This window comes from Fringilla coelebs (genome assembly GCF_963513975.1).
Source record: "Fringilla coelebs genome assembly, chromosome: 2".
Taxonomy (NCBI): Eukaryota; Metazoa; Chordata; class Aves; order Passeriformes; family Fringillidae; genus Fringilla; species Fringilla coelebs.
The window spans coordinates 32,562,557-33,700,718 of NC_140029.1; the positions used below are offsets into that span (position 1 = coordinate 32,562,557).

At 38.8% G+C, this 1,138,162-nt stretch overlaps 10 protein-coding genes across 19 annotated transcripts; 5 read left to right on the forward strand and 5 right to left on the reverse strand.

Annotated features, from left to right (window-relative positions):
• Window positions 1-8,302: 8,302 nt before the first annotated feature.
• On the reverse strand, window positions 8,303-200,839 carry GABRB3 (gamma-aminobutyric acid type A receptor subunit beta3; the record flags this gene model as incomplete). 2 transcript variants are annotated; one of them, XM_084226416.1, is made up of 10 exons in its annotated part: window positions 8,303-8,653; window positions 20,243-20,487; window positions 26,122-26,274; window positions 34,145-34,282; window positions 35,341-35,423; window positions 41,321-41,541; window positions 119,646-119,713; window positions 119,869-119,960; window positions 127,092-127,139; window positions 200,766-200,839. In XM_084226416.1, 10 exons carry the CDS (start codon window positions 200,825-200,827, stop codon window positions 8,303-8,305), a joined length of 1,461 nt encoding a protein of 486 aa, XP_084082542.1. The 2 variants fall into 2 exon arrangements, with proteins under 2 accessions (XP_084082542.1, XP_084082541.1); XM_084226415.1 differs by lacking the exons at window positions 127,092-127,139; window positions 200,766-200,839 and adding an exon at window positions 120,132-120,211.
• On the forward strand, window positions 155,160-207,958 carry GABRA5 (gamma-aminobutyric acid type A receptor subunit alpha5; the record flags this gene model as incomplete). The annotated part of the gene is made up of 9 exons (XM_084226417.1): window positions 155,160-155,245; window positions 163,174-163,295; window positions 165,086-165,153; window positions 165,265-165,485; window positions 180,660-180,742; window positions 199,211-199,354; window positions 205,077-205,229; window positions 206,495-206,706; window positions 207,656-207,958. 9 exons carry the CDS (start codon window positions 155,160-155,162, stop codon window positions 207,956-207,958), a joined length of 1,392 nt encoding a protein of 463 aa, XP_084082543.1.
• Window positions 207,959-215,882: 7,924 nt separating this feature from the next.
• GABRG3 (gamma-aminobutyric acid type A receptor subunit gamma3) lies at window positions 215,883-504,422 on the forward strand (the record flags this gene model as incomplete). Its single annotated transcript, XM_084201189.1, has 10 exons — window positions 215,883-215,935; window positions 219,062-219,210; window positions 232,373-232,440; window positions 364,610-364,830; window positions 367,150-367,232; window positions 455,911-456,048; window positions 492,365-492,517; window positions 498,264-498,460; window positions 499,945-499,974; window positions 504,144-504,422. 10 exons carry the CDS (start codon window positions 215,883-215,885, stop codon window positions 504,420-504,422), a joined length of 1,371 nt encoding a protein of 456 aa, XP_084057315.1.
• A 143,176-nt stretch (window positions 504,423-647,598) lies between these two features.
• OCA2 (OCA2 melanosomal transmembrane protein) lies at window positions 647,599-806,644 on the reverse strand (the record flags this gene model as incomplete). The annotated part of the gene is given in 24 exon segments (XM_084225463.1): window positions 647,599-647,707; window positions 683,937-684,030; window positions 696,899-696,992; window positions 707,032-707,136; window positions 707,693-707,752; window positions 712,407-712,534; window positions 724,585-724,693; window positions 726,100-726,157; window positions 727,598-727,745; window positions 738,726-738,858; window positions 748,318-748,456; window positions 751,998-752,122; window positions 753,445-753,501; window positions 754,588-754,653; window positions 755,480-755,551; window positions 770,628-770,781; window positions 771,122-771,204; window positions 771,698-771,855; window positions 780,010-780,082; window positions 780,955-781,012; window positions 784,456-784,644; window positions 785,252-785,350; window positions 806,380-806,629; window positions 806,632-806,644. Coding segments are annotated over 24 exon segments (2,553 nt in total). The 3' UTR covers window positions 647,599-647,619.
• A 35,670-nt stretch (window positions 806,645-842,314) lies between these two features.
• HERC2 (HECT and RLD domain containing E3 ubiquitin protein ligase 2) lies at window positions 842,315-944,659 on the reverse strand. Of its 3 annotated transcripts, none has more exons than XM_084201085.1 (93): window positions 944,316-944,659; window positions 943,504-943,620; window positions 933,045-933,159; window positions 925,499-925,636; window positions 917,250-917,469; window positions 915,441-915,541; window positions 914,541-914,697; window positions 913,639-913,749; window positions 913,105-913,276; window positions 912,362-912,535; window positions 911,550-911,738; window positions 910,794-910,945; window positions 909,848-910,005; window positions 909,291-909,404; window positions 907,699-907,950; window positions 906,632-906,825; window positions 905,902-906,102; window positions 905,067-905,295; window positions 904,868-904,992; window positions 904,260-904,438; window positions 903,156-903,340; window positions 902,636-902,791; window positions 902,192-902,377; window positions 901,186-901,356; window positions 900,984-901,087; window positions 900,723-900,873; window positions 899,950-900,164; window positions 898,951-899,083; window positions 898,727-898,854; window positions 898,410-898,605; window positions 897,678-897,814; window positions 896,996-897,169; window positions 896,767-896,903; window positions 896,534-896,685; window positions 895,942-896,133; window positions 894,920-895,107; window positions 893,174-893,366; window positions 892,433-892,615; window positions 891,688-891,872; window positions 889,902-890,049; window positions 889,613-889,809; window positions 889,150-889,380; window positions 888,334-888,469; window positions 887,651-887,794; window positions 886,821-886,963; window positions 886,351-886,618; window positions 886,052-886,191; window positions 884,599-884,697; window positions 884,335-884,503; window positions 884,096-884,221; window positions 883,383-883,491; window positions 883,108-883,247; window positions 881,455-881,645; window positions 880,202-880,307; window positions 879,954-880,045; window positions 879,231-879,406; window positions 878,665-878,776; window positions 877,769-877,850; window positions 877,526-877,669; window positions 876,859-876,949; window positions 875,298-875,475; window positions 874,786-874,867; window positions 874,532-874,703; window positions 872,483-872,627; window positions 871,606-871,831; window positions 870,717-870,888; window positions 869,994-870,180; window positions 869,115-869,255; window positions 868,767-868,958; window positions 867,332-867,485; window positions 866,092-866,199; window positions 864,867-864,998; window positions 864,200-864,358; window positions 863,989-864,107; window positions 863,481-863,606; window positions 862,437-862,592; window positions 862,190-862,305; window positions 861,873-862,071; window positions 860,489-860,703; window positions 860,061-860,238; window positions 859,069-859,230; window positions 857,901-857,992; window positions 856,909-857,048; window positions 855,705-855,892; window positions 854,847-855,044; window positions 853,091-853,174; window positions 848,774-848,915; window positions 847,801-847,995; window positions 847,598-847,710; window positions 846,514-846,704; window positions 844,673-844,778; window positions 843,937-844,149; window positions 842,315-843,301 (listed from the first exon to the last, which is right to left on the reverse strand). In XM_084201085.1, the coding sequence occupies exons 2-93, from the start codon at window positions 943,573-943,575 to the stop codon at window positions 843,029-843,031; spliced, it is 14,517 nt and encodes a 4,838-aa protein (XP_084057211.1). In that variant the 5' UTR covers window positions 943,576-943,620; window positions 944,316-944,659; the 3' UTR covers window positions 842,315-843,028. The 3 variants fall into 3 exon arrangements, with proteins under 3 accessions (XP_084057211.1, XP_084057212.1, XP_084057210.1); XM_084201086.1 differs by having other exon boundaries at window positions 914,556-914,697; window positions 943,504-943,623; XM_084201084.1 differs by having other exon boundaries at window positions 943,504-943,623.
• Window positions 944,660-978,315: 33,656 nt separating this feature from the next.
• On the forward strand, window positions 978,316-993,781 carry NIPA1 (NIPA magnesium transporter 1). The gene is made up of 5 exons (XM_084224179.1): window positions 978,316-978,521; window positions 981,716-981,763; window positions 985,693-985,783; window positions 987,042-987,202; window positions 988,485-993,781. The coding sequence occupies exons 1-5, from the start codon at window positions 978,362-978,364 to the stop codon at window positions 988,994-988,996; spliced, it is 972 nt and encodes a 323-aa protein (XP_084080305.1). The 5' UTR covers window positions 978,316-978,361; the 3' UTR covers window positions 988,997-993,781.
• A 3,615-nt stretch (window positions 993,782-997,396) lies between these two features.
• Window positions 997,397-1,010,197, forward strand: NIPA2 (NIPA magnesium transporter 2). 3 transcript variants are annotated; one of them, XM_084226252.1, is made up of 9 exons: window positions 997,397-997,598; window positions 999,451-999,515; window positions 1,000,641-1,000,697; window positions 1,004,483-1,004,546; window positions 1,004,910-1,005,125; window positions 1,006,635-1,006,691; window positions 1,007,477-1,007,567; window positions 1,008,107-1,008,267; window positions 1,009,227-1,010,197. In XM_084226252.1, exons 5-9 carry the CDS (start codon window positions 1,004,987-1,004,989, stop codon window positions 1,009,862-1,009,864), a joined length of 1,086 nt encoding a protein of 361 aa, XP_084082378.1. In that variant the 5' UTR covers window positions 997,397-997,598; window positions 999,451-999,515; window positions 1,000,641-1,000,697; window positions 1,004,483-1,004,546; window positions 1,004,910-1,004,986; the 3' UTR covers window positions 1,009,865-1,010,197. The 3 variants fall into 3 exon arrangements, with proteins under 3 accessions (XP_084082378.1, XP_084082379.1, XP_084082377.1); XM_084226253.1 differs by having other exon boundaries at window positions 999,451-999,500; XM_084226251.1 differs by lacking the exon at window positions 999,451-999,515.
• A 1,364-nt stretch (window positions 1,010,198-1,011,561) lies between these two features.
• On the reverse strand, window positions 1,011,562-1,088,126 carry CYFIP1 (cytoplasmic FMR1 interacting protein 1). Of its 3 annotated transcripts, none has more exons than XM_084201126.1 (31): window positions 1,087,981-1,088,126; window positions 1,070,321-1,070,444; window positions 1,069,674-1,069,763; window positions 1,068,787-1,068,864; window positions 1,067,673-1,067,774; window positions 1,065,987-1,066,168; window positions 1,064,832-1,064,928; window positions 1,064,559-1,064,687; window positions 1,062,988-1,063,092; window positions 1,062,735-1,062,826; window positions 1,061,377-1,061,494; window positions 1,060,563-1,060,685; window positions 1,057,956-1,058,081; window positions 1,057,484-1,057,650; window positions 1,055,564-1,055,711; window positions 1,053,557-1,053,710; window positions 1,052,176-1,052,332; window positions 1,051,525-1,051,621; window positions 1,051,062-1,051,138; window positions 1,050,857-1,050,965; window positions 1,050,162-1,050,281; window positions 1,048,005-1,048,204; window positions 1,040,650-1,040,737; window positions 1,029,774-1,029,917; window positions 1,028,075-1,028,165; window positions 1,019,692-1,019,822; window positions 1,017,358-1,017,430; window positions 1,016,174-1,016,268; window positions 1,014,826-1,015,064; window positions 1,013,804-1,013,951; window positions 1,011,562-1,013,348 (listed from the first exon to the last, which is right to left on the reverse strand). In XM_084201126.1, the coding sequence occupies exons 2-31, from the start codon at window positions 1,070,435-1,070,437 to the stop codon at window positions 1,013,184-1,013,186; spliced, it is 3,762 nt and encodes a 1,253-aa protein (XP_084057252.1). In that variant the 5' UTR covers window positions 1,070,438-1,070,444; window positions 1,087,981-1,088,126; the 3' UTR covers window positions 1,011,562-1,013,183. The 3 variants fall into 3 exon arrangements, with proteins under 3 accessions (XP_084057252.1, XP_084057251.1, XP_084057253.1); XM_084201125.1 differs by having other exon boundaries at window positions 1,087,869-1,087,982; XM_084201127.1 differs by lacking the exons at window positions 1,055,564-1,055,711; window positions 1,057,484-1,057,650; window positions 1,057,956-1,058,081; ... (10 more) ...; window positions 1,070,321-1,070,444; window positions 1,087,981-1,088,126 and adding an exon at window positions 1,054,015-1,054,154.
• LOC311166247 (fibronectin type III domain-containing protein 9-like) lies at window positions 1,034,796-1,035,467 on the forward strand (the record flags this gene model as incomplete). Its single annotated transcript, XM_084226112.1, has 1 exon — window positions 1,034,796-1,035,467. One exon carries the CDS (start codon window positions 1,034,796-1,034,798, stop codon window positions 1,035,465-1,035,467), a length of 672 nt encoding a protein of 223 aa, XP_084082238.1.
• A 6,360-nt stretch (window positions 1,088,127-1,094,486) lies between the features above and the next one.
• Window positions 1,094,487-1,118,170, reverse strand: TUBGCP5 (tubulin gamma complex component 5). 3 transcript variants are annotated; one of them, XM_084226357.1, is made up of 24 exons: window positions 1,117,961-1,118,170; window positions 1,115,399-1,115,452; window positions 1,115,207-1,115,315; window positions 1,113,124-1,113,220; window positions 1,112,425-1,112,535; window positions 1,111,789-1,111,868; window positions 1,111,169-1,111,304; window positions 1,109,522-1,109,639; window positions 1,108,020-1,108,109; window positions 1,107,228-1,107,321; window positions 1,106,676-1,106,922; window positions 1,106,358-1,106,560; window positions 1,105,570-1,105,685; window positions 1,103,938-1,104,206; window positions 1,102,855-1,103,053; window positions 1,101,496-1,101,684; window positions 1,100,759-1,100,845; window positions 1,100,412-1,100,496; window positions 1,100,192-1,100,312; window positions 1,099,346-1,099,524; window positions 1,098,465-1,098,590; window positions 1,097,775-1,097,863; window positions 1,096,539-1,096,639; window positions 1,094,487-1,095,452 (listed from the first exon to the last, which is right to left on the reverse strand). In XM_084226357.1, the coding sequence occupies exons 1-24, from the start codon at window positions 1,118,119-1,118,121 to the stop codon at window positions 1,095,406-1,095,408; spliced, it is 3,108 nt and encodes a 1,035-aa protein (XP_084082483.1). In that variant the 5' UTR covers window positions 1,118,122-1,118,170; the 3' UTR covers window positions 1,094,487-1,095,405. The 3 variants fall into 3 exon arrangements, with proteins under 3 accessions (XP_084082483.1, XP_084082482.1, XP_084082484.1); XM_084226356.1 differs by having other exon boundaries at window positions 1,100,759-1,100,941; XM_084226358.1 differs by lacking the exon at window positions 1,112,425-1,112,535 and having other exon boundaries at window positions 1,100,759-1,100,941.
• Between the last annotated feature and the right edge of the window lie 19,992 nt (window positions 1,118,171-1,138,162).

The following is a 1,138,162-nucleotide window of genomic DNA, read 5'->3' on the forward strand; positions in this document are numbered from 1 at the left end:
ATAAACCAGAATCCATGAGGAGCTGTGTACTAAATAATGGTGTTATTTTACAACCCTCAAATTGCTTTAGAAAATAGATTTATAAATCATGCACATAAAGGCAATGGATATTGACAAATTCTCTGCTATTAAAGAGGTGGCTTGCTGTGCTTTATGTAAGCCTCTCAACAATAAAGTGTTACCTGTCATGGGGCACTGGGAAAAACTATCAGGTCTTTATATATATTGGTGTCTCCTTTCTGTTCTCTTTTATTTGAGGTGGTTTACATGTCTTTGGTATTTCAGCTCAAATTTTCTCTTTTTTAGGACCAAATCCTTGTTTAAATGTTGTTAAACAATTGTTCCTTTGTGCAGGAAGAAAGTTATGCAAAGGAATTACTTGTTGTTATTCTCTAAGTCATCTTTCAATCCAAGCAACCTTTCCAAAACTGAAAGATACTGACTATCAGGATTTGTTCTACTCGACCTTTCTTGATATTTAGGCATCTGGCTTTCCAGCTCAAGTAATCAAGATGATAATTAAACCTACATCTTTGTGAATGTCAAAACTGTCATCTGCATTCAGGATGTTACAGGTCTGCAAGAAATCATGATCAAGAGAAATTTAACATCAGTGAGGTCATTAGCAAATTGTTCCAGCATTGGCTTCACCAAAAACTACCTCGTTGAAGCAAATGAGATACATGGAAGCGTGCTATATTAACTTCCCCTATAGAATACCCAGTCATTGTTGTTATAAAATAAGCATATTTGTCAAATCAAACTGTCAGCAGTATTTCAAATAATGCCCAAGCAGCAGTTGCAGGTAATGGGTATCCTTTAGAATGCTTCACTTCTAATGTCTTGCACTATGTGCAGTTGTATATGCATTTATAACACCAATTAATTAATTTTCTGTTGCAAATGGGCATTGTATTTTTAGAGAAAGCAACAAAAACCCTCTGTGCTCCACATTAAAAATGAAAAATGAAATAGTAATTCAAAAATGAATCAATGATGCAGTAGCCTCCAGCTTAGAAAAAGACAAAAGTCAGGACTGTTAAGTTCATAGGAAAACATGCATTGAAATTGTTCCCATTTGCAAATGAAGTCATGTCACAGTTTTCTTATCCCTCAACAATCTGAAGTAATTTTCCAATAGCCAACGTGGTTCTGAGTTTTCAGCCAAAGCTGTGAACCCACACTCAGCTCTCACTGATACCAAAAGGAGGTGACCACTGCTGGGCATGATAGGGGGTCATTCACAGCACAGGATATCTTCTGTCATCTGCACTGAAACCGTTTCTTCCAAACCATTATAAATATAGGCAAGTGAAGAATCATTTCCATTTCCCTGGTATTATTTCTCTCTCATGCTCTCATCACACGTAAAATTCAAGCACAGCAAATCCAGCTGCAGAGGGGCATGCAACAGCAGATCTTTGCACAAGCTTCCTCTGCTCAAATCTTTCTCTGGAGATGGTTTTGCAGCTAGCCAAAGAAATGAAGCTAAAAATGTTGGCTTGGAACTCCAAATGCGTGCTTTAAATAGCCAGGATGATAGTATGTATTTTCATACTATCAAAGTTTTCATTTTAAAAATAGGGTCTACAAAGATGGAAGGACACTAACTGGATACCTCAGATAAATGTGCCGTGTGAGATAGAGTGAATTCAGTCCATGTGTCCTCTCCTGTGGCAGGAGAATCGTACAGCTCTGCAGGGCAAAGCAGCACGTCCAGTGTGCAACTGTCCAAGAGCAGTGGCAAGAAACAGAGTGTAGGGAGAATCCATGCCTTGAAGGCACTCAGAGACATGCCTGGCACCCAAAGCCTTTTCATGACAGGAGACTCCCCTCTAAGTAAGATGCAGTTAGATGCAGTGCTTTTGTCAGCTCTTCACATCAGAGGCAGATGCCTAAAGCACTTGCCCAAAGAGTGCTCTGGGTCATGTTCCAGGATCATTCTCAGCTGAGCTGGAATTTCCATCAAAACTCTCCAGCTGCTCAGCCACGAAGAAGGACCTTTGAAAGCAAGAGGAGCACACGTGCCTGACTCCAGCCTAGCTCTTGGCCAGGTTGCACAGGGAGATTTACTGTGCTGGTTCCTGCTCCTGCAGTTGTTTGTGCCTTTCACATTAAATATCTCCAATGGAAAAAAAGATACACAAATTGTTGCTAGAAATTTAAAATACTTCAGAATTTACCTACATTACTTGTGTTTTGGACTGAAAACTCTTAAGAGTAGCCCTGGGCAGGAAATTTTGTACCAAATTACTTCTGTCCCTGTAGATTAAATGTATAACTTGAAGCAAAATGTGAGTCTGGGTGAATGGAGAGAGGTTCTTAATTGTCTGACAGCCTGTAAATTCCTCTTTTTCTAGTATTTTTCAAAGGATGGGAAAACAGGGTCCCTAGTGGCAGTGCTGGCATTTTAGGAGAAGGTGTGAAGCAGCAGCTCGTTGTTAGACTAATTATAGCATCTGTGAGAGCCTTTCTAACAAGCAGAGGATTTAATGGTACAGCTGAGCAAGTCAGCACTTGGCAGCACATGCCTGCAGGTCTGGGCTCTCAGTAGGGGGGTGGTTAACCTAGTGCAGGGGCAATGCAAACTCTCACCTGTGATGTGGATGAGGGATGGAAGAAATGCCCAGGAGAGTACTGCTGGGCAGATTTAAAGTGTTTAGAAAAACTGCCCATGCTCTGTCCCAGGTACATTCATATAAAAAGCACCAGCATCTGGAGACAAGTGTGCTAACCCTTGAAGGCTAGAACGTAACTGAAATACATTTAAATACAATATCAGAATGAAAAATCTAAAGATTACCATGATGTATCTTAGCCCTGAGTTCACATGCTGTTTCCCAGTGTACCTTCTGACAGCTGGGGTAACAGCTACTTTATCTCCAGGTTTTTGCAGCAGGAGCAATAACAGCTGAAACAACCCAACTGCTGGTGGTAAACTGGGGGATAATTCAGAGTTAGCCTAAGGCTCCCTCTGGAGTTAAAGGAATGATCAGTGCCTCCAAGGAGGGATTCAGAGATGGGATCAGACTCTTTCTGGAGAAGTCAGTGTAGGGAAAACCCAGAGAGGTCCCCTCTCTTTGCCTTTGCCTTGCTGGAGCTATGCCAGTGCAGGGCCACTTTCTGAGTTTCCTCTTGTTACTGGGGAGAAGAAAACTTGCTAACCTAAATTAGGCTGCAGTGCTGGGACAAAGATATACCACCATGAATGTTACAAAGCTAAGGGATGCTGTCCAAATAAATATTGTGCTTGCTTAAGCGTTACTTTAAGTTCAGTTAATTAGTGATTTAAACTTTGGCTGATTTTAGGGGCAGTTGTATTTATTTTTGTAGTATTACATATTCTATCCACAGAGCTTTAGTTTTCAAGTACAAGTGGTGCTGTATGTTGGGAAAACTGTCAAAAGGTTTGATTTTCTGAATGTGTATGTCAGAGTCCACAAGTCAGCTCTCACACACTATAAGGACCACATAAATTAAACACGCACTATGTGAAATAGTTTTTGAAACGCTCTGACCCTGTATTTGGAGGAGTTTGAAGGCATTTATGAGAGATTTCTTTGTTCAAAACCAATTCAGAGAAGCCTTGAGATTCCCACTGCTTTTAGTTCAGTTTTCAGCTACTGCTCTACCTCTCTTAGCCAGTGGCACTTGCTGTTGTGACAGTTGTGACTATAAAACCAACATCTGTGGAAATAGTCTTGATACTAACAGGACCATAACAATTTGGAGAAAAGAACCCATCATTTCTACTAGAACCTGAACTCCTTTGATATAATGAGTAGTACTTAAGCAATTAAATAGTATTTATCCATTCATCATCTCCAAAATACACAAAGAAATACATCTCTTAGCAAATATTCCCAATCACAAAACTAAGCTTGCCACAAGGTTAATCTCTCCTATCTACGATGCAGGCTGGACTAGAAAAAACAGATCATAGATGTTACTTACAATCTGGGAAGCATTGCTAAAAACGAGCAGAAATGCGCTGAAATAGGAGAGAGCCTTTCTGTTGATTTAAAAGGCCATTACAACTATGATGCTGAATATTTTTATCTGTGTTTAAAATTGTGACATGTAGCATTAGCTACTATGAGATTTAAGCAAGCATATGACAGCTTGTTCCTGCTTTCCAAATTTTCAAGGTATTTTTTGGTTTTGGGGGAAGGGTTGTAGCACTAATATCAAGATGTCTTTAAAATCCCCTTTCACAAAATTCTCTGTGTCCTGACACCTCTAAAATAACTTATTTAGCAATAAAAAAGTTTAATGAACAGTTTAATAATTACTGAAACATGGTCTTGTTTTGATATTAAAAACCTCTTTTGTGTTCTGGGTAGAAGCAGGCTTTTTCATACAAAGCACAGAACAAACTTTTTGCTCTTAACTGGCAATGCGACAGCTTGAAGACAGACTGGTTTGCTATTAAGAATCTTGCTAAGTCAGTGGATGTAGTTTTTCCTTCTTCCACTATCTGCTAGATAAAGCACTAGGAAATATAGCTGTTCAATGCTCCAGAATCTCTTCTTCTATTTGTGTGTTTAGAAAAATGCTTCCATATTTGGTCTTCTTCTGTAAAATGTGTAAGACTAATCATTACATGCTATTTAAGATTAAATTTGGCTAAACAGTCATTATGCTCCCTCCATTCCCAGAAAAAAAAAACCAATCAAATAATTTTTAAATCCTTTTTAATAAATTACTATTCATTCATCAATATTTTCATAAAGCATCTCTTCATCATTCCATTTTTCTGTTCTTTTTTTTCACTGCAGAAGAATACCAAAAATACATAGCTGTGCCTTAAGCAAAAAGGACTGGGTTTTAGTTTCTCTTTACAATGGGATGAAATCAACTTGGAGTTAAACCACCATAGTATTTCTACTGTTTATTGACCCTTTCGGCTATAACAGAAGATCCAGTTTTCCTTTTTTTTAATGCCTTTTACAAACAAATTATGTGTAAATGTTATTTATAGTAGTGTTGAGTTACAAAGGAGTTAATTAGCTATGAAATACAATACTTCGGTGTGATTCAATTGAAATTACCATTTTTAGTCTTAAAGCAATCTATGGTTAAAATAATATACTGCAGCTAGTGCACAGGGTCAAGAGCCAGAAAATGGGAGGTCAAGGCAAACACTGTTCTTAACATGTGGTTGTACGTGTGTGTTTTTGTGTGCAAGAAGTCGTGCTGGGACTGTAGGAACAGAATTGGCAAAAAAAGGCACAAAAAATGTGTGTGTAAGATGATGAAGCGCTAACCTTAAGCGAACCTGAACTGCGAAATTTTCCTGGCTTTTTTCAAGTCAAACCAAGACTTGGATCTGTTCAAGGTTAAAGCTGTTTGTGACTAAACCAATGAATGTGAAATCTTTCAAAAAAGCTGAAATGTGTAACTGCCTACTTTTTGCAAGGACAGGCAAGATGGGGAGCACAGTTCCCTGAAGGGGGCTGCAGTAATGTGCTGCCCTCCAGTAGTGCAAAGGGTAAGAGGGGAAAGAGTCCTCAGAGACTCGGCCCTCTTGCACACGCAGGGCCCCAAAAATCCACACTGCCTCTTTGCTCTGTACAGAGAGTAATTTTCTGCCTTCTTGGAAATTCTGGTTGAAGCCTCTGAAGAACTGATTTCAGTGGGATTTGGAATATACATTTCTATCATAACTAAAAAGTCACTTCTTACTGAAGGTTTCTGCCTGGCCATGTGATTTCTCGGAGGTGGGGCTTGAAGAAAAGGGAGTGATGAGGTTAAATCATGAGGGCAGGACCATTCTCAAATCCGACTTCTTAGGGTAGTTCTTTTAGGGCACTTACAGGAAGACTTGCTTGAAGATAATTTCAGTAGGGAAATTTTCCTAAAGCAAAGCCTACCATTTATAATTTTTATTAAAATCAGATAGTTTTATTTAAACATATTTTGCTATTAAGATAATAACTTAGGAGAGGTTTTCAACAATCCTTTCTAATATGTATTTTGGGAGGGTGTTATTTGTTAGTCACTTCGATTATAAAGGTGACAATGTGCTCTATAATCCCTTCACAGTCTGGAGAGATATTAGAGAGCTCACAATACATTGCGCTTTACCAACGGGACTTAATATTGAGGAGCTTTTAAACCCCAAGTTTTTCTGCTCCAGCTATACGGGCTCCTTTGAGGCTCTTCATGCTGTGTGGTTGTCTGCAGATACAGTGCTTAAAAACTGCAGCTTCAGCCACTTTGCACCATTGCCAAGGCTGCAGTGGGACTGCGGCGCTGATCCTGCCCACGGCAGCAGCCGGGGCTCCGGTGAACGTTCCCGGCCGGGGATCGCACTGCAGCGGTGCCGCAAGGCAGCTGCGCCCAGCCCAGCCATGCTCAAGGAGCGATGGAACTGAAACACCTTTGCACACCAGGCTCACCTACGCTGGAATTTTGGTCCAGAGCAGTTTCACAGTTTAGCTGCAAATAAGGGTGGGAACAGTAATGGGCCGTGCACAGCAGCAACCCAAGTGTCGGTGTTCTACTCACAGGTAAATCAAGTCCTAGCAAGAACAGGGGCGGTCATTACAGAGCCAGGGCAGCCTTTCCACTTTCCTTCCTATTTGGTGGTTTTGCTAGATGCATACCCACACATACTTTTGCCCATAGAAGTCTCCAGCTAGCATTCAAAGCACTCTGTCAAAAAATCCCATTGATGTCCACAGGAATTTTGCATGCAGAGAACTGTCAGGGCTAAGCCTGAATTCTATTTTCTTTTAGATCTATTTATGCTACTGTATTTGTTGTTATTTGAGAATGTACATGATAGAAACACTGTTTACAAAAAATATATCTTCTTTTCTTTAGAAAGATTTAGTTCTGCTAAATAACAAATTAGGTTTACAGATCTGAAATTGGCATACCTCGATGACTACAGTTTACTAGACTGAAAAAAGTTGGAATCCCAGTGAGGGAATGAACTGGGATCAAAACTAAAATAGTCACATTTGCATGAAGGGTATGTTAAAACACAGTTAATGCTGAAACAAAACATACTCTCGTGATCCGTGATGGCAGCACACTAACTTGGTAAGTGTAGGTGTATACTTTCAGTATATAAATAAAATATGAAAATGCTCCATTACTGAATCAAAGTATCAGAAGTGCTCTATTTGCTCAACTCTAGAGAATAAAAAGTTATAACATCACAGAAACAAAAATATGACATAACATGCGGTCACGATAGCAAGCACAGGAAAGAAAAATATTGAGAAAATATACTTATATGCATATTATGCAAATATATTTTACATTAACATACAATGTTATAAGAATGTTAAATAATATGAATGCATGTTTAAAAAAGGCTACAGCTAGGTGATTTCATGTTGAAGTAACAAATAACCTGAGACATCTTCTATGCTTTCACTGCAATAACAATCTTTAAATCTACAGCAGATGTAGAGCACATTGACAGTAGTTGAATTCTCAGCTAAATTATACTAGAAATGTGCTGTTCTTTTTCAAAATGACATGGCAGCTGGAATCAGTCCAAGGGAAGGAAAATGTGCTGTACATTTACAGTACTTACAAAAGATTCATGTCACTGTTGATGGACACTTAAAATGCTTGTTTGAAATATTATAAACCTGTATATGTCTCCAAAGACCTACAACACTCCCATGATCAGCTCGCTTACTGCAGAAGAGAAAGCAAGAGATCATTAAAAACTATGTCCATCCTGGACTGGGAAAATATGTATTATGACATATATAAACCCAAAAAATTTTAGCAAAGAAAAATAAATTTGGCTTGATGAAATGTAGCTGGTGGATCTGCAATATAAATAACTTATTTTTAACTTACCATTGTAACTTTACTGCTTTATGATTCGTGTGTATGGCAGCATTTACAAAGGATGTTTCTAAATACTGACTTTATACATGATTACAGCTGTTCAAAAATTTCTATGACAATCAAAGTTTTGTAGTGATAATATACAACACTTACTTTCTCAAGGCTTGCTTCTTTGATGACACCTGCCTTTCAATTTAAAAAGTTCCTGTGAAGTGCATTCTATGTTAAAGTGTCCATAACCTCAGAATGAATGTGCTCATGTGTGTGTGCATACATATATTTTTGCTTTGCAGTATGTGCTTTAAAGTACACACAGTTCTTTGCTACATGTATTCACACATACATGAGTATGGTCTACATAGTAAAAGTTCATATATATATTTTTTTAATATATAAATATATATATATAAATATATATATAAACTCTGCAGGCAAGTAGTACTTCACTTGTTATAGTTGAAGTCCTTTAAAAAAACTAAGTCACTCAGTTAACATAATATAGCCAGTAAATTAAATTGAAAAGAGAAAATGTGAATGGAAACACCATTCTTGACCATCTGTCGATGGCATTCACATCTGTTAGATCGGGGATTTTTATTTTCAGTTGTGAAGACCTTCTTCGTAAATGGCCCCTCTTGCTATGGGAGCCTGTTCTTTCTGATGAGCGCCTTCCAAGGCTTTCACGATGTGAGCTTTGTTTTCTGTACTGGATTCCTGAGTTGTCAAAGGATATGGTTGAATTTCGGGCTTCTGTAACGCTGGTGGTGACCTCGTTGCTTGCCACCTCGTTGTGAATTTCAAGCGATGTTAGCAGAATGTTTCCATGGGTGTCCACCTAGGGGGAAAGAAAAGAAACATAAATTCTTTCAAAAGACTTGACATCGATGAGCAGAATGTGGGTGTATGTAAATCTCCAAACCCATACATATCTAGAAAAATAATGTAATTATTTTTAAGCATGTGATAATCTTAAAAAAGAAAAGGCACTATTCAGCTGCCTAAAATTAGGCAAGTACTTTTACAAACAGGGTTATCATCATACTGCCAAACATCCAGTACAAAACCGTACTTTGCAAACTCCATCATTTTCTTCTCCCTCTGAACCAGCCACATTTTAAAGGATGGTGTAGTTCTGCATTGCTGGCAATGAAGCAAGAGAGTAAGGGATGGATCCTCTCTCTGCTACAGTAGGAAATTTAATTAAACTGGCTAGATTTTTTTTTTCCTAGCTGTGATCTAAAATAAGATTTTAAAAAGTACCTGGGAAGTTTGCTAAAACCACAAGAACAGTTCTGATGTGCTGAACTCTGTATTTTACAATCACAGAGCTTATTTACAACTTATCTCCTGAAGATTTCCTTCCAAAGTAATTTGCATAGTTTTCCAAACATGGAAATTTTTAACTGCAGGAATTTTCTGTCTAAGTGATTGATCTTAAAAACCAATGAACTTAAGGCATAGGAAAAGGTGGGTGAATTGAGGAAAGAGGAGGGACTCTTCCCTTTCACCACCCTATTCCAGAGGCAGTGACCAGTGTTTAGCACCAAGTATATTTATCATGCTATCAAAGTCTTGTTCAGAGAAACTTGACAGCAATTTCTCTATAGATATGCTTAATTTAATAACAACTACAACTACAGCAAGGTCAATGTTTGTGTTAGCAGCTACCCATACCAAGTCAAGGACCAGGCATCACCCTGATAGACAAAAAAACAGATCCATGGTCAGCCATATCACAGAGAGCTCCATACAAAAATCATAAAAACCCATATAAATTTCCAAGTACAGAGCAGTGTGATGCCATTTTCAGTAATAAAAAAAAAGGTCCTAATAATTTAGAGTCTTAAAATCTGAGCCAGACTCTCCAGTCCTCCCAAATGACAAAAGAGGAGCAGCACAGAGTTGCATATGGCTCTGTCAATCCAGAAACCTTTAGAGTACCCATGAGTGGCACTGAGAAGTTCCAAGGAATGGTGTCTGAATCTGTATCTGATTGTTTCACTGGTGGGGTATCACAGCCCCCATGCCCCAGGCCCTACATGCTGAAGGATGCGCAGTCAATACAGGTAATGCAGAGATCAGCTCCATATCTTCTGCCAGTTTTGGGGCAAGGAAAACAATGGCTGAAGGTAAAAAAATGCCATGTGCTGGGTGTTTTCAGACAGTTAACACACGTGTGACTCTGTTCAAGAGAATTTAGTTCTCCGTGTCAGAAATAGATAGTGAATCATGGAATACAGGATAATTTCCAGTTTTACATATGCAATTTATTCATCCATAATTCATCGCACAATTAATACATTTTTCTAACCTGCCACATGATCTAGCTGTTTGAACTGTGTAGCAGTTGAACATCTCATTCTAGAAACATCAGTTTAAAAGTGATTGTAAAAACAGACTATTGTCACAGCCTTCTGAAGTTTGCACAGTCATCTGATACCACGTCCTTTGCAAGCTGTGTGATGGATTAAAAGTATGCGCAGCTATGTGTCTGTCCATATGCATTTAACTTTTTTCATTCTTATTGAAATTTTGTGAAATGGATATTTCTTTCATCAATTATTGATGCTTCAGCTTATCTCTTCTCAGGGAAGACAATTATGATAGCATATCAGTAATGCTTTGCCAAGGTGTTTGCAAATGGAAAAAAAAAGAATGTAAAATGTTATGAATGATATACAGGCAAGTAGGAAAAAAATTCTAAGGTATCTAACAAATCCTGCTGCTGTAGGCAATGGCACATTATGCTGATGAGTGCCTATAAATAAAACTAAAAAACATGAACAAAAATAATGGCATGGAGAAGCCTCAGTGGTGATTAAGAAGAATTTATTTTCTCCATCGCAGAAACCCTTTGGGTACAAAAGTAAGAGCTCAAGGTTTGTAGAAAGAAGTTCATGCTGTTGAGCAGTCTCTGTAACCAGGGAATAAACACAAGTGTAAAATATAGTCAAGGATATCATCACTGCTTATGGTGGTCTCTGAAAAAACGGATTCAGTTTCTTCTGTTCTTTTTTTTCCCCACTAAGAGTACAAATTATGATCAGAATATTTTTTGCGCAATTTATAAAATATCTCAACAGCCTGTTTTTTCCTTGTGAAGCTTAAAACTAAATCTCTCATCCAGACCCCCATGGCATCAAATGTCGTCTTTCCCAACTCCTCCCAGGCTTTGAGAAACATCCTTCAGCTTACTAAAAATGTCATGGCAGAGACGATTTTGGTGGGCTTCACCCCTAGAGCCCTGCCATCCCCTTGCAGGTCTCTATTCCTTTTCCTTCCACCACCACAAATGTCAACTCCTCTTTCCCTCAGGACTTCCTGATCTCTCCTGATTTTGTCTGCCACCTACATAGACACAGACATCAGCCCATCCTGGGTACTTTGTTCTTCTGCACTGAACCTTGACTGTTGTGAGCTGTCAGTTGAAAGCCTGTATTGTGAAGGGTACACCTATGCATTCAGGCTTCTCCTGATCAAGGAATTCATTTTATTCCTATTATTTCCTTCTAGGAAAAAAAGCCTGAATGCACCTTCTTCACCTTCTTCCATAGCCTTCTTCACATTATCTGCCAACTTCACATGCCTCCTTAACACGGCTTCTGCCTTTGATGTGCCAACTTTTCACTGTTTGTCACTGCATCTAGATGCATCTGCATCAAACCAGAAAGGCGGTCAAGAAAGTTGCAACTTTTGTGTAAATTCTTTTTCTGAAGATACCAGTATGTCCTATGAAGCTACATAATAGTATACATTTTTCTCAAAATGTCAAAGGAAACATATTTGGAAACATACTTTAGAAATTCATCTCTTTGCTAATGGAGCAACAGGCTTGCATGTCAAATATGAGGAAGGAGCAGATGGAGAGAAGAAGGGGTCTGCAGAAGCTAAATCAGCCTCTTGTCCACAGATACTCTTGAGATTTATTCTCTCAAATTGATTCCTTCAGAGGTTTTGAATAAACCACCTAAGCTGTTGACAACATTAGAGCACTATATGCTAATACTTTGTGACAATCTTAAGATGATGTCTTAAAGTATGAATACTTAATGCATGCAGCATGTTAAAAAGTATTTGCACATAAACATGACTTTGGAATCATTTCAACATTGATTGAAATTACTTTGACAAAGGTACACAAGCTCTCTCAATGAATAAAGAAGCAAACCAACAATGGCAGGGTAACCTGTGCAAGTCGCCTCATGCTTGCCTGAATATACAGGGAAGGCAAAATCCTCCATGAGTGAACACGTGTGTTGCTCAGTAGGTCCAGGGAAAATGTTACCCCAGGTATAGATTAAGAAAAGTAGCTGACTAGATTACAGGCAGACATGGCTGTGTATGACAAACAAGGCCAATGTCTTTGATAAAATTTAGTTTTACTCTGTATGAGCCTTAGAATACAGTTTTATCACCTGGCTCAAAAATATCACTCTGTGCACTGGAAATTCTCCCCAAAATACTAATAGCAGGCTTTACCCTCAAATGCTGTTATAAGTCAGAGAGGACACTGTGGATTTGGCCAATTTCCCCTCAATTTTTACCATCCTTCTTTAACGAAAGTATTTCCCTTTTTTCACTTCTCTGCCAGCCCTGTGCTTCCATTCTTTTTGCAGCCTTCTTTTTCCCCACTTTGGCTCCACCGAAGCCATTCCTTCCCACTTCTCCACTATGGTCTCCATGTTTGGTTCTCACATCTCCTCCCCAACACAAGCAAGGGTTGGTTGTTTCCTTGGAGTATTTCCCAGTAAGTTCATCAAAACAGATGAAAACAGCTGAGTACCAAATCATTAATTAATTCTCTGCTGAATCAGCATGGATACAAAATATGCAAAACCAGTGCTCTTATTTCAGAATAAATTTTTATCAAACTCCATCCCTCCCACCTCTGATTAACTACAGCTCCTGCACCAGGGTGAAGTGACTGAATCTCACATAAGTGCATTTTGAGAAGCAGATTCACCTTTGAAGGTTCACCATTTCTGCACTATACATATTACAGTACAAGTGAAAAATTCAAATACTCCAGCAGCCTAATGTCTTTACCCAAAAATGACTCTGACTCACCTAACTGAAGCCAGAAGGAGGAGAATTAAGACAATGTTCACAAAGAACCTACTCCTTGCTCTTGAAGGAACACCATGTCACCAGTGGACTCAACTTGGATTATAGGTTTCAGGTCCAAAACTTCAGTGCCCTGTTATATCTGGGAAGTCCTAAATGTACTTCTTAATTCTGCATAGGATCCAGGCTCATTTAGATGTTAGCTATTCTAGTTTAAAAAACAAAATATAATAGTTGCTATTAAATAGCTTTCTCCAATATTTTTTTTTAAACTTCAACTGCAAAGTCAGTTTGAAAGCAGTTTACTAGGGCCAGAAAACTACCATAAGCCTTGATTTATAATTAGGTAGAGTCTGAATTGTTTCAAGTTCATTTAGTTCTCTGTTTAATATTCCATAAATTTTAAAGAGTATGTTACAATGAAATCTCTTTTTCCTCATAAGTCTTTCAGAGGAAGCATTTTGCTCAAAAATAGAAAGCATTTTGTTTAAACCCCATAGGTATGTTTACTTTGTTCATCAATCCCATATTTTCAAATACCATGTAAACACTTCCCATCATGTGGAGCAATATAAATGCAAATAGGGGGTTTAAACAACATAATGAAAAGCTCTGTCTCTGTAGTTAGTCTTGCATTATTTTACATCAAAATTAGTATTTAAGTACATACAGAATCACAGAATATTCTGATTTGGAAGGGACCCACAAGGATCATCTGGTCTGATTCCTGACCCTGCGCAGCACCATACCCAAGAGTCACACCGTGTGCCTGAGTGTTGTCCAAACATTCCTTGAACTCTGTCAGGCTGGTGCTGTGACCACTGCCCTGGGGAGCTGTTCCAGTGCCCAACCACCCTCTGGGAGCAGAACTTTTTTCTAATCTCCAACCTGAACCTCCTCTGGCACAACTTCAGGCCATTCCCTTGTGTCCTGTCACTGGTCACTAGAGAGATCAGTGTCTGCCTTTTCACCTTCTTTACTTATGCATAAATGGCTTTCCAAGATGTAGAGAAATATGCAATCAGGCCTTAAGTTTTATCTGTGCTTAAAGGTAAGTACATTGACCACATTATGCCTTGGAAATTTAAAAAATAATTTAAAACTGCAGGCAAAACAAAAATTATAGTGTTGACTGTTCTCCCTGAGTCTAAAAGTTGATACTTCTCTCACTACCATTTAAATACGTTTCTATTAATTAATAAGCATCAAAAAATGGAAGAGGTAATTAGTAGATGAGCCCAGGATAACCAGCAGAACTGGGAAGATGGAAAGACCTTGCAAAAAAAGGGAAAGTATGAAGAACCAAACTAATTAGGAACTTCCATATTATTTTCACTGTCTGTCAAGTAATAATGAAGTTTTACAATTAGCCTTGATATATTTCAATGGAGGAAGAAAAGGAAACAAATGCATAGTACTCCTTTGCCCTGTATTTCACATTGTCTGGATTATTACAGTCTCTGAGATGTCCTATGCACATACAATCAATACAATCCTTCTTACTGTCTCAGGATTTGCACGATGCATACTTGTGCAAAATGGTTGCAAAACAAAACTAGTACATGTATGAGTCTCAGTGCACAGAGAATGTCCCCACCATGAGCTACAGGATGAGTGTTCTTCCCACAAGAACTGTGCTTATCACCCTTGACAGATATATTTCAAAATTTGGTACCTACTCATCACAGTGGTGATATAAAAATCTCCCACTGTTAAAAAAAGCACTGAAAAAATTATCCAGGAAAGATGAAGCTACACAGGAGAATACTGCCAATTTTGCTATTCTCGTACTTTCCAATTTAAACTGAGTGATAATTCTTCCACAGAAGTCAAGATATTAATCTTCACAATAAAACCCCACTTATGAGAAGGGCTGCTACAATTAACAAAACTGCTAAGTAGATGTAAGTGGCCTGAGCCTCTATTCTCAGCAATGCCTGGTGGGAAGCTGCTGCCTTGGCCAACAGCGGGGGTTGGAGCCAGGAATCTCCAGAGCTAAAAATATATGTAGACACTGCCTGATGAGAAGGGCCTTCTTATAAAGGGTTATTGCATTATTCTTGTCAGAGGAAGCTCTTCCCACGTGTCTGACAGCCATTGAGGGTTTGAAGCTTGAATGAGCTTGTGTGATAGTTACCCTCCTGATTGATACTCTGGGGCTGAACTTTTAGTCCCACCAAACTGAAAACATAAATTACCACAGTTTGAACCAAAAAGCAATGTTTTCAGCAGGGAACTTTAACACATATCACATAAGCTCAGAAGACCCAGAAGGACTGGCCCAGAAGGATTGGCCCAGAAGGAGCAATCCCAAAACACATGCTCACCATCTGATTATAAAAGTAGCCTCTACCACAAGAGTGAACAACAAATGACAACAGGATTGCCTGAAAGCTCTCTCACGCTGATTTAGCCATAAATTAGGCTTTATCTGAGCCCTATTTAAAATTAACAACTTATGTAGCAAAACAGAAAGCTTTCAGAGCTGCAAATGAAGCCTCAATCTGCCAACACAAACAGGATAAATGGAATTGATTCGCAACAATGGCAATCAATTTTCAAAGGAAACATTTTTAGAGACCACCTATTCTTTTCTGACAGTTTTTCTACAATCAGAGGAGTTTAATTTAAGCATCAATACCATATCAGAAGAAATATTTTATGAAAAATAAAAATTAATTTCTTCCTTGATCCTAGAGCTTGCCCTTATATATGAAGCAGAGCATCAAGGCTTTTAAAAGAGTTTTCAATCCCAAACGAGTATGTGTATGGAAATTGGTTGTACACACAAAAAAAAAGCAGCATTCCTCTGTTTGTCTCAGTAACTAAGGTTTACTGTGATAGGCTGGAATAATTCAGTGTGGAATACTATTTACAGTGCATTATCTGAAATAAAATGTGATGCAAAAGCAGTCAAAAGAAGAGACAGCTAAGTGTGAAATTTCCTCTGTAGTCAGCTGCTGATCCACAGATGAGTCATTCAGAAAGGATCACTCAGGTTTCATCTCATCACCAGCTCTGAATCTTCTGAAACCTTTTCCAGAGATTCAATTTAGTCAGACGTGCTTCAGCCATCATGCCACCTTCAGCAGTGCTGCACAGGAGAATACAGCACAGAGCTTTCCTCTCCCCTCTGCTTTTCTTTGTCACCTCTGCATTGTGAGGACACTGGCTGTGCCAATTCCATGCTGCAGGAGCTCTTCTTTCCCTTACACCTGGAGCTATTTGGCTCACTGGTTTCAACACAAGGACAGAGCTGGACAGCAAGCCATGATGGGAGCATTGAAGCCAAGAGACAGCTCAGCAGCAGCAGCTGGTGGAGCTCTCCTCAACACAGCAAGCCTTCGTGGTAGCATATCAGGAATAACTCAGAGAGAAGTACCCAAAGGCCTGGCACTGGAGGGGCACATCCAGAGCAGCAGCACCAAAATGGGGGTGGCTGTGCCAGTTTTGGCTTTTCAAAGCCATAACCTCTGACAATGCAAATGCTTTCATTATGAAGAAGATTTACTGAGCATGAAGTTATTAAATACAACACCAACATACCCACAGCTGTGCATTTTGTAGTCCAGAACATTTTTTTACTAAAAACCTCCATCACTCTACAGTCCAATAGGAAAAGCAAGAAAAGCCCTTTTTTTACTATAAGAGGAGCATTTTTAACCAAGCTTGCTAGCTTGCACTCCAGATTTCAGTTCTCTGATGTGTAAAAAATAGACTACAATAGTAGTAACCATGTTGGTTCTACTGCTTTTCATGGGCTAATACACTTCTGAGCGGAAATAACAGGCCATTTTCTCACTGCCTTCTCTTGTTTGCTTTGCCTGAGAGAAAGACACTGTCTCAGCAGCTGTGCCAGTCTTGGGAACCATAAAAGAAAAGCTTGAACTCAGGGCCTGAGCACCAGGCAATGTGTTGAGCTGCCCCTTCTCTGCTAGTGCTGCCTCCCAACACAAGGGATTTCCAGCACTCCACCAGTCCCTCCTGACTCTGGCTGGACTTGATACAGCACCAAGTCATTCTGCCACCTACAATTTACAGCATCTGATGTGGACAATAAATTGAATAATGTTTATTTTTTTATTTGGCTCAGTTTGGTTTTTTGATTTGTTTTGTTTTGTTCTTCCTAGCGCCCTGAGCTAGTATTCTTAATCAATGGCAGGGAGCTCATGCACATGGTTCATAAACAAGCAAATTCAATTACTAAAACAAAACAGCAACAGAGCAGCCCAAAATAGTAGTCAGAAATAAACTAATAATAACGCCTTCTTCCAGTTTTATATTTGAACATTTTTCAATCTCCTTTCCAGCACAGCTTACATTTGACAGTCATGAAATAGTGGTGGTAACTGCAAAGTGGGCTGCCTGCTTTTGGCATTCTCCCTTTCTTTAAAAATGTCGCTCAGCCCCAAAACACATGAGATTGGAAATATCTTCCAGGATTAGAAACCTTCTCTTTCTGAATGGAATTACACTCCATGGAAGACTGAAGCTTCAGCAAAACCACAAAACCATTAAGTTCATTGAACTTGCACAAAGTAGTCTTCATGTGTGTCTCTGAGCCTCCCTATCTGTGCAGTATTGGGGTACACTGCGCGAGCCTGTCCCACAACATCCAGCACCGGAGTCCCAGCTCTAAAGCAAGAAGCAAGCAACTGTTATTTCCATCAGATTCAATGATTTTCAAGAGCCACCAAAGGAGAGATTGGAAGTTAATCACTCTTTACTATCCCTGAAGTGGTCAGAACCAAGGTTGCAGAGCTTTCAGGTACTGTCTTCCATAGAAAGTACGCTAAAAACTCTTGCACGACTCCAGTCCTGCTGCATCCATGGATATCTGTATAGCATGGTAAATGGTGGACATGATCCAGAAGATAAGACATTTTCCTCCTTCAAGGCTGTGGTATCTCAAAGCCATGGAAAACTTTGTCCAAAGTAGATCTGTTAAATGTATTTTCTCTGAGATGTACTTCTTGAAATCCATGGCATCTCTTGCCTGTTCTGATCAGTTTCCTATGCTTCACATTTGCCAGTGTTTCTCAAATGAGAAATTTGACATCCTACATCCAATAAATCTTCTATCCATGTTTTGTTTGAAAGGAAGATATCTGATTAGCTCTACCTAATGTTTCTGTGTTTCTGTTGCATGTTTGCACTACTACTCTGAAGGCACTGAATCCAGAAACTGGAACAAAGCTCTGCAGAATTCCCCAGCTGAGGCCTGGGGACAAAATGTTTTCTACACAGAAAGGGGCCATCCCATATTATTTATCCTCTGTTATTTGAACAGCAAATATTCACAGTAAATATGATCTACAATGCATACAGATTTCCCTTTCACACCTGGGACTCCAAGGGACAAAGTAACACACTCTTCTTTAAACTCTAGTATGCTGAAGTTGTATTCTTATTTGACAAAATCATAGAATCTCTTAGGTTAAGAAGTCCCCTAAGGTCACTGAGTTAATCTGTTAACCCAGAACCATGTTCAGCAATGAAGCTTGTTCCCACATGCCACATCCACATGACTTTTGAACTCTTCCAGTGATGGTGATTCCAATGTCTGACTTCCTTTTCTGTGAATAAATGTTTCCTAATATAGAATCTAACCCTCCCCTAATGCAACTTGAGGCCACTTCCTCTCATTCTGTCCCTTGCTACATGGGAGAAGAGACCAACCCCCACTGTGCTACAACCATGTCTCCAAGTGCCACATCTGAACATCCTTTAAATATCTCCAGGGATAGTGATTCAACCACTTCCCTGGGCAGCCTGTTCCAATGTTTGACAACCCTTGCTGTGAAGAAATTTTTCATTCATGCACGGTTGATATTAAACCAGCAGAAAAAGCAGAATAGTTCATTATATTTGCTTGGGATGCTTCATAAACAAAAGAAAAGGTTGTAAGTCAAAAGCCAGGGGGAAAAAAAAATTCCTAAATGGTATGAGCAGATTCAGGATATAAAAATGGCATGAACTGGGTACAAAAATATACATTTTCATTAGTTAAGGTACTTATGAATATTTTGAAAATGTAGATAAATTGATCTCAAGATAGAAGAACTGTCAGGCATGGGGTAGTATTGGACCCATTAACAAGTCTTGTACTGAATTATATAAGTCATTTAAATGGATGAGATACACCAGCTGGTTACCAGCAGGAGAATTAAAACTTAGTGCATACATCTGCATTACCTGCTTGCACTTAAAATCTTCTCCATGGCCTTCAATTCGGATACTGTTTTATTTCCCCATCTGTATTTTTTTATTATTATGACTACTTATTTTTCCAGTAAAGGGAATTCCTTTGCCCTGGTATCTTAGTTCTAAGCAGACCTGCCAACTGTGATGAGAATCTTGTTTTATAATACAGTGGAAAAAAATATGTTTACTGGTTCAGAATTGTTTCACATATAGGAGTGCTGATAATTAGGTGTAGTTCTGCATTACATTTACTATAGCAGACAAAATCATTAGGATAAACAAATATAGCTTGAAATTACTTTTATGATACTGGTTTTGATAAACAGGTAGTAGTTTTGTCACTGTGAATTCTTCTCATTTATAGCTGATGGAAAAAAAACACCAGTCTTACTCAACAGAACTGAATGAAAAAGCCTCATTGGGAGCATTTTGGTTAAAAAAAAGAAAGATGTTCTATTCAGACTGACATGGCTTGTTAATGTTAGATGTGCTGAATACCTTGAACTTTTCTCCCAAAGATTAAAAAAGGAATTATTCACTGGATAAAGTAATACTCCAGGCAAGCAATCGGCCAGAGGATAATCAGCATAGACCTTGCCAATACCATGCTTCAGAAATCAATCTGAAAGTTTCTCTAGGACTTACACTTTCCTGCTGATTTTTAACAGCAGCAGATGACAATGCCACACACAGCATTGAACTATGCTGGCCACTTAATTAACATGGCACAACTAATCCTTCTTTATCTGTTCTCTCCCATGGTAAATGCATCTCTTTTAAGTGAAGTGAGGAGAGGTGTGCTCAGATCTTGGATTCTCTTATACAGAAAATGTACATAGGTACTTAAAATCACAGTTAGATTATATTTGATTTAGACAAATAAACACCTTTGTAGATCTTTGCAGCCTTTATTTTCAAGCTAGCTTCCCTCCCACTGTCTTCTTCTTACACTTACTTGTCATACAGATCATACTCCCTTCCACATCTGTATGCCTACATACAGTCTTCTACGTCAGTTCCTGAAAATGAAAATGGCCAAGTTTGTCCACAAAAAGATGTAGCTAGTTGTCACCAAATGGTTTCTTTTTGGTTTCTTTCAAAGACTGATAGTCTCTGCAATGTAAAAATAGAATATATATAAATTCAAGAAACCTACCCGATTGCCTTCAAACCTTGAGCGATCGTTGTTTGCCTTTGTTGTTTTTTCTGCAAGTTTCTTCTGCCTTTGAGGGCCTTTTCCAAAGAAAATGTAGTTGACAAAGGCGTATTCGAGTAAGGCCAAGAAGACAAACACAAAGCAGCCCATGAGATACATGTCAATGGCTTTAACATATGGAATTTTAGGCAAAGTCTCTCGCAGGTGAGTGTTGATTGTTGTCATAGTCAGCACAGTAGTAATTCCTACACAAAGAAAAAAGATCACACATCAAGCTTTCAATTTTATTTTCCTTCTTGGCAAATATGCCTTGTCAGTGTTAAGAAGCTTAAAAATTTGTAAAAGATGTCTTGCAGGTGACATCACTGCAAAAATAAAAGCAAAATTAAAACTTGATGCATTATTATCCTGTTACAATTATTTCCTTCCTATGAGTGGGGGAACAGCTAACAAGGCGGTCTGGCACCACTGCCATGAGTTAATGTAGCTTCATGGAATCCAGGTGTAGCTGTATTGAAAATCTCTTCCATGGAGACCAAACTGATGTGCAACAAGAACAGTGTTCACACAGATGGAGAAAGCCTTCTCCTGCAGTTTTAAATTTCTAAGAGTTAGGCAGTTGGTTGATGTCAGTCCTGTAGGGTCTCCCTGTGGTAGATGGGGAGAGACAAGTGACTTTCTAGAGTTGTTCATCCCATCTAAATTAGATACCTATTTCAGGAAAGGACAATGTATAAGTGGAATTTGAGATGACTAATTTGGAGCAGTAGGCTAGTTACATAGAAACAAATGAGGTGAGCAATGAGAGATAGACAGGTATGTGAATTTTTAGAAGGAAGAAGGAGGGAGAGCAGTGTTTTTATAGCAACAAACTGGACACTAATAAAATATCTACAAAATATCTATATCAACCTTATGTCAAGGTATTTATCTAAGGATGAGCATAGCACCTGAAAATATATTACAGAGCACTGTTATGAAAATCTGGAAAGAAAAGCATATTTATTGTCAGTCTGCCTGAATTCACAATAAACTGCAGGATCTGTATCTCTGCAGGAAATTTTATGGGAATTGCAAATCACAGGTTGCTGAAAACACTGATTTGTGGAATAAGTCTCATTTCAAGGCAAATCATTCTATTAGTTCTCCTCCATTACTATTTTCTTTGATTCCATAATTATACCATCAGTTTACGTGTAGTCACTAAAATACAGACAGAACAAAAATAAAGGACTAAGTAAAATTGCTGCCATATAATAAAGCACAGCTTCTTTTACCTGAAGAGACAGAAAAAAAGACAATATAACTAAAAACCAAGACATCAGTGTAAGTAGTGCCAGTCCAGGGAACTGTAGTAATACCCTATGAGATTGTGTAACAGATATTTTGGATATTTAGTGAGTTAGTGTCGTGCAGTTTTCAGCGGTTTTCCTGTAAACTGTGAAACAAGTGGGCATTGATGCCAGATGTCTGGTGATCTGGAAGATTAGGCACACTGAATAGAAAGGTAGCTATCACTAACCAAAGGGAAATACATTCCCTGGGAGATCCTGAAATCCTGTGGCCAAATGTCCTTCTGAAGCTCAATAATTTATTTTAAAGCACAGCTGGAGGAGAAGAAGGTGACACTCCCTTAAGACAAAAAATAAGATAGTCCTGTGATTATAGTCCTTCCCACAAGGGAGGACTCCAAAGATTATTCTTCTCCTCACTCAAAGCACTGCATTTAGGAATTTCTACGGCTAACTAGCAAAAAGTTGAGTGCAGAATTGATAGGTTTGAATATTTCTCTTGAGATCAGGCCTATATCACCGTCTGTCTGCAGTGCACATGGTCTCTGAATGAGCTGGCCTTTGCTCTGCACCTTGGCATCACTCCGGAGGCAACTATTTGGTTCAGTGCAGCAAGGGATCAGGCACAGGGGCAAAACATGGAAGTGAATGAATAGAATCAGGCTCTTGCAAAGAATACCAGCTTCTTGCAGGGGCTGAGTAAAAGTTTGTGCCTCAAGAATTGCACACGGAATGCTTCCTTGAACAAATACTTAGGAAATCAGGAACACGTTCTCTGTACTGTGCTTTTCAGAGCCAATCATACAGGTCCAAAGGTACTATATTGCCTTTAAGCTTTTATACCAGTTCACATAAGGATGCCATGTAAGTTCACAGACACTACATAACAGGGAGCAGCCGTTGCCTCCCCTGGAGGCAGGAAGGCCCTGCAGAGAGACCTTGACAATTTAGAGGACTGGGCAGGCAATCACCAACCATGTGAAATTCAATGGGGCAAACCTCAATGTACAGACAGACTGGGGACCAAAAGGCTTGGGAGCAGCACTGCAGAAAGTGCTGGGGGTCCAGATGGATGGCAGCATCAGACACAGCATCACCAACTGGCAAAGGAGGGATTGTCCTGCTCTGCTCTGCTCTGCTCTGCTCTGCACTGGGGCAGCCTCACCCTGAATATTGTGTGCGGTTTTGGGCACCACACTATAAAAAAGATATTGAACTATTAGAAAGTGTCCAATGGAGGGCAATGAGGCTGGTGAAAGGTCATGAGGGGAAGCCCTATAAGGAGCAAGTCACTCGGTCTGTTCAGCCTGGAGACCTCATTGCAGTCTATAGGGGAAGAGCAGGGACAGGGAATGATTTCTTCTCTGTGGTGATCAATGACAGGACCCAGAGGAATGGCCTGAAGTTGTGTCAGGGGAGTTGTAGGTTGGATATTAGAAAAAGGCTGTTCACCCAAAGGGTGGTTGGACTCTGGAACAGCTCCCTGGGGCAGTGGTCACAGCACCAAGCCTGACAGAGTTCAAGAAGCATTTGGACAATCCTCTTGAGCCCATGGTGTGACTCTTGGACATGGTCCTGTGCAGGGACAGGAGCTGGACTCCTGTGGGTCCCTTGTGGGACCTTCCAACTCACCTTTTTCTGTGATTCTGTGATACCAGCTTAAGACTAATAAGAGGGGCTATACAGAGGAACATAGGATTAGACCCATGATACTGAACTTTATTATACAAACACTGCTGACATAATCACCAAGGCACTAATTGTTTTCTGAGAAGAAACTATTAGATGGATTTTTGTCCTCTCAAAAGGACTTTCTACCAATTGGAAATAGAACATCTGGTCTCCTGAGCTTGCCTTGTACTCTCTGAATTTTGTTCTAATATTTGTTTTGCAGCACTTGATGAACTTGTGCTACACAGAAATGGGTCACATGAGACAGTCTTGCTCCTTAAACAGGGAAAAGTCTCATGAACCTGTAACGGAAGGGCATGGAATGTCACTGGGTATGGTAACTTTTGTCTAACCATCTGTTTTCTGCAGTCCTGGCCAGTATGTATCTAGATGGTGATGGTTGTGTTTGAAGTGCTGCATCACTTGGTCTACCTGGGTGGATCTCTGCTATCCAGTAGTTCATTTATGAACACATCAGAGATATTTGGGCTCTATGCCCCACTTCCTATTAAGCTACTACTTAGCTTCAAGCTGCTAAACAGGCCCTGGCTGCTGAGTGGTAATGCCAGATTGTGTCATGCCAATACGTACTAGCTTACCCAAAGTATAAGGAGAATTACTGCACAGTAACTGCAGTTTATCTATAGTATCTCTAGATACTCAAATTCAGAAGGTGGCTACTCTGCCTGCTTTGGTATGTGGGACCTTGGGAGACATGGGGTAAGGAAAAAGGGAATCACAGGGACATGGTTTGGAGTCTGGGTTTGCTGTGGTACATTGCAGAAAGATAAGGAAACTAAGGAGTACGTTCCTGTTTTAAGAAAATAAGATAATACAGCAGGTAGACAGCACAGGCTTAGGGACAAGTTTTAGGTAATGGGGAAGTGACAAGGTGCATGTAATTGAGAAGCACAGGGTTGAAGATAGAATTTGGGACAAGATGAGAGGCAGAAATATTTATAAGGATTTATAGATCCATTTAATCTTCCTTAGGTATAGCTATCCCTGAGTATGCTTCTGTAAAGGATGAAATATTTGCTATTGTCATAGAATAGCATTCTACTGTCATAGAATCTGTCCTGGTTCTGGCCAGGACAGGGTTAATTTTTGCAGTAGCCAGGAGGGGGCATGGCTAGGACCTGAAGGGTATTCTATATCACCTCACAGCATTGCCAGAAGTTGCAGGAAGGGAGTCTTTTTCTGGAAGGAAGGTTTCTCTTCAGACTGGGGCAAGGGTGGCCACCATTGAGTCAAGAGTTGCACAATGAGCATTTTTGCTTGGGAATCACTCTCTCTTTTGTACAGTTTTGTTATTAGCATGCTGCTGATCCTGTTCTTTTTTGTGTCTCATTGCTGTTTCCAGTAAATTGTTCTTACCTCAGCCTAGGATCTTTGCCTTTTGTGCCACCAATTCTCTCCAGCACCCGCAGGGGGAAGGGGGGCAGTGGGAAGCAAGCGGCAGTGTGGTTTTAATAGGACCACTAAAGTGGAGAATATCCTAACCCTAATCCTAACCCTGAACTATGACAGAATCACAGAATGGTTTGGCTTGGAAGGAACCTTAAACACCATCTAAGTTCCCTGCCATGTGCAGTTCAAGTTGCTTGAAGACACATCTAACTTGGCCTTCAACAAGGGGCGGCCTGTTCCAGGGCCACACCATCTTTACAATCAAGAATCTCTTCTTAATCTAAATCTATTCTCTGTCATTTTGAAGCCATTCCTCCTTGTACTGTCACTACATGTCCTTGTATGAAGTCCCTTTCCAGCGCTCCTGTAGGCCCCCTTTGGGTACTGGAAGGTGCTGTAAGGTTACCCTAGAGCCTTCTCTTCTTTAGGCTGAACAAAATCAAGCCCCTTGGCCTGCCTTGAGAGGAGAGGTGCTCCAGTCCCTGATCACCTTCGTGGCCCATCTTTGGACTCACTCCAACAAGTCCGTGACCTTCTTATGTTGGGGACCCCAGCATTGGATCCTGTATTCCAGCTGGAGTGTCATGAGAGCAGTCAAGGAAAACAATCACCTCCCTCACCCTGCTGGCCACACTGGTTTTGGTGCAGCCCAGACACAGTTGGCTTTCTAGACTGCAAGTGCACCTTGCTGGGTCATGTTGAGCTCCTTGGCATCCAACACCCCAAGTCCTTCTCCTCAGAGCTGTTTCTCAATCCATTCTCTACCCAGCCTGCCCTTGTGCTTGGGATTGCCCGACTCACATGCAAGATCTTGCACTTGGCCTTGTTGAACTTCATGGGGTTTGTGCGGGTTCACCTCTCAAGCTTGTCAAGGTTTTTCTGGATGGCATCCCTTCCCTCCAATGTGTCAACTGCACAATTTTCTAATGAACTTCCCTTATTTATAAGATACCTTGATCTGCAAAGGTCTTGGGCAGGAATCACATACCTGTGCCAAATACATGTTTTTCTGTCATGAAGTAAATGATGCTTTAAGCTGTCATAAACATGCACTTAACATGCCATGTACTCTGAGGGTTAGGTGGCATGGTATGGTCCATAGCTGATGTGCCCCTGCATGCTGAACTGTTTCTGCCAGTGTCAGTTAAGGCACCCAGGACCTCAGGAGGAGCCTTGGAGCCACATTTGTCCTCCCACACTAGGGTGGACTAAGGCCCACGCTCAAGTGTGACTGTGGAGCTGGTCTCCTAGATGGAATTACAACAGCATTAACTTGATGAGAGCAAGTCTGAGACGGGTATGAGCAGCTCATGTCAGAGCTTTAGTGGAAGCTACACTCTTGCATGACGGGGGAAACATCGCTTTTGAGGCAATGCTGGGTGACATGATTTTGACGCAAATTATTTTGGAATTTCAAAACACTGACATCATGTCGTAGTTTTTAACAACCTCTGAAGGCTACATTAAATCTGACATTTTAATGTCCCACTCATTTTTAGCACATACCAAGGGCAACTCTTGCTGCTGATGCATCATAATTGATCCAGAATGACACCCATGATAAAATGGTAATCAGTATGGAGGGCATATAGGTTTGAAGAATAAAGTAGCCAATATTTCTCTTCAACCTGAAGCTCAGTGAAAGTCTTGGATAGGCACCTGAGAAAAGAGAGAGGAAAACAGTGTTATTTATACTGAATGAAAGACACTTGTAGATAGCTGCCTTCAGTTTCTACACATTTTGTGGGGTAGTATGACATCTTCAGAACAGTAGGGATGACACCTTCACTGTATTACTCATCTGTATTAAAAGAAACCTTGCAGTGAATACAGTGATAGCCAAGTAATTTGTATTTGAGAAGAAAAAGAGAGTGAATTACTTTAGACTACTGAGCAGATAGGTGAGCACCAGTTAGTTTTTAAAAACAATTGCTTAGGTGTCCAAGTAAAATGCTTATCCAAGTACACAGTTTTCTGTATAGAATTTATATTGAGAGAATAAGTAATGTGCATAGTTTTTTCCTTTACAATTAGGAATTGTTCAAGAGATGAAACTTAATAACATCTGAAGTATAAGAAACATGCGGCCTGTGGTGTCAAAGATAAATTTTTATAAATTTCATTAAAGGAAAAGCCTTTTGACTAGATCCTCTAACGTCAATTATAGCCAGCCCAAATTTTTCTTCCAAACTTATTTTAAAGAAAAAATAAATTGAATTTTGTGTATATATATATATATATAATTCATGAACAGTTACAAACAGAAAAAATTAACAATGGAAAGAATTAATAACCTCAATACCAACCTAATTTCCAATTGCTGTATGTCTTACTGAATTGGTGTTAATCTTACTGAATACGTTTTACACATATAAATATATATATATATTCAGAAAAATATATTTAGAAATCTCAAATTGTTAAAAATAATTGTGACTTTTTTCACCAACTGCAAAGATGATTAAATCTGAGTACAGCTGTATAAGAAAAAGGTAGTCATTCACACATTATCTCCATAATTTCAGTGTTCACACTACCAGTCCTAGATATACTTCTAACAGCTCATCTAAAAGATTTAGTAAGTCAGCATCCTAAAAAAAAATTCAGCACATACCAAGAACCCAACCAGATATTAGAACACTTCCCACCCATTCTAGTACAAATATGTAAAAACTATAAAAGTATATATCTAGAGAAAAAATGAAAAATTAAAACCTTCCCTTTAATATATATTCATCTGTTTGCAAATGAGCTTAAGAAACTACATTTGCCCATATAAACATGAATGATGGATTTCCTAAAAAAGAAAGGGAAAGAAGGAATGGAAAACTGCAGATTTCTCTCCATCACATTCCTGATAGTTTGTTACACTTTGAGTCATACAACAGAAAAATGTCACACCATTTCCAGGCAGCAGGAACATCAAGGTAATATTAAACTTGTGCAAATATCCTTAGCTGTTGTATCAAACAATCTCAGAACAACTATCACTGGGAAAAGAAATATCTGGTGAGTGTATCTGGCTGCTGTGATTACTGCAATCAGTAGCATTTTTTCCAGAATGAAATGCCTTTCAGTTTCACCAATAGAAGTATATTGGTGGAATCAGAAGGATGTATTTCATCCTGATTAGACCAAGGTTTTCTGCTGTCTGGAGGCAGTAGACACCATTTTCAGCAAGCAAACATCTATACTGCAGCTTGCTTAACATCTTAATTTTCAGATAAACAATGTTTCATTCCAAAAGACAAGTTTTCTCATTGAAACCAGCCCTGCTTTTTTTTTTTTTTTTTTTTTTTTTTTTGCAAAGCTTAACTTTTTACTTAGATTCTTATGAAAATGTTTCTGTGGCCTTGTGTCTGCAGACTATATAAATAAAACAGGAGACCATAATGAAATATATAAACTCTGTTATCATTAAATACATTAAAAATGCAGCAGACCTGATCACCTTTCTGCAATAAGAGTAGAGCATCAGACAGAAATCTTTATAAAGCTGTGTTGAGAAAAATGATTTCATATAGTACACTACCCAGTCAAAGGGATTCTCTATAAATGTGTATAAAAATTTTCAAAAGTCCTGTCCAGGTCTGGATATCTGTGGAATATCATTGATAGAGGTGAAAACTGAAATACTGATTCTTTGATTAAATAATATGAAGGATTAATTCAAGAAAGTTCAGTAGAAGTGAATCACTGAATCAAAGTCAATTCTTGGTTTGGTCCAGAGCCAGGGACTCTGAATGCACTAGGGAAATTGAGAGAAAGAAGAGAGAACTTCACCATTGATAAAGCACGGAAAATTGTGTGGATGAAAGAGGTGTGGATCAAAAGGGGAGGGAATAATGTGTCACATATGTTAGTAATGTTCAGTAATGAAATCCCAAACTGAGAAGCATATAACAGAGTGAGCTTTAGACATTTATCTTGAATGCTTCGCCTGTGACCATGAACCATTACCTCAGCACCATTTCTGTCTAATTAGTAAAGGTAATTACTGAAACTAGTGAGATTTGGCCTTAAAGGGGGACTCCCCAGAGAGCTGACCTCAAGGCCAGAGACACCAGCCTAAATATGCTTGAAGCACCAGGTTTTTGTTCTGAAATTAGAACCCCAAGAACCATGTCTAGGGCCAGGGCTGTTAGTGCCTTCTGTCTTCCTGCTCTGGAGTTGGAGTTGACTGTAACAGAGATTCAGTTGCTAATCTGATGGTGCCCTGATCCTTTTGAGATGTCCTGTGGCATCTCTCAGACACCAGCACGCAGCTGATGGACATTATTTACCCCCTACTTCTTTCTGATCAGCATGTGGATACCATGAAGGCTGCCTTGTGCCCTCTCAAATAGCAGTTGATTGAACAACTCATTTGAACTGCTTACACATGAGCTTGATGTCTAAGCTCCAGTTCATCCAGTCAATCTAGCAAATGAAACCTAGAGACTTATCCACCATCTCCTAAAATGGACTCCTATAGGTTACTGAATTTGTCTCCAAATCTAGTCTCTCCATGGACTAGATTCTGACCAACTCAGACACCTAGTTCAAATGTAGACACTGAAAATATATTCACCATAAATCAGAACAAGATGAATCCAGACCCTGCAAGTCTCAGGGTAGATTTTGATGGTGTGAGGCTCCTGGGCAATATAAACAAAAGTCTTGCTGGCATTACAGCTGCTTGCTGCAGTTTACACGTTTGGTAGAGTATAGACTTTGTTAAGGGCTGTTTGAAATTGAAACATGAACTGGTAGCCTCATTTTTTATCATACTACATAGCCAGGGTTTTCCTTCAGGTACCTCTCCCTGAGACTGTGAGAGTTTATATTACTTTCAACTGAATTGCTTTTATGTCTTCAAAAATTATCTATTGACCCTGCATTCAGCCTGCCATCTCTGCTGCAGTATCTCACCTCCAGCCAGCAGGCCACAGGAGTCTGTAGAAAACAAAACAATTAAAAGAAGGACCCCTCTTTATTTCCTGTAGTTAATTCCCCCTCTTTGTCTGAATGGCTAAAGCTCAGTGAAAAGGGTGGGTCTTAACCTTTATGGAGCAAGGACTGTAAGTCCAGATCTTTATTTATCTAGAAAGATCCATGCTGCAGATTACTTATTTAATATAAGTTGACTTCTGGGTAAGCTCAACAATTAAACTGTTACTTGTCTGATTATGATTGCATAATGATTTGTCAATTAAGGCTCAGTACATTTAGAGATTAATTGCCAGGAAATTCTAGTTGTTAAGTTTCCATAAAAAAGTCTGGTTTTTTTCCTTTTAACCTTGTTTTGTCTTGTTATCCTTCCTCCCATCTCATATAATGGGAGGAAGGATATATGCATAGGTTGATGCATAGGACTGATTTAAATACTACAGGAATAACAGACTTTTGCCAGAAGTATTTAAATCTAACAGTATTGGGAATGAAAGTATGAAAATAAATACTTAATCAATACTTGAGCCCCAAATGTTCCTTTTGCACAATTTTGGGCACTTGATAAAAAGAGATTACTTGTTTCTGTTCCAATTTCATTAAAAGCTAGCAAGCTGAAATATCTGGCTTCAAGGCTAAATTAGTCTCTTGCTGTTTTATCCAAGTATGAAGCAAGATAACAGAGTTGGTCAGTTACAGAATTTTTATTTTAATATGTTCTTCTGGGAAGGTTCTTTGGCTAATTGGAAATGTACTTTACATACTGATCTTTCAGAATACAGCAAATATTTCATTTTCAAATCTTTTAAGATTACCCTCCTATTACCAACAGGTTGCTAATATGGCGTTGACTGCTATGTGACTTGAAGATTTTAGGTGGTGTTTTACATAACCCCATTCCTGTTCACTATCCAAGCATTTTTGGATAACAAACACTTAGGAGGCAGATTCAGGTAAGAGACTTAGCACTACATTTCTGGTGTTTGAATGCAGGTATTTGCTCATGCATGGAGCATGAGCTGTTAGCATGAGATCTAGACTTAGAGCTGATTCTAAGGGTGTGATTTAACTCTCTATACTGAGGTGTCTAAAGCCATTTGAGATGTGATAGGCTAAAGAAGAGCAGAACAGAACACTACTTAAGTAATCAATACTGAAGCAGTAGATGGTGAACATAGAACACAAGGCTGTAAGATGCCAGAACAGCAGCCTAACTGCTAACCAGGATCTTCTACAGCAGCTCAAGAAGCAGCTGATTGTTATATTTAGGCAACTGAAGAATGTCTTAAAATATTCATTTGAGAAAACAGAGGTGTTCAAGAGCTGAATAGCTCTTTAGGCTTCACTGACAGCACTGACTGAATAGCATTTGACTGTGGGCTTAATTCAGTTACTGACACATGGGCATCCAGTGCCATTTAAATATCTTCTCGTATCCTGTATGGCCTTCAGTTGCTGTGAGAAGGATAGTCAAACCAGGTATTTCTTTTTCATAGCAATTCAAAAATCATGAATAAAGGGAACAGACTATTCTACATGGCTTTGCAGGTTCTTTCTAGACACCTGTAGGTTTTGCTCAATTCCCAATCAAGTGTTCTCTTTTTTTTTAACTACATGACCATACTTGATTCTCCATAAATCTCAGGTATGTCATTTTCTAGATTTTCACTCACACTTATTTATTTTGTCTTCAACAGTAATGGAGCAATAGAAAAGGGTTTATGGAAATAAACTCAAGAATCCAAAAGTGCTACCCTTGACCAAAAATACAAGGCTTAAGCACCATCAATGTAAATCAGACTTCTTTTATGATGAGATTTGTGGTTTTGTTTGTTTCTTTTCTTTTTCTCCCCAAAAGATCCTATTGGCTCATGTTCAGTTTGAGATCAACAACAACCCCCATATTTCTACACGCAGAACCCTGGCATAACCTGGCATTCTCTATCCGTAATACAGATGCTGTATTATGAACTTGTCCATACTGAATTTTATACTTTTTTCTGACACATTTTTGCTACATTGGCAAGATAAATTTCAACTTCCATTCTATACTTCAGTGGGCATGCAGTTCCTCCAGCGTTCTTGCAGCTTCACCCAGATTTCTGTCATTGTGGATGGGGGTTTTTCCATGCTTATCATTGCTTCTCAGTAGTAACTATGGGAACAGATTTTTCCCTTTGCCTAAGTTACACAAGATTATACAGCAGAGTTTCTCTTGAAGGATAGGAGAAAAAACTAATCCAAAAGCTGTTTATGGCATGACTCTGAAGTCTTCTTTTAGTTTTATTCAATCAAAGCACACTAGTACTGAAATCTCTGAAATGTTCCCCGAGATATTGAGCTCAAAGAACTAATATCTCCCCCTGAGACTTCAATAACCTCAAAGCCAAAAACATGCCTAACTTATTTTCCAAAAAATTGCAGAAACTGGCCCTAATTACTAGGACTGTAAAAAACTCTTGAGAAGAAACTTGAAAAGTGTCTGCTGACTTTATGTATCCGATCTGCTGGCATGCTTTAGATTTAGATTTAATGTGGTTTTGAGAAACAAATGTGATGTTTCCCTGCATGGAAATACTTGCCATAAAATGTCATAATTAATCAAGCATTTTTATAATGTCCTGTATCAAAGCAATATAAATTCAGTATTTGTCTTCATCAGTGAAAAAAATTAAATGTTTCAGAAAACAGCACAAGAAACATGCTGTTCTCTGTGACTTCCTAATGCCAAGCTGTCTTAAACCCTGAAGCATGAGACTTTTTTAATCCTTTCGCTAGTTTTTTTAAGAAAGAACCATTAATATTCTGAACATTTGGTCAGTCACAGAAATATGTAGTCCTAGTTTTTTAGTCTCTCTTGTATTTGTCACATATCTCTTTGGATTTCTTGTTTTCCTGATTTTTGCAAATCTCTCATCTCTACATTACTAAGTCATGCATCTAGGGAAATATTTCATACTGAACTAAAAGGTGGCCTTGGACTGTCATAAAAAGCACTCCGCTAATAAGTTCTCTGTATTCTCGTTGTTGTCTAAAATAGCCTTCCTACAAAAGCATATCCAGTCCTTTGGAGGGGCAGGGAAGCCCTGGCTGCCAAAGGTGACACTAGCTGCAGGACAAAAGGATATAGGATTAGAGCAACTGAATCTCCAGATTAAAAAATCTTCCATTCACAATGGCAACTGAGAACAGCAGCAGCTGGCAAACCCCCTCATACTCATTTCAATCCCAGCAATATTTACATTTTGTTCTGAAATACAACTTGTGTTTCTGTGTACTTTGAAACAGATGCTGTGTCCAAAGAGTGGGTGAAGTGATGCTTACAAACATGATTCAGCTGTGCTTCATTTGTTCTGGTGTGCTGAGACAGATGGAACAGCACACTCCTGTGGTCTGAACAGCACTGAAAATCTGAAGGCCCCAGTAATGAACCAAGTAATGGCCCCACATGTGCTGATGGCTTTCTGTGTTACTTTGGTTTTGTCACACATATTCCTATTTTGGTGTCCAACACCAAATATGTAAATCAACCTTGCACTTTGTAATCTAAAGACATCCAGTGCTGTGAGTTAATACTAACTTTTATTCCATCTTCAAGAAAACAAGCAGGGATTTAATTTTAATGCTTTAACAAAGACTACAAATGCACTGGATGGCTATGTATAAATTACTGTATATCTATCAGTGCAAATCAAGAGACAAAAGACATTACATTCACTATATAACAAAACAAACATACACTGAAACTGCAGGGAGGTGTTTATAAAATTGGTGGCTTTTTGACCTAGCATACCAAAACAAATTTATGTATGATCAGTTACCCTGTAGGTTACATTTAAACTCATGATTCAGAGGTGAATAACTTAACACTTATTTAGATCATAGATGTTTAGGTGTCTAGTTAAGTATTACACACATACACAAAAAATAAAAATAAACAAGGAGCCAAAGAATCTCAAAATGGTTTGGATTGGAAGGAGTCTTAAAGACTACATAGTTACAACCCCACTACCATAGGCAAGGACACTTTCAACTAGACCAGGCTACTCATAGCCCCATCCAACCTGGCCTTCAACACTTCCAGGGATGGAGCATCTACAATTTCTCTAGGCAACCTACTGCCTCAGCACTGTTACAGTAAAGAATTTCTTCCTATATCTAATCAAAATATAGCCTCTTGCAGTATGAAGCCATTTGCCCTTGTGCTATCACTACACATTTTTGTAAAAAGTCCCTCCCTACCTCTCTTGTCGGCCCTATTAAATGCTGCTAGAAGGTTCTCTTCTCTTATCCACAACTCTCTCAGCCTCTTTTCATTGGAGACGTGCTCCAGCCCCCTGATCATCTTTGTGGCAATCCTTGGGACTTGTTCTGACAGGTCCATGTCCTTCTCATGTTGGAGGCCCCAGAGCTGAAGCAAGTACTGAGTGCCAGTTTGGAATTTCCATGAGCTCCTACCTCCAGGCTTTGTCAAGTAATTTCTTTATCCAAACACAAGCTATTTATTGTGACTAGTAATAATAGTTAATTATTATTAACAAAACAGTAATTTTCATGCACAAGAAAATTAAACACTAAATGTGCAAATGGCAATACTTGCCTGTGGCAAAGACAACGTTCTTTGACACCAGTCTGTATTCCACGATAGAGAACTGAGGAAGTTCAATCCTCTCCACACCAGTGACTGCATTATCTCCACCTCTCCAGTAGAACTCTATGTCATCAGTTGTGTAGCCATCTGCAGGCAAAGCAAGAGAATCTGAAATAACAGCAGACTCAAACATAGCTTCAAACATGCAGCTTGTCATTTGTGACAACAAAAAGAATTGGTACAGCTGGAGAGCTGGATGGTATTTTGCCTGTGGGAAGGTCTCCCAAATTGCTACACCACTATAGTCTGCCTGGGAATTTTAGGCAAAATACTCAGCTTTCTTTTTATTTTACCTTTTTTTAATCACTCATGTATTATTCACTAATGGTCATAGTGAGAAGAAAACACTACCCAAGATTTAGGATATCAAATGCATTTAGTGCTGAAACCAAATTTATATTTACACTGACAATCACCAGAAGAAGGTTGATTGTTCAATGAACACAGAGAAACAACACTGGGGCAGACCTTTTCCACTCACAGTAAACTGTGAGTTGCATCATTTCCACAAGCTTCCACTAGTAGAGGACTACAGCTGATTATGGAATATATAGTCGTATTTCTTGTATATGGCGCCCCTATTTTCCAGCCAGTAGCAGAAATTAACCAGGTACTTCTGAAGAGCAAATATACATCTGAATATTGCAATCCTAGGACATGACTAGGTGAAATAGAGAATACTGTTCTTTTTGTAACACAATTTCAAATCATAAATGGGGCCAGTCTGAAATCCCATGGGAGGTCCTGCACCAAAATGATCCATACACAATAAAGTATATTGAAAGGAAAGTGTATCACAGTGTTGGCTCTCTTAAAAATAAATCTGATAAAAATACAAATATTCATCTCTTGTGTTGAAGATAAGCATCCAGTCACTACCTCTGCCAAGTCAGGCAGGAATACTAAATGACTTCATTCTGTCCTCACCTCATTTTTCTAGGATGTACTCATTATCTAGAAACGGATGACTCCTTATACCTTTTAATAACTCAAATAAACAGACAAACAAAACATGGTGATAACTACATGATTCAAATAGTGTTTATAGACACATGTGTTAATATAATACAGTTCTATCAAACAAAAAAAAAAACCCCATAACTAGATCCAAACTAGATTTCACATGCATTTTCTTAAGTACGTACAACTTTCTATTTCCAGAGTACAGTTTTGTTCATCTAATGGGTATCTTCTCAAGTCCATCATACATGCTGCAGTGGTTGTAATTCTGAAATACAAGCATCAAACAGTTTTACCATACAGCAGTAATCTGGGTTTTGGGTGATAGGGTTGTTTATCTTCCAAAGTGAAGACCCTCTGAAGAATAGCTTACAATAACTGAGAAGCTGGTCCATACTTTTACATTGAGCAGCAGCCTAATAGAGCAGCAATTACACTGACTTTCAGAGGAACAACTGGCTGTGAATTACCCTTATGCAACCAGCCCCTTTGGGGTTCAATGGACCTATCCTCATATGCAAATATTACATGAACATTTGCTGAGATTAAAAGGTACAACTTTATAACAGAAACCATGAAGTGAAAATAGTCTGCTACAAATGTCAAAATGATTGCAGCCGCATGAATAACTGATTTCTTGGTTTTGTGGCAGGTCTAGAAAAAAACCCTTGAAATGTTGAAAAAAAGTTTTAAGTCCAGCAAAATGCTTTGTTTTAAATCTTACTTCCCTGGTTTTTAAATTGAAAGAGGATTTTGTTGTGAAGCTCCATATTGAATTTAAGTTTTCTCCTCAAATAACAAAACACTTTCATTTCTCTGTCTATTTCACCATTTAGCACCCTAAGGACTGTTTTACAAAACATTTCACTATTGATGAATCAGCATTATTCATCAACCTCTTCTAGAACAGGAGAGTCAAAAACAAACATGTACAACCAGAACAACTGTCTTAACTGCTTGACACAGCACTGCCACTTCATTTTGTAATTAATGGATTTATATATTTGTTCTAACTTTAGACAGATATAACCATACGCTCATAATTAATCTGCAGCATATTTTGATGTTTTTCTGAATCACAGCCTTCACCAAGGGTATGTACATTATTATGCATCATTGTTTTTATAATGGCTTCGTATAAATTATCTTTTGAATCTGACTAGCTCCATCCCTTACTGGTCCTTTTTTGATATAAACAAGACATGGAAGTTGCACAGTTTGTTCCTAAACAAATAATATTCTAGTGATAATTTATGCTAATAAATACAAGATGGGAAAATGCCTTAAATGTACCTTTAAAAGCTAGAACCCTCAATGTTAATGTTTTTTTCATGTGTTTTCTCTGAAGTTCTTTCTTCTACCCATTAACCTTCTCAAATTACAGTCTTCTAATCTGGTAAACTACTTTAATATTCCAGGGCAATGTTTCAAGAGAAAAACGTATTTAGGTGCCTTTCTTCACATCTTTCACAGTAAAAAAACCCTACCTTGTTATTACAAATGTTCTATCCAATCTCAATCAATCCAAAGAAAAGGAAGAAAAAATGCTTATCCTTAGTATATAGGATGATTTTAGATGAATAACTACATAACATCTGAAGAAATGATTGAAGACCATTATTGCTATCTCGTAGGACAACAGAGGCCACCCTTCACTGACTGAGAAGGCTCTTTTGCAAAGAAATATTGTCATTTCTTTGCCCAGGGAGAGACAATTGTATGAGCATAAAGGCAATGAAAGAGGAAGGAGAGGAAAAAGCTCAAGGATCTGTTTCTCAGCATATCTTTGAACTTGTGTTCCTACCAGTAGCCAGTGAGAAAGGCACACACCTGATCTTTGTGCTTTCCAACCTTACCTACAACATGATCATGTCTTTGTCACCACTGGCTCTTCTGACTGTCCTCTGAATAGTCTTATGTTAGCCTCACAGGATTTCAGGTCTTAAGTATTGTATCACAAGAGGATACTTAGGCCAGCCTTCCTCCAAGCTGCATCTGGGAATTGCTCTGGTTCCTCTGTTAACACAAATTCCAGTGGGCTGGAGCTGTGTACAAACAGCAGTTCCTCAGTTGCACTGCAGTTTAGGGAAATGTCTTCTCTGCAACAAACACCTGCAAAAGCCCTTCTGGAGCACAGCTATTAACTATGGAGATGATTAATTATCTAGGTTGTTTAGCCTGGAGAAGAGAAAGTTCCAGGGGGATCTTATAGCAGCTTTCCAGTACCAAAGGATAAGCTAAGAGAGAGCTGGAGTAGGAGTTTTTAAAAGGATGTGTAGTGGTAGGACAAGGAGTTATGGCTTTACACTGAAAGGTGGTAGATTTAGATCAGATTTTAGGATGAAATTTTGACTTTGAGGGTGGTGAGGCACTGGAACAAGTTGCCCAGAGAAGTTCTGGATTCTCCATCTCTGTGAGTGTTGAAGCCTGCACAGGGCTTCCAGCAACCTGATCTAAGCAAAGATGTCCCTGCCCATGGCAGGATGATTCTAAGGTCCTTCCCAACCCAAAGCTTTCTATGATTCTTTGAACGTCTCCTCAATATGATTACTAAGAGCAGCTCTAGCTAAGCACATAAAACAAGGATTAACATACAGTCTTAGAGGAGAAAATTTATTCTTAAATTTGTGATTATTGATAAGCAAGCAATGATGCCCTTAACAAAGCCATACTGATTGTGCTATGAAAGGATCTTGCTCCTGAGTCAAATAATAACTGTGTTCAAAGTAAAACAAGTAGGCATGCTTGGGAATTGTTGATATGAAGGTTCTCTCCCGTGCTTTAGAAGATTCGCCTACACTAACCTAGGTCTCATGTGGGATCCTGCAGCAGAATCCACATGAGCTAAGTTGATACAAAGGGGAATGTGCTAGCAGACTCTTAACTATTATGTTGCATAACTAGCTATAAATGCCAGCCTTACAGAACACAAATTATTAATTTTACAATATTGTAAAAAATTATAAAGCTGGCAAATTTATATTCAACTTAATAATTGTGTTATTACTTTTAAGGAATGTATTTTTATTTTGGTCTGTTCACATACTCTAGTGGGTTTGCATCACAAGTTCCAGTACCAGAAACTGCACATTCTTGCTCAAGAATTTTTTTTACACTACAGAAAAATGAACTAGAAAAAAATACAGCCAGAAATAGACAGAAACAAATGTACCTCATTTTTTCAAAGTTAATACTCAGAGGTCCCTCCTGAATGAACACTCAAGCAATCAAATTTAACTTACACAAATGCACACCAAAAGCAAAAATGAATGGCTCAGGCTCGTGCATGCTCCCAGGAAGAGCAGGTTTACTTTTTATGGGATAAGATGGTGCCTGACACAAGACAGCAAGGTTTCTAGAACTCATCATCATGGCAGACAGAGGAATGATTACAAGCCACACAAAGATGAAGCGGGACACAGACACAGACACACATACAATTTGGGTCAAACCAACACACAAAGGAAATGTTTTTAATTTTTTATAATTTCATACTCTGGTTTTCTTTCCTCTGGATATTGATTCTTTTATCCTTGTCTGGTACTATATTCCTGGGCTCATTGCCTTTGCTTATACTGCTATATTGTCTAGGAACCTCATCTGTGATGGGCTGTGAGGTGCTGCATACATAACCAAGAGAAGGACATTTTATGTCCCCAAAACTTTTACAGTATGAATCAGTCTAGGCAATATAGATACCTCATATGTGACTAGGTCACAGTCCTAACTGTTTACTTTCTTGATACAGAAATACATTAATCCAAAAAGAATAGAAGTAAGCGTGGTTGCCTTGTCTGACTGATCACAACTAATCTTTTCACCCTGCAAATATCTATCATGTTTCAAATATGGGAAATAATTATGTCAGTCCTTTCAGATAAAATACATATATTTCTCAGCTCCAGTTACTTTTAATATTTAACATTGTACTGCCTAAAAACAAGAGGTTTATGCATGAAAAACATACAAGCAGACTCTATTTTTGATCCCCAGACTATAAAATAGGTATTTCCTCCATAGTCTCTCATGAAAAAATAGCTGTTTTATCATCATTTCTCTTGTAGATTGTTCTGAAGAAGGTAGAACAAATTCAGTGTGTCAGCCAAAGAAAAAATGCCCCAGAAGTGGGCTGAACTTCAAAAAGCTACATTCCTCCACTATCACAGACTTCTGCTGCAGTAGCTAAGTGCTTTCTCTAAAGCAGAGAGAAACCTTGGACGACTGAAGGTCAAGTCCTTCAAAACTGTGATAAATCCTACATTGTTCAGAAGAGAACATACATCCAGTGTGGCCTTGGGATCACTTTCCATTGTATATGTGCTGAGGAACTGCTTTGTTCTGTGGATGTCCTGTAATTGGTTGCAACCCTCCAAAATTTCACCTATTATTTTGAGTGACCCTGTGCTTTGTGGAACATAAAACTCCAAGTTCTGGCCTCAACCCACACTGCCCCTGGACTGCAGCTTGAGCTCAATGCCACTGGGATGCTCTGAAGCCATAAAACAGGAAATAGGGTAGTGATGGAACAACACAAAGCACAGGTCTTTAAATCAGCAAAGATAAGGCTCAGATGTTTTCTTACTTTTGATCACAACATCTATATTTTTCTATGACTTAATTAAAGACAGTCATTCTTCACTATGTAACTTAGCTGTTTCATATCATGGATATCTCACCCTGGATATTACATGCTTTCAGAGAAAAGGAAAGGGAAGAAGTGTGCTACACATGAGCCACTGGTGAAAATCCTGCTGAGCAAATCCTATTATGTGGAATGCATCTGCTGTGGACACTTGTCTTTTGCAGAAGAGGAAGCCAAGTGATTCAAATACAGTACTCTATGACAGATAATCCTCACCTGAATGGGTCCAAATGTTTTTAGAGTGTGACAGAAAGACTTCCACATATTACTAGGATCACAAGAATTCTAATCTCCTTTACTTTTTTTATTATATTGCTGTGGGGATATTCCTTGACATGAAAAAAACCCAAATATATCTCAGAAAATTTTTTCTTACATGTAAGCACTTGAGAAAAGCATCCTAAACCTTTAATGTTCCATACTTGGTAAATACCTTGCAAAACAAAAGCCTCCTTTCAATAAAACTGGTTAATTACAGAGAAAACATTCCCAACTTCTTTGAAGTCTCATATTAGGCTGAATCTATCTCTATTTTGTCTAGAAAGATTCCTTCAATTCTTCATAATGTAATAGGAGTTAAAAAGGTGAGGGCCATGACCCAAGTCAAGTAAAAAGATCCACTGTTGATAAAAAAGAGAAGCAGGTAAAATACTGATACTGGATATATAAGCCATCTGCACCACTTTTCTGATCCCATTCATTTTTATATTAGGGACTTTTTATCCTTCACTATCTATGTGCACCAATCTTGAGTATTATCTCTGCTTAAATATACAAGAAAATTCCAGCTATGGAGAAGTAGCTTTCACTGTCAAAGACTTGTTTTGCTGGTTTAAACCACTGGAGCAAATGAAATAGCCTGTTCAAAGAAAGCAATATTTTGATACTACTGGATTTTCCATAAGGATTTTTGCTGGTGTAGTTAAGTTTATTAAGGGAAGGATACTTCAGCATTTCTAACCATAAAAGTTACGGCAGAAAAGAAAGAAAACACAAGTCAAACCTAAAATAGGTAGAAAGTAAGAGACTGTAAGGTCACTTTGTACCTCTGGTTTGAAATGTAGCAATTACAGTGCTGATTCCTGCTTGAAGAAATCACTGAAAGTACTGGGTCGTGATCTTAGCTGTGGCTGACTCTCCCCAACCAGGGCTACTTCTGGCTTTTTTTTTAATAGAGTATGGACAAATCAAGAGACGACATAAGCACCCACATTCAATCTTCCTGCCTGTATTTTGGATAGGATTTTCAGGTTTACAATTAATATATGTGCCTTTCTGCTTCCTATAGCCAGCGGGCTTTCCAGATATGGTGACTGTACAGAAACAGATAAAACCTGACTGAAGGCGCTTCTGGCAAAATTAAGAAACATCGAGTGTGTAATTTGTTTTCTACTGGCATCTCTTAGAGTTATAGGGAAGGTTACATAATAAGCTAACCAATGCTTGTAATAACCTTGTACCAGGAAGCAAACATCAACAGCACATAACAGCAGTGATGAAATCTTCACCGTGGGAGCACAGACCTGAGGCCGTAGAGCACTGTTCCGTCCGGGTGAAGGCGAATCATCCGATTCTTCACAGTAACGCCGTGCACAAAGGATTTCTTGTCGTTTAAGAAGTAAGTGTCAGGCACCCACAGCTGATCTGCCACTCGGTTATCAAGCGTCAGGTTGAGAGGTATGCCAGCATAAGCCAGCCTCTTATCTCTCCAGTACTGTTGAAAATACATAGTCAAAGTGTAATCCTGGTGAGGGAAAAAAAAAAGAGAAGTACAAGAGTCAACCACACTCTGTGTAGGAGAATAACTTCCCTCTTGATAGCTTATTCTGCTGTTGATTAAATTTAAATGTAATATTTTAAAATGTTTAATAAAAATTAAATAGTTGTATCACTTAACAAATAGTTTATATCATTCATATCTATTGCTCTAGACTAAGGGGGCATTTCAACTCCTATGAAATTCAGCAGGTATCAGTATCATTTGTCCTGCTCCTGCTTTTCTTTCATGCAGTTCCACTGACAACTGCCCAAAATAATCATATTTGTGGAATGATAAATGACACAATGGGTAAATACTGCCATCTTCCCCATTTTTAAAAATGGTAGATAAATGGAAATACATTTAAAGTATGTTGAAGCAGTATGCAAATTTCTGCCTGAAAAATAAGCTGAAGCTATGTTGATTATACATGTACCTTTGTGTGAGACTGCATTTTGCAGTGACACAACTATTACCTCATCAACAGACTACACTGATACTTTGAATAATAGTAAATTCTATTCAAGTCCCACTAATATCAGTGTTTGGTTTTCATAACTGTCAGTTTTAAGGTTTATGGTATCTTCTACAAGCTGTGATCACAAATGTAAAAGCCTAAACATGGATACAGAAGCTTAAAACCTACATTTAAAAATTCTTTATTTAATTTCAGAATTTGCTAACCTGACTTCTTCATATCGTAATAATGCTATATTGAAATGCTTTGAAAGGCTTAGATGGTAGGCCTCGTTCATTAGCTTCATGATATTATAAAACACTAAAAAGAAATGCCTGTGAACATTTTAAAGTTATGTACCAGCAAAACATGAAAAAATAAATCACATGAAATAAATGAGACCGTAAGTGCAGGCCATTAAAACTCTGATTTTCAAATTACAGAAGTGCTCTAAACAATAAAACTCTTCATGAGATTCTTCCCAAAATACTGAGAAATTTATGTGATCTCCAAACACATTTAAATATTTAGCAGCAGGTGTGCAAGCCACAGGATACCTGCATTTGCATCTGGTTCTACAAGCTGGTGATGCAAAACCCCTCAGGCTTGCTGCTTGTTTGGGAAAAGGATGCTCAAGTTTTCCAAGCACGGCTGTTGGGAATGGTCCATTCTTATAACGGGTTTCATGTGGACACAATCCAATTCCAGGCACTGCTCCTGCTCTGTTTCCCTCAAGCCCTATGGTCTTTCCTTGAAATCATATAAAACTTGAGCCTGCCTCTCACACTCAGAGACTTTTGCATTTTTGATTCAGTGATTCATTCTCTTTAATGAGGGAGCTGCTATGGTTTAAAGAAATCAAATTTAATTGCTTAGAAAAAGAAATCATTATAGATATCAAGGAAAAGCTGTTTCCATTTAAAGAAACTAATAGGAGACCTTTGAAAACAAAAGGGCCCTGTGATGGGAGAAAGGAGCCCACGTGGAGCTGCCTGGAAGGAATCTCATTCCTCAAACCTCAAATCTGACATGACTGCTCAGGAGAATGAGCTCTAACCTTTTTGTCAGCAGCTTTCTTCAGTGGGACTGATGGTCCCTGCTCAGCAGTGAATGAGGTGCATGAGACACTGGGGGCACCTGCCTCACTCCCATTACCGTGTCACAAAGGCCACCTCTCTCCTCACATTCTCTGCAATCAGTTTTCTAACACTGATGCATTAGAACAAATATCCCCTACCAGCTCTGTTTTGCCCTGTTTAATTAAAGCTGGTTTCGATTAACATTCAAAACTTCCTGGCTTCTATAATGGTTTGCACAGCAATTTCGAGAAATTTGGGATTATAAAAGTTTTGGACAAAAGAACAGCACAGCAAAAGCTCACTACGTGTAATTGCACAGCATATGCACAAAATAATACTAAGAAATGAAATAAAGAAAAGGAGTGGCACTGCATAGCATTGAAAGAAGTGAACTGGACAGCACCAAAATATAAGAAAAGCAGTACATCTTTAAAAAAAAAAAAATTAGGCTACCTTTCTTTTTCCTTTGGTTTAAGATAAAATATATGCTAACATCTAATGAATGGAGCAATTAATTACTAAATAAAACATATAAAACAATGCAAGCACTAATAATCTGGCATTTTATTTTAAAATAACATTTACTATGTCAGGGAGCAACTTTAAAAATTATGCACAGAGACAAAACGATCAAACATCCAAAACTTACTGTCTTGAAGGAAAAAAGGACTTCCAAAACACATTCTCTCAGGTACAAATTTCACTAGTGCTTTCTCTAGTAACTGTTTATTTATTATATCATTTTAATTTTAAATTTTAAAAAACCCTCAAAACTCTATGGATATTAATGCATATGATTATATTTGCATATTGTACATTTGGGCTCTTCCAGCCTCACGTGCTCTGAAGATGATGACAGAAAGAATTAATGTGAACCATGCTTGGCTACCATCACACTTTTTTCAATTCCCTCAAAATAAAGGGAGCAACAAGCTTATATGGGAACTGCACTGAAACTACTTGGCTGTACAAGGAGTGATAAATAAGCAGGAAAGGTCAGTTCCTTAGGGTGGCTCCACCAAATCTCTCACTACCTGCAGAAAATATACTTCTTAAAACCTATATGGATCAGTTCTCATTCTTTGATTAACTAATTTTCAAGACTTTGTATGTATAAAGAAAGTTTTTCCCTAGTCTAGACCCCAGAGGAAAACACAAAAAGGGTTTGAGTGTAGATTGGAAAATATGAATTAGATATTTCAGGTAAATGAGAAATGAACTTTTAACACTCAGTAAGTAGATCACAAAGTTTATTAAGGGCCACCTCCATCCAGGGAGCTTCTGATGACTAGTTCTGATATGGAGGTCAAGAGGGTAGATGTCTAAAGCCAGAAGAGATTCATACCACTACAGCTACTGCATTAGGGTGCCATTGTATGTCAAAGACAACACAGAGCTGCCAGCTTTAGGAAATTCTAGCTACTGCAGAGAGCAGTGGACAATTTTCTCAGCAGCAAAGACCTCCATAAAACATATTTTATTCCACCAAACAATACAGTGCAACATTTAACATTTACCTCTCCAGATCCTCACAGTAATAACACGCTTCAGGTCAGGCATGGTAACAAAATCACTCAAAGCTCTGACAACCAACAAACACAGTAATTCTCAAGTACAGGTGAAATGTCCTCACAATGGGAAAAGCTCGACTGCACAGGCAACACAATCTTTCTTTTGTGAATTTAAAGACCCTGAAACATCCTACAGGGAAAAAAGACAATTCTGGGCATCCTTGAATTTCTAGCACTGCAACAATGCCACTAATGTAAGGAAAGGCCTGCAAAAAGTTGTGATGGCTGTTCTTTCAATACAATTTTACCTGGTCAAGGGGCTTGGAAAACAGAATTTAAAAACCTCAAATAGTAGATAATACTTTGGATATTATCAAAATAAGACATTCAGATACAAAAATAAAGAGGCTGATATCACAACTTAAATAGTGTATAATATCTATGGTCTTTGTATGTACTGCTTATGATTTTAATGTATCTAAAACAAGAACTATAGACTAATAAATATTACATATGCTAACCATGTACAAAGACATTTTAAGCATTTTCTACATTATATTTGTCCCTCTTGGACTGAGCATACCATGCAGGAAACACAACTAACCCACTCCTAAAAAGCCACTTCAGACAGATAATGTACAGTACTTAATGCACTAACTATAATACCAATTAATGAAAAATACTAATATGCTGTAATAGCAAAGGAAACAATTACCTGTTTTCTATTACAGGGCTTGCTATCTCTAGTTTTGCTCTCCTTCACTCAATAACAGTGAAAGAAAAATTCGAAAATATAGTTTGGTCATCAAAATAAAATTAACATAATTATAGCAGCAATAATGCTCTAAATTTGACTATCACTGTTTGCTGTCTTACTATATCATGAATTGATGATGTTACAAGTTTTCTATTAGCTGTAAAAATGCTCCTTCAAAATGATTGCTAGATAAGCACTGCAATTAATAATTAAGATGGAATACTGTTAATATGGCAAATAAGCAAAAGAAATTCTTAATGCAAAATGAAAGAATATCTTGAGAATTATTGGAAACATTGGAAAAAAATTTTGCATAAAGAACTATTTCACTGCTTGGGAAGATAGCCTTGTGTCTACCTGAAATGCAGTTTCCTGATTTAAATTTGCATTCGGATGTAAATTCACATCCTTGTTTTCTTGACCAAAAGACAAATTATTACCATCAGTTTCTGGATTATTTAATTTTGATGAGTTAATAAAGTAAGTACTTATTCATTGGATAAAAAGATTTATTGAAAATACATGCCCCCTCACCTTCTACATGATTTCAAAAATTAGATATGGCTCCTGTAGTATAAAGAGCTACAACACTGATGATTGAATTCTATTCTTCCCAATAAGCCCAAAGTTGAGTAGCAAAGCCAAACTCATAAAAAACTAATGCCTTAACAATATACGTGTAAATCTGTTACCCTACCATATGCAGAAGAGACCTGACAAATAGGTTAATGCACACTTTAATTCACATAGCTAAAAATGAGTTTAATAAAGACTTTTTCAGAAAGGCTAACCATAAGAAATCATAATTTACCAGCAATGCTAGTCAGTTGTGTGAGATGACCACATGAACATTTTCCTCAGAATTCAAAATTTTCTAATGGCTTCAGCAACATTCATGTTAAAGAAAAAATTTATTAAAGAAAGAAGTTCGAATCATAGAATCATTAATGCTGGAAAAGACCTCTGAGATCATTAAGTCCAACTACTAACCACCATATTGAGCACCAAACCTTATCCCCACATTCCATACTTACAGGCCTTTTGAACACTTCCAGGAACAGTGGTTCCACCACTTGCCTGGGCAGCCTGTTCTAATGCCTGAAACCTGTATTTTTGCATTATATATAACTCGTTGACATTTTGGGTTGTCCAATGTCTAAACAATACATTTTCTTACTTAATCACCAGAAAATGGAGAAAGCCACCAACGTCTGCTTTTCTGTGAAGTCTCTTACAAGAGAAGTGCCTGATGAGAATGCCTCTGGCAATAGATGGAGTTCCTGGGCAGCCTGAGTGAAGGAAACCTGAGCATGCACACAAACACACACACTCATCCTCTCTAGTCCGCCAAAGCTTCTTCTTCTAATGTTTCTTGGCCTACCTGCTGTTACAGGAAAGGTTCACCTCACCTGTAAGATCCTGTCTCAGGCCTTTCTTTGACTTTATGCAAAACCTCTATAATACTGACATGTTGAAAACATAGCACGTATTTTCCCAAGCATGTGGCTACAATGCTCTTCCATTAGGAAAATGCTAAAGCAGCTCAATCATGCTGATTTTAGTGTGACCCTCCATACATCAATGTTGTCTTGGTATATTTTGAACAAAATTACCATTACTGTTTTCCTCTTCTACTGAAACGCAAAAGGATGGTGTTATAATCAAGAATTATTTAGCCTCCAAGAACCTACTTGATTCTACAAAACACTTTTCAAAATAAATGCGTGATTGCATGGGTCTTTCCTGCCCCTCACACCCTTTGGCACAAGAGCTTCCACCTCCCCTGATACCCCAGTGCTCCTCCAAAGAGCCTGTTCCCCATTGAGCATCCTTGGGTGCTCCGAGGATGGTTGCCATACCAACCGGTGCTTGGCTTTCTGCAGGCAAAGAGTGCACAGTTGACATAGCAACCAGCCAGAGCAGCTCCTCTGCTGCTTCTCGGGCACAGGTGGTGGTCACTGCAGTGGAATTGAAGCTTCTGAGCAGGAATGAAGGGAGCAACCAGGTACCCTGAGGGGTACATGGCACCTTCCTGCCATGGCCAGTGGAGCTCACTCTTCAAAATCTGGGTATTGGCTCTTTTCTCTCTGTTCCTCTACCCACCCCAAACTGATGGGGATGATTTCCTGCTCTTGGGGTGTTCTCCCATCCCAACATCAGAGGACACCAGCTGATAAGAAAGCAATTGCTTGGGGTGAGCTTTGCAAGGTGAATATAGTGAAAAAACAAGTTCCTGCAAATATTTGAGGGACATAAGACAACAGGAAGACAGCCTGGGCTATTTAATCCCTGACAGCTGAGAGTGGGGGGAGAATACTTCAATATACCCTTTCTGATTCAGAGTGTCACAGTTATTACAATACCCCGGCTTCTCAGTGATCAAGAATTTCTATTCCCAAAGGACTGATCAATGGAAAACTAACACACACCTTTACACCTCATGGGTAAAATACTCTCTGACCCAGAGCAAAAAGCTAGCAAAAAAAAAAAGTATGGTCTTACACTACATCCCTGAAGAGCTGTCCAAAGAATTTGTGATAAATTACAATCAAAATCCACTTACTGATGGACAGATAGAACAAAAATTTCAGTATCGGATAGGTCACTCCTGAGAAAAACGAATAGAAATGCCAGATGTATAGATGCTGTTCTTGAAAACTCTCAAAGAGATCAAGTCACAAAAAATACCATCAAATACTCTTAAAAAAAAGGAGACCTACAAAAGAAAAATAATGCTAAGCTAAGTGATTCACTGAACTTGTTTCAAGAAGCACATTTTAATGCCAACAAGACCTCATAAAAACAAGTACATTTAATTGCACTAATTGAAATCCTGCTAACAACATACAGGGAAGAAAAAATCAACTTCTATCAGCTGTCAGCTGGTTCCCACGATTAAGGCAGCTGACCTTAGAGAGATGGGAACTGACAACTAATGGATTGTGCCTCCTACACAGTAACAGGATGTGCCACCAGTGAGTTGGAGAAATGAGCTACTGCCGTATCATCTTAAAGCTGTAAGTTTACTTTGGTTTTAGTTTGGAGGTATGAAAAGAGGTTAAAAATTTGGGATATACCAGGTACCCATTTTAGAGAATGAAGGACTTCTCACACTTCTACTTTATTCTTTCCATAAATACATAATCTTATATATTTCCTTTGCATTTTTTGAACTATCAATATAAATCTGGGAGGAAAAAAAACCTCTCTGACAAAGCTTATTATGTGTCATATTTATTCAGGTCTTCCAACTTCTTAGACAATTGAATGCATGCACTCTTTTAGTATCTGCAAGGTGTTTCAGCACAGACCCTAAAGTTGGGCATACACAGATGTGTTTTAAATACTGTGACCATAAATACATGGCTCCATGCCCCTCTTATTTGCTGTGATTAAACATGAAAAACATTTTAAAAAATTTCAGTAAACAGTATTTCACGCTGAAAAGTCTACAGTTTTTTTTTGTCACCACAAAATTGTAAAAAGACCATCATAAAGGCACTTGCAGATTTTTTTTAATCACTCTAGAGTCCACAAAAAAATCAAAACTATATTTAGGAATGGAGAGCTGATGGATACATGCACTTGAATGAAAATACATATCTGTTTACATGCACACATTTTGGTTAAAAAAAAAAAAGAAAAAAAAAGGAGTATTTACTCCACTGAGGGTAGAATTTTTTCTCATCTTTCAGCCTATCCATTTGTTGACTCTGGGAGCAAGCCAATCTCACTGGCACTGGAGCACCAAGGCTGACACCCAAAGTTCAGCTTGCTGTCTGTAATTATGTGAAACAGCAGATATTCTTACAGGAAAACCCATCCAAGACAGACACAGTGAACAAAACACCCTTGGAGAAAGAGAGCAAGAACGCATTAGCCATCAAATCTATGCTACACTGGAAACATAATCTGTGTATTTTCAGTACCAGGCCTGGAGGGCATCCCCAACACCCTGGCACAGCCAAGGGCCCGGGACTCCAGGTCAGCCCCCTGGGTCCATCAGCTCCTGCCCCAGCAGTGCCACAGCAGGGCTGGTCTCCAGTTTCCACAGCTGCCCAAGGGCCAGCCAAGCCCAGCCCACCCGTGGGTCCATGATCCAGTCCCCAACCCCAGGGAGGTGCCCACCCCAGGGCTGGGGCTGTCCTGCTGCCCCCAGCTGCCTCTCTGCCTTTCCTGAGGATCCCCTGCCACTCCAGACACCTCGGCCACTGTAGCTCTCTGTATGTAAGAGGGGGGTTCATCTGTAGCAGGCAATGAAATCTGTGCATTTCAGAGCAAGGGAACAAACTGCAAGAGATTTATCCGTGGTGGCTGAGGCTTGCAAAGCTGATGCCTGAACTATCCTCTGCTGCCTCCTCCCTTCCCTCCAGATGTGTCACTCACACTGTCAGCTTCTCTCACATCTTCCTTTCACTCCATCAGTAATGCTAACTGTAACTCTACATCTTACAGTAAGAAAATCGGGATGCAAGGAAAACATGCATTTACTCACAACTCATTAGAGCAGGCAGGACAAGCACCCTGTGACGCGGCAATGCTCATGAAACTCAGCAAAACACAAAATAAACAAATGGACAAACCCCCACAAATGCTGCACCCAAGAGGATATATTGTAAGCATACATGATATTTAACATCTACACAGACTTCTTGCTGTACAGAGACCTGTGGAAGAAGTGGAAGAGAGCATGTCCTTCTGACAGTGTCCTTTAAAGATCAGGCTATCAGTGATTTTATAGAGAAATAACCTGCTGAAGGAGGGTCTCCCCTCTTGCATGGGATCTGAACATCCTGCAAAGATCTGCTAAAAACCTTTGGAAGGGAATCAAAATGTGAAATTGTAAAAAGAAAAAGGAGGAGAGTTTCAAACTACAATGCTGCCTAGCTCCTTAAGCCACAAACAGTATGTCTCTAAAGGCAGATATGTTTAGGGATCTGTGTCTACTTAGGATATTCAGAGCAAAACTGGCCCTGTAGGAGATAATGACTTTGCCCTTTGTGTGAATCTCATGCAGTTCAATAAGGCCAAGTGCAAAGTCCTGTACCTGCATCAGGGCAAACCCAAGCACAAATACAGGCTGGATGGAGAAGGGATTGAGAGCAGCCCTGAGAGGGCTGGGGGATGTTCGTGGCTGGGAAGTGGGACACGATCCAGCAATCTGCACTCACAGAAAAGTTCCTCATATACATCTGTGCTAGGTGAACTCACTGATTTCAAAGACACATCTCAAATTCAGAAGCACAGGCAGGGACAAGTTATTTACAGAAACTGAGTTGTCTTTCCCACAGGTACAACCTATGACCACTGCTCAATTACTTACTCAATTCATCTACTGCTGTCAAATATTTCAGAAGCAGGAAGTGCATTTAAGAGGCAAGAAATTATTTTCCCCACAAGGCCTTTGGGTGGAAAAAAAGGTGTCTGTGTAAATCAGCATGAGCAAGGTACATTATATACCATTGCTTTCAGACAGAGATTAGTATTCTGCAGAGTTGCTCAGCTAGGATGACCAGGTGACCTCCCAGATATGAAAATTATATCCTTGGCCATCTATCTACCTCTGCTCTTGCTCCAGCAATGTCTTTCGTGCTGGCTTCAGACAATGGTGTAGGAATGGAGGGTTTAGACTCATCAGGAACTGGACAAACTTTGCACAAAGTCTTTACAGCAAAAATGGGATTCAGATAAAGCTGCTGTAAGTAAAGACCAAAAAGGTCACCCAAGAAGGAGACTGAATTAAAGAAGAGAGGAAACTTAAACAGGTGCAGAAGAAAATCTGGCTTGGGGATATATCATAGAGGGGTGAAATGATAAAAAGCTTTATATCCTTGAGAAGAAACATAGGACAGAAGTTCATAAATCTCAGATAGGACACAAGCTCATTCTGTGCCCAAAAATGCCATTTAAAGATAGCATAGAAAAAATAGCAACCAAATCAAATACATACGTCCTACTATTGAAATGCTACAAGTTTAAAATTAGACACAGGAATGAGGACACTTAGTTTAAGAGACAATATTGACCTAACAGAAGCATGAAAGACTTGATGGAAGGAAAGGCAGTCAATGGGAACTACAAACCACACAGGCAAGAAAAAAAGGATGCAGTGTGTGTTAAAGAATGTTTTGCATCACATAATTGTTCTGAATGTTGCACATTATGGATTAAGACACCAGGTCTACAGAAATATTAGAAAAAGCTGTCACTTCCTAATCAGTGGTGTGAGTGAGGTACCAAGAGAGATTTAAAAGACAATAAGAAAACAAATTAGTAATCAGAAACTTCAATCACCCCCACACAGACTAGGTAAATGCTAGGTTGGGGTGTGATGGAGAGGCTAAATGACACCACAAATGACTGTTTCATGGAGAAGCTTTTGCTAAAAGCTGAAACAAGCCAAGATACCCCTGACTGGGTTCTAAGAAATGCTCAAGTCATGGGGCAAAATGTTGTGACAGAAACACTGCTCATTAACCTGATGGAATTGGGGAATTCTCTTTTAAAACTGAGAAAATACTAACTTAATATAAAAATAGTTTTTGACTTCAAGAAAAAAAAAAAAACCTGCTTCAAAGTTGGAGAAGATTGTTTATAGTGATCATAATATGATTTTTTTAAATATCGAAAGCAACTGTTGAATAACAAACACACAAACCCCAGAATGTTTACTTTCTTACAACTAAAAATATGTACTTCAAAAATAAGAAGTCACATCCAAAGGAGAAGAAAATACCTAAGAAGATAGACAAGAAAAGCAAAATAAAAAAGCAAGACAAAATTGCCTAAGCATTAATGTTTTAAAGGCATAAACACATACTATAAATCACCAAATTATATCAAAAGAAAGCCTTGTAAAGCAAGAATCCATTACATTTACATTGTTAATGGCCAGATATAAGACAAGAAACAGAGACCAGCAGTTTTTGCAACAGTGGGAGGTCACCTGCAGACCTGAATGAGGATGTTTGCGGGCCTCCATCATCCTGCTAAACATGACAGAGAGGAGATGCACACTGAGGTACCTACATTTGCTACAGCATTTCTTTGAATAGTAAAAATGAGAGCTGTGAGTGTGAGGAGGTGCAGAAGGACAGCAGCATTCTGTATGCCTGAGTGATAAAACAAATGCTGATGCAAAGTAATGTGCATAGGGAAAAAACAAAAAACAGTCCTATGGACTACTTTGTAGGTTCTGAGCTAACTATGGCCACTAAATTAAAAAAAAAAAAGTGGTATTAAGCAGCATTTTCGTGAATAAATCAGTTCAGTATTCTGTAAAATCAAAGTAAGCAAACATTACGACTATTTGAAAAAGAGATAAAAAGGCCAGTTCGAATCGAGCTCTGATCAAACTGATCTAGTGAGCAGCATCCCTGCACACGGTGGCAGGATTGGAAACAGATAATCTTCATGGTATAACCCAAACCATTCCATGGTTTCTGAAAGTGTTGAAGAAAAAAGGAAAATTCACTGCACCACATTTCAGTCTGCTTACACATTGAATACTGTGTACAGTTCAGGCCCCTGTTCCCACCAGGGCAGGGCATAACAAGGTACAAGGAACTGCAGCAAGCGGAATGAAGGGCATAAAACTCCATACAAAACCAGATTAAACATGCAAGGACTTTTCTGCCTACAAAAGAAGCAACTAAGTGATAAATTAAAGATATCAGTAATAACGTTGTGGAGGAGGCCAACAGCTATTTACTCCTCCTCACTTGTAAGAAACAGAGACCAGCAAACGAAATTACCAGATGTTGGGCTCTGAACAACTGAAAGGATACTCTATTTTCATATATATACGTATACATATATGTCTACATGTATGTATATGTATATGTATATGTACATGTACATGTACATGTATATGTATATGTATATGTATATGTATATGTATATGTTTAAACTAGGTGGTTCTTACCCACTGCTTGACACCAAAAATAAGCAGATGTCCCAGGAAGCCCGCCCCTGAGCAGTTTCATAGTTTGATGCTGGAAGAATATCAGAAAACTAACATAACTTAATCTAAACCTACTTCTATACTATGCTTGCTAGAGCATTCATCATTGCCCACAGCAGGAAACTGAATACCAAGAAAGGCAGATTTCAGGTTTAACTTCATTTCTCGTGTCTTTATCTTCTTGGAGCATGCTATGAAGTCATTTAGGACTCTGCAGTGCTGTTCAGGAGCTGATGTGACTGTCCTGTGGTGTTAATAAGCATTGCTGTCAGAGCTGACATCTTTTCCAGGGGAAAGGAAGTAGAAGTTGTAACCTGAAACATTTATACAATTCATTTTTGATCCAACTGCATATGATGATTTTGAACATGAGATTTTTACAAACAGCACAAATATGTCAATGTAGAATATTTTACTGCCTGTCAAAGTTCAGAAATTATTTTAGAGTCACTTCTTTAATGATTTTGAGTGATACTCATGTTCCCTTTAATTTGTCTAGCATCTGCTCCTGGCAAATGTAAGCAGATGTGTCTAATTATTACCTTTTGATACTTGTATATGCATAGCATGAGTAAGATCATGAAGAAAACAGACTTTTGCAAAGAGGAGGCAAAATACCTTTGAAGCCAATGACATGGCAATGAGTCAGATAGCTAACATATCTATTTTATAGTTGCGAAGTTGGCAAATAGTCACAAGCCATACATTATTCCAAGAGAAAACATAGTTTGAAGATGATAGATACATATGTAAATTTAATTTAGGTTGGAGCTCGACATCAGAACCATGTTCTTTCCAATTTAAGCTCATGAAATCATAGAATCAGATCCTGAGTCAGAAAGGACCTAGAAACATTGAAATTCAACTTCTGAGGAGTTGATCAACAGGGGTAGTGTACTTGATCTTATTTTTCGACTGTAACACCATTCACATTTTATTTGAGTGGGTTTTGTCTATTGAAAGATTTTAAATTGGTTAAAACACCACTTAAAAGGGTGCTTTTTAACACAACACAACAATTCCAGGCAGAAGTTTAACCATAACCCCCCTGCAGAACCTCTAACCTCACAAGTGTTTGTGCAGCTTCTCCACCTCCCTCAGGTACATCTCTAGTCTTGGATTTTGGGCCACTTGTCGACAGCTCAGCTCCAGGACTTGCTGCTGTGTCCAGGGACAAATTGCTAGAGAATCTCTGGAATCTTTGGTGTTATAAAAAGTATGTCAGAAAGGGAGTGTGGTGGGTTTCTAGGGTGATACGATCAGGAAAAGCTGAAATTTGACAACTGCTCTGAGAGCAATGCAGTCTCAAATCAAGAGGTCGTGCTGTTCGCACCAAATGCAAAGTTGGTTACATTATCTCATGCACACAGATCATGCCAGTAAAGGAGGAAATATTTTATTTTAAAGTATCTATTAAAACCACAGAAAAATTCTTTTAGCAGTTTAAATTTTAAGAATGTTTATTTCACTATTATGTCACCTGGTTTTGTCCACAGTATGCAGACAAAATGATTCTGCTTACAACCAAGTATCAAAATTTGTACATGGTACAAAACTTGTAAATAGTTCAAATTCTGCTAGATGAGAAAGATGTACCTAAAACCATATTGCATGCCAATATAGATTATTAGAGAAGCTAAACATAATTGTTCCTCCACGTTACTGTACTATATTCAAATTTGATTCTATTTATGCAAACAAATACTTTTTCTTCACTATTGGCTACTTTTTGTGACAGCTACTATAGTGTTTATCTTTTTCAAATTAGATTTGCAGTTTTCAGCTACAAGCAGAAACAGAATTACCAAATTATTGATTGTATAAAACAAGAACATAAAGTAGCTTGTGTATCTAACTCAGAAACTAAATGTGAATCTATGTGTGATATTACCTAGTATTACATTATCTCTTTCATGTTTGTCCAGGTTTATCTCACAAATAATTCATTCCTATATGACCAGCTGCTCTACATGGTCCCAAATCCAGCAGCTCACCTTCAGAGTAGAAGCTGCTGGATGCTGAACACACTAAAACATCTGATGCTGTAGTGGGAAAAGAGATCTCAGAAATTTGGCTGTAATGACAGAAATGGATGCATTTGAAAAACATGGTTGATTGATTATCTTTTACAACTAACTGTAACAAATGTGTTTACACTAAAAAAGAACTGACTTTCTTTGAACTCAGACTCTGTTCCCCAGCTAAGTGATTTATTCTATGCTTAGAAAAAGGCCTTTGCTTGAATTATTGATCTATGCATTATTACTACAATAGCATGACATGGTAGACATATTGCAAATGGATTCATAAAGTGGGTCCCTGATTATATAATGACTAAATACAAATATAAAGAATTTATCTTTCCTACCAGGAGCACAGATTATACATGCATTTGTACGTGCAGACATGCAGTCTCTAAATCCTTGTTCCATGCTACTGTATATAAGAGAGACACACAGTGCCTTTCAATCACACTAACTCATCTTTTCAGTAACATGGCTTGCCTAGCTAGGCTTTAAAAAGGTTCTGGGTTATAGTCAACATTTCAAAAAAACTAATTTGTGATCATTCACAAGCCACCTGAAATACATGAAGGATTGAAGCTATTGTTTCAAAACCTTTACCTGCAGCTATGAATTCTAGAAGGCTAATTTAATTAGAAGTGATTTTTTAAATATCACTAGTGATCATCTAATGATTTTTAAAATATCACAAGGCAATATTGCTTTTTTGGAGAAGAAGTATTTATTTCACATACTTCAAATTTTCAAAATCGATTGACATTTTTTTGCAGGAATAGTCTTCAAAAGTCTACAAAATGCAATGCCATTTGGATGTTTCCATTAAAGACAATGACAAATTACATTGAAAACTGTGCAAAATTAGATCCTGCCTTTCGTAAGACTAGGCTTTTTTTTGACTGTCATAGTTTGGGGTACACTTCAGTTACTCTACTAAGTTAAGCTCTCCTTTCAGTCAAAAGGAATGAAATTATTTGAAATTGGGGAGCACAGAAGAGGAAAGTTGCATGCCCAGGGACCAAAACCAACAATGACTGATCAGTCAGTAGAAATCATAGCTGATGAAGCTGGGTATTTTGGACAGTTACAAGAGAACCAGGCATATGTGCCTAGTGATATTGATATTTCATATCAATGAAATGCATATGTGAAAGCTGCTACTATAATCCTAGCATGCAGCAGGTGATGGAAGTCAAAGTGCCACTGCACAAGATACCGGTTCAAATTTCCTCTAAAATACGCTGAAAAGTTCTGGTCACCTTTCTTCAAAAACTTCAGCTGGGGAAAGTGCAGGGGAAGGGATGATGCAAGCCCAAGGGAAGAGAGTACTTGTCTTCTGAATCAAACACTGGCTTGTTTAGCTCAGTGACATGAAAAATTGAGTGTATGCTGACTCCACCCATGCACTGCATGCGCTGGTTCCTTTCAGACTGAGTAACCAGAGATGCACAGATCATGTGCATCCACATCTTAGCAAAACACACTGTCAGCATGTATCTGCTTTATTTACCTTGATCCTAAGGAAGGAAATACTCCATGCTCAGATGTAATCAAAGACAGTGTACCACTGATTGCCTCAAGAACCGCCCACACACATCTTTCTTCATCATTTAGCATTAACCTTTCACAGAAAGTCCAAAAACTTTAATAAAAAAATAACCAACAGATCCTTTTTATGAAAAAAAAGTTGTTTAGGTGCAGTTAGGATGTAGGCTCCTAAGCTACCTATGATCTTGAACTCCTTACTGAATCTCTATGAAACAAATTGTTCAAATTTTAATGGGTATTCATTAGAATAATGTAAATCAGATCTTTTTTCTTATTTATTAGGAAAAAAACATTAATTATATTTAGAGGCATCAGTTGCCTAATTAATGTTGATCTGATTAATTGGTTATTGTCATTGATTGCTATTATTGAAAGATTCAAGTAGTGCTAAAACACAAAATCTGAACTAAACCAGAAGTTGTGGGACTTGTCCAAGCACTCTTAGGGCTAAAGCCACAAAACTACTTTTGTATAGCAATCCTGTTCAAGTGTGTACTTCACACTGCACACATGTGCATTTGGAAACCAAAGCACAGACCTCAAGAGCACTGTAACCATGAGCACAAAGTCTGCTGATATTGGAGGGCTGATAGCAGCAAGCTGCACCTATGCAGCCCGTGGAGACACCACGGGGCTGATGGGCTGCCTGACCAAAAAAAAATGACATAAAGCCTCAGGAGTATGAGAAAGGGAGACAAGACCCTGCTTTGAGGGTGCAGTTTGAGCAGCCTGATGAGTCAGGTGACAGAAGCTGCAGCCCTTTGTGCTCTTGGGATGTGAACTGCAGAGTTTCCTAGGAGTGTCTAATGTCGCATACCAGGTCCAAGTGTGACTGATTTACAGGGAAGAGCTCATGAGAGGCTGATGAAGAAAGAAGACACAAAGCAGGGCTAACACTCTTCTTTGGCATCCCAACACCTTGCAAAACCAGGGTGTAAGTTACAAGGCAGGTATAAGCAGACTGTTTCTACTTCGTCATGTCAGGATGATGTCTTATTTTAAGTTTGCTTATTCTGGCATTCAAGGGTTATGCTCACTTTTGACTGAAAGGAAGCAGCACATGGAAAAAGTATTGACAAAAACCTGGAACAACAGTGATACTGTGCAGCTTAAACTCAAATACTGTTTATCTTGCACTTGGATAGGATGAAAGCACATTCACAGCTTTAATGGAGAGCTCTGGCATGTCCATATCCAGATAAGCATTCTCTAGAACACAGCCACAGCAGAAGAGCTGCCCATTTTAAACTATTTCTGTCATGTGATTCAGATTCTGGACTGAGCTCAAACAGACAATTTACAGATAATGGGCCACATCCAACTAATGTGATGCTATTAGAACTCTACAGGTTCTGCTGGGGTTGTACCATCATCTCCTGTGCAAAGGAGATGTTAATTTTTCCCAGTAAACAATAAAATACTGATTCATGCAGAATGCTATGATGCAAGACTAAATACAGCCCAAAATTAAACATGTATTTTTCCCTTCTTTCAGGGAAAGGACTTCATTGGCTGTTTCTGTTGTGTTCTGCCTGCTAGACATTTCTTCCTCCTTCCATAAACTGCATTTCTGCTCAGGCAAATTCTTCATTTATTGATTCTTTTCTTTTTACTATTCAACCTACAATCACCCATTATATGGTCTATGCCACTGGAGCTTTATCCTATTTGCCATATTTTTGTTTCTGAGTATATCTAATTTGATCTCTGCTTTTAAATGCATTTCTACTTCCATGGAAATTATATTTCTTCATCTAAATGTATTTCCCCATACTTGTTTCTGCTACTATGTGCTTTTTAGATTACTTTTGTTACAGTATTATCAAACCAGAGCAATAGATTCCTCCTTATTTCCCCACTGAGGATTTAGTCTGGATTCACACGGATATAATGGTGCAGAAACTGAAATTGGACATTTTAAGGTGTTGGGATAAATCTTTTTCCAGAAGCCAGTACTTGTATTTAACTGAATGTGTTTTAATAAATATTTCTCTTCCTTCTGAAAGTGCTGTGAATAACAAGCAGTAATGGAATTCTGCAGGGGTGGTCTCAGAAATTTTGCTGTTTGCCGTTTGCTAGCTTTTACCATTTTTCTGTCCATCAACTGTATTCATTCACTGTTAGATGTAACCAGTTTAAATCTCACTAATCTAAACCTCTCTAAAACACATAGGTAGTAAATATAACTCCCTACCTTGGGAAAAAAAAATCTTTGAAGCCACCTAAAAACTAACCATTTTATCAATATGCTCAAGTTTTTATACATTATCTGAGCTACCTGGACTCATGTTTATCAGGACCATAAATTCAACAGACAGAAGGAAGAGGAAAGACTAAAAGACTTCTGAAGTTCAACCAGAAGCATTCTGCATTTTGTACTAAGATTTACATGCAGGTAAAAAAGGTAAATGGCTACTGATCCCTCTCTTTCTAGGAGCTTCTGAGGGCTAATACTGCTGTGTGTTTTAATGTTGAACTACAGGAGGAGAAGTATTCACTGGTTCATTCAGGTCTCACCACCTGGGTATTTATGCATACAGTATTAAGAAAATGGCACTTAGTAGTTTGGTGACTTTCCTTTGAATTATATAGATTCCAAACCAGTCTCTCCAAAAGAACTCAGGATAACGGTTGAGAATAATTTAAACATTCATTATCAAGGAATGAATCACAATAAATTGCAACCAAACTAATCTGATACAGGGACTGCATTTCCTTATTTGTTGCCTTCATAAACAACATATATCATAACTTTCCCAGGATGCTGAAACTTCCTCCAGATGGATTAGCCAAACTATTTCTAAGCGATTTTTAAAAATCCATTCTAAAAAGAAGTCATTCTATTCCAAATATAGCACCCTTACTGAACATTTTGTTCTTTTAGTCTTCACATGTTGCATCTTTACTGATCAATTCATTCTTTACTGAACATTTTATTCTTTTCACATGCAAGGGAAAAGTTGACACCTTTTACTCAAAACATACTAAAATATTCTGGAGTGTACACACTTTCTCTTCACTGATCACTTTAACTGTGAAATTGTTACCAGAAAATTTTAATCAGAAATTCTTCAGCAATCTTGGTCCAGCAAGTTCTAAACTACAAAGTGACTTCCAACATTTTTTGCTGTTTTCTGTCTCAGAAGAAAACTGGAACAATCACAAAACCATAAAAATTCAGCCCTGACTTGTTAAACCTGCAGTGCAGTTTTCACAAGGGCCTCCAACCATAATGATGAAATCCCATTCATTTTGTGCAGCTGTCACTCCACAAGAAGAAAGAGCTTTGCAGAAAACACCACAACTGATTTGTACCCCTTTGCACGTGTACAATTTAGTTACAGTCTAGAAATAATCCAAGCAGCAGAGATGGAAACTGTTTGGAAATACAAATGTTCTGTTGCAATGAAGTCTGCCTGGCTTGAGGGGCTGTGTTCTTTCTCGTTTGGCAATGCAAGACACAAATATTTTGATTATCTATTGCTGTTACATGATACACTATCACTAGCTGATAGATTTTAAACCAGTACAAAAAGGAGCACAGAATGACACCCATATGCAATAAATATTGACCCCAAAATATTTTTGTCATATATTTTCACTGAAGCTGGAGGGAAAAAACCCAAGCTCTAGCACACTTTCCTTAAGAGGCCTTGCAAGTATTTCAGTCAAATGGAGATACAGCATTTTTTCAGTAATGCTTTTCACCAGAGAACCCACACCTATAATGAAAGAAAAGAAATAGCTGAAACACTAGGAGGGCAGCACCTTTCACATGATCAGTAAGGCAAGAAAAATTATGTATCATACCAGTTCCTGAAACAATTTGAAAATGCAGATGTTGGAGATTTAGTATCTTCATAAATATACATATGAAAAGCAGAAAAGAACAAAGTAAAAATTATAGAATTACTGAATGGTTTGGGTTGGAAGGAACCTTAAAGACCATCTAAGTCCAACCCCCCCACCATGGGACACCTGGCACTACATCAGGCTGCTCAAAGCCCTATCCACCCTAGCCTTTCAATACTTCCAGGGATGTGGCATCCACAACTTCTCTGGGCAACCTGTCCCAGTGCCTCACCACCTTGAGTGCAAAGAATTTCCTTCTTCTATCTGATGTAAATCTACCCTCTTCCAGTCTGAAGTCACTTTCCCTGGTCCTATCACTTCACATCCTTGTATGCAGTCCCTCTTCAGCACTCTGGTGGGGCCCCTTTACACACTGGAAGGTGCCATAAGGTCTCCCTGAAACCTTCTCCAAGCTAAATCGTCCCAGCTCTCTCAGCTTTACTCCGTAGGAGAGGTGCTCCATCCCTCTGACCATTCTGGTGACCTTCTTCTGGACTCTTTCCAACAGAGTCCCTTGTCTTTCTTGCAGTGGTGACCTCAGAGCTGGCTGGAGCATCCAGCTGGGGTCTCACAAGGGCAGAGTGGAGGTGGAAAATCACATCCCTTGACCTGCTGGCCACGCTGCTTTTGATGGAGCCCAAGATGATGTGCAGGTCCCAATACTGACCCCTGAGGAATGTCACTGGCACTCAGAGCAGTTGAGTGAGGCCATCCAGACAGTTCTTCCTCCACTGAGTGGTCCACCTACCAAATCCATGTCTTGGCAGGTTAGAGAAGAGGAGCTCGTGTGGGACAAAGTCAAATACTCTTCTAGGCTTGCACTATCACCTGAACCTCTGCATGTGTAGTCCTGCAAGAAAGCCAAGACCCACAGAGGGAGTTTTGGGTGGAGTGCTTATGACCCAGTTATTTCTGAACACAGGAGAGATTTCTCTTGTATCCACTCAATGGGACCAGGAAAACAAGACTTTTCAGATACTTTTGCAGGTTTCCCTTGCAAATAAACACGCTTGCTAGACCAAACACCACCAAACACATTCATTTCCCTTTCTCAACAAAAAGATAACAAGATCCAGTATGCTATCACTCTGCATGAATCTCAACACAGTAATATCAAAACGTGCTGCTACAGTTGTAATGATTAATTAACTAATATTCACAACCCAAATTTCACTATTTAGCATTTTCAAAATTGATTCTGTCTGGAATACACAATCTGAAACATCTGATGAATGGAGAAGATGAGAGGAAACACGCTCACAGGCTGTTCATACATTAATGTACTTTAATATGCTTGAAATAATTTTTCAGAAAAATTTTACTTTTCACTGCAAATGTTGATACATACACCACTGTTGAAGCAGAGATAATTGACACCCTGTGGATGCAGAATAGAGACAGACAATTTTGCTTTATACACAAAATAAAAAAAAAAGGTAAACAAAGGAATTCCTCATTACCTGTATGTTGAACTCAAGGGCTGGCTGAATCAGCTCATTCCTAGAGCTATGCTACTATTTCAGTGCTTCCCATTCAGTAAAATATCAGTCTTCAACAACTGGAGTATGTGGTTAAAATACAAGATTTTTTAATTTCCTGCTCATAGAAAATTTATTATCTTATTAAATGAAACTAATTTAAAAACAAATGGCCTGCTTAAGAAATAGCAAACATCTTCAGCTTTATGCCTTTGCTGAGGGTAGCAGGTGAAAACACCTCTTTTTTTTTCAGAATCAGTGACTGCCATTTCAGGCTGCAAAAAATAGAAAGCAGTAAAATGTCAGCTGACACAATGATTATCTGTATAAAAGCAATGATACAACTTGGCTAAAGCTAGGGAGATGTATGTGATAGCTGAGGGCAGTAGAGCTGTCAGACTGCTATGAAGCTTTTATTGTATTTCTTATTAAAAAAAAGAAACATCATTTATACTGTGGACTACAGATACAATATTTTTGCATTTGTTAGTGCTTACTTTTCTATCAGGACTTTTACTTTGTCACTGACATAAATTTGAAGTATTTTTAGCCACAGAATAAAGATATTCAACAGGATGTAGACTTCATTAACTGGCATCTGCTTGTACACTTGTTCAATTAAATCAGGTCAATACAAGTGTTAAAGCAAACTTGATCAAAAAGTAATCTTATTTACTTAGATAAACAAAATAATTGCATTAATCAAACCACAGCATCTGCCAAATTTCCATTATGTCAGTTTTAGTAAAGAAGCAATCCCAAACTCCATGGGCAGCCACTCCAATGCTTCTGAGGATATTTGACCTACACAAGTGCACATCATTTGCATCCCCATAAACATGAGAAAAACACATTTCTTTCTTACATCTGTCCTTTTTTGGTAGCTTTGGACTATTATGTGACCTCTCCTACCAATATAATCTGTCTGGCACTAATTCAAAGAGTTTGTTCCTGCCAAATAGTTTTCTCTATGACAAAAAAGCTTCCTACTTCTCCTTCTGTACTCCCACACATATTTACATCCATCTTTGATAGCCTGTGGACTGCCAGGCCTTAGCAAACACTCAAAAAAGTTTGCAGAAAATAAACTGTTCTAGCTGAAGAAAAACTAATTAAAAATGTTTTTATTGTCTGAGAAAATGTGTTAATATTCATACTGTCCACTGCAGTTGGTTTGATGCTGTTGCTCTCAATGGCAGTACATAAAGAGCATGAGCTCATAAAAACAGGACAAGGATTAAAAGAGTATCTAAATGTTGAAATAACTTGGGTAAACTGGGGTCATCAGTAAACACCGTGGTGAAGCCAAAATGTGTTTTCCTGGTACACAATGCTGATGTGACAACACATAAAAACAGTGAGAGTTGTAGCAAATGATGTAAACCACTTCCTACTGATACCAATACAAGCCCTTACATTTTTTTTTACAAAAAAAATGACATCATATAAAAACAGGATGGAAAATCAGTGGCAAGGACTGGTAGGAGATTTTATTCCCTTTTTTACTCTTTATGAAGCAACAGCACAAAAATTATAAATGAAAATAAGGAGAAAATTCTATCCAACAGACACCGTTAACTTACACTGTAAGTATTTAACATAAACTCAGCTAGATCTATAATCCTTCCAGTTTTGCTTCAATGTGTGTGTGTACACATTGCTTGAAAGGATATATACATTAAAAACACAACATTTTCTTCCTGAAATCTGTAAAGAGGTCATGGAAGCACATTTGTTCTGAAAAACAACCATTACGAATATGAGAAAGCCTATTCAAATCTAGGACTGCAAACACTCAATATGAGATAAATTAACTTAGAAAAGTTTGGGCTTTTTTCCCACACAGTACTTATTTTAGGTTCTCATAGGACTTTTTTCAGTGACTCTACAAAATGATTCCAGTCCACAACATACTGTCTTTAAGTATATTACTTATAGCTCATTTAGTGCTCAAGGTTGTGCTTTTTCAGAGTGCTCAGAATCTGGCATACAAACACCAGTTTGTGACCTTGTAATTCAAAACCCATCTCACATCTCTTACAAAAAAGAACAGATTCACTCTACTGGATACTTGACATAAGAACACTGAATGTTTGGCAACTTCAGGCAACCACAAGAACATACCATTTTCTGAACTATCTAGTAGCTTGCTCACTACTTCATAAAACAGCTCAAATTTTCCTCTTCCAAGCCATGACTTCTTTTTCCTTTATTCTTGTCTTTTTTATCTCCCCTCCCCTTCCCTAACATCTGCTTCTCTTACTCCAGCTCTTCCCTTCTCTTTTTAAAATTTTTTTTTCTTATAAAAAATAGCAACATCCATCATTAGAAGCACTATTCAGCAAAGGCAGTGAAAAGAAACTCAAGTGAATGTTGTGTGACAACAGGAATGGTACTCCTTGAGCTCACCCAGGATACTCTTGCTGTATTTTAGTGCTAGTCTATCACATTCTTAATTCTTCAGCCCTGGCTTCCTCCTGAGCAGAGATGCACACAACTATTTCTCAGCAGGAAGATGTGATTACATATTTCAGTTACAGCTTCCATATTCTGAACACTTGTGATCACTGAAAAGCTCCTTCACTGCCAGTAATACCACATATTGCTGGACACTAAAGAGGCAAAAGCTTCTAAGGAAAGAAATACACACTATAATAAACATCTGAAATGAGGCCACTCTTGTATTTTGTTTTATGAACAGTAATTCTAGATACAGGCTACATGGCAACCACATTTTCTTTTTCATGAATGACAGAAGCAAGAAAAAGGAAAACCACTATAAATTCTTCAGAGAGCATCAAGTCCTTGGGCCCAGGGTCACGCTGCTGTATTTTAAGCACCTACATGAATGAGATAAGTAATTGCCCCAGGCCAGTGGAGAAGAATATTTAGATCTTAGATGAGCTGAAGCCTCTGAGGGGCACTTCTCTTTCCATTGGCTGTATATGCAACCTAGGACAAATACACTCATAATTTAGATGTCTCATATGAACCCCAATACAGATTTCATAGGCAAGTTACTCAACCTGGACTAATTAGGGTTGAAACAAAGCCATCTCTGAACTAAATACTGCAGAATCCGAATCAAATGTCTACTGCAAATGCAGTTTTAGATTTGCTGTTCCAATTTGCACCACATAATTGCAAGCAACTATTGCCCATTTCAGCTCCTACTTACATTTCTAGAGCTCAAGAGTTGATATTTGTTTGTAATGGGCTTAGAAAAAAGCTTTACATTTCACTTTCCTGATGCCTCTAAATATTCTGTTACAGGAAGGATTGTCTACTTACCCCTCAAGAAAGTAAACAGATAACTAACCTCTTCAAGTACAGCATATGTCTCTATAAATATTTCACCACACATTTTGTTGTAGAAATAAAGTAAGAAATAACACACCCACTTCCACTAGAATTGATTCTGGCACTTACCCTTGCCAGACAGACTCAACAACTACTGGACGATCATTGGTGTGTGGCTGTCATCTTACAAATACACTTTAAATTCTAATCCCAAAGTTACAAATAAATAATTTGTATTTAAAAGCCCTACCTTAATTTGGTTAGACTATCTAAAGCTGTAATTCAATATTTATTAGAAAAGCTTTTTTGTTTGGTTGTCTTTTTTCATTTACTGAAAGAAAAAAGGGGGTAAGTGAACAAAGAAGGATCACAGAATCATTTAGGGTGGTAAAGACATCCAACACCATCGAGTTCAATCTTTGACCAAACACCACCTTGTCAACTAGACCATGGCATTGTCCCACATTGTTTCTTGAAAACCTCCAGGGACAGTGACTGACCTCTTCCCTGGGCAGCCCATTCCAATGCCTGACCACTCTTTCCATAAAGAAATTTTTCCTCATGTCCTACCTAAATGTCCCCTGGTGCAGCTTGAGGTTATACCATCTCATCCTGTCACTGGCTGCCGGGAAGAAGAGCCTGACCCCCAGCTGGCTGCAACCTCCTTTCATGGAGTTGTAGAAATGATAAGGTCCCCCCAAGTTTCCTTTTGTCTAGGCTAAACAATCCCAGCTACCTCAGCCACTCCTCATGGGACTTACCCTCTAGACCCCTCACCAACTCCATTGCCCTTCTCTGGACACACTTCCAGCACCTCAGTGTCCTGCTTTACTTGAGGGCTGCAGAGCTGAATATGGGATTCAAGGCGTGGGCTCACCAGTGCTGAGAACAGGAGGACAGTCACCACTCTGATTCTGCTGGCCACACTATTGCTGATACAGGCCAGGATGTCATTGCTCTTCTTGGCCACATGGACACTTTGGCTCATGTTCAGTGGCTGTGGACCAGCATCCTCAAGACTTTTTCCACAGAATGATTTTCCAGTCATAAAATAATTAACATTACAAAACAAATTTTGACTCATAATCAGACCCTAAGTCCAACCTAGCCTTATTCCTATTTCCACACAGAAATAAAATCTTGGTCTAGAGAAATTATTAATCACAAAGCCAAGTCAGTATTTCTACATTAGAAGCATAACATGGGGAAAAACCCTGTCTGCCAAGCAATTTATTACAATAGGTGTAATTGTAGAGAGGTGACTGGATCTCTGACACTGAAATTCATTCTCCTGGAGCCTACTGCATTTCTGCCCTGTGCTCTGGCAGATCTTGGTGTTTTCTGGTTCTGTGCTTCACAACATCCTGGAGTAATGCCTTTGGTGGGCCTGGAAGCTGATTCACAGCTGTGAGCAGGGTTTGGTTACCAAGATGTACAAACCTATTCCTCTTGGATAGCTAAAATTTCTGCACAAGGCTGCAGATTGGACATATAACTATCAGATGAGCCTGGAACTCTATTCCTGGAACTGTACCTGGATGTCAGATGGAATAATTGCAACACCCAAAGGGACATTGACAAAAGGTACTGGCTACCTATGATTGAGCCAAGGAGTATAAAACTCTCAATTATAAAGTTAAAAAAGATTTTAAGAATGAAAAAAAAAAAAAGGAATTAAGAAAATAGAAAATAGATGGCCAGAAGTTGCAAAGGTATTGGACTGAAATAGCTAACCACATCAGAAGTAGCAGGCAAAAATATGGATCACAAATTCTGATGCTAAACAAATTTCATGTCTCCTGTGTAAATTCTCCAACTTTCTGTTCTATTTTGCTAATTTAGTCATAGAAGAAGCCCCACTGTTTCATCTTTTCTTTATAAATGAGTAAAAAAAAAAAAAAAAAAGGTATGAATGATTACAAGAAATACTTAACTGATTCAACTCCTTTTCAGCCCCTGCGTGTGATGCTCATTTACAACTTTTCCACCCAGACACCATCAGAGTACATTACCTGAATGGGAATGGTGCAAAAGCTGCAAAAATCTCCAGACAAACAATGTTTTACAATATATGCCCTGGCAGTGTAAACACTCACTTTCCTGAATAGCTCCTAGCCAAAATCTTGAAAGACAGCAGGATTTTTACCTTGACTAAGTAATCAGTTCAGGCTAGGAATCAGTAATGAGTAATATGTACAGGAAATAACCATATAGAAGCAGTATTTTCAAGGAATTAATCTTGCTGGTATAGAATTCGTCCTTTAGAATTACATGCCTGGTACCTGTGCTTCTGGTTCAAGCAATCCAGTTCTTTCCACGTAGAAAGGAGAATAAAAACATAACTTAATTACACCAATATTACAGTTCCTACCTATTTTTTGACCTAAAATAATAAAAGGTATATGTTTGAGTATTCAAGTATATGTATATCTGAAAACTAGAAGAGTGTCTACACTTTATTCACCTCCTGTGTTCAAAAGTAATCTTTGAAAATTCACAAAACAGAGTCAACAAGAAAAGCAGGGAAAGATTCAGTTGTTCTAATTAATTCTACATCAAATTAATTGAGCAACTTAATAGCAGAAGAGTCAGACACCACTCATTTTACAGTCATTAAAACTCAAGGTAAGAAATATCGGATGGAGAGTAGAAGAGCTGTAAGATACAAGACTTTAAACAGAAGGGTAAAATCATATTCCATGCAAACTGTTGTTCAGCTAAGGCAATTTTACAAATTTTCATTTTTTTTACAATAATTATTTAAAAGCTGTTGAACAAACTTTTGGGATTTCAAAAAGGCAATATGATTTAGTTCTGGGACAAAGTAAGATCTAGATCATTGTGTGCATTTTCTTGAAGAAATCTAGTAAGGCAAAATAAAAATAAGCCCATCCCATGAGGGTGTCCATTAGAAGCTGGGAGAAGACATTCATGCCATTCCTGAGTATATTTTCTGGGGAAATTTGATCAGGATAAATGTACTGGAAGGATACCTCTGTGTAGAGGTAGATAAACAGGCAATGGCTCCAGGCAAAGCTACAGTACAGACCTTCCAAGAGAGTGCTTGAAACAGGCTCAGCAATGAGTTCACTTCTGGTGATGGCTGACACAAGATTGAGAGACAGAAAGAGGGGAAGGAGCAAAGGAAGGCAGGAGCTTACAGTATGATTCAAGCCACTGTAGCCAAAGAAATCAGAAATTCCAGTGGGAAATCTTAAAAGGCTGCAGGTATTTCAAGTGGATGTTGGCTGATTTGAGTGAGAAGGTGAAAATAATGCTGCCCAGTTTGGTGCAGCCACAGTGGAGCTGCTGCTGCACAACACTACCCATGTTTGGCACAGATAAGGGGAGCTTTTACTGGCTGTCTGGAGAGACCAAGGACTTTGAGCAAGTTGTTCCATCTGAAAAGGAACTATGAATGATTAAGCATTGGATGCATGTGTCAGAGTACAGGGCAGTCCTAAAAGAGCCCTCAAAGGTAAGCCATACATCCGCCTGACTGCTCCCAGGCTTCTGCCCCCTTGCACAGGGTTCCCAGGCTGTCTGCAGAGCACAGAACAGGCTGGCAGACAAACACAAACCTGGGACATTGCTCTAAAGCACACAAGTGCATGGGTTGCTTCAGAGAATCTTTGGATAGCGACAGAAACCACTGAGACCAAATCTAAATTATACCTTTGTTTTCAAACACACAAGGAAAACCAGGACCAGCCTAAATACCAGCAGATAACATTAGGAGCAAGAATGCAATTTTACCTCCCTGGGAAAAGAGGTTAACATCAGTAGGCTTGCAGTACTGATGCCAGATGGACTTTTTCAAGCATCTGCAGATCAAACTGAAGTCTTCAGGCAAATCAGAGACAAATACATGTCAGTGTCTATGACCCACTCATAAACAGTATCAGGGAAAACTAAACCAACCAAATAAGCAAATGCAAACAAACCTGGAGGCAGAACTTTCTATGTTTTAGGCATTAACTGAGAAGTGTAATGCTGTAATTCCTCTGTGGTCAGCTACTCCAGCAGAGATGTAAGGCAAAATTACTCCAGCTAAGCAGGACTTAGAATAATTTTGATAGAAGTGTGCAAAGCATACGATCAGAAACCATATGCTTTGAAAGTAAAAAAAAATGTTTACACAGAAATGCATTATAGACATGATCAGAATATTGCAAAATTCTAAATGAACATTTTTCTGCTTGGATTAGCCATGCTGAATGGGCAACAGTTTTGCCCTTTCTTTCTATTTCCTTTTTCTTCACAACTCAGTGCTTAACACAGTGCCTCTTAGTTCGGATTAAAGTGAGAAGATGTAGGTCACTTTTGGGGAAAAAAAAAAGACAACAGCAAAATTAACCACTTTTACTAATAATTTAGCAACAGAACCAAGAAATACCAACATTTTGGAAATGGCAAGATGGTATTTTAGAGCCACGCTTTGCTTTTCTCCATGGTATATGAATAAAGCAATTGTCTCTATCTCAGGAATCATCCCTGCATGTCACCTCCAAGTGTCGAGAATGGTGAATCTCAGCTGCAAGGGACCTGCTTCTTGCCTGTAGACAGCTGCTTCTTGCTGTGCACTGTGAGCAGGATGCCTGGGAGGGCTGGAACTGAACTTCCATCCACAACCTCTCCCCCACTCATACTTGTGTGGGAGAGCAAGAGCCACACAGGTCTTGCTGTCTCCTTCTCTGTTCCCATACCCAAATATATGAGAGACAGCCTATGGTGGCATATGTACCAACAAGTTACACCTTTTCAATTTCCAACTGGGATTAATCAAATCAGCTGATTTTATTAAACTGACCATTAAAAAGGAGGCTAATGAGACAATACTTAGTATCACAGTCAATGTCAATCACTTCAAATACAATCACAGTAACAAAAGCAGAAAGACAGACTTTGAACTACTGAGTACAAGAAAGAAGGAAAGCAAAAAGGGACTGCTGCATCATTTTCTGTAATTCTGAAAAGCTAAGTCCCCTTCATCTCCAAGCGACTGCAGTAAAATATAGTACTTATGAAATCTGAAATAGATTTTCCAAGGAAAAAGAGGTGCCACTTTCATGCCAGCCATAGAAATGCAACTTTATTTGTTGTTTTCCAATGACAGTCATAGTAAATCTTAAGCATGAATCTTGCATAATCCTGCAGCTCATTCTCTCTTGTTTGTGGATTTAATTAGAGATGGATAAGGTATGTCCCAGATAACTTTAAATATAGGAGAAAAATACTTAAAACAAGTTACACAATAAAGTAATTATATTTACCAGTGCAAATGTATGCTGTTTATTTAATTTGTTGAAAAAAAATATGCCAAACACCTTCCTCTAATAACCATCAACTAGCAAAGCAGAAAAGATGTGAAGGATGTACAGTTATGCTGAATATTCTCTGGTGGAAACTTTAATTTGTGTGGAGGTCCCTGTGAGTGCATATTATGTGAAATAAGTGTTGAAAGAATAAACAGGGCATAGGGAAAAGGGATGGACTGAGGCTTTATGGTCTGAGTTAGTTGTTTGTGTTTGGTACTTTGATGATGCTACAGAGTTGTTATAGCAACAGGCCAGAACCCTCTTGGGGAGAAAAAAAGAAGGAAAAAAAACCCCAGCAAAGCGAAACAGTTTATGTGACATGCATGTCACTGTGCATGTTTTTATTGACCAGACATGGGGAATGGACACTGTGTCATTCTGATAACCTCCATAAAAGCTTGAATTTATCCATTTGTTTCAGTTGGGACTTTGTGATCCATTAGACTCCACAATCAAATGTGCACATCCCTCCTTCAATCGAAATAAAATCTTAGCCAGTCTGGCCAAGTAGAGGAAAACATATGAGGATATTCCAAAAAACAGAGAACTTTTTCCTGACTGTATTGGGTCTGGCTGAGCTGGAGTTCATTTTCCTTTGGCAGCCCTCACAGTGCTGTGCTTTGCATTGGTAGCTGCGAAGGTGCTGATAACACCCCAGCTTTTTGGCTACTGCTGAGAAATGCTGGCACAGCATCAGTGCTGGCTCAACATTCTGCACCCCACCAGCAGGATGGAGTTGGGCAAAATCCTGGGAGGGGACACAAGCAGGTCAGCTCACCCAAATTAACCTATTGCCCCTATAGAGGGGCAACCTATACCAAAGGTGATGTAAGCTCAGCTATAAAAGGTAAAGGAGAGAAGAGAAATGGGGGGCATTTGTTATTTCACAATCTTTGTCTTCCAGAGCAGCCCCTACACGTGCTGAAGCCGCGCTTCTCAGGAAGTGCCCGAACATCGCTCGCTGACGGGAAATAGACATTAATTCTTTTTTCCCCCCTCTGCTTAAGTATGTGCCAACTTTTGCTTTTTTTTTTTTTATTCCTTTAGTAAACTGCCTTATCTCAACCTACAAGTTGTTTTCTATCTTTTCTCTCTCCTCCCCGTCCCACTGGGAAGGGGAGTGATAGAGCTGCTTGGTAGGCACCTGGCACCCAGCTATGATGACCCCAGTCACTGCTTCATGAAAGCTCTGAAAATCCCTAACTTTTCCTCTCCTGCCACTCATGCCTTCACCTCACCTCCTGCTTTTGTGATCAACAACAGCAGCAACTTCTAATGTAGGTGTTGTGAAAGGATTAGTATGGTAAGGGAGTTGAACTTGGAAGCATGGAAACTCCTGAACTGCAAAGAATGTCAGGCTCTTCATCATTTACTTTCATGCTTGTCTGCCTCCTTCTCGTTTACCTTTGCTGGATTTTGAAATACTCACCAAAACCTGACCATTCCTAACAACCTTCTCAAGAATAATAGTTAGTGCCTGGAAATTCCAACAAAACATTTTCCATTTTATTAATCAAAAATACCAATAAGGGATAATTCGTAATTGTAGGCCAATTTTAAATATTAAAACTATCCAGATGTGTTATTCTCACTATTTTTTTTTTGGCAGGAAAATTGTGAAAAAAATTTATTTAACAATGCATCACAAGAAAAAAGCACTGAAAAATCTGAATTTTAGTAACTTCATCATCTTGAAAACAATAGAATTAAAAGGGCATTTCAGAAATGTATTAATTCTAAACATTCATATCAGCATTGGTGTGGGGGAAGTCACACACCACCTTGATGTAGTAATGAAGACTGACTATAAAGAACCTATGCAACCTGGACAAATGTTTCACATCTGGGTGCATGGCATGTAGCATATTGTAGTTTTTGGTTTAAATTGTCAAATGTAGATACAGGAAGGGTAACATCAAATTATGACAACTACATTATTTGGATACAGCAAATCTAAGTTTCTAAAGCCTTCAGGGCTCTACAGTATGTCAAACATTGTTACATTCTCATGTTTAGTGGCCCTTAAATGTGTATCCTAATTATGTAAATACCTACATTTTACATAAAATTCCTCAAGGACTACTGGCAGACAAGGGGACATACCTTCTGTATACAAAAACACATACCAGAAAGTGGCATCCCCAATGTTTCAGCTCCTTTTAACCTAGCTGGAGGAGGAGGTGAAGTGCTTGAACAGGCATGAGCAGAGAATGCCTTTTCACTGCTGCCTTTCACCCACTTACCAAATTCATGTGAGACATAAATGTGACTCCTTGCACTATGCAGGGAACAAAGATATTTTCGACAACACATCCATTTCAGCCCAGAAAGGAATTAGGCCCTGCCTATTCAGCTCCATGGGTATGTGCTGAGGATGGCTGGCTGGCTGAGGATTACTCATGGCTGTGAAACCTGCTCTCAGCACTCACAGCCGAGCAGCACACAGTGCACGGCCTTTTGCCTGGCTATATTTGTACTGCTCTGCTTAGAGGGTTCTGCATTTGCTTAGCATCGGTCAGGTCATTACATCAGGCATCAGCGCTTCCCCGTGGAGCAGAGCGACTGCCTGGAGCAGTTTTAATCAGTTTGTAACTGGAAATGTTCCATACAGGTCAATGGCTATCAGTTGTTGGAGTGTGCATAATGTAATTAGAATGGGCTACAATTGCTATTTTGGACTTAAATAAGGACCTTTTTGCTAAAATCCACAGCTCTATATGAATAGATACTGAACTCTCTATCTTGGAGTAGTGTCACAGTCCATGGAGGCTTTACTCTCCAAATCAAGAACATTTGGACTGTTCGAAGAGAAACATTATGAATAAATACTTCTGGAGGGTCAGAAGGTTGAAGGGCCTGTTTGGCTTTCTACAAGTCAATATTCTGCTGCCCTTGCTCTGCTGAATTTAGAAGCTGTCTTTCTCTTATTAGTCAAAATAGAACATGTATTGATTAATACATGTTGGGGTGCATGAAAAATGTTACTGCTGTTACCACATACCTTGTAAAGCCCTCCACACACTGTTCCCTGTTATGTCACACAATATTCACCAGATAGCAATTTTGTCTTCTAAGTCTTTTGAACTCAGCTGTTTTATTTCAACAGAACCTTGGAACAATAGCTCTCTGCTCCTAGATGTCCACACCCCTAAAAGCATTTGTGAACTTAAAGGTAAACACCTTTCCATCAAGCTCCCTCTAAGCTTCAGAATTTCCTGCAGGCCCTCCTCAGCTAAACCAGTGGACAGCTTCTGAAGAACAACCCTGTGTTTCTAAGTTATTTGGTAATTAAACAGACCTGTCTTTGAGAGGAAGCTCATGCAATTATTCTGAGGAAAACAAGATAACTTTTCCAGGCTCCTGATAGTATCTGCTGCCCTCTCATTGCATTTTACATATTTAAAGCCTAACTTTCATCACAAGGTAAAATTAGCACTGAAGCAGATAATTTTTAAAGCATCAATTCATAATGTTAAACAGAGCAAGGGACTTTCCCTTTGAATTCACGTGTTAGCATCTGTACCTTCAGTCTGTGTGCTTGTTTTAAATGGCAACAGGAAAAAAACAAAACAAAACAAAAACAGGGAGGCAGAACAACTGCAATGAGTAATTATGAACTAAAATTGTATTTAGTGGTAGAAAAAGTTTCCTTTTATTATTAGACAGCACTGTTCACACAGCACTTGAATGTATTGGTTTAGATTGGGCTATATTTGGTAGCTACTGCAGAGAATGGACATGAACACCATCTTCATTCTGTTTATGTTCTCAAAGACACTGAGATAGAAAAGGATGTTTGGGCAGAAATACAACCAATTCTACTGATATACTGACTGCTTTGCATACTAAAATAATAATAATCTGGTTTTCATATTCCATCATCCTCTCAATGTACTGGAAAGCACCAAAATTTAGAGCTTCGTCACTGGTATTCCAGCAGAAACGGGACACGAGCAGCCTGAAACCTTACCTGTGATGGAGAACTGCATTAAAAAAGTGTGGGGAAGATGAGGATAGCTCCCTTTGTAGAGGTGTATAGAGCAATTCGATAAAACACAAAAATGAACCAGACAGAAAAGATACAGTGGCTTCCAGAAGATGAAAAGCACAAAGTGAATGTGATGGAAGAAGATGAGGCAGTGCAGGGATTCCCAGTGTGAGAGTTCTGAATCCAAAATTACTGGAAAAAAAAAACAAACCTACAATTGCTTTGAGTACCTACGCTTAAAAAAAGAAGGAAAAAGGAGAAATATGTGAGAATAAACAGAAAAAGAAAAGGCAGTGTCACTAAAGGACATGGAAGTAAGCTTGGATCACACCAAGACATATTTTAGAAAATGACAGTAGATATGCATTGGCAATTACAAGCAGAAAGAGAAAAAATAAAATTAGTTGTAACCTTAAACAAACATAGAATACGAATGGAAAAGCAAGCCTGTGGCTCCTTATTTATCTATGTATTGTTGAATCTTGATCAAGGAAACAAAAACCTTTGGATCTAAATGGCAACAATGATCAAATAAAAAATATATTGACAATGGTTCACATTCAGACATAGGCTAGAGAATTCACAAAAGGGTTTAACTGTCATATATGTACTAAGGAAATACTTTGGTAACAATTAGAAAAAAGAAAGAAATTCAAGCATGGTAGCTTGTCTTAAAACAGCCAATGCTGAAGAAATCTTTCTAATCACATTCTGCACATTTAGAACTTTGTTTTTGTTTGTGGTTTTATTTTTTTAACTGTTGTGTCTGTAACATACTTATTAATTATTCAATACATGGTCCTGTGGAGAGAAATGCCAGTCTGTTTCAGATGACCAGCTGCTGGAATTACAGCTGACTTAATTGTTTGCTCATCCTTCTTCTTTACAGCTTCAGTCTAGTCCCTCTCTATGATCTGTGCAGACTTATTTTGTTGCTCCCCTTGCCCCATTCTTGACAGAGAGGTGGACATTTTGAAGACCAAGCGTGAGAGGAAGGCAAGAGGAGACTACTTTGAAGTCCTTCTTTCTCCCTGTGCTCAGAAGACTTCTCTACTTGCAACCTGGGGTGTGCTCCCCTGTTTCTGAAAGGCAGAAGAGAGGGAGGGGGCAACTTGGCCTGGCAACTTGTGCCCAATCTCCTCACCTGTCTGTAGAAATGTTTGAAATATTTGCTGTTCACTGCCATTTATAGCTGAGAGAAGGAAAAAGGGGACGTGAAGAGCATTTCTACCCAAATATGTTTTGGCTTAAATCTGATTGCAAACTTTAAAAAAATCCAAACAAACAAAACTTCACTTACTCTTCACAGCAGGGAGGCTTCACGGGAGTAATGAGTGCACTCCCAGATATCCTAGTTTATCCTTGTTTAATCAAGACCAAAATGCTAAGCTTCATAGGCAAGGTCTATTATGCAAATTAACTTGAAGAGTTCAGAATGGCTTAATTTGTATTGAAAAGATCCCATTAGTGTGTGCATTCTTCAAACAAAAGGAAATCTGTATACTGGTGTAGGGTGTTTTTATCTGTATAATTAGTGTAATTGTGATAGCTGCACAATGAAAATCTGTAGGCACATCCTAGAAAACATGAAGTAACCAGTAATAATTACCATTCCTATCGATATAATATGCTAACTGGCTGAAGAGCCCCCTCGTAGAGACTTTTAAATGTGTTTAGTTTAGGAAGAACATGAAAAATCCCAATGTCACAAGATCACAGAATGGATAAGATTGAAAGGGAACAATGGTGGGGTCATCTGGTCTAGCCTTCCTGCTCAGCCAGGGTCATCCTAGAGGACATGGCACAGGACTGTGTCCAGACAGTTCTTGGGCATCTCTAGCAAGGCTAAATCCAGCACAGGTTAAAAAACTAGACATTCAGTTCCATACCAAGTGTGGTTTTCAGCTTATGTGAATACTTCCCTCCCCCTTAATGAAGTCATAAAAAGCACATAACAAACATAGTTAAGGCACAAATGCTGAGAGATGATTAAGAAGCTGTTGGGTTTGGGGTTTTTTAAGCTTGACTAAATAAATTCAGATTGTCCACAGCATTCCTAACTTTATGCCTGGGCAGAGGGAGGGGGTACAACACACATGCTCCAGGCTGAGGACACACCAAAGTGAGCTGCTAAGTAAGACCTAAATTACACCTTTGTGAGGAAGCTTAGCTGGGAGGCCAAAGCCATAGAGGACAAATTACCACTTTGCCCTCAGATATTTCTTCCTTCAGACACAAACAGAATTCCATTCTCCCCAGGGGGTTGGGGAGTTTTCTGCCTTGAGGATAGATAGATATGATTTTCTATCCAGACTAGGGAGAGCCATAATACAGCAACCTCCTCCTATACCCCTGCTAGCACTCCAGGGGACCTGGCCTTCTGAAGTGAGCTCCTGAGCAGATCTCAGCCTGGCTCTCCACTTCTTGTGCAATAATCACACTGCTTTTCTGGATGCTAGCAACATGGTCTCAAATTAAAACCTGAAAATCCACAGATGAAATTCCGAAAGTGAATTTTATTCCACATTTGAAGGGTTGTTCACTGGCATTCGAGTAATGTAGGAAGATAAAATATCCTGCTCTCAGAAGAGCAGGATAACCTCTGTTAATAAGACCTCTGGAAAGCACGCACTATTAAGCTGAGTACATAAGAGCTAAGGATATAATTCTCAAGCAGCAGTGACTGAATTGTGTCTTGAGACTGGAGTGTCACTCTACTGAATACGGTTTCCAATCTAGCTGTTGGTTATGGTGTCCTTACTCAAATACATATCAATATATCCAAAGGAAAAAATACTTTTTATCATATTGATGAGTAGACCATAAGTTAGCCTGCATCTTTGATATCTAAAATGAAAATATTAATATTTCTATTATCTTGGAGAACCAGGCTACAGAGCTCCCCAGGGAGTTTTCACATTATTTTCTGCACTCTATACTCCTGGATTTATATTCTAGTAGAAAACAAAAGTAATTCATTTCCTAGCATACTCCAGTTTGCAAGAGGAGATCAAGCACATTATGTGAACAAGATGTCAGAGGGAAAAAAAAAAGTCTAGCTGTTTGAAATGATAATTAATTTACCATAACAAATAGAAAGAAAAACATTTGGCAGGTGGTGATTGACTTAGCATTGCTGCTAGCAAATTTCAGTTTACTTTCAGTAACAGCATGTTCACTGCATAGTAACCCTGAGTTCACTTTGCCAAAATCAGTGGAGAAGCAGCCTGTCAACTGCAATAGATGTAGCTGGCTCTAGGGAGCCGGTCTGGAGTACAAAGTTGTGAGTAGACAAGGCCTGTCTTCCATTTGGGGGCACATGTTCACAGAATCACAGAATCAATTAGGTTGGAAAAGACCCCTGGGATCACTGAGTCCAACCTATAATCCAACAGCACCCTGTCAATTAGACCATGGCACTGAGTGCCATGTGCAGTCTTTCCTTAAACACCTCCAGGGTCAGTGACCCATCACTTCCCAGGGCAGCCCATTCCAATATTTAATTGCCCTTTCTGTGAAGAATTTTTCCTCATGTCCTGCCTAAACCTCTCCTGGTGCAGCTTAAGACTGTGTTCTCTAGTGCTGTCACTGGTTGCCTTGGAGCCAACCCTCACCTGGCCACAGCCTCTTTTCAGAAGGTTGTAGAGAGTGATAAGGTCACCCCTGAGCCTCCCTTTCTCCAGCCTGAGCACCCCCCAGCTCCATCAGCCACTCCTCACAGGACCTGCTCCAGACCCTTCACCAGGGCCATCTCCCTTCTCTGGAAGGGCACGCTCCAGCCCTCCAGTGCTTTTCCTGAGCTGAGGGCCCCAGACCTGGACACGGGATTTGAGGTGCAGCCTCACCAGTGCCCAGTGCAGGGGACAATCCCTGCCTGGTCCTGCTGTCACACTATGGCTGATCCAGGCCAGGTCACCATTGGCCTTCTTGGCCACCTGGGCACTGCTGGCTCATGTTCAGCTGCTGTGGACCAGCACCCCCAGGGCCTTTTGGGCAGCTTTCCCCAGCCTGTGGTGCTGCACTGTGGCCAAGGTGTACTTTGTTAGTCTTGTTGAACTTCATGCAGGGGTCTCAGCTCATTTACCCAGCCTGTTGAGATCCCTCTGCAGAGTCCTCCTAGAGCCTAGCACCCAGCCTGGAGTCACCTGCAAACCTGTAATGGTGGATTCGATCCCCTCATCCAGATCATCAGTGGACTTATCAAACAGAACAACACAGATCCCTGGGGGACACCCTGGAGCCAGGACATCAAGAGGACACAGAAGCATTCCCCAGGACTCTCTGGGCCCGGCCATGCAACCAGTTCTCATCGGCAAAGGGAGCACCTGTCCAAGCTTTTTCAGGAGTCTGCTATGGGAGATGGTGCCAAAGGCTTTGCTGAAGTCCATGTAGATAATATCCAGGGCCTCACCACATCCACCAGGCAGGTCACCTGGCCATGAAAGGAGATCAGATTGATCAGGAAGGGCCAGTCCTTCCTAAAATCATGCTGGCTGTTCATAGTTATCTTTGCCTCTACTCTATGGGTTGTTCTTTATATTTACAGAAGGCATATAAAGTACTGAACAGTAATCTTCTCATTTTGTCTGACCATTTATGTTCAATGAGGCTCATATTGATCCATCCTGTACAGCAAAATGTGTAATTTGAGAAAAAAAAAATCTAAAATGGAAACAGGAAACAAAGGCTGAAGAGAAGAAGGACTGCAGATTAAATATTAAAGAACACAAATATGGCTTGACCATCTAAAACAATTCCTCAGCTGAGAAATGTTAGCTCTCTACAAACAGAGTTGCTCCCTTGTAAGTATTTTATAAATCGCTATTCTGCTAGTGAATAGTATGCAACCCGTTAAGCCCCTAGAGATGTTATATCTACATCAGAAAAGAATGGCTCTATTTTTAGCCACAAACATGTTCTGGGTAAAGAAAAGCAAAGTAAAGCCATGGCAATTAAACCTAATAGCTGTGCACAGCAGTCCTGTCAGGCTGCCTCTCCATAGGTGAATGGAAAATGCAGTGGGACTAAAAGCTCTGTAGCTAACGGAAATTGCACAATTAAGATGCTTTTCTGATTTGGTATTTTTAATCTGTTTTTTAGGGGAGAGAAGCCATGCGTTTGAGATTTTCTTCTAATTACACAGAAAACATTTCAGTGACATTTGGTCCCTTGATCCTTTACCATATTCCTTCCAAGAATTAGAAATAAAGTGATTTTCAATTTCTTAGCTCCTGCTCTTTTATAGATCGAAAAAAATGAAAAAATGAGAGGAAGATCTAGTCATGCTCTATTTGCACCATTTGGCTTTCTGCTTTCCTTCCAGGATTCTCAACTCTACCTCTAGAATTTAGACCCTTGGAAAAAGCCCCACACTAACAACCAAGCAAATATTAAAAAAAAAAAAAAATCAAAGGGACAAAAAAACCCAGAACTAATGAAACAAACAAAACAACAAAAACAAACAAATAAACCCCAAAACCCCCCACAGCCCTGAAACACAAACCCAAAAGAAACTCCTAACACAAAAAAAATGCTCATTTATTTTTCAGATATTGCAGATATTTCTCATTATCCATTGGCCCAAATCTGACAGTGCTTGGGTACAGCCCTTGTAAGATACAATAGTCAGGATAAATAGGTGCTAATTATGTTTTGAAGAGTCTCTTAGCACTTTTTGACATGTTGCATCTCCAAAAATTGTCTGTTCTGAAAATTTCAAATAAAGCTCTTCTGAAGTGAGATGTAGCTGAAAAGAGCCATTAGAAGAGGCATGAAGGCATTCTGGGACATTTGTTGGCAATCATAAAAATAAGAAGAATCCTAGGAGCTTTGAAGGTTTTTAAAGAATGCAAAATTACTAAATACTATTTGGAGTCCTAATCAGTATGCTTAACTATGGGAAAACACAGTTTTGGACTAAACAAAGGAGTAACAAGATTGCTAAAATGGTGGAACTGAGCTGTCTACCACGTTGTTGAGTGAAGTCCACCTTTCACAGCAACAAGCAAGGAAGTTTTACATCCAGCAGCACTTTTAAGTTTTCAGCATGACATTAGTACCTGATTTAGAGAAGCTGCATTTAGGAAATAGAATTTGGAAAAACATCATACCACTAGTCTGGAAGATTTACCATGCCGAGGCTTACACATTAGGGCCCCCAGTATCACACATCTGGACCTTTGCATCTTATATCCAAAGAAAAGGACCCAAGAGCTCTGCCACATGATGCTGTGAAGAGCAGAAAATAATCACAGTGTTTACCAGCCAGACCCCTGAACAGGGCACTAATGTCCAGCATTTAAGAAATATCTTGGAGTCTTCTCTCTCAGGATGAATTCTTGCAGTGCTTCGCTCGCAGGCTGTGATAAGGGTCAGCTGCAGATGGAAAAAAGTGGCTGATAGCTGGCACATCTAATTGAGCTTCCAGCACCTGTGAGGGTTTTTCCTTCTTGGGAGAACATAATCAGTAGCTGACAGCTATCTAATGTATGTTTATAGGGATGCTGGAACCAGACATTTACAGAGTGGAAAAAAGGATATCAAATCACAGCCAACAAAAATATACAATCTTGAAATTTGCACATTAGAATTCCCTCTTAAAATAAAGGGTTAGAACCCATTTATGATTTCTGAACAAACCTAGGCTCTTTGACAGTCTCTATGCAGTTATTTCTTTATACAACTGCCTTCTTTTTACCCTCCATCCCAGAGCTTCTTAGTTAGAAGCACCATTACATGGGACTCTCTGTCTTAGTAAAATGGTTTGCTTCCAAATGGCTATCACAAAGATTTCATTTTTCCTTTCTTAAGAGGGCATATGCTCCTACCAACTCAAACCCTGAATCTGAAGTATCTCCTCATCTATAACAAAGGCATATCACAGCAGTTACAGATGCAGAGGCTGTGTCAGTGAACACCCAGGACCACAGCCCTATTTGTTACAGCTTTGTGTCTCTGAAGGTCTGCAAGGAGGGGAAGCAGGAATCAATATGTGCAGACAGCAGGAATACTGAGTAACTGCCAAGGAGGACAGACACAGCTCTCCAAAGCCTGGAGGAGAGGCAAGGGAAATGGAGAATCAGAAAGTAGAATGTAGAACCCATAGACCCATGAAAACTCCTCTCCAAATATTTTGTCCCCATGTCTTGCAGAGAAAATGTACAGAAAATATATTTCTAGAGGAAAAAGTCTGTATTAAGCTATAATTAGCTCAGAACATACCTTAGTAACTAATGGCAATACAAAAGTATTTCACCTGTAGTGAAATAAACACTAAAAGAAGAGGAAATTGAGTGTTAAATACAACTAAAACTGAAAGATTCAAAAGTACTGAAAAATGTGTTATCCAAGTACCCTTGGGTCTGTCCAAAAGCTATTCAATGCAAAAGCCAACAACAACAACAAAAAAAACCAGTTCAGTAACTCTGAGATATCCTTTTTTCACCAGAAAAAAAGGGCTTAATTTTCATCAGCAATACAGAAAAACAATTATTTAAATTCAATTTTTAAATTTTTATACTAATACCATCCTCTGGGATCAACAGAGAGCTCAAGACAGAAACCGTAACTCAGCGCTGTAACTCCCATCAGCTTGACTAAGGGCAAAAGACCTTGTGCATCTTCCACAAGGTTTTCCTGTGAACCCTTACACTATGGCACAGGAGTTCACTGTGTCACAAAAAGACACAGAGGATATGTGAAATAAGACTTGCACATATATGTATATATAGCAGCAGAGGGAGAAAGAATCTGACCTTAAACTGTTAATTTAACAAAAATACAATTGCACTTTTCAGCCTGGAGCCAGTGTTACATAAGAACAGTAATAGAGAAAAATGGTTTCCATGCAACACAGCCTGATAATCTATCTGAATAAGAAGCTATTTTTAGTTTTCAAGAAAAATGACATCTTCAGATGAAAGCATCACTTTCACTATACTCAAAAATTACTTCTTGTCAGTCATAAGTATAATGTGTACCATCTATTTACATATTTTGCACAGATTTGATACTTTACCTGATACATCTCCTGCATGTTAAATTCTATCAAAATACATATAATTTAGTAGAATATTTTATTCCAGTAAATTGTGTTTATTGAAATGAATAAATACAAGATTTTTCTTGAAGCCAACTGCATTATGTTCTGTAAACAGAAGTCAATGATGTTTCTGTAGTTGTAATTTTTAAAGACACTGATGTAATTTCCTTGAAACCAATTTCTAATAACAGCATGTACAATAGGATAGAAAAGCTTTTTTTCCCCCAGCTTACCCTTTGCCCATTTAAAAATTCTTTCTCCTGGATGCATGGTACTTATACATAATGCTCATCACAAGCAGAATTCAGAAGATGCTGTTAATTCTGTCACTGTTTTGTATTGAGACTGCACTACGGGATTAATTTAAAACAGGATTCTACACCAGAAGTCTCTGAGCTAGTATCTAAAACAAACTACTCTCTAAAAAGAGCAAAGTTAAAAAATAAAAAAGTAGAAAGGAGAGCATGACAGCAAAAGAAGTCGTGTTATTGTCAGAGAGAGAGAGAGCACCATGATTTCCACTTATAAATATAGGCAGCATCACAAAAGGATTGGGAAGGCAAAAATGTCAGCAGAGAGGGAGCTCAACAGAAGAGGGAATGGTAGAAAAAGAATTTGCGTATTAAAAGTTTGGCAGAGAGTTAGTGGATGGACAGATGACCACAGAAACAATCACAGGTGACTAGAAGCCTGTGATTCCAGCTGTAACTCCGCAACTCGAGAGTGACTACGCTCAGCCCAACCCCTTGGTGAAGTAAAACCACCTGGAACCCGGGCAAGTGACTTTAACCAGCGCAGTACACTTCATGAACAGGGATGCAGGATTGGGAGTATGGTCACTTGGTGCTGGGGCACCATCCAGCTTCTCATTTAGTGAGAGCAGCTCCGTGTCCTCAGCAAGAGCAGCTCTTGTCTGAGCTGAGGGCACAATCCCCACAGCCTTGTTCATGCACACTTTGGTTTACCTGTGCTAAGAGACAGTGATGGCCAGCATGAATGTTCAGATTTATGGTTTTCCATGATGATCAGTTCTGCATGTGTACGTTAGGAAAATTGTGGATTTAGTTCATAATGCAATTCAGCACTACCAATTTCATCTCCTGGGAAAAGGAACAGTTATTTAGCATAAACATTTTGTTTACAGCCCAAACTCAAAAACATGCTGGCTAGCCAGCTGACATATGCCCAAAGCATGTTTATCTAACAAAGGAAAACTCCCTCAAACAAGGACAACACAGTAATGAACAAACAAATTATATCTATTGCCCTCATACACTGTAATTAGGATGGGATTTAAAGATGGCAATACCTTTAAGGGAAAATCTGGGGGAAAACATAAACCAAAGCAGTTACTGTTTCTAGAAGGAAAGCTGAAAACATGTCAAAAATTATAACTGAAGTTGTACATCTACAAAAGCTTTTTCAAATTCCTGCATCATTGCATGCTGTTTTGCAATTGTGCCAATGCCTCAGTTACAGAGCTCTTTTGTGAAGCACATGAGCTGAAAAAATCATTGACACAGGTGGACTGAGCATTGCAGTGCTGTGACCATCAACCTGGCACAGCGGTGGCAAAGGCCAGAGAAGCACTTGGGCCACAGGAAGGAGAAAGCAGCAAAGCCACCTTTGTCAGCAGAGAAAATATGGCACCTTCAGTTCCCTTAGCAGTGAGTCCCCTTTCCCCTGAAACAAGATACCAATACTCCCTCCTTAATTTTATATCTTTTATGAATTCTGGTATTCTTCACTTAGATTAAATTTGGAAGGGCGGTCTACGTAAAGCTATCAGGCTTTGGCTTCTATTGAATGAATTACTAAGATCATATTATTTCAATGTTGTTGATATCAAACACACAATGGAAGGGGTTTTTTTATCATTTCATTGTCTCATGTGTGTTACATTATAAGAACTCTTATCAAAGAAAACATTGATGCACCAAAGTATCACAATGCAATATAACAAAATATCTAAGATATTTAGGACTTTGAAGAGAAAGTAAGAATCAATGAATGAACAAAAACGTAAATCTATTTATGAATGATTAAACAAGAATAAATCCTAAGGTATTCGGAGTTGCTTTTGGTGGACTTTTTTTTTTTCCATTTTACAAAATACTGCTAAGAATATATAAGATATAGATTAAATATGTACAACACATACATTTGAAGCTTATTGCTGCCAGAGCCTTATTTTGAGGCTTTGATCTGGGATGAAGATGAGCTTCACAAGGGCTATGTAGCTCTGGAACACAGAAGAGTTTGACTGTCACCTGAGACAGCAAGAGCCAGAAAACTCTGAATAACCATTTTGTGCACGTATGGGAAAATCAGTTTTTATGAGCGAGGGGGCTCTCACACAAACCCCTTTAATGCCTGAATGTGTAGAAGGGGAACTTGTAGATGGATAATGTGCTGGTCACCAGGGAACCTGGGAAGAGTAAGATGCATTTTTGTGGATCTTTTCCAGCAAGTCTTTTGCAGAATTCAGAGCAAGACACTCCATCAAGAAGCGTGTGTCCTTGTGGCATATACAAACAAAACTTCAGTTAGTAGCTGTAAATTCTTTCTTTCTTGCTAATATTATGCCCCAGGTCTCTATTTAAGGGGTTTCTGTTTCTACTAATATTGGTTTGGTTTTTCTTAAATTCAAACAGTATTATAGCTGTATTTCAGTTGGGGTCAGCCTGAACATCGTAACAGCAATTGCTAGCACAATTTTTGACCAAATGTGTTTGGACTGAGACAACTTGGTTATTTAATTCAATTAAGTTCTCTACTCTTCTCTTTTCCATCACATATAATATAAGCCATGTGTAGAATCTTAGATTAGTGCAGCAGTGAGAAAGCAAATCTATCTACTACCAATTCTCCAAGCAAATCTTACACTTGGTGGTAATAAAACAGGCCAGAGACTGAATGAGAACAACGTATGTTTAATCATTTTTAAAACATTGTACTTTTAAGGAATAATAAAAATTCTCAATGCTAGTATGTCAGTGGTGCTCTTTTATACTATATACTCTTTAACTGGCACAGACCCAAGTACATTGCTGATAAAGCACCATGGCTGAAATCATTATGCCACTTACACATTTAGGATGTTGGACTAAGCAAGCTGATTGCTATTATCAGCATTTGCCTTTTGATGCAAAATAATAACTCAGAATATAATTCAGTGGTAAAGGAGGAAAAAAAACAAACCACAAACCAATTTCACCTGTGGCGCAATTCCAGTGAATATACACGAGGAAGACTTTGGAGCAATTCATCAACTAAATCTCTTGTATTACATATGTTCACTTAAGGTACCATGGTTTTATTCTGAAAAATGCTGAAGCAGCACAAAATAAGCAATGAATCTGTATACAGCAGAAATTTCAATTATCTGAAATGTTTCTTCAAGCTCCAAGTCAATCTTTAGCTGCCATAGAGAGATCATAATACAAGATTTTCTAATATTTTTTTCTAAATAAACTATACCCTCCTGGGTCCCTTCCAACTCAGGATATTCTATAATTCTATAAAGGCAGGCTGTGGGGCTTTGTGCTTGTTTTTCTCCCTGGATTTGAAAACTTGTATGTTCTTAAGCATTGCTAATCCTTTGTGATGTAAAAACTTTGTCAGTTGCTGTTTTCTCTGTTTTGGATTCCCTATTTCAGCCTTAAAGCAAATTAGTCTCCATCTAACTACCTGGCTGGACTGCATATTTTTGCTTAATGCTGAAAAAATCAGAGCACATACACACTCCCACATCACAGTAATCATGACAGCAGTCATTTTTGCTGTCAAATCTTCTAGAGTCAGTATTGCCTCCTTGTCTCCCATTTTTAAGGGTGGTGATGCTGAGTTCTCACAACTCACTTCATTCCATTGTTCACGCATGTACCCAATCCCCAATATACCCTAAAAAAAAACCCCAAACAACCCAAAATAAGAAAATGATTAGTCAAATACACACACATGCTTCATTTTGGTGGTAAAACAAGAGGAATGGCCTTGTGTTGCTCCAGGGGAGGAAAAAATTCTTCACTGAAAGGGCTGTCAAGCATTGGAATGGGTGGCTCAGGGAAGTCCTTGAGTCACTATCCCTAGAGGGACTTGAAAAACATTTAGAAGTGGCACTTGGAGATAAAGTTAACTGTTGGACTCAATGAACTTGGAGGTCTTTTACAACATAGATGGTTCTACAGCTCTATGAATGTTACAACAAGTAGAAGAAAAACAAATGAGTTTTGCAGAATGTTTCTTAAGGTATATAATATATACTATTTCATGTATTAAGCAACTGAAAGGATATTTAAAAAGAAAAGGAAAATTAGACACTGTGCATTTACAGCATTAAAGAGCATCATATACAATTATGACATTTGAAAGTGGGGAAGAGCCAAAAACCAAAAAATCTGATCATCCATGTTCTGACAGGCTCAAAAAATTCCCCAGCATCATAGGAAACTGATGCTTTCAGCCCAGAGTTAGAAAAACTTTTGTCTACCAGAGTAAAAAGAATTAAACTTATTACTGTGTCAGAAGTTTTGTACTTTTCATGCTATTTATTAACTGCTGGCAAAAATTAGTTTACATGTCTTGCATTTTTAATAGAGATCTATGTCTACTGCCCTCTGGACAGTCTGGATCTCTTAAATTACTTCTACTTACTAAGAATTTTAATAACTGTTTCAGTGATTGGTACTTTCTGGATCATTAAGAGCTGAATACAAAGAAAGCAGCACTTCAGTGATAATTATCAAACTGTAGTTTTAGGTAAATACCCAGAACAAAAGGAAGTCTTCTTCAGCAGGAATTAAAGTATCTTGGGAAAAAAATTATCTTGCTTTATATATAAAATGGAGTTTCCAAAGGGAATTTGGAAAAACTCTTCATAGAGAATGACATTTGGGGCACCCTTTATATATCCTGAACAGGAAAAACAAGGAATGGGGGGGGGGGGGAATCTTTCAATGCCAAATTGTGTCACATAAGCATCACATTATTTTGCACAAACTTGCTAATATTACCTAAGAAAACTGCAGGGAAGGCTGGACTCTAGTCTTCATTCTGCTGCAGTAATCCCTTTCAGAAGCCACTTGAACCTCAAATGTAAAAGAACTGATCATTAAGGTTAGGACTATCAGAATCAGAGCTGCTCTCTCTTTTCAAAGTGAAATCTGATGGTTTTACTAAAACACAGATTTGATTTGGAAACAAAAAAATTAAACAAAATAGAAGGAAAATTTGGTGTTTTGAAAAATACATCCCCAAGCTATTTGCAATTATTTTGGTGTTACCTAGCAATTCTCTTTGGGATTTTGTTTTTTTTTTTTTTGTTTGTTTGTTTTGGGTTTGTTTTGGGGGGTTTTTTTTGTGTGTGTGTGTTTGTTGTTGTTGTTGTTTGGGTCTTTTTGGTTTGTTTGATTTTGGTTATTGAGGGTTTTTTGGCGTGTTTTGCTTTGCTTTGGGTTTTTTGGGTGGGTTTTTTTGTTTGTTTGGGTTTTTTGGGGGGAGAGGGGGGCTTGGCAAAACGTCCTATTAGGTAACAGAGAGAGGAGCCCAGGAGGAACCCCTGTACTATAATTTACTCACTACCAGTCTAATTCCTTGCTCACTAACAAGTGCAGGTGTGAAGAGAGCTACAGTAGACAGTGGATATTAAAACACAGATTAGACCATTTTAATAATGATAAGCAGAATCAGGGAAAGGGAGAAAGGAAAAGACAGAGAAGTTGTAAGAGGTACTCCAGCCAGTGCAGAGCAAAGGTGATGGCAAGGGCATCACACTCCTGATTGCTTTAAACATGCACCAGATGACATAAGAGAACTGGGATTTCCACAGCATGATAAAGCTTGAAAGAAGCAAAATCTCTGAGACAACAGTTTTGCTGCCTGATGAATACACCAGAAGGAACTCTAGAACTGGAGCCACCATAAATACCACAACTACAAACTGATAATGCTGAGGTTACACAAACAACAAAAAGATGGGTTAGAGCAATCCCTCAACATCACAAATACTAATCAGCAAAATACCTGACACAAATTGCAGCATCCTCAAAGAAAGGCAATCTTGTCAAAAGTTGTGTTTCTAAACTGAAAAATCCATCTTCATTTGTATAACTGCTGAGCTGGCATTAACCTCACCATTCCAGCTGGAATGGATGGGATGCCTGAATCACAGAAGAGTATGATTTATAGATTTTACCTATTTCCTGAGTACCCAGAGAAATTTCCCAGCTAAAAGCATGTTTTTGAGCAGGAAAGGTATGCAAGGTAAAGGACGTTGCAGCTCATGTGCTACAAAACGTTCTGCAAAAACTGTCTATGACACAGAGGCCTGTACAGTTGTCTGTATCTCATCAGCTTGACTCATTTGCTGCCACATGGGCCCTCTTATTGTAACCCAGTAATTGTTACAAACACCATTGCTTACAGTTCACCCAGTGTTCTCCATCCGCGGAGCGGCCAAGAACAACGCGTGAGATTTGTTTTCCAAGCTGTACTGATCAGCCTGATAAGCCAAACAAGCTTGGAAGTGTTTCTGGAAAGGAAAAGGATGATTTGTAGAAGAGAAGAGCCTTAAAAAGCCTGGGGTTTCCCTATGTGGCACAACCTAATGTCTGAGGATACATAATATACAGATATTCTCTAAAGAAAGCCTACACTGGTTATTGTAAGATCACTTCAAGGCTACATCTGCAGTGACTGTCTGTCTGCAGTCACTGGACTGTCTGCCCAGGCTGATTTAGCCTGCTGACATTTTTATGAAGATATTTTCGACATTTTGAAGTTCTGAGTCTAAACGGTGAAAGGAACAGCTTTCAATCAAGCAAGATTTGCAAATATTCAAATAACTTCAGCCTGCACACTGGTCTAGCCCAGAATGCTAAAATTATTTAACTCCTCACTGACCACCTCTTCCTAACTTTAATCATGTTGCACACAGGGCATGGTAGAGTCCTTGACTCTGGAAATACTGCCTGCATTTAAATAAATCCACCACAGATTTCTAAGAGAACAGGAAGTGCCATAAAAATTACTGAATGCCATCCCTTGCAATGGTAGGATTTGATGGAGTCAGGATTCCACCCCCTGTTAGAAGCAGAAGTTACTAAACAGTAGCCTTAGAAGGGCAGAGGCAGACTCTTTAATTAAGGCTGATGACATGAAGACTGGTGGACATTGTTTTTCCTATTACTAATCATTATGTAAAAGGTGAGACTTCCAGTTTGCAAGCTTAATGTTCCTGTGCCCAGAACATTTTTATGGGCAAAACTTAAATTGCTTCAGTGCCTGAAGAAGTCACACACAGCAGTTTAAATAGAAGCTATGCCTGCTCAGGTAAACAGTGCAGCACAATAGTGTCTTCTCCAAAATCTCAGGAACCTCACTTCTGATTTTTTTTTACCATGGGGTGGAATGACCAGCCTTTGAGAATGCCAATGGACAGAACTCCACTGTCATTTCAGAATCAGAGTTCTTGGACACAATGCAAACTCTCCTGGCATATTTTGAGTAGGCATTTCCTGATCAGCTTCAGGACTAAAATGACGCCAGGTTCATCTCCTGATTGCCTGCCAGGGCTGTTTCTTTAGCATCCAGGTGGTCAAACAGCAAAAGCTGACAGATAAAATCTGACAAATCAGTATCTGCTTGACTAGATATTTCAGTGTTTATATGCAAAGTACTGCCTTCCTATGTATTGAAATTACCAGCAATGCTGGAGGAGGTCTGCTTCCCAAAGTAATCTGATGCACTGCAAGACAGAAATTGTTTAGACATGACAGGTTTTTCTGTGTGGCAGGTGACACAGAGGAGGACTGAGTAACACCACAATACACTGTACAAATGGAAAGGGAGAGGTGGAAGGTCCTGCTTGTGCTCTCATTCCCATGGCACAGCAGTAGGATGGATGGCACCATGGCTCAGCACTTCTAGCCAGGTCCTCCAAACACATGACCTGTAAGAGGAGCACAACACCACTTCTCCAACAGGCACAGCCTCTGTGTGTTTTGACATGCCCTTGGAAGAACCAGTCCCACCAAGACACAGCCTTGAAGAGGGATGTAGCCTGCTCCAGCCACTTTTGGTTTGGATGGCTCCATGGACTTCCCCATACTGAAGTGGATGACTGCAAATGTAGTACAAGCTGCTTGCCTTTTGTTTCTGGATGTGGGGCATTTCCAGAAAAGGGACATTAATGCTGCCCTGTCATGATCTTGGTTCAGAATGGTTTTCAGAAGTCTGAAAACTTGGAGTAGAAAAACATTCTGGTATTTTACCAATAGAGAGGGAACTGAAGAAACAAGCAGAAAAAAAAAAGGCAGAAAATTTTCACTCCAGTAATGTCAGAGCAATATTCCAGTGAAAAAATGTGGATGATGTAAGGCAGAGATGGCAAAGAAGATGAAGACAAAGATGAAGAAAATGGGCAAGAGGCCCTAGGATCATTTTTTAAATGCAGATTTTGTTCATTGCAGCAGAAATAGAGGTGATTTATTTTGAAACTTATCTTCCATATCTATACTACTACTGCACTGTTCATTTGGGGTGTCCTCTAAGGCAAAAGCTATTGCAAGACCAAAACAAGAAACAACACTCTGTGGAGCTAGGTAGCCATATTTCAGCTAAGGAGGAAATTACTGAACCTTTTTATAAATAAAGTTTAAAATTGAGATTTCTAGTTCTGGAGGATGGTGGTTTGCATGAAGCACGGACAGCAAAGAACTTCCAAGTTTTATCACAGTATTTACTCCATTTCAGCAAGTGTATCACTTCAGCTAACATCTTCCCAAACTGAATAGAGCTAGGCACTTAAATGTATTTTTAAGCACACAGATAGGTGGTTTGATGCCTCTCAGCTGCAGTTTGCAGCAAAGTAAATAAGGCCCGTTAAATAAACATTAAAACATTACTAAACATTTCATGAAGAAAATATTGTGGGATGTGATGCATCAGGAGATCTGAGTATGCTCCACTTCATGGTCTATTGTCAGACTGCTCAAAAAAAAAGCAGCTCAGGCTGAACATTTTTGAAGGCAAACATTCAATACCTAATTACATTTTACAAGGACACAAATGGTGGCACCATATCCCAGCATTACTAAAAGGAGTACAAATATTATCGAATCATATGTACAGCTAAAAGCACCCCATCTTTATTTTACATAATCTATTACAAAGGTGAAGTAGGCAAAGAAGTTATTTTCATGTTAACTAATCAAAATCCCAGCCTGGAATAAGCAGTGGGAGTCAAAGTGTGATTGCTGTGCAGCCACTCAATGAGAGCCCAGTGAACATCTCAGTAGGAAAGTGGAGGGCAAAAGAAGCAGTTTTGTACTGAAGATCCAGGTGTAATATCTGCCACATTTAGTTAATCTACAAGTCTTAGAAGCAATAATTTGTGACAGGCATTACCATTAGAGGATTCATAGCAAAAAAAAAAAAGAGTATTTTTTTTGTATTATATTTTTTGTATTGTATTGTATTATATTGTATTTTGTATTGTATTGTATTTATTGTATTGTATTTATGGATTGTATTATATTTTCTGTATTATATTTTTTGTATTATATTTGTATTATATTTTTTGTATTGTATTTTGTATTATATTTCTTGAACTCTGTACCCATTGATATTATTTTTCTTTCTTTACCTAAAATATTCACTATCACCCAACTAAACAATATGCTTTGTGTTTCCAGTTTATTTCTGGATTAAATGTTGACTTACATGTGTTTGTTTACCAGCAGCTTCTCCTCTAGATGCTGGTGTTACAGAACATCAGTGATCCACAGTGGTAAACACAAATAATCCAGGCTGATGTTTGCTAAAGTCAGTTTTTTCATCTTGGCATGTGAATATCTGAAGTGGGATTTGTGAGCCAGCCCTTGCAAGCATGCAGTAGCACATCTGATCTCAGAAGTGGAGCACCTGTAGTTGAGGTCTATGTTCAAATTCCCTCCCCTAAAATGCAAAAGCAGCCTTAGTCCTGTACTCCAGTCATCAAGAGAAATTTTGGCAGTTTGATCAGCTTAATGTGTAAAACCTCACAAAGTTTAAGATAAGTTTTTCAATATCCACCAAATCAAACAATTTGTCCCAAACACAACCAACTAATTTAATTAAGTACACTAGGATGTATCAGACTGTGAGAAGTGATTTGGCAGTAGCTTTCCATATAGACTGAAACCTCTGCAAACACAAAGCACAATCTTTTCCAAATTTCCAGCAGCTTTTTGCATTCCCTCCCTTATTTTTCAAAGAAATGGGGATGGACATCAAATAAATGGTTTGAAATAGTCCTGGTAAAATTATATGCAAGCTCAAAGCTGTAAACAACACAGGCTAAATTAGTTCTTCCTCCTCTTAACATTTTCATTAGAGAGTAAAATTTTTCCTTTACATGCCTTGAAAACCTGATTCAATTTAATTATGGCTTAGCTTTCATCCAAATAACATAATCTGAGTGATTTTGGTGGTAAACAAATATAGTAGGACTACAACCCACTTACACTGCATACTGTATCTTTTCAAATCTGCTCAATAAATACATATTTAGTTAATTAAATCACTAGCAATTCACTCAGTGGACAAACACTGAAGCTAAAGACTGACTCTTAAATATGCATAACATAGGCAGTTATCAATTCTTAATCTGGTTTCATTGTCTGGAAAAAACAAAGGAGACTATTGCACATACCCTAATGAAATTTTTAATTATTAACAAAACCAAATATGCTATGTTGTAGACAGATTTCAAGTAATAATAATAAATTAGGCTATCTGTGCTCTTGATCCATGTAAACATTACAACTCCTGATAAAAAAACAGTGGAAGAATTATTTATTGTGTTTTCTTAATAATTTATGGGTCAAGAGATTTCAATGAAACCTGTCTTTTTGATGTTATCTGTGAAGTGCCTGAAAATTCGAATAAAATGGCTGAGGTTCAGAGCTGTCAAGCCAGAGAAATCTCACTTGGAGGAGGAATAATGAATCATGGTGCCTTTCAGATAATTTGGACTCTTTCCTTCTCCAGCATTTTCAGGTACACTTATTATAGGTATACAGCTAGAAATACATCTGGGCACATAGCTGGCAAGTAAAACAGCTATAAAACTGAAGACTATCCACTTCTACATTCAAATCTTTCCACCCCTGACAGAAGTGAAAAAAGAACTTTCCATTACACACAGAACCTAATGGGAGACTGAAGAAACTTAGCTACTACTTATTCTACATTAATCTCTAATGGAAAATGCTTCTTTCAATCACTTATTATTTACTCACAGTACTCCAACTTCACATCAAGAAATATTTTCTAGGGCCTTGCACAAAGACTTTTTGAAGGACCAGCCTCATGAGAGAAGAATCAAAAATTACATCTGCTTCACTAAAACTTCAAGGAAGAACAAATCCTGCCAAATTCCTGCGCTTTTCTCTTTCATCCTGACTACCTCCCTCTGAGTTTCTTTCTTCTGGAGGTTTTGTTCTGAGGTACACCCCATTACCAAGGAGCTCTGCATAAAAAAATAAAGGTACAGGAAACGAGCTCTGGTTTTGGAGACAGATAACTCCATGGGTTTTAGAGGCTCCTAGCCCTTATAGTTGCATTAAAAAAAAACTTTAAAAAGTGAGTTCTCATGGATCAAAACCCAGAACAAATTGGTTTCATATCTGAGAAGCACTAATAGAACTTCATAATCAGTTTCAAGATGTGACAGACACATCTGACACCTGGCCATAAAACAGAGCACTGTCACCTTTCTGCTCAGCCCTGTGACTTTCTTCTGGCAGATGATCCCAGCCCATCCCTCCGCTCCAGCACTGTTTCTCTCTCCTATCAGGGAATATAGATTTCACACTGCTCCAGTTCTACACTCTTTCCTGGAGGTTAAGATCATGTCATGAATATGACTCAGACCTCAATTCAAAAATTAACTGAAGATAAAAAGTGTTCAATGAGTTCTTCAAAGGCAAATATTAGAGGCTTAATACTTCTTCATTCTCAATCATTTATCTTTGCTAAGGATCACAATGGTATTGAAGAAATATGTTTCACAAATGAGGTATGTACACCCAAAACTATATTATTCAAATTTTCTGAGTGAGTCATCTTGTCAGTTAATGATTTGAAATTGCTTCTTCCTAAGTATGTAGGTATGCAGTTTATAAATGGATATTTCCACTAGTTAACTGTAAATCTCCTTCACAGCTCAACAAATCCCACTGACCACCTCTTCCTCAGTTGTTCTAAACAACCACCACACAGATTATTCATGGGTATGCATATGTTATGTTTCCTCTAATGACTCTGGATTGCTCTTAATCTTTTCAATATCTGTGCACTATAAGCAGAGATTATCTCAGGATTAGGGTGTTAATTCAGGGTGTATCATGTGGTTAGAGAAACTATTCTTGTGTTTGATGTGATGCCACTTAACCCTTAAGCCAATTTGCCATTCCTTCATTGAGATGTAAACAATTTCGAGCTAATTGTTAACAATTATTTGGACTTTTATTCCTGATCTTCCTACAGAATGTGCATTCTGGTTTTAAAATTTAAAATGTAAAGAAGATTATGTGGCATAGAGCAAAGGGCCAGTTAATACTGCACATGACGTTGTACTTGAACTAGCCAAGCATGTGAACAATGTCAGGGAAAAATAAGGCTTTACTCATAAAATATTTTACTCTTGAAGTATGAGGTCATTTATCAAATTGTGTTTTTAAATGGACCATAAACCTTGAAACTGTATTTTCTAAAATTTTCCACAAAAAGAACCATTTTAAAAGCATTTTTTCTCCAGTTACAACACCAAGTCAGGAAAGCACCTTTATCCACTTTTATTTAGCAAAACCTTTCACATCATGACTGCTTGTAACTCACACTCTGAGCAGAGCATGTCTCACAGTCATGCTGAAGCCGGGATTTCAAACATCACTGCCAGTTTGAACAACCCTGGCAAGGCTTCCCCCTTGTTCTCCATCCATCACTGAGCCACAATGCCACCATGACCCAAGTCAAAAGGACAGTGGAAAAGCCTGACTGGAATGCCCAGAACTTTGGCAGTCCCAAGGGGGTTTTGAATGGATGAGCTGAAAGGAAACCCTGCAGCCAGATTACAAACTGGGGGCCTTGGGGCTGCGCTCCTGCAGAGGCTGAGCAAGTTTCAGCAGAGCACAGAGCACTGACAAAGCTGAGCCAGAGCATACACCATGTTTATTCTTTCCTTCCCTTTGCAGCTGGCAATCTCTCTTGGAAGCAGGTACAGAGGTTTGTGCTGTCAGCAAGAGGGAAGAAGAATTAAAACCCCACTGCAATATTCCATCACCTGGGGTGAGCAGCACGGGTCTGGAAATGGCGATTCCTGGGGAAGGCTCCCAGAAGGGAGCAGCCACTCACTGCCTCACCCCACCCGTGTCACTCACACCACTGGAGCAACCTGCTCCTTCTGGGACTTCCTAAATGCATGGGAGTTAAATATTCTCCATTTGACTAAATCTAGTGGCTCTGAGGAGACAGTAAGTATTTCAAGTTCTATCTGATTTCTGGCGTGGGAAGAATAATTTATTTTTGATCCCTGACTCTTCATTTCTCTGTTTCTTTGTGATATAGAAAATAATAAAAAAGGCAAGACATGTTTATCTTTTAAAACCACTTCTATTCCCAAAAGGTGAAGCTGCATTTGCTCATATTTCCACTCAAGAACATGATAAAAACATTTAAGCCAAAATGAATAATTCTTGTCAGAAATCATCCATGCTTCTAAGAGATGACAAAAAAGGGATTAGAAATTTATGACTATAATCAAGGCAGGTTCTCTACAGTAAAGAAATTGGTTTTAATTAACATAGCAGAAAACCTACCCAGAGCCTCCAGAGACTCTCTGGGATGCTCTGGGAGTTTGGAAGTCACTAACAGCTTATTCAGAGGGCTTTTCCTCCAGTGGCCTCTCTGCTGCATTATGAAACACACTGTGTGTCACTGCAGTACTAGAACTTGTAACAAACTTCATTGGCAGGAGCATTAGAAATTTATGATGAACTCTCCAAGTATAAAAGACCATTTAAAACAACTGCCAGAAGGGAGAATGTTAGAGTTGCTACTGCTTTTATCAGTCCCTGCAGTAAAACCAACGAAAAAGTGTACTTCAGAGTTTTAACAGTAACATGTTAATAAGTATGGGTCAACCCTTGGTTTTGAAAACTCTAAATATAACAATGCAATTGCAGAAAGAAAACAAGCCTTTTTTGGTACTGTTTCTCTACATTTTGCTTGCAGTCATCCAATTTATTATTAAGAAATACTCAGCCACTCCAGCAAAAGAAAATAAATTTAAAAATAAACAATTTTTTTTCAATTTTTTTAATCCCCTAATTTTATCCAAGTACTAGGAAAAAAAATGCTCAAGGTGGTAATGGAAACAGGAGTTATTTTTGTTAGCATTATAGGTCTGAAAGAACAATACTCTTTAAAGCACTGTTTTTTAATGCACAGGAGCAAAAAAACGAGGTTAGTGAAACAATACAACATTTAGTGTTGGTTCATCCGACTTCCTTCTCTCCGAATACAGAATTATTCATGATTTTACCTTTCTAAAACATTAACTGGAAGACTTGCAGAAGACTGAGTGCAACACAGGACTCTACCTTGGAGGCAAATGCCTACCTTATGAGGAGAAGCAGTTCAGATACTACAAAAATGCATATGAATTGTTCAAGCAGAAACATGATCTGTACAAAAAAAAAAGTTTTTCTGAAAAATAAATGACAATCGGCCAGGACATATTTACGTAAAATGTCCAAAGTTTGCCTGTGTTAATTTCTAATATGATGAGATCTCTTAAAGGAAAATAAAATGACAATCCAGATGAGTAATGTCCTATTAAGCAATCAAGTTATAAATAATGACATGCTTGTCTATGCACTATTAAATGAATATTTTTTACATTTATTAGTACCCTCAGATGCACATACTACTAGGAGTCTAATGCATCAGTAAGATATACCCAAAATTATAAGAAATAATTTTTTATGTTCATATGTTCTTAGGACCCAGTACAGAGATATTCTGAAGCTGGGATTTTTGCCTGCCTATTTTACTGTATTCCTCTGTGAAATGTTTCCAAAATCAGCATGCTTCTGAAATATTGATCCTAAGACTTTTTTTGCAATCGTCATTCCAATTAATTTAAATAGATTGTTTTATGCATAGCTATAACTAATAAAGTTTAAAGTTAAACAATACCACCCTCACACTAAATTATTCTGCAGGCAAAGGAAGAAGATGCAATATTTTCCCGAAAAAAATAACCTGAGCAAAACCTGGGCAGTTTATGGAGGGCAATCAATTGCATCCATAACTTTATTCTAGTGCACCACATCTAAACTAAACTATTGACATGCAGCATATTTGAATACCATCCTATTTTCATACAAGAGATGACATAAAGCATCTTTAAATAAAATTCCCAATTGATACAAAATAGTCACAGTTTTCTGCAGTAACTTCAGAAGTGAGATATTGCAGGTACTGGCACACGTCTTGAGTCATGGGATGATCTCATCAAAGAAACAGTTTGTCATCTGTATTGGGTGCATGACAGTGCTCACAGGCCACCATCTGAGATGCATGTCATGTGTCAGCACCAAGAACAAGAAAAAAACTTTCTGCAGTAATTCAGAAGGTTCTGGCAAGAAGGCAGCTTGTTGCTTGCTACCAGCAGCCTCCCTGGAAGACACCACTGAAAATACTGCAGCTTCAAAAAAACCTTTTCCATTTCATCTGGAGTATTTCCTTTCCTCTTCACTATAATTCAATAATATATATGTAGCTGCACAAGTTCTCGAGGATATAAAAGATGTACTTTCTGTGGTGGTTAAAGTGTAAAAAACATATTAAATAATTCTAATGTGAAAATAAATGGGCAAATTATGCATCAAGCATAAAAATCACAGAGATTCAGCCTCTATTTTAAAGCAATTTGTAAAGCAGTCTTGCTCCTCCAGTAGCAATCACTCTAATTCAATGGCTTTTAAAATGCCACATCACTGCACATACCTGGACCTGCTTTCCTGAGCTTGGACTGTAAGCAGAACAGCAGGATCTTAAGGAGCACGTAATTATCCCAGCATGGCCCCAGCTCTAAGTCTGTGCTGAGAGCTGAGGGCTTTCTGTGGTTTTTGTGACACCTGTGGTCTTACCTAGGAATTAAAAATCTAATCAATGCATGCATCAGTTAATGACTTCTACAGTCCTGGTACAGAACAACTCTCTTAGTCTGGCTCTGCTTCAGTTCAACCTGCTTACAGAGTTTGCAGGTTGAACTTTAAGGATTTGCTGCTGTATCTGTGCACACCCAGCCCTAGTGCCACAGCTTTCATCATAGGCTTCATCAGATAAAATGGCTCAACAGCCCTCCACATCTGCCCTGTCCACTGTCACAGCCATTGCACCTCAGGCAGTCATTCAGCAAACTTCATAGAGAAACAACACCCTAAGAGCAGCAGACCTTTTTTGAGTGGATGTAATCTTACAATGGCTCATAAAGATCTGCCTAATAGGCTGTATGCACGTGCTATCTTTTGGGACTAGTCAGTCAGAACTGATTGCAACTATAAACCCTCAGAGAAATATTTAATAGGTGTGTGATGCTTACTTTTCTGAAAGTATCTGATGCATCTGGATCTCACTAGGAAGGACTAAGTTTTTTTAGGCATGCTTTTTTGGAAAAAAAAAAAATAAAATAAATGGCCAATCATATCTATGCAATGAACCGATTTCAAACAGAGACTTCCAAGAACATGGCATGGAATAAATTACAAAACACAGGAGTGGTCATCATATGCTGAAATACTGGTTTTACCTGCAGTGACAAAAGAACTTTAAAGCTCAGGCTTTAATCCACTTCTGCATTCCTGGAGTTAGGTGTGCCATTGCTTCTACATAGTACTAAGTAAACAAAAGCCATTTAAAATCTTTTTTTCCCACTTGTGCCAAAGAGATTCAGCAGGCACAGAGACGGTGGCATTGTTACACACACAAATTTTTACTTTGCTAAGAGTTCTTAGCACCATAATGAGTAGATTCCAACAGCATTGTAGTTAATTCCACAATGATAAAAAGTAGCATCAAAATTTGTCTGCCAAAATATATTGATTTTGAGAAAATGTAATTTAGAAAAAAAAAGTCATTGAAGAAAATCAATGTTTTGTTGCAACACCTCTGTAAATGTTTCAGTATTATATTATTCAGTTTCATATTCAATTAGAAGTACATAGGAAAAAAAATCAGCATTATGACAATAATACTAAGTCTACCACTTGGTGTGCTCCTGCCCTAAACTCTAGAATTCTTTCAGAAGGCTTCTACAGAGACTTTTCTTCACACCCTGCCAAACTAAGAGTTCTAATTCCTCAAAAGGCACCTTGAGCCTGTCTCCCATCTGATCATAGCAGGAATCCACTCAGGAACAGAGCTGTCCTTAAGGAAGGGTGAAGAATGTCTAGGCACCATCTGATCATTTGGCAAAAAAAGTCTTTGAACTGAAAAAAAACCCATTGAAATAAACCACTGGAGGGATTTTTGAGCACTCTGCAGTAAGGATTAGCTTCTCCCTTTGTCTGCCCACTTTCTGTTCACCTCCTGCTGCTCAGCACGCCTGAGACTACAGCAACTGACTTACCTGGAAAACTCTACACTGGTTCCAGGGTAGGTAACAGCAAAGAAGATGCTGAGGTGAAGAACCTGAGAAAGCACATACTGAAAAATTAAGATGCATCAGTGAAAGGTTTGTGTGTGTAGTAGGAAGCATGAATTATGTCTAATCTGAGACACTGGGGGACTCATCACCAACTCCTGATTAAGGGTGTTTGTCTTCAGGTGCCATACCTCAGGTAGGACCTTCCCTACAGTAAAATAATCTGGTTTTCCATTCTTTTAAATGAAGCAAATACAAATTATTGTCTACTCCCTGAGATGCAATACTTAAACCTGAGCTCTATTGGATTTCCTGTCCCAGATTTCACAATTGCTTAGTTCTGAAGCTTTATCTTTTTAGAAAGGAGGAGTCATGAGTTCCAGAAAGAATATCTCATCTGCTCTCAATTCCTATTCTGCATTTAAAAAATACAGATTTTAAATTCTTTCAAAATGTATTACAGTTTCTTTTTTTAAAGTTCATTGAAGTCATCAAAAACTCTCATCTCAGGGATTACACACTACCTTATACCGTGGAACTTGGTATTGTAAGCAAAAGGAGCTTGAGGAATAGTCTCTACTAATCCATGACTGAATATTCAAAGGCATTTGGATTTTCTCTTCCTGAGTTCCCAGTAGCATAATTCAAATATTACTTCAGAAAGATTCTGAGGACTAGTGCAAATTAATGCAAGAGATCTGCTGCTTGCAAAATTCTGGACTAGAAAATTCAGAAATTTAAAGGAGAGTTTACAGCTTTTCCTTGTTACAGCCACAGACAGACACACATTGCTTTATACTGCTTGCACCTGGAAGTTTTCTGACATTCAGAGGAAACAGCTGGTGAAAGTAAGCAACTTCCAAAATCTGCACATGTGCACAGAGGCAGATTTCATGGCAGTGTCAGTAGTTAACACTGGGCAGCTCTGGGGATTTAATGAATGCAGGGAACAATGGTGATGACAAGCACTACAACAGTATGTTGTAGAAAAGTATGATGTACAAGAAAAAACATGGCCAAAACTTATATCTAGATATTCCCTTTATGTAGGTGCACATAGGCTAAATAAGCAGAATCATTTATTTTAATATCCTGTAGATTAAGCATTAAGAAACCAATTGCAACCCCATATATTCTTGAAGCAAAGTCATGGAGGCTGGGAGATTTTTCCAGGGAAACACAGGGTTTTTTGTTACTCATTAAGCATTTGACACTAGCCTCAGTGAGAGATATGATAGTGGGCTAAGACACTTTTGGTATGAACTAACACAGCAATTCTTACACCTGTTTACCACTGCCACTCACAAACAGTTGAAAAATGAGAGTAAAGAGGAAGGTATCACTTCAAAGTAGTTGCTAATTAAATCATGAATAAGTAACACATCAGATGGAGGTGTGCTTCAGTGTCCCAAAATGGAACAACAATTAATTCTAAAAACAGGAGTCAGAATGTCTTTGAGTTATCTATATTAGCATTGTGGTTCTAATTGGGAATATGCTTTTGAAGTGCATCTGTCAAATGGTCTCCCTTTCTACACCTTGGAGCATGCTGCAAACCTGCTCTGGAGCATCTCACAGAATCACAGAAAAATAGGGTGTTCTGGGTGGGAAGATGTCATCTTAGATAGCATGAGTGCTAACATCATTATAGGGCAAGGATTTCACATCACCAGGGCTTCATACCTCCTCAAAGTTTCTGGCAATGCAGCTCCTCAATGCACTGTCTGCCCCTGCTCCTTACAACAGCCATCTAAGTCCTCTTACTCCACATCCCACCAATCCACTCTTATACCACATGTTCTTATTGGTTACAGGTGTGGCCTGTTAAGATCAGGCCTGCTTCTAATCTTTAGTAATTGGTCCAGCTGCAACTCATTGGGGGATAAGATTACCTTCCATACCACCTTCCTTTACCCATACTGTATCCCCTTACAGGAAGAGACATTAAAGATCACCTAGTTCAAACCCCACTGACATGGGCAGAGATACCTTCCACTATCCCAGGTTGCTCAAAGCCCCATCCAACATGACCTTCAATGGGGGGATCTACAACTTTTCTGTACAACTTGGAGGGGCCCAAGCCAGAGGTGCTCTCCATAAGCACATCTGGAGTACCAACTATGAATTATGCCCACTGAACCAAACCAGAACTACTTCTGCAAAGCAAACTCTCAGCATTTAATATGGACATTAGCCATCCAGCTGCATTCCACAGATCTTCACCTACTTTGCTGAATAGTACCAGCTTTTGTCACCAAAAACTGGACCAGACCTCAGGAAGACAGTTTTCACTGGTCAGCTGAAGGATCTAGGACATGCTTCCTCTCTTGTCTATTGTCCCCCAGCACAAGAATTTGAAGCCCCTTTAGATGGAACTTTGAGACCTATTAATGAAAAGCGATTTCCAGTTATTTCAAACTCGGGTAACCCATCCCCTCACAGATTGTGTTGTCCTTTGGATTTGTAAACTACTTATTCCTCACCCACATCTCACTTTTCAGACTCTTCACTAGAGCCAAGACACGTTTGGGCAGAAACGGACTCTCCGGACCCTGTGAGGTCCTCCTGCAGAGCACACAGGTAGCTCAGTGCCAAAAAGGCATTTTTTAATGGAAATCTTACAGATTGCCACTAGGAATGGCAATGTCTCTTGGCTTCCTTTTCCACTGACTTGATTCCAAAATAGAAAATTTCCCACTTTTGTTAACATAAAGCCTCACAGTAATTCTATACGGTATTAAAAAAATCACCTAATTTGATCAGTATACATCAAACAAATTTTTATCCATGTTAACTTTATTGACATTTTTTCCCTCATCTCTTATACATACTGAATATGAAATATTTCTTTGGAGTGCTATAAAGGAAAGTGGAAACTAAATTTACATCACAAAAGCACTCTAATGGTGCCAAGGATGAAAAGAACAAGGTGATGGCATTACACAACTGGCCATGGCATCCAACAAAGGCAAGTTGCCACTGCAGTATCAGCTGTAGGTCTGAGGCCTGAGTAGGGAGCCATGCACTTTGTCCAGAAAAAAATTATTTGGGAAAAGCTAAACTGCAAACATCACTGGGGCCTTTTGTCACAGAAAACCGTGGGGAATTTTTACCAACTCTGAATTCCTGCTGAGAATTCACCTCCATTTAAAAGTTCAACCCGTATGGCTTAGTGAGGATGCTTAATAAGGTTAAATGCAGTACAGACAGTACTTCTGGTAGCAAAAAAAAGATGAATTTATTAGGCCTGCAGATCAGTAGATAAATTTCTCAAAGAGACTCTATAGCTATCTCTCTACTTGTGGATTAAACATGACTAGAATATTAAACATATACTCTGGCATGAGCATCTCAAGTCCTTACTATTAGACTATCTCACCCTTTAAAATGGGGTGGGTGTCAGGAGCAACTCTGGCACTTGCAGACTCCTGGGCAGTGTCTGGAAAGCCTGGAAAGAGAGTAACAGCTGGCAGGGGCCAAATGGAGTACATGTGAGTGCTCCAAGAATTCACTGGTAGGGCTGGTTGGAGTTAAGAGTACTCAGGAATGTTTTCCAACATCTGCTGTGAAGTAACCTAATGGCAGCAATGTCTGTACATGTCCCCCCATTACGTTTTTTTCTGGAAGTCCAGAGTCATGGTGGGGCAGCAGAAGAAACACAGACACACGGACATTAAAGCAGCTCAGGAAAATTCAGTTCTTGGGGATATTTCTTTATGGTCCAGCAGTAACTGTTGAACAGTACAGTCTTTAAAAATTTCTTCAGGATGTATACTAATTCTAAATGACACCAAGGCTCTGAAGATTATTGAATAATTTAAAAAAAAATTGCCTCCCCTTTTATCATGTTTAATACTCTGGTTTGTTTATTCCTGTGAAGGGAAAACAAAGGGGAAAATGGTGTTGGACCTATTGGTTTATATAAAAAAAAATTATTTAGTTTTCATATTTTTCACTGGGAGTTTAGCTTGAAAAGAATTAAGAAAATATTTTGATCTCTATCAGATAGAATAGAACAGCTGAAGGGAAAAATGGGAGAAGTTGTCTCAAAACACCTTCTTTTTCCTCTGATCCCAAGCTAGCCAGGCTGAGCAAGCCCTCAGCATGAACTGCAGCACAGTAAGGACTACAGAAATAAGAAAGACAAGTCCTCTAAGTGTCAAACCAAGCCGCTGCACACAAATTCTGTTTTCTGCTCAGCCTGACAAGCTCCTTTCTGTATCTCACCCAGACAGAAAGAGAGTATTAGCTCCAGGGAGGTATTTCAAGCAGCATGCCCAAAGAGAATCCTCAGTTTCTTATTTATTCTCTTGTACTGAAACAACATCCAACACCTAGACCCCAGAAAAGGATCTGGCTATTTCCTGGACCTCTAGGTTAAAAAATCCCCTTTTCATACATAAAACTTACATAACAACACTAGAAAGGTATCAGCAGGAATCCCAGCTGGCATTATTGTTACTGGCCACTAAAGAGAACCCTCCATTAACAACAACAAGGATAAGCTGGAGAGTAATTAATGCAAAAGGGCAGGTTTTAGAAACACATCGTTATTTGAGAGCTCCAGCCAATATTCTTACAAACCTGAGGAGTGACACTGTTCACATCTGTATGAAGATGTTGAACTGTACACAGCCCCAGTTCTGTTACATATTTTGCTACTTTTTTTTTTTTTTTTTTAAAAGAGTGGGCAGGATGAGACATAAAATTTTTACATATCAAGGGACAACCAACACAGATAAAGTCTGAAAAAAAATACAAAGAAATGAAGTTTTTGAGGGGTTTTGGAATTTAGTTTTGCAATTACATACAATTCTGCTGCTGCTTTTAGCCCACACTCCAATACTCACAATGCTGGAGTCCCAGTTTTCAGGGATTATACACAGAATTGAAAACATGGCCATTACTTGCCCTTCAAAGCACCTAAAAATTCAGGTGATGATACCTAACTACTTAAAAATTCCAGTCTTGGTGTGAAGATTTGCAAGTCTGTAGCTTCAGTGCCATCCTACGATGACACAATGGGATAACTGATGGCATAACTGATGGCTGGGATATCAGCAGTAGCACTGGATGGATTTTGCTTCAGCCATTCTCTATGACAGACAGCACAAGATGGGCCAAAACCTCTTCTCTTTGACCACTGGAATTGCACCACTGCATGTAACAGCCAAATCTGACACAGTGTTTGCCCTGGAAAGGAAAAGACTCAGAAGTCTCATATGACATGCTAAACTAGTCTCCTCTGGAGGTTTCAGCCAATCAATAAAATAACTGTCTTGGAGGATTATTGAATACATGATTTTGATGACATGGAGACTACAGCTGCTTCTGAGTGCCTGCCTATTTACTGATGGGTTTTGTGAAAAACAATCAACATAGCCTCTCCCTGCTGAGCCATGATAACCAAATAAAATTCAACTTTCACTCCACTGTGATCATAGAGTAATCTAAACACTGATCAATTCTCTCCCACCTTCCTTCCTTGCATTCTCTAATGCCATTAGAAACAGTCACAGTTATGGTATGGCTCAATGCAGCAAAAGCACAGGTAGGAGTACACTGGAGGATTTTTTGTTGCAAAGGTCTGGTACAGCAACCTTTTTAAAAATATAACTCCTCTTATATTTCTTTATACAGCACAAATATCTGCTATTCAAGTCAAAAGTCAAAATAAATAAACAAGTAAGATGTGGTGTAATGGTATCATTAAAAATAAGCACTTTTTGTTTTCAAAGAAATTAGCATGCCATCATAAATAAATAAATAAATAAATAAATAAATAAATAAATAAATAAATAGAATTACTGACAGCTCTGCCACACCAGCAGAAAAGGCAACATGGCAAAGGACTTGAGGCTGAGTACTGAGCACCGAGGCTGGGGTACTGGCTGTAGGCAAGGGCATCTTGAAGAATATGAAACAGCCTAACTGGCAGGGGGTTGGTTATGCTGCACAAACTGTTGAAAAAATATCACCCTACTGACAACAAAAGATGACCAGAGAATAACAGACATGAAGGCTTGGCAAGGGACAACAGGGAGAAGAAGATGGAAATATACTAGTGGCCACAGTAAGAGCTAGGACAAAATCTAGTTGCAGTGATAGATGACCACAATTCAATGACAGATTGAAAAGTAACCCTGACACTTTCATCCTTTGATTGCCTTCATCAACATTACATCTAGTCAATTCTTCATAGCCATCATTTTCATGTATCTGAAGATTTATCACTCATTTTTGAAAGGTAGTGTTTAATTTTGTGTCCTCTAGAAGCAATTAACTAAATCCATCTTCTGAATCTTCAGCACTGTTACTGCATTATTGCCGTGTTTTAATCGAATCCCTCCGAAGTGATCTGCCATTAAGTATGGATTCAGCATAACATTTTATTTCAGGTTTGCTCTTTTTATGATCATGAAGGGCACCACAATAACATGAATGTATAAAGAGACATAGGATTCAACAATGCCACACAAATTAGGGTACAGATGGCATTCAATGTCATGTAAATGTTAACAAATGGCATCTAGAGGTGCAAAGAATTTTAGAACTCATGTATTACCATATTTTGCAGTTTCAAGCCCAGGAGAGCTAGCTAATTGTGTGCCAAAAAGTAGCAAGCTATGTTTGCATTTCACTTCATTCAGTAGTGTTTTCAGAGAGAGGGATGGATCTGGTTTTCCTTACAACAGGCTTTTTGTTTGTTTGTTTTTGGTTTTTTGTTTGTTTGTTTTTCCGAGACTCCATATCCTAGGAAAAGGACTATAAAAATAATGATGAGAAAGACCCAGCCTCCTGCTTTCCAGCACAAAAGATGTGAATAATCAAGAGTCAAGAGGGATGAGAAAGAAAAATTGCAGAAGATTCATACAGGAGTCTCATGAGATTTGGTCACTTGCTCAAGCTATTAACAAAAATCATTCAGGGACTTGCAGGGAAAAGTAGCAGTAAATGACTGTGACTTCTGTCTTAAAGACAGCTGCTCAGTGAGCACTAGCAGTCAAATTAATGGATATACTTACATCTCAGTAGAGTAATTCTTTTTTCATTTAGACCACCTTGCTCATATAGAAACCTTTGTGCCAGCAGGTTGCTAAATGATGTGTCCATACATGTGTGTCTCTAAGTAACTTACAGAAATATAATGCAAGATTGTAAATGAGATCCTTATAGATGTGACTAATGAAAGAAAAGCATACCACCACAAGTGTTAGGGCTAGATGACTCCTTGAGGAAGGCTATGCAAAAGGGATTTTCTTTGGAGGTTAAAGCTTTTCTTTTTCATGTAAAGATCATGAAATCATAGAACACCAGCTCAGAAGGAATCCCATCTTCCAGATCACTCATGATGGTAATACACAGATATTTATAAAACCAATAAAGAATATTATACTAATGGATAACAAGATTACATTATGCAAACTTCCGGCTTCCCTTTCCAAATGACAGCACCAGCATCCAATTCAAAGGCACCCAATGCCACATAAATGGGTATGCTGGGAAAGACATACAGTATTAGCCTTGATGCAGTCAGGTTAATAATACATGAGCATGTGACTAAAGTGGGTCTACTGGAAAGATAAGCTGATCAACTACCTTAAATGCATTTGCTAATTCACTGCCCATCTTTTTATTCCTTTTTTTTTTCCTGTCCATTTAAGGGGGATGGTTTATAAAAAGAATTGCAGGCAGATAATAAGCATTTTTAAAATAGCTAAGTTATTCCCCAGCTAGCTCAACCATTTTTCTGCAGAAAAAAAAAAAAGGATGAAATGCCAAAGGAGGCACCATTTTTGATTAAAAGGCAATGAGATATTTCCTCCTTAAAATTGATTTCCCTTAATCACTTCTCGTTCATCACACAAACACACACAGCTACTGTTAACTACTTCTCAACACATTCCATAAGCCCTTACTGCCCAAGGACAACTTGCTTTCTCTGTCACACAAGGTCAAAGTGAAATCCAGTCTATCTCATCTGTGCAATTAATTTGCACCTACGTTCTAGGTACCTAACAAAGGCTGCTTATGGGACTTAGTTTGTTTTCACAAAGTAAGTATGCTGGAAGTCCTTCACCTATAGACCCTTATCTATCTAAACTGAAGTGAACAACATATCCTCTGAATTTAAGTGTGTGTAAACTGCCCAGTGTAGCTGTCCTGTGTTCCACCTCAAGCTCCTTCTTCTCTTCTTCAGTGGCTGTCTCTCACCCACCACATCTTTCTGCTCAGTCAGGCAGGTCACCATGCAGCATTTGAACTGCATGGAGTTTCTGTCAAGGGGCATGAAGCCAAGCAAGACCAAGAGACATAAACAAGTCTGCAACAGCAGCTTCCCAACATGCAGGGAATATCTGTCCACCTGTTTTCTCAAGGAGGAAAAAAAAAAAGAGCTGACAGCTGTGACACCAATGCAGGTGGCATTCACGTCACATACTGCCAGAGGGTCACAGATGAGCATTTGGCTTAAGCCACATTCACTGCGCAGAGAATGGAAAGAAACAAGGCACAATGAATTATCCACAAGCTCGTTGAGCTCTACAATGAGCTGTGTTCTTATACAGATCTGCCAATCAGATCAGCTGCATGGGCCTCTGGAGAGTCACAGCTCTCCCTCAAGAAATGACGGCTCAGTAACCTCACATGGATGCAATGAATTGCACTTTCTGCATAGATCTAACCTAACAAATGAAGTGAGCCAAGGAGTTTTCTTGTCTGAAGGACAAGTGTTGTTGCACAGCACAATTTGTTTCTATCTAGATTAACTTATTTCACAGCACAACTAGCTGCATCCAAGCTGCCAACCAGCAGTGGAGCTGGCATGTGCTGACCTCCAGGGAGTATCAAACCTGGGAAACTGCTGAGACAAATCCACGCTAGTGACTGACATACAGGTGCATGACTGAGCACAGGTGCTGTGCTCCAGCACGTAAGTACTGACATTCTACAGGTTATAAGGAGCACCACAACTCTGAAATTTAGCAGTGCCATAGTTTGCGGCTCAAAACCAAAACTAAGGGTTATATATACTGTTCTGCAAATCCTGAAGATCTCTTCCTTTGTAAAGGTCTAGTTGGTTTGGGAGATATTTTTGTTATCCAAATAGAAACCTATTGTACATGATTGGAAAATGCTTAGAAAGTCCAAATGAATAACATCTAAATAGCCTAGGAGATCAGAAGCTAAAGCAAATCACTTCTGATGCAGAGAAAAAAAGACCTGTCAACGTGTCATACTATGAAAAAAAGCTTAAATAAATTCTTTGTATCTTTAACAACAAGACTTACTGCATTACCCACTAATATGGAGAATTTAAATGCAATTTTGTGTCATCTAGCATTTTTAACTTCTAACTTTCAGTGCATTCTAAAAGGCATAAGAAAGCACCAGGAAAAATGGTCATCAGAAAACACCAAGAAAAATGGTCATATGTGTACAAAATAACATCTGATAAAGTAGGAAAATTAGTTTGCACTTTAGGCTTCAAAATCCGGAAGATTCGATTTCTTACTCTTCCTGAATTATTTCCCCACTGAAAAATGTGACAGGGGCTCTGATTCCCTGCACAGTCAAGTGCAACTCCTGGAAGGCAAAGCCCTCAGCTTTTTGATTGTGCTTCAGCCCAGTCCAAAAGCAGGAAGGACCCTGCCCAGCAGAGCTCAGGGGCACCTGCACTGGATTACAGCTCAACCTTTGACACTGCAGCTAAGCAAGGAGCTCACATGCTAAAGCCCTGATGGGTAAGTAACAACCAGAATGGGAAACTGTAAAATATCCCTCATGTGAACAAGACATAGTTTTGGGAATGAAGCTCTTCCTTTCAAGTGACTTTAGGGTTAACAGGCCAGCAGAGTAAGACAGTGGGGCTATCTTGTATCTCAATTCAAAGAACAAGGGATGACCTATTTTTAATCACATGGATTTGAGCTTACTTTCAAAGCATGTCTGTCCTACATGTATTTTGATTCAGAATTCGCACAAAATCTATATGAAAAACTCTCTGCAGTTTGCACTGTGCACAGAATTCACATGCAGGGCATTGACCTACTGGCTAATACTACTTAGTCAACTAAAGCTCAGCTTTGTACCAGTTCAGGGCTGTCTTCTAATTTTCTTCAAAAAGGCAGGTTAAGAAGGAGCAACAGGTGGAATTCATTCCAACATTAACTGGAAAAAAGCATCTATCCTAAGTCAGTCAACTCCTCTCATTGTCTTCTCTGTCCCATTACCCTACTATACCTCCAGATAGGTACCTCAGGAGGGCCAGCCATCCTTGTCTTAAATACCTGTTTTAGAACAAAAAATACTCCCTTATGGAAGTGCTCCTCTCTGTTAAAGGGCACTCTGATGATCAATCAGCTCTGGCTGGAGGCTGATCATACACCAGATAACCTATTTAAAGCTTGTGAGACAAGTCTTATTCTGAGACCTAACTCCCCCTGGTACAACCACTCTGTACAGAGCTCCATGTTGACATAACCTCACAGCATCCAGAAATTCTACTAGCTGCACCAGAGGTACCTCTGGCATCTCTGCAGAGTGCTGTATTGTGCCATGGAGACATACCCATGAACTAATGAAAATTCAACATTCATATTAGTATTAAGAAAAAGTCATTAACTGCTATTGAACTGCCAATTATCCAGTGTAACTGCAGACCTCCCAGCACAGCTGTTTTATCTTCCCTCTCTGCTGCGTGCAATATTACATTCATATTGCAGATTACATTATCACAGCGACCTGTAACCAGCTCCTAACTGCTGAGAGAACAAATTATTTTGCCAAAGTTATCGGTTCAAATCTGTAATAGTGAATAATGAATTAGACATGCCCAGACTTGGGGATTTTTTTCCTTGCAATATCTGTAGTTATGAGGAACTGTGACATTCAATTACAAATATTAAATAAACCATCACTTTGAAATTATTCTTCTTCCAGCTATTTTTTATGACTCCATGTCACAGGAGAGAAAAAAAGAAATTTTGTCCTGGATAAGCTAAAACCCCTAATGGTAGCTTAATATTATTCAGCCTCTTCCACTGAAAGTTTTTTATTATCCTTCAGTATTGATGGATTGCACTTGATACTACCCAAGTTTAAATTCTTTATAGAATCATATCTTTATTAAAAGAAAAAGTGGGGAAAAGTGGATTTTTACTAAATCATCCCAGTGCTCTGGTGCCACCTAAACAAAAGGTACTCTCTTCAAGTTACAAATCACTGGACATGGTAAAAGTAACCTAGAGAAGTAGTAACTTGTCTATCGGTCTCCTCCCCAAGTATCCACCACCAGCAAGTGGCAGAGTCAGGACATTTGGCACTGAGGACTATTGTGGCAGTTGTGTCATGGAAGATTCTACGTTTGCCTCTTGTCTTCTGCCAAGCATGACATAGCCTGCCGTGCCTTTATCAAATTGCTAAGCTTTCTGTATCACTAAAGACATTAAACTATCTAAATAAAAATTCAGTTCACTTAAAAAGATCTTCATATAAATATCCCTCTTTCCTTTATCTCTTTTCTTTCTGTCTTCAAGGGATGAAAAAAATTGCTAGGTATAGAGTAGGTAAAAATTCATAAAGTTTCTGTCAATTTTCCATTCCTGTTCACTTAAATTAGTGCACTTCTTCATTACCTGGGCATGATAAAAGTCTTTCAGCAGAAGTAAAAATATATAATGATTACATGCACAGAAGTCCTGACCTTGCAGCTTCATAACATTTTTCAATGGCTACTATGTATATTTGAAAGAACATACATGTGACACCTGGTGCAGTGGATGCAAAGGTATTAAGAACACAATAAAGATTTATATATGATGTTGGTGACCAATGACATCTCAGCTGGCAAGGCATATACTTATGGCACTGGCATTTATTTACAAATGTCCTATGGGAAACTTCTCATCTTCTGAGGCATCAGCATGATACCAGCAGGAGCAGCTGAAACCACACCAAGACACACTTGTGAGCACTGACAGAAATAATAATGAAATCAGAGCAGAGATTCACAGAAATAGAGTGCTGGAAAACAGCTCAAAGCATCAGCTAGCCCAGCCTCCCCAAAGGCAAGAGCAACACCACTGGAAGAGGTATTAATGAAATCCCTTCTTGAAAACTTAAAAAAAAAGGAGATGCTACAAAAAATGCAGTTACATAAAAACCAATTTGAAATCAATTCCCTAATTTCTTCAGGTTTTACCTCAATTGGTTCAAAAGATCAACTGATGATCATTCTCTCAGTGCCAGCATCCTACTTATTGAGAACTTTTATTTCTTCTCCCCATCCTATCTTTCAGTGTTATACAAACCCATTTACTACAACATCACTGCATATGCCCTTTTTGTAATTATTTTAATGAGAAACCTTTTTTTTCTGTTCCTTACACCTCCTGCTTCTTTCCATTTCCCTGAAAGCCAATGAGGAAAACACCGGACACAGCATTCTTGCTCAGGCTTAACTAATGACAAAGCAAACTCTGTGTCTTGTGAATGACACTTCTATTTATGTACCCCAAGGTAAGATGTGTCTTTCTTCAATTATACTGCACCTGTGACTTTTTCACTTGCTTTAGATTTTGGTCCAATAAGACTTTTTTTTTAGTGTCCTACTGTTTAGCCAAATCTTTATCATTTTAAATAATGGATTCATCATTCCTTATATAATACAGCACTTCATGCTTGCTCCCTCTTTATTTGGGCTATTTCTCTAGTTTGTAAACATTATTTTGAATCCTTTTTTGTCCATGGAATACTTGCAATTATTCCAGATTGATGTCATCACAGATCACATCTATTTCATCATCCAAGTCTGGCTGATTCAACGCTGGCAGCTGGAGCTGATTTTTAAATAGTCTATTGGCACCTGCCAGCAACATTCACTACCTCCCTGTCTCTGGATGAGGAGGTATTCCTTCCCCTTCAGGGTAGCTGCTTTCCACTGCAGATAAGCAGAAGCCTGTCATCAATTCCCCTGGACAAACAGGATTCATTTCCCTATCCATTTGTTACAAGCACTTCTTTCTCTCTCTGTCAATAAGAACTATGAAACATGACAGAGATGGAGAGAGAGAGAAAGTGAGGCAGGCTGGGGGAGTTCATAGGTACTGGTCTGAGGAAGAAAAACAGAGGGAGACAAGGCAGAGGATGGGTGATCTTGTGGCCAGCTGGTAACTAGAGAGCAGGTGACCTGTAAGATGGACTATCCTCCAGGATCAGTGCCTGCTGCTGCACCCCTCTGGTAGTGGATGGATGCTGGCTCATCACCAGCACACTGACAGCACTCTTTGTAGGGCTGGCCTCAGGAGATCCTGCCCTGCTTGGGCACTACTTCTTTCTGCTTCCTTTCCCCCCCCCCCCATATTATCTATCAAATACATGTATGTATGTATATATATATCAAACATATACACACATATATGCAAAATTATCTATGTGGTCTTTCAACCACAGTACGATCTACTATTCTCCCTAAATACATTAAATTATAAAAAAGCAAAATCAGATGATAAAGTTACATATTCTGTTTTATACTCCTGTGATTTGTGAACTAGTATTAGGCACTGCACACATGGATCTTTTTCTAGCTAGAAAACATGTGTTTGCAATATGATTATGTAACCATTGTATCAGAACAACTCCTTTAATTTCTCCATCTGAATATTCAAAGCAAAGTTTGTCAAAACTTGGTCATGATTTCCTGCAGGAGGTAATATCCAGATTCTGCCTGCAAAATATTTAGGAAATATCTGTTTATGGCAGGAAATATAAGGTACATTTCCGGTTGGAACCACAGGTTACATTTCACTGTGTGTACTGAAAAATGAACCAAGTTGCCTTGGCTCTCTCCATAGCCATTCAGGAAACAAGGACACCTTCCAGAAATATTAACCCTTCAATTTTAAAAATAACAACCACACAGACATCTAAGATATCTGTTGTAAATTAGTGACTGTCTCCTTTTTCTGATTCCAGAGGGAGCCTGGAGGATAGGCTTTGGCTGTACATCTAAGGAACAATTCAGCTACCTCAGCAAAGGTGTCTGGTGCCATTTTGGATGCCTGGATTATGCAGGACCCCTGTCTAGGGCTGGCAGGTACTGCAAAGGATCTATGCAGGTTCACTTAAGTTCTAGAGAGGCAGCTGGAGTCCAAACAAAACACCTTGAGACGCCTAAAATATCTAAGAAGCACTATTACATTGCCTTTTTTATTTTAAGCTCTCTTGCTTGCTTCACCTGTATTGACAAGAACAAGACTCAGTTGTTTAAATTTCAGGAGCTGGTGCTGTGTCTAAAACCTGGGCACAGAGACATGGCAGAGGATTTGCAGGAGATCTGCACCAACCTGGACAGGAAACAGGAGGACAAGTATGAGACTGTGAAACCAAAATGACAGTAAGCACCTTTGCCCAAGCATCCACATCCTGTTCTAGATCTCCATTAACTGCACTTGCAGAGTTTAGTGATCCAGCTCTCACTTAGACATCTAATGCTAAAAATCTCAATTTACATAACTGGAATCCACCAATTTTTTCATCATAAAAAGTAAGATGTGACAGATTTCATTAAGAGAAGCATGACGTTCTGAGCCCTCAGAACTTCAGGTGAAGTATGAATTAATTAACCTTAAAAAAATTATTTGTGTATCCCTGTCAAGGAAAATAGACACTATTTAGTCTCAATGAGTAGTAACTTCAGTCAACCTTAGGGCAGCAACTAAAACAGCTTGTCAGAAAGATGTCAAAATTGCTTTAAAAATCAGCAGGCACCCAATGATGTCCATATGCATACTTGCAGTTTTGTAAAGGCACGTGCATAAAAATAAAAATTACAGTGTTAGCATAGAAGAGATTACATCTTTTTTAGAGTGACAGCATAGAATAGATGACATCTTTTTCAGAAACAACAACTCATCTGTTTTAAGGTCTGACTTTATGTCAAACTAATTTTCTGACTACAGTATTCTCAAAACAGCAGGGTGACTATATAGCAAATGATGCTTCCTGGGTTTTGCTGGTTTAATTTTATACAAATTAGAGCCTTTGAGAAACCCTAGATGGACAACTCTGAAGTCCTCTCTATAAACAAAGACAATGCAGGCAGCACTTCTGAGAGCAGTAGCCCATTTCCTATTCTCTGCAAAACATTATCTCTAAGAAGAAAGGTTCCTTTTTGCACTAATACCCTTGTTTTCTCCATCCACTTTATAGCATTATTTCCCATAAACTATGAAACACCTTCTAAAATTATAGTAAAATGAGAGTACAGTACTTTACTCTTCCAGCTGTAATGATGACTTTAAAGAGGGGGTTATTTGGAGATTCAAAGCATTGATTATTTAACTTCCTAAGATACAGAAGCATTTAGATGCTTGAAAATTGAATGCCTGGAACTAACACATTTGATTCACAGACCAAACATTCAAGAAGGATCAGACTGTTAAAAAAATTGCAAATTGAGGTCACTTGTCGGAATGGAAATAGGCTGACATACTAGTAAAAGCACAAGAACTATTTATTTTTCAATTCATGTCATGTGAGCAAAACACCTAAAAACACAGCAAAACCAAAATACAATCAACCTGAATAATGAAAAATGATAAAATTTATGGCTAAATACTTGAAACCTGGCAACAGTAATCTTCCATACTCTTAAGCTGTAAGATGACTTACAGTATATTTTTTATTGATGGGTATTTTGTTTGGAGATTTATATTTCTGTACAATTTATAGTGGTTTTAAATGCAATTATTGGTGGTAGGCACAAAAATAGGTAGGTGCTTAAGCATCCAGTTACACATATCATTTGTGAAATAGGAAAATAATTATGGGGAAGAATGTACAGGTTAAGCAGGGGAGTAAAGCACACTGACATATAGATATAGACACATGTGCAGGTAATTTACAGACTGCAGCCCTTCCCTGAGCAATGCACTTCTTATATGCAACTTCATTAATTCCCCCTTGCTACCATATATATGTAACTTAAAGTATAAATATCTAATCATGTGATTTTTATAACATACAGGTTTGCAATTTCACTAATGCTACTCAGTATTTTCAAGATGTTGTGAAATCAAACAGAAACTGCTTATTTACAACTTTTCAGTAAAACAAGTTGATGGTCTGCAATCCTGATACTTGCATCTGTCCTCCTGATCCAGCCTAGCATTTCAGCATCAAAAATAAAGGGAAATGTTAATTGTTTCATCTATAACCCAAGGAAGATGTACATGGCTATCAGTAAGTCTATTCTAAAAAATATCTACAGGTACCCTGGATGTATAGGCAAAGGACTCCTAGTGATTTTCAACAGAAAGACTAAAACTGCACAAATAAATTTTTAAAATGCTGGAAAGCTTAATAAACAGCTAGTAAATAAAGATTCATAGAGGAATATATTATATATAAACCTACAGTTTTATTATGAATAGAAAAGAGCATGATACAAGCTGTAATTCCTGTTACAAAGAACTGTCATCATGTCACTGAAAGGAATATTACAGGCTGCCTAGAAAGTAGCATAATAAAACTTGCTGTAATAACATTTTATTTATGTCCATAAAATTGAAGAATGGTAAATCTCTGGTTATTTTATTTTTAATACAGAGATGAATTTTAACAAGCTAATTTATAAAAGGTTACACCAGTGTCTAGATTTAAATCAAAGGAATTAATGTCCACACTACCACAGTTCACACAGAGAAATTCTTGTAACACATTTCAATAGTTGATGAGGCTAAAGGTCAACACTCACAATATCTGTTTAGAATTAAATGAAAGAATATGCCAAAGTTGAAAAGTTTAGTTGGCAATCAGAATGAAGTTCAACAGCTATGCCTCAGTTCTTCAAACTAACTAGGCCTTTTTCTCCTGTCCAAATTACTACTTAGAATAAATACTTGAGTAATCTTGAAAAGCTCCTTCTCTTCATCCTTATTCGCTGTTCACTGATAGATACTCAAGAATTCTTGCAGACCAGTAAGAAGTTACTTAAAACAAGTGAAGTAACCAACTCAGGTAGTACATGAACATAGCTGTGCCTAGTCAGAGATGACTTCTTTTCCTGGCATGTGAGACAAGCTTAGCTGAAATTCTGGTTGTAGTAGGGTGTTCATTAATCAGAAGCCCTTCCTGCTCATTCTTCCTGAAGTAAACTACTACAGTTTTTATAGTAAAGGTACTCTAGTAACTTGCTTCAGAAACACATCATTTCTTTCTGTTGCAAGATCTGTATTGATGTTTTTCAGATTTTGCGTTGCTCCATGAGAGGGCAAAGAAAAAAAGCTGACACTTCTCTACAGCTGCTCTGGCAACTAATGGGCAAGAGTGGGCACTGACTCCTGGGGCAGCTGGTAACTTAAGCACTTGGTACACTGACACACAGTTTGGGGACAAACTGACCATCTTCTTGAGGAGCTCCTGTATCACTGAGCATCTGATTACCCAGCCTACCATAAGAAGCAGTGTAATTACTTACTTTTCTTTAGACCCTTGCTACAGTGGGTTGGACAAGTTGTTATTTAAACCTAAAAGGCTTTCCTGCAGCTAGGAAAAAAGAAAGAAAAACACAAAAAGCAGCATACATTCCTCATTTTCTTTCCAATCTCAGTATGCCTTTCTCTGATATTTATTGCCTCTCTGGCACTTCACATACACAGTATTATATATACTAATTTAATGAGTCATGTAATGCTTCCCTAAGACTGGAACATATCCAGAGGTGGGGAAGGTGGCAGTGGGGATAGTGAAGTCAGATTTTTCAATTACACTTCAGAGAGAAGCTTTCATTCAGCTCCCATTTTCTTTCACTTGAGAAGAAATCCTACAGGTACAGAAAAGCCTGTCAAATACATGAGGTGACACTGCAGTTGCCTGAATCTGCATGAAGCTTAAGACAAACTCTTGTAAGAACTATCTCATTTTTTTCCCTCCTGAATGAGTAGAAAGGCTGCCATTGGTGACACTTTTAACTGCAGACAGGCAACTGTATCTCTGTCAAAAAGGTTTTTTAGAAGATGAGAAGTAGAGCAAAAGTTTCTCTCTCAGAATTTCAAGTAGAGGGAGTGAAAGCAGTGGCAGGATTATTGAAAATACAGGGAACATGTATCAAGACAAGATACACCAGCATATAACACTGCAACAGTGCATTGAAGGAGAGGTAGTGCAGGGTTAGTGTCGTATGTACTACGAGAGAGCTCAGCTTCCGAACGTATACATATTATTTTTAATGCCATAAATGTAACTCCAGCATTGAAGAGTGACTGGTCTTTCTACACGAGGTTTGCAAAAGGAAGAATACAAGGAAAAAAAAACTGAGACACAGAGAGAAGGAGTAACGTGCTGAGGAACAGTAAAAATCCACTTCCGATTTAGGATTAGGACAAGAAACAGAAATTGTAGCTTCTAACATTGAATCATCAAGGTATACAGACGAGAGGCTCAAAACGCAGAAAAGCACTAAACACCTCCCTGTCCATCGGTGAACACGACATCCCCACACAGCATCACTTTCCGAGACTAGACTACTATTCCTCCCAAGTCCATTCACAACCGCGCCGGCTCTGGGTGCTCAACAAGCCTTAAAGCACTCGCACATGTCAGAGTTTACCCACAGACAAGCTGGGCTGCTCGGTTTTTTCACCCTGAACCGCGCAAGAAGCAGGGAGATGCCGATAGCCGCGGCCCTCCATCCATCACCGGCCCCATCTAGTCCGCCGGCCGCCGCCAGCCCGCCCCGCATCCCGCCCCGCATCCCGCCGGCGGCGAGGCCGCGGCAGGTGCCGGCGGAGCCCAGCGAGCTCCGGCCGCCCGGGGATACGGCAGCAGGAGAAGGCGGGCTGGTGCAAACCGGCGGCCCGGCACACTCGCGGAGACGGCCGCCGGCAGTGAGAGTGGAAAAGGGGGGAAGGAGGAAAGCGCGTCTCCAGGGAAATAAAGTTTTCAAGCGAAGAGGGCAGCGCTCGGAGCGCCGCGCAGCCCCGCCGCCGCCCGCCGAGACAGCAGCGACTTCGTGAGAAACGAGGGACGGGAAACGGGCGGCCGTGACCCGGGCGACAGCCCCGGCTCGCCCGCTACTCACCATGTTGACTTCGGAAACCATGTCGATGCTGGCGATGTCGATGTTCATCCCCACGCACACGGGCGGACCTGCAAGCAGAGCAGACCTTTAGCCGGCGGCGAGAAGTGCCGCGGCAGCGCGGGCGGGGTGGCCGGACCCGCCGTGCGGGAGCGGCGGCAGCACCCGAGACAGCTGCGGGGGAGGGGGAGATCGCCGGGCGGCGAGCCCTGGCAGGGCGACTCACCTCCGAAATCCGGCCGGAGGCGGATGTCGTAGCCCTTCAACAATTTATCCACGGTTTCTTTCACGAAGGACATGTTGCCGGGATCGTTCACACTGTGGGGAGAAAGAGACGCGGGTGTCGGGCGGGAGAGGCAGAAGCCGGGGTGCGGGGGGCCAGGGGCGACGGCGGGAGCGGGGCGGGAGGGGGAGGGCGGGGGGAGCGCATCAGCTTGTTCCCCTGGAGAAACGCATCCCGCGCCGCCGCCGGGGCACGCTGGCTCCTACCTCTGGGCGCAGCAGACCACGGCCACCAGGACGGGAGCAGAGAAGATCCCGAAGATCCTGCCTCCCCCAAAGCCCCACATCCCTCCGCTCCAGGCTCCCTTCGCGCAGCAGCAGCAGCAGCAGCCGCCGCCGCGATCCGGCTGCCCCGGCTGCTGCTGAGGAAGAGGCGGAGGCGACAGTCCCCGTTCTCCCCCCACCTCGCCCTCACCCCCCCAAAAACAAAAAATCCCCCACCCCCTGCCCCGGCACCACCACCCGGCCCGCGGGAGCCGCCCGCGCACCCGGCTGCGCTCGCCCCGCGGCCGGACGCCGCCGAGCCCCGGAGGAAGCTGCCCTCCGCCGGAGCCCGGCCAGCCGCCTCCCCTCCGCCCGCCGCCGCCCGCCCTGCCGCCTTCCCGCCAGCCGGGAGGGGAGGGGACGGAGGGAGGGCGCCGCCGTCCCTCCGGGCGGAGAGCCCGAGGTGGGGTGGCGGGGGAGCGGGGCTGGCGGGGCCGGGACCGGCAGCGAGGGGCGGTGGCTCCCGGGCACCGCCTCGGGGCACGCCCGACCTCGGCACGGCACCGGCCCCGCGGTACCCGCCCGGAGTCGGCGATGGTCACCGGCAGCCCCCGCGGGGTCTCCCCGCAGCCGGCTCCTTCTCCCCGGGGTAGGAGCGAGACAGCGGGGCTGGGGCAGCCCGCAGGGGCCACCCTGGAGCCGGGGGAGCAGGGGCTGCCCGACGCCGTGCTTCTGCCCGCCTCTGCCCCTCGGCCTGCCGCTCTGTTTTGGGGGACTGTGCCCACCTGGCCAGTGGCGACTCCTGGGAGCGATGCCCGGGGTGAGCCGCTGGGGCGGGAGAAGGAGCTGGCCCGGGAGCCCTGCCTTGACTTGCAAGGGCCTGAAGCTGACTCTGCCGCGGCCAGGGACGTGGTGTGCATGTACGGGTGCCGGGCCTGAGGCTCCCTTTAGCCGTGCCTGCGGGACTGCCAACTGCACGGACCGAGATGGACTTGCTTTGCCAGGCAGAAACTCTGCTGGGTTCAAAACGTGTAGCCAGGCTTGTCAAACGGGACAGTAGTGAAGGGACATGGCACTGGTACCAGAGGTGTAGGGTAAGAGTTGTCTCCTGTGAGCTTCTGGATGCTCTCAACTTTGTATAAAATATTGGTTGGGGGAAGACAGCACAGTTGTTATTATTTTTAATCTTCTTCCATGCTAATTAGTACTTTCAGCGGGACTTATTGGCATGGAAACAGAAGAATGTTGACTTAGGGATATTGGCTTTGGTTGCAGAGGCAGCTCCTCACCACCTCACCAGCTCCTCACCATGCTCTATGAAAGTACAGACATGCCCTTGTTCAGCTTCTGATTCTGGTTACATTGCAATCAATGGCCACTGGCCCATGACAAAGCACAACATTTCAGTAGCCAAGAAAGAAAAGCTTTTTCTTTCTTTTGTACTTTTTCTCTTAACACCTTTTTTCCCTTCCACACATTCTCTTCCTTTATAGAAACTGCTGTGAAAAGGATGGACATTGAGTAATGCCATGCTGTTAGGTACAGGTGAGAAAACATGGACGGCTTTTCCTCTCTCCTCAGCAAATTATTGAAAAGAAAGACAAGTGCAATCCGTTGTCCTGACCTTGTTGCTGTTACAGTTAATAATAGAGATCCAAATAAAAGATGGAGCGGTCTCAGTTTTAAAAACAATATCAAGCTCTATAGGCAATGCAGGAAAATGTAAGAGTAAGAGAAACTGAATGTTGCCAAATCTTGTGATTTCATGTTAATATTTAGATTTTTAATAGTGCCATAGTTACTATGATTATAAAGTAAGTGAAAATCTTAGCATTTATTTAAAAACCTTCTTAGGGTTATGATGAAAGCTTGAGAATTGTGGCATGAAGCATACATGACTCAAGGGCTCAAAAATGAAAAGCCAAATAATAAGTAACTATGTAAGTAATTTAAAGGCCCTGGGTCCTGATGGTTTTTTTTTAATGCTATAGATGGCCAGTATGGAAGACCAGTTCTTTCAAAGTCTTCGGAGGGAGTGAATGTAGGAAAGGGTACTAAGTCAATTCTGTCCCCCTAAATTCTGAAAGAAAGTATTAACACCAAAGAAAATATTTCCTATGAAGAGTTTAACGTGGTTTAAAAGCACATTTAATCACTAATAACTTTTCATAAATAGATTGTCAGTTTTATAACAGAAATAAAAAAAGTTAGAGAGCACTATTTCTGATTAATATGCTATCCTGGTTCTTTGGAAACATACTTGAGGTAGGAATGAATCAACGGTGCTGTAGAGTCTGTCATATTTTATCACACTTCATTTAAGTATTTGTCTTCTTGATCTTACAGAGCAACCATTTACTTGGGAACAGCATAAAGATAATCTAGGCTGGAGCTGATGGAACATGGAAGTATTTGGAGGGTTATGGAGCTTTTGTTCCTTGGGACTCTGGGTTCAATTAGGCTTAGCAGTAACTGAAAGAGGTTAAAAGCTATAAACAATCAATGAATTTCATGAAAGGTAAAAATCATCTTGACTTCTCTGTGACATGGCACTTGCAGTTAAAGTAACACTGTGGGTTTTCTCTGCAGGAAAGTCTCACAAATAAGCCTCTGTGGTAATGGACTGGAGGTGAGACCCAGCAATGACCTGCACCAGGCACAGTATTAAAAGAAATAGTGGAAGCCCAGGCTTTTGGGAAGCTATTTTATATGGCCAAGAAGGAAAAAATGGGTATAGGAATAGATTCCTTGTCCTGCCCCAGGATTCAACATCCTGACTTTGCTTCCGGATTTTGGCTCCCAAACATCTCCTTTCAAAAGGCAAGCAGGTTATTTCAAGGCATGCCTGGAAGGAATCTGGGCACTTTTATTCACTAAAGCAAAACAAAGCATCCAGTCACAACCTGTAGATTGTCCATCCAAGAAAATCCCAAGGATGTGTCTCCTGAGATAAGCCCAGACTCCAGGATCTCAGGGTAAACTTTAGTTTTTTGAAATGTCCAGGATCTCAGGGTAAACTTGTTTTTTGAAATGTTCCACTTTTCAGCAAATAGTTAAGTAGGGGAGAGGGAAGGAGTTAACATTACTCTGTGGCCTAGTGGTTTGGCTGTTGTCTGGGAAGTACTCTTATTTCATAAATAATCCAGAGATTCATGAATTAATTACTGGGTAAAATAAATGTTCAGTGGTATAAGGAACAAAACCCAATTCTCTCCTCCCTTTAGGTGCCTTCATCATTGCTCATTCTCTCTCCTTGCTCTTTTTTCAACGTACTGTCTTACTGTCCCAGTAAAACTATCCCTGTAAAATATGAGACTTTGAACATTGTAGCTCAGGGACTAAAATTCATCACATTTTCTACAACTTTGGTGAGTGTTCCAGCCTCTGAGCCACTGGACAGTTAAGATCTATGCTCCTGATCAAATTTTTTTCGATTAGGTAAGCAAGCGTGTGTTCTTTACTTCGTCAGCATTGCTAGTATTGTAAAGGCTACTTCAACAATGGTTAAGTCTAAACTGCAAAGGTGAGCATTATGTGTGAAGGAGCAAAAGGACTGTCCTTGCTCCAGTGCAAATAAGTGTGGAAGAATACAACCAGCAAGCCTACACATGAAAGAAGTCCTTGGGGGAAGTTGGATTATAGTGGATTCATCAACTAAGTCCGGGTTAGCAGAGGGTACAGACAAAACTCATTGCTGAGGATCTGATATCCATGCCATACACATTTGTTGTTTTGAGTTTGATTTTTTTTTTAGTCACTAGACTAAATGCTCATTAGGAGTTAAGCAATGTGCTGCTGGGGTGCATTTTTCTGCTTACAAAAGCAGTTTGAAAGGAGTCATGTTCATGTACTCTGAGACTGCTCTGAGATGTGAAACAAAGCACGGTAAGTGGGAATGATCAAGTGATTCGCTTTGCAAGCACAGTCCTGGTCTGCAGTAAAATGCTATGTAGTTGCATCCATCATCTCATTTCAGAAGGAGCTGGAACAGAGCACACTCACCCCTTGTCAAAGGACAGAAATGGTTGAAGGCAGTGGGATTGGAATGAGAAGCGACTCAAAATTTTGGAACAAGTTCCAGTTTCCTTCATCATTGTCAGTACTAATGGAGATACAGCAGAGGAGGCAATGACAGGAAGGCTAGAGAAGAGGCCAGGTCTGCTCACAACTGATGCATTTGCAGTACTACCACTATCAGTCACCAGATGAAGGAGAAAGCCTGGCTTGGGAATCAGGGAAGAAGTATTTGATCACAGCATGCAATACATCACTGAACTCCTGCAATGGAAAGTGGTGCTAGGGGTTTACCTGACAAAATGGACTTAACTCCACTTAGAGACTGAGGTCAGAATCACTTATCAAATATTTTCTTTTTAATTTTTCTTTCTGGCTTGTCTGTCATTTAACTGATTTTGACAAAGATCCACTCTTATCCTGATGCAAACTGCAATCACAAGGGGTTCAGAGATACAAAAGAGAGAGAGAGAGACTGAAACTAAAAGTAAGTGGGAAGAATTGCTGTTATGGCTGAAATGTTGTCTTCTGAGGAACAAAGGACATTAATCTTACTAGGCTGAGACCCATGCTGCTGCTTACCTACACTGCCTTGCAGCAATTTTAATAGCCTGCTGGTTTAACCTGCTGAGAAGGTGTAATTAATAAAACTGGCTGGGAAAAAGTACACAAGAAAAATTTCAACTCTTTTTTTTTTTTTTTTTTTTTTTTTGCAAAACCTGACTTCTTTTTCACTTTATGAAATCAAAAGTTGAGGATAATTTTTGTCAAAATACTATACAACAGAAAATTAGTATTTCCTTCAGAAAGCTCAACTTTCTTATTTTCTTCCCTACAGTATCTCAGCAGCAGAGCTTTAGAGTGACAGGCAGATGCTGGGAAGCATTAGGGCTTAGAGAATACTCTGCACTTTGGCAGTTTTTACACTATGTTTTGCCCATTCAGATAATGAGCAGTGATTGTTGGACATCCTATATGAGGAGAACAAGATAATGTTTATTTACTATATCTATTTATCAAAAATTGTGTGCAATATTTGCTGTTGGGTAATGCTCAACAGTTCATTTAACTGACAGTGAGTTTATACTCATTGTCCCCATTTCTGTCAGACAGATTGAAAGCAGCATTGCATGAATGCATTTGCTTTGGTTGCATAATTTGCTGGTTTACATTTAATTATACAGAAATATTAATGGTGTTATGTCAACAGTTCTGATGTAGTGGAGATCTGTGGGCCACATAAAGAATAAGTTATTAATTCATAGGAGTAATGGGGAAAATTTGCCTTTAATAAGAGGTTTGACCCAAATTGTCTTGAACAGCTGTTTAAATTTCAGATGGGTATTTTTTCTTCATATTCAAGAACATAGAACAATAATTTGAATTGTCTGAATGAATTTAAAAGAGTATTCCTGCAACATTCCATTCCTTATGCGGCAAAACCTCTGGATTATGCACATAGTGAGTCAGACATGTCAAAATAAAAATCCATTGACACTTTGGCAGAGGAAGAAATAATCATGGCTCTTTATAGCTCACCTTTTTTCATCATAAAGATTAATGATTATGCACTGAGATAACACAAATACATTAGAGAAGCCTATGGTGCGTTAGAAATGCTATTCTTTTATGTCTTTGTCTGGATAAAAACAGAGTCTTTTGAGAAAAACAGATAAGTAATTGAGTTATAACATTTTAAATATTTTTTACTGTTACTGCAGCACTGAGGAAGTGCTATTTTATATAGGACTTCTGTGTTAAGTTTCAACACGAGTGGATTCATCTAAATCCCTTTGTCAGGAGCATATTATTCTTAACAAAACAGTATGCAGCAGTTACCTTTTTTCTATAAGGCTATATCAGAGGGATATACTCTATATATCTATGTTTTCCTATTTATTAATGCCTTTATGAACCTTATTTGTGTTAATTATTGGTTATGCAATTTTTTACTAACAGCAGCCAGAATTCCAAGTTAAGATCCCAGCTGCCTTTTGCAGGAGATTATACAGAGCGAAGAAGACAAGCATGAGTTGTTTGAATTGCTTATATTTAATATTATGTATATTTAAAGGAAGATCAAGCCAGGGTCCTAACTGATGCATCTGTATCAGGACTAGCTAAAACACCAAGGTGTTGGTTCCTGGCATTTTCATCCAAATGTCCCTTTGAATTTTAACAGAGGAAAAGAGGAAAGACAAGTTCAAAAAAGACCAAGGGGAGGGAAGTGCAAATGCTTCCACATAAAACAGGTTAAGCAATGAGAAGGAAGTGAAGTGAAATTTTTTCATTTTCAAGACACAATTGAGGAAGTGAAAATCCAGGGTAACAAAGAAAAAGTGTGGATAGAATAAAGTGAAAATCTGATGTATGTCTTGCTCTTATCCTTTGAGAAGGACACAAATGCTTTTTTCCTTACTCTGAGGGTGCACTTAACAGGAACCAGTCCATGAAGGATGATGGGAAAGGAAAGGCTTCAGAATGAGGAGGTGTGCTTATGCAGAGGCTGCATCCCCAGCCTTCCACTGCCAGGGCTCTGCTGGCCTCTCTAAATGCATCCTCTTTTCCCCAGGCTGTGCCAGCTAGCCCTCCACTCTCATTCCCCAAACCCTGCCATCAGAAGCAGACACAGTTAAGCTCATAATACACAGATCAGGATCGTGGGCCATATTCCATCTGGGAAATAACATGTAAATTAAGCTGGTTGTGTAATGGTATTTCTTTGTCATATGCCGTGTACACAGAGGGGGAAGTCACTATATTTTAGGGGAAGTCATTATTAGGTATATATAGAATTGTGTGTGGTGGGTTAAAATATTTTTCATTTTGCCTTAAAGATTACTTTGTGGCTCTGGAAAAAAATGTTAATAATATTTTCTTAACATTTTGAAGGATTTACATTCTATTACAGATAATGTTCACATGCTTAAAATAATTTTAGTAACTCACCTTGTGTCATAAATTGCATATAATTTTTTGTTTTCTTCAACTGCATTCCTAAAAAGAGAGAAAAAGAGCATATTAGTTGCATGCCTTGTGTCCATGGCCAACAAAACCCCTTGTTTATGGCTCTAAGTGTTTTCAGACCATCATTGTAGAATCTAGAAATGGGAAAAAAAATAACCTATAAATTGACTTGTTCAACCCCTCACATGACAAGATTGTAATAATCCTTTGGAAATTGCCTAAGTGGGTTTTTAATTATAGATCCATGACTCGGTTGCCAAGAAATGAAAAAAGAAAAAAATAGTAACTGCTTTTGTGAAAAACACAATGAAAACATATGTTTTTGATGGAGCTACGTGAATAATTTTCAGCAATGCTTTCCAATTGATCCAGATGAACATTATCCAATTCAGTTATTTCATTATTTTTTTAATAAACAAAACAAAACAAATACTATGAAATTTAATGCGCTGTACTCAATGTGAGTAAATAATTTAACTCTGATATTTTGAATACTTTTAGGTATGATTAAACATTGAGATTCAAATAAAAAAGCATATTGAAAATTTGAAGCTGGAGTCTATATTTTTGATCTTTTTTCAGTTGAAATCCACATGACTTTGCAAAACACATTTTGCATTCTTTAACTATAAAAAAGAGGGGTTTTTTTCCCTGAACTTTTTTTGTTGAACTTTTTCTGAACATGTGGGAAAGAATGTACTCTTCTGAAATAGTGCTAGTGATTTGAGGGAGAGCAAGAAATGTTGTCTGAAATGTGTTGGCTTTGCTGGAATCAGCAATAAAATATAAGTTTTAGCTAAGTAGTTTCTGAGAAGGCGTGATGAATCTAAGAGGCACTCCATAATAAGTATTGATTTGTATCTTACAATCTGATTTATGTCTCTGTGTATTACTTTACCTGTCTGCTTAGAGAAGTTAAAGAGAAGCAACTGAAAGCATGGGGCAAATGATCCTGAGTTTGGATGCATTAAGCTCCACTTGCATGGGAAAGTTAGATGCTGGGTTTGGTCCCTGTTCCTGGAGTGGTTATGCCTTTTCCATTAAATATGCACTGGCTAAAGGACGTTAACAGCTGAGTTTTGTGCATGCTCAACTCTCTTGTGCATTGGGTAAGGAGATGTGGGGCCTCTCTCATTTCTTGGATCTCCCTGAAATAGCCAGCTGTGTAAAACACAGTGGGTGCTGCTGGGATGGCCTCAAATTGGCTGCCAACATCTGGTCCATTTAAGGTGCCCTGAGGTACCTGAGACACTGCAGAGAGTTGCCAGTTTACGCCGCAGGACCTACATGACACCCACACTCTACTGGAGAGTTAATTGGAGTTCCAGGGGCACACCTTGGAGAATTCCAATGGCTCAGAATGCTTGTGTGTGGGAGGAACTGGGCTGAAACTCTCAGGTCATATTCCACCCAAGAGAAGGATGCCCAGCTTTCTATGCAAAGGCTACATTAACTGAGTTGACTAGATTTCTGTTGACATAATGGGAACACCCAGGTCTTGTGTAGACACCTACGCCTAATCTTCAGATTAATCCTACTCCAAATTGCAAAATATCTTATGTTGTTTTGATTGTTCTAGCATCAAGATTCACAAACCACATTGCTCTGGATTTAAAGATCATAGTGCTGGATGCCTGCAACCACACCTGGGCATGCTCTGTTGGGCTTTGATGGATATTCTCAAGTACAGTTTCATTTATTCTCCACACTTCTTAGCTCTCTCTTGCTCCGTGACCCCCACTGGGTAATTTCTTGAGCTCAGCAAAGGAGAGAGAAGGGGAGGAACAGCAGAGAAGCAGCATCTGAATCCTGAACTCTGACCCAAATATATCTCCTGATTATAGTTAGGGATCTCATGTTGGTAGAGTCATGTGGTCAATGCTGAGACAAGGAGATGGCTGGGCTCTTTCCTGAAGCGCACATTGCAACTCGCGGCAAGGTACTGGAGCATCCACTGCATTTGCAGAGGCTGGGTCCAGAGAGTCAGGGAGCAAACTTAGCCTTCATCATCCCTTAGGACTAGGCTCCCAAACACAGCCAGTGACACCTGGGAGACAGACACAGCTCAACTTGTAACCATGACAACTGGCATGGGACTTGACAGCAAATTAGCTATGGGTGGAAGAGGGCACCGCTTCTAAATGAAAACCTACAGCATAGAGGGAATAAGTGGCTGGTTTCCATGTCATTGCCTAAACAGATCCATACCCATGAGATAAAAAGAAATTTGAATACCATAGAGTTTTCTTTCATTAATAGATTTGTGAAAATTTTCAGAACTGGGCCAAACATCATGTGTGGCCACTCTGTGTTTATAACTTTTGACATCCATCATCAAAAATGCCAATGGCAGAATGGAATTAGCTTCCTTATTGGTAGAGAGATGACAATGGCAAAAGGAGATCAGGAAAGCAAACCATCAGGCAAATGAAACAGGAAAGAATCAAATTTAATCTTTTAAGTGTTGAAGTTTCACAATCAGCTTTTATTCAGACTGATAATGCATTCCATTTTTTTCTTCTCTTGCAAAAAAATGTAGACACATCTTAATGTTGAAATTCTCTTATTCAGCAGAGTGGTAAAATCATGTGGCCCCTGCATTGAAAAATGCCTTCTTGTGAATGAGGACTAAATGGAGGTCAGGAGTCTCCTGGTGTGTCTCTGTCTGCCTGGCACCAACAGAAGACATACTTCTGAAAGTATTACAAAAGTAATTCCCTTGTCACAAAAGCGGCACATTAAAAGTACTTATATTAAAAGCACTTTGTTGTATATGAATATCATTATATAATTGATTATTCCCATTAAAATGCTTTGCCTCCTTATCACAACTTTAATAAAAGAACAAAACTGCTTTGAATATTATGCATGCACTTGCCTAGAGCCACTATTAAGCAGAGAGGCTCTGTGTGCAGCCAGGCAGTTGTTGATGGTAAATCAAATGGAGAGCATATGGTTTCAGTATGGCTGCTGGTGGAGTTTTTGTTGCTAGAAAGAGCTAATGTTTTGCATTTAGGATTATTAAAGCAACAGAAATAGTAGTTTATCTTTTCCCCTTTTTTTCCTTTCCAACTCTCTTGAAGGCCCGCTCAATATAATACAGAAAAGCATGCTAAGAACAACCCATGCTGGAATGTTAGGGCTTCCCTGAACTTCCAGCTTAGAACGTTGTGTGTTTTTTTAAAGACCTCAGAATTTCTGGATGATACCATGAGTCAGAATGCCTCTGGTTGGGATTCCTCCCTGCTGATGTAAGCATCGGAGATTAAATGTGTAAGTCTGAGCCAGTTACCATGGGCTAGTTTAATAATCAGTGAGGACAGCAAATGCAAGTCCAAAGACTGAAAGAAACTCCAGAGGCTGAAATAGACTAAAATAGTGCAAATGAATCACCCTCCAGAAGTACCTAATAACTAGGAACATATAGCCCATAGCTAGCAAGACATCTAACTTTTGGGTAGGTAGCATTGCCTAAGATATATCCCATTCATATGATTTAATGGGAATGAAGGGAAGATCTGTTTCAGTACATTGAGCATATTGTCCTACAAAAGACCAAGATGTCTTTAGGTTGGAGTTCCATGAAGAATATCTCTGCTAATGTCAAGTGGGCAGCAAAGAAGCAGAAAAGCTGCAAAGTTAATACTTTATTTCTGGACTTTTTGGAGTCTTTTATCCAAATGGAAGTAGAATTTTAAACAAGGATCATCCTTTCTGTATTAAGGGCGCAATACAAAGCAGTGCTGGTGGATGAGAGGCTGGACGTGACCCAGCAATGTGCACTTGGAGCCCAGAAAGCCAATTGTATCCTGGGCTGCATCAAAAGCAGGATGGCCAGCAGGGTGAGGTGAGACCCCAGGTGGAGTGCTGCATCCACTTCTGGGATCCCCAGAACAGGAAGGAGATGGACCTGTTGGAGCAAGTCCAGAGGAGGGGCACCAAGATGATTGCAGGGGGGGAGGACTTCTCCTATCAGGAAAGGCTGAGACAACTGGGGTTTGTTCACTCTGGAGAAGAGAAGGCTTTGGGATGACCTAATCACAACCTTCCAGTACCTAAAGAGAATATAAAAGAAAGATGGAGAGGTACTTCTTGCAAGAAGATGTAGAGAAATGACAAAGAGAAATGGATTCTGACTAAAAGGGAGTTCATCTAGATTAAATATTAGAAAAAAAATTCAAACCATGACAGTGGTGAGATACTAGAACAGGTTGGTGAGCGTGCTCCATCCCTGGAAGTGTTCAAGGCCAGGCTGGATGGTGCTCTGAGAAACCTGGTCTAGTGGAAGGTATCCCTGCCCATGGCAAGTGGATTGGAACTAAATGATCTTTAAGGTGCCTTCCAACCCAAACCATTCTATGATTTTGTACCTCAGTGCTAGTGAGTCACAGGATGCTTAACAAGGACTCTTGACATTATGTATCTAACAAAATGATTCAGTGTGAAAATATAGATACAAAGGCTAATTTTATATCTTGTTAGACAATGATAACAGTAAGGAAGTGAGATATTTTAGCTTCAGATTTGAAAGCATCTGAACATGGAAGGCCACCACTGAGAGAAAAATACTTGCTTTTTCTTCTTTGGGAAGAATTCTCAGAATACATCTCACACAAGTTATTTTCAAACAGGAAGAAAAAAAACTGTGACGCTAAACTCCCTCTCCACTGTCTCAGGGAATGTACACCTCATTATGTTTGAGCCTTATTCACTTTGAAATGAAGAAAATAGAGTGGCTGGTTGAGCCAGCATACACAATAGAGGCCGAGTGAAGCCCATTCTGCATGGCTTTGGTGCAATAACTATTGGTTACAAAGGCAGAGCCCAACTGTAAATTTTCCTCCCTAGAACAGCTGATTTTAGTCTTCTACCTCAGGACTGTTCAACCCACTTTGCAAACGCTCCCTCCAGAAACTTCAGAAGCAGCGAGGCACTTGCATCAATGAGTCAATAAAATTCACTTTTCCTAGGAGGTTCAACCCTTGCTAACCATGCTAGGTATTCAAGGGCATCACTGTCACATAGCGTGATAGGCACTAACTAATTATTTTTAGTACCTAGAAGCCTATCAAGAAAAGTAAGAAAGTACAGACTAAAATGTCAAATGCAAAAATGGGAAACTGTGTTTAAAACTCCCAGGATATTGTAGACACAGTTATTGAATTACCATTGTAGATCTGCTGAAACCTCAGTAAGCAGCAGACGATGGAAGTTTTTGCTATAAATATGAGATTCACATAGCTATCTCTTATTTTTTAAAATATAAATTAAGTGGATGCAAGCCAAGTTTTCATAAATAATGCCAAAAATGTTTATGTATGAGCAGCTTAAACTATGTAGCTCTAGCTGAAATAAATGTTTCAGTGAACATGATTTTAAACATGATTTATTCAAATGTTATGTTAAGTAAGCATTCAATATGCTTTTATGTAATACTGATGCCCAAGTTACATGTAATTATGATGACATTATAGCATCCTTGATCTTTCATAACCTCTCTAGAAAATCATTTTTCCCAGCATCAAGCTCCACAAATAGTATGGAAGTGACAATGTCACATAGTATAAACAGTTACCAGAACAATACTCTTCAGTTCCACTTCTATGAGGACAAGCCAGTCTTGACTCCTTTTGACATCAGCCAGAGATGGGAAGTTTAGTACTGCTCAGAAACATGCCAATGAATTAGCAAGTCTACAAACCTGTTTGTTGGCATTTCAGAGCAAGATAAGAAGGATGAAGTGAGGCTGTGTCAAGTTGCAGACTCCTGTTTGCTCACATTTAATCACTGATATTTTTGAGTGTACCTAGTTCTAGTTTAAATTCTCTAGTTTCTATAGCATTATTTTAGTCCACAGATTTTATTTCCTTTTTACTTTTTAATGCATTCTATTTCCAAATATAAAAAAAATAGGCATAGAGAAAGCCATGAAAACACACACAAGACCAGTGCATAAATTTTCCATTGTCCTGACATTGAAGTCAAAGTCACTGCAAATAGTGTAGTGAAGGTTCCAGCTCCATGCTTAGCAGAGGTCAAAAAGGTAAACAAGTGCTAAGAACAATGAGGGAATTAATAAAACAAAATAGGATCAGTACAGTATTGTAGGAATGTGTGTTCTACCCACACCCTTGAAGCTTCATGCTCTTCTCTTCCATCTCAAAGAGCTTGAGAGTTCAGTAAACGTACAGGAAAGAGCTACAGGGATGATTAGGACTATGGAATGGAATTGGTAGGAAGAACAAGATTTTGGCTGAGACACTTAAGTTCTGGAAGGCAGCTGGAGGGAGGAGGGAGATGATGGATGTATATGAAGTCATAGGCTGCCTAAATGATTATTTGCTATCATGTGTATTAGAAAAAGCAGAGAAGCACTCAGATGATCAGGTGGTCAATTCAAAGCAAACAGTATGAAGTCCTTTATCACACAATGCATAATTAAATTGTATGGCTCATTGCCAGAGGAAGCTGTGGAGGTCAAAGATATAAATGGGCTCAAGAATCCATTAGACAAATGCATGAGAAGAAGCTCCATCAATAGATATTAAGATCAATGATGTGGATGCACCCTCTGCCTGAGGAAGTCCATAAACCTCAGACTGCTTGAAAATGAAAGTTTATACCTGGGAAAGAATTGGGTTTTATGTGTGATGTTTTATATGTCTTTCCCAAAGTACTACTACTGCCCATTGTCAGGTGACAGCAAACTGACACAACGCTGGCTTGATTGACTCTGGGAATGGTTATCTTCAGTGCAATCACAAATACATGTTTCTGGTTTACCAAGAGCCAGCAGTTAACTAACTTTCACGCCTTAAAATTTTTGTTGTTTTTATTACTACACTCTCCACTGGTCCAAAGAAACCACTGGTTTTACTTCTCTTACATCAGAAACTCATTCAGTTGCATATTTTTGATTTTTATACTTTGATCCTCTGAAGCACTTGCATACATCCCAGGGTGATAAAACCTTTGCTAGCGTCCTTCTAACTCTCCTGAAGTATTAGAGAGCTGTTGTAAAACATGCATTTACTCAGAAAGAAAAAATTTCAGATGCGGCTAGTGCTCATAAAAACCTTTACAAGTAAACCTCTTCACATTTCACAGACCGGAATATATGTTCAATAAACATATCCATATTATAAAAGATGTGATGTACATTGAATTTTAGGGTGTATTTGGGTTCATGTCAATTTTGGTGGCAGAAGCACTAAAAAAGCCTACTCTCTCAAATTCTTAAATTCCTTATAAGTGTTTTGTTTTGGTTTTGGGGTTTTTTTTGTTTGTTTGTTTGTTTGGGGTTTTTTAGTTTTCAGAATGAAAGTTGATAGCCTGGGAAAAATAAAAATTAATTCATTAAAGAATAGCTGATGCCACCCTTGAAAGCCTCATGACTGTGAAGGGCAGTTCCCCACAGAGGGATTGAGTTATCCATGCAAAGTACACGGAGGCAGAAGAGAGCCCTGAGTTTTTAATCAGGCATCCTCATGGACATTGTGCATGTTTTTCAACGACCCATATTACAAAATGAAGAGGTCACCTTGGCCCAACATCATGACAATTTTGACTGAAAGCAGGTGTTGCTAACATGCTCTGTGCTGAACTCAGAGCTGTTGTGCAATAGCCATGCCAATGAGCACATCAGTTTGACAGGGCCCATTAGATACTCCTCAGGTACTTCCACGGCAAAAAAAATTAAGGTGCCCTTGGTCTCCAAAGAAATTTCTGTGGCTCATCCTTTGGATTTTTTAGGCACCCACAGAAAACCAAAAACACTTTCTTTTGTCAGTTCTTCTTTTTGTTGTTTTGATTTTTTTTTTAAATAATACTATGGAAAAACCCCTGAACTAAGAGTTCTTCTGTTAAAGACTCAACGATTTCAGTCATTTGAAAAAATATCATCAGGGAGAAAAATTTCTTAATCCATTCTAAAACATGTTAAGTGTATGCAGTTGTACACAAATACTTAAAATGGATTATGAATCCCCCGACACACACTTTTACAGATAAAACTAGTCTACAGTTCTGCATGAAAGAGCAATCTTAAGATGATGAAACCACATACCATCAGATGAAATAATTGCCTGGATATGTACATGGTAATACTTTCTCAAAGATTGCTACTGCTTTGCAAGTACAGATCAAAATAATTATTCTAAGTGATCTTAAGCTCTTTTGGTTGTTTAGATAGGAGGTCTTTATAAATTCAAAGGCTGTCAGCCCACAGTGTGTCAGGAAACTTGAATTTAAGAGCCCAGCCCTAACATTTACATTCCTCTGTTATGTTTCAGGGTAGGTTGTAGATGTTAAGAATATTGCCTTTGGGACCTCTAAGTGCATTATATCATAGCCTCAAGCTGTACTTTCTTTTATCTGCTCTTCTTTAATCATCAGAAGTTTTGATTTAAAAGAGAAACAAGCTGGTAAAAGAGCCTATGCATCTTTGCATTTTCCCTACTGCACATCAAGTGTGAGGGTGAGAGAACTGTAAAGTGTAGTTAAACAGTCATGCCAGTCTATGAAAGATTGGAAATGTTCTATGAATTGGAAAACATGGAAATGTTCTTTGCTTTAAAAATGCATCAGAAGAACTAACACTGTTTTTATTGTACAGGATTTTAAGATGTGAATCTGAACACTGAAACTGTCCTGAATATATTGGGACATCCCCCTATCTTTTGCAGTGGTGCTAAAACTTTTATTTTCTTTAAATGCAAAATAAATATCCAGTGACATAAGGATGCTCTCGACCTTGGTAAATATAAAAAAAAAAAAAGCAACAAAAAGCTTTTTGAGGATGAAATTTTCAAATATCCTTTTATTAAAATGATGTTTCAAAATTCCCTCCATCTTTATTGGAAGACACTGTGAAGTAATTAAGTCTGAAAAAACACTTATGAAATCCAGAGCACATGTTTCAACACTTCAGTTTATCAAGAGTTTTATAAACAATTTTGGATATGCCTGAAGTACTTTTCTATTGCCTGTAAGGAACAATAAAAAAATTCATATTCATACCCCTTTATTCATATTCATTCAGTGTTTAGTCATCCACTAGAATCTCTAAATTGCCTGGCTTTGTTATCATCAGCTTTATAAATTGAACCATGCATGCAAGCTGGCTAAAAGGCCCTAACATAATTTTCAACTATATTTGGTATTTTTCTTTCAAAGTTCTCAAATGCTGTGTGTACATATATATTAGACATTGTAAAACTGGGACATCTGAAACCTCAGAGAGGAGAGCAGTTATTAATCTCCATTTAAAAATCCCACTTGAGGAATATGGGGCAAACACTACAGTATTAAATCATTTATCAATGTCAGGCTGTGAGTCCTGGTTATAAGGTTTTCCTGGCAGATAGGGAAGAGAATATTAGCCTCCTAATGCCTAATACTTTGTTGTAACTTCTAGGAAACATAAATTATATTTTCCCATATAAAAAGCAATTCTACATTTAACAGTGCTTTAGACAAAATAAATCAATTAGACGTCTATTTTACAGTATTTCAGACATCCTAATACCCTTAAGTTGGCATGCAGAACTCTTAAATATAGAAAGATGTATTATATATTAATAAATATCAATTAACATTTAACTCTAAGCTGCAGATTGCTAGAACCTGGGAGTTATGGAAGAGCTGACTTTCCCTGGAATGCTGGGTACCACAGAATGCAATTTTGGCCCTTCAGCCAATGGGATATTAATTCCTTGATCACCAGAAAGTTTCAAAGTTTCTCATTGCTTCCAAACTACAGCCCTGGATTTTTTTTTTTAATTTTTATTTTTTAAGCTTTCTGTACTTCTTGAACTTTTGGCATGTGGCCCTCAGGCAGCGTGGGGACTCTGACTGACACCCAGAGCAGAGTGGAACCATAGCAGGAAGGAATGAGAGGCTGGACCCTCTCACAGCCTTCCCAGACCTTCTTTTTTTACTCAGCACAAGGGGACTGCTCCCTTCTTCAGTGGTTGTGTAAGTACTTGTCCTCTTCTTACTAATTTTCTGTAAATTTAGGGGGAATCACTGAATAGGGTGTTTTGGTCTGTTCCAATGCTCCTATTCTTATGTGCTTATAACTGTACAGAGATTTGCTATTTCACTGCATGCACTCAGCAGCAGTTTTAAATCTTAACAGAATCTCTCAGCAGAAGTATCTATAATGAAAATATACTATAGTTCACTGAACTTCAAACCAAATTTCCTTTTTGCTATAGAAATCAATGTCAAATTATGCTTTAAAAGTTTTGGTGCTTTTTCTTCAATGCATATAATCTAATAACTTGCAGAAAGTTTAAGACCTCATTCTTTAAGACAGTACCAAATTTTGTCAGCCTTTGTATTTTGTCAGCCTTTATTCCCACCTTAATATGATCCTTTCGGTGTTAAGTGAAATTGCTACAAGTCCACTGTAATTAATACTAGACTGAAAAAGAAAATGATAGAGCTGACAGCTTCCACATTTCAGTGTGGTACATTCTAGCATATTTTCCAGTTCCCCTTCTGGAAAGATGAATCTAGCTCTTGCAACAGAAATTAATTTTTTCTTCTTTTAGTAATTTCTTTCCGATCTGTTTTCTTTGACACTTATGCGCCCAATCCACTTTGAAAAATAAGTGAAAAGCAATAATACTTAGAAAAAAAAAAAGTTTTTCTAAGTAACAACTCCCTGTTTTTCTGCTATGATAGGCCAGATTGTGCCTCATACAGACGTGCATACTCTGGAGGTTATGGCAAGCTGACCAGCCCACTGGGAGCTCTGGAGCTCCATCGGACATGGCAGATATGCCAGATGCTGCACCTCTCTCAGGCATGAACCATGTCCTTTTCTAGGGGTTTGGCCGGTGTGAAAGGTGGCTAGGTTTTATTTTCCCATCCTGGAGGATGGTTGATAGGCCAGGAATGGGAGTGCAATGCTGACACAGTCCTCAGTAACATGCACGACCACCTTTGAAGAGTGTGGGAGCAGACACACAGGTGTGCCTGTGCCCCCACACACACACACCTCACATTGTCCCAAGGGCTGGCTAGCATTAGGCCAAACTTTCCCTTAGAAAATATCTCTTGTGGATACTTATGAGTTAATAAAAATGCTTGAGATTCCCATGAGAAGGAAGAGAATTGCTTGAGCACTCTGGCCATTTCTGCATAGGAAGCCCAAATGAGCAAACACAGGGAGCCGGTGATATCCCAAGTTAAAGAAAATTTGGTGCAAATCTCTGTTTCATACATGCAGCTCAGAGAGATAGAAAGAGCTAAAATATTTGCTTAAGTCCAAACTTAAGGAAAGACAACCTGGAGCAGACTGCATGATGGCATAGCATGAGTTCAGGAGTAATTTTGCTAAAAAACTTAATGGATTGACAAATTTACTTTGTTTCTTCTTTAGAAAGACCCCCACCGTACTGTGGTACTGGATAGCAGCCTCTAGCAGCCACCATAAAAAATTTGGTTAGCCTGAACTCTGGGGAACTCCAATAATCTTTGAAGATCTTGATGTACCATCTGATACAGGAGTAATTTTCCTTATAATATTCTGATAATTTTGGGTAATTTTCCTTAGAATTAGATAAGAGGAAAGCATTATAACATGGGCAGCATGGGATATTTTAGGGGGGTTGTTTCATATATTCATTAGCAGAAGTCAGAATATTTTGCTAAAAGAAAGCGTTAATCTAACATCTAAGACAGACAACCTTACAAGAACAGACGGACTAATGCCCAGTGCACCCTCAGCAATGTGGTCACATCTTTCTCAGTGACACTCCTAAAGGCCACAATGAGTTCTCCCTTGAGCTCTCTCTTCTTCAGGCTGAACAGCCCCAACTCTTCCAGCCTGTCTTCACAGCAGAGGGGATCCAGCCTTCTGACTATCTTTGTAGTCTCCTCTCCATCTGCTCCAGCAGGTCCATGCCTTCCCTGTGCTGGGACCCCAGAGCTGATGCAGCACTGCAGGTGGGGTCACACCAGAGCAGAGTAGAGGGGCAGAGTCCCCTCCCTTGCCCTGCTGGCCAGCTGATTTTGATGCAGCCCAGGGTGTCATTGGCTTTCTGGGCTGTAAGTGCACATTGCTGGGTCATGTCCAGCCTCTCCTCCACCAGCATCCACAAGTCCTTTTTGGCAGGCCTGGACTATCAAGGCTGCTCTTGATCCTCTCATCCCACAGCCCTTATTGTTACCAGGGGTTACCCTGACCCAGGTGTATCACCTTACACTTGGCCTTGTTGAAGCTCATTATGATCCCGTGGACCTGCTCCTCAAACTGTCCAGGTCCCTATGGATGGTAGTCTATCCTTTAGGAGTATCCCTGAAAAAGATGTGAGCACATTGCTGAGGTTGCACTGAGCATTAACCCATCTGTTCTTGTAAAGGTTCTTATCTATTTCCGTGTGTAGATGTGCACAGTTCTACATCCAAGTCTTATTTTTGTCCTCTTCTCCTATTCTGCTCTGCTAGGTAGCTATGTCCTGTTACTATTAAGAAACATATGTACTGCTGCTATTAAAGAGCATTTAGTTCATAGCAAGTGACATTTTTACTAGAAGAGTCTTAAATAGGGAGTATATAATTCAATTTCCAGCTAAGAAAAAGAATAATAAATAAATAATGCTGAAGACGTCTTTTTGTTCCACCCTAATGGAAGGGTAATCATTAATCTTTTAGCCACCGGGGAAATACATTTAAGGAAAAATTGAGAGGATGATAACAATTAAAAATCAGATTGAAATGAAATTAACCACATTAGTAAAGTTACTAATACCATGAAGCGCCTACATGCACTAGAGAGAATGACAGAGAAAGCTGTCATTATTTATGTAGGTATCTGAAGGCCTAGCAGCAATGTCTGCTTTCTTGTCAGTTTGTTTTTTTAAAGATAGGAAATCTTCTGAATGATTCAGTCTATCTATATAATATGGTATACAATATAACCCAACCACTGGTCAGGTTTTTATGCTGTCACTCAGGTCTGGCCTTCCAAATACACTCAATTCTCTCCATGCATCCCAATGGAAACAGTTACCCAGCAAAACTTACAGCATCAATCTCCTTTCCACACTTAATCCCTGTCTTTAAAATGTACACCTGTATGCAGTCATAACTGGGTTAAACAAGCCACAATTGTGTAGTTGCTGCTGGCCACCACAGATTCTCTTAAGTTAAGGCATCTTATTCTAACCTTGTTTGTGGTGCTGCTCGCAGCTCTACGTTACAGCTGGTGCTGAGGTACTGGTAGATGGTACCTTCTTTCTTCATTCAGGTTTTTCCCTGGTGTCACTCTGACCTTTTCAAAGTACATTCTGTGATATGAAAGATGACAGTGATCTCTCCTTGCCCTTAATCTCTTTCCCTGACACCAAGAAACAGGCATCAGTGTTTCAATTTGGTTTTGATTACAAGCATCAGGTTGCTATTCCAAGAAGATGAGAGTTTTATGTTTAACTCCAAGTACAGCCAGGTTACAATCATTTTCTAGCACTGAGTTCTGTGTATTTAGCACAGTCTCTGCTGAAGTTCTGCTTATTGCAATTGTGTTAATCTCATACTTTTCAATAGTAGCATTATTTCAGTGGCCACAGTTTTCATGAGAGTCCATGGTAGGATACTTTTTCTAATGAGCTCATCAGCAGCTAAAGAAAAAGGTCATTTCTGACTTCTCTTTCGTGAGGCATCCCACATGAAAATTCACATTCTAATAATCCCCATTCCATTTACATCACCATTTTCTCTTATCTAGGTGCCTCTGAAGGTGTAGACATACCCAACAGCAAACACTAAGCAAAAGATACTAAATGAAATTTAGGCCATCAGATTCTATCAGACAACAGTGCAAAGGGTGATGTACTTTTGGCAAAGTTTTCCTGAGCAGCAAAGCTGCCATGGTCACAACCCACTGAAGATTTCTTCACTGAAATCTGTTTTACAGTCATCCTTTTTATATGCAAACTATTTTAAAATGTTTTCAATGTGAGACATTAGATGTTTAATTCATAAGTGACTAGAGGTAAAAGCCATCCCCAACAATAATTCTGTGCCTATTGTTTGTATCCTGCTCATAGCTGGTAGCACCCTTTGTTAAGTGAAAAGTAAAAACCTAAAGTGTTGCAAATATGTTTCTACTGAGTTAATCACTGCTGAGACTTTGCATGTGGGCTCAGTTGCCAAAAATTCACATGCCCAGAGTGAATGATGTGTGTAGATCATAAGGGCCTATAAAGAAACATCTATGGAAATAATTTACTCCAAAATACTTGCTTGTGAAGGTTTTCAGTATTAGTTGCAAGAAAAAACTTTTTTTATGATCTAAATATAAATATCCTTTGAGGACATAAAGTACATTGTTTTATGCAGTTTATTCTTTGTATTTCCAATAGATCTTAAATATCACAAATTATAACAACGAGTAAATGTCTAGAAATGCAGGGCTAGATTACAATAAAACATGCTTTATTAGATACACTGAGGGGCTGTAAGTATTATGCAGTGGATGATTTCCTGTTATATCGTGCAAATACCACGATTCTAATTTGATATGTCCTAATTTTAAATATAGCACAACCAAATGGGGTGCAGATCAGACTAACAAATCTATGCATACCCTGCCTTGGCAGAACATAGATTTTTCTTCTGTATAGAAAAGTAAGTGTGACTCAAAACTATACTCAAAAAGACCCATTGGGGGACTGCTGCACTAACACCTCATATACAGAAGTACAAAATCAAGAATTCCAGAATTCAAAATGGTTGTGGTTGGAAAATATCTCTGGAAATTGTCTGCTCCAAGCCCTCTGCTAAAGCAGGTCCACCTAATGCATGTTGCACAATACAGGCAGGTTTTGAATATCTGCACAGAAGGAGACTCTACAACCTGGGCAATCTGTTTGAGTGCTCTGTCACCCTCAAAGTAGACTTCTTTCTCATACTGAGAGTGAGAGTGTCTGGAACCATCCTCTTGGCACCCAGCCTTAAGATATTTGTATGCATCAACAAGATAGCCTCTCATTTTTCTGCAGGCTAAACAGTCCCAGATCCCTCAGCCTTTCCTCCCAAGAGAGATGATCTATTCCCTAATCATCTTCACAGCCCTCCACTGGACTGTTTCAAGTAGTTCCTTATATTTCTTGAATGGGGAAGTCCAGAACTGGACAGAGTAGTCCCAATCCTTCTTCACTAGGTCTGAACGGAGGGGAGGATCACCTCCCTCGACCTGCAGGCCTCGCTATTCCTAACGCACCCTAGGACAACACTGACCTTCTTGTCCCCAGGGACACACTGCTGGCTCATGGACAGCTTGTTGTCCACCTGGATCTCCAGGTTCTTCTCTGCAGACCTGCTTTCCAGCAGGTCAGCCCCCAAGCCTTGCTGCAGATCAGGGCTGTTCTTCCTGAAGTACAGGACCCTGCATTTGCCTTTCTTTGAGTTCTTTAGGTTCCTCTCTGCCCAACTCTCCAGCCTGTCCAAGTCTCACTGACTGGCAGCAGAGCCTTCTGGTGTGCCAGCCTCTCCTCCCCGTCTTACACCATCAGCAAACTTGCTGAGGCCATGCTCCATCCCTTCATCCAGGTCACTGATGGATAAGCTGAACGAGAATGCTCCCAGTGCTGACCCCTGGGGAACACTGCTTGCTGCAGGTCCACAAACAGACTCTGTGCCCCTGGTCACAACCCTGTGAGCTCTGTCCCTCTCCATCTGTGTGCTCCTCTCACTGCGTGTTCACTCTCCCTGGGCGCTGGTCTAACCCACACTGCCTGAGCTTACCCGTGAGGGTCTCACGGGAGACGACTCCAAAAGCCTTGCTGAAGATAAGGGAGACAACAGGCACCTCTTTCCCCTCTTCTACCCAGCCAGAATGGTAATACAGATCTCTGAACAATGTCATTGTAAAGGGACATTTGGCAGCTTGTTTTGAGGATTGCACATGCTTTTAACAGATATGATAGCAATGGTCTAATAAGCAGTTAAACTGCAAGATAAACATGCCCAGACTACTCTAACAAAGTTTCAAGTGTTAGCATTCCACTGTGTACAGTGGCCTTCCTTCATTGTTTTCCTTGCTACTTGAAACAGCAGAAGTTTATTTGTTAAGAGAGGAGCCCTTTAGGGGAATTTTATTTGTGTACAAAGAGAAAGACGCTGTATTGTGCAGGTCACCTACCTTGAAACTAATCTTGAGAACTCAGAAAAATGCAATATAGGAATGGGAATATAATGGTGTGATCAAAACAGCCATTAAAAAAAATAACACATTAGACTAGTTTTTCTTGGTTTTCAGACAGAAATAATTGCACATGGAGAATGATACACCTGCACAGTCACAATGTTATTTTTTGAGTAAAGCATCCCTTTGGTCTTATGGCAGGGGGCAGGTTACTACACCTAAACATGTGCCTGTACAGGAAACAATTGCCTCAGAAGAACATTATGATGTCTGCCAAAATCAAGAGCTTTGAAGTGGAAGAACACTAGAACCTAAATGGATGATGAAATCCTAACTGTACTTTCCTGTAAATCAGTATTAAGATTTTCTTGAAATCTGTCTTTACCTCCCTTTTTTCCCCCAAGGAACCCTTTATCATTCATTACACAGGATAAGTAGGTACTGATTACACAGTACCTACTGAATAAACAGCTACTTAGAAAAGTAATCTTCACCAGCCAGTTAGCAGTGCCTTATTTACTGCACACCCAAAGCCTGCTGTAAATACAGAATTATTCATTTTATCATGGTATTTTCTGGGCCACTCATCACTGTAGTATTTGCATGCCTCAAGAACACAGATGAATTTATCGCTGCCGAAAGATAGGAAACCATTATTATTATTCCCATTTTACAGCTGAAGAGATAGGGACTCGCCTGGAGCTACACAGTGAATTAGTGGCAGAGCAAGGATTAAAATTCATGGCTTGCAACCCTGTGCACTTTACTGGAGATTGCACTGCCTTGCAGTCTGAAACACTGAGAAACCATGGCTCTCACCAACTTTGTCTACCATTTCAAGTGTTCCATAAGCCTTGGGCAGCCCAAGCTGGTCATCCATAAAATGGGACGTACAGTTAAAGGTCAGCTGCCAAAATTTTGGAGTTGTCTTCACATTGAGATTAATACTTCAGTCCAGTGCTTACAAAAGTGCTCACCCATGCCTAGGTGAATGCCTTAGCTACCAGGCTGCTGGTGGTTCCAGAGTGGGTAACTTTCTTTTCCGTGATATAGATGCTGGAACTCAAAAAGGTGTGACAAAAGCACCCTAATCTGATTTCAAAAAATGGCATTTAATCATGAAACACAGTAAAGAGTGGAAAACTACCTGGGCAGGGTCTCCTGATTTCAGCAAAAGTAGAATTAATTTCTTCTCAGTAGCTGCTTCTCAAGTGCTGTGTTTTGTGCTTGGGATGAGAATGATATTGATCAGCACACTGATGTTATGTTTTTTTGTTAAGTTGTTTACATCCTGAGTCAGGAGCATTTTCCTTGTCTCATGCCCTGCCAGTGAGGAAGTACACAAAAGAAACTGGAAGGGAGCATAGCTGGGACAGATGGCCCAAACTGAGCAAAGGGATATTCTGTACCACAGAATGTCATGCCTGGCATAAAAATGGGGGGAGTTACCCTGAATGGGGGCTGACCTGGGTTTGGGAAGGGGACTCAAATCATGACAGGCCTTTTTGACGCCCAGTGTGAAGCACAAAGGGCTGAGATAAAGACAGATCTGACCAGAGTGTGCTAAAAGAAACATGACACAGCTCTAATTTCCCTTTGCTTGGATTCTTCACCTGAAACTCATTCCTTCCTGCTGTCTTGGACATAACCAGGATGCTGCCCCAGCACTCTCCACACAAAAAGCATCTGATTAACATTTCATGGCTCTTGTTTTGTTCTTTTTAGTAAACTGGGAAAACACCAGTAGATCAAACTGCAACCACTCTAGTGGTCATGATTTATTTAAGTCACTATTTTCTCTTTGAAGATACTTGTTTGATCCTCTTCTGTGCAACTGAGATGCTGGGCTCATTGACCATTCCCACTTTTTGGCTGCTAAAATTACCATGGGTGTTAGATCCTTGCATCCACAAGTGATCTGCAGGTAAAGTTTCTTGCAGACAATTGATCAGCATTTTGTGATCCATTCAAAGTATATAGCCCCAAATTAATCCATTAGTTTTCAGTTGCTGAAGGTGGAAGGCATAATGATTAATCCAGTTTGTCTTACTTTAGCAAGCAGTCTTCTTTCTCAAAAAATATGCAGCCAGTAAAGTTGCTGTGGACTTTAAAGAAGGACCAGACACAATAGATACGAAGCCCTGTCCCTGCCCCTCCAGTTCATATGCCTGGTTCCTTCCTTCAAAAACTACGGCACAAGCTGGCAAGAAAAACACTCTGCACCTAGGAATGAGACTGAATCTGCTACATCCTAAATATGTTGAACACTCAATCACCTCTGTGAAACTGGAGCAGTCTAAGAGGAGAGAACAAGGAAAATCCATTAAAAATTCCCAATGCCCCAAAAGAAAATGTCTGCCCACAGCAAAGAATTAGACTTTCTCATAGCACAAGTGAATGTCTAAAGCATCGGTTATATGATGGCTCCTCCCAGCTGTTCCTAAGTTTCTCTGCAATTATAGCCTCTTCTTCCATCCCACTGATGTCTTCAGAAATATTAAAACCAAATGCTTATTAACTCTGCTGTTTTAATCTACTTTTTTTCCATTGACTAACAAATTGGCAAATTTGAGGCTGCACTGCAGTTGTTTTGTGAGCAAGCCACCTGCATTTTTCATTGAATAACTTTGCGATAAAATGAAAAAAAAAGCCCCTCTTTAATATTTGTGCCAAATCTCATTCTTCAGATTCAAACAAACTCTCATTGACTGAGTCATAATTACTGGGTCACACTCCAGGCATAACCTCAGCTGATGTATGGGTGTAGTTCTGCTGCCCTTTACTTAGCCAATTTATACTGCATGAAAACCTGGCTTATTGACTGATATATGCTACTATTTTTATCTTTCTGAATTCTACTGCACTGGGACTGATAAAATAATTTCCTACAAAGCTGCAGACTGGCATCACCTGCATTGGTGTGATTTTTTTAATGGTTGCTATAGTTCAATCATTAATATTTAACATCCTGTAAATATTTTGAAATAATCAATATCTTTTTCAAAACAAGGCACTTTCAGGTCATTTCCTTTTTTTTTTTCTTTTTTTTAACCAGCTCTGTTCAATTTCAGTAAAAGCTAATTCTAGATAAAACAATTTAAAAACTCATTTTTCTTGAAATTTTATTAATTATAGTACTTGAATCTACACAACAGAAGTCACATTTAATGGGATTCGGAACTGCTGAGAACATTTATTCCCACCTAACCTTTGCCAATAAATTAAGCCTGAAAATCAGTATATTGCAAATCCTAAAATAAATGTAAGTAGTGTCTACAGCTTTCCAAATGGTATGCATTAATGTATTTTCCTGTAGCAGCAGCTAATTATTGTAATGAATCATGAACAGGGTGACTTGAAAGCTTATGTGAAATTTTACAAAAGTGGATACTAATATTTGTTGGCATCTTTGACAGTTACCTTTATTGATCAGAAACAGAAATAATGAGTTCTGTCAGTATGCCCAGCACACATATAAACAACACAGGGAAATGCAGTAAATATGGAAACTACAGCAGCCAAAAAAAGACCTGGGTCCATCACAACAACTTAAAACAGGCTAATCCAGTCTTATCTTAGTATTTACACAGGCAAAACCCAGCTGACAGTTGATATGTACATACATGTATCAATAGACATAAATATGTAGATCTTATAACCTAAATATGAGAGAGAGAGAGATACATGAATATGTATGTATAATAGAACTCAGAGATTTACTCTGAATGTCAAATAGATTTTGATTCCTCTTGGCTGTATTTAACCAATTTCTAAACTTCAAATACTCTGTTCTTAACATCAGTAAGTACATTATTTTACTATAGTCTTACATTGTCCATTAATTCACTCACTTTCCATCCATTATGAATATTTGAATATATGCTTAATAAAGAATTTATCAACATTGATCTGTTCCTCTTAGTTCAATGAATTTCTGTGTTGCTCCTTCTAAGATTTGTTCTCTCCTTCCTCTTATGAAGGAATTACATGTACAGTAGCATATGCATAAAGCCTTGAATATTGATGCAGAGCTCGCATGCTCCAGTTTAAGCCTGATTAAGATTTCTTTAGGAATCATATGTATGAAGCTGAATTGTGTGGTTATTCTCCACAAAGTGCTTTCCCAATTAGATGGATTTTTGCTCCACTGTATCATTAAAGGCATGCTCTATCCTCACAAGGAGTGCACCATGCACTCCTTACAGTAAATTTGCACCCAAATCCCGAAGCTGAGGCCTTAAAGATTATGTACAATGCTACCCTAATGACCCATTATTTTTCAGATATAGATATAACTGCTGAAATACTAACCCGTAAATTTAACCATTTTGAAAAAATTAACTAAAGGTATTTTACATATGATAGGGTGATAAAGTTCTGGTTCACAGGTTTTCTGAGTTGATGCTCACTTGTGTGGAAAAATCTTGTGTCCACAAACTTATCTCTGCTAAAAGCACAGTGCCCACAAGAGAAGAAACCAGGGGAAGATTCAAGGTGAGATAACAGCAGGCCCTTGTTTATGGGATATAACAGTCATGGAAGAGGTGACTTGCTGCAGTTTAAGGATACCCAGAAAAAAGAGCCTGTATTCTTACAACACAAGAGGAAAGCAAAACAGAAAGTCACAGTTTATAGTACTGTGGAAATTTGTTGTCTGTGTGATGCAGGAGGGATTTTTGTTTGGTAGCTCCTATGTCTCCCAAATCTAAGACCATGAACCAGGATGTGTTGTAAATCCCTTTTGGCTTTCATTATTTGTGTTTCAAGGGCAGACTTTGGTAGGCTGCTGGAACAGGGAGCAGATTTCACATTTGAACCTAGCAAGGATATAAATAAAAGCACAATTCTTCCACAGGAAAAATATTTGTAGGAGGTTTGACCCTTCACTCTGAGTTTTCATTGCTATCCACTGGTGTGGAGGAAATTCTCTTTGCCAAGGCAGAGGCAAAAAGGGCTATCTCAATGGCAAGCTGAAGTGATATAAACAGATGGTCAAAACCTGCCTGTGAGCAACACTTCCCTGCAAATTCACTGCAAGGGCAGTGTCAGGGCTGATGAAACCCACCATCAGCCACACAGCTGGGTTAAGCTGTAGGGAGGAGAGAATGGGTGAGGGACAAGGGAGCTGTAAGGAGTCAAACACCTACATGGGTTTGGAGAAAATGGTGGAAGTTTTATATGGCTAATGAAAGACAGGAATGTCAGTTTAAGTAAGAATCTTTGCTTTAATGCACTAATCCAAGGGTTAGAGCATTAAAACCTTAAAATGGGCTGGAAAGTGTTGGAAATCTTCTCCATTCCTTTGGGTGTGGGAGGTATATCTAGGAAACATTTTGCTTGTCTAATGGGGCAAAGTCTCTAATACAAATAGTCTCTAATACAAAGTCATTACATTTCTTGACAGACATTTTTGAGAAATAAGGCTGCCAGTACCTGGGATTCTAGTCTTAGAGTAAGGACCTCTGAAATGTGCCTGGGTGGTTTTTGGAAAGAGTGAATCTTAGGACATTGCATAAATCCACAACAACAGCATTCAGGCACACCCTGAAAATTTGCTCAGCTGTTACTTTAATATGTGGAAAGAGTCTGAAGGTTGCCCATAGCAGACAGGATGAAGTGCCAAAGAGAAAATGCAGCTTTTTATTCATTTCTAAAGCGAATCCATGCAGAAAGCACCCTGCTCAGGATTAGATTCAGATAAACCTTTGAACCTGCAGATTTGAGAATCACAACAAATAGCACACAGAAGTATCAGTGTAGCTTGTTAAAGGTGTTACTTCACACAACCAGCTGGAATTTTGCTGGAACACTGCAGGTGGGCATCTGCCTCTCTCTCCCAATGGCACCACTGATGTCTTCTGTGCTACAACTCTATCTCTGAGCAATCCTTCCCTGTGTTACCCTGCCTCCAGCCACATTTCACAAAGCTTGGGTAAGTAGTTCCCTATTGCCACTGGGATGCACAGAGCAAACCACCACAACGCCAGGTCCTAAAAGCAGCTCTCTCTGCGGCATGGCCCAGCAGACGAGTGAAATGCAGCAAATTGGTCATGTTTTATGGTGTCCATGGAAATACAGGAGTGAAAAAAAGGCTATCAATATCCCTCCATTTCATTCAGAAATACAGCAAATGCTTCTATCAAACTCTAATACCTCACATCAGCAAGGTTGTTTTCATCATTTCATTATGAGACACAGCTGTGAAATGGTTTGGAGAAAGTAGGAGAGACTTTTGCAGGACAGCAGTTTTCATACTTCACAGGATCACAGGATGGCTGAGGCTGGAGGGTGCCTCTGGTGATTACTGAGGCCCAGCCCCTGCTCAAACAGGGTCAGTTACAGTGGGTTTCACAGGATCATTTACCTTCAAATTTTGTCACCACAGACAAAAACTTCACAACTGCTTTAGGCAACATGTTCCTATGTTTGACCACCGTTAAAGTAAATAAATGGGTTTTCTTGTATCCAGATGGAATGTCATATCTTTTAATTTGTGACTGTTGTACCTTTACTTGTCACAGAATCATTTAGGCTGGAAAAGACATCCAAGATCATCAAGTCCAACCTTTGACTGATCACCACCTTGTCAATAAGACCATGGCCCTAAATGCCACATCCAGTCATTTCCTGAGCACCTCCAGGGATAGTGACTCCACCACTTCCCTGAGCAACTCATTCCAATACTTAATAACTCTTTCTGTGAAGAAGTTCTTCCTGATGTCCAGCCTGAACTTTTCCTGGTGCAGCTTGAAGCCATTTCCTCTCATCATTTTGTTGGCTGCTTGGGAGAAGAGGCCGACCCCCGCTTAGCTACAGCCTCCTTTCAGGTGGTTGTAGAGAGCAAGGAGGTCTCTCTTGAGCCTCCTTTTCTCCAGGCTAAAGAACCCCAGCTCCCTCCTCACAAGACTTACTGTCAGTCAGCGGCACTAAGCAAAATCTGTCTCCCTCTTCCTCAGCCCCCTGCCCTCAGGTATTTGTACCCATGGATAAGTATGCCCCTTTGCCTTTTCTTCTCCTGTCTGGATAATCCCAGCTGTCTCTGCCTCACCTTCATAGGAGAGACACTTGAGACCTTTAAAAATCTTCTTGGTCCTTTGCTTGACTTTCTCCACCATGTGCATGTCTCTTTCATACTGGGGAACTCTGGGTGTGTCTCACCTGGGCTCATTAGAGTCTTGACTCCAGTTTTTAGAGATACCAGTAAAGAAGGGAATGAAAACCAGACTTTCACCCTTTGCTCAGATCCAGTCTCTGCACTGAGAGTCGCTGAGTCTGTATTAGCTGATGATTAGGGGATCCTTCAATGACTGATGAATTCAGACTGCTCTCTATTGGAAAAGGATTTGTATCACAAAAGTCACTGTTCCAAGTGCTGTCTTTTATGGAATCTTAGCTAAGAGGCCAAAGGTAAAAGATTTCAAGAGAATAGGCAGTCCTCCCTACCCAGATGATGGAATTGAATTGTTTTGGTAGAGGGAATGCCTCTGAAGAGCCTACTCACACCAATTCCCACAGCATGTCACTACTCCACACAACTTCATGAGCTCTCTGTAACTCTCCTGAAAGAAGGCATGACTTGATCAATTACAGAGGTGCCTTTGCCTACTGGCAAAACAGGCCATTTTCTAACACAGTGAGAGGTTGATGTGTGTTTCCCAGTGAGCTCCCAAGCATGCGCCATGGTAAAAAACACAGCCCAGTTTGCCTGCACTATTGTATCAGTCCCATGTAGAGGGTGATTGACCTCAAATGTATTCATCACTGCAAATAAGTGACATTACTTAGTGAAACAGGAAGGAGAACTGTCAGAGAGGGACCACGCAAACTTCTCCCAAATTTGAAAGAAAATCACAGTATGGAATGGCCATGTTTGTATTTTGCTACACACCAGCACAGAGAACAATCAACCAAACAAAACATTTCCCTGACCCTAATAGAATGCATTTGATTCACATACTAAATTCACCGTACGCATTAAAACGTGACAAGGAGGCTGAGGATCCAAACAGGGTGTGAATCACAAGGGAGCGCCTGAAGAAACGCACAGCGGAGGACACGCAATACCGTTGCCTCCATAGCAGCGACCTCCCTATTGCTGGCAATAACTGCGACCACAGGCCAAAGCGCTGTCCTGCCGGGATCCAGCCCGCCAAACTGCGCGCTCGGCGTCTGCCCGGCCCGGTTCGTGCCCCACCGAGCGAGCGGTGCCCGGCCCCCGCCGCTCCCCGGCCCCGCTGCCGCCGCTTGCGTGGAGCTGTGCTGCCCTCCGGCGGCGCGCAGCCGGGAGCGGCGGCAGCCGCAGCCGCTGGCCGAGGTGCCCGCCCGGGCACAGGGGCAGGCGGGAGGAGCGGCGGGCTCGGCGCGGCTCGGGGGGCGCGGGCATCGCTCAGCTCGCTGTTTCGCCGAGAAAGGCGCTTTCGCCGCGTCCTTGCCCGTGGCAGCGGGTGGAACTGGGTGATGGCTAAAATCTCTTTCTAACCCAAACCGTTCTGTGCCGCTCATCTTTTCTTTTTCTTAAACATTTCCTTAAACGTTCTCTTGCTGTTCTGCTCCCCCAGTTCCGAAACGCTCTCTCCCTTTGGTGTTGAAAAGCGGATCTGCAGCATATGGCTTCGCGGAGAAGATGTAGGGAGTCAGAGGAACCGAGACACAGTTCTGCTCGCCAGGGAGCTGGAGCGAGAGGCCGAAGCACACATCTCTCCCCTGCTTGCACTCGTCTGGGCCAATATATCTCTTTTGTAAAATTATTTAAAGATCGCATATTTTTACAACATCACCTATATAGAGATATAAATAGCTTGTACTATAAATCAAAGCACTGTAAAAAATATGATTTAAACACTCCTAGGCATGAACATTATAATGAGAAACTACTGGCACTTTATACTACTTAACTCAGATATTTTTAAGCACTGGGAAAGCTGTTCTGATAGCAACATTCATTCACAACTTCATATTTATTGAAGTCACTAAGGAACAACGAGGAACAACGTATGTCATTGGCTCTGCAGTCAAGATCATAAATCATTGCTGTAAAACGAACACAGCTAAGCACCAGATATAGAGCCATTGAACCATAGACTGGTTTGGGTTGAAAGGGACATTTAAAAATCATCTAATTCAATCCCTGATGAGTCCCAAGGGATTGTTGAAGAGAGGAATTACAAAGAACTGTCCGAGAAAAATCCTACTGGATTGATACTAGAAAAATGATTCAATGTTTACATAGAAAATTCTCCCTGGTGCAACATTTCTGTTTTCTTTAGGTAGGAAGAAAGTAAACTGAAATTTTTAAGGACCGTTTTTCAACTCAGACAGTGCAGTCTGTGAACTAGGCAGACATAGAGCAGCACCCTCTATGGCAATGAACTACAGAACCAATATGGATTTCAGTGGAGGGATTAATTCCACAGAGCTTTTATACAGATATAGGAAAGAAACAAGTGCTTCATTGATCCATAACGTTGCCTGAAAGACATGCGCTACCTCATTAGATCTGATAATTTAATAACTGAGTTTGGAGTGTTACTTTGAAATACAGTCACAGCAGTATATACTGAAATCATATATTATCACGTGTAAGATGTGCATTCCGCAAAACGTTGCATTCATCTCAAGGAATCCCCAGGATCTGGGACTATACAGCTCATTTCATCTTTCATGTAGTTCAAAATGAACCTGGAAGCAGTGCATTATATATGTGACTCGAACACATAGTGAGTGTGATGCTCCTCTCATTGAAGCTGTGAAACAATGTATCCATTTTTCAGGAATAGCACCACACACAATCACAAGGAAACCTCGAAGTTATTGCAGGTCTCGTGGAATATACAATACTGATATAGAAACTATGGATGTCTAACAGTGAGGATGTAAAAATAGACTTTATGTTGTGGATATAAACCTAGCACTTCAGCATTTAAGAGCTATGATGGCTTAGGTCAGTTCCACTGGAAGAGGAGCATAGGTAAGATCTGGGTATGTAGGGGTGTGTTTATATATATATATATACGCTAATACACGTGTGGTGCAACGAGCCCATACACCGGCAAGCCTCGGCCGTCCTGGGTGTCCCTGCCCCACGGGCACACGACACCTGCACGCCCGGGCTGTGGCAGGGGCTCCCTCTCCCCGAGGACAGTCGGTGCCGGCCGGGTTCGCCCGGGACCCTGCCCCGGGGGCGCTCGGTGGGGGCTGCTCGAGGGAGACCAGTGCGGGGAGCTCGGGGAGCCGCCGAAGCCTCCCGGGGCTGCGACGGGTCCGGGAGCGGCCCCTCGCCGGGAGGTGCCCGGGTGCCCGAGGGTCGGGCGCGCCCCGCACACCGCCCCGCGCTCCCGGCCGCGGGCTCCGCGCGGGGGCGGCGCGGGCGCGGCGCTGCGGCGGGGCCGCGCCTGCCAGCGGCCGGGAGGCAGCGCCGCCGCTCCCGCTCCGCTCCTGCTGCCGCTCCGCAACTTTCGGGCAAACACTGCCCCCTCGTCCTCGTCCCCCCGCCGGCGGCTGGTAAGCGCCGGGCTCCCGCGCCCGGCCGGGCGGGCGGAGGGCGGCGGGGAACCCCGGCTGCAGCCCCCCGGGCGGGCACCGCCGCGCCCCGCACCGCGCACATGGCCGCGGGAAACTTCGGCCGGCGGACGGGGCGGGGGCAGTCCCGGGGTGCCGTGGGGACCGGGGAGGGGAGACGGGAAGGAGCGGCGGAGCGGGCACGGGCGGGCAGGTGCCACCCTCCGCGGAGCGGAGCGCGTCGCCCCGGGCGCAGTGCGCGGGCGGCGGCGGAGAGTGAGCAGCGGTCTCCGGACAGGTGCGGGCGGGCCGGGGCTGCGGGAAGGGAGCGGCGACCCCGCAGTGCCCGGTGCGGAGCGAGCGGGACCCGCTGCGGGGCAGCGCGGGCCGGGGGGGGGAGCCCCGGGGGGCGGCTTTTGGTTCGGGCGTTTTGCCTTGCGGCTCCGGCGGGGTGGGAGAACAAGTTGCTGAGCGATGTAGCACGGGGGCACAGGGTCCAGGTGGAAAATCCAGGCAATTCCCCTCTGGGTGTGTTTCTTGAGGGCTGTTTGGGGGTTTTTGTTGGGTTCGGGGTGGTTTGTTTGTTTTTTGTTTCGTTGGCTTTTGGGGGGTTTTGTTGTGGTTTTGGTTTTTTGTTTGTTTTTAATAGGGCACAGAGGAAAACGTTAGTGCACAATGCTGAAATTGGTGATCTGGTCGCTGAGGCAGGTATCCAAAAAGCAGCAGTCGCTGGAGCAGCTACATTACTGTCGTTCTTCGTGCTAGCGTGAGGTTTATGTGCCTTTGCGAGGAAGGTCACTTTTTACCCTCTTCCTCCCCCCGCCCCCCCCCCCCCCCAACAGCCCACCCTCCTTTTGCTAAGCCGTGCATCAGCAGCATGAATTCCAAGAAGCAGTAGGTGTTTCTTGGCATTTCAACTGGGATTTTGGAAAGGGAAGCCGGGTATTTAATGGGAAAAAATTGCGATGGAAGGAAAGGATGCGGAGGCTGCACACAGCCCTGGGTTTGCAGGCATGTGGAAGTTGTTGAAATAGGTAAAGGGTTGAAATTGGCATTTGGAAAATGGTGGCTATTTTTTTAGTTACTTGTACCACAGATGAATATTGGGAAAAGCTGGGCCACAAAGAATTTTTCCTGTTTTGCAGTTTGCTGACAGCAGAAGGTAAAACATGTCCTTGAAGATACACAATTTTACATAAACAGCTGATGTTTACATAAGCCTAGATAAGTTTGTGAAAAACGCAGATAGCAAAAGATGCGGTGTTAGCTGAACTCCGCTATCCTGCTCTCTGTCCATGCAATAATTTGTCAATTTTTTGTATTGTTGCAGTGTAAGAACAAAGTGAACAGCTGCACCTTCACCAAAGCAACCACCTGCGTTCCTCTTCTCCTCTGGAATGGACAATGGGATGGTCTCTGACTTTATCATGATCAAAAACTTCTTCCTCTTCTGCGTTTCCATGAGTTTAGCCAGCCACTTCGGGTGAGTTGCCAGTTGCATTTCAATTTATGCTGTGGCTTTTTTAAGGAGCTGAGAAACCTTGGCTCTGTGTGGTACAGAGCAGCTAAGCAAAACAAGCGGGCTTTGGGTTTCATCTTAAGGTGCTGGTGTCAGGGGGAAGGGAGTGGTTTGCTCTCCTGTTCAAATTTGCTCTCTTGTATCAGTTCTTTATGCCTGCTGTGGTGGCACAGGGCAAGGCTTGTGGGGCACAAGGGGCTCAGACCAGGCCTACAGCTGCTGAGTGCTCTGACCTGGGTTTAGAACAGCCGGGGGCTGTGGTGCCCTCAGCCCCTGTGTCTCTGATGTCGGGATCTTGCACCTTCCCTCTCACCTGATGGGTGCTGGTTATAGGCAGCAGTGCAAAAAAACAACCCCAAAACTGCGATAGGGAGACTTGATGCATGTTATTAGCTGGTACAGGCTTTCCTCCTGAGTGACCTAAGATAGTGACTGCTTAGAAGGATGTCTGAATTGGAAACTTGTTAGAATAATTAGAAATTGTGTTTCCCTGAAGCATATAGCAAGAACTCCTGTTTCCTTATTTTGCTTTGGTTGCTTTCCTGACAGTGATATTCTGAAAACTGTATCAAAGAGATGCTCCAACTGTAGGTCTCAGAAAATGAAAAATAAAGTCAGAAACCCTCTATTTATATGTTTTCCCTATACCCAGAGGTCTTAAGAACTTTCTGAATATAAGCTATACAATAGAATCTGGAAAAAGCATTTTCCAAGTGCTTGGGAAACGTAGGTTGATTCTTCTTTGTGGAGGAGAACAATTATTTATGATTTCACCAGAAAAAAATGAATCCTCCCAGTATGCTGATTCACAAGCACACCCATCAATTCCTTGCTATAAGAAGATACAAAATGGAGATGCAAATCAGTTTCTGATTTCAAGCAAACGGATTTGTTCCAGATTGGAACTAGGAGAAAGACCAAACTTTGAGTGGTGACTGTCTATGCTGTAAGCAAAGCTTAGCCTGGTATCCAGCACGTGTCCCGTGCAGGTAGGTGGAAGCCCGTGACCTCAGAGGTTTATATGAGCAGTTGTAGGACTGCGCTCTACAAAGGATGCAAAGAGCTGCACACTCATCTATTCACCTTGGAAAAACTTCCTCCTTCTTTCACCATGGTCTAAGGCACAAGTGTCCCAGGATTTTGTGACAGAATTTAAAAGGGAAGAATGGGACTTGCTTGAAACTTGTCTTTATATTATTGTAGTTTGACAAAGTATTTCCACATTGAGAAAATCTTAGTGACTATAACCTTAAGCCCTTCTTGGTTGTTTGTCATCCCTGTAGAAGGCAGCACATTGCAATAGCTGAGTGTGACCTGCTTGGTGTGTGGGTCTTTTAAGTGTTTATCTCCTCTAACACAAGAATAGATAGATGAGGATGCAAAAAACCCCAAAAGCAAACAACCCAAAACCCAGACAGTTTAACTCCCTTTCTACTCCAAAGCAAATACTGAATCAAAGTCCCAGGTAGAAATCAGTGTGACCTGTAACCTGGCAGATAACCAGAATAGGACAGTTGGAGGAAACTAGGACACTTGTTTTCTGCAAGTTAGTAAAAAAGCTTCTGTGCACTAAAATGAGATCATCACATAAATTCCCCCCACCCCACCCCCCTCGCCCCCCATTTCTGATCCAGTAATTTTAGTCCAGGCCTGCAGAGATAAGCAGCTCCAATTCACTGCACCATTCACACACTGCCTTAGGGCTGAATTTTGACCCTGCTCGAAAGACAGAGGATTCTCCAGCTCTTCTGCTTCAGAGGCAGAAGCAGTTTCAGAGTGTAATTTGCTAAGTGCTTTGGGACTGACTCTTCAGGACGGAGGAGTACAATTAACATGTAGGCTGCTGTATTAACTGCAGGAATCTAATACTGATAACACTTGCTGTTGCTACCAGATTCTTCTTTATTAGCTTCATCCATGTTTCCACTGCCCTGCTATATTGCAGTGAGTTTTGCAATGTGCTAGATAAAAGTGATTGGTCAAAGGAGCACAAATTAAAAATCAAAATACTGTAGGACATTACAGATGAAGGCAGATATTTTTATCCAGTTCTCTATAGTCATTCCATATTTATATTAAATCATAAATACGGTTTTTGCTTACATAGCCAAAGCCACCTTGGGGGATTTTGATGCACAATGCCTGGTAACATAAACAGAAATTATGTATCTCAATCTACTAGGCTACTTGAGAAATCTCAGCAAAAGACTGTGATTAATGTTAAACATAAATGTGTAATGACTATCGAGAATTATCCACATTAGTAGGCAGTAGAGGAGGACTGTAGACATAATTGGTAGCAGCTATCTAAGGAAAAATCACTGAATTAAAATGCAAAGATATAGATGAACTGAGAAGAGGTTTTGAAGTTCCCCCACTCCTTTGGTTTTTGGTGTAATAGTTTTATGAATCTACTTCTACAGAAACGGTCCAGCACGGGTCAAAGCTTTTTCAAGCCTGCTTGAATTCAGCCTTGAGTTGTATAAAGCTCTAACAAGTTAAGGTGTTTTACTTAAGCATTTCAAGGTAGCTCACAATTGTCTCAAAAGTAAACAAAAAAATAAAGCTAGAGAATGATTACAAGTAAAATAAAACCATGGAGGGTATTTTTAGGTGAGATAAAACACTGCTTGTGGGCCCTCAGGGCGCCCAGGTAGTGGCAGCCCTGTGAGGGTTGCTGCCACGGGTGGCTGCTGACACACAGATCTCCCTGAGACCAGGTAGCCCATGGCTGGCTCCAAGCTGGCCAGCTCTTACTTTGCAAGTCTCACACTGGTGATGCACAGTCCTGGTGTGTTTGTGTTTTGGATGTGGAATTTCAGAAATCTGTCTAAGAGCCAGAACCAACAGGGATGGACGTTGTTCATGTACCCACAGTATAGTTGCCATCTGCTAATAATATTTATAATAGCAGAAACACGGAGAACAGAAGATCCCAATTATGTGTAGCCAACGCAGCATTTCTCTGTGCACTCTGAAGAATTCAGTCCATGGTGTGTCTGTATTTTCACATACTTCTTCTCCAGCTCACAGCCGTTATTACTAAGACCATAATCCTGCTATTTAGGCAAAACATACCTCTCCTTCGGGCTGTTATTTCAAGTTAGTCTCTGCAGCCCTAAGCAGTTAGTTCTGCTGGGATACCTCATTTCAAATACTTGTGATGCTAGGGAGTTCTTCCTCATATTTTTAAAGACTAATTTTGTAAGAATTATTGTATCCTTATGCAGTCATGCTTGTCTGTTTGTTTTTTTATTCTGCCTTCCTTTCATTCTTCATATCTCCAGATAGCTTTTGGAACCCATTAGACAATTTTAATAACTGGAAAACTAAATTGCTATCTAGAGCTGCGTGCAGGAGGCAGTCAGGTATCAGTCAGTCCCACGGCCAAACAGCTGAACAGCTTCAGCATCTCTGGCCTGTCAGCTGGCCAGAGAGCAAGAGTCCCTCAGGCCATGCAGCTCTGCTTGGTGCAGGAGGAGCCCTGGCCTGCAGTGCCTCCCAGTGAAGCTGCAGGTCAGTGACCTGGGGTGCTGAGGGTGCTGGAGGTGTTCAATGTCCCTGGAAGCAGTTCAGGACATCAAAAGGGGCATTAGGATGTCGGGGGATGGGGAGGACTGTAAGATGTCACCCTGTGAGAAACAGGCTTTCACTGCACTGCTCGCAAATTGCTCCTTCCCAGAAGGCAGTAAAACACTGCTCTTGCTAAACAAAAGAATTATTTTTTAAGAATCTGAAAATAGTTTTAAAATTTCATCATTTTAGTCAGTTCTCTGTTCTAAAAAGAACAGAAAGAATTGAGTCTTCAGTGCACAAATTCACAAAATCAACATTTTTAGATCTCAAGAATCCATACAGAATGGGGTGGCAAGAAGCTAACTTAGAAAAGTAAATCAATTTCCTTTGATGTCTGGCCAGCTGGCTTTATTCAAAAGTTTGTGTTCTCCACTATCTTCCACAAACTATTAATTTGTCTGAAGTTCAGATATAATTGCAATCCTATTAAAGCAAGTTATTGGAAATACTGCTGTTAAAAGAGAGAGAGTAAAATATATCTTTCAGTCGTAAAATACTCTTCAGTTATTTTTTCAGAAATTCTTACCTTTTCTTTTTAAAGAAGTTGTGGGAAAATCATTAAATATGTACCATACTTTTTCTTCTTATTACAACTAAACTGTGAGTAGTACCTACCATGATTCTGACTAGATGGCAAAAAAGACAATGTTGTTTAAAGTGGTAAAATATGAAGTTATCAGAAGAGGTAGCTGAGCATCTTTAGAGAGTTATTACATTTTACACTGATGGGCCCCTTCTCTGGCTTCTGATTTTTTCAGTTACCCTAAAATTGCAATATTAAATAAATGTGATGAGAAGTATTCCTGGTTGGTTTAGTTTATGTTCAATAATGAGCTTTAAATGCAATTATCTCTGAATTTTCCTAGCATTTCCCTAAGATTCTTTTCTAGGTTTATTTTTATCCCTAACCAAAAATGTCTGCTATAAAAACAATAATGTGCTTACCTACTAATATGTTGATAAAACCTAATCCTTAGCTGTGTGCAAATAATTAGTTTAGGGTATGTAGCACCTATTTCTCTCTATTCATTGAGCTATGTAGTATCTAATATATGTAACTTGCATGTAACTTTGCAAGTAGAGTTTACATGTCTTTTTACATGTCACTAGAATCTCAGCCCTAACTCCAAAACATGCATTTCACCAGCAATCTCAATAATAGAAATTACATGCTAACTTTCTGTTAAGACAGAAAAAGTCACACTTACATAAGAGCAAACAGCAATCCGTCTACAAATGCAACTTCACATAATACTGGCATTTCACTGAAATTTGGAATCAGATCCCTTCTTTTCTGGGGGAAGTGATCTGCCAAATCTAGATTGGATTGCAGTTTTGCAGAAGTGCAGACTTTTTACTGGTCTTCACCATAGTTGTTTCTCCATCTTTTTCCTTTATTAATTAGATTTTGTTTTGAAGAAATAAAAGTATTTCAGTATATGGGGTGTGTGTACTGTTCCTGTGAAAGACGTACATAGCTGAGATAGAAGGAAGCAGCATTAATTACTCTTGTTAGATTGAGAGGAGCAGTTCTGAGAATTAAGTTTATTTTGTCCCATCCCCACAGAAATAGTTCAATGGAAATCCTCCCTCAGAGTTCAATTGGCTTTGAATTCAGCCATAAGCACTAAAAATAACAAGCTTTTTCAAGAGCAGAGAAACTAGGGAAGCTTTGTGTCCTGTGCCCCCAGCACTGCATCTTTGCAATAATCCCAGCACTGCATTTGATATCCCTTGTTCCCATCTCCCATTGCAACACCTACATTTTACTTGCACTGTCCTTTTCCCCAAAATCTTTCACAATGACCCTGTAAATCTCCTCCATATCTCTTAATTGTCAGAGAGGAGGGGCGCTGGTCTTGCTGAGGCTGTTTCGGAGCTACGTGCATACTGAGTGGCCCAGTCAGGGAGCCAGAGGGAATAGATGACTGCTAACCTCACATTTTTACTTAATGAGGCACTAATTTAGATTGCTCTCCCCTTGTCTAGTCACAGCTTCTCATGAAACTTGTAGGAATGAAATGAAGTTTGATCTCTCTGCTTCTTTGTCAGATGCACTGGAAAATGAAAATGGGTTCCTACGTTGATGCGGTGTAGCAGGCAGACAGCATGATGCATATCTCTTTCTTATGAAAAAGAAAAGATAAAATAGATGAGAAAAGTCAAAAATAGTATTCTAGGTGTACTGGATTTTCATGCTTTATACTAGGATTTTATCAAAGCATTCGTTGCGGTTGCTGCATTTGAAGAAAGTCTCTAAGTTCTGTCTCCTCTTTGCATTTGTTAGGCTGCTCCTTGTGAATATTCACTTTTAAATGGTGAATGCCTTCAATTGCAATTGACAAAAAAGTGTACAGTGTTTTTTCTGGAATGGTCCAGCCTGAAAACATGTCTAATGCTTCTGTAATCAGTTTGCATCTGCTGGATTAACTTTCTTGTCTGCCTCAGTTACTCACAAGAGGTTGTGGTCACAGCAAAGGAAACAGAATTAATTTGGTCTTTTGACCATGGAGATGAAAGATAGGCAAGATTTGTGGCTGCGCCTCCACCTGCAGCAAGGAGAGATCCTTGGTGGCCTTGGGCTCTGCAGCGTGGAGCTTGCTGAGGGTTGCAGCAGTGCCAGCTGCACTCAGGTCATAAGAAACCTCCTCAAGGAGGTGTTTTCATGGGCTTCAATGTTTCAGGGAATCACATCTGTGCTCCCTCGACCTGACCTTACTCCTGTGTCCTGAGAGGCTTTGCAATTCCTTCCTCTTCCAGCAGAAGCATACAAACTGTAAAGGGAACGAGCTGGGTCTGTGAGGGTGTACATGGCTGAGGGCAGCTTGTTCTGAGCTAGGTCTGGTGTTATTAAAACTTCCAGATGCACCACAGGGGCGTCAGTGAAGTCTCATTAGTGGAAACCTGACTCAGGTAAAACCAGGTTGAGGTCCCTTTGTCTTTCTTTGTACAAATCCTGTTCTGTTAGGTAAGGCAACCACGTATGTTACAAGTATTCTGCAAGGAAAGCTGTTCAGAGAGATGCTCAGAGCTTCTCTATTTATTTACAGATTTATATTCCTGGGGACTGGTAGTAAATAAACATGGATTCTATTTATTTATTTAATTTTTTTTTATCTCTGGATGACTGGATGAGTTCAGGTTGCTGAGTGTAAGCTATTCCTGCCTGCTGGCAGGGTGCATGAGGCAGGGAACAGTTCCTGGTGGGGCGGTGTGCCCTGTCACAGCTGGAGGATTTGCTGGTGATCTCAGCAGAGGCTGAATCATGAATAAGTGCCTAGTGTGAGCTGTCTTAAGAGATGCTCATTGCTTGCTGCAGGTGAAGCACGCTTGTGGATAATCTCCCTTGTCTATTCTTTAGGTAAGCAAAGGCATTAATAAGCAGGGGATTCTCCTAAGCATCTTTAAATGAAAATCAAACAGATATAAAAATGTGAGTTGTTAGTTGTGCTGTGAGCAGCTTCCTAGGTCTGAACCATGGATAAAATGATGAAATAAAAAAGAGTTCGGAATAAAAACAAATCTGGCCCAAAAGATATGGAATGAGGCCCACTACACATTGCTGTTATTTGCATACTACAAGGAAGAACTAATTTATGCAAAAGAGAGAGGAGGAGTGAAGAACTGTGTTTTCTGTACAGCAGTATGTTTTTCAGATACCCCAGTGATACCCCAGTGGGATTTTTCAGTGTAGTGGGAGTTTGTTATCCTCAAATAAGGTCACAGTTCATCCTTTGTTCTGGCAATAAATTATAGAAACTTTGAAAATTAGAAGCTATTTGGCATTTAAAGATTGAACAGCACCTTCAGGCATACTTGAAGGTGCATCTCCAGGCAAACCTGTGCTTCTCATGTAGCTCTGCAGCCAACTGATGTAGTTCCCAAGGAATGGAGAGCTAACCTTAGGAAAACCAGTAACAGTTCTTGCCAGTAGTGTGACCTGACCTTGTTCCCTGCCGTGGATGGAGCCATGCCAGCTCTGGGGAGGTGGTGGGGCTGATGTGGGAAGGGATAGTGCAGGGGGCAGGAATCTGCCTGTGCATTACAGGCAAAGATCAAAGGACTCCGGTGTCCCCTGATCCCACATCCCATGGTTTTCCCTCCACGGCCTGGGTCATTCTTTGGGCCCTCCTCCAAGGAGAGCTATTTACACGTTTATACTAATGAGGAAATAAAAATGGCTGCAGCTCCCTGTGCTGTTCAGGAGCAGCAGGAGAGGAGAGAGCCTTGGAGGCTCCATCACAAAGTACGCTGGAGACTGAAGCCCCTTGAAACCAGCATGGCTTTTGATGTTTCCTTTTTTTTGTTTAAAACAGCTTTTCACAAACGCCAACACCATCAGTAAAAGAGGAGGCCAATGATAACATCACTATATTCACCAGGATCTTGGACGGTCTGCTGGACGGCTACGACAACAGACTGCGCCCAGGACTGGGAGGTAGGATAACCTGCTGTCCCCTGCTGGGCAGGAGCATTGTCCTCTCAAGGTGTCCTCTCAAGTGGCTACCTGCTCTTGGCTGTGACAAGGGACTTGTGTTTGATTGACTAAACTAAGTCCAGAAAGCAGATTTGTCTCCTAGCAAATGGGGCACGAGAAAAAGGTTACTGGAAGTCATGTTCTTCAGTCACTCAGGTCATCTGAGGTTGGCTTAGGAGAGCATCTGTGATACATTTTTTTCTGTAATTGAATATGGTTTGGGTTTTTCTTTCTGGTATTTCCTAAGGTGAGCAAGACATTATGCTAGCAGGTTGCTGCAAGATTGCGTCACTGGTCAGCCTGTATAAAATTATGTTGGTAATGCATATCTCTTTTAAAAACAGATCCCCAAACCATCCATATTTAGACAAGTACAGCAAATGTGTATTGATATGTCTTTTTGATAACCTCTACAGCAGCTATTTTAAAACAGTAGCATGTGAATAGTGGTTGCCATCCTAACCTTGTTGAGCCCTCCCTCAGCTCTCTTTCCCCCAGATTTCTCTCATTTTCTACCCATGTGTAAACCATCTGTTATGTTTCTTCCTGGCCCTTTTTTAATCTGGCTACCCCCACCCCTTCCTCTTGTGAGACCAACACATTGCTTTCATCCCTTTCTCTCCTTCTCCTCTCACTTTACACAGAGATACTTGAAAATAGGGCTCGATGCTTTTTATCTTATATAACTTCTGAAATTTCTACCCTTAAATTAAATTAGACCTGGATTTGAAAAGATGCCAGAAGGACTTAAAGACTTGAGGGTAGAAATAATTTGACCTAACTTTGGACATCTCTGATAGATGTCTGGAATCAGGCAGGTCACCCAAGCCAGCAGGGGGGAGTAGTTCCTTCCAAGATAAACTTCATCTGGTCCTGAGGTAGGTATTGCATAAGTGCTGGCAGTGCTAACTGACAGCCCAGAAAGCCAATCCCATCCTGGGATGCATCAAAAGAAGAGTGGCCAGCAAGTTGAGGGAGGAGGTGCTTCCCCTCTGTTTTTTTAAGTACTGTGTCCAGCTCTGGAATCTTAGCATAAGAAGGACACGAACCTGTTGGAGTGAGTCCAGAGGAGGCTACTAAGATGATGAGAGGGCTGGAGTACCTCTCCTGTGAAGACATGATGAGAGAGTTGGGGTTCTTCACCCTGAAGAAGAGAAGGCTCCGAGGGGACCTTGTATAAACCTTCCATTGCCTAAAGGTGCTTAGAGGAACGATGGGGAAGGACCCTTTATCAGGGAATGACAGGATGAGGGGCACTGGTTTTAAAGTGGAAGAGGGTAGATTTAGATTAGGTAATAGGAAGAAATTCTTCACCTTGAGTGTGTATGAGGCAGTGGAAGAGGTTTCTCAGAGAACCTATGGATATGGATCTGTAGAAGTGGTCGAGGCCAGGTTGGATGGGGCTCTGAGAAACCTGATCTAGTCAAGGGTATCCCTGCCCATGGCAGGGGTTGAAACTAGATGATCTTTAAAGTCCCTTCCAACCCAAACCATTCCGTGTCTCTATGATCAAAACCTGTCTGTCAGAGGAAATGCACCCTTGAAAGGCTGGTTTCTTTCTGTTTGTAGGAACAAAGCCTGGACTCCCAGAGGTCAACAACTGCATTTGAACTGGGATGAAATGCCTACTCAAGCATGCTCTTAATTTCAGTCTTTTGGGGATTTTTGACTGATTCAGAAATTAATAGAAATAAGCATTGCCAGTAGGTATTTTAAAGCAATTACTGATGCAGAGCCTATGTTTATTACAGAGAGAATAACTCAGGTGAAAACAGACATCTATGTTACCAGTTTTGGTCCTGTGTCAGACACAGAAATGGTAAGTTAGCATGTGGCTGCCAGCTTGGTTGTATTTATTTTGCTCAAGTCATTTTTGGAAGCATCAATTCTGTTCAGATCCTGCAATACCTTGAGTGTTTCTTTGTGCCAGGAATACACCATTGATGTTTTTTTCCGACAAAGCTGGAAAGATGAAAGGCTGCGATTCAAAGGACCTATGCAACGCCTCCCTCTTAACAACTTGCTCGCCAGCAAGATCTGGACCCCAGACACTTTTTTCCACAATGGCAAGAAGTCTATTGCTCACAACATGACAACCCCAAACAAACTTCTGCGCCTGGAGGATGATGGCACTCTGCTGTACACCATGAGGTAATAGCCAGGGTTGATGTGTTCTGATGCTGATTTCCAGATAACTACATTTACTTGTGGGGACCATCACTTTCTACACTCCTAGTAGAGCCAGGGAGCCAATCTTTCACACATATTTGTATGAATATCAAGAAAAATGAAAAATATAATTGTAGCCTTCAAGTACAGATTAATTAGTAGCTTCTGAATAGTGCTAGTGCTTAACTATTTCTTTTGATTAAATGGAAAGCATATTCTCAACAGATTTGATGATTCAGTTCAGCTTTTTTAAGATGATCTGTTCTCTCTTACTGTTTGTGTTTGCAGCTGTAGTGCAGACTGCAGGAAAACAGTATCCAAGACCAGAAACTGAGACTTTGTTCTGGGGCAGTACATCTTGAACTCTTGGAGCTTTTGTTATATATTTTTTAAAGTAATTTGACTGATAGTACTAAAAGGCAAATGATCATAGGGATAAATGACATAAGATAGCAGCACTCTGAAGCTGCTTTAGCAAGTACAATCCTGCAAACAAAGCTGGGACATTATATTAATGAGGAGCAAATAAGTGTTGCAGATCTTCAGAGGTGTACTCCTCTTCTGATTTGAGTATACTGCCAAGAATCATCATTGCATAATGCAGATAGAAGATATAACATCAATGATTTTAGATGTCTGAAATCTTTTCAGGGCAAATCCCACATCAGTGTATGGAAATTTGCTCATTAAAGGTAATTAGCCTCTAATAATTAAGACTGCTGTCTATCTTCAACAGGGTTTTCTCCAAGACCATAGTCAAATGGACAACTTGAAAAAGAGATAAAAGAAAAAACCTACTGAGCAACAGAGGGTTGTTCTGAACTTTCCCTAGACGAGCCCAGAGTGGTGCCTGAGACCCAGCAAAGTGCTCAGGAGCCTGAATTTGGGCATTGAGATGACTGGGTTTTCAGCAGGCAGCCCCCAGCCTTGTGTGGGAAGCTGAGCTCCAGTGCTGTGTCCTGCTGTGGGGCCACACAGTCCTGCACGTGACAGGGCAAGTCCCAGCCTCTCTCATGGTTAAGACTTGTTGAGGCTCAAGAGGGTTGTTCTTCTGTACACAGGGGCCTGGAGCTTCCCAGGTTTCATTTCAGGTATTTCAGACATGTTTGAGTTTTTTGAGTCTTAAATCCCTTATTCTGGAAGGAAAAGGAGACACAGGGTATCCTTACATGCATCCTTACAGCTTTAGACCATCCCAGTTGTAACTACATTAGCACTAAAGGGACTTAGACATGATGGAAGTCAGGTTTAAAAGAAGGAAAAACCATCCTAAGTTTCTCTTCTACTATGTGTGTTGCTGTACTTACTAGCCCCAAATTAGTGATCACCGCAATAATAAACCAAAAAATGTGAGGATGCATGGACACACTTGAAAGTCCAAATAGCTATCAGAGAAACTTTACAAGAAAAGGTAGTAATGCCAGCCTTAAAACCAGTCTCACTGCTGCATGGACTACGTAATTCCCACTCCAGAGATTGCAGAAGGGGCAATTCCCAATTATCTTTGTAAATTAGTTGTGTAAGTGAAGTCCAGATCAGACTCACGTTCAGCCAGGAGAAGAACCTTACGTTGTGGGGCAGATTGCACAATTTCAGCACAAGCACTGGTTTTTGCAGTGTTAAGCACATGCAGTGAAGCCCAGATTTATGAGGTGAGGAGCTAAGCCACCACAGCTAGCAGAGTGAGACCTGGCTGAACTAGACCTAGGCGAGCTCATCACTGAATCTGAGTTACTCTGTCAAAGTGTCTCTCTGGTGAAAATGGCACAATATTTTCAGGGTACCCACAGGTACCCTACTGAGGAAAAGCTCAACATATGCAGCTGGAGAAAAATATGGATGTGACACAGACTTTTTCATCATCCCACTCCTTTTCTCCTGATTTTTTGGGATTGATGATTTTGTAGACTACAGAAAGAACAGAATGTTTTTGCAATCTGAAAAACCATGCAACATAACTTTTCTTGTTAGAATATTGTCGGTGGAAATGAAATTTCTACTAACCACAAGATATGTGATAAGAAATAGAGTGTAAAGCTTTTAAATCAGCTTGCTTTCCACCATCACAGGGAAAAACTTTCAAGTGTCTATCCCTTCTGCTTAAACATGAGTCAGGAGCCTGCTTTTGTAACATGCATGGAGCTGTGCTCCTTTAGAAGCAGAGCCATTCTGTGCCACAGGGTGGCTTGAGGGTCCCATCCCAACCAGTTCAGAGGTGACTGTGACAAGTAGCCAGCCCTTTCAGCTTCCTTGAGTGTCCTTAAAAAGCTAACAGCTAGCAGAGTTACCTAGGATGGCATTCCTTGGGAAGACAGACAGCACTGGCCTTTTTTGGGGGGGAGCTGCTTGTCTCAGTGGTAGTGCACTGTGAAGTACTGAGCTTCAGCTGAGGCTTGAGCCCCAGTTCCTGTAGCTCCCATCAGGCTTACTCAGTTCTCAAGATCTGGGGATGTGTAGACAGCCCTCTGTTAGCTCTGCATTCTCCTCGTTTCCAAGGAGGAATTGCGAGCTTCCCAGACTGTACGTAGGAGTATTCCGTGTGGGGAGGATTGGACCCTCTGTCATTGACAGAGATGCCTGAATTGCTTTTGCAACCTTGCATCTGGCTGCCTGAATGAAGGGGAGGAAAGCAGCCGAGCCAATGCTGACCTTCCATCCTATTTCACTTCCAAATATACCAAGTATGAGCAGCTGAGCAAACTCCCAGCTTTAGTTCTTGTCAGGACATACGTTTCCATGCACACGTGTTTACTTATAAAGAGAAATGCGCACCTCGCACATTGCATTTGAGGATGCGTTGTCTTGGTCGGGAGTTGATGGGATGTGTGTTGCTAGGGAAATCTGATAAATGGGCTTCTGTATATCTGTGGCATTAAAGCCCTTCTGTGTGAATAAAGGAACACAACATGTCCTCTAGACAGATTTCACAGACAGCAGTGTTCTCTGTGGGGAATGATTTAATAATTCTGCTTGTCTTTCACTTGGGAGGACCTATTAGTTTTATTTCACTAATGGGATTTACAAATGAAGCGCTCCTGAATGGAGCACTGCAAATTCTGTTTCGGCCCCTAGAGGGGAGTATTGTCTGTAGCTCTACTTTCAAATTTTTTTTACTTTTTTTTTTTTTCAGTAAAAGCAGTGTTATAAAAAGCCCTACAAAACATACTTCATATTTCACTATATAAATAGCTTTGTGAATGAAGCTAAAGATTAGGTTCTTTAATTTTAAAAAATTAAAATGTATTTAGTTTATCTTATCTGAGAAATAAATATTGTAAAAAGTAGAAATTTTGTTTATTTTGAAAAATTGCAACAGTGACTTAACATTTTCAGGCTAAGAAGAGAACCATCGTGTTTCAGTGAGCTGCTTTTTTTTTTTTTTTCTCAGTGGGAATTGGCTGTAAAGACAGAAGCTTTGATAAACTTTGCTGTAGAGTGCCAGAAAAAAATGCTGTGAAGAAAAGAAGCCTAAAATTATATGAAGTAGAGCATGCTCACTAGAGCTAAACTTTTGGACCCTAAATTAACTTTTGGCCAGCAGCTTTTACACATTTTTTAAATGGTTTTCTATCAGCTTGTAGATAGTGAAAAATCTTTCTTGTGCCTTCACAAAAGCACTCCTTAGAACTCCATTCTTACTGTCATTTTGAAAAGATCCCAAATCCCTTTTTTTACCACCAGGGCTTCTAAGCGTCTGATATAATCTGAGAATTTAAGTAGGACATAGTCATGTATCTGAGGAGTGCACAAACAGATTTTTCCCATGTTATTATGGTGACTGAAGGTTGTCAGAGAACCTGGGAGAGTTTACAGTAAAATCTGTCCCAATAATTTGCATATGAATATTTTAACAGCTGGAGAATGCAGACATTCCTCAGCATGGTGTTAAAAAAACTCCAAAATTTTTAGTACAGCCCTGAAATTCTTTTATCTTTCCTGCTCCAGACAGATATTTGCAATTCAGCAATGTGTGTCCACTTGATGGCAGCATAACCCTGCTGCTTGCTCTGCTGTAGTGGACACGCAGGCTTACCTAGGCTGAAAATATTGATTCTTGCATTAGCACTTAGTGTTAAAATTGTATGTGAAAGTGAACACATGTCCTGGGTGCATGTTAGCACTAATTCTGCTCTGCCATGAAGGACTTGGATTAGCAACCTGACCATTTTATGCTCTAGAGTTATTGAGCATAAAACCAGCTGACCAGAAGAAATGGGAAAGCCAGGGTTTGTTTGTTTGTTTGTTTGTTTGTTTGTTTGTTTGCTTGCTTGCTTTAACAGGAAAATTATTCTATGAGAAATGTGTCCGTTCTCAAGCTCTGACTTTGCCAGACATAAGTTTGCTAGGGTGTCCACAAGCGACAAGTGACCAGCAAATCTATGATTTAAAACTAATTCTCAGTTTTCCATCAACCAGATGTTTAGATGAGAACATTTCTGTTCAATCTGAATGTGATTTTTCTTATTTCTTATTTATATCTACAGAAAAGGATCTGTCAGTGCTTTTTAGGTATTGTATAAATATTGCAAAACTAATTACAAGCTATGAAGACATACAAATACACATTTCCTTTCCCTGTGTTAGACTTGCTGCATTTTCTTTTGTATTCAAGCTTCAACCTGCCTGAAGCTCGAAAAAAAAAAAAGTGATTTCTTTACATTGGGCTGAATCTTGCAGAGTGATGAAAAATTGCCATGGTGGCAAGGAATCTCAGCTGCTTTTCGTCAATTCAGATTTTGACAGAGCGAGAGAAAATAGGGATATGTGAAGTGAAGGGCCCTTCCCTGAGGATAGCAGCAGGATTCTTGTTTAAACACCAAGTCTCTCGGTTCCCCTCACTCTGTTTTGGTTGCACATTGCCCCATTTCTCAAAAGTTGTCCTTCAAGGAACCACAATTTGTTGTTTTCAAAAATCCAGGGCTGGAGTTACTCACAGGGAGAGGAAGGCATCAGAGCAGACTGTGGTGTAATTAATTCAAAATGGGCAATTATGGCCAAATATAATCCTAATGTAGATTGTGTGACAATGGCCTATTTTGCTGGTAATGAAAGTGTGCAGAGCCCCACAGAGATCTCCATCACAGAGATGGGAACTCACACAGCAAGGGCAGAATTGATTAAAAGACAAAACCCAAACCAGAACTGGCATGTCCATGGAGAAGGGGGATGCTTGCTTGGACTTTGAGGAGCTACAAAATCTACAACTTTATAAAGTTCCAGGTCTGTGCTGAGCTCAGAGGCAGACTCACCTTCCCTTTGGGGTTAGCTAGTACAGTTTCTGCCAAATTCCTTTGTGTTACACCTGCTTTATAGGCATGAGCCAGCAGGGCTGGCATGCATGTACGGGGTGACTGAACAGAACCTGGAAGGAAGCAGTGCCCTGACAGGTGCCTCCAAGCACCCAGGGAAAGCACAGGTGCTTTGGTGACTCTGTACCAGCCCAATCTGCTTCTGAATCTGGGGGCTTTCAAAGTACCTGATAGATGCTGAAGAATTGTTATGGCTCTGCTGTCTTTTTTTATTGTTAGGGGAGGATAACATTACAGTGGACTCCCTGGTCATTTCACTTAGACTGAAATTAGTATCTTCGTCTGCCTAATCAGAAATACCATGCTCTGAAGTACATTATATTTGTGCTGAAACATCCAGTGAGTAATCTAAAATACACCAGGCAGGGTGGGTGGGATTCACCTAATTCTGTTCATCTAACCAAGTAGTGTTGGTGACTGCAGCCAAGCGTCTTGGCTAAGATTTGCTCCCAGTGCAGGAGAGAGAATTACTTATGGAGTTAGAAGCCTACATTATTTCAGATGTCTACTTCAGTAATGAAATTAAAAGAGGCTTATTTCTCTCCACTCACAATTTCAGTGGCAGACAAAGGAGTACAGTGTAACTAATACTTTTGTTTAGTCACATGAGTCTCATCTTAGTTATTTCCTTTGGTGTTTCCCACCTCCACTTCCAGTTCCGTAGCCTGGAAGTGGGTATTGTGCCAGCCACCTAAAGCTATGGGATGTTCTGGCCAGCAGCTGGTCCTGTAGCTTCTTTGTGGAGGACTCATACACTTTCCTCTCCATGCAACCTAAACCCAAGGTTGTGCAAGCGTAGAGCATCTGAACACATAAACTGGGTTCAGTCCTCCGCTTTTGTCCAGGTGGGTGTAGGAGAGAATATGGTGCACCTTGAGAGGAGCTCTAGAAACAAATGTCACTGGGAGATTTGGTCCTTCCTTCTCTGAGGTTGAACTGTAGCAAACAGGTGATTAAGCTGTAGCAGATGCTAGCACTGGTGGTGGTATAAATAGCAAACAGATGGTAAATTGAGGCCTGTTTAATGGCTATTTATTATGTTAAACAGCTGAGGAGTCATAGGGTTCTTTTCCTGGAGCAGTGGAAACCCACAGTCTGACCCTTTACCTGGCCCTTCATGGCTGTATTGATCAGGAGCATGTAGCATTTCAGAAGCAAGGCAAAAACTCCCCAGATGGTGACATCCTGCTTGGATGGCTAAACAACTTTCTTCATGTACAGTAAGGTACATACACATAGGGATGTGCAGGTTTTCCCTCTAATCCAAATCACTGCTTCCCTCTCTTGCAGAGGTGTGGGGTGCATGAATGTTACACAAAAGGCAGGAGATTATGATGAGGTGTGACCTTGGAGGTAAACCTGAGATGGATAAGAGGAAGCTGCAGTTAAGTGCAAGTGGATGAAAGGAAGCTGTGATGGTTTTGAGCTCTAGGTCTGAACCGTGGATAATGACCAAAGATTTTAGTTCTGTATCTTGGGTTGCCAGGTCATAATCCTTCCTACCTACCCTTCCATGTCTGTGCGTCCCAATCTAAATGTGAGAGAGCCCAAATGGGCTGGTACTGCCCATCTGGTGTCTGCTCCTCATCCCTCCCCCTACTCTTATTTCTAAATCCAGATAATTTTTCTCAGTAGAAAATACTTCATGTAGTTTATGCCTGTCCATAGAAATGTAAAGGGTCTGCAAACTGGGAGGAAGCAAGAAGATGTCAGTGCAGTGAGGTAGGCTTCATCCATGGAGGAACACATGCCATACTGACAGGCAGAAATGGAAAAACCAAACCCCTTTTGGACAGTCAGAAAACCTGCACTGATCAAATTGCCTAGCAGGTGATATCAAAATTGAGGGACTGTCCATCACAGTCCTTAGCCTTCATAATTTAGTGTGATTTCTATGCTCTCCTCTTTCTCCTGTACTTGGGTTGTCTTCCACTGAAAGCAAAGATCAGATGTGCAGTTGACTGGCATCAGGTATTGCTGGCTGGTTCTGCCAGTAACTGGGACTGGCCCCTCTTGAGAGCCAAAAAGAAGCTCACAGTTCAGTGTTACTCAGCACTTCAAGAACAACTGTGTTTACTGCAGTTAGCTCCTTCTTGAACCTGCTGTCAAAAAGCCATGCAGACAAGGAGATTATAGTCAAAACGTGTAGCATGGCCAGACCTGGGGAATGTGTGGCCTGGCAAAACGAGGTGTGGGCTGGCTGAGATGTTGTTTCCCATTTCACCTCCATCAACAACTGCATCAGCTTCACAGCATTGCTAGACCTAGTTAGATTTTTGGGTTTTAATTCAAGAATTCACTAAAAACAGAAGCTGCTGCAGCGGAGAGGTTTGGAAGCCTTCTCATAGGGTGCCAAAAGAGAATTCATCATGGATAAGGGACCATAAAGAAGAGAAGGCTTGGAGAGGTTTTTAAGTTGAACTATCCAATAGATGGGTGTGATACTGTGCAGAGCATTCAGAGCTGCATAGCCATTTTGATCTAAAGTTTCTTTAGGAAAGTAAAGTTTTTAGGAAGAGAACCTGAAGAAGGAATTGTCTGTCTGTTAAAAAGGTTGGGGTTTTTACTGCACTAGTTAGTCTGATAAAAAACCAGAGCTTTTTCCAGCGAGTTCTACCTTGCTTAAGACTTCATTAGATAACTTGCATGGCAAGGTTGGATAAGCGTAAACTCACTGCTTCATCCATTGGTTTTATGCACTTAAAAGAAATACTGGAGAATTAAAGGTATTACCTTTACTATGAATGTCTGCTTTGCGAGTCTTTCTGTAACCTCTCAAATCCATATAATGTAATTTGTGTGTCCTATTGGCTACTTCATTGCCTTTTTCTGTTTTTCCTGTGTCTAGAGGTTGAATGTATCCCCTGCTCCTGTCTAAGAGTGTGCTCTGGGTATGTCAAGGTATTCCACATGCAGGGAGGTCATTCTTATAGTGGCACAGCTTTTGAGATCAATTCTGCCACCTCAGATCACATCACAATAACTTAGTCTTCAGCACAGTTAATCTAGGCAAATAAAGTCTTGTTTTACACTTCAGCAGGAGCTGTACTGAGGATTTTGTTTGCTTAAAGTGAGAGTTTTTCTGTCAAGTACATCATACATCTGAATTATGTATTCACAGCTCCCAAAAGCATCTATGACTGGAGCTCTCAGTCTGGAGCCCTAGTCCCTTCCCTGTAGCATTTTAAAGGGCATTTCATTGTCACATAATGATAGCACATCTCAGCATCATAGCAAAGTTGGGATATGGCAGTATTCTTGGCAGAGTGGTTATGAAGGTAAAATGGGCTAAGACAGAAATTTCTCCAGAGCACCTCACTGTAGTTCTTAGCTTTGCTTTCTGTTCTCTGTTCACTTTATTTGGTGTATTGCAAAGAAATCAGTGTTTATAAGTAGGAAACAGTGGTGAACTGCCTCCACATCCCACACGGATATGCAGATCAAAGCTCTGAATCTGTATTTTGGCCTTTTTTCCAACAAAGTGATGGAAATCCATAAGGAAAGCAGTGTTTGAGTTGCTTAGAATAATCACTTCTTTCCCCATGAGCCAGCTGCAGACAGTCACCCAAGCAGGGGCAGTTTCAGGGTGACTCTTACAGCCACTGTGTTTCCAGGGGTCAGCATCTGTCCACATTGTAAAACTTCTGTGTGGTGTTCTGTAACCCACTACCACCAACAGGGTTGTTAGGACTGTATGGCAAGTGCTTCAGAACCAAGAAAGGTCCTTCTATATATTTATGTGGGTGAGGGTAGTGCACAGAAATAAATAACTAAATAACTAAAACCAGAAATAAATAGCTAAGAAGATGGAGCTGGTTTGGGGATGAGTCCACATAGGCAGAAAAACTCCATATCTCTCTGGCCATAGTACCTTAGTGCCAACAAAAGTATTTCTGTGCCCCCTTCATCTGTAACTCTTATTATTCAACATTTATCTTAAGTTCTCCCAAAAGCCACTGGTGACTGCCTTTCTGCTCCCCTCTCATTCTAGAGCTCTCTGTTTTAAATTTTTTTTCACATTAAATTTAGTAGCAAATAACTTTTGATAAGCAATAGCAAGTTTTGCAGCTGTCTGTGGCTCCCCGGGCAGGTGACTGCCCTCAACTCCTGCCTGGCAGCTGCAGATAATATGTTGGAAAATGTTTCCTGCACTCACAGGGTAGGAGAAGGATGCTCAGTCCCCCCTCTCTTGACTTGCAAGTAGGAACAGATGCTCCTTGCATTGAGGAGATCATGGAAACAGGGGTCCCTGCAGTAACCTAAAACAGGGTCTTGCAGGACAGGGTGCCTCCTCTCTCAGGGGCTGCTACTGAGGGTTTCTCACCTCAGCTTGTAGCACACTAACTCTAAATGTCTGCCTCCCTAATAGCTGAATTTATTTCCTTGCCGCATCCTTGATTTTAACACCTCCTTCTTTTCCCTCTTGGTAAAAAGGAGAAATCTCTTGAAAGCATTGTCATGCTTAATTTCCCAGTGGAAATGGTTGAAGGTGACTTTTCTGAAGTGAACAAGTCTTGCTGCTTGAATTGTGCTTTTCTTAGATATTTGTTTATGTGTCTTGAAACAGAATGTCACTAATCACTTTATGTTCTTGAAGGCTATATGTTACGAAGCTTTGATAAAGCTTTCATGTACATTTATAGGTGATAGATTAAATAATTTGTAGACCTAACTTTATTTTTTTTCAGACAGTGAAGGTACACAATAGCATTTTGTTGGTTGATTAACACTTGGTCAGCAGTGTGAGTATTTGGAGCATTATGAAAACAAAAACTTGTCATTAATAAATCGGCAGCTGTAATGTAAATTGTTACATTTTTTGGATGAATAGTGGTCCCATTCTAGTCAGAGAGAATTTTACCATCATCTTCAATAAAATCAGAGTTTTATTCTCCTATTGCAAAGGAACTTTAACAGCTGCTTATAATCTTGTCATAGACCCTGTTTGAGTGGAACTAATCCCATAGGGGTTTTATTAAGACAGAATGATGGTGGAGGAGGGAAGCTTTTAAGTGCTTCTGTTGGAAAGAACCGCCTTTTGAGCAATGTCTGGTGCTGTGACAGAAAAATCCTGGTTTGGTGATGGTCTCTAGCTCACATCACTGTGCTACACTGGGCACAGCAATCATCATCATTCTGGAGAATCACAAATCATTCTGGAGTCACCATATTAAAAGGATTAGGCAAAGACTGATTCATGTATGCATGCCCAGGCCTCCTTTCTCTTAAGTAAATGAGAGTAATTTTTCTCTTAAGTAAACTGAGAGTAATTTTGTTGTAATCACAGAATATGCTGTGTTGAAATCGACCCACAAGGAGCATCAAGCGCAATTCCCCCTGCATGGGACCATTCCTCAGAATCACAAATTCTGTCCAAATGCTTCTTGAACTCTGTCAGGCTGGTGCTGTGACCACTTCCCTGGGCAGCCTGTTCCAGTGCCCAACCGCCCTCTGTGTGAAGAACCTTTTTCTAATATCCAACCTGAACCTCCTCTGACACCATTTCAGGCCATTCCCTTGGGTCCTGTGCCACTGGTTCTCACAGAGAAGAGATCAACTCTTCTTCCCCTCACACTGAAGTTATAGGCTCCCCTCAGCCACTTCTCAGACAGTTTCCCCTCAAGGTCCTTCACCATCTCCATAGCACTCCTTTGGATGCTCTCTAATAATTTCTTATAGTGCAGTACCCAAAACCACACACAATATTCAAGGTGAGGCAGCCCCAGTGCAGAGCAGAGCAGGACAATCCCCTCCCTTGCCCAGCTGGTGATGCTGTGCCTGATGCCCCCAGGGCATGGCTGGTCCTTTGGGCTACCAGGGCACAGCCATGACTCATGTTCAACTTGCCACTGACCAGGACCCCTAAGTCCCTTTCCATGGTGCTGCTTTCCAGCATCTCATTCCCCAGTCTGTCCATACCTTCTGTCCTATCCCAGGTGCAGAATCCAGAACTTTCCTTTGTTGAACTTCATACTGTTGGTGATTGCCCAGCCCCCTGATTTGTTGAAAGTCTCTCTTCAGGGCCACCCAGCCTTTAAGGGAGGCAACAGCTCCTTCCAGTTTTATATCATCTGTGAACTAGCTTAGTATCCCTTCCAGTCCTGTATCCAAGCCATTCACAAAGATGTTGAAGAGCACAGGGCCTAAGATGGAGCCCTGCAGAGCCCCACTAGTGACAGGTCACCAGTCTCATGTCATCCATTCACTGCAACCCTTTGTGTCCAGCCCCTCAGCCAGTTGCTCACCCACCACATGATTTATTTAATCCATCTGTGTGCTGGATATTTTGTCCAGGAGGATACTGTGAGAGACAGTAGCATAGGCTGTATGGAAATCCAAAAAGATGACATCAGCTTCCCTGATGACTTCCCTTGATCAACTAGATGGGTTATGTTGTCATTAAAGAAAATCAGGTTTGAAAAGCATGATGCCATGTGGCTGTGACCGAGGACTCTGTAATAATCAGCTATTTAAACTAGAATATACAAAGGGTCCCTAAGCTTTATCACAATGTTAAAAGCCAAAGTGTGTAAATATCACTGCAGGTGATATTTGAAGGAGTAGCCCCAGATATCAATTTTTTGAGCCTCCTGGGGCTATGATCTGAATATATAGTTTGTACTTTGCATCTCAGAGCAAATCTGTATGCAACAACCCCTGCTTCCAGCCCCCAGAGTGTAGATGTCTGCTGTGCTGCTTCTATTTCTGTATGCAGTAGAAAATCCAGCCTCTTTGAACCAGGAGTCAGTTGAGTGACTTTGTTTTTCAGGTCCTCACACAGTTATGAAAACCAGTTCGTGTGGGGCACAGAGCAACTACAGAAATTCAGGGTGGTGACATTTGTGCTGTGAATCAGAACCCTCAGTCAAGTTTTCTTACAAGTTTCCTGCCAAAATTTTTGTCACATTGGCCATTACAAGACACTTCAAAAGCTCTGGGTAATGCACACTTTTGTAAGAGGTTTCTAGGAAGGTGTTCACTGAGCACTTAAAAATGACCTACATAGTTCTTAATAGCATGTAACAAATAGGTAGAGCTAGTTAATTTTGTTCAAGACTGCCAGACTACGAGTGGTCCTAGGATAAGGGCAGGGAAAAGGAAAGAAGCATGCAGATATCATTGATAGAGAGCAAAATGAACATTTTTAACAAAAGAATTCATGTTAATTAAAGGAAAGGCTGTCCCCAAGCACATTAACAGCTCCTAAACTTGGTTCTACCTTTCCCCAGGCTAGACCCAGAAGACTGCAGCAGGCAGCACCCTTTTAAAAGATATTCTGCTTTTTGCTGGATGAGAAATTCAGAGGGGACAGAGGAGTAGCCCTGGCACCTCAAGAGTCTTTGCAGCTTCTGGTAGTGGCAGCCAGATGCCCTCCAGCCTTATCTGCTACCCTTTTATTTAAGACAGGCAAAAATAATTTCTGGAGGGACTTAATTAAATTCCACTAGGTCACAGTCTCTGTGCAACTCATCTTCACTTCTCTTCCACATTTATAGCTGATGAATGTCTACAATCTTCCTCATTACACACAAGGGTTATTTCCAGAGATGCAGGCAGCAGGATTCATAGGACAGCAAGATGAAGCAGAAGGTCTTATGCATAATTCTGCACTGAATATTCCTTTACTTCCTCATTCTACACCTGTTGTCTTTGTAAGATGGATATAGGCATTCCCTCCTTCGATGTTTGCAATGACAAGTGTGTATATTAAAATGTTGTCAAGCTGCAGCTCTGAAATGACATGCCTAAACTGTTGGTAGCCAAAGAGACAGGAGATGGACTGCAGCAAAGTACACCTGCTTTCTCTTGGGCTCTTGCAGCAAGGTTTCTGAATTTATCAGGAAGGTTAAATTTGCAGTGCTTAACACAGAAAATAAAATGATGCGTTGGAGGAATGGCAGCCTTGCTTTCAAGCGCCCATTAGAGTGATTTTTGTGAAAAGGATGTGAGTTCTGGGCAGGATAGAACCAGCTTATTAAATTCATCTACACACCACTCTTGGTAACTCTGGCTTTGCTGGCTTTGGTGCCCAAAGGCAGTCTCCATTGCAGACAACTACCTATCTGAGTGATCTTAAAATCTTTTACAAAAATAAAGCTCAAGAACAATTTTGCTTATGTGCAGGTATCTCAGGCCTCAGTAATTTCTTTTCTATATTGTACCCTCCTGTCTGTTCTTACCAAATGGTAAATTATCTCTGTTCTGAACTGGATTTCTTTTTCTTTGGCCTTCTATGGCATATTATCTTTACATTTTCTATTTCTGTGTGCATTTTGTCTTTTTCTCTCCCTGTTTCCCAGCTCATCCTCAGAATATGATCTCTAGCCAATGATAACTGTTGCATTTTCTGTGCTTATTTTGCCATTTCCAGCCATTGGTACAGCTCCAGAATTTCTGTGTGTTAGCTCCAGCAGAGTGGAGCTGTTTCCCCCAGCTGATGGTCTGTAGTGCCCTGAAAAGGCATCACTGCATTGTACTGAACTGGACTGGCTGAGCACTGTGCCATCTGTACACAGATTATTACCCTTTACAGCCCCTTTTGACAGCAGCTCTTATGGCACCATGGGAAGTGGTGACTATTTATATAGCCAGTATGTATGGCTCCATGTTGCTGTAGTGATAGGGGAATGTACTTTTGCATGCTGGTAGGAGGGTGTTGTGGATTTCTTTGGAGGTCTTCACTCCCCAAGCAATAGTTTGGTTAGGAACCAGGCTGTCCTCCTGTAGAACCCTGTGTCAGCCCAGCACCAGGCAGTCTGTAGAGCCTTGGATGTCTCTGGGCTGTTGCCTCTCAGGTGGAATAACAGCATAAAATAAGAAAGCCATAAAGATATTCATAAAGTAAAATGAGATTTTCATCTTTACATCCTGAGCAAACTGTCTGTATTATGCAAATATCAAAATTGCATAAACAAAACAGATTCTCCTTGTGCTAGAAGCATGTTTGGGCTCTCTTGAGATACTTGATATATTTGATGCATTTGATATCAATATAACTGATATTGCACTGCCCAGAAATAAACCTCAGACTATTCTTAGTCTTCAGCTTGATCTGTCAATTATGCAGAACATCCATGGGAAACATCTGTATTTGCCTAAGGGTGTTTTCTTCCCTACCCTTATGTCCAGTCTAGATGAAATATTTCCACATAGTGGCTGGGGAATCTCGGATAGAATTGCTTCCCTAGGCAGTATGCCGGGGAATATGACCCTCTTGTTTTTGCCTGACAAGATGCTCAGGTAATTCACAGCGTGTTGAACTGAAATGGACTCCAATACCATGTGATTTCCACAGAAGTTAACCATAGTGCTGGATAAAGTGATGCATATATGTCCTTGATTATATATAACATTATATATAGCTATATTAGTTATATTATATATTTCTATATATAAATATCTATTTAATGCATTTAAATAGTTACATCTACATATAAAGTCAATGATTCTTTATATCTGTAACAGTGCTGTTTGGCCCAGAAGTGAAATTTTTAGTCCAGTTGTAGTACGTACAGAGAGCAGATATGTATAAAGTACATGGCAGAAACTCCATCACAGGAGTTTCTTCACGTACTAATAAGAAAGTGATCTTATTGGGACAGCTTACAAAAATAAAATCATTCCAAACGTCTCAGGGTTACTAGGTAATGCCTAGGGCATGCACACAGAGTGGTCCACCTGGCTTATCTCACATTCAGTTTAATAGGGGGTTATCTGTGATTTCAGCAGGAGCAAGGAGCCTTCAGGAAAAGTGTGCTTGTGTCAGCACTCAAGTAGGGCAGTGAGGGGCCTAAAAGAAGAGTGCAGGGGAAAAAAAATGATGTGTTTTCTTCTTACTCCCCCACAGATTGACCATCTCTGCCGAATGTCCCATGCAGCTTGAAGATTTCCCCATGGATGCACATGCTTGCCCATTAAAATTTGGAAGCTGTAAGTTCTCCTCTGGAATAAGAACTCCAAAAGTACCATTTTCTGGCTTCTCATGTTCAGATATGTCTTGTACAGATCTTTCACCCTCCCCTCCCCCAGCCCTCCACTTTTAACATGGTTCTTTAGCATCCCCATTCTGCTCCCCTTGCTGCTACCCTGCTGCTTCTTTGCCATGACTATGCTTTATCTGGGCCTGCTGCTTTTCAACTCATTCCTGCATGCTCCATGATAAATGGTGAGTTGATGGGTGATATGTCTTAACAATCCACATTAAGTGTAACAGCCACTGTTAGATGGAGCTCTAAATGCAGACAGCTAAATTGATAACTTGGTTTTATATCTGGAGTAAAACAGAGCTTTCACTGGACTGATCAGATTGATGTGCAATTGTTATGGTATTTACATGAACCAGACTGCAGTACAATATCTGCATTGCATATATTAAAAGAGATCTAGAATATTAAAAGAGGAAATATCTTTCCATTTGGCTTTAATAAATCCAGTCCTGTATCCTGTTACATGATGTTTAATACACGTGTATTTGTATATATGCACATATTATTCTAAACTGTATGCTGAACGATGATTTTTCCTCAATTCCAAGCCTCTAATCCACCACACTGCTGCCTTGCCAGAAGCTTACTTTAAAAATAACCCCAGGGAATCAAATGGTTATATTTAAAAACAAAGCTCTTAATTAAACTACAAATGAGGCTACTGCAGTAGACTATTTTTTTTTATTTTGGTAATCAAATCTGTGCTTCCAGGTGCAATCATTGTCTCTGAAGAATTTTGATAATTACCATGCAAGGCATTTGCTAGCCCCTGAAGCCACCTAACTTCAGCATTTTGCAATGTTTTTCAGCCGTATCAATTTAGAGTCACTAATCCTAGCAAGATTAAGCTTTGCCTTTATCGTCTGTATCTGCCCTGATTTAATACTGACGATACATTGTATTCTAGTGATCATACTAAGAAGTAAAAACGCTGTTTACAGTAACTATACCACATTACCAAACTTAAGATGAACTGATTTCCTTTTCCTCTTCCAATCCAGATAGATTCTGTCTCATCCAAATAGTTACCAGTATTTTACAAAGTCACTGCAGGTTCAAGTGTGTTTATTGACTTCAGCAGCATTAATTTACAGCAAAGCCAATATAAATCTGAAGGTCCAGATACCTTTATATTCCACTTTTAAAAAAGTCTATGCAAATCCCCCATTTAATTCCGAACTTGAAAATGGAAAAACATCTCACAGGAGACTGTAATTGTTTATATACAGGCTTAAACAAAAGCCACTGGAAAAATTAATAAGAGAAAGAAAAAGAAGTTATCCTTCCTGGTATTACATATTCTTTATCAACAGATGAAGTTACATTAGTTGATTTTAGTCTGGACTACAGAACTGATATGTTGGATAGTTTTATGAAATTTTGCAAAATATGCAATACTGAAACATACATTTTTAAATCAAGAGCGTGATGCAGCAGAGACTTGAAGCTCAACCTTGAAGTTAAATGGATGTTTCCATATATTAGTAGATTAGGTGCAGTAAGGTACAGGTTCTAACTCTTCACATAGTAAGACTGAAAAAAATGCATCCCAATCAAACATGTAAGTGCATGAGATAACATTACAAGATAAGCTACAAACGCTTAGAAGGAGTGCCCAGTAATCTGTCTGAATGTAATTATATGTCCTGCTAGTGCCAATTGTGTTACATGTTAATCACCTCTTAGCACACAGGTAATTTTAGTCTGTGTCAAAACCAGCATTAAGGATTTATATTTTAGGCCTGTGAGGGGTTCACAGAGTCTTATTTTATGCCCCTTGCCATGCTCAGAATAAAATCCTAGAATACATTTATAAGGTATTACAAGTAACCTTTAAGTTTTTTCACAATGTGTAGACATGGAACCATTTGGTCTGTGTTAGCCACACCACTGGCCTCTGCAAAAAGTAAATATACAGGGACAAGCTGTAGACAGTCTTTCAGCCTTGAGAATATCTGTATAACTGATCTGACAGCTCCCTTGTAATTTATTGGGATTTAATATGTTTGTACAAATAGCAGCCAGTAAGTCTGAGTTTATTGAACTAGTCCAGGTATATTTTAGGAGAGGGCAGTATTTATTCCCTATTTACAGCACTATGGGTTTGCATTGAGTCACCTGCAGGCTTGCAGCAAGACAAAGCCTACAGGGGAATATGATAGATAAGCACATACCCTTTCTGCTTTAGCTTTCCTCACTGTCTTTCCCTACAGGCTTTCTTTTTTAATGGTCTTCTTTCCAGAAAGGTTTTTGAAAAGCCTCAAGGAATAGCATCAAAGTAAATGTTAAACACATTATCAATGGAGCTGGGAGGGTGGAGAAGAAAGTGGTGCTAACCAGTCTGAGGATGAAGAGAGCAGGGCAGTGGAACGAAAGAGCTGGTGTACGGCGGATCAGCAGCAGAAAGGATGCTGAGAAGTGATCAGTGTTGCAGCAGAGGCAGGAGCAGGTTATTAATTTCCTGGCTGCATGAGCCTTCACTATGTTTGCTATAATTCAGCAGGCAAAAGTCAAAAAGTGCTTGATGTTTTCTTCATTATGAAAGAGAAGGAAAATTAAGCTTTCTCACATAAATAAAGGTAAATGTTGAATTCTTATGTCCTATTTGACTGATTTCTTGCTAAATTAGAATTGTGGGAGATTTGATGGGCCAAGGAAACATGATACATAGCCACAGAATATTTTGTAGAAATAATTAAAAGCCTGATCAAATACAGAAAATATGATATGAAGTTACCTGTGCATGCCACCAGCCTAGGTACCTGCTGGGCAGTTCAAATGCCCACTACAGAAGTGGCATTTTTAGCACTCTATGGCATGTCATGAAAAAGACAGAAGTTCAGGGACAGCTCCTAATGAAATGAACAGAGCAGGTTTTAGTTGTCCTTTAGTGGTCCTTCTCTTAAGTACAGCTCCCCACTGCTCCAAGATGGCAAGATCAGGTGGCTCTGCTGCAGGAGTACATGTATACAGGTACTTTTCCTGTGGGATTGCATCCCTGCTAGGGGTCAGAACACCTGTAGGAATTATCCTGCACAAGTCTCATTTAGAGGGAACTGGGGATGATGCATGAGCACAGGCTCAGAGATCTCTGCAGCAGGCTCTGCTCTCTTTGAATCCAGGTGGCTTGATGGGGATTGCTGTGACAGTCTGTTCCTTATCTCATGGTAGCATGGGAAGGGTGCTGGTTTCTTCCATGGCCAAATTTAAAAGAACTTTCCGTTGCAATTCTTGTGCTGACCTGTACTCTAAATAACTTTGCTGGTCAAACAGGATGTAATGAAAATTCCTGATGCCAGAAGCAGTTTCACTAGGAGCACCTTAACCCAAGAAATTTGATCTCAACCCCAGGCTATTTCTGGTGTGAGGAGGAAGAATTAGATAAAATAGCAAGGACATTAAAGCTTCCTAGCTTTAATGTTTCACCTCTTCCACTGACAGTCCCTAAGAATACATTAAGAGTATAATTTAGTACAGTTTCCAAACGCCCATGTGTCACCAGGTAGGTAAGCATCATTATCCCTAGTGCAGCTGAAACAGAGAAGTTAATTGACTTTCCGTAAGGTCATGCAGCAAATCAATGTCAGAAAAAGGATTAGACTCAACGTCTTTGGTTGGAGAGGCAGATGTCTAATCCACTAGACCATGAAGGCCTCTGCCCAGGCAACTGACTTAACTCCTAAATCTCATTTTACTCCTGTGTTAATTATATCAGTGTTACCTAGCTCACAGGGTTGCCCTGAAGATGAATTAGTTAATTGCTGTTAATTGGTGCTTTGACAATATTGAATACTGTAAGGAGGAGTCTATTTATGACAACTGTATCATGAAGACACAGTGCCTGAGTACGTGATGTTACCAGATCTTGTACTGTGGAATGGACAAATACATTAAGCAGCTACTAGTCACTCAGCAGCCACTAGTCACGCAGCAGCAAACCCCCCCACTGTGCTATTTTTAGAGTAAATAGAGAATTTAATGAATATTCTGAAAATAATGAGATCCCCAAGCTCATGAGCATAGGATAAAGAGGACCTGTGTTGATTCCTGATGAATTTTAAGTCAGCCATGAAGATGGACAAGGTTGATCGCTGTTGATCAACGAGCAAGCTTTCCATCTGCTGGTAAGGGAACAATTTGTAGTGTCTGGAGATAGCAGCTAACATAGTTTATGTACATCTTCCTTTTCAACACCTCAAACTAAGTCATGGTTTGACTTTTGAAAAAGGAAAGTGCACAGGCTGGTTCTGTAGCAGGAGATCAGCTCAAATTATTTTCCTCTAATAAGCGTGGTGAAGTCAGAGTAATGAGGAGACACTAACTTCACCAGTATCCCAGATTTTATTGCAACACTGAACATTAAGGCACTGACTGTTCACAAACTATCAATTTCTTGTAGCCACTTAGAATTTTTTTTTAAAGCTATTTTAAGAAAATTTCCCTGATATTTTCTTAAAATGCAGAGAAGGCATGGAGGTGAAGGCACCTACAGGGTTTTTTCCTGATTTTGTACTTTTCCCAATTAGCATCTGCAAGAGCTGCAGGAAAACTGCAAGTATGGAGAGAGAACTTGAAAACAGTGTCTCTCTAAACAGGCTTTAATTCTTGTTTAGTAAAATATGATAAATAATGTATTTGGACTCTCAAAACCTGTGTATAAAAGTCTTGTATAAGAATATAATTAAATGAATAATAAATAAAGACAAATGTTAATTTTAAGAGACTTTGAAAAGTGGAAATGGCTCTTAGGAAGCTTTTCATATGTTGCTGTCAGGGACAGCTATCAAATACACAGGAACTGCAGTCTCATATGTAGAGGCAGAGCTTTTCTGCTACTTTTCCCTTCATCTGGACAGAAGAGGCTACTTGAATTTATTCCTGAGAGCAGAGACAGTCAGCACAGCTTGTTGACTCTGTTGGGAAGTATTAGTGCCTTCCTTGTGAAAGGACACGTGGAGAAGCCAGGGCAGACCTCTGTGAAATGCTGAGCAGCCAAGTTCAAGACTTAAGTTGTGATTTTGCAATTTGAGGCAGAAGTCAGCTAATAGGGAATGGATAGGTTTGGTGGCGTTCTGCTCACTAAGGTAATATCTTCTGTTACATTTTCCTAAGGTTTATCACTGCTTCCATCTCCATTGCGATGGATATTGAATTACTAAAATAAGGTGAAGTTAGGCAAATACTAAAACTAAATATTTATAAGACATTTGATGTATTTTTCTTCTCTCTCCTTCAAGCCTTCATTACCCTCAGCTACCAACCACCTCTTTAGTTAGCATACTTTTCCCCTTATTTTTAGCTGTTTAGAAGCTAGAACTCCAGGCACAATGTAAGACTTGCTTGTGGCAGCGTCAAACAGGCAGTCTAGACAACTGTCTTGGACCATTGTTGTTGTTATCCTTAAGTATAGCTAGCTAGTAAAGCACAGGCGTCTAGCCTGAACTAATTTCCTGTGGAAGCTTTAGAATGAATGGAGGGAGTGGACACCACCTAATGGTATTGCTGTTATTTGCCTTTATTTTCCTTGGAACTATGGACAGATGACTTGTCATGGGGCTGTGTTGTTTAAAAAAATTAAATCTTTTAATGTAGAATGAGCACAGGGATTTGGCCCATATCAGAAGCTATGTATTGAGAGCAAAACTCTAGGGAATGGATGGGATGGATCTGTGACAATTTCAGATAGAAAAATATGCTCCAGTTAGTTATCTAGAGTCCCTCTATGGCCTTTGAAAGGAAATAAGTACTTCTGCGGTGAGGTTCATTAGAATTACTTTTGATATATGCCTAAGGATGAGATGAATCATATTTTAGAAGTTCTTATTTTTCTGCAGTGCTAGCTCATGTAGGTACGTGTATTATACCCCAGTCAGAGCAACTTAGAAGTCCATTTTTCTCTGCATTGCTAGCTCAGAAATACAAAACCATACTTTGTTCAGAAGAAACAGTCATTGCTGTAGATTAGTTAGGTGTTACATTATATTGGTGGTGAGCTTTTGTATCTCTCCTAATGACTATTTCAGCTATTTGTGCTGGAAGTCCCATTTTTCCAATGCTCTCAATGAAACAGTCAGTAGGGCTTTTCAGTATAGAGAAAACTTAACTTCTTCAGGCATCTTGTATGAGCTGTGCTGTTTCTTCTGCACTGAGTGCAGTGGGTTAGAACAGCAGATATTTAAGCCTTCTCACAGGTTTTGCATCATAGCCTATAGTCATATACCTGTATGTATAGCAATATAGCTTCTTTAATCCAGCATTTTGGGCATTAGGTCCCACAGTCAAGATGGAGCAATATAGCCCAGAACATCCAAAGGGCAGGAAATCCATCAAGAATGGTGTGTAAAAGAAAATACTGTAATATTCAAGTATTCTGGAGATGTAAGAAGATTTCTCTTAACAGGAATCTACTTAGAAATTAAAACACAGGGTTCTTGGCCTGGACCATGTGGCTTCTGCAGCAGCTGTGGTTGTAGGACCCCAGTCTGCATAACTTGCAAATGAGTATGACCATAACTTATCACTTGTCTGGTAGTTTTGCCATAAAAGTATACCTTTTAGTTTGAGGTCTCCCTAAAGTGATCAGATCAGTCACTTTTACTTCACCCATTATAAGGACAACATCCAGGACTTCCTTGAAAAGGCTGAAGAAACTGTAGTATATCCTTCAAGTTCTTGCAGTCACTGTCACTATTTAATTTTTCTAAGGTTTTGTCATATAGACAGGGTTCCTGTAGGTCTGCACTGAGATAATTCTTAAAATACATTAAAACGGCAGCCCAGCCCCCTGGCTGTGTGATGGCTTTCCTGCGGAGCAGTGCCCAGCTCTGGGTCAGTCAGCTCCTACTTCTGGTCACCTGCTGCATAGAAGCCAGTGAGTTTTTCCCTCTTAGCTTCATAACAAAGTGAGAAAGGGAGGCCAGAAAGAACAAAAGCTATTGCCTTCCCCATGTCTTGCAGCCAGCGCTGAGCCCAGGCTGGAAACTCTTCTGCCTGCAGTGGCCGAGGGCTTGGCTCCCTACCAGCTGAGAGCAGTGTCCATGCAGGCAGGATCACACTTAACAAAGCCCCTTTGTTTGGATCGGCTTCCTGGGGGGGGGGGGTACCTGCAGCAGCTTTTGTAGCGGCTGCAAAGAGCCCCTTGTGCAGGCAGCACTGAAAAACTGCGCTCCGCCTGCCCTGGGAGCAGCCTCCTCATCATGAGGTGGCTCACATACTCAGGGGAAGAAAAGCTCAACTGGTGGCGGTTTTGAGCTCAAGGAAACAAAAGTTCAGGCAGGAGTAGGGGTTGGTGTGGAAGTACTCAGCAGTGGGGTTTTTGTCTCACGTGGAAGAGGTCTAGACAGGATTGTGGTGGAGCCGCGTGGAGATCCGGGGTGCTTTGCTAATGGTACAAACATCAGCACGCGTTTCCCACTTTGGAGATTACAGCCTAAACTTAAAGGCTGCACAACTGCCTGATTACAGGGAATAAATATAAGTTGTCAGCAATAGAAAACAACATGCAAAACCTGGGCTTAATATGCTTAAGATTTCAAATGGCCTTTGGGTGCAAACTTGCAAAGACATTGCTGGTCTCATAATGCCCTAGAAGGCAGTGCCAGGCTTGCAGTTGACAGCCATGGATCATGGGTCTATACCACTGGCAAATGGGATATTATTTGTAAATGTGACAAATGGGTAGATACTGCTCCACTGCTTTACAAGCCAGGTTTTTAATGTCTCTTATTTTCTAAGGTGGCTGTTTCCATGGCTTGTAAGCATTTCATAAACATTTCTGGAATCATTCTCATGATCCCCGTGTGAGGTTGGTAGGTCTCTGCTGCCTGCATTTTGCAGGTGGGTATAAAGGAAGCAAAGAGCAATTACAGTCTCTTCTGTGCAAAGATAGAGTGGTTCATTACTTGCTTTTATTGCCTCTGTCGTTATGGGTCCCTAGGTTCAATTAGAGCCTCCCAGTGCTACTGCAGTACATTAATGACAAAATTACTTGCCTAGAGTTTTTGGGGAAGGAAAAAGGCTGTAAGACACTGTTCAAACTTGGATTTCAGTTTCTAGTCTGGCAGCTCCTTTATGACATTTCAGTCTCTGGTGGGCCAGGAAGTCCTCCACCTAAATTTCTGGAACCTCATTAGCCTCCTCTCTTGCAGAGAGAGCCAAGCCAGCCCAAGCTGTCTTCCAGTGCTGCTGCGGTCCCAGTCCAGCAAACTTCTTCAAAGGAAACACTTGTTTCATGTTGTCCCCCATGAATAAATGAGAAGGAAAGAGAACTGCGAAGAAGGAAAGCCTGATAAGCCTTCTGGTTTTTTCCCCCTTCACCATCATTGCCACTGAAAGTCTCCTCGCAGCCAGCCTGTGCTAAGAGCCAGCCATTTTGCTAAAAACATCCCAGAGCTAAATACGCCAGCAAAGCTGGGATTCCTCTCTCCTAAATTTATATTTTTGTAGGGTAAATATATACAGCTGAGCTGATTGTTCTCACCATCTTAGGGGAGAGAAGTAGATATTTTTAGGCTCAGGTTAATCTCCTCCTAAAATAGGTCAGCTGATGGCTGTAAATAAGATGTTTTATTTATGCAGAGAAAATGAGGTCGTGAGCCCCTTTGGATCTGGGTCTCCAGAGGGACTGGGAGGGGACAGTTCCCAAAGAGAGGATGTGTGCCTGAGTACTCCAGCAGAGAGCAGGTGGAATGGCAGTGCCCCTGGTCAGCAACAGCTCACTTCAGAGAGGCTCCTTGTATCCATCACTGAGGCTGGGCACTTTGAACTGACAGCCTCAGGAGATTTTATCCCCTTCTCTGAAATACAGGGCTGTGCTGTGCCCCAGAGCAGAGGTCTATAATCCATCTTCGGAGGTTTAGATGACTGCACCTTTGGTGTAGGGAATAAGTTCTTGTGATTGCAATTTCAAGGCAGTATTAAAGTGTTTGAATAATAATATTTCAGCCTGCTCTCTCTGCATACCTATTGATTACACATTCGCACAGTGTTATTAATGTAGCAGTCCTTCTGAGATTTGTAAATGTCTTCATTAAGGGATAGGATTCAAAAACAGAGGTATATATTTAGCTGTGCAAGTGGTTCCAATCACCCTCAGCTGGTTTCAGGCCATACAGATTTATAAGTAAGGGTGTTTTGAACGGTAAGCTCATCAGATACACTATGATGGTTGAGTCCCTTAAGTGGGTGAGAAGAATATCTGTAGATTACAGTGAGGTTACAGTTTCATTCTATGATGTTAGGTGTGACCAAAAATACCATGTTTGTGAAGGCACCCTCCACAACAAGATCAATTGGAGTATTTTCTAAAATCTACTCTGCATTTCTCAAAAGAAACTCCAGTGACACTCCTGCAGAGTAGGTCACGTCAGCTTTGCTGATATTAAGTGGCACCTTGCAAAAGGAGGGGACCACTGCAATTAAGATTAAGCAAAGGTGCTTAATCTTTTTAAAGGTACTATGCAAAGTGTAATGGTATCTGCTACACTTGGGAGGATACTTTTGTTTGCCATGCAAAAAGTAAATTAAATGTCTTAACACCATCCTTACAACCATGCTGCTTTTCCTAATGAAGCAGCTAATATAAGTGCCTAATATCGTAAATTCAAAGTTCATTAAGTGTTAGTACAGCATTCAAATTGGCTGTCTGGTGTGGAATTACCACTAAGGTCAGAAATGTTCCTAGGACATATAGCATTTAAAATATCATCCTAGCACATCCTACTGTTCTGTTTCTCTAGTTGTCTTACAGTGGATATTTATGCCAGCCATAAAAGGAAAAAAGAAAAGGATCAGAGGCTGGCACACCAGATTTTGACAAGTTCCATATGAAAAGCAGTTGAGTAGCCACCATTAAATGTGATGTAAAATCAGTTCTCGGGTTAGCTCTAGATTGAGACAGCTGCCACTAAACCTGAAAAGAAAGAAAGATGTTGTGTTAAAACTACTGACTGCAGTGAGAGGAGGAAGCAGGAAGAGGCAAAAGAAGGAAGGCATGACGCTCCCTAACATCAGCTCTCAGATGGAAGTAGGAATGCTGGGGGGATGACCTGGTGCTGCTGGTGCCTTGGAGCACTGGATGTGTAACATCCCCACAGCACACCCTGTTTAGACACCTCTGTCAGTCAATATGTGGCAGGTGCCCCGCACCACGAGTGGCAGAGGTCAGTTGTCTACACCTACACATTTGCTTGCTGTTTGGCATGCTCCAGGCTGCATCATGGAAAAATATTTTCTTTTTTTTTTCTTCCTCCTTTTCTGAGTAGAGCCTTGAGAACCTGCAATCCCGAGAGACACAGCTCAGTTCAGTGCACCATGTCTGGTTTTTGCTTCCTGTGTGTCAGATTTCACAGCAAGTCGTCACTCCCAGTTGCAATCCCAGTGCTTGGGAAATAGATGCATCCCTCTTTTTGCTCCCCCATGGTAGGGGTGAGCATGATGGGGCAAGAAAGAGCTGCTGTCTCTGGTAATCGTAATCATTCTTGGGAGACATTCTGCATTACTCTGCACAGCTCTGGGCTCTTAAAGGCTACCATAGCATCCTGTGAAGATGCTATGCCTGACTGAATACTTAGGACAACACTATTCATTAGTATTTGTGTTACATACATCATCAGTATGACTGTGATTTAGTTTACCAACTTGAAAACAGTCAATTTATTGTATTAAAGAAGTCAGCAGATTTGCCTATGCTAATCGTGAATCCAACTTTCAAAATCACCATTGCTTTCAGTTTGGGTTTTTTCCTTTGCTTTATATTTTTGACCTCAAAATCCGGTCATGTTTAGACTTTTTTCCCATTAACTGGAACTTCTAAAATTACACAGGACCTTCCACCTGAATTCTCTCTTTGAAAAGAGAAAGAAAAGGGCTTTTGCAAAACTATGTGTTTCAAAATGAATTTGACAGACATCTTCAGTTCTGTATGTTTCACCACCTTTTTGGGTATAGTCTGTACTTCCATTTTTTTTCCAAGCCAAATTTCTATTCCCACTTTTTTCTGAGGTGACTTGTAAATCATATTCTGAAAGAGAATAATTTTGATCTAACTTAGGGCTTTATTTTTTTAGCAATGATCAGTAGACTATATTAGTGTTGCTTAGTAATGAAGTCTCTTGAGACCTGTCTGGCACATTTTTCAGAACATCCTATACTATTCCCTGCAGAATGTGACAACAAGATCAAATAAAACTGTATCAGAAAAACATATAGAATACTACTTATATTACCAAATTTTATTTTTGTTTTAATTTCAGGAAGGACAGAAATGAACATTTCAGTATGACTGGACTTCCTACTGCCTGCTTTACAACCAGTGGTGCCCTATAATTTTTCATGAATATGCTTATGAGTTTCATCAGTTTTCATGTATAATTTCCTCCTTAGTTGTCCTCTATTGTCACAGACAATGATACTATGTAATTCTAAAAATGTTTCCTTCTGGGCATTTAATTTTTACTCACACCTGGAACCATTCTGAGTGCATGGCCAATCTGAGTTTCCCAGTGCAAGAAGAATAGAGACTTTGGGCAGAGAATCTTGTGCAGTGCAACAATAATCATTGAAGGGCTGGGGCATCTTTGCTGGGAGGGGAGATCTTGGACTGTTCAGTATGGAGAAGGGAAGTCTCAGAGGGTCCTAATACATCTGTATAAATTGCAGGGATTGGGGAATGAGTGGTGAAGAAGATGGAACTGGGGACTGCTCAGTAGTGCCCACTGGCAGAATAAGGAGCAGTGGTCATTAAAAAACATTACATTCCATCTAAACAGAAGAAAACATGCTTTTACTGTGGGAGGGGCTGAACACCAGAACAGGTTGTCCAGAGGGATTGACTGTTGGCCACAGAGATTTGAATATTGTGGAGATATTAAAAACCTGACTGGACATGGTGCTGGAACAAATGCTTTGTGTGTCTATGCTTGAGCAGGGTGTGGGACCATATGATCACCAGAGGTATCCACCAGTCCCTGCCGTCCTGTGACTCCATGTTACATGAATTTGTAGTCCTGTGTATTTGTACACATTAAACTACTTGTCTGTGATGTATTCAAAATCATGCATGGTGTTTATCTGTATGCTGTAAACTCATGCCAGTTTAGATGATCAGTCAATTTTAATGATTTCAGGTCCCTAAAGTAATTGCCATAACCCTGAAATTCTCCCAAGAACATCATAATTCATCACACTATGGCAAAGTCTTTATTTTATGCTCTTAATCATTTAATATGTGAATACATTTCTCTTAGTATTTCTCTTAGTATTCTTATTTTACATTAAAAACTTATTTTTATAGAAAGCTATTTCCCCCAAGACCTAGCCCATGCATATTAGTATCATGTCTTGTTATTGTTATTTTTAAAAGTACGTTTTTACTAGATTTGTTTTCCATTTGTTCTTCCTATAGAATGATCTCATCTGTACATCGAGTCATTCTTATAAAGTCATTTTAATGGGAAATTCCAATTACGGAGCTCAAATCTGGCCTGAGTCACATAGGCACAACTGTTGACAGATGCTTGGTAATGGGCTACAAAGTATTTGTGCACAAACCCCAAGAAATCCAGCCTGACTCTTGGAATTCAAGCTGGTACATGATGGCTTAGTAGCAGCGCTGTTTTGTAGCCTGCAGGAGTCTGAGAGCTGTAAATCTGGATCACTAGTGAGTTATATAACTGCTTCTAAGTGAGTCAAATACATTAATGGTTAGATAAGATAGATATTTGTATGTATATTCAGATTGTAATTAGAGTTTCTAAAAAAGCTGAAAATTTATGCACATCTTCCCCAATCAACAGGCTTTGGTAGGGATTAGCAATACTCCCAAGATTAGGCAGTCTTACAATCCTTGTGGCATGTACTGAAAGTCATGATAATAAAGGCTTAGAATGTAACTGCACAATTGGAATAAATAAAATAGAAAACAAACCAGAAGTCATCTTTCTGCAACAGCTCTTTAAGTTAATTCAGTGTCCAGCTAGCACAATTCTGAAAGCTCCAGCCATGGCTTGTTGGATAAATGGTCTGTTTAACTGTGGAACATACCTCAAGCATGCTGGGTGGGCATCCAAACATGCTGGACAGGCTGCCTTAACTTAACTATGCAGGCACTGCTTTATGCTTCCTGTGAGGTCTGTCAAAGGGTTTAGGGTGTGTTTTGGAGTGGGATTCTTTGTTTCTCAATTATTTTATGCCCTCTAATGCAGGAATGAAAACTTATTGGCAGATCTTAGTGGTGATTTTTTTTTCTCAGGGATTGCAGCTTAAAAAAATCAGCCCTGGAAATATGTCTGAGTTCCATAGACTTGAAGTTTGGGTTCATCCATCCGCATTTAAGTTTATTTGACTGAAGGTGCCAAGAAATACTCTTCCCCACCGCCACTTCCCCTCCCCCCCCCCCCCGCCCCCCCGCCCGGAGTTTCTTTCAAATGTGGAGGAGAGAGAAAAGCAAGAAGGAGAGTGTCTGTCAGAAGCCATCACTGCCCTGTGGTGGGGGCAGTGGCAGGAGAAAACTCCCTGTTTGTGAGCTGCTTTTTGAATGGAAGGGAGGATTCTGCACTGCTCACACTGTGTCATTTGCAAATGAAAACAGGGCTGTCCTCAGTGCCAAGGCAAATGTCTGGGATCCTCCAGGTCTTACCCACTTACTGTTGTGCTTTGCTAGACTTTTTCTTAATGTAATTACTCACTGGTTGTGGTCTCTCCCCTGCCCACTGTTCACTGGCATAAGAAAGACCATGTCTGGCTTTCCTTGCCAGCCATACAGGAGCAGGGAGTGTGGGAGAAGAGCAAGGGACACCTTTACTGTTTTTATATTGTGTGGTGTATGCTGGCTGCTAGAATGTAGAAAAACAGATCGGCTTGTCAATAAATATATAAGAGAAGATATTATTTCTTTCATCATTCTGGTAGGTGATAAGCCTGCAGCCATTTATCAACTGTCCAGTAGAAATAAATGTCTGTTGTCATTTTCTCACATTTAATAACATTATACTTCTTTGTAATTTTAGCTGTTCATCTGAACTGCTATCTGGTTTTTTCCTTTTTCAAAGAAGTGAGCATAGAAGAGAAAGGATACTTTAATGAGACTTCCTCCTTTCTTTGACAAGACAACAAAATGATTGTAAAGAACACAAGATTAATTATTTGGATTCAGAAATCCAGAAGACATGCACTTGCCTAAAGTGGAATAAACACCAAGCAGACTCACTTGCATTTGCAGTGGCTTTGAAGCTGAGTTTGCTTTTGCAAAACTACCAACATAATTTTCTCAGCTAACTATTCCAGAACTGCAACTACATTTTCCTGTCACCCTCCTGGAGACATCCCCAGCCTGTGTGTAACATAAAGGAGATGATATATTTCCATATTTCCTTTTGTTGGTACACCTTTCTCATATCTCTAAACAGCAAGACCTGAAGTTTGTCAGTGCTCCAGCAAGCAAGGCTAGTAGGCAACCTCTTGGAAGCTTGGCTTAAGTGGAAGAGTGTTTTTACAAAATTTGTTATGACAGTGAATAATACTGTTTCTCCATTAATACTGCTACCCTGATAGCAAAATAACATCATTCTTTACTGTACCCATAGTTTCAGCTTTCAGTATGACCATGCCTGATTATACTGCAGGGCTTATCAGACACAGAGCTGGAGCTGCTGGTGTGGGATAACTGGAGTTTGAGACTTCTGTGAAGATATGGCATAAGGCTTGTAGTAGGAAGACAGCTACCTGCTGAAAGTACACAGGCTTATCCCTCTGGAGGTTTATCTAGATGACCAGAAAAGAGATGGTCAGCTGCCACACCAAGGAGCATGGGGTGTCTTTTTCCTGTCAAACTTGATATGTAGTAAGGAAAGGAAGCACAAAGTCAGAAATTTTGTATTAGAGCTTCTTATAACACAAACCATGTTTTATTATATTTGCATGGAAGATAGATGAGGATCATATAATATATGTGATCCATCACAGTAGAATACATCTAGATTGGGGTATATTCATGCTATTCCTAATGCGACAGACTTCTCCTGAGGAGGTAAAATCACTGCAGGTTGCATTGATTTGGGTTGTGTTCCACAGGCACACATTTGTTATCTTCTTGTGTCTTAAAGGCCTGGCTATAACCATCCTGCCCTTGCACAAGAGGGTGATTCTAGATGAGCTATTCTCCCTTCTCCCATGGATACTTTCTCTATTCCTGGCCTAGGTCTCTGTCTTGTAGCCTCACAATAGATCCTGTGAGGAAGGACATACAGAATCCTTCCTCCCAGGCAGGGACTGGCCTCATGCTGTGCTCTTGCCTGCTGGAATGCTCTCTCTTCTCACCAACTGGCCTGGGACTGGCACCCCTCTTCCCTGTTATGGTTTCAAAAGAAAACAGCCTCATGAAGTAATGTTTAGGCATACCTGTGGGATCTTGAGTTTTGGCACCTTGTGGCCTCTCTCTGAGTTGCAGGTATTTTACAAGAGGAGCTGCTGGACCCCTGCAGCTAAGGAGACCCCAACTCCATTCCACTGCATGTGTTTTAGCAGCCAGTAAAGGCTGCAATTCACAGCAGAGGTGTTGAATTATTTTTGGACTCCCCTGCCCTGCAGGCCAGGCAGAGGAGAGAACCAAAGCATCTGAATTCTTGTTAAACCTTACAGGCCTAAATTCCTGTGTGATTGCAATTTCAGTGAATTTGGTTACAGTACTTGCATTGGGAAGCATCTAGTCAGGATGAATTCATTTATATCATCATCAGAAAACAAGGGAAAAACCAATTATCCTGGTTGTTGGGATCATTGCAGAGACAGGGAAGTGCTGAGTTGGGATACATCTAGATCATCCCAGAAAAAAAAAAAAAGTCCAGTGCTGTTGTTAGGAACTTTTTTTGCATAGGAAGTAACATTGGTAAAAACTGAATTTTCTGACAATCCCAAATCTATATCCCACATTCCCTGGGGGTAATCAGCCCATGAACAACATATACCATATACCATTTTACAAAAGGAGGGCTTTCTGCATTACTTTTTTAAAATGGACCCATATCCTCCCACTTGTCTTCTCCAGATTCAGCTTTGACATTATTTACAGTTCATTGTGAACTTGTATCATCTCAGAGATAGTAAAGTATCTCAGCTCTAAAGGGAAGGTGAAATTCCATGACTTTTTGTGATGCAAATATTTTGAAATAGGGAAGACATTCCTTCTTAGCCTTTCAAAGCAGATCATGACATATAATTACAGTAATTTTACTGCAGAGCTACAAATACAAGCATAAGGAAGGCATGTGGGCAGTCCTACATGGCTAACAAAGGATGAAAAATTTGTAGATTCTCAACTTCCAAACCCAGGATCAGCTCGAGCCCTGGATACAGCAGTAACTGTCAGAGAAGTGACAAAAAATATTTCAAATTATCACTGTCTTCCTAGTGACAGTAGTTCTTAATTTTTTTTTTCTCAGAAGGTTATCCACTGTATAATTACCCATCTCCCACCCAGTTAGGAAATTCTGCCCTGCTCTTCATCTGAATCTGCCTGGAACCATCTTTCAGGCACCTTTTGTGAGTAGTCCAAGAGATTCACCCTGGTTTCAGATTTCTGTATGCAAATATCTATACTCAGAACTTGAGCTACATCTCAGCTTTTTGTCAGTGAGCTGAATAAGCTGAGCTGCTTAAGTTTCAAACCATGACTTATTTTCCAGTCCCTGGAGGTACTTGTAACCTTCTTTTGACCTCTTCCCCCCCCTCTGGATTCATTATTTCTATGACGTTTCTGAGGTGTGGATGAAAAGCCATAAACAGTAAGAGTAAAGGTGTATTGGGCCCCCCCATCCACCACAGTAACATTAATAACAGTGCAAAGAAGGTGCTGCTTTCTTCCCTGCTACCTGGTCGAGCATTCAAGTGAAGTTCATTGTGCTACACACTTGCTCGTAGCCTGAACTGTGATTGCTTCCCATTTTCTGCTGAACATTCCTGGTTTTATGGATCCAGGGATCACCTTACCATATTTCTTGCCCTTGCAGTGCCTCAGAAGCTCATGTGGACCCCCTGCCTATGACCCAATGCCCATGAATTTTTTGTAAGTCCTCCATGGAGCTGCACCTTTCCAATACAGCTCACTTGCAAACAAAACACACAGTCTGATGGAGTGAGTACACATCCTTCAACCTAGCCTGTTGTCCTTGACTCTCAAGTCCTGATCTGGAAAGCCACCATAGATTTCAGGTTTTTTTTTTTTCCAGAAAGAAACATTCTGCATTCCCATCTTCCAACTTCAAAAGTGCAGAAGATGAGATATTAATATTTGACTTTGGACCACTTCCAAGCCTACCTGCTTTTCACCTTCCATTTGGAGAATAAGTCTTGTCTGATTTCCAGAGATTAAAGTACAGTGTACTCTAGCCTACTGCAACATGCTTGCACAAATGTGACCTGAAAACTTTCGAGGCTGGAGGAGTTCTAAAAAGTGTGAGGGCTACATATATTAAATGAAATATAATTAAATATAGAGTTGTCTCCTGGGGTTTTTGAGACTATCTGCAGAGAAGGCTTAAAATCTAAACCTAGCATTGACAGTCTGTAAAAGAAAACTGAGATTCCCTTATAATACTATGATCACTCTGGGTGTTGCAGCATTAAAAATTACAGCAGCATTATAGAGGAAGGGATGAGCTGGCAGTACTGTGACCACATTTAATTCCTAAGACTTCTAAATGAACATGAGAGAAATCACATACACACCTGCAGCTGTTTTCACAGCACCACCCATTCTGCTATGCACAAACACCTACCCTCTCCTCGCAGCTCCCTGCCCCATTCCTGCTCTCCGTGCATTCTCACCCCTGCATTCTGTGTTTGCTCTCCAGCATTGCAGGCACAGGCAGGCACATTCCTGCTTCCTTTACCCACGTGCAAGACCTATGCCCTCACCCACACGTACGTATTCCAGTCAGGGCATACACACCAGACCCTGCACTCATACAGGGCATCACTTAGAATTCTATCCTGGAGACAGGACAAGACACAGAGGGTCCCTGTTGTCCTGGCATTCAAGGTGTCTGAGTCCTTTTGAGGGGGAACTTCAGCAAAATACCTTTTGCAGCTTGCTGGGGTTTAGGAGTCTCTAGTGAGGTGAGTATGGGTCTGAGCTGCTCTTTCCCAAATTGAGTGGTTGTGATGGATTATATTTATACCTCTACTGTTCCAGCCTTTCACAAACCATCCCACACATCTCTTATATTAGAAGGCTCCAACCTAATATTTTTTGAGCTGGGCATATGGGACCATGATTATATCATCTTTATTTGTTTTTCTCCATTCACTCTCACCCCTCCATTCTTCTCTCCTCCTGTCATTATCATTTAAGGATCCACTGAAATATTACACACTGGTTTTTACTCCTTACTGTCTTTTTTCCCCCCCTTGTTGGCAGATGCTTACCCCAATTCTGAAGTGATCTATGTGTGGACTAACAGCACCACAACGTCGGTGGTGGTGGCCGAAGATGGCTCACGACTTAACCAGTACCACCTGATGGGGCAAACCGTGGGCACGGAAAACATCAGTACCAGTACAGGTAGGGGGAATATTTCCATCCCACGGTTGCTGATGGCTGGAGCAGGAGGGGAGATTCACAGGCGCTGGTTACTCTGCAATCAGGCTGGGGAAGGACCTGCGGGATGTGGAGGGCTAGCGAGATCCTGTGCAGGTTCATGGCCACTTAGCAGAGGCGTTTAAACACTGAGAGGGTTAAATATTGGCTCTTAGGTACATTGCTGAAGATACATCCAGGCTCCTGGTATTTACAGGAGTGCCTGAGAAGCCTCACGCAGTTTCTTGGCGATCGCCCTTGCTGTGGCTGCCAGCGCTGTTGCTGGCTTGTTTCCCCGTGGGAGGAACCACCCTGGGAGGCAAACACCACCCACGCATTTGATCCGTTTCAATCGTCGCTTTAAAACGATTGCTTGATGGAACCGCGTGGGAGGGGAAGGGAATTCGGGGGGGGGGGGGGGGGGGGGGGAACACGACTGTGCCATGGCACGGCTCGGCTCTGCGGCGTGTCCGGGGGACCACGTGGCAGGAGAGGAGGTGCAAACCCCGAGGATCCCCATTCCCTCTCCGGCTGGAAGCGGAGGCGCCAGATGTGGCAGCATTAGGGAGGCAAAGAAGCTTTAATCCCCGGCCGGGCATCCACGTGAGCCGTGCCCCCCTGCTTCTTAAGGCTCCCACGCAAGGGCAGCCCTGGGTGTGCATTGGTGGGGGGGACTCCGGGGGGGTCGAGGCCGGGACAGGGGATCACGTGCCCTCGGTGGGACCGGGGCTTCACCAGCTTACACAATGCGCTCGGCTGGAGAGCATTAGTGGCATCCAGCGAAGGGAGGGGGAAGAGGTGGAAATTAAATAGCCTGCCATGAAGAACAGGGGGATTTCTGCTGCTAGTGGTTGCAGGGGGCTTGGGTTGGGGAAAGGGGCAGCCTGTGGCAGCGTGCCTGGGAGCAATTCCTGCAGGCAAAGCCCAACACATGCACCGTGTCCCCGGTGAAAAATGATGGCCAGAGTGGTAGAGGACAAAGTATAGATTAAATTAGGAACCTTTTACTACCTGTAGGAAATTTAGGTGACATGAAAACAGGTACATACACGTACTCTTCCACACAAAGTTAGTTGGACCAAAACATAAAGATGCATAAAACTTTGTGCTCCAACTAGCAAATAAAGAGGAGACATCTGAGCTTGCTGCTTGTGCTCCAGAAAGGATACAAAGTGAGGGAAGGCTTGCCTTGGGCAGCCACTAAATTTGATTGCCCAAATCCATCCTGTAGAAATTCATCCCCTCCCTTGCCCATTTCAGGAGACACAAAGCTGATGCTAAAGCGAAGATTGATAAAGTCAAGAGAAACATATAAACATATAAAGAGTGGTCACTTTTGCAGGAAAAGAATGAGTACACTATCTCCCATTAAAGAGTAAAGACGTTTTTTTCTTACCAGTTCACCATCATAGCCGCGTTGTTTTCTGCAATGAATGGCAGCTCCCCTCTCGCCTTCATTGTTGCCAAGAAAAAGATCCAAAGGATGTACTGGAGCATCTCCTACAACCTCGTCCTGCTCCTCAGAGCAAGAAAACCATCCAGCCCAGGCAGTGAGTGCTCCAGCGTGTCAGCTCCAGGCCACTTCCAGTTTGCCGCTTTGCCTGTGAAAGCTCCTTGTACTCCTCAGCCCAAGGAAACACTCCAGACAAATCCCAAAGTTTCCGCACAGTAAACACCTCCCTCACGTATTTAAGATTTATAATAAATGCTGTGTTTCCAACGTCAAGATTTTATATTAATGTCCTGGGTTACATCTGGGCTGGCTGGATTCTGATTGCAGGGTGGATCACAAAGAGCAGGACACAGATTGTAACCGGGGATTAGCAAAATACAAAAATCCGATTTTGCACAGGGAAAGCATCAGTCAACGATGGATTTTCTGGAGTTCATCAAGCTCGTAGGAGGCCAGTAATCAGCATTACTTACGAATGGCCATCAAAGGCATTTCTTCCTTCTATTGAATTGTTGAACGTGAAAAAGAAAAACCAAATAGCTATTGCATAATCCAAGTGCTTGGATTTTTGTGGCTTTTATGACACACAAGTAGGACTACACAGCCCTTGCAGTTGCACAGACAAAATGTTTGTGTATGTCATAGGTCATTTATGCCCATCTTTCCAGCAGACTTTTTTTTTAAATGGAAGTTCCAGACCTGTACTAGTTCCTTGGGATTCTGCTGATTTGTAGGCAAGCTGCCGTTTAGCTGGCTTCTCAAAAAAAAATACCCTGGCATTCCTAACTCTCCAACCAATCTTGAAACTTGGAACATTTTAGCCATGGCACAGAAAACAGCTCTGTCATGTGCCACCTGTTTGTTTTTGGGGTTTTTTGGCTGTTTGTTTTTTTTTGTTTGTTTTTGAGGGTTTTTTTGTGCTAACATCCCCAAATGTTATTCACCTGAAAGAAAGACATTTTCCTACTCACTCTGCTTCTAAAAGAACCAAATCTGTTATGTTCTGGTGGTAAAAGTGCTGAAAGCAATCAGATATGAGATTTGAGTCCAAGTGGATCTTGTTGCTTTCCACAAATGGTTGCCCAGCTATGTTCCCCATACCCAGAATCCCTCATAGCTAACTTAGGATCTGCAGTGGCACAAAACAAAACATAAGCCCACTCTTTTGTATATTGCCAGCTGGAGCCTGAGCTCTGTAATATCCAAAGCTGAAATAATAGAAGAATCATTCAGCTCTTCCTTTTGAACCAAATAATTCTGATTTTTTTTCTTGAGATGAATATTTCTCTAGTATCACTATAAAAGGGAACATGCATTTTTTGTGGGCTGAAATATTCTGTATGTCAGCATAGTCAGGGAAGTTTCTAATGTACTGTCAGGATCTTGCCAGAACAGCCATTGATAGGACTGAGTCCAGGTATATCCAGTAAACAAACAAGCCTGGGGGCTGGTCTAGCCTCCTTAAAGTACTCAGTTGAATCTCAGCATGATGGCAATGGAATAATGTGTGTAAGATCCTGGAAAATCTTTAGGCGTGATCTCCAGAACTCCATCAACTGTATACCAAAAAAAAAAAAAAAAATACTGTAGCAGCTTTTAAAGCATAAAAAACCCCTTAAGAGCAGCAGCACAGTTGCACAGCTCCATGAAGTGCAGCCATTTCTGCTCTAGGGCTTTTCATTAGTACTAGATTTGTTTTTGTTTACTAACAATAATTTGTTTTCTGCAGTGATGAGTGGACCCCATCAGGAACAGGATTCTCTTTTAAGTGCTACATAAACCTATAACAAAAATTAGCTCTTGCTCAAGAAAGCTTATGGTCTAAGGATAAACAGTGTCCTTACAGAAGTAAAAGGGAGCTTTGCTGCTCCAACAGAGCCAGTATCTTGTGCTATAAACAAAAGGCCAACTCAGGCAGCTTTTAGCTTTACTTTAAGCAGTGGTCCCAGGGCATTAAAAACCAAGCTGTGGGGTTTTCTTAAGCCCTAAGTCTACTGGAGGAAGTGTGCCTGGTATAGACATCTCTGAAAGGCACAGCATGGGAAATCAAAGAATATATCAGCTGGGAGAAAAGCAAGTACAAAATCAAGGTGCTGTGATTATTTCAGTGGAGACAAGAGTTTTGATAGGTTAAAGAAAATGGTAAGGTAAAAATCAGCTGTGGAGGGCCATCAGAATGTAGGCACTCATTTCCTGTGTTTTAAAAATGAAAAAAAGACGGTCCTGTTCCTCTTCCGAAGCTGTATAGATTCTTTTTTTATGCCAGCTCTGAGAGCATACTGTCAAAATCAATAATGCACATTGTCACTCTGTAGCGAGCAAGTGGGGAAACTGTGACTCAAACATCCCAGCACAGTAGCAACTGAGAAACAGTCTCTCTGCCTGAGATTACCGAGGCAGGAAGACCCTGCTGCAAATACTCCTTAATAAAGAGCAAGTGGGCTTCCTCCTGAGACCATTGCATGTTCAGCCTCCCTGGTTCAAAATTACACTAAATGAAAGGGAATTAGGCTTTTCTTTGCAGGGGTTTCCTCCCCAGTTTCACAGCATTCCATGTCCATTTCCACATCACTCTTCAGGGAACTGTTTCACCAGAAAATCAGACTCCAGAGAAAGACGTAAAGATTGAGGCAGGATGTCAGGTATTTCTGTGTAATTTCACTTTCTGTCTAAAATCCTCATTGTGAACAAGTCTGTAAACTTGATGCAGAATAGCAGAGCTCCTGTAGCATAGTATGAGTGCACCTATACCTGCAAAAACCCCTTTCACTGTAAACCTGTTCTCTGCTAATTAGCCATATTGTGAGTTAGAAGTAATCTGCCAAATCTAATAGCTTAGTAATGCTGGCAACAGCTCAACTCAGGCTATTCACTCAAGGCAGAATCAGTCTGTTGGATATTTTCCTTTTGTGGATGTTCTGTAGAGACTAGCAGTCAAATCTTGCAACACAGATTACAGCTATAGTTGTTCTTGAAGGACAATATATATTTTAAAACAGGCATTTTTCTGATTCATCAGTACCCAGCTGAATAATGCATGCTTTTAAATTTCTTTTATATCAGTGAAGAACTGATAGGGCTTGAAGGGATGAATTGTTTTTTATTCTTACATTTTGTTTTTACTGTTATTATCCCTAGGTAAATAGAAGCATGCTTTTAGCTAGCAAGATTTTGGATTTGGGGAGCAGTTACCATCATGAATAACCTTCAGTAACAACTACATGGTTTTCCAGAAATACTCTGAAAGAACAAGGGAGCAGTTACCACCAGGAATAGCCCTCAGTAACAACTGTATGTTTTTCCAGGAACAATCACAAAGAACTGGTTTAGGTTTGAATTTTTCTGAAACATTAGGGAAGGTGACAGCTGGTCTGTTGATTTTTGAGTGCATTTATTTAGGCTTTTATTGAAATTCAGAGGAGCCGATAAATGGCATATTAAGGCAATGCTGGGAATTTGGCATATGAAAAAGAAATGGAATTTAGCACTGCTGTGGGAGCTTTTAGGGAACTCTATGCAGGCAGTACAATATTCATTGCACAGATGAATAAGACAGGACACAATATCTATCCAGAAACAGACAATCTTTTGTAGGGCTAAAGTGTACCAAATTCTAGGAACACTGCATGCATTTGAGGGACTTTTTATTTCTGGACCAGCAATCTGAAGGGTACTCAGATTAATAAGACATCCCAGGATCCATGTGCAAAGTGGCAGTTCTCACAGAAGACGCTGGGACTGGCAATCCCTAAAATGTGGTGCAGAAGGAGTGTCTCCACCCATTTTCATATTTGGAAACTGATGGCTTGGCCATAACACTTTTGCTAATGAGATTGCTGAACCTGCTGCTAAATCAGGTTTCGGAGAGTCGAGGGCCTTAATTGTTACTATGTTACAAGAGTCTGTAGGACTGAGTCAAAACCAGACAGTGTTGAGGCAGTGCCACAAAACCTGATTTTTAAGCCTGTGAACATCACAACATTCCAGGTGCATAGGAGGACTGCAGCTTTTCAGTGTAGTAGGAACAGCAGTCATTGTCTTCTGCTTTGGAGACTGAATGTGAAGACTGTGAGGATCTAGCAGCACCTCTGTCTCAAGTCTTGGTTTTCCACAGTGCAGAGATCCAGACATTTTTCATAAAATTAAGAATGGTTGAGTGATGTCCTTAAATGGAGGGTTGGAACTGGCCTCGTTCAGTCCCTAAATCAGCAAGGCTTCCTTATTTTACTCAAATCCACACTTTTCTTCTTCTAGGTGAATATACTATTATGACAGCCCATTTTCATCTGAAAAGAAAAATTGGTTATTTTGTCATCCAAACGTACCTTCCTTGCATAATGACTGTGATCTTATCGCAAGTGTCATTTTGGCTAAACAGAGAATCTGTCCCTGCTAGAACTGTCTTTGGTGAGTATCCCACTTTCTCCTAGGACACAGTTAGGATCTTTGTGGCTTGTGAAACTGATTTGCTGTAATAAAACCACAGTTCACTACTGTTTATTTCTTCTTGAGATGTTCTAAATGTTTTCTCATTCTTTTCCAGTTTAAATTCAAAATCAATTTAAAAGCCTTGTCTGGGCTGTTTTTGTAAAGTTATGACAGAAATTGGTCAATCAGTTATGGGAAAATTAAGAACAGAAGATAGAAAAATCAGATTAGTGTGATTTGTGTTGGGTTATTTCCATTTCAGTGGATGCTGGATAGTTTAGAAAAAAAGACATACGGATTATCATACTTAATGTATACCCTAGCTAAGCATTTGAAGCAGATATCACTTCCAGACATTTTGTTTATCTTTGTTGTAGGATGTTTATCTGGGAAAACCATGTAGAGGTTAATTAGAGACAATTGTCTCTATTACCATCAAACAAATTAATATGACTTTGCATTTAGAAAATGTATATTTAATGAAGAAATTGTTATGGAAAAAACCTTTGGGGTGTCATTAAATTACTTGGTTTATCCCTAGAAGGCTACCGAAAATAAGCGCTTTCTCAAGTGAAGGTTGATGAAATACAAGATTTTTGCTAGATGAAAAACAAGGGGAGTGGGAACAGTTTTTTAAGTAAAACTTTGTTCAGATATTTGAAAGGAGTCACTCTTCTGTACCAGCCTCCTGAAGTCAGTTGGCATCTTTGTTCAAAAATCAGCTCAGCAAGTTGTGTGGAGAGAATACAGGTAGTAGCATCACTTTGCTGACTTACTCTAGGTTTACAAAGCTGTAACTGAGAGCTGATTTTTTTGATCTTGGGGAAATCTTCCCACAGATGAAAGCATTGGCCGTTTGTCATTTACTATCATATGGGAAAGGAGGAGTTACAGTCAAGAAAACCAGTAACAGTCAACAATTTTAGACATGCAATCTCTGTATAAAAAAACAAAATAAGTAATCCCGCTTCATTCAGACAGTTATAAACCCTGGGCTTGTGTTACCCTAAAAATCCTTATTTAAACACACTACAGCTAGAACTAACCAGAACTCCATAGAATAAAATATCTGAGGGTGAAGGCTTTCATTTTTTCTTACTCCTTCAAACAATATTATGCAAACACTGATTGACTTCATGTGGCCTTCTTAGATATCCTGCTGAACTGGGACCTGCTCATAACTCATTTGGGATCCCATAAGGGTTAGCAAACTGATCTCTGACTCCTATTTTTTTTCTTTGCAGGAGTAACAACAGTCCTCACCATGACCACCTTAAGTATCAGTGCCCGTAACTCTTTGCCAAAAGTGGCCTACGCTACTGCAATGGACTGGTTTATAGCCGTTTGCTATGCCTTTGTATTTTCGGCATTGATTGAATTTGCAACAGTCAACTATTTCACCAAGAGGAGTTGGGCATGGGATGGCAAAAAAGCCCAGGAAGCTGCAAAAATCAAGGTGCTTAACTTACATTTTTTAAATACCTAAAATAAAAAGCAGGTATTCAGTATAGTTTAAATAACTGAACGGTCAGTTTTCAGCTTCTTTGTGAAAAAGGTATTTAATTACCTCATGACATACTTTCACCTTCCTGTAGAGGAAAATTTGCAAGGAACTACTGTGCCTTCCCTTCACAGAGACAGACTACCAGTCTCTATCATCTGTATGAAGAGGACTGCTTACAGAAGCACATTGGGCATTGAGTACACAGGACATGGGATTTCAGTGATCAGACTTCTGATAATAGCGGACACACACCATAAAACATGTCTCTGCAGAGCAGTCCCTGTATGCTCTCCTAAATAAATAACAACATTCACATTGAACTCCATGAGTCAGTGTCCCACCACAGTAAAAAAAGGAACCAAAGACTGGTTCTGTGAAACCAGATTGGTCTTGTGAAAACACAAACTTTTGAGTTTCATGCTGAAATGAAACTTTTGGGATAGGACTGACTCTTAGTAAATCATCTCTTAGAGAGCTCATACTCAGAGGCATCCCAAAAGAGCCTACAAAGAGGCCAAGCTGGCAGGGGCAATGAGCCCTTCCCCACACCCTTTGCAGCAGCTGGGGAAATGAGGTTCACATCTTGTCAGCTGTCCATGGGGCAGCACCCTCTTCAGATGCCAGACTACATCTCGCTGATGAAAGAAGCTGCTAATTCACATGCCAGGTGGGATGTGTGTGCAGCAAGGGAGTCTCAGCATTCTCCCATCAGGGAAAGTCACACTTGAGTAAGGGCTACAAAATCAAGGCAAAAACATCTGTTTGGTAGTTGAAGTCAGAATAGCCAACAGGCATTAATGCGCATGCTTGCTCATGGTGCTCAGCTTTTTGGGTCAGTCCCTCGAAAACATGTTTCCACTTTCTGTTCTTGTGGTATAACATTTTGTTCTTTATGCTGCAGAAAAAAGAGCGCAACTTGCTGGGAAATAAACCAACTAATACCTACAGCACCGGGAAGATGACTCCTGCACCAAACATGCCAAAGGACTCAGCCCCAGCTGTCATCTCAAACACTACATCTGCTCCAGTGAAGCCTGCAGAAGAAAAGCCTGCTGAAAGCAAAAAGACTTACAACAGCATCAGTAAGATTGACAAAATGTCCCGGATAATTTTTCCAGTGCTGTTTGGAACTTTTAACTTAGTTTACTGGGCCACATATTTGAATAGGGAGCCTGTTATTAAAGGTGCCAATTCTCCAAAATAAACTGAAGTACTCTGGAGCCACTTGTGAGCCATACTTACAAAGCAGATGCTACCAAGGAAAATTTGAGATCCAGATGACTTTCTACGTTTGGGCAATATTCTTCAGGAAGTTTTTTGCATGTTTAATAATATGTACAAATAATATTGCCTTGATTGTTTCTACATGTAACCTCAGATGTTTTGGAGACAATTATATTACTTACAGCAACGGATCTTTATAAAAGATCAGAAGACATTGAACATGGCTTCTTTGCTGCTGAGTATCTTGCATTGATAGTTTACAAATAAAATAAGTTATATTTTTTAACTGTTCAAGTGTACTACATATCGTGGTTTTTATACTTCAGATGTACAGTCATACAAATATGGGCTTAACCTATATTTTACAGAAGAGCTCCACTATTGTCATCTGATAAGTTACTGAGTAACGCCAGTTGTAAATGTGCCAAATTATTAAGTGTAGGGCTATGTTTGAGCACTTTTACTAGTTACAGGTAGTGCATTACTCCATAGACAAAACTGCTCAGCCCAATTTTCACTGGAAGTTTAATACAATGCAGTAAATCCTAATGGGACTATGAGGATTTTCACTGCTTGAGATTCTAGTTTGCAGTGAAATAACACAGGGAGCAGGATGCTACTTATGTAAATAAAGATGATGGAATCTTGCCCTTAAATGAAAATACAAAGTTTGTTTGGATTTTGCATTCCAAAGAATTCTCTCTAATGATTTTCAGTATTTATTCCAAAATTAAGAATTATATTGCATGAAATTAACATAGATTAGGAACATATTTGTGCAAATAAAACTTCTAACAACAGCAGCAGACATTTTTATCAGGGTAAAGTAAATTATGTTTGGACACTTTTCCAAGAAGAAGACTGTGTTATATTAGCAGAGATTAACAGAAAAGAATTACAGTATTTCTGCAATAATTATTACTTGTTTCCCACTGCAAAAATCAATCAGCCAACACTAGAAAGTGTAATCAGAAAAAAAAGATGTGCTTCATGACGGCAAGGTGTTTCAGTGACAATATTGACAGAAAGGTCTTTGTACTGTCCATCTGAAACTTTTCTATAAAACGCCTTGCTGCTGACAATGTGTTTTGCTTTCACAATGAATGAGAAAATGCAGTCTGAGTTTTCAGCTCTTTCCTCCTTGGCATCCTTTAATTGTTCCAGAAGCTTTTGTAATTAAATCTTAATGTTTAAATAAAAAATGCATTCAACATTTGATTGCAAAATGTCGTTCTTATACTGGTTGTCCTTTTAGAAAGACCAAAGAGCACACCAGAGAAGCTGAAGAATTAACTGGAAAGCACACATGCACACACTTGATCTCGTGTGCACACATGATATATCCTCCCTGTTGCCCACAAAGGGACATGCCTTGAGTAAACACAGTGAATTGAGTTGTTGCAGAATATAGGTGCTATCCTGCTATGGAGCAAAAATCCCATGATCTTTTGGGGACAGAGTGGAGAGCTCATGCTTTGAGGTGAGGATCTGGTGTGGGACTGGGGAGTTGTTTGGCTTCTTTTGTGTCTTCTCTTCAACCCTTTCATTCCTAAAAATTGCCAAGAAAAAATCTCATGCGTCTATTGTTTTTTGAAGCTTTTAGTTTGATGCTGTGGAATGAAAAATTCATAAATTCTTGAGGGCAACAGAGAAGCTATGGGACTGAGCAAGTGACTGGATGCTGATAAACAGGAGCAAGGGAGGGGGTACACCCATCTATTCAGTGCTAGCCTGAGCTGAGGTGAGGATGTGGTTCATGTAGCCTGCCTCTGTGTCTTTGAGTGGCTATGCACCTCCTTGTTCACTGTCCCCTTGGGGGATCCCTTTGGCTTTTGTGCTTATTGGAAGGCAAAACTTTATACTAAATTCCCTTGGCTATTTCTTCAGGTGAGAAACTCAAAGAATTACATGACTGAGTCTTCTTCTCTGAGAATGAGAAACTCAGAGCCATCTTTAAGTAGCATTTTCCAGACTAGTTCTGGAGACTGACCAGAGAGTTCCTGTACTTTGTTTTATCTGCTTACACCCAAGTCTGACTTATTTTGTATTACAGCATTATTTCCTGGTCTCCATTGCAGGACTCAGTGAAAGGATCTCTAAATCTGATCTATTTTACTTACATGGAAAGTAGTCTTCAACAAATATGGGTGTACCTGCAGCATGAGCTTGTGCATGAACAGTAGGTGTCCCATAGTTTGGAAAATGCTTCAATAAGCCAATACACTCCAGGCTGGAACACTTAAATGCTATTGCCTTGCATTATATCCTACCTCACAATTCAGATCTCTCCACAGTCAGTAGAACTGTTTGTGTGGGAGATCACTACTCACTGAGATGGTACCTGAACTGTGGGAGACAGGAGCATTTTTCCAGGTCCTGGCTCAACCAAAACACCTTGGCCTGGTCCTGCCCCAGGCTAGGGTGGGATCTGGATGTGCACCAACTTCCCCTGGTATCCCATGGAAGTAGCTTGGGCTTTTGGGAATGGAGTGAGCTGTGTCAATGTCCCCAGCATGGGTGAACCAGGACCCCGCGGGACATAGCTACTTCACAGCTTAGTCATGGCCAAAGGGAGTAATAAATAGGAATTGCTTCTCATTGATTTTTTAATGTATGCTTTAATGAAAAAAGAGTTGAAAAGTGAATTACAACAATTCAGCACTGTAGGGGAAGTGTGTGCAGGCTGCTGCCAAATTTCCTTCCTTGCACCCAGTAAGAATGAAAGAACAAGTCAAATACAATGGAAGAGATTTTTAATTTCTGATATTTGAGCTATGCCAGCTTACTTCAAGGATGAATTTAAGCAACAATCTATTTTCTAAAGCTGAACCCTCTTCTGTTATCTTGAGTTGTGTTCTGCTTTTTTCTAAATGGAATGTGCCCTCTGTGGAATAACTGAACATATTTATACAGAACTGAGGATGTAATGATTTTATGAAATAATCACATCTTTCAAAAATTATTGCTCAACATCTAAGTTAAACTTTGAAGAAAAATGAATTAAACTGTTTTGCTCTTCATTTTATGCAGAGAAGATGAATGTATCACTTGCAGATTTTTTAAATCTGGAGAAAAAGTTCTTTGTAATAAGGATGTATTTCCCCTAATACCTTTGCTCCTCAAATTGGAATTGACACTGAAATTATACAATTACTTGAATCCTTTCTAATCTTTTATGTGTTTTTACGTCACTACAAACATTAAAGTATGGTCATTGCATAGTGACTCCTTACTTTACCAATTTTGCATTTTCCACTACGTTGTTATAGACATTTGTTCAATTTTGAGAAGATAGAAAGATTGGAAATTAGATTTTATGAAGCCCGAAGGACTTCTGAAGGATCTTCCAAGGATTACCCCTAATTTAGACTGAAGTGTAAGTGTCCCATTCTGTAATGCATTATTTCCTTTTCAGTGCCATCCTCAAAAGCAATTATCGCTTCTCACAGTCATAATGTCTTAAAAGTTGCTGCTTAAATTAATCCCTGGCTAAAAGCAAAGTAAAAGGTAAGAATATCGATTGAAGAGACCAACTAATTTCAGTTAGATGAATTTGGAGAGTTTTTGAGAAATCCTGATAGATTGCAATGGACTGGACCAACAATGATAGGCTGGATTTGTAGGCAGGAAAATTACTACACAGAGGGCAACCCCACACTATAACTTAACACATATATGATAATAAATGTTGGAGCCAGCCACCCAAGGCAGTTTTGGCCTCAGTGGATCTGGGCTCAGTTCTTCATTCACTGGGGGCTAGTGTTTTTGATGTCCTCAGGACAACTGCTCAAGGATGGCCTGGCCCCAGAGGAGCATCCCTGCCTGCCCTGGATACCCATGCTTCTGCCAGAAGCCTACACAAAGCTACTGAAAAGCTGCAGCATGGCAGCATCAGGAGGGATTCTCCCTATCCTGCCCATGAGCCAGAGAGCAGAGAGCCCTGTGCTGAAGGACAGAACGGAGAGCACACAGAAATTGCTGGGACCTCTGGGGTTCAACTTCCTACCTAAAGGCTCCAGCAAGAGCAAGAGAGACCTTCAGTCAGAATAAACTGGCTCAAGCCTCTTAGAAATCTCTAATAGGCCTGAAGCTGGAGGACTCCAGGAGCTGTAGGATATGGATTTTAGGTTGTTCCTTCTTTGTCTCAGAGTAGCCCCAGTTCCCTTCTGGGCTTCTCATGGTGTATAGGTACCACTGGGGTGCAGGAAAACCACTAGTAGGGCTGTCCTTCAACACTGAATCTCAGAAAATTCAGGTGCCCAAACTGTTCAGCACTTAAGATGGACTCTCAGTTCTAGCAAGTGAGGAATTTGATCCATGGGTCCCATTTCCTTCTTTGGCATTTCCCCCCTAATTTATGCTAGCTAGCTCCCTGAACAGCTACTTCCAGAGACTCATACTTCCCCACTGCACAGGACATACCACAGAGGTATCCCTCAGGTTGAAAAGATACTCACCTTCTGTGAAAGTGCAATGAAAGGTAAGTTAAATGTGGATGCATTTTGTTGTGCTGGAGAATATTACTGAGAACTTAAACATTTTACTATCATTACATGGCATGATAAAATGTTCTTTTGTTAAAACCTGTGCTGGATAATCAAGACCCTTACCTGAACATACAATTTGAAAGGCTCAGCAAAAGCAGACAGTGTGCTTAAAAGTAAAATAAAAGGATGTGAGTATGAAGAGGAGGAGCAGAAATGAACGAGGCATGAGGTGTAATGAAGAGTGGTGCTAAAGTATCCCTTTGGCATTAACGCACCGAGGACAACAGAAAGAAAACCTTAAACATCACTATTTTTCTTACAGCTTGAGGAGTCAATAATCAATGAATCATATTGCTCCGATCGAGCCTTGGGGATTCTTGACACTCTGCAAGGAAAGAGGGGACACTGTGAGGGTCCTTCTCGAGGTCTGAGTGACTCGATGGTCACATAAAGTTGCGCTCACGGCGCAAGGGTAACCGAGCGCTCTGCCGCCGGCTGGAGGCAGCGCGGGGCGAGGACCCGGCGCAGTCCCTCGCGCTTCCCGCCGCCGCCGCCAGAGGATCCCGCCACCGCGCCAGGATGCGCTTCGGGCGGGATGGGGCTGGCGGGCGAGGAAGAGGGGGAGCGGCGCCCGACGGAGCCGCCGCGGCGGGGAAACCACCCCCGGCTCCCTCCCATCCCGCCCGGGGGTCCCGCGGAGCAGGGCCGCCGAGAGCGGGGATGCGGAGCTGGACCTGCCCTCGCCATTTCTCATCGTAAATCGCCGCTGGCGTGTTTCTCCTCCGGGTCTCTCCGCCACCTGCTATCTGGCTCACTCGTGCCGCCCACCCGGGAAGTGGCAGAGGCACGGCGGCCCCCAGTCGCCCTTCCCGCTGGCGGCGAAGCGAGCTCCCCCGGCCCGGCCGCCGCAGCCTTCTCCGATGCTGCAGTTCCGCCCCGGCTGTTCGCGCTGCTGGGCTCCCCGGTACGGTTGCCGAGGCCGGGCTAAGTTTTTTTTATTCAAATTTAGTGTCCGTGTGAATACACACATTTTTCTATATGGCCAGCGCTGGGGAAACCCCTCTTTGCATGTCGGGCGCTTCCCGTCCTTGCTTTCCAAACGCGCGGGCGCTGCGAGCCGGGACGTGGGCACCGCGACCTGGGAGCCCTAAATGATGTTTGCATAAGCAGCAGCTTTCAGGAAACCTTCAAGTGCCTGCGGCCCGTCGCCGTGCGGCGGTGCCAAACCCCGTGCCGTCGAGACCTTCTCGGGTCGCTGGGAGGCGGCGGCTCCCCTGTTCGCCCCGTCCCGCCTCCCGCCCGCCCCGCAGCGCCGGTGCTCCCGCAAACTTCACAGCAGCCGATCGGCGTGCTGCTTGACCGTCAGCATAGCTGTTCCTGGTGAAATCCAGGCAACCCCCGAGCATTCGCCGTCCTTTCCCTTCCTCATTTTCTCAGGGCAGCAGGCGGCCTGGCTTCCACCCGCATTTCTCTGCTGGTGACCGAAAAGAGCACAAGCTTTGTAAGAAATTATTATTAGCAATTCACGGTAACTGCAATTAGACAAAGTAAACACGAAAGAACTGCTGTACAATCTAGTAAAGAGGCGTTTAGGTTGGAAATAATAAAAAAAAAACCAACAAAACCCGAAAGGTTGAAAGAAAACCCCTAAAATGAATTACTGAGAGTTAATTGCCTGACTCACGACAGATTTTCCTTAAGCTGTGTCGTTCCTTCAAAAATTAACTTCGGGAACAGAACTCCCTATAGCCAGCTCTTCTAGGCATCATGTAGGAGTTATTCTAAAAGCAAGATTGCGTCTTCCAGTAGATTTTTTTTTTTAATTAAACAATTAAAAATGACTCCCCCAGGACATGGAAGTTATGTCTAAGGGAGAAGGAAACATTTACACTCCTGAGATTTCTGATCACAGGAAAGCGGTGACTCGCTGTACCTCTGGCAGTTTTTTGTTTCCAAATTAGCATTACGTAAGTGAAATTTTGTGACTTCCCATTCTGAACACAAAGGGGAATATTCCAATTACCCCGATGCCTGGTGCAAAGCTCCATACACCTGAAGAGAAGTCGCAAAAAATCACTGTGCTGTTCGTACTGGAGTAGAAAGGCAAAAGTTGTCCAAACCCAAACTATTTTTGCCCTGAATACACTTGACTGTTGTCTCATTTCCGAGTTCTCACAGCAGAAAAACCGAATTTACTTCAAAGTTCACAATGTACACATAAGTCTGGTCTTACACATAAGTAACCTGGTCTACAGGATCGTGTAGACCTCTTCTTTTCTCCGTGTATACATTTTTCTGGCATATCTTGTGCATATACATGTGCATCCATGCGTTCGTACAGTGCATGCCAACTTCTGCATGCATCCACCTAGATACAGAGGCATACCGAAACACACTGCCTTGCGTTTGTCTATCTGTCCGTGCAAGCAGCCGCACGGATTACATGGATCTGCGCCTGTGTGTACATCGGGATGCCCGCCGCTCCGATCACCCCGACACCAGCGCTCGACCCCTCTTCCCTTCTTGTGAAGAGAGCACCTCCAGCCCGGGCGGTGGGGGGGCTTTCGGCAAGTAGTTGTGGGGTTTGGGCATGAGGACATCCCGCAAAACATCACGGGGATCCTTCCGCGGGTCACCCCGTCTGGGGCATCGGGCTGCTGATGTCGGGGAGAACTCCCGGCTGCCGACTGACTGCGGCTGCCGGGTTTGCTGCTCCCCCTCTCTTGTGTGCGTGTGTGTGCGCCCGCTGGGGCGGGGGCAGGGTTCACTTCCCGGCTCCTCCAGTTGCCGGCGAGGCGGGAACCTGTTGGGCAGGGAGCGGGGACGAGGTGCTCTCCGATGCGGGGCGGTCCCCGGCAGCGCTCCGGTGCCGCGCTGCGGGTGCGGGCAGGCGCTCCGCGGGGGGGGCAAGGTGCGCCCCTTCCCCCCGCCCCTGCCCGCCCCCCTCCCGGGCCAGCCCGGCCCGGCCTGCCCCGCGGCTCCCGCGGCCCGGCGGGGCCCGGGCTGCTCGGCGCTGTGCACCGCCCGGGGGGCACGGCCAGCGCCAGCCCGGGCAGCGGGAGAGGCCGCGCCGCTGCACCCGGCGACTGGCTGCTGGCAGAGGGGACGCGCCGCAGCTCCGTGCCTGCTGAACACCTGTCAGCCCGCGGAGCCTGATTTATACCTGGCCTCTCCGCTGGGGATTTCCCCCTCGTTCCACTTCTGCCTTTTTTTTTTTTTTTTTACCCCTCTCGCCTCCTCCCTCCCTTCTCGGAGCGTTGTGGAAGAGAGTGTTTTCTTCAGGATATTAAGCTGAGAATACAGAGGAAGAGAGGCTCAGACCTTTACCTCACTGCCTCATTTTCCCTTCCATGTGAACATTCTGCAACGTTTCCTTCATCCTGCCGCACCTCTCACCTGGCCAGCGCTGTCCGGACCATGTCCGCTAAGCTCCTGCCGGTTTTCTTCCTCCTCTCAGTGTTCCACGCTTGGTAAGTCTGCGCTCCCCTCGCCTCCCCTCCAGCCCCTCTCCTCTCTGCACTGGGGCTGGAGGGTTGAAGTCCCATTTGCCGGAGTTTGCACAATATTCGGCACCCAGGAAGAACAGTGGGCTCTCCCCACCTTCTTCCGCGCCGTGCCGGGGCTCTGTTCCCAAACACGGTTTACCCCGCTCCCAATCCCGGGACCCGCCCGGCTCCGCGGCGCTTCCCGGCCGCACGTGAAGGCGGAGGTCGCCCGCCAGGGCCCTGTCCTGAGCCGGCCCGGCAGAAAGTTTTCCCCTCGGGCGGCTGCCGGCACCCGGTGGGACGGCGGCTGGAGCTGTCCGGGCTCCCCTTGCAGCCCCGGCTTCCCTCCACGCCACCCCCGGGGGATCCGCGGGCGGGGTCGGCGTGAGGGACGAGCCGCGGTCTGCGTGATCCCCTGGTCCCCGCCTCAGGGCCGGGAAGGGTCTGCCCGGCGGGGGTCCGGTATCCACTCTTAGATGCCAGAGGGGCACAGCCGGCAGCGCCAGCCCTGACCTTTTACACTTCGATCTTTTTGGTTGTTCCGGGCTGTCGTACACCCTCACAGAATAACCCAGGCAGAGAGGTCAGCTCAGCTTCCCCTGTAGGAGCCACCACGAGCCAGGCTACAAGCGTGCTCAGAGGCCTTCCCCTGTCCTCCTTGGCAGCCTGCCCCACACCTGAGTGGTGTCTATCTCCTAAATCCCCGCAGGAACTAGAGGATGCTTCATGCCAGCCTCCACAGCAAGTGTGGGACACACCTATTGCAGGAAATAAATCCTTTCCCGACAATGTCTTGGAGTTTTCTAGACTTCCTCCCCTGCAGTTTATGCCAAGTCTCTTCTCTGTCACTTTACAGAATCAAAACTGACGAAGAGTTGGGGAAAGGCATGTAGCCTTTCTTCCTTCCTAGTTTGAGACTGGCTTGTCATCACCCTGTAGTTATTTCTCTGCATCACACGAATATGAGAGGAATTGGCAGTCACCTGTAGGGCTACAAAAGAAAAATGCAACCTCAAGTGCCTTGAAGGAGCACTATTGCCTTAACTATGTAGAGACAAGCAATGGAAGGGAAATAATAACTTCTTAAGGAAGAAAGCAAAAAAGCCTGAAAAATTTGTGTCTAGTGTTTTAGTCTGATCCACTGTGAAACCTCTTCCACCTTCAATCTTAATCTAGAAGATAGGTAGGGATTTAAATGGTTTGGAGGTACTTTCTAGGAAAGAAGCTGCTGAAGTGAGGGGATCTAAAAGATCTGACAGTGCTTTGATAGACTCTTGTTAGTCTTGTTTTAAAGCAGCATCTCCCTGAAATAGGAATCATGATACTACTTGAACTCAGTTCTCATTTCCAGGTGCAGTCTGAATGCCTGTGGTAAAGTTGTGGTGGCTGCAGCAGAAAAAGACATATGATTTCTCCTCTTTGCTATCAGCAGTTCAGCACCACTGCAGAGCTTCAGCTCGGAAATATCAACCATATATGTTGGGAGATGATGACTCCTTTGAGAATGGTTCTGTAACAGCAGTATTAAAACACCGGGCTTATCATGAATCTGATGGGAAAAAAAAACTCTCCCAAAATCCTCTTGATTTTTTCAATGCTCATTGGGTGAATTAGAAAAAGAAAAAAAAAGTCAAGTTTTAAAAAAATACAGCCCTATAACAGAAGAGTAGTGGTTGTCTATTCAAAATTTTGTCCTAAGTTTTCTCTACTTTTACAGCTCAGTTATATGAGCTCTCTTCAGAAAATCCCCAGGGTCTAGGTTTAAAAATTATTTTTATATAGAAATTGTGCCAACAGCAATTGCAAATTGTGAGGTCATGTTAAGTGATCTGTGGTTAATCTTTAGGGGCATATTGGCTGTAAAGCAGTTTCAGTTTAAAGTTTCATTATGTTCTCAAATAGTGGTCTTCTAGCAATGTGAGGGTTGATGATGCTCTGTGATTAAATTTTTATATTTGTATCAGGTTTTTTTATGTTCACATAGAGTATTTATCAAGTCTTCTGGACATCTGAGGTATTTTAAAATACACTTGGTGTCATTATGGAGAAAAGGAGAGAGAGAGAAGGAAAGTTGCACAGATGTGTGTAGCACATCCTATGAACAAACAAGGCTTGTTCCTCTCATTCTCCACTGCTTTGCACCTTACATAATTATTGACATTTATGGAAAAAAGTTGCAAAATTGGGCAATTGCAGGTTGAAATAACACACGATTCTTTCCATAGGTTTCATCACTGAGGTTATCTTTTCTCCTAATAGCTTCATCTCAGTCTGTCATAGATTTTCTCCAGTGAGAGGTATCAAACAGATTTGGTTTCTAAGATACCAAAAGAAACATCTGATGAAGATATCATCTTCAAATCAACATTTTAAAGTCCGTGTACAAAAAGCTGCACAAATGAAATTAGTCTTGTGTGAAAATAGCTCTTGTTGTGATTTCTGGCCAAACTGTAGTTTCATCACATCTGCATTAATATACCCATAAAATAAACACACTCCACCTATAAAGAAGTAAAGTTGCAACTCTTGGTGTAGTACTGTTTTTAAATAAACTTAGTAAAGCTGCAGGGAAATTAAGATTAATTTATTCAATGTGTTTGTGTGCTTGTGATAATCCATCTCAAATTCAAGGAATGAGCTCTTAATTCTAAGCCTCGTAATACATTAAACTCTGAAATTCATGCACTGAGAATGTAATAATTTATTAATAGGATAAAATGATCAGGAAGCATTAACAGATCTGAATTTTTAATACTCTTATTAGGCTTTGTGCAAGAGATGAATCAGTTGTCTTGATGTATTAATAAAGTAATACTGCAGATGTTCGCTCTTTGTAACTTGTAAAAGTATATTGTAAACTAGTCAGAATAGGTTCATTAAAATACAGGATATAAAATACTACAGTGATAGCTGTATTATCTTCTAGAGTATAACTTTTTGAAGACACTTCCAGAAGACAATTTCTGAACAATTGTCAATCATGACCCATCCGCAGATACTCAGCAATTGTTAATGGGAAAATCCTGTTGCACCTGTTGCATCCTGCTGCATCCTGTTGCATCCTATTTTAGTAATGTAAAATAATATCTGTTTGTTTCATTTGTTTTGCAGTTCTAGAAAGGTTGAAGATGATGAATATGAAGATGGAACAACTAACCAAAAATGGGTTTTAGCTCCAAAAACACAAGATACAGATGTGACTCTCATACTAAACAAGCTGTTGAGAGAGTATGACAAAAAGCTGCGGCCAGATATTGGAAGTAAGTACATCTTTCTGCACAAGTGAGGATAAGCTTCTCTGGGTGCAGAGTAGATATGCTACTATATTCTGGAAGTGTGCACTGGAAGTGTGCACAAATATCTGGAGAAGTGTAGATTAAGTTTTTTTGGCTGAAGTTGATTTCCAAGTAAGTATTTTAAAAATGATAATTCTCACAAGGAAGTCTGGTGGTAGCTTGGGGTCCTAAAATTTTGTTGGTTTGTACAGAGTTTGTGTAAGGATATCGAAGGGCTAGTCCTTAAGTATTCAGCAGGTCTTTGGCAGAGGAACACACCTCTTTTGTCATCCAGTCCATGCTGAAAAATCTCACACTCTGAGAAGCAAACAAAACCTCAGCATATTAAAACAAAAAGTAGGACACAGCAAGAGAAGAATGTGCACATATTCTCTTCAAAATACGATCCTGAAAGTTATGTTCCTTAATGCAGAGAATAAGGCACTGGGATTTGCCTGTGTATAGGGCAGCTCCAGAGATCATCTTTCACAAACCAGCAGACATCTCCAAAAGAAATCTTATAGAATCAAAGTGTCTCATGGTCAGCACTACTACATATAAGTATACAATTTAAATAAGAGCCTGTAGGTACCTGCATATAACCATCTTGGGCTATTATATTGTTTTAACTTGTATAATGAGTTTTCAAACCAGTTGTGTTTTTTTTAATTTGGGTTTTTGGTGTGGGTTTTTTTGTTGTTGTTTTTGGTTGGTTTTTGTTTTGTTTTGTTTTGTTTTTAGAGCTCCACCTATTGCAGTTATTCCTTTTTCCCTGGTTTGCAGCCCTAGAGCATAATGGCTGTAGCACAACTGCTGCTCAGTTTGTTCATAGCAAGTTTGTATGACAGAAATCAGAGAGAATTTGTCATTTACATTTACTGTGCCTTGCATGTGCTTTAGGACAAACTGAGAATGGGGAATACTCAAAACAATCACCTAATATAATTTCCTTTCCCTAAATATTTACAGGGATTAGAGGAGAATTCCTATCACTGATTATAAGTTAAATTATTGTTTGCTAATGGCACATGTATTGATATGCTTTCTAGGTGATCTCTTTGGATTGGTTTAGAGGGAGGTAAGAGCCATCTATATGTATTCATCATTACAAATTATGAGTGTCTCATAGCTACACAGTAATGCAACAGTTGCAGAAAAACAAAGACTATCCTGTGGTATTAAAAAGAGGGTCTGTTTAGTTATTTTTATAGCTATTACTTTGATGTTCTATAGTATTTACAAAGATCATATTTGATAGGTGTCTGTTTTTATCACAAAGTGACATTTAGATCTCTCTGCTTAGTTTGTCATGCTGGATTTAGCTATCTTTAATATCTGATGGAGAGATGCTTTAACACACTTTCCCACCCATATCAACATCTGGAAGACAGTCTCAGACAAATTTTTTTATTTATTTTGTACACTGTGTCCTCAGATCACTGACTTAAGGCAGAGTGAATTACATTATGCTTATGTGGGGCAAAGTAATCACTCAAAGTCCCCATATCAGTTGCCATAAAATCAGTAGAGGTCAGACATATCTTGCAGCACTGGGAAGTTATTGTTACCAAAATAATTCCTTTTGTGTCTCCACAACATTTTATAAATCCTGTTTTAGAGAAAGGAGTCAAATTACACAGCTCTTCATATATCAAACAGATTTTATAGTTCTCAACTACATCTATTTCTATCAAGCATCTTGGTCCTAGGCCATTTTTTGTCTTTGATAGCAATCTGGCTATTTCAGAACCTGTGCTGAGTGTTGTTCAAATGCTAGAGAAGTGAGTTCATCTCTGCTTCCTCCCCTGGTTCCTCTTTGCACCTCTCCTACCTTTGATGCAGATAAATAACATTGCCCTTTTGAAGTTGTGGAGCTGTCGCATTTGGCAAGGAGAACACAAGGGGAATGCTAGAGAATCAGGCATTACAGATAGCTTCCCTGAATTGCTGGCTGGTGCCTCACACACAAGCAAATCTTCCTTTCCATCTGGGAGCTGGTTATCCTCCTAACAAGGTGGTTGACATGACCTGGCAACAGAACTGTCTTGCTGCCCTGAAGGTCTCAGTATTAATACAAATGCTTTAAAGCATTATACATACCAGCTAGAGCACCAGGAAGAAAAGGTAGTGTGCCAGGTAACATAGACCATAAAATACAAAAGTGCATGTTTTGGAAATTAGAGGAAGCATGGAGTGAACCAGTAGAAGAAGCGAGCAGTGATTCTCAGATTCAAGCACAAGTTCAGCCAATACTGAGGGTTAAATCCAGGACTCATATACAGTCACCTACTCATTAGGGCCTTTACATTGTTTATATACATTTTAATATACACATATTAAATATACACATACATATATATACTTAAATATATACATATTTAATATACACATTACCTGTACAGCATGGTACTGCTGGGAAGTAAGTTGTGTGACCCACAGGACTTACCATTTCATGTCACACTGCTCTTCACTCAGTTTTTCAATCCTTTTTGGCAAATCCACTATTTCTAACAGTGTGTAGCTTTACCTGTTGTCCTGAGGAAATGATCTTTGTTCTGAATGCAGTCAGAAAGGCCTAGGAAATACTTTGCACTTTCTAAGGTTAGGATTGCCAGTTTCAGATCACTTGGGAAGGCGCTTCTGCAGCCAGAAACCATGGAGAGAAGGAGAAGATTGTGGCGAATAAAATATATCAAAGTGCATACTAGCACAGGCAGTGACTTCTTTGTGGTTTTCATTCTTCTCAGGGCAACTGATATTTTGGCTAGCTCAAAATAGAGTCCTGCCTGGTAAAGGCATATTCTGTGTGCCCTTTTGCCATACTGTGGGCACTGACATTGTCAGCAATCTCATCTCCTCCACGCCAGCAGTACAGCCATAAGTGAGGATTCCCTTAGCTACCCCCTTTCCTCCTGTCACCCAAGCACATCTGAACCACTGTAGAGTGTGTAGGTCACTGCTTGCCTGCAAGGCTAGGACTTTTTTTCCCCCCTCATCCTGGCCTATACTTGGCCTTAGCTTCTGTGTAAGTGACTGTTGCTCAGATCATAGGCACAATCTAGACTCAGCACTTCAGGCATCACCTGCAAGGTTCCAGGCCAGGATTTTTAAAGAGTGGATTGAACAAACTAAATATTAGGCAAAACAGCTAACCTGTGAAAGCTATTAGCAAAGTGATACCTTAACAGGACCTGTCTCACTAAAAGGGGATTTCCTTTGATCTTTAGAAACAAAGCAGTGTTCTGCCATCAGGGGAATGCCTGACTTCGTCCCCTGTGGCCACACACTTGGCAGATTTCTTGTCTCCATGAATATCATGGCTTTTTATTTTATTGGTGGTATCTGGAAAGTTTCTATTATACCACAAAAATACATGCCTTTTTGAATTGGGAAAAAAAAAGAAAGAAAGCACTTTATACTGAAGCGCTAATAACAGTGTACTGATTAGATCAAAAAGAAAAGTGTTTTATGATGTAAAGCATCTTTTCACCTATTTTTTTACCAGCTACAATTATAGATCTGAGATACTCAGGTCTTTTGCGTAGTATCAAAGGCACCAATCCTAGAAAAAGACTAAACCAATTCACAGCTATGAAGGTCTTAGCATCTCTTCCATAGGCAGATATTCTGTGTTTTGTTTCAAAGTGCTTTGAAGCGAAGACCTGTTTAATGGATATGCGTCATTTTCTACCTGCAGGTGCAGTAAGACTTGCTACCCTGCAAGTGTGCTTTTTTGCTCCCATGTCACATTGATACAAATCCTCATATTTAGTAGGCCCAGGTCCTGGCCCTGAAATTTTACTTCCTCTTTATTAATAAAATGAAACAGAAATATTAGGCAAACCAACATGGCACAGAACAGAATGATGATAATTACAGCTAAAAATATCTCAGTTTCATTTAAATTCTAGTAATAAACCAGATTTTTGTAATTGATTTTTTTTTCTTTGATTGACAGGTCTAAAATTTAAGTTACAATCAAAACCCACACAAACAAACAAGCAAAAACAAAAAAAAGAAGACCCAACAATGAAGCGAAACACAGTTTCCTTCAAAGTCAGTTTACTTTAATGAAATCTTCCCTCTCACCTTCCTTAGTGGACCCCAACAAAAGAAAAGCTACCTTTAGAACCCTACATAGTTTCAAGCCTAACTTCATAAGGAATGTAATTTGCCTTAAACAGAAAATTTTTAAGTAAGTGGAAAGTTTTCCAGTCACATTTCCGGAGTGAGCTTATGTGTGGAAACTAATATGTAATAATTTTCTTTAATTGTGAAATTTACCCACCAGAAATTTAGTATGTGAGAGGTTTCTGAAATGTGCCATTAGTAGTGGGAGGGAAAAAGTCTCATCCTAGATTAAGCTTTGAATGGAGGAGTAGTAAGGCAATTTGTATTTCATATTTACATTTTCTGTTTCTCAGATGTATCCTTACATTAAGGAAGTCTCTGAATTGCATACGTTGGAAAAAGCTTCACCAGTCTGTGCTCTGAGACATTTTCAACAAACACCAATTTTGCTTTTAATCCTTCCTTCCTTCCTTCCTTCCTTCCTTCCTTCCTTCCTTCCTTCCTTCCTTCCTTCCTTCCTTCCTTCCTTCCTTCCTTCCTTCCTTCCTTCCTTCCTTCCTTCCTTCCTTCCTTCCTTCCTTCCTTCCTTCCTTCCTTCCTTCCTTCCTTCCTTCCTTCCTTCCTTCCTTCCTTCCTTCCTTCCTTCCTTCCTTCCTTCCTTCCTTCCTTCCTTCCTTCCTTCCTTCCTTCCTTCCTTCCTTCCTTCCTTCCTTCCTTCCTTCCTTCCTTCCTTCCTTCCTTCCTTCCTTCCTTCCTTCCTTCCTTCCTTCCTCCCTCCCTCCCTCCCTCCCTCCCTCCCTCCCTCCCTCTAAAATTATTTGGTCCTTGCAGCCTCTGGCAGTCATCTGTATTTATTTTTTATTTATAAGCCCAAATAAATTCACTTTGGAATATGAAGTGAACATGACTCCGCCAGTTCTAGCTGTCTTGAGAGTCATGCTGGTTTTCTTTACTCCTCCAATATCTTTATAACCATTAGCCATATTTCTGAAGATGAGAGCAGTCTCAGATACTGCTGTGCAGCTCTTGCTACCCCAAGTAGGTTTGTACAAGCAGAGCTGGTACAAATAGATGGGCTCATTTGAATCAGCAAACACAGAGGACTAAGCTCTGTCTGATGTGCTTTACTGTGCTGTTTGGGAGCATTAACAGCAGTCCTCTTTTAAAGCAGTTAAAAGTTTTCTTTGCAACTAATTGAACCAGTTTCTCAGTGCGTGCAAGGAGCAGATCTGTTGGTTGAGAGGAAACAACTCTGTTGGTTTTTAGAGAATATGTCCTTTTCCAGGCACAATCCTGTTGAAAATCTTGAGTTCTGAAGCAGTATCACAATCTTACTCCTGTCTGACCTGCTTTCCTACCATGTTGCACAGAAATGAGCCCTGAAGTGCACCACAGGCAATTACCACAGAGGCTGTCAGGTTATTTTTGCTAGCTGCTGCTTGCCACACCTGATGCTCTTTAAATTAGCTCCAGCTAAGTTTCCCCATATGTGGTGACAGAGGGCTGCATATTGCCTGACAGATCAAAATATTTTTCCAGATCATAGTGCAGAGAAAGCTGTGAAGTGTCATGCAAGGTCAAATTACTACTTTCTGCTGTAAGTCCTTTTTGGTGCTGGCCTACAAGACAGTGTCAGGCATCTTATAACATGAGAGAGATATTCACTGCTTCAGGATTGATCATGGAGAGTTGTACCTGGAAAGCCAACTTGTGTGTAAAGGTGGGAAGGAAGAACATGGGAAGGAGAGATGGGGTAAATTCTGTTTGTATTATGGCAGCACTCAGGAGGGGAAAGCCATAGTCCTTGATCCAACTTCTGTAGTACTGGGCACTGCAGAAGATCGTAGAGTTTAGTCTAATTTAGATTTATATGGAAGAATAAACTTGAATAACCTGTTGTTGAGGACACAGAGTGCTGTGGCTAAGACCTAGGAGGAAACAGGGCTGAATATAGTGAGAGGTCAATGAAAAAGACCATAACAAAAAAAAAATCAGAAATGCGTTAGTTGTTCTCACTGATACTTCCCCTTTTGTTCTTTTTTGGGGGGTATAAGTGGATTGTCTTCCTTTCAGAGATTTTTGTTCTGATTTACCTATCTAACTAGAAATCCTCAAGAAGAGGAATGTTCCTGAGGAAAGAATTGCTGTTCAATGAAGATGAGAATGATCTCTGTTCTAGATGGGATCACAGAAGGGATTTCTTCTGATTCTGCAGGAGTTCTAATTCTCTACCATTTTCAGGAATTGATGCTTTCTTTTGCAGTGTTGGCCATGAAGATTTCTAGAATATTAATAGCAAGGTTAGCAAATTAGGGGTAAACTACTCTATAAACACTCCCATTTCAGTTTTTGTGATACATGATGTTTGAGTTTTGAAAGATTATGTAAACAAATAGTCTTGGTTTGATGCTGGTCCAGTGCATTAAACATAGGCTCTTTCAAAATCCTGCATGGGAGCAACTCGGATTAGAACTGGATCTTGACAGTGAGCTTTCTTCATGCGTGAATTCTTCTTTTCTAATTGCTTTACCGTGGACTGAGTACAGGGAAATTTTTACCTTGGCTTTCTGACCTGCTTTGGTTCGCAGCTTTTCAACCCTCAGGGGAAACATCCTACTTTTTATTCATCATTTTCTCAGGTAAAATTTTAATGTGCCATACTGAAAGTATAAGTAGAGAAATTTTAGTTCAATGCACTGAGCCTGAAGCCCTACAACTCATTGTTTCTGCTTAAAACTCTCCAAAGAACCCCAGTTTAAATATATATTTTTTTAGATCACCTGATTTAAATTAAATGCTGGAAAGCAACACTTTAATTTGAAGCTTACTGTACTTCAATATATAGAAATATTTTAGTATTCAAACACTGTTTTTCTGAATTTACCCCATAATTTATCCCTGGTAATGCAGTTCTTTGCCTATATAAAATGCTCCTTTCTCTCATTTCTAAGAAAACACTTGTATCTTTGCATTACTTATGTCTTATGTGTAGTCTTTGAGGTTGAAAAAAAGAACTGCTTTTGTGTTTTACCCAATTTCTAAACAGCAATCTCCCTTAAAATACAACCTTATCTTTCTGACTGTAAATAATTAATTTACACAGATAACTTTTATTTTGTGTTTTATTTACTAACAGTGACTATTTGCTGAACTGACTTGATGCATTCACAGATAGAATATTTTTCTTGAATGGCATAGTAGGTAGGAAAGTTTGGTTGACAGTTAATGTTTGCCTAACTCTTAGTCTTAACTGTCAAACACAAAATTAAATATAGAAGGTGCTATTATAAACTATATTATAAACTAAATATAAAAGATGTTATTATTCTCTCTTCTTTTCTACAGCTTCACTATAATGTTTTTAAATCTGAGGGGATCATGGGAGCATATCATACAAACTTTCTGTTTGCCATGAGTTGAAAGTTAGGTAAGAGTCAGGGAAAGTTTTTACATGAGAAAATTCTTTTCTTCTTATCCCTTCCCTCTCTGATTGCCCAGACTATGCTGTCGCTAAAGAGGTTTCTTAGAAAGTATTTGTAAACTGCAAGGATGTTCTGTATTAGTTGCCATTTTGAGGTCATGGCACAAACTAATTGTTGTGTCATCTTTAAATAGGGAGATATTATGTTCTTTACATATTATTTTAAATACTGTTGCTCATTTTTACATCTGTATAGTTTTCTTATGGCTGTTATTGTTAATCCAGACCCTGGTTGCTGGCTGGCTAGACTTTGCAGGAACAAATTCTGTTATTGTTCAGTCTTATGATATCCCACAGGAATTCTCCTCTCTGATGAATATAAGTAAAACAAAAATTAAAACTGTAGGGATTGATTGAAAAACAAGCCCCTAACCATTAAGATCTACAGGTTTTCATTCCACAACATAATACTTGAAAAATTACAGCTTGTGCATTAGGGAATGGTAAATGAAGGATGAAAGTGCTGAAGGTTGATTGATAGTTAAGGTGGGAAATGAAGAATAAAAGTGATTTGTAGTTAATTGAGGGAGTCCGTTTATGTGCACACTGTCATTCACACTTCTGGACAAAATGACAACCAAACCTAGCATGTAAAAAAGATACTGTTTTCAGAGGACTGTGTTCTCATCCTGGTATTGGTTTAATCCAAACTTTCTTTCTTCTTTTGATTTTCATTTGCAGTTCTGCTTTGGTAGTTTGGTAGTTTGAACCTATAACATATGGATTTCATTTCTGTCAGTTTCTGTGTCTGTAGCAAGTGGAGGATTCTGTTTTCAAGCCCATTCTCTTCCATGCAGGAAGAATGAGGGTTTTTAATTTTCCTCCCTGATAGATTCGTAGCATTGTAGAAAAGAATCATTGAATAATTTAGGTTGCAAAAGATTTTTGAGTCCAACCCTTTACTTAACACTGTTAAATCCAACACTAGACCATGTCCTTAAGTGCCACATCCACTCATCTTTTAGATACCTCCAGTGAGGGTGGCTTAACACTTCCAGTTACCAGTTTTTCTTCAAATGTGGTGATTTGTTGTAAAATGGAGATGTGTTAGCTGACAGTATTCAGTCTTGAGAAGTCACTTGTTAGCATAGCAGTTTGTTTTATAGGAACAGCTAGGCAAATAGATGTTGCCTATAACGTAATGTAGGAAAATTGGAATAGTCATCATCACTAATGCAAAGTAAAAATTAACACTATAATCACTACTATTACAGTTACCAATAACTGTGTAATGATTTATTACAGCTTTGTCCTAATTTTAAAATAGCAATTTATGTGGTAATGAGAGAATGTAAAATATCATTATAGAGCAATATAAAAAAATATCTCATTACTGCAGAGCCGATCTTGTTAGTCATTTGCGTTTAGAAGTCTTGTGAAATTTGGGCAGAACTCAAGTGGCCCTGTAGTTCTTGAACAAAGATCATACTGTGATTTTGATGTAGTTACATGCCTTCTAAAAATCTTGTTCTAGTTGCTTTGCTTCTATAAATGTGTATTGGTCTACAACATTTTTTATCACTGATATCTTGGGTAAAACCAGAATAAACCTGGATGTTGGTTGAACAATGCAAGAAAGGTTAACTCTCAACAAAAAATAATTTTATTTTAAAATTTATGACAACTCAGTAAGACATACTCTGTTTAATTGAACTTGTAAAAATATTTCTCAATATTAAAATTTTAAAAATGTTTCTAAATATTTATGATTTATGCAGGAACATTAGTGGTATTTGGACAGACTTCAAATGTGGAGGAAGCTTTCTGTAGGAAGAAAAGTAATTTCATTCATAAAATAAGCATCAGTTCTGAATAGTGGAGATCTATCAAAAATTAAGAGATATTTTAAAAGGACAGGATAATTCAGAGTAGTAAATAAGCATAATAAAATGACAGGAACTTTTTGTAGCTTTTTTCCCCGACATGACATGAAATTGTATAACATTCCCTCTTTTGATTTACTCGGAGTCTTTTAAAATTCTCCTGATTTATCTGTTGAGTTTTTTTAAACACATGATCAACTCATATATGTCCAACAGTAATGTCTTCATGGATTTTAATGAGATTCAAGCTCAGGTACTGGTTTTTATCACCAGTGTAAATCCACAGTGCAGAACCAGAAGAATCCTATGGTTGTCCTAGATGTGTTCTGAACTGTCAGGTATTTTTTAAGTTTGTAGACATTACTTCTTGGTAGTGTCTTTGAAATGTGATAGTTACAAAGCTGACTAGAATATAAACACTGTCTCAAAGCCAGGGCATTTGGATGAGATGGCTTAGTTTTGTTTAAAAACATTTTGATTGGTTTTACAAATACCCACCTCAATTAAAACCAGCATGTTTGAAGATTAAATGGCTGTGATAAGCAGCTAGGTTACCTTAGGTAGCACTGAATAGCAGTGTAACACTGCAATTACTCAGATGTGCTTACACTGTCTTTTAGGGAAAGTTACTGCCATATATTATATAGTATTTCAAGGAACTTAGAGAATGGTGGTACATTTGTTGGCAACCTTTAATTGCTCTCTTGCATGTTGTATTCACATGGTTCTGCGAGTATTTTTTCTAAGTTTCTGACAGCTCTTTAGAACTATGTTGGGTTTAGGCCAATAACAAAACAGTAGTGTAGCTGAGTATCCGTATTTAATCTTATTGTCAGCTTTTAGTGAGGTATTAGCACTTTAATTGTTCTGTCAACAACACTGTGAGCACTCCTCTAGTGCAAGAAAAAAAGCTCCATCTGCAGTTCAACACCTCCATGTGTGGCTTGAATTCCTTCATGAACTGAGCAATCACAAATGAGTGCAATACACAGAAAAATTTAGCAGGCATTGAAATTACAGAATCACAGAGTGGTTGGAAGGGAACACAGTGGATCATCTGGTCCAACCTTCCTGATAGTGTAGCTATTTTGTATTTCCATGAAACTCAGTTTATTTTTAAGAGCAGTGTAGGGTGAGTTCTTTCTAATAAGACATGATAACATTAAGACTCAGTTATTTCCTTTTTCATAATACATTTTGTAAGAAAAAAATCTTAAAACCTTGCTACATTTTGGTTGGTATTTGAATTAAAAACTTATGATAATGAATCTAAAATTTATACCTGATAATCCTTAGTTTGTGTGTATGTGTTTATATCCATGAAAGACCACATGCAGCAAGAACTATGCTCTTTTGTCTTTTCTTTTAAAACCTGAACACACAGTTATCATACAATCAAATTACAATTGTATTTTTTACCTCTGCCTAGGAAAATAAAATAATTAAAAGAAAATTTCAGTTTTCAAAAAAAAAAATTGAACAAGTATAATAGCTTACCTGTATTTTTTTATTATTTATTTTCATTTTGAATTTCACTGGAAATGTCTGATTGAAGAAGTGACTGTTGTTTAGTGTTCTGTTTCAAGGTTAGACCTTTACTGTGAGTAAGATCAAATTCTCTTTAGCATTAATACGCAGTGCTTAATTTATTTTTTTGCACCATAAGAGAATTTGATCCAGCGTATTCAGGAAAAATTATCACCTCATATTCTATTTATATTCTTAACTGCAATGATTAAACAGATTAAAAAAACAGATTTCAAGCACTGTGTTCTGATCCTGAATTTTGTTCCTGATCCTGCCAAGATTCAGTTGCATGCCAATTTCTATCCTTAAGTCTAGTGCCATTAGTGTTCACCAGAACTCCTTAATCTTGAACTTCCAGGTAGACATGTGCATAAACCCTATAAAGCTTAGAGCTCTATATTCCATGAATGCTGTTCTGGTGGAAGAGCTAGCTGTAGTTTCTTGCTATTACCAATTCCTGTGTAATGACATTTATTACTGCATTTTGAGGCAACTCATTACCAGAAGCTGCTAGACTCCTATTTAGTTATTAGCTGGGTACAATTAGAATTGCTTTAATCAGCTGAGCTTGTTCAGCTGAATTCACAGTTTCTTTTGCTGAAGGGGAGATCTGAGTTCATCAGCCAGTACTTGAGGCAGTTTGAAACCATGACCTTAAATAATCCTGGATGTTCTGACCATACACAGTCAAGAAGTATGTGTTACTTAATGAATTAGAGAGTATGGTTATCATCTTTAACCACTATTTGTACCCAGTTTGATGTCTCTTTTTTTGCAACAGGGGATATAGCCTTCCTAATGATATGTACGTACCTAAGTCTTACAGGACAAGCCAGCATGTAAATTCTTTTTTTCATAACCATCTAAATTTTCAAGTACTTTAAAACTACTTAACACCTCTTTGATAGTCTGAAATTTGAGGCAAAAAGTATTCAGGCAAAAAATATTCGTCTTTACATGTGAAGATTCCTGTCTATCTATCAGATGGCTTTAGACCAATTGACTGATTGTTAACAGAGATAAGCTTCCATCAGAACCTTGGTATTTAGCTGTTCCTCACTTCTCTGCTCAGTAGCTTCCCAGAGGAAAGCTTTCTGAGTTTTGCGTGGCTGATGCGCCTGCACTTCTTCATTGTAGGAGGCTTGGGGCTAGTGAATAAAGTCCAAGTCCAACACAGTTCCCAAACTTCAGTGGTTTGAATGCTCTCTGGAGATTTTTGAAAACAATGTAGCGGAGAAGGTGTTTCTATGGGAAAGAAAGATGTCCAACTGAAAGTGTTGGCTTACTAGGGGCAAGTTTGAATCAATTCTCACCATGCAGGTTAAAACAGCATTTATTCTTTAGACTTAGTTTTGAGTCAGCTAACTCTGGAGAAAGTAAACCACTACTTTAGATTTCAATTTTAGAGCTTAATGTATTCTTACAGCCTGTGGGGCTGGAAGAATGGCAGTATAAGTAAAAAAATTAATGTGTATTTCAGTGTAAGAGTGGCATTATTTTAGAGTTAGTTTATGTCACCAGTAAGAGCTCAGTAATGTCCAGCAGCTCACTGACACCAAAGATGCTGGAAGAAAGAGAAATCCTAGTGGCCTCAGCAAAATAAAGGAATACAGAGCTTGTCTTGGCTTATAAAGTCCTTGAAGTCTGAAAACATGGAAGATCTGATGGGAAATGTGCATTGGCTGAATCAAATCAAATTCAAAAGCCTCTGAATGAAAGAGTGCAAAGGCGATGTGGTCTGAAGGGAATGAGTCTGAATTGAAGGAGAAGTTGCTTAGGTTTAGCAAATCAGATTTCACAGAGATTTTATTCTTAAGTTAGGATGATTTCAGGGCTGATGAGATGCAGTAATCTGGAAAGATTTTTTTAATCTGGAACGAACAGGCTAAAGGACCTGAATGTTGAGGCAAAGGGAAAAAGTAATACGCTGCATTATTTCTACTTTCATGTCAGACATCTTAGGTTTGAGCTTTACTTTGAGCTACCATGCCTAGCACTGAAAGTTTCTTTAACAAATTGCTGCTGACAAATTGGGATCATGATGATGAAGTGGTACAAGTTTTAATTTATGGCAATTGTTTTTGTTGGGTAGGAGGAATAGAACCATGTTTTCCTAAAAATACATTATCCATATTTCTCAGTAGTTGTACCTGAAAAAAAGAACTTGTGGTTATTAGGGGGAAAAGTATTTAAAGTTATTATTTACATTGTCTGCAAAATAATATTAATTTTTTTTTCTCCACAGTAAAACCGACAGTTATTGATGTTGACATTTATGTTAACAGCATTGGTCCTGTTTCATCAATAAATATGGTAAGTGACTTACTTAAAAAGATTTTTATCTAGATTGCTGATCTTGGCATCAATACTAACTTGAAAAAGACACTAAATACGACAGTGATAAGTTGTTTTGATTCTGATTTACTCCTGTTTTCAGCTATAATTCTGGTTTTTATGTCTCATCAAGAGAACAAATGTATAAGCAATATTATATTCTATGTTGTCTATTGAAAAATGCTGGTAGATCTTCAGTGGTAAAATAGCCATCTTAGGGAAAAAAAGTATGAAGTGAAGTCATTTTCAATAAAACTCTTGAGATGGTGTTTCAGGATGGAATCAAATATACAGAGCTTAATAATGTGGAGTTCATGAAAGTCATCATATAATTACAACATATTTATTTGGAACTCATAGTCTCTTCAGTGGTTGCTTTTCTTTCACTGAGATACCAACAATCTTGAATGTAAAACTATAATTTTGAAGAAGTTATACCTAGATGTACTGCATGTGTAAAGGAAGGAGAAACTGGAGAAACTAAAAGAGTGTGATTGTGTGGCAATAATAAACCTATGGTTGGTCCCTTATTACATTCTGAACTCTAGGTCTTTCCTCAGTGCTGCAGCAACATATTCAGATTTAGAAAGCAAGCTGAATGTTTATGTAGCTATGGGGTTAGGGGTAGCTGTGGCTGCTTGTGCAACTTTTGAGTTTGGATTCATCATATTATCCTCTTTTTCTTATCCCCTTCTTAAATTACGTTGATTTTTTTTTAATACAACTTGGAAATGGAGAACCTGTTAATATCTTACTGTACTTAAAGATTTTAAAATAACCTCTTCAAAGCAATGTCTTTTTCCCACAATGGCATTTAAAGGCTGCCGTGTACAATGTTCCTGTAAGAATCTAATGAATGCATTGCATGTACCTTTTGTATTTTTGGAAGAAAAGCTCCTGAATTTAAAAGGTGTCTGTTCAGGCTTATTCTTTGGTTTTCCCTATAAATATGAAAGTAGGCAAATCATTTTAACATATCAAATACAAGGTGGTCAGAGACTCCTATGCACCCTGGCAGTTGAAAATCTGACAAGTAAACACAGAAACAAATTATGTGCTGTGGACAACTTGGTGTCATATTCACCAACTGTGAAATGTGTTGATTGATATTTCATGTGAAGTGCTGAATGCCAAGCAGTGGGAGTAGCTGCTCCATTCTTGAATTAATAAATAGTTAATTATCTTGCCCTTCCCTGATGGCCTACTCTGGATGCCAGTCTGGTCAGTGAGAGAGAAACGGCAATAGTTTCTCACAGTGGCTTCTGAGAATTTTAGGGAGTTGTAGGAATGTGAGAACTTGTTAGTATAAACAATCTGCAGGTGGTGTTTTTCCACTTTCTTTTCCTGTTCTTGTCAAGGATGGTGCGTGAGAAAGATGTTTTTTATTAACTAGCCAATCAAGTGGAATGTATCATATCAGTCTATATAAACCAAAGAATCCTTTGTAATAAAGCTTCTTTTTCTGCCCTTGCAATTGGGTCTCTCATCTGTTCTTGTGTCATTCTTGGCTCAAGGGTGACAGCATACCATAATGACTTCTCTGGAGAACAATTTATTGGAAGGTCCTCTGGCTTGCATTTACTCTAGGAATGGGCACTCTTGTTCAAAAGCTATGGGGACAATGTGTTTTTGCTCTTGCGTCTCTGAATTAGTTTGTAAGTAGAATTTTGGGGTGCTGGAAATGTATGTGGAATAATAAGAAAGCATTTCATCAAAACTACTTCAGGTAGAAGGAAAAAATTAGTAATAGAAGAAATCAGTGGGGTTTGGAAGATTATTGTAACACAGTCTTATGGATAAACCTTGAGTTCAAGATACCCAAAATAGAAAAATGCACCAAAGTATCAGTTTTAAAAATGCATATTGCATCTCTTTTATAGTAAATGGTCTCATTAGAATAGTTAATGAGTGTATGACATTGAGATATTTCTTGCTTGGAGCTGAAGAAAAAATTTGTGTAATGTATAAGGGCAGAAGGATAAGTTAAAATAATGAAATACAAAATTTAGGTATGTGAGGTTTAAGGACACAAGACTGCATAAAGTTATATTTACACTTTTGAATAGAAATGGACATAATTTCCGATGTGCTTGTGGACAGTACATCCCACCAAAACTGAGTGTGAACTACCTTAGTATTTTTGAACTTCATTTTGGTTCTCAAACCTAATTACCAATATAGGAAATTAACATTAGGCACTCAAATGTAGCAAACTTTTGTCCAAAAACTCAATTTCTGCTCTGTTATTTGGAGTTTGTCCAAACATAAATAAGAGAGCAGTAATGCTCTTGCAGTCTCAAATTAACAGTGAAGATGGCAAGTGCTCACAAAATTGCAAGCCACTGTTCTGTATGATGGCTTGTCTCTGCAGTGGTAGAACTGATTGAGAAGCTTCTTTTCCCCCAGTTCGTGTTATTTCAGCTGTTTGGCTACAGTATTCAGTAGCCATTATTTGGTCTACTGGAGGAAAAAAATCTAACACTTTTTGGAATTAAAAATTATAATTTATTTACTTTTAAGTAAGCAGCTTTTCATGTACACTGTGAACCACTGAAGCATAGGTACACAAAGAGCTGAACAGAAATAGAAGCTAGAAATTACCTATGTCAGAGGAAGAGGAAGAAAGGAGCCATCTTCAGTCTGATATCTGTCATATAACTGAAATTTCAAAAGGAGAACAATGTGCATGAAAATCCTACTTAGGGAGAAGAAAAAAAAGGGATTCTTGGTAGAACCCACCTATGCTCTTTTTCTCACCAGGAAAAGAACTTTTAACTTTTCTCCCCTAAATTATTATTAAAAGTTGAGCTGTTCTGTCCAGGCGACTCAGTAAAGTGGTGGTTGATTTAGCAAAAAGAGCGATGATTACTTTGATTTCCATCTCTTCTATTTCAAGGGTGAGATCATCAACATGTACAAGGCGGACTTTCCTGCTGTGGACTTCCAAACTTAGACCTTAGCTCAATTACTTTTTTCTTAGTCTGCAGCACTTCTGAGGGAAAATCAAGTGGAGCTTCTCTAGAAATCAAACTCTGCATATATATTTTCTGATCAGTTTTCATCAGTGATTTTCATCTAGTGGGTAAAACCTAGGAAATAATTTTCTTTAAGATATTTTTTCAATGGGTGTTCAGCTGAATGTTCAAGCCGATTTTGTAGAGCAAAGCTTTTCAGATGTCACTAACTGTTGCAATTATGCTTATACTTGAGTATGAATATTAATATCTGTTTCTTTAACAGTCAGGAAAAAGTTTCTATCAGACACCTACTTGTAGCAAAGTTAATCTTAGATTAACTGCATGTGAATACAAGGAAGAATGAATCTTTTTAGACTGAGGCTGTAATTGTGAAGGGGAAGAAATGGTAGGCACCCCATCAAAAAGGCTTCAAGTCAAAGGAGAGGTCATGTTCTGTGGCAAAGACACCGTAATCCCCAGGAATATATGGCTGACCCTGCATTCCAGATTTTCTGTGGAGAGTTTCTGCCACTTCCCCTGAAACACTTCTTATCAGTGTCTCATTTTCTAGGTACTTTAAATATGTCTATTTTAAACCTCAAGAAAGAATAAAACAGTAATGTGGTTGGTCTTCTATTAGAGACTTGTCATTATAATATCTTTATGAAGATGATAGAAACTTGTTTTCTTAATAGACAGGGGTGACTCTTCCTTTGTCTGTGACATGGAAGATTTCTTTGGGTCATGGTTTAAAAAACCTGATATGAAAAAATAGGTATTGTGTAATAACAGACAAGGAAAAACAGACTGAATAAGGAAGTGAGTGATACTAGGAAGTGGTTGTGAGTGGCAGTAGAAGTAATTACTTTAAAGAAGTAATTAATTACTTTAAAGAAGTAATATCAGCATTTTGAGTTATGATATGATGTTATGAAATGGTAGATGCTATTGATATGATGAATATTTGGAATTTAAAATTCCAAGATACATGAATGCCCATTCAAAAATTTTAGGCTGTCTCTTTAATAAATGAAAGCCATCTCATATATAAATATCTTGATGCCTGTCCTTTATCAAGAACATAATAGGATGTGAGCTTAGACTCATTTAAAGGATACAAAACCTGGTTTATTCAAAAGTAAATGACAAATGCATTCTATGAGCCAAATTATATGTTCTTGTGTGCACATTGTATCTCTGTGTCTTGGTTTTCATAATCTAATAAATAAGTTAAAGAAATCTGTGATTTGCCATTTCAAGGTGCAATGTCATTAGAGACGTTAGGTTGTAGGATGCAAGATTTTAATTCAGTCTTTTCTTATTGAAAATATTTGTTATATCTGTAATTATAATGAACACTCTACCATATTATAAAATCTTAAGGATCTTCTAAATGAGTTCTTTTAATTAATTTTTTAATTTTAGAATTAATTTCCAATTTTTCCCCCATGCTTTATATTGTAAACCAGATGCATGAATTCCATATCACTCAGTTTTTATATATCTGCCTTTTTCAATTTTTTTCTTTAGTATTTTTCATTGAAAATGGTGTCCAGGAGGCATATGATTTTGCATTAAAACCCATAATCCATTTTTCGTCAACCCTCTGGTTCTTGCCAATAGCTGAAAAAGTTTATAGATTGCCTTGTAAACCATAGTCTTAATATGGCTTACTGTAGCCTGGTTTTCTACAGATAAGCAATACTGGCTTGTCTCTAAAAGAACAGAAAAGGGAAAGAGACCAGTAATCAAATTGAGAACTAGACATAAATAGTGGGGGTAAAAAATCCCCTAGAAGTAGTTTTGTGATACAGAAAGGTAAACACGCTGAAATCAAATAGACTATTAAACTTCAGTGGCATCAGAGCCTGTGTATTTATGCATTCACACATACAGGGTTAACTGAGAAGCTACGAGAATCTGAGATTGCAGCACAAGTTGCTACTGAAGGAAGAATTTTATGCCTGTTTGGTTTTTGCAGCTGGAGTCCCATTTTGACCCAGCTGTACAGAAGGAATGTTGAAGAGAGTGTGAGAAACGACTTTATAAACTGTACTTACCTGTCCATAAAAATAGTAATTGGTTAGCTGCTGGTCATCTCTTTATTCTCAAGTATCCTTAAATGGCAATTCATTGTGTTTCTTTTATGTACTTCATCACTTCATTCTATTGTGTCCACTCTCTAGGCTATGCCATATATCTTTATGGGTCCTATATTTCCCATTTGTTCAGTGAAGTGTTCTAAAATAAAAGCAATTTTTACTCTCTTTTACCTTTTAATGTATTGCTAGACTTCTTTGAACTTCAGTTTCAAAGTCCCCACATATTCGTTTCGCTTCTCCACTGGACACTATAGGTATCGTAAAGAATAATCTTGATCTGGAGACTTGTCTAAAGTAGTACTCAAACCTTATAATTAAGCCTTAATTTCTTGAATGCTTTCAGTCTTTATGTCTATTTGTTTGATATATCTATTTGTCTTTATGTCTGTTTGGTAAAATGATTGTTAGAACAGCTGCAATTATAGAAACATAGCCTGCTGAATCTTTCCATCATATGGCAGTTACTTTATCGCCAGATTTTATCCCATTTTCAGCCCCCTGTGAAATACCCCCAAGTATTTCCTTTACAGACATCTTCTCAAAGATAGTGCAAGTCAGTGTTTGAGCTCAAGGCTGATGCCCTGTTCATTGTTAACTTGAAGTGTGTTTTTCTGACTCTATCTCACTGTCTCACCTAATCTATTTATAAAGCAATTGTGTAGGGAGATGATTTCAGTTATTTTTGAGGAGCGAGTTTTCCAGTTGCTGAGTTCAGAGAATCACTATAATAATGGAATGCCTTGGGCTATTTGTATTTTCCCCTGAAAATCTTGCCAGCTCCTTTGTTGCTCTGTGACCTAAGAGAAAACTCATGTACTGGACTAAATTTTAGTCTGAGTGGGTCTGTTTGTTTACGAGGACTAATATACTAATCATACACTTAAACAAAGTGTATGATTTTTCTAGATTATGATCAGATTGCACTTGTTTCTAGAGCATATACTGTCATTAAGTTTGGATCTCTCATAATAAAAAATGCATGCATTATAGAAAACTTTTAAGATGAATGGACTTTTTTCTGATAAAACCAAATCATCTCTCGTACAGGCTCGTTCTTGTTGCCTTAAGCTCTGGTAGTCAATGCCTCACTATTAAAATATTTCTGGGAGGTAGTAGTAATAAAATGAAATTTGAATCTGTCTGTGGCTTCTGTTCCACCACTGACCTTGTGAGAGGCTTGTATAATCTCAAAAGTGAAACTGGCTGGAAAAGAGGAAGCTGGGGCTGGGAAGTGAACATAGATTGATTTTTTTCACATGTTACCTTGGCAGCCTCTACATTTGGTCTTCTTTAGACCTCTACTTTGTGTAACTAAAACAGGACCTGGGAGATAGAAACTTGGATAAAGAAGGGCCTTAGGCTGCTCTTGTTTGAGGTGCAATGGGACGAACCAGAATAATGTTAGTTTTTCTGCAGTGTAGCTTGTGTGCTGTGATATGCAGCAGTAAAATGCATAGTGCCATAATTTATTGCATTGGCAGGAAATCCAGTTTACTTCTTGGAGGAATAAGAGATTCTGTCACAAGTCTTCAGTAATGGACTGATCTTAGGTCTGCTGCTCTGTCTTATCAGAATTCAAGCAGATTGTCAAATATGGCTGAACTTAGCCTTAGAGTTATCTGAAAAGGTGTATGACAAATGAGCAATTTAATTTCAGTAAGATAGTAAAATTAAATGCCTCATCTGCTCAGTAGTGAAAAAAGATTTGAAGAGCAGCTAGAACAGCTGCAATTATAGAAACATATATGAATGTTTTTTCCATAGATAAACAGGGTGACAATATGTAACAGGTACCTCCTCTTTGAGGTAATGTATTGGCCTTCACACAAAAAGTGGTAAGAAACTCCTTTCCAGCTTTTAAAGCTGGAAAGTTTTTGAAACTTTAAAACTTTGGTCCCAGTTTTTAAAACTTCATTTCTCCCACTTCAATAACCTGTTTCTTGGGCTTGCAGGCTTTAGGCTTTAGAAGTAGTTAAAGTTCCTTTAGAAAGCAGTACCTGCCCTTGTCTGTTCAGCTTCAAATTCTTTATTGCCAACACTTGGGAAAGTTAGTTTAGAAAAACTATGGCTAAATTGCTGTAAAGGGTATTGAATTACTTTGGGTAAATTGGCAATCTCTTGGCATAAATCAATTTCAGTTTTGAGTGGTCAAGTGTTTATCAACTTTAGTTTAGATTTTGATTTTTTCATGATTGTTCCATGAAAGAGTAATTACTTTTGTGTTGACCTGTTTATTGGATACCTGAAGGATATTGATGTTATATAAACTATGGTTTTGAGAGTTTGGTCTTCCTTAGTGCTTTCAGTTATGGATTTATTCAGGAAGCAAATGGATGTTGCTGATTTGTTCTCTAAGTACTAGAGATGTACTAATGAAAAGTTGTCATAAGACTTCATGGGATAACTTTCTGGAAATGTAGTTCTAGATGTCACAGCATCCATAGAGCAGTTCTAGCAGCATTAAAAATGTGCTTGGTAGTTAGGAAGAAATAACTGAATACAGGGTGACCCCCTATAAACCATTATTAGGCCACAGAATCATCTTCAGTTTTGGGTAAGGTTTTTTGGTTGGTAAAGAATGAATACTATTCATCAGCATCATTTGAATATCAGAACAATGATCAGCATTTTCCACACCATTGTTGCAATGAGCAAAACCCAGAAGAACCTCCCTACCTTACTTTTTTTTTCGCAAGAGAGCTTGTCATCAGTCTAATTGGTTGTAACTTTTTTGTCAGATTTTTGAAAAATAAGGTTTAGAGAATTGTATTACATTTCCTTTCAAGATTTTTTAGTGAACATGGTGTCCCTTGACTCTTAAGAACTCTCAGGTATGCTTTTTCTGGTATGGACAAGGCATTTCTGCTGAATGACTACACAGAACTGAAGAATAATTCAAATGCTTGGTTTCTGAAGTTAAAAAGTTCTACAGCCTGCAGGGTTGTATTGAACCCCGGCACTTCCGTGCTTAAGCTAACACTATGTATTTTCCTCCTTTTAAATCAGAGTCGTCCTAATTTATTGCTTTCATGGTCTGGAAAAGGGGCTTTTATGTGGTCAAAAATAGTAATATTCTAGGTTCTTTATATGTTCTCATAGCTTTATTCCTCAAAGGTCTTCCTACCACAGTCTTCTTTTGTATCTCCTTTTCATTAGACTTTTAAGATACAGAGGGTTCTGTTACATTCTGTGTTGCATTGGGCAAGTTGCTCTCTACAATTAAAACTTCTGTCTTCTCATGAAACTTTGTGGCTCTTTTCCTGTTTCTGCAAATTCTATTTGCAGTCCTTGAAAGCTGAAGAAATGTTGTGAGAGGATGGTGTTATTATAACTATTATTAACTTTTTCTACACTACAGATAGTTTTGACCACAGAGTTTTGGATATGTTTTAGTTAAACATCTGAGTAGTCACTGCTTTGAAACTTACAACCAGCATTTTAATGGTGATATAATATTTTTATTAACTGTTGAGGGTTTCTTTAAGTTATAAATGATAAAGATATGGAAACTATTCAGGGGTGAAGGAAAGTAAATTCTCAAGGTTGTTGTGAGATTCTTAAGTGAAAGAAATAGCTGTTGTCCTTTCTGACTGTTTCCTGTGCTTACCCCATAATTTATCTAGCAAATTGCATTTCTTGGGCAACTTGGGAGCAGGGATAACTGATTCTTGTTTTCTTGTAATTGCTTTCATCTATTTTTCAAGGAGAACAGAATTTTAAAAAGTATTTAAGGAACTTAGTAATGAGAGGTATTAAATATCTAGCCTTCATACCTTTGTGAACCTGGCCCTCTATGTATGAAAATTGCAGGTCAGATTTATGAGAATTGCAATAGGTTCATAAAACTGAGGGTGTCAAGCTCTTTCTTACAGTGTCTAGCTTAACATAAATGCCAATGGTTACATCTGCTCCACTGATATTTTCCTTGCATATTTAGTGAATATTTGAATAAGGTGAGATTAGAAATTTAGATGAAATCTTTATGATTCTTGGCATACCAGAAGAAATTTGGTATGATTTTTGTAAGTGTTCTTCCTTAGAAATTCTGGTCTAAACAAAAAATATGTCATAATAATACGATCGTTGTACCTGTTTTGATTAGAGATTTCAAATAGCAATATTTGAAGGATGGAATTTAGGCCAGCTGTTGGAAAGAAAAATGGAAAAAACATTTGGTCTTGCAGACTCTTCATCTTGTTGACATAGACACAGTGATGATTGCGCTATCATATAATTTGCTTCTGTATTCTTCTATGAAGCCAAAAGTTCCTGTGGAGACTATGCAAGAAACCAAACAAATGTAATACAGCATAGGGAATTGCAAGAGAGGAAGAAGGCCAAATGGTTGGATGCTATTTTGAGAACATTCCGTAAGACAGCCATGCTATTTCAGATCTCCTGGTCCTTCTCCTTAAAAGACATTACTAAATCCTTCAAAAGAAAAATCCTGGAAATGAAATTTCATAATCCTGTTGAATATGGAAAAGCCCCAGCTCAAAAGTGACATGGGTATTGTGGTTCTGTACTTGTGCTCCTGGTGATCTCTGCAAGCGGTAACTGCTCGTCACCTTTCCTGTGTGCTGCATCTTCTTCTGCTTCAGTTGTACATACTAATGTTTCTCTCTGTTGTCTGTTGATTAATGAATCTTGTTTTTATCCAGAATATGTTATCTAAATAGGTTAGAAGTTTGTAATGGTTCCCTCAGATAAGTAAAAGGACATATGTGCCCAAGATTTTATGAATTTTTTCCACATGTATTGTCTAACCAGTAAGTTACCTGTTTTCAGACCTTGCCTTTAAAAATCCTTCTTGGAAACAGTAGCTAGTCAACTCCAGGGATAGTGAGCTTTGGCTCATAGTTCATGTTTGGTGAAGTGTGTTGGCTAACTGAGACAAAGAAATAACTGTCATCTGCTTATACACACTCTATATATCAAACTATGACAGCTCTATGCTTTCAAATTGCTTTCCAGGTAGGTATTTCCCTGAGGTATATTTGCTGCAGTGTGCACAGCATGTGTTTCTCATTACCTGTAGATTGAGGTCACATTACAAAGCAGTCAAAGTTGTGAATTATAGAAAGGTACAATCCTATTATTTCAATTTATAAAGATTATTATACTGGATTTAAAAAAGAATTTTTTTTGTTTGTCTAAGAGTGTCAGTTTCTGAATTTTACTGCTCCTAGTAACTGAAGAATTAGGATCCCCAAAATGCTTGCTGGTCTTTCCCACTGCAAATGGAAATAAGTAATACAGGAAGAAATGTTTTTATCTGTCTGTCTTGGTCTTCATTACTCTGGGTGAGATTGTCCCGTAAGTACATGCTCACTAAACATCTGGCCATCTTTAAAGCAAAGCAGTTTCAATTTCCCTGAGCTGGATTCATGCATTATGCAAATGTTACTTCATTAGACACTGAGATGAGCTATCAAGCTATATTGTTTGGTCAGAATAATGTAGGCTCAATGCTGATTTGAAATCAGACTATCAATTTTGGATAAATTCAGTTCATCCAATCATTTTTGCTTGTGATTCAGTTAGGGCATACATAGTGATTGAGGTAAATGCAGTCAATGATTTTGTCTCTGTTTCTGACTTATTCTGATACCTATATGCAGTGTGTGAAACAGCATAAACAATAAAAGAGCTAAAATAATCTCTCAGAAAGTGAATAGAACTATGCCAGGCATAATTTTGAGCCATGTTCTCCTAAAATACTCCACAGTGAGAGTCTAATTATAGGACCTAAAATTACCCAAAGTTGATTTTGGCGCTAGAACATATTGGATTCTCACTGCCTTCTGTCTTTTCTTTGAATTTGCACTGTGTGGAGAGTGCAAAGTGAAACACCTGTAAATTGAGGGATTTCTTCTGTGCTGGATAGGTCCAAATAAATAGCAGATGTATACAGTATGAAGGGATCTGCCTGATGCCTGATATTGCAGTCTGAATTCCACAGGGGACCCAGTTTCTCACCTGACATAACTAGTTGAATTCATCAACGTAAATGGAAATGTGATCAGTGCTAGCCTGCTGCTTTCATATTTCCTTTTACCTACGGTACCTTTTATTGTTTCCAGATTAAAAGGTTAGATACTAGGAGTTTTTATTTTGAATAATACTATAATTTAGTTTATAATTCTTTTGCAAAGTATATTAGGAAAAAAAAAAAAGAAAAAAAACCCTGCAAGATTGTTTGATTGCACTCTTCTGAAATCTCTTTATCTTCATTGTTTTCCCTGCAATGTGTTCTCTAACTCTCTGGTGTCTGAAACTGTATTTATGTAAATAGGTCTGAGCATTACTTTGCCATCTGGATAGTACTGTAAAAATGGCATAAAGGAAAGTGAAAACAAATATAGGAAGCCTGGGAGAATATCTTAAAAAGAGAAAATGGGACCTGTATTTTGAGAGGTGCCTAGCTGGACCAGCTAACAGAGTTTTTGATGGATTGTGGCACAGCTAGGTTAGCTAACTGGAAAGAGGCAGATTGAAATAGTTACTTGAGAGTTTCTTCTGGATTTTTAAAAAGTCTGGCTAAACTGGCATTGTGTGATTGTTCTAGATAATGGTAGCTGCTGCGTTGAATGGTCAAGCTTTGTAAATACTTTGGTTTAGCTCGGATTTTTACATTAAGTCTTTGTTGACACACTAGTGTTTAGGAATGTGGCTTCTTTCTAGATATCACACCATTCCTTATGTGTGGAATTGTTTTTTTGTGTCCGGTTACTAATATATTTCAGCCTGTAAAAGTACCGGCAGTGATAACATATACAATCTCTCAAATTTCAAACTCTTTATAGGTCTGGAGTTGAGAGGATCTTTGCAAAATGCTTTGAGTAAAATGACAAACAAACTAGCAGTCAAAATCATAATTAAATTAAATTGAGAAACATGCCAAAAATCTGTCAGCTTCTAAATAAATGATCTCATTTATGCCAAGTATCACATGGAAGCTGAAGTCAGAAACTAGATTTGAAAATGCTTTTTGAATATTTTTTTTTTCTAATGGAGTCTTACAAGGTTCAGTTTCTATTTTCATTCAGAATTTGAAGCTTGTCTATGGACTAAATCTTCATTTGTTTGAACTGAGCATTTTCCAGAATGAGATGGAGGACAAGGTCAGTTTTACACAGAAGAATCTGCAGGTAATTTTAGCTTTATCTAGCAGTTTGTTCCTGTGGCACTATCTTGGACTATAAAACTAAAACAAATATGGTGAAATGAGAGTTGTAGCTGGGGTTGATGCTATAATCTAATTAAATATCTATGTAATATTTTTCTTTATAAAGAGTGGATTTCAGATTAATATTGTAAAGAGCAGCAGATATATATTATAAAACTTTGCCAAAGGCTGTTCAGACAGGGGTTTGGCTCTGAAGCAAATATAGGAACATGCATTTTTTTTACTTTCAAAAGCAAGTGACCTTCCACCTTTCACCAAGCGTTTCTACCTCATGCTAGTTAAAAATGTCATTAAATTTTAAGGCTCTGGAGGGGGGAAAAATGGTGCATTTCCTGTATGTCAGAAATGCCTTCTGTTGTCTCTGAGAAAATCTGCCTACAAATCTGTTTGCACATGCTCTGCAGAAAAAATGGTTTTAGCAGCTTAAGTCTTTGATTCCACCTGTGTTGTACATGTTTTAGGGTGAGTGTGGACCAGATTTTCTAGAGAGCTTACATTTGAGCTACTGAAGCTGGTGTAAAAGAGCAGTGTTCTGTGCTCCTAGTGATCTTGCTGTAATGCAGCAGCAAGGAGGAGGGAGATGAAAAGTCAAAGTTATGGTTGATTTTTTCTCTCACTTGTACTCCAGCATGATAAAACAGTCCTGCATTTCTTGATAGTCTACCATGGTTTTGCAAAAGTAGTTCCTCCTTCAAAATACACATAATTTCTCTGATCTGAGGCTCTGTACAGGAGTTTCTCCTTCTTGCTGTTGTAGTGCAAGCAGCTGCTTGGAGGGCCTTGAGGTTGGGGCTGCAGAATGCAGTGGAACATAATTCTGAATTCTGTCAGGGTTGGTGCTGTCACCACTGCCCTGGGGACCCTGCTGTAGTGCCCAACCACACTGTGGGTGAAGAAACTTTTCCTAATACCCAACCTAAACATCCTCTGGCACACTTTCTTGCCATTCCTTTGGGTTCTGTCACTGGTCACCAGAGAGAAGAGATGAGTGCCTGCCCCTCCACTCCCCCTCATGAAGAAGCTGTGGACAGCAGTGAGGTCTCCCCCCAGTCTCCTCCAGGCTGAACAGACCAGGTGACCTCAGATGCTCCTCACATGGCTTCCACTCAAGGCCATTCAACATCATCACGGATACTCTCTAACAGTTTAATATTTTCCTTATATTGTGATGCTCCAAATTGCACACAATATTCAAGGTGAGGGTGCCCCAGTGCAGAGCAGAGTGGGACAATCCCTCAGCTTGCTGGTGATGCTGTGCCTGTTGGACCCCAGGACAAGATGAGACAGGTAAGTGACTGGTAGCACATTCAACATATTTTTAAGCACCTACTAAAGCTAAATGGAAAGACCTTCCATGCTATCTGGACTGTCCTTATAGTTCTCTCTTTACTGTACCCTTAAGTGCCTGTTTTCTTATTGTAAATTTGCATCAGCTACAAATATTATGGGCTCTCCTAGAAGAGCTGGAAGATAGGGGCTTCCAGGTGGTGTTGCTTCTGTACACAACCGAACACCACTATGACTTGCTGCCATTTAATGATGATCTTCTGCCTGCAGCAAAAAGGTGTAAGTTCTTCTGCAATGAGGCATGATTTAGGTAGGGTTTAAGATCCTGTTGGTGTTTAAAGGAAGTATTTTGATTTCTTAATCAGCTTGTCCTAAATTTCTGGGATTGCCAGTGAAAGTAGCTTTGAGACTTAAAAGGCATCTTGCACTGGTATTGTGTCAAGCCAGGTGTAGTTCTGTCTTTGGTGAAATACTTGTATTAATCTTAGTTTTACTACATAATTTTTGGATGTCTCTATAGATGAAGTATTGAAATGGCTAGGAATCTCAGTTTCTGGTAGAAATTCAGAGGGTTTTAACACAGGATTCATATGTATACTACCAGACAAATAGTTTTTGAAGGGTGGATTGCCTGCATCTTTTTCAGGACTAGTTTGAAAGAAACAAATAAACTGGACAAAAGAAAGTTATATGAAACTCGCTCAGAGTCAGCAGGAGATGAGCCTGCAGAAAGTGTGGCAGCCTCTTGAGCAGGAGGGCTGCTGGGTGGTGGAGCTGTTTGAGGAAAATGGACAATCCACTTTTGTGTTTTCTTTCCTTTGGATAAGCTGTAAAGTGATGTCTCATTTGAAACCTGTGAGTTTCTAATAGCCTTATAAAGAGCAGTTTTCTTCTCATGAGCCAGGAGAATTTCTTGAATTTGAAACAGAGATAAAGGAGTGATTAAATAATTAGATGCCTTTCTCGTGGAATGTAGCAGAATGTACATCACGATTTTTGCCTGGCCTAGAAAAGAGCCAGGACTTGAGCTCGGGAGTTCACTACTGAATTCTACCCAAACTAGGTATTTAGTTGTTGTAGCTAGGTTGATTTTGGTTTTTTCTCACTTTGCAGTCATTTCCATAAATATTTTGCATCCCTCTTCAGTGATTGTTGCAGATACTCAGAATACAAAAGGAACATAACCTATACTTTTCTAAATGTAGGATGAGTAATTTATATTAGAGTGATTAGAAAACTGGATGAGGAAAGAAACCCAGCTCATATTTTGAAGGGAGTCACTATGATACACTCCAAATAATGCCCCATATTCTATTTCCACATAATTTATGAAATGTTTTTACGGGAGGGGAATGCAAAGGTTAGGAAAAATCTTTATTTTCCCCTAACTATTCTGATATAGTTAAGCAAGAAGCACTCCTTGAGTAAAGAAGATACAGGCTTAAGTTGGAGGTTCAGCATGATTTGCTTGAAGGCATATGACATATGGTAAATTCTACATCATGTTAGGAGAATTCAGTTGTTGGAAGTAAGGCTCTACAGCTTTTTGGCATGTAAATCAAATTCCTGCTCACTCGGTGATTTAAAATTAGTGCATTACAAAATCAGCCTGCAATTTTTAATGTCATTCATGTGACTGGTCAAAATCTGTTAGTCTACAAACGCACTCCTCTATTTTCTACAGTATACATTTTGCAGAAATTAATTTTAATCAATGAATTATTGATTATAATACTTGCCAATAATGCTGTGTAGAATGGGTCTATTCAAGATACCATTGTTTGGTTCTGTATTTTCTGTCAGATAACCAAAATTGATACATCTATCCAATCCATAGCTTAAAGGTAAAGCCTGAAAGTAGGGAATACAGTATGAAATACTGCTTCTTTTCTCCTTATTCTTCCAACATATTCTCTGGAGATCAGTTTTATTTTTCTTATCACCTCTAGTTTCCTCAACTCATTTTCTCCTCTCAAAAATTGTGTATACTTTTAGAAAGCCTTTTAGAAGAAAGTATGATGATGTTGTTCTGGGGTTTTTGTTTTCTCTAGAGGACAATGTATGGCAAAGTTGCCGTCCCCTTGGCTTGTTGTTCACTTGCCTTGCCTTGCTTTTTCTCACCAGTTGGTGCTCACACCAACTCACTTTGTCTCTTCTCCCCTCCCTTTCCTTCTGTTGTTTTAAGCTCTGGCATAAAGTTACTATCATGCAACTGCTCTCTAACTCCCTCTGACCCTGTTAGGTGAGATGGGGATGAGCATCAGAAACTTGTGGGCTAAGATAAGAACCGTTTAATAATTGAAAATATGATAGTAAGACTAATAATCATAAATAACATTAATATTAATGAAAAGGAAAGAGAGAGAGTTTTGCTCTCTATATGGAGAATTGAAATATTTTTGAGTTCTCAGATGGCTTTGAATCTTGAATGTGTGTTTTCTGATATAATTCAACTATGCAAGCCCATGGCTCAGTTTCAATTTTTAATGGATCAGGTGCATGGCAACATGATCTTTTCTACCCCTATTATTCTATAATTCTGTTAACAGATTCCAAGAGCCCTGCTAAGAGGATTTGTCGATTTTCCTGTGGATGTTGGAAGGAAAAGACAGAAGCACTTTGTACCTGCATCTCTCATCTTTTGTGTTATTGTAAAAAATTTGGTGCTGCCCATTATTCCCTCTAAAGACTGTGCCCATAAAATTTTGCTAGACCTTTTCCTTAGCAAGGAAAAACTAGTGGGAGTATTGGGGCTGTTCTTATGTTGGGTATGCAGGACACAGTATAATCTTTTTGTGCCAATCATGTATGGAGGTGTCCCTGCTGACTGAGAGAAGCCATGAATGGAACAATTGTTAGCTGTTGTCCTAGACACATAATACAGGTAATGCTTCATGATGGAGGGAATAAAAGGTGTGCTATAAAGAAAAGAAAGTGTTGCCATTATTGTGGGATTTCTAGATGTGTCTACAAGCTAAAGGATATTTGGGCTCTTAAGTTCTCAGTTGGCTTTGTGACCAGAAGGACCTTTCTAAATCATGCTTTTAAAAAGGTTATAAAGGTGCAGCTACTTTGTGGATCCCAGTAGCTGTTCTGACCTGCTTTACAGAGCACAGAGTCCTTTGTTTGTTAGTAACAGCTGTATATTGATTGGCTGGGTCTTTGCTAATGGTGAACACTGACTTGAAAATGCCTGTGCTTTTCACAGTGCTTTCCTACACTAGGAGTGCATGCCCTGTCTGAGATTTCTTTTTCTGAAGATAATTTTGTGCCTGAGAGGGAGTATTAAGTATATAATGGCAGTAAACAAAGCTAAATTAGTTAAAGGAGGAGAAATATTTCAGCAATTAGTAACTGAAATCTTTATAGGAAGGATGGACTGTAGACCAGACTTATGTACAGGTTTGGATATCATACTTGAAGACACTGTTTCTTTATGCAGGGCAAGAAAAGCAGAAGTTATCCTCTAATTCACAGAGCTGATTCCACGGTGCTGTAGGAAACCATGTGAACTAGTCCTTTTCATATATTCTTCTTTAGTCTTACACATAAAATATAGTTTTCTACTTCTGAGGATTGAATGATCAGAATTTTCAGTTTTGGTCATTCAGATGAAAGCGGAGATTAGCACCTCCTTCTTTTCCTGTGCTGGCGAAGAAGCACATCATAGGGCAGAAATGGAATTGTTTTCCTTTATGTTTCTTTCTTACGTGAGAGTGTTGAAATCCAGACTTCCAGATGCAATGGTACTGGATAAGGTAAATGAACAGAGGAAGAGATGATCTTTGTATGCTGAAAAAAGGGAAACGGGAATCTGAAGGGAGAGTTATTTACTTTCTAGGGTTTAATACATATAGTCCGCCATTGGTAGAGTGTGGAAATAAAACCCAGGCACTCTCTCTGTCTCCCTTGTCTTCTAATAAGAGTTTCTGCTTCAAGCTGCTGACATTACATGGCTAAATGGAAATTATTTAAGAACAGCATATAATCAGAATACCATGTGGAAAGAGTAAAGGAAGATACTGAGATTCATTACTGATACATATTACAAAGTAAGGGGCCTGCTCTGTGTTCCTCTGATTTCTTTCCCCATCTCCATAAAATAATTCATCTTTACTTCAGTTCTTTCTATATTCTTACTCTCATTTCCCTTGTGAAGTTTTATTTCTGCCTTTACTTTCCTTTAGCTGTAGCTTATCGTAACTTATACCATTACCTTTCTCTATAACATTTATTTCTCCCTGCCAGTAGAACTGTTGCACAGTTGGCTACTCCTCCATAAATCTTTCTCTGTGTAGTTTTGTGCCTTCTTTTTGCTGTCGTTCTGTCATGCTTTCCAGTTCTTTAGCAAATGGGACATTTATAGCAGTGTGTACAACAGAACTGTATTGAATTTTACCCTTCATATAATTTCTTCCTAATAATATGATTAATATTAAAGACCTACTACTACCCTAGTATACAAACTGTACTGAAATCAAGAATTTGAGGGCTCCTTGTATAAATGTCAACTCTTACAGTTGTAACATTTTAACACTGCAAATGTCAATGTATTCTAAGTAATGGTGTTTTCCTCTGTGTGAAGTACATTATAATCACTGATGGATGAATCTTAAAATTTTCCAAAGTTCACAACAGGAGTTAATCAGTCTAAAGTTTGTAGCTCTCAAAAACTTCAAAAACTATGGGTTTTTTTGGTTTGTTTGTTTGTTTGCTTGGGGTTTTTGTTTGTTTTTATTTGGGTTTTGTTTTGTTTTGTTTCTGTGTGTGAGTGAAATTCAAGGTGGCTCAGAATTAAAATCCGTATTCCAAGTAATTCAGATGGTAAAGCATTGCTTAAGGTGTATGATAGATTCTCATGAGTTTAGACATAGTTATATGGTCATGGAAAAAATATTAGCAGCAGAAGCCTCTAATTCATTATACATGCAATTGCCAAAAATCACATGTGAAGGAGAACATAGTGGGGATGATTTTGGCTCATCAGTAAGCTGGTTGAGAAAGACTGATGAAATTCAGGTTTGCCATAGTTTTCTGCTCAGTTTCTTTTTTCTTAAATGAAAGTCTTTAAAGTGTGATTGCAAGAGCAGGAGCAGTCTTTTCCACAGGCAGTCTTTCTCAGTGTTCAATATTGAGTTTTTCAAGTGGTAGACTAACTATGGGCAATCTTTAAAATTCATGCATAGAGCAGAGTGTATATCTAGTAATTCCTTTGGATTTGAACAGTTTCTTCATAGTCACAAGAAGACTGACTTGAGTCAGAAGAGGTGGACACTTATGTGGTATTCCAGTCTAGCATAAAGGTTGTTTCAGTTGCAGAGTCAGAATCATAATCTTGTTTGCTATCATTTGCCCCTCTGTCCATTTTGTTGAACATCTGATTCAATCAATGCATTAATGTGGTTTTATGTACATCCTTAATATGAATGAAATTCGTATTTTCAATCCTTAATTGACAAGGAATGTGTGAATCAGCTAAACATAGGCTTGTCTTGGATTTGAAAGAGTGGTAATTAAGTCCAAATATTTGTTATTAAAAAAAGTTGGTATTGTTGGTATTGTTTTGCTTTTTAATTTACGTAAAAAAAAAAAAGTAGCTACTGATAGAAAAAAAGTAGGTAAAAATAATTCTGATTCATGCTTAAAATCATGCAGTAATTTAGGTTGCAAGGGACTTCTGGAAATCCAGTCATCTGATCATCTGGAAATCCAGTCATCTAGTCCAGACCTCTGCTCAAAGCAGCTTCAGTTAGATCAGACTGCTCAGGGCCTCAGCCAGAGCAGTTCTGAGCATCTGCAAGAATGGAGATTCCAGAGCCTCTCTGGGCAGCATGTTCCAGTTTGTTTGGCCACTGCCATGGTTTAAGAAAATCTAATCTATATCTGACTGGAAATTCCTGTGTTCCATCTTGTATCCATCGCCTCTTGTCCTGCCTCTGAGGAGAGTGGGGCTCCATATACTTTATATACCCTCCCATTAAGGTAGCTGAGGAGCTCCTCTAAGGCTTCACTTTAGGCTAAATAAATCAAGTTTTCTGAATTTTTAAAATATATTTCATGTTTTTCAATCTCCTGATGGTCTTGATGATCCCCTGATAGACTTGCTCCAGTATGTCAGTGTCTTGTACTGAAAATCCCCAAACTGGCACAACACTCTAGAGGAGGCCTCTCAAGGTCTAAACAGAGGGGAACAATCATGTCCTTCAACCCCCTGGAAGTGCTTTAGTTAATGCATGTCATTGTGTGGTTGTCCCTTGCCCCCACAGCAGCATACTGCTGGTTCATGGTCAACTTGCCCATTAGTTCTCCAGTCCTTTCCTGCAAAGCCATTGTGTGAATTTATTTCCTTCCAGCTGCAGAACTTTACATTTGTTTATGCTGAGTTTTGTGAGTTTTCTGTCAGATCACTTCTCCACCTTTTCAAGGTGTTTCTGAATAGCAACCCAGGCCTTCAGCATGTTGATAATTCCCAGCAGTATTATGCATGCTTTCCCAGAATGCCACCTCAAGCACTGAGGTCATTAATGAAGATGTGAAAGAATACCAGATTGAGTGATGGATCCCTGAGGAATGGTAATAGTGACTGGCTTCCAGCTGTACTTTGTACCACTGATGATACCCATGTGAGCCCAGTCAATTTTCCATACACTTTATAGTCTGTTTATTGAGTCTCCACTCCATCAATTGCCTGTAGGCATAATATGGGAAAACAATTCATGTATTGTTTTTATCTATTGGTAACTCTTAGAATTCCATTTTCCCCCTCTTCATTTATTCACAATTGTGAATGAGGTTATAACTCTTCTTTTAATCTAAGCAATACTGACATACTTTAGGAAGTTCATAATAGATCGTAGACCAGTAGATCATATGTAATATGGACATTGACTATGCTCAGGTGTTGGAGGTCAGACAACTGTGTGATTAATTCTATGGCAAAATTTTAGCCTGCCTATGTGGGATTATTTATTACAGGGTGAAACTGACCAAAACATGATAAACAGGGGGCTCGTGACTGGTTTATTTTTTTGACTCTATACAGAGGGAAAAAAAATGGATACATAACTTTTCCTTTTTTTATATCCACAATAGTAGCTAATTACTGTCATAGAAGGATACATATTTTAACTGATAATTCTTAAAAGTTAATTTGATGTTTGGGAAGAAGAGTGGGAAAGATCTGCATGAAAAACTGTTAAAATCTCTCTAGAGATTATTCAAAATTTTCTCTTCAGTGGCCTCCTCATGCATTAACTGATCTTGATAAGCTGATGAAACAAAAATGAAATGTTAGCTGTGGAATACCTTTATTGGCTGAACTAATCTAAAGATGAAAGAATATTTTGCCATTAGAAAAATACTGGTGCAGCTATCTGTGATTGCAATATTCTCTCAACCCCAATTGATTTAATTTAGCAATCAGATGAAACAGCAAGAAAGCTTCTTCCCAGCCTTTCTTAGCTATGATTTATCTTCATTTGTCTGGCCCAAGGAATGCTGACTGTCTAATCCACATGTAGAAACTGCTCTATTTTTAAGTCTGTCTCTTTGTGTCCAAGGCAACCGTTTGAAGCCACGGAAATCCTAATATCTGCAGAATTTATTTAATGTATGTATGAGTCCAGCTACAGCAGGCTCTCAGGGTCTGTCAGATTATCAACAGAAATATATAGAAATGCAGAAATCATGAATTTGTCTCCATGGGATTAAAGTTAGCAACAGCTGTTGGGCCTTCAATAACGCTGCAGATGTTTGAACATAGAAATCTGCTCCGTCCTTTAGCAGTCATTTTTCACTTCCTTACAAAATAAGTTGTTTTTTATTTCTTGGAGTTTAGGTTTTATTAATAGATTGGCCATATTAATTACAGAGCTATTCCACCTTTCACAAAACATTATTACAGTTGAGCAAGGTGCAAATGTTACATGCATGCATTTGGTCTAATTAAGCAATTCAGTGCTTCGTTCCTGATGTTAACCAGGGCTTTGTGACTGTCAAAATAATATCAACAAAGTCTCCTAAAAGCATATTGAGGAACAGCAGTCCACAAACTCGTTGACAAACTCACTATTGTGAAATACTTGCTTTAGCAACCTACAAGTGATTGACAGGCAGGGCAGTGTGGCTATGTACTTCTCATTTTTTTTCCACCCTTCATTAAAAAAGGGAAAGTGCAGGTTTAAGCATATATTAATTAAGGTTCATAGCAATCCTCCAAAAGATTATAATCCTATTCCTCATGTTTTAGAGGTATGTAAATTAGAGTTCTGAAAAAGAATTTCATGATAGTGGGCTGTTTCATGGTAGTAGTTTGATGACAGTAGATCTCTTTTGAGGAAACGGAGTTGTCCTAGGAAATGAATTCAGTAAACAACTAGAGGAAGGCAAGAGAGAGAAGGGTGAGATCATTACTCAGCCTGTTCTGAATTCTTGTTGTTTGGCTGGCAATTTATTGGAATTTATTCTTATTTTACTTTTTCTTTTGGGTAATGTTTTATTTGAACAAAATGAAAGCATTCTGATTTGGAAGTGACTCCTGCATTCATTTAGATTTTACTTTTTTTCATCATTATGAATAGTATAGTCAAGAGAGTAGGAAATAACTCAAGAGATTGTAATTAATAGGATTTAAAGTCAAAGGGAAAACAGCAGTGTGTGATATTACTATCCCTATACTTCCTCTAGTTTCTTGAAGCAGTTTATCCACAGGTACTTTTGGTTTAGTTTTATAAGTAAATACTAAAAAGAATGTTTAATAAATTGCTGACTTATGCTCTTTCTTACCAACTCTTAGCATTTTTGTTTTTATATATTTGTCAGAGTTAGTTGGCTTTTGTCTGAAATTTTGCCACTACATTCTGTTAAACTATGAAGGTCATAATTTGTTGAAAATAATCAGAAGTGGGACCCAATATAAGCTTGAAACTGCATTTTGCTTCTTAGAAGCTTTTCATGATCCTTATTCTTTCTGGTTCTGTTTGGTGAGTCTTCAGCTGAATATACCTATTTTTGTAATGGTTCCTCAGACTCAGAAAAGTTGTGGCAAGAGGGAGACAATAGAGGAAGTCCTTGGAGTTGTAACCTGCCAAATATTAATAACTTTATAAAGATTCTAGGATCAAGCTAGAAAACTAATATATTTTATAACATCAGTTGAGACATTCAAGCTAGCACCGGGCCAGACTAATAAGATTTTTTTTTTAGTAAGGGATGTTGTGTAGAGTGTTTTTCAAGTAAAAATGGTTTAATTTGGCACATTTTTCTCTTACACATGACCATCCTAATTTACACTTGATAATTCTTGGAGATATGACTCTTGTTACCATGCAATGACAGAAGAAATTTTAAATGACAGGATAATAATTTAAAGGTAGGACATAATGATGGGGGTTTGAGTGTAAAAGAGTAGCATGAAAGGCTGATAAAGTATTTCAGACTGTATCTAAAATTCTTGAAACAAGGTGAAAAAGAAGGTTTTAAAACTCACTGTAAATCTGCTGGTATTATTTTAAATGTGTGTTCAGCTAACTTATGTAGATTTTTATCAGCTGTATTTCATTTTCGTAGATTCCATTTCTTGAGTCTGTTCTTGCTTAAAATTACTTTTCTTAAAGCAAATAATTTTATGTTTTCTTTATCCATCTTTATGTGGGAAAATTGAATTTGCTTCTTGCATAGTTTTAGAAAAATCTGCAATTCTAATGAATATTGCTATGAACTGTACAAGAGCAATTTCATTAAATTACCAGGATAGAAACAAGTTGGGTAGATAAAAGGCTGCAAGATACTGAAAGCTGAAATACATTTTTTATTTTTAAAAATATATTTCTGAGACTTCTAAATAGATTCTAAAATTTTCAGGTTAACTTGCAAGTATAGCTATAATGTTTTAGCAATTTAATTAGGCATCCTTTAACATAGTAATATTGACTCATGTTCATCAGATTTTTGAAAACCAAGAGCTATTTAATAAACATGAAACTGTCATGAAATAGCTAACAAAATTTGCTAAATTGGCTAAAGCTGTGGTATTTTTACTTTGATTGATGACACATTTAATTTATGAAAACTTTCTACTATAATCTTGACCTGATGTTCCATTTAGTTTGTAATTTATCACACCAGATATGTTGTGATGTGGAGTTGGGGAGAAGGCATTGGGAAGGGACTTGGATCATTTTGATTGTATTTCGGACTCATCACTGAATTTTGATCAATGCATTTCTCTTCTCTCCCCTTTTTCTTACCTCTCCTTACAGATGAGTACAGGCAACAGAATGCTGTTGTGACAAAGTATTTGGTGGGTGCCTGGATCAGTTAGGGTCAACCTACTATACCTGTAAATTTACAAAAATGTCCAAACTAGCACATCCCTAAGAAGTTAAAGAATCCTAAAACACTAGGGACTGGTACTGTGCAGGCAACAGGGCTGTCCCAAGGACCTTATAATCTACAGGTTAATTGCTTTTCCCCATGTTTCTGTCTAGAAAATCCAGAGCTAGTGCTACAGAAATTATTTTCCGTAGAAAAGTAGAATACTTATGTGTATTGTCTGCCAAACCTTTATTCTACCTAAATTAGTATGAGCAATATTAGCAGTATGACTTCTAAGTACCTAATCCTGAAAAATATGAACTTAGTGGGATCCTGTATATCCTGATCTGGAATAAAAAGAGTATTTACATACTCAGCATGCCGACAGGAATTTGTGTAAGATTCCTTGGAATATTGTGGTGCTAAGTTACCTTTGTAAGCAGGAAAAAAAATCAGCTTAAACTGAGATGACAAAATGGGGGAAGGCAGCAGATGAAGGAATGTGTTTTGGATGCTTTGTTTGAAGAAGTTTGTCTTAAAGTTTTGGATACCAAAACTGTGGGACATACTTGTTCTTATATCTGATGAAAGCTTTTTGGTTTTGAACAAGTTTTCCATACCCCCACCCTAAAAAGAGAGGATGAAGGCCTAAAATGCAACTGGAATGCTGCTGGTGGTTTAAAGATGAAAATGAGGTTTTGACTACCTCTCAAATATTTGTATCTGTCTATGGTAGAGGAGATCATAAGATACAAATTTTTGGACTGGGAGTATAGTATGTAGAAATACATGGCCATGATGACAAAGTTGAAGACAAAACTGAGAATAGAGGAACAGACAGATGTACTGGAAACAGAGGAGGAGGAGCTGTCAAAACAGAAACTGGGGGAAGCAATAAAGGCAAAAGAAAATATGTCGTGATTTTCCCATCTGCAACAGCAGTTAGCACTGCCACAGACCTGGGACAGTTTACTGAGAAAAACATTTTTTGGAATGGAGACCTGGGTGATTTATGGAACCTTCTGGTCCCAACACTGTGAATAGGCTGCATGATTCAAAGATGCTCATTCCACTAGTTATGCCAGTATTTTTATGATGAAATCTCCCCACCTTTTAGTGGGAGTCATACTTGACTGGTATCATCAGTGTCTTCCAAACAGCATCTGACAGTTCCAGAGTTTGTGAAAACAAGACATTTTTTAGGAGTAAGAGATAATAATTGTCCAGAACACAAGTACTGATTGTTTTGTTTTATTAAGGGAAAAGAGATCATGTTGTAATGTCATTGTTGGATGAAACAGTTCCATTAAAAAAATCATCTTATAAGTGGAACAGACTTGGTTTGAACTCCCTTGGGTTTTTGCATAGAGTTGGATTTTAAGGTTCTGATTTTTTTTTTCTTTTCTTTTAAAGAAAATCCATATATAGGATGTACAGGACACCCTATATATTCCAAGGACTAGTTTTTGTTATGAATAGAGGCTTTTGGAAAGATGCTGTGAGAAATTTTTCTGCTAATGGTGTCCATGTATGAAGTTAGGGTTTCTCATAACTAGAATAAAAACATTTTTGAAAACTATAGTATTCAGAACAAAATAAAATAGATGATTGATTGAAGAAACAGCTTAAGTAATGGATTATTGCTTAATATTGTTTTATGTACAGAGAAGGTGGTACAGTCATATGATTGCTTTCTTGAAACTCAGTTGCCAATTGATATAAATTAGGTAAGGTTTCTTCCTGTAGAAGTAATTCTACTATCAGTATACTTTGAGATAATCATTACTTTTAGTTTTAAAGATTTACTTTCTTTTTTAGACTCTTAGTTTCATTTTGTCTTTATCAAACAATCTTTTGCAGTACCTTCTTATAAGTGTAGTATGTCATAGCTGATATGATTCGTTACTCTTGATGTCTCTCTACTGCATAATTAAGTTGATAGCTTAAAAGAATTTTACTTTTTTGCTGAAAAAGTCTGGTCACTTTGGGCTTGCAATTTTCTCAGCTAATGTGTGAAGGTCAGCATAAAGTTCAGTTATTACTGGATGTGATAGCAGTCTGACTTTTTTACTAAGTAATTACTGTGCCAAAAAACTGTAATGCTGGCTTTTGTAAGTACTGAAAAAATAACTGAAAAAAAATCCAAGGCTGTTAAATTAAGAGGTTGCACATTGGTTCAACTTAGCCTTCACTTCAGTTGATTTATTTAAAAAAGCAAACTTTTAGAAATTTAAGAGAATTATTTAATGAGGTCATGTTGATTGAACATCTTAAGAAATTTGATGTTTAAGAGGCATGCACTTACTTCAAAGTTCTAAAACTGACTTTCATCCCAAGCAGAAGAAGGAGTGGGATGGAGGTGCAAGGGATAATGAAGAAGAGGGCTGCAGATATAGGGAAAATGGAATTAAGAGCTGGCCAAGACCTTGTTAAGAACAGAAAGTGGATTACTTACTGAAAACTCAGCCCATTTATCCAAGTCTGAGAATAAAGTAATTCAGAAGGTAAAACACTTCCCAAAGAACATTAAAATTTGCAGTACTTAATCTGCCAAGTACGAAGAGAATATGTACAACTGAGGCCGTTGTTCACTGGCCATGTGGTCTGATCTCAGTACTTAATGAATACCTGCTCAATTGAATTAGAAGGTTGTGCTGTAGAAAAATAGCTAAGAAAAATGGAAAAAAGCCCCAAAGACAACGACTGTGAAGCACAAACATACTGATAGATCAAGGGACTAGACACTCTTTACCTGATGCATAAAATTACAAATTTACTGCCAGCAGGGAGGGCTAGTGATCCTGTACAAGGTGGGATGAGAATTCAGCTGAAATTCCTATTGAAAGGGGACTTGAAGATGGATGGAAGAGATGTAAAGAAGAGCTAGCAAAAAATACAAGGAGGATGGAGATTTTACTTTCTAGGGGGAAAAACCCAATCCAGAAGCTGTTGTTATACAAGCCATTTTGGCTGCAGTTGAGATGGATTCAGATCAGTGCATATGATGCTTATGTATAATCTAACCCACTTTTGTCAAAAACCCTCCAGCAGGAGAAGGTTTTAATATAATTTTGACAGAACCAGGAGAGGAAATAAACTGATATATGGTTATGCCAGCTCATTTGAAGAGGCAGGAATGGTGATTTGTAGATTTATATTCTGAAGGTGCAACTTCACCAGAACAATACAGGTGAACAATTTAAACAAGTTTGACTTGTTCAGTAACAAGATTTTTGTTTGCTGATTATTATCCTCCTTTGAGGATAATAGGAATGAAGAAGTTCAAAGGACAAGGTTAATACAAACCTCACGCACAATTATAGATACACGTTGTTTCATTGCTGGCTAGAAATATTATTTCTAACTCTCAGAACAGTGAAAACAAAATGGTCTTCTCCAAGGAAAGGCAAATGTGTTTCAAGAGGGAGCTTGTTAAAGGATTATACATTGTTGGCACAAGCCAAACATAGTGTTAAATTTGATTACCCAATTCCATCATTCCAGATGACAAAACCAACCACAGAATCACCAAATTACTTACAATAATGCATTCAATCAGTTTTCTGTTCCACACTCTTTGCTTGTACAGCCCCATTATTTATTTGTAGATTTACAATGTAATAATGTTCAGTATGATGTAAAAAGTGTCTTTTAAGTTCAGGTTGTATCTAGTTGAAAAATACTGCATTAGTTTTTAATCCCTCAGCCTATCTGTTTATTAAAGTAGATCTACAGTCATCTGCTCATAGGAGTACTTTGAACAGAATCTTAAATCTTCTTCCAAGAAAGCCTGCATTTTATTAGAGAATTGACAAATTCTTAGGAATGTTCATACGTCTGCAGTAAGATTATAGATAATGTGATTTTCTTTAGTACTTTTTTAGGAACTCTCTCTCTCTCTAAATCACAATATAATAGATAATGAATGAAGTTTTCTATTTAATGCTGATTTGTAAGGATTTTTAATATTAAAAGTTTCAATGCAGTGTAAAAATGCCAGTTTTTTTCCTCATATCTGAGGTCATTAGTTGTCCTTTTACACAAATAAATAAGGCTTTAAAAACCTATAAATTATGTCTTACTATTAAGTGTGATTAATGGGGTTTAATTGTGAGATTATAGGCAGAACTTTGAATTTTCTGGTGCTGTTTTAGGTTAAAATAGTGGAGAATTTACACCTAAGTGTAAGGTTTTTTTTGATGTGTGGAGGTAGATACTAATGAAACAGAGCAGCCTGAAATTTTGCTGCAAATAGGAGCTGTTGGGGTCACACTTCATGCTTCTGGTGTCCTGTACCTGGATAACAGGACAGAAATTCTAATTTCTGCTTCTCTTACCCTTCTTATCTAAACTAACTGTAACAGCCAAAGTACTGTATAGGCCCCTGAATATAGGAATAGTGTATATGGATTGGCATAGTGAATATATGGAAATGCTGCCACATTTATGCAAATCCACATTGATCCAATGTTCAAGTATAAATCAAAATATGTACCTTTTTCTTCATGCATTTATTGCAGAGAGAGTAGAGGACAGTGTTTTTTAGAAAGACAAACTGATTTATTGGGTTCTTAATATAGAGTAATGCTCTCAAGGGTAGTCAAATCTATTGAGCAATTGGTCACTGGCCAGATAGTGATAGGAGGCTGCACTGCAGGTCCTTGAGGTAGCAGCTTCACCTGGATGTGATGGGACTCCTGAACCACTGCTCTGCTCAGCTCTGGCTTTGGCCCTTGCTGACACCAAGCACGGGTATAATTTGGGGCTATTGATTATCTTAACTGCGTACAAACCCACTTTCTAATTAACTATTTACAAATGTCTCGCCAATTCACAATGTAATCCATCTTGCAGCGCAAACTATTTAGAGGAACCTTTGGAGAAAAAGGCCAAATTCTCCACCTAGGATGTTAATCAACAAATCCAAATTGCTGAAGCTAGGCACAGCAGGAGCTGGTTGAGGGAAATCTGTATGAAGGTCCCACCTGGAGAGGACCTGCAATGATCTGTCAAATCATCCCTTTAAGCATCAGCCTGGGTCATCTGCATGGCCAAGGTGGTTCGACTGGTCTGAGGTAACAGATAAACTTGAAGTTACAAAATTGCCTGAAATTTCAGTGGTGATAGGGCTGCACCAGGCCAGGTCAGGATGCCCAGATCTTGTGCTGCAGTTAGTGATGGTATTTGTTATACTTGTGATTTATGGTCCCATTTCATTTACTGCTGCCTTTGTCATCGATCTATTTTTCACCTGCTTGCAATGAAGGTAATAATATAGTGTATAAAAGTTTAGTTCAGGATTTCAGACTGACAAGAATAGCTTCTTTTGTTTGTTACATGCTACTCAGTTGTGCTGTACTTAAGCCCTCACCATTTTTTAGCAGAACTGGTAATTGTTGCTCTGATTATGCAACTGTCTTCGTGCTGCCTTGTGGGTTTCATAATGTCCTATTAGTGCTCTGGTTAGCTAGCAGATCTGTCTTGCCACCAGCTGTAGGAAAATACTTTCAGAAAAGTGCACTCCCAGTGGAAATGATTCAGATTTTAATGAGCAGGATGTTTTATGATCTTTGCTAATATAAATGAAACTGGAAGAGAACACTTTCTTGCCAGAATATGTTCTCTGTAATGCCAGAAGTTGCAGTCTATGTATTGTCAAGCATGTTCTATTAGAATATGGCTATGTATTATTCAGTTAAGTGTTACAGTATGACCATATAAACAGTAATAACGCTGTGTGTTGAGATGGGAAATCCTATCGTGTATAATGATACCACCAACAGAGCAGAATACTAATGTGTCCTCTCAGACACGCGGTGAAAAGTAGTTAGTGACATCCCTGCTCAGGAACTGTCTTCTGGCAAAAGACCTAAGCTATTTCAGGTTCTCTACTTTTCCTCCTGAGCCCCTGAATTCCCAGGGGAATAGGATAAATTAAGAACTAGCTGCCTACAACTTGTGGGCTTACAAAATACCACTTAGTGGTTTTTTTTTCTTCATGACAAAAGCTATTTGAAAGCCCTCTTTCACGTAGAAATAACCCGAACAGTTAATGTTTCTTTTAAAATGTACTCCTGAATTGACAACCTACAAATGCTAATGCAAAAATTAGCCTGACTGTTAAATACTGCATCCAGCTATTAACTTAGAAAAGCAACATTCAAGACAATATTTCCTTTCTGCTGTGCCTTTCCCAACCCTGAAGAAAATACATTTAAAGCAATTCTAATGTATGTGCTGGGGTCATACTCCCAGATTCTTTCTGAACAGACTTTAATTGATCTTGCTGTAGGAGCTGAGCCATGATTCTGTCTTGCTATTTTGTCACTGTGTCTTGGAAAACAGCAAATTGGGATATGCAAGAATAGAGGTCTCTAATAAGCTCTGCAGTTAGCCTAGTAAATGCCTCGCTATTTCCTTAAAACTTTATTTACTCTCATTCTCTAAAACATGGCATGTTATCTCTCATGGACAGAAGATTGGGGCTGCCATCGGTATTTCTCAGTAATGTCTATTTATCTTGGATCGAGGATGACCTGTTATTATCTGGAAGAATTTTTGGGGGTTTTACCGTGCCAAGATTTTCAGCATAAAATATCTTACATATTGTATATGATTACATATTATACATCTTGTATAGTATATGTTCAGGTTAAAACAGTTATCTGTTTTAGATCTCTACATTTTTGTCTAGTAGGTACCTCATGTTTTCTAATAAGTGAGAAGGTGTTGGATACAGAGGATATAGGATGCGTACAATTATGGTAAGGCTATTCAGACCAAATCAGATTATGGTGGAGGTCTTTATAATCTGGGACTAGTGGAGGAATGAGAGCAACAGTATTTGTAGGTAATGAGGTATAAATGTTTTCACAGAGAAACTCTGTGTGTTCCATATACATATGTAACCTATTGTTAGCTTAATACTTATTTTTCCTTTTTTCCCCCTCCATCTGTTAGCTCAACAGCAATAAAGAGAAACAGTTTATATATAACCCGTAACATTTGTCCGTAAGTAATTGATCAGTGTTTAAAGTACAAAAATACACAAAGATTGGGTAAGTAGCTGAAGGAATGGAGTGGCAACACTTGTGTTTGTTGTCTGGATGTATTTTTTAGAGTTTGATTTGGATTGATTCTTCAGCGTTTCCTTTTCTTAGTGATAGATTTTATTTTGATAATTTATATAGTTTGTTGTAGTACACTAACCTGTATTGTGTTTTCTCTTTATTTATGAAGGCTGACTGTTTTTATGTCATAGTATGACCTAGGAGGAGCTGCATGTTGTTCAGCAGTACATAGTGCCTTCCTCCTGAGGACACCAGTGGTGTGGACTAAAAGGCTAAATGTATTTCTTTATTATTATGCTTGAACATGGGAGTGAGACGTAAAGGATTCTAGCTATTTAGAGAACCATCATGATGTTTGGGTTTATCTCCAACAGCAAAGCTAGCCTAAAACTAGAATTTATTTCTTATTTCTGGTTTTACAGTAGATGCTCAGCTGCAGAAATCCCCAGGGGTTTTTTTTTGTTGTTGTTGTTGTTTTTGTTTTTGTGGGTTTTTTTGGGGGGGGGATTTTTTTCTAAACTTGCACATGTATATTATGTTGTTTCAGAATTATGTAAAAAAACCTCTTATTCCTACCACAATTTGCTTCCAAGAGACCAGACCTAAGAAAATAGGTTGGAGAATCTAGTGCTGGAATAAGATGACATGCACTGTCAAACATTTGTAAGAATCACATCTAATTTAATATACTTCAGCATGGTGGCTCTGGGAACTTCATTTCTTTCAGATGATTTATTACATCTTTGTTGTAGCATTCAGTGTTGAATAAAACTTGGAACCAAAATTCGAGGTTTGCCTCACATTACTTTTTGCTAGGAATTCCTCTGAGCTAAAAAGGTTGAGACAGAACTATGACATGGGTGATTTATTCTTTCAGGTCCTGCTTTGATCCTGTGCAGCAGGACACTGCTCTGTGGGGGGAAGTTTAGTCAGGAACTTGCTTCTTTTGTTTAAAAGTCTTCTTCAGGTGATATAAAGTGAATTCCAATTGATCACAAGTCTGTTATTGTCTGTGCTTTTGAAATGGTATTGATCAAATTCTCCCTTTCCAGGGAACACATTAATCCAGCTTTTTCACTCAAAATGTCCGGTGAGTAGGAATGTGTATGTTTGAAGACCACTTTCTTTTACTATCATGATCGTGTATGTGAACAGTTCTAAAGAGAAGGTGGTCAGATAGATGTTTTTAGAATTGAATCCTTTAATGGGAGTCTTTATGTTGATCATCTGTTAGGGTTTTTGGGGAAAAAATGTGCAAGATATTCCACAGTGGTCCCTGGATACCACGGGTGTCACATCTGTGTGATGTACTTGATGGCATCTGCCAGGACTCATCTGCCTGCCTTACTGAACAACTAAAGGTAGAGATGTATTGATCACTTGCTTGAAACTGAAATTCTGTTCCTAATGGAAGCCTTTTAACAGATGGAGCTCCTGGTCACATGAAAACAGAGTAGACATGGGAAGGAGTACTGATGTTTTTCTTCTCTACATAATTTTGAAGCTGACAATAATGGAATATCCCAGAAACTGAAAAGGGAAGACGGTGTTCTAGATAAAAAAGTTGAGAAATTATGAAGGAACTGCTGCTCATGGGATTAGTACAGGAGAGTGGAGCATGTTATGCAGAAGAAAAATCCAATTTATCAGACTGACTGAGGAGAAGGAAATTAACTAAACAAGAAATGGCCTCATTTATAGAAATAACAGCTAGATGCTTCTCTGGAGAGGAAAAAATATGAACAACAGATGTCTTGGAGGATCTCTGAAGACCCAATGCTCAGGAATTTTTTTGGAAATTGTGTGTGGTTTTCACTTTGCCTGGAGTTCCCTTTTAGCTATGGAAATAAAACAAAGGAGCAAATTGTATGGAAAATTTCAGTTGTATCTGAAGTTCTGACAGTTACCTCTGAATTAGTAATGATAGTAAACAGTAGAGAAATAAGTATTTGTGGGGTTAGACATCCTCTGATCAGACATAGATAATTTATGGTAAGACCAGGTGCACCCTTCAAGGACATATTTTTCTCTGCTAAAAGGGAGCCTTTTAGTTCTGTGAGTCCATCTCCTGCTAGCAATTGTACATCCCCAAATAGTCAATTTTAAGCCTACAGTGAGGATGGAGGGGAAAACTGAACTACTGACCAATATGGAAGAAGATACAGTACTGAGGAGGGTGGGGAACTAGATGTTGTCCTGGGGGTCTAAAGATATTATGTGTGAACAGCCCCATTCCCATCAAGGGAAAACAGAAAGTATTTGTGTCCTGAAAATGTAAGAGGAAAATCCCGTGAAAGTGGGTGTGCTTTGTCTGAGCTGGGTCTCACTGGAGGAGATGTAAGACTAGTTGCATTTCTGTTTTCAGGTTCATGTTTGAAGGCTGTGTATGTGTGTAAATGTGAATTCATGTGCTTCTAGTAAACCGGGAATTTGCCAAGCGTGTGATTGTTTAGAGGGGTTTATTTTGCATCCTTTGAAGACCTAGTGCCATATCATTTTGTGGCTTCTCTCCAGAACTTGGCCCATTGCTGAAGAAGCCAAAACTTAGGGGCTGAGAATTGGTTTGCACTTGAGACCTGGCTAAATACAGTGTCAGAAGAAAAGAACCTGTATGTGTACCTGTACAGGAACCTGCTTTAGGGAACCAGTGACAGCTTAACTATAGCAACTTGAATGATTAACTGGGTTGACTAGGAATGCCATAAGAGACATGAGCTTAAGGCAAAGTCTAAATATTCTTTATTGATTTTTATTTTCAGACCTGGGTACCAAATCCATTGTAAGATTTTAGCAAAACTGTACACTTACTGAAATTTAAGAAAGATAAAAAAGTTGATCAAGTGTTTTTTTTCTTTTACCACTCTCAACTCCTTAACACTCCTTTAAAATATTGCAGGTTTTGCATACACAGTATGGTGTAAATGTTTTCCCTAAGGAATTACAATATATTCTTCATCCTGCCCAGGCAGGCGGATATTGCACAGAAACTGCACCAAGGTCAGGGCCATTACTTAACAAGTCCTACTGAGCAAGATGAGAGTCTCATCAAGGCAAAAACTGAATCAGGGATTCAGGATCTAGCTCAGTAGGAGAAGGTCTGAGTCTTAAACTGAAGAAAGGAACATAAATGCATCAAAAGGATGTTGAAGTGAAACAACTTCAGTTCTTGCAATTTAAACACTTATCATTAGTCTAGGGTTCTGCAAGTGTTTCCGGACCATAAACAGGCTATATAAATTCTCCAGAGGCTTAAAATTAGCTTTAAGAAACTTTTACAAATAAGTGACAGAGATTGTTCTCTGGCATATCAGGTTTATCCTCAGTGCATCAATCTTTTTTTATGATCCTGGTCAAATAATTTTTGCTCATATAAATTAAGCAATGGTGTGTGTGCTTTTTCTTTGTAGAACGCTTGTTAGGTTTTGGGGGGTCTCTAAGTTATCAGAGGACATTTTGAGGAGTGCAAGTTATGACAATTTATTGACCTTTTAGGCTCTTCATGGAGAGAAAAAAGTGAGCAGCAAAATCCAATATTGCAGCTACAGTTAACAGCTCACAAAAAAATGGGAGCCTTAGATGGCAGAGGAAAGATATTGTCTGAACAAGTTCCTAATCAGCAATAATTGCTTATGGGTAAATGGTGAAACCTGCATTTTTTTTCAATACAGATGAAGTTGTTCAACTGTTTCTCTGGTAAAAATAAGAGAGGAAAAGACACAATTGTATCCTTCCCCAAAAGCTTCAATTCCTTATCTTTCCCCCATCACAATGTTCTGAATATTTTTTTCTCCACTTTGTTCCCTCTTCTGCTTTTTTCTCTTGCCTCTTTGCCACATTTACATTTCAGCGTGTTCTTGTCAGCTCTTAAATAATCTGAAGCCCACTTTGCGAGATCCTGAAGTTAGAGTCTGTTATCAGTTACAGTTAATGTTGGTGCCTTTTCTCTGAAGGTTCCTGAAGCAGGGTTTATTTGGCTGTGTGTACACCTCCATCTACAGATCTCTTGCCCTCATTGTCATCAGAATCCTCTCACAGATACTGGTGGAATTCTTCTGGACACCAACTTCATAATGCTTTTTGACTAGGAGGTGTTATAATAGGGAATCAGAAGGAGTCAGAAAACCTCACACAGTGTTGGAAGCTCTTGTTGCCTGTAGAAGATGGTCCATGTACCAATGGTGCTGGATTTTCATCCCACAGTAGGAAGCCTGTATTTTCGTAGAAGGCATAACAGATCAAATAGAAATTGGATAGACCTTAAACCCGTGACTGGGCTTCCATCATATATGGTTACATTAATTTAAAGAAACTGTGTGCAGGCACTGCTCTTCTGCTGTTTGTTCTACCGGGCATCTTAGGTAGTGAACTTTCACTGCCTGGGACAAAAGATCAGTGGCTTTACAAGGTGATAGCATTGACTTTGTTCAACTAGTAAGTATAGGACTGTTCATGAGCTGGTCAGGTATGGGTACAGCCAGTAAGATCTCAGTATTCTAATGAGGTAAAACCCCAATGTGCAGTGCTCCCACAAGACTCCTTTCCTTTCTCTTTCATCTCATTGGAAAGATAATAATGGAGTAGTAGTCTGCTCTGGTAAGGTGTGAGGTCTGGATGAAAAATTACCCACATCACAGAGAGTTTTTCTTTAGATGCTGCCTGGTCTAGCAGGGAAACCCTATAATGGTCAACTAGTTTCCAGAGGGAAGGGTGGGAAAGCATTTAGCATTCTTTACAACACACTCTGTACTTAGCTAATTCTTATTGTATCCCAGGAGAGGACATGGTAGCTTTATTTAGAAATAGAAGGAGACATTTTGTACGCTGCTGTGTTTAATTCCTCAAGTTCTGAACTACACATGAACAAAAAAATTTATTTCTTTCTAATAACCTTATGTTCTTAGTTTTATAGATTGCAAGGTACTTTTCAGACTAAGGAAATTAAAATCTGGGGAGAGTGGTTGGGGCTGATTCCCTTCCTCCCCTGTCTATTCCCACTCAGGGAGTTGTGGATTGTATTAATCCTGCCAAAGAAATAGAGCTTCCTCACTGGAGACAAAGAAACTAGGAAAAGTAGGTATATGTGTGTAATTCTAGCCTTTTCATTAGAAAAGCCTTGGGAAAAGAGCTAATCTGTTTTCTACATGTTCACAGTATTTGTGGTTTATCACTTGAGTTGGTGCTTAAAATAAAGATGACAAAAAGGTTTCTCTAGAGGTTATCTAAGGTTTTGAGTTCAGTGCAGTTAGAAAAATTATCAATATTAAGCTCCTTTAAATCACTTTGACTCCTTAAGTTGAGAGTCCTGGTAGAATAAATCTTTCAATGCAAAATTGAGTAGCTTTCAGTGCAGGTGTGTACATAAATATTTAAGGGTATAATCAGTCAAATAAATAACAGAGTTCCTAGAATCAGAGTCATGATGAAAATAAACAGATGTGACATTGCTCTACTGACTGGCATTTTAACCTAAGGACACAAAAAGACTAAAGGGGCCATGGGAGAACAAGTATTCCAGCACTACAAATCTGGGGTGAATATGTGAGTTTGCAAATCCTGTTTAGTCAGTTTATCAGAAATTCAAAATTTGGTTCATGGTTCACATGGGAGTACAGTGTCCAACATCCAAAGGGCATTGGTCAACTAACTGCCCATAATTATCCTGTAGGTCCTGGATATTTCTTGTTATATGTTGAGAGCCTCTGGATAGCTCTTAGTGGTGTGAATCTACCTTATCATCTCTCCATGATTTAATTACCTTGCAGACACATGGGGATTACTGTTCTCGTAAAAGAGGAAGCCCTTGGGTGCCAGGCCTGTCACGAGATCCAAGCCATTTATAAACCCTCTAAATGTTTGATCTATGCTAATAATCTAGATTCTTTGTAGAGCTAATTGAGAGAAAAAAATAATTTTTCTCAAGGTATCCCTTATAGACACCGGTTTTAAATATTTACAAGGAAATGTTTATGCAAACCTATCTCTTTTTTGAATTGACTAAGAGGCATATAGGTGGTAAGATTCTCAAGCAGCTGAAAGAAAATAATTCTTGGCTACTACAGTTGTGCAAAATGCCATGGAAATCAGGGATAATTATTTTTATAAGCAGAATTTGCAACTACAAGCAGTCACTCAGTATCCTTAGTAATCTCTTTGAAAAGAGATTAGTTAATTTAAAAAATATGGCCTAAATGTTCTAGGGCATAAAACATGTATGTATTTGTATACTTTTCAATTTTAAAAGGTACTTCAGATGGACATGATACTAAAAGTGTTGCTACCTCTCAGTCATGGCTAATAAGCATTTTAACTCATGCCGACTTGTTCATGTATGCCAGAAGAAATGATGCTGTGGTTTAAGGTGAACAATAATAGCTTCATGTTTGAATTAATGTTTACTTGTAAGATAATTGACTGGAATTAGTTCAACCTTAAACATTTAGGTACTATAAGAGACCAAGAATGAAAGCATCAGTAAATAATGAATTTATCTAATCGAAAACAAGAGCACACTTAGTGGCCATATAGATAATGGAGAAACTGTAAGTCTGGAAGAGCTAGATTGAAAACATGATGAGAAATTCAAGCCAAATTCCTGAAACTCCAAGGGAGACCATGTAAATTTTTAGTAGTGTTTCCTCCTTAAAATAGATGGTTTTATAAATAGAAGCCTGAAGAGATGCATCCACACTGAAATGCTTTGGCTTGACATCAAATGTAGTTTGCTCTCTGACGTTTGGAAATACCTCTCAAAATTATGGTAATGTTTAGACTTAGAATGCATTAGAAATTCTTTTCACTGGGATACTTCTGATGTTTTTGCACTTGTTACCAAGGAATTCTGAGAAGATAGTGTTGTGAATAATAAGTAAGGTTTTAAACTAGTGTATGCATTGTTTTCTTCCTACAAAGGATAAAAAAAAATGTATCATGAGACAGCAGACTTCCACAGAACACATTTAATTAATTAATTTGTAAAATTACCTACTCCTTTATATCCAGATAAATACAAGTATGCATCTGAAAGGGTAAACACAGCTGTGTCTGGCTCTACCTAAGAATTTTGCAGTGCAAATGATGGATTGTTTCCTCCCCAAACAGAAGTATGTTTTTCACTTTTTTATTTTTCATTGATCCCTCCTAGAGGCCTTTAAAATATTAGTTTCAGCTCTGACTCTCTGTTTCTGCTATAGTGCTTCCATATACAGGAGCATTTTATCACATGGCTTTGAACTCCTGAGCTTTGAGTGACATACACTGCTTCTGCATTACTTCCCTTTGCTCTCTGTAATCAGGGTATTTGTGCAGCTGTTATGTTTTTCTTTTTTCTTCTTCAACAGAGAGAAATACCCACTTTTTTAAAAGGATGTTGCAAACAAGTGTTCCAGCTGCGCGTTTTTCACCTTAATAATTTTTGACACATGAACCAAAGCTTTTGCATTCACCAGATTATACTGCTGCTGTCTCTTGAAGGCATGGGTTGGTGATGTGAGTTTCAGGATGTTATGCCATGACTGTAAATGGTGCATTTAGATTTATTTATTTAGATAATGCAACTTTTTCACCATGAGGGACATGATTAAATGGAATAAATAGTTATGTGGGGTTTTTTCCATGGCCTTAACAATCAGCCAGGAGATGAAATATGCAGAACACTCCACCAAGTACTGTGTTGAGAATGAAGATTAAATGAAGAATATAAATTCTGTGGCTTGTTTAATCTTTCTGCTTATTATGGCAGTCATCATCTGGGACTACCAAATAACAGAGATAGAATTCTGCTTCACCTTCTCTCTTGTGCATATGATACTACCATGAAGGGAGAATTTTCAGACTGACAGTACTCACTGTATGTTTTTATTGAATTCTCAATAAAATTAATTCAAAGTGCCTGTTAGCAGGCACTGCTCTTAGTAACATGAAAAGTAACATGCTAGAGAAGACTGCTCTTGTTGAAGTTTGATACAAATTCAGAGCGATTTTAGGACACGCTGAGAACTCCAGGCTATGCCATTCTTTGGTCCTGCCAGGAAAATAACATGAATGCAAGTCTGAGTTAGGTGACAGGTTCTTTGCCATGATGCCCATCATCTCCTGTGTTGTCACATTTTTGTCTGTAAGGCTAGATACACTCCCTTCACTTTCTTTATTTGCTTCATCTTGGAACATAGAGCAGTGGAAAATTAGAATGCTGAAAGGAAATGTTCTCAAATGAGGGCCTTGCAAAGACTTATTGCTACAGCTTGGGGGATATCAGGAGTCACTCAGATGCCTGCTTCTTTCAGGAGTACTGTTGTTCTGTGTTTCCAGGGAACATTCCTTCTTAGGTGATAGGTGCTTCTCTGCATGTGTACTAGACAATCCAGATCACTCTAACTTGATGCTATATGAAATAAAAGATTTACTGCTAACATAAAGAAAAGACAAAAACCCATTAATACCAACTTCTAAACATTCTGCTGCAAAATTAGTACTAAGTAATTAAGAGCAAAGAAAAGGTAATCCAGGATCGTGCTTCACACTTCCTCATTTGTGCCTTGTCCAGAAATCTTCACCAATCCTTGCCTTGTCAAAAAACTCTTAAGAGGAAAAATTAAGATTAAAGTTAGGCTATTTTCCTTTGGCATCAGTAGACTTTGAATGTGACTATATTTAATGCTGTGTATTTGCACACACAGTTTGTACAATACACTTATATAGTCTGTAAAAGGCAGTGCTGTGTGCCATTCTCCAAGCACTGTAATGGGTGATACATATTAGTTAGGTTCAGTTTATATTTGATTGAGCTTTTATTTTCTGTGTTAGTAAGAGTCTGTTTTTCTGATGAGTGTTTTGATTTTATTTTTTTTTCCAGAGAATATCAATCTTGTTAAACCTGGGACTATTATAATATATATTGACTCCCTGTATTTTCTCTGCTTCCTGGCTGATGTGCCAACTGTGAAAAAGGCTGTCCAGAAATACAGCCTCGAGACTTTTCTATTGATTGCAAGGCTAAAACTGGATTATCTCACTCTTGTTTTGTCAGCTCCATTTTTTTACTTTTGTCTTTCATCTTTAATCTTCACATTCTGTTTTCTCTGTTTGGAATTTCCTCAATTTCATTGAGGAAATAATCTCATTATGAGACTAATAAGGCGTCCTCTCATGCTTATTTCTATCTATTAATTATTCATTTGGAGTTAAATGGCAAAGTATAGATCCCTTGAAAAATGCCCGTACATGCAGTCAGTTGTCAGTCACTTATCATCCCATGTAACTCTCCTCATAGACCCCTGTGGTAATCACAAAACCTTAAGAGAAACTGACAGTAGGAAAGTGATTGACAAATCTCATTTTGGTAAGCTCCTTATGCTGAAAAACAAGACCTGTTTGCTGTTTTCAGGATTTATATTCACTTTATTTGTAGGCTTGCTAGCAAACATCCTCAGTGTTCAGGAAAGTCAAAGTGTTTCTGAGAGATTCAATTCCTGAGAAGAATGGAGAAAGACATATTCATTTTTTTGTAATTGTGTTTCCTTTCGTGTTGCTATTAGAAGAAGATAAATATAAATTATATCTGTTAAAAATAGAAGTCTATGCCATAGGTTAGTAGTCTACCAGCAGATTAATTACTCATATTTGATTTTGAGGGTTGAGTGCTGGTAATTACTGAACTGTAATAGCCATAGTGTTCTTTTGCAGAAATGACCAATAGCCATAATTTACCTCTGAAATGTCTAGCTTATGCCTGTGACATCAAAATGTCTGAAAACTTCATTGATTAAAACCAATGGTGCACTAAAAAACTTAGACAAATAGCTCTGGTGTATTTCCATTTAAAAAATGCAAGCACATGAGATTTTAATTAAACATTGATGTACAATTTAATTTTCTATCTTGTTTGAATTTTAAGTCATCATTGAAAAAGTTTGCACCTCCAAAACAAAACTCTATGTACTAGAACCTGAAAGTATGTCAGAAATGTAAGTATATAATATGAAAAATTGAGCTGTTTTCAGAGTATTGTCTTCCTAGACACTGCACTTATCTCATAACATTTCTTGGAAATCCATTTATTAGATTAGGATTGGACTCATATTTTATATTTTTAATTCCTAGAGGATGATCCTTTTATTGTTGGTGTTGCAAATGTAACGTGAAGGAACAGTTCTTAAATTGGGCTACAATACACATGTGAAAGTGAGAATTTGAGTCTGGTCATATACTCTTCCTAGTCTGGAAGGACTGAAGGCCCTTATTTTTCTGATACTATTAAGCCCCCACAGGACTTAAGAGCAAATTACTGACATAATATTAATGGCGAGTCAATAACTTCCCAGAGGCAAAAGAGAGAAAGGATAAGGAAGAATAATACACACCAGTAAAACTACCATACGATTATATTTCTTGGTGGTGCATGAATCAGTCAATCAATTTCAGAATTTAAACTGTCTCAGACAGCTTAAATCTCAGCTAGCATTCTACATCTACATGAAACAATGTTCTTAGGGACAATTCCTAGGAAGAACTCACAATTTTATCAAACACTTGTGATTTTCTTCTTTTTTATTTCAAATGGAAATAAAATTTGATAGGAGCATCTAAAAAATTTTGGCACTAGCAAAGATTGCTTGAGCATTTCAAAGAAAGGAAAGCATCAGACTTATATATATGTTATGTTTTTGCCTTCACTGAATGAAAATCAGTTTTTATACTTGACAGAGTCATACTGCAGTTTCAAATTAACTCTTCAAAAACAAATCCTTAGTCACTGTGTCTTAGGCATCTACTGAACAAGTTCCTGCTTTAACCACACATTTCAGAATAGTGCTTTTTTAAAAAAATTCTCTTTCAATAATCAGGAATAAGAAGTATGACTGGTTCCCAGCCAAGCATTTGAGCAAGTATTTAGCCACATATGTCAATATTTTTTGTGTAATGAGTAGTGTAGTGCTTTTTTCTCCCCATATTTGAACAATGCTCCTAGCAATCCATGACTCATGACTTTGTAGGACTTTGGTGATACATACCGTTAAAGTCTAAGAAATAAGAGAATCTGTTTGATCAGCCTAGTCATTATCAGCAGACGAAGTAATCCTGTCAGAATAGAGCAATGCACTTGAAAATGGCAAAAAGATAAACTGAGGACAATATATTATTGAGAAGAAAAAAGAAAACGGGAGCTTTAGGGATGGAAATTCAGCAAAGTTACAAGGTGACCCCATCACAGAGAAACCACTGGCGAATTAGTAATTCACCCCTAGTTAATGGTTTGTCTCCTATAAATAACATTTTATAGATGGTTAATCCTCATTTTTTCATGGTCTGGCAGCTATTTCCGATGGCTTTCAGCTGTGTTTGAGTACAGACTTGGGAGATGAAAATTTGCCAGCTTAACAGCATGTTTTCATTGTCATAGCTGGGGATTTTGGTTAAAAGAGATCATACAATTCTGTAATGACTTGGGGGAGAGTGTTCTGCTCAATTCATCCAGTGCAGTTAAGGATGTGAAGCTGTTGAATTTTTTAAATGTTCTGTTATTCACCCACCAGCCAACACAGAATTCATCACATACAATTTTTCCTGTCAGAAAGAAGATAGAGAACTTGTCAGAGAAGTTAATTCTTAGCTTCTTCAGTCTCTAAAGGCAGTGAGAGTGTCTGAACTGGGACACCATCTGTTCAGCTGAGGTGGTTTCTCAGCTGAGCTGTGACTCTGGTCAATGCGAGTTATGACTCTTACTCATCTTGTGAGGATGGATTATCTTTGAAAGACATCAGGTTTTAGGCAAAAGACTTATTTTTTGCCAAAATCTTGCTCTGTCGTGGATACAGGTAGGATATATACTCAGACTTTAGAAACTTGGAAACATTCTTAAGCTCCCAAATTTATATGCTGCTTAATTAAGTATTGGGCAACCAAGTTTTCTTTTACCAAGGCCCAAGATAAAGAAGAACTGAGTGGTGAAGAGGTTGTAGAGCCCATTTGGGGACTTTTGACTGTGGTAGCAATAAACTGTTAAAGAAAATTGTGTGACAGTTTGGCTGAAATGGAAAATAAAGAAGAATACTGAAAAATTCCAGAAAATAAGACTTTAGTAGGAAAGGGATGAAGACCTTGACCAATGGAAATGTGTCAAGGTCTTATCTTTATCTTAGCATGTTCCAAAAGAATGTGAGAGAAACTGAATCGAGGTATGAAACACATTGTGCGTCTTTGACTAAATTGAAGAAATTTTTTTGCTGCTCATAGTATGGAGGGATTGCTTTCACCCTTCTGGCAAGGATTTTTAATTGTGTGTGCACAAAGTATGTGAAAGACTGTGTTTCATTGTGTCTGCATTGCAAATTTAGAGAGAAATATGGTAGCACTTCAAAATTTTCATATTAATGTTTAAGGAATTCCCATTCATTTTACAGAAAATTCAATGTAGTCCATAAAAATGCCTCTCACTTACTGCATTTCCTCTTTCCATTTCAGTCTTTATTCTAAACCTCTTGGCAAGTCTGCCTGGCAAGACAGTCACTGAAAGCTCTAGTACTATGGTGAAAAATTGAATCTTCAGATGTCAGTAATGCCCCAGTATGCTCCTTAGCACAAGTCTACATGTGACATTTGGTGGAGTTTTGTGCAGGCAGTGTTTTTAGAGGCTAGTTGCTAGGTGTTTGCCATATTCTGTGCAAATTTGGTATAGGCTAGGTATTAGCTCAAAATTTTGTGTGAAGGAGATGCTGCTGTTGATCTTTAGTTTTAACTGGTATTTTCTCTTTCATTTCTGCTAAGGTATATTTTAAGATTTACTGAGTTTTAAAATAGCATTAACAGACTGTTATTCAAACCATAAATTTTCAGAAACTGTGATGTAGGACTTTGGCAGTACAATCCTGTGTTTACAGTGAGAAATTTAATCAGTGTATTGGGATTTTTCAGTGGTGTGTCCAAGAGGATTGACTTCAAGTGAACTTGAACTGGAGACTGAAAGCCTACCTTGCACAATGATACTGCCAACTACTCCCTGTCACTGAGCAGAGCATCCTGAACTTAGAGAGTTTGAAGATACAGGCTTATTTAAATAGTTCTGCACCTTTTAACAGTAGTGAAGTTTCTTACGTGGTCAACAGAAAAATGTTTAGCAACTTCCCTGTATTTTTTTCCTATGTGTAAATCCTAGGCTCGTCATCTTCCTCTGTGAAAGCTCTTCTTCCTGTAGATTGCAGAAATCAAGGTGACAGGATATATAATTTCTGAAATATAATTTTCAGTTAAAAGAGCTTTTCCATTAAATTATAGATATTAGTTACCTTTGGCTTTCCAATCCTGGCTGACAGAATTCTGTAAGACAAAATCCAAGGTAATTGCTATGATTTGTATTATTGAAGTATTAACTTCTTTTGTGATAAACCATGTAATGAAGTATTTACTTCTTGGGATATTATCTTCAAAATTTTTATAACTTTGAGTATATAAATCTGAAAAGGAGCTGAAAAGGAGTTCAAAGGAAGAATTAAAACTAATTTTTAGAAACATCTATTAAGTTCTACAAGTGGTTTATCTAACCTCTCATATAAATAAAGAATATATATTTGCCACAGAGAGAAAATATTGACCACCTAGTTCATCAAGTACGAAAACCCAAATAACAAACCCTGCCACCCCTACCCCAGCCCATTTATAATTTTGTATATGAGTAATAGTTTAAATAAGGACTTTGTCCTTTCATTTCAGTTTCAGAACATGCTCCTTTTTTTCCATTTACATCTCTATCTCAAGGAAAAAATTATTTGGACTTCATTTTCTTGCCATAAATTCACATAAAATAAAAAGAAACAGTGTATTTCAGATGGGCTCTTCTTCTGTCCCCGTATGAGATGTACTAGTGTCACTCAAACGTATTTAATGCAGATAAACTTTCCAACAATTTTTGCCAACTGTCATTATTCATTACTTTAAATTTAAGCCCTATTTGGACCATCAGGTGACTAAACTGAGTATTTGTGGCAAATGTTAGAATCAAGAACAGTAGTTTTGCCAGATAGAAAGCTGTAATAAGCAAGAAGAAATCAGGTCTGAAATAGAGATGATTTAGAAGCTCAGAGTGCAGATCTAGGATTGAAAACTACAGAGGCTTTAAAAACTGTTCAGCCTATTTATTGAGATAACTAAGAAAGCCATTCTTCATTTTGGAAATGTTTCTGCATAACACATTTTATTGTATTTTGATCAATGCTGACTTTCATCACTTTCTAGTTAAAAAGATTTTTTTGAAACTTCTTGCTGGGTGTAAATGTAGCTCTGGAACATTCACATTTATTATTAGTAGGCAATTTATCCATCAGCATCAATGATCGATAAAACACAAGGAAAATGGAATATGATAAAAATAAGGGTTTAGGAGTTTTAGTAGTCAAAGCTCTTGAAATGGGATTGTTTGGTGTTCTTCAAGCTCAAAGTAAAAGAGACTTCAATTTGTTTATTTGTTTTTTCTTTCTCCTCAAATGGATGCTTGCAAGAAGAAATGTTCCGGAGCTACAGCTTTGGCCATTAAACAAGACATTCAATGTCTGCGCCCTTATGATCCAGAATAAAACTTTTACATGCTCTCCTTTGTCACTGAGAGTCAGTACTGTATGTATCAATTGCAGTAGGATTGAACTGTGCTTTCAGGGGTGTTTGGGGATTTTTTATCTTCTGGCAGACAGGAATGTAATATGAGAGAGGTTTCTTTCATAATCTTTATCTACATGTCTCTCCTCCATTATAGCCTTATGTAGTTCATCTTTTTTCTGCATATATTGGGCTTACATTCTTGGACACGTGCTTCAATATAGTAATTCCTTGACAAAAATATGTTTCTTTCTCAGTAGTTTATCATTGCAGGTTTACAGGTCCTATGATACTATGAAATTCAAAGATGAATCCTTCTGAATTTTGTCATTTTAGTAGGAGGAAAAATGCAGGACTCTAGCAACTGAACAATGATTAGAGAGGAACACACAACTTCTAAGACATCATTAATCTGAAGTCACAGACCTCTGCTCTGATGGTAGAAAAGGGAGTTTGTCACTGAGGAATCTAGGTTTTGCTCTTGAGGCCATGAACAGTACTTGTTACTACTGATAAAAACTGTCTGGGCAGCTGACATGACCCAGCACTAGTTCCTTTACTACCTGAAAAAAAAGCTTGTGAAACGCTGTATGATGCTTGACCGGTGGGTCCTGTGCATGTCTGTGGAGAGATTCTATTTCTGACATATTGGAAATGTTGTAGGGGTATTTCTCCCTTTCTTCCCATGAAATGTGCAACGAGCTCACAATGCCTATAGCAATTTAATATCTCTATCCATTCCTACAATAATCAAAAAGATGCTCAAGCTGCACTTGAGTGCACAAAGAGATTTATGATGGAGGGAAGTTGGGTTCTTTCTGAATCTCCTGCTCTGCTAACTTGTCTGCAGCTGAATAGGATGACTTGCGGAGTAGTGCTGGTGTTTTTCATCATGGAGAGGCAAGAAGGGTTTGTTCCTACCTCAAAAGGCTCTTATTGAGAGATACTGCTACTGGTAGTCAGCTCCTCACAGAATGTTGTTCTTGGTTGTTCATTGACTTTTATCCCAGTCCTCTGCATAGAACAGCATGATTAGTTCAGTCAGAAAAGGGGCACACAAAGAAAATAATAAAACATGACAAAAAAATTAGGAGAAGTATTGAGATTATTTAAGATTAAAAAGGGGCTTAAACTGTGTTATGAAAATAAAAGTACATCCTATAAAACCAATTAGTTAAAAACTGGCCATAGAATTTAATTAGTAATATTTTTGTCCTTTTTCTATTTAGTTGGAATTATTTTAAAACTAGTTTTTAAGGTTTTTTGCGGGGGGGGGATCAAAATAATCTTTCCATCAAAGTTTATGATCTTCCTCTTAAAAAAAATATATGTAGTTTTCTACTAGGAGATACTGTGTTAGACTGACAAAAGTGTAGACATGCAATTTTTTAATTATAAAACTTCAAGAGCTTCTAATCCTCCCAGAATTGTAATCAGGAGATGTTGAAATCAATTTCTTTTGTTCTTGTAATGATTCATGGGGTATTAATTTAAATTGGTAACTCATTCCTCCAATCCCTTGAAAGGGAAGCTGGCAGCGTGATCAATTAAATTTAGACTTCTGTAAATTATTTTTATTGGTCATCATTCATGCAATAGCACCTTGATGTCCATAGGCAATATCATAGAAGGCTTTGGGGATGTGGATTTTAATCACTGCAAGTAGCCAAGGAATTTAACAACTTAGTGATAAGTCCCCCTGTTTTAATGGGAGCTGTGTGCTAATTAATTAGTACAGGTAGTTTGTCAGCTTTTTAAGAGACACTGATAACTAGGCTGTATTTGCCCTTTGGGAATGTGAAAAATTGATTAAGTTTGGCTTCCAAATCAGCTGAATTGAGAGAAGTGGAAAGATTGCTGCAGATTCAGAAAATTCTGTGGTTGTCTTTCAATAAAAGAGAACCTTAGAGTTTTATGTTCAGCTGAGCAACAGAAAAAAATCTCCGTTTGGTCAAATCTAAAATAGTTCCTTTCAGGTACTAATTTTAAAACAGCAGTGCACTAATGGAAAGCAGAAGTCTTAAGTTTACTGTACTTCAAGAGCAGGACACTGCATTCTTTTTTGCTAGTCCAGTAACTAACTGAAGAGGTTGGAATGGTGAGGTTAGAGGTAAATCTAGTGACAAGACCCTTTCAGGGTTTGATGGCTTTTGCAGGAAAGATTTGGGATGTTTAATTAACTCAGAAGATACAAGGAAACTCTGGTCTCTGAATTCCTCTACCAGGATATAGAGCAGTAATTTGCAGTAGGCAGAAAACCAAGTCAAGTTGTACCTTTTCCATGAAAATGAAACTGATTCACATTTTCAGCTGTCCCTGCTACATACATATGTGTTCATGTCTATAGTTTTATTATCAGAATACAGAAGATACTGGAAAATTTCCCTTTACTCTGCTTAGCTTTTCAGTAGTTGAATGAACTTTTGTCATGTGCTTGATTCCAGCATATCCCAGAACACCACTCTCCATCTTGGCTAAGATGTTTCTTTTTCCTCTCCGAAGTTTGTCTTTCTTTCATAGAATCGCATCATGGTTTGGATTGGAAGGAACCTTCGAAGATCATGTGGTCCAGTCCTGCTGCCACAGTTGCTCAGAGGCCTATCCAAATGTGCTACAAGTCTCTTCACCTTTGAGACTTGAATTAAGCTTCAAGTCTCTTCACCTTTTTTTACTTTCTGTAATGAATCTATAAAAACTACTTCCCATAAGAATTTAGTGTCATTTGTCTATTGAATACTGACTTTGCACCAACTGGAATCAGGTGAAAAGCCCTTACAGAAATCTAAAAAGTCATTACGGGAACAATAATTGATTTTAGGGTAGTTTGGCAAGTTTGGAAAGCTTTAACCCAAAGTCATTTTGCTGCTAGCTGATCCTCAGATTATTCTCTTTGTATCTAATCTCACTGCTAAAAAGTTTGTTTACATTACTTCTGAGTTTTTTCTTCATGCAAATCACAGGCAAGCATAAATATTCAGTGCTTTAGGCTTGCTTTTACTGTAGTTTGTCATTCAGTGCTTCAACCAATGAAGATATCCATTATGTAGGAAAATATAATCCAAAGTAATTATTCTTGGAATCTTCTCCTACAGTATTTATTAAATATTTATGAGTGGCAGTTAGCTTGTGGGTTTTTTCCTTGATTTTAGAACAGAATAGGAAAGTAGAGGGGGGAAAATCTGAAGGCTTTTCCAGCACTGAGTGTGCATAGATTTTTTGAGGGGCAGATAAAGCCTATGTTTAGAGAAAACTTCCTAACAATTAAAACAATGAAAAATGAAGTTGAAGGTAGTCTTTTTATAAGGATGTGTATATGGAACAAACTAAAAAAGAGTTTAGAGTCTTTTATCCAAGCATCCAAGAAGGAGAGATTTTGACACCTGGACAAGAACAGGAAACATCCTCTGTTGGTCCTGAAGCAGTCGTGTTTGTTGACCCTGGATGTGTAAATATTCTCCAAGTGTGGAGTAAATTAGGAAAAAAAAAAGTCAGTTAGAGGGCTCAAGATTCAGGTGATTCTGGTGGAATCGTCTTGAAGACCTGTAGAATATAATGACTTCTACTTTGCTGATAATATATTAAATGCTCTTTTATATTTGTTGTATCACTTTTTCACATTATAAAAATACTTTTGCCATTTAACCTAATTGATTCTTAGAGGCTGCTGCTGTCATTATTTTATTTTCTAATATCTGATTCCTTAAATGTCCTACCAAAGTAAGTAAATTCTTACAGCACCACAATATAAAAAAGCAGGATATTTTCTTAGATGATGAATAAAGCAGTAGACAAATGTAGTCCTGTGCAACCTATCAGCTGCTTTTTATGGAGTCTTTTAAAAACAAAATAGTCCTACTCACTCTTTTCAAAAAATGTGCTTGGAAAAATAATCTATAAAGCAACAACAATAAAAAGCAAATCCAGAAAGCATCCAACAGCCACTATGAGATAGTTGTTATTTCTCCCTTTTAGGTTTCTGACTCTGTATGCGGTATTGGAGCAGTGCATTTACTCCAGACCAAGGGGGGTAGAGAACCTGGTTTGACAAGTAATGAAAGTTAAATTATTTAAGCAAAATCTGCATTCTTTGAATCCCTCAGCATGCAAGAAAAATTGTACCTGAGTACAGACAGAAATGGAAAACTTCAGTGCAAAACCTGGATTTATATGGACTTTTGTAAAACCTTTGACATGGTCCCTACAGCCTCCTTCCCTCTAAGTTGGAGAATGATGGGTGGACTGTTAGGTGGAATAGGAATAGCTTGGATGGTCACGTCCAGAGGGAAGTGGTCAATGGCTCAGAGTCCCTGTAGTCATCAGTAATGAGTGGTGTCCCTCGAGGATCTGTACTGGGACCATGTTATTTAGTATCTTCGCTACTGACATAGAGGAGCTGAGTGCACCCTCAGCAAGTTTGCATCTGACACACCTGAAGGGTGGGCTGCCATCCAGAGAGACATAAACACAAGATGTGTTGTGCTCAAGAAGTGGGCGCATGGGAATCTCATGTGGTTTAACAGGACCGTGTACCAGGAGCTGCATCTGCAACACTGCAGGTGACCTGTTGTCAGTACAGGCTGGGGGATGAACAGATGGAGAGCACATCCTGCCCAGAAGGATCTGGGGGTGCTGGAGGGTGAGAGGCTGAATGTGACCCAGCAGTGTACACCCACAGCCAAACATGTCCTGGGCTGCCTCCAGAGCAGCATAGCCAGCAGGGCAAAGAAGGGGATTCTGCCCCTCTACTCCATTCTGGCGAGACCCCACCTGCAGTGCTGCATCCAGCTCTGGGGTCCTGAGCACAGGAAGGGCATTGAACTGTTGGATTAAGTGCAGAGGAGGGTCACCAAGTTGATCAGAGGGATGGAGCACCTCTGCTATCAGGAAATGCTGAGAGCTCCTGATTGTTCAGCTTGGAAAAGAGAAGGCTTAGGGATTACCTAATTGCAGTCTTCAGTACTGAAGGGAACTTAGTGAAGAAAAATGGGGCAAGACTATTTACAAGAGTATGTAGTGATAGGATAAGGAGGAATGGATTCAGATTAAAAGGGAGTAGGTTTAGGTCAGATATTAGGAAAAAAAATATTTTCTATGGAAATGGTGAGGTACTGGAACATGTTGCCCAGAGAAGCAGATGCCCCATACCTGGTGCTGTTCAAGGCCAACTTGGTAAAAACCTGGTATAGTGGAGGGTGTCCCTGCCCACTGCAGGGGAATGGGAACTAGATGATCTTCAAGGTACCATTTCAACCCAAACCATTCTGTGATGATTCTATGATTGAATGGGAGATAATAGTCAATAATTTTGAAGTTAGGCTGCTTTGTGTTATTCCCATCTTTCAAACTGTCTCTCCCTATGAAGAAAAGCTGCTTTCCTCCGTTTTTCTAGTTTGTTGAAATTGTTGAAGTCTCAGAGTGATTTCTTACCCATCTCTTAGGGCTGCAAGGAGCTATTAATGATACCTGCAATCATCATAACAAGGATTAGTTGAGAAACTTAAGGCTACCAACACTAGCATGCCTGTCCAAAAAGTCTATTCAGTCTTCTTTATTTCAAATCTAGATTTGAATGCAGAATGAACAGAAAAGTAATTGTAGGCTCAGAAAAAAGTAGATGGCAAGAGTTGCCTCCATGTGTGAGTATTTGGACACAAGAATACCTGGGGTTTATTTCTTGCCTCTCACCTCAAAAAATCAAATGCATTTAGAAAATATCATGCATTTATGTGTAGTCTTGAGTAGAGAATGATGTCCATAAGACTTTTGGGAGGTGTTGTTTCATGAGTTGTGAATGTGGAACTATGTGCAGGAATACGTTGTCACTATTGTTGAAGGATACAAATGCAGGAGTGTGGAATAGGAGCCTCTTTTGTGAGACCCATTCATTTCCCTATGGATTTCCTTTGTCCTTATCCTTGTTTCCCAAGCTCAGTAGACTGGTAAACCTCTGCTTCACTGCTCACTCATGCAGCAGCAAATCAGAAGTCCAGTAAGGCACAAAATCAGAAATCTGTTGTATCTTCCTGCTCACCAAATGAATACATGTATTATCAGTTGCTGAACATCTAAAGATGGAGATTCTCAAGTCTTTCCACTTTATAGTTCTTCATATTCCATACTCTTAGGAGCTCGAATAACCCTTGCTGCCTCGGGCATTTAAAATATGAAGAACAGACTGCCACCAGCCTTTTACATATTTGACTACTATAAGGTCTTATTGAACTGTTATTCTTCAAATTAACATCTCTTCCTTCATTCCACAGCTTATTCAGTCTGCACTGGTAAATTTTAGATCTCCAGTTTCTCTGATCCTATTCTGTGTCTTTATGTTCCCTTTGAACTTTCTATCAGACTGTCCCTATCTTGGTATCATATTTGAAAATAGGTCTCAAAATAAATTTCTAGGTGAGGCCTTACCACTGTCTCATAGAAGAGAAGGATTTTTTCATGTACCCTTCTTGTTTGTGTAGCTGATAACAGTGACCTAGATCTGGAAATTTACATATGTTCTAAGAAATTTGATTTTGTTTTCCTTCACTACATTCTCCAGTTTTCAAAATCATTATCCATTCTTAATATGTCCTTTAACTGCTTAAAGCCACTTCCATGTTGATATCACATGGTTATTACTATTTTTTATCCATGTGTATGTGTACTTGTCTTTTTTATGGTTAAATAAAACTATTAGGTAATTCTGAATCAAAGTTAGACCTCAAGGGAACCTTGGCTGATTCAGCCTTTCATCTCCTTTTTTTTGGTCATAATCTACTAAGAGACAAATATAATGAAATAGTTTTCCATTACTGCTTCTTGTTATCATGTTCACATGCACCATAATCCACTTTAGTAAAAAAAACATAGGTATTTGATGGAAGAGGGAATGAGGTTCCCTGATAAACACTCTGTTGCCTTCTCAATTAAAACCTTCTTATCTCTATTTTCTCCAGCCTCATCCTTGACTTAACAGATGATGTTTAACATCAAAGCGCACTTGTACAATCTTTTAAAAGACTGAAAATGTAAACTAAGGAAAAACATTTTTTCATATTTCAACATGCTAAATCTAGATGAGGGCTTTTTTTTCTGTCATAATTTTTTACAGAGTTTAAAAAAAATAAATTTGTATTTGTTTTGAGACTTACTGAAAGGAAGCTATTTAGCAAAAACACTTCAGTATGAAAGGACTTTCATTTGGCTAACACTTCCACTTAAGCGGGAAAGTGAATACAGTTCGGCAAAGATGCTTCAACACCTACTCAGCCCATTAACTGTTGTCAACAGAGATATCTGAAAGAATTCTCTCTCTGGGTAAATGCATAACAGCCCCTTGCATAACTCCCTAGGCTGTGCATGGTTAAGTTCTATTCATATCATTGTAGTGTGCCTGTTGCCAAAAAATCTGAGATGCTTCCAGGAAAGTGACAGCAATATGATCTACCATCTGACACTTTTTTCCTTTCTTTCTTTTTCTTTTTTCCTTCACAATGAGAAAAACTCGCATGTGACATTTTTTAAGGGGGAAAAAGGTATGGTATGCTCAGTAAAAGCACTTTGTGTTCATGACAAGGACCCCTAATGCAGTCTTAGGCTGTTAGTGCCCAACCCCACTTTGTGCAAGTCTGTGTAAGGTGGGAAAGGACAGTGTGGAACCTTCGCTTGTCAGAAGTCCAGTATTTGGTTTGGACCACTGGACATGCAACCTTACGAATTAATAAAATGTTTCCTTTTTTACTTTGAATTTCTTATGTGCTGCTCTGTTTAAATAACCAAAATCAGCCTTGTGGAAAATTCTCAGCAAGGATACTTGTTTCTAAGCTAGCCCCTAGGCATTTTCAACACTAAAATTCTTTCGCTTATATTTCATCTGTCTCCTACAGCCATACAGTCTGTTTAGTGGTTCTGTCAACATGCTGCTCCAGTTGATCTAACTACTTGTTTTTATGCAAATCATTCAAATCTAGCAGTTCTCTACAGATAGATGTATTCATGAGATTTGCCTTCTATTAGCAGTTTACAAAAGACAATCGGCCTTCAAACAGCCCCATGTGATAAACCAATTAAGGTAAACCTGGCAAACTTAGATGAAACAAATATTTTTTTCCTGACGCTTCTGTGGACAGATTTTTAGCCACCCTCATTCTTCTTTCTTGTAATTTTCTAGGAAACAGACTGACATTGAAATTCAGTTTTTGAAAAATCCTCATTTAGTGCCTCAATCAAAGCAGATTTGATCCTGTGTATTAACCATTGGTCTGGGCATTTGGTTGTATCCAGATTTATGCATCAGAGTGAGGTTTTAAAATCCCCAAAACCCTCCTGCTCCCCAACACCCTAACAAACTGTGACTTTGTGTTTAAAAGGGGAAATAAATTCATGGTATCTCTATTGACTTTGCATCTGTTAGAAAGAAAAACTGAGTTCTTTACCAAACTCTTTCAGTGCCACTGATGCTGAGGAAGAAGTTCTCGATGTCATCTCAGCTTGTGGGCTCAAAACTGGAGAGAATGTTTACTATTTTTCATTTTGGTTTGGGGTAATGAGATTATTAAGGACAATGCTAATAATACTCCATTTACGGGCTTTGCATGGAACTACTGCAAACACAACTTGAATTCAGATGTATTTACTTCAAAATGTTTTGGCTAAAACATGATCACTCCTACTATGAATGCATTTCAGTTTAAGACAGCAATGAACTGGTATGAGAAAGTGAAAGTCATCTTAAACCTGCTCCTGTATTTTGTCAGTGTAAATGGTTCTTGAACTGAAGCAGGCCTGCTCTTTTTTATCACTTATCTGTCATTTCCAGATGGCTCACTTGAACTGCATGTGGGGTTGCTATGTTCTACAATGCAGGAAAAAATTCTTTGCTGGAGATTTTTACACATCTTAGTGACAGTGGGAAGACAACATAAGTCAGGGCAGGCTATTCCTGTGCCACTTTAGTAACAAGGAAATTCTGCCTGGAGGAGGCTTGCTATTAGATAAAACAGTCGTGTTCGGTGAATGGGGTCAGAAACTGTAGAAGGATTTTGTATCTGCAGGAAACTGAGGGTGGCTTGGAGAAGAACTTGCACTACATTTATGGAATAAGGTGAAATAAGGCCTCCACAGTGAGCCTGATACAGTGAAGTGTGCATATAGCAGGCTGCTGTTTCGTGTCGATCCTTTTTCCTGCTTGTTGCCTTCCTACCAGTAGACAGTCCACAAACTGTGACAGCAGCAGTCATCTTCCTGTCTGCTTTGTCAGAGTTCTGACCTCTCAGACAAGTGTCCCCATCAACACAGATGTTGATGATGATTTATGTATTACTTCTCAGCAGGGCTAGAATCTGGTCAGAAGTATAAAGTTTCTTTCTTAAAATTCAGAAGACACTTATTCCCCGTTGTCTTATTGGAAATGGGTCATGGCTGTGTGTGGCTGTTGCATTCCTAGGCAAAGCATGAAAAATACTTTCAAAATGCTCCTTGCAACTGATTATAATTGCTGTCCTCATTACCATTCTCATCATAATGTGCTGCCTTTGCCCTTTCTTCCAACTCATAATCGATGCTTACTGATGGAGGTAAAATGTGATTGTTGAAAGAAATAGGTTAAAAAGAGCAGCAGCCAGTTGAGTCCATACTGATATAATAAGAAAGAAATTATGTAAAACATGTAAGAGACCAGAATCATTGAAATAGCAGCTTGAGCAGCTCCCGACTCTGGGGTTCAGTTTAAAACCCCTGTTTTGGTTTTAGTTTTGGACAGATTGTTTCAGCAGAGTGGATTATAAGTGCCTTCTACTGGGAGAGCAATTAACTGGTCAAATTAGTTGGAAGTAATGACTCAAGTAAAAAGATGACAAATTTTGTTACAGAATGGTCAGTCAGGAGATAAAGAGTGATTTACCATAGTTAAGGATTCAAAAACTGTTGAAAATTAAAAGCTGAATTGTTGTAACAGACTTTAGTTAGGTGTGTGGATTCAAATGACAGTGCTTCATGACTAAATTTAATCAGTGGCTAAGTGCAAAAGATTTTAAACCTCAAACATATTGTTTCATAGTAAATAATCTGTGATTAGGGGTTAAATTTTCGAGGTCCATCAGTTCAGAAAGTACAGAAGCATCAAGCTGAATGAAAATGTAAATAGATTTCCAGTTCCAGGTGTTTCATTGACTGTTAGGAACTACATAGCCTCTGAAAATATTATTAGGAAGCTGAATCCCTTTTTAAAGATCTAGGTGATAGAAACAGATAGACATCAGACCAGGACCACTCTTTTGATCACCCTTAGGACAGTGTGTGCAGTATCAAAGTTATCCTGCCCTCACATAATGGAAAATATTACTGCTTCTGAAAAGGCTATACATAATGATAATGCCACTGAAGAAGAATACCAGTGTTTGAATTTCCCTATTGGTTGTAATCTGGACATTATTCCCAGTTCCTAGAACAGAGGAGGGGAGGAGTTAGGAGACAGCAGGTCTTGACTGAGCTGCATATCAGAGCACTACTTGTAAGCAAACTTATGTACCTCTTTTGTGCTGAAGACAATTCCCAACTCACTTGTCTGGCATTGCCCCAACAAGAGTTCTTTCCATTCACACACTTCTGCTCTTTCTGAGGTATTCCACGCTGAACTTATAAAAAGGTGAAGAAAATTATTGTACAGTGAATGCAGCAAATAACCAAAAATAGAATCCTGACTGCTGCATTTGGCAAACTGCCTTCCCAGTGTTTACAGTTCTGTTTGAGATATGCCCATTTCCAGCCACTGCGGAGTTCCATCGGAACATCAGCTGTTCCTATGCAATGAGGGAAGTGAGTGCTATCAGAATTTGCTTCTCTGGTACTTTCTACATGAATGCTAATAATGGGAACTTTAACCGCTCTACTCTTTCTCTAATAAGCTTTATTCTCCCATCTTATCACTGTCTTTATTTAATTTTTTTCATGTGTCCGCCTAATCTTGGTCCAGGTTTAAATGGAATTTTTTTCGCTTGTTTCTTTTACTAGCATTTGTATTCCCTGTAGGGATTTCTAGCCAATTATTCACTCAGAATACAGCTGTTAGGTAGAACAAGAGAAGATTCTCCAATTTGCCTCCCTGTGTCAAGACAAGCAGAGGCAACCTTGCAGGGGCAATTTTTCAACAAAAGCAGCACTGCTGTCACAGATGATAAGTAAAAGTAGATTCATACTTACTCCTCAAGGATCACTCCTAGATGCAATTTACTGTGAAAATACCAGATATAACTCCAGTAATCTTTGTAAAACTCAATTTTGCTTCACTCCCAGTGGAAATATTTATGTGTAATCTTTTGTAAAGTAGCCTTTTTGCTGCTTAGTATGAGGATGTAAAATTAGTTGATTGTATGTGTATTTTCTTTTTCACAATCAAAAAATAGTCTCTCTTCTCTCAAAGAAGAGAGAACATATTTGTCAGTTTGAACTATCAGTCAAGATCTACAGAAGTGCAAGAGCAGAGGTTACTAGCAGAGGTCATTTTTATTTTTGGGGTGGGGATTGGTTTATTGGTTTTCTTTCTGATAAGCACTGCTCAAACATTCCACAGATAAGGTTTAACTTATCTGCAGGAAAAACTAAAGCACTAAAACTTAAGTAATGATATTCACTCTTGGTGAAACGTGTGATGTCTAAATCCCCAGAGATGCAGTATTGTTACAAAAACCAAGCTTTTGATGAAAAGGCATTAAAGTTTGTAGGGGCCTGGAGCTTTTTTTTTTTCCTACTGATATGTGGATCAAATGTCTTTTAAGACTGCTAAGAATATTTTTGGTAAGATTATTTATTTACCCCAGACAATTTTTCCACATGTACACCATGCCTCACAAGTGAAAGCTTAGGATAGTCCTACAGAACAGTGCAAAGACACATAAATCTTTGTCAGTGTATGTTTGTTCTTTGACCCAGTCCTTTACAGAACTATTACCTAGGAGTCTATGACTTCAAGAGGAGCAGCCACATTGAACTAAAATTAGGCCTGTACTTAAACATGTGCCTAATTTGAAACTTAAAGCTATACAAGTAACAGGATCCCAGTGAAATAATGGCTTTTTCTTTACAAATGCATTTACTCAGTTCATAGGAATATCTACACCTTTATCTTAGGCAATCCGCTTTCTCTAGCAGCAGATTTTCATAGCATGCTCATTGCTGGAGAATATGAACTGGTTAGAAATCTTGACACTGCTTCTGGACTCTGTCCTAACACAATGGGTGTGCTTTACTACTGTGCAAACTGGCTGTGGTGGAAGAAGAACTGGTTGGTGTCTTGTGGTCCTCTTTTAAAATTGTGCATTTCTCACCCCTCACCTGTCCCATAATATATGTTTCAGTGCCATCCGTATCTTACAATGATAAAACACAACGGAGTTTATCCTGTAAAGCACTGGTATCTGTGTTCCAAGTCAGTGACAGAATGTGATTGGTATTAAGCTCCTGCTCCTCCTTTTCTCCAGTTCGAGGTTAGGGTGTGTAACTGGAGACTCTTGCTCTGGATTGGCACGGAAATAGAAACAGAAAGAAGCAGGGAAGGGTTTTGTCTTTGCTGCTGCAGAGCAGAATTTTCCGTTCTTAGGTAAAGCTGACCAGAATGAGAAAACCCTCTGAAAACACTGTGGTGAAAGCATTCTGGACCCAGTTTAAGGAGACATTTACTAAATTGGGAGATCTGTAAAAACCAGTGAATAATGTGGTGTGTGACACGGTAGTATTTTTATTTTGCCTTTGTGTCTGATTTTATTTTATGGCAGGGGAGATGTTGATAGGAGTAAGGGAAGCAAAGGGCCTGTAAGACAGCCAAAAATTTCTTCAATTTCTAGTGAAACACTTCCCAACTTACTGCTACTCTCTTTTCTGCACCCATACTGTAAGCACAGGTGTGCTACTGGAAGGTTATAATGATCTTACTTGGCTATCCAGTGCTTTAGAAACAGGAAAAGATGTCAACAGAAAAAGTTTGAAGTATGAACTCTACAAGGAAAAAAATGTTACAGCATTTTTCTTTTTGTGCTTTCTGTGTTACTATTCATTGGTTGTGTCCTTTGTAGATAAAGCTTCTGGAGGTACCAAAAATCTATCAAATCCCTGAACTATTAGTATAAAAGATTACCTTCTAAGATGGATGTTTGAAAATTCTTGGTGCTTCTTGTTCTGAAAATGTATTAGATATTTTATCACCTTATTTCTGGTGGACTACAAGTATGCTTTATGAAAGGGCAGTGATGGAACTTTTGCCAGGCTCAGAATCATGGTAGGAGAGGAAAGGATGATTTCTGTTGTAAAAAGCAGCGCCATACTTTCCAAAATGCCCTCCCAAATTCCTTGTTTGATTACACAGTTCTCATATTGATTTCAGTTTTGCAAAAAAGAAAAAAAAGAAAAAATTGCATATGTAGTGTACTTATTCATCATTCCAACTGAGGTAAAAATTGAAGCTCTTTTTGGATATTCTCCCCCCACCCCCGCAAAACTTGTAAAGATTGTTTTGGACTGTTTTAAAACTCTTTTGGTCTCTGAATGGTGAATTCACTGTAATGTAGTCCATTAAACACAGGAGAGATTATTCAATTGTTATGGGAGGCTGGAAAGGCAAACAAAAGCCAAGGAAATAGTGTGCATTATGAGAGAAGCATTTGAAAATTAGTTTGAAGAGAAGACATGTTTTTATGTGTATCTTCTACAGCAAGCAGTAGAAAAATGTCTCATCCTCTTGTAGACAATATGAAATCCATTGATGTGGAAAGTAGTGAAGGCAGAAAATTGAATATGTTGCAGATTGTAACAGAGTGAAGTTCAAACAGCCTGTTTGGATAATAGACTGCCATAAATACATCAATGGAAAGCATGCCAGCTGAAATTACAGAAGATTTTCTTAGTCTGAGAAATCTGTATTCCAAAGATTGTTTTTGGTCTAATGTTTTTTATTCCAGGAAGACTTAGGTGGTGAATTCAAATTATATTTGCAGTTCCATCACAACTTTAGAATAATTAGAAAATTTAGCATGGGATATTCAAAAAGATGCTTTCTCTTTTTACATGTTACTCCTGTTCTTTCTGTCTTTTTGTCCTTTTTTTCTGTCTGTATTTTTTAAAAATTCTTTATTCTTTATTTTTAATGTCCCCTTTCTTATCAGATTTTGTTTAATTCTTTGAAAATATTAATTGGAAGGGTCTGGAATGTGTGATAAAATAATGATAAGAAAACCTAATCTCGTGTCTCTAAATACTACTAGAAGACATTAATATATTGATTGGTTTTTGTGGGATGATTGCTGGATTACTGTTTTGTAGTGAGGTAGATACACTTACCACCACCCCCCAGAAATGCACATACACACAGATGTATGCACACCTGCGAGTTGAGTTCCCTCAAATGGATGAGGATGGCTTCTAATCCTTGTAGATGAAATCTTCAGGCAGGCTAGTGAAAATCATCAGAAACTCTGGGAATGAAAGTCAACAACTTAAAAATAAGTTGAGACAAAACTTGTGATGTTGTATATGAATTTAATGGAGACAGTGCATTTGGTTTGTTCGGGTATTGATGTACTTCCATTGGTAAAATACTGGGGAGAAGGTCTGGGGAGGGTCTGGCTGAGGAAGCTCGAGGAGTTTTCCCACCATGAGAAAGTGCTGCCTCTTGGACCAAGCAGGGCTGTGTGGAGGACTCCCATCCTTTGGAAGGACTCTGCACTTGTAGTGCTGCCCTTTGGCAGTGCTGCTTTGCAAGGGTCTGCACGCCTGCCCTGAGTCACGAGGAGGCACCAAGTTACAGCTGTGGCTAACATGACTTTTTCATGTTATGTAGCACAACAGGCTCTTTGGTTTAGGCTATGACAAATTGAAGATATTACTGAAGTGGATGGCAATTCATTTCACTTTGACTTCCAGCCTGGCATCAGCTAATAATGGTTTTGTCTCTAATGATTTGGTGGGAATGATTTCTTTTTTTATAATACCTGTCATTCAGAAGCATCCTAAAGTGATCTATAGCCTTATTTACTTATTACTCAGAAATTGCTTCTTTCACTAGTAAAATGCAGCTTTGGATAAAAGGTGGCAACTGTGTGCTACAGCTCAAAATCTACCTGCTGGAGATAGATGGGAAATAGAAGTGGTTCTTAGTAAGATCATAGTATCATAGAATATTTTGGATACACAGTGTAAATACTTAAATTTGCACATTTACTTTTAACTAAAAAAGATTGGGAATTTGGACTTTTGTTCATCAGACTACAAGATCTTGATGTCAGTAGGCAATGATGAAAAAAGAAAGCCATCTACACAGTTGTGAAAAAATTTATCCTCCTTTATGGCCTGGGTTCAAAAGAGGAAGGGATTGCAAGTTTCTTGACCAGTTTCTTGTGAGGGTCTTCTGCACAGACAGAAGTGTGATCTCATGCAGAATATAGGTAGCTCTGTATATATTTGTTTTGATTCAAATGTCCATTTTTATTTCACCGGGGTTTTTTTGACACAAATATTCCGAGTTTTTTACACTATGTTCTGTTGAATGAAGAACCTTGATGTTCCTTTTTCACATATAATTACAGAGTTCTGGGATGACTGAGTCTGTAAGGATCCTCTTAAGATCATTTCAGTGCCAGCCCTTGCACAGGGCATGGTAAACCAGAGCATGTTATGTGGGCCCCTGTCGAGTTGGGCTTTTTAATATATCCACAAATAGATACTCCACAAGCTTTTTGGGCAGTCGGTTCTGATAGCTGACAACTACTGCAGTAAAAATGTGTTTCCTTGTATTGAGATGGAATTTCAACAATAATCTCCATCACAGGGTGAAAAAACATGTCAAGTGCAATATTGCTTTAAAAAGTTGAGATGATTACTCGTATTCTAAGAAAGGTCAACTGAATTCAAAGAAACTTTTTTCCTTTTTAGTCCAACCTGAAAGACTTTTATATATGAATTCAAAAAGTTGTTTGAAGAAATAAGAATAAAAACTTCACAGGAAGTATTTTAGACAGGATTTCAGTTTTTCAAGAATTGAACTCAAATAAGACTAGCTAAAACACTATAAGATAAGAATGAATTCTGGTATTGGGAAGTTATTCACTCTGCAGAAGGATAACAAAAGAGACTTCAACAGTCTGCATATGTGGAGTCTTCTCTGAGAAATGAACTGCAACTGATAAAATCATAATTGTTTGGATGCTGGCTAAGCTTATCAAGTTAGAAGTGTGTTTAAAAGCCTTCTGAACTACTTTGAAAAGTACTAGTAACATAATAGAATGTTTTCTTATATGACATGATCTCCCAGGAATGCAGAGCTTTGGCAAAGGAATCCACTTATTTAGTTGCCTGAAAATCCATTATGGATCTTAAGTGCAGCTATCAAGTTTTTAAATTCTTGTTTGTGTGAATTTTATTTTTCAACTGCCCTTCATACAGGAGGAGAGTATCTGTTTGCCATATTATGTCTCCTTGAAACATCTGTTTTTGGCACCAGTGAAGATAATACTGAAAGTAATCTTCAATGAGTCGTTGATTTCAAATTGTGGCCAAAAAAATGAAAGATTGCATGAAAAGGTATGTGGTAGGAAATCATGTGTTACATTGGGTGATGGAGAGTGAGAAACAATTTCATCAGAGAAGATTCAATATCCATATCAAGGGAAGAACCGCATCCGGCAATCCTACATCTGGATGAATCCAGAGTTTTGGATTTGTGCTACTTCATTTCTGTGTCTTTAGACAGCAGTCTTTCAAGTTTAATTACCTGCATTTAGGCTATGGTGGTTTGACCCCAGCAGGCAATTAACCCCACAGAGCCACTCACTCACCTTAGTGGGATGAGGAGAGAATGGGTATGCTAAAAGTGAGAAAACTCATGGGTTGAAATCAAGGCAGTTTAATAGGTAAAGCAAAAACTATGCATGCAAGCAAAGCAAAACAAAAGAAGAAATTCATTCACCAGTTCTCAGGGGCAGGCAGGTGTTCAGCTGTCCCAGGAAGGCAGGGCTCCATCACGCCTGCTGGACTCGCTGACAGATGCACGGTTGGTCCCTGAGCAGCAATCGGCACCTGTTGCTATTTGAAATCTATTTATTTCATACATCTATTATTTAGTAAATATATTTATTTCATCAATGTATTATTTATGTTATTTCACATAACCTGTTGGTATTTGAAATCTACTTAGACAGCTACAGAAAATAAGTAGCCTGATTGTCTAGAGGCTTTGAGCCCTGTAGCTATTATCACTGAATACCTGTTTATTATATTTTTCCTGTGGACCTTCATCAGGTCCATAAACAGTTGCTAGAACTTCAAAAAAGATATTAACAAAAGGTTTCCAAATAGTACATGTATTTATTTATTTAGTGTTTACCCAGGTTTTGAAATTATGAAATGGAAGATAGATTTGCTTAAAGAAAAACTCAAACCTCCACACCATCTGGAGTGAATCCTGAATTTGTTGGTTTTACCCTCCTAGAACATTGTTTTTTATTTTGCTCTTAAAACTTCTTCGAAGAGAAACTGACCTTTTTAGAGAAACCAATTATGTTTAGAAATCTCAGCCACTATTCAGATGCTCTAATAGTTCCCATTGTTAAAAACATTTTGGAAATACTGACCCTTCTGTAACGCACTGTCAACCGTAGGAGCCGCAAGGCTTCAAACTGATTTACAACAGCTGAAGTTACACAAAATTATTCATTGTGCTGATTTTCATTATCATATTTTATGTGGGTGTTTTTTCCCCCATCAAGAAGTCCAAGTAAATAGCCAAAATAAGACAGTTTTGAAAACAATGTATGAGGGGCTTTGGAGTGGACGTTTTATATTTATAAGTAACTAAAAGCTCCTTCCGAACTGTTATGTAATATGAAAATCTCCTGACTAAGGAAGCAAACCAGATTACACTTTTCTAATGTATTTTTCAGTAACATTTAAAAATGGGATCCTGTTCCAAATGTTGCAATAAAGAGTATCAAGCTACATTTTCTAGAACATGAATTTTAATATCTCTGCAAAGTTTTGATGTTGCAGATTCAGATCATTATTTGCTTTGAGCACCGATTGTTTTTACCTAGTCCTGAAGGATGTTATTATGTTGCTCTTATGGGGACTTCTAACAGCAGTAACAGAGAGAAACAATAAAAGTCTGTGAGGACAAAACTAAGTTTTCAAAACCATTGTTTAGAAGTCATTTGTGATCTCAGCAGTGACGGTATTTAAAGTCTTGTATTATTTATTCTCCTTGTTCAGATGTATTTCCTGAGACTCCAGGCAGTGTGGTATATTTGAGTAAACTCTGGGACAAAAAAAAAAAAGGAGAGTTCCCGACTAAAGCTGCGGCTCTAAACCAAGAAGTACAACACCCTCTCACACTCAGTCTTTCAGTCTTCACCAAGGCTCTGGAATCTGTAAGACAGTTCTAGAGTGAAATATTTTCCCTATTCATCACTAGGGTGTTTTTTACACAAAAATTTCCCAAGTCAGTGGGAGGAGGGACAGGTGGGATTGCTGTTGGAAGCTCGTAGATAAGGTACCCTGCTAGTTTTGTCTTCAGATGAGTAATTTACTTCCCATACCTCCTCTGCTTTCCACCCTTAGTGCAAGAGATGTGACTGAAATGAAAAAAACAGCTTTGAAAATAAAACTTGCTTAAAATGATCTAGGAATGGCATTGGAAACATATGCTGCACACCTACTCTATAGAAGTTGCAGTGTTGATAGGTTCCCAGACTGCTCCCTTTGCCATGCCATACCATGCCTTCAGGAATATCTAACATCTGTCGCATGCCTATTTTCCCTGTACCCCAAGGGAACAACTGTGTGCAGTGAAATACATAGTTTTTGGTTTATTTTATTAAATTTATCCTGCCCACATTTACTGTTAGTTTGTTATGTGAAGAAGGGTCAAAGAAATATTTTGTGAAACTGAAAACTCAAATTGTTACTGCCTTTAGTCCTTTGAAAAGTCTCCCCAAGACCTTCCATGTCCCTGAAGGAAGCAAATTTTTATCAAGGATAAACTTTTACCTTCAGGGTAGACAGTTAAATTGAATGTTTAAGCTAAAAAATACCTATTTGTATCAAATATTGTAATATTCAGTGACATGACTGATAACAGCTCAAATACTCTAGCCAAGAGAATTGAAAAGACAGCATCACATGGTAACTCAAGGACTATATAAATACAACACCTAATATAACTAAACTCTATAGTACTCTAAAAAAAAGCAGGGGGAAAAGGAAAAAAAAATCTTGGAAAAGCAGTCCTAAAAGCATATCCAAAATATTCCATTCACTTCTATATAAGTGTAGGGGTTTTTTTTTTTTCTAAAATTACGTTTTTGAACAGTATTTGGTGTTTAAAAGAAACATTAATGAATTCCATTGGAAATTTTCAGTATACAAATAACAAAGTAAATTTATAAACATCGCTTTTAAATACCTGTTTTCAAAGAGAAAGTAGATAAAAGCAAATAAATCATTGTAATGAGATTAAAAGGCAAAGCCCTCAGGAAGGCTGTTTATAATGCATCTTGCAAAGAGCAGGACTTTCTTTAAAGTAATTCTGGTGAAACTGAAAAATATTGCTGCTGAAAAACAATGGGTAAAATTCTGTAAGAGGTATTATAAATTCTAACAAAGCTGCTAAACAGACAGAAGCAGAGTAACGCCTTTATTTCCCCAGGCTTCATTAAACAAGCATTACAACCCTCTTAACACAGATTGGAAGAAATAAAAAAAATGGTTGCTGTTCAAATAAGTGAAATCACATCCTCGTAAACCAGTAAGGTGATACAAGGTATGATACAAAATGAAAGTTTTCTTGTTCTTCCCAGGGCAACTCATTTGTACAGCACCAATGGTGGTTTGGCAGCTATGGAGTAGAGAAAAATTTCCCTTTTAAATGAATATGAATTAAGACCAATGCCTGGGGGAAGGAAGAAGGGTGGCAGGTGAGCCACAGTGGTTGTGTTGCTGAGTCTGTCACTGAAGTTTCTGCTGAGACTTGATCAATAAGATACTAAAAATCAGTGTCATTCCAAGAGTGGCATTTACCTACTTTCAGTCTTGGTTGTTTCTGGAAATTTCTTGATGTGTATAGTCCATCCTTCAATAACTCTTAAATAAAAGACATTAGCTGAGGTGAGGAAAGAAAACATTGAAGAAGCTCCAAAGTCCCCTCCAAGCATTTCCATTTACTATTCACACTGATAACCTTCACTGTTATTATGCTGGTGCAAAAAAAAAAAAAGAAACAAGGTGAATGATGTTTCTGAACCCAAGTAAGTTGCCCAGCCCCAGGAACACCTCCTGCTGTAGTAAATATTTACCCCAGACTCAACAGAAGCTTTTCCACTGACTCTAGTGCTCTCTGCATGGGGCATAGAAAGCACAGGGGCCAGGCTACTAGATTTCCTTGGTTTTCAACTGGAAACAACAGCTTTCAGGCTTAAATGATGCCTGAAGACTACATTATCATATGTCAGCATTTTTTTTTTTTTTGCTAGTGCTTTGCTTATACTTTGTGACCCCAAGCTTTAAGTAATCCTCAAGAAATGAGTCCGAAGATGTGTTTGGAACATCAGACAACATTAAATGGGTGCTCCCATGCCATTGGGATCTGACTGCTGAGCAACATAGGGCCCGCTGGCGTTGTTAATTGACCAGTGTTAGCTAAGTGGAAACGTGACGTGGAGGAAATGGGCCAGAGCACAGGGTGTTACCTTTAGTAAATACTTGATGAGCATGAGCTCCATGAGATTGCTGTCTGCTTGATCCTTTATCTGTGTAGTAACACCACTGTAATATCATTAGTTCTGCTGGGGATGTAGTGTCAACTTCAGGCCTTGCATTATCAGAATCTTCCCTTTCAGCTGCATGTGGTCCACACTGCATGTGAGGCAATCCCTCTGCAGCTAATAGAGTAAAACAGGCTTCTAGAACATAAAGCACTTTGTAGTCTCTGGTTTTTCTATCAGTTCAGAGACTTAGTCATGGTCTAATTTCTTTTTAAGTACATGTATTCTTTCCTTGTTGCTAACATCAGTATTGTACTACAGTAATACTTGAAGCTTGTCACCTATCTGGTAACATTAGTTATTCCTTCTCCTGCCAGTATCAAATCTGTTGAATTTCTTACTTCTAATTTGCCAGCTGCATTAAGAAGTACTTCAAAGAAGCCCTTGGCTTGTTTTTTTTTTTCTTTCAAAGGATTCTTTTGAGCCTGTATAAATGGGAAGCTTTTAAATTGTAGACTTTGCACATAAAAATACATTTACAGAGTGCCTAATCTCTATCTTTACACCCTTCAGCATACTTAGCTATCATTGTTGTGGCATGCACAAATAGGCTGTCTTAGATGTGTTATTTTCTTGTGTTATTAACCTCTGCCATTGAATCTCTCTCAGTTGTTTCTCAGTAGATTGTAGCATAGCAGAGGAAATAGAAAACTGTATAAAATATATTGATTGCCATAGAAAAACAGACACACTTATCCTTCAAAACTTGGTTTGCTTATGTTTGGAAAGGAAAAGCCTAAAGATTATTTTTGTCTGAAAGTTTCATCAGAGATCTCATTCTTCTACTAGAAACATAAGAAATTTGTAATAATACATTATTACATCAGTTCTCATAGTGTTCCCATCTCATAGGATTTTCATGAAGATGCAACCATATTAATCTGGGGGTTTTTTTACATTATTTTTGATATGGGGCATCATTTTAAAATGCAGTGGTCAAAGCAATGACAGAACTTAACAAATAGTGAAAAATTGGTTATTTTCTTCTGTCTCACTTCAACCCTTTTTCACCTGTGGAAAGGCTTAAGAAATTACCTCAAAACTTAATTTTCCATTTTAAAAATGGAAAGACATATAAGGAAAAATGATGGTGTGGACTGGTCATACTATATTTCACTTTAATGGTGCATTCAGGTCTAGATTAAACAAAATCCAAGAATACCAGATTCTTGGTACAGTAGTGGTCTCCCCTGTTTCCATTGCATTGAGTAGAAAAAGTGTCCAGTTTTTAGAAGAGCGGTTATCTTCTCTTTTCTTCTCTTGTGATCTTGTTAAGGGGAACACAAACTTATGCTGAGTGATTGTACCACCTGAAGAGCTCCTCATTCTACATCCCTGCTGACACAAGGGCTTCTTAACTGAACTGTCCCATAATACTTAGAATAATGATGGAAATGCTTTAAAATTACTCCCAGATTGTAAATAATACCAACTTTGTAGCTCTGGTGGCTATTTCAGTATCTACTTCGCTAATCTTGTGCTTCTCCCTGATACACATCTTCCTGAGGTTGGGCTGCCTACCTGACTCTGCTCTCCAGCAGGAAGAAACAGAAAGTTGAACAGATTTCTCCTTTCTCCTCTCCCTGTCTCAGGGATGCTCCTCTATCAATACTCCATAAAGAGCAAATATTCCTGAAAAGAAATTTAGCGGGAATGGGAGCTCTCACAGCTTCCCCCAGAACTGCCCTTCTCAGCCTAGTATTTTACTAGTTTTGTGGATTTGGATGTCGTGTTCTGCTTTCAATGTCAAAAAAGACTATCAAGAGTGTCCTATTCAGGAGGGGCCTAAGCTCACTTCAGGATTCTGTCCTGTGTTACACTGAGTGCTGCTGCTTTGAGATGTTTCAGACTAATGTGAAGATACGGCACACCAAGAGAAAGTAGGAATCTTTCTTTTCAAAGTACAGTGATTCATTTGGCAATGCCCATCCAGCAAATATTACTCTAAATAGCATTTGTAGGTGGGATGACCAGATCACCAAACTCCTCACTCTGATTCCTTTCCAGGTGAATGTAGGGAGCTGGTGAACTTGCCTCAGACAGAGGTACATATTTAACTTAGATGCACTATTCAGCCAGAAGCACTGCATAGCTTCTTTATGATCTGAATTAGATTTGGCTTGTAGATATTTATAACAGTAAAAAAACCCCAACAAACTTAATGGAGACTAGTATGTGCCTACATCATGGTAGAATTCACATTGATTTAAATAATTAATAAACATTATCATTTTTCACTAAGTGAAAATTCAGTCTGTGTATTTTTACTTTTTTTCTCTGTATTTATAACTTAGTTACAAGAATTGTAAAGGGGGTGTGTGTGGGAGCAGGTAGGACTGAGAGAGATAGCTTACAAAATCATGGAAACCCATTATTTTAAAAACAGTATCTGCCTAGCCTAGAAGATATTAAAGAGAAACAAAGTTAACTGGTTATCCTTCAAAACTACTGTTGTGGAATAAAAAATTAATGATAGATGAATACTGTTTGCACATAAAGGCCTTTATAAATAGACCAGAGATGCAGGAAGGAAAGGAAGGAAACTATAATAGCTCAAGGAAAAAAATCACAATGATTTTTGCTATTTTGCTTAGCAAGTGAAAGCACAGCCTTGGTAAATTTGTCAGTGAATTTTTACACACTTTGAAAGATATTTTAGCTTCCAAATTAGGCATTCAGTTATTTTTGAGTGATGCAACATGATTTAGACAAAGCAAAGTGAAACAATGAAACACAGGGAAGACATGCCATGAATCAGTCTTGTAGCAAATAAAACTGGTGTTAATTCTGCTGTGAACTCTGTGTAGAGATGTGTTACCCATCTGGCACCCAAGAGAGTGGTTACCTCTATGCTTTGATCTCCATAGCATTGGAGACTCCGAGTAGGAGGATTTCAGACTAAGGAAGTGTGTTCTGCATGGAGTGCAGTATAGTCCTGGAGCCTTCTTCTTAATATTATTAGTATTAGTATATAAGGAATCTTAAAATTGTCCCAAGTACAGTTTCTTTTAAAAGAACTAGAGGGAAAAAAAACTCAACTTTTTAGGATGACATGAAATAAAACACTTAAACACTTGTTATGTTCATACTCATGTACATGTTGCTTAGGAATCAGGAAGAGGGTGCATATACAAGTAGGACAAATTGCACCTCACACTGTGCAACACAATTTTTCAAAGTGTGTTTTGCTTTTTTGTTTTTCTCATATAAGTGCTGCCTTGTTGCACAATGCCAGAAGCCATTTGAGAGGAACAGGCAGAATTTAGCAGGATTTGACCCAGGGGAGGAGAGATTGCAGAACTGCTTTCAGTGCAAACTTTGTATCACAATGAGAAGAAAACTCAGTGATGTTAAATGTTCCCAACCAGAGAAATGGAAACTATTTCATGACAGTTAAGACACTAGCTTTACGAACAGTGAATAAAAGGGAGGTGGTCTCACAGTAGTTATGGTGAGAAATGAAAAGATCCAATTTTGAAAGAGCTTTTCCTTTTTTTTTTTAATTTTTTATAAACTGTATCCACCCATGACATGAGAGTAATAATGAGATCTCCTGTGCTAGATCTTTTGAAATTGGCTTTAGAAGCAGGTGGTAATTTAAAGAGAATAAAGCTGCCAAAATGTTCTGATTTTTTGGCTGCTGATTATTATCAGATCCAGAGTCCCCTGAAGTCTCTGGGCAGTCATAAGGACTTCTGCTGCTCCTCTGTGCTTTTCTAGAAGTAATGCTGTTGTCAAGACATGAAATTTACAGAAATATTCATGTCACACAAAGCTGCTGATGGGACTGTACATGAGTGAGTGACTTGTAGTCTGAGCCTGTAAGGATTTGTGCATGCTTTTAAACTTTGAACCATAGTGATGAGAGTGCTGCCAGTGACTGAGCTGTGTTTTATTTGAACATTATGTCATAGTGGATATTACCTAGATAAGAGATGAACCCATTCTTGTTTTGCAGTGTTGAATTGCCCTTGAGGTCAAAAAAGATGTGAGGAAGTGGGTGAATTTTCCATTCCTTTTGCTGAAAATAGGTGGTCCAGCAGATTGAGCTTGTATCACACTTTTAAGATCCACAATCAGTACTCCCCGTTAGTTTCGACCTGGGACTCTTCAATAACCTTGTGCTTATTGAAAGGAGAATGCTGGGTTTACTTTTTGTGACTTTTTTTGGTTATTTATTATTTTCTGGAGGCTCTTTAGTACAGCTCATTCCTGCACATTTGCAAGGAAAACACTTGAGGAAATAGTAAAAAGCAAAAGAAAGGGATGCAGTTGCACTGTCACATTAGCAAACAGTATGGCTTTCAAAAGGCACTGAGGGAGGGAGCATTTGCTAATGTTAGCATAATTTTTAAGACAGCATGTAATTTTACAATTGACAGTTCGAGGTGAAACAGTGAACACAAATAAGTCTGGTTCAGAAAACAGAACTACAATGACCTAGTGGGGTTTCAGGGCCTCTTGACAAAAACAACTGTGACAGGACTTGTCAGCTCTGGGAAGAAACCAATTCAGAAATTACTTCTTGAGCATTTTAGCAAAGAGGAGAAACTGTTGGAAACACATCTGTATTCCAAAAATGTTAAAAGGCTTTCCAGTTTCCAGGAATGACAATTAAATTAAGCTGTGAAGGAATATCTTCTGCCTTTAATGACCCCATTCAGAATTAATTGTGACTGGACTGTCTTGCTCTGTGGTATGATTCTGACTACAGCATTGAGTAAAGACAGCAAGAAAAAAATTCTGCTTTTCATCTTGACATCAGTTTTTCTCATGTTTTCCTTCTCTGTTTTTTATAGAAATGGGGTGTGTGTTTCAATTTGGCTATCTATTTTGCTAGCAGCGGCTTTTTATGAATGTGATACAATGTCAGGCATTTCACACTGAATGTGCTTTGCATATGCTATGCCCTTGAATTGAGGCTCCAGTCCTTCCCCTAAGAAATAGGGGAGCCTTATGTTCTAAAATGCTCTTTTCAGGAAACTTGAAAGGCTTTTAATTTTGCATGGACTCTTTCCTCCCCCCTTTCTCTTATTTCTTTTTTCATAGCCGTCAATGCCACAATGCTCCAATGAATATTTCTAAAAATAAAAACTGCAAATTACAGGCCTTGATTTACCACAGTGTTGCAAACTGTTATTAACAAACAATCTCTAAAAGCCACTGGTTTTGCAAGCCATGGGGTAGCTTAAGTCCACAGAACTGTATTGTTCTTTTTCAGCGCTCCCAGTCACCATATATTTTAACTACCTTTTTTTTTTTTTTTTTAAATACTTGCTGCTTGAAAACACTGAGACTTGTTTCCAGCAATGAATTAATGTCCTGCCTATCTTTCCAATTATTTTCCAAAGAATATATGAGTTAGAGGATAAATAACACCCAGGACATGCTCTTGTTAGAACCTGAGCAAAATTTCAGCAACATGTGCCTGCTGAGCTTTAGTGCTCAGCTTCACACACAGAGTGACATAGCAGGAGTGCATTCCTCCCTTTGCCTCACCGTATAAATCCAGTCCTCTTTTTTAGGGAAGCTGGTGAACTAGCCAAGACCTGGGACTGTGCTGGGACTGGAGGGGTTTTAGAGCAATAGGAGCCATCCATAGGATTTGAGTTTCAGTTCAAGGATCCCAAGATTTTAACACCTGTGTCCATATCCTGTTTTATATACATCTCACACACGCCTAGAGGTCTTGTTGCTTTCACGTCTCATCTGCCATCAGCTGGGGAGGACTACCAGCTGTAGCATTTTGTGGAGGGCAGATAGTTAAATATTACTGACATACTGCTGGTACTGACCAGCAAAAGTGGGCATGACATTGAAACTCCTGCCTTGAAAATTGTTCTGCTCTTCTTACTCTAAGTCCCGTGGCCTACATGCCTAAGCCCTCTTTCAGATTTGTGTGTTGTCTTTTTAATCTAAAACTTGATTTTCTTTTCAAAATTTGCACTTCTGCAGCTATGGTCATTGCCCTAATGCCATGACCCTTACAGGTGCCTCACTACATCTTTTTAGTTTGTTTTTCAAATAAATGGCTTCTTAAATGTTGGAGTTTTTTTCAGGAAAAACTTTGGATCTGTGAGTCCTCAACACATATATTTGTGTATTTATAATGAGATGAAGTACTTTTTGTGTTGGTAAGATCCAGGTGTATAGACTAGTCCTGAGCTTTTCCAAGACAATGCTCAGTTTGCTGATGAGACTCATCCTGCTTTTTGGTAAATGTGGGTGTCTAACACAAGGCAGTTCAATCCACTATCTGGCCAGGTTGCTTCAAGTATTTTGGTGTCAAAGTCCCTTTGTAGACTAGAACTAATTCTTAATTAGACAGAAACTCTAGAAAATAAAATATAAACTGGGATTGATTTGGAAAAACAAACTGGAATGTACTCTTTTTTTTTTAAATGAGCTTTTATTGGTTCACTAATTTATTATGTAATTAGTAGCTTTTTTTTTTCCTTAGTCTTATGAGTCCTTAGTAAGAAAAATGAGAAGTGTTTGATAAAATGTTGCAATTTAGCAAACATTAGACAATCTATTTCCCTTAAGAGTTTTTCAAGTGGCCTTATTCTAAGAGGGCACTGTAAAATATGCCTTCTATCAATGTGTTATTCTACAATTCCTAGAATATATTTCTTTAGAAATAGAACCTGATGATGAAAATTGGAGAGCACAAGCTCCCACTCTCATTGCTTCTTGGATTGTGCCAGTATGTTTCTTGCAATACAGAGAAAAATGGCTTTTCTTTGGAGTGTCCATATTAGTAGTCAGTGGTGGTATTAGCTATGTAACACTTAAATCAAATTTCAAAATTTGACTAAAGAACATGTTGATTTTTTAATGATACATATGAATACTATATTCTGATTGGAATTTTTTTGCTGGTTTGTGTAGCGGTAGATTCATATCTATCACCACATATACACACACTTCTGTATAGATACTAAGTAGTGACATAGGGTTGTAGTAAAATAATAAAATTGATACAAGTAGAAAAATTTCCTATTGTCATTCATGAAATTCATTATTAAATCAAATATATAAATTTCATTATTATGTATATAGTACATATTAATATCCTGAATTAATCTATTAATTAATCAATGAAAGTAATAGTTATATGATTCAATTAGCTATGTATCAGTTGGTGAACATCTAAAGCAAACAGATAATTCCTAAGACTGTGATTTGAATACCCAAATGTTTAAATTATAATGGACATTAGAGTACAGGGTGCAATTTAGTGTGAATGAGTATCTCTTACCGTCATATTTTCATTCCATTGAATCAACAAGCTGACTACTTACTTCCCTTTACCATGAATGAGTCTTGGCAGATCATAGTAAAACTACCAGTATGAAAGAATTAGCAATACTGAAAGGCTACACAGTAATAGCAAAGATGACTTGATCACGATTCTGATTAGACGAAAAAAAGACATCTGAATGTTGACGACTGGCTTTACATTAATTTGAGAATGCAAGAAAAGTAATTGTATCTATCTAATGTGTTAAAAATCACTTAGCCTTAAAACCCAAAATTTAAAATTAGATAACTACAATAATCTCAGTATGGTAGTTGAAAAAGTAGAAATGATGAAGCTTAACATACTTGAGTGGTGTAGAGTACAAAATGCGATCTACTGAACCTCAAAAAGTGTGCTTAAGATATTTTTCAATTAGGAAGGCATCACCAAAATCACAATAAATATTCTTTAAATTCTCTATATATTATGTGTAAATATTATCTTTGCAACTCTAAGTATTAATCATATATATAAAAACAAACAAGGCAGAGTTGTGTAAAACTCAGGTGAGGAGACATTGTAGCCCAATATCTGAAATTGCCTGAAAAACAGTGCAGGATATTTAACATTTTTATTTACAGAATGTTTCCCCTTATGATTTTGCATTAAATTCTTGAACAATTGGACTCCTGTGCAGAAGGAGTCCTTTCAGCGGAGCATCTTGAAGCATGTTGAAATCAGTTTCTGGCTGCTTAACACAGTATCCAAAGAAGAATGGACTTCAGCAGAGATTCCTGATGAGGTTAGACACTACTAGCAGAAACTAAAAGCAGGCTTCTGAAAGCTGGGCCCCTGGTGCTGAAATTTCTCTTCCTTCTCATAGTGGGGCATCCATCTATGTGCAAGAAGGATTCTTTGCCACCCTTGACAGAATAGACATCCAGAATAGACAAGTGATCTGTGTGGGGTTTTTTTCCTTTCTTTTTTTCATTTTTGGTTTATTTGTACACTCCAACTTAAAACTATGCCTGTAAATACTTGGGTTCCCATATTTGAAGCATCAGTTTACAGTTATCGTGATGCATGCTTAAATTACAGAGATTAATTCATGTTAGATTTTTATGCTGAAAAGTTTGAAAACCAAGTAGCATTTTCATAGTGGGGACAGGAGATATGGGAAAGTCCTATGTTCTTGCACATTACTGACAAATCATATTTAGTATTTGAAATACCACCAAAGAGGAAATAATATTTCTCTTTATTTGATTTTGTTAGATTATTATGATACGTAATTTCTGTTCTCCTCCATCTGTTCTGATCTCCCTTGTGTTCTCCTTCATTCTGTTGCCTGTTTTTACCATTGATAAAGAAATTAATAGTAATTTTCAAGTTGTGTGAGTTCCTCTCTCTTACATACCTGGTCTTGTAAAAGAATTATGGCAGCTCTGGGTATAAAAGCAGAGATTTGACATTTCCTCACAAAATGCATTGGATATCAGACATGATGTGCTAGACCTGGTCATGATTTCAAAACCTTTTTTGTCTTTCCCATAGAAGAAAAGAGTGCAGTATCTACTCACCTTGAGTATGCACTCACATAAATGGAAATAAAAATCACATACAAGTTGCAGTGTTTACATGTAGAAATTTGTGATTACTACTGGATCAAAATTGTTAATGAATATTTTCCAGCAAATGTGTGTTCTTCAGTTTATCTGAAGTATTGTGCAGCCATGGTAATGGAAATATAGTAGAACTTAATTTTCATTATGATTATGCTTTTCTAGCAGGGTAGCTTGTCTCAATAATTTGAGAAGGTGGGAATGTCTCACAGGTCCATGTATTCATTTGCAGCTTCCTCATGGGCCTGTGGAGGAGCAATTCACTCTGTGCCGCCCTGAAGTGAACTCAGTTCTGCTCCTACCTTTCTCTATTCTCCTGTAATTCATTTCTGTTTAGACAGCAAGTGAGCCAGGCACCTCCGTAGGCAAGAACCTGGATAAGCCATCTGAATACCTTTGAATGCAATGGGATTCTTTTTCCCAATGGCTTAGGGTAATTTCTAGAATCATAACTGAATCTACTCCTACACATGAATACATGCTTTATTATATTTTAATTACACATAAATTTTCCCCAATGATTTATGTATTGATGTGCAAAAATGTTTGGGGCAGGAATTTCTGAAAATATAGACAGATTACTTTGTTATTCAGAGCTGTCCATTTTTTGAACAGCCATTCTTTTGCTGTAAAGCTCTTACTGCAAAGCACCTAGGGAAAAAAAAGTTATGTTAGGCTAAAATGAAAGCTTGTGATAGTCTTCGCACAGTATCTCCTATTGCTGATGTACTGGAAAATGTAAAATTATAGGCAGTTTTCAAAGCTCATACATTTAATTTTCTAGAACTGATAGCTTTAGAAGCTTAGTTTATATCAGTCCACTTTTAACCAAGGCTGCTTACGTGGTTATGGAAATAAATTTATCAGTGACTCCTCTCAAGGAGAACAATGTTGCAGTGGCAATGCTTTCCTTTTTTTTTTTCCTCCAGTGAATCTATGTTTGACCTTTAAAAATTCTGGTTGTGAGAGAGGAATCTATTCAATAATATTTACAGTGCAATGCATCCTTAAGCATTTTATTGCTTATGTGGCAGGAGAGAAGTATCTAGCATTCTTATTTTAGTTTTATACTTAATTTTAAACCAATCTTACCTAGATACTATTGGTAATATCATCAGATATTCTATCCCCTCTACTGACTTTCAATTATTGCTTTTATCTGAAGAGTGGCAGAAAAATCCAGGTTTTGAGTGAAAATTAGAGCAAAGCAAGGAGTTGGCTCATTTCCCTTTAGTTTTTTTTGCCATTGTCTCAAATTTTGAGATCTCAGTTGACAGGATCATACCATGGGACCAGTTCATCTTCACAGTCCTGATCCCCAGGTCATTTTTAAGAAGAGACCTGGGCCCACAGATACATTCCTACTTGCTTTTAAAGACTTTCTGGAGTTGTCCTTTTTTCATCTTTTCTGATTTATACTCAGCACATAGCTGCAGGTTACATTTGGAGGCCAGGTCCGTGTAGTGGTTCTTTAATGATTTTTAAGCTGTCTAAGGATGACAAAGATCATATCCTCCTTCTCAACATCCCATATCTGTGTACATGGGTACAGGTTCTAGAATCTTGAGAAGTATTTATGGTTTTTAGAACTTTTTCCCCAGTCATTTGACTTTCATATTGAGACTGGTTAGCCTACTGGTGTGGTGGAAGTGTTGCTGCTGGAGAGGAATGCTTAAGGTAGAAACAGGCGGTGGTGGTGAAAGTCTGTCAGGAAGTAAGTTGTTAAGTGTTTCTTACTACAGTCTTTCAGAGCCAAGATAGGTTTAGAGAAAGTTCAAGACAAGCAATGTTCCTGTAGTGGTATATTCCTATGGAAGCATTTTTACTTAGGTTTATCTGGATAAAAGAAGAAAATGAGAAACAGAGTAAAAAGGCACTTAAATGAGAAGGCTCTTGATGTTATGTGTCATGACAGCTCTCAGAGTAGCTGCTATTGATTCATGGCTTTTCAGATCTGTATACAGATATTTTCTTTTTTTTAATCAGAAGTCCAAAAGTATTGATGATAGTACAATGACCCCAATCCCACAAATGTTGTCTGTATGCTTCTGAAATTGAAAATTTGAATATCTCCATTTACATCCACTGAATTACTCATGACAAATTAGCCACAGCTATGTACAAGCAGAAGCAGGCTAAAGTCTGAGTTGCCCAGAGAAAAAGCTGTTAGGATAATATTTTGTCTGAGTAGAGACCAAAGTTCATTTGAGAGGCAGAGGCTGTCATTAACATGTCAGTGTGAGAAGAACTTCATCAATGGTGATCCCTTATGCAGCTTTTATGAGCTAGAGCAGATGCTGCACACTTGTGAATAAAGGAGACACACCGTGGCTACTGCTCCTAGCAGTAGTTTTATTTTTGAGATGAATGGTTGAGACAAAATGCTTCTCCACAAATGAACACTGAGATCACTGGGGACCCCTTTCAGAGGTCAGGATCTTGTGCAGAGTGGGAAGGATGGGTATTCTTCCTGAACAAATTAATGGACGTTGCAGATACTTCCTGTGACTGCAGTCCATAATTTAATGGTCCAACTTGGTTTCAAAGGAAGTTATATATAAATTTATAGGTCTGCATATGCTCACATTCTGCATCATATAAACATCATTGATGCTATTTCTCTTTTCCCTTTCACTTTCTTTTTGCTTTTATATTTTTCCCCTTGTTTTGTTGAAGTGGTGCTTTCAAGATCTCTGCAAAGTGCTTTGGAAATAGTAATGGCAATTATGTTTCGGCCATGTTATAATTTAGTCCACTACATCTGCTAAGGGATTTATGCTGAGGTTTTGTTTTCAGAATCCAAATACTTCATAGTCTTTAATAAACATGTTCTGTATTGAATATTTTTTTATCTCTTGAAAATTAATTACAAAAGCAGGTAAACTTGAGCTATGTTAGTCTATCTTCATTACAAACAAAAGAAAACAGGTATCTTCCTCTTCCCTTATAATTAAGCATCCCCTTTTAAAAAGCATTTGCACATTAAAAAAAAAAAAAAATATTTACGAAATGCATGCTTAGGTTTCAACAAGTTCAGCTAATCAGTTCAGAAGAGTAAAGATAACCACATCAGTTATACCTACAGCAATTAGGGTGTTATTTGTCCAGGTAGTGGCAGCAAAAGTTGAAGGCTTCCTTTTGATGCAGCCGAGTCTTGTGTTTGTGCTAGAAAAAGTTTTCTGAAAGTCCTGCAATATTTAGCTACTCAAGGGGTCTAGCTTTTCTGCTGTTTGCTTTTTATCTTTCTTTCCTTCCAAGCTGCAAAGTTGCTTCTTTAATATTTTGGGAATTAACACAAATGAAAGTGGTGTAAGTACCTCAAGGAGGTCTTTTCAGTCTTGGCTTTTTTTAAGACTGAAGCATCTTTAATAATTCAAATCTGTGGAGTTTTTTTAATAGCTTGGTGTGAATCTGGCAATTCTGTTGAGACTGAAGTGTTTAGAAACTTTGTCAATTACTTTTTAAAAATTCCCGAGTGCAGGAGGGGGGCTCCTCTTTTTCCCTTCTGTAAACACAAATTATGTCCATGACCTAAAGACCAGCTGCATGCATGACTCCCAGTTCCCTTTTGTGTCAGCCACTGGGCATGTCAGAAGCCTTTATCTGATGGTTGGATTTCCTTTTAATTTTTTTTTGTTAGCTATAAAGTTTCAGATCATGAGACTCTTTTGCCAGATCTTCAATACCTGCTGTGCTGTGCAAACTGGAAAAGGTAAATCTGAGGCTGTGGAAGGAGTATCTCCACATATTCCTTGATTTCTCTCACATACTCTTACTGAGGGAAACAAGGTAAATTAGCTTTTTTTTCAAAAAAAGCAAGTATTTCCCAGGCTGCCTAGGGCTGGAGGAAACACTGCACATTTTCTTGTAAGTTGTGTGGTATGAGTAGATTGGTGTCTACAAGCCTTCTGCCAAGTGACTGCTAAACTTATGTTTCCTAACTGTGGGAATGTTTTTAGTGCTGCAATCTGATAACAATTTCCAAAGACAAAACAGCATTGATTTATATTGCTTTTATATGCTCTTTTGCCCAAAAGCATGTGTTCATTCTTACACAACTGGATTGACACACCACAAGTCAGCATTAAATTAATTTCTCACTTGCAATATTGACCAAACTATTAGTTTCTGTTTAATATGTATGTCTGCTACCTGTTCCTAATAATGAAAAACTCCCAAACCCAAAATATTTGCCTGTACCTAATTTCTTGTCTAATTTCTTACCCTTTATGGTATGAATATTGAACCTATTCTGCCTAAAACTTCTTTTGTTCTACATAGGTAAGCAGTTCTGCAGCAATTTAATATCTTTTATACCAGAACAACTATCCTTGCTATCAAAATGCTCTTTTTTTTTCCAGTTGCTTTAGCTTCTGATCAAGAATAAAACATTTAAAAAAACCCCAAACTGTGTGGTGTTATAGCACTTTATATTATGTTACAGGTGCCAGAGAAGAGGATTTGTCTCAAATGCTTCATTAATATAAAAATCTTCTCTGGTTTGCCTTTTACACAATTTCATTATATTTTCTATAGTAGTCATTTCATTTAAGTTTTGTTCCAAGTGTCAGCTGCAGGCAGATTTTTAGGATCAGTCTGTTCAAATCAACTCAAGAAAAGTAAGAGCAACCAAGTATTTCTGTTTTACTGGTTAGTCAGCAAAGTAAAGCTACTTAGCTTTCCCACCTCTGCACAAATTCTGTGTCAGAAATAAGTAAATTGAGTATCTCTGAGGTTAGTTTATTCTTTGGTTGAGGATGGAACAGCATACGCTACTTCAGTCCCCTAGCATGCCTTGTATAAACCCTTCCTACCTACTCTTATAAATGTAAATTTTATGCTATTATTCTCTGCCTCTGCATAGTTCTTATATTTGGAATATGAAATAAGTTCCTACAGACTTTACTCTTAACTAAATCGAGGTAGAAATTAGCTGGGAACAAATCCCAAGAAGTATACAAATAAATATGAAGGAAGAGAAGATGACTTTTCCTTTTCTGAGTTTATGTTTTAGTAATATTCAAGTGCGACAAATAGAACTATAGTCAGCCCACAGTTTCATTGTAGCTGTGATTGTTAATATGTGGTGCTCTTTTAATCATTGCAGTCTTTTACTTTTTCAAAGAATAGTGAAAAAAATCTCAGAATGATGTCAAATCTAGCAGCATTTGGAGGGAGCAGAGAAGTTGCACATCTTTCTCAAAGATACAAACTGATGGTAAGAGAATGCAAAGCTATCCTTAAAATGTAAATATATAGCTTCTCTCAGAAATGCTGCAATGCAAAAATTACATTATTTAAAGAGCATGAATAGTCAAAACCAAATAGAGCTTTTCTTTAGGGGAAATACAGTGGATCTGCTCTATAAACTACAACAGAGCCGAGAGATTTATCAGCACTTTGGGCACTTGCTGTCCAACTTAAAGAGGTTGATGAATTTGCAGAGCACACCAGAGTTATAGTACAAAAATATTTGGAAAAACAGTGCACGTGCATAGTCTAAGAGATGGATAATATTGAGAACTGTTAGTTACAGTGATAAAATTAGAAAAAAAAAACATTTGTATTTCAGTCCTTATTGTATTACTAGTATCAGCTGTAACAGCTGTATCTTACAGAAACAGAGGAACCTGATTCAAAGACTCAGTGCACCACGGGAATGGTTCAGTCTAACTTTCAGCTATGTTTTTGGATCTTCTGCTGCCTTAAAGATCTAGAAATAAAACAACACACTTTCAAGATTATATTAGTATAGGAGGTGATATAAAAGTTGGTCTTTAACTGGAGGCCTCCAGAGGCAGATGTGGAAAAATGCCCACCCTACAAAGAGCTAATATGGCTTTATAAATTTAGCAAATTAGCATAATTGACAGGAATTTCCATTTAGCAGCACAGGTGATGAGGTAATTCTGCTCTTTTTCCAGAGCCCCCCCTCTTGATATTAGCTCTACTTTGTTTATGGGAAAGTGTCTTGGAAGAGTAGCTCGTTCTTGCTTCCCAGAGAATTTAGCCTTGGACCCCCAGGGCTTGGAGCCTCTGATGAATATATTTGGTCCTTCTGCCTATCAGGGGAGGAAAAGTACTGGAGTTAGCTAGGAACTGTATAACTATACAACAATAGTCTACAGAATTATGAATATATGAAGGAAATATAAAATCAAAAAATAATTTTGGCATCACTTTCATACTGTAAAAACTTTACTTTTTTTTTTTTTGTCTAGAAACAGTATTGGCAACAAAGTAGATTATGCATATTTTCCTCTTTTCCTTACTGATAATTTTTACTTTCTCATTGATTCGTTTCTCCATTTCCCCCCACAGAATTTTTTTTAGAAGAAAGGGGGGAAGATGTCTTCTGACATCCGTAATATCTTGAAGTTTTCCAGCTGATATTTTTCCGTTTCACATACCAGATGGCTAGATGACCTCCTTTTTAAATTTATTTAAGGACAAAACTTTTTTTTGCTGAGATAAAATTCTGATCGCAACATATTGACAAAAATATGACCCTAGAGGGTAATATTTACCACTGTTAAATGCTGCAAGGGTACACCATCTTATTAGACAAAGGTTGTTCCACTTTCCTTTAGTTAAATTGGCAGAAGGTTAAATCTCTGTAAGTAAAGAATGACCTTAAAAAACCCATGTCTTTATATCAAATGCTTGACAATCAATTGGCTACTGCCATGATGTAGGTTACCTTGAATGTAGCAGAAAATGCTGCCCTGAAGTTTGCTGCCCTATTCCCTAAAGGATAAAAGAGTAAATAGCTGAAAAGGTTAAAAAATAGAGCAAAGGGAAATGGCTTATTTGGAATGTGGAATTGATCAAACCCCTTACCACAGTTTGGAATCCAGAGAAAGCAAAACTTATAGGTTATTCTAGTTGTTTATTAAAAAAAAAACAAACAAACAAAAAAACAAGCAATCTGGGTGCCTGATTAGCTTCAGTATCCAGAACTTTCAGGACATACTTTGATGTTGAGACATATATTATGTCTCAAAATATGCAGCATATTTGTACCTCTCCAAGGAAATATTTACAGGGAAAATGAAATGTCCTCTGCAAAAAAAAAAAAAAACACTCCGAAACCAACCAACCAAAAAACAACAGCAACTTCCCACAATAATTTTAAGAGTATAAAAACATTTGGATTAATCTATGCCCAAATTCAAAGTGGTTCCTTGTCTAATCCTGTATTTTTCCTCTCTTTAATAACACTATATGCATTCTGGCCAGTTGTGAGTCTGATTCCTTCCCAAAGGTCACAAGTGTAGATGTCAGGTTCTGAAAAAGGAATCTATACTCCCTGAATGTTCAAAGGAGTGAAAAAACCCAGATGCTTCTAGAGTGTAAATGGTTTTAAGAACCTGTTTTTCCCAAGGGTAGCCTAGGGTGAGTAGTTGACATGTGGACTTTGGAAATATCTAAGTTGAATAAGACAAATCGTACCTGGGAAATTTACCTTCAGAGAGCCTTCTCTGTTCTTAGTCTTGCTTCTGCCTTAAATCTTCACTCACTGATGATATTTCAGTGTTTTCTTTCTTTTGTAACTTTCATCAGCTTTGGTTTCTTTGTCCTTTCCAACTCACCCTCCCCTCAGTTTTCTCTAGTCACTTGGCTGTTCTCAGGAAGCAGAAGTGGCCTTTTCTTCAAGCTCTCCTCCTTTTGCTGGAAGGTGCCCGCTGACCTAAATTATTATTTCTGCAAGCATCTGGCCCACTGTCAGCCATAGGAGGAGAGGAACAGCTAGCTAGTTGGTAAAGTGGCATCACAGGTCTGGCATGGTAAATTGTGGTGTAATCTACGCAGCATCTACCTTTGCATACTCTGTTTTGAATTCTCTTTACCAACAAACCGTGTGCTATTTTGATATTTACCTGTCCTGCGTAGGAAAGTATATGGCTAAACCAGAGCCAGTTCAGATATTCTGGTGCAGTATTTTCAAGGGGTATTACCTCACAGTAGGATCTGATGCATGGAAATGTCTTTCAAAGGACTGGAAGTACGTGGCAATGGATGTGCATGGATGCTTGGCAATGTGTCTTCTTGAGACATTAATTTGTCTGGAATAATATTTTGTCTTGCTTGTGCTACAGTTTATCAGAAGGGAATTTTAAACTGTTCTCAGTGTGATTTCTCACTTATCATGGCTTTTTGCTGTCATCTGTGATTAACTGCTGCTTTGACTGCAAATGTGCTCTAAACTGCAATCACAAATATCTGCCTTCATCACTGAGAGCAGGAAGAAGGAAGTTGTTCAAAGAGATTTCCAGAGGGCAGCTAATAGCTTATGGGTTACTGGTGAGTAAGCAAATGTATTGTCCCAGGATAAAATTCTTTGCTGAGGGGAATTTCTAGATTGCCTTTTAAAGGTACATCTCTCCCTTTAAGGTTTTCAAGAGCACAAGCTTTTTCCACTGTGAACCTAAATCAGCCAACTGCTTAGCATTGTCAGAGATAGATGAGACCTCCTGAGTTCTGTCTCAACATATCCCTGCACTGCGAAGGAATTTTTAACAGGGCCCCTCCAGTTTAGTTTACCTTTATGCCCAACAATCTCATGGATTATATATTTTGTCACTGTTACATGGAAATTAAGAAGTTGTTTTTTCTGTATTACAATGTCATAAATTGCATCTTACTTTCATAAAAGTTGTTGGGAGTGAAGGGAATGCCTACTTTGGAGATTATTACTCATTCTGGAAGTGGATGATTGTATTGTAAGACGTTGTTTCTTCCCCGCAAAAATTGGCTACCTATGATTTGGGTGGCTTCAGCAATTCAAGGTGATTGCTGGACAGATATGGTAACATGGTGGAGCCTGCCATTCAGCATAGTTGTATGCCAACTCTTCAATTAAAATTTTTCTTCCCTTTTGTTAGCAAACCTTTGATATGGCAACATCTATGCCAGCAAACACTTTTGCTGCCTTGCTTCACAAAGTGTTTTTCTCTTTCTTCTATTAACTATCTAGTTACAAATTGCATGTACTTTTGTAACATTTTGAAATTATCAACTCTTCACTTCTTACTTTGAATTAATTATGAATTGCAGTGGAGCCTATTTATGTATACAGGATGTTTTGCAAATTAACAAAATGTATTGTACCTCATTGTCAACATTTCTACAGTTACTTTTAAGCCATGCCCAAATACTGCTGGTTTAAATATACTTTTTATATTTGTTTCTTTTTCTAAGATTCTTAGTACTATTACCTCTGGGACTACTCTTCAGTTTGCCTTAGTGCCCCATTTGAGATGTTCAAATTGATATTCACTCTGTAGGTATTGACACCAAGGTACTAATTTCCACATGAAAATTAGTGCTTCAGCATTAATTGACATACTGTAGCAGGGTAAACATTGAGTATATATTTACACTTCATTATGTATTCTTCATTTTCCTTTCCAGTTTTACCAATGTGGACTTTTATCTGATTGTGTCATGAAGATGTTTGCTTAATTGGTGACCTGTTGGTAATTTAGGCTTTGGTTGGTAATTTAGACTTGGATGCTCATCTGCCGTTCACTGAAGTACACAAACAAAATGCTGCTGATTAGCATAGTTCAAGGGGAAATACCTCAGAATGTTTATAATTCTTTAATTTTAAATAATTGTACATGACTATATATTGCTGTAGACATATGTAGTACCTCAGATGACAATTTGTTACAAGTACTAGACACGGTATTAAAATGAGTACTGCAGACTTTATTCTCAGATAGCCTTGTGATCATTGCATTCTTGGATGCAAGATTATGTAAAAGACTGAGATGTTAGATTAGGCTCCTCATGGACATGGTTTTTATCTTCAAAGTTCCTAGAAAAGAGTTGAGAAGTCAGCAGACATTACATGCATTTTTTAAAGAAGGTCTGCATTCCTCTAATAAATGAAATAATATCTTAGTAGGAGTCTGAGCTTTCTTAGCGTATTAAAGTGACACTAATACAGATTATTAGGCTTTTCAGCTGATTGGGTTATGATAAATCACCACGCCTTTAATATAATAGTAGCAATTTGATTGTACAATAAATTTTAAATGTAAATCACCTACTGCTAGTGTTTTGAAACTGTGTTCCATCAGAAGCTTTGCTGAATTACAGCTATCAGCCAATTCATAATTGCTAATGAAGGTTAAATTAAGGTTTAGGTAAGCATGTTCAAAATCATTCTGCCTATGCTCTGCATTTTGTAGCTATATCACTCAATGGCTTAGAAAATATCCTGTGATGGTGAAAGAAATGGTTGGATACTGGTAAAGATCTGGAATCTGGCTAGCACAGCTTCCTACCACTCTTCTGTCTTCCAGTTTATGAGATACCAAAAAACCATTGCTGTAAGTTCTGTACATTACAAATGTGGTGTAAATAGTTTCTTGATGAGAGTTTGGAAAGGCTCTGTGAATAAGGAATGTCTTAATGGCAAATATGGGACTTACATAAGAAGAATACTTACAGGCAGTTTGCTAAAAGCCTTTCTTTAGCCTGTTCACATTTTTTAAACTAGTATTTGGAAGCTGCTGTTGGCTCCCTGATCTACTTTTGTATTCTGGTTACTGCATGTGTTGCACTTGTTGTCTTGATTGGACACTCAATCAAACAGCCATGTTCACATTTATAGATTAAAAGGAGAGAAGGATCTTTAGATCATCCAGCTGGCCTCAGATATCACAGTGATCAAAACAATGCTTCTTCCAGCACTTAATTTAAGGAATTAATGCAGAACCCACCATTTCCAGCTTACATGATATACCCCACCACTGGGAATTGGAAAACAGATTTCTTCCCTTCATTGCTAGGTTCTCAAACCAACTCACCTGAAATAGTTGTGGTATATAAAGCCACACTTCAACCCCTAGGAATAGAGATGGAGTTGGTTTGCAGAGTAGATCCTCATAAAATTTTTAAATGTAACGTTAAAAAGTGCATAAAAAATTAGTGCCTGGGGTACTATAACTTTGCATCATTTTGCTGTACTTCCATCTGTATATACTTATTTTTACAGCAACTAGCTGTGAGGAAACATTCAGAGACATCTGCAGTGCTAAAAGCACAGTGATAGCCCAGGAGACTATCCCTCAAAATACAAAATATTTTCCCATAAATATTAATCCCTTGATAGTAAAGATTGCAAAACTATTTCAATAGCAGCTATTTGGGAAATTTATTTGTCTTGTAGCAGAAAATGATAAAAAAAAAAGGCAGGAAAATATTGTTTCTCTGCGTGTTATAGAATGGCTTGGGTGGGAAAGGAATTTAAAGATATTTTAGTTCCAACTCCCATGCCATTGGCAGGGATATATTCAACTATGCCATAGTTGAATCAGAGCTGATCAGAGATCCATCCAATCTAGATGGGTCATCGACAAACCTGTTCCACCATCCTCACAGTAAACAATTTCTTCCTAATATTGATCTTCCTAATTTGATCTAAACTTACTCTCTTTCAGTTTGAAGCCAATCCCCCTTGTACTGTAACTAGATGATGTTGTAAATTGTCTCTCTCCATCTTTATTGTGGGCTCTTTTCAGGTACTGAAGGCCACAATTAGGTCACCCTGGAGCTTCTGTTTTCCAAGCTGAACAATTCTAATTCTCTCAGCCTTTCCTCATAGCAGAGGTGCTCCATCCTCTGATCACTTTGGTGCCTCTCATCTGGAGTTGCTCCAACAGGTCCATGTCCCTCCTGTGCTGGGACCCCAGAGCTGGACGCAGCAATGCAGGTGGGGTCTCACCAGAGCAGAGCAGAGCAGTGGGGCAGCACCCCTTCCTCCACACTGCTGCCCATGCTGCTCTGGATGCAGCCCAGGACACGTTTGGCTCTCTGAGCTGTGAGTGCCCATGGCTGGGTCATGTCCAGCCTCTCATCTACCAGCACCCCCAAGTCTTTCTCAGCACAGCTGCTCTTAATCTGTCCATCCCCCAGCCTGTGTTGATATTGGTGGTTGCCCTGACATAAGTGTAGGACCCTGCACTTGGACTTCTTAAATCTCATTACTTTCCCAGAGGCCCACTCCTTCAGCTTGTTCAGGTCCCTCTGGATGACATCCTGTCCTTCGGGATGGAGTATGGGATAGAATATAATAGCTGCACTTTGCCCAGACAAAGCAAAGGAGAAGAAAAATAAAGAGGAAAAAAAAAAAAAAAGAGAACAAATAATATCATGAGTCCTTAGATCCTGTGATGGATCTGACAAAGGAAGAGAAAGAGAGGAAAAATAGAAGACAGGGGAGGGCCACTGATCCACTTCCTTCTGTAGTTAACGTGGTGCACACTTATGCAAAGTAGACGTTTTGGCACATGCACAGCCAGCCCCTTTTGAAACCTCCAGGAGGTGAGTGGGAGAGTGGGACTCAGCCTGGACATGTTGAGCACAGGTCTGCAGGTGGAACCAGAAGATGGCTCAGAACAGCCCTGCGTCACCTCTGCAGGACCCTCTCTTCCAGCCACAACTTTTCTGTCACAACTGTTGGAATGTTTGAGATGAAAACATGCTTGTGCCTGGTCTTCCACAGTCCCATAGTATTATGTTCCCTGCACATTCAGATTCTTCCAGTGGTCATAAATCTGTTTTTTACTTACAGTGAGAGACACTTTGCTCCCCCATCCCCTGTCTGGGTGTCCATCCACTCGAGGTGGGAAGAAAGTTTTCATTGAAGACCAAGGCAAAACCTCTTTTGAGCATCCCAGCCTTCTTCTCATCTGTTGTTACCAGTTCACCAATATTGTTTACAGGGATGGGGACGTACACCTTCTTTGAACTTCCTTTTCTGGTCTTACATTGATTTGAATTATGCTTTAATTTGAAATAATCTTTAAAAATATATGTTTTTACTTTTCTGAACATCAGGTAATAACTTTATTGTTACTAATACAAAACTATAATTTAGTAATTTCCTTTCCTTTCTATGTTATTTAAGTATTTTCATTTCTTTCACATTACAAAAGATGAAATAAAATATTATTTCATCCAGTGTTCCAATACCTTTCCTTCAGTGGGGAGCCCCAGAGTGAGCACAATTATTCAAATATGACCCCCAAAAGATTTTAATAGAAGGGAAGAAATGCATCCTTAACTCCTACTAGCTGTAATCATACTAATACTCTTTCAGATTTTTTTCTGTCTGCTTATGTAGCTCATTAGCTGTATCAGCTTTGGGCAATGCTGCAGTTTTACCTCACACTATCAGAACAGCAAAAGACCAGCTATTTACCAGAAACCAAGTACTGAATCCAGTTTTATTTTCTGTGTGTGAGTAGCCTACAGTTAGGCACTATTTTCTTAATGAAGTTGTTGATTATGTTGAATTTTTCAGTACAGGCTTTTACATGAGCCTTTTCACCCTACAGACTACTCACAAACTTTATGAGACTGTTCTTGATTTATTATTCACACTGGGATTGCTCAGCTAAGCCATATAGTTTTAGTTTGTTTTGTAACTGGATGACTCCTAAACATAATAAGAATTTCTAAGTTAGCAATATGAATAATTTTTCTTGAATACTGATGTGAATTTTTGCATAAACCCTCACAGATACTTAATGCTTTCCCTGATCTTTTGTATGCATCTGAGCCCTCCTGGGAAACTGACTGCTGGTTGTAAATGGCTGAGCAGCATTTCTGTGCTTTCTCAAGGGCTGGATGCAGCCTGGGTGGGACTGGAGTGATGACTGTATGGTGAATGAGCAGCTGGTTTGTCATCCCACCTGGAGGATGTGGCCCACAGGCAGTGTGGATGGTGAGGATACTGCCATGGCTTCTTGTAAAATCTCTTCTGTGTCATCCTGAAGAGTGCTGAGGATGATCTTTTTAGTATTCCATTATTGCCTTACTTCTAAGTGGGAGTCTTTCTTCCCATTCAGCCTTCAGATCCCTAAGGCTCTCCTCAGTCTAGATAATGTGTAATTTGGGTTATAGTGTACCTAATTATTATGCAGTTCTTTTCATCATTCTATGAATTTTCCTATACAGCTTCAGTGAACATACACTGTTTAAAACAGAGGATTATTTTTTATTCTTTGAAAACTGAAGTATCCCATCTGTGAAGAGTATGATTGATAATTCATATGCATCATGTGAATATTCTCTCATATACTTGCACTGTCTACTTCTAAATATTTCTTGTAAATTATAAGACCATATAAAATAGAATATATCTATTATGATGGGCTCTTGGTTGCCATTTTAGCTTGCTCTTCAGCTGTAGCTGTGGGAAAAAAGGAAAAAGCTGCATGGAAATGTCTTTCATGCACACAGAAATGAAAAGTGAAAAGTGTCTACTTTTGAACAGCATAAATAAATTTACAAATATGAGTGAGTGCATCCTAAAAATTAAAAAAACATTAAAATCATTCTTCTCAGCTGCAGATTATTTAACCATAAGAGATGAAATCTTTATACCAAGGTACAATCTGTACTGACTTAAAAGATGACTTGTTAAAGCTCTCTCCAAGGTGTTTTTTTAAAATTAATTTCTGAAAGTTGAATTTCTGGCATATTTTAGAATTGGGGCTGATTCAGACTGAAAAAATAAAACTTATACAAAGTTAACATTACTAGCAGTGTTGGTGAACTCTGCTTATTTAAAGTTTCTTTCTTACTTATACATGTGGTGTCTTGATTAAATTAGAAGTAGAAGCATCTCCTAGTATCCAGCTATGTGGCCTAATCAACTTCATAAACTAGAAAAGCTCAGTCTTAAAATCTGTGAAATGTTTTTCTCCTGTAAGTCCTGCTGGTACTGTGGTTCAGAATCTTCTCTGGTGGGCAAGATTGTGGACACAGAAGCATTTTCAGTTGAACAATAAAAGAATTTATTAAACATGCATTCCAGTCTGATGATTGTGGACAATTCTTAAATCAGAGAATTGCAGAGTAGTTTGGGCTTAAAGAGACCTTTAAAGGTCATCTAGTTCAACCCATTTGCAGTGATCATGGGCATTTTTAACAAGAACAGATTGCTCAGAGACCCCTCCAGTCTGTTCTTAAATGTTTCCAGGGATGGGACATCCATGATCTCTCTGGGAAACCTGTTCCAGTATTTCAGTACCTTTGTGATAAAAATCTTCTTCCTTACTCATATCTATATCAACCCTTGTCCTATTGCAACCAGGCCCCGCTTGAATGCAACCATATGACTGCCTGGGGCTGCAGCTATACAATGAGTTATCCAAGACATCTCATAACTGCTGGAATATTTGCAAGGAGATATCACTGCTTTTATGTATATAATGGATGTAGTCCTTTTGTTAGTGGAATAATACCCCAAGTAGTGAATTCATTCATTCACCTGCTATTTAACTTCTCATATATTTAGAGATTAAACTATATGCTCAAAAATTGGACTAGATCTTGTAACCTCTGTGCTTTTGAAAGCATGATATTTAACTTTTTATCTATTCTTCAGCAGTGTCCCTTACTGTCTGACTGTCTGAACATAAAATTTGGCTTTTCATGAATTGGAAATTTTTTAAAAATTATTGCTTTTGCCTGACCGCTTTTTATGTTACTGTCCCTGCTTAAGAAAAATGCTGTTTTAACTCTTTTTGGACTGAATATACAGGACAGACAGGTGTCTTTTATTTATGCCAACTTCCCCTCTGCCATAATGTGAGGCAGGATAGCTGAAGCCTCCTCTCTCTGTTGCAGAGATCCTGCAGCCTAGAACACATGATGAGACTGGATGAAAAGCTGTCTGGACAGACTTGTTACAGCAGGAACAACTCCGTTTTTAGACATAAAACAAAATGTTGCTGATCAACCTCCCCGCATATTTTATTAGTCTAAATTGCTTGATTACCATCTAACCTCGATCTTAGTAAAGAACCAACAATGTGCTCTTTGTCTACCAGAGTTCAGAGCTGCCTCTGCATCAAAGTCTTAAATTGTCCAGTCCAACTAAGTCACTCTTTTCAAGATCTTGAAGCTCAGTTATATCTTTCCACTACTGTTAAATTGCATTGCTAACATGTGTAAATCCACAGCTGCTTGGTAGGATGACCTTAGTGACTACAGAGGTAAACAGTGTGTTTACCCTAGGCTAGCAGCAGTTTTGCATTCAAACTGTACTGTATTTCAGTCTACTGGTATGATCAATGTCTTTGTAACTAGTACACACACCCATCCTTATGCAAAGTCCAGCAGTCTACCCACTGAAAATATTTTATACATTTCTGTGTCTACATCTATGTTATTTTCCATTACCTTGTGTATTAGAAGCGAAGCAGGAGGTGAATGTCATGTCTTCTTTCCAGCCTCCTTCCCCAGCACATGAAATAACAATAGAAACACATGAAATAACGCATGAAATCCAACAGAAGGTTCTCAGAAGATGACACAGACAACAAATTAAATTTCGACTTTGCATATTGTTTATTTTAATGTAGATACTATGCATACTGCAACCATTTCCACTTAAAAAAAAAAATCATTGTGGTAAATTGAGTAGAGCAAGTGTTCAACCATTGTGTTGCAGTTTGCATTACTGCACTCACAGATGTGTAATGTCCAGTGCACCTGTGTGGGACCAGGAAACTGTTCACTGCTGGTGTCTTCTGGTCTATGAAGGAAAGGATTAGAAAGCATTTGGTCATAATTATCACAACAGGGATGTCAGTGCTAAAAAATGCCATTCCAGATGAAGGTAAGGGAATCTGTATTGCTTTATAAGAAAGCTAGAGATGTCACTTACCTTTTTTTTTTAATTACAGAGAATAGGGTAAGACCTTGCTCAGAAGTAATTTGCATTTTATCAGGCATATAATACCAGAATCATAGAACAGTTTGGGTTTGATGGGATCTTTAAGATTATCTAGTTCCAATCCCCTTGCCATGGCTGGAACCAAGTTGCTCAAAGCCCCCTCCAACCTGGCCTTGAACACTTCCACATATGGGGCATCAATAACTTCCCTGGGCAATGTGTTCTGGTGCTCCACCATTCTCACAGTAAAGAATTTATTCCATAAATCCAACCCAATTTATTCCTCTTTTAGTTTGAATCCATTTTACTCCTGATCCTATTCCTACAGTTCCTGACAAAAATTCCCTCACTGGTTTCTCTTGTTTCCCCCCTTCAGGTACTGGAAAGTTGCTGTGAGGTGTCCATGCAACCTTCTCTTCTGCAGGCTGAACAGCCCCAAATTTCTCAGCCCTTCCTCACAGGGGAGGTGCTTTAGTGCATAACACCCATGAACAGAACCACTAAGGACTTCAGTAATAGCCAGGGAACAATAGTGAGGAACAACACTCTTTTCAACAAAATACATCTCAAAAGAAAACATTTACATCTAATCCAAAGCCTTTAGATACCATAAATTGGTATTTCAATTTATCACACAGAACTTGTATAAAATATTTTTTAAAGTGACTACTAAATTCCACCATGATGTCTAAGCATTTGGCTTTTTTTCTGTTGCATCCATTAGCAAGTTCCTTGATAAGAGAAATTTTCCCTCTTTCCCACCTGACATCTGTCCAGTTCCCTTTCATGTTCCACCTGCTTATATTAATGATGCTTTTCTGCTATTCTTGAAATATTCATACATTTCTCCCCTTCTTTTAAGTTCCAGATATTGTTCCTTTCAATTCCCTTCTGCAGGAAATTTCTTTGTCCCTTGCACTACCCGTCATCTCTCTTTTGACATGTCAGATTTAAAAAATAAAACCCCATATTAAATCCTATGAGCAAGTAGAGCTTAAAACTAATTTTCCTAATGTACTGCTAGGAGATCGAGCTTTCACATTATCAGATGCAGTTTATAATAGAGTCTGAAATCTATGTGGAAGGATTTTCATCATTCCCAATGAAGAGCGAACTTTTTACAGTGTTCTACTTAGATATTTTTTTCTGGCATCAAAAATAGCATTCAAACAGTAAATGAACTGATTAGGGTACACATGAAAATGCATTTGGGTTGTAAGGCAGCAGTGATGTGAATGAGAGGATGCTCTGAACCCCTAAGGCTCCAAATAGTTATTATAAAACTCCATTTCTTTCACAGCAGACTTTCTGCAGGAGTCACAAAATAGATTTTAAGGTTTAGTGAGTGCTGTCTTTTGGATCAATGGGACTGAACAAAGCTGCTTTTTTATTTTGTTTAAGTTTGTCCTTGAATCTTCAGCTGCTCTTTGGGGGAGCAATCTTTCTGGTGAATAACAGGAACTTATCTACTGTTGAGGTTTCCTTTGGTTTTCTAAGCGGATACTTCCTCTGTGTTTTGGGCACAGGGTCAGTGACACACCATCCAAAGGAAAGGCAGCCATTAAATCATTAAAGTCTGAGCCGACTCAACATTTACCTAGAAAACCTTCTCTTCTGGAAAGACACAGCTCCTGAGTAGTTCCTGTGTTTCATCTCCCAAGAAGTACACAACAAAAGAGCAGCACTCATACCAAGAAGTCTTAGCCATACCTTTTCTCCCCCACTGATTTGTATGTTAAAATAGGATATTTTATTAGTGGTGCATAACATTTAGAAGACAACTTCTACCTGTGCTGTGGGGGAGATATACTCTGCAGTAGACTCCTTCTCTCATCAAGTCAAGGGGGAGGCTTACAGAAGTTTACCATAGCTGTCAACCTGGCATGCAGCTGGATTTCCTTCCAAGGAAATTGGGAGCTGTGAAGGAATGATGGGCAACCAGATCTCATCTTGTTGTGCAACAGCAGTATGGCCAGTGTGAACTGCTAGGGACCAGATGGTAAAGGGCGCTGTAACAACCTCTCATGCATTCATCTTAGGTGGGGTTTGCTCACTTATTTTGATTTCATGCTGTGCTTTAGTGAAGCATGCATCATAAAGTAAGGCAGAGATTGCTCAGGAGCCTCATGAATACATGTTCTGCCATGATATTTAGGAAGTTCTCTATGGTCCAGTTGGCGAGCACATAGTCTCATTGGCCAGCAAAGAAGAGCTCTGGAGAGCTGAGGAACATAAGATCCATTAGAATTTGACATGCTCCTGGAATTAACTCACCCTGAATATTATTTCATCTGGTATGTAATAATTCACTAGGTAATTTGTATGATCAGCCCAGGCTCAATTTAAAAAATAAGTGCCCTCTTCCATTTTTGGTATCCCAGATTGGCACAGGGAATAGGGATCCATAAATAGTCTGAGTCAGATCAGGAACTGCTTTTAGCCTGTACCAACTATACCTTTTCATGTCTTCATCAGAAACGTTGCAGTAATCTCTCTGCCAAAACCAAACTCGTTATCTTTTTTGCCAGCAGCAAATCAGATGCAGCCATTGCCAACTAAAAGCCATTTTCTCAGATGGCTAAGGAAGCTCTCGCACAAAATACTGATAACATAGCATGTGGGAGGTATCCATGGATAATTCCAGACTTAGACCTGTTGTCATCCAGAAATGTAGCTACCTCTCATGTTTAGTCAAGACTGCATAACTTCACTCAAGGCTTTTTTTTAGGTACCTAGAAATGATGTTATATCAAGAGCAGCTGAAATTCCTCTTCAGGTAGCTGATCCTTTTCTCTTTTATTTCATTGTTACCCTCCTTCTACTGCAATGAAAAAATGCTACAAGATCTTGTCCTCTTCTGCTGCTGGACTTCCATGCTGAAGAGGTGTTACATACTTTTCCCATAACAATCTCTCAAAATAATCAGGAATACAGTACATTGCATTTCTGTTAGTTAAGAAAAAGAATTTTCAAAGTACAAATCACTGTGGGCTAAAAAAGATGTTTCAAATAGGACTGCATGCAAAGCACTGACAGAGTTTGAATGTTAGACTCCTGAGCCTATATTTTTTGTTCATTGCGAGGGGCTTCTGGCATTTATGTTGCAAAAGGCTATGGGGTAAGAATGCATATCCTGAAAAATGCAGCTCCCAAGAGAATAGGAGTGGGATATTCATTCACTGCTGTGAAAGCAGTGATTTGAACTGAAGTCTGATCACTGGGGCAAGTTTATTTCAGAACATCTGATCTGTTAGTCTTCTAACCACAGATTGTTTTGAGGCCACCTGAGCCTTACGCTTGAAGTTGGTTTGGGTATGACTTTTGGATTTTTTTCACATCATGTTTCTCTTTCTCTGACCTCTCAAAGTTGATGCAAAGCAGGCAGAAGAAAAGGAGTGTGTATGTTTGTGCATGTGTGAGTGGACAAATAGATTTTAAAAATTTATTTCTCTGTAAAGAACTCATAAAAATAAACATAAGGATTTGCATATTAGAATATTAAAATCTTTCTCCTAATAACCTGATTTAGGACTAATAATGTTGGTTCAGATAACTGTATGCAGAATAAACTTGACTCATCTGTTTCAACAGCATATACAGTGTACCACTGTCACATAAAAGAGATTTTCTCAAATCCTTTGTGATTGATTTGTTTTTGTGATCTTTAAATGCAATGAGTAGCCAACATCTGCTTCTCACCCAAGAGCCATAAATTAACATTAGCAGCAGATAACACTTGCTCTGTTTACTCCAGTGATTTTAACTTTTTGCCATCCCAGTCTTGTCGTCTCACTAAGTTAGTATCAAAGGATGAGCTCCCCCATCTATTGGAAGTGTTATTAACTGTTGACAAAAACCCACTGGAATCCAAATGCATAGGATATTATGTATACACTTGCTGTTTTTCAGTCTTGCCTGGCTTATAGCCATAATGCCTTTGGGAATCAGCCACTTGAATTGGATTAAATTGAGTTGTTTTTTGGGTAGGCTCCCCTATCCATCCTGAGTTTTAGTAGGACACCTGGCTTCATGCACATAGGAATTTGAGGGAGATAAAGAATCATCTTCCCCTGGTTCGTAATCACAGGGATCACCCTCTATATTGCCATTATTGCCAAGGGAATCAGGAGTCTGTATAAACATAATTTCAACTTCAGAGTTTTCTGGTTTCCTTGAATAAATTTTTCTGCAATTTTGCCAACTCTATCAGAGACCAGGGAATAGAGTGCGCAGTAGTAAAAATCTCATTGTTACCCTCATCAGAGTCAGGGTTCTCTGAGATCTCATTATCATCACTATCATGCCAAATACCCCCATCCCAAGCCTCAGGGTCTGTATAAAGTACTGAGTTGCAGAGCCACCTATCTGAAATAGGAGGTTATTTCTTCAGCAACGGTTTTCTTTGTGCTCAGCTGCAGTGAGCAGAGCTTTAAGGTTGTCAACCTCAGTTTTAAGATGCTTTTTCCCAATTTTAAGATGATAATTTTCAGTCATAAGTTTAACAACTCATATTCCCAATTTTCTCCTCTGTTCCTCTCAAAGGCTAATAATGACTTTGGACACCTGATTTTCTGATTTCAAAGAAGTACATTCTACATCAGAAATCATTCAGAATCAGCTAAAAGGTGTCACCAGACTCCCTCCCCTGCAAGGATTTTAACAGAGCCTGGCCGAGGTGTCTCCACTGCTTCACCCTCCATGGAGTCCCCTTAGATTGTACTGCATGTGGAAAGTCAGACATTCACTCAACTGTGTCGTCCAGGGAGTAGTGACCACATTTCCCCCTATAATTTCCATACTGTTGTACACTTTTCTTTCATTTTACCTCCAGACTTTTTTCCTGCTCTTCCTGACGGCTGCTGTCACTGATTTCCTTTGGTAGAACATGTTAACCGGTATTCCACAGTAAGCAAAATATCCCTGGTCTCGAAAAGCTTTTTCCAAACTCACTGTGAAATGCTGAAATTCATCTGCTTAGAAGATGTGTTAGAAATTTTCACCAATTTTCAAAGTTCTTGTGGTATGGTAAACTTTGGCATATTCCTTTTTCATTCCCTTCATAATTTTCTCTGTAGTAAAGGAACCACATCTCTGTGTTTCATTGTTGTTCATCTTTGTCACTAAACAAAACACATAGTTGCACTTAAGCCCCCCCAAAACTAAAGCTCTACAAGTGTGTTCACGTGCACAAGGAAAAAAGCCGAAACAAATAGTCCAAGAAATTTCAAAGTGCAGCAGCCTTAAATGGAACCAATATCTCAGCAGCGTTTGGAAAGCTGATCTCACTTCTAGACAGCCTGGACAACCCAGTGGCTCCAGCAAGCTGTTCTGAGTCAGTGCAAGGTTTTGGTATTGACATTACTAAAAATAAAGAATGAGAAATATGACTGTGAATCACTGTTTTGGGTGAAGCAATCTAGATTTAGCAAATCTAGCTGGTATGCCTGTAAACCCAGCTGATTTGGTAACAGCTGGGATAACTCTGTATTGTATTGTGGTTTGAAAAATCAAATTCATACAAAGCATACCAATTTTTGCATTTATGGGTTTGGTTTTTTGTGGTTTTTTTTTTCCTCTGCTGGGTTAACATTTATTATTTTGTTTAATTTTTCAAGTAGCATGTTCCATCATCCTTTACTTTGGAATTGTTATCTGATTTTTCATCCTAGCTGTTGGGACTTTTTTCTGAGTCTGAAAGTGATTAAAACCAAGTGGAGAAAACAAAGTGCGAAGAGCATGCTGGAAGGGTAAATTTCTTTTCACCTTAGCTGGTCTTTACTCAAACAAAAAACGCCAAGAAAACAAAAATCCTAAACTATAAAGCTGCCAATAGTATTAATTATGCTAATATTCATCACTCAAGGCATTCAAGGCATTCATTTGTCGAGAGAAACCTTGAACTGCAAAATGTGAAAAGCTCTGGAAAGAAAATCCAATAAAATAAAGACAAATAACTCACCTAACATTGTGACAGATTAGGAAAGGTCAGGTTTAAATTCAAAGATAAGGAATAGAACAACAGGTAAATGAGAGAGAGAGAGAAAAAATGACAGATTTAAAGTAAGGGGTAAAAAATCTTAATGAATGCATACCTAGAAAGCTCAGCAAACACTGGACAGAATAAAAATAATTCCCTAGTAGGCTCAAGATACGGATAATTACTGCTTTAATCAAAATGATCGGCTCATTAGTTGGTGTATGATGTGACAAAAGTTGCCAGCCACCATAAGAAGTGAATAATTGGAATGAAAAATTCTTCCTGAAACTCTAATGCTTATTAAACTATTAGGGTAGTGAGGAAGATGTGTCTGTGTGTCTGAAGGGGTGTCTCTGAGTATGGAACAAATGGGATCTTGTGCTTTCCAAGATGAATAACAAGAGCTGCTGGACTGAACCCTCCTCTGGGGCCACATTCCTGCGTGTTTGCAGGATGGCTACCTCTGCTTGAAATGTCTGATGTGCCAGTAGAAGTGCACACAGAGTTGTATCTAAATTGCTGTGATTGCCTTCTGCTGCGGCATCTGATGCTGTATTCACTGTTGTGTCAGTGGTACCATGGTACTGCTGACAGTAAATTTACAGTAATCCAAATCCCTGACGAAAAATTTGGTATGGCTATTTGGAAATTGTGGGGAAAAGACATCAGAATGTGAAGTTTTCATGAGCAGCAAATATCCAAATTTCTATTTTTTTCCTCAAAAAGAGCAATAATCCCAAGTAAGTACTGTATGCTGCAGTAGGCTTCATTTTGCTGTCCATTCTTTTTGCAGTGCAGTGTCAATATTTCTGTCAATCCCAATGGTAATAATAGAGTAAAGGTTACTGGTGCTATGCTGAAGAAAGATATGTCTGTTTGTCAGGACAAATGGCAGAGGCAACACACTTCCAGCATTGTGTGTGTTGATGGAAAGCCGTGACTTCTGCTTTTCAGTTTGTGTCTGAGGAAATGAAATAGAGCCAGGATTTGGAAACAAAGCTTATTGAGCAATTATCTGTCCTCATGCTTAATTCTAGCATTTGCAGTTGAACTTGTTTTATTCTTCACCTGTACTAGCAGATACCCAAATCATTGTTATATGTTTTCATCTTTTTCTCTAGTAATTTTCTTCTCAGTAGAAATAGTTGATTCAGATCTGACATGTCTATAACTCAGAGTTGCCTGCTGACAGAGCAGAAGAAAATGACCTGAGAAATTTTAAAATCTGTTTCAGAGATGTCTCCTCTGACTACAGAATAGCACTTCAATGTTTCTCTGACCTACTAAATGACAGCTCAATCTGCTAACAGGAGGGATTGATTAGCTTGCACAAGCTAAAATGTCTTCCCACACACTACAGGTGTATATTGGAGAATGTTCCTCCTGTAATTTGCCTGAACACAAAACTGTGTAACTTTTAAACTCTTGCTCAGATAAGAGAGCAGTCTGGAAGCTGACTAGATGTTTTAATTTTCATGTTCTTTGTTATATTTAATCATATCTATTTGCTAAGCATTTGCTAAATGTTTGCTTTTCTAGTTAATCTTGGTTTTTTTTCTTATCATATCTCACGGGAGGGGCAGCAAAGGTGAGGGAGAATTTAGTGGTTTGTTTTGGTTTTTATTTTTTTTGTTCATTTCTGAGGGTTCTGTTGTTTGGGGGTTTTTTGGTAGGACTTTTTTGCTTCATTATTATAAAACTGAAAGCATCAAATCGCCCTGTGTTACACCAAAATCTTTGGCAGCTGCAGTCCAGTAGCAGAGCTCCTGTCCTGAGTGACAATGAAAGCCCTCACACCTTGCCACCTGCCATAATCCCAAACTCTGAGCTGTGTAGAGGAGCACCTTACATGATGAAGAGGGAGCTCAAGCTGAGGGGGACCCACATAAAACGATGGAGGAAGAAATACAAAGGAAAAAGGTTAAAAGAACCAAGAACTGATCTTTACACAGTGATCAGTCCATTACTGGGGTGATAGATAAGAAATCTTTCGATTAGACATTCATAGTTAAGTCAGTGCTGTGCTGCTGCACTTCAGTTTGGAGAGCATGAGTGCCCAAGGCCAATCCTAGAACAGCCAACAGCATACCCTTTGGGCACTCCCTTGGAGCAGGACGAGACTTGGGCTCCCTTCGAAGATCCAATCTTCCTAATCTTTCTAGTTCCCTGAAAATTTTTGACATTCTGTTGCTGTGTTTGCTCATCCTAAGCAGCCATGTCTCAAAATTCCGGCCAAACTGTCTTGTAATCATAAATGGAGCCACATTTCTGTCATTGAACTATTCCACCCAGAGTCTTCTCCTCACCTTTTCTATCCTTATAAGTGATCCAAATTCCTAGTTTTGCTTCCCAGTATTTTTCTAACCTCTGCTGAAGTTGTGCCCTGTCTCTCACTAACTTTAGATGATAAGAAAACACTTTTTCATAGATTAAGTGACTCAAAGCAGGTTTCCAGAAGGCAAAGATGATTTTTTGCCTTATTTCTATTGATGAACTCATGTAAACTTTGAAAGCTAGCAGCAGGCTGTTCTTTATTAGCAGTACCCTCACATATAAGTCCATGGAGGATTACTTGGACACTTGGGACCTTGCTGCTTGGAAAACTTCCCATCTTGGATTTTGAAGCTAGCCTATGCACTTTCACATGTCCTACAGAAGGGAAACTAATAACACTGAAAATATTTCCCAGAAGCTTTATTGATGGTGGTATCTGGTTTTGTTGCTTTGTAGATCTGATTTGTGTTCACACATTCACCAGTTCTGAAATTAGATGGTCAAGCAACATTAATATATTTTTCTGTAGGTTATATCTGGTTTCTAGGATTTAACTGAACTTCCAGAGCAGATTTGTCTAAGGTATATGAACTGCATTCCCAAGAAAAGCTTAGCCTATTTGTTTCAACAAACTGCTGGGTTCTTCATCCAAAGTAGTGCTCACTTGGGTCCTGCTATTTAGGAGGATGGTGATGGCTGGTGTTTTCAGCTAACCTGAGATTGCCTCTCCTCTGAAACAGGCTAGAAATGTTCTTGCAGTTGGCTACAACGGAGAGGGGGTGTGAGGAGCTGCTCTGTACCGAACTTGAAGTGTCTCACCTCAAGTTTCTTGTGTCGCTTGTTAACCTTCTTGCTCACCACTTGGTATCTACTGTTTGTAGTTTCCTACCACAACTGTGATCTTTTCTCAGTGCTGTGTCACAGGAGATGTGTCACAGCCTCCAGACTAGGAGAGGAACAGGCCTGGCTTGGGGCACTGTCAGTGGATGACTCTGAGGACATGAGAATGGTACCCATGAGGCTTCTACACCTAAACCCACTCAACTATAAATGGTCTTCCCCAAGCCAAGTTTTATTTGCATGATAAATATGGGCTTTGAGGCTATGTGAACAGTGACACTTAGTGGCAACTGCCAGAATTATACCTTCAGGAAAGGAGGCTGTTTGATAGAAGTAAAGAAGTAAATTGTGAAGTTGTAATATATGTAATTGGCTGAAATATCTAATTAATCAGAAAGGTCAACAGTAGCCATTCAGTTTGTTTTCCATTAGATGAATTTACATGCCAATTAAACTCAATCACAAATGGGAAAAAATGAAGGAAAAGAGAAAACTGATTTCTGAGTCTGAGTAATATTAATTAGTATATAGGTGATCATGTTTCCTGTGTAAATTCCGTTCTCTCTATACTGTACCTTCAAATTATTTGGTCTTGGTATGCAAAAAAATCCCAAAGCCCTGGTATAGAGACCATGTTCAATTACTTCTAAATCTTTTTCAGCTCTGTCTGCCCTTTCCAAGGAGCACAGACAGAAAAGGTAACAGTTGGACTAACCAGCTTTTAGGAAATGAAAGGATGAACATCCCACGTGCCATCTTCCCTTATTTATTCTTCTGAATGTATTGCCTCTTTATTTTCCCTCCCTTCTTCTTTATTTTTTCCTATTGACTCTTGCTTAGTGTTGTTTTTTTCGGCATGTCTTAAAACAGTGCCACAGGTGATAAGTTGCTCTCCTTTTGTAAGAAAACTGCTCACTAAATTGATGCCAGTGACCTATCTAAGAAAAGAGGTGCAGCCATTTTCCTGTGGTTGTGGTTTCTTCTTGCATAACGGAAACATCCTCATTGTTGAGTGCAGATCAGCTAGAGAAAGTGGGGAATTGCCTTAGACATTACATTGGATGCAATGTGATCTGTGCTGTCATGTGCACTACAGAGTATTGTGTCTTTCTATGTGGCTTCATAGACATTTGATAGCCTGAAGGGCATCATGAAGTGACAAACAAGATGACTGAGGACAAGACAGAGACCTTCCATTTTGCTGGCTGCCTATATTCTTTATTATTTTTTGGGCTCTCCCATGGGTGAAGCAGAGTGCAAAATATCCCAGAGAGGATCTGGATACTGGGAATTGTATAAAAAACAGCAAGATTATATTTGTTTATTTCATGCAACCTCTTGCCCTTCCCTCCGTGCTGTATTCCAGAAATCTCAGCTTCTCTTCCCAGCAGAGAGATGGTTGCTGCTCTGGGAAGATGGGACAGAAAGTTGTGTCAGTTCCTAGTCTGCAGCTGCCCAGCTGTTGGTGACCTGAGTTAGAGACCAGATGCCGGGGGATCTCTGCCATTTGTTCCCAAGCACCTTGCTGATCTCCAGGATCCCCCTTCCTCAGGATCTTTCCTCCACTGAGAGTGTTCCCTTTTAGCCCTTTTAGCAGCTGGCCTCCAGTTTTTCCAGAATCAGAAGGAATAGTCAGCTTTGTAATTGGCAGTACTGTCTCATCAGTCAGAGCATTCAGGATACATCACTTCTATTCACACCCGATGATCTGCATCCCAAAATCATGGGGACTCATTCACATTACATTATCCTGAGTTGACAGACATGGTTGGAGAAAATGCTTAGTTAGGACCTGAAGAAGGCCAGTCAAATCTTATGTTGGGTGCCTGAATTTAATGACTTGTAAGGATTCTAACAAGAAATAATGAATTTATACAAATCATTCATTTCCCAAGCAGATGTTTCTACAATTACAACTCCAAAGAACACATTTAATAGCGCAGGCAAGGAATACTGCTCTGTGGGAGGCAGAATATTCATGTTGTTTCATAGTCGGCTTTAGTTAAAAAAAGACCCCTGAATTCAAAGCAGAAACATTAGAAACATTATACACGGAGCTAATTTTTTTTTTTTAATCTTCTAGTATCTCTCATGAATACCTCAGCATGGATATGTTTCTGACTCCTTTGAATTTCACTGGCTAGTTTGAAAAAACTGTAGCTTATAAGTAAAATTAATTCTTATTTCAAAGGAATAACAATCAAAACAGCAGAGCTAATTAAATGAATTTTGAAGGAACAGTATTTTGTGGAGTTGCATGTTTTTGTTGTAGTCACAAATGGTAAATTTATTCAGAATTTTATATCAAAGAGAACTAGACAACAAGTTGTGAGCTATGTAGAAATGTTGCTGCTGTTTCCTTTAGAGAAAACACATTTAATTTCTTTCTTCAGAAGCCAGCTTCAGTTATAGTTGTGTCTAGCTTGTATCCAATAACCTCATATTGTAGTATTATTATATGGACTGGAAAGGGCCTCTGGAGGTTATCAGGTTCAACCCACCACTAAAAGCAAGGATACCTTCATCAGGTTGTTCAAACTGTTGTCCACTAAAATTTTTAATAGTTCCAGTAACCTCTCTTTTCAAGCTTTTCCAGTGCTTGACAGTAATGTTGTCTCCAACATCTAACTAGAAACTTCCTTGCTATAACTTGTACCTGTTTCTTCTTTTCCTCCCACTGTAGTCCCCTGAGAAGGATCTGTCTTCATTTTCTCTAGACTCTGCCAATCGTTGAAGACATTAAAACAATTCACTTTGCCTAAAGAAAATCTTTCTGTCAATAAAAACAGAAATGAAAATATTTCTTCTAGATTTCTATGAGACCGTTTTCTTTTGCCTCAGGACAAAAAGAAGCATTCCTCATTTTATATGTTTTGGATAATCCAAATGACTGGAGGGAGACCTCATTGCAATTGACAATTTCCTCATGTGAGGAAGTGCAGGAGCAGACAGACACTGATCTCTTCTCTGTGGTGACCTGTGACAGGGCCTGAGGCAATGCCTGAAGCTGTGTTGGTAAGGTTAGGTTGGATATTAGGAAGAGGTTCTTTGCCCAGAGGGTGGCTGGGCCCTGGAGCAGCTCCCCAGGGAAGTGGTCATATCGCCAAAGCCTGTCTTAATTCATGGAGTGTTTGGACAACACTCTCAGGCACATGGTGTGATTCTTGGGGTGTCCTGGGTGGGGTCAGGCATTGGACTTGATTATCCTGATGGGTCCCTTCCAACTTGGCATGTTCTGTGATTCTGTGAGTGAGAAAGGAAGAAAATAAACACAAATCCTGAAACAAAAGTAAGCTGAACCTGTGGACTGTGTTAAAGAGTACAAAATTGGAAATAAAAATCCATATTTGAAAGAAGAGGCTAAATGCAAATATTTTCATCCTGAACCATAAGTTTCAATTTCATAACATTTCTAAAAAGACTTGGAAAGGTTAGAATTGTAATAATATGAAAATCTTGCTTATATTTTTTTCTCTTGTTGCCATACCAGAAGATTGAGTACAGTTAAGTGATTCATCATCTCCTATTCTTTTGATGCTGAGGTCTTTCACAAGTGCAGATTCTTGATACCTTTTATAAGGCAAAATCAGTGTATCTTTTGAGTTTCTGACCATGGAAGAACCAGCATTAGATTCCTGTTGTTCAACAAAACAGCACTTTTTAGCTTTGAACCCAGTATGTGTGTTTTCTCTGTTCAGTCCTTTGCTGAATAGCACACTGTTTTCACTTCCAGGTATTCCCGTAATTGTACTTTCCAAGCCTAGCTTGATGTGATTGCCTTTTATGATCCCTGATTTTGATGGAAATTTATTTCCACATCTTGCTGTTGCCCTGTGGTCAAATACAGTTTCAGTTGGAGGGAGCTGGGCAATCCTTTGCCCGTCATTTGCTACTGTCCTCTTTCATTGAGTTCAACCTGTTGATGTGCTGATTGCCAAAGGCATATCATTTGATTTTGAAAAGCCTCCTCCTTGGTAAACGCCTAAGGGTATTTTCAGCTCTATTTAGATTTGTGCATTACAGTTTTAAATTGCTACTTTGGGCTCTATTAAAACAAATTTCAGAAAGAAAATGTCAGTGTGCACAAACAGGTAATTGAAAATAGCACAGCTTAGGAGCAAACACAGTTTTCCTGCAGATTTCCTTAGCCTTTGTTTAAAAGCACAGCATTACTATTATGCTAGTGGGGATTTTTTTATTTGGTACAAGTGCTAATCAGGACAAAATGTCATTGGTTTGGGTAACATATTCATTTGTTAACATATTCATTTTTGCAAGAACAAACGGTCTGTAAGAGCTGTGGTGCACACAAGTAGGAAATCCCAGGTTGTAGTCCTTTAACTACCGGAATCCAGTTGCCATTAATTTATGCATGTTTGTTATCATTTTACAGCATAAAATACTTCATTACTGACATGCAAATTCAGCTTTTAGTAGTCTATTGTTGTCTAGAGGGGTAAAAGACTCCATATTCAGCAGTCTATAATCTAAAATATTTTTGTTCTAGAGTCACAGGAATAAGTCTTTCAACTCTGGCCAGATGAATAGACTGCACAGGTAGTATCTTGATTCTCGTGCCTTCTAAAATAATTTATACCACTGGAAATAATTATGTGTACTTTTACTAACTTAGTCTCACTTTTCTTTTTTTCCCACTTGTGTAAATTGCATACCAAGTTATTTATTTTGCCTTAGTGGGAGCAGTAGAAAGTCATAGAGGGAGCTTCAAACGTTGCCTGTGAAATTGTAGATGAAATTTTCTTTAGAAATTTCTTTTCTAGTGAAGCATTGCTACTTTCAGAGTCAAATATTATTTACAAAAATATTCCAAAATATTTTCTTAAAATATTAGGACCAGATTGGTTTGTTTCATCACTAGTTTTTTCCTGGAGCTAAGAAGGCTCTGTAATTCTCAGGATAGTGAGGTTTTTTTCTGCATGTTTTATGGCATGATATTGGCAGTGAATAAAGAAGAGATTTCAACTGAATTTCAGTAGGCCATTTAATTTCTTGTATAGATGGATTCAGGTCTACCATAAAGCACTGCAGCTGTTTTTGCTTTTTTCACTCTTCTATATATCAACCAGTGCAATGCAGTTTTCTGTATTATATGAAATAATATTACTGCATGATTTCACAACCTAATCTCTTCTTTTCCCCTCATCAAGTCAACTCTGACTTTTTCACTCAGTTCATATTTACGTGGTAGGAGCAGCTTTGGCAGTGAGTGGTCTGCACTATTTCCTTGTGCTGTATTAGCACTCTATGACATGAAAATTCTATGTAAAGGAAAGGTCATCTGTAGAATAATTAAAAAAAAAAACCAAACCAAAAAATCAAACACCAAAAACCCCAAACCACATAATTAAGTTGTAAGTGCTGTAGATGCTCTCAGGAATACTTAAAGAAGACTGAGGGACTTTTATTGACCTAAGCATTTTAGAAACTGAAGTCAAACTGAGTATGTCAGCTTGCAGCATTAAACGGATCAGCTCTGAATTCTCTTGATAGTATTACCCAGGACTGACTGTTGGAAAGAGGCAAGACCATTCCCTCCTGTTCATAACATCCTTCTTACTGCCTTAGACATTTTTTTTTAATGTTTGTATGGTGCCAGAGTGGCTCCAAATTTGTTGAACTCCTTGCTCTGGAAAGACAAACTGTTGGTATAAAAAATGGGGAGGCTGGTCTTTGGAAGTCTGAGTTATTGAAATTCTGTTCACTTCCAATCAGTCTTCATTCATTCACAGACATTTCCCAAAGAAGGCAAATATGCCTTTTCAGTGAATGTCTCCTTGACAAATGCTTTTGGAGGAAAATCCTTGCAGCACAGAGCTGCCCACATATCCATGTGGGATCTGTATGCTCTCTTATGCAATGGGCTAGGAGGGGGTCTGCTCACAGAACAACAGCTACCTGCAGTGTGGGTTCAACGTGGGGATTTGCCCCTCAGTTGTTCCCATGCCAAAGCTAATACCTAGGTTAGAACTATGACTCCCTCAGCAGGGCTGGGATTGTGTGGTCTGTGGCTCTGGTGTGCTGAGTGCAGAGCACCTGTGAGTTACACTGCTGGCCTTTGCTGCAGAGTGAGTCAACAGCGCTGGCTTGAGCAGGCAGAGTTGAAGAAGTGGTGGTGTGTTGCCTCTGGGCTGTGACAGTCACCTTCCCAGGGGACTGGCTGCCCAGGTGGCACACCAGAGACTGTAGTCAGTTACCTGGCACCCCTGCCTGCTGTCACACCATCCACACCATCCTCCTGACCATTCACCGAGTTACATCTGAAGAGCTGCAGCATCAGGAGCGGCCAACAGGGTGCTCAGATCTGTGTGGAAATGGTTCATAAATGCCTTCTTCACAAAACACACCAGCTTTCCTGCAAGGAGAAATGATGTCTGTGTTTACATTATAGGTAGTATGGGATACCCACACTGTGGGATTGTTCCAAAGTCCTTGTATACTGAAAAAAAAAATTTGTAGAAGCCAGAAATACATTTACGATGTATACGTATAGATTCTAGCACAATTGGGGCACAAAATAGTGGGAGGCCAAGTGGCTTAGAACATCTGGGTTTTACTATACTATGCATAGTAATATCATATTTTAAGATGTGATTTCCTCAGTTTTATTCTTCTCCTAAGCTATTACTCTTCTTGATTGCATTTGTATATTATGCATGAGGACAAACTTGAGCTTTGTGGAAGAAATATTATCTTGGGAAATGCCATGTCCAAAAGTGCATGTTATTTAACAAGGTGTTAGGACAACATCAGCTTCAATCTAAAAGGATTTTGTGTTGCTTTTATTTGTGGTGTCTGTTACTCGGATCACACACAAGCACAGTCACACACAAGCACACCAGGACAACAACCTGCAGGGGAAGAAGGGAAAATCCCCTTTTCTGAAGACTGAAATAAAGGTGATGGAAGCTGAAAGTATTATTGTCAAATACAAAAGTAGTTAAAGAGGACCAGGAGGAAAATATTTAAATGTAACTACATCCATTTCTACCAGCTAATAAAAGAGCATTTTCTTTCCTTTCCCTAGTGGGAAAATAGAGGACAACTTCCTTTAGCACTAGTTTCTATAGTGACAGTATCCTCAAAATCATCTTTATGCACTCAAAAATAGCTTGATATTACAGTGTAGAAATGGAGCTTAATCAGAGTTTTCTGTCCTCTAGAAAACAGTTAATGATCTGAAAAAACAGGAATTTAAATTGCATTGCATTAAATTCTTCTAATTTAGTAACTGAACTCTTGTTTGCCCTCGCTGATGAGGAGAGCGATGGCAAATGCCACCCTTCCCAGCCTCATATCTTTTTTGAGGTCCATGATGTTTACTGTGCTTTTGTGTTTGAGCCCACAGGTGCTGCATTTACTCATTCCTTAATTTTTTCTTGGTCTAGATGCAACAGAACTCTGTTTTTTCTGGTCTGTGGCAGCTCTTCTCAGCTCAGAGACTTATGAGCTGGACATGCTTCTGGTTGTGGCACAGCTCCCTTCTGAGCTCACAAATCTGCCTTCATAGTCAGATACAAACCCACAGCCCTCTGTCCTCTTCCACCCTCCTGACATCCTATTCTTCAAATGGCATCTCCTGCTGCACATTGCCCATTTCTTCCTTCTCTCTGCAGTTAAAGCATGTCCCTTTTCTTACTCTCTTGCCCTGAAATTCCTTTTGTTTCTGTCAGCCCCTGCTCTGTATACTTTGCTTTCCTCTTTGGGAATTTTTCACTCCAGGACCAGAGTGCCCTTTTTTTTTTTTAATTTTTTATTTTTTATTTTTTAATCTGGCTGGAGAGTTCATCCAAACCCTAAATATTTCAGTTACCTTCTCTTCCACTATCTATGGTTTCATCTTTCAGACAGATTGGGCAGTAAATTACAAAGGACTTAGGTAGTTCATGGCTGATTCATTACACACTGAGGCATTAAATATTGAGTGATTTACATAATTAACAGAATTCCTAAATTCACGCAAGCAGGTTCCTCAGCCAGTCATGGTAATTACCCATCAGTTACTGATGAACAGTAGCACTAAAAAAAAAAGATCAGCATCTTCCCAGGATTGCATTTACCAGATGAACCTGTCATGATGCAGCCATTCAAGAATGTGCATATTTAGCTACTCAGCTGATTCTGCGCTCTGAGCTGCCAGAAATTGGTAGAGAAAGGCAGCTACTTTTGCATGAGTTTAATTAAAGTGAATGATACATTGCATTTTATGTGTATCTATTATGTGTAGCTATTTTAATGTCCTCTTGCACATCAAGACTCATTACTCTTCATGGTTTCTGTTACTTGTTTTGCAAACATGCAAATAAAGAAATAATTATGACTAATAGAGCTCACCCATGAGAGAAGAGGGGGAGAAATGATCATCAAGTTGTTGTGTTCCTGGAAAATCAGAGAGAAATGTTTGAGTTGTACAAGCATCTAAGGTAAAATAAGCCTCTGCTCAAAATTACTGACATGCCACCAGCTGTTCAGGGCTGAGGGATCTTTAAGCTATTCCTGGCAGGTCTGTCATCCAGGTTGTCCTCAGTGGCTGGAGCCTGCAAGTGCTTGTGCAGCCCTGCTGAGGGCCCAGGAGTGTTGCTTCCTCCCATGTTCTGAGCCACTCCTGGAGGCCATGGACCCTCTCAAGGAGCAGCTGCTTGCAGCTGTGCCTGGGCCTTACTAAAGATGTTCCTCCCTCCTCCGGCAGCACTGCAGATGGTCTTGCAAGACTGTATTGAGGAATATAATTCCTGAGTGAAAGCTTTTAAAAAAAAAATCAATCACTCCAATAAATGCCTTGCTTGTGCTGTTCTGGAAGTGTTGTTTTACTTCCAGTGAAGCTGCTGCAGGAGGCTTCCCTACAGAATGAGACTTCCCTGTGTTGTGCCAAGTGCCAGTGCCCAGGTTGCCCGCCCTTCCTGCTGTCAGTCAGTGCCAGCCCGGTGCTGTTCACAAGGAGTGCATGTACTCTGTCATTTGACTCATGGCATTTGCTGAGGGAGCCACTTGAATGTATGGAAAGCAACCTAGGAAATTCTGATATTGAAAAAAATACACACAAAATCAATCCTCTTGATCCTACAAATTAGCGTGATGTGTAACCACTTGCATTCAGACATAAATATTGGATAAATACTAATTCACAAAATAATTTTTAGTCTGAAGACAGGTAAGACCATTTCAGGTGGTCTACTCAGGTAATTTTTATCGAGCTTTGTCAACTAACATAAGCTTTTTAGAAGTGTTGAATTTTAAAATCTGCGCTGGTGCTTAGTATTATATCAGTGTATCTTCAAATAAGAAAGTCAGCAGGGTAAAAGTAAACCAGACTGGTTTCTTGCTCAAATATTGTAATCCATGTTGTAATGTTATTCGCTTTTCTCTCTTAGAGTTCTGAATTATCAATGGCCCAAAGGCTTTTTTTATTCATTAAAATAATTTGTTTTACCTTTCTATTCTACTAAGGCCAGTGAATTTAAAATTCTTATAATTTTGCCTAAATGAAAACATGTATTATGCAGTAGGGAAAAAGATGCATATGTGATTAGTCTATGATCATCTTGCTGTTAAAATAAATCTAAACAAATGGGATTTTTATTGTTCCAGTGCAGACTATCTGAACAGTAAATTATTCTAAATTGGTCATAAGCCACAACCCATTCAAGTTTGTTCAGAGAGCATAGGCAAAAGTGTAGCTTTTATTATTTTTAAATATAGTTAGTATTTTTATTCTTAATGGCTTTTCTGGTTATAGGCAATAAATGCAGTTGAATATTACTGCTTTGTGTAACTGATGTGTCTCCATTATATTCTTTAAAGCACCAATGATATGACTTTATTTGAATTTTTAATAACTGAGAGCCTTGCAGAAGCCAATATAAGTAAATGGTGGTTAAAATTAGATAGACACATAAAGTGAACTCACTGTCAATTTGTCTTTGAACTCCAGATGCTCACTGTGAGCAGCTCCATAGGATGAATAAACAGTGTGTGCTGCTCTAATCAAGGAGAAAGAGCAGTACACATGCATAGATATGGAGAGATTCATTGCTTTCATGACAAGATGTGAGTACAGACTTTCCTGAATTGTCCTTGGAGCACCTTCTTTGAAGAAGGTGAAGCCAGGAAGCTGCAGAGGCATCAACTTCAGCCTGCTGGGCTGGATCTGGCACTGCTGCTGAGTTTTCCCACTGGCTGCTCTGTTCTGGCCTAGCATAATCCTGCATCATGTCTTGAGACAGGAAATGTGTGGTGGTCTAGAGTGGATGAGATCTGCACTCCTCCTTTTTGCAGGCACATTACCTTGCAGAAGCAACAACTGCCTCTTTCTTAAACAATATGAGCTGACTGGATCCCCTTTTTTAGTTCCCTGTATAGCAGAAAATAGTTTTCTGCCTCGTTAAAAAGTTGTTTTAGCACGCTCTGCAGTTAAAAAAATCTCAGACCTAGCAGGAGGAACACTGAGTCTGAGGAGAGGAGAGGAGAGAGGCTGACTAAAGGGGACCATGCCCAGATCCTTTTGACAGTTTATTTACATAACATATTGTTTAATCTAGCAGAAATTTTTTAAAACTGCTGATTACTAATTGGTTACTAATGCTTACCTTCTGTAGCATGTTATTATGCTTTTATAGCCTAAAGACCAGTGTTATGTGTTTGGTTATCTTCCTATGTAAATTAAACTGTTTTTCTCAGGAGGAAATTAAAGCATAGCACATAGCACTATCATAGTGTTCAACTGCGGGGTACAGTCTGGTGCACACTTAGAAGCTGGTCAATTTAGTGCCTCAAAATGCCCCTCTGCTCTTAGAGTGGTTGGAATGAAGGAAAATAATTTCCCCAGTGTGGACCAGTTTACCAGTTTAAATGTAATGATTCACATTTTGCTGTAGAAGTAGAAAGCTGGTTATTCGACACTGTTATACCAAGCTTTTGAATTATTGCTTTCTCTGCCAGGCTGTGGCTGGGTGGCAGGGAGGTGTTGTCTGCTGAAAAGTCCTGGTGCCACCTGTACAGCCTGTGTGCAGTTTTGACAGTGATTGCAGTAGGTTGGATGGATAAATGGAGATATTTCTGTTTAATGGAAGATGTCAGTCTCACTTCTACTTCTACTGCAAGCAAACTTGCAAGTTTTCATTTCACAAACAAATAAGGTAATAATAATATGTTGATAAGTTCCTTCCTAAGGCCAGGGCTAAAATTTTCTTATAGAAATGTTCTACTGGAAAATGCTCATTCAACTAAATCAAGGCCTTATGATGGAATATAACTTTTTTTTTTTTAAATAGAGTTTAGGCAAAATATCACCAAGGTTTTCAATGTACCCAACAGCTTTTACATGTATCAAAATAAGATTTTTATGGATGGACTATATCTTGAAAGTCAGAAAATATTTTGGGATATTTTGCTTTGTGAACAATTTTGCTATTTTGATTTTTTTTCTCACTGATTCATGATGAATACAGTATTTAATACCTTAGAGGTTTGAAATTAATGGATAATATGATTTTTGTCCAAGTCTGGCTAACTGTAAGCTGACATTTGACAGCAGAGGCACTGACATACACACATGTGAAACATAGTTCTGAATTAGACCACCGAGGCTACTCCTGATGTAATTTCCTAATTCAACGTGCTTCCTTCGCTGAGATAAACAGTTCCAAGATGTAAGTCTTAATGAAACTGTTCCACGGAGATGAGTCCTGCTCTGATAACAAGCTCCATGAAGTCATGGCTTGTACTTAAAATATACTCTTTTTATCAAAATTCAGAATCAGATAAATCCTTAAGCTAATCAGACATCAAAAATGAGAAAGAAATGTAGCATAGGAATTTGAGACGGAGCAGGATACTGCTCTGAGGAGATGTCAGTGTTCAAAGTGGGGAATAAAGACTGAGTAACTCAGACCTGTATTGATGCCTATTGCTGCACCTTTTTCAAATACAGTGAAAACTTGGTATTACACTCCAGTGCAGTATTTAATGGAAGATGTTTTTTTCCTTTGTAACCACTGCTTGCCTGGCAAATGGTAGTATTATACATTAATATACAAATGACCTCACTGGCTGATGTTTTCTGTTTAGAAGGACTTGGAGTGGGATATTGTGGTTTGCAGGTTTGCAGTCACAGATTTTCCATGAGGACCTCCCTGTTCTTCTGTAACTGAGAGTTCCTGTAACACAAGTGCAATCTCCTTCAAGGCCTTTTCTCCCTGCTGCTGTGCTGCAGCTGAAGAAGCTTGCGCGGGCTTTCTCCTGCAGGAAATACTCCTGCTGTGGACTCAGCTGTTCCCACTCATGAGTGAGAGTCGTGGACTTTTACCACTTTTACCTAGCAGGACTTGATCAGGCCTCAGGGCTGTCAAAGGGCTTCACTGATTCCCCCACTTTTCCCACAGTGCTGCTATTCCTTGGTGAGCAGGGGAGCTGCTGGTTTGTGATTTGGTTTTCTTTTCCTTGGTGGGGCTCTCCCTAGCGGTGTTCAGTGTTTTACTGTATGGGTCATTTAATGCAATGCACTTGCCACCTTTAGAATGTGTAGAGTTCAGTGCTGTTTGTTAGTCCAGCTGAGAGCCATAACCCAAACAGTAAAATTCCTGGATACTTTCTAGACTTCTCTTCATATCTATGTTCCAAATGGAGTAAAGATTCCAAAGAAACACCATGAAATACCTGCTTCCTGTAGAAAGTTGAATTATTCCATATGTTATTTCAGTGTTAAATAAACCAAAAATATACACTTAGGTGCACAAATTTTGGCCATTATATTTATGCAATCAGCTGCATATTCTAGTCTTCAAAAGTATGTTTAAATTTTCTGTGAGTTATCAGCAATTGCTTTTCATGGGGTGTGTTGATGCCTCAAAACTCTGAAGAGCAAGACTCTTAAATGGTGTTGAACTATTGCTATAGGACTTACAGGGAAGCAGCAAAGCCTGGAAAAACTGATCACAGATTTACAATTAAACATTTTCCAGGAAGCTCATAGGGAAAATGATGCTTGCATCAAACAGCAGTGTCTTATTTTAGAAATATATTAAGAGAATATAAACAGGGACTTGGTTAAGCACTTGTGTAGCTAAATGGCAGCATTCAAATTGCAACTGCAGTAATCATAACTCTATTATAGTTTTAATGTCATAGTATGTAGTTCAACATCTCTTCCTGCAACTTTCATGCTATTTCCAGCCAAAACAAAATATCAATTAGCTCTATGGTATGAGTAGTTTGAGTAAATTTTCTGTTCCTATCATATCAGCAAAATCTGTCCATCTTCATGAATAGAGCTATATATAAATATTCTTTGAGAATTTGAACACTCTGGGCAGAAGATGTGGATTAAGAGTTTTTACTCGAGAAGTCCTTCCTTGTTAAGGAGAATTTAGAGGGTTGGGGTTTTTTTGGTGTTTTATTGTGTTGGGATGTGGATTTTTGCTTTCTAGATTTTTTTTTTACTGAAAAATAGTCTTCTGGTAGAATTTTGGAATAAAGGCAACCTAAGAGTGTAACTGGTCAGCTGGTACACAGTTTAACTGATGTTGCTCTGACTCTATTAATCTGTGTCATGTTTGAATCAGAATAATTTATGTCTTCCCGGTACAATGGGGGAAACAAGAACAGGGAGACCTTTGTTCTTGAACATTAGAGAAGACCTTGTGATGCTATAAGCAAAGATATTATTTTATGTGAAAAAAAGGTCAGATATTGGGGTTTTGGCCACAAAAATATTTTTACAGTGGTGTTTCTGGATGGTCTTTTTGTTCATCTCTTATACAGAAAAAAAGTAATTATATAATGCTAATGATATAATCTTGTAATTATTTATGTTCTCAACTTTCATCTGCGGTGCACAGTTGGCAACAGATGCTCAGGCACTCTGCAGTGAGATGCTCTTCAGCCACAGACTTTACAAGTATAGCAGCGCTGTTGAAAAAGTAATCATGTGCAGAGCAGTATTTCAAAGCTCCTAATTGAAAAAGAGAAGTAATTTCCACTGGGTAACTCACATCCATTGTGCCAAATATGGTTTGAAGTGAGTTATAATGTTTTCCCAAATCTTTCTAGAGAGGTCCATTTAAAAACCTTTGCCCTTCTTTTAAAGGGACCTGTGCAGGGGTTCCATAACTGATAATTTGGAAAGGCCTTCTGGAGACTGCCTTTTTTACAGGATAAGCAGACCTTTTGTATAATTGATTAATCAGTCTGGTAACAAAATTTTTGTCCCAGCTGGCACTTCAGCAACAGAGCAGTTCTAATTTGTGGCACTGAAGTGAATTCTTGGAGTAAATCTAACAAGGGACAGCAGGAAAATGTATCAAACATTAACTATTTCAGAGGTAACACTGCTTTTGCAAATGCAGGTGTAGGCACTGCCTAAAGAATGTGGCAGTGTTTTCATGAGGAAAAAAAAATTCATGTTTCATTCTGACATATGTGTTTTGTACCTTAAATAGGTTTTTAATGCCTACCATAGTGATTTATTTTTTCTAAGTGTACTGATTGATATGAAGATCCTAATGTCAGAAATCATTATGTAATTCTTTGAAATTATTGTACTTGTTACATCAAAAATACATATGGTACATGTAGGAAACCAAAACACTTAGGCTGTCTTTCTCATTTCATACCAAGCTGCCATCTCAGTAGAACTGACATTTTAAATCCTTTTTGGCAAGAGATAGAGTAAAATAATTTTGACACATGAAACATTTCACTAAGTTGACATGCCTGTGTCACCTGTCTATCCCAAAGCAAAGAGCAGTACTGAGCATATGCAGGATGATGTTACACCTGAGATGTTTTTGGTTGTTTCATGTTTTGTGGGTTTTTTTGCAAAGCTGTACTGAAAAAAAAAAAAAAAACCCAAAAAAACCAAAGCATAACAAAAAAAACCTTCAAATATATATGATTTATTATACTTATTATATCTGATCTTCATGAAATTAAATATTTTGAGGTGGACAAACCCATTTTTTGTGAGAGAAAGGGAAACAATTAGCACAACACTGACAATGTTTTTCAGGATGTGATCACTCTTTAATCAGGTGAAATGCGACCCTTCCTTTGCTTTCCACAGACGTAGAGAAATACAATACCTGGTGTGCTCTTTAACCTTTAGGAATCTAAGACAATGAGAAATGAAAGAGCAGCTCTGTAGTGGAAGATACACTGTTCCTGAAAATTCATAAATCCACAAATCTTAATTGATAATCATAAAATGACAGAAAATCCAGGAAATGCGTCATTCCTATGCCTAGAAGTAGTTTCCAGGACTAGCTGCTACATCACCTTTGCAGGGACAGAGGTGAGGCTGTAGTCCCCTTGTTTCTTCTTCCTGCTCATCTTGGTGGTAGGAATGACATTTGCTTTTCTCCAGTCATTGGACACTTTTCCCAGTCACCCTGACTCATCAAGGATTGCCCAGAGGGGCTCTGCAGTCACACCTGGCAGTCCCTTGGCCCTGGTGGGTCCTGCTCTTCTGCCATCATCATCTTCTTTTCCTGGCCAGGCTCTGCATCATTTCATTACCAATTAAAGGTAAGAGTTTTTGCAAACTTTGGAGGCATTTAAGGGCACTGCACTTCTGCAGATTTCAGTGGGATTTGAAGGTGTGCACGTGTTCTTTTCCAGACAGAGCTCTGAAACAGCACTTTAGCTTTTGCTTGAGCCAGAGCTTGATTTTAGCATAGAGGTGCCACCTTCAAATACACGAATTCAGATGATGTGATAGTGTAAAATGTCATACAAACTGTTTTATCTTCAACTGATAAAATGAAAAGGAAGATTATAGTAAGAGACAAGTCTGGACTGCAGTCTTGAGATAAATTTTGCAATTTTTCTAGCTCCTGTTTAGGTTACAGTGATCTGTACAATGTTTGAAATCAGGTAGAATTAAAAACTGCAAATGCATAAAGAAAGAATAACACCACTTTGAGAATTTACTTGTACTTGTACAATTTCTGATAGAAATTCTTCTCTGTCTAAATCCAAAACTGGTACAATTTTTCTCAGACACTTCTTCATACCCTATCTTTGTTCTTCTTTTCCTAACATTTGTCAAAACCATGAACTCATTCATCAGTATTTTGCTCAGTTTAATCTTTCAGATTTGTTGCTTTCTTGCTATAAAAGTCAGTATTTGCCTTCAACAACACATGTATTTTGGAACACTTGCATGCACAGTCACAGTGATTTCATCATACCATATTCCACTGCAAGTAGCAAAGATTGAATATCCTCTGACATACATATTGTGATCTCAGTGAATGAAATTTCTGGTCAAGTTATTTTTCTCATTTTCATTCACCTCCTTGGGAAGATTGCAATGGAGTTTTTCTAGGTTCTCCTAAGGTGTAATCTGAAAGAACTGTCCTCCACCCGCTGTACAGGGAAATAAAAGAATGTGGAGGTAGGAAGAGATAGGGCATTTCCATTTTGCTCTGTCATTAGGGCCTCAGCAATGCAGAGCAACAATTACAAAGAAAGTCCTGCATGCTGTCAGCAGAGAAAAATTTCTATTTTGATAGATTCTTTGAGAAATTTAGCTGCAAAACTCTAGAAATTGTTTACCAAGAATATATAGACTGTGATATGTGTTTCCAGTTTGATAGTTTTCTTTTGGTCACAGTTTGGGCAAATTTTTAGTGTACATAAAGGTATGATTTCTAAGGCAAAGCTTTCCTTCTTGTGACTTTTGTATTCTTGACACAATCATTTCTTTCAGGAATTTCGCAAAACTTTTTTTTGGTAACGTTAAACAAGATTATCTTGTCATTATAACTTCATACTTAGAAATGGTTGCACTTTTTTGACTGGAATGAAAACAATAATTACAAAGTTGGTCTGAGTCATTTACTTGACATTGATATTGCTTTCGGTATAGGTACTGAAAATAGATTTCTATAATGAGACAAGTCAGATCTCATAATGTCTGTTGACATTAGAAACTTCACCTACAATATACCAAAATTATTTTGATATAGAAACTCTTAGTCATAATAGAACTTCATTTTCTAATAAATTTATCTAAAGAGAACCTTATTTAACTCATAAATTTGAAGCTTTTAGCATTATCCTTCTGGGTGTATAATTTAGAGCAACCTTATGCTGAGTTGTCCATGAATTTCCTAATGTTCATTAGAAACCTTATTTATACAACAGTGTGTGGAGTAAATGTCACTTGGGTGCATACATGAAAATATTTTTGGCAGGAGTTGTGATTAATAGATTAAATATTTGGGTCTCTGATAGGAATGGAGATAATGCTTTAGATTATTAATACACTTACATAGATGCTGGCTCTGGCAGGTGTTACACTTTGGTCATTGACTTCTGTTTGCTTGCTATTTGTCTGGATCAGTTGGGGCCTTTGCCATTTGATTATGTTATCTTTTATCTACTTTAGAATTCTCATCCACACATATATTTTAATGACACATCAGCTTTGCGCCTATATTTCTAATTTCTTTGGTTTTCCCAATAAAATGTGATTGAACAGTATCAAATATAGTTATTCAACTGGCTTGAATGGCTTTTTTTCTTTTTTTTTTTCTTTTTTTGTTATGAGAAACAATTGACTGCTAAAATAGTATGGAAATTTTCAAGGTGGGATGCAAATGTAGTCTTTTCCTGCTACATTTCCTGATACACTGCAATGCCTGCCAAATTGAAATGAGAGGTCTGAAGAGCTGTGGCATTCACCCCGGGCTGGGGCATAAATCAGACCTATCTGGGAATATAATTCATGCACTTGAATGACACACAAACACCAGGAAAATTCTGATTTTTTCTCAGATTTCAGTATTTATAATGGGCGCAATTCTGATTTCTGGGGTACCTAAATTAACAGAAATTACATTTGATGGAAAAGGACATGCTTTGGAGCACTGACTTTTGGATAGCCCTGAATATCTCTGGGAGAATGGAAGTCAGAGCTTGACTTAGGATTGGAGAACTAAGAATAACAAAGCTTTAGCGTTATATTTTTCATTTTCATCCAGTAATTGTCTAATGTGAGGTGCATAAACTCTTGCTCTTGTTCCACTGTTTGGCTAACTTAGCAAGAAGTTGTATATTTCAGTCAAAGAAATATTTTTATCTTCTTCTGGATCTGTGAAACTAATCTTTCTGACACAATGATATATCTTCAGCAGAAGGTTGCCATCCAGCAGCAAAATCTGCTGAGTTTGCTCCATGACATGTCTTTAGGCATTTAGGTTTTCTAAAGCACCTCAGCATTTTTATCAGAGCTTTGCTGAATTTTTCTCCTGAACTTATGGTTCATATGATTTGGGTAAATAAATGTTCTGAGGAATGTGTGCATGCCTTTGTTGACCCTCATCTAGATAAAGATTTTCATGCTTGGAAAGAAGCATCAATTATACATTTAGTTTTCATTCTCTAAAACATAATCACATTCAGTTTTCTTTAATTTTAGATGCATTGACCAGTGGCAACTGTCCAAAGTTGTCCCCTGGATGATTTTATTTTTTAATTTTGTAGGATTAGAAGGTTTTTTTTCCTCACCTACAGAGTAATTAGTGTTAGCTTATTATCAAAGAACATTAATGTCAGGTAGAACAGTTCCTGTGGTTGCTGTTATGCACTCCTACATCTGTGTATTGTAATAAGAACAAGATGAAAAGAAACTCAAATAAAGGATCAGCTGAGAAAATGCTTTGGTTTAATATTTGATCACTTATTTCTCCCAGGCTGGTAATGCCACTTAATTATGAAGGTTGCTGAACCAAATGAGCTAAGTTGTAGCAGGTGGCCTGTTTTCAGCTCTGATGAGTGTTCATCTTTATGAATTTGGAAAAAGATATAAACTGTGTTAGGCTTGGTCCTTAAGCTTTGTTCACTGTAATGGCAGCTGACACATGTATGTATTTATCAGCTGGGCCTGATGTTCACCTTTTAAAAAATGATTAAAAATTCAGTTGTTCAATACCTGCTTTCAAGAACTCTCACATTCCTTAGTTAATTTTTCACTCAGTTATTTCCTTCAGAACAGTATCAACCATCTTTCTCATGTCTTTCATTCCACATTTTGAGAATGAGAAAAATCTGCCTCCAACAGTTTGTACTTGGAGTCTTTTGTTTTCTTTTTTACTCTTATGCTAGGAAATGAAAAAGTAAGGATTTACAGAGGATTTCATTACCAAAAAAGCATGTCTACTTCTTTCATGTTGTTCACAATGGACTAATGTTTTGGTATCAAAACTGCAATAATAACTTTGCCCTTTCATAGGCAGTTGAAATGTATATTATAAATTTTTACATTAAACACTTCACAGCTGTGCATTGTGAAATCCATTTTGGAGAACAACAGTAAAATAGAAAATTGCCATGGGAAAGACATCTCTTTCTTCCTGTACTAGCGTAATTGTTGTCAAATTAGATCTTAGCTTTTCTCTCTTGCTACAAGTTTAGAGATGTTCAAGTGAAGAAGTGTGAATCTGTATTGATATCAGGTAAAAATGGGAATTACTGTTAGCCCTTGGACTTCCACATGTCTTCTTGCTGTACTTTGAGTTGTCTGCTACAATTCAACAAAAGGATAGACCCTGAAAGACTCGTCCTATTCTTCTAGTGAAAGAAGCTTTATTAATCTGGGACAGTTTGAAGTGGTTAAGAAAGGTTCATAAAACTTATGCTGGAAAGTTTATCAGGTCTATATCTTTGCAGTGGAAAGTGTTCAAGGCTGGACAAATTTTAGCAGGATTCAGAAAGAAATACTGTGAGATTCTAAGCAAAACATTTCTTTCCATCTTGCTTAAACTGAAATTGGGGAAAAGAAAAACAAAATAGAAGTAGTAATAAAACCTCTCCTAGTTTATGAACGGTATTCAGAAAGGAAAAAAATACCATCTGAATAAGCCAGAAGACATGAGTCAGAAAAATGTGACTGGGTCAATATTATTATTTCTGTCATTAAATAATGAAAGGAAAACATACCAGGAAAAGGACTGCTCTAGAAATAATTACCAGTGACATACGCTTCTGATCAAGGAGTCAGCCTGGGTCCGTGGGGCACAGGAAATGGCATACAAACATTATATTGACCCCACGACTTTCCCCTATAGCACATCCCTGTGTAAGTCCATCCAAACAAAACAAGGAGAACCTCCACAACCTCTTGTGACTCTGGAACGGTGCTTTCCCCGTGTCTCCCTGGCTCAGTTCCCAGCTGCCTCCTGCCGAGGTCGGTGTGTCCCCTGAGCTGATGGCTGAAGGAGGGGTGGGGGTCAGTGGGGCCTGCGGCCGCGGGGGGATGCAGGGCTGGGAGCAGCGGGACTGATGTTAAGTGGTTACCGCGGCAACAGGGAGGGGACCGGGGGAGGGGGGGAGTGGCAGTGTTACCACGGCAACAGATGAGGTGCCTTCCTCCCCTGGGTTGGAGATTCAGCTGCCCTTATGTAAAATCACCTGTCTGGTGCTGGGCGCAGCATATCAAGGGTGCTCGTGTTATCATCTATTTATGTTAACTCTTTCATTTCTAGTTAGAAAGTGAATCTGTGTGGGATGTAAAGCTACACCCATAATTATCTCTTTTCATGGTTCATAAGTTGTAGCAGAATTCCTTCTTATTCATTCTAATATAATGTAAAAAAACTATGTGCCAATATCAGGAATTAATCACCAAGTACTAGAAGACGTGCTGATTCAAGGTGTGAGTTTGTTTTACACATCTTTACAGGACTACATTTCATTTTCCCCAATGAGCTTTGCAAGACAGATCTTAAAATTTCTTGTATGGGTTCTTTAATTTTTTCTTCTTTTTCACCTGAATAATGTCAGGTACTGAAATTTTCTGGTAGTTTCCTTTAGAATTTCCCCAACTGGTGAGTGATGGAGTTTGTGAATATAAGAGGAATGTCCTCATGTAAAACTGATAGGAAAAGCTGAACTCCTGAAATTTCAGTCATTTCAGGGCCCAGTGAATAGCAATCAGCCATCTGCTGTTTTGTTTGGTGTCCCTTGTGCCCTGACTAGGGACACTGAAGAATTACCAATGTCAATAGGTGTTTTAATAAGTCTCATATCAAAAAAAAAGAAAGACTGAAGTCAAGGAGCAACTGGAATTTGATGGAATTTGGCTCAAAAAGATGGGTTTTATGGTGTGGTAAAACTAATTCTGGGTGTCAAACCACACAATACAAGATGATTTGGGAAGAGGTATGGCTTGGATCAGTGGTGCTCAGGGCCTTGGAGTTGGCCAAAAACCAGACAAAAAAAAAAAGAAAAAAACTAAAACCAAAAAAGTCCAACAAAAAAAAAAATTCAAGGGATGAAGAAACTGAGGTAATATTTACCCTGTGAAAAAGCCTCTTTGCTTCTGTGGTGAAGCCTAGGTGAAGAATGAACACATTTACCTGCTGTGTTTTCCTTTGAAGAGGCGAGCTGTGATCTGGAGTGCTCTTAGGCTCGGAAATGTGGGAAGGCTGGGCTCAGCCTACTAGGGCAGCCAGCCCAGTCTTATGGGCTCTATATTTTGAACATCAAGTCTCAGCCTGCCCTCAAAGCATGCTCCCAGTCGTGCAGAAGCAGAGAAGGCTCTGGTTTCCCCCGAGCCAGCAGTTCACAGAGAGCAGGGCTGCCCTGGCTCTTATGGAGGCCAAGAACAAGAAGGGTTTGCACACAGACTCATTACAGACCATCCTCTTGTGCCTACGTGGCAAAACACTCGTCTTATTTTTAGAGTGGTTAAACATTTGCATTTCCCTCATATGCAAATTAGGGCTTTTACAGATGAGCTTTTTTCTACTACTTTGTGCACAGTTGGCTTTTTTGTGCATCATTTTGTTTAGAGTAACACCTATTCACATCCTGTGGATATAGGATATAACTCCCCTGCTCGCTGTGGCTTCATTTATTTCCCTGTTTTCTGTCATCCAGAATTTGAAACTCTCCTTTTGGATCCTATTTATGTTGTAATAAATTCAGACTTTGTGACCTGGGTATGTCTATTCTGCTAAATCAAAGATATCCAGGGACCAATACTTGTCCCCAAGACTGAGTGGCGCTAACTTGTGTATGTCTCCATTTTCCAGTTTTAACTGCCTCTGTGGCACATTTGCCTTGGGAGCAGCAGTGCAAGGAATTCAGCTGGCAGTAAAATGAGGTGAATGACTGGATGTGTGGTGCTTGAGCTATGTGTGTAGTCTATCTTTATTCAGCTGTGGAGATGCAATCAGTGAGTTAATGTTTGTTTTGAGAAAATGCAAGATTGTATGTATTTATGTATTTTGACCCTTGAAAGTGTTCAGTGATACGTGGCAGGATGGCTTGAAATGCTGAAATATGCCAGGTGAGCTGTAGCTTTCCTGCATCTTGGAGAAGACATGAATGCCTTTAATATCTCAGCTTCTGAGAAAAAGAGGTTGTAATTTTTTTGTTTCCCAACCATGGTGTTGTAAGAGTGTGACTTTCTGGGAAATTTGGGTTCCGTAGTAGAGTTGGCATGTGTGTTCTTAAGGTATAATGTGGCCTCAGGAGTTACCCTAAAAGTGCCTCCAGAAGGGAGCAGCTAGAACAGGACTTTTACCTACCTGATCTTCCCTTCTGCCTCCTTAAAAAGTGTTCCTTACCATCTTTTCTCTCACTCAGAATTCTGTGTGAGACCATCACTGTACCTGACCCTCTACTCTGCGTGTCTGTGTTTTCATGACTGCCCTGTCTCCCATTCCCTTACAACTGTTCTTGTGCTGAGTGACAGCAAGTGTAAAAACACCATAACCTCTCCTTTCCTCTCCTTTCCTAGGTTTCTGACGGCATAAAAGACGTTTCAGAATATTCTTTCACTTCTTTGGTTAAAAGGCACTTTTTCCAGTTAAAAACCTGTTTAATACAGAAACTATGAGCATAAAATCTTACTGTGTGCAGTCTGTGAGAATGCATTTATTTTTTATAAAAAGTATAGTTTAGCTTCTGTTTTGAACGAGGTAATGCCTCAAAAACTATGTTCATAAAGCCAGTAAATCTTCTATTGTAATATGTAAATACTATTGAGTACCTTTATAATTGTATAAATTTTTCAGATATCAAGTATTCTTAGGAGACCTTGATAATATACTTTATTATATTAAGTCCTGCCATTAACATATTCACAGTCTTTGTTTTTTCTGATCAGGGATTATTAATTTTTATTTCTTTACTATTTCCACAGGAGGTAAACTTGTCCTTGTGCATTTATGTTACTAAATTCTTAAGTTAACAACCTTGGTTTCTTCAATTATGCATTTGTAGTGTCTCTCTCTCTCCATCCCAACTGCTGTCTTCGTAGTAAAGCCTTAAATTACAGGTCAGAGTGAGCACTGTACTTTCTCTGTCAATCCCAAAAAACATTGTTCCTTCCAGCAGCAATCTTCTTAGAAAGGATTACTCTGATTAGCATTTTGAGTAACAGTGCTCACCAGTTAACAGAGATGAAAAGTCTCCACGCTGCCATGTGCATCCTCTGCACTTCGTTGCACTGGATGCCTTTTTTCTAAAGCAGACCAATTTAAAGCATGTACAGTTATGTCTCATCAAAGGCAAAGCTTCTCATCAGGCACAGTCTGCAACAGGACATGAACCCTGACACACCAAGAGAAGAAGCTGTGGAAATGCAGTTGTGGCATGATAATAGCAATCAGGATGTCTTTGGGAATGCTTTAATAGCAGCAAAAGGCTCCAAAAAGAAATGGAAAGTGGCAATATTTAAAAAGTCTTCCACCAAAAGGGGAGAGAAGAGAGCCACAGCTGATTTTCGGAAATGCATTATTTCTAATTTCATGCTGTGTTTTTGACTGTGAAATGATTGATTGAAGCAGAATAGATAATCCATCAATGTGGAGTGAAGAGAAGTCTCAAAAAGTGTCAAAGAGATGTCATGGGTTGGGCCAAGAAAAAAATTTCCAGCTCTTCCTGTAAGTGAATGGAAGAATTTATGTGGAATACAGAAGGGCTAAAGTTAGCCTCCAAAGAGACAAAATAGGTAGAGGGAGACAGACAAATGTTTTCTCAGGGAAAGGAAGTGCTACATGATACTTGCATGTGTTGTTTCTTGTGTGAAGTTAGATGTCTTTCCCTCTTTATAATAGCAGGAAATCAGTGAAATAACATTTTGAAGCAGGCAGGAGGCAGTACTAGAGTGAAGAAGGTGAGCTTCCATCCTCATTGCTCCAATATTCCTACTGAGTCAGTGATGGGAAAAGCTTTTTTTTTTTTTTTTTGACTCAAAGCATTCAGCTATGGAGATGATTGGTGCTGCTTGCTGAAATATTTTGATGTTGCTAAGTAGAATAGCCCTTATATCTGTGGTGACAATCTCAATTTTGAATTTGCTTCTTTCTCTGTATTTTGCCCGTAGAACCATGATGCTTGTAACAGTATGAAAGTACCAAAGCAAATTCTCAAAAATACAAACAGGTTATATTGGAAGCCTTTCTATACATAAAACAGTTTGGAAAGTTTTCAGACATATATATATCACTACTACTGTAAAACTAATCTTTATTGTCTTTCTTTTAACTAGCTTTTGGAGGTACAGTCTAAACACTGTTGGGAAAGATAAATTCAGATTAAGAAAAGGAAAAAAATGCAAAAGTGGGAATGTGTTGCCCACTCTTCCACTCTCAGTAGAAGCTATTAGGAATTAGGATCTGGAAAGGGAGCAGGAGCACAGAGAGTAGAAAAAAGCAAACTGGTGGAGAATGGGAAGGTGATCCCTGCTATGCTGTCTCTTAGGCAACAAGCTCAATGTTGTATGTAGTGTGAAGTAAATACACCCCCATTAACTCCTGGGCACCCTCTGGAAACACAAAGCTCCAGCCTGGCAGACATACTTCAGGAAAAGTTGCAGGCAGCTCTAACAGTGCTACTCCACTCATCCCAAGCTCTGCTGAAAGCAAGGCAAACTTTCAGGACGTGTGAGAATTACTGACCTCACAGAAGGCTTACGTTGGTCTTGATACCACAGGAGTTTTGAATGTACACTGCGTATGAAAGACACGATTTTACTGAGTTTTCTACAGCAAATGTAATTTATATCTTTCTGCAATATTTACACAAAATGAGAATGTGGGTTTCCATTGGTAGATCATTCCATTACTTTCAGTTCCTTTCCACAGGATATCTGAGAGGTTTTAACCAGTTCTTGAAATTAGACTGCAAGTTGCATACAGGGTGCAAACCCAAGCAGAAGCTGTCAAGCAGTATTATCAAGGTTTACATTAAAGCTTAACATTTTAAGCCTTCTAGAGGTCTCCTGAGATCACCATAGTTCCTGACTTTTCACAATCTATACAGCGTGCAATCTGATCAATAGTCAGCACACATCATGTGGAGCTACTTATTTCCATCAACACCAAAAATAGGTATGATCAAGGTACCTCTTCAGATTATCAAAAGTCTGTTTGTAAGATGCACAGAGGACAATTCTCTCCTCATTCTTGCCCAGGGAAAGATGCAATAAATCAGAGAAGCTGAAGGTGGGCTGTGCTCAAGAGAATTACTCTCAGTGTTTTGATTTCAGACATGTGAATGTACTGGTTCAGAAAGAGGGAACCACTCATTCCATATTTCAGGGAGCATTTCCTCTTTCACTCATTTGTCACACAACTAAATAGGCAGGTGACTCAATCATTGAACTTTCCTTTTAGTGGTGAGCTGGGCTGGAAAAATGTGCTTTTATTGAAAATCACCTTCAAACTCTGAAGAGATTACTCACTTTTAATGTTCTCAAGTGCCTCAGATTGCAGAATAAATAAAAAGCCATCATGAGCATTGCTCTAATATTTGGGACATTTTCTACTAAAACATAATATCTCAAACCCTTCTCTTTGTACTTCTAAGCCAAACATGACAGGGGCTTAAAGAACGTTCCTGAGTGTGTTCAGCTGTGGTCTATGGCTGAGTGCAATAAAGGGGAGACTCAGTCTTTAGAGATTTGCTCCCATGTCTCTCCTGTTTCCCTGAACAGGCCCTTCCCATATTCCCAGTTTAAGCCATAATACTTAACATTTCTATGACAGTTTGCACATAACGGGCTCAACCATTATTCATTTTTCAAGCATACTTCTTACTGAATGCTTTAGGCTGAAATATAACAGCAAAGTTTAATACTTATTTCCAGAGCAGTTTTAGACTAACAAATGGGATTTCCCACTTCGGTGAAGTTCAGCCTTTCGGTAGCTAAAGGAGATTTTATCCCTCACACAGTTTATTAGACTATTCCAAGCTTCTGCAGACAATGTTTGTGGTGTGTTGTGGTGTGCTGGCATGTTATACAAGGGGTGTGGGAGGGCAATATTACAGAATTATTGTAATATAAACTGGACCCTAATTATGTAGCTATTTTCAGCTGATTGAGTACCAGTCTCATACAAATGCCAGTAGCAAGCAGCTTTAATGATTTAGTCTCACTCTATCACCAACCAAGATACATGTTCTGAAATGAAAAAAGAAACCAAAAAGGGTCTCGTAGGCAATAGTAAAAACCTGAAAAGTATCATGCAAGAAATTATTGCATTTTTTCCAAGGACAGGATTCTTGACATTGTTGTTGCTGTTGTTGTGAAGAATTTTGAAAATGCAGAAAAAATGAGAAGGCTGCAGCAGAAGCAACAAAGGAATACCACACTATTTATCTGTAGTCCTTCGCATCCATTACCTGACTGTGACAGCCTATTACATCATATTTTTCAGAATTAGAATGAGACATTGTGATAGGAGAAAAGCTCCATGTATTACCAACAGCAGGTTAGCTACTCTTTTGACTGAGAAAACAATTGAGGACTTGGTTGAAAAGAATGCATTTTTCTCTGTGACTACAGATGACTTAGACAATGGCATTTTCAAGGTGTTCACAATCATTAATCATTCCTACGCAGTTGAAGGGCAAATAGTTCAGTGCTGACTCCTGATTATTTTCAAAGTACTAATGAAACCACATTAGGAATATTTGAAAATGTGAAAAGAAAAAAAAGCTGAAATCAAGTAGCTGGAGCTTTGACTATCTGCAGCTATTTACAGGTAATACTGTTGCTAAATCTGGGTTATAGCTCCTGTCCACAAATCAGTGAAAATTAAGAAGGTAAAATTGTCCTTAGTTTCTTGGTCTCTGTATGACCATAGAACAGGAAAATACCATCTAATTTTCCTCATCTCATTCAGTCATTTCTCTCAGCCAATGTTTCAGATTGAGAGAACTTATAAAATTTGAATGGGAAGAAATGTTCTACATGAGACAATTACTTGCATATTCTGCAGGTAAAAGGACCCTAATATGCTTTCTTGGTTTTAAGAGTTACTTTTAGAAGTATGTGAGCATTGTCAGGTGTCAATTTACAATCCCATTTTCAAAGGTAACCTCATAGGAGGTGATACAGAGGTTTTCAATGGCACAATGTCACTTATAATTTTAAGATGATACTGAGTGTTTCTTGCAAACAGAAGTCTTGCAAATAGAACAATCTGTCTCTTTACATGATGAAATGTATAAGATAATGCATTCATTTAAGGTTAATTTGGAAAAAAAGTACCAGTGAGAAATTCTTTGGTCATAAGTAGCTATGCAACACTGGGGAGTAATAAAGAAAAAAAAAAGACATTTCACACAAAGATACACTGTAGCTGCCTGAAATGAGGCTTTTATTTTCATGCAATCAAACAAAATGCTAATAAACTGATTAAGTTTCACTGGGAAATGAATGTCTTTTTCAAAGTTTGGCTGCTCTGGAGTGAATGCATCCAGCAGTGGGTGAATATGTGGTAAAAGTAGGAAAATCTTTGGTCTGTTTAGATAGCATGGCAAACCAGCTGCCATTAAGACAAGCAAACTTAGTGACAGAACACTTTTCTGTACATGACCTCAGTATTTCATGTAGAATGTGTTTTCCCTTTTTTTTGCTGCTGGGAAGAAATCTTGTTTAAAATGTTCCTGGTTTTCACTTCTTCCTGTGTTCATTGTAGTAGCCAATAGTTGCTGTCAGGAAAAAAAAAAAAAGGGGGAGAAAGAAGAATTGGAAGATTAATAACAAAATTACTGATGCAGTGGTAGAACAGAACATGGTGAATATTGCTAGAGTCTTAGGATGTTGTTTCATGTGGGGCATCACATCATTGAAACCTGATGTCCTGCCTGAACTCTCGAAGTGCAGTTGCCCCATTTTGTAAAGATCTAAAATAACAGGTGTTAGCTAGAAAATGAAGAGTATTACTTTCCTTTACCGTAGGATATTGACCTGTCTGTAAAACCAACATAGAGACCTTTTTTCTGGCAGTTTCTTGTTGGATGCTGTGTGCCGGAGATCAGTGTACCAGCTCTGTGCAAAACAGCGTATGGGAGCTGTTGGCTTCACTGGGAATGCAGTATCTGTTGCCAGTGAAGATAGAGGTAATTTTCTGAAATATGCGTAGACTTAGAACCATTAGAGAGGGAGAAATGAGTGCCAGCTTCAAAAGTGACTTATTTGCCTGGTTAAAGACTGAAGAAATTCCAGAGACTAATGTAAGGGAGGTACTGATATAACTGATATAACATATAACCCCTTCTAAAAAGGGGTTAATGGTAAGAGTCTCAATTAAGATATTAAATGGAAATGTGTGTTTATTTTTCCTGGAAAAATTTTGGTTTTGTAATTTGTACATTCTGAATGAGGACTGTAAATACTTTAATTTTTTTTTAAATAGGGTTGAAGTGTTTAAAAAGTCAATGCAACTAACTTCAACCAACTTTAATGACTTCTCTTTTAAAAATGCTGCTTTGTTTTTTATCATCTCAGTTTGCCAAAAGAAAAATGCAAGTTTTTTTCAGAACTAATTAACTCTAGAAGATCTGGGAACCATTTAATTTGAGTTGAAATTTTTTTTATTAAGGCAAATGGAGTGGCCCATTCTACAGATATTTTGAATAATGATCATTGGTGGCATGTTCTAGTTGCAGCAATAAATAACAAAGATGCAAAAGGTGAGTTGGACAATGGTGTTAGCATGACCCTGTTTCTAGGCTGATGTAATCCACTTAGCCGGAGTAGTTTACTGGAATAGAAACCACAGTGTTACATTTACACTGCTCCTGGGGCCCACTTTGCCCAGATGTAGCTGCAGTACCTTCTCATGGTAATGTATTAAAGGGGCTCAGGGTCTTTCCTTTCTTTTGGCAGGGTAGAAATCCTGAATACCTTAAATCCTAAAAATAATTAAATATGCATGATATACTAGAAAAGAATTATGGTTACTCCTAAATTTAGTCAAAATGAAGTATTCATATAAAATAAGCTCAAATGTGAATATCATGCAAAAACTTATCCTGTGAAAAGACAGCACTGTCATTAGCCAGCTGTATACAAACGGTCTTTGGTTCTATAAATACAGATTCTCACATGTGGGCTAGGAAAAGCAACTCTACTCACTCAGCATTTGGAGAAACCCATAGACATGTCTGGCATATTCCTTCCTACAGAAGCTGAATGTGCCAAACGCTTGTCACTAGACTTTCAAAGGCTAAAATGCAGTTGACTTAAAGAAAGAACATCAGATCTCTGACATCTAAAACCTGGTGCATTAAGGATGTTCTTTCTGAATAACAGAGGTACACTGTGTCCATTGCATCACATGCTTCAGATCTGTGGAGATGTCATCCATATGAAAGAAAAGTCTCTTCAGATTCAAATCTGTCATCTTCCCTGCAAAAATAAAGCAAATAATACAATGAGAAATAGTAGTGAGATAAGCTATGAAGGAAAATGGTCCTTATTGCCTTTGGTGGCTAGCCTTTAATTCCTGAGGTGATCTACTACCTGGTGTTTGGATACCTGCTAGCACCACTTATGCACCTTTTGATCATTTATCATCTAGAGATGTGAGGCCCAGAGTATCTTTTGGACTTGGATTACAGTGCCAATGAATTGGGTTTCCTGGTGTTATAATATCAGCTTTGAAGGGATGGCCCACCAAAAATGTAATAACACAGGAGAAACAGGTGGTTTTTAGCAAAAACACTGTCCTCAATTCAGACTGCAAGCTCTACTAACTGTCTATAAAGAAAAAAATCCAATACTACTGTATTGAAACAATAGACAGAAAGAAGTGAAATAAAAGCAAATTCAGGGTGGTCAAAGACATACCTGACTTTACATATAGCTCTAATTACCCTTTGTTCAGATATACCAGGAGTGCATCTACCAGGGATCCTAAAGAGATGCTTTCCTTTGGATTATTCCCAAGCCCTGCATTAGCCTCTGTTGTAGAGCACACACTTTGTGCCACATCAGCAAACATCATCCCTGTCACAGCCAGCCCTGTGGTTTTGGGAAGGTATTGCATGACAGACTCAGATGGCTGTTTCTCTGAGGTTCAAAAATAGAGCAGTATATTATTCATTTTTCAGTCTTTGAAAAGAGGAAGAGGGACACAAGCAAATTTTCCAGCCTCTGTTGGCTTGAATTCACAATTCAAATACAAAATTAAAATACAATTTTTTCCACAGGGTCTTAAATGCATAAACCACTGTGTTTATATGTTCACCTGTATAATTTTGTTTGTTCATGTGTACTTTGATTTCTGCATTTATATGTACTATGATGGCTTACCTACCAAAACAGAATAGTAAAACCTGGAGTAAACAGAAGGACACATTTCATGTAAATTGAGGTATTAGCATATTCAGGAATGAGTGTTCAGCTCTTAGAATCAGGGTCTGTAAAGAAGCACATGCCTGCCTTTTCATTCTACTGCAGTGTGGCCTGAGAAAGAGTGGCTGAATAATTGGTAGCAAATGGGAAAATTATTTTGCTGCATTTACACAACCTCTTCCCTGAAAAGAATTACTATAATCAGGGGAATTTACCATTCTCTAGCTTATGTGTGTTGGTCCTGTTCATCTTTCATGTCTTATTGGTCCTATGACAAAGTCTCTGCAAATTATACCTTCTAGCTGTGACTTTTCAGAGACGATGAAAAAGAATGTGCTAATGCTGAAATTGTTATGGCACAGGACTAATGGAAGTGAGATGTTTAGCATGTTTCATTAAGCAGCTAGATATAAAAGGGTGAAAAAAATGGAAAAAAAATATTCCTAAGGCGGTAGAAAAAGAAAACATAGCTCCATTGGCCAGAACATACCCTGTTGATCTACACCAGAACAGAACTAATCAAACACCAAACAGTGTGAAATGTGGAACTGATTTCAATTGATGTGTCATGCTTTCTTTGCAGGAATATCAAATTGATATATTTTTTGCCCAGACGTGGACGGACAGCCGTCTTCGTTTCAACAGCACCATGAAGATACTGACTCTGAACAGCAACATGGTTGGCTTGATCTGGATCCCAGACACGATATTTCGTAACTCAAAGACAGCAGAGGCCCACTGGATCACCACCCCCAACCAGCTCCTCCGCATATGGAATGATGGCAAGATCTTGTACACCCTCAGGTGAGCACTTGGCAAGGTGCAGGGCTGAAAGCTCCTCCCACCTTTGGTGTAGTAATAGTCATTTTCAGCAATATCTTTCCTCTCCTCTGCTGTTTTCTTCCTGATGCATATGTGGCCACACTTTCCAAATATTTAATTATTCAGGCATAAGTACTGCCAAGTACTGTTTAAAAAACAAAGTCTTGTCTTTCTATGAAAGAACCTTGAGAAATAGGAAATAAGTCTGTCTAAATTGTACAAGCTGGGCTTCTTAGTGCTTGTAATAAAATCGGGAATATGTAGTCCCATAAAACCTGTCAAAAGCCTTTTTGATCGGAGTTAGATGCAGGGCTGGATAAAGCATTTTCAGATTCATGCTAATGCCAATACTTGATTCTTCAAATAAGTCATGCTGAAAGATAGTCTGTCACATCTCATCACAAGGGTGAATTGCTGGAGGAAAGGCTTTTACAGTTTTCTAATCTTTGCGATAAAATCAACTATATGGTATTGGAAATACTGTATATATTTGCATTTTAAAAAGCCTGTGGAAATCAAAGTATGTGTTTACTTGTGGAAGAGATGAGCTGTTCAGAAGGGAGTTTTGCCATAAGCCATGTTCCACAAGGGAAACTGTTTTAGAGATGTGCCTTTCACGCTACATTTTCTTCTGTGTTCAGCCCTCTCAGTGCACCTGAGAGGGCTGATCACACTTGCAACTACTGTTGGGCTCCAATACAAAGTCTTTGGAAAACAATAAGAAAGGAAATAAACATCTGGAAAAGCTGTTGATATTTTTTGTGCCCTTTCCTTCTTAGGCTTGATCTACTGTAAAGAGCTCTTGCTTATTGCAGTTGCCTTTAGCTAAAGAGTTTGGGGGTTAAGGTGTCAGCTCCAATATTCTCTTGGTTGGGTTATTGGTTTCTTTTTTTCTCAGGAGATTTTGAATATGTATTTGGTTGTGGTTTTTTTTCTCATTAGTTCTGTTTCAGTATTTCAGGCTAAGTATCTACATAATAGTAGTTAGACTTACATACCTCTCACTAAAGAAACTATCTGTCAAATGGACTACAAAATTTGTCTAAACCAGCTAAAAGTAAGTTAATACTTGACCCATTGGAATGAGCATTTCTAGTTTGTGGAAGATGTTTTGAGTCCCTTTTGGTCACTCAGGTCAACCTCCATTTTACACAGGAAAAGCTGTTGGAATGATCATTGTTAACACTGTGTAATTCAAAGCAATTTATCTGACCTAAGTGTCAGGATTGGTATGACATGGAAGAGGTAGCTAGTGTGTGCTCTGGTGCTGTCAGGTGTTGATGGGTATTATGTTTACAGGAGGAAGTGTACAAGGTGCAGTCATGCACCATACCTCTCCATCTTCTTCCCTGGGTGTGAATTTTAGGGTGTGAATACCCTCCTTCTGCAACACTGCAAATCCTCTTCTAGTGGCAGTGCAATAATTTAATAATAAGGGCAATGTAATTCAATAATTAAATTCCTCACAGGTGACCTTTACTGAGACAGAGTTTTTCTCTGTGCCATCCTGTATCTCAGACACAAACCTTTTGCCATAGAGTTTTTAATATTTTTATTTAGTTTCCAAAAGGAAAAACCCACATAGCCCACCTGCATTCTGTCATGAAACTGTGTAGCATTTTTTTAAGACTGTACAATAAACTAGCACTTAATTCAATTTCCCTGAGTAAGTACATTCACTTTGTAGGCTATTAGACTGAAGATTATTGATTTTTATTAGTAATTTTAAAATTGGCTGTGTTTGTAGCATACTTTGTTTTAGGGATGTCATGTAAAACCAGCTTTCAAGTAGGGATGAAGATGTTTCTGCTGATCTGTTTGTTGCATCTGTATGATAAGAATGGCACATAGAGATTTATTAGGTTTGGGAGAGGTAGCCTGAAGAAATTGAAAGAAGTTAAAGTTCACACTATAAGTACACATGAAGAATATTTTTATAAGTTTCCCTCTGAAGTTCAAAGTTTGTGCAATTGCATACAACATGAGCCGTACTTCCTGTTATTTTTGTAAAGAGCAGTTGTTTTCATCCCAGAACCTTCGATGATGAATTGTCTGGAGAAACACATATGCACAGATTTTCCGGGATCCAGACAGTCTTGATGATGTGTCTGAAATTATTTAAGATAATTGTTGTTGTTTTGTATGAGGCTTAAATAGCCAATGAACAATCTGCAAATATGGTTCTTTCCTTTCAGGCCTTACTTATGGATATCAAAGCATTCTTGCATGATGCTTAAGGTTACCCTCCTCTGGCTGTTGCCTGTACTGGCACACAGTAACAGACCCTTGGTTTCTTCACAGGCTTACCATCAATGCTGAGTGCCAGCTGCAGCTGCACAACTTCCCCATGGATGAACACTCATGTCCTCTGATATTCTCCAGCTGTAAGTGCTTCTTTGATGCCTTATTCCTGTGTATGCAGGGGCATGAGTTTAATTCTGATTTCTGTCAGGTTGGTCAATTGTTCCATATCTAGTATAAGAACTTTAGGTTTGCTCAAATATGTAGGGAATTTTTGTTATCCTCTCTTGCACTTCTGATCAATGGACTTATGACATGAAGTCTCCTGCAGGTTTACTCTGGTTTTTTTATTAGAATCAGACTTTTTAGCTGATACCATAGTCACAAACTCAGCAGATATTTGTACCAGTCTGTGCAATGTTCATTTATACAATCACATGACATTGCAAATGAGAATTGAAACTACAGTTTTCTGGCGGAGGTGCACAGCATGGGGACATGCCCAGCAATCTCTGAACATCCGAGTTTATAGCACGTAGCCTGCTAATGCCTCTCTGTTTCATAGTAAAAGTAAATGGTGCAGCCACTGTAAATCTCATTTTCCTTTTATTGCTCAGCTTTGCCAGCAGTCCCAATGTTGTGTTGTATGTAGTGTTGCTGGCATATTTAAAACTTTCCTAACAGAAAAAAACACTACATAGGAAAATGTATGGAAAACAAAAGTCAGGTGAGTTAATTCTGGGGTTCAATATTATTCTGAGAAGTTATCTTCATACTGATTAATTAAAAAAACTTTGAGAGCGTTCTGCTCATAGGAATACCTGCACAGTTTTGTAATCCAAAACCACACAATGCAAAGGTTTTAAAACATTTTTTAAAGGATCTCCACAAAAGATTTTATTCTTGACAATTTATAAGACTCTGGATATGTATTCTTCAGAAAGTGAAAGGAAAATGTATCATTTTGTTGGTCTATCTAGAAACAAGATTATCTTCCTAATCCCTTTTAAAGTGATAGACTAATAACACTATTGAATATTTTAAAAATAAATATGGTACTGTGATGGTATATATTTCTATTTATAAATATTATACAAACAGTGATCCACAATCACAAAATAGGTTTGAATTTCTGACCCAGGATGTATGTTTTTTTTTACCTAGGAAGATTTTTTTTAAAACATCTCTCATATAAATATCTCCCTTTCCTCTAAAATTCTACTACTATGTTGCCAATTTTTGGTTTTTGTATGTATAAGTGAATCTGGGCATAAATACACAGTTGTGTGCTTAATTCAGGTGTGTGTAATAGATTCACGTTCAACTGAACAAGAGGCAGATAGCTCCTGAAGGAGCTTTCCTGCTCATGAACACTTGTCACTGAACTCTATGCACTTCAGCTATCTTTAGTTACTAGATAAAACTGCTCTTGTGGCAATCTGCTGTTGTTTCGTTGAAGAGCTGGGAAAGGTTTGTGACATTAAAAATCAAATTTCGGAGATTTAAGGAAACCTACTAAAATTTTGGTTGAAGTCCAAAGATACTAATTAAACCACATAAATTCAAGTGGTCCTGCGATAGCAATATCCAAAGAAAGGGAACTCTAATAAACAGGAAGTCACTTCAAACCTTGCATTCTCTAATAGCTAGACAGTTGCTAAATGGAACTAAGTTATGCTCCATGGTTTTTATTGAAAGAGAGAGGATATCAGTGGGTACTTCATCAGGCTCTGCTCCATGGCAAAGTTCCAAATACATTTTGTATTGCAAATGTTCCTCCTAATTTTGATCTATTAGCTCACAACACTTATGACCTTGGAATGTACATGTGTTTCCATCAGACATGTACTACTGTCTATGGAGATGGAGATTACATTGGATAAAGCAGAATGTAAATGTGTTGCAGTTTCTGTGTGTGTTCTTCGTAGTTTCTTTCCAGATGGAGGCTCCTGTAGAGGAATGTTTAAATAATATTTTATAGTTTTGTCAACCTTTTTGGTCATGTTGACTACAAGGGTTTATTTCTTTAGATTTGTACTGAATTACATTTTTTTCCTTGAACAGTTTTAATGCTGCTATTGCCATCATACAGGACATCTCCTGTATGATTAGTTTGTTACATAACTCACTTGTATTTTCAGTCTTGTGTACATTCACAGCAGTCTCTAGCTAGACAGCACTCAGTGGGACTCAGGAAGTGAATGACTGAGTGAATGCATGAATGATTTATTACTGCCTTCTATGACAAGTTTCTGAAGGGACAAGCTGATTAGGGATTCCAAGATGTATGTCTTTGAATAAAATAATAACCTTTGTAGAATTCACAGCTCAGCTCTGCTTCCTCCTTCTTCCCTTCCGTTTGTTCCTCAGCACAAAGACAAATCTTTGTAGTTTCCACTCTAGGCAGGCACAAAGAAGCACAAGTTTCAGGAAATATTCCACACACCTCTACACACAGGTAAAGTTTAATATTTGAAATTTCTGACTTTTTATATAAATTTCCCTTGATACTTCAGAAACATGAAACTCATCTTTAAATTTTTTCTAGAATATTTATCTCTAGTGCCAGCTAATTTGCACCCTAACCCTGTTGTTACTCTGGGGACAGTTGATGTATTCCCAGTGGGAACACTGAGCTCTACTTCCTCTGGTTGCCAGGATGAATAAGGAGAAAACAATGGCTTATAAAAAGGACCCATCTCAGTGTTCTAACAGTAGTTAACACCTACCCCTTCCTGTGGAGAATCTTGTTCAAGAAAAAGTTCCTAGAGCTCTCTAGTTTCTTTTACAGGACTTAAACAGTATTGACATAATCTGAAGCTCTTCAGCTTGTGCAGGTTTTGTATGTGGGGTGACATGATGAGGTGACTCATCTGGCATATCAGGCCTTGTGGTCAGTGTGTGTCTGTAGTTGCTGCTCCTGTGTAGACGTGCACTCAGCACACTGCTTTCGTGGGAAGTTGATCCCAGTAACAAAATGCAGGGCTGCTGGGCCACGTGACAGTTTGTGTCTGTTCCATGCACCAGATTGGTTTGGTGAACCACATGTGCCAAGCAGGATTTCTCCCTAATGAGCTACAACAGGGCATGGTATGAATGTGCATTTCCCTGTAAATGTGAAGAAAGAGCACTGTGACTTCATTGCACTGGAGCAATCTTGGATAGATTTTGTTTTATAGGATCACTCTTGGTTTTAAAGTACTATATGCAACAACATAAAACTATTCTGTCACTGTCATTCTTCATTTGGGTTAATTTATCCTCCTGAGCCAAGGGAGGCTGCTGTGCTTCTTTTGGCACTCAAATAGCACATTAAACTGTCTTGGTTATCTCTATTCAGCATTGATTTAAGCATTTTGGAAATACTCACAGGATGCTGCCATAACATTTAGTTTATTGAGGTAGTTAGGATTCACATAAACTTCAGGAAGGAAGAGGAGGTGTTCTGTCTGAAGGATGATACCAACACAAGAAGAAATAAATAAGACACAAGCAACAAAAGGCAGACTGGGAATGAAAAGTTAAGCACATTAATTGTGAAACTTCTTCTGTAGGGAGCTGTGGGTGCTCAAATATTATAATGACTCACAAGTGTTTGAACAAAGCACCAGAACAACAGTAGTTTGGGAGCCATCAAGCATAACAAGATCACTCTGTAGTAACAGCCACTACTTTTTTTATTCTTAGGGATAAGAGCATTACAGATTAAATTGCAGGAAAAAGGGGCTGTGTAGCTAAGCTACTTGAAAGAACTCTTCAGCATTAGAGTTATCCTGTGACTGTTTTCTAGCTAGCTTAAATGGTTTTAGTTTTCCTTTTTCAGTCACTGGTGAGGCTGTTGGATGTTCTGGATTTTCTTAAATTGGGAGGACTAAGCATGCTGTAAAATAATGTGAAAATGTTTGCACCCAAAGCTGTGGAGCACTTAATTGTTTGAGGTCTTCATTTTTTCCAGACCAGCAAAAACCTCCTCTCCCCATACATGTGCTCAAGATTGACTTGACACTCCTTCAGGTGACAGCTTATGAAAGCCATGACAAAATGAAGCTGACAAACCCCTTACACCTTGTTTTGAGCATCTGGTCAACTAACTTTTTAATTAAATCCAAGGAGGTTTGTGGTGGGAATGTGTGCTAGCTGCATACTTGAGGTCTGAAACAATCTGTAAGGCCATGCCTGGGGCTTTACCAGATACAGTAATACTGAGCTGCAGTGCAAGATGCCAGAAAATTAAAAAAAAAGGTGACCAAATTGATTAATGGGTTTTCACTGGTTTATTTTTCTGGCTGCTGTTCTGATCAAACTGCAGATACAGTTGTTCATTTTTCAAAGCACCTTTGACTTAGACAACAGGAATTATGGCACCCTTTGTAGGCAATTACTGATCTGTTCCCTAGTGAGAAGGTCTGGTGTCCTGAGCTGCCCATTATTGGAGGATTGCTGCAAGACAGGAAAAGGTGGCCATGCCCAGAATGCCATTCTTACTGCAAACACCAAAATACTTACACAAAGGTTCACAAAGAATTCAGTTACCTTTAGTTAGCTTAAAATAGGAGAAAGCAAGATTTCCAGCTATTGATGGTCCAGTTTGTTCAGTCAGGACTTAAATGAAATATTTTTTTCCTTTTAAATGTTAGAGTTGTTTTGGGGTTTTTTTAAGTGGCATACAAAAGCATGGCAAGTATTGCAGGAAAAAAAATGGAAGGAAATGTGCAATGCTTTTAAAAGATATTTATCCAAATCTAACATAGTGCTTGAAAGGAACAGATCCCATTTTTCTAAATATAAACTCAGTTCAATCAAATGTTCCCCCTTTGAACATGAAACCTCTTATGGATATGCAATCAGTACTTTGAGCCTTGTATCATTAATTTCTAACACAACTAGCTGTCATCACCCATTTGAATATGTTTCTCCTAGCCTAGAAAAGTAATTGCTGGTTTTGTGGAATGAGCTGTGCTTTGTTTCATCTCCTTTGTCATCAGCAGAGTCATTAATACAGTCTGAGGGCAGAAATTTACTTCTGATGAAGAACAGGCCAGAAGGAGCACAGCTTAATGTTCATATCTCAAGAGGAGTTTCATTAAAGATGCTGGAAAGGCATTGTAATGTGCAGAAAAAGCTTTAATGCAGATCTGAATTTCCATCTGTGCTTTCTGTAACGGGCTGAGCGAGATCATGGGGCATCAGTGGAATTCTTGAACCAGTTCTTGTGATGAGCGTATTTTAGCTATCGTCACTTTTTCCTCTTCTAGGAAGGTAGAAATATTCATCCTTCTATTAGAAGACTGTCTTTTTCAGAGAATAGTCAATATAGAGAGGTCTTATAGAGAAGACAAAAGAAATATATTTATGGAAAATTTGTCCTTTGAAGTTTCCTCCCAAGCTCTGTATTTAGCATATGACTTTTGTCATATATGCCAATTAATGAATATAATATGTGAAGCATATCTATGACACATCCCTCCTCCTATTCATCTGCTTATTCTTCTCTTACACAGGCATTCCCATATCTTCTTATTTCATTTCCCCTCCTTTAAACTGTTTCAATTACACTTTTTTTTCAAATAGCCTGGCTAGCGTGCAAGACAATCTTCAAGGAAAATTTGATCATCCCAAAGATTTATGAAGTGTGCATGACTCGGTAGGGATCTTCTTTGCCTTTGTTAACCTGTGAGCATTAATGTTTCTAAGCATTTTTTTCCTGAGGTACCTATACCTACAATGACACGAGGATACAGTAAGTTTAAAATATGTGATAATCTTGTGCAATTTCATTTTGTCATTCCAATAGCTTTTCTGAATTTATTCTGCTACTACACTGCTCAGTTTTTACTCTCCTTAGATTTCTTTAAAATTCCCTGAGGATGTTTCTTTTTTTACCTAACATAACTTAGATTCCTCGGGAGTACTGTACTGTCTCCTGGGGAATCAATATTGGACTATTTATCCAATTCCTTGACTACTTACTACTGACTAATTCACTACTACTTTTCTCTGTGTGACTCAATAAATTTCTCAATACATAGGAGACACTGCATTAAGTATCTTTAGATTTTTATGACTCTATTTTATAGCCAAGCCAAGACTCATAATAATTATTGCAAGTTAATTTTTATTGCAAGTTCTGCTAACTTTTATCTAATTTCTCAAATATGATGTATTTTTATGAAACTGTTCAAATTCATCCATGATGTTAGTACACTCAGTACTAAAATTATACTTTCTACATCAAATTTATGGTAGATTTGTGCCAAATTATAAGTATTATTTTGGCTCTACTGTTTCTGTTAGCATTCTGAGCATTCTGTCTCATTGTTCAAGTTATATTAGTGGCACCCTTTTAAACATTTATGGCTATATGGTTCGATGCTGTCTCCAAATTTATGCAACATGTTGTAGTGAAAGCGTACTGTTGATACTGCATCTGATAACCACTAGTACGTAATTTATATTTTTTTGGTAAAAAAAAGCAGTGAAACTCCCCCAGGGTCAGGTGTTGACCACTGCCTCCTTAGTGATCAGGCAGAACTGAGAGCCATGGTTAATTCACGTTAATTCATTCCCATGCTCCAGTTCCTCACAAAGAGCTGAGTTTTTGTACTAGTAGCAGACCAAATGTCTCTCTCCTTTTATAGTGAAATTTTTCTGCCCAAGATTGAAGGCTCCTCTGGAGAGGGAGCAGCTGCCATTACTTCCAGTGAAAATGAGACCCTAGAGTAAAATTACAGTAAGTGCTAATTAGTGAAGCCTAAAATGCTTAACTCATGATATCTTGGGGCCAGCACAGTCTTCCAGAGACTCTCTGGATTGATGGTAGGCTATTCCAGGAACCTGGCATCTGCCCCAGTTCTGCAGCGGTCTTCCAAGGATCCTTGGTATCTCCATTTCCCCTGCACAATTGCCTGAGGAAGATGGGATGCCCATGTTATGAAACAAACTCTCTAGGCAACCTGCTTCAGAGCAAAAAAAGTGCTGCTATTCCTGGATATGAAATTTAATATAGGTGATTGTATTTCATGGATAGGACCCCCCAACTCTTACTTATGTTTATACAAGGAGACTGGAAGTCTTAAAAATCCCAGGTGTAGTCTAGCCTTTGAAAGCAACCAGTCTTATTTTTCTATATTTACTATTAGTAAAATTAAAAAAAAAATCAGCCTCAAAAAAATTTAGAAAAGAAAAAACCTGCCTGAGAGCCAGTTATTTTTTGGCAAGAATATATGTAGCTAAGTTGTGCTTATGGTGTCAGTAGAAAATAAGAGAAAGTGCTGAAGCAAGACGTGGCTGATTGCATATCTGAAAGCTGAATGTATCAGCAACAGGCCCTGGATTCTCTGCCATGTGATAGTCATTGTTAGTTCCCATGATTTCATCACAGATCTCAAGATATTCAGTGTGTATTTGAAGCTAAAACCCCTTTAAGCCTCTCCTCATGTGCCAGTATGAGTCTGTTCTTTTTATCTTTCTTTTAACCAGACATTTGACAGCGTGACAAATGCACCATTGGCAGAAAGAAAATAGTTTTCGCCCTCAAATGGAATATAACACCTATTATGAACTTGGTGTTTCTGTTATTGTTAGTTGCTTATTTAGGTCTTTGTTAATTGGTTTTCAGATTAATCTGATCATTAGGGAGGGGCTGGTCCATAAGCTGTGAAGTCCTGGCAGCCCTACTCTTGTAAAATCTTACATACAGAGCTCGCGTTTGTCGTATTTGGAGCACCAGGAGGAGACAGTCACAGTCTTTTGCAACATGTTTTTTAACATAAGGAAGGACTGATTTTGACACACTGTAACAATTATATGACTGGAAAATGTAGCTGTGTTGTACTGACTTGCAGCCATTGATGACTTTTAGTGGCTACAGGCTGTCCAGCAGGGATGAGACAGGAAGGTGATGCAGGGGATCCCAAACACACCAAGAAATGGACAGCATGTCTCTGAAGAATGGCCTTGACTTGGTCAACAGCTTTTGGGTACCAAGGCAATAAGAGGAACCTTGTGAACCAGTAGAAATCCCTGGGATACTGCTCTCAGGGACAGATCTGACAGTTCTGATGTCTAAGGGCACTTTCCATAGATTTGCAAGAATTCTTGATCCCCAGGTGTAAGAAATCAGGCAAGGGTCTTTCATAATTATCTTAATTCTTGAAGAAATTTCCAAAGACACCTTCCACAATTCATGCTTCACTGTGTGTGCATAGACGTTACAACATAGCTTATTTGTATTCCTTTCTTTGGAGTGCTGAAAATGCTGGTATAATTAACTGCTTTTATTCCTTGTAGCCTCCCTTAATGTAATTGAAATGTACTTCATAAAATATTACATAAAATATGAAATTACAAGTTCAGGTAGCCCCTGCTGAGCCACATAAAAGTTGCAACATATCCTTCTCCTACTCTAATTTGCACATTTCCTAAGGCAGAAGACAAGTTTGATTGAATCCAGAAAGTTCTAGCTATTTTAGATCTCTAGTACAATACATTTCATATTTTTAAAGAAGCAAAGAGCATGTAGTTTTCTAACTGCTTTAGTGGTTTTAAAGAGCGGATCAGAAAAAAAAAATAGATTTTGTTATTATCTTCCATAGTTACCTCAGTGCCACATTAAAAATTATAGTAATGCATCTCCAAACCATGAGAACTGTATGTTTGAACTTACTGGTCTTCTTATAAGAAATGAAGAATTGCTGCAGAATTTTTTCAAAGTATAAAGAAACCTTTTGGGATTTTGAGAACCAAAAGGTAACAAACCAATGTCAGATCCAGAACAAATACCAAGTAATTGAGAAGAAGAGAAAAGGAGAATGAAGAGAGACCAGAGCTGCCAAGGTCAGCCAGAACACCTGCAGTACTCCACAGAAGTGTAACAAAACCAGTGAATACTGACTGTCAAATTAAACTCATCTTGGATAGAGCCCAGCCAATGCTTGTTACTTTTGCCCGGCTTGGCTGAGAGATGATAACGGAGTTAGTAGAAGCCTTTAAAGGTTTACTTGTAATAGACTCAAAATATAAGATGAAAACATGAAGTCCTTGACTCATTAGCCATGTCTTGTCAATTTTATTTACTTTTAACACCACCTGAAAAAAACAAGGCAGCCTGGAAACATAAAATAAAAAGCCCCATCCTTTCCTTGCTTCTAGTACTGAAAAATTCATGGAAAAACAAAAGCATATCCTAAGTGCTGATGGAGCTAGGAAAGGAGTGAGGCAGTCATGCAGCTTTGAATGTTGTTTTCCTCACAGAGCTAGAGCACCATCAGGGAAATGCCCTGCTCATCTGTTCCTCTAAGAGGAACGTTGCTGAAGTTTGGCTGGCTGTATCCCTTGCTATGAAGTGTAGGTTGGCCTCCTTAAAAGGGATTAACTTTGTGTAAAGGACATGCTGTATGACAGGTAATACCATTTTAATCCTTTTTCATAGCTGGGTAGCATTTTTTTTTTTGTCAAAACAATATATGATGGGATTTTGCCTTTCTGATCACACAGCCCCTCAGACAGACAAACAAACAAGTGATAAGTTTTAAGGGGGGAAAGTAGGAACACACATCAAGACATGAAATTTAAATAAATTTTTAAGTAAGTATTTTTATGTTCTCCCATAGGATGTAGATTTTTAGTTGGTACTTTAAGAAACCCTGCAATTTTGTGTATCTAAATAGAGAGATTATTTTTGTGGAATGGAAATTATGTTATGATTTAATATTTGGGTTAGCCATGCATATTAAAAAGTAATTTATTTTTCCCTAATTTTTTATAATGTGACTTCTGGCAATTTTGCTGCTAATCTATTAAAACTCTGGAAGAGCTGATTTTCCCAGCAAATCTTTCCATCAGTTTCAAGAAAGTAAATATAGAGAGGCATATAAATTGAAGAAAAAGTTCACGCTGTTCTGAGGTGATTTGCCAAATCAACAGCTCGTGCAGGGGACACTGAGTTTCCTTTCTAGGTCTTTCTACCTGAGCTTCTTTCACAGGAAAGCCAAAGGACTTTCTTTGCTGTGTGACTTTATGGGGTAGGAGAATCCTGGAGCTCAGAAGTTCTCCCAGCTCCATCAGTTGCTGTGTCACCTTAATCAGATTATTTGTTCCGTGTAGTCTGTTGCTTTTGCTCCACTTGTATTGATGTCTCTTGGTAAGCACTGGGAGGCAAGGCCAGCTGTACCTGTCTCTTCTGTTGGCCAGGCCTGAGTCCATCAGTACATGGAAGGTCCCAGTTAATGCCTTTTTTTTTTTTTAAACTCTGGGAGCCTCATTTGACTTCTGTGTTTCTTCCCTAGAAAACAACCATCAGTGAAAAAACAAGACTTTTATTAAAACAAATCTGATTATCAGGAAGTGGAATGAATTGCAGTTCACAGTATTTAGGTCCTTCATCAATATCTTTCTATTTTCATCCTCAGCAACACAGTTCACTAGAAAAACACATCAGAGCTGTTCCATGCTTGCCGTGGGCTTCTTTTACAGCAAAACAATGAATGAGGTTCCTGGACTTGGTCCCTAGATCAAGGTATTCTATACCACACCCAGGATATATTAAAGCTATCTAAATTCCTAATTGAAACTGTTCTTTGACTAGAGGAGAATCAAATAATGTGTGTGAAAGGCTAATATGAAATTTTTAGGTGGACATATTGGACAAAAAGATACATTCTGATCTCACCATCTTCTGCTCTGTTTTTGTCATTGATAAGAAAAGAACCAGCATGAGTATAACAAGAAAAAACCTTCAAAAAAGAATCGGTGATCTTCTCTTTCTCTCACAAACATCCATCCTTATATACATACTCATAGATACAACTAGTAGAATGAGAAAAGATGAGAAAAAAAATTTGATAATTTTTAATCTTTTCATTACTTGCATGTTCTCAGCTAATAAAGTGGCAAGCAATATGCTTGAAGCCATGTAGAATTGAACAGGATGAAGAGAAGAAAAGAACAAATCCTACTGTGAATCCTCTAAAATGGACAAACAAACAATCTGGCCTTTAACTTTTCTCAGTGGAATATCTGTCAATATTTAGGGCCTTGAGGTACTCCAGTGCTCCTATGCTAATAAGTCTTCCCTTTATCTACATTAACTGATTTGACATTTGAGTGTACATTTCCTATAATTGGGCTTTAAAAATATTGTCTTCAGGGTTGCAGTGGAACAATCTGCATATCTCATGGCATTTGAACTGAAGAAGGTTGAATGTCAGAGCTCATGAAGAAATTTCAAGGAATTTTTTTTTTTTTCATTTTAGAGGAGATTATTCCCGTGAATTTTTTGAGGAACATACATACATACATTTTAACTTTGCCATGTTTTGGGCATCAACAGAAGGACATATCCGCCATATCACAACCGGAAGCACCTGAATCCTAAATATGTGATGCTTAGTTTCAAATCTCACCTTAAAAGGACAATGGAAAGATTCTCAATATATTTTTTTCATTTTGTTTGCAGGTGACCTGGTCACACAGCAGCTATTTTACAGTTTTTTAAATTTTTTCTGTCTGTTTTCTTCACTGCAAAAGATGCAATCAATATACTTATTTTAATTCAAAATGTGTACCTAAAGGAATAGTAGCTGTTTTACAATTACAGTAGTATCTATGTATTTTTATGAAAGAGGGCAAAAATATCACTTTAGGAAAAAAAGAATGGTAACCATTTAGGGTACTCACTATTGTTGATGTTTTGTAAAGTTGGTCTTTCTAAGTTAAAAGGAAGAAAAAGCAGCAGGAAATGCATGTTTCTACCTTAGAGGTATTTTATTCCTGTATTGATTGACTTCAAATGAAGCTGCTAGACCAAATGAGCATGGAGAAGTTTGTCTGCAAGTGATGACTTTCAGCACAAGGGAATTTTGAGGTCTGAATGGTGTGTTTGTTCACAGCAGTTTTCTGAAAATCAGTATTTCAGTAAGACAACATTGCTTGCCTCTGGCAGTCAGAGAAGACAACCACAAACTCTTGGATAAATATCTCTTATGATTAAAAGAAAACTGAGATATCCAACTGGTTTATAACATTGTATTTCCTTTCTTTCTTTTTGTCCCCAACACCTTCCTCCAAAGTCCATACTTGAAATCTTTAAAGTTTTTCTTTTCTAACCAACATGAGTCTCCAGAAAGAAAGATAAAAGGCTGTTCCCAGCAACTTGCAAATCTCAAAGTTGTCTGGGAGATTTGTACTGCTGGTTTTTATTGATTTATGTGCAAAATATAGCAACATTTCTTATGTAAAGGCTTAGCAGAACTGACAGTCAAAAATCCTGGTCTGTGGTACTACCAGATTTCAAAATCAGCCTGCTGGGACTGGTCACTATTTGTAAGGGAGTTTCAGCAGGAAAACTGAGGTGTTACTGTGATTCCAGAATAACAGTCTCACTTATATCTACAGTCATGTTTGCTATGATTTGTCACAGCCACCACAGGCTGTCTTCCCTCCAGTACCTTACACAGCTGCATGTGCCAAAGCAAAGCTCATTAATGGCCAGTGCATGTTTTAGTCTTTAATGTGCAGGTACCGTACTGAAGTGCATCATGAATTAATGTGGCAATGGTCATTACCTGGAGTGGGGGAGGTTCTGACCTGATAGATGGAAACAAAAAATCACCAAGGACAATAAAGCATTGGAGAAAGTTTTCTAGAGACATTGTGAAATTTTTGTCCTTGAAGGTTTTTGAGATGCAACTGGAGAAAGCCCTGAGACACCTGGTGTGGATTAATTTCAACCTTAATTTAATCAGGAGGTTGAACTAGAGACATCCTGAAATCCCTTCCAACCTGATGGACTCTATCATAACATCTTTTTCTCATTCAAAACCATTTTTATATCAAAATATACATTATTCTTTATAGAACAATTTATTCACATTCAGAAGTATAAATAGCTACTTGGGAAAACCATCTTTCACTTAAAACATTTTAAGACAATTCAGTGTTGGCTTTCTAAAGGAGCTTCCAGAAAGCAGGGAAGAGTTGGGAAAGAGTTGAAAATTGTTGCCACTTCCTATTTATATTTTTTTTTTTTTTAATGGCTGAATGTCTATCCTTTTAGAAATGGTAACATTTTTTCCGTATTTTTTTACTATACAATGGTTGTTGCCACCAGTAATCTCTGGTATATTATATGCAAACAAGGTATACTTGAGTTGATCAATATTTTCAGATTCTTCCAAACACTGAAACAAACAGGAAATATGTTCAAAAGCCAATCAGGATACAGAATTTATCTTTTTATTCCCCTAGAGGTCTCCCCACTGTGCAGGAACTGATTTTCAGGTCCCTGTATCACATGTTCCTGTGATAGCTAATTCTTCCACCTGTTGGCCACAGGCATTCACCACAATAATACACAATGGCTCTGACACTGTGGCAGCTCATTCTGCTCTTCTAAAATTAGACAGTACTTCTGGTTTTTGTCACAGGTCAGACACAAGATCTTTTACACCTTTACTCTGTCCCCTCAGAATAATTTCCTATTTTTGTAGCGTTCTCCAGAAACATCCTATGTCTGTCTTGCCTTCTATAATATTTTCCTTTTTTCCTTTTTACCTTTTTTCTTCTACTTTTTCCTCCCCTCCCTCACCGCCATTAATTTTTTTCTCATTTTCTCTTTTTCTCTCCCTCCGTACTTTTTTCACTTCATCCTAGGGTATTCCTCAACCCATGAATATTTTCATTCTCCACTGACACAATTTTTCTTTGCAGTCCCATATTGTCTGGCTGTGGCCCTTCTCCATCTGGCAAGACCAGATGTTCTTTCCAGCTTCTTCATTCTTTGTCAAAGAGCAGAAAGGACTTGAGAGGCTGAGGTTCACCCATAAAACCATAAGTATAACACCTAGAGAGTATATCTTGCTTGGAAGATCAAGGTGTCTTATGCATATGAGTGATAAGTGTCAAGTGACATTCAGCTAGACAATTATATACAATTAAGGAGGCAGAATCAAAATGCTGAGCGAAGAAGCTTGGGAAAAAATAATAAAAATATTTAAGGAGTAGAAAATCTTTTCGTGGTGCAGATGTTGACAGAGGAGAAAAATAGACAGTAATTTCTATGTTTGAAAAAACAGAGCCAAAAAACCAGTGATACAAGGTTAGAACACACAGAGAGAAAAATCAAGAACTATGATTGAATTTCAGGGCATCCACAGGAAGCTTGCATTTAGGAAGTACTGAGAACATAGAGAACTGGTATAGAAGCTAGACCAAGACCAAAAAATAAACAGAGAAAGAAAATATGTAGTTACTTTACTGTTCAAGATTCAAGCATAAAAAGACATTAAACAGTGCCATATACATACCTATCACACAATTTAAGAAGTTTCTGTGAGGTTTTTTTTCTAAATTCTTTTCATAGACATCAGTTTCAATAATTCAGTAATGATCTGAAATGTCTGTGCTTTGCTGACATCTGACCAGCTTTCCCTAAAAAATCTCCCAGTATTTTTTCTTTCCAGTAGTTTTCTTATCATATACTTTTGGTTTGTTATTTTTTTTAATCAGAAATTGGAGCAGAAGAGCTGAAATATTGTAAAATGTATTTTCATGGTATTCCTTCAATAAAGAGAGGCAGGGCGTGGCAGAAATTTCTCTCTGGGGGTTTTACCTCTGTAGAATTTCTGGACAGCTGTAATAACTGAATGTGAGACTGAAATATTGCTCAGAGAGATGTACACTCTTCTCAGTTATGGTCAGAATGAAACCTTTTGACATTCTGGAAAGTAATCATCACACAAATACTTGAATGACAGACTGCAATTGCAAATTTGCATCATCATTTTAATATAAACTTCAGTTTAACAGCATTAACTGTTAAACTGAAGTTTAGGCACAAACCACTTTTGAAACCATAGGAAAAGCTAATACTTGTAATGGTCAGAACTTAATAGAAAATTCATAGTGACAGTTCAATCTCTCAATGAGATTTATGCATGTTCTTTGAAAACATATTTAATTTATTTTAATTTATTTATTCTATTTCTTCTCACCTCTTAACTCAGGTTGAGATTACTTTTCCAACTATATAAGGTCTTGGGAAACTGAAGAGACCTTTGTTAAGTAATCTAGAATACTTTCGTACTTCATTGAAGTGTCAGTAATTTCAAGGCCTTTTTATTAAGCCATTCTGTCTATAGGATATTACTTTTCTGTACAGCCTTGGAGGTTTTTAAGTTATTCAGTATCAAACTTACAGAAATTTTGCAACTAGAAAGATTATTAAAATTGAAAGAACTACCTTATATGACTGTTAGTGTGATATATATTTATCACAATCACATTTCTCGAATAGTAACATATGAAATGAATAATGCTGAACTGTCTTGATCAAGACGGGGTTTTTTCACAATTACTTGACTTTAATTTTTACTGAAAAATCCATTCAAAGTGAGTTTGGGATAGCATTTTTTTAAACACAAAGCTAGAAATTTAACAGGTGAAATTACTCTCCTCATATAAATGATAAACTTTGGAGATTGGGATAGACATAGAGTAGATTTTGACCTAGATCAGAGTTTGATGTCACTTTTAGGGTTTTTTTTCCCCCTACTCTTTAAAATATTGCCTGTTCTTTCATTCACTATTGTGAATTATGTGATTTTATAAACTGAAAGTAAAGCAAACCCACTAAAACATACACATTTAGCCTTGCACCAGGTTTAGTATGGCCAGGGTATATGTAAAAGTAAATAAATCTCTAATGTCTTTTCTGTGTTTATGTCATTGTGTTAGTTTGGACATCTGTTACACTTCAGTACTGTAAGAAATCTACAAGGTCTGTACGATAACACTTCAGTGCCAGAAAGACCTCAGGTTATTAGGTTGGAGGAGGTGTCATGTTGTGTTAAAAGCAACCCCTAAATCAGAGGTTGTAGGTGCATGAAATTCACATGCTGTGATGGCATAGAGGAGAATCTTAATAAGTTTAGTGCTGTGGATATCTTCTTAGATGTATGGCATGGGACATCTGCTAAAATTCTTTGAATGCCAAACTAGCTGATTAAAGAATCCATATAGGATTGTCACCAAAGCCTCAGCACCTTTCCTCTTGATGGCTTAAGCATTTTCTAATTTGTTTAATGTGAGCTGCCAACACCAAATGTAATTGTGCCTGGTACCTATCAGATGAGAAGGGATATTCCATAGAATTTCTGTAATCACAGTGTTATTTTCAGTTCTCTTCCTGCAACTGTGAGACTTGTAAATTTAATTTTAAAATGGCAACCTGGGAACATCCATATTCTTGATTCCAGGAGCTGGGTTTTTAAGTGAAATAGCAGCTCCACCAGGAGAGGTTTTACACAGCATATGATTGGAGTTTCCAGATAGTAACAGAAAAGCATGGTATTCCTTCAGTCACTGGCTTTGGTATTTCCATTCCCCTAATGTACTGAGTTTTCTAATTGTTAGGATAAAAACATCTTACCCAATTACTATTTTTCTTCTATGTTGCCCAAGACTAGATTACTCCCAGTTTTTCCTTTGTGCATGTGATGTAGAATATCAAATGATTCCTAATGTTAAGAAATTATATTTTTAAGTTCATAATTTAATATTTAAAGCTCTGAAATAAATCTGGGGGTCTGGCTTTAAGTAAAAATATTTGTGTACTGTCAGAGTAGAATATCTTATAAATAGATGCTAGAATCAGTACAAAGCATGTGTTCCTCCAAAGCACTGAGGCTGTATCTCTACCAGGAAACTAAAAACAAATGGATTTTATACAGTGATGGAAATGGGATAACAGGAAGCTTAAAAGAATATTAATACAATGAAAAGCAAAATTCTGTACCTGGGTTGGGATAAACACTTTTAGCAGGGGGCTACTTGCTGGGGATTGACTGCCTAGAAAGCAGCTTTGCAAACAAAAAGGACCTGGACATCCTGGATAACTTTCTATAACTGAGGAATTGTCATTAAAAGATTCCATGTGTCAATGGGAACACAGAGATTAAATAATTTAAAAAAAAAATTCTCAGCATGGGAAAGAAGTCATAAATCTCAGAATTTGTTAAAGAAGGCATTTATTAGCAAACTAAAACCAAGCAAAGTTATTTTAAAATGTCAGCATATGAATGAAATATTTGACAAGTACTAATAGTGAAACACAAAGTGGGCAATGCAAGAAGTGGCATTTTTTATGAAAGTGGCAAGAGTAAATGTAATCTTGCTATCTAGATTTACATTCATTTGCAAATCAAATAGTTCCCATGAAAGAACACAGTATTCAAAGGATGATTTGAAAACTAGAAATTGCTTTTTTATTTCTTCTTGGCTAGCATGAATAATGTATATCAAAAGGTTACGTCAACTATTATTTTTATTCTTTGTATTGAAATTAGATTCCCTATATCTATTCAACAAATTCATTCAGCTCTTCAGTCTTTATCAGCTGTGTTATCTTCCACCTCATTAACCAAACAAGAGAGTAAAGGAGGGAATCAGGAAGAACAATCTTCAAAATTTATTCTGTTTTTGCTATAAAAAAATAAAATCAGTTTTTCACAAGTTCAATAATGATAGCATTGAAAGAGAAATTGAGAGAAATACCTGGTGTTTTGTAAGTACAGTATGTCAAGATTCACAGAAGTTTTTGCTTGTAGTTTAGAGAAGATTCTGCTTCACACTTTTTTTTATCTTTGCTGAGAAAAAATTCTCTAAAATTGTACAAGCCATAAAATTGCTGACAAGACAAAAAGGACAGGAGATTTTAGGAGAAAAACAAACAAGACAAACTCACAAAAATTGGTGCCCGTCAAAAAGACTGCGGAAAAATTTTTTTTCTGTTCTTTTCCTGGGGAATGTAGACTCTCCCTCAAGATCTCATTATTGTGTTCTCATTAGGATCAGAGCAACACCAGTTTTTCCTTTGTTCTCACTTTCCATGGGTCTTCTGTCAAACATTTACTGTCATCTCTTGCTCTTTGTTTTTTTATTCCTTTGCATCTGCTTACTCTTTGTTTTCTCAGTTATCCTGTGGTCAGTTTGGTATTACCATGCATTAGTTTCAGGCTGCTGCCTGGATGCTTCTGGTTATGCCCTCCCTTCTCTGTTTCCCTATGGACTTGATCCTTGCCACAGGTGAAATGTTCTGCCCACAAAAATCAAAATCAGTATAGCAAGCAGATCTGGGAAGCATAGAAGCATCATCAATCTCCATAATAATTACCACCTGCTACCATGGAGGAAGAACTGCCTTTCCATTATGAATGTGGTGCTTTTCTGTGATGAGGTGGGTGTCAGAGGGTTGGTGCTGCCTGTGTGTATGTTAAATATAGGCTTAAAGTGCTCTACAGCTGTTACTCGTCTTCCCTGTAATGAAATTCTTGGATGTATTTCGTAGGTTTTTCTCTAGGACATAGTTATCTTTCACTTCTCTTTCTTTTTTTTCCTATTTTTGGTAGGTTTTTTGATTGGTTTTTGTGGTTTTTTAAATGTTTTTGGGGTGTTTTCTGGGGAATTTTCCACATCAGTTTGTGTGAATTGATTTTAGAAAGAGAATGCTTCAAACTTCAAGCATAGTCTTCATACAATCATAGAATCATTCAGGTTGGAAAAGACATCTAGATAAGATCAGGTCCAAACTTTTACCCAGCACTGCCAGCACAGTCCATCACTAAGCCATGTCCCCAAGTGCCACACCTGCATGTCTTTTAAATACCTCCAGGGATGGTGACTCAACCACTTCCTTGAGCAGCCTGGTCCAGTGCTTAATAACCCTTTCAGTAAAGAAATTTTCTTAATATCCACTTAGGGTATTAGACAACCTTCCTAATTGCAGCCGCCACTGGCACAACTTTAGACCATTTCCTCTTGTCTTGTAGCTTGTCACTCAGGAAAAGAGCCCATCCCCTACCTGGCTACAGCCTCCTTTCAGGCAGCTGTAGAGAGCAGCAAGCCTACTTATATCCAGGCTAAACAGCCCTCAGCTGCTCCTCGTAAGAGCTGGGCTCCAGACTCTTGCACAGCTTCTTTGCCCTTCTCTGGACAGCAGCTCAGTGTCTTTCCTGCAGTGAGGGGCCCAGAACTGGATGCAGGATTTGAGGGGTGGCCTCACCAGTGCTGAGTAGGGGGACAGTCCCTACCCTGGTCCTGCTGGCCATGATGTGAACCAGTAGCCTTCATGGCCACCTGGACACATGCTGGCTCATGTCAGCTCCCAGGTCCTGTTCTGTCAGACAGCTTTCCAGACACTCTTCCACAAGCCTGTAGCACTGAATGGGGTTGTTGGGACCCAAATGCCTGTGCTTTTATTTTTCTAGATGCCAAATAACATTGAAGGTTATTTCATTTTCTCTAAGACAAAACTCAACAAGAAGCAGCTGGCCAGGTAATACTAATCACTCAAACATCATATAGCCATATTTAATCCTTGTACTTATGGTGTATGTCAGTGTTCAATATCACTTTCTTTCTCTCATCTCCTGTGTGAGTGGCAGAAAAGATATTTTCATCCCATCAATAAGTTTTCTGTCTCAAATTCAATCAGGAGCAATGAATAAGAACTGATAAGCAATATATCACCTTGGCAGATAGGCACTTGGATTTAGATATTTTTCTTTTGAGTAGCAAATCGAGGCAAATCTCACTTCAAAATACAGTCCAGATGATGGAAAACAGAACAGAAGTTGTCTCTGCATAAAAAGCCCCTCCCCTGTCCCCGAGTCAGAGGAAGTACTGTCTGGCATCTGTTACTTACCTAACTTTTAGACAGTGTTTTTCTCATTGTATTCTGTCTCGAGGAGACCTTCAGCTATGCTGTCCATGAAGTAGGAGATTCTTCAGTCATCTTCCTCCTTCAAATCACCGCTTCCTGCCTAGTATCATTTCTCTTTCTGCTTTAAAGAAACCTTAAGGATTTAAGTCAAGATTTGTATAGGGACCAGATATGTAACTTAGACTTCTTTTCCATTTTTTTTAATTAGAGTCTTCTATGCATTTCATTATTTAAAATAAAATACCAAATGAATGTAAAACAAGATAAAAATAAATCTATGTTCCTTTGACTGTTATAAGGAAGTATGATCTAGACAAATGCCATTTACCTCATGTGAAATACCAGTATTTCAACTAGTCTTCAAACTACAGGGTCAACACAGCCCATGATAAAGTGGGCTCCGAAAGGTGTTCACTATGATTCCTTGGGATCAGTTGATGAACTCAACATATTGGCCTGACCTTTACAAGGATCCATTGTGGCCACACTGTCTTAACACAGAAACCATTTTTTGCAGTGTTCTCAACTCGGATTCTGAACTAGTAATACTCAAGGTCATTCATAATCACTGCATTGGCGGAGTTGTAGAAGAAAAAGCCTACCTTGATCACAGAGTCACATATTCACAGGAGGCGTTTTAATTGTGTTAAATCTCGCTTTACTGAAATCACCTCTTTGATTTAATTTCATTATTATCTTTTTCTCTTCAGCTGCCTCATAGCTGGCATTTTATTTAGTTTAATGGGATGAAATCATTAAAATACTTGAGGGCTTTGTTCACATTGTTTTATGCCAGCTGTGTGCTGGGGCCTAATCTAGCCTTGGAGAATACAATGTCCTGGTCTGATGCTGAGGTGTTGCTTTTAGAAGAGCACCTTCCCACACACATGCATGCACCAGCAAGCATAAAAGAGGTGATGTGGTTCTTTAGGGATGTGTGAGAGGAGTGAAAAGTAATGCCTTTTTGTCTACATGTAGAAGTGATGGGGGGATAACCATCTGTGACTCACAGGGACAACTAAGACCAGCTAAGACAGTGGTGGTTTGTGGATGAAGAAGCTAAACTAAGGCAGTCTTTTATCGGGCTGTGTGCATGTGCATTTAGTCACAGAATAAGAATCAAAGGATATGCTTGGTTGGAAGGGACCCATCAGGATCATCATGTCTGATACCTGCCCCAAAAGTCACGCCATGGGCCTGAGAGTGTTGTCCAAATGCTTTTTGAACCCTGTCAGGTTGTACTGTGACAGCTTCTCTGGGGATCCTGTTCCTGTGCCCAAAAACCCTCTGGGTAAAAATAGTTTTTCTGGTATCCACCCTAGTTTTCCCCTGACTCAACTTCAGTCCATTCCTTCAGATCCTGTCACTGTCAGCACAGAGAGAGATTGGAACCTGCCCCTCCTCTTCCCCTCGTGAGGATGTTGGAGGCTGCAATGAGATCTTCATTCAGTCTTCTCTTCTCCAGCCTGAAAAAACAGCAGCTCCTCATAAGGTTTCCCCTCCAGAGCCTTCACCATCCTCATGGCCCTCTTTGGATACTCTCTAATAGCTTAATGTTTCTTTAATAGAAAATGCTTTCCCTGTAAATGGGTATTTTTTATTGAAAAAGCTTCATGCGGATTACATTAGAGTTGTTTGAACAGTATTCAATTGAGTATTAATTATACTGTCTCAAAAGACTTCTGACTTTTCTGTGTTAAAATTAGATGAGAATCCCTATAACATTTATCTTAGGCAATAGCTAGCTAGTCACAGCTCTGAATTGCACTGTCCAGAAGGACAGTGAGAATGGGGTAGTTGTTTAAAACTAGGTGTTTAGATTAGTTTAGTCAGTTTAGACTAGCTGTTTCCAGCTCATCCAGAAAGTGAAGTATTTTGTATCAATTTTAGAAAATCTGTATGTGAAAAAATGTATTTTTTAAATATTCTGATGGGAAGAGGATATTCTCAAATGGTATAATGTCATTTTAATCAGCACTAATCTATTCAGATTTCTAGGTGGGGACAATTGGCAAACACTTCATCTTGCTATGTTTTAATTCAGGGAGAGTTCATTAGACAGTGAATGTCTACTTAATGCAAAGAAAATGTTATACTGGTCTGAAAAATAGTCTACAAAGTCATCAAGGTTCTTTGCTCATTCTTTGAACTCCACCTTTTACAGATTTAGTAGCTTAGATAATGGAGGAGGTGTTTAGATTATTTTTAACCTTCTGTATGTCTCTTACTCCAGTACCCTGCTCTCCTTTGCCACCAGCAAGATGTCAGGTTTTCTCTATTCTGCATCCACAGAGGGGCTGGAGAAATCCTGACCTTTATCAGCCACAGGAAGAAATCTCAGGGCTGAGCATGGCAGATGAACCTTTGTTTTACTTAGGTATTCAATTTTCTGGAGTGAATTAGGATTTTTGTTCCCTGTTCCATACCTGGCCTGCACCTACATGCTTCAGACTGGGAAATTCACTTTTTGCCTGAGTGAACCAAATGCTTTCTTATGTGTGACCGTGTGCTGAATGACCCTGGCTGTGCTCAATAGAGGCCAGGCAGATTTGCAGAATGGAAAAGGATTTGAAGCACTGTTCTGTCCTCACTTCTGTGTCACTGGATGTTTTGTGCACTCTGCTGAAACAGTGTGAGTAGGTCAATTTTTTCCAGGCATAAGGTCACCTTCTTTAAAAGGTTGTTTCATTACATCAGCATGTGGATTTTAATAACCCTGTAGATAAGGGAAAGGCAGTCCTGCTACAAATTGAAACACTGTCAGCCTGTTTCCATTCAGCTACTTATCAAGGGGCTTTTTTTGCCCTTGGCTCTCTGTGTAGTATAATCTCTGGATAGCACAGTGTTAAGTGGCTTTGTTACCAAGGCACATAAGTTGAAGTATTTAGGATTTAGGACTTTACAGTAAAAGAACAGCATTAGAGGAAAATTAAAATCATATTGCCTACATCTAGAACAAATTTTAATCAATAGAATCTTGTGATTATTTTTTCCATTTGTTGGTATTTTTTCTTCAGGTTGTACAAATAGATGACTTTTAATTTCAGGTTAGCAGAAGAAAAGTGTAATTCAGGAATTTATGACTGAAGTTACAATTTGCAGGAAAAACAAAAAGGCATGTGTGTGAAAGAACCTTTTGTGAGCTTTCTTTAGGACATCTGTTTCCCAGACATTTTCCCCAATATATATCTGTCCATATTTTTAAAAACAACTCTTCTAGGGTTGCTTCCTACTTTCAGTTTCATTTAAATAAACCCTTAAGATTGTTGCTACTGATGTTATTGTTATTTGAAAAACATATATTTTCTAAGAACATTAACTTTTTAACTTCATTTTGCTCAATTTAAACCTTGTGTATAAGAAAAACAAAGTCTTTGTGTTCTCAAATCAAGTGTAACCAATGACAGATACTAAAATGACAGTGATTTCTCAAATGACCTACAGAGAATAAAAAATTTTCCCAACAACATATGAAGAAAAAAGATATTAATTCCTTCTTTATATTCTGAGCATGGATATCCATGGTATCTTGCTGTTTCCCACCCATAAATAAATACATGTATTTCTTTGGATGATTTTATTGTTAATTGGAATATCTCTTATGTTTTGAATTGAGAGATATTTTTTCCAAACCCATCTCACATCTAGAATTTCAAGAAGAAAAACAAGTGATTTGTTAAAATGGGTTATCAGGATATTCCAAGAGTAGTCTATGGAAAGATTTTTTTTTTGTGGAGATTCTTCACAACGATCACTCTCCTTTTACAATGTCCTCTATACTTATTAAAGTAGTTACAGTAATATAAGTATGCCTAACAATTTCTCTTTTTTAAGCCCAGCCACAGAGATATGAATGATCGATAGACTGATTTTTTTCAAATCACAGGTGTGAGGGAACAGTAATATGTCAGTTAAAATGCTGAATCAATCCTTTAATTAAATGATAGCTTTCCTTCTTGTCCTCCAGTGCTGTATATTGAATGTAATATTTTATTTAATCATTGCACGATACCTGGAAAGAAAGGAGAGATTGAAAGTAGATATGTTCATTGGCTTCCTGGAGGATGTAATCTGGGGTAAAATGAGGAAAATCCTACTGCAAACTAGATCAGAGTGTGTGGTCCAAAGCTCATCATAAGTATTACTACTAGTAAAAGGAAGTAATCTATTCTGAATGTAAACAAACCATTTCTCTTCTCATATCTCTAGTAAAGCCACATTTCTCATTTATTTATTTTCATTCGAGCATCCACACAGTAGTTTTTACTAGGGCATTTTATACCTTAGGCTGTGTTCTGTGTTCTTAGGCTGTGTAGTGGCAGTAGGTGAGAGCAATCACAGCAAGATTGACTCTGGAAAGAACCTCAGAGGATTATCTGGTCTAATCCCCCCCTCAGCACAGGGTCAGATACAGCGGGCTGCCAGCACTGTGTCCAGTTGTGCCTTAAATATCCCTGCAGATGGAGACTCCACAGCATCTCTGGACAACATGTTCCACTAGCAGTGAACATGGCCATGGTGAAGAATTTTTTTTTTTAAGTGAAATTTCCTGTATTTCAGTTTTTGCCCGTGTCTTGTAATAACATCACGGAGCAGAAGATTGGCTACAATGGCTCTGCAACAGGCAGAGTCCACTGTCACAGCCAGTATTTTTCCTTTGAAGGAAATTCATGGCTGACTTTTCAGCTTGTGTTGCTGTGGCAATCAGTGTGTTCCTGCAGGAGAGTTTGGTTTACTGATACTGTCTTTTCTGACAGAAAAAATATTCAGGTAGGAAATTTTCAGTTGTTTGGCTATTACCACATGCAGAAAGTATCTTCATGAGCAAGTCCCAAGTCTTATTTTAGCTTGAATCAGAATCTTAGGCAAGTCAGATTCCAGGGTAGGTGCTTTCAGTAATTTGACCCCAGTGACATCCCACCTGAGGGTTCTGATGGCCCTCATTTGCTGTGTCCCTTAGCACATTGGCTTCCTTCTGATGGATGCAGGCAGAGGCAGGTGTCATTGCTGTGGCTAGCCTGTGCAGCAGGGTGAGGAAAGAGAGAAATGTCAGTGGCTCCCAGTTTACTTCTTATGCATATATTTGAATTTTTTACTGCATTTCAGCCTCTCCAAGAATAACCATGTGGTTTGACAGGTAGTGCCTGTGTTTCCAGCCTCTACTTATTAAAGGAAGAAAGTGTTGTTCACTAAAATTAGAAGCATCATTTTACAATGTGTGATTTTTTCTACATTTGAAATTACTAAAAGCATAACACAGGTATAACAAACATTTTCCAACTGAATTTTTCCAATCTCATTCACTGATGTGCTTGAAATACTGGTTTCCTCTGGAAACTGGAATTTAAAGAATATGTGAGAACATCAATGACTTGAATTCTTGGGGAAGTCAGTAATAAAGTTGGGATAATGCAGGTTTGTATGTGAATTATTTACAAAGATAGGCTGAAAAGAAGAAAATTATTAGAGAGAATTATTTGGCAATCACAAATATTGTCAGATTTTGCAGTGTTATAAAGGCTAGATTTTGGTTTATAGGACATTGAAAAAAAAAGCTTTTTCAAATGTTGGGCGTTGAAATGGGGCAATAAAAAAATACAACAATGCCACTCTCAAATTAATTTGAGATTAGTGCTCTCTTTTATATAAGTATTTCAAAGAGGTAATTTTCTAATTCTGTAAAATTGTTTACCTCTTTCTCTCAGAAAGTCTTTTAAAGACTGTTCTACCTACCCCAGTATGGTAACTCTCATTGTGGTGTTGTTAGGTCCCCAGTACGAGGTGAAAGATGAGAATTTGATTCCATGTTCTCAGAAGGTTGATTTATTATTTTATGATATTATATTGAAAGAAATTATATATTAAAACTACACTAAAGAAAGAGAAAGGATACATCAGAAGGCCAAACAAAAATGATCATGAAAGCTCGTGACTGACCCCTCAGAGACCAACACAGCTGATGGTGATTGGTCATTAATTAAAAACAATTCACATGGAACCAATCAAAGATGCACCTGTTGGTAAATGATCTCCAGACACATTCCCAAGCAATCAGATAATTATTGGTTTTTTGAATTCTTTTCTGAGGCTTCTCAGCTTCCCAGGAGAAGAAATCCTGGAAAAGGGATTTTTCAGAAAATATCATGGTGACACACTCACCCTTATGGTATTCAGCTCTGTTGCCTAGAATTTCATGCACAAAAAGGCAGAAGTAAAGGACACCTTAAGTATTCTGCTCCAAACACTGTCTTTATTCATTTCATATCTCTGAGTGAGCTTGCCTTCCTTTCAGTTATTAAACTGTGGGCTCCAGGCAGCATTAGTCTGCTGTTCCCACATTACTGCATCCTCTCTAAAAGCTCTTAGGGCTGAGCTGTATGTATGGATGTGTGTGGGAGACAGATGGAGGAGGAGAATGGGGAGATTTGCATAATCTGATTGCACTACCAAATATCTGAGACAAGACTCTCAAGGCTGTCAATGGAGAGAATTTGGCTCTTCCAGAGGGTGATTCAGAGTACCTGAGCTATGTAGGCTGCTTAGAGAGACTACAAATCAGACATTTTTAGCTGGATGGTATAAATAATCATTCCTCCACCCTTCATGTGTTAAATTTACCATATGGCCAAATGTAGATTCATGTCTGGATAGTTGTAAGCTAAACTTCTATCATAATCTTAATGTATTTCAACTGATTAAGCATTGTGGAGATAGCAACTCCAGTAGTTATCAGCCATCTGTTAACCTCCACCCATATTTATTTATCTATCCCTTTGTCTTGCAGAATGAAAAAAAGGCAGAGTTACTGCTAACAAAAATAAATTTTAATAGAATTTGCAGAAATTTACCTATAAAGTGGCATATTCCCTGGGGATAATATGGGACTGAACTGATCTCTGTGGAATGCTGTGGAAAGCACTGTACCAAATCTTCAGTCACATTATGCACTATTTTCAGCATTTTTCATGTGTAATTCTCAACAGAACTTAATCTTGATAATTTGGTGGTAGCCATCTCCTCTTTACTACTTTACTACTTTATTGAACAGAAAAAATTTGCTGGATCTGAAGAAACTACATTTCTCTGCTAAGTTTCTTTTCCTGGATGTTATGGGGTTTGTGATGTTGGAAGGAACCTGCATTCATCAGGACTTTGACTTTATTTTCAAAAGAGTGTGTGGGCCATTAGAACACTCTGAGTCAAATAACTGACTTTTGGTGCCTAATAACAGTACTTCAAGCTAAGTATTTTTTTTTTGTTGGCTCAAGCTTCATATTGCTCATATTACCACAATATGCTCATGGATTTGGACAGCAGTCTCAAACAGCTGAAGACTAATAAACAAGCACACATTGTTGAAGAGTTAGATGGCTGTGCTATGAAATTGTCTTTATTTCAATAACTTGTCTAGCCACAAGCATTGGACTGCTTCTTAAATAATTTTCAGCAGAAAGCGATATTAAATGAATTCAGAACCTATCACTTTTTAAGAAAATTTCATATAGATTAATGCAGTGGAGCATGATAAATAAAATAATGTTGCACCTGGTGGACCTAGGTCTGCTGCAGGTGTGTGGAAAGCTTTAGCAAAGGACAAATCATCCTTTGAGTAGCATAATTATAAGAATTCAGATAGTTAAAGATTATCCTAGAAGCTTGGAGGAATTGGACATTTAATAGCAGTGAGCTAATAGCAATTGATATACACTGAAAATTGCTCTTAATTTTCAGTGTATATCAATAGTCTGAATTTTTCTAGTGTGTTTGATTGATTGAATATCATAGTATGTGATTCTTCTGTTTGTTTGTACAACAGTATTCCGTCTCATAAAGTAAGCACCTGAGATGTTTCATTACATTGTTTCAAAAAGGTAGCAAAATAATTGTGTTTCAGTTTTGGAAACACTGCAGTTTTTCCATTTACAAAACTGTCACTAGGTTATATTGGATGTGATCTAAGGAAAATACACATTTTTTAACGTTGAATTGCAAGTTTCTTTCAAGCTGTTATATAAATACAGACCTGTATCGCATCCAAGATTTGAATATTTACTCTACATAACCTATAATATTTTGAAAAATAAGTCCAAATTGGAGGAAGCCACCTGATCACTTCAGTCCTAAGGCATTTGAAAATGACAAAATAAAGTATTCCTTATAGCTCAGTATGACACAGTAATTGAGTTTTAGACTGTTGTTATACATACGTTACATCCAAGGGACTTCAGTTTATGTCCTGAAATGTTTATGAGGAAATTTCAGGTGTAACACATGACGTTCCTGACATTGGCTGAAAAAAAGAGAGGCAAGAACAAGAAGTTGCATGGTAATTTAGAGAGGGATATTTCACTGTATGTCTAGAGAAGAATCAGTATGTGTGTAAATGTCATACACGAAGCAGTTTCAAAGGAAAAAAGTAATTATTTTGGAAAGCTAAATATTAAAAAAATGTTTTATTTTATTCAATGTTGGAGTACCTTATTATAACCTTCAATGAAAATAAGCTCCAGTATTTGCAAGCAAGGCGCATAAAATGTAAAACTTTGTTAATAGTGATGTGTTAGATAAATTTACCCCAATGGTGTATTTAGTGATAAAAATACCTCCTTTTTAGATTAACTTTGCTGCACTGAGAGATGATTGTTACAGGGGGGGGAGTGCTTGGCAAGAATGCTTGGATGAGTGAGAATGAATCAGGCACAGATTTCTTGTCTTGATTTCTGCCTGGGGACTTGGATCATGACTATTTTAGCTGTAATACTGCCCCATCATATATGTGCCATCAACTCTTATTAGCAGTAAGGCAGAAGTAAAAACTAGATTACCAGTAGTATAAAATAATTTGTAATTCCCTATTTAAAAAGTGTGTGTATTTACCAATGTTACAGAACAAAGCAGCATTGCTCTTTTTCATCTGCGAGCATTATGTTTTGCCAGGAGTTAGAGATAATCTATTTAGATTTAGCGAATTTTCAATGTCTTTGAAGCAGAATATTTTTTTACAGTCAAGCTGCTGTTAAATGCTGTGGAAATTGGATTTTAAGTGGTGATTTTGTAAAGAAAGAATATATTATAAGAAAAAAATTCTGAACATCATCCATCCATTTGGCCACAGATTATAAACTATTAAGCAAATTTTGTGGCAATTTAAGCCTGTATATTTACAGAAAGTTAAAATAAAGACTTTTCCTGAATTGTTGTATAAATTCCATTGAAACTGTGCCAACTCATAAATTAATATTTTAAAGATTAAGAGAATTACAATAAGCATAAATACATAAAATAAACAAGGATAAAACTAACTCATTTTCCACATAACTGAGCATTTTGTAGGATCAGGTGGTATCATTTGCACCATATTTGTTATGGCAAATACAATTACATATTGGGTTTATGTAAAGGACTTTGTATTTAATTCCTGCATGATCTTCAAAAAATATACAGATATAAAAGACTACTCCAAGCATGATTCTGCACTGGCTATGAAGTGCAGTGCATAAAGGTTTGTGCAATATTTAAACCGATCTAAACTGGAAACCTAATTTCTTCATGAGACTTAAAATTTGAAGGAAGGTAAACAGCATATTGTTTGTTCAACTTTGCAAATGGAGGTTTAAAAAAACATGTTTCAGTAAAATTATTTGTAGATAATCCTTAAGCTCTTATCTTTTTGTGAATGCAGTAGCTTTATCATGTCCATGGAATTGCATATAGCAGCTAGATTTGTCACTAGGTTCCTGAAGCTACAGAATCCCACCACCACTGACCTCATGATTCTGTCTTACTGTGGAACTATCCTGGGCATATGTAGCCTTGGGACAAAAAAACCCCCAATTTGTGGTCTTTGTGCATAGCATAGAAACTTAAATTTTGCCATCTGATTCCTGGGCTAACTTTCTTCACAGCTCACATCAAGCCCTTCCATCCTCAATAAGCTAAGCAGGTGGCAGAGCAGTAAAACCAGATCACAACTGATCACAACTTTAATTTTTCCATAGCATTTCATCTATACAGCTGAGATATATGTGGTTATTGTGGCTGAGTTAGTGTTTACTGGAATTAAAATAATTCTGATTTAAAGAATAAATCTTTTTAGTTCTCCATCATGTGGTATGTATCCCTGGATTTATCTTTTCTTTTTTCCAATTTTTTTTCTTTTTTCGTATTTCCAATGTTGTCTAACAGGAATACAATAACCACTATAATGGATTTTCCTACTAAACATAATACTTGTGCAATCCAAGTCTTCTTTGGTATTTCATCAGCTACCTCACAGAAAGATCTTTCAAACAACTAGAATGTCAATTCTACTGTGTTTTTTAAAGGAAGCTTTTTGAGTTTTACATGTATTGCTAGAAAAGTTGCAAGTTTCCCAAGCATACAGAGTGGTACAGAAAAATGGAATAATGACAGTTTTTGAGTGTTCTAATCATTAATCCATGCTTAATATACAAATTTGCAGAAAGACAATTAGGTAACTAATTTCAGTTCCTGTGCCGAAGGATGAACTATAATAAGCTTTAGACATGGTCTAAGTGGAAAAGATTAACATTACATGAAGCTGAGCCTTGAGCAATTAAAACTCAGTGAAAGATGGTTGAATTTTTACAAGTAGTCTAATCACACAAAAGCATGTCTTTGCTGTAGAACAAGGATGTTCAGGTTTTTTCCTGCTGCCTTGGTTTCTCTCGTGTTGTGAAGTGACAGAGTATCTCCTCTGGTACGTGGGCTGGAAGTTCACTAATGCAAGTGATGGTGTCAGGGAGCTCAGACAGTAGTACATCACTGTGTCACTACACAGTAGAGTGTTTTGAGCTCAAAACAAAGCTTCTTGGTGTACAAATGTTACAAAAAGAACAGCATAACCTTTTATCCCAGTGTCAGAACGGTAAGTGAATTTAATGAATTAATTTTGCAATAATCAGGAACAATAAAGATAAAACTATTTTCATAACTCTAACTAATGCCTCACTTGCATTTTTCTGTTTCATGACTTAAATGTTTGCTATTGGGATGGGGGTATATTCCTTAATTTATATAGAGATGTCCTATAACTGAAAAACCAACCTTTTTTGGACTACTGAAAAAGTTAAGCTGCAGAAGGTGGGGAGCAAACTAAAGAAAAAAAATGAAAATCCCAAAAACTTTTGTACATAGGTAAAGAAATGGCAGTCAGAAAAGGGAGTGTTTCTGGATCGCTGAAAACTGTGTGTCAAGTTTTCATGAACTGTAATTCAAGCATAACTTCCAACAAAAGACGAAAGAATTTTAGATCTTAGCAGAGAATTGCTTATATTGAATTTTGGTGATTTTATAAAAGAAAAAGTTCTGGATTCGATTGTCACAGTGCTGTCAGAATGGCTACCTGCTGGTTAAGGAAGAATGACAGGTGGCATCTCATCAAAAGGGCCTTTATTCACTTCAAATAATGAAAAACATCACACCATTTCACCAGAACCTTCCAGCTGACAAAGGGGACTTGTGCTTTATTCATGCATTTATAAGAGAATGTGTTCTAAACAGGCAGTGTCCTTTCTGCCCCCCTTCTCAGAGACCTTCTCTTTTGGAGAACTTTGACAAAGGAAAAGTCTCAAAAAGACTGAAGGAGTCAAATAAAAAGCAAAGGTATTGAAAAAGTACAGTCCTCTAATATAACTGTTTCTTGTACCATGATTGCATGCCAGTTGTTGCTGTCTCCCAGGAAAATTAAGAACTGGATGGGTTAAATTCTGCACTCTTGTGTTCATATGTCTCCTCTTAACTTCAGTAAGAGGCATGTTATCACACAAATGCTTCATCTTAGGCTAATAACTTGGTGAATGATCCTCTGTCTGACCCACTTCAGAGGGCTTTCCACCTCAGCCAGTGAGAATGAGGTAGTTCTAATGATGGGGTTAAGCATCTGATTGCTTCATGTAGTGGTAAGATACTTTGTGAAATACTATTAATAAAATATTAAACGTTTTACCAGTGTACACAGTGTGGTGATGGAAGTTAAATGTTAAGGTTCCCAAGAGGGAATGCCTCCAGCCAGATATAAATTTAATAAAGCCTCTCAGACTTCATCTGAGGAATGACTTTTGGCGGTACCTGAGGGCCTGCTGCTTTCAGCTTGTTTTCTCCCACATTTCTAGTTAGAGCTGAGATTTTTAAAAAATACATAAATACACAAATGAAGGTAGTCACTTCGCCAAGGTATCTTAGTAGCTTAGAGAGAAAATAGAAGATGCTTTGGAACAGACTCATCATGGGTGAACTTTATGATGTGCAGTTCTGGGTGTGTGAATAGCCAGTCCTTTAAAAAGGGATGCAGTGATTAACTCTGAGAGTCAGGTCTGTTTTCTGTCATGCCACAATGCCTGCACCACACATGTCAGTGCCAGCTGGCTCATGTGCCTGCATGTATGTCCTGCACTGAGATGGATGATGCTTTCATGTGGTGAGGCCTTGAGCAGACCAAATCATGGTGAGAATTTCCACTCTCTCAAATTCCTAAGCTGGCTGTCACTTCTCCCTTTCTCTGTCACATCTCACAGCCCCTGCTGCTGGCACACAGATACAGGTTCACCTCACTGATCAGGTCAGAGTGCTGGTGCAGATGAGGAAAAAATTGGAGCATGCTCATAGTCAGACATTTTCTACATCTGTCTCTCTGATACTCCATTGCAGATAAATATATGTAAACAAACTAAATAAATAGCATATGCTTGATTTAAATGCTATATTTGTTTGTTTATTTATCTATTTATTTATTATTTTAGGTTACATTCTATTTATTTCTGTGTTCAAAGCTATTTAAGTAATGGTTATGCCAGCCAGTCCTTGTTAGGAGTAGTGGAAGGCAAAAAATGCTTTGGCAGTTACGCAGTGAGGATGAGTTTGGAAGATTGAATCATTCTGGCATTAGTTCCACTAATGGGGAACATTTAGTTTTGTTGAAGTTTTGCAGAAGGTCAAAACTTAACCCTTGTCAGGTATAACTGCTCCCATAACTTCAGAGAAAAGCTTCTCATCTCTCTCCCTCTCTTTTTCAATTAGTTTCTAGCTGAACAGAACCTGAAAAAAAGAGGAGTTTTTAACCTAGTGATGCAGTATTTTAATTTGTGATACAAGTAGATCGGAATTAATTGACCTAAAATCTTGGCTAGGGTGGTCTGATATAAATTGGTAGATTAGATAAGTACAAATAACATTTACCTTCTTTAACAATTATGTTTAAATTTCTTTAATAATTATGTGTCAGTTTAGAACACATATTAGTAAAGCTTTTTCCTATGTACAATGTATTTGAGGCATTTTTATTTAAACAACTATAAATGCTGGCTTATTTACTGAAAAATTAATTTCCCATAAATACAGCTCAATGCAAATTATAAGTTAAATATGAAATGTTCCCAGTAAATTGTTTACAAAAGCTGTTTGCATGGCATTACAGCACACAGCCACAGTCCCTGCCAGTGTGTCTGGCCTCTAAAGTCAGCAGCCTGGGGTCAGATTTGTTCTGAACTGTTGTCCAGGTTTCAGCTAGGATAATTCCTCTGCAGTAGTTGTTACTGTACTGTGTTTTGGATTTAGAATAAGAATGGTGTTGATAACGCACTTATGGGTTTTGTTTTTTTGCTAATTCATGTTAATCTTTAGTCTTTTCCTGTCTCATGCTCTGCCAGTAAGAAGGTACAAAGAAAAAACAAACTGGGAGGGAGTATAACTGGGACAGGAGACCCAAACTGACCAAAGGGATATTCCACACCGTGTGGAATATAGAATGTCATGCCTGCTTTATAAACTGGGAGGAGTTACCCAAAAGCAGAGCTGATCTGTTTTGGGAAGGGCGATCTGGCACCAGTCAATGCGTGTGCATTGTGCATCACTTGTTTTTTTCTCCTATCGTAATTATTATTAGCCATTATTATTTACCATTATTATTGTATTTTAATTCATTTTCAGTTATTAAACTAATGCAAAAATACTGCATTACTAGATAAAGATAAATGAAGAGTGAAAGAAATGATCTTTTCCTCCTTTGTCCAATGTCTGCTGAAGAAAAGGACCCACAGATCTGGACTTCATGCGTGCTGTAGGGTGGTTGCTAACCAACCTCTGCTGGTCTGAAGTGCTCTTGTGTTGCAGGTGTGGATACAAGAACAGCAGAGAAATAATCATAATGAGATCATTTGAATTTTTATTTAATAACATCTGGAACTTCCAGAAGAGTTCTCATCTCTGAACCATGGCCTCTTGGTATCATTTAATTCATAGTGTTTTGGGGCACTTCACAAATTAAATTTCCATGTCAATAATGTTCGTAATTATCTTTAACTTAAATATGGTCGCCAAACATTAAATATGCAAAAATGAAATATTGAGTATTGAGGATATTGAATATTGAGGTTTCCTACTTAAAAGTTATTAGCTTTCATATTTGTTTGAGAAGCTATATTCAGTCTCTCAAGTGTTGATCTAAAACTGATGTCAGCACTACATCAGAGTGGTGTGTGAGCTCTGATGTCAGCATGTGGGCAAGTGTCAAGTGTTCACTTCAAGTGTGCTTCTCGAGACTTGAGAAGGGTTTTGGTCTCCCTGGTGTGCAGGAAAGACGTGGCTCACAGCAGAATAAGTGTTTATACTTTAAATGGTGGTGTGTTCCTCCATTCCAAGTCCAGGTTTACAAGTAAATTGGTGACAATGGAGAGGCTGGCTCTGTTCTGGTCACCTCACCTTCTGCGTGCAGAAAGGAAGAACAAATGAAATTCTGTTTAGTTATGGTTTTGAATGAGGGAAAGTCACGTGCTGGTTCTGGAGAGAGGAGCTATGCCATGCCTTAGTAGGTCTGCACATCCAGAGGATGGTACCCACCCAATGCTCTCACACAGCTGTCTCATCAGGGCTTTCTCCAGGACTCAGCATCCAGGTAGGCCTCAGAAATGGGAGGCTTGTCTCCAGTGTGTATGGTCTTAGGGCAATATCAGAAGAATAAAAATAGCACTCATGAGGCTTCACAGTATATTGGAGTGTGAAGTGCCAATTCATTTTCTGTACCTGTAGTTGTCTTAAACTTATGCCTCTCCACAAAGAGCTGACAAAAGCAATCCATCAACTTGTTCCCCCCTTTATATTATAATGGGCTTGTCAGTTTTTTCCTGGTTGGTTTATTTTGTTCAAAGTTAGTTTGTTTTTTGAGTACTTACGTCTTAAACTCAGGCAAAGAAGAAGCTCCCTTCCTGTAAATGAGGCACCCCAGTACAGTGTGGGGGACCACCATAAAAGTTAAAGGCATTACTCAAGACCTCCTATATGGAGGTTGTATTTCCTTCTTCTTGACAAAACCAAAATAAGTGTAAACTTATGGCAGCTGCTGGTTACTGATGAAAAAAAAGAGGTCAAATACCAAGCCCAGCCAGAGCTCTCATGATCCCAGGAACACACCCCAAGCTTGTTCTTTAGTTTTCATCAGTGGAGACTGGAACCTGCCTGCCCAGGAGGACTGTACTCATGGCTTGGTCATTACTCAAACCTCGCCATTAGGTTTTCTTTTCACCTTTCATGATATCTGACTGAATTCTCCTCGGACAATTTAAAGTCGTTCTGTGGGAGTTTTGCCCATACAAGAGATGAATTTAGTATCCCTATGCCTGTTTTTTACCAAGTTGAAATTACCCAGCTTTCTTATGCCCTCCATGCACTTCTCTAAACAGCCAGTTCCAGCTCACACACTGACTGTTTATATCATTCCTTTCTCCAATTATTTTATAAATTTTTAATTTCAAGTAAAAATGCAGTTTTTCCATCCAGCTCAGAGCTGAATATCACAGGTTCAGCATCTGTGTTGCTTCCAATTGAATTATGTTCTGTTTTCCTCAAACCATTTCTGCAGTTTGTTCCATTTTCTTTGAATTATATTTAATGTGAAAGTTTAACTTAGGCTTATTTCATTTCTCCTAGTAAAAATACTGAATAACACTGAAGCCAGGATGATAGATTTGTGTAGAACACTACCTCCTGTTTTGGCAGCAAAACACTGATAAGTGTTTGAAAGACACAGCCTTTACTGCCCTTGCATTTTTTCTCTTCTGTTGGAGAACCAGCATATTGGCACATTGCTTTTCCTAAAACTATTTTAATTCCTGAGCTTTGCAAAGGTGGACATCTTGCCTTATTGCAGTGTCATCTATGTGATTAAACAAGCTGAAAATTCTGATCCTTTGTGGTGCTGGAGGATATGATTTTTTTAAAGGGAAGTAGATTAGAAAGAAATAGGAAAAATGCTTTAAAAAGCTCTTATAGAAAAAATTCTATACTGGGACTCTAATATTTTTTCGTGACTGTTACAATAAATGAGTACATGCATGAGCCTAGAATTAATGTAGTTATAATTAAGCTGCTCTCAAAGTCATTAGATATTTTAAGCTGTTGAGCCATTTTCCAGCCCATTAACTTTATTTAGACATAATTATATTTTTTAACATGTTGGTCCAGAGAATGCTGTGATCATGATTATACATATGCCACAGTGCAGTAGACATCCTGCACAATGATGTATCATTATTTTGGGTTATTCGTATGACCCCAGACATCTCATGAAGAGTGGTGGGGGATTTTTTTTGTGGGGGGAGGAGGACAGAGGAAGGGAGATGCTTTGAGCTGGTGGTAGGGTTTTGATTTGCTTACTATTTGCATTTTTCTCTGGAGTTTTCACACTCTTCGTCATGGCTGTTATTGCTTCTTCAGTTGTTGCTTCTTCTCCTGTCATCAGTATTGTAATTACACCCCAGCTCTCATTTCACAGTTGGCATCCTGCTAGCAAAAGATGATGGTATTATATGGAATCATTCCAGAATCAAGAGACTTCCCTGTTTTTCTAACTTTGTGAATCTGTTTAGTAATTTAAAGCTTCATTTCTCCCTTGAGTTCTGGTGGTCTGACAAATATAAAACAAGAAGTAAGAAACTAGCCAAGTATTTCTTCCTGCACAGAGGTAACCCACAAACTTTCAGCCAGGAGTACCCTTGTTTGCTGGATGAAGATTGAATTGTGACTTTAAAATTCACGTGTCATGGCTTAGGGAATAGCTTCACATTTTGCCTTTTAGGAAGATGCTGGGAAATTTCTGCTCATGAACAGGAGCCTCTGAGAAAGGTTTCAGTGCTTTGCTTGGAGAATTTCAGGGAGATAAAAATTCAGGGACAGTTCCATTAATTCCCCTTTTCTTCAAGAATATTTTTAGGAGAGCAGAATGTTCCCAGTTCTTATTGATACCATGCTCTGTTACATAGGTACCTCCATATTAATTAACAGGGTATCTCAAATCTGTGTTATATCCAATGACGTGCTTTTAAGTTTAAAGTGAGGCCACTTATCCAGAGCAGTCTGATTCCCTAAAGGGGTAGTTTGGCACAGATTGACAGGATCCCCACAGGCTGATACTCAGAGCTGGAAACTGCTAGGCAAAATAAAGATAGGGATGTTTAAAGAGTGCTTTGCTTTTGAGTCCTTAGGCATCTTACTCAGGACTTCAGAAAACTGATACCGTTGCCCTGGAGTCTCTCTTGAATTAGGTCTGAAAAACTTCACACAGGGTTTGTGCAAGTGGTACAGGCCAAAAATGTTTTCATCCCTAGAATGTAACAGCTTTTGCCCTAGAGATGAGAACACTGGGTTTGATTCCTCCTTGAGCTTCAAGGGCTTTAAATCCTCCCACACAATAGAATGCTGACAGTGGAAAAATACTAAAGATGTAGGAACAAAGATCAAGACAATCCTTACCACGGGCCCTGATAGCAGCTCTTGATTGATCTAGTGAATCCTGGGTTATATTTGACCTGTCCTTACCAAAGGGCATTGCAGTTGTGATTTATCCAACTTTGCAAAACAGGGCAATCCTGCCGTTAATGAATCTTGGGAATTTGGATTCCTAGAGACTAAGGGAGGAATTTTCTCCTAATTTTTTTATCTTATAACCTAATATTATTGAATATCACTTCCCTCTACTCTTCACTTAGATGCCATATGAATGTGGTAGTTGGAGCTCGTATTGTTTTGGTGTGATCTGAATAAACCCACCAAAATAAGGAGGAGGAAGGTATTTTCTAGTAGAGGTTTTGGGCTCTAATCTAGGTGTTCTTACTCCAAGCCAACTTCTGGGCACAGTCAGCCTCCTAATGGGGATTAAAGTCAAACAAAGAAGCACCTTATTAATTCAGGGATTTCTTGCACTACAGAAGGGTAAGAAAAATCTTTGGGAAATTAGGAATGGAACTGATGCACTTCCATTCTTTGCTCTTTGGTGAATTTCATTGTTTATGACTAAATTGAAACAAATAATTTCAATTATAATGATATTGTGAAGGAATGAAACTCACTAATGAAAAGTGGGTAAGCAACAATATTTAATTAATGGATTTAATTACTGCATCTAATCATTGTGTGTAATTAATCATTGTGTCTAACTAAGATAACATTAGCTATGAATAAACTATGTTGGTTTGGATGGAAAACCATCTTTTCACTACCAGTCTCAAAGGGAGAATTTGCCATTACACACTGAATTGCCCTGTTCTCTGGATATTGAACTCTTCCTCCCATGTGAAGCAAGGAGGCATGCTTGGAGGGCTGAGCTAAAGTTTCAGCTGCAGTTACAGAGTGCTTGTGCTGTTTTAAATCTTTGTAGCTCTCTTGTTTGTGGATTATAACTTTACTTTGTTGTGCCAATTTCAGTGCTAGGCAGCATTAGTAGGCACGTAACTCTCCTAGGAGTAGGGAGTCTGGATTAAGTACCTGAGAGCAAGGTGTTGTACACAGGACAAGTACTTACAAATTTCAGTAGTGCACTGTATTTTGCATTTCTTTCTGATCTTTCTACTTTCCTATATTGTACCATTGCTCCTGTAAAGACAAGTAATATTTTCTGAAGGTTTTTTTTCATATCAGTGTAGGAAATACTGTGCCCATGCTGCAGACCACCAACATTATATAGACTACATAGAGTGGTTGTGTTGTGTGATTGTCACAGGTGGAATCATGCACTTCACTCTCAAGAGATTAGCAGCAACGTATTCCATTGATACAAGCCAGTGGCATAACAGTGGAAAGGGTGACATGACAGTGGTTTAACAGGCTTTGCTGGCAAGGTACACTGGAGTTTTTACTGCATAGAGGACCGGCTCAAAATTGACAGAGATACCTCCCTGTTGAATCATGACATTCGGAAAGCACTTTATTAAAGCACCTTTTAGAAATACATTCTAAATTCCTTAGAAGGGGATTTAGGTGCTGCTGGATTCAGACACAGTCCAGACTTGGTCAATAGTTTATGTCTAAAGGATTCTGTATGTGCAATCAATGTTTTATATCACTTAGCTAAATAGCAAAGTTTGTCCTTACTCCAAATTCACTTACTGAATAAGGATTCTCCTACCTCAAGGACTAACCTTGAGAGCTATCCCTACTCAAGGGGAGATCCTGGTGTGCAAGCCTGCTGCCATGCATTAAAGCTCAATTGTCTCATGGCTACCTGCTGTTTATGGAGTAATATGGTTTTACTCAAATGTTCCCAGGTAAATAGCATGCTTTGAAACCAGTAGGTATGAAGAATGCTGAAAAGGCTATGGTTCATTACTCCTGACTTATCTTTGAACAAACTAAAAAAAAGGAAAAAATTTCCAATGATTCAGAATAATTGGAACTAATAAAATTGGTCTGTCACTTATTTCTAGAACAACTTGTAGTTTTCACTTACAGACCTGCAAGTATAATAATCAATATTGTGGTGCATTATATTGTTTATAGTAGTTTATTGATTTTTAAAAATATCTAAAGGATTTCTTATGTTGAGTTCTTAGGGAAATAAATGAACAGTTCTCATTATATTGTACATCTCAGCTTTTCTTCTTGATTTGTTGCACAAAGAAATGCAAAACTTCTCTTTGAAAGTAATTTGCAGAACACAATGCACAAAACATCCATTAAGAGTCACAGTAGTGACCTGAATCAAATTGGAACAAGAGCATTGCTGTTACTATGCATGTGCAAACCTGATGTGTGATGAGAATAAACACAAACACACAATTTCAGTGAGTGACTTTATTTGCAGAGAAATAGTCAAAGCAGTAGAATCACATTTCATTCCCTTGTACTTGCAGTTTGGAGAGAACAAACATTATCTCTCAGCCTTTATAGTCAACTGGACTTTAAGAACCACTACCAATATTGATTTGAACATAAGGTTGGAGATATAACCAAGCCTATTTTCCTTTTAAGTACACAGGGAGGATTCAAAGCACAGGCATTTACTGGCTCTTGGTGGTGAGGGAGGCAGAGGGCAGGCAGAGAACACGGCCATCCAGTCAGTACTGGCACAGATATATTGAATACTGACAAATGTATATCTGGGCTATGTGCTTCTGTGCTGCTTCTCAAATTAACTTTAAATTTCCACCTGAAGCCTTAGTTCTCTTCTGCTCCCCTGAAGATGCATAGACATCAAAGGCTCTGGTCAATCAACTTTAGGAGGTTGAGGAAGCAATTTTGTTGACGCCAATATGATGTATGAACTCCTAAAAAATGTCCTTTTATGTTATTTGTATACTTTTATTTCTAGGCACTTGCACCAAGTCTTCCTCAGTGGGGAAAGCTACAGTGTCTCCAGGATTTTTGTTTCCTTAGTAATCTAGAGGACTTGCTCAACAGTGTGTTGTAGCCCTCTCTATAGCCATGGTTTTTCTCTCTCTTGAAAAATGAGGGTAAGCAGAGCTGGTGAGCATTCAGATCTCAGCCTAGTAGGAAGATTTCATCCAGCAGGAGCACAAATATAGACCTGGAAACCTGAAAGCATCCCATGATCAAGCACATAAATAACGTCATGGGGCTGAGGAACTCGGCTGTTAGCCCATGAGATGCTCACAGACAAGGCACCAAGGAGCCCTCAGGCATTAGTCCCTTTTGCCACGGTCCCTTGTGAGGGAACCATTGTTCCTCACTCTCGGAAGACACTGGCACCGTCTTTCTCCTTCCAGTGCTGTGCCTTCCCACTGGCTGAGTGTAACTCCTTTTGGACAGGCAGCAACTGCAGGAAATCACCTCCAGCCTGGTTTGAGAATCCCCCACCAGCATCTTTATGGGATCTGTCTCATAGGTTAACAACCACATATTTCAATTGAAAGACAGAATAAGTGAGTGCAGTTATAATTTCTCTTATATAGTTATTATTTCTCTTATATACTGTTAGTAAGTAGGGCTGATAGGTTTTTGTTGTTTGGATTTCTCACTCCTCCAGATTCAGCCACACAGACTCAGCTAAAAATTACGGTTTAATTTATTTTAAATAGAGAAGTTCTGTTTTCATTTATTTTCTGTCACCTCCCAAAGGATTCCTATCTTGGTATTTATTTTTCAGCTGGAGATTACTGTTACTATCCTTGGATCATTTATTAGCTGGTGATGGTTCTTGCTGACTTGGTGGAAAGATTGCTAAGGAAAACTAATATACCAGCTTTCCTACTATATTAAGGATTTCATGTTAGTTTTAATGGAAGTAAGGGAAAAAGGTTATTTCTTTCACATTTCATCAGAGATCAAAACTGAATCATTTGTTTCATCCTGAAATTGAAAGCAACATCTCTTAGAAAAAATTTACATGAAAAAAAATAATCTGTAGTGTGTTTCATGTTCTTACTCTAAAATCCAGCACACTAAATCAAGTCTCCATTTTCATATCTGTTACCCAAGGAAAATTACCTGAATATATCTGACTAACATTTTTTCTGTCGTATTTCTTTATTGGAGATATTGTTTAGATTTTGCTAAGCCAGTCAAATCTCCCAATCATCATTTAATTATTGTGTCAGCCTGGTGAATGAATACATGTTGCTTATTTGTTGAGGTATATACTGAAGGAAATGTATTAAGATATCTGAGCCACTCTGATCTCAAAATAAATTCAGAATATAATTCCCATTGTTTTAGCAAGTTTACATTTTATTTTTTGTGGACCTTAAGTACTTTATAGCACAGTAACACATATACAAAACTGCTCCTTCCAGAACCAGTATCTGTTGCTCTCCTTATCGGCGTGTCATGTATGTACACTGGGATGTTACCTTATAGTTTGATGGACCTATTTGTATTTCAGCTAAAAGCTGAAAGTTCTGCCTCATAAAGAAAGAGATCCTTCAGTTTTCCTTCAGTCCGACCCTCTTCCACTTTTTCAATTTTTCATTTTTACATTAGAGTGTCAATACGGGGAAAAAAAAAAGCAACAGCCAAACAAGAAACTACAAAGGAAGAGAGTTTTAAGAACTTCATTCCATGTTTTTTGCTAATACATTCTCTGTATTTCCTCTGATAACTTTTATGTAGCTAGACCTATGGATTCTGGTGGAGTCTTGTGTTCTGTCCTTTTTGTTGCTGGAATTTGTGCTGGGAGGATTCTCACTACTGTCTAGTACAAATTTTCAATAGAGCCCTGACAGCCTGACTTGTCTCAAATTCAGAGTCACAAGTGGAGCTGCTTGACAAATAATGAGTGTTGCAAATGGGCTGTAAAAGGAATTACTCATTTTCTCCCTCCCTCAGTGATGTGCAAGCATAATTAATATCTGTAAAGCTTTCTCAGTAGGGTTTTCCTTGGTTAGAAGTCCTCAGCAATCACACATTCTGATGTTCACAGAATGCAGGAATAGAATTTCCGGATTAGAGTGGTTTTAATATTAAAGTAATTTGTGAATACAGATATTAAAGCATATGTGTATACATATGTCTTCTTAGGGGTTACCATCTGCCCATGGCACATACATGAGAGCTGGCATTTTTTAGGAAAAGCGGAATAATCCTGTTTTTGAAATAAAATAACATATATCATAAAGTAGATATTAAGGCTCAACAGGCATCCTCTGACTGGTTATGAAGATAGTGAATGTGTGTAGTTTGTCTCCTTCCTAATACATTTATCTTGTAGGTGTAACTTAATGATAGTCAATTGTTTGAATGCTGTTTGTCTCTATAAAATCCCTCAAGGATGTTGATCTGATGTGTGATAATGAACAAATATTTTTTAATGTCTTGTATTAATGTTCCACAGGGTCATATCACAGGAGGTTATTTCCAAGTATGATATTCTTGTTGAATAACCACTGAAGACAGAACAGTAGAATTTGCTAAAAAGCTACATTACACAGGCGGGTTTTTTTGTTGGATTTGCTGTTTGTTTTTTTTCCCTGAGCTATGAGATGTTGCACTTGCTTTCAGAGAAAATATTTGCAGCTGTTATGCATATCTGTCATATAGAATAGCTGCAAGTGACTGTATTGGAAACAGAGAGCACTTACTACTAGACTAGATAAAGCATTACAAAGCACTGATAGGTGATCAACACAGACTAGACATAAAATGTTATTGCTCCATCTTCCTCCACAAACAATCACAGCAACCCAGGAGAGTTACAGGATGCTTTTCCTTGGATATGGCTGAGGGAGAGTTACTTTTCTTTGAAGCAAAGCTTGCAGTGTTGTGCCTTGTACTGTCAGATAGAAAGGTGTGGGTAACACGCCAGTGTTTTGTCTGCAGCTGAGTAGTGCTTGCACAACATCAGTGGTCTCTCCCAACCTTTCCTCCTTTCCAGGAGGCTGGGGGTGGGCAAGATCTTTGGAGAGAACATAACCAGGAGAGCTGACCAAAACTGACCAAAGGGATATTCCATGACATGTGATGTCTTCTCAGCAGAAAAAGCTAACAGAAAGGAGGAGGAAGATGGGGGCCATTCAGTATTATGACGTTTTTCTTCTGAAACCCTGCTTCCTAGGAAGTGGCTGGATGTCACCTACTGATGGGAAGTAGAAAGTTAATATTTTGTTTACGTTTGCTTATGCATCTGGCCTTTGATTTTGCTTGATTAAACTGTCTTTATCTCAACCCATCAGCTTTTTGCATTCTATTTTTCTCTTCCCCTGTCCTGCTGAGAAGAGTGATAAAACAGGTTGGTGGGACCTGGCATCCTGCCTAAGTCAAACAACCAGAGTCCTTAAACAAGGCATCTTTAAGCAGCTCTTCTAGCATGACTAACTGCCAAAAGGGACTGAATGCCAGGTTTCTTTCAGCTGGAATAGAAAAATTTGTGTCTAAAACCCTGAAGCAGCGTCTGCTCGGAGAAATCATGTTGCTGTCCCTAAAGCCCTGTGATGAATTAGGGAAAATATTAATGTAAAAGCAAGGGATTTAAATAGTGTTCCATCACTCACTGTAGCAAATATTACTAGCAAGCCAAATCCTGTCCATGTCCATGCTGTTTTAGTGCAGCCTGTTCTGACACCTTTGGTAACAAACTGTTCCAATGGGACAAGGACCTAATAAAACCCCATTGTCCACACAGTTTTTCATCTGTCTGCAACACCTGCAAGAGCTTTAGGTTGTGCCCCAAGACCTAGGAATGCTCACAGTGGGAGACACAGTCTTACTTTATCTGAGTGTGCAACATTCAGCCAGCCATGGACCTGTAGTTTCTACTGGCTCATGAAACCTGTGAAAATTTCATATGTTTCAGCTTTTTTCTTGCTTTTTTACATTTGATTGTAACTGATCTGGGAGTTCATAAATCAGTGGGAAAGGCGATCACAGAACGTTGGAAAATGTAACACTAGCCCCATAAAGTCCTCACCTATTCTGTGTCTCAGTAATGCTGTATTCCTCATTAGCAGGTTCAAAGAAAACATCTGGATTCTCCAATTTTTCTCCTGCATTTCTATGTCTTTATAACACAGATATTAACTGCTTAATCTGTTCTCAGCTTAATCAGAGATCTGACCTTATATAGAGTGTTTATCCACAAATTCAGAGAGTTCATCAAGGTGCTTAAGTATGTGCTTGTATTAAGAAGCTAAGTAGCCCTGCTGACTCCAGTTGTGCATACTTTAGGACCTTGATGAGGAAGTTGCAGAATATGGGAATAAAGATCTGGTGCTTTCCCAAAGTAAATGAAGGGATGAGCTAAGACATGTAGAGAATTAAAACTAAGAAGGGGAGGGTGGGGGAAAATCTGGATGTACTGAAAAGAGGAATTTTGGAGTGAAGGTAGCTGGGAATAATTAACTGTTTTCTCTAAGTTCATTAGCCCAACTTAGATGAATGCTGAGGGCCATGGCAAAAGTGTTGGTGGCAAGTTAAAATCAGATGGCTGAAACTGTTAGTGCCCCTCATCAGCTGCCCTGCACCTTTAATGCCCAGAGTTAAGGCAATCTGATCCACATGTGAATCAGCTCTGCACCAATTAACTTCTGATCCCAGTATTGAAAGTTGAATCTAAATCAGGGAAAGAAGTGGTAATAGGAGCATCAAAATGATTCAAAACTGGTAGTGAGCTTTATTTTCTATTTTATAAAAAATTATTGCCATTCATAGTCTAGGATTGATTGTACTTTGACGGCAAAACATAGAATCCCATTGCCTTTTGATTAAGTGCCTTGCAAACCTCCCTATCTTCAGTGGGGCTTCATTTTTGAAACTAATGGCAGCATTAATCTTGGAGAGATGATTCGCAGAGCAAGATACTGCTCAGCATGAACAAGGTTGTGCATTAAGGGAAAGCTGGTTCTACAGGGGGGTTAGGCTTAGCTCCCTCTGTGATTAATCATCTTCCTCCCAGCTGCTGCTCTGATTTTTTTTCTTTAATACACTCCAAATGCAAACAAGGGCACAAACGTACCTGTGGCTAAAACTAGCTCACAGCTGTCAAAGTTGTTTTTTAAACCCAAAACCAGACACGAATCAGACACCATTTTTAATCAGAGATATTCCTATTTTTATTTATCTCGGTATTGTTCAGTCCTCGTCTGTTAGTTAGGTAACCAACACTTTTACAGGCCCAATCCATTCCTTATTCACATAGGCAGTAGGCTGTTTTCCTTACCTCATTGAACATTGTCAGCATAGCACTTATACATCTACAATTAGCAAAAAAGATTTAGGCAAATAAAACACAAAACACTACTCCACTGCAAGTTCCCACTCTCATTTTCTCTTACAATCAGTCACAAGGCCGAACAGCAGAAAATAAGATGGATGTTTTCAGTTAAAATATTCTAGAGGGGTTTACTGGAAATCATTCTGAAAATAAACTGAAATATGGAGTGCAAGGAAACTTAGCCAGAAATGTGACAGTTGTTGAGACTAAGAAGTAGGAAACAAAGGAAAACATAATTGTAAAGTCTTACAAGAGGAGAGGTTAGCAGTGGGGTCTCAGAGGGAGATCTCCTGTTTAACGGATCCATAAATTACCTGAAAAGGGAGATGGATAATGAGGTTAGACAATTTGTGGATGCTACAAAATTATTCAGGCTTGTTAAAAAAAGAAATCACAGAAAGTTATGGAAAGTTGTCATGACGGTTTTTGATGGATAATGTTTAGCTATTAAATGATCAGTGGCCCAGAGAAAAGGAATGATTACTCTGTGTTTCTTTTAATGTAGGAGCTCAGAAGCATCATGTGAAACAATTGGGAGACAGGTTTTCAACAGATAGATTGACTTTCCTTTACAAAATTTGATTTTTAAACTCTGTCCCAGGTGTTCTGGAGACTAAAAATATGAATGGTTCAAAGAGTGCTTAGCCATGCATCTAGACATTGAGAAAAAAACATCAAGAGTTATTAAACATCAAAACAATGATACAAAAATAGCTAACTCAAGGGAATCGCTCCCCCAGCAGAAGACACTCTCCCAAAATACTGAAGAGTTGCAGTCTACTGGAAAAAAGAAACCATTTGTTAGGAAAAAGAAGGAGCTTGCTACCCTTTTCCACAAATTACTCTTCTTTCATTTTTTTACATTTTCTGTGTTTTACATTTCCTTTCCTTATTGTTATTCCAATGCTCTTTCAAACAGGGAGGTGCTAATCTGCCATCAGGAGCTGACTGTATTCCCTTTATTGCCTGTTGTAAACCAAATGTCTTGGTATCATCAGAGCTGAAACAGGAAAGCAAATGTCATTCAATGGTGAGAGGAGAATCTAGTTGCCATCAACTTTAATATGATGATCATCCCAGTGACAGCCAATGTAGTATCTGAACTCCATGTCTGAGGTGTACAATTAATTCATATCAATGTGTCCAAAGGACAATAACTTTTTTTCATCTGCAAAACACTAAAACTTCCTGGCAAAACACCCAGCCAGTATTTTGTATCAGAGTTAACCTGTGGTGAAAGTATTTTCAAAAAAAAAGGGAAATGTGATATAACACCTAAACTGGTCACTGAGTTTGGTGTTATCAGAAGAAATCCAAACGAATAATACATGAAGTTTGAAGTGTGCAACCAAGAAAATCTACACTGTTTATGTTGCAATGACATCTCTCAAACTCATGGAGTTAGGTGTTCCTGATGACTTATTGCAGGTGCCTGGAGACAGGCTGTACCTCCTTTCTTTCTCAAGAAGCATTTTTATTGTGTTTATGGTTATCCAGTCTATCATAAGGCTTTTGGAACCTCTGCTGATGCCTGGAATTGTTTCTTCTGATGGGCTGCTGCTCTTAAGATACTGCATGTTCTTTGTTTAATCACTGTGGTAAGCAGTTTTATCATTCAGCTGAATTGCTCTCTTAGCTTTAAAAAACATTGATTACAGGGTATGCAGTGACAGCACTCTTTTTTTAGACTTTAAAGCTGCAGACGAGCCCACTCAAGTATCTGACTTCTTTTTTAACCTTTTCCTGCTAAAATAAGCAATGAACAAATGCATCACATCCCGTGGCCTAGTCTATTTGATATAAAACTTTCAGAAATACTCTGTGAGTTCTTAGCCCTTTTCTATGATTAGTTCTCATCCTTCAGGTGTGTTTGATGAGCTGTGACACTCTGCCGTGGGTACAGTCTGTGTCATGCTGCTGACTTGTATTTCCAGCGCGAGGAGAGGAGAAGAGGAGAGAGAAGAAGGGATGTGGCAGGCCCCAAGTGCTGTTGGGTCTATCACTGTAGTGCCAAGTGGTGTGCCAGCCCAAACACTACATGAGAAAGAAGCATTAGAAAACAAGCAAGGCAATGACTTCAAATCATCCTTGAGATTATGGTGGCTTGCTGAAAGAGCTTGTAACTACAATGGAAAGGTGAAATTCAGTCAATCATTTGCTATTAATTATTCACTGAGCTCTCATCTCCACTTAGTGGGAAATTGAACCAATCCTAGTGACCTTTGAAACAATTTCATTAATGCCTAACTGCTTTGCAAAACAGTTTGAAACCTGATTTACTGGAGTAATATTCTCTGTTCTTGTTTAAGAAGTGTCTCTGAGGTCTGTTTTTAATAAAGTGTTACCGAGCTCTTGGAGCTAAAACCAGAACACACAGGATGTGAAAAACTTTCACGGGGAACATTCAGAATAATTGTGTCATGTAGTTGTGTTTATAGAAAGTTGTCATTTGATTGCAGTGGTTGTCACTAGACTTTGGCTTATAATCTTCCTTGGGAAAGATGAAAATGTAGCTCTTAAGTAGGGATATTCACACAATTTGCAGCAAGGGTACTTCTTTAAGGGGTATATGTGGTCATAGTGGGTGAGTTCCCCAGGTTTGCTTCCAAGATATTATGTGCTAGATATGTTTCAAAATAAAAGTGCCCCACAAATTCAAACACAGGAAATCATTAACTACTTTGGTACCTAATAGAACAAGAAAAAGTAAAGGTGTAATCTGTCATTTCCATCACCAAACTGTAAAGTTACCCGGACGGTGCAAATTAAGACTGTAAGCAGGAACCACCAAAATCATAGATTAAGAAATTTTGCCTTATTTAGGATGGCCTGCTCTATATTATTTCAGTTTTATGCTCCAGTGATTAAAATTGGCAGGGTTAAACTGGTTCCAAAATCAAATTATCACAATAAATACACACATGAGGCTCAAAACTGAGTAAAATTTCTGTACTGATCCATAAAATTTTTTTGAAAGTGTATCAGTTAAATCTGCTTAAGGACCCTAAAGCTCAGCAAGAGACCTTGCAGGCTGATTAATATCAACAGTAGTTTATGAGACACAAAATAGTTAAAAACGAGCCTGCAATACCACTGAATACTGGAGATAAAAAGGTAAATAATTCCTAAAGTATTATTAGAGCTTTGTTTATGTTTTGCCACCATTTTTCAAGTTACCATGGCAACTTTGCCTGATTGCCAGAGCCCTGTAAGGCATTATTTACTTTGGCAAACACAAAAGCTGGTAAGCTGGCTGCAGGGATGCTGGCAGACTGGGACATACTGTTTAATAGCCTGAATGTCCCTCCAGAGATTAGCAACTAGAGTGGCACCAAACAGTCAGTCATCTTTGCCTTGGCTGTGATAACTTCACATCTCTTATGAAATGGGAGTTATCCCTAAAATACTTTGTTCAGGAAAGAAGGGCTTCACTGCAGAGATAGAGAGGGGAAAAATATTTTCTTTAACAAAGTCATAAGTTTCCTGACATTTTTCTCCATTGCAATTTCCTATCATTTTAATACTCAAACAGCAAATACTAGGTAAGAATAAAAAGATTCCAAGAAAAAAATAGGAGTAAAAATTTTTCTCCAGCTACTTATAAGAGAATACTTTAGAAATTAAGTTGATTCAAATGACAAAGATCTGCTAGTGGAAAGCCTCTGTTAGCCACTCTCCCAACAAATAGTCTCCTCTGACTCAGCATCTTATGAATTGTGTTGTGAATTATGAACCTTTTGTTCTTCCTGGAATCACCTAATACTAACAGTAACAAAATGTGCATCTAAAAGGAATTTCTTTTTTTTTCTTTTACCATTTCTGTGAGTGAACTTCTGAGGAGGAGAAAAAATTGGTATGTGTTTAATGGCTGCTTCTATAGACACTTTAACAGCTCCAGGTATTTATGTACTGGGAATATCATCTTTTCATAGCTGAACAGGAGTGCTTCTGCTGGTGTGGAGACTTTGAAAGTCCCCAAGTCTCCATTCTTTATAAAGGCAGTGATGCTTCATAATATTAAAGAATAGAAATGTAAAGATGCAAAAATTTCAAGAGGCAATCCAGTACCTTTTGCATTGAAATGGATTCAAGGACAGTTATGTAAACCTTAACAGAAGCTTATTTGATCATCTGTAAAAAAACCTTCAAGAGAAAATTCTACAATCTGTGCAACTTTTAGTAGAACTTAACTGTTTGAGGTTAAGGAACTAAGAACTAAGGAATCAAACTTACCCATAATTTACTCATGCCTCTTGAACCTGTTTTCTCTCTATTTTTCTGAAGGATTCTCTTCAGCTTGTTGGTATTTCTCAGAAAGATTGCCACTGTGAATAAGTAAACATTGGCCTTGAATAGTGTTCATGTCTTTTCCAACACAGTTCATGCATGCATTTTTAACAAGTTTCATATTGATTTTTGATTTTGCTGACCCTATCTCCAATTTAACCATATAATTTGAGCTGTGATTTAATCCAGAGTGTTTCCAGTTCTTTTGAAAGTTGAAATCATTTACAGAATTTGAAAGTATTTTTTTATGCCATCATTCAAGTAATTGATGAAAAAATTTGAAACAGAGCTATAATACAGTTGTACTAGCGCCTGTTTGAGATTTCTCCCAGTGATGCCAATAAGCATGCAGCAGAACAAATCCTCTTTTTACTAAAACATTTTAATAGGCTCTGCTGGGACAGATAGTCACTGGCCAACCAGGGCATTTCAAGGTCCCAAGAATGTACGCAGGTGTAGGTCTCATTTCTTGAAATTCCTGCTAAAAGCATTTTCAAAAGGGACAGCCAGAACAGAGAAAAGTCTATGCTGCCCACAGAGCACACCTATGTACAGGGTGCAGAAAGAGCCAAGCTGCCTTTGTCAGTTTTCCAAGGTGGACACCCCTCCTATGCAAACTGCATGCCTGAGCAAGGCAACACACGTCCTCCAGCATCTCCTGCTTTGGTGCATCTGTGGCTGTATTACATCAGCCTTTTGGTTCAGCCAGCAGGGCTTTCCCTTTTGCCTTCCCTTTCTGTGCTTTGGACACATCATCAAGCGGGCTCAGGGCTCACAAATGAGATTCCTTTTAGGTGAACTGGGAGCTGTGTTCCAGCAGTCCACCAGAGACACATGCCAACTTTGAAAGGGCACTTAGACTGTAGGCCAGACTAAAATCAACCTAACTGAAAAAATGGTGAAAATATTCAGATAACAGCTGTTGCTCCTAGTCCTGTTTGATTTTTGTTGGGTTTTTGTTGTTTGTTTGATTTTGGTTTGGTTTGTTGTTTTTGGTTTTTTTTTTTTTTTAGTAGAGGAGAAATCTTACTTTATTTCAAGGCTTTCTGCAGAAAACTGCATTGTCAGAGAGAACACTGTCAGAGCAAAATAGACTTGAGGATTCTAGTTGGTTATGAAAAAGTCTTTTTTTTTCTGAACTGTCTGTTGTAAAAAGGATCAGCTTGTACAAGAAATTCCTAAATTGGGTTTAGTCAAGTCATCCTCTTGTCACACAGCAGCTAAACCCCAGAGTGCGCGTGAAGCTCAGAAATACTTCAGCAGGCTGCAGTTGAATCCACATGATTGAAATTCCTGATCCTGCATAGTATAGGCACTCAAATCACTGAACTATGGGGTTTTTTTAGCAAGTAGACTTTTACTTTCCATGAAATAGATAACTACAGAAGAAATGCCAATGCCTTATGAAGCACTTACGCCCACAAAGGTAGGATGTTGAAGCTAGCATGTAATAAGAATGTAAATAATAAATAATGCATTAGTGTCTAGTCCATCAGCAGTTAGGTATTAAATAGGGATTTCTGAAGCCAGGAGAGCTTTTTAAAAGCAAAGTTTTGAAAGAAATGGAGGGAAAAGCAAAATAAAATTGACCTAAAACAAGTCTACCTCTACAGATTTCAAAGACATAATCCCCAGGAGCACAGAAAAAGCTTTCTTGCTCTTGTAAAATAAGATAGACTTGATGTGAAGATTGACCCAGACTCAGGGAATTTGTGATTCCTTGGTACACATGTAAGGAAGGATTGCCACTTGCAAGCACATATCTTAGGAATTTTTTAGGTAAGCTTCACTATTTCTAGCCCACGCTCCCCATAACCAAAGAAATTAATTAATTTTTCCAAATTGAGTATGTCTTTTATAGCTCTGTAATAGTGGATACTCTTACTAATACTAATAGCCATCTCAGAGTCGTTCCTTAAGAATCTTCTATTTGTAGACCTTCATGAGTAAAATAAGCACACAGTAATTGCACTATGTGCTGACACACCCTGCTCAAAAGTGAGAGTTACTACAGGGCTCTCAGGTTGTACCCATGTCATCCAGCAGCAAAAATAGGCCCTTGATGTAGGTGATTAATTCTGTAAAGATGGAAGCAGATTCAGAATAAAACATTCTATGCAGAATCTTGAATTTCACTGATTTTCTGTTCATGACACACAGAAGATATGGATGAGATTGGTCATAAAATAGGCCATGCACAGGAATTTTATTATCTTTCCAGATATTTTGAGCTCTAGAAATACAGCTTTGTTATTCCTGGTTTTGCTGCTGTATTGTACTTAGCAGCTGGCATAAGAACATAGAAGGGCCATGTAGCACCAGTCCAAATTTCTAGCTCCATATCCTGTTTCTAACTGTAGCCAAGACCAAATGCTCAAAGAAATGGAAAAATAATTCACAATAAAAGTGGAAAAGTTACGGTATTTTCTCTTCTGTATATTCTCCTATCCCTTACATATCTTTAGCCCAAGGACACCTAGAGGTAATGATATTGTTGTGTTTAATAACTTTTATGCATTTTTCTTTTGGACTTTTTCTTGTAGCTTTTTAAACTCTATGATACTTTTTAATATCTACAATATCCTGTACCTAGTTTAACCATGTTTTGGTTAAGAAGAAATAACACCTTCAGTTTGTTCTGGAACTGTCATCTGTGTAATTTTAAATCTCCCTGTATGTAACTGTAAGATATCTATGTTGGATGGCAGTCAGATAAACAATCAGCAAACAGTTGATCCAGCTGCTCTTAGAAAATAAGTTGAAACCTTGCTGAATCTCATTGACAGCTCAGTAATTGAAGATGCTGTTGAAAGAGTGCATCTAGAGTCAGCATATACAGGAGGTATAAAAAGGAGGTTTTACCTACCACTTAAGAAAAATGAGTCTTGATGCAAAAGGAACACAGCTCTGGTTATTCCTGAAAAAGAGCTAAAACATGGTTAAAGTAGCATGGGCAAATAACCACTAACTGTAGCAGGATTCAGACAGCCCAAAATTACAAGGGTTCAGGCAATGTCTTCTTGTGAATATTACTGAGATTGTTTTTATCTGTCTGCCTCTCTAATAGCAGTTTAAGTGAATACTCTTTATACTTAAATAGATGCAGTGAAGTCCTACCTCCTTCTACTTCCATTTCAAGTGTGGCAATACTCAGGATAGAGATGATGTGGGGAGGTGTAGGGTGAAATATCTTCAGCTCCCTTACATTGATTCTCCAGTAGATCTGAGTACCTTTGGAGTCTGGAGTTATAAGGTGGCAAGAAATCTTGCACTGTCAGTCACCAAGAAATTTCTGGGAGAACCCTGTCTCCATTCCTGTGGTTTTGTTTATCCATGACTTTGCAGGCTTTAAACCCAACAACACTTCTGATAGGGTTTGCTTCAGTTTAACTCCAGAACTTCCCTCTAGAGATCTGTGCAGCTGGCATTTTCCCCAAACAGTGGCTTGGCTGGTCTTCCTCAGAGCTTAAGGAAAGGTAAAGAGTTCCTTTCACTTCCCCGCTGATGAGGCCAGCTCTGGATGCTTCAAAACAAGGCAGATGTCAGCAAACTGGCAAAAGTCCATTTGAAGGCCATTAGGGTGGCTGGGGAGAAGCTGAGAAAGATGGGTTCATTCAGCCTGGAAAAGGGAGGGCTAAGGACAATCTCTTCTCAGAAACACAAAGGAAAAGGACCAAAGCAATGATTGTAGTTTCAGCAAAGGAAAAATCCAGCTAGGTGTAAGGGAAAAAAACTCCTGTCAGAGTAGCTATATACAGGAACAGGTGCTATGGGAGAGGCTGTGGAATCTCAGTTCTTGGAAATTTTTCAAACTCACCTGGGCCTGATCTAGCCTGGTTTAACTTTGAAGCTAGCAATGCTTTGAATAGGGAACTTGAACTGAAGGACCTCCTGAGATCCCTTCCAATATTAATGTTTTATGACTCTGGGAATATGACTTTGAAGTCACAATTTCTTCTCTTCACTTTATAGCCTGCGGTCAGGTTGCTCTATTAATATTTAAACAAATTAAATAACAAGGTAATTGTCTTCATTCTTAACACCAAAGAATTCCACTGCAGTTAAAGTAAGAAAATTTCAGAATACTCTAAGTGAGGAATCCCAGCCACCAATATAGATTTTCCATACAAGAATTAAACTCTTTTGCATTGAGAAAAAGGGGGCTTTTTGTACTTCAATATGATATAATATATACCATATATATGTCATTATGTGTGATGAAGGAGAAAAGCATTTGCATGCATAGTTCACAAACCAGAAAACAAATGGCATTTGATCTGAAACTCCAAGGGAGTTCCATAACCAGATAAAGCCCTGTTATTTCAAGATGTTTTGGTGTGGTTTTTTTCCTTGTCAACTATTTGGAAGTTTTGGGGGGTTTTGATACAAGAAAAAGAGAAAATAAGGTCTCATCACAAACATTGCCTCTTCACTATTGCATTCTGTTATATAAAGCAACACAGTAGTTACTGTAGAAATTAACTTCTGTGCTGTCAAAGAGATGTTAGGAATGTGACATAAAGCTGAAAGAAAACCCTTGTCTTCTTGTTCCTAGTGCAACTTCAATGTAGTATTAACTGTGCAGGTATGAATGTCTCCAAAAGTGTTGACAGCAGACTGATAAACCTCCTCACTGGGAAGGTACTGAGTTCCTCAGGCCACTAAGATCACAGATATAGGTAGAAATAAATATAAGAGATTATCATAGATAAAGGATTTAAAACAGGATGTTTGCTGAAGAAATAGACAGAAAAAATAACGGAAAGGGCTGTGAAGTATATAACGATGGTAGTAATAGTACACAACTTTGAAATTGGGGTATATTTTTTTACCATTTCAAATCCTCCAGTTTCATTTTGGCATTCTATCAAAAATACTTTTCACATGCCTGTCTTAATTTCTCCACAAATGGAATGTTCACAAAATCTGGCTTTTAGTATCATTGAGAAACAGAGTTCAAAATTGCTAAATTATTCTGTTGTACATGGTAAAAAAAATCCATCTCTATATTTTTTTTCTGTGTGAGCTTTTCTGTGCTGTTGGGACCATGCATTATTTAAACGTTATTTGTCAGTGAAACCAATGGAAATGAGTCAGATTCTCATGAGGACTGTACCTCTTAAGCAATAAAGGCCTTTTCTTATCTGGTCTTTTTGCACAGTAGCATCATACACTGAAACTAGTGAGAAGTGCTGCTCACTGTTTCATGATGGCACAGTGGAGTGCTGTCTCTCAGAGCTAACTGTGTACAAGAGAGAATCAGATCTACCCTTAGACAAAGCAAGGCAGTCTGGAATTTGTTATAGACAAAGTTCAGATGCTTCAAAGAGGAATACTTCTATAAACCAGTGTACAGACCCACAGCCAAACCTCTGCAGTCTTTGGAGTGGCTGCTCAACCTTCTGTTTTCACTTTGTATTCACATCTTCACTGGAGAAACTCAGTTCATGCGAAAGAGAAAACTTGTCTTGTCAAACTTATCTCATATTCCTTTCTCAGAATACAGCTGAAGGAGTATGTTTTCTATGAAAAATACTGCCATGACAACGTTTGTGCACTGTCACCTTTCTCTATCCCACCAAGATCCACAGTTCAATGAATATCTGAGTGTCCTTTAAAAGTAGTGTCATTTTCCTGAAATAACCTGTCTGGTATTTATGTCATGAATGGAGGTGGCTCGTTACCTTTAAAACAATTACCAAGAGATGGCAGACAATAACTGAAGAATACTGTAACTTCATTGGATAGACTGATCAAAAAAGTAGCCAGAAGAACAACAGTTCAAGACAAATTTCTGTATAAATTTTGTGAAGAAAACTTGACCTGTGATTAGGTGTATAAAGCTTTAACTGAGACATTTTTTGCCCTTGGTATAAAAACATAAACCAGTTAATGAAGAAATAGTGCAGTTGTAGGTCTTACAGGATTAAAAAAATGTATGTATAGAAACAGTGGAAGTGACATTATTCTTCTTATCTTCTATATACTTGCAGTATTTCTTGTATGAAAAGAGTTTATTGCAGACGCGTACATTTAGGCATTTTCATCAAATGCAAATATTAAATCTGTAATAGATTTTAAAAGTCAAACTTCACAAAACTTGGGGTTTAGGTTTAGTTTGGAGTTCAACATCTTTAAGTGGATAATTTAGCATTATCATGTTTAACTTAGCATATCTTTTTTTTTAAGTTTTGTAAGTGGTTTTGTGTTCTTCCATCTTTCTGGCTTGTTAAAAAAATGAGAAAATGATCTTACAGGACCTAGAAACCCTTTGCTTGATATTTAATTGACCTTGATCATGATCATGTTCAACAAGAAATGCAATACAAGAACAAAATTACTACTTTTAATCTTTTTTTTGAATCTTCTATATCAAAATGTATACAGGATTTTGACTGATGTTTTAAGAGTAGGCTCAGTTCATTCCACTGCTAAACTTGGCTGAATATTTATTCTCATCAAAGAGCAACTAATCTGATCAGTTGGACTTTCCTAGATACTAGTAATTCCCAACCAGATGGGACCTGTGGAATTATCTTTATCAGAACCATATCATAAATTGGTGTATTTTTAATATCTGACAATTTTAAGCTCCAGCTGCTGGATAGTATTCAATAATTTGAAGTGTTAAAACCCATATCTGATGTGTATGTGGGTTAAGAGATTTTGTAGCATTCACAACAGGCAGGTTTATTGGTGCCTCTCCACAGCTACCTTCTTTGAATACAGTATATCTGCCGTGAGACTGAAACCCAGATTTCTTATTGATCTGATACAGAGTAGAAAAAAATTTCAGTTGGTAAACAAGAAGCCATCCCCTTCCACCAGGCGCTGTTTCTTGGTTCTGTCATTGTTTAAGTTTAACTTAATATCAAGTTGTTTTTCACCAATGTGAACCTCTTCCTTTTCCAACCCTTCCAACATTCTTCCTTTTCCAGCCCTTCATCCTCTGCCTTCTCCTTTGCAGTCAGGAAATCTCACATCCCGCTCTCTGGCAGTAAAGGTATTGACTGTCATTCTCCAGCACAGCATTCCAGTTTCTGCACACTGTAGCAAATAATTTAATCATAACAGATTGGGTACTATGCAAATGTCAGCTAATCAGCAGTGTGAGAAATTACACAGATTTCTTGCAAAAAGGTAGACTGGTTGGTTAAAGAAAGAAATATAAATCAGTGCTGATGCAGGTATCTGTATCTATGCAACAGTGTCTCTCTGTAACAGTAGACAGGTGGAGGGATGGTTGGAATCTGGTGGAATGGATGCATGGATATGTCACCCAAATGAAGTAAAGCCATCCACACTGCAAATGCCATTTCTTCTACCCATTATACAGCAACACTGTTACTCCCATTACAATGCCCATAGTGCATGAAGGCAAGTGATTTGAAATGGAGCATTAAATGATATATTGCAGAGCTGAGTATAAGAGGGATTTATTCTACATATGGATCATTTTTCTTTGGCTTTTCTACTCAAATCTGACATAATACTAATTTTAAAAACAACCTAGTTGTAGGCAGGTTGTTTGTTAACAAAATAAATAGCCAAGGAGTAAGGACAGCAGGAACAAAGAGATAACAGAAAACTCACTGCAAAAGGTGACACAGAACATACACCTTCTGTCCCTTCTGTTCTCCCTTTAATTAAAAACAGAAGCAGGAAACAAATTAAGTATACTAAACTTCTGCTCTGTGCAGTTCTCAGACCAGACATGTCATGCATACCTCCTGCAAAAAAATACACTTGATAGGCGACATCTGATGGGGCTTTATGTCCTTTTTTATTCCACTGGTGCAGGACTACAGGGCAATGTAATACTGAAGTAGTAGGTGTGATTATACCATCAGCTTGGTTTGCTCCTTGTTTTGCTATCAGCTCTGATTTTCCCCAGACTATTTACATACATCAGAGTCTGGAGTACACCAAATTGCTACAAAAATACACCTAAATTACTTTGTATCCCACACTGCCTCAAGTTTTGAGAGTGTAAAGAACAGATAGAACTAGAATGAAAATAAAATAACTAATGTAATTTAAACACATAATTTTTTGCCATCTCTGAATTTTTGGACTCTGAGCATGAAATCCATCTCCCCACTTGTAAATAGAGGAAAATACACAACTTCAGAATGTGATTCATATAATGCATGTAAGAAAATTCTTAGACTATGCTGAATCCCAGTGTAAAAGCACACACAGAAATATTGTCTGAATAATCTCAGATGATTAGCTGAGATGATAAGTTCTCTCAGTTTTGCATATCTAAATTGAGGCAAATGAATCTGAATAACATTTAATCTTGGAATCCTAGAATTTACAATACTGTATATATTCTTTCATATTTTTAAAAGGCAAAGGTTGCTAATTCCTTTCTGAATATCATATTCTGAAAGCAGACACAATAGACTCATGTCAGAGTTATTTTCTGTCCTTACTGTAATGTATATGGGAACTAAAGATGTCCTAGGTGATTTACATTTGAATTTATTTCTGAAAAGATAGCTTACAATGAAGGTATGCCACAACAAGGTTAAAATGCCTCCAGTATTGGTAAAGTTTTGTGTGCAGAAGTTATTGAAAGTTAATCTTTCATCATATAGATGAGCTCAGCATCCACTGTAATATCTTTGCTGCTCGCTTCTTGTTATACAATTCTTCCTTGGGTTTTCCATTCAGAAGGCCTGAACCATCTATGCCCTTCACCAACACATTATAACACACACACACACACACACACACGCACACAAAGTTATCTGCTGCTTTGTAGTGAGATCAAAAGGTGGATCCTTAATCCTAAAATAATAAATGTTCCTCTGTTGTTTTCACTGATTCTTAGCTTTAAAAGGTTAGCACATTTGAAAGAGTTAAAGCTGAGATTTCTCTTCAGTTTTCACCCAGACCAATTCCAACTAAGTTCCAGGGAAAAGGAACTTATTAAAAATTAAAAACATAAAGCTTTGTTAGATCGTGAAGGCTAGATCAAAATCAAGGTGTAGCTCTGGCTTTTCAAGACAAAGTGGGAATAGCTGCCTCTCTGCTTCCATAAGGTACAGGTATCCAACCTAATGAGGGGAGGAGGAAGAAGATGAAATTATTCATTATCATTTCCTCTGTAGAAGAAAGTATTGAAAGAGGGATTCTTATACAATTGAGGAAGATTCACCGCACCTCTAAGTGGTGTGCAGAAGCACAGTCACTCCTTTGCATGCTTGCAAAGCCCTCCCTGCAATTGCAGGAGTCCCTTACTACAGGCCAGGCGTTCTCAGCAGAGTTGAATCATAGGCTAAAGACCTCAGTACAAAAGCCTGTAATACCACAGTATTTACAATAAAGTATGGAGCATGGTAATCCATACAGTATTTCTTCTCTGACTTTCCAGATGTTCTTCCAAATTGAAAATGCAAATGGTCATTCTCTGAATGTCTGTAGTTATGATAATCTTGTCATCTAGTGGAGTGGGTATTTTTCTCAGTCAATTGAAGTCAAGAGTAAACAAACAATTCATGGGTTGGTGTCGTGGTCTAAGCTCAGCTGGAAGTTAGGTCTCATGCAGTCACTTCTCTCCCCCCACTCTCTCTGGTGAAAAAGAGAGAAAAAAAGGTAGAGGTTACAGGTTGAGGCAACAATTTTCTGGAAACAGCAATGAGATAAGAAAACAAAACCAGTAATAGCAACAATAGTAATAACAGGAACATATAAAAGAGGGTGATTACATGCAAAATCCCCATGGAGTGTGTGACATGACTGTGGCCAGCACCACCCCACTGCTCCCTTCACAACCTTTTTTCCTGAAGCCCAAGACAATGAAAAAAGCAATGGCAGACAAACCCTCCAGCTGGGATCAATACCACCACACTGCTCCTCTCACCACCCTCTCCCCTGGGAAAGGACAGAACTGGCTTTGGACCCCTCTGCGTGTGACCTTTTTCTCCACCTGAAGCCATGTCCTCTTCTCATAAGTGCAAATTCCTTATTTCTGTACCCCAGCAATGAAGGGTATAGAATAATGACCTCGATACAAACACCCTGCTCCAGGCCCCACCCCTTACATCCTTGGCTGAAGCTAGGACAGTTGGCCACTACCATTATCACTGTGCCACTGATGCACTTTTTGCAGGTTACAACATTCTGGAGAGCAGAAGCCATTGCTCTGTAATAAAGTAAAAACCAGAACTTCATCCTCGGGAGGGTGCTAAATTCCAGGATGCACACAGAAACTCTGGGCCTGATCCAATGAACTGGTGAAACTAAAAGTTGTAGAAAACTCAGTCTGCCTGGCATGCATAATGAGAAACTACCTCTGTCCTAGGTTAAATACTGAATAAAATATGAAGTTAGAGGAATTCCCAGTTTGAAAGAATACATTTCATAACCTCACAATTTACTGTGCTGTTTCCAGACTTCTCTAAGGGATGGTGTTGCACATTAGAAAAGTAATAGAGTATAAGTTCTCTGTTGTGGCATGGGTTATATTCAGTCTTCGGAATATTAGGGCCCAGATAAGTATTGGAAGTGGTCTAGATGTGCTCCTGCTGTCTGGAAGCACTCATTTTTAGGTAAGAAATTGAAAGATACAGACACTTTTAGCATATGCTGGAAGCTAATCCTCAATGAATTGTTTTCACAATAATAAGCAAAAATTTACAGCTGCAAAAATGATCATTTAGGAATATTTGGGGGTCAGGAGTGAAGGTTTATGGAATTCTTTAGTCCCTGTTCAAGTGCACTGTTAATTGTGCTGCATAAATTATTTGGTAAGACCAAATTCTATATAAAAATGTGTTGAAATAAAAAGATGTTATATATGCTTTTGCATGGAACACGGGGTGCTCCTGTTACTGAATGGCTCCCTAGATGAGACATAAATCCCCAAGTCCAGAGAGTAGCTGAGCTCTCCCATTCAGACTGTATTTATGTCTGCCCCAAATATTGCCTTCTGGGTGTTTTTTTTGGAGTTCAACTCCAGTTCAGATCCAGAACACTCTTTTCAGTGCTAAGCTGGAACTTTGAAAAGGACATTCAATAAAAGTAGAAATGACTGGTTTTGTATTGCTGTTTTTCTCTTTGTATGAAGTATCTTGGTTTCTCAAGCCACCTAAAACCAGCCCAACATGGATTCTGGAATATCATTTTAGAAGTACACTTTCCTAATTTCTTCTTACGCACTAACAATTGATTCCTGGAGTTATTTAATTTTTTTTCTCCTGCAGCAGGTGTCATCTTACAAAAGTCTCTGCAGCAGTTAATGAAAAAGTGGAATATTCTGGGAGTTGTAGTCTTTCAAACAGAGCTTCACAAGGACATACCTGTATTGGAACACTACAGCTCCCTGAACTTCCTCGCCTCACTGCCTATGAAACGTCCTGCAACATGAGTAGCTTTAGTGGGGGTGGTACTCATGGACTTCCAGCACTGCAAATCACACTGTACCTTACATCTGTGTGTGGCAGCAATGGGGAGCCAGAACGGACACCTATGAGCCAGTGCGTGTTTGGGGTGTGAAACGGCTAGAGAAGTCTGATGTGAGGCAACTTTGTTATTTGAAATATTTCACTTTAGAAAAATATTCAACCCAGTTTGTGCTTTTACCACAGGAGTCCAGCCACTTGGACACTCTCTAGACCTGGAGACATTTTGGTCAAATTGTGTTGCACTTGATTGAGTTTGAATTTTCTTGGAACTAAAGTACTTCTTGCACTGGCCATTACCATCACCTCCAGCTCGTGCCCTGGGAATGTTTTGTCTCTCTGTGATCCCTGAAGGAAGGCTCTGGGGCTACTGCTGCTCTTCCATGCCCAAATCCTCCATTACTTAAAACTTTCTAATGCTCTCACAGCTTAACTCTCCATGCAGACAATTCGTTCAGACAGACATCAGCTTTGGAGAATTACCAAAGAAATCTCTCTAACTAGCAGGAGATACGTAAAGATCTAAATAGAAATATGAAAAGCTTGGACATATTTCTTACCTCCGTTTCTTTTGGAAATTCCTTGGCCTTACCTAAAGTTTACCAAATGAGCCCAGGTTAAATTCAGACCAAATTATTCCTGATTTAAGAAGTTAGGTACAAGTTACCTATTCCCTGACAGCATATGGCTGGCTCCATATAGATGCAGACTGTATAAACTGAGAGAGCAACTGGAGAGCTTTACTATAATTTTTGAAGTTTTTACAAAGTGAGAATCCCCAAAACCTCTGGCTCATCAATTTGTAAACCTGTGCTGAAACTCTTACAACAGCAGCTGTGCTTGTGCTATGAGCAGTGTTGATTTCTGCTGCTGAGCAGGTGGTGTTAGAACAGCCTTTTTCTCTGTCTTTTTGCATTCATGATCCTAGCTGGAGACCAGAAGGTGGGTAAAAACATAAAGCCATAAAAAAAAAAGAAATAGACATAATGATACTTTCTTTCTCTCCGGGGTTTAAATATTAGATTAAGTTCTGAACAATTGGAAAATTTTATTTTAGATAAAAACCTGATTCTCCATCTAAGTCAGAGTTTTGCTTTATGTGAACTAACACAACCTGCCAGTGGCTCTGGTGTACAAAATCTAATTTCCAAGTCACAATATTCATTCCGACTATAACATCATTGAAAGTAAATAGAATGCATATGCATGCATTTATATAAGCATCTAAATATTTTGAAGAAAAAGGGGATTTTAAAATGCAAAAGAAGTATACAAGCCCTGAAGATAAAGAGAAGAAAAATGGATGGTGAAGGAATCAGATTCCACAGAGATCATTTCCTTCATAAGAAGGAACTTCAATTAATTGAAAAATGTTATGAAATACATGAGAGAAGTACTATTCAAGTTAATGACTAGTTTTATGCTTTACAGTCTTTGCCCTACATGCACAAATAAATTCCATAAACATCCAATACTTAGATCTGGCAAAAGATGTATTTATAATTAATGTTTCATTGGACTGAGTAATGCTTATTTGGAGATGCCACTAATAAATAGCAAATTAACACATTCCTAAAGAAGGCCAAAAAATTTATGTGAGGTAAAAATTTCACTGGCTGCTTTGGGGAAACTACAGTGTTCTTGGATGCTTTTTTACACCAGATGAAAATATATTTTCTGAATTTTGAACATATTGCACCACTTGTTCCCTATTGCTGAAAAAAGACAAACTTATCTTTTCTGAGGTGTAGTCAGGCAAAGAAAAACAAGCAAACAAAAAAACACAGAAAAGATAGTGGCAGAAAGTTTTTTTAGGTAATGTGTCCCCACAGAGGACAAAATTGTTTTATCTTTATTTAAATATCACTTCCTAATGTTATGTGGCTTTCTATTCTTCAGAAAGTAAGTCTTTGTTATTATAATACCTGCCAACAAATAAAAAATACTGATGCATTTTGTCTTCAATCAAAATGTAACTCTTTTAAAAGTTTTCAGCAATGAGGAATCTTTGCATGAGCCCAGATGCTTTTGAAGATGAATATACATGTTAAATGAAAAATTATTAATTCAGTTAATTAATTATATTTATTCAATTAATCTATTAATTTATTCACCGAATAATCATTTGTTTACTTTCAAAGGTTCAAGATGTCCTTGAGCAATTCATGGACCAATACATCAGTGTAATTAACCAGAGGCTGCACTAAAAATGCAGTGAAAATCTTTATTTGCTGCTTGCAATGGATGGAGGTGCTGGTCCCTGATGGGCTGTAGCAGGGCAGGCAGTGCTGCCTTCACTCCATACTGCTCACAGTCTAACAGAGAACAAGGGAAGGCGCAATCCTGGTCACAGCTTCCTCCTTCCATTGCAGGGCAGTACTGAGCAATGGCAAATGAATGCTGAGATTCAAGCAGTCAAGACCCTGCAGGCTAGTCTGCTCAATCTGCTCTAATCAAGAGAAATACTTCCAAGGCCAATTATTGCTCTCCAGGAACATTGTGGGTGAATAATCAATGTTCCAGGAGCACCAGACTCCAAATTTGTTGTCCAGATCTATAGCTATGTCTAATCTACATCTATATGACTATCTATCTATATCATCTATATGGCACGGAATAAAGGGGTCAAGTGTACTGTTAGAGTGAAGGAAGGCAAATATTTACCTAGCAAAATTCAGTGTTAAGCCACAGACATTAATTAGCCTCCATTAATATCACCACACATTACACAAAAGGCATCGGTTTTATTCTTCTAGTCTGCTGCTGTCCTTTAATGCACCCTGCACTGGTGCAGCAAATTTGCCCCAGCATTTATATCAGCAGTGCAGAATTTATTTACATTCATTATAATTTTGGATAGTTCAGCAAGAAGAACATCAGTAAGTGGAGCTGTTTGGGCAGCAGACCATGAAAATGGATGTTTGTCAACAAAATTAGATTAAAGCACTTGCTAGGAAATCTAGAATCATGAACTGAGATATTAGCTTTTGAACTAAAGACTCACATTAGTGTTTTTAAGTGTTAGGGTAGAGATTTTCTGCATATTTTTGAGTACATCACTGAATAACTGGACACATGATGATTAATGTAAAAGAGGTTTCCTATATTTCAACATAGCTCTTGCTTTTAAAAAGAATTTTTTTGTTCATATATTTTAATCAGCATGCTACTTGGAATAATCGATGAAAACTTTGTGCTAATTGTGCATAAAAGAGAACATTTACTTGGAGAAAAATAACTGCACACCTTTTTTGGTACATAGCCAGCCTTTTCTTATGCTTTTTCTTTCTGACTGGATGCCTGAAAATCAAATAAGTGAGAAATCTGATGTCTCAGCTGAAACCCTCCCAGTCTGTGTCTGCATTAACATTAACATTTTATTGTTATATGAACTGTATTTGAATAGAAATATGTTAATCTTGTTTGAATCTCTGGGAAGCAAACAGATTTTTTTAGAAAAGTCATGGAAGGAAATCTTAGGAAGTATATTTCCAAAATGTTTTCTCCTTTGTTGTGAAATGCTGATTAAATGTACTGGTTCATGTCATTAGGATGACTGTTTTATGATAATCAAGAATAATTTATTAATCATAACACATTAAATTATGTTAAAATGTTTCTCAAATATTTATATCTATTTGCATAATTCATATTTATTCTCATAAGTGAACTTGCAGCTGTTTATATGTAGGAAGTGTCATGAGTGTGATCAGTTCAGTAATAACTCTGATGAGTGATTCCACTGAGATCTGTGTTTTGGGAAGGACCACCTCCTGCTGAAGCTGGTATTACCTTTTCCAAGGGAATGTTCTAGCTTTAATTATTCCACAGCTGAATCTTTGCAAAATCTCTTCCATCTAAATATTGCTTTGTGACCAAGAAAAATGTGTCACAAGGTCTTTTGGACTACTGATTAACCTACAGGTACTCCAGGGACCTCATCTACTGAAAATTAGGGATATACTGAATTTTGTCCTTCCTGGGGACTATACACATGCATATACTTCACCATGCAACCACTTAATTTTTATCTTTATTATTATGTTTATTTTTAATTAATCTAGGGCATGGACTAATTGAAATAATTGGATTGAAAGCAATATGTTGACATGATTTTTTCTTTTAAAAAAGCTTTTAATGAATTACAATTTTTTTGGAAAAATCCTGACTATTTTAAGGGAGATTCTGAATATTTGCTTTGCATTAAAATTAACACCCTAAGCTGAAATGAAGTTGCCATAAAAATTATTTTTAATTGACATAGCCTGAGAAACAAGCATCACTTCTCTATAGAAGGTAGTAAATTTCCAAGTATTTCTTATTTACTACAGTTTTCTCCTCCAGGAAGTCCATAGGAGGTTTGATCTCTCTAAAACCTGTGACATCAGTTCCAACTATTCTTGTTAAATGTTTTGGTATTTCTATGTAAAATTAAGTTTACCCAAAGAAACACCACATGCCCCTCAATTTTTTTCTTCTAAACAGAGTAGGAGTTTTGTATCTGTAGACAGCAAAAGATACTGAGAATTACTGCATTGCTGTGCATCAGGCAGTTTCAACTACCAGAACTACAGTTTTAATGTCGTTGTAGTAGCTGATGTATCATGCTGATTAGATAACAGAAGCAGAATGAAATGCTGGTATGGTCCAAAAGAAACAAAAACCCAGTCGTTGATATAGCCACTGCTATTGACAACTGTAAATTTAAGGGCACAGAAATATGATTTTGACTTCATGTCGGTCTATGCAAAGTTGTAATGCCACAGAGAGCTATAGTTTGGTTATCTCATAAATAGAATGTGGAAAGCACCTAAGGTAGTAAGAACTTCAACACCAAGGTGTGGTGCATAGGTAAGATGGGAACTGGGGACAGCAGGCTCTGCACAATGACAGGTTCAGCTCAAGGTGAGGGCTGATGAAGGTGAAAGGAGATGAGAATGTACATTATCCTTTTCCTGTTTCTCCCTTTTAGAGTCAAATCTCATTTTGCCTCCTTAAGAAGACACATTCAAAGACATATTACATTTTATCCTCCCTCTATGAATAGCAATTCCAATACAGATTCTGCAATTCTCATGCCTTTAATATGATGCTGTGCCATGGCATAAAAATTTAAAACTATAGCTTTTACGAAGGTCAATTTTTTCCAGAATAGTAGCAGCACAGTTGAGAAAGGCCTTTTCAACACTCTCTCTTCCTTCCAATCTTTAAAGAACAGACTTATTTTTTTCCCTCTTTTATTGGTTCAGCGGGAAATATTCTATAATTCACTGAAATGATTGATAGTCTTTCAAAGATCAGCTTGTATACAGAGGAAGTATCGTTAGCCATGGTTTGTGTTGGGGATTTTAGTATGTGTGGAAATATACTGTGTATGGGGAAGAGGAAAGGGCACTGGTTTTAAATTTATTTTTAGTCTTGCTGGAAGCTGTTCAGCTGACAGCCATGGAGAGTGAAATTCTCTGCCAGCCATAGAAATAGTATAATTTGAGCAGTGTAGTGTTATGCTGCCAAGTGAATAACTCCACCTTGGTCAGATGGAATACCAAAACTCCAGCAATGACAAAGAAGTCATTGACCTCCTGATTGCCACCGCTGTCCCCATAGCCCTGCAGTATCTGGCAAATAAAATAGCTGGGACTGTGCCAGCTGCAAGGATGCAGAAAGCAGCTGTGAAGGGCTGATCCATGTCACGGACCATATACCCAACCACCATCAGAGGAGCAAAGTTTGGTCACAGATTGACCTCTATTTGAACCAGTGACTTACAAAGGCAAATGGCCCTATGTGCCATTTTCAATTCCCAGAGTCATCCAGCTCTCTCATGGAAATTAAATTTTATCTTCTATATGGCATTCCTGAGCTCTAGTTGAAAGAATAGCAGAAATCGAGGCTACATGAAAGCCTGTCTTTAAATTTATCTATCTCCTGGAACCTGAAGGAAGCCATTTATCACCAGGGATGAAAGAAAGAATTTGAATTTGATTTTTTTTTCCAGCTGCTTTATGTGTTTCAGTGTATGAAATATTTGATTGAAAAATAATTTAATACTTTTGTAATAACCACATTTCTCCAAAAATGCAATGTCGTTATGCCAGGTTCCTCGCTGTGTTCTGCAAACTTTTAATTCATTACTGAGGAAAAGCTATCAATACTTTTTCGTTATTACAGTATCCTTTTGCTCTGAAGGTGTCACAGAGAGAGAAGCAGGCCAGATGCCAGTTGCTTTCACAGGCATCCCACACATTCAAGAGTCTCTCATGCGATTCCCAGAGTGGCTCTTCTTTTCTGGTTTTCATTCCTTTTGAACCCAAGTGTAGATTTAACTTTTTCTTCCCAGGAAACATTCAGGAAAAAGGAGCTCTGAGAGGAAATCTTACAGTTAACCCCACAAGAATGTAGTAGCTGCAAATGAGGCCTTTCCTTAATCTCTGGCAGGTGAAACCATGGTGTACACCACCAGCCCCTGGCTGGTGAACAGCACCAGTGCTAGCAGCGCTTACCAACCTCTCAGGCATGTCTCAAGGCCCTTGCACATTGATGGGATTGGAAATTGGGCTCTTTACCAAAGTATTTAGGCACTCTGGAATGAATGAAGCAATTTAGGGATAAATAAGGCAATGTCTGGGATGATATCCTGGGTGGATCTTGGAGTTTCCTGGGTCTGCTCGGGCACTTTAGTCCGTGTGTTCCGAGCAGCAGCAGGGAGGAAGCTGTGGAGCACTGGTTGTTTCAAGTGTGGCCCCACATCCAGGATTAGTGGAACATAACATCTGGGTTTGGCTCTCTTGTTTCTTAATAACTTGTGTGGATTATTAAATAAACAGGTAGAAAAAAATCTGATGAGGAAAAATTTACCTTCCTTTTTTTTAATGCTTGATTAGAAAAAATCAGTCAGCAAGAAATGCCAAATTGTAGAGAAATCTACTTCACTTCTTCAGTTTAGCCATATATGTTAATTTTCCTGTGTATTTGAGGAAAGATGATTGATAATGTTTTTTTAATTTTTATTTGAGTGAAGTTTAATCAACTATGTATTACCATTATGTAAATTCCTCCTATTTAATACATGAAAAGTCTAGAAGAAGCCTAAGTTTCTGTGACTGAGATATCCATTGCATTTTGAGATACCCTAAGCACAAAAAATTGCTGTTCTGTCCATAAAGAAGGATAGCAGAATGAGGGTGGTGCTGTTTGCCTTTGCCTACTAAGCTGATTTTCAGGTCATTCATAGACAGAATTGTTAACAAATTTTACAATGACCAAAGAAACCAATATATTCAAGGCTGTGAGCTTTAATGGCTAGAGACTGGGATAATGTATGGACCATAAAATAAGCTTACCCTAACAATATGAACGTTTTGAAGGATCATCTCAAGCATACAGCAGTGCATTCAGAAATCCTTAAGGAGTGCAATGTAGCACATGTGGCTCAAAGCACCAGAGCCCTCAGTACTTTTTCTGACTCTGTTTTTGGCCTTGTGGGATGATCTGCAGCTGGTTGTTTCTCCTCCATGCTGCTTTACCTGCTAGTCTGTGTCCAAAAGAGGGATTCAGTCCCTGGCTGGCTTCCCATGACCTGGGCTGAAAGGCAGTTTGTGGTAGACATTACACTGTCTCCAGAAGAGGAGAGTGTCAGTCAAGAATTGCACTTACCTTGAGGAATTTCAAAGCCTTATTGCTCTCTTTTGTGTTGTTTTATATTTATAAAGCAGAAATTAGACTCCATTCTTCCATAGCAGATAAAGAATTCAGTTTTGCTTTCCAGCTGCAAATATGAAAATGTGCAGTAAGGAGATTTTTATTTGAATTATATAAGAAGAAGTAAATGAATAAGCCAGGATCAACATTGTGTCTGTGAAATATTTAGTTCTAAAGATATTTTTTAGATACATTTTTTTTCTTTAATATTAATATCAGAAATGAAATCACAGGACAGATATTCAGTTTTTCCTTGTCAGGGACCATACCAGTGAACAGTGCACTGGTTAACTATAGTTTTGTCTGGCACAGAAAATGGGATGGTAGCCACCTCCTACAGTCAATGCTCAAGGGCACTGTGATTGTCACCCTCTTTATACATAGCAGCTGTAGAGTAATCATCATTTCAGCAGCAATTGACCTTGCAAATATAAGGTCCTGAGGCAATGAAATGGTTTACAACAAAGCTGCTGGAATGGCATCCAGGGCAGAGAGATCAGCACTGGTGTAGCAGCATCTAAGACTGAAAGCAGAAAGGACTATTTGTTTCCCAGATACAGAAAAGAAATACATTATCAGCAAAGAGTGAAAAACACTAAAAGAATGAACACGTCTCCAAGCTATCTGGAAAAAAGAACTCACCTTTTAACTCTAATATTGCAAGGAAGAAAATTGTTCTGGCTCACACCTGATCAGTGTGCAAGGACAGAGGAAATGGAGCATTTTATTTACATAAGAGCTCTGTTGGTAAAGAAACAAACATTGGTAGATCAAACTGGGCCCTAAATCTAATCCAGCATTGTGTTCTTGCAACAGGTCATACCTGAAGTTTCTGTGACATTCTGCAAGCGAAAATTGAATTATTTTGATAATTTGGGAAGCTATCTGTGTGAGGTTCATGGATCCTGCTCATGTGTGCATTGGACCAGAACTTCAGCCAGATCACAGGCTGATCTGTGCTGGCTCTTTGTCTTGCTTTTGCCTTGAATTACTGCTCCTTAGGAGTCCTGAAAGACAGCAAACATCTGTTGATTGTTGCTGCTACTACAAAGGAAATTTACAGCATTCTTCTGCCCCTCAGAAGGCTAGGGCTGCCAGGCAGGACTGCTGTGGCAAGGCAATCCTTCAGCAGGGTTAAACGCTGCGATTCCCCTGGGTCCCAGTGCCCAGTGCTCCCCGAGGGCTCCTTGTGCCCCTTTGCTCTGGGCCTCTATGCTGAGGTGCCCCTAAACCAGGCTGTCCTGAGAGCCAGGGCATTCCTGCTCCTTGGAAGGTAGCCCACTGTCTGTATAATCTCCAGAGCTCGTGAGCACTTCTAGATCTAGCAATTCTCTGTTCCCCAAATTAATGATCCAGCGGCCAGAGACATATGAGAGGCTAATCAGGTGATAGAAGGACACGACTATCTATTTCTGCTATTTTATTCAACCTCAAGCTGAAGTGCACTGGCAATCCTGTGATGAGGAGAAGACCTTGCACCCATCAATGTTGGCAGATTTCCTGGAAGAAGCTGTGGTGACTCTTCTGTCTTTCTTTCTCCATTGTTGATTCCATTACTCCTCCTAAGATTCTAAGACTTTTCTTTCCAACACTCATGCACAGTTTGAGATGTCCTGAGAGGAGATGAGGGTTTCTGTCTTTCCCAAATATTTAATTTTTTAAACTTTTAATGTGCACATCCCAGTGTCTTAACTGTAGGTTTGTTTAATGTTTTGGGAGGGCTTTTTAATGATAGTGTTGATTATAACCATCAATGGGTCATAAATTTTATTGTCCATTGAAAAATAATTCTACCTTTTTTAATTTTCTACCCTCTGAGTTTAATAGCAAGTTCTTTCCATTTTTTAGTCTGTGGAGACACATCTTGAATCATTCATGCCCCCTTCCTGATGTCATACATTATTTTGAAAGCCTTTGTCAACACCTCTTTGTCTTCTTTCCTAAAATAAACTGTCCCAAACTTTTCAATGTCTCTTCACACAAATGTAGTTTCTGAAACCAGCTACACCCATAATTTATCTCTCACTTCTTCCTATTCTCAGACTTTTTTAAAAAGGACAGCTGGAGATGAACACCTTGTTTCAGGTGCTTAGGCACTTCTTAATGGATTTGTTACATTTTCAGGCTGGTTTTCCCATTCTTGTTTGTTCTAAAATTTTATTTGATTACAGTTTATTTTTTGAAAGCTGAAGCCCCTTGGATGGCAGGGCTTTCACAGAATTTCTAGAGTTATTGTAGTTTTAATTTAGACCCTGAGGAGCTGTTTTAATAACTCAGTCTTCCACCCAATGCCCACTACACTGGTCAGCAGCAAAGAGGTGACAAGGTTCGACCAGTCAATTATTAGTTATTGCAGGGAATCACAGATACCAAATAGGATCCTGGTAAAGTGAGATTTTTTAGATTATTATCACTGAGTTGTAAGGTAGGTGTGAGAGATAAAGGAATTAAAATTGTCTGCTACATGCCTGAGTCTCCTAAAGGAAAAGGCCAAAGTAGATGCATAACTCCCTGTGACTATACAGCAATAAGTCGGTTCAGTGAGATCTGTTCTTTGGGGAAGGACAGTAAGAATGTGAAAATTTGGAGAGACACACTGGAGATGAATGGGATTTATGTCATCTTGGAGAAAAGCCATTCTGTCCCACAGATAATCATCTTCAGCCCTGCCTTTACAGGCATTCCTAACAGGCATTCTGTCACGTGGCTCCCAGTCTTGAGTGTATCTCATCAGTAACCAGACATCAGACATCTTGTGAGACCCCACATGTCACTAGATATGAGAAAACTCAAGCAAAATTAGTCCTTGAGCTATATATATTATATAGCCCCCAATATATCTATTTCTCCATTATAAACGTGTGTTTTCTTCTTAAAAGTGGTTATTCCAATTACAGATTGCAAGAGGGAAACAAGAATTCTCCTCAGATCACCTGGAAACTTTAATGTCCTGAATCCTGCCAAGCCATAGTGCCAGGTTATTTATTTCAAGCAATATCTGACATCTCATTGTCACCAGCTGTTCTGCAAGCAATGATCATCCCTTCAAATGCAAAGGAATTCCTGAATTTAGCATCATGCATCTCCATTGCCACCTCATGTGGTTCAAAACAAGATTGAAAAATAATCCAGAAAGGAGCACTGTTTTAACTAAGAATACCAATCTAGGTGTCAATCTGTTTTAGCAAAGCACACATTTGGAAGACTTACTAAGGTGGTATCCTATTTAAAACATATTAGGCCAGATTTATATCCAGAGGAATGCAAATTAAGGCAAAAAAAAAATAAGAATCATTTATAGTTCAAGGACATAAATATGTAGAAAAATGATTAGAGAAGTAATTGTCATTGAAGTTTATGGACTCTGTTGTTGCTATACTGATTTGGTAGGGTGTATATCTTCCATCCTGCTTGTCTATTAAATCCCTTTTTTTTGGGAACATTCATGCCATAAAGCTGTGGAAGGGAATTCAGAAGCCTGTGTTCCTGCTGTGCTTGCTATAAATGTCAGCTACTGGAGCATTTGACTTCAGCTGCGTTTTTTTGTATTTCAGCAATCATCATGATCATGATGGTATAGTTTTGATGGGCATGTGGATTTCCCCTGCATCAAGCATCTGTATCTACGTAGGAAACCAATTGCAGCTCCTGGAAATGGAGTCTGAGTGATTTCCATAGTAATTCAAATTGAGATTGATGTCAGGCTCCCTGGGCAAGTTGCCTGCACAAGTGGGGAAGAAGGAATAGAGAGAGCAAGAGCAAACTCAGCTCTCATTTCTGTGTTCCATCCCAGAGACAGGGAGCACCCACCAACATACCTGGTGTGTCAAAAAACAGCAGATTTTAATCAGAAGTGCATAGGGCTGCCTTCTCAGCCAGAAGGATGGGGGAACTGGATCACTTTTACTGTTTTAAATTGAGTTTTAATTGAAAAACTAGCAGTATTTGGCAAACTGGAAGGAATTCAGTCTTTATTTCCTCATGTTTTATACAAATTCTGCTATAAGCAGGCAACATTAGGGTTAGACTTTGAAGTCCATTTTACAGTTAAAATGTACTTCATATTACACTTACTTACAGTACCTAGGTGAGGAAACCTGCTAGTCAGCCTATATAGCAGTATCAACTTCTACCTTTCCATATGTCATAAATCAGTTTTATACTGTATCCAGTTTTGAAGGATATTGTTTGGCTTCATTATAACACAGATAAGCAATAGGTGCCAGGTCACTGTATGATGCTGGGTCTGAAAAAGTTAATTTTCACTCTTAAAATTCTCTTGGATTCTGTGCAGTTTTAAAGGAAACATGCCACCTCTTCAGATCCTCTCTAGCCAGTATAAACTCTTTTAAATTACTATTACCAATATCTTAATCTCATCAAAAAGGAAAAATATAGGCCCAAAGTAATTCTCCAGACACTGGACAGCATTTTTAAAAGAGAAGCAGATTAAAGGGTCTTCAGCCACCAGAAGCATCTGCAGTACCAGGAAAAAAAAAAAAAAAAAGAAAAAAAAAGCTATGACTGTCTTTTCATGCAGAGAGAGAACATTTGCATAGTGTCCTCTCATATGTGCCATCATGTTCTGAAGTGAGGAGTACTGCAGCTAATTTAGTGCCTCTGACATGCTAATGAGCATCTCTGGAAACATGAGAAATCTATACTTTTCTTTTAATAATACGATGGCTTTGAGGCTCAAAATAGTTAAGTATCACAACAGGAAACAGAGCAGAGCAAATGGCACTGTATATAGAGCAATCAGGAAGAGAGGAAGAGACTGAAATTTTATAAAGGCAGCAGTCAACACTTAAAATACTGGGCACCACACTTATGCTCTCAAGAAGGCAAATGAAGCATAGAGAGCATCCCACCTTCTCTCCACCACTGCACCAGACACTGCACAGACAATTCTCTCTCTCACCCCCTTCCCCAGCATGTCACTTCTCAGATTCTTTGCACCCAGACTTGGGGGTGGTGAACAGGGGGGTGACTCACTGTAAGTTATAGATGTCTGTTGATCAGAGAAAAAATAAGAAAGAGAAATTAAAGTGGAGGTTGTGCTTTCAGGAGACAAATACTTTTACATCCTAGTCTCCTGGAGAAAACTCCGTGTTTTCTGAGGCTGAGCAGCTGGTTTCATATGCCATTCAAATTTGCCTGTCTATGCTGCTAGTAACAAGTGTGAACTTCACCCCTCATTTCTCTACAAGACGAGAGTTACTCCAGTGATGGAGAGCTGCCCCATTGTTTGCTTTGCTGTGTGACTGTTATTTCCTTTCTTTGAAAGTTTCTTTTGCCAAGCCAGCTGAAAATCCAGGACTTTTGTTATTCTGTTCATGTGTTTCTTTAGACTGCCAAGTTAGCTGTTATGGGAGAATTTTTGCAGAACTCAGTCACATGACCTGGATTTGTCACAGGTCCTGCAATTTCTGTGCAAGGAGACCTTTCTGTGAAAGGTGTGGGGACCCTGTGCAGGCAGCCCTGTGCTTCACTAAACCTTTCAAAGGAAACAAGAAACTGAACAATTTGGAGAGGGAGCTTAGTACAGCTAGATGTACTGCTGTAATGAGTGGGTGGTGAAGCTGCTATGCTTTTGTCAAAGAGAGAATATTTTTATTGTTACTAGAAGTGACTGAAGAACAGCTTCAGGCCTATCATTCAAGAAAAGGAGCTCTTACTTTCCAAAAATTTAAAAGTTTTTTGATCCAGGAGTTTTCTAATAGGTGCTCACAGGTTTTCATCATACTTAGATTCCAGCTGAAATTTTATTCTGTTCCTTTCTTAGTGGTGTTCACTTTTAAAAAGAAAATTACAGCCCACTGTGCCCATACTCAGGCATTAGTATAAGTCAGAGAGCTTCCTTTGGGCTGTAGGGCTCTCCTTGTTTTGCTCTTTCACTTGAACATTGATTCATTTCATCTTTATTTCCTTGCTTTAGAAGCCTGCTCCTGGGAAGCAAGGAGAGGCACCTCTGGGACAGACAAAATCAGCAGCAGTCTTCTGTTTGAGGCAGAAGAGTGCAGGTTTCTTCTGACACTTTTGCCTGTTCCAGAGCCTTGGAAAGCTCATGAAAGTCCTAAAGACTTGGACCAACCATCTGGCACTTGCATTTGAATGGCTTCACCCTGTGGTTCTGTGAGGGCTGTCCCCACTGGAGCGCAGGCTGTGTCTTTGGAGCTGGGCTTCCTGTCCTAGTGACATGCCAAACCACAGCTGCCTTTAGCATCTCTAGCAACATGTCCTCAGTGAGCAGGGAAAGAGAATGAAGATCACTTGCACTGGGGTTTTTACCCATCAAGGGAAGGAGACAGATGGCAGAAAAGGAGATAACTGAAACATCTGCCTCTACTGAAATGCTTTAAGGGAAAGGCAATGTTATAGGATATAAAAAAATCCAGGACTAATATATAAAATAAAGATAGAAGGCCTATCTAACCTAACAGGATTAAGGTTATGTGATTGGAGAAGACCTGGTGTTAAAAGTGATCTGGGGCACATTATCAGTCATATTCAAAGGAATGTAATTGGCATGAAACCACAGCATGCCATGCCAAAGCCAGCCATTCCAATTGAAAAATCTGTGCTGGCTGAGAAGCAGAAAGCTGTGTCCAGATAGCCTCTGTGATGACAGATTTTTGCCTGCTGATAGCCTAAAGATGAAATCCTCTACTTGTCAGTGTCCTTGGGCAAAGCCATTCCAGCAGTCTAAGGCCCATTAAATATGGCATCTGCTAAATCACTGGCTGGTAGTAAGGGAAAGATCTTTTGGGAGGGATGCTAAATTAAGTAGTGCTGCTGGAGAAATATGTGATGAAGGCAGCACAGAGGAAATGGTGTATTACAATGTCAGGAGACCTGTTGAGACTTAAAATAGAGACTTTGAGCTCCACCATGCCCATGTCATTAGGCTGGGCCCTCGTACCTTTGTAAGATCAGGTTATCTTCCCCTTCTGTTTTTTTTTTTTTTTTTCTGGGAAAAGTCCTCTCAACCCACTGCAGTAGTGCAGTGTCCAGAAGCATTTCTGGTTGCAGGAAAAATGCAGATTGATACCCCAGGGGCACATAACTTGAGGATGAGAGGATGAGTGACCTTTCTGTGATCCTTAATAAGACTGCCATCTTTTCCTCCTTGAGGGGCATTATAACAAAATGTCTCCCCTATTTGGAAGCTCATTTTTAAAGAATATATAATATCTGAGGCTTACTTTCTTATGTCAAATTACAACAAAATTGGGGAATGGGTGCAAAATTTATTGCAACAAGGACAGATAACATGCACATAAACATAGACAATGAATGTAATTACATAAGCCTCATTTCCTGAGCAAACCAAGCTAAAAAAGATTTAATTACTGTTACTTGGCCAAGAGACACATGAAGCAAAAGCTGCTGATGTTTTGATTTTCTGTCTGGGGATTTTTTTAATAGTCGTCAGTATGATTTATATGGGGCCTAGAATAGCTGTGCACTTTTCAGAACAGTATTCAGACTAGTGCTGGGATACAAGAAGAGTACACAACAATGAGGTACTTGGAAAGAAAATGAAATTTGAGCTATCCCAAAAACTCCCCTCCCCTCAAAAATTTTCAAATATAGGATCTTGCATAAGGAGTATTACTGTTTTATAATGGTGGTTTGGTATTGTTTTCTTTTTTTCCTTCCTAAATATAAACATGCAAACCAAATTTTTTAAAAAGGGTTTTCCATCAGCTGGATATACAGATAATATTTCCTTTCAGAAACATGGGCGCACATTTTTAAGGAACAAAGGATTCTGACAGACCTTGGCAACTGCTTTGTGAATGTGGCATTGCTGTCATTTTCACTGCCACAGAACAGACTGTTCCACTGTCAATCACCCAAGGGCCAGAAAGCACCTTTGTCTGGGACAGAGCTGCTAGGCTTCCAGGCATGCACGCTGGACCACCCTTGTAGCCATAATATTTTGTGTGATGGCAGCAGCCTGATGGCCTGGAAGGACTTGGGGGAGCCATAGGCTCAGGAGGATTCAGAGCTATTGCAGGCAGCTGTATTCTGTGCTGATACAAAATTCAAATGCTCTAAATCCTTATCAGAAAATGAAGCAGCACAGAACTACGTATGGCAGGTGGGTAGACTTATTTCAGATTTTATCTGTTTCTGAAAAAAGGTATTGAAGAACTTGATACTTACTGGTTAACTACAGGCAAAGCTATCCATGAACCTAAGGGCTAAGAAATAGGGCATCCCAATGAAAATTGAGATGCATGAGGGAAGCACAGCTGATATCTTTTTTCTATCAGGAAAAAGGATGAGTGACCTGGCTTCTTTGATTCTACCTCCACCAGAACTCTTCAATTTTAGAGAATTAATGGATCATCTGAGGAGATTTAGATCATGAGTAGAGTCTGGGACCAGAAATTGCGAAATAAACTCTCAGGAGACTCAGTATTTACCCTGTTTTGTACTGTAAGATACTGAGATTTACAGTCACTCTGGGAATCCGGAGAGGACTGTAATAGAGCATGGCTGCTCAGAAGTTTTAGCTAAGCTAAAGTAAAAGTAACCAAAATTAGTTTCATGTGCTGGAAATAACATAGCTGGGTAAGAGATAAAGGCTCTGAGATACACAGACACATCAGAGAAAGATCAGTGTGCCCAATACATGCATCTCAAAAGGTGAGAAAAGGACATGAAGGATCATTGGACTGGTGTTGTACACAGCACTATCAGTTAATTTCCATCAGCAGTTTCCAGGAGCAAATGAGGTACAAATATTGAGGTGGGGGGTAGGCAATAACCAGAGAAACAGCAGTCCAGATGCTTGGAAAGTAAATGACAAGCAAAGATGTTGATAAGTGTTTCCAGAGAACTGGAAAGACAAATTCAGTGAATGCAGTATGAATGTATTTACCAATTCATCATAACATTGTTGCTGATGTTGAAATGAAAAAAAAGCACAGTGCTTTCACGAATTTGAGTGTGACTATAAATATGCCAAAATCAACAATATCTTCTGTTCATCTGAAATTTCATTCCATCAGATAATTTTTGATGAGCTGTTATTATGATCAGGAACATTGTATCTTAGCCATGACTTTTTCAGGAACTGAAAAAGTTCATTTTTTTATAAGCATGAGACAGAAAAAGTATTTTAACATTTGTCTTTGGTTGCCAAGTCTTGCATGCTTTGCCAATAAGGTACAGACAAGTCCTACATAGCAAAAACTGGAAAATTAGCAAAATAGTACCAAAAAAATAGAAATTTCTTTGATGCTTTACAGAGCTATAAATCTTATTTTTTGGTGTGTGTGCAAATGACTATAAAGGTGTGTAAATGACAATTAATCTACATACAGAATTATAGTAATGACAATCATAACCAGACAACACTAATTTCTTTGTAAATAAACTGAAAACCGCCCTTTTTAGAAGAAATTAGCCATAAATAACTGATTTTGATTTTTTATTGTCAGTTCACATGTTAAGATACACTGTGATGCAAAGCAGAGACATTAGTCCTTCATAAAAATTAAGTTTGTACAGGCTTTTTTTTTTCAACAGCAACAATCCTATTCCATGTATCATTTAAAAGCTCACCCTCCTTATATCTCAGTTTTAATGAAATTTTCTGTTTAGTTTTGAGTTTAGGTTGCAAATTATTTTATTCTCTGAAATGGCAGTACTTGAGAAAACTGTGTTTTCAATTTGGAGTGTTTTGTTGTTTTACCTTTTGCTATTCATTCCTGATTTGTTCTGAGAAGATCTATATAAAAGTCATAATAAACTTGTATGGAAGTCTAATTCATAACCTGCTTCCATTAATGTTGTGATGACTGAGAATAAAAGTATATTTTCGATGGCCTTTAAAAATCCATGGGCTTTGCTGATTGCAGCTTCTGCAAAGCCTGTAATGGGTTTCATGGCAATTTAGAAAAAACATTATCGATAGCTAAATTTTCATTTTCATGGGTCTGAAAATGTACAGTTCAGGCTAGTCACAAAATATATGGACTATGTGAGCCAAATATCTAGCTACAATGATTTCTGTAATTGAAATTGGATAGAAAATTTCTGAATCGGGGCCAGTGTGGATGGATTGTAGGCAGTTTCTAACCCAAGAAGTTAGACACTAAAAAAAAGGTGGGTGCCAATACTCCCAAGGATGCTAAGTTGTTTCATTTTAAGAGCTACCTTCAAGTTGTGAATACAAATTTTTCTATCTATAAATTATTATTTTTATTAATTATTATTTACAAATTCTTCCTATCCATCTTTAGAAATGCTGCTAATAGGTGTACCTCTTTTAACTGCACTCATACTTAATATGCACATTCTGATTATTGAGTAATATTAAGGATTAAGCATGTTTAGAATAATCCTTCAATACTCTCAGGCCCATGTGAGAAACACAAAATGAGTTCTCAGTGTCAAAACCCCATTGATATCAAGTGTTCAAATAAAAAGATTAGATAGATTACTTCTCAATGAGAGGAATAAGCCTGTAATTAAATTATGTTCTCTCTATTTGTCCCCACCTGCCTGGACTAAGAAACTTCACAGGAGTACTTCCTTACATTTCCCGAGCTATATAAGGCTGTGCTTTTTACTTTACTTGAGCTCTGAGTCTTCACCTGAATCTCTGCTTGTTCATTATATATTTTCAGATGAGCCAAAACCACATTTTCTCAGTACTTTGCTTAACAAAGCAATGCCTGAAGTAAACATTGTTTTCTTTCTCATCAGGATAGTCTTAAAGGAAATCTTAGCAGTCCTACATGGAGGATTCAGTTAATTACTGTAATTAAATGGGTAAAGATGGGATTATTTTATCTTGTAATATCCAGTATAGTCGAAGCTGATACTGAACATTTATGGGCTATTTTTAATCCAAAACACATCTATTTGTGATAAAGACCTTCGATGGAATTTACTTACTCTAACTTGCACAGCTATTTTGTGCTTAATTTTGAGGTGGCCTACATAATCAGTAAGAAAAAAAATAAATACTTTAAAGGCCATTAGAGAATGGTATTCAGCTCCTGCTGTGGTGTTTGAAATCAGCTGACCAAAATCTTTTGGTGGCACTGCAGTCCATCCCAGTCACAAGAAATTTGAGTACTTGCTTTAGAAGGTCATTGTCACTAAGCATCTTCAATAAAAGTGCACTTGAAATAAATGGAAAAGGAAGATTGTGTTCTGGCTATAGAGAATGTGAGCAGATCAAAGAATTGAAAATTTGACAAATATTCCTATAATAAACTGAGGTTCGTGTTCTACTTCGACTGTTTTATAGCTCTGATTTCTAAAACGTGCCAAGCAAGCCCTGATAGGTTTGGTTTTAAATTCTCTTGTAGGAGCTTTGACTTTCTCTGGTTTATAAAAATATTTTTCATCTGCTTTATTGAAATAATGCTGTCTTCCTCTTTTACATAAGGCTGAATTAGGAGCCAGCTACTGTACAGAAAATTGTGAGTGATTGACATCACCTATATCTGCCTGAGATGCTACTTCAGTATGCAATCACTCAGACTTTGTACATCTTAGCAAAAATTCCGGGAAGCACCTCAGAATTTTCACATCCAGCACAAAATTTGTTTTGAAATGGTCATGAGAAACTCTTGCACACAGCTGGAGGTTCTTCAGTGGTTAGTTATAAACTAAAAATAATTTTTTTTTCTCTTCTTACTTGAGCTCATGCAGTCAGCCAAGCACAATATTTTAGCTGCTAAAATATTCATTCTGAGCTGTTTGTTTTCCATTAGAGAACTCAATGTACATATCTAGCAGTACAATGATGAGTCTGATCTCTCAGCAGTAGTACACAGTTCTTGAATTCTCAGCATCATTCAGACGTTGTTGTGGGGCATGTGTAAGAGAAGGGAGGATGCAATGAGATTGAGATGAGATGAGATGAGATGAGATGAGATGAGATGAGATGAGATGAGATGAGATGAGATGAGATGAGATGAGACTACCATCTCTTTGAATCTCACCCTGAGTCCTATGGAGCACACGAAGTGCTCAGGTGAAACCTCCCATCTCTATGCAGAGCTGGCCACGGTGTATAAGATCTAGGGCAGGATAAAGCAGCAGCACAGGATTCCAGCAGATTCTCAAAGGCCACCTCTTTACCATACATTTCTGAAAACATCCTTTTACTTAGAATCAACATCTGCAGTTTTGCAGCCAATAAAAACGTGAGACTTGGAATACATTATCAAAAGTTTTCTGAACCACGTTATGAATAAAGTCTGTTCTTCATCTCTAAAGACACACATTTGTGAAGCAACTCCAGTTCATTATCAAATAGCTATGTTAGCTATGAAAAATAGGTATAGGGCATTAGAAACTGAAATTCTGTCTCTTGCTATTTGTTTATAAGAAGATTTTTAAACACATAGAGAATAGAACAAGTACATATTCCAGAATCATTCAGATCCAAAGACAACTTGAGATAGGAAAACTGCTTTATGGACTTCCATTCTTCCCTGCAAGGGGTTGGTATTGCAGAAAACTGAGGGCAAAATCTTCACTTTGTTACATTCATAAAAGAACAGGAAGCTGAGGTGAAGTATCTATTCCGCCAAGAGGATGAAGACTGCACATGACTAAGCAAACTTTCGCTGCCCTTAGTACTCTGATCTGTGCCAGAGTTCTAGTCTTAGGATAGATACAATTTATATCCAACAAGCTAGACATGAGATCAGCCCATTTACTGTAAGTGATGTCAGGCATGGGTATGAAATATGGCTAAATCAGAAGAATATTAACATTTAGCTGGTGTTTTAGTTACCAGTGAATTAATTTGTGAAAGAAACTGCTGACCAGAACAATGCAAGCAATTGTTGCACATGAGGCTTCTGAAAATTGCCTTCCAAATGAAACTGTTACAAGTAGTAAAAATAAATATATAGCTAAAAATGCACAGGAAAACATCAATACAGGCTATAAGACGAGACTGTTTTTTCAGTTTTGGTGGATTTTTTTTCAGAAAAGATGAAGCCATTTTCAAAACAATAAAAAGGTGGAATTATAGGGACAATATATGATAAAACCAGCCATTTTCCAAAACCAAATCACTCATGGTGCTACTGGTAAATAAGTCAAAATAGAAATTGTTTGGCAAGCAAAAGGATAGAGGTATGATGATGCAACAGGATTGCTTTAGTTTCTTAAGGCAATTTCAAACTAGTCTACCTGTTCTTTAGGATCTGATACTTGGAACAGAAAGTTTTTGCTGCTGGGCTGTGTGTGACAGAATCTTAGCTCCCCCATTTGAGATGCATCTGTTAGATTTTGGAAGATAGTGAGTACATGGAAAAGCCTCATCTCAAAATGACATCAGGAGAAAACGTCTCTCTTTTCAGTAAAATTGTGTTCATTTTTCTGAGCCTTCCTTCCCTTCTCATTTTCACCTTTCTATTCTATTCTCTTCTCTTCTCTGTTTTCTCTGAGCCAAATTTTTAATTTGTCTGTGAGTAGCAAAAAAATTATTACTTCCTACAAAAGCTGGTTCACAGAAAATCCTTGTTTTGGAAACTATTTCTGTGACAGCAACATCTCTCTTTTCCTTCTTTCTATTTTGAAGGCCCAAAAGAAGAATTGATGCCACAAGTTTATCCCAAAAGCTAAGCTACCATATAACTTATCAGTAAATCACATCAGCGTCCTACACTTCCATCAAATAGAGAATTAGTCCCAGGTAAGGGATAATTAAGCATTACTGTTAATGATAGTGACTGGATCCTCTTTTCTTCATCAGAATTGTATCACAGTTATATTAAAGCAAATTTTTAGGTAGAAAACCTATCTTCAATGGGACATGTATCCTTTAACTTCAGGGCAGCATTAGATCCATTAATCTGCAGTCATGATGATGTTGGTTGATTTTTTTCATGAGCTAATGTACTGTTAATAAGGTGTCAATTACTGATGCAAGCAAACAGGGCAAAGAATAACATTTCTAATTGCTGTAGTTATCACCTAAGTGCAATTATCTACTACTGCTGAAATAAATCACTTCAGGATTAAAACCTGTCTTTACGACATACCCATTTATCTTTAATATTATTATTACCATAGCTGCTTTTCGAGTACCTCATTCTTTCCTTTTTTTTCCTTTTTTTTCCTTTTTTTCCCCTTTTTTAACTTTTTTTTCCCCTTTCCTTTCCTTTCCTTTCCTTTCCTTTCCTTTCCTTTCCTTTCCTTTCCTTTCCTTTCCTTTCCTTTCCTTTCCTTTCCTTTCCTTTCCTTTCCTTTCCTTTCCTTTCCTTTCCTTTCCTTTCCTTTCCTTTCCTTTCCTTTCCTTTCCTTTCCTTTCCTTTCCTTTCCTTTCCTTTCCTTTCCTTTCCTTTCCTTTCCTTTCCTTTCCTTTCCTTTCCTTTCCTTTCCTTTCCTTTCCTTTCCTTTCCTTTCCTTTTCCTTTTCCTTTTCCTTTTCCTTTTCCTTTTCCTTTTCCTTTTCCTTTTCCTTTTCCTTTTCCTTTTCCTTTTCCTTTTCCTTTTCCTTTTCCTTTTCCTTTTCCCTTTTCCTTTTCCTTTTCCTTTTCCTTTTCCTTTTCCTTCTCCTTCTCCTTCTCCTTCCCCTTCCCCTTCCCCTTCCCCTTCCCCTTCCCCTTCCCCTTCCCCTTCCCCTTCCCCTTCCCCTTCCCCTTCCCCTTCCCCTTCCCCTTCCCCTTCCCCTTCCCCTTCCCCTTCCCCTTCCCTTCCCTTCCCTTCCCTTCCCTTCCCTTCCCTTCCCTTCCCTTCCCTTCCCTTCCCTTCCCTTCCCTTCCCTTCCCTTCCCTTCCCTTCCCTTCCCTTCCCTTCCCTTCCCTTCCCTTCCCTTCCCTTCCCTTCCCTTCCCTTCCCTTCCCTTCCCTTCCCTTCCCTTCCCTTCCCTTCCCTTCCCTTCCCTTCCCTTCCCTTCCCTTCCCTTCCCTTCCCTTCCCTTCCCTTCCCTTCCCCCCTTTCCCCTCATAAGGGGACAGAGAGCAGTCAATTTGCACTAAACTATGAGTATTGTTTTCCATAGATCTTAAATAAACTATTAAAGTCTCCATTCACTTTCCCTACTTTTGTTTCACTCTACCCTGAAGTGTTCCTCCTGGTGAAACATAATGAGTTGTCTATATACCCCTTTTTTTTTTTTTTAATTTTAAACTAATTGAACTACAACTTTGCTTTTTCTGCCATCTAGTTGTGCTTAGTAAGTTCATACTATCATGAAATCTAAGGTAATAACACCAATTTTAATAGGGGAACTTTCAAGAGTCTCCTACTTTAAAAGCCTTCTGAGAACAGACACAAGAACAGATCACTGAGAAACCTCTTCCTCCAAACACGGAGAAGTTTGGATTAAAATTCAGTTTGCTTGCCAACAAAGCAATTCTGAAGACTGCTAACAAGAAAAAAAAAAGCCCAGGCAGATTTTGTGGATGCACATGATTTGTCATTCACAACATGGTACCAGAGAAAGGTGCATTGGTGGAGTTCATTATCCTCTTCCGACCCAGGCTGTGTTGACAGAGGTCTCCCAATTAGCCTGAAGCAGAGTTAACAAGGTAGCATTCAAGGAGGCAAAGTGTTTCTGGCTGTATGGTGTAAAGGGCTGCTTATTCCTTTCCTCTAATTGCAATAGAGCATCCTCCCTCTCCGGACCACTTCACCGGCATCTGCAACCGTCCCTCCATGCCCATGATGTAAACTCCAGCCACTCACTGATGGCAGCAGCTCATCTTTGAGATCACATTTCCCACTGACTTTGAGTCGGTATCTAATGCCCATGGAAAAGCAAAACCTTCCCAGAATCCATCTGCATCTTTCAAAAACATACTCTTGTCACAAGCATCAGCTCCTGACAGATACTTAACAGAACCAGTCCTTTCTTTCATGCTTCCCCCACATTTTCAGCTTTGCTGCTGCTTTCATTGAGCATATTCTGAGCACACAAAATTTTGCAAGGCTAAGAAGGAGCCTAATTCTTTTATTCCTTCTGCTATAAGCTGGGTCTACCTGTGTTACATGTGAATGAACAGTGTGGGGAACTAGCAGTGAAAAAAATTTATTTCACAGAGTGGGTAAAGTATGTCTGAAGAGATGAAAGATGTTCTTTATTTTTTCTATGCCTCTCTATCTTTTCATGTCTTGGAAACTTTTCTGTGGAAAATTTTTTACCTTTTCAAGTGGTCTGTGTCCTTTTTGACATGATGTCTTTTCGGCTGTCTTTCCAGCTCTACTCGCTTCCCAAAATAACCACATTGTCACACAAAAGAAAGTGAAACAAAGATATCAGGCACTGATCTAAGATGTCCAGATGAATAACAGTTTTGGGGAAATCAAGGTTAGAGGCAGTATGAACAAACAGGCATCAATGTTCATATTGCAAAAGTTTTTTCCATCAGTGTTGATTCCTGTAGCTGACATGCTTCAGGGCCACTTGATAAGAATTCTCAAGGCCAGCTTATGGCTGCATATGCCTCTTATCCAGCCTGGTGATGTTCTTGGCCTTGACCATTCTTTCAGCACTTTGGTGGAGCCTTCTGCACAAATCAGTCTCCCTGAAAAGTAAAGCAGTATGAACGTGAAGTTTAAATATTTTTAACCTTCCATTTCTAAATTATATGGTGGTGATGTGAGAAGATCTGGTAACACGAGTCCAAGTATTTCAATAATAAAGGGCAAATACAGGAAAATCCAGAGAATCTCAGAGGTTTCCCTGACAGTTTACCTTTCTGTTATAATAGTTTCACCTTCAAAATGGCAAAGTCATTATGTATGTTTGGTGAAAGTAAACACAAGGCATTATACATATACTTTCTCTTAAGCTCTTCAGGAATCGAATTTGGTTCTGATTGATTTTGCAAAAACATGTAGTACCATCTTAAAAAAACCAGATGATCAGGGTGGTCTCTAAAAGTTGCTGATATGGCATATAAAAGTTGTAACACTGCCTACAAAACAACCTTCAGGACAGAAAGTAGGAGAATTTAATCAAGTAAAATGATGGGGGGGAAAACTAAGTTGTTGACACAGACTTTGGCTGAGAAGATCCTGAGTTGCAGGTTGCCAGAGCTCAGATGGCTGTAACACAGAACACACTTGGTTGTCTTTCTCCAATGCCATCACCCTTGCCATCTTACTGGCACCTGTTGGAAAGTCTCCAGGACCTCCTGGAGGCTTGCCCTGCTGCAGTGTGAATATTTTTACATAACCTAAAGCAACTTGGAAGGGTAAATACGCTTGACAGAAGTTTGTTCAGAGTGAATGACTTGAAGCCGCAAGGCTAAAAATTTAAGATAATTTACTTTTGTTTGTCATGTTGACAAAATGAAAGGAAGCTGAACAATAGAGATTGCATCTTCTTGGAGAAGTACTGAAGCCTCCAGTTCTGATAGTTGCTGAAATGAAATATTTAAAGGGCTAGAAACAATTAAGCTGTGTACAAGAACTATTGAATATCATCAAAAGAAGAACCGTCATGAACAGTCTATTCTGTGAGTTAAATGAATTCTAGGAGTGATATACTGTCCAAAGAGATGTGTCACTCCTCCATAAAATTATTATTCTTTTAAATAATTGAAAAGTGAAGTCAATCACCTGGCACCAGAGCAGAACATAATAGCAGTTATTTAAGAGGGTGAAACAACTCCCATTGAATCTCTGGTACTTCTCTCTTTTGATGTAAGCAACCAAATCATTGTAAGAGCAGATCTCAGCAACTGTGGATTAAGGAACTATTGAAATGTCACAATGATCTCCTGAGGTCAGTTGCTTATGATTTAATGATGATTAATAATACTGAAAAGAGATTCTTTGAAACTGAATCTGACCTTTCTTAGTCATAAATACGGGAAAAATTTTGAAGGACGACAGTCCATGAACTTGTTCTTGACTGCATGTTGTTCTTGTCAGGATAAACAGCTATGCCTTGGTTAATATGATAGCAAGCTTTCAGGCATACTGATGGAGTGATGGATTTTTTTCCCTTTGTGGGGTGGTGATGGGGTGAAAAGAAAGGAAAAAATCAAGAAGAAATTGAATTCAAGACTGACTGGCGCAACTTTCTCTGTGAAATTTGGGGAAAAGATGTAAAAACATGATTTTGGATCACTTAAAAATGATGTATTAATTTTTTTTTTTTACTTGCAAGATATTTGAAACATTTTTGCTTCCAATGATTGTAGTGAAATTTAGCTGAGAATATGTTCCCTAATATTCAGTTTAACACCACCACCCCAAACCCCAGTGCAACCTGAGGCTATTTTCTCATCCTATTGTTTTTTACCTTGAAGAGGAAGAAATGTGATCAGAGTCAAATAGGAGCCAGAATCGAGAAGATTTCAGATCATTCAGGGCTATGGCTTGGAGGCTCTGCAAAGCTTGACTTCTTTCACTGTATCGCTGCATCCTCTGACATAATCTGCCCGCCAAAAAAAATTAACCTTTAGGTCAATCTCACAGACTTGCACAGCGGAATTGGCAGCAGAATCTACTTGGCAGCAAGAGTTCTCACAGAGAACTGTGTTTGTTACTCAGTTGGGTCCTTCACAGGTTATTTCTTTATTTATATTGATGGGATGTGCAACTATACAAATGTGACATTTTAAATTAACACATAGTGATTTTTTTAGTAATTTTTTTAGATAAGAACTAAGGGACTCGTGGGTACTTTTCTTGCTGTGTTAGTGAGAGGCATAAATGAGGCCGTGCACACCTTACAGCAGTACCCCGGCAGGGTGGAACCTAAAACAGGATTAAAAAAGACACTCACAGGAGGAAGACATCAAGGAAATAGCACCATGACCAGAGAGGTTGTTTTGCAATGCAAATATAAAAATGTATCAGTTTCAATGGGGAAAAATAAATTACTGATGTGATAATTATATTAACCATCTATTGTTGTTGTTAGGCTTTTAATTTGCCTTGTAATCTACAGCTATTATATTAATGAGATGAATAAAAATTGGTTGTATTATGCATTAGTGAACAATCTAATTTTAACTAGCATGGGTGGGCTTTTGTTTTCTAGATGGTTTATTCTTATGATTCGGACTGGTTGAAGATTTGTTGGACATCAATTGGAATATGCCATTCTCTAACAAAGAGGAAATTAAAAATTGGCATAAGAATTAATATGACCACTGAGTTCTAGACTGATAAAGACTTTCAGAAGCTATTTTAGCAGTAGAGATCAGGTGATGCCTCATTAACTACTGCAGAATTCGGAAGAAATATGGTAGCATAATCACTTTAAAATTCCCATGCTAATTAAAATATTACTTCCTTTTGCACTCTGTTTCTTTCAGAAGTAGCACACCCCCCACTAGAACTACTGCAGCTTTTAAAACAATGTGTCCTTTTCAATTGTTCATATTTTCCACTGAGAGGCTCCCCATTTTTTACATTCTGTTGGTCTGCTCAGCTTCTTCAGAGCTTATGCAAAGCAGGATACTACAGTGCCTGGACCTCCAGTTACTACAGTCAACTGCACATCTGAAGAGATCTGTTTGTGATAGAACCAGTCATATTTTTTCTATTGTTAAAATGCAATGATTGTTAAAAATCACAGGTTTGTCAGTATTATGATTCTATTTTTGTGTACATTAGGTCTCTATTTTTGTGTGCTGTACAACTCTGGCTGAATGATGCCACTTAACTCACTGACAAAGCATCAGATCAGAAGTTTAGGTGTTCCCAAATAACACTGAAACAGTGAACAGGTAATATTTTGTAGGACATTTTTTAAATTAAATGCAAAAAATTCACATGCATATGTGTATATATATTAATTTCTAGATGGCTATCCTAAAGAGGAAATGATTTACAGATGGAGGAAAAATTCAGTGGAAGCTGCTGACCAGAAATCTTGGAGACTCTATCAGTTTGACTTTATGGGTCTCAGAAATACTTCAGAAATTGTGAAAACCTCTGCAGGTAAGAATGATACAAATGTGCTTTTTCTGGAACTCAAATTATTTAAAATATTTATTATCCTTTTTTTGCTTTCATTCAAGTGCAAATTGATTTTAATATGTTCTAATGTTCATTTTAGAAGCTGTAAAGGTCAGACCTCAACAATATTGAATTTATCTTGATTTTTGATAATCTCTACTCTTCTAGTGACTTCACAAACTGAGGAATAAATGTTTGCTTGATATGGCTATTTGTTGTAGACTTGAAGTTACTGTATGATTATCATTCCTCATTCATTAGGCCACTCCTGTGTTGAATCTGTCTTCACCATAAATTAAAGAGAAAAATTTTGAGCACAATGGTGGGTTAGTGAAATTAGACACTTTTCTGTACTTAATCATTCAGAAAATGGTTTAATATTTTTCTTAATATTTTAAAGACATTCTTAGTTGATAAATGCCTTTGCTAGTGACTTTACCAATTGATTGCAATTAAAATCTAATGATGCCTATTCTATTTCTTCAGAAATTTTGCTGTTTCTTATAATAGCACAGTAATATAAAGGAGAAAAAAGATTTTTAAATGGAATACATGATTTGAACTGGATAAATTGTGATCACACCATGTCTAAACTTTATACATGACTGCAGTAAGCTCCATGATTGCCATGATTTGATAAGTCTTCCCACAGCTGCTGAGGGAATCTGCGAGAAGCAACTTTCTGCTTAACAGGTGGTGAATTTTGGAAAAAATCTAATTTTTTTCCAAAAAGTAGTCAAAGCTGAGCTATTATTTTCAAAAAAAGTAATGATAAAAGAAATTATAAATCTGTGGAACTACTGCTGTTTAGTCCTGGCCCACTCACTAACATCAGCAATGAATTCTTAGAACTGGATAGGAATTTTTGTAATGAAAAGTCACTAAATTCTTAGTGAATGTGTTGACCTGGTGGTTTAGCAGAAAAAAATGTTGCAAAGAGCACACATGTGAAAGTTCTCTTTTGCTATGGATACAAAGCCTTTTAATTTGCAAGTTACTCAGGAATGCAAATTTCCCATAAATTGAATCAGGTACAAAATAGTAAATCATTGAAGTATCTGTGTGTGGTTTTACCCCAGCTGGCAGCTCACCCATGCAGCTGCTCGCTCACTTTCCCTGCTGCTATGAGGGAAAGAACTGGAAGAATAAAAGTGAGAAAACTCATGGGTTAAGATTAAGGTAATTTAATAGGGAAAGAAAAAGCTGTGCCCCCAGGCAAAGCAAATCAAGAAATTAATTCACTGCTTCCCATGGGCAGGCAGGTATTCACCCTTCTCCAAGAAAGCAGGGATGTTGGAACTTCAAGGTCCCTTCCAATCCAAGCCATTCTATGTTTCCATGGAAAAGAATTGCACAGTTAATATTAATATTCACAGTGTCTTGATAAACAAAACTATTTAACTCTGCCAAGACAAAACCATATTTATAGAGGTCTTATTTAAATAAGTGGATGCATAATATGGAGCGAAGAAAAACCCATTTCCTATGTTTATTTTAGCATGTGCCCAGTTCTCATTAAGGCGAGTGAGTTGGCACAATATTTCTGTATAATTGTACTTGCTGTTTCTACTCGCTCATGTTTGTGAGTGCAAAATCCAGCAGCAGTGTTGAACTCAAATTACTGGAACCACATGATAACCACATGATATTTCTATTCTCCTGGAGGCACCACAGTGACAGAAAATTGACAAACTAAAGCTTATTCAAATACTGAACCCCCCCACCCCCCACCCCAAAAAAACAACAACCAACCAACCAAGAAACAAAACAAAAAAAAACCCTGTCAGAAGATTGTGGAAGCTAGCTTGGAAGAAACAATGTAAAATGTATCTATCTGTCAGATGGTCATCTGGAGTTATTATTAGGTTAGAAAAATGAGTTGTGCATTTCACCAAATATCCAAGATAGGTGTCAGCAAGCATATGAGAGACGTGAGGAATAAACCCCTCAGTCTGCACATGGACCTGAGTTTTCAGAAAATAGACTATATTTTGTTACTCTGTAGTTTAAGGTAATTTCAAAGGCCAGATTTACTGAATGTTAACAATATTTACTGCCAATAGCAAACCAGGGCCAGGACTTAAGAAAAAGCAACTACGTTGGAAAACTTGGAGTATGCCCCATGTTGTGGTGTAAGGAGTCCCAAAATAGAGGGAAGGGGGCAGAACACAGTGCAATATGTCTGTGACAAAAGTCTGTAAGTACCTGGTTTGTCTAAATATATGTGAACAAATAGGATAAAAGGGTATCTGTACTCTGGGGCATGCCTGTTTACTAAAGTAAAGCCCTTGCCAAGAAGTTTGAGAATTAGGAAACCCACAAAACTGCTGTTTCCTACTGTTTGGACAATCTGTGATAAAGGGAGGTGGCAGCTGCTTCTTGCAGGTGTTACCTCTCCTTTACAGCCGTGCCACGGGGAGCTGCAGGTGATCAAAAATAGGTGCCAAGGTCTGACATGGAAGATCTGCGAGTCAAGCTACCTGGAGAGGGAGACTGCCCTGAGGCTGCCCCCAGGACACTGTGGGTGTAGGACTCACTCTGAATTTATGCTGCCTCTCAGAGAGAGCAGTTCCTGTCCTGTGCTCTGGTCTGTCTGGGGCCCCTCTGAGCCCTCTGGAAGCCCAGCAGCCACCACCCCTTTGCAGGCTCAGGGCAGAAAGGAAGAGCAGCATTGTTCAGAGTGCTGCACAGGGGATCATTCCTATTAAGTAGGTGGAGTTAGGAGAAGGGAAGCAGGCTGGATACCACCAGCAGCTTTCTGAAAAAAAGGTACTAAACATCATCTCTTCCTCCCAAGGGAAGTTATGGAAACTACTGCTACAGAGAGAGTTTAAAAGCAGACTAGGGATAGCATGAGAAGATCTACTGCAGAGAACAGTCCTGCACTAACAAGAGATGGATTCAAAACCCTAACTTCTTTTTTGCTTACACCTTCCTGCTTGTTTATGACATATTGCTTCTCCCTAAGTTACATCTATATAATGTGAGAGCTGCTGCAGTGCTACCTTCCTATGTCCAGCTTGGGGATCTCTTTTTAGCTCCTCTTCAGCCATGTTCTGGGTGTAATCAAGAGATGTCACACTGACCACACAGCAACTTGCTGCTGTTCTTCATTTGCATTTAGTCCTTTCTTGGTAGTCATTTTCATGACAGAATTATTAGATTTAAGACTTGGAAGAATTCTGCTTTTTGATGTTTTTTCAGTCTTTCCAAACCTTTTTCAGACATTTAAATAACCTTTATGTTAATCCATGACCATTTCAGAGGTACATGATTAAGAAGCCAGCTGTCACAGAGCTCACTTCAGAAATCTAAGCAATATGAAAAATGTCATATTTTGCACTGAACCAGCAGTGGCTTAAATTATTGACAGTGTTGTACTTTGCTCTTTTTTTACAATAATCTGTCAGCCAAAAAAAAAGTCTTAATTGCCACCTGGAAGAAGTGTATGTCTTTCTCCTCAGGGTATTATTTTTTTTTTATTTCATGCTAAGATAGAAACACAAAAAGAAATACCTACTGCAAATGATGACTGCATGCAATAATCAGCAGAAGTCACTGTGCTGGTGGTATGGTCATGAACATTGATCTGGAACCCTAAGAAAGTTCTCACTGTCAGGTGATATCAAATTAATTCACAAATGCTGAAAAATTCCCCTGTTGCCATCTGGTAAGGTACTTGGATTCTGTAACAAGAGCACTTCTCATGCTACAATGTCAAATAAGGCTGGCAAAGATAATTAAAGTGGAGGGAGTACTAAAGCCACCTGTGAAAAGAGAGGACAAACTGCATGGATAGGAAAAATGCGCAGATTTTAAAACTGCAAGTCAGCCAATGGAAGGGTGACCAGGACAACAGGAGAGAGAAGAATGTCCTCTTTAAAAAAAGCACTCTGTGTGTTTACTCTGTGTGGTAAACTTCAGGTTTCTGAGTCCTAGAAATTCCAAATGCACTTGAGGGATGTGATGGGCTGGGCCATAGAAGGGGAATAAAAACTAAGACCGAGAAAAACCCACAACAAAATTACGGAGGATTCCACAATTAAAGCTCATGGAGTGAATTGTAGTGTTGCTTGCACTTTTCTGTCTTCCTCAGAAAGTCTATTCTTTTATAATCACTTATTTTTTTCACACTGTTAGATAAACACAAAGACCCTCCAGCTCTTGAATCTTATTTTCATTTACTTAAAAGCTTCTTTGCACCATACAAGTTTTGTTTTTTCTTTCTCAGATGTCTTTAACCTGAGGGATTTTTTGCATGTCAGAGGGTCTTAGCATAATTTTTCTGCATTTCAGAGGGCCTTAGCATAAATAAGTTCAAGATAATTCATCAGAAATATAAAATACCAATAAAAGCACCCTATTAAAAATTATAGCTGATTATTGCAAATTAAAAATATAGAACCAGACAGAAAGCTTAATTTCATAGATTCTGAATTATCCCAAGCATCAATACTCAAACTCAATAAATAGCCATAACAACTGCCATAAGAAGGAATACCTTTGTTCACATACCATGGATAGGTGATGATTAGTGGAGTCTGCCTGTCATACAACTTGTAAATCATGCTTTATATTTTGAAATTGCTGTTTCATAAAGTACTTCAGCTTAAACGATGCTCTCAGCCCTGTATCCCAGGGCTGCAAATCAAGGTTGATATCTGTTGTCACAGATTTAGATAAAGCTCTTTTGGGCCATACTAGTAGCAATACAGATTAAAGTACATTTAAAGTGCATTCTCTTGCAGAGGGCTCAGTAAATTACAAGTACAAAGCTACTACAGAACAAAACAAAGCAAACTTTTCTTTCAAGAAAATGCAAATATCTACATACATATATACATCTATGTATACATATATATATATATGGCTACTTGCAGAGGAGGGAAGGGACACACATGTTTTTATAGGAATGCTAAATTTCTCTAGGAGAGTCCCCATCAAGTCAAATGTGTTCTTGCAGCACAGAGCACCACCTGTATCCTGGGCTCTGTCAAAGACCACTGTGTTGAATGAGGGGATTCTGCCCTTCTGTTCCACTCTAGTGAGACCCCACATGGAATATTGGGTCCAGCACTGGGGCCCTCAGCATAATAAGGACATGGACCTGTTGGAATGAGTCCTGAGGAGGGTCATCAACATGATCAGAGGGCTGGAGCTTCTCTCCTGTAAGGGCAGGCTGAGAGGGTTCAGCCTGGAGAAGAGGAGTCTCCAGGGAGACCCTCTAGCAGCCATGCAGTGCCTAAAGGGAGAGGTGGAGAGGGACTTCTTACAAAGGCTTGAAGTGCTGTCACTTTAAGGCCTTTGTAACAACAACAACAAGGAGAGATGGCTTCAAACTGAAAAACAGTAAGTTTAGATTAGATATTAGGAGGAAATTCTTTACTGGAAAGATACTGGAACAGATTTTCCAGAGAAGCTGTGTGTCCCACCCCTGGAAGTTTTCAAGGTCAGACAAATGAGCAGTCTGACTGAATGGGCTTTGAGCAATCTGGTCTGGTGGAAGATGTCCATATCCATGGTACAAGACATGACATTAGATGATCTTTAAGGTCCCTTGCACCCCAAACTATTCTTTGATTCTGATTCTGTGGGTGAACCTGAGACTGACGTTAGTTGATGCTCCTTGGCTTTGTCAAAATCCCATACACTCCCAGAGATTTATCCAGAGGAAATGGTGCTCATGACTTTCTCTTCTATTAGGTGTGCAAATAACAGCTGACTTGAGAAAGCATTTCAAAATGGTCACCTTTGCTTGCTCTTTACTGCCACATGTTCCCAGATGCCTACTTAGCTGTAGGCACAGAAGCACCCACACAAGGTGAGCCAGATTGACCAGTGCCAGTCCAGGGCAGCATCCCATAGGTCTGTGTTGACAGGGCAAGACCAGCACCCATCCCAACCATCAGACCCAAAAGGAAAGGCCAATGCCAGCAGCAGGCAGCTGAACCCCTTAGCTGGAGGAAGAGGTTGCAAGAGGGGTGGCAAAGAAGGGTGGTCAGAGGCTTATCAAAGCAACTGGAGCTTGTTGGTGCCCTTATGGTCTTGACAGTGAGTGGAAAAAATGCACAAAATGCCACAGTGACTGAATGCAATTGCATCCATACTTACTTCTTTTTAATGATCTGATTCAGTCACATCCTCATGGGCCAGATAACTCATCTGAAGATATATATTTAATATATATCTATAAAACCTATGGGTTTTAAATTCATCAACATTTTTAATGTGCCACTGAGTCCCGATGAAACAGCAGAGGGCTCTTGTCATCTCTGCTCTCCCCTGGACAAATGTGAATGTGAGGATTTTTTTTTCCTCAAATGCTCAATTCATTGGGATCAAGAAGACACTACACTTACTGTATTTCACAGACTGTCTTTAACCAGATGCCATCCTGAAGCAGACAGGTGGAGACCCGGAAGAATACAATGCACTATTTTAAAATAGTGTCTGTTTTCACTTATGTGGCATTGCAGGACCTTTGCCTCTTTCACCATTGTTCTGGTTTCAGACAGGACAGGGTTAATTTTTTGCAGTGGCCAGGAGGGGTATGGCCAGGATGTGGACGCTATTCTATACCACTTTCATTGGGAGTGGAGGGAAAGGGACTCCAAAACCACTGTAAAACCCAGAATGTTCATACAGTTGAAGATTACTTTGCGTGTGGCATCAAATATACACCTGGATTTGAGCTGACTCTTTCATTCTTTGGCTGCTTTCAGAGAACAGAATAATACCTCCACAGAAATCCTGGAATGAGGGAATATTGCAGGACTTACTTTCTGACAGTAAATACCAACAGAAAATTAGCCTGGTTATAAGAAGATTTAGCAATAATCTTTTTGTTGACAGAGTTTTTATCTCTGATACAGTATTTGGAATAAACCAAATCCCTTTTAAGTAGAGAAATCAACAGTATTGACTTCTAAAAGATATTAGTTCACATGTCAAACAGCAATTGATCAGTGTGAATATTTTGAAGACTTTGAAGTTTTTCTAAGAGAGTTTCCATTTTTATTTTTAACACTAATTCATATAATAGTCTGATAATTTTGCCATTAGCTACTCAAATTAGAAATGTAATAAATAAATAAACATACCATTACTTATAATACTTCTAGTCTGTTAAAGCATTTTCCTATGTTGCTTGCAAGTTTAATAGACATTAATGGGAATAAAAACATTTATTTGCCCTGACAATCCAGTACTTGCCCATCTTGTTACAAAACTCTCTCATGAAGCTCATAGTAAGACATCTTCTGAAGAGAGTGATTTATGACTGCAGCAATAGCCTACTGAAGTTAATGGAACTCTTTCCTGGTGCTGGCCTGGGATCAGATCCTGAAATGTAGATGCCTGAGACTGTATATTTAATGTGAGTAATTCTTTAGTCACTAGAAACTAGAGAAAGCGCAGCTTAATAATGTGAGTGGGATAAGTATAAAATGCTCTAAGAATCCCTTCCCTCTTCACAAATAGTGCAGGAGATAACAAGAATAAGAGGAGTAGAGAGAATATTACTCCTCTCCATACTTTTAAATTGAGTAGAACTGCATATATAACTGGTTTCATTCTTGTGCTTTGCCTTACAGAGACAAATTCAATGTCCTTTGTATTGGTCCTTACTGCAGCAAATGGTGAGAGATAAGAAGTAATAAGAAGCAATTTTACTTAGTAGTAAAGACAAAAGTAGGACAAAAAAATAGACAGTAGAAGACTTGGGAGCAAGTCTTCACCTGCATTTTTTCTGAAGGGGAAATTTCAATAGGAAGCAATTTTTCCCTAAAAAGACATCCATTTGTCCTTGTTAAAGTACCTCAAGTTGTGCTTTTTAAAAGACTTCCATACCATATGAAAAAAACACACAGTCTTTTTCTATTATGTTTTCCTTCAGCTGATGTTTTTATCTGATAGTTCCCTATTTTGTGTTTTGTATGTGTCTGACTTTAAGGTTCCTTAATTAGCGTTCCCATTCCCTCATCGAGTGACAATGCTATATTTATTTGTTCCTTCTCTCTGTACATGGAGTCCTGATCTCATGCTCCATTTCTGCTGGACCTACATAAATTTCCATTCTAGCATAGCTCACCAGGACAGGTAGACAACAAGGTTGACTCTGTTCTCCAGAAACAATAAGCCAGACCTTGGGATTTTAGCCTGAGCTCCGCTCTGAGCTTGAAAGATGATTGGGTATTTAATAGCAGTATGAAGCACTAAGTAAACCCATTAGAGAATTTAGCACAAAGGCTAGCCAAGTCACTCACTGGAGACATAGGGACTTTGGTCTCACTGTCCTGGTGCTTTTACCAGAGATCACAAGGTAAAAAACAAAAGGCTGGAATTGCTTCCATGTTTTGCTAGGAAAGATTTTGGTTCCTTACTTCTAAAGAGAGGAGTTGTGAATTCAACGTAGCAAGAGAGGTCTTCCTGATAGCAGTCACTTCTCATCTGCATTTTTCCTGTCTAGCCTAGATGACACTGAGGTAAGCTGATAGCTTTTAGGAATTCATTCTGAGATTTCTAGCTCCCTCACTTGCAGCTCTCTGCAGTCATAGCAAGGTTTGTTTTGTGAGGACAATTGCGTGGCCAGACATTGCCAAGTAAGAAGCCACACTGCCATTTGTAAGATACCTGGACCTTTTGCAAGTAAAACCCTTGATCTGCTGAACTATGTTTATAAAGGCAGTAATGGGCTGTCATGGTGGATAAAGCAGTAGGGAGAGAGATTTCCAGGGAAAAGACACCACAACTGCAGTCAGAATGGCTTTACAAGTGTCTCTAATATGCAAAATACAAAACAGAATTGGATCCATTGGTTGGCTTCTAATTAGATGCACAATGTAGACAGAATATTTTGACTCAAATGGTGATACATGTCTTGACCTGCACTGCAGATTGATGATACAATTTCTGTTATTAATATCACTGTGATGGGGGTGGAAATATTACATAAGAACCTGTTTGCATTTATTCCGCTGAGAACAGCCTTCTATACTTACTGTTCCAGCACCTCTGGCTTTGATTCCTACTTCTCTGTCATTGCACTGCTGTATTGGTGATTTATGGTTGGCTAAATCAAAAGCTTTATATTAATGCAGACTGTGAAGGTTTGGCCTTTGGCCAGGGTTGCATAGTCACTAAAATGTTATCTAAAAGTCTTTCAGAAGCAGAAATTGTACTTAATTTAAAACCACAGTATTGCAGAGGATATTTTGCATTTTATGCACTAGTGAATCTAAAATCTTAATGAAAATTTTAAGACACACAGAGTATAGAAGAGCTATTCACATCCTGCAGAAAGGTGCTAAGTGTCTTTTTAGATTTTAATTTCCCATAAACTAACAAAAATTGCAACACAGACTAGTTACATGCTAGCAAGATCTCTCTAAATGTAGCCTTTACTCCACATCAGGGTCATGTTTCCAGATTTCTTTCATGGGGTTGTGGAAGCGCTTTCCTGTAGGATCCTTTTCTGCAGCTAATATTCACAACATTCAGGTCTTGTTCCTTTTAACAGCTCCATTTCAGTCAACACCTTCTGCTTCGGAGTTACACAGGCAAGAGCCAAAATCTCTTCTATGATTAGTTGCCTGATGCTGGATTTACCCACTCTCTTCTGAAGCCAATATTCATCTTACCTTTATCTGCCAGAAAGTCTGACACATATGAGCTATGCTGTCAGATAGCTAAGGAAATGGCACTGTACAAGAACAAGCCTTCAGAAAGTTTCCAAACCTTCCAGCAAATACAGCTAAAGTGGTGATATGAGACAACCTGAGAGCATTCCAGAAATGTAAGTAAGCCTGCCCTGACAAGGGCTGCCACAGCATCGCCTAGAAACCCAGAGGTTTGGCACCCCTTGGCACTTGCATAGGGTTATTTGGCAGTGACAAAACCCTCACCTGGCAGCAATCACGATGCATTGCAGTGTTTACAAAATAGTTTTGGCAGAAGACACCAAAATTTGCTCATTACATCAAAAAAAATTAATCATAGTCAGCTTGAGACAAACTGAAGGTGTGGATCAGAGGTCCATTGCAGGGAAATGTATAATCCCAAGAGTACAGGAAGGTGGCATTAGGACAAGGATCTCAAAATACTCAAGTGATTAGTACTAAGATCTTCCAATGTCCTTATGCTTCTGGAAAGATAAATGCTCTTGAATACGCTGCCTTCTTGAATGAGCCTTGTAAGTGAATCTGTTTAGTGTTTTAGACATTGTTCTATAAAACAGGGATGAACTATAATAGTAGGCAATATCCTTATAGAAGATAATTCTGCATGATAATGGGGTATTTCCTTGCCAAGCTTTCTTTCAAAACCTTTTGGTCTTCCTCAGAAATTACAATCTTGTCTTTATCCTCAGTGGAGAGGAAGATTAAAATTTTTCATTCTGACATGACCCCTAAAGACTGATGTTTAAAAGCCTACATTTAGCTATTCTGAACATCTGTAGGTTGCTCCCCAATTTCAAGACATTTAGAACACATGATTTTTCTTTAACAGAAACAATCCACAGCTACTCCTCTTCAAGTTGTTTTAAACGTCTGCAGCTGCAGTAGGTTCACTTTAGGTTGTACAAATCTTTCAAGTATGTCTTGGACCTGGGGACACCCTGCTCCAGCTTCCCCTCCCCACCCCCAAACAAAACAGGGCATGGTGTTTTATCAAAGGAGGACAGTTTATTTTTAGACAAGTATAATATACAGATTTTCATCTGGGAAGTACAGAACCACCACCCACATTCTAATTCAAGTCAGTATCACAGTTAATTGCAAACCTCTTATAGGAAGGAGCAGTTAGAGTGAAAAAAAATCTGAAGTTCTTTCTGCTCTTCATATCCATAGCTTCAGGCATGTCCTTTGCATGCTATAAACAGAATGCCAAATTATTCCTTCAGTAATATTGATTCAAAACAAAAATTGTCTTAGAGTAATGAAGTACAAGTATCATAGGATTGCAAAGCAGTCTAAAGAGAAATAAGAATGTGCACCTAATTCACTCTTCACTGCATGCAGATTGCTATGAAGCACATAGAGATCTCAAAGGTTAAAGAATTTAAATTCTCATGCACCTTTGTACAGTAGTTGGACACTTGACAAAATGACGCAGATCTTTAAGCAAAGATGAAGCAAAGCATGCAGATCATAATTTTAGCACGCATCTTGGTCTGCTTGGACTTGAATTTTTCTCTGTCTAGTTAATTTTTTAATAGGGATACATTCCAGAAAGAAAAAACCCAAACTGTAAAATATATGTCTGTTAATATAGAACATTGATTAAAATGTCTGGTTAGTGATACCAATTTACACACTCCCATTCCAAACTCTCTATTTCACCCTTGTTCTTCTGTTCCTTCACTGAGAGGGAACATGTCTGTTTGCTTTTCTAAATGCTTCATTCAAAAGGAAGAAAATGTGGCAAATGTTGTCTGTGTTAACACAATAGATAAAGAGAGAACCACATTCAAATGTGAAAAAATCTTGTTGCAGCTTTCTCTTATTTAAATAGAGCGAGTTATTTCTAAGGACACATCTTGAGCATTCTGTCTGAAAAAGAACAAGTCCTTGAATAGATTTCCACTGTGCCTGCAAGGATCCTCTCAGCAAACTCTGAATTTTAGGACACCACTGGCTAACACTTATGGAATTAATTATTGTTTCCTATCATTCAAGCTGTCTCCAGAATGTGCCTGCTCATGGGACAGGCATCATCAAAAACTTCTAAGGAAAAACTTGGAATGTCTTTACTGCTTGAAGTCACCAGAAGCATTGAGGCAGGGAAACTGTTATCTTGTGGTGAGATCATTCCCTTTGCAATGAAGTGCATCCTTGAAGAGTAGTGGCAATACTGGGCTGATGAAAGCTCCCTCCATCACCCTCAGGCAGCACTAGGGAGAGGGTAGAGCTGAGCTTTAATGTCCTCTAACATCAAATAAAGCAGCTGGAAAGTGTTTTGGTCTTGACATTCTACACTGTCACTTACAGGTGTTGAAGTTTTAGGTTTAGCCATGTCATCTGAAATAACAAAAGCCCTTATAACTCAGCTGTAGCTTCAGCATTCATTTCAGGCCAAAGTCCATTACAAATGGTGCTTAATTCTCTAACATCATGTGTTTAAAAATCAGATCCATGGTGAGATGTGCAGAGGACAGTATTGCAGGATGCTAATAAATACCCTTATTGTCTAGGAAGGGATGATCCTTAAAACATAATACAAAGTTTTCCCATTGTCACAATCTTAAAATAAAACTGCACTTTAATTGAAATAATTTTTTTTTCTTCAAAATCCAACATTTTTATGGCAAACAAATCTTCTTGGGACAGGGGAACTCCAAGAGAAGTCCGAGAATTATAGCAAACAATACATTTTTTATTGCTTCTGGTTTTGGTAGCTACCAGCTGCCTCTGATGTTGAAGTACCAATGTGCCCTTTTTTTACCCTCTACTCACAGTCATTTATAAAAGATGAAAACTGCTGACATCTAATCTCAGTTGTTTGGAGGAAGAAATTTACTCTTGTAGCTTTATCTGAGACTGAACCAGTGATAGCATCCTGAAACAATTTCAATCCCACTAATAATCATATTAGGCATTGCATTGTAAGGTAATTTGTGAACTTTTTTTTCAGTTCCTAAATTTATACATAATGCCATTTTTCTTCACTTCTTCCCAAAGTTTTTAACAAATTCACAAGAAAAAGTCAGATTTCAAGTGTTACATATTGTGGAAGTAATAGTTTCTTGAAGAATGCTGTAAACATAACTTTGAACCCTTAAGGATGAATTGCTGAAAACAAATAGAATTTTGAAGACCACAGCCCACAATTTTCTTGAGATAATCTCTCTTTGACTGGAAGATTCTTGTATAACCTTATAATTGGTATTTGGAAGTGTTTTCTTAGTAGTCATACTGGTTCAGGAAAAAAAATATACAGAAAATTTATTTATTGTCTGCTTATTGTAAGCTCCAAGCTGATCCCACAGAGTAGATGGGAGATGCTATTATGATTTTCATCTTTTCTTCAGAAGGCTTCTGTGGAAGGCAGTGAAAATGAAGTAACTTTAGCATTATGTATCTCAAAAAGCACCTTCGTCTTATATTATCTTATTTGAATTTCTGTAAGTAAAGAAGGACATAAGTAATTTTGGAGTTGAATTGAGTAAGATAATGAAAATAATGTTGTTGAAGGTTTTTTCATTGAATTCATGCTTTTGATTCATTAATCTTTCAGTACATTAAAATCTGTGTTTGCCATTTTTGTTACTTTGGTTTTGCTTTGTTCTGAAATACATTTTTTATTCTCCTATTTATGTAAGCTGACAGCCAGTAAAGGCACAGACAGTGCCATTGTGTTTGATGTATCACAAAAGATTGAAAAATTATTTATTGAAAGTATTCAACAAATACCAAATAAATAACAGCAAATTCATTTGACAACACTCAAGGACATTCTTAGAATGCTATATTAATCAAATAGAGGATTGTGTTCTTTAGTCCATCCCATTTCTTAATTACAATTTACAGCTTTTAATCATGGGATGGGATTTAACAAAAAATATAGTTTATGCCAGCTGGTGTTGGATGCAAACCACCTAAGACACACTATGAATAGAAGCAATCACTTATAATCTCTCTATGCTGGTTTAGATGTCAAAAATCAAAAATCTATGCTTTGACCAGTTTCATGCCAATTTGACTCAAACATGTCAAATCCAGCTTGCCTTTCCACACCTTGCTGACAGGCCTCTTTGTTTATTTATCTTTTTCCTTCCCACTTCTTTGTCCCAAAGACCATCTTCTCATAGCACTACTGTCCTTCTTCCCATGCCAGTTTCCTTTTCCTATCCTTCGAACGCGTGCTTGAATAAGACCTTCCTTGACCTTTTGCCATGCCCTCCTGCCTTGTTCTTGGCTCTTGTGCTTTCTGTTTAGCACAGCATATACAGCCATTCTTTCCCTACCCAGAGGCATGACACCAACACCTCATAAGGGTCATGCTGCATTAGAGCCATGCACATTCTCCTGACTCAAATCTCTCCTGCCACCCTTCAGAAGGGAGCTGTGGGTTTGACAGAATATTCAATATCCCTCACTGGGAGCACATCATTATGGCTGTATTTCAGCTTTTCTACACAGTCACACATGGAGATCCAGGCAGCTGGAGCAATGCAGAACCAGGGCTCTAAGAAACGTCTGAAATAAAGATCATTAGTAAACTATTATTGAATGATTGCCAAGGTATATGAGGGTGCAAACACAGGTCTGTAATGCAACAGAAATAAATGAATAAAGATCTAGATTTCTGCTTATGAAAATCTAATTCTACTATTCGAAGGAGAAAAATGGAATCGCAGATAATTAGCAGATATTTGTTACAGCAAGGACAATGGGAGAGATGGGGTACGTTCCCAGGAGTCGAGTCAAAAATTAATCTTTGTTCAATCAAAAATTACCTTAGTTCTTCAGCATTTCAGGAACAACAGGTTCAACAGACTTCCCTCCCCTTTATGTCCACCATCCACATGAAAATGCCAACCAAGAACCACAGGAATATCAGATGTCACTTTTTAAATTGTATTTAACTGAGAGGCTGTTGTCTCTCCAGACATAGTCTGCTCCCACTCTGCAGTCAGCAGAGTTATGGTAGTCCAGCTTCAAACTCAGAAACACAGATCTCTTTCCATACATGGTAATAGATCCCCCTTATCCATCTGCTACAACAAATAAAGGTTTAAGATCAGCATGGATCTTTGCAAATGTTACGTTTTCCTGCCTGAATTTCCTCTGGCTCTGGCGGCCCCTATATTTCAACATGGCATTTCACTTCCTTTCAGTCTAGACTGAGTCCCACCTCCACAGAATTCCCTTCCCTGTGCAACACCCATGGTGCATTGGACCACCATGCTTTCTTGGGTCATACACAGGCCACCATGAAACTCAAAACACTTTTATCAACACTTCAGCTGCAACATGAATGATGTTGCTTACGGTTTCACGACATATTCACGCAGTGCAGGAATTAAAGGGTGTCACCCTGGCAGTGGCAGCTTCACCTGTAGTGACTCTGCAGTCTATCAGACTGTCTCTGTTTTGAAGTCACAGTCTCAAGGTTGTCTCTCTTCTGCTTTTCTCCCTCTACCTTGGGTTGATTCTACAGTGCAGAAAGCTGTCAATGTAATGATTTAGCAAACCACAGAACATAGAATATCTTGCACTCATTTTAGATTCACAGAGGTTTTTTTATGTTAAGAAAAACAGCTCAGTGGCTTTTGCACTAGAGGAAATGCAAAATTACAAGATTGTATTAACTCTAAAGAATATATGGGCATGGACAAAGAAATTGAATAAGCCTGATTCCCTCTACCTTAGAGAGAGTTTCTGCTGTAAAAGGAAAAGAGGGACAAAAGCAGAACAAAGTAAATTTTGCACAGGGTGATTCAATGTTCAACAAAGTGAGAAGCAAAGGTGAAATGACTTGCCCATATATACAAGTATTCAACAAAGCTGGAAACTGGCTCTAGCTTTAGTGACCATTTTTTGTTCCAGGTTTTTCCTGAAAGCAATCAGAAGACATCCTAGTGGGCAGTCAAGGTTCAGGGTGTTATTATGCATCATGAAAGGCTTTCTCTTTGACTTATTTACCTTACTGGTCCCTAGGCCTCTTCTGTCGGGGGACTGTGATCATGGGTTAACTGCCAAATCAGAACAGACTCAAATTACTTGCAGTTTGACAATAGATAAAAGTTGCAATATTTCAACTTGATTTCCTTTCCTCAGGGCCCTTTATTTTTCCCTTTGCCTACCCTGTTCCCCACCACTTCATATTATGAAACCTCCAGTTAAATAACACTGAGTATTTAAATCACATTCTATCAAAAGAAAAAAAAAAGAAAACCAAACAAAACCTGAACTTTTAAAGGTTTTCTGTTCCTCTCTTTATTTTTGGCTGGCTGGGGTTTTCTTTTGGTTTTGTCTGTTTTATTCTTCTGATACTTCTAACTTTTCATGCTGTCAGATCAGTTTGGCAAACTACTCAGGAGGTAGATTGTCTTCTGTGTTCTCAACACTCGTAGGGACCTCCTTGGAATGTGATCTATGGGTTAGATATATGTTATAGTGGACTACCACAATCAGGAAACCAAAAAGAAACAGATTAGGTGTTTGGACTTCCCTTGAATTTAGTACGGTAACTTCCATCAGTTTAAGTGGGATGTAAAAATAACAGCCTCTCAGTATGTAATGTTTAAAATTATTTTACCAAAGTTTACATGATTTAATTAAAAGGCAAGAGAAGATTCTAATTATATAGGATTTAGGAGTACTGATTTCCTACTACAGGTGTATTTATGCAAATTTTTTACTGCAAAAAGTGAACATGAAATTATCTGCACAACTGGAGACTGAAGGAAGAAAAGGGAAAGTTTTACTTGTTCAGCTGCAATATAAATCTTTGAGATTTGCATTTAGTTCTAAATAAATATGCCTGAAGAAAAGAGGGGGTGAAAAAGCCAGAAAAACCTTTTTATCATAGTGTCTGTGTAATTAAGCATGAACTGTTTTTCTTTATGATAAAACAGTTTTCTCCCTCTGCATTCCATGTAAATGCAGCCTCAATCATTAGTATTACAGGATCTCTGCTGATTTCCAGCATTAATAATAAAAAGCGGCAGCTTTATTAATCAAACATGTCCAGCCACCCAAACACCATTAATACTTGATATAATCTCATAGTGCAAATGCACTATGAAAGCACCTGGAAACATTTCCATGAAATACTGACTTAATGGTAAGTGTCAAGAAGATAGATAGTCCTCTATTCTCTTTTCTTTAACTATATAATCCAACAATATAAATCATAAACAGGCCTGCCCAACATTTGTAAAATTACAGTCCAGTCTCCTGCCCATCCATTTAAGTAGCTAAATTCTAAGAAGTTTTGGTCAGTTAAGAACTCTGTTTAATGTTCCATTGCTTCTCTTCTGAGGCCAGGACCAATGGAAGAAATGATGTTTACAAAAGATTTTAGTCCATAAGTAGGCCAAGAAAGATTTGAAATAATACTGAATTGTGGAAATAGCTTTACATTGAAATATATCATTTTGAGGAAGAGAGCTAGTTAAGTTTAAAGTTTTCTTGCTCCAGCTGTGTGAGGCCACCATGTGAGTCAAGGCATGCAAGGAACAGCTTGCTCCTCAGAGTTAATAAGTCCACACCAACAGCTTGCTGGGTAAAATCCCTTGTCTTATTTCATGTTTAAAGAGTTTTTAAGCCCAGTCCAGGCTCCCTCTGGTCAGGAGATCATGCTGAAGGAGAAATGTAAAAGTGTCCTGTAAGTCCATATGGAAAGAAATCCTCTCTTCCAGGTCATGTTCTTCTCCAGACTGAATTAACCTAAAAGCATGCCTATTTGGTGATTTTGCCTTATTATTGTTCATGGTTAATTAATAACATCATTATACAATCTTAGAAATCTGCAAGAGAAGACAGAGCTTGGAAGTGATGAGAAACTGGAAGCTCAGGTCAGGGGCCTGGGACTCGTTGGACCAGAATGCTAATATCCAGGGAGAGGCAAGCAGGTCGTGAAAGGAGAAAAATGAAAAAGAGAGGAGTTTATGGAAGGCTGGGTAAGAAAACTTCTGTCACAGGAAATGAAGCTATGCAGTGTAGGAAAGAGTGGACACAGGTAAGAAGGGAAACAACAGGAATGAGTGGTTGGGAATAGGATGAGAAGCTGGTGAACTGGTGCTGGACCCATTTACACAAACAGCTAGAAAGTTGGAGCTGTGAACAAGGAAAGGCTCTAGAAAGAGGCAGAATATATTAAGCTTGTTGAAAAGATTACATTGCTGTTCTGAGCCTAGAAAGGAGTCCAAGGCTCTCAGACCCCACCAGTCCTCCACTGTCAACAATGCATTTATGAATATATGGCAAAATATCTGTTTTTTTCAGTTTCTGAAATTAGGTGCTAAATGATCTCAGTAACAGTCACTGAGCTCAGGTATCAGTAAGGCTGCAGGATAATCTGCAAATAAAGTAAGGAGAGAAAATATTCAGGGGAACCTTTTCTTCAATCAGGAAGTGGAGAGATTCAATGGAGGCTATGGAATCTAGCAAAAACATTGGATGAAAATCAAGAAATTAAATTAACAAAAACTTCCTAAATGCAACAACCACAAAGCTTTGACCATTTTGTTTTTTGCTATTCACTGTTATCTGAAAGGAGCTGCTGAAAATGTAATATACCCTGCTGGCAGAGCATCAAGCTTTGTGCAACTTGCTAGGTTCCTGCAGGGAAAATCACAGCAATCTGCAGTAAAAACATACTGCTTTGCACTGAAAGACACTTGCAGAACACTGGGAACAAAAAAGAAGGTTTTGGCTCTTAACATTGTAGTCTGCTGGTTTTAACATGGACCCGTGTAAAGAATTACCCTTTCCAATCACAGCCAGAACCTGATAAGGGAATGATAGTTTTCTTCAAGAAAAGATTTCCAGGGGAAAAAATTTAACAGCCAACAACTGAGAAGGCATCATGTCAGATTTAGTTTTAGATTTAGATTTATAGCTGGTTTTGCTCAAAGTTACCCAAGTCTTTCACTGCATGAGAAATGTTGCAGAAAGATTCGAAGGTGCGCAAATTAGAAGCTCCAGATCCAGGACTGCCTTGTTGTCTGTGGTAAGGAATCATCCCAGCTCTCCTGGCCTCCAACTCACCATTTTTGTTTCCTAAAATCTGGATTATTATGGGGTTATGTAGAAATCCATTCAAGGATGGAATGTATGTCTAATCATGAACTGAGATTATTAGTTATTGCTGAAGTTCATTACTTTCAAGATTGAGAGGGTGGGAGAGCAAGGACCAGTATATATGCCAAGATTAACCAAATTACAATTTTACAATTTTTAGCTGCTTACTTAATAAGAAAAATAAGGATTTTTTTTAATAGTACTGTCTACTGCATGAAATCATCCAGGCCTTGATTAAAACCATTTAAAATTGCTAATTCATGGATATCATAAAAGATACTACCAGAATAGGAATATATTTCTGTGTGCTCATGGGAACCAATTACGTTTGCCGTTTCTGATGGAGACACGTATGTTATCTTGTTAGAGTATAGATTGCTCTGTCTGGTATCTAAATGACAACATTATTCATTGGTCCCATTGGCTTAATCAAAAAGCTGTGTTTAATGATTATTTTAAAGAACAAATTGCTTTTTCTAACATTAAAATTCAATGTAGAGAAAACTTTTGAAGTGATAATTTCCAAAGTAATTCATAAGCTAAGAGGGAGTGTGATAGAGGTGAAAAAAAAGTGTTTGATAGGTTGAGTTGGAGCAAAATTGTATCTCTCTCGTTGCTCAAAATAGGAAAATAATCATAATAAAGAAATAATGAAACAGAATGATGACTGCCTGAGGGTAGGTAGCTCCAACTGAAATAAATGAGATAGAAGGTTGATTCAAGGAGAAAATGAAGAATGAAGTGGTTAGAGGTTTTATAATTAAACTGTTTTGGAGAGATTTTCAGAATAAGAAGGGATTTGGTTTGGTTTTTCTTTTTTTTTTTCTTTACTGTGGTTATTTAAATGTTCCTTTTCCAAAACAGACAAGGGTATAAATGTCTTCTGCTTTTTAAGGTAATATTTCTGCAAATAAAGAGTTCTCCAAGGCAGCAGTATTTTTGAAAAAAAAATCACTTCTCTCGCAGATGACCCATGCATCCCTAAAATCTCTGGGAAATGCTGACCAAAGGCAGCTACACATAAAAAATAATAAAAGCTTCAGGTAGTGCTCATAGGTGAACTGCCATTTTCAGTTTGGTATGTATCAATATTGTGGTCCTTGTCCTAAAAAGACACTTAAATATTAATGGAAAAGCAACGTACTTGCATCACAAGTGCTCTTTCAGGCTCTTCCAGGCACTTCAGTTTTAGCAGTGTCTCCTATTCATTTCATGACAGTTTAAGGAGGTCACACCTGTCATTAACAACTCACTAACATTTTACTTCTGTACAAAGACTCACAGTTTTCCATAGCTGATTGGTAGTGCCAGAGAAACCTAATTTCGGGGGCTAAATGAGATAGGGGCTTAGCACAGTAGCCTTTTAACCAAGCAGAGTTAAAAATAAAACAAGAAGGGAAGGATGAAAAAGGATAGGCCCAATGCTTTGGTCCTGCTCCAGTTTTGCTTTTTTCTCAAAATGCTGTTTATTGGAGCAAGTGTACACAGGAACTTTACTCCTTGTACACACGTCCTGCTTGAGAATCTATTTATGCTGTTCCAATCTCTAGCCTGGGCTAATCTAATACCCTTCTTAAATATTTCATATGTTGCAAATCACTGGAATGTCAAGAACTAGTTTTCAGTAAGCAGGTGCTGTCAACACAGATTCAGCCATAACACTTGGTTACTTGGTTTTGCCTTCCCAGGGTGAAATTTGAGACTCCTCTTCCTCCTTGAGCTGACTCTTCCCCTCAGGTTGATACATACAAAGCATCATGAATGCTAATTGTCTTGCTGGGAACTGTGAGCAGCTTGTACAAATAATGTGCTTCATTCTCCAGTCTGGTGGTTTCTAAAGTAGAACTGTTGTTTGTTGAGGAGTGTCATGGATCAGGAGAAGCGCTCCCTTTCCACCCCGCTCACTCCCCTCCCCTGTCCAGTGAGAGATACAAAAGCTTGAGGCTATGGGTTAAAATAAAAACAATTTACTGGGAACAGCACTGAGATAAGAAAAAAAAAAAAAAAGCAGCAATATTTATAACAGAAATGTGCAAAAGAGAGTGATTTATGTGCAAAATGCTCACCGAGTCTGACACGATGCAACGTAACCGCAGATGGTGCCACCCCACTGCTCCTTCCAGCATGGTTTTCCCAACCAGAAAGGAACACCCATCTCCTCTGAAAGAAGGGAGAGTCCAGACCAGTCCTGTCCTGCCTTTTCCTGTGCCATCCTTTCCTGTTCTCCCCCACCCTGGAAATTACCTTCATGGGTAAGGAATAACCTCTTAGACGCAGCCACAGCTGCATCACCATAACTACTGCAAACATTAACTTCTCCTGGTCAAAACCAGGACAGGAAGAGATATGAAAAACTTATTTCTGCTTCTTTCTCAAAGTAGAGAGTTGCTCAGATAGCTCTTAGGCAAAGTAGGTAGTTACATGTGCTGGCTGTTGTGTGTGTGGTCAGGTTTCAAAGGCGTATTAGTTATTTAAATGGGACCCTAACCTTTAAATTCCTGAGTTTACTTCTCACAGGTCTGAATCATATCTTCCCCAGCTAGTTATTTCTATGCTGTTACCATTTTATGTATGTGGTATTTTCTCTCCATGTTGCATTCAGATTCATCTGTGGAAGCAAAGCTCAGGGCAGAGACTACTGGCTGTGAAAAAAATATAAATCAGAGGCTTAAATTAACACTGTAAATGAAATTTTTTGGCTGGCCCTCAGGTACTACATCAAACACTCCATTTTTGCAGTCCTAAATCCTCCAAAAATTGAAGCATTTCTACACTTCTCTTCAGAAGAAGTAATTTGAGTGAAATATGGAATCTAAGTCCTGTACTCTTTGATTCAGATTTAAAACTCATGTTTATAGGAGAAAACTCTCAAAAGTGTCTGTTGGTCAACCTGTGGAGCAGATGGAGTCATGGGGAGCCGGCATGCTGCAGATGCACAGTAGCAGTGGTCCCAAAGTGATCCCACTGAGACTGGAAACCCATCAGTGTTAACAAGGCCTTCTTCCCATAGCAGCAGCGTGGGCTGGTGCCAGAACATGCTGAGCTTAAAGCCTCCCTCATACTCATCCAATTACCTGGTAAATACATGGCATAAGTCACTTGGAAATCTGATTCTCAATAGAGTGAAGAGCTTTTTAAACTGCTACCAAATATTTAAGCTATCATCGGCACAAAATGTTCACCAGGCTGGAGTTCATATCCAGTTGTTTAATGAAGGCAGGGCAGGCAGGGCAGTCCCAGGTCTGCTAGGCACAGCAAGGAAGGCTGTTCATGCTGAAAACAAGCAGTACAACCAGAGATACACAACTATTATGAACTGCCAGCCTCCAGCCTTTCCATAGCCATTCCACCAGTGTAGCTCTTCAAATTTTTAACTCGGTACTTTCACATGGATGAACCAGGCTTGGTGCTTTCAACCAAACATGCAGGAAAATGTGATCTTTCCCAGACTCCCTGAGGTGAGCAGCTCTGGTGCAGGCATGTTCTGCAGTGGAGCAGGGGATCTTGGCATAGGGAGGGATTTCCTGAGCCAAGGGGATCCCTGAGACTGACCAGGAGCTGGCAACTCACAGAGGAGTGGCTGATGAGGTGTGAGTGGGCCAGGAGATAGGGCAGGGGCCACCCCCAAGGGTCTGCCTCATCCATCCTGGTGTTGGCCAATGCCTCCACCCACACAGAGCTGCTGAGGGGAGAGGCAGCAGTGTGGAACTCACTCTGTGGGTAGAGCCTGGACCATTCTGGAACAGGGACAGGCAGCAGACTTGTGTAACAGGACAGGGAGGCTGAGAAGGAATTAGCTCATTTCAAGGATGGTCTGCAGTGGACACACTGCCCCACATGCAGAGGAATGGATGCTTGCTAGGGCAAGGACCAGCAGCAGGCACAGGTGAGGGTGCCCTTACAGCACCACTTCATGACTCTGCAGACTCAAGAGGGAAGACCCATTGCATTTAGGAGAGGAAGAAGGATTTCAGCACGGTCAGAGGGGCTGATGAGAGGACTGGAGCATCTCTTCTATGGAGAGAGACAGAGAGAGCTGAGGTTGTTCAGCATGAAGAAGAGAAACCACCAGAGAGATCTTATAGCACCTTCCAGTACCTAAAGGGGCTACAAGAAAGCTGGAGAACTTTTTACAAGGGCATGTAGAGATAGGACAAGGGGGAGTGGGTTTAAATTTAAAGAGGGCAGGTTTAGATTAGATATAAGGAAGAAAGTCTTTACTGTGAGGATGATCAGGGCTGGAACAGGTTGTCTGGAGAAGTTGTGAATGTCCTATCCCTGGAAGTGTTAAAGGCCATGTTGAATGAGCTTTGTTCTAATGGAAGGTGTCCCTGCCCATGGCAGGAGGGCTGGAACTAGATGGTGTTTAAGGTTGCTTCCAATCCAAACCATTCTGTGATTACATGATTTGGGGAAAAAATATCTTTAAATCATACACTCTGTTCTTTTCTTCTGTCTGCTGACTGGAACTTCAACCACCTCAGCAGCACAGGCATTAAATAGTTTAAAAAAAAATGGCATATTTAGCTATTCTCAAATTGCTCTCATCTTACAAACAGTTGGTTCAAGTTTCTGAATTTTCCAGCTTTGTAGTGTCACAGTCAGAGTTTATCTTAGGTTCTCTTTAATTTGCACGTACCTAATGTACAGTCCTCTTCCACCAGGCCCATGTGAATAAGCATCTAGTGGTGATTTCATCCATTGAAGTACATAAAGCTACTCCACTCCCTCCCAAAACTCATACATTTTAAGGTAATTGCATTAATTGAGTTGAGGAAAACTAGAACCTATGAAGTAAGGATCTAAGACATTACCATATGGTCTTTAACAAGTTAGCAGAGTTGAAAAAGAAATCCAAAGTTTGGTCCAGCTTTGCTACACAGAATACCTTTTGGTTTTGTTTGGCAAAAACTAATTAACTTCTGGCATAAATGGATGTTGTTATCATCCTTCACTACAGTTGCTCTATTCTACAACTGTGAATTGTGAATGAAATATCACCTTTGTGTCACTGAACCATTTACCACGCTCATGCCTTTCTTTAGAAGTCCTTTTCAGGAGTCCTTTCTCCTCTCTGCAGTTCATTGTGGTCACTTGTCCTTTTTTAGGTAATTCAGAGATGAAGCAAAAAGATGTGGGCTCTTGCCCAAGTGAGAAGAGATGTATTTAAAAGTGTTACTGAATGGTACTTAGGGAAAACAGCTCTGTTTCTTCTTTTGCCACAGGGAAGGCATTGGTAGATTTTCTGACAGTATTTAATTTGGCAGGATGCCCTTAAAAATTAGTGCATGTTATTGATCTGTAAGTTAAGTATTTCCCACTGCAGAATATCTGATAAAGAGAAATAATTAATATACACAGCAATTCCTTGGAGATAGCAAAGGGAGGGCTATCTAGAGATTTGGGCTGATTTTGTGACTAACAACTTTAAGTTAACATTATTGGCAGGTTAAGGCCAAGTTTATTTCCAGTTGAACTAAAATAAAAGAAAACTTCTGATGAAAGCAAGTGAAAGTTTGAGCACAGAGTTCAGAAATGAAAAATATTATTCATAAACAGAGATGAACAGATGAGAGGTAGATGGATTTGGATGAGATTTAGGCTGGCTTGTTTATTCCTCACATAGGAGCTCAGAAGTACCAGGCCAAATGACTGAGCAATACAGGAGGACAACACAAGAAAGAAAAATTACTAGTAACAATCAGAGAAAAGGGAGCATTTTTTTAGTCACAAAATTAATTTATTAATAACACATGGGAACAAAGGCACTAGGGAATGTGAAAGGGGAAAAAACAAACATTATATTATACCAGAGGTGCAAGCTGAGGAAATTAATAAGAGCAATACTCATGACCTGATTATGAATATATATTTGAAATGGCGATATCAAGGAAACTTGAAGACAAAAGAGTTATTGTTTGGAATGCAAGAAAGAATGATAGTAGTCCAGTTAGAAAGCCTTGAGTAGGCAAAGAAGGAGCTAAAATAACAGTCAGAAGTAGCATTATCTTTCTCCTGCTGTCAAATGACTTGGAAGTGAATTAGTGACTGCATACAGATCAATATTTTTCTTCATTCTACCAGATAAGACAGCGCACAGAATACAAGCTTGCATCTGTTACAAATGGCCAAATATCTTTGTAGGAAAAAACCCACATCTACCTATAATGTGAAGTGAGAAGTACCATTGCCAGTAGCTTTAATCTGAAAGACTATGCCAGAAAGCTCCTTCTGCAAATATTGGCATTCCTTGGAAACTCTCAACCTTTGCCTTTAGTATTTCTTGACTAAAATGGCATTGTCTCCAGCATGCAGGAATTTGATGTGAGTTAAAAAAGTTAGAGTATAAAAGATAAACCAACTCTTTTCATGCAAGTAATCAATACTTGTTGTGAAAAACAAATATTGCAATGTAACAGGGATATGAAAGTCTTTGAATGCATCCAGAGAAGGGCATGAAAAAGCTGGTGAAAGGGCTGGAAGTCATATCTTGTGAGGGACATTGGGTTTGTCTAGTTTGGATGGAAGGAGACAAAGGGGTGATTTCATGGCTCTCAGCAGCTTCCTGAAGAGAGGAAGTGGGGAGGGACATGTTGAGCTCTTCTTCCTGGTGTTTAGTGATAGGGCACATAGGAATGGTTTAAAGCTGTGCCAGGGGAGGTTCAGATTGGACATTAGCAAGCTTTTCTTTACTGAGAGAGTGATAAAACACTGAAACAGGCCTCCTAAAGAGGTGGGTGGTGCCCCAAGCCTGTCAGTGTTCAGCAGTTATTTGGAAAATAGGCTTAAAAACAGGCTTTAACCTCTGGACACTCCTGAAGTAGTCAGGGAATTGGATTGTTGTAGATCCCTTCCAACCTATTCTATTCTATTCTATTCTATTCTATTCTATTCTATTCTATTCTATTCTATTCTATTCTATTCTATTCTATTCTACTCTATTCTATTCTATTCTATTCTATTCTATTCTATTCTATTCTATTCTATTCTGATGTTACCAGTCACTTGCCCAGCACAATCTCTTCATTAATTAATTCTTTGCTTAACGTATCCTTTGATAACTTGATAGTAATAAAGAGCTGACAAGGGCTTGAGGGTTTGAGGGCAAATAATTTTTCTTCCTTCCTACAGTTTCAGAAATTTAGATAAAATTAACAAAGTATTTACTGGTTTTTAATCTTGGCATTGGTCTTGAACAAAGTTATGGAACAGCTGATCCTGGAATACATTCATACAAACATAGGGGGTAATATAATTATAACCAATAAGCATTCATTCATGGAAAATAACTCCTGTCAAACTAGCTCAGTGTCATCTTCTGAGTTTATACATTTCTGGTGATATAACATACATTTTTAAGATGTCTCACATGATGCAGTATGACATTTTGATTAAGAAGCTACAATGATTAGGAAATCAGTGTCACATATAAATTACCAAATTTTGGTACTTGGAAAGATTTATGACATCACTAGAAAAAACATTATTTGCCAGGACTTTCTGTGGAGATACTACATCTTCTGGCTTGATGCTACTTAACACTTCTTTTAATGACAGAGAAGCAATAATAGCATTGAGGCTTGTTAAGCTTATAAGTGACACAAAGCTCGGGGTCAATAGTAGCTACAAGTCAGGTAGGTATGTAGCCTGGATGAAAGTGACAATATGTATTTCTGTCCTTCAGAACTTTTATTCAAGTTGGAAGGAGGTACTTAGGATTGAAACCTAATGATTTTGCTTTTCCAGAATTGGACCTGCCATTCTGGATGCTGCAGGTCTAAAGGCTATGTAATAGTTTTTGTGAATTAATAGTTATTTCAAAATATACTCCTTGTTTGAAGCTATAGCCAAAGTACCAAGCACAGGTTTTGCATATGTGCTCAGAGAAGGATTATTTTCTGGAAGAAAAATGTTAATATATTGTTATATATAACATATATTGTATATGTTATATTAGTGCAGCTGCTATTAAATTAAGATCTAATTCTGATGCCTGCACGTCAAGAATTATTTTGAAAATTTGTGGAATCCAAGACAGACAGAAGGCTTATCAGAGACTGGAAATAATTCCTCTTGTCGAGAGACCATAAGTGCTTATCTTGATGGATAAAGGGTAATAGATTGCTATCTCTAAATGCCTGCAAGAGAAAAACAAAACTGGCTAAAAATGCTTCAGCAATCTAGCAAAGATGTGTTAAGACTCAAGGTCTGAGTTGATGCTAGATGACTGCAGACTAGGTCTCAGTTAAAAATCTCACTCAGTTAAAACAGAGTTGCCTGTTTTTCCCAAGGAGAATAACTGGGCATTGAAAGAACTTTAAGGCTTGCAGTGCAACTCTACTGCTGGAATTTCTTAAAATAAAGATAGGACACCTTTCTAAAAGATGTTCCACTTTATCAATAACTGGGGTTTGCAGCCATGCTTTCTTCAGAAGATGTAGCCAGATAATCAATATAGATTAGAAATTCAGAAAATGTAGCCAGATAATCAGTATAGTCTCCTTCAGAACACAGCATGGCCAGCAGGGAAGGGCTTCCAACAGTGAGATACTGTTTAAAGCTATCCACAAGAGCATGTTAGGGACAGCTGAGGTGAAGTAGATGTCAGGACTGATAGAAAGAAACAGGCTACTCCATTCCATGATTATATAAAAGATGTCACAGTAATATAATACAGTCACAATGATTGTGAATAAAGCCAAACTCATGAACATTTTTCTTAATCAAAAAGAACATCAAGTGAAGCAAAACGTGTTTTTGTTCAGGGTTTTTCTTTATTTAATGTGTAAAAAGAAATTCTGAGGAAGAAAAAACATTTTATTTGAAAATATTTACATGGGATTTTTTAATGGCTAATTAAAAACTATTTCAGCTGTTTTGGGAATTACAAACCCACCAAATCCAGTCCTGTGGGACTGTGTAACAAACTGCAATACAAATGGGCCTCCTCCCACAAACAACAGCTCTTGGGAGTAAGAATTTCAATACCAGCAAAAAAAGGAGAAGTGATTGGCATTGACAGATGTCATGAAACTGGGGGTTCTCAGTGCTTTTTAAGAGCAAAGTGAAAGCTAGAGTCATTAATGTTGTGTATCCTCAGATGTGCTACAGTATTTGATGCTCTGTGGAATGTGAAAAAATATTCTGTTCAAAAAGCATTCCACAGCTCATCAATAAACCCTCTCAGGAAAAGATTCCTACATAAAAGACATTCATTTTCACTCTGATCCTTCATCTACTTTCACTGACATTGGCAGCTATGGTAATTGTTGTTTTTACTTCATCTGCTATTGTTCACTTCTATTCTTCAAACACAAAAGAAAACCTATGTATGGAAAATAGCAAGACTTCTTAGGAATAGTGAGTAATGGATCATGCCATGCTGTGCTGTATTTGTATATTGATTTTCTCTCAAATTGATACATTAATTTAAATAGAGATTATGTGTGCAACTTTTCTACTGATAAGGCAAAAATTGAACTGGACTAGTAATCATGGTTCAAAGTCTGCTTATGATATTATACATGTTTATTCCTATTATGTGGCTGGAATGAAACTGCATTTTTTGAAATATTTTACAATATTACTTATACCTTACAACAGCCAAATTAAAATTCCTTTGTTTTCAGTGGTTCCATGTTTCAAAGAATAGATGAAATGATACTTCATGTTGCAAAATGAAAATGTCATTATGTCTTAAGTTAATAGGCCTGAACATCCTGAGAGCAATTCTGGTGCTCATAATACCTCATAGATGAATAACATGCCACAGCTTCACATGGCTTAGTGGGAGGAGAACTTTATATACAGTAGTTATGACTGCAAAGAAAGAATATCTGTATTTAGCAGGACAGCTTACGTAATATATAAACATGTAAATTTTATTTATGCAAATAAAAGAGTCTTGGTAATGCCACCAAATGCTAAAATAGTAGTATTTTTTTTTCCTTCTTTGTTTTAATTTAATCTGGAGGTCAGTTTTATTCATGGAACTTGATTCATCTCCTGAGTACATTCAAAGTATCCCAGACACTTAACAGAAAATATGGGATACGGAGAGTGAAATGATTGCAGTTGAATCAAAAGCAATTGTCTTTGAACCAGGCAGTTTCAACTGTCAATGGCACATAAAGAATTGTTTAGGGCATAACAAATACTGACTAATTGGTTCCAAATTACTCTGGTACACAATTAATTTAAGTCTTAAGAAATTGGGTCTTTTGCTTATTTAATTTCAGTTCGTCATGAAAAGTTCCAGTATACAACATATGTATCCCAATGATTCTGGGGGAAAAACAATCAATATAAAGAAGTTAGAACTTTTTGAACAAATCCAGTTATTTTCCAGATTCAGTAATAAATGCCAAAATCAGAGGATGTAATAACTTTATGTGCTGAAAATATAGTTACTAACTTTTAAAAACAGGCTTTTAAAGTTCATTTAACAAAACTGTCATTTTTCAAAACTATTTTGAAAGTGCTGTTTGCATCAAAGAAAATGAAAGTTCAGGAAGGAAGAACAAACAGAAAATATTATATTATTTTATGGTGATAAAAAAGTTGATAGCCTCAAGTAAAAACACGTTTCTTGTTATTATTGTCTTGATGCTACACAAGGCAATAAACCCAACATAATATCTAGTGGTTCTGCCACGTTAGGAAGACATCTTGGTCTAAGCTGACTTTAAAAATTCTTTTTTCTTGAGACAACCTGGAATCTCGTCTTTTTTTTCACATTCTAATCTCACAACATTCAATTTTTATTATGCATGCTAATACAGATGTGTATACTTATAATTGAACACGATTTCTACAGGCACAGTGTTATTAGGGTTAGTTGGTGTCTTGAGGTTTTTTTTTCCACTGTGTATTGATACAGTAATTTGTCTATGATAAAGGAAACTTTAGCAATGATTTGGCATCATGGTATGAATATATTTCTGAAAAATTTGCTTTTCAAATGTAAGAGCTGAAAGCCAAATCTAGGCTACGCTGCTCTAGTACATGCACACACTCACACACACACACACATCATGATAATGCCAAAGGCAATTATGAACTCAAAACCAGAGCTCTTTGAGACAAAGAAAGCTTTTTTGGTCTAGGGCCTAAGATCCTTGCATGTGAGTAGACATCTAGTCACATTGCTGCTATGGCAGTACATGTAAAAAGGACGCCTCTAAAGCCCAGTACACATTTTTTGTGAGATTAAACGTGCAGCTTAAGCAGAAATGTATTAGTGTAGCAGTGCCTGTTACCATTCCAAGAACACTTATGTGAGATAAGGTGTAAATGTCTTTCTCTGCTGTACACAAGCTCCCATCCAAGCACAATATCCAGGTTTCACTGTGGAATAACTAAATGCCAAAGCAGCATAGGGGAATCTAAGACTAACTCTTAAGTGACAGCATGGCCTCGATCATGTTACTCTTCCTTTTGTCTTGGAAGCATTTGTTTTAGCCTATTGTGGAGGAAAAGTTTTTCCCACCAATTAAAACTCTTTGCTGACCGACCCATTTTGGAGCAGTCAGTATAAGCCTGCAATAAGTCTTCAGGATTTCTTCATTATTTATAATGATGCTGAAGAAGATGAAGGTATTTTTAATGATACTTTCATGAGTCTCATTTGTCCTACAGTTTTCTTCAAAATAACTGCAAAATCCTGTTTTCACCCATGTCTTTTTTGTTTTAATGATAGCTGATTTTAGAGTCATAACCACCTATAAGTACATTAAGCTCTTTCTTCTACCATTTTTTAAAGTTTTTGGATCTTCCAAAGTTGAAACTTGCTCCATACCTGGCTGGAGATAAAGTCATGTTAGGATGGGATACCAGCGCTGAAGACAGACTGGATGATGAAGTATTAATTGTAGGCAGTGTAATTGGAGTAGTCACAATCCATCTTTCTTTTCTTCTTAGTAGTTCTACTAAGATGATAGCTTGATCCTCCACAAGGTGTATCTCTAAGGTGGGATGAAGGCCTGGGATGTGAAAAGAGCTAGCTCACATGACTCTTCTATCTGATTTTGAATCATAGAGTCATAGAATAACAGAATGGCTTGTTGCAAGACATGTTAAAGATAATTTTGTTCCAACCCCATTGCCATGGGCAGGGACGCCTTGCACCAGACCAGGTTGATCAGAGCTCCATCCAACCTGGCCTTGAACTCTTCCAGGGACAGGGCAACCAGGGCAACCACAGCTTCACTGGGCAACCTGCTTCAGTGCCTCACCACCTTCACAGTAAAGAATTTTTCCTAATGTCAAATCTAATAGTGCTTTCTTTCAATTTGAATCCATTCCCACTTGTTCTGTTGCTACATGCTCTTAAAAAGCATCTCCATTTTTCTTCAGATAGGCTCCCTTCAGATATTGGAAGGCTGCAGTTAGGTCTTCTGAAGCCTTCCCTTTTCCAGGCTGAATGATCCTCATTACCTAAATTAGGCAGGGTTGGGTTTTGTAACACTGCCTGTGTTTCTGCCTGACTTTGAACTGAGATATTCTTTTCAGCCAGTGCAGAATCTGGAGCAATCTCTTGAACCTGAAAGTTGCACATTTCCAGTTGGCACCAGCACTGACACAATAGTTTTGCTTCCAATTCCACATGCATCTCTTCCAACAAACCTCTCTGGTGAACATTTTGCAGAAACTTCTGTACAAACTGATTAGCAAACTTTAAACTTACTAAGAAAGAAGAGAAACCTAGCCCAGGAAATTAAAACTGGAGCTTTGGGAAGCAAAGATCAGAAAACAGGTTCAGGGTGACATGAATAGTTAATGACAAGATTAAATAAGGTCTTCTCTTGGCTTCCAAATGAAAAAATAAAATGTAAAAAACCACTGAAGATTGGAAAGTTAGTTTTCTTGCTATTAAGTAAATTTGATTTATTAAGATAATGAGGAAGACGATTCAGTCTCTGTGGTCTTGCTGATCAGCAAAGTAATACTTGTGGCACACAGTGTGACTCCTCGTTTTAATGACTAGGCTTTTCTTCTGAAATCAAACTCTTGCAGTAACATGGATAAACTCTGCCACTCCTCATTATTCTGCAGTTCTAGTAATGGACAATTGGCACATAACCTTCATTCACAGACTGAATCTGCTTTGTGTATGCATTGTACCTTCATATTTCAGTTTTTGAAAAGGTAATAATTTTATCTTTTTTCTAAGTTAATTTTCAACCTCAGAGTATAATGGAAGGATGAATGAAAATGTGACCTAAGATGGTATAATATAGTTTGAATAAACAAATTATTTACAGTATATAATTTTGTATATTTTAAAATTTATTTATTTTTAATAAAATAACTAGTTGCAGCCTGCTTAAACATTTTACCTTCAAGGGAGCCATTCTTGATGCAACATAGGCAAAATTCTAGCAATTCAGGCCAACAGACCCTTAGTTTTCAAAAGTAAAAAAAAAAATTGCTATAGTTGAATACTGTTCATTAAAATCCACAGCAGTTATTACATGGGAAATCATTATTGTTCTAAACAGTGTCCTACTTTCAAACTAGGAACTTAGGCTAATATAAGTCCTATGGGTAACAGCCAGCAGTCATCTTGGTTTCATGGGAAGCGTTGCTACACTATTTTGATTACTACAGATTTGTTGCCTAAAGGTGCACATTTTGCTCCTTTTATAGAAAACTGATCACGCTCTGCTTTGCCTCGAGATAATTTTCAATATTTCAGTGAATTGATGGCTGATCATTTTGTTCAAAGTTTGCCTTCCTGGGAATATTATTTAAGTCGTTAAAAGGTAGAATTCCTCTCTGGGTTTAAAAATGAAGTTTATTGGTATTAGCTATTCCAGAGGTCCTTTGCTAGGCAACCACTGTGTGATTACTTTCAAACCAAGTGCACTGGTTCATTGACATGCAGTTTGGGAGGAGATTTTACCCATCCTTCTGCAGAGCTGCAGAACTATCATACAATGACCCCCAGCTGCCCTTCTAGCAGTAGCAGTAACAGCAGGTGGAGCTCTGAAGGCTTCCAAAGGTACAAGGAGGCACTGAGCAGAGCTCTTGAAAGTTTTTCCCTCCCCTGGGTTGTGCATGACTGCAGGATGTACAGAATGAATTGTATCCCAGAAAAAATGAGTCTTTCAGAAGAGAGGAGAGTTTCTTTGCACAGATTATTTTGTGTGTATACAGAAAAAATATATGTACCGTGGCTACTTTTCTTTAATGTGCATGCAATGCTTTCTGATACATAGAGAATACTTACTTATGGAAGGAATAATGTGAAGAGTAATATAATCATCCCCAGCAGCAGCAGCTGCATGCAGTTTGGAGCAGTGCAATAGGGAAAGTAGCCACAGCACATACTCTTGTATGTAATGTGGCTCTTGAATGTAATGAGAGAATCCAGTAATCTCAACAGAAGTTTACTTGGCTGAGGATAGAAATGAAGTGGTAATTTAGCTGAACATTTTAATTTTCCATAGCTATTAAAGAAATTCATTCAGTATATGTTGTACAGAAGCATGCTTGCCTCTGAGAGCTATGCTGGTACTTTCAGCTGAGGGAGGGAGGGAGGGAGGGAGGGAGGGAGGAAGGAAGGAAGGAAGGAAGGAAGGAAGGAAGGAAGGAAGGAAGGAAGGAAGGAAGGAAGGAAGGAAGGAAGGAAGGAAGGAAGGAAGGAAGGAAGGAAGGAAGGAAGGAAGGAAGGAAGGAAGGAAGGAAGGAAGGAAGGAAGGAAGGAAGGAAGGAAGGAAGGAAGGAAGGAAGGAAGGAAGGAAGGAAGGAAGGAAGGAAGGAAGGAGAACAAGCAGAGGAGTTGTGTGTATCCTAAAGGATGAAGACATCAATTTTGTCTGGGAAAAGGAGGAAAATAACTAAAATACCCTTTAAAATATCAAGAAGGTTATTATATTTAAATAACTTTGGCATCCTCACAGGAGTAGCCCACTTTAGCTCTCACCATGGAATCAAGGGGTGTGGTCAAGTCCTTGTGTAATCTGCAAGTGTCTACAAGGTTCTTGTCCACATCTCAGCCCTACGCTCTTGTTTTTTGTAATCACAGGAGAGAAATGGAAATGTTTTGCATGCATTCACCTTCTAAAATGTGCCTCTAAAGCAGATAAGACAAACTATATGCAGAAAGTACCAATTTTTTTTCATTAAGTGTAGAAAGGAGGCCACAGTGTGCAGGTTATCTGCAGAATTTTCCTTCTAGATGTCTAAAATCACAGGAAATTAATCCTGCCTGAAGGACACTAAGTCAGTTAATGACTAATTGTGATGATGTACTCTCTACATCATTTAATGTGCCATAATTGTCTCCCACTCTCATGTTTATCAGTTTTTTTTTTTCATCAAAGGCCTTGGCAGCAGAGACTCTTTATTACTTTCCCAGTATCTTACAGTGCAGTATCTACTCCTGCTCCTGGTTTCTGTGCTGGGTATCATGACCACACTACTGAGAGGAGCAGTGAGCTGTGTGGGTACTGGAATTGTGTGTGTCATATATTGTAATACACAATGGAGGTGTGCAGATTGTGCTTGACTTTATACCATTCTCAGGCAGCTGATCTATAAACACACAGTTTTAGATTCAGGAACTAAGTAAAGGAGATGGAAAGGCTTGACATATTTCCTATAGAGTCTTTGATTTCATTTTTTGCTTCATTTTTTCTTCTACCTTGGTAGACAATGTTTGACTCATTAATATTTCTTCCATGCTTTTCAGTTTGTTCATGTCAGTAGAAGCACTGGTTTACACTTCACCTGACTCTTTACACCTGTTTCTATGAAATTATTTCATTGCTGTGGTGTAAGTCTTTCTTCAGTGAGGCAAACCAGCCAAACAGTAAGCCAGCAGAACCTGTGGTTACTAACCCACATCAGTGCCCTGGTGCCATTCCCTGCACAGAGAAGACTGCTGGGGATTAGTGGAATGACAATAACCCTTAGCCACAAGGCTCACAATGTCATGATGCACTGCAATACCTCCTAGCTGTAACCAGAGTGAGCCCTTTAAGGACAGCTGCTGAAATTACTTTCCAGTTTCTTGGGGTCACACAGTTTTCACTGACACAATTCTTGTGAAAATGTTTGCTTTTGTCTAACAGAGGCATTATGGAAACATTCACAGGCTTGTCAACCTCTTCCAAATATATCTATCTCAAATGGATGTAACTTTAAATATAGAAACTTTTCCTTTTCACTCATTCCCAAATTCCCACCATCAGATTTTTATTTACCTTTACGTTTCTAATTTATGGCAATTCATTGATTTTACAGTGACTTCAGAGATGCTTTGGATGAAAGTTAGTCTTAATGAGCTAATTTATTTTTTATATAATATTTAGCTGTAGTCAAATTATCCACTGTAAGAAATGCATTTGTTTATATGCCCTCTGTTACTAGATGATTAAGCTTTAATTTGCCTCAACTAATAAACCCATTGTGCTTCTGCTTGGGTGAGTTGTATGTACATTCCTCGGGGGATTAATCTTTATATGTTTCCAATTTCTTCATTCTTCTGATGGTTTGCTGTAAGAAGACAGAGTTACTTAACTATTGCAAATGATGCCTTCTGCAAATATACTCTAGAAAGTTAAGGTTTGTAACAAGAAGCCATAAAATTTATTAGGCCAAATCTGATGCAGTCAGACAAAACCACACAGAAATTCTCTGGCATTTTCCTTTACATCTGAAATGGAATCAACCTACTTCATGTGAAGTACAGAAATCAGTCCCAGTTCAGTTTTATTACTGTTACTCACCATGACTGTTTGAGAAAGTGAACATCTCTGTGGCTGGGAGAGCTGTGAGTAGGGCAGAGGTGATAAGGTCAGTAGCCTCTTCTGAGGAGAGAGGAGGGACAGATTATTATCTCCTGTGGAATCACAAGGATTAGCAGACGAGATACAGTGAAAAAAATAATGTAATATGAGATAAACTAACCTTCTTACTGGTTTCTTGAATGTATGATTTTTACTATACAGCAAAATAATAAACCATGTGTTCAGACTGACCTTCTGAAAATCCCACAGATGGCCACAACTGTTTTGAAAGTTCAGCATTGAGTTCTAGTGTCTATTAATGACTTCTTCTGTAAAGGAATACTCATGTGCATGTTACATTTGCCAAAAAGACCCTATTTTCAGATTCATATCTTAAAAGAAGATAACAGAAGTCACTCAAACCTGAAATTAGGGCACAGCCTTCAGAAGGAAGGATTTTGTGGGTAGTGATTGCAGAATATGGTGAACCGCAGTACCTTCACATTCGTGGCCATGAAGATATCCAGAAATACCATGTCTGGAAATTCAAAATGCCTTTCAAAACTTTACTCATCCAGAATGATTGTTGAGAAGCTCTGCCTGTCAAATACATAATTTCCACAGAGACCTAAAACTTAAGGATATTAGAATGGCAAGGTTTACTTAAATTTCACATGAGAATTACTGTGCAGATGCTGTTGAAATTCTAAAAGATATTGCATATGCAGTTTTTATGAAAGTCAAAATATTGGCAGGTCAGTGAACAACAATGTTTCCCATTACAATGTGAATTTCTTTTTTGTGCTATTATTGCAGGTGATTATGTAGTCATGACTATATACTTCGACTTAAGTAGAAGAATGGGATACTTCACTATACAAACATACATTCCCTGTATATTAACAGTTGTTCTTTCCTGGGTATCCTTTTGGATCAAAAAAGATGCCACACCAGCAAGAACAGCATTAGGTAAGTTGTTAATAATTCCCTTTTCTGATGTTCCTACACTACTATTTGCCAATGTCAGCTTCCTTTCAAAGAGACCAGTAGGTGTACCCTTTGGATTATTACTACTATGTCTTGCAGAACCAGATCTACTTATTACTGAGACCACTGGGTTTTTTTCCTGTAACAGGGTAATTAAAAGTAAACTAATCTGACCCTTTGGATGACACTGCCACCTATTTTGCATAAAACTCTTGAATTAATGTCTGTCGCCTTGTTCTCACCATGACTTTTAGTGACATTTTTGAAGACTTAATTAATTGCACTGCTGGCTTCCTTCCCTTGTGTAACTCTCCCCCACTGGCAATTTTGTCTTATATATACAGAAAACTGTGGGATATAATAGTATTAACTCATGCAAAGTGTTTTAGCTTGCATGCTTGAAGTTAAGCTTCACACTGGGTGTATTGATATTTTTCATTTATTGTGAATATTTATGCTGGTTTAGGTTTTCCAGAAACTCATTTTTGTCAGGACCAGCATGTGCATCTCGGCAATGTGCTTTAGTGTACACTTAGAAATGTTGACTTAGACTTAGAATTTTTTTCTGACATCTGTAGGAAGACCTGCAGGTTTTGATAGCACCAAGGGTATAGGGGTATGCAACAGCCAATTATATGTAAATATCAGAACCAAAGGAGAAACAATTCCTTAGTTCACATTGTGATTGCCAGGTCTGCTAATATGACCTGATTCAGAAACCTACCAGTCTAGGAAAAAAGAGGAGCCCATGTCAAAGTTTGCATGTCTGTTTTCAACCATTCCCAGCAATTCATTGCATCCTCCTGCTGGAGTTTGTTACTATGTAGGTCCATTTTTCTGAGGTTATTTTACAGGAAAGGAATATTCAGTCCTCATTCCCTCCATGTGAGTGCCAAAGGGCCCGTACACTGCAGCTCCAGCAACAGGATGGACATAAAGACTCACAGTTATTCTGTTATCCAGTAACACCTCCAGAACAGCAAAAAGACCATACACAGGTGAGGACAGAGCAGCTTGCAACTGCCTGTTCCTGGCTGGGTACACTTGCCTGATAGCCAGAAAACTGACCAATGGGTCTTAAGTATAACTCTCTGCTGAACTCTTAAACTGAACTCTTTTCTTCTTGAATTAGGTGACTCAAAGGAGATAAGGAAAGACTGACTGTTCTCTATCTTTTTTTAAAAGGGAATCTGAAGTCCCATGCATAGGGAGAGTGACATAGCATCCAGCTGGGTTATCCTTAGTGCAGAAGAAAAAGGAGACAAACATCATCCAACACTTTGCATTATTGATTTACCATAAACATTTTTCATATTCTGTACCTAAGGGTGGTTCCCCACACCACAATGCTCATTTTTCCAAATAATTAGATACAGAAATATTTTACATCACTGAGCACTAATGTGTGACTGTCCACCTCACCCCTCAGCCAGCAGAAAGTTCAGAGAAAAAATGTATTCAGACACTGAAGTCATGAATTTGGAGTAAGAACATAAAAATTAGTTGTTACAAGCTTCTACTCTATGGATGTTGTGACTCACTCCTAAAACTCTGACTGAGAATTTAATTTCATAGGCTAAAATATGACTTTTCTAAAAGTAAAGCCAAGTATATATGGGTCACTTCTTTTGTGCACAGAATCCTGTTGCTCCCAAATTGACAATGGCCTGTTGACTCCTGGGATGCAGTAAGCAGTAAGCAGACTCTCCTATTGTGCTATAGACCTGCATGTATAATGCAACTTATAAATCTGTCTGAGCAACAGCACACATCCACATCTAGACAGTGGCACATGGTAAAATTGTGAGTAATGCAGCCAAAGGCAAACTGCTGAAATTGTCCTACTAATTAGTTGAAATTAGTTGTAGACACTCTGAACAAACCTTCTCTGAGTATAGCTGCATTAATGTAAAGGAATAGAGCCAGGGAAATATTTATCTCTCTGAAATTAATGAATAATTTCCAAGGTTACTCACAGTTACTCACGGTTACATGAAGGGCAGGTTTTGTTCCTTTCTGAATAATGCTAGCTAATACATTTCCATGCTGGTAGAAAAAATATTTTGGGTTTGGGACCATAAGTATTCTTTCAGCAGTAATGTCCAGAGACATTACAGCGTTCTTTAAAAACTTGGGTTTTTAATCCCCTTTTTACATGCACTTTGAGGTACTAAGGCCCAGACCAGCAACAAGATTAACTCCAGGCCACTTAAAGAGTCAGTGGGAAAATGGAAGTAAAATTTGAGTTCTGGATGAGAACTGTGTTTTTTGATCCTGAGTTATTCTGCTCTTCATTCAAAGAGAAAAAAATGTCTCTCTGCAGCTTCTGCTTGTATCTAGTAATCAAAATTGTCTCAAAATGTTCTAAGTCAAGAGGCAACTTTTCCCTGAAGAAAAGTTATGATCTGAAAAAGAATAGGTTATTTTCTGTGAAGATGAAGGGAATTAAGTTAAACTGAAGCTTTCATCCAGTTTCCTTGTACTTTTCAAAATGGATATAATATGTAATAGGACCAGACAGTTACTACAGAGCAAGATCGAACTGCAGTTTAAAAAGATACCGTGGGTATCAAGGCCAGAAATAGTGGATGCAAAAAAAGATACAGATTATATTTAATAAAAGATGAACATTGCTTTCATTGCCATTTCATCTTTACCTCATTCACTAGAAAACCAAGAAAGTACTCAAAACGGGGCCAGACCAGAAAGATGGAGAGCTAACTTTATGGACAAGTGGTAGCGTGCATGAAAGCAGAAGACATTTCCTTCAGTGTCCCACCAACATAACCTCAAGAAAATAAAAAATTAGCCTTGCTGACAAAATAGTTTCTAACACTGAAACTCCCGCCACCTCACTTTGCATATGGCTGTCCAGTAAACAGATTTCAAGCAGTAATAATTTTAAATAACTGTTTAGGCCAGTGATCTAAAAGTTAGAGTGTTTTCATGCATTATGTAGATCTGCATAATTTGATCTTCCAGTCAGTCCTTTTTGTAATATCAAATAGCATCTTTGGTATGGGATTTACTGAGAGAATATAACGTCCCAAAATGGTATTTACACAGAGACTTGTAAGCTTACACATACAATTTCTACCTGAAAATTTTGAAGTCAGGTTACCTCAGAGCTGTTCTTAGCTGATACTAAAATTCTGTTGAAATAGACATGAGCCCTGTGAATTTCAATAACAGATGCAAAGCTCACTTTGCCATACGGGACTCCACAAAGTGAGAGACTTCACAATTTCCTCTGGCAAGATATATGCATTTGAAACCACTCAACAAACTGAATTTCCTTAGCATGAGAGATGAAATGAACTAAGGGTATGGAAACTAGATAATATATTTGGAAATAATGGTGCTGAATTTTATTCATACATACATACATACATACATACATACATACATACATATATATATTTTATATATATATATATATATATATATATATATATATATATATATATATATTTATCTATTCTGATTTGTAAACGTACAGAAATACAAAACTGTTTCATCTGGTGCACCTTCTTTCTCTTTCCTCTCTGTATGTATCCCCATAAACTCATTTTAATATTTTAAAATTTGTGCCTGTTTGCTAGAGGTAAAATTGATACACTAGGTAGAATTTTCATAATTTCAAAAACTCAGTGCTCATTTACAATGTGAGCAAGAATCCAGTTGCAAGCATGATCTGAGCTGCTGTTTCACATTCAGGCTTAAGGCATGGAGCAGGATACAGGTGAATTGGGGACTTGAATACTTAAACAAATAAATTTTTTTGCCTTTTAATAAAATCCATCCTATCACATGATGAGTGGGAAACAAGAACTTACATTTGAGTCCAGGTAAACAGGACGCTGCATATTGTACTGGAAGAACTCTATAGGTTTTGAGGAATTTTTTTTAAGATTGTAAAATGCCTTAAAGCATGTACATGTGGCTCTGAAAAGGACATTTTTGTGTCATGAATCTAAATGTGGACTAGGAAGTGTTGAAGAACTTTATTTTTTATTGTAGACTATGTCATGGTCTGGATGTGGTTCTTTTGAAATTAGTGACTCCCAAGGCCTGGGTCAAGGCCATACAGAAAGTGATTGACCTATGGTTAGTAAAGGTCAAATCAAAGCCAGCCAGTTCACACCTTGTGCACTTGGGCATCTCTGCAGTTGGCTACTGTGATAAATGGCTAAACATGGTCTTTGCAGCTTTTTTAAAGCATCAGCTGGGTACAGAACTGATGTTGAGGGGTCTGGAGAGGTTGCTGGATCATGCCAACCCTATCTGCTTATAGTGGGAGGAGGCACAGATTTCAGGACATGGTTTTTAGATGTCCAAGGCATGCACAAAGTACACACTTTATGCTTCCTATCTGCACTGCTTTCATCTTGGTTACTGACTTGTGATTTTTTTCAGAAACTTTCTGGTTTTTGTTTCTGGGTAACAGATATATAAGGAATTCAATTAATCATTATTATTCAAGGTTGAGACACAGGCTTCTGGCTTTTCCAGGGACTTTCTGTTATCTTGAATGGAGAAGGTTGTTTTTGTGAATCACTGTAGCTTATATCAAACCTTAAAAGTCAGAGATGGACAATCCTTCATAAAGAGAACGTAGTCAAAAGTAATCTGCAGATACTTCTTTCTCTCCAGAGTGCTTTTAGTGAAAAGTTATTTAACTATAAGGCATAACTTCCATCATTCCTTGCCATTTCAAACACTATGCACCATTGTGAAACATCATTTTAACTATAAAAAAGATGAAAGATTACCTTATGGCTATACTGTTTGTTGAGAAGGTTCTCTCTTGAGACTTACTTGTGGGAAAGCTTTATTTTTTTTCTCCAGCCAATAAGAAGTTGGATTTTTTTTCTATCAGAAGACATGCAGTTCATAACAAGTTGGGAATGAAAAGACTGCTGTTCCTCAGGAATGAAGAGAAATTGCATGAATTACTAGGAATCAAATAACTTACATGACATAGATTTCATTTTAGCACTGGTTTTATAATTTTGGATATTTCACACTAATCCCATTTTGTTCACTATTACTAAATCAATCTCAGAAGTGATGCTTTGTATGAATTAAAAAGGCTATCTCTGTTAATGTTTCATCTAAAGTTTGTATGAGAGTCTTATTCTGACTGAGCAAGTAGCATTGACTTCCCTTACTCAGAAGGAAAATGGCACTGGAGGACTCCCAAGGAAGCAATGGTGTGAAGACATACTTTGAGAATTCATGGTCAGATCTTAGTACAATTTTTTTTTTCTCCCCCCACCTCTTTTTTGATCATAAGATTTTTATTGAGAGCACTACTACTGTGCAATAGAACATGTTTTCTTCACTACTTACTAACTTTCTTAATTTTATTTTTCTGGGTTTTGTGTCTTTTCTGCTACATACTTCTCTTCAAAAATTTCTTCATTCTCTCCCTCACCCCCATCATCAACCTTACTGGGATCGGAAAAAGGAAGAGATGAAGAAAAGCATATTGAGATGCATCAGAATGTCACTTTTGCAAAGATGAAAATAAACAACAGAGCAAATCTGTGCTTACAAAATAACTTTGTCCCTACTGATACTATTTTCCATTATTTCTTAATACTACCAAATTAATTAATTACTTGGGTACACTCTGGATTTCTGTTTTGTATGTTTATTTCCAAAGATGCTTCTGTGATATTAAGGAGTGATGTAGCACACAATTAACTCAAGTTTCTCTCTGCAGGCATCACCACAGTATTGACCATGACAACTTTGAGTACCATTGCAAGAAAGTCATTGCCCCGTGTCTCCTATGTCACCGCCATGGATTTGTTTGTGACTGTATGCTTTCTATTTGTATTTGCTGCTCTGATGGAGTATGCCACCCTCAACTACTACTCAAGTTGCAGGAAACCAAACTGTACTAAGAAGAAAAAGTCGGTAAGATGGGAGCATTTAAATTTCTTTTCATGTGCAGCTCAGAGAGCAGATAATCATTCAATGGTAGCCTGTAATCCCATGGCACTTCACTCCTCCAAGATTTTCCCAGTGGTGTGATGTGCCCTGAAAGCTGATGGAAAAGTCACCTGCAGTAGCAGTAGGAGCAGTTACGTGCCTGCTGAGTGAGGTCTGTTCCTAACAGAAGCAGCCTGCTCTCCATGGAGCAGCAACCCTGCCTACACATCCTTTGTCCTCCAATTACTGTGCTGGTAGTTGGTAAAGTCTCCCACGGAAACAGATTGCATAGCTTGTTATACAAATAAATGCACATCAATATATATTCAAATGCATTGCTAGTTCATGGCTTAACAGGTCTAGAAATATTTTTGAGCAGAATTTCATTGTCTCTGCTGGGAACCAGCGTGTGGTTTGAGCCCTGTGCACAACGGTGCAGGTTCCCAAGGACAAAAATGGAGGTCACTTAAAAAGGTGTTAGGCATGGCTAAAAACCAACTTCTAAGTGTAACACCCAAGAAAACATAGAAGCTATCTATTTAGAATCAACTAAAACAATCATGCAGGAAGAATTGCCTGGTTTACTTCATAACTGACTATGAGAATGAGAAGGGGCAGTTTAATAGTGGAAAAAAATCTCAGTGTAAACATATGGAAGAGGGTTTACCACTCAAGATCAAGCGATAAATATTATTTGTTCATGATCAGTAGTTGGACATGTTGGATGCCGTTGTGTGTAATAGAGGAAATAAGGACATTTGAAATCAGAAATCAAAGCCAAATAGGAAAACTGTGAAGAAGGAAATTGAGGAGAGAGAAGCCTATATTTAGGTCATGATGTAAAAAGGGATTGAATGAAGAGCTATAGAAAATGATTGAATGAAGAACTAATGAAGGAAAAGCTGAAACAAATATGGGATTAGAGAAAGTCTAGAAAGCCACAGACTTAGTCAATGACAACTCCATTAAACCTAAAATAGCTTCTTGCAAAATGCATTGCTCACAAAAGCAAAAGATTGTTACCAAAAGAAAAGTTTGAGACCAAAATGAACTTGTTAGTGATCAAACTAAAATTGCCATCCTATAGAAAGACTGAATTAAACAGTCATGAGTATCTTTGTTAGTAGGATGTAATTCCAGACATATGAATGAAGATGTGAGAAAGAATGCAGCATTGACAGGGTTAAAATCAACACCAGAAAAAATGCTCAATTGCCCATTGTTCAATCAATAAATAAATTTAATGGGTTGAATAAAGATTTTAAATTTATGAAAACCAGACATGCATTCTGTTGAACTTTCATGCCATTTGCAAGTGTACAGATTATTATGCTGAATATATAGAACACACTGCATGGAGTGCTTTATGCATTTAAGGGATTGGTCCAAGGAATGCTATTGAATATAGATGCATGTGTAGCACTAAGTATGTTTTCTTCTGAATAATTCTTTTGTTATCTTTATTTAAGCTACCTGATGTAAGTTTTGGTCATGTAATGGTAAGTAAGTTACTTTATTCAGTGAGAGAATTGGGGGCACAAATAGATGGTTGACATTTACTTGCACTAATTCCTGAGAGAGCTGTATTGCTATGTTATGCTTTACCCTGACTTCACTAAAAATATTGCTTTGCTTTTTTGTTAAAAGGTCAGTTTGTTTTCAGCTGTGGCAGAGGAACATAGCTGCCTCTTTCTATAAGGACTTATCAAGTGATATGAGGGGGAGAAGGGTCAAGTATAAAATATTATGTGTTATTTTTACCTCAGAAATTTTGTGTGCCTGCTTTACATAATGCAGAAGTTTCTCACTACATTTTATGAGAAAGTCATAAGCATAAGTTATGTCATAAGCTTCTATGGAGTTTTAACTAAGCATCACAGAAACAAAAAAGTGAATTTATACATATGCAAAACCTTTAATAAGCTTTCAGGTGGATTTTCAAATAATTTAGGCACACAAGTTGAACACAGGTAGTTGTACTCTATCTACATATGGAATATGTGCAGCAGAAGTAAAGTTGAAACAGAGCACAAAATTGTGCCTCTAAGTTGTATGGATATGCTATAGTATATGCAAATATAAAGCATTCAGAAAGCCTGAAGCCAGTACACCAGCTGGTTGAATGGTCTGCCATCAGATTAGAACAGAGCCAGAACTAAAACACTGGGGTTTGCATTTCTTAGGTTGGATATGATGAAGTTGCTCATTTACAACTGCCGGATCTATGTTATTAGCCTATCATTTTACAAATAATAATATACACTTTTTGTTTTTTTAAACATGAGTTTTCTAATGTATTTTAAGACCTCATATAACTTAGAAAATCAGCTCATTGGCAATTAGTGGTTTACAGCAAGCATCACATTTATCCACTTTTTACTGCTGTCACTCCCTGGACAGACTTTTCTGGAAGATTAAGTTAACAGAGCATGTTGAATGCATAGCAGCACTTTCCTTTTTCCAATTAAAAGCTATAGGGAAAGATAATTAAAATTACATTAGAGTTTAAAAACCTTTATCTAGAACTAGTCATTCTGATCTGCTTGGAAAGGATCTGCAGCATTTTCAAGTTTTTTACTCACTCTTTTCTAGTTTTTTACTCGTTGTTTTTTTTTCACCTTAAGTTACTGAACCCCATTGTCTATACTGAGGACCTTTGTCTATACAAAGAAACCTTCAAATTAGAGCTTAAATAAGCAATTTCTCTGTCTCTCAAGATATCATTTTGTCTTTTTCAGCTTTGTAGTGATGACACTTAAAACGTGAAATTTATTAATTTAGTAAATCCATGTTCAGGTAATCCCAAGCCTTTTCTTTTCCTCCTAGAAAACACACATATACCTTTTCAGAAACAATATTATTAAGCATGTTTAACACTGCACCTAAACTGCCTTGTCCAAGGCCCTGGAGAAGTGCCTTGCCCCTGGGTGGGCAGCCCTCCTGGGTGGGACTGGGACTGTGCCCACGGTGTGTGCATTTCTCTCCTCCCAACCAGAGCTCAGCTGGACACATCGGACATGGGGGGACCATCCACCTTCCGCTCATATCTTGTCACTTCAGGGTACCTCCTACATGACAGAGATTAAAACAGCCAGATGAATCTCTCTGAATTATAAGGGCAATTATTTTATCTTCTGTCCTGAGCAGATAGTTGATATAACAAAGCAACAGCAAAACACCCCAGAGATGAGTAAGTTTCCTTTGCAGAGCACTTTTTTATCGTCACTCACCGAAACCTCTCTGAGCCTTTATTTTTTTTTAACATAAATATTTAAGACAGGCATGGAAAATTTCAGTCCCTGAGTTGGAAATGTTCATAAAGACCTGCAATAAATATACAGTATGTGACACAGTGTTATAGCAGAACTCCATGTATACTCTAGTCATAGTCGTTTCTTTCCACAGTGCTAGAGTCAAAAAAGATAGCTTGTACAATAATCTTATACCTTATTCACATGGCAGCACATCGTGAGGCTCTGAAACAAGCCACACAAAACTTAACAAAAGAGAGGGAAGACCAAAGGGTGTAATTTCTGTCATCTAATCAAAGAATCACAGAATAATGAGGTAGGAAGAGACCTCTAAGATCATCAAGTCCAACCTATGCCCTAACACCTCAACTAGACTGTAGCACCAAGTGCCATGTCCAGTCTTTTTTTAAACACATCCAGAGATGGTGATTCTACCACCTCCCTGGGAAGAGCATTCCAGTACTTTATTATTCTTTTGGTGAAAAATTTCTTCCTACTATCCAACCTATACCTTCCCTGATGTAGCTTAAGGCTGTGTCCTCTTGTTCTGTCCAGTGGAAGAGACTGACCCCCACCTGTCTAAAACCCACTTCAGGAAGTTGTAGAGAGCAATAAGGTCACCTCTAAGCCTCCCCTTCTCCAGGCTAAACAACCCCAGTTCCTTCAAACATTCCTCACAGGGTTTGTGTTCCAAGCCCTTCACCAGCCCCGTTGCCCTCCTCTGGACACGCTCAAGCATCTCAATGTCCTTCCCAAACTGAGGGCCCAGAACTGGACACAGCACTCAAGGTGTGGCCTCACCAGTGCTGAGTACAGGGGAAGGATGACCTCCCTGCTCCTGCTGGCCACACTGTTCGTGATCCAGGCCAGGATGCCCTTGGCCTTCTTGGCCACCAAGGCACACTGCTGGCTCATGTACAACCAGCTGTCGACCGGCACCCCAGGTCCCTTTCCGTCTGAGCACTGTCCAGCCCCACTGTCCCCAGCTTGTAATGTTCTAGGGGATTTTTGTGGCCAAAATGTAGAACTCAGCTCTTAGACTTATTAAACTTCATGCTGTTGGACTCTGCCCATCCATCCAACCAATCTAAGTCTCTCTGCAGAGCCATCCTACCTTCCAATAGATCAACATGAGCTCCAGCTTAGTGTCGTCTGCAAATTTACTAATGAAGGACTTGATCCCCTCAGAGATAAAGTCATTCACGACAAATGGATTTGCAGTAATCTGCTTCTAAACTGCAATCTGCTTGCAGTTCACAGCAGAATGCACCTGAGACATTTTAGCATTTACTTATGATAAAATGAATTGTGTCCAGAAGTAATTGACTGGATTCCATAGGGCAGTTGTTCAGGTGCAGTTGTCTGTGTTGGCAGTGCCAACATCTGAATAGAGGGATGCCACATCAAGTTCTTAGCTCAGGGACCAGCATTTTTAGTGAGATGGATAATACTAGAGTGTGCCAAACCAAAAGATTTGTAGAAAGCAAATTTAGTCAGTATAAAAAGGAAACATTTCCACTGAGGCATATCAGTCATATCACCAATGTTTTTCACATCCAGGAGGAAAGTTTTCAGATACCCTCTAAGACCTTCAGCAGGAAATGTTGAGTACTTTGTATGGTATGGAAGTAAGAGCCCAGAGCATCCTCCTAAATACAAGCAGCTGTGACCATCTTGTTCCTGGCACAGCCAGCATGTTCCTGCAGGCAAAGCCGATGCTTGGCACCGTGCCAGGGAGAGGCCTCAGGTAGATAAACCAGGCTGACAGTGCTGTGTCGGCTTTGTCAGGAAGGTACAGACAGACAGCAGAGCTGATGGGGCCTTTTCCAGTGATGCCAGCGGAGGAGGTGACCCTTGTGAAGAGGGAATGGGTGGTTTAATGACAGGGGAGACTCTTGTGAGAAGGCATCTTGCATGCCAAGGAAATGATGTGACAGAAAAGCTGACAAAGTGTAAACAGGGAGTGCATTGAAGAAGGAAAGGTCTGTAAGCGTGAATGCTGCTGTGAGGATGCATGACATCAAAGTTCCTATTTCTGAGCATGGTTAGTGTGATAAGCACTAAGGGGACATGCCTCGGGCTGGCATTTTGAAATCCTGTACTGAAATGATCACTATCTATTGCAGACCATATCTGTTCTTATAAATCATAGTGAATTTAAAAGGCATGGAATGCACCTATGTGAACTGGAGGACATTGTATAATTAAATGGAGAGGGGGGGATAGCTTCCTTATTTTTGAGAATCCATCTTAAATGTAGTCGCTGCAAGCATTTAAAACAACTTGCAAATTAAATTCTGACAGGTAAGTGAATTCCTAAGTGTGAAAAAATGATTGCTTTCTGCTGTGATTATTGATTTTGATCTGCACCATCCAGGGAAACTTTTCAAACTGTTGTAATTTTTTTCTCTCCTCAGAATTATTCTGTACTTGATATGAGACCACCAACGACAGTGATCACACTGAACAATGCCATGTATTGGCAAGATTTTGAAGATGCATGTGTCTATGAATGTCTGGATGGGAAAGACTGTCAGAGCTTTTTCTGTTGTTATGAAGAGTGTAAATCAGGCTCATGGAGGAGAGGACGGATTCACATAGACATCTTAGAACTGGACTCTTACTCTAGGGTCTTTTTTCCTACATCCTTCCTGCTGTTTAACCTGGTCTACTGGGTTGGATACCTCTATCTTTAAATGTTGCCTGTAGCAGTGAAGACTGCTGCGTTTTCTCACTGCAGATGGATGGTGAAAGTGCAGAAAAAGTGAAGGACACAGTCAGTTTCATCTCCAATTAAAAAGACCACATGAACTTTTACCATCACAGAGCCTGATGAAGAATTTTAACATGTAATTTCTTGAAAAAGAAAAACACAGAAGAAATCTCTCCTAACTGCTATTTGTTTTAAGAAAAAGATTCTTACAAAGTTCAGCTGAATTTGTAGTGTAAGCGATGTTTATGAATAATTATTGTATATTAAAATCTCTACTATTGTCCCTTACCATAGGAGCTATTCACAATTCAGGCAAAGTTTAAATATGTAATTTTTCTTTTTCATTCTCATACTTTCTTCAAAATGCTGCCATACCCCCAAGGCTCAGAGAAATGTTCACTGGCACTAGCAAATAAGCCAAAGCTGATGAAAACATGCATTTGTATTTAAATTTTCTTGATACCACAGGTTTTGGGAAACTGATGATCTCCTTGATTTGGAATAACCACCAAGAGACACTAAGAAATGTCTGGTGGGATCAAAATATGGACATGACTTTCTGCAGAGGTCTGAGATTCATTGAATTAGCCACTTACCCACACATATTGTTTTTAACTTAGAGGTGAAAAGGCAGACAGAGAAGAAAGCTATAACTTGGGTATAAATAAGACTTCCCTATCTGTGAGGCAGCTGTAGGTATAACTTCTATAGTTTTTCAAGCTTTTAACTGTGGTTTTTTTATGACTCATTAAACACAGGATGGTCATTGATTTCTAAAGTACTATACTTGAAGCAGGACAAGATTCCTCTTGTTTGTGTCATTGTAGCAGTTCACAGTGCATAGCCCATGAGTAAAAATTATAATGGCACCAGGCATATGTGACTTTCTTCGGATTTCAATCTGCTAAAAAAACTGTGCCCACACATTCTTATTTTTTTTCTCTCAGAGTTGTATTATAAAATTAAAAAACGTGTGCCAAAGGCCTTTTTTGTTTTCATAACATTAAACACTGCAATATTTACTCACAGTAGTTGTTCCCTGTGCCTGAGCTAAAGAGTGAACACTTGTGGCTTGAATAGTGCATTACAGGAACTCAATTGTGACACTTGGATTAAACATGAAATAGCTGCCACATGTAGAAAGAGGTTCTTTTCATTCTTTTCATTCTTTTCCAAAATTTCCAACTATATTTTACACAAAAAAAAAATTGTATTTTTCAAGGTTTTGACCATTGAATTCTAAACTACCCATTTTTTCAAAAACTAGTTTACAGTATTGAACTGATGTCTTTTACAGAACGTCTACATAATTGTTATTAAGCAAACAAAACACATCCAGAATTAAATAGCAATAGCTTTTCACTACCCTTTGCATGATAAATTGTTACAAAAGATTGAAGTTAAAAGATAATTAAAACAACAATTCTATTTCTTTTCTCTTTTGGAGATAATTTTTTTATGAACTCAAAAAATGTGTGTCTCTTCCAGACAGTATTTGATGAAAAAATGAATCGTGGATGTGACTTGAAAGGAGTTCGTTTTTCCTCAAAAGGAAAACCCTGCAAACAAGCAAAAATTAATGCAACAGTAATTCTAAAGGAACAGAAATGCTGTCATGTTCTTTGAAACATCACTGTTGCTGTGTTCTTCCACTGAGTTTTAATAGGGGGGAAAAAAAAACCAACTAAGCCAAAAGTTAATTTTAGTTTTTCAAAATCTTTCTTCTGTTTTTAACTTGTCTCAAATATCTGAAACATAGTTGTGTTTAGGTCATGGAGGGGAATTACTTCTGTAAGGACTGACAAAATTCAAATTAAAAGCACAGAGAAGAAATATTTTGAGGCAGAATCAAAGCCTTATTTTTAGAAAAATCTGCCCAATCTGATGTCTTCTAAACCCATGATAACCTTCTGATTTCAAAATACATGTTGAAAATTTTGCTAACTCTAATTAGCAAATTAACTGCTCTGTAAACCTGTGTCCTGCACTTGGAGGTATGGACTTAATTTGAGGATGACAGTGATATTTTAAATAGTGCAAGAAGGTGATTAAATTTGAGTTGGATATCCTGATCTCTAATTATTAATTAGTCTACTCTAATAGTCACCTTCATCCATATTATGCAAGAATACTAGAAATATTCCAAGCTGAAATAAAAGAATGGAAACCATTTTTCTTTAGGGGGGTGATCCTGCAAACCCTCTGCACAATCAGTTTATTTTGGTGGTAGTATTGAGACAAATGATGCACAGTTAGGTGCCTTCCACAATTAAGTCTTGAACAGATAAAGTGATGTTTATTTAACAATTCTGTGCTGTGTGAATTTTCTGGGAAGTGGAACATTCCTGGGTTAGATGATGGGCATATGATTTCCTTGCACTTCTGCTCATGGCTGCTCATGAGCCCTGCTGAAAGCAGACAATCCCAACAGATCCTTCTTTGGAAGACTGATTCTGCGAAGTCCATTCATATTGCCAATTTTCTGACTTTTTTCATAAACAGAAGATGGGAGCAAATAATTCCAATTTTTCCACTGTCCTAAATCAAGAAAGAAGCTTCAGACACTACTGCCTTCTGCTCTTACAGTGAGAGCAGAGGACATATTCTACTGTGTAATTTATTCTACTCTGGGGTTATCAAGAATTGATTTTTATGCAAGGCAAGCAGCTGCAGGCTGGCAGGTTCCTGAATGCACTCCTCTGCTTGTTCCCAGTAACTTGGCTTACTCTCACTGCTTTACTGCTCCGTGCTTTGGCAGCCACTGAGAAACCTTAGAGATCAGGGAAGATAGGCTTTCTGTGATCTGCATCATTCAAAATGCCACTGTGGTCTGCACACATCTATGTTCTGTATCCTTCTGTAGGAGTAAGAATGTCCTCATTCACCTTCAGATATTCTTTTGCCTCTTTTGCAAATTGGCAAAAGTTAACATTTTCGTGTGCCGTCCCATGAGAAATGTAAGAACGGTATTTCAGAATTCTAGAAAATGTTCTTATCATATAATTTCATATTAGAGACTTGCCTTTATTCAACTACTTTTTTGTTATTTAGTACTTCTTTTTACCCTTTCAAGGAGGGGAAGAGAGGAAGAAAAAATGAAATGAGCAGTGAAATGAACACATTTAGCTATGTAAAACCTCAAAACCAATTATCTCCACATTACATTTCTTACTTGTCAAAGTTGCAGAAGGGATTGTAAGGGTTTTTTAAATAATCACCTTTGTTTCCCAGGAGGATTTAAAGTCAGTCCTCTTATTCTCCCCTTCAATTAAAAGTTCTTGGGTATAATTTTTCATCACTGAGGGCAGCATTTTCAAGGCAACTAAGAATGTATAAATAATATTGGTCTGCTTAATTCAATCTTCTCTGTTTTCCTGGCTCTGATGCTTAGCATATTGACAGCTCCTTTTTTTACAGCCACTCTTCCAAGAATAAGGGTATAAAAACTTGTAGCCAGTTTTTGCTCTCTCAATGTCCAGCAGTAATGTGGAACTGCATTGCAACACAATTTTAATATAACTTTCTGACCAAAAAGTAGGGGTGCAGTTTAAAACACCTCAGGCATTTTGATAAACTTCTCTTTCTCATGTTCTCCTTAATCAACTCTCAACTGTATATTGCTATATTGTGCATACCAATAAAAATGATAAAAATTACAAAAGCCAGAACTGTATTCACAGGGACAGTGATGAGTAGTGAAGCTAAAAGAAGAAAAAGAAATTATTTTTTATTGCTGTGCAGCTCTTATCTGTTGCAGTCCTCTTATTTAATTTAACCCGCAGCTAATTCCAAATCATCCACCTGGAGGTTTGCACATTCATCAGCTGGAACAGCAGTGACACATGAGCCTTTAACTGATAGGAAATTATTTCTGGAACTGCAGGCATACTGCCAAATAACTCAGACAGATAGCTATCTTAAACACTTCTGCAGCTCTAATGTGTCTTGGTGTCTAGCATCTCACGTTATTTCATGAATTTATCACCATGAATTATCTCCTTACTAGGTCATTTCATGAAGGCAAGGCTGTTTACCTCCTTTTCATACAAAATTTCACCATATATCTAATAAAATGACTCTCCTACATGACTGGATGCTAGGTAGCTCTGGAACTGCTGACTTTGTGGGAAGGGAGGTTCAGTATTTTAAGACAGACAGATTTCACAGAGTCACAGAATCAAATAGGTTAGAAAAGACCTCGGAAAGCATCAAGTCCAGCCTATGACCTAACACCACCTCATCAACTAAACCATAGCACAAAGTGCCATGAAAGCTGTCCATAACAAACTGTACTTTTTCCATTGGCTCCTTTTTCCTGGTTTCCATATAATGCAGTAAGAAAAGGCAAGCCATATCTGATAATATTAGATGCCTACACAGGCAGACGATTTTTTTTCAAGGTTTCTTCTTCTTCTTCTTCTTCTTCTTCTTCTTCTTCTTCTTCTTCTTCTTCTTCTTCTTCTTGCTTACAGTGAAATGCTTGTGCCTCTTACGTCAGTGCCTTTATCATTTATCAATATGAAAGGATAGTCCTTAACATATTTCTCATCTGAAAGTTAGAAGGTGGGACCAGTGACCTTCCTGGAGTTCTTCCTGAGCACCACAGTGCGTGATCAATATTCTAAACGTCTTCAACCTACAGACTGAGCATTTCTCTGCATTTTCTTTATTTTTCTAAACAGTCTGTAGGTTTCTTATTTCCTGTATAAGAAAAGGCTGCAGTGGAACTTCAGCAGTTTAGCAGAATCCTTCCTTCTTCACTCAACAATTTCATTCCATCAAGAGACACAGAGCTTAAACTCAAGGCTCATCCAGATCTCTTTCCAGAAGACTATTTAAAATAGGCAAAAACCAGACTATGGATTGAGAATGTATTTCCACAGATGAAAGGTGAGGTTCTTTTTCCTTTAGAGGTTTTTTGGCTTTTTCTCTTAGTTAATTTTAGGTTTTTCCTCCCTCCACAAGCATAAAATTAGCTCAACTTACACTTGCCTACTGAGAAAAAAGTATAGTGTTATTAGTCTTATTCTATGCTTGCATGCCAACACCTTTGTATGGTTCCTCACACTCTCTTCTTGAAGGGTTCTGGTATATATGTGAAAAAATGAAGGCCTTTCTTCCAGACTCAGTAGCCTTAATAGTATTACCTTTTTCCCTGGGATCTAGGAGGAGTTCTTTCCTCATCATTTAGGCCACTGGTTTAAAAACTAAAACCAAAGCTATGTTCTATCTCTAAAGTGAAATTATGTTTCAACAACAAAAAAAAATCTCAGCTTGAACTGAATTGCTTTGAGAAGTTAAACAGTAATTTTTTTTCCAGTGAACATTTGGTGGATAATTTAAAGAGATATGATGGCCTACAACCCTGTCTAGCTAGGACTAAGTCCTGAACCAGGGATAAATATTGTTCTAACCATCTAGTTTACTTAGCAGCTGTTTCTTTAAATGACTTTGGATCCTGATTGACTTCAAGCACTTGGTTAGTTACTGCTGACATTCCTCAAGTGAGATATCCAATATCTGTGATAATGTATTGCTATCTACAGACTTGACTTTCTTTTACTTTTCTTCTTTTGTCTTGGGTCCTCAAGCTGGTGTCTGTATGCATCTGGACTCCTCAAGGGTTTTCCTAAAAATATGTGAAATTAGAGAATAAAATTAATTATGAAATTCAGTGCCTCAGAGCTGGACACCTGAGAATTCTCTTCTTTCTACCAAAACATTCATCTTGGTCCTCTAATCATTTGCTATTTATAAAGGACAAGCAGAAGATGTGGTTGTGTTTATTCATGTCTAGGGGAAAGCTTTCTCAAGGACTAAACCAGACAAAGCAGGCACTGCTATACAGCCAGTAACTTGCTGGGTATTCTTTTACCTAGGTAAGGAGTGGCTCTAGTCATGGGAGACAAAACAGCTTCTGGTGTCATTGGAGCACCCAGTAACTTGACTTGGAGGCCAGAGCCAACCTCTGGAGCTTCCTATAGGGGAATGCAGGTTTTATTAGTGTTTAATACAGCCCTTAATACTCCTGTAATGTCTCTATAACTTCTTTCAGCAGTGCTTGAGAGACAGGAAGCTGTATTGACACAATGTATTCTAAAATACAAAGAATGAAATATCCACAGTGAAGCTGGTGATGGCTTGTTACTGAGACGGTATTAGGATTACAAGTTTAAAAAAACCAGACCTGCTAGGTCTGAGTCAAAACTTTCCACATTAATTAAGACCACTGACCAGAAGTGGGGTTTAAGTTCAAATCAGCAATCAGGAAGATCATTGGATGATATTCTGTAAGAGTTGATTATCCATTGTTTGGATTCAAAACTTGTGGAGTGTAGATTTGTAACTTAAGTACTTAATGTGAGATTCGTGATTTACATACTTAAAGTGAGCCCCAGAACAGGTAAATGTTAAAATTTCTAAATTGCACATTAATATAAAATGGATGAAGAGAACAATACTGATGACATATATTTTAAAAACTACTGACAAATGTGAAACAGAGCATGCTCCAGAGTCCATTCCATGCTTACAGAGCTCATGGGATCCTTAAAATGAAAGCAACTGTGGAACTCATGGAAAGCTGGTAAAATAATTGCATTTGACAGTATTACACAGGCAGCCCAGGGAAGTACAGCACTGCCAGACAGAGTGCTGCAAAGGAGAAAAAAAACCCAGAATGAGCTCCCACAAAACACTTCCTCTGAACAACAGTGGGAATGCTGGTGCAGAGATTACAGTATCACACTCCCTTATTCTCTTTTGCAGTCATTCAGGAGTCCTGTGACTTTTTTGTCGTCCACAATCACTTGCAATACCAACCTTAAATCATGGACCAACCTGTGGCTACCACAGGCCATCACCAAACCCCCACATAGTCCTGGTCTAAACTCTCAGTATACTGCTCTCAAAACATTTTTTTTCCACCATGACAACACATGAATTTTTTTTTTTTAAGTGAGTGTAATTTTAGTAATCAAATAAATACTGCCAACTATGTGCCAAATTGAATTTTCTTATAGAACACAGACAAAATTTTAGATTTATAATTATCCTTCCTTCCTAAGTTTTTGTTAGGGGTGTGTGATTTCGTTGCTAGCAGTGCAGCTTGTGATGTCATAGTGAAATGAAAGTACAATTATGTGCCCAATGTGCCTTGAATAATACAGGTAGCACTAGTACCAGTATGTCATTCTAAGTTAGATAGCCATCCCAGTGATCCCCCAGATTGACCTAATCAGAAAAGTCAAATACCCATGTGCTTCATCTCCTCAAGTTCTCAGACAATGACTTTCCCTTCTGGGTCACATCCATTCCAGTTTACTTTGTGTTAAGAAGTAGGGCTGTGCGTCTAGAATACTATTTATATTCGTATTTTGATCCCAGCATTTGTATTTCTGGATACAAATAAATACACATTATCAGAAAATGCAAGTATGGCGTGCATGTTTGGTGGTTGTATTTTTCTTATGGAATTTGAGAGCTTCACAAAATAGAAATAGATTTCTGAAAATTTGCTTGAGAGAAAAGGCATGGTGTGTTACCTTTCTAATAGGGTGCAAGGTGTTCTTGAAAGTCATTTCAAATGAGTCTTTAAAAAATATTTTCAACAGTGAGCATAGCTAACTAAATTGCAAAAAATATCTGAGACTGCAGTTTTATCCATAAGACTAATTTAAACTGGGGACAATATGCTGCAAAATTCAAAGAGAAATCAAGAAATAGGCTGTGTCTTTTTCATAAACTGCTTGAATGTGAAGACTCTGCAATTTTAAAATTGTGATCAAATTTGGCTTCAAAACTTTCTCAATCCCAGTGTCTTCAGTACTCAGTGAAATCTACTGGTAAAACTGTACTCTGTGTTTTTACAAGACTTATTTTTCAGCAGCCACATATTGTTAAGTAAGACTGTCTTCTTGATTTATGCTCTTTGAATGTAATTTAATTCCCGCCTCTGTACATTCATGACCACGGAATTGTCAGTCTCACCGCACTCAAACTGTGAAATGCCTACTTCATTTTAGGATTCCACTCCATAGTAACACTGGAGCTGACAGCTGGGCCACAGATAATGCGTAAGATAATGCACAGATTTCCCAGATCTCTCATGATCCCACAGACTTCCCTATCTGAGCTTGTTATATTTATACTTTCTGTATGTTCCTAGCACTAAGGCATGTTTTTCCAAAGGACATTTTATTTCACAAAAACCAATTACACCCACAGTATTTAATTAAACTTCCACTAAGAAATCTCTTTTTTTCTTGTTTTCACTTCTTAGTTTGACATGCAGTTCATGCTTTATCCCCATTTGTGTTCTGATACAACAACTAGATACTTACCTGTCTACTGAAAAATAAACATAGTTCTGTACTTCCCCAACAACATCTGACCCTTGTTACTACAGTTAGTAAAATGCAGTAACCAGGTAGATGTGGTTATGCCTCACTCCCCTGGACAGCTAGCAAGCATAATTGTTGCCATGACTATTTTCTGTGCATTAGTTTTTACCTCTTGTCACAGTGTGAACACAATGCCAGCTCTTCTCCCTTGCAGAACTTAACCTGCAACACCAGCTATATTCTTGCAATTACCCAGGGAGCCTGAATGTGAGCTGAGCACATCAGCCATTCCAGAGGTTTAAGGTGCTCATCCTGCCAAATTCCAGAGGCTCTGACACATCTCTCAATTTAATAACATTTCCTGCCCGGTAGGCTCGAGCGTGCAATAGAGTATGATGATGAATCGTGCCAATAAGTTCTGCCTTTTTATGTCACCCTCTGTCTCACCACCACAAATCTAGTTAAGAACTGAATTACTGCTTGGCAGTTTTAGCTAAAGTAAACTCCATTTGTGAAATGGAAAATGAGCAAAGCTGAACATCAGGGAGCTATCCAGAAAATAAGGAATAAACGGAATAGGCGTTTTCCTACTGACTGATATTAGAAAACCACTGTCACTTAATAGCTATAGTTAAACAACTCACATTTTAAAAGTTGGTTTATAAATGGAAAGCACCTGTGTTAGCAACACAAAATAATTGGTATATGCTGAAGTTTCACATGCAGCAATGTGTGCCAGGTTTGGGGGTTTTTTTCTCGGCCAACGGGAGTTTCATTAGCCCATCCTCTAGTCTTGAGCAAGCATTGCCCACCATAAACATACATTTTTATATACCATAGTGGCTTTAGATTCTAGGCTGTGAGAAGATGGAATATATTTACAGAGAAAGTCTTAGTCTAACAGGTCATGGATCATAGCAGAGCCAAAAAGATACTCATGGATAAGGTGCCGTCTCCTGGTGTCTCGCTGTTGTCAGGTAGAAGTAAAGGTCCAGCAAATGACAAAAATAAGGCAAAGCAAAAAAAACCCCAAACTTTCACTCTTCCTAGGTAAACAAAGACGTCCTTGCTATCCTGTGTGAGGTCTTTTACCTGTAACATCCATTTTTTCCCTCCACACATAAACAGCACTTCTTGGCTCAGATGGGTCTGAGCATTGCTGTTAGGTATCCTCACAGCAGCGAGGGCACTGCTACCATGGTCCTGCATGTGCAGTGACCAGGAGGGAGAACAGCACTGAGTCCTGCACAGCTCAGGGCCATGGTCACCTGAAATGCATGAAAGGGACCGCCAAACACACAGATTCCAAAAGGAATCTGCACTGAAAGCAATCATGAACACATTAATTAAGGACTACATTTTATCAGAAAATAGTAGATTTTGATGCATTTAGCTGTAGGTCAAGACACCAAAAAACCCATTAAAAAGGGAAAAAGTTCATATTCAGCCAAAACCTTATCCCCTCCCAAACCCCAAAGAAGAGATTCTATTACCAATATTTTTTACTATGAAATACTGTTGTTTTAAAGACACTCATGCAGTTTCTACCAGAGAAAAGTTGGTAAATATCAGTTCAAATGCTTTGACCATTATTTTTTATGGAAATGTCCACTCGAAGCAATGGTGACTATAAAAGTTAAATGTAAAATTCCCATTGATTCCCCTGTTTCCCACTATCTGTGCTAGTTGCAGTGTAAATGAACGTTGCAATGCTTCTTAACTGATTATACAGGGAATCCATCTAAGAATCAGCCAAGGACTCACTGGATTAATACCACATGCATGCTGTGATTACTACACATTGACTGTGCAATTGACAACTGAATATCTCCACATCCAGTGAGCTATAAATCATGCCATTGGCCACTCCTGGCACTTCTGCTGAGGGCTAAACTGGAGTTCAGTAAGAAAAAGCATAACATCTGTTTGCTCTCTGTAGGAGAGCAGACAGATGCCACACATCAGTGCAGGCTGGTAATGAGCCAGCAGAGCAGCACAAGGAGCCAGTGAGGAGTGCTGCGATGGCCAGGCTGAATGCAAGGTAATGAGCACAGCTCACACAACTCTAACAGGTTATGTTAGGGCTGTGTCTCGCAGATCAAAGGAATTCATTACTGCCCCATGCTCAGCTCTGGTTACTACAGGACAGTAACAGCAGGTTTTGGCATGTCCTCCCTGCCCACAAGGTCGAGGAGGATGCTGAAAAACCAGAGGGGACCAATTAGACAGCTGCTAAGATGATCAAAGGCCTGGAGCAGATGAACTGTGAGAAGCTGAGGAACAGAGTTCATTTGGAGCTGAGGCTAAGGGATGTTCTACTTGCAAGCTGCAACTACTTGAAACACAGAAACAAAGACATTAAAGCCAAATTCTCAATCTCCTCTCAGCATTGCTGTGAGGTAGCAGGGGACAGGTGCTTTACCTTGGGATGCTTAGGCTGGAGATGAGGAATAGCTTTTCCACATTACAGAACTGCAAGAAAGGGGCTGCCTGGGAGGGCTCAGGGTGCTTCTGCCAAAGAGGCTTTACACCTCTGGCTGGACAGATCTTGGCCTAGTGTTGGTGGTGGTCCCCTTCAAGCATAAGGTTTAACTGCATGACCTCAAAACTCCCCCCAAATTCTGATCAACATTTCTATAATTCTATAAAAGGATTTTTTCACCAGTTACCTCTTTCATAAATATTCAACTGGACACACAGTGAACAATGACATAACTAAAACCAACATATAAAATATCTGCTTTGTCATTGCTGCTATTGTTCATTCACTGAACAATTTGTATATAGTACATAAGACATGCAGGGAATCACATTGTGCTTTGCTAGTGAAACCTCTCAATGCCATCTTGAGAAACAGATTTTTTATGACTGCAAAGTTCCAGTTTGAACATGCCATTTATGACAATGAATTTTTTTAATGTATATTGCTGCCCCAGTTTTGTCAAATTAAAAAATAACATTCATTATGCAGCTTCCTAAAATAAGATTCCGATACCATTCCTATCTTATTTTTCCCTTGCAAATTGGTAAATTGTACTAATTCTATGTTATGTTGCAAGAAGGAAAAACCCTAGTGGCTTTTAGTGGACAGTGTACAAACTACATCTCTCCACAAATCCAGGCTTCAAACAGGCAAAAGTATTAACCTTGAACATGAAAATGCATGATTGAGTAACAGGTTCACTGTTACAAAAGATTTAGGTGCAGTTCATTGAATCTATAATGTGTGAAGATACTTCAGTGGATGAAAAAACAAGCAAAGAACTCCCTTCACAAGAATTTAATTAGATTTCTAGCCCTTACTGTAATGCAGGGTGTACTAGATTTTCCAAAGTCATTTCAGCAATTGGTGGACACCAAATATATATTTTATCCTCTTGTTATATGTTGCATACCCAAATAGGATTACCTTTATCTGCTTATGTTTTACATACAATGTGCAGTTATATCCAAAAATGTACATGACATGTACATTTACACTCTACAACTCTACAAAGTTCTTGTACATCTTTCCCTCTGGCCACATACAAAACCAGCCATTCACAAGTGGGAGATGGTAAGGAAAGGTGAATACAGAATGCTTAGCAGAAGGTTAAGGCCTTGAGTGAGTGAGAACATTTCTACTGAGCACCTTTGGCTCCAAGGTTGCCACTCTGTCTGTGTTATGTGTGTACATACATTTGCTTAATAGAGGCACTGAGCTCATTAGTTCTGCATGTGTGCAGAGACAAAGCCAGATTGAAACTGATGGTCATACAAAGGTCGTTTCAGCACCAAGTATTATCTTCACACATCTATGGAGAAACCTACCAAAACAGAAACACTTAGCTTTATGCAAATTAAATCTCAGTACCATCTGCTGTGCAGCTGATTCTAGGAAGGGGTTCATACACACTCCAGAGTTCTTGGAAATAACAGGGCAGAGGGCTTTTGGCAGTAGGACCTCATCACATGGCACTGCATCTCAGACAAGGCAGTGAAAGGCAACTCCTGGGCAAAGAGGCTGATGTTGGCTGTACCCTAAGGAGAGCTGAATTCCCAGCATGGACTCATCTACACTGCGCCTATGTTTGGTCTGGAATGCAGCTTGGAGTTCCTTACACAAGACAGCACTCCCAGAAATACAAAAGCCAGGAAGAACTCAAACTGCAGTAGCAGGCATGTGGGTGATCTCTGAGGTGCTGTCAGACTTTTCACATCATTGCCCAGGACAGAAGATTGCTGCCAGCTGCAGCTCTACACAGGCAACTGGGACTGCACTTCTCCCATCCCTGCCTGGCAGGGAGACAGCAAATGCATTCCAGTCAGAAAGAGGGGCCTGCAGGTTTAAAAGTGCTGACTATCCAAGATACAAATAGTTCTAGGAGGTGATCTGTATTTTCATGTTTTGCTCCCTATTCTATATACCCAGAGGTATCATTGTCACTTCAGCACTCCAGCATCAAAAAAAGAAATCCCTTAACTCTTTCCATAAGAAGAGATCCATGAGAGCAAAAAAAAGAAAGGACTCCTCCAAGTAATGTGCTGCTTGAGTTACTTTTGCTGCAGGTGGCTATCCAGCAAAAATAAATCACTATTTCTACAGTGCAAGAGCCCAGCCAAATCAAATATCAGTGGAAAAAAAGGACAACACAAAGCAAAGTTCATCTGTCCAAATATAGCTATAAATATGGTAGACTCTTTCACTGGAGTTAGTAATCTAAATTCTCTTTATAGTTGATGGAGAGGCACGGATACTTCTGATAAACTCAATTTATTTTAAAAAAGACATCTGAAATTGCAATAATATAAACCATACTCCAAAAGAGTTAACTTATTTTTCACCAACTATAAAGGGAGTCTAAAGGAAGTCTAGCCCAGACATAAACATTTACAATTCTGCAAGATTAATCCTCTGCTATCTCTTAAACAGCAGAAACATGGATGCTGAACAATAGCATAGGAAGGATGTGTAAGCAATAGTGCAGTTACAAGGAACAGAGCTGAATGTGTGTCTCTGTTCCTTCAAGAAATAAGGCAAAACACCAACACAAATATGTCTGCAGTATCTGCTATATTTATCGAGCACATTGTGCTCTGTGGTATCACTGTGCAGGCTGCTGCACTAGCACAAGGATGTGGAGACTTCTTGCTCGGATAATATGGAGTGGTACATGACATCACTCACTTTGCAGGGAGCTCTAGGCTCTCTTCAGCTCAAGCTGTCTGAAAAAAATTGGCTCAAATATTCCTAGATTTCACCATAACATGCAGTAGTTTCATACCCAAAGGTACCTATGAAAAGAAGTATAAGGCAGAGTGGTCTTGAAAAGTCACGGTCAGTTTTATGTAACACAGCAATGAAGTGCCTCAACTCATTTTCCCATTATGTTCTAGATGATCTCAAGCCATTTCTACACAGAGTGAGAAACAAAAGACAGCAGCTTTAGGAAAACAAGGTGATGTGGAACAGGAAATGCTTTTAATCTGGAGAACACATACAGTCTTGTGCTTTTGATGTTATTTGTAATGAACTTGTAATGAGCTCTTCTGCATGAGGAACACTCAAGTAGGGTGAAGTGTTACATATTATACAGCATGAAGTACATGTGAAATCTCAGGGGAACAACTTCACAGTTGTTCCCCTTTGTGCCATTTTCGTACTGTCACTTGGGAGTTCCATCCTCAATCATTTCATATTGCGCTTGCTAAATGCTTTTACAAAAGTTTTTCCTTCTATCAAGACTACCGTGAGCTATACAGGCATTGAGAAGTGTTCCTGCCAAATATCTGCCCATATTAAAGTAATTGCTGAAAATACAGACACAGTAGGCTACAGTGCAGTATGTGAAATATCTCACTAATATATCATCTGTCTATCTCACAACCACTAGGAGAAATATTCTGAGAACCTTGTGTTTGGATATACAGCAGCAGCATCCCTCTTGTCTTTATCCTTCATTCATGCCATTGAAGTCTTGCTTTTTTGACTGGTGTTACTGAAATGGCAGGAAAGATCTTATTGCCACAACATAATGATATCCTTTTGGGTTAAAGTGTGTGTATTTCTGAAATCCCATAGAGAGCCTTCCCTCTCATTGAATAACTGACCATCCCACTTTCCAGGAAGATATCCTCAGTGGATAACAGAGTATGTCCATGTGCTGTGCATATACTCTCAAACAAGGAAAACGCTTGCCAAAGAAGAATGGAGGCAAAGTGACCATCATGCACACCCCCAAAGCCTCTAGATCATCACATCCACATGGTCAGCAGCAAGAGGTAAGCTACCCTCCCTTTCTGACTTGCATTTCATGCTGTACTTGGCACAATCTAAGAATAATTTCAAGCTGGCAGAGCCATATGAATATGAATCCTATCTGGAATGGGTTTTCACACTTCTCTCACAGACCATCCAAGAGTCATTTGGCAGAGTCTGGCCTCTGTTCACAAATGGGGATGTGTCCATTGTTACCAGCATAACAGGGTGTATGGCTGCACTTCTGTCTGGACATAATTGCTGCAGAAATTTGTATGAAACAGACAATGGATGTTGTTGTTTAAATGCTGGTTCAGTGTGACTCACCAGAGGCAAACTGGCTGTTTTCCTTTATCCTATTAAATCCTGCTTGTCCGAAGGGTGGCCTTTTTTCCAGCTCCAGTGTAACTGTTTCTCAGCCAGCTTCAGTAGGGGTGTTTTCTACTTTTGTTTCCCCCTTTTTCATAAATGTAAGAAGACAATAGCTCTTACTTTTATAGTACTCTGGAATAAACACAATAGGAGCTACATCCCTTTCTTTGGAAAACAGTAACACTCCTTGCTGAAGTAGTGCTCCTAAAGGATTAAAAAAAATAGTCGTGCCATCTCCTCTCCTCTCCTCTCCTCTCCTCTCCTCTCCTCTCCTCTCCTCTCCTCTCCTCTCCTCTCCTCTCCTCTCCTCTCCTCTCCTCTCCTCTCCTCTCCTCTCCTCTCCTCTCCTCTCCTCTCCTCTCCTCTCCTCTCCTCTCCTCTCCTCTCCTCTCCTCTCCTCTCCTCTCCTCTCCTCTCCTCTCCTCTCCTCTCCTCTCCTCTCCTCTCCTCTCCTCTCCTCTCCTCTCCTCTCCTCTCCTCTCCTCTCCTCTCCTCTCCTCTCCTCTCCTCTCCTCTCCTCTCCTCTCCTCTCCTCTCCTCTCCTCTCCTCTTCTCTCCATTTGTTCACTTATTACATGAAATTACCCTGATGGACACAGGTGAGTGGGTGTAAGTACTTGTTTCTGTCAGCTGACAGGTAGGTAGCAGCATCAATCATGTGTTTGTTGGCTGAGACAACAAAATCCCCAGGACTCTTACCCTTCTGCTTAGGTTCTACAAGTCAAACTTGAAGCAGATTGTTAGAGCTATATGGAGCATTTTCACTGTTGCTCTTCAGCTCATGCCCTATAAATGGTAGGTAAATACAAATCAAACACTTCAGTAATTTCAGAATTCGTTTGAAAAGAATGTACTTGAAGACACAGTGGTTACTTCTTGCGTAAACCCTACAAAAATTGTATCTACTTCAGTACTTAGGAACATTTTTCAAAGCAATACATTTGCATTTCAGTGGAATGTTTCAGTGTCAAGTGTTGTAACAGTGTTAAGAGTGCTTCTCCTTTCTCTTTGATAATTTTAGATTTGTTAGTCAATACTGGAATTTCATTATTCTCTAAAGTATTGGACCAATTTTTCTGATTAAATGCTAAACTGAAAGGTTTTTGCTTTCTTCTGTTGCATCCTAGTTCTGGGGCTATATGTTATTTAAATGTTGCATTAAGACTAGAGAATTATTCTAGCCCCATCATTAATCCCACAGAACATTTAAATTATTGAAGTATTTCACATATTAATGAGTATGTATGGGTTTTTAATGCTGCATATATTATTGCACATACTTTATAATCCTGCTGTTTTAATATGTGAACAGAGAAAGGACAATATATGTAACAAATACACATGTTACATCTAAAATCATATTGCAGCTAATGATACAGCAAAATTACATATACTGCTGATCAGTAAGCCTCAAGAGGTACTTGTTAATTTTAAACTCAGTTTTTTCATAGCTGTGAATACTGAAACTGACTTACAAAACAATTGTGTGCTTCAGTATTCCCAGAGCAGGAAGCATTTGAAGAACAAATTATCTGATATTTTTTAAAAAGTGTTACTGTTAACCCGACTTTACAATAGAACCTCTCATACCCAGGATGAGATAGATTGATCTCACTTTCAAGTGGCTAAATCTAACTGAGAATTTAACTTCCTTCAGTGCTAAATAAGTAAGAACAAGCCTCTTTTAAAGTTTTTACTCTTTTGCACAGGAATAGCATAAACATCCTTACATGTAACCACCCTGTACCAATATGGGTCTTGCCTCCAGTTGCCTCCAGATAGGCACAGGTCTCCAGCAGAACCTGTGTCACATTGTGAGACCCAAGAAAACCCTGGATAACCCAGGGAGTCTCACATGGCATTAGCTACATGTGTATGAGCACCTGCATCTAGCCCCAGACATTTCTGCTGTAATGAAATGCCCTAGAAATACCTTCTTCTGTCACCTCATATCAATAGAAACGAGACAACCTGAGCAAGATTCAGTGCCCAGGGAGCCCACATCACTGACAAACATGATGCAGGACATAGGGGATGCCTGTGTCCACTGAAGTAAAAGCTGCAATGAGCCATATTACTCTGTGGCATCTCCTACGCCGCAGAAAAGATATATTTAGAGCATTTGACTGACACCAGCAAGAGAAGCGAGTGATTTGGGCACAGAAAAAGGTTTCAGTTGCAGCATTCCAGTTCTGCAGGGCGGCCTTTGGCCCCAAATAACAAAGTTTAAGGCACTGGCTTTTCTGGTAGACTAGCCCCTGTGTCATGGAGACCAGCTCAGGAGCAAAAACCTTTCCAAACTATCCTAAAAGGGCCTTGTGAGCCAAGTCACTGCATGAATTGTACTTCCAGAACCACACTTTTGGAACTTTGTATTATTCAATTATTTGTGGAATTGCAGCTATGAGGTTGCAAACCTGCACATTTAGCAAATTGCTTTAAACCATCATGTGCAAAATGAAAACAATGCCATTTCCTTTATCTCAGAAGCACTGTGAGAAACAGTACAATAAAAAGTGTGAGGAAATATGGTAACAAGGGTCTTCTAAGTAGCACGGATGAAACTTGCTTTTGTTACATATGAGCGCTAAAGAAGTTGATAACATCACACATTTCTCAGGTTAACCACAAACTGCAATAAAAAGAAATCTTATACAAGAAGTTCCTTTAGGCCTAAACAATCTGTGAACATAATAACATTAATTTGCAAAAAAAAAAAAAAAAAGATAAAAGTAATTTGTATGCGGAATTGGTAGACAGCTTTTAGACGTAAATTATTTTCAGACTTGAGCTGCGTGGGTTTTGCTCTGTCGTTTATTTAAACAGAAATGTCCTATGCTCAGAACAAATGCACTATAAGTATCTTGAGACACATTTCAAAGAATCTCACAGCACATGTAACTCTTCCTCTAAAGTGCTTGGATAACATGGAAATTAATACCAAAGAAACACCTGTAAAAATAGCAGTCCTGCTTCTTAGACAACTGAATTTTAAACCTTTATTGTGATGTAAATTTGAGCAACATTGTAAGTAGTTCTGAGAAATGTTAGCCTTAGTATATCAAAATTGTTTAAAATGAACAGTCACTTTGCCTTTCATTTTTCATCTATAATTGCCTCTAGAGCTGTTGCAAATTTTCTGGTTAATGGTTCATGGATCAAAACTTACCTGCTGAAATGTGGTCAAAAGGCTGAAGAATCTTTGGGTATTTTAGCAGGGCACAATTGTAAAGTAGCCATAGCAGTGTTACTTGTGTCAGAGGACAGTCTTTATTGGGATAAACCACAGGACAGGGAGACACATTCTTGGTCATTATCACACTTACTACAACCAAACACATCACCCTCATCCATCTCTGAAGTCAGACATGATCCATCTTAAATTAGGCATTTTCTCCTTTATACTCCCAGAAGCTGATTACAGAGTATCACTGACTGGGTATTTTCTTCTAGTGCCCACTCCCGATTCACTAAAGATCGCTCAATCTTTTGGTCTGATGGTATGAAATTCTATTATTCACAATACAAGGCAATGTAGAAAGAGTGGAGGTTAAAAAAACAATAAAAAAAAGAGGGATTGGCTAAAGGATTTAAGCACTAAAATGAACAAAATCTCGTGACTGTCTGCTGACCAACAGCCTGGACACACATGTGCTTGGCCCTGACAGGCCAAGGAAACAAAACACCATCACTTTGGGTAAACAACCTCCATACTGCATTCTACTTTGGCAAAACACAGGAGCAGCGAATGAGATGAGAATTATTTGGATCATTCTTTTCTCTGCTTCTCTCACTGCTTCTCTCAGGTTCAGAGAATGTGAATCCCACACTGGACAGGAGCCAGAGGCTCTGTGCACCGGGATACCCTGGGAAGGTAATTTTCCCTGCCCCCGGGAGCTTGGGATTACATTTCTGACTCACAGCAAGGAAAAAGCTGTGTTTGTCCCACTACTATTCACACATTAAAAATTAAACTGTGGACCATCAATCAAACTAAGAAGTTGTTTGTAGGTCAGGCTTTTACAGAAGTTTTCGTTTTTTTCCTTCAAACTCCATTGTCCCTCTATGCCCATTCTGCTTTCTTTACCTGGTGCAGGCAGGAACAGGAAGGGATCAGGGCACAACCTTCTGTCCTTCTTCTCCTTATACGGTCATATGAACATTTCTGACATGTATACATATATATTTATACATATTATTAGTTCCTGTTCCAAAAGAAATGGGTAGCCAATCAGAGGGCGTTCTGAGTTCATGTGGGTACAATGTATTCAAAAATAGCACGAAAAATAATCTCAAAGCAGTGTGAAAAGAGGGGGGAAAGAGTATCAATGGAACTGGCAGCCTGTGCCCATGCAGGCAGGGGCTTCCTCTTCCTGGTAAATGGATGGCTGGTCCTGCCAGAAGTCAAATATTATCATCTACAGCAGGGACAATTTCAGTCTGATTCTGAAGAAAGAGTCTTTTTCAGTTTTCTTTTTTTTTTCTTTCCTTTGTCCCGATAACTCCGCTTCATTCAACTTTGCTAACCTTGGATTTTCTTTTGTTGTCATCAAGGATTTCCTACGACTCTCAGACAAAGTGCTTTATCTAAGTACAAATAAATTAACCCACTGCATTGCCTGTCTTGAAAAATCTGTTATCAATAAAAAGCTATTTAAGCAGACTAAGTGTTCTACCTTTGGTATTCAACTTCTTATTAGACTTTATATGCATGTTGTTTTTCTTTAAAATCTCTTTCAAGGGCTAATAAACTGATAGTTGAAAATAAGATATCTCTGCTTCCTTGAATAACTGACTTTCTTCTACACTTCTACTTCCTACCAGTCTCCAGGTATGAAAATACTCCTAAAAGAAAAGATTTTGCCAGCAATGTTTTCACAGTCTATGACAGAGGTTAACAAAAATATCCAGTATTACATGCTTTGTAATGCAACCCAAAATAATCATTGCTGATAACATTAAACAAGGTCATTTAAACTATTGTTCTAAACAGCTGTTCTATCTTTTTCCAAAATTTAAAAGTAGTTTGGGAAATTCTACCCTGTAGGAAAGACATTCTGTGCTGTTCTTGTGAGCTAGCAAAGGCCTCCTGAAGATAAGGGGGAGCCCATATCTCTCCTGAGGAAGACACCAAAGTTGTCACCAGGGAGACACAATGAAGGAGAGAAAGTGGAGAGTTTCGGACTCTGGCTGGCTCAGAGTGAGGGGGCTCCCTGATCACCTGCTGGGAACTTCATTTCTCTCTTGTAACCAATGGGCAGGGAATGTGTATGTTGGATGAATGTAGACATCTTGGAAAAGGATAAAAGCAATGTTGCTGCAATAAATCTCTCTCTTGCACCCTTCTGATGGAGTTGTGGTATTTTGTACAGTGTCGTGCTCTACAATGACACTACCCTATTTTTTCTTTTTAAGGAGGTTTTGCAAGGATTATTCTCATCAAGCTTGGAAAATTATAAACTTCCCCATGAGCCTGAACCCTATCATTTTGTTCATCCTTTTCTTCACAGATGTAGCTTTGCAACTCTGTTTCTAATTCTCATAGAGCCACAGACAGGTGTGGAGTGGAAAAAACCTTCAAGACCATCTAGTCTCAACCTCCCTGCCATAGACAGGGACACTTCTACTAGAGCAGCTTGCAGAAAGGGCTGATCTCTCAGAGACATGTTCAGGTCTCTCTGAATGGCATCCCTCCCTTTCCATGTGCTGATCCCACCACACAGCCTGGTGGTGCCAGCAAACTTGCTGAAGGTGCCCTCAGTCCCCCTGCCAATGTCACTGGCAAAGATTTTAAACGGAGCTGGTCCCAAAACCTACCCGAGGGCACTGCTCATCCCTGGCTCCACCTGGACATTGAACAGTTGACTGCAAGTCTTTCAATGTAAGCATCCTGCCAATTCCTGGTCCTCCAAGCAGTTTGTTATCTGGCTCAGTCTTTCCTTTTTGATGCTTCCCTTGCAGACTCAGTGTATTTCCTCTCCAAACTTCTGGGCATATGTTGACAATAGTTTTTAAATGGCCACAATCTGAGAGGAACTATTCTGAAATGCAATTCAGTTGATTGTTAATAGTAGTCATCAGAATACTTTGTAATTATTCCTGTGAGAATACTTTTATAGATTACATGAAAGGATGATTGCAGAGGAAAATAATGGCTGTCTTGAGCGCCTGTTATTTATCTGGAAAGCATTTTTTAATAAAGGAAAAGTTTCTGGCATACATTATGTAAATGTTGCATTGTTTCAAGTCCTTGTTCTTAGCTTCTCTTCCATCCAATTTTCTAAAATACTTGCCTTTGTTTTTGAGTGCCACTACATCTAGAAATGTAGAACTATAGCAATTTGTGACAACTAGCTCTACTGGAGAAAGCATGACCATGTGATCTGGGAACTTGTCCCCCACCAGCAGGATCAGGGAGAGAACTGGAAGGGTAAAAGATAGAAAATTAGTGAGTTGAGATAAAGACAGTTTAACAGGCAAAGCAAAAGCTATGCACAGAGTCAAAGCAAAGGAAGGAATTAATTCACTGCTTCCCATGGGCAGGCAGGTGTTCAGCCATCTTCAGGAGAGCAGGGACTCTTTGTCTTTGGGAAGACAAACACTATCATTCTAAACATCCCCACTCCCCTACATCCTTCTTCCCCCCAGTTTATATGCTGGGAACGATGTTGTATGGTAAAGAATATGCTTTTGGTCAGTATGGTCACTTGTCCATCTGTGTCTGCTTCATATCCCCCATGCACACCCCACCTCCTGGTCACTCTGGCAGCAGGAAAAGCAGAAAGGGCCTTGGCTCTGTGTAGGCCCTGCTCAGCAATAACAAAAACATCTCTTTGTTATTAACCCTCTGTTCAGCAAAAATCCAAAACACAGCCCTATATCATCCACTGTGAAGAAAGTTAACTCTACCCCAGCCAAAACCAGCACACACATGAACATATATTTCCACACAGTGCCCAAGCACTGACGTGAGTGTTGGGTGGCAAAATGAGTCAGTGAGCTGGTACAGAAAGTTTTAAAATATTTTTTTCTTACTCGACCTAAAGCTAAAAAATTAAAACATGCATTGCTTGCCCATTTTGTTCTTGCAACATGACCTAATAATACTTTTTCTTTCCAGGAAGGCTCTAGAATAATGGCATAATCCTAAAAGGACTCCATAGCACTTCATCTCTATTATTGTCAGACTAAGGAGAAGTATTTAATGACATGCCATGCATATTAAGCCAGTAGGAAGTTGCCTGTAATGTTCTGTGTTCTTCTTCTATCTACTTTCCTTCAGTTTAAAGGAAGCTCATTACTTTCTCCTTCTGTACAGAGATATGTCTATTTCTGTCAAAATTTACCATCTCTTTCTTACATAACTGATTGTATTCAGGTACTGGGAGTCACTAGAATTAAAAATTGCAAGAGAAATTGATATTTCTCCTGATATGAAAAAATTGGCTTACAGTCACCATTTCTACCCTGGGAAATGTTATTACTAAATAAATCAGGTTTGCTGCTGGCAGCAAAGAACTCAGCCTTCCTCAGGGCTAACTGCACTGCACAACAGAGCCTTACTTATCCTTAAAACACAGGGATTTTCCAGGTACAGGGAAATCTCCTTCCATTTCTCTTCCTTTGCTCACTGTAAACTGAACAAACCACAAAATCATAGAGGGGTTTGGGTTGGAAGGAACCCAAAGCCAGATCTGTGTCTGTGTGCATGCCTTGAATGTGGCAGGGGAGTCAACAAGGCCTGTCCTTAGGAAAGTGTCACCCTGCTCTGGTCTAGGGCAACTCCTCTGACTCCTCAAGAGTCCAGACAAACACTAATAAGTCTGGCAGACTCGCAGAAATGGTGTCCCTGTGCCCTGGTTTCACCCGAGGACAAGGTCAGTGTTTTGCAGTGGCCAGAGAGGGTCGAGCCTGGAGCTGTGTGGGCATGGCCAAGAGCTCTCCCTACCCCATCCCCATCTCCCTACCCCATCCCTACCCCCCCTCTCCATACCCCATCTGATGCCATGGCCAGGGGCAGGGCAAAGAGGCTGGCTCTCACTTCCCAGAAGGAAGGCTGGAGCAGTGGGGCAGTGATGGTCCTGACTGGAGGTTCTGTGCCCCACTGTTCTGTCACAAACAGAGATCGCTCCCTTACAAGCCTGATGCAGAACAGACCTTCCCCTACCTCTAAACAAAGATAAAAGGTAAAATTCCCATCAGAAAGGAGAAATCTCATCTTTAAATGAGTGAACCATGCCCACACTCTTTTTTCAACAGGGAGATAAAAAGCGTGTTCAAGCTCCTCGAAGTGTGGCACTGACTACACTACACTGACTGTTGATTCTAACTTGTTTTATGAGCTTTTCAAAAACATGTATACCTGGGTGAAAGAATTTTTTGATTGCATTTATTTATACAGGGTAGTAAAGTCTAGGTCTAATTGCAGGAAATTGCTGGAAGACCTTGAGACCAAGTACCTGAGGGGTAGAAAAAACCCGCAAATAAAATTTAACCTACCAAACTCATAATAATGTAGTAAAGACAAATTAATTTGCTGGACTTCCAAAATAAAATTACAGAAGCAGAGCAGACCATTACTCTGTGGAGGATTAATCTAAATCTGTATTTAAATATAGTGTGAATAATCCAGTTCAATGAAAATGTTATCATCTGAGTCTGTGGATAATTATCCTCTGAAGTTTTTTGTACTTGCTTTCTGGATATGTCTGCTTTCAGCTCCAGATCATGAGATTTTTCTTTTCCCTTGTTTGCCTGTGTTGTCAAATATTTCTTTTCCACTTAGGAGTCACCAAGTGACTGCTTTGTGAGGCTCTTGCTTAGGGGATGGCAAGACCTGAACCCATTAGCCATGGGGCTCCTGCCTGTTCCTGACAGCCCTTAGGGCACCTCATGGACCCCTGCCATGGCCCCTTTGCCTGGCCACAGGAAACTGAGTCACTCTGGCAGGAGCAGAGCAAAGAGCCAGCTGAGCAGAGGCAAAGAGGAGAAGCAGGAGGAAGTGCAGCTGCAAGGGATTTTGTCTGGTGGAGAAACCCATGCTGCATTTTTTGCCACAGACACTGCTGTCCCCCTATGGTTGTTCTGCTTTCTTCCCCTGCTGCAAGCCCAGGCAGGAATCAAGAGAGATCACAGTACCCTGTGTCTTCTCTTTTTTCCCTCAGGCACACAGGGGTGTCTCACACTTCCCAGTAGGTTGTCAATGGCCCAAGCATAAGGAAACACGCTCAGTACCAGCATGTTCCTGGTGTAATGGTCTGACAGACAGCTCTAAGCTCTCCAGCAGCTGTGGGAAAAGAGTTCCTCTTCTCAATTTCTGCATTAAACTTTCCTCAAAATGCAGTTTCCAGTTCATGGGCCTTCGGTCAGTCTTTTCCAGAAACCTACAATTCTGGGAGTTTTTCCTTATTGCTCCTAGGCATTTTTTTATTTTCTGAAATTTGGCATTTAGTTGGGTTCACTTTGTTGAAGTAATTCCTTGGCACCAGGAATATGGTTTTAACCTAGAAAAGTCTTACAAACAGACAGAAATACTTGACAGATTCTGAGAAATAGAATAAAAGCTGCTTTTAACATTTGCAATTCTATTTTCTTTTTCCTGTTACAATTTTTCCCATTGTTAATAGCCGAACCCATTAATCTGATAGTAGTGTATACATCTGGGCATGAAGAGAAAATCACAAAGCAGAAGTCTGGTTATGAATCACTTGTTTAATACCTCTGACATTTCCTTAATAACAATTTCATGTTTTGACAGGTCTAAAATAGACATATTAATGAATAGGGAGAACCGAGACCATTCTGAATTGGCAACGTCATGTACCTCATGATGGTTCTGATCTTCCAATTTGTATACAATCTGTAACATGAGGCATGATAATTCCTCCCCTTTCTGAACTACAGCCTGAAAATCAGACTGTAACAAAATCTAAATTGATCAACACTAAATCTTTTTTTCTTTTGGGTCAAAAACAATTTTCCCAACAGTTCTGTGCCTGAAATCTCAAAATAAGGAGACATAAATAGAAAATTTAAAAATTGCCTTGAAACTCGCAGAAACTTTTAAAGCAAGTTTTTCTTTTTCGTTTTGAGTCAGATATTTAATCAGTCTCAAAAAGTGAGGAATGGAATCAAACATTAGTTCTGTACAACATTACTCTTTGAGAAGCTAAAAATCCAAATCCAGCTTGGCATCTCATGTCTGTTTCAGGGCCCTTATCGGTGACTTTCAGATGTATTAGAATGCTGGCCTTGGTTGATCTTGGCAGTGAAACAGCAGTTAAATACTTAGTCATTATGAATGTGATGAGAAATTGTAATCCAAGCAAATAATACAATGGAAATAAACAGAAGAGAAAATAAAAAAGGTGAAAGATACAAGGAGTTTGTTTAATGATAATGGCTGTGAATTGCTGATGTCCATCCAAAAGAGCGCATAGCAGTGCTGCAGAGTATTTGGCAAGCCAGCAGAGGAAGATAAAAATAAATGAGACTTAAAATAGATAAATGTAAAGTAGCATATTTATGGAGAAAAAATAATTGGCAGAGATAGAAAACTGGAAATTACTGTTTAGAAAAGCACTAATGGAGAAAACCAAGCCCAGAGCTATAATAAATATATTAAAAAGGAGCTCACAGTGGATTGTCATTGCAATGTAAATAAGTGCCAATCTGTGCTGCAAATAATTGAAAAGGATCCCTCCTAAAACAAAAGAGGTAATCGTAATTCTGCTCAGTCCTCTCTGACTGGAAGCTACTTGTAACAGTTCCATTTTATATCTGTTAGACCCTTGAGTGTATCATATAAACTAATAGAACAGTTGCTGTCTTTAAAAAGACAGACTAGTATTTTTAAAGACTACAACTTATATACTCAATAAGTTGGCAGAATAAAAAGGTACAAGTGCAAGCACTTCTTTGGCAACATCACAGGTGCCTGTGACAGACTCATTTTGAGGGACAGTGATATTTCTTTGCTGCAAAAACCACGGTACTAAATCATTGTTGATCATAACAACCTGTAGCAGACAGTCAAGGAACTAGTGGTGTTTAGGCTTTCTATCCAGTAGCTCTTGTTCACTATCCTGATAAACTGAGTCGAGCTAGTCATTCAAAGACATAGTTAGGAGAACACTTTGCTATTCAGTTTCACAGGTGTGACTAGAAGGCAAAGATATTCACAGTAAGCTCCTAAGATTTCATGCATTCCCTGTGGTATCTAAGACTGGGATGACATGCTGAATAATCATGATGAGCAATCCTGCCAAAAGCATTTGTGAGACACACTTCAAAGAAAATCATCCTGAGGTCAAAATATTACTTCACCTTGTGTGGAGGATCAGTGTGAGTACAGAGATTCACAAGTGAGGACCCAAGGTCTCTTCTCTTTGCTTTTTCTATACTATACAGTCTGATCACAAAATTTTTTGGGGATCTGTTCCCAGGAAGTTGCTTCCCAGTGAAAGTCCTCATTGCTCTGAGGATGCCATTCTGGGGTCCTATATGCACAGCTGTTCCTTGCTGGTGCTTTGTTTGAAAGAGAGAGGAATGCTGTGACAAGGGAAGGGAGTGAGGTTGAGTGCAAACACTTCTTTCCTTTACCTTGTAAGCCAAGTCCTTGTGGAGGCAGCACCACCTGGAGACGTGGGCGTGGGGAGGAGAGGGAGGGAGAGGTGCAGTGCACAGTGAAGCTTCAGCAGGTGGTATGGCACAGGTATGGAAACAACAGTGCTGCCAGCAGTGTGAGTTACATGAATCCATGAATCCCCGTTATCATCTCATGCATTTATAACCCTCAGTACAGAGCCCCATTCCAAAATCAATACCAAAACCACATGCATTTACTTGTACATAAAAGCTTTGAAAATATACATCAACAAACATAACTAGACCCACCATCCCCCACTGAACCTGGAGTATATAAAGCCATGACAGCCCAGGTTTAATTCACCAGGTCTTGGTTTCTTTTTTTCTCTAATCTCAAGTGTCTACACATGATGATTCAGTTCAGATGCCACCCCTAACTCTCCCATCCCAGATTAGACCATAAGCATATTACAGCAAATATGTGACACTTTCTCCCCTCTGTAAGAAATTACAGTGGAATCTCATTCAAAGACCTTTCCAAAAGCAACATTTGGGCAGCTACACCAAGCACTCTAAAACCAGAATTTTTTGGAATAGGACATTTTAAAAAAACACAATCACACTATACAGTCATCTAAGTAACTATTTGTTTATATCTCGTCCCACTGAACTTCTGTCCTAGGGTGATGTTATGATGCTTGTATCCCCATTTGTGTGTTCTGTTTATGCTGGATATTATGTTCTGTGCCTCCAAGACTGGCTCTGAAGAGGGAATATTTTGTTTTGGTTTCTTATCAGCCACTCCCCCACAGCTGGCAGGAAACACAGTTGGGACAGTACATGGTGCTGCTTTTGCTTTTTGCCTGGCTTTTGGCTTTGCTTCTTGCTTCTGCTTTACTCCTGATTTGCTCTTGCTTTTTGCCTCTGCTAATTAGTTAGTTTAGCTAAGCAGTCTGAATTTTTCCCTGGACTGTTTTTCCTTTCCTCTTTTTGGAACTACTGGAGCCTGCTCCAGACTGGGACCTGGGAACACCGAGAGTTTGCACCTTGTGGCTGCAGCAGCTGCCCCAGCGCTGGAGGGACTGATACCAGAGCGACCCCCCAGAGAGACTTTCTGAATTTGCCATCTATTTCAGAGCGGTGAAAGAGTGCTGTCATCCAGTATTGTTCATTTTGTGTGCTGGGGGGTGCTGTGCCTGTTAAATAAACAGGTTCTTTCCACTTCCCTCTGAGAAATCCTTCCTGACCAGTTGGGGGGAGGGGCTGTGTGGGTTTGCTTTCTGGAGCAAACCCCCTTTTGGAGGTTTTCTACCAGATTTGCCCTAAACCAGAACAACTTCCTATTAAAAGCATAATTTCTATGCTTTGGTTGATCCAGTCAGTGTCTGTAGATTAAAAGAAAAACATTGCATGGAGAGTAAATGAAATCTGCAGCTTAACAAGAATGAGGCATAAAATATAAGAAGCTGGAATTTTCTCCATTGCTGTTAAAATATGTAGATATTTCTGGTTGATTTATCTAGATCTTATCATATTACTCTCCTGCTTGTTCTATGAAAAAAAATCTATTCAATAAAAGTAAAGCAGATATGGGATAAATATTCTTCTAAGAGCTACATGACTATAAAGTCTATTTCTGTAAAAGTATGAAATATCACTGCAGTGCTAATGCAACTCTTAGATAGACATCTCGTGACTTTACCTCAAAGGTCACTTAATTTTCCAGAAAGCATTTATCATTTTCTATTATTATTTAATGCATGAAGTCACAGATATTCCACTCTCAGTTATGACATCTACAGTTTGAGCTTCAATTTTTCCCCTCACCGTTTTAACTCTCTTTTCCTTGCATTATTTTTTTAACATAATAGGTCTGCAATGAGAAGCAGAAGCAGTACAGGAACAATCTCTGTCAAGTGAGGGGTTTTGTTCTTTTTGTATCTCTTCTTCTCTGCTGTAAGTATCCATCTGTTGTGTCTCACCTTCCTTGCAAACATTTCCAGAAGTGTCATAAAGCACATAAGTGGGCAAAAGCACAGCATTCTTGCCATCAAGATGTCAAAGAGGCAGGCAAACTTGGCTCAAAGAGATGTGTAGGCAAGGATTTAACTGAGGTGCAGAGGTCTGATCCCTAGTGGACAGACAAAATCACTTTTGTCCAAGGTCTCAGTCAAGTACCTGCACTCCAGAGAGAGCAGGAGTTCAAATGCATCTCAACCATTTAGTGTGAGGATAATTCAGACTCTCTTTTCAAGATAGATGCCTGCTCCACATTGTACCTTTGGTGGGGAATCTCTGATCATCTTGCTTTAAACTCCAATTTTTATCTTGAGTGTCAACAACAATGGTCATTTTTATGAGCCTGGATCTTCCCAGGCATTTAAATGTATCCCCCAGGCTTGGGAAGATCCACGCTCATAAAAATAACTATTGTCATCACCATTATCAGTGGATCTTTATTACTTCATTTTCACAAATATTGTTTCCAAAACACCCTTTTAGGTTCATGAGCTGTTTCTTTTCCTGCATTTGTTGGTGCTTGCTGCAGTTCTGATGTCAAAGACGGGCTAATTGCAGAATGTCCACAGTGACAACATCTTCTCTAAGCCAGTCACCCTCACATCTCCTTAGTTAGTGACAGGAAATAGGGCCCTGCTGGGGTGGGGTGTATCTGCCTTTGCACATCTGCTTGAGAAGGAGAGCAAAGACAGTGCAGAGGCACTCATTGCCCTCCACTGCCTGAAACAAGAGCCTAACGAGTCATTTATTGGACACACAACCATTTGGTCAATCAGGTCACTTCACTGTGTGCTCCTGGCTGCTTTGTGCAGACATAAGCACAATACTATGGCTGATACTTTATAAAAATTTAGACTCAGAAAGCAGAAAAAAATGTTAACAGTTCTTCCTAGGAGCATGCACCCTTCAGGTTTGCTCACGGGGCTCCATATGACTGAGTTGTGCTGCTTTGTGTAGGTGATGACATTTTCAGTGTCAGGAGAGCATCCACATCAGATGAGAAATGATATGTTGTGAATATGTAGTAACTCAAAGCTTGTGGTTGTGTGAATTTACCCTTTGTTAAACAGAACTTGCAGAACTGCTATAACAATGCCATATGTCAACTACTAAAATTAGGACTTGCATTTTATTTTTGCTGTTTTCCTCCTCTGTTTTGTGTCCTCCCTGTGAAAGCATATCCATTGTTTATTCCTCCTTAGAGTATATTTGATTTATTATTTTATCAGAGGCTGGTTTTTAATGTTATCTTTTTGCCAAGCCTTATGCTGGCCACAGGAGAATTGCTGTGAGGAAACCCCAATCTCTATGTGTAGGTTCCAGAAAGCTTAAACATTATATTTATCATTAATAATTTTATGAATGAAAAATATATCCCTTGCCTTCATAACAGAGAGTTATTTTCAAAAGGATATGAACATGTGATAAAAAAAAAAAGAGTGTACATTTCAGAATGAAGCTTTTTACTGAGCTTAAGAAAAATAGGTATTTTCTGTGTCAAACTTTGGGTTAAGGCATAGATGTTCTGTATTCCATATCCATAAGAAACTTTGGGTTATTATTTTCAAAATGCAATTCCCTTCTTCCAAATTAAAGTTTCTATCTGTTATTTCTGTTATGTATGAGATGAATATTCCACTTTGAAAATAGCACTTGTAACAGTGAATGGAATTTTAAGCAAAGCCATCTCAATTTTGATACTTTAAAATTTCTGAATGTATTTATGAAATACAGCAATATTGTGCTGTATGTTTTGTCATTTCCTTTTTGAAACACAGAATAATGGAAATAATATTATAATAACATAGCAATTAACTCTCCATTGTAGCTAATTATACTGGAATCAGTTGTGTTTCTCATGATATTCTGGCCTAACTCTGAATTCTTTTGTTTTTAAAACGGGTAATTCCTATCACCTTTTTTTATACAGAGAAGTCTGATTCTTCTGAATAAATTATTATAAATTGACCAAGAAATAATAATTAATTTCTAGATATACCAAAGAAGAATTCTTTCAGAACAGTATACTGGTCAGCTTTTCTAGTCAGTTTCTAAATCATATTTGCAGTCTGAGGGGTGCTAGAGAGGCAACAGGGATGCAGGAGTGGATGTCCTGGTGTGATTAGGTTTTTCTCCTCTCGTGCAAAAATTGCAAAGCCAGGATGCATCACAGAATGTAGTTGCTTTAAAGTTCTATACTTTCAGAACTGCAAACTCCCCTAAGTGTGTATTACCAAACATCTGGCCATTGAAATGTGTTTGATGTGAATGTCAAATAGATTAAGTGTTTAAACTTCCTAAGAAAAATTATCTTTGGTGTTGCATGTAATTAGGATAATGCATAACCTTAGAAAGACACTAGCCCAAGATTTTCGTGATCACAAACCATTTTTCTGATATCAACTCAGACCCATTTGTATTACTGACTACTTCAGTCATGTCCTTGAAATTGTAAACTTTTTCTAGCAGAACCTGTCTCTGTGTTTATTTACATAGTATGAAGCACTATCTCTTATCTCTTATCTCCACAGATAATATTTAATATTAATGCTTAATTTCAACCATCTAGGAGCTAGTTGACCTCCTGTTATGGTGCTAAGAGCCTTTTTGTAATCAGTGGAGAGAGCTGATGCCTGCAAGGAGAAGTTTCCTTATTTAAGTTTGTGAGAAATTGCCCTCTGAATGTGTCTCCACTGACTGTGGAAGGAGGCAAAGACCGATTAAAACTATGTGGGCAGCACTGACCCCTGAATTTCATGGGGATTTTCCACTCTTAGGAGCTCACTCCAAATTCAGAGCCAGGCTTACTGGTGATTGAGAGAAAAGACAGACACAGCACAGCCTGTCAATCACTGGAGTAACTTTCTTGATTCCCTACGGGTCATGTCTATACTGCAGATACAGGCTCAAATGACCTCAAGGAGTCTTCTCATTACCTGGAGTCCAGAGAGATTAATTGCTTCTGTCCCCCAAAAGAGCACACTAAACAGAGCTCAGATTTCTCTACTGATCAACATCAGTTCTCCACCTAATATTTCTGTCACCACTGCAGGAAAGTTTTGTAATTGTTTTACTGTAGTTGGCACAAGGAATAATTAATATATGCAAAGATGGCTAAACTAAGGAAGTGGTGTTTGCTAGTGAAAACTGAACAGAAGATGAGTGCAGGTAAGGCAGGAAAAGCAGCTACTGGGGTCAAAAGGCTATCACTAGACTCAGAGAAAGAGCTGGAAAATTTTTACAAGTTGACAAGAATGAAAAGCCTGTGGCCACTGTGAACTTCTTGATCCTTTGAACTGAAAGAAGCAGAATCTGCGGGAGGCTTGATGTACAGCAGGTACCTGAGAGCCCACGGAAATGTGGTGAAGTTTTGTTTAGGAATACTAAAAATCACTGCTTTCTTTTGCACAGTAGTGTATGTTTCCAGTGGAGCTTTTCTATTAGAGGACAGGCTGTCTTTGTCTCAGCTGCTGACTGCTCAACTGCTTGCTACCCAGATTTATCACTTTGGCAGGTGTGCGCATGCTGAAGAGTTACCCAAGCATTGGTTATGTGCTCACGGTTCCCATTTTCCCTTCCCTCATTTAATTTTAAAAACCACTTGAAATAACTTAGATCAGCTGGATAAAGGTGATTTTTTCTGTCTTTTGGTGAGATGTATGGGCCTGGTCTTTTATTAAAAGCTTCCATGACATGCACTGGCAGTGGCCCAAATGCAGTTTTGTGTTTAGCCCTTCAGTTCTCAGGGTCTACTTTAGCATCCCCAAAAGCTTTCAAACCAGTGAGCCAAAGTCCATGAGTCATGGTTCAGGTATCTGCAGCTTGAGTCTCTCCCAAGAAAGACGTACATCATGGAGAGAGAGATTGCTGCACAAAGAATATATGGGATTTTGTGATCAGCAGAAATTTTAAAACTCATACAGCTCTCTTCACTCATTCTGTTAGACTTACTCACAGTGTTCTTGGGTTAAAGAAATATTTTAAGTGGGGAAATCACAATAGCAGATAATTTTCATATATTGTGGAGGTGGTTTTTGATCATCATTTTAGGTACTCTGAAGTGCTTCAAACTGCTTGGAATGGACATACTTTGTAAGCTGGGTTTTTTTCTTAATCATTTCCCTACCTTTGTCATACTTCTGAATTAATACACACTTATTTCTTTCTGTTATATACCTGAAGGGCCACAGGATGTGATAGTCTATGCTTTAGCTTACGAGGCAGATTTCAAATTCAAAGGGGATTTGTTACTCTGGTCCCAGCCTATCACACTTCAAGTATTACCTGGGCTTCCAACTGCAATTAATTTTTTTCCCTCAGTGTCCAGAATTTCAGGTCAAATGAGATAAGAGTTGCATAGGCTGAAAGGCACTAAGAGTTAGGTTATGTTTTGTTATGTTATGTTTTGTTTTGTTATGTTATGTTATGTTATGTTATGCTATGTTATATGTTCTGTTATGTTGTGTTATATGCCATGTCACATTGCTATGTTTTGCTATGCTGTGTTATAGCACCAGCTGGATAACAGTTCTGCTAAGGCAGTCTGTAGGGTTTTTCTGGTCCATGAGAATGAATTGAAAATGAACAATAAAATTTCATCCCAGGAGCAAGTATATCAGCATCCTATACAAAAGTCTATGTTCTTACAAAATTAAACTAAGTAAATTCGTGGGAATCCATGCAGTTTCTGGAGATGCATGCAGTTGTGTAATTAGTAATTAAATTACACCTTGTCATCTCTCAAATACTTTATTTCATCATTCCAGTCAGATTGCATAATAGGAGGCAAATGCTAGTTTTATCCTGGAATTTCTATCCTAGAAATTCTGAAGGAAAAGAGGAGTGACATTCTTTTGTCTGACAATCATCTGAGGTCTCTGATCTGGTCACCCTAAGTTCCCACATGAGACAGGGAGGAAAGCCTGTAGTGCTCAGGGGTAAACCTTTGAACTCGAATGTGTGTCTCCAGAACTACTCTGGACATTTGTGCCTCAGGGTGTGCTGATTTCACTCCATGGGGTATCAAGGATCTCAGATCTATATGTTTACAATTAGCCCATAGCTAGGAGGAATGAACTCTGCACTACATGGGTGCCACATAGGTCAAACACCAGTGAGATGTAACTCTGATAGTGTTTTCCTGCTCAGCTCTTCTGTGGGAAGATGTTTCTTTGCCCACCAATTCTGGATACAGTTGATTTTGGAAACAGCATGTATGCCAAGCTAATTTCTATTAAAAAAACAACTCTTTTTTTGTACTTATTACTTAAATTTTAGTGATTTTTTTAATTTTTCTGCACAAATGAGTCCAAGGAATAAGCTCAGAATCAAAGTGATGTTCCTGAAGCAAGCCACGATGAATAAGTAGCAAATAATTCTCCACCATATTCTGCACATTTGTGTTTGCTGACTTACTGTGTGAGTAATAACCTGCTGAGAATTAGAAGCATCTGTGACTCTTAAGACAGAAATATGAATTCTCTTGTGTCATATTGAGCAAAAAGCAGGATGACAGAAATTTTATTTATTTTAGTTTAGACTGGTTTATATTTTTATTGCCTATTTCCATTTTCTCCTGTATTTTTTGGAAGGAGAGAGAAATTTCACAGCTCAACTAAAGATTAACTCCTTTTTTCCCTTCAGTGTTCCTTCATTTTTCCCTTGCTATGGCCTTATGTTCACTTTCATTGAGAAAATAATGCTACTGACCTATTGGACTTCTCTGTTCAGGGAAAAGGATATGGCAGGTCAGTATAACTGTTTGAGAACATCTCATATGCCAAAATCTCACCTAGTCCTGTGAGCTTACAAACAATCAAAAGTTGCATTTAGTAAGCCAAGAATTCATTTCTGCGCAGCGTATGAAAAGTGGCTTCACATTCCCAGAGTTATTGCAGAACTGGTGCTACCCCTGCCTGTCCCATGGCAGTGTGCTCAGCAAACAGCAGTCATGGGTGAGCTTTTCTCTCGCAGATGAATGTCAAGTACAGTGGCAAATAATCTCCATCTGGCCATGTAACTGTCTCACCATTCTATGTTTACAGTCAATGGACTCTCTCCAAAACATTCGCCTGAGTCGTAAGAAAGGCTCAGAGATCAGATTGTGGATCTGTGTGACTGTGGCTGAGCTGGGAGAGTTTCACTTTGTGGTCCATAAAACCTTTTCCAGTCCTACCACATGGAAGTACTTCACAGAATAAGAGAATGCCTGAGTTTGGAAGGTAGCTGGATCTGGAGATCATCTCGTCCCACACCCTGTCCAAGTAGTTGCTCCCTAGATCCTATCACAGAAAGGGTAAATCTCTGCTTGGTGCATTGAAACATTGCAGGGCAAAAAGGATAGAAAGAAGTAAAAATGTAAAAACCCAACTGATATTGTGTAAATATGTAAATTTTCAAGTTGAAGATACAGAACAAAACTTTCAAAGAGAGAGGTAGCACTGTCTTTATCTTTTAAAGTCTCTTTTGAAGGCCTGATGAAACTTTGGTTGAGCTGAACATCAGCTCTACAATTCAGAGGGAAAGAATGGAATCAGAGAATGGGTAGGGTTGGAAGGGACCACCGTGGGTTATCTGGTGCAGCCTCCCTTCTCAAGCAGGGTTGTCCTGAGTTGCTTTTAATGCAGCCCAGACACAGCTGGCGTGGGCTGTGAGTGCAGAGATGGATCATGTTGAGCTTCTCATCAAGCAACACCTCAAGTCCTCCTCCTCTGGGCTGCTCTCAGTCCATCCTCTGCCCAGCCTGTCCTTGTGCTTGGGATTGTCCTCAGCCACATGCAGGACTTTGCACTTTGCCTTGTTGAACTTCATGAGATTTGCAGTGGCCCCCTCTCAAGTCTCTCAAGTGTAGTGCCTGTGCTACTCAGAAATCAGACCCAGTGATCTAATGATGCCCTGTGGCTTTAATTATTTATAGCTGACACTGAACTTTTGCTGGTTTGGAGTCATTAATACTCTAAAATGTGCTCCAGAATTTCCCTAAACTACAAAGACCATCACTCACACCTTCTCCTATTCTCCCATGCCTATATGAGAAAAAAAAAACAACAACATTATTCTCCATGTGTCTGAAAGAAAAAAATAATTCAGTGGGGAAAGGAAATGGTGAGTAAGAATATCCATACCCTGCTAAATTATCCCTTGATTGATTCAGAGATAAAAACTTGATTCTATATCCATTAGAATCTCTGACACCAGATAAGCGGTTTTCAGCATTTTTATCATGCATCTATAATAGAGGATGTGTTACAACAAGGGTAATAATGAAATTATTAGGGCAAAATGAAAAAGAAAAGCTATTTCTTTTTTTTTTCTCAAGATGTGTTCTAAATTGTCTTCTTAGTTATGCTGTGGCTAATATTGATTAATTCCAACCAGTTGCTTTGCTTCTGTTTTAAGGCACTGACATGACAGCAAATGCAAAATTTGTATATTCAGAACATAACACATACACCTATAAAAATTTGGTCCACAGTGACTTGCTAACGTTCCTATTATATTTCTTAATATGCTTCTTGAACTTTAAAATTCTTATCTTTTCTTGTTTGTGAGAGATATGGCTTATCCTATCCTGATTGACAGCCTGATGTTTTCACACCCACAAAAGGAAAACCAAAAAAAATTAAAACACAAAACGAAACAAAAAAAACCCAGGGAGAACAATTACAGTAGTTGAAATTATTGTGCTTCATTTTACTGTAGTGGAGTAAAATCTGAAATATTTGGTAGAGTTTGCTAGAGTGGAAGACTTGATTGAATAATGTTTATTGTCATCCTTTGAATGCATGAGCAGTATTTGCATCAGAGTTATCACCTAATGCTGCAGTATATTCCCAATCAATTTTATACTTCCAAAAATAAAAATGCTTACAAAGATACTTGAAAGGCAGCGAGAGAAAGTCAAATCATCTCCCATTGCAAATGTCCATATTCACCAGAAATGCCCTGTTCCAAGTTTGTATAAATTCTGCTTGCCTGGAACATCCACAAGAAGTGTATTATTTGCTGAAATTCTCCATCTAAGCACATATTGAAGTGGTAAAAATTATTAACAAACAGCATGCAGTCAGATGCTGAAATTTTCACAACATAATCAACTTCAGTGATAAAAATCTAAGCTGATAGCAGTCTAATCTTTAGACAGATGCTGAAAGAACACAAGCTTCCAGGAAAGCTCCTCTTGACATTTAATAAAAAATAACAGGTATACTACCAAGCACAGTTTGAGTTCTATGGACAGTTCATTTAGTCCAAGAAGGGTTTGAACAGAGAACTCCCCAAAAATTGTGATGAAAATGGCAGGAGCCTTCAGAGATTAACTGTTCAAAATAATTAATGCATGCTATGATGGAGAGTATGACTCAACAGGATATCAAGAGCTTGATAAAACCAGTGGTAACAACACACTCCATGTTTTTTCCCTATTCCTTATTATTGTTGTTGCTGTTGTTGTTATTTGTAACAGGTTTTCCAATGAGGACTAGGCATCAAAAAGCCAAATGTGAAAGGCTGTTCCCAGAGGAGGATTTGCCGGTCTGAGAGCACAGACCTGAGAGGTTTCCAGGAGGAGCAGGCTCCTGCCTGCTGCCTGGCAGGCAGTGTGGTGAGGACCAAGCAAGCCCTGATTGAAGCCAGCTGAAATTCATGAAATTCTTCTCATTCCCAGTGCTACCCAACACGGAACAGAATGCAAAGGAATCTCGCTTTGTTGCACAACTGCTCCTGCACTGCCACTGAAGTCCCCAGCTCAGTAGCACTTGGGTGATTAAGCTGAGCACAAACTCCTGAAAAGAACAAGTCTTTCCTGCAGTTAAGTTTGACTTCAAGTGTCAACAAATTCAAAACCCCGAAGAATACTGCTTTCCCCCCACAAAATTTTTCACTTCCCCTTGTTCTTGATCCAGCCACTGAAGTTGCCAGTCAAACGAAGCTTGAGGCAGCTTTGAAATGCAGATCCTTAGTGATGGAAATTAGTGTGTTCTTGGGAAAAACCATTAGTCTGAAATGTTGATTGCAATACTTATTCTTTCACCAACAAAACATGCTGTAAGCTGTGTAAAATTGTCCCTTAATTGTTTAATTTAAATCAGCTGTACAGGGACACATAGAGAAGGCATCTGTTCTTTAGCTACTAATAGACTTAGAAGGTGCTAACTGTCATGTGAGTGGGTAGAAGTGGTTCATTACAAATATCTGCAGCATGACCTAATTTTAAATGTGTAACAAAGGAATTCTGTATTTTCCAAAGATGAATTTGATAGCCATATATGTTGTCTTTCACAGCTAGAAATACCTCAGAGGGATGCCCTGATGTTCTGATGCAGATTTGTCTGAAAGATTATTTTCCTGTTCTTTTTAAAATATTGAACACAACCTTGAATAGTATTTCAGCACTTTCTCAGGCTGAGGAATCAGAGATAAAAGCCTCTTTCCATAATACAACATTTTTAATGGGAAAATGAGGCAAAAAACCTTTATCAACAGAGAATGTATTTTTTTTCTAATTAAGGAATCTACCTAAATCAGAGTTTGCAGTCTGTTTCTCTCTCTGTCTTAACAGTTCTGCTTCCTTTGCCTCCTAATAGCTTTTATATGCTTGTATCACAACTTAAAGAGGCAGTGTATGGTCCCTCTCCTTCCTCCAGCATGAATGCCTCGTGCCAAAACACAGAACCAAATAGAATGCTTCCTCAGTGTACGTTAAGAGACACAAAACAGTAAGCCCACTCAGTTCACTGGTTCTATGAAATGCCCAGAGATGCACAATTCCCTTGTCACCTGCCTTCCCCTGTGGCAGGGCTGCTTTGGGGAGGTGCCAAAGGTATGGTATTCCCAGCACCATATACCTTGTGTAGTGAACATCTGTGTTATCTGAAAAGGCTGAATCAAAGCATGATGTGCCACACTGTTAATCACAGAAACTTTGTGGGACAAAATGTGCAGTGAGCAACCTATTGCCATGACTGCCATAGACTCAGGAAATTGCAGCACTCAATTGGCTCTTGGAGTAGAATACTATGATTTTGCTGTTTTGACACTGTGTTGCTTGAAGTAGTAAAAATATTTGAGTGATGTCACTCTGCCACCCCTTTTTGTTGGCAACAGTAAAATTTTTTTTGTTTCCTCCAAGCAAGAGACAATTAAGATTTTTTTTTTAATGATGTAGCATTTTAAAACCTATATAGAAGGTGTTGCAGATGGTTTGAAGATCTTAACAAGGCTCAGTTGATCCTAAATTGCCCATTGATATTTTCATTTTCTTTAAATCTATGTTACGCCTTCCCCTTCTATTTTTCTTGGCTGAATGATTAAGGTCAGCTGCTTTTCAGCCCCAAAGGCTCAAAGCAATAATTTTGCTATTGTGCAGTTAATGTCAGGGCTTTTTTTTTTTTTTTTCTCATTGACTTTTGTTTTTTGGATTTGGTTGCACTATTAACACTCTTTCTGCCACAGCAGACTAGACATCCTAAGTCTATGCACAAAATCTATTTTTCTGTCTAGGAGATGACAAAATAGTAGTGAAGACATCCTTTCTGTTAGCTTCTATCCACAACCAATTTCTCTGAGCAGGTGTTGACTGCAGGAAGTTTTAATCCAGATTCAGAAATCCTAGTGACATCCTGCTTTTTGAAAGGTGATGTGAAGCATTTTCTCATGATAAGGACAGTAAGATTCTCCCTTTAAGGAATCTCATGTTTTGCAGATGAAATTAACATACATATTGGGGAAAAAAAATAGACTTCTGTGGTTTGCTGACATTTCTTCATTTTTATTCCTCAATGCTATGAAAAGGTACTGTAGCCACAAGATCCTTGCCTTGGATGGTTACACTATTGAATACCTGCAAAACAAAGTCTTTCTCAGTTTTAACAAATATTTACAGAAAACACAGCAACGTTGAGAACCAGCTAGTTGGACTTTAAGTGTTTAAAACACATGAGATGTCCAAGCAGGGAGGTGATCACTAGAAGACAAACACAGGTAACCCAGAAGAACATATGTCATTTTGCCTGTCTAATTTTTAGTTATATTGCAAAAATATTGCTGTTTAATTAAAGTGTGTTTTAATTTAATTCAAGTTTGTTTTTTTCCCCTAAGAGAATTTTTCTAGGAAACCTCAAAGGAACTTGTGTCTTTTAAGGATATGAAACAGAAAAACCAGGACTATGAAGACAAAAATCAAATTGAGGCAGTTTAAAATTCACCAGTACTCAGTGTGACAATCTCCAGCCTATTACTCACACTTCAAGGTTATTGTCTTAGCATAAAACAGCTTATAGGGGAAAAGAAAACCACGTACATGGACTTTTACTAAAGTTAATGTGATGTTCTGTGGGACTGGTAGTTAAATGGACTGGTGCCTGTTGATTGTGCTATCACTTCAGTCTGTAAAACCAATTTTCTTGCAAGCAGTCCATATGTCATTAGCATTGTAAGTGCTACAAGAAAATAATTAGCTTCTGGTGTACTCTACAGCTAAATCACTGGAGCAGAAATGATCAATAAAACAGTCAATAGCAAATAATTTTGTCCTATTTTATTAATGCTGTTAGAATTCATGCACTTTCCAATCTGGTTTATCTGCACATCATGAGACATTTCATGTCACACTACAACTGTCATCACAATGACACTGATCACACAGCTATGCAATATAGTTGATAGAGGTCAGCTGTCAAAACCAGTAGGTGTCTTGGAAATCAGTAATTCTTTACAGATGTAAAATTTACAAAATGTTATGAAGCGCTTAGCTAGCAGATCTGATCAGACAAAAGTCAGAAGGGGAAAATGAGGGAGTTTAAAACCAGGTACCAGAGGTCTTTTCATACATGACTGAATATTCACAGAATCACAGAATTATTTGGGTTGGAAGGCACCTTAGAGATTATCTTGTTCCACCCCACCTATCATGGGAGGGCCACTTTCCATTAAAGCAGGCTGCTAAAAGCCCCATGCAACCTGACCTTGAGCACTTCCAGAGATGGGGCATCCATAACTTCTCTGGACAAACTGCTCCAGTGCCTCACCACTGCCAAATAAAGAATTTCTTCCTAATATATAATCTAAATCTGACCTTTTCTGTTTGGAAGCCATTGCCCTTTGTTTTATCATTATCTTGCCAAATTCCTCTCCAGATTTCTTGCAGCCTCCCTTTTGGCACTGGAAGGTGCTATAAGGTCTCCCCAGAACCCCAGAGCCCCAACTCTCAGCCTGTCTTCAGAGGAGAGATGTTTCAGCCCTGTGATTATTTTTGTCTCCCTACTCTGGACTGTCTTTACCTCACTATCTGGGAGTCTCCAGAGCTGAGCTCAGTACTACAGGTGACATCTCACCAGAGGAGAGCAGAGGGGCAGGATCACCTCCCTTGCCTTGCCAGTCTCTCAGCTTTTGCTGCAGACCAGGACACAGCCGGCATTGTGGGCTGTGAATGCACATTGCTGGTTCATGTTGAGCTCCTTGTCCACCAACAACCATAAGGCTTTCTACTCAGGGCTGTTCTCAGTCTATATTGGAATAATATCCCAATATTACTGTATGGAACGTGCCTGGGCTTGTCTGGCCCTCACTGCTTGACCAGAGGCAGCAGCTGTGGTATTTCACTGCAGAGATTCCTCTGGCTGTCTGGATGTTGCAGCTAGGCACTTGGGACAAATCCAGGCTGCTAAGAACTCAGGTTAACCTCTGGTGAAAGTCCTTGGGCTAGGTGAAGAGAAAAGGAGAGGATTCTACCGCAGGGTTTAATCCCGAGCTTTATTCCAGGGTCACAGATCTCTGAATCTTGGTAACAGCTACAGCAGAATCCCAGCCCATGATCTCCAGGTCCTTTTAAGCTCAGGGAAAGGGGAAGGGAGAGGATAGGTGAGCTACCAACCAGGTGGGAGAGGGCGAGTCTCAAGGGACAATGACACTCAGGCCAATGACCCCAGGGCTGAGAGGGATCTTTTGAACTTCTGCCAATCCCACAACGCCCTTGCTGGGATGTTAAGCTTGATGGACATCACTTAGGAAGAGAAAGGGGGAGGGGAAGGGACAAGGTATTGCTACACCTGGGAAAGGACTGGGAAGTCTAAAACAGGAAATTGAAGCACACTGCAACAAGTCTACTCTCTGTCCAGTACGTATTTGCACTCGTGACTGCATGTGCAGGACCTTGCACTTGCTCTCCCTAAACCTCATGATGTTGCACAGGCCCACCTGCCAGGCCTATCCAGGTGTGCATGGCATCCCATCCATCCAGCATGTCTGGGCATCAGTGTGGCTGTGGCTGTGGCTGCACTCAGTTCCATTGTCCATGTCACCAACAAAGGCATTCAAGGACGTTGTACCCAGTTCCAAGCCCAGAGGAACATCACTTGTCAGTGCTCTCCACATGGACATCTAGCCCCTGACAGGAGCTCTTTGAGGGTGACCATCCATCCAATTCCTTACCCACAGAGTGCTTCATCTGTCAAACATGTGTCTGTTTTTTAGAGACAAGAATTCTATGCTGAACCGTGTCAAATGCTTTGCAAAAGTCCAGGCAGATGACACCAGCTGCCCTTCAGCTATCCACCAACACTGTAACCCTGTCACAGGCCACCAAATTTACCAGGAACAATTTGCATGTAATGAAGCCACGTTGGCTGTCACAAATCACTGCCTTATTTCCTGTTTGCCTCAGCACAGAACTCTGCTGAGCATCTGCTCCATGATCTTGGCAGGCACCAATGTGAAACTGACTGGCCTGTAGCTCCCCAGGTCTTCCTTCCTTACCTTTTAAAAAATGGGGGTTTTGTTTCCCTTTTAACTAGTCATGGGGACTTCACTAGACTGCCATTGCTTATCAAATATTATAGATAATGGCTTAGTCACTTCCTCAGCCAGTTCCCTCAAGACCCACAGAAGCATCTCACCAGGTCCAATAGACATGTGAAACTTCCCATTCCTTTGATGGTCTCAGACCAGACCTTCTCCTACAGCAGGGAGTTCTTTGTTCTCCCTGCCTTTGCCCTCTGCAACTTGAGTAATGGGAATGCTTGTTAGCAAAGACCAAAGCAAAAAAGTCATTGATTACCTCAGTTTTCTTCTCAGTTTTCCCAGGGAGTCAGGTCCACCATTTCCTTCCAGAAAGGGCCAACATTTTGCCAATTCTCTTTTTACTACTAGCGTAAGTACAGAAGCCTTTCTTGTTGCCTCTGACATTCCTGGCCAGATTTAATTCTATCAGTACTTTAGCTTTCTTAACATGATTCCTGCATGCTTGGACAATATCTCTGTTTCTCACAGGATACCTGTCCTTGCTTCCACCCCATGTAGACTTCCTTTTTGTGTTTGAGTTTATCCAGGAGGATAGTTGCAAAGCATCTCTGCAAGCCCAGTTTTTGTCTGACTACCTCTTTGTTGGGATACGTTGCTCCTGCTCTTGGAGGAGGTGATCCTTGAATATTAGCCAGCTTTCTTGGGCCCTTCTTCTCTCCAGGGCTTTATTTCACAGCACTCTACCAAACAGCATTCTGAAGAGACCAAAATCTGCTCTTCTGAAGTCCAGGTGAGGGAGCTTGTTGTGCACCATCCTTGCTTCCCTAAGGATCTTGAACTCCACCATTTCGTGGCCATTACAGCCAAGGCTGCCCTTGAAGTTCACATTCCACACCACAAGTTCCAGCACCTCTTCTCATTGTCTCCTCTCTCACTTAGAGAAGGAAGCTATCAGCAACACAGTCCCAGAAACTTCTGCATTGCTGATTGCTGCATGCTCATGTTGTGTTGTCTGTCCTACAGATACTGGTGTCATTGAAGTCCCCCTCATGGATCAGAGATTGTGAACATGAGGCTGCTCACATCTGTTTGTAGAGGGCCTCATCTGCTCAGTCTTCTTTGTCTGGTGGCCTGTAGCAGACCCCCAGTGCAATGTCACCTGTCCCTGCCCTCCCTTTAGTCCTGACCCATAGGGTTTTGGTCTGTTCCCCATCATCTGCAGGCAGAGCTCCATGCACTCCTGCTGGTCACTGACAGAGGGGGTGACACCCCCTTCTCATGTCCCCTGCCTGTCCATCCTAAAGAGCCTGTATCCTTCCATTCCAACTCTGCAGTCGTAGGAGCCATCCCACCACATCTCCATGATGTCAATAAGATCAGAGCCCTGCAGGCTTGCACTTCTACAACTCCTCTTGTTTATTCCCCATATTGTTTATTCCCCATGCCATTTGCGTAGGGGCATTGAAATTGGGATCCTGCTGAATCTGACTTAGTGGCTGGAGCAGCTGGAATTCCTTCGTGCTGCAAAGGAATGATGTATCTCAGGATTATTATGAGGCAGAAGGCTCTGCAGTCAGCAATCCTGTGCCATCCAGAATTACTGCTGTCACATTTTATCTTTGTTGGAGCTGTGGAGGTCAGAAATGCTGGTGACCCTTTCTTCTGTATTTAATGGCTCCTCTGTTCACGGTTTTCATCCAACAGAATCACATTGATTGGAATTGGAGGAAATAAGATGGCACACAGAAGTCTGCACATAGCCTCTATTTGTATAAATTTGCATTTACATTATATTTGCATCTGGGGAGAGCCCACATTCTATATTTTTCACACTGCAGCTGCAATATCTTTGGAGCCTGGGTGCAGTGGTTGAACATATGTTATTCAGTGCCAGACTAGTTTAGCACTTTTAAAATCATCAGGAACTGAGTAGTAGATTAATTAAATACTGTAGTGTTTATTTGTAATTCCAGCACTTCCTCTTCTTCTTGTTGAGCCATCATTTTATAGTAGGATTGAAATCCTAATTTTAGCTGCATTTACTGGCAAAGCATTGATTTGAGGAAACAGATCTTAAAAGTCTAAATATGACTGGCCAAAAGGGTGTCAGAATAGTTAGGTAAAAGGAGAAAATTATAAACCACATGAGTGTATGATGAGTATTTCAAGAGCTAGAAGAGACTGTTAGGTAAGGACATAACAAGGTACCACTTCTTTGGTGATGGAAAGAGAGAACTAGTGAAAAGCAGCTGAAATATAGCCAATAGCAACACAAAAAAAAAAAAAAGGCAGTATGTGAAAGCAAGCTGAACACACATTTAAAACATGTGCTGAATGATTCTACCAAACTTAAAGATGAGAGGAGAAGATCTGCAGAAATAATTGTTTTGTGGAAATGAGTGTTAGGAGGATTCAGGCAGTCACAACAGGGAGCTGCTGCAACTTTTACCCTACCCTTAATAATCAGAAGATTTAGTCTGAATGTCTATGAAAACCTAGGTCAGAAAATCTCTTAGTCTTAGGTCTGTGTTTTCACCAAAAAAACAATGTAAATGTCATTCTTAGTATCACTGTAAACAAATCCAGTAGAAGATGTACTATTAGGGAGCAAAGATTTTAAGAGATAATCCCAAAGATTCTCCTCTCAGATAGAACTAGGCAAAACGAGACTTCCACTGCATACTTTACAGATTACTAATTTTTTTGAAATAGGAGAAACCAATTGGAGAAACAGTATGTTTCTCATCTCTGATGAATAAAATTAATTGACAAAATCGAATAAAAATGTAATATTGTCTGGGAAATATCTTCAAATTTTACTATGTCTTTACCAAGGGCTTTCTGAATGTCATTATCTATGGGGAAGCAACAGCCTCTCTTTAACTCAGTAAAGGCTCTTGATTTTTGTTAATTTCAAATGAACTCTCTTCATTCCAGTTTGTGTCAACTATTAAACATATTAACATAAAGCCATATTCTCAATTTCAAGCCATTCTGAGAAACACAGGGTTCTTTACCATATTAGACTCACTGGAAACAAATTCAGAGGTCAAAAAAAAAAAAAAAGCTAATAGACCTTAGGCTGGTGTAAAGGTAGAAGAGCTTGAATTTCTGAAATTATTTGAACATAATAATATGTCATTTTAGCTACTTATCTGCATCTTCACATATTGGTATTATGTACTTCTAGTCACTCATTACTGATGCACATTGCCTGGCAGGATGCAGGCTGGTCACCCCTCCTGAGATGGGACAGTGCCTCCTTACTGCTGCTTGATTCCCTCCCCTCATTCCTGGCAGCCTTCCAACCCTGCAGGAATCTGTGGGCCAGGAACCATCAGACAGAACTGTGGGGTCTTTGTATCTCAGATCATTCTGTGTGATCTTCTCCCATAGTTTCACTTGATAACTCATTACAGAACTGTAAGCTAGTACCTTCAGTGCTGTGCTGTAACCCTTGGTCTGACCATGTATTACCTGGGGAGTCACTTCCTTTTCACTCCTGAGCTTGGCTCCTGCTGGCTTGCTTGAAGGCTGTATAGTTCCTACACTGGAATTGCTTCCCATACCCCCAACCCATGCCAGTGAATATTTTATAGACCTGCACCATAAACCTCTTGCCAGTTGTCTCCGTTTCAGGCTGAGCAGTCTGTATCTATTTAAGTTACTGCCTACACAGCAGCTCTCCTGGAAGCTTTGATCATTTTTTATGTGTACTGATTTTCACCTGCTATTTTATCATCCATGCCATGTCATTAGAGTCTTCTGCCACTCTTTATTATCTTTTTACCTAGCTTTACCCTTAACTTTTTCACCCTGAACAGCTTTTGTAACTGATTACTTCCTTAAGTTTGAATCCAGAGCATTTATTCCCATTTATCAATATGAGGGCATGTTACCTCATTTTATGATAATTTTAAGAGCTTTTAGAAAGGAATCTGGTCCAAATGCTTTTACACACAGCAAACAGATCTTCTTTGCCCATCTTCTTCATTTTCAGCATAATGTAGTAGCTCTGTTAGATGGGACTTGCCTATACAACATTTATGTGATTTTTCCCAAGTAATTAGTACATTTAATTTATTCCTCATATAGGCTTATTGATCAGTATTTCATTGCACTTAACTGGAACCCTGTCCAAAAGTGGTCCCACAGCAGCCTGGTGGGCTGTAATACAAAAGCAATTGTAAACTTAAAGTTGTGCATCAGTTCAGATATTCAAGATTTTGAGAGCTCTTGGGTGAATGCCATAAAGATTTTGCAATTTTTTTATTTTTTTTTTTAATTTGCTGCCTCATCTCTTGGCATTTTATTCTGAGACAGAGCCTTCATTGTGTTTCCCAAAGATTCCTGGTGTGGAAACTTTTCATGAGTTCCTCTCAAGGTAAATGAAAAAGAAATTAATTCAATTTTTTTTTGTACTGCACCTATACCAGTGAAATAATGCAGTCACTGCATGGGTTCTGGCTGTTGTGGTCTGTTCACAAGCAACAGACAACAACTGTTATAGGTTTGAGACACAGAAACTCCACACGCTAGGTTTGCAGGTCAGCAGTAATTTGTACATGTTCTTTAAGATGAATCTCTGCCCAGCTCTGGTAGAATCTAACTACTTTGGCTTATATATAAGCCAACACTCATTCCTTCAGCCATATCTTCTCTTACCTGTGACTGATATAAGCAAACTTAGGATATGTTCCTAATGTTTAAAATGGTTTCCAACTTCGCTGCAAAGGTGAGTGTTAATCAACTTTTGTTATTAACTTCTATAAACCTGCTCTGGTATGAGAAAATATGTATACCTCCAAACAGCAATCAGATAGTAACTGTCCAAAAGATAGCCAACATCATGGTGGCCTCAAAATTCATTGGAGAACAACTGGTCTAGCAATCCATTATCAAGATTGGATTTTATAGCTTCCTTTCTGTTTTATCTCCAAAGGATACCCACTTAAATACAATTTAAAGGTTAGATGCTTCCTTATACTTGTGCAGCTAAGAACTAAATTTTGTTGTAAGGGAACTGTGGCTTAAAATCACTGAGCAATAGCAAATTGACATTTTCTACCTCGCCTTCTGCGGAAAAGTGTCCAAGTGTTACTATAAAATTGAATTATGAAAGTTTCTAATAGCTATTAATGACTTCATAATGTTTTTTCTTGCAGCAAAAAAACTTTTAAAACCACTCTGACTGGCAGTCCTTTCTTGTTGCTGTCATTGTTACAATAATAGCTGTGTTTTCTTTCAAACCAGTGGAGGAGGTTGAACTCCTTAGTTTTTTTCCTAATCCTAAATATTCTGACTCAGTGTGGCATGGAACATGACTCTTAGCAATGATACCATTTACAGGCAATGGTTATAATGACAAGGCAAACAGTGTTTAATGGTAATCAAGGCCCTTAATTAATAACATTTTAAATCCTAGGACAATCTGTTCATTAAACATTGCAGTAAAACTGCTCAAAATTCATGCTTTTATTCCAATGGTACCCACAATCATTGCTCTTCTAACAGGCTTCACCAGTCTCTCAGTTAAATCTGACAGGTATAAACTGCTTTGCCAAATAGCTAGGAAAAAAGAGTATGTTTATTTTACAGCCTGTGGTAATCCTGGCTGTTGAATCTACATCTTGGTTCAGCTGGTAGCTCCATCACTACTGAGCCTCTGTTGCAGAATGGCCCAAGAAAGAAATTATATGGCTGCAATTAGCATCGGGGAGATTTGCCCCCAAGGCATCAAATATCACCCTGAAGGATTAACACCACCTCCTTACCACCTAAAGCAAGCCCAGGAGTAGGAACATCTTCTCCATGTAGCCCTTTTTGACTGAAGAATAACGAGCAGCATCTCAGAAGTGTCTGCCACCAGGACCTGCAGCTGCTCTGGGGATCCATCAGAATCCAGTGAGGTGGGGATTCACTTTGGCAGCAGATCACGGCAGGATAACATAGTTGAGAGGTTACCTGAGGCAGCTCTAGTGTGGACTTCTGTCAGCTCCTGGTGTACCATTCTATCAGCTGAAACCTAGGAACTGTTATGCAACATTTGGTAGTTAAAGAGCATCTTCTGGGGAGGTTGAAGGCATTCCAGCTGCTACTCTGTCCGTCTGTGCTAGCACATGCTCCAGCTCACATGACAGGGAAGAAGCTGGTTTTTGGCAAAGCATTTCCACTTCTCCCATCATTGCAGAGGTATCTGTCCCATCTGTCTTCTGCTTCTGACGACTGTAATTTGAGAACAGCACTCTGGCAGTGACGACTGAGAGCTGTGATTGGATAAGTACTAGAATCAAGCCTGCCATGAAAGTCCAGTTAATTTAAGTAATGTTTGCAGTCAGAAAGGTCTGCCTCAGTCTGCTACTTTTTCCCGGTCATTTTCCATCAAAAATCTTTCCGAGATAAGTACTTGCAGTTCACATTTAAGATACATCTTAACATTTCAGCTAAATGCTAAATGATTTTCTTTGCCTTATGATTGCTAATTCTTTTTTTAAAGTCAGGAAAAACCATCAGATGTGTAGAAATTGACATCTCTACAATGCCAGATGTCATTTATCTAGGTTGGGATAGTAGGACTAAGGTTTATTTCCTTTGCCCGTATTATTCACAAAGATGGCACACTTCGTATTTAGAGCATTCTGCTCTTGTGACAGCAGTGCAATGTGAATTTTCTACCTGAACCCAGTCATTCTATTCTCAGTCCAAGTATTTCTTTCAAGGACTGTGGGTCTTGGTCAGTTTCAGCTGAAGTCTTGGTGAGAGAAACATTACAGAGAGAAAAATTCATTTTGAGTGGTGCACCAGGACCTGAAAAAACCCTATCCTAGTGCAGCTTTTGTTTCTTTAAAATTATTTTTCACTTAAAATATAAATTAATACAAGAGTTTAAATATTACTTATACAGCTTTCTATGGTCATCACAATGTTGATAGTTTTGGTAAACTTTTCATTCATAACCACCTTGAGCCACATTCAGTAAAAGACTTTGATGTTTTAAAGTTACTGAGGGCAAAATCTGCAGCTAAATTCTACATCCTGGAAAAGGCCAGAAATTTTTGCTGCACTGCAGAGCTTGGGCCTGCAGGGCAGATGTGCCATTCAAAACCCAGAGCTGAAAACCCACTCCTCAATGTTCCTGAGCTGAACATGGAGGTGGTGTTTGCCTCACATCCACAGTTATGCACCTCTTAAAGCAGAAGAGTTGGAAATCCTCAGTCTGTGGAGTAATTCACATCACTCCCTTCCCCTAGGAAATGTGAAAGGAATTTGATGAAGGAGCCCTTCTGACACCACCTATTGTACAATAACATGGCTGTTGTACAAGTAAAAAATGGAATTCCCATCAGTAGCCAAAAAAGATCTGTGTCCAGTGGAAATGGCACACAGCAACAGAAGGAGGAGGAAAAGGCTGTTCTCTATCTTCTGGGCTAGCTTATATCCTTGATTGTATTTATTCCATAGTTAAAAATGATGTAAATTCAGTAGCAGCATAGGAAAGCACCAGAGAATATTTCCATACTAAACTAGAACACCTTCCCTTCCAAACAAACATTGCGATTTTCCTAGGGTTTTTTTCAGTGGTGGATCTGTGACAAAACCACTGAAATACATGCTCATCAAAACATGTTGTAACATTTATAATCCCTGGGAGAGAGGAGAGAAAGAGCAAGCTGATTAGCATGTGTATTTGGTGGTGAACTTCCAAGAAAAAAAAGCATTAATTGACTTCTGAGACTGTACTGTAGATTTATGCTCTCTTCTTTTTAAGCTAAAATATTCATCCAGTTAAAGATTTATGCCACGGCTGTGGTACATCATGTTTTGGAACTCAATGAATGGTTATCTCCCTGAAATTCTTGATTTAGGTTTTAGGAGTGATTATTTGCAGTGTTCATTTGATGGTTTTAATCTGAGGATTTACTGCTAGTGGTTCTGATAAATTTTTACATTATTTCATTTTGACCATAATTTGGTATCTGTACCTATGAAGTTTGAAGTGATTGGGAAGTACTTACAGAAGGCTCAAATATTATGACCTCTTTGAATGGATTCCTGATTATTTATTACTTTTAATAAAATTAATGAAAAGCATATTCAGTCACTCTTTCTTCAATACATGGTTTTAGATGTGCCATTGGAAAGGAACTAATTACTTTCCTTTACCTGTGACTCACTCTGGAGGACTTAATAGGATGAACAGGAGGGGATTATCCAGTCTGAATGAGTGAATGCACACTGGTTCTAAGAGCTTGGTGACTGCAGACATGGCTGGGTAAAAGCAGAGGTACCATTAATTTCAATTGTAATCAGAATGCCCTTTTCCATTACCATTTCCTGTCACAGAATTGCCAATATAAAAGAAGTTTCAGTGCACAAGAACATTTTCAGCATACAATCTTAATTCAGATCAGATTAAACCCAACTTTTTATAAAAAATTCCAATGAAGTAAAAATTCCCCAGAGCCAGCAACTGTTCTGTGTTGAATATGACATTCTTGTCAGTTTGCCTGAGAAGAGCTGTAACATTGATTTATGAGAGCAGTTGCAGCGGGTTTCAGTATTCTCCTGCCCACAGCAGATATGTTGGTGGGATGTCAAGGCACTGACCCCGATGCTCAGAGCATCTGTAGCTCTGGGATGGACACAAACCTCTTTTGGCTCCATGGGAGCTATGCTGAGTCTGAGATTCTTTGAATTAAGTATTTCAGCCTTACTGAGCAGGTTTTTTCAAGCAGAAGTTTTTCTTTTCACAAAGTGTCTGAAACTGCTGAAGACACTTACAGGTTTATGAAATGTCTTAATATGTCCTGCAATCAACTGAAACAGTGCAGTTTTTAATAACTCTCAGTTGCATATCTCACCCCTGGGCTGAACTGATTACACTGCAGTCTAGTCTTCATTTTGAAAATTAGGTTTCAAAATGTGTCCCAAAATCTTCAAATACTTTCAAACACTTTTTTTTTTCAGCTGAGCCTGCAAAGACACTGAAACAACAGCTCCAAGCTACCCTTCTGATCTCTTCTGGAGGATTAACTGGAAAAGGTGGAAGATCACCAAGTCACATGTTCAATAGACCACATCACCATTACAGCAGAGAATTTTCTGCAGTCATAGAAAATATCTGCAGAGCCAGCAGGTTCCTCAGCTCCCAGCTGTCATCATACTTCAAGAGGGAGGAAAACCCAAACCACAAACTACTGCCTCCCATGTGAAGTGTCAGCATGTACTGTACTCTGATGTACAACCTATCCAAGGTCTATAGCAGTGGAAACTAAAATTTGCTTTTTACTGCAGCCTGTGGCAGTAAGTCTCTGCATCAGCAGAACAGGGAGAACAGGGAGAACAGCCCTCCAATTGTTCAAGATAGAAAACTTTGTCTTCCAGAACCTGGATGGGAAGGATCAGAGATGGCAGCTGAACAGAAGTGAGGAGGAAGCACTTCTGTCCAGGAAAGATCAGCACTGGCACTCCTGTCAGACAGGTTTTGAAACAAACAACAAACAACAACAACATACAAAAAACCCAACACAACTTCAGGTGGGATTCAGATTGAAATTCAGACCCCTAGATTTAGGTTTCTGTAGGTCAGCCTAGAGGACATGTACCAGGACCATACAGCTGGTAAAGAATAGCAAACTAGTGCTGTATGACATACCTCACATCCTCTGCAAAATCTTTGTGTGAGTGGTGGTAAAGGGGTGGAGCCTTTGGGACAGCACCTGGAGACCCAGTGGGATTTCCCATAGTTCCTAAAAAGATGTTAGTTGACTATCTAAGAGTTTGCAGATTATTTGTACCCTGGCTGTTTAAGCAATCATGGCAGCCAACAGGCAGCTTGAGTTGCTTGCCTACATCTGGTACTCTGGGATGAGCCTCTGAGAGAGCTGAAAGGCAGGTATGACCCAGGACTGATGAGTGTCACACACATCCTGGAATGTTATCTGGAGAAAAGGCAGGATGCCTCAGAGCTGTCCAGAATGGCACTGGCCATCTACAAGTGAGCAACTAATTTCAGCTTAGAAGCAAATCACCCTTCATTGAAGTACAGAGACCTGCTGGCCTCACTAAATTTAAGGACACATTTCTGAACTTCATAGCTCTCCATATGCATTACCTCCATCCCCACTGTCTGCAGAGATTAAACATCTTACTCAAAAGGTGAATGCTCTTAGTTCACCTGCATTTTTTAGGTGTCTGGAGCTGGAATGTAACATAACACTTAATTTTTTTTTTTATTTTAAAAAATCTTGGCTATGTGTTAGATGCCAGTGAGACTGTGGATACCAGCAGGATTGTGGATCTCATTAAAATAAAAATATCCCTGGAATTCCTACAGAAAGTGCATATAGTTCCAGACAGGGCTATTTTATTCAAGCACACCCAATACCCCTGCTTTACATATGAGTCCTGAATACCTGGCACTTGAAGATTACATGCTGCACTGCATCAGGCACCCGTGGTGGATCTGAATGTCTGTCTGTATTTAGGACCTTAAGCAATGTCTTCTGTGATGGATTCAGAAGGAATAGACAAACTATAAGAGCTTCATTCTTCCCAAATTTTGTAAACCACAGTTGCTTTGTATTTAATAAAAAGGTACCACTTGATGTTGACTTCCTGTGGTCCTTTTTATTAAGTGTTACTTTCCAATGCACCCTGAGAGAGAATAATAATAAGCTCTGCCACACTTGCTGCACAGAACCCATTAAAACATTATCTGTCCTTGCCCTGTGAAGATGTGCCCCCTGAGAGGTGGTATGAACATTGATTTTCAGAAAATAAAGAAGAAAATTACTTGCCAAAGAGCAAGTAGAAATTTCCAAAGTCACATGCACCACTGTGGTGCTTCAGAGAACACATTGCAAACTTTGATTATAATTGAAGCAATCTGACTGCTGCTTGTCAAACTGAACATTCAAATGCCTATTTTAATGCTTTCTCATTTCATACAATCGCATCTAAAGTGGTCTTCCCTCATTTCTTGAGCAGAAACTTCAAAATCATCTCCAAAAATTTAGTCCACAGCACCTTTTGGTGCCTCTGAACCAGCTTGGGAAAACAATGAAAATCTACATTTTTTCCTATAAACATTTTTTTCTGAGTAATTCTGGAATACTCCTCCTCCTCATGCTGCTCTGTCCATGGCTACAGGAAACTGTTTGGCTGCAAAGCTTCTTGAGAGCTGCAGGTTCAGCTCCAGGATTTGCAAGTGTTCTTAGACTACTACTCCAACAGAACCAATGGGACCAGAGTCACAACAGAGATAGCATGAAAGCTAGATACAGCATCAAACAGGTGAAAATGGTGCAGGGTTTTGAAAAGTGGTTTTGTTCTGCTTCATTCCACAGCAACAACTACCACTAAAAACCTGGAAAAGTCCTATTGATAGCCGAGGAAAGGTAGAAAATGAAAATGGTTAAGGCTTTGATGATACAAGGTATTAAGTTCAGCTTTTACCTTAATGCTGTCCTTAATCCTTTTCCTTTTTAGTTACAAGTTTTATAAGAAAAGTTCTTGTGTGACTGTATTTGAAAAGACTAATTTCTTACTTTCAGGGGCTAAAAATAGTTGAGAGAGTGCAGACCTCATTGCTGCTGCTAAAACTGCTTCCTTTGGAGCCAAGCAAGATCAACTGCCGCGCTTCCCGACCCACCTGACCCTCCTGGCCCCACTGCCTGTGACCACATCACTCTGCAGGACTGTGCTGCCTGAGTGCAGATTGCTCTGGCGGCACTGAAGGAAGTTAGAGACTGGCACTAGGTTGCTGCCTTTTGAAGGATGTTTTTGTAAGGCTTAATGGTGTGCAAAGACTCCGGAATGGGTTCTGAATGAGCATCTTCCAGGACTTGGAGGCAAAAGCACCACTTGACTGAGTTCAGTCTATGAGTCTGTTAATTAATTCAGATAAGACTGATTAGCACAGCACTGCAGCACCATGGCCCTGCTCCTTGCATAAATAAGAATTTATGAACCTCACAGTTCAGCCTCCACATTAAAGCCCAAGAATTTCTTCCTGTTTGGCAGGGACCAGGGAACCGTGGGCACCTTGGAGAGGCAGAGCTGGTGCTACAGGCAGGTGCCTACAGTACTCACTGGCCAAGAGCTCATGCTTCTCCTAGTCCACACCCAGGGCAATCACACCTCCACAGTGTGTTCTATCCAGCTTGATAAAGACCAAGATGGGTTTTGTTGTTCCAGGTTGAAAGAGTTAACTGCTTTTCAGCTGATTCTAGCATCTCCATTTATAGGTAGTGACTTAGGTTTGCCTGAGTTGTCAGACAGTGTGTCATTCCTGTATTAGTCATAATTTAGTTATATGTTTCTGCATCATTTTAATGTATGTCAGATATGATTCATCTGGAATGCTATTTCTACTATGGCGCAGAACTTACCCAACTGATATTCCAGGTTAATGCAGATCTTGGGAGAATCTTAGAATAGGAAACATATTTAAGCACTGGAAGAAAAATAAAAAGAGGAAAAAAGTCAAACCAAGACTGTGAAGTTGAGGCTGTGGTTAAAAAAAGATAAAAAATCAGTAAAAATTAGCAGGTACCGTGTGTGCCTAGCTCAAGAATTTTAGCTTTCAAGGTCAGCTATCTGCCATCCCACAATATAAACCTGTGGATACTTTCACATAAAACATCACTGCAACTCAGGAAAGAAATCTAAGATTAATAAGAAAAATTACCTTCTTCAGACACTCTTTCTGTTTTTTTCTATAGAGTCTAAATAACCAGCTGCATTTTCAGAAGTCAAGAGTTCAGCAGATAAGCTCCACTTAGGCCAACTCAAAATTGAAAGAACAAAGATTTTGTTTAAATCCTTTTCATATCTTAGGCTTTCTTGAGTAATTAGAAGCTGCAAACAAATAACACACAGGCTACTCAAGCATCCTTTTCTTCTCCCACTGACTGGCACATCAGTTATGTGGGGCACATCAGCCCCAGTGAAACTCCCACTGAACAAACCAGGCCTGAGTCCTCCAGGGGATCCACGAGGTGAAAAATCTCATGAAGTTCAACAAGGTCAAAGGCACTTGGGTCAGGAAAATCCCCAGAACCAGTACAGACTGTGTTACAATTCCTGAAAATTTCAAGTATGATTAAGGTTTTGTCTGCCTGTGCTACTTCAGGAATGAACTATCTGTGGGAATGGCCAGAGCATGTCTCAGTGATTACAGAGACCCCCTTTCTCTTTCTGTCAGTCAATTTCCCAATGCCACATGTGGTGCTCCAGCAGGAGATCCTTAAAAGTTCCCATACCTAATATTCAGTAACTGAACATATAAACACTGTGAATTCAAGTTCCCATTTTGACTCAAACAGCACAGAGATTTTGAGCCCCCAAGGTGAAACTGCATCAGTGAGGCATAGCGTAATGTGTGAGGGCAAGAATGCAGTCCCAAATACCCAAAAGGGCTGGTAACACTCTTCTGTTTCAGTAGGAAGATTTGGTGGGCAAATATATGTAGTAATGTCAACAGTTATAATTAATTTCTTTCTTGGTCGATCAGCAACAAAATCTCTTTAAAAATGGACTGTCTGTGACAACTCTACTGAAAAATTGTACCATGACTAGATCCATTAATCACTGTGTGACTGTAATACCTTAAAATGAAATCAATCCAAAATAATTGAAGCCTTTCTAAAGACCTGACTCAGGTTCTTGCACTGATTCTGGTCATGTCCAGCTGAGATAAGATGGGGGAATGATGACTTACTCAATTCATATACTTACTCTCTAAGACAGATGAAAAAAAAGAAGGTATGCATGCTTCATAGATATGTCAATTATCTATGCTTGCAAAACTTGCTTTTAAGTTAAGGTACTTAAGAATTGAACCATCAACAATAAATAAAATATTGCTTTTACTTAATATAGATATAGATACAGACACAGAGCTGTAGTTCACGCACCATGGGACTGGAAAGCACTTAGATCATCCATTCCCCATCACTCTCCAATGCAGATTCAGCTATTCTTTTACCAGTCTTGACAAACTTCTGATTTTTTTGTCCTTTTCTTCATAAAATACAGAGAAGACTTTATTCTCTTTTTCTTTATAACTAATTTCTTGAAAAGTCCTATATCTGCCTTAAGTTACATCTTAACTGAAGAACTCCATGGCTTCCATTAACTTGTTCTCATTCACAAGATTTTTTAAATCATGCCTGCTATGCACTTGTCTCCAGTTATGGAGAGAAAATATTTTACTAAAAATAAGTAACAAAGACTCCTCCCAAGTCCCACAGATATTACCAGGATCTAATAGGAACAGCCATTTCACATCTCCCACAAAAATTAACTCTGCTTATCCATTCAAGGACACACTTTGTGTGACAAGTGGCAAAACAATACTGCTCCATGCTTGCCTTATGTGCCTCTGTAATCCCTTGTGCCACTCACTGAACTGCTGTCCTGCCAGTTTTTCTCTACCCTGCCTTTGTGCAATCTACAGCTTCTGTCTTCAGGTTGCACTTCGTTGTTGCTCTCAAGGAATGTGCCCTGTTTGAGTTGCATCGTCTCCCTCGGATACATTCTTCACTCCTGACAATGAACATTCAATTGTTATTCTCCAAATTTTCCAACAGCAGCCCATCCACTAAGAGCTGTTGTGTATCTTCCCAGTTTGTCTTCAAAAATTGTAAATAAGGTAGGTGTAAGAGCCTTTCTAACACAGGATTTGCTAGTGGGCTGCATTAGGTTGGTTTGATGTGTGTTTGGCAAAGTATTTGCTAAAAGTTTTCTTTCTCTTATCTTCCAGGTGTTTACACAAGGTTTACTTCATTATATTTCATATCTTTGTAGAAATGAAAAGTACCTAAGCTTATAATTCCTTGTCTTGGGACAGTGGAAGAGGGAGCTTTCCATTTGAAAAAGAAAGGAATTTTTGTTGTCAGTTTTCTGGCCTTCTGGAAGCTTAACTCAGCTCCAGCTCCTTCCGATTTCCAAAAATACCTACCTGCAGTTCTGAAAGACCTTCTGTCACTCAGATAATATATGGTAAATTTTTGGGTTATCTAGCTTGTGGCTTTCAGCTAGCTGTCTGACTAAAACTAATCTTTTCGGTGAAGACTGTTGCAAAAAAAGACAATGAAAACTTTGACCTTTTATCTGTCATTTGCTAATGTTTTTCCATTTCTATTTAGCAGTAGTCAGATCCTTAACTTGCTCTTTTCTTTCTGAGCTAATTCACTTTCCCAAAACCTTTATTCTTCATTTCTGTTTTGCATTTTCTCCCTATATCTATTGGTCATCTATTCATATTTTGATAGGTTGGTTCATTTGGAAGATAAGGAGGAAGGATTGTTTTTTCCTGAGCTTTTGGGCAGTAAAAGATCAATGATTTAGTCAATCTTCTTTTTCACACCATCTCCAGGCTGTGAACTAAACTTCTGTATTCTGATAGCCTGGTTATGATTTTGTTTCCTACGTACTTAAAGCAGCTGATGTGGCCACTGCTGCTTAACATAGACTGGTGAATTTTGGTGGTTTTCCTTTCATCACTAGATAAAAATACAGTTCTCCAGCACATTGTGCATGCAACAAAAACCTGCACTGAGATTACCCACGGGATAAAGCAACACACAGGTACAACTAACAGTGGATACAAGGGAGCAATGCAGACAAACAGCATGTGTGACTCCTGAAACAGGCAGTGATGTACTACCCTAGGTCTCACTTTGGAAGTAACAATTAACCATGGAGACAATCCAGGCAGTGATTTAAGGTACCCATAATTCCACCATCACGTGTGCATACAAAAATCACATAGAAAAGCACATTCTATATGATAAAAACAAACAAACAAAAGAACAAAACCCCCCCACCAAAATCCAAACTCAATCAATTTAACTCTCTAGAATACAGATACTGGTATGAGTGCTGACTACCTATGGTATTATCTAGAGAATCAAAGGTTTATGCTGACAGCAAGAAGATGAATGCTGCATGCATCATACAAGTTGATGTGCTCTCAGATATTCTAGAACTGTTTCTCCTGAAGAGTTCAGACATGTGGATTCTTTGCCAGCCTAGATGCCCAAGATATCCAAAGGCATCTCAAGTCATGCCAGATGCATACTTGTTTGGGCAACCACGTCCCTCCTCTAAACCTCATCCTCCTTTGAATTTCTGGCAAAAATAAAAAGCTGGGTGAATATTTACACGTGGAAATTGAAACTGTAAAATACATTATATAAACCTTAAAACTTGTGAAAGTAAAAATTATGTTGAAAGAAGAACTGCTCTTGAACTATTGTAAAGTTCATCCAGAAATCCTTCCTTTGCAGCTTAGACAAGAATCAGGTCTCCACTATACTCACAGGACTCCAGTGTGCTCCCACAAGGAGAGCAAAAAAACATTTCTGGAGTATCACTGGTGAGAACATAAAAGGTTGCTCATCTTTGCAGTTATTTTATATTTGCATTTAGGGCTACGAGCAGGCAGATTTTTTTAAACTCAATCTCTACTTGAGTGGTTTTGTTTTGTCAGTTTATGGACAACATGTCTTTGGGATTGATGAGGTTGAAAAGCTGTATGCTAGGCAAGACTGAAGATAATGAATAAAGAGGTCTCTGAGGGTAAAAGAGGGATGACAAGTGATATAAATAAGTGGTGTCCCTCAGATATGCATTCCTTGGTTGTCAGCTGCTTTCCAAAGGCAATTATGAAAACAACTAAGGCCTGAGGGAGACTCAGTGGAGTCAGTGGTACTCAGCACCTCCGTCCCATTCAACTGTGTTCTCTAGGGTTGCATTTTACTGTAAGAGGGCAGTACATTTATATTCTCTCTCATATATATATATACATATATACATGTGGACAGTGTAGGCAGACACAACTTCTCTGGCTGTGTGTGCCCCAAACTGGCCAGACACAAGTTAGCTTTGACACAGAGGTCACAGGGTGTTGTGCAGGATCCATGTCAGCAAGACGGATTGTCTCAAGCTAAAATCTGTACCCAGCATCTGGATTCAATGTGCCTCCTTCCTGGAGAGCTCAGAGAGCATCAGTTCAGGCTGCAGAGAGCTTTAGGTATTCCCATTGTGTGCAGAGACTAAGCAGGGTGAACCCTCACTAACAATCCCTCTGTGTCAGCTGCATGACTAACCTGGCACAGCCAACCAGCCTCGTGCATTTGTACACAGCTCAACCCACGGGAACCCATCCCACTCTGCAAGGATGGGCTCCTAATATTCTCCTCATTGCACGAGCAACAAAGGTGCAGCTCTCACGTGAATGAATAGAAGTAATACTGCTCCTATTCAAGAAAACCCAGTTAACATCTGTTGATGCTATGCCTCCATAGCCACCTCTTTTAAAGAAGAGACAAGAAGATGGAAAAAGATCTTCCATTTTGGTGCCTGCTTCTGGCATCTTTGTTTCCACATTCATCATTGCCGCACAATAGTTGCCAAGTCAAACAATTGTTGCTTCTCTTTGTTCATTTGAGCATAAGGACACAGTTCTGTGGTCTTATACAGCTATGTAATTATTTTGAATAAACACAGTAAGAGTGAAAGTAGCTGAAAAAAAGTCAATCAAAGCATACAATCTTCACTCTCATCATTGCTTAACTAGTAGTGCGTTAGGGCAGGGTATAGTGGTGTTACAAGATAAGTTTCAGGCCTCTTGTGGTCTCAGAAATGTCCTTTTCATTACAGAATCACAGGATGGGGCAGGTTGGAAGCGACCGCAGTGGGTCACCTGGTCCAAACCTCCTGCTCACCCAGGAATGCCCTAGAGCACATGGCTCAGGATTGTGTCCAGACAGTTCTTGAGTATCTCCAGTGAGGGAGACTCCACATCCTCTCTGGGCAATCTGTTTCAGTGCTTGGTCCCCCACACAGCAAAGAACTTTTTCTTCATACTCAGGTGGAACTTCCTGTGCATCAGTTTCTGCCCCTTGCCTCCTGTCCTGGTGACTGGCACCACCGGGAAGGGCCTGGCTCTCTCCTCCTGGCATTCCCCCAGCCTAAATTTATACATAATAATGAGGTCATCTCTCAGTCCTCTCTTCTCAAGACTGAATGGGCCCAACTCCCTCTCTTTCCTCACAAGAAGGAGGCCCCAGTCCAATTACCATCCTCATCATCCTCTGCTGGACCCACTCCATTACTCTTTTCTGTACAGTACTATTATGTGCACCTAATTAAGTTATCAACCTTAAGTTATTTTTAAGTTGCATCACAATTTATACAGGCAAATAGAGTATGAGAGGGTCGAGACTTCTTAGAGAGGGGTTCAGTGATTTGTAAGGAACATCTTCCAGCACCACAGTGTCTTGCCAGCTTTGTTCCCCTGCCGTCTGTCCCTGCACCGCCTACATAATATGCACTCTCCTGTTTTATCATGCTGGGACAGACTTGATCAGACAGATGCTGGGCTGAAATGAGGAAAAACACCTGCCATATGAACTCTGCAAAGGTACACATAAACATGTGTTTAAATATGTGTGAATTGCCCTCACTATTCAAATAATGGTTACTGGAAGGTCAGTCTGTAAATGATGTATATCCTGTGATACACTGCAGGTCAGAATAGGTGATGTGGGAATCCACTATGGCTTAAATTTGGGAAAAAAAATCACACCTCACTGAGTAAGTGCCCTCTGGTGGTCTTCTTTACTGCCATGAATTAAAAGTCACCACGATGGTTTGGTTTTTTTCACATAGGATAGTTATTAAACTGCCAGATATAGTGATAAGACACACAAAATCTACACAGGGAAAACACCTAAACAAGCTGTTGTCTTTGAGAAATGTATTCTGTAGGTTCACATTGCTTCTTGAGTATATTACTGATATTTTTTAGGAAAACATATCTGGAATGACATAAAAATCAGTGCAGCTCAAGGCTGACTAAATTGGGTCACAAGTCCAGAGGTTTACAAATATGTCTTTTTCTACTTAAAGTTACTGTTTATTGAAGAATATATTGGACGTCAAAAATCAAGCCCCTCCTATTTCTATTTCTGGTATGTTACCTCTGCATTCTAGGATTTATGAAGCTACAAATGTTTGGGTTTTTGGTTTTTGGGGTTTTTATGTTGCTTGATTGGTTGGTTGTTTTTTTGCTGATACACATTCAAGGAAAAATTCTTCAGTGCAAAACAACAAATAAAATCTTTCGAAGTGATTTCAATTTACATTTTTAATATTCTTATTCTTCAATGACTAAAGCTACATTTGAAATATGGTTTCAGGAGTTGGTTTCCTACAGTGTTTTCTTTGCTCTAATGTGAACCAAAGAAATCATCACCTGAACAATTTTTCAGGATTCTTTTTTCTAGGTTGTAGGAGTTGAATTTTAAATAGGTTGAGTTAACCTGTAAAGGCACTGATTGCATTTGTCGCTATGTCTTCCATACAGTCAGTTCTGCTAATATACTGATAGTTTTGCTGATCATGTGTTTAGTATGTTATTTGCTAGATGGCCATAAAAGTAGCCCTGGGTGAAGGAAGTTTGGTCAAATACTGAAAATAGGATTTTAAAATTGACTATGTGAAGATTTTTGTTTTGTTTGAGAAAATTCTTTACCTCTAAAAGCATTTTTAAACTAGGGGAGAAACAATCTTGTATGCTGAGTTTTGTTCTGGACTGTTTATAATTTTCTTTATTTTTTCTTAAATGCTGGAAAAATAAAGGCACATACCTATCAATTTTTGAAAGTTTCAAGATATTTCTAGTCACCCACTGTGAAAGAAATAAACTGATTCTGATGTATACATTCAAGAAGATGTTACTTGCACAATCTATCAAAATACAGCTTCTTTGAGGTAGCTGAAGTTGGCTGTTAAAAATAGAGGTACTCAACATTTTAGACAGCTTGGACCAAATAAGCCTCTACCCATTACAGAAAAATAGATTTTTCCTCCTGGGAACAATCCTAGGCCTGATCTGGCAAAAACTTTCAGCGCATAATTAATGTTCATCCTTGCTGCCACATGAGTATAATTGAGATCAAAGTTTCATTTGTGTACAAGTTAATTCAAAGCCCATTTTTTCCTTCCCCTAACAAAGAACCAGTGTTATTCTGGAATCAGCGATGAGCAATAGGATAGCAAGTAGTGACTCATTTGCACTTTCAGTAATCACACTGGAGCACTTGACCTGTACAGCTAAACCAAACCATACACTTCAACCTAACATTGTTTAAGTTCAAGCATAATTTTCCTGAACTTTTAATATGAAAAATGTCTATCAATTACAGAATGAGTCATCCAAAAGGAGACAGAATTTCAGAAATATAAGTCATTAACTACATTGTACTTTGCAGAGGAAGATATAGGTAGAAAAGTCTTTCATGGGAACCTGAAGGACAGTGGGGATGTAGTGAGCTAGCACTTGAATAGAGTTCAGTAAGAATTAAATTTTTAGTCCTGGAAAAAGTTATGTCCATAGCCAGCTGCAAGCATAAAACACAAGCCTGTAGAAGGCAATATCCATGTACAATTGGATAAAGCCCCTATATGTGTTTCCACATGACTATAGGCAGAAAAAGTCAGTTTTCTTGTGAGTTTGTGTGTCTGAGAGTCCAAATTCATAATTCACTTTCCATTTTTGGCACCAATTTACTTGTGACCTTTTTTCATCTCTGTGAAATCTGAAAAATCAGAGCAATGAAACTTCCCTAACACATTGCATTGCTGTCATGGAACAGATGAAGACTGGGAAGTAGCTACATAAACCAGTAAATATTAAAATGGATTTTAAATGCAGCTGAGAGTAAACTACTATTCACAAAGTGGCTGAATTCTAGGTCATCCTACATTTCCCTTCTGATGACATAGTAGTCATCAAAACTGGTTTTCTACATGATATAATTAGAGAATATCTTTAATAACATATGTAGTCTAATGCTGCAAACTAACTCTTGTCTCAAAATACAGAGCTACAGAGAATTTCAGATACAACTCAGATTTCTGTTTAAAAGCTCCATTTCTGGTCCTGCAGAACTTTTATTGACCCTTTCCCTATGCTATTTCACTGTAACTATAGAAGCCCAATTGTCTGGGCTTCTGACACACTTCTGGTTACTTCAGTACCAACTAAAGCCACCAGCTAATTAATCCCCACCATGGGATACACCACACTGTGTGACTGCATCTTGCACAGGCTGGCAGTGCTAGGACATCCAGCATGTCCCAGCAGAGCCACCTTTCCACGGAGCTGTAGTCCCTTGATGTGTGGCTGCTGGAATCTAGAGAGTTTGCAAACTGTCTTTACAAGGGTCTGTTTGCAAGGGTCTGTAGTTCTGTGCTGCTCTGACCTTCTCCTCTGTGCCCCACTGCCATGTGAGAAGCAGATGCAGGAAAATGGCCCCTGTAATGTTTTCTTAGACTCCCTACTGGAAGACTTCATCCCACCAGGAGCAGTGGAGACTACACAGGGAAAATACACAGGAAAATACACAGTGTTCTTGGTCATACTAATGTTTATAGCACTTTTTTTTTTTCCAGCTTTGCTAATATTGCATATATCTGCTTTGCAGCTCTGGTCATAATAAGCCAGTTATAGCAGTCTCAATGTCTTTCCTCTGGCTGAACAATTGTGCAAACCCTTGAGAGATTTGCCATAAAAATGCTAGTGTTGTTTGGCTCAGTGGTAGATTTTCTCTTTCGTATAGAAATGAAAATATGAAGAAAAAGACTCAGAGCTTGGAGAGAAACCTGAGCAAATTTTTAACAAAATTAAGCTTCGTTAAAGTAACAAAAAACCCAAACCAAACCAAAAAAACTTTGCAGGCTACCTATTCTGGTGGGAAATGACTACAGTGCATAAAAAAATTCATCTACAAAGTCACTTTGCATAGCTTTTTGTACATCAATGTGTTTCTTTTTTTATTTTCTAGGGAGTTTTTTTAGTGGCTTGTTTATTTGTTTTTCCTTTTGACTACTAGTAGTCATTACTTGATTCAGTGGTCATTACTTGATTTCCACTATAGTGGTGACCCTTACAGATTCTTAGCCATTTATGAATATGAAATACTGAACATTTTACAAAGTTCATTAATCTTCACTGCCAGGTAATTAATGTCAAAGAGACAGAATACTTTTACATTCCCATAATTAATGTAATTATAAATGGGGGAAGTAAGGGGGGAAAAGGCAGCAAGGAAACTAAATTAATTCTGCAGAGGTCTAGATAACCTCTTATTGCTTGTTCAGGAGTATGTGAAGCCTCCTTCAAGAGATCATGAACACAAAAATTAATGAAAGGGTAGGAGGGCTTGACAGACTTCAGAGGAAGTTGATGCTGTCCAAAGCAGTTTGCAAAGCACAGAAGCAAGCTAAATGCCTCTTCAGCTTTAAAGAAATGTAGAAAGCAGAGAGCAGAGCAATGCAATCCTTTGCCACATTCCAAATCCAGCTTCTCTCAGCAGTGAATCTGATTTTAAAACTGGTGAACTGGTGTAGCAGACACTGTCCTTACTATTTTCCTGGTGCTGGCCCAGCAAAGTATAAAGGGTGGGTCTAGTACAAAAAGCAAAGCCATCTCAGGGGGAATCCTGCATAAGCAGGGAGGTAAACACAGCCCTGATATGCCTCTCCCTTAGCTAGTATTGTATGGAGGAATTATCTGAGTAACAAAAGGCAAGGGTGTAAAATGCACACAAAACAGGTGATTGCTTTTAAAGGATTAACATCCTCTTGCTGCAGCTAGATGGTATTTTAGGACAAGTCTAGTCTAGGTCTAGTCTAACCCTGGATGGGGAAAGGATTTAACTAGATCCCTTGTCTAAACACAAATTCTGCACTCTTTTAAGGATGCAATGATCTGGTGAGGAAATTTTTATGTAGTGTCAACCATCAATTGACTTTTAAACTGGAGTGCTTGGCTGAAGAAAGGTGCTGATTATAAATAGAAACACAGGTGACTGCAGAGTCCTGAATGTCTTTCCTTGGCACCTAAAAATAATTGTCCTGGAAGACGTAGTTCCTGAACCTATTGTGTCATACCCTTGTCTAGTCATCATTCATCACACAAGAAGAGATCAGGAGGACACTGCAGGGAGCAAAGATACACGTGTGCTTTGAGAATTGCCTGGTATTAACTGAGAGAAAAGTATGTTTACAGTAGCTTGGTCCTGCAGGGTCTGGACGCGCTGACGCTGTGACTTTGCCTCTTTCACTCTTTGCCAAACTGTTTGCACCCCAAGCTCTTTCTTTGAAACAGAGTCCTTTGGGAATTTCTCCAAATAATCTGTGCAAAGAGAAAGTCCCTGTTTCCTCAGTGACACCTATCAGATAAGGTGGTGAAAAACAACTAAGAAGCAGTGGAAACTTTAGTATTTGGCAGATTTAAATGAATCTATAAATCACAGCAGTAGATCTGAAATAATGAACAATGTAACTGCGACACAAAAATGAATTAGAAAGTATAATGGGAATTTTTCTATTCTTTTTATTTTGCTTAAGTTTATGGCTTTCTGCTCAGAACACTAATCACCACTGATTTTAAGTATAACTTAAAAAAAAAATTCATCAATCCATTTGACAGAGGTAGAATTTCTCATGGGAAAATTCCACTCTGCGGTATTGCCAAGACAAAGAGCTCAGAAGTAACAAAAGAGGTTTAAAAATCCAAAGTCCTTTAAAAAATAGCTTGTTACGTTGAAAGTCCACTCCCTAAAACTTTTGTGTGACATTCAGGTCATGATTTGAGGTTAGTTTTAAAGGCTGATCATTTCATTTAGGCCTGGAATTTTACCAGACATATCTGAAGTTTTCCCTCTGTGAGGCTAAGATAAATGTCCTAGCTGTAGAGAAAGAAAAATGTATTCAGATATATACTTGAATCAAAAGCTCTATACAACTCATTCCTAAAGAAGCTGGACTAGAAATATCAAAGCACTGCCATGTTCCACTGTGGAGCACACACAGAGAACAGAAAAGAAGTACAGCTTGTGTCATATGATTCACAATCTGATTAATAATTATTAGTAATACTTTCATTATAATTATTTTGTTATACAAATTGTTATATTGATCAATAACTTTAGCATTTTATGAATTTTTATGGCAAAATCAATTAAATACTGACTGTAAATACAAATTTATAAAATATCAAAACCCACCTAAATTAATCAGCGAAGAGTACAACACCAAAAAAAAAAAAAGCAAAGGGAAAGATAGGAGCTAATTCTGAGCTAAGCAGTCCACCAAAATAACTTTCCCTCTATAAATGATGCTATTGTTCCAAGCTGCATTTTGTAGAAAAAGCTCAATTATTTTGCTGGAGCAAATTTATTCTGACATTGTCAACTGACATGGTCAACTTTCTCTGAGATAAACCGGTTATAAAGAAACTGATTACATTCTTTCTAAAGGGAGTAGAAACATCTCTCTTCTCTGAAAGAAATACTGAATCAAATTCTAAAAGTCAATTGCCTAGAATGTTTGGTGATATCAGCAATGTTCCTGAAAATTGGAAAAAAACCCTTTAAAATATTCTGAAATGCAACAGGGTCGATTCCAAAATGCTCCATCTAAGCTGAAGTCTGGATGAGTGACCAGTGGGTAAAGGGCAGCTCTGCAAAGGGCATTCTGATGATGATGGGGACCCCAGCGTGAGTAGCAGTAGTCAATTACAACTCAGTCAAATTTTAAGTCATCACAGGCTGAGCAGATCTGGCCCTGTTTTAAATTAGCAATTAAGGTGCCCCCACTGCTGTACACAAGCCAGCCTTCCTGATTTCTGTTTTACATGAGCTCCTATTTCAGCTGCTCTCCAATTTATATAATGTCCTCACAGCATATGTTCAGAGAGCATGCCCTGCAGCCTAGCCTGCACATTCCACATTTGTCTAGTGAAATTTCTGGAGGACAGGCACCTGGGTGTTAGGGCAGAATGTTTGCTGGAGTCTCCTTCTCTGGATGTATAGTGCTGTAACATGTCACATATCTTATTTAGAGAATGAAATTCTCTAAATTAGTCTCCTGTTTCAAAGAAAATTTTCTTTGGGAATTATAGTCAATCAAAAGAGGAGAGGCTAGCAATCAAGGGAGGTGATTCTCCCCCTCCATTCCCATGAGACCCCGCCTGGAATACTGTGGGTCTGTTAGTGCAAGTTCAGAGGAGAACCAGGAAGATGGTCAGAGGGTGGGAGCACCTCTCCTAAGAAGACAGGCTGAGAGAGCTGGTGTTATTCAGCTTGGAGAAGACTGCAGGGAGACCATTGCAGGTACCTTGAGATGTTTTTAAAAAAAGGATGGAGAGGGACTTTTTGGCCAGGCAGATAGTGACAAGACATGGGGAAATAGTTTTAAACAGAAAGAAGTTAGGTTTAATTTAGATATTAGGAAGAAATTCTTTACTTAGAGGGTGGTGAAGCACTGGAACAGGTTGCTGAGAGAGATTGGGGATACTTCCTTCCTGGAATTGTTCAAGGCCATATTGGACTGGACCCTGAGCAAGCTGGATCCTTGCCCAAGGTAAGAGAGTTGGAATTAGGTGGTCTTTTAGGTCCCTTCCTACCTGAGCCATTCTATGACAATATGATCATAAGCAAAATACTGCAGAATTAATTTCAGGTGGTTTTTTTGCCTTGGAGTCCCTGTGCCCACTTGTGTGTTCTCAAAACCACGTTTTTCTACTTCAGGATAATTTTTTTCGTTGCTGTTTCCATGTAAAATGCAATAACAGATGACTAAAATTGACTTCTGGCCCATTCCTAAAAACACTACAATGAAAACTATGTATTTACAAATGCATAAACAAGTTTAAACCCCCAAATGTCATTTTTGCAGTCTCAGACATAAGAATATCAAATATAATTCATCTTTGTCTATACAAGGGACTTCAGAATTCAGATTTTGGGACATTTAAGGTGGACAAGTGTTCTTCCCAAATAAGTCCTTTTTTCTTTTCTCTTATCATCTTGCTTATGAGCTGCAGCTATACAGTTATGTCTGCAATTTTTTTTTCAAGCATAGGAATATCAGGAAGTCCTAATATTCATTCTCCAGATAAGTGCTCTTTGCTCACCTTTTCAGCTCCTACTGCTGAGCAAGAGCTATGAGTTGTTTTACCTTATCTTCTCATTCCCTATGGTTCACATTATCAAGCCTTTGCATGTTCCAGTTGAATACTTGCAGTTATTTCTGTGGTATCTTGTGAAGAAAAAATATACTTCATTGTGTATTAGCTACTTACTAAACCAAGGCCTTTGTATTGTATTAAAAGAACCAGCACTGCTTGTTTCAGTAATCGTTCTTGTTTGGGCTTCTAATTATTCTCTTCCAACTTTCCCTTAATATTTGTAGATATTTATAATTAAGAAGGTGACTTTTTTTTCCCAGCTGTGCATAAATTATGTCATGGCCAAATATAGAATAGTAAGGAAATGTTGTTTGTGTCAGGTGATAATGCAGAGAGAATAAAAAATATTTTCCTCAGTAGGATGGTGCAAATAATTCATTTTTCTATTTAATGGTACAGCTGAAGAGGAATGAAAAGGGCACTTGGAATATTTGAAACTTCCCTCAACCTTTTCAAATATAAAAATATTTAAATGTTCACTCGACCTAAACTGAAAAATTTCAGTAATAACTGGTAGTGCTCAATCATTTACCTTTACAAAACAGTGAGAAAATACTACCAGGCAACACAGCTTCTTGACATGGTGCCAAAGCCTGGATAAGTGTTAATGCCTGGGAAGATTGCTGCCAGAAAAATGCCATTTGCCTGTTTTGAGGTAAACAATTATTCTTTGGAGAGAATCCCTCCAGATGAAGCAGGCAGCCCTCACAGCACTCATTGCAGGACAACCACAGCAGTAGCTGGAAGTTGCAGCCAACTCAGGAGGAGTCAGGGAGCTTGGATGAGAGATCTTAGGAGAGAACCAGCAAAGTGCAGCAGCAAGGAGCAGCAGGAAGGCAGGCAGATGGAGAACACAGCAGCTGCTGGGGAGAACACAGAGAAAGCCAGCTGAATAGGAGCTAGGTGAGGAGTTCTGAAAGCACAGATGTACAAATTATTACTCATTCTGTATCTGAGACGTTAGACAAGTATTCTGTGGCAAAAGCTAGGACAGAGTCACCATCCTGTAGCAAATGTCATTGATGAGCAGCATGTAGTGTGATGGGGTAAATAATGAGTTTTTAATGGTGTAAAACAAAGGCTCCCAATCTCCAAAGGCTGATGGGACAAATTGCAAAGGAATAAACACAGTGCAGACAGCAACATCATCTACTTTCTCCCGTGCCATGAAAAAGACAAGTTTTCCTCTGGCTGTACATAGTATTTAGGGTGCCAGAAGAGCCTGTCTTCTCACAGAGAGAGAGAAATGTCTCTTCTGGGTAATGGTTTCTCTTCTAAAGTCTTGTTCTCTCTCAGACTTTGAGGAGACTACTCTAGCAGACCTGCTCTAGAAAAGACAGACTCCAGCAGGTGTCCTGGTACACTGCAGTAGGCAAACTGGATATGCCAGTGCAGTTATTGTGGTGCTCTTGATCCACGTGCAATTGATGTGAGTGCATAAAGAAGATCAAAGCCACAGCTCTGTCTCATGTTCCTCCTCTCAGCCTTTCATCTCTTTACCGTCACTTGGCAGAGGCAGCTTCTGTGGTTAATTTTAGGGTATCAATGGTTTATTTTGAAAGGGATGTTAAACCTGCCCTTTGCCATGCTGCCGGCTGGATTAGTGATAAAAGGGATCAGGAAAAAACAGGAATGCACCCTGGGACATTCTCAGAGAGCAGTGTGGAGTTGAGAGTGTTGTGGTTGCTAGGTGAAAGATGTTCAAAAAGCCCTTGTTACAGGTAGAACAATGGGTTCTTTAAGCTCAAAACACCAATTATGCCTATTATTTCCAGCTTCCATGAAATATCTGTTTATCCAGAGGAAATTTAATTTCTTCTTATCTATCAGCATAAATAGCTGCAAATGTGTACAGCGGGATTTGGAAATGTCCAACAGCTTCTCTGTGTCCTGCTCTGACCTGGTAGGAATGGGGTAGGAGGAGGAAACCCAGTGCTGCTGGAGCTCTGCTTGTGCTGAGTAAATTTTTATATTTGTTGGTACATTTGAATGGATGGATTTTGTGAAATACTAAAAGCAATGGTACAGGAGTCACTTGTACCTCCTCTATCCACTGATCCTTTATTTCTGATTCCAGGAGGTCCAGAAAGACTACAGACTAAATTAATCAGGCAACTGGGGAGGGGGTGTGTATTTAAATTAACAAATTAATGGGTTTCCTACCCATGTCAATCTTTTTATTCACCCTAAAAGGGAAACTTCTAATAATGACTGTATTTTTCTGTGCATATACAGTACTGCAATCACATGAAAACGGCATAGTTTGATTATCTGAAAATATTAATTTTGTTTAAAAATTGAATCAATTACTAGGGGAGAAGTACAAAAATAACACATGTAACTTTTAATTAAAAAGTATCACTTATCTCATGGGGAAAGAAACAGCTACAGGCTTCAATATGTGAACAAATTTTCCCAGCTTTTTTTTTTTTCCCAGGTTGTGGTAGGAAAAAAATGTTGGAATTATCACAGCTGAGATGGATATGATTTTCATCAATATAAGGCTGTGGTTGTTCCTTTATTGCTATGTCTTTGTTTTGAATTGATTAAAAGACAAAGCTTTTGGATCACTGCATCTGCTTGCTTCATAAAGCCACCTGGATTTTCCAAAGCAAGTTAGATGGCTCTGCTTGTTGGGTCACAGGTGGAAAAGAGGGCAGAAATTGTTTCTGGAAGGTAGTGAATTCATCTGACCACAGTAAAGCAACTGTATGGGAACTATGATGACCAGTTTCTCTTATTCAAAGGAAAAAGCTGGGCTGCTGAACTCTTCCTAGAGTTCCCTAAAATAATAGCTTAATCAGGCATTAAAATTGCCTGTTCCTCTTCATCATCTGGAAGGGGAATAAATATTAGAGTGATTAGTTCAGAAGACACCTATCTAGTGTCAAAGCACAAGAATTTCCATGATCCTTGATACTTACACCTGACCATGAGTAATCTAATTTTGTCTTTTAGAGAACAGTGCTTAGCCCTGTGTTAAAAAGTTCAGACTAATATTTTGACATGGCTGGTCTCTACAGAGGTATTTGCTATTGGCAGATAAAGGGATCAGATAAATTCATTGAGGAATGTGACAGAAAAACTGTGGGGACTTCCTTTAAAAAGAAAAGATGTGAAAACTCAGGACTCCAGTTCTGCTGAAGAAAATTCTTGGTTTAGCATCATCTCAAATTTGGATAAAAGTGCAGTGCAGCTTTATTGTTACTTTCAGCAGTCTGAAGCTTGGTGTAAGCAGAGACAATTATTTCATTATTCCATAGTGACTGTTGTAATGGAAAGAACATGCTGACAGCCTCACCCTTTCTAGTGCTCTCCCCCAGTGCCAGCCTAGTACCCAAGAAGATCTAGAGCTCTACTCTGTACAGAACAGGCAAATACTAGGTAGTGGTAAACACTACTTCTTACATAAGACAATAGAAGGTAAAGACCTTTGTTTCCTTGTGTTCCAAATTAATAGTAATCATGACTTTGAACTTAGGTAGTTGTCATTATCTGCTGAAAAAAATCATTCCGCTCAGAGCCTAAATTTTTTTGTTCTGGTGGAATTCCTATTAAACTTGAACAAAACTGCTGGAAAACCCATGGAAGCTATACTGTGAACATCCCCAGGATTAGCCAAAATCTAAACCATTCCATCTTTTCAGTCTAAGAGAAAGGGAAACCACACAGAGCACAAACAGATTGTCCACAGCAGGAGCTGTGTGGGGTCAGACTGAAGTTCTGTCTAGTCCAGTATCAAGCACACAGTGAAGAGTAGAAGGAAAGAACAATATTTTTTTTAATATTTTTTAATAATTTATATAAGAGTAGAGATATTTTTCAAGAACAGGCTCATCATCTGTAGTTATTTGTAGCTGAATCAAAACTAGTCACAATAGACTCTTACACCTAAAGTTTTTCAATTGATCTTTGAATCTACCTTAAGTTTAGAACCCACTGCTCTGAGGCCAGGTATGCATAGAATCATAGAAAAGTTTGGTCTAGAGCAAACCTTCCAAAGTCATCTAGTACAACCCCTCTGCAATCAACAGGGACATCTTTCACTAGATCATTAAAATATGAGAAATGTGTGGTTTTTTGCTGGTTTTGATCTAAAGTGTTCTTCCTCAATACATCCCTGAAGACACTATATCAAAGGAAGGAAGACCTTTATTCTAGCATGAATAAACTTTCTGCTAACAGCAAGTTCCCCCAAAATGAACTTCTCAGTTTGTTTCCTTTTCAGATAATTTTAAGCAACCTTGCCACCTTGTTTAAGTATTGAGAAGCAATTTCTATATCTTTTCAATATACTTTAATCTAAACAGAAGTGTGTCTTTTTCAGATACTTGCCATTGTGATCACAAGGCCAATTATTTATTTTGATATTTGCAGTTTAAAGAACACCACACTCATCCCAGTTGTGTGCAGCTTTGAGAACTTGATACTGCATTTTACATAACTGCATTTTACATCTTTTGCTCTTTAGGCTTAATTACCTTTCATCTGCTGACATAATTCTTTTCAGTCCATTCCTCAAATCCATGAAATTTTGTCTCTTGCATTAGAAGCATCAAAACAAAGCTCTGTTCAGGGCTCCACAATCTTCACTTTACAAACTACAGTTTGAAATATTTCTTCAGCATCCAGTTCTACCTATGCAAAATTGTGTGAATAAACAATTTACTTTTGCAAGATTCAGCACCCTTAATTATGCACACACACATGCACAAAATTAATCCAACCCACAGGATATTTTTCACTCCTATGTGTGCTGAATCTTATGAAAAATTACACTGAAGTTCTACTAATAATGAGCCAGAAGCTTTGTTAGTGGTCTTACTTTGACCAAGAAAAGAAAAAGGTTTAAATTTTAAATATTCCCAAATAATTTAAACCTTTGTCTACCTGTCTACCAATGTATACCTGTTCCATATTCCTTGCTTACCTGCTGATATCTTCAGTAATTTTTTTCTCTCAGCTTCACATCGTACTGATTGTCACATGCTCATTCAATTAGGAAGAGGAAAACCTCTATGTATCTTTGATGAGAATGAGTCTGATTTCAAGTCCTGTGGCTGCCACAAACCATTCATAGAGCAGGGAGAGGGGAAGAAATGACAGAAAAATATTATCAAGTAATAAAATGTAAATTCATGAGTCATACATTACTTGCTGAAAGGAACATAAAGAACAAAATTATGTTTTTACCATTGACTGAATGGGAACATGACCAAAAGTATTGAATTTTTTGCTCTGACTTATAGGATTGAATCTAGTTATGAAAAGCTTCTAACCAGACATGGAACTTGTATAGTTTTTAGAAATTCAAAATGAATTTTGTTCTAAACTTGCTGTACTTAGGCAGTAAATTAACACAGTCCTAAAATTGCGAAATTGAGGCTTCTGTAAAATATGACTCTATACAACTGACATCACTTGCCAAAATTGATCAGATTAATGTGCTGGTGCTTTGAGATGTGAGATCTCAAAGCACATTAATCACCAGAACCATCAGACAGAGATAGCATGTTTAATTCCCATGACCCAGGTGTCCTACAGGTGTGTCTATCTGTGTATAGGAGATATAAAGGCTCATTCAGGCCTCATCCTTAAAACTATCTTCCTCTCCCCCTCCTGAAATTTTGCAACCCTGGTCAGGCTCCCTGGCATACAATTCTTTCATATACCAAAAGTACTCAAAAGTACAAAAGCTACTCAGAGGAACACCACACAAACCTAATGCATTCAACTGTGAGGTAGATCAGCTACCAGATCCTTATCCTCCTGCAAGCAGCAGTAATTTGGGATTATCATTCAAGTGGTAGGATTAAGGTACATAATTGCAATGCCAGTTTCCTCATATTTGTGCTATCATCTACTGAATATAAAACAGGAGAAAGGCTAAACTATTTCTGCCAGATTCACATCATGGAGACAGAAACACAAGAACCAATATTTCTGTTATCAAGACCAAATTTGAATTCTGAAGCTCTGTCAATCCTTTGTGGTTTCTGCACAATGGAAAAAGCCATTTTTGCCCACATATTCATGCTACCCTTGAATTATTCCCACAGGGCTTCACATGCACCCACCTGCAAAGGCAAAGGATCTCTTGGGATAGCTGGTCTCCACCTTCCTACAGCTCTCAGTGCACAGAGCAGATAGGACAGGTGGTGGGTAGTTGCTGGCATTTTAGATAGGAATGATCTCATTTAAATCTGTGGGCAACTGTATTACAGGCAGCTACAACTCAGCTATTCACCTGAAGTTCCAATATAGCCAGTGGAGAAAAATGTACTTTTGCATGATTCAGAAAATGCATTTTAGACATCTGCCTTCAGATGAGATTAATGTCATTCCAAAAATGACATTTCTCTCTATCAGTTACAGTGTGAGTCTAGACAAGAAATCCAGATGTAGGAATCTATGTTGCAAATCCTAACAGTCAGGTGATTTTACTGTTAGGATCCAATGACAGAAGAGCCTTTTTTTCACAGAGGAGGACAGTGAAAAACAACCTGAATCAAAACTGATTCCTTTCTAAACATTCTGGAAAGGCTTCATCCTAGGAAATCTCAGCTAAAAAACAGTCCAGAAATGGAAGCTGCTGAGAGAAGATCATAACACTGGTAGGAAAATTCAGGTTGGAAGGGACATTGGGATACCAAGTAGTTTAAAATCTGGCCAAAGCACAGTCAGCTGTGAGATCAGACCAGGTTGCTAAGGGCTTTACACAACTGGGTCTTCCAGGACTGGTCACCATTCAGCCTGTTGGAGGAACCTCTCCACTGCCTGACTTGTACTCAGGAAAAACTTTCTCTTCTTTTGCTTCCACTTATGCCCATGGCTGTTCTGCCTGGCACCACTTTGAGAATCGTGGCTCCAGCTCCTTAATGACTCCTTGTAGGTGCTGGGGGAGCTGTTAAATATTCCCAAAAGCATGCCTTCTCCAGTGTGAATAGGATCAGCTCTCCCTGTGGGGCAAGCACTCCAGCCCCATGATGCTTGGAGTTCTCCACTAAGCCTTCTCTTTCATACTTGGGGGAGGCAAAAAATGAACACAGGATCCAGCTGTGCTCTGGGCATTTGTCCTTAATTAGTTTTATGAGGTTTGTGTTGGCACCTTCCTCCAACCAAAAAGACAGCCCTACCCTTGAGCTTATCAGATGTTACCCCAACTTTGTGTCCCCTGAAAACTGGACTGGAACTCATTCTACCACCTCTGCCAAGACATTGCAAAGGCATTAAACAGGACAGACCTCTGCAGTACTCACCACGGACACCCACACAGGGATAACACATTAACCACTAACAATCCAAACAGTTTTCTGCCCAGGTAGCCCCACAGCCATCCAGACCATTATGTCCTAGCCTAGACAGAGATGAAATTTGCTCCTACATGCTCTTAGCTAGAGCAGCAGAATCTGATTAACTAGACAAGAAAAAGCTTTACCCTGGAGTCCTGCTCTAGAGTTTGACTGCTCTGTGTGAAAGAGGAGATTTATCTAATCTGTCTTCCATGGACCTGCACAGTCTTGCTTCAAAAGCTGCTCTGCAAAGCAAAATGAGTAGCCAGATGGGTTCCCTCAGGTTTGCAGACATATTCCCAGGATGAAGACTGGATGTGGTGTGGTCTTTGCCAAGGTCTGGGAAAACCTTTCACAGCCTCTGTAAATTATCCTGGAAGGTGGAATGCAGAGTCAATGCACATGGGTTATATGTATGTAAGGAACCTGTGAATAAACGTCTGCCTAGAGTTGGCTCCAGTGAAGGCAGAAGGTTTCTGGTTCCTGACCTCCTACAAGAAGCAACGGGGATATTGTTAGATTGAGGATTTAGAGGTCATACCTCATACAAAACCAACAATGACTGTCACTCTGCATTCTCACTTGTCAAGGAAGGATAGTAAAATTTAGCTTTGGCCTGACTGAAGAACCATGAAGCAAGAGGTTGAGCACCAAAATCTTTACAGTTATTCCTCATGGTGTCCCCCAAAATCCTGCAAGTTTGCGGGGTGATATCAGTTTCCTCTGTAGGTTTTAAACACAAGAGCAAAAGCTACAAAATGGCAATTAAGATTCTCACAGATGATTATGTCTTTTCTCTGCTGTACCTCATGAATCATTTCTTCTGATTAGCTTGCACCTTCTGTGAATCAGCAAAGTAAATGAAGCATTAGTTGTGCCGTGAAAGTAACCACTTCCTTCAAGGAGATGACCAGTTTCTCCAGAAATTATCCAAATCCAATGAAATCACAGACAGAAGATTAAATTAGTTTTATGAAAGACATTTTCAAGCTAGTTTGTGGCAGTCTCCTTCAGGAAAATCTACAATATCCTTATGCAGCAGAGAAAGATACAGGAAAAAAAAAAAAGAGTAGTGCACAATATAAAAAAAAAAAAAAAAAAAAGGAAAATCGTTTTCAAAACCCCACCACAATTTATCAGAGTTTATTATTAAATAAGCACTAAAAGCAAAGATTTTTCCTGTTTTTCACTGATGTAAAAAACCACCTTAACTTGAGATGCTCCTAATTATATCAAATATTGGAAACCATCCCAGGCTTCTAAAGACATTTAGCCAATTTCTCATGGAATAACAGAATGTTATCATACACATTAGAAAAATAGGCTGAATGGGAAACCCAAGCTAAACAAAAGTAAAAGAAAATGTAGAGTTACAAAAGCAATGCATACCAACCTTTGCTAACCTGGGAATATTTTTTTTCAGCTTCTGCTGGATAAGGAAACAGACCAAATGTTGATTCAGAGCTCCCCACATCCTCTATTCCACAAGATTTCTTATCAAGATTTTTTTTCAGTTCAAATCTCCTAGTATAGCCACCACCTAACATGCAAAACACAACATTTAATAAGAAAGTTTTCACTAGAACACAAGTTCACAAAAAAGGATGGAAGGCTAGGATGTTTCCTTTGTTTTGGGGTGATGTCAATGCGAACATTTACAGCAAATGTGTGCAATTTGTTACTCAAGTGATTACAAGAAATTGAAAGTTGTATATAACATAACATAATTTCTCTAAATATAACCTTTTAATTTTATATAGATTTTTTTTCTAGTAAATGTTCCAATTTTCCACCGTTAAAAGTGGAAAAAAAATATATATCCTCCAGAAAGCATCTGGATACTTACCTAAAAATGTCAAAAACCCCATAGATTAAATTATAAGGAAAATCTTGAATTATATTGCTACCTTATCCATAGTGTTTTCCTGTATGTGGAAAAGATTCCTCACATGCTTCTGGATTTAGTATAGGTTAAAGACATTCCTAGTGTGCTTCAAAAATAATTTCTAAGTGCTTTTCTCTGCACCCAATCCTAAATGTGAAATATATGTAGCATTACATTATTTTGTCCTTCTAATGTTTACTATTCTACTATAAACATTATTTTGTTCACATGTCACATATTTATATCATATTTACAGATGAATATTTCTTCAAGAGCTATCTGTCCCTTTTCCTTTTCACTACTGTAATCAATAAATACAAATTTTAGAGATGCCTAATTTTACACTCCAGTTAAAACAGTAATTGCTAGGGAAGAGCTAGGCTCAAAAATCAGGCACCACATAATCCTTGGCACAGAAGCTAGGAAAGCAAATGGAATTTTGAAGATTTTTAATATCCAAGCAAGGTCCTAAGACCAGGTTATTTTCAAACTATTTCTAACAGAACTTCAGATGTCTAGAACAAAATAAACCTTGCAGAAGTTTTGAACATAGAATTGTGCTTTAGTAAAACCAGAGGAGGCAGGGTTTCTAATTTCACTTTAGACTTAAAAAAAAAAAATTGAACTGGGTATTTTAAGATACTGCTTAACAAAATTTCACCTCTGTGAAAGTTTTTATTCATTAGAGATGTTTTTAATGCACAGGATGTTGCTGAAATAGAGAAACAAGTTGGTGCACTTGCACTGTATTTTAATATTCAGCTAAATTAGAACAAAGCATTCTGTAAGTTAAATGTAAAAAGTGGTATTAATGTAATACAACACAGACATTGCATCTCAGCAAATTACTCTTTTCTCCTCTGTGGAGAACAGTCTGTGGAACTGCTTCTGTGGTTCACTTCATCCTAAATTAAACACTTCTATTTGCCAAAATGAGTTTTACTCTAGAAGCACCCATTGTCTGAGAAGGAATCCACAGTGAGCAAGCTCAGGGTTCTACACTATAAACACTTAAGAAATAGTGAAAATAGTATCTATCAGATCAGGTCCTTTATTAGAAAATATACATTAAGGTTGATTTGGATGTCCCAGAAATGGAGCTTGGCTTGGTAAAGTCAGCCTGGAATCATAGAACCATTTGGGTTGGAAGGGACCTTTAGAGGTCACCCAGAGAACCCCCCTGCAATAAGCAGGGGCACCTTTTACTAGGCCAGGTTTCTCAGAGCCCTGTCCAGCCAACTCTCAGCTTGCCTATGTCTGATCCCTGTATTATGCCACAGAGAATGTAAAGAGGTTTTTTTTCCAGATCTCAGAAAATAAAGTATCAGGAAATAAATCCTTCTTCATTTCCTGGTTGCCCGTGAAGTAAGGTGGCTTCCTGTTTGAGATGAGCTGTGGAACAGTTTATTAGGCACACAAGCAAATAGCCTGTTGCACTTAGTATCTCTCTGAGATAACAAAGCCTGAGTACTAACTAGGGAGAAAAGAGATAGGTACACGTCATGGTGTCCCTCTGTACATGAATGCTGGGTGAGGGAAGGGGATAATTTGTGGTTTGGCAGTTCTTTGACCTCAAACCTCAGCTGGAGTGATGCAAAATACACCTCAATGCTCCAAAGTGGTGCAGAGCTGATTCATCGGGTGACTCACCCTGTTAAGGATGTTACTTAGCTGCAGGCTGACCAGAAGCACCAGAGAAGCTGGGGGAGTTTGTGATCAATGCAAATAAATGAAAAACAATCTGTTCAGAAAGTCATAGTTTTGTTGGCACAGCTGCTCTTGGGGTGCCCCATGACAAGCAAAATGACAGAGGATAGCACAGGCACCTGAACAGTTCTCTAAGAGGGCAGGGAGGAGACCAGCAGATAGAGAGCAATGCGACAGGATGGTATTAGGTAGGTAGGACTTGCCTATAAAATAAATATGTGGGAAACCTCCATTTTGGACATTCTTTTTAGTGCAAGGAGTGAAGGGGAATGGGGGAGACAACCTGTGGGGGTCACAGCCCCTTAATCTTGTTGGTTATCAGCAAAACCAGCAGGTGCCTGCCCCCAGCCTTCCCAAAGCAAGCACCCAGAGTGCTTCACTAGTCTGGTGATCCATTCACAGGAAGAGCACAACAGAGCACTAAGGGATAGCTTTATCATGTGAAAAGTTCATTTTCTTCACAGTTTTCAGGTTTGATGTTTAAATGTTTTCAGGTTTATTTGCTCTTTATTGCCATGGCTTTTACATTTCTTAAATGTCTCAATTCACTTCAATTAAACTCTAAGTGTAGTAGGTCAGAGACCCCATGAACTTTCTAACTGTGTAACTTGCTTGAATTTTTTTCTTGGACTTCAACTATTTTCAAATCCTACATTACAGGGATTTAGAGTGGGGCCTTTTTTACAATTCAAGTCATATTTTTTGTAGATAAAACATTGTTCCACCTTTTCTCAGATCACAGGCAGTTTTCCTTGGTAGGGGAGGATAACATGTTTTTTTATCCTGTTCTATAACATGAACACAACATTTAAGGTATCAGAATTCTGAAATGATAATCCAGAAAATACGGAGTGAGCAGCATAATAATTTGGCTACAGATTTGTTTTATAAAGTAAAAAAAATCAACGTTTTCACAAAGCCACTACAGAAATAATGTTGGGTTTACCATTTTTATTCAGAAAAAGTCAAAGAGAAAAAAAAGTAACAGCTGGCCTAATCTAGTAGTTAATTTATGTATAAAAGGCTGGATGTGATTTTTGCTATATAAGAAACACATTGGTTTTCTACTGGAAGCATATGTATTATACAGTTTGCAGCACCAATGACATTAACAAAATCTTGAAAGTCATAAAACTTCTGTTATGCCTGCTGTTGCTCACCTATTGTTCTGTCAGAGAGAAGAATATATAATCCACTTCCCTATGAAGAAGCAGGAGTGGTTTGCACGTGGAAGATTAGCGTTGCATGGGATGCTTCCCTGCTGGAAGGTGTTAATAATCTAGAGAGTATGAACAGCTGTTCTCTTTACAGTAATTAGCATAATATTTCCTGATTGACTACACTATGCATTCCCTTTTTTTTTCTTAACTGAAACTTCCATATGAGTGATCCATTTATTCTTTTGTTGTTGTTGTTGTTTTGTTGTAAAGATTGTTTCCAATTTATAGACTTATGAAGTTCATAAAATGAGTATAAAAATCAGAAAACAGATGCAGTGACTCACAAGTACTAAGTTTTGATGTATTTTATCTTAATACAAACAATGTGAACAATAGCATTAAAATGTAAAGGGCTACCTCTACAGAAGAGTTAAGGAAAGAATGAGAGCCAAAAAAATCAAGTTTTTTCATATAACCTCCCACTTATTTATGGCAACCTATATGTACAGGTTCTCTAGACAAGAGCATTGAGCAACTTTAGGTTGCTCATGTTACCTAGTAGAAAATACAGAAAAAACAAGTGAATTAAACATTAGACACCTCTGAAATTGAAGTTTCAAGCCCAAGGAGTTCACTTTTTCAGCTCTTACTCTTACAAGAATTCTAATTTACTAAATTGTTCCATTGCCTCAAACAATGAATTTTGAAATGACTGAGTACAAAGAAACAGTAAAAAGCCTTCTGTCATGGAATGGTAGAATCATTAAGTTTGGAAAAGACCTTCAAGATCATTGAGTCTGACTGTTAACCCAGCACCACCGTGTTTACCTCCAAACCATCTGTTCAAGTGACACCTGTGGAACACTTCCAGGGATGGTGATTCCAGCATTTCCCTGGTCAGCCTGTTCCAATGTCTGACCACTTTGTCAGTGAATGCTTTTTCTTCCTCTTATTGAGTCTAACTCTCTGCCCAGTGCAAAATGAGGCAATCTCCTCTGGTGCTGGTTCTTTCTATTTATTCTTATAAAAAGTCTTCATAAAAGGTATTTCCAGCAGGATAGACAAATTTGTTAAAACCTATTGTTCTGTTGGTGTTTTCAGGGACAGTTAGGAGGTTGTAATAAACTCCACCCTGTACAGTAAACACTGTAGAGAAGCTGAGAATGCAGAAATTCGAGTGAATAATTTATATTTCCTACTCCACTTATCTTTTCTCAAGGAATTAAAATTCAGAGCTGAATTAGCTTCGTGTTGTTGCAATGGGTAGGAGAGTAGTAATCATTACTCCTCCCCAAAATTGTTAATTTTGCTGTTTCTTATTCTGATAAACTAGTAATATCTTGCAATATTCTATTTTCCTTCTATGCAATCTGCAAGTCTTACTGTCTTGAAAATGTTTCTTTTTTAGTACATGGGTCAACAAAAAAACTACACATCAGTTTAGGTTTGCAAACCTGAGAATAAATGGATTTAGTCCAGCTGGAACTGATTGAAATTATAGTGAGTATTTAAAGTGCTATATTGGAACTTGCAAGTACTTTCTTTATATGAGCACTAACAAATACTAACAAATTCTCTTTTTTTTTTTTTCCCTTATCCATCAACAACAATCCATCCTCAGTCTGGTTCTTATTTTTATTCTGATTAATCTCTTTAATTTCACAAAAAATGGACTTGCTACTTAGACCTACCCTTGGTTCATTCTGTCTCCTGCCTCCAGTTTTTGGAAGTTGTGCCTTGAATTACACTAAAAAGCACCATAAATCTTGTCCCATCCATTGTGTCCCAATCTGGCATGTTGCCCATACCACAAGTTTCTCTTGAGATGCTGAGCTTGGATACTAGCTTGGACCTGGTGCAAGTGCTTTGGTGATATTTTGGATTGCATGACATGGAACATGACAGTAGAAGTCAAGACTTACAAATCAGCCAGCACTAAAGTAATGAGAGAGGAAGATTTATTCTCTTTCAGAGACTCACAGGTATGACAAAGCTCCAGTCTGCTCTCACTGAAGCCAACAGGACACTTTGATTTCAATAGGAGCTGCATCAGTAGAGAGAGTGGAAGCAGAGTTGTAATTTCTCAAAGTAATAGCCTTTCCTTTGCAAGGTAAACTATTCAGCTTTCTATCTCTCAGTGCACTCTTGTAGGTCTCAGCATTTTTGCTAGCTTGAATAGCGTCTGTTTCCATTAAGTGCTGTATACAATCTAGGGCCATTTGATTATTCACAATGGTATCAATAATATAATTGCTCTTTTGAAAATATAACCAACCTGCACAGAATTCAGGCTGGTAGCAGACAGGCATACTAATGCAAAAAAATTATTGAATTAAGAAATCATTTATGTAGGAACAATCTGGAGACAAAATACATTAGAGTTGTAGCTTTAAGCTAATAAAAGGTCATTTCCCAAATTATTATTCCTATAATTGATTTTAAAATATTTATTCTATTATTATAATTAATTTTACATTGCTAAATGTAAAGTTAAAAAAATAAATCATCTTCATACTGATTTATTTAAACTATCAACCTAATTCAACCTAGTTTAGAGTCAGGTTTCCACTAGAGCTTTGGAATAGACTTAAGCAAACTCATCAATAAAAGGAGTCAAATGATATCTTTTTTGAAAACTATATATGCAGTGCTTCAGAGTTTAAGAACCAGGAGAAACTAGAACAGGAAATGTCAGAGGACAAATTGCCATGGCTCTTTCACTGGAAAAAAAACTGCTTGGCAAAAGCCAGGAAGAAAAATAGGATAATACACCCTGCAAACAAAATTGCCTTTTTTTTTTTACTAGTTTCATTATTATTCCTCTTAACATCTCAGCTGAAGATAAGTGGCACATTATAGGAAAGAAATGAGGTAGTTTATTCTTGTAGGTTCTGAGTCTTCCCTTTAATTTATTGTTTCTGTGTAGGAATAGTATTCTTCAATTTAGTGTTCCCACTGAAACTACTCCAAACATTCCTTGTTTGCTCCATCATCTCCCTCTGCCTTCCCTTGCAGGTGGCCTGAGAGGAAAATTGGAGGTACAAAAGGTAAAGGTCACAGGTTGAGATTAGAATAGTTAACAGGAATGAACAATGAGGTAAGAAAATAAGCAGCATTTAGCAGCAATATTAATAGCAAAAGTGTGCAAGAGAGGCAAATGATCCATATTCCAGCACTCACCACTGCTCCATGCAGAACCCAGCAATATCAGACTGTCACCACACTACCCCAGCCCAAAGGGGACCCTTTCTCCCATCTCCAGGAAATGACAGGAGGTGTTATAGAATAACCTCTGGGTCCTAGCCTCCTCCTGGCTGCTGCAAAAATGAACCCTGTCCTGGTCAGAACAGGACACCTAGTAATTTACAGGTTGTTTACCCTACAGCCATCTATGACTTCAAAAAGGACTAAAAAATTTGTTTCAACCATCTCAGACACATAATGATAAACAGATATTGGCCTGTAATTTTTTTAAACGTGAGAAAATGTCCCAAAAATATTGAAAGCCACAATGCTTGTGAACACAATTAGCAAAGACAGCAGGCCACCAGAGCTCTCTTACTGAGGTGTTGTTTTAATATCAGTGTAAGGATGGTGCAATTATTTTCTGAAATAACTGATGGTTAATGTAGAGAAGCTTTAAAAAAAGAATGTACAAAGGGTAAGCAAAGAGATACCAGCAACAATTTATGTAAATTCATAATCTTTATATCAAATGAGGCAAATATTTAAATCAGCGCCCACTCAGAAGTCCATAATCACCTCAGCAAAAGAAAATTATTCAATGACCTTTTCTGTTTAAGTGAGTTGTGTGTACTGAGGCTTTGTAATTTCACATAACACATTTGCCATGATTCAGTGTCCATCCATTCAGTAACTACAGGACATGTACAGGACATCTACATATTCAGAAGGCAGCAAATACTGACATCGTTCTGCAGGAGTCACAGTTCAGTAAACTGTTTAAAGATGAGGTTAACTGTCAGGATGCAAATAAACTGCCTTCAGATTTACAGTCACACATGCAAATGAAGGCATTTGCATCTGAAAAAATGTAAATTATTTGTTTTGCCACTGAAAATTTTATAGCCTATATTACGACACATAATAAAAGAGAAGGGGATCCCAGTACTCTTCTGCTGTGATTTCGTTGGCCACATCAGAGTAGTGCTTGATGTTTTACTTTAAGGTCTGGCTAATATATAATATGGCTTACTCTAGGGCTGTTTCTGTACAAGTCCTGATGGCAATCTGAACTCCAGGCAATAAAAGCATTAAAGTAGCACAAGCTTTTCAACCTACCAGACAGATATGTTTATGTACACAGAGGCAGCACGAGCCCTGCATACGAATTTTATCTCACCGAAGCCCCATTTTTAAGAGCTGAGGGACTTCAAATGTGTCAAGACCTTGGCTGAGTTAGGGTGATTTTATCTGAGAAAAAGAGTATATTGGCAAAAGGGGATTATTCAAGAGTTCTACATATCTTCAAGGATTTAGTGCCATGCCCATTGCCAGAATCAGATGTATTGATTATATTTATTTTGATTTTTCTCCAGGTAATTGCATCAAACCAAACATATTAGCATTTAGATAAGAGTTGTTCACATAGACCCAAATATAAAAGACAAAGTTATTGGATGAAGAAGAGAATAAGATATTAATTAGATAATCATACATATCTTCAGTTAACTTATTTTTGTCAGAAAGACAATGTGAACTTCAGGCTAAAAGCTAAAGAAATCTTAAAGTTCACTGAGTTTGTCCAAAAAAAGTCAAAAGATTCATTACCTATAGCAGAGGAAAAAGCAGAAAAGGTAGATATATGAGTAATGTTGAGTATGTTAAAGGCTTTCAGCTGGTTGTTTATTTCTTCAATTACTTCGATAAATAATTGGCACATCAAATAAAAAATATAATTAAATTAGAACCATCCATTATTTCATCATTTTTTCTAAGTTAAATAAATTATTCCATGTTCATGGCCTGTTTCATATTACCTTACACAGTCCTAGCATGTTCTTATATTTCTCTCAGATCACAGCACGTTGGCACACACTAAATACAACTAGTTTCTGTTTCCACTTTCCAGTTTAATCTCTTTTATTTAGAAAAAAGTTGTTGGGGTTTCATTTTTATAGCGTGTCCTTGACAAGGTGAGTCTTCCACTTGTAGCCTGGAGAAATATTGATCCAATCCTACCCCATGCTGTCATTTCATTGTAATAAAATCCTTAAACACATGTATACCCTTAACATGATTCAAACAGCCTATGCCAAGGCTAAGCTCTTTTAAGATTTTTCTTCATTTTGGATTTAGCTCAATGGCTGATTTAAAGAGCAAAATAAATACTGTTTTCCACTCAAAAACGGGTAATTGCAAAGGTTTTATATTTTTCATGTATTTACATTTTATCTCTAGTGAATACCCACAAATCTTAAAACACTGGCAGCGTTTAAGTTCAGGTGTCTCATTTCAAGGTTCCCTATAAACTTGCAGTAACAACCTTCCCACGGCCAGTTATTTTCTGATCTGAGCATAAGCAACAGTATAAAAGGCAGACAGAATCAGAGTCAGCCATAACAATGTGTCTTGAAAACTCTCTAGGCTGTCCAAGTCTTGTAGGACTGGCCTGTTCAGGCAAATTTGATTGTCCAAGCCAATTTATGCATATCAAAGCAGCCATGGCATCAAGAAGACACAAATACACAGTGTAAACCTGGCTGCTCCCATGGCTGAAATCACTTTTCTCACATTAACATAGCTTTGAAGCAAAGCCATTGCCAATATGAATTTCATGTCACTCAGAAGCACAAAGAAGAGACAAATAGTCCCTTTCATTTGGTATTCTCTTACACCTACCTAATTCAAGATTCCCTGTGTCTAGGACCTGTTGAACTGAGTGTGACCGAAGGACATGCTCATTGATGAAGACACTGAATCCTCAGGAGCAGCTGTTGGCTCCCTCCAGGGCAGAGAGGTCCTGCAGAGAGACCTCAGCAAGTTAGAGAGATGGACAATTACCAACCAAATGAAGTTGAAGAAGGGAAAATGCAGGATTCTGCACCTGGGGTGGAGAACAGGTGAAAAGGGACCTGGGGGTCCTGGATTGGCCACTGGAACAAGCTCCCAAATGGAGGTGGTCAGGGCACCAAGCCTGACAGAATTCAAGAGGTATTTGGACAATACTCTCAGGCACATGGTGTGACTTTTGAGGTGTCCTGTACCAGGCCAGGAGTTGGACTTGATGATCCTAATGGGTCCCTTCAGTTTATTTTATGATTCTATGATTCTATGATACTTATGTGTACCCTTCAAAGGCTGAAAAGCATAAAATAAACAAGTCCTGGAAAAACCATACAGATAAAATGGTGAACAAATGATATAGAAAAGCATATATTGATTCTACCATGAGAAAATAACCAGTTAATATTAATGTGCTTCCGACAACAAACCAATATAGACAAGTGCTATCAAACTCTCCTCATGAAACCCTGAAAACATTTCCCAGATGTGTATGAAAGGGTTAAAGGCAAAACTCTATACTCAGACTGGTTTTCTTTCTCTTCTCCTATTTGTCCATAAAGATAGCTTTAATTAGTACTTGCCTGGAAACAATTTTGCTATGTATTAAGTGTAATCAGTATGAAGAAAAAGCTGATGAACAGTTACAAAAATAGCATCCAAACATCAAAGTCGCTTTCATAAGAAAAAATATTATTATATGAGATTGTACAGAAGTGTTGCCATGTCACAAAGAAGTGCTCTATCTGCATGTCATATTAACATAGCAATGGAACAGTGGTTAATTCATATTCACAGAATCACAGAATCGCAAAATTTGGGGTTGGAAGGGACCTCTGAAGAGTCCAACCCCTTTGCCAAGGCAGGGTCACCTAAAGCAGGTTACACAGGAATATTTATTCAAGACATTTTTTCAAGATCCACACAGGATATCAGAGCTAAGCCTTATGTCTCAGATTAAATTTCTCTTTATTTAAAATTTATATTTCAATTATATTCATCCCACTTTCACAAGAAAATTTAAAAAAACCCCAAAACTAATAACTACATTTTCTCAATGCTTTAACTACATTGCCAGATTTATAAATATTATAATTTTTGTAATAGTGGGCATTGTCTTAATGTCCTGCTCCTATCACTACTACTATTACTATTGTTTTTTTAATTTGCATGTTTCTTGCCTTTGGTTAGGAACATATTTGAATACATGAAGCTGTACTCCAAAAAGAAAAGGGTGAAAAACAAGAGTGTGTATACATAAAGAAAATCTTCAATGTATATGGGAATTTAAGGGGTATGGAGTGGGGCAGTTTGTGGGACTTGGAAAACTGCAAATATTGACAAAGAGTAGGCTCACAGTATCAGGGCGTCACTTAAGGAAATACCTAAGCCTACAGCTATTTCAGCTTTCCCACAAAATGCCCTTTTGAGTGAGTGGGAAGGTATAGCAGACAAGGAGTGACGGGAGACAGGGAAGTGAACGAAGATGACCATGAAAAAGTGAGCAGAGGAGTCGAGCAGAAGGGAAATGCAAAGATGTGACAGCACAGAAAGGGGAAGGGATGTGGTGGGCTGGCAGAAGACATAGAAAACTGTGTGTCCTGTCAAAAAAGGAAGGGGAAAGGCAAAGTAGGAGCAAAGACTGGGTATTGTGCATTACAATACCTTCTGACAGGAGCAGTATATGAAATAGTCTGTGGCAAAAGATGTGGACTACTAATCTGAGAGTTGATTTCAATAATCCTAAGAAGCTGACAAGTGCCAGAGTGCCAAAGCAAGTCCCCTGATCCTCTCCACAAGACAGAAAAATCCAAAGAGCTAATACCTTTTATCTGAGCTCATAACATATTACAGTACAGTATACAAAAACAGAATTTGAAATATTAGTGCTTTCTTTGGGAGATGTGAAGAGAAGCTGCAGGAAAATGAAATCAGACCTAGAAGATGAAGGTATCATTGAACTGTAGCCTTTCTTCTGTAGAATAGGAATTCAATGCAAACTTAGGTGGCTGTGAAGATGATATGAAGAAAGGCACTTATAAAGAGCTATAAAACAATGATTTTAGGTTTCTTCCAAGAGTCCTGGCTCTGATGATGGGGAGGAATACATAAGTCCTGTTGGGTAGAGACATTTGGTTATTTCTGCTGAAGGCCTGAGTTCATTAATGGCTCAAACTGTGCCTTGAAAAGATGGGAGGGGACTAAAATGAGCTACCTCTACCCTGCCTATTGCTTTTCACAAAGAAAGGACTTTCAGGGATATGGAGTGAGGACTGCAGCTGGTTCTAGTCTGACAGCTGTATCTCTGTGTTAGTGCAGGTTTGTGTTTGAGCTAGCAACCCACATAAAGGGCATATCACTAATTCTTTACTCAGGTCCAAAGTTAAATAATGAATTTATATCTACAAGATTTAAAACCAAGCAGGGTGGTAAGATCTGATTCTGTGCACATCCAGCTTGGGCAATATTCCCCAGTGCCTACAGGAGTACCTGTGTTATCCCACAGTCTAAAGCTTCATGGTTTTCAAGCCACAAACAGTTACTCTTATAAGCCATGATTATGCTTTTTCTTGCCACTCTGGGGAGTTTTCTGAATGCAAAAGGTAATGTTCTTGGGAGGGTACCAGGGACACATCCAGGATTTATTCCCTCTTTGAATTCCAGGGGGACATCGTCTGCAGAGTTTTTCCTCTTTTTAAGTTAAAAAGCACTTGAATGTACTTTGCAGACAGATTCTTCAATCCCATGCAGCTCTTCATAAAAAAAAACAAACAAAAAACCAAGCAAAAAACCCCAAACAAACAAACAAAAAAAACCCAACATTCGAATTATTCGAATTGGATGCATTTTAATTACCCGGTCTTTTCAACTCTTAAGCAGGATCATTACATTCATTCCAGAGGCAAAATAAATCTGTTTGCTTTTCTAAAGAGAAATGAGGCAAAATTCTACAAAACATATATGTGAATTAGTCTGCTTAGACTTTATGGATTCCAGATATTTCTGATCCCCATGAACTGATGGATTTTTTCTACAATGGAAAACTTGCAGAGCTCGGTGTTCCTGCTTTGATTTTCATCAATGAATATCACAAGAGAATCCCAAAGTCTAGAACATGATGGAAACAGGACACACCACTTAACAGACAGAATGGACAGTAACTGTGCAGTCAAATAAAGAAAATGTTAAAAAACAAAAAACAAGCAACCAAAAAACCAACCCAACAACCCAACCAAAAACAACCTGCATCATTTAACTTGGATGATAAATGAAAGCCAAAAGAGCTTCTAGGGAGGCATTTTGTAGATCACAGTCAGGAGTCTAAAATACAGATTTTGCATTCTCTCCCTGAATTTACTATTTGGACTCAATATACTCACAGCAGGCTCCTGTAAAAGATTGTTATTCCCCAAAATTTGGTTTGTACCACTGAAGTGGAGTGCCAGACTTTTTCAAAGACAAAATGTGTGTCATAATTAACATGATATAGCAATTTATTTTACTTTTTTAACAAGTGTAATCTCTGCATTTACCCACACCTATTTTAGTAAAATTTATTCTGATTCCTATCAACACATTTTCTCCTGAAAAAAATTATTCTAGACACAGAGGGAATAGGACAACAGGGTTTTTTATCTCTAAAGCCATTGACATCAATAGCATTGGACGTGCTTGTTCCAAGATCCAGTTTCAGCTGGGAAGTTGAATGGTATGATGAAATTTTATGAAGTTAACAGACTATGATTAGCAAAAGAGCAAAAGCAAGACCTGTGTCTTCCTCCTGCTTCTTTGTTCTTCATTATGTAACTGATATATTCTCAAAAAGAGTGTCAGGTTGAACAGAAACACAGCTGTCAGCAGGAAACTATGCAAAAAGAACATGAGTGGGCCTTCTAAAAGAGGCACTTGGTTGTAAGGAAATACTTATTACTATCTCCAGCCCTCTTTTAAAGTCTTCTTGTTTTGTTATTCTGACATAAGAGGGTTGGGAACCCAAGTATTGAAAGTTATAGTCCCATCCCCAAAGCCAATGTCCTCTGCTGCCGTGCTGGGTCACTTAAGCTTTTTGCTCCATTTCTCTCTCAGTGAATTATAATAATACTAATAGTTAATTTTTGTGCTTTTAAAGGACACCAGAGACTTCACTAGAATAATTTTTCTGCAGCAGCATGAAGGGGAGCAGTATCTGATATAATAGTTTCTTTTATTGGACCTTTTTTCAAGCACTATCTCCTTAAATTTGCTTTCTTTTCAGTGGTAGTTCTTATGATTTCTATTACTCCTCCTTTGTGCCAAGTTTCAGGTTCCTTCATGATAGTTCCCATTTCCACTCTCTGTGTTTCATTCATGTTTATTTCTCTACCAACTGGCAGACATTCCTGAATGTTAAACTGCAAAAGTTTAATTTACCTCTCACATTTCTCTTCCAGCATAGCTGGCAACACTGTAGTATTTCCATCAGAAGGAAGCCCTGGAATTTGCTTTTCCATCAGCATTTCAACACTTCCTCTTTCCCCTCTAGGCATTCAGAGGCAACTGTCCTGTAAAAGGTATTTCATTTGCAATATTGTCTAATTAAAATAGTACAACATGGTGTTTATGATGAGCAGCTTTGATTTTTCAGTGGGTCATGTTTTACTATGGGAAGTTAGAATCCCCTTTGCAGTCCAAGGAATGGAATTAATGTAAACAGAGAGGCTAAGTCTTGTTCTTAGAGCCTGAGCAGCCCAGGGTGGAGAAGTCAAATCTTGCCCTGATGTATCAGAGAGATGTGAGAAAAAATAAGGAAAAATAGGTTCGGGGGAAAAAAACCTGCAGTTAATATTTTTATGGAAATAAACAAAAAAAATTAACTGCAAACAAGATGCTAGTGTTGAAAATTGATATTTACAAACACCAAGGGAAGCAACCTACCGTACTTGGAAGAAGTAATTGGAGAAGAAAGGTGACCTCTGTAAGATTTACCTACAGTAATTCTGGTGGAAAAGGAAGCTGTCTATCTAGCTAAGCTGTATTACCTGACAGTCAGGAGAATAGTATATTTGCTGTCCATCAGTTTATATCAGTTCATTGGCTTTAATTGGTCAAGAGCAGCTGCTTCTCATTCTTCTCATGTTAAGGCAAGCAATGACAATAGCCAGGATCTCCAGAGATGTTTATTAAACCGGCATTTGCAAATGTCATACCATTTATTATCTCTACTGGGCACCCAAGTGTTTCCTAAAGTCATGAAGACAAGATAGGACAATGAGCAAAAGGAGAAATATTTAAATGAAATATAAGGGAGCTTGCTGGCCCCAGGATGTTTCTAAACAAGTTGTACTGGCATTAATTAACACTCAGGGTTCCAGCCCAACTCAGAGAACGTGGTGCTTTTTATAAATCAGACTGAGAACATATTTCAAATAAATTGTAAGGAAAACAATCTCATTCATTGGTCTTCTTTTCAGAGAACAAAAAGCAATGTAAAGAGATTTTTCTATTGCTTAGTGGATGGATGTTTTCTTAGAAATACTAATTTTACTGTGTACTGTATTAGCTGCATTGTTGTGGTGTTTCTCAACTTTTATTACACTAGCACTCCTTTCCAACTGTTGTTCCCTTTTAGGATCTTATTCCCTGCTGGGTTGTATCTGTAATTTTCCTCTCACTCAGCTAGAAGGGAAACAAAATGCAATAAGGGTCTCCAGCTTGTAATCAGAGAAGGTCATGGAAGTCCCCTCTACATCTAACAGTTTCTGACAGGGTAGAAATGTTCTGCTTACGTTCACAAATGAAAAGGGGTTAACCTCAGATTGCTTTCTATATGGCTCTGCAGAAAAAAGACAGAACTGAAAAATTGTTGAGGAAAACCATCTCAGATATGGCTGTGTTGTTTGTACAAAAATTTTTGGGTGGTCTATTATGGGAACAGAATCCACAGGGAAGTGGTCACAGTGCCAGAGGTACAAGAGTGTCTGGATGATGCTTTTATTAGCATGGCTTACTTTTAGCTCTACAAGGAACAGGGAATTGTATTTAAAGATCCTTTTGTGTCCTGTCCATCTTGAGAGATTCTGTGATTATATAACATTCAAGAAATACAGTCCCTTCACACCCAGAAATCCTGCCATCTACTGTGTAAAAATACACTGCTTCACGCCTGTTCTCACCTCATGCCTCACTAATGATGCTTGCTTAAACATCACCACAGAAACAAACTTTAGAGGAATGAGATCAGGAATAATCTTCACCTTTACCAACAGAGCAGGAAACTCGGTGGCATAATGTCAGTACAAGAAATGTCACTCTATCTTAGACTATTAAACTTTACTAGCTCACTGTTTTAGATGTTATTAACCTCTCCAGCGCATAATTGGCTCAACAGTAACATTTATATAGTCATGAAAACCATAGGTGATTCTTACATTATCATCTCTTCAGACATCTTTTTTCCTCTTTATCAAAGTAAATAGGTCTAGAGCTGCATTTGGAAACATCCTGTGCAAGCTCTTAGTCTATGTTTTGCATTTTAGAAAACCTTTACATGAAAGTACACCTAGGTTTGAGCAAGTTGTAGGTATTTGGGTTATAAATACACACTTTGTATGTCTTTTTCCTTAAGCAGTGTTTCCTCAGAAAACAGGATGCAGATGTAACCTTACTTCCTTGCAACATCCTTGCTTTACATTTAAGGTGAACCTGAGTGGGAAACTGCAGCCACCTTAATTTTGCTTTGCTTCAGACAATTACAATGTATGTCAACATCTGATCTTTGTGGAGCAGACATTTATATGCGGATTTGATATTTTTATCATGCCTCGAGGGGCCTGTTTCCTTCTACAGAATATAAAAGGAGTATGGGGTGGACAGCCTAGATATAGACATCTAGGATGAAATTCAGTTACCTAAAAAGTATTACCATTTCCATTACCATTACCTATTCCTATTACCATTTCAAATCTACCAAATTATCTCACCTTGTTTTAAGACCTATCCTTCTGTAGTTCCTGCAATATACCCAGCTGAAGAAATTAGCAGAAATTCCAGATAATACAGGATGTCTGAAATGGTCCTAGGAAGTTCTATCTGGAACTGAAATCTTCTTCTACACTTGAAACCTCTGGGCATGATGAGATGAATCCAACAATTTGCTTTAGAATTGCATGGATTGGACCCTTAGGGAATGGGTACAAGGGTACATGTGCAGCAAAGCACTGGGTGCCATGGAGACCTCTGCCTGAACAGAGACATCCAGCTTCACATCAGATATCATGCAGAGTCCGAAATGGGCAGGTGAGGCTTGTGGAAATGGCAGAGCTGTGGGCAGAGGGCTGTATGTTGGTATGTAGCAGCCAGATGGATACCTCCAAAGAGCTGAAACAGGACTAGGTGCCAATATTTAGACAAGTAAATTATCACATGTGGGGAGCATTAAGCCTAAGTTCCAGAGAGCATCAGGTATCCTGAGATAAATATCAACCTGTGTGCTGTACATCTAAGTTCTCATCATCATCAGTGGTGAACTGTACCTTCATGTGGTTGTCTATATCAAGGCCACAGTGAAGACAGAGATGCCTAAAGATGTCTGTTCAGGTGATAAAGCATTGTCATCTGCACTATGCTTTAAGGATGAGGTGGATATATCACTAGAGCAGACCCATTGTACTGTCTCCATCCTAGGAGCTTAGACATCTGTGTCACGCACAGACAACTACAGTTCCTGAAACTCAGTGTCTCAATCCACAGCTGAACCTGGCCCCTGCATTTGGGGGATTTCTGGGGTCTCTTCATAGATTTTTGCCTCTAGAAAGGCATTAGATATCAACTTGCTTAATCTAAATATTAATGCCAGGTCTCCCAAATCTCCCAAAATCCTGTAGAAACCTGTAATGCTCTCAAGCCAAGAAAATGTCTCTCTTCAAGTTATAGTGGAGTAAGTGTGTCATCCCTCACCCAGGGACTTCATTAGTTGATTTTTTTCCTGTAGCTGGTGTCTTATGATGATGAGAAGGAGTTCTTGCCTGCTCTTGTTCATCTGTTCTTGTCTTTGCTTTGTTAGTCACTCATTATCAGCACTGTAAATCCCTTTTCAGCATGAGATACATGATAGATAACTTCTAGCACAGAAAAATTAGATTATTACAAAAAATAACCCCAAAAGCACCTCTCAAAAACCCCCAAAAACATATTTTGTAATTTGAAACACTGGTGTGCTCCATCTGATGTACACACCTGCTCACACATTACAGCCCTGGCCACTGTAAATGAATCTTTGTGCAGAACAGGAATGCTCATGTGTTGCTCAATTACACAGAGAATAAGTAACCATATAAAGTTCCAGCTCCTTTTTTTTCACTTGAAAGCTTTATGTAACCCCTCCCTTTCAATCCTATTGCTCTGCAAAGTGAAAGAAAAATAATTTTAATTTTAAGAATGCAAGGAAATGTTGCTTGGCAACACTATGGATAAAAGATGGTCTGTGTCTGGCCTATAGCATGCCTCTTCAGAAACAATTCATATAGAGAAAGCCCTTTATTAACAAGGATGGTTATTGATATTTTTTTTACCCCCAGGCCATTTTAACGTATAATTCTTTTTTCAAAAGAACATAATTAGAATCTTTTGGCTTTATTTTAGGAAGAAAAGTGTTCATATTTCACATAGAAGTAATAAGGGGAAAATTTGGTAGGAACTTACCAATGCACTAAGTTATTAGCACAACTCTCACATCAATTATCACATTACTCAGTTAGGAACATTTGCACCATTATGTGCTTTTGACTTCTAAAACCAGTATGCATTTTTCATGCATTACTATTAATTACTAATGCTGTAGTTTCTGTACAAAGCAAGAGACCCATCACACCTTTTGTCTCTACTGATAACATGGCCATTCCATTCTTCTTCCATTTGTTAAAAAAAAGTGATGATTTATGCAAAAAAAAGTCAGCATATTTATTTCAGTTGTTAATGAAAGTCCAGTTGTTATTGAAGAGTGTGAATTCCAGAAAATAATTTTGTGAGATCATTTCTTAAATTAACATTGCAGAATTGCTCAAGCTGAAAAAGATCTTAGAGAGTGGCTTGTCTAGAGCTCTAGAGAAAAGCTTTCAGAAAAAGTGACAAAACACAAGGGTGCTTTCTTCCATCAGTACGAAAGACATTTTAGATTTAAACTCAGAGAAGGTACATTCTCAGAGTGCAGATATTCACTCTTTCTAATGTGGCACATATGCTAAGCTGGTCTGGGTGTTTGAGCCTGCCATGTGAACATAGAAGTTGGTTAAACTAAGCAAGCAGGTCAGCAGACACTACAGGAAATACCTTGAGAGGGAGAGCTTGGATTGTCCGAAAACTAAATCACTAAACTCGTAAACAGCATCCATCGAAACCCCTGGATTCAATAAATGGTTACTTTGCAGGCCCAGCCCTTAACTCATGAGCTATCTTCTCAGTGTTAGAGATAACAACTTTTCCTGGCTAAGTCCCTCCTCAGACCACGGCAAGCCCTCAGCAAGTCCTGTTTGAGTGAGGAAGTTTGCAGAGCAGAGCGCTGGGCCAGGGGTTGCAGATGTATTACCACAGGGTTTACAGTTTGAAACATCTTTCTGCTTTGTGAGTATAATCTTGCTTGTTCTATATTTATAATTTCTGCTACAGGATCAAGGCTAAGTTTCCATTCTGTTGGAAGAAGACAAATTTGGCCTAGAAAAACTTTGCGGTGCACACATTATTCTCAATAAAGTTTCTCAGTTCACAGGCACACAACGAAAAAGATCCACTCCCAGTGCAAAGGTCTTTCTGCATATTGATTCACCATTCAAAAGGAGTTATTGTTACTGGATTACAGCATTTTTCAAAAGTCCATTATGAAATACTTTTGGCTGAATATATTTACACTATGAATTTTCCAGCTTACAAACTGCACACAGCTGGAAACTGTGGACTTTGAATAAATTAGAATATTATTCTAAAGTCGAGGGTAGATTTAAATATCATATTTGCACCAGTGTCTACTGAAACATCCTTAATGAGTCTCCAGGGCACAATAAACTGCAGTTATTCTGCACAATTTTGAATGAAAAGCCCCAACTATCAAAGCAAAATGGTCTTATTGAAAGACTGATACACTTTTTTCATTGTCCATCAGTTTCACTCACAACCTCTTATAATCTCCACATGGAAGATAATATTACTTGCCAGTGCAAGTCATAATAAAACTAGCTAAGGTGGCATTATTTTCCTTGGCCTACACACAATTGACCAGGCAAGAAAAATAATATATGTAAAAGTCCTCTGACAGAAAGATTTTTCTGGTTTTCAAAGAGTTTGGACATTACCTGATAAAGCCTACTACAACAGCAACATAGGAAAATTCTGGTGGTGTTAGCTATTATGACATACAGTGCATGGTGATTAACACAGAGGAATATGCAAAGGGTCAGTAAGCCAATGGGATAAATAACCAAAATTAGCAAGTGATCACTATACCCTTTTACTGCATCCTTTTTTCCCCAGTTTCCCTACAATTACTATTCCAATTTCTTTCAAGCATCTGTAGATTTTTGGAAGATATTAAGATGCATTTTTCTGAACAGATTTTTTTTTATTACTTTTGTCACCACAACTTTATGTTTTCTAAAGGAACTATGTGTTGCAGTTCTCTTTAATTTAGTTCTCTTACTAATTTGTGGCAACAAGCTGTCCATGCGCCAGCAGTGCGTCCTTGGGGCCAAGAAGGCCAATGGTGTCTTGGGGACACCAGGAACAGCATTGGCAGCAGGTCAAGAGAGATGATTCTACCCCTCTACTCAGCTCTGCTGAGGTCACACCTGGAGTGCTGTCTCCAGTTCTGGGCTCCCCAGCACAAGAATCAGGGAGATATTCAGGATCCACCTGGATGCAATCCTGTGCCACGTTCTCTAGAAAACCCTGCCTGGGCTGGGAAGGCTGGACCGGATGGGCCCTTGTGTCCCTTCCACCTTTACCTGCTCAGTGATTCTGTGACAAATATTGCAAGGTACAGGAGAATTTCACACCTCCTCCCCCCATCTCTGGCAGAAAGACTGACTGCAGTAGGAAGAGAGTCAGAGACAGAGTTCTGTAAAGTCTAGTCTCTAACACATAATTATGTGCAATCAATGCAAGGTTACATATCATAAAGAGAAATTATGTCTTAAGATGTTTGAGGAGTAAGGGAAAAATAAGTGCTATTGCAGAGCTGGCTACACAATTCATGAAATACATACATTTCTTGTCATGACTGCAGATATATGATTGGTAGATATAAACTGACTTTGGAAAGGGTAGAGAAGACATACTAATACAGTAGGAAAATGTAGGTTGAGTTATCCAAGAGGAGATTAGAATAATTATTGACCTGATTTGATGAAGTTTAGGCCAGAAGAAACAATGGTGAAAGCTTATCAGAAAGACAGAAGGACGTGTAAGGAAGACAATAAGGCAGAACTAGCACAAGAAACAGATGTGTGCTAAATGACCATGAGCAGGGTGAGATCATCTCATGCCCATCTTACACCCAGCACAGGGAATCTAGCCAGCTCCTCCAGGGGAGCACAGTGCAGGCTGGCACTTTCAAGGTTTACAGGAATTATATCAATTCAGATTTTTCTGTAAATAATAAAGGTTATCCAGTAATATATTTTCATTAGAACCACTGGGATGGGTGAAGTAAGTTTACACAAACCAACAAGTTTATTACTGTCAACTTGGAAAGAAAGAGAGACTGTCACTTCAGCTGACCTCACTGGCAAGGGGTGAGTTCAGCCATCTAAAGTCTAAACAGTATTTAAACTTAGAAAATATTTTTACTGTTGTAAGTATGAAAATAGATTTATACCTAAAGTAAACCAGAGTATGTTGCACTCTGACAACACAGGTTGTTTTAGTGTCTCGGTTACATTTTAACATGATCAAAGTGCTACTGTTATTATAGAAAAAAATGCCTGTGTAGGAAACAAACTCATTTGCTCTAAATGCCATGAATAGAGGTGAGCACTGCATTCTAAACTGTACATTGTATGTTTTATCTAAATCCACTTTGGAGTACAGTGTTCATCCAGATGCATCTCAGATTACGTAGCCATGGATGATGTTATGCAAGTTTGTATACCTGAAGAGGGATTTAAAGGAACTGGGTTACTGGGCCACTGATGGTTTTCCAAGCAGAGCCACAAGAAGGAAAGAGGATTTGTCACATGGTAGGACGTTAAAAGAATAAAACCAGGTGGCTACAGTACCTTTTGACTCTTCCAGAAGGCAAAAATCCATCGTGAGACATTTGCTCCCCCCCAAAAATAACAAATACCTTATGTCAAAGCAGATTGCACTGAAGGACATCCTGCTTCAGGACAACGTTCCTGGGTTTATTTAATAAAGACTAATAATAATTATGCTTGGATAATAATTGGTCTAAATTTCTTGTACAATCCAAACAAAACTGAGGTGATAATTCTTAATTCGCAACATATGATATCACATGACATGGATGGATGGATGGATGGATGGATGGATGGATGGATGGATGGATGGATGGGTTTTGCCTGCCTGTCCTTGATCTCTCCCTTTGGTCAAAAGTAATGCTGAACATTCGTGAATATGGAGTGATTTTTTTAATGAGAGGGTGCTAGAAGGGAGTAAGTCCACTGCAAAACACCCACAAGAAGGAAGATTAAAACCTTACATAAGGTGTCATGTATTTTTACTGGATAGCTAAATCAAAATATGCACTTAGCTTTGGCTACTAATATTGTTCTTCCACTAACACAATTATCTATTTAGTTTTATAATCAAAGAAGCCTAATTTAGTTTAAATAAAGTTTCTAAAATTAACTGTTTAAAACTTTTTTTTAATGTTTTAACAAAACTATAGTTGTCCTTAAAGACAATCCTTGCTTTTGGAGTTCAAAGGCCAGAACAAAGTCTGCACACCATTCCAGATCTTCAGAGAAGGTACTACTTTCAGACCAAGTGTCACACATCAGTTAGGGGAGCTTTGGCACAGAAGTAGAGCATGCGAGCTTTGGCACAGAAGTAGAGCATGCCATCTCCTTGAGAAGTTTAAATTATAATAATGTAGTTATTTCTATAATTGTAATTAGTTCATTACAAGCTCTTATCAATTATTAACCTGTACACAAGTCTGTCTAAGTACATTTAAGTGCTTCTCATTGAAGCTGTCTGAAGTATGGGACCATCCTTCAGCATGACTCCTCCTCACCTGCCTTGCAAATGTGCTGTGTGATCTGTCAGGATCCCTCAATCTTACTAGAAAGAAAAACTCACCAAGATTAAATCAGCTTGATCAGGATTTTTGGCATAATTTTTGCCCATTTCGTCTAAGCACCCAACTATTATCAGTAGCATGGAGTTAGTTATCTTTCTTGATCATGGTCATTTAGCTGTTCTTCAACCACGGTTTCCTAATGTTGCCACTTCACAACTTCTCAAATATTTAACCTCCCACTGAAGGCTTTTTTGGAAACACCTGATACATGACTTTAGTATATCAGTACATACATACTATATATATAGTATGCCCTATCTTCCTACTATAACTCTTGATAAATCTGTGTTAGAACTAACTTTCAGGTTTTAGCACCATCCATTATTAATACCACCCTCTGTTACAAATCAGACACAACCAGGTTGTCTGACCATAAAGCAGGATGCACAGAAATGCCAAAATTCACCTTCTCGAGCATGTCCAAGTTAAAATGAAGACAAATACTCCTTCTGTTATCACACCTATCGATGGTTTCTGTAACAGGCTTTGCTCAAGGTATGCCAAGAAAATATGCTTTTTGCATTCTTTAATGAATCAGTTCCTAAAATATGAATCCATGAGCAACATCTCCAGAGATTAATTTGAAAATTCTGATATATCATGAAATTTGTCAATGCAATGATAACCAAAGAGAAGGTATCAGCATGACTCAAAGTAGCCTCCAAAAGTGCACAAAAAATAACAAGATGAGAGAAAGAGAGGGAAAGAAAGAAAAAAGGAGGAAGAGCTGGAAAGAGAGAGAAAAAGAGAGAGAAAGAGAGAGACGAAAGAAAGAGAGAGACGAAAGAAAGAGAAAGAGAGAAAGAGAGAAAGAGAGAAAGAGAGAAAGAGAGAAAGAGAGAAAGAGAGAAAGAGAGAAAGAGAGAAAGAGAGAAAGAGAGAAAGAAAGAAAGAAAGAAAGAAAGAAAGAAAGAAAGAAAGAAAGAAAGAAAGAAAGAAAGAAAGAAAGAAAGAAAGAAAGATTGATTCTTCATTGGTACAGCACAGTTTTATTCACTGAAATTTATTATTGCTCCAGTGAGTGCTTCAGAGATTTACCTCTTTCCACTTTCTGTGAACAAGATGGGATGATTTGTTAATCTAACAGAGAGAATATCAGGAGTCAGAGTCTCCACTGCCTTGTATCTCGCATAGGAAAATAAAGACAAACAACCTCATGTTCATTAAATAGCATTTTTTATTTTTCAAAGAGCAAAAGTGAACACTGAGGGTTCCTAGAGATATATATTATTTACCTACAGAGTATTCTGTTCTCTGAGACTTTATGTCACAAGCCAGAAATCAAAAGGCAAGGGTGTTAATTACACTCCTGTTTCAAGTCTCTCAAAATTGGAGGCAGAATTCATTTAGCAGCCCTCAGGAACACCTGACCTTCTAGAAATATCATTGTGTCACGGTAGGTCTTCCTTATCAGAGATGAGCTATAAAGCCCAAATTATTGATTGTTTTCCAAATTTCCACAAGCATGCATTTGCCAGAAATAGCTTTCCATAATTATTCCTGTTTCCAAATATTTGTAAGATCATCACCATCACAGTGATGGGGACAATATATCCAGAAAGATGTTATAATATATACTATGCTGTAATGTTAAAACACACAGGGAAATTTAATTAACTTGTTATTCACTGGTACTTCATGTGCAATTGTTTCACACATTTCCTTTATACAGCGGTGACCTGTTTTCCCTCTTTTTTTTTTTTTGTCCTGGCTGTCCACCAAAACACAGCACAAACAATGACAACAGACAGAAGGAACAAGCAGAGTTCATCCAAGCATGTTGAGAAAGGATTGGAAACACAAGCAGTGAGTGCTGGCAACATTTTTCTGAGGTTTTTGCCCTAAGTTCAGCATTTTAATGAAGAAAAGCAAGCAAATCTTATCTATTAAAAAATTATGGAAATAGCTGAAGCAAGCATAATGGATACAAGGACATGCCTTTGACAATCTGTGGACAGCTTTGCACTATACCTGAGAAAAAAATAAAGTGTCCCTTTTCTGTGAGACATCAAATCTGCTGTCCTTATGTGGATAGTACTCTGTCAGCCTTGTAAGAAGCTAAATTAGTCTTGCAAGATGGAAGGGGACGTGCAAATCTGTCTTGTATATTGTGATTTGTATCTCATCTTAATGTCAGAACTTCAGTATTTGAAGAAAAAGAAGTAGGCACTTTTCTCTGCAGGGAAGATGACAAACTTAAGAACTCTCACATGGTCCCTGAGCATCTCAAAGCCACTGCAAACAGAGCCACTAGGAAGGAAGTAGCCAGCTCTACAGTGTGATATTTTTTTATTATCTATGCAGCACTCAAAAGGGCACTATTTGATTCTGGTAAATTTCTCACAGATTATTTTGTCCACTTAAAAGTTGTAGAATAACTACAGCCCTCTTTCAGGTTTGTACTTTACAGATCTTCAGACCAAAGAGGAAGAAACTGGGTTTGGTCCTGTATCTTCCTTTCCTGAGTTTTTATTTTTAATTTAACTCATACAAAGCTTAAGTAAGACTGACTTACAAAGGCACCCCAAGAGATCACTCGGTTTCCCCCCACAGCTGGGCTTGCTGGACCTATGACATTCATGGCAGATCTTGGCAGAGGTTTTCAGTAAAGATAATTTAGTTACACTCCTAAGCAATCTCTTCCAGTGCTTACCTGCAAAAAGTGCTCAACAGTGGGTTTAGTCCCTTCAAAAGGATAGCTTATAAGTGGTAGACTAACATCTGGAAAAAAACGAACTTTCTGTTTTTACCACACTAAAATTTTTAAAATCCGAGTAGTAAAGAATGTATCAATACAGCATAAGTAAGCTAGAGTACAAAGGTTTCCTTACCTGCCTGCTACCCTGTCCTGTTATCCTTATGCTTCTATTTTCTTTGCTTCAACACAGCACAAGAAATTTGGGAGACACCCGTTCAAAGGACAACCTTTGAAAGGAACACAGAGAACACAGCGGCCAAAGGACCTTGCTGCATGCCTAAGATCTCACAGCCCTGCTGAAACCCTTAGGTTTCCTTGCTGACACTCAGACCTAGCTGAGGTTCATCAACTCAATTTACCTGCAAGCTCAGTTCCATTCTCAGGAGCACCAGAGCAGGAATTCTCCTCAGCACCCCAACAGGCACCTGATCAGACCCAGTGCTGCAGCTACCCCTGGGTTAAAGCATTGTTTGCAATAGATTGACAATTGTGATTCATGGGAGTGCAATCAGTCTGTCCCAAAGGAATACAGTCTGGATGAAAAATGGAGCAAAATTCAGTCAGCTGGACACTGGTTGTGCAGGTAATTAAAAGAAGCTCACAGCATTCCCTGAGGATGCATCTCTATGTCCACTAGCAGGATATGGCTGTCATAACTATGTTCCCCTTAGTGTTTTTTTTAAAAACTTGATATCAAATCCTTTTAAAAGTGGGCAGAGAAAGAAACCTAAACAATTTTGCTCTGAAGTGCTGGAAGACAATGATAAACGAATGCTATAACTGCAGAATTACCAGTGCCTTTAAATAGCCAGCAGGGATATACTCAGTGAATCTCAGAAATGTGATTCTTGACACACAGCACGAACTTGTGAAAAAGGAAAGGTCTGTGTCAGTTGATTTGGGGGATTTTTTTAGTGGATTGTACTTCAGTCTTTCCCACCATCCAATGAATTTGGCTCCAAGATCGCTAAAATAATTATGGCAGTCAATAAAACACATATGGTAATTGCTACCACCTGTTTTAGCTTTTAAATTGGGGTTAAACATTGCCTACATGTGATCTCCCCTCTCCAAAGTGCAAGTCTATTTGGAGTGGAGAAAGGTTAGAGTCTTTGGCTGATCTTCAAGTAAACACATGGAGATGATTTTCATGCAAAACTATAACAAAACTTCCTATTATTAAATAATTTTGGTCCATTTAAAAATGTATACTTGCTGTAGAACCAAGTACATCAGTCCTTATTTAAAATGTAGAACTGCCAGTAGCCAGGATAATTATAGTTAGTATTAATGTGAAGATGAATTTTACTCAGCTGACAGGACTCTCCCTTCTGATTCAAGCTCTAATACTTGCCTTAGTGCAGTGAACAAAAAGTATTTTAGTGAGGGTTTTTTTCTCATGAAGAACCACAATCCTGAGCCATAGCCACTTATGATTATTAGAGATTCCTGGTAGTGTTCCAGCCAGTGGTGAATGAGCCCCATTTTCACAATGCCTGTGAAGTTTTTTCTGAATGCACTGCTCTTCATCTACTGCTCTGAGCAGCAAATGAGGAAATTCAGGCTACATCTGACATGACATCATGCCTGAGCCACCTGGGACATTCCATGGGCACTCAAGGTGGAAACTGTGCTTGGTAGGAGGACTGGGCCAGGAAAGGACAAGCCTTTCCTCTGACCTGCAGATACAAACCAGTATATTAGAGGAGCACAGAACCGTGTTTCTGTGAGTATCCAAACAAGCACAGGCAGCAGTTTGCAGGCCTGCTTGTTCTCTTGATGTGTGGCTCTGCTGAGAACTGTGTGGTGCCTGTGGAGTAATGTCAGCAGATCCCAATTACCCTTAAATTGGCCAGCCTGCACACCAAATCAAAGACACTGAGATTAACACTGGCTGCAAAGTTCACCCAAGAAGATCTTTATAGCCCTGAGCATCCTATGTGAGAGGCAGGTAGGCTGAAGCTGCTCCAAGCAGGACTGGGCTATGATTTAAATCAAAGTGAGCAAGGGCAGATTGAAAAAAGGCATGTGAGCTCCTAACTCATATACAGAGATCTGCCTATTGTCCCATGGAATCCTGTGGCTGCCCTGGGTGTCACACAAGAAGAGTCTGTCCTGAAGCAGGATCGTCCTGGCACAGTCCTCCAGGACCAGCTGCAAGCTGCAACGCTGGTCCCCTGGCTGCCAGCCTGTGACAGGCACTGAGCAGCATTTTTACAGCTTTGCCAAGTGTTTTGTGACCTTAACTCTGCTCACTTGCAGGAAGTTTAAGGCAGCTAAACACCCAAATGATTTTTAAAATGGAAATTAAATTCTAAGGAACATATGGCCTGTCCACACCACAAAACAAATGTGGCAGATTTAATCTAGATAGCAGGGGCAGCAACAGTAACAGGAGGGAATAGTTTCAATGCCAGCATGGGCTGCTAGAAGGTCACACACAGAATCAGCTCCTGGAGTCAAGAGTTTGCACCTTAGCACCTACCTCAGATAAAGCCTGAGTCGATGCATCTTCACTACTTTTCTTATGCCAGCTATTTAAACTAGTAAACATAAACATGCAAACAGTATGGATGTATTTGTACTAGTGGATTAAGCAGCATAGCCCTTTTATGGTTAAATAGGTGATCTCAGGGTTTGTTCTGGTCTGAACCAGTCAGGGTGATACAAATAATTCCCAGGCATAGTTCAGGTGTGAGCACATGTGAGGGACAATTCCCCACACACACACAGTTTGCAGGAAGGAAAATCTGCTCTGGGATATGTCAGGCTTTAACCCCAGTTAGCACCATCATCATCATCATCACCATCATCATCATCATCATCATCATCACCACCACCATCATCATCATCATCATCATCATCATCATCATTATTATTGTTGTTGTTGTTAAATTGAAAGGAGAGAAAGGGAGGAATAGAGCCCAAGAGAGGCAAGAGATGCCCAGTACAGTTGCTCAGCCCCTGCTGACGTGTGCCCAGACAGCAATAGAGCCCTTCCACAAGTTCCTGTACTGAGCATGATGTTCTGTGATACGGAAGGGCCCTTGGGCAGTTCGGGTCAGCTGTCCTGGTCATGACTCCCCCCCAGCTTTTTGTGCACCTACTTGCCTGCAGAGAATGGGAAACTGGCAAGTCCTTGAGTTAGAGGAAGCACTACCCTGAAACACTTAAAACATCAATGTGTTATCAATGTTTTCCTCATACTAAATCCGAACCACAACATTACACAGGAAGAAAATTAACTATCCCAACTGAAACCAGGTCAGGAGAGTGATACAGTTTCTTTGCAGAGATGAACCTCAGTACCAATGCCCGTGATTGCTCCTAGGCATATTTTTTTAATGCTATAAAAGTAGTGTTTGAATACAACATTTTCACTTTGCTCTCTGGTTATGCTCGACATTTCAGGCATATTTTAAAGCATTTACTCCTTAATGTTTTTGTAGCTTTCCCACTGCAACACTTACTGCAACTCTGTTCCACCCTGAAGAGACAGCTGTGACTAGCTTTGTCCAAATAAGTCTGTCTACTATTACAAACTTACAGCTGCAAAGGCAATTCGGTAACTCACCTCATATTTACACATGGTGCTTTCAACAGGAGGGCTACTTATATACTAGAAAATTTGTGAATGCTTTCCAGGGTTTAAAATTCCTCAACATCCTCAGCAGTACACTAAAGCAAGGTATATGCACACAACCCATGCAAGAATTACAGTGTACTCTTGAAAAGTGCCAGTTCAGACCAGCTGCAGATTGTGATTTCAGGTCTTGAAGCAACTTGCAATAAAACTAAAGAAGAAATCTAAGAGTATGTATGTTTTTCTTTTTTTGTTGTTGTTATTTGTGGGCCAGAAGAACTGTTTCTTGGTGTGTGCAGGCATAGAGGAAAATTAGGACTGAAATCTATTAATCATCTTAAAGCTCCTAGAGACTTGTGAAAAGCAAATTACACTGCCTGAAAATGTAAAAATTGTCTACTTCTATTTTATGTGAGAGCGTGGGCATAAAAATGGAAATAATCCCCCCAGGACACAATCCAGGGAGAAAAAACAACGTGACCCTGAGATATAAACAGAAAGAGATTTTTAGTGTACTGCAGGGGATTTAGTGAAGGGATCCCCATTAATGTTAATAGGAGGCAGAGGGATGAATCTCTCGCACTGAAGTGGAAACTCAGCTCTGCACATCAAGTGTTCTGACAACCAAGCAGTTTGCCACTGCCTTTGCACCCAGCCAGAAGCAGGGATGAAAACAGTTAATTGCTTTCTGAGGTGGAGTTGAGCTGAGGATACAATACAAGAATAAGGCATCTGGAAATAATGCTCCTTTTAAGAAATCTGGGAGGTAAGTGCCTGCTTTGCTGCACAGGCATGGGATCCCTCACTCTGCAGCTCTCTGGCAAAGCCTAAAGTGAACGTCATTTAGATTAGATGAGATTAACCTTAAACTTCATTGCCCATGAAGACAAGACCTTCTAAGTGAACTGACATATTTGTTAACAGTTTTTATGAAAACATAAACGATTCTCTCTGCAAAGCTTTTAAGCAAATTACAAGCCAAAATTAACATAAAGGCAAAATGAACGATTCTGTTGTAAGGATCTTTTGGTTTTTATATAATATCTGAAGTTTTTTATGTTTCATAATGTTTAGCAATGTAAACTATGAAACGTGCTGATGTAGTCTTCATTCGCTGCATTTTCTTAGACAAAATTTGTCTTTTTTATAACAGAAGATATATTGGCAAGAATCTACTGGACTAAATTACAGATGTCCCTCAATTTTGAAAGAAGTTCAGATTGCATTTGCATCCTTCTTGTGCATCCAAAAGTGAGGGGAGAAAAGCTATGGAAAATAGGAATTAAATCCAGTGAAGGAAATAATGGCAGTGCATAACAACTGGAGATTTATACCTAGCTGTCGATCTAAGTCACATGGAGCCAGGAAGAAAGGGAGGAGTTTTTCCCCTGAAGAGGAGGGAAGACACAAAGTCCAATGAACTGACCACAGCTATCATTCCCCATCCCCCATGCCACCAAGAGAGGAGGAGGTAGAGAAGTTGTGAGTAAAGCTGAGACGGAGAAGAAGGAAGGGTAGCAGAAAGATGTTTTAAAATTTGGGTTTGTTTCTCATCATCCTACTCTGACTTGTTTAGTAATTCATTAAATGAATTTCCCCAAATCAAGTCTGTGTTGCCCATGATTGTAGTCTGCCCCTGCAGATTTTCATAACTGAGTCAGAGCAATCTGATCCATCTTTGAAGCCATCACTCTTTTAAGCAGGGTCTGGACTAGAGATCTCCACAGTTCTCTTCAAACCTAAATTAGTCTCTGATCTTATGTGAGGTTGAAAATATTAGTCAACTCCAAAAACAATTCTGCAGAAGGAGACATTACTATAATCTTTGTGGAAAGATGGCAGGAGGCAAAATTAGAAGAAACTGTGAAGTCATATCCACATCCTAACAGAAGTGCAGGAATTATAGGGTGAAATGCAACTGCTACTCCCTGGATGGAATGTGGTTGGCATGCTGGAAGCCTGTTCCACAATGACTCCCCACACCCACAATCTGCAACTGTAAGCATCTGCTAAGGGATATGGAATGGAGAGGGTGGAGCAGTGTGGAGGAACCGCAGCCGGGCTCTGTTGAAACCCTTGCAGGGAGGGGAACTCGGTGGTAACTTATGGTAGTTTGCAGTTGAGAAGTCATAAAGCACCAAGGGGGATAGGAGATGTCCTGCTGCTGAGCCAGCTATGCCCTCCTCAGATGAACTTGGTTCATTATAATTTCATGATAATATTAACTCACACCTTCATCCCAAAGTTTCCTACCTCCAAGGTACAACCACCACTCACTGTGCATGGGCTTATATTTTACTGTATCTTTCAGAGTAAAGCAAGAGAATTTTACACAAATCAGTTACAAAGGTTTGCCTAAAGTCACTCAAGCTCTAAACATAAAGAACTAGCATAAAAGTAAGTAGAGAATAGGAAGAAGCAAGGGAAAAAACTCCATGATAAATTCTGGGAGCAGTTGATGGACTGAACCTATCTTCCACTCCATAAGGATGTCTGGTGGGTAAGAATCATACTCAATCTGTGTATTGCTCTGAATACATTTTTGGAGTCAGACACTATCCCTAGCAATCCTTGAACCTTAACCTGTCACAATTTTTTATTCAAATTAAATTTAAAATGTTTAAAGTTGAAGAGAGTTGTTCTGCAAACTGTTGTGTGGGTCCTTCACAGGCACTGACCATCACCTGTAGCAGGCAGCATACTCAAATAATGTGGGAGACCTGCTGAGGGCTGTCCCTTAAGCTGTCGATGTGTGTTCCTCAGTGAACAATTCAGTCAGCTGAGTCACCCTCTGACCCATCAAGACTGCTCAGTGAAGGGTGCTCCCCATGGGACACTTGGCAGACTGGTCGAGCACAAGGGTCTCAGCTTTCCTGGGGCACCGACAGACAAACCAAACACTAAGGATCAAATAAATCTCCCTTTTCATATGATAATCTTTATAAAGATCTAGCCTGAGCCAGGAGGACACCAAGAAACCTGTGAGGCTCAAATTCATGTATGGGTATCATTCCTTATCTTATTAATTGCTCTGCACCTGTACTTCAGAATCACATTTCTAGTGCAAAGTAATACATATGACATCATTCTATTTTGAAAGTGGTCAGGATTTACCTCAGAAGCTCTTTCAAATACCATTGGAAGCTGTGTTAAAGTGAAATTTTAGCATACAGGAAAGTCTTAGCTGTAGTTTCTGTTCCTTGCTTCATGGTGCAGAATATGAAAGGCAAGGTGATGTAATTCTCCCTGTCTTCACCCCTCTGTAACTTCTCCCAGGCATGCCAGGAATGGGAAGCCTCATAATGATGTGGCTGAATTGCACAACTTTGGCTCAGACTTCTCAGACTGGTTTGAGATTGAGCTATGAAAAAGTCTGTAGAGGAAAAATAAGCAAGATAAAGTTGCAGACAGGTAAGAATACTGAGACAGGATCATTAGTAGCTCTAGGATTCAAGAAGGAAAGAGGTCTCATGGAAGGTTATGAAACAAACAAAAACAAACAAACAAAAAAAAAGAAAGAAAAAACAAAACCACAAACAAAAAGCAAACAAAAAATCCCCCAAATGCAATGCTGAAAGGTAGCAGCTCAGAAGCAGAATCTATGCCATGCAGCAAAGAAGTTCAACCCTGCTTACCTGGCCTGCAAACACTCTTTCAGTGTCTTATTTGGGTGGAAAATATAATCAACCATGTGGCTTCATAAGCACAGCTAACTTTTATGTGTGTTGACTAAGACATAATTGTTTTATCCCTTAAGAGTGTGTATACCTTGATTGCAGGGTTTGATTAAAGGGCTAAACATGCAAGAGGTACAAGTGTCCTGAAGTGACACTGTCACAGGAGTGCAATTCCGAGGTGTGCAGCAATGTTTGAGTTGCATTTTGGAACAGAAGAAAGAACTTGTGAATCTGTCATTTTATAAATCCACTTGATTAGATGTAAAAACATGTGGGTTGTGTGACAAACCCCTTAGGAGCATTAATGCTGTTGTCAGGGACAGCTTCCTATGTGGTTTCTCTGCTGGGCTATTTTGTAATTAGTGTCATTCCCAAACAGGCAATTCGAGGCCAGCATTTCTCAAGGGTTTTCAATGCAGTGTCACTCTTCTTTTTACAAACTTCGAGCACTGAGCCATGAAACCCAAGAGTATCAGCATGGGTTAAGGCAATTTATGTGTAGCTGATTGAAGTTTTAAAATTATGATTTGGAAGTCAAACTGCTTACCTTCAACTCATAGTAGGGGAACTCCTAGAACTTGAAAGAAGAAAGAAATAGCAGCAATGTAGTTTCAGTTACTAGATTCTGAAAAACGCACCAGTATTTATCGCACACTTCCAAGGACCACCATGGTCTGTGCCAAGGGTATCACACCATCCTCCAGAGAAACCACTCTCTCTATCTTCTACCAAACTCCTCAGGTTTGAAAGTGCTTTGTCAGGTGCTTGTTCCTTGTGAAGAAACAGCACTGCAAACAGAGCTCTGGCTGTTACTGCTTTTACTCGATCTTATTTAACTCTCCTGATTTTTGGCTTCCATACCCATTAGAGCTGTTGATGTTAAGCAACTAGATATGGATTTCTCTTCAGAGATATTTTTCACAAAACTTGAACAGAATAAGTGAGGACGCTCTGACTTATGAGATACTCCAATATCCCCTTCTTTGGTGTCTCTTCAGAGGTCAAGAGGATGGAGGCTTTGCAAGAGCTGGCCTGAAGTTATTTACAGCTGAAGCCTGGCTGACCAAAGAGCTGGGACCCACAATGGAAGGAGACACTTTTGCATGTCAGCAGATGATAGTCGTGATAGCATCATCAGGTCAGCAATCCCTAAGAAGCATAGAATTATTCTAGTTCCAAATCTCTTTAAAGAGGCTCCACTTCCATATCCATCAACCATAGCTGTTGACATATTTGCCATACACCTGACAATTCCCTCCTTTTCTGCAGAAGTATCTTGTCCATGGAGGGGCTCTAAGCTGAAATCTAAACTCCTCAGTTGAAGCTGTCAAGCTGGATTCTTAGCAGTGACTTACAGAGCCAGGTGTCATTATTTCTCTGAAAGACACAAAGGGAGGAAACTAAGCAATTAGAGGATCTTGTAAAATCCTGTCAAGCTGCAGAGTGGTCTATTTATTTTCCTATTGATCTTGCCTTTCTTTCTTTGAGGAATAATGACTGTCTCATCAAATGTCTCAAGTTCCCAGTGTTACACTGTGCCTTAACCTTTGTAATGCTAAAGATCTCAGATTTGCAATTCTGTAGCCTTTCACTGTGCAATCTTTCACCTAAACTGCTGTGGTGATATTTCTTCTGCCTCGTCCTCCTGCTGTTATTCTCAAGTCCTTGCATCTCTAGACTCAGATATCAGATTTGTCACAGGAGATGATTGCTCTGGCATGACAATTGCTCTTTTTTCCTGTTTTTCCCTGTATCGTGTTGTTTGAATTTTAGTTTAGCTGTATATCAGATATGTATTATTCATTATTATACATGGACAGTCTCAGCCAATGACTTTCCCTTCTCTGAAGATGTCCCAGAAATGAGCTTGATGTCAAGGTTCACTTTGCAGGCTACTACAGAAAAGCTTGGTTCAAATTTATTTGGCAGTTTAATTTTCAAGGAAGCTACAGGATATTGTAAAGCACTTGAGAAAGGAATGGTGTTTTCCCATGAGCTAGTTGAACACTAAATGTTATGGACACTGAATGTTACCATAATTTTCTAACTGCCACCACTCTATTTGTCTATTAATCTACAGTTAAAGGCATTGTTTTACTTTTATGTGCTTGGGTTTACAAAAGCTGAAAAAAAATGGAGCATTTTAAATCTGGAAACCTTTCTTGTAGGCATCATTTTCAGCATAAATAGCTCCTTACCCTTGGCTGTGAGAGCTCAGGTAGCTGAGATATTGCAGCTGTCTGTGCTGTGAGAAAACATTGTGCAGGAAAAGCTCAGCCCTCCCAGCCCAGCCATACTCAGTCAGCCACGGGGCGTGCTTACTCCTGCTATAAACTTGGTGAATCCTGCTGAGCACATTTTGTGGCAGGCACTTAATCCCAGACAGGTTGAATGAGACACCCAACCTGGCTGCTTACAGTCCTTAAAAATGCCCCAGGCCAGGTGTGGACACGAGCAATGTCAGTGACCAGCACAGCCCCACAGCATCCAACACCCTGCCTCTGGGATCCTGGGGCTGGAGCCAAAGGCATTTTCAGGAGGCTGTGTCCTGCAGAACCTCAAGGTGCAGAGAGCAGAGCGGCACAAGCAGAAATTAGCCTCACTGGGGGTCAGAGAGCCGCAGAAGGGAGATCAGGAAGCCTGTCTAAGCCTTTCTGTAGGTCAGATCAGCTGGGATAATGTCATTCTTGACAAATATGTGTCTAACATCATGCATCAAGCTTTGATACATTAGTACTTTTTGATTTTATTTTCATAACTCAGAAAAGAATTGCTTAATTCAACCTCAGCAGATCCAGCAGAACAATATAAAAAGGAAAATCTGAGTGTCTGTAGATTATTTGAGTTTGCATTTGAAAAATGAGATCTCATAGAGGGGTTGAATACGTTTAGCTGGCAGCATTTTAGATTACTGCAAGCTATGGCCTGATGCCAGACAGGAGGAGGTATTAAATAAAAATAAATATAGATCTAAATATAAGGGCAGTAAATAATTTCCCTGTGCAATTACAATAAGTAACAAAAAATTCCAAACCCACTACTTTGATTTACAATGAAGTAAATTATTCTGATTGGCTTGCAATAACTTGCATAACTTGAGGGAAGGGGGAAATGTGTCTAAGCATAATTTAAAACACTAAATAAATAAAAAAATAAATAAGGAAATATATCTCTACCTTTTTTGAGTCTTGGACATCTCTTAAATTGTTTCTCAGTCACGAGGATGAAATGTCTGTAATTTTTCCAGTTACATTTCTGAATAAAATATTTATATTCTAGGAAAAGAAATCTAGCATAGAGTGGTCAAATCTTCCTCTAAAATTATATCTACATTGAACAGAGTTTTTATCTGGAAACTTGTTTGCTTACCCACATTTATTTGATTAATTGGAGCCTTATTTTTTTTACTGCCATCTGTGGATGAAGAGAGCTATTGTACCACAGCCAAACTTTTCTTGTAATTCTACATGAGCAAGAATAAAACCAAAAAACCTTCTCTCTGTGTTTATACATGTATTAAATGACAGATGCCCCCTGGCAACATGCAGAATTGTCTTTCACCACACAAAATGGGCCAGATTCTCTGATCTGGTATCATCACTTTGCATTGCATTGCATTGCAAACATAATCCAGACCTAAAGCCTTGTTCAAGCTGACATACTGAGGATTATCCCATTGCTCAGATAATGTTTTTGAACAGACACCAAGTCTGCTCTCCTGGGACTTCTTCCTTTGCCATTAAGTATAGCAAGGCATGGGGTTCTTGCTTAAGGACAAGAAAAATTAATTAGCCCCTTACCACCTCGCACTGAGTAAAGCCTTATGACGACTTTTAGCCTCTCTGTGACAGGATTGACAGAAGGACTTCCCCCAGATGCATCCACATGTCTGCAAGGAGATGGAGAGTATTGAGCTAGGTAGTGTAAGCCTAATTAGCTGCCTAATTATTTTCATTGTCTGGGGCTTTCATGTTTAACCAATTCTTCATCTTGCCTGAGTACTCAATGTCAATCTGCAAAACAACAGCATGGCAAGGTTTATGCTATGCAGGATGGAATTTAGGTTCCAGATGCTCTGAACATTTTTCAATATTTGTAAGCAGTATGTGTCATGGGATACTCACAGATAAAATAACTAGACATCTATGTGTGCTGAACACACCCCAAAAAATTTTGACAGCACAAGTTCAGGACATCATAAGACAGATCAAAAAATGTCAGCCAAAAATTATTAGGTACAATATATTGAATTTAGGAAAGGATAATAAGGTGATCCCCAAAACCCAAGGCAGTGTTCTCATACCCACTCAGGACACAGCCAAGCTTGGAAAGGAAGGACAGTCCAGGCTGGTTTGGCCCTGCCTCAGCCCCTGCTCCCTAACAACAGGGCTGGGCTGGGCTTACCACAGAGCCCCCTCTGTTCCCAAAATGCAGGAGAGGTGCTGCCCCTGAGCTGCTAGAGGACTTTAGTAGCAGGAGGACTAGAAGTCACTCCTGTCTTTATCTCTTTTACTATGTAAGTTGGTGCCAGGCACTTGGAGAGCAGATGATCATTAACAGAAAAATGAGTGAATCAGAGTTGAAATTGGATTCCCGGGTCGCAAGTTCCTCTGAATTTTCTCTTTGGAAAGGGATAAACCTGTGGATAGGTGATGAAAATATCATTGGAAGAGTTCTGCTCTCCCTGCTGATCCTGTGTGAGCTCCAGCAAGTCACTCACTCCGTCCATTTGCCCGTTCTTTTATCTGTGACACAGAATGAGTCGTGCTTTGTTTCCCACATCCTGAGATCATGAGTCCTTCCCTTTTCTGAAACAAAGAGCATCCCAGCTGTGAGCTGCACTGAACAGGGACATTTTGTTTTCATTTACAGACATTCAAGTAATAGTGTTAACAACTGACCAGACACCCCTGGAGGAGTTTAAAGCAGAGCCTTCAAAAAAACAAAACAAAACAAAATTGAAAGCAACAAACCACCAAAACAAGCAACAACCAAACAAAAGCCCCCTGTAAACAACCTGTCTTTGTATGGAAACCAGAATTCTCCCGATTGTAAGTGCAATTTTGTCCATTAACTGAATTTTTAAAACTATGTTTAGTCCCCCATTTTCTCATGTAACTACAGTTTAAAGCTCTTGAACTAAAAAGCAGTTTTAACTAAAGCTGAGAGTATCTTAACCAATATTTTCAGTGGGCTCTGGCAATATGTTTAAGCTGTTGTATGCAAGACAGCAAAAGAGAGGGGAGTTTTTTGATGCAGTATGACTGAACCAAAATAGAAAAAGGCGAGGAATTGTTATGTGAAACCCTCATGTTGCATGTGCTGACAGGCAAAACCCAGCAACCTCCCCAGATGTGGCTTTGCAGTAATATTAAGTGCCTGTTTAGGGAAGCCTAGTGCGGCACACACTGTAAGACCTTTGCTGCTGCTGGATCACTCTGGTTGTCACAGACATTTTTTTTTCCCAATTATATGAGGAATTAATTGCTCTGTGCTAGCACCTCATTTTCTTTAGACACAGAGCTTCATGGGGTCAGCACGCCTGTGACTTTCTGCTCATTGCTTATTTCCTAGAGATGTATCTGCGAGTGAAACAGTGGATGGAAGTCTTTTGCTCTTTACAGCAGTGGTGTAGGACTGATCTTGGAAATTTGTTTTGCATTTTCACATGAGTAATTACCACATGAATCCTGGAGATTAGTGCGGAATGTGTTTTGTTTGATAAATATTTGGCTTTGGATAAATAATGATAAATATCTGCATCCAATTCTTGCTGGTTTGCTTTTAAGGGCCATCCACAAAAATCAGGCAAATGAGTTGTCATCTCTCTCCCTTCCCATACAGCCCCCAAATCCAGCTCACTGAGTTAAGGCACTGGTCAGACATGTGAGACATCCAGATTCAAACCCTCATTCTGCCTGAATCAGAGCAGTGATTCAGAGCAACCCTGCCCAAAGACACCTAATCTATCAGGTAAGTTCAGAGTATATCTTGTTATACTTTATGTAAAATTAATATTCATACAAGCAGAGAGTCAAACTGACATTTTGCAGCAAGCACCTTTATTAAATTACCTCCAAGATTTTCTTTCTCTTCTGAGACTACAGAATATTTAGCAATGTGAACTGTAACAAGCTGTAAGTGAAAAGCCTTATTCTAAAAGAGTTTTTAAATGTTTGTAAATGTTTCATTTTAGTGGCCAAATCAGAAATTTAAACACTATGCATCTCAGATGTTAATGTTCTCTCAGCTTCATTGTGGTCTGATAAGAAAAAGGCAGTAGCAATGGCTGATTCTGGAAAAGCTTGGCACTTTTCACACTGAATGTTTTGAATCCAAAACATTCAGTGTGAAACTCTTCTGTATGAAACTGCACTCAGTCCTTCAAAAAATTATGAGGTGTGCATTAGGAAGGAAAACAATTTTCTGTACCTAAATATTTATTTAGTTTTAAGTATTTTATTGTAAACAAGAATTCAGCAAGTCCTTCTGTTCTTTTTCTGTCCTTTCCTGAATTATCTCAATTCTTTTGGCACAGTTGGTCTTACTACCCACTGCCAATGGAAGGTGTCACCCTGAAGAAATACCTTACTATGTCCAATGGGTTTATTATAGTCTGCATTCATCTTTCAAAAAGGTAAAGAGAGGCCCTGGGGTATCTAGAGAAAGGATGTTTGAGGGCTTGTGGAACACATATAACATGCAGATCACATTTATCAACTTTCCAGACTAAGGTCTACCAGGTTTCTCTGAATGACTCTGTCTTGGTGTTTCACCAGAAGTGTTCTGAAGCTGATTTCCCTGCTGTGCTTTGGTTCACATTGATGAAGTGTCACCAAAGTACACTAACTACATTACCCATGGATTGAAGTGGACTAGAAGAGTGTCAGGATCACTCATAAAGCACTCCCACTCCTAAACAGCATGCAGTCCACCGAGAAAGCAAGAACTAGTCCAAAATAAACTCCCCTGAAAGGCATGATTCAGGCTTTCACAAACATCTGCTTTGATCTGCAGACATACTGCGCTATTTAATTGCTCAGAGAGCAAATGTAGCCTTTGCATCCTACCTGTGAAACAGCACACTCTTACTCTGGAGGGAGCAGACAGTATTGAGGACAGGGAAGGTGTGTGCTTGGGTCAGGGACTCTTGGTGTCTCAGTGTGGGAAGAGGTGAAAACTCCTCAATGGGCTGATGGGGGAGGATGGAACCAATTGCTCGCAGGATGGGTTCTTCCTTACCTGCCAAAACTCCCTGTGCAGTCAAGAAGCAGACTCAGCAAGGTCAGGAGTTGGCTGCTCCTCACAGAACTGAAGGAAACCCAGGAGAGCAAAAAGGCACTGCCTGCCTCACTGGGAGGGATGCAGATGGTTTTAAGAGCAGTAGGAAATGCTGCTGGATGTGGGGTCTGGGTCAGGTGCCCCCTGTGACAGCTCTGCAAGAGAGTTGTACACCAGACATGTCCTGAGGGGTGGCATGGGTCGGGGTGAGTGGCATGAGTGGTTCTGATGTTCAGCCAAAGGCTCTGCAAAGGTTCCTTAGAGCAGTGATGTCCCTGAGGCTTCAGGGAAACACACCTGGATGGCTTGCAAGAGCCCCACTGCTGTTCTGCCAGGATGCCTTGTGTCTCCTCAGCTTTGCCCCTGGTCTCCAGGTTAGCCAAGCAGCTCCGTAGCAGCCCTGTGCCTGTCAGTAAGCACGGCTCTTCTGAGCCCTCGTGCACCATGCCAAGCACAGCACAACTCATAAAGTCTGCTGCTCAGCACCAAGGCCTACAAACAGCATGAGAGGAGCAGTCACCCTTTTTGAGGGCAACTTTCAAACACTTTTCTCTTTCAAACCACATTTCTATTTCTGCTTTGCAGAATACAATTTTCTCTCTCAGGTTTTCACCGTGGCCATCACCAATGGCAAACCAAACACCTTTCTGCTTTTACCAACCCAGTCTGTCATCCTCTGTGCTTCTACTTTCTAAATAACTGCAAATCCTTGATTTGGACCTAGATTGAAAGATTGGCTTTGCTTCCTTTGTTGCACAGAAACATACGGCTCAGAGTGTGGCTGGACTGCAATCCACACCATCCAAGAGGAGCCCCCTCCATCCGTTCTGCTCCGTCCCTTCCATCGCCACTGCCCATCTCGGCACTGGGATCTCTCCAGGGTGCAGCTCAGAGTGTACTCAGCTGACACTGAATTCAACTCTGCCTTTTGGAGACATACAAGTACATGACAGTAAAAGTAAAACTGGTTTTCTAAAAGCAATCTGTTCTACATACAGTCTCTTACTTGGGTTTCATTCTGAAGTAGGAGACAAACTCCATTTGAAACACTTCCCTTATTTGTTGTCTTCTTTTGAGGGCAAAGGAATGAAGCAGGAGAGTGCTAACATGTGGAAGTATTGAATTACTTGTCTGGCTTTCTTCTTTCTTCATCCATGAGAGGGAATGATGCCTGCAGCTTCTCAGATAACAAAAATCATATATTAAATTTATTGTATAGTACATATTTACTTTGAGCGAACGCCCTCATTATTAGTGGTAATGGAGTGGTAAAGTCAGATATCTTTATTACATCTATTTATAAATGCTCTGAGATTAACTCAGGGGTTTTTTTTATCAGCATCATATTTTTTATACCAATCTAGTATGGGGTTTTTTTCTCCTGAATTTAGTTGTCTGCCAAATAACAACTTATCCTTGATAGGCAGATTTAGGTGTAGGAGAAATCTTTGTTTAGACATAGGGAAGCCTCAAAGTAGGAGGACAGTAGATAACTTCCAAATGCTTTAGCTAAATAGAAGACTTCTGAAATAGCAAACAGCCCATATTTTTAACTGTCAAGGGGAATTCAGTAGGTTGAAAAATGTGTCCAGTAATAAATTTCATCTATAAACTAAAGATGGCTCTTGAAGGGAGCTATTGCAGAATTTAAATAAGTTATGTCGAAACACATTTAGCTGCTCTCCTGTGAAATTACAGCACGCACCTACACAAAAACCTGCAAAAATTTATATATCCTAATTAAAGGTTATTTCAATGCAAACCAGGAAATTTCTTTTTTTCTTTTTTTTTTAATTTAATGTATACATTAATTAATTAGCAAACAAAAAGAAAGAACTAAGCAGCAAAATCACTTGGCTCTTTCTAATCAGTCTCTGGCTGCATGGTGCCAATTGCATGGTGTTAGCTGCAATCTGCCACTGACAGATGTACTCAGGTTTGGAAGCTGTTACTTAACCTAGAGGCCGTGACAGTGTTTGGATAATTCTGATGTTATCCTGAGAGGATTAGGATTCTAGATAAATTTAAACTCTCTTCTCCAATGCATATTTGAAGATGATGTACATTTGCAGGAGACCGGCTGTCACAAACCTAATTTGGCCTATGTTTTTATTTGAACATATGTGGTTTCTCAAAGGAAGTGAACTGTAGTCAGAGATGAAAGCCATTCAGTGCCTCTGATCTCTGCTATGTCACTTCCAAATGAGATCACCTTCACTGCACATTTTCTTTTCCTGGCAACAATCTGGGGGAATTTACAGAATTAAAACCCACAGTCTTTTATTTTCAGAGTTTCGAGAAATTAGACTAGATCCTGATTCACTGCTTTTTCTTCAACATATAATGAATGTTATAGAAAAAAAAAATTAGGGTTTTGTTTTTTTCAAGGTAATATGATTTCCCAAGAACTGAAGGAATATAGACACAATACCACCAAAAAGCTTGGTTTTTCCTCAGATCCACAACACCAAAAAATGCATCTACAGGCCTTTTAAACTCCTCTTATTGTACCTAAAGAAAAATAGCAATGCAAGAAAACCATACTTTAAGTAGTAAGAGCATCACCACTTTCAGAGGTGACATGTAGAAGCTAGACTTGTAATTTTATACACAGTTCATAAGGAAATCCTTAGATACTGGAAAGAGTGAATCTGGTATCAAGCTTTAACACATCAGAAAAGTCAAAAGACATACTGCTGCTCTTGATAGAGATATGACAAATTTGTCAGCTTTTATTTCAACTTCTTTTTGTTGGGACATTTTAATCAGAAACATCACAGTAAGAGCCACCTTTCAAATGACAATTTGAGATAGAAACTCTCACCTCTATTGCTATATTGGCATTTCAGTAGATATTCTAATTGTTAAATGCTTGATTTCTTGCATCTAGCAAATGTGTTGTGACAGCTTCATGCACCTAATCTTCCTAGATCATTGAGGAAAGAGACAAAATATACATCTAGAAAGTAAAAAGATAAAAAAGGTATGACATTTCTTACCCCTTAGAGTTTTGGCTTGTAAAAACTGCTATTTATATCTGTTGCTATCTATAGATCTACATCTATAAAAATTGCTATTTGTCTATTACTTATAGCACACTTGAAGTGTAAAACACCAACAACAATTTCCACATTTCCAGGTTGTGGTCAAAAGTTTTAGAACACAGGGAGATTACTGGACTGATAGATTTCTCTGGTGTGTTCCTTACAGACCCATGTGGTTTTAAACTTTATTTTTAGTGTGTTATTCCTTTTCCAAATAAAACAAAGAGATAGCATTTGTCACAAGGATTTCCTATGGAATATGGGTTTGCTGAAAAGAAAGATAAGCAAAGAGCACCTACATTCTGTGCCTTCAAGTCATCACTACTAAGCACTGGTTCCCACTAGAAAAAAATAAGTGTTCTTAAGTTTCTGTAGAAACACAAACAATAGTGGAAAGAGTTGTTTAGTATTTACTAAGCTTCAAAAATGCTCTGCTTTTCAGTCTCTGTGTTCTGCCTTGAAGTGCTATTTCTGTATGTAAAGCATAAATACCAATTATATAGCTCCACTGAGGACCATAAGTACAGAATGCCAAAGTGGAAGGGTGAGAGAATTTAGATTTAGGATTAGATGTTCTATGATTTAGGAAAACAGCTCTCTTTTTTGTTCCTCAGCACTCTTTATTTCCAGATGAAATAAAATGTTATTTTTTAGATCTCATTGTAAGGGCGCTGTCATAGTTTTTGAATTCTTGTCCTTGGAGTCTGTTGTAATTTCTGAATAATAATTTACATTCAAAATTTGTTTTATTATCTCTCTACAACACTCCTGCTGTTATAACAATGAAAAACAGTCTGTTCTCCTGTGAGTGTTCCGTATGTCTGTCTGTGATTTGTGTGGCCAATGTATATAATGATGCATATATGTGCTGGGTGTAACTGTGCTGTTTGGGAATGCATCTTCAGCTTCACTGCTGGCTGGATGTGGGGCATGGAGCTGCTGTAGCCTCACCCTCTCAGAATGTTTTTGGATGCAAATCCAGTGCATTGCTTTTCTCCTAACATTTAGGTACCACCTCATACAGGCACAAAAGTTGTGTCATTCTCCCTTTATTATTAAACAGACAAAAAAAAAAAAGACTAATTCTAAAACAGACACTACAGCTTAATTTTAGCTAGCCAAGGAACCAGTAGTATTACCAGGTCCAGACAAAATGTTTAAGGTTCTTATGTGAAAATTAAATACCATGCCATTAAAAGGAAATTAATTGTAACATTGCAGAAGGACAATCAGTCTTTACACAGAAGTGCACAGAACCTTAGGGACACCTGTCAGGGCTGTCTGCAGACTTGGTGTCATTCCTGCTGCTCTAGTATTCACACCTTGAATCCCATGTCCAGTTCTGCATTCCTCACTCCAGGAAGGACTTTTGAGGTCCTGGACCCATCCTGAGAAGGATGACAGAGCTGGTGAAGGAGCTGGAGCACAAGCCCTGTGAGAAATGGCTGAGGGAGCTGGGGTTGTTCAGCCTGGAGAAAAGGAGGCTCAGGGGTGACCTTATCACTCCCTACAACCACCTGGAAAATGTTGTAGTGAGAGCGGGGAGAGGGGGCCAAAAGCATCAGGCCTTTCTCCCGAGTAACAACAGACAGGACTGGCCTCAGATTGCTCCAGGAGAGGTTTAGATTGGACATTTGGAAAAATTTCTTCACTGCAAGGGTGGTCAGACATTGGAACAAGCTCCCCAGGGAAGTGTTTGAGTCACTATCCCTGCAGATATTTAAAAGCCATGGATCTGTGGCACCTGGGGAGGTGGTTCAGTAGTGACTGGGCAGTGCTGGGTTTATGATTGAACTTGGTGATCTTGGGGGTCTTTTCCAACCCAAATGATTCTATGAATCTCTCCTCATGTATGTTGTCTTGGGGTGACCAGATGGCATCACAAGGGTCCCCTGCTCACCAGCTGGGGCTCGGGAATGCAAGATTCCCCACGTAGCCAGCAAAATTTATCTTCTTCAGCTCAAGCACTACATGTCAGCTCTGCCTCTTTTTATTTTCTTTTCTCAGATCATGGCAGCAATGAAACATACAGAACCTTCCTCTACCACTCGTACAGTACCTGCCAATAAGTAGCCAAAAGAAACATCTTCCAGCCTTGCCCCAGCAGCAACTGCTGGTTGTGTTCTGGGTGCCCAGAAAGCCTGTATTTGACAAAAAGAAAAGGAAATAGAAGAAAGGGAAAGACAGCAAGTTGTTCCACCAGTGCTGAGGTGAGAGAGGTCTGTGTTACAGCAGAAGTTTCTCCCAGCAGTAAATTTCCCCTTGAAAATCTCAGAAAAAAACCCATATTCTCTACTCAAGAGTCAGGAAAAGAAAAAGAAAACTTGCACAGGACTCATCATTCATCTGTATGAAAATGGATTAAGTATGGTAATATAACCCTTATTTCACTGAAGCAGAAATTGAGGCAGTGATTAGGTAGCTCCCCTAAAACTTCAAATATTGCTGTGAGGCAGAGAAAACAAAGAGGAATAAAATCTATGCATAGTATTAATCACAGATAATTGCCCAAAGGCCTAAGACTCATTATGATGCAAAATATTTCTTTATTATTTTGATTCAGGCAAAATACAGGCCTTACCTAATTGCATTTATTACTTCTTTCTTTCATGTTCTTAATCACTAGGGTTTTTTGTTGTTTTGAATAGAAATGAAGACAATTCTTTAAAATGCTTTAAAAATATTCTACTAACATGGAATAATTTTGTTATTAAATACCACACTATGATGTCATACACTAGGTAACAGGCCAAGGAATGGAAAAGACTAGTAGGAAGAAGGAGTCCTAGTATGTAACTTTATAAATCTTCTTCATAAAGGCCAGGAAATGATGTTTCTTGCAGCTGAGAAAGACTACAGATGTCTGTGTGCAACTTAAAGAAGCTTGAATCAGAAAAGCATGCAAAAGGTAAGCTCAGGTAAGCTCGTCACATACTTCCCTGTGTTGTAAACATTCAGTCCAAACTTTCTATATAAAGTGAAGTTGAGTGCTAGTTTTGGCTGGAGTAGAGTTAATTTTCTTCAGAGAGACTAGAATAGGGCTGTACTTTGGATTTGTGCTGAACACAGGGTTGATTAATATAGAGACATTTATATTATATTATATTATATTATATTATATTATATTATATTATATTATATTATATTATATTATATTATATTATATTATATTATATTATATTATATTATATTATATTATATTATATTATATTATATTATATTATATTATATTATATTATATTATATTATATTATATTATATTATATTATATTATATTATATTATATTATATTATATTATATTATATTATATTATATTATATTATACTATACTATATTATATTATACTATACTATATTATATTATACTATACTATATTACATTACATTACATTACATTACATTACATTACATTACATTACATTACATTATATTATATTTATTATATTTATTATATTTATTATATTTATTATATTTATTATATTTATTATATTTATTATATTTATTATATTCCTAAGCAGGGCTTCCACAGAGCCAAGGCCTTTTCTGCTTTCCATACTTCCACACTGGTGCAGAAGCTGGGCGTGCCTGGGAGGTTGGGAGGAGACACAGCCAGGACAGGTGACCCCAACTGACCAGAGGGATATTCCAGACCATACCACATCATGCTCACTATACAGAGGGAGGTGGAGGAGGAGGAAGAGGAGGATGTTTGGAGTGATGGCATTTGTCTTCCCAAGCAACCTTTTTGCATGATGGGGCCCTGCTCTCCTGGAGATGGCTGAACACCTGCCTTCGCATGGGAAGCAGTGAATCAATTCCCTGTTTTGCATTGCTTAAATGTGCAGATTTCCCTATTAAACTGTCTTTATCTAAACCCACGAGTTTTTTGGCTTTTGCCCTTTCCCTTCTTTCCCCGATCCCGCTGATGGGGGAGCCAGTGAGTGGCTGAGTGAGGCTTGGTCGCCAGCTGGGGTTAAACATGACAAGTTCTCACTTAGATTGTGCCTGCTCTTCCTCTTTGTTGGGTCGCTGAGCCAGTAAGCCAAAAAAATTCACTGCATTTGCAAGATGCCTATCCTTGAAATGTGTGATAAGGAGAGTCCAGTTTGTCCATGGAGATAAACAACAGCTGGACAAATACCAGGTTTTAGTTTTAGTTTCAGGGAGATAATATGCTGGTAGCTTGGAGGAATGATAGCACAACAGGGTATCAGAATGTATCTACTTGAAATCCTAATGTACACCTTATCATTTGAAAATTTCTTAAACTTATTGATAGGTTTTATAACACTTTCAAATTTTTCACTGGGTTTGGCTTTGCTTTTAATCACGTGTTAATATCACATAATCTGTTGTTTCATCTGCATCTGTGCATGACATCTCCCAGAAATCTGAGAAATACCATTTATATATTTTCAGCATGAGTTTTTCCCTTTTTTCAGCAACTTTGAAATCTCAGGATCATCATCTGCTCAGAAATAAAAGCAACTGTCTAAATTTGCAACTAATATTTTGAATGATTTGGAGTTTATTTCTTATAATTTTCTTGTGTTGAAACCCTGTTCAGCAAGGTATTATCTGTTACTTAACATTTGCATCAGAATTAGGCTTCTTTCTTCAGAAGGTTATTGGAAATGCAAGATGCTGTTTGTATTCTTTGGATAAAGATCAGCCTCTTCAGACAGAGTTTTAGTTCCTGTCTCAAGCATTTTTCAGCTAGGGAAACCAGACTATATGAAAACTTCCACCTATCCCCAGTCAGGTGCAGTTTGTACCTAAATGCTCTGCAGCACTAAAACTGCTGGTATCAGCTGATGTCACTGACACCAGAATGATGGAGACACTGAAACTGCTGAATCTGAATGAGCATATCCACCTTCCAAAGTGATTTACACAGAAAGATATGATGTGCTTGGGGGAACAAAAAAGTTAGCTCAGATTTTTTTTTTTAATCTTTCTTTGTCTTCAGTTAGGCAAGATTTAAACTATTTTGCTTTAACACCTTGAAATTTTTCATCTTCTTTGCAATCCACTAAATCACTACTTTGTCAGCAGAACTTGTGCAGGCTTGAAAGACAGAAACACGGCCAACACTCTCTGAAAAGTGGAAATTTTCACGTGGCCTCTGGGTTTTGCAGCATTCTTTCTTTTTCTTTTGTTTGAAGAATATAAAATAAAGGAATAGTCTAGATGCATTACTGGGAGGAGATGGAGCAGCATAAACGTAATGCAGTGATAACTTGGATAGCTGATTCTGCTAAGTAAAAGTCCTCTGTCACAAGATGCTCTAACAAAGAAATTATTGAAGTTTGACTAACAGGCATGACAGTCAAGTCAGAGACATCCCAAGCTTTAGGTCTTGCACAGTGCCTGGCTTTTCTTCTCTAAGTGAAAGAACAGCCTGGAGTCAGACAGAGATGGGAGGGAGAAAGAGGGGATAAAAGTCAGTGAGGAGACTTGGCAAGTCTCAAAGAAATGGCAAGGCAGTGTAAGATGTTCTCTGATATGAAAACACTGCCACACAGAGTGATGAAAACACATAGCAAAATCTACAAGTAAAGAAAGTTAGCTGTGCTTCAGAAAGCTGGGGGACAGGAACAGAGTGGGCAGAAGTAGATGAAAAACACCCAAAATAGCAACAAATGGGCCTCCTGGGGAGAGGGGAGAAAACAGGCTCCCCAGCAAACCAGTCTTCAGCCCTGTCAGCAGCAAATGGATGGACATCTGTTCCTGCAGAAGCCCCATAGGACTTCATTTCTTTCACCAGAGTCAGGAAGTTCAAAAAGATTTTGCCTTTTCAAATCTGTTCTCCTGTGTTTCTAAATCAGTAAAAAAGGTCAGAAGATTATGTTTTTCTGCTACAGAGACCTTCCTTTACAGCTGTTTCTCCTTTCTCACAGAGATGTGGACTTTATTACCAACAAAACACTGCTCATGTCCATGCTAAAGGAGATTGCTCACATTCATCTGGTTATGACTGCCTCTTGTTTCTTGCTTTACTAAATTGTCTCAGTTTCCTCTAAGTTTGCTGATATGGCCTCTGAAACGCCCAAATAATGATGAACCCCACACAAATAAGAAGTTTTGCCAGTAAATGTGGGAAGTGGAGTAAGGGAACCTGGCTAACTATGTCTTTGGATAGCTTCATTGTTTTGGGCACCTGATCCAAAGTGTCAAATGTAAAAAAGAAAAGAAGAGGGAAAAGAGGAAGAAGAAGTCTTTGGAGGATCTTACACATCATGGAAAGGAAAATGCAAAAAAAAAACCCCATTTTTCTGCTTTCCAGCCCACGTTTCAAGTATTTCAGCTACAGATTGTGCTTGATCTCCAGCTGCTCTCTTGACAAGTCATGGAACAGTTATTTCTCAATCTACTGTCCTTAGAGGCAATAACAATTTTTTTTCCTGAAAATCGCAGGTCTCCATTCTTCACTGAATTTCTCTGCAGCATTCCCAGCTGCATGACAGGTGTGCAATTATCATTATTGAAAACTATTATTTAAAGAGGTCCAGCTTGCTCCTGAAGCTGTTAAAGGGTCTGAATTATAGGACCTGCAGTAAGAGAGCACCAGAGAACATTTCTGCCAGTGTGCAGCCAATTGTGAATTGTTTCAGCTTGATGGAAGTGCTTGTACATTGCACTGCATTCAAATGATGTGCTATTCCTTTAATTTAAAATTTACTATTTCAGATTTTTTTTTAGTTTCCTAATAATTTCTTTCTTTTAGAATTCTGACCTGGCAGAACAAGAATTCAGGGTGACAGAATAGGAGGAAATGCATTAAGCTTACTTTTTCTCTTTTAAGGGATACAGGAAAACTCGTGAAAGCTTAGTTCAAAGAAGGTGTTGCCAAAGAAGAAGAGATTGTTCTTTGAGATGAAAAAAATGAAATGAAATAAATCTGTACTATCCACTCTAGGACTTAACTTTGCTGCTAATGTAAAGAATTCTCTCAGGATAACTCATGTTCTATAGAAAAGATAAACAAAGGAGACAAAGCTACAAGGGCAATTACTCAGTGTGAGGAAATATAGAAAACAATGTTGAAGAATGGTAATGTCTACAATGGCTTGGCTCAATAAACAGTGAGAAAGAAATATTGTAGATTTGAAGACGGATAGGAGTCATCAGAAAGTCAGCAGCACTTGAAGATATTGCACAGATTCAAAAGTCTTTGTTTCCCATCACCTCTCTTCCTTTTTTTCCTCTCTATTATGAAGTGCATTGTTGACTCTAAAGGCTGAAGAATCTCCCCTAAGGAAATGCACACATTTTCTGTTGCCAACAAGTTGCTGCACCCCTAAGAAGCTCAAGGACTTAGGTGCTCAAAACCCTTGCTTGATCCTTCGGGACACATCTAGATTACTGTAGAAATGCAGTGGAAATCTTCACAAGTGGGTTTTCTGGTGACCCCACAAACTTTCCTGCTCTTATCCAAAAGAGTCCTCTAAAACTTAACTGAAGATAAGGTTGGCACAGTCTATCACTAAGACATGCAGAAGGAAAATGACTTTTCCTCTTGTAATGCCCAGTTACCCAAAGCATATAAATAACTAAAGAGCACTCAGGCAGATACATGGCTGTAAAGTAGGAGCTGAAAAGATCTATTGACCCCATCTGACATGCTCTGCAAAGCACAGCTACAGCTGAGCCAGCGCTGCCATTCCGAGGCGGCTGATAAGAGGTAGCACAGCAGTCCTGAGGGGACCACACTTTGTGAACACAGACAGTGATTATGCTGAAATAATTAACGCCTCTAATCAAGCAGAGGATGCAAGGTCCAAAACACTGATTTTGTTCCTTTTCTTGAAGAGAAAGAACCAGTCCTTTTATCCTAAACACTGTATCAGACCTTTGTTCACATTGCTAAAAGTAACAAAGCTCATTTTTTTCACAATCCACTCTGAACACAGCAAACTGTGCACAGTATGAGCTGATAAAGCTTGACTTGAACATTTTTTCTGAATGTAAATTGCTGTAGGCTTGAAAGAACTCCAGATCTCCCCGGGGTAGGCACAAACTATTTTTAAAATGGTTTTGATAACACATTTGTTTTAAAAGTCAATTTGAAACAGAGTATGTCTGTGTGCTAATGGGAGTAAATGGGATTGTGAAACATACGCTTCAGGCCTTTTTAAAAAAATAATGCAAGAATGGACACAAATAACAAAATAATAGCAATACTAATTCACTCCATCTTTCAGTCATTGTCCATACACATCCAAGTGTACGGACATCACAACAGAGACATACTTGGTAGCTGTAAGTTAGCTGTTTGATGCAAAGTGCAACTGAATTCCATGCTAACAGCAGCCAGGGCATAACATGGGGGCAGGGAGGGCTTCCATATTTAAAATGTTCTAAAAGCTATTTTTATGTGGGTATACACATAAATACGTGTCTATCCGTACATACTTTTTCCATGTATACATACATATATGTACACTTACACGATTTCTGGATAAGATGTCTGCAGGAGATTTTTACTTAGCAGCAGATTGTCATAGTGCCAGTCCAGACACTTGTATATTCCCACTTTGAAGTGTCTCTTCCCTCATCTGAGCTCTCAGAGGGCACAAAGCATCCCCTGGGGCACACAGATGTCTCTAAGGGTAAGGTAAGGCAGGATATTAGGGAGCTTTCCCATCTCCAAGGGAGACAGCAACTGTGAGAGGGAGCCCACTACATACAGAGGACAGGAGTGTGAGCCCCCCAGACTGACAGTCCTGGGACATTCTAGAACTATTCTTATTAAAAGAGAAGCCTTGGGGGGGGGCTGGGGCCAGGACCGTACCACCACAGAAATGAAGAGTAAACAGATCTGTGCACTTTAAAAACTTCCATTATTTTTAACAGAGTGAAGGATTTACCACCTTTATAAGACCAACATGCTTAAAGTATTTTCCCCACTGGCTGTCTCAGCACAGCGGTAGTTGAAAGAGTAAGCAGCAGACTCCTCTGTCCTTGAACAGCAACTGGGACAAGTGGAAATTGCGATTTTTGTTGGTGATTGATTCTGGCTCCAGAATCATCCATGACTCCTTTCTCTGCCAGCATCTGCAATTACAGTTTGCCAAGATCAAGTCTCAATCAAAAAAAAAGTTACCTTTTCTTGAATTAAAAAAAAAAAAAACCAAAAAACTGAAGAAAAAAGGAAAATGAGAAAAGGGCACTTTGGGATATCTTAGAGAATTAAATTGTCACATTTACTCTGAATCATTTATCTCATAAAAAATATCTACCTGCACTCATCATTTTGTTTGTTTATGCCATTTCTACAAAACTATGCCACAAATCAGTGAGCTTAAAATGACTGTTTCAGTCAATGTTATGTGGAACTGCAGGAAGCGGTCAGAAAGAAAAAGGCAATATATAATTTTGCCCTTTTTTTTGGAAGAGAAAGGAAAGTTATGATTTTTTTTTTAAGTTAAATGCTTTAAATGTTTGAGTTAAGAGTAGAATTAACTTCTTGAAAATGGTATCTCTGTCCTCATGTGCTAGATTCTTGCAAGGTCTAGAAACTCCTCAGGCACCTTCCAACTTGAAAATTCCCAGAGAGATTATTTTGACTTGTTTAGAATTCCTTGGAACTGCCCGTTGTGCAGACAATAGATGGACATCTATTTTGCAGTCTCAATGTTCCTTACAGTGTAGACTGAGCATTATAAGGATCTGAGGGCTATGTTTGTCACCAAGGCCTTAGAAGTGATCAGATCTATAGCTCTTGTAGTAGCAGTGGCAGCATTTAAGTGGTTATAGGAACATTTCCATGAAGAACCAAATTCTTTCCTTCTTTCCTCACACAGAATTGAAATTAAAACTCTTGTGCTGAAACTTCAATTTCACGGTACCTAAAAGAGTTTGTGCTCCACCACGGGGGCAGGAGAGTAAAAATGCCTCCACTTCTGAAGTGCAAGGGGCTCAAGACTGGCAGCACCCTGAAGTGTGGTCTGTAGAAGTGTTGTTCCATGAGTTACCTTTACTGTCAACACAGGAGAATTATTAAGGAACCTGTTCTCAACAGAACAGACAGGTGGTTATGAAACCGTATGGTAAACCAGGAAAATATCCCTGTAGGCAAAGCTGTCAAGTCTATGAAAATCTGAAAGTAAAATTGGTATAAATAATTATCTGGAACCAATGAGGCAAGGAAGACAAATACTGTCAAGAGAGAATAAGATACAAATTTAAATCCCAGGCTGCAGGGAGACACGTGAAAGCCAACCATTGTTATAAAGTACAAGATAAGAGGAACAATGCTGTGGTGATTCTTTTCAGTTGAAGAACAGTAGTCTTGAAAACAGTTAATCAAGCCCAGAATATTCATACATTGCTAGCTAATCTAACATTGCTTCTCTAGTGTTCTTGCTTTCCATTTTGAGTACAACTGAAGAAGATGAATATGTAGATTAATCTCATCCTGGAATTAATTTTCATCATAGCTGCTGAATATTTGTACACAAATACCATATTGCTGCAACACATCCTACACTATTAATTTAAAACTGCGAATCCAGGAATGCCTCTTTGGAATGAATTAGTGAAAACTCTAAAAAGGTTGGTACTCTGATGTCAAGCACTACACACAAATGGGTCCAAAGAGAATGCAAGAACCATCAAAGTGGGATTATCTGTGCTTCTCTTTCTAACTTTTCCTGGCCTATAAAACCCTTGCTACTGCACAAGCGTTGTAGATCTTAATGTGTTGGTATCAGTAGACCGTATTCATAAAAGAAATGGAAAATCTGCGGGGCAGGAATACAGCTAATAGCTACAAAAGCAAAGGAACACTCAGGCTGGAAAATAAAGAGATAAGGAATTGCAGCAGTAGCCACAGGAAAGCTTTTCAATGGAGCCTCAAGTTGTATTGCAGAAAGGTTTCACTCGTACAATCAAACAATAAAGTCACATTTCAAACAAAAGTTTCCAGTCCCTGCATGGATCCTCTCATGCCAAGACACCTCAGATACAGACTCTGACTGCATCCTTTCTGATGAAAGGATACTTTTTCCTTTGCAGAAAACACTATTTTAGGCAATTTCATTTCCTCCTCACACACACAGTTACAGTTCTGAGGGAAGACTTCAAGATTTGGGCTTCTAACTTCAGTCCTCTTCACTGCTTGTAAGCTCAGGTCCAAAGCAGATGGCAGAAATACCTGACCACATGTTTGCAGGGATCCACCACAGTCAGTGCTGGACTCTGGGGAGGTAACTTGCAACTTGCATATTTTGAACATCTTTCAGGTGCAGTTATAAATCACATCAAAGAGAACAAGACTTCTGCACAAATTAAACCTCCTTTCTCTTGAGTTTCATGGCAATTACACTGCATTTGAGGCACAATGGATATCAGCTGACTGAATCAGTGCTTGCATGCCAAGGGCATCTTGGTAGATCAGATAAGCCAGATAATTCATGCACAGATGGACAGCAGCAACTGTTTTGCTCATCCCTTCCTACTACTAATATTTTTGCAGCTGGATTGCTTTCTTAGATAGAGGATAATAAAGATTCACGTGATAGAGAACAGAGTCTCTATTATTAGTATGCAAAAGCAAACTTCATTAATGTTTACTGACAGCACAACTATTTAAGTGATTCAGTCTGGTGTCCTTTAGTCACAGGCTCTTGAGGACTGAGGCTTTCTAAATAGCAGCAGGGACCACTTCCTTCCAATAAACACTTATGCTCAGTTAATCCAAATTCTAATTAATTGGTTTTCTTCTACTGTGTATTCACATCTAAAAGGGATTTTTATATCAATTTATCACATTTAACAAACTAGCACAAATCAGAGTTAGAGCTGCTGTAGTCATTGTATCCTTTTTCATACCAAGTGGATAGAGAGCAGCAGTTTTATTTCTAATGTGAGCAGGTGCATCATCACAGAAACCAGTCTCGAGCCAGGAATCTGGAGCAAGACCTTCAGCGATCAATCTCAAAGGTGACAGGGTTGCACTTCCCTATATTATGTATTAATGAACCCAGTCCAGCAGAGCCAGAGAGGTCTCTATATTACAGAAATTTCCACAACAAAGCATAATCAGTGGAGTTAAGCTCATTAATAACAGAGCTGAGTGTGTGCCAATGCAGTAGCAAGGAGACTTTTAATTATTAGGGAAAAGATACTGATGGAAAGACAGATTTTTTTTTGCTTCCATCAGTTTGATAACCAGCTGTTTTCTCAGAGATGTGGGTAGAAATAGAGCTACATCTCATTTGATTTTTCTCAAAAACATGTGCATTATAACACAGGCTCAATAGATTTGCTAGCCGGGGTTTCTCTGGGCAGAAAATACAGGATGATCTTTCTGCATTTTGGGCCATGGAAGTGTTACCATTAAGGGTAACCTCTTAGATAACCTTCGAGGGTAACCTCAAAGAAAACCTCTAAGCAGACCTCTATGTGTCAAATTTCTCTGACCCTTCTTGTGAGTTATCTATAGATGTATATGCCATCAGTCCCTTTATGTTACTGTATTGGCTTGCATATTCCATCAAAAGAGCTTCTTGGTTTCTAGAAAAGGAACTAAATTTCAATTTCTGTTAATGTTTTTTGGTTTCCAAGTGTAGTTTCATTTAACATTAGCACAAATCTACAACTCTTCTGAAGCTACTAGCTCATAGGATCATTTCTTTAGGAGACATGAAAGAGGTACCTATGTATTCTGTATATGTGAGAAAGCTGCTGAAAGATTTGGGAGAGTTTCTCCTCCTCAGAAATAGACAAGAGGAATCAAAAAAACCTTGCTACATGGAGAGAAAAAGAGCAGTTGGCAAAAATTTTCAACAGGACCACTTCGGGTTTCCATTTAAAAACCCTGAACAACAAAACATTCTAGTTTGCTCAGAAAAGTTAGAATTAAAAGGAACCATAATATCTCTTCAAAGGAGAACGACAATGAGGTAGGGATTACACTAAATTCTGTGCAAAGAAAGTACTACCACAAAACTATTTACCTAGCTCATATTCATTTGTGCATATTACACTTGCTAGATTTATTTCCAGACTTAACATATGCATAGGCTACAGACCATCCTTATATCATAGGATTCTCTTACTCCTTCACACCTCCTTGTATTACCTACTATTTACATTGACCTGTTCCTAAATGCATGCACAGAAACAATTATGCACAAGATTCAATGGCTGACAAGAGAGTTCTTTGCACAACCACCTATGCTTTCACAAAATCAGCATTAAACCTCACCTAACAGTGTTTGCAATGACATAAACAATTGTAAGGTACCCTGCAGGTTTTTTGGTTGTGGTTCAGTTGTCCTTTCCCACCCATATCAGCTGCAGCAGGAGAGAAATTGCTGACAGTTGCTTACAGCCATGAAGCCTCATCCCGTTCCCACTGGCCTCTATGACTACGCCAACAACAAAGAACAGGTCCTGCCAGCAGCCAAAATGATGCAAATAATTTCTTTCCAGGAAGCAGAGATAGTTGTGCAACCAGGAGTTTATTGGTGCTTCCCTTGCATCTGTCTTCTCCAGGGAGCTTTTCTTGTGTTCTTTGTTTTCTGCTTTTGGTCCTGCAACGGCCCCCTTGGCTGCCCCAAGCAGATGTTTCCAGTTGTCATTGAAGGCAGTGACTAACCATAAAGTTCCAGCAAAACAGAATAACTCCCTGTGAAATGAAGCTGGACTAAGAAGCCACTGGGATCTGTGACCCTCAGGATGATACAAGGGAGGTGTTATTTTCATGCTGCCAGTCAGAATTGGTTCTTGAACAGCCCACCAATGACAAAAACCAACTTCTTGCTCCATTTCACCCCAGAAGAATTCATTGTGCAGTCCTAAAGCAGGTCTTCTGTGAGGAGGAGCCATCAAAATGCATCAAAGGTGCAGACATGTCTCATGTCAGAATCAATGGCTCCATCCTCAGGGGTAAGTTTGCCTCATGAGCAAGACTGAAGAAATCCCCTCTCCTTCATTTTCTTCCCTGAGCTTTGTCATCCTTCAGTGACAAAAGTAAATATCTCTGCTGTGCTGTTTGAAGCAGCTCTGATTAATTCACCTCCCCGAGACACAATAATGATAACGACAAGAGAAGTGAAGAGCTCACACCCAGCTGCCAGGCACCAAATAACCAGAAATGTAGAAAAGAGAGCAGGTCTGACTCTAACGGCCCCGTTTAATGGCATGGAGATTGAAAACTCTTATTTTTCATCTGCTGCATAAAAAAATTTCAAGCCATCCCTTTCCTCTATCATCCTCTGAATTGTGATACAAGATGCAGAGTCTTCAGGGCTGCTTACCTCCTGCCACTAAGAGACTTCTATTTTTAAGCCTATTGAAAAGCAACATGTGTATTTATGGTACAAAAATACCTTGCTTAGCCTTATAGAGGAGAAAACTGTACGAATCCTTTTATGTTCTATCACTGAGATGTGTTCAGCATTCCACAATCAAACATAATGCAAACTGGCATCAGTTTTCCTAAGAATAATAAGCCAAAACATAATGTGAATACAGAAAAAGTGTTGTTGACAGCCTGTTTACGAAATCAAGGACTTTAATGCAGATTTTGTTTTAGCACAAAACCTATTAACATAATAAGAATGCCGTCTTTATCAGACAACCTGTTATCCACAGCCGCACTTTTTTTGAGAAATCTAACTTTCTCAGACTCCCTGAAACTTGGCTCCCTCACTGTCCTCACTGCCACTAATCCCATGTATTTCTGAAGATTTTATTAAGGCCTTTCTACAAATAAATATGGATGTTCTTTCCCACTTAGTACAGATAGGTTTACATTATTAAACACTTGCCCTTTGAGGACGCATCGTTTTGTAAACCTCCAAGTTCAGATTTGCATGTACAAACAGGGCAATTAGACAAACATTTCAGTAGTTCAGCACTTTTTCAGGGACAAACCCATTCCCTTTCTCCAAGTTATGAAGGTCAGAGTAATAGAACTAAGATAAATAACCTTAAATATTCAATCTAAGCCCCAGTGCAGGAAAGCTGTTAAGCAAGTGTTTCACCATTCAAGAACACTGATGTCTTTTAAAAAATAAAATATCATTTAAATACTTCTCTATAAAAATGTTTTCCAAAATTAAGGACTTTCTCTGAAGAACAAATGCTTACTACATCTGGTTGAGAGGAGATGTTTCACATGAACCTACCTGAGCTTTGTATGAGGTCCAGTTTTCTGTGATATCTTTACTAAACATTAAAATAGGAAAAGAACCATAGACATTTGAAATCCAAGGAGGACTTCTGCAGCAACAGTGCACAAAGAGAATAAATGCAGCCATTTATCACAAAGGTGGTGTACAGGGATCTGTTTTATCTATAAAACACACAGGAACAAACCTAAGCTTGGTTGTGTAACTTTTATTTTGGTGTTCTCTCTCTCCTGAGTGCTTGCTTCTTTCAATGTTTGTGTATGCAGCAAGTGTAGACATTGTCTACATATATCTGTCTCATCAATAGAAAAATTCGTTGATGGGTTAATTCTTTTTTTTTTTTCCTGTGCAGAGATGCCAAGTTTGATAGATATTTCACATGGGCAACAAAATAGAAAAATCCTGTCTAATTTGGACCACAGAAAATTCAAAAAATTTAATTATATCTGGGAAAATTTGCTGTAAATATTTCAAAAACCATTACAACAAATGCTGAATCTAAAATGTAAATATTTACAAATTTAAATATTTAAAATCTCCAATCTGTTTATATGCAGTATATATAACAGATGTTCTCTGGATTTCGTTGCTATTTAAAAGTGTTTATAGCAATTATAATGCAAAAAAAAATTAAATTCTCTGCAAATACAGAATGTTTACATTAAATTGGAGTACTTATCTAGAAACAAATTTCCAGCTCTAACCTGCTTTGGAGAAAATCTAACCATCTACTTATTTTTCCAATCTGACAGTGGAAACAAGAATACAGAAAGTATTTTATTGCAAGAGAAAGGATTGCGTGATTATGTGTTTAGTATTCATCTTCCCTTAACCTTGTTCTTGACAAATATCTTGAACTGTCAAGTGGCCTTATTTACTGGCAACACTGAAAACTGTGCCTATAATGACAATATTTATTATCTGGAATGCATCTGACAAGATTTTGCTTGCAGTCAGATCCATGTTGTGCATGCGCATATCTTACATCATATGTAGCACTTAACTGAGGTCTTTGAGCTCAAACAAATTACCTTTGGACTCTTCACTTACTTCAGTTGGTATGGTACAAAAACTCAGTATGCATTTATTCATATCCTTCTTCAGCCTGACATTAATATTTCTTCCCATTTTCGCAAAATCAAGACAGAAAAATTTCCTCACATAAATTATTGCCAGTTAAGTCACACTGCTTGGGACCAGACCTGGTGGATCTACAAACATTTTGCACAGAGTTCAGAATGTTTGCCAACATTAATCCTCCAAGTTGTTTTTCCAACCAGATCTTAAAAATAAACAGTTATGTTTCCTGAGATCATGGACTGATCTTTGGCTGTGGCAATGCACATACCTTTAAGGCAGAGAATATATGGATTAGATTTCTTTGCTCACAGCTTTAACCACCATTAAAAATCTAGATCAAAATTGAATAATTTATGTGCTATAATCAAACTAGATGCACTAACTTTGATATATTTCTGTTTATCTGGTAAGTTGCTCCTTATTTATAAAACCTTAAAAGATATATGTGTACTCCACAGGTTTCCTTTTCTTAGGTGCTCTGGGAGCTTAATAAATGAATTCACTGGCTGTAATCTGTAGCCATCTAAGTTCAAAAGTGAATTTAGGAAAGATAAAGAGAAACAAGACATCCTGAGCCATTAACACTTCTGGGTCAAGTGGAAAATCTTAAGTTTTCAATTTATGTTCATGAACCCCAGCACTGTCACACTTGCTGTGATTTTTTACTTCAAGTCAGTGTCTGTAATGGTCTTCATGACCAATGCTTGAAATACACACAAGTGGTTATAGGGTGGAAAGTACAGTAGGTGTATATATTAAATAGGAGACTATGACATTGAAAAATAACCCTTTTTCTTATTTTCCTTAATATTGTTTGTAAGTAAGAGGGGGTTTTTCTCACTCATAAACTTTATTAAGGCTAAGTAGACAGAGGCCATCCAGAGAAAAACTGGGGCAGGAAAAACAAATAAGTTAAAGTTTTATTTGACAAACAGAGTGTGAATGAACAAGGAATAAGGTTTAAAGTAGCAAATAAGTATGAAAGTAAAAAATCTGGTGGACAATAAATGCAAGAGGAAAGAAGGAGGCATGAAAGGAACCAGAAAAAAAGAAAAATCTGCAGTTCTCTGCTGGATTATGTCTCTTGTTGTAGCACTCTGCAGCAACCATACTCCTGTTATCTTGTACAGTTAGGCAGCTCATACACCATGGACAAACCAGTGAGTGTTGATTTTCTTAAAAATAACAGCGAGTCTTATACTCCAGCCAGGATAATAGTAATGATGGCCAAGACCACATCTTGAGAGGGCTTTTTTCCCATTACTGATTCATTAGGCAAAGCACTAACTGAAACTACTGCTAACGAATCACTGCTGCCTATCAAAGTTGAAACAGCAACCTGAAAGGAGAAAATAACAGTATGTGGTCAACTTCAAACATAGTGCAAAACCCCTTTTGCTTTTTATTATTTTGAGTAGCTCCAGGATGTCGGTAATCCTATAATATTACCTCTAATAAGAAATCTGTGAGGAAAGGTTTCTCCCTCATCCTCTCCCCTTAGAGCATCTATGGAGAAAGATTTTAATCCCTCTCTCAATAAATCACCAACAGTTGTTGATTTTCAGTTGTGCTTAATAAATTGCTCAGATCTTAACATGCCGGCTTAATCTGCGCTGGTTAGCACTTATTCTGAATTGCTAGGATTACCTATCATAAGTTCACTTCAGAAATATTAATTAAATGCTTCAGCTATTTCATTATTTTTTTTTGATTTGGTTCCCAATAATTTTCCTGGCATCCCATTGGAACAAACACAGAGGCTTATGCTTAGTATATTTATTTTCGGTCTACTTCAGGTGCCACTGATTTTCTGCTGTTTGAAACCTGTGAATTCTGTAATGCGAATAAATGTAGGGAATAATCATCTGATAGCTGTTACACTGATGTTTCCACATTTTTATTAGTATCTAAACCAATAGATTGTGTTTGCATATAACTGCATATTTTGCTGTGTGTTCAATAATATTTATTTCTTTAGCAAAATCCAAAGCATCCATATAGAAAAAGTATCTTTAGTAAGCACTTCAGAAATCTGGATACATTCAGGAAACAAATATGTGAACAAATCCATTGACTATGAAAATTTACACAGAAAGCCAGCAACACAGCAGGAAATCAAAACCTTTGATTCCTGGACCTGTTCCCATATACTAGCTCTAAAATCATGCTGAGTCACTGGAGGAAGTCTGCAGTGCCAGTTGTCTGAAGACAACTTTTGCAAATACTTTGTAAGTAATATTTGACTTTTTAGATGAGACCTGTCTCTCCCTTGGTGACTATTTTCGTTTCTTACTATACCTTTTAAATGCGATGTTTTAGAAATAACACACTTTATTTCAACTTTTATTAAGAAAATCAGAATTGCTTTCTAGAACTAGACTCAGTGTTAATGAAGACATGGTACCAGAAACTTTAGCATGTTGTGAAATAAGTTTTACAAGTAGCTGTGAAACAGTCCCTTCAGTTAGGCTAGTTTCCTGTTATAACTGTGATCTGCACTTGGCATATTCTTCAAAGAATAGATCATAATATCTTTCTCAAGAAAGCTGGCTGCTTCTAAATTCTACAGTTTAGTTCTATTATTCTAACAGAATTGAGAAACATTTTTTGAATCGTAGCTCAGTAACATCTTGCTAGCAAGGTGGTCATAAACTCACTGTGCCACAGAAGAAAACATTTCCAATTTTTGAAGTCATTTTGGTTTGACCTGTAGTTACTATAGAGATTAAATATATCCAGTCCAGCAGCTCTCAGAAATATTAAACTACCACAGTATAAGGGGTATGGACCCTTCCATGAAGCTCTGGAGGGAATCTGGTTGGTTCTGCAACAGCCAACATATTTTTAAATGGTCTAGAGTTTAAAGTAAAAGGTTAAACGTGGAAGTCTAAGGGTTATTCAGAATAACACAATTAATAGTAAAGAATTACAAAAAGCCCTAGCAAGAGCATACACCAGGGAAGAATTTTTCTATGATATTCACTGTGGACAGTTGTAAAGTAACATAGAGGAACAAAATTCACCTTAATTGACACACTAAACAATGTGAGCTAATAATTACGACCCAGGAAATGGTGCTTGTTTTTGTAAGATGTTCTTCTATAAAAATATATTCCTCAGTTGTCAATACAGACTTGTCAATATAGACAAGAAGTAATTTTAACAATTATTAGGAATAAAATGGAAAATCAGAAGAAATAAGAAGGCTGCTGTGTAAATCCATGGTGTCTTGGCTAGTGTTGATACTTCTCACCTTTTCAACTCAAAAAGGCTATAGTGAAACTTTGGAAGGTGGAAAAGGGGATGAGCAAAGATATGAGACCATTTCCTTATAGCAACTGAACAAATAGACTATGGTGTCCAGACTGAAAATAGATCTTTAGAATCATGATTCAGAAAAAAGATGGCTATGTGTTACCCCTCCTCAGCCAAAAAACTTGGGAAAGAAATTGAGAAAGAGGTGTCATAAAAATAAATTAGCAAAGGATGGGTACAAGCCAACATCTGGAATCATTTTCCCACAATGTATAGTTTATCTGTGAAACTACTTGAGACAGCCGAATTCACATAGGCTCAGCAAGGATCTGGATAAGTTTGTGGAAGGACAATCCCCTGGCTGTAATGTATTTAAGGTGCTGCCTCTCATTCAAGAATCTTTGGGTCACAGGGAAGGCAGTTTTATATTTGTTCTGCTCTTTGAAAGAGGTGGCTGCTAAGCTAATTGCCAGGGCAGATGCTGGGCTGAGCAGACCCTTGGCCACTCTCAGTGTTATTTGCTACATATCTCACTATTTGGTGAAGCTCTAGTATTTCCCTGATCTAGTATTTCTTTGCTTTCAGTGATTGCCTTGCTTATCTGCTGGAGATGGTTTCTTTTATTCAGCATGGCTTACTTTACCTGGTAGCGCTGTAATTCATATGTTGCTATCTTATTGCATTTTATGCAGCTCCAAACGGGCAAGTAGACTTCAGAGGATCATATCTTTATATTTACAATATGTCTTAAAACAAACATCACCAAATAGCCTGATAGGATGTCAATGAAAATGAGGAAACTATCCTTTGACATATACTAGATATGCTAAAGATATAGATATACTAAAGATATACTTCAGATATACTAAAGATAATACACTTCTACATTATTTATTACTTAACTAATATTTTATTTAGTTATTTAGAGAGAATTTCACTGGAAAAATAACCTCCACCCACTCTTCAAATCCGATCCATTTTTATGGAATCCTACACACTGGTTTTGTCCAGGATGTACCCACTGTAATTGTGCCCTTTTGATGTGTAGATTACATTGATAACTATAATGGAAGGCAATGAAAAGTGTACTTCATTACCTAGAAATTATCTGAAGCACCTGGGTAATTTTCATTACACTCACGTAAAGCTCTGTGTAAACAAACTACTTTATTTTTACCATTTGCTTTTTCATTTAACGTCTTACTGATCTCTTGGCTGTGCAAAAGAAGATAAAAGATTGTTGAAGGAAGAAAAGTTAGTTTATATTAAGAAAATCCTCAGCAAAACAATATGTCATTAAAAAAATTCCTTGAAGCAGAATAAACTCAAGTTCAGTTGTCTAAAAGTGTTGTTATCAACATGACTTTGTACTCCCTGTGCATTACTTGTTTTCTTTCCACAGGACAAGTTACATAGCAGAAAGAAAATCCCATTTGAGTCCTGTTGATGTAGCACTTCTGAAGCCAGTGAGATCTCTCTTGCACCAAAGCGTTCAGAAGTATTTGCCGACATGAATAAGGGGAATAACATTTGCTGCATTTCTGTTTTCCTCCTTCCAGCAGACTGTAAATGCAAAATGCATTTTTGTACCAGCTAGTGTGATTGCATTATTAGCACAGTTTGGTTAGAATTTACAGGAAAGTTTCAAGGGTTCAGATGCAGGATATGGTTTTAGTTAATTTTTTTATTCCTTAAAAACCACAATTAACTTAATTAAATTATTTAGCACACTGTTTTGTGTGACCATAGTCTCATTTTTATGTTCATACATGCAAACTGGGTTTTAACGTAACAGGAAAGAAAAAAACCTTAAAAGCAGAAGCTGATTTTGCATTTTCTAGGTGTTAATACAACAGTTCTTGTGCAATCAATGACTGCAAAAATATTGCCCCACTGTGAGAAATATTGAGGGTTATAAAGTACCCTGTGGCTATTTTTGCTATTTTTAACCAGAGATCAATCAAAAGCTAATTAAAATAATTGTTTGTTTAATTGAAACAGAATTCCAGTTATTACACAGTAATACTCTTTGCATTGAGAGTAAGGCAGGCCAAATTTAGTCGCAGAAAAGCTGCATGAAGGAGTATCTTTCACGATCATAATTTATTCTTTGTTCTGTTTTGTTTTGTTTTGATCCAGACTTATCACAGAGGTTTGGTGGGGTTTTTTTTTGATTGGTTTTGTGGGATTTGGTTTTTTGTTTTGTTTTATATCTATAAAAGGATACAGAAGTTATGCTGGTTCTGGGAGTAGATCTGTTCTACGGGTGATCACTGTTAGCACAGCCTCGAGGTTTCTCAACAGTGTTGCAAAATTTAGCCCCGTCAGAGGAGACTTCACTGATCTGGGGGGCTGAGCATGAGTGGGGATGGATATCTTGGTGAGAGGTCTGGAATCAGTGAAGACAGCTCTTCCCCTCTGGCTCCACACACTGTCTGCTATCCCTGAACCTACTATGAAAGGTGGCAGCTCTTGCTTAGAGTGGGTGCTGTGCCTCATTTGCATTGGCCTCTTAACATTTCCCATTTAAAACAAATCCTGGTGAGGGATACAACCTATATATGAGTAAAAGAGTATGTATGATTAATCTCACATCTCCTCACTTTGGCAGGGGAGATACTGCTTCTTTCTCACTTACCTGGTTACCTCAAGGACTAAGCAGAAGCAAAAGCCACATTTGATCAACTCTACTGGCTTCCTGTAATTCAGCCTCACCCACTTGGGTTGCACTCAACAGGTTGCCAATTTTTCTGACTCCAGATAAAACACACCCACCATTAATTCAGGCCAAACCCATCAAGGTTTTGGAAGATTTGGAACTGAGCTCTTGAGTACCTCTCAGGACTCATAAAGAAAATTTTGACCTGTTGTGGCAGCCAATTATACAAAACAATATATGTGGTTTAAAACATTATCACCAGCGATAAGGAAATCAAAGCCACAGTACGAGCTCATTCTTCCATATAGTGTATTAACCTATTAAAATATTCAGAGTACTCCTTCACAAAAGTGCATTATTGATTAAATGGAAGACGTCTGATGCTTTATCACTATTTATGATTGTCCTTTTGTAAGAGTAGCATTAGTTTATTTTAAGAAAAAAAAATAGAAGCAACATAACATTGTTTAGGAGCTTTAAAATGAAAAACAAAGCCTCTGGGCAATACAATCCCGCTTCCAAAATAATAATTCCTTCCACAGCAAGTTTTCAGGACATGTGTTTATTTTTAATGTAGATAATGATACATCCTTCAAAGTGTACAGATATTCTGCTTAACTTTCAATTATTACAAGTTGAATATTAATTACTTTCATACAAATAGCTAAATATATTGACAAAGAAAAATGAAACCCTAAAAAGAAATTACTGAACATCTGCTATTGTGAATGAGTTTTTCATCTGTGACTATACTCAGATTGTGTCAATACAAACTTTCAGGCACAGCATATTCCCTTGAGATAGTTCCTTTTTATCTGCACACTAATTGCATTCATAATGAAATATATGGATTCTTTTAATTTAGATTGTCTAATTCTCCATATTGTTCATAAAACAAAAGGTTAAGAATGACCATATCTGATGTTTATGCCAACAATCATTTTGATTGATACCATATGTTGGGATTTTACACATCTTTTTCCGTTCATATGTGTTCTTAGCATTCTGATATAAACTAAACAAAAGGGAAAGCTTATTTGAGTCTTGAAAGCATAAGTTACTATGAGTTCCAACCTACTACAACATGAGCAACAAGAAGATAGCACATCCCAATGGTACAGGACACGATCATCATGGGGAAACCTAACCTGGAACAACAATAAAATAAAGCAAAGATTAATAAGGATACTATAATTTGTTCTCCAACCTATTTACAACAAGAATAGTTTGAATTATCCTACATATTCCAGGTGAAAAATATGTTCATAGCAATACCAAAAGCAGAGAATGTTCTGAGCATATAACAGTATCATATTCAAGCTCACTTTTCTACCTAGTCTTAGAGATATGAGGTCAAAATTCACATAGTTTCATTGGTTTCAGAACATCTGTTCCAATTTACATTGGCTCAGAATCTTGGATGCTTTGTTTTTTTGGCATTTTTCAGGTTTTTTCCCCGTGCACACAACATGCAATTATACTGGTAAAATAACAATTCTTACAAATTATGCTGCATTAGAAATTACTTTCAAGAGTGCATCCCTTCAGATTAGATGTGTGTTCCTGGTATGGCCCTTTGAAACACAATATATATGGATTGAACCCATTAAATTGCTTCCCTGTTGATCTGAGTCTCATACAGCTAGCACCCCTCTTTCATACCTCTCACCATGTCTAACAGACTTGAGTATTAACAGACTGTTGGAAATAAACCCCAGGCACTTGTAAAATTGCTAAAACCTGCTCTACCCAAAAAACTATTTTTTTTCACCTCAGGAAAAGATTTTTAGGCAACACCCAGATTTAATGCCTCTCTTTAGACTGACAAACACAGAGAGCAGAGACAGACAAGTGAAAAGGATATTGTGGAGTTGGCCAAGTCCTGATGGCTGAATCTGTAGCTCTTTCAGATATGTGAAAAAGAAAGTTTTCTGAAACTCAAAAGCATTTTTTGTATGATACCAGGAGTCTGTGAAAAAACACTGCTGTGATCACACTCATTTTATGTTTTATGTTACTGAAATCACAAGGAGAGCTGAGATGAGAAATAATCATGCCACAAATGATACCCTTATACACTTTCTTTTGCCAGATTCAGACAAGAGTTTTCATAAAACTCAGAAAAGCACAGCAATGTTGTCTGAAGTTCAGCATTTTATTAATTCTTTTTCTTGAACTAAGACCAACTCCCACATGTGGGTATATTAATTCTGCTTTTTTGCCTTACTTTGCCCTTTGGAAGTTACTCAAGCTTCTTCCCCTCTGCCACTACTGACAGAGTACTAAGAGATGACCATTTTGTAGGGGACAGGAGGACATTATTCTCTGAGCTTGGTTGAGTGAGCAGCTCCTTCCCTTAGAAAGCTACAGCTAGAAGAGATGTCTTGGGGCATTAAATGTGGCCTCCACTTCCTCAGGCTATGAAGCCATTGCATAAAATGAAAACTAAACTTCTCAATTGCTCATTGCCATCTGCTTTCTGCCTGCAGCTGTGGCATTACCCTAAACTCAGGAGGTCCTCATGAGATGTTTCTTCCATTGCTGTTTCTCTGGGAAGCTGACTGACAGAGGCATAGATGTGACCAGCAGGTCAGAAGTGCCTTTAACAGTCATTGGTTTGAGTTTCTGAGAAAGGAATTCTACCACCAGTGAAGTTCACTGCAAACCCAAAAATAATCAGCCCTAGTCTATAAATTTTGTAGAATAACTGGGAAATTAATGAACACAAACACTCTAAAAAATATGTTGGAATTATTTAGGAAAGAGCAAGTTTGTCCATAAAGCCAGCTTCATGGTCACTCAACCCAGTATAGAAGTGTGTTTGTCTCACACACCTACAGAAATAGATTCAATCCAAGAGATGAAAAGGAAACCCCTGCAAGACAGAAAATGTGCAAAGGGAAGACTGTCAGACTGGCAGGTGATCTCATTCCTGTGTCCTTGACAGCCCTCTGAGGAAGTTGTCCCGGCTCCTTGTGTACAAGAAGTATCCCTGTGTCCATCACCCAATATTGCCTGCAAGATCTGCCTCAGAAGGACAGTTCCCACCACGCCTGGCTCCAGAGGCTATCTTCATCATCCCTCTAGGATTTTGGACCTGGTGAGCGGGCCTCTTCTGCCACTTTGGCATCAGGCATCATTATTACTCTTCTGGCTCCAAAAGCATTGATGTTAAGCTGCCATTTGGACTTGGGGGAAAAAAAAGAGTTTAGAGAGAAGGACCAACTGTGTCCAAGACGTGAATGGAGAAAGGTACAAAAGATTGCTAGAAAGGGTTAGAGAATTGTCACAGCTTTCAAATATTTGTCGAAAAGTCTGAAATTAATTTGGAGGATTTTTTGGGAGGTGGAAGGTGTTTTTTTTCTTATGAACTTGCATAAATATACTGCAGAGAAGTATTATTTGTTTTCCAATCCAACTGGTCAGATCCTTGTTTTTGAATGACTTGTTTCTTGAAAAAGCTGAATCACTCTTCAATCACTAAACTATGATCAAGCTGATTATATTGTAAGACAGAAGAGTTAATGCTTCTCCTGGAGTTATTTTAGGGAAAAAACCCCCAAAAATAAGTAAATTTTCCTGGCTAGCCAGCTGTTTTGCAGACCCTTCCCATTCTTCTGTCAGCCAATCTGATTTGTGGCATTGCCTAATCTCATTTAGATAAAAGTGTCCTGATTGGACAAAATAAAAGCAAACCTGGCAATGGCTATAGGAGTAAAATAGGGTAGCTAAAACCCCCTACTACATCCTTTAGTATATTTAATGAATGCCCCCTCTGGTTCTATCTCCATGACAGGCTAGTGAGCTGGAGATTGCTGCAGCACTCCTAAGAGCAGCATCTGCTGTTTGACAGAAAACATAGATCTCTTGACCTCACACATGGCAAGCAATGAGCTGGCACTGGGAGGATTGGAGACAGAGCAGATCTTTGCCTGTATTAATGCCACCTAACAAACCTCCCTGGAGAATGCACAGTAGCTCAGCAATGAATGGCAATATGTTGCCTTTGTGGAGACTGGCAAGGGGAAGAAAGGATCCAAAAATATTCAAGGGCTACTTTACCACCAAAAAGAAAAAAAAAGGTTTGTTCAAACTTGGAGGAGGCACATGCAAGAAAATGGATTAATTATAGAGGGCCACATGCAGGAATTGGGATCACACCACCAGTGTCACAGTGCCAGTCAAATGTGTAGCAGGAGGCAGAATCAGCCGGCCTGGGGAGGAGCCTCATTGCACATAGTGTGGGTGGGTGCTTGCATAGGGCACAATTGCAAACTGTTATTCTCACTGCATGGGCAATTACCACACAACTTGAGGTCTGAATTTCAGGCTTGCTGGCCTGAGCACTAATGTAATTGGATCAAAATCAACATGGAATTTGTGTACCAGAGAGAGAAGAGATAAACACAGTAAGTATTAGTTACTGCAGAGTTAATAGCATCCTTGAGTATCATGGATCATGCTACTTACACTACCCATTGCTCTTCCCCAAGGAACAAAAAGTTCCTGTCCCATGCCACATATGACACAATGTATGGTTACAAATATTTTCTTTAGTTATATTAAGTCAACGAATGCATATTAAACAATGTAAAAATTACTTCCAGCCACTCTTATTTCCAGAATACCCCTTGGAATCAAAAGGGCCATGTCATCCTTTTGCTCCTCTCCAGGGAAAAGGATCAGTGGAGTTTAGAAGCTATCAAAACCTTTTGTGTTCTAAAACTTCAGATTCATAAGAAAAACTAATGATCATATTTGCATAAAAATACATTCTTGCATCCTGCACTGCACTTTCCTTGTCTCTTCCTCTCTGCAGACAGGGATATACACAGAGCCTGCATGGTTCAAAAAGTGCACCTTGGTGCTCTGCAGCCAGCTGAGGGAAGTTTTACCACTGCAGAGAGGAAGCAAGGTCAGATACAAGAAAGGGAAGGATGGCAGGATTTAGCAGTCACCCCCTTTTCCCCCTCCTCCTCTTCATATTAGAGGCTTGTATGGAAAACTCCTATCTAAATGAAATGGCCCAGCCTAAATATACACAAAAAGCAGATGTTAGCTCAGTGTGAGACAGTGAGAATGTTTCAAGTGAGAGCCCCAGGGACCTGTCTTGGACAAAGTTTTACTTATTAATAACTTCAGCGATCCAGTAACGAAAAGCTTGCAAATTGTCCCAGTGTGGGGGAGATGTCAGACTCTGTGGAGAGCAGAATTCAGCATATTCTTTCTTAGCAAATCAAAATGAGAATTTGAAATGAACAAAATGAAACTCTGTGGAGGTTAAGTGTGAAATATGTATTAGAAGTCAACTGTGGGCACAAAACTAGCAAGAGAAGTGAACCTGGAAATGACCTAGATATTTCTAATTCTGTCTCACTGCAAGATTTCTGGCCCTGTATTTACTTGGAAAAAAGAAAACCACTGTATTATTATTCTGGTAATAAAATCCATTTTTAATAAGTCTCTATGGAAGTGAATATTACAGTTTTCTTAGGTTATAAGTTTATCCAATATTATTTGCTAAATAATAAAAGTGAAGCCTTCGGGGTCAGAATTGAGTTTTCTTGAACAAACTGGTTTCCTACATTCGTTACCTTGCAGCTCTATTTTGTGATGCTTCAAGAGCCAGTAGGATCCAGTATGTATAAGACCCAGGGTCATTGCCCTGTTCTGCTTGATGGGACACAAAATATAAGATGTTCTCATGCATGAAAACCTTGCCTATATGCACTAACTTCATTGACAGCTCATAACTTGCCCAGCCTGAGCATCCTTGGGGAAATCTGTGGAAGAAGCATGTCTCCTAAGAAAGGAGGAACCTTCAGTGGATGCTCAGTGGAAAAGCAACAGCAGAAATCTCCCAAGACCAGACCACTGTCAGTGAAAGAAGACTGGTGGTAGACAGGGGTAAGAGCTAAAGAAAAGTTATAGCTAACTTCTACTCCTACTTGTATTTGCAATTTAATGCAAAATTTAAATTCAACTGGTAGAGTTTAATCAGGCATAAAATTTTGGTTTTTCTCAATTTGTATCCGTTTCATGCTTCAGGTTCTACAGAAGTTATAATCTCAGTTTTTGCAGATACAGACAGGGCCTGCACAGATGGTGGATACTAATTGAACATGATCCATGAACTTGTCTTTGCAACAAGGAAGGCTAATGGTATCTTGGGATGCATTAAGAAAATATTACCAGCAGGTCAAGAGAGGTGATCCTTTACCTCTATTCAGCACTGCTAGGGATATACCTGGAGTGCTGGATCCAGTTTTGGCCTTCCCAGTAAAAGAGACATGGACATAATGGAGAGAGTCCAGTGAAGGGCTACAATGATTAAAGGACTGGAAGATCAATAATACAAGGAAAGGCCTGAGGGTTGTGTAGCCTGGAGAAGAGAAGGCTCAGAGGGGAACTCGTCAATGTGTATAAGTTCTTGAGGTGATTGTGTAAAGAACACAACACCAGGTCTTCCTCAGTGATGCCCAGGGAAAGGACCAGAGGCAGCACAAAATGAAACACAGGAGGGTCTGTCTGAGGTGGTTTTTTTTACTGTGTTGGTGACCAAGCACTGACACAGCTTGCCCGGGGAGATTGTCGCGTCTCCATCCCTGGAGGCATTGAAAAGTCATAGGGATATGGGCCAGGGAAATAGGCTCTAGGTGGTCCAGAGGTCCCTTCCAACCTCAGCCACTCTGTAATTCTCAGACTTTTATTGTTCCTCTGCTATTCAACACAGTATAAGTAGGCATCATCTGCACACCCGAAGATTGACATCTCATCAGAAAATATTTAATGAAGAACAGAAGACAGATAACTCTTCTCAGTCTTGGACAGTCTCTCAGTGTATGCAGTGTTTTGCTCTGGAATTTTGATAAATACGAACTCATTCTTGAAAGAAAATCTAAAAGTCTCTGAAAGCAGCATCAAAAAAGAGACTCAGGTGTGGGCATGCTTAGGACATATGTCAGGTTAGTTCTGAACAAAAGGAAAGTTACGCATTTTAATGAAATTCATTATTTAATTTGCAAAGTAAGTAATTTTCTCATCAACTAAAGGATATAACTACAATATTCATCCTATTTCTTATTTCCTTTTCTATCCATGCAGGCTACCTTCTGAGTGCCCTATCATATCAGCCTTTCCATCACTGCTAGTCTTTGACACCCTGATCCACCCTATCTGAAAGGAACGTATGGACTTTCCTATCAGCTTAAAGAAAACATATCCAAAATGTTTATCATATACCCATGACCCCTTCAAATCTAGACACCTGTTGTAGCTCAGAAAGCAGGTGGCTAAAACAGCAAGTGATCATTAATTTAACATTAAATTACTGTGAATTTCATATAGTCTGGAATTACATAAAAATTATAGTGTAGTTACCTACTAGTTACCATACATAGGAGTTTCTGTGAAATTTAAAACACAGAACAAAACCTATAATTCTATATTCATTGGCTTGCTAAATTTTTAACAATTTCTCATTATATTCTGTCTGTTTGAATCTATGCCAAGATTTTCCATGGAATTACTGCCTGGAGTAAACTTAAGATAGGGAAAATCAGATCCTGAGCGAGAAAATAGAAAAGTGCTATCTAGAATATTCTCCTAAAGGTGTTTGACTCTTATAGTTACATGCAGAGTTATATGCAGAACAAGCAATGGGCATTTCCTTGGCCTTTCAAAATTCTGATTACAGAAAGAAAAAATTCAGTCTTTAATTCTGAGACAATAGTTGGTCTGCCAGCTCCACCTGGCAGTTTCAAATGACTGTTAATACAATATTTGTTGCAGTCTCTGTCTAGGTCTCTGTGGTGCAACTGAGATTTAATACAGGACTGTCAGAATAAGTGACTGATAATTATCAAAAGCCTATTCATATGTGGTGAGTTAGTAGCAAGTAAGAAAAATCATGAAAAAAATTGGAAAACACATCACTTCTAGTAAAAAAGATTCTGTAATTGATCATTAAAAAATCAGCAAGACAATTGTTAGATGACAAGGGTATCCCATATTTCTTTTAAAAATAAATATACTATTCCAATAGAAAAATGTGAAATCCTGCAGACAGCCAGGGAAAAACACAATCTCAAGTACAGAAACAGACCTGAACACTAGGGGCAACATTTTTCTCAGAAAGACAAACATGATATAAATGAATTTGTCTGTGTGGATACACCTAGATGCATATAATGAACTTCAGCCAAACAACCCCATTCAATGCTACAGGTTTGGGAAAGAGTGGCTAGAAAATCTACCCCAGTGGCTGGTCAACAGCCACTGAACATGAGCCAAATTGTGCTCAGGTGACCAAGAAAGCCAATGGCACCTTGGCCTGTAACAGAAATAGTGTGGCCAGCAGGACCAGGACGCTGATTGTGCCCCTGTGCTGGTGAGGCCACTCCTCTAGTCCTGTGTTCAGTTCTGGGCCCCTCATTTTCACAAGAAAGACATTGGGGTACTGGATTGTATCCAGAGAAACAGAGCTGGTGAAGAGGCTGGAGTACAGGTCCTGTGAGGAGCAGCTGAGGAAGCTGGGGTTGTCTAGCTTGGAGAAGAGGAGGCTCAGGGGTGAACCTTATTGCTCAACTGCTACCTGAAAGGAGGTTGTAGCAAGGTGCCAGTTCATCTCTTCTGGGCGAGAGGAAACAGCCTCAAGTTTTGCCAAGGAAAATTTAGGTTGGATGCTCAGAACAATTTCTTCACTGAAAGGGTGGTTAGGGATCGGAACAGGCTGCTCAGGGAAGTGCGGAGTCACCATCCCTGGAGGTGGACTCTGCAGTGTTAGGGTAATGGCTGGATTTGCTCATGTTCAGGGTCTTTTTACAAGTTAAAGGATTCCTTAAAGGATTCCAAGTTTCCAAGGTCTTCTCTATAGACAGACTAGTTCATACTCTACTAAAGAAGTATGACATGCCATGATAAAGTATGGCATAAAGATTCAAGATGATCTGTTAGTGTTTTTTGTGACTTCATGTCATCCTCGGATCTATCATCACATATTAGCAATGTATTTGCTCTCCATATCTTTTAGGCAGATCCCAAAACAAATTTTATCCTCAATTTGCGACTTCTGGTTTTGTTATGAAATCTTCATGCCATTCTAAAGTCTAGGAAATGCAAATATATGTAATTGGTTCAGCTTCTTGGGAAAGCTATACTTATTTCTCTTCCACACATCTGTGTAATGAGGTGTGGTTGTGAGTCTGAGCTTAAGAAGATTAAAATCATCATGGCCAGCTAGAAGAGAAAATCAATGAAGTACGTCTTGTCTGACAACACTTGTTCTCATGAATTGTTTGAATGGTTCTGATACAAGTATTCTACTAATGAGATAGATTTATACAAAGCTAGTGAGGTTTACCGTGCAAAAATGAGTGCATTAGGACTGTTGAAATGGGTTTTGCAATATTTGCAGTTACAGTTTCTGTATTTTATGAAACATTTAACATATTGTAAACTCACTTCTGACAATTATATGCTTTTCTGCCTTGCCAAAAGCAAATTCGAGGCTTAAGGACATTTTTCTTAAAATACCTTTTTATAGCTCAAATCTCCCTGCTATAGAAATGTCACATAAAATAAAATGTCTTTCATGTTTTTGAAACAAACTGTATCTACCCATTTTTTAGACTACAATGTATTTGTATATGGTTTAAACAAATCAAAGATAATGGGTATGGCAGAAATTTACTGTGATTTATTTTAGTTCCAAAATGTTTCAAATTAAATAACCTTTTCTAACTCTTTATTATCTTGCTATTTCTTAGCAAGGATTCAGGAGAGGAAGTTGCTTGAATGTTATTTCCATTAATGTCCTTAATTCCAGCCCTCACAAATGGTACTTTGGGGCACTTTTCTTAGGTTTTATTTTCTTCCAAATGGACTCTTTTATTTTGATTAAAGCACAAGATAAAAGGAAATTACATTTTATGGTAGAGATTAATCAGCCTATTCATTAATAATTTCATCAGAGCACCCACAACTATTTTTAAAACCCTAGACTTTGCTAAAAAGCCAGATGTTGCATAAAAAGGAGTATGTTCCACCCTGTTCCCCTCTTTTTCTCTCCACTTTGAGATTCCCATTCTAGTGCCACGCAATGTATTGATAGAGAACTCGTGTACTGAAGTTCGCCAGGACAAAGGAGCAATGTAATTGCATTTTGAATTAAGAAGTAGAAGGATGTTTCCTGTGCACTAATGATTATTTTTCATTATGAATTCAGCAGATGCCTTCTGATAAAAGGGTGTTAATGATGCAAGGCCAATAAACTTTCCACCACAAGCCCTATGCTACAGGCTGTGCAGCCTAAGAGAGCAGCAGAGTGGAGATTTTTCATTGCAGCAGGGTGCACTTGGAGGTTTCCCTCCCACCCACCATGAAATGTTAACAAAAGGTAAATGAGGGGGCAGATGGAGCCTCACAAGGGCAGATGGCCCTCACTGCCATCATGGTGCACTGCAGTGTACAGGCCTTTCTGCCCCAGAGGAGCCACAGATCTGAGCTCTTACCTGCTCTTTACAAGGAAAACTTTTATGAACAGTCTAATTTTAAGTGCACTAGAAAACTAAGGTTAAAATAAATGAATCCTATTCTAAGTGTATCCATTCCACAGCATGTTAAAGCTCCCACCTAAAAAGCATTAGAAAAATAAATAATATATAAATATACCCTCCGAATTGTCACAGAAGTATATACCAACATTTTTAACAAGATGAAAGAAAATCATAGAATCATAGAATGGTCTGGGTTGGAAGGGACCTTAAAAATTATCTAGTTCCAACCCCCCTGAAGGGGGCAGGGATAACATCTGGCTAGACCAGTTTCCTCAGAGCTCCCTCCAGCCCAGCTTTAAACACTTCCAGGGATGGGATATCCACAGCCTCTCTGGACAATCTGTTCCAATGTCTCACCATCTTCACAGTAAAGATGTCTCTAATATCTAACCTAAGCCTGCTTTCTGTTTGGAGCCTTTATGGTCTTGTAAATAGTCTCTCTCCACCTTTCTCATAGGCTCCCTTCAGGCACTGAAAGACCCCAACAAGGTCACCCCATGGAGACCTAACAGATGGAGAAGATGGAAAAAGTAGAATGTGGGAAGGCAGATAAGCACTACCAGCAGGATGATTAAACATGGGCTTAGCTACAGGAGCAGTTCACAGATATTGTAATCAGTCAGGCAGAAGCATCACTGCCTAATTGTTACAAATGACCAACTTAGGCCTTAAGGCACTTCCAGCTGATAGGGCAGAGCTTGAGAAAGTCCAGTTCTCAACTCCTAAAAATGTACTACATTTTCAGAAATTATTTGAGAAAGACACATTAGTCCTGGTGCTGTCATCTAACTCACACCATCATGAGTGTTACTCAGGCCTGTGTTGAGAATAGGAATTAGAGTGTCTGAAATGAGGGAAAAACATAAATAAAAGCACTGGATTTTTTTTTTTAATTATGAAGATAATATATTTTCAACAAGTGGGTGAAAACTAAGATGCTTGCTACACTAATTTTTGCCTCTCTCCTCCCATCTCCAACTCTGCAGTGGAAGGGAAGGATTGCTACCCCTGGAATGCAAGCATGCAAATGGGTCACAGTGATTACAGAACACAGAAGGGTAATAGAAGTTCAGTAACAAGTGAGTTACGTAGGAGATGGCCTGGGTCAGTGATTTGCACCCAGGTTACACCCAGGTACCCCAGTCTTCATCCTTTTTTTGTTTTAGTCCTTTGAACAGCTTGAACAGTCAAACAGTTGGTTTAAGTGTAATCAAGTGATTCTGAACTGTTCCGAAGTCCCACCACAGAAACACAAAATTAGCTTTCTAAAATATCAGGATTATTATTTCAGATATGTTTAAGATATTTTCCATGATTAACAGAGCTAAGGTTAACAGAGTTTTGAATTTTCTGTCTTAGAAAGAGAGGGTACAGTCACACACTTTAATGCATTTTTACTGTAGCATCATGAAAAAATCTGAAACAAGCTAGGTATTAATATCCTTACAGGGCCAGAGATGGAATATGAGTATTTATTGAGTATAATATTCAGGGGTTTTTTTTCTCTTTGCCTTTAGAAAATCTATTATTTAGATAGCTTCCATAGTACTAGAAAAACAATTTATCCAAAGGGTGACATTTATTTTGAACCTCTAATAGTATTTTTTTGCTTTATTATCAGCAAGCAGTAAAGAAAATAACAAATGGCTTAATAGCAAACATGGAAAAAGAAAAAAAAACCCAACATAAATACTTTTAAAATTGTTTAGTAATATTTAGTAATATATGTCAAACAGTACCACAAAGGAGGAAAAAAACAAACACTGAAATCCTCCAGCCCAGCACTCTTTTATAAACTTTCTTAGGAATAATCCTTTCCTTTTTCTTTACAGGACTTTTTAAAGATGTGGAATAAAACTGAAACCTCACAACAAAAACAAACAAAAAAACCAAACAAAGAAAACCATAAACAAACTAAACTCCCCAACAGCCCAAACAAACTGCCCCAAAGAAAGCTCCCCAAACCAACAAAATTTTATTTATTTTTCAGGAGTGAGTTTTGTACCTCCTCCCATAAAAGCAGTTCTGAGTCACTATCAATTTAAAACCACTCTCATTACCTAACCACTGTTATTTTAGCTTATTGAACTGCAATTTTTCTGTTTAAAACTTTAGATCAGGCCCATTTAAGTTACCTTCATTGAAGCTGAAAAACTGAAAGTAGTGATCAGGAAGTTAGAATTCAAGTGTTTTACTAGTGCTGTATATATTAATGCAGTACCCCTGAGTGTAAAAATAATCAGGAAGGTAATTATTTTTAAAGTTATCAAAATTCACTGCTAAGTTCAAGCAGCAAAAAAGCAAGGAATACAGTAAATACTACATCTTTTGTGTGAAAAATAGTGTCTAGTTTACACAAGAAAATAAAAATCTATTTTCTATTCCATAAAAAGTACTCCTTCCTTCGAGCTGCTCTAAATTCAAATGCATTATAAAGAAAATAATGTAAACAGTAAATCCTCCTTTCCTCTGATTGTGCTGGGAGAAAACAGGATACTCTGCTTAACACATTATCTAGTAATAGGGAAAATCACTTTGCTAGTTCTATTAAAAATATCAAGTTATTTGAGAAAATTAAATGCTTGGAAAATTATATTATGATGTGACTCCAAATGCCTGTATGATGCTTTGGCAGGCAAACATAAAGCATTGGATAAAGCAAACTCTAGCTGCAGAAAAAAAGAATATTTTCTCATAAGAAGGTTTATTAATCAGTGCATAAATGGCAAATATATATAAGTTTCATACTGACAGTGTTCTCAAAGTTTCCCAGGTTTCATATCTCTTTCTTCCATCTAAGTTATCTTTTTGTTTGGATCTCTTGCAAATTGTTTTGCAAAACAGTGTTTGGAGATACAGAATTTCTCCAAGCAAGTATTCTCCAGCCAGCACTGAATAATTCTGGTAATTGCAAAAATACCCTATTTAATTAGAAAATCATTTTCTAATTTCAACAATGTTTGAATAACACTTTTGTTCAGCAACTATAGTGACTGTCTAATCAAATTGAGCATGTTGTAATTAACTAAAATTTTGGCATTTGATGAATCTGAATAAAGCTGAAAAAAGTAGGAATTCTTTGGGAAAAAAACTATTTATATCACAACGTAAGATATTACATAGGTGAGAATTTAAATATGTGCTACTCAATAAAAAAAACTGTGTGTGAAATTTACATGATGTCCCAGCTGAAACAGAAACAGAGTTAAAGCAGTTTGGCTTTTTTTCTCCCCAAATCAAATAACAAGAATCACATAAATGAGCAAGCACTTCACTGATTCTTCTCTTCTTAGAATCACCTCTGCTTGCCTGGACTTGCTCCCTTCTGAAGCTCCCTTTCCTCCCTGCTCCCCCACCTCACTTATCCACAGCTTTGGACACACCATTTGTGGGACAGGATTCTCTTCTCCCATTTCCCTATGAGCTCAAGCCCTGCCCCTGGGCACACAACTCATACTCTGGAGTGAATGACCTTCCAAGAGCTGTTTCTCTCCAGTGACTACAATGAGAGCCAAGTGTGGAAATAAAGATATCAACACTGTAGAATGGAAAAGTGAGGTGAGATGAATCTTGCTTTTACTGACAAGCAGCTCCATCAACATTATAAAATAATGAAGCCTTATTTCCTATCTATTTATGTCTTAAGTTTGATTGACTTTCTGTCTAGGTAGAAACCTTTCTTCTGTAACATATAATGATGCTCACCTACATGGATTTTTTTCAGTGTGTAAAGAAGTGTGGCCTCAGACTGCTCTTTCCCTCAGTGAGAATATAAATAGGGCTTCTTTCCTCTTCCCAGCCACCAACTTTGATGACATTTCAGGGGTTTTAATTATACTTGAGAAATAAATCCTCCTATCCCCACCATTCTCTCCCCTGCCAAAAGTGTTTGAAGTTGATAAGCACATTCAGAAGTTATTAGGTGGAAAACACAGCGACACATTCACAGCAATACGATTGTACAGGAAAGCAGAGGAAAAGTTAGGCTTTGATGGAAAGAAAGGAACAAAACACTTTTCAAAGGCTTTTTTTTTTCCCCCCCGAAACATATTTGTTACAAGGTGATAACTTGATAAGAATCAAGAAGGATTAGAGTGAGGGACCTAGCTTTGCATGTGCTTCCATTATAGAGTTCTAGTCTCCAATTTAATCAGAGTACTTAAAGGCATGGGAAGGTAACAGGGAAAAGAAAGAAATGTGAAGTTAAAGTTTGGCATACATTTTGAAATATCATGCAATACCAAAGGAAGTGTTAAGTTATATAGGAAGAATAAAATTCTATTATTAAAAAAAGAAATCATTATTATCACAATTTAATTTTAAATTGCAACATGATTTAATTAGTCCACTGGTGATACCACCACAGCATATACTTCCGACCTTAACAGGAAGTAGAAAAGTGAAGTGCCATTTACTGAAATAGTTTCAAAAGCTGTAAGACTTAACAAATAATCTCTAACAAAGCTCAAAGGCTTTAAGATTTTAATCAGCTTACAACTCTGATGTATACCTATCAAACATGAAAATATTACTAGAGTAGGGAATAATATATAATTATGGCTCAAAGCAATAATACTTCTGCATGCAATTTGTATTCTGAACAGTTACATATTCTAAATACTGTTCAGAAGTCTCACAAAGCCCAAAAATTAATATTCCATCAGTGTACCTTAAACTGTAAAACTCAAATTATTCTTATGATGAAGAATAATATCTGCCAAAATGTAAAGAACAAGTGAACTATTTGCATGCATTGGTTGAAATTATTAAGGACTAAAAGTGTATTTGAAGACTTTTTGCAAAGGCAACTACATTATTAAGTTTTTACAAAATATACCATGCCCTGGTAGTTACAATGGAAATAAACAACCAGAAGTAATTTATTTAATCATAAGCTTTAGCACATATTTAGTGTTTCAAAGTCTTCTATGCATTGACATACTAATAGCTAGCACTTCAGAATATACACTGTAGCACAATATTGAAAACATGGGTTAATCTTAGTAACCATTTAACTGAGGAGATATTTATTCTGCAGTTTGAATAGAACAATGAGACACCACCAATGGCCATGTAAACATTTGAAGTGATTGAGGACTTAACCAACAGCTTTTTGAATGTCAGTGTACCAGATACAAAGCTTCTTTTCCTTGGTGTGTATGTACATGCATTTTGGCAGAGAAGGGAAATTAGTTCATGCTTTAAGTCAAAAATCTCTGTGGGGCCAATGAGAAAGATATACATTACCTTCTGCCTATTTCTCCTTGTAAAGAGCATAAATCTTGTGCCATATTCACAGCATCTGGTGGTATCAGCTCCACAATCTAATGCAGACCATGCAGTTGTCCTCTATGTTAGTGTATATATATATATATATATATATATATATATATATATATATATATATATCAAAAAATAGGGTTTTCCTCAATAACTGCAATGTAAACTACAACAGCCAAGAGGAGACTTCATTTCAAGCCTCAGTTTGACCCCCTTTTTTTCTTCTGCCTATGACAAAAACTTTAAAAATACTCGATAATAACAGAACATTTCATTTTATTGTCAACAAAATCACTCTCACTGGAGTCCCCTCCACTGACCTCTGAAGTGAAACTAGAAACAAGGTTCCTTTCTCTTCCTCCCAGCCAGTCACTGGTTTTGACATGTCTGCCTGTACTATTCTTGGCCTTGGAGGCCTCTTCTTCTTCCAACTCTCTCTAATCTCTCTTCACATTTATGTCACAGTATCCTCTTGCCAAAGAGATTCTCTTCTTGACCCTCTTCTCCCTCTTCCCTTGCTTCTCACTCCAGATAATTTCACCACAGACTACAAACAATTCAGCAAAGTCTCCTGTGCTGACAATTCACTGATCTTGTTCTCTCCAAATAACCTAACCTCACTCTCTTCCAATCAAAGTTCAGTCCACTCCTCTGCCAGGTCTTTACTGATGTCTAGCTATCAGTTTACTCTACATGCCAGCCAGCTCTGTTCTCTTTTTTTTCACCCCTGCAAATCTTTCCATTTTTCTCCTTTTCTCATAGCACTATCACTCCTTATCCTCGCATTTAATTTTAGTCCATTTGGATTCACATTTCCAGTGACTTCTAAAGCTCTTGCAGATTAGTTCTGCTTAATTGTTTCTTCTTGACTATTCACATAACTAAAATGCTAACTTATGGCTCTCCTAGCCCAGTTTCTCAATGTTGTTTTCTTTGACTTCAAAAAATACCAAAGATTATTCTCCAGCTCTAAAAGTTTGGTCATTGCAGGATACTCTTTGAATTCCTTCACCAGTTCTCTTCTTACAAAAGCACAAGCATTGTCAGTTTACACAGACTAGTACTCCACTGTTTATTGAAGGTGCAATGTTTCCAGCTGCATCCTGTGTTAGCCTTCATCACCATTTGTTATATTTCAAGTTAGTAGCTTACTCCCAAAAAGCTTCCTAGCACTGATAGGGATGCCCCAAACTGCCTGTAAAATCACCTTATCAGTATTCTTCCACTTTGTTTTGCCCTAGCACAAGTGACAGTACCAGACATCTTTGCAGTTCAGTATTGCACTTATTTGTGTTTCTCTGTCAGCTGGACTAACATCACTGAACTTAGGGTGTCCAAAGCTGAGGCACTCTGAACTGGGCAGCAATCTATGCAACTACCAGAAAGAGATATGCTTATATATACACACATGAGTACTGAGGTCCCTATCTATCTTCAGATCAACTCACACATTTTTTCCCCCTTAAGTCAGTAAGTCATCTAATAAAAGAATTTACTTCTTTCTACATACCTTGTGCTTGCTATGTCCTTTAAACATGCAGCAACATTTCTGTTCTCTAAAGAGAGCAAGCACAGGATGACAATGGAGCTCTCACACATACAGACACAAATCACAAAAGGTCAATTATTCCTGACTGAAGGGAAGCCACCTGCAGTGCCAGGTAGAACTGGTTTCAAAGAAAAATAAAGAGCACAAAAAAGATCTCCAGATATCTAATGTATGTGAAACTCTTTATGTATGGTTAAAATGCAAAGGAGGTAAGAGAAGTTATAAAAAGAGCTACAGCTGGATTTGAATAGCAAATGAAGAACAGAAAGGAAATGGCTCCAATACAGGATACCCCATTTCTGACCAATGACACAACATATCTGTACCAGATTCTTCCTCACTTTCCTTAGAGAAAGTGTTTTGCTGTTTGCCACTCATGGATATTTTCTGGCACATTTCCATGAGCATTTGTAGTCTATCATCTTTTACTATACAACAACAGTGCTTTAGGGGTGGTACTCCCCAGTTCAGTGCCCCCATCAAAACTTTCTACACCACAGGCCACTCATCTTTTCCCCAGCACAGGAAGTACAGGGCAGGTTAAACACCTCACCCCAGCAGCCTAAATTAGCCTTTTATTTGTATTCATCACTGCTGAGCAATCTTATGCCCAGACTACATGTTGGCTGGACAGGTACCATGTTTTTGATCAGTGTTTTACTCTGCCTTGCCTTATTAACTGTGCTGGACATTGGCAAGAACTTGTGTCTGTGGCACCAGTAAGTGTAAAACTCAACACAACTGACCCAGGTGGGGTAGGCAGCTTGGGGTTGAGAACATGCACATTAATGCCACCCTCACGGATGGAAACTACCTGCACAGTGCCTGTGCCTTGTACTAGCATGGCATAAACCAGAAGCACAGCTTATTTCCAAATGCAGTGCTTACCAGAAGAAACACTCTGCACTCAAAAACTGAATCAGTATCAAAAGAACAATAAAAAAAATTGCAGAAAATATTCTGCAATACAAAAAGATCTTGCCTTGACTGTTGCAGTTTACAATCCTGTCAATCAAAAGCAATTCAGCTACTTAATTGTGCTAGCCTCAGGAACTGATAGATAGCTCCTACAGCCTGGGGATATGCCCTTTTACAATAATTTATACACCTGCAACTTATATGGTAAGGTATGTTTCAGTGAATTCAATTTAAATTGAACAAGCATTGGAAGGAAAAAAAAAACAAAAGGTAGTATCAGCAACAAACAGATGCAAATATTGCTAGATTAACCAGGTCATTTTGGTCCCAAAGCTAAACAAAAGGCCCGAGAGCCATTTGCTGTTCTATTAGCAGCCTTGTAAACACCTCTCAGTAAGGCACAGCTCCATCTGGCAGAAGACATTATTTTGCATTAGAATTCTGGTATTACCTCCTGGCTTACACCATGCTGAACCATCTCACAAGCTCTGTACATAATCCAACAGTGCCTACAGTGACACTCTGAATGTTTGCATCAAGAAAAAATGTGTCCTTTCGCAGGAAGAGATAAAACAAATGTACAAGACATTTTGGAAATATCATTAAAAGGCACAAGAAATACTTTTCCTTGTTCAACAGTATAATTAGAAGGACTCATATTTTCTGCATAAATGCCCATCCTTTAAAGAAGCATGAGCAATATCAGAGTTTATCAAAAGGGCATGGTCTGTTTAAATAGATTGACAAAGTTAAACTTGGGGGTTCTTATGTTGATTTACCTTTTTTTTTTCTATTTAAATCCTGCCTTCCCTCCACTACAAGTTTGGATAAAGATGCAAAAAGGAGAGGCTGTCTCTCTAAAAAATCACCTTTCTATGGCAGCAAAACTGAAAGATAAGTCAGACCAGTATATTCTCTCCCACTGCCACCACATCCAAGTGCCCCCAGTATTACCTAATACTTACTTGCAAGGCTGTGTCATTCATCCCTCATCTCTAAAGTAATAAACAGCCCTTTCAAACTTGGATATTTTGATTCCTCTTTACGTAAGGATGTCTTCATTTTACAACTCTATGCGTCAGGAATTTTCATGTTCTTACTGTGAAGTGTGTGCTCCCTGATCTTTTGTGATACGTATGTGTGGCCCTGTAATTGCGGGAAGACCAAAGGTTTTGTAGCATATTTTCCCCAGACTGCTAAATTATTTGCATCTTCATATAAATTAGCATTTTCTAGGCCAATTCAAGTAACTGTGGGTATGTTAGGACAGTTAGAAAAATCAGCTGTTAAGTGGAAAGCTAGTTCCAATCTTAACCACTTTGTCATTACACTTTCTGAAACAAATGCTAATGAAAAATAAATTCTCTTCTGTACTTATTAAAATATATTTTAAATATTTATTAATTTCTCACTAGCAAGATAGTTCTGTTTTATTTCTAGCTGAAGAACTATAAATAAGGACTTTGCTTTTAATTAAATACAATGCTTTATGAAATGAGATGCCAAACTGAAATAATGAAACAAAGTTGATATATTATTATCTCCGTTGGATTCTCTAAAGATATTTCTCCTTCAAAGCTCATAATGTAAACAGAAGTTATTGTCACAGATTCTAGAAAGAACAGATGTTTTCATTTCAGATTGCTATTTTTGTAATCCAAAATAGCTCAGCACCTAGACAGTAAAACATACTTTGTGAACACTGGTATGTGTAAACATTTCCAGCTGAAGCAAATGTTAAGAAAATTTTTAAAAAACTAAAACTGGCTAAACAGACAATCATAAATTATATATGCTAAAATTCAAACTTAAGATTTCTTTTACTAAGATTCAGGACTAGCAACTCCGACCATGGCACACAAGGAAACTACTATTGAGGAAAAAAGATCCTCCTCTTATTGACTAACAGTTCCTTTTTACTCATGGAGCATTTTAGGAGAGTCTTGCAAAGTTTGCAAGAGGTTGTAAAGTTTAAAGAATCCTCCAGGGATCCTTAGAAAAATGCAGGCTTCATGCAAAAAGTACCCAACAAAATATCTCACTGATGTGGCCAGCACACTGTGTAGGGAACAAAATTTTTAAAATCAATTTACTTGTATTTTTTGCTTCAGTTTAACAAAGTATTTTACCCATCTGACTTTTTTCATTTTAATGTTCAAAATTAGAATATTACTGGACAGCCATGGGATCTGGTTATTTGATGTCTCTTGGATTTTTTGTGCATTGGTATGAATTTGAGTTATGAAGACAAGTGATATCACATAATCTATAAATAAAGTCATGAGAACAGAAGATAAGATTTTAGATTTACCTTGACTTTCAGCAGAGCTTTTGTTGAATGGACTTGCTGTTAATTTCAAGTTCTTCCAATTTGAGATTCAGATTATTCTTTTATCAACTTTGAGAATTTATGGAAGTATTTCTAGTTATGCTGGGTTAAATAAAAGCAAATTTCATTGGATTGAGACCTGAGATCCTAAACTACCTGATAGCAGTCTTGGCAATGGTAAACATACAGAAACACCACGTTTTGCATCACAAAGACTCTGAGAAATAACCAGACAATATTTGATTTTCTATTCTTGCACCAAGAAAGTTTTGATAATTTTAATGTTAATTGTCATTAAGTCCCTAACAGCTTTGCTGCTGGAATCCATAGCTCTATGCATACAAAGGCAGAAATTGTTCCTTTCTAACACACATGCTTTTATGAATTCTTCTATTTATTAAAATTATCAGCACATACATAGAAATGAGAATTCTTTCTTATCAAGATAGTGTATCATTTTCAACAGGAATTCATTTACCCTAAGCGAAAAATTTCACCTGCTTTCAATCAAATATGTTATACAGAAATAGTCATATTTAATGGTGAAATTTGCAAACAGTAGGTTCATGTCTGGGGTGTAACTGACTAGATGATCCTCATCTAAGGAAAATTACATATCACTTCTTTAGGAGTTGAAAAAAGGATGTGAGAAACCAGTCACAGAGGCATTAAACAGGACATTCAGGGTAAAACTTGTAAGATTATTTTGAGTCTCATTGGGAATAATTCCTCTGGAACCACAGGTGTCTCCATGAACCATAAACAAAAACAACTACTCTTGTATTTCTTGTGCAGAAAAAATTCCCCCTTTAAGATTTCTCTTTTGGACCTGATCAGAGTTGAAGATCATGTATATCAACAATGCATTATTCTTACAAACATTATTCCCTCAGAATTTGAAATTTGCTGTATATATCCAGCATGAGCTTTTAATTTTAATAAATATAAATGAAAAACACAGAACTTAAATGTGAATCTGTTAAGTGACAACAGAAGTGTCAAAACATATTCAAAATTTTCCCTGGAATGAGGATTTTAAGGTGAAGCAAACACAACTTTTGCTAAATTGTTTTCAGCATACGAAATGGCTGAAAGGTAAAGAATTGTAGTTTGTTAACTAAATGTGAATGAAAAAACAAATCAGTGTCCTTCCACTTCTGTCTCCTAAATATACTGGACAAATGATGCCTGCTTCCTGCACATATATTTCTAATGTAAATTGTAATATAATGTCTAGGCACTTTTCCATGCACAACCTTCACCAAGAAGGTATCAATAAGGCACAGTAGGAGAATCCCTTTCAAATCCCCATATTCCCAGGGAATCAGATCTTGCTCCATATGGCTACACTTCACTGTGAACTGCCCTGAACATTCCAGAGTCAGGAGGGAAACAGTACATACCGAGGGGAAGGAGTGAAAGAGAGGAAGGAGGGAAGGAGAGCCACCCAGCCCTGCTGAAACCATGGTTCTGTCTCGTCTCACCCCCACCCTGTCCTCTACTCACCAGAGAACCTGGCCCTGCCACTTGATATCTGAAATGCAAAAAATCATAACAAGACCACCAAAGCCCTCAAAACAGCATGTGGTTGGCTAAGGAAGGAGATTGCTGTTTGAAGTGCCTTTCACCAGATGAATTATACATGTGAACATGGCTTGGCAGATCCTGGTGAAACTCCTGACCATTGACCTGGGAGCCACTCAGGAGCTTGGGCAGCTGTGCCTTGTTTCTGCCTTTCTCCGTATTCTCACACATCTGTGTGGGGGAGGAAAAGGTTACATGCCACTGGGCTGGAAATAGCAAGGGAAGAGATATGAATAGCAAGACAGAGAAGGACAAGAAAATAGACTAGAGACCAATGAAGGCAGATAAATGGGTTGCAGTGTCTCAAATTTTCAGTGCACATGTTATTTTTTCAGTGTACAAAATGCCTATTAATATGTTTCTGTCCTGGTTATTAATTATTTCCTCTTTTGCGTTTTCCTTTGAAGAATTTTTGCACAGTATCAGTATATGCCTGATGAGAAACTTATTATGGGATTCAGCTCCAGATTAAGGCACATGTAGATGAGAACTATATGTGAAAGAGGTTTATTTTGTCTAAGTTCTCACAGCGGAAGGTGGAAAACTTAGTGTGTTTAGGCAAGTGAGTACAGGCTTACAAACCCACCAGGAGCTCAGATGGGAGCTTAGACAATTATCTCTCATCAAATCAGGTATTGCTATTCAAGCTGAAGCCCATCTGCTGGTAAAATGCTGTATTGAGAATCAAGATAATTTTGTCACAGGAAGACTGGCCAGAATAAAAATCGTATTAAGATAATGTATTCATCCACCTTTTGTTCTACATTTTTCTGGAATAAAAAATACCAAGAAAATTTAGGGCTTGAAATGGTCAATAATTGAAGATAGCATTAAGGTTGTTTGGAGACTAAATTGTCTCAAAATTGATGTGGGTATAAGTTACTTGTTTGTCAAATGAAGTGTTAATTAAAAATTTTAAATATTAACTTTTAATTTAGTACACTATATTGATGCATAATTATTCTCATTCACTGTGGCATTCATAGACATATCCATATTTGTGTATAAATACCATTAAAATGTGTCAATATAAATTGATAGTTTTTACCCTTTGACTCTCATAAATCAGGAAGCAGTAGAAGTCAAAATCAGTATTTATTTTGTAATGTGCTACAGTGAAACCTTTATTTTAGAGCTGTTAAAAATTAACTGTATAAGTATGAATTACTTAAGATACAGCATGCATTAGTTAGCTTGGCAACACAACAGCATAGAGTTGGTTCTGGTCAGCCAAAAAAAGGGGACTTCAAGAAGCTCCGTCTCAGGATATCCTTTCAAAATGTCAGGACAATTCCTCCCTTTCCTTTCCATTGTATGCAGAACGAATACAAATGAACAGGCTGAATTACATGGATGAACTCGAGTGTGATGAGTCATATTTGAAGTCAACTATCCTATTTCTAACAGTTGTCTTGCTGCTTATGAGGAAAATGCAGAAAGTTCTGGAGTAACAGCATCATAGGAAAAATCCATAACTTCTCCGTGGTGAAGGTTCACCTCAAAGGTGACCTAAAAAGCCACTAATGAGGCAAAAACCCCTTTTAAAACATTATCGTATAATTCACACGAGTGTACGTGTGCAGACTTTCGTGCTGTATCTGATGACCTGACACATACCAGGCAGAACAGCCTGCAGGCACTGCTCATGTTGGGAAATATCTGATTTTCAATTACTGCAAATTGCCACGGCCCTGAAGGCACCCACAGACCCCAGTGTTCCTGCACAACCTTGCTGGAGCTCCCTTCCACTCCTGGCCCAGGATCCCATTTCACCCCTCTCCAGGGCTCTCCCAGCCAGACATTCTCGATGTTAGAAACACATGTTGCAAATGAGGTAGCAGTGAATTTTAGCAAAGGGTGGATTTTTTTTTAATAGTCATTTGCATTAAAAAAATAAACTTAATTTTTTCTACACTAAAATAGTTCAGAAATTAGCTGCTCTTCTGAAAATTATTTTTGAAATTTCTGCATAATCAGAAAACTTAGAGATTTCAAAACCTGCAATTCTACCCCACCTGCAACAGTAATTTTGACGAGCAATGGCTCACCACGCTTTTCTTAATTATTTCAGTAATGGTTGTTTATTGTATTTATTAATAGAATTCTATTCACTATCTCAAAACTTATGGAAAAGTTGACCACTCATTTTGAACTTGTTTCTATCTCTTCCTATCAGAATAGACATAGAAATAAATATTTTTATGACAGCTTATTCTGTGCATGCAAAATTGTCAATTATTTTTAACCTCTTAACTAAGAGAAGACATTTTATCTGTCACTGAACTTTTGAGTTTGACATCAATTAAAGTTCTCTCATTAAAAAGGAGTTATTAGAGAGCAACATGAAGACTTACACAATCAATCTGTCAAAATGATATTACTGCAAAACCTTCAAAAATAAAACCTTTCTTGTCAAACAGGCACAATTTGTAGGTGGCAGGTTTTAACTTCAAAATGAAAGCCCAGAGATCCCAAAAACCCTACTTTACTCCCATATCTGTGATAAATAAAAGCAAATTTTAAAAAATATAACATTTAAGGAACAAAACATGGCAGACTATGTATACAAGAGACTACTGCTCTGTTTCTCATCACATTAGCCACTAAACCAAATAATCCATATGGTGAGAGGTCTAAAAATGAGACATAATCTAAACATCTAAACTGTTTTTAGTCTCATGAATTTTATTTATGAAAACATAGAAAATGTTTTATTTTATTAATATGCTAATGACCACATGCTGGCTGCAATAATCAATGGAAATAGCATATGGAAATATCGATATCAACAGCAATCCAAAGTCTTTCAAATTTAAATAAAAGAGACCACTGATTACAGTGAGTTCTCACCAAAGCAGAAAAAAAAAGGAAAATACCTGTATTTGACTGTTCTCCCAATCACTACAAATAGCCTCTACTATAAACAGTCCTCACTGACATACTGCATCTAAGAAATACAGAACAATTCTTTTGTTGTTTTTGGTTTTTAGTTTTGTTTTTTTTGTTTTTTTTGTTTTTTTTTAATTTTACTGGGTTTTGGCCTTTGCTGGTTTGGAATGTTCTCAATTTTCTTTCTTCACTCCCTGGTTTGATTTTACACAGCTACATTGCCCACCTTCTTTCTTTTAGCATTTCATTTATCACTATCATTACAGACAAACTTCTGCTCTTGCTGAGAAAAGCACACTTTCCACTACTAAAAACCTCCTTGCTACACTAGGAGAAGCAAAAATCCCATTCAGTCTATTTCAGAATGAATTCCCTTCAAGACACGAGTTCTCAGTCACAATGAAAAAAAAATCAGTAAAAAAGGTTTCAATGAATGGCAGGAACAGCAATCAAATTTTCAAAGAGTCCAGCCTGCCATTAGAAAGGCACATTTTCAGAGAAATTTAACAAACTAAGCAGCAGTATTTCAATATTGCTTCTGCATTTGGTTTTCAAAAGGATTTAGGCACAAGACATCAATTAAGAACCTCCCCAGAAAGGCCTGCAGGAATAAATCAAAAAGGGTAAGATCAAGAGAAGCATGTATAGCAGCCAGTTTTTCTGACAGAGAAACTGGAAAACAGGTGAAAAAACCTAAAGCATGTAAAAGTCATTAAATACCAACAGCTGTGAAAATGGTATAAAAAGACAAGAACACTTTCACAAATCCTGCCCCATGCACAAGTCTATACACAGAAAACTTGTAATATTTAGAAGGATTAATATTAGCTCATATTTTTCTTCTTTGCATGTGGGCAATTTGCACTGGCTTTAATGGCCATGTGACCTGGCAGCCTGAAGGACAGCAAACACAGCTCTCACATGTTGCAACCCCACAGCTAACCTCAATATGATTAACTACTTTTGGACCAGATACCACTCAAGACCAATTAACAAGACACCAACAGCCAAATTGTTTAGCTGCCTGTGAGAATACCTTTTAACCTACAAGAAGTAGGCAACAACTGCCTATAAGGCACCAAAAATCCAAAAGATGGATTTTTTTTCCCAGAAAATCATAGTGAGAGAAAAGGGCTTTATACATCACTAAAGTGTGTCTAGCAGAAAAAATGGATGAGTCCTGGAATAACAAATACCATGGAGGGAAAATTACTTGTACCCCAATTACAGGCAAACCAATATTATACGCAAAAGAGAGTTCCAGTGAAAAAGAAAGCCAGTCTGCACTAGTTGAACCACAGAAAGGATGGAGCACAAAAGATGATGTGATTTCAGAAATAATTTGCACATTTTAGAAAACCATGCTTATAGGAGCATGGACTTTTTTTTTTTATGTGTCTGTTCCATTTCTTATCATGTTTTACCTCTGTAGTTTAAAATGTATCAGTAGTTTCCCACATTTGGGGCAAATATCTCCTTTTGATAAACATTTTCTAAAAAAATTAACTAAGATTAAGACTCTGCATTAGATTTTTCCCCCCTTTATATAACATAGAGAAACACGCAACACCCTGGTCAGCTGGGTAGCACATCTACCAAAAGCTTTTCCTTTTCAATGGATATACTGAGATGACAAGAAATTCAGCCCAATTGTTAACTCAAAGACATGGCGGAAGAAATCAGCAAAAACTATTTCAGTCCTAATTCTTTTCTTGCCAGAAAATATCCCTCTAATCTTAGCTAGGAAAACAAGTTGGAAATATCAGCCAGCATGATCATAAGAGTGGTGTCACTCAAGAAAGACTGTAGACACTCCTTTCTTCTCACTCAGACTTATTTATGGTTCAGGTAAGGCACCATCAAACCTTTTATTTAGAGATCTGCAATGAAACATGAGTGCTAGACCACAGTGGAGCAGAGACATGGACACAATAGCTCCTGACACATGGCCCACATTCTCGTTAGCACTGCTGACATTGATGAATTATCTTGGAGAATAATGCACTGACCTCTTTTAACTGCTTTCTGATTTAATAGGCTCCATTAAAAAAAAAATTTAAATCACAATCATGACAAGCCTAACAGCATAATGGTACATATGACCTTCAGATTGTGCCTTTTAGCATTTAACAAAAGCATATTTACCTCAATGCAAAAGCAAAAAAGATTACAAATTAACTCCTACCTTCTACTGTAGAAGCTTAATCAAATAGAGTTTCTTTTTATTTTCAGTCCAGAAACCCCTAAGACTGGATAACACCTAGTTTTATTATCTTTTATCTAACCATGAAATTCTGTGCATTTAGATACAGAACTGCTTGAACTAGTTTGAGAGGATTTGGTGGAAATTAAATGCAGTGAAATGAAAAATGAGGTAATTTACTTGCCTTTTAAAAGCTTGCTGGAAAGGTGAATATTCTTAGCTATGATTTCAGCCCATATTAGTAGTGGTAAAATATGAAACCCCATGGCCAGACCTGTCAGCAAAGAGGTTTTATTTAAATTTCATCACCTCTCAGTGAAAAGTTGCTTTCTGCAGATTTTTCCAGTAATTAATTTTTCCAGTTTTTACATGACTGCTATTTAAAGAGGCACTGAAGAAGCACTGCACTTCTCTTTGGGGCAGACATTCTGATTTTCAAATCCACCTTTCAGCATAAATCATATCCGCTATAAAATCCTGGGCTTTAGAGATACTTCAAGAAATTTTTCATAAAAATATTATAATCCAAGATATCTTGAAATCCTAAAATAGTTTCTATAGGAGTAGCAATGCACAAACACAGCAGAATATCTGTTTTCTGACACTGAAAAAAAAATCTAGAAATCATTACTCTTAAAATTATTTTCATTCCAAGTGCTGTTGGGAAGTTATTAGGTATTGATTTAGTTGGTAGCCTGTACTTATAAAAGGTAACCAAGAATGGGTTATGGTCTGTGTTAAGAAAATAGAGATATATATTACATTTACCACTCTCCTTGTTGTTCATTGATTTGTTTTTAAGGTGTTAAATTGCTTTATACATTTTGTGACTTATAAGATCCATGGCATACAATTTCTAACAGAATACTCTATAAATATGATCATTCCTATAACCTGTATATCTAATAGGAACACTAGCATGATCATAAATTCCCAAGTAAGACATTCCCTAATTCTTCCATCCATACTGGATGCAAATATGCTTTCCAGAATAAATCAGGATCAGTACCCTGCATTTCAGCTTAACAAGAAAAATTAAATTTGCATCTGGTTTCAGTGTAATCCAAATCAATTTTTCTTTCTGTACTCTATTTTCATGTGGCTATTTTTTTCTCACTTAATTTACTGATACATGCCAGTAGACTAAAAATATCTGCAAGAATTGGATGGATAATTTAATGCATATTATGTATACGTATATTACTGTTCAGAAAGAAAAAGGTATACCAGCAAATACACCAGAAATGTGAGTAGCTGGCATCCATGCAACATTTAGGGAAGAGCTTTCAGAATTACATTAATTACTCACTTGTATGACAGAGCAGTGGTCTTTAGAACCTGTCCTTTAATACTCCTGAGCATACCCTTTCAAATTTATGAATTTCTGAATACTTCAAAGATACTATGTTCCAAAGAACCGCTGATTTGAAAAAAAACCAACAAAACCAAAATAAAACAAAACAAAAAACACCCACAGACTTCTTCTCATGTCTTCACAGTCCTATTTAGCGCACACTTGCCCTCAATCTACACCTGGCTGGACTTGGGGGTGGCTTGGACTTTTCTCTTTGTTCTTTCATAGCCATTTATATCAGAAGATAGTCTGAATTTCATATCTAATACTTTGTATTCATAGGAATCTAGAAACATTGGCTTTATGCTAGTGAAAGGGAAAGATACTCTGAAACCCAAAAAGGCAATTCAGAGATTATATATAAGACATCCTAAATGGCATATAACATTTCAGAATTTAAAATAAGAATAATTTTTAGCATCAAAACAATTGATCTGGCTCTTAGATTGGTATGGTTTGTGTTTACTCTTCAACTTGCTACCTTTTTATCCCCTCTGTAAAAAATGTTTCTCTCTGATAGTAATTACACAGTCAAGTATCTTGATGATAGAGGGTTACATTAATTTTATTCACCTGAGGTACTAGCATTCATTCTTGACTGTTACTGACCTGAGCTCAAAATGTATGTCAATAAAATTTTAATTTAACTTATTTGTGGGTTTCATGGATATATGCCTGCACAAACTGTACAATTTATAATCACTTTTAAACCAGTCTCTACATCTTCACTATGAAAGATTTGAAACTGAGGATTTTATGATCCAGTGTTCAATTAATAATGTTTTTATGAGAAATATTATATAAATAGAACATTTTATTTTTTTAATATATGTCTTAAACTGTGTAATATTTTTGCATAGATCACATTTTTTTATTATTTGTTTCCTTGTTCCAAACCTCACCTAATTAACTAATGTCAACATTTTGTCGACAGATCTATTTCTTGGAAACTGTTTGGGATATAGTTAGGGTTTGGGTTTATTTAATTTTAAATGAGATCCACACAGAGGACCAGGTGAGAAGAGCTACACATGAGAGTGAATCAAATTTGCCATTTCAACACAAATAGATAATTGCCAAGTTCTTTTCTTATATTAGCACCATTTTGAATACTATTGGATATTATCATACCAAAACAATCATGCAAAACTGCACTGAAATTTCTAGACTATAATCTCACATAAGTTGAAAAAGTAGAAGGCAATTCCACTATCCTGCAGGACTTGGACAAAAGGAAGCATGGGGGAAAAAAAAAAGAACTTTTTTAACTTCAACAAGGACGAATGCCAAATCCTGTCCAGGGGGAAGAAAAGCCCCTGCAACAACAACATCTGGGGACAGAGCAACCAGGGAGCAGCTTGGCAAGGAAGGCTCTGGAGTGGTGGTCTTCATGTGAGCCCATGGGAAGCCCAGCACCAGAGGCAGCCAACAGCCTCTGTGACTCTATGGAAAGGGGAAGACCTCCAATCTGAATCTTTCTATGTTTTTTTCTATGATCCTATGATTAAATACTGCTTCAATGACTTTAGCCCGTAATATTAAAGTGACACATCTGAAGGATCACTGCTTCCCATGGAGCCCAATGAAATGCTGGACCACTGCAATTGCATTTTAAATGTCCTTTATCAAAATCTCTGGGGATGAAACACACATTCACAGAGTTTAAAGGCTAAAACCATACTAAAATTTTAATACCTGAATCACATAGCCTTATTTTGTGATGAGTTAGACAAGTATTTAAATCCCATTTTCTTTATTGGAAACTAAAAGCTAATATAAAAGACTTCACGATAAAAGAAAAAAGTAATACTTGTATGTCCACCAGCCAAACAATTCAAAGTTATTAATTCTGCTCAGAAGACATAGGAACATTTTGAGTTGCATGAAAACTTCATGGTAAAGATAAATCATATTTCAAATTGGAAAAGGAAATATCCTCTTACTTAAAGGCTCAAAATACTACTTTTCACCCTTCTTTCTAAAAATAAAAAAAGGTGAATCCATATCCATTCCCATTTCCATTTACACTGTTTGCAGACCATAAATAAAATAAGAAGAAATATTAAAAAGCCAAGCCACCTATAACTCAGGAAAAAATGTTGTGCACCACTGTTGCAGGAATACTTACTTTCATGGGGTTTGATGCAAGCCATGCAAATACTTAAAATAAGCAGCATTTATTTTATTGAACTGCCACAGATGTCAATATGATGTTTATTTGAGAGCAGTTATTAGATCAACACTGATGCTTTAAAATATTGCAATGATTGTTGTTGGATAGCTCAAAGAAAACTGGCATTTTTCCTAACAAAAACAGCTTAGAATCTAATAACTTGAGATGAATACATACTGAACTACCTTTCTGCTGAATTGAGTTATCAGCTGAAAGTTGTCTATTTTGCCCTTTCTGTCATAACAGTGACTAGGATGTTAAAATCTAGATTACTTTTCTTAAACTCAGATCCTAAAATCTGAGAGAGATTTTCATATGCAATTGCATTTGTAATTTATTCTTAAAATAAGCTACAAAAAAACCTTCTAATATTTACTTGCACATGTAAAGAAATCAAGACAAATGTAAAAAAAAAGCTTTAGTAAACCTGAGAGATACAGATTTCTAAGGATTTCTAAGGATAAAAATTATATGAAGGAAAAGTACTGAAGACCTCAAACTTGCCCATGTGTTAATGCATGTTTGTTGAGAGTGCTTTACTCAAGTGCTGCATTTGCACTTATTTGAACAGAAGAACTCTGTTATCATGTCAATTATCAACATTTACCCCATGACCACTTACTCCTTCTTATTGATCAGAAGAGTAGTGGGAAGTGAGATTGAGATCATTCTTGCATCATAATCATTAAACCCTCTCTCAGCAGTTCATTGAATCTTCTTTAGGTACTTTGAACACCCCCAGATTCCATCTTCTGGAGCTGCACAGTTGATCAGAAAGTCCACAGGTGAATTGAATTTGGGTATTTTGATACCGCGTTTCTCAACCAAAGTCTCGATCACCAAAATTCATATTCAAAATGTAGAGTTGGTATTATTCTGCTCAGAGTCAGCTTTAAAAGAGCAACAGCATAACTGCGGCATAGGGTGGTGTTAATAGCAAGAAAATAGAAAAATAAGATACTAAATCATCAGGAATGAAAAAGACTACAGTTGTCTAACACATAACCCAGCAGAGACATTTATGGATCTTTTAAAAGTGTTATTTTCTATAAGTTGTGTAAATAGGATACCCAGGAGGTGGCAAAGAACATCATATTTGTCCTCCCACTTAAATGAATGACACTTGTCATGGGAAATTCTGTTTCACAGCCTTTGCATCTGAGTGCTCTCAAAACCAGATAAATAGGATGTCCTGCTGAAAATATTTTTGCTGTGAATACCTCACAAAACAAATCCTATGCTAAAACCAATTTTTTTCCTAAGCAATTATCAGAAACCAATATTTTTGACACTTTCAAATTATTCTTATTCCCAGAGAAGACAGAGGATATTAATTCAGCTCTGCAGATGGCGTATGAAGGGAGGGCAATGACAGAAAAACGCAAAACCTGAAAATGCACACAATGCCTTCAGGATTATATCAAGCTAGCCTTACAACTGTAACTCTACATTAGGCTCTTAGGCTCATAACCTGTTCCTCTGGGCAGACTGATTTCCTCATGTATCAAATGATTTCTCCCACATTCCTATCCACTACATAGAGTTATCCAATCCATTCTTTCCATGACCAGCACTGTAATATGGGCACAGTCAGCCAAAATTTGCTTGACATAAAATTGGAGTATGTCCCATAATATTTCATGAAATATGTTCATAATTTATCTGTGATTAATTTTTTCTATTGACCTCACACATCATGGACACAGAGGGGTGATTAATACTGAATTACAAGAGGATGAAGGAACATAAGTTAGTTTATATTTGAAATACTATGTATCTTTATAAGGTTATAAATGCCTATCTTGCAGAGAAAATAAAAGCCAAGTTGTAAATTGTATTAGCAAGTAAAAAAAAAAGGGTATTAAAGTGCCTACAGCAATGAGAACTGCTTATGTTATGGAGCTGGAATCAAATTATTGGCAACAAAAAGATTTCTGTGCATCATTTTCATGCTCCATGGGGTGGTCTGACCTAGCAGAATGCTATATTGCAACAAACTCAGACATATGTTAGTAAAAATTTTAAAAACTTCTATGAAATGAAGCATCTAGATAAAAAGCGACATCTGCAATGTTATTTATCATTGAGAAATAATAAACAGAAAAATTTGAGAAAACCTTGAGAAAAAATAAAGCTCTGTTGATTATTTTATAGTCAGAATTTATATAAAATCGTTGTATTAACCTCTAGAATTCATCCAAGCAACAAGACTACAATGTCTTTATCTGACCATTAGTAATAGTTCTTTGATAACTAAACTAAAATCCTAATAGGAGGATTATCTTTCCCTGCCTTCTGCTCACTCATAAATACTCTCTCTGAACAATTACCTTCAAAATATTAACATACCTGATTTTTCTGCAGGGTCAAGACTATGAAAATAGTTACACTTCTGTCTGGAGACATAATGATCATTTGTTTGCTCTGATATTTGCTGGTTCTAATGTTTACTCTTGACCACATACAGCAAATATTCCACTACTCTATGACTTTTTTTCCAAGCCCCATGGACTCACAATTTTTTCTATTTCTACCACTTAGCTACTTGTCTTTGTGTCCACATGTAGGAAAAGTATAAGAATTTGAGGGGAGAACAGATATAATCAAACTCAAGTAAGTAACGTGAAAGAAACTTGGATTTACACTGAATAGCAAATTGAACAGGAATTTGATATTGCCTAGATTAACAAAGAAAAGGCAAATAACTCCACATTCTGAATTAAATCTTATTTTTTCTAAATGTGAAAAAAAAATGTGACTGGAATATCATGTTCAGCTCTATCATGTACAGTTCTAAATTATTAGAAGGATAAGGAAATATTATAGGAAGCAAATATTAATATTACAATTAATATTACTTTAATTAGATTTCCTATCTTTCATATAGGTATATCTAACATATTTTTTCAGGAAGAAAGATAGAACACATAAATATGGTTTGATGAGGAAGTTTTCAAAATGGAACAAGAGCATAATTTGGCTGTACTGATTCCAAAAATGCAAGAGCACCTTTAAGGAAATTATTATTCTGAACTTGCTCTTCTTAAGAATTTCAATTTTGTTTTTGTCATAACATTGCTTTCTTTCCTTTTGAATTTAAGTTATTCCAAATGAATCATCCAGTGGCAGTCACTCATTATTTGCCTTCAGATTTGTGGGGCTGGTTGAAAGCTGAATCCCTAAGTGGCTGAGCTTGGAAGGCACTACTGGAACACATAAGAAGCCTGGAGAGCAGCATTAGTAACTGGTCTCCAGCAGGTTTTTGTGCAGCTGATCACACTGGGAACTTCTGTCTTTTGCACATCCCTTGTCAGCAGCTCATTTCCTCATTCAATGAGTCTCATATATGCCCTATTCTTCCTTTTGATGCTGATACACCAATAGGAGATCCTTTCTCTTTTTCTACGAACATGTCTAACAGATTCAAGGATAAAAAAATTTCACGGTGATAAATTAAACTTACTACAATATTATATATTTTAAATGGCACGTGAATCTTTTTATTGCAGTGGAACAAAATGAATAATCAAAACACCCCACAGGGTCTGGAAACAGAAGTAGAATTCATGGCAGCCAAAAGATCTTTTCTCATAGGCAATCTTGCTCTTTCCCTTGTAAGCAGTGTTCAGACAGAAATGGTACACATGATGATGGGTAATGTCAGAGAAGGGAAAGAGATCTGAATGCATTTGGGTAAGATATTTAGTGACACTTGCCAGCACATTCACAGCCAGACATGCATGGATATGACCTGGTATCTCCTCAAACAGCAGTGTACTCTGAACCCCAGGCTGCTTTAAGGTGCTTCAACACAGACAGGGAACCTTATTCCTTTCTCTCTTCTCTCTCAGTATAATCTTTCCCACCTAAATGCCATCCTACTGGAACCACCTTACAGCACTTCCAGCACATGGGCCTGAGTTGCCTGGATGGTGAGAATGGGACACCAGACCTGTCTTGCCCTTCCGTCCATGTGTGGAGGACCAGGTCCTTGAGGCAGTAGGACTCTTGATCCAGGGAAAGAAGCAATTAGTTGTTGTTCTGGCAGACACACAGAACTCCCCAGCACAGGATTTCTCCTGAGAAAGGCTCTCCAGAGAGAAGCACATCAAGCTGGTAAGACCTCAGCATTCTAGGCAAGTTATCACACCTGGCCACCTCTGGCTCTGGCTGGGCAGCAGAATAGGATTGCATAACACATCTGCTGGGTTGCTTCTGCTACCTTCTTAAAAAGAGAAGAGAAACCTTGAACCGCGCCAAGCGCCACTGCGCAAAGACACACAGAGGAAAGGTCATGAGCCCATCAACCCTCTTAGAGAGCAAGGAACCTGCCTCTTGCCTTCTTCTCTCCCTGCTCAGAGAGGCATTGTGGAACCCACATGGCATGGGCATGAGGAACCCACAGCTTTTGTAGAATCTCACCCTCAGTTCTATCAAGGTGTACTCACCAGACATGCTTATCAACCCTCTCTGAAACTCTTCTTACAGACCACTGTGTCCAAACATGGTTTTCAAAAAAGCTGCTTCTGGCAACGGCCTCCCTTAAACACGTTTGCATGATTTGGCTTAGCATGCAGCTAGGAAGGAAGTGAATTGGAAGTAGAGTGCTCTGCTGTGCGACACACCACTTGAGACAGACATGGTTTCCTGTGCAGAGACACTTGGGAAGGGCAGAACAACACCAGTTCAGGCTGATATAAAGACATCTTAACAAAAGTCAGCCAGCAGAGGGTCATCATCTCCCCACACAAGGTATCCATGATTTTTCTCTGGTGACTCCCAGGGGTTTGCAAGATGAGAGGGTAAAAATCTGTGTGCCTACTGGGAGAAGCACTGCAGAGGACCCCTCAATGGGGATGTGAAACATATTGAGTAATCTTGGCAAACAGGGAAGAAATGCAGAAAATTCAATTTACACTTTGAGGCAACCTTCATAAATAAAAGTAAGCAAAATCAAAATCTTCAAGGCACCTCTTGATGCCAGGAAAAGCCTTAAAATATATTCAACTTGTGAACATTTGACTGAAACAAATATTTTCCTAGCACAAATTGTGAAGAAGCTCATGGTCTGCCTGTTCAGTTATTAAAAGGCAGCCAGAAAAAGTGAGCTTTTATGTTCTTTCTGCTAATTAATATCCATCGCTATCTTTCTGAGACCACTCTGCATTCTGTTCTCACACCTTTGTTCAAGGTGGCTACAGTCTTTCCCAGTAATCACTTCCACCAAAAGCATATGTATAGAAGGCAATTTTGGAGCATCTGTCTGCTGTCATCAGTACCAAAGAATAGATTCCAGTAAACACTGCTGAAGAGATTAGCCAGGCTTTACATCTTTGTTTTCTCAGCCAGTCTCATAGATGTTTTAAGACCACTTCAATACAAAATCTACATAGAGGACACACTGTTAATGCTACATGCAAGTTAAATCCCCAAATGCCAGGGTGAAAATCTGTGAAACATGAACAGTGCAATCCATCAGCCCATTATTGCTGCATCACCTTTTTTTTGTGCAAGGGCTTGATTTCCAGGAAATCTGTTAGCCATTACTATGTACTACATAAGACTGTTCTGCAGTCTCAAAGATCCTGACAACCAAGACTTGGTTGATTAATCATATCAATAACACAGGTTTGAAGGCTTTGAGGGAAACAGTTTAGAAAAAAGCTGATGGAGCTGACACACTATAATAAACAATGTAAACAAAGTAAATAGAAAAAACAAATTGGTGTGAGCTTAACGGTATCCTTTGCCCTAAATATGCAGGAAAAATAAGCAAGAAATTATGCTTTAGCTAAACCAACTACACTTTAAACTTGAACTTTGTGTTTTGTCCTTATTTACCAGTTTACACTTACATCTTTCAAACGCAGTCTCAAAAATGGGAAATATTTGGAAAAATATTAAATTGTTGTATGCATTAAGTACACCTTGTCCTTTAAAAACCTGCTGATGAATGACCTGCAATGAAAACTCCACTATTAAAAAATCTACTATTTATTAATTAAACAGTTATTAGGCAACAGCTTGAGTTGAGCCAAACTGGATGCTCATCACACTTTCATTCATAGTTGCTAAAAAGCTGGTCAAAAGAAGCAATTACTTTTAAGTAAGTAGTTAATTGTGGGATTAAGGAATAAAAATCAACTCAGCCTAAATTAGGACATTCCAGTTTCTCGTGATGGTAAAACATCCATGAATATGTGCAGATGATAAACTAGGTTTAAACTGCATTTTACAATAAAGCAACAATTTACAATTTCTACAAAGCTGAAGACTGAGGGTAATCAAAGCAGGAATTTTGAAGGCTTTGTTTCTCCTGGAGTTCCACTGTGCTCCCACGAGCTTCATGCATTCCATCAACATTATACAAAAATAAAGTGATTTGTCTTCCACCTGCATTTCAGTTGCCAAAACCAAATTAGGAACACAAGTATCTTTTATAGACCTTTCTCTAGATTTTTCCCCTTAGAAGATTTATTGTTTGCCAAGAGAGAGAAAAAAAAAACAAAAACAGATTAAATGCGAGAAGTTTAAAAATGTACCTGAAGAACTCCATGAAAGAGAAGCCATAACCGTGCTGTTCAGCAATTCCAGCACAAACAACATTTGCAGATGCTCCAATCAATGTTCCATTACCTGCAGTTCAGAAAACAAAGACCAGTTTATAGTTGTGGTCTCTTTCTTACTCCTCCTCTGTTTATTCTGCGTTGAAGGCCTAAGATGTACTCGTTACAAACTGAAAAATCAATTTCTGTTGTATATAGGTTTAGAAAGAAACATACAGTCAATACCTCCATGTCCTATAAATAGCTTCATACTTTGAAATATAAGCCTGGTATTACTCCCTGGTTCTACTTAGGCCAGAAAAATAGGGAAGGAACATAGCACCAATAAGAAAATGACACCAGAGACCTGCATTCAGATAAACATGTTGATTTTTAGTTTTACTTAACTAGAAGGTGCCATCAGATGAGGTGAAAAGATGTGATAGTTTGAGATGTTAAGAAAAATTGATACCTTTTTTCCTAATGCCAACTTGATATTGACACTGTAGTGTTTTCTTTATTGATAAATGAAGTAGTTTGTAAGATTTGTTTGGGGTTTTTCAATAGATATTTAAACCACAGTAAGTGTGACAATGAAGGGGAATGGATCTGTTTCACATCTCTCTCCTAAGGTAAAAGGATCACAAACTTTGTTTACCTAATCACCATGGTTCTTCAATAAATAAGGAAACATAATTTTATACAGCGAAGTTCACCAAATTAACTTATACAAGCCCCCACACAAGAGGAACACAACAAAGAAAAATAATTTGCCAATTTTTAACGTGCATCTATCTTCACTTCTCCCAAGTCTTTGCCAGAAATTAATCTATTTCTTGATATTCTCTAAACTTTTAACAATCTCGCAATGAAGAGAAGTCAGGTATTCAGAGCTCAGAAAGACTGACCCATTTTCTACATCATTCCCATGAGTCATACCTCAGACTTATACATGCTTCATACTTGACTTCCACAAAGCAGATGGCTCCTGCAAATGTTTCTGATCTAAGGCACGACTCAGGAAGTGACAGTGACTCCTACATGCTTTTCTTTAACTGAAGTTTTGAACAAAGGTAACAATCTATGAGATTTTTTTTAATACTCAGTAAGTCATCTCTTTTGCCATACATCACTACATTAACAATCCATTATTCTAAGCAGGAGCCTTCTTTTCCTCCCATTGGCGTGTAATTACTCTTCTTACTTTAGTTCTGTTTAAAAAATTAAGCTCCATGGAAACTCTTCTGGTCTGATTTTGAGAGAAACAGATCATAATGTAATTAATGTTCCGGTTAATTGTTTTGATTCAGTAAATGTTGCGGTTCACCCAGAGATCAGTGTACCAAAAATTATCTCAGAATAAAGGCAGAAGAATTATTCCCTCAATGTATTCACACATGGTGCTGAAATCTTATGCACCTGAAAGTGCACACAAAATTAGCAGATGTCTAAAAATATTATTAAAAACTAATATAACACTCTTAAATTAAAAAAAAATAAAATTAAGTGCTATACTTCAGATGGTTTTGACTGGTCATTATAGTGACAGAGTAACAAATCTGAGAGAAAAAATAAACCCCAAAAGTCACTCAGGACTTTTTTATTATTATTTTAGTTGACTTCTTAAAAGCCAAAGCTTTACAATAAAAAGCCCTGATATGACAGAAATTTTTCCAACTGAGTCCTAAGAAAATTCATTATTCTTTTTTATTCCAGGATGGCCAATTATTATCAGCACACATTAGGCAGCAAACTCAGATTTTCATCCTGGAGCAGAGATCTGAACAAAGGTATCTATTGTCTAGGTGAATGGCCTAAGCAACACCAATTAAGAACAATAGACTGGTTTTATTTTCTCATCAGCAGCTCTTGAACAGATGCCACTATGGAATAAGGAAGTCACAGTAATCTTGGAGATTTCTTGAGATGAGAAAAGTGTTCCACTCCCACTCCCTCTAGTGCTAAATAGACATTTTATTTTGTATATTTAATTTTCCCTCTATGGTTTTTAAACTTCCTTCTCTTTCTGCTCTCTTAGGAGCTGTACTAGGTGACCTGCTTCCTACTCGCTGCTTTTAAGGATTTTACACTGCAAAGGAGCTGGAGCTCAATGCAGAGATCCTGCCTGTCTCTGAGGAGTTCTGCTGATGCTGAAACTGCACATCAATACAAGGGTGTATCCTTATTGACCATAAAACTGTTGTGATCATCCTTGTGAGATGCCAAGAATTTTTTGTAACCTCAGCTTCTTTCCATACACAGAAAACCATCGCCACAGGTACGTTAGGTGTGGAGAAAAAAGAATGATTAACATCATAAGAGGAACAGAAACCTTTAAAAATTAGTGTCTAGCACTGGTCATTAGAAAAAAATCACACAGCTTATTTCCCTTGCCCTCTCTCTCTTTGCCTTATAATAATATCCTAATTACTTTAATGCATATTTAAAAATACAAAACTGAACGTGAACAGCTTTCCTGGTAGCTACTCCCATGAGAAAGCCAAGGCACAAGGCGTGTGGCTTAATGTGAAAACAAACCAAATGAATACAGCTGATGTAATTAGAGGAGTCAGGAAGGAACACTTCAAGAATTTTCAGTTCCAAACTAATCACTAGTCTACAGCATCCAAACATTTCATAAGAGATTTCTGCTCTATGTGTAGCACAACCAGTCATCACCATCAGAATAATGTTACTGCAGACAAGGAATATAGCTCTGGCTTCAAATTAAAGAAATGCGACTGAAACTGTGCCTGTCCCATGGCTCTGACTAGATACAGTCGAGATCTCCAAACAGCACAAGCTCTCCTGTGCTGCATGTGCTACAGTAATGCCTTCACATAATGAAGTATTATGGAAAGAGTTTCTGCTTCAGCAGTGAATTGATTTCCCCAAGTAGATTTCACTCGAGAAGAAATCGTCACCTTAAATGTTATCTGTGAGGAACAGCATTACTTTTTCATTTGTTTGGAGCGTATGTGCAGTTTAATTAGGCACTGGCTCAGCAGGCTTCAAAGAACTGCACACAAATTAACAACAGAAGCAAACTTGTGTTTCACCACGCAGGAACATCTGTCTCCATGGCACAGGTTTAACTCAGTAGTGAAATAGCAGCACTGCAACCCTCTGAATCATGGAAAACTCAAGCCTAAGTTAATGTACACAGAAACCTGTACATTAAATTCATTCTGATTGATGCAAATTAAGAATAGACATTTTTTAGGACTTCACTCAGTCTTGACTTCATCTTCACATCACCTGCAATCTTAAGAACAATTCAGCTTAAAAAGGCTCCTGCTTGCTTGTTTGTATGCTCAAAACAAAATAACACCTGGGTCGTATCAACACATTGCAATAACCAATCTGTTTTGAGGACTCCTATTGTAACTTTGTTGATGACTCCTACTCACCCCTTATCACAAGGCCGATGGTTACTGAGAAACTGGATTCACTACAATGAATTGTAATATTTCTAATGTCAGTAGTATATAATATCTTTGAACTAAGTAGTGCATTTTATTCTGAATATCTCTTCTTCCTTTTTTTCTTGACAGACTACATGCACTGTTGTCAATATTAAGTATGCTTAATAGTTTATAAGCATGAAATCAAGAGAGACCTTTTTCTTAATGAAAAAAATAGTAATTCTAATTAGCTACTTATGCTACGACAGAGGAATCCTCACAGATCGTAATCTTTTTTCCACAGAGCTGCCCTAGCTCTGCACAATCATTTCAGAAACAAAGTAGATCTTCTACTGCTTCTGTCTAGAAAAGGTGATATAAGATCTTCTTTCTGATATTTCTCAAGGCAAATAACTTTGAATATCTTTAAAGAATGTGAAATCAACCCCAAGTGTAAGACAGTATTTAAGAGTTTTAGTTAAGAATAAATCTATCAAGAAATATCCAAGCCCCACACATTAAAATGTGCCTTTTCATACCCAGCTAACTTAGACCCACAAGCAGGAAGATGTTGACAAGGTTTGGTAAGCCTCATTTGATACCTGCAGTATCCTATCCACCAGCCCTGCTTCTTCCAGCCTTCTTCTTCCATCTGCAGCTACTTCTCCAAAACCCAGCACTTTGCTGCATGGCTCCTTCAGAGACTGCCAAATCTGAACCCAGACCTCGTACACCACACACGATGCACCCTCTCGTGGGCCCAGACAGCCCTCTCCTCAGTAGAGAGAATTTGCTCAAGCCACTATAACCTGCAATGCACTGAAAATCAGTGCTGGGAGAACCAGCTAGGCTTTCTAAAAGAAGGGGCTGGGAAATCAGATTAGAATCATAGCGAAAAAAAGGAGAGAGTTTGAATCAATAATGTGCAAGCCTCATCCTCGATGTTGATTTTTACTTGTCAGCAGCACACTTATTATATCTAAATGCTGTTAATTCTCAGGAGTCCCTTTGGTATTGCCCCCTCAAGAGCAAGCCTAACCCTTTTGTTTGCTGACTTAATGTGTTCGCTTGGAGAATCACCTCAAAGTTCCTGGCAGGATTAGTGTTTATTACTCAAAGCACTGAGAAATCAAAGGGAAGGGATTATCACTAATAAAGCTGTTTGGCCTAGCATGAGCAACCATCATAACAGTAACTTCCTTGCATATAAAGGAGATAATACCTTGGGTAACAACCAAGTAGATGGCTAACAGAAAAGTTTGTTGTACTGTGAGAATTACAGACCATTTCCCTTCTACATGCCCTGATAGTGGAGAACAAGCTATACCTGTGCTTAACCAAGAGGTCTTCTGCATTTTCTCTCTCCTGTATCTTAGCTAACGCAAAAGCAAAAAGTCTGCCCTATTTTTGTGCCAACACAAGCTCCAAGAACAGCTTTTCCCAAGCCTTTAACAAGCATCTGTGACAGGCCCAGTTTTACACAGGACAACTGTTCTGCTTTGTCCAGACAAGGATTCTCTTTCTGAAACAAGGAGTTTTCCACAGTCATGAATAATTTTAGGGTGAGGATTCTCAGCCTTGCTTTTTGCTGTAATGAACCATTCCATTACAGTATCAAATTAAAGCTTACTGAAGGAAGCCAGCTCCTTGCTTCCAAGGCTTTTTTAAAAGAAAATCCTGTGCAGTCTCCCATATAATTTATATTGTAAAATAAAGGCAGACTGATGTGCCTGGCTGCCTTTCCACAACATATTCTCTACTAATGCACAGGCTGAGCAAATGTAACAAATCTGTCTGCCAAAATGAATACTGACCTGTTCTGGTTTTGATTAGCCTTATAGAAGACAGGCTTCATAGCTTTGATAAATTTTCAGTTTCACACAAAAGTAATACAGATTTGCCTTATTAAAAAAAAAAAAAAGAAATCCACATTTATATTCATCCATTCAAGTCTTGAATACCTTCTAATAACAGGCAAGACTTAAATAACTTAATCTTTTTTATGTAAAAAAATTAATAAGCCAGACAATCAAACATTATCATCAATAAAGAAGAGAATCAAGGCTAGTTGAACAGTAGCAGTCCCTAAAAAGGACATCAAGTCATAGGCATGCATGAACTCACAATATTTTTATTTGTGATAAAATGCAGCCTTGTGATACCAACATTTTTTATTTCACTGTTTTGGAAACATTTTTAATGGTATATTTCTACACAAATGCATAAACATGGACATTATAGGTGAAAAAGTGAAAGAACATGAATTAAAGTTTTGAGTTCAGTTATCAAAAAAGTTCACTGAGCTGCATTCAACCCAATGCTTTCAATCAGGTGAAATTTACCACTTTTTCTCTGCAAACCACTACACTTTCCACTACAACATCACCATCAGGACAGCTGTATAAGAATTACACTAGTAAATGCTCATTGTTTCCTTTTTGCTAAAAGAGAAAAAGGTGATATTTAAATTTGTCATTCTTCTACCAGAAGCGTGAAATAAATAAGGTGAGTTGCTGAACATCCTGTATTTGTTACTTTAGCGACCTAAAGAAATTCATAAACTTCTATGAAATCCAGACATCTATAAAAAATACATAAAATCTGAGGTGACCACAAATGTCACTTTTCTCCTCAGAGTCAACCTACCCAGTGCAACTGTAAAAAATACAATTATAATGATGGATAGTGCCAGCTGTCTGACACACCATTCCCCTATGCCGTGAGATACATATTCCAGTAGCTTTCACTTAATGCTTTTAATACTGCACATATTTCATATTTTTAATGCTGCACATATTTCATCTCTGATTTTTAGATTCAAAGATTAAAACTATGTTTCAGTTTCACAGCTTTGCCACATGTCATGTTAATGGGGACCAAATATTGAAAAAGTGTTTCATATACAGAAACTTGGCATAAAAGTACAGTATTCAACTTTATCATAATATACTTTGAAGATAACTGTGCTAAATAGATTTATCAATATCTATATAAATAATATCTAGACCATGATTATAACTTTCCTTAATGGCATACAGAGCACCTGATTTGTCAATAGAAATCAATATGAATATTGCAAGATTTTTTTTCCTCCTCAAGGTGCAGAAGAGGGGGCATTGCCTGGAAAGTTTCTGCAGAGGAAGAAAAGTAGATAATCCAGTATTATATTCTGCACTTGAGTGTTTTGAGCCCTGTTGTAGCTTCCCTGCCTTAGTCTGTCTGATAGTCTAAGTGCTATCTTCTAACTGAATATACCTCTTCTGCTGACAGCTATTCAGAGTCTGTATTCTCATACTGCACAACTGACCGACACAACATTATCACTTTGCCTGTTCCATATAATTCTGAGCACAGAAGTGGCTAAGGCTCCTGGAAAGAACCTCCTGTCATTTATAATAAAGAAATGCACAAAGCAAGTAAAGAAAACTGAAAGCATCTCCACATATACTTTGTAGGAGCCCCAGTGCCATATCTGATCATTATCCTATCTCTAATTTGCAGAACTTTATAGCTTGCAGTTATTTGACACAGATTGAAAACCATTTATAGAAGCATTTCAAAGTTATCAGTAATTCTAGCATTATAATCAAGTGATTTTGGTGTTTGTATAAATTTATTTTCTAAATCAATATTAGGCATTTCTGTCTTATTTCCAATTTAAAGTCTAAGACTTAACATCCAAACTATAAATTCTCATCAGTGCAGCTGAAACAGGATCCTTTACCCCATAGGCTTCATATTTCACCCTTAATTGCATGCATCTATCTACATATGCATGTCTGCCAAGGTAACTTATTTTCAACCTTAGAAAAATGTCCTTGCTGAAAAAAATATACTAGTTTCAATATGGGGGTTATTTTCCATATTAACTCAGTATCTTAAAACCAAATTTATCTCTGATAGTGTCTTCATACAGACAAAGATATGTCTGTCAAAGGGATACACTCAGTTTTTTCTGGTTTTATATTTTAGGCTCTTCTGCATATCTTCCAAACCCCAGGGGACAATCTTTGGCAATCTTAGATAATATCCTTTAGTTGCAGGGAGTCTGGAAACAAGCCTGGGTCTCACACCAAGGACTTTTCAGCACTGCTGGACTTTAAGAACTTCACACTCAAAAAGCATGAAGATATCTCAGAGCTTGAATGTAATGAAAGGGCTAAGGAAAAGAGCAACTGGATTTTTATAGAAGGTTAGAGATTCTGGCTCTTACAGAAAAGAACAAGAGGACAGTTTGGGCTCTCAGGTATTAATGAGTGAAAAGCGTCCTCATGCTTATATCCAATGTTTTTCACAGTACAACATGACCCAACACCTTTCAGGTAACATCTCAATGAGCTCATCAATAAGAACAAGAAAAGAGTACTACCATTTAATGGACAGCAGTCACTGTTGAATTAATTTCCATCACTGCAAACATCATAGAAACAATGCAAAGTACATTTAGAAAGCAAATTAGATATTAGTGGAAGGCATATAAAAAACATGCTTCTAGATATGTACAATTTAAAGGTATAATGCTGCTAAAGACTGGCCTGAGGTTTTTAAATAAAAACTGTGAGGTGTTTCCTAAATTTCCCTATTTGATTTGCCTGACTTTCAAGGACAAGAGCAGCAACATCCTTTACATTCTGAAAGATTGCTCTCATTCCCTACCTCCCTTTGATTTGGATTGAGTTTCATATTGATAAAAAAACATTTATCTGAATCTGTACTGTCTTGCCCATGAGACACAGAATTGAGGCCCAGGATTTCTTGTCATTAAAAGACTCTTAGAATCAATAGGATCTTCCAATATTCATGTCCTCATTAAAATCAAGCTCAGGTAGGTATAGTGTCTCTACCAAAAAATTTTCCCACAGTTTCAATTGCACATTTTATACAACAATAAAGTTCAAAACCAAAGCTGCTCCTCCTAAATAACAGCTATATTTTACACCATGCATTCATTTTTTTGGTAGACTTCTTCAATCTTTCAAATGGAAAAGTGTTATACAAATTTGATCTATTATAACAATAAAAGAACAGTAAAGTAGGTACAGTTTTTTATAATCTTAATTATCATATATTTATTACATTTTATGCGCCCTGAAGGATATAACTTTTCCTCATATTGCAGAGAAGGAGGGTTGGTTTATGAATATAAACAATATTTTTAGCTTTATACCATCAGTGTGTCTGAAGCTTTAAACCTAGTTTAAGATCTTATTGAGCAGAATCTGCAGGAAAAATAAATCAGTGATACTTCACTGTGCAAGGTCCCATCTGCACCAGAGACCTAAGGAGGGCTGCTGAGAGGCAGAATAGCTACAGCACTGGACTATTGAGAGAAATCCCACTGTTTAGCTACACTGTGGGATAGCTGTAATAGCTGTAATTAGCACAATGTCCTGTGGATAATGAATTTTATTCACACCTGGGGTTTGACCCTGTAAGGTTAAAAGAAAAGTGCCAGCAATCCTCTCTTCCTGCCTCCTGTCTTGACATAGAGCCTACAACTGAATTGTGTGGCCAGAATAGCACAACTGAATGCATCCTAGAAACTGCCTATTTCTGTGGAACTGTAACAGTAATGACTTTCAGGTATTGTCCTTCAGGAAAATATACAGAGAAGGAAAATAAATAGTGCAAAACTATACATTGTAAAAAATATCACCTCTGGACCACATTAATAGTCACTGCAGTAGAGATTTTCCAATTTTCTATGCTAGCAACAGAGATCTCAGAAGGTGGGAACTTTCAAAAACTAATTTGATATTTTTCTCTTTTTTTCAAAAACATACTGTTTATAAATCAGGGGGAAAAAAGAGGGAGAGAGAGAAAGAGATGAAAAAAGCAAATAAATGCCAGTTCTTTAAATGTCAAATGTATAAAATCACCTCAAATAATATTTTAGCTATAACCTCTCAGCTCAGTAGTCTAGTTCTACACAATTGAACAATCTTAACAGGTGAATTTCTGACTGTACACTTACTCAATTTAAGTTGAATCCTCATTTTATGCTCTTTTAAAAGTCATGAGCCAAAATAAAAAGTGCAATTAAAGTTCCTCTTGTTCTGAAATTGCAGTAGCTAGCAACCTTCATTTGCTCTCCAGAATTTCAGCATTCCCTAGACACTATTGGAAGTTCTGCATAAAACTCAGTCTCCAGAGTGTTATAATTCCATCAAGTACTAGAATACAAAACACTAATGAATGAAGCTTTAGTCAGAGCCCTCTCATGTTAAAGTAATACTGATTCATCAGAACACCCCATAAATTTCTTCCTTGTATACTTCCTTTTGTACCTTTTATATTTCCTCTTTTCTTTCCCTTCATTATTAACATGTAATTAAAATAACTGGTGGATCACAATTAAAAAAACTCCATGTGCAACACAATTTTTCCAGATACTTAGCCTGACCACTAACTTCCAGGAAGATGTGAAATAATAGGGTTCTGCATGTGAATTAATAATGAGCTCTGCAAAGATCATCTGGCAATTTCAGTGGATGAATGAACATCTTGGTTGTACCACTATCTCCATCACCAAATATGGAGGCTGGAGCAGCTAGATTCCAAACTTACTACTTAAGTTCTTAAAGATACCTGGGACAAATATAGATCTAAATTTCCAGAACCAGATCCCCTGGAAAATGATCATGTGTATTTCTTAACTGTGTAAGATTGATCTGACCTAAACAAGAAAATTTCTGCCAAAAAGAACAGGCTAACTATGAGCAATATAAAAAAAAATTGAAATTGTGACACGGTCACCAGGAACTCATCATGGTCATCACTGCCCTTGGCTTTCTTGATTTAGAGACAGGATTTTTCATTCCTTCTCACCTTCAGAGACACATTTCACAGAGCAAGGAGCATCTATGTGATATTCCTTTACTCCTTTTGTCTGAGCACCAGACTACAAAAGACAGAAATTTAGCAGCAACAGCAGCAGCTCTCTTTTGGGAGACAATGACAACAACATGACAGTTATACCATCAAAGGTCTTTTCATCTTATTTGAGACTGACTCCATCCTTCTTTCATTTCCAGGACAACAGCTAAAGCAATGAAGGAAAATTACTGCCTTTTCTCATCCTATCATCTTCCAAATATGTAGCTGCCTGTGCACTTTGTGGCAATAGGAATGAAGTAATTGAAACCACTGGAAAATTTTTAGGAGAAAATGCATGCTGTTTTCCAAGACAGGTACAAGTGCTGATGCTCCCTTTACAGACACATTAGCAGTGTTTACCCTGAACTACAGAAATGTTATCAAATTACCAGAAATGAAGTTCTGCATTATGTAGTAAACAGCTAACCCTACAATATGTAATTGTAATGTATTATTTCATAAGACTCTTCTACGAAATATCTTGTTTGTCAAGTTCCCTTGGTTGCATAAGTAGGGATAAGATCCAATCTTTTGCCCTAAGCACCAGGCAGTAATGATATCATTGTCATCTACTCCTTCTGCAACTGCATTAGCCTACCTTGAGGATTCCTTCACACACTTCAGGGATGATGGGAATTCTCTTTTGGAAATAATCTTTAACGACCATCAACACTTCCTTTTTTAAGAAAGAAAAGCCCTTTTCCCCCACTTTTTAAGGCTGCATCTTTTAAAGCAGAGCTTTCACACACTTCTTATTCTCCAACAATAAGCTCCTGTCCATTAGCTTTTTGTCAATGGAAAGTCAGAAGCACATTAAATTTCAGCCTAACACTCCTTAGAAGACATTTGCCAGTATAACGCAGCATATGCTCAGCTTTATCCTAATGGAGAACAGTCAGGAAAGTTTAAACTTTTGCTAATAATGATCTAACCTTTTATCCAAATATTTGTATAGATCTGAACAGCTAGGCATCTTGTATGGATCTCTAATCTCTATCATTCAAATCATTCTCATGCTACTGTTTACATTTTTACTTTTATCTCATACTGCATACAGACAGAAATCTCTCAAAAGCCAGGCTGCTCTCAGCAAATCAAAATAAAGGAATTTGAGTTAAGATGATAATTGGTAGTTTAGGAAAATCAGCTGAGACTGGTGAAGGCTCCAAGGCTGCTAAAGCACATCCCACTCAGAATATGTCAGTGTAATCTGACTAAGTTTATATTCCTTATTCTTTTTTTTTTAAATCTGAAAATGTAATGAAATGAGAGTAAGTTCAGCAATCAACAAATTCACAGAATCATGGTGAATCATTTAGGTTGAAAAAGACCTCTAAGAAATCTGAGTCCTATAAAAAGGTGAAGAAGTAAAATATTTTCATGGCAAATATCTATATGAAGATATGCTGATTATTCTAATCACTGATTTTAAAGAAGAACAGATTAAAGTCACAATATAATGATGTGTAATGACCGGCACAGAGAGATATTCCTCAAATTAATAACTGGTGTGAAATTGTCCTGCCTTTGCTACATGTTCTTAAAACTCAATCTGTAAATTACATCACTGCAATCATTGTTAGGTATTAAGGTCACTTGTACCAGCAATCACTTAGCTGAATAAACAAACCTGAACTTGTATTGCCCACATACTGGTTTTAGTTGTCCCTGTGGCTTTCACAGGAACTGTTTAGAGGGGCATGGAGGGGACAAAGGGGTGGATCCACCGTGTAACATCTTATTAATTTTAACTTTATATAACTTAACTATCTAAATATTTAGGGATCAGCCAATACAATGTAATTAGCATTAAAATTCTAAGTAGTAAAAAAAAGTAGTGCTAACCATATTTCTGATTTAAAACTTACACATTTTAATGGCACTTAATGGACTTGCTATATGGAAACATTGTATTGTAACATTTTCACAAGCCATTTCCAAAATGTAAAAAAAAAATCCTTGTAAGTATTAATTTAAAAACTGCTGGATTGCTATTCTCTTTTGTTCTTAGAAAAAACAGAGACAAAATCCAGGGCTTGCAGTATATACATGCTACCTTTTTAATTTAAAAAAAAATTAAAAACAGTCATGAAAACATGTCTTTCCTTTGTGCTAATGTACTGACAATACACAAAATCCCAGTTAACACCAAGATGGGCACTAGAAGTAAGACTGTTAGATTCATTATTAAAGGTACATTTCCCAAAGACAACTCCTTACAACGAGGAGTAATGAATAGGTTAGTAAATGGATACTGAAATAATTTCTGTAAACTAGCCAGGAAACCTTCCAGTGACTTCAGCAGATTTTGAATCAAGCATTCAGAGCTTAGCTATTATACATTTTCTGCATCTTTTCAATGAGCAATGATGGCTTTCTGTTCTGAAAGCCAAATGTATCTTTGTCTTTTCTCTCACAAAAGATCAGAACCATATAAGCACCATCTGGACTGTTTCTATGTCTGTAGATTATGCAGATACAGACTTCAAACACAGACTGCAAAAATCCTATTGTAGCAGCAGCAACTGACTGGGATCTTCATCCAGGAGTGCTTTGAAGTCAAAGGAGATGAATCAGGCCCTCCATATGCCTTGCACAGGAAAATGATTGAATCTATTGTGCCAGTTTATACATGCAACAATTGTTACCTTATGTCAGCTTTATCACATAAACTCTTACCTCCAAGGCATGCACCCATGGCCAATGAGAAGATTAATGGTTTCATAGGCAAGTTAACATCTGGGTCTTTACTCAGATTGAGAAGCACAGGAATCTGTGGTTAAAGAAGAGAAGAGAGAATCAGAAGACATAGTCCAACCATCCGCACAACATATGCAAAGTTCATTAAAGGAAACAATTTAAACCACCAGTAAGTCCAAAGAGTAACTGGGGGGGAGGGAATTTTTTTGTTCTTGATGTTGTTTTTCTTAATTAGTTTCTTTGCATCATATGCTTGATCTTTGCTCACTTTTCCCCACTGACTGTGCTAGTCCCATAGCTGAGGAGAAGCTATTGACGTTAGCTCAAGCCTGACACAAGTACTGCCAACAAAACTGAGGCTGTCTTCAGGTGTTGAATGTCTTCCATGGGACCCTTCTAGGTCTACAGGGAACTGACAGTGACTATAAATCAATTTCCCTTTCATTTTGTGAAAGCTAAAGGACAGAGATGTATCTCCTCTTCTCTCTGGAGATGATGGTAAAAGATGCCCAGACCTTCACAGCGAAGGTGGCTGTAGATCTTGAGTTAGTAACCAAAAAATTACAAATCCTTTTTGTAATCAAAAATATCTGCTTTATTAGGGAAAAATTTAGAAAACTCCATTTGGCAGGCTTCTGAATTCATAAGCAGATCAGAGTTATTTTACTTCTTATTTTAACATTATATTTACCAAAGAATGTGGATTTAGTTGACTGGGAAATATTTGCAAATGGTCTAATGCCAGTCAGCAACTAAGCACCTTGTGGTTCCTGTCTCATACTCCCCCACACCTCTCCTTAGAGAGAAAGAATAATCAGGAAAAAACATGAAACCTTATGGGTTGAGATAAAAACAATTTCATGATCGTAAAAATATTATAACAATAATTAATAATTATCATTATAGTAAATAATATTGTTACTGTTATTGTTACTGTTATTGTTTATTATATTAATTAAAATGAGCTACAGAAAAAGGAGGACAGTGGAAGATAAATGAATTATGTATAATACAATTGGTTACTACCTGCTGACTGCTGCCCAGCCCAATCCCAGAAGCAACTGGGGCCAACTGGACAACTCCCTTCTGAGTGTGTCATTCTGTGGCATGGAATAGCCCTCTGGCCAGTTTGTGTCAGCTCTCCTGGTTATGCCCCCTCACCCACCCTCCAGTTTCTTGTGCTCCTGCTCCCTGGCACAGCATGGGAAAGTGAGCAGTCCTTGACTGGGGATAAGCACTACTTAGCAACAACAAGAATATCAGTGTGTTATCAAGATAATTCTTGTAGTAAATCCAAAGCACAGCACTGTAGCAGCTATTACTAAGGCAATTAATTCCATGCCGGTCAAAACCAGAACAAGCAGTTTTATGGATTTCATTTAATTGCTTTAGCAAATAAAATAAAATTTTAAAAAAACCAAAACCTGAAGAGTGAAATAAGATTAGTAGGAAGACATCATAGCCTTCATTAGGCAATTGGTATAGAGCCCAAAAATATAGCAGGCAGGCTTTCTAGCCAGATCTAGCACCAGTTCTCAGCCGGTAATGTTCTTCAAAGCTTAACAACTTCACCTTAGTTCAGAAAAATGGTTTGAGTTCAACATAATTTTGTGGCCACCTGGTTTGAAAAAATGGTGTGATCAGTACCTGTAGAGAGAAAGTTACTGGGAAGTAGAGAGGTGAAAATATCATTCTCCTGTTTTTAACATGTTTGGAGGTTTATGGGAAAGAAAGGGAAAGAGAAAGAATAAAAAATGTGGAACAGTAAAATATGAAGCAGGAAGAGATTTGAGAAAATAACTGTGATTTATCTTAAAATTAATGCTTTCTCAGAGTCTAGGAGTTTTGGTAGTGAATAGAGTTATGACTTTTAATCCTCCAATTTGTCATTTTAATGTATTTCACAGTTCACTCTCAAGGGGTATGATCTCTTCTCCTTCCTGAAAAATGCTTTCACTTTGATGGCTGAGTGATGCTCAGCTTTATTGACTGCATGTGTTCTTTTGGTACGGAGCAATATATAGGCTTAATGAAGAGTTACAATCCTTTCCCCATTCCTCTCACCAGTGGTGCTACTCATCCCTCTTAAACCCTCTTATTGATTAGCTTAGATAAACTAATTTCTAAACAATTATTCTTGAATTTTACATTGCCTGAAGATGCCTATTTCTATTTTGAGGCCTAAAGAAGGCTCAGCGTGCTCAACATCTTGTCTGTTTTTTGCATGAAACAGTAAATAAAGCTGTCATTTCTCATCACAAACTTAATTCCTTTCAAACCATCCCAGCTAGAATGTGATATGCAATACAAAATTGTTATATTAATTTTAAAACAATTTAGTTCTCAATATTTCCTATTGTTGAGATCAGTCCTAAAGCCATTGGCAGACAGCCCCTGAGTGCAGAGCAAATAATGCCCCACACCTCACCAGTACACCAGATATGCAGAGAGACCAGAGGAGGGGCACTGGTACTGCTCTATCAGTGAGCATCTCCTCCTAGGTTGAGCAGCAGACTCACAAAGAGTGAAACCCTCCCAGCTCTTTCTGCCTTCCAAAGACAGCACTTGTACAAGTGATTGCACACACCCTCATCGTGCAGAAGAGTAACTTAAGCAAGTTACCAGGTCCTATAGCTGTGCAGTGCAGTAGAATTCAGCTGGTCAAGAGTGGCCCAAAAAACCTGGTTAATATTCAAGGACCTACTCCTTCAAGCTCAGAAGCACATCCTGACAAAGAAAAAATCAGGCAAAAATGCCACGAGGCCTACATGGAACTCCTGGACAAAATCAAACACAGAAAAAAAGATTCTTACAGAGAGTGGAAGCAAGGACAGGTATCCTGGGAGTAATAGAGATTGTACAAGCAGCCAGCAATCAGGTTAGGAAAGCTAAAGCTCTGATATGATAGAGTTAAATCTGGTCAGGGACATCAAGAGCAACAAGAAAAGCTGCTATAGGTACCTCAGTGATGACAAAAAGGCTAGAGAAAATGTGGAGGAAGGAAATAGGAGACCTGGTTATCTGGGACATGTGGAAATGGCTGAGGTACTCAATAGCTTTTCTTCACCAGCAAGAGTTCCAGCTACATTGCTTAAGTCATAGAAGGCCAAGGTAGGGACTGGGGGAATGAAGAACCCCCTTTGCTGTAGGCAAAGATTAGGTTTGAGACCATTCTAAGGAAACAGAAGGTGCCCATGTCCATGGGGCCCAATGAGATATATCTGCAGGTCCTGAGGGAACCAGCTGAGGAAGTGACTAAGCCAAAATGCATCATATTTGGGAAGTCATGGCAGTCCAGTGAAGTTCCCACTGACTGGAAAAGGGGAAACATAACCCTAATTATTAAAAGATAAAAAGAAAGACCTGGAGAACTACCGGCCAAGCAGTCTCACCTCAGTACTTGGCAAGGTCATGTGGTAGATCCTTCTGGAAAGTATGCTAAGGCATATGGAAAACAAGGAAGTGATTGATGACATCCAATATGGCTTCACTAAGTGGAAATGGCGCCTGGCAAATTTGAGAGCTTTGGCCCAAATTGGAGGGTCATGGATCTGATTGACAGACCATTTGGTGGATAAGAAATTGGCTGGATGGTCATGCTTAAAGAGTTGTGGTCAATGGCTCAGTGTCCAAGGGGACCCCATTGACAAGTGTTATTCTTCAGGGCTGATATTGGGACTGGTGTCATTTAACACTTTTGTCTTCAATATGGACAAAGTGTGCAAGACCAAGTCACATAGGGCTTTGAGATACTTGCTCTAGTGGAAGGTGTCCCTTCCCATGGCAGGAGGGTTGGAACTGGATGATCTTTAAGATCTTCCAACTGAAAGCATTCCATGCTGCTATGACATTGTCTGATTTGTCTATTCGCGCATGTCTATGAAACAGCAATTCACGCTGTTATTTTAGGGACTCATTGCTGCCATACACCTTGGGACTCCACTACACACACTTCACTAAGAACTGCCTGTGGCAAAAATGTCTTCTGTGAAAACTGCAGAGAATTTGCATTAATAGAAAACAAACTAATTGTAGCTTCCCAAACTGTTGATGATTGCTCTGTCTCTGCAGATGGCTACAGCCTAGTCTTGCACTTTTACCAAGCAGTGAAAAGCAGGACATCATAGATAATTCTGGAAGGGCAGAGAACAAGGAAATTCCAAAAAAAAAAGCTGGCATTTAGAACATGAGATACATGTGAAACATTCAGCACTGCAAGACAAAAGCATCCAATAGTGTTAGAGACAATAAACAGTGGGCTAAAAATTATTTACTTTCTAAGACCTGTCAGAGACTAAGTCACCTTGTCAGACAGATGATTCACAGAAATTGTTTGTTGCTCTATATTGAGGAAATAATATTTAAGCTCAGCTAAAACAGGGATTTACTGTGGCTGTCTTTTTATTTCCGGTAATAAAAGAAAAGTACAAAGAGATGGCTTCAGCATATATAGCTGATAAAACATGTAAATTAAACTAAAGAGCGTTCTGGTAATAAGATCATGTCATTTAAAAAACTAATGGCAGAAATCCATAGCTACTCAAACATGACAATACTAGGAAAGTCCATGCCTTGAAAATTAGGAAGTCTGCCTGTCAAAGAATGTGAACGAGAGTTTAGCCTGTTGATAAAGGAAAAGAAATATCAGAGGTTTAATAAAATGTTACATAGGGCATCAATAGAGCATCAATACCTTTATTCTGCAGACAAAGAAAGCTGAATATGCAACATGACAAAAACTCTTGCCATTCAACAATTAAAATGTGAGAAATATAATAGCCAAGCTCCTGGTTTATGAATTTTTTATGATAAAATATTATCTTGGTGTTTCTTAAGCAGTTACCAGGTAAGACTACATATACTGGATTTTCTGCTGGAAACATAGATTAGATTTGCTGCTCGCAACACATCCTTTTACATACAGTCAGAGTTCACAGAGTTTCCCTTAAAGTAATTCTCAAACTCAAAATCTTGGACCCTGAAACTGTAAAAGCTGATACCGATCGTATCAGCTGAATGTTCAGGAGTCCATGGAGCATGATGGGATTCATCCCAGAGTACTGAAGAAGCCAGCAGAGGTTATGGCAGAACCCTTCTTGATCATCTAAAGTCTTGGGAACCTGGGAAGGTCCCTGCTGGCTGGCAGCTTGATAATGTTATTCCAGTTTAGAGAAAGAGCATGAAGAAAAACCCAGAGAAACACAGACCTGTTAGTCTGACCTCAGATCATGGAAAAAATATAGAAAATATTATACTGGGTACTGTTGAAAGGCATTTAAAGAGCAATACAATCATCAGGCACGGCCAACATGGGCTCACAGTGGGAAAGTCTTGTTTAACTAATTTGCCATCCTTCTATGATAAAGTCACCCTACTCATGGATGAAGGGAAGGTAGTAGATGTAGTTTTTCTGGATCCTAGGAAGGCTTTTGACACTGTTCCTCACAGCGTGGACTGGCTGTCCAGCTGTGGGATGAGCAGGTTCACAGCGCACAGGGTGAACACCTGGCTGAAGGGCAGAGCCCAAAGGGCTGCAGGGTGTGGGGTTACAGCTGACTGGTGACACGGCACCAGAGATGTTCCTCAGAGTTCTAGGGCCAGTTCTGTTTAAAATATTCATCTGAATATTAACAATCTGAAATCAGGAGTTGAATGCACCATTAACAAGTTTACTAATGATACTGTACTGGGAGGTGCTGTTGACTCTCTTGAGGAACTGTATGAAAGTCCTTGAGCATGTCCAGAGGAGGGCAACAAAGCTGGTGACAGGGCTGGAAGGTGTGTCCTGTGAGGAGCAGCTGAGTGGCCCCAGTTTGGAGAGAAGAGGGCTTAGGGGGGAATTTCATTACTTTTTACAACTTTCTAAGGAGGGGAAGTAGAGATGGATGTGCTGAGCTCCTCTGGGATCCAGTGACAAAATATGGGGCAATGGCTCAGAGCTACATCATAGCACATTCAGACTGGACATTGGGAAGCATTTCTATACTGAGAGGGTGGTCAAACACTGGAAAAAGATTCCTAGAGAAGGAATCCTAGAGAAGTGCTCAGTGCCCTAAGCCTGTCAGGGTTTAAGAGTCATTTGGACAATACTCTTATTAACAGGCTTTAATTTTTGGTCGGTCCTGATTTGCTCAGGCAGTTGTATTGGATGATTGCTGTGGGTCTCTTCCAAGTGAAATAGTCTATTCTATAATTCTACAATACTTTTATACAGTATTTATTTTACTTGGTGACAAGAAATGATTGATTGTCCTATCACTTGCAGATAGCTATCACAGTTGCCAGGCATACTTATGCAAAGAAATGCAATAAACATTCACTCGCACAGACATATATTTACTTAAAGAGCTGGATTTCCACTTTTCAATTTAGAGTGAAGAGGAAAGTCCCGGGATTACAGTTCATGGGCAATTCTCACCCCACCCACCCCCCCCCGCCTCCCCCCCCCCCCCAAAATGATTTGAAATAAGCAATTAGAAGACATTTCAAAAACTATTTTGTCTTCATGCAGTTCCGATGCTCTATTTTAATTTTAAAAACCACAGAATTTTGGCAAGACAGAAACAATAAATGTACTCAACCTATGATGAGTTAAGTGCACTCAGAACTCAGAAACTCATTCAATTGTTTCTTGTAGGCAATTATCTTTGTACAGCATCCTCTGTAGCAAAAATACAAAATACATGCTGTGTTCTGCCCTCTTCACAGAGTTTTCCATTTAGCAACTTCCATACATGAATTCCATATGGTACTGACATTTTTCATTGTGGGTTACACCAGATTTGCCCTTGTCTAGAACAGAGAAGAATTTGACCAACAAAAGTGTTGCACTAAAAAGGTATTTTCAGGGCAAGGCACTTCAAATAACACACTGATCTGATTTTTGTAATTTCAGAATATTTTAGTAAGAGAGAAATTTTCTCCATGTTGCTGAAGGCTCCTGAAAATCATCAATATGTTCACTCTGTTTAAACACATTACTATTTTTTCACTCTAAATTATACCCATCTTAAAACAACCAAAAATATTTATTTTTTGTTCTTAAGACTGCAGATAATGTGTTGTGTTTTAGGATAAGGAAGAATTCTAATTTGCCTACCTAGGTACATAGAATCTCTTGAAAATGCTTAGAATTTCTTCTAGGAAATCATTTTCCTTACTGGTTTTCATTACTTGAAGTCATAAAATAGTTTATTTCCTAGAATTCTGTGTAATGCTGGCTCGGATATATTCTAATTCCCTTTTCAAAATATCAATCTACAGTTTCCATTTTTCACATTTTCTTAAGGTAAGTTAACTGACTGTTAAGTTGCCTATAAATTTTAATGTTGTCAAATCTGAAGCTTTACATGAAGCAGTCAAATTTTAACCAAACACAGATTTAACCAAACACAGATAAAGTGAAACTTTTGGTCTCAAGATCCATTAATTAGGCATTAATATTTTTTCCTTTTCTTTTTTTTCTATACACAGAACAAGTCATTATGAATCTGATTATCTCACTAATGCAAAAACAGAGACTGAAAAGAAATTTTGGACAACCACACATCAACTTGATTTTTTTAAAGGAAACACAACATCACAGTTACAGAGCTATTTGCAGGTTTTTCTGTTTTGATTCCCTTCAGCTATACACCTAAGTGAAGACTCAGGCTCTAAAGGAATTGTGTATTTCTTCCATTTCTCAGGTTGTTCCTGGGTCAAAACACTACGCACATCAGAAAATTGAAAGAGTTCACATCTACAGTGCCTCCAGCCCAGAGGGGCAGTCACCTCACATAGAAGACTCTCCCCCCCTCAATCCATTTCTTAATTACTACACTAGTTGTTCAGCCCATCACTTCTCCCAGTTCGAAGTCAGGACAACAAGCACAGCACATTGTTTTAGGGGATGAGTGGGAGATCTTATCCAACAGCTCAAAGTATTAGGGACATGTCATGTATGAACTGATACCTATCTTGAAGCTTCCCACCCCTGAAGGAACAACACAGTGTGGCTTTCCAGACCCCCTTGCAATCACAGTAGTTTTTTCTACAGTGATCTGTGGGCTCACAATCAAAAGAACTGGCAAGATTGTCTCCTTCCTGAAACATGGGACAAAAATCATGGTATGCTTGTGTTTCTAAGGCAGAAATTACTCTATTAGCATCCTTGACTGTGAGCTGCCACCAGGCCTTTCATCATCTCTATGATATTTAAGGAATTCACATACAAGTCAAACAAGCCATTATCCCATGAGACTGGATTCCTTTAACATCCCAAGCCAGTACCCGGTCCATCAAAGCTATAACTAATGAAAAATGCAAGAGAGATTGATCCATTGTCACAACATTGGTTCACTACTGAAGGAGACTTATGGACACCTGAAGGGATTCACTACATCTGTCTTTCATTATGATGAGTGCAGGCTCATTTGTGGAGCTGGAACCTTTTCCCAGGAAAGGACAGGATCATTCATGGCTATGTCATAGCAGGTGCCCCATACTCTTATGTCACTAGGGAATGCCAAACCAAACTCATATATAGAAATTCCTGATTAGTGAAAAGTCATTCTACAAAAGAGTTGGGTTCAATATATTTTGTACTCCTCATCAGAAGTTCATAACTTTGGTGCATACACTGAAAAATAGCCTTCCAAAACTAAATACTGCTTGTTTTAAGAGTACGAACATAGTACCAAAGAAACAAAAAGAATTTTAAATAGAAGTTCAAAGACCTTGGGACTTAGTTACTTAGGAACATTCTGTAAGTATTTTCTGATGCAGAATGACAAAAGCTAAAGCACAAGCCTATTCACAGAAGTAGGTGAATCTCAACTCTAGTTTGCCAAGTAGCACATTAACATCCTAACACCTCAGCTAATGACTGCTTTTAGACAGGTGAGAATATGCATGCATTTTTCTTCTTGTCTCTTCTCTCTGTCTATTAATTAAAATTAAAATATTGTAGCAGTCTCTTATGTTCATCCCAGAACAAAATTAGAAAAATACAAATTTCATATAGCTTAAAATGTTGAAAATGGTTCCCTTCCTGTCAATCTGTATTTGTCACCCTCAAAGTTACAAAACAAATGGTCCTCAGGCATCCCAAAATATTCTTGCACTTCAGTCCCATTTTCCAAAACATAATCATTTCATGGTGCTGTTTGGTACTACTCCAAGCCAATTTTTATAGACTAGCTGGGTATGAGGCAAAAATCTTCTAAGTGAAGATTTCTGCATTATTGCTTAATAGTCCTCAAGCACTTGCTGGGAGGTGACTCATCCCAAAACAATCTCTCCTTTCACGCCTATTGCTTCCAGTCTGTGGTGGTTAAATCAATATCATTTCACAGGAAACAGCACGTTAATCAAAGCAAAATACCATACTAATATATATTTACAGAGTGGTTACAAATCTGCCCAGTTTGTCATATGCCCTACAAGGAGTGTTTTAAACCTTGGCACAGGTTAAGAGTGGACATGACCATCCAATAATGGATGAAAAAATGTGAAGAAAAGATATGCTGAGAAAGAGCTGTAACAATGAAATATTAGTACGGTGTAATGAATGAATTATCACACTTTAAACAAAGAACTTGATTGAATAAACCTACCTGAGCATGCCATAATTTGTTATAACTTGATACTTTTCTGATATTAAAGCTCAGCTGCTGACAAGCATTTGTTATGCTTAACATAATTTGGTGTTTTTCAAACTAATTACAAAAGCAAGGTAGCAATAAAAGGTTCGGGTGTTAAAAAAGCATTAGCATAACTAAGCACATAGAGGGAAAACATTGATAGCAGTGGAGAGATTGCAACAGTTTCCATCAAAAAGAAAATTCCATTTTTCAAGTACGTATTTGGATATAAGATGAGAAAATGCAAAAATGCAGCCAAAACAGTGCCTCTGGTCCCACAGCTACCTGCAGCTGCTGGGGTCAATGGCCAGCTAGACACCTTAACAGTATGAGTTAGTTTCTAATACTGATTCAATCTCACAGGATAAAGTAAGCTACAGCACAGCAGAGGCCAAAAAACCCCAAGAAACCAAACAGCAAATTGTAATCAGTAAGCTCAGGTCCCTCGCCAGCATCTGGAGGAGGATGTGCAGTGCTGCACAGGCTTACCATTGTAGCTGTGAAGGGGATGTTGTCAATCACAGAGGAGGCCAGAGCAGACACCCAGAGCACTAAAATAATGGCCACTGCCAAGCGCTGATCCTCAGGAACCACCTGGAATTGAGAGAGAGAAAATTATAACTTTGAGATCAGTGTTGCTCTGTGTGTCCCCCGTGGCATAATTGCACGTTCTTTACAGTTTTAATTTATCGACAGTTATTATTCCTTCAGGCTCTGAGATAGGAAAGGCATCTTAGATAAAATAGCCCAACATTTAGTAACACAATTACAGTCTTTCTTCCAAGAAAACAAGGACAAATAGAAGTACAAAGATTGATATTTCTAATACTCAGATTTCACACAAAAATACACTGTGCAACTGTGAATTTTGACCTTTAGCTATTTATACTTTTTTCACCTTTGCATTTTTGGGATTTTAGACTACAGGAAAAGCTTCTCTGTTGCTATTATGGCTATGTTTATTCTGGCTGTGGACAGATATGTACATATTAAATATGACTCATGCCAAAGTATAACATGCTTTCTTGATACTGCTGATGCAGGAATGTAGTCATTAACATCAAATTCAAAATAAAATTATTCTTTATTGTTCTACTGGAGCAAAACTGTTTTTCTTGCCTGTTAAAAATTATAAATATTTTAAACATACCTTTATTAACAAAGCTGTCTGCTCTCCTATATAGTCTATTAAGTGCAGATGAGCCAAAGCCTGGGATAAAAAAAAAAAAAAGAACATTGATATCAACTAATGAAGTGCATGATGTACTTACTTTTTTCCACTGGATGTAAGACAAGGCAAAAACTTACTCCCATTTACAAGATATTTTTATTCAACTCATATAGCTTTTACAGAATTAATTTTAGGCAAGAAAAGATACAGCAGAAATTGGTGGCTGTATTTGCAGAAGCAAGTAAAAGTTGTACTGAAATGACTTGTAGTATTACTCAAGAACATGGGGCACAGGATCAGAGAATGGCTGAAATTTAAAGATTACATTATTCACTGGATACATGTCTTCTGAAAACCTGAACACAACTGATTTTAAACCAACTTCCTCAAACCCACAATATAGATAGAAGTATATAATGTGTTTCAGAGGTTGGAGGAAATCAGGTGTCACATGCTCAGTCTCAGAGGAAGAAACAGGAAAACAAATTATATTTCTATTTCATGGCTATCTCTGACTCATTCAAAAAGACGCCCAAAAACCTACAACAAAAACTACCAAAACCAGTATCCATCTGCTAAAACCAGGACAGAGATCTCAGATGAGTGGAAATTGGCACAGAGGCAGCAGCATCCGAAAGGCAGGAAATCCATCTCTCCAATGCCTAAGTTAGGCACGTGAACCAAGGAGGTGAGCCCTGTAAGCACTGGACCCCAGGACAGCCTGGGTCAGAGTGCTCTGTCCTCCCTGTGAGAACCATTCCCAGTTGTACAGGACATTTAGACAGCATCCTGTGGTGCTACCACAGATGAAAATATATAGGAAGACTTCAGCCTGGTGGTGTTAACTCTGATCTCTCCTTGGGCACACAGAATACAGACTGAGTCTTCACACCCGAAGACAGTGACCTATTCCCTTGACCCACAAGGTAAAAGGGTGATTTTAACTTGTGAGTGCTAGCCTTTAATTCACTTTGGTTTTGTTTTCTTTTCTTGTAGGCATGAAGAATGAAGTCCTATTTTCAGGTTTAATAAGATATATCTATTTGATGACTTCTCAGTTTCTCAGGGGAGAAAATCACATCATTTTTGGTTTAGCCTAGATCACGCTGGCTGGCTTGCTTTTTTTTCCTGTCAAGAAAAAGAAGCAGTCAGCTCCAATACCTCCCTTACTGACATCAGTCCCTCACAGAGCTGCAGGAGACAGTATTCACACAACACAGCTCTGTATAATCCCCTCACCTGGCAGACAGAGCCCTTCAGAGACTGCAGTGGGGAAAAAAAAAGCATTCAATTCACTTGCTGTCAAATTCCATGACAGATGCAAAGATCCCAATAGGCATTGAGTGGTGTGGCACAGGACATTGGTTTGTCAGTGACTAAGGTGCTTTCATTCAGACTGGAAATTCCTGTACCTGCAGCTCAGCTGGACATCAGCAGAATAACAGTGGTTTGGGTATCACCAAATCACAGTAAATTTGGCACAGAAATATTAATTTTTTAACAATACATTAAACAAGAAAAGGTTTATCTACAAGATACAGCATGCAGAAAAGAAGCAGCAAAATGCAGGCACATATCCCTTACACTTAAAAAGAAATTAACACTTTTTCATTATTTTGGCTTCCAAGGAGAATGTTGTCTAAGTTAATTCTTGTTGATTTTAAGTTACCATTTTCTTTCTAAGATATCTGCATTGCTTTGTCAACTCAAAGGATATGACAGTGACTTTTTAAATATATATAAAAGCAATATTCTTAATGAACAGCAATAATTTTTGCATCATTGCTGTGTTCACGCTTCAAAATAAACTTCTAAACAGATAGTTGCCAGCAATTAGAGCCCAGATTTACATTCAATTAATATTGCTGCCTTATTAATTATCTACTAACAGAATGTATTACTTTCCAGTAACAGTCCAAATTTATTCTGGAACTCAAAAAAAGAGATGTTGAGGACACACACATCACCCCTGCAAGAGAATCTGCAGGTAGCCCATCTTGTTAGAGATGGTGACAACATTAATCACATAAATAATTTTAGGATGTCTCTATGATCTCCAGGCCAATCTCCTGCAAGCACCTAAGCGCAAGTCAGCAATTAGCACCCTGCCTCTGTCCTCCCCTGCATGTAAACTGCTCAGAGGTCTCCTGGATGTTCCTGTGTCTGCTAAGAGGAGTAAGCATTATTGCACTAGTTGGTGTCTTCAGGCACACTAGTTCCTGTGTGAGGGAGCTCACAACAGAGCTTTTCTGCAGAAAGAAATCATGTGCCATTTTACAACAAAGTCTAATTTATGCATAAAAATTTTCATTAATCCTCTTGTGGACAGTATGTCATGATGACTCTTGTAAGTAAACTCTGCCTGAAAGAATTAAGGTAACATGCCAATTTCTACTTTAAAACTGAACAAAGAACTGTAATCCTGAGAGGCATAGGGACTTATTTTACGGAGACAGAAGAAGCAGAAAGATTTTTATAGCATGTAACAGTCACTTGTGTATAAAGACTAAAAAGACAGTTGTAAAGATTAATTACCCAGGGGACACAAGAGAAAACAAGAGAGCTCCAAAGAATTTACAAGTTTTTAACTGTAAAAACCAGACTGGACTGATGGACCCCCACAGGCAGAACCTTTGGAAGTTCCCCTGTGATTCAGGAACTCAAATTCACGTTTTCCAAAATATCTGGAACTCAAATCACATTTTCCAAAATTAGTTGCAGACTAAGTCCCACACAGGTTTTTAAATGTGCCTTTTAATAGGAAAGAGAACATTTACAGCAGCAGGAAACAGCTTCAGACTGGGAACTATCCAAGCTGAAGGATCACCAAGGGTGAGCAATATGAGCTGGCAATTTCAAAATGCCCTAGACTATGGAAAGTTTTCTTATACTTCAATGTAAATCTTTGTTTTGACCAGTCTCTTCTTGACACTGGTAACCTAAAGGAAAGAAAAATAACTTGGAAAGGACTGTCACCTACTAATCCAATGGATTCAGATAAAATTAGCAGTGATGATATACGCAGAACATTTTCTCATTCATTGCGGGAAAGAATTTAATGTCTCATATTTTTTTCTTCATTATCTGGACAAGTTTCTTCCATGACCTTAAACTGCTGTTATTCTAGAAAGCCAGGAAAAGTACTATTTCATTAGCAAACTATTCACCGGTGACATGAGAAACCAAAATAAATGAAGTTCAGTGAATTATAATAGTTGTATCCAAAGTCTGGCAGTAAATGGCAAATAACTTCCTGTGTATTCTACTATGGTTGTATTTATAATAGTTGTATGCAAAGTCTGGCAGTAAATGGCAAATAACTTCCTGTGTATTCTACTATGGTATTGTGCAGGCACACAGCACTCAAATCACAGCCGGTCAATCAAAGTTCAAACAATAAATACATCAGGGAACACAACTCATAAACTGTAACAACAGCAGTAGACAAAATAAACATGGCTTCAGCATTGATTGCCTATAAGAGCTATAAATTCAAGGTTATGTGGAACCTCATAAAATGGAGAACTAGAAATTTCCTGTTCTAATGAGCATACAAAAATCAATATTTCCTGATTAACTTTAGACTTAGTAGCTCACAGAAAATTTCATAATGATAATCAGAGTTTCCTCTCATCTTCTTGGAGGTTACCAGATTTTGACTTCCACTTTGGCATTAGTTAGAGTTAGTCAGATTGGGTCTTGTTTCTATTTGTTTCAAATGTTGTCCCTGTTACTGCTATTGATTTTTTTAATAGATTCCAATTTCCAGATTCTTGGGATCTTTGCAATTATTGGGAGGGAAGAGGGGAGAAGAGAAGTTGAGCAAATTAGTTATCACAGGCTTTCCCCAGACTTCTCACTCAGGCAATTCACTAGCCATGTTAGTATCAGTGGTCACTTGGGTATTGTAAGTCATGTTTCTACAACACTATTACATCATTTAAACCCAACAATTAACAACTGAAAAATAGCCAGTATTTTAGAAGCCTAATTAAAAAGTTAATGTGAATATCCACACAAGAAAAAAAAATTCCAAATATTTGGTGTAATAATAAATTCTCTCAGGCTATACAAAACACCAAATAGGGGATAAAAGGGATACAAACATGGATGGGCATGGATGTTGACAAGCACACAGAAAATACACAGCGAGATATCCAGGCATTTCAAGAGCTGAATATTTTTTTAAATTAGCATTGCAAACTGAAATTCAGTGTTATTTTCTTTTCAAATCACACTCCTATGAAATATCTTAGGCCATTTGGTAGCCAGCATGTAGCAGACAGCATCAGAAGCATTTTTCAACTCTAGTTTAATCTTGTTCTATTATTTTTCCTATAATCTGTATAAATAATTGTAAACAAACACATAAATACACATAAAATATCTGCACACATAGACCAACAATAAACCCAGAAACTAAAATTTAAATTATAGAAAAATGATTGTGTCAGATACATTCAACAAAAGCAGAATATGGAAAGAGAATGAGACCAAGTTTATAATGAAAATTTAAATATTAAAGTGGCCCAACTAACTTTCATTCTCTGCTATTCCTCTCCATATTATCATAACTACATTTGATCAACAATATTCCAGTGGGATTGAACCAGCAGGAGGCATCTCTCCAGGAACATAATTCACATTTGAAATATTTTTCAATTCTTCAGGCTTTAGAATCAGAGAATATTACCTCCATGAGAACAAACAATGCTGCAAAGAAAAGGAGGGTTGCCCACTCAACTCTGTTCAATATCATCTCAAAATCATGGATGTCTGCTAGCACCAGCAGCCAAAGGGCTCCCAACATGGCAATCCAGCCTGCATGAGAGAAAAAGAGACCAATGCTTTACACTTTCCAGACTTATGTGCTACCAACATGTAAGTTACAGTATTGTGATTTTCAAAGATTTTTGCCATATTTTTGTTTTTACTGTCACAAGGAAAAGTTCACAGATATCACAGGATGAATGGTCTCTGCTTTCAAATTGAAGTAAAATCTACAATTAAAAAAAAAAAAGGCAAGTAAGACAAAGTTGGATTACCCCAATAATCAATAGGTTGGATCACAGAGAAACCTTTAGGTATTTAGGAATAGTGAAGGACTCTGCAGCTCCTGAAAGGCTGGCTGCATCCCCTGGACCTTGAAGACTCAGTGGCTGCCTGCTCCAGAAGATAACCAGGAAAGGAAACTCTCCTTAGAAAGGAAGAGAGATTTAGAGCAAAAGAAGCTCTCTTCAGATATTATCCTTCTGTACATCCTAAAGTATTTTAATACACATATTTAGGTAAGGGAGAGAAAATGCAAATTAAATGCACAATCAGCCAGAAAATGCAAATAGCAAATCTCCTGCCTGAGCAAGGCTCACTTTCCCTCTGCACAGTTAAAATTCTTTCTAGAGCTGCTTGATCCCTCTGGTTCATTTATCTTATAACTCACAGAGTTCCCAAAGCAGCAGAGGAGAGTCAGTTCTATCTACCACAACTTTTCAATAGCAAAGCTGATTTACTGTATTGTGAAACAAAGCAAATCTCTTCATGAAAATTAAATTTATTTAGTCTGAACATAAAAGAAAAGTTTATGGAAATGCACTGCCTAATTTTCCTCTGACTGTTGTCCTGGTTGTTTTCCGAACTCTGTTAAAAAACAGTGGGCCCAACTCCACCTTAAATAAATAAAGATGATGGCAATTCCTGTTAGGATGCTACAAGGGAGAGTAGATACGTGCTGATTTGAAGCTAAGTAGCAGAATTTTAAGTACTATTTTCTAAATCCTACATGATAACATAACATTTTCGCACATACATTTTGAATGTAATACATCAAAGTGAAGAATTAAAGAATTTCTCATTACTTATGGGACAATCTGTGAAAATATCTTGGTACTATTCCTACCCTTCTGTCTCAAAAAATAATTAATCAACTAGAACATGCTACATGGAGATAACAATTAATCACTAAAGTTAATGAAGTAACACAGAATTGCAGAAGAGGTGGATGGAGCCAGGCATTTTCTATCACCATGAGTATTATCAGCACACATTAGCTCCAAGCATGCAGCTTTGCATGAGGGAGCAGTGCCTGGCCTTACAATATTGTTCCCTGAGAATACAGACAGGCAAGGGAGGTGTCATCCTGCTGTGCTCCAGCAAGTACAGCTCTCCAGAGGGAACTGCAAACACATAGCTGCCAGTCGTGGCTGCACAGAGCTGATTTCACTCTGGGAGAGGAGAAGGAGAGGGAGAGGGAGAGGGAGAGGGAGAGGGAGAGGGAGAGGAGAGACTTTGAGACATTCTTGGAATTTTTTTATTGACTATGAAGAATTTTGAAAGTACTAGGACATATTAAATACTGGCTTCTCTGTTCTTTTTTTTTTTCCTAGCTTTCCGGACCACTTCCTTTACTGCCTTTTAGTGCCTCTGCTTCATAACAATTGATGCCCCAGAAAGAGAACTTAGACAGAAACTGAACTTAAATTCTATTTCTACCTGTTGAAGAGGGTGACAGTTTCTATTTATTTTAGGGGAAAGGAAATGAAATTTTATTATAAAATGCATCTTGCAAATTTATAATGCATTCTTCATAAGAAAAGATTTCCATGTCTTCTGCCTGGTGCCAGAAAAAAAAGTACAGTAGAAATTGCTTAAGGGCTGTGCTTTTCTTATACCCAGTAGGCAAAACCACCTTTGGAATAACACTTAGCTCATGCTGAGTGGAACACAATTGCAATCCTGCTCAAAAAAACCTCTTATTCTAAAATTATCAAGTAGATGAACTTGAAAATATAAAACAATCTAATAGAGTAAAATAGAAGTCTAGAATTTGGAGGTAGGAAGGAGAAAGAGAAATAAATTAAGGAGAAAAATTGCTGTGCAATTTTTAGGCCTTTCAAATGTTCATTAAGAAGAATTTGCATTCCTCAGCAAAAAGTAATTTTGACCTACTACCTCATAGTAGCAGGTCAGAAGCATAACAAGCTTCCTCTGAACAAAGTGAAAACGTGGACTCTGCATGTTCACTTTATATGCACAGAATTTGGAGTAATGCATTTAAGAAGACTGAGAAAATTTCACTTCTCTGGAAACTGCAATGGCACTTGAGACATTTGAACTAAAAAACAGTCAGGTAACATTGCATGATCCCTCTGATGGCCTGGGCAAAACAGCAGACTACTCAAGACAGGTCAAGATAATACATTTAGGTAGGAAGAGATAAAACTGTGAAAATCCAGGATGGGAAACAACTGGATGTCAAACAGTCCTCCAGAAAAGACTTGAGAAACACAGTGCATCACAGCTAAATCTCATGGCCCACTGAAATATGGAACCAGGGCTATAAATAATAAATTCTGTGAAGCAACCTCTGCTCTCTTCATCCCTGGCAAGCCCTGAGAATATATACTGTAAGATGCATACCCATTAGGAAATCTGAGGCAGGGAAGGAAGCACATCAACAGCCTAAAGAGCTGACTCTTGAGGAAAAATGTAAAGAATCCAGAATACTTAGCTCAAAAATAAGATGATTTAAGAGGTCCTGACTGATCTTTGGGTAAATACCAGTCTACCCCAAAGGGCAGAGAGCAACCCATTTGTGTCAACAGTAGTGGGTAGGACAAGAAAGAGTGAAAAGAAGATGTTAATAGCAGTGACAATTATTCAGGCAACACAATATTCAGGGTCACTCATTTATAGTGATTGAGAAATAATGTTTTTAAAAAAAACATCTAGACCAGTTTCTGCCAGATGAAAATATAGTACCCCAATCTGCAAACAGATGGGAGGGACACACTGATTTTTTATGTTTTTCTTAAGGGATGATTTTAGTTTTCTGTGCTTTTTAAGTTCTTTTTTTGTCATTATAGTTTAAAGATGTCTGCCAGTCAATGGTGTAATTGTACATTACAATGGTGTAATTGTAATGTAGTATATGCTTCATCATCCTCTTATACAAACCTGTAAAAATATTGGTGTGAAAAAGTTAAATCAAAGACATATGTCCAGGAGTGCTTGTTCTACTCATAGAATATGTTTTATCAGTATAATGAAAATGTTCCATATTTTGGTTTATTCAAATTTTGTTTTATTTTATTATGCATCCCTGAAAATATACATTCTGAAATCTTGCTGAATATTTCTAAGTGCTTGCTGTCCACTGGTAAGTGCTCTTTTATCTTTAAAATTATCTTTTTAATATAAAGTTACCTTCTCTCAAAGCAACTTGCTAGTCTTTTGAATAGTCTCTTTTCACAGGCTTAGCTTCATGGAAATCATTTCATGATCTTTGCTATTTTTAGCACCATAGTTTAAGGCGACTCCTTTGGGGAGAGAGCAGTGAAGGTGACAGTCCAAGACTTGCACCACACCAATAAATACTTGGTACAATACAAGAGGAATAAAAGGATATGGAAAAAAATGGTGGAAGCTATAACCCCATGCAAGGCAAAAGAAGCAGGATGCTATGCTGATTCAAGGTAGTTATACAATAAAACCAGAAGCATTGCATAAAAAAAGGTAAAGAATTGACTGCTCTGTGTTCCCAGGCCACCCCATGTGCCTTAGGAAAGGATGTACTGGACTTTGTTGAATAGCAGTAATAGCATGAAGTCAGAATGTGAAACCATTTTCACCATTTTATTGTAATGCCAACACCTAGCTTCATTAAGTCTCCAAACACAATATTATAGATGAGGCAGGATGGCACTCAAAACAGAATGCTGTAAGAAAGAAACCTGGTTAGACATTTCTACAGCTTGGCACTCCATCTCCAGAGATGAGCTGACAGATATGTAGCTGTCTATATCGCACCAATCCATAAGTCTGAAAAATTACAGAGTGCTCTCAGTAAAGGTCATTGCAAACAAACACACTCTATTGCCATAGCCTTATTGACTCTAGTGAACAAAAAATAATTTGAGGAGCTGCAAATATCAAGATAAAGGAAAGGTCGGCTTCTCTAGAAGCGAGCAATAGAGATCAAAGGCTGCACCAGCAGATACAACTGTTACTGGCCCTTGGTTTTTTCTTGTCAAGTGTGTGGGCAGCTGCATGGACAGGGGGTATTGTATAATGAATGCATAATTATCTATTTTTAATGACAACTGTGACATTTCAAGGCAGAATTTTTGCAAACTATCCTAAAATATATTAGGACTGCAAGGATCATGGAAAGTAGATCTCTTGTATTTTCACAAGCAAGGTGTTATGCTGACAAGGATGAATAACTAACATCTGGACCAGACTTTCTGAGTCCGAGTCAGTGCTGACTTCATTGATGTAGCTCCATTCCCACATGCTCATTATTAAAATATTATCATCAAATTTATTTTTAACTCATGTTCATATACACTCTACCAGGAATGCTTTTGACACAACTATGAATCAAAGATGTATGAAGTCTCTCAGATACAGTTATGTCCTTTCTCTTTTTTAAAAACCAGTTTGCATTTTCATGGTGCAATCAAGTCTCTCTGCCACATATCAGAGGCCAGCAGGTCAGTCCCATGCAGAGCTCTTCTTGACCTCCATTTAAAAGTACTAGGCCACCTAAACCAACACCACCACATGCCACGAGATATAACAGAGTAAATGGATGGAGCACAGACAGGGAGGTTAAGAGCACTAAATGAGGAAAAATACATCAAACTCCACTGGCAATTGTAGCTGATGACCTGGGGAAAAGGGCTGCAAGCAGTCCCAGCCAGCACACCTGCAAGGATCTGGAAGAGTCTTCAGAAAAGCCTTAAGACTTTGAAGGAGAACAGCTTAAAATGTTGGCTGTAATCTTATTATATCTTATTATATCTTTCAACCTTGGACTGAATGCTTTTATCAGAGGCCTCAACACATTGCTTTATTTATCATTGAGATCAGCAAATAAAGAAATAACTTTAGCCATGGAAAGCAGCATTACTGCTTCATATAGGTGGAGCATTAATGGAAAATGGTAAGGGAAGAAAGAAATTGCCACAGACAAGAGTCCCTAAGCACCTGCAGCTAAAAGAAATACATAAAAGAAGACAATAAAAAAGAATCCAGGTTTATCAGTAACTCTGCCGTGATTAGTTATAGATAATTGAGTAAACCTATGAGATGGTCAAGACCCATTTTAGGGGTAACAAAAAGCACAAGAAAAAACAGCATACAATATACATCACACCTCATAAAATGAAATCAGGTATAATGTAGAGCTGAAAACCAAATTTGAATAAGTGTGAAGCTTCAGAAAATATAGAAAAATGGGCTCGAATGAACTGAAGCACAGGAAGTAAGAAACCATCAACACCAACACCATTTACATCTTGGCAAAGAAGAGGAAGACAGCCCTAACATGTCATCTCATTCCAGCAAAATCCTCAAGTTATCAACACTGTATTGTGACTCCTTCCAGCCTAAATATGTGATGCTTAGCATCTAGGAGAGCGTCAGAGGGAGACCCTAACAACAGGGGAAAAAAGGGAGATGATACTGAGATTATTCTTGTGGCTTTTGAGTGGATTTTTGGGTTGGGGTTTTTTTTGGGGTGTGGGGGGAAGGAGAAGTTGTTTGGTGGCTTGGTTGCCTTCTTACAACAGTTTATACTGCATATGGTTAATGAGATGGGGTTTTTTTTTTTTGTATTGATTAGATAATGTAGACTCTAAGTGTTAGCATTATCATAACATGAACAATAACTACTTGCTTTGGTTGCACTGGTTACAACTTTTAACTTTTTACAGATAATAAATTCTCAACTCCAGATATAGGAGATGTTCCCCATTTTGCCCAGAATATCACAAACTTAAGAATATCATGGAGACTTTGAGAACAGGAGCCTTCCACCATGTACAGAGAAGGCAATCCAAATGTTTTGGAGGCCAAAGCCATTTACTTTACTGAAATATGCGAAGGAGTTTCCAGGCAACTACAGATTTTTCAGGATGGTATTTTTAGCTCTACAGAAAAGGTCCACAAATGTTACTTCCCAAGCTTTGCATCTGTTTGCCTAGTTTATCAAGCCATGTTAGAAAGCTTTCCAAAATAATAAAACAAAATTTAAATTAAAATGAGGGGGGGGGGGGAGAGAGACAAAGAAAAGAAAACAATCATTGTGACAGCTTTAAATGCAGTTGACAACAAAGTAGCATTTGAGCCATTACTTAGGAGTCAACACCTACAAGCTTTTATCAACTAAAACTGATTCATTTCCTAAACCTAGCTAATTTCTAGATAAATGTTAGCTCTAGTGACAAATTAAACACCAAATGTGCACTTTTCACTATGAGGATATAGTGACATAGGAAGTGAAATATAAGATGTGCTAAACCTAATGTCACTCTTGGCATCTGGCCTACATTTTCTTAAATCTAGATTGTTCACTAGTTTTTATATCTTAATAGCTGTCTGTCTCAACAGGATTTTTTGTTTTCTTAGGCATTAAAAAATTACACATCAGCTTATTAAACTGGTCTATGGTTTTTGTCAGGTATTTTATAAAACAACTCCTCAATAACACACAGTAGCTCTATAATAAACATTTCATCTTAACTATTGCACAAATTAACCTGAAACCAAACAGGTTTATATAAGCACTTTCATTTTTTCTTCCTCTTCATGGGGACAAACACATTTTTTAGGTCCTTTTTTCTGTTTCTGCAAATACGGTTTTATTGTTTGTAAACAAATGTCATATTTATACAATTCCACCATCACACAGAATAGTGGAAGAACATAGTTCAATCTATTTATCACTGATAAGAGATGGGAAAAATGTTCCAGATAAAATTTCAAAGTACAGAATTAAGAGCCTTTGACAACAAAACCCTTCTCATGCTAATGGGATCTGTCCACACCTTTCTCAACCCTGTGCTCCTCTACAAGGATATATAAATCTTTTGGATCTGAGGAATTCTCCTGAACTCTGGGAGGCAGGATCATTCTCACAGGCCTGTGGGGGAGAGGTTCCAGTTTAAAAGCATTTTCACCATTCTAAAGAAGCCTCTTGGCCCAAGTTCAAGTGCACAGACATCGCCTATCTAGGGCCCACTTAAAAGCTGGGGAGCTGCGGAGTGGGGGAAGTTTACTGGAGTTCTTCTTGAGCAGCTTCTTAGGATGCATCTTCAGAACAAAACCACACAGACTACATTTATTTCCCTTGTGGAATACTGGAGATTTTTAGTTTACATGATCACATAATTTAGTCAAAGGCCCCTCAGTTAAAGACTCCTACCATTGGTTACAGTACTGCAACTCGTGCAAGATTTTACACACACACACACTGACCCTACAGATCTGTCTCAAAGCTGTTAGCAAAGAATCATTCCTTCAGTGAGCTCCTAATTTAAATGTTACAGAAAGTAAATAAATTGATTAAGAGAGTTGTTAAAATCTTAGTAGGCTGCAGTAGTGGAGAACTGGCATCATTTTTTCTAAGTAAATATTGGTATGAAACTTCCTACATTCTGTGATGAAAAAACAAATGTAATAAAGTTTGTGAGGCTCTCCAGAACTCTTCCTCTCTTCCTCACTAAGCAAGCTACCTGATAAGTGCCACTCAGTTTCAACTCTATGATAATTATTGGTTCACCTATGTAAATTAGTGTAAACTGAAAATTGCACATGTCCACTGAAACATATGAAAATCAAAAGCAGGATGAAAATAAAAAGCATGTGAAGAGGAGAAACTTCAAATTTTATGCACTTCCCTTAATTTGAGAAGTGACTCCTCTCTCCAGTAAAGACAAAATTTTTGTTATAATTTTCATAATAGTCTCTGTAGACATAATGGAGGGAGGATACTGTTCAATGGAGGCTCTTTCCCATTAAGGTATTTAATTTCTCATGTGAATGTGAACAATTTTTCTGAAATTATGGAAATTAGTCAATAAATATGGCAACTGGTATTCAAAGGAGTGACAATAAAACAAGAGTCTTCCACATCTACACCGAGTACATTTCTCCTTTAATGCTCTGCCAATAAAATAAAGAGAAGTCTGCACAGCATGGCCTACCAAAAAAACAGAAGTCAATTTACATTAAATGAAAACTGTTATTTTCCTACTTCTCCACTATTTCAATCACAGTTTTAAAATGTTTCAAAGATGCAAGACACAACTAGTTGTCACAAACAGCAAAAAAAGATCTTAAGACCCTCACAAGTAGCTGTAGCAGAATTTGCAGACTAAGTCCACAGTCAGAAGTCACATCAATATAGAGGGCAGGAGAAAGTTTTGCAAGAGAAAGAACTCTCATCAGACAAGATAACCTTTGTTTGTAAATATTGAGGAATTTTAGCTTTAGTGCAAGAATGATGAGGGAAATTCAGATCTAGGATGTTTGCCTGACTGGAGTGACGTAGAATACTGACTATACACCTTGTCCTACTGCCCAGAAAGGTCATAGTGATCATGTTAGTCACTTGAATGTTCCTAAAGTAAGTTAAAAGTTCCTAAATTTGGGGAGTTTGCTGACGCTACTTTGGCTAATCATACCGAAGACGGAACCAGGCTGAATCACAGCTGCTGACCTCCTCCACTGATTAGTGACACTCCCAAAGATTATTCTGAGGGCAGATGAAGGTAATTAGCTTAGATATTGATGTCTGAAGGATCACAGATGCCCATGGCACCAAAGATACCAGAATGGCCTCAGACAGTAGCATTAAGAAACGACTCCTCTGTATAAGTAAAAAAAAAAAAAAAAATACAAGACATCTCCCTCCAGTGAGCAAATGGCAGTCCTTAATTATGAAAGAATTCACTGAATCCAAAAGATATCTCCCTGTCCCTTTGCTTAAATAATTCATCAAAGCAACATAGAAAAGCCATGGATGGTAATACCAGAGGTTCACCTGTGCAAGAGTTGTGTCTTTAACAGGAAAAATGGTGGCGGTAAGGCAGGAATTAATATAAGGCAGGAATTAATATACAAAGAAGGGAAAACCACAATTGTATTTCTCCTGGCATTCCATCCTTGTTTCCAGCAGCCAAAATTGAGGCAGCATCTCCTCTCTGAAACAGAAACTATCTCTTTACTCTTGGGTTTTCACCTTGTTCCTTGAACAGGAGAGCAACAGAATTTGTTGTAACCTCTTAAAGGAGAAGACATTCTCATGTCTCAGAAGCTAGTGAGCCTGGCCCTGGGAAAGAGGTGTCCAGAGGTGGAAGAGAGCAAGAGTGAGGGGGTCTGTAGGAGCAGGCTGCCTGCATTGCATTCAGAAAGCACAGAGAGGCAGGCAAAAGCAAGGCCGATAATGGAGATAATGGGTCCCTCTTCACAGATACTAGAAGGAACTGCACAAAGTTCACAGCAGCTCAGCAACTCATTGAAGTGACTAAAACCAAATCAAAGATAAAGCAGCATCCCCACAGGAGAAGAAGGAATTGAGGGATCAATTGATTTTGGTATTTTTTCTGACCCAGTCACTTTGAGCTCTCCCTTCAAAAAATCTAGCTTAAAATTTCAACAAAATCTTACTTCATATTACTTTTTAAATCTTTTCCAGACATATTAATATAGTCCAAAGCTCTAGACATGCCCGTCTAAAAGATAAAGTCAAAATAGTAGCCTGGTACAATCCTCAAAGGGGCTTTAATTTCATCCTTTGTCATCTTTTCTCAGATGTTTTAATAATGCTTTATCAATAAAATAAAATCTCATGGGGCCAAATGAGAGTAGTGTAGGAGTCTTAGAGTTTTTAGTATCTGGATTTTTTTGACTCTCAGTACTAATCTTTTATTAACATAGATATTTCATAGAATTACACTAAATAAATTAATGAACAGGCACAAGAAAACTCAATAGGGAAGAGTTCTGCATTTCAAAAGGCACCTAAGTATTCAAATTTTATTATTTAAAATAAAATGCCAGTACCTTCAAATTATATTAATGATTCCATGTTCATAATGAAAAAATTGTATCAAAGCTTGGGACAGATACAGAATTTAAAAATCTTTCTAATTCTCTCTACCAATTGCAATTTAAAGTTATTAGATTTCTAACACTTCAGCCTCTGTATAAACCATTTTTCTGGTAGAAAATTAAACCCTGAACTGCAATTTACTTTCATTTTTATGAGAAAAACATATTGAACAAATTTACCCAAGCCAACAGAGTACAAGATGTAGTGTATATTAGGAAGTATATTTCCATGCTCTGGAAGGCTGAAATCCATAGAGCCTCACAGCAGCACTACTTCAGTAATGATAAGTAAGTGACAGCTATCATCAAGATAGTGAAATTCAGGAAACAAAAATGAGAACCTGTAAATTGCTGTAAATTGTGGGAACTGTAAACTTATCACTAGAAGTTTACAGGTTCAATTACTTTTCATTAGAAATTATGTGTATGCTTTAGTAACATTTATTCATTAATCTGACAGGTTTGCCATGAATGCAGAACAGGGAGAAATTATACATAACACATATAGCCCTTTTTTACTTTCAAGGTTATTTGGCTACTGAGTAACAGAAACCTACACTGCCAAACATTCAATTTATTTTCATTTATTTTACTGGCATAAAGCAGGACAAACACAAAAGATCAATAGTTACTATGTTTCCTCTAGCATCGACTCCAACTCCTTTGCAGTTTTGAAAAAAATTCCTCTCCAGGACCATACACAACTAGTGCTGTTTAGTCTTCAGACTGTCTGGCTTTTCAAAAACATTTAGAGCTCTTTAGCTTAATTCAAGAAGTTCTGCATGGTTCAGTGCCACTTATCTGAGACACAAAAGTAAGAGTGTAAATTGATTTCTTAAATTGTCAATACGAAGGCCTTTCTTATGTTTTCAGCGGCCGTGACTTCAAACGCATTCAAATATTTTCAGTTTCTGCATTTTCCCAGACCTTATTAATGTAGAATATTTTTCTGTTATAATACAGCAGTTTACCTTTTAACTTCTTGACAGTAATCTTCATGGGCTGAAATTGCCCATTTGCATGGCAAATAGTCTGTCAGCAGCAGATAGGGAAGGTCTTGCTTACAACCTGATCACCACTGTAGGGCTATAACTGGCTCTATATTTTGCACAGTAAAAATGAATGTCAATGTAATATCTGTGTATATGATTATTGATTTATTCATTATGAGCTATTCCTCTTCAAGACTGCTCCATCTTTCAGCCACTGAGATAGAAGTATATAGTGTGTAAATTCTGATTGCATGAAAAAAATGTATTTGAAATTCCATAATCTTAAAGAGCTCAGAAGCCAAAAAAAAAATTTCATTTTTTATTGGTCAATGCATAGGTAGGTTATATGACTGGTGATTTCACTATTTATGACTAAGATATGGTTTTGTTTTCAGGTTATGTGGAGTTTTTTTCGTCATGGAGATGTACAACTACCTGTATAAAAACCTCCACATATAGATTTATATATAGAAAGTACACACAGAGCTACTTTCATTTCACCCACATACAGCATCCTCCAGCTTTTATTTTTGGAAATGAATTATTATGGTGATAAAGTAATGGAGACTGTAAATTGTACAAAGAGCTTTATATACTTAGGAAATGATGCCAAACTGCTTCTTTGTTCTCCCATGGAGTGATTATCTTCTGATCTCCCTGATGCATCTTGGTCATTCACTCACACAGTGCAAAGGATGCCAAGGTCAAATTTGCTCATTCTGTAATGTTTAGCCAGCTCATTAGTATTGGAAATCCAGAAAATGAAGTCATGAGCACTCTCTGTTACTCCTCCTGGAGTAACTGGGACATGACTGAATTTCTAAAACCTGAGAAGCAGAGAAATTGCTGCTTAACCTGGCAAAATTATGAGGACTGAAACATATGAAAAATGGTTTTCTGAAAAGATGGATACTCAGAAAGATATGGCTGCCTTTTTTTCTGGGAGGTTGCTTATTTTACTTAGAACAAAACTAGGAAACTTACCAAGATCTAGGTAGATGCCTGGAACAAATGAGTTGAGAAAAAACATAAGAATAACACATCCCAGCACTGTCAGACACTTGATGAGCAGGATTTTGTCTGTTATTCTGTGCTGGAGACAGACAAGAAAATAAAATTAGTAATTGTATTAGAGGAGAAGCTATTTATTATGCAGAATCCAGAAAAGCATGTGTGAAGTGCAAACTGCTGTTCTGTATTGTATATTCCTTTTCAGCATAAAAGACAGAACTACCTGAATAGTTTTTATAGTGCATCTTATGCATACCTATTAAAAAAACATGAATATGTGGTCCAACAGGCTTTAAGAGATATGAGTATCTAGCACCTGCTGCATACATTCAGCTGCACTCAGGCACCCCCTCTACAACTTCAGTCCAGAGGGTGAAGTAGGATTGAAATGCAACTCCTACCAAAGAGGGCATTCTGAGCACTCTGTGGTTTTGTGATCTGGGACAAAATCACCCCTTTTTCCAGGTGTGCTTTGAAAATCTACAAACTACTCTAGAGGTCAAATTTTTCACACCTCCTGTATAACTCTCACATAATTGCCAAGCCCTTCATCTCTACAGAGCTTGTACACCTCCATGCCCAGCTCCTCTTCATTGTGCCAACCTCTTTGCACCCTCAGTCCTCACACCCAGTGCTTTCCGTCGTGTCTCTGCTTTCACCACCACTCCAGGGAAACACTGTCTCCCAGACCGAGTTCATCTCTTGTTTCACGTAGTTTAAAGCTGTACTAAAATACAAGAAAGTCTCTGTTCTTTAAAAAGTCTGTCTCTTATGCAATGCCTTGAAACAGGTGTAAAGAAAATCTGTAGGGTTTGGTCTGGTTTAGTGCGACACCTAGGACAGTGTTCTCCCAGTCTCCAGGGACTTGCACCCTAAGGAATCCAGTCAAGGACTTGAGCTCTCAGACATACGCCTGATTCATTAGTGATGCCAGTGAGGTGGAGAGATTGTGACACTTAGATAATTAAATTTAGGAGACATTAATCCCACTACAGAGTTTCCATCTTCTCAGCTTCAGCATAAAGACTTAAGCAGTGCTAGTGTGTGCACAGCTAAGAGAACAGGATTTACCAAGTGGTTTATCCCTGCTTGAATGATAAAAGCAGTAGTGTCACCAAAATGCATTAAATTAGAGTCAGCATTGGGTACATTAGGAGTGTACTCTATTATCATTCATCATGGCTACAAACAATTTATTGACATCTCCTGAGCCTTTCTGGCTATGGATTAGAAATTTGAGAAAACACTGCTAAACCATTACTTCATTCTTTAAGTTATAGTTTTCTAAGGAACAAAAGTACAAAACTTAACAAAACCTCACCATGTGGTTCAGTAACCTTGTCTGACCAAGAAGTCAACCACCCTGGCTGCTAACTTTTCAGCTATCAGGAGAGCTAATAAATTTCCATTAGATTTAAAGCACTATCTCTCTCTTAAGGCATAGCTTCTTTTACATGAATACTGGAAAAAAAAATGGCATCTACTTACTTTTTTCTGAAGTTCCTGGATATTTGTTTCCCAGTTTTTATCTTCTTGTGAAATTTGTCTGAAAGAAAATGACACCTACTTTTTTCCAGAGTGAAATCAGAGTTCTGCCAAAAGTGTTGGAATAAATCCCTCTCATCACATATAGATCACCTCTTTCCCTGTGTGGAGTAACCCATACCACAAAGGAGTCATGGCCTTCTTACATCCAGCAGCAAAATTCCCACGAGCATTCACTTAGGACTCCACTTTTGTAACAACTTCACTAGTACACAAACCCTTCTGTCCAGGAAGAAAGCCACAGGCTGAGAAGGAGCTGGACTCCAGGGTATAGATCTCAGTATAGGATCTGGCTATCTGCAATGTGTAGCTCCCTTAACAGTCTCAGGAGCTGGTGTGTGTGTCCCACTGTGATAAAACAAGGGTTATGTACTAACATCAGAAAGTCAGAACACATATGTTTCACATTTGCATTTTATAATGAAGTTTTTAAGATCCAAATAACTTCGCCGTGTTATCAGTGCAGTCAGGCCTCCAGCAAAAAGCCTTGGGCTTTGCAGTTCAGGAGCTCTGTTGCTAATGCTAATGAATTTTTACATTGCTGTAAATGTGCTGTGCTGGAGGAATCCTGATTTTCAAGATTAAATATACCATTTTTATTTGTAAGTCAGTAGGGTCCTCTTTAGAATATCATAAACTCTGAGAATCTTCAAATCTTTTGAAAAGGAGGCGATTTTAACAGTTTTATTTGTCTTGAAGTATGAATACTCTCACTCAATTCAAAATACACAATATCATCAAAAATTATGTAAACAATCTTATTATTGGAATAGTTCAAGAAATCATATTTACATTTTCTTTCTCAAATTCTTTAACAAGGTTATTAATTAGAATTAATTATTCCAATTTTACTTTAGGCAATTAGCATCCAAAATATTTATCACTGCTATTCTCAATCATCAGATTCCATGGCATAACTTCTGTTTTTACTAGACTCTAAACAAAACAAGGTCATTATTCTTTTTGTCATAGTTTATGTAAACTTCTTTTCTATACATAAAAATGTGTCTGCACTCAGGTTCACACTGAAATTTTGATTATGAAATAATTGTAAAACACAGCAATTCACTGGTGAAATGCTTTTCAAACTCACCCATTCACTGAAGAGAATTTGAAATTTTCAGTAAGAAAAAAAGAAACTCCAGCATCTTACTGTGCTGAAGCCACAACTGTAAGGAAAAGTGTACTTATATATTTGTGATCTTTTTAAACCAAAAGCTGCCTGAAATTTCTAGGCCTTTAATTTTGGGCCATATTGCCAAATATATTTTCCAGGCCTTACACATCAGTTTTGTCTTAAAATAGTTTGTTTTACTGAGGCTGAGAGTGGCTGTTCCTATCTGTCCAAGCATCTATCTCATCAAGATGGAGCTAGGAATGCAGGTCTTGTTCCAGTGAAGATCCCTGAAATGGGAGATAGGACACGCTGGTTCTTGCTTACCTATGAAACGTCCTCAGCTTCTTCCTCAGGAGCATCTCCAGAGTCAGCACTTTCTGCATCAAGAGGCATTTCACAGCAGTCTCCTCTCTGCTGGCTGGGTTGATGCGCTGAGCTGTCAGCCTCCAAACATAGATTTCGTGTTTCAGCTCTGAAAAGAAGCAAAATTGCATCAATGTGAAGTTCAACACGTACGAAACCAGAGATGGGTAAAATACGTGTAATGTGCTCTGGACTCAAAGCTGTTAAAGTTATTGGCATGGTTTCCCAACACATTTCCACTCAGGAAGCTGCTTTTGTCATTCATTTTGCAGAGCTCAAGTGAACAAAAAATAAATAGAAATTTTCCAAAATTTAAAATAAATGAACCACAAAGTCTTTTTTCAAAGAAAAAGAAGTACTGTCTTCAAATGCTTGCAAACATCTTCAACAAGCTTAAGGGCTAAAATTTTAGCCCGTTCATTTTTCAACAGAAAACAAACTGTTAGTATACATTATTATACTGCTAAGAGAAACCAGTTCCCTGTGTAGTCAGGAATTACAGCAAATGCTCCTTCACAGTATTCAAAACAGACAGCATGTTTCCATCCACTCTGTGTTCATACAAGCAATTTTATCTATGTAAGGCAAAAGTGAAATTTGGCGCTGTTATATGGAAAAACATTCAATAGTATTTTAAAGATTTCCTAAGAGGATTTAATTCTTAGGCACTGAAAATATGTGTAAACACAGCAACCATCAGTTTCCTGCTGACCTGGATGATATCTGATCCTGTGTAAATTCAGACAGACTGAGTAACATTTCAAAGCCAGACTCTAGAATCTACTCAGAAATTTCAATCCTTTTAAATTATTTTTTTCCCTGTACCATTGAGGCCTTGGAGAATGACCAAAAAACATGTGTTCCTCCTCAAGAAGGATGTAAAACTGGGCATGCCAAAAAACCCTTTGAATTTTACAGGAAACCACTACAGAAATAAAATCAGAATATTCATTCAGTAACTGTCTGTGCAAATGTTTCTTGTTGAAACAATGGGATGTTTCCTTGCCCTTCTCTTCTGTTCCACTCAAATTTCATGTCATTGAAGATAATATGTCAAGAATCCAAGGTTTTATATTTTAAGATTCCTGTTCAATCAGCAAGTTGCTCTTGTTCTGAAAATGGATGTGTACTCTTTACATCATGTAAACAAGCAATAAGAATTATTTAAACAAAAATATTTAGTTACATAAGAAAAATGTATACACATTTTGATGTAGACAGTGATGTTAACACTTATGCTGTAACCCTCTAGAGGGTGATGATATCTGCTTTCAAAGATGTTCAATTCCCCAATTTCCTTTACAATTATTCATAATGATAATGCAGAGTGAATCTTATAAAGATTGACCATGAGAAGGAATTAGACTCAACAAAACTCAAACATTTAATAACAAAAATGTGTCCAGAGTCTGACTGGTTGACACTGAAGAAAGGGATGTGAACAGCAATTGACATACACCCTGTATGGTTTGTGTCTATAGATCAGCACACATCTGTCAAAGTGGTAATTCTTGCCTAAATTTTACAGTGTAAGACCACAAATACAAATTCACACTGTCAAAAAACAGTTTATACCTCAACCACAGATTTCAAAAATATGCCAAATCAACCACTTTCCTTTGTAATATATCTGGTGGTTCTTGCCAGAAGCATAATCTGGAACAAAATTATATTACAGTACAGATAGGTCTTGCTTATCAAAGGATCCACATGCTTATCAAAGGATCCACATCATTTATTTTTTGCATCAACATTTGTGACACACACAGAATAACAGCAGTAATTTTCCACTCACAGAGGGGGAAAAAAAGGCTTTTCTGTACTTCATTCTTATATGATTTTTGAGTGAATATGACTACAGCTTTGAAACTGTCATCAGTCCAAGGGAAAGAGTGTGTTTTGTCTTTTTCTCTGGCAAAGGCTCATGAAGCATGAGCAACCAGTTTGCAGTTCTACTTCCCTACAGTTTGTCTTTTCTGCAACAACTTTTCTGATGACATCTGTTCATCCTGCATTTCTCCCCATCTTTTCCAAGTGAAATTTCACCAAAGGTTTAGCTGATAGAGGGAAGTTGAATCATGCACCACCAAAATGACATGCAAGTACTCCACAGTTATTTTCATACAGAGAATCTCTATATTCTCTCCTTCAGAAAGAGGCAGCTATCATCCCTGTATCTGTGCCACAAACAAATCCACAGAGTGGAAAGCAGCATGACTCGTGTTGCAGATTCCTGTTCCACATCTGAAATGCCCTGGGGCTAATCTCCAGGTTGAGTGAAGTTGGACTGGTGCTTTGTGATCTGTGTTAAAAAATATATGTGTGTCTTCACATGGCTTTGATTGTGCCTTTATGAACAGCAACTGCATGCTTGATTTTTCAGTCATTGCTTTTCCAAACCTCCCAAGGATGTGAACATCTGACCTGTGTGGAGTTAACTTCAGAGCAAACTGTACTTGGAAAATCAGAACTGTTACAACTTCTCTTGCAGTAATGATTTGTGCAGAGGTTTTCTAGGTCATCCCACAGAATGCTTCTCCTACTACTCTTTCATGAACCCTCTTATAGCCCATCGTGGCATCAGGTGATATGTATTTATTAGAAGTAGTGCTTTCTTTGAAGGAAAAATAATACAGAACCTTGAAGTCAGCAACAACAATTAACATGGCCAAAGTCCTTCAGGCCTTGCTATGCTTCTCTCATTTCAGAACTGCAAAACCATTTAGGCAGCAACCCCCAGAGACTGGGACCATCTGATATATTATGATATACTGTGCTACACATGGACAGGGGCTTAATGCAACCACAGAGTCTTATCAATCACTTTGACATTATGGCCAAGACAGCACAAGGCCAGAATTTGGCTGCCACTGACTAGAATCCCAGGATAGTCTCACACTCTGTTTCTTTGAGTCCATAAGTAGTTCCTGTGCCCCCCTCAGATGAGATCTAATGGTTATATTACACCAGAGTGAGCTCTCTCCACTCACTTGTCCAGCCCAATCTGCAGGGGTTTTGCAGGGTTAGCTTTATGGTGGGTCAGCCTCCTATCCAATGTAACCTACCACTGTCAGGTCTGCTGCCAGTCACTGACATGGTGAGTCTGTAGCATGGCAGCTTCTCATTAAAGCAGCTAAATTAACATTTGACTGCAACCATAGCACCAGTAGCCAAAGTGATAGAAGCAAAGCTGTTTAGTATGCAGTGATCTGGAGCACAAAAAGACAGGAGGGCTGCAGCTCAGCTCAGTCAGAGAATTCAGCTCATTATGATAACTAAAATCTTTGTGAATGCCATACATTCATAAAGCCCACAAGGCACAACAGCAATGTACTTGCATTATTATTTCCAATGAGAAAATAGAAAAAACTCTGTTTCTAACAAGAAAATATTAATTTTTGGCTTAGTTATAGGATCAAATAAAGGCTCCTCAAACATGTAAACCCTATGCTGCTAACCTGTTCTGACTTTGTTATTGATCATATTTGCCCTGGAAACCACAAACATTACATCCTGGACCCACTGAGTTTAACGAAATTTCATCTGCTGACCCAGACTGCTACAGTTTAGATAAAATTTCTTCATTTTAGAAAATATTCATTTGAAAACTGCATATTATTTCTGCAGTCTGACAATTAATAGTCAGATTGATTTTCACTTGAGTAATCACACATTCCCTCCCATCCAGCTGCCAATAACAAAGAAGACATCCTCAAAAACTGAGTGTAATTAATTCCCAGTCTCAGAATCTTAAAAGGCCAGTTTGGTTAATTGAAGATACTCAGAAGAGCATGACCAGCCTTGATGAGATGATAAGAATTAACATTAAATGACAATTTTCAACTTGCACATGCACTAACTACATAAACTATCTTTTTGCAAGCAACACAAGTTTGCACTGCTGGGCTGCATCTAACAGCATTCAAAGTATGCTCAACTGAATATTTGGTTAGTTTTTTTCTCCACATGTTACTGTAGCTTAACTATTTTCAGTAAAGCAATTGTTTTTCATAGCCAGATTCTCAGAATGATAATATTTCTGTTTAAATGATAATGGTAAAGCAAATTAGGTATCATAAATTCTAGCTTAACTAGTAATAGTAATATCTATAACTTTTAGTAATTTTTAAACCCCTCATATTATGTAGCCAATCTTCTAAGCGTTATTAGATGGTGTCATCTCCATTTTGTAAGTGCAGAAACTAAACCAAAATTTGAAACCAATAAGTAGAAAAAATTCACCTTGAGGGACATTCCAGCTCAAACACTTATGCCTCTCTCCTAGAGGCAGCACACCCCAACAGGACACAAGCATGAGGATCTAAATCTAGAAAAAACAACAAAAAACCCAAAACAAACAAACAAAAAAACCACCCTGCAATATTCTTGGTTTTATTCCTTTGAATAGTGCAGTTGGTCAATGTTGATAAAGGTAAGCATAGGTATAAATATTGCAGGGTCTTCAAAACTACATCAAAACATGTTTTGCCTTATTCAGCTAAAAACAGGCAAAGGAACACAAGAAATGTGCACAATGCTGCATAAAGCAGTACAGAGAATTTATATAAGCTTTTCAACTCAGCGTGACATCTGAGGCCCCATTTGGTCATAAAGGCACCTAATGCCAGCTCAGCTACCCAGCATGGGATTGCATCCATCACATAGGAATTACAGGGCATCCTCATCCTGCAGCAGAGCAGCTGGAGCCTGGGCAGAAAAACACAAAGCTCATAATTTCAAACACCTAAATTACTCACCTGCAGTTGTCTTCCAAGCAAGCTGGAGCAGGCTGCAGCAGACCCATTAAAGAATCTACAACATTACAAGCCTGACCTGATTTTACATGGGAATAGTCAATTTAATATGTGTATGCTGGTCACATAGGACTCAGATGGAGTAACCAACAGATATTAAAGTGAGTTAGAGTTCTCGTTACATTTCAGGATGGTTGATAAAGATGTACATTAACCTCCAACTGGCTTGTTCCTGAATGACAAGTTGGACATTTCTCTCTCAGGTAACATGGGCTCTGTTCTCATCTCTGGGTAAGTCAGACTTTAGAGACACAAACTTATTTTACTGCTTGTGGGTTTGCCCTCACTTTCCTCTACGGCAATTCCCCATCTTTTAAAAGCAGAAATCTGAATGTATTTAGGTTCTCCGCATGCTCGTTAGTACTTGCTTAATGTGCTTAAAATTCTTCATTCCTTTACACTGAGAATGGGACAAGGAAGTCAAGAGTCAAGTATTTTGAGTATGCATTTATCTAAAATTCTACTTTAGTTTGTTTCAGGAAATTTTTCTAAGGTGTGAAATCTAGAAAAATAACTCCAGCTTACCATCAAATAGTTTTCATTCACACTGGCAGACATGCCAATGAAAGCCAATTTTGCTGATGTCTTCCATTAAACTACAAGTCTCCCTTAGAAAAAAACAAACTCTCTTAAATTCACTGTACTTTGCTCAAACACAGCTAGATGCATTTCAATCCCAAAACATTTAGCACAAAATGTAACTACTGCTGATGCCCTTTCAATACAAGAAAAAGTGCCACAAGCCACTACTTAGAGATGGTATTCCCAAGAAACATAAAAAGGTAAAGCCTTAAGAGGACAACAGTCTTTTGGAGTATTTCAAAAGATAATGCCTCTTCTAATGCTTATAACAGGACAAGATGATGGGCAAAACAATGCAGCCTACTTCAGACTAACCATAACTTTTATCAATGGCTTAGAAGTAAAAAAGGTGACTAATACATTGAACACACTTTGATAAATGAAAATAGCAGAGCAATTAAAAGTCTGTCAAGTTGACACTTGTATTTGAAACACCATCCCAGTGAAAGCTTTCTGCAGCAAATAAACACAGATGATGTGTTACACAGAACTAAACAGTTGTTTAAAGCTCCGTTTATTAGGAAGACCTTCAGATCTTTAGAGCCATGAAAGTGAAAACCTTTGTCATAGCTTCACCCAAACACTGTTAATGGAAAGGCCATGCTTTGCCAACCACTGTATACCTATAAAATCCTTTCACAGCTGAGGTCTGGATACGAAAACAGAGACACACAGAGGCTGTAAAAGAAACAGGAGCTAGCACTAAGTTTTTCCCTCCCATCAGTGATTTTCCAGTGCTCATTCCTTCCATGCAAAATGAGTATAATAAATTGTGAGGTGCTGCTCTATTGATTCAGAATGACACTATATTATACCTTCTTTCTGCATAAAACAGGTAAAGTAATATTACAGCTGCCTTCTTGTGATGGCTACATTATTGATGCACTAAGCAAATAATATGAGCTTGTCATATTCTCCTTGTTTTGCAATGTCAGAGTACTATTTTTATCATCTGAAGACAAGAAGAGGCAGATCAATGTTTTTCTTTTTCCAAGGGGAATACTCTCTCAATTCTAAAGCAGTTCAAAGGACATATACAGGAATTAAAGCATAAAATTATTGAAAGTGTTTAAAAATACAGAAACCTTCAATCTGTGCAAGTAAATAGCTGTACTTCTTTTCATTCCTGATCATCAAGAGAGTTGTTGAAGGTGCAATAATAAAAGACAGCTTTTGATTTGCATTTTCAAACATAAAGCCATGGCCCTGGTAGATCCTGATATATTATCCAAAAAGGACTAAACACAGTGTCTGAAGGGACATTAAAACTACCTAGTTTGTTTGAGACTGAAAGTCCTACTGTTCTTTCAAATAAAAGACACAATATGTACTGGAAAGATATTATCTTAGATACTAAGAGCATTCATAAATAAAGCTGCACCTTTTAGTTCAGCATGCTAACAGTCACAGTAGGAGAGTTAGAATGTTAACTATTCACTATTTGGCATTAATATCTATAACTGGATTGCAGAGAAGAGAGAAAAAGAGACCACACCAAAAAAAAAAAAAACAACACACATTTTACTGTCCACATTGGTCCTCAAGATTTAAAAATATTCCCATAAAATCCAATGAAATTAGCATCTTAGGTGAGGACAGTAGCGTGCAGTGCATATTGCAAAATTTCCATTCAGACTGAGCTTAAAGCTGAATTCTTGAAAATATATTGAAATATTCCTTTCTTTGGACATTACTGTCTTCATAAACTGCTTGCTACTTTCCTCACTTGAACCAGCTTCCAAGTGAGGACTGGCCACTACTTCCAACATCACATTAAATACCAACTGTGCTTTACTGGCAGTTTGTAAAATACCTACACAGATGCACCTCAGGACAGAGATCTGTCAATTTACTCAATTCAGCTACATCACTGATTCTAGCAAGAAATGGTTCCTGAAGTTACAAATATGTTACTAGCCAAAATACGACTAAAGACTGTTCTTTGACCCTGAGCAGCACACATACTGATGTCACACAACACCTTATCCTGGGTGCCCTCTGTGCCCCTGCAGTGTCCTTGTGGCCCTAGACATAACTATTATTTTATGTCAGCTTTTTGTATTTCAAAGTGTCTGGCATAAGTATTGTCGTTTTCTTGCAAGTCATCACAGTGATTCTTTCCCTCCTCCTCTCCCTTTTCTTCCTTTGAGAACATCTGTAGAGCTACACATGGAAGAAAGAAACATATTTGCTCACTCATCTGGTTACCGCATTTCCCATTGTGGGGAACAGCTCTGTATTTTTCACACATTAAGCACTTTACATATGACTATGATTAATTAATCCCTTCTGTTGTCAGCTTTACATGCTGACTCTCATGCTTCCATCAGTATTTTCCCAGCTGCTGCAGACAGTGAGTTACACCAGAGGGAATAACATGCTCTCCCCTCTCTTGCTATTACCACTCCCGCTTAAAGGCTGGATGTCCTTCAGCCAGTGAAAAAGTTGGAAAAAAAGAGAAAGCAACAAAGTAGAAATGGGGAGCTGGTCCCAAAGATGTGTTAGGAGAAAGCTCTTCCTCCCTGGCAAAAATGGCCAGTATAATAATATTTGTCACCAGAACATGTGCCACTCACTCTCCTGGGGATAGCAACCTTGCCATACACTGAGGTCCTCGTCTCCACAGCTTGACAGCTGAGACATAATAATGTATTGTTACACTTCCCAGGAAGTAAATAATGTATTCTTAACCCTTAAAGGAAGAAAAAACTTTGGTTTCATGTTTTCAGAGTGGCAGTTGAAACAGTAAATTTAATTCCTCTTGCACTCAGATATTATTTCCCTTACTCGTTCTTTTGTTAAAGTGTAGATACATACAAACTTTTCAAACCGCCCCAGCTTACTCTTCTAGCCCTAGCATCTTTTGCTGCATCACAGAGAAGAAGGAGCAGGTTTATCAGCTAAAAGACATGCTCAAAAAAGTCCTCAAAAACCCCTTCATTCTTAAAGAACATTAGATTTTCTCTGTCATGGATGAGTTCTTCAGAGTCTTTTTTTTTTTTTTGTTAGCTACCCTGCTTAAAGTCAGCCCAAGTAGACAGTGGTTCCTGCGGAAAGAACAGGTATTTTTACCACAGCAGAGGTGCTGCAAATCAGTCTGAAAGGCAACAGATTAAAAACACTGGTAACATATAGTGTTGGAATTAAGATAAAAATGTATCTTCATAATAAGAGCATTGTCTGTTTTTAAAATTCACACTAATCCTTTTTAATGATCTGTGTATCCTAAAGCAGCAGAAAAAAGCTTAAAGCAAATGGTGCATAGGGATAAAAAAATAATCTGGGGAGAATAATATAGCAATTAAATCTCACATAACTTGTTTAATTGCTAATTGAGGGCAAGGTGAGGAAAGACTGGTATTTAGTTGATTAAAACAGCTGCTTCAAACAAGCCATTTGAAGTTATCACAGAACCATTTCAACTGGAGATGAAAGGACTCCCTGGAAGCACCTTGGAGGCCATTCTGCAAATCCAAACCATGACAGCTATCTCCTAATGGAGCTGTATTGGTCTCTTTCTTTCTCTTCCTCTCTCACAGAAATTTTCAATGGAAAGAGTGGCTCTTCAGCATTTGCTCTAATTGAACAGCTCCTGATTAGGTTTGCAGCAAAGGGCAAGCAGCTGATTATGAGAACACATGGCATACTGATTAGGAGACTGCTAGATCTGAACAGACTAAGGTGCAAGCAACAAGGATTACCAAGAAATTGATTGAAGGAAATATGCTCACCAGTGTTTCACTGGAAAAAATAGTATGATGTCAGTGAATAAACACTATTCAGAATAAGTACTATTCAGATTAATTTGAAAAATTTTCATATGTACTTTATTTCTTAAAAATCCAAAATTTACGCTAAAAAAATTTATAGCCAAAAGGGAAAAAGTGGCAATTCCATGTTTTAAAACATATATTTATAAAATATTGCTCTTACATTGGGGTCAAAGGATAAATTTTGTGAGGATAAATTTTCTTGATGGCTTTTTGAAAAATCATACTTTGTAGGATCACAGGGAAAGAATCTGAGAATCTAATTTAGGGTCTGAGTTAATTTCTTTATTTCTCTTGCTCGCTGAATAAGACCTCTAAGGGTGCAGAAAGCCTCAGCAGTTTTAAAATGAAAATGCCTGCCTCATACCAGACAGATATATAGGAGAAAGAGAAATTCTCCTTAAAGTGTCTCAGAAAACACTTAGTCAATATAATATCTATAACAACTCAAAAATAATTTTGATCTAAATTCTGGGAAAGAATAGCAATACAGAGTGCATCTTGTGCTGAATAGACATCGAAGTCAAAACCAAAAGTCTTCAGAAGATCTTCCTAAGCAGGGAAATTTCTTCTCTGACTTTTCTATCAGATGAGATTCAAGACACATGGTATAATCTACTGAGGAGAGGCCTGTCACTTCTGGCTTTTAATAAAACCATAATCCTAAAGCAAATTTCCCCTGGAACAAGGCAGGGCCCTACAGGTACTATTCATTTTGCCTAAATGAGATACCTATCATGAAAGTCTCTGCCATAGTTAGTCACCTTGGAGTCTCCTTAAAAGAGAAAAGTAAACTTTTAAGGCCTGCAATATATCTCTTCTAGCATAGACAGCTCCATTAGTCTTGAAAAACACTTATCTTTCCTCACAGATAACAAATGACGCCAAGATTTATCAACAGTATCAGAAGTTGTCCTCTCCATGATAAACAGATGCCACACACACAGGTTGGGAGACACCCTACAGCACGTTAAAACATGTGCTGGATGGTCAGGGGAAGCCTGGATCTTAAGTCTTCTGCAGCCAAAGGTGAAACAAGCATCAGTCCCAGGGAAGAAATAGTTATACTCTACTGCCTTTGTACAGAGCTTGCTAATATATTATACTTACTGAAGTGTTTGTTACCTTGCAAAGAAATTGGGAACATTTGGGGGGGTTAGTATTAAATTTCAGTGCTGAAAGAGAAGCCCTAGAACAATGATAAAAACTTCAAAATTACTGAATTGTAAGGCATGAAGAAAGCATGAAGACAAAGAGGGACTGACACAGTCGACAGTCATTGAAACAGCTTTAAGAAGACTTCTAGAGACTATTGAGGTAAGTGACATAAAAAGACATAGATTTAGTTCTTCTGAATTGTAAAATTATTCACCAGGGAAATTTAGGGTAGGAAGAGTCACAGAGACAAGCTGGGGAGGACTTGAAAAGTTCTGCTTTGATGAAATGTCTTTCACTGACCCCAGAGCAGCAAAAGATTGCTGAAAAATTCAATGGAAGAAAACCATCAGCAAGGGAATACACCAGTGTACCATGTTTGTTGTAAGGCAAACCTGGGATATTTCTAAATCTAGGCTGTGAACTCAGCACCTTGAGCAGATATTATCTGTTGCAACACGGAACATCCTGATGTTCATACCTATGGCTGTAATGAATAATGAAAAATATTCCTGCAAATTTTTTAAGATATTTAATAATTCATGTCAAAACCTCAGTCTTAGCACCAGAAAAAACATCCACTTGTAAAATTCAGAAAATGGTACAACTGAAAATAAAATATGAATTACTAGTTGAAAAATTACTGTTCAGATAGTGAGGAGGGTGGGCACTTCCATCTGAAGACAGCATTGTAGTAGGCAGTACTCAGTTTCTATTTAGCACATACTGAGTGTAACAACTATAACTTTTTTTCACACTCACACTTACCAACAATTTCACTTGGTTCCTTATTGTAAAGTTTTTTGTTCCAGTAAAGAAGTCTGAGAAATGGAAAGGAGACCAGAACAACAAGGCAGATACCCAAAAACATATGCCCTGTGAAGGCTGCAAAATCCAATCCCTGAAAAAAAACCAAAAAAACCTACATTAAAAATCACTTATTTTCTATTTTACCTACAGAGAAAAGCATTCAACTTTATGTATGTTAACAATCAATAATAAATATAAAGCAATATAGTAAGTTCCAAGTACAGTATCAGCTGTATTTCATCTGTTTCAATGAGACAAGCCATGTTAAAATTTAATTCAAGGAACTAAAACATTGCATTACAAGTTACTCTGAAACACACCTATTGTTCCTGAAATGTACAGTAAAAAACCCAAACTGAATCATTAACTTTTACTTCTCATTTAAATCACCTTAAATTCATTTCAAATTCTCAGAAATAGTTGAATTATAATTACCAGATTTTGTATTAAACTGGGGAAAACAGAAATGCTTACAATAATTCTATTTGAACCATTCTTCTACAATAAAATTATTATATGCCAATATTGCGTTTATTCGTCTTTCTTGGTTAATAAATAAACACATTTCTTTATATTTTGCTCAATTAAACCTTTAAATGAAGGGGTTTTAAGAAAGGTTAAGCAGAACATATTAAAAGGCTGAACATATTGCTCTCAAGCAATAAGGATGAACAGCGACAGCTTGTCCTGAAACTTTGAAGTTTGCCATGCTACGAGTAGGACATTGGACTAGATGACTTCTAGGGTCCCTTTCAGTTGAGTGATTACACTTTTCCATATTGCATACATTGTAGTGGATCAGGGTTAGCCTTTGGGCAGGACTTTTCTGGAGCAGCCATGACTAGCCTGTCCAAAAGAAGTTACTCACGAAGCTCCAAGGAGGATCACATCCAAATGGTCTGTTAGGAGGGAATTGTATTATCCAAAAAACAGAGGCTGTCTGAACAGGTGATCCCAGCAGAGCAGATCTGTGACACCTGGAATAAAGCATGGCTCAAGCCCCACATGGCCTAGGCTGTCCCAGCTGAATTTTCAGAGCACCCACTGATTTCCCAGAGACTCTGGAAAGTTAGTTGATCTCCCTGTGACACACCACTATGTCTCAACTGTACCCTGATTTTTAACTATGAGTTTCCTGTATGTCCTTTGGTAATTCCAATGCACATTAAAACCAGCTTCCCTTGTAGTACCAGCAACAGCTGATACTACCTCCACTGGGTACTGTGTTAAGACTGTTGGGAACTTACAGCTTTAAAGGTGTGTTCTTCTATATTGTCAAATGCTAAAAGAATTTATGTGGAAATTTCCTAGTTGAAATGTCTGCGGTTCAAAAATAGGAAGAAAAAGTTTCTCTATTGCACCACAGGGCATAATAAAAAGACACATAACACAAGAAACTGATGACAGTCATAAAGAACTTTCATAGCCAGATAAAGATTGGTGCTCTTTGGCAAAAAAAATCCATAGCTTGCAGACAGTCAAATAAATCTCAAACCATAAATATGCAGACCTAGGATTTGAATTTGATCCTATTAAAATACAGGTTTAAGCTTCCTGAGGTAATGTCATCCCTACTTGCTATTTAATAGTAGATTCCTTGACTCTTCTACTCTGCAGACACTAAAAGGTGAAACTTTACCTGTCCATTCACTGGCCTTTTGCTGTAACTTAGCTACAGCCACTGCTTTTATGAAAGCAGAAGGAAGACTCTTCAGGAATTGGAATGAGATTATTTTAAGAATTGGACAGAAAAAAGTGACACCACAAAGAAAAATAATGTACCTTCATTCAGTTTGCCTACAAAATAGGTCAGCCACTTAGGTGTCTGACATCTCTGTATGACAGTTTTTACAAATCAGTTTTTACAGAGATTGGCCTCTGGGCATCAAGTTAAGATTCAGAACTACAGGAGACATTTCTATGAGGGATGAAAACAACATTCATAACTCTAGGAAGTTTAAAAATTAATAAAAAAAGGATTCCTGCAAAGGCTCAGTGTTTGTGAGACCAGCCCCCAAAGTATATAAAACTCCATATCCCCCATGTTTATTTCCTTAAAGAAAACCATTGACAATAAATTGACAATAAATCTATGTAAATATAAATATATCAAATTATATCTAATAAATATAAATATATAAATATACCTATAAATGTAACTATAGTCATAAATATAAATATATTAATATACCTATAAATGTAACTATAGTCATAAATATAAATATATCTGAACCCATCTATATATGGGTTCCCTCTAAGATTATAGCCAAAAAGAAAAACCGTAAAATTTTGGCCAGAAAAATAAGAACTTTAAACCTCAAAATTGAACTGGCTTTAGTTCAGAAATTTTCCAACTTTGACAGTGTGCCAGTCAGGAAGTATGCAAAATCATTATTCAGTTTTGTATGGCCTCTAAAATGGCTAAGAGAGGTAGGAAGCCAAAATTATTTAAAGCTGTAAAAACACTGAAGCTACACCAGATGAAATAGAAATGCCTAAACCTGACTGGAAAAAAGAACTACCCTCTGAAAGAAAAATGACTGGAAAACAGGTGGTTGAAGAGCAATAAAGTAGTTAGGAGTGGTCAGATTATACTCAATACAGAATTACCAGAAAGAGGAAAGTTACTTTTGCACTCAGACTATTCTTACAATAAAAGCAGTGGGGATGAAACTTTTCTTAGGTTGGCCAGCTACCAGGCCAACTCTGATGGTGGAAATTCTCTGTAGAAATACACAGAAATAAAGATAAATGCTAAAGTAGGAAGTAAAAAAATATAAACAGGAACCCAATGAATTCTTGGCAACCCTCAAGTTTAAATATGTGATATCCTCATCACATATTAAAGGATCTTGACTTTAAGGAAGTAGCTTATTGCAAGTAAAATACAAAAAATCACTTGCCTTTACATTTTTTATCATCACACCTATTTCAAAGGAAAAAGAATTGTTTCTGGTTCCTGACATGCCATGATGCAGAGGCTTCTCAAAAAATACAGCACAAGAAATACATCATTTGAAACCCACAAAATTAATTTCTCTGCAAAGAAAATCACCTCAACCTAGAAGGCAAACTAAAATGCTGAGGGTAAGAAGGAGGTCTCAAGTCTCACAGTTGAAAGGAATTTAAATGAGATAGAGATCACAATACCCTGAAGAAAAAATCAGGATTAACACAGTTTCATGACACAAGAGCTGACGCAGATAAGCCTTGAAAGTGATTTGCAGACACCATCACAAGAAGAAAAAAATGTCTACTAGATTTTTTGGCATCCTACCCAAGAGCTTACCCAAACTTTTCAGAGGGAGTAGCTGGGCTGAGATTCAGGATTTTGTTAAAGTTCATAATATCAGCACATTGATCTTTCATATCTCTGAGATCCCTGGTGGAAAAAAAAACATGCTGCTCTGATCCTACTGCAGAACAGCTTTCCAATTCAGCTGAAACAAATTGTTTTCTAACATGGAGTGTGCCTATTTCGGGACAGAGCTTGCATGACAGGATTGTCAGTGATAATGTGAGACTGGAGTCAGTTCTCTTCCCATCCCTTGCTCTAAGCTGTCCTCCCCATTACCCCCTTGCATAGATCCACAAGTGGGGCAGTGAGTGAAAATGAATCCTGATGGTCACTAGCCTTGGACAGCTGATGCCCTGCAGCCATGAGGAGGGGCTGAGGACTACCAAGTGCACTACTTTTTATGGCTGATATCAGAAAGGCTGAAATACAGTGAAATACAGACAGCTGCCCGCCCTGATGCTTTGGGCTGGGTGCTTAGCACCAGCCTCTCTGCAACACAGGGAATGTGTTTTCAGGCAAAAAGAAGGCTGATTTCACACCAGGCATTGACAGGTAGCTGCTAGCCAGCTCACAGCCTCTTGGGGAACTTAAAGAGACTAAAAGGTTTTCACTGTACCACAGATACCATGGATGCAGCAGAAGATAGCTAGGTTGTGGCACAGTTGCTTCATCAGTTGTCCCTGTTCCTCTTCCCACACCCCAGAAAGGACACAGAACATCTCCACAGAGCCCACATTCATACCCTTTGTGGCTGTGGATAGCCCATTATATACCTCCTGAGTCTTCTGCACTGCTGGGGCCAGGATTCAGCATTGTAAAAAAAGCATTAAAGTGCTCCCCATGTCTCCTGCACACAACAAAAAGTCATTTTCACAAAGATTTTCTTTTCCTGTACAATAGACTGGAATAGAATTGACATGCACAATAGGCAAGAAATATTTTTCTTCCAGAAGATTTCAATCTATGTGATAAATACAAAACATGCTTCAAATGTCCCTTACTTGAGGCTATGATGATTGTGTCAAATTCTTCCTGTTCCCCAAGTCAGGAGAAAATCTAAAGATTTTGTTTTAGCAAGACAACAGCCTAAAGGTTCCACTGCCTACAGATTCAGAGCTGAAACAGGGTGGGCATCTTTCCTTGGTTAATAGTTTTAAATGCAAACTCAAATATATCAATTCCATATTAGGAGGAAGTATCATATTGTTTTCCTAAAATGCTAGCTTTCTATCTTCCTGATTATTACTTTTTTCATTGCTTCTGGAGATGTGAAATTAAATTCTAATAATTCAGACCTTTCCACTGCCTATTTAGAGCAATGAGAGCAATGAGAAAGCAACGAGAAAGCAAAAATTATACCTATGTGCAGCAATTTGGGGAGCAGCAAGTACTGTTTCTAGCCAGAATGCCCTTTACTCTAATATTTTAAAACTAATAAAATGAAGAGCAAGAGTAATTTATTATTTCTACACTGGCTTAAACATCCCTTCTAGCTGAGTGACTAAGATCTGCATTGTCTCTCATGGGAGCTGCTCATGATGTCACTGAGCCAGAAATCACTGATGGTCTAACCCAGTTACGTGAAGATAATGTTTATTTGAGACACTGATGAACCTCCTTTTTTGTGTTACATTGTGCTGTTTAATGATTTCTACATGCACAGATGGTAAAAATTCTGAAATCAGAGGTAAGCCCATACATTTTAGTTCATGCACTTTGCCTAAGCGTAATTTTCTCTTGAGAAAAGGAATCAATCAAACATCAAGAGAAGGGGTAGAGTTCTACAAATTGATTAAAATTTTTAACAAGCTTGTATCCAGCAAACTCAACAAAAATAGCCTACTAAACTATGGGAATCCATTTTACCAGTGCTTGAAATATAAAGCTTCATATACAGGATTTTCTCTTCTTTTTTCTATTCAGAAGTACCTACTTTCATTCATAATTTTTTTGGTACCACAATTTCTCATTAAATATAATCAACTAATATCACATCATGCTAAATTCCATCATGAAGGCTGCAAGTCTCTACAAGGCAGCACAGGAAAACCTGATGTCTGTCAATTACCGAGGAAATTCCTGTTAAAAGGCAGGAATATTTCTGAGTAACATGCTGAAACCCCCAAATACTCATCAGACACCAGATTAACAGCACAAGCTTTATCAGATGCTAACAAAAACAGTAAATAAAAGGATATAACCCAGTGGCTAGCATATGCTAAAAGTGCTTTTGCTCTTATCATTACTTCTTTTATGCAGATTTAGCACATACCAGTGCACATGTTCACTATCACTACATTCACAGCATCATTTTGCTCTGGAGACATATTTGCCATCCATTCTTTAAAGAACTGGGAATCACACACTGTGCTTAGAGCACAGCAACTCCTGATCTCAAAGGTGCACTTGTAGAAGCTCATAAAGTTCCCAAATACAGAAGATTTGCTGTCCAGCCCTTCCGAGAGCAAGGACCATATCCAACTGGTTCATGCTCTTTTGTGCATATACACATGGAGTTCCCAAAGTCTGAGGTCCATATCTCTTCAAAATAAAAATATAATTTTGTTAACAGTGGCCATTCTGTAGCAGCACTCTGAAGATAATAAAACATTAAAAATGTTTTCTATTCACTAAACAAGTTTTCCGTTTACTCTTATCCTAAAATCAAAACATAAATGCTGTTTTGTGAAAATTCTTCCGACTCCAACTAAGAACAACCAAGAACACAACAAATCTTCCTCTTCTATTATGTAAATGCTCCAATGATTCCAGTCATGATGGTAGGGAATATGTCAGGATTATAAATTAGCAACAGCTAAAAAGAAAATATCCTTTTGACATTCATTTGCATCTCAAGACATGTAAAGAGACTTATTGCTACATTTTAATGAGCATAGTGCTACAAAAATCTTATTTATTCAAACATGGTTTAAATAAAATATTTTTAATATGATGTTAGTTTTCCCCAGAAGCTAGGGAGAAAAGTCTCTCCAGCACCACTGTAAACAGAAAGTAAAACATTTCTAATGCTGAAACCAGATAACAGCACCCAAAGTAACAAGGCTGCATTTCATTTCATGTTGATATAAAAGCCAAGGTTTCCTACAAAAATGTAAACTTGCATAATATTTTACTTGAGTACTTTTAGCGGTTGATGTACAGCAGTAAAGGTTCAGGAAGACTGGTAAAATTTTCCTCCTCCTAATAGCACCTAAATAAAGTAGAAAACCAAATCATTTACATAGGAAATTCATTATTCAACTTTCTGCAGGGTCAGTTGGCCATGTAATTACTCCTGTACTTACTGTAAAAAAATGACACTGTGAAGAGAAAAGAATTTCAACAAAAATATCAAGTGGAAAAAATTTCTAGAATTCCTAGAATGTCCAAAAACATGACCATAATGCTAAAAAGAGGTAGAAACCAAGTATTTTCTACAGAAAACACCATAATAGAAACTATAAAATATACCTCATAAAGGACTAAGATATCATTAATGCATTCAAGAACTTTTACCTCTGAAACAGTTTAAAAAAAAAAGGAATAAAATAAATATTACTTGGTACTACTGTAGTAGGCTTCCCATGCATTTTAGACACAGAATTGTGCTAGCTCATGTAACCTTTGTGCACAGCACCATTTACCAGAAGTAGTTTCAGAAACAAGACAGCAGTGTCTATATTTCTACTTCTGATCAAAAGAGAGCATGCTGGAGCAGGTGGACAAAATTAGGAATGCAGCTATTAGTCCAACAGCTCAGACTGTAAGAGGCCAGATGGTCCAGCTCCCTCTCTGACCTCTGTCTTGGCTTTATCCAGTTACCCCGCCCAGCACACTCCCAGGCAAATCTCCTTAAAAGGGGTGAGCCCTAAGCAGTGAGGACATACCCCAGACCATGACACTCTGCCTCAGGGCCAAGGGTAGGTCTTTGACCCTCTTTTATTTATATATATAGATATAACAACCGAGAATATAGAAAAGAAGCAGAGTAAATTCTATGTCCCTGTGCTGAAACTAATCTGTTTCACTAGGTTCTTATTTCTGTGATACAGCAGAAGATCTGGAAATATCTGGAAAGATTTTTGTGCTTGTTTCAGATACAGAATTTGCTATCATGTCATATTTGCCAGGGTATTTAAACATCTGAGTCCTCCTAAAAATATCAATAGCTCAAACAAGAAAAATGCAACATGGTTTCTTTTCAATTGTGATTGCTTAATTATCTCCCATGTTTATAGCCACTTCTAAAGGTTCTACAGAAATAATGAGTTTCTGAGTATTTAGGAAAATGACCTGCATGGCAAGTGCTAATTATTCTCTTTTAGCTCAGAAGTTTTAAATAGGTGCACAGACTTCATATCTAAAATTTAAAACTTAGCTATCAAGTTCTCAGCTAACAATAAATATTACAGTCCTCAAAGTCGCCATCCAAACTAGCCAACTGCAGTACATTTCAAACATTTTGATGGCAAACATTCAGTTTATTAAAGTTTATCAAAGACATTTCCCAACCTGGACAGTACTTAATTAATTTGAGTGCATTCAGTTAATTAGAAAAATCTTTCTTTCACAAAGCAATAGAAACATAAATGACTCCAAATGAAAAAAAAAAACCCAAAACATAAACTTAGGATTTTATACTACAATTCCCTCATCCACTTGCACAGTTGTTTTTACACTAGTTCAATGAACACATTTCTCTAAAATTTTTTTTTTTGGGGGGGGGGCGGGGGGGAGCGGGGCGGGGATGTGACAGTGATCACAAGGGTCCCAGGATGAGGGGAGAGATGAAAAAGTTGACTCCATGTTCAGAAGGCTTGATTTATTATTTTATTATATATATTATATTAAAAGCTATACTAAAAGAATAGAAGAAAGGATTTCATCAGAAGGCTTAGCTAAGAATAGAAAAAGAATGAATAACAAAGGTTTGTCTCTGACTGAGACAGTCCAGACAGCTGGACTGTGATTGGCCATTAATTAGAAACAACCACATGAGACCAATCACAGATCCACCTGTTGCATTCCACAGCAGCAGATAATCATTGTTTACATTTTGTTCTTGAGGCCTCTCAGCTTCTCAGGAGGAAAAAATCCTAAGGAAAGGATTTTCCATAAAACATGTCTGTGATGGGGGAGGGGGTGGTTATGACACCTGGCCAAAGCAGAAAGCTCATCCCTGGTATCCTTATAGATGTGCCCATTACATTACTGCCCGTTCCATGGCACTGCACATTGGTGAGGAGAAGGGCAGATCTGCCCCATGCCAGGAGGGGCTGCCCCTTGCATCCTGAGCAGACCGCCTCCCTGCTGCTCCACAGCACAGCAGGGCACCAGGCAAAGGGGATGGGAGACAGTGCCAGAGGCAGAAGGAACACTTGATGCCCTCGTGTTGAGGAGTAGTAGGGATAGCTGAATGCACAGAAAACTCAGCAAACTCAGCTCCATGCTGATGCTGAGGGCTGAAAACACTTGCCAGCAGTGTCACATCCACTCCTCAGGGCAGAGAGACCCATGTGGGTGGGAAGAAATGGTGGGACCAGGATGCTCTTGCTGGATCGTTCCTGTCCTGCAGTCCCACCCAGCACCAGCCACCATAGCTTCCCTTTGGCACCAGGCACCCAGCAAACAATAGGAGAGCCAAACGTTGGAAGCTAAAATCTGTCTCTGCAGCCTGGAGATAGCAAAATGTTGTCAGGAGGTGGGAGCCAGCTGCAGCCTGTGCTGCATGGGAGAAGCACCCACCCCCTCTCACACCCCACGTCCCCTTGGGCTGTGCCTGGAGGATAAAGTGCCTCACCTTTGTCTTGGCTTTACAGGGGCAAAGCAACCTCTCTGTAAAATGTCAGATTGTCTCATATTGAACTTTTGAGAGAAAACCTATACTGAAAAAATGGATGGATTTTCATCTTCATTTTCACATTTTTGTTTATTTGCAACTTGTTGCCCTGTCTGCAGCCCTCAGTTGTTCTGCTTCTTTCCTCACTTTGCAATTAATAAGGAAATCCTCACCAACAACAAAAAAAGGAAACTGGTATTCTCAGTCCAGATCAAAAAGTCTATTCTTCGTCATTATTTTGTCCTCAAAAGATCACTCTCTTCTGTCTGATAATCCTGCTAAAAAAGAAGGACCATAGCAAAAAAAGTTGATTATGTTGTGTTTATATGGCTGTCTGGGGGAAGAGAAGGACCAACATTGCACAAGTCAACACCACTACTTAATTTTAGTAACCAAACAACTGCAGTACATACCCTCTTCCTCAGCTCCTGCTTTGAAACAATAATCACATTTGGAGGATCCCCAACAGCAGTGGCAGCCCCCCCAATATTTGTGAAGATTACTTCCGCAATCAGGACGTGCCTAGGATCAAGATTTAGTACTTCACAGAGCCTGCAGTGTAAAGATAATGAAATTAACTTCTTATCCTATAGATAAATTACCTTAAATATTAAAATGCACAAAAATTACAAAATGCAGTCATTTCACAGACAAATGGTAGGATTTTAAACATGGGTCAATAATTGCTATGTTAAAGCATTTATTGTGCTAGAGTAACTATAACAATGTAAATGAAAATTTATAGATTTTCTTTACATTTAAAATGCAATTATTAATGCCTACAAAATTGATCCATTTTTTAAAGCATTTAATTTAAAATAGTCAACTATTACAAGAATCAGACTACACAGAAAATAGCTTTTCAAATTTTCATTGGGATACAGCTTCTGAAACCAGGGTCCTTAAGCTGCATTGACCTGTGGAAAACTATTCCGGTCAACCACAAGCTCTGCACTCAGCAACAGTGATTAACTTTCTTATGGGAAACAGCGGTAGAGGATTGTGCAGGCTGCCAATTAGCCATGAATCATCTATTAGAGACTTCAGCTTTCAGGCTAGGTTTATTCAGTTTATTCTGTTCCTATTTTCCTCCTTCTCTAAAGCTTGATCATGAGTATTTCTATTTGGGATGAAACAAGAGCAGGAAATACACATTCCTTATGGTCAAAAAATTCTCAAAATGTTTTTAGCAGTTCAAATATATTTAATACTTCCTTGGTAGGATGCTGCTTTGATAAGAAAAAGTAAATTGCTTCTTTAAGAAGAAGCACCTTAAAGTGCCCTGGCAAACACAGGGGTTGACTCAGTAACCTCATGATCCATTTGAACTCAGAGCCCACTTACACAGAGTAATCTTCACACAGATTATTCCAACTCACAAATTACATTTACGCACACACCCGCGTAATCCGCTCTGTCCTGAAGTACGTGTTTGACTTTGAACTTGGGCTCTGCGATTAAAAGCTGAAAGTTGAAGTCACACCTAAGCACTTTGGAGTAAGAAACAACTGCTTTCCTCCTCACAATTTATCAAAAGGTTGCTCCAGAATATAAAGATGGAGGCCGCACTTAAACTATTGTTCCCTACACCTCATAGTAGATGGAGGAAAGAGAGGGCAGGAAGAATGCTTTCTCACTGCAATGCTCTCACACATTTCCCTGAAAGAAGGATTGAACTTACTGTTTAGCCTAAGTCTGTGTTATTAAAACCTATATTTCAAAGAGAAAAGAGTATTGCAAAAAAGCTTAACCTGATTCACTTACACTATCACCAAGAATGTCAATTTAAAACTCAGAAAAAACACTGTCAGATAGCATATATGTCAGTACATAAAAACTCTGGGAAATAATAACTGTGCAAAAAATGCACTATTTCCTCAGCAGCATGAAATCATTCAGTTAAAGGGTACTTTGTAGTACAACTGATCCAAATGTATCAATTGTGGTACAAAACCACAATTTTATGTGCAATTTTAACTCCATTGTTCCTTGATTTCCCAGTATTTCCAAATAGAAGCTAAACTTTTCTTTAGTGATTCTTTCTTTTTGATGGGCCTAGTGGTATTTTAAAAAAAGAACTCTAAAGTAAGAAAAGGCTAAGCCCAAAGTATAAAACTATCAGAACATCTTGGTTAAATGGCAGGATCACAATTCCTCAGTTTACTTCTTCTGGTTATATAATTCCTCATCTGTAAAAACATTAGCCTTTTTCATTTCCCAATGACAAAATATCTTGAAAATAAACAACAGCTAAAAGGAGGTAGTTATTACTTTTTTTAGTAGGTTACTACAAAATGCAGAGTGAAACAAGTATATTTTAGGCCTTATCATAGGAAATATAAACCCTAATGTTCCCAGAGTCAGTACAATTTTCTGCAAGCTTTATCTCCATGGCAATGGAGACTGCACAGTGCAACACAGTGAAGCTGTAGACAATGGCAGTAAGATAAAAAAGAAAATGACCCCCAGCATGAAGCTTTTTGAAGTAGGCAATTATTTGGTTTTAGTAGGTGAGATAAAATTTTATTTTAGTTTTGATAGTGATTCAAATACAAATGTTTCCCACATACTGAGTTTCCCCTTCTTCAGTGTTACAGGCTCATTTAGTATAAAATAAAAGGACTTAGTATATATTTAGTACAAAAGTCCATTACTTAAAGGTAGCTACAAAAGCAGAGGCTCTCCCTTCACAAAGATCCACATGGAGAGGACAAGAGGCAGCAAGTACAAGGGAGAGATTTCACCCTGACATATGAAAACCCATTTATGGTGAAAACAGTTAACCACTGGAAAACCTCCCCAGGGATGTGGTAGAGTCCCCATCACTGGAGGTTTTCAAGATGTAATTGAAGAGAGTGCCAGATAATCTCATCTAGGCTTTCTTTCCCATGAAAGGTTGGAACAGATGGCCTTTCGAGGTCCCTTCAACCTGGGCTATTCTGGGATTCTTTGAAAACCGAATAAATGTTACCGTAGCTCTGACTGTGAAAAGCTTTTTATGCTACATTGACTTCTGGATTTCAATCCATTCCCAAATTATATTTATCCAAAATATTCTGTAATGCAGCTAAAGAAAACTTGGTGTTTAATAGTTCCAGTGCTGCTTACTGCTAGAAATGCAATTATTGATTAGGGTACAGCAAAGCCATCTCTTTAAAATATAATCAGACAGAAGACAAATGGAGCTTTCATTCACCAGCTGTTTCCAGTCTAGAATAAATATCACTTGCAAAATTGGTTTTTGCTGCTTTACACTGCATTTTAAAGAGTGGGCATATCTTAATAGAATTTTGTGTACTTTAATGTGATAATGACTGCCAGCATTACATCTCTCAGGATAATTTCTAAAATACACTAGATCTTTCCAAAAGTGAACTGGATTAAACAGATTTGCCTGACTGACACAGGTTAAATTCAGGTTAAATAGTAATTTATAATCCCACACTGATTAAATGTAGTTGCATATAACATGTTATTAATTTACAGAAATCTGAAGTAATTAAATTCATGGTTGTCCGCTCAAAGTTCCAAATATCTAATCTCAAACTGTGCAATTAACCAGTAGCCATCCCAATGACATGATCACCAACAAGAATAAAATTCAGATTCTCAGATTCAAGAAAAAGCTTTTGGATGAAATATGGACTTTAAAAAAATTTATTTGTCACTAATATTAGAAGGGATAACAACTTCACTAAAACATAAATTACTATCTAAAATTTTATATAAATATCAGCCAGCAAAGAATAAAGCAGCTTTAATTTAAAAATTCTGCCTGCTTTACAGGAAAAAAAAATAATCTACCAGGGAGCATTTGGTGCAATATGCCATTGCTCTTAAGATATGAAGACAAACCAGAACAGTTAGCTGTCAAGGCAGTGTTCACAGTGCTCAGACATGTGCTCAGTATTAATGCAAAGGCAAAAGACAGTGCATTCCTCTGAAAGTGCTAGCTTTTTATTCTACTACAATACGAGTATTTGCAGTTCTAATTTAAATGATTAAGACAACCTCCACCAAGTATTTTGCAGACGTGTCTACTACTGATTGCTGGCTATAAAAGACCAAGCCTAAATCCATAACAATAAAATACCTTATGGTTACTGGAGTAAAGAGCAGCATAGTGGTAACATTGTCCAAAAATGCAGAAAGAATTGCAGCAATAAGGCACAGAAGAGTAATCATGGCCCACACCTTGCCTCGAGAGAACCGATAAGCCTAGGAAAAACAAACAGAAGCAAAATTAATGTACTGCATCACTCCAGCTTAGATTTCAAAAAATTATAGATTAAGCAACTTGATCAAAGTCAAGCAACAATGACCTCAGAGCATTTACTATTTCTTTACTATTACTCCAACAGCACCCTCTCCAATACTAAATAATTTGTCAAGAAAATAATTCATGGCAGTAGGCAAACAATCCCATCAAACAAAGGAAAAAGGCTGAAGAAACACCACGCTCTGCTGCCAGTCATAAAGGAGATCAGTGGCAGGAGAAGGGCTGAGCCTCCATCTTCCACCTGCATGTCCAGGTGGACTAACAGGGTTTAGACCTCCCTTCCTTTCCACACCTGGGACACTTTCCCCATCCTCAGAGCAGCACTGCTGGAGTGAGTCCAGAGAAGGGACACAAACATGATCAAAACACTGGAGCCCCTCTCCTACGAGAACAGGCTGGAAGAGATCTGCGTTATTCAGCCTGGCAAAGAGAAATCTCCAGGGTCACCTTACAGCGCCTTTCAGCACCTAAAGGGCAACAATTTAAGACAGGTTGGGGGCAAGACTTTGGGCAAGGATATGTAGTGATAGGACAAGAGGGACTGGCTATAAACTGAGACAGTAGGCTTAGATTGGATATTAGTTAGAAATTCTTTACTGTGAGGGTGGTGACATTATAACAGGTTACCCAGAGAAGCTTTGGATGCCCCATCCCTGGAAATGTTCAAGTCCAGGCTGAATGGGGTTTTAAGAAACCTTCTCTAGTAGAAGGCGTCCTTGCCCATTGCAGGGGGATTGGAACAAGATTATTAAAGTTTCTTCCAACCCAAACAATTCTCTAATTCTGTGGTTGTGATTCTATGAATTACACTTTTCATGTAAACTTTTCATACTCTGCTACTGTGCAAAGGTTTGTGGCCACTTTTCACATGTGGTCATAAAGTTAATGATAGTTTCCTGCCCCACTGCCAGGCATAAATAGAGAGTTCAGCTTCAGCAGAACTGCAGTCCTGGGGAAATCAGTGAAATATTCAGCTTAATAGCGTCCAAATGCTTGTGTACCCTACTGGGGACCTTTAACATTCTCCTGTAGAAACAGAATTGCATTAAGGGCTTCCTTTTATCCACAAAGAATTTTTCCAGTATTACAACATGATCACAACATGACAAATTTTTCCAGTATTAAAACATGATCATTTCTAATATGATAAGTATATGCTGACCTTAGAAGGTTTCTTTAAAGAACGTGCTTGGCGTGACAGATTTGAATAAATACTAACTTGATAAATCTAGAAATACTTATAAGCACCAAATAAACCCACCTTTACTGCACAATAGTCAAAGAATCCAGTCTCTGAAAATATGGCCACCAAAACCATCTGCCAAAAATGAGGAAAAATATAATCACTTTGAACTGATATATAAAATTAATTTAATTATTACTCAAAACTAAAGCAAAGCAGGTTGTGATACTGAAAAATGGATTTCTTAACTGACACAACTTTGAGAATCTAATCACCCTTATATTAGAATATCCACTACAGCTGCCAGATATCTCTAGTTAATGAATCATATGGTGAAATATACTTCTCAATATAAGCAGTCTGAAAATGTCATAGGAGTCTGGTTGAATTTTATTTGTAGTGACTAAGTGGGCACCATACATTAAGTACTCAAAGTATCTCCCTTATATCATTAATCAAGAAGAACCAATAAGTGTGTTTGCTCTCTGCAGTAATACTCTTCAGAGCACAGAAGATAATGGCTTCAAGAAATGCTTGCATTTTCCCACATCTGAGAGGTCTCCTGTCCTTCTATCTTTGCTCTAAACAGATTTTTTTTTTCCTTCTTCTTTTTCTGTGGGGAATGCAAGGAGCAAGGACTAGGAAATAAGTAAAGCTCAGAATGGAAACAGAAAATTGTAATTTTGTCTCTGTATATTGTATATTTTGTGTTAGAGTCTAATAGCACTTGGACAATGCTTTTTACCACAAATAGCTCTGGGCAAAGTGATTAAAATAATATATGATTAAAATCTCATCAGATATTACTTCTCCATTTCTGGCTTGCTTTTTTTGTAGCTTCAGACAAAACAATGAGACAGGAAACAACTCTTGCAGCAGAGTGTGTTTGAGGATGGCTTTGAATAAACAAAATTAAAAAGAAAAATGAGAGTGATAATACTTGGCCCTCAAACAGGTCTTTCTGTTTATAAATCCCAAGGATGTTTTTAGCATATTGTCAATACAATCTCACAGATTAAAAAAATTTAGAAAAGGATCAGCTTTTCAAAAGACTCTTTCAGAGGTCTGATCCTCATCCTTTTTGGTAAATTCCTTAAGACAAAAATGTTTGTCATAGTTGTCTGAGAAAAGTACAGTTAACAAAATGTTCTAAAAGAAAACACCTCTATACTGAATGCAATTATTTTGGCACATTTAGAGCAAAAGACACATTTTAGTTACCATTCCAAACAATAATGCCAGTGTCTCATAGTCAATCCACTCCACCACTTTGACCATACTTGGCCTCTGCAATCAAAAAATACAATTACAAGTGAATGCCACCTAACTTGTGATTAGCTATGACTTATAAACTCCACTTAATTGATGAACCATTTAAATAAATGTGATGGAAATTAATAAGTGTTCCTACAAGCTACATAAAAAGGACTCTTTATTTTTACCATTAGTACTATCATTATTATTACTAATTCAAAGTACTGCTGGCATCCTAAGTCAGTCATTAGCAGGCTATTGGTTGGTCTAGTTGTTCCTTACTTAACATTACAGAATAAAAGATAACCAAATTACATGGTACACTGCAGTTCCCTTTTAGGTAAAAGAACAAAAGCATACCACTTCACCTGTGAATAAACTGGAGGGTATTAAAGGGAATGTAGTAATGATGTGGTTACGAGAACAACCGAGAAAATCAATCTGATGTTTGACTATATATCAATGAAGAGTAAGCAGCAGGCGAAACAAAAGGGTTGGAACATGCAGGCATGAGATGTAATTATTTAGGGTAGTATAAAGTGTATTTCCATTTAGGTACGCTTGGTAGCCTAACATTACTGAAAATAACAGTGTTAAACTAACGCTGGATTAAGCTGAGAATGGTTGCAGTCAGCTTCCTGCAAATCAGAATAAAAAAGCATCAACTGACGTTTTTGTACTCCTCTTGTCTACACATTAGTCTGACCTCATTTCCCACCCCAGTTTCTGTCCTACCATTTCTTTTTTTAAAAAACACTGCTTTGCCATGTGCTCAGTTAGAACTGGGCAAACATGGAAATTAATGACACCTGACACCACACCCAGAGATAAAGGGAGCACTTACAGTTTGAAAACTTACCTCTCCAACAATAGCTAAGGCAGCTAAAGCGGCCAAAGCGCCCAGCATGGCTGCAAGGGTCCTGTGAACAATCTGCAACAAAGGGTAAGAATTGACCACAGACTCCTCTAAGCATCTCCTTACCATTAAAAAGAAGGTGGGGAAAGGATAAGACCTCATGTACACAATTCTTTTCTTGGCTTGCTTGAGGGCTTTTTCTGACTAGAGGATGGTTAATTACTTTGCTATTAAGAAAAAAACCAAACTGACCCACAAACAAAACCAAAAACCAAATAAAACAAAATTTAAAAATCAACCAACTAAAGCCTTGCCTGTGCAAATGCTGCTAGGAAGTCTCATCTCTAACATCCAGGAAGGGAAGGGACTTCTGCACCAGCTTCTTACATTTGCCAGTAGGTGACCCAAGAAGGAAAGCAATTCATCTTCCCTAACTTAAGGATCAAAAAGCCTCATCCTGTTGGCTTCCCTTCACATCCCATGGAAAGAAGATGCATGCCCAGGAGGTGATCCATCTCATTCTTAGTAGGGGCTTGTACAGCAAGAGAGCCCTGAAAATGTGCTTTATTTCTCCAAGAACTCATCTGTAGTTATTTAATCCTCTATGTCTGGAAGATCACAGATTGTGTAAAATAACTCGGCTAAAGTAAGCATGTAATTAATGAAAATCACACTACAAAAGACTGAATCTAATTACCAGCTTTCACTATTAATATGTTTAAATATTATTCCAACACAAGATAAATTTATTGTTAAGAAAGAAATAAAAGAGTCTAGAAATATTTCATTTGCCTCTAATTTCATAAGAAATATTTTGCTGATAATAAAAATAGGATAAGAGCATCTCAAGGCTCTCCTCCATGTTTGTAAAGGAAAAGCAAAAAAGGAAAGATTTGGCTTTGTTTTTCCTCCTTGATTATAAATTTTTAATGGAAATGGTAAAGAACTGCACAATTTACCAAATTACTAGAAAAATAAATATATATATAAATTACTAACTCAAGAGTAAAAAAATTATCTGTCTCATCCTCCTGTTTTCCTTAAAAATGGACTGAAGAATAACCTATTCATGGTCACAAAGCAGCAGATCAGACCAAGATTTTTATGCCCTAATGACCTACTTGTTCAGAGCACAGATTACAACTCCCACCAGCTCCTACAGAAATGTTGTGATAACCCACCGGCTCACTTTTGATTTCCCATTTCAGTGCATTGACATGTAAGCACACATATGGCCCTTCTGATTCTGCAAAGGTGGGGAGCACTTGAGAACATTCCATAGCTCTTTTGGCTGGCAATCAGGGGCAGCAATTAGACCTTACAGCTCTCTCCAATAACAGATGCCAAGCAGAGCTGTCCATTAAGGAAGGGGATCAGCTTCTTACAGAGCAAAGCCCAAGTGTAGGCTGCAGGGAAATCCTCAGCTGTTCTCAAACTGAAGGTTTTCTCCTCGTGCAATCCCCACCCACCTTTGATGGCTCTTTTACAGTTCTCAGAAAGATATCATAGGTTTTCTGAGATTTGTTTAGCTACAGATTTTTTGCATATTTCCACATAAGCACTTTTGCTGTCACTGTTGTATGCTTAATTGCTCACATTGAGTTGACTGCAGTTTCAGTTTCCAAGAGTTTGCTGTCATCTATGGGTGAAGTTTGCTTTCATTTATGCAGAAAGAAACTGAACAAATTAAGTCATCTGCCAGTTCCTTCATTCCAGTGGTTTTTCAAGAAGGATATACAAAGGTATATCCCGAAGAATGAACAAGGTCCAAAGCTTTACTACAAAAAACTTAGTAAATGTACAACTGTCCATTCCTATCAAATGAAATAAAGTAATATATCAAATGAATAAAGTAATCTAAAGCCTAGAAAGAACACTTATGTAAACTCTGAGACATGTAAATATTCAATATTTGATATTTAGGAAGCTTAAGGAAAAAATAGATTAGTCTCTTTAATTTTCTTTTCACAGAAAATAAACCTCAAACAAAGAACATATTTGCACAGGTATTTTTTAAAACTTACAAACTTAGAAGTTAGGAGGTGCAGGTTATGATTTCTGACATTCTTTGAACCACAATTCCATCTAATACACATTTGGAGGGCTTTATATCAAGAAAATTCTATTATTATTCTTTTGAAAAATACCCCAGATGAACAAACTCTTTTGAAGACTGGCAGGAGGATGAGTATCTTTTCAGGATGATTCTTGGAGTGTATCCATAAACAACAGCTCAGGTCGAGAATTGAAAGAGCTTAGAAATAAATTAAGACAGAGACTTAATCCCAGGAAAGCTGAGGGATTTAGTGGACTTCTGAATCTAAAGAGATTTTTAAAGGTTAAGTGAGAAATCATCTGTATTCATAGGATTGTTCTCTCACTTGAGAAAGGGCATAGCCTTGTGCAATGACCACGGAGATGAGAAAGGACTGATGAGGAGGAAGATACAAAGCTTTTAGTATGTCAGTTTGTATGCTAGAGCTCCCCACTTCCTATTCCAACTGCAAACTTTGTAAACTCTTTGGAAAAAGGGCATCCTCACCATCACCATCACTTTTGTCTAAAGAATACCTATCAATGCTGACTTACTGCAACAGCAAAGGATAGGGCTCTTGCCTTTTTCAAAGAGACAGTAATACAAATAAAAAGTGCTACTGAAAACAATGCAGTCCAGATTTCACTCTTTAGAAAGCAGGATTCAGTTTAGAGCTCACTCATATGTGATGTTACAAGGCTAAGAGCTGAAGAAATTGAAAAATCTAGGGAATAGATATTTACAGTATTTGATATAAAAAAATTAAAATACACAAAGCTACAACAGTAAAACAACAGTGTCAACAACGTAGGTGTGTTGATAGCAACCTCATAGAGTCAATCAGAATAAGCAAAGACTAGGAAAGGCTACTATAGCAATTTTGTTTCATAATTCTCTGTAGAAAGTTTGTCTCATGATTGCCTGCTGTGTGATAAACACAATGAGTTGAATGCTGATTCTAATAGTTTCCACACTCTTAATTCAGGAGTTCATTTTAAAGTAAGATATTAAAGCTACCCAAATAATTTATGCCACAAGTCTTTTTGCTTGATATTAATTAACAATATACAGTTGCAAACTTTAATGCAAATTGGATTTAAAAAGCCTAGACCTTTCCCAGATTTAAATTTCTTTATCTATTTGAAAGTGCTGTTGAATTTTTGCACTGAGTTCATGAAATCATTTGGTAGACTGCAACAGCATCATTATAAAAATTATTCCGAATTCCAAACACTAAATCTCGTATGGTGTTCCAGGAGGCAAAAGAAAATATTTAGAAGCCATTTGAATGACAACCTGGGTGATATTTCAGGGCATATCTTTCCCAGCTGAAATCCAGGATACATGCATTTCTGTAATGTATTTCTGAAGATATGTGGTAAATGATATATCATACCAAGCATTTTATTTCCAGAAGTCCTTTTTTAAAGTCATGAATAGCTGTTGAAATATAAGCGTCAATGATTTTAATGTAAAGCTTCAAACACAGCCCGTATTCATTCTTATCCATTTTATCTCCAATGAAGCCTGTTTTATTGAACTTCTTATTTTACTGATAAATTAATTTGCATTTGATAGAGTGGCAACACTGCTGCATTTCAAAAGGATGCAGTTATTACCAAACTTATATCCACATATGAGTTTTATGTATTTTTCACCTACCTTCAGAATAGCTGAGATCTTCCTTATAAAATCAACAGCCAAATCCCTCTTAGACTTCATAGTCTCTAGTTTATTTCTTTATTCTCAGGTGACAAGGAAGGAGAGAAGTAAAATTTACCCTAGGATAGCTTTTTCTCTGACTTTATGTTTTGTATCTATTCCTTTTCATGTTTTAATAAGGACTGATTTGGTTAAAATAAGACATTCTCAGCAGTGGAAGAGTCTTTTTTCCTCAGTTTTTTCCTAAAGACAATCAAGACACTATTAGCCTGAACACCTCTGAAAATGTGCTTCTCAGTCACGTTCCTTGATGGAGTTGTCTTATAAATCTTGGTGGTCTGGTTTGCCTTGGACTATTCCAGTTGTTTTAGCAGGATACAGATGAAACTTCAGTCTTTCATGGGTGCACATATTTGATTCACTCTTAAGTGGATCAAAAGAAGTGGATCCAAAAAACCCCATTTTGGAAAATTAATGCAGAAGTCTAATACTAGCATCAGAAACTGTCCTCAAAAATGGAAATTGCAGAAAAACAATGTTAAGTTAGCTTTAAAATTTGGGTAATTTTTCCTAACTGTCAAGCAACATGACCGAAAATTTGGGCTTATGATAGAAAACAAGGGTCAAAAAAAGCGTTGAAATACTTTGAGCTCTGCCTTGCTGTAGATCCACTTCAAACCTGAATGGCACCAAATTCTTAATCCATAGAAATTTTCTTTATTTCTGGCAAATTTTAAAATTTGGATACAATAAAGCAGCAAACTAGAAACATAGGATGTAGTCAGATACAAAGGAGTTCAGAGCAGAAGAAAAAGAAAGTTTGTGATGCCAGACATATTTATTTGGTTTTCCACATGCTCACCTCTGGTAAAGAGCCTGACCAGTATCAGTTAGTGAAGTCATAGCAGCATATCTCCCCTTCAGCTGGTGATGGAAGCTAATGTTTTAGCTCCTCACCCTCCTGACCCCAGTTTCCTCCTGACACCAGCTCTGCAGAAGCAGTTCTGCAGCCTTGGGGCACTCTGTCCAGCACAGGGGAACCCCTCACAGGAGATGTGCCTCAACAGCTTGCACAAAATTAATGATAACAGAAAATTAATTGCCTTAGAATTACCTAGTTAAGCAGTAGAAAGTAAACTCTGTAGGGATTTTAATGAGGAAAAACTGAGCTGCCTCACATCGCTTAGAAAGTATGACATGCTGGTGCAGTGTGCAGGGATGGGCTAGAGCAACTCTTGAGGTAAGCAAGTAAGGCACACTGGTGAAAGATGATGTGCATCAAGAATCCCAAAGTGACTCCAAGCATCACAAAAATCTGTGACAGCAAGAACAGCTATTTATATCTTCATCTGAAGATTAGGACACTATCTATATGAATTCTATATATGCAGGCATAAATCGTAAAATAACACTTTACACTAGGTTAAATATTTTAAAAATCTAATAATGAATCTCATTTTTGTAAGCCAAAATATGCCAAAACTGCCTCACTGTATATAAGTAAATCTTGCTAAGGAAAAAAAATCCTGGACCAAAAGTTTACGCATTTTTACAAGAAATCAGTGGTGAATCAATATTATAGTACTGCCACTTGTATGAAATATATGACTAAGACCAGTTAAGACTGGAGAAATCTGTGGATTTAGAAACATGATCATATCTTAGTACTAACATGCATTCTTATTCATTCTTTGCACAATAAATATTTATGCCTGTAACTGTGAAAATAATATTCCATATGTATTCATTTATATTCAATAAGCTCTTTTTAAAGACAAATACCCAACCTTAAATTATTTTTTTTTAATGAAAACAATAGATTCTGTAGCAAATTTTATAATTTCTGAACATCTATTCAACCCCAAGGAAAGAAAGCACCCATCTATGACATTCTGCAATAATACCTATTTCTGCTCAGATAGTGTGCCAAATTACTTGTTCTGATTTAATGCCAGTGGAGGAAGTCCTGGTATAAACAACCGCGCCTTAGGGGAAGTCATGGCAACAGTTTGCCACTTTCTAATACAATGCTATGCAATATAAAACATATACAAGATGATTATCTTAAATAAAAAGTGATTAAAAGTAATACTATATGGTGTCCAAGAAAATGCCTCTATCAGTTCACTTTTATCCCTATGATATGTGTGGTGTTTTTTGCTGGGGTCAAGCTAATTTTCTTCATAGGAGCTGCTAGAGGGCTGTACTTTGGATATGTGTTGAACATAGAGTTGATAATGGAAAGATGCTTTTGTCATTGCTGAGCAGGTCTTACATAGAGCCAAAGCCTTTCCTGCTTTTCCTACTGCCCTGCTGATGAGCAGACTATGGATGCAGGGGAGATTGTGAGCCAGGACAGCTGACCCCAACAGACCAGAGGGATATTCCAGACTGTATGACATCATGATCAGTATATAAAGAGGGGGGAAGGAGCAGGAAGAGGGGGATGTTTGGAGTGATGATTCTTGTCTCCTCAAGTCACTGTTTGATGGAGCCCTGCTCTCCTGGAGATGACTGAATGCCTGCCTGCCCACAGGAAGGAGTAAAGTAATTCCTTGTTTTTCTTTGGTTGCATGCAGCTTTCACTTTCCTTATTAAACTGTATTTATCTCAATCCATGAGTTTTCTAGCTTTTATCTTTTTGATTTTTTCTCTGATCCCTCTGATGGGGAAGTGAACAAGCACTTTCCTGGGGCTTGGATGCTGGCTGGGGTAAACCACAACAGCACATTAACTAGAACAAGCTAAGAAATACAAGGTAAGGATATCTTATAATTCTTGTCTAGGATAGGCAATCTTAGAATTCTTGTTCAGGATAGTCCTGAAAGCCTGTGATTAAGTATCTGCATTAAGCTGACATCAATTCTTTCTGTACATAAAACAATGCAGAGAGAGAATCAGGGAGAAAGATAGAGAAAGAGACTTAAGAAATCAAATTATTTTCTGTGAATAAATTACCAGATTAATTCATTCCCCTCTTCTATATTGAAAATCTGTAGGCTGATTACAGATTCTGCAGAGATTTTTTTTACTCCAAAGGTTGGTCAAAGGCTTTGAATGAGCAATGTGCACAATTCACAATCTCTTCAGAGTCTATGAGTTTTCTTCTTTAGCTGTATCACTGCTTGCTGTTTGTAAAGAAAACTGAATTACTAAACCTTCATGCTGATATGGAACATTGGATTAACTGGTTCAAAGAGATCCTTGAATGATGCAAACAAAAATATACCTTTGATGCATGAGATGAGACAAACTATTGAATTTTCATGCCTTGGAAACTTGAGGAAAGAGTAAAGCTGGAGAAAAGAACATGGAACTAGCAAGGAAGGGGGGGTATATATTTGTAGAGATGATGGACAGAGGATGCAGAAGAGGGTGTAATCCTATGAAATGAGGGTTGAAATTACTGCTAATTGAGTCTTGTTTTGAAATAACCTCTCACCTCAGAATATTAAGGAAAAGAGGGATAAAAAGGTAAAACATCACACCTAGCAAATATTTCTACCAGAATTGTACGAGAGAAGTCTGCCATACCTATATCACAATGGTCATAAGTGGATGTTTTCCAAACTCTACATGCTGGAATGGTTCTGATGTCAAGAAAATCAGTTTTATATATCACCAGAAAACTCCAAAATGTAGTATGCAGTAACTGATAGCTTGATAGCCCTTCTGAGTCAAATTTGATAAGCAAATCTGTACTTGGTATGAATTTCAGGATTTTGCCTTGTTACAGAAGTGGACAGATGCACAGAGAACAAACTCATGTTCTGTAAATCAGGGCCTTGAGTCCACATTAATAGAAAGGTGAGCTCTGCAGAAAGAGAGGATAGTAATCATTTTTATGTCCTAGGCACTCATTCCTGTAGCATTTTAGCTGCATAAAACATGTTCTACATGACTTAAGTAAAGAGATCTGATCATAAGCCAGTAGAGAACCCAAAAGAAACCAAACTGCTTCTGTGGGCCAACAGGATCAAAGCCACTGTTTAGCCACAGGCTGGACTAGGAACAAGCTTTCAGTCTTGCAAGGGTGGATCCAGTTCTCCAGCACCTCAGCAGGCTTTGCTGGCTCCATCCACTCCAGGTACTTGATAGCATTCCCAATGCACACCCTCATTCTTTGCATCCTAAAGACATTTTTGAGAACTGAGAGATGCTCTATTACATTTACAATTTCAGAACATTTTCTGAAACTGAAGAAGATGCCACCATTTGTATTTTCCCAGTTGTCCCGGTTATCTCCGTTCTTGAGACTAATAAGACTGGGAATTTCTAGTAAACAAAGGACATGGACCAAATCATGAAATTTTATCTTCCCAGTCTGAATTTTTGTCAGCCCTATTAAAATAGTAGGTTAATAAACCATGCAGAAATACAGCTACACACTATGAACAGTAGAGCAAGCTGCAGTTTGCATTACCTTTACAGGGAACTTTCTGTTCTAGCTAGCAGTTCCTCTGGAGAGTCTTTCATCCCTGACATCTCCTGTCTTTTTTCACTCCACTTTTCTTCTCTGAATTTTTTTCCTCTTTAAATCTTGTCATCATATCTCCCTTCAAGCCTGCCCCCTACCCTTTCAGCTTTTTCTTTCACTTTTGCCTTTGCTGTTGCTGAAGGAAGACACCATCTGAGGCCCCAGAAAGAGCTGAGTGGTTCTCATCCCTGTTTGTGTGCATTAGAAGTGCACATGAGTTCTAACTTGTTAAAATTTTAAGACTTCATGGCTCTCTAGCCCTCTGGTTGCCGTAGGCAGGGAAGAAGCTGAATGGCAGCATTCAATTAAGCTAATTTAATGTTCTGTTCCCTCTCTCAAACAGAAAGGAAACACACCAACCCACAAAAAAAAAATAGCATGCAAGGCAGGGCTAAACATTTGTATTTGCCAGTCTTTCACAAATTGAACAAAATACTGTTCAAAATTAGGTTTAAAAGGCACAGAAATTAGCAAATGGCCATTTGGAAATTAGGTTTTGCATTTAGTGTTGAAAATTTGACTGGTATTATTTTAAAAAATATTATTCTGTGGAAAGAGAAGCCTGACAACACCTTTTAAAGCAGACAATCCTATGTGGTCCTTAGAATAGCGAGCAGCACCATCCAGTGGCAATTTTTTTCCTAGTTCATTCTTAATTAAAGACAGTTTACATGCTGCTGAAGTACCATAGCGCCCAAAAGGAGTGTTTTCTTTAAAACACACATATTCAGAGCACAGCCAGACTTCTACCATGATAGATCTAACAATTAGGCAGGCAATAGTCAGTGTAAAATCAATATTCATTTTGGATTAATAAGACAAAATTGTTATTATAACATATCAAGCTGTGATCCAGCTGGGGATTTTGCTTGCTATTTTATTGCACTTTTGTTTTAATTGAAACCCATCCCTTCCTCATCTTACAGAATTTTGCTTCCTTTAAGCTTTCTTCCCTTTGCTGCAGTTAGGGCAGGTAAAAATGACTAGTTTATCTTACTGGTGCTGGCTCTATCCTTTTAGACACTCCTCATTTTTGGCAGTGGCTCTACTCTACACAAGCAAGAGAAATCCTGGCACCTTGGGGGTACTGATAAAACCCTCCTCATAAGGAGCAACTTGCAATGCTCCTGCACAGCAGATTGAAAGTAATTCTGAGCTTCTCAAAATGCACTGAGATCAAAATACACAGAGGTCACATCCTCCCCCTCAATTAGGGAAAGGCATTAGGGAATTGTCTGTACTGCTTAATTGGTAGCTCAGGAGCAGGCTGTTCTCTCTGGAAGAATATATAGGGTACCACTTGTTGAACACTTCACTCTGGGAGACAGGATAGATGGATCTGTTCTGTGTCTGGATCTCCTTGTTCAATCCAGTCATCCAGCATCTACCTCAGCAAGCTTTACTGCACACCCTCAGTTTGTGTCCTAAAACCAGTTCTCGTGGGGGTGGCAAGAGTGCCCTCATCAAAGTGCACACTTTCAGCTGGGGAGGTATGGAGGGAAAGAGACTTTTGAATGGTAAAGGTTCTTTAGAGTTATGGGGACTCCAAACAAGATCCAAAACCATTTGTTGCCCAGGGCAGATGAGGTTAGACTACTCCAGAGGAAGCTTGATTTGTATTAAAGGTAAGTTTTACTACTGGATTTTATGTTTAGGCTTCATTACCCTGATTTAGGTTCTCTACAACCCTCAGAGTACTCCCAGTACTTAAAACTTCTGGGTTCTTTTATTCCCTACCACTCCCAGACAATGGGGTAGATAAGGGGAAAATTTTATTCTTGCCCAGGGAGGTATGGCTCGGAGTCTTATCAAGGAGAGTAGAAGGTTTGTTCTGATAATCTGTCCCTAATTTTCTGATAAACCCTACAGCTCTGTTTTAATTCCTCTTCACAACTTTTTTTATCCTAAAACAAATGAAATCCATAGCAGCAGGAACATATTCTCTCTGACAAAAGGCCAGGGAGTGCATCAACTACTCTTTCCTTTTTTACATGGTCTTTTCCAATAACTGCAATGGATTTTCTTCTGTTCCTTTGCTACCAGTCTTTTGGGAGGACATATCTGGAGGTGGGAACATTCTAATCCACACTCTTCTCAGTCTGTATCTAAAGACAGATCAATACAAGAATGGATGGGAAGTGAGAAGCCATGCTGACTAAGCTGATCACTTCTCTGATCAGTCACATTTTCTGTTACTTTCCTTATCAGAAAAAAATATCCCTTAAGACTGGCCTATTTCCATCACTTAATGTTATGCTTCATAATAGCCAAGGACTATTTCTTCTCTTTTCCTATTCCCTCTCTAAAGCATAATTATTTGATAAAAAATCTGGACTGTGTGGGTGTAGACTGCAGTAATAACCCCTTATTCCAGTTGTAAAAATGTTTCCTGCTAGTAAACACTAGTTCAAGCAGCCTGCAATGACAGAAAAATGGTCAGACTAAAATCACATAAAAGTTTTGTTCTCTGGAACTAATTTCTGCTGGTTAGATGCTATTAAAAATCACTCTGATATGAGTTAAAGAAATTAAGCTTAGGGGATGTTTATTCATAATTTAAGTTAGTTAATAATAGAAAAGTAGTATGGAGAGAAACTGACACACTCCATTTCCATTAAAGTAATTTAAATTGTGATTATAAGCCCATACTTCATGTTAGTAAGAAACTAGAGCTTTTAAGGCCAGATCTTGCACTTTCAAGTATATGTGTTTTAAAAAGAAATACAGACATGTAAATGTCATTCAAGATGTCAGATCATTAAAATGCCACTTAAAAGATCCTGGCATGATCTTTCTTAGTGCTAATTACGAGACAGGGTATGAAGCTAAATAATATAATTTGTGAGAGTCTCATAGAATTTCTGATACTTGCTTTTCTGCTATTTTTTCTGATGCACTTTTCTTCCATTTGATATGCTATTGGTATCTCTTATTTTTTTTTCAAATTTTTAAATTAACTTTGTGTAATAAATGTTATTTTGCCTTTTCTCCTGATTAAATGTAACATTTTACAAAATAGCTTTTAAAAGGCAATTACTTTCACATTTGCTTCTGCTCATTCAAGTATCATAAACAGCTAACACTGCATTTTAACACACAACACAAAACAAATATATTATTAGGGGAAAGTGTTGGACAAGGGCACACATTAAGTAATTTCAATTAATGAACTCTATCCTTTAATAATTGATGTCTAGCATTCCTCCTTACATATTTCTAATTAATGCAGCTCCAACATAGCTGCAAATATGCCGTTAATAATTACAAATAGGAGCTTTATGAATTAAAAAAAACTTCTTTGCATACCAGCAAAACTTTAATATTTTAACAGATATTTTAAGACATAGATGGGCAGATAGGTTTCTCTTCAGCATAACCAGTGCCTTATCCCATTTTGCCTAGACAAAAACAGGGACAGGGTGAGAAAGCAAAGGTATCTAACTGTATTTATCTGATATCTAACTAATCTTTCCGATAGCTAACAATGAGATTTTATCTGCACAACTTTTCCTTGACCATGCCTTATGACCAGAAATGATACCTCATTCAGTTAATGAGCTACAAATAATCACTTTAGTCACATAGGAAAATGCTTTCCTGGAAAACATTATGGAAATCAAAGAAGGCAGAGGAATCAAGTACTCTCAGCTGAAAGAACACAGATGTTGGAGCAGGGGTTTATAAAAATTAAAATTTTCTAGCTTTTTCTTTTATTGTTTTCAGTCAAGAGAGTATATGCATTTTGAGGATCAAAATTAGAAAAGGCCTGTCTGACAATGCATCAACATCAGTGTAGAACTCTGCACATCCATCTTTTACACCAGATGTCCCTGTAGACCAATGTGAAAACATACTTGTAACCCATTTTAACCAGTGTTTCCACAGTAATCCTGAAAGGTCAGACAGACAGAAGAGCTGAGATCAACAAAAGTAAACCTGCCACTCTTTCTTTCTTCCTTGCTTGCTTTCTTATTTTAACATGCAGTTTTTTGAATTTCCTGTGCAGTTTATGCTTTCAAGAACAAAATTAAATACTTTGTGTTTTCAACAAGTCTATAAAATAGTATAGAGTAGATCAAAGCAAAAGCACCACAAGAAGCTGAATGTTTTTCTCCTTTGGGACAAAGGGGAGGGAATAGAGGAGAGGGAACAGATTGATATTTGAAGAAAATAATTTTGATATTTGAAGAAAATAATTTTCAAGAGAATTAACATCTAATGAAAGAACAGATGATTGCATAAAGGTTAAAAAAAAAAAAAATAGCCCATAAACTCCGAACAAAAAATTAAGACACGATCAAGGGAGGCAAAAGCAATATAAAAAATTTCAGAGGTAGAGTACAAGAATTGTGAAGCAAGAAAATATTCATATTTGTGTTAAGCCTGAAACTAGAAATCATTGGAAATTAAAGAAGAAAATGGGCATCTTATTCTATGAGAAAGATAATTTTATTTTATGAATACATAACATGGAATCAGTTTCAAAAGAAACAACACTGAAAATCAATGCCTGAAGAAATGAAGTCCAACAGCTTGTTTTCTGAAGAGTAGCACATCCTGAGGCCTCCACTGACAAGGAGAGGTGCTTAATTTAGACATTTGATGCTAACTTGGAGGCAAGCAGCTGCCACAAAGTAGATTTTACCCTGAATGTTTACAGTGGTAAAAGTTTGGAGAAGACAATTGTTTACAGTAAATGCGCTTCAGTTTCCAGCTGGAAGCTCTTACTTGACAATATTCTCCCATCATTCTGTATCTGCAGGAAGCAGAAGCCCTTGCAGCCTCTTTTGCACAGTCCCTGGTGACTAAGGTAGCAAAGAGCAAGAGGAGAAAGGCAAGAAAACATTAAAAGATGAGGAAAGTGGGGATGAGGAGGCTGTGGGCAAGATCTACCATTCATGCTTGGGAAAAAAGGGCTGTGCAGGAGGAAATAGAGGCTCTTGTGATTTGTTAACAAGAGCCTCTATTATAAGATAAGATGCTTCCTTTTTCTTCAATTTTAAAGAAAATATGTGAAAATATAGCTCTAAAACTGGTTGGGGTGTCCACAGTATCTGAATTTGAAGCTGTATTGCAAATAATAATAAATAAAATATGGGAAAATAATAAAGACTGATAAAAGATGGGGAGTGGCAACACCAAAAGTTAAGATCTATCTCTTTAAAAAATTAAAGAGAGAGTTTCTGCAGTAGCATTGATTTCTCTAACAGTGATAACAGCTAAAGGGATAGAGAGTGCAATGTGTTGAGAAAGCAGGACTTCAGGCACTGAAGTTATAAATACTGTATATGATGAAAGCCAGTATTACATATTCCAACAATATTAACATCCATTGCTTGCAAGAAATCCACAAGGGAACCATAGAACTTAAAAACAGAGTTTAGCATTTACTCCTGTCATAGCATTTGTTATTTCTATAGATGCTATGGAGAAAATAGCTAATATTATGATGCAATATGTAGCTTTCCACACTCTAAATTAAAAAAAAAGTTTACTTATGAGAATCTATTTCTACTTTTGAATTTGCAGAAATATTTTTTCTGCCAAAAATAGAAATCTTTCCTTGATATTTTCGCATAAACAATAATTTAATGAGTTGTTTTAAGTCTTTTTCTTAAAAGTAAAAGGAACAATAATGCTTTCCCTGGCTCTGCTTTTCAGTTTCCTTTTCCACATTAATTTTTCCAAAGCAGATTTTCAGGATGCAAAATCCCCCCCTTTACATACATTTAAAACCTGATGTTTTTGCAACTGCTAAAATGTTGCATAGTTGGGGTTGAGGGTTTAGGGGTGGGGATTTTTGTTTGGTTCAGCTTTTTTGAAAAAATAAGTTGCATTTCAAAGTATTAGGACTATTTTGGGTTGCGCTGAGTGCCTAGACATATTTATAGAAAAATCTAATCCAATCCCCCTCTGCATTTAATATAATGTGTCTTTGTTCATTTATAATGTACACAGAGGCTTTTTTAGGTTTAGAAAGAAATAATCATTGCTGAACAACATAAGCTAAATGTCTAAAGCATCTGCTGTGTTATGTACATTCATTATTGGTATTTGATTAGGTGAAGTTTTACAGCCTTACCATTTCAATGGAGAACAGGCTTAAAAGCTCAAAATATGCAATGGGTGTGGAAGAAAAATGAGCATGCTGGACATATATACTGTGGAGTACCTTGTAGACTTGATTTAATTCATTTCTTAGTTTCATACTAATGTGAATCAGGCGTGATATGACTCAGAGAATTGACAGTGTGGATGCTCATATGAATTAAAAATATTTTTTAAATAAGTATTCCTCTCCATTTGTAATTCATTTAAGATAAAAGTAAGTGTTTTCAGTTCAAAGAATCCAGTTGGAGTTCTGTGTTATTTATTATATGCTTTCCATTCTTAGTGTAATGTAATGCATTTTTATTTGATTTAGTACCTCAAGGTTTTGTAAGGTTGTTGCAACATATGTTAAAAGTTCCCTGTCCCTTGATTTCATATTAATTCAAGCTCAATACAGTTAAAGAATGCCTAAAAGTCACTTATTAAAATATATGTTCATTTTAACCTGTTGAAAGTACACTAAGTTCATAATTTGAGGTACCTTAGAGAAGGTAAATAACAAAATGGTTTTTTTCTTTTACCTTATAAAATAATTAACTTAAAAACAAATTTTCCACACCTTTCACAATTCAGACCTATTTTTACTCCCACAACAAAACTAGAAATCTGTTGAAATATTAAAAACTTATAGAGCCTAATAGAAAAATATATAAGATCACTGTAACATTAAAAAAACTTGGCAAAATCACTTACAATGCAGAACAATTTCCCCACGTGTATCTTATTCATATCATTAGCAACACTGATGATGCATGAAGTTATATACACATTTTAGAATTATATCAAAGCCCAAGACTGAAAATTCTTCTTGTGCTCCACTTACAGCTTAGGGAAAAAAATAAAATCCAAGTACAAAACTGACTTACTTCCAATATGATCAGCACGTAGACACCTACTAAGATGATGGATGCAACTGTTACTTGTGCCTCTATATTTGCATGAAGGTACTGATGCTTCATGGAGAGAGGAACACTTCCAGACTCCTGCAGGAAAGCTTGAATGTTTATGAAGATGGTGCCTCTGGTGAAAGAAAAAGAAGTTTTGTTTATTCCTGGAATGAAATACCTTTTGTTGTATTTGTGCATTATTTTATATTGAGTACTTACCAATATACTTGTTATATCTTTACAAAAGCAAGCAACTCCTCAAATACATTCAAACAAACTCTACCCTTCTAAAAAGTATTGTTTAGAATTAACTCAAGTACAAACCAGTCTTGTAAGTACTTTCAAAGAGCAACAAGAAGTCATCCTTTCCTGCCCTTCTAAAACTTGCAGCAATAATTATTTTAAAACATTATCATAGTCAACTCTATGGAAACTGCTCCTTCAATTCATAATTTTTTAGTCTCTTAGCAAACCTGTTTGGTATCTGGAAGGTTCTAGTTGTGATGATCTGATGATTTCTTCTTGAACTTAAGGGTAGAGACCAGTTGTATACCACCTGCAAGAGATTCATATTCAGCAGTATTAGCAGAAGTCAGTGATAGTGATATGTCTCTGATATAGGGTTTTATTCCTATTTTTCTATCTTCTGGACATTTTTGTGGTTTTTTGTGGGTCAGGAATAAAATCAGCCTAAATCAATTCCCCCTGATTGGGTTTGTTATGGGTGCTCAGGTTTAATCAAACTAACTCATCCTCATACCTTCACTCAATCAATGAAATGAAAGACACCTCCAGGATGTCCTCCAGAGGGATGATGCCAAAACACATTTTGCATTGAATATAGAGAGCAAAATTTTAATGCAGAAAGGCCAGAGAAGCTTTATAAAGGCAAAATAAAATGCAACTTTAATTACAGTAAGTTTTCTAATGCTGAAATTGAAACACTTTGCAGCAAGAAGAAGCATGGCCACTTAATCCACACAGTGGTGATGGAAATAAATGATAAAACAAATCTCAGAACAAGTGAAAGAGAATTTAACAACTATCACCTGCTGCTGGCGCCTCCTCCTTGATCCTATGTCTTCACTCTGGCTGATTTGTACAATGATGTATTCCTCTGTTTGCTCACCAACAACTTCTGCCCCAAATGGGCCTCCTATGTCTAACTTTAACAGAGCAGAATCATGAAAGTCAGTCAGATTCATAGCTATTAATAAAGTTGTTAAGGTGCAAATTTCCAGTAAAAATAGTATAGGCTGTATAAATAGGAAAAAAAATAGTAAATTTATATTTAAAAATACATTCTTCAGCTAAATTTCAGGAATTTTGAAAAAAACAAAATCAATGTCTGCTTCCTCACTAAGTAGTACTGTTTTGACCAAGTTTCCTAATAAAACAAGAGTTAAAAGTTCATAACAAATATATCTTCCCTAGTGACTTTTGGGATTAACAGCGCTTTCACCTGATGTATCAAAGCTTCAAAATAGCATACAAAAAAACACAGAGACACAGAGAAGTACTTACTCTGTAAGTACTTGTGCTAATGAAAGGCTACACCATTAGCTCAGCAATTTAAACATCACAGAACTTGTATTGGCAAAAACAGTGTAGAAACTGCAGAGGATTTTGCCTGATTATTTGCTTTTTGGTCAAAGTTTTGCTCACAATGTTACAAATATCTGAAAGATATTTTCAACCTCCTTTCAGCTGAAGTACTCACAGAATCTATCACACTCAGCTCCCTTATCTGCTTCTTTTTTCTTGAGATATCTCACATAAGGTGTGATCAAACTACACTCCTAGTCTAGTATAATTGAAAGATCAGCCAACCATGATCCACAAATCCATTGGAAGTCTGGTTCTATTAGCTCCAATACATCTAGGGCTTTTTAAACCTAGCGTTGTAATAGTCCATTTCTGGCACGGTTGAACAAAGCATCCCTGTGGCTTGGTGGATGGGGAAGGGAGGTGATGAGGAAGGTCAAGCTTGTAAAGCCCAAACTTCTAAACCCTTCACAGTTTGTTTGTTACTGTTATAGAGTAATATTGTAATTGTTTTGCTCCTGTCTGTGACCACTAGAAAGCTAAGACATAACCAACAAAACAAAAAAAAAAGCTAACAAACAAAGTAACTCTTTAGTTTTACACATGCATGTTCCATTGAAATCATGAGACTTAATCACATGCTTGAACATCTTATGGTTTTAACATCTAATATTTTATTGAGCATACTACAAAAAGAGAGTAAAATGTACCAGATCATATACCCACCAAAACAATTTTCCCAAAAAGATGTTTTGTAGCCCTCAAAACTAAGAGGCTTTGACAGGAAAAGAAAAAACTCATGATAGTTAGAGGACTCAGGGAAGTGCCGTGCTCTGTCCTGCCTCCAGTGACCCCCAGGGAAGATCATCCATGTTAAGTCAGGGTCTAACGGGGAAAGATTTGGGAGATTATGAGGTTCTTCAGGATTCAGAAAAGAGTAATCTCTCACAGCAACCAAAAAAAAAATAAAACCTGATCTGGTACGAGGTGGGCAGCCAATGCATTCAAAGTGATAAAAATCTCACCCTGCTTTGCAAGGCAAGCTGAGCAAACACCACCAGTGACACTCACATGCCATTAATTAAGCTCCCAAGCTTAAGCTTTGCTTAAACGAATCACATGGGAAAGGATAAAAAAATTATCTCACATGTAACAAATCAAGAGACAAGTCCAGTCTGAAGAATTTACACTCACATCCCTTAGCAAACATAAAGAGAAATGACAACAGTTCTCTTCTGTTTCTGAAAGTTTCAAATACAATTGGCATCACAGTTTTTCTGTGTCACTAGTTGATATATAATAGGAGTCTCAATAGGACCCATAGCCGTATCTTTAACTAGAGACATTAATTAAACCTTCTAAAAGGTCTGCTCACCTGAAGTCATTAACCCTACAATTTGGGACAACTTTTTATAGTCAGTTTTTCACTAGGCATGTAACCACTTATGTCTTGAAAAGCTTCAGGTGCATATAATTATGGCAGCTTCCTTTTAAGCAATACTTTTAAAATAAATCCTGTAATTACCTTGATGACACATTCAGGAGCTATTAGAAAGGATGTCTAAAATTAAACATTATTTTCAAGAAGAGTGGCTCCTTTCTTCTTTTCCTCTACAGATAAGGATACTTTTTCCATTCCATTCTGTGCAGTTATAAAACCATTATAAAGAGCCATAGGAAAAAAAAAGGTTCTCCTTTGATTGCAAGTGCAACAGAACATCATTCACCAGTCTGCACTGAGGCTCTTAAATCCCATCAGAGTTATCTTTTTCCAAACAATATTTAGGGGCTCTGTCATAATTCCATTGTTTGACTGCAGCAGATCACACCTTTATGAAAGTTGGAATCATAATAAACCAGAGGAAAATTTCAGACATGCTTCCATGAAAATATTTTTTTTTTTTAATCAAGCTGCACTTCAGAATATTTTTGTTCTGCCTTACCTTGTTTTTATATTTCCCTTAAATTGCCAGAATGTGATTTCCTCTAAATTTTAATCATTCAGATATGGAGAACTTTTGGGAAAACTCTCTTTTTACTTCTAATATTCCCTTTTATTCTGCAATTTAAGCATGCTTTTCCTTCCCTGAAGTTTTCTTTTGTAATGTGTCCTCCAGTGTGCCCCTTTAAAGCAAAAAAAAATTTCCCTAGGGAGTTTTACAGACAGAGCTGATATTTTTTTATTTCACTTCAGCTAAACTGCTTCATTTTGAAATAGTTCTATTCTTGAAATCGCATTATTGCTGTGAATTAGCCCGTCAAGGGATTTGGGTTTGTATTTGCTCTGTGAAGCATTACACTGTGGCTGTCTGTATTTACACCTGGCACCAGAGCAGGTCTGCTGCTCCCAGCTGAACCAAGAGCTGTGTTTCCTGATCCTGGTTTTCTGAAGACTATTTTAGCAGTATGTGAAAGTCACCTCATGTTACTTTATTTTTATGTGTCTTATGTAGACAACATGATGGAATGGGATGCAGTGACTGAACATTTAAACTGGTATTCATCCACCACAGTTCCTGCTCCTGTACTTTGGACATCTGCATCTGATGGTTGCTTCCCTAAAATCAGTGATGAAAGGGTGCTCATAAGATGGAATTCATGGCTTCATTTTGGACTACCACACAGAGGTGAGAATAACTGCTCATGAGGAACATCCATTCTCTCTTTTAACTATAAAGAGAGTCTAGGATGACTAACTCAGGAGTAGCTGAGTCAGTCCCCAAAATACTGAGTCCCTGCTCTACCCTCCATCATGCAATTATTTCAATACGTACAGAGGCAGCCAAAAAGCCCTGTTTGACAGAGATTCTCAGTTGTATTTGCACACAGATGGATGACTTTATGCTTTCTTAATATCCATTTATATATCCTATTCTGTATACTGTAGAATGGACCTTGAGAATGCCGTCTATGGACTATTTTTCAGCAAGTTTCTGAAGTAGTTATACACCATTCATCCTGATTTATGACCAGTTATGCTAGTTTCTCTAGGATATCACCATTTTAAAGAAGGCCTTTTCCCTGGATCTTAGCACCCATTTTTGCCTATTGTCCTTCACTGGTGCTATTTCTGCATTAATATTTGTGCTTTTCTTTTTTTTATTTCCTACCCCTCTTCTCATCTCTGGTGAGGATTTTTCTATATCATCCCTTCATAACATAACAAGTTAAACCATACACTTCTCTGTCCCTATTGGTTGCCCCATCTGATGAATGCTCAATAAATTTTTTATTTTCCTCCTTTTTTGAGTGCAGATCCATTATTGTCTACAGTGGATACATCCTTTCTCTCTGCTCCATCAGTTTGAGAAGTTCTGTAACAAAATAACTTCTACAGCATTTTATCAATTGTGTCTTGAGATTCTGTTTCTTGGCTGCCTCTGCACATGGTCCTGGTCTTCATCCATCTATTTAACAGCTTGAACATTGCCTGCAGGTCTAAATGCTTAGTACATTTCCAACAACATCAAGAACAGAAATGATTTTTAAATGCTTTCTGCAAGGAAAAATTATGGAGGAGAGTCCGCCAGTAGAAAACCAGAGTTACAAAATAAGAAAATATTCAAAGGGGAAAAAGAATTAAAGGGATTAGAGAGGTTTTGTAATTAATTACATTAATTTATGCTCCCTGGAGAAGAACCTTCAAGGAAGCTGAAAATTCTGCTAAAATATAACTATATTCTTTGCCTCACAATCCTTCTTTCTATATATATACCTCTTGCTCAGGGAGTGGGAAATGTTGTTTTCCATGTCACTAATGGTCATGGCATGACTGCAAGTTTTTTAGTGACCTTTCCTTGCTCCATGATGAACAGTTGCACCAATAACACAAATTCATGAAGAAATCATTCAAACTCATACAACTTCAGCAAGGAATTTGATAATAAGGATTTTTAAGTCTGCATGTCCTAGAGATTCCTCATCCATATGTGGAATTGTTCTAAATAGTTCCACTAAATCCAAAGAAAAGAGAAATCTAGCCTATGATTTAAAATTCAACATATTTTTACTATTGAGATACATGTTCTGCTTTTTGAATTTGAGACCTTAATCCTGGACTGGAAGTGATAAAATCTCTCATGGAGAGAATGGAAATACCTCCATGAAAATGGCCCCTATCTATTCAATTTGATATCTCTGGTTTTATCTGATTTGGAATAAGCAGATACACATTTAGGTGTGACTTCAGGTTATGTACTTTTATTGAGTTTTATTATAACATAAAGGGCAAGTAAGTAAGAAACTCTATGCTGGGTGCTGTGAAAATATTTAATTTTCAAAATGTCATCCTTTGCTCCAAAAATGTAACTGGGGAGATATCAAACACCTAAACAATCAGATAATCAGATAAGGACTGAAAGATTTTAAAACATATTTACAGAAATGGAAGATCCTTGGCCAGACTCAGGAAGAATTCACAGTCCACTCCCCTTCTAATTTCTTAGAATCGGTCCAAAAAAGCAAAATGAAATTGCTTTGCTCACACTGATCTAACCTTTCCTCACCTATAACATGACTGGGTGCAAGTACAAATGTTGAGGGAAGAAAAGGTTGTTACTGAGGGACAGAGTAAAGATGGAAACTCACACTTCAGCAAGGTAGGTGTGAGATCCATTGCACAGAAATTAGCTGTAGACTTACCACTTTTTTGAAAAAGAAAATATTTCTACTATTGAGAAGTATAGATATAGCTATAACTGTATGAGATACAGTGAAAGAAAGAAGGCACTGTATCAGGGAGACAGACATATCTCTAAATTCCTTAAAGCATGATGAATCCTAATTACTTTTTAATTTCATAAAACCTAGTTCAAGTCAAAAAGTGACTGTCTAGCTCTGCTCCATGGACTGTCTAGTTGTCCATTCCCTATTGTTGGACAAAAGCTTAAAATTTGCTTAGATCAGGGCAGTAGTTATTAGAAACAAAAGAATGAACACAAAGTATATTTAGTACTTCAGAAAGTTTTTCAAGTTTGAAAATGTATGTAAGTTGTGAAGAACAAGAATTTTTTTCGTTCACTCTTTGATCACCCAGTTAATGGAGAGACATTTTCTGAAGGTCTGAATGGCCAAAGAGTTAAGAAAAAATAAGAATGTTCATGTCTTAGAATAGGTACATGTTTCCTTGTTTCCTTAAACAAGGAAATGCTGGAATTTATTCAGACTCTATATCTCTTCTTCTATCATCTTAATAATTAAAAATGTTCTCCTCTTAACATACAGCCTTTGAACAAAAGATCTGAAAATGCTTCACACATTTTACATCAACAGTGATATTGAATCTTGCTTCCTGCAGAAAGGGTCCTCAAGTCAGGCTTCAGTATAAACTTACTTCTTTCTGGTATTATACAGTTGACTGTTAGAATTTAAAAACTAATAAATCCCAAGAATTTATGTTCAAAGAGAGCCATTACCAATATTTTTTAAAGCTATACTAAAATCACTGAATTTATGTCCGGTGCCTATACGGAAATCAGTATTAAAAATAAATAAAAAAAAAAACCAAACCAACCACACCCAAAATTACAGATTCAGAAAGCTTCTCTTAATTCACAGGAGGCAAGATGTTGTTTCCAGAATCTGCAGCTAGCACACTCAGTGTTACATGCCAGGTTTGTATCCATGGGGATGGACAAATCTATGGGAGATACATGTGGGCTAATAAAGAAGGTAATGGGAAGAAAACCAGAGATACAGGTATAGCAACATAAACAGAGATCTCATCTGAAAAGCAGGTCACCTCCACACCGGCTAATGAAGACCACTCCCAGCACCAGAAAAGGAAAGTCCTGCCCCTAAGCAAACCTGAGATTTCATGGGCAAGGCAGAAAAAGCAAAAAAATCCGGGTAACACCAGGATGACAAAGGACATGAAGTCCAAAAATAATGACTAGATTTGTTTTTTAAAAATATTTCACACTTGGTTTTGACTATTTTAGTGTATGGAGATACATTGTATACATGAGCACACACTCACAACAGTGTGCTTGGGCATTTCTGGAAATAAACAGAACTGAGAGGAAAGAGTTTAAAAAAAATAGTGGTTAGTACCTATTCAACACTTCTAAACAGCTTTTGAAGCAGAAGCAAGAGGTAAAGTGTGCTCATTTGCATATTTTGGCATCATATGAGCTAAGATACTTATTTTCCGCCCCAAGTCTCATATGATTACTTCCAAGGGCTTTGGGACAAGGACTGCTGCAGCACACTTGCAAACCTACCAGTAAAATCTTGTGGTCATTCAGAGAGTAGCTTGTAGTGTCCATTTGGAGTACTGCAGTCTGTCAGCCAGCATAAATTGCATCTTTAGCACTGCTGTCTGAATGGTTAACATTACCCAGGCCTAGCCAAGAAGTGGAATACTTTCTTCACTATGCAATAAATAGGAAGACAACCACATGAACTTACTGCTGGGCAAATGGAGACTGACAGCAACAGTTAGAAGACATTCAGGGTAGCTGGTGCCTTTTACAAAACTCTTTTAGAAATGCAATCTTTCTCCTTGACTCTTCTACTTGAATTACTACATCACCTTGAAAAGGAAGCTTGGCTTTGCTGGATTGCTTGCCTTTCACTTTTCCCCAGCTCAGTGACATCAGACAGCAGACAGAATATCTAGTTTTCAAGACATATTACACAAACTGAAAAGCTATAGCTTTGGGTTTGTCAAGTAAGAAATGGAAATGCTATATTCTGATGGTCTGACAGCTATTTGTCTCAAAGTGTCCTGACATGATAGGTAAAATGCAAACTACAGGAACACCTGTTTGTCTAGAATCCCAGTTCCAAATGCAGTTCCCTGAAACGAAGGGAATATTTGGTTGCAGAGCTAATTCATTGAATGCAACAATTATGGGTCCAACCCAAATATGAAAAGAGAGGAAATGCTCAATTTATGCTACAACAGTTGACTAAAACTTGAGCTTAAAGACCCGCTTTCAATTCATCCTCGTTTGGCAGATAAGGCTGTGACAGCCGGGATGCTGTTCAACACCACATTACACCACCATAGGAGCTTTCAACAGCTTCAAGAAGGACCAAAAACACTGATGTGAACAGGATATTGATGGGAGTTTACAGCTGAACTTGTCATTTGTCCTACTAAAAGTCCATTTGCTTCCCTCCAAAAAGCAATCTCAACTTTTAATTATAAACAGCTCTAAAGCACTAACATTTTCTTCCTCATTTACCCTACTAATTAGTGCATTATATAGTGTCATTATTGGTGACAGTGAGAATGCTAATAATTAAAAGTATCAAAATGGACTCTCCCTGCCCAAAACTATGGAACTGACCAGTTATATAGAAGAACAAAGCATCTCAAAAATGAAAACCTACTGCACCTTTTTTAAAAAAGGGACCTTGCAGGAACTCATTAAATGTATCTATAGGTGCATCTTCTTTTAACACTAGTGAAATAAGAGTCAAGCAGATTTCAGACCAGACTGATTTATCTAGAAATATAGGGGGAAGAATAAATGTAACTAATTTTCAAAAGGTTTTGTTTGTTTACTAACTAAATGTTCAACCCTTAAAGACTTTTCACATTCAGATCTGTATTGACCTATGCTGAATAATTTTTATTTGGGGCTGTTCTATTGCTTGTTCTTCTAAACAGTTGCTTGGCCCCAGACAGGTGCCATTCAGTACAACTTGGAGAGGGAGTACTTGGGCCGATGTCAAGGACAAGTCCAAATGCAGCCAAGGCTCTGAGAACGCCCTGTCCTCTCAGGGTACTAGACAGAAAATACACACCCTTTCAACTTCTTTATCAATGAAACATCAAATCCCTTATTTTCCAATGAAAGAAGGATACAGAAGCTTTCCAGAGGCGATACAGCCAACATCTGCCAGGGCATACTTTGATCTGGATAAATGCCAAATAAAATCTAGGACAAGGATAAAAAATAAACATACATTAGTAACACAAAAACTGCCAAACTTATCTCAAATACTTTAAAAATACTCTTTCAAATTGCACATTCAGTTGTGAAATTGTTTCAGTATTTTTAAGTATAATTCCACCACAGTTGAAAAGCATCTCTGGGATACTTAACAAGAGTCAGTAATATTCCTTCAGTTAATTTACAGACAAAGTCACATATTTTATGCACTTTTTCAAAATGTCTCTTAGGTCAATCTTCAGGATCCTTCTGGAAAGCAGCACCCCCACCTGAGGAAATGCAGAGTGTCTTCTATTTTCTTCCTGGCACAGAAGCCATGCTACCCCAAAAGGAATTCCTCACAGCCACTAAAAAAATAAACTCCAACTTTTTTTCATTTTTCTCTAGACTTTCACTTGAAGATTTTGCTGAATTTGAAGATTTTGCTAAGAGAGGGCAGCACTTTGGCCACCTGAAGGAGATGCCAAATTCCTCATCACCCTCTGCCTTTGACACTGTGAAGCACTGACACTGCCGCAGCATCCTCCCAAGCACAGCTTTCCCAATGAGCATTCCTCCGGTGTCAGGATCAAAAGATCCATCCTAAATTCAACAAGCATCCTTAAGGGACCTACAAATTTGGGCTTAAGCTGCTTCTTCCTCCAAATCAACTGCTTACCCAACCACATTGTCCTGAGAGGTGACTAGTGCACCAAATAGGACTATGACTAGGCATGAAGCCCTGTAGAGTGTTGTCAAGTAGAGTATTGTCAATGCCTCAAGACATTTTCTGTGTGCTAGGAGAAAATATCACAGCTGATTTTGAACTAATTCTAAAGGAATGGGGGCCAGGGGAAGACCACAAATTCCATACTTACAGAGCAGACAACTACGAAGATAAAGAGGCCTGAAATTTTCAGGAAATTTAGACAGCATCTGAAACACAAGGAAACACGTATTTACTATCTGGCTAGTTTAAGAACAACCTTTTCTATTCTCTTAACAGCTCTGACATTTCAGAAACATCATGGTAAGCACGTATGGGTGATAATACATCACATCAGAGTACAGACAACACAAAGCAAGATCAGCAAGGGCTTGGGAAGACTTGGTGACCATCAGGACTCCTGCACCAGCTCTGCTGCCAGATGGATCGCAGTGCACAGGAAGAATGATTTGCCCATTGGAAAATCTAAGGGAAAGCTGCAGAATGAGCTGGTGCTGGATCCTGGAACCACTTGTCCACTACTGCTGCTGGCCCCTGGCAGACCCTAATCCCCTTAGGTGATTCTTGTCTCTCCCAGAGAGGCAAAGGAGCATTGCTATCACAGGGAGGTGCCATGGCTGTGCTGAAAACACTGGTTGTTGCATAGACAGATGGTGTCATGAGCAACGTCCTCAAAACTGGACGTACAATACACACCCTGAAAAGTATTAGAAAATACAGTTTGAAGACAAGAACAAGCTGTAAAAATCTTCTGGGTTTAACAGTATCTTTTAACACCAAATATACTTCATGAGCATAAATCTACTAACAAAACTGATTTTTTTTTTCCCCATGGCATGCCTGTGCCCATTGAAGGAATGCCCTGTTTCAAAAATGAGATGCCACAAAATATTCCAAATTGTCCAAGCTTATTACTGAGTGGGCTAGGCAAGAATAACTCTAAATTAAAATGTGGATGTTGAAAATGCATGGTCTTGAGAAAGAAATCTTAAGATTTAGCATTTTAAATTACCATTTTTTAATCTTACTCAAAAGACAACTCAACCAAAACTTTTCTGACTGCCCATCAATAAGTAATACTGATGTCTTCATTTACAGAAGCCTTTATGAAGGTTTGACCTCGTTACATATTTTCATTTTGAAAGCATCAATATTCTTATTCTGTTTGGTTTTTTCAAAAGTAAACATTCAAACCTTGTTTTTCTGACAGAATGACAAATGCAGGGCTTGATTTAAACCTGATGACAAGCAAGAAGGAAAACATTTCAAGTTACCAGGATAATTAGTTGAAAAACAAAGAGTGCAATAAAAAGCTGCATTGACAGATGTTACAGGAGAAAATATTAAACCAGAATAGTCTGAAGAATGTTAGAAATAATTTTTAATAACAGTGAAAATAAGTCCCTAAATCAATTCATTGACAAAAAGCAACAGAAATTACTGGAGACCCATTTTTCAAAAACATTGTTTTCCAAAGTTTCCCCCCTCTCCAAAATTTTCCAAACAGCAGCTAATAAAAACCAGCAGTTAATAAAAATGTGTTGTCACAAACTGGTACAAAGGGGCTAAAGTCCCCTATTTAATACAAGTGGCAACAACTTTACCCAAACTTTGCACAGCATGAAAAGCTAGAGAAGGAAGAGGAGAAGGAAGCCAGTTAGGTGGTTTCTTCTAGAAATTCCAAGTAGCCCTACTCTATTGAAAAGCAAGATGGCAGAGTGAGGAAGAAAGTAATATAGGCATGAAAAGAAAGGAATGATGACACAAGCCATTATCAGCACTTCATCACTGATAATGTCTTTTGGTATAACGTGATTTATGGAAAATACTTAGTGAGAGTTTAGTCATAGATCCTCCATCCTGCTGGTCAATTCTATCCATCTTTACATTACAGTTTCCTTCTGGAGTTTTGAGAATTTATTAGGTTATGAACTAATAAATTGTAATGCAGACTGGTTTAATTTTAATGTACTTTATATTTTTTGTTTGCACTTTGGACTTACAATTTTTAATAATAAAGTTATTATTAAAAAACACTTGATTTTAAGACATAAGTGAAATAAAATACTAATTAAGCATTTATAAATTAATAACCACTTGTTTGTAAATAATAGAAACTCATCCAAAGGAGCTGGCAAGGTGTAATAAATACAAGGTTTTGGAAATGGTTTTAATAAATATAGAATTTAGAAGGGTCTTTTCCTCCCATCTGCTTGTTTTCATGACATTTTGTATTAGGGAAGCAGCATTTTTAACAGCTTACATTTGAGACATGATCAGCTTTGGACTCACCCATGGTTTGCAATCTGTCTCTTCCTATAGTGCTAATCTGGCACAGTGATGCAAGTACAAGCCCTGTGCCAAATCCTATGTTGATATATGCCTCCAGTACAATCCTATCTGACTTCAGTTTGGAAATGCATGGAGTATAAATCTATGAAGAATTTCTACCCCTCTTCTAAGCCAAATGATTTTTGATCTGATCTGCATATGGTGTTGGGCAGTTTAGCATCATTTGTTATCTCAGCAGCGCTGTGCTGATTTACAGCAGCCAAGGAGCTGATCCCACATGTACAGCTTGCACTACAGCAGTGAAAATATTTCAAGGGAACTTCTGCCAGAAAAACTTGTTCCTCCCCAGACTATAAACCTAAAGTGTACTGGAAACAATGGATCTCACACTCCCAATCGATACCTTTGTTCCATCAAATACCAGGGAAATCTACTAAGAATGTGAAGAAAAACATCTGCCAAACTTCTTTGCATGTGCTCACATTGCACTAATTGCAGTCATTGGAATTCTCCTGCTCCATTTGTTCAGCAGCAGAGTGGGAGAGCACAAAACCATATGCACAATGAGAAGAAAACAATTGTGAAGTGATGAGCTAAAACAACATACAGAATGGGAAAAGCTGCTGGAAAGGCACAGCAGATCAACAAGGAGATGTGGCCCTGCAGTGCTGAGCTCCATGAAAAGCCTGCAGAGCTATCTACAGACACCAAAACAAACTAGAAAAAGCATTGAACCTCTAGAAGGGGCAGAGGGAATTAGTATCAAAGATTAAAGGTTTTGCTTGTTAAACCCCCAGCAAAAATATCCCGGGAAAATTCGAAATTATGCTCTTATCATATTGCTATCTTTTAATATATTAACAGGTTAATTTTCCTCCATGCCCTAAATGATATAAAAGACTACTTTGGAGTAAAGAGTGAAATATATTAATGTTGTCCAAGATGGAAAAAGGCTTCATTATATTTTGTTTTGTGTATATGGGGAAAACTACTGCAATGATTACAGAAGAACTTTTACATACATATTTGAATTAAAGTGAAGCAACAAAACACTGAAGAAAAAAAATGCTGTGGAATCAACCACAGGGCTTTTAAAAATTATTTCAAAAAAATGCTAAAAGTATTATAGAATGTATTTAATTACAAATTTAGAAAGGTCCTATGATTGATTCTTCTTAGAAGAAGGGGCTATTGATCATTATGGAGAGTCTGTAATCAATTTCAAACTATCGATGGCAAGATACAGTCTAAATATCGAGTCCTATTTTATTAATTTACATAAAATAATTTTCTAGACATCTATGAATAAACACAAGTACATGCAGAAATTAAAAAAAAATCATAATGTTTGAATTCAGACCTCATCTTTGATAAATTGAACTTGACATGAAGGTTGTCCAAGATTTCATATTTCTCAGAAGAAGAAGATCTGGGAAAACTTGTCATTTCACTTTCCAGTTGAAACCTTTGCTCAAATTCTGCAGAGCTGTTGTCCCATGAATCATCATCTGTGGTAAAATCTGGATTATGAAGAGCCATACACTGCAACCTGTCACACATTTTCAGTAAACACAATAAAACAAAACAGTGTTTTATTTCAACAGGTAGTAGATGCAACTGGCCTTGCAGAACCTTATGTTCACTCGGAGATTTTTACAGAAAATTTTATAGAAAGAGATTTATTCAGTACAGACCAAGGCCCTCTTGGTGATACAGCTGAGTAGACTGGGGAGCAAGAGCAAAAGACCCCGTGACATTTGGGTCCACCTGAGAGTACCAGTTCTCTGACACACCAGGCAGATGTATTTCAGGATTTGGTGTGCAAGCTCCATCATGAGGACCTTCCCTATAGCTCTGCTGCGTCTTTCAGTGTGCTTTATGTAACAGCACATGGAAGAAATAAGAGCACAGAACATGCAGCTGTCTATGCTTAGGGCTCTCTAATCACCCTGACCTCACATCTTACATCCTTCCCTTCCCTTTTTTCGGCCCCTTCTCTGCTACCATGGTCCTCCAGAGTAATTTTCTGCTTACAGCCCCTGCTATTCCCTCTATTTCCCAGCAGGTTTGGTGTTAGGATATAAGAAAGAACCACATGCAACTAAATAGAAGAGAATTGAGGAAAAAATATTTAGAGAAAAATGAAAGTAACTCACCCATTTTCCTCTGAGGAAACCTTCAGTAGTGGTGTCTTCTCTGTAAAAACAGTGTTTTTTGACCTCGAGCTGAATAATTTTGAAAAATTGAAGTGATATCTTTGGAGGGAGAAAAAAAAACCAGAATAATAAGTCTGCAGCAAAATTATTCACTAAAGATCTGCAGAATATTTTGCTACAAGTCTATCTAATTAGTTAAATACTCTTTAAGAATGGTGTTGACCTAAATTGGGGTTTTCATTCCTTAAGTTTGAACTAATCATGGTAGTTACTTTCTACTCACAGGGGACTCATTCGTATAAGTTTACACTAGCATACTTCATAAAATATGAGATAATAGAAGAACCTATTTCCCATAAATGTTATTTGAGGCATGGATCACCATTTACAAATCTCTAAATCAAATCTCTACAGCAACCTTGATACTCTCGGTATTAGGGAAGAAAATCTGAAGACACGTACTTCATTTCTGCAGCAAAATCCCTTCCAAATGGTTTCTGTCAAGTCTTGGTCCTGGTGTTGCAGATAATTAAACAGCATAAGCTACTTCTTGCCATATTGCAGCTTAGCATTGTGAAGGAGCTTTTTTTGCTAAAGTATAAATCCCCAAACTTAAGAAGCAGCTGAAGACAATCAATCACAATCACAGAGGTCTGGCTTTGGGGCAGACTTCTGGTAGAGACTAAGTAATTGAGCCATTCTAGAGCATGTTCCCATGACCGGGCTCTTTCAGAGAAATTTCCTATCAAAATCAACATTATTCAGATACACTCAGATTTATTCCATTCAAAATTGTAGCCTCCCACCACCAGAAAGTCTCAAAGAAATATACTGGCCATACAGTCAAAATGCAGATCTCAATACACCCAGAGAAACCCACTTAGAGGAAACCTAAAATTTTTTCCACTATTGCTGGACTGTGAGGAGAAAGAAATGATAAAATCATAAGCTTCTAAATAAATACACGACTGTGACTGATTATTCAGTCCTCTAAATATAAGGACAGCTCAAAAAGAAGGATTTGCATATTTGACTTAATAACACGATGGAAGACAGTGAAGTTTCTTGCAATTTGTAGAGCGGTGTCTTAACTTCAATTTTGTAAAATTAAAACCTCCAGGTACTGCTTTGGCTTGTTTGTTCAGTAGTGTTTTCTGTCAGAAGATGTGCTAGGTGCAGAGCAATTGGATATGGTTATTTCAGCTTTGAATGGCCACAATGCTCATTCAAACTCTGCTTTAAGTCACATATTTTCAGTCTCAGCTGAAGAAATGGAAAGAGTTAGAGAAATTCAATTGCCCAGTACCTCATGTCAAATGTTGGGCAGATTACAACTCAGGTGCTACATTGCACTGACACTTCATCTGTGAAAAGATGATTGCATAATCTGTATCAAAGTGCTTCCTTTATAAAGCAGGAGAATATCATTCACACAGAAGAAAGTCTAAGTGGAGAAACTGTTATTTTGAAGCAAGTACTCTTCTAATCTCATCATGGCTTTCAATGTAAAAAGCTACCCAGAGCTTTTACAAAATGGAACCCATAGGGATAGCAGGAACACTATCAGGACTTTAAATGTGTTCTCACCATGCATTGCTGATGTACTTCTGGCTAATCCCAACATCCCACTATAATCAAAGTCTGCATTCAAATGGGGAAATTTTATAACTATTCTGATGGTGGACCTTGAATGCGTGAGTTCAGAAATTTGACTGATGAAAAGACCATTTACTGTTTCTACTTTTAAACACAACAATGTCATTTGTTCCACAGGAAAAAAAGGTTTCAAATGATACATAATATTGCTGTTCTGATCTTACCTCACCTTGTGCACACTATTAACCTTTCTGCACTTCTTTTTGATCTTTTCCTCCTGGGATGTGTAAAATCTGAGGCTAGTAACCAGACACTTTCTATAAAAACTTCCATTTTCTTCTGATTGTTAGGGGTTGACACCAACATTGCTTTATGTTACACAGGCATATGTATATCCACTGACAATCCACACCACAGCAGCTCTTCACCACTACTGTGAATAACCAGTTTGCTGAAGGGTGAAGTAACCACAGGAATGGCAACAAGAAAAGGAAAATAAAGGTAAGGTGAAAGATGGCTTAAGTGACAGAACCTGAGGTGAAGAATCCACAATGCTAATTGAACACATCACCTTCACTTAGATATCATCTTCACTTTCTTCTGACACTTTGTTATCCCCACTTGCTGGTATAGGTCCTGTCACTTTTAAATGGAGCTATGGAGCTGAACAGATGGCCAAGAATGACAAAGACAGAAAAAAAAGGAAAAGGTCTTCAGATAAAGTAAAAACAATTAGTACATTACAACAACAATTTGCGGAGAATAAAAACACATGGACAAGAATAAGCAGCAGGAAACAGCCAGGCTTGACAAAACAAAAATAATTAGAGAAAAAGCAAAAGAGCCTCAACTCCCCCATGATGTGATTACTCTAATTAGAGAATGAGAGTCATATAAACAATAAAGCTAATTAGGGCATAAAGGAATCTTGCAGGCTGAAAGCTCTAGAAAGAAAAGTTGTGAAAACATCATTTAAAAAATTGCAGGGACTATAAAAATGAAAGTCATCCTTGAATAGAGAGCCTAGCACAGACCCCTCTGTGCCCCTCATACATCTGCACAGATGCTGGAGGTGCAATTTGATCATCCATTTAATGCAAAGATAAAAGATCATCTGCAACCAAAACCTAGGAAGGCCCAAAGACCCCCTACTGATAGAGGAAGTCTGCAGTGCTCAAAAACCATCTTAGCATAATTCTTAGTGCTCCTCAACCCTGCAAGTAGCTGGTAATTGGGAAGCTGTATAAATAGGAAACAAATCAAAATGTAACACATTTCAAAACCTGGGGTCAGGTCACACTTTCAATGTTTCTTCCTGAACAAATAGCTAGAAACTTTGGTTATATCCATATGCTAGAATGGAGCGCAATCCACCTCTACAGAGCGATTCAGCAGCATTACCAAGAGGCTAATCACCAGGTCAGCTCATTAACCAATTGTGGGTAGGCCTGTTTGCAGGATGAAATGACCACTCTAGATTTGCAGGCAAGGATCTGGTAGGCTGGACATCACTTGTGTTCACAGTTCTTCTCTCATAGTTCAGACTCAAAAATCATTAGCATTTTCTACATCAAATATGAGAACCATAGAATATTTGAGTTGGTCAAACTGGCTTTCTGGAGGGGTACAGCGAGAGCAGGAGATGAAAGGGAGAGATGTGGGAGACTCCAGTTGCTCCCAGTGATGGGTTGATGACTCCTGAGACATCAGTCAGAGTTGGTGACTGACGAGGTCTGCCATCTCCTGCAGGTGATACCTTCCTGCTGTCAAGCCCTAGACCTGCACTCTGACCACATTTTCAGGCATTTCCTAAATTATCACTAGATCTGACTTGAACCTATTACTTAGCCCTGTATTGAAAAGATGAATCATGGTACACATGTATTGCTTTTATTCCTTATAATAAAAAAGGTACATTTTAAATATCAGCTAATATAATCTTTCATCTCCCATATGTTATGCCGAGCTCACAACTATCAATTGGGGAGCTATTTCTATGAAAACAGAAAGCAATAATACTCACTTCCATGGGAAAGATTTGGTCAGAATTGAAGAAGTGAATATGGAAGCATACATATTGTGTTAGAACATCAACAGTTTTTACCATAACTTATTAAAAATTTCATTTTATAAAAAAATTAAAACCAGAATCTCTTCAGGGGAAAAAAGAGCTAGGATGCTTCTCTGAATTAGTAATCTGACTCAAAACTAGTAACTAAAACCATTATGAACATGACCTTATCTCTCTCTACAACTTCCTGAAAGTTGATTGTAGCCAGGTGGGGGTTGGTCTCTTTCACCAGGCAGCAGCTGACAGAACCAGAGGACACAGTCTCAAGCTGCATCAAGGCTGACGCATTCCAATATAGGTTGGATATTAGGGAAAAGGGAAAAGTGTTTTACAGAAAGGGTGATAAAGTCCTGGAATGGTCCGCCTGAGGAGGCGGTGGAGTCACCATCCCTGGATGTATTTAACAAAAGACTGGATATGGCACTCGATGCCATGGTTTAGTTGAGGTGTTAGGGCATGGGGTGGACTCAATGATCTTTAAGGTCCCTTTCAACCTTGTGATTCTGTGAATTCTGTGAATGAGGTTACCTCTTAAACAAAAGCTTAAGAATACTGCTGAGCCACGAGTTTACAACAAATACAACTAAGCAAAGTTTCCTAGAAGTCCAGAGTAAAAATATGAGAGATAATTAATCATGAAGGAGACCAGTCACAACAGCATGAGTTTAGTTTATCATTACTACATTCTTTCAGAATAAAGTCTAATTTCAGAAGCTTCATCTTCCCTAAATAGAAAACTTTTATACAAATAATATGTCCTGAACTAGTTACTCTTACTGTAAAAAAAAAAAAAAAAAAAAAAAAAAACAAAACAAAAACCACAAAGAAAGAAATCCCCAGACCACCTTTTGATTGCACTTAAAACACATTCTTCTGCCAAGATGGTATATTTGAGTTTCTGATAAAGTCCACTTTTTGGGGAACAGTTATGTGGTACAGACTGTGCTGACCAACATTAGAGCATTCAGCTCTTAAACCTTTACTTTTACTGTGCATTAAGCAGCCGTATACATACGTCTGACAACTTTGTCATATACATGTGCCCACACAAAGACACAACCCTCTGTGACCATTTCTCCTCAGCGGTAGCACACCATGGGGAAATTGTTATGACTACTCATCACAACTCAAGTGTGGCAGCTGATACACTCAGAGTAAGAGAAGGATCAAAGACTCCAGAGCTCATATCTCAAAACATTTTCCATATATTTCCTGATGACTTCTTTATGTAGCTTCATCAAATCATCAAATAACCTCCAGACCCTTTAAACCCATGCCCCACTAAGATGTCAGAAAAATGAGCAATGAAAGCATTATTTAATACAGACTCATTTTCTTTTTTACTTTTCTGATTTTCTATTAGACAGGATTGTACAGGATCCTGCAGAGGGATCCCCAGAGAGGGATCCTGAAGGGCTGGCACTGCCTGATAGCATGACACTGTGAGAGGCACAGCCAACTGGCAGGTCTCATTTTGAAAGACATTGAGGTGTGTCCAAACAGTAAATAAGGTGGTGATGAGTCTGGAGCAGCTGAGAGAACTGGAGTTGTTTAGTCTGGAGAAAAGGAGAAGGAAAGGTCAGGTAAGACCTTATCTCCTCCTGCCTGAAGGGAGGTCATAGTGAGGTGAGCATTGGTCTCTCCTCCAGAAAACAAGTGACAGGACATGAGGGAATGGCCTCAAGTTGTTTCAGGGCTGTTTGGAAATATTTTTTTCACAGAAAGTGTTGTCAAGCATTGGAACTGACTGCTCAGAGAAGTGCTGAGTTACCAGCAGGTAACTCAGGTATTTAAAAGGCATATAGATGTGGCACTTAGGGCCAGGGTTTAGTGTTATACTTGGTAGTGCTGGGAAAGCTGTAGGACTTGATAATCCTAAAGGTCTTTTTCACCCTAAATTATTCCATTATTCCAAACTGAGAAACATATGCCATGCTAAGACCCCAGGCAACTAAAGAACATGCTTAAGAAATGTGTAGGGAAATGTGTGCTGAGCTTAACCTAGATGGAAATGGTTCCTTAGATAGGGCATGTACAATGTGGGTGCTTCATTCATTTCTGCTGGATTTGGAAAGTGAACCTGTTCTGCAAAGGCAATTTTAAGTTCAAAAATAGCCTGGAAAATAGAGTGTTTCATGTGATTCCTGTTTTATAATCAAATCAGGCTTTGTAGGGTTATTGTGCTTCTCTGAAAAAAAAAAAATGGGTACTTTCACAATTTGGTAATTTGTTTACCTCAAGAGACTTTGCCTCCCCCTGCCAAGGAAGGTCTCCATCAATAAGACATGGGGGGGCAGTAAACAGACCAGGACCTCACTCTAGTGGGTAAGATAAAAGAAAGGACTTTTCCTCTAAGCTGCCATGAAACATTTCTGACTCTACCTTAGAGGGACTGTTCTCCACACTTTTTCTGCTCCCATGTCAGGGTATCATGAGGTCCATCTTCCCTGTGGGAGGGAGCCAGGAGCAGGGACTAGCCATGGGTCAGGGCCATGATCTTCCCAAGCAGAGCCTGTCCCATAGCACCCAACAAGGGAGCAGGGACAGGGTGGGAATGGGGACACAGTTCAACCCTGATTTCATGAGAATCCAGCACGACCACAGTGATACAGCAGGTCCAAAAACCCACCATTTGAAGGAGTGAGAAGTTGCACTGAAGAGTGTATCTGCTGTTCGTCCTCTAAATTTTCTGCTTCAGCAAAGGAAATTAGAAAGCGACAGGAGACCACATGGAAAACTGCAGACAGTCTGAAGGAGAAAATAAATTTCAGGAGCAAAGGCTGCCAAAAGAATTTAGCTGTTAGCAACTGCCAGCAAGCTGCAAATTTGAAAGAGCAATCAGGAGCCAGTATGGGTAGTGGTCCAATTCCAAACCCCCAGTTTCCCTATGGATTACACTGATAACCTGTTAAGAGGTATTATCTGCAAATGCTGCAGGGCATACTTAAAAATGAGTCTGCAATAGGGAAGCAATTTATCAAGAGCACTTAAAGCATGACTGCATTTGTGACACTTTAGTATATTCTGCAGGTTTGGCTTTAAAATGCCAGTATTTTTTCTTGACATTCACAATGGGTTTTCAGCTTAACCAGCTCTGCCGCTAACTGAACTTATGACAAATAAAGGGGGATCACACCTTTTTTTTAGTCCATAAGGGAATTTGAAAAATCTCAAACATTGAAAAAGTTAATTCCTAATTCTTAATTCTTTATATCTGATCAGACTCTCTTACAGATGCAATATAGGATGCTTGAATGATGGAAATATGAACAGAAGAGTAGGTCTGAAATACAACTAGGTGATGTAACCATGTCTAGAGAAGGCTGTTATTCATCAAGCATTGAAGTGATAAAAAATTGTCATCTCAAAGGTTTGGGGGAACATAGGTTATAACATGAAGATTTACTTAGAGAGCAGCTGAATTTCAGAATTATGCAAGAAAAGGAAGCACTATTAAAACAAGATTACTGGCCATTTCCAAGATGAAGGAACACCCTCATACACAACAGTGAGGGAGAATTATTTTGATAAAATTTTCCTTAATCCAAGTGATGTACTGACAAGCTGTGACATTCATTGATTCTTCTGGCTTTTCATATATCCTTATGCTACTCACCCCAGTTTTGGAGACTGAAAAGAGTAATTAGCTAGCTATACTTAGATATCAAGAAATGAAAAATCTATTTTTTTTTTTCCTTTTTTAAACATTTCTTTGAAAATTGTTGTTCCATTTATTTAATTCCAAGAATTTGGATAAAGGATTATTCATAACTGTAACTTTAGATAAAAAAAGACTTTATCACTTAAAAAAAGTGTCTCCATTCCCTAGAGTTTAAAAAAAAAAAGGCCAGACATCTACCAAAAAAAACATTCACTAACAACATGAGAAAATGTGGCTGATTTCTGTGCCTGGAGAGGTGTTACAGAGGCAGGCCACCACACAGCTTTAAAAAAAACAAGTTGTCATCAAATTAAGCTTCATTTCAAAAAACCCACATGACTGATCCAAAGTAGTGTAAGCTTGCTGGGAGTAGTATTTTGTCCTTTGGTCACAATAAAATGAAACACAGTAAGTTCAAGCACACTCATGTCTGTTAAGTAGTCTGGTATTACGAATAGCTAGGACAAGTTATGTAGATTATGATCTTGGTTGACGGTTACTACACCTCCAGAAGCAAAAATGCTAAAATTTACTTCAAAGCTAGAGCATGAGACCAAGCAGACAAAGAGGAAACAGCAGTAAAACTTGCAGATAAATACCTTCTAGTGGGAGATATAGCTGTCATATTTTGAAATAACACTATTAAGTTGATAAAATAATGGCATTTTTTTCACTTGAAAGTCCTTCCATTATACTTACTTTTTAAATTATTTTAATTACAATGGAGATACTAAGAATTTCTTTTCAGGTTCTGGCTGACCATAAGCACTGATTTTATTCATATAAGCTTTGCCATCTGAAATTTTGGTTTAGGATCATTACAGTCATTGTCAAGAGAGAGATCTCTTCAAATCATTTTCATACTCCACATCTCCCATGTCGTCTATACAAGGAACCTGGGGAATTAACTCTGACCTGACAAAAAGACTTTTTCACTGAACCATATACAAGCCTTATACAAGTAATATCTTTATTACAGTGCAATAAAAAGTACTTTTATATGTACACTTTATTTGCACTTAGATAAAATCTCTTTTTCATACAAAAAAAATTCATAAAAAAAGTTATTCAGTGTTGATTAAGTATACAAAAAAAAAATCTATCAACAAGTCTTTCCAAACACAACTTCCTTACAACTTCCTAACAAGTAACTTCCAAAACAGAGTAATTCCACATAACTAGTCATTTGCATTCCACCTTGAGTGATATCAGAGCCAAAAACTTTAAAACATTGAAAATCCAAAAGGAACAAGTTAAAAAACCCAAACAGAATAAAAAGGCAGCCCATAACAATAAAATATTTTCTCTTATATTTGGGTAATATTCAGTGAAATAATTCAAGAGTTTTATCTCAAAAAGATGTTGCTCTTCCCTGCAATAGTCCTTCACTTAGATCACTGTTGCTGATTAATATACACCTCTTACAAGCCACAGGAAATTCATTCCATAGCCTCAGGTTCTGGTTTGGTACCAGACATCTTTTTTGCCTTTAAAGGCCTTAGAGATCTAGACCCTCAATGATACAATGTCAGAGAGGGAGCTTCTAATCTGTATTAACAAGCAGCTTTGAAACACATATTTTTGACTTGTTGCTGACCAAGGAGAGACAAATTTAAGACACAAGATCGCAGTCCATAAAAACATTCAACTGAAATTCTCAAAGTAAAAAGAAGGAGGGAAGAAAAACAACCACCAAACAAATCAACCCAAACACCAAGGATTATAAATTCCAAAGAAATTCTGGGAATTTGATTTTCTCTTGCAGGGTATCATGTAAATTATATTTGGCAAGTCCCCCCTAAAGTGGGCTAATTGACCACAAAAAAAAAATTCCTCTTCCTACACAGCAGATGGCTTTGTTCCAGCAGTATAGTTTAACTCTACATCATATTTCTTAATACACTTTTTCCCTCCCTGTCAAAGAGATGCCAGGATGCCAGACTCTTTCCTCCCAGGCACTGCATTCCCTTCAACCCAATACAGAACGGAATAACTTTGGTTATTCCATAGTCTCACAGAGGTTACTTCCTTCCATGTTGTTCCTCAAACATCATGGAAGGCACATCTTCATGAGATATGTCATAATATTTGTTATATATGTTTTAAAAATCAGCACCATCCCAAAGCTAAATAAATCCTGAACACTGATCATCAAAAAAATAGATAGAACAATAACTCTTCACATAGACATGAAAATCACTGGCCACGCAGAAATGAGGTTACATAAATAAAACTTCATTCTGTGCTCCTAAAAGAAAATACAAAAAGGGAAAGTGTCAGTGTGCCTGACTTAAAAAGAAAATTGTTCATCAAGGGATTATGTGCAGAAAAGGGAAAAGCCCATGCTGACATGGCTGCCCTATGTTAGCAGCTTCTGTACCAGCAGCAGAACACAGCTAATACAGACGAAGACAGAAGAAATTTTACAGGTGATTTGATTCCTCAAGCAGATACAATGCCTGAATAATCTATTACTTTTTCAATCAAAAACACTTGTTAGCATTCTTAAAAGAATGAACTGAAACCACAATTTAAATGTTAAATAAGCAGTTCTTGTCATTTGCCATGTGTTGAACCAGACAGTTACACATCTATTTGGTTTTCCACTCAAATAGATCAAACAGGCTTCATTTTCTTGAACCAACAGTGCCTCCAAACAAGAAAAGCTTGAAACATAAGAAAAGGTGCTGGCAAACACAATTGTTGCATATATTTTTTCAATAAAACAACTCCAGAAATCATTGTCAACAGTCACTGCATCAACAACTCTCTTTTTAATACCATCTGCACAGGCACTTTGCAGAAAGAAAATATCCATAGAGTGGGACATAGCAGGAAAATTGAAGGATATTCTGACAGAATGGAAATGCAAAGGAGCCAAGTAAGCGGATACTCTTGGCAGGAGAGCAAAAAATAAAATAACAAAACAAAATAATAAACAGCAAAAAAGCAAACAAAAAAAGACACTAAAGTTCCCATTAACGAGACACCGTTATTAAAAGCTAATGTGGAAGTAGGCCTTTTGTACCTCAATAAACAACAGAGAATAATGGTTGTTCTTTTATACAAAAATAACAGTTTAGAGAGCAAACAATGTAGGTTCATTTGAGTCATGGCATTTAGAAGTACGTTATAATCAGAAAGAAATGTTTTAAAAAACACAAATATAAAATGTTTATGAGAAGTAGAGGTCCATAGTGGCTTGTCACAGAGAAAAAAAATCACTTTGTACTATTTTAAGATTATGGAATATGCAAATTAATTAGAATTGTGGAAGAACTGAAGCTGCAGCAATTATTTCCTCCAGTAGCATTAGGAAAAAGCGTGGGTTGAAGAGAAAAAAAAATAACATGACACATGGCAGAACTAAAAGAACAGATTTTAATCTAAGAGAAACTTGAGAAAAAAGCACGTGGACAAATTTTTATAAGGGCATTGTTTAGAGAGGAGGGATTTCATCAACATTTTTTATTCGTCACGAGGTGTGGCTGCAGTCTCAGCTCTGAAGTATTATTCCAGTTTATCTATTAGTTTATTACAGCATAATCAAATGCTGTAACCCCCATAGAAGAATGCATGTTCCTACTTGCAACTTTATTGTTAATGAAGACCCTCATTCCTGAAGAGATACAGATGCAGCACAGGTGAGGTCCAGATGATAAATTTTGCATTCAAGTAAATAAATTATATTACACATAAGGAAGTCAGTGTCAATACTTAATTTAGATTATCTCAGAGTATTACATGCATGACCTGAATCTTTTCAGGTTCATATAGAGTTTAGGAAGTATGAAGACCCAGAATTCTCTGTTCTCAACCTATCTACTTGAGCCTAAAACATTTTCAGAGTGGCATATCAAAAAAATTAAATGATCAGTCCTACTCCAAATTGTAAATAGATTGGTACATTTGTTAACTGCTTTTGAGGTAGAGTTCTTTTGTGTTCTGCCTCACAAATACCAGATTTCCAGTTGAAGGAAAGTATGACAGGTCTAAAGAGAACAGTGTTGCTCTATCAACTTTTGTCAACAGAAAAATAGATCCAAAACTGTAATTAGTACAATGTCCATACATACAAGTCCTTATGACAATTCTCTTCTGCAAAGGACAGTCTGTCTTATGTCAAAATAGGCATGCTGGAATATTTCTGGCTATGTAATCCTCTTCAACACTTCCATTCAATTAGGAACAGGTTTGCAAATAGTGCTTGTTGTTATTTTATTTAAGGTTAAAAGCAATAGTTTTCTGGACACTGATGTTCAAAGTTTTTACTCTGAAACATCACTACTTCTTCCAGTTCTGATTTGGCTAAGTTTTGGCCACATACTACAGTATGCCAAGTAGATGTGACCCAAAAATAATGTCTAAAATGTATTAATTCCATTGCACCACTTTGTAGAGCATTATTTTTTATTGGCCTGTACTAGAAAGCACTGGAAGGCCCAACATACAGAGCACAGAGCAAACTGGAAACAAAGATATATGCTGCCAATGGACGCAACAAAACCCCACATATTCATATAATATTGCAACATAGCCCTTCTCTTTTTGCTTATATGACTAAAGACACATCAGAGAAAACAGAAGGGTATTCCTTGTTACCCTCATTCTGGGTTTATTCTTCCTTTTGGCAGAACAATTCATTAAATTCAGGTTCATCCTTTTCGCTGTATGAGGTTTACATGCTGAATGTATGAGGTTTACATGCTATCAATAGACTCCTAAAGAGGATTGCAGGTCACATGTCATTGACATGGTTGAGGAGGTAGAATTGCTCCTATCACATCTAGGAAGATTAGAAACAAAAGAGTATTTGAAACTGCTTTTACTTTGTTATTTTCTTGGCAGCAGAGAGAATGAATTGCATAAGACCACAAGAGTGGGAGGAAAAGTCACTGCAAAATATTTACTCTATGTTACTCAGGATTAGACTTCTTACAGTAAATTCCTCAAAAGCATAGTGTTTCCTCCTCAAATATCAAGTGCAAAGCCCTGCCAGACATATGGGTTCAATGTAGCTGCCAGGGTGGCCATCTGAGGGAGATGCTTTCATACTTCACCTCACAGATCTCCACTTCAAGCAAGGGAGTCCTTACAGAAACTCTGCTCAAGGATAGCAGGGAGTGAATGGCAGATGGACTGTGTTTACTGTCCTTACTGACTGGCACAGAAAAGACAGTAGCTCTGAAAGTGTGAGCAAAGCCTTCAGCCTTTCACAGCTGCTTCTGAATCATGCTAATTCACACTGTACTGACTCAACTGCTTCTGCTCCACTTTTTAAAACTGAGTGTCTGTAACTGCCAATCTGTTTTACATTTCACCCTGTCCAAAAGAAATAATATAAAAACATGCAAAGAAAAAAAAATTAAAAGGAAAAAACAAACACAAGGGCATTACTTTTGAACCTAACCGGTTCTGACAGCCCTGGCTCCAGCTCACAGTGCTGTCCTTGATGTAGCTCCAACCTGCTGTGGGCAGAGCTCTGTGTGGTCTCTGACTGCTGCTGGTCCATTAGCACAATTATTACAGGTTGTCCCTGCAGCCCCATTAGCCCCTATCAAGCAGAGAGTTGCTTGCTTTGTCACTGTCTCTAAGCATTTTGGTGACTCATTTATCAGCTTTTGCTCTATTTCAGATAGTAAATCACTTGAGCTCCTTATGTACAGCAGGTTTTTGAAAAAGCTATATGATTTGCCAGACTATAGACTGTGACCTTTTTTCTTTTTTTTTATTTCACTGGCTAATTTCTCCCATCTACATTAATCTATTTTTCCATCAACTACATTCAATTTAAAATTAACCTCAGTTCTTTATTATATGACCATCGCTATCTGGGAAATTTTTGCTGCAGCTGAGGAATGATTTCCAGTGCTTTTAACACAAAAGGACAAAACACTCTGATGCCAATTAATTCTAAAGAGAGAGACATTTACAATTTGGGGCAGACTGAAAGATCCCCATCACCAGTAGAACTCTAAAACATCTGCTCTAAAACATCTGCTCCTGACAGCAAGCTATGAAAGGAAAAAAAAAGAAGAAAGGAAATATTTCTTTTTGTACTCCCTTGTGGAGTGAGATTGTTTTGTTTTATGACGAATCATAGCCTTCCATGTCTTTATCTTGTTAACATGTCCTGCTTTTGTTTGAAAGACCAAGCTGTAAGTAATTATGAGTGCAAGATATTCAGTGTTAGCAAGGAATGCTGCTAACTTGGCAGTCTGGCTTCAGGGTTTGGGACTGACAAGTTCATATTCTTGTTACCTGCAGCTTTGGGTGGAGTTGAAATTTTTTTCACTTCTAGGGACTGGTTTCATCAGAGTCTAACCTATAACCACAGCATTAACTTGCTTTTACCTAATTCAATCCATAGTCAGTACACTGTGCTCACACTCTGTATTACACGTTGTATTTCATCTTCACCCAGTGTCCCTTTGTAGCTGCATGGAAGAGTTTCCATTTGTCTTTTCCACTACTTCTACTGCCCCTGCATTTTACTGATATCTGTCCATATAAATGCTTTTCCTTCCACTTCTGTCTCTAAGTCTTCTCTCCTCCTCTGGCAGCAGCTCCCCAGCAGTCTGGGCAGAGGATGAGACAATTTTTTTGGCCAAACGTTCAGTATGAGCTAAGCTAACCAAGCTCTTACCTCATCACCCTGGCTATTAGACTAAAGACTGCAAACCCTTCCTCTCCTCTCCTCTCCTCTCCTCTCCTCTCCTCTCCTCTCCTCTCCTCTCCTCTCCTCTCCTCTCCTCTCCTCTCCTCTCCTCTCCTCTCCTCTCCTCTCCTCTCCTCTCCTCTCCTCTCCTCTCCTCTCCTCTCCTCTCCTCTCCTCTCCTCTCCTCTCCTCTCCTCTCCTCTCCTCTCCTCTCCTCTCCTCTCCTCTCCTCTCCTCTCCTCTCCTCTCCTCTCCTCTCCTCTCCTCTCCTCTCCTCTCCTCTCCTCTCCTCTCCTCTCCTCTCCTCTCCTCTCCTCTCCTCTCCCATCAGGCCTTTATATTTTCAACAAAATAAGTCATTTCAACAAAATAAGTCATTGGAAAGAAGAATCAAGAGCATATAACAAAACAATATTGATTAACAAGAAATTTTCTTATAAAATAGAATACCTGAGTAAAAGTTGCTGTTTTAATTAGTTTCATTATATATTTAAAAAGTTAAAATGAAAGAAAAAAAATATTGTCTTGGAGTCTGGCAGATGGACTGTGGCAGATGTATGTGGATCCACATACTTACCAAGAACTGGGAGATGTGTGTTTAATGCTACTCAGAGCAAAGCAGAAGTTGTGTATCCATTTCCTACCAAACAACTACATAAAGTAACTCCCACTAGCATTACTTCTTTTTTGATTAGACTGGGAAATCAAGACCTTTTTCTCCTCTCCCTCTATGGTCTGCAAAGTTCATGGGCTGCTGCTCCTCCTCAGGCTCATTGAGGTCCACACCTTAAATTTTAATGGCCCAAACTTACTGTCAAACATTAGATTTCTCTCCCTTATTCCCTTTCTCAGCTATTTCGGCATCGCTTTCAGGTCATGTCTGGTTCCACCCTTCAGCTGCAGAGCCTGAGCCCACAGAAAAGTTGCCATGTTATCATGCAGACCATTTACCACCCAAAAACAGCACTGCAGTGGCTGCCTATATGCATGTCCACCTGATGCAGTAATATATGTAAGGGCCATGGATTTCCTATGCTTTCTTTTTCTTCTTCCTAGTCACTGTCCATGAGAACTCAGTTGTTTTTCCTCACATAAAACTTATGCACATCTACATGGCAGAAAAACTGGGACAAAACTGAAATCCTATTAATTAGTATAACTTGTCCAGCTGCTAATGAGAAGTTATGATTTCTGTAAATTGCTCAGTATGTCAGAGCTGCCACCTGCAGACACACACATCAGCCAGGAGCAAAGCACACAGACCCATTTTCCAATGAAAAGCTTCATGGAGAGAAACTGAGTGTCTGAGTTATTTGTTTCATCACAGATGGCCAGCTACTCCTCATGTCAGCCATTTCAGCCCCAGGCATACCCTCCTGCTCAACTGTGACTGGCCCTCTGCAACGCATTTATTTTAAAAGTTTGACTTGTTGGCTTTACCCTTCAATGTAAAAAAAAATTCTGACAATAAAAGCCTTCCCTTGTTTAAACAGGGAAGTTTATGTGAGAGAAGTGCTGTCCATTCCCATCTTGTATATGGCTGGCATCTTTCCACAACTGCCTAACAGGTCTCACAGAGACAAACCCCATGTTACCATATTATTAACTATTAGGAAAAGGGCAGCCGCTTTCAAAATTCAACAGCTTTGTGGAATGCCACAGGCACTCAAATGAAACATTTGGGTTTTGGAGGTTAGTACACTGCAAATTCTTCACTGAGTGCTAAGCTCAGTGTTTAGCCTGACAACTGGGAAAGTGTGAAGCAGTTAATTAGTACCCCTCATTCTTTCAACAGAGCACTCAGAAACAAAAATTAATAATGGTGGGTTCTTGTTTACAAAATGTTCTGTCAGAGCAAAAAGCATTTGAGTGGTTACATGGGAGCACTGTGATTTTAGTCTGTCAATGGCAGAATAGAAATTGTAGAATATGACCAATCCAAGATAATGTGAATAATTATATGCAATTAGCACTGATATGATGAATAATACAAAGCAACAAAAAAAATTAACTTTGAACACAGAGAAACTTATAATGAATGGAGCCTCTTTCTGTAGGTTTCATTAACAGCAGAAACTATGTCAAAATCAGTCTTTTGCTGAACACACCTCTTTTGCTCAAATGAAGTCACTCTAAGTTACATCATGCAACCAAGTTTCAGTCTTGCTTCTGTTACCATGGCAAGACACTTTTTTCCCAAGAAATGCAGAACAGCAAATTAGAATAGGGCAGCATAACCCCACAGTAACTTATTTATTTGCCTAGTGTGCATAATATGGTCTTTCTATTTTACTTCCTACCATTCAACCTAAAGTTTTGCTAAAGCTGCTTATTTTTTCTTTTGAGCTTTTCAGACTTTGAATGGTATTTTATTATATTGTAGAGGCAACTGCAGGAAGCTTTAATCTAAGCTAAGAGAGTCTCAGCAGTTCCACGCCCCTACACAGTTTGCTCATGATAAGTTGTGTTGCAGCCACATGCCTCTATGTAAGCAATAAATGTTTGAGGGGGTCTATTTAAAACCAAGTGAACCAAACTAAATCAATTAGCAAAGTCGGACTTCACAACTCCTTCCATATTATTTGTTTACTGCAGTTTCACAGCATTTAAAGATCCACATGGGGAATCAAAATACAGAAACATTTACTATGGATAAGAAATGAGAAGGAAGCCAGAAGTGCCATCTTTCAGACAGTGAGCAAGATAACTATCACTTGAGAATGATGAAGGTGGCAGTTTGCTATGAAGTCATCTATCTGTCCTGGAGTCTTCTCTAATGTTTGTGTGATTGACATTAAACCTACACAAACAGGCAATTATGATGTGAAAATGATGCCTTCTCTGTTCGACTGTTAAATAGATGATCCCATTTTGTTCTAGTGGCCAAAGATCAAAATTAGCCCTAGGATGCACAAAAAAAAGTGGTTTTATTATTTTCTAGGGTTTTTTTTCCCCTTAGTCTTTTCCCCTGTCTTTTAAATTGTCACATAAACTAAAGACGATTTTAAATTGTCACATAAATTTTACTTATTTAGACAGCAAGCATGTCTTCTTGACATCTAATTCTAAATCTCATAAACATCTTTTAAAAGTAGCAACATCAACATAATTAAAAATCAAAATTGAGATGTATAATGCCTTATGCCATAACTCCACTCTCATATTGACTTTTCACTATACAATACCTTCTCCTCTTCCAGTTTCTCCTGCTAACAGGAAATAAAATTACAATCTTCCTGCTGTTTTGCTACAAACCAAGGATTCAATAGACACTTTTAACTCACTGACCTTCTCACTGCAAACCAATCTCCTTACTGATCCTGGGACCAGAGATTCAGGAAGATGTGGATTTGGTTGATTGTTTTTACTTTTATTACATAAGTGAAACTGCGGGACAGGAGAAGTGCTGAAAAAATAGTTTTACTTGCTGAAATACATTTTCAAGGAGACTAAAAAAAAATTGAGATTTTTTGTTGTTGTTGTTATTGTCTTATAGATGGATTTTCTTAATGACTCACAAAGAACAAAGTCTTCTAAGGACTATCATATTAAATGATCATAAAACTCCAGGGCCAAATTCATCCAAATATAACTTCAGTGGAGGTAATGCAAAGCAATTACTTCCATAGAATTAAGAATTACTATTCACCTCATTTCTATAGATTACCTTTAATGCTCATGAACTCCTAAGACAAAAATAGCTGACTTCACCCCCTTCCTGTGAATCACAGAGGAGGATTTCAGATTTGGTTCGTATAAAACCATGCTGTTAAGTTCTTCCCATGCAAATAGCACTGATAATGATGAGACCAAAGGGCCTTTTTGGGGGCCACATTCTGTATGTACAGAGACATGATGGAAGGGAGCAGCTTGTATCTTTAGAGATGTCAGTGCTGACCTGAAGAGTGTTGCCCATGCTGCCACAAAGCAGTGTGGAATCTTCCTGCAAGGTAAGGAGCACATGAAGGTGGTTTGGACCAAGGTCCACTGACTGTAAAAGCCACTTTCATGTAACTGTAATAAAAAGGATGCTGATCAAGCCATTATTTAAAGTCTGAGGAATGTGAGAGAAATGAAAAATCAAAATGCAGACTTCATTGCCATGTTTTGGTACCTTAAAAGCTGCATTTCTAATAGTTCAAAGTACACCACAGTTCAGTGTAAACATACACCTAGGCCAGGTGCATTCCAACTGAACAGAATGTCACTGGAGCTCATTCTTGGTCCCCTTCAGAGAGGCATGCCTACATTGCCCACAGCAAGCAGGACTGAAGCAACTATGTTGTTCACAAGAAGGCAGACAGGCTTATTTCTAGGGGAAGGACCCTCTGGAAATACAGGATCATTAGAGTGACCATGGTGGATGGTCCAGATCTCCCTACACAGAGCCAAGGGAATCTAAGGCAATGCAATAAAACCTGGAGTTAGAAGGTACCACTCTTCAACATGGAAAGTAAATAAGAAAGCATTCTGACAGGCAGGCGGCCCAATAGGTACACTGATCACAAAATTCTGTTTGATTGCAGCACTGTGCTGCAATCAAACAGAAATGCTCAGTCCAAAATAGAGTGGACATTTCTTTCCCAGGGTAAATGGCCCTGCTTAACACAAGAACACTTTCTTAAAGGTCATTTTAGAGAGTGAGATAAATCCCCTGTTCCATTAAATAGATTCTTTGGAAAGTCTTGTCTCAGTATACATTTGAAAAATTTAGAGAACCTGGGAATCTTATCCTGAAAGATAATTCAGCAATTTAAGTTAAGTAGGCACATTAAAACAAACCATACAGACGTGCCAATTTAGTGAATCACTTTATAGGAAAAAAAAAAATTGGTGTCCTCTCTTTTTTAATCATCAGTAGTTTTCTTTGCAAGCAAAAGAACAATTTACATTGAAAGCTAATTCTCATTCTAATGAAACTAATCAAACAACTTGAGACTCTGCAAAAGTGTATCCATGTTTTTGTCTGTGTTCTGTTGGGTAGTCCCAATGATTTAAGGGTGCTTGCTCGTACAGAGTGGTCATACAGGTCACATCAGTATTTGAACAGCACCTGATGTATATTGGTTAAGATACGAGCTAAGGAGAGACTGGTAAGTTTAATCTTCCTGGCCAAAAAAAAAAAAAATCAATATTGGAATAGCAAGAGGCAAAGATAAACAAGAAAAAATTTTGGAAGATCCCTTCCTGAACCCTAATATACTGCTACTGAAGATTAGATATACATTTGTCTGAAAGGGAGCATGGGTATGGGTATGGCTGTTCAATTACACCTCTATTCCTAAATCACACACAGTGACTCCAGTTTACTCAACACTAACAGTGTTAGCAAAAGACTTGGAGTTACTCCCTGTGGTCACAGGAAGGTGAGCTCCCCCATGACCTAGTATATTTCATCTCTGGCACCTGAGACCAGAGATGACTGCCAGACTGGTTCAGAGGTTCACAGAAGTTGTGTATCACTGATACACAAATTCATATCACTCACTGAAAAATAATGGGAAGAAGTTAAGACAGAATGGTGAAAGCTGGTCCATAAGAATACAAATGTGGATTTTGTTCAGGTGCCAGGACAGTAAACAGGAGAGTAAATAGGACTGGCAAACACACCTATAGTAAGATACAGATGTGAATTCACAGAGGAAAAACCTTGTCTTCAGATGCAGTCAGTCCTTCCCTTCTCTTGCCTTCCCCCCATCCTCACATATATAGTGTACTTATCATGCTCTTTCAGAATAGGACATCAACTCACCCCTTCGCATACTGAACTGAAGAACTTTTACAAGATTTGTTTCTGTCAGTAAAAATTCTTAGTCAACACAAAAAATCCTCAAATACTCAAAAAAAAATTCTAAAGGATTTATAGGACTGTTTTGTCAAGCTGATAATTTGATTACTTTTTTAATATTTGGAAAGCATAGCTATAATGATTTCCAATTCTCATTCTGACAGAAATACTTTCAGATGCACATTAAAAATTTGACTGGGTTGGCTATAGAATTCTATGCCATACTTATGATATGTGTAAGTAAGAGGCACAACAAAACTCATCCAGCTAGCCTGGTTCTCCTTTGCTCAGGTCAGGGAACTTACCAAAATGTCCCAAACTTCCTCTCTTCCCAAGATAAACACATTTCCTTCTAACTGAGATGCAGGGGCATGGGACAGATTTCAGCCCTGCTGATCAAACCAGAGATGTCACCAGCACAGCCAGAACTGTGGGGACCCCCCAGGACTGCATCTCCCACATTACATGATTTTCCTGATTTGTAGCCACACAAAAAAGGTCTCCAGCATCAGGTTCCAGATATTGTTCTGGCACTCTACTTCACAGCTGCAGTTTAAGGCTTGCTCAATGCAGACACTGCCAGGTAGCACTTCGAGGCCTGTGCTCTGCAGGAATTTGGATTAGGTACAGCACTTCTCTCTCACTTTAGGTCCTGTCAAGCCACCTCTAAAGATGCTCAAAACTACCTGAAAAAGTTGACAGTCCACCCTGGCTGCCTTTCACTCACTCTGCTTGCTGCTGGTTCAAAGCTTTCAAAATCCACCTGAAATATTTTGGGGTCTACAAATTATTTCTAAGTGCTTACAAATAGAATTGCTGATACTGTCTGTATCTGTCTCAACAGGAAAGATTAACACCCCTGCCCAGCAACTTGCACCTTTCCTGCTGTGGGAGAGGATGCATGAGGAGCACACACTCCTTGTCCATTTGATGTGTGGTGTGTCAGCTGTCAGAGTTGTGCTATATTGTGCCATTTTAGTGTTTGCAGCCTCAGCTGTAGGGATTCTTTCTATGTCTTTATGATGCATTTTTCTGAAAGAGGTATAGGGTGGGATGTGAAAACTACTTTATCTCTGTGTGTTTTCTGACACCAAGTAGAGAAGAAAAGCCAATTGTCTGATCTTGGAAACACAGCAAAATTGGCCCGTGGTAGCTATTAGCACTGACATTAATTTGGAAATCTGGTGATCCATGACCCCTCCACGGCAATTACAACTGCCCTGATGTTCCATTAAGGTTTTGCTTCTTTGTGTCAGTGGGAGAAATATTGACTTAACATATGTATCTGTCCTGCGAGGAAATAAAAATTAATTTTGATTTGCAGAAAAAACATTCTGTTTGTTTTTATTCTTACCTTCCCTGCATGGGCACAGGAGTGAAATCCTTCCCAAGTGCAATGCAGCCATCCTCCCTTATTGCTGATTTTTCACACAGGGTCTGTGGCTCTCCAAGGCTTGCTACCATGCCATGATACTCTTTAAATAACTGCAGCTCATTGCAACTTCTGGTCACTGGTTTGGCTGCCACCTTTGCAGATAAAATGGCTTGATGTGATGATGTCTGATTCAGCTCCATCTCTTGTCTAGAAACTGTACTGTAATCTTGTTATCCAAGTACATCTGTCCCTGGTGGGTGTTCTCCTAAAAAAGTGAAAACAAATATACTTGGATTAAATTGAATGGGCTCAATGTTTACTGCAGTACAAGCATGTTAAAAATGCCAATCAGATTTTTGAGTAGAATTTTTGGGTATTTCCCTTGCTCATTTATTTACACCAGGAACAATTCCAATGTTTTAAATATCTTTGCCACTTCAAAATTAGCCACTATAAGCGCCGAATTAGATAAATAGATAGATCATCTACTTCATCCATGTCTACCATCATTTTCTCCCACAAATCTCCCAGTGACTTGCACTGACTTATCCCATAAAATAAGCCAAAACCATCTCTGTATTAGTGGCACAAGAGTCGTTGCTGCAGAACATCTTCCCGGCTTATGAGAGCACTGCTTCACCACCACCACCACACAGCTTCTCTCCAGCAGCTGTGGTGGCAGCAGCCTCATGGAAGCCATCACTTTCCACCAGCCCTTGTGCTCCCTCAGAAAGCCCTGTCCTGCTGCAGATCCACCATGGATGATAGACCCTCGTAAGCAGAGCAGGTGCGTGAGTCTTATGAAGGCAGCATGCCATTCCAGCAGTTGCCAGAGGCTTTTATGAAATGGGAATCAAACCTTGATGAAAATGAGGTCTTATGATATGATTATTAATGGTGATTATAACAAAAAATAGTGCATAACAGTCAAAAAGCTTTTATGTTCTCATCATTAAAATTCAATCTAAAAAGTTATAAAAACCACTTCAGAATCCCACAAAGTGCATAACTCAGACATGACGACTGAATTAAAGATCAGCCTGTCTTAAACACATGCTGTGGAGTTTAATCATGGGAATATTTCAGCATAAAGTGCCAAAGCCACTGCAGAGGACAGCAAGACCTCGGAAACAGGCCTGTCAGCCTCCAACATTCTTCAGGTGGGGGAACACAGCCTTGTCAGAGCACATACCTGCTCCTCCCTGCAGAGATCTCAGCACAGGACACTTAGGTACTCCTGCAGGGCTGTGGGCCAAAAATAGCACAATAACAGGTTCTGCTTCAGTCCCAGTGGGAGGAATCACTTGAAACTGAAATGACAAACAGCTAATTATGATTTCGTGCAGGTTTGAGCTCTCCTGGCCTTACAGATTAGACAGGAATGGAAGTTACTGAAAAAAAATGACTGCATATACAAGCCACCACAAACACAGGCAAAGGTAGGCTTGCTAAGCAAATCTAAATCAGAAATTTCCCAGGTGGCAAAACCTTCTTCAGTTCTGTATTTCTATTTTTTTCTATTTTCAATGCCCTTAGTGCTCATCTCCTAATATTTTTCACCTGTTCTTATAAGCAGATTGACAAACTTGACTTTTTCCATCATTGCACAGTAGCTGGAGTACCATGTCCAGTCCTGGTCCCCAGACTAAACAAGCCCAAAGGAAGGCCACAAAGATGATCAAAGAGCTAGAGAATCTGACCTGTGAGAAAAGACTATAGGATTTTCCTTCCTCAGGAAGAGAAGGCTCAAGGGGGACTTCATAGTTTCAGTAGTTAAAAGGTGAATACAAAAAAGACAGGCTCTCTCTTCACAAGCAGCTACACAAAGAAGAAAAGAGGCAATGGATATGAGTTGCATGAAAAAGATCAGCATAAATAAACCTTTACTTATTTGTGCTTTATTGGTTTCTTTGGAAGGGAGAAAAATGAAAGAGAAGGTAGGGAGAGGGCTCTTATATTTAGACATGGCTAGCATACACCAAAAAACACTAAAGACACTTCAATTTTCAATGGCTTATACATCTCCTCTAGATATTTCCATGAAGGGATATCTGATGTAAGGAGCACAAACCTGGATGAAGGAAAAGCAAACACGCTGTCAGTGAGTTGGTCCAGGGCTTCTCCATAGCCTGAAAATCACAGAGCTTTTGTGATCAAAGACAAAATCCAGAGTGAAAGTCCTGGAAAGCCAGGTTTGCCACTCCTGCATGGAATCTAAAGTTGGGAGGTGTTGGGAGGGCAAACACACACCACAGAGAGGCCACCACTGCCCTAGAAACACTTTATTGTCACCTCTGGCAGCCTGCTGCCCTACCAGGCAGCAGGTTTGCTTGTCCTAAAATTCCAAACTGTCTTCCTTCCAAAAAATAACTTTGAAATGCAAATACTTCCAATTCCAACAAGAGGAGATGATCGCTTTTGTCTTCAATCTCACTTTATATATTTATATACTGGTTTTATTAAGATACTCTGCAAATCATAACAGAGACATCTGCCTATTTATTCCATTTTTTTCATAACATTTGGTTTGTCTGAGTTCCACTGTGAAAATACACAGATTTTGAAATTATGTCATGCTGTGGAAATGCTAAACCTACAGCAACTCTGGCTGTACTAGTGTTTAAAAGACAAAATCTGAACACAACCTCTGAAATTGACCCTTTCTGACCCTCCAAGTGGGATTTTTTTATCTTGACGTTAACAGGTACCAAATCAGACAGGCTCTTGTATGTACAAAAGCCTTAGCTTGAAAGACATTTATTTTCAGAATTAGCGTCAATGAAAAAAATAAAAGAATGTCAAGGACAAGAAGCTTGAGAGAAAATCTGATGTCTAGTTAAAAAACCATAAACTGCTTTATTGTACATTCACAGAAGCTTTGCAAAAAAAAAAAAAAGTAACACAGCATCATTTTGCCACAAGAGGCAGGCATGATTGTGAATGCCTATGTGGCTAAAACATTGCTAAGGCAACTATCTCCATGGTATCTAAGCTTCTAAGACATCAGTGCATCCAAGAAATTCTCAAACGATCACATCTCCCTGTAGTTACATTTTTATCTCTTCTCTTCTCTTCTCTTCTCTTCTCTTCTCTTCTCTTCTCTTCTCTTCTCTTCTCTTCTCTTCTCTTCTCTTCTCTTCTCTTCTCTTCTCTTCTCTTCTCTTCTCTTCTCTTCTCTTCTCTTCTCTTCTCTTCTCTTGCAATGCCTCTATCAGCAATAAGACATAGGTGAGATGCTTCATGTGAAGGTAAGGAGAGATTTCAGCCAAGAAAAGTCTATTTTGGGTACATTCTGGAGCTATGCACCAGCAAGAGTTTTTTAGCCACAGCTAGAAACTGGTCCAGCAACCACTTATCCTGGGTTTGGCTAATACACTGATAATAAATAAATTAAATAAATAAAAGAGCTAATACAGTATTTAAACCACATTTGTCTCCCCTTTTCATCCCTTTCATCCAAGAAGCTGAGCATCCACTCTAAAAGTACTAGTGGAGAAGTAATTTTTAGGTGCAAATACGATCAACAGGTTCTGTTATTTCATTTAAGAGGCTTTTTGCATTTAAAGAATTACATCTTAGGGTCCACAAGGCTATGAAATATCTGCTCAAGGTAATGGCCAGAAATAATGTTTCCTGATGTGGGGCAGCACGGAGCCATTCCCTGTGACCTCACATTCCATGCTGTTGATCTGGGACAGACATCACGTGTCCAGGAATGTGAAAAAGGAACCCAGCTGCAGCACCTTGAGGACTTCAGCAGAAGGCCCTAGATGTCAGGGCAAGATGGTCTTTGCTGCACTTGAGTGCCTTCCTGTAGCTGGGAGGCAGCCTGTGCTGGCACAAGGCTCTTAGGGCCGTCCCAGCTCAGCAAAAGCAGGCCTTACTGATGAGACCCTGCTGCCCAGACCCTGCTGCTCAGACCCTGCTGCCCAGACCCTGCTGCCCAGACCCTGCTGCCCAGACCCTGCTGCTCAGACCTTACTGCTGGGTTAAGGAGCAGCCCCTGGCGCACACAAGTGGCCTTGGCTTCATGAGTGCCTGGGCTGCTCCCAGGGCTGATGGGGATCCAGCAGCACAGCTCCACCGGAGGACACTGACTGAAACAGGACACAGGAGAAATCTTGCTGTGCTCAGGGCCAACCTTGGCCTCTGCAAAGGCTGAAGGCCCCAGTCTCCCGATGCTGCTGTAATCCAGCAGCTGCTGAGCCTGGAGACATGGCATTGCCTTCTGGGGACTGGCATTGCCTAGACTCCCACAGAATTCAGGGAGGCTTGGGAGTGGCGGCCTTGCAGAATGGAGGTTCCTCACGGCAGGGAGGTGGTAGCTGGGTAGAGAGCCCTGAGGAGAGAAGGGAGTTTGTAAATTGGGATGGGGGCTAGAATAAGGGGGTCTGCACCAGAGGGGCGGTGAGGGAAGCTGAGGGCTTTGACAGAGTGCATGGATGGAGTTCGGGGGCTTATTGTACAGGCGTGGTTCAACCAGCTTAAGAGGGGAGACAATTTGCAAAAAGAAAAAACAAACAAACACAAAAAAAGAAAAAAACTCACACCAAAAAACAAAACCAAAACAAAAAACAACAACAACAAAAAAAAAACCCCACACCAAAAAAACAAAACAAAAACAAAACCGTAACATTGTGGCTCAACCTTCCGCAAGCCATACACGGGCACAGGCTGCCGCCTGCTGGCTGCCCGATCACAGGCCGCAAACCGGTTTTTCCCGGAGAAAAAAACAAAACAAAACAAAACAAAACAAAACAACAACAAAAAAACCAAACAAACAAACAAAAAAAAACAAACAAAAAAACAACTCCTTACAGGCGAGTCCAGTTTTTCAAGCCGGCTGTCAGAGGAGTGTCTGTGCTCCCGGGCCAGGGGGTGGCTGCAGCACCCGCTTGATGGTGCCGCGGTCAAACATCTGTAATCAGCCAGCGGGAGCTGCTGCAGGCACGGGAATGTTCTGGCACAGCATCCCTTCCCTTCCTTCGGGAAGCAGGTTGCCTGTATCCTACAGGGAACTGACAGCAGTGGCTCACACACAAGTTACTGCAATCAGGCCAGCCAGACCTTAAGAATTTCATAGTTTGGGTTGGAAGGGACTTTAGGAACATCTAGTTCCAACTCCCTCTCATGGTAAGGGGCACCTTCCACCAGACCGGGTTGCTCAAAGCCTCATCCATCCTGGCCTTGAATATTGCCAGGGATGGGGCACCCACAGCTTCTTTTGGCAACCTGTTCCAGTGACTCACCACTCTCAGTAAAGAATTTCTTCCTCATATCTAATCTAAACTTACTCTCAGCTTGAAGCCATTCCCCCTTGTTCTATCTCTACATGTCCTAGTATAAAGTCCCTCTCCAGCTTCCTTGTAGCTCCTTTGGGTACTGGAAATTGCTATTAGGTGTTCTCAGAGCCAGGTGGAGCAATCCCAACTCTCTCAGTCTGTCTCCATTGAAGATGTGCTTCAGCCCTCCAGCTCCACAGATCATCTCCATGTCCTTCTTATGCTAGAGGCCCTAGAACCGGACACAGTGCTCCAGGTGATTTTTACATTTTAAAGAGTCTCTTCTGGCTCAACAGAAGATGGTAGAGATTCCCACCATCAGTTGGATATTAAGTGATCATCCTGTTCAAAGATTAATTTTCCCATTTAAGCCCTATGCAAAAGATCCCTATAAACTGAGAATTTTTAGGGTTGTTTGGGGGGATTTTTTTGTTTTGGTTTGGTTTTTTTTTAAAGAAAACCCTCTATCCCTGCGTGTCTCTGTACCAATGACCAGGTCTTGTTCAGTATTCAGTTTAAAGAGTTGGTTTGGGGAGTCCTTTAGAAGAAGCCTTTGCCAAAGGAAGAATGTAAGTGAAGAGATAACAGCCTGGACTTTAAGAGCAGGAGCACTGTAGGAATAATGACAATCAAACAAGCAAAAAAAAATCCAGATAAAAGCCAGATAAAACAGTAATTTCCTTTTTTCTTTCTTATTACATCTGCCAAAGAGGTCACTACAAAACCCATTCATATAAATAGACTTTTAAAGTGTCTAATCAGATACAGATAAACAAATTGCAATACATTCTAAGGTTATCCTCCCTTTCACCACCACCTTTACCTCCCAGGTCCCTGTAGAGCCCACGGAGGGAGACAGGCACTGACCTCCCAGCCTCCATCCATCTGGCCTGAGGCAGTGTCAGTGCACCATGCTCTAGGGTATTCCACCTGACCAAAGACCTGGAGGTTTTGGGGAGATGTCTGTTGTGAAGACATCCCAGCTTTGGGGACCTGATTTCCAGAAATGTCACTAGCTTAGCTGGAGTCAGTGGGAGCTTAAAACTTCCAAGTAAACCAGTTACAGGGAGCAGCTCAGGGGCATGGTCCTTTGAAGAGTTACTGAATGCTGTCACATCACTGAGCCAGTGCATACACTGAAGTAGATTTCTTGCTGGTAAGCTGAGCAAGTAAAGGGTGGGGGAGGGCAAACATCACTGTTAACAAGCCACTGAAGTTCTGCCAGAGCTATTCAAGTGTGGTAGTTGCATCATCTGTGCACAGGATCTGTGAGGCACATTCACTGGAACCAAAAAGCTGCCCACAACTTAAGACAAACAGGAGAGAAAAGCAGCTAAATACTATAAACTACAGTTTATGGGCTGAGAGATTCAGGGGGCTGTGTTAGAAGTATCAGCTGTGTCAGGAGGAGAATGGCATGACTTTGAAACAGACTTTTTTGGATTTATGTTTTGCTTTGGGAATAAAAAGGAAGAGACACAGCTATTAGAGGTCACTTGCAAAATATAGCTGGGGACTCTACAGCATTTCCAGGTTACTCTGATAAAAGATGCTTAGAAATCAGGGAGTTATGAAAGGAAAAAGCCTCAGTCTACTTCCTGTCATAACCCAAGTGTAAACCCAGAGAAGGTTTTTTTTCTCTCCTTAAGCTATGCTTTTTATGCCATAAATTTAATGTTTCTGTATTCTCTTAAAAATGAGATAAATATGCCATAGCTCAGTAAAGATAAATAGCCTGCTAAGGTGTCCAGGGCGGGCCTTTCATGGCACTTCTGTACAAGAATGTGAAATGAGTCACACTTATGAGTTAGACTTCAGCACTCAGACTCTGCTAGAGGACTTTTGAGAGCTTTATACTACTTCTCTTTTGCCCTTCATAAACTTTCCATACATGGTCATGGGAAGACACATTCTCACATTCTTAGCTCACTTTGAAGAGCTTCTGTGGTTTACTGCCGAGGTCTGAAGGTAGAGACAGGCAAGAAATGCCCAACCCTGCAACCTCTGTGAGGGTCTTCAGTCTCTGAAATCTTTCAGTACTTTGAAATCTTCAATGTCTTCCAACAGGTCTTTATTGATTAATACAGACTGATGATGTTATTTTATTTTAGGCATGTCAGACTAAGTATATAGCAGTGTTCTGTGCTGTTATTTGGTGCATATGAAAGTATTCATAGCGTCCTTTTTTTAGTTATGAGCAAGACAGCAGGAAGAGGTTGATTAGCTGACACTATATTTTGAAATTGTTAAAATAAGCTGGTTACGTTCTGCTTTGTTTCAGAAATAAAAAATTAGGATGACAGGTGGAAAAGAAATATCTTTACAGGGTGAGTGGTGGAGGCATTTCTTAGCTTTATTTTTCTACTGAATATTTTTCTAATAAATATTACATGTTCATAGGAAATATTTCTTTAGACATTCAAGCTGAAACTAAGCTCCTAAAAACAAAGTGCAAGGAAAAAATGTGTTATTGCCTCCTGAATGGCATGCCTAGATGATTGTTATTCCCACAATGTCAATTGTTCTTATGTTTAACTTGATAAACTGCAGGTGCTTGAAATTGCTGCAGCAGCCAGAACACTGATATTGTACACAATAAGGGTTCATGTCACATTTCTCCCGTATGCTTTTAACCTAAATTTACTTCATAAAAAAAGTGATGAAAAGGAGTCTCTTTGCACAGAGGAATTAGAGCTTCCATATGCCTTGGCAGCTGTAAAATGGAAAAAAGATGCTACCAACAGCTGCAGGAGAGAAGAGTTCACAATATTGCTGGTTTCTCCTTATTGCAAACATGCAGCAAAGCAGAACAAGACTTTTTCCTGGAGGACCCAGGTGCAAATGGAGGTAACAGTGGGATAGACTTGAAGATTTCAGCTGTCCTCTTTGCCCTAGTATTATCAGAACTTCAGTTTGAGAAATGCCCATTGGTGCAGCGACTATTTCAAGTGGTAAACAAAGCCTCATACTACTTTGGATTATATAATTATACTTTTGAAAATTATTGTAAAATTTCCATTGCCTGATAATATGGCTGGACTTTTTACTCCACTGCAGGTAAAAATAACATGATTTGTTGATATTGACCATAATACATCCAAGATAATTAAACCAAAGAGAGGACATTAAGGGAGATAAATATTTTACATAGATTCATTTCCATATTCAATGCTCAAAAAATGTTGCAGGTATTGTTTACTTTTTAAAAAAAAAATGCTTAAAAAATCGTTTCCTTCCTGTACTAAAAACGTTCGTGGCCATATTCAGAAATTAATTACCACCACAGGACGAAAATATTTCCTGTTTTACATTTATTTTTGCAATGAATACAAAAATAATATTCTTCTGAGACAGTCATGGCAAAAAACAAAACATTCTGGGAGCCAGACAATGACTCTGTAAATGGATGTAGCTGTACTGATTTCAGGCATCGGTAGTACCTCTTCTTTCAAGACTGCCAAAGGGATTTGGTTCTGTTCCTATCAAATTTTTTGCTTTGATTTTGGCCAGGAAGGGGTCAGACCCAATTGAAATAATAAATCTGTTTGGATTAGAAATTTCTAATAATCTGTTCTGGTATAAATCAAAAACAAACCAAACCTACATTGAGCAAGCAAGGGTGAAAATGAAAACAGATGCATTTAGACCTTTCTTTTCTGGATTTGGGCACTCTGCACCCTTCTGCTGAGCAGAGCTTTTTACCTCCCTCATTGTAAATGAACCTGCTTTTATGTGCATTCATGTTTCTTAGACACAAATGTTCATGCAAGAGAAGGAAACACAGCATCCTCAATGAAATGTGGTGTGGTGTTGAGGTCACTGGTTCATGTTATAGTCCTGAAAAATTCATTAACTCCTCTCTCAGTTTTAAAGCATTCTTACAAAACCAAGAAGCTGAAATCACATACTGTGGGATGTAGATTTGTGAAACTGGCAGCTTTCTGGAGTGTTAAAGCTTATGAAAATCCAAATCCAAGCTAAAATGTATGGAATGTGAGCCTTGCCTTAGGGCTTTATCCAAAACACCCTGAGGTTAGGGAGAGTCCTTTCACTGACTTCACTCGGCTTTGGATTGAGCCTTTCAAAGATGTAAAACAGAGGCTTGAAATGCTTAGATTGTGGATGAGGTTTGGTTACAAAAGGAAATTGTCCGAGTTCAAAACTCAAAGGGGAAGCCTAAATGATGGAATCTCAAGGCCAGAATGTCAAAATTACACAGAGAAACTGCAACCTTCACATTGGCAAGCTGGCAGCATCAGCAGAGGAAATGTGAGAAGGGGATGCCAGGGCAGCCCCAACCCTCAGTATGAGTAGCTACGTTCAGACTGATATATTCCCACTTTCTCTGGCTGCTCCCTGCCTACCATAATGCTCTCCTCCTCCCTCACCCATGGGCAGCACTCTTCTCATGTTGATGCGAATGTGATTATTTTATTTAGGTGAATTGTGAATTATTTTATTTAGGTATCCCTGTGAAGAAGATCCTTCAAATTTAGCACAGAAGCAGAACTTTCATACCTCAGTAAATAGGAAGAGCAATAAAATCTCTGAAGTGTTCAAGCAATTTAAATGTTCAGCAACTGGGGATTGCTTTAAGCATTTAAGAGGAGGGGGAGAAGTCACAGCCTAGCAGCTGCTGGAGACAGGATGGAATTCTCCCTTCCCTGCTTTACTACACATTTAAGCTTGTCTCAGGGCTAAGGTGTACCTTGTCTGCCAAATAACATTTTTCCATCAGATTTCATTCAGGAAAGCTATAAATTATTTTGATACTTTGAGGAAATACATTACTGTAGGAACAGGAACAGCCTCTGCTCATCAAAATTCTCAGCTTATGTGAGAGCACACCTGAGTGTATTTTCCTGAAATGGGGAATGAGGGTGGCCTCACTGTTCAGATTATCTTAAGCAAACCGCCCCCAGCGAGTGATTGTGTTTTGTTGGCGCTCACGGGAGACAGTGCGTTCCTGGGCAAAAAGTTCACTGCACAGGAGCGTCATTAGTGAGCCCTTCTGAGAGTCATTCCAAGTCTCCAGAAGGTCTGCAGCAAGAATGCATTTCTGAAGCAGCTGCTTAAAGATCTGAGGGAAACTTGGCTGGAAGAACAGCCACATGATCCTCCAGCCCCTCGAGTATTTTTGGCTTTCAGACACTAAGTCCAACGTGACATGACAGCCTTACACAACCAAAACCTTACCATCAACCAACAGAGTAAGTGCAGCTAAACAGAATGGGGAAGGAGATGTTCACCCACCTTTCCCTTTCTTTATTTATGCTTATCAAACCTTCTTAGCCTCTAACAGTTTGGGTGGAATGAAAACATCCCACAGTGTCTCTCGCTGTGGTGCAGGGCAGCATGCCAGCTGACAGCAAGTTGTCCTGAGCATGGACGAGCACTGTGAACATCCCATGTCTGGGGAGACCTACAGGCACAGACAGCTCTGGGCTTTTGAAAAGTTTGGATGAGTTTGTTTTATCTCTAGCTCTAGCCCTCCATCATCACACTACCCCTTTAAAAATACCTAAAGGAATACAGCCCCTGCAAAATACAACTTGCAGGTCATAGAGCTCAACAGAGGGCTGGAAGAAACTATCACCTTGCTGTGTGACAATTGGTATCACTCTGCTCTTGGTCCCTATCCTTATATTCTGGAAATGACACCCTATTCCCACTATAGGACACAGGTATAAATAAGAGGAAATGAGATAAAACCTGACACTCACGCTAATGGCATTACACCCAACCATGAAGCTAGAGATAATATATTTGCACTTACTCTAAATCCTATTTTCACAGTCCAAGTGGTGTAAATGAATGCTGAAGTTGGTGGGAATAAGGACAATTTATCTTCAAAAAGATAAATTGACCTCTCTAAAGTTTACAGAGTACAGATTTTTTTTTATCTGATACAATCTAGAAATCTTACCCTAGCAGCAATAAGATAGTTGAAGACAATGACTAGATAATCCCAAAGTCTTTGATTTAATCACGTATCCCTCTTCAGGAGATCTGAAGATATTATGTATTATTCAAAGATAAGTATGAATTTCACATCAAACTGCAGATATTTGTCTCTTTTGCTTCATACACAACCATTACTAGAGTATGGATAATTGTTAGATAAAATGAACTTTTTTGGATTTATCAAAGTTCACAAAAATTTTCGCATAGCAGAAATAGTTCTGAGTTAACAGAGCAACAAATTATTCTAAATAATTAACTTGTGACAGCCAAGTAGTCTGTCTTTTAAAACAAAGTATCAGTAATTTGAAAGTAAATTGAGTCTCTTTGATGCTCAGAATTGCAGCTCAACTGATGTATTGTTTAGTCCAAAATTCTTTGAAAGGGCTTATGAAATGTGTTGCATCCAAAATGATAAAACTTTTTCTTTTGGGGGAGGTGGGGGTACTCTGCAGGTAAACACAGAATTACCAAAAAAATTAATTAGTTTCTCATCTGTTTCATTAAAGCCAAAAAGTTGGAGCTCTGGGTTAATTTCTGCAACAGAATATAATATGTGGCTAAACAAAACCATTACACATGAAGAGGGGAACAGCTGTCTACAGTGTGTGAATGACTGATAAATATATGGAACCCATTTATAAAAGAAAACATAAATTTGTTCCTTTCATAATTTAAGAAAAAACAGTAACAACTGTTTAGCCCCAGTATTGCTGGAACTGGTATGAGAAGTTTCTCTTTGAAGACACAGACTCCTTTAGTTTAGGGTTACATGCCCCAAAATTATTGAGATACCTTTGCTTAATGGTCAGAAATGTAATTTGAATTTTTAGGGCTGTAAATTGTTTTTAAGGCAGTCTACTGGGACCATTCAGAGAAAACATCTCTGCAAAGAGACTCATGCTAATAATAAGTCCAGGCATAAGGACTGAAATCTATTTACAGAAAACAAAATTAAATGAAGCTATATATCAAAGAGCTGTGGCCCTGCAAAATGGTCCAGTATTGAATGGACAAGCTACAATATCCTGCACCATGTAGCAAAAGGACGAATACAATCCCTGAAAGTGTAAGTGGATAGGAATTGAGATTGGGTTTTTTCCCTCCATGTAAGAATTTGTTACTCACCAAGTTCTGCGTAAAGCTCCGGGGTCCCCTTTTGGAATAGAATTTGGAAGGAGGAAGGCAGTATAGGGTAAAGAAAAAAAAAACCAAAAACCAACCTCCATAAAATGATTCAAGAGAAATGCCATACCACAAGAGAGACTGAAGGTATTCCATCTGCTTCCCACTTTTCAAAAGAAAAAAACAAAAGGATGTAGCAATGACACAGTTACTGGGCCACGTTCACAGAGACAAAATACCTGGTTCTAAAAGGCTTTTGCACTTAATGATAAAGGCATGACACAAAGTGAAATCTGGAAGCTGAACGCAAATGAATTCAAATAAAAGATACAGCCTGATTTTTATCAAGTTTTTTTAAGTCATCATACTGATTAGGTACTAAAACAAACTACTGAGGACAGCAGCCTGGCAATGTCTTCTGGACTGCAGCTATCAGTGGGACATCTACTTAGACAAGGCATGACTCTCAGTCCAACACTTGGAAAACTATCGGAAATGTGCAAATGTGTGATAAGAATGTGAGAGATGGAGTCAAGATTCCCCCTCAAGCCCCAAATGCTATGAAAGTCCAGCTGTACAGATTTGCTTTTGGTCCATGATTGCAAATTGATTTGAGGTTAATTTTCCAGCTCAGGAAGAAAATCAGTCTCAGTATCAACTGGAATTTGGTTTTTTAGACCTTAGCTTTGCAGATCTTTGATAGCAATGAGGGAAAACAGAAATGGTTATCACAGCGGAGAAAAGTTGTTTCAAAAATCCTTAGGATAATCTGTTCCTTTTGGACCTATAAAGCCTTAGGAGGCCTAGGTGAAAAAAAAGCACCTAGTTATTGAGACGGTTTTTTGTACATTTACATGTTTTAAAAGCAATGCTTCTGCCAGCAATTTTCATTGAATACTGTTATATATAGAGCCACTCAGTAATAAAATAGGAAGCTGTAATCATACTCTACATGCCTTGCCAGCCCTTGACATGGGCTGAATGCCTGAGAGGTGCTATATTCAGACTATCTTTTTTTTTTCTTTCTTAATAATAATAATAAAAAATAATAAAAATCTGTCTTCAGAATTTCTCTATAGAAGGGGAGAAGAGAGACACACAAAATGCAGAGAGCTTATTACTCTTTTGTGATGAAGATACCACATTTAGCCAGACATTGCATTTTAATTGGATTTTCCAGCAGTAAAATTAAAAGACTCTAAAAATGAGCAAGGGAGGAGAAGAATGACTCTGCTTTTTCCCTTTGAGCCCCTGTGCCCAGCAGGATGTCTCTGGGTTTTTGACCCCCGTGATTCCAGCCCCAGTGAATTGGCTCATTCACCCTCTCTGTAGAGGAGGAAGATGATGATGGATAATGATGATGATGATGATGATGATGATGATGATGATGATGATGATGATGATGATGATGATGATGCCTGCAGCCTCCCCTCCCAGCCCCAAGCTGATGAACCAGCAGAAATGCCTCCCAACAGGTCATGCCAGAGGGGGACTTGGTTATGTGCTCCTTTTGTCAGTCCAAATCTTGTTTCAAAACTGAAAGGCCTCAGGCCATGTTCCTCTTGGGAAGCTGCTAAAAGGAATCCTTATGCCCAAGAGGAGCTTTCTGGGCTCGGTGGGACCCTCAGGCATGCCCAGGTGGGGTCCCACCCAGCATCCACACATGCACAGATGCTTTCCTGTAGCTCATGCAGGGACTGCCCAACAGCCTTGCAGAGGATGTCACTGACTCATGCTGTGGTTCTAATTCTCTGCATGGCACAATAAGGGATTCTGGGAAATGAAAGTAGAGTCTACTTTCTCATGTGACTTTAACATCTTCTGCTCTTTAATGTCCCTTTCAATGGCAAAGAGATCAAGTATTCCCTCAGCAAGCCTGCAGATGGCACTAAGTTGAGCAGTGCAGGTGACTCAAGAACAAATGGAAGGGATGTCATCCAGGGAAACCTGGGCAAAGCCTGAGAAGTGGGCCATAAGAAACTCATGAAGTTCAACAAATCTAATGTAAGGTGCAGCACCTAGATCAGAGTCCCCGATATGAGAACAGACTGGGAGAAGTAGTCATTGAGAGCAAGCCTGTGGAGAAGGACTTGCAGGTTCTGGTGGACAAAAAGCTGGACATAACCCAGCAATGTGCACTTACAGCCCAGAAAGCCAATTATGTCCTGGGCTGCATCAAAATCAGCTGGCCAGAAGGTCAAGGGAGGGGACTCTGCCCCTCTGCTCTGCTCTGGTGAGACCTCATCTGCAGTGCTTCATCTAGCTCTGGGCTCCCTAGCTCAAGACAGACATGGACCTGTTGGAGCAAGTCCAGAGGAGAGCCAGAAAAATGATCAGAGGACTGGAGCAGCTCTCCTCTGCAGACAGTCTGGAATAGTTGGGGTTGTTCAGCCTGGAGAGACCTTATAGCACCTTCTACTACTTAAAGGGAGTTTATAAAGGATGGAGAGGGACTTTTTACACAAGATAGAGATAGGACAAGGGAGAATGGTTTTACACTAAATCCACTAAGCTTCATTGTGTTTTCTACATGCATGCAAATGAATTGGTTTATTATTTACTTTGGACCATTTCAGTTAGTGAAACTGAAACATGGATGTCATGACAGAGTTGAGTCTTAAGCTTACTTAAGCTATAAACAGTAAGGTAAGAAAGAGATGCAAAGAGGTTCTATGAGGAACAGTGAGAGGGAGTGGAGAAAAAAGTGACTGCTGACATCCTCAGTCATATAATCTTCAGTAAATGCAGGAGTTTCATAAGGATCTTATCAGACATGTAACTCGGAATAATTTCCTTACCACTTACCTTACCACATACACAGCTTCTAGCGCCTGAACAACCTCTATGTCCGAGACAAGAACAGGACCAAGTATGAAATCTGATGCACAGAAAATACTAGCAGAAAAGTGTATTCTCATGGCATTAATGACCATACAGCCTTTATAAAGAGATACACTCTGAAGTTCTAACCTTCATATATTGGTCTCCTATGGGTGCTAGCATGTAGGTACACACCACCAAATATGTCCCATGCTGCCTGGAGAGAAGTGACCAAGTGATGTACAAATTAGTACCTACCTGCTGAGAATTTCCTTGAAAACAGAAAAAGGAGTGCATGGGAGTGTCTTTTGATACACCAACTCCTTGCTCAACACCAGACCAAGTTAGGTGTGATTGTATGTAAAATTTTCCTAGTTTTTTTGATGACCAGTTGCCATTTAGATTATTGTGAGATTCTCTGGCCTCTAGCTAAAGCAACCAGTGCCACTGCAAAGCAAAATTTGCCTGGTTTCAGGGTTTCAGAGACATTGGGTTTTGATTAGGAGTTGAAACATCAACTGCATTTGGGTGCATCACACAGAGAGAGTGTAAAAGGGAAGAAAAAACTGCTTTCAACATGGCCAAAGAGAGATATTAGACAACCAACCTAGTAAAGAGAGAAGTACGCCATTTGTTCTGGAAAAACACCAGGAGGAGTCAGGAACAGAAGAACATTACAATATCTCATATATCACCTTGCACTGGCTTTATTGATCCGAATAGTAATAAAAGAAGACAAAAGTACTCCCTGAGCCATCTGTGGCTACATCTGTGTTAGTAATTGGTGTGGCACAATAGGAATGAATCTATAGGGTGAAGGACTGGTGCTGAATACCTTAACTGTACACTCTTTGCATCTCAAAAAGCTTTAGTGGAGACTGTCCTTTGTGTGGTCCCATGGACCCAGCAGTGGTGAGGGCATATCTCGGTTAAATCTCAGCTGCAAGTCAAGTTTGTGCACTCTGCGGCTGTTCCCCCACACAAAAAAAAGCACAGCACTGGGGGGTGCTGTGGAGACTCAGTTCAGATAAACACCTCTAACCCACCTTTCAAGGTGCCCAGTAAGACTGGAACTGGCATCCACAAGTAGTCATATAAAATGGAGGAAAGGAAAATGTGTGAAAGATTAGCACCCACATCCCAAAGAGAAGAAACTACAAACTTGCAACTAGAGACACCACTAGTTAAGAACTCCTGAATAACTGTCCTTGAGGATGGATCGAAACAACTCATCCTGTCCCCTCTGGCAGATGCAGATAAAACTGCCATGATGGTGTGAAAAAGTTCACTGCTTAGCGGGTTTGGAGAGCTAACAAGGACAATGCACAGAGAACGTCAAGGACAAAAAGAAAATTCTTTATCCCATGGTACTTTAAAAAACCCACATTAGATTATTCATTGATATCAAAGCCCATATTGTTCACTGAAATTACTCAGCTTCCTTCTTCAGAAGAAAAATGTTACAACATTGTACAATGCTCAGGAGGAAAGGAATGCTCCTTAACAGGCTGACACGAAATGCTAACACATCAAAGGTCACCAAGGTTACAGATGCAGAGCAACAGCCCTTAAAACAAATGAGATTCAAAATGTAAGGGGTTGTGTATGTGTGATTGTTATAGCTCTTTCTTCAAAGATGCATCTCTGAGTCTAAATTCACATTTACTTGTTTTAAACTCCATTCATTTCCTGTTTTTTATTTTTACTCAGCTAGGAAAATTGCTTGGAGGTAGGCACAGGCATGATGCACTAGCTGCTGCCCAAACTTGCATATGAACTTAAAAGCCTGCAGCTGAACAAAACAACAAATACACAATGACACAAGAAGCTGTCCTTTCATTCCCTTCGTCCATTGAAATATTTGCAAAAATATTTCTACTAAGACAGTCATTAGGATATGTGATCATGTGAGGATGTAGTATGTGTAGGAAAAACCACAGCACTGCTGCCAAAATGCAGCAAGATTAAAGTTCAGGCACTACTCAGCAAATCTGCTCATAGGCATCCAACACCATACTTGGAGACTGACCATCCCAGAAAAGCTCAAAGCTACATCCCCTCTGCCCTAAATCCCATATCCTGCCTTCCCCAGTCTACAGAGACTTGCAGCTCCTGAGCAGATAACTTTGTTTCCACAGCCCATTGGACTTCCAGGGCACAAACACACCCAGACACCTGCTGAACCCATGAAAACACCAACTATCCACAGCTTTCTGCTGCAAGGAGCTCCTGACCCATGACACTTCATTGCACATGATATTTTATTAGAATAAGGTTTTTCCTAGACAATTGCAAACATTCTGGTTAAAAACAAACAAAAAGAGGGACTCTAAAGTCCCTCTTGGGACTTCTTTGGAAGACCATTTCGATTCAGAAATAGAGGGAAGCTGGGTTAAAATATCTGGTCCAAAACTAGATTTGCATTTCAATATCCCACCAGACCAGCATTTGACTTGATGTTGGATAGTCTACTGCTAATATGTACCACTAGAAGCTGTTGGAACTACACCTGTTTCTGCAAACTCGTTGACCATACCAGTTTCTGTGTATTTCTTCTTTCAGAGAAAAGGGCACTTGTCAGTCTGTGGTCACAGCACTAATTTCCTGTGGGTAAAATGAAGCTTGAAGTTTCTTTCTTCCCTGGAAGATTAGAAGCCGCCTGAAGCCCCACTGTGAAGGAGGAAACAGAATCAAGAACAGCCCAGGCTGGAAGGACCTTTGCAGATTGCCTAGTCCAGTCCCTACTGAAACCAGTCCTGGCTTCAAAGTTAGCCAAGGCAAATGACAGACCACAGTACTATTAGCTGCAGTACCCAAAACAACTCAATGTTTGGGCCAGACACTTCCTGAGCATGTGAATCCAAGAGAAGGGAATGGGCTCCCAGCAGCCAGTAGGTTTATGTCTCTGGGGAGACACAGACATGAAGTTTGTGTATCTCGAGGCCAAGGTCAGCACAACCATGAGAGTTTCCTTCTGAGAATCTTCATGATGCTTCCTATTTCTGAATTGTTTACTTCAGCTTGACACTAATGGCAAATGTTTTTGAAGTGTCACCGTCTCTAAGGACCAGGAACCTAATCCCCTCTCTCAAAGGATTTAGGTCTCCTTATCAATTCACAAGGTCTGTTTTCAAAGCCAATATAGGTGCTCATTTTATCAAGTGACTCATAAAAAATTCATTTTTCATGCCATCTCTGCCAGCCACCACTTGAAACTATACCACAGGCATGGCAGGCAAGGGCCAGACCCCATCACACAGGAGAACAGCCAGAGCACTTGGCTGACTGACACTCGCTCCTCAGCTGACCAGCCAGACCGTTATGTAAAATTCCTCAGGGAGCAGTGAGGCATTCCTGGTCAGACACAAACAGTCTGAGGAGCAGCTGGGTGCAATACCCACTCAGGGAGGAGCTGGGGATCTACAAACAGACTCCTATTTCCCCACATGCTTCTGAAACCCCCCCTGGTTTCCTGCTCTGCCAGAGCCTCCCTCAGGCTGCTGCATTTGAAGAGCCATTTGTGGGCAGTGGGTTTGTCCAGCTCAGGTAAAAAATAATTGTCCATTACTGTCTATAGTTAAGCACTTTTTTCTCCTGTGCTTCTGTGCTTCTTAGTATAACACTCCAGGAAAAAGAATTTCAATGAGAAATTATATCTGCTGTGTGAGACACAGGTTTCTATATTAAACTAGCCCCAGGTCAGCACGCTACAAAATTTTAATTAAATAAATGAAGTAAGGGCATACAAGCACAAGACTACCAATTAAAAAAAAAAAAAAGAAAAGAAAGAAATGTATTAGCAGTTATAAAAGCGAGTATAAAACAGCAGCACCAAAAAAAAAAAAAAACACCAACAACAAAACAAACAAAAAACAAAACAAAACAAAAAACCACACCAAAACCTAAGGGGCTCTCTAAGGGGCTCTTTCTTTCAACAGATTGTAAGAGTCTGAACCTATTGTGGAAAAAGTCAGGTCCTTGACTGAAGCTTGAGCCATGTTTGAGTATATTTAGGGCTCTCCCAATAAATTTTCTTGTGCCTATTAAAGAGTGTGTTCAGCTGCCTTATTTTTTACAGAAGCAGTACTGAAGTGTCTCTGCCTGTCCCTGCCGTGCCAATTTTCAGAAGGTTTAACTTTGAGGCACTCAGCTATCTGTCCATGTATACTCCAAGGCTTAATTTCACAAAATAAGTGAAATATCACATTCCAATTGCAGTGATATTTGCATTCAAAGCTCTATAATTAGCCCCTGGTCATTCACAACTGCCAGGTAAAATTCTTCCTGCTACTGATGAGACAGAGCAAGATAGATTAATTACCTAATAAGGAAATTAGAAGACAATTAACAGTGATTTACAAAGATACACTTTGTCCTTGAAAAGGTAAAAGTATATTGCTGGAGCTACCAAACAAGTAGAAACTATTTTTTCTCTAAACAGCCCCTTAACCACAAACCCTTCTGTATGCATTCCTAAATACAAATGATAAACATTCAAAAGTGCTTTGAGTGAACATTATTGATGATGAACCTTGCTGATCAAAAGTGATACTGTTTTAACTGATATTTCTGCCCCCAGAACTCTGATTATACTGATTAACACAAATTTCTAAATTACTCATTTATCATGAGATCTCCACAGTTTTGTGGAATTTATGGCAGCTTTCATAGCATTAATTGTACTAAGAACTAAAACTAGAGACCCAAATTAACAGACATGGTTTGTAAAGATAAAGCACTAGAGACAGGCATGCAAACATTAAAATGGCTCTTTCATAATCATACAATTATTGGATGATGTCTCTATAGATGAAGAAATATTGCCTCAATTACGCTTATGCCTTTAGACTGTGATTAATGTCTGACTTAAGAGAGGATGTAGTTTAAGAGCAGTAGCAGCTTGTCAACTAGATCCTGAACAGTTGTGTCGTCTCTCCAATTTATACATAGTGTATCTTTTGCTATTTTTCACCTTGTCCCTGTTCTGTTTCCAAGAAAATGGAAATATCTCAAATATTTGTTATGCTTGTGCTATGAATTAAATATGTTTTTCTCAAAACAGTTTAACCAATCCAGCTGTTCTGATTAAAAAGCAAATAGCAAACTTCTAAAACTAGTCAGAACAAAAATGCATTTCTAGGACCAGCAATTACAAAATGCTGTATTTCTTTACTTCTCTGAAAGAGAACCACTTTCAGAGGAAAAATCACCCACAAATGCCCTTTGATGGTGATCAAGAAAAAGGATCTGGCACCAAATGTCACACTGATATTTCTGCTTTGATTTAGTTTCAAACAAACCAGAAACTTCCCAGCACCCCCACTAAAGCAGCACCCACATGGTGCAGCTGGAGCTGCACTTCAGTGCCCTTGCCATGCTGTTCCTCCTTGCAGAGCACAAAATACATCCCAGCTGTCCCTCACACCCTATGGGATAGCTGCTTCCCTGCACAGTAATTAACAAATCTATGATAATCATAAATCCACAAATGAAAAAGTCATGCAACTGTATTGGCTTACTAACACTGGGATGAAAATATACATTTCAAGGCCTCCTGGTCTCATACCAGATTAAAAAAAAAAAAAAGATATTTTTAACCAATTATCTCATGAACAATAGAAAAGAAAATATTACACAATTAGATGCAAAGCCTGAGGGCAGAACAAGCCTCTGGTTTTGGGTCAAACTGGGAATGACCCAGCATAGGAAAGCTCCTCTCCTTTATACTTGACTAAACATTTCTCAGGAGTTGTTATATCAGTCAGGGAAAAGCAATGGCACCACTTCTAATCCTGCTGGAAAAGAGTGCCCTGCAGGCCACCTCTGTTAGGCTGCTGAGAACTGCAGCCCAGCTGTGGCATTAGCTGAATAAGGCTCTACCTCATTTTCCAGATCCAAACATCTGGTGGCTGAGCTGCAAGCTGCAACACCACAGCAATATTAACAGAAAACAGTTTTGTTGGGGCTGAGCAGAGTTCAATATATGGGAACCAGTGGGGGAAAAAAAAAAACCAAACCACAATCCCCCAAAAAAATGAAACAAGAAAAAAAACCCCTGCTGTCCCTTTGTGCGAAGCAAAGACCATAGACCAGTTTATTAAAAAAGAATAATCAATGCTGTTGTCAATTTAGAAGTTGCAAGTTGTAAGACTCATCATGCAAAGATTCTTTATTTAATTCAAAAAGGAATGTAGCAGATGCATTGTCTATGTTACCATAAGCCAATAATTATAATGATATGTGTAAAAGAGGTGAAGTTTTCTGCTATAAGCACTTGATGTCAGAGGAGAGAAATGCTTCGAGAAGACTTCAAGCATGGCATCCACAGGGTGTGCTGGCAGTGCTATAGATCAAATAAATGCTACAATTACCCCCCCACATAAGAGTAAAAATTTGTATGAGTTTATACAAATTAGCAAAGGCAATGAGCATCAAATGAGACCTCTACAGCTCTGAGCCAACTTACTCTGCAAGGCTCTGAAGTGACATATCACCATGAAAGAAGATAAGGACATCTGCTGTCAAGGGATGGAGGCAGAGAGGGGTGGTAGAGATGGCTGGGGAGTGGCAAGCATACTGAAAAAACCTATGGAGGACAGATGTCTCCATGCCCTCCTTGGTCCTGTGCCATGTACCTAATGAGAAACCTCAATAGCCCCTTGACCTTTTGCACTTTCAGAAACTCTGTCTTAATAAGCCATCTTCTCTGACAGAGACATCCAAAGCCCCAGAAACCCTCACTGTGGCTGTTGGCCGTTACTACCAGCTACCAAGAACTCTTCAATACTGGTTTTACTCTTTTTTATAGACTCCTGAAATACCATAGACCTGGTACCTAAACCAACTGAATGCTGCAGAAGGATTTTTGCCAGCCCACACCTTCTTTTGATTGGTGCCATGAAGATGGCTTCAAAACAAGCTGATGCATGCAAGAAAAAGTCATTCATCAACCAGAAGATACTGTACCCTGCATAGAAGCATCCATTCATTTGCTGAACAGGAACACAACTTTTATTTTATTCCAGGCTATCTTTACTCATTGAAAAAGACACCCCCTTTTCTGCTCTTTTTTGATAGGAGAATGATGAATGCAGTCATATTTCTGTAGAAATCAAGACATTCAATCTTTTCAGCAAGACCACAGAATCAGGGCTTAAGCATGGAAAACATGAAAATCCAGATGTTGATTTGTGGCTGAATACATTTTTATGGTATCATATCTTAGACTGAATGGATGGTTTTGGTAAGAATTATGTCGTTTTTTTTAATGGACACAGAATGTTTTTTCTTCTCTCAGGAAAATAAAAATATCAGTGGGTTCACTTCTTTTTCCTGTTTGATCTCTTTCTAGCTTAACACACAGATTTTAAAGCAACTGATGCTCCTACAGTAACAACATTAAAAAAATAAAACATCTGCCAACCATTACCACAAAGCTTTCTGGGGCTTCTGAGATAATGTTCAATTTGTCCCTGCTCAGAGCAATGACACACAGAGTGTGCCTGACAGAAACAGCAGAGTTATTGCAGTATTCTGTCTCCTTTGCCCAAAAATTGTAGGAAAGGTCATCTCAACTTTGCCACACAGATTTCAGCAAATATTTTTTCTAAGTAGGACAGGCTGACAGGGTTTTGTAAAGCTCTTGCAGAAGAAACCGGGCCATCACTGTATTGATAGGCAAAGTTCATTGCACTATTAACACAATGTGTTAAGAACAATATTTGCTCTTGTCTCAATTCCAATTTTCCCCCTTTGTTTTAAATTCAATGAAATTAGCAGAAATTAAGACAGTTCCTACCTTTTCCCTAAAAAATATACTGGCTTTGTGGCTATCCTACAAAATGTACAAAAGTACTTTACCAAAATCCCAACAGTTTAATCTATTAGTGAAAGAGCAATGGCCAAATCTTAACAGTAAGAGCCCGAAGGCTTTCTGCTGTAACAGGATTTAGCAATAACTTTTAATTGGCAGTTCAAAGTTAATCCACAGGGGAAAATGTGATCTGGCAAAAGCACTCAGTCACAGAATGAAGGAAAAAAAAAAAGAAAAACCAACCTACAACTGTGGGATTTTTTTTCTCACTATTTTTGCAGTTATTGTTATTGAGAAATATTATAAAAATAATTGCTGCATTGTCTCAGTCTATCAAGGCTCTTCTTCTGTGATACATTTTATCCTTTTTGTACTTTACCAGTGAAAAAGTGGGCAAAAGTTTAACTTTTCAGTTCTCCTAGTTTGTTTATTTATTTATTTATTTATTTATTTATTTATTTATTTATATGTAGCTTTATTTAACATACCTTCTGAAGGAAAAAATCATAGACAAATCCCTTAGAATAATGCTTTTCTCTTCCTTTTTTCTCTTTTGACATCAGGCCACAAGTAACAAGAATTTTTCCTGTTCCTACTCAAAATGTTTAGCATCCAATCCAAATGTGTAGCATCCAAAATGTTTGCAGTGAGGAACCATTTCTCCTCCTAGATTTAGCCTAGGAAAAGCCCATAACACAGACAATTTTTCTGGATTGTACTCACTAGGATCTGTTCAGCTCTAAATGCCAGCAGTTCTGCCATCAATGGTTTCTCTTCTTTGTTCCAGTGATGTTTCAGACTAACTCATAGTGTCCTGCTTAACACAGAAGACAACATAAGGGTGCCTCAAGAGAAAACTGATGAGGTCCAAACCAGCCCCCACCATTAGACCAAATTCTGCATTGAAAGCCGAGCTTTTGGCAGCTTATGGCAGTTGCCCTCATGGAAACACTAGGAATTCTGATGACCAACTATTTTTGTGAGAGTTCAGAAAACAAGTGTCTGTGTTCCATCTATGACTGCATTAAGAAATACAGGAAGTTTCCTACATGTTAGCTAAACAACTCTCGAAAGCTGCAGCTCTTCAACATCTATTTCACGAATTACAGATTTTATTTTAAAAAAATATATACATGTAAGCATTGCCCTAAAAAAAGGTTATAGCTACATTTAAGTGACTGATCCCCTGACTTCTCACCTAAAGTTCCATTGAAAACCAAACATCATCTACAGCTAATTTGTAAAACCTCAAGCTCTTGGGAAGTGGGGAAGCTTTGCACTTTTACTCTTTCAGCAAAAGCAGGGCTGAGCAGAACAGACCAGCCCATTGTTGGTCTGCAGACTGCTCCCTTGCTGGCAAACTACTCCAGCAAGGTGACTGGAAAAATCACAACAGCTTGTTACAAATACAGCCAACATGAGTAAAATCCATGAAAAGGAATGCTTCAAAAAAAGTGAATCAATTTTTACTAAATAATTTTACCTGAGAATTATATTCAGTCCACATCAATGTGTTATCTCCAAACACAGATCTAAATAAACTTTTTTTAGCATGAGTTTATGCAAAAAATGCATTGTTTATGCACAAAACTTCATGTTTTACAGAACATCTAGTCCAAAAAGTAAGCCTGAACTTCATCTCTTACACATTAATGGAGTAGGAAGGGCAACAATAAATTATACTAACAATAGCAAGTGTGAGTCTTTGAAGAATCTACAATCTAAAAAAAATTAAAACAACCTTTTAAATATAAATATCCTAAGAAAGGCTGATTTTTGAGACAATGTAAAAGTAAATAGGAACACAACTAAAAAAAATTGAATATTATAACTTACACTCCATGTGGCTCACTGATGTTTTAAAATGCTGAACACTCAGGTACACATAAATGCTGTCCAGAGACCTTTCATTAATTGCAAAGTTTGATCAACTTTTAATATGAAATATTTTATTGCACATATTAAAAGTTATTCTCACAAAACAACAGAACAACATTAAACTATTCTAGGAAACATTTCTTGTAGAAAAATTGCATTTTACCTGCTCTTTTGAAGAATTCTTGAAGAGGTTCTTTTGTTTGGAAAGAAAAACCTAAAAAAATTAAAAAAAAAAAAGATGCACAGATATCAAAATCAAAAGGTTTGTTTCAGCTGCAGAAGCTGAGAGATGCCCCTTGCTTTCTGAGGAGAGAGTTTATTTAGGTAAGTAACTTTGTTGCTGTGGAATCCAGCTCAGTTCTTTGTAGTAAGCATCTCTGGACAGGGAGAGAGTGACATTGCATTCCCTGCACACTCATAAATGAAGCAGGAATTCCCAGATTTGCCATCATGTGATTTCAGTGAGGAACTAGCACTCGACTTTCTCCCAGCACCCGTTACTCTCTGCCCAAGCACAGCTCTTCCAAAGCCTCAGATGGCTGTAACAAGTGGCAAAGAGAGAAAGAGCACACAAATTATGATTAGCCTCGCTGAGCAGACACTGAGACACTTTAGGCAGGAAGCAGGAGGAGAACAGAGCAGAAATGCCATTGTTAAACTGCCACAGAAGTTAAAAAACCCCAAATTTAGCAATTTTTACTAGGAAAAGCTGGGCATATTGGGGAGGGGTGGGGTGAGATTTAAAGGTGGGTGGGGGGAATTCACTTTTTCAGCCATCAGAAATTACTAAGAAGATTATCCTGACAAACACTCATTCTTGTTCTTTGTACCAGAATTTCAAAGGTTTACAAATGCCACTGCAGTACTCAGTGGGATAATAATTAAGCACTACATCAGGCAAAGTATTTTTGTCTGTATCAGACAAAAGCTGATAAAAGATAATATAATCTACATTCTGCATATAGTATATGCCAACTGGAGAAACAGATGCTACGTTAATTTCATGGCTACAAGCAGAATAGAGCAAAGGAAAATAATGCAACATTTATTCTTCATAAAGAGAATGATGCTATTGACATTTTGCCTTGAATAGCTGCATGTTATTAAGTAGCAGTGATGGTTTCTGCTAGCTGAGCCTTCCTAAAGAAGCAATTGTTACTGAAGGATGAGTAACCATTTTTGACCTTCTAATATTTAAATATGAGATGAACACTTCCTGCTCCCTCAAGATTATCCATAAGGTCATCAATAGTTATCTCCAGTGTTCTCATTTGATGAGTATCATAGATGTACATCCATGGCCTGTCTCCCTGGCTTCTGGGGAGAGCAGCTTACTACAGGAGTCTGGTGAGAGAATGCAATAAGGTGGACCATTGTGCCATTTCTACTAGTGTTCCATTTGTGCTGGGGGTACTTAATCATGCAAAAGTGTGTTTTTCAAAGCTTTTTCCCTTCTGTTTTATTTTTTCCCCTAGGCTGTAGAGTACATGCTACAGATGCAACACAAGTTCCAGTTTAATCTGGTTGTCTACAAACACCATGGTGACAATAGCTTAAGATATGGGAATTTGTTTAATATTCCTGTAACTCAAGAAGTATCTACTCATGTTTTGTGAAGGTGAATCTATTTATACCTATCCCCATTATCATGGTTCAACTACCCCCTGACTGCAGTAGTGGGGCAATAGATCTGCCAGCATGAGAAACATCTTTTTTAACCACAGAAAATATAATTTCCATTAAAACATTAATGTACTGGTGTCCTCCCATCCAATTTTATGCAGACAAGTAAAACAATATCTTCTTTCAAAGATTATTCTGATAGCAAAAAAAAAGTCCGTTTATTAAGATAAATTATTCACCTTCAACTTTATAACAATTCATTTGTGTTCCCATTGCTTGGGTGCTTCAGCCATGGATGAGGACCACAGGGCAGCAGATGCTGTAAAAACATAGAAAAAGCTGAAGTGTCCCTCTTTACAATCATGTAAAATGCTGAAGACAGCACAGTAAGGAGCAAGTAAGACATCACTCATTGGTATATTAATTGTAGGGTTCCAGAGGGCACTTTCATCAAAGGGATTCAGACTGTTCTGTGTGCTGTGAGAGTTCACCAAACAGACATCACCCCATTTAACCTACATTTCCATTAAGACTTGTGCTATATCACCAAGTTAGTCATGACAACAGTGCAAGGCCAGGCAGAAATCCAGAGTGTTAGAGGATGCCACACATGATGGAGCAGGCAGAAACACTCCAGTTTGGTGGCGGGTTATTGGCATGGGGAATACTGTGGCCTTATTACACTCATAGTAAACATTTGTGATATTCTCATTTATTCCAGGAACACACTGGAATTGTGAAAGCTGGGGACACAATGTTGTTAGATGTCCTTATAGTGCTAGGAAAAAGTTTTTGTCTTCCCAAATTCTAATACTAAATTTAAGGAAAAAAAGCAAAGAAGTGCTTCATATTCATGTTAGACAAAGTGGTGCTTGCTGCTGATGTCCTAAGTGGAAGGAACATCAGGCCTTGCACTTGCAGAAGAATCTGCAATGGGAACAAAAAGATGCAAAAAATACTAGTCAATTATAAAATCACATCTAGAAAAGACTAGTAAGAGGAAGCAGTGATGCTGCTCCTTTGATTTAGGATTTTAAATCTGTAGAGTGAAAGAGGACCTAACTGGTGTCTGGATTCAGACGGATCCCTTTTGTAAATACCAAGTTCTTACACCTCTTGGTTTCCACAGAACTAGCCAGAGCTGTGTGGCAAACCAGGGTTGGTTCTGGTTGTTTGTCTTTTCAGAGCAAAAATGGGGGTTCCAAACCTGCATCAAGGCATTTATGGAGAAAATTCTGGGCTTGAAGTTGAGATGGATAGACAGATAGATAGATTAGATAGATAGATAGATAGATAGGTAGATAGATAGATAGATAGACAGACAAGATTATAGCCCGTGCATTCTAAACAAGTCCCTGCTAGAGGTGAAGGATGGACTCATTTCTCAGTAGGGAGTAAGGTCCTGAAAATAGGATGGCTGTTGTGTGAAACTACAGAGCTCAGACCAACACAGAGGGGCTTTTGCCTTCCTGCTGGACTTTCCGGGCCGGAGCTCTGCCCGCCCAGCCCAAGTCTACACTTCCCGTTGTAGTCCCTGCAGGTGAAGGATCAGTACAGTCAGCAGTTTAAGAAGAGACCCCCTAACCACAGCCAGCTGTGCTCACCACTGCAGGATGAGATTAAAAACTTTACAGACTGTATCAGCTCTGTTAAATAAGCCTCCACTCCCAAAATGTGGAGATTAACACTGAGTTCACAGATGGTGACCTTCAGCTTAGACACCGGGCTTGTTCCCCCGTGGGTTGTGATGGTGGGAGTGCTGCCACTTTGGACTGCACCACCCGAGTCCTGCAGCATAAAGCTGGCTTCACCAAGCTGCCCAGCCTGCAGCCAGAGATTCCTTTGCCTTTTCTAGACAGGTGGATATCACTACTCCTAACAGGCTGTAGTATTTCTGAGTAGCCAGCTGTTTTACTTGGAAAAAAATGTTTCAAGTGATCAAAAAATGGAATTTGCTCTTAATGGGCTTTTAGGTGCAAATTCCTAGTCTGAGAAGGAAAAGGAATCAACCCTCCAAAATGATATTTAAAGGCTGCTAAACAACCTTTGAATAAAGACAGAAGGTCATTGAGTCCCATCAGGGAGTTTAGGGGATGTGACCCATCTAAAATCATATGTTCCTTAATATGTTTGTGAAAGAAACCTTCAGGCCAGTATATACTTGCCTCCCCTGCAAGCATCTTAATCAGCATATGTGGGAAAGTAAATCACACAGTACTCTTCTAGAAAAAGCAGAAGCAGTGGATTCCAAAGATCTGATTGATAAAACATTTTCCCTTTTTAAATCAAAGAAAATGTATAGACGTAGAGTTTCTTTGCAGATGTTGCCTTTCAAGGCTAATCTTCCAGCAAACCTTTTTATTAAAAATTGTGGTGTTAACGTAAGCATGCCAACACAGTTCTTTTACCCAACTGGAGTTGAAAAGTGTGGAATTGGTGGAAAAAGACTTCTGTCATGATGTCATGTCCTTGTCTTAAGTGAAAACTGCAGCAAAGCAAAACAGCTGTGAATGTGACACAGAAACTACTTGGAAAAGATTCTGCTGAAATGTGAATGCTAATGGTATATCTGCGAGGCACCATTCTTCTTTGCATTTAGTCATCTGATGGTCAGTGGCCACGATTGGGCAAAGATTTCTCAAAATAAGACAGAGTGGAATTGTTTCAGTTGTTTCCCAACTCTGCTCATCTTTGATCAGCTCTCTCCACTGAGTCCACATGTGGTGCACTAGCATCATACGTGAAAAAGTTTTCCACAGAAGCATTTTGAGAAATTTGTTTGGAGAACATGGACATAATGTAAAATACTCCAGGATTCTCTTCTGTAAATGGTCAGCATTAAGTCAAAAGAAACTTGAGTTTTACTTGGCACTTGCATGTACTTATTACTGCCAATAAGCCATAACAAGGATGTGGTACACCACTTCTAGAAAATCTAAAGTCTAAGCTAGGAGTAAAAACTTTCTTGTTTAACTGTGAAAACTTCATCAGTGTGTGGGGACAAAAAGTGCCAATGTGGTTTGGTGGTCAGCTGTGCTTTTTTATGCAGTTTGGCAGCAACACATAGGAGAAAAGAAGCAAGAAAGTGTAACATCAAAATTTGACTGGTAAAACTACAAGCAAAATGTCAAGGTTTCTCCTAAACTGGAAGGACTTTCTGAGCAAGACTCCTGCATCTGTCCTTCATGCTTCTGCTGCTTCTCATGTTTTTCATCTGTTTCATCACATTGACCTAGCAACATCCTGGAGAACAGGGTTGATGTCCAAAATTAGGTTGATAGGAGAAGGGCTGTCTGACCTGAGCAATGCAGTAGTCAGTGGGTTATGAAGTGCTGTGCATAGCAGGAGAAAGAAATGAAAGGCATGAAATACCTGTGTGGGCATATGTAGTGAGATTTGGGCTGCCTTGGATTAGTTGCTCTTCCTCCATGGTCTTGCAGAAGACAGGGATGCCTGGGTGAAAACTGGCAGGACAGAACCAGGAAAGAAATGAGCTTTGGAGTTCAAATCACACAGCTTCCTTCCTGTGATCCTGGGACTGCTGCCTCCTGGCAGAAACACTGACCAGGCTTCAGTCTGTGGTTCTTATGACCAGAGTTACCCACGTAGGGCACCAGCTTTGGAATTTTTCCGTTTGGAACAAAGGAGTTAAAGACCCTCAACTGTTCCAGCAGCTGATGCCAAAGCTCCACTTGTGCCAGCAGCTAGCACCCCTTTCCCACACAGATCTCACTGGTGGCTGGCATTCAGCCCTTGTGACTGAGCGTACCCATGGGATAGAGAGTGCAGTCGTGGCAGAGGGAGAGTTACTAAAGGATTTAATAAGAAGATGTAAGAAGACGGGACAAACTGCAGTGAAATTACTTTTAGCTTCAGTCCTGGTTTTGCCTCTCAATCTGGATTCCACAAAAAAATACTGCCTTGTGCTGCAGGATGTCAGTACCGGGTTGGTAGTTGTTTCCAAGATGGTCTTGCTTGGTCTCAGGCAGTTTGCAGTGTGGATAAAATACCCGTGTATAGGGGAGGACAAGCCCGTGGGAGATTTTCAAGCTTCCTGTGTGGTTAAGGCACAGGACCAGGAGTCAGAAGATCAAAGTTCCTATCTTGTACAGAAAAGCTGTTTCATCACATAGGCTGTGGTGATGAAAATTATCTCTACATACAATTCTTTGACTCAGAAAGGCTTCATTCTTGCCAGGCAGTATCACCTTCTCATCCCTTATGGAGTGGTAACAGTTGCTGCTAAGGCCTCACAGGAGATGATAAAACAACTGTTCCGTGGCACTTCTGGGAGATTCAGTTATTTTATGGTCTCAAAACAACTCTGAGACAGTTGCATTTGCAGGAATAGTCAGTGCCACCTCTACCCATCAGAGCCTCGATTCACTTCTGCTGCTTTTGGGAAAGAGGTGAATTGAAACTACTGAGCACTCATTTACTGATATGGCTGGTCTTGTGGTAATTTCAGGAGTTTTCAGAAACTTGTCTGTTGCCTGATGAAGACAGCAGCTCCTAATAACATCATAACCATGGTACTGCTGGGCCGGGATGGGCTGCAAAGTAGCTGCTCTGGGTTAAGTATCCACTAGCCTGAAAAGCCAACTTGGGAATGACAGTCTGCTCTGAGAAGGGGCTATACCGTGTGGGGGTGCAATTTTGGCATGACAGGGGTCTTTCATCTGGTGAGCTATCCATGCTGTGAAGTGACATGGTGCTTTCCTGCCTCTGAGATGGACTTTGCATTGCCAGCGTTGAGCAGTCCTCAGCACCCTGTGTGATCAGATCCACCCTTCAGAGATAAACATGTGTGTGCAGTGCAGAAATGCAAAGTTGGCCAAGGTCCCTGAAGGTCAATCCCTGGTGATGTTGCAGAGCTGTTTTCCTTTCAGTACGGCTTTTTGGTCTGATGGAGTTACAGAGGTCAGAAGCAAAAAACTGTCAAGTGAGGTGAAAGCGAGTGTCTTGTGAAATATACCTCCTCTGTCCCAGTCCAACGTGGAGACAAGAATTTATGGTGAGATGTTCTTACTGGTGAGCTTATGGGAGTCACCTCTGCTTTGAAGAATCTGGAAAGAAAATTCTTCTCACCAGTTTGGCAAATGCTGAGGTAGAGATGTTTCTGCTCAATAAAACTGACACAATGGATTTTGTAAAACAGACTGGGACATGTTAAGTAATATTTAATAATGTTATGACTTTCCTAACAGAATCATATATAAAATAGGTGTGAATCATTAATTATCATAATGCATCACTATTAATTATACACATATTTGGAACAAATGGTAGAGGAATACGTAACTTTGAAGGGAGGAAAAAGCCTTGTTAACCACTATTAAACTTTACTGAAAAATCTTGGCAGTCAAGTAACTCCTTTTATGGAAAATTCAGACAACTTCTCAGTTTAAGCAAATTAGTTTCACCTCTGCTAGGTGGTGAGAAATAATGGCTCCATAACCCCATTCAGGACTAAGATTTGCCTTGGCATAGACACTGGTATAACAGTCCTGGAGTAATTAATCTTGCCCTATTCGACACCAGTGCAGAGGGGAAAAGTGGAGAGGGGGTGTATGTGGCTACTGTGGAATAGATGTGGAGACCAGCATAGGGGTGCAGTGAGATGCAGAATTTGAAGCTATTCAGGATTTGTTTCTCTATGTAAATAAGACATCCACACAGATAAAGGTTTATCTTTGTAATTGCCTCAGCTGATTTATGATTAATCCAAAGGACAAGGGAAGAATTCCGGACATGAAGCTCCCCTTGTGAAATCAGTACTGTCTCATGCTTCTTTTGACGCATGTGCTCGTGCACAAAAGGGCATTTGCTCTTGTATGTTCTTATACAGAGGGTGATGTAGTGGTCCTTCCTCTGCAGTACTACAGGAAGGTAGACCTTTCTGTACCACCTGGACACTGCTGTCCTGCCCTGTGCCCCTGAAGCAAGGTATAAATGTCCAGCAGCTCCCTGGCCTGTGAAGATGGGCAGCATTTGGCCTGTGGAGCAGCTGCATGGCCAGGGGCTATGGCCAGGAGCAGGAGGAGTGGCAGGCAGGCACTGAATGCCACCTTTCAGAGCCCAGAGCTGAAAGGGAACTGTTGTTATCTGCATTCCTTCCTGACCACATCCCATGACCTGTTGTGTGGAGCCTTTCAGATTCCATCCAGGCACAGTCAAGAGGGCTGAGATGTGCGTCTGTGTCCTTGCCAGCGGCACACTGGGAGCAAAGATCAAAAGTTCGTGGATGCTTTGCTCTGCCTGTGGCCATCCCCCAGGGCTGGTGAGGCACACTCCACTCCGTGCTGGCCTGAGCAGTGCAATTACAATCTTAGAATGATATGAAACACTCAGAGACCTCCAACAGCAGCAGAGTGCAGGGTAGGTTTGCTTAATATCACTAAGAACAAAATGAACCACTAGCTCTGTCTTAGCCTCACCCTGAAAACAAGTCATGGGGTTAGCTGCCAGAGTTTTCTTCTCCTTTTCCTTGCTGCATCCCTGCGTGGAGGGGTTGCTTTTTCCCACATTCTCTGCAAAGGTGAATCTTTAGGTTTGCTGGCTCATAGAGTGGTTTGGGTTGGAAGGGATGTTAAAGATATCTAGCTCCAGACTCGAACAGACACAAATGTTCCTCAGGACTAACCACCTCAAGTATAGGTGTATCAGTGCAAGCAGCCTGGAGAACAAACACTAGGAACTGGGGCTCTGCACCCAGTCAGAAATTTATGATGTCACAGGAATAACAGAAACATGGTACAACAACTCACATGGCTGTAGGATCACACTGGATGGGTATAGGCTAGAGGAAAAGGGGATGAATACCCACTGAGAGCTACAAGGGCATTGTCAGGGTTTGCAGAGATGCAGTTAGAAAAACAAAAGCTCAGCTTGAATTTAAATTGGTCAGAGATGCAAAAAAAAACAAAAACAAACCACAAATAAGGTTTCTTCAGACACGTAAACAACCAGTAAAAACTGAAGGAAAACGTGGACTTACTGAGCAACAGGAAAGGTGAATTTCTCACCTGCAATGCTTAAAAGGCAGAAGTTCTCATCACTTCCTTCACCTTGGTCTTTACCAGCACTGTTGGGCCTCTGGCCTTTGGAACAAAAATCCAGGTTGATGCAAACATAGGCTCACACAATTGAAGAAGGAGTTGGTGTGTGAACTGTTGCAGGAGCTCAACCCCTACAAATTAATGGGCCCTGACATTATCCATCTGAGAGCGCTTAAGAGAGCTGTCTGACATCATTTTGGAGGCACTTTCCACAGCCTTGGAGAACTGTGGAGATCCAGGGATATCCCAGAAGGTGGCAAGAAGACCAGTGTGACCCCATCTAAAAGAAGGTCTTAAAGGATGACCCAAGAAGTTACAGGCTCATCAGTCTTAAGTCCCTGGGAAAAATATGGAACAAATGCTCCTGGGGGGCTGTCACAAGTCAGATGAAGCCCATGACTGGGAAAAGCGAGCAGGGATTCATGAAGGACAAATTGTGCTTGACAAACCTGCTCACCTTTTACAACACTTCACTGGCTTGGTTGATGTGTGGCAAGTGGTGGACATTCCCTACTCAATACAAATGAACAGTGTACTGCTGCAGCAAAGAAACCCAACCAGAAACTGAGTTACATCAAGATGGAATCGCCAGCACTGATAAAAGTAGTCTTTATCCCATTTGGCACTTGTGAGGCTGCCCCTGGAATACTGTGCTGTTTTGGTTCCTACTGTGCAAAAAGATATGGACAGGCTGCAGAGGATCCAGAGAAGGACCACAAAGAGGACCAGAGGATTAAAAGGCCTGTCACATGAGGAAAGGCTGTAAGAACTGGGTTTGTTCAGCCTTCAGTAAGAAAGCTTCATGGGAGACCTTATCAATATGTTTCAGTACGTAAAGGGTGCTTACAAAGACAGAGACTCCTTTTTTACAAGGAGTGACACGGAAAAGAAAAGGGATAATGGTACAAATTATTCTTGAAGAGGTTATTAGACAGAAGAGAAACAAATATCACAGAATAATCTCTCCAGAGAGGTGGCAGATTTCCCCAACATGGACACTTTTAAGATTCAGCTGGACAGAATGCTGAAGCGTCTTGTCTAAATTGTCCTTTTGCCAATAAAGGTTGGAATGGATGACTCTTGAGGCCCCTTCCAACCTGATAATCCATGAAATGCTGTAAGTCAGGCCACAGGTCACAAGCATCACAGCGTAAAAGGTGCCTGCCACTCTTCTGTTAGGATGGGAAAGAAAAGAAGGAGGCCTAAGAAACTTTTACAGTTCAATGCAACTGTATGCAACAATGCAATGTTTAGTGCAACAGTGCATACAGATTCCTTACCTTAAGCATACTTCCTTTTTGCTTTTCTTGGATAGAAAACCCTGACATTGTTTTTCTTTCTTACAAGCAAGTTATAAACTCCATGTTACAGTAGTCCATACGCTTCTGAAATGGGGCTTGAAATTCAAGAATGGCAATTGAACTTGGTCAAAGACCTTGTACTGAGATTTGGGCATGACTCATTCATCCCCTCTCCTGAAAAGCTGACTACAGAATCTCTTTGATTGGGCTGGATGCCTACAGGGCTCCGGTGTTAGCATGACGAGGGGCAGCAGACAACCACATGAGCCCTTCTGTACTGCTTCTTCACTCCTTACCCTCAGGAGAAATTAAATTCAGCAGCAAAGATAAAAGAGATTTCTTTAAGATTTTTGAGTTTTGCATCTTAAAGACTCAAATAGATAGAGCATTTTTCAGCAGCAGACAGAGAAAATTTGGAGGACCAAGCAGGCCTGACTTCTGGAACCTCTGATGAGACACAAGATCAGGAAACGGGCATTTATTGCAAGAGATCTTTAGCACTAAAGAGAGGACTGTAAAGGTAACATATTTCAAACCACTGACATCTGACCAGTAGTTTCACCACTATACTGAAATACCAAGTCTGTCTCATGAAAACTTAGCTCATGATCACAGTTATTATTTAATCTAGTTGGAACAGAAGTCGAATGCACACACTAAAAAATAATGAATCCATAATTGTAAAATGTTAAATTGCAAAATGTTGAATACTCACACATTATTCGGGTACTTCATGACAGCTCTCCCTTACACTTCCTCAATTTTTTTTCCCCAAGTGTCCAAGAATAAATTCACCATTACTGACAACAGCAGCCTTGGGAACAAGTGCCTAAACAAGGCGTACCTAATCACTACAATTACCATGTTATCTGGACTTGCTCAAGTTTACTGCAGCTCACAAAATCTCTCCACAATGCACCTACTATTGGTGGAGCAGTTTGGTCAAAAGCTGTACATTGCAGAAACATTTGTTAGCAGAGCTGTTTCCATGTTCATCCCATGTCCAAGCTGCATTGCCACGAAAAAACACATCCTGGTTCTCAATGTGGCAGAACTTTTATTTAGAGGGAAATTATAACTTTTGCATTTACATGGCACCAATTATATACAGTACACTTTCCATGATAAGAATTATGATGCTGTTCACAGAAAGGTATCAAATTTGAGATAAATAATGCATAAGCTAAAATATACAAACCAGGGGTGGAGGTGAAACTATTGGCCATTTTTAATTATCTATAGAAGAATTTCAAGGAATAATGTTTATTCAATGTTCAAAAACTTTTAACAAACTTCTAGTAAAGTTAATTGAAATATTTATAATACTATTCCGTTGTTGCACAGTATTTCCAATATACAATCAAGAAGATGCACAGAACACAACACTTAATATGAAAAAACCTATTGCACCCACAATTTAAAGGTTTCACTGCCTTTTGGATGCTGCACTACCATATTTATATAAACATTTACAACACTTCAGTAAACACAAAGGTTCTAAATGTAGTGCAGCATTATGGGGGGCCATTTTCAGCTCTTAAAATAAATGTTAAATGCCCATATACTGTGCCATTTATTTTAAACTGATGGATTAAGCTGTAATCTTTAAGTCCTACTGTGAGTAGCAAACACACTTTCCCCATGTTCAGAAGATGACCATCCCTCTGACTATACAGTCTCTATTCTGAAACAAACAACTGTCCTTGGCTTCATTGTCATTTTGGCATTTGCCTCAGTGCTTTTAACAACTATTCCTTAAATTATTTTTCAATGGCCTGTTAAGTAGTCCTGTGTAGAATCTGAAGCAAAAGAATCTGCATCTTCATTATCAGAGTCGTCACTGCTGTCATCGGCCGCGGGCTCTCCCGTCAGCGCGATGCGGGCGTAGTCGTCCGTGTCTATGGACTTGCAGAAGTGGATGGCATACTTCAGCTTCTCCTCCAGGACCTGCTTACAGGAATACCTGGGCAGCTTCAGGAGAAAGAAGCACGTGTATGACTCAGGAAGGAAGTGGTCTGGAGGATTGTATTTATCCAATACCTGTTAACAAAAAAAAGAAAAATAAAGCACTATATTTTTGATTTTCGTTCACTGCCCACACAAATAAGTATCGAAATAGTAACTGTGATTTTTTTGTTAGCACCTTGTTGTATTTTTGATTCTGATGCTGAAGTTTCTTAAAAGAACCATGAAGAGGCCAAATCCATTTTCCCTCCATTAAATCAATAAATAAAACCAGACATTTATGAGCTGCTTTGATTATGAATAGGTGGTTGGGAGCAGTCTAAAAAAGACACTATTACTTCAGAGAGTATCAAAAAATGATTTGAGGATTGTGTGGTTTTAATTTAGCTGAAATTATTAACTGAACTGAATGAAATGCTAGATGAATGCCAGCAAAAACAATTGCCTGACAGTGGAAAACGATCAAAATTCACAGAAACAAATGGCTGGGAAATTAAAGGAGTATCCACTTGTCCAAGTCAAGAGAGAAGAAATAGTTCTATACATTACATAACTGTCACAGAGATCATGCAACTGTTGCACTGTTGAATCCACAATGTAAAGCTGCAGAACAGTTTAATGAAATCAGGCCTTTGCTATGTCACGCTGCTACTTCTCCACTACCAGCTTTTTAACTTCCCCATCCCACACAACAACACCACCTGAATTACCTGAATAACAAAGTCCCTCCCCCTAAAGTCTGCAATAGTCCTGGGCAGCCTTGTTCTGCCCCACACAAAACGCAGGAAGAGAGATCGCTCCGTGTTGGAGAAGGACTCCATCACCTCCCAGAACCACTGTATCAAGGAAGCAGTTGGTTCAATGCCTTTGTAAGTTGCTACAGATTTCAGGAGATGAAGTGGGATATCTGGGCTTCCACACACCTGAAAAATAAAACACAGTGATAGGCTACACAAGTCTGATCAAACCAATTACAGCTGATTCGTTCCCTCCCTTCCTTTAAAATATTTAATCAGCTTTTACACTGACAAACTGAGCATTCAGATGTTTGAGATGCCATGCATAGTCTCCTAGTACAAAAATACTAAACATACATCTTCCCATCAGGTGACAGCAATGAACTTTTTTCATACTCATGAATTTAGGACAAGTATCTCCAATTTACTTTCTAGATCACTAGCATGTGAGGTTTCTTTGGTTTTGCTTGTTTGTTTCTTCCTGAAATAATTATAATGAATTATTATATCACTGCTCAGCTATGTCAAAATAATTCTACTAGCACCAAGAGGGGAATTAAACATTTTCTGGTCTTCCCCTGAACTGATGTTTTCAACCACACAGCAATCATAAACAGCATTTAATGTTTTGTATTAGTAAAGCAAATGAATGAATGAATAATCTCACTCCAAGTTAATCTGACAGAAGTAACAAAGCAGAAATTGATACCATAGTTTCCAGTTCATATCCGGTAAAGAGTGAAAGTAGAGGAACTGGAACAACACGGGCCATCCCCTCACGAACTGCTGCAACTTGCTCATCAAATTCATGAAGCCTGTAAAGAAACATTTTCTGAGTTTCTGTGAATGTCATTAATAGCAATTATTTATAGCAATTACTTTAGTGTGTTATCAAAGCAACTTAAACCATTCTCCTCAAATGTCCAGCTATGTACCAAAGAACAACAACATTTTTTACAAGATACCTAATTACTACACCAATTCCTATTGCACAGCAAGCTCAGTATGGAGAGGATATTTCCCCATGTTTTAGATATTTTATTTCCAGTATTATTAATGTGCTATGCTTGGCAAAAACAAAACAATATCCCATTTGGAACAATATGCTCTTGGAAAAAGAGCAGCTGTATCTTGAAATTCTAACTTCAAACATTCTCAGCACTAGACAGATGTTATGGTATAAAAACAAAAAAGGGTCTGAACTAAAATAGGATGTCTGAGGGGACAGTAGGTTTTCTTATTTCAAGAAAGGCACAGATAAGTAACATTTTGCTACTTCTGATGCCACACACGGTTTGTGTTTGGCTTATTTTTTTTCCCTGTCAAATAATTTCTGAGATGTTTTACAGAGCCCTCCAGAGCAGAGACATCTCTTACAAGTGCTGTCCTCAGGCAAGTCATCACGAAAATAAACAAAGACGTCGCGACAAGTTTGGTCTTTTGCATCCACTTTCCAACATGGATTCTATTCAGGTGCTAGTTTTCCCTCTCAAGGGCTTCATATGGTTAAAAAACTTGATCCTTAACCTTTAAATGTTTCTCCACAAGGCCTTTTAACTGTAAAACGCTTTAGAAATGCTTGGGTCCTCTGACGACAGCCAGAACTGGCATGAGAGCAAAGACATTTCTTCAAAGGAATATCAGCTCCAAATGAAACCTCTCTCTTTTCTGTCAGAAACTGGTCTAAGTATTGGTTCATAAACACTTACAGTGGGGAAAAAAAAGAAAAACTAAGGCTGTAATTCGTAATTGCTGGCAGACACTGTACCTATGAACTAATAAGCAAGTATTTAAGACTATGATGATCTTGCTTAAAAATAGGAATATGGTGGATTGAATAAAGCAAGCCTGAACCAGTTTCTTATCCAAATGACCTAAATTTACATATTTCAGTAGGCACTAGGCCCACTGCTTCAGAGACAAAATGCTTTTAGGATTGTCTCTGAGATGCTCTCATCCTGGCCACGTAAGCAACCAAAGGCCAGTCTCCTCAAACACTGAACATTTATTTCCCACTGATTTCTGTGGGCTGCTCAGCTTGTGGCACCCGGGCTGTGCACACTGTCCTACCCAAGGAACGAACATTTTGGTTTGTACATTTCAACCTGGAGTAAGAATTCAGCTGATACTGCCCTTAACTGCAGTTGATGATATGAAAAGGTATGAATGCAGCAGTACTAGATCTAAGCTCCCTCCACAAAGAGTTTACTGATCAAGCCTATTACTTTAGCCCACAGGAAGAATTAGATGCCTGGGACATTACTCCACCATTAAAACTGGCTGCCAAAACTGCTTAGTCAGCACAAATCTAGAGGCACACCTGCTCATTTATTTAGCTTCCAAAAAAAATTCATCTCCTTAGATACAATAAGTGAAATCAGAAAATCAACACTGTAATCACATGAAAATACTCATATACTTGTATATAAAAGGCTAAAGTTTAAAAGTTTTAAGTTTTTAAAGTTTAAAATTTTGTTTAAAAGCTGATACATATTTTTTAAAATAAAATGCATATTCCTATCAGTGGTTTTAATGATTTATTCAACAAACCTGTAGTTTATTGCCAGTCTCACATATTCTGCTCTGTTATCCAGTGTAATATGGGTGTACTTGGAACTCAACTGAATATCTTGACCACTTGCATTAGGCACAGTGAATGGGAGGCTCATAGCTTCAAATTCCTCTGAAGTGGCTTCATTGTCTCGAATGTACATAAGCCCGGGAATAAAATCTTTATCCACCTTTGAAAGTAAGAAACCTGAGTTAAAGCCAGTTTACTAGCACTATACAACAGCATCTCTTGCATACCAAAAGCAGTGCATCGTGTGTCACCTACCAAAAGCTTTGGCCAATGTCCTTGACCACAATTCATCTGACTTGAATTCAAAGCCATAAAATGGCCTAGTGCTTTACATAAAGCTTCATTATGTTGGATGTGGGAGAGTGCACATATTCTAGATGTCAATCTTTTTGGAGGGCATTTGCCAAGAAACTGTATCATATAAGAAAATGGATTTAAAGCTTAAGAGCATAATCATCCCTACCAGCACTGGATTTGGTACAAAAGGAATCTCCTCAATGGCAAGTAAATGACTCAATGCTTTTATAGGAAGTACATTTCTACATGTGAGTATTTGAGAAGGAACTTTTCTTCAAAATGAAGACCTAAGTCTTATTCCACATTTACTGAGCTCAGTAAACAGAAACTGAAAGCTTGTGAAATTCAGTGTGTGAGCACAAACTAGTAACAGATTGAACTCACTCTCTTTTACTTCAAAACAGTGCAGGCCTGTGCCCTCAAATCAGGTATTGCACCCTGGGTACAACAGACAGTAACAGCCACAGAAAGGTCTACTGGGAAGTAGGAGGTGAACCACAAAGATTGTCTAGTCAAACCCATAGGAAGAGTTGAGAATGCTCTAGAATTCAAATAGATTATTTGACTACTCTTGAACAACTTAAATTTGCAGTTTTAATAGTCAGTACAAATCATCCCTCTATAGTGGCTCAAAATATAAAAGGCCAGTCAAAATACAAGGACATAAAAACCACAGAAAACAATCACTTGAGAAATTCCTGCCAGAGTCTGCTTGTCTTCTCTAAGTTATATCCTACCCAGGAACTTCCTTCTCACCTCACTGAGATCAGCAATTGTTAGGTTCATTCCTGCAAGCTGTTTCCACACTGGCTCAGCCAGGTTGAGGCTCAGAGGGCTGCCAGTCCGGATAGCAATGCCCAGAAGTACACCTGCAAGTTTAAACATTGCTTCTGTTAGATTCCCAATATTCTGACTACACATAAAGCACACAGAATGTCACAAAGATGCTAAGAAATTACCAAGAAAGCGAAACATGTTCATATGCAGGAGTGACTTGGCAGCAGGATTTAACAGGAAACAATCTCTGTTTGCTCCAGACTCATCTCTTCCATTTGGTGTCACAATTAACAGAGGGGTCAGCCCATTCTGAAGTTCTTCACACATTTCTGCTATTGATTCACTATAACCTCCACCACAATCATCCACAGATTCACCTTGGAGAAGAAAAAGGGCTCAAAATTAAATATTCTTTCAAAAATAACTTGAAATAAACTCTATTTCCCCTCTGGGGATAATTGTGTAAACAAAACTTTACTAAAAGCTACACTGTTGTATTCCTTCATATCAGAACCCAGAAGTCTGGCTCTGCATTTGGATGTTTCTAGTTCACTGCAAAACATTATCATTTAGATTATATGACGTATCACAATGCCAAAAATACTATTTTAACAGAGGGCAAAAAATATTTTGTGCCATATGCTAATCACAATAAAACACAACAGAAATAGAAAAGGAATACTATTGCTTTTTCATGAGTGGCATTTTAAAGCAGATATGTTTTATTTAGCCCTTACACAATAGATAAAATGGCTCTTCAATCTAAAATATTTTTTATTAAAAAGCTCAGAGTGACAGGTGAATTGTAAAAACTACCCTACCAGTAAAACTAGCTAGCCTGGATTATTTGCCAATTCAGACAGCTGAAAAATTAGGTTTATATTTTGCAGAATGTTTGTTGTAAGCAAAAGAGCTGCCCAAGAACCTGAAGAGAATTACAGACACACTTCCATTAATTTTGAGGGGTTTTATAAAATTATTTTGAAAGGTTTTTTTACTTCCCAGCATTTTAAGCACCTTCCTCTGCCCACACACATACACTGTTTTTCCAGATCTCTTTCTTCCTTCCATCAGGTCTCCAAAAGAGTAAATCCCAAGAAAACTGTAAAATTAAATGCAAAGTAGGAAGGGGTGGAGTGCTGAGAATTTTCTTACCAACAAACTTGACTTTCCAAACACGATGAGGAAGGAGAAGGCTATCAGGGCTAAAGGAGCTCATTTTAGCACACATCTGTCCAAACACTGACTTTGTACCATCAGGTCCAGCCAGTCCTCCTTTACTCCTGGAACGTTTTACCTATTGAGTAAGCACATTATAAAAGTCACTGTAAAATATATTTTAACTGGCATCACTGTGCAGATAAATTAGGAATTTTCAGTTCCCCCAGCCACCAACACCTTATCTTTAATTTCCAAGTGTTCTTTGTTCATCTGTCATTAATCAGCACTATATCTGTTCAGCTTTAAAGGAAAATGGAAAAAGACAGAGGGATAGCAAAGATGAAGTCTGATGATAGAGACATCTCTTGTTTCTAAAGAAACAGCTCATGACTTGGCTAATTACGTTTTTCTGATTTCAGTCCATTTACTTAATTCATCCTATCTCTACTCATAGATTCAACTGACAAATCTGGGTAAGTTTTTCACACACGAGACAGATTAGAGACTGTGTTGTTGGCCAGAAAACTGAAGGTGTTATTATATTCATTAACAGTAATGACTAAATATGCATCTATCATACTTACTAGGAGCCTCTAAAAGAGAGTAAATACTACCACAATACATCTGTATATAGATACACAAATAATGTTTTCTTAGGCACCTACAGAAAAAGTGTGTTTTAATATTTTATGGAGATCCCTAAGATTGGCATGAAAGTAAATTTCCATGGATTTGGCTGCAAGAGATGCACACAAAGAGGTAAGAATACAAAAAGTATTTTACCAGTATAGAGAGGAAAGAAATGGAAAGTGAACAAAGAGCTGAAGAAACACAAAGCTTTTTTTTCACCGCTTGGTGTTCTTCAATTTATCTTCTCAACCTGTCCTGAGTGCAAATGGACTCCTACATGCACACAGACCATCAGTATCTGTGAGACCATTAATTCAGAAATAGCTCAAATTTATCCCACTGTATTTAGTCACACTACAAGCTGCAGGGCATCTCGAAATCCAGTTGTTCTCATGCTGTGTATTTCTGATGGCTCTGGATGAAACAACCATCAGATTTCTTTCAGGTTTTAGTGAAAGGCTGATAAACCCAGATCCTCTTCATGTGTAAGATGCTCTCTATCAACACAAGCTAGTTTTAATTCAATGGATTTCTGTGAAATTTGTATGCCCAAAAAGTTTTAAATTGAGAAACTTTTTATTAGTCTTAAGCGCCTGGAAAAATACTGGTCATCCTATGAGACTCTCTTCAACGCAGAAGATTTCTCTCCCAAAAGCTGAGAGAAATCTAGTACACAAAGCCATGCACTCAGACACTAACAAAAAAGGTTTACAAAAAGATGACAGCTTCTGAGTTGGAGCCAGCTAAGAAAAAGGAATATATGTTAAGACAGATCTATGAAGGTAACACAATTCAAAGATGTCACAAAGTCATCAGAAGAGGTACAGAAGTATCACTGTAATAATTCTAAAAGTACATAGTTCTCACTTGTACCCTGAGTTTCAGTTTGCTCAAACTTAAATGCTACAGAATAAATAAGACTATAAAAACATGAGGAGTAAAGACTATTCTACACAAGCAGACAAAAAAACCTTAGTCTGATCAGTGTAAGAAAATGAAGGCTGTCATGAAATGAATGTTCTTTAAAAGTACATTTGATAAGGGAGAAGACAATAACCAGGAAGGAGGGATGTTATTTAATTTGAAATGACACTCAAAAAGAACAAATCATTAATTCATTCATATGCTGTGCCTACTTTAAGATCAGACCATTTTTACTTATCCTGTTAGTGAGATACCTATAATCCACATTGCATAAGAAGTCCTTGTAAGGAGGAAGAAACTAAAAGTGGTACTTAATATATCCATACATACCACATTCCTCCCTTCAGAGTAAAGACCATTAAACAAGGAGATTCTTTGCCATATTACATTCATGCAAGCAGACGTTCTCCTTAATAACTGAAATCTGCATCCTTTTGAGAAGGAAAAACTTCCTTTCCACTGCTGTGCAAAGATGTGTTTTAACACAGCATTATGAAATTATCTGCTTAGAGGTCAAAACACACTGTCCATTTGACACTGCATGAACTACACCACAACTTAAACACTAGAAAATCTGAGCTGCAAGTAAGAGGGTCTGCAAGTAAACCTGAGCACTGCGACCCTGTCTAGTCACTTAACTGTTAGCTCACTTCTGGCTTAGTTTTTGACCATTTATATTACACCTTTCCAGACCAGGGCCCAGGTGCTGTTCTGAAACATCTTACTTCCCAAAATGATTATTCCCAAAATGTAGTATGGATAAACTTGCATGAAATTTGGTTTCTTCTGCCCTATGCAGTCCTCCAGCAGCATCCCATACTGCTTCTGTGCATCCAAGCTTGCTACAGCTCAAAGCATAAAATATCTACACTCCATTTTATGCTATAGAAACACCAGGGTAACACACAGTTGAGTTACAGTACAGCCACCACATTTTTTCTCACATACCCTGAGCAGAAAAACTACAGAAAACCACCATGTGCCACCATGACAAGGCTCCAACAGAAAAGACCCAGGGCCAAGAAATATGTAAGGTGAATGTCATCTACCCTAAGGGAACTTGGTCCCTGTAACACTGGACCCCAGCAGAAAGGAGTGCTGCTTTGCTTGGGTTTACACTGCTCCTATGTTCAGTTCTGGAACTTCTAAAGAAACCACTACTAGCAAGGGATGCTGGGGAAGTATTGTAAAAGACGAGTCAATACCTGGAAAACAAGTTTAAATTAAAAACTCATCTGTTTTTTTACATCAAGGAAGATGAAGTGAACTGACTGCACCATATAATCTATAAACTGCAAGAACAGTCTTCTGAAAGCCAAGAGGTCTTAAAGCCCAGCTGCACTTTAACTTACACCTGCAAGGAAGATTTAACACTGACATTAAGCTTTTTTGAGACTACATAAAACAGCCTTGAACCTTCAATTAAAGGATCAAACAGTTTCAGAATCCACATTTTCATTCTGAGCAAAAGCTAACTCAAGAAATTGTAAGCCATATTTGGTACTGTGTAATCAGGGCACATTATGAACATGACCTCTTTTAGTCTTCACTTGGCTAAACCACCATAGTTACTTTATTTTATTATTTCCCCTGGAAGCTATGAAGAAGGGAAGCTGCCAATGCTTTTGTAGGGTTCAAGACAGATTTAAATAATAAAACTGAAACACAAGGGAAAGCCTATCTCAATTAATGAAGGAGGACACTAGGAAACTATCCCAAAAGCTACTCATCACTAGTTTCCTGCTTAAAATACCAGCAATATTTATTGGAGTTTCTGAATTCACACACTTATAAAGTAACTAAAAAAATCTCTGGTACTCTCTTCAGCTTCCCAAATAATACAGTTGGACTCAATAAGTAAAAACTTAGTGATTCTAAGATTCTAATAAACTAGAACAACACAACATTAGCACAAGAAATTGCAAAGAAGTAGAAACAGGGTCCAGCCAAAACAGGATGTACTTATGTTGACTAACAGAAAATAACAAATTTAAATTTTCACCTCACAAATGGTAATGGTTTTCCATATTAAGGGAAAAAGAAATGAAAAAAGAACCCACCACAACAGGAAAGAAATGCATGCTGACTCTAAGATCAGGCTGCAGTCCATTTAAATGAAAACAGTGTTTTACTATTCTGTGTTACAGAAGTATCTATGGAAAAAAGGCATATCTGGCCTAAGGCACAACATTACATTTTCTAACATCAATGATAAAGAAAAAAGCCTTTTTGTATCAAAGACTTATGCAATCAATATGACTACATGTGATGACCACCAAAGGACAAGAGTTTATCATCCTGAATTTTAATTATATTCAAGAGCTTTCTTTCCTTGCCTTTTTTTTTCCTTACCCTTCATTTTTTTTTCTCTTTTTCTACCTTCATTCAGCTGAGCATTTGGAAAGGTAAGAAAAGCATCAGAATCACTACTCTCTTAAACTATGTAATGTAGTGAGTTCTGAAAAGGCAGTCCTTTATCAAGCAGGACACACTTTGATCCTTAAGAGTCTAAATCATTCCCTTAACATTTCAACAAGTGTCACCCTCTCCCCAAACAACTGCAGGATGGATAAAAACATACTGAAAAGAATGTAAGCAGCCCTAAAACTGCAGTCACTTCTTTATTGCTGGATCCTCTGATAAAAATTCAACTCTTTAGCATTCAAATACCAAACAGCTGAAACAAAGAAAGGGCTTAGATCAACACAGCCCTGTGGGCTAAGCACAGAGAGAGTGAATCAGAGAGAGTGAAGATACCTGTATCCTGTTGAGCTCCACCACTGGCCCATGCTGACGGTCTCTTACCATAGTAGCTTGCACAACTTTTCTGAAAGCTGCCTCCTAAATAAAAAACATCCAGAAAATAGCAGAAATGAAATCAAGTAAGAACCCTGCACATATTTTGCAGATTAACACGTAGTTCAAGGCAGGAAATAAAAAAGCAGCAGAATATGAAGGTGCAATATGTAAGTCAATGATCATGTTATTTATGCTAATCTGTTTCATGTCTAAAACAGTAGGGATACTAAAAAAGTAAAGAAATCCCATCTGTATCACTTAAAACCATGGCTTGAAAGATTGCACTGCACCCAGATTATTAAGCAACCAATGTATTGCTGAGTACAAGTATAAATTATTTTATACCAGAAAAATGTAAGTATATAGAGGATAAGTAACACAGAGAATGACAATCAATAAAACCAAAGATGAGATCATCTTACTATGGAAAGCAATAAATAAACAACAAATACATTTTTTTAAAAAGCAAATTCAAGTATCCGAGGTTCCCACACTAAATATTTGGATATAATTTTGTAGTCAATTTCAAGCAAAATTAAGAAGATTTTGAAGTCTTTAGAATCTCTGAAGGTAAGCTTGATTTAAATGCCTAGATATGAACATGGCATCACAACCTCTGATGCCTCATGAATGTTGCTGGTGTATTTATGCCTGATGTCCCATTTTATCTTATGTCTGAAGCATTTCTGAAGCTATTCTGCAGACCCAAAGAAAATCAGGTTGAATGTGCCTCCTGCACACACATTGTTATATATAACATTATGTATGTAAGGACTCAGAATTTAATAGAGTTAACAAATCAAAGTCTCATGAATGGAACAGCAAGGATTTCCTTTCTAGTTTAGGTTCTGATGACTTCCCTTGGTCTGTGAAGTATGTACACAGCTTGGTTGTTCTACTACACAATTTTACTGGAGTCTAGAGAAAGAGACCCTGAGACAACAGATACTAAGTCATCTAGTTACAGGCCATGTGTCTTATTTAAGGACACAGAACAGCACTGCAGGGGGAAACTAATCAATTCTCTTTTCAAAGGTATCTCCCAGCAGATTCTGTCTGTTTGTATAATGTTTTCTTTTTCAGTTAGACAAATTACTGTGACAGTGAGAAAATTCAGACCCAAACCTGATGATTATACTGAAGGCAAACCATGTTTTTATGGCTTATCATATCTGAAGTTTTGAATAAGTGTTGCAGCTTTAAAGCATTACAGTTATCTACATTTTCTCATTACTGACTTAACTACTAAAATCCCCTTTTACTACCACTTGAGACTGAACTCCTAGGTATTCTATTGTCCCTTTTAGCTCAGTCTAAAACAAGTGTGTATCTGCACAGAGTTTTGGATTAACTAGTATATCACCTGAACTTGATAACTGAAATACAAACAGGTATGAGTTGATCATTGTCTGCTATCTTACATTTTTTCCAGGATATCACCCACTTAATACTCTAGAAGAATTCAGCTATACTACAAACTGAAGATTTACAACAAAGTTATTTTCAAGATCAACACACAACAGCACTATGATGAAGAGCTGAGAAAAACACTGTATAAAGAACACGAAGTTGGCATCATCAGATTGCAAATATCTGATACACAACTTACAGAACATATTTAGATATACAGCTCTTTTTTCTTCAGAAACAGGTTAAACAGCACTTCTCTGTTATGGTTACAAATCTCTCCCTTAGAAAGACTTTGATACAATACCTTTCCCTGTGATATCAGTATTCCCCGTAATGTGTCAAACCCAACTGAGGGTCCTTGACCAGTCTCATCAAGTCTTCCTTCAAGATCAAACATTGGAATGCAAGGACAGAAGAGTTCTGAAATGTGATGCAGGAGCAGAAGCCTGTTTCTTAATGAAATGATGGGAATTTCCTGCAGATGATTGTACTCCATAGGAACCTATGATAAGGCAATGATATCCAAATGTAAATTATAATTATTATACACTTTATTGTATTCAGTAGAACAACAATCTTTAGATTTGTAGATAAACTTGTATTAGAAATTCAGATATTTGCTTATTCACACTATCAAAACTTCATACATGGAGTTCAGTTGTTTATAAAAGATACTAATAGTATCCATCTAAACTGAACCAAGTATTATATGATGGCTAGAATACAAATGCTGTTCCATATCTTACAATTTATCCATACACAAATACATTTTACATCCTGTCATCAGTACTTCCAGAAGTAGCTGAAATACAGAATATTCAAAAAACAAGTCTTCTCAATATAAAGCAAGCAACGAAGAACTCCCTTGGAAGGCATAACATTTTCATAGCTGCAAGGCAGAACTAAATTCCTGCCAATTTTCAAACCGAGTTACTGTTCCACATTAGGATTAAAAACTGAATGAAGAGGCTTTTTCAGCTCAGAAAAATGGAATCCTTTGGAAATACAGAAGTAAAACAAAGTAACTGGCTCAAACCTGAAGTCAAACTAAAGCACACTGAGCTTATACAAGGATTTGGAAAGGAAATACATCCACTGAAAGGTCAGCAATAAGCACACCAAGTATGTTTAAAATCTGAATTCAATAAACCAAAAACATTACCTGTGTAGGTAGCTTGCCAGCATTAGCAGGTTTACTGGTTGACCAAGCCAAAGTATGTGCTGAGCCACAGGCCACTCTGTTGATCTTTTTACCCTGAAGTGCTGCAACCAGGCGTGGTCTTTGGATGGCATTAGTTGTTCCATCTCCAAGCTGCCCTTCATCATTATCTCCCCATGTATACACTTCCCCTAAACCAAAAAAAATAAATTATTATCCCAAGGCTAATATACAACCTTTTATCAATTATTTAACCAGATAAAGCTTTGGTTGCAAACAAGATTTCTGTGACTGATGGCCATCCTGAAATCCACTATCTAGCGCAGATAAATCTTGATTGACACAGTCAGGTCCACAGTCTCTACAGAGAAGCTGCATAGATGCATTTCTTTCCTCATAATTTGTATAACTGAAAGGTTCTGCCCCAGAATAGGAGGAGATGGTAGAGCACCATACTCTGGAACAGAACATCAGGAAACAGCCTGTATTTGACAGTTTCATAGCAAAAGCAAAGCCAATATGAAAAAAAAAAATAAAAAGCTTAATATTTTGTGTAAGACAAAAATCCTATAATAGGCTCTTTTACTAGACAAGATACTATAATAGGTGCTTGCTGTTGCGAGATAATTGGGAAATACTTTAAAAGTAACAACCTCATTCCTGAGCATTTATTTTCTGCAGCTAAATTCATTACTCCCATTCATTTTCAGCTTGTATATTTCACAAGCACCTATAAAACCCTCAGTTATTGTGTGGAGTTGTTAATTGTGGGAGTGAATCTGCTACAAAGAACGTTCACTATCTCAACCTGCAATATTGCAAGAAGCAATATTGTTTGTGCAGTGCTTCATTTAGTAAGTTAAACACTTCAACAAACTCACCAGACCCTGAAAAAAAAAAAAAGCCAAGTCCATTCAATGCTACTGCTTGACCATTCTGTAATCACCTTTAGAACTCCATATTTTTCTTTGATCAGTGCTTATGTAACTTAAATTCTTTAATTTTCATTAATTTAGTTCTATGTGATCACTTTAATGTCAAGCTTGCTGCTCAAGAAATACGCAACATCTGCAAATACAAAATATGTCCATGCCCACAGAACCAGCATTTTTAGCAAGGACAACCTACCAACAGTTGACTAAAAGATAAAGTTTCAATTTTTTCAAATACAGTGCTAAGAACTAAGTAAATTCTTTGATTTTTATACCATCTTCAGTGCAGCAAACACAGTGCAAAGACCCCGTAGCAATTGCAATGACTTTCTTTCCTTGCAGTCCCTGCACTTGTCGTGGTCTTCTAACATGATCATCAGATCCATGGCCTAAGCGATGGTAATCTCCCTTGCCCCTGCACAGAGAAGTAAACATTTAAAAACTGAGTTTTAACTGTGAAAAACAAGTAATGACAGGCTATGTCTGACACTTGACCTGTAGATGTACTTATTAAGTCCAATAACAAAATATTCTCCAAACATTCAACATGAATCATCTCTACTTTGTATGGATGTGATTCTGCTAACTCAGTACAGACTCTTACAGCTCCAATACAACGTTCCTACTTAATCTGGGTAGTTCCTTTTATCACTTTCCTTTATTTTTAACTCTTAAAGGAATCAAGTATTAGAAGCATTTATCTGCAAAAACAGTGTATTTTCTGATCTCAGAGACTGGAACTTCATACAGTTTAAGGATACCTAAATGTTATACAGACAAGGTAGCTGAGAGAAGTTGGAAAGGTATTTTGCTAAGTCCTTTTAAACATTTCAGTCTAGCAGTTTAAACTACAAAATTTGGAATGGTGTAAGGAAGATTAAAACAATGATTTCTAAAATCAAATTCTCAGACTACAGCCACAAGCTAGACACAGTTTTGATAATACACGAGAGTGTTATTTATGTTATCACTGTCTGCCCTGCATGACACTTCATGCTTATCCTACTGACCTCCTTGGAAATTCTTGCAGTGGTCAGTGTCTGGAATGACAACCCTGTGCTTATGTTTCCAAGAAAAAATACTTGGATTTTTCTTTCATGGCACTAGAAAATGTTCCCCAGAGTGGGAGATTTTATTACTAATCAAGACTCGAGAACCCAAATTTTTGAAAGAGACGATCAAAACAGTGAAGGAAGTGTAACACTGATATCTATTACAGACAAGGTGACATCTAACACTGTCAAAATAACAAATACACAACACTCACCATGTATACACAGCTCCAGATTTGGTAAGGGCCACAGAAAATTGTGATCCACATTCTACTTTAACCACTCCAAGACCTGTAAGGGAATCAATCTAGAAAAATAATATCAAATGAAAATTAAATGAGTTAATTAAGGAGACTGTAGACTCATCTGTCTTAAGTAAAATATAACAAGCCACTGTATGGCTATATATATATTTAAAAATAAAAATGTTTATGTAGATGATTTAGAAGAATTCCATTCCTTCCATCTTTCTATAGTTTACTGCTTAAGTACTAAAAAGAAGCTCAAATTTCACAAACTGTTGAAGATCACCTCTAGAATGTTTTGCCCATAGTAACTCTGCAATTAACCACAGTAGAAATGATAAGGCTTTGTCTGCTAACACTAAATCATCCTTAGATTGTAAGACATGGGTGTGAATCTGTTGACATAATGAAAATATTTCTATCTCCAGCAGACACTTCCCATTTATTCTGTGTAGGACCTTATGCTGCTTTACCTACGGGACTGACTGATGAAACATAAACAAGGTATTTTTACATTATGTTACACCATGCTGGAAACATTTGGAAACACAATGGGGATACCTGTATCCAAGTAATTCTCAATTTAGGAGCAAAAATCCACTGTGCATAGGTATTCACAGTGACAGACACATTTCTCAAACACAAGCAACATTCACCTTCATAACAAATGCTGGAACTCAAATTTAGTGGCTATGTGGATTTCATCCATAACATGTGAAGAAATGCCAAGTCAATCATGCATTCACAAAAAAGGGTTTAATATAAAGTAAGATTACTTTGCAAAGAATTGATACCCTTTTCTGGACTGACCTTATGACTGTTGTAAATTTATTAACACAAGGAAACATTAAGATTTCTTGGCAAAACCTAATGTTTTGACCGGAACCAAAATTAAAATTAGCAGTATTATGTACACCAGCAATGTTTTTCAAAGAAAAGCCTTCAAGAGCAACTTTAACAGTCAGCACTAAGCTTGAATTCCTGTTACTATAGCCTACAAAGTTCCCTTTTAACAACCACCAGAAGAATCCCAATGTTCCAGGATGGATGAAAGTTTGCACATATTGACAAATCTGTCTTCAGCATTCTCCACCAACATCATAGCTTCTAAAGTGACGAAAAAATTACACAGAAATACCTTCATTGGTACTTTACAGCCATCACTGCCTCCTCTCCCAAGTTTTCCATAATCTCCATCACCCCAGGACCAGACTGTATCATCATCAGTGAGGCAGAGTGTCTGTGCATCTCCACTGCCACAGGCTATATCAATCACACGGTAACCCTGGAGAGCTTCCACCTGGAATGAAATCACCCATTTTTGTTTACCCTAAAATACTCAGTTATCTAGTTTCATAAAAGATGACAAACTCAGCTAAGAGAGATGATGACTGGAACTACAAGTCTGAAACAGCACAGGAACAAGGAAATAAAGGCAACTCTAAGAGCTTTGCTCTTTTCAAACAGCAAAATGAAAACTAATTATGTATTTTAAATACAGGATTTATTGTCTTTTAATTGGTGAACTAGTTGAATTTTTTCACCTCAATGTCAGGGAGAACAATACAAAACACCTAAGGTTATCAAAGACTATATTCTGTTGAAATAATTTCAGGCACTCTGGGCTTGTACTGAATACAGTATGTGAAAAAAAAATCTTATTTTCAAGTAATCTTTTACTAGTTTACAATTTTTGGGCACTTGCATCATAATCTGAATTTAGTCGACATCTTTTGAAATGATGCCACCTAGTGATGAAGTATGGGATTTGGAAAAACAAAGTAAAAGGTTGGCGACCCATATACATCACCTCCTTCCTATCCTTGCCACTACTTGAAATAGACTCCAGATGGCACAATCCACCATTGAAAGCAGCACAAAACTTCACATATTTCTTTAAATTTTCTTTACATCTCTAAAACAAATTCCTTGTAAGCTGTTTGGTGACCATTAGCAACGGTCTGCAGCTCCTCTTTCATTTTATCCTTTCAATCACAGCAGCTTGTTCATTTCTTGCAAACACGTGCCACTGTTCTACCCTTTCATTCTTTGTATGCAGAAATGCAAAAATTTATAAATCAGAAGATATTAACTGGACTGAGACTGCTGAGTGCTCCAAAGGTTTCCTACCAGTTTAGGTTTCAGCTGGTCCTCACTGTCTCCATGGCCGAGGCGTCCATAGCGTCCCTTTCCCCATGTGAAAAGGTCTCCTGCAGCTGTAATGCAAGCGCTGTGTGCTCCCCCAGCAGCAATGTCAACCACCTCTATGCCTCTCAGAGACTCAATCACACGAGGGCGATCACAAGGGCTGAAAAGAAAACATCCGTCTGGACAAAACTTCTGGGATGGGCCACTCACATTCACCACCCTATGGAGAGTCCTCTCTTAAAATGAGAATGAGGACACCTAAAATCACTGAGTATTTGCTTTGCTCCAGTTTGATATCCTAAAGATTTATTTTTTACTAGAAAAATTCATTCACTAGAAAAATATACAGCAACTATGATAAGTATCCATTAACAATTTTCTTAAAAATAACATTGTCAAGTGTTACTTGCCTTCGGTTTCCATGACCAAGTTTGCCATCCTCTGCTTCACCCCAGGAATAAACTTCTCCTTCAAAAGACAGTGCCAAACAGTGCTTTCCTCCTGAGTTCACTGCAACTTTCTTTATGAACACGTGTTGAATGGATTCCAGTAAAGTTGGAGTAGAAACTGATTCTGTTCCTCCAATTCCAAGCCTACCACCTGCCCCATATCCAGTGGCATACAGCTTTAAAGTAAAGAACAAAATTTAGTTTTGTTTGCCTCACGTAGAACATTCCCTAGAAATTAATTCTAGAGAAGAATTCTTAATGTATATATGTCAGAATGCAGTTCAAAGAAAGTCTAAAAAAACCCAGTCTCTTACAAGCTTCTTATTTTCTCTCTTTTGGAAAATTAGGAAATATTTTGAAATATTTCACAAAAAATATTCAGGAAAACGTGGCTACATTCAAATCAATAAGAACTCCCACGGACTTAATGGATTTAGTGTGAAATATTAAAGCTTATTTTGTAAAGCTATCAAGGGACCACAGCTTCACTTGATAGCATTACAAAATCATCTATTGCCCGTAGCTCTCCTTCCAAGCAGCACTATTCTAGTTTTCTTTCTTTCTTCTGTAGAATATGCACACCTAAACACAGTTGCTTCTTTCCTTTCCATCCCATAAATAGTTTTAATTACTGTTTTTCACTCTTTTTGTCTCTCTGAGAATAATTTCTTTCAATAGAATGATGTCAAGAAATACCACTAATCTGCTCTTTACCCTTCTGTGACTTACTAAAAAGGATGATACTGACCCCAAGGAATCACTGCAGTATCTCACTAGATAAATTTAACTGTTACACAAAGCTACAGCTAAAATTCTCTTAACAGCTGCCCTCTGTATAAAAATTAACACTTTTCAAATTCATGTACTGATTTTTTTCTCCTACACCTTACACTAAACTTCTGCACTGAGATTCCTTTTCACCCAGGATTCCAGCACCAGGAAATTAGATCCTGCAATATCTAATTTACATTTAGCCAGCTGTGAACAATCTCACATTACACCTCTCCCCTGTTAGAGAGAAATAATCACCCCTGTTTTAGGTAACTCCATGAGCATGCTGCTCTTACCCAACTTTGTTCGACAAAATCTGATCACATTTTTGAATTGAGAACTCAACTACATTTCTTGTTTCAACCATATAATGCAACAATAACTGTAATCCTAGAAAATACTGGTGGAGTTGGTACAGTTGAGATTCTTAAAAAAAAAATAAAACAAAGTTACTCCTATCAGTAATAATGAACCCTGTACTGTGCACACCATTTTTCATTTAGCCAACCCATTCTGACTGAGGGTGAAATATTTTAAGAGAGCATTGATAAGCAATCATGTGTTGTATCCTTACTTTCCCATCAGCAGTCACTGCAAACAGAGTCTGTTCACCACCAATTAATTGCACTGGTCTAAGGGTGGCAAGAGCTTCACATGGAGTTGGGACTTTGACCTTTGCTCCTTCAATTCCACCAAGCTGTCCTCTGTGATTGTGGCCCCAACCATAAATGGTTCCACTGCCTCCAGCTGAAAGTGTCCAATCATCAGGTCGTCTGCAGGAAATGCCAAACAAAATCTTAAACGAGCTTTTTAAAAGTCACAAAAATGGCAGTTTATCATTGTACAACAAAGTATCACAAGACCAAAGCAGTAACAGTTGAAAGAAATTACCTATTCATCCACTGGACAAGCTGCTCATCCTGTTCTCTCTTAAAGACATCATGGCACTCATGCAGAACATCCATATTTTCATTATCTGCCATTAATTCTCGGATTTTCTTTGCCACCTGTGAAATATTTTGCATTAAACAACATTACTCCTATCACAGTTGGCATAAAGTAACTCAAACTCACTGTATCTTTTTACATGAGACACTTTCACGTGTTCCATTAACCATTTCAAGTATTCCTGCAGTACCTCATCAAGGAAAAGGCGAGGTAAGGGTGTCCTTTTATCAAGGGCCACAGCAACCCTGGATGCCATGCAGTATCTCCTGAACCAGGCCCATTTGTGTGTCTCTGCACAGCAAGGGAGAGTGTCCAACTCCAGATCACATGCAAGAGCCACAAGAACCTTCAGACAATCGAAAAAACATTTTAGAGAGGTATCAAAAATATGCAATAAAAAATCAGTAAGTGTTTGATAGAGATGAACTGTTCACAAGCCAGTAGGGGCTCAACAGTCTCAAAGAACTTAAAAAAAATCACTAAGAGCCATCTTCATTATCCTCATGGATGGGGTAATATCAAGTGTAATACTGTCTCACATGGTTAGGTATCTAATTTCCTCTTTCAATCCAAAAATTTTCATAACCTCCCTGTGAAAACCATTCCCAGATTAATTACCTTTTCCACATCAAATCCCATGTGCTCAACCTTCCATTTCTAAACTAAGTCTCCTTTCTACAATTCAATGAATTTTCAATTGATTTTCAGTTTGACTCAATTTAAAATCAATGTTTCAGATTAATATTATGAACAACATATTACTTCCTCCTTCTTAAGATCTTCTTTCTGTTAAGATAGGTACACCCTCTTAGTTTCACTTTTATACTACAAAGGAGGCTTTTTCACCTTTTATTCTTCTTGCCCTTCTGTAGAATGCCTCAACTTGTTCATTTTTATTTTGCAGTACAGGATCCATTTAAGACATTTTCATTTTTTCCAACTGGATGTAAAAAAACCTTCAGAGTACTAAACTAACTAAATAGAAATATATAACACTCCTATTAGGAAAACTCTAAATCACTTACCAAAAAGTGTGCTTACAAGATGTTTTCCTGATTTTCTCTGCCTAGCTAAGTACTCTTCATTTTCCATTTGTGTATTTGATTCTCCTTTTAGAAGCAGGATTCTGATTTTGTCAGTAAACATTACTGACATAGGACTAAGTGAGCTTAGCACATCTCAAAAAATTCCCACAACTATTTTAATGTGTTCTTTACAGATTGTCCTGCATTACCTTAAAGAAAGGGCTGTGGAGCAATTGTTTGCCACCTCTCACAATGGGGTCTTCATAGTCAAACTGTCGCTGCAAAGCTTCTGGAAGACCTTTAACCAAAGCAGCTAAAGCACTCCCTGTGAAACTCTAGAGACACCACACAACTAGAAAGTTAGTCATAATGCATGCATTACAGGAAGTACATTATTTAGATGACTGTAACAAAACAGGAGTAACTTTCCAACCTACAACTAGCTGTGTGAAATACCATGTCCATCCACTTGTTCAAAAAAAATTTATTTCTACCCCTTTTTGGCCATTCAAAAAGCACACATGTCAAGTTTTGGAATTAGCCATTTTTTCTTTTCTAAACTGGAATACTTTTTACAGACTTGCAGACCTGTGCAAGAAGACTATTAATTTGCCCATTTCCTATTTTGCCACGAACACAAAAAATGTTGTACATCAGGTCTAGCACTTTAACCTTAATGTGCAAAATGTGAAGAGGAGAGCACCACTGCCTTCTCACCAAAGCTCGTGTTTCTCCCTCATTGTCCCCTAGGATCCGGTTGATGTTGATGGACTGGCCAAACTCCGTGGTGAGCAGCTTCCGCAGTCTCTGCAACGCCCACATCCTGTGGCCAGCAGCTAAGGGAAAATAAGCACACAAGGAACATAATTATTTAAAACAATCACCATAACTTCAAAAAAAGCAGACCTAATTTTAAGACTACACTCACCTAAGGCACTCAGTTGAGCACAAGCTGCAAGAGAAGCTGCCAAGCGAGGAACTATGCTCCTATTGGAAGCAAAATTGAGGCGGAAATCCAACAAACACGTAACCAAATCCATTGAGGGACATGAAAGAATGCAACGATCTGAGAGAAGGTCTTTAGGGCCTGCAAGAAACAAAAAGGAACAACAGAAAAAAAAGCTGGGTAAGGTTTGTCCTCAGACTGAAATAAGAACAGAACACAGGCAGGACTTGTTTGACCAAACACAGCACTCTAGAGGGCTAGTATGCATGAGTTATCTATTCTACTGCCCTTTGAAGAGACAGGAAGAAAGATGAACTTTCATGACTTAATTGACATAATTTTAAAACAGATGGATTTTTAAAAATTTCAGATGACTTGTGCCCCAGAAGCATCCTCTCTTCACTGATGAAGAGGCAAACTAGAGTGGCTATAAAATATTTTTCTTTCTTCCCTGTGTACAAGTGCACCTCTCAGGACTCAGCTGAAAATGCTTCCTAAGTATGAATGAAAATGTTTTCTTAGTATAAACGTAAATGAACTATTGAACTTTGGCATGTAAATACCATGCAGTAAGTGCAGTGTAAAAAGCAAACTACTAGTAGTAAAATCTACTCTTAGCCTCCTGCAAATGCTGTATGTGATACCTTACCTGCAGCTGGCATGATAGGGTAAACTGTGAATCGCCATCCCCATCCATTCACAGACCCATCACTGATGAACTTCCACTTCAGCTCATCCCCTGGGATTCGCAGCTCACTGGACCAATCTGACCACTCACGACCTGTTAGAGCAGGCAATACAAACACACTCAGCCACACTGTCTGAGCCAATACAGAGCCACTCATCCATAGCAACTGGTTAAAAAGTATAAAAATCACAAAAAGGCCTTCAAGAAAAACAGCTTTGTAAAGCTGTTTATGTACATGAACATAAATGTAAAGATGCTACACTGAGTCCTAAGAATTTCAAAACCAAGTCTTAAAAAGTTCAGTTAGCACTGCTAGCAGATAGCCTAATACCACAAGCAGGAGGTAACTACAAGAGCTTACTAAAATCCTCTGTCCTATTTTCAAATTATCTTTCACATTACAGAAATATATAATAACTTGTACATTAAATAAAGCTTTACAGCTTCCAACCAGGAACCAACCAAAAATATCTCAGTAATGAAACACTTTTGAGGAAAAATGGGTCAACATAAAAAGCCTACATTATGTCTGCACAGGCAGCAGCTACTGAGACCCCTGCACATAATGTAGTGTATGGGCAGGTTCAACACAAAATTTGATGAGATTAATAATATCCCTCCAAAACCTACTAGAAATTAATAGTGCCTAAAAATTAAATCAGATATCAAGATTAAAGATGTGAGGAATTCATGTAGTGTCACATACAAAGGCCAGAGCAGGAAACAGAAAGAAAGAGCACCAAGCTATTATTTTGGGCAACTGACGGCAGAAGTGTATTGGTCTTGACCATATGAAAGCTGAAATTTCTCTACATACTACCTGAAAAAGGAAGAAGCTAGCAAAATAATATCCCTTTCCAATTTGTTAAAATACACTTTGATTATTTAGAAATTCACACATGTTGGCAGGGGTGCTAAACACTGAATTTTACACTCCATCTGCTCTTTGGAAGAACTGGACTACCTAACATGCACTTCCCAGAGATTCTCCATATCTAAAGACAAAAACCTTTGTGTCTACATCGTGCAAAACTTTCCAGTTTAAAAGACAGGATCAATTGATACAGGTTTCCCTCTCTTTGACTGGCCTATCCCTAATAAGTCAGTTAGAAGCAGGGGCACATTTAATTCAGCATGTGGGAGTGAATCCCACAGGACACTTTTGGAAGGCGCTGGCTCTCCGCACCTGATCGGACGGACACGATCCTGTTGACGCCGTCCATGATGGTGAGCGGGTCGTGGCGCCGCTCGGTGGAACACTGCCGGTCAAACTCCACCCTCAGCCCCTCCGCACCTGAACAGCAACAAAGAGTTCACACACTGCTACAAAGCAATCAGCATCACACAAAAATGCAGCATTTGAGAAACCCACATGAAATCAAACAGTTGTTTGGAAGCCATAGTGCCAATTAATAAAAACAACTTATTTTGATTTAATGACAATATTTGACTGTAATTTCTTCTCATTGCAAGGCTTAAATCACAGCAAGCTCATGTGAATGGGGCCAGCAGACAAAAGACCACACTACAACATTCAAAACTAAAGTTGCAAAAGGCAAAAAAATGCCTATTTACAGTTAAGGCAGATAGCTCTCTGTTGTCTGTAACTTTGGCTAAGTACTAGGTTATCAGTGATATTTTTCCCCAATGTCCAGGAGGAATGATGCATCTGACTCCATTGATATCAGAAGGGTAATTAATTACTTTTTATACTATATTATTCTATACTATATTACACTACACCTAAACTGAATCTGCAAAAGCACTCAACTTCAACTCAGCCACCCAGAATCTCGTGACTGTCTGCTGACCAACAGCCTGGACACACATGTGCTTGGCCCTCATAGGCCAAGGAAACAAAACACCATCACTTTGGGTAAACAACCTCCATATTGCATTCTACTTTGGCACAAACACAGGAGCAGCGAATGAGATGAGAGTTGTTTTGATCATTCTTTTCTCTGCTTCTCTCACTGCTTCTCTCAGGTTCAGAGAATGTGAATCCCACACTAAGTATATTACTGAAGGAAGCACTAAATGAAAAAACAGCATTAAAACAAAAAAGTATTTCCCTTGCTCAAGACTAGGAGATGAGTTTTCAATTACTAAACCTGAAAAAGACTCAGTCCTTCTCAGCTTCATAACTGAATGGAGAACAGCAATGATATGCACCTGGAATCACACCCAGTGAACACAGGAATACACATTGTACAGAATTAGTATTTTCACCAGCATGAAAAAAATCAGCCTCAAGAAATACCTTTTTATAGCAACAGGATCATGGACATCAACAGGACCATGTTATAGCAAAAGCCATAACATAGCTTTAAAAGTTCAATAATTTTTTTTTAAGCTAAGGAACAACTTAATTCAGGCAGGCTTAAAAATAATTGAGTCATAGCAACATAACCCTAAGAATTCTGTACCTGGTATTTTAACTGTGCCACTAGAAGATGTATCATCAGTATATGGATGGCTGCTCTCTACCACAACTGGTTGTGAAGAGAGGCGACCGCTTTGCGAATCAGTTGCTACGTCTTCTAGTTCTGTGACACAAAGCTCCAACAACATATCAGCAACCTAAGAAAAGAAAAATACACATTTTACTAACTGCATGTTTGATTAATCCAAGAAATCTAAGCAAATTAAGATTCTTCCACAATTTAAAATAAATAACTTGGTTTTAGAAATCTGATTCAAAAACATCATATTAACTCAAAAATACTCTTTTTGGTAGTGTTAGAGCTAGAAAAACTCCTAAAACTAAAGGCCAAAAAACTTCAGTTTTCAGTAAGCAAATGACAGCACAAATAATTGTTTTCCCTTACAGAAAAAGCAAACTATTAAATCTAAGCTATAGAACATACACCAGCATGGAAAGGCATAAATATTGAACTAGTATGAAATATTGCAAAACCCTGTTTAGGGAGGAAATGCCAAAGGTACTAATCTTAAAACAGTTTCTAATAAAAATTCTGGCTCCAAAACACAAAAACCCTACACAAACCCAAAGCTGTTCAGTTATTCACTATTAATGATAAAACCACAGAATTAATGTTTAAGTGGACATATACAGCATGTATGCAATGTGACTGAGAAAACTCAAGCCCAATATAAATACACCTGGATAATCACCACAAATTGGGCAGGGGAAGTAACAGTTTTAGAAATCATTTAAAAAAAGTATTGTTACTCATTAGGAAAATTACCAGTTGAAAGGTAAAGCTAACAGAAATATTAAACAGCTTTCAGTTCATTACTGTACAGACATATTCTATAAATAATTTTTTATTGGCTACTTTCTGTCAACTATGTGAAAAAAAAAAACCCCCACACCCATGGATACTTTGTAAAAAGTTAGAAGCTTCAATGCATGAAATGTATATCTTAACAGCTCAGAAGATTTATTGTATCATTAACAATACATTACACTAACAGCATTTTTAGCTAGTAATAATGACTGCATCAATATGAAAAATAAACTCAGATGCAAAAAAGCTCTCATCATGGAAGTTTTCAAACTAACATTCTACAGATCGAGTAAATAGAGCTTGGTTAATTCAGCTTCATTCCAACACCCACCGACACTTGGTCAATACAGAAATAGATTTCATCTTAATGTCTAATTGCAGCATGAAAAAATTGAGAACTTATTCTGTTATTAACATCTGCAGCACATGCAGATATTCACATAATATTTCCATTAAAACAGTTAAAGCTCACATGCATTTAAGCTCAGCTCAAATTTTCACGTGTAATAAGTTTCTCAGGATGCCAAACTGCACTTCCATTTCAAGAATGCACTCCAGCAAGCTAGTATGAAAAGGGCACAGTTAAAATGCAACAGAAACAAAAGCTGACCTGTGGGTAAGCTGTGCCCATGCCAGACAGCACAGCTGAGAGAACATCTCTTCCCTTCTCGCCCGCTCGGTTGGACACCGCAAGCTTCAGCAGGTCAACCATGACTCGCGTGTCATCCGGTACCAGGAGACTTGTAAACTCATCCAGGTACTGTGGCTCTGGGCCAGACACCTTACTCTGGCTTTCCACATCCTACAAAACAAACAGCAAACATCCCTCTGTCTTTGCACAGGTGTTTTTAAATTGCAGTCATTTAAAGAATAATTTTTAAAGCACAAAAAACAGAAAAACTGCTTGATAAAAGCATGGTAAGGACTTAAGTGTTGAGAAGAGTATTGACAACATTACTTCTTTGGTTTTTGTCATGGTCTCTGCAATAATACTGGCAGCTCCAGGATCATCTGTGACTGGAATGAAAGGACGGGAAGAGGCAGCAGCAGCTGAGGGAGTTACAGCAGACGGTGTCACAGCATCTTCTGAAGGAACAACCTAGCCAGAACAAATAATAACTCATGTAATCTTCAACAAGACAGTGTAAAACCTTTAAGAGTAGCTATTTACTAGAAGGGCTAGTGCTCAAAGACAGCAGCAATTTAAAAGTAGCCATAAGTTCAAAACCAATAGATTCACTGCCTGTATTTTTAGCTTCTACTTTATTTTCCTAGTATGCATACAACAGCAAACACTCCCTTCAGTGCCAGCTGCTACAAAAAAAATCAGCGCCTGCAGAAAGGTCTACAAAGCAGAAGACAAGCCCTGACAATACATATCAAGTTCACAGTTTATAAATGCAAAAGACCTCTTCAGTAGAAAGCCTTCTCTTTTTTCTGCTTCTGTTAGCAGATAGGAATCAACATAATAGAATTTCATTCAGGGCTTCATGTCTACATCAGTGACCTAAGTTTTCAACCAAATTTCATTAAATAATGGTCAAATATTCTGCTATTCTTGGTTTTTAATATCACTTCTGTAAAATGAATTCAGTATCTCTAAAATATTACTAGAAATCATCACAATTGCATTTAAATGACACAATGCTTTCTGAAAGTTCAAAACTGATCTTAAACTAAAAGTTTAGTTTTTTAAAATCTGACATGTGCAGAGAACCTAGTCCTGAAATTAGAGCACAAAGGGATTTTTAAATCTCTGCTGCTATCAGACTAATTGAGATATTTGTCAGCTTTACAGTTAAAAACTAATGAAAAAAAATAAAATGTGACACTTTACCTCCCCTCTCCTGTCCTGCCACGGGTTTGGGCTCAGCCTCTCCTCGATATCTCCCACAAGCACACACTCATCTCCATTTGCAGGGCTTCCTGCAGAAGTGGCATCTGATGGGGGGGCTGGTGATGAAGAGGGACATTCTACTGGTGCAATCATACTCGCAGGCATCAATGCTCCAACAACTGCATCCCTGAAATCATTTAGGATGGATTAACATAAACCTAATCATACTCCCCTGTTGAACTTGAAAAATTTTATTAGCTTGTCTTAACAAAATAAGGTAAGTTTTCCAAGCTGTAGAATCTAGAGGGTAGTTCATTGTTATTCTCCCTTGGGCCTGATGCTTAAATGTTTAATATGAGTTTCTCTTTATAAATTTTAGCACAAATACTCTGTTCTCTACTAACAATGATGGCACGGCAATGTTTTATTGTTATTTCCACTCTGCCCTCTACTGCTTCCTCCATATCATCCCTCATGATTTTCTTACACAGCTTCTACATTATTTACTTGAGCATTTCTAAATGAACAATTTTCCCCCCAAGCAATAGAAATTTCTTTAAACATAACAACACAAAGCTAACATCAACATCAAAAGAAAATTTAGATGAAGCTTAGGCCCATCCTGAGGAGTTAAAACAATTTACACCTGACTCAAGAGTCCCTAGTAGATGGTAAGCTACATCATATTTTGCTCTGCAACAGAAAGAATGTTTCCATGCCTACCTGGCGTACATGATCTGCAATGCGATCAGTATGTGAGACAATGCCTGCTGTTTGGCAACGTTCCCATCAAGGGACAGGAGAATCTTAGCAAGGGAGGGGCGATTCGGCTTGGAACTGTTCGCCCCACTGATTTTGTTACTGGCAGCAGAAGAATCTGCATCTGAAGGAACACCTAAAAAGAGGCAGGGGGAAAGAGAAGGTAAGCACTTTTTAAGGGTATAATACATAAAATACATGTTTTATTTAATTTCTTGTTAAATCAGAAGCAATGACTGAAACTAACCCTACAGGATTCTTAGACTGCAGTGCCTACAGTGACAATATTAAAGTTAATACTGTGGCTTTCCAACGAGAGCTTTCATAAAATAGTATTTGATCTTGTTACTCACATTGGAGGATTAAGGCGATAACAGAGAGAATTTTATTTTAGTGATCAGCACCTAAAACAAGTTTTGCTTACAGAAACAATCTGAAATAACAAGAATATTTATTAGATACAAATTGCTTTGGTCATGAAAAAGCTTAATTTGCAAGATATTTGATGCTTTCATATTCAACACAAAACACTGCTGGTTTGATTCCCTAATTCTTAACTCACTTACCTTAGAAACAAGAGGTAATGGGTAAGATTAATACTAGTGTAGCATTCATCTATCATTACCTCCAGAAAGAGAAACTCCTTAGGGTGTTTGAGAAAGCATGTTGCTTTTTAATTTAAAAGTTCCACTTTAATGAAGAGCTTTGGTTAGGGCTTTTTTTTAACCAGAGGTGTATTTTGTTGTTTTGTGATTTTTTTCTTTTGCACTCTTCTATCACCTACTAAACCACACACAAAACCAACACACCAATGGCAGTAAAGGAAAAACAATCTAAGGCAACAAATACCAACCAAGATAAGAAGCACCTAAAGGGTCCCTCGCTGTCTGGAAGAGGACTGGCTCATGAACAGATGGTGTAGCTACATCCACCGTTGTCCACGCTACACTGTGGGAAGACCCACAGGCAACCCGAGTGATTTTCTGGCCTTCCAAGCCCTGGACAAGAGTGGGTTTTCTATTGACTGTGGTAGTTCCATTGCCTTGTTGCCCATGGTCATTGTCACCCCAAGCATAAACCTGCCAGGAAAAATTTCCACGTATTACTTGGCTTCGCTGTTTATCTCAATTAAGTGCTTTCTTAAAAATCCCTAAAAAGAATGTTTGTGATTTGTAATCTAGGACACTTTAGACAACTTATTGTCATGACATTCCATCCCCTCCATTAAATAATGCAGGCATTATCATACATTAAAAGAAAAAAATCAAAGCAGCACTTTATCAGATAATTCACACATTATCGCCAAATTATAATTGATCAGTTGATTCCTAAACGACTCAATGTTCACAGTAAGTTAGAAGAATTAATTGCTTAGTAATTACATCAGAGACCTGAAACAATATTATGATAAAGCTGAAAAATCTATCCAGAATACTATGACTGCTGCTGCATTTCCAGAGTAAGAAGCAGAAAACTGATCATGAGATAATACAAGGAAAACACTTCAAAAGCTACTGTGACAAAAATATTTCAACTCCAATACTAATATTTTAAATACCAATACTTTTAAAATTACAATTGTGCTTCTATTTATGCCAGACTTTTAAATGCAAAGAAATAAAATAAGGATTTTTTTATTTCATTTAATCAGCACCAGTACTGTTACACTTCCCTTCCTAAACAGTTTATTCCTTTCTGCATGGGGAAAAGGAGGGTGACACACAACGTACCTGTCCAGTGTCAGTCACTGCCAGACAGTGGAGTGCTCCCACAGCCACGTGCACAATCTTTTTACCCCTCAGTCCTTCCACAACCTGTGGCTTTCGCACGTGCACGTCCGTGCCGTGGCCTAGCCTGAAGTAATCACCCTTACCCCTGCAAGAGACAGTAAATGCAACACTCAGAACAACTGGGCTGTTTACACACTCCTCTTCAATGCAGGTTCCCAGCTGAATACACTTCATACATCACTGCCTCAAACACACACACACCAAATAGCAAATGTTTCCAAACTCAGCCCCAAATGCCTAAGAGTGAGGATAACTGCAGTTCTATTGCACTGTAGATTCTCACCTCAATACAGAAGAGCATGATTATGACTGTTCTTTGTATGCAAAGCAAATGGTATTACACTTAATTTCCTCTGCTGCAGAAACACTGCAATAATAAACACTTTCAAAATTCACATGGTTTGATAAGACTTAGGCATATTAAACTACTGAGGATAAACTGAACAACAACAGAACCTTTAGCCTAAGTCTGCTCCCATGGAAAAAATACAAAGGGAACTAAAATGTTTTCAGAATTGAGGGGTTTTTTCCCATTGTTGGAAGCCTCAGTATAGATTCTGAGGTCATCCAAAATTGTTATGCACAAATGGCACTAAAAAAAAAAAAACCACACACACAAAAGTAAATACTTTAAAATGCTTCCACCAAGAATGTAAGTAAAGAAGAAAAAAAATCCTGATATTTCTTTCACTATGCTTTCAGTAACCACTCACTCAGTTCTTTTGCTCACTACCAATATTTCTGAAGAAAGATTATATTATGCTGGAGAGAAACATGATATACAGTACTGTTATCTACCTAAAGTTATAACCCAGAAATCATGATTTTTTTTCTGCAAACCATTAAAAAATTTAAGAAGAATAAAAGTTGAAAAGCAATTCAGCCATCCCCAGCTGAAACAGAACCAAAAATCTCCTTGTAGACCTGTAATGTCATGAAATAGCTGCAGATTTTTGACTAGACATAGCAGTGTTGAGAAAAACCAGGGCAAGGAAGGAACAAACAAGAATTTTGGCATGAGTTCTTTAAAAAAGATTGTCAGATTATCTTTCCTCTTGCTCCTTTTATCACTGCAAAAAAAAAATAATTGGATGGAGAGCAAAGAAAAAAATAGTTTCCAATGGCCACTCTGAAAAAAACATCTCTGTTAAAAACTTCTCTTCCCTTTAACAATAGTAGTAACTTAAAAAATGAAAGTTTTGAGGACTTCTCTTAATGTTATTCAGCAACTGCTGACAACACAAGAAAAACTATTGGTTTAAGTCTACTCAGTTTTGATATACATCAAATAGGTCACAGTCTTACTACTCAAGGATGGGCTAAGACCTTGATCTGATTAGTGCTCTGAAGTTGACCTGCCATGCAGTAAGCTCTCAGATTTTACAAAAAGGTTTTATAAATTCAAAAAGGCAGATTTGTGTTCAAAACAAAGCAGAAGCAAGCAGGCAAAAAGGACAAAAGTTAAATCATATCTGAGATGTCAATGATCACCTCATACCAATTCTTGTTCCAAGGCATAGTTACTGACAACTCAGGGGCCTTCTGAGCAGCAACAAGCTGTTTTTGTGCTCCTGTGTTCCCTAGGAAGTTCTTCCCATCTGCTGTGAATTTCAGCTTACTTCCCTACTCTCCTGCATCCTCTCTCAAGTCTCTGCTTTAGCTGTAGGCTTCATAGTCCTAGCTATGACTCTCAAATTTTCCTTTTTCCTCTCCATTTTTAACATTTCTTTACATGTCTCGCAGTGGCCAAGAGAAGCAATGATCTCCCCTTTCTGCCTCCAATTCAATAGGAGCCAGGTGTTCTAACAGAGTACTGCAAACAGGACAGCATGCTACAGTGTTAGAGTGATTGAATGGATGCAGTTTGCCTGGAAGAGCTGCCAGCTTAAAAGAAAAAGCACACAGGTAAGGCACAAATGGAGTCAAAACAGCATTAAGTACAGCACAGAGCACTTGCTTGGTAAATACCCCCTGGCAAATGTAACATACCATGTCCATACCACTCCTGACTTGGTCAGTGCCAACGAGAACTGTGCACCACACTCAATCTGACAAACGCCTTGGCCGTTCAGCCTTTCGATGTTCTGGGGAATGTTGCATCCTTCGCTTCCGCCTCGGCCCAGTTTTCCAAAATCACCATCACCCCAAGAAAACACCAAACCTAACAAACATCAAATTGCTGGTCAAACAATGGTCACAGTACTTCCATGTGCTAGAAAGCTTCTGGAACAAGATACTCTTACCTTCATCTGTCAAAGCAAGAGTCTGAGCATCTCTGCTTCCACATGCAACCTGAATGACTCGGTGGCCAAGGAGCACTTTAACCTACAAAACAGAAGGAGTAAGAAAGAAGTTTTCAAAGAAATTATATTTTAAAACCTTATAAACATCTCCAAGGTCTTATAACTCATCTTGGTCATTGTGACCAGCCTGAGCAAAGAACTACCCAGCCATGTCCAGAATCCAATATTGCTACATGGTAGCTTCCACCTACACATCAAAGTAGATGCAGGACATGAATGCTGAAAGCAGCAGCTGCCATTTTACACCACTTCCCAAGAAAGAGACTGGATCTTTTTGGCTTTTCTGAAATAGCTTTACTTTCACTAGCGGTACAGGTACCAAAACCAAATTTGGATCACTCCAAAACAATGCCTTCATACTGCCTTCATGTTTTTTGTTACTTTAGCTTCATGCTGCTGTCATTTGTTAAACACATTTGCATTTCATCAGAAACAAGAAACATTGATTTTACCATCTTAGGCTTCAGCTGTGTGGTATTATCTCCATGTCCTAGTCTTCCATACTCCCCAAGACCCCAGGTATAGAGTTCCCCACTGGAGGTAATAGCAGCACTGTGGGAACTGCCACAGGCAATGTCACGGATGCGTTTGGTTTTCAGCGCTTCGATCAGCCTGGGTTTATCACAGTTCCTGGAGAAAACAAACAACAAACCCATTGTGTTCATCATAAAATAGCCACACAATATAGTCCACCTCTTGCAATACAAATTGTGTAATAACTAACAGCAACCTCAAAGTAAAATGCAACACTGACTCCAAGATGCACTCTATAGCAGCACCATAAGGTTTACACTATTTTAATGTACTTCAGAGTTTATTTAAAGAATATTTTATGTATATGCTGCCAAACTTAGGTGAGAAATTCAAAATCAATCAATTAAACAGAACATAATAGAAAGTGAAAACCAATTTCCTGTCACTGCCCAAAGATTAATGACTTATTAGCAGTGGAGACACAGTAAGATTAAGAGATGATATTCTCATCCCAACTTTGCTCTTCACAACAGAGAAATCAAAATTAGAATTTACTGTTAGACTTTTATGTGAGTACTGCTAACATTTATTCTTCATGTGGTTACAGTGTTCTCTTAATTCCAAAAAAGGATTAAACTCAAGATTTCCTAATAGTGGTATACCAGGACCACTAATAAGATTCTACAAAATTATGAATGGCCTCTGGAAATATTTCTACTAAGAAATGCCCAGGAGTTTCAAATCTCACTTTTAGTAAGATTACATAAAACATGAGTCAGTTGAGCAATAAAGAGTAATACTACTCTCATCTGGACTTCCCTCTCCATTAGTCTGACCCAGCCTTATAAAAATTTATTTGCTGTAACGTATTAACCATCTGATTTAATTTTGTATGTATTATGGGCAGGTTCTCAAAATATATCACAATGACAAAAATATTTACCAATGGGCTTTGTTTATCAGGGTTTTTTCTTTCAAAATACTTTTCTGTGGGTACATACAAAGTAAAATTTTAGAAAATTCAAATTTCTCTTAAAGCTGTCCTGTAGAAGATTAAACTACTATTACTAAAAAGTGGAAGAAGTTTATTTCTGGCTAACAAGTCTGTGAACTGAAGTCTAAAGAAAGAGCTATTAAATGACAGCTGAAGTTATGAACTGTTACAGCTCAGGAATACAAAATTGCTACGGTTTCACTCCTCAAGGCACTTCTGAAAACCATACCTTATAAAAGTAAACAAAAACTGCATGTTCAAAAGTATGGAATTTCATCAGTGCAATTTGAAAATGCTAGCCCAGATTTTATCCACCTTTCTAATTATTATATTAATTGAATGCCTCCTTTCTAAATGGCTGAAGCCTGCTACAAATGCTGCACCATCAATTGGAATATACTGTGGGGAGAAAAAGCCTTCTTATAAAACATTTTTTTATTCCTACTGTATTAAAAATACTGTTGCTGTCAATAGTGGTGGTCAGCTGTGCTGTAACATTCAACACAAATCTTCTACTGAAACACAGACAAATCTGGTGTCCTTACATTCGACTGAAGTGACCAAGTTTTCCATCATCTCCTTCACCCCATGAAAACACCTTTCCATCAACAGTCAATGCCATAGCATGCCGGCCACCTGAAATTGTAAACACACATTTACATTTTTGAGCTTTCAAACAAGCAGCAGGCCTTAGCAACAATTTAACATTGCTGTTATTCTACAGTATGAGCAACTGTATGAGCCTTTCAGCTCCGTAGACATTACTTATTTTCTTTGGAGCTTTTATATGATTTAATTTAAAATAAAAACTTCTGTGACAGTATGTCTCCTGGCACATTTAAAAAAACCACCAACAATCCTTCAATTTACTATTTTCAGAGCTGCAAGAAAAAAATAATGAGAAAAACAAACCCACCATCTGGAAATATTAAAAATGAAAACACTTTCTTTCGACTAAATGGAAACACCAAAGTGACCTTCCAGCAACTAAGAAAACTTGTATGGTCTAAAGTCACAGATTTTAATAACAGAACGGTTAGATTTAGCCTGACATAGTATACAACACACAGAATTCAATAACCTGTATTCATTAAAAAAAAAAAAAATAATCTGATGTGCTAGGGCATCACAGAACCCAAGAAAACTGCAAAGGAACTATTTTCAAGCTTAATATGTTACATTTATGTATGTAAGGACAGCAATAGTCAGTACCTGAGTGAACAGCCACCTTCTTTACCACATAGTTGCTGAGAGCTGTAATCTGGCGGGGAATAGGCACAGTTCCACTCGATATTCCTAAACCCAGCCTTCCATTTGTGGCTTCTCCACAGGCATACACTTTACCCTCTACGGTCACTGAAACGAAGAAAAAAATTTCAAACACCATTAGTGTTTCACAATTCAGAACCTGTTTCTGCCCTTAAATGATTAACATTTATTTTAAACTTATTTTACCTGCAAAAAGGCTTTTGGATCCTCCAGCTACTTGCACAACGTTCAAGGCAGACAGGGTTTCAGAAAAGGAAGGGACTTTTATCTAGAGCAGGCAGGAAATAGAAACTATTACAATTCACTTCAAAGTTTTACACTCTAAAAAGAAGAGCTCTTAAGTGATAAACCAGTTAATTTAACAGGTACTTTCAGATGCTTCACCCATGCCAATTAATATTACACCAGGAAAAGGACAAAAACCAAATAAAAAAATTTAATACTGAAACTATGATAAATATAAAACCTGAGAAAAAATGAAAGGCCATATAAACAAGGACTTTCTTTCAGTAAAGTTTTCTTGAGAAAACTGAAGAATACAGGAAAGGTTAACTTCCTCTTTCTTCAAGGTACTCTATGGATACAATACTATCACAACATCAACTGAAGAAATGCTTTCAACACAATTTTCAGATGAATGAATGACATTTTAAATTGATAAGCATTTGGGATCCATCTCATCTTCTATTATATTAAAACCACATGTAAATGGCTGCACATTGGCCTGAAATTCCTATTGTACAATTGCCAAGTACAAGTAATACATAAAGTTCACCACAAGTTTTATTTTAGGCATGCAAACTCAACAGGAAGAGAATATGTCAAGTGCTACACATTTTTTAAAGAATTAGTTCATTATCATCTAAAACAAATGACTGGGTGGCTGCTAAAAATCAAGCCAGATTTCAGAGTACCAACCAAAATGCAAATTTTCTCCAATTTTCCACCCAGCAGACATCTACATGTCTTAACACTAAAAAGCCACCCAAACCTAATCTTTGTAGCTAATTTTAAGTTGTGTAAACTCATATATTTTATTTTTCACTGTTTCTCTCTTGTACTTAAGTGTGAAAACAACCTACCTTGGAACCTTTTAGCCCTCCCAATTGGTCTTTGTCATTCAGTCCCCAGACAAAAACTTTGGTTCTTATTGTAGCTGCTGATTCAAGCCCGGCTGCCTTCTTTCTAACAAGACTGAATATATTGAGAAAAGAGAACACGGTCAGTTTAGCAAACAGCATGCTGTAGCATAGGCACCTTTTTACTGTATTTACTGATTTTTACATTTGGGAACACTTTCAGGACTCAAACTGCACTACCACAGTTGAAAAAAAACCCAAAAAAACCCACGAAACTACAATGTTTTGCTGAGCAGTGGTAAATATGCCATGTATCATATACATGTACTGCAAAAGGGAATGAGTCATACAAAATGTTACACCTCACCAGTGTGATCATCTCAGAGAATGTATTTATTGACAAAGGATCTATCTTATAATTCCAATAAACTAAGATACTGATTTCTCATTACTACCATTCAACCTAATTAATGTGTTCATCCTCCAATCATCTCCAGAGTTACAGGACTAAGTTATAGACACTAAGGTTGTTTACATTTTCCCCTGCCTTCATCACTGCAGTTACCAACCTCCCAGTGTTAGCTTTATCATCATCCTCTTCCTCATTATCAGAAGCCAGGAAAGGGACTGCAGCCAAATCTTCATCCTCAGCACGTATACGTCCCAGTATGCTGAGGCCATGTATTTTGCAATCAATGCCAGAGCTTCTGCACTGCTTGATTGCAATCTCAATATATCTGTGGTACTAAGAAGAAAAATACTCTGCTGACATCTTTTGGCTTCTATGTAACTTCATAAAACATAGGAAAGTATTAGAACTTTTGCTTGACTTTGTCGTTTTAAGGAAATGAATCTGTCACTTTAAATGCTTGTCATTTCAGCTCTAAATAATTCATGCTTTATCATTAGCATATGGCCTCATTCATATGAGAAATTCATATGAGAAATCTCACAGAATTCATTATGCATTTCTCCTTGTTGTTGCTAGAAAAGATCAGAACTACTATCCAAAAATATCCCCAAAATTTAAGTTTATTGGAATGTCTTACTGGTTCACATGTATATCGATTTACATAAAACCCCCTACAATATCTAAGTCTATTATAGTGTTTGTGATTATAGTAAAACATTTTAGAATAATTAACTTGACAAACTTGCCAGAAATACTGCTAAGCTAAGAGGAAAAAAAAATATCAGACTTTAATGATCACAACAATACTTTTCATTCATCTCTTGCAGCACAATATTTTTCTGCTGCACACAAGAGTAATTCTCACACAAACTTCACTTACTTCAGTACAATCACTGAGTAGAGGCACTGTGGTGTCTGTAGGATTTATATTGATTGTCTTTAGCTCTATAAGGTTATTTAAAGAATTACCCCCTAGAAAAGAAAACACAGAATAAAAAGCATTTTAGGATATGGTGCTTGTTTCACATACGGGCATCTGTGTAACGGATGACTATGTGAACAAAAAACAGATAAATACCCTCTGGTGGGTGCAAAAAAATATTTTTGACTTAGAGAACATACACATACCTGAAACTACAACTAAGGAGGGCATGTAGCTGCTGTCTGCAGGATCCACTATCATCTTTAGTCTGTGAACAAGAACATCTGGAAAAATCTCCAAACGAATCCAGTGCTAGTGGAAACACAGAATTTCATTTTTAGATAGCATTGTTATGACCACCATATGATTAACAAGAATATATATGTGATATATATTTTGAAGAAATATATATGTGATATATATTTTGAAATACATATGCAATATATATTTTGAAGTTTTTGAAGAAAGAATGGAAAAAATCTGAATGATACACAACAGCTGCAATATATGGCAACTGGCCAAAGGGGAACGACCTTGTGAACTTCTTGCTTGTCCTATGTCCAATCACAAGAGAAACAGTTGTAGCAAACAATTTATTTCAGCCAAGACCAACACCACTGAAAACACAGAAATCACAGTACCACTGTAACTATTAGGTTACAGTTTGTAGAAAACCTGGAGTAAGGGTACTTGGGCATACTCTCAGCACGGCCATCAACAGAGCATCAAAAGACACTGGAGAGATGCCCAGCTGCACATCCTGGTACCTAGGCTGGTCACAAAGCACTGCTCTAGGCCTACGAAACTGATAAACCATAAACTACAGAACACCACTTTCTGTAAATTATCTGGCTGCAGGAGCCAAATGTACAGTAAGTAACTTTGCCAATGACACTAAACCACGAGAAGCTGTTGACTCCCTCCAAGGCAGAGAGGTCTTGATAGACCAGAGGGCTAAATAATCACCAACTGTATGAAATTTAACCAGGGCAAGTGTGGCATTCTCCATCTGGGATGGGGTAATCCTGCTTATACTTACAAACTGGGGAATGAGGCTGGAGAGTGGCCCCACTGACAGACAGCTGGGGGTTCTAGTGGATGAACAGCTGCACACAGGTCACCAGTGTTCACTCACAGAAAGCCAACTCAGTCCTGGGCTGCATCCACAGAGCAGTGACCAGCAGGTCAAGGGAGGGGATTCTCCCTCTCTACTCTGCTTCTGTGAGACCCCAGCTGGAGTGCTGCAACCAGCTCTGGGGTCCTCAGCACAAAAAACCCTCATGGACCTGATAGAGTGGATCAGATGAGGATGACAAAAGCAATCCCAGAGATGGACTACCTCTCCTACAAAGACAGGCTGAGAGAGTTGGGGTTGTTCAGCCTTGAGATGGAAAGGCTCTGGGGAGATCCTTTTAAGCATGAAGTATACCAGAAAAAAGCATCTGGAGCTTAAAGTTACCTTTCCTTGTGAACCAGAAGACTGCCAGCACTGCTCACTACCATCAATAAGACGGGAAGCCTGATTCACAGAGGATGAGACATTCAAATTCTTGACTATCCTTGACCAATCATCCAGTAACATTCCCCGCTGGCTACTGTGCCGTCTCTTCAGCTGCTTTCCAGAGCGCCCACTGAACACGGGAGACTGACCTGCAAGGTTAAGTGACACATTTAGCATGCACCTCTCAAAGAAAATTGCTCCTTTGAAACCCATAAGCAGGGTGAAAGGAAATGTAACAAATCCAACATTTTGGGTACGTAGGCTACATTTAGGACACATGGCGCATGTCACATCGGCATGGTGACAATATGTACACAACACTCATGCTTTAAGGGCATAGCTCCTTTTTTTAAAGGAGTTTTAACTTTCCAAGTTCTTGACTAGACCAGCTACTTGAAAGGGTCCTTCCCTTTAAAATACAGATCAAAATTTATGATGACGTGTAAATCAAAATACAGGTCTACAGCACACTATTTTTTTACACCACTATAGCATATGAAAAACATATGCAACTAAACCTCAACAAAATTCCCCTACCAAAGAATAGAAATAGAAAAGTTGGAACACTGGAAAATTCAAAGTTCCAGAAGAAGGTAGTTTAGTGATTTCCTCCCTGGTGAGGGAGGTGATTTAATACATTTCCTCCCTGCAAAAACCTTACTTCCACTACCCTTCATTGATTTTGTAGCATCTAGAAATCTTGATGAAAAGAATATTTTAACTCCTCTCCCCTACAACACAAGGCAAGGGGAAGGGTTACAGATTCACACCAGTCTAGTTGCACAGCTGTATCAATTGCCTTATTAGATGAATGCCTTTCTTGCCCACACAACCCATGTTCACAATCTCTGGGAATCAAGTTTGTTAATTTTCCAAAACAACTACACTGGCAATGTGTAAATACAAAAAAAATTTAGTCCAGAAGTCAGCATCATCCTGCAAATACCTAAGCTTAATTGGATAGACAGGTGGATGGAAAAGAAGTGAAATGAAACATCAGGTAAGTTTTTCACAACAATGCAAAGCCCCAAATTTTTGGAGCTAAAATGGCTGTACCTGTTCTTGCCCGAGAGAAAAAAAGTCTCATTAAGAGTCTTTCAAAAGGATTCCCTTTCCCACTACACTCCTCTGAAGCCTCCATATCACAGAGGAAATGAGGCAACAGTCATCACACAAACAGGCAAAACAGCTGAAGAGCAACTGAGGCATAAGAAAGCATCTTAGGTATTTCCAGCTGTCCCTGGCACCATGAGGATTTTATTCATCTACATCTAGGTTGACAGCAAAAGGCAGGAGGATTAGAAAATTACACATTTTATTCTCAGTATAAGTAAAAATGCCATTCTGACATGTAGACTTACCGTCACATAAGATATTTTATGAACTTTTTAATGCTACAAAGAAGGTTTAGGGGTTAATGTTTTGTTGTAGTCCATCATAAGCAATTGTAGCAGTGCTATAAATGTTTTATTGTCCAGGGGATCAATCTGAACATTAATTTCATCATATTAAGAAACTGAAATTTAAAACTTTTAAACTTAAAACTTGACTTGTTTTTTTCAAAACAACTTAAATGCATTTTAAATTAATCTAAGAAACTGTAAAGCTTACCTGGTTCATTTATTCTGCCAAAAGTATGCCGGGTGTTATGCTTCCTGGTTTTAAAACACGTTTCACAAAAGTCAAAATCATCACAGTTTCTGCATTTGAACCTAGGCCCATTGATAGGAAACATCTGACAGCCATCACACCTGATTTGACAAGAGAAGAACAAGTCTATATATATGTGGTACAAGTTACTTGTTAATGAGACAAGATAACAGAAACAAGACAATAAGATCTAGGATAACCCCTATATACTAAGAAAAAAGTAAATCATCACTTACGTGACTCCAGGATGAATGCTGGGAACCAATTCCATTTCTGACAACAAGCCAGTCCAGTGTGACTGCTGAGGAAAGTCTACAATAACATCTTTTCCATTGGCACTAAATGCTGTGACAAAAACATGGAGAAAACACAAGGTGTGGCAAATCTCTACAAAATGAAGCCAAAAGTCCTTAGAGTAGAATTCCATTTCAATTCTTCTACTCTGATTTTTTCTTAATTTCTTTTTAGAAGCAGTCCCCAAGCAAGCACGTACTTCTAAGCACAGATACAGTATGACCAAAATCTGTACCTCCTCAAAGAACCTGTGTTCCATAGATTACTTCAATTACATCCCTTACAGCCTGACACAAGTGCATCCCACTTTCTCCTCGCTTCCTTATGAAGCTTTCAAGCTACAATTACTTCCTAAAGGAAAATCATCTGTGGTTCATCCAAAGTGTAAATGAGAACTACAACCAGAAGCTGCACAGATGCTTAATGACTTTTACTGTGTGCAAATGAAATGGCTCAAAAGCAGATGGACAGGCTAACAAAACGGACTGCCACAGAGCATATTTCTGTGAATTCACCACAGACTTCAAATGCATTCTATATCCATAACATCACGCAATACTCCACAAAACAGTGTGATTTTTGAGTGTGTCCAGAAGAAAGCCTGCGTGGGAGTGAGCTTCTCACCCCCCCATGCCCCATGCTGAACACACATTACCTTTGACAATGCCCACACTTCGGTGAGTGACTGATCCCCACTTGTATTTGGGTGTGGTGACAGAGCTTTTCACACGCACTTTGTCACCGATCTTGATATGGGAGGCAGAACTCTGGGGCGGGAATCCTAGCAGATGCAAGAATAAATGGATAGTGAGTGGGGTTTCCCCCTCCAGAAGACATTTCCCTTAGCCTACCATTCACTTTTTCAGTTAAAAAGCAGCCAAGAAGTGAACTCACCTAAAAGCTCAACATGGATATATCTGACCCAGTAAGTACCACCCTTTTGTTGCCAATCACACTGCACATTCAGGTCATGCAATCCATCTCGATCCAATTTAATAACTTTTCCTACATCTCCTTCACAAACTTCCTCATAGGTTCTGCAGCACCTAACCATCATCCCCACCTAGGGAAAAAGGACAATAGAATGCAATAGATCTGTAAAGGCTTTAGTACCAAGAGGAAAGCAGTTTCTATGTTGCTTTTGATCATCATACTCACCTGAATATTCTCCCTAACATAGACAGCATAGTCATCATTGCTTAAGAAATCAGCTCGTTTCTTATAGGTCTGGCTCTCTGTTACAACAGCACCACTTGACTGGAAAAAAGTCCAAAATAAATATGAAACAATTGCAAAATTTGTTTTCAATTCAGACAAATAAAATTGTTGGCAAAGACTGAATATAACCCAACAAAAATAAGCCGATACAGTATCCCAGCTCCATGCCAAAATGGAAAAAAACTTCTACAGGTTCAACTCACTGTAAGGATAACATTTACTATCTACTTGATTTTAAATTAAAATTTACTTTCCAAAATTATCAAGGAACATAGGTGCAAATTTTCAAATGTTTGAAGGAAGCTGCAAGTTGCTTTCATGAAACCTGATTGCCAAGGAAAATCAGAACAGAGAGGATTTGTCACTACTCTAATTAGCCTTGAAGATAAACATTCACATTCCACTTCTTAGGACATTTGTTGGGAGAGGAAAAAAAAGCGGTAAATGGTAACCTCTAACCTAAAGTTTACTAACTTTTCTTTAGAAAAACAAGCTAAGAAAAATTAAATTGTATTTATTAAAAATTATTCCTTTCAAGATTAGATTAGCTTATTTTTTTTAAGAAAACTACTGCATTCCAGCTGTAAGGAGAATTTTCAGAAAACTTTGTTCTGTGCTGAGTATTAAATGGGTTTTTTCCATTAAAGGCAATATATAGCAGTTTTTCATTGCAATTCCGATAAAGACAGCAAAAGCTGTCAAGTTAAGTTTCCTTCAAAATATAATACATTAATTTAAATTACAAAATCCCACATGCGCAAGAAAACTCAACATAAGTCCTTCAAGGATAAACAGAAATATGAAACCCATTTAATTTTATTGACAAGACCTTTTTTGAAACAGTTCTTGAAAGTCAACAGAAGACTAATATAAACTCACATTAAAGCTATCACACTCAATAGGCACTGTAACGGTAATTTTATCATCAGTAAGTGGAAAAAGTTTTAATAAGGAAAAGGCTAAGTTATTTAATAGACTTTTTGGCCATTTATTCTCTAGTTCTTAAGTCCTTCCTTGTAGGTAACATATGTTTGTTTTTCAGACCAAGGGAAAGGAGAAGGGAGAACTCCTTCAGCAATATTACACTATAACACCAACTATTTTTGTAGAAACTAAGAGCATCTATCAGGGATACTTGGAACTACCACCGGCATGGTGAAACAGCTACCTGCATTCTACTCTCCCCTGTGCTAACTCACAAAGCATTTATGGATTATTCTTGGTTGTTTTATGTCATGTCTTAGAAACACAGGGCAAGTATGATCCTTGTTACCGTTCTGAAAGCTTGGGACAGCAGGTTGTCCTTGTACTCTTGCCATTTTCCCAAAAAGGGAAGAATTACGAAATTTGCAGCTAGCTAGCGTAACTTAGGTTTTACTAAGTTAATACTCACAACAGGACAAGCAGCTTCAGCTTCTTCCACTTCTTCTATTTCCTCATCTGAATATTCATCAGAGATAGTATCAGCATCAGAAAGATCCGTGATTTGGACATCAGGGTGATCCAACAACCAGCCAACTAAGGCTTCCACTCCTAACACAGAAAACAAACTCAGCTTGTCTCCAAGGGATTCTCTGACATTGTTATGACTGTATCCAAAAAGAAGATAACAATTTCTCCCTCATAAGTACTGTTTTCATCAGCTTACAACTCCTCTCCTCCTAATATTATTCATTTTACTAAACAAAATACCTGGTAATCCAGAAGCACTTCCAGAGGTTCCCGACAGAGATTTTAGTGCAAATTCTATGTTTTTCCTAGGAAATCCCATTTCCATAAGTTGCACTACAATGGGGAGAGGTGGAATTGGAGACTGCTTGCGTTTCTTCACTTTTGTGGGTCGGATATGTTGCACTGTGATGGGTGTTGTAGCTTCACTAGAGCTGCAGTCTTCAAACAGTGGAGTTGAAGGATGTGTAGACTCTACAGCCAGATACTGGCACACTGCCAAAGCAGCAGCCTAGAGGAGAACAAGTAAATCAGCCCCCAAAAAATAAGAATATTTATGTGTGTATTTATATTTATGCATGCCTTAAACATTATTTGCCCAAAAGGGTTCAGAGCCACTTCTTTTTTAAGCCTATAGTTTAATAAGCTTCAACTGGAATGTGGATTACACAAAGTTACTTCTTAAGTTAGTTAGCCGAAAACACAGACTCTACCTCAAGCTCCTGTTTGTCAAATATGGCTTTCACAGGTGATGGCTGTGTAGCAGCTGACAAAAGCTGCTGCAAAAGGATCATGGGAGGCTGAGGTCCTTCAGGAGACATATCTCCTATGTCTGGAGAGGCAGCTGCTCCATCCTCTTAAAGAAAAACATTATTTTAACCAAAACCATGTAACTCGGTCAATCAGAAGACTTATTCTATGACTTATTGTTATTTCTCACATATTTCTTCTCCAAAGGTACAATGCATTTAAGATTAAGCCATTTGTACCACAGTCTCTGGACAAAAAGCAAGAACAAAATTTATAGATAAACAATATATTTATTAAAACACACCTAAGGCATGCAGGTAGAATGCAGGTAGAAGAAATAATACAAATTATTAGAACTACAACTCCTTCAACTCCTTTAGTATAATGATTAAGAAATTATATTCTATACTTGTTTCACTGGAAGCTGCAAGACATTTGAAGTAAAATCAATAGCCAATTTTAAATTTTGAAGCAGAAAAAGAAAACCTTTGCAGAAAGTATCAAGTACTTTAAAATTACTTAAAAAGCTTACTAACTACAGAAGACCTACAAATTCAGCTAACTCCAGTATTTAGAGCTTCAAACACTTGATGTTCTTAGTTTTCAAAACTTGAGTTAAGAAGTCAAAATCTTTTTAACATAGAGGCTTAAAACATGCAAGAACTTTAATTTTTAATCTTTACAGAGCGAACTAAATTTCTACCGTCCGACTGCCACTAGCAAGGGTTATGGTCACCTACTCTATCTACCATCTAATAAAAGACCAGCACAGTCATGCAGCACTCTAGAATACCTGCAGGATTTGATGCACACTCCTGAACAGCTGGCTGAGATAAGATCTGCCTGAGTGTATCCTGGTGAGAAAGCAGAGCTCGTCCGGCTTTTAGTATGTACAGCTTTAACTGCTGGCACCGCAGCAGATCCAGATCAACTTGACCTATCAGAAATATTAAGCAGCCATTAGTGCTAAAAATCTCCTGTGTTAGGGAAGAAAGATTATCATTCGTACAACCTGAGCCCAAACATCAGTTTGCATCTTAACTCTGCGTACTGCTCACATGAGTCAGTTTAAACAGCACATGGATCAAAAGTCTGCACACAATGTATGACTCATGGTATTAAAAATACTGCTTCCTACTTTTCACAACCTGGACAATCATACAGCTGATTAATAACACAGTAAGTGCAGCAAGAGATGTTACTTGGATCTGGTATTTTAAACAACTCAGAAGAGGAAGATCAGCCCCAAACCTTATCTACATTTTCCCATCAAAGATATTTCAATTATAGTGCAGAGCAATTCACCATCTAGCTAAATTTCTCTCTTAAGTACCTATTATCTAGTGCTGAATAAGGAAACAGGTAAGGTTCCAGGACACCCTTTTCCTTATCTATGTTTGCTGGTACTAGTATTTCTCTCAGAGCATATTCATCTACTTCCAAAGAAAACAAACAGAAAAAAGCCCCCAACTGTACCTGAAAGACCTTGATTGGGAGACTTCATTCTTTGTTTTTCTATTTTACTTCCAGCCAAATTTACTAGCTGAGCCCAAATGGATAGCATCGGTTCAGTGAAAGGCAAGTTGTTCACATTAAAAGCCACAACTGGAAGCTAGACAGTGGGAGAACAATCAGACAAAAAAACTAACAAAAAAAACAGGTAAGCATTTTCCTAAAATCTCAGAGTCACGAAAAAGTTTCAATGGTCATTAACTGTGGAAGAGGAAAAGTAGCATTTGTCTTACTGCTCTTGGCTAGGAACAACTAGAGAGGATTTTTATACCCTACACAGCTCCTAAGCCTCTATCTGCACCACACAATTGCAGCCTTCTTGGTGAGAAAGCAGAACAGAGTCAGAACAAGATAGAACTCCAGACTCTGAAGGAAACCAAGCACTTGGCCTGTGCTTTAGTTCACTAAAGTCATATCAACCAAACCAAGAAGCAGTTGCAAATACCCAAGACTTCCTAAGATTAATTAGCAAATCAAGTTAAATAGAAAGCTCCTCTCATCTAAGAGCTATAAACCACATTACAATAACTTGGGATTTTACCTCAAATAAAACAACTCCAGCTTAAACCCCTCTTCCTTTCACCATTCTTTCACCAGCAAATGAGGATGGGATCTAAAGGTCCTACAGAGGTTTGCATGAGGACCATCTTAGACGTGCATTCAGAGCATTGTGTGTGTTGAATGTCAGTGTATTTAGCCAGTGAAGAACTAGTGTTTTCTTTGGTCCATATTAGAGTTTTACACCTTCCCAGTGTTAAAGCCTTAATAAAACAAACTCACTGGTTTCAGTTGATTCAGAGGGCACACTCTGCACGTTCGCATGTCATAGAACTGCACGGTGATCTTCCCTTTCGGGGTGATGCGTGTCACCGTGCCTTCTCCAAACTCATCATGAACTACTTGTCCACCCAGTCTCAAGCGACTGTCTATGCCACCAATCACAGCCAAGACTGCCATCAGAGCTCCCACCTCTGGATTCTCAGTGTCAGGGAAGTAGTCATCCAATACAGCCTAACAAAGAACAATAAAATTTAACTGTAGGGAGAAAACACACCCTTCTATCTGCTTTAAAATACAAAATTAATCACGTATATTTCAACTTAAAAATTACAACACAAATATATATAAAAGTAGAAAAATGGTTTCAATATTAAGCTTATTATTGTTTACAAAGATTTAGTATTTATCATTTCAAAATAAATATTGCTATAAAAATGAGCTTATTTTAAAACGTGGAAACTACCCCTTCTGACTGTTTTCCTGCAAAGATGTGGGTGATGGAGGTTAGCTGAGAGTTGATGTACTTGTTTATGAGTCCATTCCACTGGCTGAGCGAATGCAGCGTCCTCAGCAGTGCCACTATCTCTTCTGCTAAAGTACTACTATGAGTGGCAGTTAGAGATGCTTGGGGCCTGGCCTTTCTCCTCCTCAGAGTAGATTCTGGAAAGACAAAGCAGTGGCAGAACAGTTATGAGTTTAATGCAGGCACTTCCCATACATAAAAACAAGCCACTGAGGGAAAACTCCTCTACCTCTGAGTAGTGGGATATCCGAAGAACAAGTACTAAGCAGGCTCCCTAAAAATCCAAACAGTTTTTCCACGAGAAATTTCATGTCTCTTGACCTTTCATTTTTATCCCAGGATGGAAGTACTGCTTTCAATAAATGTACAGCAAGGATCTAAAAAGAGAACAAAATTAGTGTTATTCTAGTCTATGTCACCAAATACTAAAGAAGCTCTCAAACATATTAAGTACAGAAGAATGATGTTTTTAAAGTTTGCTTTCCTTTGTAGTTGTTTTTATAATGCTGATTTCTTTTGTGCTGTGTAAATTACAAAGCTACTGATCTTGAGTTTGTTAAGGGATATTTTAAAATAAATGGATACAGTTCAGAGCCAGTAACAATTTTACTGGCACATTATATTAGTGAACCAATCTCTTAGGACATGAGACATGCACACTGAGAAACAAAAACAAATAGGAAAAAAAGGAATACAGAATGGGAAAGTTTGTTCAGACTGCAGTCTCAGAAATCAGTACTAAGATGCATTTTAGAAGGAAAGTTTCCATGAGTTCTGCAAAGAAGCTATAGTAGTTAAAATTCATGAGATAAAAAGCTGAATGGTGGAAGGCAGGCAACAGAAGCCACAGCAACACGCAAAAAAGTAGCCCCTGTGAAACCAGGGCCTCCAACACAGTACAGAAGGAAGAGGCTGGCATCTCTCAACCCAGACACTCAGTGCAGGACTGACAAGGAACAGGGGAAGGTGCAGCACCACAGTATCAAAGAGCAGAGGGGGTTGTGTATTTTGTGTAGGAGCACTTCAGGTTTTGATCTTCCTCATCTTGTACCCAGACGACCAATACAAGTGACTAACAGCAAAGATAACTCTCCTCTTGCACACTTTGTCAATAACATGTATGTAGAGAACTTCAAGGTCTCATCTTTTTGTTGTTCTTCAGTTGGTACATGAAGTATGATCATTTCCCTTGAGTATTCCCTGAAGTAGAGCACAGATGTCTCTACTGCACTAAGTCCTGAACAATAACAGAGGTCTCACCATACTAAAACTACAGGCAAGAATTTACTGGAAGATCACACAAAAATGAACAGGCCTTTATGATACAAGGCTTTAGTTAACAAATGCTGATGGCTTATCAAGGAAAAGAATAAGAAGATCTTTTGATCCCCACGCCTTAAAATTTGGCAGAGTTATTCCATAATAAGTTTTCTTTTCAGTCTCATGTAGAGGGCACTAACAAAATGCTGAGGAACAGCAAAAGAGGAAAAAAAAAAAGAGAAGAAAATTAAAAGAAAACAAGAAATGAGAAAAGGGGAAAGATGACAAGGAAAATATAATACGAAAATAAGATGCAAAGATGTAGCTTCTTAAAAGAGACTGTAATTTAAATAATATTAACAGTTTCCAATGGAAATAGACAGACAATACATAATTTGGTAACTTTAGATGAAATGTAACTTTTTCCTAAACATATACTTGTTATTCTTTCATTTAGTCAAACTATAGGAAATGTTATATGGGAGTTTCTGAAGCACAATTCTGGAACACTGTTTTGACCTTTCTTTCAATAGAACAATGGAATCCATAGTATCCTGAAGGTTCAAAATTCAAGAGATGTAAATTTAAAACGGTAATTCCTAAATATAAAGAAAATGTTATCTTTTCCCCAACTAACTAAAAACTGATTTATGGACATCTCCCAGCTGTTTTGTAATGTATACCTTTCTTTTTAGGAGAACTAAAGTCTACCAATTTTATTGCCTATTGAAGTAATTTGGAAATACACACATTACCTGTCTCTGTAGTGAAGCAGCAGTGAAAGATTCATGCCCCTCAACAATTTTCATTAGCAAAGTTATCCACTGAGAGGTACTAAGAGTGCTGCACATCTGAGGCATGAGCGCTATGCTTCGAATGAATCCCAACGTGCACCAACTCCTATGCTGTTCTTTATAAACTAATTTATTTGGCAAGGAAGCTAAAAACAAAAAGATATATACATGTAACAGTTGACTTTTTCACCAGCTGTGTAGTTCTCTATGTGCTACATGGGGCTTTTTTGGACAAATCAGAGCACCAAGCCGTTTCATTGTCTTTATGTGAACTGTTAATTTCAATTTTAGAGTCTGTAATTAATTTTATAAAATAAACCTTTAGAACAATTCTCATCATTACACTGTTTCCTCATTTCCAAGTAGTTAACAGCATTACTTCTGAAATTACACAAAAGCTACAAAAAGGAGTATGACACACCCAGTCATACTGCTTTTGCCAAACACAAAAAGGTTGCCAACAAATTAATTGTCTAAGTCAACAATTCACATCTCATGCATTTCTTCTGCTTTTACTGTTTATATTCTAAGAATGCACAAATCACTTACATCACGTTTAAAAATTAAGATTTTAAAAGCTCTGAATATGCATTTCCCAGCCTTTGGCCTTGAAAGGATTCAAAACTAGTAAGAAAGATTTACAAACTTACAGGACAACAAAGCACAAGACAAGCACACAGCTCAGTCAGATTGCTGCTGTATATACCTGACTTATCTATTGTTCCACTCTCCACAAGCATACGGAGCAGCCCACACAAAGTCCGAGTGGCATCGCTCTGCATGACTTCAGCATGGACACCAGCAGAGAGACACAGTGTCTGCAACAGGTTCACAGTACTTGTCAGCATCATGGAAGTAGGGTGGAGATTCCTTTCAACTTGTTCTCCTTCTGAAGGGAGACACAAAAGGCAAAGGAATACATTAACATTGAGTTACTTTATTTCACAAAGGTTCTCAAAGAAACATTTTGTGAATGCTTGTCATAAATAGTTTCTCTGAGATGATCTGGCATGAAGAAGATTCCTTATTGACAACTCCTAAGTAGTGCAAAATATAAATCAGGTATTTTGCACATATATTTTCAAGTTTTTTTCTAGCAGTACCCAGCCGAAAGGTATAATTAGAGCATATATGAAACCCACTGCAGAATGTTATTAACATATGTTAAAATGTATACCTCCAGGTATCTGTAACCGAAACTATTTTAACTGAACAAAATAAATTTCCTCTGACCCATGAATATGCAACAATGTGACACCATCTTGACTATCCTCCTTTCTCACAGTAAAGTTACTATTAAGATTCTGGTCAGAAGTGTACACCTATTAAATGAATCTTCTTTGATGAAGCACTTGCTCCTGTGAAAAAACTATTTTATATTGCAAGATTCCAATTTTAAAATTCAACTGAAACTGTGCCTCTGCTTTTATAATTTATTTTTTTTTACCAGAATCATCCTCAGTGTCTGAATCCTCTGTTGTGGGCTGTGTTGCAGGTGGTGGCTCAGCTAGTTTGAGATCATATTTTCCCTCCTTTCCCATTCTGTAAGAATTTGTACTTCCAGTATCCCACTGCACTCTAATCCAGCCATCTTCTCCCAGTTCTCCAATCACACGACCCAAACCTGGTGTGGGTCCATCCTGACAGAAGAGAAAGGTTCAAGTTACTCAATCAACAACACTAATTCATACCAAAAGTTCATCAAATAATAATGCAATTGCTCCTTTTTGCTGCTAACCTAATGGCTAGGCAGTAAACATTCAATGGGGTTTCAAAAATCATTTCACAATTTTCAAAAATTCTTCACAAAGAAAGCATTTCACAATTTTCAAAAAATCACCCCAGTAAGCTGCATATTTGGACACCCATTATTAGATCTCTTTTACTTTGTCTTACATAAGTAGAAGTCATGTCCTACATAGATGGAAATGGATACATATTTAGTAAATAAGTTATTCAGTTTCCTCTTAAATGGCAAATTAGCAGAGTCTCACTAAAAGAGAATTTTAAACATCTCCAAAAATGAAACTAAACAGATAATTAACATCTTTTATGTTAATTCTCCAAGGCTTTTGTGGTAAATGGTCAGAACTGCACAGCATTGCTATAAGACAGTGAAGGATTGATAAGGCTGGTTATGAAAAACACAAGCTGGACCTCTTGCTTATCTTGCTTATCCTGGTTCCAGCAAAGCCTAACAACTGAGTGATGTCTGGAGTGACACAGAGCTTTTGTGCACCAATGCTGGTGCACAAGAATGGCACCAGGGCCCAACCAACAGCCCCACTACTCCCTTCACTGAGAAAAACAAACCTTGTTTTAAATCCAGTTCCCTCAGGAGATAAGGATGCACATAAAGATCCTCTGATGAAGGTCAGAGAGCCCCTACTACTGCCTCAGTACATGGAGGAAGACCAAAGGGTTTATTCTACCTCTTTTGGCAACTATAAATTCTGACAGAAGGTAACTGAGACCCTCATTGGTCCCTATTATTAACTTAGGCACCCCTCAGCATGCAGATGAGGGAAATAAGGGATGTGTAATAATGCACATATGCCCAAAATCACCAAACCCCACCTACAATATGATTGCTCCATCCCATGGGGACAGACCAAAATTTAGAGTATAAAAAAGAGTGGCTTCAGGGGCAGAAAGGGCTGGAGGGGGAAAACTCTGCCTGCTCAAGATCTGTTAACAGACTATGTCTCTCTTCTTTTCCCAAAGAGAAGCCTTTATGTGAGCTTTGCATCTCCAACAGCACTGGAACACACCTGGGAATATTAATTTACATACACACAGATATATATGTGTGTGTGTATGTATAACCATACTACCTGTGAGTTGGGATAATGCAAGTCCTTACTGAATCCATCAGACCTACAGAACTGCACTGGTCAACTGCACTATTTGTACTTCTGTGATCATGCAAGTTCTGCTACAAACTCAGACTTACGATGCTAAACTGGGCTACCATCAGAATTTAAGCCCAGCTGCAACCAGCCCCTCTGATCTCTGAGGACCAGCTGGAATGCAAGGTTTATTTTCTGTTAAATTCCCATATCCTTAACTCAACATTTCTGGAATGTAAAATGCCCTTAAGTTTGATGGACCAGAAACTTCACAGACAATCCACTGAAGAGAGACTTTAGATAATAACACACCCCACCCAAAACCTGTATGAAAGAAGTTGTACCTGATCACCCCATTTCCAGTCTACCCCTCTGACCACTCTGGTACCAATTTTCATCATGGCTGCCAGCTCTGGTCCAGAAACAGGGAGCTGAACAGGTGTAGTTTCCTTTCTTGACTCCTCTAGGACTGTGGCAGAAGCCCCATGAGAAGAGGCAATCATATCCTCTTCAATATTATCAGAACTGGGTCCTAACAAGGAAAAAACACAAAAGAGGTTTTATATGCAGCTACACATGTATATATATATGTACCTCTGTCACATGTAAACTTACAGGCACATAAACTTTGTAATATAAAAGCAGTAACAAACACAAGAGCTGACTAGCAGGTGATAAGTCAAATGACCTTTTAGAAAACTGGGGTGTAATAGTTTTGAATGCACAGAAATTTAAATACTTAATTTTGAATGAAAAAACAAGTGACAAGTAAAAGACATTAACAATGATGACTCAATTGGCTCAATGGTTCTACAAAAAAATTTTTTTTAAAAAATTTGGTGCACACTTCAGTTAAACACAAGTTACAAGAACAAATGTTTGCTATTATATAAGAAAACAAAGAGTGAAAAACTGTGGCAATTTGAATCATAGCAAAACACACCAGAGAACTTCTATAAAAGAACAAAGAAAGCTTAAATATTGGGACTGGAAATATTTTTCACATGCAGAACAAATGAAATGGAGAGTAAAGAGTAGGCAGTTTTTACTACTTTAATTTTATATTTTTCATTTTTAATTTATTTGCAATGGTTCCACCAAAACTACATACTAACTAAAATTTTAGAAAAGGTTGGCCAAAGCAAACACTTAATTAAAAAAAAGTTTAAATAAAGATTGCAATTAAATTACCCTCCTTCTCAATCATGCGTGCAGATGTGGTTTTTATAACAGGGTAAAGGTAAATAGCATTAAGCACTATCTTCAAGCAGCAAAGTGATTCTGTAATTTGGGTACATCAACAGGTAGAAAACACAGGGGAATTGTAAAGCAAATGCTTTCTCCAAGTAAGAAAGAAGAACTGTACCTATCAGCCGCAGTGTGGTTTGTGTCAAGGCCAGCATGCCAGAATTGAGGAGCAGGCTCAGGGTATTCGCACCATGCTGCAGAGTCAACATGTTCAGCATGACCAGCAGAAAACGGGCTTGGGGAATGGTTCCAAGACTTGGTCCTGCTGGATTCTCATTAGTAATTGTTTGAAGAGGAACAGGCTGCAGACCTAGTTCAAACATAATATAAATAACAAAGTCAGCTGGCATTTGGGAGCTACAATAAAATGGGTTATAGATTTGTTTGATTGATGGTTTAAATTATTTTTTATTCCCTGCTTGGCTTTGAAAACTTAAAAGCAGAAGTTCCAAGAAACTGATTACGATTTGTATTATAATGAGTAATCAATCACTTGTTGCTGGGAAATCAGCAATGTACTCAAACATTGAAATATGAGTTGACACGGGGTCAAGGTGGGAGGGTTGGAAAAACACACAGAAACAAAGTCTCAACACAAATCAAGGGAACTGATTTCAACATCCTAATTATTGGGAACTTTAAAAAAAAAGGCAATAATATGAATGTAAAACAGTTTTCTCCACAGAAAACAGCAACGAGATGAGATTCACCTAGTTCTTTAAACTTTGCGTTAGCATCCAGCAGGATGTTGCGGACGTTCTGAATGGCCCACGCATACAACTTCCCAAAAGTTACTTCCAGCAGCATTCTGTTAAACGGCGGGATCAGATCCACATCCTTCAGGCAGTCGGTAAGAGGCTCCCTTCAAAGAAAAACAAAGACAAAAATAAGTATTGTTGTCTTATTAAAGAACTGTGGAAGCAAAAGCAACAAGAAGTTTTACCCTATGTTGGCTCCTTCTGGGATAAGCCTCTGCCATCCACAGAACATGGCATACTGCACAGATGGGAGCAAAAAATTTTTAGCTGACAATTTCAGAATAGTGTCTATTCCCTCCAGACGAACTTCTGCTCTTTCCAACTGTCAAAGGGAAAAAACAAATTGTCATACTTATGTAAAAATTGCTAATAACTGTCATAATTATGTAAGTGGCACATTTTTGTTCATGTCACCTGTTTTAATAAACATTTTCTCATTTTTTCTACATCCACTGGCTCTTCTTTAAGTGCAAATTCAACAATGGTGTTAAGGAGGGCAGACTGTGGATACAAGCCTTGAACATTTTGCTTCAGCCATTTGTATTTGTGGACACCTGTAACTGTACTCAAAATTGGCTGCCACTTATCCTGCAAAACAAGAAGGCAGTATGTCAAAACTTTTTAAACAACTTTAATTTACTGAAAATATAAATTATTTCATGCAAAACAATTTCCAAATTTAAAATACTGGGAGGACCTGGGGGAAAATGAAAATTTCTTAAAAATCAGGAAATAACTTAGTATTATTTTTATCATTATCATGTTTACAATTGCTGCATAAAATTTCAAATGCCTTAATGTTCAAAAAAAGAGGAAGTAACTCATCACAACATTTTATTTTGAAATGAAGCTTGATCTAAGATTATCAATAATTTAAGAATTTGAGAAGGTAAATTCATGTATGCTAAACATATAGTATAATCTTATCTTTAAAAATCATTCCAGGCTTCACTGAAACAACATGGCACACTTATTATACATACCAAACACCATTATCAGAACATTAAATGTCAAGTTATAGCAATCATGCTTTAGCTCATTCTTTTCTCTCTTGTAATTTTTACTGACAAGGTTGATTGAAAATCTAATATCCCACCTTGGGCGATTTGATTGGTATGGGCTTTTTATCTATAGGTACAGGACTGTGAGGTACCACACAAGATTCTTCTAAATCACTCTCTTCATTTCCTATTTTGGATTCTTCTACATCAGCAGATTCAGATTTTTTTGGCACTACAAAAAAAAAGTATTTTTTCATACAGTACAGTTGGATTTTACAGGGTCACATTTTTAGATTTGCATGATAATCTAAGGACACACAATGCTCAGGATCTGTCTGTAATAAAATGGAAATGTATTCTTGGTGAAGTCTATGTCCAACTATTACCAAATTAACTCTGGTATTACCTGCAGTATGCTTTTACCTTTATAGACAAACCTGAAAAGCCCTCTGGTGACTGTTCACCACATTAATTTATTTCCAGTTATATCACTGTTTGACTACACTTCAATAAAACACAATTTCTAAAACTATGTCACTTCCAGTGGAATGTTACTAAAACCAGCTCAGAGGGTCTGATATTGAAGGATCATTTTTAATACACTGGAACATGAAGAAATACATCTCAACTGAACTTGACACTTTAGTTAGCCAGTTCTTGCAGTAGGATCTGACATGCAACCACTGGTTTAGAAAACTTCATGAAAAAGCAGCAGAAAGCAAATGGCTTTGATGCTTTATCTAAGGAGAGCCTCATATAGCAGCAAACCTTGAAATAAGATGGCTTTCCATTGTTTCAAAGAGAATACAACATTCATTCCGCCTTACCTCTTTTTTTCCTTTTTTCTCTAATGATTTTCTGAGCTACCCTTCTCCATCGGGGCAAGGAACTAAGAAGTTTAAATTTGGACATGATAGAGAGATCATTGCAAACTGCAGGACGCAGCTCATTGAATAAGAACCTCAAACGCTCAATGACAGGAGCACAAACTTCCTTGTAAGAACGCCCTTGCTCCTGATGTGTCTACAAAAGACATGGAAAGATTCAATTATTGTATAATACACATTAAAATGAACAATATACAGCTTTTTCATAAAACACTTAAATGAAAATTAATCTTAACATCAGCAGCTAAGAGGCTTACCTTAATCAGTGAGCATTTTGCTTGGTAGACAACACGACACACATCCACTACAGATTTTGGTAAAGTTTTGTGCTTTACCTGGTCAACTCCAAGGGTACCAGGATGAACAAGAGACAGTGCTACATGACCTTAATGGGAAAAGACAATGTTTGAATATGCACTTCCAAAGCCATCCATAGCAGAGTTTAAACTGGTCAAAACAATCATACCACAAGCCTACCTACCCAAATCTTCATGCTTCAGAAGACAGCACAGTAACAGACGTCCTACTTCTTCCACAGGATGCTCAGGAGGGAATGTGATCGGTGTTGTTAAGTGACACTGCTTACAGTATCTCTCTATTTGACACAGGAAGTCCTAAGAATACACACAACAGCTTCTGTTTAATTTCAGTTTTAAAATACAATGAAAGCACTCAAAATACCACAGGCAGCATTTAATAACATTGAATAATCTCCACAATTTGAACTAACATTGCTGAGATACAATATGCAGTATGTGCAGTTTAACACACAGCAACTACAACCCAATTCTATAAATACCCTACATCCTTTCTCAAGAGAAACATGACTCAAGGAATAAAGCTACTACTGCTTTGATCTCTTCATGAGATAGTCGTCACCTAAAAAAATTTTCAATTATCTTCTGATAAATCATGATTGATCATTATCACTATACCCAAAGACTTATTTGTCTTTTTTTTCCATAAAGGAGCTGAACTCAGAGGGTTAGAAAATCTGAATGTATTACAAAAGATAGTGATCAATGTAAATCACAAGGTTTTTCATAATATTCACAATTCCAACCTTGTGAAACCTGAACCTCAAGGCCCAAAGGGATTTTAAGACAAAGGCATACATGAATCTGAAACATAAAATACACTTGCATCTTGACAAAAAAACTCCATCTTAGTTCAACTGAAGGTGAGCAGGATTTCTCAATGCTACTGAAACTTGACATGAGAAGTAATGCATTACCATTTTTTGGTAAGAATATTCAAATTTTTTAGTTCTCCCACTCAAAAATTCTGAAGAAATAACATAGTGTTATACTATTAAGCGACATATATACATTTTATTCATTAGCAGTACTCAACCATTCCTTTCCCAAAAAGTAATTCTGAAATAACTTTTCCAACTGTTTTGCTATATTTTTGGAGAATTTTCATCCTCACTATCACCCTTCAGAAACAGTATTTGTGCACAGAACTACTGAGGGCTTACCTTCACAGTGTGATCCTGAATATTATTATCTGCAATAGCTTGGAGAAAGGGTTGTGAATGGTCACTCAAAGTTAATCGATGTGTATATAGTTTGGATTTATTTGGGGTAGTGTTACCAGGTGAACTGCAATGGTCTTCATCTTTTTCCTCATTGTAACTGTAATGAATCTGACTAGTTTGCAAGCCTCCAGAAAAGATCGATGACTTCAACCATTCTAGAATTAAGAAAACGTGAGTGAATCTTCTGATCAAAGACCAGGCTACCAAGACTCAATTTCCTCTAATAAAATGCATTCACAGGCTTAACAACATTTAGCAACTTTCTCGTTTGCTGGAACTTTTTCACAGGGAAAAAACAGGGCAGCCATCATGTATTTAGAGATACAGGGCCTTAGCAAATTTTCTGCTATTAATACTGAATTATACCTTCTATTCACCAAACCAAGACACCCAATAAGAAAACATCCAATACCACATGATCAACTCTTAACTGACAACAAATTGGTGAGATAGGAGACTCTGTAGCACCATTTGCTATTTTATGTTGCATACTATGAAATTCTAAATTCAACTGCTCAAAATTATCTAATCTCCATTTAAATCTTGTTAAATTATCACAATCTTGATGAGTGTGGTGGCTAATGCTAAGAATAAAGAACTCCTACAGAAGATATTAAGATTAGAGAAGTGCTACATTTTCAGTTGACTTATTTGTCCTTGCTCTTTTTCCTGCATGCTTTGACAAGTAAAGCTCAAAATGACATCCTGCTTACTGGCACATTCAATTTCCAGAGGAGAAAGTGGTGTGCTCATTGCCAGGTAGGAAGCGTGCAGTCCAAGGAGAAGACCCAAATTCCGTTCTGTGTCTATCAGAGGCGATGACAACGTGCTGAGATCCGGCGTTGTAATCACCTCCTGGTCAGGCTGCACAAAAGAAATAGCAACTGTAAGCTTGAACTGAGCTCCAACAAGAAATCTGACAGCAATGCAATGCTTGACTTCAGCAAGCATTCACCCATTAGTAACATTTTTACCTCTATATATTGGCCAACACAGAAGGCGTGCATTGATTCCCGTGTGTCCTCAAACTGCAATGCAGCTTCCAAAGCAACAACTGGGTCCTCACCAGCAAACTGAGCTAATGAAACAATGAGGGAGTCAATACAGTATCTAAAAAATCCACCTGGTTCTGAAACAAAGGTAATTTGTGTCTTTAAGTCAAATGAAAATTCTCACCAAGTATGCTACTGCCGGTTAAAGATTGGGTTTGGAAGTCCTTTATATCGTACACTTTGCCATCGATCACTGTCCAAAATCCTCCATCTTTGTTGTGGTTCTCTAGATCAGCCTTACGTATAAGTGTCACCTCCTCATTATTTCTGCAACTCTGGCCAGTAAAAAATGAACCTATCCATACAAAAAGAAAAGAGAATTTATCAACAGAAAATCAGAAAGTAAGGGGGTTTTCCTGAACATTTTTTTAATAGCTGCCTAATCCAATTTTTCATATCTGTTCAAAAGCTGCTTATTTTTTTATATGCTCAAAAGTAAAAGTGGCTATTACTATGTTCCTGTCTACATATTGTGCAATTAAACTGTCTGAATCCTGTGTTCTAATGCACTAATCTTTAATGTCACCTAGCATTGCCCAGATATATGGCTGTTTTGTGTGGAGGTGGAACAGACAATGCAGACAATCAGTTTGCTGGTAAATCACTGCTCTAATCCTTCTTCCTCCAAATGACTTTGGTTTTATTACTCACTTGCCTGCAAGGAATTTGCTGAAAATTTCATTTCAGCTTAAATTCAGATTTTTTTAATATATAAGAAGTCTCTTTTGTCATAGACACAACTCATATTTACAAAGTGCCCTGAGAAAATAAGAATTCTTTATTTCAAAGCTTTCACATTAGTCATTCTTTGTATTACAGACAATTTAGTAGCAAAATGCCTAGATGTACTACTCAAGTTTTCACTGCAACTTTTCATACTCTAAATGCAAAATTATGTGAACTACTTTTTGAAAAAGCAGCATCTGTACTCTGCTTAATGCTACCTCTATATGTAACTTCCTTAAGAATGTACTGACAGAAATAAATATTGCCTTATAACTGCCATATAATTTGGTTAATAAAACTTAGTACTGTTAAGTAGAATTCCTTTCCTGAGACTAGTTCATGAACAGCCACCACTTTTTTACAGCTACTTTATGAAAGCAGTCAAGATGCTGCTATGTTCATACCCATTATTCCTGGCCATGCTAAATCCTCATTGTCATCCCTTTCCTTTCCAGGGGCTAAGTGGTTAAATCTGTCTAGATGTTCCAGCAAACCAGCCAACAGAGGGATAGCACCAGCTTCCTGCATTAATCCAGCGTTTTTACTGAGGAGTAGCACTATAGAAACCACCAGTTCTGGAAGAAGAATGCCTAAAACAAAAAACAAACACAGAAGATACTCACATTTAGTTCAAGTTCTACATTCACTGCATTGCAGAAGTAAATCACCATTTCTATATTCTGCCTTGACTAGCATTGAGTATAAAGCTCTTGCCTTCCACACTGAATTTTCCCACCTTCTCTCCCATTAACCAAAAAATTAAACTGACTCCTTCTTAGTCACTTAGAACTCTCAAGAAGGTCTTACAATTCTGTGGAAGGGGAAGAAAAGAGGAAATAAAAACCTACCTGTTAAATCTCCATCCACAACACAAGATACTTCTGCAAAATGCCTATGACTAGTACAAGCAATGCTGGTTGCAACTGGAAGTATATCACTAATGTGTGTGCACAGAAGAGCAGTGTATTTCTTCAGTAAAGAACCAACACCTAAGAGGTCAGGACCTGTATAAAAATAAAGGAAGAGCACAGAAAACCATCAGTCATATTTAAGAAACAGACTTCAAAAGCTGACAAACTCTTCTGAAATTATGCCACTGAATACTAGCACTAATTTAGGAAATCACATATTTTTAAAAATTTGTAAGAAGTTTATTATCTAGATCCTATTACCTAACAAAAAAAAATTCACTTACAGAAAACAATGTAAATAAACTACTTTCAAACACTGTTCAGACAGCAACTAGGCTGATAAATGAGACAAGATAATAAACTAAAATAAGGAACAGCTATCCTGTAAAAGTTATTACAGAAATACTTGGGGAGGGGTCAGAGGTTATTTGCTTTTAATTTCAAAACCACAACTTACTGTATGTATTAGGGACCTGGCCGACACAATCTGCTGGGTAAAGTTTGCTAACGAGCAGGCGCTGAAAACGGAGCAACAGGTCCAGAGAAGCAGATCTCTCCTTGCTATAAAGTTCTTGGTCCATGCAGGAAGAAATGCGACGAGCAACATCTTTTAACTTGGCTATGGTCTGGGAAGCGATGTTCCTAAGTGGTACAAAAGTATCACTTCAGGGGAGCTCAGAGTGAAGACAGTCCACAGTCCATGGGCTAAGCTTTTGCTACAATTTTGCATAAATATTTAAGAAACCTCTGCAAAGTTTCTATGCAGAACTTTCACTCCTTTGCACTGTAGTGCTCAAGAAGTCAATGGTTTTGTGACTACATTTTGGTTAACAGGATTTGTAAAATACCTCAAGTTTGTGCTTTTTGTCATCACTCACTACAAAACACAATTTGACGATCTTCACTAAGAGACTGCAGTGAAAGCCATGACACTACATAGCTCAAAAGAGTCTCAGTATTGATTAAATTACATGGTTGCCATCACAATTGAGTGAAATTTCTTAGTAAACTCATAATTATTTCCTGCTATACATCCTCTATGTTAAGTACTCCTTTAGCTCCTCTGGCTGATATCAAGCAGCTTTGTTTTCAGCACCCTAATTGGTTATGCACTCGAAACTCTCAGTCAAGAATTTAAAATAGAGGTTTCTTCCCCACTGACAGTCTCTTTGAGACAGTTCTAAATAAATAGGACAAAATAGTCAGTTCTAAACAGATTTGTGGTGATTCTCACACTTTGTAAGGACAGTCTTTAAAACATTTGTCCTGTATCTGGTACAAAAACTTTCAGATACTTCTTTCAGAAAAGAAGTATCCAAGTCCATAAACCAAGGCAACCTTTCTAAAATTGGGTAATTTAGTATAGAACATTGCTCCTCAGCAAACAGAGCAGAACTACAGATAAGCTACAAGAATGTTTAATATTTTTAATTCTGAGGAGCTAAAAATACTAGCAAGAGACTTTATGTACTAAGCAAAATTAACCATTGTCTAGCTGACTAGTTTAGAGAATGTCTTACCTATTTTGTACAAAAGTAAAAGACAAATTCAAAACAATTACCTTAGTAATTGCTGAATTAACTGAACTAATGGTAAACTTTGTTTTCCTGCCGATTCATAGATTCCAGTGTTAATAAGGTCTTTGTCCAATGGAGTTCTGCTCCTATGAAGGGTTGATGCATTTGCTTCTTGTTCATCAATTTCTTTTTCTTTCTGTGCTTCTTTTTTTGCTTCAATATCCTAAAAACGTAAATCAAGTTAAAGAAAACACATGAACTTCCACTATGATTATGAAACATTTTGCTAACAAGCATTCATGGTAATAAGACCAAGTTACTTTTACCTACAGCAAAAATGAAAAAATTCCTACCAAACAAAGCGAGTATTGTATATTGTACAACAACCACACGGGCACACGTTTTTAAAAACAATTATAATTGTTTTTAATATAATTGTACAATTATAACACTTATAAAAAGAAAGACCAAGTGAGGGATGAAGGTGGTGAAGGTAAAAAAAGAGTAGGGGAATTCCACAAAACCAGGGTGGACACATGCCAGTAGCTGCTGCAGAGTTCACAACTGAAGGCACATTTACTCTTGTATTTATATACGTAACAAATTCAGTCCCCTGCAGAAGAACCTGAACTGCAAAGCTGATGAACCATACCTGAATTTCTGCAGTAATAGCAGCATTCAGCGCAGACTCTAAACCTCCATCAGCCATCAAGCTGCCCACCAAGAGGTCAATCATAAATCTACGTCCCGGGCTGACATTCATTTCATTTCCTGAAACTAAGAATGGAAGAAGCTGTTAATGGAATCCAAACACAAGGCCCAAATGAAGAGGCTTCAGTGTGAGGACCGACCTGCACTGGGCAGGAGCGCTGAGAGCGCCCGGGCGCGCTCCTCGGCCGTGGGCAGCAGCACGGACCAGCCGCTCTGCAGCACCGCCTGCGCCGCCGACTGCACCGTGTTCAGAACCCCAGCATTGCTGGCCAAGGTTACCACTGTCTGCTTCAGGCTGTTGAGCAGGATACTGCCCAAACCTAAGCCAAGGCATTCTGGATCCACCTGATGACTAATGGCAGCATGAAGCTGAAAAAAAAAAAGGAAAGTTTTAATTAAAAGTGATATGAACTTGGTGGGGTTGGCAGGAAGTCACTCCAGGAGCAAGTTCAGTGACCAAGACAGAAACTTTCACCTGCAAATCTGTAAAATGAAAGGGAAATGCTGGCTTGCCTACATCCTGAATTTAAACCAATACTCAAAGATTACAAATGGTAGCTATAACTCCAAAGATCTGAAGTCAACCTAAAGAATTACTTAAACTGTTTCTGCATCTCTACATTATGCTAGAAAAAACAACACTGTGTTGTTCAGTGACTGTCAGAGTCCAATTAAAGCAGTCATTCGCTTTTAAATATGCTATTTAAAATTCATTAAAATGCTCAGAATCTCTGACTATACAAGGTTTAATCCATTTAGATATTATTTTTATAGTTCATTCTTAATGACACTCAGAAGCTGTCAAGAAGAACAAAAAACAACCACTAGATGCCAAATTTCAAAGAGTATAAAATGATAGTGTAGTTATTTCACTTTAGTGTTTTAAGGCACATTAAAGGTCATGGTTTCCATCCAAGCAACTTAGTGAAAACATTCAGCTCAATGACTGCTGAAAGTATAAGAAATTGAAGATACCTGAAGCCTTAGAAGATTTAATGTTGCCACAGCCATACACTCCTTTTCCTGAGGAGGGGGCCAGTCTGAGGATCCATCCATTCCCTCAGTCACTTGTCTCAGTAACAGATCCAGCTGCTCAAATGTCATGGGGCAAACATCCACCACAAAAGGTACCCGCAAGCCTATTGACCATTCTGAACATGATGACCAAGCAAAACTCTATAAATGGAAACAATACACAAAGTTCCACAGTTGGTTATTTTCTAAATATGACACTGACTACAGATAGGAGTGTAAAGCTAAATCTGCCTTCAAACAGTAATAGATGATGTGGGAATAATACAGCACAACTGTCAGAGAGAATGCTCCGCTTGCATCCTTGTAAACATACATAAACCCATACAGATCCAGAACTCTCTTATCACATTTTCCAATGTGTTGTCAAACCCAATCCAGATATCTTACTACTTCTGCCACAGGAAACCTTCTGCTGGCAACTCCTTAACTGCTGTATCACACAAAACAAAACAGGTAAATAGCTGCTTCTCAGAACACCCAGCAGAGGGAAAGCTAATCACCCCTTTTCGGCAGAACTGTGCAAGATTTGTTTTTTCCAAACGAAGGCCTTTCCAAAGCCTTCATTTACTCAGAATAAGGAAGAATACAAAAAGTCATGCAAACACAGAAAGAAGGACCAGGATTACAATACAGAACACTAACCTCAGTGGGATTCAAAATTAAAACCTACCTGAGCAGGTCCACAAGCAATTCCAACTATGTGCTTTGTGTCTAATCCTGGGAGAGCTGCGGGCTCCGGTTTAGTGATACGCAAAGTATCAAAATGCTGACACTGATCATTGCTCCCCCAGCTGTGCACTTCACTGTCTTCAGTCAGTGCTAAACAATGGGTAGATCCAGCTGCCACATCTATTACTTTCTTTCCTGATAAGAAAGTTAGATATGGAAAATATAACTTAGATACAACAATCATTGACAGAAAAACAGCAGATGTAAGGAAAACTAATTACAATTATGCTTAACTAGGAACATGTTATGGATGTCATGAGTCTCATTTCTGCCTCAGTAGTGGATTGGAAGAGTACAGCAAAGCATAAACCAAGAGACAGCTAAGTACAGAAGTTTACAAGTTTAAAAAAATTATTCTACTTTGTGTCCCTTCCACTTATAAACTTTTTTGGGTAAGAGTTATTTAAAGATCTCCCCATCTACAAGGAGAGACTGTAAAATTATTCTCATTTAGATCATTCAACATATATGTTGAGTAACAATTTAAAGGAAAGATCGAGCAATAAAAAAGGTTTCTTCCTCATCCTCCCCGACAGAACCTCAGGTCTTCTCCCAAATGAAGGAAGTAATTTTCTCTCCATTACAAACTAGTCTAAAGTCAAACACAAATTTAGTGGCATTTTTTGTTGACTGTTATTTTCATTTAGTCCATTCACCTGCCTTAATCTAAGCATATATTATATATATTTATTTGCATGACAATGCAAACATGCTTGCTTTAAAGAAGCATTTCTGTGAACCTAATAAAAGAAAAGCAGTAAGAATACAGAGAACACAAGACATGCAGCATTTAAAGTAGCCATAATATAGTGTCTTTAAGTCTGCTAAAATCTTATAGGTGTAAATGCAGAAGTGATGGAAAATGCACATTATTAGCTTTTTAAATGCTACCAGCATAAAATATGACAGAGTACATGGTACCATCACTCAAAGCAGAGTTCATTTGTGTTAGGTAAAAAGCCCCAATGACACAAAGAGCTCTGGAATATTTCCAACTCTGATAATTACCTTTCAAGCCTTCCAGCAGTTTGGGATATCGAACATGCTCTTCTGTCCCATGCCCAAGTCTCTGATTGTCACCTTTCCCCCAGGTGTAAACCTGGCCATCTTTGGTTAAAGCAATAGAGAACTGACTCCCACAGCGTACTTTCACAATGTCCAGATCTTGAAGCTTTTCTATCAGCTTGGGAGTTTTGCAGCCATCACTGCCTCCTCTTCCCAATTTTCCATAGTCTCCATCACCCCAAGACCACACCTGGCCTTTAAATCAGAGAAAGAAAACAAAAAATAACTGAACTGCTTTTTTCATGTAATTAAGTCATCCCTTTTAACAAATAAATTCTTTATAATCTGAGATTCTATAACAAGCACAAATTTTAAACTGTATTTTAAGGAAAGCAGTTCCAAATTAATTTCTAATTGTTTGTGACAATAATAAAGAACGGCATTTGAAAAGTATTCATGCTGACAAAACTAAACATAAAAAGTACAATATATAACATTAATTGAAAATGTATCAGTGTATGGAAAGTCTCTCTTAAAAATAAATGAAGCATAGGATTTATTGTAAATCAAGCAAGTTAAAAACTGCTTTCTTTAGTTATTTATAAGAACTTACAAAATGTTTTCTACATCAAATGGCCAAGCTTTCTGTTAAACCTAATTTAATTTTCAAGTTTATATCATTCAAGCATTTCTCAAAATGAAATGAAATTGTTACGTTTACCATGGTCTTTTGAAACACACTACTAAATCTAAGTCCTGATGTAGGAACTTATGAACAGTCAAGTCGTTCTGCATCTGCAGTAAATAAAATTATGTTCAAGAATGGTAGCCCATGCATGCCCAACAGAAAGTCTTGCTTTATGTTCTGATGCATTTTTGTTCCCTACTTGCATAAGCAGAGTCCCTAAGGTACTCTGATTAGCAATGGAAGCAGGCAAGACAGAGACCAGAGACAGGAAAAAATTGATGAAATCTGGGTTTCCATTTGCTGTATGAGCAAACATTTCAGTATTTAAATAATGCACATCATATTAACCAGCTATGTTTCAAAAGAACAACTAGCCTCCAAGAACCATCTGCTTTCTAAGAGGTGACTTTGGGGCTTGACCTCACAATGAAATGCAAGTTTTTAATCTGTCTCACCCTAGGTACCTTTGGTCAGGGATGTTGGAAAGATGAATTTCCATGCAGCTTCTCTTTTACACTTCCAAAGGGTTAAGAGAGACAGCTCTACTATCTCTCTGAATTCTAGCTCTTGTGACAACATGAGATATTTACAGTTATATAGTAAAAAATTTAGACACATGTACATATATGTATTATTTTGTGGGTCCATTATACATTTACATTAAATATACATACATCATAACTCAATATATTTACATATTCATAAGGAACATACTGCATATCCATGCATAGAAATACCTCTGCAATATTATATACCAAATGTATAAATGTACATATTTTTTTTCCCCAGAAGGAATTTCAGCTTCAATTTCTTACAGAATTCAAGCTGCTAGAAATAAGCATATCTTCAGTACAAATATCTTCAGAGTAGCCTTACTTAGAGTTCAAAGTTTTGTTTTGCTACTAACCATTTTCAGTAACTGCAAGAGTCTGAGCATCTCCACTCCCACACGACACATCAATAACTTTGAGTCCTTTCAGCCCCGTGACCAGCATTGGGATGGTCTGATCTTCACTGGAACCTTCAAAACAAAGTGGTTCTGTGAGAAGCAAAACCCAGAAGCCTGACAGGTTCTTTTGTTTGGCTTTTTTTGCTTCTTTGCTTTTGGATGTTTTATTGTATGGGCGCAGGGTAGCATTGTTTAGTCTTGTTTTCAGATTTGAGTGTCATGACTAAGCTCCTGTATGGCTTCTGAGAGAGATCCAACAAGGATTTAACCCATGAAATAGTCTTAGCTTCATGAGGAAAGGAACAGAGAACATTGCAGATTTTTCTTCTCCATCCAATTCCTTATTTCCAGATAACTCAGGGAATTTAATGGGTTTGAGAGAATCCCTCCCACAATTATTTCAATTCACATGAAGCCGCATAATGTTCACAAATCAGCTTTAGGTGGGGTGAAAGACCATTTGCAACAGGCACTAAATTCTTCAACAACTTATTTGAAGTTATCAACTAACTCACCATGACCAAGCCTGCCATAGTTTCCTCGTCCCCACGTATACAGCTCTCCCTCAGCAGTAACTGCTGCACTGTAGGTGCTCCCACATGCAATATGAACAACATGTTTTCCAGCTTGCTTCCCAGATAAAGCAGATATCATCTTAGGTTCCTCCAGAGGGCTATTTAAAGAGAAGGTGACATATTTCACAAGAGGTGATTTGATGAGCAGGTGATAAAAGGTGCTAGACATACTTGTTAGAATTGCTGCAATTCTACCTGCAAGCCTTATTATTAGTCTGAAATAACAAAATACAAATAGAACTACAAGCCAAAATTAAGTTCGAATTGTTCAACAATACATAAACCACTGAAGAAATGTCTAACAACTGCAACTTCTGTTTTCAACTGAGTTCATGCAATGTTTTTAAAAAATATTTGTCTATTGTTAAAAATACTACCTTTAATTACTGTATCTGACCAATTAATTTCATGACACTGATAACCTTTGTGCAGTCTCTTTTGTCTCAGAGAGAATTCTGCACTGGGGGAAGACACATAAAATCTCTAAAATGTATTGATGCACACCCCCTATACAATACTGATGTAGAAGACTGCTTCTACACAAAAGCAGGACAGTAATGTCTCAGAAAAATGGAATAATGTACAGCATGACTGCATAAAAAATAATGATCCAGAAAATGTGCTCTGGATTCATAAAACCATTGATAAAAGGCCTGATAACAGTGCTCACTACTACACCTTCCACCTACAAGTACTTCAGAAAGTAGCATCAATAGACAGCTAGGAATATTCCAGACAGAGAAAACAAGCAGGGAGAATGCAACTTTTGTTCAGTAACAGAGCCAAATGTTAAATGCTGAACATTGCTTATATACACAACAAAACAATTTTTACTATGAATTGAGAATACTTGGAAATAAATGTTATGATTAGTTTTAATACATACACTGTATCCCCATGACCTAGTCTTCCACCATCTCCACAACCCCAAGAGAAAACTTCACCATTTGCTGACAAAGCCAGATAGTGATGCCCATCTGAATGTGCTGCTATCTTCACAATATTTCTGGAAGCTAGACTCTGCACCAGCTGTGGTCCCTGTAAACCAACCAAAAGCAATATGCTTACAAAATCTGCTGACATTTTCCATCACATAACTAGGTACAGTTTTCCTATTTCCAGTTTTATCAAAACTTCGCTCTCAAATTAATGAGGTGAAGGCATGAAGAAAAAAATGGTCAAACATGACAAAAGCAAGGCTTTGAAGTTATTTGTTCCCATTCTTATAGGTCTTCAGTACATATGAAAATGGTGTTCATCTTAAAATTACAGGCTATCTTAGTGACAAAGGCTTCTATTTACAGTGTATTTTTGTTTGAGAAACTACACAGCCTGGACACAGTTACATCACTAAAGTAAAATGCATTTCATATCTTCCAATTTCTGAAGGTACCAAGGCCAGTATACCAATAAAAGCAATTATCACAGTATCCATAATCTCTAGCAGGATCGATGCTTTTTCATCAAATCAACCCAGGAGACAAAACCCCACTGTTTCTGAAAGTTCAAATACAGCAGTATAGAAAGCTCATAAAAAATCAGCATGTCTCCATCTACTCTCCTAAGAAATTGTAAATATTTAGAAGAGGAAACTTATGAAGTAATACAGAAAAAATTTTTCAAAACATGTAAAAACTCTCACCAGAGTGTCGCTGTTATATGCTTGCGTATAAACTCTTCCATTTCTAGATAGTATCAGAAAACGTTTCTCTGCACAAGCAACCTGTACAACACCAAGGTTGGCCAGTCCTTCACACTGAATTGGGCCACTCACATTAGCATAGTATTTCCAACCTATTAATCCCCAAGCAATGACCTCTTGCAGTGATCCCTAGGAAATAAGAAATTCTGTAAGTACTGAATTTTGAAACAAACAGCTTAATAAAATCCACAGAGCACATTATTTTTTAAACCTTTATATACCAAATGTGTTCAAATCTCAGACTGTCATTCTTTCCAATACTCAATAAAACCTACCTAATTATAAGATAGCAAAAATAAAGACTTGCATGCATCATATTCAGTTCAGCCTGGTACTAAATGAGCAATAAGTGTCTATGGTAAGAGATTCAGAGATTTTTCAGGTTGGAAAGTTTGGCATTTACTTTTTTCTTTCTTTCATATTTCTAGTAAGTCAGACCCCCAACATTTATAAAGTCTGGTCTTGAGAATTTACTCTGAGAAACACAAGAACAGCTCAAAATATGGCAGAATTAGCCATAGTGTGGTAAGAAAGAATGGTTCATAAACCATAAAATTGCACTCCAAGGCTCACTCAAAAAGGGCTGATGCAATAAAAGTTACTCAAGTAAGAAGAATTTCAGAACTCAAGGTTATCTTGTGAAAATCAGAAAGGAATTTGAAGAATCTTAGGAGATGTTTTCCTTGCATTCTGAAATTCAGTTATGCTTTTAGGGAAAACATCTTACTGTATTTGATATTGCAAACAATTACCTTATGAGATGTAGGAGAGCTACACTGTGGAGGCATACATGGGGTGGCAAGGCGGTCTAAATGGGCCATGATCACCACAGCTGTTTGTCTCAGATCAATCGCCAGCTCATTGTCCTGTGGCAAAGTCAGATACCTCAGAAAACTTTCATTTGGACTTAGAGGGTAAGTCAGGAGCTGGAAAAAGAGAAAAGAGCAGTCAGAAAAACATTCAAGGTATATCTAGAGACTACACAATAAAGGTTAGATTAGATGACTATCTGCACAAGTACAAGAGAAAATGAATCAACTCTGCACATTTCACATGAGAGAAAAATCTGAAACAAGAATGTTGACAAAATAGTCAGATTGGGTACATAATACAAAGTTACACACATAATAAAATTGATTGTTTTATCAACCTCAGTTAATAACTATGACAAAGAGTCATAGTTCAATTAATTTTAAACACAAAATATAAACAATCCAAACATGCAGAAAAGTGACTTAGCCACATCAAAGTTCATTATCACATCAGCATTAACTAGAAAACAGAATGCTTACCTCTAATCATGCTGTGACATTCTTCCCCCTACCTCAAGAAACTCAAATGTTCACATGAAAACCAAATGACCATGGTGTATATACACCTTACATGGAAAACACTACCACCAACTTTGTTTGGATAACTTTACGATTATTTTAGCTAGGCAAATGAAATTTGATTCAACCATAATGCCTCGTTTAAATAATCCAAGAGTAAGTACCTGAATCTCTTCCTCAGTATTGGGCATGTCTTTATTACATATTATACTCTGAAACCTTTGTAGCAAAGGCAGAAGGGGTGCACTTGTTCCCTGTGCAGATCGCTCATTATCCGTTTCCCTCGTTCCATTATCCCAAAGTTGAAGCAGCAACATAACTGCAGACAACATTTGGCTGAAAGAGGAAATCAACATTTTCTATTAATAAGCACTCTTAAAACCATTGGGTTAGGCTATCCATACAATTCAATCTCTACATTTTGAAGTTCATTGGGTTAGGCTATCTATACAATTCAATCTCTACATTTTGAAGTTCAGCAAAATTAGATGTCAGGGCTTTCTGTTTTAAACAGACCATCAAAATATAAAAAAATGGATTTTGCAGTCTAGATAGTACTAGGTCTCAATCACCACTGCTTTAGAGAAAAGATGCATATGAACTACAATTATTACATTAAACCCAAATCCAAGAAAACTGAAGACTGTCAGCCCATTTCAACAGCGATGGTTAAAAATCAAAGCGCTCATGCTTCTCACCTTAGTGTACCCCTCTGCACTGCCAGTTCAAGCAATATGGCAAGGGCCAAGTGCTGGTCTTGCAAAGGAATGTTTCCTGGCCCCTTGGTACTGGGAGCTCCATGCACATCTCTGTTTAAAAGTCAAACAATACACATTAACTAAGAGGAAACAATACACAATTGCTTACCAAAAGCATCTACAGCACCCCAAGTACCACTAAACAGAAAAATACAGAAGGGCTGATGAAAGCAGTGGAGAAGAACAGCCCACACATCCCAAACAAGATCAAATTCTAAAGGGACAGCTAGGCTTTAAAGACACCCCAAGCTTCACTATCTATCTACAGTTCTATTAAACATGCTAATAACATGAAAAACATTTTTCACAAGTGAAATTCAAATATGTTTTATGATATTCACTTAAGGACATAGTTCCAGTATTGAAAAGACATTTCTAGTAACTACTGGTAACTTGTACTGTAAAAAGGTAATAATACCTTGAAGCCTACTTAAATAACAGGGAAAAGCAGAGGACTGTTCCAACATGAGTGTATTTACCTTCATGCACAAAAATCTGTATCATTTTACTATACTTGAAGGGCACAATTAAGAGTGCACATACGTAGCATTACCAAAGCATTCTTCTGAGGATATATTTACATTAGTAAAACACAATTGTTTTGCTAAGTTTTCATGGAGTGATTCAGAATATTCCAATTCAGATTTTTCTCAAGCAGCTAAAATCATTAAATCATATTTAAAGAGCAATATTTCAATAGTTCATTAATTTTTTGCTTGCTTGTATAACTACATTGTAAAAGGAAGGAAATCTTTCAAATTTTCTATGCACCACTATGTTTATACCCCCAGCTGCTAAGAGATGCAAGCTTGCCATTTAACAGCTCAAAAAAAGAAACTTACCCAGTCACAACAGACCTTAGGAATTTAGTAGCTCTTTCTACCACTTCCAGCCACACAGAAGACACAGTCCCTTCATCAAAAAGGGATGCCTCTGGTAGAGCTCGCAGCGCATCAAGTGATTCCTGTAACAATTCACTGCACAAGTCTGCATCTTCACCTAAGGAACACAGCAAGAGCAGTCACATCCCACCTTACAAAGGTTAGAGAAATGGTTGTACACAACATTTTGTGGATCTTTTTCTCAACACAAGTTACTTCCTATGGAAAAAGTTCTCAATTTTCACATGAACATTTGACTGCAAGATTCTGAAGAAATCTTCACCAAAAAAAAATTTCAGAAAGGTGAAAACCCAAACCAGCTGATTTCACTATGCAGCCACTGAGAAAAGAGGAGAACTAGGGCTGGCTGGAGTAAGCCCACACCTGCCATCTGACCAAATGGTGCAGACTGAGGCAGGCAGGTTTAGTGGCACAGGTGACAATTCTGCCAACCTCTGCAATTTGACAATAGCTGACAAGTACACAAACTAAACACAAGCTTCACATTCAAAGCTTTTTCTAAGCTGCTGCTATCATGTAATAATAGTGGCTTGACCTTGTCTGAAGAATAAATCTAACTTTTCTGAAATGTAGCATTAAAAATCCATGCTTTTCATGAAATCCCAACTTACCTTCATCAGCATAAAACACCTCAGAAAAATCCAGCATTGGTACTGGCATGGGTGGCTTTGATCAGCAACAACATTGCTGGGCATGGAATCATGTAAGTGCAATTATGCAAATCCAGCATTCATAAGTTTATAGTTCTATGCCAATATTTAACACAGCTAAACATACTTTAATGAGTCACATGGCCTCAAATGGAATATACATATGCAATATGCTCGTGAGTAGACATACCTGATCTCCAGGCTCTACGAAGGAAAGCAAATGCAAATGAAAGTGCTGCTCGGGATCCAACACGTGCAAGTCCTTCCACACCTTTGCCCACAGGTCTTGAGCTAAATAAAATTATGTATGAATAGTTTCAATAAGTTTGTATTATAATAATATATATTTATGTTATGATTATTTTGTATAACATATATTCAATGATTTTATAATTTAGCCATATGCATGCATGTACAATTACATAATTTTTATTTGCAAAGAATCATAGCTGTGCCTTGAGAAATAAGATGAACAACATCAAAATGTCAGCAAAATTCAACTTCAAGCACTCCAAAGAAACAACTCAATGTCCAATATCAAAAAGCTTCACAGAGAAAAATATAAACCAGACCAGCATAATGGACTGTCACCAAAAAAATGCCCATAGTTACTCAAAGTGAAATGATGATGCTTTACTCAAAATACACAAACATAAGGCACTTCATGCACTAATTATTTATTTGGGAAGTCTGCATTTTTAGTTAGTTTGGACTGCATAATCTAAGCTTGCAGACTTTTTAAAATTAATCTTTAATTATTGATAATTAGTTCCACCCATTTTGTCATTACTTATCTTTCTATTCAAGTCTCAGTGCTAAAAATCTCTCTTTGCAGTTTCTGTAGTTGCATGTTCAAGCAAGAGAGATAGCTTCAACTTTTTGTAATATTCACTGGACTCACATTCATTTCTGTTAACTTCTCACACAGACAATCAAATTCATTTAAGTAAGCTCCCCTTTGTAGTCAGCAACAAGAGGTTCCCTACCACTTCCAACACTGAACCACCAAGTCTAGTTTGTTTTGTTGTGAGATTACAACAAAAGTGAACAGTCCAGGACTTTTTCAAGAAATTACACTTGCATTTTTAGCAATCTGATAGCTTAAACATATCAGTGCTCCTTTTAATCAGAGCTGAAAAAAAAATCCAAGGGAACAGTCTATTCAAAGATATCCTTGTCAGAACTCCAATTCCATAATAACTAGTTGTGATATCTACTTACATTCTCCTTTCATATCTGAATCTAGAGACAATCTAACAAAGATTTCCCTAGACAAATTGCTTGTTCTGTCAGACAGCTACTGAACACTTTATTTAATGCCTTATCTGATAGATTTTTCTATTTTTAGGTCTAGACAGCTATCCAGACATGAAAAGTAATCAGATAATTCTTACTGAGTTACCTCTCTTGAAAGCGTTGCATATAAAACGCCCGATTACATAATTTCTCACTCAAAGTAATAAAAACTGTGTTCAGCTTCTTTTGTATTTGTATTAAATAGTTACATCTAAAATGTACAGTTACACCATTTCTCACCCAAGCTAAGGTTCTATGTTCTGCTTTTATGTATTTGTATTTTTTAATTTATGTGAGCTGAGCAACTATTTAACTGAGCAACTATTGACAAAAATATATTGTTATTCAAATGATATAATTTCAATTTCTGAAACAGGCTTCTCCATACTTTCTAGCTGAGCAGAACAAAAGAAATACTTTAACAAATATATACTTATAGCTCAAGGTTTAATATCTACAGCAATGTATTACAATAAAAACCTATTAGTACAGAGACACTGTAAGAAAGCACCAGGCAAGAAGGAGGACTGATGGCAGGTAACGCCACTTAGTGATGGTAAAGTCATCTTAAGAAATAAAAGTTTCTTTACCATTAATGTTTCACAAGAAGGAATAAATCACATTAAGCTCTCACAGGCTGATAGGTTGATAACCTTTCTATGGCTTTTCTAATGGATTCACTCGTTCATGCATGTGTTATTACCTTTTCTTATCCACAGCAGGCAGAGGAACACTACTGCTTTTCCACTTTACTTTGATGTTCTCCTGAAGAACTGCTCTGTTCAGAGCAATGAAGTATCGCTCCAGGATGACCAGCCTCTGCTTTAGCCTCATAGCTGAGAGAGCTGTTGTTGCAGATTGTGTGGCCAGAGTCTGCTGTTCCTTTACTAGCACCTGGAGGCATTCCTTCAGTTCATTCACGTCTGAGAATCAGAGAGAAATACCATCTTTGTTATATACAGTGTCAGGAAAAATAAAGACAAACTGAAAATCATAAATCGACTGGAAGTCTGAACCCAGCGGAACTCCCCATTTCTATATTTAATGCACGCGGTATGACATAAATAAAACAGGTGTTTAAACACAGGTTATCATCAAAACTAAACATATCTAAACCTTCATATTTCATGTCTGAAATTAAAACATCAGGAAATGTTTTATGCTTTTCAAAAAAACAAGTTAGACAACAACTTCTTATCATCATCCAACCTCAGGGTCAGACTTCTCTTAAGTGCAGGCAAGTCCCTTGCAAGTCCCCACAAGAATATGCTTTCATTTTACATATTATCTGAAGTTTCTCAGAAGTTATAAAACTGCTCTCAGAAGGTCTAGGATCATTGCCAAGACCTGCTATGCTTCTGAAACAACATCATAAATTTAAAATGCTTTCAAGTACTATCAGCAAATAAAAGATCTCACTTATGTACCAATGCTAGAATATTAATTCTTCTTTCTCTTCACCACAGCAAGCATGCAACAGCCCAAAGTCCTATTAATCTAATAAGTGATGGTAACAAGTACAGTGTCAAAAACAACAACAAAAAAACCCACTCTAAAATAAAAATATGGAAACTGTACTTTTATATACTCTGTAGCTTTAATTCCTAAGACAAACATCAACAATGTACATTCCTGAAGGGGTTCTTTTTTGTCCCTTCATTAACAGTCTGATCACTGAGCCACCCCACTCTGCTTTGCACTGCATTACTATACTTGTCCCTAAGCCAACCACATTTGTTGCCTGGCAGCTACACAGAAGTATCTTTGTTTTAAATGACACCTAACTACGGGTATGAAAAAAACCCATATGTCTGCATATACGTAACAATGTGAGAAGATGGACACATTTCAAAATAATCATAAAAAAACAACCCCAAAACCATACAACATCAACATAGTTTTTGGAACAAGCACCTCGTAACTACAGAAATTTAGACACTTTTATGGTAGTCTCTACGATTAAAGGTTTTAATCTAAGGAGGTATAAAACTTCTTTTGCAACTGCAGCTGTAAAAAGTATTGCAAAGTTTTGTCCCCCATCTTTGTGTACCCAGGAAAGAATTCAAGCAGCTCTCCCTGCCACGGGATCACATTGCACAGTCACTTACGGTTTGCTGTCAGCCAGCATCCCAGCCTGTTTTGAACATCGCTACTCACCTTTCACCATTTCATAATGTGTTAGATTCCTTCCCCTAGGCAATTCACATCTTTCCACCTGACTATGAGGGACATATTTTTTCCATAGGAAAGAACAGATTAAAATATATTCTTTGCAGTCTAGACCTCTCAGATAGAAGTGACAGCCACAGTTATACATCCTGACTCAAACAACAAGAAATACGACAAAATCAACAAGAAATTTTATAAAAAGCCACCCCACACTGAATTTTAGCTCTACAAAATTTCTACAAAACAACTGTGTAGCACAGAGCAAAAACACACAAAAAACCCCCATCTCACAACATAACATACTCAATACTGAAATCCCACTTCCACTTTAGGCAAACCATTCAAAGACATAAAAGTCGGGACTTTTTTCCTCCCTTCCTGAACACTGAAGTCCTATCACCCTCTAAAATACCACCAGGCTATAACACCAAAGTACAAAATGACCATGCTCTCTTCTTCACAAAGACTTTGCTTCACACTGTTTGTTTTGACAAAAAATTTTATCCTGTAGATTCAATTCCCAAATTGTGGTCTCGTATCTATAGGACAAGTAAAGAAATAGTCAATGAAGAAAAAGGAAGGCACTTTACCAGTTGTGTTTGGGGAAAAGACACTATGTTTGGTGCTGCTGATAGATTCAGCAGTCTGTCAAGTAGGACAGACCTACAGCATTCATCCTCCATTCCTGCCTGGTAAGTCAGCTAATTGTGGAAACTCTCTAAAATTGCTCCTGAGAGTTGAAGACTTGGGTGAAAAAGCCCTTTGCTTCAAAACAACACACCAATGAAAAATCCATCATGGGGACTACTAGAAAGAAACACTTAGTACAAGCCAAGACCACCTTTTCTCCTATCCTCAAGCAATTATTTCACAAGGAACTTTCCCTGAAAGTCTGCAACTGCATGCCTTTCTAACCACTTTCAATCAGCCACACTGACATCCAGGTGTTTCATAAATTAAAGATACATTTCTTGCCAGGAGAATTGCCTTGTTAAGGTTTAGGGTTTGACATGCTTTTGACATGAGATCTCAGACGTAGGGAGAAGTTAAGAAAGCTGGGGGAGAAGGATGTGCCTTCAAGGTTAAAAATGGCTACAATCTTAGGAAGGCTTTCTACCAAATTGAAATAATTCTGCTTGCAGATACTTTATATAAGCTTTCTTTAGTATTTCAAGAAGTCAAAACAAAGTTCATATACAAAGAGTAGTAAAGGCTGAACAGGTAATAGTATCCTTGTAACTCAGACATCTAAAAACTGAACCAAGGACTGTCTCGTTTTATTAAAAGCAACACTATTTTTAAGTGAGATATATCTATACACTTCCTCACTTTAAAACTTCTCTTATTCCACAATAAGTAAATTTATCTTTACAAAAAATTATTTAAGCTTTCAAAAGGTTTAAATATATCTGGGAATCAAAGCAGTGAAACTCATTTCAGCAAACCTTCAAATCTGAGCAACACTTGTTACTGATGAACTGAACAGTCTAATGAGAGAATAGCTTATTAATAGTAACGATTCAGATTTCATCTGAGAAGGTTACAGGGAACTCTTTAAACAAAACTGTTCCTACACCAGCCCTTTGCAATCCTTTGCAATGCTTTGCTAGCCATCCTTTGCTAGCCAATTCTTTGCTAGCCATCCTTTGCAATGCTGTGCTTTGTCAGTTATTCTGTGAAAGACAGAGACACATTATTTACCTGTTCTGCTCCTGCACTGTAGGAGCTGCAGTCATATCACACCAGTTTAATTTCTCAAACCACCATTAGCAAAATACTTGTTAACTGGCAGCTACAGTCAGGTATGTGGCTGGCTGCAGTAGAGCTAGGCAAGGGTTTTACTCTCTTCTGTTAAAATTCATCACATCTCTCCCTCCTCTCAGCAAACAACACAACTACACACCTTCACTTCCTAATTCCTCCTTCCCAAAGTTCCCTGCATTAGAAGGAAAAACACTGGAATTGTTCAACCCAGCCTATCTGACAGAATGGAGTTCAGAAGTGGTGCTATTCAGGTATTTGAGCAAAACAGGGGACAAAAACAGCTGAAGAGAGCAGCTTCTTAAACCATCTCTGACACCTCCCTAAGACAGGCAGCATGTCCAAAGGCAGTTTGCTCCTGTTTTAGCAGCACAAAGAAATAACTTACGTGGTTTCTTAACACTCATTTAATTAGCTCTTTCAGGGAACACCACATGCTTCTGGCAGATAAATTAGGCACCTTAAAAATGCCAGTATCAGGCTGAAATGTTTCCAGGTTGACTCAGAAACTTTAGTAACATCAAATATAGATGTTACAGTGTGGAGAGATTTCAGACTTGGAAACACACTTCAAGCAGAATTTGGCATGAATCTACTGTTATAATGAGTACACATTCCTGTCACCAGCAGAACTAATGTGCTCTAATTTCCTAGAGAATTTCATATTTTGTCTTCTCTTTCCCCTTCCACTACACACTATTTCCACTGGACAAAGAAGAGATAAAGGATGCAGTTGGCTTGGCTTAACAGGCTGCTAATGACCCTTCAAACCTCTAGAACGAGCAAATTCAAAAGTTAGAGGGGAGGACAAAAACACCATCACATACACATAATTTCCTTCAGGAACAAAACCAAAGTAGACCTTCAATGTTATTTTATACCAACAAAGAATATAATGCCTAAAGGGCATTTGGCTTTTAGCTTTCTGCTCCTCTGTTCAGAAGATGAACAACATCAAACTTGACCTTCTTAGTATTCAATAGGAGAAATATTGATCAGCTGCATGTGCATTCAGAACGCATCTCATTTTGTGCCTGGGTGCAGGACAGTGAAGTGTCTGGAGGAGAAGCCTTATGAGAAGCAGCTGAGAACACTTGGTCTGTTTAGCCTGGAGGAGACTGAGGGCAGACCTCATTGTGGTCTTCAACATCCTCCTGAGGGGAAGTGGAGAGGCAAGTACCTGTCCTTCACTCTTGTGACCAGTGACAGGACTCAAGGATACGGCACAAAGCTGAGTCAGGGGAGGTTTGGGTTGGATATCAGGAAAAAGTTTTTCACTCAGAGGATGCCTGGGCACTGCAGTTCCTCAGGGCAGTGGTCACAGCACCAGCCTGTTTGACAGCAAGTGTTTGGACAATGTTCTCAGGCACATGGGGTGACTATTGGGGTGTCCTGGGCAGGACCAAGAGCTGGACTCAATGATCTTCATGGGTCCCTTCCAACTCAGCATATTCTACAATTCTATAATTGTCAAAGTTTTACAGCAAAACTTGTTTAAATTGATATTCTAATACTCATGCACAGAACAAAATAGCAAGAATTTAAATTCCTGTCTGTGTGTAAAAAACACACTAACACAAACAAGGCTAAAACAGCAACCAAACAGATATTTGGACCTGGACAAGTGGTTTCAAGCTGGGGTAGAGAGAACATGATGGGATCATGATGCAAAGACAAAAAGGTAAAAGATAATACATGGACAAAGGAGCTCTGAGAAATGTAAAATAGAGGGGGGTCAAATTTTATCCTTTGACTCAGCATTTGTAAATCTAAACTTGAAAGTATGAACCAAGAAATTTGATAAAAGCCAAAAGTATCTCAATAAATAAGGCTAAAAGAAGGTTTTTTTTCAAGGTCATGACTACTTTTTAATTACTTCTGTACAAGTGTCAATTTAGTCATCATGTAACTAAAAGCCCCTTACAGGATGGAAGTCCTGCCTATCTCCTTCTCTCACAACACAAATGCAGGAATACAAGTGCACTTGGTCATGATAAGAATCTCAACAAGCTCACTGAAGTCACATGGTTAATTTTCACCTTGCCTCTTCAGTAGTGCCCATAAAGCATTTCCTGGTGAAATCTTGGTGATATTGTACTAACAGTACCAGAAAAATAAGGAGCAACACTGCAAAAAGTATGATTCCATATAGCCAACCTTAAGCATATTATGACTAAGAAAAAGAAGCCCAAGATGAAATACTGCTCTATTTTCTGTAGGCTTTGAACAACCACTTCAAAGAGCTTCCTCTTTTTTTTTTTCCCCCATACCTAGGGCTGAACACCTGGACCTCAGATCATATAAGATGTTAAAACCAAAAGTATCTTCAGGAAAAACTGAAGAAGGTAGTAAACAAGGATTTTTAGGAAGAATCAGAGGAACTGCTTTATGGATGTACTCAATCTGGAATGAATACAACTGGCAGAAGATTTTTTAAGGGAGCATTCATGTAAAAAAGGAATAGTTTAACAGCTCACAAAAGAGCTGCATCTGAAATAGAACACTAAGATGCAAAAGAGAAAGAAAAAAAACCACCTTAAAAGTCAAATAATGACTCACACATTTATTTTTTATTATCTTATGTATTCTTACAGTTCTTTGAATAGTAATGGTTACAAAAAAAATTAAAAAAAAAAAAAAAGAAAAACACTGTGATATCTTTGCCCTTTTCTGACAGCACAGTGATCTCAGCATAAATGAGACCTAGAGAAAGCATTTTGCTTCTCTGAACTTGTGCCAGGATGACAAAACAAGCATGGAGTTGAGGGGCACATGAAGTACTGTTTCTCAACACATTTGATGAGCAGGTTCTTCTCTGTGCTCCCACAATCTCTCAGCCCTCATGGGGGAGGGCTGTCACAAGGCCCACTGACCTAGATTAGCCTGCTGAAGTTCAACACCAAGATCCTCCACACTTGGCAAAATAGGATTGTATTACAGCACTTCTAAAACATACAGTCTCCAATATCTAGTTACTATTTTCATAATGCAATGCTGTAAATCATTCAACTCAGCAGAAATACTTCAGTGTACTGACCTGAAACACTGACTTTAAATGACTCTTCTGTTCTTTTTGTAACATAACTTCAAATATCCATCTCTGAATTACGCCTTACTTGTAAAGGAAGACATAGTAAGTCTTTAATTCTTCCTTGATCAGCAATGATATATTTAAGAAATAACTCTCCTTTTTAAAAGTTCCCTCATGGTTTTGACAAGGAAATGTTTAGAAGTTCATTTCTTGAAGGATAATAGAAGAAATGCTTAAAGCAGTTCTCATTTTATGACACATTAACAGAAAGAAAATAGAACCGATGCTGTAGCCTTTCAAAACTAATTACCAAGCCACAATAGGATGGCTCAAAAGGCAGCTATTAGCTATATTTCTGATCAATGCAAAACAAAAATTTACAAGGTAACCTACAATCATGAACAAAAGCCCCATTTCGGGTTTATTATACAATAAATGCATTTACTGTATAATAAACCATAAATGTGTTCCTAACACTGTTTAAGGATTTTTGTCACAGCTAGGTGATACAAACTTCAAGCACAAATGGTAACAAAGACCAAGGAATAAAAATTTATTTCTGACAAATTATAAAGTCTTCACATGTTATTTCTAGAACAAGAATCCATACACATGGCAATAAACCATACTATATATAAGCATTAAAAGTAACTACAAGACAGAAAGCTACTTCTTTCTGAAAACTCCAAACATACATACATCCTTTTTCTTTGGAAAAATTTATTTCTTTTTCTTCAATTTTTAAAAAAATAATTGGAGGGTGAGCTTAAAGACCAAATGTTGTCTCAAACACTTTGGTCAGCTGGAAGAAATTTGTTAAGATCTTTGACATTTAGATTACCATTCCGTAAAACAATTTTATTTTACTTTTCAGCAACACACATTAAATAAGAATATAAGACATAAATAATGTGACCTTCAGCTCACATCTCTACAACACATTCAATTCTTGCTCCCTCTTCCACTGCAGTGGCAATTCTTGTCATTCCTGATATACTGCAAGATTCTGTCCTACTACCAGAGTGACAGCAAATCCATCTGTCCTGCTGTCCTCAAGGAAAGGGAGCAAGCAGGCTGGCACAGAGCAGAGGACAGCAGACTGGCAGCTGACCTGTGGCTCAACAGAAACAAGTATCTCCCCTAGCAAACACAGCTACACAGATGCAGATTCTGGCACTGAAGAGATAATACTTTTCCCAGGGATCTTCAAGTGCTGCTGGGTGAGGGGAAAGGACAAGTGACACAACAGATGTCTCTGAAGTTTGTACATGCCAACATCTGAATCAGGCAATATCATGTACCAGGAACTGTAAAATAAACTACTGAACTGAGGCTTCTTCTGATCTGCTATTTTTGAACATGGACAATTTTAGACAATGAACTGCTCTGTAGTAGCAAACAGCCACAAACTTCAACTGGCTTCAGTATCAAAAGCAGTCACGAAGATGTGAACACACAAAGTGCTGTTCCACTGCCACCACAGGTGTAATTACTGTCAGAAAAAGGTCAGGACACACAGTTAACTGCACTAACCATTTCAACCTTCCTCCCATGATTCACACAAACCTATCTACCAGACCATGAAACCAAAGAAAAAATCACCCATTAAACCATTACTGCCTGCAGAAAATTCAGGCTTCAGAAATGAAGCAATTTCTTTATAATGTCTGCAACTGAAAAGAAATATTCTGAAGACATTGGAACTTTTCACTGGGTAACTTCATTTATTTCAAGTTGGTCTATCATTCCTTCAAGGAGCCTGAAAGGGGCAAAGTGACTCTTCTAGTCAAGAGTCTAATTAAACCTGAAATTAATTACAGCAAATATCTCATTTCAGTCACAATTAAACCACATATCCAATGTATTCCACCAACCTAACAGATGCAGATGTCAGCAAGTACATTTGATACCAATACTTCCTGATGCTACAAAAGTAGTGATCAATATAGAATACATAATGTCAGTGAAAATGACCAAAAGAGCTGTGATACCTGGTTGTTTACCCCACACCCAACTCTCAACAATCGATTTGGCCCTGTAAGTGGGCAGCGGAGTCTCTTCTTCATCTTTCTTTTCTTTGTCGTTCTGCTCTTCTTTCTTTGATGCAGTTTGGCATTCAGTGCTATCATCTAAAGAAAATAAAAGGGAGGGGGGAAAAAAAGACCAGTTAAGCAACCTTCAAGTCAGGCTGGAATTCAGGTTTAGATTAGAAATATAAAGGTGAAATCCCCAGCCCACAAGCTTAGAGAAATATTGTCTATCATTCAGAGAACATGGTGGGGGATGTTTTACCACTGTCACAGGTGCTGGGTCTCATGTTACATTTCATAAGACAGCGACCTTACAATCCAGAAATCACCTCAGTAACCTCCTTAGGATGATGAACATTTAATATAGATACCATCATATAAGAATTGCAAAGGATTTGCAATACACAGTACTGCAAAGAAAGCACTTGAAGTCAGACTGTGCTTCCAACTATCTGTATTGCTGTAGCATTTACTTGGTTTTATATTCTGTTTCCAAGAATAAAGACAGCAATACCCTATATTTCAAAATCAAGGAGAGCTATACATTGGCACTTACAGTACTATTATGCAGCAGTATGTCAACATCTGCAAAATATCTAGCATCTTAGTAATTACTGCCAAGTAGTGAAAATAATACCACCATTTTCTGCCCAAGCAACAAAACAGCATGTGCAATCCTTTTGAGACTACTTTCACAAAGTCAGAACACAGATATTAGTCACTTATCTCTGTAATCAAAGGCTGCCTGAAAGTCTCAATTTTCCAAATGGAGTAGAACTAGACAGCTGGAAGTTCCTCTTTATTCATATTGGGACTGTGGATTTCCATGTCCATACCTCAGTCAGCTCAATGCATAAGATTGCCTTGCAATTGAGGGATGCATGGCCAGCTACTTTCCCCACCCTGACCTTCTTTTCAAACCATACCACTCAAAATTTCTCAAGTCCAGCATTTGAAACTTGCCCATGAAGAGTTGCATTCCTGCCTTTTTCACCTGGCTCCTAGAACTGATCAATCCTTCATTCCCATCTGCCAGTCTAGTCCAGAGACTCCCTCCCTAAATGTCCCAACCACAACATGACAGATAATCACTACTATTTTGGCTTTTTTCCTTTCTCACCCCACATACCCCACCAACATAATACATTTGTACCAGCATCATATCAGAAGAAAATAATAAGCAAGAGGTTTACATCAGTAGCCAGACGTGGAACACCTGACTGCAGCCTGCCTCACACTCATGGAGTGAGATCAAAGGCTCTCATTACCTCAGAATGTACAAAATAAACCTATCACAATGTACAAGAACATTCAACTATTCTTTCCATCTGGCCTAACAGAAAATTAAAGCCTAATCTGGCTGGAACTGGATCTGCAATTGACTCTTGTTTTGTTTTTTTTTTAACTGGAAACAATAAGACCTCCCAAAATAAAGTTCTTTTGAGTCGCCTTAATTACACAAATTTTAAATTAAAGCACTGTTTCCTGACCTGGAACTGACAGGTGCTCAGGGGGTGCAAGATGAAGACTGAAGGGCAGGAAAAAAGGAAAGGAGGCATAACTGCAGTATCCATGATGGAGCTGAGATTGTGGGCTAAGGAAGAGATAGCAGTCACTGGAGAACAGGAAAATGCAATTTGGATATACTTCTTGTAAGTGCCAACTAGAGAATCTAACCGCGTCCCTCCAACACTGAGGAACAGCCTGTGAGTCACCAGTTTGATAACAATGTCCAAAACGTGATTCAATCCAGCTGTTTCTTTTCAAAGGCACAGGCAAATAACATGAAAAGTACAGAACCCATTTCAGACCAAGGACCCTGCTCAGCCCCAGTGGCTCAGAATATTTCCACAGTAACACCATAACCTAACTGTTTCTCCACTCACCCACACGTCTAGAGACACACTTTACAGGGTCTGGAATTTTAGTTAGTGGGTAGAAGGATGCTGTGCCAAGACACAATTTACAGGCAGCTGTAGGAGAACTTGTTACACTTTCTAACAGATCCTTGGCAAAGGATGACAACCAAGGGCTACAAACTTAGTCTTTTTATCAAACTTCACACTGCAAAGAGAGAAGATCCCAATCCAGGTGGGAACTCAAGCTTTGCAGGGAATAAAAACAACCCTGGCATGTAAATCCACAGGAGGATTTTTTTTTCAATTGTCTGTATGAACCAAGAAGCGGAGCAATGAGAGAAAAAATGGGAAGGAAATGAGCTAAAAAATCACATTAAAAGACCATGTCAAATTGTTCCACAAAGACAGTTCACTAAGCTTGCAAAAAAACTACTTGCCACATAACAGACAAAGCTGGTAACAGTCTAGATTGAAAGCAGCAACACAGACATCATAATTATGGAAGTTCTGTTACGCTTCATGAAGGATTTGTAAACAGGAAGACCCAAAGACTTTTCAGAAAGAGGGGCAGGGAGGAGAAATATCTTGAGCAAGCCAGAACAGACCAAAGTAACAAGACAGTTTTCCAAACAATACATGCAAAAATACAGTGCAGTGTGCCAGCATGATTTAACTTAATTTTGTGAATATTGTGGTGGGGGAAGCAACATCTCCCTGAAAGACCTTTCCCTTTATTATGTTTTAGTATACAGCCTTATACCTCTACACTGAGGCAGGCAGGCACAGCCAGAACTGAGCAACTGAAGTAACCCTTCTCAGCTAGAAATTAGCTCCCAAACCAAAGCACAGCAGCTCACCATGTGCGCACTATCTTGCACAGCCATGGCCTAATCTGGTATAAACAGAGCATAAAAAGGAAGCACTAAAAATGGAACTTACATTTCATAATCAATGAGGGAAAAAACCTGACACTGCATAGTGGCCTCCACCACCTGTTCTAGTATAGTCTTGTGCTGCTCTGAAATGCCAATGAACTCACGTAGCTGGGAATCCCTCCATGGCAAGAGAAAGCCTGCAACACTTTCCCTACAGATGTTGACAGGACAAAAAGTCACACAGTGTGCTTTAGAAAAGGGCTGTGTTTTATAACCACCCAAAATCAGTACTTGGTAATCCCAGATCCAGGAAATATTTCAGGTGCAATATATTTTCTGTCAAAAATCCTTGATTTTTTACACACACATATATATACACACCTACATACACAAAATTGATAGTTGTTTGTGAGAGAAAGACATGCTCTACCATTTGCAAACCATATTTATACAGCCTCCTAGGTTAGATGATAAGAGTTTGATCTCCGAATCCTAATCAGAAATAAAGTTTCTTTTCTTCCCTGTACACTATTTTTTTAATGCATTAAATTATTTTTTGAATTTACAATAGAGCATTGTACACTTCTGAAGTCAAACTGTCCAACAGAGTGACTACAGACTTCCCCATCCTGCAAGAGAGTATGATAACCCACAGCTGAGCACTGAATTCCTGAGTCACTGTGTACAACCCACAGCTGGGCATGGGGAAGCCAAGAGAAAAGTGCCACTTCCCACTTTTAACAAGTTCTTCCTTACACACACACAAAAAAAAGGAGGCTCAAAGCAGGAGCCAGCACATAGTGTAGGGACACACTGCTACAGTTTGATTTATAATGTGGTCTGAACACCAGCCACCAACACCAGCCACCAACACCCCAATTCCCACATGCTGTTATCCTTGTCATAAATATTTTGTTTCTGCCAGCCTCTCTGGAATTGCTTGTGGCATTTGGACTTCATTTAACCTGCTTGCAGGTGCAACACTGCATGAGGTTTGTGTATTTAGAGGCAACGGGCTGAGAAAGGTCCAACTTTCAGGAAAGAGGGAGCAGAAGAGGAAGCCCACAGTGTTTGTCAAAGGCAGGATGGAGGTATGAAGCTGACAATTTTATATTTTTGTCATGGAACTTAAAACAGCTAATTGAAACAGAATTTTCCATCTATGAAGTTTGAGGAAACAAAAATAAATGAAAAATAGCAAGCTACAAAAGAGACCTGTGTGTCTTAAAGAGACTGCTATGTCTTAAAACTTTACAGTAACAGTTCTCTAACTTGAATAATATTATTTAATACATTTTTTTATTTTCAGAACACGGATTCCAGTAGACAAGGTATTAATCCAATCCAAATTTCCCGAGGGCAGCCTAATTGTCTTTGAAATACATGCAATGCTAGAAGTGCACCTGTATTTGGACATCACTACTGTCACAGCTCTGTCCTCAGACGGCACTTGGAAACATACAAACACATTCTGTTGAACACATTTATCAAACATGTTTTTCTTAAAGTGCCACGAATTCAAAACAAAGACCTTATTCCTAACCAAACACTCTTGGCTAATAGAAGAAAAAAATGCACTACTTCCATATCCTTCCTAGAGGGAAAAGGAATGGTTTTTGCCATGAATAGCATGTTCTTCCAGTCTGCTGCTACTGCTAATATCCACTGACAGACTGAAGTGCCTCTTCTGAACAGTCCAGTCAGCATCAACAGAGAGCTATAGCATTGTGAAGAAACAGACTTATAGTGGGTGGGCTTAAATCAAAACTTCTTAAAAATACTGAAGAAAAGGGACTACATACAGCAAACTCTCTTGTTCATCTCCAGATTAGTCAATTTAGCAGCAAACTCTGAATATTGGCATTGATCTATATTGCTTTTCTTATGAAACCAGTGGGTTTTACCTAAATCTCATTACTTGTGTGTACTTTTCCCTCTCCTCTTGAATTATGTTTGCAGATCATTTATGCAAAAATTAAGTACCAACTAAACAGATGTAAATACTTTAGATTTTAATTTCATGAAACTAAACTTGAGCTGCAAGTTCAGAGGTGCAAACTGACCATCAATTTTTCTGCTTCCATGATCAAACATACAACCTGATTGACAGTGACCAAAAATAGGCTTTTTTTCCTCAAGCCTTGCAAGACCAAGATAGCTGTATTTTAGAATCCTACAGGCCAACACAATAGCATTTATGAAGACTGACTTCACTGAAATACAGTTCATACATTAATCCTAAAAGTTAAGAGCCTGAAAAAGCTGTTATTTATTTCTAAACTACTGCATAATTTCAAGAAATATGTAGAAGAACATACACCTTCCAGCTGTGGAAAGGAACAGGTGTGATCTGTGCTATGTAATACCTACACAACTCCTCCAGAAGCAAAGACAAGTGGAAGGTGGGGTTTTAGTTTTTACCTTTGTTACTCACCATACGAGTCTATCTTAATCAGCACTAAAATAAACTAAATTGATTTTCCCCAAGTCTATTTTTCCAACACCAGTAATGGGTAAGTGATCTCCCTGGCTTTATCTCAACTCCCAAGCTTTTATATTTTATTTCCACCCCTATGGAGGAGGGGCAGTAGGCAAGGAGCTGAAGTGTGAGCACCTGGCTAAGGTCAACCCACCACGACAGAGTACTGGAAACAACAAGTGGCAGTCTGCCTTTACCACCACCACACTATGAACATGAAAAAGCTTTCAAAAGCTTCATCACAGCTTGGACATTTTAGAGTAACATAAGAGCCTTATTTATACAGTGAAGTGTCAGAAACTCTGTACTTTTAAATAAGTGTTCTACAGTCTTCAACACTTTTAGAACCTTCTGAGACATGTACACACATCCAGCATTAAAAAAATCAATTCTCATCATTGTTTGGAACAAGTGTCCTAAGTGGACAAACATGAAGTCACAGATGATTGACTTAGCATTTCTGGATTTTTTATTTTATACTGCTGTCTATATTTTGCGTAAGAAGTGACAGATTGTATTTTCCTAGCTGATATTTCAAGGATTAGCCTGGAAATTAAAAACAATTATACTACGACATCTCCCTTTATAAGCTTTCTCAGAATTACTAAAAGCACTAAAGCACCATAACTAACAAAACATGTCAATTCTCTGCAGCTACTTAGCTATACAGATATTGGAAAAACAGTTTCCTGTCAAAGACTAGCACAGGTACAACTCTAAAAGCAACATGTAAGTATCCAGCACAAAAAGATAATTTTGCAAAGAAAAAAAATATATATATATATAAAAATAATAGCCTTTAGTACTACAGATGTTTATCCTTCTACATGAAAGCACAGTGGGTTGAATTGTTTTACCACCACAACACCTCTATCATGAGCTGCCAGTGAACAGGAAAGCATTTCCTACAATTCCTTTAGGAAGCAATACTTCCCTTTACTGCAAAAAGTTTACAATGCTTTTTGTTACTGCACGTGGAAGTAGCCAACCCAAAGAACAAACTACTGCTCTACCTCAACTCATTTTATGAGCATCTTTGTAGTAGCCTTCCTGATAAGATCAGCTGTATTTTCACCCAGTGTCAACAACAATATTCCAAAGGGCCAGCAGCACAAGGAAGACAAAAGTTTTCCAACTCTGAAACATTAGGAGCATTACCTGATTTTTACTACAGCATGCAGCCACTAATAACCTACAAAGCTTATACTCTTGATAAGTGAATGTATAATTCATTCTTCTTTCATAAATTATTTACTGTATCTTATTTCCTCTAGTCAAAACCTCCTTATCTCCTCTAGTCAAAACCACACCTGTTCTTCCTATTTTTAAAGGAGGGATACTATAGGTATGAAAAAATTGTGTACATGGGTAATTGAGCATTATTGGTTTGAAATATCATGTCTATCCCATAGTACAATTCAGGAAGTAACAGATGCCAAAAAAATAGTTCACTGTTACCAAAGGCAGTATTTCTACCCACCTCCTCATTTATCTAGGAATTCTACAAATTACTGACAAAACTTATCTGACCATTTGGTGAGTCCATTTCAGCCAGATCAGGAAACAAATATTTTAGTTTTTGACCAGTTTAATTTTCTGTTCAGTACAGAGTCAAAAGAGCACCACTTTTGTGGTGAAGTGTAAAAAAGGCAAGAGCAGAATCACCCCATTCCAGCATTCCCCATCACAAAACAAAATCTCCCCCCACCAAAGCAATCTCCCTAAGCAGATATAATACTTTGCCATTTGCAGTATTTGCAGTGCTAAAACTGCTCTCAAGCTTTTCAGTACACTGGAAAGCTTAAAAAAAAAGGCAAAAAAAAACCCAAAAAAACCCCCACACACTACATTCTCAGGCAGATCGTGGAGTTTTTAAGCTGACCTTTCAGTTACTTGCTGAAGACTGTAAACAAAATTAGAAATAGCAGTATCAGCTTTATCCCATTCCTCAGTCCACTTCCTTTAAACAAAGGCTACAGCTGTAAACACACCAAGCATACCAAACAAAAAGACACTGCCAAGGCTCTCTCATAGTAACATGCCTAGTTTTGAAGTTAAATTTCACAAGGCTAGAACAGATTTAAGCCTTCACTTGGAGGCTTGGACATTACTTTCTCATACACTTTTTAGAAATCACTTTCAATTGTATTTAATTCAAAACATTAACATCTGCAAATCGTATAGACAGGTGACGATAAACAAAAGTTTTGTGACAGTACGAAAGCTGAAGTCCATTTTCAACCCCACAATGACAGAAAAAAATGAACAAATTAAAAGAAGTTTAAGATTCATACCTTTTCTTGGAGGTAGTTCACCACTCTGTATTAATTCTGTTCCAGGATATACAATCTCTCCATCTTTGACCATTTCATTCCACAAGCCACACAATCCATCTCGTGTAAAAGCAAGCTGTTAAAAATAATACATCACATACAGTTACACACACTTTTCTCTCAAGGCGACTCAAGCTAACACTTAAAACACATCTGATTTTATACATCATCCCAGAAGAAAGAAAGCACATGTACCATCTCATTGGAAATGAGATTTTGTGTGTGCGTGTGTATGACAAGGATTTAAAAAAAATCTTCAGAATCTGATTGTCTAGCTATGCTATTTTCAGGTTAAAAGTGCAAAATGGTAAATTTTAGTTAGGTTCAAGTCCAGAAAAATGAACTTTTTTTTGGTGACAAATTTTCATCAAAAGCATGGACTTGGTCATCTCAGAACTATCCACCCATTCAAGATGACACCAGCTGGGGGGCAGGGAGAGGGTGTGGGGAGTCCTTTTTCCCTTCAGGAAAAGCTTTTCAAACAAAGTCAAGCTGCATAAAATCCCAAGAGACAGAAGCTCACAGTCCCCTCGCCAACCAGCAACTGAAGAGCTGGGCATCTTAACCAGAATGATGACATCAAGGCACAGATTTGTAAATGAATTCAGCCAGTTCAATCTGGTCCTGCTGTGCAAAGCATCTCTCACCACCCTCCCTCTTCTTTCCAACTGCTACAATGCCTCCTCTCCCACGAAGAGCCAGATTATGGAATGGATCAAGCCTAAAACCAGCAACACCCAGAAGAAGAGCAAAGGGCTGCCTCAGCCCAGGTCAGCTCCCAATACACTCCGTGCTCAAGAGCACAAATACTGGCAAGAGAACATAGACTCTGCTGGCTGGAACCACTCACAAAAGCACTGGCTGTAACACAAGTCTCCTAATGATTTAGGAATTTGGATCTCACTTGGAGAATCCTAATGAGCAGGACAACTACTCTTCTATGGATGTTGATTTTTTGCTTTAAAAAATGCTGCAGAACAGGTATCTACATCCCAAGTGAATTCCACAATAACCAGGCTGTATTTCACAACTGTATAGCAAAAGGGAGGAGGGCAGGACACAAAACTGAAAAACAGAATATTTTCTGCATACCACAGTGGTGCAGTGGATCACATTAAAAAAAAAAAAAAAACATAAACAACCCCACCAAAAAAAAATTTTAAAAATAAGAAAAGAAAATACACCACCTGCTGAAGGCTCATTCAGAAGCATCTTTGTGATATGTAATTAGCACTCAAATTCAAAGTGTTTTAACTGAGAGGTAATACAAAGATGTGGCTTACAACAACTGGCATAAAATATTTACCACTAAAAGTCCACTTGTCTCGAGAAAATGCCTCAAAATAAAATCATTACATTGTAATGATTAAGGATTACAGGTTTTAAGACATCCACCAGCAGGGAAAATTTGCTGATCCACACATGTCAGTTAACAGGAATTAAAAGACAAGTTGCATGCTTTCACACCACTGTAACACACTAAATGACCATAGTAATTTCTTGACTTCATACTGCATACTTCAGAAAGCCACTCCAACACGTATTAATGATTTCCATAATTCTTCTTTCAGCATAAAATATGAGTTGACACATTGTACTTGTCTGTCACTTACTACTGCTGATCAGGGGCAGAATCATGCAGTGTGAGCTAGATGTTATTCATCTTATCTGTGACTTATCAATTATACAGCACCAGAATCAAACTCTGACCATGCTTTACTGAAAGGTACAGTGTTCTTCAGTGTTACACAGCACAAGGAGCTTTTGCAAAGACCTGCTTTGTGTCTTGCTAGGAGCTTTACATTTGGCTTCATTTTTTAAAAATTGGAATAATCTGAAGCTGCACTTCAACAATGAAAAAAATCATTCACCATTAACTGATTTCCTTGATTGTTCCCACTCTATGAATATTTCAACAATAAATGGTTTTCACTTTTTCCTTCTTTAGATGTGGTCATATACTTTAGTGGGACAGCTAGGGAATTTCTTTTCATAGTATTTTCCTGTGTAAAATAAGTAAAACAGTTGTTTCACTGATTTTGGTTCATACAGTGGTGATACATTTTTTTTTTATCTTTCACCTGTTAAATGCTAATCTATGGTAAAATACAATCTTGAAAAATAGTAAGTGAAGCAACCCTCCAGATGACCTTGCATAATAAATTATAGTTTTCACAAATTAAAGACAATTTTCTAATAAACTGTCTTTTTCACACATTTTACTTTACATTCTCAGATCACCTTGATATGGAAAATTATCTCACACAGTCCGTAGAATCTAAATGTCTCCAGGCTTTGAATGCCAGATTCTTCATAATGTAGCCCTGTTCTGTTTCAGAAAACTTACTTATTACTTCTGAAAACATTCATCAAAAGCAGAATCAGGAACTGTTTTCTCCACTTCAACCTCTAATTCTTTTACACAGCACAAAGTTCATCCAACTCTTTCATGCAACTAAAAACTGAAAAAGTAAACAAAATTTCTTTGGCCTTGGGTTTGGTTCAAAGTCTTATCAAAGTAATTTTTTTCTTGGTATGTTGCAAAAAGATAGAGGAACCACCAAGACTACGGGTCACAGAGTTCCACCTCCCTCTCCAAATACCATAAGCAACCTTCAGATAAACAACTTTGCCTACTACTCAGGTTGTAGTTAACATTTTGTCAGCAGTATCTGTGTTGGGGGAAGGGAAAAACGAGACAAGTTTGAAAGTAAAGAAACACTGGACTGACTTTACAGCAATAATCAAAGCAACCAACTGAACAGATAATTAAGAAATAGTATTTACACCCAAATCATCTGTCATAACAGGGCAACTTAATTTCACCTGTAACAAAATGACTCTTAATCTACTCAACATTCAGCAGATTTCTAGTATTTGCTATATATATTAGCCAAAATTGAAAGAAAAGTCTGAGTTTTTAAGTGATAAATTATTTAAGCAAGTTTACTTTCATTATCTCAAAATTACATAATCATAATAGAAAATTTACAGCTCCCTTAAGAGAAATATTTATTTTAGCCAACAGAAATGGGGCAGACTGGTTGATACAAAAGAGGGTCGTGCTGACATCCAGAGGGCCCTTGACAAGCTGGAGAAACGGGCTGACCTCATGAACCTAAACCTCATGAAGCAGTGCAAAGTCCTACAGCTGGGGAGGAACAGCCTCAGGCTTCAGTACAGGTCCACTGTAGGCTCAGTGTGAGAGACAAGGACAAAAAGGAGAGAGCCCAGCAAAGAGACATGAAAACTATTAAAGGACTGGAACACCCTTCTTATGAGGAAAGGCAGTGAGAAAGGGCTTGGGAGGAAAGCTCATCTATATACATATCTTTTTATATATATACACCTATACATATATTTTTATATATATATAAAATCTGAAGGGAAGGTGTAAAAAAGATGGATCCAGGCTTTATTTAGTGGTACCCAGTGACAGGACCAGAAGGAATGGGTGAAAACTGAAATGCAGGAGCTTCCCTCTGACCACCAGGAAACACATTTTCTCTGTGAGAGAGCAATCAAGCACGGGCTCAAGGTGTCCAGGGAGGTTGCAGATTCCCAAGTTCTGAAGATATTCAGAAGACATTCGAACACAGACCTGGGCACTGGACTCTAGGTGGCCCTTCTTGAACAGGAGAGTTGGACCAGATGACTTCCAATCTCAAACATCTGTGACCCTGTGAAACTTGCATCTGAAGATAACACCCTCCTATCTAGTCCAAAAGTGTCTGCTTTAACTTCCCAATCCTGCATTTTTTTCTTCCTACAGTATTTTATGACTTTCTTCCTTTGCTCCCACCAATACCTCTCATATGCAGTCATTCGTAAGAGTCTATCGACACATCTCAGTGTTCAAACTAAAGAACTTTGTTCAGAACAAAAAAAAAAGAAAAAGTAAAAAAGGTACTTCCCTCCACTAAATTATTTGATGAATGTCCACAAGGCAATTGGTGCTACAGTGCAAGACAAGAAAAACACACTTGGTGTCTTCATTGTTCCTGACATACTGGAGTTCCAAACACAAGAGCAGCCACTTGTGTTCTGTAAAGTCTCTCTCACTAGATTGCTTGATACATGTGAATATCTTTCCCTCTAATAATTTAGCAATTTTATTTGTAAATGTTTAAAAGGGATGAACTTAAACTCAGTAAATTAACAAACTGAGAATAATGAAGCTTTCACTGAACTTTTGCAACTGACAACAGTACCAGAGATGTGCCCTCTGTAAATCTCCCCCAAGGCCCTGCTTGCCCCACCACTTACTCACTTCTTTCCAAAGACCAGGACAACAGCAGCTCTATACTCCATTACCACTATCCACTGCCTTGCAACTTTGGCCCATGTTCTTAATCCTCCTACTCATTCCCACGTCTAAAAATCTCCCTTGTCCTTTCCCATGACATCTACTGACCTCTTCTCAATCCCCATCTCCTACGCATCTCACCTTCAGAAACCCCAAGCCTCTTCCATCATTTGTCACACTTTCTCATCCCCAGACTATGTCTTGATCACTTGAAAGCCATATATCTCAACAAATCCACACTTCCCACACAGACCTAAGGCTCAGCCCTGCTCACTTATCCCAAACTAAAAACACAAGGGCCTAAGGAGACTTTAAAGTGAACTTCAACTGTAAACTGGGCTGCCTCCACTCTAATCTTTAGTTAATCTTATCTCTGCAGTAGAACTGTAATTTATTCTGTCTGGTACAACATCTGATTAAGTCCAAGGGGTATCTAGTTTGGTTGCTGACATATGTTGCTGCCAACCTCCAACAGTGAAATTCCTGCCCATCCCCATCAACTCTAGACAATAAGACCCTGGCATTAACATTTCCTTCCATTTCAAGAAAATTAAATGTTGCAACCATAACTGGGTAAGCTCCTGAGAATTCTCAAAGCACTGCTACAATTTTGCTTTCAGTTAGTTATTTTAAGAATAATCAGCAGCTCTGATTTTGTTTTGAAGTCAACTATTTTAATTAGACAAACTCTATGTAGTACATTAGATTATGTTCTCAAGGTGGTTTCATAAACTTCCCTGCAAAAAGCATAGAAGCCTTCATAAAAGTTTACTTTAAAAAGCCAGGACACAAAAGGACAAGGATTGACTTAGGTAGGATTCCTGGTTATATAATTGCACTGGAAATTTAAGAAACTGACTTCATAACCACAAAACATCAATATGGATTTTAAATATAAGCTACTTAAATCTTCACCTCAGAATTGCCAAGGGTAGTGGAGAATCTGTTCTTCTATTCACTTATTTTTGCATTAGTCACTGGCTGTATTTTAAAGACTACATGAAAAACTTTTCTCGCTAGAAAAATACTGTAAAGAAAAAAAACTTTCAGCCCAGTAATAGTGAAGAAAATCATGAAAGAATAAGTCCTTTCCTAAGTCTCTTTTGTTTTTGCTTTTTTGAATCCATTCAATTTGTGTTTCCTTTTCAATTGTTGTCTTAGTATTTTGTCCTAGCTTCCTTCCTCCCCTGCTGAACGAGGCATGCCCTGAGACCACAGCTGCTTATCACACCTATGCAGAGCACAGTGCAACATCACTAAACCTAAACACAGTGCCCAAGAGCTCAGAGGGCAAAATCAAAAAGTTCAGAAGCCCCACATTACTTCAACAGATTTGGGCTTAAACTAGAAACATCCCAATAATAGCAGGGTGCTGGTCTTCCACTTGCTGGAAAAATTAACAGTTAAGAGTCACACAAAGAAAAAATATGCAATTCCCTCAAACTTACAAACTGTCTTTATGCATCTGAAGAATAGCTCTGTCTGAGCCCAAATATTTGAACCTATGTATTAAATCTAATTTCTCTAACCTATCACACCATATAGTGTGTTTTTCCCTCCATCTGGAAATCACTTATTTAGGAGAGACAGCACTAATTCATTTTCAAAATAACTTTTAAAAATTGGTATTGCAAAGTTCACTTCCTTTAAATACAAAGGAGCCCTCATTTGCAGTTTACTGTAAGAGCTTCCAAATAAGCCCTTCATTTTTTTGATCAGAAAACCAAAGCAAAGAAGATTAACAGGAAACAACAAAATAGAGAAGGCAACTGTCACCAACTTCTTGCTTTTAACAGCAAAGACATCATTTCTTTACATGATCTTCTCACAAGTAAAGACACTGATCTGAATGTTGGAAGGTAAGATTTTCAAGAAAATAAAAATGATGAATGTAATTTTGAAGGAAGGGTAAAAAGGTTTCAAACCAATGCAACTCTTAAAGGCGGCTATTTAATTTCAAAAAACTGATTTTCATCTCTGTGGCAAAAGATAATGACAGAAATAGTCTCCCAACCATGAACTCAATGAAAACTGATGGAAATGTTTCATGTTCCTCTTGCAGACAGCTCCTACACCTTGACTGTTGCCTAAAGTTTTTCTCCACATTGCAGGAAAATGAAAGTTTTTCTCTCTAACTCCTGCTATTAAGCACAACAGTTCTCCACAGGATCCAGAATAAGCAGCCTAATTAAACTCCATCTGAACACACATGCATCCCATTAGCTCACAGCAATTCTAGTTTTTAGTTATTCATCCATCACTAATTAAAGGTCTCTGCATAAGATTCTAATTTAGTTGTACAGTACATCTATTTAATCAGAATTATTTTAAGCACAGTTTGATTCTGCAAACTGGATACCTAGGTTTAAGTAAACAATTTTAATCTTCCCTTTTTATAATAAAGCATGTCTTCCTTAGGAACAATCATTGAAACACAATCTCCCATGACATACAATGTTTGCTACAAATGTAATGGTTTCTACTAGTAATAGTCATCAATAGGTAGGTCTTTCCAATGTATTAATTCAAATCTAAATAATTAACTTATAAATTGAAATAATACACTAACTTTTCAAGTGACTGTACTAAGAATGATATATAAAAAAGTGGCCTGCACTAAAATCCACCTATTTTATAACTTAATAGGACTATTTTATTAATGGTGATGTTATATACATCCTGTTGATATATGTCATAGGAGAACATACTACATATTGTGTCCTGATGTTCTCATATTCAGCTGTACTACCCTGATATTTCAGCTGCTGTAACAGTCTGTTTTTACAGATAACATAGAGTATCCTACTTTGCTCCACCAGGAAACTTAGATTTTTTTAAATTAAAATGTTTCCGAGCACTTCAAAATTCCACTAGTAGCCATAAATCATGCAAATAATTACAAAGTTTTTAAAAAGACATGGAGCAGTTACAGGTTGCATTTGGATCTTTGTGGAGCACTTTGGCTCCCTAAAATAGCATTGTTCAGTTTCGGAAAAAATTAATATAAGCAAAACACATTGTGAAGATACAGTTCCATTAACATTTCACACCACCTCAGGTAATTGTCCAGGCCAAAGGTCACTGCTGCTACAAAAGGACTTGTGCCTTTGACATTCACTTAAGAGCAGTAATAACAAGCTACATCACACTGCCTTTGTTCTCACAGCATCCCAAAACTGAGGAAGAACATTTAAATTTGGCCTGGACACCAGCTGCGACAGTGACGCACACAGGTGATTAAACACAAGCCATGCTGCAATCCACATGTCATTCTTATTGTATTAATGCCACAACATAATACTTATTAATGCAAATAGTACTAGAGTATTGTGTATAACACTATTCATGCACCATCTTCTTGAGCTAAAACAAAAAAGAATACCATCATTTTCAGAGAGATTTCATTGGCTTAATCTAAAATAACTGCCAGTTATCAAGTCTAAAAAACAAACTCTCTGGCAACAGTGACAAAGGAAAAAAGTAAAAAAAAAAAGAAAAAAGTACTTTGGAGATCTTTGGAGATACTAGGCCACCAAATGAAACCACTTTACTTCCAATCTTAGCTATACACCCCAAATTTTGTAGCAGCAGAATTTACTTTAAAAACAAATCAGTCTCTGTATGTCTCCTAAGGTAATTCCCCAAGATAATTCTGTTTCTACGAGGACTGTCACCTACTCATTCTTGGACTGCTGTACACTGAGAAGTTAAAAATGTAGCTACAAAGTGAAGAGTTCCAGGGTCCAATTGCAAACAATTTGTAGTCATCTTAATCCTTTCACATAAATTTAGTGTGTTTTCTTCAAACCTCTCATAGAACCGTGTTCACCTTTTCAATTCCTGCTGACAGTTGCTTGAGCGCCAATAGAGCTCTTCTACAGCTGAGCCAGTAAAAACAAGCACCTTAAGAAATCTACATATTCCATACACACAGAACTTAAAGGATTAAGACACAGGATTTACACCTATTAAAAAAATAACCACACGCACCTAGGTCATGCTAGCCAGCAAGCAGCTAAAATAATCATTCATGTAGTAGAAAAATTCTCCAGAGCCCAAAATCCCTTTCCTTTACAGAAGGCATTTGCCATTTAATACATTAAAAGATGCTACTCAAGATTCACATGCTAAATTTTTCAAAATACTGAACACACGCATCCAATTAAGAGTTCTGTGACGAGGACCTGTGTAATACCAAAAACAGGTAACCTAATAAGAAAATTATATTATACCCAGGAGGCCTGGCTTTTCTTCAGATTCCAGAGAAGTGATGTTTGCATCCAGCAGATGAGAAATCATTACTGTTCTCTTATTTCATTATTCTCATTATTTTGACTACAGCTTGATTGCAAAATATAAAAAAATATTTTAAAAAAAAGAGTACCCTGGCAATTAAGAGTTCAACTTGCTCTTACTTACACAAGTTCTTTATGTGTAATAACAATTATTCATAGAAATATGCTGCAAATGAAGATTTTTATTATTAAAAGGAAGTGTTGTAACACCTCAACTAAACCACAGTCTCATAAATCACTAATATTTCATTACATTTATACACACAACTGAAAATAACCCATAAAACTTGGGATGACAACCAAAACTCTCCTATCAAAAGTTTACATAAATAGGGAAAAAAAAGGGATGTAGAAAAAAATTCACTACAAAAAAGGAAAAATCTGATAAATCCCAAGAACAGTCACATTTTTCACCCCATGTAATAGAGAAGGAAAAAAAAGGCAATGCATAGTCAGCAGGTATTGCAAACAAAGGTTGCCACTTTTCCAGATAAATTTCCCTGCATTCAACAATCATTATATACAACATATTTGTTATCTAAAAGCCACTCTTCTGGAAACAAAAAAATATTTCCTATTTCTTAATATGCCTATCTCCAAAATGTTGTATAGCATCTTTATTTACTACACTAGAGAAAACATCTGACTTTGGACTGAAACTTTTACTTTGGTAGGAACGAAAAATGAAAATAGAATTAATCTAACCAAATCAAGAGCAAGCCCTGTCATTTCATAGCATTTACATTCAAGACCTACTAAATAATGGAACCTCTTAGGCTATATCTGTCACTCCTGATTCCAACTTATCTTGTTTGATGTAAAATACTGGAGAAAGGCTGCTTTCAAATCACAACTGCATGGGGAAAAATCCTTGTCTAACCATAAGAACAACTCAACTCAAGCATGTAGACTATGAGCAAGTAATCTGGGATAAAGTCCACAAAGATGGAATTTTTAAGAGTTTTTCAGGAGCACTATCATTGACAGTAACAAAAGAATAACACTGGCTGGCCCATGCCAAATAGAATTTCACCGTTTGGAGTTGAAACTTGGAAAGGTTATTCAAAGTAAGATATCTATATGCAACATCTGGGTAAAGGAAGGTGAACAGACAAGGACTTAATCCAGTTACTCATTTCATCTACAACAAACATAACAGACCCAAACTACTCTATTTCTCTGTATTTTCCACTTATTCGTAAAACCTGAATTGAGAAAACATGTTAATATCCTCCTCCCCCCCCATATCACACAACTTTGCTAAATGAAGAAATCTTCTAAGACAAAAGAAAATTTTCACCAAATACTGGTATATTTCAATGAAGACCACTTCCATTTCAACCTTTGACAAAAAACTCAAAAAGGACAAAATTTAAAGGAACCCTCTATTCATAATGCAAACAACTACAGCAAAATCTAATTTGAATTCCTCAAAATATAAATTACATTTCCATCATCTTTCGCTTCAGTTCTCCTGTGCATTAAAACTGCCAGCTCATATGCAGGCAAGACATTTAGCACAGCCTAAATAAGAATTTATAGTTCAAGCAGAAATGCCACATACTCTGCTAGGAGCTTTGACACTCAGCAAAGATAACACACATATGCAGCCCAGCTTGTTTCAAAGCAGAAGGGACTGGACTGAAAATGCAGATCAAAATAACTTGGTGGTTTCTTCAAAACCACTTATAAATCAGCATACTTGGGAAAACCTACACACTATCTCAAGAGCTGCAACCTCCTACTTGTCAGCTCTTTGGACTAAAAGCATCCTCGCACCTGAAAGGTCACAATGCAACACGACCATCAAAGTCCTTACCTGCAAGTCTGTCTTCAACCATTTGGAGTCAAACCTTGCTTGAGCAGACAGACAAAAAGAATCAGAAGACATGTTTCCTTCTTCAGCCTTCTCTCCAGGCAGGCTGAGCAGCCCAACCTGCTACAGATTGAGCGGAGAGAAAGGAAAAAATTTTAAAAAAAGGACAATCTAGCACATGAAGTAAACCGCACAAGGTTATTTTTGTTCAGACTAGGACGGCTTCCACTCGATCTTTAAAAATGTATCAGGAAGAAGGACCTCCCTCGTTCACATCTCCCGAATTTCCACGGGGATGAGAACACGCATTAGGAATACTACCTGAACCTAGAAAAAAAGCCTCCACATCCCTTCCCTATCACACCCGTGGGAAGGCAGCCTCCCTTCTGCTGCACTGAGCCACACCAAAGGCCTTAACGCTACCCCTCAGCCCCGTAAGTGGTGCATGAAATAAATAATTGATCGCAGATTACGCAAGCCGCAGGCCAACATAAAGCGATTATCAGGGTCACCCGCACCCCCTCCTCCCGGCGGCGGCCGAGGCCGGGGGCTCCCCCTCTCCCGGAGCATCCCACCCCCGCGCCCACGTCCCGCTGTCACCGCCCCCGACGGCTCCCACCCGCCCGGCGAGCGGCGGCAGAGCCCCGCCCGGGCAGGGGTCGCCGCGGGGGCCGCCGCTGCCCTGCCCGCCCCTCCCGCGGGGCTCCCGGGATGCGGAGCGGAGGCCGCGCTCCCCCCGCCGCCCGCCGCCGCCCCACGGCGCTCCCGCCCCTGCCTGCCCGCCGCCCCCGAGCCCGGCGGGGCTTCACACTCACCGAGCAGCCGCAGCAGCGACGGCGGCGGCTCCGGCTCTCGCTCCACCGCCGCCCGCTCGGCCCCGGGTAATCCTCGCCCCTCCTTCCCTCGCCCGCCCACCCCCCACCCCTCCGCCGGCGGAGCCGCTGGCCGATCCCTCCCTCGCTCCTCCGCTACTGGAGACGGGGAGAGCCCGGCCCCCCGTGCGCCGGCGGAGCGCCCTGCCAATCGGGAGAGCGGCGGGAGGCGGGACATCCTGTCCCGCAGCGGGGCGGGCAGCGCGGGCCGGCGGGCGGAGCCGCGCCGGTAATAACGGAGGTCCGAGCATCCTCACAGCCGGGATGCAGAGATTAAAAAAAAAATAAATAAATAAAATGAAAAAAAGGATTCTTCAAGTTTTAAGTCATTGAGGGGCCATCTGCAAACTGTACTGTTGATTTCTTAAATAAAGTAGCTTTTAAGTGTTTCAGACGAGAAAGATTAGTAACGAGTAGCTCGGAGGCAAACAGAATCACAGAGTGGGAAAGGTTGGAAGGGACCACACTGGGGCATCTGGTCCAGCCTCCCGGCTCAAGCAGGGTCATCCCGGAGCACGCGGCACAGCACTGTGTGTCTCTCTCTGGAGACATTCAGAACCCACCTTGCTGCGTTCCTGTGTAAGCTGCTCTAGGTGACCCTGCCTTGGCAGAGGTGTTGGACTGGATGACCTCCAAAGTCTTTGCCAACCCTAATAATACTGTGACTCTTATTGTCCTGATGCTTCCTGGGTATCTCCAATGAAGGGGACTCCCTCTGCACAATCTGTTCCTGTGCAAGGTCATCCACACGGTAAAGAAACATATTCAGGTGGACCTTCCTGTGCATCAGTTTCGTGTAAGTAAAGACCAGTGCAAAGACATCAGTAACTCTGCTTCCTCTGCATCTTCTGTAACTAGGAAAGGAACAGAGGCTGAGAACAGTAAAGTGATAGCACTACACGTGAAGGAATAAGGATGCTGGGGAATAAAGTGTGAACTTGCTAGTGGCAGGCAATGACAGCAGTCTGGAGGCAAATATTGACTGATTGCTCAAGGGAGAAACTGCTCTGAGGCAAATAATCATCCTTCAGCATAAGTTTGTTGGGGATGTACATTAGTAGTTTGAAATTCAAATTAACCAAAAGTTTCTCACAATACTTAGACTCCTGTTCCCTGGCAGCTAAGGAATTAGGAATGTAGAGCAAGACTTGGCAGATGGGATATTATTGGCTTTGGCCAACATGAAGCCACGGACTGAATGTCAATGAAATGCTAACAGAACTGAGACCATTTGCTGGCATTTAGGCAAAGGTACACATTTGGTTGTTGTTATTATGTAAGAAGCATTGTAATAAAACAAGGAATTTGATTCTCTGGGCTTCATTTTCAAAGTAAAAAATGCAACCATCACCTAACTGGTTAGTCTGTCATTTATCACAGATATCTCTTGAATCAAGATACAGTAGGCATTTGAAGTTAAATAGTCTACAAAACTTCTGAAATGCTTCAAAATGTATAGAAAAATATAGAAATACTCCATTTCCTCAAGTTACTCATAGAAATTTTAAAATATAAGCTTTCAAAACCTAAAGTAGTTTCCTTTGAAAAACCTTCCCAAATGCCTACATGTTAGTGCACCAGGATGGGAAATACTTTACTCTTGGCTTACCTGGCAGACTGAAAAGGTAAGAAAGTAGTCATGTTGACATAATCCAGACAGGGATAAAAACTGCTTTGAAACGTAAGGATTAAGGGACAGACAAATAAAGCAGATGTCATCATGGGAGGTCACCCAGCCAGGACGGCAACACTGATGAATTATTCTCTAAGGGACACCTCTAAATCAAACACCCTTGTCCTTATGCTGGATTTCAACGTGCCAGATGTTAACTGGGTTAACACAGCTGGTACAAGCAGGTCCAGAAGTCTCCTAAAACACCCAGATGATAACTTCTTGGTACAGGTATTAAGGCAGCTGACGAGGAAAGGTGCCCTTGATTTTTCAGTTTGCTAATTGAGAGGGTGAGTGATTGGTGGCTGTCCTGGCCACAGCAATCCCAAAGCAACCCAGTTTAAATTCTCTGTTGGCAGGAGGAAAAGTGCCATCAAAACTTCTCATCTGGATATGAGGAGAGCAGACTTCAGGCTGCTCAGGGAACTAGTTAGCATGGTCTCCTGTGAAAATTGTTTTGAAGGTGCTGGAGTCCATCAGTGTTGTGCCGATTTTCAAGCAGGGCAAGAGGGATAGCCCTGGTAACTGCAGGCCCATCAGTTTCATTGTCAGCTGGATAAATACATGCAATGGGTGAGCAACTGACCCATGGGTCAGACACAAAGGGTTATAGTAAGTGGAGTTTTATCAGGCTGCTCACCTGTCACTAGTGGAGTCTGGCAGGGCTCCATTTTAGGGTCAGTGCTCTTCAATATTTTCATAAATGACTTTGGATACTAAGTAAGCTTGCCAATGATAGTAAATTGGAAGGAGTTGAGGGCTCCCCCAAAAACAGAGAGACCTTGCAGAGACATCTTGACAAATCAGAGGGCCGGGCAATGAATTTCACCAAGGACAAGTGCCAGATTCTTCACCTGAGATGGGGCATCCCTGGATGTGCATCCCGACTGGGGAGCGAGATGCTGTAGAGCGGCAGGAGATCTGGGGGTCCTGGTTGATGGCAAGTTGAACATGAGCCAGCAGTGCTCTGGCAGCCAGGATGGCCAGCCATGCCCTGGGGGCATCAGGCACAGCATGGCCAGCTGGGCAAGGGAGGGGATTGTCCTGCTCTGCTCTGCACTGGGGCAGCCTCACCTTGAATATTGTGTGTGGTTTTGGGCACTGCAATATAGAAAAGATATCAAGCTCTTAGAGAGTGTCAAAGGAGGGACACAACAATGGTGAAGGACCTTGAGGGGAAGTTGTATGAGTAGGCCTTGAGGTCATTTTGTCTCTTCAGCCAGGAGGAGACTGAGGGGAGACCTCATCACAGCCTACAACTTCCTCTTGAGGGAAAGAGGAGGGGCAGAGGCAATTCTTTGTATTGGCTAGTGACAAGACCCAAGGAAATGGCCTGAAGTTGCCAGGGGAGATTTATGTTGGGTATTAAGAAAGTGATTTTCCCATAGGAGGTTTATGTTGGGTATTAAGAAAGGGATTTTCACCCAGAGGGTGGTTGGGCAACAGAACAGGCTTCCCAGGAAAGTGGTCACAGCACCAGCCTGACAGAGTTCAAGAAGTATTTGGACAACATTCTCGGGCACATGGTGTGACTCTTGGGAGTGTCCTGTGCAGGGCACAGGAATTGGACTCAATGATGCTTGTGGGTCCCTTCCAAGTCAGGATATTTTATTATTCTATATTTTATGTATGAAGCCAAATCTAAAAGGAATTATGAAAACTTGCTTGAAACCACAGCGCCCACTGGTTGTGCCTACTGCTTGTTAAAACGATTTGCAAGTCATATCTAAATATCATAATTTGTATATGCAACATTCATTGCTAGTTCTGGTTTGGCTTTTCAAGATTATCATCTTTAGACAGTCTACATTGATGTCCAGAAGTTTTCTTTTACTAAATAAAAGATGGCAATAGCCTTTGCTGGAACTCCTGATGTGAAGAATTTGAAAAGTGCTCAAGAATCCAACTCATTAGATTTGAATCACTGATCCAATTAGCAGGTATACACTCACTTCAACAAAAATCATATTTGGATGCAGTAACCATGGAAATTCAAAGACAGAGATACTTATGAAGAATTTATGGGTTATTTTGGATATCCAGATTTAGATTTCACTTCTGATGAACATTTTTTTTTCCATTTGAAATGCACTATAATAGCATGGGGCAATATCAAATGGCATTCTCAATTATAAAAATATGCACCCACCACATTTCCCAGAGACTAAGTATGTCTGGTACAACTACATGAATAATTTATTTGATAACATTATTAAAAACAATTTTATTTTTCAAATAATCAGAAAATTTGAAGTCTCAGGAACCTGAAGTTTGTCTTTGTACAGAGCATTTGCAGTATTAAGTCCACCAATAGCTGTTATTCTGATGTTATTTACATAACGATGGCGAGCTGTATCACTTTAGACTGGCTACTGTAATAAAGGTCTGACAGACTTCAGAAGGCAAGCTCAAGAGAAACTGTTGAAATGTTACCACTCTAAGCCTTGTGTTTCACTCTCCTGATGCATATTTCCATCTTAAAGCAGGGTTATATGATCCTGCAAATCAGTTCCCCAGGCATCATTCTTAGTGCTGCAGCTTGCTCAAGCAGCCTGCTTTACACTCAAGATAATCATTAAGTGGATCTGATGGATTGTCAAATGCACACCCCAGTTAGATATTAGGAAGAAATTCTTCCCTGTGAGGAGATTGAGGCATGTTGCCCAGGGAAGCTGTGGATGCCCCATCCCTGGAGGTGTTCAAGACCAGGTTGGATGGGGCTCTGAGCAACCTGGTCTAGTGGAAGGTGTCCCTGCACATGGCAAAGGGGTTTAGAATGAGATGACCTTTAAGACCTGTTCCAGCATTCTGTGATTCTGTGATAGCCTTGCCTTAGAGCCACCAACATCCTCAGGAGCTGCAGGGCAGAGGGCTAGTGAGCTAGGTGCAGCTCTCTGCATTCACTACAAGTCTGTCAAAATCTGTCCCTATCTTTCTTACTTCCTCCAGAGAAATTGTTGGACATGGAAAAATCTAGTTTCCATGCTCAGATACAGTCACTCATTTACCTGTCTCCACTTCTAGGCATATTCTAGATTAATTCAGTCTTATTATAGATTAAAGCAAAAATTAAAGACATCAAAATGAAAGGCATACTAAAACCAAGGGGTCACATTTCCTGGTCTACCTCTTAGAACGCCTACAAACAATACAGAGTACTTTAAAAATGTTAGGCTGTGGGCAGGAGACCTCTCTTTTTTTGTAAATGTGGTGGAGGAACCACACTGCCTTCTACAAGAGGCAAGGTGCTGTGGAGGTGCAGGATGTAGAGGAAAAGTGGCTGGTGGTGCACGTGGGATCTGTGAAAAGCACGGAAGGCTGGAGAAGGTAGGGCTGGTAGCACGAATGGTACCCTCACCTCCATGCTGTTAGTACACTCACCTCCAATTTGTAACCCTGCCAGGCCAGCCTAAGGAGGTGGGGAGGGATGTTAACCAAATAAAGTAAATCTATCACAAGAATCTGAAGCAGAAAGGCAGAAGAAAGAGAAGTATCTTTGGACAATATGGGCAGTGCCATATTTCTTTCTATTTCAGTTGTGAAAATGAGTGCATAAGCATTGATAAGATCAGTCTCAAAAATTGAGGCAATTGCATTCTCAAGTAACTGAATGCAAAACCATAAGAGCCAATGAACAAATGGTGAGAACAATTTTGACTTTTTTTTTTTTTAATTAAAAAGGGACAAAAATAATCAAGTACATGTTTACATAAAAATAGCATCTAGTCCTACCTGCAGGTCTTCTCAGTGTCAGCTTGAAATCTTTACTAATTAATAATTATTTCAAATGTGTGCGCTCTAGGGAATCCATTCTAGTTATAACAGCAATGGAATGTGGGGCGTTTTTGTCTCTCATTAGTGAATATCAAGAAGTATTATGCATGTGAATGGGACACAAAACCATCTCTGTAAGGGCAGTGCCTAGCTGCTCACTGCAAGACAATGCCTGTTTTGTTTGTAATTTTTTTTTTTGTCAAGAGCCATTTGTATTGAGCTGTCCCACTAAGTTTGGAAGCCTTTGTGTATTATTATACACAAAACACAAAATCCAGTCCACTTCAGGCTTGAAACAAGTCTCAAAGAATTCCCTGCCTTACTTCTGAAGGATAGAGGCTTTCCCAAAGAAAGTGAGAAATTTCTACAATAAGCCATTATTATTTCAGTACTCTCTGAACTGAGCAGTTGGCCTAAATTTCAGTTTTATACAATTAAAAGCCCATTATTCCTTTACTGTGTTATTTGCAAAGAATGCCATCAGTTCAAATTGGTCAATATGTATTATTGTGCCACACCAGTGCTTTCTGCAGGGGGAAAACAGAACAGTAAGGACACAAGAGGATTCTCCTCCTTTCCCATATTCACCAGTATTTCTAAACAGTCACAATAGCACTTTCTACTAACCATTTTCATTACTGAATAAATATTATTTACATAAGGAGAAGAATAACCAAGCAAAGGAAGCAGCTTCCATGTTCAGAAACCCAAACCTTTTGCAATCAGTATCCTGTCTTTCCTCACACTCCTCAGAACAATGAAACAAGATCTTCCATCTGTGTGCATGGCTTTCTGTTCCTTTCTCATTTTCAGTGGTAACAGCCCTGCTACATCTCTTCCATTTCTCTAATGGACCTTCCAACCTATATCCTTTGCATTATTACTTCCAATTACTTTCACTCCTACCTTTACTGGGCAGTCATGTAGGTTCTACTGTGGAAACTGTTGTTTCTCCATTAAACAGAATTAGGTTAACCCCTCCCTGTCTTTTATTATTCCAGTTCAAAATATTGCTTACAGTCAAAATTTTAACAAGTTCTTCTCCTGTGACAATTTTTCTTTGTGAGAACACTCTTGTGTGAATCACAGTATATTGCACAGCTGACACAGCTCAGTTGCAGAGGTGGTGTTGGAAAAGCAATTCAGAGTACAGAGGAGTGGAAAAAAAAAAAGTAAAAAACTGTGACAATAAAGGCACAATTTCCACAGGTAGCTAATTAGAATTCATTGTTAATTACATTTTGCATAGTTAATTATTTTTAATATTCAAGTGAATCCTGTCCTTGTTAAAGCACGCAGTAATGTTTTGATCAGCTTCATTAGCCTCAGAAATTCAGCCTGGTATATATAACCTTACTCATATGTACAGCCTCACTCACACAATGCTAACCACGCTAGTTTTTAGTCTTCCAGAAAAACACAGGCCCAGAAGCTTGCTTTCAGGTTGGTCTTCTATTAGAGAAGAACAGTTGTTTTTCTTCCCCCAGGCCAGACCCAGTGCTTCTATCCAGGGAGTCTCTTGCTTTACAGCCCAAACCAGTCTGATTAGATTTCATCCTTTACATTTCTAGACATATCAGCAGTACAGAATTCTCTGTGGCTCTTCGTGTTATTTCTTTAAATTATCAATTCAAAATAATCACTTCATAAAATATTTGAGAATTCATGTTGTTCTCTGACTTGCAAAGTAGCTTTGGAAATGCCAGCTTGAGTATGCCCACTAGACAGATCTTCATGAGGCTTTGGAAGCATACATGACATATTCAGATACCCATTACAGACCTGTTGAAATTAAAAACATTTGACATACAGTAATGGATATGTCAGCAATTCAGATGGCAAAAATAATATATATAGATATTCCATACACTAAAAAATAGCATCCTCCATATACTAGAAAATATCAACTTCCATAGGCTGTCTATCATTTTCAAATTAAATACAATCCTCAACTGAGAGCCAAGAAGAAAATGCTTGCATTTAAAAGGCCTTTTCAATTACAAGAACATTCTGTATAAGGTTAGCTAATAATACCGTCTAATGATTTATTTTAGTGCTAAAGTATGTTCATAAAACTGTTCACCTACAAATACTAGATTTGCAAACTGGTCAAGATGTAATTTAAAAATCCCCCCAAACAACAAGGAAATGCTAAGGGTGGAAAAATTCAACATGGTATTACGCTGGAAATTGAAATGCATCATCATTGTTATACTAACTTATCTCTTGAGGGCAGAATTGTCCTAATACCATGGAAATAGATTATCAGTATTCAAATATCAGCATTCAAATTTGCAAATTAACCCTTCAGTGGGCAATGCAACACAAGTGCTTCACAATCATTTAAAATGATGGAGGGGTGCTCAGTAGGCACTTTCAGCAGCCAGACCATTTTGAAGTTTGAGTTTAAACACAAATGGCAACTTTTTCCTAATCTATTATGCAAAGCTAGGTCATTGCAGAAAACTTAGAACCAAAATGAAAGTGATTTTCCAAAATAAGAAAAAGCATTAAATCTATTTGATCTCAAAAATAAAAAAGGCTCATGCCCTTTAGTTAGGGTGGGTAGCTGCAGCAGAAAGAAATTTTATTAGATAGAGATGAGAACAGTAACCTTTAGCCAATAATCAGTGCATAAGGAAAATCTCCCAGTATATGAGAAGGAAGTGGGATGCTAATTTTACTTCTTTCCATTTAGAAGCTACTGAGTATTGTATTTCTCCTAATGCCTGGAAGGAGGCCAAAACTGCTTTAGCTTTTATACATTGCTCAGTGTATAGGGAAATCCTTTGCGAATGTTGATAGGGAACCTTTACTCATTTAAGCAGGAAAGGAAGCAGTATTTCTAGAAAGGACTTGCTAACCTAGAGCCATATGGTATCCTTTCATACCAAAATGCTTCATAAGGAAAAAAGAACGAATTTACTTTAAAACAAGAAAAAGTTAGGACAAGTTCATCTTTTGCCATGGATTGTCCTGGCTACAGGATGTTGGGAGGGGCAAAGCCGTGGAATAGAAAGGTCAGGGGCAGGTGGGTCAAAGCACAATCCCAGGTATAATGGCCAGGGTGGGGGAGGAGAGAAGGGAATAAAGACAAATTTTTAGGTCTATCCTTTAATATTTTAAATAAATTCGAGCCCAAAATAACATCGGGCTACTTGTCTTAATGAATCAGGCAACTGTCCACAGCTCTGTTTACAGAGAGGCGTAAAAACTGTTGTGGAGAATCTCTGCTGGGCTTCTCCAGCATGCCCTTTCATAAAAAGAGTTTTTTGCAGCTCTTCTGTTGTGCCAACCCCACATATTACAATTTCAGGAACTTGTTTTATCCTCAAGGGAGAAAGGCATGATATTTCAGATATGTTAATAATGTAAATTGCGCCATAAAGTTTAGGGTTGGGATGCCAACAATGTTAGTGATCTAAAATTAAATGAGTTCAAACAGGAAGGAAAACAATCTACTGGGACAATGTGTGCTTCAGCTTGTTCCAGCACTGGGTCTTCTGTGGATTTGTGTTATGTTGGCTACAAGAACAATAAACTGTTGCAACCAACAGCATTTGCACCTGTTGTCTTTTCTGCTTTCAGGACAGAAGTATTTACACCACTGAACACAGCACAGGACCCGGGCCCATCATTTAATGCTTTCTTCAGAGCCATAGTTGTGCATGCCCTTTCAACCAGACCACAGATTTGTCTCTGACACATCATTTCAACATGTGAGTTTTTTGAAAAATCAGACTCAACATACCAGTTATCAGTATTTTTGAAATCTGCCTTATTTATATTCCTTTGAAGTAAATTAGAGCCTGGCAAACCGCTGCTATGAATCTCCTCATCTGTATCAATTTCAAATTACTGCAGTATTTGCAGACAGTATAGAAGATTTCAACAAACATTTATGAAAACTTTGCTATAAGGTTGACAGACTGCTCCTCTGTGATAGAAAGCTGTGATAGCCACGCTGTGGTGGGAGCAGTCCTGCTTCATCACACAGCTCAGAGCCCTTTCTCTACAGCTTCCCTGCCACTCACACAAATGACCCCTAGAAATTTGGTGCACTTCTGGCTCTGTGTACACATGCATTTCAGAACACCAAACACTCATCTTCCACCACCTGAAGAGTCTGATTCCTGCTCCTGCTTCTTTCCAGAAGGACTTTATCTTTCACCATAATCCATTAAAGACAAGAGTGATATTTAGTTTTTTCCTTTATCACTCATACAATCAACCATTTCAATTACTGATGGTATTTTAAATTCTTTTCAGTTTCTTGATAATTCATTTTTCTCTTTGGTACTATTATTTATTACCGTAGCCTCAGGAGAACCTGAAAAAATCGAAACTGGCTTTGAAGGTAACATACTGCATTTGAAAGCAGAGTCAGAAAGTAAATCTTGTTTTACAGCCTGTCACATTTAAATAGTTCTGATTCTGATATTAGTGATGCTTATTAATATTTTACTAATGTACAATATGTCATAGGTAAAAAGATCACTTTACTTTTATGTTACTCAAATTGTGACCATCTTCCTTCCTGTTTTGAGGACAAACAGCTGAAATCCCATTTGAAATATGCAGTTGTATTCACTTCTTGTCTGAGAAATACAGCTGCAGACACAAAGTTTGACCTGCAGTGAATCAGTTAGAACTGATTTACATGGGTATAAAACTAGATATAATTGGAGGTATGTCACTAAGATTGTGCATATAAAATACAGAAATATCAGATATAGTACTCCTAAAGCATATGTTTTTATTGTAATCAGTGACCATCAATTCTCCTCCCACATACACTGCTGTAAAGTACAGGTAGGATTGATTTTAGCTAGCATTATCCATTCTGAGATAGTCCTTTGGACTACTTCTAGTGTCAGTGACCAGGGATAGACACCTCAAATGCAACTCATCCTACCCCAAAGCAAGACAGAGGAATTGCACTGAGAAGTACAGGCATCCTTCTGCTCACTACACAAGAAAGAAAGACAGTGAAGTGCAATCTAAAGCAAGGTTGTAAGGCTGAAAGAATGGACATATACAGATGATGCTCAGAGTAAACTCTTGTCATGGTTTTTTCTGTGGCCATTAAGAAAAATTGCAATATTTTTCTCTTTTTCTCTCTTTTTTTTTAATTAAGAAGAGAGGTCACAGGACTCTCATCTCATTTCTGAAATAAATTCTGTTAATAAGTTAAATACAATCCCTCCAGTTATGTTAGTCCTGTTACATTACATTACAGCTGGCTTACTCGCAGGACATTACAAACTAGATTTGGTTAGCAATTCATGTGTTGATTGTAAAGTTCTCTGTTCAGAAGATGCTAGTTCAAATTTGTCATTAAAGCTTCTCTTCACTATCAGAATACTTTTTAACAGAGAATTATGATGCCTAAATTTAAATCAGATTTATTAACCTTAGTCACCTCAAGAAAAATATTACTACAAACACAATGCTTCTTTTCATATTAACTTAACATTGTTTAATAGAAAAATAACAAGCTATCATAATGTATTTCTCATGTACACAATAATTAGGAAAATAGTTTAATTCCAAAATATAAGATGACAATATATTTAACAGAACAGTTACTGAATCTACTTAGGAACTTGGTAAGGCAAAAACATATCCTTTAAGCCTATAGAATCATCGAATATCAAGATATTTTATGTTATTCTAAAGTTGGAAGGGATGCATAAAGATAATCAATTCCAACTCCCTGCTTCTCACAGGATTACCTAAAACTTGGCCATATGACTTCTTGGACCCTGAAGGGTTGGTGCCATCACCACTCCCCTGGGGAGCTGGCCATCCCAATGGACACCCACCTCAGTGGTGAGCCCCTAGTGAAGAACATTTTCCTGATGTCCAACCTAAGCCTCCCGTGACAGCACTTCATTCCATTTCCATGTGTGCTGTCACTGGTCACCAGAGAGGGGTCATCACCATCCCAATGTCATCTCTTTTCTCAGACCTGCAAGCCAACATGAGTTTCACTTGGAGATACTTTTTATTGAAGACTCTTCTACAGTGAGATTTTTCTCTACTTCTCCAGCCCTGAGGAAGAGCTCCAGAAACCTCTGTTTTAAAAATTACTTCAGAATAGTAATTTAGGCTGTGTTGCCTATTTTCATTGTTCACTAACTGGTCAATTAATAGTAATTTGCTTATATCCTTCCTTTTGGGTAGCAGATACAGGAGTTATTCAGAACACAGTCCAAAAGTTGTTCAGGGAGTTGCTCCACCATTTAATGCAGTTATGTCACAAGAACACTTCACAGAGTAAATGAGGGAAAGCTCTGCTGTCATAGAGTGAACTGGAAACAAAAGGGAGGAGCTAAAAGGGCCTGCCCATACAAATATTACTGCACATCAACCCACTCCCACCCTAATTTTTCACTTTTTACCAACTGTCCAGAGTATTAGAGACAATGCTGAGGTAAAATTGTCACCACTATGTCAATCCCCTACCTACAGGTATAGTAATGTAGGAGATGCTGAAACATACATGGCTGTATGTATTCTGGAAGATTTTCCATATACTAAGAAATTAGTATAAGTTTTAATTATCTTCAACATTTTGGAAATCATATGTTACATCTGATTTTAGCATCTTTTTGCTGTTCTGTGGAAGAGTCTCTCAAAGTCTTAGCTGTAAATTATCTTCCCTGACAGAGTCCAGCAGGGGCAAAAGTAGACAATATCTTGGTTCTTTAAAGGATGAGCTGCAAACAGACCCCCCAACTACTTTACATAGCTGTCACAAGTGGCTTAGTGGGTGATACTTTGAGTGGTCAAAACTACATATGGACAGAAGTTTTGCATTTTTGCAAACAGCTCTCATTTCAGTAGCTAACATGGCACTAACTCCTCTGCATGTAACAAAGGCTTGCTGGCTGCTGCCTCTGGTCAAGTGGCATTTCAGTAGCAATGAGGACATCCAATACAGCTTGAATATTTCACTACTCTAATTCCAAAATGAAATCAGTCCCATTGCTTTTACAGCTGCTTGGTACATTGGATGTTTTGTAGATTAATCACCACATAGACCGACAATTTTGATAGACTGACTCTAAGTGATGCTTTCCCTGACTTCACTGGCGTATAGTACCTGCTACTAAATCTACATGGCAGTCTTGTTAGCTTAGTTTAGCTGGAAAGAACTGCTACTGGGCTAAATTAAGTTAGAGTTTGAACCTTAAAGCATTAATGTCCATCAAAATGGACAGTAGCAATTAACATGTCACTAATTCTAGTACATCCAAAATATTAGTGCAACAAAGTAAAAAATGATAATAATGGGAAAAGTGCGAAATAAATAACCCTGTAAATGAAAATTACTTTGCATGTATTAATTCAGCTTTGCTGTTCAGCTTTTCAGAGTCTTGTTTCAATACTGTGCTGGTGATACAGAGTAAATAGGATTTTGCACTGTAAGACATTTTTGCCTGTTATGCAAATATTACATTCAAATTTAGCTCTCGGGAGAATCCCATGTATTTTCTTGACACATCCATCCTGGACTTGAGAAGAAATTTAAAATGGTGTCAGGTTAGTGTCCATTAACAACCCAGCTGGTAACTAAAATAACAAATGATCCATTTGTTCACTGATCAGTGCCTTTTGTAATGAAGGCATTTTGCAGAGCAATCTTTAGTACTTAAAAAAATTCATCATTGAACTAAAGATTGCAACCCTTGAGCAGCCCTGATTTTCCACAAGACTATTAGAAAACCATACAGACCACACAAGTTCTATTTTCATCACTATAATGTATGGTAATTTGTTATGGACTTCAATAATATATATCAACCAATTTGTGTTTGATTGGTTTTTATTTGGCACAATTATGGACTAATATTTTATTCCCAGAGGTCTCCAATTTTCAAAATAATTTTTGAAATATATTCAAAAGCCAATGTATTACCAGAGAGCACCAACAAGGCTAAGTACAGAAGAGATTGTACAGAAGAGAAGGTACTTGGATGAGATGTTATAATCTCTGCCTTCAAAAGTCACATCATTCAAACTCTGCAAACATTTTCTGTCCTACTGTACTGCTATGTCATGGATAAGTCTGGAAAAATTTTATTGTAGCATCTTTTGATTAGAGCTTCTCATAAATTACTTAGTTTGCTAAAAATATTCACCGGGATTTACAGTATGCTGCACAAGCAGGTGAATGACCTCCAGAGTACTTTGCAAGAAAACAACTACAAATTTCTGAGCGGCATCAACCAAATGGCTGATGCTGAGACCACCTCTGGACTGCCAAAATTTTAAGCAAAACCTATAATCTCAGTATATAAAAACATTGCAAGAAAAAGCTCAGATTATCTCAATGAACTTGAAAATCCCATCATCTTTGATTCTAGAACAGGTTTATTTGAGTTCAGAATCAATGTCTGGGAGAGGAGCCAGATATTTATGCAGCCGTTGCATTTGAAACTGTACAACAATTAGGTTTAACAGTTTTGCGTATTTTGGAACTCATCCACTTCACAATGGTGACATTGTAGAGATCAAGGACAGGAGAGGGTGGTTTTTACCCACCCTACCATTACTGGAGAGAAGAAACATTTTAGGAACTGCAGCACTGGCTGCGTGCCTTACAGATAAACAGATTTTTATTGTCAGTAATCTACCCTTATATTTAGAGGCGGAATTACACTGCACCAGTTTTTTAAAAATTGCACTGAATGAATATACATTGCAAAACACCTGTTAATTTCTAGAATAGTTTGAATGAAACAAGGAAATTCCTTCTATAATTATCAAGGAATTACACTCCTTAATGTCAAGAAGGTGAGAGGTATGGTGACTAGAACCCCATGTAAGTGGTTAATAATTCAATGTCTGCCTTTACAAGAGGCCTTCCGCCTCTCCATGAAAAAAGAGCAGCTGAAGTGGTTTTTTATTAGAAAGGGTCACAGCACAAATTTCCTGGAGGTCAAGTATGGCCATTTTTGCCTCTCTGTCCAAGGCCTGTTAATACAATTTAAGGGAGGCTGGACTAGCCCAAGCCCTGGCTCAGAGACTGTCACATGATGTATCTGAATGTGTCCAGAGCAAGGACCCAATGGCCTGGAGCACTGCCAGGAGGCTGAATAAATGTCACCTGAAAGCAGCCTGGGAGACACACTTTGGGGGGCTGAGTGTTCATTCACACAGTGGGAGAGGCTGGGGGGCAGTGCCCTTCTCTGGGGCCACTAGGGCAGCAGGGGCAGAAGGGAGACTCTTGCCAGCATTTCATGCCAGAATACTGGGAGCTGAGATCAAGTGACTCAGGTGCTCCAGTTCATGAGACAAAGCTGCTGAAAACAGTGGAGTGGGAAGGAACAACATGAACCAAGAAATGGCAAGGAACTACAGACCGTAGAACCAGAAAGGTTCTGAGCAGAAAAGCCTAATGTTGCAGATTCTAAAACTACATTAATAAAACACTTCAGGACAGCTAAGGACCAGAAGGAGACTGTGACTGTAATTACTGTACTACCCCTTTGCAGAGATGAACAAGAAAAAGCTGGCAAGATATGAGGGTTCTTCTTCTCTGAATATTTTCTGATCACTTCCCACAGTGTTACACTACTACCTTCCACATCTTAAATGAGTCTAACTTCTATGATTGTATCATGCATACAACTGTAAAACTTAATTTCAGAATTTTTACATCATCCAGTCCATTTTTTCAATACAGCATGGATTGTAAAATTTTATGCTTCCAGGATCAAAAGCAGTTGGCAAAAAATATGTACCCAGCCTAGATATGAAGCCGTCTAGAACTAAAAATGTATCGGGGCTGAGTGTATCCTCCTCCATTTCCCAGGGGTTTGACTGCTTGGGCTCCAGGCTGTGCAGCTGTCCAGCCTTGAACCAGAACTGTAAGAAATCTCATTGGTGGAACCATTCTTCTCTCTAGAGATGCTTTCAAGGTGACACTCTTGTCCTTGGTCTCTGCCTAAGCTACCTGGCAGCTCTACCATGCCTACTGTTTACCAGTGACCCAGATCTCGACTTACTGTCTCGATTTCCAGGCTTGACCTCAGACTTGATTCATCATTTCAGTCTTGTACAGTGATCTGGACTGCTGGATGAGCCTGGTTACCCTCACCCCTTGTCAGTGGGGTCACCTGCCCTGCTGCCACAGCTATTCCCTTCCTTTGCTGGGCAGCTCATGGTCGGACCAGATCTTCCATTACTTCCCTCGGGAGTTCTCTCCAGCAGGTCATCACCTCTGCAAAACAAAATCAAAGAAATACATCTTTTTAAACTAGTAACTACTTATTCTTGCTGGTTTTCCCACAGAACTAAAGAACATCAATGCCTCCTCACCGTAAGGAAGGGATTACATGTTTTGATCAAATCACTGTTTGATTTCCCATAGGGATGTAAAGGAAGTTCTTGAAGTTGTTCACTCTCAGACATTTCCTTTCATCTCTCAAATAATTTACAAGCCCTTTTCTACATCACTGGCTTTTCAACACGCTTATGAAACATGATGAGCAGAGCAGCATCTCCTATTTCTTTATGTTATATAGAGCACATAGTACAGAGATCCTGCTCTGTGTCACATTGCCTCTTTGCTCTGCCATATCAAGATTGCACAGTCTTGTTCACTGAGGTGCTCCATCCTACTCACAGCAAACTGCTTTTGACAATGCACTTACCCTTCCTCTTCTTTCTCAGCTCCCACCCCCTTCATTGCCTTCTTTGTTCTTGGGTCAAGTTTGATGAAACCCCAATTATGCAACAGTGTGGGGTTCTCTGCCCCATGGGAGCAGGACACTTGTGCTGTCCTTCTGTGTGGCAAATGGTCAGAACAGCAGTGTTGCTTTAAGGTGGTGAAGAATTGATGAGGCTGGTTGGGAAAACAAGCCTTGTCATAAATCTGGTTTGTTGAGGAGATAAAGATGCACATAAAGACACTCTGATAAAGGTCAGAGGGCACTACTGTTGCCTCAGTACACGGAGGAAGAGGATCAAAGTGTTTATTCTACCTCTTTTGTCAACTATAAATTTTTACCAAAAGTAACAGAGACCCTCATTAAGCTCCATTAACATATTAACTTACTCACCCCTTGAGATGCAAATGAAAGAGAACATGGGATGTGTAATGCACATATGACCAAATAACATGTGATTGCTCTATCCTACTGGGACAGACCAAAAATTATCATATAAAAGGGGGGCTTCAGGCAGAAAGGGTTGAAGGGGAAAAACATCTTTGCCTGCTCAAGGTCAGTCAACAGACCACATCTCCTCTTCTCCCAGAGGGAAGCCTTTGCATGAGCTTTGCACCTACATCTGCATTGAAACACAGCTGGGAATATTCATTTAAAAATATATAGCATGATTAGAGCTTACTAATCTTTCTATGGCAACACATATGAACACTCTGTAGTTGATGCATTTACCACCCACAATCCTGAACTTGCTGGCCTGGTGCTTCAATAAATTCATGAATCGTTCCTAGTCCTTCCTGAATTGATCAGACCTTCTGTAATGCTGTAGCAGTTTTTTTCCCTGTAATGTGCCAAGCTTAGATGTAAATCCAACACACCTAGTTATCCAAAAAGGGTAGATAAGACATCCTAAGGCCAGACAAACATTAACATCTCGTTCTTCCTATAATTTCCAAAGTGTTTCCAGATGTATTTGTATAACCAATTCAGAGATTATCTCAAATAACTTTCTGAGAATTAACTTAGACCTGCTAGTTCCAGAGCATTCATGGAAAGGTGATTCTGAAGGAATCCTAATTCCACATCTTTTGACGCTTGGAAGAAAAGAACAGAGATTTTAATGATACCATGAGGTCAGAGGAGCACTGGAGAAGGCAACCAGCACAATGGGATACACACAGCTGTTGGATGGAACTGCTCACATAGGTTCTATGGAACTGACAGACTGGAATTTCAGCCTGCAGCCCCAAAGGGCTGACCTTATGAAGCCTGTCAGACAATTCAGATGACCATTATACACCTAAGTCTGCCCCACTGACAGGCTGACACTACAAGGCTTGGGCACAAAGTCTTCAAAAGTTATAGGCAGGAGACTTCCAGAGCATGTCTTCCCTTTCCTACACACATTATGGACCTTTTACACAAGGATAACTGGCTGGTGTAGAATGCTACACAGGAGACATCGGGGCAGCTCTTAAGAGTTTCTTCTTCTTTGTGCCAGAGAGGATGGAAATGGTGCTGCTGCACTAGCCCCTCATCCATGGCACAGCAGGAAAGTACCTTACCTACTGGATAGAGACTAGAGGGCTAAGAGAGTTATCTAAACTCATTGCCCAATATGACTTTGATTTTTTTGTTTCAAATCATAATGAAAAACAGGTTGAAATTTTTCTTTAAAATAAAGAAGCTCAGCTTATTTCCCTCAACCCTCATCTTTCCACAATCCCTTCCACTTCATCAAAACATCCACACAATTATGCTTCAGACTGGTTTATTTCTTAATATTTCTTTCAGCCTCTTTAAGCTACATTTCTGGATCAATGCCCATCCTAGCTGTCTTTCTAAGGAAATGAATTTGAGTCATATCATATCTTGGCCTCCTGCTTTTATTTCTCTATCATGCTTTTCAGAGATATATATTTGTTTGTGACTGTTTTGAGAGCTCAGTTCTCTCTTAATTTAAATCTAGCTGTTGTCCATCTGTCCTGGGGTGACTTTATGATGCTGAATTGTATCTCCATTCATCTGTTTAGCCCAGAAATAAGTTTTGCACCTTTAAAACTAGAACTGAGAGTGAAGGGGGGAAGAAGGAGAGGTGGTGGAATGTCTGAGGCATTTGTATTCAAAAACATTAGAGAAAACAGTTTTCCTTCTCACAGCCTGTGTTGTCTGCAGTATGGACATGTGGGAGAGAGCTCTCCTTTGCTTTCACTTAGTTTTATTTTTAGATAGCTGAGGCAGAGAAGTTCCCTGGACAGTGGTTTTTCTTTTTCTTGGAACTGTTCAAACTTGCTCTGGACTGAAAACCCAGGAAAGCACCAGGAGCTCACACCTGGGCCCAGGGCCTGGGACTGGGCATTTTCCAGCGCAGGAGGGACTGATAAGAGACTAAGTGAGCCAAGCTACACCCCATGGAAAGGACTTTCTGAATTTGCCATCTCTTCATAACAGCAAGATGTTCCATTGTTCATTATTATTCATTTTTTATGCTTGTGAATATTTTGCTTGTTAAATAAAAAGGTTTTTTTCTATTTTTCTCCAAGGAAATCTTTTCCCAAACCAGTAGGGGAAGGGGCCACTTGAATCTCCTTTCTACAGGGACCCCTTTTGGAGTTTCATCCCAAATTTGCCCTAAACCAGGACCTCATCTTTCACTAGTCCTGTAATTGCAGCTGTTCCTGCAGCAGCTTTAAGAGTTAATCGAAAAAGAACAGCCATTTGTAATTGCAAAATTCATATTGAACATTATCCTAGCCCTCAGCCTAAAATTTTATGCTAGATTTAGCACATGGCCTGCATTAGTCCCAGCCCAGCTGCTGCTCTGGGCACCCTTGTGCACAGTTCCTGCTCCTTCACCCTTCAATTGTACTGCAGCACATTTTCAGCAGCCTCAGATATTGCTCCTGCTTCATCACAGTAAAGATTGAGCCAAGAAATGTAATTATTGATTTATATGTAAGATACCACCAAGAGCAGGAAAACAAATGATTCAGTGCCTCTGCCAGCATCAGTCTTACTAAAACGGTGGCATGAGTTAATTTTTTACCTCCATCCTCTCAGAAATAACCAGGTTCTTTTCTAGTCCAAAAAGGAGATAATTGCTCTAGTTGGAAAAAAATCAACTTCAGTCTGTACTTGAAATTTGAGGAGAAAAAGGGGGAAAAAAGGAATTATGCAAATGGAAAAGCATTTTTCCTTCAAATAGGTCTCATTTCCATGTCATTTACTGATATAAAAATTTTACGTGAACTGGATTTTGGGATGGAAAGACTATTTGTGAGGAACAGGGAAAGAATGCTTGTCTGTGTTACTAGCAATTATCCTCAAGTTTGATTTTTCCAAGGGAGAAAGAGGCTATCAGAGACATGTGTTCACCTATGAGAAAGAAGCAGCCAGGGCTGTACCTGGCTGCCCTTCTAGGCACCCTTGATCTACCACATTGTGCTACAGGGACTCACCTGGTGGTTTTAGCTGCTGCTGTAGATAGACCCAGACTCTCAAAGGCACATCCCTGCTCCTCAGCACCATCTACTCATTTACTCAAAGCAAACCTACTGCAAATCCTGCTCATCAAAGGCAAGTGAGTGCTCCAGAAGAGAATTCAGCTTCAACACTTATGGACAGCTATTGTATTTGTAGGGAATGCCCCAACGAAGGTAGGAATGATGCATCTGACTCCATGGTTTCAGAAGTCTAATTTATTACTTTATAATATTTTATTGTATTAAAGAATAATATACTAAAGAATACAGAAAGGATACTTACAGAATGCTAAAAAGATAATAATGAAAACTCATGATTCTTTCCAGAGTCTCAACACAGCTTGGCCGTAACTGGTCAATGAGCCAAAACAACTCACACCAGAATCCAGTGAAACAATCACCTTTGGGTAAACAATCTCCAAACACATTCCACACAGAAGAAGCAAATGAGATAAGAATTGTTTTCCTTTTTCCCCGAGGCTTCTCAGCTTCCCAGGAGAAAAATCCTGGGCAAAGGGATTTTTTTCAGAGAATGTGAATGCCACAGACAGCAAAGGGTCCTTGAGCAGCAAAGGGATAGTTAACTGTCATCTAATCCTGTCTTCAGCCTTCAATCTCCTTCCTGCTAGCTTGTGCTTTGGGCTTCAGGGAAGGGCCTGAAGGAAACCTGGACAAATGGAAATTCCCAGCTGACACTTCCTTTCTTTAGATCTTTTCTCCTTAGTCTTTAGGAGTAACAGGCTACACATATATTTGCACATAGGTTAATAGTGTAAAGAATAATCTATATTTGATTCTGCTCACTATTTGATGCATCACTTTTTTAAGCTTTAGCTTTGTTAACCATACAGGTCTCCTGTTAAGTTTCTGTTAAGGCAGAAATATCATACCAGTAATACTGCTTACAGTTAAATCCTCAGTACAGGAAACTGTATCAAAAAATAAGATCCTCTAATTGGGTCTCCCTTGGGTTGAGACTGAGAAGTTTGAGATGAAGTGCATCATTCACAGTTACAAGAAAGTGAAATAATTGTATGAAAGATTGCATAGCTGATAATTTTTCCAGCACAGACTAGACCATAAACATCTTGCATATTAGTGAGCACTGACACATGGTACCAAAAATTAGCAGTTAAGAGCAACAACTTGCCCAGCCTATCCTTTGAAACAGAGCAAAAGCCCCAGAGGCATCAAGCACTGTGAAGCCCTGAAGTTCTTTCAGTAGAGGAACAAGTAAATCCTTTGTTCTTCTCCAGATGTTTCTCTACTCACGAAAACATCTAAGGCTTTATCCCACCTGAACATCACTGATGTTTTCAACACTATAATTTCACCAGTTACAATTCCAGTAGCTGAGCATTCCTGAAATAAACATGCCAACCAGCTTCTATGTGAATCTTGTGTGATCGCCCAGCCTCAGATCTGCCAGGTGAACCACATTAAAAAGACTTGAAAAGGTGTCCTCTGAGCTGTGGGGTCTCTCCCATATCCCTGAAGTCTAAAAGTACCTCATAGTCAGGATTTTTCTTAAGCAAATGCAAGAGCACCCAGAGAAGAGTGTATGGGAACTCACTCCCATGCCCTCTGAAGCATGGTGATGGGACTGCCTCCTGTGGAGACAGAGTCCCCATCTCAACCAGAGTTTCCTACCCCTCTCCATACTTCCTTCAGCCTTGACTCCCTTTCTGCCCACTTTGCCTGCCAGTTTGTTCTGCTGGTACAGAACAGGAGCCAGTCCCTTCTGCCTTGCTGCCACAAGGACCAGTGTGATCAAAACTCAGCAGCTGGGCAGGAGGTAAGCAGGCAGCTTTTCTCTCTGCTGCCCACTGGTATGACTTTCTCTTAGGTGTATAACATGCAGTATTCCCATGTTGAAGCACAGGCAAGTTAAAAATAATTCCACTGTGGGGATACTACTTCATACTCGTAGTGGCATTCTCCATTTTCACAGTCACATAGCACAAGATTAAAATATATCAAGACCTGTACAATGATCAAAAATGTTTCAGACACCTTAACCCTCCCTTGCCATAAAGGATGGGAGGAAACCTACATGCTGGTGTCATCAGTCTATACAGGTACAGCAAACCATGTGGTGCAGGTACAGCTGCTGGCCTAAGGAAGCTGTTCTGAAATGGCTTAAAATGAGATTTGTCAGCGTTTGGGGCCAGCTCTTGCCTTTGTTCTAAAGGATTAAGTGAATTATCTCTCTGAGAGGAACATAAAGCATTCTTTTCACATATGTATTCAAGAACCTATTTTCTGCCTATTTCACGAGAGCTGCCTGTGTATTTGAGCTTTCCAGTATCTTGCCCCCGAGTGAGCCATAATTTATAAAAATTCAGATTCATGCTGGCCAAGAAAGGGAAGAGACCCTGGGAACCAAGGGCTGCAACCCTGAGAGCTGAAAGCATTTGGCTGATGGTTTGCAACAGATGGCTTACCTTAAACACTACATTTCCTTCCCTAAGCGTATAGAAAATTATTCAAGGCATTACAACCAGGTTTTTAATATAGCACTGATGCTTTCCTCTTTAAGAACCATCTTTCCCTCCAAAATGTTGGCCTACTGCCCAAGAATTCAGCATAGGGCTGCTCTTCAGTGCAACTTTAGGATTTACCATCCCATCCACCTATTTCCCTGGTGACAGAGCTCCACATTGAGGGAGGAATGTGCACAGGAGCAACAAAAACAAGGGATGCTGAGAAGAGAAAGAACTTATTCTGCTATCCAGAACTTACTCTGCTATTTCACTAATCAGTTTTTGACAGTAATAATGTCAGACAAAAACTCTAAGCTTTCTTTTTTCAAAGAGAGCAGACTTATGATGACAACATTGTTTTATCCTAGTCTTCCCAAGCATTTTAGATACAGCCCAGAAATGGGGAAAGAGAGAGCCATCCAAGTCCAATCAACTATTTAAATACAGACCCAGCTAAACTGATGGTAAGTTTAGATGTCTTGGAACCATAGGCATGGATCAGCATCCAGAAACAGCTAAATCTGAAGCTAGTAAATGTGTTCATCTTGCTGAAGCAATGATATACTTAAGAAGGGCATGTGTTAGCATTTTCTATGCTGTCATTTCATACCTGTTTAGTTTCTCAATGAATTTTAGACTTTAAAATGTAAACTGCAAGTTTACCTGTATTATTTTAAGACAAGTTAATCAAGGGGTACTGCCTATTAGTTAGCTAAGATGCAGGATACGAGAATCAGAATGCAATGACCTTTAAAAATGAAGTTGCTCAGTACCATAAAATTTTGTTTGTATGCCATGACTGGGTGACATTTTGTTGTGCCAATTTTGTACTTGGCAAAAACTTCAATTAAAAAAAATAACTCTTCCAGCCTGTTAGTGACAGTGATCAGCCTATTCTCTGTAACAATTTTTTTCTCATGAGGCCAAATTCTGCCCCCCCTCCCTGGCTGGCATGAAGTTTTTAATGTCAGAATTACCCCCTTTCAGCACCATTGCTGACACATTTTCTTGCTGGGGAGCAGGCTGCATGGCTCTGGAAGACCTGCCCTGACTGCCAGGGAGCAGCAGCAGCAGCAGAGCTGCTCTGTCAGGGGAGGCAAGCCAGGAGCTGAGGGTGATCACAGGGCAGGCAGTGCCTTCTGCAGCAGGGCACAGTCCCTGAGCAGGGCTAGCAGGGCATGGTGGGGACTGGGGAAAGGCAGGCTGACAACTCAGGTCTCAGCCTTGGAGATACAAACAGTTCAGGCATGTCAGGGAGCTGGCTGGGAGCACACACTGCTGTGAAATAGCTCACAGCCCTGGCAGCAGAACAGGGCAGTCCAGCCACCCCCCAGGTGTTGAAGAAAATGACAGTCCTGTCCATCTGCACCCCTAAGCCATCTGACATCTTTCAACTTCTCCAACAAGGGAAGATCTCTGCCTCATAGCAGTCTCCTTCCTGACTCCTCCTTCTACAGGTTCAGTGCTTCTTAGGTTTATGATACAGCCATATTGCTGTATCAGCCTACACTTTCACTAGAGGGTCAAATTAAAATTGCATGGAAAGGCAAAATTAGGGCATTTCTTGTCTGCAGCACCATTTAAACATAATTTATGTTAAACCCACATGGGCCATCTGAACTGTTCAGACTTTCAAACAGACTACAAAAATACAAAGGCTACTGTTAAGTTGCTGATTCACTTTGTAAGTATTTCTTAAACTAAAGAAAAATAGTTTCATAGCAAGGACAATGTTCATTTAATTATAGCATATAGGTATGGGGTCAAAGATAATAACTTCTGTTGCATAAAAGTTCAATAATCTATATTGATCTCCCATTTCCTCTACATTTCACTGTAGGAAACCTATTGCAGCAATATTTAAGTGTCTGACTAGAAAGGAGATAAAAACCACAAGGTTTCACCCTTTCAAAAACATTAGTCACTGGAACACAGGTGAGCAACCAAATATACTTTAAGGAGTAGAATAGAAGAAGAGTTTGAAGTTTGAAAACAAATCCTAGGAAAAAAATCCACTAAAAGAACAGCAAAGAGGGAGCTCTGAAAGCTCATACAAGAAGAGGAACTCTGTCAAAATTTGAATAACAAGCGAAGATCAGCGGCCAAAATTACAGTTTTCCTGGCTGTTAGGTTTTGCATGAATGATGAGATTGTAGTTCTTGTCATGTGGGGCAGGAGACAGACCTAAGGCTCCCTCTGTTGGAGGGAGCCCTGCCGAGCAGCGCCCCAAAGGAAGGACAGCGGGAGCTCAACAACAGCGGGGCGCTGCAACATTTACACCAAGTGACTTCTAGGCAAGGGACAACTGCCAGGAGGAGACAGAGAAGGTGGGGAGATGACACCTGGAATTTCTTCAGAGTGGACATCTGTCCTCCCAGGTTCCCTAGCTTTTTCCCTGGGAGCCAGCTTTTTCCCTGGTACTAGCACAGCTTGGCCCCTAGAGAGGAATTTCCTGTGACAAAGGAGAACCCCTGTCACATATGCACACAGTGGCATTTGAGCATTCAAATGTTGTCATGCTATTCTGGAATGCAGAGAAGTTCTGCTTCTTCCTCTGCAGCGTGGAAGAAGACACACTGAGCCAGCAGTCCTCAGATTGCTTTTCTACATCCCCCTCACCATAAGTGCGTTCTGCATTTTGGATGCTCCTCCCACGTAAGAGCTGCTTTTGGTTTGGATGGATGCAGGGTGGGTGCTGGCTGGAGTGTAGCAGGGAAAGTGGCAAGCAGAGGGAGAAGGGGACAAAGTAGCCCCTGCCAGGCTGAGAAGGGACTCAGGAGAAGGCTGTAACTGCTGCAAGCCACAGAGCCAAACCAGCACCCTTGAGCAGGACAAGGAGACAAGAGAAGAAGAAGGCTTTTCCCTGCAGCTCTCAAAATCCACAGATTGCCTCAACCACACTTTTTTGGTGAAGCCTGTCTCTCACCCAAAGGGACCCTTTTAAGCACTTTGCTCCCAGGTAATTTTCTTGCTTTCCTACCTCCCCTGCTCATCTTTCAGCAGCTCCCCAGGGACAGGCCATCTTCCCTCACCAGAAGGTGTACTCCCCAGATCCCTAATGAAGCATCCATTATCAGTTTTAGAATAGCATTTTAAAATGCCATGTCCTCTCCAAAGATCATAAACAGTAGCCCACAGCCCAGCATCCAATTAATGAATTAAGATGTGCAGCTTTACTGAAGAAAATTGTCGTCAGGCAATGAGAAAACCAGGCAGGATGAGAAAAGCACACACAAAACAAAACAAAAAACACACCAAAAAAAAAAAAAAAGAAGTGAAAGTGTTGACTCATATTTGTTATTAACTCAAGGCCTCAAGAGAACTGTGCTGATGTGAAAATTAGAAACTGAGGGAAAAACCTCATAAGGTAGAAGACAACAGCTCATCAAGACAGAGGATTATCCTGCTCCAAGGAGCAACAGAGACTGATGTTTTCCCCCATGACTGACCATGGTGTGACCAAGAAGAACATGCTGCCCTGGGGTGCTGAGGCTTGCATGCCACACATGTTAGGCTACTTATCCCCAGGGGTTAGACCTCACTCCCTTCTGTCACATTCACCAAGGAATAATTGCTGGGTACTCAAAAACCTGTATGCTCCTGCTTGCAATCCTCTGTGCATGGAAAAAGATGCCCAAACATTAGTGAACCAGTGGAAAAGAAGGCTCACAGTCCAGATGCTCAGGTGGCACTTGTGTGCCCCTTTCTTCTCACCACACTGCTGTTGTAGGTCCACTTGCCCGAACTTAAATACTGAGAAATGCTCAGTTCTGAATCTCAGAACCAAACTGTAATGCATTCATTTCACAGTTCAGATCAGCAAGTGTTCACATGTATTTGCTTTAAGCACTACTGCATATAGCAGGCAATTTGCTTCCTTACTTGCTAGAAAAAACCATTTCCATCCCCTTTTTCTCAGCACCTCAGCATGGGGATCATTTCCTTGAGCCACTGTGTGGTGGTAGCCCACCTTGCAGCAGCAAGGCAAGCTATGGCTTTCATTCTGCTATTATTATTCTTTCCATTTAGATCAGTTGATAGTTTTTTGCTTTTTGAGGAAATTCTAACTGAAAGCCTTCCCTGCTCTAACATGGCAGATGTTTCAGCACCTGTCATTGTCCCTGGGTATAACAGAAGATGTTAAAATGAATGGCAGGAGGGGGAGGAGGGCAAAACAAAAACAAACAGAAAAACAATGATTTATTTAAAGTCCCAAAGAGGGAAGTCTCCCAAATATCAATTTTGGGGGTTGGCAAAACTGAAGTCAGCCAAACAGAGTCCAAAAGAAACATTAAGGTAGAGAATTATTCTGTTCCAGCTACTGTCTAAATCTCAGACAGGAGGGAGCTTCAGGCACTCCTGCTGTTCTATTGCTGAAGTAGCAATTATCTTATCTCCCTTTCACAGTGCTATTATGCAGGCAGTCTCATTTGAAGGAAAGATGTCCTGAAATAAAAGATTTAAAAATACCCTTTTGTTCACAGGTTCCTTTTAAAAAGTGTTGTTTTGTTCTGTTTCCTTTTTAAAGCGACATTTAATTGACAAAGGAACCTCATCATTTGATTGAATTTAAGATTAGGTCATTAAACCTGAGACATTATTTTTTGATACGGTCATCCATGACTCTCCACCACAACATCTCATTTCAGCAGTGGTCATCATTAAAATCATAATTAAAATACTCTTCAGTATTTAAATATTCTTAAGAGTATTTAAATACTCTTAAGTATTTCAATACAGTAAAACTAGAGACAGTGTGATGTACATCAAAGATCACTTTATCTCTCTGCAGTCTATACATAGAAAGACTTGCCCTGAAGGTCCCTGCAATATTTGTGGACATTTCCCCTAGCCAGTAAACATTTCCCAGCACTTCAAAGTTAGTGACAGCTAAGCACAAGGATTCCTGTTCTCCAGGTTCATTCTGACAGTTTAACACCTAATACCTTTTGTGCAAAAGTCAGTTGCTGTCAGGGTGTCAGTAATCACAATCTCCATATAGCCTGGATAAATATAACACTGTGACAACTCTCAGTAGAACTGTGAGAGGGACCAAACCTTTTGGAGTAAGTATTTGAGGAAAAAAACATTATCAGATTAATCCATTAGACAGATGTATGTCAAAGAGAGCCTCAAGTATGTAAGTAGTATAGCTGAAATAAGAAGAAACTCAGTAATTCAGTTGTCCCATGTCCCTTGTTCCTTATCTGCTAAGGACAAGAAACATGACTTCCAATTTCACCTAAGCAGTCAGAATTCCTGTCAGCTGCTTTGCATAAAGTCAGACCAAACTCAGCCCAAACATTTTAGTCATCACTGAAATCCCAATTTTGTTAGGATCTGTGATGTACAACAAGGCATTATTATTGACCTCTCACATAACAGGTCCTTTAACTACTACAAAAAATGACTTTTCAGCATGGACACTGACAGGATTTAGAGAAGATAAATTTCCCTAGAAGGTGACAATACCATTCTGACCTTGACTGAGATCTTGATGCTACCTTTAATACAAATGACTACAGCCTTGTCTTTTTAAAAGGTGCAGATCAGCATGTGCAATGATTGTGGCACAACACTAAGCATCTGCTGAGCATGGTGAGATTAACCTCATGCCAAATGGTTTTCTTCCAGCATAGGTCAATAACTACAAAAGCTGGCTTTCATTACAACTCTTTAACCAGATGTTTTATATATTAAACTCTATTTTAAATATATATTAAATACTGTCCTGGTTTCTGCTGGGATAGAATTATTCATCTTTTTAGCAGCTGGCAAAGTGTTGTGTTTTGAATTTAGCATGAGAATAATGTTGATAACACACCAGCTTTTTAGTTCTTGCTAAGTAATATTGATACTAAATCAAGGAATTTTCAGCTTCTCATGCACTGACAGTAAGAAGGCTGGAGGGGCACAAGAAGTTGTGTGGGGATACAGCTGGGACAGCTGCTCTAAACTGGCCCAGGGATATCCCATACCACAGGGCAACATGCTCAGCATATAAACTGCTGGGGAGAGCTGGCCCAGGATCTCTGCTCAGGACATGACTGGGCATTGGACAGCGAGGGGTGAGCAATTGCAGCACCTCTTCTAGATATTATCCTCACCATAATCATCATCAATAATAATTTTCTTCCTTTTCTATCCCATTAAACTTCCTTATCTCAGCCCATGAGTTTTCTCACTTTTGCTCTTCTGATTCTCTTTCCCACCCTGGCTATGTGGTTCTTTGTTGCTGGATGGGGGTAAACCACAACAAATATTAATTACTGCAGTAGCTGTGTCTTCAGCTGCCTGATCATAGAAAGCCTTCTTCCAACATGCACTGTCTGGTAGACTCTCCCTAGAAGCAGTTTGCATTAGCCTATCATGATTTCTTCAGCTAGAACTTTGTTTAGGCCATTAGTTGGAGATCCCAGCATCTCAGCATTGTTCTCCCAGAGCAGACAGACTGCTTCTTTGTGCTCAGAGGTAATGATGAGCGAGGTTGCAGATGTAGCTTTGCTGCTGGCAAGGTACATATTTAGTAAATAGAATATATTGCTATGGTGGCATACCATAAGCACCTGGAACTAAATAACTGGGTCCCAGGAGCACAATGGCTTTACAGTTTGCAAATGCATTGTCAGTTGAAAGTGAAGCTTCAAGAGGAAAGTAGTTAAATAGGGGCTATTTTCATGGTATCCTATTGTTTGGTTTGAAGAAAAAAATCCAGTTCAGATACACTGCAATACATTTTCAGTTTTCCAACAATATTGAACAGTGAAACCCCATTCAAAAGCACCCACATAAAAATAAAATTTATCATGACATTCCAGCTTCAGAGCAGAATATGCGCTTAAGGGTACAAAGATTGATCTCTGAACAGCCAGCTGGTTGCAATATTCCTTGAGGTCTTTGCTAGAAAAGATGTTTTGCTGAAGAACAATGTAGTAGAAAATCCATACATACATTGTTGGAACTACCCAGCAAGTCTGACGAGTGAGTTTACTTGATTAATAGGAGTGCCTACCATGTTCCTCACTTGAGAAAATTGTAATTCTTCAAAACTCCAAGGTGTATCCTTGGAGTCTTCACTCATGGAATTCAGAAGCTGGCCAGTTTAACAGGAAGAGACTTCCTGTAACCACAGGTAGACCACAGGTAATTCAATTATTACTATGCTCTATTTAGGTATGCAGCTTATGAAGCAAAAAAGATCACCATGTCAAAGCTTAAGATAACATACAGACAACATCTGCAAGTCTGAATCACAAGCCAGAACTCCTTTTATCTCAAACAGAAGATTAGTATGTCTATTTAACAGACAAGGTATGGGAAAGACAGGAAAATTCTTCACATGAGAGGATTGCAATAAAGCCAGGGGAGGGTGGACATTAGGATAATTGTGATGACCATGCCGTGGAAGACATGTTCTAAAGGCTCTTGCTAAAATACTGTGCTGGGTTTTTTCCACACTCCTAATACAGAAGGAAAGGGAGCTGGATCTTCACATACTATACTCATCACATTAAGATTTTGTAATCAACTTTGGGAAATCAGCATAGAAAAGAATGTCCTGGTCAGAGTTTGCAATTCACGTAGGTGAACTATAACATCTGCTCCAGGATTAACTGGGAAATCTCTGCTTTCTTCTGCATTCCCTAGTCATTCTGCAGAGTAAATGTGAGCAAACATGATGTTAATTAGTGTGGATCCTCTGCGGCATGATCATGCACACTTATCAGAACTAGCTATCTCACTTCTGCCTGCTGCATGAAGGACAGGTTCTCTCTGAAGAGATCTGTTTTCCTTGCAGAAAAGCTGAAATGCTATGGTCTGTTTGCAGTAGTCTTGCCGCACTTCCTGTGTCAATAACTTAAAATCAGTCTTGCACCACCTTTTCAGGATGCTGAAATTCTCCAAACCCCCAGCACTATGTGTGGCCACTGTCATTTAGCAGAGATGTCATTTTCCATGGGCAAAAGTGGCAGCAAGCCTTCACTGCTCATTCAGACCAGACCTGCACATCACTAACAAGCTTCCTTGCACCAGCCTTGGACCCTTTGAAAAATGAAACCTCCCCTCACTTTTCTGCATAAGACTGCACTGAGTTGCCTTGATTTGCAGCCTCTTGTTCTGTCCTTGAAGAGAGCTGGTGTATGCCAAGGGCTACCCTTCCTCTTGTAATCCATAGGACAGACACCACAGAAGCTTGTGTGAGCTCAGTATTGCAGAGAGAAGGCAACATTTCATTGCAGTCCTTGACAGTCAAATTCAGACATCAAGGCTGAGCTTAATTTTTCGTTCCAGCTGCAGAGGAGCCAGTCTTGTGGCCATTGTCAACAGTGCAGTAGAACTCAGCGCTACAATTTCACTTCACAAAGAACACTCTGGACTTTAAAAGCCCAAATCTGGGCCCAAAGACTCAATGAAGTCCTTGTTAATGAAAAAGAGAGCCAAAAAGCTGACAGGACCCATCTTTGCAGAGCAATACCTTTCAGCAGGCTTCCATTCATTCTCCCATCCATACGTATGGATGCCCATAGCAAATGAAGGGCTGGACTGCAACAAAGGTTCAAGTCCCTTCCCTTTCTTTCCAAAGCAGGACCACCTGTACCACTGATGTCCCACTAATACCAAAGCCACTTTTTATACTCCTAGCAACTGATCAAGGCTGCCTATAAAGGATTTTAGGGTTTTTTTCTGGCCTAGGTTCAGTGGAACATTACACAAGTCTTCATATAACTGCCCTTACTTTGGTCATTGCTTCTCAAGAGCTAGAAAAGTGGGATTGCTGCTGTCTTCTTGCTGTTTAGTTTGCAATCTCAGTTCTCACTGCTTCCATTGCTGGCACAGTGGATCTTTATAGTGCTTCTGCCAAGGAGATTTACTGCTGTTGCTTCAGGGTCTGATTGAGCTGTTGGTAAACTTCCACCCTGCTCTCCCAGCTATTTTATAAGGACTTTCAGATTATCTTCTGGGCTCAGTTACTCTATTTTCATTCTATGCCAGATACAGAATTATCTGATTTTCCTCTACCCTTGATAAAACAGCCCAACAACTGATCTAATTTAAAAAAAAAATCTTTTTTGTACATAAACCAAACATAACAGAGGAATCCAAAGCATTACAAAGGAAGCAATCAATTCCTTTATATCAGGCACAAGCATTTTTCTTCCCCTAAGATCAGGGGAAAAAACATCCTAATCAGAAAAGGTCCATTGACCCTGCAAAAAAAATGGTGTAACTTCTACCAACTTTGCTTACTCACTTCAAACTCCAGCTTACCTCAATCATTCATCCCCTCCTTTGGACAAGAAACTTACAAAAGTTTAACAAATACTCCTTCTACCTCTTGGCTGACCCTAAATACGCATGCTAATGGAGGGGAGCAGAGCTTCTTGGAGGAAATGTCACATGAATCCGAGGTTCCTCCTCTGCAATTTGTGTGTTCGTGAGACATTGGGCTGATATGGCATCAGTAACACTGAGCATTGCAAGGTCAAAGCCAAAGTAACCCAAAGCCTGTTATTTTGCAATACATGATAACACAGCTTGGGCACGAGGAATGATGCTATCACAATGAAACTAAGCCCCAGAAGACTAGATGGACCTAAGGAGTTTATATGTGCCATATATGTAATAGTTAAAAACAGGTCATCTTATTTCCATTCGAATAATGGTAACAGCTGTTTTCATTGAGGTACTTTTATGTCTTGGTCCAAATCACTTGTAAAATTAATAATGCAGGTATTGGGTGAATTCAGGCTGTTTTTCACGATATTTTCAAATTTAATATTTAGCACTGCTGCACACATTATTTTAGTCTATGACTAATCCATAGGAACACTATACCTATTATATGGCAAGTGCAAGAGTAACTACTGAATAAGGCAGATTAAGTATGTTAGAACTACCTATCCAAATACATACTTTAGAAAGGCATATATAAGATTTATAAGCAGGGTATTAGATTTATAAGTAAGATATTAAAATGACATGGTTGGAGTGGGCTGGAGTGAAATGAATTTGAGATTTCTGGTACCTGCTTTTGTCTTGGTTCAACCACACCAGAGAGAGATTTTGAGTATAAAAACTGGCCAGGTTTGAGCTGTGTTTAGAAACTTGCCTGATAATTAGATGCAAAGGCTGTTAAATATATATCATTTTTCCACTGTGCAAGCATAAATTATTTCCTGTAATAAATTTTTCTGTACATGTTACTAGGCTGTATATAGATCAGAAATGGATATTTATAATTAGCCTGTATTTGTCTTCACCTCTATCTTTGTTTCCAATGGTTGCTATGGATAACTGTTCTTCCACCTCCTGTGTACTCATTTTGCAGGTCTTGTGAGTCGCACAAGCATGAATCCTCTCTTCCATCACATTCAGGATTGATACAGTGACCTGATGAAACAACCTCGGTGAAAATATGGGCACTACTGCAGTAAGCATTACATGTCTTGCCATTAAAGCTTAAAAAATCATTACAGTGTTCTGTGCCTTCCTAGGACAACTGCCTCAAGCAGTGTAGGCAAACTAAGAAATATGCAGACAAGAGAAATATTTCCAGGAGCTTGCCTCTTTTCTAAACTCGTATTTCCTGAAAATGCCAAAATATGTGCGAAGAACCATGCCCAATTGCTAAAAATTACAAAAATGTCCACTTTCATTTATATTAAGCCAAGATACCATAGCTCATTTCCTTAGACCGATGTTGCAACAGGAATCCATTATGGATTGATTTATTTCAACATATATCTGGAAATAGTACGAACTGCAGTGAGATACCTGCTACAAAATATTTTGCTGAGCAAGGAAGATTACTTTCAGCTCAGCACTTCATCTTTGAGAGACTGAGATCTCTCAAAGAGAAGTGGCCCTGTGATGGCCCAGCTGTATTGCTGCCAGAGGGATCTCCAGCCCTTCTCTGCAATGGCAGGATGGCTTCTCTTCTCGCCCTCCCAGCACCTGGAAGATGCTGAATGATAGCTGAGAGAGGAGGTTCATAAATGTGAGCATCTGACGTTGCTCTGTGCCATTAGAAGAGAGTGAACTTTTTCCTGGAGGTAAAAGTGGATTATTGGATTTATTGAAGGAGGGATTACGGATCCCCCAGTTTTCAGGCAATGTGCGTGACTCCCGGCAGAGGCCAAGCTTGCCCAGCGTGTAGCCACACAGTGCCTGGCTGATTGTCCGGCTCTGCCCCTCACATTGACCTGGCAGGGTGGATGGAGCGGCAGCTCCAGGTCACGGTGGCGGCTGCAATGGCAGCCTTGATCCCCGCCTGGCCCTGCCGTCGCAACATCCCATGCTGTCGGACCGGGAAGCCAACGTGAATTTTAGAAACCCCACGGGAAAGCGAGAGCGCTGGAAAGAAGCGCTACACCCACACCTGAAACTCTGACCCGGTGGGGCTCGTCTGCCCTGCACAACATTTCCCTCTGCACGTCTTCTCGCATCCCTCTGTCTTTCCGCCCTGCTGTTATCCTCCTCTCCTTCCTCATCCCTGTGCACATTTCTCCACATCCCCCTGGTCTCCGCATCCCCCTACACGTCGTCCCGCACCCTCTGCCCATGAAGGTTCGCAGCTCAGAGCTTCTCCCCGGTATCTGCCCCCGCCGGGGACCCCCGAGAGCAGCGGCAGCGGGGCGGGCTGGCTCGGCGCGGTGCGGGGGCGGCCAAGGGCGGCACGGAGCCGCGCTGCCGGACCGGCCGTCGGGGCAGGGCGGCCATGACGTCACCCTGCTGCCGTCCCCGGCGGGACGCTCGCCAGGAGCCGCGGCTGCCGCCGCTGCCGCCCGGAGCCGCCCCCGGCGCGGCGCAGCGCAGCGCAGGGCGGGTCCCGGCGCAGAGCCGCTGCCGGGAGCGCTGGGCCCGGGCAGCCGCCGCGCCTGCAGCTCTCGGCGGGGCCATGCGGATGGCGGTCGGTGCGGCAGCGGGCGAGGGGGCAGCGCAGAGCCCCGGCCCCGCCGCCGTGTCGCTGGGCTTGAGCGTGGCCGTGGTCTCCAGCCTGGTGAACGGCTCCACCTTCGTCCTGCAGAAGAAGGGGATCGTGCGGGCCCGCGGGAGAGGTAGGGGCCCGGCGCTGCGGTGGCCGCGGGTGGGAGCGCCGCTCCCGGGGCTTCCCGGCCTTCCTCCGCACCCCGCGACCCCCCGGTACCCTCCCAGGTGTGCGGGGCCTCAGCCCCGGCCCCGTGCGGGACGGCTGCCCCCGCCCGGGGCGGCCCGGCCACCCGCGGGGCCGCTCCCTCCCTCTCTCCCTCTCTCTCTCGCCCGCAGCCCTTCCCCGCGCTGCGGCGGCGGCCGGCCCGGAGCTGAGGGCGGCAGGGCTGCCCCGGGACCCGGGCGAGGAGAACGGGCACCCTCGGCTGGGCCGGAGCCTGGGTCGGGGGGCGGCCGGGCTGCCTGGTGGGCGGGACACCTTCCCGGCGTCTGGAGCGGGGAGCCGGCTTCAGTTTGTCACCTAAGCAAGCGTGTTTGACAGCAGAGGTCCATGGCTGGCTGGAGGCGCTGGGGAGGTGATCAATGAGCGGAGAGGCGGCAGGTGGGGGTCAGTCAGGGTGGATCGGCGCTGGAGAGCAGCGAGCCGTGGTTAACTGCGCATCAGCAACAGCTCCCTGATGTGCGCGCTGGTCTGTCACCCTGAAACACAGCACTGGGCACTTGGGTGCTGTCTGCGCTCCTGCCCGTACACAGGTTCTTCTTTTTCATGTGCTTGTGGCTTAGATAGAGTCCTGCCATGAACAGTACCAGCACATCTTGTTGCTTGTTTATTCCAGCGCTTCCGAAGACACACGCAAGTTTTATCAGTCATGTAGTTTCCACTTGAGAAGAGACAGACCAGTAACATAAAATAATTTATTTCTTATATTTTTCATATTGAAATCCCATGCCTCATTATTATTTCCTGAGGTGAACATATTCAGGAACTGACTGTGTTGTCTAGACAGTTTAGCCAAAACAAAGCTGTAAATTCACAAGTGTGAAGATCTTCTGAATTTTGTTTTGAAATTTGAGCTCCCCAAAGCATGCAGCTGAATGGCATGTGCTAGTTGCATCTTCATGCTTTGAACATAGGAAAATGCAATTTTAAAACATTTCTTTATTTGTTTTTAGTATCATACTTTTATGTAAGGGGAAGACTGTAAATGCAGGTTGCATCATGCCTTTGAATTGTATTACTGTGGTCAATAGCCATTTGTTTTTGTAGGTGATGGTATCTGTGTATGAGCATGTGTCCATAAGTTCTAGGAACTCTTTTTGATGAAAAATCCTTTTTAGTTCCAGGACAAGGTATTTTCTGTGTATACATTGCATGTATGTAAATATGTACGTATATGTACACATACATATAATATACAGATATATATATATATATATTTGTATTTGCATTTCCATTGCCTGCTGCATCTAGCATGTTCAGGGTGAATGCAGTGGAGCAGAGCAAGCTTGGAACTATGTTACTACAACCTGGCAGCCTGATCTAAAAAGTTTTTTTCTTTTTCTGCAATGACCTTACGTCTAAAGGCATCAGACAAACTTTTGTTTTGCAAGCATAGTCTCCCTTTCTCTCCAAGATGGCTGTAACCCATTTTGATTGTCCACAGAGAGATCACATTTGCATCATAAACACAAACCTTTTTTTTTTTGTAAGGGAAACAATGAGAAAACACAAGAGAAAAATAATAATTTTGCAACCCAAGGCAGCTGGAGGAAGTTTCCATTTAGAGTGTACTTACTCCTGAAGAGCTTTCAGTGGAGCACTAGGTTGAGTGATGGGCGTGTACCTGTTTTCTCAGTGCTAGCAGCTGTAAAACTTCCTGTTTTGAAGATATTACTGGTGTTTGTGCATCTTGCTGAGCCTTTTGTAGTTCTTTCTGTTGGCATGCTTGGTGAGGAGGCATCCAGGAAAATACCCTAGGTTTCTCTTTATTTCGTGTTGCGAAGCAGTAGGGATCTGCCCTGAATCTAGCACTTGGAGCTGTGAGTCTGAGATGGCCAGTGTCAAATGATGTCTTCTTTCCATTGTCTTCAGCAGGTGCTGTATAATTAACAAGGAGGCACTTCAAGTCTCTTCTGTCTTCTCTCTTGAATCAATAATATAGTATTGATGTAATTAGCAATTCTTGTCTAGTTAGAAACAGCAGTGGGTGACAAATATTTTGCAAAGTTACCTTACTTGAGTCAATATTTTCTATAATTTCTGCCCCCAAAAGTGTTTTTATTTTATATGCAATAACAAAAGTCTAAAAAATTACTACGCCCACTCTAAAGCTGGCCATTTTCATTAGTCATATTTCATCTCTTTTCAATTAATTGTATAGTGTGATTTCCAAGTGCTTAATACTTTATATGTCTCCAGAGTTAGTGATGGCTGTTTTTTCTTCCATTTGGGATTTCAGAGTAGGTACAATATTGCCTACTACTCCAGCAGCTTTTGGGAGAGGGCATCTTCCCCAATGACTGCAGTGTATTGCTAGAAAGAGGAGCAAAACACAGGAGCATGACTTGGTGCCAAGGCTGTGCTCAGAGAAGGCCATGCTTTCGTTTAGGAAGTGGTCATGAGCCTTGATGTTCTGCAGAAGCAGAACTTCTGTGGTGCACAGGCTCTACCTGAGCACGTCCTAAGGCAAGAGTTTATAATCTGACAGTGAAAATAATCACCCTCCAGTTTGGGAGGCACTAAGGACGATGCAGAGTTTTTACTCCTCATTAAAACAGTGAACTATGTTAGGAATTCAGAGGCTTCAGTTGTAGCACTTTCCAATGTTTAAATACAGGAGGATTGGGCGATGCAATGGTCTTGCCAAACCTGTGTGCCAAAACTGCCAAAACAATTTCTCAGCTACAATTTTTCTGATACAATTTCACTGAGGTTGTATTAGCAAACTAACTGAGCCAATTTATGGTCTGTTTCCATAGGTTTACAGTTCTAGAAGTGGTTCTAATTTTATGTTTAAATGTCACCCTCAGAAGCAGTTGGTGACATTTTGGATGCTTTTCTACACAATACTGCATTAGTGTCACAGAGGTGGTACTTCAAACTGGAAACCAGAACTTCTGACTAGCACATTGTCTTAAGAAGGTCTTACTTGGAAATAAGCCAAGTCCAAAACTGTTCTCTTTGGTTATTTTTTTTTAATCTCAGATTCAGTTGCCTTGAAGAATAGATTTAAGATTAAGGTCTTTAATAACTGAGACTGTTGTTTCATAGTTCCAATATTGTGATTTCATATTTTTCTAATACATTTTCCTATACTTCCAGGTACTTCATACTTAACTGATATAGTATGGTGGTCCGGCACTATTGCAAGTAAGTATCTTAAAAAGTTGGTTTTTTTTTAAAGACAGCTTTGCTTAGATGGTGATAGGAGACATCAGGAAATTTGGGTTTTCATCTTGAATCTTACACTTCCTTGTCATGAAATTTCCATCCCCAGAAATATTCCACTTTTAGTAAACTCTTACCATGGCTACCATGCCTGGTGGTGTTTGCAGAGGCAAAGAGCTGGGACAAACATGAGTCAGCCATCTTTCCACATTTCCAAACCATTTGGTACTTGCAGCCCTTGGCAGCCACATGCAGGAACCCAGCTCTGACTCTGGGTTCCTGCTTGGTTTGTGTCTCCATATTGCAGTGGCCAGCTCAGTTTTTAATAAAAGCCAAAGCTGAATTAAAAATTTTTGCTCTTTACAAAAGGCTTCATTGAGCACATGTTATGTTTTAGATCAGAAAGCATTTAACCAGCCTCATTAAAAAAAAACCCCAAAATTCTTTTGGTTTCTTGTTCAACAGATACAGTTTCAGTTTGCTTTTAATCGGCAAGATTAATGCAGAGCCTTCTGTGGTGCTGATATGAGATCAGTGTAATTTTACCCTTAATATCTTTGTAACTCTGCTAGCACCAAGTTCACTCTCTGATGTGAATCTGGAGCATGGGGAGCAACTAGCTTTCTCCTCTTACATAAGCCCTGGTTCTATCCACAAGCTTAGAATCATACACCACTTTTAGATTCTAATCCAGCCTTTTATGAATTATTTGGAAAGTTTTGATGCTGTTTCTGAGAAGTATATGAGTCCAGTTGTGCCCCTGGTTTTGTGGCAGCAAGGTAGGTCTCTGACTTCTGGTTTTGCTGTCTTAAAGCTATGCAAAAGGAATGAAAACCAACAGATCCCATTGAAGGACAAAGATCACAGCAAGTGTGGAAGCCAACAGAGCTTCAGAAGAAAAGTTCTCAGCTGATTTAACCTGAGTTTAAGTAGTTCTTTGACAGCTTCCTCCCCTGACAGGATCACTACTGCCTAAGTAAACGTAAATCTGTGCATCAGTCACTGTTTATCACTCCTGAGGCTCCCATCTGTAATCTCTAAGCAGAAGGAGTTAAAAAAGGGAAGTTTTATTACAGGCCTTATCTTGGTGAATCAGAGAAAACAATTTCATGCTTAAAAGAGCTGACTAAATTGAAAGAAGGCGAAACAGCTGAACGGAATGGCATCAGTTGGCTTTTTTCCAGTAGCTACATGCAGGTATTTCAAAACAAAACCTCAGTAGCTTTACTGAGGAACTGAGCAAGAAGAGTTGTTTGTGGCTATTACAGACTCAGAATGGCACCACAGTCACAAACAGCAATAGCAAGGGCCAGGTAGGCACCTATGGGATGCAGAGAAAGGTGCTGTGTGGGGAGAGGTGTTACTTGTGGAATTAGCAATGGCCCCAGTTATCTGGGTGAAATGATAACAGCTGACATCATTTTCTCAAGCAGAGAATTTGGAAGTTGGATGAATAACAAAAACCACATAAACTCTGTCAACTTGTTCTCATGGTATTTGTTCAGATGGTGAATAAGTGTTTCTGTGTTGGCATGCTGACTCAGCATAATGCTGCCCAACCATTTGGGGGCCCTGGGATCCACTGGATTACTGAAGACTTCAGAGGAAGGGCTGCAGATTCTGCTAAGGGACTATTCCTTACTCTGTAGTCAAAAGAGTGATTGCAGCATGTGTACAGGTATTTCAATGAGCATTAAACTAATTAATTGGCTAATTAATTAGTTTCAGTGGAGGTTTTGATAGCAGAAGTGATGTGTCTGGTTCTTACAGTGAAAACATCTGCATTAGTGTATTATAGATGGGGAGTACACTTGTGAAATGCATCTCCTGTTTGTCACCACAGATTGAGCTGTATTTCACATTTCATAGCAGAGTTGGGGCTCCTGACCTGGTCTTTTAAATGAAACTAGGTTGGAAGATGAATTCTGGGAACATACTTAATGTGCTTGATGCATGTGAGCTGCAAATAGACTTTAAGTTAGTGGGAGCAGGCTGAAGTTTGTCTGAAATAAAGCCCCTGACATGCCTAGAATAGATATCTTTTGCTGTTCAGGTCTACTCCTGGTCTCCTTGCTAATGGAGACATGCCAGTTTGCATCAGGTTTTGTGTTGCAGTAACTTGGAGGGTACTGGTACTTGTTTATCATATTAAAAGCTTGGTGTGCCTTCAAGAACTGAAGCCATGTCTTGACTTACAGCACTGAGGAATTTCTGTTCAGAAAGGACTGGATAGTTTGGCAGCCTACCTGGATAGGTCCTCAGAATTGGGTAGATGGTAACAATCACTGAGATTCTTTTTTTAATTGGTGTTAACTAGTCCTGGTCTGTCGTTTGTGGTGGTAAGAGACCGTTACTACTACTGGTTACTGCTACATGGTGGTATGGAAAATCTCCAGTAAGTTCAGTTGCCTAACAAATATGTTCCATTTGACTGAAGCTTCAGAAATCTACTTTGTGGATTGATGTTGGTGCAATCTGTTAAGAGTTCTACCAACAGAAAGTTCAGACACCTGACCTCCAAAAAAGCAACCTTTTGTCCGAGTCATTTGGAAATATGTGTAATCTGCAGAAATGCAGAGTGCCAGCTGTGCACCATTCTCCATCCAAGATCTGCCCCAATGCCTTCAGATGCCTTGAAGATAATGCCAGAGTTGCTGCATAGATCTCCAAACAGCCTGAGGCTGATAACTGAGTTACTCTGTTCCCAGGGAGAGGGACATCACCACTGTCTCTTGTGCCTTCAGAATGCTGCTGCTCATCAATTTCTCTGTCTCACTCTCGCACATAGAGAAAGCCTCAGTGAATTTAATTAGTATAATTTTTCCACACTCTGCAGTTTTGCAAGTTTTTTTATCTCCTTCAGATTTCCTGTAGGTTACACAGGTCTTCAGCTCTACTGATAATGTGAGCTAAATTGGTAAATTAATTAATGTTTGCAGAGTGCTTTGCAGATGTAAAAAATTGGATGATAGTAATGATATTTGATAGTTGAGGGCAGTGCCAGCCTGAGCATAAAGACATCTTGGATTCTTGAAATGTTTTTAAATGCTGATAATGGCTTTTAACAGCAACTGGAAATTTGAGCTGTATGTAATTTGTGCTCAATCTCAAGCTTCTTGCCAGTTACCACAGACTCTGTAACTGTGCAAGTATGTTGACCTATTATAAACTTGCCAGCACTTGCAAAACCATCTAGCTTTTATTTTTTAACTGAAAATTTGAACACATTAACTGTTATCACAGCTGTGATGTGCAATACTGTGGTATATCTTGGAATTTGCTTTTACTTGAGGAAAGAAAAATAAGGTTGAGGCTGTTACTGTGTCTTGTCAGGCATGTTCTTTTTACAGTTGTCAGGAATGACTTTGGGTGTTACACAGTGTTATTAAAAGTTGATGTAGTATATTGAAGAGCCCTTATGCATGTGTTTAGTGTTTCAGTAGAAGATTCCTCAGCACTGTCTTTATTTCCCCCAAAAAACTAACACTGCTGTTAGCAACTATAATCAAGTACATTTGTTTTACATGAATGCGCATTCTAAAGATGAAACCATGGATTATATATACTTTTACCCCTCCTCATACAAATATTTGAGTGTAATACTGAGATTATAATCCATGACAGTTTCTAATTCATAGTTTTATTTATATTTAACTAAGAGAAGTTACAAATGAGATTACTTACTGTGCCCACTTGGATATTCTCGCGTGACAAATATAAATCCTGTATTAACAAATACAAAACTATAGAAAATTTCCAGTCATTTTGATTATGTGCAAAATTAACAGAACTAAGCAAATTGTAACATCTGTTTTCCAGTTAGGTCAGTCTTTCACAAACAGTATTGGGCAAGTTTTGATTACTTATTTTTACAAAGGGGTTTAAAGGCTTATTTCTGGCTCTCTTGACAGTGGCACTGGGTCAAATAGGGAATTTCTTGGCCTACACTGCAGTCCCAACTGTGCTAGTGACGCCCTTGGGAGCTCTTGGCGTTCCATTTGGGTAAGAGTTTGCTTTTCTTGTTCTTATCTGGATGTCATTACTGCATAAAAAAATGTCAGATGGACTCAGTGCTCACTGGAGGTCCACTGAGACATGTCAGGCTTATGGCTGTACATCATGTGTTACAATGCCATCTATTCCTGTTTTCCCCGGGAAAGCATGGCTGTGGGAAGGCAGTGAAGATGGGTTTTCCTGAGTATCTTCTGCTTTTAGCTCTTACTATGATTTGGAACAGATAAACATTTTTTTCTTCCCTTTTCTGTGATTGTTCTGGACTTTTCTGCCTATTCTCTTTTTCACAGTTCCCTTACTATGTAGATCTTTCCTTTTGTCTCACAGTCTTTCTCTACCCAGCTATCCACAGCCCACGTGTGTTTATTGATGCTGATTTCATTTCATTGGATCTGGCCTCTTTCCAAGGAGGAAAACTCAAGGGAGTTCCTTGCACATGCATGCCCCCAGCGTCTTAGAAGTTATTTTTGTGGGAGGCACAGAAAAGGCAGTGAGTTTAAGGAGTTTAATATGTAACTAATGTTTTGTGAATAGATGAACTACAGGTGTGGAAATACTGCAGTGAAAAAGCACAAGTCTTTAAAAACAAAGCTGTGCATTACCTTGAGATTTTTCTGTTGCCTTCACTGGTCATCATCTTCAGAGTGTAGATGGCATTGCTTCATGTCTGTCTTTAGCTCTATCACTATGAAGCACACTGATGGTGCTTTAAGTACCACCTATTATTTTATCCTAGGCCACATATTTTGCTCACTTTGGTCAGCTAAGTGTCTGAGCCCAGCCCTGGAATCTTTGTAACCAAAGGTCACTTTTATCCCGTGACTGCTTAGCACCTGTAAAATGGGGCTTTGTGACAGCTCACCAGATTGGTAGTGGGTAGATGCCTCGGGGGTCAGATGTCTGGTTTGGGGGGTTTCAGTTGTTTGGGGAGAGGGTTGAGGGGGTGGTGTGGTTTTGTTTTTTGGGGTGTTGTGGCTAGAAGTTTTGTGGGGGTTTTTGTCTTGTCTTGTTGTGTTGTTTTGGGTTTTTTCCCCTAAGGTCAGATGTCAAGGATGGAGTAAAACTGCAAATGAATAAATCTTTCCTCAGATGTCAGAAATAAATTTTGAGAATTCATCAACATTTGATAATATTCCTTTAAAAGGGAAATTCATATGGCAAAGCACCTGTTAATTAATAATAATTAATAATGAAACATTATTAACAGGATGTAGTCAAACTTCTGTTTTTCTTCCTCTTTTCAAAGGTCCATCTTAGCTTCTTACCTACTTAAAGAGAAACTGAACATTCTTGGCAAGCTGGGATGTTTGCTGAGCTGTGCTGGGTCTGTTGTTCTCATTATCCATTCCCCGAAGTCCGAGAGTGTAACGACTCAGGCTGAGCTTGAAGAGAAGCTTACAAATCCAGGTAGTTTGTTTTTTCATTAATTCATAATGATTTTCTGAGGTTGAGCAGGAGCACACTTGAGGAAGAGGCTTACCACTTCTACCAGGTAGGGAAATTGACTTATGAAGAAATCATGATGTGACAGAGGCAGATCAGTACAGGTTTTGTGTAAGAAGACTATGCCCCGCTCTTCTTAGAACTTGGCATATTTACTGGGATGTGTGTGCAGAAAGGAAAACATGGATACTTTTGAAAACATTATCCTGCACAGCAAGCTCAGAACAATGGCCAGTTGAACTTGTAATTTTATAACATTATGAAAGACTGTATCTTGCTATTTAGAGATGAAAAGTGTAAATCTAGGGCCTCAGTTTAAGTTGTTTTATACAAAAACGAAAACATACTGTCTTCTCTCCTTTATTTGTTCATGGTTTTTTAATTAAAAGTTAATCCTAAATACCAGTTATGTTCCCAGATTTATTTGCACAATAAAGGTATGTAGAAATAGGCTGTTGAGACATATGCTGAAATGCCTGTTCTTTCTCACCAGCTGCTGGAGGACACATACTGGTACTAATATGTTCCAGGCCCATTTTTGTTTTTCTTGCTTAAGCGCTAAACTGCCAACTATTGTTTTTCTTGTACTTGCTTGAAGTGAGAGAAACTCAAACCTAATAACATCAGCTATTCAAAAAGTCTGCAAACAAAGACAAGAAAACAAATACCTTGGTCTGAGTTTACCATTTAAATCTGAACAAAGAGCATTGGCTCTGTATTTTTTTTAAACTCTAAAGCATGAAATGTTTTTCACTGATCTGTGTACTGATTGTATAATGTAAATAATATGGCCTCATGTTTGTTCTAACTGTCCCTACTCATGTGCTCACCTTAAGGAGATCTAACTTCATGTTTAAGCTCTTTGCTGGATCTACACACTGTGCTTTAATGAACTGTTTATGAATGAGGTGTTATCCTTCTGTCAGTCATAGGTGACTTTAAGGAGTATAGTCCTAATGAAAAAGAGAACAAGATTTTTAAATAGCCATCTGAAATCCATTTCAAATGTGCCACAGTGTGTTATTTTCTACATGGTTATTTGTTTTTCCCAAAGAACATGACAACATCATCAGTTGTTGATGCCAATATTTCAGGAAGCTCAGTGATTTGGATCTATCTTCAATAGCAAATCTTAATTGTGATGTGTACCTGAAAGTCACTTCTAGGACATGATTTGCCTGCTAAAATCTTTAGAAGACCAAGAGTTCTTATCTTGATATTTTCTTGTTTTGTTTTTGTTTTCCAGTTTTCGTGGGTTATCTCTGCATAGTGCTGCTAATGCTTCTCCTGCTTATCTTCTGGATAGCTCCAGCTCATGGACCTACTAATATTATGGTTTACATCAGTATTTGCTCTCTGTTGGGCAGTTTCACTGTTCCCAGCACAAAAGGCATTGGGCTGGCTGCTCAAGATATCTTTCACAATAACCCATCAAGTCAAAGGGCTCTGTACCTCTGTCTGGTACTTCTGGCAGTATTAGGATGTAGCATTATCATTCAGTTCAGATACATCAATAAGGCACTGGAGTGTTTTGACTCCTCTGTGTTTGGTGCCATCTACTACGTTGTGTTTACCACCCTAGTCCTGCTGGCTTCAGCCATCCTTTTCAGGGAATGGAGTAATGTAGGAGTCGTAGATTTTTTGGGCATGGCTTGTGGATTCACCACGGTGTCTATTGGAATTGTTCTTATACAAGTCTTCAAGGAATTCAACTTCAACATTGGAGATTTAAACAAACCTAACATGAAGACAGATTAAAATATTTTTATGGGGAAACTGGATGGCTCAGGGAAGGATGCAGAGCTGTTCATTTCTAGGTCACTATTTCAATTAGGATTCAGGTTGGTAACTACCCTCTGACAATTTGGTGGCCTATGTGAAATGAACTGGAGGCCTCCATCCAGTTTCAAAGGAACAGCTGTCCATGTAACCCAGTCAACACAATAATTGACCTTAATTGGAACTACTAATTGAGTCAGCATAGAGACTGATGTATTTCCTCACTGTAAAAGGTAGTCCATCAGAAAAGCTCTGTGAATATTCTGACAGACCTGTGTGAAAGCTTGTATTGTGACTTCTGAGGTACCATTTCTGTGGGCAGAGGACATCAGTTTCTAATGCACTCAATCTGATACCTTTCATCATAAGTGATGTATATCTTAAAATAAGGGGGGAAAAGTAAGTGGAACAATTTGTGAATCTCAGTATAGCAATGTCTTCACCATCAAGGCTGTGAATTCTCAGACAAATGTTGGTTGGATCACGGACTGTAGATTTGTTCTTTTTAGTGACTGTCTTGGCAACTTTGTCTGCCATGCGGTGAAGACACAGGGAGTTGTAAATGGAGTTCTCTATACGGAGCAGTGGACCCTTAAATATCTTTCACTAATTACTTATCAGCTCATGGTAGTGTCCAGGTATGCATTTTTCTTTGTAACTTACATACATTAAGACATACTGCATTCATCTGAGAGTTTTTAATTGGGAGCAGGTAGAAAGACTGTGAAGGATGTGGAAATGATGCACAGGCTTACTGCCTACATCGTGGCTTATTTGTAAGCAGCTCAGAACTGTTTCAGTGCCTTTGCAATCAAAAAATACTGCATAATTTTGAATGTATTTGTTTCAGATGGCCTATACTGGTTTAATAATTCCATTTCACTGTCTACAGTATTGGACTATATTCAAATTCTAAACACATAAAGCATCTAGAAGGACCGTATGTTTTTGGAAGAATTTACAAACCTGAACTGAAACCCCTGGATGCCTTGACAGCTTCTGAAAAACTCATAGTCCTAATGGGAAGAGGAGTGTTGAAATCAGTCCAGCATACCTTTATTTTAGTGACTAAATGCAGGAGACCATTTTGTTGAACAGCTAATAAATAGAGACCATTAAAAAAAAAAAGTAATTTAAAAGAGAGAGGAGCATGAGATTTATCATAGCTCAGAAAAGATGGTCTAATGTTCTTGTAATGTGGGAAAAGGAGGTTAAAGACTGAAAAAACTAAAGCATTCAGAGAGTTTTAGGTAACTGACAAGGAAATCCATTCAGATCAGTAATTCACAGACTTATGTGAACACTTTGGTTGTAATATTTTGGCAAGTAGTACAGACAGCTTAAGCTACAATGAGGATGACTCCAAACAGCTCAGTTTAAACCATTTAGAGAATATTGATATGTTAAAGAATGAAATAGTTAATTTCATATTCTACTTATATTTGGTAGCAAAAACATAATAGGTCAAAAAGTTGAAAGCTTGAAAAGCAATGAATGTTTGTTTCTGTCTAAGTACAAAAATGGAAGAGTACAGTGGAACTCAACATCTCTAGATGAGAACATCTGAGAAAATAGAAAATCCCAATGTGATTACAAGGCAGTATTTTATCAAGAAATCATGAATGTAACTTTGTAGCTGCCTGACAGGACCATGGATGTTGATTAGTGGGGAGTAGTACTGTCTGCTCTTGTGATGTTTTTTGTTGACCTGAATTGAGGTTTCCTTAAAACTCAGCCTCCATTTTCATTTAAAATGAATGCTGTAAGCCCTACTAATGGCAGCAATAATTGCAAAAGTGAATCCAAAAGATTTAGTGTTCTGAAGGACTGTTCTGAGGGAGTAAGAGCCCTCCTATGTTATTTGCAAGGTTGTTTTAAAACTCCTTATTTCAGGGAATGGCTCTTGAGTTGGCAGAAATGCACATTGTTGCAGGCCAACACACAGTAACTGGGTATCTTAATGAAATGGAGCAGCTCTAGCAGAGAAAAGATCATCTTCATGAATTTTCAAATATTGTGCAAGGTTTTTAGAAAGTCTGAGAATTGTAGATGAGGGTAATTGGGCTATGAAATCTGGTTAAACAGCATCTGTCCATTATTGATTGGAAGATGGCATCTTGGTTCTCAGCAAACATTCATATTTTGTCATATTAATTCCCCTTTTTTTTTTTTTGATTGAACCTGGAATTGCATATAGGTTATGAGACCTGTACTAGCCTACTTTTAAAAACAATGTTATCTCTTTTCTGAAGCAGTCAAGTTGTCTTTTCAAAATTTAGCTTCAGAGTTCATGAGTTGTATGTTGGTTTTGTATTAGCCTTTAATCTCTGAAGACTTCTCTGAAAATCTTTAGGTCAGAATGGAAATTATTGTGGTCTCATCTTACTCCTTCTTTGGCCATATTTGTTTGTCTTGGTTGGTTTTAAAATTAATTCTTAATTATTTATAAAGTGCCTGTCCTAGTATGTTAGATGCATATGCAAATTATTAGTAAATGTTAGATTCAGAAGAACTTGATTGCCCTGTTAAACCTTGACATTTTCTGCACCACACGAAGTTTACTTGGTAAGTGCTCACTATGCAGAGGAAGAATAAAGTAGCAACCATGTTCTGTGGTCCTCTGACCATTGTAACCACTGATAAATATCAGCACAGTTTTCTTCTCTTCTCCCCAGCTGCTCCTCATCTCTGATGAGCTTTCTAGAAATGTCTAATTAACCTTGATGTTTAAAACAAAGACGTCAAAAGCCAGCACATAAGGTGAAAGAAATTCTCGTGGCCTTGCACATCATTTATATCTGCAGCCTTTTACTTCTTGAATGCTAAGTAACTGAAAGCTTTATTTTTGCTACTTTGTTCAGTGTGTAGCAGTGTTCTTTCAAGTTCTGCTGTACCTGGATCTGGTTCAGTTCTAACTTTAGAAATGTATTAGCATTTTCTGTTGTCACTGTTGATAGGATTCTTTCCCCCTCCATCCCACGCCCTCCCCTTTCCAGGTGTCCTACCTTTTTTAGTCCCGTTGCTTTTCTGATTTAAAAGGAGGCATTGCTGAATTTGAATTTTAGCTGTTCCCTCTTTTTTTTCCACCCCTGTGACAAGTAAGCACTTTGAATAAGACAGATATCCGAGTTCCATCATCTCAGGGAGCAAATGTGCATAGTTGTCTCCTGAGCTCTGGCATCCCTCGTGGGTCTGCCCTTTTCACTGTTCTCATTGTGTTATATGCATTGATAGCTGCAAGCCAGAGGATTTCAGTTCTGATTCCAAAGTAGAAGTGGGAGAGGCTACACATAGAAAAAGTGGATTCATTACAGTGGTGGAATGCATTTGAATTACATTCAAATCCACAGGAAAGGTGTTTCACTCCTTATGTCTGACTTCTCTTATACTTGTCAAACGTATTTACTTGGTACTCACTTGAGGATAGCTCTTTGATCATTATCCCTTCAGTGTATGGAGGATTTGCATTTGTCAGTCACGATCTCTATTAGGTGTCAAACACAAAAATCCCTCAAATGTTCAGTAGGAGAATAGAAACCTTTTTGATACAACCAAAAAACCACATTTGTTACACTTCAAGTACTTCTGTAAAAAAAGAAAAATATCTAAACAAGTTATCTGCTGTATTGACTTTCCAGGACTCTGTATGTGTAAATAGAGCCTATTTATTAGTGAGCTGCAACTAACATTAATAAGAACCTGTCATACCACAGTTTGACAAGTGAGGCTTCCTATTAATAATATTGATTTTATCAGAACGTGTATTTTTCTGAAGTAACTAGCACTGAAAAATCGAAACACTGGATTAAGTTGTTGAAACAGTTGAAAGTACGGTTTAGCTTTCATTTTATTTTTAAAAAATACAGGGTTTGTATTTGAAGAAATTTGGGGTTAATAATTAGGGGGGGCTTTAAATGGGAAGTTGCTTGCACATTGTACCCCCCCTCACATTCTTGTTTCATAAATATAAGACATCAAGGATTCTACAGATATTCCCTGGTTGTCTTGAGATGGTGTAACTACTGAAATTTTACTGTTAAATCAAGCATTTTCAAATGTTTATCTGTTACCTGTTATCTTTGTAATAATTCTTTGGTGCTATCTGTGGGCTTACAGAATGTAGATTTCTAATGTGTACTGTTTTAGGCACCAATGTTGTCAACAGTTATCATTACTAGTGCCCCAGTGTATCAGACAGCAATGTTGAAATTTTACAGATTAAGAAATTTCTTTTTAAAAGCTGAAAATAAGTTTGGCTTTTCTTTATTGTTTGTGGTTGTGTTGGGTCCTTCCATGTCCACATCCCTCCCCAGACAGTTGCTCTATAGAGTGGAAAATATTGGAAAAGATTACACAAAAAGGGTATTTTTAAGTCTTTTTTTTTTAACTGTGGAACTTTCTCTTTTTTTATCTTTTTTTTTTTAATATTCCTTTTTTTTTTTCCCAGAATGTAAAAAGTAGTTCTAATGGGATATAGGGAAAAGGTAGTTGGCAACAAAAATACAATGTCAGGTTTGGTTGCTTCAATGCTCTTGCAATATAGTTACTACAGATTACATAAAAACAGTTTATTTTATTAGCTTCCAAATAATGTATATATAGATTTGTTAATGGCTTACAAGTCAAGCTTACTCTCTTTGCTTTTTAAAAAATAGTTATAGGCATGTTGTATTTGCCTTGTGTAAATTATAAAAGGCTATTTATTAAGTTTTCTGATAACTAATCTATTTATTAACCTGTATTGTTTTAAAATAAATGATTTATTTCTAGCTCAATGCTTGTTTTGTGACTTGTTTTTAACAAATGGGGTTGGGGGCAAATTAGGTTCCTACACACTGCTTTACAGGCTAATTCCAATTTGTAAGGCTAAACTAGTTCCATTACCCTTTCATAAAATAGCAGCTTTGCTTTTGATCAGAATAGCAGATTCTTGCCTGGGTACAGATCAGTTGGCCTACAGAGGGCTCAGTTGCCCTATACTGGTATCTACCAGTCTTAATGTCTTCATTGGACTAAAGCTTGCTCACAGGCAGAATGAAGACTTCTCTGGCAAAAATGTTTGCTGGGACTTGAGTCACTTCAAACTGTGTATTCAGGGTTAACATGTGCTCTGTTCCTGCATTGCTGTACACTGGTTACTTGCTAGAGCTTCTGTTCCAAGATTTACTGCTCCACAGTTGGGTGTGCATCAAGTGGCAACAGCTGTAAAGAAGTCTGTGTCACCAGTCTGATTTACTCTCTGTCATAATAGCTCTCTGTAGAAAGAATTGCTTGGAAAACTACAGTGATTTCCCATCTCATTCTTCATCTGAAATTCCTTGCCCCTCGTATCAGGTAATGACAAATACATAACTTAGAGTCTCTGTGCGTGTCTCTTAGATTTTGGTTGGCTGGGGTTTTTTTAATGGTGGGATTTATGATTAAGAACTGTGCATTTGTGTTTTAGGGGATGCATTGATATTATTGCCAGTCAAAATTCAAGGTTATCTTTAAACAAGGAAACTAGCTCCTCAGTAATATTAAATGTATGCAGTGGAAAAGATGGGTGTGGATTTTTTATTGTAATTTTATTTTTAAAGGTATTTATGATCTTAATGAAATGTACAAAGATAGACCAGAAACCTTGAAAGGCTTTCATTTCTTCATGCAGCATCTCTGATTTTTAAGTAGGTAGGATAAGGAGTCTGTATGTTGTTAGGAAGAAAATTCAGCTACCCTTATCTTGTGCATGTCAGGAGCTAGGCCTCTAAGGCAGCAGCATTGTGGTAAAGGCAAATGTGCTATCTACACCACTGGTGTTTTTGAAAGTCTGGGACATAATCAATCCTAAGCATATTTATCTCAGCAACACGGTTAATATATCTAGCTCAGCATTGCAGTTCATACTGGAAGAACATTAAAGACAAAAATCTCATTGTGTCAAAAGAAAAAAAATTTCTGTTGATTTTTTTGAGGCTTGTTCTACAAATTAAGGTCTTCAGCAGAGTCCCTTAAGTTCCTTGTGACACTGTAGATGTTGCACAAATAGACTCACAGATGTGGTTTTTGTTCTGCTCAGCTGTCTTCACAAAATACAGCAGGAAAGTAGTCATCAGAGACCCTGTTAAAGCTTCCTCAGGTTGTACAGGTGTATTTTTGCCCTTTGCCCTTTTAAATTTTACAAGATATTTATACCCATAGTAGATACTAAGCCCTAAAAAATCTGTCCACAGCCACGCAACAGGACCTACGTTGACTGCTCTCATTCAATTCCTTGGGCACAAGGATGCTTTGTGCACCTGCATTGCCCTATGAGAACAGGTTAAATTAGGCAGGTTACAACCATTCTCATGCTTGGAGTTCTTGCCAGATGCTCAGCAAACATGCCTGAAATACTGTGCTGTTGTAAATTACTCTGAGATAGTTTGAGTATTTTCCGTTACTGAGCACAACCCCTGGCTCTGAAATAAATATTTATTGTGCCAAATTGAAAACATTGAATTTGTACTTTGAACAGTTGCATGTATGTTAAGCAGAACTAGCAGCTGTAACACAAGAGGGGATTAACAGAACAACTGAAGTTCCACAAATGTCTAAATTGCTTAGAGGTTAATATTAGAGTTAATATTTTCAGATATTTATTCAAAAATGTTTTAGCTTGGTTGTCAGGTGTTTTTGAAGGGAGGAGAGCAGAGGGAGACGAGTGGAAGGGGAAGACTAAATTGACTTGCTTCGGACATTTAACTCAGGAATATGTACACATACACGCTATCAGCATTTGGCATGATCACAGCCACATGAATTTCTTCAGCTCCTTTAAGCTTTGAACCTAGCTATCAGTATTTAGTTGCTTCTGTTTATACTGTACTGGTTTAGGTGGCACAGGTTTTAATCTTTCAGTCCATTTGAGAAATCATTTTCACCAGCTGTTAACGTTTTCAAAGACTTCACAGTTTTGATATCTTTTGGTAAAACAGAAAAGCCAGTGTCTTACTGTGTCAGTACATAGGTAATTACTGTAAATTGCTTAGCAGCTTTTTTATCTTAAAGTCTATTTTTATATATACATACACATATAACACTCTTTTGTAAGTGCAAAGTTAGTTCATGTCAAGAATACTAGATTAGTTTTATATTGGGGAATGGAATGTTGCCTTAGAGAATAAAATAGGCCTAACATTATCCATGTGCTTTGGGTGGTGTAGAAATGTAATTTCTTCAGAGCGAGGGACATTTTTAATGAGATGTAACACAGCGGGTAACATGATGAGGAGTGGCTTTGTCATGGGTCTCCCACAAGGGAAAGCCAAGATTGGTTTTGTTTCCATGTCATTCCATGTGTTGCAAAAATGAAGCAGCTGCTTGTGCAGACTGGGATAATGCAAACACAAATCCTGAGAAGACTCAAAAAATAGGAACTCACTAAGGGATGTGACAAAACTGTCATGGTTTAAAGAGCTGCATCTTCCATGTGGAGATACCACAGGTATTTTGGCAGTGTTGGTTGTTCAGACTTCATGTTACAAGGCAGCTGTGTAAAGCATACTCAGATAGTCATGAAGAAACCTGAGAACCCTCTGAGCCTGATGCTTGTTATGACTTTCAAAGACTCTTTGTGTGTGAGAACAATTATTTGTCTAACTGCATTTATGCATTTACTTTGTATGAGATTAAAGCAGTTTGGGTAAAGCAGTGCTGAGAGTGGATGACCTGGATTAAATTGATTCATTAACCGTTCCCTTTACCTGGCCCAGTAAAATGTCTCTCTCCCTTATGGCAAACAGCTTGTGTTTATTTCAGCCTGCAGAAGAGAAGGCTTCGGGGTGACCTAATTGCAGCCTTCCAGTACCTGAAGGAAACTTATAGGAAAGATGGGGCAAGACTATTTAGGTAGTGACAGTGCAGGAAGGAATGCTGTCAAAGTGACAGAAGGTATGTTTTAGATTAGATATTAGGAAAAATTCCATACTGCGAGAGCGAAGAGGAGCTGAAACAGGCCTAGAGAAGTTGTGGATGTCTCATCTCTGGAAGTGGTAAAGGCTAGGCTGGATGAGGCTTTGAGCGAGGTGGTATAGTCAGAGGTGTGTCCCTGTCCACGGCAGGGTGGGTTGAAACTGGATGATCTTCAAGGTCCCCTTCCGACCCAAACCACTCTGTGACTTTACGATTTTCTGTGAGCGTAAAATCTGCGCAGCGCGGATGCTGGCAGGGGCGGGTAGCGGCCATGAGCTACCCCGGCTGCAGGGCGGCTGCAGGGCGGCCGCAGGCACCACGGCGACAGCGCCGGCACTCAGCCAGGCTCGGAGAGCCGCCCCGGCCGGGAAGGCGGGCTGGGGAAGGGAATGTGACCCGCGGCGGGCGGGGCTCGGGGCCGGGCCGCGCCCCTTCCGGCGGCCGCTGCCGGAACCGCGGAGCGGAGGGGGCGGACGGGCCCGGGACACCGCCTCGCCTTGCGCTGCCGCTGCCGCTCCCTCCCGCCCCGTCCCGTCCCCTCATGGCGCTGGAGCGGACGGGCACCGGCCCCTCCCGCCGCCCGCTCCGGCCTCCCCCGCCCCCGTCTCCTCTTGGTTCGCCGGGCATGTGAGCGGGGCCGTGACCGCAGGTAACGGCGGGAGAGGCGGGAGGGGGCCGGGGGGAGGCGGGGCTCCTTCCCCGCGGAGCGCTCGGCGCAGGGCCCTCGGTGCCGGGCGCTGCGGGTGAGAGCCAGCGGGCCGGGGGCGCGGGGCTCCGGGCCTTGAGTCTGGCGCTACAAGCCCAAGGGTGGTTTTTCCGTAGTGGGAAACTTGTGCTTTGGGCTGAGGAGGCCGAGATGAAAAGCTGTAAATCGGGCTGCCTGCGGGGTTCTCCCACCGGGCAGAGGTATCCGGGGACAGTGTGCAGCGTCTGCCCGTGCTCCGGAGCCGCTGTGCCCCGTGCTGGCGTGTGCGTGTGGTTAACCAGGGAGATAGTTTTTCTTCGGTTTGGTCCAGGGTTGAATTATCCCAGGTTGAGTCTTGTGCAGCCTGGTTCCAGAGCACCTGCAGAAGTTCAGAGCCCTGGTGCATCATTTTGACGTGGAAAAAGCAGTCGTAGCTTTGCATTGTAGTTCATTGTAGTCTTAAGCTGACCAGGGGACCTTTAGACCAGGGGACATTAGGAGGAATTTCTTCATAGGCAGGGTGATGAGATGGTGGAGTGGTTGGCCAGGGAGGTACCTGGTGGAGTCACTGTCCTCAGAGCTGTGTAAGAAAAAACTGGACATGGCACTTAGTGCCAAGGTCTATTGACATAGTGGTGGTTGGGTTATAGGTGTGACTCTGTCTGACGTGTGTTTTCCAGCCTAGTTGATTCTGTGATTCAGAGTGAAGATTTTTGTTCATTCATACACTGTGAAGATATTGCCTGGATCTAAGTCATTCGTCCCTTTTTTTTCCCCCGCAATCTTTTTCAAGTAGACAACTTTCTCTATTTCACCTCAATGTCTTTAACATTGTACTGAAAAAGTGATAAATGTAAGACATTGTGGGTCTGTCTTAATGCCTTTGATGTGCCTTGTACACAGTTAGGGTTTTCCCCCTGGAAGGTAACAGCTTCATTGATAGAAAATTACTCCATAAGTTTTCGTTGGTATCATTGTGTTTAGAATTCAGTGTCACGCTAGTTCTGCTTTTTTTAAAGTACTTCATTCTGATTATAAAGTCCTGGCAAACAAGAAAGCAGGTTATAACAGGTTATCAGTTGTGTCAAAAGAGCAGCTGTGACTAATGTATAGATTGGACTTTAACTTCCTGGGTTATCTTAAATTTGAAACTGCCCATATAAAATGCCAAAGGTGGAACTTCAGTGACCCTGTGCTGCATGTTCCTCCCACAAGAATGGAACTCGTGTCAGGTACAGCAAAGATGAGGCAAGTCTTATCTTGAGTCTATTTTGATAGCTTTCCATGAAAACAGTCAATGCAGTATCAGTTACAAAGCACTGTCTGTAGTTTGTATTCAGTTAATGAATAACACTGTTATAGTGAAGACACTTTTAAACTTTATGTGAAAGTGCTTTAATTAAAGGTCAGTTTTTTATAGAATAACTGCAAGTAGCACATGCAAAGAATAGGTTTTTAATGTGGATTTTTTTTTTGTTTCCTCCTAGTTTCATAAGATGAAGTTCTTGTTGCTTTTGCTTTATAAATAAGAAATCTGCTGTAAAGTATTAATTTTCCCCCTAGTTTATCTAAACCTTTTAAAATAGAGAGCTGTAGGATAGTTAAGGTATGTTTTGCTTTCTGAGCAGGTGATAGTGCCTCTAAAATATATATGCATATATATAACATAAATATAATTTTAGCTTGCCTGTGTGTAATATGGAAATAATTATGTGTATAAGTTTAGGCAGTCTTTAACTTTGGCAGAGCTGGAAAACTGTATCCGGTATTGGGGCAAATGTGCAGTACAAAATTGAATGTATTGTTTCCTTAACAGTATATACAGAATCTGTAGGTCCTGTGTGCATCCATCTTGGCCTTTTAAAGGTGCACATGACTAAGGTTTGAACTTTTTTATCCTAATATTCTGTTGTGTCTGTCCTTCAGTGTTCTCTCTGTACCTCTGTTTAAGAGATATGAGTGGAGATATGTTTGTGAGTGGATGGAACATGACTGAGGGAGGCTTGGATTTAATAATTAGGTATATTTGGGGGGTATGTTTAGTAATCTTGATAAGAACATTTCTGTGTTCATACTCCCTACTGCCCCAGCATTCTGTGTATCCAAAGGAGGGCTGCAAAGGTGGTGAAGGGGGTAGAGGGGAAGCTGTTTAAGGGGCAGCTGACACCACTTGGCAGCCTGAAGATGAGGAGGCTGAGGGGAGACCTCATCAGGGTCTACAGCTTCCTGACGAGGGGAAGCAGAGGGGTAGGCACTGGTCTCTTCTCTCTGGTGACCAGTGACAGGACCCAAGGGAATGGCCTGAAGCTGTGTCAGGGAAGGTTTGGGCTGGATATTAGGAAAATGTTCCTCACCCAGAGGGTGGTTGGCCCTGGAACAGCTTCCCAGGGCAGTGGTCACAGCACAAGCCTGACAGAGTTTAAACCTGTGTGTGTTCAGGCACATGGTGGGTTTCTGCAGGCTGTCCTGTGCAGGGCCAGGAGCTGGACTTGATCATCCTTGTGGGCTCCTTTCAACTCAGCGTATTCTGTGATTCTATATAAACACTCCCTGAAAACTCACCATATCAAAGCCAATAATTAAAACTTTCTATTAATTATCTTGCAATAAAAGTGCCGTAACACTTTAGTTACAGAATGAAACTGAAAGGATTAGGAAAGTATTTCAGTTCAACTTTAATATGGTACCTTCTAAAGAATGACTTAGACCACAGGTTAGTTTCTTTGATTTGCAAAGTGAAAAGCAAAAGGATGAAATAACTGGCTTCAGAAAAGCTGTATCTAAGGAAGATCAAATCTAAAATCACACTGATTTGTTATTCAAAACATTCTGAAATTCAAATATTCAAAATATTATGAAACAAAAATCTTCTTCCTTTTTAAAGCATAGATTGGACATGGTCTTGTGTGTCATGCATGAAAATTAAATTGTCTTGGAGTAGTGGACGTAATTTTTTTGCCAAATTCTTAACATGCCAATTAATGCTATTTTTGACTTCTGTTTTAGAAACCTAACTTTGAAATACTTAAGAAGTGAATGCCTCTGGATTTTGGAACAAAATTGGTATGTATAATGAGCTGTCTACAGGCTTATCCAAACATTTAGATTTCTGTTTCATTTGGGAATGTTTGTTTCATGTAGTTTTATGCTTGTGGAAGGGAAGAAGGGAACACATAATAGCCAACCTGACACATAATAGTCAATGTGTATTTGTTAAAGCAACTTGTTGATTCAGCCTCCTTTTCTTCCCTGACAAGCTTTATGGCTAGAAGGGCATTAAATAGGTGCTTAATTCCAATGTTAGAAACATAAAAAACTTAAGCAGAGTTGACAGTAAAATACCATAGAACAGTTCAAAAGATGCAGAATGGCTGTACCTAGAGTATTATTGTCATGTCAAAGCAGGCTTTTGAAAAATCTTCCATCATGTCTGAATCTTTGGCTGCTTAATGTTATTGATCTGGCTCAAAAGACAAAAAAAAAATCAATAACATTGGGCAGGGAAGGATTGCCCGAGTGTAACCTTGGTTGAATGTTTTCAGGAAACATTTCTAAAAAAAGACATGTTTTTTAATAGGAGTAAATGGAAGATATTACACCCAGGCAGGAGTAATTTGCTATACAAGTGCAGGAGCTTATACCAGTAGAGAAGTTGAAAATGAGTCAACAGTAGGTGACTGCAGAAAAAGGGCTAAAAACCCCTCCTGGTTTGGATGTTTAAAAAGAAATACAGCCTACCACTTATTGCAGAAGTGATAATAAGTCTTATTGCAGAAGTGATAATAACTCAAGCCAAAGTACTATATGCAGCTTTGGAAATTGCACTTAAAAAAAGCTTTTGGGAAAGGACCCAGAGGGTGGCACAGCAGGAGACACCTGCAGGGTAATGTTGATATGTGGATTCAAAGATAAAGGGACTTGTATCTTTTTCCAGCAGTGGGATTTGGTAGTAAAAGTGAAGATGATCAGATAATGAGAGTTCCTAATGGCATCAAAGCATGGCTGCCACATTTGTGAAGTTTCCTTTGCAAGAATTTTGTGGGAGAAGCTTGGCTGAATTATCTATAATGAGGAGCAGCAGTGAATTATGTAGTACATGGCAAAGGGTTGAAATAAATGGCCTGTTAAGGTCATTTTTTTTTGCTTAATGGCATCATCCTGATCATAGTTGAAAAGAGCAGGTTTTAAAAAAGCTTCTTGAATTTAAATAATGTGGTGTGTATTTAGATTATTTCTTGTAAGTCTTTTAAGACTGTCTACTTAACTCTAGAGGGCTTGTGGCCAAGTAAGCAAAGTTGGAACAATGCACCATGTCTGCCTTTCCCAGCTCTAATTATTGCTTTCATACAATGTACAGCTTGTGGAAGTGATACTAATTTTCTTTGGCTGGTAACTCCCATATTCTTACTTATGCTTATCTGCTTTTAAATGTAAAATATTACTTCTTCTCATTACACCACTTTTAATGTTTCTGAATATTTAGAGAGGACACTTGCTGTAATTAATGTAACATCTTTGGAGCACTGTGGTTGTGCTGCTTTTGAGAGAAAATGACTTCTGAGCCAAGAGGCAAAGTGTTATCCTGTTTTAGACCAGAGACTATGTATCTTGCTAGCATTTATGATACATTTAGTTACATCTTGAAAATAAGAAAAAAAACTTTGTGCCTAATCTGGATTTGCTTTTCTCCCCCAGTTTTTTTTTCACATTCTGAGTTTCTCCATCGATCCGTGTCTGATAACCTTCAAACCCAGTTCCCTGTGTGATCTGTCATTACACTGTTGCTGACTGAGAGTTATGACTCATGATGACACCGGCAGATCCATGGGCAATTCATTAATGAGTGGCTCTTGGAGGCATGGTGGATGTTGTAGCTTCTGTGAATAGGAGAGTCTCAGCCCTTTTTTACTTCTCTGAAGTAAAGCAGAAGCAGGAACTGATACGCCTCCATGACACTGCTGGTCTTGAGTGGATGAAGTGTTTTATGTGTTAAAATCTGCTGTGAACTTGATTAGAGAGCCTTTGCAGCACTGCACAACTGCCAGCTTTATTTAACTCCTACATTTTTTGGCTTTTCTCTGTTTATAACCTAGTAATGCCCCTGGCTGCCGGAATGCAACAGCTTTGGCATGTCCCAAGGCAGAAACATGAGAGGCGTTATTTATTCCAGAAACTGCTCATTTCATGGCATTTTCTCATGGCCATAGATAATTTTTCTTGATTATATTTATAAGCATGCATTAGTTCTTCTTTTAGTAAGTCTTAGGGTTAGAATTAAAGTCCTGATTTCCTCAAGTGTAAAACTTCCAGTGCCTGGTACTGCTTTGACCTTCCACATGTCAATTCTGCACATGCAAATTATGTCTGCTGTACAGAGGGAAACAGATCTCTTCAGGGGAAAGCTGGGTCCACCATGACTGTGTGACATGTGTCTGCAGCTGTAGACATCTGAATTAGCCTTAGGTGGAAATAAGGCAGTCCAGCCAAAGCAGAAATGGGACTGGCTACAACTGTGAGGACAAATAAATGTGATGGGAAGAGCTAGCAGTAATTTATCTGAATTTATGTAATTTAAGTGGTTGAGATTTGAGCCATTTACAAGGTTAACGAAGTGGTTGACAGGGCACTTCAGCATATTTGGGACATGGAGGAAAGTAGAAATACTAGTTTTGAAGTGTTGCATCCTTTTCAAGTCTAAATTCATAAAATTACCTGTGAGCACACAAGGTTCTTCATTCTTCTGCAATCTAATTCTTCCTCTGCAGCAAAGAAAAGCAGCCTGTGCTTTTCCCTTGTTTCTGGAATGCAGTGGGTGGAAAGTGTCAGGATGGCACTAACTGATGCTCTTTTCCTCTGTCAGTGTAGGTGAAGATATGCAAGCCAGGGAGAGAAGAAAAAAAAAATGGCTTTGCCAATATGGAGAGTTCTCTTTTAGTAAAAAGCTACAACAGTAAAAATAATCCCATTAATAATATAGCTAAAGTAGCAACTGTTGAAAAAACTGGTAAAGTTTAAAGCTTAGCAAAACCAGCCCCTCCTCCCCCAGGTGATGCTATACCACTGTCACATTTTGCACCAGCTGGAGTTGGAAGAACATTCTTAGCTCGATTACCTCAACAGAGTGCCTCACACCTGCTACAACAGATGGTGGAGTGAACAGCCACAAAAGTCTTAGGTCTTTTCCTTGCATTAAAAACTTCTTCAAGGGACTGAAAATGTTGTTTGAATTTAAAACCAGGATGATATTTTATGCAACTGGGGAAGTGGCTGGGTTTGGTCTGTCTCACGCACTGATGAATTGTCTTTGTTGGTTTTATTTGTTAGGTGGTTTTGTATCATGCAAGAATCTAGTTTATTTTTAAAAGTTTTTAGAAAGTGAAAGCACTCTCTTGTAGATCATTTACTTGGTTTCTCCTACAAAATAAGATATTAAAAATTTCTGTGCAAGGATTAAGGGAAGTGGATTTGAGAATTTTGAGCTGTGGCTCATGCAGCATTTTGAGTAGTGCTATGTTGAGTGCTTATTGGTTTCACAGCCTAACTAGATGCAAGTAAGAGCATCTGTGTTCGGTTTTAATGCAAACCTATCAGTAGCTCTCTGTTAGGTTTTCCTAGAGGTATAGCAAATGAATCAAAGTTGAAAGCAATAGAGTACAGGGAAAAGTAATATTGAAAGGTGCTTCATACAATTATGGGAAACCGTGTAAAATTATTTAACAAAGGACTTCTTTCTTGCCAAATTTTCCTGTTAACGAGTAATTGCACGTGCATGCATATGAGGTTTGTTTGTATTATGAAAATGGCTATATGATTAAACATCCTTCTAATACTCTCTTTCATTTTTCTAGGGAGTTTATATGGAAGAAATGCTGCTGCGACTGTTGTCAAACTCTCTTACAGACTGATTTCAATGTAAGTCATTTTATGGTCAGTATCATGGTGTGCCAGACACAGATTTGCATATTCAATGAAAAGAAAAATAAATTGCATATTTGTAAAATTTCCCTAAAGTTTCTCAAAGAATTCTTCTTTGTTTGGGTTTCAGTTTTTATATGCCAGGTCAGAAACTCTTCCTTCTCCTTGTTCAGACTTGTTAATTACTCATCCTTAGTGCAAGCTTATACATGCTTCAGATTGCCTTTTTTTTTTTTGTTAACCACTCCTTGCAGAAGCCACTTGCAGAAGAACCAGTCACATGAGCTGTTGAGGATTTTCCTATGCAGCACCTTTTTCTGCCAGCTTAATTCTAATGCAATTATTTTACTCATGTTGCAGTGTTGCATCATTTTTTGTTGAGTATCAGAAGTTCTACTCCTCATTGATCAATGTGACAGTGTTCAGTAGTTTACGAGATGAGCCAAACTCGTGGGAAGTATGACTTCTGTATTGGTCTGGTGTTGGCTATGAGTTCCAGCATTTTCATTGGAGGAAGTTTCATCCTGAAAAAGAAAGGGCTCCTCCGGTTAGCCAGGAAAGGCTCCATGAGAGCAGGTAAGCACCTACATCTTTTAATACATTGCTGATGTTTATTTAGATTTTGCTGTTTAACAGAAGATTACTTCTGTTCATTAGTTCATCAAACTCATGATCTTATTTTGACTTTCTTGGGTTTTTGTTACATGTGTATGAAACCTAAAACATAGAGCTGGTGTGTTTTTTCTCTGGTGTCAGATACCCTTAACTCTGTGTGACACATGCTATGTAATGCATATGTAATGCCCTCTGGGGACACTTGTCAAAGGATTCCTTTGTATGTCAGTTAAGTCTAAATTGTACTTGCAAATTGCAAGCAGCACTCTTAACTATGTCTGTGCTCCTGAATGAGTGAATTTAAGAGAGTTTTAACCATGTTTGGGTGTCAGAAGATTGTTTTAGAAAACTAAAAGTCATGTGTAGTGACTGAGTGTGATGAGTAGTGCACCTGAAGGGTTCATACTGGAAGCAGTGCTATTAAATATCCTCATCAGTGACACAGACAGTGGCATTGACTGGCTGTGCTGGCAGCGAGGTCGTGGACCACACTGAGCTGAGGGGGGCAGTTGGTGCTCTAGAGTGAAGGAAGTGGCATCCAGAGGGACCTGCATGGGCTTGGGGAGTGGGTCTGTGCAAACCTCCAAGCTCCAGTATCAACACAGGCTGGGGGATGGACAGATGGAGAGCAGCCCTGCCCAGAAGGGCTTGGACCTGCTGGTACATGAGAGGCTGGACATGACCCAGCAATGTGCACTCAGCCCAGAAAGCCAAACGTGTCCAAAGTGTGACCAGCAGGGCAAGGGAGGGGATCAGAACACTTCTGAGGATAGGCTGGCAGAGTTGGGATTGTTAAACTTAGAGAAGAAAAGGGTCTCGGGACACCTTACAGCACCTTCCAGTACCTAAAGGAGGGCTTATTAAAAAGGGCAGAGAGATGAGATTTGGTTTTGGATTTGTTTTTGGTTTGGTTTTGACCAGGGCCTGTATTGACAGGACAAGGGCCAATGGTTTTAAATTGAAAGAAGATAAATTTAGGTAGGATAGTTGCAGCACCTTCAGTTGATTCAGAAGGTTGATTCTGAATATTTTTATTCAGTACCTGTCATATTTGCTTCTAAAAGATGGTTGATCTTGAGATACATAAGTCATGCACCCTGGTTTGGAATGAGAAGATGTGGTGCTTGTACATGTAATCAGCCACATATAAACCATGCACAATTTCTCCAGAGCAGCAGTCTTAGTAAGAGACACATAACTTGGCTTTTCATATAATTTGAAAGAACCCTCTTTCTCAGGGTAGTGCAGATGTAATCATCAGTGCCATTTCTAACGCTGGTTGTAGGAGGCACAGGCACATCAGAAACTGAATATGCTTTGATTGCAACCTTTTTACCTAGAGAGCCTAGGTACCAAAAGGCTGCTCATGTTTTTAAGAGCATGGGCTGCAAAAATTATTTTATGGCATGTGTTATAAGTGACAGGGTGTCAATGTTTTTAGTGGAATAGCCAACATTCTTTCAATTTTAGGTCAAGGTGGTCATGCATACCTTAAGGAATGGCTGTGGTGGGCCGGACTTCTTTCAAGTAAGTATCAAAAATTATTCCCCTAAGTGTCAAAAATACAATCTGTATTATATAATTTTAATAAATAACTATGCCACAGATGGCAGTATGGTTACAAAAAAGGGAACAAGATTGTGTTTCTGCAATACATGGTAATGTTACCTGGTAATTTGGTGGATGCAGTTCAGATTTTAATGTAACTTCTCTCACACGAGAAGCTCTTCCTTTAATGTAACTGCCCTCTTTGTGCAATGGAACTAGGCAGACATTGGTTTTGTATGTCTTTGCTACCCATATGCATTCTGGGTTTTGTCTTAGCAGAGAAGTGCTTAGATATATAGGTGTTCTTTAAGGGAAGCATATTTTGGGATTATGCCTGTTTTCTTAATTCTTTTCATTGCTTGAACTCTCAACTGTCTGTATTCAGGTAATTATGGCTTACTGTATGTGCTGTGCTATACACTGCTTTTGCAGATTTCTCCATGCAGAACTTCATGAGTTAAGCTGGCAGGCTGGGGAGCTACAGCACAGACACTAAAATGAAACACCTTCTGATTTGGTAGAATTAATTCTAATACCTGTTGTATGTAGTTCCACAGCCTGCTTTTAAAATTGAATAGTGGGGACGAAGGGCAGGGATGTGTTCTGCTAGTACTGTTAGCTGAATGCTGTCATTAGAATTTTGCATTGTTCCCTTGCTGCATGTTTGTGTCTACATGAACACTGTGGACACTTCCTTGCCCTGATCAGAGGTTTGTTGCATGAGACAGCCTAACTCCTGGGTTTTAATTGCTGTTCCTCTGCAGTGGGAGCTGGCGAAGTAGCGAACTTTGCTGCCTATGCTTTTGCACCAGCTACGTTAGTGACTCCTCTAGGAGCTCTCAGTGTTCTTGTAAGGTAAGAAACACTAACAGAAAGCAGGGTGACTTGAGACAGAAAAGTAAAATATTTCTTTAGAAATATGTCACTGAACTATGCTGTTATAAATGCACTCCTCACAATAGAGTGCTTATAAACATCAGGAGTAACTTTTAAGTTTCTCCAAATACATAGTGGCTATGATATAAAAGGGTTCTAGCAATGCATCTACATGTCCATCTCTGGAAAAAGCTATTGTCTTCTGCATTTAAAAAACATGGTGATCACAGCAGAGTAGTATTTTCATTCCTAAGATTCTTGTCTTTGTAAAATTATTTTTGCAAGTTCTTAGATTTCACATTTTTTTGTCAGGCAACATAAAAATGGTGTTCTGGGGCAGAAATGCCAAATACTAACAGGTAGTTCTGTCCCCAGCAAGCATCACAAGATAGAAAATAACTATTTTTAAGCTGCAGATTATGTATGCAAGTGACTTGTACAGTCAAAACAGCATGTAACTTGATGAGCAAGTGAATATTACTAATCCCATGTTTGTTGATGCCTTTTTTATTTCTTAGTGCCATTCTGTCATCCTTCTTTTTAAATGAAAAACTTAATTTACATGGAAAAATAGGATGTTTGTTAAGTATACTGGGATCAACTGTGATGGTAATTCATGCTCCACAAGAGGAAGAAGTAGAAACTTTGGATGAAATGTCCCACAAACTAGGTGATCCAGGTAAGAAAAATACAGGCTTGAACTGTACACAGCCCATCATTTCTTCATTTTGTAGTTTCATTGCTGCTACATTTATAGTTTCATTATATTCAAGTTCCAGGAAGGTTGCCTGTGTCTGCTTCAGGTAGGCATGTCCAAATGAAGTAGAGATTTGAATTCTGTAACATAATTCCATAGAGAACTTTGCATGATGGCCAGATGAACTTGTCTGGCCTTGAATAAAGTGTCTTGATGGCAACCACTGACGTGACAGTTTAAACAAATGCAGCAGCACAGGTGGATAAACAAAATTTCTATAAATTTTGATTGAAGTGTGTCATCTCTAAGCCCAACTTTGAGCTGTCCTTAAAATGAAAAGGTAGGTGTGGTGGTGCCTGCTGAGAAGTAAAGTCCTACAGATGAGCTTCTATGCCTATGTGGAAGATGAGGCACTCACAAATGCATGTCCACAAAATACTATTTATACAAAGGCAATTCTCATCTTAAACATGAGGAAATAGCACAGAGATTAAAAAGTTGTTCTTAAGGAATGACCTAATCATTGGAAACCTGATGAATACAGCCACCTGCCAAAATGTATCATCTCCTAAAAGAGACTCAGTTCAGACTCAGACCTGTGTCCAGTGGCATCTACACCTCAGAGTTTGGGTGTAAGGCAGTTTAGCAATCTAATCCTGTAGTAGTCTTGCCAATGCAAGACTAAAGGCAATACAGCATGCCTGAGCTACAACCTTTGTTTTGGCTTGCTTACTCTAAAATCATCTAAACTGTGATGTTGGAGGAATAATGAGAAACATCCTGAACTCTTCTGTTAAGGCTGAGTTGGTCCCATTGTTAATGAGTGTTTTGCCTGCACCTCTAAGATAAATACCCCTGCTTCTGATAAGTAGAGTCCATAAGTACCAAGTGTGTCTATTATGTCTATAAATAACAAGATTTTTTTTTTCCTCCAACCACAGGTTTTGTGGTGTTCGCAACACTCGTTGTCATTGTGTCTTTAATTCTGATATGTGTGGTGGGACCTCGTCATGGACAGACCAACATTCTCGTGTACATAACAATTTGCTCTGTAATTGGAGCCTTATCAGTCTCCTGTGTCAAAGGTCTGGGCATTGCTATAAAGGAACTTTTTGCAGGAAAACCAGTGCTGAAACATCCATTGTCTTGGATTCTGCTGCTAAGCCTTACTGTCTGTGTCAGCACGCAGATCAACTATTTAAACAGGGCTCTGGATATATTCAACACTTCAATAGTGACTCCAATATATTATGTAATCTTCACAACATCTGTTTTAACTTGTTCTGCCATCCTCTTCAAGGAATGGCAACACATGGCGGCTGATGACATTATTGGCACCTTCAGTGGCTTCCTGACTATTATTGTGGGGATCTTTTTATTGCATGCCTTCAAAGATGTTAACTTCACCCTAGCAAACCTGCCCCTCTCTCTGCGGAAGGATGATAGAGCAGCAAATGGCACTTTACTGAGCACATACGACAGCTTTAATGATGATGAAGAAAGTTCTGCCTGCCTAGGTGAAATGCAATCCACTGAGAGTCTCTCAGCCAGAAGAAATGGAAGCCTGTCAGCCTTCTGAAAATATCTACGTGTTACTTAAGAAAAGAACAATTCTGCAACCCTGGATTTTTTTTTCCTGCTGTGAAATGTCTGAGCTTGTCTGGAAAGTCATGTACTTTTTAACAGTATGTGTAGACAATCGTTGATTTTTGAGTTTGATTCGTTTGGATAAAGAACACTGAAATGTTTTTTATTTGCCTTACTTTTACTTTAAAAAGTACTAAAATGACCTCAGACCACAAATGGTTTTGTTGCTTAAGTTATGTGTAAATACTTTCATTTCATTCTTCTGTTTTTAAGATGTATTGCACTAATTACAATTTTATCAAAAATAAATGGCTTTATTTCTGCATTGGTGGTAAAAAGGTTGCAGCAAACCTGAATCCTTTGTACTTGTGCCCTGACTGACCATGGAGTGACTGTAACCATATTGAAACAGGAGCTGCAGCAACTACTTGTGTCCTAATTTGTAAAAGAGAAAAGGCTACAACCAAGCACAAGTGATCCTTTGAAAATACTGGTTGCTGTAAAATACTGGTTGCTTTGAAAATACTGGTTAGGTAAAGCTGTATGCAAAACTTGCTGGATTTGCATCAAAAAACCCCAACTTTTAAAAATCAGAGTAACAGGCTGGCAGAAATAGGAAGGCAGGAGCTTGTGTTCTGCATGCATAGGTGAGATGGTAGCTTCTGCTATGACAGTTTGTGTAGAAGGAAGGCTCTCAATCATTAGTAGTAGCCAAAGAAGCTGCTCCCTCTTCTGTAACAGAGGTCAGGTTCTGTCTGTGCGGCACCACGCTGCCCTGCCTCTGCAGACCTGTTCTGTGTTCCTGATGTTAACAGCTTGAACTCACAGAATTACTCTTGTTTGCTGTGACCCTGAGATTTTCAAAAAAACCCCAAAAAAACGAAACATTAATGACGTTGCTTAAAAAAAAAAAAATGGGGGGGGTGGGCAGGTAGGTGGTAATTCACTTTACTAAAGGCAGAAAATAAAAAAAAGGGAAGAAGTTTTTTTAAGAACTTTTTACTATGCATGTGAAAGTTGGAAATGCTTGGAACAGAGACTAATAGTTACTGTTTGATATGGTCAGATTTAGTGCTTACTGTTTAAGAGAAATTAAGATTTTTCCTAGGACAGAAAAAACCCCCAAGTTACCACCTGTGAAACAAAATTCTGCTGCCTTCCTTTCTTATGTGTCATAACATACAGGAGGGGTGAAGGTGTCAAACAAGAAAAATGTTTTTGCCAAGAACTAATTGGAAATGAAAAAGGTACACCTTTTGTACACCTTGCTGCATTTTTCCTTTTAGGTAGGAAAGGTTGTACTAGGCAAAGAATATTTAACTCCTATCAAGTCTATAATCCTTTTTAAAAATAAAAATTAACATTATAAAAATGGGAAACAGACATCTGCTACAACTAATGTCTGAATTGTCTTAAACTTTTTCCCCCTCAGTGATCTTAAAATATGTATTTAATAGCAATTTTAAGGGACCAATTCTCTTACTGCTGAAAGTTAACAGTTAAGAATCAGAAATTATTCACATCATGATTAGTTATTTTAAAATAGTTCTTAAACAAAATCAGGCTTTATTAATTAACCATTTCTGCACCAGTGCCAAGCCAAAATTTCAGGTATATGAGACATCCTTAAACCAGTGATGATGTCACCAAATTAGGAAAGTTGTTCATTTGCTTAACTGAAGCTGGAAGCACAGGGAAGCATCTGGCTGACCAAAAGCCTTCTGCAAACTAAAAGACTGTTTCTTAAAGAAAATCATCTGTAAAACACCTTGTAAAAGAAATCCTGCAACAAGCTGGTGTAACAAAGCACGAGTACTTCTGACTTCTGTCTCCCATGCACTGGGCAGCCTCGTGTGCACTCTCATCACGACAGACACCACTCCAGAATGGCAGCTCTCAAGCACAGATGTCCTAGGGAAACCTGTGATTGTGGAAACTTGCTGATAGATTGCCTGGAAAATCTCCTTTCTGTTTAGCTGAGGAAAATTCAGTTAATTCTTTTTTCAAAATAGAGTTCTCTGTTGCTCCAATACCTACACACTTCCTGTGTACCTCTTCTGTCAGATGCTCATTCCTGCCCACTGTTGGAGTCAATTCCATGGCTGTGAAGCACCTGGAAAGAGCTGAGCAGGAGAAAAGATGTGCTGCAACCTAGCCATGAACTACTGAGAGAGAAGGAAGAAAGACAAGTTCTCAAAGGGATGCATTCTTGGTTTCACACTGTAGGTTAGAAACACTGACCAAGTAACATCTCCACAAATCCATATCCTGGGTAAAACATGTAATTATCTGTGTGTGTTTTGGCCATCTTAACATCTTGGTTAGGGCTGATCCCAAAGTCAGGTGACAGGATCTTGGAGTAAGCAAGCAGGAGTTACTACTTTTGGCTGAATGGTTTGTGTTAAAATTCACATTCTATAGTTGCAAAGTTTTACAATTTTACTGATGCAGTGTTTGCATTATACAGCAAGTGTAATTCCATAATAAATAATGATTAGCATCATTAGAGTTTATGTACTGGGATAGATTACACCTGATCACTGTAGTCAATATTTTTGTAAACAAGAATTCCTCATCACTTGTAAATGTGTTTGGGTACACAGGTATGTATTGCAAACCAAAATATTAACTGTGTTAGAAGCTCTCATTAGGAAAAAGTAAACAATCCCCATTCTAATCAATCAAACTTCCACCTTTCAAAAAGATTAGAATCCTATAAATCACCTTCATGTTAAATAACTTTGAAACAAACACTTTAAATAACCTTCATTTCCATAATTACTGATCTCTGAGAATAGACTTGCAAAGAGGAAAAAGGATCAACTGACTAGAAAATTATTCACAAAGCACCAGCAGAGTTTGTTTTGTTGTTTTTTCTCTTTTTTTTTTTTTAATAAAGGCAAATTAAGCAATTAAGGCTCTAATACAAACAATTATGCATTGATTTCTAAAATTTTTTTTCTACAGAACCGTTTTTTACCCTCCACAGCCATTATTTCTATAGCTTCAGGGGAAAATTATACCAGTCCAGTCTAAAATGGTCACCTCGGACAGGAATGCAAAGAGGTTTCAAAAATCTTACAGGCTTTTAATCAAAGTGTATAAAATTTTAGTCTAGAAAAATAAGTATGGATTGTATACAGTTACTGTGCTCGGAGACTGGAGAGAACAGTGTGCCACTCAAATGGCACAGGCATACAAAAAATGCAGATGAGAGTACTCTTCAAAACTGTTGGTGTGGGTTTTGTTTCTTGCTTTGTTTCTCACACTTTTAGCCTAAAGAGATGCAAAAAGTATTGTTAGGTGAGGATCTAGTTGCTGGCAAGGGACTGATGAATTGGTGGCTGGAAGCAGCGCACGTGTTCCACGGGTGTGCTCTCTCCATCGCCGGACTTCAAATACTTGTCCAAAATAGCAATTATTTCATCATTCAGAATCTGGAACTTGCGAATTCTCTCAACCATTTTCTTCAAAGGCTGCAAACATCAAAAGAACAGACACGGGAATTAGCTCTAGATATGGAAAGCCTTAGCCAGAAAACCGGCAAATGCTGTTACTTCATCTCTCCCAGCAATGTTACAAATGTTTCCCTCGCACTGCTAAGCCAGTGGAAATACAAGGCACATTTTGGTTTTTGACAGTGCTGCTTTGGGTATAAAGAAGCTCAGTTTACAGCAGCCTTGTCATTTTGAGAATGAATATATTTAAGATGGAAGGCATTAAGAAAATCTCATATATTTGTGACATCAGAATTCTGCTTGATTGGTCTTCCAACTCCAGTCTTAATCTTTTGTTTCTGAAAATCCTGGTGCCCTCATTTTCGGCAACTCATTCTAAAAAAAGGGTTGCCACATCTACGCTGCATCTGAGTACAAACAGCTCTGGATTGTTGTCTTTATTACTAAAACAAATACAGATGTTTTCAACTCACCACATTCTTGATAACCTCATCTTTGCCATCATGCTTTTGGACTTTCAACAGGTGGTAGCAGAAATCCAACACGTCAAAGCGCCGCTGCTGTCCCAAAAGCACGATGATCATACATCCAGCCCAGTGCAAGCCATCCCCAAAGCACTGCCTGGAACAGGAAACACACCACAGAGCAGGTTTCAACTACATCTTCAAAACACAGTCACAGCAAACACTCAGTAATCAACCACTTCACTAAATAATAAATATGTTAGACATTCATCTAGAAAGCAAAAGATCTGGTATATTAATTATCATTGGAGATATCATAAGCAATTAAAATAGATGCTTAATAAAAAAAGAGAACTCCCCTCCTCCTCCTCCTTGAATTTCACATAACAGAGTTACTCCAAAAACATTTACTCCCCATTAGACTCCTGTGGCATTACATTTCATTTTCAGTGGAAACAACGCTTGCAAAGAAAACAAAGCAGGAATTCAACACCACTCTGCTCCTTTAGGCTGCAGGCATGAAAGGAAGTAAATGTCCTATGCCATTTTCTAATTGCCCAGTAAAGAGCATGTTACATCTCAAGAATTTTTCAAAAGTATGTTCTCAAAAGCAACAAAACCATGAACAAACACCAGTTCCTGGTTAATTCATGTTAATTATGTTAAATTCCAAGTGCTCACTCCTGCTCTTAAATTCAAAGAAATACTTGTTAAAGTTAGATGCATAAATATTGTGCTATTTTATTTAAGCTGGGTGTCTCTGGGGGCACGACCCCTATTGAAAGACACGTGCTAGGGCCCGTTTGTCACAGGATCATTCACTATACACTGGCAATACTTAAAATAGAGCGTTATTTTCACTACAGATAACAATAGTATCTGTGTTCATGGACGATGAGCCCCTCGTGGTGATGGCAGCACTTCTCCCTGGTTCTGCCCTAAGCCCCTGCAGGCATGCACACAAATGCCTCAACAGGACAAGCCAAGCACTGTTGCCCAGCGGGGCACTGCAGGCAGCTGGCAGCACGTACTCCACAGTGAACTCGTGCGTTCCCACGGGGATGCAGTAGACGAACTGCATTGCGCTCCAGAGGCGATGGAATTCCACACACTCATCCACGTGCATCACCCCGTTGCTGGGCAGGGGCCCGCGCCAGATGGGATCATCCAGGAAGGAGCGGATCCTCGTCAGGATGACCTCAAACATGGACAGGCCGCAGCAGAGGCGCTCTTTGGTCAGCAAGTCCCCTTCCCTTGCGATTGCTATTTGCTGAAGTGCAGAGAAACAAAGTGTAAAATCCTGGGAAAAGCCACTTCACCACAAAATTTTATTTTACAAAATTAATACACAAATTTTTCAGTTTCACGTGGTTTATTCTAGGACAAATGTCTTCTGATTTAAAGTGAGGTCAGGCACTGCTAACCTGGGGATCAGATCAGTGGAAAAACATTCAGAGAAAATTGTAAAATCCCTTTTAAGCAGACAGACTTAAAGTGAGTAACACTAACTGCAGTAATGCTAGTCCTGGATTTATCTCAGGGGAGTTTAAAGAATTCTTTGTCTGAACGGAGGCAGAAAGCACAACCAAATAGTTCAGTGCTCTGCTGTAGCTCCTGTGTGCACTCTCCTGCACACCTCCCTCAGCTGCTGCTGTTAGAGATGAGAAAGCTCCAAAGAGGAGCACCAACAGGCTCAGACAAAATCCATAGGAGGAATGCTGCCTGTGCTTGTCCCAGCCTGTGCCATCACACAAGCTCTCTCCTAGTGCAGCAGCACCTACTGAACTGCAGCACCTACGATGACAAAAGAAGTCTGAACTCTGCTTCAGGGCATTCTGCTCTTACTTTCTACTATTCACATCTCAACCACTAGAAAACTGCTAAGATTAGCAGGGTATTAATGCACCCTCACCCCTGAGAAAGGGGAACAGTGCTGAAGCTGCAAAGGCAGTTCAAGAATGTTCTCTTTGGTCATTGTTTCCAGGAGACCTCAACTCAAATGACAGCTCATTTTCCAAGAGTTTCTAAGTGGCTGAAAGAGTGACAAAACGTTTTAAAAACATACATACATGTGCACAAAAAAAAAAAAAGATTTCTTTTGGTGGAATTTGCAGGAGGAGCTCCCAGGCTGAACCTGACACTGGGAGGGTAATACATATCAATTAGCATTTTCCCCCAAATGTGTCACTTCTGCCCCAGTCTCAAATGTTTTAAACTGCTATGCTTTAACAGCTTTTTCCAAACTTATGAATCTAAATAAAAATCATTTGTGTGAACAAGCTGGATGTACAGGTTGAAGTTCTGACAGAGCTACGAGGACAGGCTTTCTGATGCTCAGATATGTCTTGAATTGCCTGTGACACAAATGAGAAAGATTACCTGGGGTGTGCCAAGTCTTTCAATGAGAGGAACCAAATGTAGTGAAGCATATTTTGATTCCAGTCTCTTCATTTTAGCATCAAGTCTTTCACCCTCTGAAAGAAAATTTAAAAAATGTGAGCAATCATAAATTGCAATTAACCAAGAGAATTCTTAATTTAACACAATCTTTATCGAGTGAGAAAGAAAACTGTTCTTTTTAAGCAATTTAACTAGCTGGTTAATCTTCAATGCACTTTTAGAGAAATACAGACATATTTTAAAATGCTACATTACATGTGCAAACAGAAAGAAGGATTTGTAGTAGAGTACATCTAATTAACTGAATTCAAGGAAGAATATAAGGCTCTGTTATGCTGCTGCTGCCAAGATACTTGATCCCCACTTGTACTAAGACAACTAAGCTGTCTTTATGCATAAAATGTTTGTCTCTAGAAGGTGAGGTAAAATAAGGATGCAATCTTGTGTATAGCAATGCTAAAAACCAGCTGGCACTTCAACACTGATAAGTAGGAAATGTTCTCTGGCAAATGGGAAAATACCATTTACAGTGGTCTGGTTAGTTTTATGCAGAGATGCAAGTAGCTACTGTGAGCTTGGAAATATTCTCAGAGTTTTGTAGCTGACGGGACTTCTCCAAGCAGAACAAATCAGCTGCTCCAGCAGTGAGAAATGGAAAACAGACAGAGGAGAAACACAGAAAGAAGAGAGGGCAAAGAGGAGGGGGGACAGCTCACTTTCTGATGATGAAAGATGAGGAGAGCAGATACCATAGGAAGCAATCCTGCAAATATTCACTACTGCATACTCAGTTTAGTGAAAAGGAAGTGAAAAATCTACAGCGACCCGCTTTGTTTACTTGCTGACAGACTCCCTGCACCCCATTTAACTGACAATTGTAGAAGCTAAAACAGCAGCTTCAAAAAAGCCCCTCTCTATATCCACAAAGCAGGATAATACTGCCCTGGGCATCCATCCTGCTTTTCCCTGTCATGGCATTCCTCTCCTTCCCCTTATCATTTGCACAGAGCATTGCCAGGAAACGGGCAATGGATCTGATACCTGTGTCCTGTAATTACCAGTGCTGTGGTAAAGGGTGGCTGGAGGTGGCTACTGAAGGCACAGCAGCAGGAAGGCAAGGGGGAAAGCATTACCCAAGGAAGGTGTTTTCATTTTGCCCATACCTTTGACGTGAACCCGGGGCAGGATGTTCTGGAATGGCGCTGCGTGCAACAGGTCACACACTTCCTCCAGAGACTGGGACAGAAAGAAAACGAGAGGCATTTAGGACAGAAGCATCAATCCCCAAAGCACACCAGACCCCCCCCCAGAAGGGAATTCCAAGCGCAGGCCGATGGCGCTGCAGGAACAGCAGAGGGCAGCCAGCCTCTGTCCGCACGGCAGAGCCGCTCCGAGCCCGGCCTCTCCGCACGGATCGCTCCCAAAGACCATCGCACCAGCTTCCTCTGCACTCCCAGAGAAACCCCAGCAACTGCCCTCCCACCCTCCGCTGGCAGTCCATAAAGGACAGGGTATTTATTAAATAAACTAATGGAGGATGAGTAATTTCGGTGGGAAAGTGGCAGACAGCTCCCGCACAGACAAAAGGGGGAAGAGGATGACTCACTGCCTGGTTATTTTTACCAGAGCCACAACCCATTATCCTAATGGCAGCTTTTCGGGGTGGGAGCGTCTCCCTGCCAGGCAGGCTGAGATGTATGACAACAGCAGAGAATCATGTCTTAGGAAGTATTTTACATCTTTCGGGTCAGGGGAAAGGAAGACATCTGTCTCCTGTTTCTCAGCTCCTTTGTACACACAGGGAAAATGCAGATGACCAGAAGCAGATGCATGACTTTGCTACGACCCTCTCCCCATTTTTGAAGCAGACTCTACTAATTTGTAATCCCTCAACACTAATATTAGAAAAGTTGGTCATCATCCATACTCTTAGCAAGACTAGCGTGCTGGGGAGCTCATGTGCCTTTTCCAGTTCCTTTTCTAATTCCTTGATGTCAACCGGGGAAATGCATGAGACTCATCAACTACTACAGATCTAGTCAGAATTACAGTTTGCACTGTGCTAAAATCTAGATTAGTTATGAAGGATGACCACAATGGAAAAGTATTGAAATACATGACAGGACATGGGGACATGGCCTGACTGAGGACAAAAACAAGAGGAGAGGCAGCGAGCACGGGTGTGTGACCGGAAAGGGTAACCTCGGTGGTGTCCCAAAGAAGGTACCTGCATGCTGGTGTCACTCTGGGACACCCTCAATCCTCCCAGGAGGGAGTGATGGCCCTGCCTGGCCTTTCACCATGCAGCCACTCAGCCTGAATCCAAAGCAATCCAGCCTCTCATTCTGTTTCAGCTGCGCCATTAGTGACTACAGCTTTGCTGCGTGTCCCCCGGCCCTACAATTGCTCTCCACATGAGGGAAGGATCCTCTAACACCACGAGCAGGAACCCTGAGGAACAGCCTGTCTTCGTTACCTTATCTAACACCGACAGCTTTAACACACCCTAGAGAAGCCTTCCGTGAGGGTTTATTTTTGTCCAACAGCGGGCCCCCAGCCAGCTTGCTGGGGAAATGACGTGGCTGGTTTGCAGTCAGCAAAGATCTCTGCATGCTGCCCAACCTCAGCAGCACCACAGAGATTGCACAGCCTGGGCAGGGTGCCTGTATGCACAGCAGGAAGAGACATCACCCCCCTTCCACTCAACATTCAACAACACCATGCAGGTAAAGAAAGGGAAGCCAGCACACCTGTTGCTGTTCTGATCCATTATCAATGCTCACCTTTCCTCTGTAAGCGCCCAAAAGCATTGAAAACAAAGAAATTACAGGTCTGGGCATCTTGTTTGAACAGTAAATACTAATAACATGGGAGAAGGGTGGGAAAAGAAAACTGGAGGTAAGGATAAAGATCAGTTGTAGCACTGTGCCATCACCTGTGGGCAGGTTTACACAGTCTAAGGCAAACTCTAGATATATCAGAAGTAGCTGAAACACTGACACGTTTCACAGTTTTGTCCAAGCTAGGACAGACAAGTGGATTTCTGCACCACCATTCAAGCAGCAATGAGGACATCCAAGGATGTCCATGTTAACCTTGTGATGTTTCAAACCTCAACAGGAGGGACATGCAGGAAAGGAATACAGCAGTACCAGATGCACAGCTCGCTGACATAAAGAGTGGCCACACTGTGCCTGGCTGCAGGAGTGCCATATGTGAGTATAATTTATGGTGAAGATTGCAATGTCAGATCCTCAGGTACCACGCAAGAGGCAGCGTCTCTCACCCAGCAAAGTCAGGCATCACTGTATCTAGCAGACATGAAAGCCCCTGCAAGACTGTGAGAGAGGAGTGCAGGGAACTGTTCCTACCCATCTGCCCATCAGTAACAGCAAACTCACAGATTTCAACCTTGTTATTGATGACGTTAGTAACAAAAATATGAGAGTACATTTTGAGAGACAGATGGATTTTAAACTAGCACAGCAGGCACCTACCAGACTCTGTTCAATGAGGAGGCAAAACAGGACAGCATTTCCCACTTCCCGTAAATTCTGGAAGCAGACAGTCTTCAGTTCTGCATATTCAACAATGTCCTTTAACTGATGGTGAAAAAACTCCAAGATACCTGAAATTAGAAGAGAAGCGAAAAAAAAAAGTCTCAGAAGCCAGAGCGAATCTAGTGATGACCCCTCAGGCACACTGCTACCTCAGGAAAGCAGACAAAAGAATAAGAGTCACAGAGATCAGGATTAATTTCAATTTCTGCTTCAAAAGCCCTTTTCTAACCGCTTTGTCTATTCAAAGGTCACACAAATGTGCCTCCATACACTGTTTGAGAATACAAATAACCGAGGGTGCAGGTTTAGACTTCCCTCTCCATGTATCAGCACATGAGATTTCATCTCCAGACATGCAGCCTAGAGGAAACTGAAAGGAGCAGCATTTAAATGTATTAAAACTCAGAGATTATGAAGTGTTAAGCCAGTGCACTGACCTTCTTAACTGGATAAATCATACAAAGTGGAGTGCCTAACTTTTCACTCCTGAAAAAGGCAGCCAGTATAAGAAGCAAGAAAAAAATACCCAGGAGCAGGAAGAGAGACAAGAGCTCTCACCTGCTTTAAGCCCTGTTCTAGCCACCTTCCTCCAACCTGATGCACCACTGACACAGCTGCTATTTCATGGATGACAGAGGCACCAAGGAGCAGAGAGCTCAGATACAGGGAAGAAGGGTAGTGTCAGGCTATAGGATCTGTCACCTCTCGAAGCAAATACAGAGATCACAAGTTCTGCAGGCAAGGGCACACCAGATCCTGCTGACAGGCACAATCAGAACACAGTTTCTTCAAAGTTTTGCAAAACTGCTAAAAACCAGCTAAAATTATGATTTTCAAACCCACATAGTTTACATAAACTTCTGAACAGCGGTGATGCATAACATGCTGGTGGACTTCCAGTCCTTGCCCTCCAGCCCCAGAAAGGCTGCACAGTCCCTTGGATAGAGAGAAGCCCAGGAAAGCACAGGCTCAGCAGTTTCTGCAGACACTGTTGGGTTGTCTTTCAGAGATTCAAGGATGGGAGAGGAAGAGCAGTAGGAACTACAGTAGGTCAGATAGCTCTTTAGCTTTTTGGAAGTTAATTCTTAGCAGCATTTCTCCATATTTCTGCATAAGCCTGTCCCTTCTAAAAAGCCACCAAAACACTTGACTGAGAAGAAAATGCATCATGAAAAGCTTTCAAATTGCATGCTGCACAAAGCAATTCATTTCCATTACACTGAATCAAGCCAGATAAGTCCCCACCCAACTACATCCAAAGCAATTGAGAGGAGGAAGGAGAACACAGACCCCCTTCAGCGCCTTCCCACGAATTCCTTTGACACAACTGATGAACACTTCTCATGCAGGAGATCACACTTGGCTATCTACCCAGTGAGGCAATGGCTGAAGGGAGTACACAAACATGGAACCCAGCCTGCAGCATATCTCTTCCAAGGAAATTCCTCAAATTCAGAGGTGCTGGAATGCATGAAATAGAAGCCTCTCTGAGTCCCTCAGAGAGAGAAAGGAATGCAGGGATTGAATTGGAACCTTTAGAGAAACTGAAATATATTAAGCCACACAGACATGAAGTAAGAGCGTAAGTTTAAGTAAGTAAAAATATATCTTAAGTGCCTTAAGAAAATGTATTAGCCAGGAAAAAGCTCAAAAGCCTAGTTTAAAGTTCAGTAGTGCTACCTTTCACAAAATTAACTTGGCTCTAGACATAATGAAAACATAGCAGAACACTGCTTGCATTTCTAGATAGAACAGACAGAATTATATGGGTAGATTTTGTGTAAGAACTGACACTACTTTCACATTAGAATCAAGCTCAGATAGGTGCAGGAAGAATGGTTTAGAATCGTGTTTTTAGCTGACCAGATGATTTATGAATAAAATTCCCCTGTACTGAGGTGAAAAAAAGGAAATAATAAAAGCTGCTGCTGCTTGTGCTTGGGACATTGGGACTCTATTCCAGAAAGCTTTTAGCTTTCTGGGGACTGAAACTTGGGACTGAAAACTGGGACTCTGAACTCCTCACCTTCAAGACTGATGTATTCCAGCAATAAACAACTTCACAGCAACCAACAACTGCTCTTGTCTCTTTGAAGACCCAAGACCCACTCAAAACTTGACACAGAGGAACTTGAAAACATACAGCGAAGGAGGTAACCCACGCACTTCTACAGAAAGCCTCATAACATTAAAATTAGCAACACAAAACATGTATAAAGTGCATGATGAGGGGATGCACAGCTGGCTCTGTTACATCTCAAAGAAGTTTGTCAATAGAAAACTGACAGTAAATGAGTGTTCCCACATGTATTCACTGGAGGTGAATTTCAGACCTAACTTTAGTACTTTAGTAACTTCAGAGAAAAACAGAAGTGAAAAACTGATGGAGAAAAGTCAGATGTAGCGAGTGCCTGCTGAGCTTAATTTATTCCAAGGTAACACATTTACAACTAGCTAAAAAGCAAACAATGCCAGCACATCCCCAATTCCCACCTCCCCACAATGCAGGGACTGTGGAATGGAAAAGCTGTGGGAAAGGCTGTCAGTGCTCACTGAACACTGCAGGATACCAGCCAGTCACAATCCCCAGGTGTGTGAGGAGCACTGAACACTTGGTGTTTGTCATTTAAACAGACCTGCCCACCATGGCAATGGGATGCTGCAGTGCTGAATACCAGGACTCCTATTTTAAAGATCAGAGTGAAAAGGTTGAAAATTTTCCCCAAAAATTTTTTTGATGCCAAGAAGAAAATGCAAAGTTAGGGAACTGAAATCAGCTTTATCACAAACCTTCCGTGTGTTTTAGTTACACGCCCTAGTCTTTCTTTAGTTTTTGCCGATGAAAGGATTTCCACATCTAGAAAGAAAAGTTTTCTAAGGATGAACTGCAAGAAGTCAAATACTTTCCTCATTCCAAGACTTTCTGCAAACAAAAGTCTGATGTGTTATCCTGGACTTAAGTCTGTGCCATAGAGGAAATCGAACTAGAACATCTACCAGTGTTTCTGATCTTATGATCTGTGCCACACACAGAGAGATTGATGGTGAACCCACAGAAGGCCTGGAAGACTGCCTGAAACACCATGAGGAACTGTGGACTTCTCCACAGGGAAACCATGGAGGAAAGCACTATCCAAGCAAACAGGATATTGGTGACATGTGTGGCCATGGACATGCTCTTTCCCTTAGCTTGTGTGGTGGGTGGGGAGCAGCTTGGTGAGAAACATAAGCTGAGCAGAACAGCAAGGAAGATTCTGCTGCTGCAACATGGAAACAACCACTGGTCACGACAGGGATCAAAAAGAATAGGGTTTTCAGACTCCATTCAATTCCCTACCCAGCCTGTGGATTTTGTGGGGAGTTTCAGGAAAAAAGGCTGACATCTGGAAAGGTGAGAAATATTTTTTCATGGGCAGTGAAATCCTGAGAATAACCCATGTCACCTGAAGCAAATATAAAGGAGCAGGATGGGATGGGTAGAAACAGGAGTAGCACAGACAACTGTGACCAGAAACAAGAGACTCATACTGAAAGTGTGATTGAAACCAAAATGAGACATTAAGGCCACCCAAAAGCAGCAGGACAGTAAAAGTCAAAGAGGCCTTATGAGGTTCATACCATAAAAATTACGTACTGTCTTTTACAGTCAGTCCAGGTGACAGAGTTCCTCTCAAAGTCCTTAACAAAGTTCCTTATTTCTTCACTCAAAGCCCCAATCTCCATTTACAGATGTATAAATATGCACACCTACACACATTCATGAACAAATTGTCGTATTATTTTGAAAACCTGACAGCCAGTATTTACCATGCAGGTGTTCCAAATGCTGCCATCATTAGTGTACTTATTCCCTTTAGATCAAGAGATTGATTTGCCAGCAAAACAGAAGAAAATTTAGAGAGCTACACAGGCTATTTCTGATGAAAGACCAATCTGCTCCCCAGTGGAGTCCTGTGGCAGAAATACATCATCATGTTTTCATTAATGTTTGAGCAATGCCATTCCAACTTACATTTCTGTGCACATTACACAGAAGTTATTTTTATGAAAAATTTTTATGCATGCCTACTAAAGCCCTGGGAAAAGCACAAGTGTCTTAGGAAAACTAATTTCACTTAATTGCCTGCAACCTTCCTTCTTCCTCTAATTTTGTTTGTGGGTGGAATTCATAAGTTAATGAATTAGTTATATATACACAGAACTTTGCAAGGTAAATGAATCAAGGTTTTTTGCTGCTCCTCTCCTAGAAAGCAGTTTTAATTAAATCCCTCTATTCCTGCAGATGGGACGACATTAGGTGTCACAATAATTGATTATATAATCCCAGTTTCTGGTTTACACAGATCTCAACAGAAGCAAAGACTGTTGATATAGAATAGACCCAGTAAAGTACAAAAGATTAGTAAAGGATTAGGCTCCCTCTCTGCTTCCAAAATCCTATCTCCACAGCACTCAAACAGCAGATGCCAAGTTTCAGCTGCGCAGTCTGTACACTGATTAATTTAGGAAGTCAGAGCAAATCAACACATGCAACTCAAAGCTGGTTGGATTCCTTCACTTTGGTCACCTTTCATTTCTCAATTCACACCTGCAGACTGAAATCAAACACGTTCCAGAGCTTATAACAATTCTGGTACCTGAAAGACTAGGACAAAATTTAGCTATTAATTCTAGAACTGAATTTTTGACTACAAACAAACTGGATCTTGATTGTAATTCTTGGTCTAGTTGTGCTTTGGGTTATTTTCTGCAAAGAACTGACTTAACTATTATCAAATAAAATCTACTTATCTGCAATAGCAAAGCTGCTCCCAAGAAACTGGGTGCTATAATGACCTTCAGTTTCTGTTCACTGTCATAGAGACGTTCAAATGCTGCATCCAAATACGTCTTTGGCTTACCAGAGCCATCGTTAACTCTGCCTATCAACAGAGCTACTATTCATTCCCTTCAATGGAAATATTCATCAGGTTTAAGCATATTCATGTATCCAGGAATTATGACCATGGAGTCTGTGCACTGTGTTTATTTTGCTAGAAATAAATATTCTATTTTTCTGTGTATCTAATGAATTCTTAAAGCCCTCTTAAAATCATCAAGATGATCTGGGTTTCCCCTAAATTCTTTCAAACAGTCTGTCATGCCTTCCCAAATATCCTCCTCCTTATCTGAGTTTGATCAAAAACCTGGGATAACAGGTAGAATTACAAACCCTTCTGCTGTGCCCCAAGTGATGCCTCCCTTGCAGCCTCCAGCCACTGCTGCCCTTCCCCATGCTTCCCAGCCCAGGCACGCTCCAGTTCCTATTAGACTCTGACCTGAAATATTCCAGAAAAAGAAGGGGTGACAGACTCTTTTTTGCCAGACTGCTGTGCAGAAACAGCTCCTTAAGTGTTGCCAGCAGCACTATCAGCCCAGGGAGGGATGGGAACACAGCAGGCACAGGGCTTTGGAGGGATTCCCAAACTGCCATGCCAACCTGTGGGACTTCAAGAGGTCATGGCCTGGGATAACAAGTGCTTTGTCCTGCACCAGCTTTGGGTGTTCTGTTTCTTTGGTTTGATTTTGTTATGTTTTTTTTAAAGAAGAAACATGGAAATGTTACACTTAGGAAAAAATATACAATTTAGCTCCCCTCTCATGAAGTTTGTATCTTGCTAAGGTCATTGATCTTTTAAAAAGTTTATTTTGGAGGGATGGTATACCAGTGACAAAAGCCTCATCTCACAGCAGAGCTGACAAACTACTTTTCCTCATGGTATTCAGTGACACTTTGGAGTGGCAGGATACTCATTCATTAAAAGCAGAAGTGACAGGTTCAAATACTCAAGAAATAGCAGGAGAAAATGTTACCTCCAAGATGAAATTTCAAGCTTAAACTCTTACAAGGCAAATATTCCTTTAAGAGCTTTAGCAACTTTAAAAGGTCCCTTTAAAAATCCTTATGCTTAATGTATTTTTAGACAAATATTTTTATGACTACAAGATGAACAAGTTCCCCACTGCTTTAGACTGTTCCTATGGAAACAAACCCATTGGCAAAGAGCAGTCCTGAACAACTCTGATGCCACTGTCTGTACCCTGCTCCTTTTAGCAGCAATAAATCACCATTTAGAAATCCACAAGTCTAGAAGGCTGATTATGAAGGGCCCAAGGAATTGCAATCAGTGGAGTCCAAGCAAAACTCTCCAACTGAAAAGTCTGAAGTGCATGAAAGAGCTTACTGAGTGTGCTTAAATCACTTTGCACGTGGAGAATGGACTCAGGAAATGAATTCTGAATTAATAAATGCATGTCATATCAAGATAGATGAGAATCTACATACTTCATCTAAAGACTGGAATCCCAGTTTTGGTCTGTATATGTAGGTTGTGCCAGTTATAAAGAAGTTATTAAATTATTTGTTATGAAAGAACAGAAGCAGCACACAGACATACCCCACCTTACTACTACAACTAACAACTTCTGAGGAAGCTTTTGGAGGCAGAGGAGGGAACAGACAACAGTTGGTGTGTTGGCTTGCATCTTCTGTGACAAAGCACACAAACAAGGTGTGGCAAAGACTGCTGAATTTAGCACAGAAACGAGAGGACAGTGACTCAAAGGAAGCACGCTCTGAAGCTGCCCTTCTACAGCTGGGCAGTTCCTCTCCTGATGAAGGGTAAAATCTGCAGCACATCCTCATCACAGAGAACATTCTCCTTCATCAGCTAGTGCTGTTCCAAGGGCAGACAGCTCCATGATGGGGAGCTGAGAGAGCACAGGGCACTTGTTCCCTGATGTGAGAGAGCCATGGAGATGTCCTGATCTTCCACAAGCTCTTCTGTCTGGCGACTTGGAAAGGGACGGAGAGACTGCGTGACAGTGCTATAAAGGCTGTCTCTGCATTTCTTGGAAGAGACTCTCCAGGGGGTTATTACGTGTCCTCTGCTAGAAATAGTTCAGAACAGGAAAACCACATGTGTTAAGACAAAACCTGACAGGAACAGGAGCAGAAAAGGAGCAGAGAATCACGTGGGGTTTTGATATCCAGTCCAATTCTAAAACTAAGTATGATATTCTATTGTAAAACCAAGAGTTGCTTTGATCTCCTGGTACAGCAGGCATCTAAACAAATGGCATTTCTTTTGGAAGAGTAAATATGAGGTCAAAGTAGTTTCTTACCATTGCACCAGTAAAGTTCTGCCTTTCCTATAGGATGGATTGTCTTTCAACTTTAAGAGAAAGGTTTATCCAACAATACCTAGGCGTCTCCGGCCAAATATCTAGCCCTTACAGGTGAGGATTTCTGGCAAGCTTCCTAATGTCACCTGTAGCATCACAGATCCTGGTGATGCATTATCTATATTTGAGAATACCTACTGCTTTTGCGGTCAGACCTTAATAAAAGCCTCAGAGAGATTATTTTTGTACTCCTAACTACCATGATTCATCCACTTCCATGCTCCAGGGAGAAAAACAGGAAGGAAACACTTAGTAAGACCTCAATTTCATTTAACATTGGTAATGAACGTCAAGCAAGCTGTGGGAAGCAGAAAAAACCCAACCTCATTCCAGTTGGAGTGGCATTTAATAAAACTAAGTGACTCTGGAAAAATAAACTCAGGAGGTGGGTGGCACATGGAAGGACTAATTTGTGTTAATTAGAAGTTGTGAAGGAGGAATATTTTGAAGGGGAAAGCAGATTCAGAATTTCAGTGAACAATGCGATAAATACTAATTAGCCAATTATTTCTCCATAGTGGCAAGCAGCTTTCAATGCCATTTCTTCTTCTGCAACTGTCACACCTCCTGTTGAGAGGCTAAGATGTACACCACACAAGCCTCAGACATAACTATTCTGGCAGGACCAGTTTACCTCCCAGCAGTATTACTCCTTTTGTCTTACATTTGGTGAGGGCAAAGGAAAAGGGAATAGTCTGTTCCAGGGAACTGGGTTATCTAAATTAGACATTTAAACAGAAAAAATGTGAGAGGCTAACTTGCTGAGGCAAAAGCTCAACACACTTATGAGAAAGACAAGAAACAGAAACTATTGTGGACATCCCAGCTCAAGATCAATTATGTCATAAGGCGGTGTCTATACAGCTTGTCATCCCTTTGCCCTACATACAGAAGTTCATAAAGTACTTTCAGAAAGTATAGCATTCAATGATTCTTTTGATGGAAAAAAAAAAAAGAAATAAAAAAGCAAAGCCAGGCTAAAATCTGATTATCTGCAGAAAAAGGAGGGAGGGAAAGACAGCTATAAAAGATTCAGGAGACAGTGGTTAGTATCATCTTATTAAGGCTGCTAAGGTAACATCAAACACAAACTAACCTGGAGAACCATACTCATGTCTTGGTAACCTACAAATCTTAGGCATCACTTCCATTAGGGTCTTGACATACTGAAGAATGGTCCCTTGTAACTAAGAGAAAACAGATGCATGTAAACATGTCAGTGCTGCTGAACTACAAAACTTTACAACAAACTGCATTCAAACTATACATGAACTGAAGCAGCTCTAAAAATCTTGCATTTAAATCTGCCAGACATCATATTTAAAAAGGCAACTTTTTCAAATTTAAAGAGTTCACATGCCATTAGCCATCTTTGCTACAAGAAGAGTAGCACAACTGCTAAGGCCAGGAAGGTAAAAAAGGAAAACGTGTTTTTCCTTACCGACTCTTTACTGTCTAACTAACTTTTAGGTTTTTGGTTAAAAAGTTGCATTTGAATGCTTTCAAAACCATTCAAAAAGCACCTGAATATGTTCAAAAGCAACATGAAAAAAGCCCTTATGATTAGGAATGGCTGCAACAGCCCAAACTGGTTCTTCTGGTCAAACCAGTTGAGATAGTCCCAGCCTCTACTCAGCCTGTCTTCCTACCACTAGACACCTCTCCCTAGTTTCTGTCCCCCTACGCCTGAGCATCTGCATCAGGCATTGGCAGGACACCCTCCCCAGCCATTGAACCTTCTTTATAAGTGACCAAGTGTTCAATGCCACCTTTAATGAATTGAGACAGTTTACCAATAAGTTATAAAAAACCCTCTCTCATAAATCACAGCAAACTAATACTTGACAATCAAACCCTGAAAAATATGAGTGTTTCCCTCTCTCCCTGAAGATTAAATTACAGCATCTTTTCAAGCAGGATTCAGCCTTTCTAGAACATCAGGAATGTACTTAGAACATTGTGGGAATTACTGTAAACAAACTGCCAAATGTGTCAAGTGCCTTAAATACAATTATGAATACCACAGCTTTCCCTGGTACAGTTGGATTATTTTGGCAGCGTGCTCCTACAAACAACAGGGAGGAAAATATAATTTCTTTGGCTTAAATTAACTGCAGTGCACTATGGCTGTATATATAGTATACATATATATATATATATATATATATATATATATATATATATATATATATATATATATATATATATATATATATATATATAATAGTATAGCAAACAGCCAGCACCTCAGCCTCCTCCCAGTTACAAAGAAGGCCCTTTCCAATACAGGATATCCAGGCTGTGTGGTTACTGTCTTCAAAGGTGGCCTGAGCAGCACTGCCAATCAAGCACAGAGGTTAAACTCCTGTTATTAAGGAGTCATCTATCAGTGATGTCATTAATGAGAGCCCTGAAGTTAGGTGCCAGCAGAAAGCACACTACAGCTGTTGTCAAAAAAAAAAAAAAATCAAGGAAGTGAATGTACAGTATGGTCTTTAAGTTGAAATCAACTAATTAAAAATACCCATACTTTTCCAGAGCCCTAACAGCTCACATCACAACAAATTGCATGAATCTCCAATGAAGAATCCAAAGTTTTCAAAACACTGCTAAGGGCACTAATTTCTATTGCTCACACAAGACATTGGGTACTGTCAAGTACAGCTTATATCAAATTTCAATGCAAGTTATTTTAATTATTTTTATGCAAGATCTCAATTTCACCTTGTTTTCCCTGAGACATTTCCTATAAGAAAACATCTGGACTAGCAGAAAAATAAGGACAATTAGCATACCAGGCTCTTGACAACTTTCAGCAACTCCTCCATCACCACAGCAATGCCCTGATATCCAAGAAGTCTACAGATGACTTTAAAGTGGGGGGGACCAACAAAATTCCTGTAGTTGCTGTAAATGCTGGAATATGCCAAATTCAACGCCTAAAACAAGAAAACAGATATGATTAATGAAAATTTCATCTGCCTGTATCTCAATAATAATGTAATTTAAATGTAATTTTAAAGCACATTAAAGCTGAAATAAAAACTTTGTATCTCACTGTCTCTGAAAAAGGTTTAAATACACAGTTTCTCTTAAGACAGGAACTTAAATCTATCAGCAAGACAAATTAGCGAGCACTTTTTTTTCAAGCAGACATCTTCTATTGATCACTTATAAAGCCACAAACACTTTCTCTTTTGTACTTTTCTATTTACACAAGCATAAAAGAGTGAAAGTAGTCAATGCCATGTCCAGATCCCTGAATTTAAAGCACAGCTTTTATTCCTCTATCTTCTATTTTATGTGCAAAACATCTTGAAAGAAGTTACTTCAATTTTCTGTTCATAATAGGTGTGTTAAATCTCTGAGTACTCAACTACAAAAAAAAAAAAAAAAAAACAAAAAACGCTTTTTGCAGCTACAGCTCTCTGCAACTAATTAATCAGGATCTTTCTTTTTCAAACCCCTGCACTGTACACAAGATCAAAGCAAATCTAAGTCTGGGATGCAACCTCATGGAAATTCTTGAAGTCTTGTATAAATAGGACCAGGTGCTTTGCCATAGTCATGTTTACTTCCATGAAAGTGAACACAGCTGTACAGACTGATGTGATCTGAGGATTAAGGAACTGGTTGCTCAAGGTGCAGATTACAGAGGGTTGGCTAATTCAGCATCCTCCATTTCTGCAAGTGGGTTGTTCTCCTAATACCCTGAAATTTAATTTTAGCAGGAATCTTGGCCACCTTTCTTACAAAAGGGACTGTTGTGTTTCCTTCAGTTTTTTGAATTTTCATTCTCTCTAAAACACACATGGAAAACAGCATACTGTTAAACTTTCAACTTCACACACAGCTGTAACAGAATATTTTCCAGGAAGAACATTCCTTTCAGTGCAGATCCTGCCCTAGCTACCCATGCAAGTCAACACCAGATACTCTAAACACATGGCATTAAGCTAGTTGGAATTCAATTTAGAAAACTCCACCAAGCTCTGGAAGGATTTTATTCTCATAAAAGGACTTTAAAACCATCTTTTGACGCAATCAGAATAGAATATGCACATTTTTATTTATGTTGTATGTCTCTATATAAACACCAGTTTCTAACTGAGGCCTTAGAAACTTAAAAATTCTAAATGCAAACTAAAATAGACGCTTGGATAACTATTAGAATCCTAGTACATAACAGAGTCCTGCTGTTACGTCAGAGCTGGCTAAAAGGCCAAACTCCAAATGTGTCCCACCAGGGGACAGCCTAAAGCTGTATCCCTCTAGTACAACCTGTGCATTTCCATAGCTTTCTGCATACAAAAATGAGATCTGGGGCAAAGACAGCACAGAGAACTGGTAAAACCTTAAGAACATATGTGCAGATCAATGTCCTGATAAACTAAGGATTTATACTGCCACTAAAAGATGAGATTTCGTTTTTTGGTTTTGATGTTTCCAATTAGGTAGGTCCCCTACAAAAGGCATGTCAGAACTATCTATTTCAGCTACAGCACAAGCAGAATTTTATTTTAGTGGGTTAAACCTTTTACTGCCATGAGGTTAAGGGAAGAGAAGCTCTCTTCACACAGCAGGAATTTGTCACAGAAAAGCAAGCCCTAAAAACTTGATTTTGGTATTTAAAAAACTTGCCAATACATAACAATAAGAAGCCAGCCAATATAAAAATATATCTTTCATGTAAACCTCATGGGGAAGTACCTAAAATTAACAGTCCACCTGTAAACGTTGGATTACTGGATCTTTCTAAACTCTAACAAGGAATTTAGAAAAAAATATTACACACCATGACCACTTCCCCCCCAGTGAGACACAAAAGCATAAAATCCTTAGGGAAGAAGCCACTCACTAGAGGGGGGTGGAGGTGGAAAGGGAGGGAAGTTGCTGTTCATTATTTTTTAAGCTATACTTGCTCCCTCCCCTACTTAAATTGAAAAAAAAAGGAAAGAGTTGTTAGTTGCTGATGTCATCAAAGTGCTAACATTAATCACTCACAGCATCACTGGTCCACACACAAGAGTATATAACAGGGATGCTCAGGCAGCAAACTGCCAAGGGGAGGCAAGCAAGAGAGGGGGGAAAAGACATTATTTTCTCCTCCTGTGAGGTCTTTGAAAAGCAAAGCAACAGCATCTTTAGACAAGATGTGCTCTTGCAGGAATTTAAGTGGAAGAGACAAAGAAACCATGCTACCAGCAGCATCAGAGAAAAAAACTGAAATCACCAAGCAATGAGAATTCAGTCCAGAGAATCTGAGGAGAAGAAAAAGCAAACTGGCAAACAGAGATCAGTCAGGAAATAATTCATGTAGAAAGGGATACAAAAAATGTGGCGTTTATAACATTTTCACAGCAGCATCATCATAAAAAAATTCTGTTCTGGAATTTCCATCAGGGAGCGACGGTAAGTACTGACTTTATGATCCATAAAACATCAGATGGCTTCTCCAAACATTTACATGTCAGTAATTGTGTGTTTTCTAATAACTGATGGTTTGTAACAATAGAAATGTATTATTGTTATTTAATTACAGTTCATTCTACTTAAAAAATGCTATGCAGATTAAACTGTTGAAACTATTGTTCCTAGGCTGTGTTAAAAAGTGTTCTAAAAAAATAGATTACAATTTTAAGTAATAGGGATCTATGAGTTAAAGAGAAGGTAACTGAGCAAGTAAAAGCTCTGATCTCACTAATGCACCCTATTTTAGTATCTGCAGTAGCTGGGTAGATGCCAAAATGTGTCTGTTTGTTAAGTTTATCTGATAGCAAACTCAGTTCCTTTATCTTGTTGCTGTATTAAAAGGGTGCCTTTACGGCAGAATTAGAAAAGCAGCATCTACCCAGATCAGTCATATCCATGGTTTTACATTGTCATGAAAATAAACATACATATTTTTCTTCCCACTTCCCCCTAAGTAGAATCCAAAACCCTTGAGCAACAATTTTCATAGATAAACAGGCACAGAATTCTCACTGTTAATGTAGTGCCACTATCTAAATCCTATTAAAAAATATCCTATAAAATATACATTTTCCCAGTCTCCTATCTATTATAAAATACTAGTATTACAGAATAATTTCAGAATATGTTATGAGCAAATCTCACAATCTTTCTTCTTCAAGACAGTTTTCAATAATTATTGTTACTGAGACAGGAAATGTAACATTTTAAACTTGATCTTAAAAAAATATATTAAATTTTCCCAACAAAGTCATAAACAATGAAATACAGTGTTTCTGTAATGGGCATTTACAGTCATAAAAAAAGTAAGAAACTTTCAAAGTGGAAGAAAGCTTCCACGAGTGCCACTGGAAACTGAAAATCAAACTGAGGGATCAGATTAAATTGCTGAGGTAAGCTCTTTTTCAAAAGTTACCATCACGACAGTAAAAGCATAAAACCCAAGCCAAACAAATACCCACTGGTTGTTATGATATATTCTTTAATATATGTGTTTAGAGAAATTGCAGAAAATAGGTGTTTTCCTTTCACTATTTACAATGGTTACACATACTGAGAATCTCAAAATACTGGCAGATTTTCTAATTTGAATTGAGGACGAGGAGGAGTATAAATTCAGGGCAGGCAGACTATGGGATTACATAAAATGACTTAAAACAGCAAAGAGCATTAGTCATTTTTAAAAATCCCCACTATTTATCCAAAAGGTAGGCTATAGTGAAAGCTGTGTTTCACTAAGCTTGACAAAGCTTTTCCAAGAGGCTGACTAGCATCAAGACTCACTGTTGTGATACTGATACCACGATGTACAGGGTTCACAGCCACTGCCGCAGTGTAGCTGCAGTGGCTACAGATGTGCAACTTAGCAGCAAAACACCGAGGATCACAGAGTCACACAACAGCCTGGCTTGGAAGGGACCTTAAATGTCACCTAGTTCCAACACCCCTGCCACAGGCAGGGATGCCTTCCACAGCTTCTCTGGGCAACCCATTCCAGTGCCTCACTGCCCTCACAGAAAAGAATTTCTTCATAATATCTAATTTAAATATACCCTCTTTAAGCTTAAAGTCACTCCTCCTCGTCCTATCAATATCTGCCTGTATAAGAAGTCCCTCTCCAGCTGTATTGCTGTATCTAGATACCAGAAGGTGCTGTAAGATCTCTCTGGAGCCTTCTCTTCTCCAGGCTGAACAGCCCCAATTCTCTCAGACTGTTTTAATAGGGAAGGTGTTCCTATGTGAACTTGTGAATAAGAAACTAAGGTATTGGAGACAAAATAATATGTAGTCAGGTTTCCACATACTCTTTTGTTCTTCAGCTAATTGTGACTAGCGAAAATAAAGACTTGTAGACAGTACAGGCATTTACTCCTCAATATCCACTCTTGCCACCCCCTCTTGCCACTTAACATAAAATGCAAGATACACGGACTAGAGAAAAAAACACCTGCTGCATTTTTTACAATCACCTGGGGAAAAAAAGGTGAAAGAAAGTGATTCCCCACTTGTAAATTCTGCAAAAATTCACCATCTCTCAAGATACAGCTGGTCACTTGTACAGGCAGCAGCTCTGGTACAACTTCTCTAAGTTTATCTTTACACTTTCACTTGGAAGAGAAATACACATTCTAAAACACCCCAGACTTTATGAAGTTTCATTCCCATTTTTACGCTGCAGTACCAAAGATGAGAGTTCCTAACAAATTTCATTCCTACATTACAGAGCACTACAATTAAGATCCAAACGACATCCTCAGTGCTGCAGCTTCTCCAAAGAACATCTTCCCTTTCCACAGGGAGATCAGCATCAAGACAGGAAAAAAAACCTCCCAAACAACATCCTGATGGGAATAACCATCCAAAACATCACAGGAAACACAGCAATGGTCATTTGGCCAAAAATGGCCAGTTGTGTCGACAGCTTTTACAGCATCATGTACCACCCTAACTGGAACAGCATGCTGTCCAGCTACTCCAGAAAGAGCTTCCAGAGGGAAGAGAGGGTGCCCACCACTCGCTCCTCCTTTGTGGTTGAAAACCTGACTCCCCTCACGACGTACATCATGTGCGTGACCTGCCAGTCCGCAAACCCCTCCAGCGACCAGTGCAGAGTTTTCAACACGCTGGAACGAGACCCGGCGTCGGCGAGCAGCACCAAGAAGGAGCTGGCTCTGGGCATCTGGCTGACCAGCAGCGTGCTGCTGCTCATCATCGCCGCCGTGCTGCTCTACGGCTGCCTGCACCTGCTGTGCCGCAGGAGACACCAGCGCCTGCAAGAGCGCAGCAGGAGCTCCAAGGGGGAGCCCGAGGAGCCATGGACCAAAAGCACGGCGCACACCTCGGACGAGTTCGGCAGGCAGAGCCGGCACGCGCGGGACGCTGAGGAAAAGCAGCCAGGTGGCATCCAGCTGGCCACGATCATAGAGAATCCCTCAGCGTGCAATGAGCCCATCGGGACAGCCTCTGAAAGTCAGGAGCGAGTCCCAGTAACAGGACAGTGCTCTGCTATAAATTAGAAAGGTTTTTGACACATAAGGCACCCCAGCTACTTCAAACACATCAGATGCACTGTTGGTGCTCACAACTGGGAGCTCTGCTCACTGCAGCACTCCTGGCTGTACCTCTAATTTCAAACCCCTTTCCAGCCGCCTGTATGCAAAGGTTCACATGCCCAAGAAGTGAGCACTTCAGCCACCCTCCATTATTTAAAAATGAAGCATGTAGCAAGTAATTGGTCTACATTTCAAGTGGATTTTTTTCTGCTTTTCTTTAGCCTAAAACAGCAAACAAATATAAAAAGTAACCAAAAGTGACCAAAATAATTTTTGTTAACTAGCCTGAATAAAACTGAGTAGGAGTTTTCAGATGGCAACCCAGACTGCTACACTATAGGCAACTGGAACATACACAGAGTGCAGTGGTTTGCCAGTGTGAGTTTTACCCTGACAATCCCAGCTGCTTACACACACTACAAGCAGCACTATACTCAGACAACACACTTCACTGCCCATGGGGTTGTCCATCCCTCCCATCTGCACTGAGGTCCGTCTCAGAATGTAAGATAAACTCACCAGGATTTTAATTGTATCCTCTCATTTGTCTTATTTCCCCTCAGTCTAAATACATGCAAGATAGAGACTCAGTAAGGACACGTCTAATTACGGAAATATCCTGGGTTATTGCATTTTGTGCTCTTCTGCTCCCACCACAAGCTACCTTCTGCTCCATGGGCCAGAGACTCCCTGCAGAGGAAATGGAATTCAGAGATGCAGCTCCTGGCCCTTCCTTTTCTCTCTCCCTTTTAGTTTTAATGGTAACATGCATTAATCAGCTGCAAATTTCTTTCCAATTGCACAGTACATTCCGTGTAACGAAAGGGGGCAAAATAATAAAAAATGCCAAAATGCACTTTATTTTTGTGACAAGAAAACCTGCTGATCATCTCACTCTGCCTTGAGCTTCACGGCAAAGTGCCATGGTTCTTCGGACAGAAATCTGTTCACCCTCACAATATGACAAGAATTGTCTGATTTACATGTATAAGTCACCCTGTTTTAAACCTCTTAAGTTCATTTGTGTTCCATAAAAACATAATAAATCTTAGTATTGCTGTATATTATGCCCAAAAAACCAAAGGTGCACTGTGACTGAAGGCAGTTAATTGCTCTTGGTACGAATGTATGTGTGAAGTCAGCTCTCTCTGACACAGCTTGGTTGCACCAGTGAAGGCTGGAGAGCTGCTGGCTGGGCAGCTGCCATCCCTCTCCAGCCTGGAAGCTAAGGGGGGGTACAATTTTGGCAAGAGAGCTCCCCATGAATACTTCACAGCAGGTAGTGGATCTTTTCAGCTACTCTATTTTGACAACAATTCCCACGACTTGTGAAATGCATCGACTCTGAGTGCTAAGGAGAAGCTGGCATAAGTGTGATGAATCTTTCTTTACTCCTTTCTTTTTTTTTTTGAGTAGGATAAGCATGACACACAGAGCACTTGCTGAACGGGGGCGAGTATGACTTTCAGAAAACACTTCAAAAGGCATTTTTATTGTGTGAAGTTAGCAATAACATGTTCTCCACCTGCTGCAGAGCACTTCCTCCAGGTGACACATTTTCTTTTGTCTTGCACGTCAGTCTCAAATAAACTGTGAGAATAACAGTTCACTGCTATTTCAAATGATGATGTTATACGAAATTGGCACAGAAAAACCCTCATCAGAGCAGGAAGCCAGCACAACAGGTTTAGTGCCATAAAGGGGTGCCTGGGTGGTGAGGACAGAGAAAATGCTTTAAAATTATCTTGTAATCAAATTAACAGTAGCATTTCTCTGATTAGGCTTTCATCAAGAAAACATTATTTTAATATTAATGGGATGAGGCCAAGAGACACACAGTCAATCTCTGCTGACATCCTGGGCTCTTGGAAACCTGTTTAATTCCCTGCATGTCCATTTCTTTATGGCAGGCCAATACATATACAGACACACATTTATGTTATGTACACATGTACATGATGCACTGAGAACAGGGAGCAGTTCTGCTTAAAGCAGTTTCCAGGCAATTCACCTACTGCATTTTGTTATTTATACACCAACACATAGAACCAAAAGACATGCCTATATCCGACTGAGAAGGCAAAGAGCTACCATGGTGGTACTTCCCAAGGGATTTACCTTCTCTAAATATAAAACCATTTTCCACCCACAGAGTTTTCTGTGCACTACTAAGATAAACATTGATATCATCTCACAAGCAATGGACCATCTCGCACCTGCTGCAAGTGAGCAATTCATGCAGAGTGTCATCTGTTTTCTGCTCTAGTTTTGAAAAACTCATGCCACCACATGCTCACAGAGCTACATGATTCTTTTTTTCTTGCTGAGAAAGTTTTATTACAGATAATTCAGGTTCATTCAGGCAATTTTGTATTAGATTTGGTAATTCTCCACTCAACAGTCATTGAGAATGGGGCAAACATTCTAAGTGACTGCCAAACTGATAACAGGCTGCAACATAGTGCAAACTGACTTTAATTTGTGCACCAGCAGTAGACAAAAATCATTATATTCACAGTGAGAAGTACCTTTCAAACATGTATTTTTCACAAACTAAATGAGTTAGCATCTGCAAAGTGCTGGAGACCTAAAAACATGACAATATTTGGAAAATGTATAAGACAGAAAGAAAGCCTTTCAATTCTGGTCTACACAACACTCTATAAAACCAAGTATTTAGTGGAAAGTTAGTTCAAGTCCCCAGAAAAGATACTTTCTTATATATATATTATAAAATATTTCATGCATTCACCCAACCTGCTAACATTAATATCATTAATCCTACACATACTTTAACTGAGTAAAGGGATTTCAGTGACCATGCTCAACCAAACTTTTAAAATAATCCAGCTCACTTAAAAGGCTAATGAGCTTTTGTAGGCTGGCTCCTTCCCACCTGACAGCTCTGCTTCCATGTCAGCCAGAAGAAGGAAGCTGTATCTGTGGGTTTTTGTTTTGCTAATTACATGAAGATACCACTCAGGAAACTTGAGGTGCTAAAGAGGATGTTACTACAACTCTCTATGCTAAGTATCAAGACACATTAATATAGACCAGGTGCTTTGATCCATTTAGAAATATCTGGGAATATGTGAATGCTTTGAGATACAAACAAAAAATTTCTTTAGTTACTCCTGAAGTAGTAAAGCCTCTATAATATAAGAATTCCTATCTATTACTGGCTATATAAAGTAAAAATCTTAAAAACTCCATTCAGATATCCTCAATTTCAAAATATATTCAATTCAAGAATAAAAATATACTCTTGTTAGAACTTAAAACTAGAGAGAGTCATTGGTATTTTTTAATATAGGCCTATCTAGTTATGAAATTTGCCCCAGAAATGCAAGTAAGACCCCACCTTGATTGCTGTTGCTCATATAGAAAATAATCAAGAATTCTGAAAATGTATATCTCTCAGTGTGAAGATTTCTAAACTCATTTTAATAATGTAACCTGACTGATAAAAATGTTCCCCAGTTAATCTTCTGTCACTCATCCTACTGTATCATCACTTAGATAAATTGAGTTAGCAATCTCGATGAAATTCAGTCAGGTTTTTGCTCTATGCTGCATCTGGTCAGTTACTAAAATAGCAAGGAACACAATAACTCTAATGTAAGAAAATTCCACTTTCCTATAATTTACTGTTCCTTTTTGGAGAACAATTACATAAAACATTATTTACAGGAGCAGGCAGTCAGCTGCTACATTCCACATTAAAACAGGCGAGTCCTTTCCTACCTCCTTTACATTTTACAAATGCAGCAGGTATTTTAGCACTGAAATTTGTAAGTCCTGAGATATCTCAAAACCTAGATCACTGGCTTGAAATTTCACCATACAACTATGATATGATGTGCAGAAAATAAGAGTAAGACAAGGACTAATTATGTTCTTGCTTAAGTAGGAGGTAGATATTGAGAGTAACCCAGAATACTTGCAGCACACTTGCATAAATTAGATGTATAATTAAGTACATATTTTAAATAATTTTTAATAAGAATAAATAATTTTAAGCTTTTTTATTGTCCATCCTCTAATTTAATCCTTATATTTTCATTTATCTTTTCCATACTTCAGCTTGCCACCCTGATAGTCAAGTATACATTGCTAAATTTAGAGTGACACCTTGTCATATAGTCCCAAATGATTTGCTGAAGGTAGCACTGCTGTTTTTACTGCTGTTTGAAGTAGATCAGTATTTCTGACTAGATATTAAAAATGTAAATACATGTTAATGCACTATATCTTTAACTGTCATTACGACACAAGTAATAATTCTGAAGAATAAGAAAATAAATCTACAGTGATCAGGAAGAACAAATCTATTACACATGAGCATAACTTTCCTCACTTGGGTAGCCCACAGCTGTTCTCTTGTGCCAAGCACTCTTCCAACCTGTCACTCACAGGAGCTCCTTTCCAACCTCAGCATTGGGGATTGCCAAACAGACAGAATATGTGACTGCACATCACATACCCTTCTACTGAAAACTTGCACAAACCTCCCCAGCCCACCTACTGCAAAGCAGGAAATATGATGGCAATACAGAAGATGATATGGCCAAGACACCAAGTTCATCACAATGAGTTTGCAGCTCTGGGGCTGTAGAGTCCAAAGAAACACTACATTTAAAAAAAATAACTGAAGTAATTAGGTATCTGATAGTTTAAGATGGTCAGAATCTATATTCCTCTTAAGTCAGATAACATCTGAAGCAGTTTTTCTATCTATTCCCTTTTCTTCTGTCATCACAGTCTTCATCACTGGAACAAGGGAGAGCTGCATTCAAGATGGGCTCTTGTTCTTACTTCACCAAGTGAGTAATTAATAAGTAATTAATCTTTACTTTGAGTCTGCTCTGCCACTGTTAGCAACTGAACAATGCAAGGTGGTTGAGAGAAGGACTTATTTTTAGCTTTGTCAGATAAGACTACACATCAGACTAACCAACTGCACTTTGGCTAAAACATATGGTGAACTTCAAGCAAAGTCTTAAAAAAAGTGTATGTTCAATTTAAAATACACACAATATGTATTTCAGTCCATTTCTAATAACTTTCACATTCCATAGTTTCTATAATTTAAAAGGATACCTTTAAACATTAGCAAACCATAGAGATAAAGGGAATCAAATCCAACCTTTGATCCATAGAGATACTGTGGCTGTGCATTAGGCTGCTTATCACGCTGAAACTCCTGAGAAAATGGCAGCACGGTCCGAACAAATCTATATTAAAAAAATAAAAATAAGAATTCATTATTTATACTTAGGTGAGAGGTGTGCACCTAATGCACCCTACCCTGTAGAAGACTGCTTTTGTCTGCATATACAATCAAAGCCAGACCACCAGCCTTTCAGCCCAAGTAGAAAGTGGGGAAGCACACAGCCTGAATTGCCCAAAAGCACGGACACAAATCATATTGCAGTTCAACAATTACTGTTCTTCCCTGGTGTGCAGGATCCCAAAATATTCCTCACCACTAGCCCAGGCTAGCAAACAGGGAGGTAACTAACAAAGTATCAGGAGCCTCTCACAGGGCATAATGTGCTTGCAAAATTAAGTCCTTGAGAAAGAAGTATGCCTTCAAAGGGGAACATGGCATTTCTGTTTAATGTTTCGGAGTTTTTTCCCCCCAAATCCACATCAGGAGAAATATGCGAGATGTTACCTTTAAAAAAAGGCATGAGAAAGGGTATAATCCTTGCAGCAAAATCAGTGTTTTGAAAGTTTGATCATAGTTCAGTGTGAACAGGCACCAATACAAACCCTGCTTAGCTTTACCTTTGTACGCTGTTAAGAGGACGGCGAGAGAACTACAAAGATATGGAGCACTGCCAAAGACAGGGTCAGCCATCCCACCCACAACTGAGGGCACCAGAGCCTGAAGGACCATTCCCAGTCCTCGTGTGAACAAGCAGCACAAAATCTTCCCCCCTGATGTTCCCTGTTGACTGTGTAATGCACATTTGGCAGCACTGCAGTTTTAGTGCAGGAAGAAGTTAATCAATATCCACTACAATTCTGATTCTGCTTAACTTCACTAAACATAGGAAAATTATTGGGTGATGTGTGTTTACAAGCTGGATGGCTGCTTTATTGTTTGCCTTGATTTAAAAGTATTTCTTGATAAATGGTGCAAAGCTGAATATGCACAGCAAAGAGGGAAAATAGCTATTTAAGAAGTGTACATTAAATGGTTGTATAATATCAGGTTGGTCTGAGTGATATACGAGCAAAACAAATGAATCTAGGAAAATGTTTCAGGAATGAAAACTTGCCTTACACTATAATATCATAAGATACAATTATATCTTGATCTTTTTTTGTTTAAAGTATTTACATTTCCTCAGCACACAAAATTAATTATTCATTATTAACTCTTCCTAGAAAGAACAGAGACATTCTATTTTTAATATATCCAGCTTCTAGCTAAAAACATGAACAGCAAGGATAATCAAAAATTGTTTCACCGAGACCAACATAAATTGCACCATGTTGCTTACAATAACTTCCACTGTGTTTTATTTCTGAATCATTCTTGTGGGAATTCATAACTTCAGAACAATATTTTCTGCATTTTTAACCTTCTGAAAAATAGGTACAACTACTTGTTCATACATAGTTTAGTCACTCTTCCCAAAAATACTTGTACTTGCTGTGGTCCAGAAAGTTTGCATTTAGAGCTTTTGAGGAAAAATACATTATGTATATGCATTATTTCTGATACTATATATATTATTTAGATCTCCTCACACTTATATTTCCTCAGCTTGCAAGTTTCTCCCCTTCTCTCTCACTCACATAGAAACTGAAAACTCTCCTTTGAGAGAGATTACTTGAATCTGTATTCTGCAGATACTTCATTAATGAGTTTACCAGAGATGATGCAAACATTTGATAGAATTCAAAGTAATCTGCAACATACAACAGTGCCAGAGATTACTCTAGTAATCTCTACCCATTTTTTTTTTCCCTCCAAATCCCACTCCTTTTTAAACTGACATCAATTTTCAAGCCCTAAGAGAATCTCTAAACTGAAATCATAAGAGATTCCATGTCATTTGAGAAAAGACTGGGTTTCAGTGTGCAGACATATGTGCCGAGAGCAGATTTGTTACCACTAAATTAAAACACTCACAAGAAAAGGAGAGTTTCAGCATATAAGTGGGTGCATCCCATGACTCTGGAAGCTGTAAATACAATTCTTAGACTTATCAAAAAGTTATTGTGTGTATATGTACCAATTACAATGCAATTAGTGTCTGGGAGCAAACCAGTCAGTGCTCAAGTAAATGCTCAAGTAACTCTTGTTTCCCGGCGCTCCTCTGCATGCTTGGGGGTTTCTCCATATCTAGTGCTTCAGAGTAGTAGAAAATAGTCTTATAGTTTTCTTAAAGGCTTGAAGCAAACACACTTGCTTATATTTTCTTGAGTGAAAGACGCCAAGAGAGGAAGAAAAAGAGTAAGGAAATAGGGGCAAAGGATGATAGTCACTTAAGTTACGGAGAGGCAACATCTAAGATTGAAGCTACAGCAGCCTAAAGAGTGCATCATCCTAGAAAGTATGTGACTAATCCCAACACATCATTCAGGTAAGTATGAGAAATTTCTTCCCTAAGAACTAAGGGCTATATGAAAACCTTACAGTTCAGCATCATCTACTGTTCTTCAAAGTTTTTCTATGTCCATGTGCGTGTGTGTGTGTGCGCTTTCTTTCTGGCATTCTGCTGGTTGGCTTCCTCCTGCTCCTCCTCCAAGAAAGAGGAATGTCTCTTTGAAGGACATATATCAATGCTAAAGCTAAACAAATATCTTCAAATGTCAAAGCTAAAGCTAAACAAACTTTTACTTTCCCCTGGATACTGGTAGGATATAGGTTTCAGCATACTCCAAGGTAATCAGTTTCATTTTTAATCAGCGTTGATGATCTCGCAGCAATTTATCCATTTTAATCAGCACAGGTTGTAAGCAGTCAAAGTAGATTAAGCAGATGAAAAGCCTTCTGGCTTACCAAAGCTTTGCAAGTGAATTGCTAGAGGACAACATGAGCCCCTAAAGTATTTTAGGGATCAAATCATTTAATATTAATTGTTCTGTGATACCTACCAGGAAAGAGTTCATAGTGAGCACTTCACAAATTAATCTAAATGATTCTATGATTTTACTATAATCTATTTAAGGAGATAACTGAAAGAGACTGCTTTGGTCAATGAGCCTGCTGCCTTGCAGGCGCCAGGTCAGACAAACCTCATTCACAAACTTTCTAACTTCATCTTACAAGTAATGAGATATGACAGTCTTCCCTCCCTGCTCCTACAGAAAGCGTTCCTCTGCACCTCCCTGTCTAATTGGTATGAACACTTCTTGCTTCCAGCATTCTCAAATTAGTTTGTCCTGTCTAGCAGAACGAACAGTAGCCCTACACCCCCTCTCAGTGAACACTAGATCTGACTCACCCTTCTTAAACCTGGATGCCAAGATGGAGAGAACAGAGGAAACAGCAAGGAAAATGCTGCATGAGAGAGTAACAGACCTGCCAATCCATTGCTGTCACTTTGCCTTTTGGCAGAAAGACTTTGGTTGGTTGCTTGCCTTTTTAGGGGGAGAAAGGTAATGGACTACAGTCACCCCTAAAAATGAGTCTACAGGAGTCTATATCCCTGTGCCATTTGGCTCTTGGTAGCAGAAACTAGATGGTTTTCACTGCTACTTTTCAGGTTTCCTCCAGCACTATGCACAAGGGCTGAAAATTTTTCTGAACAGTGACTGTCAGAGTATATGCAACACAAGAAGACACAGCTGTTCTCTCGTGAAAACCAGTCTCAAAAGCAGTATGAGAGAGAGAGAGCTCACAAAAGGAACTGGGAGAGGCTGTCAGGAAGAGAGAAAAATAAAAAGCTGGTCTTTTTACTCCTTCTGTGACAAATCTGTACCCTTGGAAGAAACATGTCATACTGCATTTGGAAGAGTGCTATACACATAATTTACACCAGAGAACACAGATTTGGGTTATGTGTTAAAGGAGATGGAGCTACTAGTTTGACTACTGTCTCCAGAAGCTTGTATCATTTGTGTCAAGAAAGCACAGAAAATCTTCAATTCAAATAAATATAAGGCTGTCTCACACTTGTGTCTCTGTTAGTCCTTAATACAAAACAAGCTGTCAAGGAAGGAAAAGATCAGCTTAGAAACAGTAAAGAAAATAAGGCAGGAAAAGGGACACTATAGACAGTGGAAAAGGAACTAAGACTGAGTATTTGAGTGATTTGAATCTAGAGAACCTAACTTCACATGGAAAAAGTTCAGAGGCAGGCCTAAGCATGACAAATATTCCTGGTGTGGAAAGACTTGGCTTGAAAAAATGCAACTGAGGGCCAACATGAGAGAGGGCTCTTGAAAAACAATCCCAGGCAGCACAGAAAACACAACAAGTGGGAAACACCTGTTTATGGCCACCTTCAGTAAAAGAACTGGTGGACAATAGCTTGAGAGCATCTAGAAGAGATGCAGCACAAGCTCCACTGCAGACTGCTCACTGGAGCACATAATGAATGCCAAAGCCTCACATAGCTTTATAAAAGGGATGGGACAAAAAAATGGGGGAAAATAAATACCCCTGTAAGGGGCCACAACTGCACTAACATCCCATCACTTTTGTTCTACAGAAACATCTAATCATTGCTAGAGGCTGGCATGTTTCCTGGGAGATATCACCTCAAGCCTCCCTTGTTTTCATATTCAGCCCCTTTATGGCTGCTGACAGCATCAGGACACTGGACTAGAGACAACTTTGACCTCACCTGCAGTTCATATATTTATGCACTATCCAAAGGTTTGTTCTCTTTCTTTCTTTCATGATGGTCAACAGGTGGATAAAAAATACCCTTGGATTTCACTGCTAAGGCCCATCTGCAAAGATCCTCTCCCTCATCTTTCCATTCCCTCTCCATAAACTATTGTCCCTGAGTCTGTGCAGCTGGCCAGCATTAATGAGACTAAATTTCAGATAAATGGCAACTCCAATTATTAAATTGCTAAATCTTTTCATATCAACCTCACTGTCTAATCTCAGTACATTATCAGATACAAAAAAATATGTCCTAAGTCCTAAATAATTAAACATGCAATGTGTTCCAGCATTTCTGCATGAAGAGCTTTAGCTTTTGAACTAAACCTGCAGGGTTTCTAAATAGTTGAAGTCTTCTACAGATATATGAAATTATCACATTCAAGCATTCTTGGGAAAAGAGCTTCTAAAGGTACTGGAAACAAGTTAACCTGACCAAAACGCTAACTATAAAAGAGAGCCCTTATACCAAGCTGTCATATTAAAAGAAGACTAGCCACAGGCATGACACGTTTTCTGGAAACTCTGCCTCCAGCCTCACACCACCAAGTAACCTCTCTGCTTTTCATCACGACTATATCTCTTTCTTCCAGCTTTTAATTGCTACTTTTCTTCCCTTGTTCACACATAACCTTCATGCAGGACATAACTTATCAAGAGTCAAGCATTAAACCAGCAGCTCTCACACAGCTCCTCACTGTGACAGTGTTCACAGGGGTCTTAAGATGAGGAAGAGACGAGAAAGCTGACTCCACATTCAGAAGGCTGATTTATTATTTTAAGATATATATTATATATATTATATTAAAAACTATACTAAAAGAATAGAAGAAAGTATTTCATCAGAAGGCTTAGCTAAGAATAGCAAAGGAATGAATAACAAAGTTTTGTCTCTGACCGAGACAGTCTGGACAGCTGGACTGTGATTGGCCATTAATTAGAAACAACCACATGAGACCAATCACAGATCCACCTGTTGCATTCCACAGCAGCAGATAATCATTGTTTACATTTTGTTCCTGAGGCCTCTCAGCTTCTCAGGAGAAAAAATCCTAAGGAAAGGATTTTTCATAAAACATGTCGGTGACACCTCACAGTGCACTCCTGTGTTTGCACTCAATAACCTGTACACTTGAATGCAGAGAGAGTGCATCAATTTAAAGTTCATGCTAACAGCAAGGAAGCAATGGACATGCTTAAGGACTATAAAAAGGCAAAAACTTCCTGTTCTCTCTCTCACCAAAAATATCAAAGGGCATTGTATAGCATGTGCAACACATACATTAATTCTCTCCACACTCCTGGCTTCTGACTGAAACCAAAGCACTTCTGTGATGAAATCAGACACATGGTACACATACTGCCTGAGATCTGGCTGCCTTTAACATCTCTTAAATTAATTATCCTGAATTAATTACCCAACAAGCTGAGCCTAACACAATTCTTACGTACAGATTTAAAGTGCTACAGGATCCTGTTAATGTCCTTTGGCAGCTCACACTCACTTCTCAAGTGCTGTGGTCTGCAGTAAGGCAGCCCTTGCAGCCAGGATGAACATAGACTAAACTGTGCAGGAGCTACTGAATGCCTTTCAATAAAGCTGATGGGTGGAAGAGCAGCATTTCATCAAGATTTTTACATGATCCTTAATACAGCACACTGAATATTCCAATACTGATCTCCAGATACATTAACTGCACAGAAGCTCCCTCGGAAATAAATTCAACTTTTCCATGCAAACAGATTCCTGTAACAGAAGCTTCTCGGGTAAAACTTCACCACAAAAAAAACCAATTTTTTTTTTTTTCAGACAGAATCTTGGATCTAAAATACAACATAACCACCACAGAACATGTCAGACAGGGAAAGCACTCCAAGGAGACAGCAAAAGATGAGAACAGGCTTCCTCCTCTTCCTACAGCTCAATATTCACTATCACTTTACTGTCACTTCATGGGGCTTTAACCAAAACCTGAGTAAAGACTAAAAGTAACACAAACCCTAAAAACAGCACATGAGCAGGAAGCACAGATATGCAAAATCTTGAACAGTGTGCTTCCCCCTCATTCAAACCTTAGGTCCTACCTTCTTCTTTCTATTTCCACTACTCACTCTCCTTAAAGGCTACAATTGCAGTTTGCAGTGAATACTGAACTCTTCCTTTCTTCAGAAAGGAAAAGTTCAGTATTCCCTGAACAAAAAGAATCAGAAATAAGAAATAATTATATAAATATCAGAAATAATTCACAGAAAGAATCTTTTTCTTCACATTAACACAGAATCAGGACTATAATTTTATTTCCGTCATCTCACCCTTGAAGATCCTGTTTCAAAATACCTTCCTGATATGCACTTAGCAGTGTTTTGACACACTCTGTTTTTCAGCATCTCATAACTACGTCATCAAAATGTCAGAATTTGGATGCTGCGGTTCCATTTGCCTTCTATTGTGGACAAATAACAGGCTTTCATGCATTTAACAGTACTTGGTAAAATGACTCATGCTGCTTCATTTCAAGAAAAGCCTTAGAAGTGGAAAACACTAAATGAATGGAGATGAACTTGTCAGCACTTGCTAGGAAGGAAGTAGCAGAAGGGTGGTAGAATAAATAAAAAGCTGCAAATAAGAAAGCTGTCTTGCTAACCTGTTAGTTGATCCATTGTAGCAGTAGTTTGGAAGGAAATCATAATTGAGTTCCCAAAAGACGTGAAGAGTGATTCTGCCATAAGGGGCTGAAACATTGTGGTTGGCTTCTCTGAACATGGCATCAAAGCTGTCCAAGGTCATATATCTACTCAGAAGCTTGTGAGTCATTTTGTTTATCTCTATCAAGCCATCCAGCTCCTACGAAAAACAAGGAGAAAGAAAGAGAATGATGCATTTCATAAAGTGGAGAAACCGAGCAAAGTACATAAATAACCTTGAGGGAAGAGAAAACTAGAAAGAAGTCAAAATCAACAATTGACTCTCTCCTGGTCTCTTACTGTAACAATATGGGCTGGACTGAATCAGTACTCTTGAGATTGTTTCCTAAACCTTCTGAGACTTTAAGGGTATTCAGATGCAGATAGGTCTCGAACACTGTACCAACATGTCCTCCACTGAGCAAGACTTAAAACTCCAACATTTAAATGGAGTCAGACATAGGCCAGAAACACCTTTCTGCATTTCCTACTTTACAAGCAATCACAAAAGGAATTTCTGCTCAGTAGAACTGGTGAACTAACTACTGTAGTGGTAATGTTATTTCTAACATCACATTTACCATAAATCCTTCTCACAGTCTACTCCAGTGAAGGACGTACAAAAATGCAATGAAAGAGCAGATCAGACATTTACAAATGTTGTGAAGGTATCCACAAAATCACTAGCTGCAGGCCACATGACTATATATGTGTACTTCATTTCATTATGTTTCTCCTCTTGACAAGAAATTCCTAGTATCTGTTCTGGCAATTTCTTTAAAATAAAATAACTCCACATCTGCCATCAGACACTGAAAACACCAAGCACACAGAACACAACCTTTACTTCCAAAAAATCCAAGCACTGCTTTTAAAGATTATTGTGCAGTGACCTACTAAGAAATATCCAGTGGCTTCTTCTAGCTGTTTATCAAACTACTACTACTATCTTCTACTACCATAGACTGCTCTCTGATTTAAGTGCTCCATATTTCAAAGGAATTTTACTCCTGTGAGCAAGTTAGTTCACGGAAAAAAAACACTATGATTATTACTACAGAATTAAGTCCAGTTTGAGGAGAAAATAATAGCACAGTCTTGTAAATACTTTAATTTAATTTATTTATTTATCTGGAAAAACAGCAGAAATTACAGATTACTTAATCTATTTGGATCAGTTTCTTGTCGAGGAAAGCAGACAGTTTTCAACAGAAAATACTTTGCATAAAACAAAAAAAGAACACCAAATCAACAAAAAAAAAAAAAAAAAAAAAAGGAGGAGCATGGTAAAGGGACAACCCTTAGTTCTGTCACTCTCTTACTTACTTACTCTTACTCAAAGAATGAGAACCTGTGACTAAGGAACACATTATTGATGGTTTCTGTTCACTCAGTCACTAAGAGTGTACATAACAAAGAAAAAGTACATTTCAATAATTCAAAGTTAAAAAGCCAAGCATTCAGAAGTCAAGAGGCTGTATGGCCTCAGTATTTGATTTCTCTTCAGTAAAGAATGAAATTAAACCAAGATAGTTAACTGCACGACAAAATGTCACTGGTAAAAATCTTATTACAGAAAGAACAACAGTAAACTCTTTTGCACAACTTTTAATTTATTTTTCATTCCAGCAGAACTAAATGTGCCTGATATTTTTTCTTGCTGAATGCATGTTTACTTGTCAAATTCATGCTGTCTTGAAATAAAATTTGTTTTTAGCATTTTAATCAGGAAAATAACTCAAAAGGACACCTCAATATTGCACAGATGCTCTTCTTCCGTGGGTACAAGTCAGATCTCTTTCCTTCACAAAAAAATTATTTTTGTCATGCTTCAAAACCAAGCTGCCTGAGTAAATCAACGAATTTTGATTCTACCAAGCACAAGGCTGGTTTTTTTGATGTGCAATTTATTTATAAGCATGGGCAGAAGTGGGCGCTTACAAAAATTCATATCAAAAGGTGATTGCTCTCTTTGTTTTCTCACAGGTACTTTGTTTTCTCCAAGTACCTGCCTTCTCTACACTTTATTCCCAAGGCCCTCAGCTGCAGTAGGTTTGGGGTTGTTCCACCTCAGCTGGTGTGTCAGTGATGTGGCAGAAGGTCAGCACAAGACTCACCACGATGGAAGTCAAGTCCTCGCTTTCGAAGCGGCCGATGGCCAGCTCCATGGAGCGGTACATGGCTGCTGAAATGCGCTGCGTGATCAGCCGGTTCAGGTCTATGGACCTGCCAAGGAGCTAAGGGAAAACATGCCATTAGGCTCTGAACTGGCAGCCAGCTTACAAGACAAACTGTACAAGGACTATCAGACTCCCCACATTTACAGACTCTCACTTTATGAACTTACATCCCAAACACACTGAAACAAAGCAGATGGACAAAATTTATAAATTCATGAGCAAATGCAGTACTACAATTTGCATCCCAATTCTCACAAAAAGAAGTAAAAGTACACATTGCATCTACATTTAAGTACTTATATCAGCATTTTATGCTTCCATCATATTGTGCCAACAACATACTGAACACTAGCAAAAGACATTACTAGGAAGACAACGCTACCACTCATGGCATTCCTATTTGGCTCATGTCTTCCTAACTGCAACAGACATTTGCTTTAAAATAGGATCTTTTAAGTTTTCTTTCTTAATTTACACCTTCATGTGACAAAAAAAGGAGATCTCAAGTGCTCAGTTATGCTACTGAGATGATAGAACACGAAGCACAAAATGAGTTTTGTCTACCTACATAAATCAACACCACTGGAAAGCTGCCAAGCAACTCAGATACAACAGGGTAGGAGTTAACTCACTTGAACGTGTCTCTGTTTCAACAGTGTCTCGTAGCGGTTGGACTGCAGCAGCTGAATGGTTGCTCCCTGGTTCTTGCACTCTGAACGCAGCCGTTTATCCAGAAGCAGGCTATGAAGAAAGGAAGAAAATGCTTAAGGTATACTAAACAGCAAAGCAGAGCAGAAAAGTGTGAAGAAAAGCTCTCATAGTGAAAGGAATAGCTACCTGCCAGCCATTGCCTTGTAGTATGCAAATATTTGGTCTGCCAGCTTGTAGACAAATTGGTCAAAACACAGGTTTACCTTGTGGAGAAAAATATAATATGTTTAGAGATACTTAAAATTTTAAAAAGAGCTTCTCTAAGACCTCCCACTGTTTATCAAACATAGTCAAGGAAGTGAATAGATCTGAATTTCTCAGTACAAGAGATGTAGTTCAGTTTTAACCATTAATGTGAGGGATTTTTGCACAGGTCTACAATTTTCAGCATTAATGTGATGCATTTTTGCTCAGATCTACAGCTTTCCTCACAACATATCACCCAACCAGTTACTCATCTTCTGGTCAGTCTCCTCAGTTTTTCTGTTATCTCCAGCTGTACTGAATCTCTTAAAAAGGCCTTGCCCTTTAGCATGATTTTCATATTTAGGTACAGATGATTTTTCTCCAGTAGCTAAGGTTACTTTACCTCTGCCTCAATTTCATCATAGAGGAACTGCTTCTTAAATTTGGTAAGTGCATAATGAGCACTGTCATTATAAAGGTCCAAAGAATACAGAACATACCTGCAAGAAAAAGAATAGAACGTGAGAGTCAGATGTGTGTAAACCTCATGATTCTTTAGGATGGTGGAGTCAAGATGATGTAAGCCAGTCAATATTGTAATCCACAAGTGATTCACAAAAACAGGGTATTTTCCATTTTTACTTTCTATAAAAAGGAGCACAATTTTTCCTTAAAGAAAAAATTTGTTGGTTTAAGAAAAGGTGTAGATATGTTTGAAGTCTAAAACTTGTTTTCTAGCTGTCCATCAAAATGGAACTAGGCTTTAACCACTGTATATTATATTTGACATCTCTGAAGAATAAGTAAGGAGAACTCAAGGAGCAAAATACGTGGCCGGTGCAATGATATGAAAGGTTTAGCATTTCAATTATTCACGTCAAAAAGAAAACTTAGAGACTCTGAAAATGGGCAAATGTAAGACAAAAAATTTATCAAAGTTTAGAATACTTTCTCAATGACTACTTGTTAAAACCAATTAAAGGAGCAACATTATAATAAGGAATGGCAATCATTAAGAATAATCATTCAGTGGAAGAGCACAAGCGGGTCTTACTCCATCATTGATGCCTCTTTTGTCTCCAAAATATGATCCGTCAAAATCCAAGGCATGGACATCTCAATGGGAAACTGGATTCTTCTGCCCATGGTCAGCTCTAAGAAGAATTCCCTGAACCACAGCTGGGACAGATCACAGCATTGCTGCAGGGTTTCTTTCAGAATTAATAAGGGAGAATTACATTTCTTATAGAAATACATCAGGTACAATACAACTGTGATTCTGATGATGCAATGCAAAACAAAAAAAAGCAGGTGCAAGTCACTAGAGCTGTACATAGGCCAAATAATCTAAAGCAAATTCAAAATGTAAAGCCCATGACTTTTTGTAAGTTTTGAGCTCCTCACTGGCCCCCAAAGTGGTGCCTTCTTATAGAAAAAAAGAAGAGTGGAACTGGATGAGACTATCAGGTAAACATAAAAACTACGTACACCAGTAAAAAGGGATTTCTAGTTTAATTTCTCAGCTGGGGGCTGAGAAAGCCATACACTGAATTTGGGAATCAGTAAGTGAAGGAGGCAAAATTGCACTGGAGCTACCAGTACCATCCCTCCATATGGAGGACGGAATCCCTCCACATGTTCCTGTTGATTAGATGGGCAGGAAATGACAGACAGACACATGAAGTAGGGATTAAAACAACAAGTTACTAAGGATGCCATCAAGGGCACAGAGGTGTGCTTCCCACCCCTCCAGAAAAACTTGGTACAATCCTGCCTTTCCTGAAGGCTTGTAAACTAAAATAGGAATGAACTTTTTACACTAAGACCTTCTGAAGACCTTTTGCAGCGCCGTTCCCCAGTTAGCACTGTGACTGGTATTAACAGGCTCCCCCTTCTCCAAGGGTAAAGGAGACCAGCAGCAAAACAAAAATGAAAGACAACACAGCATGGTGATGACAAGGACTAAGTACACTCAATGTCAGTAGGTGAATTCTTTAGGACAGCATGTTTCCGATTACAATTAACTGAATAGTAAGAGTAGTGAAATGACATCAAATTTACCACAACAGAGAATTTGTTTCCTCTGTACTTACAACAAAAACAAAAACAAAAAAATAATCTCCCAAAACACAAAAACTACTTCCTTTAAAAAAATTTCAGTGTGTATAGGCTTATTGTTTATGTAAGTACATACATAAAATAGAAAAAGGAGGTAACAATATGAAATTTGACGCATTTGAAACAAACATATAACAAGTCAAAATAAAAATCCCACCACAATGCTAAGTACCATCTCAGAAAAAGTTTGGACAGACCAAGGCTTTTGATAAATAAACCAAAGGTTAAGTTGACTTAGGCAATCGGAAACATTTTCCAGATCGTGTTAGAGGTGTTAGGACATGCTAAGCTGGACACTGATCATCTACATATCTTACCACTGAAATTTATCAAATGAGTGTAGAAGAAAGACTCGCGATGGAATTTTTCTATGTCCAATATGGTGGGCCCCTCAAGGCTACTTCTCAAGGTTTTCTTGGAACCACTTTTGTCAGCAATGAGGGACTCTAACATAGTTCTCACCATGTAAAGCTGTATCATTAAAGGAAACAATTACGGTGGAAAGGGGAGGGAAAAAAGGAAAATACACATGGTACATTAGTTGAGCAACACTGAGAATTACTATCAGTAAGCGACTGCTCCACTTCAAACTGAAAACTGGCACTGTGTGGATAAAAGCCTTTGAGGCAAGAGGAACAGATGCAACACTAGCCTACACACCAGCACAAATGCCTACCCATGCCAAGGGGACCTCCACTGACACTCAGCAGCAGACCATTTGCAGTGGAACAGTTCACATCACCACAAAAAGTAAAAGTAATAAGTAATGTCTTACCACCAAAGTTTAAAAGAGGCGGATAGATGTAGGACTGCCTCAGAAACTTGTGTGTCACATGCAATAGCTTTTCCAGTCCCAGAGACTTGAGCTGCTTCAACAGCTCAGCAGAGTTTAAGGACTCTGTCATAGTGCGAACCATGAAGAGCTAAAAACCAACAGACAGGGGCAGGCAGGGGAAGAGAATCCGTTAATAAAAACACATGGGTAAATAAGGAACGGGAAAGAGAAGCAGAGAAAACATGTTAGTTTGTTAAAAATGAAAAGCAGCACAGTAAGCATGCAGAGGAGGTCATACAGAAAGGTTGTTCAGAAAAATCACTGCAATCTGGGGCTCCCTCAAGCAAAGGGAAAGTTCCCGTTCACTTCAGAGGATGCTCAGAGAGCCATTAGCTTATCAAATGATTTAAAAATTATTTAGCACCAATTACCCATTCACACAGAGCCATTTTAGAACCACATGAAACTAAGGAAAGCCTATCTAAAATGGATATATTTGACCTCTTGCCTTCCTGTCAACCCAGACAGACAAGCGTGCCAGCCCAAGAGCAGAAAAAGCAGAGAACCACATATTCTAAACAGCCTGTTGCAAAGGTGAAGTAAAGCCCTTAAAGCACAGGAGAACCAAACTGGTGGTGATATTTAATCTTTTCTTTCACCCCAGGAAATTAGAAATCAAAACAATTTTTATGCAATTATCAAAACAAAATCTTCATTAAACCAATCTTATGACAAACTAAGCAACTTCTTATTACCCAAAATTATTAGCCATACATGGTGTCTTTCCCACAGATTTCAAGTATTAAAAGATTGTCTTCACAAACCACAGCTGCCTTCAAATTTTCACCCCAAGTACTCAGTACCTCATTTTCTCAGATGAGCTATAAATATCAGACCATACATTTTCCAAACACATCCACTAATGAAATAAAGATAACTACATGGAGGTAACAAGAATGAGCATCTAGGTATGGGATTTTGATGACTACCACAGAAAAAATTTGAAATACATTGTTTTAGTGGCAGCAGCAGACAAATGAGATTCTAAGGACCAGATTTATCATTTATTACTGAACACTGGGATTTTGTCAGAAGGCATATATTTTCCCATATTTTAACAGACATTCATTTATATTTTAAACATATTTTAAAACTATTAGACATCTACTGAATAGTGTGATTTAAGAAATTTCACCAGCCATACCAGAGATAGAAGTCAGTCTTGAGTTGGTCAAGAAATAATTCATATAGTTCAAAAATATTATTTAAACACATTAGGAGCTCAATGAGAAAATATTTGTTCCCAGAAAATCAAATTAAAGAGATTGAACCCTTGGAAAAATTATGTATCAGAGTAAAAAATCACAGCAATCCAGGCAGAGGATCTTGGTTATGCACATCTAATTTTGCAAATATAAATCAGAGTAGATTTTTAGCATTAAAAAAAGACTGCAATAAAACCTGCAATTTTAAAATAGTTCAGGACAGAAAGAGCACACCTCATGCAATAATTGTTGACAGGTATCACAACCACCAGACAGGAAAATACCTGAGTGCTGGAGGGTCCAACTGCACGTCTTGGGACTTTGATGTCAAAACCACTTTTGGGGTCCTTCTCTCCCCTTAGAGCTGGGTCATTGAATGGCTCGTGACCTGCTTCCCAGTCACACACTGTCTTCCTTATGGCCTGCAAAACACTGAACCCAATTCCCACAACTTCAGACTGCAGCATATCCAAATGCCCTGATAGAACACTTTACTTTTTTTCTAAGCATTCTTCCACGAGCACAGAAACTTTGCAACAGCACTCACGAGCTCAGGGTAATTCCAACCAAGAACAAAGAATTTCATTAATGTTTTCAAGAATGACACAGCCACAAAATAACCACTCCATGCTGTATATCAGAAAAGGCAGTCTAGAGCCCATAAAGATCATCTAGTTCCAACTTTCCCTTTGCCAAGGACAGGGACACCTTTCACTACATCAAGTTGCTCAGGGCCCCATTCAACCTGGCCTTGAACACTTCCAGGGATGGGGCACCCACATCTTCCCTGGGTAACCTGTTCCAGTGCTCCATTACCCTCCAAATAAAGGATTTCCTCCTTATACCTAACCTAAACCTGCCTTCCTCTTTCAGTAAAGCCATTGCCCTTTGTTCTGTCACTGTCTGCCTGCATAAAAAAGTCCTTCTCCCTCTTTGTCATAAGCCCCTCTAAGGTACTGGAAAGTTATAATAAGGCCTCCCAGAGCCTTTACTACTCCACACTGAACTACCCCAGCTCTCCCAGCCTGTCTTCATATCAGAAGTGTTCCAGCCCCCTGATCATCCTCATGGCCCTCTGGACCCTTTCTAACAGGTCCTTCTTGTGTTGAGGACCCCAGAGCTGGATCAATCAAACCAAATTCATACTAATATAAATACATATTCACTATGAATCCAATTAACATTAAATCAAACAAAAGCAGATTATTAACCAAATTAAAGAGAGACAATGATAGCTTGAAATGAAAAAAAGCAGAATTCCTATTTCCAGAAGAAATTCAGATTCCAGAATTCAGTTGAAATTTACACAAAGAGCTTCATACTTTTAGGTCGAAATACTGAACTGGAACTCAAGATACTTTCCAGGAACACAGTCAGACATAATCTGTGGCATGCTGAATGATCAAGAAAACATCTCATCCCAAATCTGAACAGGTATGAAAGTAATATTTTTCTACTTCATTAAAATCCTGTGACAAAAACACTCTCCCTGAAAACCTGATAATGTGAAGCAATTTTTTTATTTTTAGCTTATGATCATATTTTTGTGGCAGACAGAGCACTTAGCAATAGCCTAATTAGCTAAGGACTTTCACCTCTTAAGAGCTTTGCAATGAAATGTGGGAGTAAACACATGGTAAACAAGTCAAGATTAAAAGCAAACAATTAGGTACAAAAAAAAATAGGGTCAGGAAATGTCACCAATCAGCATGGGCAGATGGAGCACTGGAAGAGAAGTGCAAGGCTAATAAACCAAAAGCAGCAGAAGCTGAGAAATAAGACAGAACACTAAGAGAGGCAGAGAGAAGAGAGAGTGGGATAAACATAAGACACAAAGAAAGCAAACACTGGAATCATAAAGTGGACAGTGAAACATTTCTTCAAAATACAAACACTAAGCTTCCTTTCAGTATTACTGCATTTGTATTTCCTTAAAATAAAAATGAACAGGGAACACAAGACTTCCTAAAGTAGTGCTAAGAGGCTCAGGACAGCCTGGACTCCTGCTGCAGCCATGCTGGCAGCCATTCATTTTTAACTTCAGACTGCTTCAACTTCTATTCCTATCCAACCAAGCTAACCAAGAATGCCAGACAGATTGGGAATACAGGCTTAGGTAAAATTTAACATCTGTGCAATTCTGCAATTATTTTACTAAGGTCTGGAGAGAAGAATATAGAAAAATATGAGAGCAGTAATGCTACCTCTGAATGACATTTTTCTTCTTTTTAATGGCTTGTCTTAATGGCTCCCTAAGTGTGACTTGGGCAAAGTCCTGAAGAGCTGCATAAATTGTATGACGAATGGCATGATTGAAAACACTTTCCATTCGTCCCATCAGCACCTGAAGACCTTTGATCATGGCAATCACCTGCAAAAATAAAAAAAACAAACCCAGACAAATGTATTTTTTTTTTATTTTGTATGTATATTTGTACAAACAGTGCATTTTAAATACAAAACATGAGAAAAGAGGAATTAACAAATTACAAAGGATAGATTTGCTGTGCTCCTCTTATTTACTGAATGGAGGAACACAGAGTCAGACTCTGGTTTCAGTGTCAGCACAGGGCAGGCTGTCTTTCTGCACTGGGTATGCAAAATGCCTACAGAGAATGTTCTCTTTTGTATAGAATTAATCTTAGGAAAATCCCTATAGAAAAATATTTCTCTTACCTCAACCAAAGCAAACTTCTCCTCACTAGTATAATTGTATCTAGTTGCTCTTTCATACTCTTCTGCATTGTCAGGACAATCTTTATTAGAATATTTGTCAGTTGGGTGTACCAGTTTCCACGAGTACTGCAGTTCACAAGGCAGGAGAGGGAGAAAAAAAGATGGGGGGAACAAAAAGAAACAAAAATGCCTGAGAAACACAAAACACAGTTGGACACAAATAACATGCTTTGAGAAATACCACAGCATTTTCATGAATATTTCAATAATATTATTTGGTACTATGTTCAAACCTTGTGTAAATTCTGAAACTACTATCTGGTGGAAATGCCAAACAATAATTTTCCTAAAAACTTTCCCTGAAAACCAGTGATTCTGTATTATTCCAAAGAAATGCAACTCAAACTCAACAGGTATTGCACTTAAGGGTGCTTTTTACTGTGCAAATGTTAACAGAGACAAAGTTTCTTCTCTACTTCAAATATGAGAAACACAGAAAGACTTCAGAACATAAGAAAAAAAAATCCAGTCCATCAGACCCACCCACAAAAAGAGAAGCTTTCTACTTGATGAAATATTCACATTTAGATTTCAAAACACAACCAGAAAACTACAGGTTTGGGCTGCTGTTGGGTTTTTTTTGGGGGGGGAGGCTGATTTTTAAGATTACTAGGCTGAAATGTGTGGAAATAGCTGTATTATCTGTGACAATATGAACTGCACAGCATGCACTTCTCTTAATTACTGCCTTTTCAGTCACTGCAAACGCAGCTCAAAATGTTCCTGAGCAGCGTCAGGCTGGCCTAATATCCATCAGGGTACATCAAGTGAAAAATCCTAGTCACATTTAAATACTATTTTCTCACAGTTTGAGTTCAGCACTTAGTAAGATCTGGTTGACACCACCTTAGCATAAATATTAGATTACAGAGCAATATAAATTTGCCTACTACAATGGATTAACAGCATCAATTCACCTATGTCAAAGGGGAACATCACACCCTGCAACCTGAGGGCTACAAAGAGGGTACTGGGGAAATGATTAAACAAAGAAGAAGTTCTTTAGGGGCATTAAACTGACAGGGTTAAGATGCAGAAGAAACATATACTGCAAGTTTTTATCTGAACACAATGCACATAACTATCTATGTTCATGGATGCTCAGTGAAGGTGGAGACAGGTAAATAATTAGGATACTCCTTATTGGAATAAATTTTCTCAGTAGGACAAGAAGAAGGTGAACACAAACTTGAACTTAGATGAGAAGTATTTATGGGAATCCATTTAAACTAGAAAGACAATGAAAGGCAGTGAGAATAGCCAAAAAACCTGCTGTGATGCCCAGAGAAGGTTTATTCTGGAATGAGTAGGACAGAAACAGAGCTAAGAATGAGAGACTTCTTGAAGAGATATAATTATACAGGAAGATTTTCACTGTGAAGAGACCTTGGATACAGCATTTTGTGATGACAGAAATAAAGGGTGCAAGTCTAGGAGCTGCAGAGGCAAGGAATAGATGACAGCAAACTCCCTTAAGAAGAGAAAAGGAGAACAAGATTTTCACCATTAAATACACTGTGGATTTAAACCGAAATAGGGTAATACAGGGAAAAGCATGACTCATCTACTTTTAAAAGAAGCAGTTATAAATACAAATGAGAGAGAAAACTGGTTCACCAGCTATGCCCACTGTGGATCACACAGTGCAAATTATTTCATGTCCCCGAGACATCAGAGGCAGAAGAGGAGCAAGTCTGGCTTCTCTCATACAGTGAGCCACATTCCAACCCTTCCTAGAAGATATTCTGGTTCAGCTAAGGCACACAGTTTTTAGTCAGCGTCTGCACCATAACAAGGACTCCTCTTCAATTTCTGCCTTAAGCAGCTTCTTACTGGAAAAAAGCACAGTCACTTTTCTAATTGGCGTCTGCTTTTAAAATAAACTACTACAATATAGAGAAACAACTCAGCATGTTCTTTATTTCCCCTCCTTCATCTCCTCTCACATTTTCCTTTTCTTGCATTTACTTTCCTTTTGACTAAAAGCCCAATCTAAAGCCAGTGGGAGCCCTTCCATCCATTTTTGTGTGTTAAAACTGTACATGCTTCTATTTACTCAGAGGTGATGTCTAAACACAGCCAGCTGGAGCTGTTTTGTCACCTCCTCGGTGACTGCATTGATGTTTCCAACAATATAATTTTAAACATTTAGAAGGAAATTATGAAGTCTTAGTCTACAAAATGTTTGTATCAAGACTGACATTAAAACATCTGGTGAAGCTTCACAGGTGACAGCCTATCCACTAAATGCAACAAGTTGAATGTACTGTGTGAGATACAAGCTACTGAATCTTCAAAGCAGCAACATTCAACATTACTCAGTGAACTTCATGTGCCATCCTCTTAGAATGAGGTTTGAAGCAGAAGGAGAAAAGGAGTGAAGGAAGAAGGAAACTAAGGGAACAGGATTCTTGTTGGGTCCCTTCCAACTCAGATTATTCAGTGATCCTTTGAAAACACAACATACATTTTTCCGTTCAGTTTTATTCTGTCTGACCTCACCAAGCCACCTCTTTTTCATCTGGTTTTATTTCCCACGTTACCTACCACTTCCATGACGTGGGCACTCCACTGGGAGAGAAGCTGCAGGCCTTGGAGAGAGAGATCAAAGAGCTTCCGATATTCCGCATCTGTTTTCTGAGCCTCCTGTCGACCAGACCCAGTCACCACCTAGACATTATAAAAAAACAAACAAAAAACCCCACATCCAAATACACATCAGAACATGCTGTATTCAGCATCCACAGCCAAATTTCTACATTAATTGAAGCACTAAAACAGCATCATGCACCAACACCTGCTTTACCACCTAACATCAGCTTTTTCTTCTAGAGACTTAGGAAACTTCACAGATTTTGGTCAAGAGATGGAAATCCCTGGTATCCCTAATGACCACAATACTGTTGCAGATGAATTCAAGATATCAATTATATATGATATACATAGTGATTTGTTGTCTCTATATACTATATATGTAAAAGTGTGTGTATACATATGCATTTCTGTACTCTTTTAGTAATCTTAACTTAGTTTTGTTTAAACTGTTACAAGCACCTGATTGGAGTAAGGACTATATATTCGAAATGAGACATACCAAAATTTCTAGGATAAATCTGAGATACATAAAGAGAAAGAGGTCGAAGGATGTTAGAGTTTGTATGATGTGTCATTATTATGTTAAATTTAAATAGTGCAAATATAATTCAGAGAATGGGGATTAGACCTGCAGACAGCTTTTCTTGACTCAGGTGACCAAGCTTTATCATTTACCTAGCCAGAGATTTACCTGCTTTTCAGATACTTAATAATAACTGTTAATGAGTGATGTGCAATTTGCACACGTAGCTCTAACCCCACTCACCTCACTGTTGCTGTAACGAGCCAGTTCAGATATGAAACGCATGTGGTCTTCTCTGATTTGGATCATCTGCTCACATATATTGTACTGGGGACTGCTGCTGGAAGACGTGCATGTCCATCTGGTTCAGAAGACAAAAAAAAACCCACCTAAATCAGTTTTGACAATAAACAGCACAACTGATACTGCAAAGAAAGAACCACAATGCATTACTTTTCTTTTTTTACACATTTCCTTCTCTGATGTTTGAGGCTTTTCCTCTCTTGACACCTCTACCCCTGCACAAGCCATTAGTGATGAACTGCCCTTCTGAGTTCAAATAGCACTTCTTCCAAGTCTTAAGAAAAAACTGTTAAGTTTTTCTTTTCTGTTTTGGGAGTTTTTCTTTTTGTTTCTTGAAGGCTGCTGCTATGAAATATGAACCAGCATCTCTCTTCAAGGGCACTTAGGAGCAAGACCAAAAAGGATTAAAAGCTAGGGCAGCAGTGCAGGTATAGGCTGTAAGATACATCTAGCCACTTGCAGATATTTTTTTGTTTATTCCTGTTGAACTCTGAAGAGTGTATAGTATGCTCTCAGCTATAAAATAGACATTATCAAGACTATTAACATGTTATGAAGAGGCACACAAAAACATGCTACCAAGAACCTCATGTTAAGTAGCCTCATATTTTTAGTAGCTCAGTAGGCCCACTGCCATTGATTTGCTCTTAGCAATTACATGCAAGTTATGTGGTTTTTTTCTGCAGGAATTAAAATGCAAAGCACAGCATTCTAAAATCATGTAACTGCATAGAGGCAAGGTCTTGGAGGAGTACAGAAAGGTTTACTAAAACAAAGCAATAACCAAAAACCATGGATCCATTAAAGCAACAACTGGCTGCATTTTCCAACCATTTTGCTGTGCTGCACACCTAGCCAAAAAAAAAAAAGTAGGGGGGAGACAAGCTAAGTTGCTGCTCCATGTACCACGTACACATGCCTATTCACCCATGCACTACTACTGCTCACCTTGCTTATTAAAATCCTTCATTTCTTTTAATGAAAGTTTTCATATTTAAAGGAAAAAATAAAAACTAAATTAGTGTAAGATAAAATTAATTTCTTCCAACCCAGTTGATAAGAAATGTTACAGATACATGAGAATGAGCTCAGCAGCACAGAAAGGTTTTTAAACCATCTGTTTCTTTAGTTGTATCCATTACACGAATTACATTAATAGTGAAACACCCACACCAAAAAGATGACAAAGTGAAAATCCTATTAATTACCACAGACTAATAGGTGACTATGAAAATATACTCCAAGGGTCAGATCTTCCCCATCCCATATGCTCCACTCTGTTTTTTTCTCCTTCCTACCTGGATTTATTTTCCTCGTAATGGGCACTGGTCTTAATGTATCTTGCAAGTTCAATCTGCATGTCACCAAACAGTGGGACAACCTGCAACTGCTATACACAGGGAACAAATCAGATTAGATAAATTAGTAACACAAACCATAGTGAAAGGAAACCATTATTGAACCATATTATAACTCAAAGTGATTTTTTTTTTAATTTAAATATATTTAAAATGCAAGAGAAGCTACCTTTAAAATCACATCTTAACCAACCTTAAAGTACTTGTCTATCTTGGCTAAATTTATCCTTTTCTTTGCATCCAGCTTATAGATGTTACTGACACTTCCATCCATCAGGTATAATCCAAAGCCCATCACCTGAAAAAGGAAAAAATTAAGCCTTCCACAAAAGGACTTCAGAAGTAAAAACCTGTAAGTCTGTTCTTCCTATAATTAAAGAAGTAACATTTTAAAACCAATCCTGAAACACCCAACCTCCTTTAAACAGAATATATTTTTAAACACATACATTTATGTACGATTCTTTTTTTACTGTATTAGCAGTTTTTACATTAACATTAGCCTGATCAGTTACCCTTAAAATCACTGCTTGTTTGTATAAAGGTTTAGCAGAAAAAGAAAAAATCTCACTGAAATGAGAGTCTGGCTATTTTTAGAGCTTATCTTTTCACTTCCAATTTATTAAAATTCTGTACATGCAAACTGATTTGGTAACAGAAGTTTAGATCTAACATCTCTGAGTGATTGCTTTTCTGGCTTTCAATGCCTCTCTGAATTACACACACAAGAGCTCAGAAGCATCCAAAAAAATCTAATTACATTTTGTCCAAAGTATTTAATTAACATAAGGTGAGGAATTTATCAGGAAAAGGTTCTTCACCCAGAGGATGGTTGGGCACTGGAACACTCCCCAGGGCAGTGGTCACAGCACCAGCCTGACACAGAGCTCAAGAAGCATTTGGACAACACTCTCAGGCACCAGGTGTGACCCTTGGGGATGGTGCTGCTGTGCAGGGCCAGGAGTTGGACTCAATGATCCTTGTGGGTCCCTCCCAATTCAGCATATTCTTGGATTCTATTTAGGATTTACAGGAACCAAGCAGAGCAACTTACTGTGTTCTATGCACCTTTGGTGAACAAAAGGCCCAAATACAAAAGTCACATTGAGCACCCTTGTTGATCAAAAGGAAATGCTCTAGAGTTCATGTGTGGTTTCAGAAGACTTTTGTTTACTCCTAATAAACAGAGCTCTTCAAAAGTTAAACACTGAAGTGTCTCAAAATATTTGTCAAGAGGCATATTTTTAGCTCTTACTCTATATCTTTTCTTCCACTGCAAGACATGCAGCTGATAAAATCAGCCACATTTCACATTGCCCAGCACCCTCTTATTACAGGTACATTGTCCAGCTAACTAAACTGACTTATTAATCCTAATTTCAAGATACTTGTTCCTTGAAATATTTTATACACAGCCTCACTTCCAAAAACTTTTTAAACAATCTTGCCACATATCTAAAATAAAGTGCAGTAGTTCCCTTCTGCTGTCATTATACTTCAAACAAACACAATTCCATAGAATTGGATGCAGTTCAAATGGGTCAACTTCAATTTATGAAAAACAAAAATGGATTAAAAGCTTTCAAATAATTTCAGCATGTAATGCAACAAAAAGATAATAATGGGGAAAAGCAGTAATGCGAATTATTTGCTTAATCTGGTTTCTTTTAAAAAAACAAAAGCAACCGGAAACAATCTGGAATTCAAACACCTGTGCCCTGCCTCAATACTCTTTTTTTAATTTTGTACCCAAAAGAAACCTACTTTCAAAAGCATATGCTTCTCACTGGGTGTTAGATACATTTTGTTTTCATAGTAGTCCACACACAAATTCACAATATCTGCAAGCAGCTCTTCATAGCCAACAATCACCTCCAACTGCTGCTGCAAAGACTGCAGAAAAAAAAAAGAAAAAAGGAGGATATTAGTTAACTAGTTACACTGACTGGGAAAAAAGTTACTACCAAACTGGAAGAGCTTTATTTTAATACTTTTCCAAAGCATTAGGTAACTTGCAAGAAGACAATTCAAGCTTACTTGTGTTATCTTGTTGTGGTTGGCAAGGAACATGGAAAGGTTCTGAGATTCTTGAATGGACTGAGGATCTGCCATTTTCCGCAGGAACTGAGCAGCTCTTTAAAAACAAAAGAAAAACTGTATTACAAACAATCCTTGGCCAGGACTGTTTGTAAGTAAATCTATCTCCTCAAAAAAAAATACAGAAGACAGAGATGGACCTAATTTATCCAAAATAAACTGGTTTGCTATCCTAAATTCCTCACTACACCCCTACTTAGGTAGTCTAATAAAAAATAAAATGAAAAAATTAATGAAAAACCATTGGCTATATCCTTCAACTGCGTGTGGCTCTATAGATCCAAGCCACTCAACAACCCAGGAAAAGTCATTCTTCCAGAAAACAAGTTTTGGCCTCCAGAAACCCACCTCCAAAGAAAAAGAAAGGCAAACCAAGTAAGCTTAAGAGGTCTCCAGGCCCAACAGTTACAACAGGTAGAGACAGAAACTAAATCTCATGGAAGAAAAAACAAAACAGGTAAATTTGGCTAGTCATTGACTCAATAGTTTTCTGCATGAAAGACTACAGATGCTAGAGCTGGCATAAAGCTGTCTTTCCCTGCTGTTCTGACAACAGTGTTCAACAGAATATACCTGATACCATCTGGTATCTCATGCACAAAATTTGGCCACAGGTATCTCACCGCCTCCCTTCCCTGCTATACCTGCAATCACAATGATTTTGAACAGCAAAGCTGAAACATCTTAAAAACAAGTATAACAACTCTCAGCTAAAAATGTCAAAAGTGGATGCCAAAATGGAATAGATCAGAACAAGCGTAGCACAACTGACCAGCTTCTTCTCAAACTTAAAAACAAAAGCTTTACTGAACAAAGTATATGCACTGCACTTAGCATACACCAAGACAGAAGTATTTGACAGCTTGACATTAAAGGCAGAAAAACCTTTTGCTGCTGGAAGAAGAGCCCAAACAAAACAGATGTATTCAACTGCCTAACTGCAGCCAAGCCACCCCTAGTTTCAAGGGAGCTTGTCCCACAAGTGAAGAGACTATTTTTGAAGAAAAAGCTGTGAGAAAAAAGCAACTGCTGCCATCTCGTGGGAGGCCTGAATCCTGGCAGCAAAGGCTGCGTCCTGCTGCCCCTTGCACTCACCGCTTGTAGGCTGAGTGGTCGTTCTTCACACTGCACTTCATATTTTTCAACTCATCCAACACTGCAAACATGTTGATGAATTTGCCCAGTGTGATCAGATAGGCTTCAGACACAAAGTCCTTCCTTCTCTCTGCGTGGCACAAACGCCTCACCTCCCCACAAAACCGTTCAATTGCATTTCTCTAATGGGGGGAAAGACGGAAAAACAAGGAGTAAAAGCCATGACCTTTCCAGGGAGAAAGTTTTGTCATGGACCTAGAGCCAGTCCAGTGAAAAGCTCCAGTAAAGCAGAAAAACATTTAAAGCATGCAAAACTAGCAAGGTATGAGTACAGGCCTTTCAGCTCCTCCAGTGTGTACTTGATGTCTGCTGCAAGTGTCACCAGTGATTTTAGCCACCAAGCTTGCCTGACACAAGAGACAAGGTTCTTCTTTGCAGATAAAAGTAATTAAAAGTACAAATAAAAAATAGGGTAAGGCAAGGAGTAATGTTTTTAAACTAAAAGAGGTCAATTTAGACTGGATATAAGGAAGAAGTTTTCTACAATGAGGGTGGTGAGGCACTGGAACAGGTTGCCCAGAAAAAACGTGGATGCCCCATCCCTGGAAGCGCTCAAGGCCAGGTTAGATGGGGCTCTGAGCAACCTGATCTAGTCAAAAATATCACTTTTTCAATGCAGGGGGGTTGGATTATATGGTTTTCAAGATCCTTTCCAACTCAAACTATTCTGTGATTCCATGAAATTTAAAATCCCTCAGAAAAAAAGGATTTCATGCTCTTTGGTAAGAAAGTATATATGAATTAAAAGGCAAATTATAGGAATGCTCCCTTCAAACAAACAAGCAAAAATCCACAGCACACTGTACATGCCAGCTCTGTTAAGTCATCCTGGCACATGTTTATTTGAGGGCTTATTTCCAAGCGCACACCAGGGCCATTTCAGATGGAGATTACAAATACAAAAAGACAGCAACTTCAAACATAAAAAGGAATCTGTTCTGACTTTAAAGCTCTAATCTGCTTGAATGAAAGGAGATTGAATGAAATGTAACATTTCCTGTTGTCTTCCCCAACCAGGGGTCATACTGAGTACAACAATCTCCTCCTTCCTGTGCGCTCCGGGCCTCACAGGCTCTAGCTGCTCCATCTCAGAATAATGCCTGGAAACATCCTCAGTCCATTGAGATAGATGGCAAGCTGCCAGAGGGAGGAGAAGGCAAGACAGACTGCTATTCTCCAGCTCGGGTGGCTGGCAGGTCACAACAACTGGGTTAGCTTGCCTCAATTATGAATCGCCATAGCAAAGCTGCACCTGCTGCTCTGCTGTCCAGACTTGTGGGTCCCTCACTCCACAGCAAATGGTTTCTGTGCTGAGATGTTTTTATTATACATGTGAAACACATTATATTTCTATTTCCTTTCTTCCTGAAGTGACAGGTCTCTGTCCCCATGTGCTGCATAGGCACTATACGCAATTACATTTGATTTTATGTTGAAAGTCTTAATGGAGATTGACTCAAATTTTTAAGACAGGCATTAAAATTCTGCCCTTCTGTAAGAGAATATGGTGTGTTTTTTCTAAGACATAATGACTAGGTTCAATACCTGAGCACACAGTATGAAGTATACAAAGCAGGAATATAAAATTACAAGCCTACTGACAAACTTTGTTTCCATTCCTTTTACCTGAAAATACATAAAATTCATCAGTTTTGTGACTTCTGGCTCCAGAACTTCCACAGTTTTCTCATAAATTTCTACTCTGTTAGGCTGCTCGTTGCACTTGACCTGTGGATAATTAAAGAGGTTGTTATACTTGGATCTTTCCCTGATAAAGCCTCAGCAACTAAGATCCTGAGAAAATGCAATATCATCCTAAAGAGACAAACTTAAAGACAAAAATTTCCAGGTTTGTTAATCTTATGCTAATCTTCTAAGCTTAATTGTGTATAAAAAAACCTTAAACAAGATTTCACTTCTACTTTACAGCAAGTAATTTAGTTGTCAAACACCTCTGTAGGGTGTGTAGGGTGCCACCTTTCCACATTAAGCCACTTGCTCAAAATCAGGCACTAAAATAGGGTCAGAACTGTAAATTAAAACAGATTACCTGACTTCCACTCTAAATATTTAAACCACAGGATCAGCCTTCCTAGCATTTCAGTATAAAAATAATTGCATTACTAATCTGCAAAAAAGGAAGAAGTCAACTCATGGTAATAATTGTGTTCAGTTTTCTGACGCTTCTTAATATTCTTCCCACCCCACTCCTGTACAGCCACTCCCAGACACTTGAAGCTGGCTTGTGCCCTATTCACAGCAGGAGTTTTACAGACCAAGAAAGCACTGTGTAGCTCTGACCTTTAGAAAGTGGCTACCTTGGAGAAGTGTCTAGAAACTTACATGTTTAATCTGAATGCTAATCATTACATGCTCTGCTACCTGCTTTGAATTTAAGAATGAAACTGGGGAGTGGGAAGAGTCCATTCTCTTGACTGAAATGCTGACTTCAAGCAGATCCCACAATCAAAAGTTTTCCTTTTAAAGCACATTATCCCTGTACTGCTCTTGATCCAAAAAGTAAGACTGACACAAACCCCATGTGGTATTGCTATAGATGCCTTATAAAAGAAATAAAGTCCAACTGGTCCCCAAGTGCTAAAAGACACTGTTCAATGGCATGCCCAGTCAAAGTAGACTCTAATTTGAATCTCACTGACAAGTCTCTGTCTGTGTAATTCCAACCCAAAACAAGACAGAAGTTCACACATTGCACAACAGTAGAATTTTCATCCATTACCTGGGGAATGGCTCTTGAGCAGCTTCTCCATGTGTATAACATGATTGCATATTCCTGGCCTTCTTCTAGCATTTCATTCTGTAGGGAAGACACTCAATACAATTAGGAATTGTAACACAAAAGGATTATATCCATGTGTCTTCTGTCATTCCAAGCCCTTGTCCGAATGAACCTATTTCTCTTATCAGAATGTTATCAGAATGTGTAGGTACAAACACACATGAATTGCATGCAGAATGATACATCATCCATTATTATCTCCCCAGATCAGACTGGTTTATGTGTTGTTCTTTCTTCCCAAAACTAATGACACCGTGATCTATAAGTATAAATACAAATGCTGATCATGGGGTAGGGCAGGGTGATGGGATTTATTCTTCTTTTTAAATTCAGAGACCCCAGGTGGAATGTTCAAGGATGAAAGAGTCAGCACATGCAGAGCAACTTTTTACATGGCAAAGGAGAGGTACAACAAGATCCAAATAATCAAAACAGGTAAAGGAGTAACCATACAATTTAAAAAGTAGATTGATGCAAACATACATAATCTTCAGTAGCATGTAACCAGGTGCTTTATCTGCCCATTCCACCATTTGTAAACTGGCCTCTATAATTATAAGCCATATTACTCCTAATTTTCCAAGAATGCCATGAAAGAAGGGAACCTTTGAACAACCTTAGTTGCTCAAGAAGAAAGGCAATTTTAAAAAATTTTAAGAAATGTGTTTGAAAAAAAAAAAAAGCCACACATTTTTGCATCTTACCTCCCCCTGGAAGTAGGTAACCTGTTATCTGTGACCATAATTCTTGTAATGAACTGCAAGAAGACACATTCCTCTCCTCCTGTTCTATGCAATACAAAAGTGTGTATTGGAACATCTACTCACCATGCTAGAATGGACTGTAGCTTGCTCAATGTATCTTGCAATACCAGTGACAAATGCATTTCTGTCTTCAAAATTAGTGTTGAAGTTTGGCTGCAGAGAAAAGGAAAACATGGAATTAAATCTTCCATAGCAGCATTTCTCCTGTGAAGGAAAACTGAGGACCTGGCATTTTTCAGCCTGGAAAAGAGAAGGCTCTTGAAGACCTTATGGCTACGTGCAGGGGTCCTGCAAGAGGGCTGGAGAGTAACTTTGTACAGGGGCATGTAGTGACAGGACAAATGGGAAGGGATTCAAACTATGAGTAAGTTTAGATTAGGTATTAGCAAGAAATTATTGACTGTGAGGGTGGTGAGGCACTGGAACAGGTTGCTCAGAGAAGTTGTGGCTGACTCATCCTTGGAAGTTTTCAAGGCCAGGCTGGATAGGGCTTTGAGCGACCTGCTCTAGTGGAAAGTGTTCCTGTCCATGACAGAGGGGCTGGACTAGATGATCTTTAAAGTCCCTTCCAACCCAAACCATTCTATGGTTCTATGAAAAGAATTTTTATATATATTGCCAATATAAATACAATTCAGTTTTGGGCAAAACGTACTGTTTCTTAACAACACTGGGAAATGGAAAGACCTTTTCCTCTAATGAGAAAATACCTGGTAGAGAAGAGATGATGGTGGGGGCTCAATACATGGTTGCTGATCCGGCAATGGTAATTCTTCCAAGAGATCCACATTGGACAAGGCATCCTCCAGAGTCACTTGAGCAGTCATTTTGCACCTGGTTAGAAAATACATACATAAATGTAGATATGTAGATGTGTACCCCTAGATATGACCTTACATGTGTTACTATATACATGGTAAAAAAATGAGTAACATGAAGAGCAGGCAACTATTTATATTGTGGGAAATGGGAAGTTTCCCTTCAACCAAAACAGAAGGGAAACAGTCAAACAGAAACCCAGCTGACTTTCAAATACAAGTTTAAATAAAACTTTTCACACTAACATCCCTGTCCTTACTTTTAGGACTCGAGAAATGTTTCTCCTCCCCCACTGCTGGACACCAGAAATAGATCAAAAATAGAGGAAATGATGATTCTAAAGCTCAGTTTTGAGCCAATGTACTATCGAAACTTCATGCACTACAGCTTTTACAACCATATCATCTTCAGGCTGTCAAAAGGTGCCAGCACTTTCCAGTGTTTCATGTCCTAGGACAGCCAGATCTGCTTTGGGTAGCTGATGAGAGACCCTTCAGGGCCATGGCAATCTCCATAAACCTCTGACTGCTGCTGCTGCTGCTGCCTGGGGTTCTGAACCAAGAAGGGCAATGGGAAGAAATCTGGGCCATCTGTGACCAATAATCAAGCACTGGAACAGGTTGCCCAGAGAAGCTGCAGAGTCTCCTTCACTGGAACTTTTCGAGAACTGCCTGGCTGCAATCCTGTGCCATGTGCTGCAGGATGACTCTGCTTCAGCAGGGAGGCTGGACCAGGTGAGCCACGGTAGTCCTTTCCAACCTTACCCATTCTGTGATGTTGTGAAAATTCACAAAGAAAACGTGGAGTGGAACAACTCAGTCATCTGTTTTTGTATAATGATCTATTCATTCTCCTCAGTGGAGTGAAAAAAAAATTGATTTTTAAGGTAATATCTCTAATCAGGATGTCTCATTTTTTTGCAAGTTATTTCCCCCCATTTACTAGAGAAAAACCATACACCTATGGTGCAAGGAGCAGCTGAGCACTGCCCTCAGCTCTAACCAGGAGGAAAGGGACACTTAGCACCCACATCCCAGAGGAACAGGACCCTGCCTGGCATGTGACATCCTGTGGACATGTTCCATCCCCACATATATGGAGGGTACAAGCAGATCCCAATGCAGCTTTGACAAAAACTCACTTTAAGACAGCTGGTATAGGCTGGTGATCCCAGCACTCACTGCACTTTTATTGGCCTGGCAGAAACACCTCCTCACTTTCTCTTGCCTAATTATAGATTCCTGCAGAAAGAACCACAGAAACAGCAGCTTTACCTCCAAGGAAGGGCTCAGCTGACAAAAAACCAGAACCAACACCCAAACCCAAGCAGAGAAAGCAACCAGGAGTGACTACCAGTCTATCTCCAGAGACCAACCCTGTGTACCAAGCCATTGCTGCAAAGCTAATGTACCACATATGGAGGAGCTTGGCAACAACTTTGTAAACAACAACCAACAGAAAGATTCATAGGTCTGTTTCTTCTTGAATGCACAGCCCAAACCTTGCTCCCAGCCTGAGTATATCAGTTTTTGTTAAAATAAATAAATAAACTAGTCCTCATATTGTGCAATTTGTGATATTTGCCAAAAAAGGGATGAAGGACTGGACTGACAGGAGTGCTAGCTGGCAAACCTGTGCCAGGATGTTTGCCCAACACCTGCCTACACCCAGATCAAGCTCCAAAACAAGAACCACATGCATTCTCAAATAAGACACTGGCAAAGAACATGGTGTCCTTCCTTCAATAAATCAACACATGCCAAAAAACTTCCATGGCTGGGCAAAAAGTCCTGTGGGCAGTCAGACTGAACAGTTTTACCCTAGAGGAAACTGAGCTGCCAAGAAGTCAGAACATCTACAAATGAGTCTATATCTATAGGCACTTTATAGAAAAGTCGTGAGTATCTATAAATCCTTTAGCTAAAAAAGAAAATAGATTAACTGACAGGCTCCTTCCTACTTGACACTTCTCTTCCTCTTAGCCTCCCTGTCAAAGTAGAAATGCCCAATGTGCAGCTGCTCTGGGATGTGCTGGGGGTGGGATCAATGGGCCCACAGCCCTCTCCCACACTTTGGCCAATGGCCACAAAGCACTGGCTCCAAGAAAGCACTACAAAACTTGCTCTAAAACCCATAGTGAAGAATGCCAGCCATTCTACACCAAAACTACTGCAACTGTCTGTGTAAAGGGGAGGTGTCACTGCATGCAAGGTAAGTATCCTCACCCTCTCCCCAGTCCACACATCTTCTTTCTCCTCCTAAAACATGGTCCATCCATGCCTTGGGCCCCTGCTGTTGAACAGAGCCAGGTATTCACAAATTCCAGGCTCATGACTTGTACTTCCTCAGCACTACAAGGGAATATTCTGAAGATGTGGCCCATACATCCCAGTTCTGAAAACACACCTGCATGCTTTTGGCTTCAATATTTACAGCTGCACAGGACTATTCCTCCAGCATCAGCTATGTTCAGACTATAAGACATTAGACTATCTGTGGATTTGTTTTTAATACTTAGAAAATAATTTAAAAATAGAACCCAAAATCCCAGCTGATTTACACTGCCATCTATTTCATAGCACGGGTCTGGGAAACCCTCACTAACAGGCCAGGGGCACAAGTAAGAAACAAAAGCTTCCTACTGCCCTCTGGGTTGTGAAAAGAAATACAGGAAGGAACATTTTTTAAAATCCTTCAGCATGATTTCCCAAAGCTCAGCATTTTTCAAAGCAGGAGAACAAAAGCCATTGAGCACAGACAGTTGTAAATGTCCTCTGAGGTTGCTCACTGACAGCTCTGCTTTGAGATTTTGCCAAAGGTATCCACAGGCCTGGCATTTCATTGGCCAAGTTCAATGTCCCTGCTCCCCAGCCTTTGCACTCCAGTATCTAGCAAGACATGAAAGAGGAAGCAGCTCCTTCCTGCTCAGCTTTGACACATTTGCAAACGTTGCAAGAGTGTGATTCACATTTCCCCTCTGACCCCAGAAGAGAGCAGAGGAGTTTTGACAACAGCAACAGCAGGGCGACAGCTGGAACTGGCTCAGGGGTTTTCTCTCCTTCTTTATCTTTGTTGATAAACAAGCTCCAAAAGACAACAGCTGTTTCTCGTGTACAGTGATGAGGGGCTGGCAAAACCAGATTTGTTTTTCCCCTAAGCTTGAAAAAATTAATTTAAGAAAAGCTAAAATTCCCAAGACACAAAATTGGATAGCTCTGCTTCCTTAACAGTCATGAGTTTTTAACAGATGAAGTTACTGGGCAGGAGAGCTAATATTTTAACAGATTCCTTTATGGCAGAGAACATCAGAAACTTTAAAGACCTACTTAAAAACAAAAGTTTGATTAGGAGTTTACATAAATGAGAACAGACTAAAATGCTATAGTCATACTCATCATCATAATTACATGAGGACATTTACCCAAAGTGAGATTTTTGTCATACTAAATTCCTACAAAGCTGTGTTTTCAGTTCTGTACCCTCATGAAATTCCCCAGGACAGCTTTTCTCAGGCAGAAGACATGTAAGCATTACTTCTGAAATAACAATTTTCTTTTTGGTATCTTTGGATTATGACCCATTCTTAAAAGACTAAAATAAAAATGCATGAACAAGGGCATGTTTTCCTGGTTGTACACAACCTAATTAGTGAACATTCAACATTCATGGTCTGACATTCTCCCTTGAGGAGAGAGAATCACATACACCAGCAAGCAGTTTTGCCAAGTGTTGGTGTTTGATGAGCACACACAGCTTTCTAAGCAGGGAAGAGCAATGCCTGTGCCGATTCTCAATTCCTTTTTCTGGATTTCGAAGCAAGAAAATCCCTGTCTGAAAAGAACTTCAGCCTCACAGTACGAAGTCCCACCGTGTCCAAGGGTCAAGAGATATCAGTCCCAGGGTTTGGGGCTTTTTTAGTATGTTAGTGAAAGGCCACAGAGTAGCTTAAACTAGGATATCCTCTTTTTCTTCTTTTCTGAAGGAGATGAGCACCACATGGGTCTGACCTGCTCAGAACAGCTTGTGCTGTGGAGAAGTGCACTGAGCTGTCTCTCACATTTGGTCCATGTGAAAAATCAAGCCAAAAAAACAAAGCTCCTCTAGCATTGTTTCCATTTTGATTTAACTTCAGAACAGATGATTATTGAAAATACTCACAAAAAGAGTTGGCAACCTGTTTTAAATGTCATAATTTTGCACCATTGCTCTCAGCCCTGCAACTGCATGTAAGCAGTGCCCTGCTAACACCATTTATTTGATATCTAGAGGAGATGATTGTCAGTCCTAGTAGAGATACCATTTCCACATCTCCATTCTTACAGAATAATGTCCAAGTCCTTGCATAAGGTCTGTATTCTTAACTCCAAGCATATCAGAAAACAGCCAGCATGCATCTCTCAGTCATGCTCTTTTGGGCCTCCTGAAGCTTCAGATTATTTGTAAGAACATGTGAACAGGAGCAAATTGTGGGGGGAAATGTTTTGGACAAAAAAAAAGAATGGAAAACTGACCAGAAGAAATAATAAGAACAACAGGAGATAAGGACTGAGAAAGCAGCTAATAGAGCATTAATTTCAGAATCACTGTGAGAGAAAGGATTGCTGTAACTATTCTGTTCTCAAACTTAGGGGTAAAAAAAATCCCCCAAATACTAGAGGGTTAAGAACAAGCTTTTAAGCTTTCTTTCAGTGATGAAGCTTTTAAGTTTTCTTTCAGTGATGAGAGTTAAGCAGAACACAGCCTATTAATAGCTGAAACAGGAAAAAATATGCTTGATGATACAAGACAGTTCTTATACATGTTCAGTAGGAGTGCAGAGAATCCAACAAATATAACTTGTAGTTATATAAATGTGGGTAAGGCAAATGAACTTAGATAACTGTACCCTTATTGAGATCTTATAAGTGTAGAAATTACCACACAGTTCCTCTTTAGCCTATGGCAAAGACTTCCCAGAAATGTCCTCTAATGGTCTTATGAATTTATCCAGCTGAGTTTCAAAAAGACGTCGATTCCCAACAGAAAAGTTCTACCCCAAATAACTGGGTTTGATGATATCTACTTACTGGTGAAAAATAAAGCCCTTCACCACAAAAGCTATCAGATGCAATGGCTGTGTTGGACAAGACAGGGAGATGATGAGGTTGGTATCAAGCTACCACAAAACATTTCAAAGAACCCAAAAGCTATATTGAGTATCTTGAAAATACACACGGAAAGAATGGAAAGTCCTTGGAGAATACAGGTACATATGCTATTTAAATTACTTGCAAACTGCCATTATCACCTGCACTAAGATTGTCAAGTGAACATTCCCACAGAAAACAGTATAATTCAGTCAATTAATAGTAGTTAGTATAGTTAGTATAATTTGTATAAATAGGATAATTAATAGCTATAAAAATAAAGGTAGAAAATATCAGGCTACAGTGAAAGCCAACTTCAGAAGATTTAGACACAGCAAGCAGAGGCATTTACTTTATGACAATTCTTGCTTTACTTGGTGGAAGTTGGAGTTACAATGTCAAACGTCCCTGAAAGAAACAAAAATAATTAAAATATAAATCCCACAGCTGACTGGCACTTTTTTCCTTTGCATCACTCACTCAAAGGTTTGACACCCTGAGGGCATCTAAGCACCCTCACTTTGAAATCTCTAAGTATTTATCCTCACACAACCATCAGAGCAGTAAGACAGCAGGCTTCCCACTTGAAGCACGGTGGATTGCAGCAGGTAACAATCTGGAAATGAATTTCCAGGTGTTTTTTGCTGTTAGCTCCTTACAGTACCTCTCCTGGTATATTGCTGCATACTGGAAAGATCAGACAGCGGACACAACTGTGTCTATTGCAATTCTTGCTTTACTTTATGGAAGTTGGAGTTACAATGTTAAACTTCCCTGAAATAAACAAAAATAATTAAAATCTAAATCCCACAGCTGACTGGCACTTTTTTTCTGCAGTGACAGCAGAGCAAGCCTCTCCAGAAGTCCTGTACTGTTCAGAGCAGCCCAATTACTGCTACTGTCTCTTTTGACAGACCCTCTCCCTCCTTGCCCCAAAGGACACATGCATCCCAGCAGCTCTGACAGCACCTGGCCAGGCACTTGGGAAAAGCTGAATGTGCAAAGATTTGAGTCACTGCTGAATCTCAGGGTGAGAAGAGTCAGAGGAATATCAGCATTGATCTTATCTCACCATTCTTGGTACCATGTTACACACTATACCAGCATCTTAAATATACCTCTGGATGAAAAAAGAAAAAAAAAAGCTATTTGCCACATCTTTTAACTTTATTTAACCAAAAGCTCACAAAAAACTGAGTTTAAATGTATCATGCATCCATTCAAAATGCAGATATTTACACTTCAAACAGCCTGAAGCAGTCCAGGAAAAACACATCCTATAGTCATTAAACTGCAGGGCAAGTTCCCAGCCCTGGAGAGGAGAGTCTGGGGCCCCTGGTCACAAAGGGTTGGGTCAGCAGCTCTGGGCTGCAGCTGGCAGCCAGGGGCCTCACACCACGCTCTGAGCTGGGATCAGCAAAGCCTGACCCACTCAAGCACAGTTTGCCTCTCTTTCCCCATGGCAGGAGAAGTTACCACAGAATATTCAGAGGTCTGAGTGGGACAAGCAAATGTGCTCAGCACACCCCACCTTCAGCTGCACCCAGCACAGTGTGAGCCCTGGGCACCAGCACACGTCCAGCAGCAATAAAGCACATGTAAATATCAGCTGGAGAATGCAGCCCAAGGAAGCAGAGGTGTTTTGGGACATCCAGGGAATTGGTTTTGATTACAGCATTCTCTACGTAACCCAAAAAGCTCTCCAAGACTGGAATTTAAAGAGGCAAAAAAATTATTTCATATTAAAAATATGGAGAGGCATCACACCAGAGTGAGTTAATTAAGGTGGAGTTTCAATGACAAAAAAATTGGACTGCAGAAATTTTTGAATATTTTCTGACTTTGCAGATGAAAACAGTGTTTCATTTGACTGAAAAATTATGCTAGGAGGGGATGCCCCATGCCTTTTTGCAGTCCACTGGACACACTTTGGTTTTGAACAGATGCATTTGATCTCCAAGTGCTTGTACATGTTCCCAGGCTCAAAATAAGACAAAGAGGAAGTTTGTCTACACTTTAAACAGCAACCTCCTTTGACACTGTGTCTCTTCTTTCCCAAGTCTGCAAAAGCAGAATCTTTGAATCTTAAATTAAAATATAGTATCGTGGATACTGATGATTAAAATTGCTGTGTAATCCATTAGTTGAAATATGTATCCACATGAGTGGTTTTGCCTAAAATTAATTATTATATATTATTATAAATATTAATAACTACATGCCTTTTGCATAGATAAATCAAAGTTTACCCTACTTAAAAGGACAGAATTCTGTGATGAAAATCAGGAAAATTTTACATACTGCAGTTAAAAAGGAAGAAGAGGAGCATATTATTTACAAAAAAAAAACAAAAAAAAAAAAAACCACACCCAAAAAAAAAAAAAAAAAAACCCACAAAAAAAAAAGGCAAAGATATTCCACAGTCCACACACTGAGGGAAAGAAATTCAAAGGCAAGTATATTTAAAAAGATGATTGAGTGGCCTGCTGAACTGGGGTCTTCAGGATCAATCACAGTAAACTCCATGGCAACTACTGTCAACATTCCCACAAGAATAGAATAGGTTTGCTTAGCAGCAAAAGTTAAGTTTTATCCCTACAGCAACACGACATTTTCAGGGTTTTTTTATCCCATTGTGTCATTTTTCTATGCTACTGGATTTGAGAAAATCAATTAAATATTTTTTATATTACAAAAATGTGATTAAATATTCAGTGTAATGTTCCTACTCAATTAAAACCATGAGATTCCAATCACAAAGGGCCCTTGTAATAGAAAGAGAACAAAAGGAATGGATTTCCTCTTCCAAGAACAGCACAGCAATTACAAAAATATTCATTTTTATTTCAAACCTCCAAGATCTCTCTCAAAAACTCCCTTTTAGTTCTATTTTAATTAAATTTTGAACACCTCAGCCATTCAACTGCTTACCTATCAATTCAGATTGACAAGATAACATTTTAACACCCTGATAGCCAAAGCACTTCAGAGAACAGCAACACGATGGATTTTCTCTGTTAGAATGCTCTTTTTCTGTGCTCTGGACAGGACAATCTGCCTTTTTGCCATGCAGATCAGCCTAAGATGTTCCTTTTGGGACTGGAGCTCCTTTCTGTTCCTAAGCAACAGATTTGCATAAGCTGAAGGAGCAAAGAAAAATGCTTTTCACATCATTTACTGGCCTGCCTGATTAAAATAAAAGACAGAAGAAAGCAAACAGCAGCTGACAGTCCTTTGTGCAACAGATTTGACATACTGTTAAGCTTTCAAAAATACATCTGCAAATGGAATTTAAAGAAAGGCTTAATATGTGAAAAAGAGAAAAAAATTCCAGCACTGTATTACCCCATCCAAACATCATAGCAAGTCCCAGAAGGTCATATAATAGAAATGATTAATTTACTGTTAGACTCGTACAGGGTGATGTGGCTCACAATAACTGCAGGCTTCCAAAAGCAGGCACAGACTGGGGGAAGAACATGAGCTTAATAGCATGGGAGGAATTATTTTATTTTATTTTTTTTTAGAAAATCTCAGCTTCCTAAATTAAAAGCTCTTTGTGTTCAGTCACAGGTGAATTTTTCATGCAATCCACACTGCTACCTGTCCAGCTTCTGTCCCCTGCAGGGAAACACCCCAGCAAGCAATCCCCATCCCTGCCATCTCTTTATACAAGCAATGGCTGTGCTATGATTGTGCAAGCAAGGTTCAAGTGCTCAGTGATACGCCAGTCTTATCACCTGGAAAACTCAATTCTGGGCAGTATCAGTAAGCAACAGCAGCACCATTAATGCAACATAAAAGCCACACTTCAGTGAGTCAGTACTGTTCCTCCCACAGGATAACCAAGGTCAGAAGGACAGCACTGCTAAGGATGCTGTCATGGAGCTGAAATGGCTTGCTGACACACTGACCACCAGGACTTGGAGAACAATTAGTTATGCTTGTCAAGTAACTTCCCTTTCAATATCCTGGATGAATTCAAGCACTTTCCAATAAAAGGAAGGTCTGGCACTCTACTATCATCACAGCAGATTAGGAATGGGGGAGTCTTGAGCTCTTTGAAGGAAGCCTAGATCAAGACTGGTGAGTGATGGCAGTCCAGAATGCCTTTCCTGAAGCCTGCTACCATGTGTATGTCTACTAACGACTCCTTTTACAGCATCAGTAAGAAAACTCTCCCACAACTAGAGAACACAGTGCAACCTCAGCACTCCTGTACCATAGCACCTGGCTGGAGTCACTATATTTTTGCTAGTAAGGCAGCAGAAGAGTGAATTTATCTTTTCCTGCTGTGTTAGCAGCCAGCAGGAGCACATGGATGAGCACATACTAATTCTACAGCAGCAGCATCTGCAGTGGATGATGATGAAGCAGCAAGCAACAACCAGGTATTTCAAAGGGCAACCTGGCCAGTACCATGCATCTGCAGCATCATTCCACATCTTGAAGCTTTAGAAGAGAGATACAACTTCCTGATGTTAAAATACAGGGTGAAATGCTATCCCTCTGTAGGAAGCTCAAGTGGAGGATGCACACACTTCAAAAATGAAAAATTAATTTGTTCATTCCACTTATTTTAATTTGAGAATCCATTGTGATGGCATGGGAGAAGCCTAAGCCTCTAAAATTTCCTCCAAAAGTATCCCACTTAGATGAAAAAGGAGGGAAAGCCTATCTCTGAAGTTTGTCCTGCAGCATGCAAACTCCCCTCTGCAATGGCACTTGTGCTACAAGAATTCACAGAGGTGTTTTGTTTGGTATGCTTTATCTGTGAACCTAAGTCTGAAGCCCAAGATAAGTCACAAATGTAAAATAAAAAAAATCTGCTGTTGATGGGGCTAGATGACTGAGAGAGCTTGTGCTGGTTCACTAATTAATTCTCACAGAACTGAGTTCGTTCTGAGTGAACTAACTAATGTACAGAATTAACCCCCTTCTGCAATATTTGGCCTCTCTTCAGACTGCAGTGAAGCTAGAGATTTAAGCAGTGCTTCATTCTAGGTTAGGTGTGCTGAGATCTGCCTTGCTACACTTACTTGCCTTACCCTATTAATATTCTCTGGTATTACACCTTTGAATTGCACCATTTCACCTTCCTGACCAACCCCCTCACCTTCTCTTTTTTTATTCTTTTCCTCTCACCCAGTTCACCCCTACACACCTCTTTTTAATCCTCTCTTTGCTGCCATTTTTACATTCTGCTGATGCTGCTCTCTCCTGCAGCTGTTCTCCACAAGCATTTCTTCTGTACTTGTCCCTAATCCTGCTGCTGCATGGGTGGTAGGAAGCAATGCTGCACAGCAGTGCTTTGGACCAGACTGAAGTTTAGCACTGAAGCACAGCACTTACAGCATGTGAAAACTACAACTACAGTTGTGAAAAGCTCTCACTTCTTAGCAAACATAACACTCCTACTGTGAACATTCTGCAAAGAATGGGAAAGGGAGCAGCAAAAGCAATACCCCCCCCCCCACCCCCCACCAAGAAAGGAAAAAGGAAAGCAAGTTCACATGGGATGAGCCTGGCATGGCTCAGGATGAAGTCTTCCCTCACAGACTGCTCACACCTGCTCAGCATGGTTTCTTGGCTGCCCTTTGTGTCTGATGTATACAGAGTGCTGGTACTGTAATCAAAAAGGGCACACCTGTGTACGTGGGCTGAGAGGAGCTGGGGACGGAGGAACCGAGCACCCGAGCGGATGGAGGACTGTCATGTTACAGGTAAAAGAGATGAGCCTCAAAGATGGACAGATAGACAAGAGTCTGGCAGCTTCAGGTTTCCCTCTATGCAACCACACAACCCCTCAGCCTTAGACAAACTGTTTATTTGGACTCATAGAATGACTTTGGCTGAAAGGGACCATAAAGACCACACAGTTCATCCCCCCTGCCATCAGCAGGAACACCTTCCACTGGACCAGGTTGCTCAAGGCCTCATCCAACCTGGCCTTGAACACTTCCAGGGATGGGGCACCCACAGCCTCTCTGGGCAACCTGTTCCAGTGCCTCACCACCCTCACAGTCAGGAATTTCTTCTGTACCTTTTAGCTAAATTTCATCTCTTTCAGTTTAAACCCATTACTCCTTGTCCTATCACTACAGTTCCTGACAAAGCATGTGAGTTCTGCACTTTCATTTCACAAGAATGGAGAGAAATAAAGAAAAGCAACATTGTTTTCTCAGGGGAGGGGAGGACAGCACTCTCTTCCTTAGCCCAGTAACACAGATGGCTGCTCCAGGGTCAGTCTTACGTCTCCTCAGGGGAGTCTGCTTGGCAACACCCCTGCCTGTGGGAAGGACACCCACCCCACCACTGCTGGGGGCAGTGTCCAGGCAGGGGCAGCCCCTGAGGTTCCACAGTGCCTCTGCCTTTTGCATCTAGCTCCATCTTACAGCGTATGTCCCCCAGTGACATGACAGGCATTCATTACATCCAGTGGGCTTTTTCAAAGCAAGCCTGCAGCTGAAGCTCTGGCTTCAGCATTGCCTTATTTTGAGTTTAAAAATTGAACAAAGGCTTCAATAAAAGTTACTCTAAAAGACAGGCTGTCTGCTGTCATTCCCACTCCTTCTCTATACCTGTAGGTACTTGGTAAGTCAGCAATACAGCACTCTCAGTTAAAAAAAATTTCACAGCTTCATCTGAAAAGTAAGTTGGAAGGTATTTTAGGCAAATTTGTACTATCCATGCTTAAAAGTAGCTTTTTATTTATTATCTAAATCAGTACAATAATAATATACAATCTTGCAAAATTACAGTATTTAAAAAGAAAACAAAATCTAAAAAAAAAAAACCAACAGGCTTCAGAAGCTGTTAAAAAAATCTACCATTGTGTGCATTTCTGTGAGGAGAGAGTGAATCAGACAAGAAGTAAATAATGGTTTAATAGTTCTCTTAAAAAAACTAAGGAAATAGTACAGGACAGAGTAGAAGAGAAAATAAAATATTTTTTCCTCAGAAAGACCTCATCATTTGTAGTATTTTATACAAGAAAATACACAATTTCAGTGAAAATTCATCCAGAGCATTACTTTAGCTATCACCTGACAAGCATTCACATCAATCTTCAGCCATGTGTCTTGACTGAACTTCCCTTTGCCTGAACTTCCCACTCAGAATCTATAATTCAGTGTACTCTCCTTATTGATTTTATATCACTGAAACCACTTAAAATAATTAGAGTTATCCTGAAAGAAGGCTATAAATAGATTCAGGTCAACAGCATTTTTATTTCTGCCAACAAATTGTCCACGTCCCTGTCAGAATTAAAGTATTTTAAACTGAAGTACAGCACTAACATATTTTTATCTAAACCCTGGAAACAAATCTGTTGTATAGGTGTAGAGTATAAAGCAAGCATCTCCAAAAGCACCTTGTGTCATTTGCACAGCTGGAATCACTTCTCAGCATGTCAACTCTTGAGACTCATGTTCTAACACAAAATCACAATACTGGTATTCGTTTCTAAAACCAAAAGAACCATTTAATTTTTTTCTTTTACTTTAGAATAAAGTAATTTGTAAGAATATTACTGAGAGTCAACCCTGCTAATCATTTGCAGAGTGTCATTTAGTAAGCATAAGTCTACACACTGACTGAATTCTTAAGATGCCTTTCAGTGGAGGGAGAGGAGGGGGGGATGGCATTTTTTTCCACCAAATGAGCAATTAGTGGCTTAAAAAAGTTTGTTTGTCACTCTATTACCTCCTGACCAACAGTGACGAAAAAGAGACCTGCAAAAACCAGCCATGTGAAAGGCTTGCTGAGAGACAGACTGTTAAACTGAGAAAATCTCACAGTATATGGCTCAAACAAAGAGAAATCCTACAAGTCACCCCACAAATAACCACTTTGTAAGCTGGGAGCACTCACAAAACCAGGAAAAGGAGGGCATCACAGCCTGCTGCCCTGGCATTTACCTCTGATGAAAGCAAGAACAGAAGTGCCAATTCCATATGTGTTACCTGACTACTTGAATAAGAAAAGCTTTATTAAAGCTAACAGGTAGAACATCCACTCTTGTGGAGGACACTCACTTTAAACTCTGCCTAGGCTAGAGCACCTGTGCTGGCAACACACACGGAGAACCACAGGACAACCACTCAGCCAAAGAACTACCATGTTCACTTTTACTTCTCTGTAGTCATTGAGAAGAGTACAGCAGGGAGCTCACAGCTGGCTAAGAGGGCTGCAAATCTACAGCAGACCAAGCTGGCTAAGTCCCACCAGAGGGTGCCTGGCAGGCAGCTAGTTTAGAATGAAGGGATTCCCACCCTGAGGGTCCTCCTGAGCTCACCATCAGACTGATGCCCTGCTGGGGGGCCTTCCAGCAGGAGCAGAGGTCTGGCAGAATGAAACACCTACAGAAAATGCGGGGAAGGGACACAGCAGCAGGACACAAGTGCTGCTCCTCAGGAGCAGGGACCACCACCATCTCCCATCTGGGAAGGTTTGGAAAGATGGGCTCCCTCTCCAACACCCTGAGCCAGCTCTGTGCTCAACTTGGCTGCCCACAACCTTAAATCACCTCTCCCACAATGGTCTTTCTGCAGAAAGGCTACACAGCTAAAAATTCACTTGATATCTGCTGATGCTCAGACTGAGGGAAAGGGGGTTTCTTCTGAGATGGCAAATGCCTGATGATTATTTGTGCCATACCAACCTTTACCACAACCCTACTTTTTACAGTTTAAGTCCAAGATAGCCACTTTTCCCCCAAAACACTGAACACAAATCCTGCAAATACAGGATTTTCTTCACAAACATTTGTGAGTGCACATATATTTACAGACATAACAGGCATACGGTAAGCAGTACATACTAACACAGAGAAAAATCTTTCAAGCCTTATGAAGAAAACATGCTTCAGGATTTTTGCCAGTGTGTTCACAAGAGATAAGGAGCCACCCAAAATATTTTACAACATTTTTAGTGCCAAGAGATAGAAAGATTAACTGCAGTTTTGCAACCTCTGTCTTCTTCTAGCAAGTCTCATCAATGCATCATACATTATTTTTACCACCAGAAAGGCAGTGATGTGGATTAATGGAATTACGTTTTCACAAAGCAAATCAATAGGCACTCTGTTATCAGTATTACACAGCAAAGTGTGCCCCTGAGCCCTACTAATGTCAGCTTCTAAGGGCAGACGTGCAGTAATGAAGAATCCTGAACTGACGAATGTAGCTTAAAATATAAAGCACCATTACCAAGCTCTTTGTGAGTTTTTGGAGGTGTACAGTCATATTTCACAATGTTGAAATGTCCTTCTTTCATTTTACTGTCTCAGTTCTGCATAAAAACCAGGAAAAGGATAGGTGGCTTTCATTTGTTGCATACAGAAATAACAATGTAGCCAAAAAGTAGCAAGATGACCTCAAGAGTAAAGTCTGCCAGAGGCCACTTGAAACAAGGTAGATTTTCTACAGATCAGAAATTTACAAATCTGTTACATTTACTCCTCCCTCTTTGCCTTCATCCCTGAGAACAGGTTCTCAGGGAAGTTCAGGACCGTTCAAATGAATCCCAATCCCACCTCGAACCACTTCACTGGCCACTCACGCCTGGGCTGTGCCAAGCTTCTGCAGCACCCCTAAGTAAACAAGCACTTACCTTGGTTCAAGTACAATTGCTCATTAAGTTGGGGCTTGCCAGAGTAGCTGAAGTTATTTTAAAATGCATAAACAGTGGAAATTCAGAAAGTCACACAGTCACTGTCCCGAGCAGTGAAGTCAATCGCACAGCTGACTTCCAGCTCAGCAGGGTAAAACTTGCTGCCCAGCATTCAAGTTTACTTTACTTGTTGGTATGGCAACAAGTAAACCAAGGAACCACTTGAAGAACTCGCCCAGAGAACACAGGGCAAAAACTGTAAAATGAAACCCACTTGACATGCACATATAGGCATGGAAATTACATTAAAATTAATTTTCTCTTGTATAGCATTGCAAGCAGTTCTAACAGCCTTCAGGCCAGAGGATGAATACGAGCTTTGTGGGGATTTTTTGTTCCATCTTTTTGTTCAAACCTTGCAGCTCAATTCCAACCACTCTGAATTTTCCCCCTCAAATTCAATATCTTGGAAATCTTCGAGAAACAAACTTTTAAATAAAAATCAGATGATTCTGACAAGAGGGTTACAGCAAGATTTTAAAACCTACCCTCGGGAACAAGCCACCTTCCAAGACAATTCTCTCCCAGAATGAATAACCAAAGCACTAACCAAAACTTAAGGAATGTATCAGACAAACATCTAACATGGAACACATAGCTAGAACAGACTTCTGGTAATTCCTTAATTATGCTACAAAGTCAGCATTATGGACCAAGAGAATCTCTTGATTTAAGCCCAGAGGACAATTTCCATCTAAGGCAAACTGCAGAAACAAGAATTTTGTTAATGAATACTTTGAATATTACAGGTGCATCACTAAAGCACTATGAGCTTTTTTAGAAGTCACACATTCAGAAGTTAAAAACTGAGAAGTTTGAATTGTTCGTGAAACAGTCCCTTTCTTATAACATTTATTTAAAAAAAAAATTTAAACAACTTAGACAATTTGGCTCCATTTAAGTTTGAATGTTGTGGTCTCTATTATGGGAGAAATTTTTAATTAGCAGAGCTGAGCATACCACTCCATTCAAACACCACTCCACTCTCAGCATCAGGACCCTCAAAAGAAACTGACAAACCCAAGACCTGTAAACAAAACAAAGTCTTTCAAGCAGGGATGTTGAGGGGTGGGAGTATTTGGGTGTTTTCCTAAGACTCAGAGAGGTTTCTTCTCAGAATACATAAACAAGCTGACAACCTGAAAACCAAAGTACTTTAGAGATATTCCATCAAGAACATAGTCCCTATTAAAAAAAAAATACATCTATGCTGCCACAAAGAAAGACTGCTGCACACTTTTAGAGGGCAAGCCAAGCAAGCTTTGATGATACTGGGGTTAAGCCTTCCCAATGCTGTACAGACTTCTTCTAAATTCCTCCTCCTCCCTCCTGGCAGCTACAGAGACAACTGGCTGCCTACACCAGCCAGACTTCACAGACCAGTTGCCTGGGAAAGCTTAAAGAGTTGTCTATATTAGAACAGGAGAAACTTCGTGTTTACAAAAGTTTTTTAAAAAAAGGTTTTTAGCGGTAAAAGTGGGACTTTAATGAAGTCAAGAATCAGAACTTAAGTAAGGAGCAGTAATGCTTTTTCTATCACATAGCTCAGACATTCTCTGAGCATAAAACAGTTTAAGTACAATTAATAAAAACATAATTCAGACATTGCCAAATTGCACTACAGTATTATTATAAATTCAATTTTGAAGAAAACACTACCACACAACACTGCATATGCACATGTTCAGTAAGCTTATTATAATAAAGTTATGCCAAATAAGTAACTGGAATGCAATAAGGACTGGAGTCCTCATTAGCCTAAGCTTTCCATTTCCCACAGTTTACAGAAAAGCCTGGTATGACCTTCTAATTAAGAAGAAATTCCTCCAGCTAGCTTTCCTCCTCCTTCAGTACACGTTCTCCAGCCAGCACTTCAGGCAGACTGGCTGCATCCCACAAAGACAACTTCCTCCCAACAGCCTTGCTGGCACAAACAACCATTTACATGTCTAAATGCTACTTCACCCTGCCATCAAACAGCACAGGAATAAAAATCAAGGCAATGAGAGCCTACTGAAAGGCAAAAAAATTAGCAGAGATGTTGATGAACTACAGGAATACTCAGAAAGATGAAATGCATGTCTGTCTTCACCTCTGCTCATTAGAGAGGAGGGGCGGAGTGGCAGACCATCCATCTGGGGATTTTCAAGCTTACAGTGCTGCTGCCATTACAGCATAGTTATTTTTACTGGCTAATTCTCAAGTTCCTCATGAGGAAGTTGTTCCACGTCCTTAGACTGACACTCCAGATCACCTCCTTCCTCTGAAGAGGGAGATGAACCTGCACAGAGCTTTTTACTTTTATTTCTTCCCCATCTAGCCCACTCCAAGACAGCCCAGGAGGCAGAACTCTGACCACTCGAGTGCTGCAGACACACGGGCCACGCACGAGAGCGAACAAGCTAAACCTTACCCCGAGGAACAAAAACCAAGAATGGCTTTTAGGTGCCCACCGCTGAGGGACCCAACCCGCCTGAGGCCACGGCCGCCTGCCCGTGGCTCCGCACGGCCCTTCCCGCCGCGCCCCGGGCACCGCCCGAGCAGCGGGACCCCCGCGGCACCTCCCAGCTCCGGGGAGCACCGGGTACCGAGGGGGGGACGAACCAACCCCAAGTAAGAGTACGGGGCTCACGGTTACCAGCGAGAGGGGCGCGGCGGGGTTGCGGAGCCGCCCGGCCCCGCAGATGAAGCGCCCGAATCCGGGGGAGGGGGCGAAGGCGCCCGGGCGGGCCCCGGGAAGCGCAGCTCACCCGCTCTCCGCCGGCTCCCGGGAGCGGCGCTGCCCGGCGGCGGGAGGAGCCCGTCCGTCTGTCCGGCCGCCCGGGGGCTCCGCTCGGCCCGGCCGCCGAGGGTCGCGTCGGCCCGGCGGCTCCGCTCCTGGGCCGCGCCTGGCAGGGAGTTTCCTGTCTGAGTCACTTCAGCCGGGAGTTGCGCAGGGAAACACCCTTCCTGCCGCTCCAGCTCCTCCTCCTCATCCCAAACCTGCCGCCCCTTCCCGCCCCCGGCAGGCTCCGGCCCGGCTCCTCCTCCTCCCGGGAGCCGGGAATAATCCGGGAGCTGCCGCAGGCGGCGGAGCTGCGTCCGGGACCGGCCCTTTCCTGTTAATGAAAGCCACTTTTTCTGTGCCCTGTACACGGGGCAATCTGCCTCTAGGAGCACAAATCGTGCCCACTCGTACAACCCCCGCACAGTGCCATCCAGTGCCCGCCCCAGCAGCACCGCAGAGAAAACCAGCGCCCCAGGGGCACCGGGCTCGGCAGTAACAGGTCAGGGCCGGGGCTCCCCACTTCACAACTTTGCTAGCATGGCGAGGGAAAAACACCAGCCGTAAGGATGAAAAACCTAACCTTTAAAAACCAAAAGAGATCGCGTGGGAAACCTCTTTACACATCCTGCAGAGGGTGCTCATGCCTGTGGTGTTTGTATCCGAAATAACCACACTTCATTAAAATCAAAACCATAAAAACCAGGCGGGTTGCTGTTTGACAGCCTCCCACTTGAACTTTTCTGTAAACGACACCAAACATATGTACTTTCTCATTTTAAAGTTTTCTTACTTTTTCCATGCAGTGTTTTCCCACTGAAGTTCAGCTTATCTGTTCAAGATTCCATCTAATGAACTTGACACTGCACCACAAAATCAAACTTCCCGCTCTTTTTCAGGGAAGCTTGTCAAGATTGCTCTTTCCAGCCACTGTTTTATGGCAGAGGGAATCCACAAACTACTCCACATAGGGAAGGGTCACCTGAGAGCACGGGAACTTCCAAACAATTTTTCATCAAAGCCTACTGCTTGTATTTGTCCGCTTCCAGCATTTTATTTACTCTTGAAAATCCTCTCTATAACCATAATCAAACTGCACACTGTTGCCATCGCAAGCACTTCTAAGTCTCTGTTTTCAACAGCTGTTCAGGGGACACTGCTATTAATGATTTTTGTGCTGAGAACAGAATAATTAGTCCTTTTACTTCAATTATTGGTTGCTGGGTTTTTCCCCCAAAAGTTTGCCGTCTTAAGTTTCTTTAAATAACCTTTTTGTAATAGCATCGACAAGAAAGCCTGTGAAGAGTGGGGATAAGGTCCCAGACCTTATTCGTTATTTCAAATATGATCTAATCCAATTATTCCACCCTTTCCATGTCATCAAGAATTTCCTCAGCTTGCGGAGAAGTTATGCAAAATATTATCTTTAGCATTTCATCATATCACAGAGACATCTTCATAGCCACGTTTTTTTCCTAGTACTGCAACATAATCTTTTCTATGAAACAACTAATTTCCTCAGACATGGCTGCTATTTTTCTCTGTCTGTATATATTCATGAACATTTTGAGTGCATATACCAAATGAATTCATTTAAATTCCTTTCAACCATCACAGTTCCTTATCAGCCTAACTTCTCAACCCAGCTCAAGCAAGTGTAAAATACAACCAGAGCCAGATGCTTCCGTTTCTAAAGTGACACCCGACTGTCTCCTTTGTAAAGCAGGATTAGTTTTGTTTCCTTGTCCTGAGCAAGTGCAAATTCAGAACAGCCTTGTCTTAATGCAACCACTCGGCCTAGATCAGCCATGACACATCTGTTACCGGGCCACAACAGAGCAGCAAGGACAGCAAAGTCAAACGCTCCCCATGAGATCTGATCAACAGCAGCTTGCCCCCACATGGGCAATACTTCATAGTCTGCCAGTCTGTCCCAAGCAAGACCACCACTGTGGCTCCCCTACTTGCTGAAAGCCAGCTGGTGCCAGGAGCAGCTGCTCTGTATGAAAGCAAGACTGCCAACCGGCACCATCCAGTCCAGGAAACAACAGCTTGTCGCAAGGATTGGCTGATGCCCCAGATCTTGCAATCTCCATCTAAATAACTGAGTGGGGAAAGGAGCTGCTTCCCCACTGCTGGAGCAATCTGCTTTTTATTAGCATTCCTATACATAAGATCATACAAAAAACGTAGATGATGGTACACAGCTACTCAAGATCTGTGTTGCTTTTTTCTATTATTTGATATAGAAATTACACAACAATCACTTTTCGACATCTGAATGTCTATGGTCTCATGTAACATGTGATGCCTATTTTAAGTGAACCCACATAATACCATTCCAGCTGCCTGATTCAATTCTCTAATGCCCCATTAGAGAACTCCCTGCTCTTTCCACTTTAGTGGAATTTAAGTAGTGCAATGACAGTACTTGATTAAAGATGTTCAGCAGGTCTCCATGAGCTGCTTCTCCCTCTACTGTATTTGTTCTTCTCAATTATCCTTACCACACTGAACACAGCCTTCTAGGTGTAGCTAAAGAGACATGTATCTACATATTCCCAATCAAGCCACTAATTGATATTCTAGTCTCTGGAAGTTAGGTGTGGTTTTTATCAGGCCAGACTCATGGCAGTTTGAGATCCTTTCTTGGGTGGAATTTATGTTAACCTGATTTTAACCCATGCCTGTCAACAATCTTTAGGAAAATCTGCAACAGTAATGTATCATGCTCCTGGCAATTTATGTATGCTGCACCTAAACCACACAAGTATCAGATAATATGGTAGTAACAAGCTTAATGCAATTGTCTGAAGACTGGATTTGTCTTTGATCAAGGCACTATGCTCAAGGTCTACTTCCTGAATTCCAGATGATTTTAGTTTATTTTTACTTTTCTTCTTTGGGCTTTTAACCATTTTTCCAAAGGCAATGAAAGAATCTTTTCCAGGAGCCCACAGGATTACACAGAAGAGTTTCATTCCACAGCAGCCTGAGAACTTCAACAGGAATTCTGTGGTTCTGCCACTGAATGTCTACTATGTCTCAGACAGTGATGTTACTCTCTGGTTTTGCAGATATTTTGGTGTCTAAACTTAACAATATATCTAGCTATTAATTTAATTTTTCTTACCTTCATGAGTTCAGAGATTTTTCATCCTCATAAAGAACAGAGGAAATTGTCTTGACCTGACACAGAAAGGTATTTACGAAATGATGGCAGGCAATGGTCCCGATGACCTCAAGAACAGGATGTCATACAAGAAAATAGATAATTATCTATAAATCAATTTAAAAATCAAATCCAACTTCTGGCAACATATCAGCCACCTGTCCATACTCTAAAGAACTGGACAAGATTTTTCACACCAGAAGCCAGCACAGACGTGGCAAAAGGTTTAAAGCTCAGCAAGACTACAAAAATATTATATGGTTCCACACTGCATACAGTAACACATTATTTCAGCTCTCAGCATTTATGAAGAGGACACAGCACTTGGGAGAGCTTGAATAGAAGAGACCAAGCATAAAACAGCATCTCAGAGGTCTCAATGAGCAAAGTGAGAACCTGACCCACAGCAGGAAGCTTACACCAGCTACCTAAACTCGTAACTACTATTAGGAGCCCTCCACTTCACAAGGCCTTACACAAATGCAGTGATCTGGTCACTCATACCTACCTTTAATTCCAGGAAAAGCCAGATTCCTACCCCCAAGTGCCCATGTCCTGCCAAGAGCACAGCTGACAACAGCAGGTGTGCAGCACGTTCATAAATACTCATTAACACACGATGACACCTACAGCTCTCTCGTTCCCATTTCCCTCCTAGTCCTGAGTGACACCATCTGAAATGGATCTGAGCAAGCAGGGTTCCCTGCTTCTGCTTTCCAGCTCTCTGAAACACTAGACCAAGGCTTTATTGTAAATTCATAGGGATTTAACTCAAGATGTATGTACAATGTGTCCCCCTACCCTGCTTTCCAAGCCTGCTGCACACCGTGATGCCAAACCACACCAGAGCCCACCCAACATACCTGACAGATTTTGATGTGTGTCAATGTCTTTCTTGATTCCATGACAAATTACATTCACTTTGCTCATATAGGACATAAGTGCAGAAATCAGGGCATGTATGTTAGGCAATTCAGCCCCCTCACTCTTCACCCCAGCCCTGCCCCTCTATCCCTGGTAACTTCTCTAGGCCCTCAGACCTGTGATCCTGTGCAGCCTTTCCAGCACTAAATGCACAGTGCAGCAACAAGACACTAATACCAATGCAATCAGTGAAGAAATGTTTGTCTCTAAGTGTGCAAAGCAGCACAAAAGGAAAGCTGAAAAACTTGCAAATTTTTAGTTAGTAAGATTGAAAAGCATGTCAGAGGCAATTTTTTTTATTTTTAATCAGCCTGTAATATAGTACTGCTATCTTTAATCCACGCTCCCATGGAAACAATCCAATCAATGACTGGTTGCTAACTTTTTTCTATCAAGAATTTGACACAACCAAAGGTCCTCAAGGACCTGGCAGTTAATTAATTAGGGGTTATTTAAACTAAAGAGCAAAGAAAGCACTGGAGAATGTACTAAATCAGTGCCAAAATGTGGCCTAGAGATGACAAAAGCCCATAGGAAAAAACAAAGTAAGAAGTCTTTGCTAAAACTGCATCTAGAAGTTAATGAGGACAAATAAAGGTAGATATGAAATTGTGACAGCATCCAATAATGGAATGTTCTTTTCCAAAGAATTTTATACCCCCTTAGAAGCTTAGAAAGTTCTGTATCTACATGCTTTGCTGAGTGTTTTATGCTTTGCTTTAGCTAAACTGGACAATTCACAAAACAATAGACTATGACAGAAGTCTTTTGAATCTATACACACATGGAATAGATTACACCTTTCCTAACGTCTCCAAAATTGCTTACTTGAAATTCCAGAAGAGCATATTCAAATGTTGTGTCTCCTCTAACAAAGAGGAAAAGTATCCAAAAGTTAAGATTCAAATCAATTCAGAAATAACTAACAAAAACAGGAATTTGAAAACAAGATCAAAAAACGTCCAGAAGGAATGCATTCAAGACAGAATCCAAGAAACAACACTGTTCTGTAAAGAAAACAGAAAATGTTAAAAGGAAATCTGAGTAAATATATAGCTAAAATACCCCGTATCTCACGTAAAACCCTTTTTTTCTCCAAACAGGTGAAACACCATTTTAACAACTGCCAGGGGACTGATGGAAAGGTCCTGGTGGCATCACAGGGCATGCACACTAAAAGACAGGACTTGATTTTTTTTCTGTGGCTCTGAAGAAAAAGGAATGCCATAAGATTGACTCATTGAAGGGAATTTGTCAGCCAAGTACTGCTGACACACAGAAAGTTAAACACTGAGGATGTCCAATGACTAGAATCAGTAAACGTTTCCAGAGCCAGACTTTCCACTGTGTTTTTGTGATGAGAGATGAGCAAACTTGGAAGCTGGCTGAATAAACAGTATGCAGGCATCGTTTGTCTACAAAGTGCACAGAAGTCTCTCTGCAGAATGCAACATTAATTCCTAAGCAGGAAATTGGGTGAAACAGCAAAATCTTTCACTTACACAGGGTCGTTCACATAAAGTAAGTAAAATTGGCAAAGGGATTTACTAGGAATTATTGTTTCAACCACATGAAGGATTGAAGGATTTTTTTTCTCCCACATATAGCCAATATTATCCAAGGTAAGGCTATGAAAAGTAGGAATTTCATTGAAGGTAATCACTGTATAGGAAACAGAAATAAAGCAACCACCTTAGATAGTTCAAAAGCACAGAGTACAAGACATACTCAAAAAGTAATGAATCAGTGCACAGAAGTGCTGAACTTCCAAGCATGTCTTTTAAAATTCTCAGTATGCTACTCAATTTTACTCTGAGTAAGAAAGCTACTAAACAATGCACTGTCTCTGCTAGCAATCAATAATCTGGAATCTTAAATGAGAACAAGTCATGGTAAACTAGAAGTACAAATTACTTTTGTTAATAGGTGTCCAGCTACCACAAAAAACATCCACTTGGAAAAGTGTGTCATGTGGTAGCAAACGACAATACAAACAAACTGTTCTCTAAAGCAAAACCTCCACTCAGTCAAACAAAAGACATGTTACAGGGCAACAGAAACTTCCTCAGTGGTATTTTTTGAGAAAAAATAAATTTCTTTTCCTCAGAACATTTCATAGCTATAACTTGGAAGAACCTTGAGATCTCCTGTTCAAACACAAACATTAACTTTCATATAAAGTCATTATTAGTTTACAGCTGAAAAAATAGTTTTATAATGAGCCACACATACTTCATTTACCTCAAAGAAACACCTCTCAAACTTTAAGCTACTGACTGAATTTCAGCAGAAACACACACAACAGTGAAATTCTAATTACCAAATCTTTTATTTATTAAAAAAAAAAATCATTAGGTAAATAACTATGATTGATTTTCTTTTTTAATGCAGGTGTACTGATGCTACAATTCCAGAGAAACTTTAAAGGGGAGAAGACAGGGCAAGTCATTTAGTGCAGAACAAATTCCACATTTACTTGTCAAGCAATGTACACTTCTGTATCACAATCTACTGCTTTACAGGAGATCAGCTATTAGATGTAAAAGTTTGCTTGCAAAAGGCTCAGAAGTGGGATAAAGGTCAAGTCATATCTGACCACCTCTGAAACATCTCAACAATCCAATCATTACAACTAATACATTACACACTTTCATCTTAATCCTACTTAAAGTGACCAGAGTTACCACTAAAATTAGCAAGCATATGAACATTAAACATAAAAAATACTGGTATTTTATGTTCTGCTATAATCCATTTTGATAAATTAATCTTGTATTTTTTTTACATCGGCTTCTTGTAACAGTCTTCTTAAAGATTTCTTAAGAACCATTAAGCAAAGAAGATGAATGCTTCTTAGCCTTTTTGCAAAGGAAAAAAAAGGCCAAAAATTAACTCAACCAACCTTATAAACACCAAGATAAAAGTTACACCACTCCACACTGCCCTGTGACCTATTCACAGCTGAAAAATTAACGGAAAAAGTAAACCATCAATTACTCATAATTAAAGAAAAAACATTCCTTTGTTCAGCACAAAAAATACTTTATGTATTTTCAAGTAAGATTGTTACATGGAATGAATTTTACACTATACATGTTTTTTGATGTTGAAGCCTATACAAACACTGCCACAACCAACACACTTAAATACCTGTACATTATTTACATTTTAAAATATTTTACACAGCTCCAAAACATTGGCAACATTTAGCTATATACATTTTAACTGGAGTGCAAAATGCTTACGGTTCATTAACACAGGAATTTCAACATAAATCCTGCTACCAGTTCTTCCTTAGTTCAGTGAAAGTGGGTGTTAACTTTGTTCCATGCCAGCCATCAATGACAAAGCTAAAGATTCCACTGTGAAACAAACCATAAAAATGTAGTTAATATTTGCATTTGCAGCACTCTGCAAACATTTATTGCAATATTCAATTCTGTCCTCCTAAGAGGATATCAGTTTACTTTGTAATACTTTAGGAGAGTAAGACATTTTGTAAGTCTCTGACAGCTTAGATAATATTTCACCACACTCATCATCAGCTACCCATTAGTTATTTCACATGATAACAACTGGTAAGAAATTAGCTCCTTTGTTTGCAATACTGCTGTACATAAAAAAGAAGTTGTGGAGGTTTATATACACCAAGCCATTTTCAAGGATGGTTCTGCAGACAAGCTATTGTAGATAAGAGTAGCAGTGATGGAAAATATTGCCTATTTTAAACACAGGTTTTAGGTTGGGAAAGACCTTTAAAAGAATCAAGGCCAAAAATTAACCTAAGACTGCCCAGTCCATCACTAAGTCATGTCCCCATGGCACATCTACAGGTGGTGTAGAAACCTGTGAGAACACCCATCTGCGTCCCAGCCAACCCTGATGCCCCACAACCTCACTGGGCAGTTGCCTCCCTAACTCAAACTGGCACTGACTAAAAATTTCAGCTCATACCAGGTTGTAAGCAGAAACAGAGATATGTCATCCTCTGCTGTTTCTACTGCCAAGGAAATAACTTAGAACAGATGGGCAGAGCCAAGAGCCCAGTGCAGTTGCAGCTGAGGCACCATAATGCCAAAATCCTATCTGCTCAAGATATATCACAGCTGTCATTCCCAATATCAATAAAAAGAATGCTCTTCTATAGCTCCAGAACTTAATTTCATTAGTTTAGAAAACTGCTTGGCACTTGCTTGGCTACACACCTTCCCCTCATCAAGTAAACAGATAAACTGAAGATAGCTGTCACGGAAAATCTTGGCAGAAATACTCTAAAAAAATAATGACTTTAACTTAGTAAGAGGTTAATTCTTGGTGTCCCTCTGTGCATAATTCACAAAATGAGATTATTTAAAATGTGCCAACAAACATTAGAACAGATTAAAACATAAACACATTCCTAACAAACTTGTGTAAGTGCAGGTATGCAAAAAGCCTCATGTACTTACAATGGGGAAAAGAGCCTCGACAGACAGCTTTGTTGAGAACAGTTACAAGAAACATGTGACAGTTTTTAAAATCAGATTCCATCTTCTCTATGGATTCCATCCTAAAAAACAGTTTAACAGAGGAATGCTTAACAGACCAGCCCCTATGTTACCTTCAAAATATGACCAAATTTCACAGTAAATGACAAAAGTACTCTTTACATAGAATTCTGGCTTGAACTTAATATACTTCAGTTATGCCTGCATATGCTACTTCTAAAAAACAAAGGCAATTTTGACAGGAGCATCTGAGCACCATCAAAGGGGTACTAATAATTTCGTCATCATTTTAGAAATCTCTGCAGTGACTTGGAGGACCTGTGTGATTCTACTGACACCTATCATTCCCACATGGGTTTGTAAGCAAGGGAACCTTTCCTGGTCCTTACTGCTTTGGAGGTCATTGGGGACCGACACAGTCAGTGAAACAGGCACACCCACACTGCTTTACTATCCTGTAATCTCTTGAATTCCACTTTGGACCCTGTCAGCCAGCACTCACCAGTCAAGAAAGAAGACATAGCTCAAAACAGTCACTCCTTTCCTTTTCCCCCTCTCCCAAGAAGATACAGATGACAGATGACAACAGCTATGACTTTCTCCTGCCATGTTTTTCATGTCAAGAGCATGCAACCACATGCCCTGAGTTTCAGTCTTTACCAACAGCATTCACAAATTATTTCTGACACTCTGAATGAGAAAAACACACCAAAAATAGCAACTTCCTAATGTCACAGGAGAGTGGGATCTAAGTTTTAGGTAGCATCTGTGCCAAAGAAAATTAGTCCTGAAAAACATGAAGTAAGCCAGTCCCTACCAGCTGGCTTCAGGACCATACATCAACTTCTGAGTGCTTGACAAAGCCCTGGAGACTTGCCCAGCACCATTCATCCTTTAAGCAGCAGGCTGCACAAACAGAAGTATAAATGGGGAAACAACTGGCTGCAAAAAGGGATCTGAGGGTGCTGGTCAATAAGAACTCAACAGGAGTGAGCAGAGAGGATGGCCAGGCAGCCAGGAGGGCAAACCCAATCCTGGGGGGCATCAAACACAGCACAGCCAGATGGACAAAGGAGGTGACCGTCCCACTGTATTCAGAATTGGTGCAGCCTCAGGTGGAGTTGCAGTTCTGGGCACAAAATCATACTCAGAGCTGCAAAATTATGACCATGTAGAATTTTAGTTATGTGCACTTACTTCCAGGCCCCTAAACCAGCTTGCCAACGGTCTGCAAACATCAGTACTAAATTTAACACTTTCATTATAGCTTCCTTCACAAAGCTCACCTAAAATAATTAAAACACAAGGACTAAGTCAGAAATTCATTGTTAAGCACAATAGTTTTCATCATTACATTGCAATACAAAGACTTCACGTGCCATTTAATCTGACCTGTAAAAACAATCTCCTAAGTACAAGGTGATTCTTCCGAAGTGAAGATGTTTGTATTTGTTCTCCAATTAATTTCCCAGCTGACTACTTGGATGTGCACTTTGCACAGACAGTATGTGGGATAAAAGGTGACAAAGCTATCCAGGTACTTCCATTTCCTGCCATACCACTATGTATAATTCTCCTAACATCAACAAGCCTTGGTTAGTCCAAAACCTCCCATCTTCTAGAAACAAACAAGTCATGTAGTACCCAATATAAAGAATTCAATTTTATTTTCTTTCCTTGACAGAATTGAGCTGAGAACAGCAAGGGAAACTGGATCCCAGTGTCAAAAGCTACCACTTCCTCAAGAGTACCTATATATTGCTTAGTATATATACTGCAAAACAGACTGCACAATTAGTACAAAACTACTTTCTTGTCCTCATAATACATCAGTACAAAAACACAAAAAAATACATCAGTACAAAAATATACTAATTTTTCCCCCACCTTTTCTCTCAGTAAGCAGCGATCATGAATTGTAGATAGATATCTGTAATGAATCTTTATCAATTGATCTAAGTCTTTGGCTTCTTCTACCTGATGCTGAAACTCCAAACCTGTACTGTGGAGAATCTTAAAAGAAGATCAAAGTTATTAAATTCAATGCTGTACACAAGTGATTATGACTCTCTTCCAATATCTTTTTAAAGAGCCTGAAATTGCACGATTCATTTGCTCTTCCCTCTCAAATTTTAGGATTAGCCCCCAAATTACCATCAATAGCAAAAATTTCAAGCTCTTCTCAGAACTACAGAGCAACATTTCTCACAGAAATAGATATACTACACAGGGGATACACTACACAGAGATACATACACAGGGGCACAATGACTATCCTGAGAGAGGCTGAACTGGAGCATATACTAGTTTTATTAAAAGCAAAAAAGGCAATAATAGAGCACATATGTACCTACAGGCATTGCCTTTGTATTTGAAAGTCACCTATACACTGTGTACTAGAGATTTTTGAGAATAATCCATCCAACTAAAATATCTGTTGTAATACTTTTATAAGTCTAATAGCTCTTAAGTTACAGCTTACAGAAACCTCATCTTACATTACTGTGCTTAAGTCATCTAGAACTGGGAGAAACAGGCAAAAGAATCAGTAACAGCCAAAGATCAATCACATGCATGTAGAACTTCTACAACATTTTTAGAATTACTCATTTAAAATGGCCAAGTTGAAACTGAAACATGTGCAGAAAGGACATTATATTTACATTTTGCTTTTTGTTTGAAGGGTTTTTTTAGGTTTTAAAGGAAAATGAATACTTTATCTCAGTTACAAGCTCCTAATAGAAATGAAATTGTGATATAAGACAAACCCTAGTCATGATGTAGTTGTGCAGGCTGTTGACAAAATGCATAAGTTTCACTCTTAAGAGGAACATGCGATGTATTTGCTGTTTTATACTTTCTTTTTGTGGTCCAAATACAGGAAGCGTTCCTTGTTCTAATGAAGTTCCTTCCTTGACCTGCGAGTTTTCTGCAGCAGAGACTAATTCTTGAAAAAAAAAGGCAAGAATGTTGTGCTTTTTGGGAAAAGACTTAAACAGAAAGTCATACCCATAAAGTTTATGCAGTAAAAACCCACATACTTTTAGGAAGATAATTACTTAGCTGATGTTCAAAATAAAGATGAACCCATCAATTAATTTACTTTTCTAAGACATTTTTCTGTATCTACTTTACATGGGACAGGAAGAGTATAAACATTAACTTGGTGAAGGAAATACTAAAAAATCTTTCTATAATCCCCCAACAGTTTACTGGTTTTCAATCTCAAATAGAGTATTTTTATAATCTTGTTTTCTTAAATTGTCTGCAAGGTATTACTCATAAAAAGACTATACATAAACATTAGGGTGTGGTAGACAGATTTTCTTTCAACAGCAAAGTCTGCAGAATGAAGTAGCAAGTTTCCAATATAAGTAACTACACTTGAATCAAAGAGACAAAGGGAATGCATGAATGGAGCTGTCTCTGAGGCTGGAAAGAAGCGAAAAACACATGCAGCTTAATACATGCCATCTGTGACACTAACAGAGATTATTATTTTATAGAACGAATCAAAATACTAACTAGTTTATACTGCTTACTGCAGAAAGCAGAAGACTAATCATATCCTTAGACCACAAAACAGAGTATCTTTCATTGAAGAAGTATCTTACCATCAAATCGTAGAACATCTAGACTATACTTGGCCCACTTTATTTGCAGCAAGAGCAGAAAAACCTGATTGTAAATTTTTTGGCATTCTAAGCTTATAACTATATCCACAGGCCAAGGAACCTAGGAGGAGGAGAGGATAATAAAGACAGAAAATATAAGTCACTTTCATACAACGTTTCAAATCTGTAAGTGTAAGAACTGCAGCCATTTTAACTCTACCTTGTAACTCAATGTCAAACCATCTAAGGTGTGGACAGGGAGTTTCTTCTTTGCTGTATCAACACTTTCAAATGATATTGACAACCTATGCAAGGAAACAAGTGATGCAATTGGTGAGAATCTGTTTTAGATGAGTAGCTGGTTTCACTAATTTCTATTTCTCACTGCTAACCATTAACTGATTTAATCTGGAGGACTTGGGTAGAAAAGAGGAGAACAGCTCAAAACTTCATTAAAATACATTATTTCAATGAATACAAAATATTTAGTATTGTGCTAAGCAAGTTAAGTACGTTAATACAGCTAAGTGTGAAAGAAATGTAACTAAAGCATATTTTGCACTTTACCTTGCACTGTCCTCAGGATATCGTTGTCCAACTGCTTCTTGTAGGTGAACATTTAAGAAAGCAACATTCTGCCAAGTTTCCTTTTCTCTAATTTTGTCAAAAATAGATGTATAGAAATCATACATGGTATCTCCAGCTTCAAGTAAGAAAAAATTTCTCATTGCCTGCAAATATTCTACAAGCCTGAACAGGAGACACATATAACATTTCCTGAGTCTCATCATACACGTGAATACAAAACACAACTGTTACAGAAACAAAAATCTTAAAAACTCTTCACAGCAAAAACTCAGTATTGAATACAAACATAACAAAGTCTACAGTCAATCCTTTGTTTAACCAAGGCATTTTTCCCTGTAAGCTTTAACAGCTCCATTAACTTCACTGGAAGTTATCTTAGAGGCTAGGTAATTCTCAGAAATAGCACATTTTGGAAATCCTGTCCCTCTCCATGAAATGAATTTAAAATGACAACACTACTAAGAAATACTGTTGGAAATAATATCCCGACCAAACATCCACTGATGACAAATGACAGCTTTGCTGTTGATTCAAGCTAGACCAAGTTTTTGCCCAAGAGTCTGTCATGTCAGGTAGGATATCTTTTCTCCTTAATAACTTTATAGCTGTTTATCAAACTGAAGTAGAAACACAACATAGAATTGCTTCTTTTAGTGATGACATATGACTGGTAATGAAAAAAACAAAGTTAAGGAAAAAGAAATCTACTTTCTTACCTATAATCCTTCTTTAAAGTTTGCATCAAATTACCACAGCATTCCAAGTATTGCTTGTCTATGTGAGGATAAAGACAAGACCTCAGTGTCAGTTCGAAAGTCTGGCAGGTCACGGATTCTGAGGATCTATCCACACAGACATCCCCACCAGTAAACTTCTCATGAAAGTCACTCTGTTCCAAATACAATCTTCAAAATAAAACAAGATACTTAGGGAAGAAGGCTCATTATTCATACAAGGTAAAAAACAATGTCATACCTTCAAGGATTTTAAACAATTGGGTCCTTTGCTCTGAAATATATGGTGCAGGGTAATAAAAGCTGATTATAGGCAGAGCATGTGTCCAGCCTATAAGGTGATCTATTATACTGTTTGTGTATCACCAGACATGAGAGTACCACAGAGGACAGGATTCTACAATCATATAACTACTTAAGGCATATTCCTGAAAAACATATTATCTATTATATTATATGATGGGAAGAAAGTGTCTGTGTTACACGTTTGGGGAGTTTAATTGTTTTTACAAAGAAAGCATCAAATTATTGTAATACTTTGTAAAAAGCTAGTTGCCAGTTGTAACCACTCTAAAGAGGAAGTCTGGCTCAGAGCAGCTATTGCCTGGATAGACTGAATGAGCTAGATATTGAATTAATGTGCAATTTTGACAACTATAATAGTCCCAATAGACAAGGGAAACCAAGTCCTGTCTATGATTTCTTTAAAACAAGTTCCTCCTTTTTTAATGTCAGTTTTAAAACATGTAAATATACCATTAATATTTAGTAAAAACATAGATATTTTCTTATTTATAATCACAGAATAAGATTTGCAGAGTTTATCCTTCCTGCTAATTTCCAACACATTTATACTCTCTATAGGACTTCCCTCACTATGAAGAATGAAGAATTTTTACGCAAGTAACATGAATTTTGGAAGGCTTTTACAGTTAAATGATTTAAGCACAGCAAAACTGAAGCTGCATTCTTCTAAGAATATACATGGTGCAAATCAAAGACATTGTGTACAAAAGCCAAGGAAACTCATTGAAAAGTTCAGATTTTACAATGGCATTCACTATTAAACCACTTATTTGCTAAAAGCCTGCTATGATAAAGACTATTCCAATTCTCTATGCTACCAATTACAAGTAGCACTTGCACTCACTGATTCTAATTGTTTTTCTTTAACCATGCACATGCTGAGTGTCTATTTAGCTTCTGTTGCTGATTGTTGGAGCTTGCCTTTATTCTAAACTTGCTTGTTTTCAGTAGCAGCAGCAATGAAAATGTGATCTAACAAATGTCACCAGGCTGAATATTGCTTTCAACAACACAGCAGGAAGATCATTCATTTACCTGGCAAAATTAATAGCCAGCAGTGGGTCATGGACATCATCCAATTCCAAGTGTCTTTCTGCTATGGACTGCATCTTTATCAGGCTCTGCTTTGTGGCCTGCTGCTCCGTAATGATGTCTGGAACAGACTCCTCCCCATGCCGCAAGCGAGACTGCACCGATTCCAAGAACAACGTATATAAACTCTTCCGTTCAGCATCTGAATGGGGCAACACATGGCACAAAACATCATCTGAACTGAAAGAACTCCACAGTCCAACATTCACAAGCTCACTTTTAAAATGCTACCTTTAGACCACTATTCAGAAAACAAAATACCCTCAAATACATATTTAAAATTACAGGACTAGCCCAATGCCTAACATATGTTCAAATGCACTGCTGAATGGGTATGTGAAATATGAAATATTTTTGAGATTGTTAAAGGACTTCCTACTTCAGGTGCAGAGGCAATTTATTTTTAGCACCTGACAATCTTCCAGTACTTATTGAAGTGAGTCTCCAAAATAATTTAACTACCTCTACTTTTAAACATGAAGAAGCAGCAAAATGAAAAAAATTTGTTTCCTTAAAAAAAAAAGCAAACAAAACCCAACCCAGCATTAGTTATCATGTTGTATTATGCTTTACAATCACTCAAGATGAATATCCTAGATATCCAAACATCTTTGATCTACTTACGATTAAGCTTAAAAAAAACAAAATTCCACACACTATCTTAGATTACTCAACCACTGAGTAATGGGAAACAAATCTTTATTAAAAACACATCAAATTTACTATTAGAACATATAAGCTGATTTTGTCTCATAACAAAAAAATTATTTTGTAAGCACATGAAAAGAAGTTTGAGAAAAATTTAAAGCAATAAAAAGGCAATGGAATTCTCAACTTTACTCACTTTGTTCTTTTCACTTGTTTGCATTGGAAGAGTGTTTTCCATCAGACCTGAAGTTACCAACCACAATACTGGCATTCAACAGAATGTTATATTATTCTAAAGCCAGGGGAAGCCCATTACCAAAAATACACCCATACTGTTAGACAGCCTAAGGCACAATGGTGTACAAACTGACATCTCACCTCTTGATGCAGCCTGCTGTGGAGAACCGTCTTTGCATTGAAGGTTCTTCAACAGCTGCATGGATTTTCCAGCCATGATAATTTGCTTTAGCACAGGTTTCAGAAAAGAAACCATTGTGTGCTGTCTGCTTGAAGGGGCCTGATCACTGCCAGAACTGGCACTGGCATTATCACTCATCTTCTCTTCATTCTCTGTCTTTTCTGACACACTATATAACGTGTAGGTAGCGTACCAAAAATCTCTGTGATTAACTGGAACATTTTTGTTTCTGCAAAGAAATAAAAAGCTCTTGAGTATTTTCCTTTCCAAAAGGAAACTTCATTACTAGAGGATATGTATCCTCTTTGTTCTGTGCTTTGCCTGTTAGAACAGTCACAAAGCATTTTCCAAACTGTATAAAATTAACTCATCTCTATTTGCAAACTATCTAGGAAAAGGATAAACAACAAACTCACAGGAAATAAAACAACTGTACAAACAAATAAACTCCAACAGCAAGTCAAATAGAGCAATTATAATTAAATTTTTCCAGGATGTTAGCTATTCACAGTGGCATGCATCCTTAGTGTCAAAATGATGAGCAACTGACTTGCCGACTTATTTAAAACCTCAAACTGAAGTAACTACTACTAGGAAAGCTGAAAAATTCTAGAGTAGGTGAAACTTGGAGCAAAAAAATTCTAGAGTAGGTGAAACTTTGTAATTCACTTTGGATTTTTTTATTGTTTACATCAGATTTTCAGTTTACAGTTTACATCAGATACCCCAGGACCAAAACTCAGTTTGGTCCTTGAAGTCAGATGGAAAAGCTGAGTAAGATAATTAAAATGAAGCATAAATGTAAGTTGAGATCAGCCCTCTTGGTAGCACTGAAAACACAATTATAGAACCAGAAAAAGAGGACATAATAAGGATGCTAAGGATCTCTAGTACTAAGGAATTATTACAATAGTACTGCTAAAGCTGTTGTCTTACTTCATGCTCACCTCAACATGTGTTAACAGACACAGGTTAAATTAAGTTTGGCAGATGGGAAAAAATGGATTTGTAATTACAAGCCAGAACTTTAATTTCTATATTCACTTTCCACTCCAAGCTGTCAAAAAAAGGGACCAACAAAATGTAGCGTAGCAACAGAAAATAAATTAACAGCTCAAGTAATGCTTAGGGTATGCACATGTAATTTAAGACAGCGTATTAACTTTACCACAAGTCATAAGCAATGAGTATTTTAATTCCAAATAGTATTTGATTCATAACAACTTAAGATTAATAGAAGAATTCAGAAGTAAATTTTGTAATTTTTGCAAATGTCTTGGGTTTGAAAAATGGTTAATTGCTTTTAAAAAAAGTCAGTACACTCCGAGTCAGCCTGCTCATTATTTACTATAGATGGAAAAAACCCCAAAATAATTGATTTCTACTCTACACAGTATGTGGTAGAGATCCATATGTATGTAATTTCCCTAATGGGAAGTTTGAGACAAGTTATGATTAAGTATGATTAAGAAATAATTTCTTAAGCAAAATAAAAAATGTGAAAACCCACTTGAACTGTTACCCTTTATTCTTGGTTCTACAACAGGTTTACTTGCACAGCATTATGTGTGTCTAGTATCAAGCATCCTTACCTCTGAATAATAAATTCCTTTGCAGGATCAAACAAATTACCATGGACTATCCACTCATCCACTGTCTGTAAGTATGGCCTCACAGTTTCAACCCAGAGAGAGAACAAAAGGGATACCTGAATTCAAAGGAAAAAAGAAAAAAACTGGCTGACTATTTATACCAAACATTGAAAGCAATATGGTGAAGCCTAATCTCTTAATTGTGTAACCAGCTGTAACATATACATAACTACACTTAAGGATTTTAAAGATAAAATGTTAAAATAAAATTTGCAGCTTTTTTTTTTTTAATGGAAGTCTGTATTATTCATGGTTCCCCTTGTTACTCTTGTAATCACAAATCCAAACAGCATTTTTTCACCCTAACATTTCTGAAACAGCAAGGGATAGTCATAAACACTCTGTGGTTTCATAACATCAAAATCAGGAAAACAAAAGGCTACAATGACATCAACTATATTTTCAGTAGTATAATCAAGTTATTGTAAAAATCCAAAGCCCCAAATTTCAGCATCAACTGAACCATGCAGTTGTAGAAATAGGAGGGAAAGCTATTCCAAAGTTCCCTCTTTCAAAACAGCTTCCTGGCCTCTGATTTTCCAGAGTCCTTCCCCTCGGTCCTCAGAAAACACTGCTCTTAAGGAGAGAAAACACTCTCATAAGTCCATTTTCATCCAGGTTGACTGAACTCAAGTTAAAAAACAATAATGCATTAGTTACTAAATCTAGTAACTAAGTTAGTTATTTCTGGTGTGTTGTTCTATTAAGGAAGAAATTATTTCCCCTACCGTTTGCTCAGATGCCTCTCCAACACTGTCATATTCAAGAATAGCTTTGTAGAGGGTATTAAGCAGATGAGATGCCCGTACAACATTTCTAGTGTCAGGCGGCACTTCTGCTACTCCTGTGCTGAACACCTTGTGAAGTACCTTCAATTGTGCCAGTCTGGGAGACAACTTATCTATTACTATAGAAAGAGTGACTGTTTTATCTGGAAATAAAAGAGAAAACCCAAGATGCATAAAATAACATCCAACATAAATGTAAGTTTTGTCAGTATTAATTATTTGTGTGTTCCCTTATGTAAAACTTCCCTTGCACTGTACCTTTGTTGATTATGCATTTTTCAATTTCAGTAAGTTCTTCTTTAAAGCTAATGAAATATTTATACAAAGCCCACATAAAAGCTTGGTAGGTTCTGAATGGGGCTTCAGTAGTCTTCTTTGGAGTGGAAACTGTTCCATGCATTATGCTTTCTGGGCTATGTCCCATCACTTCATCAATAAACTTCTGTAGTCTAAATACAACTTGACCATACGCTGCTATCTGCTCCAATACAGATCTCAGGCAATTCTAAAAAAAAAAAAACCAACCATTTAGAATCATCTAACAAAAACTGTATTCCACAAATTGAATTACAATATTATTTTTATGAATTAAAATTTATAAAATTCTGCAATTGCTATTGCTTCATCACATTTTCAGACACAGGAAAAGCCCATTCAGTTTTATTAACCCAGATGCTCTAATTTAGACAAAACACAATTGTAGAAATATGTAGAAAATTTGTAGAAATTTCCACAAGCAGTTTAATTTCCTATTCCCACAAATTACATCTTTCTAATGACATATTCCTCTGAAATTCAGAAACAACTTACATGGGTTAAATGAGTTACAATAATATCATTCCGCACGGTCACTTTTCCATCGTTCAGCTGAAATATAAAAAGCTTTTTCACTCCTGAAAGTAGCCTTGAAAAGAAACAAAAAGAGTAGTAATTTTCTCCCTTAATGGACTTACATGTAATTTATAAAAGAAGTAGCTCTCCCTTGCCTAAAAGTTTATTTTCTTTGAGTAACAGGAGACCATAGATCAAGTATGATGCTATTGGTACTGTCAGTTGTTGCCAGAACAAAAACAATTAAACACTGGCATGAAGTAAATATTTCCTAAAGTTTCTTTCCGGTTGAGATGACTTCCAGCTATAGGATAACTCAGCCTGCTTTCTAAAACTGGACACTGTTTTATAAATCTATAGGGACGAGATAAGAACAAATTGCTTCTTTTTAACAATTAGACTTGAATAATCAATGCCAAAAAAAAAGTAGTAAGCTACCTTCTTCTTCATGAATCACAGAATGGAAGGGACCTTAAAGATCATCTAGTTCCAGCCTTCAGGCCACAAAGTGATCCCCTCCCACCAGACCAGGTTGCTCAGAGTTGCACCCAACCTGCCAGGGATGGGCCATCCACAACTTCTCTGGACAACCTGTTCCAGTGCCTCAAAGTGAATGGTTAACACACATATACAGCATCTTTACTGTCAGAAACTGTGTAAATTAAAAGCTCAGTAATAATTCCCTCTTTGGACACCTTCAAAGATAGCCCTCTCATGTCCTTGAGAGAAACACTAAAAGTTAAGACGCAAGCTTTGTGATGCTGCACTTACCAAAGAGTTTCTCGTATAACCTGAGTTTCTGTGACCAGTGTCCTCTCTTCTGGCACGTACAAAGGATCACTGGTGTACAAATGGTGGTCCCTTAAAAAACAGGAAATGAAAACAATTTAATAGCTGAAATAATAGCTGAATCACCTGAAAGTAAGAATAAAGCAATAATCTTTAGGCTTAGTTTTGTTCTGCTCACATCTGAGCAGAATCAGTGTGCATGGGGACCTTTTAAGTATATTAAAAAGCACAGTTTATTTTTATATTGCTAAGCAAGATACTGTGGAAAACAACCAAATATCATCTCATCTTACATAGATAAGAAATTAAGTAGCAAATGCCTGAAGTACTGGATTTCCACTATTTTAGGGGCAGAAGAGGGAGGGAGGTTGTAGGTTTGATTTGTTTTTTTTAAATTATTCAGTTATTTCTCATTCAGTGCTGTGAAATCTTATCATTACTTTCTAGAAAAAATACTAAGCTAAAAAGTAAAATACCTATTTCTCTAACCCATAAAAGAAAATTCTTTCTATAACTCACAAACTTACTTAAGAAGTGGAAACCTTCATAGCCACCTAAGAATTTTCTCTTATCATCCTGTCTTATGCTATTTTTTGTAAACCTTCCTCAGTACCTTTTAATATTTTAGGGAAGTATATTAGAATTTAGAATGATTATTTACATTTTTAGTATTTTTATTCATCACTATAATCAGTGGCAAAAGTTATGCAATCACACTCAAAAACAAAAAGTTCAAATTAAATAATACTAGTTATATACCATACATATATGTTAAACATATATCTCATAACAACACTGCAGCAGTAGCGGTGTTGCTTTATTTGTGTTACCCATTTTCCAATATTCATTGCAAATTGTGGTTCACAGCTGGCTAGACAACCACCTTACACTAAAATAACTCCTTCATTAAAAAATTCATTAAATTAAGAAAACCAAGGGCAAATCTAATGAACTTCATTACTGATACATCAAAATTTGGGACAGGAGAGAATTAGACTTTCTTTTATTTTTAATTCTCATTTTCTTTCCAAGGCCATGGCAGATTATGGCAAAATACTATTTTAAGTTCCTTCCCCACAGAAAAGTTATGTTTAACTTTGTAAGGGAGGCAGGAAAAACATTTTAAAAATTTAAACATTAGGAGACTCCTCACTTCCAGGACCACTTACAGCCCACCTATATTAGGTCCTCAGAGACTTTCATAAGTGTCAAGCCAAACAAAATTCAACAGTAAGATTCACGTCTTTGAAAAATGAACACACCCCCCCCCACCCCCGACATGAGAAACTTAATAAAAACTAAATAAAAGGATAAGAATCTATTAATAGAAAAAGCAGCTCATTTGTTCATCTTATTAATTTGAATCCCTTTAATTCTGTTCTTAAGTGAATTGTCATAGCCATAGTATCTTAAAGAGGCATAAAAAAGTCAATAGTTAGCATTGTATGCCAGGAAGGAACATGTAAGTGATATTGTGTTCTTACCAGACTGCAGCCAGGTTGGAATGCAAGTGCAAACTATGTGAAAAGCGAGGAGCCCTTCCTGTCCAGTACTGAGGAACTACGTGCTGCTCCAGCCAGCTGCGGGCATCAGGCTCACCAACTGTGAAAACACGGGAAAGGCAGCAAGGAGTTTTTATTTATGCAGGAAATACTTACAAAACACAGGAAAAAGTTATTAATAAGCCTATTCACTCAGCTGCAGAATCACAGACCTTTTCAAATGAATTACCATTTACAACCATTCACACTTTACTGCACTGGGAATTTAATACCACTGTGCACAAACTAATTGACACAGAAATGCCACATTTCCCAAATGCTGCAAAAAGTCCTACAAAATAAGCTCTGCTCAGCACTAGTGAGGCCTTACCTGGGTACTGTGAGCTGTTTTGGGTGCCACAATATAAGAAAGAGCTACAAGAGAGTGTCCAAAGGAGGGCTACAAAGACAGTGACAGCCCTAGAGGGCAAGCAATATGAGGAGCAGCTGTGGTCAATTGGTCTGTTCAGCCTGGAGAAGAGGACAATGAGAGGAGACCTCACCACAGCTTCTTCATTAGGGAAAGTGCAGGAACAGACATTGATCTCTTCTCTCTGGTGACCAGTGATAGGCCCTGAGGTAATGGCCTGAAGCTGTGTCAGGGGATGTTTAGGTTAGATATTAGGAAAAGGTTCTTCACCTAGAGGGCAGTTGCGCACTGAAACAGGCTCCCCGAGGAAGTGGCAACAGCAGCAGCCTGACAGAGTTCAAGAAATGTTTGGACAACACTCCTAGGCACATGGTGTGACTCTTGGGGGTGATCCTGTGCAGGACCAGGAGCTGGACTTTGAGGATCCTTGAGGGTCCCTTCCAGCTCAGGACATATGATTCTTTAAGTGTGAAGATTTACGTGGTTTCCAAATTTTTCTCAAAAAATGCTTCTGTCTCAGGCAATTATCAAATGCTATATACAAAAACAGGCTGACTTAAAAAATAAACTGCCAAATGTCATCAACTTTAACACTACATTCCTTTTTATTGGACATTTAGTACATTACCTAAAACAGTTTTTTCTAAAATGTGATTGCCAACAGAACTTTACCTAATCCCAGTTAGATAGCTACTGCTTATATAATATATACTATGCAGTTGTCATGTGCCAAGTAAACTGTATCCCACAATATTTTATGAAAAAGAATACAGCTATATTTAATACTCTCTGAAGGTATTCAAGAGAAAGCCACTAGTGTTTTAACTAAATAAACCGTTTTTTTTAGTAACATTTAATACCTGCAAATGAGCCAACTATTTCTGTTGGAAAATAAATTTTGTTTCAGCTTTCTGATACTTAAAAATTTACATTATATCCATAAAACTACATGCTAGTTTTCATTTCTATATTGGAATTTCCATGTAAATTTCCACAGGAATGAAGAGAATTCTTCTCCATTGGCAGTAAGAGAAACCAGATCAAACTTCCCATATTGTTTCCTTACTGTAAAAAAACCCCATTAGTAATGAACAGTAACATGCATCTTATTTTACAATTATAGCTCTGTAACACAATACCTCACTAAAGAATAATAAAAAAAGCTGTATTGCCTTGCTAAATTTTAGTATGTATATAGAAGAATTATAGTTTATTCTAACCTTTCCAGGAAGCATTAGGTACTGTCTTCTTATTTGGATCTTGGTCTTCTAAAGGTGTCCTGTCTACTTGAATACCTGAGTCCTCCCTACTCAAGGGCTGAGTGTCCTCTTCCTCTTCACTTTCTCCAGACCAATCCTATGAAGTACAACAAACCCCAGGACACTTCAGTACAACACAGCAGACACATCTATATTCAGTTCCTATTCAAGCCAAACATTAACTATTCTTTTTTACACTATGAAGTAAATTCAGGACACTAGGACTAACATAACTGTCTAACAGAGAATGATTTAAGTTATACACAACATTAATAACCAGCAAATGAGAGATGTGGAAAAGATCACAGAACTGCTGCAAGCTCTGATGAGGTGGAAACAAGGGTCAGTAGAAGCAGGCAGCTTAATTGCAGGACTAAGTCAAAACATTGCAAAAAACAAAAGTATTTGTATTACTGTTATTCTGCTTGAGTCTGTCTTATTTCACAGTATTGAGCGGAGTACTGGGGAATCCTGCAAGAATCAACATGCAGAGCATACAAAATAGGACAACTCAATCAAGTCTCTAACACACTTCAAATCAGTTTATACAGCTGGGGTTTTTACCTTAAGAAATTACTTACTGGTGTATCTACGCCTGGGCCAAAGTAAATTTCTTCTCCTTCCATCAAATACTTTCCCCAATCAAATTCTTCTTCCTTTTCTAAGAGAAATACAAATATAAAAATAGTAAGTACCACATAACTCTGACTTTCTTTTCCTCTAGAAACACTTCCAAAGTTAAAATTATCTTGATAGTCTATAGCTAAACAAAAGACATTCCCTTCCACTTAAGGTTGTACCACTGTTCCATTAACAAAGTTATGCACTTTCAACATGACACAAATTGCAACGTATCAACCATGTATATCCCTTACTAATTCTCAGCTTTATTGCTTATACACTCAAAATATGCAACACAGTGTGCCATCAGCACATTTAACTATGTATGTTACACAACCCTACACTTCAATCCTGGAAAGACATGCAAGAATGCAGCACACCACTTATTGTGACTAGGAAGTCCCACTTAGCTCAATGGAAACATCATAAATGTATACTTTAAATATGCACAAGGATCTCAGACTGTAAACAACATAAACCAAGAACTGCCTTACTCTCCAAAAAGACACCACATATCTATGATGTGATGTGGGATACTTTCAAAGTAACAATCACACTTACAACATATGATATCTTAAACGTGAAGCTTACTCAACTGTAATTAGTGTTGTTTGAGATAACTTCTTCATATTCACATTCCTGGAATGGGCTGAAAGTGCATTCAAAACACCGCCGAGGGAATGTGCAGAGATCATTCAAAAAGGAATCTTAAGATGCAAGATTTTCTTTAGGTTAGTCTGAAATATTCTTCTTTCAGTCTATCATACAACACTGTAAACAAATGGGGGATGGTATCCACTCAAGCACAAGCCTCATTCTCAGGCACTGAGTGAAAAAGTCCTTCTTTAGAAAGCAGGCAGCTGGGATCTCCCTCTGGAAACCTTCAAATGTATCTCCCTTTCCTTGATTATGTAGGAAACATAGGAATTTGCATCACCAAAACTTTTTCAAGAGAGATAATATTGAGGTGCAAGACAGAGACTCAGGATAGAAATCCACTGTCTGCCTTTGAGCATGTAAGCACTGCTGAACAGGTGGAGAACGTTTGATTGTGATAGTGGTACAAGTCAAAGAGAGTTCCCAAGGTACTTCAGTGGCTGGAAAACTTAAGTGATGCAACACAAACAGGGGTAGGAAAGACTTGCAAGCTGTTTTAAATGTATAAATTATAAAGACAACCAATAAAGCAGTGTGAAGTGAGGATATAATAAAATGAAAAGGAAAAATGTCCTTCTTATCAGATTGCATTGCAGATTGTATCTTTCATTAGCCATATAAACACCTTGTAAACTTACCCACTTCCTTGACTCTTGGTTTTTCCACATAGGTGGTGTTGGATGGTGAATCAGACAAACACAACAGAAGAGACAGTATGGAATAGTGTGTATCCGTCTTTAAAACACATTAGAAAAAAAGCAAGTCTGTAAGTGGTCTAAAAGATTTTGCTTAGTAACAAAGTCAGCCTATTATCTGCAGGAATGCTCCCCATTAGTTCCCATTCCCCAGTCCTGAATTACAAAAATAACATCTGCAACTCTGCAACGTCATTGAGTGCTACCCATTTCCTTCTGCCTATTAATTAGCCAATCAGTATACAAATCCTTCAATAGCAGCCACAGCATACGCTGCCTGTTACCGAGCCAAAAATCAGAGAATATGGAAAAGATGCAAGTACTGTGAAAGTAAGAAGTCACCTCAGGACAATGGATAAATGGACAGCGACATAAACGTGGATGAACTGGAAGGACACAGGTAACGGGCCTGCAGGAAATCAAGTCTTAGCTTTTCTTTTCAAATGGCCAATTATTTCAAACAAAGGCTAAAATTAAGTTACCTAAAATCACTACATTTTAATATCATGTTCACATTATCTTCTCAGATCTGAAAATCTACATAAATCATTAAGGATGAATCTTTAACTCCAATATTGTAGTTGTGAAGCAGAAGCCTTCAATCAGGTTAGGATACTGTGCCAACACTGGTATGGTCCAGAGATTTGTATTACTGTCCATTCCCTAAAATCTGTTCACCAATGTACAACCATTTCTTTCAATAAAAAGATTTTTCTTTGGCCTCATTGTAACTTTACAAAGATCTTCAGCCACCGTTTCACATCTAGACATTCTGTTGTCTAAATCCCTAAACACTCTCACACATTGATAAACCCACAAAGCTGTTTTGGAATGAGTTCCAGTTGCATTTTAGAAAAAATAATTCAAATTCCTGATAAAGCAGCATGATACTCACCTCCTACAAGGACTATAACATCTTCCTACCTAACATTACTGATTTTGTCAAAGAAAACCAGTAGGTCATTGACAGAATCTCATGTGTGAGCTGGTGTTTCACTTACCAGTCATAGAAACCAATAAATACTTAATCTTCCCAGTTATGTGTCACTGCTAAAAACTAAATGCCATTTAACTTCCCAAATACGAGATTAATCTATGTCCAGCCACACCCCACTTGCATTTTTAAGAAGAAAAGGAAATTTTAAAAAATCTTAGGATACTTGGAGCATTCAAGTATTAAGTACTTGCTTGGCTGATTGGTTGGTTTTAATTTCATTCAAATCTCAAAACAAGCAATACAAAAAGCACATTTTTAAAAATCTAGAGACTACAGTATATTAACTGAATATGTGTAAGCTATTAAGGGCTCCTGGGGTTTCCCCACAAATTAAAAGGAACCTACAACACGCAAAGAAAGACAAATGTCAGTTCAACGAGAAGTAAAATCAGACTGCAGCTCAGAACACATGATTCTATTAAAGAACACCATTATATGGAGCATCACCTCTTAAATCAAAAGCTTAAATCTAGCAACAGGAGAAACTTTCTAAGATCCAATTCATTATTACACTGCCACACTGGAAAGAACATAGACAACTTTTGCCATATTCATCCACTCCATATCCTAAACTGATTTGATACAAAGTGTATCAATGGTGAAACACACCCAGTCTCAATATGGAAGCTACAGAACAGGAGCACTCCAAGTGAAAACCCTAAAACCAAAACACCCAGATGGATTACTTAAGGTAAAAAAAAGGCAAAGAATAAGAAGTGCTCAGTTCATTGTTGTTATAGTACAGACAGGAATCCAGATTCACCTAGACTCCAGCTGCAGCATTTGTACAATGCTGACCCTAAAACACCCATTCTGCAATGAGATCATGTACTTCAAGTCATGAAACTCCATGTGCTGAAACACTGAAAAAATAAATTTTCATTTCTGGAAATCCATGACCTGAACAGTAACTCCAAAGCCCACCACTAAGTCACCTGAAATTTCCAACACATTACAACTGAAGCTCCCATTGTCAGTGTAAATGCAACAGGGATGGGAAAAAACCCAAGGAAACTGCAATGTACATACCTTTGTTTCTTCAGTACTTGGGAGTGGCAAGTTCAGAAATTTTTCTGTTAGTCTTTTCCAGCTTGCAGCTTTTCCAAGGTCAGAATGAATTACCAATTTTTCATGTATTCTAATAACACAAATAGTATCAAGAAGGCTTTTAAAAATATATATATAACCAGTGCATTATTAATATATAGACATGAAACTTACCCTTCTATTGTTCTCTCTACTTTATGACTGTTCACATCAAGAAAACGGTGAAATCTGTGTAAGAAATCTGCATTAGAATATGTTTAAAAGGAAGCTGAAGTAAGGAAGAAAATAAAGCTGATTTACATATATGAAGACAATTATCACTAGTTAAATAATGCACACTTAATTCAGGAACAGCATTAAGCATCAACAAAATTCAATCTTGTCATCTCTTAGTTCAAGAAAGATCAAATATAATTGGCCTGAAAAGTAAAAAAAATTGAATGCAGGTTACATCTAACCAGCACTCTAAGCTGAATGGAAAATTACTACTGTACCAGCAAACTAAGCAATTAAAGTATGCTGCCTGCTAAGTCAAGTAGAGCAAGGAGATCAAGAACTGTGTTGTCAAAGGCATTGATGTCAAATTCACAAAACTATTTGGGACCTGCATCAAAGGCATAGGCAAAACAAAACACCCACATGGGAAGGCCTCTAAACCCAAAAGAAGCTCCTCTTTATAAAGGATAAGGGAGAGTGTCTAAGTGAAAAGAGAGCTTGATCAAAAATAAAGACAGATACACCAACAAAGGTGTATATATATATATATATATGTATAGGGACAAAACAAGAACTTGTGAAAAGTAAAATGGACTTTGGAGACTAAATTAGGCTATGAATAGGTTCTTCAGATACAGAGATCAAAAGACAGGGAATAAGATGATAACACTGAGCACAAGGTCAAAATACTCTATATGCCCTCAAAACCAAACCAAAGTTTCCAGCTACAGGTGTCAGAAAGTGATAAAATTCTCATGACCACAGACAGAAATGAGAACTGCTGAATCTCAACCATGAGCAACAGTTAAGCTAAACAGACTGAAACTCAGAAGACAATATGAAATCACCTCAATGCCAAAGTCATGAACTAGAAAGTGAAACTGTAAGGCAGTTAACAAGGATTTTTAGTAAGCAGCACTGCAGGATGAAGATAGGCTCATGTTAAAGATAAGAAAAAACCTTTGTTAACTACAGACACCTTAGTCTGATTTCAACTGTGTATAAGGATTTGGCATAAGAGCACGATAAAATATAGTTCTGACTAAGTAGATGGCATTTAGGTTTAAGAAAATATCTAATTTATTACAGCACATTAGCTCACATAGGAAATCATCAATTCAAAATGGTGGTAAGTGTAAGAACTGGAAGATTTAGAATATCAGACTGAAAAGACAATAAAAAAATCAAACCAAGAATCTGTCCTGAAAAGAAAAAATAAGCTGCAGGGAAATTATTAGTGAAAATTCTTTAGTCTGTTAATCAAAGCTTTAATAAATGACTAACAAACATACAAAAAAAAAAAAAAAGGATTTTTTTTTTTAGGCAAGTTGGGAACATCATGAATAGAAGATGACTTGAGCACTCATAAAATAAACAGGTGGATCCAAGAACTACAGGACAGAAATATCATCAAATCTAACAACACAAATCACAGGTTTCACAAACTTGAAACTAAGGAGAATTTCTGCTACAGCCTAAGGTCTCACTGTTTGCAAACATAATACTAGATAATTTCAGGCTGATGTCCCATGCACATTCCTTGGACTACAATTCTGGCATGAAAAAAACCTCCCTCTTCCCAACCCTCCCTGTCAAAAGTTTCTTGTTCACTTTGCATCTCCCCCTCTGTTTTCTTGACACATAAAAAATCCAAATAAAACCCCAACAATTCTCCAGTCTAAAAGAGCATACAACTACACAAGCACATAGCTGACCAAAACTGAAGGTGAGATTTGCATATTAAAATAATTTTTTTTGAGCCTACTAGTAGTTTGCATTAACAGATGCAATGCTACTGCTTCCCCAAAAAAACATTTAATCAGCATGAAAAATGTAAAGTAGCATTGATTTTACATGGATTAGCCACTAGCTGCATACAATTTCAAAGAGGGAGCAGTTAGTGATAGTAAGTGTAATTGGAAATCCATCGTGTAAGAGTTTCACAGCTTTCACAGAACATTCTGAGCTGGAAAGGACCCACAAAGATCATCGAGTCCAACCCAAGAGGGCAGAATAGACTGAAACAATAACTGTGATAACTGAAAACTGTGTGTGAAAATTGAGTAAGGGCATTTTAGGCGGCAGTCTAAAAGGCTACTATGTATTACAAATTAATAAAGATCACGTTTCTGACAAGCCCAAATAACACCAAAGACGTTCTTTTCCTGCAGACCGATAACCTTTCACACAAGCAGCACAGCATCCTTAGCCAGAAGGTTTATCTCAGTTTGACAGAGTCCTCCTCACTTGCTCTTTATACACAAGCATAATGTATCTCCCTCCAACAAAGTTCTGGGCGGCTAAATGAACACGCTGCAAGGCTCCGTCTAACAGAGGAGGAGAAAAACCCTCCAACACCAAGATCCAAACGTGACGGAGTAGCAGTCACTGATCCTGCGGCAGAGACTCGCACACGTCGCCCGGCGCTTCCCCAGACAGGGCTCACGGCGGGCACGGCGGCCCGCGGCCCGGTCCCACACCCCCGCGGCAGGCACCGGGACCCTCCATGTTCCCGCTGACCTGAAGTTGGACCAGGCGAAATTGAGCGCCGCCTGGAAGCGCTCTCCGCCCAGCTCCTCCTCGGGCAGGCTGGTCACGCAGCGCACCAGCGCGCGGACGGCGCGGTCCTGCTCCTGCTCGAAGCGGCCGCGGGGGCCGGGCGAGGCGGGCGGCGCCGCCATGGCCCGGCGGCGGGGCAGGGACACAGGGGCGGCACCGCCGGCGGGCACCGAGCCGCCGCCGCCTCCCTCCCGCCCCTCCTCTCGCGAGGCTTCCCTGCGTCGCGCGTGCGCCTGGCGGAGGGGCGGGCGCGCGGCCCTTCCCGGCGTGCCGGCGGCGTGGGGCGTGAGGGGCCCGGCGGGAACGGGAGGGCGGGAGCCGCGGGACACTTCGGTATTCCCGGTCCAGCCCGACTGCTTCAGCATCCCCCTTTCACGGAAATGACTCCTGTCTTCCCGAAACATCCCCATAATCACCCGGGATCAGTTATTACTGACTGATTACAGAATCAGTTCGGTTGGAAGAGCCTTCTGAGCTCACCGAGCCCAAGCTATGAGCAAACACCACCATGTCCATAGAACATCGCACTAAGTGCCATGTCCAGCCTTGCCTTAAACTCCTCTAGGACAGTGACTGCACCAGCTCCCTGGGCTGCCCATTTCAATATCTAATCGCCCTTTCTGTGAAGAAATTCCTCCTAATGTCCAACCTGAACTTCCCCTGGTGCAGATTAAGACTAAGCTGTTTTTAAGGTAATTAGTTGAAATCCAGGGCACCGTGAATATTTCTCTGTCTGCTCTGGGGTGCCCTGACCCCCAGGGGAGCACTGACTTTGACCCTCATTCATGGAGAAAGTTTCCTAGACTTCCACATAGACTAGAATCCACAAAAGTGTAAAACAGATTACAGAGAGTAGTGTAGGTGTCTTACTTGGTGAGAAATTTACTTTTTGGGATTTTTAGTATGTTGTGGATGGACGCAAGATGGAGGACGCAGGGCATCGTCCTGGGTTTCTTCTTCATGCTTCTTCTTCCTTCTTCTTCTTGGGTTTGGGTGGCCTTTTGTAATTGGGCAGGAAAGTCCCCATTGGGGCTCTTGGGGATCAGTTATTGGGTTAAAAGGGAAGATAATGTAGGTGTCAGTTCTTAACTGGATAGTTTAGTCTTAAAGCACCCTGTAACAAGAGATTGTGAGCCATTTTGTGTCCTGTAATGAAAAGCAGCCAAACTCACAGTAGTGAGACTGTTTTACTGATAAGAAATAATAAACACCTGAGTCCAAACATGAACTATTGTCTAAAGTCCCTTCAATCCAGACCCAGAGACACTGACAACTGGTAACCCCACAATTACTCATCCAAATAAGAACCCCTGTGTTCCTCCCTGTATGAATCCCTGCTTTTGCACAGATGGAGAAACCACTACTGTTGGATGTTCTGTACACAGATCCTGAGCAGGGACATCAGGAGTGCAGTGGGAAACCAGTTCCATGTCAAACCTTTGCTGAGCAGCTTAAAATACTTTTGTCTGTTCATGTGGTTTTAGAGGACTGCAAGGTCAACAGCCTGGCTATGAAAATCCTTCTGGAAATAAACTAGCCAGATCAGTGGGAAATTGTATTATTGTTCAATACCTGTAGCAATCCGTGCATTGCTGCAGTTATTCTATCCTTCACTGTTGGGCTTTGTCCCTCTTGATCTAATCAACAATTATTGGGTTGTAATCTGCCTTGCCAAAATTTTTTATTCCTCTTCTCCATTAAGAAACATACTGGCACAGTGAAAGGAGTAGCCAGTAGTGGCTCAGGAGAAGTGGTAGGAAAAAGGCCTCAGAAATGCTCTAATGAAGTTAAAATATATTTAATGTACCAAAATAATGTGAAGAATTATGTAAAAAATGTAGTGGGTAGGATAAAATAACTTTGAAATTCTTATAAGTTAGGGCATATTAAGAAACACTAGTACATTTTTGTCGGGGTAGGCTACAACCTACCTTAGGGTTGAGAAGCAGAATTGCGAGGAAGTGGCAGAGTGCTCAGCATGAGCAAAGGGTCTCTGCTCCAGGGCCTTTCTTATAGAGTCTTAATAAATATTCAAAGGAGAAGTCTCTAAAACTTTACTGGTGTTCCTCAGTCTCCTCTTGATGTTGTCTGTGTTGTCCACATTAGATTAGCAGCAGTCTTTTCTTTTTACTCCTTAGTTGATGTAGCCAAACATCAGCCATAATTTATATATATTTTATTCTATATTTTAACTAAGGATCTGTACAGTCAGTAGACACGCCGGTGGTTGGTCCAGTAGTAATTAATAATTGGAATACTGTGATTGGCTTTTAAAGAAAATTTTTATATACTAAGATTTCAAGTGTTCCTTATACAACATGATTGTGGTTATCACTTAACTCCGATGTATTTAAGCATACCTGTGCTACCCCTGCAATTGCTGTTCAGAAGGGAAGTGTGGGAATCCACAAAATCAGATGTTTTTGGGAAAGCTGCAAAAGGCAGGCCTCAGAGACAGCAGAACTGTGATTAGAGCTAAGCAGTAGCCATGAGATAGGTCAGCAGAAAAATTATTTAAAAAGTAGAAAAGCAAGGACAAATAGAACAATGGTCTGCGTATTAACGCTTGTCTAGAATAATTCCCTAAGCTACAGAAAAGTTTATCTAGCAAGATATTAGGAAGTTTGAAGCTAAATAGTGGAGCTCTGTGCATTGTGCTTTAAGGCTTACAAGCAGGTATTGTATTCAAAATAAGCAGGCATTGTTTTAACCAAAGGTATTTGTGCTTATAGCGGTTGGATAGAAACACTGTCAGTATGCTTTTGCTTTGTGTGATTGGTCGAAAAACTAAGTTGTAACATTAAGTTCTTGGTCTGCTGCTTGGGATGTGAGCTGATGGCATCTTCCCATTGTCATAACTACGTAATGAGACTGATGCTGGAAAATAAAACAGTTCAAGGCACATTCCACAGCAAGTCCCGTCCCGTTTGTGATTTGTATATAAACCCCCGGCCAGCGATAGGGAAGTTCCAGCCTTTGCAGCACAACAAGAGTATGCGTGTGTCACCTGTGCCCTTTGTGGTGAGAGGAGTGTGGCAGCCACCTATTTCAGCATGCCATCACAAAAGAAATAGTGATATTTTTGCACTGAGAAGGATTCCAGGACTTAGCAGCTGCCTCGTCACAAGCTGAGTATCATCAAACATGGGCTTTAATGAGTGGTGTCTGAAAGGTTTCCTGCTTCCCAAATGTCTTGTACAAGTTCATTTCCCCTCACACCACACCCTCAGCTGTGCTGTCTGTGGATCAGCATGGTGAAATGAAACATGGAATAAGTTTAAAATAGTCTTGTTTCTGTTTTGCTAGGAGTTTTAACTCTGATCAATTCACTGATCCATTCCTTTGGAGGTGTCCTCCCTCAAGAAGTGAGGGAAGAACCACAATCCCAGGCAGTGGAAAGCTTCCAGGCTGTACTTCCGTGAAAGTACACCCTTTGTGACTGTGGAATCAGAAATCTGTTGCTGGTTTTCAAAACAGGATACCAGGGCTGGGGCAAATGTATAACATCTGTGCTGCCTCAGTCATAAAAGGCTTTAACACTACAAATCTTTTCCTTTTTACCCTCGTCACAAGCCTCATTTCTATTTTTGTTTTACTACCAGTTTAGAGTAGCAAGGCTTGGTATTTGATTTCAGCTCAGAGAGGGAGCACTGGGCAGGGAGAAGGCATGAAGACCTGCTCTAGAACCAAATTTAAACTGAGTTTTTAAGAAAGGTTTAATACTAGGAAGCTTATTAGTTTAATTTTTTAGTTTACTTTATTTTCATGTGGTAACTGTCTCCTCCCACCCAGCTCTCCTTCCATGTCACACTGCTATGAATTAGAAGTATTTCAAGTAAAATCTTCCTTTCTCATAGGATTAGATTATATTTGGGAGATGTGTCCCTTGTTGTAATGCTATTTTACAACGTCAACTGTGTCTAGTCGCATGTTGGAGGACGAATTACAATGTGAACCTTTTGGTGAACTGTTTGTCTTTTAGAGAAACTGCTCTGAGCAGGCAACTTCTCCTCTGCTTTTCAATCCCAGTTGATGAGCCAATTTGCTAAGCAGCGTTCTAAGACAGGTAAAGGAGTGCATGAGGTGAAACACAGGCTGCAGGGGATTGTTCAACAAGCCAGCCACAGGAGTTCATACTTCATGCATCACTGTTCACACCTCTGTTACCAACAAAGCTTTGGGTGAATTCCACAGAACAGATGGACAGCATATTTAAAACACTGTGTTTGAAAAAGTACTTAAGATTTTAAGGATGGGGGGTGTAGTGAATCTATAGAAACAGTCATTTAATAATTAGCTGGGGGGGCGGGTTACAGAACACTGTTGTGGCTTTACTTCACTTTAACCCCATCTTTAGGATATATGAGACTGATGTGCTGAGCTGCCTTTTCACGGTCATGCAAAAATCAATCCAGGTGACTGAATATTAGAGGACACTATAGCTCGTTGTTTACGCTAGAAGAATCGTGCAAAATTGCCTCTGAAAAGCAACTGATCTTTATCCTTAACAGGAAGGAGGGCATCTGATAACTTTCTACTACAGTACCTTTGAAGTGCACTCTAGCTTCTTAAACTCAGTTCTTCATCTGATGGAGTTTTGCAACTGAATGTAGGACAGATTTAAAAAAATGCTGAGGCTGATGTTAAGTCTGCATTTTATAATGGTTTGCACTTCCTGTTAATTGCATGTATGTTTAACTAGACATTTCAGGGCCTTAGTTTAGAGTATCATTAATTGTAAATCCAAAACAATTTGTGCAAGACTGATAAAGATTTGGTATAAGGTTCAGCTTAGGTTTGTGTGATCCATCCCATTAGGGCAGTAGGTGTAGCTGTAATACCTTGTGTTTGATTTTGTGGAAGACCCAGTCACAGGATGCAGAAATCCTGTTACATACCAACTATCACTATCTCCCCCTGAGCAGCAAATTGTTAGAGTATTGAAATATCTGCCAGAGTTCAAGAAGCATTTGGACAGTACCCTCAGATACAGGATGTGCTTCCTGGGGCTGTCCTGTGCAGGGCCAACTGTTGGATTTTGATGATTCTTATGGGTGTCTTCCAACTCAAGATATTCTATGATCTCTATTGTTACTGAATAGTTACACTTCAACTGTCAGGCTGTAGCTTAGTGAAACTGGATCCTCACCTCTTCGCTGAAATGATGATGCTTTATTCTGACTTTTTAATTGGATATAGTACATTTTCCTTCACTAATATTGTTGTAAAAGGTGAGTGGAGTTGCCCTGGTCCCAGGTTTTCTTACCTGTTTGTAAATTAGGCTGGGGGACCATTTTTTGCTCCCCCCTTTGTGGGAAGCAAGCTCCGCAAGCAACCTCCACAAATGGTAGCAAGTGTATCAGTTTGTGGAGCTTGTCACAGCCATACTGATTCTGATTTCTTCATTTTCCCTACCTATTTAACTCCCCTGGACAGTTCTACCATACACTGCTTTATTCTTTTCCAAAACCAGAAAAAGAGTAGATGCTTTTATCTTTCATTATACCCTTTCTAACTAAAAATATATTGCTCTTCTAGAATTGTCTTGATTTTTCCTTTCATTATAAGTGCACTACCTTAGGTTTCCACCCATGACAGATCATTCTGGAAGTGTGTTGTTATTCTGTTCCTATTTGCAGAAATGTTATGACTTGTGTAGTGGTATGGTTGCTTGGTTTTGTCAGCTGCACTGATGTGCAGACATAGATAAAACAGTGAATGGATGACATTCAAGAAAAAATGAAGTACAAGAAATTAATTTAGCTTGTCCTTGAGCTGCAAATTTCTAATGAACATAGAGCAAATGATGTAATTGCTATATAATAGGCTAACTTGTTGGAAACCTGGTAATTTAATATGACTTTAATAGAAGTGCCCAGTGACAGGACCCTAGGGAGTGGCCTGAAATTGTGTCATGGGAGCTTTAGGCTGGATATTAGAGAAAGGTTCTTCACCTGGAGGGCGGCTGGGCACTGGAACAAGTCTCCAGGGCAGTGGTCACAGCCCCAGCCTGACAGAATCCAAAGAAGTGTTTGAACACTCTCATGCACATGGTGTGACTGTTGGGGATGGTTCTTTGCAGTGCCAGGAGTTCAACTTGATGGTCCTTGTGAGGTCCTTCCAGCTCAGTATATTCTGTGATTCTGTGAAAACAAGTTGAAGTAACTGGAAGAATCCTTCATTTTTCATTTGAGATAATTGCAAGAAAATTGCAAGTTCCTTTATCTGTGCTGGCAGCAGAGATTAAGGCAGCTTTCTACCCCTGGTAAATATCTCTGCCTAAAAGGAAGAAAAATGATAGATGCTTAGAAGTTTCTCAGGAATTACCACAGGCATCTAAGAACTGTTTTAATCTAGTGACATTTGGAAGGATGAGAGATAGTCCAGGTGATGAAAGAGGTAGACAGACCTCAGAACAGTCTAAACAGACTTAACCATACAACCCTGAGATATTTGTGGGGTGCTTGGTGAGAAGGAGCTTGGTGACAAAAATTGTCAATTTTTCTGATTCTCTGTATGTTCAAGAAAGCAGAATTCTGAGCTTTCTTTTTGATACAAAGAACAGTGCTGAAGACTAAGATCCTCCCTTCCGGAATTTTCCTTTTAAAATCAAATAATCTGCATCAAATCCCACACTTACATATCACCCAAACCTTTTGCCAGAGTGGGTATGAAATTGATGCCTGTGTGCAGTTTAGTTGCAGAACCTGTACAGGTAGCACATCACTACAGAAAAATCAGTATTTGCATTAGATCATGACTGCAGTTTTACAGACTAATTAGCATTTGCTTTATGCCTTACAGTACAGCTGGCTTATGCCTTTTGCTGAATTTAGCAAATACATCCCTCTGGAGATGCTAAATTAGGATAAACTCTCTAAATTATGAAGGTTTTATTAGCCCATTTTTCTAGATTATCAGGGAACTAGGAATCTTCATCTGTGTCATAGTTTAACTCTGCCCAGCAGCTAAACCCTGCTTAGCTGCTTGCTCACTTTCCCCTGGTGGGATGGAGGAGAGAATTGGAAGTGTAAAAGTGAGAAAGCGCGTGGGTTGGGATGAACGGAGCTTATTAGGGAAAGCAAAAGACACACACACAAGCAAAGTAATAGAAAGAATTGATTCACTGCTTCCCATCATCAGGCAGGTGTCCTGCCATCTCCAGGAAAGCTGGGCCTCTTTTTGCACCCTCATACTCCTCACTGATGGGGTGGGATGAGAGGCAGAAAAGGCCTTGGCTCTGGGTAAGTGCTGCTCGGAGATAAGGAAAACATCCCTGTGTAATCAGCACTATTTCCTGTACAATTCCAAAACACAGCCCTAAACTGGCTGCTCTGAAGCAAATTAACTCTGTCCCAGCTAAACCCAGCACAATCCAGCTGGTCTATGACTGAGTATAAAGTATATAAAGTATATAGTTTGGGGAACAGCAGGGGAGGAATGTTTATCTAGTTACTTAAACACTTTCCCATGAGAGTTATGAGGCTAGAGTTATGAGACCAGAATTTGCCCACCATGACCTCTTACAGCATTCCCAAAAAAGGCACAGTCAACAAGGGAGGATTTGGGAAATGTAAATAATGGTTTTTAGCATATCATTCACAAGAGATAAACCCCAGGTAGCTCTGTGGCTAGAGAGGATTATATTTTCATCTGTACCCATCCACCTCTATGCTCAGAGGATGTCCCATTGCATAAAACAAGTCTCACTGAGGAAAAACTATTGGGAGCCAAGCTGGCCTCAGCAAAAGGTCAGCTTCATCTGGAGAGTGCAACAGCCTCTAGCAAAATACAGAAGAAAACAAGGCCCTAAAAAGTCTTGTAGATCACACCAGTAACAAAAATTGAATTGAACAATGTGAAAATAATGAGAGACACTGGCAAAATTTCAGGTAAAATAGAGATATTTTAATATCCTTAAAATTACTGTTAGCAGGTGGCCCATTTTGAGCAAATTATACATCAAAAATCACTGTCATCAACTTCCAAAATTTTTGTGACAGAAACCTGGCAGGGCTGCCTCAGTGCTGTTGGAAACATAAGAATTGACACAGGGAAAACCACTCAGTGTAAGAACTACTAGAGATTCTACACCAGAAAAACATAAAGCAAACATACAGTAATGAAAACCTATTTTAAAAAAGTAAAGGTGAAGGTTCTTGTTATAGCTTGCTACAGCATGTGTTCCTTGAGGTCTTTAGAGATGACATATAGTGCCTAGGTAGCAATTCTAATGCAAAATAACAATGATGTTAAAATCTTGGGCATGTTTGAACTGGTTCTGAGTCTAGTCCAAATGGTGAATGATTAAGTTAGATGTTGCTGTGTGAATACACAGTTGGTTCACAGAGCTCTACTTCCAGATACATAAAATGCCTTGAAATTCTCCAGAGTGTGCTGCAAAGAGCACACAAATAGAGGAAAATCTATTACTGGCAAATATATGTGCCCCATTGGTTGCCAGACATAATCATAACACAGGCATGTCAGTGGAAACTCACTGAAAGAGAGGGCCAATAGACACCTCTTCAGTAGCCCACTAGCAGCCCTCCTCCTCAATGTTTCCTCCACACTCAATGTTTCAGCATAAAAGACAGAAACATTCAGTGTTGCAGCATCTGAAGAGCTGCTTCAGTTTCATACCAGCAGCTGTGAAAATGAAAATATGTAAAAACATGAGAGAGCCACTGATAAAGCTGGGAAAATAACAGCAAGAGCAAAGCAGCTTAACAGGAAGCAGCAGAAGAAAGAAGACTGAAGCAAGCTTCATAAAAGCAAAACAAGTGGAGATAAGCAGTTTCTAAAAAATGTCCTGAGCTCTGTATAGAGCAGCTAAGCAGGCCACTGGGAGTGGCTGCAAGGTCCATGGTCTGCTTGCCACTTTCTCCTGGTGTGACACAGAAGAGTTCTGCAGGTGGGAGGATGTGCAGGGGTTAGTACAGGGAATGTACAGGGGTTGGTACCAGACAGGAGTGTAGCTCCACTGCTCTGGGAATCAAAGTCCAGGGACAACACAGATACTTGCCCATGACTCTGAACCTGAGTGAATGACAGGAACCCATCAGGTTCAAATGGGTTCCTGCACATAACTCACCCAGATGTGTCTAGACCACCCTCCAGCTGCACTGGGGAGCACAGTGCTGTAAGGAACCCAGAAATACAACACTGAAGTGCTTCTTCAGAGATGTGGCCTGCATGATTCCATGATCCCTTCCATTTATGGTCTGCCTCCAGATAGACTAAGGTAGTGAGCTCTGTGTGGCAGTTTAGGTGCTGGTAAGCCTTACTAGCTTGGGCACAGGCCATACTCACAGAGCATGGCACCTGCCAGTGCTAACTTTTCCAGAGTTAGGAGTGTGATGCATCTCACCCTAACTGCAGTATTGTTTCTGCCCTGCTAGCCATGAAGAGGGTGACTGTAGTGAGCAGATGGATTCCTTTGGATTATCTTAATTATTATGAATGCCCTGATCTGTTGAAAATATTACTCAATGCAAAAAAAAAAAATTGTACTTCAAAAAAAGAAATCAAGATATATTGCTAGATGCATTCCAAAACACCTGATTGCATAGTATTACAGGAACAGCAAGAAAAAAAATCGTTTCACTTATCTATATTGGCAATGAGCAATGAATGTCTAAGCAACAAATCACCTTCATAAATTAAGAATGTCTCTCTCAGAAATATATGCCTTCAGTGCAGACTTCATACTTTTTTAGTGAGGGGACACAGAAAACCATTAGGGTATCTACTAAGAAAGACTCATTTATTCCAAAGTCAATGATCCTGCCAAATCCTCAGAGAAGATTCTTCTTACAATATTAAGAATTCAAACTAGGACAAGCCCACATCAGCATCAAGCACAGCAAGACAATTGAAAGACAGATTTAGGACATCATCAATATGACTTCCATAACAAGTGATAATATGGATGCCATCTGGAAAACACAGAAAGGGAGTTGGATATGGATGAGCTTCTGTCAAGTTATTTTCTATTTTTTTTCTGTTTTTTTTTTTTGTGCAAGCTCCTAGCTGTGATTATTTTTATATAATAAAAATCGTCATGCTCTTAGCATGCTTATGGGTGGAACAGTTCTGAGACTTAAGGGCTTTGGGGGAGCAAATGCTTAGTTCTGCAACGTTTCAGAGAAAGATTTTAATCTGTCTGTAATGGCCATCATTTGCCATGATGTGTTCTAATAATTTTGAAACACATTTTTCACTGCCACAAGCAGCAGAAAAGCTGCAAAAGGGTTGCAGGTGAGTATATTGTAGGTTGTTCTTATGATCAGGTTATTTTTGCAACTGTTACTCCTGTTGGTCCCACAAGGACTTAACTTGTCTGAAGACAAGCCATTCCTGCCCTGCCTGGTTGCATATGCATGACTTCCCTTCTGAGGCTGGCACACCTGAGTAATTTAATTTGGCTTAGTTCTTCTTTATAACACTAAGATGGAACTCTAATCCTTTAAAGGAAGAGCACCTCATTTTATCACTTTCAAATTCACAAACCCCTTAGAACTGGTCATCTTCCTGTCAGCAAAAAAAGGGACCCTGCAAGCTGTAGTGGTAATAATCCCCAATTTATGGTAATTACTCACTGTCTAAAGCTAGTTACAAGCTATGTTTCTTGTTCTCATTGAAACAGCCATAAAATAAGTAGCTGTGGAGGCCTGCAATATAGAAAATTTATGTGCTTTGATTCTTGTAAATTCAGGTCCTGTTTAGCCTCTTTGTCAAAAGGGAGACATTTGCACAAGGTAATTGACCCATCTATTGGTAAGTTGATACCAACAGAGGGCAGGCCAGGTGGCCAGCCTGGACTCTCCAAAGCACAGTGGCAGATCACAAGCTAATGCTATCTGAGACAGTGTTTCACAAATTGGGCAGTCATAAATTAGGGCTGTGTTTAGAACTGAAGTGTCATGACCGTGGGATACAGGATGTCTCCAGAAGAGTGTTTATATTCAGCTGAATCACCAGTGTGCCAAAGAAATTCATTGGAAAAGCTTTGCTGTAAACAGCAGGTTGTAGCTCAGGGGATAATGCCCGAGCACACAGCTTGTCAAGGGAATCAGCTCCTGACTCCAGCCAGCTGCAGACATGTCCTGGCAGCTCCTGGGTGAACAAAACAAGGAGAGGACCTTGGGAATCTCCTTAAACACAGATAGCCAGTAAAGTTTGTGGTTGCTTTGTTTGTTTGTTTTCTGTATTTACTTTCTAGTTTCTTTATTTATTTTGCTCTTCATCCGGTCATCTGGCAGCTGTCACCTGGCTTGGTAAATACTTTCAGCAGAAGCTGGCAATAGTTCAGGTGGCTTGACTTCAAAGGAGAGCAATATAACAAATATCCACTAGATTGCACCTAGGCATTAAGCCACACATGCTTAAATTAGAGTCTCCTGCTACCTTCTGGAAGGAAGTTGTGCAAGGAGAAGCTATGAAAGAAGTGATGCCTTCCAAGCAAGTCAAACTAGGCAAGAAGCCAGCTTAATCCTGGCTAGATAAAACATGACATATTAATGCAAAAAAAAAAAAAAGAGGAAACTAAATGGAAATAGAAAAACCATAACAAAGAGCAAGAAAATCAGTCAACAATGCAATGAAGTTGTCGACCAAGAAGCAGATGGCAATAAATTGGGGCTTCTTAGCTTCTGAGAATCCAAGAACTAAGGTAAGGAAGCTTAGCAGTGTCAAATATGATGATCTGATACCTGAGGGCAGACAGATATTCAGGTACTTGAAAGGAGTTCTTATCAAACAAGTTCAAGTTGGTCATTTAAACAAATGCAGAAATTGAATTCTTGCATACAAAACACTATGAAGTTGATATTACAACAACAGAAGAGGGTGGAAAAAGCACGGAGAGGCTGAGAAGCACTTTGCTTTGCTGGAAGTGGGTTTCCAGCATAGAGCAGCACTAGCCCAGCTCACACTGCACAGGCTGGGACATGCACCTCTCATATTTTGAATCTGATCTGCATGTAGGCAGGAGTCAGAAAGAGCCTGGGGGCAGGAAGAGGATCTTGCTTCCTTCAGTCTAAGGGTATGAACCCCATAGGACACTTTTAGTTCAAAATACTGGAAACTTCCTCCCATGAGCAGGAAATACACTCTCTCTTTGGCAAAGAGAGACCAGATTCTTAGAGAAGGCTGCCAGAAAGCAATTACTTGGGTTAAGTGCACAAGCTACATCTGGGATGGAGATATTGCTCAGTGTATTTAGCAAATTAAGTTATTTCAAGGTAATACAAATAGAAACAGATTGCTCTTATTTAAAGGGTGGTGAAAAGGGAAGAAGTACTGGAAAAAGGAAGAAGCATCTGTCTTTCATGAGTCAGAAAAAAATTACTTGGCTGAAAGAGGCAAGTAAATTACTGAAGGTATGCCTGAGTATAAGTAGGAGTGGACATACCTAAAGTGTGATCATACCTCATTTCCACTTTGCCCACCAAGAGATTTCTTGGACTGTATTTGTCCTCTCTGACATATATGGACAATACACAGAAGCCTTTTTGATTTCTCTAAGGACTCCTAGTAAAAAAGCACCAGATCTGAAGATGCATGACCAAAGTCTGCCATCATCACTTAGCTGGAGTTTCAAAACATTTATAAAATGTGAACTAGTTCAGACAGGGCAATGCAGATTCAACCTGTCTTCACAGGTGAAATTTTCTAGCTCAGCAGTAAGCTGAACACAAAGGGTTCATAAAGCTGTGTCAGGAGAGTTTAAAAGGTAAATAATGAGAGAGGATAAAACTGCTCCAATTCTACATTCCCAGTGCAGACATCTGCTTTGGCATTGGTCTCTCGCTGCAGTCAACTGAGAGCAACAGATGTTCCTGGGCATGACTCATCCCATTCAAAACCTGGTACTTGTGCAAAGTGCACCTTGAGATTGCCACTCTCTCTCCAGTGACTGAGGAGGGTAGACAGGGTGATCAGCTCAGCCACAAATGTTTCCTACATAGATGCACAAAAACAAGTTGGAAGGTTAAGTGAGTGTTGGACCAGAAGACTTACAGAGGTCCATTCCAGCCTGAAAAATTCTGTGAAGTTCAGGCCAAGTGCCAACAAGTAAAAGTAGAGCAGCCAAAATTAGAGCTGCCCCTCAGGTCACCCAAACTATCTATAAGTCCAGTCTTCCACAACATTTTAAATGAAAGCAGGATGGGCATGAGGGGTCAGTGATATTATCCCATCATTTACTCATCTGGGTGAAAAAATACAAACTTTGACAAGAGAGTTTGTGCAGAGGCTCATTAAGTGATTGTCAGAAAAGCAAAAGAAGACTTACTGAAGTGTCTATCTTGTTACTGACAGCCTTAATTTTGTTAAGATATTGATCTGTGTACCATTAGCCATTTTTAAGAAGAGATCAGTTGAAACTGTGACTCTTGAGAACAGAACATACAATTTTTTTCATACTCTGAAACAACCAACTACTAAATAATGTTTTTTATCCCTTGTGGACAGAGAAACAGGTGCTGAACTGATGTCCAAGCCACTGAGGAATATAATGTGCCTTGGGCTGGAGGGAATTAAGGTGCAGCTGCCACAGGAAAAGGAAACAACAAAAATGGTATGTTTCTGAGGAGACTATGATGGCCAAAGAAGCAACTAACTAGGAAAAGATCACGTTATTTGCCTGAAAGCCTCGTTCTGTCACTAGTTTCTGGAAATAGATCAACTCAGAGGAGTAAGTATAATCATCTCCAAGCCATTTATGAGCCTGAGATTGAAGTGGGCTGGTGGGGTGTGAAGAATTATGGAGGTGTGAGGAAAAGAAAATGCTCCTCTGTAACTGCTGTCAGATACTGCATCCAACTGCCCATAGGCTGATTGCATTACAGAGGAAATGTAATACATTTTGTAATCATCACAGGATTTAGTTTTCAGTATTCTTTAGATTTGTGTTTTAATGCAATTGTCTAGGCTCTCCAGGAGCATCTTGACCTGTGATGGCCATAATTCCCACCCCAAAAAACCCCTTAAAAATTCCTCCATACTTTTAATGAATTTGGGAAAAAGAAACCAAACAACCCCCAAAAAAACCCCAAAACCAAAAAATAAACTTAAAAAAAACCCAAGAAAAACCAAGAACAACAACAAACCAAAACAACTAAAAGAAGTAGCCCTTCTCTCTTGCCCAAAACACTACTGAGTAATAGCAGGCAGCTTGGACAGGTGGACTTCCATATTGGCAGCTATATTGGACTAATGCCTGCTCAGAAGAAAAGGTTTATATTACTTTATGTGCCCTTTCTCTTTTCAGCACTTTCAGTCTTGAGGATTTTATGAGTAAATCCAAGGAAAATACTTGGGTGTACAGTGACAATATCAAAAATGTACATTTACTAGACAAATTTTGTTAAGCAAGCCAGGATCATGATAAAGGGAAAAATAAGGAGAGAAGGAGAAGAAAGAAAAAGCAAAATGTCAGAATTCTTGTGACTGTTGAAACTATTCATTGTCTGACTCCAAAACACAGTCGGATAGAGAGAGAAAAAGGAATGCTTTAGGTTGGTATTGGCAATTTTATATTCAACCTCTTTATTACTTTCCTGATACAGTTAGTTCATGAGGGATCTGATTCCTCACTTTGCTATCCAACTTGAAATCAGGTAATCATGAAAGGTAATACCTGTATCTTTACTGTGCTAAACGAAGCAAACTGGCTTATGTGGCAAGGAAGTAGATGATCTACCAGGCATATTTAATATTTTAGTACAGTGCTGCTTAGTTTTTTAGTTCCTTACAGCAGTATTTCCCGATGTTCCTAGCCAAAGGAATGTGCCACGCTCACAACTGCCAACAATCACTGTCCTGAAGGAGCAGACAGGCTTTGCTGCTAGTCAGCACCTCCAAGTCCCATGTATGAGATAAGGAAGAGCAGCAGATGTCACAGCATGATCGGTGCAAACTAGGAGTAAATCTTAAAAAACATGGACTCCTGTGCACTACAGATTAGCAAGGATGTGGTGTGGACACCAATCAGTTTGAAATCACTTTGTCCCAGATCTTGCAATGCCTCCAGTCTATCTGACTCTACTTTGAACAAGTGCAGCATCCATCCAGGCCTGGCCAGTGAATTTTCTGGTAGTTGATGCGTTCAACTCTAAAGTCACTCACACAAATACACAGGGGGAAAAATAATCATCAAGTAATGCTTTTCTGGTAAAAGCATTGCAGGAGGAGCCTGAAGCCCTCCAGAAACTAGAAAAGCAAAATTTTTTTAATTAATAGTTATTTCTTTTCAGCACACTTTAATAGTCTCCATTATTTTGCTGGTTTTTCATCTCATCCCAAGGCGCATTTACATGTTTGATTGTTTCTTTCCCTCTCAGATTTGCTGTGATGTCATCAGCAGATACAAACGCCACGCCAAAAAAGCATTACAAATGCTAGACCACATTTATGGAGTCTCAGCATCCCAACCCTCTGCAGTTTCTGAAAGTGGGGCCTGTCCCTTTCTCATCAGGAATTCCTGTGGACTCTCTCCTGGCTGGCAGAGCTTCCATCTTTAGTGGCCTAGTTCAGATTTACTACTCCATGCCCTCACCTTCAAACATGACTCTCTCTTTTAATTTTTATTCTCTGCTTTCTCTGCTGGCTGCAGTTGCTTTAAGCAAATGAAAAATGAAAAAAAAACAAGGGTGGAGGTACTGCTTTAAAAGGAGTGCCCCCAAATCTGCCCCTCAAGTGAATCCTGCAAAGGTTAACCTGCATGACTGTTTAAGTGCAGCTGCTGTCACAGGAGCCTGGAAGGACCAGCCCTGTGACCCATTTTAAACACACAATCCCTGATTCATGGCAGAAATCTCATTATGGACGTGCATTTTTTTTAAGAACTGCTGAGTAGTGGCTAACAACATATCTTCAAATTAAGTCCAGTTCAATAAATAGCACAAAATTAAATCGTTCAAGGTCTGGTCTGCCTTGAGCTATACTTAAGCCCTGTGCATGATTAACAGATTAGAACATGAAAAAAAGCAGCTTAATATGTCCACTGCAGAATGCTTTTATTCTCCTGTGCTACAAATTGTTTTCTCTCTAGATACTACACCAGCCTGCTCTGCCTGTAGGCCTGAGCAGATGGTGTGGCTAGAGGAGCACTGAATTTCCAATTTACCCGGAAACCTGGATATTTCTGTTATGCTCTTTTAATGATAATAGTGTTTTCAATTTTTGCAAAGAGCTATGTATTTGTCTGTATTACACTCAATATAGTAGTATTCCCAGTCAAGATCAACACAAACAACGCTGAGAGGCTCAAATTGGTCCCAAGCCATGCAGTAATTCAGTATAAAAGAAAAGGCAATGACATCCACATAGCCCCAATCCTACCTTCATGCCTTATTTGTAACAACACGCTATCTGCTATGGGGCTGTCACTTCCCATTCTTTAAATTTGCACTTTATATTAGGACATTTAAATCCTAAGTATTCCTCACAATAAACTTTAATTAATTAACAAAGCCAGCATTCCAAGCTTTTATTCTCTTAAATGGAGCCTACTTTTATTTTTTTATAAGACTGCATAGCTGCATGACTACACCACTGCACTTAAAGTAAAACTAAAGTAGATTAATATAAAGCTCAATACAACAGAATATAATTTAAATTCTTCTGGCATGGCAGGACCATGTTTCACTTTCTGCAGAAACAGAGAGGTGAGAGGGCTCAGGCTTGTGCAGGATGAAACCATTTGCAATATTACATAGCACTGAGGACAAAGAGAATCACGCAAACATTGAGACCATGCTCAGGTCTCAATTCGAAATATCAGTGATATTTCAGGCTCAGGTGCCTGCAATATCACTGCAAAGCCTTTGGCACTTAAATAACTAGAAAATCGTTGTCATCATTTGCATTTCATAGCTGAAACTCACTTAAATATAGGGACATATCAAAACAGCAGTGAGAGGCACTGGCATATTCATGTATTTTTAAATATGAAAAAGACCACCCTGCTGTAGCAGGTGACATTTTGCAGTCTGCTCTGATACTCTCCTTCAATCATGCCAGCTACTTCCAGCTGATGTTTTCTGCCAAAGTGCCTGAACAAATTAGAATCCCGCTGGCACAGGGGATTTTTCAAATTGAGCAGTGGGATTTTAATTTATTGATTTTCTTAAACATAACACCCTTAAACTCCTCTGTGGACTTACAAGGTACATGGCCAAGTCAGACTTGCCTCAGGTACAAAATCTCAATGACAATCAGCCTGCACCAGCTGTAAAAGCAGTGAGCTGGGCAGTACCACTGCAGGGTGGTGCTATGTCACCTACAGCTGCTGAGGCACAGGCTCATGTCAGAAGAGAAAAACTGTCCTAGGAATAGGTATACCTGTGGTATTTTTTCCTTTTGTTAAGGTTTCATGTCATTTTCTTCTACCAAGATTTCAGAAATTAGTCAGGTGATAAATGACCCAGTTTTAAACAGGAAGGTTACCCCAATTTGCTATGCTACTGTGAGCATGTGTAGTCTTCTGATTTTAAGTACACATAAAGAAAAGAAGAGATGATTAAATAAAACATTCGTTCTTTGTTGTAAGTTTTCAATGAATTGATGTTTGATCAGCAAGCTTTGTTGTGTTAGAGGTTTTATCTAACAGCAATTTCTGTAGTGATTTCTACTAAAACAAAGGCAATGTGGTTTTCAGACTATTCAGTGTGATATGGCTGTGCTGAAAAATCAAGAACCTGTTCATATATGTCATAATACTTTTCTGAAGAAATAAATCAGAACAGCAGTCTGCAACATTGAAAATTGTGAGCACTTTTCCAGTTGCTTGCATAAAAATGACTGCATTTTTAGTGCTCTGCTTCAAAATTAGATGGCCACAATTCTGTTACCTGATTGATCTGTAAATCTTGGAGTTTGGATTGTGCAAAACCCCTAAAAAATAGTCAAGTGTGTCTGAGGCATCTAATATATGAGGAGAGTGACTTTCCAGACTCCTCAAAACAGAAAATCACAGGAAAACATGCTAATGTCAACAGCTAAGCCTCTCAGATGCTCTCCAATTCACCTTGAAGCAGCAAGAAAACATCATTTTACGTGATGAGCTCATTGTCTGCAGTGCCAGACTCTGCCCTTCCAGAATCCCAGGTGCCGGGGAAAGAGTCAATGAGCCCAGCACGTCCCACCTTTTATTTTCGGTCATTTATTATCATTGCCAAAGGGACATGCATAGCCATGTTCTTTCTTTTTTTTTGTTGCAACAAGAGCACTGACAGCTTTGCACATGCCAGATATAAGAGGCCCATGTCTGTACACAGCCCAGCCAACATCAGCAGCCAAAAAGACACAGACAAAAAGATTAGTCCCAAAGTCTCAGCATCTTTCAAACATGTCAAATTTGCTGGGAATATGCTGATCAGCTGGGCTCCTGCAACTGGTCTGAGAATGTCCAACTAAACATGTTAAATTTGCCCAGGAAAGGCAACAGGGTTGGCTAACAGAAGTTCAAAGACTGCAGAAGTTCAGAGTATATCAGCAGCACTCTAACCAGAGCTGCAGGGAGGTCCCCAGCTGCATAGTGATTTTTAGAGTTGAATGCTGTATGACTGGGGGAGGAAAAAAAAAAAAAAGCTGTCAGTAAGGCAGGAGAGTGTAGGTGAGAAAATTTTCCCCAGATTTAACAAGATCCTAAATATTTTCATCGAGACAATCTGTGAACAGTTCTTTGCATCTAAAATACCCTGGAGATTTGAGAGTGTTGCGTGCTCTTGTTTAATTAATGTTTGTTACAAGACCTACTGAAACTATTTTTCTCATGTTCATATTATAAAGACTCTGTGATATTAATGTGAGACCAACAGGAATAATCCCATCTGCGTAAAAGCTAAAGGGAGATCTGTAACTGATTGAATTTTATTGTGTTTCAACCACAAAATACATCTTTTTGTATCAGAGACACATAATAAATTGCATTTCTGTCAATAGGTAACACAGATGAGTACACCACTCTATCAAAATGAAACTTTAGCCATTTCCTGTTATTATGATTATGATTCTTGCAGCCACATCCAGACTTTGGATCCAGAAGCACATCCTTCCAAAGATGTACCTTCAGGACTGATGCAGACTGACACAGAAAGAGAAAAGAGCAGACAGAGTTAATACAAGCAGAACTGTGAGGTGCAGACAGGAAATACCCTTTCTGGTTTTAAGTAATTTGGTTTAGTTTGTTATAAAACTTATATTATTCAAAGAGACACAGAAAATGAGTCCTTTTTGATTCCTGGACTTCAAAATTATGCATCTTAAAATTATAATAGAATGACACCAGTTCAGTTTGTTTGGAAATTACTTGGGATTGAAATATTAGCCATGTGCAATTTCATTTTGACTGTTTTTTTCTTTTCCAAACTGAAAATATATTTTTAATTTTACAATCCTTTTCTGCTTTTCATTTCCTATAAATGCTGTTCAAGGTGTTTCAGATTACAGTGAAAACCTATATATTTTTGAAGCTGAGAAGATGCTTATTTACCTACTGACTGCTGAGGGTACTGATGACTGAAAAATATCCATCCTTTGAAAATTTGAGATTTGTCACTATAATTACTAAGCACATCAAGTTATTTTAAATTTCTTGACAATCTTCCCATTCAATGGCAGCAGAAATTGAGACAGCATTCAGCAAAATCACAACTTTGGTGTTGACACCAGTTTTACTTTCATTAGGAGACATTTGGAGGCATCACTAATTAAGTCAGAAAAGATAAGAAATGCTTTTTACTAGAGCATGTTGTTGGACAGAAGGAATTGTGTTTGAGAGAGTAGAAATCCATCCTACAACATTCCTGGCCAGAACTCAGATCACAGGAAGCTCTTATTTGGGCCATGGAGGGAAGGGAAACAGGTCTCTTAACACAAACAAAGATAATTTTAATTACTTTAATTGTTTTTGCAGGAGCTCTTTAAAGAGAAACTCAATTTTTTAGGACTCCCACAGGATAAAGGTAAGTTAACAAAGTAAATAGACACAGAGCATCTTAGATCCCAGACAAAACATTTAAGCAAACTGATCTATTTGGCTTGCTTGCAGAATAACTGTCAGTATTCCCCAGAGGAAGAGGGATGGCACTGAGAAATCCCTAGGCTTCATCTGAACCCTTCAAGTCAGTAAAGTTAAAAGACTGTGAAAAGTGA

Excerpts from the sequence above, each read along its gene's own strand:
- NIPA2 (XM_084226252.1), top strand. The coding sequence starts at position 1,004,987 with ATGAGCCAAACTCGTGGGAAGTATGACTTCTGTATTGGTCTGGTGTTG. Across the intron at positions 1,005,126-1,006,634 it reads GAAAGGCTCCATGAGAGCAG|GTCAAGGTGGTCATGCATAC; the intron begins GTAAGCACCTAC and ends TTTCAATTTTAG. Across the intron at positions 1,006,692-1,007,476 it reads GTGGGCCGGACTTCTTTCAA|TGGGAGCTGGCGAAGTAGCG; the intron begins GTAAGTATCAAA and ends GTTCCTCTGCAG.
- NIPA1 (XM_084224179.1), top strand. The coding sequence starts at position 978,362 with ATGCGGATGGCGGTCGGTGCGGCAGCGGGCGAGGGGGCAGCGCAGAGC. Across the intron at positions 981,764-985,692 it reads GTGGTCCGGCACTATTGCAA|TGGCACTGGGTCAAATAGGG; the intron begins GTAAGTATCTTA and ends CTCTCTTGACAG. Across the intron at positions 987,203-988,484 it reads AGAGAAGCTTACAAATCCAG|TTTTCGTGGGTTATCTCTGC; the intron begins GTAGTTTGTTTT and ends TTTGTTTTCCAG.
- CYFIP1 (XM_084201126.1), bottom strand. The coding sequence starts at position 1,070,437 with ATGACTGCTCAAGTGACTCTGGAGGATGCCTTGTCCAATGTGGATCTC. Across the intron at positions 1,061,495-1,062,734 it reads TACGAGGAAAATAAATCCAG|ATGGACATGCACGTCTTCCA; the intron begins GTAGGAAGGAGA and ends CTTCTGAACCAG. Across the intron at positions 1,019,823-1,028,074 it reads ACATGAGTATGGTTCTCCAG|GTATCTTGGAGTTTTTTCAC; the intron begins GTTAGTTTGTGT and ends TTCTAATTTCAG.
- TUBGCP5 (XM_084226356.1), bottom strand. The coding sequence starts at position 1,118,121 with ATGGCGGCGCCGCCCGCCTCGCCCGGCCCCCGCGGCCGCTTCGAGCAG. Across the intron at positions 1,100,313-1,100,411 it reads GTTTGACATTGAGTTACAAG|GTTCCTTGGCCTGTGGATAT; the intron begins GTAGAGTTAAAA and ends TCCTCCTCCTAG. Across the intron at positions 1,095,453-1,096,538 it reads TCGAGGCTCTTTTCCCCATT|TGGAATCTTTAGCTTTGTCA; the intron begins GTAAGTACATGA and ends TTTGTTTCACAG.
- HERC2 (XM_084201085.1), bottom strand. The coding sequence starts at position 943,575 with ATGTCTTCTGATTCTTTTTGTCTGTCTGCTCAAGCAAGGTTTGACTCC. Across the intron at positions 887,795-888,333 it reads TCCCAATCAAGGTCTTTCAG|GTCAAGTTGATCTGGATCTG; the intron begins GTACAGTTGGGG and ends TATTTCTGATAG. Across the intron at positions 875,476-876,858 it reads CTTGGTCACTTCAGTCGAAT|GAACTGTGATAAACCCAGGC; the intron begins GTAAGGACACCA and ends TGTTTTCTCCAG.